General features: G+C 46.6%; 2 protein-coding genes across 13 annotated transcripts; one reads left to right on the top strand and one right to left on the bottom strand.

The window, feature by feature from the left end:
* Nucleotides 1–218452: 218452 nt before the first annotated feature.
* LOC140410681 (runt-related transcription factor 2-like) lies at nucleotides 218453–475896 on the bottom strand. 6 transcript variants are annotated; one of them, XM_072499075.1, is made up of 8 exons: nucleotides 475787–475896; nucleotides 475497–475612; nucleotides 391997–392277; nucleotides 390981–391137; nucleotides 372601–372705; nucleotides 286028–286204; nucleotides 254442–254606; nucleotides 218453–223335 (listed from the first exon to the last, which is right to left on the bottom strand). In XM_072499075.1, exons 2-8 carry the CDS (start codon nucleotides 475552–475554, stop codon nucleotides 222860–222862), a joined length of 1419 nt encoding a protein of 472 aa, XP_072355176.1. In that variant the 5' UTR covers nucleotides 475555–475612; nucleotides 475787–475896; the 3' UTR covers nucleotides 218453–222859. The 6 variants fall into 6 exon arrangements, with proteins under 6 accessions (XP_072355176.1, XP_072355170.1, XP_072355171.1 ...); XM_072499069.1 differs by lacking the exons at nucleotides 475497–475612; nucleotides 475787–475896 and adding an exon at nucleotides 397535–397612; XM_072499070.1 differs by lacking the exons at nucleotides 475497–475612; nucleotides 475787–475896 and adding an exon at nucleotides 393682–393938.
* On the top strand, nucleotides 394241–1016521 carry supt3h (SPT3 homolog, SAGA and STAGA complex component). Of its 7 annotated transcripts, XM_072499077.1 has the most exons (14): nucleotides 394241–394434; nucleotides 394554–394633; nucleotides 405330–405413; nucleotides 411155–411258; nucleotides 717041–717125; nucleotides 824122–824208; nucleotides 829316–829409; nucleotides 848710–848843; nucleotides 865117–865192; nucleotides 880866–880978; nucleotides 884256–884366; nucleotides 890962–891153; nucleotides 930736–930846; nucleotides 1015229–1016521. In XM_072499077.1, the coding sequence occupies exons 4-14, from the start codon at nucleotides 411155–411157 to the stop codon at nucleotides 1015268–1015270; spliced, it is 1149 nt and encodes a 382-aa protein (XP_072355178.1). In that variant the 5' UTR covers nucleotides 394241–394434; nucleotides 394554–394633; nucleotides 405330–405413; the 3' UTR covers nucleotides 1015271–1016521. The 7 variants fall into 7 exon arrangements, with proteins under 7 accessions (XP_072355178.1, XP_072355180.1, XP_072355177.1 ...); XM_072499079.1 differs by lacking the exon at nucleotides 394554–394633; XM_072499076.1 differs by lacking the exon at nucleotides 405330–405413.
* The last annotated feature ends 136912 nt before the right edge of the window (nucleotides 1016522–1153433 follow it).

Raw genomic sequence — 1153433 nt, 5'->3', positions numbered from 1 at the left:
AAAAGTTTATTGTTTTTAATAGACAATTTCTTGGTGGGAATTGTTCCATGAAAGTCAATGAGAAACAAGTCTCTCCCCCAAATAAAACTCTGAGTCAGTATAAAGTGCATTATTTATGTGACTTATTGAGTGTAAAGCAATGTGAAAAAAAAAATGAAAATCGCTTATTGTCACAAGTAGGCTTTGTGGTAGTATGTATTAGGGGTCATGTGGGACTGGAAGCCCTAATGTCATTGGCTGACAGATCCCGGGTCCTGGTTGGCCGTTGACCTCTAGCTCTGCCCTGAAGGCGGAGTATAAGAAGCCGGAGTCCTCCCCCGCAGGCCATTCTACTATCGAGCTGCGGGGGAACAGACATGCTTAATAAAGCCTCATCGACTTCACTCTATTTGTCTCACGGAGTCTTTGTGCGCTACAATTTATTAAGCGTGCCTAAAAAGGACTATGGAGCTCAGGATCATTCCGGAATGCCTGAGGATCAGCCCCCACGCAGTGAACACGGCAGCAGCCTTCAAGCGCTGGCAGACTTGTTTCGAGGCCTACCTCAGAACGGCCACCGGCCTGTTCTCAGAAGACCAAAAACTACAGATCCTGCACTCGAGGGTGAGCACGGAGATTTTCTCGCTCATCGAAGACGCGGAGGATTTCCAGACGGCGTTCGCAGCACTGAAAAGTCTCTATGTCCGCCCAGTTAACCAAATCTACGCTCGCTACCAGCTCGCGACGAGACGGCAAGGTCCCGGAGAATCGATGGACGAATTCTACGCTGCGCTGCTGATTTTGGGATGAGCCTGCAGCTGCCCTTCGGTGAACGCAAATGAACATACGGACATGTTACTGCGCGATGCTTTTGTGGCAGGTATGAATTCCTCCCAAATCCGCCAAAGACTTCTAGAGAGTCGCTAGGACTCTCAGAGGCCCAGGCCCTAGCAGCCTCCCTAGACGTGGCCGCGCGTAATACCCGCGCCTACGGCCCCGACCGCGCGGCAGCCCATTGGGCTCCGTACGTACCCGTCGCGACAAACCCACCCCCCCCCCCGGACACCCCACAGGCTTGTGCGGTCCAAACGCCAAGTCGCACCGCTATTTCTGCGGCCAGGCGAAACACCCCCGGCAGCGCTGCCCGGCCCGCGCAGCAATCTGCAAGAGCTGCGGGAAAAAGGGCCATTTCGCGGTTGTGTGCCGGTCCCGCGAGGTCGGCGCTGTCCCGGGAGAACAGGGAGCCCTGCAAGCCGTTTACGCTCCCCAACCCCCCCAGCCCCCCATGTACGACCCGCAGGCGCAGCCGCTCTGGGTCCCGACCACCGTGGTCCCGGGAGAACAGGGAGCCCTGCACGCCGCTTACGCTCCCCAACCCCCACCCCCGTCCCCACGTATGACCCGCCGGCGCTTCCACTTTGGGTCCCGACCACCACTCTCCCCGGAGAAGAGGGAGTTCTGCGCGTCTCTAACGCCCCCCAAACCCCCCACGTCTGACCCGCCGGCGCTACCAACTTGGGTCCCGACCACCGCTGTCCCCAGAGATGAGGGAGCCGTGCGCGGTCCTAACGCTCCCCAACCCCCCCAGCGCCCCATGTGCAACCCGCAGACGCCGCCATTTTGGGTCCCGGCCACCACGAGGGGAGGAAGGGCGCCGCCATCTTGGACCACCCCAGACCTGTACGACGCGTGGGGGTGGCCATTTTGTCCACCCCCGCCGCCATCTTGTGACCCCCCAGCCATGTGCGATGTATGGGGGCAGCCATTTTGTTCATCCCCGACGCCATCTTGGACGGCAACAACGGACCCCACTCCACTACTACAACCACGTCTCGCTTCAATTACGCTCGATCAAGCTCGGCCCCGGACACTCCAGACGACGACGACAACGGTGCTAATAAACGGCCACGAGACACCATGCCTAGTCGACTCCGGGAGCACGGAGAGCTTTATCCACCCCGACATGGTAAGACGCTGTTCCTTGACCACCTATCCCAGCGCACAAAAGATTTCCCTAGCTGCAGGATCCCACTCCATACAGATCCAAGGATTCTGCATAGTTACCCTAACGGTGCAGGGGAGGGAGTTCAAAAACTACAAACTAAACGTCCTTCCCCAACTCTGCGCCCCCACCTTATTGGGATTAGATTTCCAATGCAATCTACAGAGCCTTACGTTCAAATTCGGCGGCCCAATACCCCCACTCACTATCTGCGGCCTCGCAACCCTCAAGGTGCAACCCCCGTCCTTGTTTGCGAACCTCACCCCGGATTGCAAACCCGTCGCCACTAGGAGCAGACGGTACAGCGCCCAGGACCGGACCTTCATTCGGCCCGAAGTCCAGCGGCTACTAAAGGAAGGCATAATCCAGGCCAGCAATAGTCCCTGGAGAGCGCAGGTGGTAGTAGTGAAGACAGGGGAGAAACAAAGGATGGTCATAGACTATAGCCAGACCATCAACAGGTACACACAACTTGACGCGTACCCTCTCCCCCGCATATCCGACATGGTCAATTGGATTGCCCAATATAAAGTCTTCTCCACCGTGGACCTCAGGTCCGCCTACCATCAGCTCCCCATCCGCCCAAGTGACCGCAAGTACACAGCCTTGAGGCAGACAGGCGATTATACCATTTCCTAAGGGTCCCATTTGGCGTCACAAACGGGGTCTCGGTCTTCCAACGGGAGATGGACCGAATGGTTGATCAACATGGGTTGCGGGCCACGTTCCCGTATCTCGACAATGTAACCATCTGCGGCCACGACCAGCAGGACCACGACGCCAACCTCCAAAAATTCCTCCAGACCGCCAAAGCCTTGAACCTCACGTACAACGAGGACAAGTGCGTTTTTAGCACCAATCGGCTAGCCATTCTGGGCTACGTAGTGCGCAATGGGATAATAGGCCCCGACCCTGAACGTATGCGCGCCCTCATGGAATTCCCCCTCCCGCACTGCCCAAAAGCCCTGAAACGCTGCCTGGGGTTTTTTTCATACTACGCCCAGTGGGTCCCCCAGTACGCAGACAAGGCCCGCCCCCTAATACAGACCACGACCTTCCCTCTGTCGACAGAGGCTTGCCAGGCCTTCAGCCGCATCAAAGCGGATATCGTAAAGGCCACGATGCGCGCCATCGACGAGTCCCTCCCCTTCCAGGTCGAGAGCGACGCCTCCGACGTAGCTCTAGCAGCCACCCTTAACCAAGCGGGCAGACCCGTGGCCTTTTTCTCCCGGACCCTCCACGCCTCAGAAATCCGCCACTCCTCAGTGGAAAAGGAAGCCCAAGCCATAGTGGAAGCTGTGCGACATTGGAGGCATTACCTGGCCGGCAGGAGATTCACTCTCCTCACTGACCAACGGTCGGTAGCCTTCATGTTCGATAATGCACTGCGGGGCAAAATCAAAAATGACAAGATCTTAAGGTGGAGGATCGAGCTCTCCACCTTCAACTACGAGATTTTGTATCGTCCCGGAAAGCTGAACGAGCCGTCTGATGCCCTATCCCGCGGCACATGTACCAACGCACAAATTAACCGCCTCCAAACCCTCCACGAGGACCTCTGCCACCCGGGGGTCACTCGGTTTTTCCACTTTATCAAGTCCCGCAATCTCCCATACTCTTTAGAGGAGGTCCGTACAGTCACAAGGGACTGCCACATCTGCGCGGAATGCAAACCGCATTTTTTCAGGCCGGATGGTGCGCACCTGATTAAGGCTTCCCGCCCCTTTGAACGCCTTAGTCTCGATTTCAAAGGGCCCCTCCCCTCCACCGACCGCAACACATACTTTCTTAATGTGGTGGACGAATACTCCCGCTTCCCATTCGCCATTCCCTGCTCTGACATGACCGCGGCCACAGTCATTAAAGCCCTGAACACCATCTTCACACAGTTCGGTTGCCCCGCATACGTCCACAGCGACAGGGGGTCCTCTTTCATGAGTGACGAGCTGCGCCAGTTCCTGCTCAGCAAGGGCATAGCCTCAAGCAGGACGACCAGCTACAACCCCCGGGGAACGGGCAAGTAGAGAGGGAGAACGGCACGGTCTGGAAGACCGTCCTACTGGCCCTACGGTCCAGGGACCTCCCAGTTTCACGGTGGCAGGAGGTCCTCCCGGACGCTCTCCACTCCATCGGGTCGCTATTATGTACGAGCACTAATCAAACGCCTCATGAGCGTCTCCTTGTCTTCCCTCGGAGGTCCTCCTCTGGAACGTCGCTGCCGACCTGGCTGGCGGCCCCAGGACCCATCTTGCTCCGAAAGCATGTGCGGGCACATAAGGCGGACCCGTTGGTCGAAAGGGTTCACCTCCTCCACGCGAACCCGCAGTACGCTTACGTGGAGTACCCCGACGGCCGACAGGACACGGTCTCCCTGCGGGATCTGGCGCCCGCCGGCAACACCCCCCCCCCCCCGACACCATTCACCCAACCCCCCCCCCTTCCTGCCACCGCCGCACCCCGCGACCGCCCCCTTCCCAGGAGGATCGGTTCCCCTCCCCTCAGGCCCGACCAAGAATAAAGCCCAAGCTGAAACCGTAAGGCTCCCGGAGACGACAACACCAGTACAAGCACCACCACCACCGGGGCCGAGGCGATCGACACGGACGACCAGACCGCCCGACCGACTCGTGGCGTCGATCTAAATCAATATATGGACTTTTCACAAGAACATTTTGCTTTTCTCCCAATACTTTCTGTAAATAGTTGAAACAGGACAAAATTGTACAATACTGTATTGCCATGTGAATGTTTTCCTCCCAGGACCAGCCCTGTAAACCCTTACCACCATACGAAGCATCACCCCGCCGGGTTCATTTTTGACAAGGGGTGAATGTGGTAGTATGTATTAGGGGTCATGTGGGACTGGAAGCCCTAATGTCATTGGCTGACAGATCCAGGGTCCTGGTTGGCCGTTGACCTCTAGCTCCGCCCTGAAGGCGGAGTATAACAAGCCGGAGTCCTCCCCTGCAGGCCATTCTACTGTCGAGCTGCGGGGGAACAGACACGCTTAATAAAGCCTCATCGACTTCACTCTATTCGTCTCACGGAGTCTTTGTGCGCTACAGGCTTCAAATGAAGTTACTGTGAAAAGTTTACATTTTGGATTTTACTTTTATATTTCAGGAGGATTCAAAATGAGCCTTGGCTCAATGTAGCACCAGGAATACCTAAATAAATGAGGTCTTAACCTGGTTAAGCTGCAACACAAGATGATTTGCATAAGCAGCAAGTAATAGACAGAGCTAAGCAATCTACAACCAACGGATCAGATCTAAGCTCTGCAGTCCTGCTACATCCAGGTGTGAATGGTGGTGGACAATTAAACAACTCATTGAAAATTAAATGGGGCAGCACGGTGACACAGTGAGTTAGCCCTGCTGTCTCACGGCGCCAAGGTCCCAGATTCGATCCCGGCCCTGGGTCACTGTCCGTGTGGAGTTTGCACATACTTCCCATGTCTGCGTGGGTTTCGCCTCCACAACCCAAAGTTGTGCAGGGTAGGTGGATAGGACACGCTAAATTGCCCATTAATTGGAAAAAATGAATTGGGTACTCTAAATTTATTTTAGAAAGAAAAAAGAAAGAAAATAAAAATGAAAATCGCTTATTGTCACAAGTAGGCTTCAAATGAAGTTACTGTGAAAAGCCCCTAGTCGCCACATTCCGGCGCCTGTTTGGGGAGGCTGGTACGGGAATTGAACCGTGCTGCTGGCCTGCTTTGGTCTGCTTTAAAAGCCAGCTATTTAGCCCTGTGCTAAACCAGCCCCAATATGTCCAAGGGCTATGAAGTTTTTCACCCGGAATGGCTGAGATTTATCTGTGGGCTAAATGTTTTAGAATGTTTACTTTACATGCGCACCTATTCAGTAAGTTACAGCTTAGTGCTAGAGCTAAATGAGCAGCACTAAGTAATAATAACATTCTTCCTAATACACTTTGTCATCTTTAGTTGTACAAAGCAAAAGGAAATTGCAGATATAGATCTTTTTCTGTTGTGGAATGCCTGTGCTTTCATCCTCAGCTGCTTTGTCTTCTATCAGTTACTAAATCTAATTTTCTGCTGTAAAGTATTAACTTTAATGTCTCTTTGATTTTTGGACTAAGTCCAAATAACTGTAGTACAAAAACATTTGCAAATAATATTTGAAGCTTTGTAGTTCTATAATATTCTGATAAGATTGTTTCTTATACAATGCAAAAGTCAGGGATGGCAGCAAAGAGGAGGGGGTGAAAGCTTTTTCATGAGATTCCTCCAGTGAAATGCTGTTAAACTACAAAATATTTTTCAACTTAATAATAATCTTTATTAATCGCCTGTTCGGGTACACTGAGGGAGAATTCAGAATGTCCAATTCACCTAACAGCATGTCTTTCGGGACTTGTGGGAGGAAACCAAGGCACCCGGAAGAAACGCACGCAGGCACAGGGAGAACGTGCAGACTCCGCACAGACAGTGCCCCAAGACGGGAATCGAACTGAGGCCCCTGGCGCTGTGAAGCAACAGTGCTAACCGCTGTGCTACATTGCCTTAACATTGGAACTGAAGGTTGATCAAATTATACTTGCTGTGCTGCAGGAATAATGAATAGATTACCTGTGGAATACAATTGGTCAGAGGTGAAAGCCATAAGTTGCAGTGTTGCATTAATATCCTGGAGTTTAATTTACCAACAGGTGGTTATATTTCTCAAGAAACTGATGGATGTGGTAAATTCCATGACAAAGCTAATTGTGCCGAGTATGTAAAGGGAACTAGCGCAATGGGTTGAATAGTCTTTTCTTCAATTCTTAACATCCCATTTCTTCTCTTATGAGCAAGTCAGTCAGGACAATGAAGAACAGAAGAGCAGACCCACCACTGGACATGATCTATCGGCTGCGTTGCGCCTGAAAGGCAGAGCAACGTGGCTGGTAGATGCTGGGAGATCCATCTTCCGGGAACTAGCCGGCTCGACACACCTCCTGAGACCTAACACGATCTCGCGAGACTTTCCGATCTCAATCCTGCCCATTGTGGGCGGGACCACTACTTTTCAATCTGCATATCAGAGTAGGACAGCTACTCTCACTCTAATATGCTCCACTACAGAATTTTTCAAGCTTTTTTGCCCGGGACCCATTTTTACTAACTGGCCATTCTTCAGGACCCACGCCAATCTTCGAGACCCACGCCGGCCAACCTTTGCAACTGAATCTGGCAGACCCACCATTTTCACTTACCTAATGTGACAGGTGAGTCTGCTCGGTCCTCACGATCTCACTGCTTTGTTATTCAATGTTACATTTCTGGTAATGACTTCAGCTGATGATTTAACATCTCACTGCAACCGTTGAAAAAAATAAAGAAGTTTGTCCTCAACCCCGTCATGCTTAGTCTTCAAATGTCTTGAAGGTTTGAGGGCATTAAACTTTCACTTGCCAGTGCTTCCCTGCATTTAACTCACATGAACTTTGAGTCCTGATTTGCAGTAGCACAATTGCCAGAGTTCAGGCCGGGGGATGCTCTTTCCGTGTGAAGTAGTGCACCGGGGGAGGGGCGGGATGGTTGGGGGGGGGGGGGGGGATGCGGGAGGGTGATCGGTGGCCAAGGCCCCCCTTATAGGTGAGTTGGGGCTTTGGGGAGGTCTGGGAGTCGTGTCAGGGGGAGGTCGAGAGATCGGGCTGCCCGATTTTCTCCTACACTGAGGAGTTCCGGCGAGCAGAGCTCCTCAGTGTAGGAAAAGGGACTAAGTTCGGCCTCATGGGGGTAAACAGAGTCGTGATAGATAACATTGTGTTTCTCGGCACTGCGAGTGCAGGAAAACACCCAGCTAAACACACTCGTTGCTGGACTCTGTTACCTTTCGCTTCGATCGTGCCTAACTTCCCTTCTCCTAATGCTAAAATAGTAAAAACTGATGAGCTCAGAGAGTCCAGGACTGATTCATAAATCAGGTCATCTTGTGGTGCAACGGGTAGCACTCCTACATCTGAGCCAGAAGCTCTGGGTTCAAGTCCCAGCCAAGGACTTGATGGCCAGGAAGGTGCATCATAACACAGCCAAACAAATTCTTTCAAACATGCTAATGGCTGGTAGTAAGAGTGGGAGAGATCCTGGTCAGCTACGCTTGATGTGGACTGGTACCCCATAAGCTATAAGCCATGGCGACAGACTAGTGACCTGCTCTGGAAATTATTAGTTCTGTCTTAGTGTATCACTCGGCGTGGGAAGAGAATTGGAATGGATTCATAAATCAGCCTAAACATGGTGACTTTTTAAATTATCTCATGAGATGTGGGCATCGCTGGTTAGGCCAGCATTTATTGCCCATCCCTAATTACTCTTGAGAAGGTTGTGGTGAGTTGCCTTCCTGAACTGCTGCAGTCCATTTGGTGTAGGTACATGCTTGGTGCTGTTAGCAGAGAGTTTGAGGAGTTTTGACATAGCTTTTTGTGTACAGGACATATTTGGACAATATGATGAATGGTTATTGTATTACTGTACCCTTATCATCATGTAAGGTGATGTCCCCTTTAAGACCGGGCTTTGAACCCTGGGGGACTCCGCCTCCGGCTCCGCCTACCTGGGAGTCGTATATAAGGGGCCGCCTTGCAGGCGGCACCCAGTAAGCTCCCGTCTCGGCACCAGGCTAGTTCTTAGCTTATTAAAGCCTTCTTTACCGTTTTACTCTCTAGAGTCATTATTGAGTGTACAACAATTTAATAAGCTAAACTACATCAGGATGGACGCAGGCTTAAAACCAGAGAAGCTCATTCTGGAAGCACGGACACTGGAGGCAAAGGAAATTTTTAAATACTGGCTCCGATGCTTCGAGGCCTACCTGGACTCCTCAGAGACTCCCATTCTGGGGCCACGCAAGCTGCACCTATCCACGCCCGGGTGAGTCACAAAATCTCCGCCACGCTTGAAAAGGTGACTACCTATGAAGAGGCGGTCGAGATACTATGTAAGCGGTTTGTCAAACCAATCAACGAGGTACATGCCCGGCATTTGCTCTCTACCTGCCGGCAGCGCTCGAGGGAAACTCTAGACGAATTTGTAGAAAAACTCACCGCGCTCGCCAGAGACTGTGACCATCAGGATGTGACGGGGGAAACCCATATGAACCTGCACATCAGAGACGCTTCCGTGTCCGGCATCCGCTCGACCTACATCCGGCAGCGACGACTCAAAATCGGGGCAAAAGATCTCCAGGACATGCGAACGCTCGCCACCTCGCTGGAAGTGGCCCAACATAATTTAGGCATGTATCCCATTGACCCTGCGATGCCCCTCGGACTTCCCCAGACTTGACCATGTTACGGGCCTGCGCCGCGCGGCGACCCGCCCAGACCGGGGGCACACCGTGCTATTTCTGTGGGCAGGGCCAGCACCCACGCCCACGCTGCCCAACACGCTCCGCCATCTGCAGCGACTGCTGGAAGAAGGGGCATTTTGCGAGGGTCTGCCATGCCAGGCCCAAGGGCCAGAAACACAAAGAACAGCAGACCCGAAAATCAGGCTCACAGGCCCGCAGGCCTCGCAATGCGGCTGCGCATCGACTCGACACGCCCCCTTCTGACGCATCATCTGCCTCGTGCGAATCATGGGGGCGGCCATCTTGGCGGTGGCCATATTCTCGACCCGACATGTGAGACCGACGGCGGTGGCCATTTTACGAATCCGACTCGGCTGAGGACTCGGACTACCCGCAACTGGGAGCGATCACCCTCAACCAAACTCGGCCAAAACAGCTGCAGAACTCTATGATGCAGGTCCAGGTCAACGGGCGTGACACTCCATGCCTTTTGGACTCCGGGAGCACAGAGAGCTTTATTCATCCAGAAACGGTAAGGCGCTGCACCTTGCGCACCCATCCCGTGTCCCATACCACAGCCCTCGCATCCAGGTCCCACTCGGTCCAAATCAAGGGGTATTGTATTGCAGATCTCTCGATCCAGGGCGCCGAACACACCCGTTTCAAACTGTATATCCTCCCTCACCTCTGCGTCCCCCTGCTGCTCGGACTGGATTTCCAGTACAGCCACCGAAGCCTGACATTGAAGTTCGGCGGACCCTTGCCCCCCTCACGATATGCAGCCTTGCGACACTGAAAGTCGCACCCCCCTCTCTATTCGCGAACCTCACTCCCGACTGTAAGCCCGTCGCCACCAGGAGCCGGCGGTACAGTGCCCAAGACATGACTTTTGTCAAGTCAGAGGTCCAGCGTTTACTGGGAGAGGGTTCATCGAGGCTAGCAACAGACCCTGGAGAGCACAAGTGGTGGTAGTCCGGTCCGGGGAAAAGAAACGGATGGTCGTGGATTATAGCCAGACCATAAACCGCTTTACGCAGCTCGATGCGTACCCCATTCCTCGCATAGCAGAAATGGTAAATCGGATCGCCCAATCCCGGGTATTTTCCACGGTCGATCACAAATCCGCCTACCACCAGCTCCCTATCTGACCGAAAGAATGCCCCTATACTGCCTTCGAAGTAGCCGGCCATCTCTTCCACTTCCTCAGGGTCCCCTTCGGCATCATAAATGGGGTCTCCGTCTTCCAGAGGGCGATGGACCAAATGGTGGACCAGTACGGCTTGCGGGCTACATACCCGTACTTGGACAACGTCACCATCTGCGGCCATGATTAGCAGGACCATGACGCGAACCTCGAAAAGTTCCTCCAGACCGCCCGAGCCCTCAACCTGACCTATAACAAGGAAAAATGCGTTTTCCACACAACCCGGCTAGCCATCCTCGGCTATGTCGTGGAAAACGGGATCCTAGGTCCCGACCCCGACCGCATGCACCCCCTTAAGGAACTTCCCCTCCCCCGCAGCCTCAAGGCCCTCAAACGGTGCTTGGGGCTTTTCTCCTATTATGCCCAGTGGGTCCCCAAATATGCGGACAAAGCCCGCCCACTCATAAAGACCACAATATTTTCCCTGTCAACTGAGGCCCGATCGGCCTTCAGCCGCATCAAGGCCGACATCATCAAGGCCGCTATGCACGCGGTGGACAAAACTATCCCTTTCCAGGTAGAGAGCGATGTATCAGACATCGCCCTGGCTGCTATCCTCAACCACGCAGGCAGAGCAGTAGCGTTCTTCTCCCGGACCCTCACCGCCTCCGAGATTTGGCACTCTGCAGTCGAGAAGGAGGCACAAGCCATTGTGGAGGCTGTGCGGCACTGGAGGCACTACTTAGCCGGTAGGAGGTTCACCTTCGTCACCGACCAATGGCCTTCATGTTTGATAACGCACAACAGGGCAAAATAAAAAACGATAAACGTTTGAGGTGGAGGATCGAACTCTCCACCTACACGTACGATATCAAGTATTGCCCTGTCCCGTGGCACCTGTGCCAACGTGCAGGAGGACCGCCTGCAAGCCATCCACAATGACCTCTGTCACCCAGGGGTTACCCTGCTCGTCCACTTTATCAAGTCCCGCAACCTACCTTACTCAACCGAGGTCAAGGCCATGACCAAGGCTTGCCAGATCTGCGCGGAGTGCAAACCGCACTTCTATCGGTCAGACAAGGCTCGCCTCGTAAGGCCTCGGGGCCCTTTGAGCGACTAAGTGTGGACTTCAAGGGCCCTCTCCCATCCACCAACCGCAATGCCTACTTCCTCACCGTCATCGATGAGTTCTCCCGCTTCCCATTCGCCGTCCCCTGTCCCGACATGACCTCGGCCACCGTGATAAAGGCACTGCACAGCATCTTCACCCTGTTTGGTTTCCCCGCTTACATCCACAGCGACCGGGGTACATCGTTCATGAGCGATGAACTGCGTCAGTATCTGCTCAGCAAAGGCATCGCCTCGAGCAGAACGACCAGTTATAACCCGCGGGGAAACGGGCAAGTGGAGAGGGAGAATGCGACAGTTTGGAAGGCTGTCCTTCTGGCCCTACGGTCGAGAAATCTCCCAACCTACCCAATGCCCTACACTCCATTAGGTCGCTCCTCTGCCCGGCCACGAATGAGACCCCTCACAACCGCTTGTTTGTCTTCCCCAGGAAGTGCACCTCCGGGGTCTCGCTTCCACCTTGGCTGACGGACCCCCTGGTCAAGAGGGTCCAATTACTGCATGCGAACCCCCGATACACCTACGTCGACTAACTGGCGGCAGGCAAGATAAGGTTTCCCTCCAGGATCTGGCACACGCTGGTTCCCCACTACAGACGCCCCTTCCCTGATGGCTCCCCTGCGGGATCTGGCACCCACTACTCCCCCCCCCCCCCAGTCCCAATCCCCGTCGGTGGACACCGACTGCGCGCGCCCCCCAGCAGCCCTCCCCCTCTACATCCTCCGCCGGTGCCGGCACCGCTATCCCCAGCCCCAGCTATTTCCCCTGCGCCCTGGTCCCCTACCCCGACCCAGACCAAGGCTCCGACCACCGTGCTCCCTGACGTACCTACCCTCAACTAAGACGCGTCCACCGCACCATCGCCCGAGCTGAGGAGGTCGATGAGGACGATCAGGCCGCCGAAACGAATGGACTTATGATTCTACTTCACCCCCGCCGGACTTTGTTTTTTTAAACAGGGAGTGAATGTGATGAGCGGTTATTGTATTACTGTACCCTTATCATCATGTAAGGTGATGTTCCATTTAAGACCGGACTTGTAACCCTGGAGGACTCCGCCTCTGGCTCCGCCCAACTGGGAGTTGTATATAAGGGGCCGCCTTGCAGGCGGCACCCAGTAAGCACCCGCCTCGAAACCAGGCTAGTTCTTAGCTTATTAAAGCCTTCTTTACCGTTTTCTCTCTAGCGTCGTTATTGAGGGTACAACAGACAATGTTCCATGTCGCCGGATAGATGCCATTGGTGTCGCTGTACTAGAACAGCTTGGTTATGGGCACGGTTAATTGCACAAGCCTTCAGTACTATTACCTAAACATTGTCAGGGCCCATAGCCTTTGCAGTATCCAGTGCCTTCAGCCGTTTCTGAATTTCGCATGGAATGAATCAAATTGGCTGAAGACTGACATCTGTGATGTTGGAGACCTCTGGAGGAGACCAAGATGGATCATTCACTCGGCACTTCTGGCTGAAGATTGTTGCAAATGCTTCAACCTTACGTTTTGCTAATGTGCTGGGCTCCTCCTTCACAGAGTACGGGGAAATTTGTGGAGCCTTCTCATCCAGCATGGGGCCGGTTTAGCACAGGGCTAAAGAGCTGGCTTTTAAAGCAGACCCAGGCAGGCCAGCAGCGCGGTTTCAATTCCCGTCCCAGCCTCCCCGAACAGGCGCTGGAATGTGGTGACTAGGGGCTTTTCACAGTAACTTCATTTGAAGCCTACTTGTGACAATAAGCAATTTTCATTTCATTTTCTTTCTTTTTTTAATCTTTTAAAAAAAATTTAGAGTACTCAATTCATTTTTTCCAATTAATGGGCAATTTAGCGTGTCCTATCCACCTACCCTGCATATCTTTGGGTTGTGGGGGCGAAACCCACGCAGACACGGGAAGAATGTGCAAACTCCACACGGACAGTGACCCAGGGCCGGGATCGAATCTGGGACCTTGGCGCCATGAGACAGCAGGGCTAACCCACTGTGCCACCGTGCTGCCCCATTTCATTTTCAATGAGTTGTTTAATTGTCCACCACCATTCACACCTGGATGTAGCAGGACTGCAGAGCTTAGATCTGATCCGTTGGTTGTCAGATTGCTTAGCTCTGTCTATTACTTGCTGCTTATGCAAATCATCCTGTGTTGTAGCTTAACCAGGTTAAGACCTCATTTATTTAGGTATTCCTGGTGCTACATTGAGCCAAGGCTCATTTTGAATCCTCCTTAAATAGAAAAGTAAAATCCAAACTGTAAACTATTGCAAAAACAAATTTCACTTAAAAAAACAATGGGCGTGATTCTCCATTTGGGAGACTCTGGGCTGGATTCTCCACTTGAGTGACTAAGTGCCGATGACGGGACTGAATGGAAGGTGTTCCACCGGCCTGATGGCAGCAATGGTCCCGGTGCGATTCAAGACATACTAATGGGACAGCACTCACGTCGCATGGAAATAGTGCAATTCCAACTCACGGCGCCGTCGGATTGGCTGCGTTCAGGATTTGCAGGATTCAGCCTGACGAGCTGGAGCTGCAGATAAGCCACAAATTCCCACACACTCTCATTAAAGCCGAGAAGATACCATCTTGGAGATTTCTCTTTGAAGTGGTTGATATTTGCAAACATTGTGATCAGGGCACTTTAGAGTTACTCAACCACGAAGGAATATGAATGAAGCAAGGCTCACTGCTGTGTGTGGGAGCTGTCAATCACCACCCACTAAGGGAAATGAGCTGATAGAGGGGATGGAAGGCAACAAAGCATCTGGGACCTTAGTGAGACATTAGGGTCACTGTCCGTGTGGAGTTTGCACATTCTCCCCGTGTCTGCGTGGATTTCACCCCCACAATCCAAAGGTGTGCAGGTTTGGTGGATTGGCCACACTCAATTGCCCCTTAATTGGAAAAAAATAATTGGGTACACTGAATTTATAAAATAAATAAATAAATAATTCCCTTTCTGGGTGGGAGACGTTGAGTGGCTTTGCATTGGCAAATATCACATGGCCGTGCAGTTTCTGTGACAATTTTAATGGGCAATTAATGTTCAAATGCAGCACCTTTAAACAATCACAGACAAGTTGAGGGTGAGCTGCATTTTGGTCAAAAGGCAGAATAATGAAAATTGTCTAACTACTTGTGACAATTAGTAATTCACATGATAGCTACTCTGCAATACAAGTTTCTGGATGATTTACAGGGAACTATGGACCAGTGAGTCAGTACTAGGGAAATTGCTGGAGTCCACGATCGAGGATTTCATAGCACAGCATTTGAAAAGTAGTTGTGTTTTTTAAATTCATTTACGCGATGTGGGTGTCGCTGGTTAGGGCAGCATTTATTGCCCATCCCTAGTTTCCCTTCAGAAGGTGGTGGTGAGTTGTCTTCTTGAACCGCAGCAGTCCTTGAGGTGTAGGTAGACCCACCATGCTGTTAGGGAGGGAATTCCAGGATGTTTCCCCAGTGACAGTGAAGGAATCAGACAAAGTCAGCATGGATTTACGAAAGGAAAATTAATGCTTGACAAATCTACGAGAATTCTTTGAAGATGTAACTAGTAGAGTTGACCAGGGAGAACGAGTGCATGTGGTTCATTTAGACTTACAGAAGGCTTTCAACAAGATCTCACATAGCAGATTAATATGTAAAGTTAAAGCGCATGGGATTGCAGATAGTGTCTTGAGATGGATAAAAAGCTGGTTAACAGACAGGAAGCAAAAAGTTGGAATAAAGGGGCCTTTTTCTGATTGGCAGGCAGTGACTAGTGGGGTACCGCAGGGATCTGTGCTAGGACACCAGGTGTTCACATTGTATGTTAACGATTTGGACGAGGGAACTAAATGTAGGATCTCAAAATTTGCAGATGATACAAAGTTGGGTGGGAGGGCAAACTGTGAGGAGGGTACAGAGATGCTTCAGCAGGATTTGGACAGGCTGAGTGAATGGGCACATGTATGGCAGATGCAGTATCATTTGGATAAATATGACATTATCCACTTTGGTAGCAAAAATATGAAAGCAGATTATTATATGAATGGTGTAAATTGAGAGAAGTGGATACTCGGCGAGACCTTGGTGTCCTTGTGCATCAGTCACTGAAAGTAAGTGCGCAGTTATAGCAGGCAGTAAAGAAGGCAAATGGTATGTTGGCCTTCATAGCGAGAGAATTTGAATATAGGAATAGAGATGTTTTACTGCAATTGTATAGGACATTGGTGAGGCCACACCTCAGTGTTGTGTGAAGTTTTGGTGTCGTTATCTGAGGAAGGATGTTCTTGCTGTGGAGGGAGTGCAGCAAAGGTTTACCAGGCTGACTCCTGGGATGGATTGGATTGGATTTGTTTATTGTCACGTGTACCGAGGTACAGTGAAAAGTATTTTTCTGCGAGCAGCTCAACAGATAGAACATAGACCATAGAAAATACAGCACAGAACAGGCCCTTCGGCCCACGATGTTGTGCCGAACCTTTGTCCTAGATTAATCATAGATTATCATTGAATTTACAGTGCAGAAGGAGGCCATTCGGCCCTTTGAGTCTGCATCAGCTCTTGGAAAGAGCACCCTACCCAAACTCAACACCTCCACCCAACACCAAGGGCAATTTGGACATTAAGGGCAATTTATCATTGGCCAATTCACCTAACCCGCACATCTTTGGACTGTGGGAGGAAACCGGAGCACCCGGAGGAAACCCACGCAGACACGGGGAGGACGTGCAGACTCCGCACAGACAATGACCCAAGCCGGAATCGAACCTGGGACCATGGATCTGTGAAGCAATTGTGCTATCCACAATGCTACCGTGCTGCCCTTAAGAACAAATAAATCTACACTATATCATTTTCCCGTAATCCATGTACCTATCCAACAGCTGCTTGAAGGTCCCTAATGTTTCCGACTCAACTACTTCCACAGGCAGTGCATTCCATGCCCCCACTACTCTCTGGGTAAAGAACCTACCTCTGATATCCCTCCTATATCTTCCACCTTTCACCTTAAATTTATGTCCCCTTGTAATGGTGTGTTCCACCTGGGGAAAAAGTCTCTGACTGTCTACTCTATCTATTCCCCTGATCATCTTATAAACCTCTATCAAGTCGCCCCTCATCCTTCTCCGCTCTAATGAGAAAAGGCCTAGCACCCTCAACCTTTCCTCGTAAGACCTACTCTCCATTCCAGGCAACATCCTGGTAAATCTTCTTTGCACCTTTTCCAGAGCTTCCACATCCTTCCTAAAATGAGGCGACCAGAACTGTACACAGTACTCCAAATGTGGCCTTACCAAAGTTTTGTACAGCTGCATCATCACCTCACGGCTCTTAAATTCAATCCCTCTGTTAATGAACGCGAGCACACCATAGGCCTTCTTCACAGCTCTATCCACTTGAGTGGCAACTTTCAAAGATGTATGAACATAGACCCCAAGGTCTCTCTGCTCCTCCACAATGCCAAGAACTCTACCGTTAACCCTGTATTCCGCATTCATATTTGTCCTTCCAAAATGGACAACCTCACACTTTTCAGGGTTAAACTCCATCTGCCACTTCTCAGCCCAGCTCTGCATCCTATCTATGTCTCTTTGCAGCCGACAACAGCCCTCCTTACTATCCACAACTCCACCAATCTTCGTATCGTCTGCAAATTTACTGACCCACCCTTCAACTCCCTCATCCAAGTCATTAATGAAAATCACAAACAGCAGAGGACCCAGAACTGATCCCTGCGGTACACCACTGGTAACGGGGATCCAGGCTGAATATTTGCCATCCACCACCACTCTCTGACTTCTATCGGTTAGCCAGTTCGTTATCCAACTGGCCAAATTTCCCACTATCCCATGCCTCCTTACTTTGTGCAGAAGCCTACCATGGGGAACTTTATCAAATGCCTTACTAAAATCCATGTACACTACATCCACTGCTTTACCTTCATCCACATGCTTGGTCACCTCCTCAAAGAATTCAATAAGATTTGTAAGGCAAAACCTACCCCTCACAAATCCGTGCTGACTATCCCGAATCAAGCAGTGTCTTTCCAGATGCTCAGAAATCCTATCCTTCAGTACCCTTTCCATTACTTTGCCTACCACCGAAGTAAGACTAACTGGCCTGTAATTCCCAGGGTTATCCCTAGTTCCTTTTTTGAACAGGGGCACGACATTCGCCACTCTCCAATCCCCTGGTACCACCCCTGTTGACAGTGAGGACGAAAAGATAATTGCCAACGGCTCTGCAATTTCATCTCTTGCTTCCCATAGAATCCTTGGATATATCCCGTCAGGCCCGGGGGACTTGCCTATCCTCAAGTTTTTCAAAATGCCCAACACATCTTCCTTCCTAACAAGTATTTCCTCGAGCTTACCAATCTGTTTCACACTGTCCTCTCCAACAATATCGCCCCTCTCATTTGTAAATACAGAAGAAAAGTACTCATTCAAGACCTCTCCTATCTCTTCAGACTCAATACACAATCTCCCGCTACTATCCTTGATCGGACCTACCCTCGCTCTAGTCATTCTCATATTTCTCACATATGTGTAAAAGGCCTTGGGGTTTTCCTTGATCCTACCCGCCAAAGATTGTTCATGCCCTCTCTTAGCTTTCCTAATCCCTTTCTTCAGTTCCCTCCTGGCTATCTTGTATCCCTCCAATGCCCTGTCTGAACCTTGTTTCTTCAGCCTTACATAAGTCACCTTTGTTCTCTTAACAAGACATTCAACCTCTCTTGTCAACCATGGTTCCCTCACTCGACCATCTCTTCCCTGCCTGACAGGGACATACATATCAAGGACACGTAGCACCTGTTCCTTGAACAAGTTCCACATTTCACTTGTGTCCTTCCCTGCCAGCCTATGTTCCCAACTTATGCACTTCAATTCTTGTCTGACAACATCGTATTTACCCTTCCCCCAATTGTAAACCTTGCCCTGTTGCACGTACCTATCCCTCTCCATTACTAAAGTGAAAGTCACAGAATTGTGGTCACTATCTCCAAAATGCTCCCCCACTAACAAATCTATCACTTGCCCTGGTTCATTACCCAGTACTAAATCCAATATTGCCCCTCCTTTGGTCGGACAATCTACATATTGTGTTAGAAAAGCTTCCTGGACACACTGCACAAACACCACCCCATCCAAACTATTTGATCCAAAGAGTTTCCACTCAATATTTGGGAAGTTAAAGTCGCCCATGACTACTACCCTATGACTTCTGCACCTTTCCAAAATCTTTTTCCCAATCTGTTCCTCCACATCTCTGCTACTATTGGGGGGCCTATAGAAAACTCCTAACAAGGTGACTGCTCCTTTCCTATTTCTGACTTCAACCCATACTACCTCAATAGGGTGATACTCCTCGAACTGCCTTTCTGCAGCTGTTATACTATCTCTAATTAATAATGCCACCCCCCCACCTCTTTTACCACCCTCCCTAATCTTATTGAAACATCTATAACCAGGGACCTCCAACAACCATTTCTGCCCCTCTTCTATCCAAGTTTCCGTGATGGCCACCACATCGTAGTCCCAAGTACCGATCCATGCCTTAAGTTCACCCACCTTATTCCTGATACTTCTTGCGTTGAAGTATACACACTTCAACCCATCTCCGTGCCTGCAAATACTCTCCTTTGTCAGTGTTCCCATCCCCACTGCCTCATTACATGCTTTGGCGTCCTGAATATCGGCTACCTTAGTTGCTGGACTACAAATCCGGTTCCCATTCCCCTGCCAAATTAGTTTAAACCCTCCCGAAGAGTACTAGCAAACCTCCCTCCCAGGATATTGGTGCCCCTCTGGTTCAGATGCAACCCGTCCTGCTTGTACAGGTCCCACCTTCCCCAGAATGCGCTCCAATTATCCAAATACCTGAAGCCCTCCCTCCTACACCATTCCTGCAGCCACGTGTTCAACTGCACTCTCTCCCTATTCCTAGCCTCGCTATCACGTGGCACCGGCAACAAACCAGAGATGACAACTCTGTCTGTCCTGGCTTTCAACTTCCAGCCTAACTCCCTAAACTTGTTTATTACCTCCACACCCCTTTTCCTACCTATGTCGTTGGTACCAATGTGCACCACGACTTCTGGCTGCTCCCCCTCCCCCTTAAGGATCCTGAAGACACGATCCGAGACATCCCTGGCCCTGGCACCCGGGAGGCAACATACCTTCCGGGAGTCTCGCTCGCGACCACAGAATCTCCTATCTATTCCCCTAACCATTGAATCTCCTACAACTATTGCTTTTCTATTCTCCCCCCTTCCCTTCTGAGCCCCAGAGCCAGACTCAGTGCCAGAGACCTGGCCGCTAGGGCCTTCCCCCGGTAGGTCATCCCCCCCAACAGCATCCAAAACGGTATACTTGTTTTGAAGGGGAACGGCCACGAGGGATCCCTGCACTGTCTGCCTGTTTTTTTTTTCCCCCTGACTGTAACCCAGCTATTCTTGTCCTGTACCTTGGGTGTGGTTACCTCCCTGTAACTCTTCTCAATCACCCCCTCTGCCTCCCGGATGATCCGAAGTTCATCCAGCTTCAGCTCCAGTTCCCTAACACGGTCTTTGAGGAGCTGAAGTTGGGTGCACTTCCCGCAGGTATAGTCAGTGGGGACACCGGTGGTATCCCTCACCACCCACATCCTACAGGAGGAGCATGTAACTGGCCTAGCCTCCATCCCCTCTTACCTTACAGAATATAGCTGCTGTGTGGACTAACTAGATCTCCGCCCTCCGACTCTGCTCCCAGTCAGCTACACTTCCTGTAAACTCCTGGCTCTCTTCGCACGCTTTGCGGAAATGTTGGAAACAAAATGAAAGGAGCACCTTACTCCCTCCTCACCTAACTCCCTCGGTCACCAAACTCTCACTATCGCACTCAAAAAGCACCAAATTCAGCACTCCCTCGGTCACCAAACTCTCACTATCGCACTCAAAAAGCACCAAATTCAGCACTCCCTCGGTCACCAAACTCTCACTATCGCACTCAAAAAGCACCAAATTCAGCACTCAGTGCAAACAATCATCAAGTAACTGGGAAGAAAAGGGAATAAAAGAAAATACATAATAGGGCAACACAAGGTATACAATGTAACTACATAAGCATCGGCTTGAAGCATACAGGGTGTGGTGTTAATGAGGTCAGTCCATAAGAGGGTCATTTAGGAGTCTGGTAACAGCGGGGAAGAAGCTGTTTTTGAGTCTGTTCGTGCGTGTTCTCAGACTTCTGTATCTCCTGCCCGATGGAAGAAGTTGGAAGAGCGAGTAAGCCGGGTGGGAGGGGTCTTTGATTATGCTGCCCGCTTTCCCCAGGCAGCGGGAGATGTAGATGGAGTCAATGGATGGGAGGCAGGTTCGTGTGATGGACTGGGCGGTGTTCACGACTCTCTGAAGTTTCTTGCGATCCTGGGCCGAGCAGTTGCCACACCAGGCTGTGATGCAGCCAGATAGGATGCTTTCTATGGTGCATCTGTAAAGGTTGGTAAGGGTTAATGTGGACATGCCGAATTTCCTTAGTTTCCTGAGGAAGTATAGGCGCTGTTGTGCTTTCTTGGTGGTAGCGTCGACGTGGGTGGAACAGGCCAGATTTTTGGAGATGTGCACCCCTAGGAATTTGAAACTGCTAACCATCTCCACCTCGGCCCCATTTATGCTGACAGGGGTGTGTACAGTACTTTGCTTCCTGAAGTCAATGACCAGCTCTTTAGTTTTGCTGGCATTGAGGGAGAGATTTTTGTTGCTGCACCACTCCACTAGGTTCTCAATTTCCCTCCTGTATTCTGAATCATCGTTATTCGACATCCGGCCCACTATGGTCGTATCGTCAGCAAACTTGTAGATGAAGTTGGAACCAAATTTTGCCACGCAGTCGTGTGTGTACAGGGAGTAGAGTAGGTGGCTAAGAACACAGCCTTGCGGGGCCCCGGTATTGAGGACGATTGTGGAGGAGGTGTTGTTGTTCATTCTTACTGATTGTGGTCTGTTGGTCAGAAAATCGAGGATCCAGTTGCAGAGTGGGGAGCCAAGTCCTAGGTTTTGGAGCTTTGATATGAGCTTGGCTGGGATTATGGTGGGATTGTTATATGAGGAGAGAATAAATCGGTTAGTATTATATTCATTGGAGTTTAGAAGAGTTGTCATAATATACACCAGTATATCATGGTGCAGACACACACTGATGGACACACAGTGGGACCAATCAACACACACTACACCGCAGCCAATCACTAGTGAGAGCACACGCACTATAAAGACAGGGGGCATCAGAGTTTCCGCTCATTCGAGTTGCAGCTAGCTAGGAGCACAGAGCTCACAGCCTGCAACACAGACAGTCACCATGTACTGAGTGCATCGACTGGTTAGGACAAGGCAAAGGTCTTTAGTTAAAGCTAGTATCGTATTAACCCACAGTCTAAGTATGTTTAAACAGTTAATGATTCAATAAAATAGTGTTGCACTATTTCAAGTGTTGGTGACCTGTATGTGATCCAGAACACCCAACACATCATGATACCAGGAGTGGTGGGATACTAGCACTTCTTAGACCTACCTGCAAGTGATCTGCCTTCCGCCAGCATTCCGTCATCTTGCAACATGGACAACATCAGCCCGCCGCCGCCGCTCGGGGCCAACTGGAAGATTTTCAAACAGCGTTTCCAGCTCTACATCGAAGCCACGGACAGGGAGGGCGCCTCAGACACCAGAAAGATTGCTCTTCTCCTCGGTGACCTGTATGTGATCCAGAACACCCAACACATCAAGAGTGAGAGGGGATCTCATAGAAACTTACAAAATCCTAACAGAATTAGACAGGGTAGATTCAGAAAGAATGTTCCCAATAGTGGGGAGTCCAGAACTAGGGGTCATAGTTTGAGGATAAGGGGTAAACCTTTTAGGACTGAGGTGCGATTTCTTCACCCAGTGAGTGGTGAATCTGGAATTCGCTACCACAGAAAGTAGTTGAGGCCAAAACGTTGTGTAATTTCAGGAAGGAATTAGATGTAGATCTTGGGGCTAAAGGGCCAAGGGATATGAGGGAAGAAAGGATCAGGGTATTGAACTCGATGATCAGCCATGATCATAATGAATGGCAGAGTGGACTCAAAGGGCCGAATGGCATCCTCTTGCTTCTATTTTCTATGTTAATGATGTCCTTAAATGTGACATTAATGGGACAGCAAATTGTGGGCCTTTGATATTGAAATAAACGCTGCTGTGTCACACTGTCTCTTTGTCAGGTTTTTCCCAAATTTTAACACTATTATTCATATGAAAGAAAAAACAAGCACTGTCAGAGGTGGCTCCTTTTAGATGAGACATCAACCACCCTGTTCAGTTGTATGTTAAAGGTCTCATGGAACTCTTTTGTTGAAGACCAGCAGAGTTCAAGGAATGACTAAAGCTTTAAAAATATTAAGTTTGGAAAGCATTCAAAGCTGCAAAAATATCTCTGTGGACAGACATAAACATGTTATTGTAACATAAGAAGGGAACGATCTAATGGTCTTGTTGTGCCCGACTTGGAGACGTGACAAAGCCGTTAAATCTCGCGAGAGGCTTCAGACGCTCGGAACGCCTTGCGAGATCTGACGAGATCTCATGAGTTGTCACAATCTGGATCTTGCCTTCACTGGCCATTACCCAGATTAACATATTTAAATGAGCCATTTGCCGCCGTATTCTCCTAGGAACTAACGGCCTTGCCTGGGAGACCTCGCCATGCCGCCGTTTAGCACTGGTCCACACAAATAATGGCACCTGGGGGGTCTCTCAGGCCCCCGGGTGGTTGGGCTCTTGGCAGGGTGGCACCCTGGCACTCACCTTGGCACCTGGCCACCTTGGCACTGCCAGATGGGCATACTGGCAGTGCTGCCCTAGCATTGCCAGTGAGCATGGGTGAGAATGCCAGGGTACCAGACTGGCAGTACCAAGGTGCCCATGTGCCAGGCTACATCTTCCAGGGATCAGGCCCAGGGGTGCCTGCCCTTAAGAGGTGGGGTGAGGAGGGCCTCGAGGACCCCCTAAGAGGTACGTTGGGGCAGTGGGAGGGGGGCCCAGAGGCCGCGGTGGAGGAGCAGGGTGGGGGGGGGGCATTGAAACATCAGGATGACATTTAAAAATGACGTCCTGCTCCACGAAAATTCATCCTGGTGAGCTGAGCTCGGCAGTGCAGGAAATGAGAAAAGTGCGGCCACTGCAGGGCATTCCTGGCCGAGGCTAAAACAAATGTCAGTGTCCTGTTAAATAGCGGAGTCGTCCTTGGCACTGCAGGTGCGGAGAAACACCCTGCTATATTCGCCCAAAACGGGACTCTGTGTTTTATGCCTGTAATCTTTTGATTTCTTTAGTTTGGTCAAGTTTTGTTATGGGCATTGAGGGCATACCATTCGGATCTTTAACACCTGGTCTTATGGGTACCTTGAATGTCCTTAGAGGTCTAAAATGCCATCCATGGTATATGTGCACAATCCCTGTGTGATATTGCATGTGTAGTGAATGTCTGCTGGAAGTATATGGTGTAAACAGATCAAGACCTTTCTGAAAAGAAAAATCCAATTAAGGGGCAATTTAGCGAGGCCAATCCATCTACCCTGCACATACTTTGGGTTGTGGGGGTGAGACCTACGCAGACACGGGGAGAATATGCAAACTCCATACAGACAGGGACACAGGGCCACGATTGAACCCGGGTCCTCAGCTCCGTGAGGCAGCAGTGCAAACCACTGTGCCACCGTGCTACCCTGAAGGTTATGATATTGATCAGTGCATAATGCTGGTATGATGCCAGTGCTGCCATTTGGAGCTCAGTACTCCAGCTAATGCTCTCTGTTAAGCATGCACAGTTTTTTTTTAATAAACATTTTATTGAGGTATTTTTCGGTATTATAACAACAACACAATAAACAATGTACATGAAACTATAAACATAGTGCAAAAACCGTCTCCCTCCCTTACAGGTCGCATCTTTATTAACCCCCTACTCTAAGCTAAACTAACCCCCCCCCCCCTTCTGCTGACGATTAATTTTCCGCAAAGAAGTCGACGAACGGTTGCCACCTCCGGGCGAACCCTAACATTGACCCTCTCAAGGCAAACTTGATTTTCTCCAAACAGAGAAAGCTAGCCATGTTCGATAGCCAGGTCTCCGACTTTGGGGGCTTTGAGTCCCTCCAAGCTAATAATATCCGTCTCCCGGCTACCAGGGAAGCAAAGGCCAGAACGTCTGCCTCTTTCGCCTCCTGGATTCCCGGGTCTACCAACACCCCGAAAATGGCCACCTCTGGACTCAGCGCCACCCTTGTTTTTAACACCGTTGACATGATATCTGCAAACCCCTGCCAAAATCCCATAAGCTTCGGACATGCCCAGAACATGTGGACATGGTTCGCTGGTCCTCCCGCACATTTTGCACATCTGTCTTCCACCCCAACGAATCTGCTCATCGGGGCCACTGTCATGTGAGCCCGGTGACCGACCTTAAATTGTATCAGGCTGAGCCTGGCACATGTTGCGGACGCGTTGACTCTACTCAATGTGACCGCCCATAGACTATCCTCTATCTCTCCTCCCAGCTCCTCCTCCCACTTGTGCTTCAGCTCCTCGGTCTGCGTCTCCTCTGACCCCATAAGTTCCTTGTAAATGTCCGAGACACACCCTTCTCCTACCCACCCTCTGGAAACTACCCTGTCCTGAATCCCCCTTAGCGGTAGGAGTGGGAAGGTTGACACCTGTTTACATAGGAAGTCCCGACCTGCAGATACCTGAATTTGTTTCCCCCTTAGCGGTAGGAGCGGGAAGGTTGACACCTGTTTACGTAGGAAGTCCCGACCTGCAGATACCTGAATTTGTTTCCCCTCGCCAACCCAAACTTCTCCTCCAGCGCCCTCATATTCGGAAAGCTCCCCTCTATAAACATAGCCCCCATTCTCTCAATCCCTGCTCTCCGCCATATCCGGAACCCCCCATCCATACTTCCCGGGGCAAACCGGTGATTATTACAGATTGGGGACCAGACCGATGCTCCCTCTGCTCCCACATGTCTCCTCCATTGCCCCCAGACTCTCAGGGCCGCCACGACCACGGGGCTGGTGGAGTACCGTGCCGGCGGGAACCGCAGAGGCGCAGTTACCAGCACCCCCAAACTGGTGCCCTTGCATGAAGCCGCCTCCATACGCTCCCATGCCGACCCCTTCCTGATCATGGCTATATTCGACGCCCAGTAATAGTTACTAAAATTTGGCAGCGCCAGCCCGCCCTCTCCCTGACTCCACTCAAGCATTACCTTCCTTACCCACGGGTCTTGCCCGCTTAAAAAAGCACCGCGAAATAAAGATAGGGAGACATTGAAACACAAACAGGAATCTCGGGAGGACCGTCACCTTCACCGTCTGAACCCTCCCAGCTAATGACAACGGGAGCGTGTCCCATCTCCGAAAATCATCCTTCATTTGGTCTACTAGCCAGGCCAGATTTAATTTATGCAGCCGGTCTCATTCCCGCGCCACTTGCATGCCTAGGTACCTAAAGCTTCCCCCTACTAATCTAAATGCCAGCTCCCCCAATCGCCTCTCCTGTCCTTCACCTGGACCACAAACATCTCACTTTTCCCCATATTTAGCTTATACCCCGAAAACCGGCCAAATTTCCCTAGAATCCTCATGATTTCTTCCATCCGCTCCAGTGGGTCTGATACATACAGAAGCAGGTCGTCTGCATACAGCGAGATTCGGTGCTCCACCTGCCCCTCGGACCAGCCCCTTCCAGCCCCTTGAGGCTCTCAGAGCAATTGCCAACGGCTCTATAGCTAGCGCGAATAACAGTGGGGAGGGGGGGCATCCCTGTCTCATCCCCCGGTGCAGTCTAAAATAGTTTGATGTTGTCCTATTCGTCTGTACACTTGCCAAAGGAGCCTGATACAGCAACCTGATCCAGTCAATAAAGCACAGCCTGTAGCCACCTAAAATGGCTGATTCCCTATTAATTTGGCCAAAACCCGATTTAAAATGGCTAACCGAAAAGGTTGATGGGGAAAGCAGCCAACAGGACACAAACGGACAGCTGCAGACAGAATAGCGTATTCGGCTCTGGGGACGTCGGCCCAGATCGATATTCAAGACTATTAGCAGCACATCAACCCAGACATCTGCAGTTTAATCGGCTATCCCCGGGAACAATTGCAACATATTAGCAATTGAATGCCGGGCCAGACCTGTCGGCGCCTGCAGTGGCCGAAACAAAGACAGGTGAACGACCACCCCCCGATCGAGGAATCGCCCCATTCGAGCATATCGAACCCAGTGATTGGGAACAAGTCCAATCACTTGGAACTCAGGGTCAAGGGCCGCCCCGAGAGGCGGGAAGCCCCTGGGCCCTATAAAGTGAGGGGCCAAGTTCAGATCTCTCTCTCTCTCCCTTCTTCTCCTGCTCGCGACCTTCGCAAGAACATCGACCAGAAACAGTAAGTCTGACTCCAGCGATCGCTACCCGATAAAGACACCTAGCCATCGACCCGTATCAGCCTTTTGAATCCCGCGGGCCAGATCCGATTTGATAAGCCATTCATTTCCCTGACCTGGTGGGCCCTTCCTAAAGTTAAGTATTGGCCAGTAGTGGTAGGTTTTGATATAGATAGTAGGTTTATTGTGTAAGCATTAATTGTTGTATATAATAAATGACCGTTGATTTCAATCTTACTAAGCGGTGTGCTGACTTATCAATCATAACTCGAGCTTGAACCACGTGGCGGTATCAGAAGGATACCTGGCGACTCGTGAGCAAAGGTGACATAGTCAGAGGTAATAAAACTAAGGCTAAAAAGAGCAACAAGCCCAAATCCGAACCGTCCCAGTACCTCCCACAGATAGTCCCATTCTACCTGATCAAAAGCCTTTTCTGCATCCATTGTGATCACTACCTCCACCTCCCTACCTTCCAGGGGCATCATGATCGCATTTAACAACCTTCTTACATTGGCCACCAACTGCCTACCCTTAACAAACCCCGTCTGGTTCTCCCCAATAACGCCCAGAACACAATCCTCAATCCTGGAGGACAAAATTTTGGCCAGCAGTTTGGCATCCACATTCAACAGGGATATCGGCCTGCAGGACCCACACAGCTCCGGGTTCTTGTCCCACTTCAGAATCAGCAGAATCGTGGCCTGTGACATCATCGGGAGCAGCATCCCTCTTTCCCTTGCCTCATTGATCACCCTCATCAACACTGGCCCCAATATCCCAGAGAACTTTTTATAAAACTCCACTGGGTACCCGTCACTTTAGCCGCCTGCGTGGCCTTCAGACCCTCCACTATCTCTTCCAACCCGATCGGGGCCCCCAGCCCTTCTACCAGCTTTGGGAAATTCAGCCTGCCCAAAAAGTGCCTTCTCTCCATACTCATAGATCGCCCCCCTCTCCTTTTTCAGCTGCTCCACTGCCCTCCCTGTGGTTAACAAGCGAACTCCTCCTGTCGCCTCCGCCGTTCCCTGAAAAGCCCTGCCTCTGGGGTCTCCACATACCTCCTATCGATCTATAGTATCTCCTTAACCAGTCGGTCCGTCTCTGCCCTATCCACCTTCTCCCGATGGGCCAGGATCGAAATCAGCTCCCCTCTGACCACCGCCTTCAGTGCTTCCCAGACCATCGCTGCTGAAATTGCCCCCATGTCAATGACCTGCAGGTAGTTCTGAATACATTTCCTCAGCCACTCGCATACCCCTTCGTCAGCCAAAAGTCCCACATCTAACCTCCAGTGCGGGCGCTGGTTACTGTCTTTACTACCCTGCAGGTCAACCCAGTGCGGGGCATGGTCTGAGATGGTGATCGCCGAGTACCCCGTGTCCACCACCCCTGCCAGTAAGGCCCTGCTCAAAATAAAGAAATCGATCCAGGAGTACACTTTATGTACGTGAGAGTAGAAGGAGAAGTCCTTCACCCTCGGCTGCCCAAATCTCCATGGATCCACCCCCCCCCCCCCCATCAGCTCCATGAACCCTCTTAGTTCCTTTGCCTTTGCTGGCACCCTGCCCTTTATCGAGCTTGACCGGTCTAAACCAGGGTCAATAACTGTGTTGAGGTCCCCTCCCATGACCAACATGACATCCTCTTTATAAACTCCACAGCATCCCTATTTGGCGCATACACATTTACTAATACCACCTGCACCCCCTCTAGCTTCCCACTGACAATATTGTACCGACCTCCCACATCGGAAACTATTCTTCCCTCAAACACCACCCGCTTATTGATCAGGATCGCGACCCCTCTAGTCTTTGAATCCAGTCCCGAGTGAAAGACCTGACTGACACAGCCTTTCCTCAATCTAATCTGGTCAGTTACTCTAAGGTGCGTCTCCTACAAAATTACCATGTCCGCCTTCAGTCCCCTAAGATACGCGAACACACGTGCCCTCTTGACCTGCCCCTTTAACCCTCGAACATTCCAGGTGATCAGCCTAGTTGGGGGGCTCATTGCCCCCCCCCTTCGCCGATCAGCCATCCCTTTTATTGGGCCTGCCCCAGCCCATGCTCCGCGCCTCCACCGGCCCACCCCCCGGCAGCCTCCTCCCCCAACCTCCTCTCTGTCCCTTGGCCCAAGTCCCTCCCTCATCAGCAGAACATTTCCCCCCACCCCCTCCCACTCCTGGTAACAACATTCTGTAACCCAACCCCTTTGATAAACCGAACATATGCACACTGCGCTTCCATGAGCTAGCCGCCCAGCTAGCTTGGTGGCCCCATACCTGGCGCCGGATAGTCTCCCACATATTGTTCCTTCCCCACTCTATCCCCCCACTCATACAAACATACTCCAACATCAAACAATCCCCACACTATTGCCCGACAGAAAAACACCAAAATCTAAACAAGCACACCTCCATCCCCCAACAGTGCAAATGAAAACCTTAACTCACTCAGCTCTGCCACTGGTCCCAAATCAAAACAGAAGGCGTTACAAACAGCTTCCACAAAAGGAAAAATGAGATTTTAAAAAAAAAAACAACAGAGAAACAAAAAGAAGAAAAAAAACCATGAACGTTGCAGCAAAGTTCAAAAGTTCTCAGTCCACCGCCAGTCCTTTCCTTTTCACGAAGTCCAGCGTGTCCTCAGGCGACTCGAAATAAAAGTGCTGTTCCTCGTATGTGACCCAGAGACGGGCCAGATACAACAGTCCGAACTTCACCTTTTTCTTAAAAAGGATCAACCTAATCTGGTTGAAGCCTGCTCTTCTCCTGGCCACCTCCACACTCAGGTCTTGGTAGTCCCGCAGGTTACTATTGTCCCATTTACAGCTCCGTGTCTGCTTGGCCCACTGTAGAATGCGCTCCTTTTCCATGTACCTGTGGAATCTCATCACCATTGCCCTAGGGGGGGGGGGTGCTCCCGTTCGCGGCTTCCTCGCGAGTGCTCTGTGAGCCCTGTCCACCTCCAAGGGTCGGGAGAATGCCCCATCCCCCAGCAGCTTCTCAAACATATCTGCAATGTATGCCCCAACGTCCGCTCCTTCGGACCCCTCTGGGAGACCAACGATTCTCAAGTTCTGCCAGAAGGATCTATTCTTCACCTTCTCCAGGAGCTTCTTCTGCTGGTCTCGCAGCATCCCCACCTCCAACTCAACCGCAGTTTGATGTTCCTCCTGCTCAGCCAGCGCCTTCTCCACCTTCTGGATCGCCCGATCCTGGGCATCCAATCTAAGCTCCAGCCGCTCAATCGACTCTTTTATCGGGTCCAAGCAATCCCGTTTCTGCTTAGCAAAGCCTTCCTGAATAACTTGCATCAGCTGCTCCATAGACCGCTGGGTCGACAAACCAGAGGTCTGGTCCTCCGCCATGCTGTCTCCCACTGCAGCTTCAGCCCAAGCCTTCTCTGTCTTTCTGTTTCTGCCTTAACGAGCACTCCTAGTCCTTCTCTCCAAGCACAGATGTGGGAATTCAGTACACAATTGCCTCCGTCTTCAGATTTACAGTTCAAGTAGGTTTTGCACTGAGTGCTGAATTTGGTACATTTGAGTGCTGTAGTGAGAGTTTGGTGACTGAGAGAGTATAAGGCTTCATTTTTATCTAAAGTCTAGTCTTTCTTTTATTTAGTTAATTAACTTAAAAGTTGCTGTTTGGTTTCGAAGAAGGTGAATTTTCAATCAGTATAAAACAAAGCTTCTACTTGTAGGCACTTGCAGCTGGAGCTTGTTAATTAGTTAATTGGATTAGGCCAGTTTTCAGAGGCTAGATTCACAGTATAAAAGTGATCCTCTACAGTGCAGACATTGTTTGCACTGAGTGCTGAATTTGGTGCATTTGAGTGCTACAGTGAGTTTGGTGACGGAGGGAGTGCTGAATTTGGTGCATTTGAGTGCTATAGTGAGAGTTTGGTGACTGAGGGAGTGCTGAATTTGGTGAATTTGAGTGCTATAGTGAGAGTTTGGTGACTGAGGGAGTTAGGTGAGGAGGGAGTAAGGTGCTCCTTTCATTTTGTTTCCTACATTTCCGCAAAGAGCTAGAAGAGAGCCAGGAGTTTACAGGAAGTGTAGCTGACTGGGAGCAGAGTCGGAGGGCGGAGATCTAGTTAGTCCACACAGCAGCTATATTCTTTAAGGTAAGAGGGAATGGAGGCTAGGCCAGTTGCATGCTCCTCCTGTAGGATGTGGGTGGTGAGGGATACCACCGGTGTCCCCGCTGACTATACCTGCGGGAAGTGCACCCAACTCCAGCTCCTCAAAGACCGTGTTAGGGAACTGGAGCTGAAGCTGGATGAACTTCGGATCATCCGGGAGGCAGAGGGGGTGATAGAGAAGAGTTACAGGGAGGTAACCACACCCAAGGTACAGGACAAGAATAGCAGGGTTATAGTCAGGGGAAAAAAAAAAACAGGCAGACAGTGCAGGGATTCCTCGTGGCCGTTCCCCTTCAAAACAAGTATACCGTTTTGGATGCTGTTGGGGGGGATGACCTACCGGGGGAAGGCCCTAGCGGCCAGGTCTCTGGCACTGAGTCTGGCTCTGGGGCTCAGAAGGGAAGGGGGGAGAATAGAAAAGCAATAGTTGTAGGAGATTCAATGGTTAGGGGAATAGATAGGAGATTCTGTGGTCGCGAGCGAGACTCCCGGAAGGTATGTTGCCTCCTGGGTGCCAGGGCCAGGGATGTCTCGGATCGTGTCTTCAGGATCCTTAAGGGGGAGGGGGAGCAGCCAGAAGTCGTGGTGCACATTGGTACCAACGACGTAGGTAGGAAAAGGGGTGTGGAGGTAATAAATGAGTTTAGGGAGTTAGGCTGGAAGTTAAAAGCCAGGACAGACAGAGTTGTCATCTCTGGTTTGTTGCCGGTGCCACGTGATAGCGAGGCTAGGAATAGGGAGAGAGTGCAGCTGAACACGTGGCTGCAGGAATGGTGTAGGAGGGAGGGCTTCAGGTATTTGGATAATTGGAGCGCATTCTGGGGAAGGTGGGACCTGTACAAGCAGGACAGGTTGCATCTAAACCAGAGGGGCACCAATATCCTGGGAGGGAGGTTTTCTAGTACTCTTCGGGGAATGGCAACCAGATTTGTAGTCCAGCAACTAAGGTAGCCGATATTCAGGACGCCAAATAGTGTAATGAGGCAGTGGGGAAGGGAACACTGACAAAGGAGAGTACTTGCAGGCATGGAGATGGGTTGAAGTGTGTATACCTCAACGCAAGAAGCATCAGGAATAAGGTGGGTGAACTTAAGGCATGGATCGGTACTTGGGACTACGATGTGGTGGCCATCACGGAAACTTGGATAGAAGAGGGGCAGAAATGGTTGTTGGAGGTCCCTGGTTATAGATGTTTCAATAAGATTAGGGAGGGTGGTAAAAGAGGTGGGGGGGTGGCATTGTTAATTAGAGATAGTATAACAGCTGCAGAAAGTCAGTTCGAGGAGTATCAGCCTACTGAGGCAGTATGGGTTGAAGTCAGAAATAGGAAAGGAGCAGTCACCTTGTTAGGAGTTTTCTATAGGCCCCCCAATAGTAGCAGAGATGTGGAGGACCAGATTGGGAAACAGTTTTTGGAAAGGTGCAGAAGTCACAGGGTAGTAGTCATGGGTGACTTTAACTTCCCAAACATTGAGTGGAAACTCTTTAGATCAAATAGTTTGGATGGGGTGGTGTTTGTGCAGTGTGTCCAGGAAGCTTTTCTAACACAGTATGTAGATTGTCCAACCAGAGGAGGGGCAATATTGGATTTAGTACTTGGTAATGAACCAGGGCAAGTGATAGATTTGTTAGTGGGGGAGCATTTTGGAGATAGTAACCACAATTCTGTGACTTTCACTTTAGTAATGGAGAGGGATAGGTGAGTGCAACAGGGCAAGGTTTACAATTGGGGGAAGGGTAAATACGATGTTGTCAGACAAGAATTGAAGTGCATAAGTTGGGAACATAGGCTGTCAGGGAAGGACACAAGTGAAATGTGGAACTTGTTCAAGGAACAGGTACTACGTGTCCTTGATATGTATGTCCCTGTCAGGCAGGGAAGAGATGGTCGAGTGAGGGAACCATGGTTGACAAGAGAGGTTGAATGTCTTGTTAAGAGGAAAAAGGAGACTTATGTAAGGCTGAGGAAACAAGGTTCAGACAGGGCGTTGGAGGGATACAAGATAGCCAGGAGGGAACTGAAGAAAGGGATTAGGAGAGCTAAGAGAGGGCATGAACAATCTTTGGCGGGTAGGATCAAGGAAAACCCCAAGGCCTTTTACACATATGTGTGAAATATAAGAATGACTAGAGCGAGGGTAGGTTCGATCAAGGACAGTAGCGGGAGATTGTGTATGGAGTCTGAAGAGATAGGAGAGGTCTTGAACGAGTACTTTTCTTCTGTATTTACAAATGAGAGGGGCCATATTGTTGGAGAGGACAGTGTGAAACAGACTGGTAAGCTCGAGGAAATACTTGTTAGGAAGGAAGAAGTGTTGGGCATTTTGAAAAACTTGAGGATAGACAAGTCCCCCGGACCTGACGGGATATATCCAAGGATTCTATGGGAAGCAAGAGATGAAATTGCAAAGCCGTTGGCAATGATCTTTTCGTCCTCACTGTCAACAGGGGTGGTACCAGGCGATTGGAGAGTGGCGAATGTCGTGCCCCTGTTCAAAAAAGGGAATAGGGATAACCCTAGGAATTACAGGCCAGTGAGTCTTACTTCGGTGGTAGGCAAAGTCATGGAAAGGGTACTGAAGGATAGGATTTCTGAGCATCTGGAAAGACACTGCTTGATTAGGGATAGTTAGCACGGATTTGTGAGGGGTAGGTCTTGCCTTACAAGTCTTATTGAATTCTTTGAGGAGGTGACCAAGCATGTGGATGAAGGTAAAGCAGTGGATGTAGTGTACATGGATTTTAGAAAGGCTTTTGATAAGGTTCCCCATGGTAGACTTCTGCAGAAAGTAAGGAGGCATGGGATAGTGAGAAATTTGGCCAGTTGGATAACGAACTGGCTAACCGATAGAAGTCAGAGAATGGTGGTGGATGGCAAATATTCAGCCTGGATCCCCGTTACCAGTGGCGTACCGCAGGGATCAGTTCTGGGTCCTCTGCTGTTTGTGATTTTCATTAATGACTTGGATGAGGGAGTTGAAGGGTGGGTCAGTAAATTTGCAGATGATACGAAGATTGGTGGAGTTGTGGATAGTGAGGAGGGCTGTTGTCGGCTACAAAGAGACATAGGTAGGATGCAAAGCTGGGCTGAGAAGTGGCAGATGGAGTTTAACCCTGAAAAGTGTGAGGTTGTCCATTTTGGAAGGACAAATATGAATGCGGAATACAGGGTTAACGGTGGCGTTCTTGGCAATGTGGAGGAGCAGAGAGATCTTGGGGTCTATGTTCATACATCTTTGAAAGTTGCCACTCAAGTGGATAGAACTGTAAAGAAGGCCTATGGTGTGCTAGCGTACATTAACAGAGGGATTGAATTTAAGAGCCGTGAGGTGATGATGCAGCTGTACAAAACTTTGGTAAGGCCACATTTGGAGTACTGTGTACAGTTCTGGTCGCCTCATTTTCGGAAGGATGTGGAAGCTTTGGAAAAGGTGCAAAGGAGATTTACCAGGATGTTGCCTGGAATGGAGAGTAGGTCTTACGAGGAAAGGTTGAGGGTGCTCGGCCTTTTCTCATTAGAACGGAGAAGGATGAGGGGAGACTTGATAGAGGTTTATAAGATGATCAGGGGAATAGATAGAGTAGACAGTCAGAGACTTTTTCCCCGGGTGGAACAAACCATTACAAGGGGACATAAATTTAAGGTGAATGGTGGAAGATATAGGGGGGATGTCAGAGGTAGGTTCTTTACCCAGAGAGTAGTGGGGGCATGGAATGCACTGCCTGTGGAAGTAGTTGAGTCGGAAACATTAGGGACCTTCAAGCAGCTATTGGCTAGGTACGTGGATTACGGTAAAATGATAAAGTGTAAATTTATTTGTTCGTAAGGGCAGCACGGTGGCATTGTGGCTAGCACAGTTGCTTCACGGCTCCTGGGTCCCGGGTTCGATTCCGGCTTGGGTCGCTGTCTGTGTGGAGTCTGCACATCCTCCCCGTGTCTGTGTGGGTTTCCTCCGGGTGCTCCGGTTTCCTCCCACGGTCCAAGGATGTGCAGGTTGGGTGGAATGGCCATGGTAAATTGCCCTTAGTGTCCAAAATTGCCCTTAGTGTTGGGTGGAGGTGTTGACTATGGGTGGGGTGCTCTTTCCAGGAGCCGGTGCGGACTCAATGGGCCGAATGACCTCCTTCTGCACTGTAAAGTCAATGATAATCTATGATTAATCTCGGACAAAGGTTCGGCACAACATCGTGGGCCGAAGGGCCTGTTCTGTGCTGTATTTTTCTATGTTTTTCTATGTTCTAAGTCCGGTAGAAAATCGGGGGGAAAGGTCCAAAAGTCCGACCCGAGCGGGAGCCACCAAATGTGTGACTTACTCCTTCATAGCCACCACCGGAAGTCCAAGCATACACAATTGACCATTCATTGAGCAGCAGAAAGGGCCCTACCATTACTATTACAAAATATCATCAACTACTTTGAGGTTGGCGGCTGGTTGATTTAAACTGACTGTTTCTACGATTGCACAAGTATTTTGTGCTTCCTAAAGTTCTTCAAAGTTCCCAACATTTATAGGGAGTGGTGTAGCATGTACTTAAGTATTTTGTCCTGACTTGAAGGATCCTGCATAAACCAATTGTTCCAAGACATGGGTGCAGTTGTAGATATTCCCCTTGGAATATATCGAGAAAGAGCAGAGCGCAGCAGAGCAGGACAAGCAGACAGAAGCGGGACAAGCAGACAGAAACGATCATTTGTTCATCAGGAATGAGGAAACATCCTTCAGTTCTGATGAAGGGTCAACGACCTGAAACAGTAACCCTGTTTCTCTGCACAGGTACTGCCTGAACCGCTGAGTGTTTCAGACATTTTCTGTGCCTATTGCTTCTCTTCCATGATGGTAAGCACATGCAACCATATCTGCCACCACCTGTTAGCTGCTGCTACCTGCAATTATACACCACCTTGTGTTGCAGAAGAGAAGAGTGTGTCAATGAGTGAGGTGCAGTGTGTTGGGAGAATGTGCAGCCATGGCTGGCAATGTGTGCAACGTGTGAGATGAAGGTGGGAGGCTTGCCGCAGTCCTAAGAACTGACGTTATGAATGTTAAATAAGAGTCCTGATTAATAGAGATTGTTGATGGGTGATCGAGGTGTGGTGCAATGAGCTGTGTGTCAGGTTAGTTGTGCAACTGGTGGGATGTTGTTTTGTTTTATGCCTCGGAGATATGCAAAGATGATACACCAACTTCTATATATATACAACACAAGTTTTATTCAATGCTTTAAAATGTCTGCTCTTTCACACTTACAGCTACTTGCCTATAGCTTAGTCTCTTTTTCTAAGTGACCCCACATTAGCTTAAGTAATCACACACAGAAAACAGATATCAAAGTGGTCATCAAACCTTTTGTGGTATTCTTTCCAGATTCTAAGGGCTTAACTTCTGGCATTGACAGACCCCACCACTTTCTGAGCACATGTTCTGAGTCTCCTGTTGATACAACACTTCCATCCTCTCTTCCCTTCCTCCACCAAGGCCTCCAGAGAAATGTCTGAGAATGTGGGAGCCTGCTTTTTCCCGTGTTGTGCCACTATTTAATTATTTCGCTCTGAGTGACTTGTACAATGACTTCCAGCACCTGCTCCAGCCATAATGCTTTTTGAGGTGACCTTTAAGAGGTACAGGCTGGCTTTAAGTTGTGCTAGCTAGTTTTAACTCATGCTCACCTCTCATGATTTTGTGACCCCAGCTATTCAACAACTTGGTCATTGACATTATTGTAATGTGCTGTCAGCAATGACCAAGCAGCAAAAAGTTGGCATGCTGCCTGTATCACATTGAAAAGGCACGGCCTAATCACACATCACCAACTCTATACACATTTTTGGAGACTCTCCAATTTAGCCACCTAGAATTTTTAGTTACAGAGAAAAATACAGCTGTTGAAAACATTTTTCAGCGAGCACTTTAAGCAATTTGACCAGATAGCAAAATCAAGTTGCATGGAGAAAACCCCATACAAATACAGACAAAGGAACGTATTGGGCAAAATTGTGTTTAAAAAGTGCAATGAAGGGGCAGTACGGTGGAGCAGTGGTTAGCATTGTTGCCTCACGGCGCTGAGGACCCGGGGTCGACCCTGGTCTAAGCTCACTGTCCGTGTGGCGTTGTCACATTCTCCCCATGTCCGCGTGCGTCTCACCCCCACCACCCAAAAAGTTGTGCAGGGTAAGTGAATTGGCCATGCTAAATTGCCCATTAATTGGAAAAAAGAATTGGGTACTCTAAATTTACAACAAAAAGTGTGATGAAATGTGACATGACAAAGTTATGGAGAGGAAGTGCTTACAGAGATTTAATAACATTACTAGATACACCTTTTATTACCTGTAACAATGTTAGTTGTATAACCAAAATGAATAACACAAAGAATACATGGCACCTTATTGTGATGGAGATCTGACATAGAAATCACAAAATTATGATGAAATAATTTTTACAGGGTTCAATTTTTCATGGAATATACTGTTATAAAGGAATTAATACTTGTTTATGTTGTATTTTTATAATGATATGCAGGCACCAATCACTCACAGGTGTCACTCGCATTGTGAGTTTATTTATTTAGGCTAGGCACATCAGAACAGCTGTGCAAAGGTAGACATCTTGAAGACCCCACCTGAGCTGTGTGTACTGTGTTCTGCTCGCGGGTCGAAGTGAAACTGAAACTGGATCACATGACACACTTCCCTCCTCGCGAGGACATAATACTCTTCCTTAAAGGCACTTTACAGCAGTTTATATTTTGTGTAATATTTTGTGTTTCCCTGAATTTCTCTAGCTTCTACTTTCCAGGCACCAGTGAAAGAAATTTACTGAGGGTCATTTGCAGAAATTATTCTTGCAGAAACTTTATACATGTCTTGAAAGGTTAAGCAGGAATTGTAGACATCCATTTGCAAGGGGAAACTGCAAATGTGTATGTTTTCCTCCTGTGAAGTTTGATACTGTTAAAGACTCTGTGCGCATGGAAATGATTCCCAAGGGGCTGTGGTATTATTGTTAAAATGTGTCACGAGCTGTTGAATAGGTTCTTTGACAGGCCTTCTCCTCTATAATCGCACTGTAATTTACCTATATTTTCAGTGCCATATAAACTCGTAAGGTTAGGCTTAGGACCTGACTGTTCAGTTTTCTATTTATGCCAATGGGAAACATCACATGTCTCTGAGGCGCCAGTGAGCTGGTGGAATAATGACATGGCCAGCATGTCATGGCCATGTTTGGAATGTGTTCCAGACATTAAGAATTTGCTCCTGGAACCACCAAAGCTAGATTATTGATTTTTGAACATTGCTGAATATTACATTCTTTACAAAGAGAGAACAGTTACAGCTTTACTTTAAGTTGCAGGCAGCTGCCAAGTTCCTCTCTTCATCACTGACAGTTCATTTATTCCACCTCTCAAGTCAATATTATCACAATCATTTTTTCAACCTCCGCCTGTGTAAATCATCACTGTGTTGAATTTCACAGTGACCAGGCTCCTGAGCAACACACTCCCAATAGGAAATTGGTGTTCCCATCAGTAGAAAAAAGAATTAGCCAATAATTCTGGCCAAAATGACAGCAGAAATTTATCACGGCCCACTTGGTGCATTTTTCAAACTCAGAGGGCTCACAAGCATGCACAAAATTAATAAGTCATCTTCGCACAAGTATTACTTTAAAAGGCAATATCATCGTGTGCATATAGTTTTGTTTTCAAGCCTTTATTCCATCTGCTGAAGGACAATGCTAACCCTTTAAGCACTGAATCACTCGAATGGGCAATTTTTCAACTTAAAATCATAGCTTTAAACTGGTGAGGTTACAAGAGCTCCTTTCCATAATCTTTGCCCAGAGCATACTGAGGTCCCTGGGTATATAGGCCAAGATAACCCTGCCCTGGGATAATGATAATAATAATTGCTTATTGTCACAAGTAGGCTTCAATGAAGTTACTGTGAAAAGCCCCTAGTCGCCACATTCCGGCGCCTGTTCGGGGAGGCTGGTACGGGAATTAAACCCTGCGCTGCTGGTCTTGTTCTGCATTACAAGCCAGCTGTTTAGCCCACTGTGCTAAACCAGGCCAGCGATTTCCTGGGAGTGAAGCTTGGTCCATCGAATCTATTCCAATTAGGTACTTGGAGGAATTTCCAGATTTGTTTTCTGACTGCAAGATTTGGGACAGAATGTACCACTGTGTATGCGCCCATCCCAGAAGCATGTGAAATCACATGTAAAGATGGCGGGCGCAGATCCCGACGTCATCATGCACTCGTGTGATATTTTGGTCAGTGGGCGGCGCAAGCACAGATCGGTCGTATGCCCACCAAGAATTAAAGAGTCCATAGAGAGGATTGAAGCTGTAATTGCCCAGAATATTGCGTGACCTGTGTGATTTGTGGTCAGTACACGGGCAGGCGGCCAATCCTGTCTTCTCATGGTAGTGCAGGATAAACGTGGGTTGGAGCAATGGCAGGCTGTGTTGGTTGGAGTGTTTGGGAGTTTGGTTAGGGTTTGTTCTGGAGCATTGTGAATTTTCACTGCTTTCTTTGGAGGTTTCATCATTCAGTCTGGAGCTTTCAGGACATTGCTGTCCTTTGATATCTGAGATTTGCGACCCTCTTGCACCCTCCTTGCACGCGGCAGCCCCATTGCATCTCTGCTGATGGGCCTTGTCTATTCAGCAAGGAGCACTTCCTCTGAGGAGGTGACAGAAAGAGGAGACCAGGTAGTCGCAGGTATCACCTCAGAGCAGAGGCACAGGGTGCTTAGGGCCAGCAGGAAAGGCAAGGAGGACTTACCCGCAGAAGACACCACTCTCAGCTGCCAGCGTGTACAGGTCGGGATCTAATCACCTAAACATGATTGATGTCCAGAACCTCAGGTGATTCTTAACAAATTTTACAGGTGCACCATAGGAAGTATCCTATCTGGCTGCATCACAGCCTGGTGTGACTACTCAACCTGAGACCGTAAGAAACTACAGAGTCGTGAACACAGCCCAGTCCATCACATGGACCCGCCTTCCATTCATTGACTCTGTCTATACCTCCCGCTGCCTGGGGAAAGCGGGCAGCATAATCAAAGACCCCTCCCACCCAGCTTACTCACTCTTCCAACTTGTTCCATCGGGCAGGATATACAAAAGTGTGAGAACACGCACGAACAGATTCAAAAACAGCTTCTTCCCCGCTGTTACCAGACTCCTGAATGACTCTCTTATGGACTGATCTGATCTCTTCACACATCTTCTCTACTGAGTAATACTGTACTCCTGTATGCTTCACCCGATGCCTGTGTCTAAGTATTTACATTGTGTATTTTATGTTTGCCCTATTATGTATTTCTTTTCATGTACAGAATGATCTGTCTGAACTGTACGCAGAACAGTATTTTTCACTGTACCCCGGTATACGTGACAATAAACAAATCCAATCCAATCCTCAACTATTTGTCAGATGATTGGGCTGCAGGTAACCTCCAATTGTGTGGGTGGACACCCAATGCCCATGACTCTCAAAGTCACTGTTGCACTTAACCTTTATACCTCCGGACCTTTCTCGGGCTCAGCGGGTGATCTTTGCAGAGTCTCCAGGTCAGCTGCACTCAGCTGTGTCAAAGTGATGTCTGACCCTCTGTTCAGGTGGGTGAGAATATGTATACATTTCAGGATGGGTCATATCAGCCAGGTGGAGCGAGCCCGAGGCTTCGCTCTAATTGCAGGGTTTCCCTGCATCCAGGGTGTCATTGATTACACCCATGTGGCCATCAGAAGAGGAATCTAATGAAGTCTCAGATGCGGAGCCCGGCAGGCAGACAACGAGGATGAATAGGCTGAAATGAGGAACCTCGGAGTTAGAAACACCAGGGAGTCCTTGATTCAACGTTCTTTCAGTTAAATTGCAAAGCCTGACTTCTGTCTGAGTCTATGGGCACTACTCCACACCAAATGTCTCATGCGTGACCATCCTATGAGGCTAATGTGGCATCACAGCTTCAGTAATAAAGTTTGATGCCACTAATAGCTCTCACCAGGCATTGATGAGACAAACACCCATCGAATACACACGACACTAGGGGCTTGTGAACAAGTAGTAATATTACTTTATCACTTTAATGTCAAATAAAATAAAACCATCCAATTGGAACAGATTGAAACACGTGATATTAAAAAAAATACATATGCCTCCAATGGACAAACCCATTGCTGTGTTCACTGTGTCCTTCTCCCACACCCGCAGTGACCTCCTGAGGTCAGTGCCTGTGTGAGGGCTTGCAGATCCGAGCGCAATCCCAGGAACCCCTCATTCCATCCCCGGAGCTGCCTTTCCAGGAAAGTTGGCACTCTCTCCATGGGTGAGGTTGTGCGCTTGGAGCTAAGGGTCAACACAATGCTCATGTTAGCAAGGACTCCTCCATGACAGAGACAATGACGCACAGACCCTCGGGGATCTCCACCACATCTGCACGCTCATCCCACTGGACATCCGCCATTGGCTACCTATTGATTCCTCCAGAGGCTCATCATCTCGTTCGGACTTGGCAAGGTCCTGCTCTTCAGAACTCCTATGACTACTGGCACCCTGGGTACTTCCTGCATCCACCATCTGCTCAAGTGAGTGTGATGTCCCCTCACCGCTGCGCACTACCAAATGAGCCAATGCCTTATTATCCACCGACATGCGTGTGTCTGTGCTGGTGCTTAGTGCTGAGAGAGGATGTGCCGTGGGTAAATCTTCCATGGGCACCTGCTCCGGTGCCAATGGAGGGCCATTGGCCTTCTGACTGGCTTTGGTGGATGGCTCATCTGAGGGGTGTCATGATATTCAAGTGAACAACACAGCACATACACACATACATAGTGATGGACAGATCAACGGACCAATTAGCACACACAACACGACAGCCAATCACAGACAAGAGCATACAGAGTACAAAACAAGGAACACAACACTTCCTGGGCAGTCCAACAGGAGACGACTCAGGGCAAGGACCTCCAAGCCAAACACTCAGACAGTCACCATGTGCTGAGTACCAAGTTAGTTATATAAATAGTTAAAAGAAGTAAAACTGCGTTGTACCAATCGCAACCGTGTTGGTTCGTCTGTGTCTCAGAGAATCCAACACTTCATGGTACCAGAAGTGAATTAGAACCTACCCACAAATCTGCCATCCTGCGCCATGGACACCGTCAACACACCGCAGCCATTGCAAGTTGCTGGGAACCTTGGCGTAAATTGGACGCTGTTCAAACAGCGCTTCAAACTCTTTTTGGAAGCCAACGAAAAACAGGGCGCCTCGGACAAGAGAAAGATTGCCATCCTCCTCACCACCGCAGGTCAGCACGCCATCCATGTATACAACTCCCTGATGTTCGCGGAAGGTGAGGACAAATCTAAATACGACACGGTCCTCCTCAAGCTCGACCAACACTTCAACGTTGAGGTCAACGAGAGCTTTGAGAGGTATGTCTTTCAGCAGAGCCTGCAAGGTAAGGATGAGCTCTTTCAGTCACTCCTGACGCATCACCGCATACTCGCGCAGTCCTGCGGTTACGACACCACCTCAGAGTCCATGATCCGGGACCAGATCGTTTTTGGGGTTGCCTCCGGCAGCCTACGCCAGCGGCTTTTAAAAATAAAAGGCCTGACCTTAGCATCTGCAGTTGAAGCCTGTGTCCTGCACGAGAACGCGACTAGCCGCTATGCCCAATTTCAGGCGACCGAATCGGCGCGGAGGGGGTCCTACGCGACCAGATAGGCGAGCCAGGTGCCCCACGAGGCCGAACGGGTCCAGGCGATCGAGTTTCTCCCGGCCCGCGGCCCGGACGGGGGCGGCCGTTTCGCGCGCTTTTCGAGGCCTCCCGCCCTTGTGCGCGCCAAAACCTACGGCAACACTGAGGGACGTGATGCGCAGGCGCGCTCAACGCAAGACCGAACTGCACATGCGCAGTGGCGCAACGAACATCATGACGTCACAGCGTGTGGCAACTGTGGAGCTGCACATTTAAAGGGGCAATGTCCCGCAAAAACCCGACAATGCCTACGCTGTGGCAAGGTGGGCCACTACGCTGCTTACTGTCGAGCAGCTCAACCTGTCGATCTTCAACATCTCCTACAACCTCGCAGGGACGTGCGGACCATTCAGCCTCCACATTGCGACATCCAGACCGATGACACAGATGACCGAGACGCCTTCCGGGTTGCGGTCATTGATGGGAACCGAGTCAACACAATCAATCCGGGTGATGAATGATGTGCCACCCTGACGGTCAACCAATCGCCGATCACTTTCCGCTTGGACACTGGCGCCTCCGCCAACCTCATAGCATGGTCAGCCTTCTACGCCATGAAGGTCAGACCACCAATCCGGCTGTCCCGGTGCAGGATGGTCGACTACAATGGGAACGTTATCCTGGCTATGGGATCCTGCCAGCTCCAGGTGACACACAACACACACACGGCCACACTCTCGTTCGAGATAGTCGGCTCATCGAAGGACTCCCTGCTGGGCGCACAGGCATGCAAGGCTCTCCACCTCGTGCAACGAGTCCACTCTCTCTCTCCAGACGGAACGTCTGACTTCCCGGATCCAGAGTTCAACGCACAGCTCCAATCGCTCCTCGCCCACAACCACGAGGCATTCGAGGGCATGGGAACATTGCCATACACCTACCGAATTTGCCTCAAACCAGACGCCATCCCGGTCATTCACGCAACTCGCAGGTCCCTGCGCACTCAAAGACCCCCTCAAGCAGCAGCTGCAGGGTCTGCAGGACCAAGGGGTCCTATCCAGGGTCACGGAGCCCACGCCGTGGGTCAGCTCCCTGGTGTGTGTCAAGAAGCCCTCCGGCGAGCTCCGCATATGTATTGACCCAAAAGACCTCAATAACAATATCACGAGGGAACATTATCCCATACCCAAACGGAGGAGATCACCAATGAAATGGCCCAGGCGAAAATATTTACAAAACTGGATGCCTCTAAGGGGTTTTGGCAGATCCAACTCGATCCGTCCAGCCGAAAGCTATGCACCTTCAATACCCCTTTCGGCGGGTTCTGCTACAACCGGATGCCATTTGGCATCATCTCGGCATCTGAGTTCTTTCATAGGATCATGGAGCAGATGATGGAAGGCATCGAAGGGGTGCGCGTATACGTGGACGACGTCATCATCTGGTCCACCACACCACAGGAGCACATATATCGTCTCTAACGCGTTTTTGCCCACATACGGGAAAACGACCTACGCCTCAACCGAGCCAAGTGTTCCTTTGGCCAAACCGAGCTGAAGTTCCTGGCGGACCATATCTCCCGGTCAGGGGTCCGTCCGGGTGCAGACAAGGTGAGCGCCATCACAACCATGCCACAGCTGGCAGACAAGAAAGCAGTGTTACGCTTCCTTGGCATGGTCAACTTCCTGGGGAAGTTCATTCCCAACGTTGCTTCCCACACGACGGCTCTGCGCCACCTCGTCAAAAAGTCCACAGAGTTCCAGTGGCAACACACACACCAGCTGGAATGGGAGGAGCTCAAACTCAAACTCACCACTGCACCGGTATTGGCGTTCTTTGACACGTCTCGCGCCACCAAAATCTCGACTGATGCCAGCCAATCCGGCATTGGAGCAGTGCTCCTGCAGCAGGATGACACGGCATCATGGGCCCCAGTTGCCTATGCATCACTAGCCATGACCCCCACAGAGCAACGCTACGCGCAGATCAAAAAGGAGTGCCTGGGTTTGCTAACCTGTTTAGACAAGTTCCATGACTATGTGTATGGTCTTCCCCGGTTCACTGTTGAAACTGACCACCGCCCCCTGGTCAGCATCATAACCAAGGACCTAAACGAGATGACCCCTCGCATCCAGCGCATCCTACTTAAACTCAGGAGGTATGACTTCCAACTGGTCTACACTCCAGGGAAGGACCTCATCGTGGCGGATGCCCTATCCAGAGCAGTGAGCACGCCGCCAGATTCGGAGGGGTTCGTCTGTCAGGTCGAAGCGCAGGTGGCCTTCACATCTGCAAATCTGCCAGCTGACGACTCCAGTCTGGCCCATATTCGCCAGGAAACTGCGGCTGACCACCTTCTACAATGTGTGATGCGCCACATGACGGGAGGGTGGCTCAAAGGGCAGTGCCCGCAGTTCTACAATGTCCGAGACGACCTGGCCGTTATTGATGGTGTCCTTCTGATGCTGGACCGGATTATGATTCCGCACAGCATGCACAAGCTGGTTCTCGACCAACTACACGAAGGCCACTTGGGGGTCGAGAAGTGCAGATGGAGGGCCCGAGAGGCGGTATACTGGCCGGGCATCAGTGACGATATTGCCAACATGGTGCTCAACTGTCCCACCTGCCAAAGGTTTCAGCCGGCGCAACCTCTTGAAACTCTTCTGCCCCATGAGCTGGTGACGTCCCCCTGGGCGAAGGTGGGTGTGGACCTATTTCACGCGCTCGGCAGGGACTATGTCATCATCGTTGACTACTTCTCCAACTACCCAGAAGTCATACGCCTGCACGATTTGATGTCGTCTGCTGTCATCAGGGCTTGCAAAGACACCTTTGCTCACCACGGCATTCCGATGACTGTCATGTCGGACAATGGGCCCTGTTTCACCAGCCAGGAATGGTCATCGTTTTCTGCCTCGTATGGCTTCACACACGTGACGTCCAGCCCTCTGCACCCCCAGTCCAATGGAAAGGCGGAGAAGGGCGTTTACATTGTCAAGTGGCTCCTCTGCAAGGCTGCTGCTGCCGGGTCGGACTTCTACCTCGCCCTGCTGGCCTATCGCTCGGCCCCGCTAGCCGCTGGTCTCTCACCAGCACAGCTGCTGATGGGTCGCGCCCTCAGGACCACTGTGCCTTCCATCCTGGCACCCACAATAGACCATTCTCCGGTACTGCACAGGATGCAACTGCAGCGCGGTTGCCAGAAGAGGTCATATGACACACGGGCAACTGATCTTCCCGCCCTGGCCCTGGGAGACGACGTCCGCATCCACCTATCAGAAGGTGGCTGGTCAGCACCTGCCGAAGTTCTCCGATGCGTGGCTCCCCGCTCGTTCCTGGTTCGCATGCCTGATGGATCCGTACGTAGGCGCAATCGCCGGGCTCTTCGCCTACTTCCATGCTCGCAACAAGACCTTACACTGGCACCGTGTCCTCCTGTGGTTCCTGATAGTGACTTCGTGGAGCTGCCTGCTACCATGCCCCTTCCGTCGCCGCCCGTGGCCAGGCCCTCACGTCAGCCGGTGGTTCCAGACCCACCCTTGAGGCGGCCAACCCGAATTCGTCGCCCACCTACTAGACTGGACTTATGAGACTGTTTACACGTTGAACTCATGCAACCACTGTTTTAACATGTTTATGTTCTTATCATTACAGGAATTCGTTTTATCGTTCCACATTTCCGCGTTCTTTGTTATGGTACAACCTCATTATTATGTCACACCCGACATCGCCCCTTGTACATAGTTAAGCCCCATATACATGCTGTAAATATTACACACACACACATTTAGCTGCACTCAGTACACATCTCTATTTATAACCACGTAGGCACATAATATTGTAAAAAAGGGGGGATGTCATGATATTCAAGTGAACAACACAGCACATACACACATACATAGTGATGGACAGATCAACGGACCAATTAGCACACACAACACGACAGCCAATCACAGACAAGAGCATACAGAGTACAAAACAAGGAACACAACACTTCCTGGGCAGTCCAGCAGGAGACGGCTCAGGGCAAGGACCTCCAAGCCAAACACTCAGACAGTCACCATGTGCTGAGAACCAAGTTAGTTATATAAATAGTTAAAAGAAATAAAACTGTGTTGTACCATTCGCAACCGTGTTGGTTCGTCTGTTACTCAGAGAACCCAACACTTCAATGGGTGAAAGCAATGGGTCAGAACTATTAGTCAAACCACACATACCCATGGTATGCTGCCCAGTGCGATTAGTATCAATTGCATCACAGTGGCTCAGTGATTGGTGCATCACTAAAGTCCTTATGAGGGATAAAATGCCCATATATTCATAGGATAGAATCATAGAACCCCTACCGTGCAGAAAGAGGCCATTTGGCCCATCGAGTCTGAAATGGACCTTTGAAAGAGCACCCTACTCATATCCATTCTCCAATCCACCCCCTAACCTGCACACGAAGGGCCAATTTAGCATGGCCAATCCATCTAACCCGCACATCTTTGGACTGTGGGAGGAAACCGGAGCACCCGGAGGAAACCCACGCTGACACAGGGAGGGTGTGCAAATTCCACACAGACAGTCACCCAAGGTCAGAATTGAACCTGGGTCCCTGGCGCTATGAGGCAGGGGTACTAACCACTATGCCACCATGCCGCCCTTTCACTTTCAGCCTGTCCCACTTCCGCCCACTAGGCTCCTACCTTCCTGAGCCTCTCCGTGACCTGATGACCTCCTTTCCCACTCGTACTCAAGCAGCAGGGCTCCCAGCTCATGGCTGGTGAGAATTGCCAGGTTAGGCATCCACCACCAGTGACAGATCTCTCAGAGTTGTTATGGCTATGTTTCCCCTATAAGTACAGAGCTCCATTGAGTACTCAACTCTCCACCTCTAGCACCATACCAAGCTGTCTCCCCCCCCCCCCCCCCACCCCCCACTTCACCCCCACAAAGCATGTGGATATTCCCATCCCTTTTACGGGCCTGACCCTTTGATGGAACCAGGTTTTCAGATTCTCTCTCCACCGTTAACACGCATGAGCAGAGATGCGTTCTGAGACTCCCTGATCTCCACATGTTAGAGTGCAACTGTGGATGGGCACACTTTCCCAGTCCCCCAGACTGGACAATGGCCATTCAGAACTCACCCTTGCCAAGCGCAGAAGATTATTGAACCTCTCGCGGTACTGGATCCACATGCATCAGACAAGGTCATGCCCGTTGGCCTCAGCTGCCACCTCTGTGCAGACCTTCTCGGTGAGGTGGGGTGGCCTCCTCCTTCCATCTCTCGGCCTGAGGATGTCCCTCCTGGCTGTCACTGCCTCCACAAGGGTATGCAGTCACCAGTCAGAGAAATTGGGGGGGGGTTGCTTCCCACCTCAAGTTTTCTCATGCCTTGTGTGTCTTCCTGGTGCTGCAGCCACCATGATGGAGACCTCGCTCTGGCTCCACTGTTGTCTTCAGTGGCCTCTGACAGCCGCCTTGAAACTTCCCGCTCGGCTGCCATTGGACCCGATACACAATGTACGCACGTTACCACCAGCCTTCCTGACCTTCTCCGGATGCATTTCATATTGGCTGCAACTTAAGTGGTCAGCCAGCATAATATTGCATTCCTCAATTAATCTGGGACGGGACCAAGAAAAGTGGCAGCTTCCAGTCCTGCTCACCATACACGCATGTCATGCATTAAATTCAGGCCTTGTATTCCAGCACAGGATCATCCCGGAACAGTGGCACTCTTGAGCTGCTCCCAAAGTCTGCAGCCTAGAGGGTCTGCTAGAGCCCCGCGAGAAACACCCCAAAGTTAAGATGAGCCTTCTGCCCTACCCTCAGGATCCTGAAGTCCAAACAGGCTTTGGTGTGCCAGTCTCCATCAGCAGAGTAAATGTCTATGTGGGCATGGCCAGACTTGAAGCTGTAGACTTCTTCGGCTTGTATCTACCCCTAATTTTTCTGACTGCACAAGGAGTAATCAGGCCTGTGCAGGGATGCTTCTTGTCCATGCATTTCCTGTTGCAGGAAATAAGTGTAATCTTGGGGCAAGTCAGGGGCAAAACATTTTGGATGGGACTGCAGCACGAAATGGCTCAAAACATAAAATACATCAATCCAATGGGACTCAGAAGAGGTGGTCGGGACGGAGGTCCCCCGGCTGGGGGACTGGAGGGTGAGGGAGACGCAGACACGGGACTGGCCCAGAAAAGGAGATGGCTAGTCGGCGGGTGGGGTGGGGGGTGGGGGTGGGGTGGGGTGGGGTGGGGCCAAACTGGGATGATGCTGGATTCATGAAGCGCATTTTGGGGCGCATTCCGGACCTGGAGGTAGGAGGCCTGATAATGGGGAGGGGACTTCAATACAGTGTTGGATCCAGCACTGGACCGCTCCAGATCAAGGACGGGAAAGAGGCCAGCGGCGGCCAAGGTGCTTAGGGGGTTTATGGATCAGATGGGGGGAGTGGACCCATGGCGGTTTGCAAGACCGCAGGCCAGGGAATTTTCTTTCTTCTCCCACGTGCACAAAGCCTACTCCTGGATAGATTTTTTTGTTCTGGGCAGGGCGCTCATCCCGAGGGTGGAGGGGACGGGGTATTCGGCCATAGCCGTTTTGGACCACGCCCCGCACTGAGTGGAACTGGAGCTGGGAGAGGAGAGTGACCAACGCCCACTGTGGCTGCTGGATGTGGGACTGCTGGCAGATGAGGTGGTGTGTGGGAAGGTGAGGGGGTGTATCGAAAGGTACTTGGAGGCCAACGACAACGGGGAGGTGCGAGTGGGGGTGGTATGGGAGACGTTGAAGGCGGTGATCAGGGGAAAGCTAATCTCCATCAGGGCTCATAGGGAGAAGACAGAGGGCATGGAAAGGGAGAGGTTAGTGGGGGAGATTTTGAGAGTGGACAGGAGATACGCAGAGGCCCCGGAGGAAAGATTACTTGGGGAAAGACGACGGCTCCAGACGGAGTTTGACCTGTTGACCACGGGGAAGGCAGAGGCACAGTGGAGGAAGGCGCAGGGGGCGACCTTCGAGTACAGGGAAAAGGCTAGTCGGATGCTGGCACACCAGCTCCGTAAGAGGACGGCAGCGAGGGAAATAGGGGGAATCAAAGATGGAAGGGGAGCCACGGTTCGTAGTGTAACAAAAATAAACAAGGTATTCAAGGCCTTCTATGAAGAGCTGTACAGATCCCAGCCCCCAGTGGGGGAAGAGGGGATGAGACGATTCCTAGACCAACTGAGGTTCCCGAGGGTGGAGGAGCAAGAGGTAGCTGGTTTGGGGGCACCAATCAGGTTGGAGGAGCTGAGTAAGGGTTTGGGGAGTATGCAGGCGGGGAAGGCCCCGGGGCCGGACGGGTTCCCGTTGGAGTTCTACAGAAAGTACGTAGACCTGTTGGCCCCGCTACTAGTGAGGACCTTTAACGAGGCAAGAGAGGAGGGGACCCTGCCCCCGACAATGTCGGAAGCGACAATTTCCTTGATTCTAAAGCGGGACAAGGACCCACTGCAATGTGGATCGTACAGGCCGATTTCACTCCTCAATGTGGACGCTAAGTTATTGGCAAAAGTGCTGGCCACGAGGATTGAGGACTGTGTCCCGGGGGTGATCCATGAGGACCAGACGGGATTCGTAAAGGGCAGGCAATTAAACACTAATGTGCGGCGGCTCTTAAACGTGATAATGATGCCATCGGAGGAGGGAGAGGCGGAGATAGTGGCAGCTATGGACGCCGGAAAGGCCTTTGACCGAGTAGAGTGGGAGTACCTCTGGGAGGTGCTGCGTAGGTTTGGGTTCGGGGGAGGGTTTATCAGCTGGGTTAAGCTCCTTTCCTGAGCCCCGGTGGCGAGTGTAGTGACGAACCGGCAGAGGTCGGAGTACTTTCGGCTGTACCGAGGAACGAGGCAGGGGTGCCCCCTGTCCCCCCTGTTGTTTGCATTGGCGATCGAACCCTTGGCCATGTCACTGAGGGAGTCTAATAAATGGAGGGGGGTGGTCCGAGGGGGAGAAGAGCATCGGGTGTCGCTATACGCGGATGACCTGTTGCTGTACGTGGCGGACCCAATGGAGGGGATGGTGGAGGTCATGCAGACTCTGAGGAAGTTTGGGGAGTTTTCAGGCTATAAGCTCAATGTAGGGAAGAGTGAGCTCTTTGTATTACAGGCAGGGGACCAAGAAAGAGGGATAGGGGACCTACCGCTGAGGAGGGCGGCGGGGAGTTTTCGCTATCTGGGGATCCAGATAGCCAGGAGTTGGGGGGCCCTACATAAACTGAATCTGACGAGGTTGGTGGACCAAATGGAGGAGGACTTCAAAAGATGGGACATGTTATCGCTCTCGCTGGCGGGTAGAGTGCAGTCGGTCAACATGGTGGTCCTTCCGAGGTTTCTGTTTGTGTTTCAGTGCCTTCCCATCGTGATCACCAAGGGCTTTTTTAAGAGAGTAGGTAGGAGTATTATGGGGTTTGTGTGGGCGAATAAGACCCCGAGGGTAAGGAGAGGGTTCCTGGAACGCAGTAGGGACCGAGGAGGGTTGGCGCTGCCAAACCTAGGGAGCTACTACTGGGCAGCAAATGTGGCGATGATCCACAAGTGGGTTATGGAGGGAGAGGGGGCGGCATGGAAGAGGATGGAGATGGCGTCCTGTAAAGGAACGAGCTTGGAGGCGTTGGTGACGGCACCGCTGCCGTTCTCGCCGTCAAAGTATATCACAAGCCCGGTGGCAGCGGCAACGTTAAGGATCTGGGGCCAGTGGAGACGGCACAGGGGTGCAGTGAGAGCCTCGGTGTGGTCCCCGATCAGGGGTAACCACCGGTTTGTCCCGGGGAAGATGGACGGGGGGTTCCAGGGCTGGCACCGGGCGGGGATTAGAAGAATGGGGCACCTGTTCATTGACGGGACGTTTGCAAGCCTAGGGGCACTGGAGGAGAAGTTTGAGTTACCCCCGGGAAATGCTTTTAGATATATGAGGTGAGGGCTTTCGTGAGGCGACAGGTCAGGGAATTCCCGTTGCTCCCGGCACAAGAAATTCAAGACAGGGTGATCTCGGGTGTATGGGTCGGGGAGGGCAAGGTGTCAGCAATACACCAAGAAATGAAAGAAGAGGGGGAAATGCTAGTAGAAGAGTTGAAGGGTAAATGGGAGGAGGAGCTGGGGGAGGAGATCGAGGAAGATCTGTGGGCTGATGCCCTGGGTAGGGTTAATTCCTCCTCCTCGTGTGCCAGGCTCAGCCTGATACAATTTAAGGTGGTTCACAGAGCGCACATGACGGGGGCAAGGCTGAGTAGGTTCTTTGGGGTAGAGGACAGATGTGGAAGGTGCTCAGGGAGCCCGGCGAACCATGTCCATATGTTTTGGTCATGCCCGGCACTGGAGGGGTTCTGGAGAGGAGTGGCGGGAGTAATATCTCAGGTGGTGAAAGTCCGGGTCAAGTCAAGCTGGGGGCTAGCAATATTTGGAGTAGTGGATGAGCCGGGAGTGCAGGAGGCGAAAGAGGCCGGCATTCTGGCCTTTGCGTCCCAAGTAGCCCGGCGAAGGATCTTTCTAATGTGGAAGGAGGCGAAGCCCCCTAGCGTGGAGGCCTGGATAAACGACATGGCTGGGTTCATAAAGCTGGAGAGGATTAAGTTTGCCTTGAGAGGGTCTGCGCAGGGGTTCTACAGGCGGTGGCAACCATTCCTAGACGATCTCGCGGAGCGTTAGAGGAAGGTCGGTCAGCAGCAGCAGCAACCCTGGGAGGGGGTGTGTAGGACGTCTTGGGAGGGGGGGGAGGAGGGGGAAAATGGCGGATTGCTTGGGGGATGGATGAGCAGGAGGTAACATGAAGGGTGGGGGAAACTGTCACGTGCGGGAGGGAGCCAGTGTATAAAGCTATGTAAATATACCATTTTGCCACGTATATATCTTACTCAGTGCAATTTTGTGTTATTTTGTTACGGGGGGGGGTTATTGTTTGTAAGGGGAAAAAATTGTGTTGTTAAAACTTTAATAAATATATATATTTTTAAAAAGACATCAACCAGTTTACAGTCACTCCCTCCCATTCCAATTATCTTTTCCAATTGAGTGGGCTTAATTAGCTCCCAATGCTATTATGGAAAGGATATAGGAACTAAACGTTATATTCCACAGGGTAAATCATCCTGACAACGTGCAATTTAGTCCATTGGTATTATACTTCCTACTATCTAACCATAGTGGCATCGGTAATAGTCTCCATTTTGTGACCCAGATCATTTTGCCCTCCTTGGTGTTGCAGAATATGAGTTAGCACACCAGTGATGGAAGAAAATTTTGCTTTGAACTAAACTAAACCAGGGAATGTAAGTGTCATACCACCCTCTCTAAGCTAAGACACATATTTCTTCTATTAGCAACCACACCACTTAATAAACCAGTATGGTGCTATTCAAAGCTTTCATAGCAAATAAGCAAGCTGTGCTTCAGCACATTGAGCTTGCTGCTGCTGACCACACAGCTGGTGTGCTGCACATTACACAAATGTTTCCACTTGCTTCAATGGAAAATAAGCCCTTGCAAAATGACATGTGTATATTTTTGGTGTTAGACTTCATGTAATCTTCGGTTCCATTTGAATTAGTTTACTCTGTGCTTCCAGTGAAATGAACAGGATCTAGGAGAGAAAAGGTATTCAGATATTGCCCTCCTATTGAGCCGGTAATGTGTCTGATTCTATAACAGAATTAGATTAACATTAGAAGCATCCATCTTCTTTCCCAGTTGACAAAAAAAAGAATGCCATTTCCTCCCTATCTCAAGCCCTGCCATTTTTCAAATACAGAAGTTCAATTAGCTGCAAATGTTCATTATTGGATTTATTTCCACGGCATGAGTGGAATGAAGCAACACATTGTCTCTCTCTCTCTCTCTCACTCTACCTTCAAGAACAGGACTAATTATTTGCCTCACAAGGGAATTTTCAGGCCATATGGTGAAATGAGATAAAATTAAGATGAAGGGACTTCAGATACTGGTAGGAAGAGATAATCTCAAAAGTGAGGTGTTGCTAACTTTGCCTTAGTTTAATTGCTCTGTTTTATCACCTTTGCTCTTGAGCCGCCACGTGGTTCAAGTCCGAGTAATGATCAATAATCCAATACACCGATTAGTAAGATTTAAATCAAAGCACATTTATTATACACAGTAACCACTACTCATGTATGAATTCTACATCTAAGCTACTTCTACAGCTAACAGGCCAATACTTAACTTGGAACTGGCCCACCAGGTCAGGGAAACAAATGGCCTTTCGTTCGGGTTCTGAGCCTGCGGGATTCGAAGTTGGTACAGATTGGTAGCGAGGAGCGCCTATCTCGTAGCGAGCGTTGAAGTAAGACTTACAGGATATCGGCAGTGGCTGAACCGGTCACTGTCAAGGGTTGGTTCGCGTTGCTGAGTGACCCGGTCAAGAAGAACGATTTGAACTTGGGCTTAATTCTTTTAGTCCCCAGGGGGGCTTCCTGCCTTTCGGGGCGGTCCCTGTACTTGGTCCCAAGTGGTTGGACTTTGTCCCAATCGCTTGGTTCGATTTTCTCCAATGCTGGAGCGGTTCCCTGATCGATGGGCAGTCTTGAGGTGGTCGTTCACCTCCTTTTGTGTCGGCTTCTGCTGGCGCCAAAGAGTCTGGTTTTGCTTTGTGTGCCTAATGTTGCTTATTGTTCCCGGGAATCGCTCATTAATATGCAGATGGCTGGTGTTTTGTTGTGCTGATGGTTGTTGGTATCGATCTTAGAACATAGAACATAGAACAATACAGCGCAGTACAGGCCCTTCGGCCCACGATGTTGCACCGAAACAAAAGCCATCTAACCTACACTATGCCATTATCATCCATATGTTTATCCAATAAACTTTTAAATGCCCTCAATGTTGGCGAGTTCACTACTGTAGCAGGTAGGGCATTCCACGGCCTCACTACTCTTTGCGTAAAGAACCTACCTCTGACCTCTGTCCTATATCTATTACCCCTCAGTTTAAAGTTATGTCCCCTCGTGCCAGCCATATCCATCCGCGGGAGAAGGCTCTCACTGTCCACCCTATCCAACCCCCTGATCATTTTGTATGCCTCTATTAAGTCTCCTCTTAACCTTCTTCTCTCCAACGAAAACAACCTCAAGTCCATCAGCCTTTCCTCATAAGATTTTCCCTCCATACCAGGCAACATCCTGGTAAATCTCCTCTGCACCCGCTCCAAAGCCTCCATGTCCTTCCTATAATGCGGTGACCAGAACTGTACGCAATACTCCAAATGCGGCCGTACCAGAGTTCTGTACAGCTGCAACATGACCTCCCGACTCCGGAACTCAATCCCTCTACCAATAAAGGCCAACACTCCATAGGCCTTCTTCACAACCCTATCAACCTGGGTGGCAACTTTCAGGGATCTATGTACATGGACACCTAGATCCCTCTGCTCATCCACACTTTCAAGAACTTTACCATTAGCCAAATATTCCGCATTCCTGTTATTCCTTCCAAAGTGAATCACCTCACACTTCTCTACATTAAACTCCATTTGCCACCTCTCAGCCCAGCTCTGCAGCTTATCTATATCCCTCTGTAACCTGCTACATCTTTCCACACTATCGACAACACCACCGACTTTAGTATCGTCTGCAAATTTACTCACCCACCCTTCTGCGCCTTCCTCTAGGTCATTGATAAAAATGACAAACATCAACGGCCCCAGATCAGATCCTTGTGGTACTCCACTTGTGACTGTACTCCATTCTGAACATTTCCCATCAACCACTACCCTCTGTCTTCTTTCAGCTAGCCAATTTCTGATCCACATCTCTAAATCACCCTCAATCCCCAGCCTCCGTATTTTTTGCAAAAGCCTACCGTGGGGAACCTTATCAAACGCTTTGCTGAAATCCATATACACCACATCAACTGCTCTACCCTCGTCTACCTGTTCAGTCACCTTCTCAAAGAACTCAATAAGGTTTGTGAGGCATGACCTACCCTTCACAAAGCCATGCTGACTATCCCTGATCATATTATTTCTATCTAGATGATTATAAATCTTGTCTCTTATAATCCCCTCCAAGACTTTACCCACTACAGACGTGAGGCTCACCGGTCTATAGTTGCCGGAGTTGTCTCTGCTCCCCTTTTTGAACAAAGGGACCACATTTGCTGTCCTCCAGTCCTCTGGCACTATTCCTGTAGCCAATGATGACATAAAAATCAAAGCCAAAGGTCCAGCAATCTCTTCCCTGGCCTCCCAGAGAATCCTTGGATAAATCCCATCAGGTCCCGGGGACTTATCTATTTTCAGCGTGTCCAGAATTGCCAACACCTCTCTTCCCTACGTACCTCAATGCCATCTATTCTATTAGCCTGGGGCTCAGCATTCTCCTCCACAACATTATCTTTTTCCTGAGTGAATACTGACGAAAAATATTCATTTAGTATCTCGCCTATCTCTTCAGACTCCACACACAATTTCCCATCCCTGTCCTTGACTGGTCCTACTCTTTCCCTAGTCATTCGCTTATTCCTGACATACCTATAGAAAGCTTTTGGGTTTTCCTTGATCCTTCCTGCCAAATACTTCTCATGTCCCCTCCTTGCTCGTCTTAGCTCTCTCTTTAGATCCTTCCTCGCTACCTTGTAACTATCCATCGCCCCAACCGAAACTTCACACTTCATCTTCACATAGGCCTCCTTCTTCCTCTTAACAAGAGATTCCACTTCCTTGGTAAACCACGGTTCCCTCGCTCGACGCCTTCCTCCCTGTCTGACCGGTACATACTTATCAAGAACACGCAGTAGCTGATCCTTGAACAAGCCCCACTTATCCAGTGTGCCCAACACTTGCAGCCTACTTCTCCACCTTATCCCCCCCAAGTCACGTCTAATGGCATCATAATTGCCCTTCCCCCAGCTATAACTCTTGCCCTGCGGTGTATACTTATCCCTTTCCATCATTAACGTAAACGTCACCGAATTGTGGTCACTGTCCCCAAAGTGCTCTCCTACCTCCAAATCCAACACCTGGCCTGGTTCATTACCCAAAAACAAATCCAACGTGGCCTCGCCTCTTGTTGGCCTGTCAACATATTGTTTCAGGAAACCCTCCTGCACACACTGTACAAAAAACGACCCATCTATTGTACTCGAACTATATCTTTTCCAGTCAATATTTGGAAAGTTAAAGTCTCCCATAATAACTACCCTGTTACTTTCGCTCATATCCAGAATCATCTTCGCCATCCTTTCCTCTACATCCCTAGAACTATTAGGAGGCCTATAAAAAACTCCCAACAGGGTGACCTCTCCTTTCCTGTTTCTAACTTCAGCCCATACTACCTCGGAAGAAGAGTCCCCATCTAGCATCCTCTCCGCCACCGTAATACTGCTCTTGACTAGCAGCGCCACACCTCCCCCTCTTTTGCCTCCTTCTCTGAGCTTACTAAAACACCTAAACCCCGGAACCTGCAACATCCATTCCTATCCCTGCTCTATCCATGTCTCCGAAATGGCCACAACATCGAAGTCCCAGGTACCAACCCATGCTGCCAGTTCCGCTACCTTGTTTCGTATACTCCTGGCATTGAAGTAGACACACTTCAAACCACCTACCTGAACACTGGCCCCCTCCTGCGACGTCAAATCTGTGCTCCTGACCTCTATACTCTCATTCTCCCTTACCCTAAAACTACAATCCAGGTTCCCATGCCCCTGCTGCATTAGTTTAAACCCCCCCCAAAGAGCACTAACAAATCTCCCCCCCAGGATATTTGTGCCCCTCCAAATATTGATCTTGTCTGGCCTTTCCTGAGGTAAATACACACTCAACCTGCAGCTGCTCGTTTGTGTCCTGTTGGCTGACTTTCCCATCAGCCTTTGCCGTTCGCCATTTTAAATCGGGAGTTAGCCATTTTAAATCGGGAGTTAGCCATTTTAACTGGCTACAGAGGTTAGAATAAAAGGGAATTATGATGAATTTCCTACCAAATTTCTTATTCGTATTCCAGACACTTCCGAGTTTTGTACCAAAGGCCTTTTTCTGTGAGTTGGATACGATTATTTCAGAGTTCGTGTGGGGGGGGGGGAAGATGCCAAGAGTAAAGAGGACTCTAAGACAGAGGCAGAGGCAGAAGGGGGGATGGCGTTGCCAAACTTGTTACATTATTACTGGGCGGCGAACGTGGAAAAGGTGAGTCGGTGGTGGGAGGGAAAAGGGGCAGAATGGGTGAGGATGGAGTTAGAATCTTGTCGAGGGTCCAGCCTGAGGGCTATGGTGACGTCAACTGGCGCCAGAGAGCCCAGTTGTGCAGTCCACGGTGAAGGTGTGGAACCAGCCGAGGAGGCATTTTAGGATATCTAGTATTGAGGGACTGAAGGAGAGCGTAGAGCTCCCGAGAGGAAGTGAGTTTAGATAGTTACAGGTAAGGGACTTTGCACGGAAGGTCTGGAAAGAGTTCCCCGAGCTGCCGAAGTTTGCCCTACTGGAGCGGTTGCTGCTCCCGGAAGTGGAGGGCAGGAACGGAGACATATATAGATGGCTCGGAGAACAGAGGGGCGAGCAGGTACTGAAGAATAAAGAGAAGTGGGAGGAGGAACTGGGAGGGGAGATAAATTGTGGAGTGTGGAGTGAGATGCTATGCATCTCACTCCACCTTGTGTGTGAGGATGAGCCTGATACAATTCAAGGTGATACACAGGGTGCATATGAACATAGAACATAGAACATACAGTGCAGAAGGAGGCCATTCGGTCCAACTTAAGCCCTCATTTCCACCCTATCCCTGTAACCCAATAACCCCTCCTAATCTTTTTGGTCACTAAGGGCAATTTATCATGGCCAATCCACCTAACCTGCACATCTTTGGACTGTGGGAGGAAACCGGAGCACCCGGTGGAAACCCACGCAGACACGGGGAGAACGTGCAGCCTCCGCACAGACAGTGACCCAGTGGGGAATCGAACCTGGGACCCTGGCACTGTGTGCTATCCACTTGTGCTACCGTGCTGCCCCATGACTCGGGCAAGAATGAGTGGATTCTTCCAGGAAGTCATGATGTGGAAATGCCGGCGTTGGAAGTGGCAGACGAGTGAGAAAAGTGTGGGCGGGGATCAGCAAACCACACACATATGTTCTGGGACTGTGCAAAATTGGAGAGATACTGGGCGTGAGTGTTCGTGACACTAACAAAGATTGTGGGGGAAGAGGTCGGGCCGGACTCTGTGGAGGCGATATTTGAGATATCACAGAAGCTGGAGCTGATGGAGGAGAGGAAGGCCGATGTTGTGGCCTCCACCTCTCTGGTTGCCTGGCAAAGCATCTTATTGGAATGGTGGTTGCGTCGCCGCTGGGGGTGGCGGCCTGGCGAGGAGACTTATATGACTTTCTCCATTTGGAAAAGATCAAATATGGGCTGAGGGGTGCAATGGAGGACTTTGTGGCAAGGTGGGGGCTGTTTGCGGCTATGTTTGAGGACCTGTTCATCGCAGTGGGGGGGGGGGTTAGGGTTAGGGTTGGGGGGGGGGGGTTAGGGTTAGGGTTGGGGGGGGGGGTGGAGAGTGGGAAGGGGTGTGGGATGAAAATGTGGAAAAACCTGTACAAACTGCAGAATTGTATGATGGGGAGCATGTTTACTAGATTGTTGATGTAACTGCTTTTGTAACTGTTTTAAGAAGTTTGGAATAAAATACATTAAAAAATAGAATAAAAGGGAATGTTAAAATCAATATCGAGCATTACTGTGTACGTTTATACATCGAACCATTGAAAAGTAAATTATGGGGCTACTGAGAGTTTCTAAGGTGATTTGCTATCGAGTGACCGAGAGGTAGCAAGTATATTGATAGGTACATGACGAAGACACGGTCACAAATCAGAACATTGAAGCCTATTTGAATTCTTCTTTTCAACGTCCATGGTCTGTCTCCCCAACTTAAAAATTGAATTGCCGGAGCAAATGGAGAAATGTTCAAACTGATAATTTCAGATAACGGGGGCCCTCCGCCTCCCCAATGCCGGGTCCCTCAATCAGGCACTGAGTTCCTTTGAACGAGGGACAACCCCACATGGGTTCCGTGCACGGTCAGCACCCTGGGCAACTATCTCAGTGTGGTTTGTTGAACGAGATAATACAATTAACAAATGGTAAATTTGATGAGAATTCTGCAATATTAACATGGAAATATAAAATAATAAAAAATACCAGATGTTCATAAAATTAGTAATTTTCTGTGGCTCTCACTGAGGAAGCATGTATGTCATTCCCCCTGTGTGGGCTGAAGCAGAATTTGACTGTGGAATATTTATTGGACTGCGGTTATCAGTAATGAATGGAATAGCCACGGAATCAAATTCAGTCAAAGTCTATATCTGGTCTTGTATGAACTGCTTAAAAATATGGAATGTTGTTTTAAGAAAATGATACGTTTAAGTATGGAGCTGACCTGAAACGACAGAACAGAAAATAAGAATGTAATAGTTTCACATTAAAATTAACTTGAAAAATTGCACTTTGGTATCCATGGATATGCGTGTTCAGTGTAGTTACGAGGTTGCAGGGATAGGATGGGAACTCGGTTAGGGTGCTCATTCAGAGGGTCGGTGCAGATCCAATGGGCCAAATGGCCTCCTTCTGCACTGGAAACATGGGTGGGATTCTCCATTGGCTGATGCCAAAATAGCGAAACGCGATTGGGCAGAGAATAGGTTCCGACATCAAAATCGTGGTGGGCGGCGATTTGACGCCAAATCGCAGTTCTCCACCATCTCGACAATGACGTCATCGCGTTCCAAAGCTCACGCACAGTAAACTCCATTTGCGTATCATTAGCAAACCTGACCTGGTATTCTCGGGGGCCCCCGCGATGCTCTGCCTCCAATGGGAATTAACTGGGGGTGGCCAGGTGGTGGGCTGTGGCGTAGGGGTGGACGGGCACGGAACACCATTACCACAGCCGGAAAGGCAGCCATGCAGCTGCGCATGCCGCTGACAGCCTACTGTAATCTTAGGGCCATGGGCCATATAGGTGTTTCCCCAACCACTCCCTTTTGTGACCACTGGCCCAGCCAACCCATCAGCGGGATGGGCGTGCTCCAGCATAACCAGTGCCATCTTGTGGGCTGGGATAAATGTGTGTGGGGAGTGTAACATGTATTTGTGGCTGCAGCTTGTCAGCCTCCCAAGTGTCAATCACGGACCCAGCGAATCCCGCACTGTTATTCATTGGAATCGATTGTGTTCCATGTGGCGTCGGTGCTAGCCCCTCCACAGTTGCTACATCGATCTGGGTTCGGCGCCAGTTTTACTGTCATGAAAGTCCACAAATTCTGCGTTGGCATCAACACTTAGTCTCACAAATAGAGAATCCCACCCGTTATCTTCAAAGCTTGCTAACAAACAGTTCCACTCTTGTTCTTAATTTATTTTGAATAGTACCATTTGGTGAATATCATTAGTTTAACAAGATAGTTTTATTTGTATAAAGGTTTTTGTTCCTGTATTTGCGTGAGTTGTGTCACATGGCACATACCCGATCATCATTTATTTATGATGGTTTTCACTTTGCAATACGCTCTGTTAGGAAAACAAAGTTCGATTTAAGGGATTTATATTTGTAGTGATAAATAGAAGAAATAAGGTATCATTTTAAGTGGATTTAATTTAATATTTCTATGTAAGGAAGGGTAAACCTATAGTTAGATCCATGCTGGACAAAGGTGTTTGTATGTGTGGGGGTTTTGGTTTCAATTCAAACTGTGCTTCTATCATGCATGAGAGAAGTTATGGCGTGAAAATCTTGGAGAAACATGAAGACGTTGCTCCGTAACCAGGAGCCACTTTCTAGAAGGGAGAGATTCTAGAAGGATGCCAGGGCAGTTGGAGATAGAACACTAGGGAGTGAACATCTCTCGGGCGTGATTTACGGGCCTTGTCCTGCCCGACCTAGTGGCACAACGAGGTAATTGAATCTGACAAGAGGTCTCTTGCGAGATTCACAATGCTCAAAACGTCTCGTGATCTGGATTCCGCCCTCACTGAGTGAGATCCAGATTAGTATATTTAAGTGAGCCATTAGCCCTATCCCTGTAACCCCATAGCCACACCTAACCTTTGGAAACTAAGGGAAAATTTAGACTGGCCAATCCACCCAACCTGCACATCTTTGGGCCGTGGGAGCAAAACGGAGCATCTGAAGAAAACCCCACAAAGACACAGGGAGAACGTGCAAACTCCACTCAGTCACCCAGGTCCATGGAACTGTAAGAGCTGAGCTCATCAGTGCAGAAAAGTATATAAATGTGGGTTCGATGGAGCATTCCCCACTGAGACCAAAACAAAAGACAAAGTGTTGTTGAATAGCAGGGTCTTTCTCGACGTGGCAGGTGCTGAGAAACACCCCACTTAATGTGCCCGAAATGTGGCTCTATTTTTGTCCTGCTGAATCGCTCCCCTCAAATCTGCCAGAAGAAAAGCTGGACAGGGCAATGGGGCTGCAAAAGGCAGACTTCCCAAAGAATAAAATAAATTCCAGACAGACAAGTAACTGGGACAGAAAGAATGTCTTGGAAGACTGAAGTTAGGGTGGCTTGGTGGCAGAGTGTTTAGCACTACTACCTATGGCACTGAGGACCCGGGTTCAGTACCGGCCCTGGGTCACTGACCGTGCGGAGTTTGCACATTCTTCCTGTGTCTGCGTGGGATTCAGCCCCACAACCCAAACATGTGCAGGGTAGGTGAGTTGGCCATGCAAAATTGTCCCTTAATTGGAAAAGAATTAGTACTCTAAATTTTTTTTAAAAAGGAAGACTGAAATTAAGGGAACAGAGAACAAGAGGTGAACAAGGAACTGGTCAGGAGAATTTAAGACAAAAGTAGATAAGGTGTTCTGAGTTAGAGAGACAGCTGCAGTAATCAACATCACAGAAACAGATTATTTGGGCATGACTACCTTTCTGTTTATGGGAGTTTGCGGCGCATAAATTTGCCTACTGTGTTTTCTACATTACAAAAGCTGTACACTTTAAAAGTACTTAATTGGTTGTAAAGCGCTTTGAGATGCCCAGTAGACATGGAAAGCACAATAGAAATACAGGCCTTTCCCTTGTTTCTGCACTATAATTCCACCAGTACAGATGCTGGAATTTGAATTAAATAAATATCTGGAATTAAAAATCTAATGATAACCATGAAACCATTATCAATTGAGGTAAAAACCCATCTGATACACTAATGTCCTTTTGGGAAGGAAATCTGTCCTCCTTACCTTGTCTGGCCTACATGTGACTCCAGACCCACAGCAATGTGGTTAACTCTTAAATCCCCTCAGGGTTGGGCAACAAATGCTGGCCCAGCGCCATGGACGATTAAAGAAAATCAAAATTCCAGTTTTACTGCTTTCTGCTATACCAGATGGAGATACGTTCAAACAGCTGCATTCCTCAGGAGTTCTACCTGCTCTAAGAATTTCTAACTTGTTCAGAAGGGGCAGAAGCTCCACCCATTAAAGCCAAAAATATCAACAGGAGGGGCGGAGTCAGAGGTTGAGCCTCAATGCTGGATTTTCCCATTTTAGTGGTACAGTTGAGATCTGGCTTATCTGTAGTGGGCAGAGTTTTGAGATGCTTGCAACCAATGTGAGAGACACATTGTGATAGTACCTGTGCCCACGTACTCCATGCTAATTGGATGTCCACCAATGACTCGGGAGGAGACAATATTGGAGGGCAACAATGGTCACAATCCTGAAATAACCATCAGGATTGTGACTCAAGCATTTTCACACCTAGCTTTTTAGGTAATGCGTTTGTTGGTATTCAATGTGAAAGCTGGTTATTGTACTGATATTGGCGTTTGACTTATCTGAATTCAAAATACCTCCTCAAAATTACGACAATTATCCTCTGTTGCGAATTGGAGAAGATCTCTCCTGTAAAGTGTTTTTCTAGCAAAATAATCATTTTAGGGAAAACATTTAAATCTCAGGGTGTGGGGTGAGGTAGGGTTAAATGGTGGGATCACATGCTTTGTAATTCTCTAAACTTCATTGATGCAACTCACTGAATGGCAGATAAGGTAACTATCTTGATCGGATTTAATTCGCATTATTCACTGAGGTATCAAAAACAGAAAAGGGGGACAGAAACACAAAGATATTGCTTTCAAACATAATCTCAGGCCCACGAAAATAAATTTTTCAGGTATGCTGTATTTCCTGTAGAAAGGGCTGGCTCTGAAATTAGTCTGGTTTATTGGCACCTTGGAGCCAGTGGTGATGGGTGAATGTCATTGTGTATCTGACGATTGTCTTGTACCCACACAGATGAAGTGCAGTACTCTGCTCTGGGGCAAAATTCTCCGGAAACGGCACGATGTCCGCCGACTGGCACCCAAAACGGCGCAAATTAGTCGGGCATCGCGCTGCCCCAAAGGTGCGGAATGCTCCGCATCTTTGGGGGCCGAGCCCCAACCTTAATGGGCTAGGTCGGCGCCGGACGAATTTCCGCCCCGCCAGCTGGCGGAAAAGGCCTTTGGTGCCCCGCCAGCTGGCGCGGAAATGACATCTCCGGGCGGCGCATGTGCGGAAGTGTCAGCGGCCGCTGACTGCATTCCCGCGCATGCGCATTGGAGGGAGTCTCTTCTGCCTCTGCCATGGTGGAGGCCGTGGCGGAGGCGGAACAAAAAGAGTGCCCCCACGGCACAGGCCCGCCCGCGGTTCGGTGGGCCCCGATCACGGGCCAGGCCACCATGGGGGCACCCCCCAGGGCCAGATCGCCCCGGGGCCCCCCCCCAGGACCCCGGAGCCCGCCCGCGCCGCCTTGTCCCGCCAGTAAGGTAGGTGGTTTAATCTACGCCGGCGGGACAGGCATTTTAGCGGCAGGACTTCGGCCCATGCGGGCCGGAGAATCGCGGGGGGTGGCCCGCCAACCGGGGCGTTGCGATTCCCGCCCCCGCCGAATATCCGGTGGTGGAGAATTCGGCAACCGGCGGGGCGGGATTCACGCCAGCCCCCGGCGATTCTCCGACCCGGCGGGGGGTCGGAGAATCTCGCCCCTGGTGTCCAGATCAGTTAATGTCTGTGTTTTTGATGTTCTTCTTTTTGGGTGTGACATAACAACCAGTCATTCTTAGACGTGCAACATATGTGGCGTAGCTATAAAATCACCTGGTATTCATCAAACATCTGTTTTCATTTTCAGTTCCCTGAAGGTACCAGTGTTGTTACATTGGCCTTGTTTTAGTAGCTGTTTGTCAAATTCAATTTAGAGAACACTTCATCACAAATTTGGGTGTAAAATCTAGAGAAAATGCTCTGGTACAATACTTTGGAAGTCAAAATAAAATGCAAATGTTTTCATATGTGTCCTCTCCCTACTGTTTGCAACGATTTCAGCAGTAGCCTGGGTTATTTTGTTGCCAGAATTGTCAGAATTGAAGGAATTATGATGATTTAGCTCTCATTCAAAGCATTCTATGGGTAGGTTACTCAGCATAATTTAAGTAACATCCTGTATGGTTTTCATGTGTGAAAGGGAGAATTCATTCAGCTGTAGGGATAGGAATCCAGACGTGCAGCAGCTCTTTGAATGTAAAGAGAGGCAGCACCTTCTTTATTTCGGAGACTGACTTTTTTTTTAATAAACAATTTTATTGAGACATTTTGGCACAATAAACAACAATAATATAAAACAGTGTGCAAAAAACAGTCGTTATAGTGCGTGAAACCCAGCTCCCCTCCCACAAGGACCAGCCTAACTACCCCCTAACCTACGTTACCCCACCCCCCCTGCTGACGATTAATTTTCCGCGAAGAAGTCGATAAATGGTTGCCACCTCCGGGGGAACCCATACAGTGACCCTCTCAAAACGAACTTAATCTTCTCCATACCGAGAATGCTCGTCATATCTGATAGCCAGGCCTCCGTCTTCGGAGGTTTTGAGTCCCTCCATGCCAGCAGAATTAATCGCCGGGCTACCAGGGAAACAAAGGCCAAAACGTCAGCCTTTCTCTCCTACTGGACTCCCGGGTCCTCCGAAACCCCCAAAATAGCCACCTCTGGACTCATCACCACCCCGGTTTTCAGTACCCGGGACATAACATCCACGAACCCCTGCCAGTACCCCCTGAGTTTTGGACATGCCCAAAACATGTGGACGTGGTTCGCAGGTCCTCTCGAACATCTGGCGCACCTGTCCTCCAATCCGAAAAACTTACCCATCTGGGCCACTGTCATGTGGGCCTGGTGGACGACCTTGAATTGAATCAGGCTGAGCCTAGCGCATGTTGCAGTCGTGTTTACCCTGCTCAACGCCTCCGCCCATAAGCCCTCTTCTATCTCACCTCCGAGCTCCTCTTCCCAATTAAGCTTCAGCTCCTCGGTCTCTGACTCCTCGATTTCCATAAGTTCTTTATATATATCTGAGACCCTCCCTTCCCCCACCCATCCACTGGACACTACCCTGTCCTGGACCCCCCCGAAGTGGCAGGCGTGGGAAGGAAGGAATCTGTCTGCGTGGAAAGCCCCGCACCTGCAGGTACCTGAACTCATTCCCTCTCGCCAGCCCATATTTCTCCTCTAATGCCCTCATGCTCGGGAAGCTCCCTTCCAAGAACAAATCCCCATCCTCTCAATCCCAACCCTCCGCCATGGTCGGAACCCGCCATCCATATTCCCCGGGGCAAACCGGTGATTGTCGCAAATTGGGGACCAAACCGATGCTCCCATTCCCCCCACATGCCTTCTCCATTGGCCTCAGATCCGCAAAGTCACCACCACTATGGGGCTGGTGGAGTACCGTGCAGGCGGAAGTATCAGGGGAGCCGTAACCAGGGTGCCAAACTGGTCCCCCGCACGAAGCTGCCTCCATCCGCCCCAAACCGACCCCACTCCCACCATCCACTTCCTTATCATAGCTATGTTGGCCGCCCAGTAGTAATTACTAAAGTTTGGCAGCGCCAGCCCCCTTTCCCCTCGGTTCCTCTCGAGTATCACCCTCTTCACCGGCGGGGACTTTCCCGCCCACACAAATTCCATAATCATTTTATTAACATTCTTGAAAAAAGACCGCGGAATGAAAATGAGGAGACACTGGAAAACGAACAGGAATCTCGGGAGGATCGTCATTTTAACCGTCTGCAATCTTCCCGCTAGTGTCAATGGGAGCGTATCCCACCTCCGGAACTCGACCCTCATTTGCTCCACCAATGAGATAAGTGCAACTTGTGCAACCGACCCCAGTCCTGCGCCACCTGTATCCCTAAGTATCTAAAACTGTCCCCTACTAACCTAAACGGCAGCCCCCTCAGCCGAACCTCCTGGCACCTCGCCTGAACTATAAACAACTCACTTTTTGCCATGTTCAGTTTGTACCCCGAGAACTGGCCGAATTCCTTCAGGATTCCCATGATTTCATCCATCCCAGCCACTGGATCCGTGATGTACAAGAGCAGGTCGTCGGCGTACAATGAAACTCTGTGTTCCACCCCCTCTCCCCCCCCCCGCCCCGTACCAGCCCCCTCCAGCCCTAGCAGCTCTCAGGGCAATTGCCAGCGGTTCTATTGCTATCGCAAACAGCAGTGGGGAGAGGGGACACCCCTGCCTTGTCCTACGGTACAGTCTGAAATAGTCAGATGTCGTCCTATTCGTCCTCACACTCGCCTCCGGAGCCTGGTACAGCAGTCTGACCCAGTCAATAAAGCCCTCCCCGAACCCAAATCGTCCCAGCACCTCCCATAGATAGTCCCACTCAACCCGGTCGAAAGCCTTCTCAGCATCCATTGCCACAACTACCTCTACCTCCTTACTTTCCGGGGACATCATATTCACATTCAGCAGCCTTCTTAGGTTGGCCACCAGCTGCCTGCCCTTGACGAACCCGGTTTGATCTTCCACAATGATGTCCGGCACACAGTCCTCAATCCTAGCCGCCAAGAGCTTGGCCAGAATTTTAGCATTTACATTAAGCAGAGAGATCGGCGTATAGGACCCACATGCCTCCGGGTCTTTGTCCCGTTTCAATATCAGGGAGATGGTGACCTGCGACATCATCGGGGGAAACACCCCTCTGTCTCTTGCCTCGTTAAAAACCCTAGCCAGCACCGGCCCCACTATCTTGGAGAACGTTTTGTAAAACTCAGCCCACCAGAATTTCTTCAGTCCTGATCGGGGCCCCCAACCCATCTACCAATCCCCTGCCCACTTTTGGGAAGGTCAGTTCATCAAAAAAGCGTCTCATCCCCTCCCACCCGGGGGGGTCTGAGTGTCATAATATGCACTCATGTTCATAATGAGATACAGACAGGCAGTGATGGACACACACAGGAACCAATCACCACACAGAATACAGAAAAACTAATCACCAGGCAGGACACTACACATCATATTACCAGTATGAAACACACAAGGCAGGAAGGTTCGGCCTCTTCGTACTGGTGATAGCTGTAGCAACAGTCAGGGTGCAGTCTACGGTCAGCACCTACTACACATGACACAGAGCAAATCTGGGCAAGCCAGACCAAGGTTAGCAAGCTTACATTAATAGAGTGTCGACCCACAGCGAACTGTGTACATTACTCGGCAAGTTCAATAAAGCAGTGCTGAACCATCTACAGCGTTGGAAGCCTGTTTTCAAGTGATACTGCATCGAGTTGCAGTCCGTGTTAATCCAACATATATAACACATCACCGATGAGTAAAGCTTACTATAGAAGTCCCTAAACACCTTGTTCAGCCCCGCCGAATCCCCTACCAAGTTTCCCCCCCCCCCCCCGTCGACTACCTTCCCTATTTCCCTGGCTGCTTTCCGCTTCCTCAGTTGCTGTGCCAGCATTCTACTGGCTTTCTCCCCGTGCTCATAAATCGCACCCCTCACCTTTCTAAGCTGCTCCACAGCCTTATCTGTGGACAACACCCCAAACTCAGTCTGTAACCTTCGTCGTTCCCTTAGTAGCTCTGCTCTCGGGGTCTCCGCGTATCTCCTGTCTGTCTGTATGATCTCCCTTACCAGTCGGTCCATTTCTGCTCTGTCCGTCCTGTCCCTATGTGCTCTGATCAAAATCAGCTCCCCTCTCACCACTGCCTTCAGCGCCTCCCAGAGCACCGCAGCTGTGACTTCCGCTGTGTCATTGACCTGCACGTAGTTTTGCATACACATCCTCATCCGCCAACAAACCGACCTCCAGTCTCCATTGAGGGTGCTGAAAACTGTCCTTGCAACCCAGTGCGGGGCATGGTCTGAAATAGCGATCGCCGAATATTCTACGTCCGTCACCCCCGCTAACAAATCCCTGCTCATGATGAAAAAATCAATTTGAGAATACACCTTATGGACATGTGAATAGTACGAAAACTCCTTCCCCGTCGGCCGACTAGCCCTCCATGGATCAGCCCCCCCCCATTTGCTCCATGAACCCCCTCAGTTCTTTCGCCATAGCCTGCATCTTACCCGTTCTTGAACACGACCGGTCTAGGCCGGGGTTAAGGACTGTGTTAAAATCCCCTCCCATAATCAGCCTGTGAGAGTCCAGGTCAGGTATCTTCCCCAGCAGTCTCTTTATCAAGTCCACATCGTCCCAATTTGGGGCATATACATTGACCAAGACCACCCTCATCCCCTCGAGTTTGCCTCACCATGACAAATCTGCCTTCCTCCATCCAAGATTGCGCTACCCACCTCGAATTGCACCCGTTTGTTGACCAAAATCGCGACCCCCCTGGTTTAAGTGTCCTGCCCCGAGTGGAAGACCTGGCTAATCCAGCCCTTCCTCAATCTGACCTGGTCAGCTACTTTCAGATGCATCTCCTGAAGCATTATTACGTCCGCTTTCAGCGCCCTCAGATGCGCGAACACCCATGCCCTCTTTACCGGCCCGTTTAACCCTCTAACGTTCTAGGTGATCGGCCTGGTTGAGGGGCATTGTGCCCCCCACCAATCAGCCATCCCCTTTCTTGGGGCCGTCCCCAGCCCCTGTGTCGCGCTTCCCCTGGCCTGCCTCCTGGCAGCCCCCACCTCCGACCTCCTCCATGCTCCCGCACCTAAGTCCCTCCCTCATAAGCAGAACAACTACCCCCCCTCCCTCCCTAGCAACAACACCCTGTAACCCAACCCCTGCCATAATCTAACTAAATACACCCCCCCCCACCTGGCTTCTGTAGACCAGTTCACCCAGCTAGCCTGGTGACTCTCGACTCCGGTGCCAACAAGTCTCCCACCTATTGTTCCCTCTGACCCATCCCCCCCTCCCGCCCATCAACACCACTTCCCCAATCCAGCCGTCCTCGAGCAATTGCTCTGAAAAGAAACAAGCAAAAGGAGAAGCAAAGAAAACCCCAACGCTAGTGCAAATCAAATAAAACAGAATAAGTAATATGCACTTCCAACCGCCCCCCCCCCCCCCCCCCCCCCGGTCCGAACACAAAAAGCCCTCAGCACCAAGCACCACATACCTTAACCTCCCTCTTTTATCCCAACAAAAACTCAAGTACAGGAGGGAAACAGAAAAATCAGGAAAAAAGAAAAAGAAAAACACATAGCACCAGAAAAATATGTAAACATCACTCAGTGTCTTATTAACACAAGTCCAAAAGGTCCTCAGTTCAGCACCAGCCCTTCTCTCTTGGCGAAGTCCATCGCATACTCGGGCTCCTCAAAGTAATGGTGCCGTCCCTCGTGTGTGACCCACAGTCGCATCGGATACAGCAGCCCAAACTTCACCTGCTTCCTAAATAAAATCTCTTTGACTTGCCTGTAGCCTGCCCTTCTTCTGTCCACCTCCATGCTCAGGTCCTGGTAGATGCGCAAGACACTGTTATTCCAATGGCAGATCCGCTTGCACTTGGTCCACTGTAGCACCCGCTCCTTGTCCAGGCACCTGTGAAATCAGACCACCATCGCTCGTGGGGGGCCCCCCGCTCGCGGCTGCCTGGCCAGCGCCCTGTGCGCCCTATCCACCTCCACCGGGCGCAGGAAAACATCATCTCCCAACAGCTTCTGGAACATGCCCGCCACATACGCTGCGGCATCCTCTCCCTCAGCCCCCTCCGAGAGAACACCGATTCTCAAATTCTGCCGACGAGACCTATTTTCCAGGTCCTCCACCTTTTCCAGGAACCTGTTTTGCTGTCCTTCAGCCTCTCCACCTCTGCCTCCACCACCGTTTGATGATCCTCCTGCTCCTCCAGCACCTTTTCCAGCTTCTGGATCGTACGATCCTGGGCATCCAGCCTATGCTCAAGGTGCTCGATAGACTTCTAAATCGGGTCTAAGCTATCCCGCTTCAAAGCAGTAAAGTCCTCTTGGATGACCTTCAACAGATGTTCCGTTGTTGGCTGAGCTGTCTGCCTCGGGGTCCGGACATCGGCCATGTTGTCCTCAGCAGCAGTTTCTACACTGCCCTTGTTTGCCCACTTCTTCAACTGTTTGCAATTCTTTCTGTTTCTTAATTCCATTCACCTGTGTCTGGAGTCAGTGTCTGAGTGCCTATGCCTTCCAAACTAGCACTCAAAAGTACAAAAAGTCAGGGGAAAAGGTCCAAATGTCCGACCAGATCGAGAGCCACCAAATGTGCGACTTACTCCTCCATCGCTGCCATCGGAAGTCTTCGGATACTGACTTAATGGACAGTTTGCCTGGATGAGTTCCCAGAACTGCTCCCTTAAGTGAAGAGACTGTTTTATTCGAGGAAGTAACCCTGTCAATTTCTGATGCAGAAGCAAGTCTTCAAAAATATCCCCAGTGTACATAGAAGAGATGTCCAATCTTGTGAATGTTGCCTTCTCAGTGCAACGCTAATAGGAGGAAAGAAGTTCTCTCAAGTGCCAAGACAGGACACACTAAAGAATGCCCAGGAAAAATAAATGGATTTCAATGCAGTAACTCAACCTACAGTATGCAGCTTGTCATTTCTATTAGATACTTGAAGTTGTACAACCTCCTTTCTTTCGCATAGCTCTGGTGTGCTTCCTCGCTATCTCACTGGTCTTATGGCCCAATACATACTGCCCCTTCCTCTGAACTCAAAGCTTCAAATTTTAGTCCCACTCCAGGACTTATTGGTCATGGAAGGAACACTGAAGAGGTGGTTCAACAGTTTGCGAGTACTTTCAAAACTTCCCCAATGCTCCCCAAAGGGGTGTGTGTGAAGATATAAAACAAACTAACTCATTGTATTGCTTCAGTAGTTGTTTACATGCTCTCAGATGTTAGCTGACCATTGTGGTGCCCCCTCATATTGCCTTATGATGCTCTTTAGTTTGCTTTCAAAGGAGGTGGGTGCTTGTAATCATAGAGTCATAGAATTTACAGTGCAGAAGGAGGCCATTCTGCCCATCGAGTCTGCACCGGCTCTTTGAAAGAGCACCCTATTTAAGCCCACACCTCAACCCTATCCCCTTAACCCAGCAACCCGACCTCACCTTTTATGGACACTAAGGACAATTTATCATGGCCAATCCACCTAACCTGCAAATCTTTGGACTGTGGGAGCACCCAGAGGAAACCCACGCAGACACAGGGAGAATGTGCAGACTCCGCACAGACAGTGACCCAAGCCAGAAATCGAAATGGGACCCTGGAGCTCTGAAGCAACTGTGCTAACCACTGTGCTACCATGCTGCCCGCTAATCATTAGCCAAAAACCCTCGCTGCTAGCTGAGGAGGCAATACGTTATTCTGTGGATAAGATGAGGAGCAGCTCACCAAAGTATGTGAGGTGAAGGTCATTGAGGAAGTATTTGATTATATCATGTCAGCGCAATAAGAAAATAATTTGTTTCAGCCTGCTCGAACCTAACACTCAGTCAATAATGTCCTTACTTGAGTATTCCAATCCTCTTAAGATATTGGCAATTATTCCATTAGCTTGTTTGTTTGTTTTTTAACTTGTGCAGTGGCTATTAACGATTGTATATATGGATACATAAATTCTTTTGTTCCTGCATAGCTCCTAGTCTATCACTATTATGTCAAACCTTGTCAAATATCATCTGCCTATTTTGGTAACATCCATAGATACTCCCTTATTCACCTCAAGTAATTCAAATAGATTATACATACATAACCTCTGCTTCACAAATATGATTAGAATCATAAATCTGACAAAATGTTAACTCCTGGTTTAGCACACTGGGCTAAATTGCTGGCTTTTAAAGCAGACCAAGGCAGGCCAGCCTCCCCGAACAGGCGCCAGAATGTGGCAACTAGGTGCTTCTCACAGTAACTTCATTGAAGCCTACTTGTGACAATAAGCGATTTTCATTTCATTTTTCGTTTTTTCACAGTTGCTTTCAGACCTGCTGAGTGTTTCCAGCATTTTCTGCTATTTTATTCAGATTTCCAGCATTTGCAGTATTTTGTTCTTCAATAACTCATGCTAACTATCTTTGAATAACTGATTCATGTCCAAATGCTTAGCATCTTGGGGCAAAACATTTTGTCCCCTCACGTTGGTGGAATCTTATGCTCCCACAGAGGTCAATGGACTTTTGAGTGGTTCACTGCATTTCATGGCCCTGCCTCAGCGTGATGGGGCCACACATTTCTGCACCAGATCCCAGTTACCATCCAACATTAGATGTTAAACCAGTGGTCTATTCTATTGTTGTTACCTGTCATATGTATTATTTGGCTACCATGAAGCAGTCGTGTTGAAGTGACAAAGAAGTTTTAATCAACATTACTGAACCATGTACATATTTACAGTAGAGGGTGAAGGTATGTAGAAGACCCCATACTCAGTCCTTTCATGTTGCTCCCTATCTCTAGACTGCCCTTAGCTCAAGGTCATGTGCCTTCTTACATCATTATGTGGGTAATACTGTACTCAGTCCCATGTTAACCCTTTAGTAGTGGATCCTACTGCTGCGCCACTCCCCAAGTCTTTATCCCTTGGATATAGACTGACATTAGTTTCCTTACAGTTTGCCTCAAGTCTTACATTGAAATATATTTTATATACTTAATGTTAGTGTTGCAACAATCAACTATTCTAACTCTAAACTGCTTTATGATTAACATTGCAACATTAACAGAATGCATTAACAATGTTCTTACTACCCCATCTCCCCTATTTAAGTCTTTGAAGTTGGGGATTTAGGCAACCTGGAGATCTTGTATTCCTGCCACATCTTATTTGTCATCCTTTGGGGAGAGTGGAAATAAAGAACAACAGAGAAGAGAGGTTACAAATAGAGTCAACATTTGAAGGATGTGTAACGGTTGGGCCTTCGGGAGGATGCCTTTCAAGCTGGGTGGGGACTATAGTTGTCTTCACATCTTTTATTAGTTGAAGAAGATTGAGAGATTTGCAGACATCTCTGCTGAGTCATCAAAAGAGCTGAGTCCACACAATGTGCATTAGTTCTGTTATCTGTTTGTTGCTGCTAGATTCTCCTGTTAATTTTGGCGGTTTCCAAGATCTTCTTAGATCTCAAGTTGAAGAAAAGGCTGAAAGATTTTAAAATATCATCACCTTGATTAATATGAAGACCAGGAGTTACGGGGAGAAGGCAGGAGAATGGAGATAAGGAACATATCAGCCATGATCGAATGGTGGAGCAGACTCGATGGGCCAAATGGCCTAATTCTGTTCTATATCTTGTGAACTTATGAAATATAGCAGAGGATTGGCTTGCCTGGCAATGATACTGTCTCCTGTTGGCCCTGTGGCATAGAATAATGTGATAGCCTGTTTTATCTCTGACTTTTTCTTTAATCCTGCAGCAATGCGATACCTCAGTACTTTTTCCTCCAACAACTCCAATTGTAAGATTGGTCAGAGCCATTGGTGAGGCCTATCGGGGGTGGTAGTGAAGAATTGTGTTCCATCGTTAATATGTTTTAATGTGTGTTTGTCTCTTTAATAGTGATTTCAAGATGTTCTTGCTGGTATGGATGAAGACAAGGGGGCTGGATTCTCCGCAGCCCCACACCGAAATCACGTTTAGCGCGGGGGCGGAGAATCCAATTTCACTCCAAAATCAGGGCCGGTGCTGGTCCGGCGAATCTCCGGGACCCGAGAATCGGCGTGTTCGCGGAGTACTCCACGTGGCTGGGGGGCCATTGCCCCGCCCGGCGATCCTCGGCTCCCGACTGGCCGAGTTCCCGACGCCGTGGTTCTAACCACCTATCGCTGTTCGGGAAGCTCGCGTGGAGGCTGCGGACCCAGTTCGCGGCCGCCCTGGTGGTGGGTGGGAGGATCGGACACTGGGGGGTGGGCCTTATGGGTGGCCGGGGAACAGATCGGGAGTTTGGATTTTCAGATGTGTGGCCGATAGGGGGGGCCGACATTTTACAGCTGCCTCTGCGATCTGAGTCCGCCATGGCGCTCAGCACGGCCGCTGGAGGCCGCCGACGAGCGCATGCACGGACTCAAACCGGAAGTGTGGGGGCCCGTATCCGCAGCTAAAGCTGCGTGAATCACTCTGGGTTCCTGCTAGCCTCCTGCAGGTGGGTGAATTGGCTTATCTTTTTATCAGAAACGGCGGAGTGAAACGTCAGCATTCTTACGCCGGTGTGCGGACATAGTCCCATTTTGGGTGAATCCAGCCTGGGATGTTTGTGATTTGCAGTTTTGGCACAAAATTCTAAATGGTGGAGTCGGTGGGAAGGAAAAGCCTCAAAATGACTGTGGGTCAGGTTGTTACTGAGGGTTGTATATTATTTCTTATGTCTGAATGAAGCTCGTAGTCTTCCAGTTGAAGTAAATGCTTTATTGAGTAAGTTAGTTCTCTCTCCAGAGCTTATACTAGATGTCACATGAGGGCTGTCTATCTGTGTCCTGCTCACTAGCTGCCATTCCTGTGAAGAGTGACCTCCTGACTTCCTGTCTATTATATACATCTCTCGTGGTCCCTCTCGTGGTTACTTAGTTGTAGTGTATTTACATTAACCCCTTGTGTATAAACAGTGATGCAGATCACTACAGGTTGGATGGATCGGGAGGACAGAGTTCTCATTGGCCAGGAAGCTGAAGAGTCATATGGCACCTGATTTATTTATTTTATTCTTCCATGTTTGATCCCCTTTTCATGTCTTTTTTCGTAATGTTCCAGACTCAGGGCATTTGACTTAGAATTCAGGATAGCGATGAAATGCACAACGGAACTTTGGCTGACTCGATTAATTTTAATGGTTCACAGGACTGGCTCGTCTGGAAATTTAAAAGGGTTCAATCTCACTCTGCAGGCTGCCGGCTCTGCTGTGTAGAAGTTTATCTTCCACATGAATTCAGTGGAGATCTTTGCTCGAGCTCAATTTCTACCTTTTTGCTGCTGCCAAGCTGTCATGTCTCTGGAGCTTCTCAGGTGACTCTTCTCAGCATTTTGCTTCTTGAGTAAGGTTGTTTCAGGGCAGAATCATTGTGGGTTCTTTACTATTTTAGAAAGGATGTGGATTTTTATCCCCCACTGCCGCAATAATCTGTTCTGTTGTCAACACCCATGATGTGTGCTGATTCAACACCATGAAGCAGTCTTGTTTAAGTTACAAAGAAGTCTTTATTAACATTACTGAACTAGGCACATATTTACAGTCGTGGGTAAGGAATGGAGAAGATCCCATACTAAGTCCTTACATGCTGCTACCTATATCTAGACTAATATTAGCTCTAGGTCATGTGCCGTCTTACATCACTGTGTGGGTGGTACTCTCCTCAGTCCCATGTTAACCCTTTAAGTACCAGATCCTTCTACCACATGTAGTTGCCATGGACTGAATTTTACAAGGCACTGTGGTCTCAACTGTCCGGCTGACAGGTCATGGGGAATGGGGTGTACTGATGGCTGCCCTGCATCAATTTAATGCTGGGAACAATAGTAATTGCTTTAAATCAAGAGTTCTGCCCCTATCTCAGGAGGAAGTCCTGCTTTAGATAGCTACCGACTCACTGAATGGTGGGCAACTCTGTAGCCAAGCAGGAGTGATGGACACTGTTGGGACTACAGGCAGTCTCATCAAGCCAAGGAGCCTGGGTAAGGGCGGCACAGTGGCACAATGGTTAGCATTGCAGCCTCACAGCGCCAGGGGCCTGGGTATGATTTTGACCTTGGGTGACTGTGTGGAGTTTGCACGCTCTCCCCAAGCGTTGGTTGCCTTCGGGTGCTCCGCTCTCCACCCTCAGCCCAAAGAGGTGCAGGTTAGGTGGATTGGTCACGCTAAATTGCCTCTTAGTATCACAAACGGTTTGGTGAGGATTGGGTGGGGCATTGGCCTAGATAGGGTGCTCTTTTGGAAGGTCAGTGCAGACTTGATGGCCTCCTTCTCCACTTTAGGAATTATATAATTCTATCCTATGATTCTAAGCATTTGGGTCAGGGGCCTTAGTGGGGGCTCAAATTCAAGAGACCAGGGAGGAGGGTTAAAGAAGGAAGGACCTTTGGAGTAGGATCCTCCAATAAGCCTGAGAGCCTTTCAAAGGAGGTCTCTCCCTTGCCTGACTGCAGCCTGTTGTAGCCAGTTAAAATGACTAACTCCCGATTTAGAATGGCTAACCCCGATTTAAAATGGCGAACGGCAAAGGGAGATGGGAAAATCAGCCAACAGGACTAAAACAAGCAGCTACAGGTAGACTGTGTATTCACCTCTGGGAAGGCCAGACAAGATCGATACCTGTAGCCATCAGCACAACAAAACACCAGCCATCTGAATACTAATGAGCAATCCCCGGGAACAATGTGCAACAATTTAGACACACATAGACAACCCAGACTCTTCGGCACCAGCAGAAGCCTACACAAAGGGAGGTGAACGACCACCTCAAGACCGCCCATCGATCAAGGAATTGCTCCAGCATTGGAGAATATCGAGCAAATATCGATTGGACAAAGTCCAATCACTTGGAACCAGGTACAGGGTCCGCCCAGAAAGGCGGGAAGCCCCTGGGGGCTATAAGAATAGAGTCCAAGTTCAAATCGACCCTTCTGCATCCTCCTGCACCCTTCTGCTTCTTCTTCTGACCGGGTCACTCAGCAACGCAGACCAACCCTTGACAGTGACCGGTCCAGCCATTGCGAAACATCCCGTAAGTCTTACTTCAACACTCGCTACGAGATAGGCGCTCCTAGCTATCAATCTGTACCAGCTTCGAATCCCGCAGGCTCAGAACCCGAACGAAAGGCCATTCGTTTCCCTGACCTGGTGGGCCAGTTCCAAGTTAAGTATTGGCCTGTTAGTTGTAGGAAGTAGCTTAGACGTAGAATTTATGCATGAGTATTGATTCTGTGTATAATAAATGTGCTTTGATTTAACTCTTACTAAGCGGTGTATTGGATTATTGATCATTACTCGGACTTGAACCACGTGGCGGTATCAGAAAGATACCTGGTGACTCAAGAGCAAAGATGATAGAACAGAGCAATTAAACTAAGGCTAAAGTTAGCAACACTGTGCAAGTAAAGCTGCTGGGTTTCCCACATGTCATAGGCCTACCTTCGCTGTGGAAGTGACATTGGGATGAGGCCCTTAAAGGCCTCAATAGGCCCAGGAATGGGCTAAAAGCCAGACACCATACCACTTCCTCGCCCATTGAATCTCAGAAAGACCAGGGCGGGCGGGGATTGTACATGCACCCCTTCTTCCTGCTGGTGGGGGAGCATGAAATATAGCCTCTTGTTTCTCACCTGCGCCCACTGGGCACAATTTAACATGCAAAAAGAGTCCCATTTTGGGCATGTATAGTATCTGTCCTCCCTCAGATACCCCACGGTGGCCTCTGGACCCACCCACTTCCCCAACTTACCTCTAAGGGGGTCGGCGAGTCCCCCCTCACCCCATCTCTTAAAGGCAGGGCACCCCCTGGCTGATTCCTGGCACAGGCAACCTGGCATCTGGGCACCTTGGCACTGCCATCCTGGCACCATGGCACTGCCCTGCCATTCTGGCCATGCCACCTGGGTATCTGGTGCCCAGATGGCAGTGCTCAGGTGCCAGTTGGTGTGCCAGGGTATCACCCTGCCCAGAGCCTGACCCAGGGGCCTCTGATGGCCTAGGAAATACGCCCAGGTGCCATTAAACCTGGTCCATGTTTATGTGCACCAGTGCTGAACAGCACTACGGTGAGGTTTCCCAGGCATGGGCATTCATTCCTAGCAGGCCTAATGGTTCATATAAAAATGTTCAGCTGGATCTTGCTCGGCGAGGGCGGGATCCAGATCATAACATCTCTCGAGATCTCGTTCGATCTCTTGAAGCGTTCCAAGCATTGCAAATCTGATGAGAGACCTCTCACGAGATATAACGGTCTTGACGCGTCACCGAGTCAGGCGCGACAAGGCCATTCGATCACGCTCAATATATTCAGTTAATATGTCATACCTTTAACGGGCCAACATTCTAATTTTATATTACTTTATTTCCCATACTTTTGAGGAGCTATGAGGCCAGCATATGCCTGGAGTGTTGCCACAAAATCTAAAGAAAACCTTTGTTCTTATGGAATCAGATTTTTAGTACCATGTGTGCTGAGGCCAGACCCACGTCCCAGAGTAAACCCTTGTGGTAATACCAGGCATTGCGGTATCTGAGAGGAGGATGATCATTGGTTAGACCCAGGAGTCTACCATTGGCTGATGTACATACCTCCGCCCTGAGAGGCAGACTTCACTTTCTGTATCGAAGCTGCTGGGGAAGATTAAAGCCTATTAGTTATGCCTCACCTTGTCTTGAGAGTAATTGATTGCGAATCAACCCTCCCCCCCCCCCCCCCCCCCACTCCACACTTCTCCGCCACTCCTCCATGGAATTCTCCTTTTGTCTTTGCTTTCCAACACTCCACTTCGAATGCATTGCTCTTACTCAGCAAAGTTCATGAGTGAGTATAATCTTCACTGTTGCCTCTGGTTCAGAAGGCTTGATTTGAGTCCAAAATCTGGCCTAACATTGTAATGAAATATTACAGGAGTGTTGTATTGTCAGAGCTGTTGCTTGTCAGATGAGCTGTAAACTTGAGCTTTATCTGTCTTTTCAGAGGCCGTTAAAAAAGAAGGTAGGAAGATTGGTATTCCGGAAGAATGGGGCTAACGATTTGTGTTTACCTGACCTTTTTTGGTTTTATAGGTTCCCGCTGTTGTTCTTTACATTATTCATCTCTTTCTTTTTCCCTATGGACCCTAACCCTCTAAAAGTTTCTATTCCTTTACCTGGGCCTTGTGGTACATTACTTATTTTTCATCCATTCTTTTTTGTTGTTTTCCTTCACTCCAGCCTATTCTCTAGTATTGATTTGTTCAAAACTCCCTTCCATGAGCTGTCTCCTCTCAGCTTTCCTTTTAATACAAAATGTGGATCTTCTACTCCTCCTCTTGTGTTTCCTGATAGTACTAGACAATTTCCTAAAACTCCCTGGTATACCTCTTGTACTCAATTGTAATCCAACACCCACTGGCTTTTTTAATGCTTTCACATTGACCAACATTCTATGGCGGAGGCTCTAACTGTCCTCAACATAGTTCACTATTTAACGGCACAACCAGAGCTGAGTATAAGAGTTGACACCACTCCCCATAAATCTCTCATTGGTATCAAAGACCTGTAAATCCCACAAACTCTCGCTTTTGACAGTCTTTTGAAAGTAAGGTTTCAGCCGACTGATGTGAGTGCCTGTGTTTATTTTTAAATAAATGCCAGTGTCACTTCCTCACATTGCAGCCCATGGACTGAAACTGTGACTCATGATTCCAGCAACAAATCCTGACTGTGACAGTGGGCTGGATGGCTATGTCGCAAGCCAGATGGTATCTGCTTCCCTGCAGCAATTGCCCTATCAACTCAATGTACCAGATACAGCAAATGAATGGATTACTTGTATGTAGTATGTAACATTTGTATGTAGAGATAACTCAATTCAATTGTTTAAAAAGTGACATAAAGCCAACCGAGTAATCTGGAGAGTTGCCCTCACTTTTCAATCACGACTTACAGTCGGACAGTGTGTAATGTATGAATTATAAAACCGATCTTGAATGCTAGTGAGACAAGCAAAAAAAAAGATTAATTGTGCTCCAAGAGAAATGCCTTTTGCAAAGCTAATCTGGAATATTTGAGTCTGATAAAGCCAGTCACTGTAAAGGTTTTAGTGGCTCATTTTATTCAATGCATCTATGGAAATTATTTTTAGCTGTCTACTTTGTGTTTGTTTTAAAATGCTTGAGTGGAGATTTATAATTCTACAGTTGCTCAAGTATACCAACATTATGGATTTTTGCACAGCTTAACATTCATAAAGCTGTCAGCTTAATTTCACATAAAACATGGGGGAGAGGGCTAAATTCTCCTCAAAAAAGCACCTAAGGAACAAGCGTGGTGAACAAATGCCATGAAAGTGGTGATCATGATGTGTGATTAACATGTGCCCATTCGTTGCAAATGCCATGCTGCCTGTTCCTTTCCATAGTTTCTGCATTCAGCTAGCACTCACAGTGCTATTCACTGTCTCAACTTATCAGCAAGAGGCTAATGTTGTAAGTAGTTAATACCACTTAAAGCTAGCCTGCACCATTTAAAGGGGAGAGACATTATAGAAGTTGGCAATCAAGAAGGAAGTGACTCTGACCCAGGCAACATTGAAGAATGGCGTAACATGGGAAGCAGCAGGCTCCAAGGTTTTCAGATGCAGCTCCAAAGCCCTTGCTGGAGAAGGTGTAAAGAAGGAGAGATGTCACAGGAGGCGAGATGTCCTGTAGCCTGCAGACACTTGTCGTGTTAGGTACACTGGTCTAACACTGGCTGCAACTGGATGCAGTTTAGATCAGAAAGATACTCCAGACCTTGAAGTTAGTTCAATCAGGTTTATTGAACTAATAGCACAGCTAGCACAGTTCTCTGTGAGTTCGACTCTCTGCGAACTTAAGTGTGGTTACTTTGTCTGACTGAACCAGACTAGCTCTTAGCCACGTGGTGGGGGTGTGAGATTGTAACAACACCCTTGACTGACTCTCTAGATGCTCATCAGTGGAAAGAGGCGGAGTGTGAGTGCCTTGTGTCTTTTATAGTCAGATCCCACCCCTGAGTGTCCTGCCTGCTTATTGGTCATGTCCTGTTCTCTGTGTCCATTAGCTGCTTGTCTGTACATCATTATGTGTGTGTCTGCTTATCATGACAACACTCAGTCGGCAGCAGGAGCAGGACTGTGGAAATAAATGGCAGGAGTTGAGACCCCAGAGCCTGGATGCAGTGCCACAAGAAGTTCAATGATCTTCCATCAGTGGTCAAAGTCAGTGAATTCATCTTCAAATGCCATGTGCCACCTGTTGTGTTCTCTACTTTTCCTTTACCTGGATGGCTCAGCTACGTAGTAAAGATATGTAGTAAAGAACACAAAGTTTTTTTTTTAAATATTTTTTTATTCTACATTTTCACATTTTCCTTCAAAAATGTACACCCCACCCGCAAACAGTAAACGGTAACAAATACAAAAGCAATCCCCTTAACAATACCAACGATCCCATCCTGCCACCACCCCAAACAACGGACCACCTGTCAATATATGCATCCAATAAACCAAATCCTCCCACGGTGGAAACAAAGAACAAAGGAGAAAAAGAAAAAGGAGTCCGGGACCGCCCATGGTCACCATTGACCTATAGAGTCCACTTCCCCTCCCTCCCTACATTCAACGCCATCCAGCGTCTGAAAGAGTACCGTACATGATACCCAAGAGTTGTACACCCCCCCCCCCCCCCAAAGTCTCCTGCTCCTCCCATCCACTGCCTCTTGTAAAACTCCTCCTCCCAACCTTGGTTCCTTCCCCCCAACTTTCCACCCCGGCTAGACCACTCGGACCCTGTTCTGCCAGGCTCCGATTGCCGCAGCCCCTCCCCCCACCTCACTCCCGTTCACTGGCCGGCTTAAACCGGCCAGCGTTGAGGCCCCCGCCCGGGTCCCTTTCTCCCTTGCCCGGCCCTAGGAAAGCCCAGAGATCCCCTTTTAGCACACAAACCCCGCATATCCACCTGCACCCCAAAGAGCCCTAATTTCGAGTGAAAGTCCCATCACTTCCCTTGTCCAAATATATACAACATTGGCTCCTTTAGCCCCTACACCCGCACGCAGTGAAACAAAAAAGAAGAAAATACAGTCATGAGGTTACATCGGCACATGGCCATTTCTCAATTTGTCTGTTCTGCCACAGTCCTTCTGCCTTCGCAAATTCCTCCGCTGCTTCCGCCGTTCCAAAATAAAAGTCCCTGAGCTTATAAGTCACCCTCAGCTTCGCTGGATATACAATGCCGCACTGCACCTTGCCAATGTACAGTGCCCTCTTCACCCGGTTGAAGGCAGCCCACCTCCTCGCCAGCTCCAACGTAAAGTCCTGGTTATACACGTATACCAGCTCCAGCCCACTGCACCACCCGCTTCTGCTTGGCCCAGCTCAGGACCTTCTCCTTCACCCTGTACCTACGGAAGCACAGAGTCACTGCCCTTGGCGGCTCACTCGCCTTTGGTACAGGCCTCCACGACCGATGAGCCCGATCCAGTTTATATCGGGAGGGGTCCTCCCCCTCCCCCAGTAGTTTTGCCAGCATCGCGGCAAAATACTCAGCCGGCTTTGGTCCTTCAACTGCTTCGGGCAGCCCCACAATCCTCAAATTCTGTCGCCTGGATCTGTTTTCCAGGTCTTCCATTTTTCCTCACAGATCCTTGTTAGTGTCCATCACCTTCCGCATCTCTTTCCCCATCGAGGCAAGTTGATCACCGTGCTGCAATAACGTCTCCTCCACTTCCTTCAGCGCCTCCCCTTGCTCTCGCACCTCCGCCACTGCGCTCGCCACCGCCATCATCACCGGGGAAATCGCCTCCTCCACCAGCGCACTCAAAACCTCCCTCATCTCCTTCCTCATTGTCTCCATGTATTTTGTAAACTGCCTTTCGAATTCCGCAGCCATCACCTTAGTTATTTCTTCAGCTGTAAGCAATGCGGCCTCCCCTGGTGCTCCAGCCTCCATTTTCTTTACTGACCCCGCGGTGACCTTTCCACTCCCCGACGGACTTTCAGCTGATTTTTTTCACGGCCGTTTTTTTGCTGGTCTTCGACATTCCCCTCCTCTGTGCTGTCTCCCGACTTTTACTGCCTTCGCTGTCCCTAGGACCAGGCGTTAACCCCTGACAATGCCGTTCCCGAACGGGAGCCCTCCAACGCGCAGCTGCCTCCCGCCCGCCGTCACCAGAAGTCCCAGAACACAAAGCTTTGTTAACGAACAAAACTATAAATTTACTACACTACTAACTAAGATTTGTTCACATTCCTAAAGTAGAATGTTTCTCTATTAGACTATGCTATCTCTAACTGCAGACTTCTCAAGTACAACTGCTCCAAGGACTTGCACTCTTCCAGCTGCCTTCTAACTCCTAACTCACAGAATCCCAAAGTTTTAAAAACTTTTTACAGTCCACAAATGTGAGTATGTACTGTGGTAGTGTGTTACAGTACCAACAAGTGCCTCCGCCAGCCGGCGCGAGTTGGCACATGCGCGGGAGCGCCAGCGTGTTCTGGCGTGATCCCAGTGCATGCGCAGTGGAGTTCTTCTCTGTGCCGACAATGGCGGACTGTTACAACAGCCGGCGCGGAGGGAAAGAGTTTCCCCATGGCACAGGCCCACTGCAGATCGGTGGGCCACGGCGGGGGGTCGGAGAATCCCGCCCCTAATTTTAGTTGCTTTACTCGCATGGACCAATTTAATAGAATCTTCCAGCATTATTTTTTTTTGCCTTTGCAGTCGTTTACTCAGCTGTTCATTTCTTTTCAGGTCGCAATAGCTATCAAATTTCTTAATGTTAATTCAAACTTATTTTGTTCAACTTCATTCTCAAAGCGAAATGAGTTATACACTTCTATAGCCTGTGGTCCAGCCAAAGTGAGTGACAGCGCAATCTTTCACTTCTCACTGGCTGCTTGGAGGTTTAAGGCTGAAAGGTACTGTTCAAACTCTTGTTTGAAAATGTTCCAGTTCACATCTACATTACCCGATGTCCTGAATTACTTTGGAGTCTGCAGACCCTCCATGAAGTTTCGGCTGGGTATTTCTTTTTGTGATGTTTCTGGTCATTGCTCTTGGAGTCTGATTGCTGCTACTGCAGTCCGGTTGAGATTTCTTTTGCACATTTTTTTCTTTCTTTGAGCGGAGATTCTTTCTTTCTCTCTGAACCTTACCAATCTACTCGAGGGCCACTTCTGGTACCATGTTGTGTTCTCTATTTTGCTTTACCTGGCTGGTTCGGATGCGCAGTGTTAAATAAAGAACACAAAGCTTCCCTGCCCAGTGAAGCAGTTGAGGCTCCTTCATTAAATGTTTTCAAGATAAAGATAGATAGTTTTTTGAAGAATAAAGGGATTAAGGGTTATGTGTTCAGGCCGGAAAGTGGAACTGAGTCCACAAAAGATCAGCCATGATCTCATTGAATGGCGGAGCAGGCTCGAAGGGCCAGATGGCCTACTCCTGCTCCTAGTTCTTCTGTTCTTATGTCCTTAACGAACAAAACTATACATTTATGACACTACTAACTGAAATTTGTTCACATTCTGAAAGTGAAATGTTTCTCTATTAAACTATGCTATCTAACTGCAGACTTCTCAAGTACAACTGCTCTTAGGTTTGGCACTCTTTCAGTTGCCTTCGAACTCCTAACTCGCAGAATCCCTGAAGTCATATGATATATATATGACTGTTGATGGGAGGCGGAGGAGTTGGAACAACCAAATTCAGAAGATGTGGGTTGTGTGGAGGCCGGAGGGTTGGGAAAGGGGGGTTCTTCTCGGGTGAGGATTTACTGTTGCGATTATTTGTTAAGGGGCAATAAGTTTGTAAGGGGGCAACTTCCTGCCCCCCACCACCACCATCGCCTGTGGTGGTGATTAGTTTTTAAAGAAGATGACCTTTGGCTTTGGATGGGTCTTTGTTTGGGTGGGGGTGGGGGAGGTCCACAGGGAGCCAGTTACATTGACCAGGGAGGAAGGGGCGGAGATATAGCTAGGAGGAGCTTTCGGGCAGGGGCTGCCCCACTGGCAGGTAATGCTGGTGAACAGAAGTGAGGTGGTGGAGAATACCATGGAGATTGGCCAAGGGGTTGGGGGGTAGGGAAGGGGAAGGGGGGGGGGTGTGACGTGGCAGTGTGGGAGGAGGAACATAGTCAGAGATGAAGAAGGAGGCCATTTTAGATCGACCCGGTTTAGGGTGAAATTAAAGGGGACAGAATCAGTAGTGGAGGACGGCGGATGGTAGAAGGGAATGGAGGCGCAATCCTCCGGTAAGGATTGTAACATGGAAAGTGTGGGGCTGAACGGGCCGGTGAAGAGATCTTGGGCTTTGTGCACTTGAGGAGCTTGAAGGTGGGATGGTCTTCCTGCAGGAGATGCACCACTGGGTGAAGGACCAGGTTAGGTTGAGATAGGAATGGGTGGGCCAGGTATTTCACTCAGGGTTTGATTCAAAGTTGTGGGAGATGGCCATCCTGTTGAGTAAAAAGACAGGGTCTTTCCAGGGGGTGAGGAAGGGGATATGGAGCAGTTCCTGGGTGGACTGGAATTCCCATGGCTAGATGAGGAAAAGAAGCATGCGCTAGAAGAGCCATTAGGGCTGGCTGAGAGAGGTGATGGAAAGCATACAAGGGATGAAGTCGGAGTTGGACGGTTTTAATCATAGAATCATAGTTTACAGTGCAGAAGGAGGCAATTCGGCCCATCGGGTCTGCACCACCCTTGGAAAGAGCACCTTGCTTAAGCCCACACCTCCAATCGATCCCCCTTAACTCAATAACCCCGCCTAACATTTTGGACATTACAGGGCAATTTAGCATTGCCAATTCACCTAACCTGCACATCTTTGGACTGTGGAAGGAAACCGGAACACCCGGAGGAAACCCACGCAGACCTGGGGAGAACTTGAAAACTCCACACAGGCAATGACCCAAGCCGGGAATTGAACCTGGGACCCTGGAGCTGTGAAGCAACAGTCTACCGTGCCGCATACCCTGTGGAGTTCTATAAGGAATTTGCAACGGAGTTGACACCACATTTACTGGAGGCGATTAGCGAGGCATTGGAGAAGGGGGAGGTGCCGGAGACACTGACACATGTGACGATTATGTTAATTCTGAAGAAAGAGCAGGATCTGCTAGAGTGTGGGTCATATAGGCCCATATTACTGTTGAGGACAGATGTCAAAATGTTGGCTAAGTTAGTGGTGGGGAGGATGGAAGGATGTGTTCCGAGGATGGATGCAGAAGATCAAGCGGGCTTTGCGAAGGGTTGGCAACTTTCCAGTAATATTAGGCGGTTACTGAATGTGACTGTGACCCTGTCGAGGGGATGGGTACTGGAGGTAGTGGTACCTATGGACGGGGAGAAGCCTTTTGAACCGGTGGAATGGCGGTACCTGTTTGACGTTCTGGGAAGGTTTGGGTCAAAATTTGTGACGTGGATGCGACTGCTGTACGTGGCCCCCATGGCGCGTGCACGGACAAACAAGATGAGTTTGCGGAACTTCATGTTGCATAGAGGAACAAGGCAGGGGTGTCCGCTGTCGCCGCTGCTGTTTACGCTGGTGATAGAGCCCTTGGCGATGGCCTTTAAGGGGTCAGTGGAGTGGCAGGGGATTATGAGGGGGAGTAGGGAACACTGGGTGTCGCCGTATGCAATTAACCTGTTGCTGTTTGTCTCAGACCCATTGAAGAATATGGGGAGAATTATGGGCTTATAAATTGAATGTGGGAATAAACAAGGTGTTTCCGGTGAACGAGGCGGATCGGGGAGTCAATTTAGTGGTGCTACCATTTAGGGTAGCCAGGGATAGGTTTAGGTATTCGGGGGTCCAGGTAATAGGAGAGTGGGTGACAATGCACAAATGGAACTTAACAATATTGGTGGAGGGGGTAAAGTAGAACTTTAGGAGATGTAATATGTTACACCTGACATTGGCTGAGAGGGTCCAAGTGGTGAAAATGAATGTCCTGCAGGTTCCTTTCAGATTCCAGACCCACCCGACATTCATTCTGAATGTCTTTTTCCGGAATCTGATCACAGCAGTCTCGGAGTTTATATGGGTGGAGAAGGTACTGAGGGAAAAGAGGGCCCTGCTACAGAGGCAGAGGCAGAAAGGGGGGTTGGCGTTACCTTAACTGCTGCACAATTATTGGGTGGCAAATGTGGAGAAAGTGAGGTGGTGGTGGAAAGCAAAGGGGTTGGAATGGGTTAGGATGGAGGAGGCCTCCTATGGGGGGTCCAGCCTGAGGGCTGCTGGCACTAAGGAGGTATCATAGAATCATAGAATTTACAGTGCAGAAGGAGGCCATTCGGCCCATCAAGTCTGCACTGGCTCTTGAAAAGAGCACCTACTTAAAACTATGTCTCCATCCTATCCCCGTAACCCAGTAACCGCACCTATCCTTTTTTGGACACTATGGACAATTTATCATGGCTAATCCACCTAACCGGCACATCTTTGGACTGTGGGAGGAAACCGGAGCACCCAGAGGAAACCCACACAGACACGGGGAGAATGTGCAGACTCTGCACAGACAGTGACCCAAGCCCCAAATCGAACCTGGGACCCTGGAGCTATGCAGTAATACTGAGAGCCAGACGTTAGTCCACGATGAGGGTGTGGAACTAGCTGAGGAGACACTTCAGGATGGAGGGAATGTCAATGTTAACATTGTTGAGTGAGAAGCACGGGTTCAAGCCGGGGTAAACAGATGGCATCTATAGGAGGTGGAGAGAGGTAGGGCTGGTGGGGACGAGGGATCTATATCTGAAGAAGAGGTTTGCAAATCTGGAAGAGGGTAGAGCTCCCGAAGGGAAGCAAATTCAGGCGTATGCAAGTGAGGAACTTTGCACAGATGGTATGGAGAGGGTTTCCCAGGCTGCTGAAATATGCCCTACTGGAACGGTTGCTGCTTCCAGATGTGGAAGGGGAGGGTGGGATCGGGGACATATATGGGTGGCTGGGGGAGCGCAAGTGGTGAGGATCAAGGAGAAATGAGAGGAGGAGTTGGGGAGTGGGAGATAGGTTGGGGAGTGTGGAGGCGATGCGCAATGTGAATTCGACCTTCTCGTGTGAGAGGGTGAGTTTTATACAATTTAAGGTGGTACAAAGGTACACATGACTCAGGTGAGGACTAGTGGGTTCTTCAAGGGTATAGCAGACAAGTGTGAGAGGTGTGGGAAAGGACCAGTGAACAATGTACATTTGTTCTGGAGTTGTGAGAAGTTGGAGGGATACTGGGAGGGGGTGTTCGAGACGCTAACAAAGATTGTGGGGGTAGAGGCTGGGCCGGACCCAATGGTGGCGATTTAAGGTGTATTGGGAATGCCGGAGTTGTGAAGGGAGGAAGGTGGATGTGGCGGCCTTTGCCTCTCTGGTCGCCCGACGAAGGATTTTGCTGAATTGGCGGTCGACATCGCTGCCGGGGGTGGCGGCTTGGCTGGGGGACCTATACGACCTCCTCCGGGAGTTGGAGAAGATTAGGTTTGAATTAAGGGGTTCAGCGGAGGGCTTTGAAACGCGGTGGGGACTGTTTGAGGAATTGTTCGTCATGTGGCGGGGCCGAGGGGGTGGGGGGAGGGGGGCGTGGGGGGGGGGGGCAGAGGCTGAAAAAGGGGGAAAACTTTAAATTGTGAGATGTGGAGAATGTTTTCCGACCTATTTATATTTTTGTACTTTTGAATATGTTTGGAATAAAATACATTTTAAAAAAGTAATTCCTAATGCTCATTCTCATGACTCTTATATGTTTAAGTTTGCTGCAAAGAGAAAAGATATGGAGGTGCCTACACTCCGCATTCTTACAAACATGATGAGAGGTTTTATTAGGGATGTTGCTCATACAATCTAAGATGGAGAATTGAAACCCACGCAAACACTCACTGTTGATGTCATAACAAATCACATTACATTTCACTAGCAGGGATATATTCTCTGATACATAACACCCCTCCCCCCACCCCCCACCCCCCACCCCCTTACTTATTTAGTGCAATGACAATTGCTTAAAAGTTTTACAACAGACCTACATATGCATTATCTCTATACTCATACATGCAACTCAATAAGGCAGTCTCTCAGGTGGACATCTATTCCTTTTAGGTTATATTTGATGTTCTGGATCCTGGCTACTTGAGACTATTACAATCCCTGACCAGATCCCAACAGTGGCTAGGGTACTGGTCAGACACCCCAATATTTAATTTTAATTTTGTGAGACTGTGAGGAAAGGATACCTCGCTCCAGGAATGATTTCATGCAAAATAGGGATATTGTATATTAAAACAAACTTTATTACTAACATCGTATTAAAATATCTTCAATATCACACAAGAAAATAGCTTACAATTACCCCTTTAGCACAGGGCTAAATCACTGGCTTTGAAAGCAGACCAAGGCAGGCCAGCAGCACGGTTCAACTCCCGTACCAGCCTCCCTGAACAGGTGCCGGAATGTGGCGACTAGGGGCTTTTCACAGTAACTTCATTGCTGTGTTAATGTAAGCTTACTTGTGACAATAAAGATTATTATTAATATCAAAGGATAGCACAGGTGCCAGTTTGCTGGAGGGCAAGGTTGCATCCAACTTATTTACGCTCTAGGGGAACACATTGATGGACTAAGCTACAAAAGAATGCTGATGGGTATTCACAATGATGGTCTTGGTGTGTTGACAGGCCTGCCAGAAAGCCAGTGATCAATGTCAAGGAGCATGGAGGAGTTCAGCACCAACAATGCACAAAGCTCAGTGCCAGACTTTTCAGCATGGAAGTGTTGGCTAACTCTGTTCCCACACTTATGATTCAATATTGATAAACCGCCTGATGGGAGATGTGCAGTTTCTAATGCCACACAAGCAGAAGCCCCACAGACTCTGAATGCTGCAGTGGAAGCTTGGAATGATGTCATGCAATGTCAGTTTGCTACCATGCAGGCTCAGACTGCTGATATCACGGCTGTGGATCAGAGGGTGCAAAGGGACTTGCTATGTGCCACAGCAAACCAGTAATCTGTCCTCCAGCAGAAAGTTAGAATTGCTGCGGCGTCACCTCAGGACATTGACAGCGGCTCCATGGAATTCCATGGTCCTCTCTTGGGAAGGCAGCATTCAGCTTCAACATCCTCAATCTTCCAGTGTATCCATTGTTGCCTATCAGTCTGCTGGCTCGACTGCTGCAGCCCATGCCAAGATGGTGCAAACTATCTTCCAGGTGATCCCCCAAGGCTACCTGCAGCTTCTCACCCTGAAAGTCAGCAGCCTTCCATCAACCATACTGCAACAACTGGAGTAGCACTATGTTGAAGCACTAGAGCAGGCAAATGCAGATTGAAGGTACGCATTAAGGGAGCACAGAAGTATTAGTTGACATTGTATGTGACATGGCACACTTAGATTTATAAATTGCATTTGGGCTGTTAATTTGGCAGTAGTTATAATTTTGGACCCTGTGACATAGTGACAGAGGGAAGGGAAGGAGTGGGACTGTTAGTTATAGGATATAACTTATAGTTATCAAGGTTATAGGCATTGCGCTTGGATGAGTCCTTCGTTGACTCCCCCCCCCCCCCCCCCGCCCCCCCCCCCCCCCCCCCCCCCCCCCCCCCCCCCCCCCACACACACACACACAAAACTCAGCAGGTCTGGCCACCTAGTGTAAAGAAAATAGCAAATTTTCAGTTTTACCATGGAACACAATGAAGCAGGTTTGTGGAGGCTGTGTGTATGTTTGTGTATGTGTGTGCGTGTGAGTGAGTGATTAATTTAATCAAACTGAAGACAATTAGGCTGCATGATGTAAATCATCAAAGGGCTAGGTATAAAAGGAAGCATTTTGAAATGAGGATGAATAAGCTAAGATAGGATACAAGTAAATACAACATGAAAGGGGATTTGGCTTCAGAGATAAATGAGGGGTTGGATTTTAGATGTTGAATTTCAAAGTGAAATAAAAGAGAAGATTTACAACTGGCCAATATGCAGGAAACTGTGACTGTGTGAGAGCTACCGACAGCCTCAGAAGCTAACCACAGATATATTAAACTGTTTAAAAAGAAGAACTATTTCTCAAAAAGGCAAGAGAAAAAACACTGATCAAAAATGGTTGCCACGAGTCACCTGATCACAAATATTGTAAAGGTGGCGGCTTCTCAGGAAAGTTTATGGGTGGGATGTGCCACGATGGAGGCGGCCCACGATTAGCCAGTGGCGGGATCAGAATGGAGTTTCTAATTGAATGCACCCCTCACTGCCTGGAAACCCACAGTGGTGATACTCCATCAGTGGGACCAGAAGGTCCCGTCTGCTTAAACAGTTGGAAAATTCTGGCCATATGTGTTGCACAGCAAACCCATTACATGGAATTTTATACCTATGGGGCGCCAAGACCCACTTCAAACCCTCTTGAAAAGGAAGGAACTAAAGATGTAAAATGCTGGATTTTGACCAGATGATCATCAAACATTTAAAAAAAACTTCTGTCGAGGACAAAATAATCTCCATCTTATTTTGAAATGTGTCAAAGATTTCAAAGGTGAAAAGATCGGAAAGTTGGATTATTTGGTATGCAACAATGAATGCAAAGCATGCTAATGGAATTCCCTTCCAGGAACATACAGAGAGTCAAAGACTGGTGCTGCCAAGCCGAATCAGAAAAAAGAAGCAGGAGATGAAAGAAGCATGCCGGCCATCGAAAATACTGCTGGAAATATCTCACTGGAAACTAAAAGGGGGCTGAATTCTCTGAGCCTGCGACTATGTCCGCCCCCGAACCGATCCTACGTCCGTTGGGGGGCTAGCAGCCGCGCAGCGTAAAGCCCCCGGCTTTAATGGTGGATACGGCCGGAGAAAGGCTGGGTCCTTGGCTGCGCATGGGCACGGCAGCGGCCTGCGGCGGACGCGCCGAACAACATGGCGCCAAACAACATGGCGCCGGCCACGTGTGGACCCGGCCTGCCAGAAACTGCCCTCCTGTAACCAGCCTCGCCAGCCCCGGACCACCCCCACCAGTCCTCCCAGCCCCCGCCGAAGACCCCCTGTCAGCGGAACGGCTCCCCTCCGACTATGGTGGTGCTGGACTTGGTCAGCAGCTGCCACATGAGGTTCACGAACAGTGTAAGCACACACGAGCGATGCCGTCGAAGACTTGGCCCATCGGGGCTGGAGCCTCGGTGGAGGGCCTCAGGTGACGTCCTTAGGCCGTTCATACGGCGTGCGGTATACTCCACCAGTATTCCGTATTTGAGGGGGCGGAGCATCGCAATAACAGCGCCGCCCCTGATTCCGGCGTAAACGGGGATTCTCCGGCCAATTCCCGAACGCGATTTCGGCGTCGGTGATCGGAGAATCCCGCCCAGGGTGTCTCCAGCAATGTGCAGACCTGAACAAAGTCAACTCCAGAATGCTACAGAAAACTACCTACCTTCATCCACATACTTTTTAAAAGATGTGACATTTTCCTCGTCTATTACGCTCCCAGGCAGTACATTCCAGACTCCCACCATTCTCTGGGTGAAAACAATTTTCCTCAAATCCCCTCTAAACCTCCTGCCCCTCACCTTAAAATTATGCCACCTCATTATTGACCTTTCAACTAAGCGGAATTGCTGCTTCCTGTTCACCCTATCCATACCCCTCGTAATTTTAGACACCTCAAACAGGTTCCCCCATCCTCAGCCTTTGTTGCTCTAAAGAAAAGAACCTGAGCCTATAGAGCCTCTTTTCATATCTCAAATGCGCCATCCCAGACAACATCCTGGTGAATCTCCCAGCACCCAGGTGGCAAAATCTGACATGTCACTTAAGAAGAATCTTTGGTCGCCAAGCCATTTCAATATGGGAGATCATGCAAGAGATTAGGGATCTTCATCTTTGTCTAATGTCAAAGTTACAGTATTCTGCCTATTAACATATTATTGTTCTGTTATATTTCTCTAAGCAAGCTGCTAGAGCAGTTAGTATTTTGAAATATCTTAAACATGAAATGCTACCTTTCTTTGTAATAAAAGTGAAGTGAAATACAAAGGAACTAAGACAGAGTAACTTCCTGTCTTTCATAAATTTATATAATATGAATGAGTGCTAAGGATGAAGACAATGGCCATCTATAAGAATTAATAATAAAAGAGTTTTAGAACTGAAGGGAAGGGAAAGTACTGAGTTACACCTGAAGAACTGCCATAATAAAGCATTGTGAACAGTCAGATTTACTCTGAGTGATTGAAGATGAGGGATTATAGTTCAGTTCATATTATTTTACGCACAAGACTGCCTGGGGTAGATACAAACTCAGCCCATTTCCTTTACTTTCCTTTTCTTGGCTTGGGGTTTTAGTTCTGTCCCTGCTTTGAATTATAATGCATGTGGACTTTGTTTAGTCTTTTAATGGAAATTAAGTTGCTACTTTTAAAAAGTGCAAAAGATTTTTGTGAATTGGAAACTACTGGGTAAGGACTCCACTATTTTGGAATTGTTTGCTACATCAGTCTTTCAGGTCATTGCAAATGAATATGAAAATAATAACAAGGGTTCAGGTACTTACGGACTCGAGAAGGAGTGTAAATGAACATGGACAGGAATACTAAACCTGCTGAATTGCCTTGGTCACTCTTTACACTGAATATCCGTCGTACAATATAATGTGTGGCAAACGCAATATTTCATAGTTTGCATTCCCGCCATGCCCAATTTCAATCCAATGAAAATCCCAGGTGGATATTTTGAACTCATTCGAGACCTTAAGCACAATAATACAGTAGTCATAAATCGCAAGTGGTTCAATTCCATCAATGTTTCGATAGACAGTTACCACCATAACAGAAATGCAGGTTCGTGCCAACTTTCCAAACAACAGTCATAATTCTTTCATTTTATAACTATCTTCTGTGCCTGTTTCATTTGGAGGTGTATTACTGGTGCATCTTTTGCTGCCTTGTTTTATATTGATGCAATCCCCATGTAACCATTTACATTGTAAAGTCATTCAGAATAAAAAAGATACTTAATAAGCAGGAACCAACTAGAGAGCAGGCCATCCTAGACTGGGTACTGTGAAATGAGAAACAAATAATTGACTATCTATCTGTACGAGGCCTCTTGGGGGTGAGCGACCAGAATATGATAGAATTCTTCAGCAAGATGGAGAGAGAGACGTAGTTGATTCTGAGACTTGGGCCCTGAATCTAAATAAAGGAACTACAATGGTATAAGTTGTGAGTAGGCTAAGCTGGATGGAGGAATGTTATTGAAAGGGATGATGGTGGATAGGCAATGACAAGCATTCAAAGTGTGCATGGGTGAACTGCAACAATTCTTCATTCCCTTCAGGCACAAAAATAAAACACGAAAGATGGCCAAACCATGGCTTATAAGGGAAATTAGAGATTGTATGAGATTCAAGGAAGAGGTATACAAATTTGTTTAGCGCCGAGTCGAACAGCTGCAGTGAGCTGTGCTGCTTTAATATTCTCTACCATGTGCTGGACTGCTTTCTCATGGGTCAGGGCGATGACTGCAGGGCTGGCCAAATCAAGTCCGAATAAGAATTCGGTACCCTTCGTGGATTGTCCGGTCATGAGGGTATGGGGGATATATCCTGTAGAGCTCAACACTGTGTTTCTAATAAACATCAGCGCGAATGGGAGCACTGTGTCCCATGTTGTATTGTGCTGCTGCACCATTTTCCTAAGGGTGGCCTTTAGCGTCCGATTCATGCGCTCCACAGTGCCGCTGGACTGCGGGTGATAGGCAATGTGGAACTTATGTTTAATTCCAAATATCGTCATTACATTTTTCATGACCCTTCCCGTAAAGTGGGACCCTTGGTCCGATTCAATACTACGGGGGAGTCCCCATCTTGTAAAAATCTGTTCTGTTAATACCTTTGCGGTGGCCTTGGCTGTGTTTGTTCTCAATGGGAACGCTTTGACCCATTTCGTAAATGTGTCTATCACTACTAACACATACTTGTAACCATTTCTGCAGGGGGGAGGGGGACAATATAATCCAATTGGAGGTTTGTCCATGGGCCATTTACAGGGCGGGTGTGTGGGAGCTGGGCTTTTCCCGCATACCTATCGAGGTTATTTTGAGGACAAATTAAACAGTTTTCGATGTAGTGCGAGACGTTGGTTTTCATCTCGGGCCACCAGCAGAGGGGTCGGAGGTGGGCAAGGGTGGATTCAATCCCTTGATGTCCATGTCCGGCATGGAACTTGCAAATTATTTTGTTTCTGTCCTGGGTGGGGACTACATAAACTCCATCTTTGAGAACGATTCCCTCATGGACCGTCAAAGAATTTCTAAATTTTTCATAGGGGGCTGGGAAGGTTCCTTTTAAAATCTCCTTTAATGCTTCGTCTTCCTTTGTGCCTGGGCTAGGTCTTGGATGTTGGTCTGTGAGACCTGAACTGCGTGCACTGGGGCACTCTCGGGGGGTTGCCAAAAGTGGCCATGTCGTGAGCCTGCCTTTGCTAGGGCGTCAGCTTTCACATTACCGAGTGGGGAGGAGAGATGGTGACTTCTTACTTTGATGATGCCGTATTCTCTGCCTTTAGCTGTCTGAAGGATATGTTTGAGTAATGGGGCTGAGGGTAGAGGTTTTTCATCCGCGGAAATAAATCCTCTCGATTCCCACAGGGGTAGGAATTCCATAAGGCTGTTGCAGACGTACAAACTGTCCGAATATATATATCTGCAGGATCGGGAATGAATCACGGTGCTGGACAATGTAAGCAATGGCTGCTAACTCAGCTGCCTGCGAACCTAAGTGTCCAGGCAACTTTAAAGCTATCTCTTCTAAAGCGCATCCCTGCGCGTCCTCGACATAAATGCCACAGCCTGTTATCCTTTTTCCCTCAAGGACTGTGGCGGATCCATCTACATACATTCTCAGGGCTTTGTCTGTGGGCTGGGGTCCGATACCTGTCTTTCTTGGTACCGACTTTGGAACAAAGGGTCCTGTGTTGTGTTTTGGGGCTATGGTCTCGCACTCATGTGGGGGTCCCTGAATAATGCAAGTTATCGGCCAGAAACTTGTGCGTTTTGGTCCATTTTACAGTGATGTCGCGTCCCTGTAGGAGTAGGGTCCATCGCGCTGCTTGAATTTGGCTTACTGTGCCGTCTTTTAGTCTGCCATCCAATAAAAGCTGTGTCGGGGTGTGCTCGGTCAAAATGGTTACTGGGTTGAGTCCGGTTATGTACGAGAAGTACTGTACTGCCTAGAAAACTGCTAATAGGTGCCTCTCGCAGGCTGAAAATCCTTGTTTGACCGGATCTAAGACTCGTGAGGCATAGGCTACGGGTCCCAGATGATCATGCCTTTCCTGCAGGCGTACGGCCGAAAGGGTGCGATATGTGGCCGCTACCTCTATAGCGTACAGGGAGTGGGGATCGGGGGCTTGCAAAGCGGGGGCTGTGCCCAGGGTGCGTTTCAATGCATCCATGGTATCCATGTGCTGTGGAAGCCATTTCCATGGTGCCTGTTTCTTTAATAAATCGGAGAGTGAGGCTGCCTTTGTGGCGAATCCGGCGATATGGTTCCGACAATAACCAACCAGTCCTAAAAATGACTGGAGGGTGTAACGTTCTGGGGCAAGGGCAAATCTACGATGGAATCAATCCGTTTGAGCTCTATTTCACGCTTCCCATGCGTGATGACTGTACCTAAATAAGTGACCTTTTCCTGAAGAATTTGGGCTTTCTTGGGGTTAGTTTTGGATCCAATCGTTGTAAGTAGTTCCAATAATTCAGAAAGAAGCGAGATGTGCTCTTCCTTGGTGTCAGTCTGTAGGAGCAAGTCGTCCACATACTGAACAAGGCATTCAGGGTGGGAAAATTTAGATAATCCGTTTGCCAACTGTCTATGAAAAATGGAGGGGGAGTTGTGGAAGACTTGTGGAAGGCACGTCCACGTGTACTGCTGTCCCTGGAAGGTGAACGCAAATTTATACTGGCATGCTTTGTCCGGTGGAATGGACCAAAAGCCATTACTGATGTCTAATACCGAAAAAAATTTAGACTTGAGACCCTGCCTCAACGTGGTCTCAGGACTTGTGGCAATGGTGGGGGCTGCTAGGGGAGTCACTTTGTTCAATTCTCTGTAGTCGATGGTCAGTCACCATGATCCATCGGGTTTTCTTACTGGCAAAATCAGGGCATTATTTGTTGATGCAACGGGTCGAATCATGCCTTGATTCAATAAACTTTGAATTACCTTGGCTATCTCTCCCTCGGCTTGCTGGGGGAAGCCGTACTGTTTCTGGGGCTTGGGAGCGGGACCTGTAATGTTTACAACACCTGGGATTTTTCCGCAGTCGTGCTTGTGCTGGGCAAATGCTGTCTTATGTCTTTTCAAGGCCTCCCTAACTGCTTTGTCTGTGGTAATGGTTTGTGGATCAAACCAGTACTCTCCTACAGAGCTGATTCTATGGGCATAATCTCCTACTGTGAGCGTGGCGGGGGCTCGTGCTGCTCTAGCCATTTTCCAGATGCATCGGTTAACTGGGTCAAATGAGAGGTTGTGTGTACTCATGAAATCGATACCTAGACTGTGTTCTGCTGCCTGGGCAAGTCTACTAAAACAACCAAATGTTTTGTCCTAATATTACTGAGCTCTATGTCCACAGGACTGTGATGTGTCCCTGCTGGAGGTGACCTGTAAAGCCACTAAGGGTAATGGTATCCGTAGTCGGCCAAATCTCTTCCTGGAACATGATGGAGGAGTTTAACGTGGGTCGGGACCCTCCTGTGTCCCAAAGGAACTCTACGGGGTGTCCCCGGACTGTGCCTGCGACTACCAGTCTTCCAGACTTATCCCAAAGTGTATCGCAGACCCAAGTTGGGGAGCCCGAACACCGTCAATCAGTGCCACTCGTGGCCGAATTATCTGGTCAGGCGCTAATGCTGTGAATGGGTCGGGTATTGTTTCTGGGGAGGGAGTTTGGGTGCTGATTCCTTTGCTGCTTTAGGGGGGGGGCTTGACATTCTCGAGCATAATGTCCTTTCTGTTCGCAATTATAGCATTCCTGTGTCTTGGGGTGCTGCGCTGTGCCTCTGCCTTCATTTACCCATGCGGGGTCTTGGTGTGCCCTTACTGGGTTCATTGTGGCCTCTACTCTCTCATGTTCTGTCTTTTTCTGTACCGACTGTTCCCAAGCTCTGGACAATCGTTTCTGAACCCACACTTCATTGTGTGCTGGGTCTGAGGGGTCATAATTGGCGCAAGCCTTCTGTCCTGCCTCTGTGGCATGGGACACTAACGTATGGATCCAATTGGCAATATTGTCTGCTGATAAATGGGCGCGGGCTAACTCACCGAATACCGCAGTGAAATGGATCCAAAGGCGTCCAGCAAACGCTGTTGGATGCTCTCCCTTTTTCTGCCTGCACCGGTTGAGTCCGTCTACCGAATCTCCTCTGTTATATCCTATGGCGTCTAAAATGGCTGTTTTCATTTCTTGGAGGCTACCTCCTCCTCCATTTTGTTGGTCGGGAAGGGCTGAACTAACTGTGGGGTCTAAGCACATAACTATGAGCATAATCTGCTCCGGCTCGTCTAAACCATACATCAGGGTTTGTTGTTTTACTAACTCAAAAAAGAATGTTGGTCCGATGTGGGGTGGAACGTCTCTATCTTCTCGCGGGCATCTCGTAACTGGGTGATCGATAATGGGGTGTGTACACAATATCGGGTTGGTCTTCCATGGTAACCCTGCGCTGCGTGGTGATGGGGTTCATTGGGTTGGGTGCTGCCTGTGCAGTCGGTGGTGCGGGTGCTTTTCTTTTCGGGGCCTGGGGGGCTCTATTTTGATTCTCGGTCTCACTTACGTACTGTTGGGCCATTTCACTGAGTTCCTGCCAATCGGGGCTGTCTTCCTGGTCCAGCAGTGGACCAAAGATATCTCTAAACCCATTTTGAACTGATAGCAGGGATTGCAACCTTGCAATTTGCTACCTGCATTTGGCATGGTCCACTTAACTCTGCCTCTGTTCCGTGGTGGAACTGTGGAGTGCTCGGAGGGCTGCTTTTAGGTCCTTACATTGTTTCTTTAGGATCTGTACCTGATTCTCTGTCTTAAATCTCCCTCTCCACTTTTCTCCTTCTCCTCTAGCTGCTTGTGGAGCGCCTTCACGACCTCCTCTGTGCCTCGCAATTGTGCCAGACAGGACACGATTGCCATTGGCTTACGAACCTTAGTCAAACTCCTTTTATGGATCTCGGTCAGGCTGTCCCACCAAGTAGTCCTATGCTGCCAGGACCTGTCTCTTCATTCGCTCAAATTTCAGACAATAGGGGCCATCCTTTCCCCTTTAGGTATCTCCTAAGCTCTTCTTCCCATACGGGACACTGTTCTGATCTATTGGTCGCTGCGACCTCGGGCTCTTGTGGATGCATCAGGCATTCCGTTGCCTTCATGGCCATCCCTACAAATACTTCTGACTCCCGGAAATTTGGAACAAGGGGAATAAAGTGGTGGTGCAAACATGGGTACGGCTTAAGCTATTTTTCGGTTTACGCAACTCCCGAAAGTGTTATGCAACAAAATCTATCGAGGTTACCTTATATCCCTTTGTTAGTACGCATGCAAATTACACACTTCCGAATGCTGGAGGTCTGATCGATACTGGTTTCGCTTGTGGTTTCTATTACTTTGCCAATTTAGATTCTCATTCAAATGTTTTTGTGGGTTCTCTCGGAGTGACACGGTCACTTCTGAGTTGAGTCCCGTCAGATGTCGCCAATAACTGTTGTGCGTTTTCTCTACTACTTTTGGTCTTTTCTGTGGCTCTGTTCCAATTAGGGCAATCAGTGAATTTGCCTTCTTCCTATATTGTCTATGTCCGAATTGGATAGTCAGAGGCTTTTCCCCAGGGTAGAGGAGTCAATTACTAAGGGGCATAGGTTTAAGGTGAGAGGGGCAAGGTTTAGAGTAGATGTACGAGGCAAGTTTTTTACGCAGAGGGTAGTGGGTGCCTGGAACTCGCTACCGGAGGAGGTGGTGGAAGCAGGGACGATAGTGACATTTAAGGGGCATCTTGACAAATACATGAATAGGATGGGAATAGAGGGATACGGACCCAGGAAGTGTAGAAGATTGTAGTTTAGTCGGGCAGCATGGTCGGCACGGGCTTGGAGGGCCGAGTGGCCTGTTCCTGTGCTGTACATGTCTTTGTTCTTTGTTCTTTGTTCTTTGAATGCTTAGAGTCGCCAGGTATCGAATGATACCACCACAAGTTTCAACTGGCTATCGATCAAAGAGGCAAACACCAGTTAGTTAGTTCAAGGTCAAGGGTACTTTATTTACATACAATCAGTCATGCAACATAAACACTACTAGTCAACTACACCTATTACTAAGACAACCTGTACTTAACTTTGGGCACCCGGCTTAGGTCAGGAAACAGTGGCCGCTGTTCAATTCTGGATCTCTTGGGTTCAAAGTGGTAACTGCTGCTCAGCTCAGCTCATCTGTCTGGTAGTGGGCGTTGAACTCGAACTTGCTTCTGGTGTTGCTGCAGTTGGCAATGGCCGTGACCGGGGTACCAAGGCCAAAAGAGAGTGAACATAAGGCGAACTCTTCTTTTATACTAGGGGGCTTTCGCGCTCTTTTGGGCGGTCCGTCGATTTGGGCCTTACTAATTGAGTGATCCCTGATCACTCTGTTCGATTCCTTGGCCAATAAGTGGGCGGGGATCTGGATGGCTGGGCGTGTGCCAAGCGGTCATTGACCCCGTTGTTTGCGTTTCCCTTGGACAGGGAGTGGTGTCGAAATGTCTGGGACTGTCCCGGTTGCTGGAGTGCCAGTCCTTTGTTTTGGGGAAGATGGGCCATCACCTGCTAATCGGCCTGATTAACGTGCTAATGGGATGGAGTTTCGATGCCGTCTGGACTTTGCTGACAAATATGCATTTCAGGCTCTGAGCCTGCCTTATTCTTGGCTTGTCCATTTTACCCATCAGTCTTTGCGAGTTGCTCTGTACCTAGCTGGAAGTGGCCATCCCCGATGGCTACACAGTCAGAAACAGGAAAATTTATAATCGGGAGCAAAGAAATGGCCGGCCACCTAAATACATACATTGTTTTGTCTTCACAAAGGAGGACGCAAATAACATAACAGAAATGTTAGAGAACACGGGGTTTAAGGATAGGGAGGAACTGAAGGAAATCAATATTAGTAGGGAAATGGTGTTGGGGAAATTGATGGGATTGAAGAGCAATAAATCCCAGGCCCTGACAATCTACATCCCGCAGAGTACTTAAGGAAGTGGCCCTCGAAATAGTGGTTGTCATCTTCCAAGATTCTATAGACTCTGGAACATTTCCTCCAGATTGGAGGGTAGATAATGTAACCCCACTATTTTAAATGGGAGGTGGAGAGAACTTGGAATTATAGACCAGTCAACCTGATGTTAGTAGGGGAAAGTGCGAGAGTCCATTATAAAAGATTTAATATCAGAGCACTTGGAAAACAGTTGCAGGATTAGTCAGAGTCAGTATGGACTTACAAAAGGGAAATTATGCTTGACAAATCTAGAATGTAACTAGCAGAGTTTATGAGGGGTGCCAGTGGATGTGGTTTATTTGGACTTTCAGAAGGCTTTCGACAAAGTCCCAGATAAGAGATTAGCGTGTAAAATTAAAGCACATGAGATTGGGGGTGTATTGAAATGGATAGAATATTGGTTTGCAGTCAGGAAACAAGGAGTAGGAATAAACAAGTCTTTTTCCAGGAATCAGTGCTAGGTCCCAGCTATTTACAATATATATTAGTGATTTAGATGAGTGAACTAAATCTAATGGCTGGATTCTCTATCGGCGGGATCCTCCACTTCGCCGGCAGCGCACCCACGCCTGCAGATTTCCCGACGGCATGGGGGATCCCACAATGGGAAACCCCATTGAACAGCTGCCGGGATGGAGGATTCCGTTGCCGGCGGGGCATGCCGTACCAGAAAACAGGTACAGTGGGATGGAGAATCACACCCAATATCTCCAAATTTGCAGGTAACACAAAGTGAGCTCTGAGGAGGATGCAGAAATGCATCAGTGTGATTTGACAAGTTGAATGAGTGGCCAAATTCACCCCCACCTCCTTAACACCCTTCTGTCACCAATAGAATTCACAAGGCCAATAATAACATTTTTACATTGAAAAGATCATAAATATGTCAAAATAAACAAACATCACTTGAATAAGCGCACAAAAAACCCTAAGCCTCTTCAGAAGATTGTAAATTAGGCAAACCAACAAGGTCACATTCCAAAGGACTGCTGAATAAACATAGTCCGCACTTCATAATACATTAGTACTTTTGAAGGCAGCCAAAAGCTCAAACATTTGGTACAGCTTTCAAACAGCCAAACAGAGGGCTGAGCTGAGCTGCAAAGATTGAATGAAAGAAATGGGGACAATTTAAGCATTTAGCCTTGGATCTTACACTGGGTGAATCAATATTGAACAATGCAGAATATTATTTTATCCAGTGGACAATCTAGTCTAATGTGTTTGAGGGCTTTTCTACTTTTACAATGCTGTTATTTCACTTGACAGTTCTCAGAAGTAACAACCTGATAACCACATTATTTAATGGTCACTTACATTTCATGATAATAATAATCTTTATTAGTGTCACAAGTATTATATTAACATTGCAATGAGGTTACTGTGAAACTCCCCTAGTTGCCACACTCTGGAGCCTGCTCGGGTTCACTGAGGGAGAATTCAGAATGTCCAATTCACCTAACAAACTTTCTGGACTTGTGGGAGGAAGCCAGAGCACCCGGAGGAAACCCACGCAGACACAGGGAGTTCCAACCACAGCACTGTCATCACTCACTTTAGTAAACACAGCTACAACTGCAGCATTGCATGATGAACAATAAATGAGGCAACACCATTTTTGCTCACCTTTTGTACTCTTACCACCTCTAATCAATGGTTCGCACCTCCACTCAATAGGTTTGATTGAGGAAGGCATCCAAATTCCAACTGCTTCCATGAAAAGTCTGGACATTTTGAGATGGATAATAATGCAATCAAAGGAACCAGTTATAGACAATATATAATATGGTGATTGTCTGATCAGCATTGTTAGGCAGTGCAACCTAATTCGATCAAACTAAACACATGGATGGAATCAGAAGATATGAAACGAATAGGTAATGTATTCGTGCACAAGAAAATACCTCCCAACTCCAGATGATTAATACCTTTTCCTGATGTTAGTCAGGGGCCAGAAAAGGGGTACAGTAAGTTGGTTCATAGTTTGAAGTCTGATGCCTGATTTCCTTCTGGTGAAAATTTATTAAAAACTTGAGTAACTTTAATAACATCAGGCTACATATCAAAAGCTTCAGAAGTAAGTGAGATAAAAAGACTCCTGTTTTAACGAAATATTTTTTCTTGCCATCAGTTGATATTTCGGACATGTCTGGATTGAGGGCATATTTAGTAACCCAATCCATTGTAGACCATTAGTTATACTTTAATCTCACATCGGTGAATTCATGTTAGACTAACCCAGGTAAGTAAAGGACCAAATAATTATTCATGATCATACTTGTCTTTTCTACTGTTTGTTGCTTTTTCCTTTGTCAATTTTCTTGGTGTAACCTGGGGACTGAGTTATATCCCAGTCTGGGTTTACTACTGAAGAGCGAGAGATATCAACATATGTGTGAAGTTATACATTTTGTGAGAAAATACAGTGAATGGCAGTATACCCTCAATGAAAACATGATAAAGGAAATGGATGAACAGCGAAATCTACAGGATCAGGGACAATGTTCCTTGAAAGTGCAAGACATAGAAAACAAAAAAAATAATAACATGCCGAATTTTATAAATGTGGACATGGAATACCAGACTAAAGGAGTTATCCTAGTTGTCATAGCTTTAGACTAACAGCATAAAATAAATAGATTGCCAAAGCATGTGGGTTTAACACAAGATTAACAGAGGTTTATTGAATAGGTTTTCATCGTCCCCGACCACACGGCGCCCCCTCCTGGACATCGTGGACCCCACCAGCAACTGCCCACAACCAACCCTAAGCCTGCGCCGCGCAGCAGCCAGTTAACCCCGGGGGGCCCAAGTGCTATTTCTGCGGGCAGACAAAGCACCCCCGGCAGCGCTGCCCGGTGCGGAGTGCAATCTGCAAGGCCTGCGGGAAGAAGGGACACTTCACTGCGGTGTGCCAGGCCCGGTCGATCGCAGCTGTAACCAGGCCCATTGTTCCTGCACCCCCCATGTGCGACCCGTGGACGCTGCCATTTTCGTCCCCACAACACACGTGCGGCCCGTGGGCGCCACCTTCTTCCCCCCATCAGACCTCGTGCAGTCCGTGGGCGCTGCCAACTTTAATGCCGCCCGCCTTGTGCGCCCCGTGGGCGCTGCCATCTTCAGCGCCATTTTGGACGGCGCCTCAGGACCCCTGCTCATCAGGCACCTCATCGGGCCACTCATCGCCCGCAACCGCCGCCGACCTGCCCGGGGCCCACCAACACTAGCCGCAGCTCGCCTCCATCACGCTCGACCAGTCCCAACCACGCAACCTCGCAACCGCGTCAACGACGGTGAAAGTCGATGGCCACAAGACACCTTGCCTTCTCGACTCCGGGAGCACGGAGAGCTTCATCCACCCCGACAAAATACGGCACTGCTCCCTCACGGTACAACAAATCTCCCTGGCTTCCGGATCCCACTCCGTGGAGATCCGGGGGTACTGCACCGCCACCCTCACTGCCCAGGGCGTAGAGTTCAGCAACTTCCGGATCTACGTCCTCCCCAACCTCTGCGCTGCCTTGCTACTCGGCCTGGACTTCTAGTGCAACCTCCAAAGTCTAACTCTGAAATTCGGCGGGCCCCTACCACCCCTTACTGTCTGCGGCCTCATGACCCTTAAGGTCGACCCGCCTTCTCTGTTTGCAAATCTCACCCCGGATTGCAAACCCGTCACTACCAGGAGCAGACGGTACAGCGCCCAGGACAGGACCTTCATCAGGTCGGAGGTCAAGCGGCTACTGTGGAAGGCATCATCGAGGCCAGCAACAGCCCCTGGAGAGCCCAAGTGGTAGTTGTAAAGACTGGGGAGAAACAGAGGGTGGTCATTGACTACAGTCAGACCATCAATCGGTACACGCAGCTCGACGCGTACCCCCTCCCACGCATATCTGATATGGTCAATCAGATTGCACAGTACCGAGTCTTCTCAACAATTGACCTGAAATCTGCCTATCACCAGCTCCCCATCCGCCCGGAGGACTGCCAATAAACTGCGTTCGAAGCAGGCGGCCGCCTTTACCACTTCCTTAGGGTTCCCTTCGGCGTCACTAATGGGGTCTCGGTCTTCCAACGGGAGATGGACCGAATGGTTGACCGGTCAGGACTGCAGGCCACCTTCCCGTACCTAGATAACGTCACCATCTGCGGCCATGACCAGCAGGACCACGACGCTAACCTTTTCAAATTTCGCCACACCGCCACACTCCTGAACCTTACGAATAACAAGGAGAAGTGTGTGTTCAGCACCAACCGCTTAGCCATCCTTGGCTATGTGGTGCAAAATGGAGTTCGAGTGTCCGACCCTGACCACATGCGCCCCCTCATGGAACTCCCCCTCCCCCACTGCCCCAAGGCCCTCAAACAATGCCTGGGGTTCCTCTCATACTATGCCCAGTGGGTCCCTAACTATGCGGACAAGGCCCGCACACTCATTCACTCCACAGTTTTCCCCCTGATGACCGAGGCCCACCAGGCCTTCAACCGGATCAAGGCCAACATTGCCAAGGCCGCGATGCACGCGGTCAAGAGACCCTCCCCTTTCAATTTGAGAGCGATGCATCCGATGTCGCTCTGGCCGCCACCCTCAACCAGGTAGGCAGACCCGTGGCATTCTTTTCTCACACCCTCCACACCTCCGAAATTCGGCACTCCTCCGTCGAAAAGGAGGCCGAAGCCATCGTAGAAGGTGTGCAGCATTGGAGGCATTACCTGGCCGGTTGCCTTCATGTTCAATAACACACAGCGGGGCAAGATCAAAAATGATAAAATCTTGAGGTGGAGGATCGAGCTCTCCACCTACAATTACGAGATTTTGTATCGCCCCGTAAGCTCAACGAGCCCCCCGATGCCCTATCCCAAGGTGCATGTGCCAGCGCACAAGTGGACTGACTCCGGGCCCTACACGATGGTCTCTGTCACCCAGGGGTCACCCGGTTCTTTCACTTCATAAAGGCCCGCAACCTACCCTACTCCATTGCGGAGGTCAGGGCGGTCACCAAAGACTGCCGTCTGCACGGAGTGCAAACCGCACTTCTACCGGCCAGACCGAGCGCACCTGGTGAAGGCCTCCCGTCCCTTTGAACGCCTCAGCATGGATTTCAAAGGTCCCCTCCCCTCCTCCGACCGAAACACGTACTTCCTTAACGTGGTCAATGAATACTCCAGATTCCCCTTCACCATCCCCTGCCCCGACATGACGTCCGCCACAGTCATCAAAGCCCTCAATAGCATCTTCACTCTGTTTGGTTTCCCCGCTTACGTCCACAGCGACCGGGGATCCTCCTTTATGAGTGATGAGCTGCGTCAATTCCTGCTCAGCAAGGGCACTGCCTCGAGCAGGATGACCAGCTATAACCCCCGGGGAAACGGGCAGGTGGAGAGGGAGAACGGGACGGTCTGGAAGGCCATCCTGCTGGCCCTACGGTCTAAAAATCTCCCGGTCTCCCGCTGGCAGGAAGTTCTCCCGGACACCCTCCACTCCATCCGATCGCTACTTTGCACTGCGACTAATGCAACCCCCCCATGAACATCTCCTTGCCTTCCCTAGGCAGTCCACCACCGGGGTTTCGCTCCCAACATGGCTGGCAGCTCCAAACCCGTCCTCCTCCGCAAGCACGTGCAGCTCCACAAGGCGGACCCGTTGGTCGAGAGGGTACAGCTACTCCATGCAAACTGGCAGTACACCTACTGACGGCCGCCAAGACACAGTCTCCCTCAGGGACCTGGCACCAGCTGCTTCCCCCCCCCCCCCAATTGCCCCGGCGCCACCCATCCTCCCCCCAGCGCACCTCACCACAGCCCCCGCTCCAGGACGATCCGCCCTCCCCTTGGTCCCACCCGGTGATGAAGATGAGGACTACATGCTCCCGGAGTCACCAGCGACCAAGCCGGCGCTTGCATCGCCACCGGGACTTCGGCACTCACAACGGAGGATCAAGGCACCCGACCGGCTAAATTTGTGAACTTTCACCAAACTGTATACTTTAAAAATGCTCACATACCATGTAAATAGTTTTTCCACCACACCCGCTGGACTCTTTTTTAACAGGGGGTGAATGCGGTAGTCACCACTGTTTGTATATATTACATATATGAGAAGTAATACGATAAGGCTCCTGTACTACAGGTACGGGGGTAGATCCCTGCCTGCTGGCGCCGCCCAGTAGGCGGAGTATAAATGTGTGTGCTCACCGAGCTGCAGCCATTTCGGCAGCAACTGCAGGAAGCAACACATCTCTGCTTAATAAAGCCTCGATTACTCTCTACCCTCGTGTCGTCGTAATTTATAGTGCATCACACAGTAGAAAAAAAAATAATCAACAAAGTACATTGACAAATAAGTAAGTGATTACAGTGCGGAACAAGCGCCAAACAAAGCAACAATGTGAGCAAGAGCAGCATAGGGGGTTGTGAATAGTGTCTTTCAGGGAACAGATCAGTCCAAGGGAGAGTCGTTGAGGAGTCTAGTAGCTGTGGGGAAGAAGGTGTACCTATGTCTGGATGTGGGGGTCTTCAGACTTCTGTATCTTCTGCCTGATGGAAGGGTCTGGAAGAAGGCCAAGCCTGGGTGGGAGAGGTCTCTGGCAATACTGTCTGCCTTCCTGAGGCAGCGAGAGGTGTATACAGAATCAATGTTGGGGTAGCAAGCTTGTGTGATGCATTGGGCTGATTTCACCACACTCTGCAGCTTCTTGCGATCTTGGATTGAGCAGTTGCCATACCAGGCTGTGACGCAGTCTGATAGGATGCTCTCTATGGCACATCTGTAGAAGTTTGTGAGCGTCGATGCAGACATGCTGAATTTCTTTAGCTTCCGTAGGAAGTAGAGATGTTGTTGGGATTTCTTGACTGTTGCATCAACGTGAGTGGACCAGGACAGACTGTTGGTGATGGTGACCCCCAGGAACTTAAAGCTATTGACCATCTCCACTTCAGAGCCATTGATATAGATGAGGACGTGTATCATACTACGCTTCCTGAAGTCGGTGATTAGTTCCTTGGTTTTGCTGACATTCAGAGAGAGGTTGTTTTCGGTACACCATGCAACCAAGTGATCTATCTCCCTCCGTAGTCTGACAAATGGGTCGGTGTCGTTGTCGCTGCTCGGAAACCATGGTTCGGGTTGTAGCTATAGCTGTGGCTAGAGGCGGGGCGCAACAGATGGTGAGCTTGATGTGGGGGCAAGGGTGGTAGGGTGAGGGTGGTAGGGGTGCGGGTGGTGTGAAGGTGGTCTGGGGGTGACGGTGGTGTGCGGTTGAGGGTGGTGGAATTGAAGTTGGAGTGGGGGTGAAGGTGGTGTGGGGGCTAGGGTGGTGTGAGAGTGGTGTGTGAGTGAGGGTGGTGGGGGTGAGGGGAGTATGCGGTGAGGGTGGTGTGGAGGTGAGGGTGGTGAGAGTGAGGGTGGTGGGGTGAGGATGGTATGAGGGTGATCTGGGGGTGAGAGTGGTACGGGGGTGAGGGTGGTATGGGGGTGAGGGTGGTGTTGGGGGGGGTTGACGCACGTGGCATGGGGAACTGCTACTCAGCGGTGTCGCACTTCCAAACCCCCGGCCGATCTCTACCCTGTCGACTGCCCTGTCCTCGGGCCTGCAGACCACGTCCAGGGCCCGTTGTTCTGTTGCGCTGAGGGGTCGCTGGTCCAGCAGTCCCCCTCCAGACTTCTCCCACTCCCTGCAGTTATGGGCCACCTTGTCCTGGGGTGGGGGGGGGGGGGGGGGGGGGGGACACACAGAAACTGAACATGTTAGATAGTCCAACGCATGCAGCCAAGGGGGCGGGTAGCTGATCACTTAAATGGCCAGGGCACCCAGCCATGGCGGCTGGTATGATTTCCAGCATGTGGTGCAGCGTAGGTTTCTACCACCCTCCTGGTGTCCAGAGATGTGACCTCTTAAAACTAAATAGCAAGGACAACACTAGAATATTTCTACATAAATTAGTTTATTAAGGATTGAGATTAACCATGGAAGGTATACCCAGTAATCGTTATTAACTATTAAACCTGTATTTTTAGGACATAGCAGTAATAAGCATTTAACTCCTTGCTACAAGCAGTGACCACAATGCATGATGGGATTTAAGCTATCGAACTTGCCCATATTTTTGAGACAAATTAGTTTGTGTGGACAACAAATATCACAGTCAACTCGGTAAACAGTTTTTATCAGTGGCCCCAATATCTTGTCTCAGACAATCCATGGAGTAAAGAGGAAACCAGCTTTGGCATCCTGCCTCTGGATGAACAATGAGGTGGACAGGAACTGACTGCGACACGTAGGATGGGAATGTCAGGAAAGCAACTTTAGAATGGACTCAAGATCCTAGTAAACAACAGGTGACAGGATGGGGTTAAATCACGAGCTGATCACAAGTCATCATTTTGCTTCAAGTAAATTTTACTGAATAATATAGAAGTGACAGCGCCAAGGATTGGATCAAGTCCAACTGGGATGGGCTATTGATTTTTGGAAAATTGTATACTTAGTGTGTTTTTATCAGTGTTAGCCAGATTGATTGTGGCATGTATCCAGATCTATCTCCATGTACATGAACCAAGCTTGGAATAATAAAGCGGTCTTAACCAGGTTGATGTGTCTGCTAACCTGTTTATTAAGCTAAGCCATAACTATGAGGGAGGAACACCACCTAAAAGCGGGCTCAATACTCAGGCCTTGGAAACGCTCATACAGTGGCGGGGGGGCGGGGGGGGGGGAGGGGGGGGCGGCGGCGGGGGGGGGCGGTGGCGGGGGGGGCGGGCGGCGGGGGGGGGAGTTACGGGTGTGTTGGCCGGGTTTGGTGCTAGGGGCAAAGTGCAGCCTACTCACCCTGGCTGCCCTGAGGAGGTTGTGTGTTTTTTTACAGCTCTGCAGGCTGGCCCTGATGGTGTTGCTGGTAGCGCTGACCACCTCTGCCACCTGCACCCAGGCATGGTGAACAACCAGGGTACAAGGTAGCCTGCCTCTTCACCACCATGACCAGGAGGGTCTCAAGCTCAGTGTCGGTGAATTATGGGGCCGCTCTCCTTGCTGCCATCTTGTTGGCTGGAATGATGTGTGTGGGGAGTGAAGTGTGTATATGCGACTGCAGCTTGTCAGTCTCCTGAGTGTCAATCATGAATCCAGCGAATCCAGCATGATTTCCCATTGGAATCAATCATGTCCACGTGGCACCAGTGCTAGCCCCTTAACGGTCGCTGAATCAGTCCAGGTGCTGCACCAGGTTTGCTGTTGTGGAACTCCACGAATCCTGCCCCGGTGTCAACACAGGAATGGAGAATCCAGCCGACCTACTTCCTTAACTTTACTAGTGCAGTACACGACACATTTGAGAGAAGAACCAAGAATTTAGATGCGCATCGGATATATATTTCTAACACTTGAAGATTTGTGGCAGTGTGCTTTAGATAAGAAAATTATTCAAAATGCTTTCAAAATGATTTTTGTTATTATTCTTTCAGATGATGTGGGCATCCTTGGAAAGGCCAGCATTTATTGCCTATCTCTAATTGCCTTTGAGAATATGGTGGTGAGCTGTCTTCTTGAACCATTGGAGTCAATGTGATGTAGGTGCATTCACAATGCTGTTAGGGAGGGAGCTCCAGGATTTTGATTCAGCAACAAAGAATGAACGTCAACATAGTTCCAAGTCAGGATGGTGAGTTACTTGGAGAAGAACTTGCCAGTGGAGGTGATTCCATGCATCGGTTGCCTTTGACCTTCGAGGTGTTAGAGGTTGTGGATTTGGAAAGTACTGTCAAAGGAGCCTTGGTGAGTTGCTGCAGTACATCTTATCTACATACACACTGCTGCTGTTCTGCATTGGTTTTGGAGGGAGTGAATGGAAGTTGGTGGATGGGGTGCCAATCAAGCAGACATGTCTTGTCCTGGATTGTGTCAAACTTCTTGGATAAGGTTGAAACTACACTCATCCAAGTAAGTGGAGAGTATTCCATCGCACTCCTGACTTGTGATTGGGTATTTCAAGCTTAAATTCTTTTGGTTATCTTCATTAGCCTCTGAAAAAGCTTATTAGTCAACCCATCATTGATAAATTTCAATTACAGAGCCATCACAGTGACGCGGAGTCTGGTTAAATCATAAATCCTGATGGATCGACCCTGAGCAAAGAAAAGCAGTCAATGGGCACCATGGTCTATTAAGATTGACATTCCATAACAAAATACAAGGTGTAAATTCATATGTAACTCAAATTTCCTCTTCTCTTTTCTGTTGCTCTGATCTAGAGGTCAGCAGCTTTATTTCTAATACCATGGTCATAGAATGAGATAATGTCATTGGTTAGTCTACTTTCCAAAAAAAGTTAATGTATTGTACTGGAGTGTTTACCTAACAAGGTACATAAGATCTGTAAACTTCTGACAAATAAAGTATTCCATAATATGTGAAACAGAAAAGAGCTATGATTACACTTTTAATACATTTACGCACTGACTTTCTGCATTCAGGGTAGAGATTGTCGTACTCTTCACTACCTTTTTGTATTAATAATCTTCTTCCATTTCATCCAAACTGTTAACAGTGCTAATAAGTGGATTTTAGTGAATTAGGTTTCAAAGCTGAGGACCTCCATTACAGCAACAATAGCAACATGGATTTATATAGCACTCTTATTTTTTCATTATTAAAGTTTGTCATTTCATAAAATACAAAATAAATAGATCTGTGTTTATAATAATCAGATACAACTTACAAAGGCCAAACATTAGAAATAACCCCTAAAAGCCAAACACCCCCTTTCCTTTTATGTTATTTTGAAATATTTTTATTGGAATACATAGTTAACAAAAGGTGATTGTCATGTATTTACATATGTATAGTTCTCCCCCCCCCCCCCTTTCTCCTCCCCCCCCCCCATCGATTGGCCCATCCTCCCTATCCTCACCTCCTCCCTATCCTCCCCCCTTGCTTTAGATGTTCCTTTGAGGGTCTTGGTCTATTTTGCTTTTACCCACCCCGGCCAGGCTCTAGGCCCAGTAGCTGGCCCTGTTGGTCTGCCAGTTGGCATGGACTTTCCGCCTGGGGGTGGGTTGTTCCTCCCCACATTGGGTGGTTCGGCCTTGGCCGGCCCCTTCTTTGTCCTGGGGCCCATCGTCCCTGTCAGAGGGTCCTGTCTTTGTGGCCTTGTTCTTGGCCCCCCATTGTCTATCCCAGGTCTTCCTAACCCCCCTCCTCTCTCCCTGCTCTCCCCCCTCCCTCCTTACCTCCCTCTTCCTGTTCCCCGGTGTCTTGTTGACCCCTGTGTGCCCTCCTCCCCTCACTCTAATGGCTGTTGTCTTCAAACAGGTCCTGGAACGGGTTGATGAATGGCTTCCATATCTTGTGGAAGCCCTTCTCTGACCCTTGGAACCTGACAAGTCTAGGCATGCCCACAGCATGTGGTTATCGTTGGCTGGGCCTCCCTGGCACCTTTCACATTTGTCCTCCACCTCCGGGAAGAAACTGTTCATTCGGGTTCTTGTTTTGCAGGGGCTGTTTAGCACAGGGCTAAATCGCTGGCTTTGAAAGCAGACCAAGGCAGGCCAGCAGCACGGTTCAATTCCCGTACCAGGTGCCGGAATGTGGCGAATAGGGGCTTTTCACAATAACTTCATTTAAAGCCTACTTGTGACAATAAGCGATTTTCATTTTCATTTTCATGTACGCTAGAGCACCAAAGAACAAAGAACAAAGAACAAAGAAATGTACAGCACAGGAAATGGCCCTTCGGCCCTCCATGCCCGTGCAGACCATGCTGCCCGACTAAACAACAATTTTCTACACTTCCCGGGTCCATATTCCACTATTCCCATCCTATTCATGTATTTGTCAAGATGCCCCTTAAATGTCAGTATCGTCCCTGCTTCTACCACCTCCTCCGGTAGCGAGTTCCAGGCACCCACTACCCTCTGTGTAAAAAACTTGCCTCGTACATCTACTCTAAACCTTGCCCCTCTCACCTTAAACCAATGCCCCCTAGTAATTGACCCCTCTACCCTGGGGAAAAGCCTCTGACTATCCACTCTGTCTATGCCCCTCATAATTTTGTAGACCTCTATCAGGTCGCCCCTCAACCTCCGTCGTTCCAATGAGAACAAACCGAGTTTATTCAACCACTCCTCATAGCTAATGCCCTCCATACCAGGCAACATTCTGGTAAATCTCTTCTGCACCCTCTCTAAAGCCTCCACATCCTTCTGGTAGTGTGGTGACCAGAATTGAACACGATACTCCAAGTGTGGCCTAACTAAGGTTCGATACAGCTGCAACATGACTTGCCAATTCTTATACTCAATGCCCCGGTCAATGAAGGCAAGCATGCCGTATGCCTTCTTGACTACCTTCTCCACTTGTGTTGCCCCTTTCAGTGACCTGTGGGCCTGTACACCTAGATCTCTCTGACTCTCAATACTCTTGAGGGTTCTACCATTCACTGTATATTCCCTACCTGCATTAGCCCTTCCAAAATGCATTACCTCACATTTGTCCGGATTAAACTCCATCTGCCATCTCTCCGCCCAAGTCTCCAAACAATCTAAATCCTGCTGGATCCTCTGACAGTCCTCATCGCTATCCGCAATTCCACTAACCTTTGTGTCGTCTGCAAACTTACTAATCAGACCAGTTACATTTTCCTCCAAATCATTTATATATACTACAAAGAGCAAAGGTCCCAGCACTGATCCCTGCGGAACATCACTGGTCACATTTCTCCAATTAGAAAAGCATCCTTCCATTGCTACTCTCTGCCTTCTATGACCGAGCCAGTTCTGTATCCACCTTGCCAGCTCACCCCTGATCCCGTGTGACTTCACCTTTTGTACTAGTCTACCATGAGGGACCTTGTCAAAGGCCTTACTGAAGTCCATATAGACAACATCCACTGCCCTACCTGCATCAATCATCTTTGTGACCTCCTCGAAAAACTCTATCAAGTTAGTGAGACACGACCTCCCCTTCACAAAACCAAGCTGCCTCTCACTAATACGTCCATTTGCTTCCAAATGGGAGTAGATCCTGTCTCGAAGAATTCTCTCCAGTAATTTCCCACTTTCAATTGCATGAGGCTTAGCCTTGTGCAAGTGGAGATGGAGTTGGCCCTGTTCAGTGCTTTGTTTCAGAGCCCCACCCTATTTCTATCCCTAGTTTTTCCTCCCACTTTTGCCAGTTTTCGTCCAGTGAGGACCGTGCTCTTTGTAATAGTCGTCCATACACGTCTCCGCAGTCCCCCCTCCCATATTTCCTGTGCCCAGTAGTTCCTCTAACATTGTGTGTGTTGGGGTCCGTGGATATGTTGTCCTTACGGAGGAAGTTCTTTGCCTGTAGATGTCACAATTTGTTCCCGGTGGATAGTTGCAGTTTTTCTGCCAGTTCCTCTAAGGTCACTAGCCTGTCCTCTGTACAGAAGTCACGAACAGTTAGCGTCCCCCCCCCACCCCCCACTCCCAATCCTATTTCCACCTCTTAAAGGTGGTGTCTAGAATGGCTGGCGTGAACCTTTGTTTGCCACAGATGAAGGCCATAATGGACATTTCGGTAGGCCAAACTGCTGTCTCATTTGATTCCAAGTTCGGAGTGTGCCTACCCCCACAGGGCTTTTTAAAAATTAAATTACAGGATGTGGGTGTCGCTGGTTAGGCCAGCATGTATTGCCCATTCCCTAGTTGCCCTTCAGAGGGTGGTGGTGAGTTACCTTCTTGAATCACTGAAGTCCTTGTGGTGTAGGTACACCCATTGTGCTGTTAGGGAGGGAGTTCCAGGATGTTACCCCGATGAAGTGAAAGAGCGCCGATATATTTCCAAGTCACGTTGGTGAATGACTTGGAGGGGAATCTCTAGGTGGTGGGGTTCCCAGGTATCTGCTGCTCTTGGATTGGATTGGATTGGATTGGATTTGTTTATTGTCACGTGTACCGAGGTACAGTGAAAAGTATTTTTCTGCGAGCAGCTCAACAGATCATTAAGTACATGAGAAGAAAAGGGAATAAAAGAAAATACACAATAGGGCAACACAACATATACAATGTAACTACATAAGCACTGGCATCATCGGCCTTCTAGATGGTAGTGATCGTGGGTTTGGAAGGTGTTGTCTAAGGGACCTTGGTGCGTTCCTGCAGTGCATCTTGTAGATGGTACACACGGCTGCCACGATTCGGAGGGTTTGAATGTTTGTGGAAGGGGGAGCAATGAGTGAGACTCTGTGCTCAATGTCTACTCTTTGGATTCCCTTCCAGTTTTTCACCACTCTGATGACAATTGCCAATGGCTCGATTGCCAAGGCGAATAGGAGCGGGGACAGCAGATATCCCTGCCTTGTTCCTCTGTGCAGCTGGAAGTATTCAGAGCTGATGGTGTTGGTCCGTATGCTCACCATGGAGGAGTTGCACAGGAGTTTCATCCATGAGGTGAACCCTGTCCCCAGCCCAAACCACTCTAGTCCCTAGATGAGATACTCCCACTCAACTCCGTCGAAGGCCTTTTCTGCGTCCTGAGAGATGATTACCTCTGGTGTTCTCTCCCTGGATAGGGTCATTATCACGTTTAGCAGTCGTCTGATGTTCGCTGTTAGCTGTCTTCTGCGACCATCTCAGGCACGCAGTTCTCCAGACGCTTACCAGGATTTGTGCGGGTATTTTCATGGGCTAATTTAGGCTAAAAGTGCATATCTTCATGCCTTTCAGAGGAGAGCCACATGATGTGAAACTGCTCAGTACATCCTCGCCACCAGAAGTCCCTTTACAGCACTCTTAACAAATACCCCCAAAGCGCTTCACAGGAGTGTTATCAAAATTTGGCATTGTGTCGCAGAGGAGATATTTGGACAGGTGACCAAAACGTTGGTCAAAGTGGTACATATTGTGGTATTGAAGTATTCAATCCCTATGGATTGTGGATGTGGTGTGGGTGTGGTGTGGGTGTGGGTGTGGTGTGGGTGTGGTGTGGGTGTGGTGTGGATGTGGTGTTGGAGCGGGGGTGACATGGGGACCTGCACTCAGTGGTGTCTCACTTCCTGATCCGATGCCGACCTCCGCCCCAGCCACTGCCCTTCCTTTGGGCCTGCCGCATCCAGGGCCCTGTGTTCTGCTGCAGTGAGAGGACGCAGGTCCGGCAATCCCCCTCCAGTCTTCGCCCGCCCCTATGGTTATGGGCGCTCTTTTCCCTGTGTGTGCGTTGGGGGGGGAATGAAATACACAGTGTTAGACAGTACGACGCATGCAGCACAGGGGTAGGGTAGCTGGTGCCTTCAATGGCCAGGGCACCTGGGTACCAGCATGTGGTGCAAGGTGGAGGTTCGGCCACGCTCCGAGTTGGGGGGAGGGTGTGGAGTTACGGGTGTGTGGAATGGGCTCTGGTGCCAGGGCAGAGTGCTGCCGACTCACCCTGGCCGCCCTGAGGAGGTCCTGCAGTTTCTTCCTCACTGCTGGCCGGTCCAGATGGTGTTGCTCACGCCGCTGCTGCCGCCCTCCTCACTGCCATCTTGTTGGCTGGGATAGTGTGTGTGGGGAGTGCAGTGTGTAAATGCGGCTGCAGCTTGTCAGCCTCCTGAGTGTCAATCAGGAAACCGGCGAATCCGGCACCATTTCTCATTAGAATCAATCGTGTTCCATGTAGCGCTGGTGCTAGCCCCTTAACGGTGGCAGAATCGGTCCAGGTGCGGCGCCAGTTTTGCTGTCGTAGTAGTCCACAAATCCTGCCCCGGTGTCAACACTTAGTCTCAGGAATGGGAAATTCCACCGATTATGTGTGAGCTAATCAAAAAAAAAAGAGTCTGTTTTGGGGTCAAGTGCCGGGAATGATCCTGCCATCTAACGGCACTCTTTTTGTTGAGCCCCAACAGGAAATGCCCTACCAAGGCCGCACTCAGTTGCATTTCCTGCACTGAGGAGCCCCAATCTCCTGGCCTGCCCCAATGCGACCCCCGGCCCCTCAATGCCCCAACTCACTTATTGCCGATCCCCTCCACACCAGACCTCAAACGGGCAGGGCACCCCTATGCCTGATCTCCAGCATGGACAAAATGCCACCTGGGTAACTTGGCACTGCCAGTCCAGTATCCTGGCAAAACCCCTGTCAGCCTGACCATGCCACCTGGGCACCCTGTACTGCCAGGTTGGAACCTGGGTGGCACTGCCAGGGTGCCCAGGTGGTACTGCCAGGCTGGCAGTGCCATTGTCTTCAAGTGACATCGGAAGTGCCATGGTACCACCCTTCCCAGATACAAATCACCTGGGAGACCCCCCTAAGTGCCGACCCGTCTGATCCACGTTTTGGGGACCAGTGCTAAATGGCGCCTGACTGGGGTCTCCTCGGCGAGACTCCGGTAGATTCCGAGAGCCAGTTCGATCTGGCATCGGCAGAGTTAAATGAGTTTTTAAACTCACTTAACTCTGCAAGTCTCGGTCCTGCCAATTATGAGATTTCGCGAGGGGTAACGACCGTCAGAAATCCCAGAACACACATCACCCGGATAATCTATCTGCCCCGTCCCATCCCGATTCTGGTGGAACGCGGCCGGTAAATCACGCTCATTTTATATGTTCTAACATGCAAAATATGTAGCTCTTACCTTCTCCATCATTTTACAATATTAAGAATGTGCCATATGTGCTTAGTGTAGTTTGATGCTAGTTTTTATTTATAAAAAATGTGATAAATGTTGTGGAACAACATGTTGGGATTCTCTCAGCCCAGGCCGAGCCGGAGAATCGCCGGGACGTCCGCGAATCGCGTGCCGCCGCCCCATCGCCTGTCTGCCGATTCCCCGGACAGCGGAGAATCAGAGGCATTGGCGCCAGTGCGGAGCGGCCGCTCCAGCAATTCTCCGCCCGGGATGGGCCGAGTGGCCACACAAAAAATCCAAGTTCCGCCGGCGCCGTTCACATCTGGTCTTACCCGTGCATGCATCTGGGGGCGGCCTGGCGGGAGGGGAGGCGGGTCTGACCCCGGGGGACCTCCGCTGTGGCCTGGCCCGCGATCGGGGCCTCCCAATTGGTGGGCCGGTCTCTCAGGCTGGGGGCCTCTTTTGTTCCGTGCCGGCCCCTGTAGGCTACGCCATGTTCATAGAATTTACAGTTCAGAAAGAGGCCATTCGGCCCATCGAGTCTGCACCGGCTCTTGGAAAGAGCACCCTACCCAAGGTCAACACCTCCACCCTACCCCTATAACCCAGTAACCCCACCCAACACTAAGGGCAATTGTGGACACTAAAGGCAATTTATCATGGCCAATCCACCTAACCTGCACATCTTTGGAAAGTGGGAGGAAACTGGAGCACCCGGAGGAAACCCACGCACACACGGGGAGGATGTGCAGACTCCGCACAGACAGTGACCCAAGCCGGAATCGAACCTGGGACCCTGGAGCTGTGAAGCAATTGTGCTATCCACAATGCTACCGTGCCGCCCCTGTTCTGTCAGGACCGGCGCGGAGAAGGGAGCCACTGCGCATGCGCGCATTGGCGCCAGTCCCACTGCGCATGCACAGACCCGTGGCGCCCATCTGATGCTGGGATCGGCAACTGGAGTGGCGTGGGTCGCTCCAGTTCCGTGCTGGCCCTCTGTAGGGGTCAGAATCGCTGCTCCTGAGGTCATGTTGACGCCGTCGAGAAACGCAATGGTGTTTACGACGGTGTCAACACTTAGTCTCAGGATCAGAAAATCCGGCCCAGGGTTTAGTGAGAGGGAGCAACTGAAGGATAATGGTGTTGGGGAAATTGATGGGATTGAAGGCTGATAAATCCCCAGGTCCTGATAACCAGGATTCTATGGACTCTGGAACAGTTCCTTCTGATTGGAGGGTAGCGAAGGTAACCCCACTATTTAAAACAGGAGGCAAAGAGAAAACAGGGAATTATAGACCAGTCTGACGTTGATAATGGAGAAAATGGTGGAGATCATTATAAAAGATTAAATATCAGAGCATTTAGAAAACAGTGACCAGATCGGACAGAGTTAGCATAGATTTATGGAAGGGAAATCTTGACAAATCTACTGGAATTCTTTGAGGATGTAACTAGTAGAGTTGATGAGGGGGATCCAGTGGATGTGGTTTATTTGGACTTTCAAAACGTTTTTAACAAAGTCCCACATAAGAGATTAGCGTCTAAAATTCAAGCACATGGGATTGGGGGTAGTGTATCGAGATGGATAGAAAATTGGTTGGCAGACAGGAAGCAAAGAGTAGAAATAAACGGTCTTTTTCCAAATGGTGGAAGCTATTCACAGTATATATTAATGATTTAGATGAGGGAACTTAATGTCATATCTCTAAATTTGCAGATGACACAAAGCTGGGTGGGAGGATAAGCTATGAGGTGGATGCAGAGATGCTTCAGTGTGATTTGGACAAGTTGACTGAGTGGGCAAATGCATGGCAGAAGCAGTGTAAGTGGATAAATGTGAGGTTATTCACTTTGGTAACAAAAACAGGAAGGCAGATTATTACCTGAATGGCTATAGATTGAGAGAGGGAAATGTGCAACTAGATCTAGGTGTCCTTGTAAACCAATCGCTGAAAGTAAGCATGCAAGTGCTGCAGAGGGCAATGTAGGCCTACATTGCGAGAGGATTTGAGTAGAGAAGCAGCGGTGTCTTGCTGCAATTATACAGGGCCTTGGAAAGATGTTCTTGTATAGAGGGAGTGCAGGACATTTACCAGACTGATTCTTGGGATGGGAGGACTGACATATGAGGAGAAATTAAGTCAAATGGATTATATTTGCTGGAGTTTGGAAAAATAAGGGGCAGCACGGTAGCATTGTGGATAGCACAATTGTTTCACAGCTCCAGGGTCCCAGGTTCAATTCCGGCTTGGGTCATTGTCTGTGCGGAGTCTGCACATCCTCCCCTTGTGTGCGTGGGTTTCCTCCGGGTGCTCCGGTTTCCTCCCACAGTCCAAAGATGTGCAGGTTAGGTGGATTGGCCATGATAAATTGCCCTTAGTGTCCAAAATTGCCCTTCGTGTTGGGTGGGGTTATTGGGTTATGGGGATAGGGTGGAGGTGTTGACCTTGGGTAGGGTGCTCTTTCCAAGAGCCGGTGCAGACTCGATGGGCCAAATGGCCTCCTTCTGCACTGTAAATTCTATGATTCTATGAATTGGATGGAAACCTATCAAATTCTAACAGGACTAGACAGGGTAGATGCAATGGCAGGGGAGTCCAGAACCAGGGATCACCGCCTTAAAATACAGGGATTTACCATTTAGGATTAAATTAGGATACTTTCTTCACTGAAAGAGCGGTGAGTCTGTGGATTTTGCTACCACATAAAGAAGATGAGGCCAAAACATTTTTGTTTTCAGGAGGGAGTTTAATAGAGCTCTTGGGGTTAAAGGGATCAATGGATATGGAGAGGGGACGGGGGGAGGCGTGGTGATATAGGCCGAATGGCCTACTCCTGCTCCTACCTTCTATGTTTCTATGTTCCTCATAATTTTGCCAAAAGGACGAACAGTAAATCTGGGCACTAGTGATTAGCATAGGGTTGGGTCTCTGTACAGGAGCCAAGCAGGAGGACATTCATTACAAGTGAGAAATAGCATTTGGATGAGGGCTGTATACTGACGTCCAGCCAGAAGAGTGTGGGCAGATTCCCTAGAACAGCAGGAGGGATTTACAGTTCAGAAATCTGGACAGCAGACAGCGTCATAACTATTAATAGTTCCTTTTTCTTGTTGGATTTTCTCATGTAATAAGTTTAAAGTTAATTGCTTCCCAGCCCATGAGTTGGGGGAGATGGTGGCGTTGTGGTAATGATTAATTAACTAGTACTGCTAATGCTCTGGGGGCAGCGGTTCAAATCTTACAAGAAGAGCTAATGTAATTTAAATCCAGTTAATAAAACTGAAATATAAAGCTAGTCTCGGTAATGATATCCATGATAACTTTCATCAATTGTTGTAAAAACTCGCCATGTTTCCTTTCAAGAACAAAATCTGCTGTCCTTACCTGGCTTGGCCCAGATGTGACGCCAGATCTAAGAATATAAGAACATAAGAACTAGGAGCAGGAGTAGGCAATTTCAACCCCTGGAGCCCGCTGCACCATTCAATATAATTACAATGTGGTGTGGTTGACTCTTGCATCCTCTGAAATGGTCTTGTAAGCTATTCAATTCAAGGGCAATTAGGAATAGGCAACAAATCTGTAGAGGGGCAGGTAGCATTGAGGAAGCAGACAGGCTGCAGAAGGACTTGGACAGGCTAGGACAGTGGGCAAAGAGGTGGCCGATGGAATGCAATGTGGAAAAGTGTGAGGTTATGCACTTTGTAAGGAGGAATGGAGGCATAGACTATTTTCTAAATGGGGATATGTTTAGGAAATCAGAAGCACAAAAGGACTTGGGAGCCCTTGTTCACAATTCCCTCAAGGTTAACATGCAGGTTCAGTCGGCAGTTAGGAAGGCAAATAGAATGTTAGCATTCATGTCGAGAGGGCTAGAATACAAGACCAGGAATGTACTTCTGAGGCTATATAAGGCTCTGGTCAGACCCCATTTGGAGTATTGTGAGCAGATTTGGGCCCCGTATATAAGGAAGGATGTGCTGGGATGGAAATGGTCCAGAGGAGGTTCACAAGAATGATCCTTGGAATGAAGAGCTTGTCGTATGAGGAACAGCTGAGGACTCTGGGTCTGTACTCGTTGGAGTTTAGAAGGATGAGGGGGGATCTTATTGAAACTTACAGGATACTGCGTGGCCTGGATAGAATGGACGTGGAGAGGGTGTTTCCACTTGTAGGAAAAACTAGAACCAGAGGACACAATCTCAGACTAAAGGGACGATTCTTTAAAACAGAGCTGAGGAGGAATTTCTTCAGCCAGAGGGTGGTGAATCTGTTAAACTCTTTGCCATAGGAGGCTGTGAAGGCCAATTCACTGAGTGTCTTTAAGACCGAGATAGATAGGTTCTTGATTAATAAGGGGAGCAGGGTTTAAGGGGAGAAGGCAGGAGAATGGGGATGAGAAAAATATCAGCCATGATTGAATGGCGGAGCAGACTCGATGGGCCGAGTGGCCTAATTCTGCTCCTATGTCTTATGATCTTATGAATCCATGGAAGAATAAATAAATGCCAAACAATGACCACCAGCAGAGGGAGATGTTTAACAGGGAAGATGTTTATCATCTTCCTGAGAAATGATAATTAGAGAGTATTAAAGAGCTTTTGTCACTGCTGGCAAGTTTGATAATTTATCAAGTGGCGTTTTCAGTGATTGACTGGAGGATTCATTCAGTACTGTAATGTGACTTGGCACTCCCTGAGCCTGACAGGAAGTGCTGATGTGGGGGCGGTTAAGTGCTACCCTGGCAGTGAATTGGAAGGGAAGGAATGGTTTGTTGGATTTGTTCATCTTCACATCCTGAACTCATGTGTTTGCTATTTGTTATCCTGCTTGGCTGTTTTACCACAACCTTCTCATCTCCCAGGGAGAACAAAGACTATCAAAGGGAACGATAGAAGTATAATTGATTCTTAGTTTTAGTGCACATGACATTTTGCATGAGATTCAGCTTTACTTGATAAGTGATACACCCAAGCAGACACCATAATATATACTCTAATTACAAGCTCCGTAATTCCTGGCCTACTTCCTCCTCCTACTCATTCAATTAACTCCAAAGAAAACCTGCTTGTGCTTTCCTTTTAAGATGTTGTTGAATTGCTCACTTTAAGCATATATAAGCTGATAACTTCCTTGTTGATTTTCTACACTATCCAAAACAATGCTATATTTTAGTAACACATATGAGCTCCTATAATGGAGAACACATTCATTATCAAGCTAACAATACTTTTGATCCGGATTTTCTTTTTCAACCCCAACTCAATTTTGGCTTTGAATTGGCTTTGAATTGCCATTAAACTTCAGCTGGACCAAGTTTTGATTTGTTAAAGTTGGTTTCTATATGATATATACTGTTGTATGGGTAAAGATGAAGTGTGCAATGAGGAAGAAGGGGCACTTCACAGCATTTTTATTGGTTGGATGTAGCTGATAGTATTTAATCTTCAAAGCAATCCCAGTGCTTTGATATAAAAATAAAAAGTGCTGCTAATCTCAGCACATCTCATTGTATCTGTGGAGAGAGAAGCTGAATTAATGTTTCATCAGACCTGGGGAAAGTTAGAAATGTAATAAGTTTTAAGTGGATCAAATGGGGTGGGAGGTGGGAAAAAAACAAAAGGGAAAGTCAGTGATTGCTTGGAAGGCAGGAGAGGTTCAATGACCAAAACTTGATGAGGTCAAAGGAAGGGAGAGTAGGACACATGAAGGAAAAAAGATGTGTTCTGAGGAGGTGGGAATGGAAAAGTAATGAACAGCTGTTATCTAGAATCGAAAACAAGATTAACACCAAAAAATGCAAAGAGAAGGAAACAAGATTATGGTCGAAATGCATTGAGCTCAGTGTTGAGTTCAGAAGGCAATAACGTGTCTAATCAAAAGAAATCGGGGATGGCGCCGCTTTTGCGGCCTCTGTACGTTGGCTGAGGCCTGCCCCGCAATGCTCCGTCCCCGGCCGGCTGAGTTCCGGACGGTGTGGGACACGTGTCCAGTGCCACCACAGTCGGGGCAGGGCCGATCCACGGGCAAGGGCGGACATATTTGGGGCGGTCCGGGGCACGCGAGCCGGCCGAAGGAGGGGACTATTTCGCAGGCCGGGTACGTGAGCGGCATCCACCATGAAGCACGGTGGCGGCCTGCAGCGGCCAGGGACCCGGCAACTCTCCAGACCTTATCAGCAGCTAGAGCTGGGTGCTCTCTGCTGCCTGGCTGCTAGCACCACCCCCCCCCCACCCCCCCCCCCCCCCCACCCACCCCACCCCCAGAACATGGAATCCGTGGCCGTTTTGCACCTCGCCTCCACCGTGTCTAGGAGCCTCCCCAGGTCAGCATCCCCGAATCTAGGGGCCGGTCTCCTTGGCGCCATTGGCTGGGATTTGCTGAGCAAGTGTAGCTTAAGTGCTGCTCAACCTTGTTAGCTGAGGGCTGCCGAGCGCTGACGAACCTTCATTTGTGACGAGAAGCCCGTGAGGCCTCGTTAAGTGGACCAATTAACATTGAATCGCGTTGCCAGCCTCGCTGGGCAAAGCGCCGAAAAGCTCACGCCAATTCCTGCTCGCTATCACGCTTAGAGATTTTTCCGGAGAATCACACTTGTCTCCCGTTTTAGATACTGGTGAGGATGATTTTTATTTCCCTCAGAGTGTTGTTAATGTTTGGAATTCTCTTCCCCAGAAAGCAGTGGATGCTAGGTCATTGAATATATTAAAGCCTGAGTTAGACAGATTTTTGATCTACGTGAGAATCACGCATTATTGGGAGGCAAGCAGGAAAATGGAGTTAAGGAGGCAATTAGATCAGCCATGAACGCATTGACTGCAGAGCAGATTTGAAAGACCATGGTCCATTTAGGAGCGCCAGTCTGTTGTCACTGGTATTCTACCAGTGATAGGCGGGACTAAACCATGTGGGAAAACCGACAGGTAAACACTGGCGGGTATGCCTACAGCCTGGTGGAGGGGATACCTATGGGAGTAGCTTGTGCTCAGCAGAGAGACCTGCCAGCAGCAAGGACAGGTCCTGCAAAAAGACCCTCACTTGACCTTAAAATAGACCCCACCAGCACCTTGCTGATGGGCCCCGACAATCCCATCTCATCTACCTTAGCAGCAGGACTCCAGCAATGATCCTGATTCTAGGCCCTACTGCAGTACTAGCAGTGGGCACCACTCCTGGTGACATTGTTCATATTGGAGAGGAGCCAGCCTCTGATTGGCTGGCAACTTTCAGAGGCGGGGCATTCATCCTGAAGGTTCTGAGTACCCTGTTGCCAATCAGCTCAGTGCCCAATTGCAATTAAGTAGGATCAAGAAGCCCCTGAATGACTACGGTGCGGTTGACATTGGCATTCCAGCTGGTGGACGAGCTCATTCCAGCAACCATTTTATTCTGACCCACATTTCTGTGATGACCTAGCATGGTTAACAAGGATGCAAGTATCACTCTTGAGTTGGATTGCTAACTTAAAGGTATTCCAGACCAACTCTGCTTAATATCAAAACCAATTTACTTAAATGTCCTGTAAGCCTGATTCCCAATTTTGAATTCTAATCTTACTAATAATATTTCTTAGTTTCTGCAGTACCACTTCATAAGAAATTATCAATCGGCATCGTGATCAAAGCTGAAAATTTCCTTTATCTCTCATACCAATGGAACATTGTGGGATCTGCTTTCAGTTGAACATCACCCATCTTTCAGGCATAGATGATGCTGGATGCTCCAGTCACTCAGCCGTCTATGTGGTCTCAGTGGTGCGCTAATTGCTGGCGGCAGGATTCACTGCTCCCACCTCTAATCAATGGGATTTCCCATTGAAGCCACCCCACTCCCCCGGGAAACCCGCAGGTGGGAGTGGGCTGCCGGCGGGAACAAAGAATCCCAATGGCCAACGAATTCCGGCCTTTAGTTTCCATACTTTCCCTTCTACATCTGCTGCCTTTTTTCTCTGGAAAGTCTTGCCCTGCAGAACCGTGGAGCGGGATTTTCCCAATATTTTTCTGTGTCAGGCTCTTACTGAAAACCTGCTTGTTTCCCTCCAGAAACACAGCCGAGTTCTCAGACCAGATTTTCTGGCACTCAGTGCATTGGGGGAGGCATGATTTCTGGGGGAGGCATGATTTCTGCTGTCACTCTGGCGGGATGAGGCCTGTTAGAGCCAGCAAGGCTGACTCCACAGAGATCGGGGCACGATCTTTAAAGGGCACCCTAATTTGCATTCAAACTATAGTCCCCCCCCCCCCCCCCCCCCCCCCCCCCCCGCCGCCCAACCCCCGCCGCCCCGGGAAGGACATGGAAGATCACCTTCAAAAGCATCGGGGCAACCCTCCATGGACGTATTGGGTGGCACTTTCCCCTTTACCGCCAGGGCCCCAACCCTCTGTGCTGTCATTGGGGCTCTCCATAAGGGGAAGCCCCCCCAATGGAGGAGGATTTCCCCCCCCCCCCCCGCCCCTGCCAGAGCCACCACCCTTGGCTTTTCCCACTTGGCACTGTCAACTTGGCACTTCCTAAAAACTATGACAATACTCCAAATGTACTTATCAAATCATCTTTCTTGTAAGTTTCATCCAGAAAGTCTAATAGAAGATCAAAACTTTCATCTCTATCTAACTGATGAGCATCCTGCTGACAAAAGGCAGTGAAGGAATTTTGAGGGAGCCGGATTCTGCCGTAATCGACGGGGCGGGCAACTCCGGAGGGACGGAGTGGCATGAACCACTCCGGGGTCGGGCCGCCACAAAGGTGTGGAATCCTCCGCACCTTCAGGGGCTAGGCCGGCCCCGGAGTAGTTTGCGCCCCGCCGGCAGGCGGGAAAGGGGCTTGGCGCCACACCAACCGGCGGCAAAGGGCCTCTGCCGGCCGGTGTGAGTTGGCGCATGCACGGGAGCGCCAGTATGTGCTGCCGTCACCCCGCGCATACACAGAAGGCTTTGTTTCCGCACCGGCAATGGAGGACTGGGACAGCCGCCGGTGCGGAACAATGGAATGCCCCTATGGCACAGGCCCGCCCGTGGATCGGTGGGCCCCGATCGCAGGCCAGGCCACCGTGGGGACACCTCCTGGAGCCAGATCCCCCCGCGCCCCCCCCCAAGAACCCCGGAGCCCGCCCGCGCCACCAGGTCCCGCCGGTAAGAACCTACTCCAATTTACGCCGACGGGTCTGGCAAAAAACGGGCGGGACTTCGGGCCACCGCGGCCCTGAGAATTCGGGGAGACTCGGGGCCTATTGGGTCGCGCCGGTCCCCGCCATTCTCTGGGGCGGGTGGCGCGACTCACGCTGGGCCGATTTTTTGGGGGCGGGATCCACACTGACGGCGGGGGCGGGATTCACACCGACCCCCGGCGATTCTCCGACCCGGCGGGGGTTGGAGAATCTTGGGAAGTAATGAGGGCTCTCCTGGCCCCACAAGGAAAGTGGAAATATACTTATTTGGACTTCTTCTGGTCCTAGCCGGTGGGAAAGCAAGGCTGCAGTTTGAATTGCAGTAGGAGTCCAATGATCTCCTTAAAGGAGGACTCCACCAGCTTCAACTGGCTGTCTTTGCCCCACGTATGGAAGAGAAGCTTAAAATTGAAGACAATAGATATGGTGTAAGATCTCAGTGAGTAAATCACCCAGCCAATTTGAATGTTCTGTCCACCAAGTTTCTGTTCAAGGAGAACTGTTGAAAATGCCTCTTTAGATGCAGACATGTATATTTCCCTCACAGCTGCTGCGTTATCAATTCAGTCTTTTTCAGCAACTTTGTTTAGCTACCAGGATTTTTCTGAGAGACGGGCATGTTACTTGGTTACTGTATTACTTGTGACTCAAGGCCATCATCTGCCACTTCATTTATTATCCAAAAGATAAAGTATATTTGGCAGTCTCTTAACATGGGCGGGATTCTCTGTGAATCGGCACAATGGCCCGAACCCGACGGCAAAAACGGCGCAAATGACTCCGGCCTCAGACCCCCCCCCCCCGGAACGTCGCAAATTCTCCGGCTGGAAATGGGCTAGCAGCGGCGTGACGCCATTCGCGACGGCGTCATCTGTCACGGACGCGCACGGCGTTGCATCACAAAAGACGTCCACACCCCCCCACCCCCCCGCCCCCGGAGACCCAGCAAAATGGCCACCCGCCATGCAGCACCGCGGTTCCAGGACGCAGAGGAGGGAGGCCCTGTACCCCGGACACGGCCGCAGGGTCGCTCCACACCTCAGCCGGCGCCTGTGGAGGGAGGTGGCAGAGGCCGTCAGCACCGTGACTGTAACAGCAAGGACAGGCGACCAGTGTCACAAGAAGATCAATGGCCTTGTCAGGGCAGCCAGGGTGAGTACCCCCCTCCCCCACCTCCGATGGGCGGCACAGCCCTAGGTGCAACCGACATGGCTGCACCCACCCATGCAGGCTGCAGTAGCAGATGGGTTGTGAACCTCTGCCAACATACACACAACCGCTGGTCCGCATGTATATGTCTGCCGAACACTGTTGCTCTTTGTCCCTGCCACCCACCCGCACCCACAGGAGAAGCGCACACACAACAACCGGAAGCGCGAGGACCGGAGGGTGTCCATCCGAACTGCAACCACTCACCATCAATGAGGAGAGGGCCCTGGACCTTGCAGGCGGACCCAAGGACCGAGAGGTTGCAAATGTAGAGGTCAGGGGTGCACCACCAAGTGAGACCCCCCACTGCCTGCCCCTCTTTCCCCTTCCCCATTTCCCCCCGTCCCCCATATCCCCCTTCCTCATATCCCCCCTTCCCCCATATCCCCCCTCCCCCATATCCCCCTTCCCCCATATCCCCCTTCCCCCATATCCCCTTCCCCCATTTCCCCTTTCCTCCATATCCCCTATCCCCTTCCCCCATATCCCCTCCATCCCCCCTTCCCCCATATCTCCCCTTCCCCCATATCCCCCTGATGCCCCTTCCCCCATATTCTCCCTTCCCCCATATCCCCCTTCCTCATATCCCCCCTTCCCCCATATCCCCCCGTCCCCCATATCCCCCTTCCCCCATATCCCCCTTCCCCATATCCCCTTCCCCCATTTCCCCTTTCCTCCATATCCCCTATCCCCTTCCCCCATATCCCCCCCATCCCTCCTTCCCCCATATCTCCCCTTCCCCCATATCCCCCTTATGCCCCTTCCCCCATATTCTCCCTTCCCCCATATCCCCCCTTGAGGCACGATCAATTGGAAAAAGACGATAGTTGAATCCAACTGAGGCTTTATTGCTATCAGGTGTGTGGCCTCCCACAATAGCTGGCGAAATGGCTGCTGGCTGGAGGACACGCATATTTATACCCAGCCTCCTGGTCGGGCGTGGGCAGGGGGGGTGGATGGTCCTGGGGGGGTGCTGTTGGGAGCGACGGGGGAGGGGAGGGTGGCGCCGGGGGCGGAAGGGGTGTGGGGGTGGAACCAGCTGATGGCAAGTCCCTGAGGGGGACAGTATCCTGGCGGCCGTCGGGAAACTGTATGCGTACTGGGGGTTTGCGTGGAGCAAGTGCATCCTCTCTACCAACAGGTCGCCTTGTGGAGTCAGATGTGCTTGCAGAGAAGCATGGTTCCCGGAGCTGCGAGCCAAGTCGGGAGCGACACCCCGGATGTGGACTTCCTGGGGAAGGCAAAAAGACGTTCATGGGGTGTATTGTTAGTGGCAGTGCAGAGTAATGAGCGAATGCAGTGGAGTGCATCAGGGAGGACCTCCTGCCAGCGGGAGACCGGGAGGTTTCTGGACCGTAGGGCCAGCTGGACGGCCCTCCATACCGTCCCATTCTCCCTTTCTACCTGTCCATTTCCCCGGGGGTTATAGCTTGGCGTTCTGCTGGAGGCGATACCCCTGCTGAGCAGGAACTGACGCAACTCATCACTCATGAATGAGGATCCCCTGTCACTGTGGATGTACGCAGGGAAACTGAACAGAGTGAAGATTGTGTTGAGGGCTTTAATGACTGTGGCAGACGTCATGTCGGGGCATGGGATGGCAAAGGGGAATCTGGAGTATTCGTCGATCACACTGAGAAAATATGTGTGACGGTCAGTGGAGGGGAGGGGGCCTTTGAAGTCCACGCTGAGGCAATCAAAGGGGCGGGAGGCCTTCACCAGGCGCATGCGGTCCGGCCGGTAGAAGTGCAGCTTGCACTGCGCACAGACCTGGCAGTCCCTGGTGATTGTCCTTACTTCCTCGACGGAGTAGGGCAGATTTCGTGTCTTAATGAAATGGTACAACCGTGTGACTCCCGGGTGACAAAGGTTGTCGTGCAGGGCCCGGAGTCAGTCTATCTGTGCGCTGGCACATGTACCTCGGGAGAGGGCGTCTGGAGGTTCGTTGAGTTTGCTGGGACGATACATAATCTCGTAATTATAGGTGGAGAGCTCGATTCTCCACCCCAAGATTTTATCATTTTTGATCTTGCCCCGCTGTGTGTTGTTGAACATGAAGGCTACCGACCGTTGGTCAGTGAGGAGAGCAAATCTCCTGCCGGCCAGGTAATGCCTCCAATGCCGCACAGCCTCAACGATAGCTTGGGCCTCCTTTTTCACGGATGAGTGTCGAATTACTGAGGCATGAAGGGTGCGGGAAAAGAATGCCACGGGCCTGCCTGCCTGATTGAGGGTGGCGGCAAGGGCAACGTCTGATGCGTCGCTTTCTACTTGGGAGGGCAGTGTCTCATCTACAGCGTGCATCCCAGCTCTGGCAATATCAGCTCTGATCCGGGCGAAGGCCTGTTGGGCCTCAGCTGTCAGGGGAAACTAGGTGGACTGTATGAGTGGGCGGGCCTTGTCCGCATAGTTTGGGACCCACTGTGCGTAGTACAAAAAGAACCCCAGGCAGCGTTTGGGGGCCTTGGGGCAGTTGGGGAGGGGGAGCTCCATGAGGGGGCGCATGCGATCGGGGTTGGGCCCCAGAACTCCGTTCTGGACCACATAGCCGAGGATGGCTAAGTGGTTTGTGCAGAACACGCACTTCTCCTTGTTGTAAGTGAGGTTTAGGAGAGTAGCGGTGTGGAGAAATTTAGCAAGGTTGGCGTCGTGGTCCTGCTGATCATGGCCGCAGATGGTGACATTGTCTAGGTACGGAAAGGTGGCCCACAACCCGTACCGGTCGACCATTCGGTCCATCTCCCTTTGGAAAACCCCGTTAGTGACGCCGAAGGGGACCCTAAGGAAGTGGTATGGGCGGCCGCCTGCCTCGAAGGCGGTTTATGGACAGTCCGATTTACGATGGGGAGCTGGTGGTAGGCGGATTTCAGGTCTACCGTTGAGAAGACCCGGTACTGCGCAATCTGGTTAACCATGTCAGATATGCGTGGGAGGGGGTACGCGTCGAGCTGCGTGTACCGGTTGATGGTCTGGCTGTAGTCCACGGCCATTCGGTGTTTCTCCCCAGTTTTAACTACTACCACTTGAGCTGTCCAGGGGCTGTTGCTGGCCTCGATGATTGCTTCCCGGAGCAGCAGCTGGACTTCGGACCTGATGAAGGTCTTGTCCTGGGTGCTGTACCATCTTCTCCTGGGGTGATGGGTTTGCAATCTGGAGTTAGATTGGCAAAGAGGGAAGGCGGGTCGACCTTTAGGGTCACGAGGCTGCACACAGTAAGGGGTGGTAAGGGCCTGCCGAATTTCAGAGTTAGGCTCTGTAGGTTGCACTGGAAGTCCAGGCCGAGGATTAGTGCAGCGCAGAGGTTAGGGAGGACGTAGAGGCGGAAGCCGCTGAATTCTACGCCCTGGACCGTGAACGTGACCGTACTGTACCCCCGGATCACTACGCAATGGGATCCGGAAGTCAGAGAGATTTTTTGGTTGGTGGGGTGTATCATGAGGGAGCAGCGCCTTACCGTATCCGGGTGTATGAAGCTTTCGGTGCTCCCGGAGTCCAGCAGGCAGGAGGTTACATGTCCGTTGACTTTCACGCTGGTGGATGCGTTGGTCAGGTTAGACTGGTTGATTGACATGGAGGCGAGTCTTGATTGGTCGTCGGGTAATGGAGCGGCTGGTGAGCCCGGGTCCTGGAACGCTGGTGGTGCCCATGTGCTGAGGGGTAGACAAGGTGGCGGCACCCGGAGATCTTGAAGGTTACAAAATGGCGGGGCCCATGGCACGCACGTTGCGGGGCTGGAACAAGATGGCGGCGCCCATGGAACGCACGTTGCGGGGGTGGAACAAGATGGCGGCGGCCATGAAATGCACATGTTGCGCGGAGGGGAAGATGGCGGCACCCACTGGCCACACGCGGTCTGAGGGGGGGGGATGGCGGCACCCAATGTCCGTGACCGAGGGGGGTGGGGGTGATAGCGGCTACTGAGCGGGCCTAGCACACCGCGGCGAAGTGGCCCTTCTTCCCGCAGGCTTTACAAAGGGCAGCACGGGCCAGGCAGTGTTGCTGGGGGTGCTTCTGTTGGCCACAAAAATAGCATCGGGGGACCCTGGGGTTCGCTGGCTGGTGTGCAGCACAAGCGTATTGGGTGGGCAGCGCCCCAGCTGGGGCGGCTGTCTGTGGGGTCCACGAAGCGTAGGAGGGGTGGGCCACGCGGCTGGGAGCGTAGGACTGGACGTTGCGCAGGGCAACTGTCATGGAGAGCGCTAGCGTTTTAGTCTCTGCGAGGTCGCGCGTGGCCCCTTCTAGGAGCCGCTGGCGTCTGAGATCTGACCCAATTCCAGTCACAAAAGCGTCCCGCATAAGGAGGTCTGAGTGTTCCGTGGCCGTAACGGCCTGACAGTCACAGTCCCGGACTAGTGGGATTAGGACCCGCCAGAAGTCTTCTATGGACTCACCAGGGAGTTGAGAGCGAGTGGCGAGTGCGTGCCTGGCGAAGAGCGTGTTCGTTCTCTGTGCGTAGTTGTCCTTGAGTAGAGTCATGGCTTCGGCGTAGTTCGGCGCGTCCTGGATTGACGGAAAGACTTTGGAGCTCAACCTGGAATATAAAATCTGAATCTTCTGAGCCTCTGGAACAGGGGTCGGCGCCGCGTTGATATACGCTTCGAAGCAAGCTAGCCAGTGCTGGAAGTCCTTTCTAGCGTCGCTTGAGTACGGATCCAGCTGCAGGCGATCCGGTTTGATACGGAGGTCCATCCTTAGAAACTGAAGCAATAAATTGATGCACGATCAATTGGACAAAGACGATAGTTGAATCCAACTGAGGCTTTATTGCTATCAGATGTGTGGCCTCCCATGGCTGCTGGCAGGAGGACACGCATATTTATAACCCGCATCCTGGGCGGAGCCAGCAGGCAGGGACTACCAGCGAACCTGTAGTACAGGTCCTACCGTACATCACCTAATACAGGTGTAACAGTGGTTTAGCACACCCCATATCCCCCTTCCCCCATATCCCCCCTTCCCTCCTGCCCCCTATCCCCATCTGCCTGTCTAACCATGCATGCTGTATTGTGTATTGCAGGATCAAACGTCGACCCACCCGTCTCCGTGGATGCCAACCGCCCCCAGGACGTTCCAGGACGGCCATGAGCCAGGGACAGACCCGGCCCATCAGTCATACGACGCCGCCCCCATCTAGAACGAGTGCGCCGACGCTGGCGGGCCACATCCAGAGACGAGGAGGGCAGCCACAGCAACAGGCCCCTGTCGCAGCCGACTCAGGACACTGACGCACGGGACAGAAGCACCCAGGAGACCCACATACAGGACACACCCACCCAGGACACACCCACCAAGGACACACCTACCCAGGACACACCCACCCAGGACACTGACACACAGGACACACCTACCCAGGACACACCTACCCAGGACACACCTACCCAGGACACACCTACCCAGGACACACCTACCCAGGACACACCCACCCAGGACACACCCACCCAGGACACACCCACCCAGGACTCACCCACCCAGGACACACCTACCCAGGACACACCTACCCAGGACACACCCACCCAAGAAACACCCACCCAGGACACACCTACCCAGGACACACCTACCCAGGACACACCCACCCAAGAAACACCCACCCAGGACACACCTACCCAGGACACACCCACACAAGAAACACCCACCCAGGACACACCTTCCCAGGACACACGTACCCAGGACACACCTACCCAGGACACACCCACACAGGACACACCCACACAGGACACACCCACCCAGGACACTGACACACAGGACACTGACACCCAGGGCACCCACACACAGGACACTGACACCCAGGGCACCCACACACAGGACACTGACGCCCAGGGCACCCACACACAGGACACACCCACCCAGGACACATCTACCCAGGACACGTCTACCCAGGACACCGACACACAGGACACCCACACACAGGACACACACACTCAGGACACACACACCCAGGACACACAATACACAGGACACACACACCCAGGATACCCACACACAGGACACCCACACCCAGGGGACACATACACAGGACACCCACGACCAGGACACCCACGCCCAGGACACCCACACCCAGGACACCCACACCCAGGACACCGACGCCCAGGTATTTACAAATGAGAGGGGCGATATTGTTGGAGAGGACAGTGTGAAACAGACTGGTAAGCTCGAGGAAATACTTGTTAGGAAGGAAGATGTGTTGGGCATTTTGAAAAACTTGAGGATAGACAAGTCCCCCGGGCCTGACGGGATATATCCAAGGATTCTATGGGAAGCAAGAGATGAAATTGCAGAGCCGTTGGCAATGATCTTTTCATCCTCACTGTCAACAGGGGTGGTACCAGGGGATTGGAGAGTGGCGAATGTCGTGCCCCTGTTCAAAAAAGGGACTAGGGATAACCCTGGGAATTACAGGCCAGTTAGTCTTACTTCGGTGGTAGGCAAAGTAATGGAAAGGGTACTGAAGGATAGGATATCTGAGCATCTGGAAAGACACTGCTTGATTAGGGTTAGTCAGTACGGATTTGTGAGGGGTAGGTCTTGCCTTACAAGTCTTATTGAATTCTTTGAGGAGGTGACCAAGCATGTGGATGAAGGTAAAGCAGTGGATGTAGTGTACATGGATTTTAGTAAGGCATTTGATAAGGTTCCCCATGGTAGGCTTCTGCAGAAAGTAAGGAGGCATGGGATAGTGGGAAATCTGGCCAGTTGGATAACGAACTGGCTAACCGATAGAAGTCAGAGAGTGGTGGTGGATGGCAAATATTCAGCCTGGATCCCAGTTACCAGTGGCGTACCGCAGGGATCAGTTCTGGGTCCTCTGCTGTTTGTGATTTTCATTAATGACTTGGATGAGGGAGTTGAAGGGTGGGTCAGTAAATATGCAGACGATACGAAGATTGGTGGAGTTGTGGATAGTAAGGAGGGCTGTTGTCGGCTGCAAAGCGACATAGATAGGATGCAGAGCTGGGCTGAGAAGTGGCAGATGGAGTTTAACCCTGAAAAGTGTGAGGTTGTCCATTTTGGAAGGACAAATATGAATGCGGAATACAGGGTTAACGGTAGAGTTCTTGGCAATGTGGAGGAGCAGAGAGATCTTGGGGTCTATGTTCATACATCTTTGAAAGTTGCCACTCAAGTGGATAGAGCTGTGAAGAAGGCCTATGGTGTGCTCGCGTTCATTAACAGAGGGATTGAATTTAAGAGCCGTGAGGTGATGATGCAGCTGTACAAAACTTTGGTGAGGCCACATTTGGAGTACTGTGTACAGTTCTGGTCACCTCATTTTAGGAAGGATGTGGAAGCTTTGGAAAAGGTGCAAAGGAGGGTCCGCCCCGAAAGGCGGGAAGCCCCCCTGGGGACTATAAGAATTAAGCCCAAGTTCAAATCGTTCTTCTTGACCGGGTCACTCAGCAACGCGAACCAACCCTTGACAGTGACCGGTTCAGCCGCTGCCGATATCCCGTAAGTCTTACTTCAACGCTCGCTATGAGATAGGCGCCCCTAGCTACCAATCTGTACCAACTTCGAATCCCGCAGGCTCAGAACCCGAACGAAAGGCCATTCGTTTCCCTGACCTGGTGGGCCAGTTCCAAGTTATGTATTGGCCTGTTAGCTGTAGAAGTAGCTTAGACGTAGAATTTGTGCATGAGTAGTGGTTACTGTGTATAATAAATGTGTTTTGATTTCAATCTTACTAAGCGGTGTATTGGATTATTGATCATTACTCGGACTTGAACCACGTGGCGGTATCAGAAAGATACCTGGCGACTCAAGAGCAAAGATGATAAAACAGAGCAATTAAATTAAGGCAAAGTTAGCAACAACACCCTCCACCATCATCGAGACACTCACCTCGGTTGGGCACTTTAGCGATGAGGCATCTGGGACACTAACTGGAGCGCACAGCACTGCCGTCCCGGGACAGCAGGTGGAGGCAGGAGCAGCCGAGGGGCCGGGCGGTCGGAGGGCAGCCCGGCGCGAGCAACCATCTGCCGCCCAGACGGGTCCCGGGTTCCTGGAGTTACCACACCCACCCATAGACCCGACGCAGTCACGGACCAAGGGACGATCGAAGGGCGTGACGACCGGCTTGCGGCAGCTGCAGACGCAGGTGGAGGAGTCCACCCGCGTGCAGGAGCATATAGTGGTGCCGGTCATGCGTGCCACCCAGGCCGACACCGCACGGGTGGCGTCCGCGGTGGAGGTAATGGGTGCGATGGTGTCAGACATAGATCACAGTATGCGAGGCCTGGGGCTTTCCATGCAGACAGCGTCCGTGACCCAGGACATGGCTGCCCTCTCACAGGCAGCGATGAGCCAGAGCCAGCAGCAGATCGCAGAGGCGCTCAACACCGTGGCCCAGTCTCAGCAGGCAATGGCTCAATCTCTGCAGGCAGTGGCCCAGTCTCAGCAGGCCATCGGGCATCGGCGCCATTGCCCAGGTGCTGGCTGACGTCGCCCAGACTCAGACAGCGATGGCCAACTCCCTGAGCTCCATGGCTGCAAACTTGCAGACCCTTGTTGATACCAGGGCGGGCCTCCAGGACTGGCAATGCCAGGTGTTGGGAGGGCGTTGGGTGCTCGGTCCATTTGCATCCCCGACCCTGGTAGAGGCCCGGGGGCCATCGGGCAGCCCAAGGGAGGAGGCACTGGGGCCCGTTCCGTGTCCCCCTGTCAGGGAGGTCCCGGAACACCGTGACACCTCGGACTCCTCCTCTTCCGTCCCAGGTGCATCTGGTGGGCAACGGGCAGGACAGGCTGGCAGCTCGCCATCCCAGTAGCCCGAGCCACAGCCTGGCCCATCCAGGCCGGGCCACCACAGGAAACAGCTGCCAAAGGGGTCCCTAGTCACAGGGCAGGAATCACAGGAGTCCACCTCCATCTCTGCTGTACCGTCTGGGGAACCACCTAGACGTACTCAAAGGGCCTGTAAGGCCAAACAATTACACACTGAGTAAGTTGGTGCGGGTGCAGGGCAGAGATTAGTTATAGGGGCTAGGGCATGTGTGTGAACTGTTTGTTATGAAAATCACTTTCACACCTACAGAAGCTGCCTTTGTGCTCTGAACGGTGATAAAACATCGGCCTCAGGTGAGTGTGCCCCCCCCCCCCCCCAGGTCGCCCTCGCCATCAACCTAGGCAGACGACGGGACTGTGAGCTGCAGTGTCACAGCCGCATGCAGGGACGGTCAGGGTGGAGGGTGGTACTGTGGCCATGGGTCAGACATTGTCCAACTATGTAGAGCCCAGAGCTCATCGCAGAGCGGGTTGTCATCATCCTCCATGGCCTGCAATAGACACGCGTCCACCGGCGACCGTGTGAGCCCGGCCCGTTGTGCCGCAGATGGATGTGCAATCAAGGTGTGGTGTACATGCGGGTGGGGAGAGGGTGGTTGCTGTTGGGTGGGCGGGGTGAGGGTGGTTGGTGTTGGATGGGTGAGGTGAGGATGATTGGTGTTGGTGGGTGAGGTGAGGGTGATTGGTGTTAGGTGGGTGGGGTGAGGGTGGTTGCTGTTGGGTGGGCGGGGTGAGGGCGGTTGGTGTTGGGTGGGTGGGGTGAGGGTGGTAGGCTGGTGCCGTGGTGTGCAGTCTGTGCCCATACTCAGCGATTCCCACGTTCCCCTAGTCTGTGAACCGGGCGGCTATCAGCCTGTCCCGTGCCCGCTGGCCCAGCCGGTAACGATGGGCAGCCTCCTCTCCATGTCCAGCCCGTCTGTCCTGACCATTGCCCCCATCCTCCTCATCTGGGGAGGTCTGCTCCTTGTCTTGCTGCTCCTCCCCTTCCCCCTCCTCTGCCTGCAGCACATCGCCCCTCTGCGGGGCTATGTTGTGCAGGACGCAGCAGACCACAGCGATGCGGCTGACCCTATCTGATGGCCCCTCCAGAGCGGTCAAGGCACCTGAAGCACATCTTTACCAGCCCAAAGCACCTCTCTATCACACCCCTGGTCGCTGCATGGGCATCGTTGTAGCGGTTCTCCGCGTCAGTCTGTGACCTCCGTCTAGGCGTCATCAGCCACGACCGCAACGGGTAACCCCTGTCGCCCAGCAACCAGCCCCTCAGCTGGGTGGGGGGGGGCGTTCCTCGAACATGGCGGGGATGAAAGATTGCGCCAATACAAATGAGTCATGTACACTGCCAGGGTACCGGGCGCAGACATGCAGGATCCTCATGCGGTGGTCACAGACCACCTGCACGTTCATGGAATTGGCCCCTTCCTATTCGTGAACACGGCCCTGTTATCCGCAGGTAGCCGCACGGCGACGTGCATCCCATCGATCGCCCCCTGGACCATGGGCATCCTGGCCACGGCAGCGAAGCCCGCTGCCCGGGCATCCCGGCTGGCCCGGTGCACAGGGAGCTGGATGTAGCTGTCCGCAATGGCATATAGGGCGCCTGTCACTGCCCGGACGAACCGCTGCGCGGATGCCTGCAAAATGCCGGACAGGTCCCCACTCGGTGCCTGGAATGACCCCGTGGCATAGAAACTCAGGGCCTCCGTAACCTTGACGGCTACGGGGAGAGAGTGTCCTCCCCCAGTGCCACGCGGTGCCAGGTGTGCCATCAGGTTGCAGATGTGTGCCACGGTTTCCCGGTTCACCCGGAGTGTCCTCCTGCATGCCCGGTCTGTGAGGTCCTGGTACGACGAGCGGGGCCGGTACACAATGGGCCTCATCGGGCGTCTTTGTCACCCTGGGCAGCGCCACCTGCCTCCCTGCAGCACGCTCCATTGCGGCAGCCTCCGCCGCCTCCCTGGCACGCTCCTGCTCCTGCTCCCCAGGGCAACATGCAGAAGTGCGGCTCCCGCCACGATGGCCAACATCGCTGGGTGATGGCAAAACATAACGGCCTGCAAGGGTTGTGGGGTGGGGATTGGGGATGGGGGGTTACACGACATGTCACCATTGCCCATACCCCCCCCCCCCCCCCCCCCCCCCCCCCCCCGCAGCCAGGTGCCATGGGCTGGATGGCCGCGACTGTTGCCAGCTGGCACATGGCCATGCCGACCCCCCCCCCGGCATGCACCGTCCCCAAAACCACCCCCCTCTCTCCTCCCCAGCACACACCCTCTCCATCACTCGCCCTCCCCGGACACACACCCCCTCTCCTCCCCTGCATGCACCATCCCAAACCGTCCCCCGTCCCCCTCCTCCCTGGCACGCACCCTCCCCAAACCACCCTCCCTCTCGTCCCCAGCATGCACCCTCTCCATCACTCGCCCTCCCCGGACACCCCCCCCTCCTCCCCTGAATGCACCATTCCGAACCCCCGCCCCCCTCCTCCCCGGCATGCACCCTCTCCATCACTCGCCCTCCCCAGCCCCCTCCCCTCCTCCCCGTCACGCACCCTCTCCATCACGCACCCTCCACAACACCCCCCTCTCCCTCCCAGCCCCTCCCCCAGCCCCTCCCCTCTCCCCCCAGCCACACCTCCATCCCCTCCACCCCCTCCACCTCAGCCCCTCCCCCTCCCTCCCCAGCCCCTCCCCCCCCCCCCCCCGCCCCCGGGCACGCACACTCCACCGGCTCCTGCGACCCCCTCCCCACCACCTGCGGCCGTGCCGTCACTTCCGGTGGCCGCCCCACGCCGACCCCTACCTCCGCACTGGCCGACGTCAACCAGCATGGCTGGTTGACGCCGTTAAATAGGTGGTTTGATTTACGCCGGCATGACCCGTGGCGACCGGAGAATCGGCGGCAATCGCATTCGCGGGGTCGCCACCACGCCAGTCGGGCACCGTTGAAAGCAGCTGCCCCACGGCGATTCTCCACGCCTCGACGGGCCGAGTGCCCGCTGAGTTCCGCCGAGTCCCGCCAGCGTGGGTTACATCTGGTCCTACCGGGCGGGACCTCGGAGTTCTGGCTGCGGGGGCAGTCCTGGTGTGGGGGACTCCATGGTGGCCAAGCCCACGATCGGAGCCTACCAATCGGCGGGCGGGCTAATTCCGGGGGGGCCTATGTTCCTCTGCGCCGGGCCCCTGTAGGGCTTTGTCATATTGCCCGGGGGCCGGCGCGGAGACGGCAACCCACGTGCATGCACGGACCCCGCCGGCAGTGGCGGGCCGGCATTCAAGCAGCGGACACCACTCCGCGCCGTACTAGCCCCCTAGGAAGGGGTGAATGCCTGGGCCTGGAGGCGCGTTGACGCCAGAGTCCCTCGCGCCGGTTTTGACCCCAGCGTCAACACTTGGCTGGGATTTCAGAGAATCCTGGCCCCTATTTATGAATATATAAATTGGATTTCTCATGACTTCTAAGAATTAATATTTTGAAAGAACCCTATTCAATGGTATGGAAACCTAAATTATTTGCTTTACTCTGAACTAGCTTAGGTTTTTTTCTTATGCATTCACATGTTGGCGTCGCTGGTTAGGTCAGCATTTATTGTCCATCCTTAATTGTCCTTGAATAGGTAATGGTGTGCTGCCTTCTTAGAACCACGGCAGTGTAAATGGTGTAGGTACACCCACAGTGTTGTTAGCGAAGGAATTCCAGGATTTGGACCCAGTAACAGTGAAGGAATGGCAAATATTTCCAAATTAGGATGGTGTGTTGCATGGAGGAGGACTTGCAGGTCATGGTGATCCCATGTGTCTGCTTCTCTTGTTCTAAATGGTACATTGAACCAGAAGCAGTTTACCAAATTGAAGATTTTAGTCTTGTGTGGTAATTATTTCTGGATTTGGTTCATGGCATTAAAATCTATGGGAGGTGGTTTGGGGAAAGGTATATTCTCAGAGCTTAGGAAAGTAGATGGATTTGGAATTGGGCTAATTAAAGTATCCTGTGCGTGTAGCCACTATTGTAGTTAATAGTCATTTTATTCTCTTTTTGTTTATGGTGTGTTTAATTTTTTTTAAACCTCACTGGTTTTCATCTCTTTCTCATATTATTCCAAATTTTCAAATAAATACAGTTAAGAACTGGTGTTCCAAGTTTCCCTTCTGGGATTTAGGAGACCCTCACATTTAACATCAGTGGGGTTCTTAACAGGGCACTCGGTGAGTTCCTGCAGTCATCTTGTATATGGTACACGCTGCTACCACTATGTATTGGTTTGTGGATGTGGTGCCAATAAAGCTAGCTGCCTTCTCCTGAATAGTGTTGAGCTTCTTGAGTGTTGTTGGAGCTGCGCTCATCTAGACAAGTGGACAGTATTCCATCATACTCCCGACTTGTGCCTTGTAAATTATGGACAGACTTTGCTGAGTCAGGAGGTGAGTTACTTGCCACAGGATTTCTAGCCTCTGACCTGCTCTTGTAGCCACAATATTTAGATGGCTAGTCCAGTTCAGCTTCTGGTCAATGGTAACCCCCAAGATGTTGATAGTGGGGGATTCAACAACGGTAATGTCATGAATGTCAAAGTGGGATTGTTTCATTCACTGGTTGGAGATGGTTATTGCCTGGCACTTGTGTGGCATAAATGTTACTTGCCGCTTGTCAACCCAAGCCTGGATATTGTCCAGATCTTGTTGCATTTGGACATGAACTACTTCAGTATCACGAATGGTATTGAACATTGTGCAATCATCAGCGAACATCTTCATCTCTGACCTTATGATGGAAGGAAGTTCAGTGATGAAGCAGCTGAGGATGATTAGGCCTATAACACTAACTTGGGGATAGTGCATGATTCAATATCGCTCATTTTGGGTTATGTAGCAGACACCAATGTGATTGGGATTACATAGGGTTTAGGGTACAGAAACAAGTCTTTTGACCCAGTCAGGTGTTTATGCTCCAATCAAGCCTCCTCCCACCTGTCCATATCTAAATCTGTCATCATAATCTTATCTTTTCTTCTCCCTCATTCATCAATTTTACAGGACTTCTGACCATGTATCCTTTTTATTTGGGAGTAAATTTTATATCTACAGAATAGTGAGAAGGATTATAGAAATCGAACTATACCTTTCAAAGTAAATGTTAAAGTTTAGATTTGGCCTTTGCATTGAGAAATGGAGAGGCATTAGCTGGGAAGATTTTTGAACTGAACTTACTGCTAGGCAGCATAGGTTTGACAAAGCTTTGAATAAATTGGAGTTTCTGGATGCAGAATGGAAGCCAGCAAGGAGAGCGTTGGAAACGACAAAGCCTGCCGGTGACAAGGAAGGGGATAAGGTTTCAGCAGAAAATGGGGTGAGGTGTATCACAGAAAACTGATAATATCTGCTTATTATCACATTGCTGTTTGTAGAAATTTGCTGTGCACAAATTGGCTGCTGCGTTTCCTACAGGCGCAATTCAATGGAAAGATTGCGACCTGTGATCTCAGGCGGGTTTACGTAGAACATAGAACGATACAGCGCAGTACAGGCCCTTCGGCCCACGATGTTGCACCGAAACAAAAGCCATCTAACCTACACTATGCCATTATCATCCATATGCTTATCCAATAAACTTTTAAATGCCCTCAATGTTGGCGAGTTCACTACTGTTGCAGGTAGGGCATTCCACGGCCTCACCACTCTTTGCGTAAAGAACCTACCTCTGACCTCTGTCCTATATCTATTACCCCTCAGTTTAAAGCTATGTCCCCTCGTGCCAGCCATTTCCATCCGCGGGAGAAGGCTCTCACTGTCCACCCTATCTAACCCCCTGATCATTTTGTATGCCTCTATTAAGTTTCCTCTTAACCTTCTTCTCTCCAACGAAAACAACCTCAAGTCCATCAGCCGTTCCTCATAAGATTTTCCCTCCATACCAGGCAACATCCTGGTAAAACTCCTCTGCACCCGCTCCAAAGCCTCCACGTCCTTCCTATAATGCGGTGACCAGAACTGTACGCAATACTCCAAATGCGGCCGTACCAGAGTTTTGTACAGCTGCAACATGACCTCCTGACTCCGGAACTCAATCCCTCTACCAATAAAGGCCAACACTCCATAGGCCTTCTTCACAACCCTATCAACCTGGGTGGCAACTTTCAGGGATCTATGTACATGGACACCTAGATCCCTCTGCTCATCCACACTTCCAAGAACTTTACCATTAGCCAAATATTCCGCATTCCTGTTATTCCTTCCAAAGTGAATCACCTCACACTTCTCTACATTAAACTCCATTTGCCACCTCTCAGCCCAGCTCTGCAGCTTATGTATGTCCCTCTGTAACCTGCTACAGCCTTACACACTGTCGACAACACCACCGATTTTAGTGTCGTCTGCAAATTTACTCACCCACCCTTCTGCGCCTTCCTCTAGGTCATTGATAAAAATGACAAACAGCAACGGCCCCAGAACAGATCCTTGTGGTACGCCACTTGTAACTGAACTCCATTCTGAACATTTCCCATCAACCACCACCCTCTGTCTTCTTTCAGCTAGCCAATTTCTGATCCACATCTCTAAATCACCCTCAATCCCCAGCCTCCGTATTTTCTGCAATAGCCTACCGTGGGGAACCTTATCAAACGCTTTACTGAAATCCATATACACCACATCAACTGCTCTACCCTCATCTACCTGGTCAGTCACCTTCTCAAAGAACTCGATAAGGTTTGTGAGACATGACCTACCCTTTACAAAGCCATGCTGACTATCCCTGATCATATTATTCCTATCTAGATGATTATAAATCTTGTCTCTTATAATCCCCTCCAAGACTTTACCCACTACAGACGTGAGGCTCACCGGTCAATAGTTGCCGGGGTTGTCTCTGCTCCCCTTTTTGAACAAAGGGACCACATTTGCTATCCTCCAGTCCTCTGGCACTATTCCTGTAGCCAATGATGACATAAAAATCAAAGCCAAAGGTCCAGCAATCTCTTCCCTGGCCTCCCAGAGAATCCTAGGATAAATCCCATCAGGCCCCGGGGACTTATCTATTTTCAGCCTGTCCAGAATTGCCAACACCTCTTCCCTACGTACCTCAATGCCATCTATTCTATTAGCCTGGGTCTCAGCATTCTCCTCGACAACATTATCTTTTTCCTGAGTGAATACTGACGAAAAATATTCATTTAGTATCTCGCCTATCTCTTCAGACTCCACATACAACTTCCCATCCCTGTCCTTGACTGGTCCTACTCTTACCCTAGTCATTCGCTTATTCCTGACATACTATAGAAAGCTTTTGGGTTTTCCCTGATCCTATTTCCATGATCCTACCTGGGTTTGGCGGGGTGTTTCAGGATGGCTGCAAAATTGAGATGGAGACCGTTATTCAACGGCACTTGGGGAGTTTCTCCCCGGTTGAAGCTAGACTTTGAAATGTTTCTGGCACTGGGGAGCTGGCGAGACCGGCTCCTCAGACATCAGGGTAGCCATTTGGAAGACTGCCCCCAACTCCACACTCCACCCCCTTTCTGGATCCCACCTTTCAGGACACTCCCTTCACCCTTCTCAACCTTTTTGCAGCCACTTCAAACCCCCCTCACCTCTTTCATGGCATGGCCCTTCTCAGGCGCCGACCTTTGACAATGCCAAATGGTACCCAGGCACATTGCACTGTCAACTTGGCACCTGGGCACCTTACCTTGGCACCAGGGGGCTCTAATGGCCTCCAAAACCCACCCAAGTTGCCATCATGTTTGGTCCACGCTTGTGGAAACCAGTACTATTTGGCGCCCAGTTGAGGCCTCGCAGGGCGGCCGTTGACTCCTGGGCACCAGATGAATGCAGTGTCGGGATATTTAAATAAGCCGAATGATATTTAAATGTCATTGATTCAGGTGGAGCGAATCAGGTGACTCGCGATCGGCCCAGCGCCCGGCACGAAGCCTGATTTGGGACTCTCCCAGGATTCACCCGCCACACCTAGCTGCCAGCTGGGCACAATGTGGTTGCTGAATCGCGCCCTACAACAGTGGCTACAGTTCAAAGCAAATACTTAATTGTCTGTGAAGGGCTTTGAGACATCCAGTAGTCCTGGAAAGTACTGTGTAAATGCATGTATTTTTTTGGTCGAAAAAAACATCCTTTTTCCATTCCAGGAAATCCTCCTCCATAGCATTGCTACCAGTTTGATTAGCCCAATCAATATGCAAATTTAAGTCACCCATAATAACTGCTGTACCCTTACTGTACACATCTCTAATTTCCTATTTGATGCCATCCCCAACCTTCAAACTACTGTTTGGTGATCTGTACACAACTCCCACTTACGTTTTTTTCCCTTTGGTGATTCGCAGCTCCACCCATACAGATTCCACATTGTCCAGGTTAATGTCCCTCCTTACTATTGTGTTAATCTCCTCTGTAACCAGCAACGCTACCCCACCTCCTTTTCCTTTCCTTCTATCTTTCCTGAACATTGAATACCCTGAACATTGGATGTTGAGTTTCCATCCTTGGTCACCCTGGAGCCCGGTCTCCGTGTTCCCAATTACACCATATTTGTTAATGATTGTCAGCGTAATTAATTCATCAACCTTATTAGAGATGCTCCTCGCATTGAGACACAGAGCCTCCAGGCTTGTTTTTTGACATTTATTGCCCTTTTAGAATTATGATGTTATGTGGCACTTTTTGATTTTTGTCTTTGGTTTCTCTGCCTTCCACTTTACCCTTTACTACCTTTTGTTTCTGTCCTCACCTTACTTCGGTCCGACTTCCTGCATCGGCTCCCATCCCCCTGTCATCTTATTTTAAAATCTCCCCAACAGCAGTAGCAAACACTCCCCCTTGAACATTGGTTTCGGTCCTGCCCAGGTGCAGACCGTCCAGTTGTACTGGTCCCACCTACCCCAGAACCGGTTCCAATGTCCCATGATTTGAATCTCTCTCTCTTGCACCAACCCTCAAGGCACATATCCATCTTAGTTATCCTGCCATTTATATTCTGACCAGCACGTGGCACTGATAGCATAGAACAATCCTGAGATTACTATCTTTGACGTCCTACTTTTAAGTTAAACACCTAATTCCCTAAATTCAGCTTTAGGACCTAATCCCATTTTTTAACCTATATCATTCGTGCCTATGTGCACCACGACAGCTGGCTGTTCACCCTACCCCCCCCAGAATGCCCTGCAGCCGCTCCAAGACATCCTTGACCCTTGCACCAGGGAGGCAACACATGATCCTGGAGTCACATTTGCAGCTGCAGAAATGCCTATCTATTCCCCTTACAATTGAATCCTCTATCACTATAGCTCTGCCACTCTTTTTACTGCCCTCTTGTGCAGCAGAGCCAGCCACGGTGACATGAACCTGGCTGCTGCTGCCTTCCCCCAGTGAGCCATCTCCCCAACAGTATCCAAAATTGCATATTTGTTTTGGAGGGAGATGACCGCTGGGGACCCCTGCACTGCCTTCTTACTCTTCCTCTGTCTGGTGGTCACACATTCCCTATCATCCTCAGTCATTTTAATCTGCGGTGTGACCAACTTATTGAACACATCCACGAATTCCTCAGCATCGCGGATGGTCCAGAGTGAATCCACCTACAGTTCCAGAGCTGTCAAGCAGTCTGACAGTTCTGCACGTGAAGCAGTCAGGGACACTGGAAGGGCTGGGATCTCCTGCCATGATTTAACCCTCGAATTAACTTTACAATAATACTAAGAGAGAATAAGTGAAAGGAAAATAGAAGCTTAAAATACTTACCAGTCTACTTACCAGTCACCAGTTAATGACTTACCTGCTGGCTTTTATATCTTTCTTTACCCTTGCTTGTCCTCCTCACAGTCAGAGGGGTTCTCCGACCCCCCGCCGGGTCGGAGAATTGCTGGGGGGTGGAGCGAATCCCGCCCTCGCCGGCTGCCAAATTCTCCGGCGCCGGGGATTTGGTGGGGCGGGAATCGCGCCATGCCACTCGCCGGCCGCTGGCAGCGGCCCCCCCGGCGATTCTCCGGCCTGTGATGGGCCGAGTGGCCGCCAGTTTTCAGCCAGTCGACAAATACCTGGTCTAACATACGCCGGCGGGACCTTGTGCCGCCACGGTGGCCTGGCCCGTGATTGGGGCCCACCGATCCACGGGCGGGCCTGTGCCTTGGGGGCACTCTCTTCTCCCGCACCGGCGGCTGTACTGGTCCGCCATGGCCGGTGCGGAGACGAAGCCCTCTGCGCATGCGTTGGGATGACGCCAGCACACGCTGGTGCCCCCGCGCATACGCCAACTCGCGCCGGCCTACGGAGGCCCTTCGGTGCCGGTTGGCGTGGTGCCAAGCCCCTTTCCCGCCGGCTGGCACGGCGCAAACCACTCCGGGGCCGGCCTAGCCCCTGACGATGCGGAGGATTCCGCACCTTTGGTGCAGCCCGACGCCGGAGTGGTTCACGCCACTCTTCGGCGCCGGGACCCCTCCACCGGGTAGTGGAGAAACCCGCCCAGTGTTTTTTTTTTGTTCATGGAGGAGGGAGGGAGGGAAACAGTGTTCTAGTGTTTTGGGTTTAACCGCTCCTTGACACCAGTTCTTCGGCTCCCCATAGTAATCCTGAGATTACTATCTTTGAGGTCCTACTTTTTAGTTAAACACCTAACTCCCGAAATTCAGCTTTAGGACCTCATCCCATTTTTTAACCTATATCATTTGTGCCTCTGTGCACTTCTCCCAGAATCCTCTCCTGCCACCTCTACTGGATGGACTTCCTCCCACTTGTCACTGAAGCTGTTCTTTGGCTACCCCCAGTACAGTCGAGGTGACTGAGTCGACTGCTCCCAGAATCGTCTTCTGCCACCAGAGTCTGTCTACCATTTGCAACGTACCAGTAAGGAGTCATAGAATCATAGAATTTACAATGCAGAAGGAGGCCATTCGGCCCATTGAGTAGGGTGCCCTTACAAAGATCACCCTACTCAAGCCCACGTATCTACCCTATCCCCATAACCCAGTTACCCCCACTTAATCTTTTTGGACACTAAGGGCAATTTATCATGGCCAATCCACCTAACTCGCGCATCTTTGGACTGTGGGAGGAAACCGGAGCACCTGGAGGAAACCCACGCAGCCACGGGGAGAACGTGCAGATACCGCACAGACAGTGACCCAGCCGGGAATCGAACCTGGGACCCTGGAGCTGTGAAGCAACTGTGCTAACCACTATGCCACCGTGCTGCCCCTAACTGATGGAATACTCTCCACTTGTTTGGATGAGTGCAGCCACTCCAAAGAAGAGTCATATTAGAAAATGTTTTCACCACAGATGATGCCACACTTGCTGGGCTTCTGCAGAACTTTCTGTTTTGATGTTTTGCTATTTTACAACCTGTTGCAACTGATCCAGGATCTGAAGAATTGTTTGACAGGTAGGAGACAGTTGGTGGGATAGGAGACTGTTAACATTTAAAAATGGAGACTATAATCCCCAAACTGCCACATATTACTGCTTTTGCGTGGTAACTTTGGTGGTGTTTGAGTGTCTTGTTGTGTTTAAAGTAGTTAAATCAGGCTCCTCTGGTGCACCTGGGAGTCAGATTTAATTTTACAACTCCCAAGTTGTTTCCCAGGGGTGAAACGGCAGTGAAAGGAATGTGGGAGCTACCAGATCCACAAGGTAAATGGATTTCTCAGCGCTCTTTGAGGGCTAGGAGGAGCAGGAGTGCCTTACTCCACCCTTCCAGCTGAACATAGCTGCTCTCACCTGCTTGCCATGTTTATCAACTTCCCCAACGTCCCAACTATAACGGTGTCTCTCCCCATCCAGCTACTCACAGCCTATCCTTCGCTAAATACGTCTGAATGCCTCCCTCTCCATATCACAATTGTAGCTGACTTCCCCCACCATCCCCACTCCAGCTATCAGAGACTATTTCCAAAGAGTCCTGGCTCTTGCTGCTGGTTTTCCCACTTGGCAGACAGCCAGCCTGTCAACATACTGACCTGCTGGGCATAACGGAAGAAAATAAATTATAATGAGGTCCTACGATTACATTTTGGAAGAGTGTTGCATTGCTGGTCTTGACGGGTTCTTTGGCCTTTCCAGTTACCCCCACACCCTCCCCATATCCCGATAAATTCCAGATTTAAAAAGTCCATGTAATCCAGCCTTTCCGTATAACAGTCTTGCTTCCAGGACTTGAATGTTTTCTCTGTGTCTCAGTGATCATAGTTACACTCAATCCTTAAGGTATAGTCTGACCAAAGCTCCAAATAATTTGGTCAGGACTCTCTTTGACTTACATTCTTCCATTTTGGCTCGAAAGTTCAAAATTCTCTTTGCTTTGGTGATTACTGCTCAGCATTGATTGGATATGTTTTTTTTTAAAGAGGGGTGTCCTGTTCTGCTTCTTATAAAATGCAGCCTCTTGTTTCAACAATAGGGATACTGTCTTGTTATAAAAAGACAAATGAAGAACGAGAATAAATATTTTGACAAGGTGAAAAAATACTAGACACATGGACAGCTTGGCGCCTCACCCTACCATAGTCCTCAGAGGGTTAAGGTTTCAGACCACAACTCCATATCTGCCAACATGCGGAAAGTGTTAGTGACTGGCAACTGCTTCTGAGCTCTCTTTAGCAATTCACACTTCATTCATTCAAATCCCAAAGTGCAGCAGAAAGCAGTTAATCAGATCAGCTGTTATATTCTTGCAACAAAGAAAAATCTGATTCTGTCATGGTAGTTGATTAGATTTCAGAATGTTTGGATTGTGTTCAGACCAGATTAATGTGGAGAAACTGTATTCTTTGGACTCTTTCAGGACTGTGATGCAGTCACAATTTTTTGCACTGAATTAAAACATATATAAGATTGGCATTTTTTTATCTGTTCAATCAGATATGTAGCCAATGCAGTTAATAATAGTTATCCTTAACAGCTGTTGAAAAATATATAAAAGCTTCAAATCCTTGAGAAGTCTTCAAAGGGTTAGCTACGCACTTTGGGTGTTTAATTTTTTCCAAGTTAAAAACTAGTGGGAGAAAGTTTAAACTTGTAAAAGTAAAGAGAGAAGTCCACAAAAGTAGTTCTTTAACTGGGTGAAAATTACACCATGCTGTCAGAAGGGGATCAGTTTGGATGAAAATAAAACACAGTGAAATCTTTGTGAAGTGCACAAACGTAATATCGAATTCTATCTTGGCTGTCTAGTAGCTACTGAACCCAGGTTATAAATATTCATATATTAAGCCCTAAAAATAACCGTGGTGCATGGTTTGGACTATGTTATCCTTGTTTAACCAAAATCATGGCCTACCCTGAATCCAAATAGATGGTTCAGTTTGTCACCACTGTCAAAGTGCTTTTGATGCAGTTTTCCTGTCGAACATGTTACTGCTCATGGTTGCAAGATCATGTGTCCAAAAGATTCTAGCGATCAGAGAAGGCAGGGTGCAGGATTCTCCGCCGGCTGGATTCTCCGTTTTACTGGCATCCAGGGGTTTTCCGATGGCGTGGGGCTGCCCCACAATGGGAAACCCCATTGACCAGCCGGCGTAATGGAGAATCCCCCCGGCGGGTCGAGACTGAAAAGTGGCGGCGGTGGGGCAGAGAATCCAGCCCAGGGTGTCTCATTCTTGGGAAAATGGGAGTGGGTTAGAGGGAGACTGGAATTTGGGACAGAATTGAGATGAATGAGGATTTCAATTCATTTATTTGGGAACTTTACATTTCATTCGGTGGAGGATCCGTGGCCGAATCTTCCACCAGCATCTCTGCACCAAGAGGAACCATCTAGGGAAATGCCCAGATTTCCCCAGCAAGTGTCAGCTTTACAGTCTGTAGAATTCACACCAGCTGACAGCTGGCATGAGTCTTGTGGAAGTCTATAAACAGTCAGCGAATCTTTACAAGTATGGAGTATTCAAATATTTTCCCAAAAGGTCTATTCACCCCATCTATTTATTTTCAAAGGTGCACTTTTTTGAAAAACGCGTGATTCTCCATGTTGCTCATTTGAAGAGGAGACATTGAGATATTCTCATGCACAATATATTGCAAGTAAGGAGAAAAGCTGAATTTCATTGCAATGGCATCATCACAGATGACAGAGTTATGTTCTCACATTATAATTTCATATTTTGATATCAATATAATTACATCCATGTGCTTGCTTTTGTTAACTTTGTTTGCTGTTAAAAAACTGCAATAATGCATTTTCAATATGGCCACTGCCCAAAATATATTTGTAGTTGGATTCTCCATTCCTGAGACTAAGTGTTGACACCGGGGCAGGATTCGTGGACTTCCATGACAGCAAAACTGGTGCCACACCGATTCGGTGACTGTTAAGTGGCTAGCTCCGTGCCATGTGGACATAGTCACATGACTTTAAGGTCAATGCTTATTTTCAGTTTATCTTGCATTAGAGGCTCCCCACAGAAATGTCGTGTTGGGTGTTCTGGTCAACAAACAGGTCAACACGGCTGGAGATGGTGTAACTCTATTTTATTAACAACTCAACTGTAATAACATACTGTAAGCTTGGGTACATGCATTACCAGCTTTTGTGAGGGCCACGAAGAATCCAGCACGAGTTTCAAAGAGGCAAAAAAATAAACAATAACATATATATACACAACAGCAGCAACCTCACTTGCTGCTTACTCCTTACTGCTGGTTCCAAACTGGCCAGCTTTATTTATACAGGGAGTCTGCTAATGATTTCTCCGCCCCCCTCATTGGGGAAGCTCATACTCCCACAGGATTGTGGGATTGACATTAGTCCCCAGCCAATGGTAAGCAGGCAGGTTATAACATCCCTCCCCCCCAAAGTCCAAGGAATCCACCGAAGACCCTAGCGAAGGAGGGCGTCGGACTCGTTTTGCCGCAGGCCGTGTTGCTTATTTTCTCCTTGGTTCAATTGCTCTGTTTTATTACCTTTGCTCTCGAGTCGCCAGGTATCTTTATGATACCACCACGAGGTTCAAGTCCGAGTAATGATCAATAACCCAATACACCGATTAGTATGATGTAAATCAAAGCACATTTATTATACACAGTAATCACTACTCATGCACAAATTCTACGTCTAAGCTACTTCTACAACTAACAGGCCTATACTTAACTTCGGACTGGCCCACCAGGTCAGGGGAACAAATGGCCTTTTGTTCGGGTTCTGAGTCTGCGGGATTCGAAGTTGGTATGGATTGGTAGCTAGGAGCGCTTATCTCGTAGCGAGCGTTGAATTAAGACTTACTTCTGTCGGTCGTCACTGCACCGGTCACGGTCAATGTTGGTTCGTGTTGCTGGGTGACCCGGGCAGGACGCAGAGGTGAAGAAGAGGTGAAGAGAGATGAAGAAGAGGGCGATTTGAACTTGGGCTTAACTCTGATAGTCCCTAGGGGCTTCCCGCCTTTCGGGGCGGACCCTGTACCTGGTCCCAAGTTATTGGACCTTGTCCCAATCGCTTGGTTCGATATACTCCAATACTGGAGCGGTTCCCTGATCGATGGGCGGTCTTGAGGTGCTCGTTCACCTCCTTTGTGTTGGCTCCTGTTGGCGCCGAGGAGTCTGGCTTTGCTTTATGTGTCTAAAATGTTACTTATTGTTCCCGGGGATTGCTCATCTGTATGCAGATGGCTGTTACTTTGTTATGCTGATGGTCGCTGGTATCGATGTTGTCTGGCCTTTGCAGAGGTAAATACACAGCATACCTGCAGCTGATGGTTTCTGTCTATGTTGGCTGATTTTCCCATCAGCCTTTGCTGTTCGCCATTTTAAATCGGGAGTTGGCCAATTTAGGTGGCTACAGCCGGACACCATTTGCACGAGGCGCTGGATCGGGAGGCGTGTAACGGGACGGAGACCGGCGCATCCATGATGAACGGCGTAACGGTTGTACATCCACAGCCCGTGGGCCCGAGGATTCCCCCTCTGATGCGTCCTGTGTCTCCATCTCGGAGTCAGAGTCTGCTACCTCTGTCATCTCGTCGTCTCTATCTCCACGCGGTTCTGTAACGACCTGCGCAGGCTATGAGTAAGGCACCAGTGGAAGATTGTGAGGACTACTTTCCATTGTCTCTGGTCTCTGCGGCTGTAAAAATGAGCTCCGGGGGCGGGGAATCTTTGGAAGGGATAGTCTTCTGGACCGAACGTGGTCTGCATGTTTGCGCTGGAGACGACCCTGGACTTGCACCTGGTAAGATATAGGGCCCGTTTGGCAAACGATTACGTCAGGGACCCACTGGGCACCACCAGCAAAATTGCGAACGAACACTGCGTCACCGGACACACACTGCCGAATCGGCCAATGCCGAGAAAATCCCTGTCCCTGCCGTTCTTGTGAGCGGCGGGCGTACTTTTGCACCAATGTCCAGGAAAACCATACTAAGTGAATGGAGTGCCGTTATCCGTGACCAGCACCTCGGGGAGGCCATGTGTACTAAAAGACAAACGCATCTTCTCAATTGTTGTGCAGGACGTTGTGCCCTGCATCTTATGCACCTCTAGTCATTTAGACTGGGCGTCGATTAATAAAAGGATCATGGATCCTTGAAAAGGGCTGGCGAAATCCGCATGCAAGTGCGCCCAAGGCCGCCCTGGCCATTCCCAGTGATGTGGGGGCGCGGCCGGCGGAAGCTTCTGATGCTCCTGACAAATGGAGCAGTTTTGGGCCACCTTCTCAATGTCGGCGTCGAGGCCTGGCCACCAAACATAACTCCGGGCCAACATTTTCATTTTGGTCACACCTGGATGCCCATTGTGCAAGTCTCTTCGTATCAACTCCTGTCCTTTTTCCGGGACAATCACACGCGTCCCCCACAAGAGGATGCCGTCTTCCACGCTGAATTCTGACGGATTGGAGGCAAATGCCCACAACTCACCTGGGAGATGTCTATGCTGCCCACCATACAGGACGATGTGTCGAACCTTTGACAGGACTGGCTCCGTCTGGGTCCACTCACGGATCTGTGATGCCGTGACAGGCAAGGTGTCCATAAAATTTAGGGTTGCAACCACCTCACCGGTCGTGGGGGTCGACATGGGGTCGGTCGATAAAGGCAATCGGCTCAGTGCGTCGGCATTCGCTATCTGGGTTCCTGGTTTATGCTCCAGAGAATACTCGTATGCAGCGAGCAACAAAGCCCAGTGCTGGATCAGTGCGGAAGCAATGGGCGGTATTGGCTTATCCTCTCGGAAAAGTCCCAGCAGAGGCTTATGATCAGTCACGATAGTGAAGTGGCGGCCATACACATACTGGTGGAAGCGTATCACCGCAAAGACCACCACCAGGCCCTCCTTCTCGATCTGCGCGTACTTTTTTTCCGCTGCAGTCAATGTGCGGGAGGCGAAAGCTATCGGCCGCTCGGCCCCATTCTCCATCTTGTGGGACAGGACGGCCCCAATACCATACGGGGATGCATCACATGTGACGAGCAAAGGCTTTCCAGGACCATAGTGGGTTAGTAACCCAGACAACGACAATTGTTGTTTTACCCGCCAGAAAGCGGTTTCTTGCGGCTGACCCCAAACCCAGGTGTGATTTTTCTTTAGCAGAAGGTGCAATGGGGCCAGCGTAGTTGCCAGATTGGGGAGGAACTTCCCATAATAGTTTACGAGGCCGAGAAAAGAACGAAGATGCGAAGTGTCAGTCGGGGCGGGGGCCTGTTGAATCGCGTGCACCTTCTCTGCGACGGGGTGCAAACCTTTGCGGTCCACCCGATAACCCAGGTAGACTACTGCCTTCGCCTGAAAGACGCACTTTGTGCAACGTAAACGGACTCCAGCCTCCGAAAAGCGTCTAAGGACAGCCTCCAGATTTACCAAATGTTCCTGCTCCGACGTCCCTGTGATCAAAACGTCATCTAAGTAGACAGCAACACACAGTAAACCTCTCAAAATGCCCTCCATAACGCGTTGAATAATAGCGCAGGCAGAGGATACTCCAAAGGGCAAAGGTGTATATTCATACAGGCCCTGATGTGTATTAATCATTACATATGGTCGGGAGGCAGGGTCCAGCTCCAACTGTAGGTAGGCGTGACTCATATTTAATTTTGTGAATGAGAGTCCACCTGCAAGCGTGGCGTAGAGATCCTCTATGCGAGGCATTGGACATCGGTCGAATCGGGAAGCCTAATTCACTGTAAGTTTATAGTCAAGTGAACTGTGGCATCTGGCTTCATTACAGGTACAATTGGTGCTGCCCAGTCAGCGAAACGGACGGGCCTGATAATACCCAAAGCTTCCAAACGAGTGAGCTCCCCTTCTACCTTCTCGAGCAAGACGTAAGGCACCGGGCGCACCCGGAAATAGTGCGGCGTGGCTCCTGGTTCGACTTGGAACGGGCTACGGCCCCTTTTATTTTCCCCAAACCGGGCTGGAATACATTTATGTATCGTCCTAGCACCTCAGTCAACCCTCCAGAAACTGTTTGGAGGATGTGCTGCCACTGCAAGCCCAAATGGTGCAACCAGTCCCGACCCAACAGGCTGGGCCCATGGCCGCGCACCACGATAAGTGGGAAACGCCCCTCCTGGCGTCCATAAACAACAGGGGTCATCGTAGTTCCTGCAAAGTCCAATGGTTCCCCCGTGTAGGTGGCCAACCTGGCCTGTGAGTCGGTTAATGTAAGGGTCTGTATACCCTGCTTGATGCAGTCGAATGTCCTCTGGGCGATCACGGAGACCGCTGCGCCAGTGTCCAACTCCATCTCAAGCGGGTGACCATTGACCCGTACTGTCACCTTAATGGGGGCCACACGGGGAGCTGCCACACAATGTAGCTGCAGGCAGTCGTCCTCCATCTCCACGTCCTCAGGAGTAGTCGCCACAGGTTCATCCACATGGAAGGTACGGCCCCTGGGCTGGTCCCAGTTTCGGTCGGAACGACAGCGCCTCTGGCGCCCCCAGGACCGGCGTCCGCGACAGGGTCGGCGCCTACAGGTCTGACACGGACATGGCTCCTCATCCAGCTCCCTTCGGGGAGGAATGTCCGACGGCTACTGCCGTCGATCCGGACGTCGTCTCGCCCAAGGTACCACAGGAGTGCGGGGGGACGTTTTCGGACGGAAGGGGTTGTGCCCCAAGGCATGCACTTCCATTCCCTGTATCTCCTGCACTCCTCGTTCTGCGCTCTCTCGGGCCAAAACTATTTGAATGGCCTGTTGAAAAGTCAATGTTGGCTGAGCTAACAACTTTCTCTGGGTGGCCGCATTGTTAATACTGCAAACCAAACGGTCGTGTAACATTTCTGACAAAGTCTCACCATAGTCACAGTACTCCGCAATCCCGCATAGCCTGGATAGAAAGTCGGCAAGGGATTCTCCTGGGGTCCTGTCAGCTGTATTAAACCGGTAACGTTGGACTATCGTGGACAGGGTTGGGTTAAAATGCTGCCCCACCAAATTCACAAGTTCATCAAACATTTTGGTGCCCGGCGCAGCTGGGTACGTAAGGCTCCTAATCACCCCAAACATATGTGGGCGGCAGGCGGTGAGCAATATGACCACCTGGCGCTCGTTTTCAGTGATATTGTTTGCCCGGAAATAGTAACGCATCCGTTGTGTTTACTGGTTCCAGCTTTCCAGCGCAGCATCAAAAACATCCAAACGTCCGTACAGAGGCACGGTATAATAGAAAACAACTTCCAACCTGTATCCAACAAAAATCCAGGGAGGTGGCTTCAGCAGTGTAGACAGCTATTCACTTTAACCCTCGTCGCCAGTTTTGTGAGGGCCACGAAGAATCCAGCACGAGTTTCAAGGATACAAAGAAATAACATTTATTTACAATAACATATATATACACACAACAGCAGCAGCAGCAGCAGCAGCAGCAGCAGCAACCTCACTTGCTGCTTACTCCTTACTGCTGGTTCCAAACTGGCCAGCTTTATTTATACAGGGAGTCTGTTAATGATTTCTCCGCCCCCTCATTGGGGAAGCTCATACTCCCACAGGATTGTGGGATTGTCATTAGTCCCCAGCCAATGGTAAGCAGGCAGGTTATAACACCAGCTTATCTGTGGACCCTTTCCTATCACTATCTAGGTGAGGCACTCAGCACATGGTGAATGTCTGTGATGCAGGCTGTGAGCTCTGTGCTCTGAGCTGGCTGCTGCTAGAATGAGCCGGATCTCTGGTGTCCCCTGTCTTTATAGTGCGTGTGCTCTCATTGGTGATTGGCTGCGATGTTGTGTATGCTGGTTTGTCCTACTGTATGTCCATCAGTGTGTCAGTGTGTCTGTGATTGCACCATGATATGCTGATGTATGTCATGACAAGAAATAGGCAAGAGTTTTATTGTGGTGTTGCAATATGATGGGCGTTACATCATAAAGGTGATCAAATATTTTCTAGTTTTATGTTTGAAATATTTGAAATTTCAGTCACTCAACCTACAGTTGAGAAACGTCACAGCCTGAAACATCAACACTGTTTTCCTCCACATTTTCTATTCGACTTGCTGTTCATTTCCAGCAATTTCTGTTTTATTTCAGATTTCCATATTAATGCCATAATAACAAGGAATGGGCTGTTTGGGTTTTGAAATGTGACCATTTTAATTGACACCTCTGGGTTTTCATAGTCATGTGACTATGCCCTAATGCTGCCTCTGGAAACAGACATCTTAAGAGCAGTTCATTAAAGCCTCTCGCAGAAACAGATTCTGAAGAAGACCACTGTCCTTACACATAAGACATAGGACGGGATTCTCCGGCCATGTTTGCCCGCCGATCGGAGAATCCTGCCCGAGGTCAATGGAGTTCTCCAATGTCCGCCTCTCGCCCATGGCGTCCTTGAGGCAGGCGGGACGGAAGAATCCAGCCCATAGTGTCAGAGAGTGAAGGAAGAAAATAGACACATAAAAATACAAATCTGCAAAAAAGCTATTGAGCAGCTTTAGAATAATACCATCAGACACTCAAAATGATGATTAGGGCACACTGCCAAGTCTGCCAAGAAGGAGGTTGAGGGGCGACCTGATAGAGGTATACAAAATTATGAGGGGCATAGACAGAGTGGATAGTCAGAGGCTTTTCCCCAGGGTAGAGGGGTCAATTACTAGGGGGCATAGGTTTAAGGTGAGAGGGGCAAAGTTTAGAGTAGATGTACGAGGCAAGTTTTTTACGCAGAGGGTAGTGGGTGCCTGGAACTCACTACCGGAGGAGGTAGTGGAGGCAGGGACGATAGGGACATTTAAGGGGCATCTTGACAAATATATGAATAGGATGGGAATAGAAGGATACGGACCCAGGAAGTGTAGAAGATTGTAGTTTAGTCGGGCAGTATGGTCGGCACGGGCTTGGAGGGCCGAAGGGCCTGTTCCTGTGCTGTACATTTCTTTGTTCTTTGTTCTTTGTTCTATCCCCATGATTGGGACAAGGGTTAGAATTTATTTTGCTTGCCATTAGGGATAAGTGTACTGGTTTTCATTCTTTTGAGTTAGTTTATGGGCATGAGGTGACAGTTTCTGTGAAACTATTCCAAGAAAAGTTACTGGAATGGAGGGACAAATATTCCATGGTAGATTACGTGTGTAGGTCCAGGGAGCGGCTTGCAAGTGCCTACAATAAGGCTCAGGAGCACCTTAAAGCTTCCCAAACAACAACGAAGAAATGGATAGACAAGCACGGCAGGACCCAAACCTTTCAATGAGGGGATGATGTGTTAGTATTACTGCCTTTACAGGGCAAACCACCAAAATCATTATTCGGTGGTCCATATAAGGTAGTAAAACTGGTTGGTACAGATAATTATTTAATTAACAGCCCAGCTAGCCCCTAGATAAGAAAAAAGAACCAGCTATATCAATATATCGAAGCAACATCATCACCGGGAGGAGGTTAAGCATGAAGAGGATGTCAGATAGTAAGGACAGTTGAGGCTGAAGGAGATACTGAAGATGAAGCCTAGACAATTCACAAATTGAACCTCCTACTATCAGGTTCGCTAAAATATTAGGAAAACTGGACACGTTTTTGTATTCAGATGCAGAACAACAAGAAAACCTAACAAGGCTTCACGCAGCATTTAAAAAGGTCTGCAGGGATGAACCAGGATGTACAACCTTAGCACATGGGGCGAGATTCTCCGACCCCCCAGCGGGTCGGAGAATGGCCGTTGGCCGCTGTGAATTCCGCCCCCGCCGCCCGCCGAAGTCTCCGAAGGGAGAAAAGTCGGCGGGGCGTCAATGGCGCCGCAGACCTCGGAGAATGGCACGGGTGGGCGCAAGGCAATCGATTTTGGGCCTGCCGATATTCTCCCGTCCGGATGGGCCGAAGTCCCATCGACGTGATGACGGGTCACGTCGGTGTAAATCAAACCTCCTTTTAATCGGCGTCAACCTGTGCTCAAGGTTTACGCCGACCAGCGTGGAGGTGGGTGACGGCCTGGGGGGTTGGCCGCTGGGCAGGCGATGGCGAGGCCGCAGTCTGAATGTGTGGGGGAGAGGTGTGTGTAGGGTTTTGTGTGTGTGTGTGCGGCGGGGGGGGGGGGTGGTTAGAGTGGGCTGGGCTCCGGGGGAGTGCCGGGAGGGGGGTTGAGTGCCGGGGACGGGAGGATGAGTGCCGGGGAGGGGGAATGGGGGGGTCCGTGCCGGGGAGGGGGGATGGGGGGGTCCATGCCGGGGAGGAGGATGGGGGGGGGGTCCGTGCCGGGGAGGGGGGATGGGGGGGTCCGTGCCGGGGAGGAGGATGGGGGGGTCCGTGCCGGGGATGGGGGGTCCGTGCCGGGGAGGGGGGATGGGGGGGTCCGTGCCGGGGAGGAGGATGGGGTCCGTGCCGGGGAGGAGGATGGGGGGTCCGTGCCGGGGAGGAGGATGGGGGGGTCCGTGCCGGGGAGGAGGATGGGGTCCGTGCCGGGGAGGAGGATGGGGGGGTCCGTGCCGGGGAGGAGGATGGGGGGGTCCATGCCGGGGAGGAGGATGGGGGCGTCCGTGCCGGGGAGGAGGATGGGGTCCGTGCCGGGGAGGAGGATGGGGGGGTCCGTGCCGGGGAGGAGGATGGGGGGGTCCGTGCCGGGGAGGAGGATGGGGTCCGTGCCGGGGAGGGGGGATGGGGGGGTCCATGCCGGGGAGGGGGGGTGCGAGGGCAAGTGAGTTGCTCCACCTGGCCAGGTGCCAGCCTCCAACAGTTGGACCCATGCGGTCCATGCCACCTGGCTGGGGGGAGGAGAGGGTATGGGCAATGATGACATGTCGTCTTCCCCCCCCCCCCCCCCCCCCCCTCCCCGCGCCCCCCCCCCCCCCCCCCCACTAGGCCGTCATGTTTTCCGATCAGCCAGCGATGTTTGCCGCCGTGGCGGCAGCCGCTAATGTCTATGTTGCCCTGGATGAGGAGGAGGAGCGTGCCAGAGAGGCGGCGCAGGCTGCCACAGAGGGGCAGGCGGCAGCCGCCCAGGCTGGAGGGACACCTGACCGACAGGACGAGGAGGGGGAGGAGGACGTCGCGGCCCCACGGCAACGGAGGCACCCGAGGGCGCCCCGTGTGTACCGGTCCCAGCAGTCATACCAGGACCTCACGGACCGGGAATGCAGGAGGAGACTCTGGATGAGGCGGGAAACCGTGGCACACATCTGCCACCTGCTGGCACACCTGTCACCGCGTGGCACTGGCGGGGGACACCCTCTCCCCGTGTCCGTCAAGGTTACGGTGGCCCTGAACTTTTATGCAACGGGGTCATTCCAGGCACCGAGTGGGGACCTGTCCGGCATATCGCAGACATCGGTGCACCGGTGCATCCGGGCAGTGACAGACGCACTATATGCCATGGCGCACCGCTACATCCGCTTCCCTGTGGACCGGGCCAGCCAAGATGCCCGGGCCGTGGGCTTCTCTACCGTGGCCGGGTTCCCCATGGTCCAGGGCGCGATTGATGGGATGCACGTCGCCGTGTGGCCACCTGCAGATAACAGGGCCGTGTTCACCAATAGGAAGGGCACCTATTCGATGAACATACAGGTCGTCTGCGACCACCGCATGATGATCCTGCACGTCTGCGCCCGTTACCCGGGCAGTGTACATGACTCATACGTGTTGTCGCGGTCATCCATCAGCGGCATGTACGAGGGACGCCATGAGGGGTCTGGTTGCTGGGCGACAGGGGCTACCCATTGCGATCGTGGCTGATGACGCCTGTACGGAGGCCACGCAATGAGGCGGAGAACCGCTACAATGATGCCCATGTAGCGACAAGGGGAGTGATAGAGAGCTGCTTTGGCGTGCTGAAGATGCGTTTCAGGTGCCTGGACCGCTCTGGGGGCGCCCTCCAGTATCGGTCAGATAGGGTCGGCCGCATCATTGTGGTGTGCTGCGTCCTGCACAATATAGCCCAGCAGAGGGGCGATGTGCCGCAGGCAGAGGAGGGCGGAGTGGAGGAGCAGCAGGAAGAGGCGCAGTCCTCCCCAGATGAGGGGGATGGGGGCAATGGTCAGGGCAGACGGGCTAGACACAGGCGGGTGGCTATCCACCGTAACCGGCTGGGCCAGCGGGCACGGGACAGGCTGATAGTCGCCCGCTTCACTGACTAGATGGGCGTGGGAATCGGGTAGTATGGCCACAGACTGCACACCATGGCAACAGCCGACCACCCACACCCCCCACCCATCCACCCACCCAGCACCCTCACCCCCCTCCCCAACCCCACCCACCCCACCCGCATGCACACCACCCCCCCCATTGCCGATCCACCTGCGGCACAACGGGCCGGGCTCACACAGTTGCCGGTGGACGCGTGTCTATCCCAAGCCATGGAGGATGATGACAACCCGCCCTGCGATGAGCTCCTGGCTCTACATCGTTGGACTATGTCTGACCCATGGCCACAGTACCACCATAAACCCGGACCATCCCTGGATGTGGCTGTGACACTGCAGCGCACGGTCCCGTCCTCTGCCCGGGGGGATGTTGATGGCGGCCCAGGGGGAAGGGGGCAGATTCACCTAGGGCTGAGGTAAGACCACCCCTCACACACACACACTTGCGCTCAACGTACATGACACCTCCGCACGCTTTGGACAGAGCACAAAGGCAGCTTCTGTAGGTGTAACATTGACTTTAATAACCAAAGGAGTTCATGCACGTGCCCTAGCCCCAAAAACTCATCTGTGCCCTGCACCCGTGCCAACTTACTCAGTGTCTAATTGTTTGGCCTTACGGGCCCTTTGACTACGTCTACGTGGTTCCCCAGACGGTACAGCAGAACTGGAGGTGGACTCCTGTGATTCCTGCCCTCTGACACGGGATCCCTTTGGCAGCCGTTTCCTGGGGAGTCCTGGCCTAGATGGGCCAGGCTGCAGCCCGGGCGACTGGGATGGCGAGCTGCCAGCCTGTCCTGCCCGTTGCCCACCCGATGCACCTGGGACGGAGGGGGGGAGTCCGAGGTGTCGCGGTGTTCCGGGACCTCCCCTACAGGGGGACCCGGGACGGACCACACCACCTCCTCCTCCCTCGGGGTGCCCGATGGCCCCCAGGCCTCTACATGGGTGGGGGATGCGAACGGACTGGCCATCCGACGCCCCCCCCCGACATCTGGTGCTGCCAGTCCTGGAGGCCCGTGCTGGTATCGACAGGGGTCTGCAGGTTTGCAGCCATGGAGCTCAGGGGATTGGCAAACCCTGTCTGTGACTGTGCGACGCCGGCTCACACATGGCCAATGGCGCCGATGCCTGCTGAGACTGGGCCATGGCCTGCTGAGACTGGGCTATGGACTGCTGAGACTGGGCCATGGCGTTGAGCGCCTCTGCCATCTGGCGCTGGAACTGGCTCATGGCCTCCTGTGAGAGGGCAGCCATTTCCTGGGCCACAGACGCCGCCTGCACGGAAAGCCCCAGGCCTCGCAAACCGTTCCCCATGTCTGACACCGTCGCACCCATTGCCTCCACCGCGGACGCCACCCGTGCGGTGTCGGCCTGGGTGGCACGCATGACCGGCACCACTCCCAGCTCCTGGACGCGGGTGGACTCCTCCACCTGCGACCGCAGCCGCCGCAAGACACCCGTCACCCTCTTCGCTCGTCTCCGTGTCGGTGGTTGCATCGGATCTATGTGTGGGTGTGGTAACTGCAGGAACCCGGGATCCATCTGGGCGGCAGATATTCGCTTGGGCTGGGCTGCCCTCCGACCGCCCGGCCCCTCTGCTGCTCCCACCTCCACCTGCTGTACCGGAACGGCTGTGTTGTGCGCACCAGTGAGTGTACCAGACGCCTCATCACTAAAGTGCCCAACCGAGGTGAGTGTTTCTGCGATGGTGGAGGGTGTTGGTGACAGCAGTGGCGTTGTGTCGTGCTCTTCGTCCCACTCTGAGTCCATGGCACTTTGGGGTGGGGGTTCGTCTCCACCCATCCACTCTGTGTCACTGTCCGTTATTTCGTTTTCCTGGGTAGTGCTGTCCCGGGTAGTGGTGACCTGGGTAGTGGTGTCCTGGGGTAGTGGTGTCCTGGGTAGTGGTGTCCTGGGGAGTGGTGTCCTGGCTCGGCTGTGACGGGGGCCTGTGGCTGCCCCTCTCGTCGCTGGGTGGCACACGCCTGCGTCGTCGCACCCGCACGAGACGGGGGCGTCGTCTCCCTGTTGCTCCAGGTCTCTCCGTCTCCAGTGGTCTCCAAGGGACATCCTGCGGGCGTCGCATGCCGGAGGATCCGGGTCTCTCTGTCTCCCGTGGTGTGCGAGGGGCATCCTGCGGGCGTCGCATGCCGGAGGGTCCGGGTCTCTCCGTCTCCCGTGGCCTCCGAGGGGCATCATGCGGGCGTCGCATGCCAGAGGGTCTGGGCATCACCGTCTCCCGTGGTCTCCGAGGGGCATCATGCGGGCGGTCTGCATCTGCGGGGATGGGTGCCTCGACGTTTGCTCCTGCGATACACAATGAAGCATGCATGGTTAGACACGCAGGCAGTGATCAGGTGATATGGGGGAGGGGGATATAGGGGAGGGGGGATATGGGGACGGGCTGTCGGTGGCTCACTTGCTAGTACGCCCCCGACCTCTGCATCAGCAACCTCCCGGTCCTCAGGTCCGCCAGCCAGTTCCAGGGCCCTTTCCTCGTGTTCGGTCAGTGGCCTCTCATCAGCGGGGCCTCCTCCAGTCCTCACATGCTCCCTGGTGTTGAGTGCGCATTTCTCCTGTGAGGGGGGGGCAGGTGGCAGGGGTAAAAAGCAACAGTGTTAGACAGGTATATGAATGCACGCCATCGGTTGCGCGTGTATTGCAGAGGTTAAGGTTAGGGCTGGATTCACTTGGGGAAATGGGGGAAAGCGGATATGGGGGAGGGGGGATATGGGGGATATGGGGAGGGGGATATGGGGGAGGGGGGATATGGGGGAGGGGGATATGGGGATATGGGGTAGGGGGGCTATGGGGAGGGGGGATATGGGGGATATGGGGTAGGGGGGCTATGGAGGAGGGGGGATATGGGGATATGGGGGAGGGGGGATATGGGGGAGGGGGGATATGGGGGAGGGGGGATATGGGGAGGGGGATATGGGTATATGGGGTAGGGGGGCTATGGGGAGGGGGGATATGGGGGATATGGGGTAGGGGGGCTATGGAGGAGGGGGGATATGGGGATATGGGGGAGGGGGGATATGGGGGAGGGGGGATATGGGGGAGGGGGGATAGGGGAGGGGGGATATGGGGGATATGGGGGAGGGGGGGATATGGGGGATATGGGGGATGGGGGATATGGGGGATATGGATATCGGGCAGGGGGTGAGGCTCGCCCTGGCTGCTCTGACGAGGTTGTTCACCTTCTTGTGGCACTTGGTGCCTGTCCGTGGTGTCAGGGCCACAGCGGTGACGGCCTCTGCCACCTCCCTCCACAGACGCCGGCTGTGGCGTGGGGCAACTCTGCGGCCGTGTCCGGGATACAGGGCCTCCCTCCTCTGCTTCACTGCGTCCAGGAGCGCCTCCACATCCCGTGACTGGAACCTCGGGGCTGAGCGGCGGGGGGCCATCCGGTCGGGTGTTCCGGTCGGGTGTTCCGGTCGGGTGGGGGGGAGCAGCGCGTCCTGATGAGCCGTCACGCTGTGCGGCATGTATGACGCCGCACGGCGTGAAGCACGTGAGCAAGCGCGGATCCTGTCACATCGCTGCTAGCCCATTCCGGGCCGGAGACTTTGCGACGTTTGGGGCGGCGTGATGAAAGTGGGATTTGCGCCGTTTTTGGCGCCGATCGGCGGACTTTGTGGACTTAACGGAGAATTTCGCCCATGCTGTGGATGTAGGAGAATCCTTTCCTATAAAACAGTATCCTAGCCATTTATTTCCAGAAAAATAGGCTCAGGTGAAAGTAGAGATCCTCTTGAGTTGGTGCCTCAACCGGATGATTCAACAATGTTCTGTGTAGACTACGAAAAGGTCAATGCAGTAACAAACAAATTGCTACCCAATTCCTCGTTTGGAAGATTGTATTGACAGAGTTGGCTGTGTGATGTTTCTTACCAAGGTAGATTTGTTAAAGAGATATCAGCAGGTTCCTTCAACATCCCAAGCTGAAGAAATATCGACTTTTGTCATATCAGATGGTGTTTTCCAATGCCAAATGATGCCACTCTGGGCAAAAAAATATGCACCACCAACGTTTTAGGGACTGGTTTTTAAAAATTTGTTCATGGGACGTGGGCATCGCAGGCTGTGCCAGCATTTATTGCCCATCCCTAATCGCCCTTGAGAGGGCAGTTAAGAGGCAACCACATTGCTGTGCGTCTTGAGTCACATGTAGGACAGACCAGGTAAGGATGGCAAATTTCCTTCCCGAAAGGACATTAGAGAACCAGGTGGGCTTTTACGACAATAAAACAAGGATTTCATGGTCATCATTAGACTTTTAATTCCAGATTTTTATTGAATTCAAATTTAACAATCTGCAGTGGCAAGATTTGAACCTGGATCCCCAGAGCATTACTCTGGCCTCTGGTTAACTAGTCCAGTGACAATATCACTGTGCCACTGCCTCCCCATAATTAATCAAGTCACAACCAGTGTTCCAAACTGTGGTTTATTTTGATGATATATAGTGATACTTGGAAAGACTACTTGAAACAGTTAGAAACCTGTTTACAAAACTGCAGTCAGCTGATTTGGCAATAAACATTACCAAGAGTGGGTTTGCGAAAGCGCGGGTAACATACCTAGGGCATATAGCAGGACAAGGACACGAGCTGCCAAGAGCAGCAAAGAATAAGCATCAGTGGAGTTCCCTGCCTCTAAAACTAAGCAAGAGATGATGAGGTTTTTGGGGATGGGTTTATATGCAAATTCATACAAAGTTTCAGCACTACAGCTGCCACTGGACAGACTTGGTGGTAGTGTAGTTGGATGAGTGCCAAGCATCTTTTGAAAGGCTAAAAGCAATTTTTGATCAATGAACCGGTGATTTCGGCTCCAAATTTCACTAAACCCTTCAAAGTAGCAATTGATGGTGACCTGGGGGTGGGTGTCGTCCTGTTACAGAAGATGAATCGTGTCTTTTCCAAAAAGCTAAATTGACATCAAAAAGACACTCTACGGTGGAAAGTGGGCTTGCAATTATTTCTGAACATATGTGTCCACCATGGGTGCAGGGAGACATCATCTCCTGATCATAACCTCTCCACCTTTGTGGTAAGATTTAAGATCCAGAATTGCTGGAATTTATTACTACAGCTTATCACTTAAAGATCATCTACATTAGGTGGGGAAAATAAACTGCTGGATTCTCCATTCCTGAGACTAAGTGTTGACGCCGGGGCAGGATTCGTGGACTTCCACGAACTTGGACCAATTCAACGACCGTTAAGGGGCTAGCACCGGCGCCATGTGGAACACAATTGATTACAATTAGCAACCGTGTGGGATTCACCGGTTTCGTGATTAACACTCAGGAGGCTGACAAGCTGCAGCCACATTTACACACATCACTCCCCACACACACCATCCCAGACAACAAGATGGTAGCGAGGAGAGCGGCATCCCATTTTACAGACGCCGAGCTTGAGACCCTGCTGTACGCCGTGGAGGAGAGGCAGACAACCCTGTACCCCTGCCGGGGAAGGAGACTGCTAACCGCTGCCGTTCGCCATGCCTGGGCACAGGTGGCAGATGCTGTCAGCACCACGAGCAAACCGTCCGGACCGGCCAGCAATGCTGGAAGAAACTGCATGGCCTCCTCAGGGCGGCCAGGGTGAGTAGGCAGCACTGTGCCCTGGCACGAACCCCCATGCCACAGACCCATAACCACACCCCCACCCAGAGGCCGCTGAACCCCCACCCTGCACCACATGCCGGCACCCATACCGGCCGCCGAGGCTGGGCATCCCGGCTACTGAACCCTCCAGCTACCCACGTGCGTTGGACTGTCTAACATTGTGTGATTTTTGAATACCCCCCCACCCCCCTGCCAGGAGAGGGCTGCCCATAACCGCAGGGAGCAAGAAAGGACTGGAGAGGGACTGCCGGACCTGCGGCCCCTCACCGCAGCAGGGCAGCAGGCCCTGGGCATGGTCAGCAAGCCCAAGGAAAATGTAGTCGTCGGGTGGAAGTCGGCATTGGGCAAGGAAGTGAGACCCCGCTGAGTTACGGTTCCCGTTGACACCTGCCAAACCCCCCAACAACCACCCTCACCCCCACACCACCCTCACACCATTCTCGCCACCCTCACACCACCCCCCCACCACCCCCACACCTCCGGTCTACCAAGGAGGAGGAGGTGATGGGGCCTGTGCTGGTGACTCTCGCAGGGGAGGTGCCGGGAAATCGCACCACCTGAGACCCCATCCCCTGTCCCAGTTCATCACATGGGCAGCGGGAAGAACAGGGTAGCACTACGCCACCTGGGATACCCGAGCAGCAGCCGGGCCCATCCAGGCCCGGACACCCCAGAAGACGCTCGCCACCAGGGACTCAGGTCACATGACGGAAATCGCAGCTGGCCACCTCCACTCCTGATGTACCATCTGATGGCCAACCTAGGCGTAGCGTTAGAGCCCGTAAGGCCAGAAAAGTATACTCCAGTTAATTTGGCACAAGTGCAGGACACAGTTTAGTGATCGGGGCTAGGGCAAGTATCTGTATATATGTTTTCACATTGGACACCTGTGCACAATGTTACAACCTGTCTCAGTGCTTTGTCAGATGGGTGAGGGGTGGGCTGGTCTGGGCTGATCACAGAGGGGGGCGGGGAATTGGCAACCGTTAGCGGTAAGCTTGGCTCAGGGACCACAGTTCAGCCAATGCTCACCGCTCTGATGTCCCAGCTCCCCCCCGCCCCCCCCCCGCTCCCTCCCTCATCCCCACCTCCGCAACACCCCCATCCCCACCTCCGCCACCCCAGGAAATCGATGAGTCCGCGTGATGGAATGGCCAGCTCCTTTGCAGGGACCACACAGGTGGACAATGCTGCCGGCGGGAGTCAGACGTTGCCAAACGATACGGAGCACCAGAGCTCATCGCAGAGCAGGTTGTCATCAACCTCCATCCCATGGACCAGATCCGCTGTCACTGGCAACCTAGGGTCCACATCCCATGGTGCCGCAAGTATGTATCACAGAGGGGGTTTCAGGTAGTGGGGGGTGGTCAGCCGGATGGGGGAGGGGGAGCCCAGGCCTCATGTTCTGTCCATCCTTGCCTCCCCCGCATCCACCTCGTCGGACAAGGACTGACGTTCATCCTCCTCTTCCAGCACATTGCCCTTCTGCTGCGCGATGTTCTGGAGGATGCAGCAGGCCGCCACGATGCGGGTGACCCAGTGTCATACTGGAGGACCCCTCCAGAGAGGTCCAGGCAGGCGCCTGAACCGCATCTTCAGAATGCCAAAGCACCACCCGATCACGCCTCTGGTCGCTGTCTGGGCATCATTGTGGTGGGTCTCTGCCTTTGTCTGTGGCCTCCAGATAGGTGTCATCAGCCACGACCGCAGTGGATATCTCCTGTCGCCAAGGAGCCAACGCTGGAAGATATATCGCACTGTCGCCCTGCTCAGCCGGAGTCTTTGATAGCATGCCGGTCCAGCTGGTGCTCGAATGACAGGCGCTGCCGGTACACACGAGACCTAATGCGGCACCTCCTTTGCACCTCCTTATTCTCCTCCTCGCCCTGTTGGGCGGCTGCCTCCTGTATTTCTGGGGCACACTTCGCTACTGCATCTTCCTCCTCCTTGAACAGCTCCAGCTCGTACAGACGCAATGCATCCACCATGGCTGTGGCCACCGTTGCTGGTTGGATTCCAATATACATTGTCTGCAGGGGTTGAAATGCCGATATATGAGCATGGTGTGTATCCCTGTGCCCAACCAGGTCCACTGGACTACACAGTGGCCCTGGACGGCACTGCTGACCCTGCCCCTGCATGTCTCCCACACACCTCAGTCCCCTCACCGCTGGCCACGTCGGTACCCGGCACCCTTGGGGTCTCTGGCCCTGGCGCTCATCCCTGCTGCCAGGGGTAACGTTGACTGCCACTGCCCATGCCAGTGGTACACTCCGTGCCCCCTGTCCACGCCCCCTGTAGGGGCTACTGTGGGCATTGGCTTTGTGTGGGCCTAGTGATGCCCTGCTGGTGGATGGTGGTCAGTTGGGGGACGTAGTATGGTGGTGGGTGGGGTGGTGGGTGCATGACAGGGGGAGTGGGGTGGGAGAGTGGGGGCTGGGATGTGGGGGTGGAGGAGTGGGGCACCCATACGGCCAGTGTCACACTGCAGAACTGGGGCCAAGGTCAGTGGGGTGCGCAGCAAGATGGCTGTCTTGTGGGTCGCGGCAATGGCGGTCTGTGCCTGGACTTCCCGGTCCCGTGATGTACATAAAGGAAAAGAGTAGCTAAAGTGATCATTAGCCCTTTAAAGGATGAGGCAAAGGAATTAATAACTGGTCAAGGAAATGGCAGAGACTTTGAACAAATATTTTGTTTCCATCTTTACAGTAAAAACACAAAAAAAAATCCCAAGAATAGTAGAAAAGGCAAAAGATAGGGTGGGACTTAAGATAATCACAATCACTTGATTAAAGAGTATTGGGAAAACTCCTGAAACTTGGATTGAGAAATCCCCATAACATTCTTTTTCAATTCTTTCATGGGGATGCGGGTGTCGCCTGGCTGGACCAGCATTTACTGCCTGTCACTAATTGCCCTGAAGGGGCAGTTAAGAGTCAACCACCTTACTGTGGATCTGGAGTCACGTGTAGGCCAGACCAGATACGGATGGCAGATCATCAATGGACTTTTAATTCCAGATTTTTGTACAGTTCAAATTTCACCATCTGCTGTGGTGGGATTTGAACCCGGGGTCTCTGGATTATCAGTCCAGTGACAATACCACTACGCCGCCGCCACCCCAATCTCATGGCCTGATGTTAGGGTCTTAAAAGAAGCAGCTGCAGAGATTATAGGGGCATTGGTTGTAATCTTTCAAAATTCTGTGGATTCTATAAATGTCCCAGCATTGTAAAAATGTGAATGTAACAACTCTGTTCAAGAATGGAGGCAGACAGAAAGCAGGACATTATTTGTGAGTTAGCCTAACATTGGTTCTGAGCAAAATGCTAGAATCCATTATTAGCAGGGCATTTAGACAATCATCATACTATCAGGTAGCATCAACATGGTTAAATGAAAGGGAAATCATGCTTGACAAATTTTTATAGTTCTTTGAAGATGTAACAAGCAGGGTAGATAAAGAAGAACCAATGGATATAGTGTATTTCAATTTCCAAGAGGCTTCGATAAGGTGGCACATAAGAGGTTAATACACAACATAAGAGCTTATCATTTTGGGGGTAATATATTAGCATGGATAGAGGACTGATTAACAAGGAACAGAGAGTCAGGATAAATGATTCACTTTCAGGATGGCAAACTGTAACCAATGAAGTTCCAAAGGAGTCTCATCTACTTACAGTCTATGGACTGAATTTTCACACTTTGTACATGCATGATCGATGGGCCTGGAAATGGATGTGATTTCTACCTCAGGTCGCAATTGGAACCCAAAAACGATTTCAGCGTAGACATTGGTGCAGCACTGCCAGCAGGGTGGGAGTGTGGCAAGCGCTGGGTGCAATGGGGGCCCAGCAATGGATTTAAATTCAGCAGAGGCAGCTCCCTGAAGGCTTAAAGTTGGTGAGGAGACAAGGAGAGACAATACAAATTGGTATCAGTTATGGCCTCAGAACCCACTGGGCACACCAGGCGGGAGGGCAATTTGCCCCCCTCCCCCCATCCAGCTTTTTGGATGACTGCCTACGCACTCTAGTGGAGGCAGTGAGTGCCAGGTGGGAGTGGGGCATTCTCTTGCCTCGGGTTGGCAAGAACAGGCCACCACACCAGAAGGCCTGGTCAGAGGTGGCAGCACAGGTCAACAGGCATGATGTTGTGCGTTACAACTGGATCCAGTGCCGCAAAAGATCTAATGGTCTGGAACCAATTTCCTCCTGGGGACGTTTGCCAGTGCTGTTGGAGAGGGTCCAAACTAGATTGGCAGGAGGGATGGGAACCTGAGGGGAAATTTAGAGAGGAGACGAGAAAAACTGGCAGTGGAATGTACAGAAGTACTAACTGATAAGGAGGATATATTGGAATAGTATCAAGGTAAATAGAATACCTGGAGAGTTTGATAGAACTTGAGTAGGCTGTAGGGAGTCATTAGATGAGGTCAGAGTAAGGGGAAAAGTTAAAAAGCCTAAATCAGGATTACTGTGAACGTATGTGAATGCAAGGTGTGTGGTTAATATGAATGGTGAACTACAGGCACAGGTTGGCATATGGACATATTGACATATTATTGCATAAAGAGAGACCTGGCTCAAAGAAGGACAGCAATGGGTGTTAAATATTCGTGGGTAGAAGGTGTCATGATATGCAGACATGCTTTTCCCGGGGCCCCACACATGCGTAATGCGAACAGGATAACAAAGCGGCCGACACCCGCACTGCGCATGTGCGACGACGTGCGGAGCGTCAGGACGCCGAGGTCATGTCGTGCTCGAACTGCGGCAACGCACACTTAAAGAAACACTGCCCTGCAAGAGGCAGGCGATGTTTAAACTGCGGGAAGCCTGGACACTATGCAGCCTTGTACAGGTCTGCACCACCAGTCAGGCTTCCATCCCGCCTGTCAAGGCGCCGGCGTCCCCACCACCACCTCTCCAGCGGTCGACAAGGATCAGATGCAAGCCCCAGAGACTGGACTAATGAAAATTTGTTTTGTTTGCTATGCTCTGTCTTCTCACATTAGACAGCTGTCTTCCCATGTAAATACATTCACATATGCTACCGCTTGTAAATATGTTAATATATGCCACCACATATGCCAACAAAACATTTAAAAAAAGGGGAGATGTCATGATATGCAGACATGCAGATAATGATATACAGACAGGCAGCTAATGAACACAGAGAACAGAACATGACCAATGAGCAGGCAGGACACTCAGGGGTGGAATCTCACTGTAAAAGGCACGAGGCACTCACACTCCACCTCTTTCCACTGATGAACATCTACAGAGTGAGTCAGGGTGTATGTACAGTAACACACCTCCAGCATTTGGCTAAGAGCTAGTCTGGTTCAGTCAGACAGAGTAACCACACTTAGGTTAGCAGAGAGTCGAACTCATAGAGAACTGTGCTAACTGTGCTACTGGTTCAATAAATCAGATTGAACTAACTTCAAGGTCTGGAGTATCTTTTGGTTAAAGCTGCATCCAGTTGCAGCCTGTGTTATCCCAGAGTACGTAACACATCAGAAGGTATTTGGCAGAGTCAGCAAAGGAATTAAAGGCAGGGGTGGGGGGCAGTGTCCCAGGATTCATTAAAGGTGGTATTACAATACTGGAGAGAGAGGATTTTCCAGAGGGGTCAAGGATGGAATTTCTCTAGCTAGAAGTAGGGAATGAAAAAGCTACAATAACATTGATCGGTGTATTATCTAAACTACCAACCAATGGAATGGGCGCAGAGAAACTGATTTGCAAAGAGAGGTGCAATAATTATAGAACAATTATAATGGGGGGAGGGGGGTTGAATTATCCAAATATAGACTCGAAGAGGAATAGTGCAAAATGACAAGAAGGACGCGAGCTCCTGGAGTGTGTTGAAGGATAATTTCCTGAAGCAGTATGTTATTGGTCCAATGAGAGGACAGGAACTGATGGATCTGCTTCTGGGGATTCAGTTGGCCCAAGTGGATCAAATATCAGTGGGGGAGCATTTAGGGGACAGTGACCATTATGTCATAAAGTTTAGGTTGGCCATGGAAAAGCACAAGGAACAATCCAGAGCAAGGATAATTAATTGGCAGAAGTCCAACTTTGATGGGATGGGAATGCATCTGAGTCGAGTGAGTTGAAATCAAATGTTGGCAGTAAAAACGATGGTTGGGAACTTCTGGTGGCAGCATGTAGGTGGAAGTCGCATGATAGGTAGCTCCTGCTTGAGGCTCTGGTTACTGGAGTTTAATGCCAGGTTCCAGGGGCAGTTTTTGGATGAGCTGGTGCAAGAAAACATAAGGAAGGTGGGGAATGTCGAAGACCCAGAAAAAAGCCACTGGAAGAAGGGGGTGAGCTAAAGTTCGTCATCGAGTGAACAGGTCAGCCCGGCGGCAGTGAAGATGGGGAAGGCAGGATCGCTGGGTGTGGCCCCGCCCTTCATAGTGGAAACTCTTACCGAGCTGATGGCCGGAGAATTTGAGAGGCAGTTCGCCAAACACATGGAGGTAATGCATAAGGAGATGATGGCTGCGATGAAGGAGTTGGTGGAGGAGGTGATTGCCCCAGTGAAGGCAGTTGGTGTTGAAGACATCGGCCGAGGTACGGGAACAAGGAGAGGTTGAAGGGGGTGGAGGAAGCTCTGTCGTAGCACAGTGACCAATTCACCTCGATGAGTGAGGAGCTGCGGAGGGGGTGGAGGCCAACAAAGGACTTAGAGCCAAGGTGGAGGAACTGGAGAATAGCTTGCTTCGGGCCCTAAGCTGACTGGATACTTCATAAGGATGTTGGCGGAGTGGTTGGGGTAGGGGGAATAACCCTGCCAATACGGACTGGACACAGCTCATCGGTCGCTCAGGTCCAAGCCGAAGGCAGTGATAATTGTTTTCACAAATACCATGTTAAGGAGATCGTCCTGAATTGGGCAAAGCAAAGGCGTGAGATGAATTGAGAAGGAGTTGGTATTCATATATACCAGGATGTAACTGTGGAGCTTGCGGGAAGGTGGGTGGCCTTCGGTCGGGCGAAGGCAGCACTTTTAAGCAACGGTGTATGGTTCAGCGTGGTCTACCTGGCGAAGTTGAGGGTGACCTACAACTGGAGGGACTTCTACTTCGAGACTGTGGAGGAGGCGGAGGCGTTTGTGAAGGCCGAAGAACTGGGGTTGAAATGAGAAATAGGAATGGGGTTTGGTTTTGGACTGAAGGGAGGGCAGTGAAATGATGTGTACGGCTTTAAATCTTGTTTCAGGACGTGTATTTGTTTTGTATTAGTGGGAGGAACAGTTGGGGGTTTGGGTTGGTTCACGGGGAAGGGTAGTGTACCTCTGTTACGGGCTACAGTGGTTAGGAGAATAATGGGCTTGGGGGTTATGGCGATTTTCTGTGGCACGGTTTGTTGCACTGATTCTGCTTGCTTGTCTTTGTATTCAGGGACTGGGTGATGGGGGAGGTGATTGGGAGGAGGGGGCCCTGGCAGGGGCCTCCATACTGGCAAGCGAAGGTTGTGAACGGGAGTGTGGTGAGGGGCTGCGGTCATTGGAACTTGGTCCAATAGGATTCGATGGGCCTGGGAGGTGTGGGATCAATACTGGGAGAGATGTTTGCAGGAGGAAATGGAGGGGTTTCTGGGAGAGGGGGAAGGTTTTGTTGCAACAAATGGACGGGATGTGTTTGGCTCAATGGGCAGGGCCCGGGGTTACAATGATGGCTGATAAGAGGGGCGGGGAAGGTGAGAGACGTCCGGTCAGGATAGTAACGTGGAACGTGAGGGGGTTAGGAGGACCGGTGAAGAGGTCAAGGGTTTTTTCACATTTTTTCACAGTTAAGGACCGATGTGGTGGTGCTGCAGGAGACCCACCTGAGGGTAAAGGACCAGGTGAGGCTTAGGATGGGTTGGGTAAGCCAGGTTTTCCATTCAGCGTTTGATAGCAGGGCTCGGGGGCTACCGGTATTGGTGGGCAAGAGGGTGAGGTTTCCGGTGGAGAAAGTGGTGGCAGACCAGGGGGGGGGGCAGGTATGTCATTGTGACAGGGGTGCTAGAGGGGAGGTTGGTGGTGGTGGTGAGTGTATAAGGCCCCCAAATGGGACGACGTGGGTTTGTGAAGAGGTGCTGGGTGCCATCCCGGATTTGGATACCCATGAGTTAATAATGGGGGGGGATTAGAAGATGGTGCAAGAGCTTTCATGTGAGAGTACCTTTAAGAAATGGGTGTTTAAGAAATGTACCTTTAAGAAATGTTTGGCTGCTCATGTTACTGCAGTGATGTCAGAGTGTGGGTGGAGCTGAGCTCTGGTTCTGCTTCTTAGTTTCACTTTGAGAAAAGCTTGGGTGTGTCTGTCTTTTTGGTTTGGTTTTTCAATGTGTTGCAGCTGAAGTCAGCCAAAGCAGCTGTATTGTTGAGCTCTCTGCCATGAAGGACTATCTCTTAATCATTTGGTGAATTCAGAAATTTAAATGTTTTCAGTATTGAATGTAAACTCTGATGTGCTTCTGTTTAAAGGTTGTTAAGTCTTTTGGGTGTAAAAGGACAGCATACAGGTTACTTAGTGTTGTATTCTTTGGGGGGTTATCTTTGAATTAATGGTTGCTAAGATATTCACTGTTTGTTTTAAAAAGGTTAACTTGAGTTCATAGAATAAACATTGTTTTGCTTTAAAAAATACTTTTCCATTTCTGCTGTACCACACCTGTAGAGTGGGCTGTGTGCTCCCCATACCACAATCTATTCAAAGTTGTGAGTCAGGTGAACTCCATGATACACTTTGGGGTTCTCTAAACCCTGACACATAACAATTGGGGGCTCGAGGGGGATAAAAGTCTATCTATTAGATTGGCTTAGTGAACTTAAAGACAGTGAGCAGTGAGCAGATTGTGGGTGCTTCTCAGGTGTGGTATTTTAATTTAAGTGGGGAGTGTGTTGTGGACAATGGCTCTTTCAGAGGTTCTGAGGTTTTTTGGGGTGGACACGGCCACACGCAGGACCTTACGGACAGAGACTAAAAATCCATCTTAGATGCATATGAACTAGTGCCTGAAGCCTACAGACAAAGGTTTAGAAATTTAAGGAAAGAATTTGGTCAAACATACATGGAGTTTGAAAGGATCCAACAGAGTAATTTTGATAGGTGGATAAGGGCTTTGAAAATAGACCAAACGTATGAAGCTCTCAGAGAAATTATACTTTTGGAGGAGTTTAAAAATTCAATTCCTGATGTAGTGAGGACTCGTGGAAGAGCAGAGGGTTAAAACTGCGAGATGAGCAGCAGAAATAGCAAATGATTATGAATTTGTTCATAAATCAAAGCTTGGTTTCCGACATCAGTTTCAGCCTGTGAGGGATAGAAACTGGGGACATGAGAAATACTCAAGTGGTAAAGGTAAAGGTCATCTGATGGGAGATAATAAGGAGAGTGTACCTCAGATTAAAAGAGAAATCCAGGAGGGTGCAAAAGAAATGAAAAGTTTCAAATGTTTTCACTGTAATAAACTAGGCCATGTAAAATCACAGTGTTGGTGGTTGAAGAAAAGCACTGGGGAGGCTGATGTGGTAAAACAGGATAAGACAGTGGGGTTTGTTAGAGTGGTAAAGGAAAGCCCAAGGGAAGCGAAGGAGGTGCAAAAGATTGTACAGACTGTTCAAGAGGTGATTGATAAGAAGGTGCCAGATGTCTTTAAAGAATTTACTTGTGTGGGTAAAGTTTACTTATGTGTATCAGGAGCAGGTAAAGAAGTCACAATTTTAAGAGATACGGGAGCTAGTCAATCGTTAATGGTAAGAGATGAGGCATTATGTAGTTTGGGAAGAATGTTGCCAGAAAAGGTGGTAATATGTGGAATTCAGGGTGAGAGGAGTAGCGTTCCATTATATAAGGTAAGGTTGGGAAGTCCAGAGAAGAGTGGTAGTAGGAGTAATAGAGAAACTATCTTGTCCAGGAATACAGTTTATCTTGGGTAATGATATAGCTGGATCGCAAGTGGGAATGATGCCTACTGTGGTTGATAAGCCAGTGGAAAATCAGACAACTGAAGTGTTGAAGGACGAATATCCTGGGATTTTCCCGGATTGTGTAGTAACAAGGTCGCAAAGTCACAGGTTAAGACAAGAGGAGAAATCAAAGAGTGAAGATGAAGTGGAAGTGCAATTATCAGAAACGATTTTTGATCAGATGGTTGAAAAAGAACAAGAACAGGTGGAGGATGAGGTGGATATTTTTTGTTCAGGAAAATTGGCAGAGTTACAACAGAAAGATATAAAAATAAACCGGATGTATCAGAAAGCATACACGGAAAAGGAATCTAAGTGTATGCCAGGGTGTTATTACCGTAAAAGTGATGGCTTGATGAGAAAATGGAGACCTTTACATATGCAGGCGGATGAAAAGTGGGCAGACGTTCATCAAGTAGTATTGCCGGTAGGGTTTAGAAAGGTGGTGTTGCGAGTTGCACATGAGGTACCAGTGGGAGGTCATTTGGGGATAAGGAAAACTCAAGCTAAAATCCTGAAACATTTTTATTGTCCTGGACTACATAAAGATGTAGTAAAAGTTTGTCAATCATGTCACACATGTCAAGTGATAGGGAAACCTCAAGCAGTGATAAAACCAGCGCCCTTAATACCCATTCCAGCATTTGAGAAACCTTTTACAAGGGTCCTAATTGATTGCGTAGGACCGCTTCCTAAAAAGTGGGAATCAATATCTTTTGATTATACTGGATATGTCTACTCGGTTTCCAGAGGCCATTCCAGTACGTAATATTACAGCTAAAAAGATTGTGGAGGAGTTATGTAAATTTTTTACTGGATATGGACTGCCCATAGAAATATAATCGGATCAAGGATCAAATTTTACCTCAAAGTTATTCAAAGAAGTTATGCATAGCTTAGGAATAAAACAATTTAAATCAACTGCGTACCATCCAGAATCGCAGGGAGCGTTAGAAAGGTGGCACCAGACATTAAAGACAGTTGAGGGCTTATTGTCAAGATTATCCAGAGGATTGGGATAAAGAAATTCCATTCGTACTGTTTGCAATTACGGATGCACCTAATGAGTCAACCAAATTTAGTCCTTTTGAACTAAATTTTGGTCATGAGGTAAGAGGACCACTTAAATTGATTAAGGAAAAATTGGTGGGTGAGAAATCAGAAATTACATTATTGGATTACGTGTCAAATTTTAGGGAACGATTAAATAGAGCAGCTAGACAACATTTAAAAGTTGCACAAAATGTGATGAAACGGGTCACGGACAAGAAATCCAAAGTTCGTAGTGTTGCCAGTGGAGATAAAGTTTTAGTGCTGTTACCAGTGGTAGGTGAGCCTTTAAAAGCTAGGTTTTGTGGAACATATCAGATTGAAAGGAAATTAAGTGAGGTGAATTATGTGGTAAATACACCAGATAGAAGGAAGACTCACCGAGTGTGTCATGTGAATATGCTTAAAAGGTACTTTGAAAGGGAACGAGAGAAAAAGGAGGAGGTTTTAATGATTCTAACTCAAAGTGTCGAACCAAATCCAGATGACTGTGAATTTGACAGACCTCAAATTAAATTGGAAAATGAGGATGTTCTTAAAAATTGGGATATATTGGTGAGTTATCTTCCAAAGGAAAAACGAACTGACCTGAAAGAGTTATTGATATCACATGGGCAAGTTTGTGGAGATAAATTGAGAAGTACGAAAATGGCTCTACATGATGTAGATGTGGGAAATGCTGTTCCAATCAAACAACATCCATATAGACTTAATCCTTTAAAATTGGCACAGGTTAACAAAGAGATTGAGTGTATGCTTAAAAATGGCATAATTGAAGTGGGTTGCAGCCAATGGAGCTCACCCATAGTGATGGTACCTAAACCAGATGGTACCCAATGGTTGTGTGTGGACTATAGAAAGGTTAATGCAGTTACAAGAACGGACTCTTATCCTATCCCACGTTTGGAGGATTGCATTGAGAAAGTGGGACAATCCGCTTTTGTTTCCAAATTTGATTTACTTAAAGGTTACTGGCAGGTACCTTTATCTGAAAGGGCGAAGGAGATTTCAGCTTTTGTGACTCCAGATGGTATATACCAATTCAAACTTATGTCATTTGGCATGAAAAATGCCCCAGCCACATTTCAACGGTTAACTAACACAGTCATTTCAGGATTACCCAATTGTGCGGTATACATCGACGATCTGGTAATTTTCAGCCAGTCATGGAAAGAACATTTAAAACATCTGGTGGAGTTATTTGATCGACTTCAGGAAGCAGATTTGGTGTTAAACCTAGCCAAAAGTGAATTTGGAAAAGCCCAAGTCACTTTCCTTGAGGAGTTTCCGATACCCTCAAGACAAAGGGAAATAATGCGATTTCTTGGCATGAATGGATTTGATCGATTATTTGTGCAAAAGTTTTGTAGCATGATGTGGTGAATGTAATGCAGTAACCATTCACCGTGTATATAACTGTATCACGCTGTTGCCCATGTGGGCTCCACCTATGGACCATTGTAAGGTATTACCTGTAATGTATCATGTTGGTGCCTTGTGGGCTCCACCCCTGGCTCCACCCCTTGAGGGGAGGTATAAAGAGCAGTAGCCCTGTAGGCAGCTCTCACTAGCAGACTAGTCGCAGGCAGGCACTGTTCTAGTTGATTAAAGCCACAGTTTACTTCTACTCCTGGTTTCGTGTGAATTGATGGTCACATCACGTGATTGCTCCACTGATGGACTTGCTGAAGAAACGTCAAAAATGTCAATGGACAGCGGAGTTTCAACAGGCAATTGACTGCCTGAAAGCTGTGATAATCAATGCTCCTGTGTTGGAGTATTGCAAGGGACGCTGTGATCTAATTGAACTAAAGTATCTGACTTTAAAGAGAAATGCGAGGCGTAGAGAAATGGATGGATCTTGTTCAAAGAGACTGTCAATCAGGAAGGATTTCAGTTGGAGGAGGAATAACAAAAAAAAAAGGACTATTATTATACCTGTTTGCATGTGTTGTTTTTTGAAACGATAAAGTATATTTACTGTGTGCATTTCTTAAAGGATGGTGAAAAGATGAAAAATGAAACCATCTTGAAATTGATGGGGTTTTTTTCTTGGGGGGTGGTGTCATGTGAGAGTACCTTTAAGAAATGGGTGTTTAAGAAATGTACCTTTAAGAAATGTTTGGCTGCTCATGTTACTGTAGTGATGTCAGAGTGTGGGTGGAGCTGAGCTCTGGTTCTGCTTCTTAGTTTCACTTTGAGAAAAGCTTGGGTGTGTCTGTCTTTTTGGTTTGGTTTTTCAGTGTGTTGCAGCTGAAGTCAGCCAAAGCAGCTGTATTGTTGATCTCTCTGCCATGAAGGACTATCTCTTAATCATTTGGTGAATTCAGAATTATAAATGTTTTCAGTATTGAATGTAAACCCTGATGTGCTTCTGTTTAAAGGTTGTTAAGTCTTTTGGGTGTAAAAGGACAGCATACAGGTTACTTAGTGTTGTATTCTTTGGGGGGTTGTATTTGAATTAATGGTTGCTAAGATATTCACTGTTTGTTTTAAAAAGATTAAACATTGTTTTGCTTTAAAAAATACTTTTCCATTTCTGCTGTACCACACCTGCAGAGTGGGCCGTGTGCTCCCCATACCACAATGTATTAAAAGTTGTGAGTCAGGTGAACTCCATGATACACTTTGGGGTTCTCTAAACCCTGACACATAACAAGCCGAAGGTGGATAGATCTCAGCCGCGCTCGCTGGCCCAGTCGGGTGGCAAAGGTGCTGGCCGGGCTGATGAGAGAGATGGGAGGAGTGGATCAGTGGAGGTTCCTGCACCCGAGGAAGCGGGAGTATTTGTTTTTCTCCACGGTACATGAAGTGTACTTGAGACTAGACCTTTTCATGTTGGGGAAGGCATTATTGGCTGGGGTCAGAAGGTCGGAGTATTCAGTGATATTGATTTCAGACTATGCGCCGCATTGGGTGGATGTGTTCTGGAGAAGGGGACAGCTCAGAGGCCGGGGAAGAGAATGAACGTGTGGTTGTTAGGGGATTGGAGCTTTTGCAACAAGATTGGGAAGGTGATTGAGGAATATGTGGTGTTTAATTGCACGGGGGAAGTCTCGCAGTCGGTAGTTTGGGAGGCTCTGAAGGCAGTAGTGAGGGGGGAGGTGATTTTTTACAAGGCTAAGGTGGACAAGGAGGAAAGAGAGGAGAGTCAAAAATTGATAGAGGAGATGCTAGAGGTGGAAAGAAGGAACCTAGACCCAGCCCTCTTGGCCAAAAGAAAGGAGCTTCAAGGCAAGGTTTGACCAGTTGTCCACAGGGAAAGTGGTGTGCCAGTGGAGAAAAGTGAAGTGTGGTGGTCCATGAGCATGGTCAGGTCCAGAGAGAGGCGATGGTGAGGGAGATAGTTCAGGTGTGGGATAATATGGGGAAGTTGGTTGTGGCCCAGGAGCAGATCAATAAAGTATTTGAAGAATTCTACAAGAAGTTCTATAGGTCAGAGCCAGCGGGAGAGGAGCGAGAGATGAGAGAGATCCTGGACGGCTTGGAGTACCCGAAGTTGGGTGAAGAGGATAGGGTAGGCTTGCAGGGGCCGGTGGGGGAGCAGGAGGTGAAGGAGGCAACTGGGATGCAGCAAGGGAAAGTGGAGGGTTCCTAGTGGAATACTATAAGAAATTCAAGGATAAGTTGGCGCCGCCGATGGTGGGAATGTTTGAGGAGGCGATAGGTTGGGATGTCCTGCCACTTTGGGGCAGGTGTCGATTTCTCTGCTGTTAAAGAAGAATAAGGAACCAGTGGACTGTGGGATGTATAGGCCCATATCCCTACTGAATGTAAATGCCAAGATACTGGCAACGGTTTTGGTGGCAAGGCTGGAGGGGTGTCTCCCGAAGGTGAGCGGAGAGGATCTTACAGGGTTCGTGAAGGGAAGGCAGCTGTTTTCGAACATGAGGAGTTTACTAAATGTGATCCTGTCTCCGGCGAAGGGAAAGGAGACGGAGGTGGTGGTGGCAGTGGATGCAGAGAAGGCATTTGATCTGGTAGAGTGGGGTTATTTGATGGCGGTATTGGAAAGATTTGGGTTCGGGCCAAGGTTCGCGCCGTGGGTACGGCTGTTGTACAAGGAGCCAATGGCAAGCGTTCGCTGAATTTGGTGTACTTTCTCCGGGGTACGAGGCAGGGGTGTCCTATGTCCCTCCTGTTGTTTACACTGGCTATAGAACTTTTGGCCATCGCACTAAGGAGCTCGGGTTGTGAAAGTAGATAGTGGGGGTTGGGGGTGGAGCATAGGATATCCTTATATGTGATGCCATTTCATCTGACGGCAACCCACTTTAGGTACTTGGGGGTGCATGTGGCTCGGGTCTGGGGTGGACTCCGAAGGTATCTTTTTACCAGTTTGGTGGCCAGGATTAGGAGGCTGGTCTTGCAGAGAGGGTGACAGGCAGGGGGGCTAGGCCTCCCAAACTTACTGTGCTATTATTGGGCGACGAATATGGAGAAAGTGCAGGGCTGGACTAAAAAGACCCAATGGATTAAGATGGAGTGCTGGCAAGGGCACCACTCCCGAGGGCACTGGGTAAGTGCTGAGTCTGGTGGTGGTGGCCACTCTGAGGATCTGGAGGCAGTTTAGGCAACATTTTAAGCTGGGGCCGTGTCGGAGGATGTCGATTAGGGGAAATCAAGAGTTCGAGCCAGGAAGGATGGATGCGAGGTTCTGTAGGTTGGACGAGAGAGGATTTAAGGAATTGTATCGGCGATTTATGGGAGAATCCTGGAGGAGAATAGGGAGTCTGTGGACGAGATTAAGGCGAAGTGGGAGGAAGAGCTGAGGGGGACGATGGAAGAGGGACTGTGGTGTGAGGTGCTGCGGAGGGTAAATGCCTCAACCTCGTGTGCGAGGCTGGGGTTGATACATTTGAAGGCCGTGCATACGGTGCACCTCACAAAATCAAAGATGAGCCAGCTATTTGAGGGGATGGAGGATGTCTATGAGCGATATGGGAGGGGTCCCGCAAACCACATGTTCACATGTTTTGGTCCTGCCCGAAGCTGGAAAGTTATTGGTGGGAGGTATTTAGCACAATCTTGGGGGTTTTACATACGGATGTGGAGCCCGGTCCCCTAGAAGCCATTTTCGGGAAGTCGAACCGGCCCAAGTTGCAGGCGGGTGCAGGGGCAGACATTTTAGCCTTCGCCTCGCTGATCGCTCGTAGGCAGGTCCTGTTGGGGTGGAGGTCAGCTTCTCCACCCTGTACTTTGACGTGGTGGGGGGACCTGCTGGAGTTTTTGACTCTGGAGAAGGTGAAGTTTAAGCTGAGGGAAGGAGGGGATCTACAATTCTTGGGGTTTGTTTATTATGCACTTTCGGGAGTGGGTTGCTGTTGAATGCTAAGGGGGGAGGGAATGGAGGGGGGTGGGGGAGGGACTGCTTTCATTTCTGTTTTCTGTTTTATACTGTTCGGGGTGTTCTGTTTCAGTTTCTTTTTTGTATGGTGAAAATGTTGAAAATATGGTGAATAAAAATTTTTTTTTTTAAAGAAAAAGGGATGGTTGTACAATGAACCACCTTCAAAGTGATAGTACTGCAGGCAAAGTCAAGGTATAGTCCCCTGAAGGGGAAAAGTAGGGCAAATAAATACCTCCAAGTGCTGGATCCCTGGGACGCCCCTGCCTCCACATGCTATGAATCTTCAGCGGTGAGGTGCTCACTAGTAAGTGACCCAGAAACCTGCCTATTAGTTAATCCCACCGAGGTGTGAGTATCTGCGCTGGTGGAGGGTGCACCTCCTCGATGCATGTCTTCCTCGGAGCTGCTTGGATCTGTGGTTTCCAGAAGGCATGAGGATGGTCAGGGTTGGTCAACTGATTAACCTGCGAGGAAAGCAAGATGGCATCAGAACATAGAACATAACAGTGCAGCACAGGCCCATCGGCCCTCGATTTTGCGCTGACCTGTGAAACCACTCTAAAGCACATCTACACTATTGCCTTATCATCCATATGTCTATCCAATGACCATTTGAATGCCCTTAGTGTTGGTGAGTCCACTACTGTTGCAGGCAGGGCATTCCACGCCCTTACTACTCTCTGAGTAAAGAACCTACCTCTGACATCTGTCCTATATCTATCTCCCCTCAATTTAAAGCTATGTCCTCTCGTGCGAGACATCACCATCCGAGGAAAAAGGCTCCCACTGTCCACCCGATCTAATCCTCTGATCATCGTGTATGCCTCAATTAAGTCACCTCTTAACCTTCTTCTCTCTGACGAAACAGCCTCAAGTCCCTCAGCCTTCCCTCATAAGATCTTCCCTCCATACCAGCCAACGTTCTGGTAAATCTCCTCTGCACCCTTTCCAATGCTTCCACATCCTTCCTATAATGCGGCGACCAGAACTGCACGCAATTCTCCAAATGCGGCCGCACCAGAGTTTTGTACAGCTGCAACATGACCTCATGGCTCTGAAACTCAATCCCTCTACCAATAAAAGCTGACACACCGGTACGCCTTCTTAACAACCCTCTCAACCTGGGTGGCAACTTTCAGGGATCTATGGACATGGACACCGAGATCTCTCTGCTCATCCACACTACCAAGACTCTTACCATTAGCCCAGTACTCTGTCTTCCTGTTATTCCTTCCAAAATGAATCGCCTCACACTTTTCTGCATTGAACTCCATTTGCCACCTCTCAGCCCAGCACTGCAGCTTATCTATGTCCCTCTGTAACTTGTAACATCCTTCCGCACTGTCCACAACTCCACCGACTTTAGTGTCATCTGCAAATTTACTCACCCATCCTTCTACGCCCTCCTCAAGGTCATTTATAAAAATGACAAACAGCAGTGGCCCCAAAACAGATCCTTGTGGTACACCATTAGTAACTGGACTCCAGTCTGAACATTTCCCATCAACCGCCACCCTTTGTCTTCTTCCAGCTAGCCAATTTCTGATCCAAATCACCCTGAATACCATGCCTCCATATTTTCTGCAGTAGCCTACCGTGGGGAACCTTATCAAATGCTTTACTGAAATCCAGACCACCACATCAACTGCTTTACCCTCATCCACCTGTTTGGTCACCTTCTCAGTGAACTCAATAAGGTTTGTGAGGCACGACCTAGCCTTCACAAAACCGTGTTGACTATCTCTAATCAAATTATTCCTTTCCAGATGATTATACATCCTATCTCTTATAAACATTTCCAAGACTTTGCCCACAACAGAAGTAAGGCTCACTGGTCTATAGTTACCGTGGTTGTCTCTACTCCCCTTCTTGAACAAGGGGACAGCATTTGCTATCCTCCAGTCTTCTGGCACTATTCCTGTAGACAAAGATGACTTAAAGATCAAAGCCAAAGGCTCAGCAATCTCCTCCCTAGCTTCCCAGAGAATCCCAGGATAAATCCCATCCGGCCCAGGGGACTTATCTATTTTCACACTTTCCAGAATTGCTAACACCTCTTCCTTATGAACCTCAAGCCCTTCTAGTCTAGTAGCCTGAATCTCAGTATTCTCCTCGACAACATTGTCTTTTTCCTGTGTGAATACTGATGAAAAGTATTCATTTGGCACCTCTCCTATCTCCTTGGACTCCACACACAACTTCCCACTACTGTCCTTGACTAGGGCCCTACTCTTACCCTAGTCATTCTTTTATTCCTGACATATCTATAGAAAGCTTTAGGGTTATCCTTGATCCTATCTGCCAAAGACTTCTCATGTCCCCTCCTGTCTCTTCTTAGCTCTCTCTTTAGGCCCTTCCTCGCTAACTTGTAACTCTCGAGGGCCCTAACTGAACCTTCATGTTTCATCTTTACATAAGCCTCCTTCTTCCTCTTGACAAGTATTTCGACTGCTTTAGTAAACCACGGTTTACTTGCTCGACCACTTCCTCCCTGCCTGACAGGTACATACTTATCAAGGACACGCAGTAGCTGTTCCTTGAACAAGCTCCACATTTCTATTGTGCCCATCCCCTACAGTTTTCCTCTCTATCCGATGCATCCTAAGTCTTGCCTCATTGCATCATAATTGCCTTTCCCCCCAGATATAACTCTTGCCCTGCGGTACATAACTATCCCTTTCCATCACTAAAGTAAACGTAATCGAATTGAGGTCACTATCACCAAGGTGCTCACCTACCTCCAAATCTAACACCTGTCCTGGTTCATTACTCAGTACCAAATCCAATATGGCCTTGCCTCTCGTTGGCCTATCTACATACTGTGTCAGGAAACCCTCCTGCACACACTGGACAAAAATGGACCCATCTAAAGTACTTGAACTATAGTGTTTCCAGTCAATATTTGGAAAGTTAAAGTCCCCCATAACACCTGTTGCTTTCGCTCCTATCCAGAATCATCTTTGCAATCCTTTCCTCTACATGTCTGGAACTTTTGGAGGCCTATAGAAAACCCCTAACAGGGTGACCTCTCCTTTCCTGTTTCTAACCTCAGCCCATACTACCTCAGTAGACGAGTCCTCATCAAACGTCCTTTCTGCCACCATAAAACTCTCCTTGACTAACAATGCCACCCCTCCCCCTCTTTTACCACCTTCCCTGAGCTTACTGAAATATCTAAACCCCGGCACCTGCAACAACCATTCCTGGCCCTGCTCTATCCATGTCTCCAAAATGGCCACAACATCAAAGTCCCAGGTACCAACCCATTCCACAGGTTCACCCACCTTATTCCGGATGCTCCTGACATTGAAGAAGACACACTTTAAACCACCTTCCTGCCTGCCGGTACACTCCTGCAACTTTGAAACCTTACTCCTGACCTCACTACTCTCAACCTCCTGTATACTGAAGTTACAATTCAGGTTCCCAATCCCCTGCTGAACTAGTTTAAACCCTCCCGAAGAGCATTAGCAAATTTCCCCCCCCCCCCCCCCCAGGATATTGGTACCCCTCTGGTCCAGGTGTGGACCATCCCGTATGTAGAGGCCCCACCGACCCCAGAATGAGCCCCAATTTCCCAGAAAACTGAAACCCTCCCTCCTGCACCATCCCTGTAGCCACGTTTGGATCAGAAATTGGCGAGCTGGAAGAAAGCAAAGGGTGGTGGGGTTGATGGGAAATGTTCAGCCTGGAGTCCAGTTACTAGTGGTGTACCACAAGGATCTGTTTTGGGGCCACTGCTGTTTGTCATTTTTATAAATGACCTGGAGAATGGCGTAGAAGGATGGGTGAGTACATTTGCCGATGACACTAAAGTCGGTGGAGTTATGGACAGTGCAGAAGGATGTTACAAGTTACAGAGGGACATAGATAAGCTGCAGAGCTGGGCTGAGAGGTGGCAAATGGAGTTTAATGCAGAAAAATGTGAAGTAATTCGTTTTGGAAGGAATAACAGGAAGACAGAGTACTGGGCAAATGGTAAGATTCTTGGTAGTGTGGATGAGCAGAGAGATCTCGGTGTCCATGTACATAGATCCCTGAAAGTTGCCACCCAGGGTGAGAGGGTTGTTAAGAAGGCATACGGTGTGTTAGCTTTTATTGGTAGAGGGATTGAGTTTCAGAGCCATGAGGTCATGTTGCAGCTGTACAAAACTCTGGTGCGGCCGCATTTGGAGTATTGCGTGCAGTTCTGGTTGCCGCATTATAGGAAGGATGTGGAAGCATTGGAAAGGGTGCAGAGGAGATTTACCAGGATGTTGCCTGGTCTGGAGGGAAGATCTTATGAGGGAAGGCTGAGGGACTTGAGGTTATTTTCTTTAGAAAGAAGAAGGTTAAGAGGTGACTTAATTGAGGCATACAAGGTGATCAGAGGATTGGATAGGGTGGACAGTGAGAGCCTTTTTCCTCGGATGGTGATGTCGAGCATGAGGGGACATAGCTTTAAATTGACGGGTGATAGATATAGGACAGATGTCAGAGGTAGGTTCTTTACTCAGAGAGTAGTAAGGGCGTGGAACGCCCTGCCTGTAACAGTAGTGGAATCGCCAACATTAAGGGCATTTAAATGGTCATTGGATAAACATATGGATGATAAGGGAATAGTGTAGATGGGCTTTAGAGTGATTTCAAAGGTCGGCTCAACATCGAGGGCTGAAGGGTCTGTACTGCGCTGTAATGTTCTATGTTCTATATGTTCAACTCCTCTCTCTCCCTATTCCTCATCTTACTAGCACGTGGCATGGGTAACAGCCCAGAGATAATAACTCTGTTTGTCCTTGAACTAAGTTTCCACCCTAGCTCCCTGAATTCCTGCCTTGCATCCCTATCCCTTTTCCTACCTATGTTGTTGGTACCTATGTGGACCATGACTTGGGGCTGCTCCCCCTCCCCCTTAAGGATCCCGAAAACACGATCCGAGACATCACGGACCCTGGCACCTGGGAGGTAACACACCAACCTCGCTCTCGTTTCCACAGAATCTCCTATCTATCCCCCTAACTATGGAATCTCCAATCACTAATGCTCTACTCCTCTCCCCCTTCCCTTCTGAGCAACAGGGCCAGACTCTGTGCCAGAGACCTGTACCCCATGGCTTACCCCTGGTAAGTCGACCCCCCCCCCCAACAGTATCCAAAGCATTGATACTAAGGGGAACAACCACCAGGGATCCCTGTACTGACTGCTTCCTCCCAGCCCCTCTCACCGTCACCCATCTATCTTTATTCTTCGGAGTAACTACATCCCTGAAGTTTCTATCTATAACCACCTCTGTCTCCCGAATGATCCGAAGTTCATCCAGCTCCAGCTCCAGTTCCCTAACGCGGTTTCTAAGGAGCTGGAGATGGGTGCACTTCCCACAGATGAAATCAGCAGGGACACTGACGGCGTCCCTCACCTCAAACATTCTGCAGGAGGAACATTGCACTACCTCCCCGGCCATCCCCTCTAGATTTAAAAAAAAAAAGAGCTTACCTGTTTTGTGCATCACAGGGGCAGATTGATGGGAGAAAGTTAACTTAATGTGTTGAGGGTTTTCATTTTTGTCTGGTGCACCTACCTCGCCCTCTGCACAGGTGTGGTCCTGCTCCTCACCAGCCAGCTCGAGGCCTTCTCCTCAAGTGATGTTAGGCTTCTGAGCTCTGGCATGGCTCTGGCAGGCTGTGCCCACTCATGCCAATTATACCCAAGTTTGTCCTGCAATGAGAGAGATGGGGAGAGTATAGGCCAGAGTCTTGCCAGATCAGATGGTGATGAAGTCTGGCATGCTTGGGAGGTGAATGGGAGCGGGCATGTGAGGAGCAGATTATTTACTGGGGGGTCCATGGAGAGTGAGGTGGTAGGGGGTGGATACATACCCATGACATGTGTTGGGAACCCGTGAGGTGGCTGGGTGAGAGATCACCATGGATGTGTGATGGGGGTGTGAAGACATGCAGCGGGAATCATGAGGAGGCAGATGTAAGCTGACTGCACAAAGAAGTTCATTCATCCTCTTTCAGTACTGTAACCCTGCCCTCTAATGGAACAAACTCACCATCACAGCCACAGTCTCCCAGGTGAGGATGGTGACCTTGTTCACTGGACATTTGGCCGATCGTGGGTAGAGAGTTTCCCGCCTCTGCTCGACACCATCCAGGAGTTTGGTGAGGGATCCCTCCATGAAGCCGTCCCTCCTGACTGGACACGTGCTGGGAAGGCATTTAAAAGGAGCATGCCAGTGATTACAGAGGGGCTCTGACAGTGGGATTCTCCCCGGTTTTCTCGCCGAGTGCGACATTTTGAAAAGAATATGCATGGGAGGGTGCGGGGCGGGGCCCTCCGATAGTGCTTTGCGACTTGGGGATGTTTGGGGGTCAGATCAGGGCCTCGGAGTTTGGGATGCCATTTCAAAATTGGCGTCGCCATCTCTCGGTATGCTAAAGAGTTCTGGCGAACAGAGCTCCTCAGTGTAGAAAATGGGGCTATACACAGCCTTGGCCGCATATTCCCCGCTGAGGCCCCTTTTGTGACATGCGTGGCGTTTTATAGCCATGCTTTTCTCGGCGCTTGGGAAATATGCGGTTAAACATTCTTGCAATGGGGCTTTGTTTCCTATTAGTAAAATCACGCCCAAAGCTTCCAATCTTTGTATATACTGTAAATTTTGAAATCATGCCCTGTACGCCACAGTCTAGGTAATTGATATATATCAGGAAGAGCAAGGGTCCCAACACCTGGCATTCCCTGGGGAATCCCACCTCAAACTTTCCACGAACCTTAAAAAAAAACTATTTATCGCTACTTTCTGTTTCCTGTCACTCAACCAATTACTTTCCTTTTTATTCCATGAGCTAGAATTTTGCTCACAAGTCTGTTGTATGTCACTGTACTAAATGTCTTTTGAAAATCCACATACACCGCATCGACAGCTTTGCTTTTAACAACCTTCACTGTTACCATCTCAGAAAATTACAGCAAGTTAGTTAAACATGATCTTTCTGAAATGAATCCATGCTGGCTTTCCTTCATTATTCGGCACTTGTCTAAGTGACTGTTGATTTTATCACAAGTTATAGCTACCAGAAGTTTCCCTACCACTGAAGTAAACAGACTGGTCTGCACTCCCAGCTCCTCTCACACTCTTTTCGTACTTCCCTCTCTCCTCACGTTCTTTTTGCACTTCAGGATCCTCTTGTGCTCATTCACTCCCCTCTCCTCTCATGCTCTTTTTGCATTCCTCTCTCCTCTCATGCTCTTTTTGCACTCTTCGCTTCTCTTACGCTCTTTTTGCATCCCAGCTCCTCTCGATCCTTTTTACCCTCCAGCTCTTCTCACACTATTTTTGTACTCCCCATTCTTCTGTCATTCTTTTTGCAGTTCCAACTCTTCTTGCGTTCTTTTTGCACTTTCTGCCCCTCTTGCACTCCCAGCTCCTCCTCCACACTCTTATTGCACTCCCCACTCCTCTCGTGCTCCACTTGTACTCCCCACTCCTTGCGCATTATTTTTGCGTTTCCCACTCCTCTTATGCTCTTTTTGCATTTCCAACTCATCTTGCACTCTTTTTTACTCCCCACTCTTCTCGCCCAGCTTTTGCACTCCCCACTCCACTCATGCCTCCCCCCCCCGCTCCTCTTGTGCTCTTTTTGCACTCTCCGCTCCTCATGCGCTCTTTCTGCACTCCCCGTCCCTTTCGCTCTCTTTTTGCACTCCTCGCTCCTCTCACGCCCCTTTTGTACTCCCCACTCCTCACACATTCATTTTGCGTTCCCCACTCCTCTCACGCTCTTTTTGCATTCCCAACTCCCCTTGCACTCTTTCTTTACTCCCCACTCTTCTCGCACTGCTTTGCACTCCCCACTCCTCTCATGCTTTTTCCCCCCCATTCCTCTTGTGCTCTTTTTGCACTCGCCACTCCTCTCATGCTCATTTTGCTCTCTTGCTTCGCTTGTGCTCTTTTTGCTCTCCTGTTCCTCTCAAGCTCGTTTGCACACCCGACTCCACTCATGCGCTTTTGTTTTGTTTTAAAAGTACAAACAAATTACCAACCATCCAGCACACTCGAGGTATCATGCAGTGTTATCCATATATAAAGCAAAGCTGAAATAAAGCTTTTTGAAAACTGCCGTTTAAAACAGATTCTCCTTGGCTAATCACTGAGATTGCCAACAACTTTATTGTTCTGATGTCTCCAGGAATTGAAGATTTACCTCATGGAAACTGGTCTAAGCACCCCGGAGGAAACATCATTGGGGTATTAGAAATGTGTGTGTTTTTCATTTTCCTTGACAACTTGGATTTATTAGTTATCAAAATGTTGGAGATGGGAGACTAAAGGTTGTTTGACTGGGTGGGGAGGTTGTTAGGAAGGCAGCGAGTCATGTCTCATATAGAGATGAAATCTCCAGGATCTCCAGGAACTCAACCTCAACTCAGAGTTGACAACCTTCGGCTTGATGCTACTACACTCCTCTCCTGAAAAACGGTGAGCCTAATTTTCAACTTCACTGCTTGAACAGTAAGCTGGCAGAGTCCACCACACGCTCATTATATAACACACCACTGATTCCCACTAATTTTAGCGAAAATGAAAACCGGACAGGCTCTATAAAGCATGGTTAGTTGATCGACCAAGCAGAGAAGGTGAAAATTACCGCAGTGATTTCCAATGGAGACAGAAATCCTGCCTGGAGTCTGGCAGAGAAAAAATAAATAAAATTAGCTTGACCCTGGAAAATCAGCCAGGGTCAGGAGCACAGTCTTGCCAAGTTTATGCCGGGTTTCCATTGGAGCGGAAAATCCTAGCTGAAATGTTTGCTACTCTATTGTGTGCAGGTGATGATCGGCAATGTGCTTATGATCCATGTGAACAGCAAAACACACAGAACTGCTGGATTCAATGGATTTTTCAAAATCTATTCAAAACAATATAAAATATGTGAATAAAATGTTGACATAGATGAGACACTCAAATAAACAAGAATGATCAATTTTATCGGTTTTAATGGAGAAAACTAAGAATTATAAGTTGGGGATCGGTGTTGCCATTTTTCGGGAGTTACAATGATGCAAGTCAATTATCCATGAAATGGATTTGTGCTTCATAGCAAACAATCAACAGCTGTACAAAATCCTCATGGCATCAGAGACATATGTGCTTCATGAGTAGCTAGAACTAGGCATTGTTTGGATACAGATTCAGAAGTTTGCTTCTAAGCATCTGCCTTTTGTCTTGACATTATCATATAGCCAAATGTTGCTACTAAGCCTTCCTTTGTATTCAATGTTATTCAGGAAAACCGAGAGATTGAGCTTGTGCAGCAGAAGAGAGAGAAAAAGCAAATTTGAACAAAGTTCCAACCAGACAACATTTAAATATGGATTATAAGGGCCCTGAATTTCCATAGGAATGTGGCACACTTCTGCCCGTTCTCAGTCTACACTGACAGTGTCTGTTTGGGGAAAAAACCCTCCAAAGTCTCTTGTGTTGGAGGAGACATGGGGCACGATTCAGCGAACTCAAGTTGTAGTCTGCTGAATGGTGCGTTTCGCGGGATGATTCTGAAGTGAAAGACCCCACTATTCAACGGCACTTTACCGTTTTCTTTGGCCTCAGCGAGAAACCCCCTGTCGCGGTCACTCTCAGAAACCTCGCCAGTGCAGCAATACTACTCGTACATCGGGGCATCATCTTTAAAGGCAGCCCCAATCTTTCAACCCCCCTCTGTGCTCCACCACAGCCTCAGGACCCCCCCCCCCCCCACTTCACCCAGCTTACTTCTTCTGGGGTCCTCGAGCCCTACCTCACCCCGCCTCTTATGGGCAAGGCCCCTTCTGGCTGACCCCTGGCATAGGCAACCTGTCACCTGGGTACCTGGCACTGCCAGCCTGGCATCCTGGCAGTGCCAAGAGAGAGTGCCAGGGTACCACCCTGTCCAGAGGCCTCAACTCCCCAGCGACCCCCCCCCCACCCCACCCCCCACCCCCAAGGTAGCATCATGACTGGTTCATATCTTTCTGAACCAATACCTAACTGCGCCTGGTTGAGGCCTCGTCGGCGAGGGTGGTGAATCTCGGGCCCTGGCAGAATTGGGCGAGCGCATTTTCAAATGAGTCTAATGGTTCATTTAAAAATGCACGCTTGGATCTCACCCAGCGAAAGTGAGATTCCATTGAATCTCAAGATCGCGATCCAGGCCTTTTGGGAGATTCAATGGCCTCGTCCTGACACCAAATCAGGCGCAGCGAGGTTGCTGAATAGTCCACGATGTGGAGGAGGATATGTTGGTGTGTGAACAGTATGCCATGTGCACTTGCTAGCAGGAATATAGCCACTAAGAGATCCAAGCTGACAATTTGTCACATACCTCTGACAATATACCCAAGAGGTTTTTCTGCGCTACAGCTTTTATTTTTTTCACATCTGTGGCTCTAACAGCTCCGCAGACCAGCTTTCCAGTGCCAGAACATTATCCCCTCCGCAGTGGCTCCCTTGAGATATGTCCACAATGGCAGAAGCCACTTGCCAGGTGTACTTAAATTGTGGTTCCTTGCACAAGTCCAATTGAAATTCCTGTTGGATACATGCTGGCACTTACCATAGAGTCATGCAGTACAGGAGACTATTTAGCCCATTGTGTCACCGCCAGCTCCTTGAGAGACCCTAGTCCCAAACTCCTGCTTTTTGCCCTATAATTTTTCCTTTTTGAGTATAGAGAAATGTAAAATGTATACAGAAATGAGCCGTAAATATGCTGATCTGGGTCACGTCCAGTGAGGGCGAGATCCAGAACATGACGTCTCACGAGATTCCATTGAATCTTGAGAGATGCTTCAAGCGTCGCGAATCGTGCAAGTGGCTTCTCACGAGATTCAATGGCCTCATCACAACACCGAGTCAGGTGCGACGAGGCCGCTGAATCGCGCCCTTAGTCTCCCAAATGGAGAAGCCCGGCCATATTTAAATGAGCCATTAGGCTATATTAAATAAGCACAGCTTCCTTAAAACCGCATTTTCCTTGCGCCGGACAGTTACTGGGCGTAGTTGCAAGGCCACACCCTGGAACATCCAGGCATCGTGGCATTGCCAAGCTGTCATGGTTCCAGCAGCACTGACTGGGTGTCAGGCTGACAATGCCAGGGTGCCCAGGTGCCAAGTTGGCACTACTGAGGAGGACCATACCCATGACAGGGTGTTCTGAAGGATGGTGGGCTGAAGGGAGGTATGAGGCGGCTTCCTAAAGGCTGGGGGGGGGGGGGGGGGGGGGGAGGGGCTGTTCTGAAATGGGGGTTGTGCGCCCTGAAATGCGGGGGCCCTCAGCAATCCCATAGCGGGTGCGCTCACTCGAGGGGGGATTATGCTCATGTCTGGGAGAGGTGGAATTGTCCATGGATGGGAGTTTAGGGAACCCTCAAGCTCACAGAGATCAGGGCACCCTTTCAAAATGGTGCCCCAATCTCTGATAAGCCAGTCTTGCCAGCAATGTTCACCTTTCTATTGCTGAAAAAATTTCTAAGTGTGGGCTAGACCAGGGAGAAACTTTCCAACGCCCAAAAGAATGACTAAGGTGGGTGAATCCCGGTCTGGATCTCACCCAATAAGTCAGAGGGAAATATCCCGCCAAAATCTCTAGTGTGATCACAGTAATGGAGTGAGCAGAACTACTATATTCAAATTAATTGAATGAAAATTAGGTTAAGGGATAGGCCAATGTATAGATATGGTGGCAGACATTCAAAGGAATATTTCAGACTATACAGAATAGATCCATTCCATCCATGGTTGACTAAAATAGTTAAAAGAAAGTGGCCAGGAGTTCCCCTCCCGCAGTGCGTTTCCTGGCAGTGGAGGAGGCAGCGGAGGAGGATCACCATTGGCTGGTGGGTTCCCTGGCAGCACATCTGGTAAGCAACAAAAATGATTTTGGCAGGGGCAGAAGATCCTGCGTCGCCAGAAAATCCGCCGTGGAGGGACCAAAAATCTCGGCCAGAATCAAACTTAAAGAAAAAGCATATAATTGGTAAAGACAGGTGATAGCTCAGAAAATTAGACTGAGTTTAAAGAAAAGCAAAGAATGACAAAAAGATTAATAAGGAGGGAAAATTTAGAGTATGATAGAAAGTTGGCTAAAAATATAAAAATGGATAGTAAGAGTTTTTATAGATATTTAAAGTAAAGAGTTAACAAAATGAGCATTGGTCTGACAGAAAGTGAGTGAGTCTGGGGAGCAAACAATGGAAAATAAAGGAACGGCAGATGAATTGAACAGGTATTTTACGTCAATCTTCACTATAGAGAATACAAGTAACATCCCAGAAATAGCTGTGAATCAGGAATTGAAAAAGAGGGAAAAACTCAGGGAAATTACAATCACCAGAGAGATGGTACTTTTCAACTTGTTGGAGATGGTGCGGGCTGACAAGTCCTCGGGTCCTGATGGACTCCATGCTAGGGTCTTAAAAGAAGTGACTACTGAAATAGTTGACGCGTTTCAATTTTCCAAAATCCCTTGGTTTCGTCGAAGGTGTCATTACATTGGACAATTGCAAATTTATTCAAGGGGGGGTGGGGAGAGAGACAGAAAACAGGAAACAACAGGCCAGCTAGCATAATGTCTCTCATCAGGAAAGTGTTGGAAGCTACTATTAAAGATGTTATAACAGGACACTTAGATAAATTCATGGTAATCGGGCAGAGTCAACATGGTTTTGCGAAAGGGAAATCGTGCTTAACCAATTTATTAGAGTTTTTTGAATAAGTAACGGGTAGGTGCCTTGGATGGAGGGAAACTGGTGGATGTCCTGTATTTAGATTTCCAGAAGGCAGTTGATAAAGTGTCACATCAAATCTGATTACAGAAAATAAATGGAAGAATTCTCCGTTCCTGAGACTAAATGTTGACGCCGGGGCAGGATTCGTAAACTTCCACGACAGCAAAATTGGCGCCACACCTGGATCAATTCTCTGTTGAGGGGCTAGCACTGGTGCCACATGGAATACAATCGATTCCAATGAGAAACGGTGCCAGATTCGCCGAATTCACGGTTGACACTTGGGAGGCTGACAAGCTGCAGCCGCATATATGCACTTCACTCCCCACACACACCATCCCAGCTAACAAGATGGCAGCAAGATGCGCAGCCCCAAGATTTTTGAACGCCGAGCTTGAGACCCTCCTGGACACTGTGGAGGAGAAGCGGGCCACCCTGTACCCCGGCACGGGAAGGAATCTGCCAGCCGCCGCCGTTTGCCGGACCGCCCTGCAGTGCCAGAAGAAACTGCATGGTGTCCTCAGGGCAGCCAGGGTGAGTAGATAGCACTGTGCCCCTGGCAGCAGCCCACGTTCCACACACCCGTAACCCCACCCCATTCACCAGGGGGGCGGCCGAACCCCTAACCTGCACCGCATGCCGGCACCCATACCAGCCACTGAAACCACCAGCTAACCACCCTCGGGCTGCATGCATCGGACTGTCTAACACTGTGCATTGTCTGTTCACCCCACAGGAGAATAACGCCCATAACCGGAGGGAGCGGGAGGAAACTGCAGGGGGACCGCCGGACCTGCCGCCCCTCACTGTGGCAGAGGAGAGATACCTGGATGAGTAAAGCGAGGTCACCGCTTGCGAGGAAGTGAGGTCCTGTTGAGTTGCAGTTCCCAGTGCCATGAGTGTCAACCCCACCAACACCACTCTCTTCCCCTCACTACCCTCACCCCCACTCCACCTGCCAGCCCACCGTCTAATCATGCATCTTGTCTTGTGTCTTGCCGGAGCTGGTGGAGTTGGAGTGGGTCCATCTGGTGTCCCCGCCCCTAGCCACAACCCCTCTGTGTGCTGAGCAGTGATGCCTACACTGACGTGGAGGGGACCCATATGCCTGACACCCAGGAAAGCCCAGAGCTCGAGTCCGAGGATGACACACTTGGGCACTTTAGTGAAGAGGCTGCTGCGACACTCTGGTGCGCACCTCACAGATGCTTCAGTACATCAGGTGGAGGTAGGAACTCCCGAGGGGCAGGACGGTCGGCTGGGGGGCCGACCCCAGCGACTCGCTGCTGTCCAGGTGGGTTTTGGGCTTCTGGAATGGACAAAAGGCACACAGTGTTAGACAGTCCAACATTGGCAGCCCAGGAATTGGGTAGCTGGTGGCTTCAGTGGGCACCCAGTCATGGAGGCCGGTATGGGTGCTGGCATGTAGTAAGGGTTCAGCCGTCCTCCCTGAGGGGGTGGGGTGGGGTTACGGGTATGCGTGAGGGGGTTTGGTGCTGAGAGTCATAGTGCTGCCTAGTCACCCTGGCCATCCTGACGAGGTTGTGCAGTTTTCTACAACACTACTGGCCGGTCCGGACGGTGATGCCACCTGCATCCATGCATAGTTAATAGCGATGACTGGCAGCCTCCTTCCTACCTCAATGTACAGGGTTGCCCGCCTTTCTCCCACAGTGTCTAGCAGGGTCTCCAGTTCAGCATCATGTGAAATGGGGTGCTGCTCTCCTTGCTGCCATCTTGTTGGTTGGGATGAGTGTGAGTGGGGGTTCAGAGTGTATATGTGGCTACAGTTGGTCAGCCTGAGTGTCAATCCTGAACCCGGCGAATCCGGCGCCGTTTCTCATTGGAATTGATCGTGTTCCACATGACGCTGGCGGTAGCCCCTCAATGGTCGGTGAATTGGTCCAGGTGCAGCGCCAATTTTGCTGTCGTAGAAGTCCACTAATCCTGCCCCGGCGTCAACACTTAGGGTTGGATTCTCCGATCGCCGGTGCCGAAATTGCGTTCGGTGATCTGCCGGAGAATGCATTTTTAATGCTGGAATCAGGGGCAGCACCGTTTATCCGATGCTCCGCCCCCTCAAAAATGGCATACTCAAGAAGTACGCCGCACGCCACTGGGACGGCCTCAGGACGTCACATGAGGCCCTCCCCCGATGCTCCGCCCCCAATGGGCCGAGTCCCCGACGGCGTGGGGCGCATGTCCTCACAACGTTCAAGGACCTCGCGTGGCGGCTGCGGACTGTGTTCTGCACCGCCACAGTCGGGGGGGGGGTGGCATTCTGCTGGCAGGGGAGGCATCGGCAGGGGCTGAGGCGAGGGTGGGAGGTTGGTCTGGGGGTGCCGAGGGGGGTTATAGGGAGGCAGATTTTGGCATGTTGGAAGGTGCAGCCATCGCAGGCCGCCGCTGTGCACATGCACGGCCACTGACCTGGCCATTCTGCGGCCGTATCCGCAGGTAAAGCCGGGTGCTTTAGGGTGGCTGCTAGCCCCCCTCCAAGTGGAGATCGGTGCGGGGGCGGCATCGACGTTCTGGTCGTAAGACCAGATGTATCCTGCGGACATAGCCGCAGAATCAGTGAATCAACCCCTTAGTCTCTGGAACGGAAAATCTGTCCCCATGTGTCCATTCCTGGAAAGAATTCATCTCCTTTCATGGATGAGTAACTCTTAAGTGCTGTAACCGCAATGTTTACAAACATCAATCACTTTAAAGAGAGTTAAGTGCTGTTAATTTTCAGTGCAGCACCTGAAAGTGTGAGGGGGGGATGATTGGAATGCACTTAACTCTCTGAAGTAGTGGATGGGGTCTGTGGGGGGGGGGGCCTTCTATTCTGGTGGTCACTTTGGGAGGGTCTTTTATCTAGGGGTCTCTTGGGGTCTTTCCCTATTTAATGTGTGATGCGCAATCAATTACACTCAAGACGAAGTGATTCATAACTGAAGGCTTTAATCTGCTAGAACTCTTCCCCAGCAGCTTCGATACAGAAAGTGAAGGCTGCTGGGATGGCACTGTTTCTTATACTCTGCCTGTCAGGGCGGAGCTACGTACAACAGCTAATGGTAGACTCCTGGGTCTAACCAATGGTCATCAGCCTCTTAGGTACCGCAATACCTGGTACTACCACATTCACCCCCTGTTAAAAAAGAGTCCGGCGGGGGTGGTGGCCAGTGTTAACAGTCGCTTTTAGCATGGCATGACCAGGTATGGAGGTACCGTGCTGTCGAGGATATTTACAAAGTGTTCACAGTGAAGCAATCAGTCGATCGGGTGGCCTGGTCGTCCTTCTGGAGCGTCTGGGCTTCGGTGGTGATTCTGATGGGGTCCCAGTGGTTGCGACTCCGGGAGCGTGGTTTCGTCCTCCCTGGTAGCTTTGTCACCCCTAGGCGGCGCTGTTGGGGCAAAAGGTTGACACGGGGGGGGGCGCCTGTAGGGGGCGTCGGTGGGTGGTCGGGCTTAGGCAAGAGCGGCGGGAGTACTGACCCTCCAGTGAGGTGCTGTGGGGGAGGTGGGGGTGGGGGCAATGGTTCGGGTGCGGTGGGGTTCCGGCGGGCGCCAGGTCCCGAAGGGAGACTGTGTCTTGCCGGCCGTCAGGGAACGCCACGTAGGCGTACTGGGGCTTAGCGTGCAGCAGGTGGACCCTCTCGACCAACAGGTCCGACTTGTGCGCCCGCACGTGCTTCCGAAGCATGATGGGTCCGGGTGTCGCTAGCCAAGTTGGGAGCGAGGTCCCAGAGGAGGACTTCCTGGGGAAAACAAGGAGACATTCATGAGGTGTCTGATTTGTGGTTGTACAGAGCAGCGACCGGATGGCGTGGAGGGCCATCGGGAGGACTTCTTGCCAGCGGGAGACTGGGAGGTCCCTGGACTGTAGGGCCAGTAGAACAGTCTTCCAGACCATTCTGTTCTCCCTCTCTACCTGCCCGTTTCCCCGGGGGTTGTAACTGGTCGTCCTGCTCGAGGCAATGCCCTTACTGAGCAGGAATTGACGCAGTTCGTCGCTCATAAACGAGGCCCCCCCCCCCCCCCCACTTCCGGGTGCGGCGATGACCAGCTGAGTCGCACGTTTTGGCAGCTCCCGGTGGAACGGACTTTTGGGCTCTTAATAAGAGCCCCAACGGCAATTTTAACGGCTAAAAGTACTGTGCGGTGAACCAGAAGGGAATCCCCCCTGGATACGGATGAAGAAAGGAGAGGAAGGTCGCCGGATTGCGGTGGATCCTTTAGAGCAGCGGCAAGGAAGGCAAGCAAAAACCAAGATGGCGTCGGAAGGTGACAGTTTAATATGGGGCCCTGAACAACACGAGTTTTTGAAACGCTGCGTGGAAGAACTCAAAAAGGAAATGAAGAAGGAGCTGTTGGCCCCGATATTACAGGCGATCGAAGGGCTAAAGGAGGAGCAAAAGACCCAGGAGCGAGAGCTTCAGGTCGTGAAGGCAAAGGCTGCCGAGAATGAGGACGACATACAGGGCCTGGTGGTGAAGACGGAGATGCACGAGGCACACCATAAACGATGTGTGGAAAGGCTGGAGAACAACGCGAGGAGGAACAACCTAAGGATTCTTGGTCTTCCTGAAGGTGCGGAGGGAGTGGACGTCGGGGCATATGTGAGCACGATGCTGCACTCGTTAATGGGAGCGGAGGCCCCGGCGGGTCCGCTGGAGGTGGAGGGAGCATACCGAGTGATGGCGCGAGGACCGAGAGCAGGAGAAATTCCTAGAGCCATAGTGGTGAGATTCCTCCGTTTTAAGGACAAAGAGATGGTCCTTAGATGGGCAAAGAAAACTTGGAGCAGTAAGTGGGAGAACGGGGTGATCCGCGTATACCAAGACTGGAGTGCGGAGGTGGCGAGAAGGAGGGCGAGCTTTAATCGGGCCAAGGCGGTGCTTCACAAAAAGAAGATAACATTCGGAATGCTGCAACCGGCAAGACTGTGGGTCACATATCAAGGGAGGCACCACTACTTTGAGACGGCGGATGAGGCGTGGACTTTTATTGTGGAAGAAAAATTGGAATGAGCGGGTTTAAAAAAAAAAGAACGTTTGAAACAAAGTGGTGGGGCGAGTATGGGGGGCGAAGAGGGGGGTAAAAAGGGGGGAAAGAGGAGTTTTATGTTATTAATCCTGCGATGTGGTAACTTTTCTCTCTTCCACAGGTGGTGATGGGGGGAGGAGGAAAGGTGGAGGAGATGGGGCGTTGACCATTGGGGGCGGGGCCAAGGGGGAAGCGCGGGCTCGGTTCCCGCGCTATGATAATCATGGCGGGAATAGGGAAGCAGGAAGGAGGGGGCGTCGCACGGTGCGAGCCGAGGTCACGGGGGGAAGCCGAGGTCGGCCAGAGTTTGCTGACTTCTGGGAGCAACATGGGGGGTGTAACTACGCTAGTGGGGGATCTAGCGGAGGGGGTGGGAGGGGGGGTGGGAGGGGGGAACTATTGGGCTGCTGCTGCTGGGGAGAGGGGGGAGCTGGTATGGGGTGGGATGGGCGGGGGGGCACCGCCTGGGGGGGACACAGCTGCGTGGGAACCGGGTGAGGAGCTGGAAAAAGGGGATGGCTAATCGACAAGGGGGGGGGGTAAAAAGCCCCCCAACCCGGCTGATCATGTGGAACATGAGAGGGCTGAACGGGCCGATAAAGAGGGCACGGGTACTCGCACACCTTAAGAAACTTAAGGCAGACGTGGTTATGTTACAGGAAACGCACTTGAAACTGATAGACCAGGTGAGACTACACAAAAGTTGGGTGGGGCAGGTGTTCCATTCGGGGCTAGATGCGAAAAACAGGGGGGTGGCTATATTAGTGGGGAAGCGGGTAATGTTTGAGGCAAAGACTATAGTGGCGGATAGCGGGGGCAGATACGTGATGGTGAGTGGCAAACTACAGGGGGAGACGATGGTTTTGGTAAACGTATATGCCCCGAACTGGGATGATGCCAATTTTATGAGGCGTATGCTAGGACGCATCCCGGACCTAGAGGTGGGAAAGTTGGTAATGGGGGGAGATTTCAATACGGTGTTGGAACCAGGGCTGGACAGGTCGAGGTCCAGGACTGGAAGGAGGCTGGCAGCAGCCAAGGTGCTTAAAGATTTTATGGAGCAGATGGGAGGAGTAGACCCGTGGAGATTTAGCAGACCTAGGAGTAAGGAGTTTTCATTTTTCTCCTATGTCCACAAAGTCTATTCGCGAATAGACTTTTTTGTTTTGGGAAGGGCGTTGATCCCGAAGGTGAGGGGAACGGAGTATACGGCTATAGCCATTTCGGATCACGCTCCACATTGGGTGGACTTGGAGATAGGGGAGGAAACAGAAGGGCGCCCACCCTGGAGAATGGACATGGGACTAATGGCAGATGAGGGTGTGTGTCTAAGGGTGAGGGGGTGCATTGAAAAGTACTTGGAACTCAATGATAATGGGGAGGTCCAGGTGGGAGTGGTCTGGGAGGCGCTGAAGGCAGTGGTTAGAGGGGAGCTGATATCAATAAGGGCACATAAAGGAAAGCAGGAGAGTAGGGAACGGGAGCGGTTGCTGCAAGAACTTCTGAGGGTGGACAGGCAATATCCGGAGGCACCGGAGGAGGGACTGTACAGGGAAAGGCAAAGGCTACACGTAGAATTTGACCTGCTGACAACGGGTACTGCAGAGGCACAGTGGAGGAAGGCACAGGGTGTACAGTACGAATATGGGGAGAAGGCGAGCAGGTTGCTGGCACACCAATTGAGGAAAAGGGGAGCAGCGAGGGAAATAGGGGGAGTGAGGGATGAGGAAGGAGAGATGGAGCGGGGAGCGGAGAGAGTGAATGGAGTGTTCAAGGCATTTTATAAAAAATTATACGAAGCTCAACCCCCGGATGGGAGGGAGAGAATGATGGGCTTTCTGGACCGGCTGGAATTTCCCAAGGTGGAGGAGCAGGAAAGGGTGGGACTGGGAGCACAGATTGAAATAGAGGAAGTAGTGAAAGGGATTAGGAGCATGCAGGCGGGGAAGGCTCCGGGACCGGATGGATTCCCAGTTGAATTTTACAGGAAATATGTGGACTTGCTCGCCCCGCTACTGATGAGGACCTTTAATGAGGCAAAGGAAAGGGGACAGCTGCCCTCGACAATGTCTGAGGCAACGATATCGCTTCTCCTAAAGAAGGAAAAGGACCCGCTGCAATGCGGGTCCTATAGACCTATTTCCCTCCTAAATGTAGACGCTACGATTCTGGCCAAGGTAATGGCAATGAGGATAGAGGGTTGTGTCCCAAGGGTGGTCCATGAGGACCAAACTGGGTTTGTGAAGGGGAGACAGCTGAATACGAATATACGGAGGCTGCTAGGGGTAATGATGATGCGCCCACCAGAGGGGGAAGCGGAGATAGTGGTGGCGATGGATGCCGAGAAAGCATTTGATAGAGTGGAGTGGGATTATCTGTGGAAGGTGCTGAGGAGATTTGGTTTTGGAGATGAATGTGTTGGATGGGTGCAGCTGTTGTATAGGGCCCCAGTGGCGAGTGTGGTCACGAATGGACGGGGGTCTGCATATTTTCGGCTCCATAGAGGGACAAGGCAGGGATGCCCTCTGTCCCCATTATTGTTAGCACTGGCGATTGAGCCCCTGGCAATAGCATTGAGGGGTTCCAAGAAGTGGAGGGGAGTACTTAGAGGAGGAGAAGAACACCGGGTATCTCTGTATGCGGATGAGTTATTGTTATATGTAGTGAACCCGGCGGAGGGGATGCCAGAGATAATGCGGACACTTCGGGAGTTTGGAGAATTCTCAGGATATAAACTGAACATGGGGAAAAGTGAGTTGTTGGTGGTGCATCCAGGGGAGCAGAGCAGAGAAATAGAGGACTTTCCGCTGAGGAAGGTAACAAGGGACTTTCGTTACTTGGGGATCCAGATAGCCAAGAATTGGGGTACATTGCATAGGTTAAATTTAACGCGATTGGTGGAACAAATGGAGGAGGACTTCAAGAGATGGGACATGGTATCCCTGTCACTGGCAGGGAGGGTGCAGGCGGTTAAAATGGTAGTCCTCCCGAGATTCCTCTTTGTGTTTCAGTGCCTCCCGGTGGTGATCACAAAGGCTTTTTTCAAAAGGATCGAAAAGAGTATCATGAGTTTTGTGTGGGCCGGGAAGACCCCGAGAGTGAGGAAGGGATTCTTACAGCGTAGTAGGGATAGGGGGGGCTGGCACTACCGAGCCTAAGTGAGTACTACTGGGCCGCCAATATCTCAATGGTGAGTAAGTGGATGGGAGAAGAGGAGGGAGCAGCGTGGAAGAGATCGGAGAGGGCGTCCTGTAGGGGGACTAGCCTACAAGCTATGGTGACGGCCCCATTGCCGTTCTCACCGAAGAAATACACCACAAGCCCGGTGGTGGTGGCGACTTTGAAAATTTGGGGACAGTGGAGACGGCATAGGGGAAAGACGGGAGCCTTGGTGGGGTCCCCGATAAGAAATAACCATAGGTTTGCCCCGGGGAGAATGGATGGGGGATTTGGAATATGGCAAAGAGCAGGAGTAACGCAACTGAAAGATCTGTTTGTGGATGGGAAGTTCGCAAGTCTGGGAGCGCTGACTGAGAAATATGGGTTGTCCCAAGGGAATGCATTCCGGTATATGCAACTGAGGGCTTTTGCGAGGCAACAGGTGAGGGAATTCCCGCAGCTCCCGACACAAGAGGTGCAGGACAGAGTGATCTCAAAGACATGGGTGGGGGACGGTCAGGTGTCAGATATATATAGGGAAATGAGGGACGAGGGGGAGATTATGGTAGATGAGCTGAAAGGGAAATGGGAAGAAGAGCTGGGGGAGGAGATTGAGGAGGGGCTGTGGGCGGATGCCCTAAGTAGGGTAAACTCATCGTCCTCGTGTGCCAGGCTAAGCCTGATTCAATTTAAGGTGTTACACAGGGCGCATATGACTGGAGCACGGCTCAGTAAATTTTTTTGGGTAGAGGATAGGTGTGCGAGATGCTCGAGAAGCCCAGCAAATCACACCCACATGTTCTGGTCATGTCCGGCACTACAGGGGTTCTGGGTGGGGGTCCAGGTCGAACCAAGCTGGGGGTTGGCTATATTTGGGGTTGCACAAGAGCCGGGAGTACAGGAGGCGAGAGAGGCCGATGTTTTGGCCTTTGCGTCCCTAGTAGCCCGGCGCAGGATACTGTTGATGTGGAAGGAAGCCAAGCCCCCGGGTGTGGAGACCTGGATAAATGACATGGCAGGGTTTATAAAGCTGGAACGGATTAAGTTCGTCCTAAGGGGATCGGCTCAAGGGTTCACCAGGCGGTGGCAACCGTTCGTCGAATACCTCACAGAAAGATAGAGGGAATGGAAAAGAAGAAGGCAGCAGCAGCAGCCCGGGGAGGGGGGGGGGGGGGGGGGGGGGGGGGGAGGAACCAGAAGGACTCTCAGGGTTGTTAATATATATGTATAATATGTATAGGTCGTTGCTATAAATAATTGTATATTGAACTGTTAAATCATATTTTTGGAGAGTGTTTATCTGAGACAAGGCAGTTGCCATTTAGTTTTAGTTTTCGTTTTTGTTATATATTATTTATTTTTTGTTTATAAAACAGGTCATTGTTATTTATACGGTTATATTATTGTGTAAAGGATACACAATGTACTGTGATGGTTGACCAAAAATTTTCAATAAAATATTTTAAAAATAAAAAATAAACGAGGCCCCCCTTTCACTGTGTATGTACGCGGGGAAACCGAACAGTGTAAAGATACCCTGGAGGGCCTTGATGACGGTGGTTCTGGTCATGTCTGGGCAGGGGATGGCGAAAGGGAACCGGGAGTACTCGTCAATCACGTTCCGGAAATTCTTGTTGCGGTTGGTGGAGGGGAGGTGGCCTTTGAAATCCATGCTGAGGCATTCAAAGGGACGGGAAGCCGTTATCAGGTGCGCCCTCTCTGGCCGGTAGAAGTGCGGTTTGCACTCTGCGCAGATTTGGCAGTCCCTGGTGACTGACCTGACCTCCTCGATGGAGTAGGGCAGGTTGCGGGTCTTGACAAAATGGAAAAAGCGAGTGACCCCTGGGTGGCAGAGGTCCTCGTGGAGGGATCGGAGGCGGTCCACTTATGCAGTGGCACAAGTGCCGCGGGACAGGGCATCAGGCGGCTCGTTTAGCTTCCCCGGACGGTACAAGATCTCATAGTTGAAGGTGGAGAGTTCTATCCTCCATCGCAAGATCTTGTCGTTTTTAATCTTGCCCCGCTGTGCATTATCAAACATGAAGGCAACCAACCGTTGGTCCGTGAGGAGAGTGAATCTCCTGCCGGCCAGGTAATGCCTCCAATGTCTCACAGCTTCTACTATGGCTTGTGCCTCTTTTTCGACCGAGGAATGGCGAATTTCGGAAGCATGGAGGGTACGGGAGAAGAAAGCCACGGGCCTGCCCGCTTGGTTGAGGGTGGCCGCCAGAGCTACGTCGGATGCATCGCTCTCGACCTGGAAGGGGAGGGACTCGTTGATGGCGCGCATCGTGGCCTTTGCAATGTCTGCTTTGGTGCGGATGAAGGCCTGGCGGGCCTCCGTCGACAGGGGGAAGGTTGTGGACTGGATTAGGGGTCGGGCTTTGTCTGCGTAGTTGGGGACCCACTGTGCATAATAGCTGAATAACCCAAGGCAGCGCTTCAGGGCCTTGGGGCAGTGAGGGAGGGAGAACTCCATAAGTCGGCCATGCTGGGGGCCTGGGGCCCCATCCAAGATGGCGTCACCCATGGGTCGCACATGGTGTCCGGGGATGAACAAGATGGCGGCGGTGATGGACAAAATGGCGGCACGCACCCGTCCAGCGTGATGTCCGGGGGGCAAGATGGCCGCGCCCGTGGGTCGCACGTGGCCCTAGGATAGGGGGGGTGGCGGTGAGCGCTGGCCTGTCGGGGCCTGAGGGGTGGGTTGCCGCGGCGGTCCATAGTCGCTGGAGACCGCGGCGCGGGCCTGGCAGACCCCCACAAAGTGGCCCTTCTTGCCGCACCCTTTGCAGGTGGCGGTGCGGGCCGGGCAGCGCAGGCGGGGATGATTCGCCTGCCCGCAGAAGAAACAGCGGGGCCCGGTGGCGTTAGCGGGCCGTCTCATAGCGCAGGCCTGCGGGGTCAGGGGGAAGGTCTGTGGGGCTGCCGCTGCGGGGTGCCACGCAGCCCAGGGGGCCGCCGCGCGGACGGGCGCATAGGACTGCACGTTTCTGTAGGCAACGTCCATGGACACTGCCAGGCCCTGTGCCTCTCTAAGTCCCAGAGTGTCCCTTTCTAGGAGTCTTCGGCGGATATCTGGGGAGCTCATACCTGCTACGAAAGCATCCCTGATTAAAAGTTCCGTGTGCTCGCTCCCCGAAAATTGCGGGCAGCCACAGTTTCGGCCCAGCACCAGTAGCACCCGGTAGAAATCTTCCAACGATTCCCCGGGGCTTTGTCATCTAGTCGCAAGCAGGTGACGAGAGTAGACCTGATTTACAGGGCGGATATAATGTCCTTCTAGCAGTTCGATCGCGGCATCATAGTTCTCCGCCTCGTCGATAAGGGGGTAGATCCCAGGGCTGACCCTTGAGCGCAGGAGATGCATTTTCTGTCCTTCTGTGGGGATGCCTCCGGCCGTCTCGAGGTAGCCTTTAAAGCACGCCAGCCAGTGTTTAAAAATTGCAGCTGAGTTCTCCGAGTGGGGGCTGAGCTGAAGGCACTCCGGTTTGATTCGGAGATCCATCCTTCCAGCTTAAGTCTAGTAGATTAAATTGATGCGTGAACAATTACACTCAAGACGAAGTGATTTCATAACTGAAGGCTTTAATCTGCTAGAACTTGTTCCCCAGCAGCTTCGATACAGAAAGTGAAGGCTGCTGGGACGGCACCGTTTCTTATACTCCGCCTGTCAGGGCGGAGCTACGTACAACAACCAATGGTAGACTCCTGGGTCTAACCAATGGTCATCAGCCTCTTAGGTACCGCAATACCTGGTACTACCACAGTGTGCATCTGGGGAAGGTCGCCCTATCTAGGGGGTCCCTGGGGGAATGGGCGGTGTGGTTTGGTGGAGGTGGGCAGGTCGTGTATTGTGGTGAGGTGGAGGATGGCCCTTGTGTGGATTTGGGGAGCAACTCCCTTAAGCGGTTACCTCCTTGGCCCACTATGAGGTCCACCACGTCAAGGCCACACTGGCAAACACCAGTAGTGATCCCCGCCCATGTTATTTCCGGCCCAGAGAATCGCAAGGCCTTGGAGACTCTGGTGCTGGGCCCGCTAAGTGGATGTAAATGGGCCATTCGGACCCATTTGCATCCATTAGCATCTTCCCACTGGCGTGCAGGCACAAACCCCGATCCTGACGCCAGCGTGGTGACGGAGCTTAGCAGTCGGTTTGGCGCCCTGCTCAAACCTCGTTTTCGGCCAGACACCCGGTTCTCTGTGCGATCACTGTCTGCGTCGCCGGCGTCACGGGCAGAGAATCCAGCCCAGAGTCTTTGAATGTTTTCAAGGCAGAGGTTGATAGATTCTAGATAACCCAAGAGGGTGAGAGGTTATTGGGGTTAGGCGAGAGGTTACAGCCAGATCAGTCATGATCTTAGTGAATGGTGGAGAAGGCCGGAAGGGCCGCCTACTCCTACTTCTAACGTGTATGTTTGTATGCAGTACTCCAGCTGTGATTGAAACAGTGTTTTATACTGTTACAGCATAAACTCCCTGCCCTTATACTCTGTGCCTCTGCCAAGAAAGGAAAGCATCCCATATGCTTTCTTACTTGTTCTACCTGTCCTACTACCTTCTGAAATCTGTGACTATGCACGCCAAGGTCCCTCTGTTCGTCTACACTCTCAGAACCTTACCATTTATTTAGCATTTTGTTGCCTTGCTTGTCCTCCCTAAATGTATCACACTTCTCCGGATTGGAGAGCGATCATGCCAATTCAAGAACAATGTTGCAGACACTCCTCAGGGCAGTGCCCAAGTCACAAATATCTTCAGTTGCTTCATCAATGACCTTGCCTTCAAAAGGTCATAAGTGGAGATATTTGCTGATGACTGCACAGTGTTCAGTTCCATTTGTAATTCCTCAAATTACAAATTCCCGAAATGAAGCAGTTTGTGTCCGCATGCAGCAAGAGGCAATCGCACCACAGAAGTGTCAGGCAGTGGCCATCTCCACCAAGAGAAAATCTCACCGCCTTGTCTTGACAGTCAATGTTATTACCATCCTCAATTCTCCCATCATCAGCACCCTCGGGGTCACCACTGAACAGGAACCTAACTGGACCAGCCACATACAGACTGAGACGACCAGAGCAGGATAGAAGCTGCATGTTTTGCGGTGAATGACTTACCTCCTGACTCCACAAAGCTTGTCCACCACATACGTTTACAAGAGTGTGATGGAATATGCATTACTTTGTTATATTAGCACAATTTAATAAGTGTGAAGCAATGCACTGTGGGAGAAACAACATGGAGAAGCAGTATTACATCCAGATGGTACTCTTTTGGGGGCAGGTGCTAGATCAGAGATACGTGGGTGGTGCATATTTGCAAATCACTGAACGTAGAAGGGCAAGTTGATAAGGCAGTTCAGAAAGCACATGGGTTACTTGGTTTTGCAAATAGGGGCATTATGTGCAAAAACAAGGAAGCCAAACTAACCTTTACAAATCTTTGGTTAGTCTTCAGCTGGAGACTTGTTTAACATTCTGGACATCATACATTGTTATTAATTCTTGAAATGTGAATATTGCTGACAAAGTCAGCATTTATTGCTTATCCTTAATTGGCCTTGTAAAGGTGCTGGTGAACTGCCATCTAGAACTGTTGCAGTCCATGCGTGTAGGTACACCCATCGTACCGTTGGAGAGGCAGGATTTATACCCAGTGAAAGAACAACAATATAGTTCTTAGTCAGGATGGCAGCTTGGAGGGGAACTTGTAGTTGGTGGCGTTCCCATGCATCTGCTGCCCTTGTATTTTAAAGTGGTCGAGGTCATGGGTTTGGAAGGTGCTGTCGAAGGAGGCTTGGCAAGTTGCTACTGTGCATCTTGGAGATGGCACACACTGCAGAAAGGATATCAAGGTTCTGGAGAGAATACAGAGGATGTTAACCAAGATGATACTAAAAATGAGGAACTTCAATTATGTGGAGAGTTGGGAGAATTTGGGATTTTTCTCCTTGGAATAGAAGAGATTAAGTGAAGTTCTAATAGTGATATTTTGCCCATGTTGGGAGGGCCCACCATCATGTGGAGAGACTGTTAATGGGGATGTCCTCCTTGATGGGCACTCCTTGGGCCACGAAAGGGAGCACCACCGGAACAACCAGTCTTGCCCCACCCAGATCTCCAGGGCATGCCCCGACTCACCTGTCTTCGAGGGCATCGCTCCTTGGAGGTGCAGCTTCAACACTCACAATTGCAAGTGGTGATACAATGAAGGCAGTAAGCTGCCAACAGTTCTTATGGAGGGGGTGGAGGTGAGGCCCCTTCTTCAATTGGACAGTTGCCCTGCAGCAGTCCGTTAATTGGCTTCTGCAGGAAAAATGCAGCCCTAGGGTCCCACTGCATGCCATAGTAGGGTCCATAAATTCCCTACAGTGCAGAAGGAGGCCATTTGGTCCATCGAGTCAACACTAACGCTCCAAAAAAGTACCTATCGACTTCCGGTAGCAGACATGGTGTGAGTGGTTGCACATTTGGAAGCTCCCGCTTGTGGTGAGTCTTTTGGACCTTTTCCCCGGCTAACGGCAGAGCTGAGTGATTGTAAAAGGTGCAGGAGGGCTGGAAGTGAGTATCCCGCCGGTGTATGGATTTGTAGACCAAAACTGGTCAAAAAAGGATGTACAATCGTTGAAAGCTGGTTTGGAGCCTGCGACACAGGAGAAGATGGCGGAGGGTCAGGATCCGAGCCTGCCTGCCCAGTGGTCGACGGATCAGCTAGTGGGCTTCCTCCATGAGAAATTTGCCCAGCAGAGGAAGGAGAACTTGGAGGACGTGACTAGGGTGGTGGATCCGATAAAGGCAGGGATCAATCACATGGAGATGAGGCTAGGGGCCCAGGGCCAGGTGATACAGAAGGTGGAGGAGGCGATGGGGGAGCACGAGGAACAGCTTGCCTCGATGGCTGCGGAGATGGGGTTGATGCGAGATCAACAAAGGTGGCTGCAGGAGAAGGTGTAGGATCTGGAGAATAGATCGCGCAGGCAGAACATGTGGATTGCGGGCCTGCTGGAGGGCAGCAGCGAGGGAGCAGATGCTAGCGCATATGTGGCGCGGATGGTCGAGAAGCTACTGGGTGAAGGGGCCTTTGCTCAGCCCCTTGGAGACGGACCGTGCGTACAGGGTGCTAATGAGGAAGCCGCAAGGGAACGAGCCGGCCAGAGTGATGCTGGTGCGACGGCACCGGTTCCTGGATAAGGATCGGATTTTGAGGTGGACCAGACAGATGAGGCACTGTACTCGGGAAGGCAGCGAGCTGCGTGTCTATCAGCACATGGGTGCAAAGCTGGCCAAAAGGAGGGCGAGCTTTAATAAGAAGGGGGTGAATTTCGGCATGTTATACCCAGCGCGTTTGTGGGCCGGGAAAGGCCGGGAACTATATTTTGGGTCACCAGAGGAGGTGTGGAATTTGTTAGAGACAGTGGACTGGCAGGAGGAGGAGGAATTGGGCTGGATTCTCCACCCCACCACATTTCTGCCCTGACTAGCCGGCGGGATTCTCCATTACGCCGACCAGTCAATCGGGTTTCCCATTGTGGGGCAGCCCCACGCCATCAGGAAACCACCGGGCTGCCGGAAAAACGGAGAATTCCGCCGGCGGAGAATCCCGGCCATTGAACTTTGGAGGAGAGGTTCCTATTTTGAATTTTGGTTTTCTTCTGTTTTGTATGTACCATGTTTGCACTGTATTTGGGGCCATTGCTCTGTTCTGGGTTTGTTTCGTTCTTGATGGGGGATGGTGGGTTGCTCTTTTCTTTGTGTTTGGTGGGGATTGTAAAGTTTGCACTGGGAGAATGATTGAGCGGGTGGGGAAGGGAATCAGTGGGGGATAGGATGCTAGGTGCCATGGGTGGGGCTAGCAGGCTAGCTGAGCAGTCTAGCTCACGGAAGCGCAGTGGGGGGTGAGCAGGTAGATAGTGTGTTGATGGGGGATGGGCTTGTTATTTTATCATGTGGTAAAGGGGAAGGGAGGGGCGGTAAAAGACTGCTGACAGGGGAGCGGCTGATGAAAGGTGACATGGTGAGGGTCGGTGACGATGAGGCTGGCCCAGTGGCCCAGGAAGGATTATGGTTGATCGGTGGGAGGTGGGGGGGTGATTATGGTTGATCGGCCGGGGGGAGTGGGGGAAACCAGGCTGATCACATGGAATATGAGAGGGCTGAATGGGCCAGTCAAGAGGGCCCGTGTGTTCGCTCATTTGAAAAGCTTAAAGGCAGACGTGGCAATGATGCAGGAGATACACCCGAGGGTGATTGATCAGACTGGACTGAGGAAGGGGTGGGTAGGGCAGGTATTCCATTCAGAACTAGACTCTGAAACAAGGGGGGTGCCGATTCTGATTAACGGGCGGGTGGCGTTTGAAGTGGGACGTATAGTGCTGGACTTGGGAGTGGGGAGGGGGGGGGGGGCAGATACGTCTTGGTGAACGGGAAGTTGGAGGGGTTGCCGGTGGTGCTGGTGAACATTAATGCACCGAACTGGGACGACGTAGAGCTCATGAGGCGGGTATTGGGGAAAATCCCTGTTCTGGACTCGCATTGGCTGATTTTGGGGGGGGGGGGGGTGACTTTAATACGGTTATAGATCCAAGGCTGGGTAGGTCGAGTTCGAGTACAGGGTGGGTGTCAGTGGCTGCAAAGGAACTAAGGGGTTTATGGAACACTTGGGGGAGGAGATGGATCCGTGGAGATTTGGGCGGCCAAGAGGAAAAGAGTACTCATTCTTTTTCCATGTACACAAAGTGTACTCCCGAATTGACCTTTTCGTTATGGATAGGACGTTGTTGGCGGGGGACTGGTCGCTGAGTACTCGACGATTGTGGTGTCGGATCATGCCCTGTACTGAGTGGATATTTGCGGGTGGGTAAGGGGAGTGGCGGGGGGGGGGGGGGGGGCAGCGCCCGCACTGGTGGTTAGAAATAGGACTATCAGTGGAGGAGGAGGTGTGTGTGCGGGTGAGGGAGGCCATTCGAGGTCTGTGGAGATAAATGATACGGGGGAGGTTTCGGCAGCTACGGTATGGGAGGCGTTGAAGGTAGTGATGAGAGGGGAGTTTATTTTGATACTGGCACACAGGGAGAAGGCGGAGCAGGCAGAGATGGATAGGTTAGTGAAGGAGATTCTCCCAGTAGACAGGAGGTACTCGGAGGTGGAGTTGTTGAAGGAGCGTCAGAAGCTGCGATGGAGTTTGGGTTGTTATCTACAGGGAAGGCACAGGGGCAGTTGAGAAAGGCGTGGGGGGCGGTGTATGAATATGGGGAGCAGTCTAATAGGATGCTAGCACACCAGCTAAGGAAATTGGGAAGTGAAAGACAGAGGGGGGAATATGATCTTGGACCCGGTGGGGGTGAACGGGGTATTTAAGGACTTTTACAGTAGGCTGTATGAGTCGGAACACCCAGCCGGGGTGGAGGGGATGAGGTGGATTTTGGAGGGACTGGAGTTTCCGAGGGTGGAAGAGGAGCTGGTGGAGGGCCTTGGGACCCCAATTGGGCTGGTTGAAGTGGGGAAAGGGCTGGAGGCGATGCAGTCGGGCAAGCCCCGGGACTGGATGGGTACCAAGTGGAATTCTATAAAATGTTTTCAGGAGTGCTGGGGCCCCTGCTGGGAAGAGCGTTTCATGAGGCGTGGGAGCGAGGGGTACGTTCCCTCGCATCCTGAAGTTGGAACAATGTGGGTCGTACAGGCCAATCTCCCTTCGAAATGTAGATGCCAAGCTACTGGCCAAGATCTTGGCCTCGAGAATGGAGGAATGCATGCCAGAGGTGGTAGGGGAGGCATTTAGTGGCGAGCATTAGAAGGTTGCCTAATGTGATTATGATGCCCTCCAAGGGAAGGGAGGTGGAGGTGGTGGTCGCCATGGATGCGGGGAAGGCCTTTGACCGAGTGAAGTGGGAATACTTATGGGAGGTCCTGGGTCGGTTTGGGTTTGGGCAGGGTTTTGTGGACTGGGTCCGGTTGCTGTACCAGGCACCGGTGGCGAGCGTGCGGATGAACCGAGTGAGCTCGGATTATTTTAGTCTGCACCGGGGGACGAGGCAGGGAGGTCCAGTCTCCCCACTGTTGTTTGCCTTGGCCATGGAGGCACTGCGATGACACTGAAAGCATCAAAGGACTGGCAGAGGATAGTACGGGGGGGGGGGGGGGGGGCCTGGTGGTGGAGCACAGGGTCTTTCTATATGCGGACGACCTAAGTTTGTATATTTCTAACATGGGGGGGGGGGGGGATTGGAGAGATTATGGGGATCCCAGGGGAATTCGGCCGGTTTTGGGGTACAAATTGAAAATTGGTAAAAGTGAGGTCTTTGCGATTCATCGAGGGGGAAAGAGAGGAGACTGGTGAGGATGCTGTTCCAAGGTGGTGGGAGGGAGCTTTAGGTATTCAGGTATCCAGGTGGCGCGGGAGTGGGAGCAGCTACACAAGCTGATTTTGGCTCGGTTAGTGGAGCAGATGAAGGGGGACTTCAGAAGGTGGCATGTGCTCCTGTTGTCACTGGCGGGGAGGGTGCAGACGGTAAAGATGCCGGTTCTCACGAGGTTTTTGTTTGTATTTCAGTGCCTGCCTATTTTTATCCCCAAGGCTTTCTTTAAGAGGGTGAATGCGGTGATCTCCGGGTTTGTGTGGGTGGGTAAAACCCTGCGGGTATAGAAGGCATGCCTGGAGTGGGGTCGAGGGGAGGGGGGCTGGCCCTACCGAATCTGAGGAACTACTACTGAGCGGCAAACATAGTAATGGATAGTGGGAGAGGGGTCGGTATGGGAGCGGATGGAGTCGGCCTCATGTAGGGCACAAGCCTAGAGGCACTGGTAACGGCACCTCTGCCAGTCTCACCGGCTCGGTACTCCACAAGCCTGGTGGTAGTGGCGGCCTTGAGGGTGTGAGGATAGGGGCAGAAGCACATGGGAGTGGAGGGGCGTCAGTATGGACACCTATTTGTGGCAACCACCAGTTTGCACCGGGCGGGCTGGATGGGGGATTTCGGAGGTGGCAATGAGCAGGGAGCGAGTGGTTTGGGGACCTGTTTATTGACAGCAGCTTTCCGTGCTTGGAGGATTTGAAGTAGGAGTGTGAGCTGCCCAGCGGCAGGCGAGGGACTTTGCACAGAGGCAAGTTTCAACTTTTCCGCACCTACCGCCCCAGGGGATACAGGGTAAGGTTGTGCCAAAAACGGGAGTGGGGGAGGGGAAGGTCTCGTAAATTTATAAAGAGCTCATGGAATGGGAGGGAGTCCCATTAGGGGAAGTGAAGCAAAAGTGGGGGGAAGAATTGGGCAAAGAGTTAGAGGCGGGGTTGTGGGAGGTTGCCTTGATTACAGTAAACGCGTCCTCGTCATGTGCCAGGCTCAGCCTTATACAATTCAAGGTGGTCCACAGGACGCATATGACTGTGGCCCGTATGAGCAGGTTCTTTGAAGGGGTGGAGGATAGGTGTAGGGGTGTGCGGGAGGGCCCGCAAATCATGTCCACATGTTTTTGGCATGTTCGAAGCTTAGAGGATTTTGGCAAGGAGTTGCAAATGTCATGTCCACAGTATTGAAGACACGGGTGGTTCCGAGTCCAGAGGTGGCGATTTGGGGTGTGTCGGAAGACCCAGGACTCCAGAGGGTGAGAGAAGCCGATGTGTTGGCCTTTGCCTCCCTGGTAGTCTGGAGACGGGGGTATGGGTCAGTGACATGGCCGGGTTTCTCAGGCTTGAGAAGATCAAATTCGCCCTGAGAGGATCGATGCAAGGGTGCTAGGGTTTTCCCGGAGGTGGCAGCCGTTTATTGACTTCTGTAGGAAAATTAAGCTGTCAGTAGATAGAAGGGGTCAGTGGGGGGGTGGGGGGGGGGGGGGGGGGGGGGGGCGGGGGGTAAAGGGAAAGAAGCAGGCATGGGGGGCTGGTTGAGGTGGGAAAGTTAGTGGGAAAGGGGGATTGGGGAACTGTGTATGTAAGCCATGTTGGCTGGGTTTAGTTGTTGGCTGGGTGTTATTTGCTGTGCTGTTTTTTCCTCTTGAAAATTGTTAAAATTATATATGCCTTAATAAAAATATTTAAAAAAAAAAAAGAAAAAGCACCCTATCTAGGTCCACTCCGCTGCCCTATACCAATGACTCTATAACCCCACCTAGCCTGCACATCATTGGACGCTGAGGGGAAATATTTCCAGCATGGCCAATCCACCTAAGTCTACGGTGGTGGGACTTGACCCACTATGATTCTATTCATCAGTATTCTGGGTAAGATGTGTTCTACTAAAATTAATGCATGTAGCTATGATGGTGCCATAGTTTTGCCTGTGGCTCTTCGGAATTTTTATTGGACAACACTGTGCCGAAACTGCAGTGCCTGGATTAATGAGCATTTTTCGAATTCTCTGTTTTTGTTGCAGAATAAGAAGTCTTACAACACCAGGTTAAAGTCCAACAGGTTTGTTTCGATATCACTAGCTTTCGGAGCACTGCTCCTTCCTCAGGCGAAGAAGAATCAGATTATGGAATTAAAGGGATGATTCCATAATCCTGCGCTGAAAGCCAAGAGCCATGCATGTGAGCAGTGTAGGTCAGAATTGAATCTGCTATTGTTGTAATCTCTGCTCAATGTTCCCTATGACGAAGTCCTACCTGCTGAAAATGCAGAATCATCTCTCATGCCAAACAGCCCTGGAATCTGTCTCCATTTTATCAAAGGCAAAGAAATTGAGAACAGGGCACTGCAACCCCTGAAATACTGGTTTCTTTCACAATGGCCCATTTGGTGACTTGGACACATAGCCTCCTTCTACACTGTAGGGATTCTATTTGGCCCATCGAGTCAGAACCGGCCCTCTGAAGGAGCACCCTACTAAACCCAAACCCCACCCTATTCCCGTAATCCCGCTAGGGGCAATCTTCACCTAACCTGCACATCTTTGGACTGTGGGAGCAAACTGGAGCACCCGGAGGAATCCCGCACAGACACAGGGAGAACGTGCAACACCCGAGGCCGGAATTGAACCTGGGTCCCTGGCTCTGTGAGGCAGCAGTGATATCCACTGTGGCGCCATATATCATATATCTGAATATCATTTCAAGATTTATTCAGTGACAACCGGATGTAAACAATACACAAGAACCAGTGCAAACCTGAATTACACAGCTGTGCACTCTATAGCTGCATATCCTCTGCAGTATCTTAAAATGATCAAAGAACATAAATGCAAACGTAATAGAAAATGCCATTTTATTGAGAATGAAATTCAATCTTGAATCAATGTTACAATCATGACAATATGTCAGACAAGGAATTTTGTGGTTTGGTGACACAAAAACCATTATCTTAGCATTGTTCCCTTTTAAGACGTAGCAAAGTGATTCATAATCAATGATGGCAATGGCTTGGAAACACAATGCTAGTACAGTATACTCAGTGCAAAGCAATTATTCAATAACAGCAATAAAAAGCTTGTATTTATACAAAAAGTAAAAAAACACAGAATAAAAAGGCAGAGTGTAAGTATACCTTTGAAATCAAAACTGCAGAATGTTGTCTGTTTTACATACACAGAAATACGAACAGATTAAAATGTATGCCTTTTTTCATGGAGTTCAACTATCTATGTGGTAATTACATTAGAAAGCTAGGATTTCCATTTCATGCCTACAATCACAAACTAAAGGAAAACAAAATATGAACTGTATCATAGACTGCTGAAATGATAAAATAAGCCTTTTTAATGTTTGTAAAAAGAATTCAGGGTTGAAGATAATTGGGTGTACCAAATCAGAGATGGATGAGGCTTGCCCTAGGTCCTATTCAATCTTTAACGTTGAAACAGCCACTTATAACTTTCAATCTATTTAATAAATAACAGGATAAAGTGTTATTTTCCACTACAAGTTTGAGAATATTGCTTTCATTATGCAAAAAAAAAAAATCATGTGCATATTTTAACATGGCAGTTACTGGAAGCAAATAAAAATATTTTGTTCTTCGCAATAAATGGTTAATAAACAAAGCTTATTTTGCCACCAGTACTGGCCAGTTACATTAGCAGAATGGCTGTTGGCTTAGAAAACCGTAAAAGTTTTCTGAACTCTGCTTGACAAAATTGTGCTCAATTATTAATATGAGTTGCCGTGTTCGGCAAATACTTCGATTTACTGCTAGAGTTAGTGCTTCTGCTTTCTTAGTAAGAATCCCAATATCAAAGGTCTCGAGGAAAGCAGATTAATCGTTTCACCAGCACAGAACTAGAGCCAGCTTTAACCTGTGGTTCCGATCTGTGCTGCTAGGGTTTTTGTTTGTTTTGTGTCTGAAGGTATTTTCACACCTGCAGTACTCAGTAATTAGCATCTTCTCAAAACAGGGTGTCGCACAGAATGATAAAATGATTCCCAATAATTTAGCAGAAAAAGGAAAATGGAGAGGCAACAACTCCAGTATTCAGTGCTATCCCAAGAACTTCTGCAGAATCCCATCTCATCAGTGGAGGAATGTATTATTTGACGAATAGAATGAGACTCATATCTAAATGTAACATTTCAAACATGAGTGTGTAACATTGGTTGTGATTGCACAATGCAATAGGAGTGATTTGAATCTGAATTCCTTTTTTTGCTAGTATATAATACCTCAGATTATCTACTACCACTATATAAACAAATCATTTCTTGGTGTACTGTAAAGTCTATTAAAACACATCTCCATTAGCAACAAATTTATTAGCAAACCATCTGAGGCATCACATAATTGCAGCAGAAATGACAGTTAAAGGTAGCAGTCAGTACCATAGAAAACTAACTCTATCTAAAACCCAAAAGATGTTCACATCTGCAGTAGAAAATCTGTTCCTAATGGAAAAGTGATGAATTACTACATTTTGTTTGCTGTCCTAAATGTATGATGAGTATTAAAACTTTTGCGGTAGGGAATTTACCTGGTGGATGCTGAATCTAACTGGATGTGGTGCGAAATGTTTTTGACTGTACAAAATCTTAAATTTGGTTCCAAAATCGCTGCCTGCAGCCCGACAAATATCACATCCTAACAAAGAATGTTCTTTTTAAAAATCACTTTATATTAAAAAATCATATTTAAATCTTTGAAAGCCCACCTTAAGCAATAAAAATTACATTAAACAAATAGAGTACCTCTTATTAAATAGGTAACAGCCTGCACCGGCAGTAAGATTTGATTAGTTCAAACTTGAGTCGTGTAACCTGACACCTGCTTTTTCAAGTGCTGCTGAAAACTCTTGAACTCATTACCTGTACACAGATATATAAACGTAGACTGGTGGTTTGCTTCAAGCTACCACTTGGAATAAACAATATCAATAAAGTTGTCCAGCTTTAATGTAAATCGGCCATTTTGAACCTTGGGTCCACATAAGCATGCTTCACACAAGAAACTTTGCAGTAAAAAAAAAAGCGAACTATATCTAAATATGGAAAAATATTTGACTTTATTTAATACATAAAATAGTAATGTCTAAGTTTCTTATGGAACAAAGCATTTGAATTTAAGGAAGCATACGGATAAGTAGATATTGCATTAATGTAACTCTCATCTAGTTTGTGCTTTTTAAATAAAGTCTGAATACACATTGCCAAGTGTAACCTTTCTAAGTTAGTTATTTGGTTTATCGGTATTTCAAGGCTACTATCTCAAGGACTTGGGTTACTTTGATACATAGTGGGTTCTCTATAAATACACACTTACAAATGTACTATTTTAAATGGACATCTACACATGCCTTATTAAGAGTTGAAGGCCTTCTAGAATATAAGGCCTTATAAGACTTACAGTTAGTTACGAGAATAAAGAAAAATTAATTTCATTTCATTAACAGGACTGAAAAAAAAAATGACCATAACAGCATGTCTTTTAGTTGGCAATATTAAACAAAAATATTCAATTTTAATTTGCTTCATTACAGGGTTTTAGAATTTGATCTCTTTTTTAAAAAAGGTGTGAGTCGCAATAATCAAATGATACAAGTCAGATGCCATTTTGTGCTCTCAACTTTACTACTTCTGTAGATCCATCTGATCTTAATCATTTGTATGCAGACTAATAACCACAAAACCGGGTGGCACAGTGGTTAGCATTGCTTGCCTCACAGTGCCAGTGACCCAGGTTCAATTCCAGACTTGGGTGATTGCCTATGTGGAGCTTGCACATTCTCCTCGTGTCTGCGTTTCCTCCAGATTTTCCTGTTTCCACCCACACTTTAGGAATTCTATGGTTCCAAATACGGGAAAATTTTGAGTTACTATGGGTCAAATGACAGGGGAGGGTTTATCGATAAACAGTTATATAGGGTTATGATTGGGTGATGTTGGACAGCCATGTGTCCATCCCTTTATTTATCAAAGCCCTGCACCTATCAGTCATGTAAGGATGTTTCTTTGATTTGACATCTTTGAGAAAAGAAGACCAATTTGTCAAATAATACACCTCGATTCATACCTCAAATAAATTTACATTTTACATCTAAACATTTAATATATAGGTTTTTTAAAAAATTTATGTTTTCGGAGAACTTGTAAATTGGAACAGATGATTTGAAGGCAAGTCTCCCACCGCCACTGGAATGAGCTACCAAGAATACTCTGTTATGTAGGCACAAATATTTAATGATTAAATCATCCTGGGATTTTAAATATTTCAAGGGAAATCCCACGTACTTTAAGTAACCAATTTGAGTATATCAAGACAACATTAATAAGTTCCACTTTTTTCAAATGTGCAGACAGCTACAGATAATGATGCTTACAGTAGACATTACTATTTTAAGATCGCTATGTCACCATGGAGGAGTCATTCATTTAATGAGTAAACAATATTCAATAGAAATATTAATGACACTAAAGTAAAGTGAGATTTCATCAAGCCAGATGACATTTACCTCGTTTGAAATTGGAAAGCAATTTTCTTTGAAACATACAAAGCATTTAAAGAATGCAAATCAGACCTCTTAAAATCTGTAGTAAACATTCAGTTAGCAGGAATTCTTGGATAAACGGCACTTCGAAAACAACTTTTTTCTATTTACACTTGAAGGGATCTCTCAGGAAATTGATAAAGAAAAATTCTGCCCCTCTATGCATAGATACAACTGAGTGCATACATGTTTGTTTCTGATACCACTATTCCAACAGTGAACCATTTTTCGCATAGACAATTTATTTTAAAAAATTAAAGTGGGTAACAATTCTTTTGTAGGACTTTTCATCTTCTTAAGCTTAGAGTCCTCTTATTCTTCTTGTTTTTAGCCACTTTTCTTGCAACTTTCAATGTTGTTCTCATAATGCATTTATAAATTACTGCAATTTGCACAGTCAGTTCTGGGAAGGCCCATCTTTCTAAAACAATACAGTTTTGCTGAGTAGCGAGAAGTTCTTCATATATTTGGACAAGATAACAAGTTCACTCAAGAACTTATAAAAAAGCAATGTGATGTGCATATCTTGATCAGTACAGAAATGTCCTTAAATACTGTACCAGTTCTTTCACTCAACAGTCTTAATATGATAAGATTTTCTTCCAGTTAAAAACTGTATAATAGGCACTATTTAAATGATGACTTCCTTTGCAAGCTGTTGTTCTAAGATAAGGAATCACAGATTCAGTATGGTCTCCAGACAGACTCATCAATCCTCCCAGTGGAAGTCAACACTGTGGGAGAATTGCTATGGCTACCATCAGCATCTACACCATCATTTTGGTTTGGCAGATTTGGATTAAGGAGTGTACTGCCAGTTGATGCACTGGTACAAGGTGGCAGCATTCTGGAGGGTGAGCGTTCTCCCCCTGCCACCATGGAGAATTGGTAAGATCCAGAAGAGGTGCCATAGTAGAGATAGGGTGCACTGCTGGTCTGGAAAGGTCCACTTTGGTTTGGGGATGAGCCAGGATAGGGTGGTGGTAGGTAGGTATGGTAGTGTGTAGCTGCAGACATACCCAATGACATGCCAGTTGTAACAGGAGTTGGTGTGTAGGTGAAGGCTGCTGGGTAGTGCATTCGCGGATTAGGAAAACGGCTTTCTGTGAGGGAGGAAAGCCCAAACTGTCGGGAGTCTGAGAAGTGAAAGTCTGTAGCACCTACAAAAGAAAAAAGTGCAAAACATATAACTTGCAAATCTTTCAAAGAAACATTCATAAACCAGTATTCTGTTTTAGACATTTAAAGTTAGGGTTAGAGTTATACATCAGTATATCTATCACTTATGCTGTGCAAAAAATGTGGCTTCAAAAATAGACAACCAAATTTAATACTATTGCCTTTGTGTTTCTTACATTCTTATAGTGTACAACATGTCTTATCCTAATCGGCTTGTCATGGGGTTTATCTGAGCAAATTTAATCTCTTAATCTGTACGAAAGAATCTAAAAAGGTTTTGAATATGGCCAGAATCTTGTGGAGGCAACAGAGGTGTCTTCTGCCAGCTGGAGAGCTGGTGAGACTCCATGCTGTCTTTTTGTTTGGGAAGGCCTGCGTCATGTGTCCATGAAGGCACTTAACAGGTCAGCAGTGGGGCCTTCCTCCAGGATCAAAGACCCGAGGGTAGGTGTCCAGCCTGACAAAAGCAGCCAGCCAATCAGAAACCGACAGCTTAGTAACTCAATTTGAGGTGGTGACTACCCAGGGCCTCAGAATCAGGGTGGGGCGGGGGGAGTCTAGGTACAGGTGAATGATGGTGGAATGGGGGTTGTGGGCTTGGGGGGGGGGGGGGGGGGGGGCGGGTCACAGGTGAGGGAGCTGGGGGCTTGGCAGCAAAGACAGGGGCCGTGATTCTCCCATCCCGCGCCGGGTCAGAGAATCGGCGGGGGGGGGGGGGGGGGCGCAAGAATCGCGCCATGCCACTCCGATGCCGGGCTGCCGATTCTCCGGTTAATCGCGCCCACGTGGTCACAGCCCGCTGGTCGGGGGCCATCCCCGCGCTTGACGGGCCGAGTGCCCGCCGAGTTCAGCCGGCATGGGTTACGTATGGTCCCACCTCGGTGTTCTGGCTGCGGGGGCCATCCTGGTGGGCAGGGCGGGGAGATCCGACTCCGGGGGGGCCTCCACGGTGGCCAGGCCCGCGATCAGGGCCTACCGATCGGTGGGCGGGCTTATTCCGGGGTGGGGCGGCCTATGTTCCTCCGCGCCGGGTCGCCATATTAACCAGGAGGCGGCGTGGAGACGGCAACGCACGTGCATGCGTGGATCCGTGCCGGCTGTGTCGCACCGACTTTAGAGCGCACAGCTCTCCGGCGCCGTACTAGCCCCCGAAAAAGGGGTGAATGCCTGGCCCTGGAGGCCCTTCGACGCCGGCGTCGCTCACGCCAGTTTTGATGCCAGCGTCAACACTTGGCCGAGATTTCAGAGAATCCCGGCCAGGGGCTGGCTTTCAGGCATCTCTTTTCCCAATGCCTTCTATTGGTACATTTATTAATTTTTACAAACAAATATGTATTTATCGCAATACCACATGGAAAAGATTGGAGGTTTGTTAAGCCTATGCTAGCATTAATAATTTTGGGTTGTTGCCACATAGTAACTGTCAGTGAGAATGTAAATGTTGCCACCTTCCCAAGGGACCATAGGCTGCTCCCCTCTTTGAGAGAGAGCTGACTGGTGGTGATGTAACCTGAAGGTGATCACACTTCAAGCAAAGGGCAAGATTGAGAAAGCAGGGCATTTGTTAATAAGCTCAGCCCATATTCGAATTGAACCCACGTTGTTAGTGTCACTCCGCCTCACAAACCAGCCGTTGAGCCAATTGCGCTAAATGACCCCATGTCAGCAAGAGTAGGCCCAGAGACAAGTCACTACTTTATTGTGGCCACATATATCCCACTGCTCTCCATGTAGCAGAAGGAAAATTGATTCTGTTTCTGGAACCAATGTTATAAAAGAGGGTATACAAGAGCCAGTATGAAAAGTGAATTATTGGGACATTGACACCAACAGAAAATTAAGCATTACTTAATATTGTCACACAAATAGCTGGCAGATTTAGAACATTGGCCAATAATGAGACTTAAATTCTTGAGCAGTAATATGAGGCCCACAGGGAATATGTTTGATTAAATTCCAAGAGCATTCATGAGTTCTTTGTGTAAAACTGAGGCCTTTTGTAAAAACAAAAATATATATTTTTTAAAAGAACCATGCCCTGTCAAAAATGAATCCAAAGTGCCAATCTGAACTTTCCATTTTAGTTTATATGTCTATTTTACATCTATTGTAAAGATTTATGCCCTTGTTTTATAAATTATTCTAAGCATTCAGAAAAACGTATTTGTTGATTCAGAATCTATGAAATAACATGCAAAATCTCAAAGAAACATTCTGTTGTCCTATTTGAGGAGCCATAGTGAAACGTCATATACAATGAGAAACATATAGAGAACTCTTTATCCATACTCCGTTGGAGTAGGAGCTATAAATAACATGCATTAAGTATCAATATATCAAAAGATTTTCTAATGAGAGCTTACTGTACTGTAGCTGTAGGCTAACAAAATAAATACAAAGCTCTTTGTGTTTGTGGCCCCTGCAGTTCTAGTTAAACAGAAGTTAGGTAAACATCTTAGAACTATTTTCAACTATATTTTTCCTGGAGGGAGTACAGTTGTTTTTATACTGTAATTAATACATATGATTTGTTGAAACACATTCCTGAACTAACTTTAAAGGAAGTCTGCACATAAAACTGAATGGAATGCATTATTACTTATTATTTTGTGCCTAAACAACAGCAGATAGCTTAGGTAAGGAATGCAATCCTTTCTTCAGTATGTCTGGTATGCCCACTCTCAGCATTCTTTTACTTAGGGGGTATGCGGTGTGGCCAGTTACGCTTAGTGACTTCCCTCCTACATCCTGTCTCTGTAACCCAACAAATGCCAGGAGTAGGTGCCAGCAACTCTAACTTATATGCAATGAAAGAAGTCATAGACAACTGAAATGAACTTTAACATCATATACAGTTTGGTGGGAGAGGAGTGTGTGGTGGGAAAGGGTGGGTGATTTGTGCGGGAAGGGGATGGAGAACTATTTTAACAATTGAGTACATCCACTGCTGCCCACTCCCCCAGCCACAATCTATCCCAATCTTCCCAAGAGTTTTAATACAAGCTTTTTTTTTCATATGCAACGCAACAAAGGATACTAAAAGAAGGCACGGGGTGAATAGTTCATGTTTACTTTTTGGATTGTTGTTTATCATTGCATATGCTGTTTAATAAAGATGCTATGGCAAGGCTTTTGTTGCGGTCTTTTATTGCAGGATTTTGGCCAAGGGGTTGTTATGACTGGATGTTGCAGGTAAATAGGTATGTGTGGCATAGTGGACCAATGGTGGTGAAGGGGCGCACTTACAGCCAGCCCATCTGGAGGGAAAGTATTACAGATGCCTCCTCCCTACATGCTGACCTTCCCCTCTCCGCAGCCTCTGCTCTATCTGCCCTTTCACGTTGTAGAACAAGAGGCATTACAACTAGAGCTCCCTTGCCAGTTGCAGCCTTTGCATGGATAGGTTACCAAATCCTCTGCCCTCCCTGTGGAGATGTAGCAATATACGCTGCCAATTCCAGAAACTCACATCTCTAGAAACATCTCTACGGTACTTTCATAAGTAGCAGACACTTTTCGAAATTACCTAACCTGCGAGTTGGATGCCTCGATGGCAAAAGGTGCTGATGTATGTTCCCTCTTACATGTACTTTTGTGAGTACAAATAACACGCATTTAGTGAATCAGCGCAGTCCAAGGTCCAAGAACATGCAACAAATCATCAGGATGGCCAGTTGCTATGCAACGGCACTGCGCGAGGCATGCCAGAAGCACTAAACGTACCATTTTTAGGACCTCCAGCTTCCATAGTGCGGCCTTCAGCAACACTTACAGAATTGAATTTCGAGCCCTTCTTGTTGAGTAACCCATTACGCTATTACCTCATCCAATTTTTTATACCCCATAATTCTAGATACACCCATATACCAGCAGTGCAAATCAATTCTGGCCTGGTTCTATCACAAGATTTTACAGCTAATAGGACAATCTCCTCTTTATCCAAGGTACATAGGCACGGTAGCACAGTGGTTAGCACTGCTTCTTCACAGCATCAGGGTCTCAGGTTCGATTCCCGGCTTGGGTCATTGTCTGTACAGAGTCTGCATGTTAGCCCGTGTCTGCGTGGGTTTCCTCCGGGTGCTCCGGTTTCCTCCCACAGTCCAAAGATGTGCAGGTTAGGTGGATTGGCCATTCTAAATTGCCCAAAAATGGTTGGGTGGGGTTACTGTGTTACGGGGATAGGGTGGAGGTGTGAGCTTAAGTAGGGTACTCTTACCAAGGGCTGGTGCAGACTCGCTGGGCCGAATGGCCTCCTTCTGCACTGTAAATTCTATGACAGGGTGGGATTTACCGAGCAACTTGCCGCGTGTTTTTCGGTGGAGGGGGCCCGCCAGCAGTATTTTCTGGTCTCGCCGGTGTCAACGAAATTTCCCGGTGACTGCACCACTATCACCGGGAAACCCATGCGGCGTCGGTGGAACCGGAATATCTCGGTACAGTACGATATGGACGGCATGGTAGCACAGTGGTTAGCACTGTTGCTTCACAGCACCGGGGTCCCAGGTTTGATTCCCGGCTTGGGTTCATCTGCACGTTCTCCCAGTGTCTGCGTGGGTTTCCTCCAGGTGCTCCGGTTTCCTCCCACAAGTCCCGAAAGACGTGCTTATTAGGTGAATTGTCCATTCTGAATTCTCCCTCAGTGTACCCGAACAGGCGCCGGAGTGTGGCGACTACAGGATTTTCTCAGTAACTTAATTGCAGTGTTAATGTAAGCCTACTTGTGACACTAATAAAGATTATACTATTATTATATCCCGTCAACGTGAACAGCCGATAAATTCCTCCCATAAACTATTGTTCAGGGAGAGCCACTCTCCTTTAAAGTGAAAAACAGCTCAAAACATTTGTCATTGTTTACATATACATTTCTTTTTTTAAATATTATTAGAATTTTCCAATTTTAACAATTTAACAATCAGACATATAAAACATAATATTTACAGAATGAAATGTTTCTTATGAACAATTTACATGTGCCCCTTCCAGCGGCCTTCCCCCTTTCCTTTTTTCCCCGTCCCCCACCCTCCCTCTATTGTTAGTCGAACTCCATCTTGGCCCCTTCTCTCACTCAAGTTATATTCATTCTTGCATTTGTGACTGTTGCTGTTGCCCCTATGGCTTTTCTGGAGGGGGCTCTCTGCCCCCCACCCCTCGCTCTTTTCCCATGTCCCTTCCTGATACTTCCCTGGGTTCCTTCTTTGCTGCTTGCCCCCCCTCCCTTGTTACTATCTGTTCCGTGCAATCTTATCAGCCCGCATTGGTCTCCCTTTCCCCCTTTCTTCCTAATCACTATTGGCTTCGAGCAGGTCTTGGAGCAGGCTGATGAATGGCCCCTACTCTTTGTGGAAGCCCTCGTCTGACTCTCGGATGGTGTATTTGATCTTCTCCAGGTGGAGAAATTCCGCCAGGTCTGCCAGTCAGCCTGAAGTGTCGGTGGTGCTGCTGATCACCAGCCGAGCAGGATTCTCCAGTGTGCGATGAAGGAAGTAAAAGCTCGGGCATCAGTCTGCTTTCCCATGTGTAGTATTGGCTGGTCAGACACCCCGATGACTGCCACTCTCAGGCACGCTCCACCTTCACCCCCACAACCTTGGATATCACCTCGAAGAAGGCTGCCCAGAACCCGACAAGTCTGGGGCAGGCACAGAACCTGCGGGCGTGGTTGGCCGGGCTTCTCTGGCACCATTCACATTCATCATCCACCTGCGGCAAAAGCCTGTTCATTCGAGTTCAGCTAGTCTCGTTTTAATGTGCAGATTCCCGATGTACCGAGACATTGTGACCAATCCCCTTTGCCTCAGAGACCTCAGGCGAGCGCCGTTCAGTATTGGTCTCCACAAATGAGCAACAGACGGAACGATAAGAGTGGGGTTTTCCCAGGGGATCGGAGGCTCCAAGGTGTGCCCTTTGGACAGGGTGATACCCTGGCACTGCCTGGCAACCAGGCACTGCCAGCCTGGTACCCTTGGCAATGCCACCTGAGTGCCAACCTGGCACTGCTAAGGTGCCCATATGGCACTGCAAGCTGGCAAGGGCACTGCCAGGTTGGCACTGCCAAGATGTCAAACTGGCATTTTTTGCATGGTGGTGATCAGCCCGAATGTGCCCTGCGTGGGTGCTGGGTGAAATGCCCCAGGACCCTCCCATAGTGCGTTGGCTCTTGGGGGGGGGGGGGGGGTCGCCTTGGGGGCTCCGGAGATCGTGACACCATTTGTAAATGGCATCCTGTTCTCTCACTACACTGAGGAGTTCAGCGAGCGGAGCTCTTCAGCGCACAAAATGGGGATATGTGTGGCCTCGGCCCACACCACCCCCACCCCCAAGGGATGACACCCCGTTAAGTGGTCACTAAGTGTCCCGCCTTTTTAGGTAGGACTTCCCACCCCCCTTTTCAGGTCCCTCTTCAGGACCCCCACTCTTCTAGAGACCCCTTCATACCAGCCTTGCACACCCCACCCTCGTCCACGTTCCTTTCATGGGCATGCCCCCCCCCCCCAGGCCCTGACCCTTGGCAGTACCACCCGGGCATTCTGGCAGTGTTCCTGCTGACTTTGCAGTGCCACCCATTGTGGCAGTGCCAAGGTGCCCAAGTTCCGGGGAGGGTCAGGGGCCACACTGCTCATGCAAGGGCCTCCAATGGCCTGGGAGACCCTACAGCTGCTGATCCGCCTGGTCCACATTGGTGAGGACCAGTACTAAATGGCACCCGGCTGAGGACTCCCTGGGGAGGCCGTTAGATGCCTGGATGCCGGTAGATCCCAGGTGAGTACACCTTAATAAGTTTAAAACCTACTTAGGCATGTGCGGCCTGTTCACGCCCATTGTGGGCGGGATCCTGATCGCACCGCCTTGCCAGGGTTGGATAGATCTCGCCAGACGTACTGGCTGCCGGGAAGCCTTCAGGAGGCTTCTCCCAGCATCTACCAGCCATATCGTGCTCCCGTTCGGCCAGTAGATAATGCCCTTAGTCTGCCATTTGTCCAATTATCGTGTCCTGCAATTTTACTATGCTGTTGCAATTGTGTGTTGGTTTCTGATTTAATTTTGTTTCTACAATTCAAGTTACAATAATTAACTATCCCTCGCAAATTTAAACCTTTTGAACTTCTGACTGTTCGCACCGGTGAGATTTTCCTGTCCCTCCCGCCGATGGCACAGCCCTGTCACGGGCTTCCTGGTGGCGTGGGATGGATTCAAAGGGCAATCCTATTGACAGTGGCGGAACCTACCGCTGAGAAACATGCTACGGGGAGGCCAGAGAATTTTGGCCCTCTTCTTCTGAAAACATTCATGCAGAGGTGCAGTTTCACTGGGAAGGAGAGAAGGGGAATTAGTTCCAGAGCAGTAGCTTCCCCACATGTCCAGCCTTTACATGTAAAGTGGCAGTGGCCCCAATGTTCACAACCTTCACCTGGCAGGAATAGAGCTGTACCAGACCTAAAAAAGCAGTGTGCCACCTACCACCCCTGCTTCCTCCTGGTATGGCTGCCAGCATTCGTGTCCACCAGTGGAACTGGCTGGCCACAGGGCCACCTGGTTGAGTTGGAAGGCAGCTTTTATCCTGCAAAGTGAGTCCTGCTGGTTTTATAGTTCCGATGTGCAGTACAAATATACAGTCAATGGCCAGAGTTCTACACTGCTTGGGTAGGCGCGCGCCTGACCCGGAAGAGTGTAGAATCGCATGGGAAGATGTCGGGTGCATGTACCGACGTCACCTCGCCCTCATGCGATACTTAAGTCAATGGCGTGAGTCAGAAATGCGCTCGCCTACAATCAAGAAGCCAATATAAATTAATGAAACATCAATTGACTGGGATTTTACATCGCCTGCCTGCTGGTTGGTGGGCAGGCTGATTGGCAAGACGGCCTTTACGTTTTAGCTACAACCTTGATCCAGGGCAGATTAAAGTTGAGGCTCAAATAAAATTAACAAAAGTGTACGAGGACTGAGGTCTGTGTATGATTGTGCTGTGTTGACGCTCGTGGCGTAGTTTTTCCAGTGATATTTTTATTTACAAGTCAGCAGCTCCCCGAGATAGCTCTGCTGTCCCCCTGAAGAAGCACATTGGAAGCCCAATCTGCCATGCTCCCTTTTCTCGGTGCCCGCGACTGCTTCCCAGGCAGCGCTCAACCTTTCACAGGGTACATTTCAGGCTAAATGGCCGCCATTTGGCTAGCCAGTGTAATATTGCGTTAACAACACAATCTTGGCCAGGAGACGGTTTCACAGCTGCTCCCGTCCACATCGACTTTGGGTGTTCCCCGAATGTAAAATTCAGGCCCATGTGTAACTGGCACTAGACTTTGAGCAGCTTAATCTGTAATCCTTAAAGGAACCGCTGCAGGCTGCTTCTGAAGTAGGTAAATACAAGTTTTGTGAATGTTTTATATAGGTCCAGGAGGAGCATGAAAAATTGTCCCTGGCTGTATGAATATTTTCGGCACTGTTTACCTTTGAAAATAGAATTTCCTATTTGGTTTGTGGAGTAGCAACCAGAATTCCAATTCTGACCATCCTTCACCTCACTGGCAAACTACCAGACATCAAAATGGGTTGGGCCTCACTGACGACAATGGTCTGGCACACAGCTCAACTGATTTACTCTCAAAGTCAAAATCAACACAAGTAGGTTATTCTTCAGCAGGCAAACCACAGCTAAACCCAATTCTGACCTCATGAATGGTCAATGTGCATGCTAGGTAGTGATCTGAGGTAGGGACATCTGCAGAATCTAAAACTCTGTTTCTTGTGTCCTTGCACAAAGTCTCGATGACCTATCACCTCTATGTTGCTGGTATACATGCTTCTGGTTAAGCAATGTACATTGATCTACATAACTATGGGCCTGGCAAAGCCTGAACAGGCTCACATCTCCCTATTTCCCACACCTCCCTACCCCTGTAATCTCCTCCTGCTCAGCAAATCTCCAAGATCCGTGACCGTGTCCAATTTTGGCCTCCTGCGCATCCCCAATTCTAACGGCTAACTGATGGCCATGACTCCAGCTGCCTCGGCCCTAAGCTCTGAAATGTCCTCCTTAAACATCTCTGCCAACTCCTATTTTAAGGTGTTTCTTAAAGCGTTTCTCTGTGACCAAGATTTTGGTCACCTCTCCCAACATCCTTTGTGGCTTGGTATAAAATTCTCTCTGATATAACTCCTGTGAAGTGCTTTGAGATGCTATACTACCTTAAAGATGTTACACAGATGCAAGTCGCTGTCGTTGTTCTGCCTGAAAAGCAGCTAACTTCACACATCAGGAATCAAACTTGAGATCTTCCTGATCTGTTTGGCTCATTTTCAACCCACAGGGTGCAATTTCTATCCACTGAGCTGTCATGATATTTATCTACTAAGAAATACTTTTATCAGACCATTTGTAGAATAATTACATTAAACTATAATATCAGTGGCTACAACAGAGAAACTGTAATAAAAATTTCTTGCAGTAATTTAAAAATGGGCTCTTCAAGATCCAAAGGAAAAATGCGCTGTGTTTAAGAAGCCCACACAAGTTGTGGCACAGCCTCGCATGACCAGTATATCACTCCCAGGACCTATTGCCCAGACCTATTCCCTGAAATGGTTCCAGTCAGTGCGTGCATGGGGACCCCTTCAGAATAGAATGAATCGGAAAGACATATGGAAACGTTTTCATTGAACTGTTTCCATGAAATTTTTAATGAGCCATAGCCCTTAGATGTGGTTCAATGCCTTAAATTAGCAAAATAAAAAAGGACAAATCCTCTTTCCCTTTCAATCCATAAACTTTGTTAAAAAAAATTAAAAACCACTAATTGCTTGTGGTTCAACAACAGAAAGACATTAAAACAGGACCTTCCTCCTAAAAATAGCAACAGTGCTCTTCAAATTCCTATTCAGAATCAATAGTTTTTCTCCCAGTCAGATTGTCTCCTTGAGGCACATAATGTAATTTCTCATGTTGCAACAGGAGGAGGGTTCAAAACATTAATTATATGAATGGGCAATTAAAATTGCTGCCCTTGATTACTCATTTTGTCAAAACCTTAAATGAAATGCCTCGCGGATACAACCAAATGTTATATTTTGGCTCACAGTAGTAGAATTAAAATTAATCAGGATTCATATATTCACAGTTTATTGAATCAGGGCATTCAAATTTAGTTGCATTTATATTTTGAAAGAAGACAATAGGTTTATCAGATGAACTGAAAACAGGTGGAGGTGTTCTGTTAAATAGCAAGTAAGCTGCTTGAACCTGTTATGAATTCCCACCCTCTGTTTTTAGACATTACTAAGTATGACATTCCAACTTGCCAAGAGGTCTGTGGAGACAAGACAGTCTGTCTCAGCTCACTGCCTTTCCCTCTGTTGGCCAACATGTCATCTAGCGTTTGCACAGGAAGGTGTAAAGAAGTCCACTTTCTACTTACCTGACCAGCTGGTTACGTAGCCAACAAATAGATGGCAGACATCAATTACAAAGAGGAATTGAATACCCCTGTCTGCTTCAACATAGCAAACTATATTGGAAAAATTTCAAATTTACTTCTAGAAAAGGCAATGTAAAATTGCAGCTAAATTTCCATGCGTTCCATGAAAAACACTGGCTGATTTTAGTGTTGTCCTTCTTGATTGCTACAATTATTTTGAAGTCCCAAAGTCAGAATAATGTTACCATATGTGAAAAAGAAAATGTGTTGATTTAGTTTCCTTATTGCTTTATATTGTTAGTTGGAGGCACTCCCTTCTGAAAGTACAGCCTTTAGCTTTATCCTGTCCTATACAACAAGGGCAATCAATTGTACAGTACATGAAGGGAACTTGAGAGACTACACTACACAGAGGTAGGTCATACCAGCTCACATTCTAAAACTACTATAAATCATTAATCCACTTGAAGGGAGGGGGACTTTTTGAGTGACAACTGGTTACATATTTATTATAACAAATAGATATGTAAACTTTTAGGTTTTGGAAAAAAAATCTATTCTGCTCAAATTATTCCAGTTAACAACTATGCAAAGGAGTTCTGCCACTTTGCCTTCTTATTGAAGGTCTTTGATTTCTTGGCTGTGGCTAAACTTGGACAACTGGTAGCGGACATATAGTGCCTCTTCAGAAACTGTCAGACGTATTTGTAGACTTCTGACCCATTCGAGAGGTCAGCAGAGGAGTTGCGATTGAGACTAAAGGGACCAATTTATGAATGTGTACTTTGGCAAGGCTCCCCAACAGCAGTATGCATGTGCAAAAGTCACCATTTTCCTTCCTGGTTTTATGGTAGTGCTGAGTATTGGAGCACTATCTCTCAATTCCCTTTAGTGGAAGGTTTGATCCTCCAGTTTGCTAAGTACCTGATTTGAGCCAAGCTCGGCCTGATGGCTTTGGTCAGCAATGACTATACGTCCCTGCCTAGACAGTGCCTCAGCCCTTCCAGCAAGTAACCAAAGTGCAGAGGTCTGGGAGCAAAACAATTCTCCATCAACCTGACATGAGAGATACAATTCTGTGGACTATTTTGCTGATTAAAAAAAAAAAATCTCATCGAACATAGAATCTACAGTGCAGAAGGAAGCCATTCGGCCCATTGAGTCTGCACCAGCTCTTGGAAACTACCCTACTTAAGCACACACCTCCACCCTACCCCTGTAACCCAGTAACCCCACCTAACCTTTTTTGGAAACTAAGGGCAATTTAGCATGGCCAATCCACCGAACCTGCACATCTTTGGACTGTGAGAGGAAACCGGAGCACCCGGAGGAAACCCACATAGACACGGGGAGAGCACAGACGCCGCACAGACGGTGACCCAAGCTGGGAATCGAACCTGGGACCCTGGAGCTGTGAAGCAACAGTGCTATCCACTGTGTTACCGTGCCGCCCCAACCTGATTGATTTTTTAAAAAATCCAAAAGCCTCGAGTTATAATAACTTACTCTCTGCAAACATATTGGGCAGAATGCTCCCATGCCCTCACTGGCGGGTTCAATGGTGGGCTGGGGAGAGGGGGGGGCACGAATTTGGCAGGAGGCCCAAAAAGTGGCGGTGTCAGCAGGAAAACATGTCAGTGCGAACCATGTTTGGAAGAACTTGGCATGCAGATGTTGCGACTCACCTGAACAATGCCTGCGGTCCATCTGAAGTTCAGGATGGAGGCCGTCAATACCCCTGGAACACCACGGCAGTAGGTGGAGGGGGAGCATCTACAGGTGGACCTTCCAAATTCGGTGTCCTGATGGGGGTCCATCATCCAGCCTCAAAATGTTCCTGGATTTCCATTTCTTTTACACGAGATTCAATTTCTAGCCTCAACGTTTTCCCAGAGATCTATCTTAATTGTCAGATGGTCCGCCTTCTTTCTTCAATAGTGGGTCAGTGATGTTAGGTGCATTTTCAAAATGCCGCCCAGATAGGAGAGCAGACTACACGCCATCAGGCTTGACCCACCACGGAATATAGAGCAAAACACCGGATTGCATAATTAATTGAGGTCAGGGATAGAAGATTTGGTGTGTTTTCTTGATGGCCTTCACTGCAGGAAACACTCCACATTCCTAACCCGCCACAGGACCTAGTTCCCAGATGGGAGAATTCTACCCATTGTCTTAACTTGATATGCAGTGGAAAATATCAAGAATATTATTCCTTATGCTAAATACAAGTGTCCAAGTGTACACATTATTTAACTTGGTAGGCTGGTTATTCGACACTCAGCGACCCCAGCAGTCAACATGAATATTAATTGCTGTACTTGAACTAATTATATATTTCTTATTCTGAGTATTACTGAAAAAAGAAACTTGCTGTCAAAGCTTTTCTTTTTGCACTCATCAGGACAGATACACAAATAATACATTTCAAAGGGGCAACCATTTATCATGCATGAGAAAAAGGTGTGATTAGTTGGCAAATGAAAGTCTACGCTGATTGGTCAAGGCATTGCTCATGCATTCCCCATGGCAACATCTTGACCAATCAGTGCTGACTTGCCATTTTGTGAATTTAAATAAAAGCTTGGGAGTAATTGTTCCCTGCACAGTTTCCATGACAACATCTCAACCATAGTTCACTTGCCAAACAATCAGCACCCTTTTTCTCATTTGGTATTCTTGTGTTTATCCTGGACGGCATGGTAGCACAGTGGTTAGCACAGTTGCTTCACGCCTCCAGGGTCCCAGGTTCGATTCCCGGCTGGGTCACTGTCTCTGTGGAATCTGCACATTCTCCCCGTGTCTGCATGGGTTTCCTCTGGGTGCTCCGGTTTCCTCCTACAGTCCAAAGATGTGCGGGTTAGGTGGATTGGCCACAAAAGGTTAAGTGGGGGTTACTGGGCTACGGGGATAGGGTAGATGCGTGGGCTTGAGTAGGGTACTCTTTCTAAGGGCCGAGCAGACTCGGGCTGAATGGCCTCCTTCTGCACCGTAAATTCTACGATTCTATGATCCTGGTGAGTGCAAGATGAAAAGCTTCGACAGGATGTGTTTTTTCTCAACAATTTTTTTTTCTCTTCATTAGATAACTACAGCAAAGCAGCGAAAGTTTCAACTTGTTCAGCTTCAGCACTTTTCTTTAAGTACTAGGAAATAATTTTGGCCAAGCAGTCTCCACTTAGTCTACTTCAGAACAATGCACCTGCCACAAAAACTGCTTGAAATATTGAAAGCCCCAAGCTCTGGTTCAATTTGTGGCTGCAGAATCCCACGCCAATGATGCACACTACGTGATTTGCTTCCGGCTTTCTTTCAGATAATAGTAAGAGTTGATGACGTCTTAAACAGATGTTATGAGAAGTGTGAAAACATGACAACAACGTGATCAGATAATTTCTATTTTACGTTTGTTTTAATTTTTATGACAGCTTTCTCTGATGGATGACAAGAAAAATGTTTATACACTGAGGTAGCTCAGATGTTTAAAATAAAAATAACTATCGATCTATAGGGATGGATTGACCTACTTTAATGGAAAAGCGTCAAAGTGGATTTCTGCCCTTGGGCCTATCTCCACCATGACTTTCACTCATTTTCCTCCATCAGAACGCTTTCCGCATGCAAAGGGTGATCCTGTCTGAACCTCTACCAATGTCCACTATTATTGGAGGAGGGACATAAGTCATTGGCAATGCAAGTATCCAATGAAAACGTTCATATTAGACCTTGCGGTAAGCTGAGGTCTAATAAATGGCCTGCAGAAAGGGAGATGTGCCTGCTATCTCTCTGAATTTTATCAAAATAGTCCACTGCAAACTAGAGGACAATGGTTGAATGTTGGGGATTGCAGTTGGTGAAGCTGTGTTCTGGTTGGTCTGCTCAGAATTCTTTAGAGAATATTAATCTATCAAAGGTGAAGTGTGAGTGAAAATATGGACAATATTAAGGATAGTTACTCCCTTCCTCTAATGTTTAATTATGCATCTGTGTACACTATGCACGTTTTGGTCATGGTCTTATTTGGATTTAACGCTATATTTTCATACTTTTGTGTCCTGAATTTGCCCAGCAACTCTCCTGATCTCCTGCTGTCACTTCATGTCAGCAGAACTGCCAGTGTAGCACCATAAATGGACATGTCTGTCAATCTTCCACCAAAGTTACAGCAGGAAATCGGGCAAACCCCTGCAGAAATTTGGTGGAAACATTAGCACACTTTACAATTATTCTTTTGCACCATTATTACTGCAAACACAGGCACATTTTGATTCAATATGTGCCTAATCTAGGGAAAAACAATTGAATTACTGCCTTGCAGACTGACACTAAATAATTGTTTAACTGCCGCGTATAATAAATAATCAGCGCCACTTTCATTGTCATGTTGGGAGGACTTGTAATGGCTGCTACCCAGGAAAGGCTTCTTTCAAATAAGTGAGTTAGAATTCTAATCAGTTAACATGATTAGACTGTGGCACTGTGCAAGCCAAAAGAAAAGGTAGCACATCATACCCTCTCTTGGGGCCCTGGCATCCTGACTGTGCCACTGGCCCAGGTAAAAGCAAAATAAAACTTTCTGTTTTAGTGGCGCATTAGAAACTTTCGCAATTGCTCTGGGTGCAGAATACTTTCCACAATGTTAATTGGATTGGAGCAATACAAATTTATCTGACTACACATTTTACCGGATGTTGCAGTGTTATGTAGATTCAGGGATTATGAAAGGAATATTCAACCTGCGTCGAACCAAGTCAAATGATGTACCTAATAACATAACGGGCTGATTTCTCCCAAAATGGGACTATGTCCCCACGCCGTCATAAAAACACTGGCGTTTCACTCCGGAGTTTCCTAAAGAAAAGATAAGCCAATTCGCTCACCTGCAGGGGGCTAGCAGGGACCCAGTGATTCACGCAGCTTTAGCTGCGGAAACGGGCCCCCACACTTCCGGTTTTGACTCCGCGCATGTGCACGGCGGCAGCCTCGCCGAGCGCCATGGCGGACTGCAAAATGTAGGCCCGTCCCCCTCCCGATCGGGCCCGATTTCGTCGTGAAATTGGCATCCTCCACCCCCACGCCTCACGCGATTTTAGCGTGGGGCTGTGGAAAATCCAGCCCAATATGTAGAATTTTTCATAATTGGCTGTAGATTATTTCTCAATTAGCTAGCAGTGGTGTCATGATATTTACTCATACCTGAAAGTATCACACAAAATCAACTCAGGGGTTGCAGTTGCTACTGTGAGAAAAACTGCCAAAAAATATGTTGGGCAGGATTTCCGAAGGCTGACGGGGGTAGGACTGGAGGTGGGCCTGGAATTTTGGGCCAGAACCATCCTAACCCTGAGCCATTTTCGAGAAGGTTAGGCTAGGCTGCCTGCCTGCAAGTGGTGGGTAGCCAACTGAGGCAACTAAGAGCATTTTAAGGCATCTTTCCTGAACCCAGAGTTGAATTTCCCAGTCGGCAGATGGGCCGCACACTGCAGCCAAGACAGTGAGAAGAAGTTGTCCCTAGGTGGGAGGGGAAGTAGGGTGGGGAGTGGGTAGCATTTTATCCACTAGGGACCCTCCCCCGTACCTGCCATGGTTGTGGGGACCACAGCATTAGCTGCTGATCACTCAGTGAAAGGGTTATTCCTCCATCACCATGGTCTGACAGCTGTGGCTGTCAAATTATTATTTTTTTTTAAACTGGTTGTCAGAGATTGCCTCCATTGTGAGATGGGACTGTCAATGTGTTGTCACTATTGACTCTCTAGTCTCAAGACCCCACTTGCTGTCTATAATTAGATAGCAGGTACGCCCTCTGGTTAATAATTGGTCAGCTCACCAAAAATCCTGACAGATTTGTCACAACCACACATCAGGCATGGTCAGGATCTGGAATTGATTCCGATGTTGGGATCACGATCCGAAGCAGAAAATCCAGCCCACTGAACCCAACTGTATTGTAAGCAACAATTTATATTATGTGTTAACAATTGGGGAAAATTAAGATTTAAAACATTTAATTAGGATAAAATAAAATAAAAAGAGCAATTGATTAGCATATCAACGAGACAAGCAAGTGCTTACCTATGTAATATGGGGTATAGAAGAGATAACTTCAAAAGTGGAGAGATAAGGCAATTGGCACTTATATGCTAAAAAGCTGCGTCCACAGGGTGGGTAACATCAAAAGGAAAAAAATGATATTTCCACAGCCGAATAACTGGAGAAAGGGACACAGTAGCAGCAGCTACCATCACAGCCACATCCAGCTGCAGAAAACAGTCTCCTCTGAAAACAAGTTATTACTAAAAGGACAGCCAGTTAAACTCGAACTCAAACCAACAAAATTACACTTTAGCTGAAAGTGACGGTTTTCTCCAAACATGGACAAATAGCCTGTGCGTGGTAATTATCTACTGGATATAGCTCATAGAGTTTACAATATTGGATGTTGTTTAGGAACAAAGGGGCATCTCAGAGTTCAGGATACATACGTAGTTGGGAATAAAGGGGTAACTTAATGTAATACTATGTATATATAGCCATCAGTGTACTATCAAATTATACTGTAATCCTTCTTGTCAACTTTTAAGTTAATACACTTTTTTCATTAATTAATCACAAAACAACTGGACTATTCCTCCCTGGTTTGCATATCTTTCCTCACAGTTTACCAAATTGAAAATATACACCACTTTCAAGTTACCCTTCTGGGTAACCCTTGGGGCAGCACGGTAGCATTGTGGATAGCACAATTGCTTCACAGCTCCAGGGTCCCAGGTTCGATTCCGGCTTGGGTCACTGTCTGTGCGGAGTCTGCACATCCTCCCCGTGTGTGCGTGGGTTTCCTCCGGGTGCTCCGGTTTCCTCCCACAGTCCAAAGATGTGCAGGTTAGGTGGATTGGCCATGATAAATTGCCCTTAGTGTCCAAAATTACCCTTAGTGTTGGGTGGGGTTACTGGGTTATGGGGATAGGGTGGAGGTGTTGACCTTGGGTAGGGTGCTCTTTCCAAGAGCCGGTGCAGACTCGATGGGCCGAATGGCCTCCTTCTGCACTGTAAATTCGATGATAATCTATCGATGATAATCGATGTTTTGGGATACCCTCGCATTAATCAGCGGCATTCTTAACATATGTAATTACTTCTATTTGGTTAAGAAAATAATACATTTCTGACAAATTTATATCTTGGTTTGTAATATTATCCAATGCCCTTGATTAGGTTACTGCCCTTGATTAATTATTTACAAATACATCCCATCATTCAATGTGACCAAACATAAAGAGGGACTATGGGTGAAAATTTCTCGAAGTGTTTGTTAAGACAAGAAAATCAGAGTGCAGCTCCCCGGCTACACAACCAGTTTTTCTCGCCAGGTAATGTTACACTTCGAAGCATCTCTGACGCTGTCACGCTTGTGGGGTGGAGCCTGATTGAGCCAGTGCCAGCTCTACAGAAAGTGAAGAGTATCCCGATCGGCAAGAAAAAACCCATCTTCCCCTCTCCTCTAAGGGGAAACCCCCATATACCCAAGGTCAGCTCCCCCCCTCCCCCGCACACCCCACGGATAAGAAAAACTCCCTCCCACTGGAACTCCCCAGAGGTGCCCCCAGGCTCTACCCCCAGGCACCGTCCCCTGGCAAGTGCCGGGGCAGTGCCAGGGTTCCACCCGAGCATGTCCCTCCCTCGGGGGCTTTACATACCTGTGCGCCCTCAGCGGGTTCCCGTCACCTGGTTCCCATTTTTGAAAAGCAGTTGTAAACCGTGCCGACCGTGAAGTGATGCCAACGAGGGGAATTCTTAAATGTAGGGGAAACATACGGCAGGAAAGCCTTTTAATTAGATGCTAATTTATTTGGAAAATAGATTCCCACCTTTTCTTGGGGGGGGGGGGGGGGGGGGGGGGACTCTTTGTGTCGCCGCCTGCCGGGAAAGGAAAAATCAGAAAGCAAGACCGCACCATCAAGATTCTCATTTTGGTGGTCTCGCAAGATTTTCCACGGGCATCGCCATTTTCGCCCTCGGCGAATGGCAGCAGAAATCCCGGCCCATAATTTGCTTCTATGACAAGGTTATTCCACTATTTGTCTCATTCCTGTATTGTTCCTTCTATACTGTCTTAGGTCACAGTTAGCCCAGACTGAGCCATCTGTAAATGAGGGATTGCTGTGGTTACATTACCATGGCTCAAGCCCCACAATCTGCAAACATGTGGCACATAACAAGAAAGGGGTTTCTGTAGTAATGCTGAGTGAGCCTCTGTTTACTCAGTCGGGGATTTTGAACTAATCTGGAGTGAAATTATACCAAGTTATTACTTGTGACTTTAGTGAGAACCTAAAGTGCCTATTGCCGCCGCCATTCTTCATATGGAACTATTTTATTCTCTACAGAGCCTGGAAGAGATTTGGGCTAGTCAATAGGAGGTTTATTGGAGATTCAAAACAGCAATTGCTTAACAATGTGCTACTTGTAAAGTTTTTTTTTCAAATGCTTTAAAAATATCACTGAACCAAACAACTTAAATGTGTTCTAAATATAACACAGATCAAATGCAACAGCTGTTGTTGGGCAATTCTCTCTCATCTGCTTTTATTTCAATATAAAATAAGCAAAACGTTTTTCATCTAACACTGTAAACCAACTTCATTTCTAAAAGGGAATTCTTTTAATAAACTAAAAATGCTGATTTTTTTACGCTGTCCTATGTGGTACAATAATACTAATTGTTCTCAAAGGACTTGTAATTAAACTCTTCATAAAAATAAAGATTATTGTTTTGCCCCATTGAAAAGTACTGTCGAGTTAAAGGAATGTTTACTTCCTATTTCATAGCAATGGAAAGTAATTTTGATAAGAAAAACATGATAAAAATCTGTTGGATATTTTCATTAGTTGGAAACTGTCCTGTTTTAGCAGAGAACATCCCCCTGACTAATCTATTCTAACCAAACACAAACCAATTGATAAATCAACCCTGCACAGTCACTTCATCAACAAATACAAACGCTTGAATAATTTGCAAAGTTTTGGATAAAAATGAGTCAAATCATGTTTTTGAGAGGCCACACATACTGTATTATTGCTGCTGCTTGACTAGCTTGTGCATGTTTTGGTGTCTCTGCAGGACTAACAGAAATAGGCTGTGCTGCATATATAGTGCATACGAATGAATCATGAGATCACCCAACTGCTTAATACTAAAGGGAAATGGATGGAGGAATTGACTGAAGTCTATTGGCACAGTCCTTCGACCTGTGAGCAGTAGGCTCCTATTAACAAAAATTCAGATTTTGAAGTGCCAGTGTTATGCCAAAGGGCAGGACACATTTGAGATACTTCTTTTTTCTCCCCCCTCCAATTCGCCTTTTCTTTCTCTTCCCGTCCTGAATAGACAGATTCCTGCTGGGATAGAGTTCCATTGGTTTTGGCAGCACTTAAGCATTTCATTCTACTGGGTGCTGTCCATAATAAACCAGTTGATTTTATATGGGAGGACAGTATCATGCTGTATTCATTCCAACAGGAGCCATTCTATCTCCACCATCGGCACCCCTTTCTCCATTCCATCTTACAACCCAGCACAGGGGCTGGGATCCTCCGAGCCTCCCCGCTGCAATCGCGCTCAGCGCCGGGGCAGAGAATGGGCGTCAGACCTGCGATCGGGTCCGACAATCGCGCGCGCAGTCGACGCGACACCGGTCGGGGGCCATTGAAAGAGGCCCCCGCGGCGATTCTCCGCCGACAACTGGCTGAGTTCCCGCCGGCGTGGTTCACTCATGGTTCTACCCGGCAGGAGCTCGGAGCGGCGGCTGCGGACACAGTCCCCTGGTGGGGGGGATCCGTCACCAGGGGGGGGGGGGCCTCCAGGCCGACAGGCTCGTGATCGGGGGCCACCGATCGGCGGCCGCATGCAATCTCGGGAGGGCCTATATTGTCGGGGCCGGCCTACGGTGTGGGTCCGCCATGTTGCGCGGGGCCGCTGCAGCAGGCGGCCGAAAGTGCATGCGTAGACCTGTGGCCGGAGGTGCAGGGCCCCGTATTGGCAGCCGGAGCTGCGAGGAGCACTCCAGGGCCCTGCTAGCCCCCTGCAAAACGAAGAATCACTCTGGACTTTCTACAGGAAAGTCCAGAGTGATTCGTGCCCGTTTTCTCACGGGCGTGGGGACATTATCAGAGAATTCCGCACAGGGACATTGACTGACTATTTGTGATGCAGATACACTTTTCTTTCAGTAAATATAGATTTGTCATTTAAAAATTCAAGTCAAAATCTACACAGTGGTGGATTTTCAGTGGAATTTTTTTTTTTCATAAACAGAAACAACATTTAAATCAAATAACGTTATAAAAGGTCCTAAATTTGTTGATCCATTCTGAGGTAACCCAGCCATAGGTTCAGGGGGGAGTTCACAGGAAGGGTTGCTCCCTCAACCGGAACTGAAATGTTGCTGCTTTCCAGCTTGTAGGCAGATTTTGTGGGATGGCCTTGTGGAATTTTGTGGTAATATATTAGTTATTGCTAACGTGGATATTTTTTCCTTTCCTTCTTCCCATTTAGTTATCCCTTGACTGTGGAGGACAGCCAAGCCTAAGAAGGCGGACAACCTGGTCTTTCAGATTTACTACCTCCATTCTGCAGCTGCCAATATCAGAGGACCTCAAAAATAGATTCCCTGCTTAATTATCCTCCTTCCCTGTGGGACCTTTCTAGGTATAGCCAAGAACCCCTCTTCCTCTAGTGTTACAGCTTAATGATGGATCAATCCACATCTGGAATTGTGTCTGCAAGGTCACATTCTATGGATTAAGTCGGTGGCTGGAAATTGAAATACCCTGAAAGTATTGGGTGGATTCTCTGCCTCCCCAGCCACGTGTTTTTCAGCGGAGCTGGCAGTGGAATTCTCTGTTCCTGCCACTCCACGCCACGGAAACCCATGGGTGGGAGCGGCTGCCGGCTGGACGGAGAATCCTGCAGGTGGAGAATTCACCCCATTGTCTCTCTGAGGATCGTACCAAATGGATCCATTAACATTGGGAGCTAGGACATTTTCTTTTAGCATGCTGTGGGTTGTTTCATTCATGATTGCTTTAAACATTTGTGTACTGTCTCAGTTCTGGTAGAATTTGTCACAGCTGCCAAAATGTGAGCAGAGTTTTCAGACCAGGTTGTTTGATGTGGATTGGCCTGAAGCCAATTGTATTGCCGTTCAAGACAGGTGACCGTGACCTATACAAGAAATCTAGGTATGACCACAAGGCCACCAAGGATGCCAAGAGACAATACGAGACTAAGCTAGATCACAGACCAACAACACGGACTCTTGTAGGTTGTGGCAAGGCTTAAACAAAATAATGGGCTACAAAGCAAAGCCGAGTAGAATCTTCGGCAAGAGCCCACCATTCCCCGGTGAACTCAAGTATTCTACGCTCATTTTGAGCAGGAAACCACCAAACCGTTGTCAACTTGGACACAGCCATATCTACCATCATAGCTTCCAAAGTCAGATTGGCCTTCTTGAAATTGAACTCTCAGAAAGCAATGGGTCCTGACGGAATCCCTGGTCGTGCACGCAGATCCTGTGTGGACCAACTGGAGGGTGTGTTTATAGACATCTTCAACCTCTCCCTACTCCATTCTGTGGTTCCTACCTGCTTCAACAATGACTACCATCATACCGGTGCTAAAGAAGAACCAGGCAACGTGCCTCAATGACTACCGTCCGGTGGCCTTGACATCGATCATTATGAAGTGCTTTGGGAGGTTGGTCATGAAACACATCAACTCCATACTCCCAGAATGCCTTGATCCACTGCAATTTGCATACCGCCACAACCAATCCACAGCAGACACCATCTCCCTGGCCAAACAGTCATTTTGACAAAAAGGACTCCTACGTCAGACTCCTAATCATTGACTACAGCTCCATCTTCAACACCATAATCCTTCCAAGCTCATATAAAAACTCTAAAACCTAGGACATGGCTCCTCCTTCTGCAACTGGATCCTCAACTTCCTGACCCATAGACCACAATCAGTAAGGATTAGTTATCTTTACTCCTCCACGACAATCCTCAATAATAATAATAATCTTTATCAGTGTCACAAGTAGGCTCACATTAACACTGCAGTGAAGTTACTGTGAAATTCCCTAGTCGGCACGCTATGGTCTCTGTTCGGGTACACTGAGGGAGAATTCAGAATTTCCAATTCACCTAACAAGCACGTTTTTAGGGACTTGTGAGAGGAAACCGGAGCAAACCCACGCAGACACGGGGAGAATGTGCATACGCATACTCCACACAGACAGTGACCAAAGCCAGGAATCGAACCCGGGTCCCTGGCTCTGTGAAGCAACAGTGCTAACCACTGTGCTACCATGCCGATACAGGGACCCCCGCAAGGCTGTGTACTTAGCCCCCTACTATACTACCTATACACACATGACTGTGTCGCAAAATTTGGCTCTAACTGCATCTACAAGTTTGCTGATGACACGACCATAGTGAGTCAGATCCCAAACAACGATGAGTCAGAATGCAGGAAGGAGATAGAGAGCCTAGTGGAGTGGTGTAACAACAACAATCTCTCCCTCAACGACAGCAAAACTAAGGAGCTGGTCATTGACTTCTGGAAGCGAAGTATCGTACACACCCCTGTCTACATCAATGGTGCCAAGGTGGAGATGGTTGACAGCTTCAAATTCCAAGGTGTGCACATCACCAATAATCTGTCCTGGTCCACCCACGTTGACGCTACAACCCTGAAAGCACTACAGTGCCTATACTTCCTCAGGAAACTAAGGAAATTTGGTATGTTCACATTAACTCTTATCAATTTTTACAGATGCACCAAAGAAAGCATCCTATCTGGCTGCATCACAGCCTGGTACAGGAACTGCTCGGCCCAAGACCGTAAGAAACTACAGAGAATTGTGAACACAGAGCAGTCCATCACACAAACCAGCCTCCCATCCATTGACTCGATCTACACTTCCCGCTGCCTTGGGAAAGCGGGCAGCATAATCAAAGGATCCTTCCACCCGGGTTATTCTCTCTTCCAACTTCTTCCATCGGGCAAGAGATACAAAAGTCTGAGAACACGACTAACAGATTCAAAAACAGCTTCTTCCCCGCTGTTACCAGACACCTGAATTACCCTCTTATGGACTGACCTGATCTCGCCACACATCTTCTCTACTGAGTAGCACTACACTCTGTATGCTTCACCCGATGTCTGTGTATTTACATTATGTATCTATGTTATTCATGTATGGAACGATCTGTCTGGACTGTACGCAGAACAATACTTTTCACTTTACTTCAGTACACGTGACGATAAACCCAAATCTCCTTAGCAAGATGGAAGTTCAAACTAAAAACATTTAATCTTTTCAGCTTTACAGTTGCAAAGCATCAACTCTGCAGGAAAAAGCCACAAGGAAGAGTTGCATAATTGCAATAACGTTGAATTAACACAATGTGGCAGAGTTCTGCACTCTACCGAGTGCCCTCTATACTTGTCATTATTTTAGCATTATTATTTTAACACTACTGCCAAAACAACTGAAGATCGAGTCCCAATCCCTCTCTGCCCACCAATTGCCTGCTGTAAGACCCCGCCCACATGCCCTGCATTTTGCTGGTTCTGGGCTCCAGGGGCTGGATTCTCCGAGCCTCCGCACCGGATTTGCGCTTGGCGCAGGAGAGGAGAATGGGCTTCAAACCCGCGATCGGGTCCGCCGCCACTCCTGTGATTCTCCGGTCGCTGGAGAATCGCCGTGAAAAAGGCGCGCGCGGTCGACGCGGCACCAGTTGGGGCCATTGAAAAATGCCCCCGCGGCGGTTCACCAAAGCCAACTGGCTGAGTTCCCGCCAGCGTGGTTCTCTCATGTTTCCACCCGGCGGGCACTCGGCGTGGACAGTCCACAGCCGCCCTGGTGGGGTGTGTGGGATTCTTTGCCGGGGGGATCTCCTGGACGGCCAGGGTTCCGATCGGGGGGCCACCGATCAGCGGGCGCACGCGATCTGGGGGGGCCTATGTTGTCGGTGCCAGTCCGCGGTGTGAGTCGGCCATGTCGTGCGGCGCGGCCGACCGAGGCCGCCGCTGTGCGCATGCCCGGACCCCTGACCGAAAGTGCAAGGCCCCTTATCGGCAGCCGGAGCTGCAAGGAGCACTTTGGGGCCCTGCTAGCCCCCAGGTAAGTCCAGAGTGATTTGCGTGCGTTTTTTCACAGAACTTATGTACAAGTGAGGGTGGAAGGCCCGTTTCCAGCCAATTAATGCTCCTCAGAGGTAAAATTGCCATAGTCCCAGATGAATGAAAAAAGTCTGCTTGCCCCTTTGAGGGGGAGAGTTGACTGGTGGTGATTTAACCCGAGGATCAGCACACCTCAGGTAAGCAGCAACATTGAGAAGGCGAGGCCTTCATGAATAACCTCAGCCAGTACGGGTATTGAACCTGTGCTGTTGGCCTTGCTCTGCATCACAAACCAGCTGTCCAGCTAATTGAGTTCAGCAGCCTCCATTGCCAAAACCTGCAGGGATTCCAGTCTCCCTCAGCTGTATATTTTCTAAGATTTACACGTCAGACACAATATGCAATGGCTGGGCTTCTCTGGCGGGCGGGAAGGCTAGTTGGGGGAGGCATGGGGGAAATACAATGGGAGTGCACAAATGGTCACACCGTGGCAATTTCCCATCCTCCCCCCGCCCGCCAATGGTGTAATGGGGTTCCCACCATGACAGGTCGGGATTTTCATTACCATACATTAATATATCATTAGCGGGCCTTCCGCTCTATCATCCCTCCACATGAGGGCTTACCTTCCCCCCGCATCACACCTTGTCAGCAGGGTTTACAACAGCTTTTGCCAAATGGGGATCTGCCAAACCATCCCTGCTGAGGATTCACAGGTAAGTACAGTCTCTGGGGGAGAGAGTAATGCTCGGCAATACCCTGGCACTACCCAGATACTGCCCCCTCTCACTGGCCCTGGCGTTGACGGGGGGAGAGGAGAGGATCCTGTGGGGCAGTATGTGTGGGGAAATTTCCCATGTCAGTTGGGTAGGGGTATGATGGATGTTTCAAGGAGTGGGAGGAGGTTCCGTGTCTGTGGTTGGATTGGCTCCGTAGTGAGGTGGCGCTATTGGGTGGGCATTCCGTGGGATGGATGGGGGGGGGGGGGGGTGGAGAAGGGAGATCCATGGTGGGGGAAAAGGGAGGTCCGTGGTGGTGGGGGAAAGGGAGTTCGGTGGTGGTGGGGGAAAAGGGAGCTCCGTGGTGGTGGGGGAAAAGGGTGAATGTGTGATGGGGGGAGATAAGGGAATTCCATGCTGGTGTGGGAAAGGGAGTTCTGTGGTGGGGGGGGGAGGGGGAGAAGGGAGTTCCATGGTTGGGGGTGGGAAGAAAGTTCCGTGGTGGGGGGGGGGGGGGGAAGGGAGTTCCGTGGTTGTGGGGGGGGGGGCAATGGAGTTCTGTGGTGGTGGGGGAGGGAGTTCCCTGGTGGGGAGGGGAAGGGTGTTCTATGGTGGGGAGGGGAAAGGGAGTTCTCTGGTGGGGAGGGGAAGGGAATTCTGTGGTGGTGGGGGGGGCGGTGGGGGAGAAGGGAGTTTTGTGGTGGGGGAGGGTTTTCCGAGGTTGAGGGAAGGGAGTTCCGTGATGATGAGAGAAAGGGAATTCCGTTGGTAGGGAGGGGAAGGGAATTTTGTGGTTGCGGGGGGGGGGGGGAAAGAGTTTTGTGGTGGGGGTTGGATTTCCATGGTATGGGGTGGGGAATGTGTTCCGTGGTGGGGGAGTAAGTTCCGTGGTGGTGGGGGAAACGGAGTTCCCTGGTGGGGAGGGGAAGGGAGTTGCTTGGTATGGTGTGGGGTGCGGTGCTTGTTCCGTGGTGGGGAGTGGAAGAGAATTCCTTGGCGGGGGTAAGGGAGTTCTGTGGAGGGTGGGGGGGAGGGGGGAGAACTGTGGTGGAGGGGGGGATTTTCGTGGGGTGGGGGGGATGGAGGGATTTCCATTGGGGGGGGGGGGAGATGGAATTCCGTGGTGGGGTTGTGGGGGAGAGGGAGTGAGTTCTGTGGTGAGGGGGGGGGGGGGGGGGAGAAAGAGAGATTTCTGTTATTGTGCAGGGAGGGGCATTCTGTTTTCTTTATATCGGGGCGCCCTGATCTTTTAAAACCCGAGAAAGCTGGTGGGGTGGGATCTTTCAGTTTGTTCACTGAGTGCCCAATATTACGGCGGATGAAGCCGTCCCTGGGACAAGCAGCGTCCACCCAGTTTTTCCCGCCTTCTACGAAGCTCTGCAGAAACATGAGAAATTTCTGCCTATGGGCTTGATTTTCAATTGGCAGTGTGGATGAGGTCAGGTCCAGGTGCACTCTCACTGTGCTCTTCCTGAATGTTATGTCGTTGTCCTAATGACTCAGGATGCACTGTAATTTTCAAAGTGAGAGCAGGGGGAGCTGGAAACCTATTGGCTTCCAATTAAATGATTGTTAAGCTTCTTCAAGATCTTTTTAATGGAGTGGAGAGCAACAGAAGAAGGAGATTTCCAAATCTGAGAACGGGAGGAGTGAATGATGTGGGACACATTAATGTGCAGCTGTCAGGCATAGCCGTATTTATTGCCGCTGCTGACTTAAAAAGTTTGGACATTGTGGTGAATGTATTATGCCAATAATCCACCATTGTAATTGTATCTGTATTGTATTTTTAAGAAATGTTACCATCGCTTGAGCAGATTGGGGCAGTCTGACTGATTGTTTGGACGTTTGGACATTGCAATGGTCCTCTTCTCTCCTGCATGCTCCATTCTGCAAAGCAACAGAAAGCCCAGTCAAAGCTGCTGTCTGCCTTGGAGATTTTCTCTCCAGAGCCAATTCCAGCCTCCAGACAGCACCAGACACCTTTAATTGGGCACTGAGCTGGCCTCAAGCCCAAATAGGGGCTTTGCATTAACAAAAGTGTTAACACCAGGTTGGACTTCAGAAATGATCCAGGCATTAGTTAGGTACCCTCCCTATAGCAGTGAAAGAAACTTTAATGTCACAGGAATAAAGGTATTCGAATGTCATGAGGAGCTGAATTATATCATTAATGATAAACTACTAAATAAACACTAAAATATAATTTAAAATTATGCTGACCAGTTTATTTTGATTCACAATCTACCTTTTGTCTTCAATCCATTTTAATCCAGATCCATCAAATTTTCTTCCATTTCCTCAAGGCATTGATTCCTTTGCTAAGCTTCAGTTCCAGAGTTGCTATTTCTCCTCCAGGGCTTTAGCGCAAGAGCTATTATTCATGTGTGAACTGTAACTGTAAGTGGGTCTGAATATTCAACGGTCTATACATTACACCCAAATCCAAAGCTATCTTAATTCGCTGTTCATGTGTGCACTTCCTGCAGTGGTTACTGAATAAGAATCAGGAAGAGGAGCCAGAATTTGACTTCTCTCAAATCTTTAGATATCATTTGTGCCACAACGAAACAATGACTATGCTACAGGGAACAGCTTTGAAGGATGAAATAGCCTTTTTATATCCCTGGCATTTCTACACTCTCACAACTGTTGCACAACATCTATTTTGCAATTCTCATCGAATAGTATGTCATTTATTTTCTTTTTCATTTTATACTCAACACACACACATGGAAGAATGCTAGGATCCCAAAGAAGGTTCTACAAAAAACAAAATCCAGGGGCGCGCTAGCCCTCCCAAACCTACAATTCTACCACTGGGCGGCGACGGCCGAGCGAATAACGGGATGGATCAAGGAGCCAGAAGCTGAGTGGGTGCGCGCGGAAGAGGCCTCCTGTAAGGAGACCTCCCTCCGAGCCCTCACCACGGCAGCACACCTATCCCCACCCGAAAAACACTCCAGCAGCCCGGTGGTGATAGCCACCCTCCAGTCCTGGAACCAACTATGGCAGCAATTTGGCCTGACCAAAATGTCAGACAAAGCTCCCATCTACAACAACCACAGGTTCACACCAGTGCTGACTGACGCCACCTTCAAAAGGTGGGGACAGGACGGAGGGACACTGACAGTCAGGGACCTATACACGGACAGCAGGATCGAAATACTGGACCAACTGACAGAGAAATTCCAGCTTGCTACAAAATTATGAGGGGCATAGACAGAGTGGATAGTCAGAGGCTTTTCCCCAGGGTAAAGGGGTCAATTACTAGGGGGCATAGGTTTAAGGTGCGAGGGGCAAGGTTTAGAGTAGATGTACGAGGCAAGATTTTTTACACAGAGGGTAGTGGGTGCCTGGAACTCGCTGCCGGAGGAGGTGGTGGAAGCAGGGACGATAGTGACATTTAAGGGGCATCTTGACAAATACACGAATAGAATGGGAATAAAGGGATACGGACCCAGGAAGTGTAGAAGATTGTAGTTCAGTCGGGCAGCATGGTCGGCACGGGCTTGGAGGGCCGAAGGGCCTGTTCCTGTGCTGTACTTTTCTTTGTTCTTTGTTCTTTGTTCTAGCCAGGGGGAACGAGCTAAGGTACCTGCAACTCAAAAACTTCCTACGAAACGAGACAAGGACGTACCCACAACCGCCACGACAGACATGACTGGAAGAGTTACTGCACGCAAGCATACTAGATAAAGGAAACTGTAGCGACATGTATGACCGACTGGTAGAAAGGGCCGACACTGTACTGGACGCAACAAGAAAGAAATGGGAGGAGGACCAAAGCACTGCTCAGGGTCAATTCCACCTCCACGTGCGCAAGGCTCAGCCTGACGCAGCTGAAAGAGGTACATAGAGCCCACTTAGCAAGAACCCGTATGAATAGGTTCTTCCCGGAGGTGGAGGATAGATGTGAACGGTGCCAAGGAGGCCCGGCCAACCATGCCCACATGTTCTGGCCTTGCCCCAGACTTGCGGGGTACTGGACAGCCTTCTTCGAGGCAACGTCCAAAGTGGTGGGGATGAGAGTGGAGCCATGCCCGAAAGTGGCGGTCTTCGGGGTTTCAGACCAGACAGATCTATTCCTGGGGAGGAGGGCGGGCGCCCTTGGCCTTTGCCTCCCTGATCGCCTGCCGTAGAATCCTGTTCGGCTGGCGGTCAGCAGCACCACCCAAAGCTGCAAACTGGCTGTCCAACCTCTCAGAATCTCTCCAAATGGAGAAAATCAAATTTGCCATCCGAGGGTCAGACGGCGGCTTCCACAGAACGTGGGAGCCATTCACCCAATTGTTCCGGGACCTGTTTGTGGCCAACGAACAAGCAGAAGAATAGCCAGGTAGCCAAGAATCAGGGGAAAGTAGCCAAGGCATGAGAGGGAGAGATAGACTGGGAGGGAGGGGGGGAAACAGCTAAACCTAAGAGGAAAGAAAGGCGAACCACATGAGGAGGGGGGGGGGGGGGGGGGGCAGACGCAGGGAGGGGGGGGAAAGAGGGAAGAGACAGGGACCAATAGACGAGAACCAGGGAGGTTTTTTTTGCTATGTTTGTGTGTGCCCTTCTCTTATTCTGTGCACATAACGGTAAATATACAGAAACCCAATAAAAATCATTTATAAAAAAACCACACACACATGCAATTTTAGTAATTCCGTACAATGGAAATCATGTAGATTTGGTAACCTCAAAAATGTTCTCCCTGCATCCATATTCATACAAATAATTTTGCAAAACATAGAAACCTTTCTAGGAACAACAGAGCAGTATGTCCAGCCCAAAGGATGGAATCTGATTATATATGTCATTAAATACACATTTTTCATATGAAAATAAAACGAAGCATATATAGAACCATGGAACCATAGAACTGTTGAAGGAGGCCCATCGGGTCTGCACCCTACCTAGGTCCATTCTATTTTAAGAGGGGAGAAGGAGGAAGGCTGGGAAATAGCTAAAATAATAGTGTCTGGAAATTTGAAAAGCTTGGATGAGCCGCAAACACACTTAAAATAACAAAAATATGGTTATCATGTAGCCTGAAAGGAAAACATCACATAAGCAGAATATGTAAAATAGCATTAATGGTTTGAGGTAATAAGTTAGTTTCAATACAAATCTCATTGGTGCTGACTGTAATCATTGCATGGATACATCAGAAAATACCCTGAGCATTGTTTATGTCATTTTTCTATTGTTTCCACAGGTCTTCAACATGCTTCAGTAAATCAGTTGGCAAATACCTACAGAAATTCATCCGCAGGCTCTCAAAGGGCTACAGTGAAATTACAAAGTTTCTCCTTGAAGAAGAAGTTTCAAAACAGCTCTTTGGAAACATTTTTTTAGAATTCAGAGATTATCCTCAAGTGTTAAATTGGAAATGTTGATCCAAATCCAATAGGAAACAAGTGTAATCCACTGACAATTTTCGCCACATTGCATAGAACGTAGTTAGATCGAATTCTAAGGGAGTTTCAAATTATAATTCGATTAATGCCACCGAGATAATTTGGTAAAGCGATAGCATCTCTATATTATGAAAAATGTGCAATTTTTCGGAGCAAACAGTAAGGAGGGAAAACATAAAAAAGCTATCGGTGTTTAGAAGTCATGACTCCCTCTTGTACGTATGCCAATTTAACTATGCCAATGATTTCAATTTCCACCAATCCATCCCCTCCATATTCCCCCACCCACACCTTCCCCAACCATCTTCAAAAGTTTAAATACGCAGGAGGTTTACTCCTGAGATTGTGTCTACCTGAAAGTTGTCTTGACGCATCAGCAGTGATTGCAGGAAGCCCTGTGGCACGGGCAGAGGAGAGAGGGGTTGTGGAATGTAGGGAAGGTGAAGTCATCTGACTCAGATAGGGTGGGTAGGACTGATCATATGACCACGGTGGTGATGACTGGGCCTGCCTGGGGTCTGTAAACAGAGGAATCAGTCAATTCTTTTTTTTCTCTTCTGTTACCTTGCCAGAAAAAAAAGTCTCTATCACTTTTGTAGGCCTTAGACTACATTCAATGTTACTAAATATCAGCCTTATAAAAAGGTGCTCAACTCTCTTGTAAAGCTTACAAAATTGAACCTGATTTCTCTTAAAAACTAAGGAAGAAGTTAAATAACATCCTTTGTGATCAGCATGCCACAACTCAGGCATGTTCCTTTCCATGGTATTCTATTTTGTGATTAATACTGATAAAATCATTTTCTGAAAATATTAAACATTAACTATATTCTTTTGCAAATTGGCCCTGAATCAGGCACTGTTATCAGAAGTTGTAGCCACTAAACATGAAAACAACTTGCATTTGTTTATAGCATGCCTTTAAGTTCTGAAACGTCCCAAAGAGCTTCAAAACAAAGTTTGTACACTAGCTCCTATAGCTTGTAAATCAACCTAAAAAACAGCATCTGTAGTGTTTCTATCACAGGAACTAGTTCTATATGTACAAATGACCAAGTAGGTTTCAAAGTTTATCACAACACAGATATATTTCAGAAAACCAGCTCAATGAAGAGAATTGCTTGTATTTAAGATTACGAGTAATGAAACGAGCAGCGGAATTCTCATGTTGTAACCTGCCATGGTTATCTCCTATTCACTTCAGTTTATTCGGGCAGATGAATCACAGCTGTGCTCATAACAAGGGATGGATAACAAGGTAAAGTGATAAGAACTCAGTGAATCAAAAAGGATCCAAAATATCCTGGCAAGAATGTGGAATAATCTAGTGTTTCAATTGTGTAACAATGTCCTCACCTGTGCTCAGTTAACCAGCAACAAATCATGCAACCACTCTTTCACGTAAATTTTTGCCGAATCCTCGGCACAATTTGATTGTTAATAGACTCAATTCTTAATACCAATGAAAAGCCTGCGCGATCTAATGGCCGCATCGTGCCTGACTCGGTGACGCGATGAGGCCGTTAAATTTTGCGAGAGGTCTCTCGTGAGATTTGCGACACTCGGAACGCTTCACGAGAGCGAACAAGATCTCGCGAGACATCACAATCAGGGAAATACTTCTACGCTGGCTTCCCTAGGCCCTGGGAACTAATAGAGTCATCTGAGAGACCGTGCCAGGGCGCCATTTAGCTCAAACGTGAGGTGGCTCCATTGAGGGGGGGGGGGGGGGGAAACGTCTTCCAGGCCAATAGAGTTCTCCGGGTTGTCAGCGATTGGGTAGGGTGGGATCCTGGCACTCCCACTGGCACCTGGGCACCTTGGCACTGCCAAGCTGGTACCTTGGCAGGACTACCCTGGCACTGCCAAGGTGCCCAGGTGGCTAAACCAGACTGGCAGTACCAAGGAGACCATGTGCCAGGTTGCCCGTGCCAGTGGCACTTGTGGAGGCCTCCCAGGGGATCAGAGGCCCTCAGATGCATGCTCTTTGGACAGGGTGGTACACTGGCCCTGCTGGTGCCACCTGGGGACCCTGGCAGTGCCACCTGGGTGCCAGTATGGCATTGCCAAGGGGCCCAGGTGGCATTGCCAGCTGTCTTGGGTACTGTCGACATGCCAAGCTGGCATTTATTGAGCACTTGCGATCGGGCCAGGGCTGCCCTGTGTGTGTGTGTGTGTGTGTGTGTGTGTGTGGGGGGTGCCGGGGACCCTCATGTAGTGTGTTTGGGCTGGGGGGCGGTGAGGGATCTCTCTGCGGGCTTCAGAGACGAGGGGCGGGATTCTCCGATAATGGGGTTCAGTGCTGACGCCGTTATGAAAACCATGAAGTTTCATGATGGTGTCATCGGGCCCCCAAGTGCAGCAATTCAGCGGCCCACAAGAGGCACGGCCTTCGATATGTAGGTTGCGTCATTCGCTGTGGCTGCTGAAAAGCATTCTCCCCCCATGCACACAGACGTCGCAGGCAAGATGGCCACCAGATGAGCTGTCCCGAGATTCAGAGACGGCGAATTGGACACCCTCCTGGACGCCATGGAGAAAGGGAGGCTGGCTCTGTACCCCAGGCCGGGCCGCAGGACAGCGGGCACCATCGTTCTGCATGCGTCGGCGGAGGTTGCAGACGCACCAACCACAGGGAAAGTCCGCACACAACCGCAGGGAGCTGGAGAAGACCGGAGGAAGACCACCAGAACAGCGTCCCTCACCGTGCCCGAGCAGAGAGCACTGGACATTGTTGGCGGACCGGAGGAGCGGGAGGTTGCCAATGCGGAGGTCGGAGGCGCGCCACCAAGTGAGAACCCCCTGCCTGTACGCGGACCCTAACAACACCCCCTCATCCCACCCCACCCCCTCACCACATCACGCCGCACCCCCGTCCGTCTGTCTAACCATACATGCTGTCCTGTGTCTTGCAGGACCAGCCGGTGATGGTCCTGGCCCATCCGGCGCTTCCCGTCCCCAGACAGTGCCAGGGCCGGTGCCCCCCAGATGCGCAAGCACCGATGGGAGGGCAGCCATAACAACAACCCTCCGGCCGAGACGAGCCAGGGCAAGACGAGCCAGGACACCGCGACCCAGAGGACGGAAACATAAGGGGACAGACACGCAGCACACAACGACACAGGGGACAGACACACAGGGACAGACACACAGGAAACCAACATACAGGGGACAGACACACAGCACACTACGACCCAGGGGACCAACACACATGGGACAGGGGACAGGAGCACCGGGGACAGGCGCACAGGGGACAGGCGCACATCACAACACGACACTGGAGACCCCGGAGTTCGGATCCGATGATGTCATAGACCTTCCGTCACTGCTGTCCCCTACACCCTTTACCATCTCAGGAGACTATCACCTCGGTTGGGCAAATTAGTGAGGAGGCTTCTGGGACACTAACTGGTGAGCACAACACAGCCGCTCCGGTTCAGCAGGTGGAGGTAGGAGCAGCCGAGGGGCTGGACGGCCGGAGGGCAGACCAGCCCCAGCAACCAGCTGCTGCCCAGATGGGTCCCGGGTTCCTGGAATATCCACGACCGTAGATCAGGTGCAGTCAGAGACCCAGGGACCAGAGAAGGGGATGACAGCCGGCTTCCAGCATCTGCAGTCGCAGGGGTGGAGTCGAACCGCCTGCAGGAGCTGGGAGTGGTGCCGGTCATGCGTGTCATCCAGGCCAAAACCGCACAGGTGGCGTCCGCGGTAGAGGCCATGGGGGCGAAGGTGTCGGACATGGGTCAGGTTATGCAAGGCCTGGGCCTATCTGTGCAGGCGAGGGCCGTGGCCCAGGACATGGCTTCCAACTCACAGGCAACCATGTGCCAGAGCCAGCTGCAGATTGCAGCGGCGCTCCTCAGTGTGGCCCAGTCACAGCAGGCCCAGGCTGACAGCATCGGCGGCATTGCCCAAGTGCTGGCGGGTGTCGCACAGACACAGAGGGAGATGGCCCAGTCCCAGAGGGAGGTGGCCCAGTCCCGGAGGGAGGTGGCGCAGTCCCGGAGGGAGGTGGCCCAGTCCCGGAGGGAGGTGGCGCAGCCCCAGAGGGAGGTGCACAGTCCCAGAGGGAGGTGGCGCAGCCCCAGAGGGAGGTGGCCCAGCCCCGGAGGGAGGTGGCGCAGTCCCAGAGGGAGGTGGCGCAGTCCCGGAGGGAGGTGGCCCAGTCCCGGAGGGAGGTGGCCCAGTCCCGGAGGGAGGTGGCCCAGTCCCGGAGGGAGGTGGCCCAGTCCCAGAGGGAGGTGCACAGTCCCAGAGGGAGGTGGCGCAATCCCAGAGGGAGGTGGCGCAGTCCCAGAGGGAGGTGGCGCAGTCCCAGAGGGAGGTGGCGCAGTCCCAGAGGGAGGTGGCGCAGTCCCAGAGGGAGGTGCACAGTCCCAGAGGGAGGTGCACAGTCCCAGAGGGAGGTGGCGCAATCCCAGAGGGAGGTGGCGCAATCCCAGAGGGAGGTGGCGCAGTCCCAGAGGGAGGTGGCGCAATCCCAGAGGGAGGTGGCGCAATCCCAGAGGGAGGTGGCGCAGCCCCAGAGGGAGGTGCACAGTCCCAGAGGGAGGTGGCGCAGCCCCAGAGGGAGGTGACGCAGCCCCAGAGGGAGGTGCACAGTCCCAGAGGGAGGTGGCGCAGCCCCAGAGGGAGGTGCACAGTCCCAGAGGGAGGTGGCCCAGTCCCAGAGGGAGGTGGCCCAGTCCCAGAGGGAGGTGCACAGTCCCAGAGGGAGGTGGCCCAGTCCCAGAGGGAGGTGGCCCAGTCCCAGAGGGAGGTGGCGCAGCCCCAGAGGGAGGTGCACAGTCCCAGAGGGAGGTGGCCCAGTCCCAGAGGGAGGTGGCCCAGTCCCAGAGGGAGGTGCACAGTCCCAGAGGGAGGTGGCCCAGTCCCAGAGGGAGGTGGCCCAGTCCCAGAGGGAGGTGGCGCAGTCCCAGAGGGAGGTGGCACAGTCGCAGTCAGGGGTGGCCCATTTCCTGAGCTCCATGGCCACGAACATACAGACCCTGGTTGATACCAGAGCGGGCATCCAGGACTGGCAGTGCCAGGTGTCGGAAGGGCTTCGGGAGATGGCCTTGCACCGCCACCCCAAGGAGAAGCCCGGGGGCCATTGGGCACCCTGAGGGAGGAGGAGGTGATGGGGGCCCGTGCCGGTGAGTCCTGCAGAGGTGGTCCCGGAACACCGCAGTACCTCGGACTCCTCCCTTCTGTCCCTGGTGCATCTGGTGGGCAGAACAGGTCGGCATCACGCCAGCCGGCACGCCCGAGGAGCAGCCTGGCCCACCCAGGCCGGGCCGCCCCAGGAAACGTGCGCCAACGGGGACCCTAGTCACAGGGCAGGGGTCACAGCAGTCCACCTTCATTTCTGCTGTTCCATCTGGGGGTCCACCGGGACATACTGATAGGGCCCGTAAGGCCAGAGAGATAAACACCAATTAAGTTTTTAGTTATAGGCGCTAGGGCACAGACTGTATATACCTCTCCACAATAAACACCTGTTATCACCGATGGAAGTTGCTTCTGTGCTCTGTCTGATGGGTGCGGTGGGTGGGGCGGTTTAGTGAGGGCCACTGTGGGTGAGCGGTGATAGAAGAGTGAGTTTCCAGTGGGTGCGCCTTGCAGCCCCCCAGACCCACCCGGACGTACCCATCACCCCGTCCCCAGCCATACGACAGGGCCATGTGATGAGCTGGTCAGCTTGCATGCAGGGACAACCCAGGTGGAGGGTGCTACTGTGGGAATAATTCAGAGATTGTCTAACGATGTGGAGCTCGGAGCTCATCACAGAGCGGGCAGTCATCATCCTCCGTGCCATGCACCAGACCTGTTGTCACTGGCAAACCAGTGCACTCAGCTCGTAGTGCCGCAGGTGAATGTATAATGGAGGGGTGGTGTGCACGGGGGTGGTTCAGTGGTGGGGGAAGTGCGTTTCCTCGGTGTTGTGGGTGGTGAGGGTGGTCAGTGGTGAGATGGTGCGGTATTGTGGTGTCCATGCCCCTCCCAGAAACCCCCCCTAGTTGGTGAAACGTGCGGTGATCAAAAAGCGTCCCGTGCTCGCTGGCCCTGCCGGTGGCTAGTGCGGTCTCCCGTGCATGTCAAGCCCCCAAGTCCCGCCCATTGTCCCTCTCCCCCTCCTCGTCTGATGAGGTCTGCCCTTGCTCCTCATCCTCCTCCAGCATATCGCCCCTCTGCTGGGCTATAATATGGAGGATGCAGCAAACCACCACGATGCAGTCGACCCTTCTTGATCCGTACTGGAGGGCCCATCCCAGAGCGGTGAAGGCACCTGAAGCACCTCTCCACCACACCCATGGTCGCACAGTGGGCATCATTGTAGCGGTTCTCCGCTTTACTCTGTGACCTCCGTGTAGGCGTCATCAGCCACGACCGCAATGGTAACCCCTGTCGCCCAGCAACCAGCCCCGCAGCCGGGGGGTGGTCCCTCAAACATGCCGGGGATGAATGATTGTGCCAGGATAAACGAGTCATGCACACTGCCTGGGTACCGGGCTCAGATGTGCAGGATCTTCACAGGCCACCTGTACGTTCATGGAATGGTAACCCTTCCTGTTCGTCAACATCGGTTTGCTATCCGCCGGGGCCCGAAGGGCGACGTGCACCCCATCGATGACACCCTGGACCATAGGCATCCTGCCGAAGCCCGCTGCCCAGGAACTGTATGTACCAGTCCGCCAGGGCATCAGTCCGCCAGATGCCGGACAGGTCCCCACTCGGCGACTGGAATGACCCTGTCTCATAGAAGTTCAGGGCGATCTGTAGCGGCTGTCCTCCCCCCTAGTCCCACGCGGTGCCAGGTGTGCCATCATGTGGCAGATATGAGCGATGGTTTCCTGGCTTATCCGCAGTCTTCTCCTGCATGCCCAGACCTGGAGGTCATGAAGGACATGCGGCGCCGGTACAAGAGGGGCCTCATCTGGTGCCTCCTTGGCACCACCACCACCTCCAACTCCTCCTCCCCATCTTGTTCCTACTCCTCCTCCTCTCCTCTCCTCCCACGGCCTGTCGGGCTGGTAGCCCTCTAGCTGAGCAGCTGGCACCTGCCCCTCTGCGGCCCGGTCCTCTGCTGCTGCCCCTGCCGCCTCTCTGAGCCACATGCGCTCACACTGCCACAGGCTGCATGCAGGGCAGCGGCCCCTGCCACGGCGGCCAACATCGCTGGATGATTCCCAAACATTATGATCTGCAGGGGGTGAGGGGACACAATGTCATCATGGCACACGGACCCGTGCACAACCAGGTGCCATGGACTACATGGTGGCCCCGGTTGGCACCGCGCGCCCCAGCCTTGCATGACCCCCCAACTCCGCCCCGTCGGTGCCCCCGTTCCTGGCGCTGTCCGTTTCGGGAGCCTGTGGGCCTCTCATGCCAACTCCTACCTCCTCCCACCGCCGCATCAACCATCACGCCAGCTTCATGATTTTTTTATAGGTGGTCAGAACTACACCGTCGGGGTTTCGACCCATCCAGGCTGCAGAATCGCACAGGCCCCAGAGATTCGGTCGTCGGGCCACCTAATGCAATTCTCCAGGCTGCCCGCCGGGCATCATGATTCCGTCGTGTTGGGGTGTCCGGAGAATTGTAAATCGGAGCCCCTCCCAGTGTACAAAATGGGGCTATGTGCGGCCTCGGCTACGCGTTCCCTGCCGAGGCCTCTTAAACGACACACGTCACCAGGAAACACGTGGCTAAATGCGCTCGCTATAGGACTTTCCTCCCATTTAATTGAATTGAGCCCATAAGATCAAAAATTGTGCATTATTCATTTTTGTTTATTAGTTATTAAAATATTGGAGAATGATTAAGTTTGTAAAAGGACCAAGTAGTTGGAGGCAGCAGATGATGTGATGAAACTTCCAGCAATACATCCCACCAGAATTATAAACCCTATTGAAATAGCGACTATAATGTGAATTCTTCTTTATATGTGGGAAAATAGGCCCTGATCAGATCATTTTTATTGGCTATCAATTAGCAGATTTAAAGATGATCTCTAGGTCACCTCTATGTTCAGTATGCTATCAGACAGCTTGGGCGCAATTTAATGTTGGCGAAAGGAAACTCACCCACAAGCTGGAGTACCAGGTTGCCTTTGTTGGGGAAGGGCTGTTAGGATTAAATGCCCATTAGATACTTAACTGGCCAGCATCGGGCCTTTCCCAGGATTTAGGACTTCAGGGGTGGAATTCCTCCCTTCCCCAGAGATCTGCTGGCCAATCAGAGATCCACCAGATGCCAGGATTGACGATGGACCCAGACCACAGGGTAGGATGGGGGTTGACGGGAGGGGGTTGCTGGCTGGGGGAGGGGGGGTAGAGGGGACCTTAAGAAAATGCAGCAGGGTGGCTCTCAGCAGCCCCGTGCTTCCCTTGCCCTGTCCCTCAATCAGGCACTTGGTGCTTTTGAATGAGAAACCATACCCTGGAAGCCCGCAAGAAAACTTCAAAGGGTAACACGTTGAAGCCTTAAAGTCAATATTAATTGCCCACTTATGACTTCAATTCGTGTCCAGGCAGGAAAGTCGCCCCTATGCCTTCCCGCCTGGATTTAATTAGGTGGAGGCAGGAAAGTGACAGGGTTGTCACCCCACCCCATCCCTCTGGATTAAATGCCCCCTTTAGCCTCCAAACTCATCACCATGGTGCAGTGAATTCTGCCCCTTATGTGTCAACGTCTTTTCTTGTTCTATTTGAAGCCACACCATTTAAATGCATTACCCGTAAGGTGACTGAAAAGCTTGCAGTGGCCCTACAGAGTGCTTTCAATTGAAGTGAATTCCAGTGCATCATTTTCTCAAAGCAGCTGTTATAAAGAGCAACTCCTAGCTACAAAAGATACTAAAAAGAATGCCAATGGAATCCAACCGTTAAATGTAAATGGGAGACATGTGTATAATACAACTATACTGCACTGTTAAGAAATATCACTTTAAATTTAAACTCAGTACAGTCACTTTTTAAAGAGTCTAATATCACTTGTGGGCGTTAGTTATTCTGTCGTGGTTTCATTTAAAGGTAAGCCATGTGACTGAACACAAGAGGCTTGATATTTGATACATAGATATCAAAAGAAAAGAGATAAACACAGAGTGAAATTGTGACAAAGAAAGACCTCTGCAGCTCTGTTGTCCTCAGACCATATAGGGCAAATTCTCCTCTGTAATTACATTGATTCATGACACTAGCTGCAACAGGTAAGGGAGGTAAATTGCGCGAGGAGCTAATTTGCTGATTTCTTAATTATCATCTGATGCAACTGCCTTAATGTTCCTTGGAGGCAATGTTGGATACACACAGAGTAGGCATTTTGCAATAGAATGCAAATGATTTTAAAAAAAACAAATCATACAACTAATTTCCATCATTTGCACCAGGGCAATATTTGGTGCTTGGAGCGGCTGTACATGTACAAAGCAAAGAGGTGAAAGAAAAGTAAACTTCAAAGAGTTGCTTTGGTTACGAGTATGGGGTGAAGGCAAGTAGGGTGATGGCGCACCAACTACGGAAGAGAGAGGCGGCCAGGGAAATTGGGGGAATTAGGGACAGGGGGGGTAACACGGTCCTGAGCTCGGAAAGGATCAATGAGGTCTTCAAAATTTTTCCGAAGGGGAGGGAAGGGATGAAGCAATTCTTGGACCAACTGAGGTTTCCGAAGGTGGAGGAGGAGCTAGTAGTGGGATGAGGGGCACCGATTGAGTTGGAGGAATTGGTTAAAGGTTTGGAGGGTATGCAGTCGGGCAAGGCCCCGGGACCGGACGGATATCCTGTAGAATTCTATCGGAAATTCCCAGAGCTGTTGGGCCCGTTATTGTTGAGAACCTTCAACGAGGCTCAGAAAAGGGGAACTCTTCCCCTGGCAATGTCGTAGGCCTTGATCTCGCTCATCCTTAAGTGAGATAAGGACTCGTTGCAATGTGGCTCCTACAGGCCGATATCGTTCCTTAATGTAGACACCAAACTGTTGGCCAAGATCCTGGCCACTAGAATTGAGGACTGTATCCCGGGGGTGATTAATGAGGAGCAGACGCGGTTTGTCAGGGGCAGGCAGCTGAAAACGAATGTGCGGAGGCTCTTGAATGATGCCCTCGGAAGGAGGGGATGCGGAAGTGGCGACTGCAATGGATGCGGAAAAAGCCTTTGATCGGGTGGAGTGGGAGTACCTGTGGGAAGTGTTAGGCAGATTTGGATTTGGCGAGCAATTCATAGGGTGGGTCAAATTACTATATCAGGCCCCCGTAGCGAGTGTGACCACGAACCGGCTGCGGTCAGAGACTTTAGGCTGCATCGAGGAACGAGGCAGGGGTGCCCCTATCCCCCCTGCTGTTTGCCCTGGCAATCGAGCCGTTGGCCATGGCGCTGAGGATGTCTAGAAACTGGAAGCGGCTGGTTCGGGGAGGGGAGGAGTACGTGGATGACCTGCTCCTGTATATTTCAGATCCGGTGGAGGGGATGGGGGAGGTCATGCAAATCCTAAAAGATTTCGGGGATTTCTTGGGGTACAAGTTGAATGTCGGGAAAAGCGAGCTTTTTGTGATCCATGTGAGGGGCCAGGAAAAGAGACTGGGAGAGCTCCCGCTCAAGATGCTGGAAAGGAGCTTTCGCTATTTGGGCATACAGTCGGGGGGGGGGGGGGGGGGGGGCTGGCGTTGCCGAAGGTCTGCAGCTATTATTGGGCAGTGAACATATCCATCATTTGGAAATGGGTAGTAGAGGGAGGGGCGGCGTGGAAGTGGCTGGAGGCGGATACTAGCTTGGGGGCACTGATGACGGCACCGCTGCCGCTCCCGCCGGCACGGTACACCACAAGCCCGGTGGTGATGGCGGCACTGAGGATCTGGGGTCAGTGGACACAGCACAGTGGGGAGGTAGGGGCCTCAGTCTGGACCCCGACACGAAACAACCGCAGGTTCGTCCCGGGTAGAAAGGACGGAGGGTTTCTAAGCTGGCACAGAGCGGGTATCAAAAGGATGGGGGACTTGTTTATAGATGGGACTTTTGCTAGCCTGAGGGCGCTGGAGGAGAAATTCAGGTTGCCCCAGGGAATACCTTTAGATACCTGCAAGTCCGCGCTTTCTTGAAGAAGCAGGTGGTGGAATTTCCGTTGCTACCTGCCCGCAGGATACAGGACAGGGTGGTCTCGGGCATGTGGGTAGGAGACGGAAAGGTATCAGACATATACCAGGAGCTGCAGGGGGCGGAGGAGGCCTCGGCGGAGGAGCTGAAGGGCAAGTGGGAGGAGGAGCTGGATGAGGGCCTGTGGCGGATGCCCTGGGCAGGGTCAATTCCTCCTCATCTTGTGCTAGGCTTAGCTTGATTCAGTTCAAGGTGGTACATGACAGTGGCAAGAATGAGCAAGTTCTTTGGGGTGGAGGACAGTTGTGTGAGGTCTTCAGGGAGCCCAGCAAATCATGTCCATATGCTTTGGGCATGCCCGGCACTTACAGAATTTTGGAGAGGCTTTGCCAAGGTCTTGGACACTCGGGGAAAGCCGAGTCTGGGGGATAGCGATATTTGGGGTATCAGAAGATCCGGGAGTGCAGGAGTCGAAAGAGGCCGGGGTCCTGGCCTTTGCCTCCTTGGTAGCCCGGAGACGGCACTTGTTAATGTGGAGGGATGCAAAACCCCCAAGTGTGAAGACTTGGGTCAGTGACGTGGCTGGGTTTCTAGGTTTGGAGAGGATAAAGTTTGCCTTGAGAGGGTCCTTGCTGGGGTTCTCCAGGCAGTGGCAACCGTTCCTTGACTTTCTCGCGGAACGTTAAGTGAGGAGGTCAGCAGCAGCAGAAAACCAGGGGGGGGGGGGGGGGGTTGCCACGAAAGTTGCGCAGTTGAACAGACGCAAAATAAAATCTGCCCCCTTATCTGCAAAATCCAGACAAATTAATTTTAAAATGTTGCATTTAGACTTGCAGTCCATGATCCTGTAGCAAATCTGCTAAACAAAATTCTGCGAGGCAGTGCGTGGGTGTGAGATTGTTCAGTCTAAAGAAGCAGTATTTTTATAATGACTGTGCACAATCTCACAATATGTAAATAACCCCTGTGTGGATCACCTGAAAACGTAAGCAGTGTAGTGTGCTACCCTTGTATGCAAATGACGTCTTGCATCAGTACACATAAAGCACACCCACTTCCTGCTGTCTCTGAATGCTGGTTCTGTTCTTCAGTAACATTTAACACTTTCCTATCCAAAGTCCTTTAATGTGTCGTTGCTTTTCTAATCCATGTACACCTTTCCCAGAACACCTTGTTTAAATCCCTCCAATCAGATTTTTGTAGCCAGAGAATCACTTACAATGGCTTCTCTTCCGACCATCTGGTGTCCCACAGAGATCCATCCTTGGCCCTCTCCTATTTCTTATCGACATGCTGTCTCTCGGCAACATCATTCAAAAGTGATTGTTTACACATGTATGATGACAACACAAATCTCTGCCTCATATCACCTCTCTCAACTGCTCCAATGTTGCAAAATGATCAGCCAACATATCCAACATTCAGTACTGGATGTGCGGAGGTTCCCTCCATTAAACATCAGACGACTGAAGTCATTATTTTTTGTCCCCACTCGAAACTATATTGCCTAACCACCAATTTGAACCCTCTCTCTGGCACCTGTGTAAGTCTAAGCTGGACTGTTCGCAACCTTGGTGTCATATTTGACCCCAGAATGTGCTTCCAAGATTGTGAAAAAAAGTTAAAGACGTTATTTTTCTGGTTAATGTAAATAACAACGTATATTTATATATTGCATTTAACATAATTAAACATCGCAAGGTGTTCCATGGGAGCGTTCCAACAAAATATGATACCAAGCTACAGAAGGAGATATAGTCAGATGACCAAAACTTTGGAGGGTCGGTATCCTGCACACGCAGATTTAAAATAAGTGGCCAAAAAATCAGAGGGAGATGAGGAATTGTTATGATCTGGAAGGGAGTATCTGAAAAGGAGGTGGAAGCAGAGTCAGTAGCAACTTTCGAAAGAGAATTGGGTCTTTACTTAAAATAGAAAGATTTGTTGGGGTAAGGTTAATAAGCAGAGTGGGACTAATTGGTAGCTCTCTCGGAGAGCTGATAGGGGAACAATGGGTCAAATGGCCCCCTTTTGTGCTATATGATTCTAACTGACCTTCTCAACCCTCTTCTGGCCCTGCACCTCCATGACATTGATATTGTGACATAGAGGAAAGATAATGTTGGGGCCTGATTAAGGTTATCAGACGGCAATATTTTAAATCTGAATGAGGCAATCGTCCACCTATGACGTTTGCTTCACACCCTGCCCGAAAAGGATCTGTTAAAACAACATGGAGGCATGTGCGGAATCAGTGAGCGACATGCCAATGAAATTATAAGATTGGTGCACGTTCTGTACTCACTGGGTGCAAGAGAAAGGACAGGACAATTAAAATATAGCAGCCAAAACTAATATGAACACATTCTGGGATAATCATTGGGCCATTTTGCTTGTAATAGCTTAAACTCCTAGTACTTTTAATCTTTTTATTGCTGAGTTTTCTTGGCAGTTAATATTTCCTTCATATTAATCACAAAAAAATAATATTAGCAGGAGGTAAAACTTGAGAAGAAACCTTTATTTGTTGCATTAATGCAAGAAAAGATTGCTGTTTTCTTTCTGGTAGTAAATGGTATCATAGCACTGCAAGTGAGAACACATTTCAACCTAATGCACTGTAATGCAGAAATGCTTTTCTGATTTGATGTTTACACTAGGCGAGCTGTATGACATTATCCCATTGTTCATGTTGCTGTCAGTGCAACCCTAGTTAGATTTGGCCTTGTTTTTAATGCATTGTTTTGTTTAGGTTTCATTTTTAGAGTTGATTTATAATTTTGTGTATTGCACGGAGAAAAGATTAACATGTGGACTCACAGCAGGCAGCCATCATTGAACTAACCTTATTTATACTTCGCAAACTGAGGGGGCAACAGATAGGCATAATAACAAAATGTTCTGCTCTTGCGATATATTATATTCCCTCGCCACTTAAAAATCAAGTTACATATATAAAAATATAAAATGGTTCATGTACATAATTTAACAGAACACAATATCATAGAATCACTACAGCGTTGAAGGAGGCCATTCAGCCCATCGAGTCTGCACTGACCCTCCAAAAGAGCACCCGACCTATGCCTAATCCCCCTCCCTATCCCCGTAACCCTACCTAACCTTTGGACACTAAGGGGCAATTTAGCATGGCCAGTCCAGTTAACCTGCATATATTTTAACTGTGGAAAGAAACCAGAGCACTCAGAGGAAATCCACGCAGACACGGGGAGAATGTACAAACTCCATCCAATCACCCAAAGCTGGAATTGAATCCAAGTCCCTGGTGCTGTGAGGCACCTGTGCCACCATGCTGCCCCAATATAATATAATTGAACTATCAAGAATACCTGAAAATGTTAACACGATGGGTTGCTTATTTGTTTCTACTGTAATCACAAATAAAACACAGATGCTAGATTAATTTACATGCAAAAATAGACTTTTCCTTAACTTCAGTATGTGATTAACAAAAATATCACCATTTAACAAGAAATAATAAAGGAACAGCTTATTTCTTCTTCCTTCCGACATACTTTCAATGAAACTACCCAGCTTCCTTCTCTTTCTGTCTGGGTATCGCCTTCCATTTTCATTACCTTGTTTCTGCTCACAGCATCTCTGACTGTGTCAAATCTGAAGTTTGCCTTTGAGAATCAATGGTTGGGGCTGTAGCATTCATTGATTTTCCTTAATCAAAGACCTTCACTTCCCTTGCTCTACTAGTGGATTCTGTGATACCAACATATTTTTGGTTTCTTTTTGACTTTCACTTGTATCTGTAGGTAAACTTGGACTATAGGTGGTTATCATGCTCTCCCTTTGTCAAATGTCCTCTTTCAAGCAAATGATCTACAAGGCACTGATGGAGTCCCTCTCCAATCTTTGCCAATCCAATCAATGTGAGTACACCTAGTCACTTTGCAACAACTCTAATCACATGCTTCTTCTCATCACCTCAAGAGTTTTTTTATCACCTAGGAAACAGGAGCAGGAGTAGACCATTCAGCCAGTCGAGCTTTTTCCACCATTTAAGCAGGTCATGGCTGATTATCTTCCTCCATGTTATTTTTCCCATTATCCCTATATCCTTTGATATCATTATTTTCCAAACATGTATCAATTTCTATCTTGAACATGCTTAATTATTGTACTTCCACAGTCCTTTGGGGTAGAGAATTCCAAAAATTCACCATCCTCTGTGTGAAGGAATTCTTTCTCATCACAGTCTTAAATGACCTGCCCCTTATTGGAGGCCGTGTGCTCTGGTTCTAGACTCACCAGCCAGGGGAAACAATGTTCCTATGATCTTCTAACCAGGACCAGTTCTCCAAGTTTCATGCCTTGTGTATCATGATACATCTTCATTTTGTATTGCATTTCTCTTACTTTGTTACTGATATCAGGCTGAAGCAAATTGAACTTTGTCCAAGGAGTGTGTTTAAACACTAACTCATAAGGTGAGCAACCTGTTGCAGACTGTGGAGTTATTCTGGGGGAGAAAAGAAACTTGACTAGCTTGGGTCGAAGAGAAAACATGAAAATGATCCAACAAAGGGTCCTTTTATTCCATGGTCAAACACAATAAAACCATAGGCACAAGTATGTGTTGATCATTTCTCATTCCAAGACGCACCACAATTTTCACCCAACTCTTCAATATCCTCATCTACCTTTGGATACCAAAAATATCTTCTTGCTGCTGCTTCATGTAGCCTAGCACTGTGTGCTCTGCATGAAGTCCATCCAACAATCTCTCTATAAACCCTGGCAGAATAATGACTCTTAAATTCCATAGAAGACAGTCTTGATCTACACTCAGTTCATTTCTATGTGTGAGTGCACCTGCAGTTTCTCTTTATCACAATCTTTAGGCCAATCATTCATGAATTAATTAAGCACCACATCTGACAGATATTGACATGTCACTTGTGTATGTACATTAATTCACAGGTAACTCAGTGGCTAGAAATGAATTAGTCTTCACGGGAAATCTCAAAAGAACATCTAGATTTACATGATCTACTGACTTATGAGATTTAGTATCATACTGGTGGATAACTTGATCATTTGGCTCTCTTTACTCACTTGACCACTTTGTGCTCTCTTGGCACTTCCTCGATGATAAGTACACTCTTACTGATCCATACTATAAAAAACTCAGCACAGTTTAACTCTATTTTCTGAAGCCAATTTCTTTCCATCAGATAGACTTTGTACCCTCCTCCTACTATCAATGACAAGTAATTGAATGAGTCATCATATTCCACCCTAACACTAATTTCACTGAGCACTGGGAGACTGTTGTTGGAATAACTAGTCAGTTCCACACTGGCTTTGCAAAAGGGAATGGTGACTGAGAAATTTCTTGAATTCTCTTTCTGAGATAATACACATAGCTGAAACTGTAACAACAATGGAAATAAGTTGTGAATCTCCGACTTCCATTTCTACTGTGGGCGATGGAATTAGGGCTGGTTTAGCTCAGTGGGCTAGACAGCTAGGTTGTAATGCAGAACAAGGCCAGCAGCGCAGGTTCAATTCCCATACCGGCCTCCCCAAACAGGCGCCGGAATGTGGCGACTAGGGGCTTTTCACAGGAACTTCATACTTGTGACAATAAAAGATTATCATATCTTCAGCCCTGTTACTTTCATCTTCCATGTGCTGTTTCACTTGTCTTCTGATTCAGGACAACTTTTGATCTTCCTGCCCAAAAACATCAGCTTCTGTTTTCATACCTATCATAATGCACATTTGAGGATTTCCAGACTCCTGAACTAGTTTTATATCTATCAGGACCTGGTGCATGAGTGCGATCTGGGGTTTTACATGAACTGGAGCATGCATGCCATCTAGATATGACCAACTTTGACTGGAAACTGTGACATTTAAATGGTTAATGGCAACCATGATAATGGTCGCATTTTAATTTTTGACTCTGAGATTGTGAACTTGGCTGCTACTTAGATCTCATGGCAATCACCAGCGGTCCTCCCCTGCCTGCTGAGGGAAATAATTTCTTTGCATTTTGCAACTAGCTCTTTCTGCCATTTTTCTGGTTGCCTTATCACAGACATGCTTCCACGTTATCTCAGTGCCTATGCTTAAAATCCTGGCCTGGATTTTATTGTTCTTTAGGCCTCCTTTGAACATGTTGCTTAGGCTGATTTCAAAGTTCACACCATACCACAGTATCTAGGGAGTTTCTTTAATTCTTCAAGTCTCACTTGGCAACTGCTTCCTGTGACGGAATAGAAGTCTCAGCGCAAACTTCTTTCTTAGTCGTGCGATAATATGAGTCCATAATTTTGCTATTTTGCATAGTACTGGGTTCTCATCGCAACAATTGTTGGACACCATATCAAAAGCATCGGTCCCTTTATGGTGAGAAAAACCAGGGGCTTTTCACAGTAACTTCATTGAAGCCTACTTGTGACAATAAGCGATTATTATCTTCAATTTTATTCATTTTCAGCTTTATTCGTAATTATACCTGTGGTTGTTAACATTGAATTCCCTCCCTTCAATGCCATTTTTTCACTTATGTACCATACTGACTCACTGTATACCTGAATACAACGTGCAAATGGAGCAATCTTTCAGATCACTCAAACTCCCTCAACATCAACGTTAGGAGTTCTAAAAATGTGTCACGATGTTCTTTAGCCGTTAATTTCTTAATTAAACTGTGAAAGAAGATGCCACACCAGGCTCACTGTGAGCTGTTGTGTATTGTAGTTCTAAAAACATGTGGACTCACAACAAGGAGCCATCATTGCACTAACTTTACTTATACCTCCCCAATGGAGAGAGCAGCAGAGAGGCAGGATACCAAAATGAAATGAAATGAAATGAATGAAAATCACTTATTGTCACAAGTAGGCTTCAAATGAAGTTACTGTGAAAAGCCCCTAGTCACCACATTCCGGCACCTGTTCGGCTTCAGCCAATTTCTTTCCATCAGATAGACTTTGTACCCTCCTCCTACTATCAATGACAAGTAATTGAATGCATCATCATATTCTACCCTAACCCTAATTTCACCGAACACTGGGAGACTGTTGTTGGAATAACTAGTCAGTTCCACACTGGCTTTGCAAAAGGGAATGGTGACTTAGAAACTTCTTGAACTCTCTTTCTGAGAAAAGACACATATTCTGCTCTTATAATATACTAAACTTATCCAGTATATGACCATGATAAGAATGCATAGAAAGGGAGAAGTTGGACTTCAGTGTGAATTGAATTAAATGGCTAATAACAGAACTATGATCAGAGTATTGTAACAGGAAATTGCAATATTTGTTGCACCTCCTTTTTGTTTGGCCATTGTGCTTCCTGGTGCATCTTGTTAGGAAGGAAAGATTTTTAATTTATATCTTGGCAGGTCAGATCTCGACAGGTCTGAGACAGACTTGCTGGCGTAGTTGGCGTCTCCTTGTTTTGCAAGAAATGAATGGCTGCCAGCTCAGATTTGACTGTCAATTATCAAAATAATCAGCCACACACAGGGTTTAATAGCTTTGTATTTGTGTGCACTTGAGGAATTGAATTTATGTAGAAGTGAAATCATTTATTTTAACTGCACAGTTCCTACAAAGGAATGCATCTAAACAAAATTTGGTATTTTTAACATTGCTGTGCATGACTTCTTTCTTTCCCCCCATGTTCCCATTGCAAAGTTCCTAATAATAATAACAACAATCTTTAATAGTGCCACAAGTAGGCTTACATTAACACTGCAATGAAGTTACTGTGAAAATCCCCTAGTTGCCACACTCCGGCGCCTGTTCGGGTACAGAGAATGTCCAAATGACCTAACAGCACATCTTTCGGGATTTGTGGGAGGAAATCGGAGCACCCAGAGGAAACCCACACAGACACGGGGAGAATGTACAGACTCCGCACAGACAGTGACCCAAGCCGGGAATCGAACCTGGGACTCTGCGCTGTGAACCGACAATGCTAACCGCTGTGCCGCCATAGTTCCTAGATGTTATGCATTCTTGCTGTTCTGCATCATGTGTTTGTGTGGGCTTTGGGCAGATCACCATCTTGATTATATAAGTGACATCTTTAATAAACCTCGCATTGTGTTTTACAAGAATACAGAGTGTGAGCACCTCCATACCTTTTCTCTTTGCGGCAGTAAAGAAATATAACGAGAGAGAAAACTGCCGACGAAGATTGAGGCAAAAAAAAAAAAGCTCTGGAAAGAAGCTTTTCATCGACTCATTGTGGGACGGCATGGGGAACAAAATAGGATTCTTGGGACCAGACCCGTACACAATCACAGACATTGGGCCAACGATGTGAAGGTTTAACAAAGGTTTTCAACAGCAACTGTGAGTTAAGATCGATAGTCGGGGAAGGCAAGCTTGTGTTGAAATGAGTGGGGTCTGGGCTGCAGGTTAAATGGGCTGAGGGGAACAGGGATTTTGAAGCCTGCTGACTCTGCATGGGCCACGCCTCGGTAGAAAAGTCAAAATACTCAGGCAAAACAAATGGGGAGAAGTTTCCTACTTCCTTGCTAAAGAAATTGTTTTTGCTAGACTTTTCAACACAGTCAGGAGAGAGGGTGTAGATCCTCGGAGCTGAGATCCAAAAATGGTGGGGAAATGGGCATCATGGATGCGTTTGATGAAGATATGAAACATGGAATTCATATGAAGAAATAGTTTTTAAATAGTTAATCGGACACCGGAGGATGTGAAGGTCACAACATGTCGCAGCTCAGTTGGCCACAAATCATTTACGCTGCTACAGAGGGCGCGATCTAAGCAAACAAAACAGAGCCCATTCTGAGCGGGATTAAAAGGGTTGTTCCCACTGCTTGTCGCGCTGGGAGCGGCCCTGCTATCTAATGCCACTCTCCTTTTTCTTTGAGCCTTGACAGGTACTGTCCTCCGAAGCCACACTCAGCCACATTTCATGCACTGCGGAGCTCTTCATGGCGCCCGATTTCTCTACTCCCAGAATCCCTCAACCAATGCCCCAACTCACCTGTTGGGCAGTTCTCGAGCACCCCCCGCGCCCCCCCCCCCCCCCCCCCCCCCCCCCCATCCACCCCACCGCACCCTTGTCCCAATCCCCGACATGGGCAAAATGTCACCTGGGCACCTTTTCACTGCCAGACTGGTACTCTGGCATTGCTCCTGCCAGCCTGGCAGGGTCATCAGTGCACCCTGACAGCACCAGGTTGGCACCTCGGTGCTCGGGTGGCATCATCCATAGTGCTCGGGTGGCACAGCAGTGCCAGGTGTCACCCTGCCAGATACCAACAGTCATCGGGCCTCCAATTGCTTGGGAAAGCGCAATGTGATCAGTAAATAGTGCACAGAATCTTGTTCACCCCGTAAAACCAGGAGACAAGTCCTTCAGTGAAGTAATGAAAACCTTAAACAAACATGTCTCTCCTAAACTGTTATTTATTGCAGAAAAATTTTGGTTTCACCACCGTAGTCAGGAAGAAGGTGAAAGTATTTTTCGTTTGCAGCATCTTTAAGAAGATTGGCTAGGTATTAGCTCGGGGCTGCACGGCGGAATCGGGGTAGCACAGTGTCTAGCACTGCAGCCTCACAGCACCAGAGACCCGGGTTCAATTCCAGCCTCAGGTGGCTATCTGCGTGGAGTTTGCAATCTCTCCCAGTGTCTTCCATGGGTTTCCTCTGGGTGCTCCAGTTTCATCCCACAGTCCAAAGATATGTCGGTTAGGTGGATTGGCCATGCTAAATTGCCCCTTAATGTCCAGGGATGTACAGGTTAGTTCGGGTCACGCGGATAGAACGGGGTGCTTAGGGAGGGTGCCCTTTCGGAGGATCGGTGCAGACGTGGTGGGCCGAATGGCCTCCTTCTGCACTGTGGAAACTGCTGTGGAAGTTACCACATCTATGGAGCTTGCAATGGGAGAAACTTTGCAGATAAGGCCTGGAGCAAATATCCACGAAATGGATGCCTCAAGGAACAGGGCGCGGCCAAGGTGTAATCATGTTGCCGTTGCACATAAGATGGAGTCAGCAGGGTGGGGGGGGGGGGGGGGGGGGGGGGGGTGCTGGAGTAAATCAAATACATGCAAGTACTGTGGCAAGAAGGGCCATATTGCCAAAGTGTGCATGGCTCAGAAAATCTCTGCTACACCAAGAAAGTGCAAGAAGAAAAACACAAGTAAACAATCTAGTTGTGTATACAAATTAGTGGATGAAGCTCAAGATCACTGAAAAGACAGCAAAACCGAGCTACTGCAAGAGCTAAAGCTAGGTGTCTTGACAATGCAGGGAGATCAACAACATTTCTGAGCATATCCAAAAATTGAAGGTCATGATATTAAAATGGGAGCAGCAGTATCGCTAATGCCGGAGACAACTTATCATCTGAAGCATCTGCCTTTAAAACCATCAAATGTGATCCTGAGGATGTACACTGAAGAGGTTGTCCCATTAAAAGGATTCATTATTGTGAAAGTAGAAGCAAATGGGCGGAGGGTGAAGTTGCCTCTGGAGCCTGTCCATGGAAACATTCCTGCTCTATCTGGCAGAGCATGGTTGGCTAAGATTTAATTTAACTGGGAAACAATCAATCAATTAGTGGGTTCAAAGAGCAGCTTGCAACAACTTCTGAAGAAGTATGAGAAGGTGTTTGAATATTCACTAGGCTCTATGACTGGAATTGTGGTGCACTGAAAGGTCAAGCCAGACAGCACACTCAAATGTCTCAAACCTAGAAGCGTACCATACACCATCCAGCCTAAAGTTGAAGAACTAGAAAGAATATTAAGGACAGGAGTCATTGAACCTGTTACTACAAGAGATTGGGTGACACTCTACATGCTGCCACGCACATTTCACCAGAAATGCTGTTGTTTAAGAGTAAACTATGAACACAGTTTGATTTATTAACTCCACTGATACTTCAGAGGTTGTCAAACAGCAACAACAAACACAGGTTGCTAAGGAGGGAGAAAATCTCTAAAAAGTGAGTATTCAACCAGGAAGAGAGAGTGCTAGCTAGGAGTAACACCACCAAGAAGAAATGCATACCAGTTATGAGCCTAGAAAAGACAGGTCCAATGTCCTGCCGCTTACGGATGGATGATAAAAGGGTTTGGTGATGTTACGCTAATCAGTTACCTGATGCGTCGGGTGTCAGGTCGGGTGAGTCTGGTGGGGGAGGGTCAATGTGGGAGGGGACGGAAGGAGGAATTCAGTGTCCAGTCGGGGCAGGGGGAGTCAGTACGGGAGGGGGGTGGCGGGGAGGGGAGCGGTCAGTCCAAAGACGGGTGTCAATCTGGGAGGCTGGGTGGGGTCGGACCGGGAAAGGGCACGGGGGGGGGAAGAACAAGACAGGGGGAGGTCAGAGAGAGGAAGAGGAAGAGAGTCGGACTGAGGGGAAGGGGTGTCATGGGAACATAGGAATTAGGAGCAGAAGTGGGCAATTCAGCCCTTCGAGCCTGCTCCGCCATTCAATCAGATCATGGCTGATCTCTTCCTGGTCTCAAACCCACTTCCCCACCTGTTGCCCAAGTCTCTTTAACGTGTTTTTAAAAAATCAGAAATATATCTAACGTCTTCTTGAAACCATTTAATGACTCCGATTCCACTGCACTATGGGACAGCGAGTTCCACAAATTCACCACCCTCTGCGAGAAGTAGTTCCTCCTCATCTCAGTTCGAAATCTACTGCCTTTCAACCTATATCCATGACATCTCGTTCTAGATTGCCCCACAGGGGAACATTTGGTCTACGTTTACTTTATCAATCCCACTTAGTATTTTATAGACCTCGATTAGATCCCTTCAATTCCTTCTAAACTCCAGCGAGTATTATCCCAAACTGTTTAATCTTTCCTCATACGTCAACTCTTTCATCCCCGGAATCAATCGGTTGAACCTCCTCTGAACTGCCTCGAATAACACCACATCCTTCCTCAAATAAGGAGACCAAATACTGCACACAATACTCCAGGTGTGGTTGCACCAACACCCGATACAATCGCAACAGCACTTCTCTACTCCAGTCTTTTTGTAATAAACGCTAACAGTCCATTTGCCTTTTTAATTACATACTGACTTTCTGCAATTCACGAACAAAGACACCCAGATCCCTCTGCCCAGGTGCAGTTGAATCTGCTTTCTATTTAGATGATAATTTGCCTTTCTATTTTTTCGGCCAAAGTGGATGACCTCACACTTATCTCCGTTACACTCCATCTGCCAAACTTTGGCCCAATCTCCTAACCTATCGATACCCGTTTGTAAAATCTTTATCTCCTCTTCACTGCCTGCTTTCCCATGTATTTTAGTATCATCCACAAATTTTGCTTTTTACACTCTGTCCCTGCTTGCAGATCATTTACATAAATTGTAAACAGTTGAGGTCTGAGGGTTGACTCCTGAGGCACCTCACTGGTTAAAGTTCACCAGCCAGAGAAGGACTCATTTATCTTGACTTTCTGCTTTCTGTCAGTCAGCCAATCCTCAATCCAATCTAGTACTTTACCCCAATACCCTGTGATCACACCTTCTGGATCAGTCTTTTATGTAGCACCTTGTCAAATGCCTTCTGGAAGTCTAAATATACCACATCCATAGGTTCTCCATTATCCACCTTGCTGGCTACATCCTCAAAGAACTCAAGCAAGTTTGTCAAGCATGACTTACCCTTCATGAAACCATGCTGACAATGATGGATTGAGCTTTGTCTTTCCAAATGTTCAGTTATCTCCTCCTTAATGATTGATTCCAGCAACTTCCCCACCACAGAGGTCAAGCTAACCAGTCTATAGTTTCCTACCTTTTGCCTCTCTCCCTTTTAGAATGGGGGCGCCATATTAGCATTTTTCCAATCCACCGGGACCCTTCCAGAATCCAGCAAATCCTGAAATATCTTAACCAATGCATCCTCCATCTCTGCTGCCACCTCCCTTAATACCTTAGGGTGCAGGCCATCAGGTCCTGGAGACTTATCTGCCCTTAATCCCATCAGTTTATTCAATATTGTCACCTTAGTGATGGCGACTGCACCATGTTCCTCTGCATTAACTGTAGTTTCTGGAAAAAAATTATTATTTCTACCATGAAGGCAGAGCCATAATTTTGGTTCAGTGCCTCCACCACCTCTGTGTTCTCCATTATTACCTCACCAGTATCACCCTCTAAAGGGCCAACATTTACTTTAGCTATTCTCTTCCTCTTTATATACTGATAGAAGTTTTTGGCAACTGAGTTGATGTTTTCTGCTAGTTTCCTTTCATAGTTCATCTTAGCTCTATTGATTTTATTTTTAGTATCCTTTTGCTGAACATTAAAGTTTTCCCAATCCGTCAGCTTACAAGTAGCTTTTGCAGTATACTATGCCCTAATTTTTGCGTTTATCCCTTCTTGGCTTCCTTGTTTAGCCATGGAATGTTTTTCTCCCTTTTCAATTCTTCTTCCTCTCAGGAATGTACTTTAATTGAGTGGTATTTGATATCTCCCTGAACATCCGCCATTGTTCCTCAAATGTCCTACCCTCAATTATCTGTGCTCAGTCTACTTGGGCCAATTCTTTCCTCAGGCCTGTATAATTACCTCTGCCCTGTGCTAAAACTTAAGGTACTCTGTCTTCTCTTGCTCAATCTGAATTTGAAATTCTAGCATGCTGTGATTACTCCTTCCAAGAGGACCCTTAACTACAAGACTATTTATCAAACTTTCTTTGTTACATAATAAAGATGAAACAAATATCCAGTCCATGATTTCCTATCAACTATCAATGAGGTCAGTTAGAAAAATTATAACAGTTTAAAAGCTTGCACTTATTGAGAATTGGACCGTCCGAAACGTTAGAACATTGGCCGAAAATTTCTTCCAAATGAGTTATGCTGCTATTTCCGCTTTAAAAATATATTGTGCCTGCCTGTGGTTTGCAAGCAACATTACACATGGGTTTCCTGGTTTAGTTCATTTATATTTTCATCGATGTTATTGTGTAAAACTCAATGTGAATAGGTGCAATCAACTAAACAACCTGGAAACATCTGAGCCGTTTCAAAAAGTATAACCTGAACTCTTTAGCAGCGTCTGGAGGGATGATGGTGGAGATGATGGCAAAGGAGGGAAATAGTACTCCAAACTGCTTTAAACTGTTAAACATCACTAAATGGTTTATGTTCTGGTGCGTAAATTTGGCAGAAAGTAAAAACTTGCAACTTTCAGGGTGCCAGGTGGCAGTGCTAGGAGGGGGCAGCGCCTTCGGTGGCCCCATAATAGTGTCTCTCTCTTCTGCGGTGGGGTGGGGGGGGGGGGCGGGGAGGGGGGGAAAGAGTGTAATGTTGCCTTTGGCAATGGGGTGGTAATGATGTCTCTGACTGGGGTGGGAGAGGGAGGGTGGTCACCCTCATGCCTGTGTGGTGTGGGTGGGGGGAGTTTGCCCCTCTGTGCTGAAGGGTCGGGGGTGCCCCCCGTGTCTGCGGGGCATCGTGATGTGCTTCGGCAGGGGGGGGAAAGAAGATGGCCCTGTCATTTTACTCTGAGGTCAAAGCGCGATAGAAATGGGGTCCCAATCTCGGAGGAACCAGACTTGCCGGCATGTTTAGGACCCGCTTCTTTCCGAGCCAGTGCAAAATTCAACCCCTCCCAAAAATTGACTAACTGTGGGTGGATTGCGATCGTGATCGTGCCAACCAACCTAGTTTTTGGGAGAATTCCACCCTTGAATGTTGTTTGCCAGTCCCTTAGTCCTAGCTCTCTAGCTTTGCATTCTCACCATTTTCTAAGTGTATTTCGCTCTTTCTCTCACCTGCTTTGCTTTCTTTAAATAAAATAAAACTTATTCATTTAATTATGGGGGACAGTGAAGGAAGTAAGGCTATGGTATCAAAAGTAGACTGTATTCTGCAGAACAGCATGACATGTGCTATGGTGCCTCTTGCAGTAAGTGCTGCCTGACTTTCTGTTGTTCTATTCTGTGGTCCTCCTCTTTCTCAATGAGAATAACTTTGTGAATGCCACACTTTCTAATGAGAACCCCTGACTGGCAGGAGGGTATGAGGAGAGGATATCTAGAAATCTGCCAGTGAGGACCCTATGAGGAAACAGTGAGATGAAAGTGCAAGTATATGTAAGCTAAATAGAAAAAAATGTTTTAGAAAGCATGCTCGGAGTCACCAATTTTCAAATGTATCAAGATGCTGCTGATTCTCAGTCAAAGTTACTCAATGTACATTTACAGTGTAAACCCTGGAGATTTGCAGCTGCTAAGCCACTGATCTCATACCTTATTCTGACATAGGCTGCAGAATTCTATGGTCCACTGCCGGCACATTTGCAGGTGGGGAGGGGGCCATAATATTACTCGAGTGGTCTTCCCATTGCCCTATCACTTTCCCGGGGCCTATCTGCACTTTTACAGGGTGAGGCAAAGTACTGGCTGCCTAAGAGCCTTTCCCCACACCCCGCAGTCTCCAGTCTTGATTTTGAGACGGGTATGAAGAGTTCCGGGATGGGGGGTGTGCATGGCAAGTCATCCTTCTCGGCCCTCCGGTGGAAAGGTGGGGGTGGGCGTCGGCCTCAAGGGCCACTTTTCCACATAGGACACGCCACGCCAACTTTGTCCAACATGTGCTCCCTCCCCAATTGGCCTCTACATCAAGATCCCCCCCCCCCACCGGCCTCATGTCACCTCCACTCACCATGAGACCTCCCATCATCGACAACCAGACTTACTTAGTCCTGGATTCTGGGGTCTCGTATAGTCCTAATTCTGGCCACTGCTGTTGCTGGTGGGACTACAGAGCTGCCAGCCAATCAGATTGGACAGTAGATTTCAGAGGTGAGGCGTCATCCCAAATTGGTGGAAGAAGTCCTATCTGGAACAAATTAGCATTCTTCGGAATATTAAATGGCTGCAAAGCTGCTGTGATCGGTGAGTATATGCCTGCTGACTCGCAAGGTAACAGGGCAGGAAACCCCGCCAACCATAAAATCTTTCCCAGGCAAATGAGGTCAGTGAGGTCTCAACAGGCAGATTTTGCAAAGGCTCAAATAACCCAAAGGAAGATGCACCAGTCGCAGAAACAAACCCACTGATTTTTTCTCTGAATTCTTACATGCTTTTTACACCACCAACATATACACCACCAACATGGTACACCACCAACATGGTACACCACCAACATGGTACACCACCAACATGGTACGCCACCAACATATACACCACCAACATATACACCACCAACATGGTGGTAACCCCCCTACCCACCCATGAATTGCAGCAAGTATACTAAAAGCAGGAGTCAAGTTGCAAGCCAAAGCTGACTACTATTTTGCTTGGATGTGCTAACCCTATGTTGTAAAGTAGGTTGGCATCTGTCTCTTTGCTGACCCAAACCCTCTGAAGACAGTGTCCAATGTGTCCAATTGCTAGTTGGATATGCCTGAGCCATCAGAATCAAATGAATTGAATCGTGTTTGATTCTACCAATTAGTTTATACAGGCTTATCACCCTGGCATGCCTCCTCTGATGCAGGCTCGCTGAAATAATGACAGTGCGAATAGGTTGCTTCCAAGGAAGCATCAAACATTACAATAGTCAGGCATTTATGCATCTTAAGTGGTGTCATTGGGGCTCCTGTCCAAAGTTTCCTTTGGCAACAGAAACCTCCACCAGCAACAATAATGTGCAAATGTCCACATTTGTGGCAGCTTCAAGTGTGAAAATACTGGTGAGTGGACATTGTTTATATAGATTGCCCTGCCTTCAGCACTCAGTGGGTTCACCTATTCTTCCAAACATGTCAAATCAAGAAGTCCTAGCAAAGCTGGAGTCAGCAAAATTTGCTGATGGAGTCGTACCTGGCGCAAAGGAAGATGATCGTGGTGATTGGAGGTCAGTCATCTCAGCTCCAGGACATCACTGCAGGAGTTCATCGGGGTTGTGTACTAGGCCAAACCATTTTCAGCTGCTTCATCTATGACCTTCCTTCCATCATAAGGTCAGAAGTGGAGATGTTTGCGCAATGTTCAGCACCATTCACGACTCCACAGATGCGGAAGCAGCCCATGTCCAAATGCAGCACGACATGGACAATACCCAGGCTTGGGCTGACAAGTGGCAAGTTACATTCGTGCCACACAAGTGCCAGGCAATGATCTTCTCCTACAAGAGAGGATCTCACCATCACCCCTTGACATTAAATGGCATTACTATCAATAAATCCCCCATTATCAACATCCTGGGGGATACCATTGACCAGGAATTGAACTGGGATAGCCATATAAATAGTGTGGCTACAAGAGCACATCAGAGGCTGGGAATTCTGCAGCGAATAAATCACTTCCTGACTCCTCAAAGCTTGTCCACCAACCTACAAGGCACAAGTCAGAAGTATGATGGCATACTCTCCACTTGCCTGGATGAGTGCAGCTCTACCAGCACTCAAAAAGCTTGACACCATCCAGGACAAAGCAGCCTGCTTGATTGGCACTCCCTCCACCACCAACACACAGTGGCAGCAGTGTGCACCATCTACAGGTTGCACTGCAGGAACTCACCACGGATCCTTAGGTAGCACCATCCAAACCCACGACTGCTACCATCTAGAAGGACAAGAGCAGCAGACACACGGGAACACCACCACCTTGAAGTTTCCTTCCAAGCCACTCACCATCCTGACTTGAAAACATATCGCCGTTCCTTCTCCATCACTGGGTCAACATTCTGTATTCCCTTCCTAACAGCACTGTGGGTGTACATACACCACATGGTCTGCAGCAGTTCAAGAAGGCAGCTCACCATCACCTTCTAAAGAGCAATTACGGATAGACAATAAATGCTGCCCAGCTTGCGGCACCCACATACTGTAAAAAATTATTATTTTTTGAAATTGGCGATGCCTACTGGACAACTCATTGGTTCTACTACCAGACTGGGGGCAAATATCCCATATAATCCAAAAAAGGTACAACCAGCTCTCTGTATAACTGCAATGGTATTACATTCCTTTTATTCTGAAGTTCTTTTGATGAAATCCAGCACCCCATGAGTCTTGCAATAGTTCGAACTGTATCATTAAGAGCAATAACTTGGAATGAGTTTTCAAACAGAGGTGGGAGGGCTCGCAACTTTGTGCCAATGGTTATCATACCGCCTCCTCATCACAATCCCAAACGCATCTTGAAAGAGTTCAGGTCAGGTCGGTTTGTCAGCCTGCCGGCAGGCCGTAAGTCGCCCATTTGGATCAAATAATTAAGGGTCCTTTAAGGCCTAGTCTCCGGGCTGAATGGGATTTCCAGTCAGCATGTGGGCAGTCCACAATGGCCTGGTCATAGGGTGGACTCTGGAGAGTAGGCACGACTGTTCACATGAGGGACTTCCACACCCCTGCACCCAACCCAGTACAGCCGTCATCACAGCTGCGGCCGGTAGAATGATCCTAGAGGGGTTGCCATCCAGGATCATGCCCAGGCAGCAGTGGCAGTTCTGAAAATCAAAAACACTTACCTGGCCGACTTTCTCTCTCTATTCTGAGATTAGCAGCTCCCACACCTCAGCGGGTAGAGCTGCTGGTCTCTGAGTGCTGGAGGGCCCCTTACTGGCCCTCCATCCTCAGGAACCTGCCCACCATCCCTGATTAGAAGGCAAGCCCACCTCCTGACCTTTAATTAGCTTCCCGTTTCAAAATAGCAATGGGTATGTCAATGACACGCTGTGCGGGGTCGGAACTTGGAGTTGTCACCATGTCGGGTTCCGCCCCTGGGCAAGAAGGGAAAGGCATCAACCTTTGCTGCCCCAGCTAACCCCTCACCATTTATTGTAAGTTGGTGTGTGAGCATTAGGTAAACTCAGTTAGTATTACTCTGTTAGTATGCCTCTGAATCAAAAGGACTACGAACTTAAGTTCCAATCCAGTACTTTACCCTACAATCATGAGATCTGTGCAAGATAGCACTGAAGAAGTACTACATTACTTGTGTTGCTCTTTGGATGAGAAATTAAATCAAATAGCCTGCTTGCAATGGTGATTCAGCTGAACGTTAAAGCTCCCACATCACAACTTAAAAGAAAAACTGTAAACTTAGTGCACTCCATTCAGCCATCAACAAAGAAGAGCAGATTAACTGGTCACTCATTTAATTTCTGATGATAGGATCTTGTTGAGTGACTGCCTTGTGCGCCTACATATCATCAATGACTGCACAACAAAATTCATTCTGTGAAGTACAACAGAGTGCTTTTCCCTCTTGAAGTGCTTCATAAGTATAAGTTGCTACTGAACTGCACCAAGGATTTGAGAGAAATGTGAGTAAGATGCCATGTTGAGAGAGAGCACAAATTTAAGAAGGACATAAACAAAATTAAAGGGGGGTGGCAGTTAGAAAAAAGTTACACAGAAAGTACTCAGAATATGAAACTATCTGGCGTAATCTATGTTTCGTCTATTATTTTATGTATGGAAATTTGTTGGTTGGAAATGAGGAATATAAATGGTTATATGGGGAGCGAGCATGAGTAGGATTAGACCAAGTGACTGGTAGTGAAGGGCATGGAGACAGACTTCACTAGGCAAACAGTCTGTTTCTGTGCTGTAAAACTCTTTCTTTTTTCGAATTGGAATCAGTACCCAATGACATTGCTAAATCTCTTGACTAATGCATGAGGAATGACCACTTGGACAAGGTAAATAGAGGATTGTCAGCACCCCTGAAGGAACGGTACACCACCATAAATCAACACCTTCAGGGCAGCAGAGGGAAGATTGACTGGAGGTATAGGTAAATAAACAAATGGTGAGTGGTGGGCGCAAAATGTAGAGGACTACAACATAATCCACCCTATTAGCATGAACTGCAATTAGTATAAATACGTAATAATTCAAAAGGTATAAACGAGAATTTATTTCAAGTATTAGGCTCATTAGATATTCTGCTATAAATAATTGAATGTACATGGTATATCTCCATTCATAAGCATCCAGATAAGCAACAAGATATTAAACTACTTGTGATGAAGAGAGAAAGAGATACTGGGTCAAAGTTTTCCAAAAAATGACAAAGTGTCATTTTCGGCATGAAAATCGGTGTGAAATCCGAAGTGATTTTGATCGTGATCTTCCTGCACTTAGTCATTATATTTGAAGCTGGTAGTGATATGCGCCATGATTGAGATGTACGGGACCCAAAGATGCTGACAAGGCCCAATCCTCAGAGATTGGGGCACCCTTCTCGCCGGCAAAGACCACCACCAATCGCCGGCATCAGGGCTTCCCTCAGTCGCCAGCATCAGCTGCCCCCGCAAGTGGCGGTACCAGTCCCCCCATTGCCCAGATGAGGTCACCCTGCCATGGGGTCACCAAATGCCCTGTCGTCATCATGTCCCACCCCCTCAGTATCCTACCCCTTGGCACTGCCCCGGCACCTGGCAGTGCCAACCTGACAATGAAAACATGGCAATGCCAGGGTGCCAAGGTGCCCCAACCATGTGGGCCTACAATGATCTCCGAGCCCCCATGGTGTGGTCATCATTTCTGTTTTCCGTTTGTCAAGACAAGTAGTGATTTGCGCCAGCCAGATGTTGCACCAGCAATGCAAGAGAATTGCGCGAGCTGGGATAATTTGGCTCAAAGCTAATTGTGAATATTTAAGTTTGATTTTTAATAAATTAATCTGGTTCACACCCAGCAAAGCCGTGAACCAGATTACGGCAGCTGGGAGGACCAGGGAACATCATGTCCGGTTTGACGCCCATCGCAAATCCCATTTGATGGCTGTCCTGCAACTTTCCCAACATAGGGGGATTTGCACCGAGCGCAACGTTGCTGCAAAATCACCCCCCAATTGATTTAAATGTCACAACTCAAGGAGCGGTCCACTCTGCTCTTCTTTCTACGTACCTGCAATCTGAGATGTAGCCTGAGGACTGAAAGGAGCTGGTGCAGGATTGAGAGATGGACGAGGACTCTGTGTTGAGGCACCCACTCTCATTGCAGTTTGCCGAAGGCGTTCCAATTCACTCAGCCTTTCTGAGAATAATCCGACTTTGGGTTGGTCTTCAGGCTTCTGTCTGTGTCCTGGTTAGAAGAGAACAAAATGGCAATCTACAAAAATTCTCTTTTATCCACTTATTTGTTAAAATGTAGATTATACATCTTTTTTCTGCTGAAAGGTGAATTTATTGTAGGTTTATCCTTGAAAGGTGTAATCTCCTCATATTGGAAAAGCCAAGGGGTCAAGCAAGAATTGTAATAGTTGAAAAGGATCTAAAAAAAAGGTGAGACCAAGAGCAGAGGTAGAAAAGTGCAAGGATGAGAGCACAGGTGTAGAAAAGGGCAAGGCGGGAGTGGACGTGTATAAAAGGTGGAGATGGAGATCAGAGGTGCTAAAAGAGGATGAGGCCGAGAGCAGAGCCGGAGGAACGGGTGAGGCCAAGTGTAGAGCAGTAGATAAAGAGTTTGAGCAACATACAAGAAAAATCACAAAGTGAGGTTACAACACCATGGGAACTGGTAGGGTAGGTTATGGGTAAATATGGAATTTAATCCACCTGCGAGTTAAAACAGATTAGGTAATTAGTTTAAAAACTTCTAATAATTAACTAAGTTAATCTGGCGGCAGGATCCTCCCCTTCGCCGGCAGTGCATTCACGCCTGCGGATTTCCCGACCGCGTGGGGGTGGCCACAATGGGAAACCCCATTGGCCGGCTGCCGGGACGGAGGATCTCGTTACCAGCGGGGCACACCGTGCCAGAAAATGAGTCTGAGGGGATGGAGAATCCCGCCCATAAGCTTTAACTTAATACTTTAACTTTAACTTGGGGGGCATAGCCTCAAAATAAGGAGAAGTAGATTTAGGACTGAGTTTAGGAGGAACTTCTTCACCCAAAGGGTTGTGAATCTATGGAATTCCTTGCCCAGTGAAGCAGTAGAGGCTCCTTCATTAAATGTTTTTAATGAAGATAAAGATAGATAGCTTTTTGAAGAATAAAGGGATTAAGGGTTATGGTGTTCGGGCCGGAAAGTGGAGCTGAGTCCACAAAAGATCACCCATGATCTCATTGAATGGTGGAGCAGGCTCGAGGGGCCAGATGGCCTACTCCTGCTCCTAGTTCTTATGTTCTTATGTAAGGGCAACGGAGATGTTAATGCAGGTGGTGTGTCTCAACTGCAGTACATGGGAGTTTGTAGAGAGGAGTGCAATCTTGGACAACCACATCTGCAATAAATGTCCCAAGAAACCTCATCCTAAGCTGGAATCTGAGGTGCAGATATTGAAGAGCAGCAGAGAGGTGAAGAGTTACCTGGGCACTTTGATCCAGAGGCACATACAACCCAAAGTTTTGTTAGTGGTACTGAACTGGCTGATGGTCAGGAACTGGAGGTGTGACCGTGACTCAAGCAGGTAAGAGGATCCTAGGTCCAATGCTGGAGGAGTTTTAGCCTTTGCCATTATCCAACAAATACAAGGTTGTTGCCTGTGTAGATCAGGGCAAAGTTTGAAAAACTGACCAGGGCACCATTGTACAGGGAAGTAATTCAAGTGGGAAGAATGAAAGGAAATGTGTAGTAGTAAGAGTCAGTGGAGTAAGGGATAGATACCATTCTCTGCAGTTCCAAAGCTTATATTGACTTCTCAGTGCCAAGGTTGAGTACGCTCCCTCAAGGTTTGAGAAAAGCCTGGATGGGAGGGGAAAGATCCAGTTTTCATGGTCAGCATAGGAACTAATGACATAGATAAACTAGGAATGAGATTCCTTTGAGAGAATTTGAGGAGCTAGGGTTCATTTTAAAATTCAGGAACTTGACAGGTAATCTCTGGATTGTTACTTGAGCCACATGCAAACATAGTTGCAAAAGGATTCAAAAGTTAAGTGCATGACTGAAAGAGTGATTTGCAAGTCAGGGTTTTGATCCATGGGGCACGCGCAACAGTTTTGCGGAAAGAGGCATCTGTCCCATTGGGAATGGCTGCACTTGTCCTGGAAAATCAAATAACTAGGGTGGTAAATTAGGCTGTAAACTAAAAAGATGGGGCGGGAAGGTGGAGTTTGAAGGATTCAAGAATGGGTAAATTTAAAAACATTGAGAGAAGCCAAGCTTTAGAGCAAGTTGGTGACTAAGTGGGTGATGAATGGAGTGAGAGCTTAACAAAGGGCATAAAGTGACTCAGATGACATCCAAAGATGTGCAGGTAGGATGGGGTTAATGGGTTATGAGGATTGGGCGAGGAAATGGGCCTGGGTGGGGTGCTCTTTCAGCGGGTCAGTGCAGACTTATTGGGCTGAATGACCTCCTTCTGCGGTGTAAGAATTCTGTGGTTCTATGGTTAAAACTAGAGGCACTATATCTAAATGCATTAAGTATTCACAATAAAATTGATGAAGTAATAGCACAGATAGAAATAAATAAGTTTGACCTATTAGCCATTAAATGTACCTGCAGAGCAATCAATGTTGTGAACTAAATATTATATGACACTGGACATCTAAAAGAGATAGGAAAATTGGAAAGAGTGGAGGGTAGCCCTTATCGTAAAGAATGGGATAAAGAGAGTAGGGGGAAAGAACCTTAGCTCAGAAAAACAGATCAGTTTGAATGCAGCTCAGAAACAAGACAGAAAGCATCAGTGGGGGTAATTTATAGGGCCCCTAACAGTAGTTGCAGTGTCGGGGCAAGTATAAATCAGGAAATTACAAGTTCATGTAACAAGGGTAATACATGAGGAATTTAAGATAGATACAGAATGAGCAATCCAAATCTGCAGTATTATTGTGGAGGATGAATTCATGGAATGTATACAAGATCATTTTCCAGGTCAAAAAGTCGAAGAACTGGAGAACAAGTAGATCTAATTCTGTGCAATGATGCATAATTGATTAATAACCATGTAGGAATGGAGGCCGGGGAGGGGGTGGGAGTAATCATAATATAATATAATTTCATGTTGAGTTTGATAGTGATTTAGTTAAGAAACTCCGGTCATAAATCTGAACAAAGCAAATTTCTGAGGTATGAAGGGAGAGTTGGAAGAGCTCAGTTGGGAAACTGTAGCTTCAAAGATATGACATAAGGTATGAAATAGCAAACATTTACAGAAATAAATCAGATTTTGCAATGAATATACATTCTTCTGAGGAAAAAAAGCTCATGTGAAAACCATGCAACCACAGCCAACAAGGGAAGGTAGAGATTCTTCGATTAAAGGAAGCGGTCTATAATGTTGTCACAAAGAAAGGTGAGCCTGATGATCGGTAAGAGTTTGGAGTACAATATTGAAAACAAGAGAAAAAATAGATTATTGAATAAAGTAACAAAAGACATAAAAATAATCGTAAAAGCTCCTATAGGTATACAAAATGATTAGTAAAATGAACCATGGATTCCTTCCAGGTAAAGGCAGGAGAACCTATAGTCGGATATGAGGAAATGGAGCCATGACACAAGTATCTGCCTTCATGGTTGCAAATACAAAAATAATTCCAGGAAATAGTGGGGAACCAAGGGTTCATTTGGAATGAGGAACATAAAGAACTTAGCATCAGTAAAGAAGTAGTATTGGAGAAATTAATTGGACTGGAAGCCAACAAATGTCCTGGATCTGATGTCCTACATCCGACTGAGCTAAGAAGGAGCAAAATTATTTGGGGATTTAAATTGGGGGAATTGAGGGTCAGGAAAATAATGTATGTCAGCAAAGAAAAAGTGATTGTTAAACAGAATTCCATGAGACATAAGACACAGCTGAAAAAGGTTAATGAGTTGAGGTTTATAGTACGTAGAAGATGGAAGCTGCAAAAAAAGGATTGTGCTATCATGGCTGGAGGTGACAAAGACATGTATGAGAGTTTATGCAGCTGAGGCTGCTGAGCAGGTGGGCTGAGGAAGGGCCGGAAGTGGGTGTTGTTATAGTCATGATGTGGACAAGATTATCATTCCGATAGTTGGGCAAGGCAGGTGGTACAAAGTATAGCCAGAATGAAAGATTCCAGTAATGAGCAAGCTGTCGCCAATCATAAGGCAAATTTCCATCAAAGCCAGAATATCAATGCAATAATTCACAATAAGTTATGGGTAGCAAGAGCCTTGTTCTGCAAAGAATGGAAATTATGAAGCGATATATAGTGGTGATTATTGATCCATTGGTGAAAGTCAAATGGTCATTGGATTCTGCAAGACAGCAATGACTACTCCAGAATCTGTGAATAACAATGACAGCTAAAGCTGACCCTCTCATTGGACTGAGCGACAGGAAGGAAAGGCGATGGCAGAGAATGACACAAGACGTTAAGAAGAAAATAAAGGAAGGTAGAAGCAATGTGTCATGAACAATGTGGCACTAGGGTACAAAAGAGCTATAGGTTTCCCATGGCACGGCAATGGTAAAATATATATGACATATATACTTTACATTATCCAAAATAAAATCAATGTAGTTGTATTGCTGTTCATCACCAGCCTTTGAAATGGCTGCATTAATAACTAATATATCAGTCAAGTATTTAAGCTTTAAGTATTTTACTGCAATGAATGAAGTAATCCATCAGACAAGGATTACTGCTATCTCAAATGTTTTGTCCTGCTTTTAGTAAAAACTTTGACATTTCATTGAGGGAAACATAAACTAGATCTCTTCAATACATACGAGAATGTTTTTGGCTGGACTGGTTATATTTAATAAAATACAACATTGATTCAGTGCTCTGGGGCTTTTTCTAAAGCTAATCTCTGTTCATCATGTCAATAAAACTATATTTTGAACCGCGATACTTCAAATGGCTGTATGACTGAGCAAATTGGAATCATCCACTGGCATTTCCAATAACAGCTGTGGCTATCATTATTATTCACAGATTCTGAAGTAGTTTTGCATGCAAACATAGCCAGTCACGCAAATCCTTTCTTTCAGCATCCCAATCACAGACAAGTACACATACCCTGACTCTTATGAAAGAGAGAAGCAATGCAAACACTGGTAATAAAAACAGCAGCCTACAGGTGCATTAGCTGTTTGATTTTTGTATAAATACTATGGAAAGAATGAAAGCAAAATAAAGCCAGTCACTTTGTATAGTTTGGGCCTGCCTATCAGGCCTCAACTAGCAGCTTTTAATGGAAGCAAAGTAAATATCTAACAGTAGAAAAAAAGTTGCTTGTGCTGGCTGATTGCCAATTGGCAGAAAACAATGATTAACTCAGCTTACGAATCCAAGTCCTATGGATACAAGAGGCAAAGAGACGTTGTATTGGACTTTCAAGTTTAGAAGAAGGTCTTTTGTTTACACTAATAAATACGGAAAATTGTTACCTGGATTTATTTTTAAAAAATAAACATTTAAAATGTTTTAAACTTACAATGAAAAGGCACCCACTGTATTACAGCTATGCACAGTGCGAATTATTCCTGGTTACTTGGAACAGAAGCCAAAACCCAAGCAATGATCACGTTACATACTTTTTGAAAAAAAAACTGAGATGAGGCCTGAAAGGATTCAAATAAACTGTTCCTACCCATTCATGTCTGTATCACTATATCTGTAATAGTGTCAAATAATCGGCAAAATTAATTTGGAATACACAGTGTTTTGTTATGCTCTTGACGTAGCATAAGCTGCTTCCTTGATGTGCACTCTGACAAAGGAAGGTTCAGACTTGGAGATAGCTTTAACACGTTTATTAAACTAGTAACAATTCTCCTACTTGGATTCGACTCTCCTGTTAATCCTGCTATAGCTACTCAGACTAACTAACCAGTCTGCTACAATCCACGTGGTGGGTGTGATGTGTTTCAATCAACCCTGTCTGTACTCACTAAGTGTCTCCACTGGAAAGAGGAAGATCATGTGTGCTGTGTCCTTATATATGGGTTGGTGTAATGCCCCCCTGTGGTAGTGTCACCTCTGGGTGTGTCTTGACTGCCCATTGGTCGTGTCCTAACTTACTGACCTATTGGTTGAATGTCTGTGTGTCATGATGTCTCTGGTGCTCCCTCTAGTGTTTATCTAGTCTAAGTGTATTTACATTAACCCCTTGTGTACTTACTGTGATGCATATCACCACACACAGTACCTTCCAAACCCATGACAACTGCCATCCAGAAGGACAAGAGCAGCAGATACCTGGGAACCCCACCAACTGGAGGTTCCCCTCCAAGTCACGCACCGCCCTGACTTGGAAATATATCACCGTTCCTTCACTGTCGTTCATTCCAAATCCTGGAATCCCTTCCTAACAGTACTGTGGGTGTACCTACACCTCAACGACTGCAGCAGCTCAAGATGGCAGCTCACCACCATCTTCTGATGGGTAACTAGGGATGGGCAATAAATGCTGGCCTAGCCAGCTAAGCCCACATCCTTTAAAATGAATTTTTATAAAAAATCTCAATGCAGGTAATGCATCTGAACTCATGTTGCATTTTCAAATTAAATGTTTATTCCAAATAAATAGCTCTGCAGATGTAAAATACATCGGAGTGTGATGTAATGATGTGAATTAAGTGAGAAATTCCAACCAGGTAGGTTGACTCTGATTGGTCAAGGCATTGCCAATGGGGAATGAACAGGGAATAGCTGTCCCCCGAGCTTTCGTTTTGTTGAAAAAGGTGTAATGCATGGTCACGTTCTTTCGGTCTGTAAATGCCATGGCTGTGTGTGAATAAATGTGACTTCTAACATGCATAAGCGAGCCACACTGATAATCTTAAATTGGATTATATTTCATTTTACTCTCTGCAATAAGAGAAACAGAGACAAATTGGCCAAGAGAGATGTAGAATGATGTAGATGTGGGCAGAATTGAGCAGACACAGGCATCATTACCTGCTGGCATCAGTCCAAATAATTTATTTTAAATTGAATTTTCATAAGAGTGCATTCATATATATATTTTATGAAACCACTGTACATTATTGTACTAAGCTTGCATTAATGTTCAGGTCTCCTGGCATGGCTATGCTTGAACTGGAAGAAAAGTGAATCAAGGTGTAGAGAGAAATGATTTGTCTTGGTGTTGGGGGATTAGTTAGGTCCGGTAACATGAGGAGAGGAAGAGAAGGCCCTCAATATTAGTCGATGCATTGGCTGGAATCTTGTTTGGATTGGACTGGATTGGGTTGGATTTTGTTTATTGTCACGTGTCCCGAGGTACAGTGAAAAGTATTTTTCTGCGAGCAGCTCAACAGATCATTAAGTACATGAGAAGAAAAGGGAATAAAAGAAAATACATAATAGGGCAACACAACATATACAATGTAACTACATAAGCACTGGCATCAGATGAAGCATACAGGGTGTAGTGTTAATGAAGTCAGTCCATAAGAGGGTCATTTAAGAGTCTGGTGACAGTGGGGAAGAAGCTGTTTTTGAGTCTGTTCATGCGTGTTCTCAGACTTCTGTATCTCCTGCCCGATGGAAGAAGTTGGAAGAGTGAGTAAGCCGGGTGGGAGGGATCTTTGATTATACTGCCTGCTTTCCCCAGGCAGCGGGAGGTGTAGATGGAGTCAATGGATGGGAGGCAGGTTAGTGTGATGGACTGGGCGGTGTTCACGACTCTCTGAAGTTTCTTGCGGTCCTGGGTGGAGCAGTTGCCATACCAGGCTGTGATGCAGCCCGATAGGATGTTTTCTATGGTGCATCTGTAAAAGTTGGTAAGAGTCAATGTGGACATGCCGAATTTCCTTAGTTTCCTGAGGAAGTATAGGCACTGTTGTGCTTTCTTGGTGGTAGCGTCGATGTGGGTGGACCAGGGCAGATTTTTGGAGATGTGCACCCCTAGGAATTTGAAACTGCTAACCATCTCCACCTCGGCCCCGTTGATGCTGACAGGGGTGTGTACAGTACTTTGCTTCCTGAAGTCAATTACAAGCTCTTTAGTTTTGCTGGCATTGAGGGAGAGATTGTTGTCGCTACACCACTCCACTAGGTTCTCTATCTCCCTCCTGTATTCGGACTCATCGTTATTCGAGATCCGGCCCACTATGGTCGTATCGTCAGCAAACCTGTAGATGGAGTTGGAACCGGGTTTTGCCACGCAGTCGTGTGTGTACAGGGAGTAGAGTAGGGGGCTAAGTACGCAGCTTTGCGGGGCGCCGGTGTTGAGGACTATTGTGGAGGAGGTGTTGTTGTTCATTCTTACTGATTGTGGTCTGTTGGTCAGAAAATCGGGGATCCAGTTGCAGAGTGGGGAGCCAAGTCCTAGGTTTTGGAGCTTTGATATGAGCTTGGCTGGGATTATGGTGTTGAAGGCAATACCATAGGAGTCAATAAATAGGAGTCTAATGTAGGAGTCCTTGTTTTCGAGATGCTCGAGGGATGAGTGTAGAGCCAGGGAAATGGTGTCTGATGTGGACCGGTTGCAGTGGTAGGCGAATTGCAGTGGATCAAGGCGTTCTGGGAGTATGGAGGTGATGCGCTTCATGATCAACCTCTCGAAGCACTTCATTACGACTGAAGTCAGTTGGGGGTCAAATGTGTGAGTTTCTATGCTAATACAGAAGGCAGTTTTTAACTTTTTTTATTTTATTCATTTATGGGATGTGGGTGTTGCTGGCTAGGCCAGCAGTTATTGCCCATTGCTAGTTTGTGCAGAAATGGCTTCCCAAGTGGCAACCCCATGTCAAGTCACTCCATCATCAATATCCTGAGGTTACCACTGACCAGAAGCTGAAATGAATCAATCATAGCTTGTATTTGCCATAACATTTTGTGTACTCTGTAACAGACAGCTAATTTCCTGGCACCTCAGAATCCCTCTATCCACTATGAGATTTCAGTTGGAATTGTTATGGAATTGTCATCATTTGGATGGATTCAGCTGCAACAGTTATCAGGAAAGTCAGTGACATCCAGAGTGGAGCAGATTGCTTGGTTTCTCTGCCTCTTCTCTGAATAGGTATCCTTCTACTGCCAACACATTTTGACTTCACATAACAATCTACAGAATGTATGGCAGAAATTTACCAAGATTACTTCAACAGTACCTCCTCTCCCTATGACCTTTATCATTAAACAGTAAGAGTGAAGTCCTAGAAGGCCCAGGGAGAGTAAAGTCCAGGTAGGACCAGGGGAGAGTGAAGTCCAGGTAGGACCGGGGGGGGAGGGGGGGGGGGGGGGGGAGTGAAGTCTAGGATGGCACGAAGAGAGCAAAGTGAGTGACCAAGTGCGTGAGAAGGAGTGAGAGTGAGTGAGTGACTATGTGTGAGGAGTAACTCAGTGGCTGTGGGAAGGGGAGGGGGGTCATGAAGGTGGGTGTGTGGAAGGGAGTGTGAGATACTGAGTGTGTGGGGTAGGTACGAGGGGGTCGTGCAAGAGATTGAGTGAGTGTGTGAGACTGAGTGAGTATTTGGAACGGTGAGTGAAATGCCTTACACCCAGTCTCAGGTTTCTCACTCACTTGACGAATGTGATATAAAATAGTTACTTTAGAGCTATTAGTTACTGTAATGTAGAGATAGGCCAGTCTCATTCTGGTGAGTTCACAGACAAAGGATTTCAGACCGCATGGAAAAGCAGGAAGAGGTGTGTCTACGAGAGTGATGCTGAGTAATAGGGGCCAGAGGAAGGGATTGGAAGTGAGCCAATCAGAATAGATCAAACAGGTCAGGAGGGACATAGGATGACCTAAGGGTGTCGAGTATGTGAAACTTGATGCCATTTGAATGTATCAGTACAGAGCTCTTAGTTTGATAACTTCACTTGATTCTGGAGGTACAGAGAGCGAGAGGCATTCTGTACTGCTGTGAACTGAGAAAGCTTGCAAGCTGAATAAAATAACTAATGCTGTACCTGCAAATCCATCTCGACTTTTATTGAGGCCAGACTGACGGGTAAAGAAACTGAGGATTTAACATTTGGTGCCGAAAACCCGGATTTCTCAAGACGATCCTGATCCAACTGCGAAATCAGAATTAGACTGATTATGAACAGGAGGATGGGGAAGAAAGGGCCCTCAATGTACAGCTGGAAAATGACCGCGCATTGATTTTTCCCCTCTTCTTATCGTCTGATTAGTCTGGTCACTCGCGGTTGGTACAGAAAGATCGTCTCGACGAAATCAAAGGTCAGTCTGGGGATTAGCAATTTAATTGATGGGATTTCATATTGTTAATTCGGCTTGGGTTAGGTTACGGGAGGTCGATGGGACATTTGAAATTGAAAATGGTTCACCTCCATGTGTGAGTTAATTTGGCTTGGGTTAGGTTATGTGGTTGATGCAACATTTGAAATTGTAAATGGTTCAACTTCATGTGTGAGTTAATTCAGCTTGGGTTAGGTTATGGGAGGTCGATGAGACATTTGAAATTCAAAATGGTTCACCTCCATGTGTGAGTGTGTTAAATATATAGTTGATTAAGCTAAAATTGTACCCTTGGACTGTAATGGCGAAAAACGCAGTTCCGAGGACTAGTTGAGATTATGGGGAATTCCTTGGATAGCACAAATGATATAGGCATGCCACTGCAAATATTATGTGATAAGTATCCGGATAAAGCGAAGGATTTTAGAAAATTGTCAGCACAGTTAAGAAGTAAAATGGGAGATGAATGGCCACTAGGGGGCACCAAAGACCTAGAAATGGTTAAGAAAATCCAGGGACAAATTTGGAAAAAGAGTCAAAGTATGAAAGCAAAATAATTAATTGGATTATGGAGTAATATTGTCAAGAGGAAAGAGATAAGATCATGTTGTCCAGTTGGCAGGACAATGCCCTTAAAATGGGAATTCCAATTAGTGAACAGGGTAACCTAAAAACATTACAGGTCTTGAAAAAGGAATGTGCATTCAAAAAAAGCGCAAGTATAGACAGGAAAGACGCGGGTCAAACAAGAGATGAGCTACGTAGTTCAATGGCTGGCCTTGAATTGACAGAAAATGATAAATTCAATAATTTGGAAAAGTCATTGAAAGTTCCGTCTGCACCTGTAGCATGGTCTGCACTCATTCCAGAACCACCAGAGTATAATAATATATACCCAGTCATTGCTCCCCAGATTCCAAATATGCCAGTAACTCAAGCCCTTTTGGGTGACAGTGTGGGTCCTGATTTACCATCTTCACGATCAGTAGAACAAGAGGAGCTCTGTTCCACAAGCCCAGTTAGCTCTAGGACAAGATCTCGGACAGCGAGAGAGGAGCTTGACCCTCACCAGAAACAATTAAGTATACCACCTAAGTCTCTCCAAACTAAGGAGAAACCACAAGGTTCGGGAACAAAGGAAGCTGCAACAAATTCTTTTGAAGAGAAAGAGCTCCCCGTGGTGACAGGGAGAGACGTTGAAGTCTTGGAACAACCAGGGGAAACAGCTAGAGTGCCCCCTGGTGACATTCGGAGACAGTTACCGATTAGGAAGATGCGAAACCCTGACGCGGCGACTGCGGGAGCGAACCCCACGATAGACGTTTACTTCCCATGGACACCCAGTGAGATGATGGCTATTATGTCTACAATCCCAGATAGAAAAAAATCTCCTGCTGCTTTCGTGGATTCCTTGAGAACTACCATCTCAATTTATCAAGCTGATTCAAGGGATCTCTGGGCCCTAGTCCAGCAGATTTTAACCCCAGCAGAGTACCGCAATTATCTTAACCACTTGAATTATGCTAGCCATGCCGCACTTCAGCAGGCCTATGCGTTATACGACGATAGAAGGACACAGATCCTGAATGCGTTGAATAGCACATTTCAAAAGCCCATAAATCTTTCTGTTATCTTAGACCTAAAACCTAAGAAGATTGAAGAGCCAGAGGAATTTCTGGAGCTTTTTAATGAAATCTACCGTGGGCAGTCAGGCGACTTGCTGTATCAAAATGGTCAGAATTCCCCTCAATATTGTGCTATGTTAATGCATTGCCTACCACCTTCTGTGGTTACTGCTGTGAAATGTAATAACATGAATTGGACAGAGAACGACCCTTCCCAGATGGCAAGGGCAGTCAGATTTTATTGGAAGGAGGGTGTAGGCCAGGAAGGAGGCTCAAGCCCGGGTCTTCGCCGTAATTGACCCTCAGCACGCCTTCTTTGCCCTCCCACTTGCGACTGAAAGTCAATACCTGGACCCGACTGCCACAGGGGTTCGTCAACTCACCTACACTCTTCTCCAGATGTCTGCAGACCTAACTCCAGGCCTTGACATTGGAGCATGGTTCCACTCTAGTGCAGTATGTAGATGACATATTGGTGGCAAGTCCTGACGAGCCCAGTAATAGGGATGATGTGATCCAATTATTGAACCACCTATCCTCGTTGTGTTATGTTGTCTCACAAGCAAAGGTCTTGGTGGCTCAGAGAAAAGTTAAGTTCTTAGGAGTTTTACTTACAGACACAGAAAGAAGTCTCGAACCCAGTAGGATTGAACCAATATGCCAATTCCCCGCCCCTACAATAGCCAAGGAGTCATTGTCATTGGCTGGGTATGGTGAATTATTGTCGGCAGTGGATACCAAACATCGCTGTCTATACAAAGCTGCTGACGCCTTACACTAGTGAAGAGGGGAACTTTACTCTCACCACCGAGGCACTCGAGGCCTTCCGTTGCCTGAAGCAGGCCTTGTTACAAGCACCGGCCCTTGGTAGGCCCCTATATGACCGACCATTCCAGATATACTGTACTGTTCTGGAAGGATGTTCAACAGCGGTACTCACCCAGCAACATGGGGACAAGCACCGGCCCGTAGCATATTACTCTTCCAAACTCGACCCAGTGGCGTTGGGCCACCCTGTTTGCACCCAGATCTTGGCAGCGATATACAATAGTTTGCAGGCTGCTGCCAATATCACTCTCCAACAGAATATTACGGTGTATAGCTCCCACTCGGTAATCGCACTATTGGGGCAACTGCAGACTCAGCATCTTACCGCAGCTCGTCAGAATAGGTATGAGATATACCTTTTGAACAATCCACGTCTGACATTTAAATACTGTACCACTATCAATCCAGCCTGTTTTCTTAGCGGTCCCCCTGTCCATGAGGACGCGCCTGGTCACGACTGTTTAGCCTTGATTCAGGAAACTACAACAATAAGGGACGATCTGAGTGATATTCCGTTAGAACAACCTGACATGATTATGTATGTTGATGGCAGTGCATTAGTAAGCCCCACTGGCCGGAGACTGTCCGGTTATGCAATCGTAGATCAGGATGGTCTGATTTTAGAAGCGGCAGCTTTCCAGACCCCTTATTCAGCTCAACAAGCCAAACTTTTTGCCCTCACCCGTGCATGTATACTTGGGGGAGATCGCCGGGTAAATATCTACACTGACTCCCGATATGCTTTCGGGGTAGTTCATGACTTCGGACAACTCTGGAAGAATAGGGGATTCCTTACCTCGGCAGGCACAGAAATATCCAACCGGGGTTTAGTTAATGACCTACTGCAGGCCCTCCTTATGCCCGCGCAGATTTCCGTTATTAAATGCGCTGCCCACACGAATGGTAGGACCCCAGTTGACGTTGGTAATGAACGAGCAGATTGTGCAGCGCGAACAGCCGCGCAAATTCAGCAAGTGATGGTGCCTAAGATGTTAAGTCAGACTAAACGATCTACTATAAATATGTCTGCTTCTGACAAGTCAATGCCAACCATCCAAGACGTCATACGGTTACAGGAGGACGCTCCTGAGAGTGTTAAACAAATGTGGAAACGGTTAGGTTGTACATATGATTGTGTTTCCTCTTTATGGACCACACCAGCACATCAGACTTGTATGTCTGATGTACTGGCTTTATGGGTCATTGAATGTGTACACTTTGCAACTCATTGTGGGGCTCGAGGGACTAGTGATTTGTTGCTGGACACTTGGTGGCACCCTAAAATGCAGGGGTTGGCCCAAAGTATCAGTAATCGGTGTTTGATTTGTCAGCAATATAACACCGGAAAAGGTATCCCTTGTGGGATGGGGCAAACCCCGTTGCCCAGTGGTCCCTTTGAGACGCTCCAAATGGATTACATTGAGTTGGAAAGGTGTCAATGTTATAAATATGTTTTGGTCATTGTGGATGTGTTCAGCAAATGGGTCGAGGCGTATCCGACTATCGATAATAAAGCTGCTACTGTGGTTAAAGTCTTGATGCGGGAAATCATTCCCTGGTACGGTATACCAGCTCAGTTAAGTTCTGATAATGGGCCTCATTTTATTGGACAAATTAACAAGGAGTTTTGCTCCCAGTTGGGCATACGCCAGCAGTTACACTGTGCTTATAGACCGCAGACGGCCGGGTTAGTTGAGAGACACAATCAGACCCTCAAAACTAAATTGGCTAAATTAAGAGCAGACACGGGACTGACATGGCTTAAGTTGCTCCCCGTTGCCCTCTTCCAGCTGCGGGTTACACCTGCGGGACCGGCCCAGCTCTCTCCTGCCGAGATTCTTTATGGCAGGCCTCTTAGAACTCCCTGGAGCCTGCAGGTTCCCAGACTGGTTCAGTTTCACCAGATGACTGAAGAGATGACCACCTATGTTCTAGTCCTCACGCAAGTGCTCAAGGAACTCCATGGCCAGGTCCACGCGGCTCACCAGCCATCGCCCCCAGTACCTAGCTCACTTTCAGTCCAGCCCGGCAGTTATGTCATGGTCAAAAATTGGACTAGGAAGGGGTCGGAGCCGCGATGGGACGGGCCCTTCCAAGTTCTCCTTACCACCCCCACAGCAGTTAAAGTGGAGGGGCGAAGTGCTTGGGTCCACCTACATCACTGTAAATTGAGTCCATCTCCACTACTGTAAAAGGTCGGATATTAACCTGCCTCCCTTCTCCAGTGCTATTTTACAGGTGTGGAGCATGATGGAGTGGCTACGCACCGTCTATGTGATATTTGGCCTCACTTCGCTTGGAGTGTTATTGGCGATGGACATGGAAAAGGGAAATATTATATATTTTTGTAACCCCAACCAATCTACAAGGATACATCACCTATGCAAAGGTGATGTTCTTCGCTGCCCCCATATACGAGGAAATGGTATCGACTCATGGAAGGTCGTCAAAGTTAAGGAGAATGCAGGACTCCTGAAGCAATTGCACCGGTCCCGGCGATAGGAAGGGAACATTATATGGACATTGCCTTGTTTTTGGAATACATGTAAATTCGATTTTGGATGTGTTAAGAGTGGTGCAATAAAGGTAACATCAGGCCGTCAGAAGAGCGTAGGAAGAGGCTATGAGAAAGTGAAAGGGACTAGAGAGAGGACGGGGCGTATGAGAAGGGAAGTACAGCTAGAACGTAGGTTACCGGGAGATACACTTAAGTTAGCTAAAGACCGAACTGAGGAAAACCCGGGTAGTATGAATCTCTTCTACCAGATTTACCACCGCTTGTATGGCCAGGGACGGGTTGTCTGCTACCCGAACCCCGCAGCGGTGTCTAGGTTATTTTCTGTTTCACCGCTTTGGGGCACTCCCCAAACGGTGGTTCATTGTCAGCATTCCGAGCCACTGCCCGAGCAAGTCACTCTTCCTTACGATCCGGGTTCAGCACCACCGGCTATTTGCCTTCCCCTTCCTCGGGATAATTCCCATTCACAGTACGATGGGCTGCAACGGTGGAGGGCGTACATACCTAGCCACTTCACTCCCAATAGGGATTCCCGGTCGTACGAGAATTGTTTCAGCAGTGAAGGATACGGCTGTTTGCTGGTAGAGGTGGACACGAATATAACATGTCTGTTCCCCACCTGTACGGACAGGAGGTGCCATATCACCCAGGCGTCTGGCCAATGCGTTTGTTACAACACCACTTGCGTTCCATTGAACGCCGGCCTCCAGCTCCTTTGTGGCTGGGCGAATGTCTCTCATATCACTGTTGGGACTAGGGCTTTCCGCATTGCTAGGCGGCCCGAATGGGCGTTTCAAAGCTGGATAAACTGGGCTACTGGGGGGTCCTTACGCAACCGATATGCTGATTGTGATGCTAGCCTGCACACGGAGCAAGGATACTACTTTTTATTTAATGGTGCAGCGACCAACGTTTTGTCACCCCCATTTCCCCGCCGAATTGCTATAGGGACTCTAGTCCCTACCACAGTCCCCTGCCCTTCGGCGTGGAAGCTGCATAATCAGTTAGCACGCCGGGCAGTCTCTGCTGAATTTTGCGAGAACTGGAAAAAACCTCAGGTTCTTGCACCCAACCGGGGCCACTCAGCCGGGTGGGGGATTCTGAGCGTATTGACACTGGGAGGTGTGGGGGGTTCCTTGGCTGTCAGTGATAGGAATTATTTTATTTGTGGCCTTACCATCTTGGGAAAGGAAACCTTGGGAGCCCTCGGGGCAATAACCAAGGAATTGTCTCAGCTACGGTTGTTTGCAATGCAGAACCGGTATGCTCTTGACTATCTTCTGGCCCGTGAGGGTGGGGTATGCGCCATAGTGCAGGGCAAGTGTATCATGGGAGTTCAAGACTTGACCGCTAACATCACTAAATTCATGGATCGCATACGGGATCACCTGGACGGGATGCAGGATCCTGGCTCTTGGGGTAACTGGGGATTTGGAGGTTGGAAGGACTGGTTGATAAATATGGCCATGTATTTAGTGGTAGCTATCGGCTGCATCTTTGTGGGCCTGGCCATCCTTAAATGTGTGATGGGTAGAATGCGGGGTGCACTGGATCAGATCAACGCCCCTAAAAACTTAACTGTTAAAATCCATGAGGGTGAAGCAGATGAGGGGGGGCTAAGCCAGGAATTGGAAATGCAGCGACGGATCTTTTTAGATGAGGAACCGTAGCTATGGATTGGATAGTCCGGTTATCATGGAATGATAAAAGGAGGGAATGACGAATGTGATATAAAATAGTTACTTTAGAGATATTAGTTACTGTAATGTAGAGATAGGCCAGTCTCATTCTGGTGAGTTCACAGACAAAGGATTTCAGACCGCATGGAAAAGCAGGAAGAGGTGTGTCTACGAGAGTGATGCTGAGTAATAGGGGCCAGAGGAAGGGATTGGAAGTGAGCCAATCAGAATAGATCAAACAGGTCAGGAGGGACATAGGATGACCTATGGGTGTCGAGTATGTGAAACTTGATGCCATTTGAATGTATCAGTACAGAGCTCTTAGTTTGATAACTTCACTTGATTCTGGAGGTACAGAGAGCGAGAGGCATTCTGTACTGCTGTGAACTGAGAAAGCTTGCAAGCTGAATAAAATAACTAATGCTGTACCTGCAAATCCATCTCGACTTTTATTGAGGCCAGACTGACGGGTAAAGAAACTGAGGATTTAACACACTCACCTCCACACACTAACACATACACACACAGCCAATCACACTCACCCACCCACATACACTGACCCTCTCACACTCTGGTCATTTTTATTACTCACTCTTTTTAAATGTAACAATTTATTGATGTGACATTGTTGTCCATTTGATCAGCAATTGCTTCTTTCCTTAGACCCCAACTTTTATTTAAAATTCAGTTTATTGTTGTGCCAATCTTTCCAAAATTTGCAAATCAGCCCACTGAATGAGAAAAACATGCAAATGTGGCCCCTGAGCAAAAAGGTTGAATAAACCTGTCTTAGGTCCATCTATCATAGTTATACATTAATTTAATCTTTCTGCTTCCAACTCATTTTAGATAAACAGGATATTCTGGGCCTTATAGTTAATTAATTCTATTAACTGAACAGAAATTGAAAAAGTTATAACTGTAGCTGTTTTATTTATTACTTAGTTATTTATTCTATAAATTAAGGAGGTATTTTAAAATGATACGTTAAAATAATAAATTGGCAAAGAATATATCACCACATTTATAAACGAGGAGCTTTATTGTTATTTCTCTTATTTGCAAAAGTGATTCATAACAACAGTTTTTGTAGGGTTTAATCAAAATGACAAATTAATTTGCGATGGTTGATTTCTTAGTGTTGGTGACAAAACCAATTGCAGTGCATCATAATATTCCTGACGTATGTCAGGGAGCTAACAAGCTACTAGTGTAAAATCAAGCATTTTATCAAATTCAGGTATGGACTTATCTTGTTGGTGCAGGCATTGTTTCCACAAGTAAGTAAAATAACAAGGAACTTGGCAAGGCTTTATGTGTAAGCTTGGGCTCAATTATTCTGAGAAACTAGGAATATCAGAAGCAGTTTCATGATTTGAGACAGAGCAGCTAATTACAGCAAGGTTTATCTTTTAATATGGAAACGAATGACAAATACAGACGTAAAGTTAAATTGTTCATCTCTTCCGTAGTTTGCTGCTTTTGCTAGTGATAATTTATCAAAATTCACTAGACTCTGGGGTGGTCACAGAGGATTGGAAAGTAGCAAACGTGACACCACTGTTTAAAAAAGGAGATCGGCAGAAAGCGGGTAATTATAGGCCGGTAAGCTTAACTTCGGTTGTAGGGAAAATGCTGGAATCTATCATTAAGGAGGAAATAGCGGGGCACCTGGAGGGAAATTGTCCCATTGGGCAGACGCAGCATGGGCTCACAAAGGGTAGGTCGTGCTGACTAATTTGGTAGAATTTTTTGAGGACGTTATCAGTGCAGTAGATAACGGGGAGCCAATGGATGTGGTATATCTGGATTTCCAGAAAGCTTTTGACAAGGTGCCACACAAAAGGTTGCTGCATAAACTAAAGATGCATGGCATTGAGTGTAAAGTGGTAGCATGGGTAGAGGATTGGTGAACTAACAGAAAGCAGAGCGTGGGGATAAATGGGTGTTTCGCTGGTTGGCAACCTGTAACTAGTGGGGTCCCTCAAGGATCAGTGTTGGGCCCGCAGTTGTCCACAATTTACATTGACGATTTGGAGTTGGGGGCCAAGTCCAATGTGGCAAAGTTTGCAGACGACACTAAGATGAGTGGTAAAGCAAAAAGTGCAGAGGATACCGGAAGTCTGCAGAAGGATTTGGATAGGTTAGGTGAATGGGCTAGGGTCTGACAGATGGAATTCAATGTTGCCAAGTGTGAGGCTATCCATTTTGGGAGGAATAACAGCAGAATGGATTATTATTTAAACAGTAAGATGTTAAAACATGCTGCTGTGCAGAGGGACCTGGGTGTGCTGGTGCACGAGTCGCAAAAAGTTGGTGTGCAGGTGCAACAGGTGATTATGAAGGCTAATCGAGTTTTGTCTTTCATTGCTAGAGGGATGGAATTCAAGACTAGTGAGGTTATGCTGCAATTGTATAGGGTGTTGGTGAGGCCGCATCTGGAGTATTGTGTTCAGTTTTGGTCTCCTTACCTGAGAAAGGACATATTGGCACTGGAGGGAGTGCAGAGGAGATTCACTAGGTTGATCCCAGAGTTGAGGGGATTAGATTATGATGAGAGGTTGAGTAGACTGGAACTGTACTCATTTGAGTTTAGAAGGATGCAGGGGGATCTTATTGAGACATATAAAATTATGAAGGGAATAGATAGGATAGCTGCGGGCAGGTTGTTTCCACTGGTCAGGGAAAGCAGAACTAGGGGGCATAGCCTCAAAATAAGGGGAGGTAGATTTAGGACGGAGTGTAGGAGGAACGTCTTCACCCAAAGGGTTGTGAATCTCTGGAATTCCTTGCCCAGTGAAGCAGTTAAGGCTCCTTCTTTAAACGTTTTTAAGAAAAAGATAGATGCCTTTCTAAAGAATAAAGGGATTCGGGGATATGGTGTACGGGCCGGAGAGTGGAGCTGAGTCCACAAAGATCAACCATGATCTCATTAAATGGCGGAGCAGGCTCGAGGGGCCAGATGGCCTACTCCTGTTCCTAGTTCTTATGTTCTTATGCTCATCCAAGTCCAAGGTGAGACTTCGGTCAATGATAGTATTATGCAAAATATCTTTCAGTAGTTTACATTGTCTACCAGTCCCCTCAATGTTTTGAACTTAACCACTTTCATCCTTGAAAATGTTCATCCTTTCACCCTATCTTGTACTCCAAACTCCTCCAGCCTTACATCCACTCCCTCATCCACATATTATCTTGGATTTCCATTGGTGGCAAAGACTTGAGTCACTTTTCCGATAAACTGGAGTTCAGAACAAACTCTATTTGTTTGACCTTTAACAAAGTCTGAACAGTCCTTAATAAGGGAACATTTGGACTATCTTTCATAAACGCATTGTTGAATGGGAGCGAGGTTCAAGATACCAATGGATAAAATGTGTTTCTTTCTTCCTACCCATCTTGCTTGTCTATTAATTTATTTCTACCTTTTCATTTGTAGAGGTATTGTGGCGCTTCTAGCTTGAAGTCTCACCCCGGGACATAATGGTCAAGGAAGTAATGTTCAAAATGTGGCCAAAGAGGTTTATTATCAACCCACAATTCTTTCCAACACATGCCAATGATGGGTAGTAAGAGAGATTGGTGGTCAGCCATGTGTTGGAGTGAAAGTTGGATCTTCTATCATTACAATCCATAACTCCAGACCAAAATGAATATAATACTGCAACTTTGACTCCTTGAATGATCTAACACATTGCCACAAGTTTTTCATCACTATTAACAAAGAATAAAATATTCAACAAATGTTTACATGGGCAGAATTTCCCCAAATCTGCAGAGTTCCGGTTTAGATTCAAAACCGGGTTATATCTCTCCAGATGCATAGCCGAGTTTTCACTCCATCTTGTCTGACACTCAGTGCAAAAAAATCTGGGGGGTCGCAGTTTGCGCGGTTTCTCTGGCTGGACGGGGCAGGGCCTGATGTAACCAGCAAGGCCGGTGCCAGAGATCAGGCGCCATTGTTGTTTTTTTAAAAAATAATTTTCATTAAAGGTTTTCATAAAATATCAATAACAAAATGAGAAAGAAAAGAGAACCCAACAGGGTTAAGTACAAAACACAATCTAAAAAAGCAACCCCCCAAACCCCTCCCGCCCGTACATAAATAATAAATTAACATTAACACCCCGACTTAACACAACAGGTGTATACACCCCCTCAGACCATCTAGTGTGAATAACAAACAAAAATAAAGTAACCCCCCCCCCCCCGCCCGCTGCCATTGACCAATGTCTATCGTTCTGCCAGAAGGTCTAAGAACGGTTGCCACCGCCTAAAGAACCCTTGTACCGACCCTCTCAAGGCGAATTTCACGCTCTCCAATTTAATGAACCCTGCCATATCGCTGATCCAGGATTCCACGCTTGGGGGCCTCGCATCTTTCCACTGAAGGAGAATCCTTCGCCGGGCTACCAGGGACGCAAAGGCCAGAATTCCGGCCTCTTTCGCCTCCTGCACTCCCGGCTCCTCTGCCACCCCAAATATTGCGAGCCCCCAGCCCAGTCTGACCCTGGATCCTACCACCCTCGACACAGTCCTCGCTACGCCCTTCCAAAATTCCTCCAGAACATATGGGTGTGATTTGCTGGGCTCCCTGAGCACCTAACATACCTGTCCTCACCCCCACAGAACCGGCTCATCCTTGTCCCGGTCATGTGTGCCCTGTGCAGCACCTTAAACTGTATGAGGCTGAGCCTCGCGCACGAAGAGGAAGAGTTCACCCTCCCTAGGGCATCTGCCCACGTCCCCTCTTCGATCTCCTCTCCCAACTCCTCCCACTTACCTTTCAACTCCATCACCGAGGCCTCCTCCTCCTCCTGCATCACCTGGTACGTTTCCGAGACCTTCCCCACTCCCCCCCCCCCCCCGAGAGCACCCTGTCCTGTACTGTGTGTGACAGTAGCCGCGGGAATTCCACCACCTTCCAACGCCCTTACCTCCAAGTACCTGAAGGTGTTCCCCAGGGGGAGCCCGTACTTCTCCTCCAGCTCACCCAAGCTCACGAACATCCCGTCCACAAATAGGTCCCCCAACCTTCGTATCCCTGCCCTGTGCCACCCCGAAAATCCTCCACCTGTTCTTCCTGGGGCAAACGGTGGTTCCCCCGTAATGGGGTCCACACCGAGGCCCCAACTTCCCCCCTATGCCGCCTCCACTGCCCCAAATTGTGAGGGCCGCCACCACCACTGGGCTCGTGGTATGCCTCCCTGGAGGGAGCGGCAGCGGCGCCGTTGCCAGCGCCCGCAGACTCGTGCCCACACAGGATGCCGTCTCCAGCCTTTTCCATGCAGCCCCCCTCCCCTCCATCACCCACTTGCGCACCATCGTCGCATTGGCGGCCCAGTAGTACCCACAGAGGTTGGGCAGCGCCAGCCCCCCCCTATCTCTACTCCGATCCAGGAACACCCTTCTCACCCTCTGAGTCCCTCGCGCCCACACAAACCCCATTATACTCCTGTTAACCCGCCTGAAAAAAGCCTTCGGGATAAACACGGGGAGGCACTGGAACAGGAACAAAAACCTTGGGAGCACCATCATTTTGATTGACTGCACCCTACCCGCCAAGGACAGCGGCAACGCGTCCCACCTCTTGAACTCCTCCTCCATTTGCTCCACCAGTCTTGTAAAGTTAAGCCTATGCAGGGCTCCCCAGCTCCTGGCCACTTGGACCCCCAAATAGCTGAAGCTCCTCTCCGCCCTTTTTAGTGGGAGCTCGCCAATCCCCCTCTCCTGGTCCCCTAGCTGAACTACGAACAGCTCGCTCTTCCCCATATTGAGCTTGTACCCCGAAAAGTCCCCAAGTTCCCTAAGGATCCTCATTACCTCTGGCATTCCTCCCACCGGGTCCGCCACATACAGCAGCAGGTCGTCCGCATAAAGCGACACCCTATGCTCCTCCCCACCCCAGATCAACCCCCTCCAGTTCCTCGATTCTCTCAGTGCCATAGCCAGGGGTTCAATCGCCAGTGCGAAGAGCAGGGGGGACAGGGGACACCCCTGTCTCATCCCTCGGTGCAACCGAAAGTACTCGGACCTCCTCCTGTTTGTGGTCACACTTGCCATCGGGACCTCATACAACAGCCTAACCCACCTGACAAACCCCTCCCCAAACCCGAACCTCTTCAGCACCTCCCACAGGTACCCCCACTCGACCCTATCGAAGGCTTTCTCAGCGTCCATCTCCGCCTCCCCCTCCGGCATCATGATAACGTTCAAAAGCCTCCGCACATTCGCGTTCAACTGTCTCCCCTTCACAAACCCCGTCTGGTCTTCATGGATGATATGCGGCACACAATCCTCAATCCTCGTGGCCAAGACCTTCGCCAGCACCTTGGCATCTACATTTAGCAAGGAAATCGTTCTGTAAGACCCACATTGCAGTGGATCCTTGTCCCGCTTCAGGATCAAGGAGATCAGTGCCCGGGACATCATCGGGGGTAAAGCTTGCCTCATTGAAGGTCCTAACTAACAGCGGGCCCAATAGGTCCAAATATCTTTTACAGAACTCGACCGGGAAACCATCCGGCCCCGGTGCCTTCCCTGCCTGCATGCTTCCTATCCCTTTGATCAGCTCCTCCAGCCCAATCGGGGCCCCCAGTCCCGCCACCAGTCCCTCTTCCAACTTTGGAAACCTCAATTGGTCCAGAAAGCGGCCCATCCCTCCCTCCTTCCGTGGGGGCTTGGATCGGTACAATTCCTCGTAGAAGCCCCAGAAGACCCCATTGATGCCAACCCCACTCCACACCACGCTCCCTCCACTGTCCTTAACTCCTCCGATCTCCCTAGCTGCGTCCCGCTTCCGAAGCTGATGCGCCAGCATCCGGCTTGCCTTTTCCCCATACTCGTAGACCGCCCCCTGAGCCTTCCTCCACTGCACCTCCGCCTTCCTGGTGGTCACCAGGTCGAATTCGGCCTGGAGGCTGCGCCTCGTCCTCAACAATCCTTCATCAGGCTCTTCCGCATACCTCCTGTCTACCCTCACCATCTCCCCCTTCCAGCCTCTCCCTATACCCCCGCTCCCTCCGCTCCTTGTGGGCCCTAATGGAGATCAGCTCTCCCCTCACCACCACCTTCAGTGCCTCCCATACCATCCCCACTCGGACCTCCCCATTGTCGTTGGTCTCCAAGTCCCGCTCTATACTTCCTCGGACCCGCTCGCTCACCTCCTCGTCCGCCAACAGCCCCCCCTCCAAGCGCCACAGCGGGCGCCGGTCCCTCTCCTCCCCCATCTCCAAGTCCACCCAATGTGGGGCGTGGTCCAAAATGGCTATTGCCGAATACTCGGTACCCTCTACTCTCGCTATCAGCGCCCTACTCAAAATGAAAAAGTCGATTCGAGAATAAGCCTCATGGGCATGTGAGAAGAATGAAAATTCCCTAGCCCCCGGCCTTGCAAATCTCCAAGGGTCCACCCCTCCCATTTGGTCCATAAATCCCCTCAACACTTTAGCCGCCGCCGGCTTCCTACCCGTCCTAGACCTGGAGCGATCCAGTGCCGGATCCAACACCGTGTTAAAGTCTCCCCCCATTATCAGGCCCCCCACTCCCAAGTCTGGGATCCGACCCAACATACGCCGCATAAAACCCGCATCGTCCCAGTTCGGAGCATACACATTGACCAGTACCACCCTCTCTCCCTGCAACTTACCACTTACCATTATGTACCTACTGCCATTATCTGCCACAATGCTCGATGCCTCGAACGACACCTTCTTTCCCACCAAGATCGCCACCCCTCGATTTTTGGCATCTAGCCCCGAGTGAAACGCCTGACCTACCCACCCTTTCCTCAATCTTACCTGGTCTGCCACCTTCAGGTGTGTCTCCTGGAGCATAACCACATCCGCCTTCAGCCCCTTCAGGTGCACGAACACGCAGGCCCGCTTAACCGGCCCATTCAGTCCCCTTACATTCCAGGTTATCAGCCGGATCAGGGGGCTACCCGCCCCCCTCCCCCGCCGACTAGCCATGACCACTCCTCGGCTAGTCACGCGCCCACACCCCACCCGTTCCCCACAGCGGCATACCCCCCTGTCTCGACCCCCCCCCCCCCCACTCGCTCCAGCTCCTCCTTGACCTTAGCAGCAGCAACTAGGCATAACATATCCACCGCAGTCCCCAATCGCCCATTCCGATCCTCAGTCTGTGTCCAGCTTCTCGGCCTGAACAAAGGCCTACGCCTCCTCCGGAGACTCAAAATAATGGTGCCGGTCGTTGTAGGTAACCCACAGTCGCGCCAGCTGCAACATGCCAAACTTCACCCCCTTCCTGTGCAGCACCGCCTTCGCTCGATTGTACCCGGCCCTCCTCTTCGCCACCTCCGCACTCCAGTCCTGGTATATTCGGACCTCTGTGTTCTCCCACCTGCTGCTCCTCTCCTTCTTGGCCCACCTGAGCACACACTCCCGATCGACGAACCGATGGAACTGCACCAGCACCGCCCACGGAGGCTCGTTAGCCTTGGGCCTCCTCGCCAACACTCTATGGGCCCCTTCCAGCTCCAGGGGCCCCTGGAAGGACCCCGCTCCCGTCAGCGAGTTCAACATGGTGACCACATAGGCCCCCACGTCCGGCCCCTCCAGCCCCTCCGGGAGGCCCAGAATCTGCAGATTCTTCCGCCTCGACCGACTCTCCATCTCCTCGAACCGCTCCTGCCATTACTTGTGGAGCGCCTCATGCGCCTCCATCTTTACCGCCAGGCCTAAGACCTCGTCCTCATTGTCAGAGATCTTTTGTCGAGCCTCTCGGATCGCCACCCCCTGGGCCGTCTGTGTCTCCAGCAGCTTATCAATAGAAGCCTTCATCGGCTCTAGCAGGTCCGTTTTAATCTCTCTGAGGTAGCGCTGGATACCCTCCTGTTGCTCCTCCGCCCACTGCCTCCACGCTGTCTGGTCTCCGCCTGCCGCCATTTTGTCCTTCTTCCCTCCCTTCTTCGGGTCCATCACCACCTTTTTTGTCGCCCCGCTCCTAGTTAAAGCCATATACTGACGGGGAGCTATTATTAACTCCTTCCCACACCGGGAAACGTCGAAAAAGTGCCCTTGGGGGCCCTGAAAAGAGCCCAAAAGTCAGTTTTTGCGGGAGCCGCCGAATGTGCGACTTAGCTCCGCATAACCGCAACCGGAAGTCTCGAGAGGGAATACTTTTGGCAGTGTTCGCTTCACCAATCTGCCCCAAAAAGTCTGTGGAAACTCCTGAAAAAGGTCTGAGAGTCCGTTCCAGACGGGAGCTGCCGAATGCGGGACCTACTCCTCCATGGCTGCCACCAGAAGCCTCGGCCCTGCTTCTTCAATGGCCTTGGTAGATCTTTTCACAGTTGTTCCCTCTGCTGCTAGAATTCACCTTTAATAAAGGTCCTCAAGTCAGCTTGCAGCCTTTAAGCTTGCCCTTCCCCGGCCTGCATGCTGGAAGAGGCCCCTCTCGCCCCTGCAGCGATAGCCAAATCTTTTACTGTTTCTGCCGGGTCTGGTAACCAAGAGACATACCATTCCTGGGGGACAGTGTCGGGGGAATGTTGCAGTCTTCTTCCCACACCGGCAAATGTCAAACAAATGCCGTTGGGGGCCCTGTAAAGAGCCCAAAAGTCTGTTCCAAGCGGGAGCTACCGAACATGCGACCTAGCTCTGCATAGCCACACCCGGAAGTCTCGGGCGCCATTGTTAAAGGGCATTCTGACCTGCGATAAAAATAAACTCCCTCCCATCCCCAAAAGAACAGGGATGAACCCTGCAGAAGCTGAGGGACAGTGCCAGAGTGCCAATTGCAATGACAGGGCACTGCCCAACCATGCCCCTTACCACCCAAGGGCTACTCTTAGCTGTGCGTTCCCAGCCTGGTCACCATGATTGATTTTCGTTCTTGAAAACCAGTAGTGATTCGCGCAAGTATAACATCATGCTGCTGGATGGGGCAATGCAGAGAGGGTGGCGGTAAGCCCTACAACGAGGGTTAAATTTATGTTAAAATGTGCTCATCAGGCCCACACCCTTCCTGGGAATGAACCTCATCCTGTTGTCGGAGGGGGGTGTGGGGAATTCCAAACCAAAATTTCACTGGCTCAAATCCTGTTCTGGGTCTCTCATGTAATTTAGTGGCTATTACAGGATTGCGCCCACGGCTAGTGCAGCCACTAGATTGCAGCCATCGACTTCTGCAACTACTCCCTCAATTGTTCTTCAATCAGTATTTTTTATTTTAGACTCCAGAAGAGTAAACTTGAGGCCATGATGTGGAGATGCCGGCGTTGGATTGGGATGAGCATAATAAGAAGTCTTCAACACCAGGTTAAAATCCAACAGGTTTGTTTGAAATCACTAGCTTTCGGAGCGTAGCTCCATCTGATGAAGTGGCTCATCTCATGAGGGAGCTGCACTCCGAAAGCTAATGATTCCAAACAAACTTGAGGCATTACTGCAAAGCAATCTATAATTTATATATTTCGAATGTAAGTAACTGCGAATCAGAAATCTGCTACAGACTGGGCAATAATATTACAACATGAATTCCAGATAAATTAAAATATCAGACAGGTTCTAAGTTTTGGTCAACATGCCACACAAATAATAGGAATTGGACACAGTGTAGTGTGATTCTGTGGGTTGGTTAGCTCATTTGGCTGGAAGGCTGGGTTGTGATGTGGAGCAATGCCAACAGAGTGGGTTCAATTCCCGTGACAGCTGAGGGGATCCACGAAGGCCCCGGCTTCTCAACCTTGCCCCTCTCCTGAGGTGTGGTGACCCTCAGGTTAAATCTTCACCAGTCAGCTCTCTCTCAAAAGAGCAAAGCAGCCTATGGACCTTGGGGACAATGGCAACTAGAAAGTGTGATGCTGGTAGTGCAAAGACTGCAATACTTCATATAGTCAATAACCTCCGCCAGTCTCTTCTCCTTGTTAATGCACCTGCCTTCAGGAAATCAGAATAACTGTGAATGACAGCTTCCCATTCAATGAAAATGAGAATGATTAATGACTTTCTGTCATACAGGAACTTTCTCCCAATAAATACTCTTAAGCACAAAGTGGTACTTGTATCCTGATGTCGGCTAACTAAGAGAGAAAAAGAAAGCTCCCATAACAATTGGCATAAAAAAGCCACTTTAAATTATGTCTTTTTAGTTGCCTCAGCAGCCCGCGGCAAACAAATGCTGAAGAATGCTCATGGGAGTGCAAGAGGATACTTGTAATGCTGAAATGTGGGCAAGAGGCCAAAACAAGCAGCCTGATGTCATCTACGGTGTAAAGAAGCTTTGCAAACAAAGTGAGCACTTGAGCAAAGGTGAGGCCCAAACAACTAAGTGACTATTGTAATGAAAACCTATACACCATATTTAATAAGGGAAAAACAGCATTTGAAAATGTGCCAACAAAGTTAAAATTGTTTTCATATGATATCCATTTACAATATCTAATGATACTGACGTCAATTATGTATTGATTGACTTCAAAAATGCTCAATTTCACTCAGAACTTTAAAAGTTGCTTTTCCTCAGACTTTCTCCCCACCAACACGCATCAAGAACAGTTGTTGTTCCAAGACATTTGTCTCTGGTCCCCAGATCAAAATTCAGCACTATCAGAGATCAAAGCTACATCCCACTAATCTAATGCACCACATGCTGGTGTTCCAGCATACTACTTACCATCTGATTGGTCATTCCATCCTATTTTTTAGAAAGATTATTGCTATAAATACCGATTTTCTGTTCACCAACTGTTAACCACAGGGATAATGGGATATGACATTTAGTACACTTAATTGTGAATTGTCAAGCATTATGTGCTACCCTGATATGTTATAATTCACATGTAAATTGTAAGCAGCATGTAGGGGACGGAAAATTTCCTTGAAACTGACTGAAGATTATTTCTCTTTGAACTGCAGTGCAGGTTTTATTGTTAGTTTTAAACATCCTAATATTGCACATGCCAACAAGTTCACTAATTGGGCGCGAATGGACAGCCACGCTGTGCTTGAAAAGCAGTGCGCTGTGGCACAGCATGACCGATAGAAGTCGGGCGACCCCGCTCCCGGGATCTACCCAGCTCACAATGCCTCTCGAGACCTAACGTGATCTCGTGAGATGTTGCGATGTAAAGCCCACCCATTGTGGGCAGCATCGCTTTTTGGAAAATCTGCACATTAAAGCGAAACAGATAGTCTCACTTTAATGTGCTGATTCCCGAGGTTCCCAAGGCGCTGGAATCTATCCCCTTCGCCTAGGAGACCTCGGTTGAGCATATTTCAGTACTGGTCTCCACAACAGGGACCAGACGGAACAACAGTAGTGGGGGTCTCCCAGGGGATTGCATGTGGGTGCCAGCCTGGCACTGTGTGCTGGCAGGGGAACTGCCAGGTTGGCACTGTGAAGATGCCAAGCAGGCATTTTTTGGGTGGTGGTGATCGAGCCGGGGGTGCCCTGTGCAGGTGTTGGGGGCCTCCCGTTGTGGCTTGCGGGGAGGAGTCAGGCATCACTGCGGAGGCTCCAGGGATCAGGACACCATTTAAAAATAGTGTCCCGATCTCCCGCTACACAGAGGAGTTCCAGTGAGCAGAGTTCCAAGTGCACAAAATGGGCCTCGGTCATGCATTCCCCGCTTGCCCGCTATCGAACCTGGGTGGCGTTTTATATAGTGTCATGTTTCTCAGCGCTGTGAGCGGCGGGAAACACACGGCTAACGCGCTCACTATGGGACTTTGTTCACATTTAGTTAAATCCCGCCTGTTAGGTTTACCAAAGAAACCAAGATTCCGAAATCGAACTGACCCAAAATACATTGGCTGAGAAATTAGGATCCTTTTTGCCTGTTTCTTCAAATGCTAAGACACAGCCTAAAACTCTAAAATGTTGTCTATGGCATGTGCGCATGTACCATAAGACCATAAGATGAAGCAGTAGAAATAAGCCATTTGGCCCATCAAATCTTCTCTGCCTCTGCCATTCAATAAGATCATGACTGATCTGATGTGATAATCCTCAACTCCATTTTCCCGCCTTATGCCCATAACCCTTGGTTGCCTGACAGAACAAAAATCTGTCTAGCTCAGTCTTGAACATACTTAACGACCCAACTTCTACAGCCCTCTGCGCTAAATAATTTCACAGATTCACTATCTGCCGAGAGAAGAAATTCCTCCTCATCTCTGTTCTAAATAGGTGACCCCTGACTCTGCGATTATGCCCTCTGGTCCTCGACTCTCCCACAAGGGAAAACATCCTCTCAGAATCTACCCCATCAAGCCCCCTGAGAATCCTTTATATCTCAATAAGGTCACCTCTCATTCTTCTCAACTTCAATGAGCACAGATCCAATCTACGCAACCTCTACTCATAATACTCCATATCCGGATCAATATAATGAACCCTCTCTGGGCTGCTTCCAATGCCAGTATATCTTTCGTGTTAGATAAGGAGACAAAAACTGATCACAGTATTTCAGGTGTGATCTAATTAGTGCCTTGCATGGTTTTAGCAAGACTTTCATTTTTCTTTTTCTTTTCATTGGTATATTTATTTAGTTTTTCTTCGTTGTTTTTTGAAATTGTAGTTGTTGAAGTTAACCAAAGGTTTAAGACATGACAGGAGATCTCAGACCCGTGTCATGCTCCTCGTGTGTGATGTGGGAGCTCAGAGACACGTCCACTGTCCCTGGCTCCTTCATGTGCAAGAAGTGTGTCCAGTTGCAGCTCCTGTTAGACCGCTTGACGGCTCTGGAGCTGCGGATGGACTCACTTTGGAGCATCCGCGATGCTGAGGACGTCGTGGATAGCACGTTTAGCGACTTGGTCACACCGCAGATGAAAGGTACTGAGGGAGATAGAAAATGGGTGACCAAAAGACAGAGCAAGAGAAGGAAGGCAGTGCAGGTGTCCCCTGCGGTCATCTCCCTGCAAAACAGATATACCACTTTGGATACTGTTGAGGGAGATGGCTCACCAGGGGAAGGCAGCAGCAGCCAGGTTCATGGCACCATGGCTGGCTCTGCTGCGCAGCTGGGCAGGAAGAAGAATGGCAGAGCTATAGTGGAAGGGGACTCAATTTTAAGGGGAATAGACAGGCGGTTCTGCGGATGCAATCGAGACTCCAGGATGGTATGTTGTCTCCCTGGTGAAAGGGTCAAGAATGTCTCGGAGCGGCTGCAGGACATTCTTGTGGGGGGGGGGGGGGGGGGGGGGGGGTGAACAGCCAGCTGTCGTGGTGCACATCGGCACCAACAATATAGGGAAAAAATGGGACGAGGTCCTACAAGCTGAATTCAGAGAGTTGGAGTTAAACTAAAAAGTAGGACCTCAAAGGTAGTAATCTCAGGATTGCTACCAGTGCCACGAGCTAGTCAGAGTAGGAATGTCAGGATAGAGAGGATGAATGCATGGCTCGAGAGATGGTGCAAGAGGGAAGGATTCAAATTCCTGGGACATTGGGGGAGGTGGGACCAGTACAAACCGGACGGTCTGCACCTGGGCAGGACTGGAACCGATGTCCTAGGGGGGTGGTGTTTGCTAGAGCTGTTGGGGAGAGTTTAAACTAATGTGGCAGGGGGATGGGAACCAATGCAGGAAGTTGGAAGGTAGTAAAACAGGGACAGAAACAAAAGGCAGTAAGGGGGAAAGTGTAAGGCAGAGAAGCCATAGTCAAAAATCAAAAAGGGCGACAGTACAAGGTACAGTGACTGAGGGGAGCTCAGTGAATAGGACCAGGAATACTAAAAGGAATAAAACGGGAAGTGAAAACATTAATGGTAAGCGACGCGGCAGGTTGTTACATGAAGATATGGGTTCAACGGCAAGGAAAATTAGGAGAAACGTTAAGAGGAAATATAACTTAGGAGAGGTTACTGATTGAGGTGTTAAGATTCAGAACAGAGGGAAAAATGCCAACATAAGTGTACTTTACCTGAATGCTCGTAGTGTTCGGAATAAGGTAAATGAGTTGATGGAGCAAATCACCGTGAATTACTATGATTTAGTGGCCATTACTGAAACATGGTTAAAGGATGGTCACGACTGGGAGTTAAATATCCAACGGTATCAAACTATTCGGAAGGACAGAGTGGATGGTAAGGGGGGTGGTGTAGCTCTGTTATTTAAGAATGACATCCGGGCAACAGTAAGGGATGACATCGGTGCTATGGAGGATAAGGTTGCATCCATTTGGGTGGAAATCAGGAATAACAAGGTGAAAAAAAGCACTGATAGGAGTAGTCTATAGGCCACCAAATAGTAACATTATGGTGGGGCAGGCAATAAACAGAGAAATAACGGATGCATGTAGAAATGGTACAGCAGTTTTCATGGGGGATTTTTAATCTGCATGTCGATTGGTTTAACCAGGTCGGTCAAGGCAGCCTGGAGGAGGAGTTTATAGAATGTATTCACGATAGTTTCCTAGAACAGTATGTGAGGGAACAAGCAGTCCTAGATCTGGTCCTGTGTAATGAGACAGGATTGATTCATGATCTCATAGTTAGGGATCCTCTCGGAAGGAGCGATCACAATATTGTGGAATTTAAAATACAGATGGAGGGTGAGAAGGTAAAATCAAGCACTAGTGTTTTGTGCTTAAACAAAGGAGATTACAATGGGATGAGAGAAGAACTAGCTAAGGTAGACTGGGAGCAAAGACTTTATGGTGAAACAGTTGAGGAACAGTGGAGAACCTTCCAAGTGATTTTTCACAGTGCTCAGCAAAGGTATAGACCAACAAAAAGGAAGGACGGTAGAAAGAGGGAAAATCGACTGTGGATATCTAAGGAAATAAGGGAGAGTATCAAATTGAAGGAAAAAGCATACAAAGTAGCAAAGATTAGTGGGAGACTAGAGGACTGGGAAATCTTTAGGGGCATCAGAAAGCTACTAAAAAAGCTATAAAGAAGAGCAAGATAGATTGCAAGAGTAACCTTGCTCGAATATAAAAACAGATAGTAAAAGTTTCTACAAATATATAAAACAAAAAAGAGTGGCAAAAGTAAATATTGGTCATTAAGAGGATGAGAAGGGAGATTTAATAATGGGAGATGAGGAAATGGCTGAGGAACTTAACAGGTTTTTTGGGTCGGTCTTCACAGTGGAAGACACAAATAACATGCCAGTGACTGATGGATATGAGGCTATGACAGGTGAGGACCTCGAGAGGATTGTTATCACCAAGGAGGTAGTGATGGGCAAGCTAATGGGGCTAAAGTTGGACAAGTCTCCTGGCCCTGATGGAATGCATCCCAGGGTGCTAAGAGAGATGGCTAGGGATATGCACTAGTGATAATTTACCAAAATCCACTAGACTCTGGGGTGGTCCCGGCGGATTGGAAATGAGCAAACGTGACACCACTGATTAAAAAAGGAGGTAGGCAGAAAGCAGGTAATTATAGGCCAGTGAGCTTAACTTCGGTAGTAGGGAAGATGCTGGAATCTATCATTAAGGAAGAAATAGCGAGTCATCTGGATGGAAATTGTCCCATTGGGCAGACGCAGCATGGGTTCATAAAGGGCAGGTCGTGCCTAACTAATTTAGTGGAATTTTTAGAGGACATTTACAGTGCGGTAGATAACGGGGAGCCAATGGATGTGGTATATCTGGATTTCCAGAAAGCCTTTGACAAGTTGCCACACAAAAGGTTGTTGCATAAGATAAAGATGCATGGCATTAAGGGGAAAGTAGTAGCATGGATAGAGGATTGGTTAATTAATAGAAAGCAAAGAGTGGGGATTAATGGGTGTTTCTCTGGTCGGCAATCAGTAGCTCGTGGTGTCCCTCAGGGATCAGTGTTGGGCCCACAATTTACATAGCTGATTTGGAGTTGGGGACCAAGGGCAATGTGTCCAAGTTTGCAGACGACACTAAGATGAGTGGTAAAGCAAAAAGTGCAGAGGATACTGGAAGTCTGCAGAGGGATTTGGATAGGCTAAGTGAATGGGCTAGGGTCTGGCAGATGGAATACAATGTTGACAAATGTGAGGTTATCCAATTTGGTAGGAATAACAGCAAAAGGGATTATTATTTAAATGATAAAATATTAAAACATGTTGCTGTGCAACGAGACCTGGGTGTGCGAGTGCATGAGTTGCAAAAAGTTGGTTTACAGGTGCAACAGGTGATTAAGAAGGCAAATGGAATTTTGTCCTTCATTGCTAGAGGGATGGAGTTTAAGACTAGGGAGGGTATGCTGCAATTGTATAAGGTGTTAGTGAGGACACACCTGGAGTATTGTGTTCAGTTTTAGTCTCCTTACTTGAGAAAGAACGTACTGGCACTGGAGGGTGTGCAGAGGAGATTCACTAGGTTAATCCCAGAGCTCAAGGGGTTGGATTACGAGGAGAGTTTGAGTAGACTGGGACTGTACTCGTTGGAATTTTGAAGGATGAGGGGGGATCTTGTAGAAACATATAAAATTATGAAGGGAATAGATAGGGTAGATGCAGGCAGGTTGTTTCCACTGGCGGGTGAAAGCAGAACTAGGGGGCATAGCCTCAAAATAAGGGGAAGTAGATTTAGGACTGAGGTTAGGAGGAACTTCTTCACCCAAAGGGTTGCGAATCTATGGAATTCCTTGCCCAGTGAAGCTGCAGAGGATCCTTCATTAAATGTTTTTAAGATAAAGATAGATAGTTTTTTGAAGAATAAAGGGATTAAGGGTTATGGTGTTCGGGCCGGAAAGTGGAGCTGAGTCCACAAAAGATCAGCCATGATCTCATTGAATGGCGGAGCAGGCTCGAGGGGCCAGATTTATGCACAAGGACCCCAAATCCCTCAGTACTGCAGCCTTCTGCATTTAGGCAATATCCAATTCCTTTATTCTTCCTACCAAAGTGCATAACTTCACATTTTCTTACATTATAAGCTTATGGGGCAAATCACAAGCGACGACAGATTGGTATGAGTGTTAGCATACATGCAGTTTATGGTCTTTACAATTATCCAGAGAAAGAAGATCATGGTGTCAATTAGCCTGCAACATGTGATGTGACGCCAGCAGATCTCAACAATCCAGGCCTCACATTGCTGAGCACACGCTCAACAATAGGACAGCTGTTCTGACCAGTGCTACATAAAAGGATTATCAACTTCTTACAGGTGAATTGTTGTTTGATTTGTTCTCGATGTTGCTTCGATGCTACAAGTGTTTGGTGCTTTGTATAGTTGTTTAAAGTTTCAAAAATCTAAATGGACTGGCAGGTGCTGAATGAGTTTTTGCTAACTTCAAAGATTCTGCACAAACCTGTTCTTCCCAGACATGGGCACACTCAGCCAACCCACTTGGAATAGAGCATGACAAAGAAAATGGATGGAGCCGGAGGAGCTGCTGGCTGAGGAATGAGAGGTAGAAAGGCTTTCAGCAGGAGGCCATAACCGCCCAGGGTGCTCAGAGAACAATTCTCCTCCCTGAACCTCAGTGAGCAACAAAGTGTGAAATGTCTGTGCTTCAGTAAAAACAGTTTCACTGAAATCTGCTACCTTGTACAACCTCAACTTCAACTTCAGAGCAGGACAAGGACAGCATCAGCAATGGTTGTGAAAGTGACCATGGTTTGGAACTTTCATGTGTTTGGCTTCTTCGAGGCTAGAGTTGGAGATATTTACAACATCTCACAGTTTGCATCCGCTGGGAGCAAGGGAGGTCACTGAAGCCCTCTACCCAATGAAGCTATTTACTTTTCATTCTCACTTACCAGAGAGGAGCAAGTAGAACAAACACGTCATTTTGTCTGGATTGCCAGATTCCCGGTCGTGCAAAGTGCCTTTGACCACACGCAGATCACGTTGTGCATGCTGCATGTCAACTCTGCCTTATACTGAAACCAAAATTGATGCCACCCTCAACGTCCGATTGGTTGGCGACTATAGCCAGCCGTCATACAGATCAAATCCAGCTGCATTTAAACACCCAAGAAAACCAAAGGCCGGCATACTGGGCAACGAGGGCTATCCACTGATGAGATTGTTGATGACTCCAGTGCCCACTTTGTGCACACTTGGCAGCATATTGTATACATACTGCACATCAGTTTCGTCAACACTTCGGGCTGGGGGCAGGGTCAAGGGAAATGCCGATTCGGGGAAACCACAGATTTGAGCCAGGGAAGTGGGATGGAAATTTTCGGAAATGGGAGGAGAGGGGAATTAAGATACTAAAAGATTTGTTTCTTAGGGGTCGGTTTGCAGGATTGAAGGAGCTGGAAGCGAAGTATGGGCTGGAGCAGGGGGAAATGTTTAGATACATGCAGGTTCGAGATTTTGCCAGAAAGGAGATACAGAGCTTCCCGGTGGAGCCAGCCTCCACATTGCTGGAGGAGGTGCTGACGACAGGGGGACTGGAGAAGGGGATAGTATCGGCGGTTTACGGGGCTATTTTGGAAGAGGAGAAGGCACCACTGGAGGGGATCAAAGCAAAGTGGGAGGAAGAATTGAGAGAGGATATAGAGGAGGGGGTTCTGGTGTGAGGTGCTCCGGAGAGTGAATGCCTCCACCTCGTGCGCAATGTTGGGGCAGATACAGCTGAAGATGGTATACAGAGCAAACCTCACGAGGGCGAGGATGAGCGGAGCAGGGGGGGGGTCACGTTCATATGTTTTGGTCCTGTCCAAAGCTAGAGGATTACTGGAAGGAGGTTTTTAGGGTAACTTCTAAAGTAGTGCACGTGAAACTGGACCTGGGCCCCTGGGAGGCCATATTCGGGGTGTCGGACCATCCAGGGTTCGAAACGGGTACGGAGGCAGATGTTGTAGCCTTCGCCTCGTTGATTGCCCGAAGGCGGATCCTGATAGGTTGGAGAGCAACCTCTCCACCCTGTGCCCTGGCGTGGCAGGGGTACCTCTTGGCTCTTGAGAAGGTTACGTTTGAACTGAGGGGAAGGATGGAGGGGTTCTACAATTCATGGGCATTATTCATTATGCACTTTCAAGAACTGGATAACATTGAACATTAGTTGGGGCGGGTGGGTGGGAGGGTTGGGGGGAGGGGGGCTGTGTGTGTTAATGGCGACTATGGGTGATCCCTAATTCCTTTTTGTCATTTGTTCGTGTGAACATGTGCGCTAATGTTTGGGGGTTTGGTGGGAGGATGGGATCGTTGTTATTGATATGGGGATTGACATATTTGTTACTGATTATTGTTTATTGTTGATGGGTGTAAATTTGGGAGAAAATGTGAAAAAGAAGAATAAAAATATTTTTTTAAAAAAACAATATGCTGCCATAAAAAATGTGTTAGAACAGACCATTGGCTTGTTGAAACAATGTTTCCTCTACCTGAAGAGCTCTGTAAGAGCCCTGCAGTAATTGGCAAAGTGCATATCAAGATTCATGGTGAATTGCTGCCTGCTGTATAGAATCATAGAATTTACAGTGCAGGAGGCCATTCGGCCCATCGAGTCTGCACCGGCCCTTGGAAAGAACACCTTACTCATCTTTGTCACCTCCTCCAAAAACTCGATCAAGTTAGTCAAGCACAACCTCCCCTTCACAAAACCATGCTGTCTATCGCTAATGAGTCCATTTGTTTCCAAATGGGTATAAATCCTGTCCCTGAGAATTCTCTCCAATAATTAACCTACTACCAACATGAGGCTCACCAGCCTATAGTTCCCAGGATTATCCCTGCTACCTTTCTTAAACAGCGGTACCAGATTAGCTATTCTCCAGTCCTCTGGGATCTCACCTGTAGCCAATGAAGATACAAAGATGTCAATCAAGGCCCCAGCAATGTCCTCTCTTGCTTCCCTCAATATTCTGTGATCGCGTCATCATGAGGGGCAGCCCTTGTCAGTTTACATATTGAACACCATAGGAGCAACAGTGTGAGGATATGGAGCAGCAGACACATAAAGGAGAGGGAGAAAAGGAGGAGATATAGGTGCATAAAGAGAAGAAGGTGAAAAAGGAGAGAGAATGTAACCTATTCAACCCCTTTCTGACTGAGCTGCATATGAAGAACTCGTCTGAGTGCAATAATAATAATGACAACTTCAATTCCACATTCACCAACAGTTTCAGAACTTAAATTTGCTCTGTCCATAGTCTGTCCACTTGACCACAATGCAAAAATAAAAGCCACGACAAGAGAAATTCCAAATTTATTTTGTAAATAAATCATATGACATACATAAGTAAATAATCATCCTTTTGCATCCACTTAGTACCTGGCATCCGTGAGCTCCTAAACAGTGCTCATCTGTGGCTGCAGCATGACTGGTGGAAGGCTGCTGACTTTCGAGGAAGACTGCAAATGGCCATGGAGGATGACCTCAAGCAGTTCTGGTCCTATGAGATCTGTCTATGGATGACACCATTTCAGCATCAGTGGCAGAAGTCTGGCCTGGCTGGATGTCAGGCAACAGCGTGGGTAGCTGTGGAATGGCAGGGGTGGGAAAATTAATGTTGTCTTCCAGAAAGTGTATAGCAGGTTCTTGTTCCTTGGAGCCATTGCCACTTCTCCATGGTGGTGCAATCGTGGTAATCTGTTGGAAGACAGATTGTTGGGCATCCTGCAAGAGATTTGCACTTAGCTGATTGACTCTGGGATCACAAGTATTAGAAGCAGGAGTGGTCATTTGACCCATCCAGCCTGTTCTGACATTCAATAAAATCATGGCTGATCTGATTGCGGCCTTATCTCTACTTTCCTGCCTGCCCCTCAAAATCCATCACTCCCTTGAACATAAAAAATCTGTTGAATAACATACTAGGTTTTCTTAATAATTCTTCTCGCCATGCTCATCTTCAAAATGGTCTGTAGTCATAAAGCTTTTTAACTCATGGCACAGTTATGAACTGCCAAAACCTTCACCGAGAATAACAGTGTTAATCTGTCAAAACAGAATTTCAACACGGGGAGACAATGGTGAACAACAGAAGTTCTGCAGAGCACCAACTCTAGACACAGACTGATCTTGGATTCCCTGGGGGCTGACAGCACCATACAGCAATGTACAAACATTTCTCTTCCTAAGCATTTAATTGCCCAAGTGGTTCCCTAGGAATTTTAAACATCTTTAATGTAACTGCTTGTACTATTCCTTTCAATCCACATTAAGAACAGGTAGAGAAATTTTACCCGCAGGCTTCTGCTCATGCCTCTGTTAAGACCACAAGACCATAATAATAGTGGTAGAGTTAGATCATTCAGCCCATCGAATCTGCTCTGCTATGGCTGCTGTGTTCCTTATCACCATTATTTTGCCTTCTCCCCATAACCCCTGATCCCCTTATTAATCAAGAACACCAGATTTGTGCTTGAGGTTCTGTTACCTACAGGGCAACTGACAAAGAGCTGGAAGGTGGAATTGGACAGAATAGTTCTTTCTTGGAATACAAGAACATAAAAACTAGGAGCAAGAGTAGGTAATTTAGCCTCTCGAGCCTGCTCTACAATTCAATATGACCATGGTTGATCTCAATTGGCCTCAACTCCACCGCCCTGGCTGTACTCCGTAACCCTTCAGCCATTACTAATTAAAAATCTGTCTAACTCCTCCTTAAATTTACTCACTGACCCAGCATCCACCGCACTCTGGGGTAGCGAATTCCACAGATGCACAAGCCTTTGGGAGAAATGGTTTTCCTCATCTCGGTTTTAAATTTGCTACTCTTTATCCTGAGACTATGACCTCTCATTCTAGAATGCCCCACAAGAGGAAACATCCGCTCCACGTCTACTTTATCCATACCTTTTATCATCTTCTATACCTCAATTTGATCTCCCCTCATTCTTCAAAACTCTGGAGAGTATAGGCCTAAACTACTCAATCTCCCTTCTTAAAACAAACCCTCTGGGCAGAGTTCTCCCTTTCTGAGACAGAATTTGTGGACTTTCATGACAGCAAAACTGGAGCCGAACCTGGATCAATTCAGCAACTGTGGAGGTGCTAGCACCGGTGCCACAAGGCACACAATTGATTTAAATTAAAAATGGTGCAGGATTCGCTGGGTCCATGATCGACACTTGGGAGGCTGGGGTAGGGTTAGGGTTAGGGTAAGCTGCAGCCGTATAGATACATTACACTCCCCACACACACTCATCCCAGCAAACAAGATGGCACTGGTTCTGCTGGAGCTTGCCCATCCCATTGATGGGTCAGCTGGGGCCAGAGGGCATCTAAGGGGGTGTCCTGGGGGGGAAATATATACAACCCATGGCACTAAGTTCATGAAGAAGAGTTTGCTTCCAAGACATTGGCTTCTCTGCGGTCTACTGACTGATCTGCTGTATATTTCCAGAATTTGTCCTTTGTTGTTTCACATTTTAAGCATCTGCAGAACTATCCATTATTTAAAGCTATTTCACAAGCCACTTTGGTTTCTGGTTCCCACTTTCTGGTTTTACTTCCAATGGAAAGATTTGGATTTATTGACCTTCCCTACATTTGAATAATGGAAGCAGGAAGCATTCCCAGGGCCTCAGGTTTCATGATGGGGGATAGCTGAGGCAATAATAGAGCAGTTACAGATTAAGTGATGTGGTGGCACAGTGGTTAGCACTGCTGCCTCACAGCACCAGGGACCCAGGTTCAATTCTGACCTTGGGTCACTGGCTGTGCGGAGTCTGCACGTTCTCCCCATGTATGCATGGGCTTCTTCCGGGTGCTCCGGTTTCCTCCCACAGTCCAAAGATGTGCAGGTTAGGTGCATTGCCATGCTAAATTTCCCCTTAGTGTCCAACAGCCGGTAGGTCCCACCCTATGATTACTCAGCTGCCGAGTGATATTCAAACTTTTTTTAAAGCACATATATTTTAGCATGTGTACATGACGTGGAGTTGGGATTTGATAACATGCATGGGCTCTCTGGATGGGCTGGCAGGTTCGAAGGACCTGCCGCCATATTTAAATACCAATCCAGCACTCTCATATCACTCTCTCCAACCCACCTATCATCACCAGTGCAAGATGTAATCATCCCAAGAATCAGGCCAGCAGCCTCATGAGGAAGTCTGTTTCTCGATAAACCCCCCACCCCTGAGCCTTCTCCAGAGCCTGCGTGGTGCCCATGCCCCACTTGGACCTCTGCCCCCCGCATCTGGAATTTTCATCCGTCCCCTTCCAGTAAACATTGTGCTATCCCTTTGACCTCTTTGTTTGTGAGCTTTTCATGTAGACTTGTCAGGGTCCAGCTTCCCCCCCCTCAGTCTTCTCGATGCCTTCCATTGTTTGTCATCCTCTTCCACCTCCTTGCCCCTCTGCATGTCATTGTGAGCCATCACCCGTTCCCCCTCTCCATGCGCAGCCCTCCTTCCACATTGCCCCATGACTTCATTTGGCCACTCTATCTCCCCAAACCACGCCTCACCTCGCATTCCACCCTCAATCTAACATTGGACCTTCGTAGCAGTGCATCCCATAACACAGTCCTGCCCAGATAGACACTGGTGCCTCCCCAACCCCAAGTGCAGTAGTGATCTGACTCGGTGACATAGGAGGGTCCGTGGGTCCAGAAGCATAGTGCTGTCCGTGAAGACCAGCTCGGCATTGAGATGGAGGGCAGGAACCGGTCTGCCCTGGCAAAGGGGTGTACGTATCAGGAGCAGAACAGCATTGTGGCATGTAGGCTTTGTTGAACTCACCCCAAAGTCTCTTACAAACCGAGGACTGCCTTGTGCACATCACTCATTTGCAATCAGGTTCAGACCAATGTAATTTCACTCTGGCGTGACACAAGATTGAAAGGGCTAACAAGGCCAGCAGGCAACTGTTTTAATGAGCATTCATGGTATGCAAATGGATACAAATAGAACTCATGTCACCAGCCAGTGGGAAGGCCAACCTGCCATTAACCCACCATTGGAGAATTGCTACGCGATTTTATGCTGGCGGGTTTCTAAATTCCGAACTAAATTCTCCGCTCCTGCCCGGCACCAAATCTGTCATGGGTGGGATGGGTGAATTCCATCCAATATTTGGGCTGGGTGCATTATGGTTGTAAGAGCAGATCAGTGGTGTCTGCCCCAAACCAACCTGTAAGAAGGGGAAGGTACAAACTATTCCACCTGGGCCTTTTTACTGGGCTGAAGTAAATGTAACTCCAAAGAATGTTCAGCCCTAATGGGAGATGTAAGGGGATTCACTCCAAGGACAATCACTACTTCTGGCAAGATCTGACACCTTTAAATGAGACAGGGTCTTGCTCAAACCATTAAAGGTTGCAATGTTTGGGATGCCTGGGGTGGCCTCAGAATTCTGGACAAGCCTCACTAACTGAAGGTAGTGGGATGGAAAGGTGCAATCATGCCCCTGCCCACTCCCAACTTCCGCCCTCCACCTCCCCTCACCACCCCACACATCACCACCCCATCACCACCCCATAAAATAGCTCAGAAAAAAGGGCACATTTTAGATGCAACCTGGTACCACCACCCTGATTCTGATTCTGTGATCGGAGATCCATCCCAATGTAACTTGTATCTTGGTCCTAACCAAATTTCAGACCCTAAGTAAATTTGTGGGGGTCATCTCACCAAGCCCCTTGCAAACCTTTACGTTAATTGTTGCTTACAATTCCTTAGAAAAATTGGGCCTTCCTGAAATTGATATCACAATTTTTCATATTACCTTGTTAAATATCATTTGATTGATTTGTTTTATTGGAGGCAGTACAAGGTTAATATGTTGGTAATACACATTAAGTAGAAGATAAATGGTGTCAGCTGCTGTTATTAATAGTTAAATGCTGTCTGGTTGTGTGGGGACCCAGCAATGGAAGGAGAAAACAGCTGTTCCTGATTAATAGTTCCAGCCATTTCCCAATGGGCTCTGTCATCACCAATATCACAGTCACAAACTACTGCACTGCTTTCCACCTTCTATCCAAAACACCTGCCAGTTTGTTGTAATGTTACAGTACATTCCGTGGAATGACAATAACTCATTTTTTAATATTTATTATTTCCTGACCTACTGAGGTGCAGTAGAAAATCACAATTTAGACATGAGCAGCGGGTTATTACTGGGCATTAACATTTTTGGATAAGAATATAGGGGTTCTGTTATTGTGATTATGCACATAGATGTGTAAAACATCATAAGCCGTTTCAGCGGCGAAGCGCCAGGGGCGTTTTATGGTGCCAAAAACGACATCGAACCCTGGCCGATTCCGGGACTGGTGAGGGGCTAGCAACCCAACCCGCCAAATACGGCCCCACAGGCCATCCCCCACCAGTTCCCCCCCAGCCCTCGGAGAAGCCCCCCCCTCCCGGCCAGCAGCATGGCTCCTGGTCGAGTGTGGCGAGGCATCAGGGGAGGGCCTTCCGATGACAGGCCAACGCCGTTTCAATGGCATATGGCGCACAAGTGATGATGCCATTTCGGAGGGGGCGGAGACTTAAACTGGTGTCAAACCGCCGCTGCCCCCAATTTGGGCGTGGGAAGGGATTCTCCGCCCGATCACAGATTATGATATCGGCGTTGGGCAACAGGGAATCCCACCCCAAATATCTCATGGTCAATGAAGTGTGTGACACTAAACTGAAGGTTATCATGGGCCTCCATCGTACTTTGGAACAAGGAAGCTTGGAAAACTATCATGGTTGAGGGACGAGTGTCAATAAGAATTCCTTGTGGTGGTGGAGGCACATTGCTGCTCCTCATGGCTTAAAACAGTAAAGTTGTTTTAAAAAAATTACTTCACTGAACCTCTTGTGGCCCTGGAGCCATCATCTGGCAGCTTTCTACAACAATCAATTCTGTGACTTGTGCCGGCCAGGGTTAAAATCTCGCTGGGGTCTGAATAACATCGCCAGATCCTGACAAGGGTGTTTTAAGCTTTTGTTTTCTTGTTGACAGTCACATTTCTGAGTTCATTTTTATTCTCAACACGGTGGATTGGCACAGCTACCAAACTGCAGCAAGGCAGTGTTGCTGCGTCCTTTGCATTCAATTTCATGTACATCAATACCAAACACAGGAGAGCCAAACCATAACTTTTTGAAGAAGTAGATTCCTTTTAAATTGCAAATCTGTAAAATGAGTGTTGATGGGCCCCTAACAAAAGCCTTCGGCTGGCTCGTCATGTGAGGGAACTTCAGCCAATCAGAGGCACGGGCGCTGATTGGTGCCTACGAGCTGCGTCAAACCCGTGTGAAGTTAGATATGAAGCTATGAATTAAGAGCAGCAGAAAGCCAATTGGCCATACAAGTCTGCACCCCCATTCATTAAGATCATGGCTGATCTCAACTTCACATTCCTGCCTACTCCCAATAACCTTTCACCCCCTTGCTTATCAAGGATTTATCTACTTCTGCCTTTAAAATATTCAAAGACTTTGCCTCAACCACTTTTTGAGGAACAGAATTCCAAGTATCACAGCCCACAGAGAAAAAAAATCCTCATTTCAGTCTCAAATGTGAAGTCCCTTGGGCTGGATTCTCCATTATTGGCATCAAAACGGTGGAGTTGAAATTCCTGCAAGAAAGTGAAACAAATTCCCAGCCCTGCAGGGAGCTAGCAAGGACCAGGAGTGAATCTCGCAGCTTTTACTGCAGATATGGGCCCCGCAGTTCTGGGTCAGAGGCCGCGCATGCGCAGGGCGGCGGCCTCCAGCGGCTGCCTGCTCCATGGCAGACTCGGACCGCAGAGGTAGATCAACAAAAAAAAAAACCCTAATCAGCCGCACTCCCGACCCTCAAACCCCACACATTAATTCCCTGGCTAGCTATAAGGCCCCCCCTGGTCTCCAATCTGCCCGCCCCCGACCAGGGCGGCCGTGGACTGAGTCTGCAGCCGCCACACTAGTATCCTGACCGGCAATAGCAGGTTAGTTCCACACCCGGGTTCCACACAGGTTAGTACTCCCCGAGTATGCCGCTTTTCGGTGTCCGGAGAATCGCTGAACCGGCGCCGGGCCCGATTACGCAGTCAAACTGGATTCTCCGCCCCGGCGCCGGCCGCGATTTCGGCATCAGGGTGCAGAGAATCCAGCCCCTTATTCTAAACAGTGCTTCCCCCCAGTTCTAGATTCTCCCACAAGAGGCAACATCCGCTCCACATCACCCTGCCAAGACCCTTCAACATTCTATATGTTTCAATCAAGTTGCCCTTTACTCTTCTAAACTCCAGCAGATACAAGCCAACCTACCCAACCTTTCTTCATAAGACAATCTGTCCATTCCAGGTATTAATCTGGTAGACCTTCTTTGAATTTCTTCAAACACCTCCGTTTTCAGTCGTCCCCCCCCCCTCCCCCCTTTTGCCCTCCCCACATTCCTTTTGCCCCCCACCCCCGTCCTTTCAGGGCCCCTTCCACACTTCCAATATTTATGAGGCCCTTCATCCCCCCCCACTCTACATATCTCACTCATCCCCCTTTCATGGTTAAACAAATGGTAGAGTGGCAGTTATGACGGGCCATGAGGTTGCACATGGCTCCCCATGCACGATAGCACAGTGGTTGGCACTGTTGCTTCACAGCTCCAGGGTCCCAGGCTCGATTCCCGGCTTGGATCACCGCCTGTGTGGAGTCTGCATGTTCTGCATGGGTTTCCTCCGGGTGCTCTGGTTTCCTCCCACAAGTTCCGAAAGATATGCTGTTAGGTGAACTGGATATTCTGAATTCTCCCTCCATGTATCCGAACAGGCGCCGGAATGTGGCGACTAGGGAATTTTCACAGTAACTTCATTGCAGTGTTAATGTAAGCATACTTGTGACAATACAGATTATTATTATATCAGGATGCCACACGACGTGACCCCCGTACCCCCCAAGCTGCAATGCACTATGGGAGGGTTCCCGGCCACTCCCCTGCACTCCCGGCCTGATTGCCAGCATAATATGCTAGCTTTGTACCTTGGCAGTGCCAACGTGGCACCCTGGCTGTGCCCATGCCAGCTGGCAATGCCACCTGGGCACTTCAGCAATGCCAGGCTGGCAGCCAGGAGGCAGTGCCAGGGTGCCACCCTGCCTGGAAGGCATGCACCTGCTTTCAGGGCGCAACATGGCAATAAAATAGTGCCTAATATGCCAGTCTAGTCACACGCTCTTCATTCTTCTGACTATTACGTGACTCTGCCATGTTTATGCCAATTAAGATGTCATCATATGACTTCCTACCTTCAACTGCCCCTCGCCCAGACTGCTGTCATGTTGCCCAACATCGTGGAGCCTCACTTTCCCAAGGCTTTTCGATGTGTCCCAGTTTTGATTTTGAAAATTTGGTAACTCTAGTGAAGGATTCACAATTAGGTATCAGAACTGGAACTCAAAATTTGTTCAGATGAAAAATGATGCTCAAATCCAAGTTAAATTTAGGTCTGGCGAGAGATATTTGCCTGACATTAGTGACAAAAGTGTGAACCACTGTATGCAAAACTTGCTGGCCTTAATCCAATGCTGGTGTAAGCAGTTTATAATATTACCTGTATATCACTTCGCACCAGCACATTAATTTCTCAAAGGACAACAAAAAGCAACCTCACACCAAGCATTTAATAACACATGGCAATATTGCTGCAATCCAATAAATTATTCAGGAATTCTTGTACTACAATGTAGTCTTTAGAGAATTAAATAGGCAGCCTTTCTGACTCTATGCAAAGCATTAGAGTGTAACAGAGTCTGCAAACAGGATTATCTCAATTTCTGCTGGGCTATTGCACCATTCAAACGATAATAAAAAGTGGTTTCGTCTGTATGTCTTACACCGTTTACTGCTTACCTTCAAACAATCATCGACAGTAATCGTGACAACACTGAAATACGTCATCTATTTGCATTTGGACCACGTTGCTGTTAGATGACCAGCTCTGAATTCAACACAGTTCTGTACACAACAGTTTGTCAGTTGAGAATTGTGGGTAATGTTGCATAATTATAGTTGGGAAAGAAGGACTAATTTTAATTCACATTGTTCCTTTACAAGCTCCTAAAGTGCTTTACAGCCAATTAAGTTTTTGGAAAAATATTAACTGTTGGACAAAATGTGCCAGCTAATTTGCACAAAGCCAGGTCCCACAAACAAAAGATGACCAGATAATCTATTTTGGTAATGTTGGTCCTGAGATATGGCCATGACGCCTGGGAGAACTCCCTGCTTTTCTTCAGATATATACAGGCCTGAATTTTCATTAAGTCGGGGGGGGGGGGGGGGGGGGGGGGGGGGAATGAAACAGGGGCAAGAAGTATTTTACATATCTACAGTTCATGGAGGCGGAGACACAAGTGCAGTTGCCTGTTACAATAAGCAATTTTGGTCATGGAAATTTCAGAAACAGGAACCGTGGGCTTTAGACATTTGAGGAAAAGGTCTTTTTGTTCAAGAGATGTGGTGTCACTGGCCATTCCTCACTGCCCTTGGTGGCGGTGAGCTGCCTTCGTGAACCACTAGAGTCCATGTTTTGTAGGTACATCCACAGTGCTGTTAGGGAGGGAGTTCCAGCATTTTGACCAAGTGACAGTGAAGGAACAGCGATATAGTTCCAAATCAGGATGGTGTGTGGCTTGGAGGGGAACTTGTGGGTGGCAGTGTTCCCATGCATCTGCTGCCCTTGTGTTTCTAGTGATTGAGTTTGTGGGTTTGGAAAGGGCTGTCGAAGGAGCTTTGGTGTGATGCTGCAGTGAATAATGTAGATGGATTGGAATGAGTTGGCACTAAGCTGACATAAGGGCTATAGAGATGATTGTGACGTCGTGGGTTGGCAGGAATTGGCATGACGGGTATGAGGAGTTATGGGGTGGCATAGATGGGGTATGAGGAGTACGTGGGGGGGGGTTGATGGTTGTGTTTGGTTTACTGATTTTTTAAACCACTGGGACGAAGTCCACACTAATCTAGGCTTTTTAAACAGGCCGCTTTGGCACCCGGCTGCCCCTACGGCTGTCTCTGCACTGCCTCCGGCAGTTGGGATCTAAAATGTAGCCCGTAGTACTTACAGCACAGAAATTGGCCGTTCTGTTCAACAGGTCTATGTCAGTGTTTATGTTCCACGTGAGTCTCACTTCCACTTTACTTTATCTCATTCTGTCAGTGCAACCTTCTATTCCTTTCTCACACATGGACTTCGCTAGCATCCCCTAAATGCATACATGCTGTTCACCTCAACTATTTCTTGTGCTCATGTTTCTACATTCTCACCACACCTTGTGTAAAGTTGCTACTCTTCAATTCCTTATTTGATTTATTGGTGACTAACTTATATTTGGGGGTCTCGTTAGCTCAGTTGGTTAGATGGTGAACATGCGGATGAGGGTCCAAGCAATGCACCGGCTAAGAAAGAGACAAAGCCTGTCTCGATCCTCACCCTTCCAGGAGCAAAAATCATGGGATTTTGCACTGTTCAGCAAATAATTGCCAAGGACCGGCCTTTGGGCAGACAACTGAAGAAGACATTGGGCGCGATTTAACGGAAACGTTTCTAAGTGTCATTTTGGGAGGATTTGGCAGGGTGTGTCCTGCCTGTTTTTCGGTGAGATCCACATCTGTATTACCCACACTAAGGGTGCGATTTAACAACAAAACAGTCCCACTCTAGGTGGGATTAGCAGGGTGGTTCCTGGTGCTTGTAGTGGCGGGACGACACCGCTATCAAAGGGCAATCTGATATTTTTGGTCCACAGCAGGGATCGCAATCTCTCAACGCAAACCTCATAAGCAAACCTCGGACCCCCTGCAATGCACAAATTCACCTGTTGAGGAGTCCTCAAGTCCCCTTCCACGCACCCCACTTCATACAGGCAGGGCAACCCCGTGCCAGATACTGGGTGCGGACAAATTGCCACCGGGCACCTTGGCACTGTCAGCCTGGCACCATGGCAGTGTCCCTGCCAGCCTGGCAGTGCCACAGTGGCACCCAGGTGGCAGTGGCAGTGTTCCAGGCTGGAAGTACCACAGTGAACAGGTGGCATCAGCAATGCCAGGGTTCCACCCTTGCCAGGGGCCAACCACCTGAGGTTCTCTGATCGCCTAGGATCCATTCCACCGTTCAATATGATCATGGCTGATCCTTCATCGCAATGCTGTACTCCCATGCTCTTTTATCCTAACCCCCCAAGTGAGGACACCCCGCTTGGGATTGCGGAGGCCTCCCCCCCCCCCCCCCCCCCCCCCCCCCCCCCCCCCCCCCCCCCCCCCCCCCCCCCCCTCCTTCATCCTCACCATGCCCCTTTTGCCGCCCCCCTCCTTTCAGGACCCCTTCCATCCTTTTAATCTTTAAGAGGCCCTTCATCCCACCTACCCTGCATATTTCCCTCATCCCCCTTTCATGGGCATGGCTCCCCCTCAGGCCCGGCCCTTGGCTGCACCACCCTGGCACCCAGGAACCCTGGCACTGCCACCCAGGCACCTTGGCAGTGCCAGCCTGGTGGTGATACCCTGATACCTTGGCAGTGCCAGCATGGCAGTGCTAAGGTGCCAGTTTGGCAGTGCTAAAGTGCCCGGGTGCCAGAATGGTACCCTGCCCTGACCACTGAGACCATCCAATGGTCTGGGAGACACCCCCAGGTGCCATTACGTCAGGTCCATGTTCGTGTGGACCAGTGCTAAACAGCGCCATTGCGAGGTCTCCCAGGAACGGGCATTAGTTCCAGGTGCTGGGATGATCCGGCGCAGACTTATTTAAATGAGCCTAAAAGAGATTTAACAACCTCGTTGCGTCACCAATTCGGGTGCGACAAGGCCGTTCAATCGTGCCCTTATATTTATGGCCCTTATAAAGGAAGATGGAGTGATTGATTGACCACAGTGCAAGTTGAAGAGAAGTGCCTAGTTCATTAAAAATAAAAGACTGAGTGAAGTAGCTTTGTTGAGAAAGCCCATGGCTGCAAAGACAAAACTTCATACCAGGACGGTTTTCTAATGCCATTAATCACTTGAACAAATACTGGGCAATGAAGACATAATACTTTTGCAGGAATGGGCCAATTGGAGATCATTGCTTCTATTTCGTATTATGATTATGTTCTGTCTTAACTTTAAAAAAACGTGGCCCAGATTTTATGGATGGGGGTGGCAAGGGGAGTGTAATTTTGAATAAAGCACCTAAGAAAATCTCCACAATAGTTTAAAAAACTGCATTTCAAAAGCTTACACAAATTTCTTCAAGTGCTCTGAAATGTATTGTTTTATGCAATGCAGTATGGGGAGCATGAGATCATCTTGGCAAGCTTGTAGACTAGTCATATAAGAAAAGTCATCTTACAATTAGGAGTTTTGCTTTTCATTGGTAATTTGTATTGCTTCTCCTTGCTTGCAAAAAACTCTGAAAAATTATTTTGGCGGCATAGCTGGTGGGCACAGTAATGTCACTTTTCCTAAAATGTACTGCACTTTTCCATAACAAAGAAGGATGTGGTTTAAAGGCCTTGGCAGAATATTTTGTGAATAAACTTTCTTGATTTCTTAAAAATTAGATTATTACCATCTGTAAAACACAACAACAGCTAAAATCATGGCGTTGCTTAACTGGGATCGAATGTTGATCAGCAAATAAATAGAAACATAGAAAACCAGAGTGGAAGTAGGCCATTCAGCTCTTTGAGTCTATTCCACCATTCAATATGATCATGGCTGATCCTTTAGCGAGTTGGTCACACTGCAGGTGAAAGGTATTGAGGGAGATAGAAAATGGGTGACCAAAAGACAGAGCAAGAGTAGGAAGGCAGTGCAGGTGTCCTCTGCGGTCATCTCCCGGCAAAACAGGTATACCGCTTTGGATACTGTTGAGGGAGATGGCTCACCAGGGGAAGGCGGCAGCAGCAACCAGGTTCATGGCACCGTGGCTGGCTCTGCTGCGCAGCTGGGCAGGAAGAAGAATGGCAGGGCTATAGTGATAGGGGACTCAATTTTAAGGGGAATAGACAGGCGGTTCTGCAGACGCAATTGAGACTCCAGGATGGTATGTTGCCTCCCTGGTGCAAGAGTCAAGGATGTCTCGGAGCGGTTGCAGGACATTCTGGGGGGAGGGGGGGGGGGGGGGTGAACAGCCAGCTGTCGTGGTGCACATAGGCACCAACGATATACGTAAAAAACGGGACGAGGTCCTACAAGCTGAATTTAGGGAGTTAGGGGTTAAACTAAAAAGTAGGACCTCAAAGGTAGTGATCTCAGGATTGCTACCAGTGCCACGTGCTAGTCAGAGTAGGAATGTCAGGATAGATAGGATGAATGCATGGCTCGAGAGATGGTGCAAGAGGGAGGGATTCAAATTCCTGGGACATTGGAACCGGTTCTGGGGGAGGTGGGACCAGTACAAACCGGACAGTCTGCACCTGGGCAGGACTGTAACCGATGTCCTGGGGGGGGGGGGTGTTTGCTAGAGCTGTTGGGGAAGAGTTTAAACTAATGTGGCAGGGGGATGGGAACCAAGCGGGCAGCACGGTAGCCTTGTGGATAGCACAATTGCTTCACAGCTCCAGGGTCCCAGGTTCAATTCCGGCTTGGGTCACTGTTGTGCGGAGTCTGCACATCCTCCCCGTGTGTGCGTGGGTTTCCTCCGGGTGCTCCGGTTTCCTCCCACAGCCAAAGACGTGCAGGTTAGGTGGATTGGCCATGATAAATTGCCCTTAGTGTCCAAAATTGCCCTTAGTGTTGGGTGGGATTACTGGGTTATGGGGATGGGGTGGCGGTGTTGACCTTGGGTAGGGTGTTCTTTCCAAGAGCCGGTGCAGACTCGATGGGCCGAGTGGCCTCCTTCTGCACTGTAAATTCTATGATAAGAATGCAGGAAGTTGGAAGGTAGTAAAACAGGGACAGAAACAAAAGGCAGTAAGGGGGAAAGTGTAAGGCAGAGAAGCCATAGTCAAAAATCAAAAAGGGCGACAGTACAAGGTACAGTGACTGAGGGGAGCTCAGTGAATAGGACCAGGAATACTAAAAGGAATAAAACGGGAAGTGAAAACATTAATGGTAAGCGACACGGCAGGTTGTTACATGAAGATATGGGTTCAACGACAAGGAAAATTAGGAGAAAGGTTAAGAGGAAATATAACTTAGGAGACGTTACTGATTGAGGTGTTAAGATCCAGAACAGAGGTAAAAAAGCCAACATAAGTGTACTTTACCTGAATGCTCATAGTATTCGGAATAAGGTAAATGAGTTGATGGCGCAAATCATCGTGAATGACTATGATTTAGTGGCCATTACTGAAACATGGTTAAAGGATGGTCACGACTGGGAGTTAAATATCCGAGGGTATCAAACTATTCGGAAAGACAGAGTCGATGGTAAGGGAGGTGGTGTAGCTCTGTTATTTAAGGATGACATCCGGGCAACAGTAAGGGATGACATCGGTGCTGTGGAGGATAAATGAATCTATTTGGGTGGAAATCAGGAATAGTAAGGCCAAAAAGTCACTGATAGGAGTAGTCTATAGGCCACCAGATAGTAACATTATGGTGGGGCAGGCAATAAACAAAGAAATAACTGATGCATGTAGAAATGGTACAGCAGTTATCATGGGGGATTTTAATCTACATGTCGATTGGTTTAACCAGGTCGGTCAAGGCAGCCTGGAGGAGGAGTTTATAGAATGTATCCGCAATAGTTTCCTAGAACAGTACGTAATGGAACCTACGAGGGAACAAGTGGTCCTAGATCTGGTCCTGTGTAATGAGACAGGATTGATTCAGGATCTCATAGTTAGGGATCCTCTCGGAAGGAGCGATCACAATATGGTGGAATTTAAAATACAGATGGAGGATGAGAAGGTAAAATCAAGCACTAGTGTTTTGTGCTTAAACAAAGGAGATTACAATGGGATGAGAGAAGAACTAGCTAAGGTAGACTGGGAGCAAAGACTTTATAGTGAAACAGTTGAGGAACAGTGGAGAACCTTCCAAGTGATTTTTCACAGTGCTCAGCAAATGTTTATACCAACAAAAAGGAAGGACGGTAAAAATAGGGAAAATCGACCGTGGATATCTAAGGAAATAAGGGAGAGTATCAAATTGAAGGAAAAAACATACAAAGAAGCAAAGATCAGTGGGAGACTAGAGGACTGGGAAATCTTTAGGGGGCAACAGAAAGCTACTAAAAAAGCTATAAAGAAGAGTAAGACAGATTATGAGAGTAAACTTGCTCAGAATATAAAAACAGATAGTAAAAGTTTCAACAAATATATAAAACAAAAAAGAGTAGCTAAGGTAAATATTGGTCTTTTAGAGGATGAGAAGGGAGATTTAATAATGGGAGATGAGGAAATGGCTGAGGAACTGAACAGGTTTTTTTGGGTTGGTCTTCACAGTGGAAGACACAAATATCATGCCAGTGACTGATGGAAATGAGGCTATGACAGGTGAGGACCTTGAGAGGATTGTTATCACCAAGGAGGTAGTGATGGGTAAGCTAATGGGGCTAAAGGTAGTCAAGTCTCCTGGACCTGATGGAATGCATCCCAGAGTGCTAAAAGAGATGGCTAGGGAAATTGCAAATGCACTAGTGATAATTTACCAAAATTCACTAGACTCTGGGGTGGTCCCGGCGGATTGGAAATTAGCAAACGTGACACCACTGTTTAAAAAAGGAGGTAGGCAGAAAGCGGGTAATTATAGGCCAGTGAGCTTAACTTCGGTAGTAGGGAAGATGCTGGAATCTATCATCAAGGAAGAAATAGCGAGGCATCTGGATGGAAATTGTCCCATTGGGCAGACGCAGCATGGGTTCATAAAGGGTAGGTCGTGCCTAACCAGTGCGGTAGATAACGGGGAGCCAATGGATGTGGTATATCTGGATTTCCAGAAAGCCTTTGACAAGGTGCCACACAAAAGGTTACTGCATAAGATAAAGATGCATGGCATTAAGGGGAAAGTAGTAGCATGGATGGAGGATTGGTTAATTAATAGAAAGCAAAGAGTGGGGATTAATGGGTGTTTCTCTGGTTGGCAATCAGTAGCTAGTGGTGTCCCTCAGGGATCAGTGTTGGGCCCACAACTGTTCACATTTTACATAGATGATTTGGAGTTGGGGACCAAGGGCAATGTGTCCAAGTTGGCAGACGACACTAAGATAAGTGGTAAAGCAAAAAGTGCAGAGGATACTGGAAGTCTGCAGAGGGATTTGGATAGGCAAAGTGAATGGGCTAGGGTCTGGCAGATGGAATACAATGTTGACAAATGTGAGATTATCCATTTTGGTAGGAATAACAGCAAAAGGGATTATTATTTAAATGATAAAATATTAAAACATGCTGCTGTGCAGAGAGACCTGGGTGTGCTAGTGCATGAGTCGCAGAAAGTTGGTTTACAGGTGCAACAGGTGATTGAGAAGGCAAATGGAATTTTGTCCTTCATTTCTAGAGGGATGGAGTTTAAGACTAGGGAGGGTATGCTGCAATTGTATAAGGTGTTAGTGAGGCCACACCTGGAGTAGTGTTCAGTTTTGGTCTCCTTACTTGAGAAAGGACGTACTGGCACTGGAGGGTGTGCAGAGCAGATTCACTAGGTTAATCCCAGAGTTGAAGGGGTTGGATTACGAGGAGAGGTTGAGTAGACTGGGACTGTACTCGTAGGAATTTAGAAGGATGAGGGGGGATCTTATAGAAACATATAAGATTATGAGGGGAATAAATAGGATAGATGCGGGCTGGTTGTTTCCACTGGCGGGTGAAAGCAGAACTAGGGGGCATAGCCTCAAAATAAGGGGAAGTAGATTTAGGACCGAGTTTAGGAGGAACGTCTTCACCCAAAGGGTTGTGAATCTATGGAATTTCTTGCCCAGTGAAGCTGCAGAGGCTCCTTCATTAAATGTTTTTAAGATAAAGATAGATAGTTTTTTGAAGAATAAAGGGATTAAGGGTTATGGTGTTCGGGCCGGAAAGTGGAGCTGAGTCCACAAAAGATCAGCCATGATCTCATTGAATGGCGGAGCAGGCTCAAGGGGCCAGATGGCCTACTCCTGCTCCTAGTTCTTATGTTGTTATATGTTGTTCATCTCAATGCCGTACTCCCATGCTCTCTCGATGTCTTTAGAGTCCAGAAATCTATCTATTTCCTTCTTAAATATATTCAGTGACTTGGCCTCCACACCCATCTGCGATGGAGAATTCAACAGGCTCACCACCCTCTGAATGAAGAAGTTTCTCCTCACCTCAGTCTTAAATGGCCAACCCGTGTCCTGAAAAATGTGACCCCCTGTTCTAGAGACCCCCCAGCCAGTGGAAATGTCATTCCTGCATCCAATCTGTCCAGCCCTATCAGAATTTTATACAACAAAGAGATCCCCTCTCATTCTTCTAAACTCTGGTGAATACAGCCCGAGTCAACCCAATCTCCCCTCCGAGGACAGTTCTGCCATTTCAGGAATCGATCTGCTGAACCTTTGCTGCATTCCCTCTTTGACAAGTATATATTTTCTTAGATGTGGAGGTTAACCACAAAACTGCACACAATACTCCAGATATGGTCTCACCAAGCCCTGTACCACTGAAGTAAAACATATTTGCTCCTATCCTCAAGTTCTCTTGAAATAAAGGTCAACATACCATTTGCCTTCCGAACTGCTTGCTGTACCTGCTTGCTTGCTTTCAGTGATTGGTGTACAAGGACATTCAGGTCACTTTGCACGTCAACATTTCCCAATCTATTACCATTTAAATTATACTCGCTCATTCTGTTCCTCCATCCAAAGGGATAACTTCACCCTTATCCACGATATTATTCATCTGCCATGTATTTTCTTACTCGCTCAACTTGTCTACATCATCTTGAAGCCGCTTAACATCCTTCTCAACACTCACATTCCCACCAAGTTTCATGTCATCACGACAGCAAACTTGGAAATATTACATTTGGCTTCCTCGTCCAAATTATAGATGCATATTGTGAGTAGCTAGGGCCCAAGCACTGATCCCTGCAGGACCCCACTGGTCACCGCTTGCCACTAAAAATAACCTATTTATTTCTACTATCTGTTTCTGATTGCTAACTAATTCTCAATCCATGCCACTATATTACCCCCAATCCCATATGCTTTAATTTTGCACATTGACCTCTTTTCGGGGACTTTATTAAAGGCTTTCTGAAAAACCAAATATATCACATCCACTGGTTCTGTCTGAACAATTTTGCTAGTTACATCCTCAAAACATTTCAGTAGGCGTGTCAAATATTACTCTCCTTTCATAAATCCATGTTGACTTTGTCGAATCACATTGATATTTTATAAGTCTCTTGTTATCATATTCTTTAAAATATACTCATGCATATCCCCTACTACATGTTAGGCTAACTGGTGTGTAATTCCCTGTTTTCTCCTTCCCTCCTTTTTTATATAGCGGAGTTACATTTTCAACTCTGCAATTTGCCGGGACTTTTCCAGAATCTACAGAACTTTGAAAGATGAAAACCAACAAATCCACTATTTGCATGGCCACATCTTGGGATGTAGATCATCAGGTCCTCGGGACTTATCAGCCTGCAGTTCCTGTCTCCAGCATTATTTTTTCGCAATACTAATTTCCTTCAATTCCTCCTTCTCACGCGACCCTTGGTACCCTCGCATTTCTGGGATGTTATTGGTCTCATCCTCCGAGAAGCCAGTGGTTGTTTAATTGCTCTGTCATTTTCCTGTTCTCTGTTATGAAGTCTAAGTCGACGGTTTCAGACTGTAAGGGACCTACATTTGACTTCACTATTCTTTTTACATAATTAAACAGCTCACTTTTATGTAAGTTACAAGTTAACTCTCATACCTAGCCCAAAATCTTCTGTCCTCATTCACAGCTGCATTCACTGCTAGGACTTTTCGGTGCCACTGAGAATGAATGAAGTTTTGGCTGGGACACCTAGGCTGGAATTCTCCGACCATAGGGATTCTTTGTTCCCGCTAGTGGCAGGTTTCCCAGCATACTGGGGTGGCTTCAATGGAAAATCCCATTGGTAAGAGGTGGAAGTATAGAATCCTACCAGTAGAGAACGTGTCCCCGAGAAACACGCAGAGAATCCAGCCCCAGATTTTCCATTCTTGCTCACAACAGGTCCTGCCATAGATGAGAACGGAGAATCCTTTTCTCCTATTAATCAATCTCTTGGTCCTCCTTTGCTGAATTCTCAATGGCTCCCAATCCTCAAGCTTGTTACCTTTTCTAGAAACATCATATAACTCCCTTTTGGATCGAATGTTATCCTTAATTTATTTTGTTAGCCATGGTAGGACTGCTTTCCCTGTTGTGTTTTGCACCAGAAAGGAAGTATAACTGTTGCAATGCATTCCTTTAAATATTACCCATTGCCTATCCACCTCCATTCTTTTTAATGAGGGTCCCCAATCTACCTTAGCCAACTCACACCTCATAGTTTCCTTTGTTTAGACTTAGGACCTTAAGTTTCAGATTGTACTTCTTCCATCCTAATGAAGAATTCTATCATGTTAAGATCACTGTTCACTGAAGAATCCCTCACAACAAGATTATTAATTAACTCCCTCTCATTGCCAAATCTAGTATGGCCTGTTGTCTAGTTGGTTCTTCAATGTACTGGTCTGACAATCCATCTCATAAATGTTCCAGGAATTCATCCACCACAGTATTATTGCTAATTACTTTTTCCAGTGTATATGTATATTAAAATCACATGCATCTCTAACTTCCTCTTCAATGCCATCCCCTATCCTAACACTAGTGTTGTGAGACCTATAGATTGCTCTTCCTCTTCTCGCTTCTTAGTTCTACCCAGACTGATTCTACATCTCGATTTTCTGAGCCACTATCCTCTCTCATATAGCACTGATTTCATCCTTAATTAACAATGCCACCCTACCTCCTTTTCCTTTTTGCATGTCCTTCCTAAGTATCGAATACCCTTGGATATTCAGTTTACAGCCTTGGTCACCTTACAGCCTTGTTTCCGTAATTGCAACCATATCATACACATTTACATCAATTTCTGCTCTTAATTCGTTTATTTTATTGTCAATACTCCATGCATTCAGATACAGTGCTTTTAGACTTGTCTTTTTAACATTTTTACACATTTCTTTGGTATTATGGCCCTATTTGCTGTCAGCCCTTGTTTTCTCTACCTTTCACTTTTGCTTTCTACTTTTCTATTTTTCATTTCTATCTTTGCTTCCAACTCAGGTTCCCATCCCCTTGCCACTCAAGCTTAATCCCTCCCAAATAGTACGAGCATATACCTCTGTGAGGATATTGGTCCCGGTCCTAATGGGGTCAGATTGGAAACAGGCAGTGGAGTTTTGGATAACTCAACTTTAGAATGGTGACTCGGGGATTCGGGGATGGGGGAATTGGGATAAGGCCGCAATAGGAGCTGCGCCACAGGGGGCGGGGCTGGCTCAGGAAAGCACGGGCTTTTTCCCGCGTTAGGGAGGGGGGGGCGGGGGGGGAGATGGAGGAGCGCAAGGAGGAGGGATTTCCACACGGGGAGGGTCAACGGGAAGGCGGGGGAAGCCGGGGTCAGCAGGAGTCAGCTGACTTACGGAAGTATTATGGGGGGAGCAAAAGAGCTAGATTCGGATCTAGCAGGGAGGGGGTGAGGGGAGGGGGGGGAGGAGGACAATAGAGTTGCTGCTGCACTGGTCGAGGGGGAACTGAAAATGGAAGAGGTGGTCGGGGCGGGGGTTCCCGTCTGGGGGACTGGAGGGTGCGGGAGACGCGGGCACGGCCTAAGATAGGAGATGGCTAGTCGGCGGGGGGGGGGGGGGGGGGGGGGGGGGGTGAGTAGCCCCCCAATCCGGCTGGTCACGTGGAATGTGAGAGGCCTAAATGGGCCGGTTAAGAGGGCCCAAGTGTTCGCGCACTTAAAGGGACTGAAGGCAGACGTGGTCATGCTTCAGGAGACACATCTGAAGGTGGCAGATCAGGTCAGGTTAAGGAAGGGATGGGTGGGACAGGTGTTCCATTCGGGGCTGGATGCGAAGAATAGAGGGGTGGCAATACTGGTGGGGAAGCGGGTGTCGTTTGAGGCCAAGAACATAGTAGCGGACAATGGAGGCCGATACGTGATGGTGAGCGGTAGGTTGCAGGGGACGGGGGAGGTATTGGTAAATGTTTACGCCCCGAATTGGGACGGTGCTGGATTCATGAAACGGATGTTGGGGCGTATTCCGGACTTGGAGGTAGGAAGCTTGATAATGGGTGGGGATTTCAACACGGTGTTGGATCCAGCACTGGATCGCTCCAGATCTAGGACCGGAAAGAGGCCGGCTGCGGCCAAGGTCCTTAGGGGGTTTATGGACCAGATGGGGGGAGTAGATCCGTGGAGATTTGCCAGGCCTTTGGCCAGAGAATTTTCTTTTTTCTCCCATGTACATAAGGCCTACTCCCGGATAGATTTTTTTGTTCTGGGCAGGGCATTGATCCCGAAAGTGGAGGGAACGGAGTATTCGGCCATAGCCATTTCAGACCCCGCCCCGCACTGGGTGGAACTAGAGCTGGGGGAGAAGAGGGACCAACGCCCGCTGTGGCAGTTGGATGTGGGACTGCTGGCAGACGAGGAAGTGTGTGGGAGGGTGCAGGGGTGCATCGAAAGGTATCTGGAGGCCAACGGGAACGGGGAGGTGCAGGTGGGAGTAGTATGGGAGACGCTGAAGGTGGTGGTCAGGGGAGAGTTAATCTCCATCAGGGCTCATAGGGAGAAGAGAGAGGGCAGGGAAAGGGAGAGGTTAGTGGGGGAGATTTTAAGAGTGGACAGGAGATATGCAGAGGCCCCTGATGAGGGACTACTCAGGGAGAGACAAAGTCTCCAGGCGGAGTTCGACCTGTTGACCACAGGGAAGGCAGAGGCACAGTGGAGGAAGGCACAGGGGGCGATGTATGAGTATGGGGAGAAGGCGAGCCGGATGCTGGCACATCAGCTCCGTAAGAGGATGGCAGCGAGGGAAATAGGTGGACTCAAGGATGGCAGGGGAACTACGGCGCTGAGTGCAGTGAAAGTGAATGAGGCATTCAAGGCCTTCTACGAGGAGCTGTATAGGTCCCAGCCCCCAGGGGAAAAAGAGGGGATGCGACGATTCTTGGACCAACTGAGGTTCCCAAGGGTGGAGGAGCAGGAGGTGGCTGGTTTGGGGGCGCCAATTGGGGTGGAGGAGCTGGTTAAAGGACTGGGGAGCATGCAGGCAGGGAAGGTCCCGGGACCAGATGGGTTCCCAGTGGAGTTCTAAAGGAAGTATGTAGACCTGTTAGGCCCATTGCTGGTAAGGACCTTCAATGAGGCAAGGGAGGGGGGGACCCTGCCCCCGACAATGTCGGAGGCGACAATCTCTTTGAACCTGAAGCAGGATAAGGACCCACTGCAATAAGAACATAAGAACTAGGAACAGGAGTAGGCCATCTGGCCCCTCGAGCCTGCTCCGCCATTCAATGAGATCATGGCTGATCTTTGTGGACTCAGCTCCACTCTCCGGCCCGTACACCATATCCCCGAATCCCTTTATTCTTTCGAAAGGTATCTATCTTTTTCTTAAAAACGTTTAAAGAAGGAGCCTCAACTGCTTCACTGGGCAAGGAATTCCAGAGATTCACAACCCTTTGGGTGAAGAAGTTCCTCCTAAACTCGGTCTTAAATCTACTTCCCCTTATTTTGAGGCTATGCCCCCTAGTTCTTCTTTCCCCGACCAGTGGGAACAACCTGCCCGCATCTATCCGATCTATTCCCTTCATAATTTTATATGTTTCAATAAGATCCCCCAGCATCCTTCTAAACTCCAATGAGTACAGTCCCAGTCTACTCAACCTCTTGTCATAATCTAATCCCCTCAACTCTGGGATCAACCTAGTGAATCTCCTCTGCACTCCCTCCAGTGCCAATATGTCCTTTCTCAGGTAAGGAGACTAAAACTGAACACAGTACTCCAGATGTGGCCTCACCAACACCCTATACAATTGCAGCATAACCTCCCTCGTCTTGAACTCCATCCCTCGAGCAATGAAAGACAAAACTCGATTAGCCTTCTTAATCACCTGTTGCACCTGCACACCAACTTTTTGCGACTCGTGCACCAGCACACCCAGGTCCCTCTGCACAGCAGCATGTTTTAACATCTTACCGTTTAAATAATAATCCATTCTGCTGTTATTCCTCCCAAAATGGATAGCCTCACACTTGGCAACATTGAATTCCATCTGCCAGACTCTAGCCCATTCACCTAACCTATCCAAATCCTTCTGCAGACTTCAGGTATCCTCTGCACTTTTTGCTTTACCACTCATCTTAGTGTCGTCTGCAAACTTTGACACATTGCACTTGGTCCCTAAGTCCAAATCATCTATGTAAATTGTGAACAACTGCGGGCCCAACACTGATTCTTGAGGGACCCCACTAGTTACAGGTTGCCAACCAGAGAAACACCCATTTATCCCCACTCTCTGCTTTCTGTTAGTTAACCAATCCTCTACCCATGCTACCACTTTACCCTCAATGCCATGCATCTTTAGTTTATGCAGCAACCTTTTGTGTGGCACCTTGTCAATGCGGGTCATATAGGCCGATCTCGCTCCTCGACGTAGATGCTAAGCTGCTGGCAAAAATGTTGGCCATGAGGATTGAGGACTGTGTCCCGGAGGTGATTCACGAGGACCAGACGGGATTTGTAAAGGGCAGGCAGCTAAATACCAATGTGCGAAGGCTCCTAAATGTGATAATGATGCCATCGGTGGAGGGAGAGGCGGAGATAGTGGCAGCTATGGACGCGGAGAAGCCTTTGACCGAGTAGAGTGGGAGTATCTCTGGGAAGTGTTGCGGAGGTTTGGGTTGGGGGAGGGGTTTATCAGTTGGGTTAAGCTCCTATATAGAGCCCCGGTGGTGAGTGTGGTTATGAATTGGCGGAGGTCGGAGTATTTTCGGCTGTATTGAGGGACGAGGCAGGGGTGCCCCATGTCCCCCCTGTTGTTTGCATTAGCAATTGAACCTTTGGCCATGGCATTAAGAGCGTCCAGGAAATGGAGGGGGGTGTTTCGAGGGGAGAGGAACATTGAGTGTCTCTGGATGCAGACAACCTCTTGCTGTATGTGGTGGACCCAGTGGAGCGGATGGTGGAGGTCATGCAGATCCTAAGGGAGTTTGGGGACTTCTCGGGCTACAAGCTTAATGTAGGGAAGAGTGAGCTCTTTGTGGTGCATCCGGGGGATCAGGGAAGAGGGATAGATGACCTACCGTTGAGGAGGGCGGAAAGGAGCTTTCGATACTTGGGGATCCAGGTAGCTAGGAGCTGGGGGGCCCTGCACAAACTTAATTTGATGTGGCTGGTGGAGCAGATGGAGGAGGACTTTAAACGGTGGGACATGTTACCACTCTCGCTAGCGGGCAGGGTACAGTCGATTAAAATGGTGGTCCTCCCGAGGTTTCTTTTTGTATTCCAATGCCTTCCAATTGTGATCAGCAAGGCCTTTTTTAAGAAGGTAGGCAGGAGCATTATGGGTTTTGTGTGGGAGAGTAAGACCCCGAGGGTAAGGAGGGGGTTCCTGGTGCATAGTAGAGCTAGAGAAGGGCTGGCGTTGCCGAATCTGGGTGGCTACTACTGGGCAGCCAACGTGGCAATGATCCGTAAGTGGGTGATGGAGGGAGAGGGGGTGGCATGGAAGAGGTCAGAGATGGCGTCCTGCAAAGGAACGAGCCTGGGGGCGCTGGTGACGGCACCGCTGCCGCTCTTGCCGACAAGATACACCACGAGTCCGGTGGTGACGGCAACGCTAAAGATCTGGGGGAAGTGGCGACGGCACAGGGGTGCATTGGGAGCCTCAGTATCGTCCCCGATCAGAGATAACCATCGGTTTGTCCCAGGAAGGATGGACGGGGTTTTCAGAGCTGGCATCAGGCAGGGATTAGAAGAATGGGGGACCTGTTCATCGATGGGACATTTGCGAGCTTAGGGGCGCTGGAGGAGAAGTTTGGACTACCCCCGGGAAATGCTTTCAGGTACATGCAAGTGAGGGCATTTGTGAGGCGGCTGACAATTGAAAGCAGTTAGTTGGAGAAAGGCAGCCGGAGAGGAAGGCAGCCGACAACCGGAGCAGAAGAAAAATGCCAACGGCATGCTGAGGCTGGGCGAATGGCTCCGCAAAGCGAATAAAGTGCCAGCAGCTATAAAGAACAAGTTCAGAAATAAATAAATAAAGAGCAGAAGGAAGGAAGAAGAAGGAAAAACCAAGCAGCCCAGAAAATATATTGGATGACCCAAGACTAAAAGGATGATTGACAAGGAAGACCTGAAGGTTTTACTACTGGCCCAATTCATCGAAAGTAAAAGATCTGTTATATCCTTTTTTTAAAAAATAGCTTTAATCTTTTAATTTTGAAAATAAACTTTATTTAAGTTAATATCCTGAAAGAATTGCTGTTAATTCCAATTGTAAAGTTTACTTATTCTACTTAAAAAGCCTGACCCGTGTGCAGAGCTATTAAGTGATCGGTAAATAAAATCTTCTAGGAAGATATGGGTTATACCGGTGATTAACTTGAAAAATTTGTTTGATCCGAATAGCACCCACCTAAGTCTGTCTAGGGTTCTGGGACACAAGGGAGTCCCTATTCACCACATAGAATTTCTCAACCCTTTTTGGTGTAGGGGGAGATTTCTAAATGATTTCTCAATCCTTTGTGGTTCAGGTGGAGAATTCTTGGAGGTATTAACTTCAGAGTATAGAGAGACAGGTGAGAGTTGGTGATAAAATTCACACTACCTCCACAATGGCCTGGTTGGGCAATTGATGGATGGTACAGCCAGGCAGGGGGCTTCACTTAGGGGATAAGGATCATCCTTTAGCAAAGTTTCTGTCAAGGCCATAATGCCAATGCAATCATCCAGAATGAATTCATGGAGGACAAGAGTCAATTGATCTAAAATCACACCACAGAGGAACTGAAAGACTGCCTGATGTTGTTTTCTGTTTTTGATTGATTGACCATTGCTACTGAGCCATCCAGAGCTTTGCAAACTGAGCTATCACCATCATTCCTTCTGTTTGATGATGTGGCTGAAAGCAGGAAGCTTCTGTGGCAAGCACTTCCTTGTTAACAGAAAGCTGTTGCAGTCATTTTCCACAGTCCTTTTCATTTTTTATCCCTGCCATAATTTTGAAGGTTCAAGAAAGCTATAGTTCCGTTAGGATATTTCCAGTGCAGGAAACACTTGCAACAGAAACCTTCTGCACACTTTTACATAATTACCCAAACCTGTCACACTTCTTCCTCCATGAGTATGTAACTCGTTGCTAGTATTTTAGTCAAGCTTTAGAGCTATGTATTTTTTAAGTCCCTCCCTCGATTAAAAAATGTTTCACAAACCTTTTACTTTTTGGGAGGATGAAAAGAAACAAAAGATGCATAAATAATTTCCAACATAATGACTTCACTAGGAACTGATGCAATCCTGCATTCCAACAAACACCTAAACTCACAAAATATATTCTTATTTGTTATTTTAGGGTAAATTGAGTTCTCCCTTGATTCTACTGGGGTGCTGTGCTCAAGTACAGCACATTCAGGAGAATCGGTGCTCCTTCGAAGCATGATTTCCCCACTGTGAATATGCAATTATGAAATTGGTGAATTTAGCCTCATGCGGTATATTAATAAATGAACAAGAAAGCATTTGTGAAACACCTTTGCATGAAAACTGACCTTTTAAATGGGTTGTATATTTACCATAAGATATAGGAGCGGACGGCCATTCGGCCCACTCCACCATTCAATCATGGCTGATTTCAACTCCATTTACCCGCTCTCTCTCCATAGCCCTTAATTCCTCAAGAAATCAAGAATTTATCAACTTCTAGCTTAAAGACACTCAACGTCCCGGCCTCCACCGCCCTCTGTGGCAATGAATTCCACAGACCCACCACTCTGGCTGAAGAAATTTCTCCTCATCTCTGTTCTAAAGTGACTCCCTTTTATTCTAAGGCTGTGCCCCCGGGTCCTCGTCTCCCCTGCTAATGGAAACAACTTCCCTACGTCCACTCTATCTAAGCCATTCATTATCTTGTAAGTTTATATTAGATCTCCCCTCAACCTCCTGAACTCCAATGAATATAATCCCAGGATCCTCAGACGTTCATTTTATGTTAGGCCTACCATGGGATCATCCGTGTGAATCATGCTGGACCCGCTCCAGTGCCAGTAAGTCCTTCCTGAGGTGTGGGGCCAAAATTTCTCACAGTATTCTAAATGGGGCCTAACTAGTGCTTTAGAAAGCTTCAGAAGTACATCCCTGCTTTTATATTCCAAGCCTCTTGAGATAAATGACAACATTGCATTTGCTTCCTTAATTACAGACTCAACCTGCAAGTTTACCCTTAGAGAATCCTGGACTAGGACTCCCAAGTCCCTTTGCACTTCAGCATTATGAATTTTGTCACCATTTAGAAAATAGTCCATGCCTCTATTCTTTTTTCCAAAGTGCAAGACCTCGCACTTGCCCACGTTGAATTTCATCAGCCATTTCTTGGACCACTCTCCTAAGCTGTCTAAATCTTTCTGCAGCCTCCCCACCTCCACAATACTACCTGCCCCTCCACCTATCTTTGTATCATCGGTAAACTTAGCCAGAATGCCCCCAGTCCCGTCATCTAGATCGTTAATATATAAAGAGAACAGCTCTGGCCTCAACACTGAACCCTGCGGGGCACCACTCATCACCGGTTGCCATTCCGAAAAAGAACCTTTTATCCCAACTCTCTGCCTTCTGCCTGACAGCCAATCGTCAATCCATGTTAGTACCTTGCCTCGAATACCATGGGCCCTTATTTTACTCAGCAGTCTCCCGTGAGGCACCTTATCAAAGGCCTTTTGGAAGTCAAGATAGATAACATCCATTGGCTCTCCTTGGTCTAACCTATTTGTTATCTCTTCAAAGAACTCTAACAGGTTTGTCAGGCACGACCTCCCCTTACTAAATCCATGCTGACTTGTCCTAATCCGACCCTGCACTTCCAAGAATTTAGAAATCTCATCCTTAACAATGGATTCTAGAATCTTGCCAACAACCGAGGTTACATTCAAGATATCATAAATAGAAATGCAGCGTGTTACATTTTACAAACACGGAGTGTAATTTTAGTTCACCCGATAACAGGAGCAGGTCGGAAAGTTGGAGAGAGTGGCATAGGGCATGAATTCCGTTGCCCTTACGGATTTGCCAGTCACCTACTCACCTCCGATGGTATTTTGCTATCAGCAGGGGAGATATTGGTTGGCCCACCACCCTGGAATCCATTGGGGACCTTAAGTGACAAAATAATGACCACTGTGATCCTGGTCTTTTTCCGGGCTGAGGAGGTGGGGGCACCACTATGGGCACCCTGTGCCCAACAGATGCTCCCCCCCCCCACCTCCAGTATGGTCCTCCCATTGCCTTCCTGAACCCAATATCCATTCCCCCTTGCTGGGACCTACCAATCTGGCCCCAACAAAATCTCCCACTCACTTTCTCCTCCATTTCCATGCTTTGTCGTCATGCTGAATTGCTCTCAGTGGCGGTGCTGAGACTAAAGAGCTGCTGGCCACCTGGTTGACCACACAGGGGTGAGATTCTTTGGCTTCCCTGCAGCGTATTTCTCGTGGTGGTGGGGGGGGGGGGGGGTCCGCCATTGGCTGATGGTGGGATCTTTCAATCAATGAGATTTCCCATTGAATCCACCCCATGCCCTTGGAAAACCATAAAGGGAAGTTCCCGCCGGCATAAACAGCCGGAGGATCCCACCCTGGGACTTTTGAGAGTTTAGGGATTTAGGGAGATGCAAGTGTCTCTCACCTTGAGCCCTGAGCCAATTAACGGTCTTACAGCCATAAAATTGTCTTGCAGTGAGCGTGCCAAGAGAAGGTAGTCTAGATGAAGTGGGCCTATCTGTGGGATGCAAATGCATCTGTCCATGACAGTATCGGTAGAAGTGACCACCGTACAGTCCTTGTGGCGACAAAGTCCCGCCTTCACATTGAGGGTATCCTCCATCATGTGTGTGGTATTACCTTTGTGCTAAATGGGATAGACTTCAAACAGATCGAGCAATTCATGACTGGGCATCTATTAGGCTCTGTGGGCCATCAGCAGCAGCAGAATTGTATTCAACCACAATCTGCAACCTCATGGCCCAGCATATCCCTCACTCTACCATTACCACCAAACCAGGGGATCAACCCTGGTTCAATGAAGAGTGCAGGAGAGCATGCCAGGAGCAACACCAGACATACCTAAAAATGAGATGTCAACCTGGTGAAGCTACAACACAGGACTACTTGTGTGCCAAAGAGCATAAGCAACATGTTATAGACAGATCTAAGCGATTCCACAACAAACCAATCTTCAGCTAGAAGTGCCAGGTGGATGATCCATCTCGGTCTCCTCCGGAGGTCCCTAGCATTACTGATGTCAGTCTTCAGCCAATACGATTCACACCACGCAGTGTGAAGAAACGGCTCAAGGCACTGGATACTGCAAAGACTATGGGCCCTGACAATATCCCAGCAATAGTACTGAAGACGTGTGCTCCAGAATTGGCCGCACCCCTAGACAAGCTGTTCCACTACAGCTACAACACTGGCATCTACCTGGCAATGTGAAAAATTGCCCAGGTGTGTCCCATGCACAAGAAACAGGACAATTCCAGCCCAGCCAATTACTGCACTATCAGTTTATTTCTTATGTCTCCATCATCAGCAAAGTAATGGAAGGAGTCATCAACGGTGCTATCAAGTGGCACTTACTCAGCAACAGCCTGCTCACAGATTCTCAATTTGGGTTCCGCCAGGGTCACTCAGCTCCAGACCTCATTACAACCTTGGTTCAAACATGGACAAAAGAGCTGAATGCCAGAGGTGAGAGTGACTGCCCTTGACATCGAGGAAGCATTTGACCGTATATAGCATCAAGGAGCCCTAGCTAAACTAGAGTCAATAGGAATCAGGGGGAACACTCTCCATTAGTTGGAGCCATACCTGGCACAAAGGAAGATGCTTGTGATGGTTGGAGGTCAATAATCTCAGCTCCAGGACATCACTGCAGGCGTTCCCCAGGGTAATGTCCTCGGCTCAACCATCTTCAGCTGCTTCATTAATAACCTCCCTTCCATCATAAGGTCAGAAGTGTGGATGTTTGCGGATGACTGCGCAATATTCACGACTCCTGCAGCAAGACATGGACAATATCCAGGCTTGGGCTAACAAGTGGCAAGTTACATTTGTCAATGACGTCAAATACGTCAGGCAATGAACATATCCGACAAGAGAGGATCTAGCCACAGCCGCTTGACATTCAATGGCATTACCATCGCTGAATCCCCCACAATCAACATCCTGGGGGTTACCATTGATCAGAAACTGAACTGGACTAGCCATATTAATACTGTGGTTGCCAGGTAAAGGCGAGGAATCCTATCACGAGTAACTCACCTCCTGATCACCCAAAGCTTGTCCACCATCTGCAAGGCACAAGTCAGGATGTAATGGAATACTCTCCACTTGCCTAGACAAGTGCAGCTCCAACAACACTCAAGAAGCTCAACACTTTCCAGGACTAAGCAGTTTGCTTGATTGCTCCCCCTTCCACAAACATTCAAACCCTCCATCACCGATGCACAGTGGCAACCGTGCGCACCATCTACAAGATGCACTACAGTAACACACCAAGGTTCCTTAGACAGCACCTTCCAAAACCACAACCACTACCATCTAGAAGAACAAGAGCAGCAGACACCTGGGAAACCCACCACCTGGAGGTTCCCCTCCAAGTCACTCACCATTCTGACTTGGAAAGATATCGTCGTTCCTTCACTGTTGCTGGGTCAACATCCTGGAACTCCCTCCCTAACAGCACAGTGGGTGTACCTACACCTCAATATACAGCGGTTCAAGAAGGCAATTCACCACCACCTTCTGAAGGGCAACTAGTGATGAGCAATAAATAGTGGCCTCACCAGCAACGCCAACATCCCGTAAATGAATTTTTAAAAAATCCATACCATATTATCACAAACCTTTTCTAAAACAAGGGGCGAGGTTTACAAGTGTTTGGGCTATCAGATTATGTTATGAAATTGATTCCTCAGATGAGACGGTTGCCCAAAAAGAAAGATTGGGTAGATTGGACCTATGTTCTCCAGAGTTCAGAAGAATTGGTGATTATCTGATTGAAACATGTAAAAGTCTCCTCGGACTTGTCAAAGGTAAATGTTGGGAGGCTGTTTCCCCTGGTTGGAGAATCTAGAACTCAGATCATAGTCTCAGGATTACTTATCACTGAGAGGAGGAAGAGTTTCTTCATACAGTGGGTTATGAATCTTTGGAATTCTGTACCACAGAAGCCTGTGCACTGCTTTATCTTTCCTTATCATGCACGTGCTCCATAAATGCAGCTCCAATTACTGCCAGCACCCGCATAACTATTATACCAGTTGTATGTTTTGGTGTCCATTATGCAATGGATTTGTTGGCATTTTGCCAAATAAACCTTTTTCTTATCTATAGAAAAAACAAGATAATAGCAGCAATTTTGAGAAAATGGCACTGATTTTCTGATTCACTCACCAATATGCATACTGGAAATTGTGACCATGATATTGATATACATGTATATCATGCCATACGGTCATAACTTCCACATCAATTTATTCCACATCCAAATCAACGTATTCCTCATCTAAATTGTTTCCAGCTGATCACCATCAGGTGGGCAAACACCAGGTGTGATTCAGCACACACGCATTAGAAGGCAGGAAATAATGTGTGTGCTGCTGCTGGTCTTAAAGCTCTGAAGCACCTCATGAGAGAAATTGTCCTTTTTCAAGGTGGATGCCGATATCATGAAATCAACTCAGAAAATATCTAGGAGCAGTACTGCCACCAGCAGGGCACCCCAGTTGGGAAAAGCAGCATAGAAAGCAGCACAAATGAAACCTCCACATTTCTCTTCAATGATTCAAGAAGGGTTGGGTTAGATGGCTGAGTAGAAAGTGAGTGGTCAAGATATGAAATGTCAGAAATATTGTGCAAAGGACCCAGATTCAATGCAGGGAAAGGATCAATAACCTTTCGAGGAGTGGTAAAGTAGGCGTGCACACTATTAACTAAAATTATGTAGTGCAGCAACTGTTAGCATCATTATATATGTTCCTTCCTGCTTAAACATTCTTCTGATATTTATTTAGCATCCCCTGGTTTCGTTTTTGCTGCACTCCCTCCCAGCATATTTTCTTCTGTAACAGCCTTCACTTTGTAACTACATTTAACTCTTTCTATGCACAACATTTGCATGATACATGTTTCCATCCTCCTTGTAGTTACGGATCAATTCCAAGTACGCCAGTTTTGGTGTTTGCAATACAGCCAATTCCTGCCTCTGCCTTTGTAGGAGAAAAGAGCTCAAAAAAGTGGTCTACCATTTTAAGACAGAGATGAGAAGGAATTCCAGTTGTTAGAGGATAACTAGTCTTTGAAATTCTCTTCCCCAGTCCCCAATATATTTAAGGCTGGATCAGACAAATTCCAATTGACCAGGAGGTCAATGGCTAACTGTGGCAGGCAGAAAATGAAGATGAAAATCACTTATTGTCACAAGTAGGCTTCAAATGAAGTTACTGTGAAAAGCCCCCAGTCGCCACATTCCGGCGCCTGTTCGGGGAGGCTGGTACGGGAATTGAACCGTGCTGCTGGCCTGCCTTGGTCTGGTTTAAAAGCCAGCGATTTAGCCCAGTGTGCTAAACCAGCCCCTGGTAGAATAAAGGCCATAATCAGATCAGCTGTGATCTTACTGAATGATGAAGCAGGCTCAGGGTGCCATGTGGCCTTCTCTTGCTCCTATTTCTTCTGTTCTTCTGTTGTTAAAATGGGAGTGGATGAAAAGGGGAAGATAACCAACCACGCTGCATCCTCCTTCTGCCTCTGATGAGATTCTCTACATCTCGAGCCAGGACTTGGAAGAAATGGGGAAGTAAAAGTTCTAGTCCCAGTTTGGGAGTATGACATATTTATTCTCCCTTTATACTTCATCCTGTTCAGTGAAGTACTCACTGGACAACAGCTAGTCCATGCTCGGAACACAAGCAAATTGTAATAAAAACATGCAACATTCTTTCTCTTTTTTACAAATTAATTTCGAGTAACCAATTCATTTTTTCCAATTAAGGGACAATTTTAGCATGGCCAATCTACCTACCCTGCACACCTTTGGGTTGTGGGGGTGAAACCCACGCAAACACGGGTAGAATGTACAAACTCCACGCGGACAGTGACCCAGAGCCGGGATCGAACCTGGGACCTCGGCGCCGTGAGGCAGCAATGTTAACCACTGTGCCACCGTGCTGCCATTCTTTCTCCTCTTTGTAGGTATGGCTGAGACATGAGTCAGTGATCATTGCACAGTGACTTATTACCTTCTAACTGAGCAAATGAACGGCAGCACAGATATATCAACCCTGGGGATTTAAAAAATGATTTAGATACGAGTGCTGTCATCTCGTGGAATCCTGGTTCTGGTAGTGACCCAATGCTAGTTGGATCTCTGGAGCTTGTGTCACCTCCTATTTGTCATTTGCATAGTGCACTGAGGGGGAAGGTCAGATGCAAGATTCATGCTGTTGTCCTGTGAAAATACAGCCCTATGCACGCTGCTGCCTGATCACCGCTGGACAAAGCCGTGGATCTGCATGTCCACTAAACTGTGCGCTGGCTTGTCTAATCGGACACTGAAAGCCCCGAGAGACAGTAACATCCAAGCTGGTTCTAGTGTCTGTCAGTGTCAATGATTAACTATCTCAGTCTACTCAGTCCTTTAAACTATCTGATACCTACCTTCTGCTCCCTCAAGCTTGAGGTTGTATACAGTCAGCCATTCAAGGCTTTTTAGAGGCTGCAATTAACAGGTTTTATTCATCCCAGTGGAGTACTCAAACCTTACATGGGAGGAGAATTTAGCACTGCTAATGGTGATATAAATAAGCTGGGAAAGTGATTTATGTTGGAGAGGATCAAATTGGGCCCAGAATCTCTTTTGTTAGCTATAAAGTGTAAGCAGGACTGAGATTAACACATAACATTTTGGTAGTTATAACATTGCATTTTACATTCTAAATGACTAGACAGGCCCGTGTCTAATGACAGTCATTGAAAATAAATTGAAATGAAAATTTTAAAAGTTACTAAACTTTGTTGCAAATCAATAATGTTCAATTTAAAGGCAAAAGAGTGATTTTTGTTTGTGGACATATTTTACGCTTTCTTACATGTCGAGGTTTCTTACTGTTGTTGACTCTTCCTGGCTCATCCTCTTGAAAGTTAAGATCTGTATCATTCAAACCCTATCTCTTCCTGTGTTTAATGACAAATTGTCAACTGCTATAAAAATTTGTGAATGGCATTTTCCTTTTAATGGTAAAACACAAAAATCTGCAACATGGTATTACTAATGTATATTTTGAGTTATTTAATGCAATTGCTCATTTTGTAACCGGTGACCTTTTAAAGTATATTTTGAAGTTAACTAAAGACTTGGACACATTGTGACTAAATCTCTTCCGTGTACTTGTTGTTTCAGAAGCACTGACAACACTACCAGCACTCCAAGCCAAGACATCAGTAAGACAAAAGGTTGCACAACCAAATGACTCTAGATGTGTCACTATCTGCCTTGCTACCTATTTAATGACTGAAAACTCAAGCAACTGGAAAAAAAAACCTCCGCAATCCAGAAATTCATCTGTTGATTTTTTTTTTTTGAATAAAGCAATGCAGTCGTTCAAATAAAGAAGAATCATAGTACAGGGTGGGGAGGGGGAGTGACAAATGTTCGAAGTTCAACACAGCAATTATAAGATGGAGAAGTTTTTAATCTTTTAGTGCATGATGGTCATATGGTCTTAAGCAGTGTTTCCAAGAGGGAGTGCCAGATGCTTTCACTTCTTTAAAAAAACACCTGTGATGTAATAGCACTTGCTTGGAAGCAGGCAATGGAAAAAATCTGTTACTGACATGTGAAATAAAAAGATCAACTGTCAACAGCTGGAAAACTGATCCTTGAAGCACACTGGAAATTGTGACATTTTACGAGTACAGCACACTGCAGCTCTAATTCAGAGAGGAAAGCACCTTGCAAAACTTTGGCACTCCGCTTGCAAAAAAAAGTTTGTTTGACATTAAAAAAAATGAGTTGTCATGCTACTTTGAAAGATCATCCAATAAGGAAAGTGAAATGCACTTTCAAAGCAAGGAAAACAAGATGTAACTACACCAATGACGCCCCACATGAATATCATCGCCCACAAGTCATGGCGATCAGCCAGAACTCATTTTTTAGTGCACAATTTGAAACTCGTATGAACCATAATTGCTGGAGCTACCTAGTGTTCAAACAAAATGATAAACAGGCCAAGTTTCTATGATATCTGCTTTATCACTCGAAAACCAGCATTTAGGCCACCTGCATCCATGTATACCAAACCCATTCAAAATCCCAGTGAAAGGTTAATGGTTGATTTGAAATGAGTGCATTAGCACCTGCCTCCACTCACTGGATGCAACCTTTCACCTAGGGGCAGAGGGAGGCCCTTCCCAAGGCCTAATAACCTTTTAGTGAGAATTGGGGCCCTTTTCTGAGACAGTGGGCCAAACCAGCTCCCAATTAAGAAAGGGACAGATTGCAGGTGGAATTGAATCCCATCCTAACTTTTGGTCTCTTGACAATAGGTCTTCCTGAGTTCTGCCTAGGCCAGGGTGGGAAATGTTGTTATTCCAAATCAAAATAGTCCTGATTTTAAATCCATGCACCCCCCCATCCCCCACCCCATACTTTGAGAGAATGAAGCATGAGGGAAGTGGGAGCCAAAGTTATAGCAGCATGCTAATCACCTTCTTCATGGAATATGAATGCCCGGTCTATTTTAAATATGTGTTTTGGAGCACATATTGGAGTTCCTAGCTCCAGATAGGCCAATTTAAGGCAGGTTTAACTCCCTTACTCCTTTGTCTACCAATATTCAGGGAATGACCATCTCCAACACCCATCTCCCCACAACCACCTAGCTGAGTACCATGGACCACTCCAGTGTGTCCCTGAAAGTGGCCTCCTTCCATCACAATTCTCATTCCCACTTGCGAGCTGCTGGGAATTAGACCTATACTATGGTAATGGAGTCTGGAGTTAAAATAGGTCAAGTTTCATGTTGATGAGTGCCATATATCAAAGGTCCCAACACTGAACTCGAGTATTGAATGAAAATGGTGTGGGAGAGTTTGGTGGTGGGAGAAGCTGGGGAGAATTTAAGAACTCGTAAATACACATCTGCACACAAATCTATAATAATCGCTTATTGTCACAAGTAGGCTTCAATGAAGTTACTGTGAAAAGTCCCTATTCGCCACATTCCGGCACCTGTTCGGGGAGGCCGGTACGGGAATTGAACCCTCTAGGGTAACCCTTTTGCTCGGAGTATATTCTGTTACCTCGCTTATTTTTTTTTGACTCCCAAGATTCAGAAGTGGTATATTTTGGCTAATTGGTGCAGGTTTCCACTTGGATTGCAGACTGCCTAATGGAACATTTGCATGCAATCAGCTGCTAAGCATCATTTAAATAGCTCCAACAACCATTTACACAACTGCATTCATGCCTACTACACAAAAGAGCTGCAAAAATCCTAGTTAATCAATCACTGTCAATTTATTGACTGACATTGCACTGGAACCTATGCTGTAGCAAGGCAATCGTCTTTGGTTCTGAAAGGCACGCTTCGCAAACCAGAGCAGATAACTGATACCTGAATGCTGTTACGGCACCCAAACAGAGAAGATTGCAGACATGAAGTAACTTGCACCATAAAACTACAAACCATCTTTTTATGACAATTAGCTGCTTTGAGTATATATATCACAAAGTGCTTCATTACCTCAATTACTCTCTTTTCACCGCCCATCCAAAGAATTTATACAATGTCACAGGTCTTTGGATCATAATGCAGAACATAAATACAAACTGCAACTTAAATCTGGAACAGTTGTTATACTGAAATGTCAAATGGACCTCATGCAGCAAATCCTTCTAACAATACAGAACAGGTCACAGAACGGTCTCACATCTTGCTATTGTACAAAGTCCTTAAATTTGCAACAGCTCAAGAGAGTTTCCTTGCTTGCAGAACAACATGGAGCATAATAAACTACAATCTCTTAATTCTCTCAGAGAATGCTACATAAGACAACATTGGCTATGAAGGGTTCGAAGCAATGCATGTGAAGCTGGTGATGTCCGTCATACTCAGGGATGGTGCCATTCCATTCTTGTTAATCTCTTGTCCTCCTATTTACTCATTCCCACATACGATACATTCAACCATGGAAACATTACATGCAGTCTTTTGCATCACGTCAGCACCTTTAGAGCCAATATTACATGATTTTCTTCTGTTTTTGCAGGGTGAGAAGAAAATTACAAATAGCCCGAAGCAAATCAACATTTAAATGTACATCAGTGACAGTCATAAAACTAGCAAACATATCTTAAAACCTCCATATAAAAGAAAATGATTGTCTGAGCAGGAGAGTCTACAAGACTCAGTTTCAAACCGTCCTAAATACTTTGCAAAATCTGTCTGGGCATATGGAACAGTCCAGTATCCATACCTGTCAGGTCACGCAAGAAGTTCTCTACGCACTGCAGTTTACAGTGGAGCATGTGACAACTCTGGAGATACCTGCACCAAAATCCCCAATTAAACAGGTCTTAAACCCAGTTACATTATCTCTTGTGAGTACACTATTGCTCGAGAGGTCTTGACCTCCAGAGTTACTTTCCTCAACCACATAAAGCCTGCTGACATAAACACGATTTCAGACTAGGGTGAGAGGCTTAAAGCTATCAATTTACAGTTATATTAGTCAGTAAAATCTAACATTATTTTTCCCGTGTCAAATCTGACTAGTTTCTCCAGTAAAGATTTGTTTTGGGGTATTGCCACCTTCCTTGTTCCTCATTTGGATTAACTTTTCCTTTTTTTCCCCATCATATAATTTTACACACAAATCTTCTCTTTAAGGCATCCTTCCACATTAAGCATTATTTTGATACAGAAAGGCAGCAAAAGGATCAGATGCCAGACTTTAATCAACACTACTGCTCCTTACGCTGCCCATTGGGAGGAGTATGAGAGAATGGGCTAAATAATTCACCATTGGAATTTCTTTTATTATTCTATACCAGCCCCTACCGCCCCCTGACAGCATGGTTGTATGCAACAATTTACTACCCGTGGAATCACACATGTGGACTCAGGTCCATCATTCAGTGACACTGCACCGAGCTGGTGTACCAATGTGCTGCTATGATTTAGCAATTCTCAATCCGAAAAATATCTAGCCTTTCAATTTTGAAGCTCCACATAACATCCATATGTCAAAAATCCACAGAAAGAAAAAAATCTTGGCATATTGCTATTCTGATGCAGAAGCACTAATTCAGTCCTCAGTGGTTTAAACAGAAAACAGCCAAGATGTTATCCTCATCAATTGGTTTTACCATTGGCAGTCCAACAGAAATTCCATTCATATTTGATTTTGATGCTCCCATGTGTCATGATAAATAAATATAATCATGTAAGTAAGAGTGTCTATCATAACATACATTCTACCCAGGTGTCTTTATTACTGTGGGCTGACAAGCGCAGTTCAAATGGTAACTTTAATCGTGTTTTAGTTTTAGGTATTTTCCTGATTCTTTGATAACACTGATGGCGGCTTGCCTTCCTTGAGCTGAAGCCAAGGCTTTAATAAGGAAGAGGCTTCAGTCAGAAAAGTTGAAAATAAGCTTCAAATGATCGTGCCTCAGTTGCTGGTAATACTCCCACGTAAAGCTATTTTGATTGATTTTAGATTCTAGTAGGAAGTGGTCCTTGCAGAGTGGCGACATGATGACACAGTGGTTAGCACTGCTGCCTCATAGCACCAAGGACCCAGATTCGAGTCCAACCTTAGATGACTGTCTGTGTAGAGTCTGCACATTCTCCCTGTGCCTGCGTGGGTTTCCTCAATTTTGAGGGCCATGAAGAATTCAGCACGAGTTTGTAGAATCGAAAGAAATAACTTTATTTACAATTATTTATATACAACAGCAGCAGTACTCCACCACTGGTCACTCCTCTCTAGCTGGCTCCACACTGGCCAGCTCTATTTATGCAGGTGACTCTGATAATGATTTCTCCGCTCTCCACATTGGGGGAGCTCATACTCACTATGGATTGTGGGATTGTCATTAGTCCCCAGCCAGTAGTAATCAGGCAGGTTCTAACACTCCAGATGCTCTGGTTTCCTCCCACTGTCCAAAGATGTGAAGGTTAGGTGGATTGGCCGTGCTAAATTTCCCCTTAGTGTCCAAAGGTTAGGTGGGGTTATGGGGATAGGACGGGGGAGTGGGCCTAGGTACGGTGCTTTTCCGGATGGTCGATGCAGATTCAACGGGCCGAAAGGCCTTCTTCTGCACTGTAGGGATTCTATAATTCTAAATGGTGAACATGCAAATTGTGACTTCCTTTATCTATATGCCAGATGGAAAATCAGTCCTATAGACTTTGCAAACACCACTGCTGCTGGAAATATCAGATCATAGAATTACCCCAGTACTTTGCCAAAAATGCAGTGTTGCTGAAATACATATTACACCTTAAACTATCAGCAAAAGTCTCTTCTGAAGTACAAATGTTTAGAAGAAAGTGCAAAATTGGATTCTGGTCTCCACTGCAGAATGTGTACTCTCTGGAGTGGAGACCAGGGGCGAGATTCTCCGACCCCCCGGATATTCGGTGGGGGCGGGAATCGCGCCGTGCCGGATGGCGCCCCCTCCCCCCCCGCGATTCGGATGGGCCGAAGTCCTGCTGCTAGGATGCCTGTCCCGCCGGCGTGGATTAAACCACCTCTCTTACCGGCAGGAACAAGGCGGCGTGGGCGGGCTCCGGGGTCCTGGGGGGGGCGCGGGGCGATCTGGCCCCGGGGGGTGCCCCCACGGTGGCCTGGCCCACGATCGGGGCCCACCGATCCGCAGGCAGTCCTGTGCCGTGGGAGCACTCTTTTCCTTCCGCCTTCGCCACTGTCTCCACCATGGCGGAGGCGGAAGAGACTCCCTCCACTGCGCATGCGCGGGGTGCCGTGAGCGGCCGCTAACGCTCCCACGCATGCGCGCCCGGCAATGTCATTTCCATGCCAGCTGGCGGGGCGGAAATCAGTCCGGCGCGGGCCTAGCCCCTCAACGTTAGGGCTCAGCTCCCCCAAGATGCGGAGGATTCCGCACCTTTGGGGCGGCGCGATGCCCGACTGATTTGCGCCGTTTTTGGCGCCTGTCAGCGGACACCGCGCCGATACCGGAGAATTTCACCCCAGAATCCCATTTTGCACTTACTTTGTAAAAATCAAGATGATCTCTACCCATGAGAAACCCAAAGAAGACAGCACTTTTGGGGATAAAGGCAAAAACTCCCTATTTGAATCATAATTGGTAATTTAGTGATGAATACAAAACCTTTGAGCTACTCGGGTGCGATTCTCTGCAACAATGTCCAGGTGCCATAGCGAGCGGGAATTGCCGTGTGTTTCCCGGCGAGGCCGGCAAAACTATTCAACGTTAATTGGCCCACCTAACAAGGACCCACGGGCTTCCCGCCCCCAATGGCGGCTCACCAGCTGATTCAGCGTGACCGTGCTCGCCAGCCCCCCGCTAACAGGTTCGAGCAGTACTTAGGCTGCACTTGCTCAGCCAACCCCAGCCAGCTCACAACAATGGCGCCGAGGAGACCGTCCCCCAAGATTCGGGGATGCTGACCTGGGAAGGCTCCGGAACGCGTTGGAAACCAGGAGGGATGTCCTCTTCCCCCGAGGGTCCTGCAGGGTGAGCTATAGAGCAGCCAGTACTGCCTGGGACCTGAGGTGGCGGCAGCAGTCAGCTCAAGCAGTGTGACAAGGAGGACTGGCGTCCAGTATCAGAAGAAGGTCAACAACCTACAATGGGCAGCCAGAGTGAGTAGGCATCACCGTCACCCTACCCAAGGGAACATCCCCCGGGCGACCCCCCCACCCTTCCTCCATCCCCCTACTGCACTCCCTCCACCCAGCCGTCCAACCCTCCCCTCATCCCAACCCTCCCTTCCCACCCCCCACAACTGTGAACCACGCATGTGGCCAATGATGCCCTCTCGGTGTCCCCTCAGGAAAAGCTCTCCCACAATCTGGCGATGGGGTGCCAAACTTGAGAATCCTCACCTCATTCGAGGAGTGTGTCCTGGAGGTGTCTGGTGTGGCCAAGGATAGGGCGGTCACCCACGTGGAGGCTGGCAGACGCCGCAGAGGTGAGGAACCACCAGCCCCACCAGAGGGCCTGTCTAACGTGAGCAGTGATTGCCTTACTGACTGACCCATCCCACCTACTGACCACGTGTCCATTCTCCCGCAGGTCCACCAGCCGACGGTGCTGGCCCATCCCGCGCTGCTCCCTCCCCTGACTCAGAGGACAATACCTCGGAGGAGAGCTCCGCGGATGCAACTGTTATAGTGGTAGCACAGCTGTCATTCCCACCCTCCACCAGCGCAGATACACACACCTCGGTGGGAGATGTTAGTGGTCAGGCTTCTGGGGCACAATCTGGTGAACACCACACTGCTGCTGACGTACATCTGATGGAGGCAGGAACCCCCATGCAAGACAGCAGCCGAAGGTCTGCTGGATCTCTGGACCTAGCACTATTGCGATTGGGGTGTTGTACAGCACATTAAACAACCCTTTGCACAAACATTTTGATGCCTGTGTCACTTTCTTTCGTGATGCGGGATGTGTAACGACGCCTGAAAATCACGTCTCTACATTTAAAATAACTTATTTTGGATTTTATTTCTCTCATATCAATTATTGACCTGTCCATATCTACAGTGAGCGAGTGGTATGCTAAAGCATACTGCAGATTCCTACAATTACTGCTTGTATCAGGATTGATGGTCCAGTATCGCAGCTTTGCATAAAACATCTAGAGGATATTTCTGAATGGATAACAAAAGGAAACATCAAAGTTGTTTCAAGGTTTTCATGGTGAAAGCAGTAACACTGAGTAGGTCAAATTTATGGTTACACCATGTAATGTTTTGCTCGGAAAGGAGCAATTTTAAGGTAAAATTGGGAAAGTGGTGGCATAATGGTAATGTCACTGGACTAGTAATCCAGAGGCCCATGTGGTCGGAGGACACAGGTTTAAATCCCACCACGGTAGCTGGTGGAATCTGAATTCAATGAATAAATCTGGAATTAAAAACTAGTCTAATGGTTACGACAAAATCATTGTCAATTATTGTAAAAAAACCATCACGTACACTAATGTCCTTCAGAGAAGCAAATCTACCACCCTTACCTAGTCTAGTTCCAAATCCACAATAATTTGGTCAAAGCTTAAATGCCTTCTCAAACAGCAAGCCACTCACTTGTATCAAACTGCTACAAAGTCTAAAAGGAATAAAACCGGATGGACCACCCAACATCGACCTAGGCACTGAAAACAACAACGGCAAATCCAGCCTTGTTGACTCTGCAAAGTCCTCCTTACTAAAATTGGGCGAGCTGTCTCACATACTAGTCAAGCAACAACCTGACATTGTCAAGCACAAAGAACCATAAGCTTACAATCATCATCCCTGGGTATGTCTGTTCCACCGGCAGGACAGACCCACCAGAGGTGGCGCACATGGTCGTAAGTGGTCGGCTAGCAGACCTAAACATCTTGTTTCCCAAGATGTCTCATGGCATCAGGTCATGAGCAAGGAAACATTCTGCTGGTTACCATCTACTATTCCTCCTCAGCTGATGAATCAGTACTCCTACACGTTGAACCCCATTTGGAGGAGGAGGGTGGTAAGGGCACAGAGCATACTCTGGGTGGAGCACTTCAAGGTGCATTACCAAGAGTGGCTCAGTAGCCCAGCACATCAGTGCAAAAGACAAGGTTGAAGTATTTGCAGCTATCTTCAACCAGAAGATGGATAATCTATGTTGGCCTCCACGTGAGGTCAGCATCACAGATGTTAGTCTTCAGCCAATGCATTTCATTCTATGTGATATCAAGAAATGGTTGAAGGTACTGGATACTGCAAAGACTATGAGCCCTGACAAGATTCCGGCAATACTAATGAAGACTTGTGCTCCAGAAGTAACTGCACCCCTAGCCAAGCTAGTCCAGTACAGCTACAACACTGGCATCTATCATTTCTATCATGAGAAAACGATGGAAAGTGTTGGTGACACAGCAATCAAGTGCCACTTACTCAGCAATAACTTGCTCACTGATGCTCAGTTAGAGTTCCGCCAGGGTCACTCAACTCAACCCTGTTGCAGCATTGGTTCAAATACAGAGACTGCCCTTGACATAAAGGCGGCATTTGACCGAGCGTGGCACAAGGTTCCTTAGCAAACTAGAGTCAATGGAAATCAGTGGCAGAACTCTATACTGGTTGGAGTGATAACTAGCATAAGGAAAATGGTTGTTGGAGGTCAATCACCTCAGTGCTGGAACATCACTGTAGGGTTCCATCAGATTCCAAGAACAGCCACTTTCACCTGTGTTGAATCCGTGGTAGGCAGAACGTATAGACAAAAATAGAAATTATAGACCAAGGTTTATTTTGATACAATTACAATACTCCTCCACTCCACTCAGGGTCTCCTTCCCTGACCTGCAGCTAGGCCAGGGTTTTTATGCAACTGGGGCTCTCCTTGTAAAGGGGAAATACCGCCCCCTTAAAGGGGAAGGCCTGCCAGTCTTAAAGGGTATGTTCAAAATCTGGGGAGGCCACGGGAAATCGTATAGGCCTGATCCAGGGACCTCCCTTGGGGTGAAAACAACCTGCTTCATCAATTCATCATCAGGTCAAAAGTGGGGATGTTCACAGGTGATTTCACAATATTCAGCACCATTCATGATCCCTCAGACATTGAAGCAGTCCATGTTCTGAAACATTCCGGGATAATGTGCAGCAAGACCTGTACAATATTCAGGCTTGGCTTAGAATTAGCAAGTAACATTCTGAATTACCCACTATCAACATCCTGGGCATTAACATTGATCAGAAACTGAACTGAACTAGCCATATAAACACTGTGGCTACAAGAAAAGGTCAGAGGCTGGTAATTCTGAAGAGAGTAACTCACCTGGCTCCCCAAAGCCTGTCCACCATCCACAAGGCACAAGCCAGGAGTGATGGAAACGACTCTACCTGCCTTGGTGAGTGTAGCTCTAATAATACTCAAGAATTTAACACCATCCAGGACAATTCAGCCCACTTGACTGGCACGCCATTGACCACAATAAATGTTCATTCCCTCCACCATGGACGAACAGTGGCAGCAGTGTGTACCATGTACAAGATGTACTGCAACAACTCACAAAGGCTCCTTTGACAGAACCTTCCAAACCCACTAAGAAGGACAAGGGCAGCAGATACATGGGAACATCACCACATGCAAGTTCCCCTTGAAGCCACAGACCATTCTGACTGGGAACTATATTGCCATTCCTTCACAGTCACTGGGTCAAAATCCTGAAACTTCCTTCCTAACAGCACTGTGGGTGTTCCTACAACACATGGACTGCAATGCTTCAAGAAGGCAGCTCACTACCACCTTCTCAAAGGCAATTAGATGGCAATAAATGCTATCATAGCCAGTGAAATTCACATACCATGACGGGAAAATTGTCTTCCTCAAAAGAACCATGTGAAACGTATCTGTCTTGGTGATGAATGCGTAGAAAAGTCTCACGAAAATGTAAAAAGGAAGCAAAGGGAAGAATTTGAAATGGCCCCCGTGACTTTCTTCACCTATTTCTACACAAAATTGAGTTCTGATTCACAATAACGCACTAATGATTGATATTTCTTTTTTAATGTCATTCTGCATCTCATTATTCATAATTATTGTTTCTTTGCCCTGATTTTGTTTATCTTTTTTGTGGTTTCTTTTATCTTCCTTTGTTGCTTCTCATGTTCTCTTCCTCTTCTGTTGTATAATTTAGTTTGTTTCCCTCACTCTTCCTTCCCTCTGTCCTGCAATAAATAGTATGGCGATTGGAAAGGACTTCAAGAAAGGACTGGGGCTGTTTAGCACAGGGCTAAATCGCTGGCTTTGAAAGCAGACCAAGGCAGGCCAGCAGCACGGTTCAATTCCCGTAACAGCCTCCCCGAACAGGCGCCGGAATGTGGCGACTAGGGGCTTTTCACAGTAACTTCATTGAAGCCTACTTGTGACAATAAGCGATTTTCATTTAATTTCACGAGGACATAGCAAGGCTGGTGGAATAATAGGTGGACATATGACAGATGAAATTCAACACACAAAAGTATAAGATGATAAATGTTGGTAGGAGAAATGAGGATCAACAATAAAAGCTAAACTATCATTTTAAAGAAAGTGACAAACAGAAATCTGGGGGACTTTGCACACATATTTTTGAAAATGACAGGACAGGTTAACAACGCAATTACTAAAGCATATGGAATGTTGGGCTTTATAAGTAGAAGCATAGAGCACAAAAAAACAGGAAGTTGTACTAAATCTATATACAATACTAGTTGCCCACAGCTGGAGTATCATGGCAAATTCTGGGCATCACAATTTAGGAAAGACATGAAGACTTCAGAGAGAGTACAGAAGAGATTCATTCGACAGATTCCAAGGATGGAGGATTACGGTTATGTGGATAGACTGGAGAAGATGGGGTTGTTTTCCTTAGTCCAGATAACGTTAAGAAGGGATTTGATAAAGGCATTTAAGATCATGAAAGGTTTAGATGAGTAAGTAAAGAGAAACTGTTCCTGATGACTGAAGGGTTGATAACTAGATTTGAGACACAGAATTGAGGCAACTGGCTAAAGAACCTAAGGAGACATGAGAAAAATATTTTTCAGCAACGAATGGTTAACATTTGGAATGCATTGCCTTATTAGCATAATGGAAACAGATTTAATGGCAGCTTTCAAAAGGAAATTGAATAAATTCTTTAAGGGGAAAACAAATCACTGAAATATAGGCAAACAGTGGAGAAGTTGGACTGACTGGAATACCCTTTAAAATAGACAGCGCAGACTTGATGGCTGTTTGCTCTGTTTATTTCTAAAGTTTAGAATTTAGAAACTGAACAAATAAGACGAGAATATTTTTGATCATTTAACAGTCAAGTGCTGGGTGCCGCCATACCATTCAAAAAAAGTTTAACGTGCATACTGCTACAAGTATAAACTATATTTAAATTCTAATTCTATTTTCCAAATGTGATTCATAGCTTAGAAGCATAACTTGTGAAAATTAACACAAGAATATTATGCAAATGATTTTGTCTTCGATACCTTCCCTGGGGTGTGATGCCATTCAATTCTAAGTGAAAATAATGAGAAAACAATAAGGTGTCTTTTGTCCATTAAACATATGTCAAGTGAATGTTCCTCAGATAATACTGAGGATTTGGATATTTCAGAAAGGGTCAGGCTGGTTGACATTTCGGTAGTTATGCAAAAGATGGAAAAACTGTAATTATTTTGTATGCTCAGATATATTGTGATGATTGGGGGTCCAGATGGCCAGGAGCTGGGGGGCCCTGCATAGGCTTAATTTTACAAGGCTGGTGGAGCAAATGGAGGAGGAGTTCACGAGGTGGGACGCGTTGCCGCTGTCCTTGGCGGGTAGGGTACAGTCAATCAAAATGACGGTGCTCCCAAGGTTTTTGTTCCTGTTCCAGTGCCTCCCCGTGTTTATCCCGAAGGCTTTTTTCCGGCGGGTTAACAGGAGTAACCTGTTTGTGTGGGCGCGAGGGACTCCGAGGGTGAGAAGGGTGTTCCTGGAGCGGAGTAGAGACCGGGGGGGGGGGGGGGGGGGGCTGGCGCTGCCCAACCTCTGTGGGTACTACTGGGCCGCCAATGCGACGATGGTGCGCAAGTGGGTGATGGAGGGGGCTGCATGGAAGAGGCTGGAGACGGCGTCCTGTGTGGGTAAGAGTCTGGGGGCACTGGCAACGGCGCCGCTGCCGCTCCCTCCAAGGAGGTATACCACGAGCCCGGTGGTGGTGGCGGCCCTCAAAATATGGGGGCAGTGGAGACGGCATAGGGGGGAAGTTGGGGCCTCGGCGTGGACCCCATTACGGGGGAAACCACCGGTTCGCCCCAGGAAGAACAGGTGGAGGGTTTTCGGGGTGGCACAGGGCAGGGATACGAAAGTTGGGGGACCTGTTTGTGGACGGGAAGTTCACGAGCTTGGGTGAGCTGGGGGAGAAGTACGGGCTCCCCCCGGGGAACACCTTCAGGTACTTACAGGCAAGGGCGTTTGCCAGACGGCAGGTGGTGGAATTCCCGCGGCTACTGCCACACACAGTACAGGACAGGGTGCTCTCTGGGGGGGGATCGGTACAAGGGTTCTTTAGGCGGTGGCAACCGTTCTTAGACTTTCTGGCAGAACGATAGACATTGGTCAATGGCAGCAGCAGCTCAGCAGGGGGGGGGGGGGGGGGGTTTACTTTATTTTTGTTTATGTTATTTACACTGGAGGATCTGAGGGGGTGTATACACCTGTTGTGTTAAGTCAGGGTGTTAATGTTAATTTATTATTTATGTACGGGTGGGGGGGGGGGTTGCCTTTTAGATTGTGTTTTGTACTTAACCCTGTTGGGTTCTTTTTTCTTTCTCATTTTGTTATTGATATTTTATGAAAACCTTTAATAAAAATTATTTTTAAAAAAAGATATATTGTGATGAGCTAAAAAAGAAAGATGTCAACATTTACATCATATTCAAAAAGTTTGTTATGATTTATGTGTAACAAGTTGGCATAGGGCTCTGTTACTTTACCCAAATTTCCATTATTTTCTGGTTAACCATAACAATGAGTGCCAGCAAGCTAGTCAGTGTGGAGATCATGATTGGCAATCCTAATCCTATGCTGATACACACTCCCTGCAATGGACACGGATTCACAAATAGGGTTAGCCAATCTTTAATTGTTTAATTAAATAGCAATAGAGCAAATTATACCACTCCTTATAGTGTGGTGCCAAGATCAAAGTAGAGATTGGGGATCCTGGCCTGTAAGCTTCAAATATAGAGACATTGGGTGGGATTTCCTGACCACCATGCCGCGTGATTTTTCGGTGGGGAGGTGGGCTGCCAGTGCGATCTACCGGTCCTGCCATTGTCAACATAATTTCCCGTTGACTTCAGCTCTCGCCACCGGGAAACCCATGCGCCGGCGTGGGACCGGAATTTCCCACCGGCCTGAACAGCCAGGAAATCCCTCCCTTTATCACCAAGCCTTTAGAAGTTTCAACCTCAAAATTTAAGAAAGTTTTGCTGACTATTGTTCATCAGCGTTGGTGAATACTCAAGTACCAGTCAGTTACATCAGACAGTTTCTAGTCTGGACATTTTGACATGTTATTTGGCACATACCTTAGTACAAAATTGAATTGAACCTGACCAGAGTATCTCAGATAAACTGAGATCCCGCACAATCATTGAGTTGAAAATGGTTACAGATGAGCAACTGATTCAGTAAATCTCCCACCTGAAAACAGTAAAGTTATGTTGGGAAAGGAATATAACTTGCTAAAAGAGTTCAATAAAGTAGTTGGTTTAAATCTTAAAACAGTTGCACTTAATTAAAGTTAATTTAACACTTTGTGGTTTAAAAGATAAACACCAATGTTAACCCAAATAACTTTTGGCTTTCTCAACGAGAAGTCCAGAAATTCTCTCATGGTTGAGATACCATAAGAGCTTCCATTCATTACAAATCTGACATGACAAATCCATTTCCAAATTTCAACTCATTTAATCAAACAAAAATACTGTAATTATCTGTCTGTATAAATCATATCAGTAATGAACATAAGAAGGTGGCACTTACTTCTTGGTTCTCTAGGTCCATCCACTGTAACCTTTATAGCTCTGTGATAGGTGGCCACTTGGGGTGGGTTTGTGAATACTGTGATTGTCAATGTAAAACTTTTACCTGAAAAATATAGTTACATTTAATTTTACTTATAATGACCATTATGTCCAAGCCTCCCATCAACAACTATTTCTGTTTTGCAGCATTACGATAGTGCGGATTTAGATAGCTAAGAGCATCTATACTGGTCATTGCAATCCTGAGGTGAGTGTTTCCCAAGTGACAGAAAGTGACTTGCTTAAAATAATGTTAACTCAAAGTCACAGGTTGATTCCGTTATTGATTATAATTCTTTCTGTTGCTCATTATACATTGCATTCTTCCCAGCCTGTTAACATGGAAATAGGAAACTGTTCTTAATGCCAAATAATATCCCATAATATAAACAATCATGTATGGTACAATCATAGGTATTGGTAAATGGTATAAGCTAATTTATGAGTGCGAAAAACTTATAATTCAACAACAACTTGAATTTATTTGGCTTAGGAAAATGTCCCAAAGCCCTTGCCAGATGTATAATCAGCCAAAGGAGGGGATATTAGTATCAGTGACTAAGCATTTTTGTCAAAGATGTGAGTTGAATGAGTATCTAAAAGAGGACAGGGAGCCGGGGAGAGTATGGGAACTAACTGGCTCATGTCTACCACTGGAGGGACAAAGTAGGGCGGATGCACAAGATCAGAGTTAGAGGGACCCAAAGTTCTGAGGAAATAGATATGGAACTGGAGGCAAGACAATGAAAGGACTTAAGCACGAGGATAAGAATTTTAAAATCATAGGCTTTGAGGGTACGGTTGCCAATGTAGTTCAGCTGGTCAGTTTTGTCTGCTTACATGGGGATTGGTGTCAATATTAATGGGTCCAATTGACATCCCTATGCTGTGGGGACAGGAATCCCACGTCAGCCCCTTCTGTCCTCTGACTGGGTACGGTTTTGTCACACTTAATTTCATTTGATTATGTGGGCCTGGCTGCCATGGCTCCTGATTAAATCCAGCCCAGGATGTGGTTTTATCATTGTTAAACTGGAGAAAATTGCAGTTCATCCTGGACTGGATGCCAGACAAACAGTTTGACAAGTTGGAGGCAGTGGAGGGTTTGAGAGAGGTGGTGGAGAGGTAGAGTATGGTGTCATTAGTGTACCTGAGGAAAGTGACTCCATGCTTTTATATGTCACTGAGCAGCTGTCACTTCACTCTATTCGTCTCATGGAGTCTTTGTGCGCTACAATTTATTAAGCGTGCCTAAAAAGGACGATGGAGCTCAGGATCATTCCAGAATGCCTGAGGATCAGCCCCCACGCAGTGAGCGCGGCAGCAGCCTTCAAACACTGGCAGACTTGCTTCGAGGCCTACATCAGAACGACCACCGGCCGAGTCTCAGACGAACAAAAACTGCAGGTCCTGCACTCGAGGGTGAACACGGAGATTTTCACCCTCATTGAAGACACCGACGATTTCCAGACGGCATTCGCAGCACTCAGAAGTCTCTACGTTCGCCCAGTTAACCAAATCTACGCTCGCTACCAGCTCCCGACGAGACGGCAAGCTCCCGGAGAATCGATGGACGAATTCTACGCCGCGCTGCTGATGTTGGGACGAGCCTGCAGCTGCCCATCGGTGAACGCAAACGAACACACGGACATGTTAATGCGCGATGCTTTTGTGGCAGGTATGCAATCCTCCCAAATCCGCCAAAGACTTCTAGAAAAAGAGTCGCTAGGACTCTCAGAGGCACGGGCCCTAGCAGCCTCCCTAGACGTGGCTGCGCGTAATACCTGCGCCTACGGCCCCGACCGTGCGGCAGGCCATTGGGCCCCGTACGTACCCGTCGCGGCAAACCCCCTACCCCCCACCGGACACCCCACAGGCTTGCGCGGTCCAAACGCCGAGTCGCACCGCGTTATTTCTGCGGCCAGGCGAAACACCCCCGACAGCGCTGTCTGGCCCGCGCAGCCATCTGCAAAAGCTGCGGGAAAAAGGGCCATTATGCGGTTGTGTGCCGGTCCCGCGAGGTCGCCGCCGTCCTGGGAGCACAGGGAGCCCTGCAAGCAGTCTATGCGCCCCAACCCCCCCAGCACGCCATGTACGACCCGCAGGCGCAGCCGCTCTGGGTCCCGACCACCGCGGTCCCGGGAGAACTGGGAGCCCTGCACGCCGCCTACGCTCCCCAAACCCCCTCCCCGCAGCCCATGTATGACCCGCCGCCGGCGCTACCGCTTTGGGTCCCGGCCAACACTCTCCACGGAGAGGAGGGAGTTTTTCGCGTCCATAACGCCACCCTAACCCCCGTCCCGCGCCCCACGCCTGACCCGCCGGCGCCACCTACTTGGACCCCGACCACCGCTGTCCTCGGTGAGGGAGCTCCGCGCGGTCCTAGCGCCCGCGGTCCTAGCGCTCGCGGTGAGGGAGCTCCGCGCGGTCCTAGCGCTCGCGGTCCTAGCGCTCCCCAGCCCCCCCAACACACCATGTGCGACCCGCAGATGCCGCCATTTTGGGTCCCGACCACCGCGAGGGGAGGAGGGGCGCCGCCATCTTGGACCGCCCCAGACCTGTACGACGCATGGGGGCGGCCATTTTGTCCACCCCCGCCGCCATCTTGTGACCCCCCAGCCACGTGCGATGTATGGGGGCGGCCATTTTGTTCATCCCCGACGCCATCTTGGACGACAACAACGGACCCCACTCCACTACTACAACCACGGCTCGCTTCGATTACGCTCGATCAGGCTCGGCCCCGGACACTCCAGACGACGACGACGACAACGGTCCTAATAAACGGCCACGAGACGCCATGCCTAGTCAACTCCGGGAGCACGGAAAGCTTTATACACCCCGACACGGTAAGACGCTGTTCCTTGACCACCTATCCCAGCGCACAAAAGATTTGCCGAGCTGCAGGATCCCACTCCGTACAGATCCAGGGATTCTGCATAGTTACCCTTACGGTGCAGGGGAGGGAGTTCAAAAACTACAAACTTAACGTCCTTCCCCAACTCTGTGCCCCCACCTTGCTGGGATTAGATTTCCAATGTAATCTACAGAGCCTTACGTTCAAATTCGGCGGCCCCATACCCCCACTCACTATCTGCGGCCTCGCAACCCTCAAGGTGCAACCCCCGTCCTTGTTTGCGAACCTCACCCCGGATTGCAAACCCGTCGCCACTAGGAGCAGACGGTACAGCGCTCAGGACCGGACCTTCATTCGGTCCGAAGTCCAGCGGCTACTAAAGGAGGGCACAATCCAGGCCAGCAATAGTCCCTGGAGAGCGCAGGTGGTAGTAGTGAAGACAGGGGAGAAACAAAGGATGGTCATTGACTACAGCCAGACCATCAACAGGTACACACAACTAGACGCGTACCCTCTCCCCCGCATATCCGACATGGTCAATCGGATTGCCCAATATAAAGTCTTCTCCACCGTGGACCTCAAGTCCGCCTACCATCAACTCCCCATCCGCCCAAGTGACCGCAAGTACACAGCCTTCGAGGCAGACGAGCGATTATACCATTTCCTATGGGTCCCTTTTGGCGTCACAAACGGGGTCTCGGTCTTCCAACGGGAGATGGACCGAATGGTTGATCAACATGGGTTGCGGGCCACATTCCTGTATCTCGACAATGTAACCATCTGCGGCCACGATCAGCAGGACCACGACGCCAACCTCCAGAAATTCCTCCAGACCGCCAAAGCCTTGAACCTCACGTACAACGAGGACAAGTGCGTTTTTAGCACCGACCGTCTAGCCATTCTGGGCTACATAGTACGCAATGGGATAATAGGCCCCGACCCCGAACGTATGCGCGCACTCATGGAATTTCCCCTCCCGCACGGCCCAAAAGCCCTGAAACGCTGCTTGGGGTTCTTTTCGTACTACGCCCAGTGGGTCCCCCAGTACGCAGACAAGGCCCGTCCCCTAATACAGACCACGACCTTCCCTCTGTCGACAGAGGCTTGCCAGGCCTTCAGCCGCATCAAAGCGGATATCGCAAAGGCCACGATGCGCGCCATCGACGAGTCCCTCCCCTTCCAGGTCGAGAGCGACGCCTCCGACGTAGCTCTAGCAGCCACCCTTAACCAAGCGGGCAGACCCGTGGCCTTTTTCTCCCGAACCCTCCACGCCTCAGAAATCCGCCACTCCTCAGTGGAAAAGGAAGCCCAAGCCATAGTGGAAGCTGTGCGACATCGGAGGCATTACCTGGCCGGCAGGAGATTCACTCTCCTCACTGACCAACGGTCGGTAGCTTTCATGTTCGATAATGCACAGCGGGGCAAAATTAAAAATGACAAGATCTTAAGGTGGAGGATCGAGCTCTCCACCTTCAACTATGAGATCTTGTACCGTCCCGGAAAGCTGAACGAGCCGTCCGATGCCCTATCCCGCGGCACATGTGCCAACGCACAAATTAACCGCCTCCAAACCCTCCACGAGGACCTCTACCACCCGGGGGTCACTCGGTTTTACCACTTCATCAAGTCCCGCAATCTCCCATACTCTTTAGAGGAGGTCCGTACAGTCACAAGGGACTGCCACATCTGCGCGGAATGCAAGCCGCATTTTTTCAGGCCAGATGGAGCGCACCTGATTAAGGCTTCCCGCCCCTTTGAACGCCTCAGTCTCGATTTCAAAGGGCCCCTCCCCTCCACCGACCGCAACGCTTATTTTCTTAATGTAGTGGACGAATACTCCCGCTTCCCTTTTGCCATTCCCTGCTCTGACATGACCGCGGCCACAGTCATTAAAGCCCTGAACAGCATCTTCACACTGTTCGGTTACCCCGCATACGTCCACAGCGACAGGGGGTCCTCTTTCATGAGTGACGAGCTGCGCCAGTTCCTGCTCAGCAAGGGCATAGCCTCAAGCAGGACGACCAGCTACAACCCCCGGGGGAACGGGCAAGTAGAAAGGGAGAACGGCACGGTCTGGAAGGCCGTCCTACTGGCCCTACGGTCCAGGGATCTCCCAGTTTCACGGTGGCAGGAGGTCCTCCCGGACGCTCTCCATTCCATCCGGTCGTTATTATGTACGAGCACTAATCAAACGCCTCACGAGCGTCTCCTTGTCTTCCCTAGGAGGTCCTCCTCTGGAACGTCGCTGCCGACCTGGCTGGCGGCCCCAGGACCCATCCTGCTCCGAAAGCATGTGCGGGCACATAAGGCGGACCCGTTGGTCGAAAGGGTTCACCTCCTCCACGCAAACCCCCAGTACGCCTACGTGGAGTACCCCGACGGCCGACAGGACACGGTCTCCCTGCGGGATCTGGCGCCCGCCGGCAACACGCACACCCCCCCGACACCATCAACCCAACCCCCCCCCTTCCTGCCACCGCCGCACCCCGCGACCGCCCCCTTCCCAGGAGGATCGGTCCCCCTCCCTTTTGCACCGACAGCTGAAACCGTACGGCTCCTGGAGGCGACAACACTGGTACAAGCACCACCACCACCGCCGGGGCCGAGGCGATCGACACGGACGACCAGACCGCCCGACCGACTCGTGGCGTCGATGTAACACAAATATGGACTGTTCACAAGAACATTTTGCTTTTCTTCCTATACCCTCTATAAATAGTTGCAACAGGACGAAATTGTCCAATACTGTATTGCCATGTGAATGTTTTATCCTCCCAGGACCAGCCCTGTAAACCCTTACCACCATACGAAGCATCACCCCGCCGGGTTCATTTTTGACAAGGGGTGAATGTGGTAGTATGTATTGGGGGTCATGTGGGACTGGAAGCCCTAACGTCATTGGCTGACAGATCCCGGGTCCTGGTTGGCCGTTGACCTCAAGCTCCGCCCTGAAGGCGGAGTATAAGAAGCCGGAGTCTTCCCCCGCAGGCCAGTTTACTATCGAGCTGCTGGGGAACAGACACGCTTAATAAAGCCTCATCAACTTCACTCTATTCGTCTCATGGAGTCTTTGTGTGCTACACTGCATAAACTTGAGAAATAGAAGGGACCTATGATAGACACCTGGGTAAAGGTGTGAGAAGTGAAGCTATTATTAGATATGCTCAGGTTGTGATTGATCAGTAAGAATGGAACCAGTCGATGGCCCAATAGGTTCCACTGAGCTGAACATGAAGGAGAGACATTGGAGGTGCATTATGTGGTTGACCAATATATCAAAGGATGCACCGTCAGTCATCAAAATAGTTGTTGGGCCATTACTTAGGCTAATTTCAGTGCTGAGCCACTGGCGGGAACTTGATAGGAGAGATTCAAACATGGAGTTGTGCAAAAGCGAAGCATGGATTTAAAAAGCAACAGCATGTTCAAGGACTGTGGACAGGAAGTGAACATTGGAGTAATCTTTTGCAGGTAGAGGCATCAAGAGTGGGGTTGAGAAGGTCAATGAAAACCAAGGTTTGGAAATGGAGAGGGATAGAATTTTCTCAGGAGGAAAGGAACTATTTACAACATCAGCTAGTTTGGTGGAAAGCAAATTGGGTAATTGATAGTGACCAAGGGAGCAAAAATCATGGAAAAAGTGAGCATGAATAGGAAATTAGGGAAGATAGGAGAGAAATTCGAGAAGGACACAGGACCAGGGAAAAGACAGGGGAGAATTTGAGGGAAGTTAAGGGTAGATAAAGAAGGGGAGAGTGGTTTAAGGGTATGATTGAGAGTGGATAAAAGGAGTCCTTGCTTCCCAGATGATTGCAGAATAATGCCAGTTGTGATATTGGAGACAGAGGCCTGGGAGTACTTGCTGGGTCCCACAAGGCCTCGTAATGGAAGAATAATCCAACTGTACACCAGATATGGTAACACATGAATCCCTTGAACTTGAGGGAATAAAGATTTGACTATCCCTATGGTAATGGGTGGCACGGTAGCACAGTGGTTAGCACTGTCGCTTCACAGCTCCAGGGTCCCAGGTTCGATTCCCGGCTTGGGTTACTGTCTTTGAGGAGTCTGCACGTTCTCCCCGTGTCTGCATGGGTTTCCTCCGGGTGCTCTGGTTTCCTCCAACACTCCAAAGACATGCAGGTTAGGTGAATTGGCTATGCTAAATTGCCCTTCGTGCCCAAAGAGGTGGACAGGGTTGCTGGGTTACGGGTATGGGGTGGAGATGTGGGCTTAAGTGGGGTGCTCTTTCCAAGGGCCGGTGCAGACTCGATGGGCCTCCTTCTGCACTGTAAATTCTATGTCTATGCCTAATGCTAGGGCCTGAATTTTTGTAAAGGTGGAGAGGATCTTCAGCATAGCCAAAATGAGGCTGGAGACCTGACTCCAGAACTTCCACCCCCAAACCTGGCACCCGCCATTTTTGCCAGGTTGGATGAATTGTCGTTATATGTCTGATTTAGTTATGTTTCAGGTCAATGGTAATCCCCAGGATGTTGATAGTGGGGATTTCAGTGATGGTAAAGCAGTTTAATGTCAAGGGGGATGGTTAGAGTCTCTCTTGTTGGAGATGATCATTGCCTGGCACATGTGTGGTATAAATGTTACTTAGTACTTATCAGCCCAAGCCCGAATGTTGTCCAGGTCTTGTGGCGTATTGACATGGACTGCTTCATTATATGGAAAGCCAGGGAAGGTACTGAACATTTTGCAATCATCAATCAACATCACCAATTTAGGCATAACGGTAAGGTAATTGATGAAGCAGCTGAAAATAATTGGGCCTAGGAAACTACCCTGAGGAACTCCTGCAGTGATGTCCTGGGGCTGAACTGATTAGGCACTAACAACCACAAACATCTTCCTTTGTGCCAGGTATGACGCCAACCAATGGAGAGCTTTCATCCTGATTCTTGATAACTTAGATGTTAATGGGGCTCCTCAATGTCACACTTGGTCAAATGCTGCCTTTATGTCAAGGGCAGTTACTCTCACCTCCCATTTTGTGTTCAGCTCTTTTATCCATGTTTGGACCAAGGCTGTAATGAGATCAGCAGCTGATTGGTCTTCGAGAAACTCAAACTGGACATCGGTGAACAGCTTGTTGCTGTGTAATTGCCATTTGACAGTACTATCAATGTCATCTTCCATCACTTTGCTTAACGTCACTGATGGGGTGGTAATTGGCCAGATTTCATTTGTTTTGCCTTTTGTGGACAGAAAATTCCTGGGCAGTTTTCCACATTGCCAGATAGATGCCAGTGTAGTAGCTGTACAGAATGGTTAAGAATGCAGCATGGGGCAGCATGGTGGTGCAGTGGTAGCACTGCAGTCTCACGGTGCCGAGATCCCAGGTTCGCTCCCGGCTCTGGGTCACTGTCCGTGTGGAGTTTGCACATTCTCCCAGTGTTTGCTTGGGTTTCACCCCCATAACCCAAAGACGTGCAAGGTAGGTGAATTGAACCGCTAAATTGCCCCTTAATTGGAAAAAATGAATTGGGTACTCTAAATTTAAAAAGAAAAGAATGCAGCATGCTCTGGGCACAAGTCTTCAGTTCTAGTGCTGGGATGTTGTCAGCCCCATAGCCTTTACAGCCTTCAGATGTTATTTTGGTGTCACATGGAGTGAATTGAATTGGGTGCTGCAGGGGACCTCCGAGGAGGCCAAGGTGGATCATCCACTCAGCACTTCTACGTGAAGGTTGTTGCAAATCGTTCAGCATTGTCTTTTGAACTAATTTGTTGGGGCCCCCCCATTATTGAAGATGGGAATTTTTGTGGAGCCTCTTCCTGTTAGCGGTTTAATTTTCCATCATCATTCAAGACTAGATATGGTAGGGCTACAGAGCTTTGATCCGATCCATTGGTTGTGTGATTGTTTAGCTCTGCCTGTTGCATGCTACCCCTGCTGTTTGACATACCTAGCAAATCAGGTTGGTACTCATTTTTTGGTATGCCTGGTGTTTGCTGTCCTGCATTGCTCATTGTACCAGGATTGTTCTGCTGGCTTGATATAATGGTAGGGAGAGAGCCATGATGTTACGGACACTGGTTGAATACAATTCTCCTGATTGACCACAGCACCTTATAAATGCCCAGTTCACTTCCGGTTGCGGCTATGCGAAGCTAAATTGCACATTCAGCAGCTCCCGCAAAAAATTGACTTTTGGGCTCTTGTCAGGGCCCCCAACTGAATTTTTTTGACGTTTCCCGCTGTGGGAAGGAGAGTACAATAGTTCCCCGACAGTATATGGCTTTTACCAGGAGCGGGGCGACTAAAAAAGGTGGTGGTGGAACCGAAGAAGGTGCGAGGGAAGAAGAACAAAATGGCGGCGGGCGGAGACCAGGCAGCGTGGATGCAGTGGGCGCAGATCAGGCAGCGTGGATGCAGTGGGCGCAGGAGCAACAGGAGGTTATCCAGCACTGCTTTAGGGAGGTTAAAGCGGACCTGCTTGAGCCGATGAAGGTTTCCATCGATAAGCTGCTGGAGACACAGACGGCCCAGGGGGTGGCGATCCGCGAGGCCCAACAAAAGATCTCCGACAACGAGGACGAGACCTTAGGCCTGGCGGTAAAAGTGGAGGCGCACCACAAGAAATGGCAGGAGCGGTTCGAGGAGATGGAGAATCGGTCAAGGCGGAAGAACTTGCGGATTCTGGGCCTCCTAGAGGGGCTGGAGGGGCCAGGCGTGGGGGCCTATGTGGTCACCATGTTGAACTCGCTGATGGGAGCGGAGTCCTTCCAGGGGCCCCTGGAGCTGGAAGGGGCCCATAGAGTGTTGGCGAGGAGGCCCAAGGCTAACGAGCCTCCGCGGGCGGTGCTGGTGCGGTTTCATCGGTTCACTGATCGGGAGTGTGTGCTCAGGCGGGCCAAGAAGGAGAGGAGCAGCAGGTGGGAGAACGCGGAGGTTCGAATATACCAGGACTGGAGTGCGGACGTGGCGAAGAGGAGGGCCGGGTACAATCGAGCGAAGGCGTTGCTGCACAGGAAGGGGGTGAAGTTTGGCATGTTGCAGCCAGCACGACTGTGGGTCACCTACAAGGTCCGGCACCATTATTTTGAGTCTCCGGAGGAGGTGTGGGCCTTTGTTCAGGCCGAGAAGTTGGACACAGATTGAGGGTCGGGATGGGCGTTTGGGGATTGCGGTTGATATGTTACTTTTTGAGGGAGGTCCTTTGCGTTTTTTTTTCTTTCTGGTTTGGTGTGGGTGGTTGGGGTGGGTTAGGCACTGTTTTGGTTGGGTTGGTTGGGGGGGGCTCTTGGAACAGGGGTGGGTGGCCGGCAGTGTGATGGGGCCCCGAGGGGGAGGGGAGGGCCTGTAAAAGGAGCTGCGTCAGAGGTGGCGGGGGCGGGTAGGTGGTAAGCGTGGGCTTTTTCCACGCTGAAGATTGGAGGGGGCGGGGCCGGGGCGGGGAAGCGAGGGTTGTTTCCCGTGCTTGGGATGGAAGGGGGAGGTGGAGAGCCTGCGGATGGGGAATGGAAGAGGAGGGTGTGTCACACAATGGGAGGAGTCGAAGGAGAGGCGGGAGTGGCCGGGGTCAGCTGCCTTGCGGAAGTGCAATGGGAGGAGTAAACCAGTTAGGAGGGGTCCTAGTGGGGGGAGGGGGGGGGGTTTATTGAGTTGCTACTGCTATGGTTAAGGGGGATCTGGAGCGAGGGGGGGGGGGGGGTCGAGACGGGGTTCTGCCGCCGTGGGGAACGGGCCGGGCATGGGGTGCAGGCGCGTGGCTGGGCGAGGAGGGGTTTTGACTAGTCGGCGGGGGAGGGGGCGAGGAGCCCCCTGATCCGGCTGATAACCTGGAATGTAAGGGGACTGAACGGGCCTGTCAAGCGGGCCCGCGTGTTCGCGCTCCTGAAGGGGCAGAAGGCGGATGTGGTCATGCTCCAGGAGACACACCTGAAGGTGGCCGACCAGGTACGATTGAGGAAAGGGTGGGTAGCTCAGGTGTTTCATTTGGGGCTGGATGCCAAAAATCGAGGGGTGGCGATCTTGGTTGGAAAGAAGTTGTCGTTCGAGACGTCGAGCATTGTGGCAGACAATGGCGGTAGGTACGTGATGGTTAGTGGTAAGCTGCAAGGGGAGAGGGTGGTACTGGTCAATGTGTATGCACGAACTGGGACGATGCGGGTTTTATGCGGCGCATGTTGGGTCAGATCCCAGATATGTAAGTGGGGAGCCTGATAATGGGGGCAGACTTTAACACGGTGTTGGATCCGGCACTGGATCGCTCCAGGTCTAGGACGGGTAGGAAGCACTAAGGTGCTGAGGCGGTTTATGGACCAGATGGGAGGGGTCGACCCTTGGAGATTTGCAAGGCCGGGGGAATTTTCATTCTTCTCACACGTCCATAAGGCTTATTCCCAGATCAACTTTTTCATTTTGAGTAGGGCGCTGATAGCAAGAGTAGAGGATACGGAGTACTCGGCGATAGCCATTTCGGATCACGCCCCGCATTCGGTGGACTTAGAGCCTGGGGAGGAGAGGGACCAGCGCCTGTTGTGGTGTTTGGAGGTGGGCTGTTGGCGGACGAGGAGGTGAGTGAGCGGGTCCGAGGAAGCATAGAGAGGTACCTGGAGGCCAACGATAACGGGGAGGTCCGAGTGGGGATGGTATGGGAGGCGCTGAAGGCAGTGGTTAGGGGAGAGCTGATCTCCATTAGGGCCCACAAGGAGAGGAGGGAGCAGAGGGAGAGGGAAAGGCTGGTGGGGGAGATGGTGAGGATACACAGGAGGTATGCGGAGGTGCCCGAGGAAGGATTGTTGAGGAAGAGGCGCAGCCTCCAGGCCGAATTCGACCTGGTGACCACCAGGAAGGCGGAGGTGCAGTGGAGGAAGGCCCAGCGGGCGATTTGAGTGTATGGGGAAAAGGCAAGCCGGATGCTGGTGCATCAGCTTCGGAAGCGGGACGCAGCTAGGGAGATCGGGGGAGTGAAGGACAGCGGAGGGAGTGTGGTGCGGAGTGGGGTTGGCATCAGTGGGGTCTTCAGGGAATTTAATGAGGAATTGTATCGGTCCGAGCCTCCACTGGAGGAAGGAGGGATGGGCCGCTTTCTGGACCAATTGAGGTTTCCGGAAGGTGGAGGAGGGACTGGTGGCGGGATTGGGGGCCCCAATTGGGTTGGAGGAGCTGACCAAAGGGATAGGAAGCATGCAGGCGGGGAAGGCACCGGGGCCGGACGGTTTCCCAGTCGAATTCTATAAAAAATATATGGACCTGTTGGGCCCGTTGCTAGTTAGGACCTTTAATGAGGCAAGGGACGGAGGGGCTTTGCCCCCGACGATGTCCCGGGCACTGATCTCCTTGATCCTGAAGCGGGACAAGGATCCCATGCAGTGTGGGTCTAACAGGCCGATTTCGTTGCTAAACGTAGATGCCAAGGTGCTGGCGAAGGTCTTAGCCACGAGGATTGAGGATTGTGTGCCGCAGGTCATCCACGAAGACCAGACTGGGTTCGTGAAGGGGAGGCAGTTGAACGCGAATGTGCGGAGGCTTCTGATGCCGGCGAGGGAAGGGGAGGCGGAGATAGTGGTGGCGTTGGACGCTGAGAAAGCCTTCGATAGGGTAGAGTGGGGGTACATGTTGGAGGTGCTGAAGAGATTTGGGTTTGGGGAGGGGTTTATCAGGTGGATCAGGCTGTTGTATGAGGTCCCGATGGCGAGTGTGGCCACGAACAGAAGGAGGTCTGAGTACTTTCGGTTGCACCGAGGGACGAGGCAGGGGTGTCCCCTGTCCCCCCTGCTCTTCACACTGGCGATTGAACCCCTGGCTATGGCACTGAGGGAGTCAAGGAACTGGAGGATGTTTGCGCAGGGTGGGGAGGAGCATAGGGTCTCGCTCTATGCGGACGACTTGCTGTTATATGTGGCGGACCCGGTGGTGGGAATGCCGGAGGTAATGAGGATCCTCAGGGAATTCGGGGATTTCTCTGGGTACAAGCTCAACATGGGGAAGAGCGAGCTGTTTGTGGTTCACCCAGGAGACCAGGAGAGGGGGATTGGCGAGCTCCCACTAAAAAGGGCGGAGAGGAGCTTCAGGTATTTGGGGGTCCAGGTGGCCAGGAGCTGGGGGGCCCTGCACAGGCTTAACTTTACAAGGCTGGTGGAGCAAATGGAGGAGTTCAAGAGGTGGGACGCGTTGCCGCTGTCCTTGGCGGGTAGGGTGCAGTCAGAAAAAATGACGGTGCTCCCAAGGTTTTTGTTCCTGTTCCAGTGCATCCCCGTGTTTATCCCGAAGGCCTTTTTTCAGGCGGGTTAACAGGAGTATAATGGGGTTTGTGTGGGCGCGAGGGACTCAGAGGGTGAGAAGGGTGTTCCTGGAGCGGAGTAGAGATTGGGGGGGGGGGGGCTGGTGCTGCCCATCCTCTGTGGGTACTACTGGGCTGCCAATGCGACGATGGTGCGCAAGTGGGTGATGGAGGGGGAGGGGGCTGCATGGAAGAGGCTGGAGACGTCATTCTGTATGGGTATGAGTCTGGGGGCGCAGGCAACGGCGCCGCTGCCGCTCCCTCCAAGGTGGTATACCACAGGCCCGGTAGTGGCGGCTGCCCTCAAAATCTGGGGGCAGTGGAGGCGGCACAGGGGGGGGGGGGCCTCGGTGTGGACCCCAATATGGGGGAACCACCGGTTTATCCCAGGGAGGACAGATGGAGGGTTTTCGGAGTGGCACAGGATAGGGCTACGAAGGTTGGGAGACCTGTTTGTGGACGGGAAGTTCACGAGCCTGGGTGAGCTGGAGGAGACGTACGGGCTCCCCGCGGGGAACACCTTCAGGTACTTCCAGGTAAGGGCGTTGGAAGGTGGTGGAATTCCCGCGGCTACTGCCACACACAGTACAGGCCAGGGTGCTCTCCCGGGAGGGGGGGGGGGAAGATCTCGGAAACTTACCAGGTGATGCAGGAGGAGGAGGAGGCCTCGGTGGTGGAGTTGAAAGGTAAGTGGGAGGAGGAGTTGGGGGAGGAGATAGAGGAGGGGACGTGGGCAGATGCCCTTGGGAGGGTGAACTCTTCTTCTTCGTGCGCGAGGCTCAGCCTCTTACATTTTAAGGTGCTGCACAGGGCACACATGACCGGGACAAGGATGAGCCATTTTTTTGTGGGTGAGGACAGGTGTGTTCGGTGCTCAGGGAGCCCAGCAAATCACACCCATATGTTCTGGGCATGCCCAGCGCTGGAGGAATTTTGGAAGGGCGTAACGAGGACGGTGTCGGGGGTGGTAGGATCCAGGGTCAAACCGGGCTGGGGGCTCGCAATATTTGGTGTGGCAGAGGAGCCGGGAGTGCAGGAGGCGAAAGAGGCCGGTATTCTGACCTTTGCGTCCCTGGTAGCCCGGCGGAGGATTCTTCTTCAGTGGCAGGACACGAGGCCCCCAAGCGTGGAATCCTGGATCAACGATATGGCGAAGTTTATGAAGTTGGAGAGGGTGAAATTCGCCTTGAGAGGGTCGGTACAAGGGTTCTTCAGGCGGTGGCAACCGTTCTTAGACTTCCTGGCAGAACGGTAGACATTGGTCAATGGCAGGTTTAAGGGGGGGGGGGGTTTAATTTCTTTTTGTTTGTTTACACTGGGGGATCTGAGGGGGTGTATATATTTACTATGTTGGCTTTGTGTTAAGTCGGGGTATTAATTTATTATTCATGTACAGGGGGGAGGGAGGTATGGAGGGTTGTTGTTTTTTTTTTTTGACTGTTTTGTATTTAACCCTGTTGGATTCCTTTTGCATTTTGTTATTGATATTCTGTGAAAACCTTAATAAAACTTATTTTTTTTAAAAAAAGCCCAGTTCTGAGCTGTTAAATCTGTTCTGAATCTATCCTATTTAGCACAATGGTAGAGCCACTTAACGTGATGGAAAGATCGCTTCTTGGCCTTTTGGCTAACGTTGAGTGTGAGATCAGGTGTAATGCCTGGATCTGTTATGTCTCTCTTGTGGGAACCATGAATTGGATTCAACATGATGGAGAATATCCTCAGTGCAATTATGGCACTTAATCTCCATAAGGACTGTGTGGTGGCCACTTCAACCAATACCGTTATGGACAGATGCATCAGTGACTGGTAGATTGATAAGCGTACCTGGGGATGATTCCATGAGCATGACTATGTCAGCCTGTTGCTTGACTATTCTGTAGGGCAGCTCTCCGAATTTTGGCATTCGTCCCCTGATGATAGTAAGGAAAACCTTGCAGGACTGAATGGGCATGGTGTGTCATTGTCATTTCTAGAGCCTAGGTCGACAATGGGTGGCCTCTCCGGTTTTATTCAACTTTGACCTTTTTTGTAGTGGTTTGGTAGAAATGAATGGTTTTCTCGACCAGGAAGAGGATACTTAAGAGTCACATGTAGGCCAGATCAGGTATGGATGGCAGGTTTCCTTCCCCAAAAGTGAATCAGATTTCTTATTGAAACGATCTAATTGTTTCATAGATCATAGAATTTACAGTGCAGAAGATGGCCATTCGGCCCATCGAGTCTGCACCGGCTCTTGGAAAGAGCACTCTACCCAAGCCCACACCACCCTATCCCCATAACCCAGTAAACCCACTCAACCAACACTAAGGGCAATTTTGGACACTAAGGGCAATTTAGCATGGCCAATCCACCTAACCTGCACATCTTTGGACTGTGGGAGGAAACTGGAGCACCCGGTGGAAACCCACGCACACGGGGAGAACATGCAGACTCCGCACAGACAGTGATCCAGCCAGGAATCGAACCTGGGACCCTGGAGCTGTGAAGAAATTGTGCTAACCACTATGCTACCGTGCTGCCCTGGTTTCATTGCCATCATTACTGAGACTCACTTTTTAAAAAAAATTCCCAGAAGAATTAATCAATTTTAAATTCCAACAGGCCCTGTGGTGGGTTTTGATTCCAAATCATTAGCCTGGGTTGATGGATAATTAGTCCAAGAACGTTACTATGACACCACCCTCCAAGAGTGCAGTCACGGGTCACATTCCTTTTTCAATTGATACAACCAAATAAAACCGATTAATTGATTATTCATTCACCTGCTGTTTGTAGGACTTCGCGGTGTGCAATTAGTTAGTTTTAAAGCATTTTTGGACATCCTGTGATAAGCCACTATCCAACTGGAAATTCTTTCTTTAGCTCAAAAACTGAAGGACTGTGGCGGGAATAAGTATGTATCATATATTCTTATGGTGTAAAGTGATGACACTTCAAAAGAAGATTGAAGGTTAAGACTGAGGATAAAGCATTTTGGAGCATCAGGTGGTTGTGAGAAGGGCGATACAAATGCACTATCAGTCACTAAATCAACTTTATGTTAAACTGCCAAAGTTCATCTGGGACATTGATGCATTTAATCTTTTAATTAATTTAATCTCCGACTCAAACAATAATTGATTATAATACATTTCACAAATTTAATGAATATCTAAGTTTTGTAGTCTACCTGTTTCTACTGTTTCTATTTTGACAAGCTAAATGTTGAATATTTAAATTATCCACAATATCATTTAAAACCTGGTAACATTCCTCCAAGTACAGTTTGAAATGTAAAATTCTATGAAGGTCATTTTTTTTCTGTGTAACTACCTTACTCATTAGAGCTAAATTAATGTGTTAACCAGCTGAATAATTTAAAATTTCCCTTATTTAATACTATACAGCGGCTGTACAATTTGTAAAATGCTGTAGGGGTATCAAAAAAAGGAATGGATTGTACGAACTAAACTCCTGTACCTTTTGAATACACACATGTAATAAGTTAGATATGCAATTGTTAGTCATTCCCAATAGCAGTTAGTGCAGTAATGCTTCAAGACAGGAAGAGGTGGGTGTTGTAAAGTGAGTCAATAAAACAGTCATCACTTTGCATCAATACAAGATTTTGCATAAATCAGTGAATGAATCAGAACAGACTGCGTCAAACTCTATTACTGACTGTACTTGGTAGACTTGAATGTCCATAAGTTTTTTAAAAAATCTATCATTTTGTGATTGATAGCTTTCAACTTGCCTTTCTGTCCAACTTGCTTTCTCTGTTGTTAAAATTTTTTGGCTTGCTGAGTAAGTTATGCAGACCTCTTTACCATGTTCAGTTTTCAAATATCTACATGTAACTGTCCACCCGTGATCTTATGCCCTTTGTCCATTGTTTAGGTTTGTCTTTACGTGTTGGATCTTTCTGCTTCTGCAGCTAAGCTGTCTTTCACAGTCTGCTGTCCAGGATCAGTTAATAGGTAACTCGAGTTCTAAGTGATTAAATAGCTTGAATACTTGCTTCCCTGTGCTCACACCGACTATGATCTGTTGGTGGTGGCTCAATGAATGTTCAGTAGAAATGGGAATCTATTAGCAATCTTATCTCAACCTCCCTCCTTACTCAAACTGAATCACACAAGACAAGTCTCGACTTAAAAACTCTTTTGCAGCTCTTCCTGCCTGTGGCACACGGAGCTGGAAACAAGCCGTCTGCTTCAAAGCAAACCAGGGGTTTGTTCCACGAAGATCATAAGAAAAAAAGGGTCAAGTCTGTTTGGACATAATTACACTTCATCAAAAGAAGCTTTCTTCATCTCCCATGCGTGAAAAGCCTGCAAGCAGTTAGTCTCTTTTTTTGGAAAGAAAAAAATGCTTTTTGGGAAGCCAGCCAAGAGAAAAGCAAAACAGTAAAACTGGGTACACCACTCCTTTGTGATTTCTTTGAACTTTAAAACAACTTTTTCAGGTACATGGTTTATGTGCTTACATTCTGTGTTGCCTCAAGAGTCCTTTGGTTAATACTTTTTTTTGATATCGAAAACAACGAAGACTTGGCACCCAATATGAGTTTTAGAAACCCCCTTTTTTCTCCCTTTTCGCAAAGGATTAATTTTAGAAAAGTTGTTGGCTTGTAAGAGAAATCCTTCCGGCCATTAAAAGTATGTCTGTTTCAAGCAAAAAAAGAAAAAGCTGATCTACAAAGGATTAAGCTGAAAGGAGATCTGTCACTTCCCTCAATTTTGTTTTTCAGGAGAATAAGTAGTGCTTGCAAAGATTCTGACATCTTTGAATATCAAAATACTTATACATTTCTGCAAAGGGCACCTGGAAAAGGTTCTTGCAACTCTGTTGAACGTTTGCAGCTTGTTGAAAGGCGACTAGTGAAGTTCAGGCGAACACAGGAGAGGAGTGAAAAAAACAGGAGAGCGAATGCCCAAAATACTGAAAAGTTGACAGGATAAATAAACAGATTGAAAAGAACATGACAAAATGTAACATTTCAGCAGAAAGTATTAGATACATAGACCCCATAGTCATTATTTAACATCAGATGTAGCTAACTCTTGTTAACAATCATTACTGTACCAGCATAAATACAGGATGGTGTCATATTCCCGTGCCTGGGAAATACTGCACTGGGACCACACACACACACACACACACACATATATATATATATATATATATAATATATACGTATTACACACACAGAGGTAAAATGCCCACGAATTTAAGTTAGGTAAATTACTATACCCCTTCCACTCCGACCCACGAAGCGCAAATCATTGAAACGGGCCACTTGGTTTTTCATTACTGCCGAGGCGTTGCGGAGTTCGGCCGAATAATTCTCATCATTGCCGGCCATGACAGTGACCACAGTGCCGTCAGGAACATCCCCCAAGGCTACCACCTGTCAGAGAACAACACACCATTAGTAGTGTCCTAGCTACTGTCACCGGGGAGCTGCCTCACTCGAAGACCTCGAGGGTTAGGGTTAGTTAGCACCAAGTTTAAACTGTCCCTGAACAACTTAATAAAGATGGGTATTGTCCAGTCTTGTTTCTAAATGGTTGATTTGTTTCAATTACCCAAATACGTTTCAAACTAAAAATAATAATAAATGTGTTGACTTAACCATATTTTATTGTGCAAAGCAAAGAACTGTTGTTGTGGTTTGCAGGAATGTGTGAACATTTCCCCAGCTGTGCCTTTCGCAACCTCCTGATCATTACGGTATCGCATGTAGGCAATTAATTTCAAACGCACATTATGCTCTTTAGAAAGCGTTGGACTGATCCGGTGTTCCCAATAAGTTACTGTCACCGAAGTTACTTTATTTACAATTACTTGATGTTTGTTGTTCAATATTTTATGTGACAATTGTTAAACGCTCAAAATTCACTTCAAGAGTTGCTCACACTTTCCTCTGACATAGGTGTACATGAATAGCTCAATGTTATGTGCCATATGCAACAGCGGGGAAAATGCTGCGTATTCACTAGTTTACAGTCTAACTCTGTTGAAATACAAACTACATCTTCAGAAAGTTGCTAATGCATTAATCTTAACAAACTAAAATGTTATAAATTCGCATAAAGTGGTTTGATGACTACAAATGTTCAACTTTAAAGCGGCAATTATACATCTTTATACATGTCAGGATGCCGACAATACAAGGCTTCACTTTTACACAGTAGTAACTGCTCGATACATTTTTCCAACATTCCAACATACTCTGCATGTACTGGGGAAAAAAAGACAGTTTTTACCTTGAATGCCACAGGCAGGGTTTTATTACACCTCCAGTGGGACGGTAGGACAGAGCAGAGGAAGTTGGGGCTGTCAGTCCGGACCAACTCTGCCGGGTGATCGGCAATGATATCCACCATGGTTCGGTTCTCATGGGGCCGGATCAGAGACCTGCCGAGTGCCGATGTTCCCACTCCGGGCCCGGGTTCCTGGTGAGGGATCATCCCGCTCACATCGCTCATCTTTCCCGATGCTGGTAATGTGGTGGACGGAGGAGTAAAGCGCCGGCTCGTAGTGGGATCTACGGGAATACGCATCACAACACTTTGATTAGGGGCTTACAATAGCCACAAAGTCAATCTGTCCAATTAATGCCAGTTATTGTCACTCAATCCAATCCAGTCCAGTTTCTTTATTTTTTTCGCCTTCTCTCCTTTTAAATAATGAACTGTTTTCTTTTTCAGGAAAGTCACTTGTTCCTCCTGTAGCTATTAATATATTCCAAATGCCTGTCTTTGGGGAGAAAAATTCTAATCCAACTTGTGGTCAAGGCGATCAAGAGGGGGAAAAGCCACAATTTCCAACTGGTGGTTTCACGGAGGTTGGGATTATAAAGCAAGTTTGTGGTCATGAAAAAAGTGAGAGATGATGAGACATCAAAGAGCACGTGGTAGCTGTAGGGGTCATACACGACTTAAAAATACTCCGTATTCCCTTGTAAAACGAGAGGTCGAGGCGATCACGATGGTATTTTCCAAATCCGATTCTTATCCGAAATATATACATAAATATCTCTCCTGCTCCTCGCTGATGGAGGAATAATTTTCAAAAACGGCTGTAGATTGCACACTAAAACATTTTCTTGAATGAATGGAAGTTATAAAGCGTCCCCCCAGAGTAAGGCTTTGCTAAAAAAAGGCTCTATTAAAATCATTTACATATCCAATCGTAAAAAAGTGCAAACGCCTACTTGTTATGGTCTGAGCCTATCAAAGCCCTCAGATGGTTTCTTCACAGTTTATTTCCTCAAAAAGTGTTAGGAGGCTGCCGACTTCCAGTTTCTGTTGTGGTTTTAGTTAAATCTTGCTGCTGAGTTCATAGCGATGATGTGTGTTCAAATGTTTGCAAAACACTGTAAATGGCTTCTAAATGCGACTCGCTGCCGGAGTATAAACGTGCGCAATAGTGCTACTGTCGGTAAATTTTATTAAAATTATTTACAATACATGAGGGAGGGAGAGTGCACAAGCGCACTGAGTTTGGAACGAATCAAATCCCAAACTGTTAAACTATTACTGTAAATTAGTGGTAAACCCAACAATAACTTTCAAGTGTACAAATGCTACTTGAATTTGAGTGAGGAAGCAATTATTTAGCCAGCCAGTAATCTGGCACTGGCATCACTCTTGTTAACCCAACTTCAAACGAAGTGCTTTTTCAGAAGTATTCATCAAAGAGACATGATGTATTGCATATAACATTATGGCAAAACATTATATTAGATAAACTTATTACACCAAATGACTAATAAAAATAGGGCATTACGCTTCCATCCAGATAACTATACATCCAGTCAGGTTTATCTGCAATATTATCCTGTTCGGCGGGAGCAATGTTGCAGGTTCCTTACACAATAACGAGCAGCATTATTGACGCAACACCCAGCACTGCCAAGCCATTCTGCTTAATATAGATTAGGTAATACCTTAATAAAATTATATCCCAAATATTTCTATTACGAGCTCGCGTCCCTTTCTCCCAAAAGGGGCCTTGTCGGGGCCTGAACGCAGTTTGTTCAAATGTACTGCGTAACATAATTCACATATATGAATCGACCAGTCTCTAATTCAGTCTGTGGTGCGGGGGATATCTGGATCTGAACTCGCTATAATGAGGGTTATTATTCAGTTGCACCAGTGCAACCTCACGAACACCCTGACGGCTGGCTCGCAGATCCAAATGAAATACCAGCAAACCCTCATTTGTATCGGATTTCCGCGCACGCGTCTTGAAGGTCGCACGCACGCTTTGATTGACGTGCCAATGATCCAATCATCAGTAAAATGGCTCTTGGCAACCAGGGTAAATAAGAGGCTAGGTAAACCAATCAGCGCTCGCGATTGGCGGGCAGCGGATGCCCAACCTGTTTGTCATGGACGTCTGAGGAGACGTCGGTGCTCAGCATGGCGGGAATTGAAGTTCGCGCGCCGCCTGGATCGGGAAGACGCCTCCCGCGACGGGTGGACTACAACTCCCAGCGTGCGCTGCGCACCGCGACTGCGTGGATGTGATAGGGACCGGAATTATGGTTGTGCGCGCGTGAGCAGCTGTCAGTATCCGGAGGAGAGAAACAAACAACAAAACAAAAATCCCAGACACACACATATATACATTACAAGTCAAACCCTGTCGTACTGGATAGTGTGTGTTTACAGAGGGCTTCCTTATTAAAACAAAAGTGAGTAAAACATTCAACATTCATAGAGGTTTTGTGCCACTGGCCTAAGTTTTAAATTTGATATAATTTGACACAGTCCTGACGCCCTTAATCCAGTTGTTTGCTCTGTTTTGTTGTAGGTAACACGTTTGAGGTTAAACGTGAACCAGACGGGTCGAGCTGTTCGCTGTGAAGTGGGCTGAACATTTTTCACCGAGCGGTGCGTTAGCTTCCATCCGTTTAAACTTCACATACTGAACACGCACGTGGACAGGATCCGCACTGGAATCCAGTAACCCCGCACGTGGACAGGATCCGCACTGGAACCAGTATCCCCGCACGTGGACAGGATCCGCACTGGAACCAGTATCCCCGCACGTGGACAGGATCCGCACTGGAATCCAGTAACCCCGCACGTGGACAGGATCCGCACTGGAATCCAGTAACCCCGCACGTAGACAGGCTCCGCACTGGAACCAGTATCCCCGCACGTGGACAGGATCCGCACTGGAATCCAGTATCCCTTCACGTGGACAGGATCCCCACTGGAATCCAGTATCCCCGCATGTGGACAGGATCCGCACTGGAATCCAGTATCCCCGCACGTGGACAGGATCCGCACTGGAATCCAGTAACCCCGCACGTGGACAGGATCCGCACTGCACGTAGACAGGTTCCGCACTGTAATCCAGTATCCCCGCACGTGGACAGGATCCGCACTGGAATCCAGTATCCCTGCACGTGGACAGGATCCCCACTGGAATCCAGTATCCCCGCACGTGGACAGGCTCCGCACTGGAATCCAGTATCCCCGCACGTGGACAGGATCCGCACTGGAATCCAGGATCCGTACTGCATTCCAGTACCCTGCACGTGGACAGGATCCGCACTGGAATCCAGTATCTCCGCACGTGCACCGAAGCCGCACCGGATTCCCGCACGTACACAGGAGCCGCATAACATTCCAGTGTAGTCAGGAATCGTGTTCGCATATATGATGGAAAACGGACTCTATTCCTGTTTTAATTGTTTTTCCTTTGCTTTAGGACCTTTTAATCCATGCACGAGTGCAGGAAGTTTGTAGGTACCTGCAAGCAAATTAGTGAGGCTGCTTAAACGGGTCTAATAGCTATCCCGACCTACTTTGTACCTATAGAATTTCCATATTTTGCTACTCTTTAAATCAATGCGGTGTTCATGAAACTTAGGCCCTGTGTCTTTACCACTAGTGTATGGAGGTGGTATATTTATACCTTGCGTCTTTCCATAGTGGTGTACATGAACTTCCAAAAGGCAAAGCTGAACACCATGGAATAAAAGGGACAATGGCAGCATATATTAGTGAGGTTTCCAGAGGCAAGTGCGCGGACCACTGCTTTTCTTGACCTATACTCATGACCCAGACTTTGGTGTATAGTACACTACTTCAAAATTTGCATATGACATCAATCTTGGAAATATTGTGAGGTTGATATCATGTCAAGTGGACGTCTGGGATAGGATGATAAATGGCAGGTGAAATTGAATGCAGAGAAATCTGAGGTGATTCATTTTGATGTGAACAAGAAGAGGCAATGTAAAATAGAGTACAATCATAAAGAGGATTCGGGAGCAGTGTGATCTCAGAATGTTTGTGTGTAAATCATTAAAGGTAACAGCAGGGTTGAGAAAGTGGTTAAAAGAGCAAATGGGATCAGGGCTTTATAAATCAGGTCTGGCCTCAACTGGAATATTGTGTCCAATGTTGGGCAACCTTATGAAAGGTGTAAAGGCATTGGAGAGGGTGCAGAGAAGATTCACAAGGATGGTTCTAGGGATGAGGAACTTCAGTGTGGATAGATTGGAGAAGCGGTTGCTCTCCTTATAGAAGAAAAGATTAAGGATATTTGATGGATATTCAAATCACGAGGGGCCAGGATAGAGTAGATGGTGAGAAACTGTTAGTTTGGTGGAAGGATCAAGAACCTGAAGATTGGCAAAATAAGCAATGGTGACATGAGGAAAAACATTTGATTTGCTGTGAGTGGCTAGGATCTGGAATGCACTGCTTGAAAGTGTGCTGTGGCAGAGTTGCTATAGACAATATCTTCAGCTACTTAATTCCAGCAATATACTCGAATGCCAACCTCCCGCTGCAGAATTGAGATTTAAATTACTTCCAGAGTCTAACCATGTGGCTCTTTGAGTAGAAAAGAAAAATTTAAGAGGATAGTGCAGGGAAATGGGGTTAGAGTCGTAGCTGTAGTGAAAGAGCTACTGGCAAAAAAGTGTGATCTATTGAATGGTAATTTTCTGTGCTAAAATGTCTGTTAAATGTTACTTGACGGATATCGGTTCTTTTCAAGCAAAATCTCCTGTAATTTAATTTAAGCCTTAACATTATTTACTCTTATTTCTGTCTCACCAATCTGATTAGATGTGTAGCTTTGCCTGAATACTTTCCTACACAAGTGTTACCGATGAGAATTAAGTGGGTAGAGAATTGAACTATATCCATTCTCCAATTTATTACCCTGCCCAAATAGGTTTTGCCCCAATAAATTGTACTTGCATTTCTCATGATACCAATAATGATCAATAAATAAGAAACAACTGCTTAAAGATTGTTTTTATTTTCCCTCAAGAGTTTACCTTGAGCTGTGCTTTGACCCCTATTTAAAATGTAAGCAGGCAGAATGAACTGTAGTTCATGTGCTTTTTCCACTCGCAATACCTCCCTCAAATATTTTTCCCTGTTGCTTGCTTGTTTTGTTAATTTCAATAGAAACTGCGGTTCAATAGAAACTGCTGTTCATTTTTGTTTTAATTGTAGTTTTTTATACTTCCCATTGTAAGAGCATCTGGTAGTTGCATGTTGACCAGCTAGAAACTATTCACGGTACTTGTCATCTTCAGGCCATTATCAATATTGATCAGAATTGTACAGAAATAATTTTACGGTGTTGCAGGCTAATTTAAAGTGCAGGTTTAAAAATTGTTCATTGCTTTTATTTCATAACTACTTTGATTAAAAATGTTCAAAATAGCAGATAAATATTGTACCTGAGTTAATGGCTAAAATTAATAATATTTAGGAGAAAAGTACATTTTGCAGTGGACTATTGTCAGGAGTATAACTGACCTGATGGATCAGTGAGCACCTTCCAGTTAAACATGCAGGAAGCTTTTTGTGTCGGCTTTTTTGAGAAGAGACTCTGGACGTTTGTGTCTGAAAGGGGTGAAAATTAAAAAGTGATTCTGAATGTCGTCTTTACTGTTTTGAAAGTAAACAGCAGTTACATTTCTGTGCAGTGCAGCAGTTTGACACACCCTCCATTTGATTCCCAAGTCAAGTTCTTTGTTTTGTAGGTTTAAAATTGTTTTAAGTTGCAAACAATTCGAGAGTAACCAGTTCTTCCCATTGCTGCACTATCAGTCTCCAAACTTCAGTTAGCATACTGGTGATTTTTATTTCTATGATCCTGTTGTCTTAACTGTCCTGCAGCATTAATATCCAGCCCTGGCCAACAGTTCTAGAGCAATTAAATTCTCTGTTACTTCAAAGTATATGAACTTGTTTCTCATCACTTAAATTCCTGAGGTATTAGATACAATCATAATAAATATTCTAAAGAAGAATACAGATAAAGGTTTCATCTTTTTAATTAACATGTGACCAGGCAAGTTGAAACAGTTGTTGGGATCCTTGGGTTTGTAAATAGAGGCATAGAGTATAAAAGCAAGGAAGTGATGCACCTCTGCAAATCATTGGTCAGACCACATTGTTCAGTTCCAGCATCTTATTTAAAGAAGGATGTTAAAGCCCTAGAGAGTGTGTGGAGGAGATTTACTAGAATTATACCAGGAATGAGGAATTTGAGATACAAAGAAAGATTAGAGAAATTGGGCTTGTTCTCCTTAGACCAGAGATGATTAAGAGGTGTTCAAAATTATGAACAATTTTGACAGGGTAAAGAAGGCTATTCTGTTTCCAGTAGTTGGGGGTAGGGGGGTTTGCAATTTCAAGATGGTCAGCAAGAGAGCGATGAGTGAGATGAGGAGAAAATTCTTTATTGCGAGACTTATTGGAATTTGGAATGCGATGCCTGGGTGAGTGGTGAAGGCGGTTTCCATAGGAGGTTTCAAAAGAGAGCTGGATATACATTTGAGAATGATGAATTTAGAGGACTATGGAGATAGGGCTGGGGAATGGGACTAGCTAGGTAGCTTTCTCGTGAGCTGGTGGAGCCATGATAGGCTGAATGACCTGTGCTGTAAAATTCTACGATTCTATTCTATGTTTTGAACTGCGTTTTTTCAGAAACTCGTCTTTAGCTTGAAATTTGAAAAAAAAATACATGAGTATATACTGCTGTATCTTGTATTTTTTTAAAATAAGTTTAGAGTACCCAATTATTTTTTCTCCAATTAAGAGGCAATTTAGCGTGGCAAATCCACCTAACCTGCACATATTTGGGTTGTGGGGGTGACATGGGGGGAATGTACAAATTCCAAACGGACAGTGACCCAGGACCCGGATTCGAACCCGGGTCCTCAGCGCCGCAGTCCTAGTGTTAACCCCTGCGCCACATGCCACCCTGTATTCTGTATTTTTTAACCGTTTAAACCTGTTTTCTTATTATCTGCTGATCTCCTTCCTAAAGTACACCAGTTAGATTTTTAAAAAAGTTTATCCGAGAAAATGATAGTTTGAGTCTAATTCAACTTTTTTTTCGTTGGTAGTCTGAAATGGATTAAAGCTTTCAAATGACAAATATATTATCATCGCTATGTATCCTGTCCTGCCTTTTTATTGAACCTGAGGTCAGTGATGGCAGAAAATGAAAGTATGACAAGTGTGAATTAAGTAAGGGATTAGCTTTGGTTAGAGTAATTGGAAGTAGTGCAGTGGAGTGTGGTGTGTTAGATAAGTGCTGCTGAAACTGAAAGGAAATGGCTGTAAGACAGTTCTGAGATCAGCCTTGTTCTATAACACAGAAACCTGGGCAACATCAAGAAGAGAGAAACAGCAGTTGGATACAAATGAGATGCAGATGCTGAGATGGATGTGTGGAGTGAGGATAAAGGAAAATATCAGAACCAATACATCAACGGGTCAATGAAGAGCAAAAAAGTAACTGAGAAGAGATCAAAATGGTATGGTTATCTTGTTGCGGTGAGAGGACATATGGTGAGGTGAGTTAAGGAGATGGGACTATCAGGAAGAAGGAGAATAGGAGGGCTTAAGATGGAAGATTGTGGTGGTGAAAGATTGAAGGAAGAATGGTGATTGACAGGATGAGAAGGCAAAGGACGATCAAACCAATATTCTGGAAATTCCAAGAAAATAGGTGAAGCTGAAAGAAGAAGCAGACATCAGTTGAGGAATTCGTTGAGAACACTAAGGAGGTTAGTTAAGGATTTGCTGTTCTTGGCCTAAGCAAAATGCTGGAAAATGAAACATTTTCTCAACAACAATCTGTTGTAAATAAACTATTAACCGTAACAGGAGACATTCCCTAATTTTTGACTTTAGCTTCAGAAATGTAAGTAAAAGTTATTTACACAAACGTTAGATGTTGTCAAACCTCTGAAAGCAATAGCTGAAATTGAATTTCTTGCGTACCCTGCACTGATTTAATTTGGTGATTCTTATGACTACTGCCTAAGAAATCAAAAGGGAAAATACATTTTTTGTGTTATAATTTAATTAACAGCAAAATAAACATGGCTTTTATTGTGACTTTATTTGATTGTTTATTCAACTCACGAGTACAGACATACATTATTTTCTTTTCAAGGAAAGTTTGCTGTTCACAGAAAACATTTTCTTTGCATAGATTCAACGTGTTTACGAAAGTTGGGAATGAGGAATTCATCACACATGTCACTGCGAGTTAGGGTGTGGGTTGAAAGAGAGTCATCAGTGATTGGTGTTTGATATCGACTGGGATTAATTACATGAAAAAGATACTCCTTCAGAAATTATTTTGAAAAGTAATATTAAGAATTGTGAATTTCAATAAGAGTGGAACTTTGTTTTCAGGAAAGTGTAGTTTGCTCTCAAAGTTACCATTCTCTGAAACTTTATTCTCTTTCTCCTCCTTCCTGAAACTCCCAGCTACAATTAACTTGGCTTCCACACCACATAAACTTACAATAATTATTGGATTATTTTTCTTTGCTTTTCGTGAAAGAATAAATTTGATCATTGTTATCAATTACCTTTCCAGCTGAGATTAGCTAGATAGATTATTTATTGGCTTGCTAAACTCCTCTATTGCCCTCCATATTATATTCTGATTATTCTCTGCTGATGAGTTCCAGGACTATCTCTTTCCTCAGCCCCATAAACTATGTCTATGCTGTCAGGCCACCTATTCTAAATTAAGTAGTACATTTTTTAAAAGTCTGAATGTCGTGGTGGATTTCACCAGTGAGTTTGATTGTCATTCTATAATGGGAGTAAAATGCAACAGCACATTCAAATGTATATTTTGACACTTTTTACCATAAAATAATATTGACCTTGAGTTTCAGTATAATTGTAGCACGAGTGGGATTGTGCTGATGTTTTTTCTCTAAAGAATCTCACGCATAACAGATTTATGCTGGCTTTATGCAGAAATATTGCTGTGCATAATTTCTTCGTCCCCAAGTTAGGTCTGCTGAAATGTCGTCAGTTATGTGAGTTATGTTAGCTCACTTAGCTGGATAATGAAGCTCTGACACTATTTGTGATGTGTTATAGCATTTAATTTTTCACAGGCGCTGTTTTCTATGTCTTTAAATGCTTTTTAAAGTATCTTGCAGTAAAAAGAGAAAAAAACTTGATTATTTGATTTTTGCAAGTGTGCTGAACTTAATATGTACAAATGATGGCTTCAAACTTTTAATTTTTATAATATCACATCTTGATATCAATACTGCACAGTACAGATAGACCTACGGAAGTTAAATGGTGTATGTTTGGTGCTTGCCTGGTTCCAGGTTGTTTGTGTAGATTTCCCCTTGTTTCAAGCCAGGTTTTTAAGTTTTGAATGTCCCTGAAAAATTGCTGATAAAAGATTGGAATGAATTCCAGTGAATGGTATATCGAGGGATTTCAGTCCAATGTTTTAAAATAACCACACCTTAATGTGAGCACCGCTACCTCAGAGCACTAAAGACCTGGGTTCAATTCCGACCTTGGGCAAATGTCTGCATGAAGTTTTCACGTTCTCTCCGTGTCTGTGTGGGTTTCCTCTTGGTGTTCCGGTTTCCCCCCACAGTCCAAAGATGTGCACGTTAGGTGGGGTTATGGGGATAGGGCAGGAGGAGTGGTCCTAGGAAGGGTGCTCCTTCAATGGCTTATGCAGACTAAATGGGCCGAATGACCTCCTTCTGCACTGTGTGCATTCGATGATTCTGCTCTACGAAGTAAAAAAAATGTACTTTTGGAAAATGTTTTTCATAATTGCAAGGTGAAATTAGGGCAGATTAGGGGGAAAGACTTGTGTCTAGTTACTCGGGTTAGGAATGCAGTTTTTATTTTATGATGTCATGTTTTGCAAATCTTGTAATGGCTTTTGGACAAGGATATAACCATATTTAAAATGATTTTTGACTTATTCAGAAAACAGCTAAATATTTAAAATCTACTTCCAATGCTTTAGTAGAAGTAAATATTTTGTTTGCTAGGTTTATATTGCAGAAACAAAATTCATGTGTTTAAAACCCTGAGAGCACCTTTTGTTAAAAGTTAATAGCAAAATGTGGGAGGAGATTTATAAATGATGATGTGTGAGCTCGAGAACTGCATGAGAAAGCAAGTGGCATGCACCTGCAGCCTGGGCTATCCTGTAATTCTTCCAACATTAATGGGAAAGTTGCTTCCAGTTGTGCGGGAGCAGACAGTAACATCCTCTACAATTCAAATTTCATCCAGTAGTATTGATTGACGGAGCAGCTTTTCAGCTGCAATGCTTTTGAGTCAGCCAAACACTTTGTTTTTCTTTGTAAACTGTGGTGAGCTACTCAAATGTTACAATGTTATTTCACTGAGTGGGTTCAATGTACTTTTCCTGACCACCCACTCGATAAAACAGACCATAAAGATGAAATCATATATTCAGAATGTTTGTGTTTAAATAAGGATGCCAAAGGTTAGACATGTCCACTTACAGCATTTGTCGTGAACGTTTTGTTAGTCCGTTGGTAATGGATTTTAATTTAAATACATGTAATGGATAGATTGTGAAATATGTCAAGGTTCATATTTGTATACCACTTCTGTAGTTTGTATTCCTTTTCTGCCATGCATTAAACATTGTAAGAGTTTGAAGAATTTTTAAAGGTTTTTACAAGAAGGGAAAGTTTAGAATTGTTTTCAGGTTTTTTTTCAATATCTGAGTTACTTTCGTATCAGTTTTGTTTACTCCTTTGATATTTTTCTTTTGTCACTACATTTTTGAAATCATTGTGATTCCACATTGTCATGCAGCATCGTTGGACTATGAATTTGTTAATAGGCAAAAATAATTTCTTATCCTTAAATATTTGGAGATGTAAACTAATTCAATTTGGCGCACTTTTATTTTAAAAAATTGAATGCTGTGTGCTGTTAAACAATATATTTTTAAAATCAAAGTCTTAGAATGGGTAAGGGAGCAACACGTGAGAAAAAGTTTGCGAGTTTTCTGATCTTAAAACTTTGATTTGTCACAGGACTACATGCTATGTACTTAAAGTAGGAACCTCTAATGCAGGAATTGCTTTACATGTTTCCATTAACTGTTAGCCTTTGTTTAATGTCTAAATTGAAAGGCAGTATTAAGAAGCATTTGAAATCTTGGTAAGCATTATAATTAATTGATATTTTTCAGTGATGGTCAGAAGTTTTAATATTCATCTTCTAACAATTTTGAAGAGGCTTCTCCATCCTTCTTCCCTATAGTATTTATTTATTTGTGGTTAAGCAAAGCCAGTAATATCTTTTTATTAGCAGCATTATGCATGTGGATCTGTATGGCTTGCAGATTTTGAGGAGACAGCATATTTTGAGGAGACAATATATTTTTATTTTATTTATTCATTTCCAGGATGTGGGCGTCACTGGCTAGACCAGCATTTATTGCCCATCCCTAGTTGCCCATGAGAAGGTGGTGGTGAGCTGCCTTCTTGAACTGCTGTAGTCCCTGAGGTGCACTCACTGTGCTGTTAGGGAGGGAGTTCCAGGTTTTTGATCTAGTGACAGCGAAGGAATGGTGATACATTTACCAAGTCAGGATGGTGAGTGACTAGGAGGGGAACTTCAGGGTGGTGGTGTTTCCAGACATCTGCTGCTCTTGCCTTTCTAGATAGTTGTGAGTTTGGGAGGTGCTGCCTCAGCAACCAACTTTTCAAGCTCCACTACATTAATGAGAAACACTATTTGGTACTAACATAAATATGTACAGTCTTTCTATGATTTCTTGCAAATGTAAGTAGTATTATGAATAAAATAGTTGTAATAGAGGTTTGGCAGATTGATAGGGCTGCAGGTCGAGATTGTCAATTACCTACTGCATAACTGCAAACTTATTGTAATTTAACTTAATAACTGTAGCACATTGTTTTGTTTTTATTTTCCAATGGGCGACACAGTAGCACAGTGGGTAGCACTGTTGCTTCACAGCGCTAGGGTCTCAAGTTCGATTCCCGACTTGGGTCATTGTCTGTGCGGAGTCTGCACGTTCTCCCCGTGTCTGCGTGGGTTTCCTCCGGGTGCTCCGGTTTGGATTGGATTGGATTGGATTTGTTTATTGTCACGTGTACTGAGGTACAGTGAAAAGTATTTTTCTGCGAGCAGCTCAACAGATCACTATGTATCATTAAGATCATCATGAGAAGAAAAGGGAATAAAAGAAAATACATAATAGGGCAACACAAGGTATGCAATGTAACTACATAAGCACTGGCATCAGATGAAGCATACAGGGTGTAGTGTTAATGAAGTCAGTCCATAAGAGGGTCATTTAGGAGTCTGGTGACAGTGGGGAAGAAGCTGTTTTTGAGTCTGTTCGTGCGTGTTCTCAGACTTCTGTATCTCCTGCCCGATGGAAGAAGTTGGAAGAGTGAGTAAGCTGGGTGGGAGGGATCTTTGATTATACTGCCTGCTTTCCCCAGGCAGCAGGAGGTGTAGATGGAGTCAATGGATGGGAGGCAGGTTTGTGTGATGGACTGGGCGGTGTTCACGACTCTCTGAAGCTTCTTGCGGTCCTGGGCCGAGCCGTTGCCATACCAGGCTGTGATGCAGCCTGATAGGATGCTTTCTATGGTGCATCTGTAAAGGTTGGTAAGAGTCAATGTGGACATGCCGAATTTCCTTAGTTTCCTGAGGAAGTATAGGTGCTGTTGTGCTTTCTTGGTGGTAGCGTCGACGTGGGTGGACCAGGACAGATTTTTGGAGATGTGCACCCCTAGGAATTTGAAACTGCTAACCATCTCCACCTCTGCCCCGTTGATGCTGACAGGGGTGTGTACAGTACTTCCTGAAGTCAATTACCATCTCCTTAGGTTTGCTGGCATTGAGGGAGAGATTGTTGTCGCTACACCACTCCACTAGGTTCTCTATCTCCCTCCTGTATTCGGACTCATCGTTATTCGAGATCCGGCCCACTATGGTCGTATCGTCAGCAAACTTGTGGTTGGAGTTGGAACCAAGTTTTGCCACGCAGCCGTGTGTGTACAGGGAGTAGAGTAGGGGCCTAAGTACGCAGCCTTGCGGGGCGCCGGTGTTGAGGACGATTGTGGAGGACGTGCTGTTAGGTAATTTGGACGTTCTGAATTCTCCCTCCGTGTACCCGAACAGGTGCCGGAATGTGGCGACTAGGGGCTTTTCACAGTAACTTCATTGCAGTGTTAATGTAAGCCTACTTGTGACAATAAAGATTATTATTATTTTCTTCCTCTTGCAGTTTTACTAGGCACAGATCTGATCTGTTTGAGAGTTGCAAGAACTACTGCTTGGGCAACATCAAAGAGATCCAAGACAGTCTTTGGTAATTTTTTTCTCCATTTTATTTCTCTTTGTGGTCAAGGCAGCTTTTAATTAACTCTTACCCCTGGTCATGAAGCCGAGATGGGGCATCTGTGGACTGATGGGTGGAATTTGTATCCTCACATTGCCATGGCATTTCATTTATAATGCATTTTGGAAAAGTCTTTAATACTAGCAATGGAAGTTGTGGGATTTGTTGATTATCTAAATAGTGGACAGAGAGGTTGCTCGTAGCTTTAACATACAACATGGTTGTATCTAATGTCTCTGACCTTAGCTGTGCAGACGTGTCTAGAGTCTCCGATGAGATTGATTAACTGGACACAAATTCGTATTTTGTGGTCTGTGTGGGTCAGCTAACTGCCAGACAGACTAGCTGGGTCAGTGGGGAGCTGTCTTTTAGACTTTGGAAATGCAAAGTTTTGGAAATAAACCATTTGAGAACTGAATAACTTGTGGTTTAGATGGGACATTTTCCAAAACCTCCCCCATCCCTTCACCCGAAGATGAAATACTGGTGAAAGCATACAAAGATTGTTAATAAATTACAGTACTTAATTTCAGGTGCTGTATGGTTTGTAGACTGTACATGTCTCTTGGTGTAGTCTGGCAATCTTGGATTCTATTCTGATGACTGGCAAAAATATCATAAGTTCACAAAGGGTTACATATTTTCAAGCAATGTCAGTTGGAAAACTTCACATTTATAGAGAAGGAGACAACTTCTGAGGAATGATTAATTTTATTTTACTAATGAGCTTTAGAACTGCGATTTGACTGGTATTGTTGATATAGTTTGTTGTAGTGCAGAGTTACTTGTTAAAATGGTCTTCACAGACTTTATACATCTGAATTCATTTTACTTGGTATGGCAAACAGCTGCCTTTCACTTCAGAGCAACTGATACATTACCATATGTCTAAAGATTACAGTGTGATTTCAATTTCATGTTCAGTCTATTGCTTAAAGTACGTTTTCTAATGTGTTTCATCTTTTAGGTTATATTTTAATGTCCGGAAGAGAGGAAATCAGGCAGTTTCACAAAGCAAGACTTTGATGTGTAAAGAAGTCAATTATCTAATTACCAATATTGAGATGAGGAAGTAATTCATTAAGAGCCTCAAATAGTATTTGCCGAAGCCAGAAGATGCACCTGCATCAGTCAAAGAAACTATATGCAACTTTTAAATGGAGAAAAATTGGCTGAAGTAGTTGGGCCAAGACTACTGATAATACTTTCTTGCTGCATAACACTCAATATATTGTTATTATTGGGGTTTCGATCCTGCAATTCTGCATAATAACCCTTTTTCACAAGAATCTAACTCTTGCTGTAATATTTAAATAGAGCTACTGCTTTGAACAAGCCAAAATTAGAGGCCTTAAATATAAAATAGTCACAAATAAAGCCTGTCTGAAATTCAGGAGAAACCTCTTTACTCAGAGTGCTAAGAATGTGAAACTTGCCGTTCTATGGCATGATTGAGGCTTTTAGCATAGATGGATTTAAGAGGTAGCTAGATAAGTACATAAGTGAGAAAGGAATGAGAAAATAAGGTGAACTGAAATAAGGTATGGAGCATATACACTGGCATAGGCCTGTTGGACCTAATGGCCTAATTCTGTGCTGTGGTATTTTATTGGCAAGATTTGTGGTTAGTGGTGAAGCAACGGTGCTCACTGCTGACCTCAAAGAAAACTGCCCACAAAGATCTAGTGACCTCTGTAGATAGATTTCCCCTTTCCCAACAGGAGTTTAGATATGGAACCAAGTTAAGAGGATCTTCAGACGTGTAACAATAGAGATGTCAGGAAGCAGGATAACCAACCAAAAATTAGGATTTTATCAGCACTTTCTCCTTCAATTCAGATAGTGCAATACATATTATAATTGGATTTTGATAGAATTTAGAAAAAGCAATATAAGCAAACTTTAAACAAAATTAAAAACTGGTCGTATTTTCTCATGAAATGATTTGACATAATCTTTATTGTCACAAGTAGGCTTACATTAACACTGCAATGAAGTTACTGTGAAAAGCCCCTAGTTGCCACATTTTGTCACCTGTTTGGGTACACAGAGGGAGAATTCAGAATGCCCAAATTACCTAATAGCACGTCTTTTGGGACTTGTGGGAGGAAACCGGAGCACCCGGAGGAAACCCACAGACACGGGGAGAATGTGCAGACTCCGCACAGTGACCCAAGCCGGGAATCGATCCTGGCATTGTGAAGCCATAGTGCTAACCACTGTGCCACCGTGCTGCCCATTCCACAAAAACTGGAAGTTCATTACTTCAGGATTGAACTTGTGTGTGGGGGGGGGGGTAACTTTGGAAGAGTGTCGGGCCACTGACAGCAACTTATGAATTTCAGCACTCTTCTGTATATTTGTAGATCCTAAAGTTGCTGTCAGTTTCAGTGGAATATGTCTGTAAATGTGACAATTCCACCATCAGTACCACTGCAAAATTGATTTAAAAAAAAATGTTTTTTATTGGGTTTTTGAACAAACTTTATTTACCGTTATGTACACAGGATAAGAGACATATATATATATATATATATATATATAGAAGAGAAGGGCACACCCAAACATACAAAGAAAATAAAATGGTAAATAATTTTTTTAAAAATACAATAAAAAATAAAATAGAATAACTGGTAGGGTATTGTGCACCAGCTCAATAGCAGCAACTCTACACCTGGCAAAATTATTTACAACACACAAGTGGGCGACTGTTGGTGGGGGGAGGGATGGGGTGGGGTGGAGACTGGGGAGGTAAGTATACATTTGGGTGCCGGAGAAACAATTACAGTGGGCAATACTCAAATGGGTTTGGTGTTGGTGTTGTCGCTTGCTTCTCCCGGACGGATCTCGCTGCCGTCTCACGCTCACCTCCGCTTCTGCCGTTCCTCCCGTCTTTCGTCTTTATTCCCCTCGTTCCCTGCTCCTGGAGATGCCTTGTTCGTTATTGTATCCCGTGCCTTCCTTCCGGCTCTCATTCCCCTGCCTCCTCCCCACCTCTCTGGTTCTCCTCACCACTGCAAAATTGAGGCCTCATCTGGGGTTCCTAGTTGGAACTTCTATCTCACAAATATCCCCAGAAAAGGCTGTGCAAATTAAAAAGGCCTTATGGAACTGCACTTATTTTCTTATCAAAGACTCCTAATAAGAGGACCATAAATCTCAGTGCTGCCAGTCTGTATCTTTAGTTGAGTTGGATGATGCTGAAGGTAGGGAATTAGGTGAGAAAGGTCTGGCTCACCCAATTTTTAAACCACAACAATGACGCCGTTCCAACTTTGCTTTCTTGAAGAAGATGTTTATTCGGGTAAAGAAAAATGAATCCAAATAAATCTGAAGGGTAGCATGAAAATTATAAACCTGTCTTCTCCTTCTGCTTTGTGTCTTAGATAAATCTTGAAAGGTCTCTGATGATTCTGTTCCAAAGTAAGATCAGACTCAGAACAGTATCTCAAACTAGATGGAGAGGAATAATGTCAAATGTAGATTCCCTTTTGGGCAACAGTTGCATCATGTTAACAAGCAAGCATCTGTTGAGATATACATAAATTATGCTGTCTGAATTGTACTATGGCTGTGAAAACATTCTTCCATTTTAAAAAGTGTTTTATTGAAGCATGTGTTTAGAAAGAAACGGCAGTATTGTTTGGGAAAAATTGTGGTGTTATGAGAAACAGTTTTCTGTTGTAATCTGCAAAATACATAAGGTAGGATTAGGGCAATAAATGTTGCTACTCTTTAGGAGTTAATGCATTTGTATAGATTGACAAATTAGATCTTGTTTCTTCAATAAATTTCTGATTTAAGATAAAGGTGAAAGTTTGATGAGGAATTTTCTGCCGATCTACACAATGACAAAAGTGCAATGCAAAAGTGTTTTCCATTTGCATGCCTTAATTTTGCATTGAAAATGTTTGGTTGAGAGCTTTCCAGAATTCAACAAATAAACAACAGATGCGGGATTTAATGGTAAAGAAGCTGTCTGTGTACTTGGAGACACATTTCTAGACTATTTTTCCAATTGCTGGAATAAATAAAGGAATCTTATGAAGATTTGCCAGTGAATCTTTGATGGTTTGAAATTCTTATGCTGTTTTGCTAATGGGTCTAAAATGTGTTTGTCACTGCGGCATTCCATACTGATTATAGGCAGACTTTTATAGTTTCTAAAAGTCTGATTTGCTTTCATGTTGAGAGACAAGTAACTCTTTTGTACATGTACATATGTTAGATTTTAAAACCATAAAGTCATTTTTTTTTCAATTTAAGGAGTGACAAAGTGGCACAATGCAGTTATCCTATTTATTTATCCTATGTTCTGTTAGGAACTGTTTTCTGTCATTTATAAATGAATACACTCAGTTGTTTATCTGAAAAATTGTTTTCTATTCATAGCACTGTTAAAGTGCAACATTAAACTGGAAGATAAATGAAGAGTTCTGATTCTCATGATAGTGGGAATGGTGAACTGAACTAAACAGTGCACCTTCGAGATTATCCTCAAATCAGGAACCCTTTGGAGGGAGTGGTCTTTTGTTGAGGTAGTAAGCATTATACTCAAGATGGCCTGACCTTGATCTCAATCTAAGCTCCTCTTTAAGTGTTACCATTCACGATCATGTGCAATAACTTTTTAAAAATTGCATCAGTTGGACCCATCCTATTTTGCTGAAGCAGGCCTTCTGGAGACAGGCTAAATATATTTGCTACACTAAATTGCTACAAAGCGGGAGAGAAAATAAAAAGCAAATGTGAAGGAAAATAAGTTTTGAAAATCTGTATAACTAAAATCTGTGCTGATGAGATGTGTGAAATACATATATTTCTTTTGTTTAAAACTTGATGGACAATGGTTTCTGATCACTACCGCCATTACTCCAGTGTTTCCATTGGCAGTTCATGTTCTTGTCACACAAGCAATTATTTTGATGGAGCATTTTATCGCAGATTGGTATTTTCTGTTTCTATAAATTGGAAATTTTTGCGGTTATTATCCTTCTTTAACCTTTTCAGTTTTGCGTAAGAAATGTGAATCACTTCAGTGGATCCAGTGCTTGAAATAATTGATTGTGAAATATTTGTAATGTGTTAAAGATTTCTACAAATCATTAGAACTGGCTATAGATAGGAATTCCGTAAAAAGTTATAATAATATTTCAAAGGGCAAAAAATTAAATCAGAATTAATGGGAGCTAATAGGTTTAACTGAAATTGTGTCAACATTTGACTAAAACCTTCTCTTTCTGCTTGGAAGTTTGGTATTTTCTTTCTAGGATGCCTGGACTTCTGCATCCTGTGGTCCATCACCAAGTTGCACTAGGTTGTTAAATAAGATTGATTAAATTGATAAGCTGTTTCGAAATATTTTGAAGTATGTAATTTCACCTGGACAAGGCATCAAAGAAGAACATGCATATTTTTCGGAAAAAATAGCTTAACTTGCATGTTTGCATCTGTTGCTTTTGCCGAGTCTCTTGTACAAAATTGATCATGAAGCTGAATTAAGAGCTCAGCCCTGGTGCAGTGAGTCGGAAGGAAATTTCCTGATAATTTTTGAAACTATGTATAAAAACATTTTGAAATATTTAATATTATTTTAATGTCAGGTTCCAGATCAGTTTGTTGTTTGCTTTAATGATTGCTCATGTATTTCCAAAACCTGAATTCTAACAAAATTCTCTTAATGTTAATGAGTCCTTATTTGTTTCTTTTAGATGAGCAGTAATGCAGCCAGTCCCATGTCAGGCGCAGGAAGCACATCAAGCGGGAGGGGATCTGCAAAATCGACCAGCTTTGTTATGGAACTTCAGACCATGATGTATGTAAACAAACCATTCAATTTACTTATTATTTTGATCAGATTGTGAATCATTATGAGCAAGTAAAAACAATTAAATTAGACAAAGGAATTTGTCACGAAGATACAAAAAGCATTTGGCCATATGTACCTGAAGATACATATTATTTGACCATATCTGAAATGAATATTTATGGCTAAAATTTGCATTTTGTTCTTCTAATCAGTGTAAGACAATGCAATTTTTATTGCTGTGTAGAGAGAATTTTGATGTATTATAATGAGCTCTTTAGATCCCTAGAGTTATATTAATTTAAATGTGATTAATTCATCATCATCAACTCCGTTTTATATACTTTTGTTAAATTGGGAAGCGCATTGGCTGACTGGATTATGTAAGTATCCTCTTATGTAGGCTTCTAGAATTGTTAATGAAGGAATAATACTGGTGGGGGTCATTTCCATCTGAAGGCAGGGATGAAATACAGAAACAAAATGGGTCATTTGAATAATAAAGTTCATACCTCAATTCTATGAACGCGTTAGATGTTTAATGGGCAAAAATGTCCTAAAGGAACTTTGCATTTATTTGTGCAAATAGGGATTGTTTTTTCTTTTTTGGAAAGCAAAAATAATGCACTTTCTCTCCCTGCACGATACAATAAATTTTACATTGATCTTTGACAGTTTAAAAAAGGGAATGAATTAAAAACAACCTCCATAATAGGCTGACAATAGTGATGGTATGATATGATTTCATTCTTTCCCGCTGTTTCCATTTCCATTGTTGAGTGCTGGCTGGAACTATCTTTTAGACTATGGTTCTTGCTGCCCAAAGTCTCCATTGATTGTCACAATATTTAATCAGTCTGGATATTAGCATTTTTTCTTTGACATCCTATTGTTACAGATTTACACGTCTGGATGTGAGAGGTTTAACAATGTTAGCAAAAAAGTTGCAATTTGCCTCAGTGAATCACTGACATTTCAGTTTGCAATTTTTGCAATCCAAGTTGGACTTTTTAGGGACTCCATGGGGATGCAATTAAAGTGTTCCTGTGATTCTGGTTTTGTTTTATGATCATCGGCACAAAAGAAATGGTGCCTTCATTTTGACGCGCCAAGGTAACCAACACTGGAAGCTGGAACTGGCACAGATGGGTGCCAATGAATGCACATCTGATGTTGATAAGGAGGCGATATTTTACTGCACACGAAAAGAGATTTGAAACGAGCAAAGAAACATAAACCACCAAAATCTCTCAAAATATGAGATCAAAGTAGATTTTGGCAGTTCAATACTGTATTTGGGCTGACAGGTTTGTCAGTGCATTTACAGAAATAATTATTTCCTGTTCTATTTGGTTACAATGTCTTATTTCTTCTGCCTTCATGGAGGTCTTTAATTGAGATCACTTGTGCACATGCATGACAGGAAAGAAAAGGGCTCACGGGAAGTTTAAATGGAACAAGAGTGTTTATAATGGGGTGAAAATCTTAACTGTAGTAAGTTTGAAGAAAAAAAATATTGTTTGGCAAAATGTTGTCCTGTATACTAAAACCTTCCTATATTGCATCAAATTTATGGCTTCCTCAGATAACAGTTGCTTGGAGCAACAGCTCTGCATTTAATTGACCACACAACCTGTATTTTAAAAATTACTAAAAGTCTATGGCAGTAGCATTTTTTGAGAGTTTTCTTTAGGTTTGGTAGCTTAATGCTTGATAATGAAAATATAACTGGTTGTAACAATGTAATTAATAATATTTGATGAACAACCAAACTGATCTCGAAAAGGTAATGGTATAATCGCAGAGAGCAGTTAATTAGTAAATTTTGTTCAACTAAATTTTCATTTTTAAGAACTTTTTTCAAAGAATATTTTGACTTTTACCTTCACTACATGTATATATCCCAACCTTTAACCTGAAGTAAAACATATTTTGCAACTAATTTTAGTTAATGCTTTTATGTTTCTTGCTTGGATGTCTGTTAAAATTCTTTAATGTGATTGGCTACATGGATAGCTTGATGACATCACTGCTGCTCTACACTATAAATACTCATAAAGAGCGCTGCAACCAGTTGCAGCTCTTCTGCACAAGCTGGACCTGAAATTCTTGCAAAAGGTCATCAGATCTCTGAACAAGATTTGCTTCAGAGTTAGTGGAGAATGCCAAACTGGCCTGTTTACTTAAATTTGAATATAAACTTTTATTTTTTCTAAATGGCTTTAGAACAGTGGTGTCCAAGTTCACTGTTTTTTGGTCACTTGGATTTTGTCCAATTGAATCACGCAAGCAGATTATGATGCTGTTAATTTTCATATATCTTATTTGCTGATATTAATTGATCTTGGTGTCTTGTTTTAGACTTTATCCATTAGTGAGGCAACAGTGGTTAAGAACAACTTTTTCAGAACCCTCATGTTTCAGACATCATGCAGGCAAACCAGTGAATAAAAAACGCAAGTGCCAATATCAGTGAATTCCTTGAACGTTGATGACCGGATTACCAAGGCTAGGGAACCTCAGGTGGCCCATGACTGTAAATTGAATCCCTCTTTTAGAAGTATAAACAACAAAATTATTAAACTATGATAATAGTTTGCAGACGTGGTGATAGGAGGGTTGTCTCTAATGTTTTCTCTTTGGCGAAACCCATATTTTCCTTTTTGAAATTCAGAATACATATTGAAGTAGGTAGTTTTCTGCGATTTTCAGTTTGTACTGAAATATATGTGGATATTTTGATATGTCCAAAATGAATTCTAGTTTGTCTATGTTTCATAAATGTACACCTACAATAAATATGTGCTATGGGGGAGAAATCTAAGGCATAGAAAATTTCCTCTGAAAATAATTGATTCTCATTGTAAAGGAATCATTGGAACAGAGTGAATCTGAGTTTAGTGAGTGACTGAGTTCGGGTGAGTGGCGAGAGAGGGCTGTGTTTTTGTTGGTGTTCGGGTTTATCCTTGAGGTTCTATAAATTATTTTTTTTACAAATTATTTAAATTAAATTAATTAACTAGTTGAATATGGCTGGAGAGGTGATGTGCTGTTGCTGTATGATGATGGAACTGGTGGATCCCATTGAGACCGTCAGTGACCACATCTGCAGCAAGTGTTGGCTGCTCGAGGAACTTCGGCTCAGAATTGATGAGCTGGAGACCAAACTGCACACACTGCGGCACATCAGGGAGGGGGAGAATTACCTGGACGCTTTGTTTCAGGAGGCAGTCATCCCCGGTAGAATAACTACTGTTAATTCAGTCAGTGGTCAGGGACAGAGTGGTGTGACTGCAAGGGAGGCAGGTAGGGGGATCCTGAGTTTAGGAGTTGAGGAGCCTCAGCCCTTGACCTTGTCCAACAGGTATGAGGTACTTGCTCCCTGTGTGGATGAGGAAGAGGGCTGTAGGGAGGATGCGTTGACTGACCACTGCACCATGGTACAGGAAGCCATTCAAGAGGGGGGAGCAAAAAGACAAGTGGTAGTTGTAGGGGATTCTATAATTTGGGGGATTGATGGCATCCTTTGTAAGCCAGATCGTGAGTCCCGCATGGTATGTTGCCTGCCCGGTGCCAGGGTGAGGGACATCTCTGATCGGCTTGAAAGGATTTTGGAGAGGGAGGGGGAGGATCCAGTTGTTGTGGTCCACGTTGGGACTAACAACATAGGTAAGACTAGGAAAGAGGACCTGTTTGGGGATTATCAAACACTAGGGACTAAATTAAAGAACAGGTCCTCCAGGCCTAAAATCTCTGGATTACTACCCGAGCCACGTGCCAATTGGCATAGGGTTGAGAAAATTAGGGAAGTTAACACGTGGCTGAAGGAGTGGTGCGGGAAAGAGGGATTCCATTTCATGGGGCATTGGCATCAGTACTGGGACAGGAGGGACCTGTACCGTTGGGACGGTCTTCACCTGAACCATTCTGGGACCAGTGTTCTAGCGAATAGGATAAATAGGTTGGTCACAAGGACTTTAAACTAGCAAGTTGGGGGGAAGGGAAGGGTAAAGCTATGGACAGTATAATGGTTAATGGAGAGCAAGGCAGCAGGTTACCTGACAGGTTATTATGTAGAGATATGGGTTCAAAGACAAGGAAAATTAGGAGAAAGGGTAAGAGGAAAAATAATTTGCGAAAAGTTACTGATCAAGGTGTTAGGATTCATAACAAAGACATAAAAAACAGCATAAATGTACTTTACCTGAATGCTCGTAGTATACGGAATAAGGTGAATGAGTTGATGGCGCAAATCATCGTGAATGACTATGATTTAGTGGCCATTACTGAAACATGGTTAAAAGATGGGAATTAAATATCCAAGGGTATCAAACTATACGAAAGGATAGAATGGACGGTAAGGGCGGTGGTGTAGCTTTGTTGTTTAAGGATGGCATCTGGGCAATAGTAAGGGATGATATTGGTGCTATGGAGGACAAGGTTGAATCAATTTGGGTGGAAATCAGGAATAGTAAGGCGAAAAGATCACTGATAGGAGTAGTCTATAGGCCACCAAATAGTAACAGGATGGTAGGGCAGGCAATAAACAAAGAAATAACGGATGCATGTAGAAATGGTACAGCGGTTATCATGGGGGATTTTAATCTACATGTCGATTGGTTTAACCAGGTTGGTAAAGGCAGCCTTGAGGAGGAGTTTATAGAATGTGTCCGGGATAATTTCCTGGAACAGTATGTAATGGAACCTACAAGGGAACAAGCGGTCCTAGATCTGGTCCTGTGTAATGAGGCAGGATTGATTAATGATCTCATAGTTCGGGATCCTCTTGGAAGGAGCGACCACAATATGGTGGAATTTAAAATACGGTTGGAGGATGACAAGGTAAAATCAAACACTAGTGTTTTGTGCTTAAACAAAGGTGATTACAATGGGATGAGAGAAGAACTAGCTAAGGTAGACTGGGAGCAAAGACTTCTTGGTGAAGCAGTTGAGGAACAGTGGAGAACCTTCGGAGCGATCTTTCACAGTGTTCAGAAAAGGTTCATACCGACAAAAAAGAGAGACGGTAGAAAGGGGAAAAATCGACCGTGGATATCTAAGGAGGTGAGGGAGAGTATCAAATTGAAGGAAAAAACATACAAAGTGGCAAAAATTAGTGGGAGACTAGAGGACTGGGAAGTCTTTAGGGGACAACAGAAAGCTACTAAAAAAGCCATAAAGAAGAGTAAGGTAGACTATGAAAGTAAACTGGCTCAGAACATAAAAGCAGATAGTAAAAGCTTCTACAAATGTATCAGACAAAAAAGAGTGGCTAAGGTAAATATTGGTCCTTTGGAAGATGAGAAGGGAGATTTAATAATAGGAGACGGGGAAATGGCTGAGAAGCTGAACAGATTTTCTTGGGTCAGTCTTCACAGTGGAAGACACAAATAACATGCCAGTGACTGATGGAAATAAAGATATGATAGGTGAGGACCTTGAGATGATTGTAATCACTAAGGAGGCAGTATTGGGCAAGCTAATGGGACTAAAGGTAGACAAGTCTCCTGGCCCTGATGGGATGCATCCCAGAGTGTTAAAAGAGATGGCTAGGGAAATTGTAAACGCACTAGTGATAATTTATCAAAATTCACTAGACTCTGGGGTGGTCCCAGAGGATTGGAAAGTAGCAAACGTGACACCACTGTTTAAAAAAGGAGGTCGGCAGAAAGCGGGTAATTATAGGCCGGTAAGCTTAACTTCGGTTGTAGGGAAAATGCTGGAATCTATCATTAAGGAGGAAATAGCGGGGCACCTGGAGGGAAACTGTCCCACTGGGCAGACGCAGCATGGGTTCACAAAGGGTAGGTCGTGTCTGACTAATTTGGTAGTATTTTCTGAGGACGTTACCAGTGCAGTAGATAACGGGGAGCCAATGGATGTGGTATATCTGGATTTCCAGAAAGCTTTTGACAAGGTGCCACACAAAAGGTTGCTGCATAAACTAAAGATGCATGGCATTGAGGGTAAAGTGGGAGCATGGGTAGAGGATTGGTTAACTAACAGAAAGCAGAGAGTGGGGATAAATGGGTGTTTCTCTGGTTGGCAACCTGTAACTGGGGTCCCTCAAGGATCGGTGTTGGGCCTGCAATTGTTCACAATTTACATAGATGATTTGGAGTTGGGGACCAAGTGCAATGTGTCAAAGTTTGTAGACGACACTAAGATGAATGGTAAAGCAAAAAGTGCAGAGGATACTGGAAGTCTGCAGAAGGATTTGGATAGGTTAGGTGAATGGGCTAGGGTCTGGCAGATGGAATTCAATGTTGCCAAGTGTGAGGCTATCCATTTTGGGAGGAATAACAGCAGAATGGATTATTATTTAAACGGTAAGATGTTAAAACATGCTGCTGTGCAGAGGGACCTGGGTGTGCTGGTGCACGAGTCGCAAAAAGTTGGTGTGCAGGTGCAACAGGTGATTAAGAAGGCTAATCGAGTTTTGTCTTTCATTGCTAGAGGGATGGAGTTCAAGACTAGGGAGGTAATGCTGCAATTGTATAAGGTGTTGGTGAGGCCACATCTGGAGTATTGTGATCAGTTTTGGTCTCCTTACCTGAGAAAGGACATATTGGCACTGGAGGGAGTGCAGAGGAGATTCACTAGGTTGATCCCAGAGTTGAGGGGATTAGATTATGATGAGAGGTTGAGTAGACTGGAACTGTACTCATTGGAGTTTAGAAGGATGCAGGGGGATCTTATTGAGACATATAAAATTCTGAAGGGAATAGATAGGATAGCTGCGGGCAGGTTGTTTCCACTGGTCGGGGAAAGCAGAACTAGGGGGCATAGCCTCAAAATAAGGGGAAGTAGATTTAGGACCGAGTTTAGGAGGAACTTCTTCACCCAAAGGGTTGTGAATCTCTGGAATTCTTTGCCCAGTGAAGCAGTTGAGGCTCCTTCTTTAAACGCTTTTAAGAAAAAGATAGATACCTTTCTGAAGAATAAAGGGATTCGGGGATATGGTGTACGGGCCGGAGAGTGGAGCTGAGTCCACAAAGATCAGCCATGATCTCATTGAATGGCGGAGCAGGCTCGAGGAGCCAGATGGCCTACTCCTGTTGCTAGTTCTTATGTTCTTATTACTGTTTTCTATGTTGCCAATATAACTAAACATTTGGTCCAAAATGAACAATAAACAGATCAGCAATCTGAAATACCCGGTGACCAATGATAGTTTCATAATAGTCACATCATGCAATCAGTTCAATGTGAAAATATTACTTGTTTTAGAGATGAGTTGTTGATTTAAAAGTTACTATTAAGCTGCCTTCTGAGAGTTTCCTGTTAAGTCTTATTGTTGTACTGCATTTCTGGTTTGTTTGTATTTAGACTTCTTGTTATAATTTACAAAACCTGCTAATCAAACAGTGGCTTGACCCAGTTGACTCCTCCACAATGGCACTACTCATCTTCTGATTCCATTCTTATTTCTCTGGAAACCATTTAATAATGTCAAGCGGCTGTGAGAGGTGTTCCGATGGATCCACCCTCAGTCCCGCTCGTTTTCTACTTAATACCTAGATGTTGACTTTTGACTTTGTGACACAATTTGCACAGAGACCGTTTTCAAACCTATGCTTATCATGTTTAATTCTACTTCACGCTACTGACTCCAAGACTATCAACATTGTTTAAATCTCCGCCCTACGTCAAGTCCTTCAGAAATCAAAACTTCCCCTAGCTCAATGTTGGTAAAATAAACCATTTGATTTTTCCTATCGAACTTTCTGGCCTGCACCTTGGGACTGGAACTGGTGATATATAGCTTGACTCTGAGCTGATAGATGGCAAACATTTGTACACACCCTCTCTATCTCACATCCACTGCTGGCTCTTTCTCATCCCCTGCTCTCACACACACTTAGTTTCTGTTACTCTCTCTATCATTCTCTCTCTCTCCACCATTTTATGTCTCCCTTTACCTTTCATCCTTTCTCTCTATCCATTTCTCTTTACTCTTCCCTCTCTCTCTTTCTTGCTCCCTCTCTACCTTTTTGCTCTCTACCCTTTCTCTTGACCCCTCTCTACCCTTTCTCTCTTGTCCCCTCCCCACCCTTTCTCTCCCCGCCCTTTCTCTCCCTGCCCTTTCTCTCCCCGCCGTTTCTCTCCCCGCCCTTTCTCTCCCCGCCCTTTCTCTCCCCGCCCTTTCTCTCCCCGCCCTTTCTCTCCCCGCCCTTTCTCTCCCCGCCCTTTCTCTCCCCGCCCTTTCTCTCCCCGCCCTTTCTCTCCCCGCCCTTTCTCTCCCCGCCCTTTCTCTCCCCGCCCTTTCTCTCCCCGCCCTTTCTCTCCCCGCCCTTTCTCTCCCCGCCCTTTCTCTCCCCGCCCTTTCTCTCCCCGCCCTTTCTCTCCCCGCCCTTTCTCTCCCCGCCCTGTGTCTCCCCGCCCTGTCTCCCTCCGCCCTTTCCCCCTCCGCCCCCCCCCCGCCCTTTCCCCCTCCGCCCTTTCCACCTCCGCCCTTTCGCTTGCGCACATGCATGCACTCTCTCTGTCTACCCTCTGGCCTTCCTAGCTTTGTGGGTTTTGTATTAGTGAACATTAGAAATAAGGTCTAGTTTTAAATGTTTTTAATTTCATTTTTCTGTGCCTGGAAGGGTAAAACCTATAATTATATTCATCCTGGACAAAGGTGTTATTATGTGTAGGGGTGGTTAAGTTCCAGCTGTGTTTCTATTGTGCTTAGACGGGGCTATTTTGTGAAAAGTAAATTAAAGGCATAAGCATGTGGCCTTTGCTTAGCAACTGGAGGTCCTTGTAAGGTAAAAAGCTTCTATGTTTTAGGTAATTGAGAGCATTTGTAGACAGGATCCCGGGGAGTGATCATCTCACAACTCTGCCAGAAGAAAGACTGGACAGGATGGGAGCTGCAAAGAGACAGTTTTCTTAAAGTACAAGTTACAGTCAAGGTAACCAGGAAATTGGGACAGAAAGAGTGCCTAAGAAGTCTGGTGTTAAGTGAACAGAAACCAAGGCATTGTTCAGTAGAATTCAAGGAGGAATCAAAAAAGGGTTTTGAATTGGAGACACTTGCAGCAACTAGATTTAAAGTGAGACAGCAGACTTCAGAGGTAAATGAAAGAGTTGATGTAATTTGTATAGTCTGGGAATCTAGAGTTAAAGCAACTTTGAGCAGTTTGCACAGCAGTCAAGACCAAGAAAACCTAAAGGGACTGGTGTGAAATCCTGGACTGGATTCTCTGTTAAAAGTGGAGTAGAAGCTTTGGCTGAAAGTGTCATTTATAAAACCTGGACTGGATTTTGGAATGCAAATATCCAAGGGAAAGCATTATTATGAGAGAAGAATTTAAAGCGTGTTTTTTGGACTGGAGTTTGGAAACTCTCATGTGACAATCATCTAGGGGGATTCTGAGAAAAAAAAACCACAGACAACTTGGGTTCAGAATGGAGTGCGTGTATTTGACCACAGTCATCCTGTGTGCTTAAAAGGGACTTTTTGTGTTAATGAGACCATTGTATCTTAAGATGTACTTTGTAATCCGTGTTAATCTTTAAATCTGTGTTTATTTGTTAAGCAATATTTTCCTGTTCAATTAATTTTTTCTTTGTTAAAACTAGTTAGCGGTCTGTTTCTCCAATTTTTTATTTAAAAAAGTATAGTTACGGTCTTCTGAGCCAAGGTTCTACTCTGGATCTTTCTGTCCAGTTATAACATCAACTAGGATCGCAACACTTTCTCTTTCTGTCTTTCTCTCTTTACCTCATCCTCTCCTTGCTCTTTTGCTGATCTTTTCATCTAAGTCAACAAGGTGTACCCTTTTCAAGGATTTTTATGGATAGACTAATAGCATAAAAGGGCAAATTTTCAGCAGTTCTACAATTTCTTCCTCTGGGTACTTCAATTGCACACCCATTGAGGAAGTGTAGATTCACTGGCACCAACTCCTGGAAATTCACATTCAACTAAGCACGTGCAGATTCCAGAATCTGCTGTCCTTGACCTCTTTACCATTATTACTCCTCTGAAATGGACAGTAGCTTCTGGAGTGCACACATGGATAGTTAAATGTGAATATCCACATTGTTCAATGCATTTCAGTTGTGAGACAGTCAGCCAGTTGCCATTTCCGCAGAGTGGCACACCTTGGACTCCCAAGTTCCGGACTTTCGCATTTGTCCTTGCCTGATACTTCTGTAGCATTGTGTTCAAATGCTTTTGAGAATGACATGGTAATAGAGTAACAGCATACAAATGGAAGATATACTGAAAATTTTGAACCAATAGTGGTGTCTTTAAAATAAAAAATACCTTTTAAAAGGTTAACCACAACAAAAATAGTGACATTTGTGGGAGCATATTTTGCAAATGGATCGACTGTTAAGTGGAAGATGGTCAGTGTCCTGTTTAAAAAAAAAACGTCCAAATTTGGCTGCTTTGCACATGCAGGAATTTCTCTAATTACATTTCTAATTCGTTTGGGCATAATGTTTGTGGATGGCTGTTGATGGGATGGAATGAATATGCTCAAGCAAATCTCATGCAAGTATTTATATGGGGAAAGTTTGCCACAAAAATGTAAAACTTTTTTTCCATTCTGTCTCTCCAGTGGACCCTGATAACTAGGTTTAAATTTAAATAGTTTGAAGCATACTTTGAATTTTTGGAATGATGGTCATAAAAGAACAGTATTCCTTTTGTATTTTTATTGTTCAGCACTGTGACCAGCAGTCACCTTGGATTGTGCAATAGAGCGGAGATTAAATTGTTTCCTAAAAACATTGGTCATTACTCTTATATTAGAATAAATTAGGAAGTTCTGTATGAAGGGGTATCCTGTTTTTTCCCCTGCCTCCAACTTTCCATTTCTATTTTCGTTTACACTGAAATCATACTGTTTATAGTAGCCAAGCAAAATAGCTTGGCGCTTTAAGTGACAGTGTTTTCATTCATGTGTCCTCTTCTACTTATTTCATAAGGAAAAGTGCCTATTTGCCCCTGCCATGCAGATTTACACGATTGACTGATTAGAAGGCTGCCATATCCAATCTAATTGGTTGGAAGACAGCATGAGAGTTAACAGAACCAATCCAGTTGGACAGTGGAACGAAAGATGTTTACACACCAAATGGACCATTAATATGAAACTTTTAAATAAATTTTACTTCTCATCAAAGTAATGCCCAGCTGGTTGTTTAATAGATTTATTTTAATCAAGGTTAATTGCAGTTCCTTGGCGTTACTTGAGTTTACTTGGGTTTTACTTGAGTATTACTGTTTTTGGACTTGTGAAATTCTCTGGAATTTCCTCCCTAAACCTGCTTCTTAATAATAATATTTATTAGTATCACAAGAAGGCTTACATTAACAGTGTAATTAAGTTACTGTGAAAATCCCCTAGTCGCCACACTCCGGCACCTGTTCGGGTACACTGAGGGAGAATTCAGAATGTCCAATCCACCTAGCAAGCATGTCTTTCGGGATTTATGGGAGGAAACCGGAGCACACGGAAGAAACCCACGCAGACACGGGGACAACGTTCAGACTCCGCACAGACAGTGACCCAAGCCGGGAATCGAACCTGGGTCCCTGGCTCTGGTAGGCAGCAGCGCTAACCTCTGTGCCATCGTGAGCCCCCCCTTGACGCCTGAGTGACTAAACCTTTTGTCACCTTTCGAAATCTCTTCCTCTATGGCTTTACACTCTTATTTTTCTGTTGAATCCACTCTAGAAATGCAAGTAATTGGGTCACCTTGACTCAAAACGTTAGCTCTTTTCTCTCCCTACAGATGTTGCCAGACCTGCTGAGAATTTTCAGCATTTTCTCTTTTGGTTTCAGATTCCAGCATCCGTAGTAATTTGCTTTTATCCAGTAATTGTTATTGCTTCTTTCTCCTTTTTCCCCTTATGTTTTTCTTGATAGTTAAAAGGGAGTGGATATATGGTAGTGTGGAACTTGAAGGAGATGTTGCTGAAGGGCAGAATAGAGATGAGATGGAGGGTGGGGTCAAACATAGATCCTTGGTAGACATCAACGGTAACAGTGGGGTTAGATCGTGATGCTTTCGCTAGAGATGCTTTAGCTTTGAGTGGATAATTAAGAATGGAGTCAAGTGAGGGTAGTCTTATTTGTGTTGGATGATGGGATAGAAGCATTAAGCGAGGTGTGGAAGGAAAGGAAAGAAGCTGCAGAATTACCATGGCAAAGGCTTGACAGTCCGAGTTGCAAGAGACTTGGGAGAAAATCTACCTGAGGTCAATGGAGAAAGAAGTAAGGTTGGAAACAGTAGGTGATGTGAATGCTGAGGGATATCAAGCCGTGATTGGAGGTGGTCTTTCCTCAAATCAGGGTGACGAGAGTGAAATATGTGAAATGGTAAGGTTGAAGGGGGTTAGGAATACAGATGGGAGATTAAAAGTTATAATTGTATACATCTTTCCAGGTGAAAATATTTTAAAAAACTAAATTTTAATGACTGCCCTTTCAGTTGTATCACATTTGAACACATTCTTGAGATTTTTTTCTTGTGCTCCTTATAAGCTCCAGATAAATCATTTTTTTCCTGCTCCCTTCATTCGCACTGGTTAAATTTAAGGTTGAATGCCTTCTGTCTTTCTTTAACCACTCTTTCCCAGGGACGTGGACTTGTAGAAAACCTTACTCCCTCAATCTTGTCTGGGCAATCTAAATACTTTCATAACCCAAACTAGTTGTCACTTAATCACCAATTCTCGATTTATGTTGCCTTTTCACTTACTCTTTTAATTACTTATTACTTAGTAATATTGCAAATTATGGGCCTTGGTTTCACCTATGTTTTGCAGATAAAGACAAACCTAAGGGTAAACTTGAAGAACAATAGTCTGAATAACTTGCATTTATTCAGATTTATTTATTCTTAAGTATTAACCAATTTGGCTTAGTTGGTTTCACTCTTCTCTCGGAACCAAAGGTTTAAACCCACCTACAATCACATAATTTAGGCTGACACAGTGCAGCACGCAAGATTGCTGGATTGTCTCTTGAATGCAACTTCAAACTAAGCCTCCCATCCTCCTGCTCAATCCCATGGCTTTAAATTAAAGTTCCAAGCATTTTTGCCTGTACTTCTCCCTCAAACAATCGTGTAAAAAATAATCCGATTCATTAATTTGTGGTTTATGGTTGTTGCTGCATGCAAATTAGCTACGACTGCACTTCAAAAGTATTTTTTTTAAGCAAAGTTCTATCAACATCATACGGTACTACATAAATTAAAGTTCCCTACTGCATTTGTTGTTGATAAATGACATGGATTATTAGCAATAGATCAAAAACCCAGAAGCAAATTTGCTGTTTATGATGCCACAGTACACTTTACAAAAGAAGTGAAAATTGGGGTTGTTTGGAATTGGAATTTAAAAAAACATATTTTAATTTTATAGCTGTAAATTTGTTTTCCCCACAAATTAAAAGCCATGTCATATTGTAAATTATTCAGAAATATGATATCGGTAATTAAATTAAACACGCTGTTGGTTAATCATGCAATTTTACGATGCAGTGCATTCTGCAACATCTTAAAATGCATCCACTCCCATGGAGGCATTAAAATTCTCACATATGATTTATAAAAGAAACAGACTAAACTATTGAGCAAGAATAAGAAAGAAAAGGAGTTACTCTTGTATGGTGTTTTAATTTTCCTCACAATGACTTGAAGTGTTTACCAGACAACAACTTGCTTTGGATGTCTGTTATGCAAGCAAATAATCAATCAACCCAGAATTTCTTCTGTTTAGAATTTATTTTTGTTTCATAATGGGCATTTTGTGATTTGTAGAAGTGCTGAGTAGGGACTGTAACCTATTGGTAAATAAGATGTTACTATCCGCAATATCTAGGATTGAGATTCTCGCCAGGTTTTGAGAAACTGGATGATCATTGTGCTTGCACAGGGGATTGTATTTTCATTTCTGTTGGTAGTATTCAATAGAAGTTTTGTGATACAATGTCCATTTCCACCTGTCCGTATTATTCTAACTTTAAAAAAAACACCTCCAATTGTGCTTCTGCCTGTCTGCCTGAGCTTTTCTTCCACTTCTTCTGTGCAGTGCTAATCTGTCTTCCTATAAAGCATCTTGGATGTTTTGCTACATGAAAGGCAACATCGCAGTAAAAGTTGCCAAAAAAGTTTTTTAAAAAGGAGTCAGTGAAAAGGAGGAAATGGGAATGCATATAGTTATGGAAGTTGAATGCAGCAATATGATATCAAAAATCTAGCAGTGAACTTTTTAAAGCTAATTTAATGGCAGTCAGGATTGACCCATGGATGTGTAGCCACAAACATAATTGACATAATTGCACAACCATTGGGGGTGAAAGATGGTCCAAGATTAATGGGATTCAGGGCTTAAATGTGGGGGTGATTTGGTAATATCATGCATTTCTTTAATTGCAGCAGAGCAGAACAGGGAAAGATTGGAGTTTGAGGCCATATTTGTTCCCAAGGGTGAAAAGTGAAAATGGAGGATGATTGTCTTGTCAAATGGATGAATGAAAGAAAGGAAATAAGAAAGTGGTCAGAAAGAGCACAGTAATTGAAATCTTGGCCAATGGTCAGAAAGAGCACAGTAATTGAAATCTTGGCCGTTTCCACACCTTGTTACAAATTTTAGCTCTCTTATAAGCAAATCTTGTATCACCCATGACCAGTTTACCTTGTTTGCTTGGTATCTTGTCATATGACAACTTGATCTCAACTTGGACAGGAAAGCACATTTCCCCTTAACGGAGGGGCCAATAACAAAAGGGCATAGATTTCAGGTGATGGGCAAGAGGTTTAGAGGAGATGCGAGTAAAAGCTTTTTCACGCAGATGGTAGTTGGAATCTGGAACTCACTGCCTGAAAGGGTGGTAGAGGCAGGAACCCTCCCAACTTTTAAGAAGTATTTAGATCAGCACCTGAAATGCGATTGCATACAAGGCTACGGACCACGTGCTGGAAAATGGGATTAGAATAGTTAGGTGCTTGATGGTCGCAATGGATGTGATGGGCAGAAGGGCCTCTTTCTACACTGTAAAACTGACTCTATATATATCACAGCTGCAGCTGTTTATCCTTTAAGATATTACATTAATGCAAATTTACTGAAGGCCAGAGAAATAAAATAGGACCAGCTTTGTACCATAATTAAAATACAAAATGCTGGAGGGTTATTAATCTGAAACATTAACTCTATTTGTATCTTCATGGATGCTGCCAGACCTGCTGAGTATTTCCAGTATTTTCTGTTTTTATTTCAGATTTTCAACAATTGCGTATTTTGCTTTAGTGCCAGCTTTGTGGAGTTCATTTTAAATTACAGTCATTGCTGCAAAGACTGATGAGATAAAAAAAATTACAACTTTCAGCTTTTGAACATTTCTTTTTTAAAATAAATTGAGAGTACCTAATTCATTTTTTCCAATTAAGGGGCAATTTAGAGTGGCCAATCCACCTCGCCTGCATATCTTTGGGTTGTCGGGGCGAAACCCACGAAAATACGGGGAGAATGTGCAAACTCCACACGGACAGTGACCCAGAGCTGGGATCGAACCTGGGACCTCGGCGCCGTGAGGCAGCAGGGCTAACCCACTGCGCCACTGTGCTGCCATCGTTGAACATTTCTTGATAAAGCTTCCATTATTGTATTTCAGAAAAACGAACTGATCATTGAGATGATGATCTAAAGACATGTTACACCAATGTCAGTATCGTAGAATTGTTAAAGTGCAGAAAGAGACCATTTAGCCCAGCACTGGCTTTCTGAATGAGCATAGTGCCATTTGTCCGTCTTCATAGCATTTACAGTGCAGAAGGAGGCCATTCGGCCCATCGAGTCTGCACCGGCTCTTGGAAAGAGCACCCTATCCATGGTCAACGTCTACACCCTATCCCCATAACCCAGTAACCCCACCCAACACTAAGGACAATTTTGGACACTAAGGGCAATTTATCCTGGCCAATCCACCTAACCCGCACATCTTTGGACTGTGGGAGGAAACCGGAGCACCCGGAGGAAACCCATGCACACACGGGGAGGATATGCAGACTCCGCACAGACAGTGACCCAAGCCGGAATCGAACCTGGGACCCTGGAGCTGTGAAGCAATTGTGCTATCCACAATGCTACCGTGCTGCCTTCTCCCTGTAATCCTGCTCATTCTTCTTTTCAAGATCACAGTCTACGTTTGGCTGGTAACCAGGAGGCATTGAAATTGTCGAATGGAATCACCCAACAAATTTTCCCTCATTACACTAGTGAGATGTTTTCTCACCTGTTCACAGAAAGCATAAATTTACACCATTATACATACGTGTGTTGCTGTTCCAATGATGCAGGCGTACTATTTGGCAAAAGGAAATTCAGTTCTTTAAAATTTTCAGTAGCTTCCAAACAGAATTTCAATAGACCAATTTGCCAATGTAAGTAGTCGTTCCAGGTACTAATTAACCCATGGAGCGCGATTCAACAGAAACATTTCTAAGTGTTGGGGCGAGGTACTAAATGAATACTTTGCATCAGTATTCACCAAAGAGAAGGAATTGGTAGATGTTGAGTCTGGAGAAGGGGGTGTAGATAGCCTGGGTCACATTGTGATCCAAAAAGACGAGGTGTTGGGTGTCTTAAAAAATATTAAGGTAGATAAGTCCCCAGGGCCGGATGGGATCTACCCCAGAATACTGAAGGAGGCTGGAGAGGAAATTGCTGAGGCCTTGACAGAAATCTTTGGATCCTCGCTGTCTTCAGGGGATGTCCCGGAGGACTGGAGAATAGCCAATGTTGTTCCTCTGTTTAAGAAGGGTGGCAGGGATAATCCCGGGAACTACAGGCCGGTGAGCCTTACTTCAGTGGTAGGGAAATTACTGGAGAGAATTCTTCGAGACAGGATCTACTCCCATTTGGAAGCAAATGGACGTATTAGTGAGAGGCAGCACGGTTTTGTGAAGGGGAGGTCGTGTCTCACTAACTTGATAGAGTTTTTCGAGGAGGTCACTAAGATGATTGATGCAGGTAGGGCAGTAGATGTTGTCTATATGGACTTCAGTAAGGCCTTTGACAAGGTCCCTCATGGTAGACTAGTACAAAAGGTGAAGTCACACGGGATCAGGGGTGAACTGGCAAGGTGGATACAGAACTGGCTAGGCCATAGAAGGCAGAGGGTAGCAATGGAGGGATGCTTTTCTAATTGGAGGGCTGTGACCAGTGGTGTTCCACAGGGATCAGTGCTGGGACCTTTGCTCTTTGTAGTATATATAAATGATTTGGAGGAAAATGTAACTGGTCTGATTAGTAAGTTTGCAGACGACACAAAGGTTGGTGGAATTGCGGATAGCGATGAGGACTGTCTGAGGATACAGCAGGATTTAGATTGTCTGGAGACTTGGGCGGAGAGATGGCAGATGGAGTTTAACCTGGACAAATGTGAGGTAATGCATTTTGGAAGGGCTAATGCAGGTAGGGAATATACAGTGAATGGTAGAACCCTCAAGAGTATTGAAAGTCAAAGAGATCTAGGAGTACAGGTCCACAGATCACTGAAAGGGGCTACACAGGTGGAGAAGGTAGTCAAGAAGGCATACGGCATGCTTGCCTTCATTGGCCGGGGCATTGAGTATAAGAATTGGCAAGTCATGTTGCAGCTGTATAGAACCTTAGTTAGGCCACACTTGGAGTATAGTGTTCAATTCTGGTCGCCACACTACCAGAAGGATGTGGAGGCTTTAGAGAGGGTGCAGAAGAGATTTACCAGAATGTTGCCTGGTATGGAGGGCATAAGCTATGAGGAGCGATTGAATAAACTCGGTTTGTTCTCACTGGAACGAAGGAGGTTGAGGGGCGACCTGATAGAGGTATACAAAATTATGAGGGGCATAGACAGAGTGGATAGTCAGAGGCTTTTCCCCAGGGTAGAGGGGTCAATTACTAGGGGGCATAGGTTTAAGGTGAGAGGGGCAAAGTTTAGAGTAGATGTACGAGGCAAGTTTTTTATGCAGAGGGTAGTGGGTGCCTGGAACTCACTACCGGAGGAGGTAGTGGAGGCAGGGACGATAGGGACATTTAAGGGGCATCTTGACAAATATATGAATAGGATGGGAATAGAAGGATACGGACCCAGGAAGTGTAGAAGATTGTAGTTTAGTCGGGCAGTATGGTCGGCACGGGCTTGGAGGGCCGAAGGGCCTGTTCCTGTGCTGTACATTTCTTTGTTCTTTGTTCTTTGTTCTTTGTTGTAACAAGTGGGAATTGCCGTGAACTTTCCAGCGTTCAGCCCAGCGAAGCGGGCAATACAATTGAATGTTAATTAGTCCACTTAACAAGGCCTCACGTGCTTCTTGCTGCAAATAACGGCTTGCAGCTGATTCGTCGGGACTGCGCTCACCAGCCCCCCGCTAACAAGATGGAGCAGCACTTAAGCTGCACTTGCTCAACCAACCCAAGCCAGCTCACAACAATGGCGCCAAGGCGATCAGCCCTAAGAGATTCGGTGTTGCTGACCTGGGGAGTTTTCTGGACTCAGTGGAGGCCAGGAATGGTGACCTGTTTCCCGGAGGGTGAGCCACAAGACAGCCAGTGCTGCCTGCGATGAGGTGGCGGCAGCCGTTAGTTTGAACAGTATGATCAAGAGGACTGGCCAGCAGGAAGAAGGTCAACTACTTACACCAGGCAGCACGAGTGAGTAGATACCCCCACCCACCCCCCCGGCCTGAGACCCTTCTGCCCCACGGGAGCATCCATCTCCCAACTCTCCGTGAACCCCAGCCCTCCCTCTTTTCCCCCCCCCCCCCCCCCCCCCTCACCCCTCAACCCTTGTTCACACCCCTCTCCCACCACTGTGAACCATGCGTGTGGCTAATGATGCCCTCTCTGTGTCTCCGCAGGAAAAGCTCTTCCACAATTGGCGGGAGAGGGCCCGCCCAGACCGGTGGAGGGGCGCCACCCGGAGGGCTGTCAAACGTGAGTTGTCACTGCCTTGCAGAACGACCCATCCCTCCCACTGACCACATGTCCATTCTCCCACAGGTCCTCCAGTCAACAGCGCCGGCTCATCCAGGCCGACCCCCTCTCCTGACTCCGAGGAGAACACCTCGGAAGAGAGCTCCGAGGATGGCACCGTGGTCGCAGCACAGCTATCACCCTCACCTGCGCAAATACACACACCTCGGTGGAAAATGTTAGTGGACAGGCTTCTGAGACACAATCTGGTGAGCATCACACTGCTGATGGTACACATCAGGTGGAGGCAAGAACTCCCAGGCGAGACAGTAGTGGGACGTCTGCTGAAACCCAGGATCCAGCTAGGTCCCAGTCTGATTAAAAGCTTGTGGAAATGGTTTACCCAGAGCTGATGGAGACGATTTGGAGCGGCCAGGACCTTCAGACGGAGATGTCAGCGTCGCTCCTGCAGATCCATAGCACCTTGGAAGAATCCCAGAGGTTACGGGAGCAGGAGATGCCACCGGCAGTGAGTGGCACCGAGGCCAGCTAAGCAGTGGAGAGCCTGGTGCATGACGTGGGCAGCATGAGAGGCGTCCAAAGCGTTGCACTGTCGGTGAAGGCCATGGCCCCGAACCTCGGCAGAATGACCCCCTCGCTGGGGGATGGCACCTGGCTGACCTTGATGAGGTTCTGCGGGACATGTCCCACTCTATGATGGGAATGGCCAACGCACGGCGGAACTTGTCCCACTCGCATGTGGGCATGGCTGAGGCACTGCCGAGCATTGCCCAGTCACTGAGGAGCATCGCCGAGGGCGTCGACACGATGGTGCAGACCATGGAGAACTGCCAGGGCTGGCAGAACCAGTTTATGCAGGGGTAGCTGGGGCTCAAACCTGCTGCCCATCCGTCCCAAAATGAGCCCAGGACTGTAAGGACACCGATCGAAAGGAGAGGACGTTGAGTGGCAGGCTGGTTGGGGTGGGGGGGGGGGGGGGGGGGGGGGGGGGGGTGGCGACACCATCGATAGTGAGGTATTGCACAGTACACTAAACACATTTTTGCACAACAATTATGATGTCTCTATCACTTTCTTCAGCAATGCAGGCTATCCTCCGGACCCTTTTCCCATCGCTCCAGGCATCCCCCCACACCATGGCGCACACCCAACCTCCAGTGTGTACATGTCCGCAGAGCTGTGTCCCATTCCCTGGATGTTCGGATGATGCATGTGTAGTGTTGCCTCACAGTCTTCAGGCACAGTGTCCAGGCATTACGGTCTGTTTGCGATTCTAGGCAATGACTCCCACATGTTACATGGCCCACCCACCCACAGAAATTCACTTGGTGGGTCAAGTGCTCACTTAACCAAGATTGCCAATTCCCTATAGCAGCATTCACGCTCCAGCCAGAGGCCTCAGCAATCGGGTGGTAGGTGGTGCAGACAGGCAGGGATAAGGGTTGTTCCTGGAACGGGTACACATGATCCAGGTGTTGGCATGGTGTTGCGGCGAGCGATTGCCACCCCAGCACGTCCCCCCTACCCCACCATGATGGCCCACCCCTGTGGAGGAGGGTCACCACCCCCAGCCAAGCTCTCTTCTCTCTAGAAGAGCACTGGAGTGGCAATCCCAGCACCCCGGGCCCTTTGCCTGTGAGCAAAAATGGCTACTCGCCTTAGCTCACCACAGAAGCCCTTCTGCCAGGTTCACCTTCAAAAGGAGTACTAATCGATACCAGAGTGACCACTTGCTGGGGAGACAGCTGAATGATGGGAGTCCGTTGGACTTGGGGTCGCTCTCGTTGATTGTATGGAAATAGGACTTAAGTGGTGATAATTAGTTTCTAGCCATCTACGGTGAGATCCCGATTTCACCTCTGGGAGCAGGCTGGTTGCATCGCAACTGTTAGTTTGGCGCCAGGCACAGTCCTAATTTTTGGCTTCTTCCGCTGTAGACCTGCCTCATTATGCTTGAGCGAGAGTGCAACAAGACCGGAGAATCGCGTCCATGGTTTTACAGTCCCATGCTTTACAAAACTTGTGCCACTTTGAGCTATTTGCATCTGTCCACGTGACCTCAACAGGCATGAAGAAGGAATCAATATGCCACTGGCCAGGCAAGAGTTAATAATCAAACTGACATTCTGAAGTGCAAAGTTACTTGCAGTCTAGCGTGGGTGGTAAATAGCAGAGTAAAAGTCCAGTTCTAAGTTGTTTGTGGTGAGACTCTAAAAGAGAGACACACTCAACATGACATCACCAGACAAATCTCTTAAGGGCAACTGTAGAGGGAACTTGAATTGGGTTTTATGTCTTGATTCTATTCCGTCTGATTATTGTTTTCGATCTGACTACTCCCAAGCAGTTGATTGTTTTTCAGTTGCTTTAAAAAAAACAATGCTAAATGGGCCCCTCTTGTTCATATAGAGCTCTGTTAGGAGAAGTTTAATTTTGACATGAACAGCACTAATAAGTTGGTTGGTTAACCAGCCTGCAATTTAGAAGCTGAGAAGTGTTTCTAAAAGGCATTTGATATTTGTTACCAAAGATTCTGTTCAGGATGAACATGCAGTGTGCTATTAATTAAGTCTCAAAGTCACTATCAATTATTGTTATGGTTTGAAAGAATAGTTGTAGGATGTTTTGGAAAGTTATTTTCTAAAACTGTTGTAAAATAAAAATAATTGTGGTTAATTACAGTACCTGTGAAACTAATTTATGTTTTGATTTGATTGAAAATACTCATTTCTGCTTTTACTTTTAACCTTTTCGTTTACACAGCTGAGATTTATATTTAAATAAACTGATTGTGGCTTAATATGTTCTTTGATAGGCCCTGATGTGTGATTTCCTTCTGTTTTTCATTAATTGCTTGACCGAAAACATTCATCTGCAGGAGTGAATCAACAGATAGCAATGTGGGAAGAAGAATAATTGGAGATTATCATCTTCAGTCTTTCTTCCTCTCACTTACTAGGTGTAGTGGAATGTTATCTGCACGTTGCAGGACTAACAGCATCACAGGTTTGGAATTTCATAGAATTTACAGTGCAGAAGGAGGCCATTCGGCCCATCGAGTCTGCACCGGCCCTTGGAAAGAGCACCCTACCCAAGCCCACACCTCCACCCTATCCCCATAACCCAGTAACCCCACCCAACACTAAGGGCAATTTTGGACACTAAGGGCAATTTAGCAGGGCCAATCCACCTAACCCGCACATCTTTGGACTGTGGGAGGAAACTGGAGCACCCGGAGGAAATCCACACACACACACGAGGAGAACGTGCAGACTCCGCACAGACAGTGACCCAAGCCGGGAATCGAACCTGGGACACTGGAGCTGTGAAGCAATTGTGCTAACCACTATGCTACCGTGCTGCCCTCCCGTTATGTCGACACTCTGATCTCCATTTTGAGTGCAGGATAGCAAGTAGCAGGCCTGCCTATCTTTGGAAGCAGAACAAACAATTTGGATAAGGTGATCTCCATCAGGTCTCCCTCCTCTGCTCACTCCTTTTCTGAAGAAGTGATGTGCGGCACAATCCATTGGTAGTGTAGGGGGAAATAAAATGCGTGGAAACATCAGAATTCCTCTGTTGATACCAGCTTGGGTAAATTCAGTGCATGGTGTAGTACTAAGCTTATAGAGCTTGTATTCGATCCCTCATCTTTGTTAAGTTAGCTGTGCAGTTTACTTCAGCATTCTGCTTACTTTCCCTTCACTCTTACCAGAAATGTTTCTTGTGTGAGGGCATATTTGAGTTTAGCTATTATCGTCTCCATGATTGCATTAGCTGCTGCCACACACTGCCTAGATTATTCACTTGAGTGAAGTATCTGCGATGAAATGCTGACTGAGGAACCGTACCGCAATCTGAGTCATATTCTAAAGGGGTTAGTCGGGCAGATATAATGGAAGAAGAGAATTAGAGAACTTTGAGTGGGAGGTGAAGGACATTAATTCTCATGCTATCAGAACATGCTGTTTGTGAGATGTTTTTAAACAGACATTCCAAGAAATGGACAGTTTGAGCAATTCTAAAACATCAGGTGGTGTGTTAAGGCAGCAGCAAATGTTCGCCTAGTATTTGGAGTTTTCGTTCTTATGAAGCATTGTAAAGAAGAAATGTGGTGAACAGAGAGTGCTCGGTATTCACATAATGTTCATTCACAGAACAGCATGAAAGGCATATTTTTATTCATTTAGTGATGTGAGCATCGCTGACGAGGCCAGCATTTATTGCCTACCCTTAATTGCCCTTGAGAAAGTGGTGAGGCATTGTCTTGAATATAACTAAGTGGTTTGCTAGGCATTTCAGAAGACAGTAAAAAATCAACCACACTGCTGTGGATCTAGAGTTACATATAGAACAGAATGGGCAGCAATGGGCAGATTTCCTTCTGTAAAAGGACGTTAGTGAACCAGATGGAGTTTATCAGTGTAAAGTACTTGTTTGCTGTTTTCATTTTAATAACATTTCTAAAACCTAAATTAAGCAACAGACACTTCAATGGGTTTAGAATAGTCATGTAGAAGAGCAAGGAACAATGTAAAGTAGGCCTTTTAAATTGGAAGAGGGGTAATGTCATGGGGTGTGAGGAAATCGAGGCGAGTAAACGGTACTGGAGATTGACAAGATAATCTGTAATGGACAATGATGATCTTTAAGGAAGTCATGTTTCAAGTACAGGCTAGATACATTCCAACAAGGATGAAATATAAGGGAATCAAAGCATGAGCTCTTTGATTGACGAGGGAAATGGAGAAAGTGACGAAAAGGAAAAAAAGAGGGTATATGACACGTGAGCAAGTGAATTCTGAGAAATAGATCAAATATAATAGTTGAGGGAGAAAGGGAACATATGAGATTAGAATGGCACTTAACATATAAGGGAACCCAAAAATCTTGTATGTAAATAATAAGCAGATAATAAAAGGTGGTGTGGGCTTATTAAGGGCAAAGAGGAAGATATATGCTTAGAGGCATACTTTGTATTGGTGCTTACTAAGAGGACGTTGACAACAGTCGTAGAAGCGGAGATAGTGGAGGTAATGGATGGGGTGCAATTTGGTAAGAAGGATACACTGGAAAGGCTGGCAATGCTTTGCATGGATAATTTGACCTGGATGGTTTGCACCCCACATCACTAAAGGTACTGGAGATAGCAGAAGGGCTTACCATTATCTTCCAATCTTACCTAGATATGGGAGAGGTGCCAGCAGAGGATTGGTCAGTGGCAAATTTGGTACCCTTATTCAAAGGAAGTGTTCAAGGACATCCCCAGTAACTACAGTCTGGTTAGTTTAAGATCAGTGGTGGGTAAAATGTTAGAATCAAAAACCAACAGAAACCTTGGGGATGTCTGAGTTAATTAAGGAGAATAAATAGATATTTATAGAAGGCCTGAATAATCTGATTGATATGGACTGCCATGGTTCAAGAAGGCAGCTCACCAATACCTTCTTGAGGGCAATTGGAATTAGGCAATGAATGATGGCCTAGCCAGCAATGCCCACATCCCATGAATTAATAAAATAAAAATAGAATTTTTAAATAAAGTAACACAAGCTTAATGAAAGGAATGCGGTGAATGTTGTTTATATGAATTTTTAAAAGTATTTGACAAACTACAACATAAGAGGCCGTTAACAAAATTGATGCTCACGGAATAGGAGTCAGCTTAGATAAAACTTGTCTTAAAGACAATATTTTTTTAAAAATGTTCCAATTAAGGGGCAATTTAGCGTGGCCAATCCACCTACCCTGCACATCTTTAGGTTGAGGGGGAGAATGTGTAAACTCCACACGGACAGGGACTCGGGGCCGGGATCGAACCCGGGTCCTCGATGCTGTGAGGCAGCAGTGCTAAAGGACAGAATATATCGCGAGTGTAAGTAAATGGCTGTTTTTAAGTTTGGAGGATGGTAGACAGTGGTATTCCAGTAGACTGGACCTACTGCTTGTTGTGCTCTATATAATTTACTTGGATACTGGAATACAAAGTAACATTTCTAAATTTGCCAATGATACCAAACCAGAAGCGTGACAAACAGTGGAGATGATACCAATGACTGAAATGGAACATAGGCTAGTAGAATGGGCAGACAAATAGCAGACAGAATTTATTTGTGTGAGGTGACACATTTTCATAGAATTTACAGTGCAGAAGGAGGCCATTCGGCCCATCGAGTCTGCACCGGCTCTTGGAAAGAGCACCCTACCCAAGGTCAACACCTCCACCTATTCCCATAACCCAGTAACCCCTCCCAACACTAAGGGCAATTTTGGACACTAAGGGCAATTTTGGACACTATGGGCAATTTAGCATGGCCAATCCACCTAACCCGCACATCTTTGGACTGTGGGAGGAAACCGGAGCACCCGGAGGAAACCCACGCACACACGGGGAGGATGTGCAGACTCCGCACAGACAGTGACCCAAGCCGGAATCGAACCTGGGACCCTGGAGCTGTGAAGCATTTGTGCTAACCACCATGCTACCGTGCTGCCCCAAGGAAAAATCTTGGCAGAAGAAAAATTCCTTTGGCAGAAGGAATACTGAGAGGCAGTATAGACTAAATGGCACAGTTCTAAAAAGTGCAAACGGTTCAGAGGGGTTGGGGGCATTCATATGAATAGACCTTTGAAAGTGGCAGATCATATTGAGAGAGCAGTGAGCAGTTAAAGCATATGGGATAGAATCACAGAAAATTTACCAAAAAACAATCCCTCAGCCTAATCCCACTTTCCAGTGTTTGGTTCAAAACCCTGCAGGTTACAGCACTTGAGGTGCATATCCAGACATATGAAATGAATGAAATAAAATGAAAATCGCTTAGTGTCACAAGTAGGCACCAAATGAAGTTACTGTGAAAAGCCCCTAGTCGCCAAATTCCGGCGCCTGTTCGGGGAGGCTGTTACGGGAATTGAACCGTGCTGCTGAAATGAAATGAAAATCGCTTATTGTCGCAAGTAGGCTTCAAATGAAGTTACTGTGAAAAGCCCCTAGTCGCCACATTCCGGCGACTGTTTCGGGGAGGCTGGTATGGGAATTGAACCATGCTGCTGGCCTGCCTTGGTCTGCTTTCAAAGCCACCGATTTAGCCCTGTGCTAAAGTTAAAATGAGTTGATAGTATCTGCCTCTACTACCCTCTCGGGCAATGAGTTCCCGACCCGTACTACCCTCTGGGTGAAAAGAGTTTCCTCATCTCCCTCAATTTTATATATGTTCTTTAGTCACTGACCTCTGCTAAGGTAAATAGGCCCTTCCAATCCACTCCAACAAGAGATCTTGGGCTTTCACAAATAGTGGTGTTGAGTACAAAGTCAGTGTAGTTTTGCTGAACTGGAATCAAGTTTTGGTTAGGGCCACAACTAGAGTACTGCATCCAATTTTGGCCAGTACCCTTAAAGACAGATGTGAGGCCCTTCAGAGAGTACAGGGGAGATTTACCTGAATGGTTTCAGGGATGAGGAAATTTCACTTCAGTGTTAGGTTGGAGAAGCTAGGCTAGTTCCTCTTGGAGCAAAGGAAATTGAGAGCAGATTTGACAGATGTACAATATTATTTAGGGTTTAGATAAGATAGTCGAGCTGTTTCTGTTAGCTGATTGTACAGGGACTAACCAACACAGATTTAAGATTTTGGGCAAGAGATGCCGGGGTGGAGGTGAAATGTGAGGAAGAACTTTTTTTTACACAGTAAGTGGTAATAACACCCTGATGGTGGTGCAAGCCAGGACAATGAAAATTATTCCAAAAGAAAACCGATGGGCACATGAGCGAAATAGACTTGCAGGGTTCAGAGCAGGGAAATGGGCCTGATTGGATTACTCTACAGAACATGGCCTCCTTCAGTGCAGTTATGACTCTGACATATTGTCCCCTTCAGGAATGGTGTCAACATCCCCAGTGTAATTTATGCTGGCCTGCTGCTTGAATAACAGTCAAAGTGACCTGTTAAAGTTGATTAAAAATAAATAATCTTTGTTGTCACAAGTAGGCTTACATTAACACTGCAATGAAGTTACTGTGAAAAGCCCCTAGTCGCCACATTCTGTGCCTGTTTGGGTCACAGAGGGAGAACTCAGAATTCTCAGCTGGACCGGAATTGAACCCGCGCTGCTGGCTTTGTTCTGCATCACAAACCAGCTGTCTAGCCCACTGAGCTAAACCAGCCCCTGGATGTTAAGGGCCCAAAAGAGTAGTTTCCTTCACTACCAGAGAAAACCCAGGCTCAGTGCTTTATTAAATTAAAAGTGTTTTCTTTTATTATCTTGAAATGTTGAATGGGGGCCAGTTTAGGTCACTTGGACAGCTGGTTTGAGATGCAGAGCAAGGCCAACAGCGCGGGCTGAGGTTATTCTCAACTGTACCTCTCGCCCTGAGGTGTGATGATCCTCTGGTTAAATCACCATCAGTCAGCCCTCCCCCTCAAAGGGGAAAGCAGCCTATGGTCATTTGGGACTATGGTGACAAACAATAAACGTTATGTTGAAAACACATGTTTACAATGTAAATTTAAAATTTCTTGCAGTTGGCCAGCATGACCAATATTAACTCATCAGTATTATGACATTGAAAGGTGAATAGGAATAAGTCGTTGGGAAATGAATAGGAAGTGGTTTCCACAGTAGTAGGTGGTTTATTATTGAAAATTGCATTATTGAGACCGATTCAGAGTCGATTGACCCATTTTAACATGGAATTATTTTGTATGTGAAGGATTTTTAATGTTTGTCTTAAATTCAGTGTCACTGAACTACAAGAAAATCCACAGACCCATAATGCATTATGCAGTAGTATGTTTTTCGTCTTGGTTGTTTTTCACTCCTCCAGTAATACGATTTATACAATTTTGTAAAGCTGGAGCTGCTGTGGTTTGTGAATCATCTCTTAATTCTTCTCCAAACAAAAGCTTATTTTTTGCAAGGGATCTGACCAGAATAAGAAATGAAACCTCATTAAAGCTGTGAATAAAACACTGAAGAGCTCTTAAAAACCAGTACTGTCCCCGGAGACAGCAGAACATTTACATGGGTGAAACACACAATAGTTTGTTTTGCTGTGCTCCCCAGTGTGACAAACAGCTGGTCTGTCGTCTCGCTATGATGATTCACAGTTTGTAACTTGACAGTCTTCCTATCAACTTCAGTTTGAAGGCCATGTACTGAGACAAAGTGTAGATTACCGAAAGTAACTAGAGAGCTTGCATTGAAGATGAGTCAACTTCAGCTTGCGAAACCATTCTTTATTAAATTGAAGAGGCAGTCAATTTCTTTTTAAAACGTATAGACAAAATTTATACAAAATGTTTCATTATTAGAAACACAACAATACAACAAATCCCAACCGCATATTATTCCCGAAGTACATCCATCCAGTCCTCCCAATCCAATCCCCCACCCTCTCCGAGCTTAATCAGACTAAAAAAATACAAACCGCCCCCCCACCCCCCCCCACAACTGACGGTAGCCAGTTCCCTGAAAAAGGAGATGAAGGGATGCCACCTTGAGTAGAACCTTTCCACTGACCCCCTCATGGTATACTTAATCTTCTCTAGGTGCAAAAATTCCATCATGTCCCCCAACCAAGCTGAGGTCGTTGGCGGCCCTGGGGACCTCCACCCAAATAGAACTCGCCTCCAAGCTATTAGCGAGATGAAGGTTAGGACATCAGCCCTCGTCCCCATCGGCCGCACTGGCTTGTCTGATACTTCAAAAATGGCCACCAGCAGACATGGCACCAGTAGAATGCTTACAATCCCCGACATTTATCAAAAAGGCGACCCAGAAAAACAAACCAGCTTGGGGCATGACCGAAGCATATGTGTATGATTTGCTGGTACCCTAGAGTACAGCTCACACCTATCCTCCACCCCCAAGAAGAAGCCACACATACGTTCCCTAGTCCGGTGCGCCCTGTGCACCACCTGAATTGGATCAGGCTTAACCTTGCACATGAAGATATGAAGTTAAGTCTGCAAAGGTCCTCACTGCACACTCCCCCCTCCCACCCCCCCAAAAGACCAAACCCAGCTCGCCCTCACATTTCCTCTACACTTCCTCCAATGATGCCTGATTCATCACCAACATCTACCCATAGACATCCAAAATCTTAGCCTCCCCAACTCTGCCCAGGACAGGACCCTGTCTATAAGCAAAGGCGACGGTACCAGGGGAAATGAAGGAAGTTCCTTGTGTAAAAAATATCTGAAAGTACCTGAATACATTCCCTCTTGGGAACTGGAACCCTAACAACCAGTCTCGTCTGGCGAACTTACTCTCCAAAAACATGTCTCTTAAACCTCTCTAACGGCCCAATTCTCCTCTCCCATGCCCTAAACGATGAATCTATACCAGACGGCACAAACCTATGGAGCCAACTGCAACATAGAGCCCAGCTTAAAATGCTGCCTAAACTGATTCCAAATCCTCAGAGTGGCCATCACCACCAGGCTCGAAGAAACCTGCAGGGAAAAAAGGAAGTTGTGCTGAAACCAGGGCACTCAGACGTGGCCCTATGCATGAAACCTCCTTCATCCGCCCCCATATAGAGTCTGAATCCTTGAACCACCCCCGCACCTTATCAATATTTGCCGCCCAGTAATCGTATAACAGATTAGGTAATGCCAACCCTTTGCAAAAACGTCCTACGAACCCGAGGCGTCTAATCAGCCCAAACAAATAGATATCAATTTATTAACCCTTCAAAAGAAAGCCTTGGGTAGAAAGACTGGGAAACACTGGAACAAAGGAAAACCCTCAGGAGAATATTCATCTTCACCGTTTGTACCCTTCCCGCTAAGGTCAGAGAGAGGGCATTCCACCATTTCTAATCGGCCTTCACCCCATCCACCAGACTAGAAAAGTTACATTTATGGAGCGTGGCCAAGTCATGGACCACCAGGATTCCCAGATACCAGAAGCCAGTCTTGGACAGATCAACAGCAGCCGCCCCAGATCTGCTCCCCTGCCTAGGCGGTTCACCGGAAATAATTCATTCTTGCTCAGATTTGACTTGTACGCCGAAAAGGAGCCAAACTTTCTGAGCAGCCCCATTATCCCCCCACATCGAAGAGAGGATCCATAATATATAGCAATAGATCGTCTGCATAAAAGGACACCCTATGCTTTCTTCCCAGCACCCCTCCTCCCCCAATGCTCTATCCCCTTCCATCTGGTAGACACTATCAATGCAATTGCCAATCGCTTGATTGCTAAGGCCCACAAAAGAAGAGACAATAGACACCCCTGCCTTGTTGGAAATAACCCCAGGTCAGGACATTAGTGCATACACTTGTGGTGGGGACCCTGTCCAAAAGACTAAGCCACAAAATAAATTTTGGCCTGAAGCGAAAACCGTACCAAGATTTTAAAGATCCCACCCAGCCCTATTGAACGTCTTCTCCGTGTCCATCGAAATAATAACCTCTGGCTTGGTCTCGAAAGAGGACGACATCACAATATTTAACAACCTCCTAATATTGGTCGACAACTGCCCTGAAATCCAGTCTGCTCCTCCGAAATCACACCCGGTAGTTGGGGCTCCAAACGCATTGCCAACGCCGTAGCCAACAACACTGCGCTTAACAACAAAATAGGCTGATACGACCCACATTGCATGGGATCCTTGTGCTTCTTCAAGATCAAGGAAATCGGTGCCTGCGTCAGTGTGGCTGGCAAAATCCCCTGGCAAATGGAATCATTAAACATATCCAGCAGAAGTGAGCCAACTAACTAGCAAACTGTTTGTAAAATTCAATAAGACGTCTTACAACACCAGGTTAAAGTCCAATAGGTTTGTTTCAAACACTAGCTTTCGGAGCTCCTTCCTCTGGTGATTCACCTGAGGAAGGAGCAGTGCTTCGAAAGCTAGTGTTTGAAACAAACCTATTGGACTTTAACCTGGTGTTGTAAGACTTCTTACTGTGTTCACCCCAGTCCAATGCCAGCATCTCCACATCGTAAAATTCAATGGGGAACACATGCGGACCCGGTGCTTTGCCCGAGTGCCTGAACTGAACACATCTCATAATCTCCTCCAGCCCTATCTGTGTCTCCTCTTCTGCTCCACCTCCAGGAAGGTCAACACATCCAAAACGTGCCTCATTGATGCACCCTCCTCCGGATGTTCTGACTCATACAACCCGTGTTAGAATGCCTCAATCATTTCATTAACCTTTCTGGGGTAGAAACTACCTGCTACTAGAGTCTCTACCATGCACTATCTCTCGGGAGGTTGCCTGTCGCCTCAGCTGGTGAGCTAATTGTCGACTAGCTTTCTCCCCATACTCATTAAAAAGTCCTCCTCGAGTGATGCAACTGGGCCACTGCCTTACCTTTTGAAAACAATTCAAAATCCATTTGCAATTTCTTTTTGTCCACCAATAACTCTGCCATCAGAGCAATTGAGTACTGGCTGTCGACCTCGAGAATGGAATCCACCAGTCTTTGCCTCTTCAACTTCCCAGATTTACCCCTCTGCGACTTAAAAGAGATTATCTCCCTTCTAACCACCACTTTCAGGGCCTCCCACAACATCGAAGGCGAGATCGCCTCATTCCTGTTAAACTCAACGTACTCTTAATGGCAGAGGATACACACTCACAAAAAGTATTTTTTCGTTGTCAATCTCCCAGGGATCCAGCTCCAGCAGCAGGTCCGCAAGATGCGGAGCATGATCCGATATAATGATCACCGAGTACCCTGCACCCGTCACCCCAAGAAAAATAGAACGACCCACCATGAAGTCAATCCGGAGTAGACCCGATGGACATGAGAAAAGAAAACTCCATATCCTTCGGAAACAAAATCTCCACGAGTCTGTTCCTCACCCACCATCTGTTCCATGAACACCAATAATTCCTTCGCCACCTCTGATGGACTCCAAGACTTGGGATTCGACCTATCTAATCTGAGATTCAAAACACAATTGAAGAACCCCCCCCCCCTCCAATAATTAATTGATGTGGGATAGCTGTCATCACCTTATTAATGAATGTCGTGTCATTCCAGTTCGGTGCATACACATTGACCAACACCACCGACGTGCCTGTCAACGACCCACTGATGATTGCGTAAAGAAGAGATTCGCCTCTCAAGTGGGGAGCTTTTCCCTTCCAAAATGCTTATTTACATTGTATGTATTTATAATAATTCTGCTATTATTGAGAGAGTTGAGTTTTGAATGCGTCAACATCTCAGAAAATAGTGGATGAAATAATTTAATTTGAATACCTTAATTAGTATCACATAATGCGATTTCATACCAGTAGGCGTTCTTTAAGGAATAAATGCAAAAACAATCTTGAATGTTTGGAGAAAAGCTGGTGATATGAGTCCGCTGAGTTCACAGTTATTGTTGCAGTCATCAGATAGTGTGGCTTGCTCATGTCCTGGTCAATGTTACTAATAGAAATGATCTGGTTATTTATTTTCTTGTGTTTTGTGAGACCTTGCTGTGCACCAATTAACTTTTTGTTCAAACAGTAGTATGGTAAATCTGGCAAGGCCTGGATTTTAGGCCCAATAAAATTGGACATTTTAAATTAAGAATTGGATATCTTAAATCAAACTGCAGTCAACCTCAGGCAGGCTAATGCAAATTCGGACTTGACCAAAGTCAAATACACAACACACCGACAAACTGTCAGGACATGTCTTGACCTACCCTGTCAAGCACGCATCAGGAGATCATTGATTCTACTGATATGCACCGATTTGTTTTGGGTTGCCCAGATTGAGCCAGACTTTCTGGCACCTAGAGTTCCTGCCGTTACCTTGTATGGCAACAGGTTATGTGCAAGCAACAACACAAGAGATGGACACCCAGAGGCGGGCCCTGGTGTCCTGTCAAGCGGTCACCATCTAATCCATTGGGTCTTGGGACTCCCTCCCGAAGCCTCATTGGCCTTAAACCAGAGATGTTTCTAGAAAGGGTCGAAAGGATAGGGAAAAAAATTAGATCCGCAAGACACACCCCAGTGAAGACTCAACATGGAGGTGACCGTTACGATCTGGAAGACTGACCAGAGGAGGAAGGAAGCAACCAGCGAGATGCACCTTCGCAATGTTGGACCTTAAAGATTCCGAATTCTGCATTTTCAAGAATTGGATAACATTGAACATTAGGGGGGTGGGGGGGGGGGAGGGGGGACTGTATGTGTTAATGGTGACCATGGGTGATTCCTGATTCCTTTTTGTTATTTGTTTATGTTAACATGTGGGAAGTTGGTTGGTGGGAAGATGGGATTGTTGCTGTTGATATGGGGATTGACATTATATTCGTTACTGCTTATTGTTTATTGTTGGTGGGTGTAAATCTGGGAGAAAATGTGAAAAAGGAGAATAAAAATATTTTTAAACAAAATGTACGATTGAAATGTTTACTACAGTTTGTTTAATGTGAATGATGGGCAGAGCTGATAAATGCAGTGACTGAATAGGTTAAATTCCACTTTTATTACATAGAATTATGAGTATTCTGCCAGTGCGATGGGTGATGTGTTTAACTTCATTTTTTTCATGAAAATGCAAGCTTCTATTTGAGCACCTGTCTTTAAGGGAAGTAAGTATATTGATGCATAAGTATTTAAGTTTTTAGAGAAAATCGCCTTTATTTAATAAGAATGAGCAAGCATAGGTTGTATCCCACTTAAGGATTGTACCTTTGAATAGTCTATCACTATTTGTCTGAAATGACGTTTTAGCTTTAGATTCTGGAAAATTCTGGAATGTTCTCAAACATACTGGGAATTGACTTGTGAGTCAGCAATATGATTGAGTGCTGAGTATTGGAAATAACAAGATGGAGCCCGGAGATCATCCATTTGACTGATGCATAACACCTTTTCGGAACATAGGATCAGGAGTAGGCCATTCAGTCGCTTAAGCTTGACCTGCCATTTAATGAGATCATGGCTGATCTGTGGCCAAACTCCGTATACCTGCCTTTGGCCCATATCGTTTAATATCTTTGCTGAACAAAAATCTATCTCCGATTTAAAATTAACAACTGTTCCACCTTCAACTGCTGTTTGTGAGATAGAGTTTCAAACCTCTCCCACACTTTGAGTGAAGGAGTGATTCCTAACATATTTCCTGAACGGTGTAGCCTTAATTTTTAGACTGTTCCTTTTTTTTCCTATCCTGTTTATCCCTCCTTCCAAAAAAAAAAGGCAATTTTTGTTATCTTGTAAATATATTAGCAGACCCTATTGTTTAAATCCATTTTCAATGTTAGGCAATCCTTTCAATGAACTATATTGATTTTATTGTAGGAAAATAATAATCCAACTTTGCGAGGATTGTTGATGCATCCTTGTGCTCGTGTAAAGTTTAGCATATTTTAAATAAACTTCTAATAGCTGTCCTAAAGAAGCTGCTTTCACTTTACACAGTCCAGAAAATTCACCGTGTGATACCTTTCAAAGCAACAACAATGAGCCTCTTTTATACCAAGGCAACCGGAAATACCAGTGGAGAGTTGATGTAGCATATGCAATAAATTGAGAAATGCAACCTATTTTATAATAACAAAAGTTGCACTGTTTCATTACAAGGCCAATGTATTGCCCGTGGACACTGAGGCACATTCTTAGCCATCTCTGTACTGGTACAGTAACAACAGATGAAATATATAAATCCACTTCAAAGCTAGAGAGACACTATAGTTCTGCTTTGCACTTCTGTTTGGAACTGTGCATGTTCTTTTGTGCCCTGAAAGGTAAAGTTACAATGTTTTTTCAAGCATTTGTAGGTTCTGTCCTCTGACTCAGCAGGAAGAAATAGCAAAGCAATGTTTTGCTATCGTAGTTGTAACAGGACCTTGGTGTAAAGCATTGCCTCTGTGTACCCAAACTTAAAGCAGCTAATGTGTTCTGCAGCATTTGGTACCTCTGATCAAATATCCTCTTCCTAGTAACATTGTAAAGTAATAATTATGTCAGTGCACCTTAATCTGTTGTAATGTGTACTTTGAGTAAACCTCAAAGAGTTAAGGTTTCAACAGCAATTTATCGCTTCCTTCAAATGTTGACATTAGTACAGAAAGAAGAAAAAAATGCAGGCACATATATACCACACATGCAAAACAAAGTACTTTTTTACTGAAATTTTGTTTTTCACTAAATTCTTCGCTGATTACCATTGGAATAATTCAGCTGTATGATTTTATTCTGATTCCAACTGTTGTACATTTTAGTGACCGTTGTCCCTTTCCCTAACTACCTTAAATCCTACTGAGTGATGGTCACTGTCACCAAAATAGTCCCCCACTGAAACTTCTACCACTTTCCCGGCTTCATTCCTGAAAACTAGGTCCAGCACTGCCCCCTCTCCTGCAAGACTTTCGATATGCTGGCATTAAAAAGTACTTCTGTATGCGCTTTAAAAATTCTGCACCCTCTAAGCCTTTCACACTTCGAAAATTGTGATTTATTTCATTTGCCATTGTCATATGTGCTACGCCTGAAGGCAGATTCTCTGATCATTGTTCGCTGATACTTTATCCTGAGCTGTTTTCTTGACAGTTTTTTTTGCCATTGCCTTCCACTCTCAAGGGCAGGACTAGGAAATAGTTCCTAAATCTACTTTAGCCAGGATGGGAATTCAACAACCGCTGATCAGTTCTGAACCACGCACTACTATTTAGTCAACCGAGATAACGGGCCCTTTTGTAGCAATAATTGCTGTTGGTTTAATGTTTGCTTTTTAATTATTCTTATTTGAAACAACTTGACTTCATGCACTACCATCTGACCAGTTGTTCATTATCTTTTGTGAGTCAGTAGGAAGCCTGTTATAAAACTGTGTAAGCGTGCAGAAAAATAATTTTATACCCCCCCCGTGCCCCACCACATACACGCATGCACACACACACTATAACAGTACAAGCTTAATTGCTCACAGGCACTGCCAATAGTAATCTCAATACTCATGGTCCAGTGTGATGCTCAAGTCAGTCATCAAGATGAGACATGTGGGTGGTTTACAGTAAAAGTATGCTTATGTTTCCTTTCTGTTCAGCCTATTTTTATGTTTCTTGAGATTTTTCAAATCTTAAAAAATACTGCTGTTTTCCTCAACTTTATGTCTGCTCTCATAAAAGTGATCTTGGCATTTGTTTCAAGACTTTGCTGCCTCTTTTTCTGTGAGTTGGTGGATGTTGGCCATCAAATCACATTAGTTCAAATTAGAGTCCTAACATTAGATAATTTAATTTCATAGTGTTTGGAATGTTAACAGCAGTGAGTTATGTCGGATGCTTTGCATATACTTTATGTATGTGTCTAGATTGCATTCAGTCTTATATAAGATGAATACATTATCGCGCTATAATCTAATTAAAGGAGGAAAGGTTTGAAATTATACCACGCACCCGAAGAATTGAGAATTTGCTTTCCTAAACTTATTTTTATTGCATTTATGTCAATGATTGCTGACAGCATACACCATTCCTCAGTTATGGTGCTTTTCAGTAATGTATTAATGTGTCTTGCGAGTTCTCTGATTTAAAAAAAAATATATAAATTTATTTGTGTGATTTCATGTTGGCTTTTACATTCTGTAGGCTTTCTATACGGTAGATTTACACATCTTGATTAATATGTACGGATTTGCCTCAACATTATTTTAAACAATTAATTTTTGTTATGCATTTAATTTTGAAAAGGGGTAAGAGATGCACCGAATAACTGAATATAAAATCAGCCAATTTATTAGGTAGCGAGTTTGCTTAAATACAAGCAGACAATTTGGTTTTTAGTCATTTTGGTGGATGCCTCCTTATCTATTATAGTAACCTTATTAACACATTTAACAGAATCACAGTATAATCTTACATGATCTTCTGCCTTGTATGCAGTGGAATGCAAACCATAGCTGCTTTTATGAAAGTAAATAGTGCTTGACAAACTTTTCTCAACTTTCTATCTTCAGAGGAAGGACTATTTACTTTGAAGTGTTATAACAAAATCATGATTAGACCCTGCTACAGAGACAGAGGCAGCAGGGGAGTTGGCGTTGCCAAACTTGCTTCATTATTATTGGGTGGTGAATTTGGACAAGGTGCGGCGATGGTGGGAAGGAGAATGGGTAGAGTGTGTTAGGAGTGTACATAGATCCCTGAAAGTTGCCACCCAGGTTGATAGGGTTGTGAAGAAGGCCTATGGAGTGTTGGCCTTTATTGGTAGAGGGATTGAGTTCCGGAGTCGGGAGGTCATGTTGCAGCTGTACAGAACTCTGGTCCGGCCGCATTTGGAGTATTGCGTACAGTTCTGGTCACCGCATTATAGGAAGGACGTGGAGGCTTTGGAGCGGGTGCAGAGGAGATTTACCAGGATGTTGCCTGGTATGGAGGGAAAATCTTATGAGGAAAGGCTGACGGACTTGAGGTTGTTTTCGTTGGAGAGAAGAAGGTTAAGAGGAGACTTAATAGAGGCATACAAAATGATCAGGGGGTTGGATAGGGTGGACAGTGAGAGCCTTTTCCCGCGGATGGATATGGCTGGCACGAGGGGACATAACTTTAAACTGAGGGGTAATAGATATAGGACAGAGGTCAGAGGTAGGTTCTTTACGCAAAGAGTAGTGAGGCCGTGGAATGCCCTACCTGCTACAGTAGTGAACTCACCAACTTTGAGGGCATTTAAAAGTTTATTGGATAAACATATGGATGATAATGGCATAGTGTAGGTTAGATGGCTTTTGTTTCGGTGCAACATCGTGGGCTGAAGGGCCTGTACTGCGCTGTATTGTTCTATGTTCTATATGTTCTATGATGGAGGAGGAATCTTGTAAGGGGTCTAGTTTGAGGGCTATGGTGACGGCAGCACCAATGGCTCCGAGTAGGTATTCAGGGTGCCCGGTGGTGCAGTCCATGGTGAAGATATGGAATCAGTTGAGGTGGCATTTTAGGGTGGAAGGGATGTCAGTGCTAACGCCACTGCGAGAATCATGGGTTTGAGCCAGGGAGGATGGATAGTATATACAGGAGGTGGAGGGAATTGGGGCTGGTTAAGGTGAGGGGTCTGTATTTGGAGTAAGGGTTCGCCAGTCTGGAGGAGATGAGGGAGAGCTGCCAAGGGGGATTGAGTTCAGGTATCTGCAGGTTAGGGACTTTGCGCGATAGGTCTGGAGGGGGTTCCCTGGGTTGCCTGGATACACCCTGCTGGAGCGACCACTGCTTCCGGAGATGTGGGAGGGGAGGGAAGAATTGGGGATATATATACAAGTGGCTGGTGGAGGACGGAGGCGAGCGGGTGGTGAAGATCAAGGAGAAATGGGGAGGGGAGATCAATTGGGGAGTATGGAGTGAGGCACTGCGTAGGGTAAACAGGACCTCCTTGTGCAAGGAAGAGCCTGATACAGTTTAAGTTGGTGTACAGGGTGCATAGGACTCTGGCACGAATGAGTGTGTTCTTTCAGGGGGTAGCAGATTGGTGTGGGTGGGGTCCAGCGAATCATGCGCACTTGTTTTGGGGTTGTGAAAAATTGGGAAGATTTTGGACGGGAGCGTTCGTGGTCTTAGCCAGAATAGTGGAGGAGGAGGTGGACCTTTGGTGGCGATATTTGGGGTTTCAGAGAAGCCAGCGCTCGTGGAGAGGAGGAAGGACGATTGCACAGCGGCGAATTTTACAGGAGTGACAGTCAGCATCGCCATCAGGAGTAGCGGCTTGGTTGGGTGACCTGTACGACTTCCTGCAGTTAGAGAAGATAAAGTATGAGATAAGGGGCTCTGCAGGGGGGTTTGTGAAAAGGTGGGGAATGTTTGTGACCGCGTTTGAGGAGCTGTTCTTCGGGGGGGGGGGGGGGGGGGGGGGGGAAGGGAGGGTGAAAATGGGGAAAAATCTCTAAAGACTGTCTAGTTGATTATTGGGAAGTATGTCTCCTGGGTTATTTTTTGCTGTAACCTGTTTTGATACATGTAAAGTAATAAAATACTTTATTTTAAAAAAAGCCATGATTCGGCTGTGTATTTGCAACCATTTGTATTTCATTGTCAAATATTAACGAAAAAAGCATAGCATGAATTTATTTAATTGCACAGCATGATCTCATACATTGTTTTTCCACTTCTTGCCTTGCTGTTTAAACAGCAAAGAATTTAGGTATTATTGATTGTTTTGCACTATTGAGCATGGTACCCTATGATCTGAATTGATGTTTAGCAAAAAGTAAATGTCTGTGTGGCCGTGAAGAACTCTGAGTGCCTCTGGGACTGAGCAAACATTGACCCCTCCCAAATGTTTGCTCAGGTTCAATCTAGTGATGCAAATTGAGATTTAAACCTCATGTGGCCCATTGCTAAAATCATTGTTTTTCATCTATAGGAAGTTGCCTGTGGAAAACACTGCTAGCAGACCCATATACACCTTAATTATCTCGAAGATTGATTTCTCTAAAGCTTTATTAGTGACTTCCCCACTTTTTTTCTGCTACAAACTTCACAGTCCAAACTCATTCTACTATAAAATCTGTGCATCAAGCACTCAAGTTTATCAAGTGGTGCTTGCTTCCTGTGCCCAGCAAATGAATGCCAAAAATCTTTATACTCATTGTTAAATTTTTCCTTGTGTTGTCTTGCTGGAAAATCTTCTCCAGCCTTCCATTTCTCTTCCAGGAATACTGCCTGCTACCCATTCTCACTGTTCCATCATGGGCGACATGGTCTGGTTGGGCCGAAGGGCCTGTTTCCATGCTGTAAACTTCTATGATTCTATGATCAGAGACTTGTGTTTCAACTCTCCTCCAAAACCACTGTTCCCTTTTTAACTTTTTCTGTGCTTACAAAGGGTCATCTAGAAACAGCCTTTGCATTGTGCCTTCCTTTTATGATAACCTTTTTCCTCACTGCTTCCGTGCCCATCTGTCCTGTGCTATTGTGGCATTGTAATGCAAGGTGAACATCAATTTAATTAGTTACAGTTGCTTTGTCAGGTAAGTTACTTTTCAGAGTTAAAAGCATTACTTGGCTCTGTCTTTAATGGCAATAATTCAAATGCTATGAATTGGGCTTATGTAGATTGAGATTCCCTTTTGTGTTGGATGTACATTACAACGTTCATTTTGATTATAAATAATTAGCATTATTATTTTTGTTTGTTTATTGGTGCTAATAAAGATATTGCCCCTCTTGCACTGAGGTTATATGCATTCCAGATGAAGCCTCACCTCAACCTATCTAACTTTGGGGCTGCATCAAATTTTGAGTTAGCAAATAGAACACATTTTTGAACTTGTGGATACATTGTATCTCTTTAAGATGGAGCTAAATCATGGGGGCAGCATGGTGGTGCAGTGGTTAGCACTGCTCCCTCACGGCGCCGAGGTCCCAGTTTCAATCCTGGCTCTGGGTCACTGTCCGTATGGAGTTTGCACATTCTCCCCGTGTTTGCGGGGGTTTCGCCCACACAACCCAAATATGTGCAGGATAGTGGATTGGCCACGCTAAAATTGCCCCTTAATTGGAAAAAATTAATTGGGTACTCTAAATTTATATTAAAAAAAGATGAAGCTAAATCAATAAAAGAAAAATGGCTCTAATCCTGGGCACAGCCAGTAGCAGCTAGTCCTAGATTTCAGGAGCATTTCATTATGGAGCTGTGAGAATGTTAAAAAGTCTCTCTTGTACAATTAGTTATAAATCTCTGGAAGATACATTATCTGTCAAAGGTATAAGAGAGGATTCATATGTACTTGGTTCTGTGCTGTAACTATGAGCCTTGCAACTGGTTTGTTGAGGCAATATAATCAGCTGAAAATATAAATTTTATTTATTTACACATTGAAAAAACTATATCGGGATGTGCAAAGTTTAACTGAAGCAGGAAAAATGTTAAGAGGTGGAGATATCTTGGGTGGGTTTCTCCGTCCCACCGTACCAGATTTCTGGTGCGGCACACCGGCGGAATTCTCCGTTTCGCCGGCTGGTCAATGGGGTTTCCCATTGTGGGACAGCCCCACCCTTGTGGGGCAGCCCCACCCCATCGAGAAACCCCCAGACTGCCGGCAAAACGGAGAATCCCGACGATGAAGAATTCAGCCCCTGATTTTTTAATTCGATTGTTTCAAATGCAGAAATCACTTACACTGACCTTGATCGTTTTCTAGAGTTAACTCACACTGGAGTTTAGTTAATATGGAAAGAAGAACAGTGAACCATAATTTATATCCCAGAATGTAGGACTTTCCTTTGGTACATTTGAATTCAAGCCCTTGCACATTCTGCACTAATTTGTGTCACAGAACTGCTTGCAGTTTGAACAACCATAATTTGTAATAAAAACTGAAAAACTCCAGTCGCAAAATTAATGAGTGGACTTTGGCATTTTAGTACTGAATGCCCCTTTTCACCTTTTAATATCTATGCAGAGAAATTTCTTTCTGAGAACAGAAAGAACCAGTGAATTTTAAGGAAAGATGTAAAATAGTCTATAAAACCTATGCATTGAACTATAACTGCACTTTGTTTACCTTTGTGTAAATAGGTTGAACAATAAAACTCTTTTAATCAGCAGTATAATAGATTTTCAAAAGCTGTCAATGTAACTATAATATTTTAATTTATGACAGACTAATTTTATAATTATTTTGTGAATCAACAACTTGATATTTAATAAAAAGTGGTCCAACATGCGCTATTTGTATAATAATGGTGCAAATTGCTTTGTGTTTAATAACACATTGCAATTACCCTTCTTGGAAAGCTAGTTAGTTTTCTGCCAACACACAAATAATTTGAGAGATTTCCAGGAGCCCCATTGGAGTTAAGTCTCAATCAGGCAACCTTTCGGGGTTCCAGGCTCCACTGGGGTCAATTTCCTCCCAGACCTCTTGGTTAAGGTGGATAGCTCGTCTTGGTAAGATGTTGGACAATCGGAAGCCTAGGCTGAAGATCATCACTGGAACCCTGGAATGATGGTGAGTAAGTTGGGATTGCCATAGCCACTCATGGAAGCCCCAGCCTGATACTGGAGGTGTGAAGGGTGTCCTTTTCAAGGATTTCTGGAGGGTCCCTCCAATTTCACTGATTGTTTACTCCATTGGACTCAGGATGCTGAGAAGGAGGGAACTTGAAAAGCCTCAATGGCACTTATCTCTGTTTATTGAGGCCATCGATGAGAAGCAAGAATACAATTAAACTGTTCATAGAGGTGCATTCATGTGGGATTGGGGCCTCCTCGGCTATCACAAAGCACTGCTTAACACCAATTTGTGGGTGGATCCCCTGGGATTTAAATCATTGGGATTTTGCTTTTTCCGAACTCTCTTTGTTGGATTAATATAGAAATAGGATGGAGGGCTGTAAAGGTGGAGATGAGATCTTGCAATTTATACTACCCTCTGGGGATAAGTTATTCTTTGCTGGAGACCTGAAATTTAGGTATCTATTTGTTCTAATGTACAATAAAGAGTCAGTAATGCAAATTGTGGCGAGTAGGTGGGTCATCCTTCAGTGTCCTGATGCCCACCACAATTAAAAAAAAAAAAGATTTGATTTCCTTAATGTAACTGAGGAGTACAGTCTCATTTGATGCCCTGTTTGAAGATTTTAAGTGTAAAGAAATGTCAAGAGACGATATGTAGCCATGTGATGCAGAAGAAAACATTAATGGACTGTAGAGGAGAATAAAATAACTATATTTTTACTGTGCATAATGTAACTTTAGTCATCAAAAATGAAAGATGGTTTTTGTATCAATTCAAAGGTGTATACAACGATGATATAGTGTTTCTGATAGATGTTACACATACAGCACTTTTGCTAAATTTAGCTTAACACAGTTTGGCTTCAGACCTTGAGAATAGCCTTGATAATGCTGTTAGTCGTTGTGTGGTCACACTGGACTGTATGCATCATTTTGTGAAGAGTAATTAATTCAAGCCATAAAGATTGCACGCTAATAGAAAAAGCAGTTATGAACTGGTGGTTACTAAATATAGCATCTGAGGAATTACTAATCAGCTATAATTATGATGTTTATTGATACATGTCAGGTCATTAAATAATGTGCTCTTTAAGGTTCTTGTTGACATTATTTACAATAATGAGGCCCTATTCATTGTGAATTTACTCATATTTGGACTTGTGCCATTCTCGTGTCTATTTCATCACCAGTATACTGAATCACTTGTAGTTAGGGGTTTAAGATCTACAGTAATTTTGGATGGAATGACCCGTTCGGGCATAATTATCGGACTTGCAGATTGTCATAAAGCTCTTGCATTAGTACAGCTGGTTAAGACAGTGAATTGCTAACCAAACAGACCTGGATTTGCTTACCTGTCCTGACTTGGCTCATCTCACCCAGGTTGGTGGGATAGAGGCTGTAATTAAGTCCTGCACCTTGTGGTCATAGAGGGAAAATTTAGTAAGGGTACCTGATCCCGATTAATATTCATAAAATCCTGCTGGAAGTATATCCATAGAATCCTGCTGGGTGTATCCATAGAATCCTGCTGGAAGTGTATGTGTATCTATGCATATGTCATGAGAATAAAATTGACTCAGCTATGCTGCCCGTTGTCGGCAAATAACTAGCTACCAGGTGGGAGAGGTACAAAGTTCACTTGTAATTTATCAAGTGATCAAATGTTGCTGGAAGAGTAATCCAGACAACGAGTTCCAATATCACTATAACAGTTTGAGGATTTGAGTTCAGTTTGTAATTAGGCGGCACGGTAGCACAATGGATAGCACCATTGTTTCACAGCATCAGGGTCCCGGGTTCGATTCCCGCTTGAGTCACTGCCTGTGCGGAGTCTGCACGTTCTCCCTGTGTCTGCCTGTGTTTCCTCTGGGCGCTCCAGTTTCCTTCCACAAGTTCCGAAAAACGTGCTTGTTAGGTGAATTGGATATTCTGAATTCTCCCTCCATGTACCCGAACAGATGCCGGAGTGTGGCGGCGAGGGGATTTTCACAGTAATTTCATTGTAGTGTTAATGTAAGCCTACTTGTGACACTAATGAAGATTATAGATTATTCTAATCACAAAATTAAAATTAGTATTTTAAAATTTGGATCATGATGCTGTCAAATTGTCATAAAAACCTGACTGATATCCTTTCTAGGGAAAGACACCGGCAGTCCTTGCCTGGTTTGTCTTGCACGTGACTAATGGCCCATGTCAACTTGGAAGCTTCCTGACTACCTTCTAAAAGTCACTCAGTTGTTTCAAAGCTACTGTTGAAAAAGGAGGCTCTCTACCAACGTATTTGGGAAATTAGGGATGAACAACTGGAAACATCCAGAAAATGGGTGTAAAGCACCTTCACAAAAGGAGGAGAAATTGGCACATATACAGCTACAATGTCATGCAGAATAAATTGCTGTAATTTTGTCATAACTTCCCAAGTAAAAGTTGTTACATTTCATAGTTCTTCATGTTGAAAAGCATCATTGTAATGTTCTTCATTATTATTTTGGCATGATTGAAGAAATATGAGGAGATTTACAAACTATGGAGCAATTTTCAAACTGGGGGCATGGGCGCATTTACATAGAAACAAAATAGAAAATAGAAGCAGGAGGAGGCCATTCGGCCATTCGAGCCTGCTCCGGCATTCATTATGATCATGGCTGATCATCAAATTTAATACCCTGATCCCACCTTCCCCTCCCCCATAATCTCTTGATTCATTTATTCCCAAGAGCTATATTTAGTTCCTTCTTGAAATTGCACAATGTTTTGGCCTCAACTACTTTTCGTGGTGGTGAATTCCACAGATTCATTACTCTCTGGGTGAAGAAATTTATCCTCCCCTCAGTTCTAAAGGTTTAAATAATTTTTAAAAAAAAATAATCTTTATTGTCACAAGTAGGCTTACATTAACACTGCAATGAAGTTACTGTGGAAAGCCCCTAGTCGCCACATTCCGGCACCTGTTCGGGTACACAGAGGGGAGAATTCAGTATTCTCAGCTGGTACGGGAATTGAACCCACGCTGCTGCCCTTGTTCTGCATCACAAACCAGCTGTCTAGCCCACTGAGTTAAACCAGCCCTTATCCTCAAACTGTGACCCATTATCCTCAATCTATGACCCCTACTTGTGGAGGGAAACTGGAGCACCCGGAGGAAACCCACGCAGACACAGGGAGAATGTGCAGGCTCCGCACAGACAGTGACCCAAGCACGGTTGCACAGTGGTTTGCATGGTTGCTTCACAGTGCCAGGGTCCCACTTTCGATTCCCAGCTTGGGTCACTATCTGTGCGGAGTCTGCACATTCTCTCCGTGTCTGCGTGGGTTTCCTCCGAATGCTCAGGTTTCTTCCCACAGTCCAAAGATGTGCAGGTTAGGTGGACAGGCCATGCTAAATTGCCCTTAGTGTCCAGAAAAGGTTAGGTGGGGTTACAGGGATAGGGTGGAGGTGTGGGGCTTAAGTGTGGTGCTCTTTCCAAGAGCCGATGCAGACTCGATGGGTCAAATGGCCTCCTTCTGCACTGTAAGTTCTATGATTCTAAGATACTCCTGGACTCTCCCACCATCGGGAACATTCTTTCTGAATCTACCCTGTCTAATCCTGTTAGAAATTTATGTTTCTATGAGATCCCTTCTCACTCTTCTAAACTGCAATGCATATAATCCTAACCGACTTAGTCTCTCCTCATATGACAGTCCTGCCATCCCAGGAATCAGCTTTGTAAACCTTTGCTGCTCTCCCTCCATAGCAAGAACATTCTTCCTCAGATAAGGTTACCAAAACTGCACACAATACTCCAGGTGTGGCCTCTACTGCAATTGTATAGGGCAGGCAAAACATCCCCATTCCTATGCTCTAATTCTCTTGCTGTGAAAGCCAAGGTACCATTTGCCTTCTTTACTGCCTGCTGTACCTGTGCGCTTACTTTCAGCAACTAAGCATGAGAACACCAAGCTCTCGCTGAGTATCCATTTAATGGGTCATAAAACCAGCTAATCTTTTTATTGTGTACAGTGAGAACTTTGACAGAATGGCATTTTAAATGTTATAGCAAACTTGGGTAACTTCGACATGTTAGCTATTCAAACTATATGATTACACCCACAGTTAACATGGAAAATTATCTGATTGCTTATTGGACGTTCAATACTGAATTTGCCAAATTTCCTCTAATTGAGTATTGGGAAGACTGAAGCCAACCATTGTTATTGTCCCCGCTACACATTTAGTTCTCTATCTACTGTGCATCATCCCTGGCAACTATCTAACATTGAACCAGATTGTTTGCAACCATGGCGTCATATCTGACTCTGAGCTGCATTGCCAACTACATTCATGCCAACACTGAGACTGTCTTTGGCCCCTCTGTGACACTGCCCAACCTTTACGTCAGTTCATTTGCGCATTCACCTTTTTTTACATCTGGACCTGACTATTCTAATGCATTCCTGATTGGCCTCCACATTATTCCGTCTGTAAATAACACCATATCCAGCTCACTCATCACCCCTTTGCTCATTGATCTCCACTGGTTCCTGGTGAAGCAATGTCTCTCTCTATCACTGTAATCTCCTCTGGCCTCCCAACCTCTTCATGGTATCTGCACTTATCTAATTCTTGTTTGTTGAGCACCCCTGATTTTAAGTGTTACACCATTGATGATCTTGTCTTCAACTGCTTTGGTAATACACTAGAATTCCCCCTTAAAATCTCTTCATTCTCCATTTCTTTTTCCTCCTTTAAGACCATCCTTTAAATCCACCTCTTTGACCAGGTTTTTGGCCATCTGCCCTAATGTTGCCAATGTGACTTCATTTGGGTTTTAAGTGGAGTAAAATTCCAAGCTGTAAATACACAATTGCATAAATGTTAATCGGGTTCTTTGAAAGCCTGTAAATTTTTGGCTTTGTTGTTGATTAAATGTTTGTTCTTCTCCAGTGGTTCTGATTTTAGGAACTTAATGGGATCATTGCAGAAGTGACAGCAGAGGTGCTGTCTGAGTGGGAACAAGAGCTTCTGGACCTCGCAGCAAAGCTGTGGTGAAAATTGGAAACCAGGCTCCAGATTTGAGATTATCTATAAGCAATACCAAAAGAGTTCTATTAGTAATTTTTAGTCACTCCAAGATTATTCTTTGACCACTTTTAATTCTTTTATGACAGATTGCTACAGATGAGCTAAATAAAAAAAAACTTTTAAAATATCATTGTGACTTAGAATTTTTGTTTCTGTTCTCTTGATATGGTCCACAATAGTATATAAACTACATTGTTATGAACATATTTCTTATTTGCTGTACAAAATAATCTCTGGCAGATCCAGTGAATGTTAACAATATTTTTAAAAGTCTATGTCATAACCTATTGCATGTAACAAACCTCTAGAGCTTCATAATTCTTGTGATATTACAAAGCTATGCAAGTCACTTCAAAACTCAGTTCTGGACCCAGATCGACATTTGTCAAGTCTTATTCTTAGTCCACCTATTTTTCCAATTGATTTATTCTACTGACTGTCTTCTCAATGGAGTCTTCAGGTCATTATTATCTACTTTGGGGAGACAACGGCATAATGGTAAAGTCACTGGACTAGTAATCCAGAGATCCAGACTAATGCTCCAGGGACATGGGTGCAAATCTCAACGGCAGTTGGTGGAATTTGAAGTCCATTGCTAAATCTGGACTATAAAGCCAATCTTAATAATGGTAACCACGACAACTACCATTGATTCTTTTGTGCAGCGTGACCTGTCTGGCCTTGTACACCAGCCACTGAAGGTAAGCATTAAAGTACAGCAGGCGGTAAAGAAGGCAAATGGTATGTTGGCCTTCATAACGCGAGGGTTCGAGCACAGGAGCAGGGATGTCTTAGTGTAATTATACAGGGCCTTGGTGAGACCACACCTGGAATATTGTGTGCAGTTTTGGTCTTAGCTGAGAAATGATACCTTTGCTATGGAGGGAGTGCAGCAAAGGTTTACCGGATCGATTCCTGGATGGAAGGACTGACGTACGAGAGGATTTGATCTGCTCAGCTTATATTTGCTTAAGTTTAAAATAATCAGGGGATCTCACAGAAACTTATGGCCGAGACAGGGTAGATGCAGGAAGGATGGTCTTTATGGCGGAGTACTCCAGAACCAGGGATTACAGTCTGAAGATACGGGGTTAACCATTTAGGACTGAGATAAGGAGCAATTTCTTCACCCAGAGTGTGGTGATCCTGTGGAATTAGCTACCACAGAAAGCAGTTGAGGCCAAAACATTGTATGTTTTCAAGAAGGAGTTAAATAAAGCTCTTTGGGCTAAAGGGATCAAACGCTATGGTGGGAAAATCGGGAGCAGGTCACTGTGTTGGATGATCAGCTATGATAAATGGTGGAGCAGGCTTGATGGACCGAATGGCCTATACCTGCTCCTTTTTTCTGTGTTTCCTATCTTCTATGTTTCCTATTTTCTACATTTCTTATTTTCTATGTTTCCGTCTTGTAAAAGCCCATTTGGTTATCCAGTTTCCTTTAAGAAACAAAATCTACCATCCTTGCCCAGTCTGACCTCCCTGTGCCTCCAGACAAACGAGCAATGTGGCTGTCTATTAACTGCTCTCTAAAATAGCGTAGCAAGCAATTCAGTTCAAGAGAAATTCGGGATGGGCAACAATTGCTGACCCTGCCAATGAAGAAAACAAAACTTTGAAATAACCTATTTTTTCAATTTGCATACTATTTGTAGGTTTCTACTCATTGCTATGGTTTCCACAAAATGAATGCATAAAATCAGTATGTAAGGGGGAAATGAGAAGAGTAACATTTGTCATGTTAACATCATAAACCCAATTATAACCAAAATACAGTAATGGCAGTTTAGAAAATATATATATAAAACATGATTTTTCTTTCCACAGCAGTTTACAGAAGTAGATACTGGAGCAGTAAAACTCTAAATTCAACTTGCATTTTGTAAATCTCTGTTGAAGGTTGTTCTCCAATCTTCAGCGACAACAGCAGCCAGTCTCTTCAGCTACTATGTTTTCCAATTGCTCTTTTTAAAAAGTAAAATAACTAAATGCATAAAGGCTTTCTTGATCTCTTTGATCTGAGCCAATGGCAGAAAGTTTCACTGTCTCTTATTACTAGTGTGCATATGAAATGCCAACAGAGAATACATTTGAGTTTTGGGATCATCAAAGAAAATAAACTTGTACCGTCCAAATTTTAATGCAGGTTTCCTTGCTGCCTAGCTGCAAGTTGACATCTTGATGATATCAGGTTATTTATGTGCAGGTGGGTCAATGAAAGGCGCTGAAATTCCCACTGCATCAAGGAATTAGGTTTATGCCTTCTGGGAGATTTGTCAGTCCATCAGAGAAATATTTTTATTTCATACTTGTACTTATTTCTTTCCATCTGACTTTTCCAAAATAAGTGTAGGTTCATCTATTTGTAGATACGTACATTATGCAGCAAGTGTATGTTTATATATAGTGTGTGTATAATTAATCAGAGTTCAATCTTCTGCATACTGTTGTTCACATTTGTTGAAAGTTTAGTTTGGATACTTATTAAGTACAAACCTCCAAACATTTTGGACTCTATAGTGTGTTTATTTACTTTTTATACGGTCCTCAGATGAAATAATATTTGCAAATATTTAATTTGTATAAAATATGCACCAGTAATATGCAATAAAAAATGTTAGTTCTACTGAGAACTGAGGGGGAAAACATGTGAATGTTGAAGACATATCTTTTACGCTAACCCGCGTAACATTAAGAAAAGCATTAAACCTTCAAGCACAAGGAATGGTTGACATAAATAGCATGAATAGAATTTTAAAATATGTTGATTCCATTCAGGACATTGAGAGAGGATTAAAATCACTAGCAATTTCTGGTGCAATTGGGACATGAGAGGTATCGCAAATATCACTCACTTCATGATAATTTTATTTGGGCAGGAACAAATGAATAACACCCGCAAGTTATTTTGTGGCACTGCAGCATTTTATAGGAGATGGTAGTCAACATGTCAGGAGTGTTCGGTACAGCAATGTTTGAAGCTTGCAGTGGCACAAACTTTCAATTATCACCCATACAGAATCTGAAATACCAGATGCTCAGTATCATTCCATCATTTTCTTCAAACTTGCACTAAACGGTATCTAATGGTTTTATTATAAGGTATCAATTATTACTTCTTTACTAAATGTAGTGTAAAAGTTTTGATGAAAATTCCAAGGTGTGAGGCACATGAAACCAGATAAATTATCAATAAGATAGAAGATCGCTTAAACTATTTTTGGAATGATAATTGTGGTTGGTGCAATTGTGGTTAATATTTCTTTTAATCACGCCAGAATGTTCCAAATAGTAGTTCACCAGTAACATCTGTGAAGAATAATCATTACTGCCAGTAATTACTACCATTACTGTTTTTCTCTTCAGAACTGTCATCAGTGGCCGATGTGTGATTGCTGTTCTCTAAAGAAAAGCTTGCTGATTGCATGTACATCGCAGTAGAAATTCGAAATTCTATTATAACTGCAGTGGCATGAATTTCTGATTTATTTTCAACTTGTGCAATCTGTTAAACCTAACAAGCTAAGTGCTCAGTCACAGTTGTTTGAGAAACATCATACTGTTCTGATTCAAGGTGTGGTCTTGGCTTCGTTATTTACCTGCACTGAGTTTCAGTCACGAGCTTAGAAAAACTGATCTTGATTATTTCACATAAAATATTGTTTGATTTTCGAATGGCTCAGAATGCAGTGGGTCTCCTTTTTCTGATGCTCCCTGATATTTGCCGAAGGCTTGCTTTCTCTAATGAGTATGCAACAAATTGTATTAATAGAGAATTTAATATGTGGATCCCTGACATATGATATGCAAGCCTGATATGTTTTGTTCCTTTTTTTGTAGCCCAATTCAAAGTTGAGTCATTGAGATGACAAATAAATATGTAGTTAAGGATGAAAGTGGAGAGCTATGTTCCTGGACTAAATGTATGGTCTCCAGTACTGTTGGGCTGAGAATTTCACCCTGTTCATACTAGTTTTTAGCACTGCTACTTTAGATATTATTGTGGCTTTTTTATTGCTAATGAGAAATAGTGTGATACAAGAACTGCCAGAGATGTGCACAAGTTTCACTTAGTGTTAGATAAGAAAGTAATGCTCTGCACAATAATTAAATGCTTCATTATGTGTTTGCTATGGTTTTGTTACATGAAAAATACATTGGAACCTGATGCATTGATTTTCCAAGGTTGTGAGAATTTAACATTTAAAATATGAACTCACTGTCCATTGACTTTAGCAGCGGAAATTGAATAATGATATATGACCTGAAACGAAGTATGATATTGTAATTTCTAGGAAATCTGCCATTTTGTCTCAGACTTAAAATCACCAATTTTTGCAGCAGTGCAAATGGATGTTAAAGATTTGATGCCTTTATTCAAAGAATGTCAGGGAGTTTTCGGAGTGAATATTTTCTTATTGCGAATGTGGAACCTGAACAAGAAGTGGTTGGCGCAATTAGCATTGACAAATTTAAGGGAGGTGTACATGAAAGAGGATGGAATGAAAGAATATTAAGACTGGGTGGAAGAAATAACGAGTGGGTTTATTGGAAATATAAAGACTGACATGTTGAGTATGAATATCCTGCTTCTGTGTTGTAGATTTTGTGTAAATTTGGCCAATATTTCTTGCTTAACCAGCATCAATGAAATCATATTAACTGGCTGTTCCTCATTTGTAGAATCTTAGGCATACAATGGCTGCTGGAAAGACCTGCGTAAAGACACCTAATGAGCAGAATTGCTTTGAAATGGCGAAGAGACTAAGTAAAGGCACAGAGTAAATGCCAGTCTTTTTCAATGCCAACTTGCAATACAGGATATATCAGAGTTTACCATCCATATTAAAGTGCAATAAAGTCTTAATCTTTCAATAATGTACTTTTACAAACTGATGTTTTTTGTTGAGCAAACTACATTTCGCAGCGAGTTAGAACTACCAAGACACAACATGCTCCTTAGAAATCTGAACATATTCTTGAAAATATATCATTTACAAATGTTGCATTGATTTATAGTTACCTCCTAACTTTGAAAGTAGAAAAGCCTCCTAACTCCTAAAGTAGAATAGCTGTTAATTCTCTTAATCAAGAACATCTGACAATGATAACAATTGATATTAAAAAAGGGATTAAGTATGAAATACAGATAGACTTGGGATATATATGTTTTTCAGTGTATGATCAACAAAACAACTAGGATCATATTTCACAATGTTCACTGTTACGGACAAATCTGGGATAATTTCCGCTTTTTCCCACTTCTCGATTGAGCGTGATAAGATGTGTTTTAAAAGAAGTGTTTTAACCTCGTGAGTACTGTGACTTTCAAGAACAGACACAAGGTAGAATTTCTCAGCGAGGTAAATTAGAAGAAAGAGTAAATACCCAAGATGTAAATGCAACAACACCCACTTCTCTTACACACAAGGCACAGACATAAGAAAAGGTGATTACAAAAAAAAGTAGCGTGCATTGATATCTTTCAAAAAGTATGAGAAATCACTATTTTACTTTAGTTCTGCAAGATGGTAGTGGGAAGCATAACTGGCCTGAGGATTCTCTTTTGGTTCACTGAAGAAAACACAGAGGTTGGAGGTTTCTAGTGATAAACTCACGATGGTTTACTCCGTGATTCAGCGGGGTTTGGGCTTTTCCTGTCAAAGTTGTGATTGAGCCCCTGTTGTGAAAATATAGTTCTGCAAGTAAACTGAAGTGGCCCACTTATAGACAGTTATTTCTTTTGCTCAGCAGGATAGCTTCCCTGCGTGAATTCATAAGATATTTCTTACTGCAAGCCAGTTTCTCCCATGTGACCATAACATTGATATTTCCATTGTCCACACAAACAATCTGGTGAGCTAGGCAATTTTCATACAATGGGGAATGTTTGATATACCCATCAACATTCCAGTTGTGAATAACTTCCGAATTATCTTTATTTGAATTGCATTTCTATCTCCATGAGGCTGGCAATTTTATCAGGTATTGTTACTTTGAGTCATTTTAAGTGAAATGGAAAGGGACAATTATCAACACCTGGGAGAAGATGTTTGCACCGTAATATTTTCACAGAGACATGCCTGGAAATGAGGGAGTTACTGTCAGAAAACACAAAAGAAGTCCACGATACCACCACCTCCTCGCCACCCCGCGCCCCACATCTTGTCATGGTAAATTGTAAAATGTTCATCTTCCTTCTAAATCCACTGGCAAATTTCTCTCATCCTTGGTAGCATTCTAGTAAATCTCGTTTGTACCCCTCACATCCTTCCTAAAGGGTGGTGATCAGAATTTGATGCAACACTTTAGGGCCTAACCAGGGTTTAAACAAAAATCTCTGTTTTTGTACTCAAAACCTCTTGTTTATAAAAACCTAATATTGCTGATTAGTTTCTCAATATGTCCTGCGACCTTCAAAGACCTATGCTCATGAACCCCTAGGTCCCTCTGTCACTCTACACTCTTCAGAACTGTACTATTAAGTATAGCCTCCCTGCATCCTTCTGCTAAAGTGCATCACCTCGTAGTCCTCTGTATTAAATTCCACCTGCCACTTGTCTGCCTATTCAGCTAGCCTGTGTATGCCCTGTTACCTTTGATTGTTATCATCCTCACTATTTACCATGCCTCCACGTTTTGTATCAACACATTTTGAAATTTTACTCTGTATTCCAATATCTCATTTATATATATATTTAGATATGTATATCACAAAAAGCAGTGTTCCTATAACTGATCCATGGAGAACATCCTCCATGACCGTCATCCTCCAATCTGAAAAACACCCATTTACCAACAGTAGTTGTTTATGCCCTTAAGTAATTTGTTTTATTCAAGTAACTTTCCTATTCCATGAGCATCACTTTTGTTAATCAGCCTTTTTTGTGGTACTTTGTCAAATGTTTCTTCAAATCAATGCCTATGGACAATATCCATTGCATTGTTTTTCATCAACCTTTTTCACTTTGTCAAAAAAATTCATATGGCACAATCTGCCTTTTACGGTTCTCTTTTATAAACTCAAACCTCTTCAAGTACTTGTTACTTTTTCCCTTCTTGAACAAGGGTGTCACGTATGCTACTGTCTAATTCTCTGGCACCTCCCTTTATCTAGGAAAGGTTGCAAGTATAGGCCTTCAGCCATCTCAGCGACCATTTTCTTCAGAACTTGAGAAGCAAGTCATCCGGACCGGCAACTTATCCACGCTGGACCGTAGCCAGCCTTCCAGTACATTCTTCCGATCAATTTTCACCTCATCCATTACTTCTATCATCTCTGTTTGTGTCAATTTTTTGTCATCACCCACTTTCTTGTAAACAGTGTTACAACGTACTCATGACGTTTTCTAGCCTTGTTCTGTGCCTCCAACTGACCATCATTGTCCTCATAGATCCCACTCCATCTTTTGCTATTTGCTTACTCGTAAATGCAACTTTCACTGACATTTTATTTGTAAAGCTAACAGCACTGCTACAGTGCCCACATTTTTTTGTAGTATACCGTGAACAATCAGGATGGCATGCTGGTAGATTTTTGTATTACCTTTTATGTCAATTGCCATTCTAATCTCATTGTCTCTTTGTTTTCTCTTAATTTTTCTTTTAAACTTACTGTATTTAACCTGACTTAGTTACGGTTGAAGAATTGATCTGACATGCATCATATACTTTTTTGGTTCATCGTCTTTTCTTTCTTTCTTGTCATTCACTTGATTGGTATCCATAATATCCATGGACTCCTTTGACATTAAGTTACTCGTATCTTTAATTTTTAACATTGAATTCCACTTTATTGATTGATTAATCGTTGAATATGGAGAGATGCAATGACTTGCACAAGTAACTTTTGAAATCAAAATTATTTCATGGTTCGACATGCATATGAAGAAAAATTAAAGGCAATCGACTTTGTGCAATAAAAGTGTCATCCTGATTGTTCTTCTGTGGTCATAATGCTGTTAATGTGGGAAATGGAGCAATGCTGTTATATTTTCAAATAAAATGACTGTGAAAGTTGTACTCCCTAGTGCTTTTTTGACTGGTGAATGATCTGTGAACGACGCAGCTATGCCTTATGTATTTAACATCCTGGGTTTTGGTTATTTGGCTGTTTATCATTTTTAGTTTTAGAAAAATTGGAGAACAAAGTTAAAGGTCTAAACAGTGTATCCTATATTGTATAGTTCACCAGTGGATGTGTAGTTTTGATTCCGTATTGATTAATTTTGTGTTTCTCTTTATAGTTTGACTCGTAGCCTAGACTATTTCATGCTGAAACTGAATAGAAATATTTGCAACTTAAAAATTAATGCTACGAAAGCAATTCTAAAATTTTGGCATAGTTGGATACAAAATAAAGAATAGATACTGATTACAATGGCATAACTGTTGATTTAAAGGAAGGTATGTAATTTTCTCTTTAACAGTTTTGTTTTTCTTTTGACAGCTGTTTTAAATTGTAATCTAATTGTAATGTTGCCCTTCAAAGGTGACTTGTAAATGCTCACATCTTTCATAATATGTTAACCATCTACATATTAATGTTTAAAATCAATATTTGCAAAGATTTAGAATTCTACTGAATTATTTTGGATTAATGTGCAGCAGTAAATGTAAAATATTTTATGAATTTTTCATTAAAATGAAATGGAATGAACTTCTGCAGAAATATGGTTGCTACAATATAGGAGAGAGGAAAAGATTGATTGCATTTTGTTTTATTGTGAGATGTTAGTTAGATTTTAAGATGCTATGTAGATATTTATCCTAAACCTTGTAAAGATGTTCTTTTCAAAACCATGTTAAGAGTTTTAGTTAACATCAGAACGGTAGCACGGTAGCATGGTGGTTAGCACAATTGCTTCACAGCTCCAGGGTCCCAGGTTCGATTCCGGCTTGGGTCACTGTCTGTGCGGAGTCTGCACGTACTCCCAGTGTGTGCGTGGGTTTCCTCCGGGTGCTCCGGTTTCCTCCCACAGTCCAAAGATGTGCAGGTTAAGTGGATTGGCCATGATAAATTGCCCTTAGTGTCCAAAATTGCCCTTTGGATGGAGTTACTGGGTTATGGGGATAGGGTGGAGGTGTTGACCTTGGGTAGGGTGCTCTTTTCAAGAGCCGGTGCAGACTCGATGGGCCGAATGGTCTCCTTCTGCACTGTAAATTCTATGATAACTCTATGAGAAGCCAGTTCTATTTTTCCTGCGTCATTGGAATGCTAAATGAAGAAAGCTTTACAAAAACTTAAATTTTATTGACTTTTTTCAATTGTTTAAATTGTATATTACATTAAGTAATTACAAAGAATTGAAAAATATGCTTTTGCTAGGTCATTCTAAATTTTAATTTTAGTATAAAACTTTCTGAAAAACCTTTTTTCTAAATTTAAATGTATTAGCTTTATATATAAAAGGAAATTCAAACTTCTGATTGAAAACATAAGTTAGGAATGTTAAGTAATCATTTGGAAATTACTGAAAACTCACGTTTTTCTGTTACTAGACAGTAAAACTGCTATGACAATGTTGTAATATATTTGAGATATTTTGAAAGCTTTAGGGAACAAAATCTAGCCTGGATGGTTATAAATAATAATTAATTGGGTTAAAGTGTCTAAGCAGAGCCATATAGTATTAAATAACTCAACCATGAAATGCCTGACCTGTGTAAACCTACCTCGTAGCCGACAAACACATGGTCCATGTTTCAGGTCCAAGGATGCAAAATTTATTGGGTGCTCCAATACAGTTGCTTGTAATTTTGACCATGATAAATGGAAGGGGAAAATATTTTTAAATTTGTGGCTAATGAAGAAAGTCTATCTGGGCTGCTTTGTGCCAAATGTTCTTTTATGTGCTAAAATAGCCTTGAAGGTTTTTTTTCAATTGCTTTAATATGCCTCCTGTAAATAAACTAACAGTTTGTAGGTAGATGAAGAGAAATTGGTGAATAATCAAGTAGTCTTATTTGCCACCATCTGGTTTCTAATTATACCCCACCCGCCCAACTCCCTGACCCAGTCATTAAAGTAGTTTCTTGTTGGGGTTATGTGGTAAAGGGAGGATGTCTGGCTGGCTTTGTGGATATCAACTGTCTATGGACAAAAAACCGTGGTCAGGTTGCAGTCATAGACTCATTTATAACAAAAAGGGCAGTTTCATTTTATGCTACTGAAAAAGTTGAAGCAATTGTTAGGGAACACACTAGTTGTATATTTAGTTCAATTGTTTTGCTTCGACAGGAAAATTGTTTACACGCAACAGCAATATGCCATATTTCAGAGGACTACTTGGAGCTACATGCTTGTCTTCGAGACAACCACATCATAACTAAAGTTTCAGTACTGTTTGAATTAAGATTCTTGTCAAGGGTATGTTCTCCTTGGCATAACTTCAACATTCAATGAGTTAATGCAAGCTTTGTGGAGGTACAAAATTATTTTTTTGTTGTTAGCTTTAATAACCGCCACAAGCTGAATTAAATTCCAAAGCCTAATTTACTTGGGTGTCTAGTCTGAAAAAAGGTCAAATAGAAAACAAAGTGCCTCCTTAAATGAAAGATTAAATTGTAATTGCATTTTAATTTGAGATGAATGTTAAATTTCTAGCGCTGTGTGTCTACCAAATAGATACTAAGGCCATAGATCAGAATGATGGGTTTCTGCAAAAACATAAAACTCTAACATTTAACTGTCCAGTCCTGCTCAGTTCCATCCTTCTCCTTCTCAACAGATTGAGATGAAACCGGTTTGTTCACAATCTTAGTACCATATTTGATCTTTTGATGAACTATCAACTACATACTTATGCCATTTCTAAGATTGCCTATTTCTACCTGCATAAAATCGCCTGACTTTACTCCGGCTCAATTCATCTGCCGAAACCGTCATTCATGCCTTTGTTACCTCTGGACCCGACTGTTCTGATGTACTCATGGCTGGCCTCCCACATTCTACCCTCCGGAAACTTGAGATCTTCTAAAACTCTGCTGCCCATGTTTTAACTCACACCAAGTCCTATTTTCCTAACACCCCTGTGCTTGCTGCATTGGTTCCTGGTCAAACAATGTCTTGATTATAAAATTATGATCCATGTTTTCAAACCCCTTTACGGACCTCACTCCCTTCTGGCTCTATAATCTATTACAGCCCCACAACCGTCTGAGATATTTGAGTTCCTGTAACTAGGGCCTTTTGAGCAACCCAGAATTTAGTCACTCCACCATTTGTAGCCTTCAGCTGCCTAGGCCTTAAACTCTGGAATTCCCTCCCCACATCACTCTACCTCAGCTTTTTCCTTTACTTTGCTTGCCTCCTTTAAGCATTCCATAAAATGTACCTTTGTCACCAAGCTTTTGGTTATCTAACCTAATATTTTCATATATTTGTCACTTTGTTGTTGTGCTCCTGTGAAGTGCTTTGAGATGCTATATTGTGTTAAAGGTCTGAGATAATTGTAAATTGTTGTTGAGTTTTGATGGTTGTTTATTTTATCTGGTCAATTCTAGCAGTGAGCTGTCAAGGAATTAACTCCCTCTGACAATATGACAAATAGTGCTTAGCTACGCATTGTCTGCAAAATCAGGTACCACTACATTAGCGTCATCATTCCATAGAGGTGTTTTAGCCATGGGTGCAAAAGTAAGAAAGTGGTGCTCTGCAAAGATAATTTGTGTGCAGTGACTGAAATCATTTTTTTTTAAGAAAGCTACCAAATATCTGCAGCAGCAATTATTTTCTTGTACAAATACTGATATAACCTTATGTAAAGGATAGTTTTCCCCCTCCCAATTATTGTGGAAAGCCTAACAGTAGCATACCTTTTCAAAGAAAGAAAAATATTTATTTACTTTATCATGTCCCCTGATTGCATTTCACACAGTCACTTTTTTGAAGTGCAGTGAAGTTGTGTTGGGAAACATCAACGTGCATTGATTGGTCTGTGTTGAAGACAGCAAAGGGCCTGGGGAGAGAGCAACTGAGTGACATTGACAGGAACTTAGATCAATCTTTTATCAGTCGTGAATATAGTAATTTACTTGGTTATACAGTGGTCAGCACTGCTGCCTCATAGCGCCAGGGACCCAGGTTCAATTCCGTCCTTGGGTCACTGTCTGTGTGGAGTTTGCACTTTCTCCTCGTGTCTGCGTGGGTTTCCTCCGGGTTCTCAGGTTTCCTCCCACAGTCCAAAGGTGTGCAGGTTAGGTGGTTTGGCCATGATAAATTGTCCCTTACTGTCCAAAAGGTTAGGTGGTGTTACTGGAATACAGGGATAATGTGGGTGCATGGGCCTAGGTCGGGTGTTCTTTCAGAGGGTTGGTGCAGATCTGATGGGCCGAATGGCCTCCTTCTGCGCTGTAGGGATTCTATGATTCTCAATAATACCGTTTTTGAAGAGTTGATATCATCTAGTTTATAAAGAAACATGCATGAAATCATTCCATTTAGACTTTAAAATATTCTACCTTATTGAGTTGAATTACTTTGGCAGTTTCTGGTTTGCAAACTAGAAATGTCTGAAGACAACACCTTTAATGTTTCTAATTCCAATTCAAGTAAACTATTGATCAAAGTTCAAAACTTTTATTTATTGTTGGGGATTTGCTGCAGAAAGGTGCTTTTTCATTGATTGAGTTTTCTATCTGTAAATAGATTTAGTACTATACACAATATTTAGCTTTTACTTCATTTAAATATGTTAGCTTCTCCATGAGGTGAGAATAATAGACCATTTATGGTTTATCCCTAATAGATATGAATTATTATTGTGTTACTGCTGAGAGAAAAATTAAGGTCAACATTTGTTTAGGTTAACAAAGTCGCATAGTCCACATTGTTACGAAGCTTCACTTTCTATCTACTTCAAAAAATAAATCATTATTTTGTTTGAAGCAGAATAATAAGACTTGTATCACAACTCTTACACTGAATGTGGCATTATTTTAAGGATGAATGGTTCATTAAATAGAATTAAGATTGCATAATGTTAACATTTCAGTATCATACACAGTTGGAGAATAAGAATCCTAGGCGATGATTAATTTGGCCATTGCCGATACGGTTTGCATTGTAAAGAGATAGTAGCAATTATTTTGAAGGCGGATCTTTTTCTTTAAGAAGTTAACAGTTGAGCGTTGTTACTTGCAAGTTGACTAGTCCAGCAGAATTACTAATTAATGTCCCTTTCACAGCATGATTCTGTGCCTAACAGTGCTCAAAATGCCTCACAAGGTGATTGTACCAAACAGAGCCAGCTTTTAATTAAGGCTTAAATCTTTGTGATGTACAATGTGGAAAATATGTATGAGATTAGAAATTTACTGAGCAAGACCTTTCTGGAGTTTTCATCAAAGCATATTATAACAGTACTTGCAATTTTGGGAAAGCAAAATTTGACCTATATGAAGAGAAGAGGAGTTCTCAGAGCACCTGGCCCATATTCATACCTGAACCAACATCGCTAAAACAGAAGATCTAGCCATTTATTGCATTGCTGTTTGTGAACCTTTGCTGTGGGCAAATTTACTGCCACACTTGCCTATAATACAACAATTAATATACTACAACTAGTACTCAATTGCCTGTAATTTCTTTGGCACGATTGAGATTGTGAAATTCAAGTTCCCTTCCATTTTTACTTTGAGATTTTTGTGCAAAATGATTGAAAATGTTTGAGGTCACCACATACGTATACTTTAATGGATGCTTTTTGCTTTAGACTAACTGATGTGTCGAGTTGTGTGAATTTTATTCAATTGACTGTGGAATATACACAAGCATTTGGAAGAGAAAATCATTTTGACACAAGTTGGTAACAGGATCTTTTCTTACTCACTTTTCTGTAAAGCTGTAACAGCATTGAGTGCTGTGGATGTATTATTTCTGCATTTTTGTAATCTTAGTATCAAAATTATGTACATATCAATGTTAAACCTGAGGAATTGTATTATTTGTGCATTAAAGAACTTAGCATTTTAAATGTGCATTGCAATAATTTATATTCAGTATGATTCCTACTGACCAATGGAGTTGGCGATAGGGATAAATAATTATATATGCGGGTACAATCCCTGGATGGTTCCACTTATTGAGTTGAGTCTGCCTTTGAATTTGCCTTTGCATTTTAACAAAAGGTTTTGTATTCTCTTCTGTCCCTCTATTTTCAATTTGAAACTAGTAGACAACTTTGCTTCTCAGATGTTCAGTCTGAAAAAAATGGATAAATGTGTGCTTTTAATAGTCTATATGGTAGAATGAGAAAGTTAACACTGCAACAAGTGCCATCTGTGTTTCCACACTGGTTGAGTTTCCTTTTATTTTCCCTTGCACTTAAAGTTTTAAAGTATTAAATATTGTAATTTAAAGCCTGCTGAAATGAAATGTGCTTTTCATGACTATGCCAGGAGACCAAGGTTTAAAAACCCGAATGCAATGTTTTTCTAAATTGTCTATTTTGAAAACGAAGATACTGTTTTGTGTAATATTTTTAAAATGGCAGTTGCACACATCATCTATGCAGTTGACTAAAGGGTGTAGTTGGAATATTGCATTTGCATTGTTGTGGTGTAGTAATAACAATGAGAACACTTCAGATTCAATAAGTCAAAATTTGCAGTTTTCGTACAATTTATTTGTTGTTCAGGGTACTGGGCAGATTTACCTGGATTTAGACTCCTGAAACCCTACACAAGCACTTACTAGAGATCAAGGTGGGTGATATTCCTTTTTAACAAAACCTTACGTTAAAAGGCTTTTCAGTGAAATTGCTGCAGTTCATTAATAAACTACATTCTCCCATTTTTATAAATGTAATTTTGAGGCCAAATGTTTCATAATCATTGCCTTGCTTATTAAATCAATTATTTGTTACAAATTTCAGTTTTATTCTTTATCCAAATGACATATAACCAAGCTGCAGATGATATCAAATGAGGACTACACTGGCATGATATCATTGGATATTTTTTATAGTAGTGAAAACGATTAATAATTTAATATTAATATTTCTATTAATTTAAATTAATAGAACAAGAAATACGTATGATTTGTAAAGATCTAAATCTTTTAATATGTAGACTGTAATTAGTGATCTCTTCACATAGGAATGGCAGTATATTGGATTTAAGGTTTGCTGGATGTATTTGTATTAAAAAATAAGTCATCAAATAATGGATGGACTCATGTTATGCATTAAACGTTTTTAAAATTTGATTCATAACATAAAATACTAAATTCTCATTTAAGTGTTGTAAAACCATAATTTTTAAAGCTACTAATTTTTAATCTAGCTAGATCCAGGAATACGTGACCCTTTCCAATTGCTGTTCGGAAGTTCAAGCTAAATAGACTATTCACAGCTGTAAACCTACATTATCCATTATAAACATTTAAATAATGTGGCCCAGCTACTCAGCGGATGTTATTCCTCTTGGTTTACAAAAGCAGCTTACAGTTTAGTGTAGATTTAGCACCTGTTTTTACAATGAATGGTTTCCTTAATTTTTCTTTAATTGCACACAACTAGGCAAGAGTCATTTGTGAAACTGCTACTTTGTTCGTGAGACCATGTGTAATTATGTGATGAAATTAATTAAACTATATCTAAGAACTAACCAGGGCTAATACGTTAATTGCCCATTGTAGATTATGGCTGGATGTGTAAAAGTTGCTGCAAACCTTAACCGTGCATAAATCTAATGTTTTAAACTGATGTATATCTGTGGAGTCAATGAGTCAATGGAGAGGCATAGGAGAAAAGAAAAGATCATTTTGGTATTGTTAGTCATTACTAATTTAGTTGATTAACAACTGCCTGAATTACTCTCTCAGATGTTCTCCGAGTAGTAGTGAACAATTTTCTTGTGATATTTTACTACCTGTCTTTGTTAATTTGGGTATCTCTGCTTTGGGATCTGACTATAAATTCGCAAGTGCAAAGTAGAATGTATTTTTGGGATTTGAATATTTTTTGAAATGTGTTATACTTCCAAAGCCACATTTAAGGGATTAAAGTTTCAGCTGACTACTTGTAAAAGATTATGGAAAATAAGTTGTGTTATCTGCAGTATTTAGTGATTTAGCCATATGCATTAGCTTATTGCAATGATAAATGACTTCTTCACACTTCAGAACTTTTTCTTGCTGTTCTTTAAAAGTTATGCAGTATGTTATCTCTATGGTCTGTTATGTGGAGAACAGTAATATCATGATACCCACAGGAAATTAAAAGCAACACAGATTCTTTCGAAGTGAACCTAGTTTATATCTCTATAATGCGTATTTTGGTAAAATCGAGTTCGGTATTTCAATTCGTAGTCTTTATTTGTTAATGTGAAACCTTTGAAAGTACACTAATGTTACTAATTTGCTGTTGATTTTCATCAATACATTAGTTTAATAGACCCAGTTCACATAAACTAGAAGTACTTGCATTTATTTTAATCAGTGTGACTCCCAAGTAATATTACCATAAATGGCAGCTCTGGCAGGAAGCAATGCAAAGGATTTAAACATATGTGCGTATGTTTTGAAGATATTAGTTGTTTCATTTTAATCGGATCAGTTTCTGTCAAGACCAAATACAGTTGCATGCGTGCAAAACATGCCACTTATTCTAAAATTAAATTAAATTCTTTACGAGTATTAGAAACCACCTTAGCGGTCAGATAACACGGTGACCTAGTTGTTAGAGGTTGCATTTTAAGCAGTAAAGCCAGGTCAGCCGCATACCCACAAATCCACAATGCAAATATCAAGAAACTTCTGTATGCTTCCTGTACAAAACCGTAATCAATATAATATGTGCTGCTGTATTTGAATGAAGTTTTAAAAGTAGGACGTATGCTTTTTCCTTGCCACCATCATTCTTTTTTGTAATGTGGAAGAGTTAAAACCAAACAGCACCAGTTACATATTTTACAAACCATCTTCAGTTTGTTTGTAATCTGCTGTTTTGTTTCTTTTCTGTGAAAGAAATGCATACCACAGGAATGTTGGACGGGAAAAGATAGGTTGTAGTCCTCTATTGACAAATAGGCAAAATCCTATTTCCACAATATCATTTTCAAATTTAGAATTTTTAAATCATCCTGTTTAGGTTTGAAAAAAACAGCCATGCTATTTGAAATAAATTTGTTTTTATCAACTACTAATCCATTTAAGTTTCATTTGCCTTTTGCATCGTCTCAGCTTTACTGCAAGCTTAGGAGATGAGCTTTTGTATTTGCCAGTCACCAAATTAATAGGTTTCATAAAGATGTACCAAATGGAAATATTAATAGTAAAATTCCACTTCTAGTGCAGGGGAATATACATATGATTTGTACTTACCCCAGAAAAAGTTTTGCTGACATGGTGTGACTGAACTGAATAGGCTGTTAGATGCCATACTTCTTCTTTCAAATATACTTTTCGTCTGTGGTTTTGGTGTCCTTCGAAGTCTTAAACTGAAAATATAACCATTGCAGAGGAAGTTTAAGAACTTGCCAGAAGTGCTTAGGTGAGCTGTTTGATGTCATTAACTTGTTTGGCCACAAAATAACATACAACATGCAAAAAGGACAAATAAACATTTGATGGGCAAGTATTTACTGTAAAGACTGTGGTTAGCAGGCACTTACTGACAGAGTTGGTCTTGGTGGCTGGTAGTGACCTGCGGAGATTAACCATTTAGAACCAGAGGTTCTCTCGTCGTCCTGGAGAGAAAGTTGCACCACACTTGTGGTTCTGTGGTTGTTTGTGAGGCGAATGAAGCATTTACACAATCCAAAAAGCATGAGCTTTAAACTCTTCATGTGCTCTTACTGGAGAATCTGGATCACATGGCTTGTGACATCATGATACACAAAGCAAAGTGGGACAGCCTATCCCTGTGGGTTTTTGACAAAAGACTCGTGGTAGAAATCTTCCTGGCATAAAGAGGGACCAGCTTCACGTTATATGACTCATGGGGATTTGGACAGCAGTACAAATGCAGTGAAGGGAAAAAAAAAGAACAAACTCATCTACAGATGAAGCATATGGGCAGCAGGAATGACTCGTACTCCGTTTAGTCTTACCAATGCAATGTCATTTGTGGAGAAAACTGAACATAACTTGCTGACAGTTGTGTGAAGTTCTTTAGATCAGTGATGACTAACAGTAAAATAGTGAATTTGTCCATTATTGAGAGAGTATGATTTATATTTGTGATTTCTGAATGAACCCCCCCCTCCCCTTGCTAGCATCATGCTACTCCTTTTTGAAAGAAAGTCATCTATGTTGGGGCTGGTTACCAGAAGGTTGCTTGTTGTACATTTTAAACTGTAACTGCCTGTTGTTGAAGTGCAAGCCATGGTATTCCAATTCAAGACTGAGGGTAAATCATGTTTTCTGTTGCTGCCTGGGAGCTTTGCTTGAATAATGAAATGAATGCAACAAATCGTTTGTTTATTTCAGTAAAATGCAGCAGAAGTTTGTTTATTTCAGTAAAATGCAGCAGAAGTTTTCATTTGTCATTTATTGGAATTGATCAGAGTGCATTGCTATCTATCAATTGACTAAAATGTAAAAAATCTTTTTTTGTTTTAAGTAGTAGAGCAGCAATAGTCACAGAATCCATACATACAGCTCCTCAAAGGGGGGGGGGGGGGAGAGATCTCACTTAAAGTGCATCTTTTTTCTAAACTTTTGGTACATATTAACGTGATTGTGAATAAATGCTATCATTCCTCTTAATTACTATTCTTTTGAGTAATTATAAAATACTGTACTTCGAAAACTAAATATCTTCAGATTTCTATTTTATTTAAATGGAAGAATCACAATAAAAGGTACACGAGGTTAGTGTTCGGTAAAAGATGTTGAGGATAATATTTTTAAAAACTTTTTCTTTGTGTACTTCATTAATTTTGCAAAGCAGAGCTGATGTCAAAATTGTACATTTTGTTCAAACTGGGGAATTTAAACCAATCCATATTGAGGTAAATCAGTTTGAACTGTGGACCTCTAAACCAGAAACACATTGAAATCAATCTTTTTAGAAATCCTCCATGGAGATGGGTTTAAAACTAATTTAAAATTGACTTCAGGCACAGTATTACAGGTCAGAACAAGAAAGTATTCAAATATGTTTAATTGAAAAGTAAAAGACTTTGCCCACCTGTAGTACAAGAGTAAATATTAAAAGTTTCTGCTCGTATTCCATTCAAGACCACCAATTTCATCGCAAAGATAGATGCACAATGGGAACTGGTGGAGTACGAAAAGTAAGTTGAATGGTTTGGGCTGTGGTGCGTGTGAGTTATGTCAGTTGTGTCATAAGTGGTTTCCTGAACTCACTGTTTCCTGACGCATGTTGTATTTGAGAGTTTGAATTCTTTTAAACCAGCAATATTGATTAGGTTTGGAATGGAATTACCATTGCAGATGTCATTTGAGAAGCTGTTGAGTAATCCCAGATTGTGAGATTATACTAAAGATTCAGTAATGGAGATATAAAACACAAATTTGCTTTAATAAATAAAATTTGCTTTATATTAACATTTCATAATATATAATTTCTAGAATAAGGACAAAACATACTGGTTTTGCAATAGATTTTACGCAAGCAAGCGTAACATCAAGAATGTAAAGCTAATTAAAAGTGGTTCTTTCTGTAATTATGCATCACTAACACATGAGTATATTCTGTCAAACCTTTGGACCGATTAAACAAGGGAAACGGTTTTTATTATCTGAGCCATTGCCACCAATATCAAGTTGTACATGGGCTTTAATGGGAGCTGAATCATATTGGCACACCTGAACAGTTTAATTTGTTTTGCAGAGCAGCTTGACCATATGGAATGTCCATCCTGTAACATGTGGAAAGTTGTGGACGCTTCCTGTGGCTTAAGCGATCATATGTATACTTACCCTTAGTGTTGGGTGGGGTTACTGGGTTATGGGGATAGGGTGGGGGTGTTGACCTTGGGTAGGGTGCTCTTTCCAAGAGCCGGTGCAGACTCGATGGGCCGAATGGCCTCCTTCTGCACTGTAAATTCTATGATATACAGGGAATGTCACCATCTGCAGAACTTGAGCTCCAGATTTTAGAACTTGTGCATCGGCTGGAGTTAAAGTGGCACATCCATGAGGCTGAGAGCTATATCATAGCATGTTTAGGGAAGTGGTCGCAATGCAGATTAAGGGAGTACAAGCAGAGGGGGAATGGGTAACCATTAGACAGTCTGGGAGAACCAGGTAGGTAGTGCAGGAGTCTCCTGAGTCCATCTTGCTCATGAGCTGGTTTACCACTTTGGATACTATTGAGGGTGATGGCTTCTCAGAACAGTGTGGCTCAGCTGTACAGGAGGGGAGGAAGAGGAGCTTCAGGAGATTCAGTAGTTAGGGGAACAGACAAGTGTTTCTGTGGTTGTAGATGTGACTCCAGAATGTTGCCTCCCTGGTACCAGGGTCAAGGTTGACATAGAGCTGCAGGACATTCTTATGGGGATGCAGAGGTCGTGGTTCACATTGGTATGAATGACATAGGTAGAAAGAGGATGAGGTCCTGAAGGCAAATTTTAGGTAATTAGGTCTTCAAAAGCCATAATCTCCGCTTTACTACAAGTTCTGTATGCTTGTGAGTGCAGAAATAGGAAGATAGAACAAATGCAAGCTGGAGAGATGGCACAGGAAGAAGGACTTTAGAAGAAATTTCTGAGGCACTGGGAGTGATTCTGGAACAGTGGGATCTGTACAAGACTAGCATGTTACACCTTAGCAGGACCGGAGCCAATATCCTGCCAGGCGAATTGCTAATGCTGTTGGGAATGTTTCCCTTGCAGTGACCAAGGCTGGAAACTGAATGTTCTGGACTATTTAACTTGTAGGAAAGATAAGTTTAATAACCTGCACGGGACACAGTGGCAGGTTTGATTGTTTCCCCCGTGTGGCTCGAGGAGTATGAGCTTTCCCGCTAACTATGAGGCTGATAATCATGTTGTATAAACGGTTGGCCAGATAGGAACCGACCAACACCGAGAGAGGACCCAGGTGAGTTTTAACCGGGCACCTTGTAAATATTATGTTCTTATAAATAAACATCTTTTGTTTACTTGTCTGACTCCCCTCGGGTTTATTAAACTGGCGACGAGGATAAACTGGAACTATCAATTTGCAACTCTGCTCGACTACACTGCTTCTCCGTGACTTTGCTACTCCTCGAACGAAGGTCCGGCGTGAAGCACTTCACTATGCCTTTGGTCGATTGGAAGCTTTTGGCTCTTCTGTTAAATCCTGGAATCAGTATGTGGAACGCCTGTGATACTTTTTCAAAGCAAACAACATTACGGAAAATGAGCGTTAGATAGTGATCCCATTCATAGGATGAGGAACGTGCACTAATTAGGGGCCTCGCATTTCCACCACCGCCAGCGGTAGCATTTGATCAGCCCATCGCGCTGATGGAGAATCATTTCAACCCGACTGTCCATATTTGTGCAAAGGTACGGATTCAATATGACAAAGGTTGTAAGGGGAGTCAGTTGTCAAGTATGTTTCCCCTTTGCCAAAAATGGCCAAATATTGTGACTATGGCTCTGCGATGGTGGATATGCTCCGTGACTGCTTAGTTTTCTGTATTAACAATCCCAAAATACAAAAGAAGCCCCGAGATGAAGGTTCCTGAACATTGCAGCAGGCCTTGAAAATTTCTCTTTCACAGGAGAGTGCCGCTTGGTGCATACAGAAACTCCTGGGAACGGAGATAAATGTTGTCTGCACCCCCCACACCGCCCTTCAGCGACTAGAACGGACTGTCGCAATGCTGTACGCTCGATGTCCTGGACAGTAGCACGCACCCTCCAGATTTGGGAGGTGCTGACTCCGCCTCCTGCAAGAAGTGTGACCCGGGGTTGTCGAAGCCGCCGGTAGTGTGATGGACAGCGCCCTCACCGCCCGGGTCGAGATAGACATTGTGCTTCCTGTTAGTGTCCTACATTTGGATGATGCTGGAGACGAGTCGAAAATGGAGGTGAAATGTGTAGCTGCACCACTTGTGGCCCCTATTCATATCCCTGTGCAGATCTACAGACACTTCTTTCAAATGGCGTTGGCTACAGGCGCTGCCGTCTCGGTGGTGACGCACCACTTGTTTGACAGGACACAACACTGGGTAAGTCAGTTTTTGTTGGCTATTTCAGCCACCCGCCTTGCCATGTATACAGGGGAGGGTTTGGCTATTCTGGGCTCCACGCTCACCCCGGGTGTTAGTCCTTGCGCCTTCCCCTCATTGTGGTTCAGGGAGACGGCTGGGTCGGAATTGGCTGCGCTATTTGCAGATCGACTGGCGATGCATCCTCCAAGTGGAGACTGGGGGGGGCTTATATACGGTACTGTGAAAGTTCCCCGACATTTTTGGGCCTGGCCTTGGGAAACTTAAAGGAGCCACGGCAAAAATCCAGGTGAATCTGCAGGCCCAGCTCTATTTGTTTTGTGCTCGACTGGTCCCTTGTGCTATTGTGGGAAGATCGAGGCCGAATATCAGTGCTTGGAGAGCCTCGGTATGTTTCGGTTGGTTTGTTTCGCCGACTGGGCAATGATGGTGGTTCTGGTGATGAGACTGGATTGAACTGTCTGCCTTTGCGGCGATTACAAGTTAACCGTCAGTACGGCATTCTGTTTAGACCGATTTCCCCCTACCTCAAATTGAAGATCTCTATACCACACTGACAGATGGTTCTGCATTTATCAAGTTAGATATGAGCAATGCTATTTACAGCTTAAACTGCACAAGGCCTCGAGAAAATATCATAGAATCATAAAATCACTACAGTTCAGAAGGAGGCCATTCGGCCCATCAATTCTCCACTGACCCTTTGAAAAAGAACCCTGCCACTTCCAGCCCTATTCCTGTAACCCCACCTAACATTTGGACACTAAGGGATAATTTAGCATGGCCAATCCATCTAACCGGCACATCTTTGGACTTTGGGAGGAAACTGGAGCACTCCGAGGAAACCAATGCAGACATAAGGATAAAGTGCAAACTCCACACAGTCACCCAAGGTCAGAATTGAACCCGAGTCCCTGGCACTGTGAGACAGCAGTGCTAACCATTGTGCTGTGGTGCTGCTCCTATCAATGCTCATAAAGGATTGTACAAGTACACCCGGCTTCCATTCAGCATCTCTTCAGCATGTACCATGTTCTGACGCGTCATGGAGGGGATATTACGTGGTCTTCCATGCGTTGCTGTCTATCTTAATGATGTGTTGATCACAGGGGCCACACAGGCTGAGCACCTGCAAAATCTTGATGCGGTATTGCAGAGATTTTCAGAATATGGCATCCGCATGCGCAAGACGAAGTACGTTTTCAATGCTAAAGAGATGGTGTATTTGGGCTACTGGGTCGACCGGGATGGCCTGCACCCAGTGCCGACAAAGTATAAACTAATAAGATGGGCCCCCATGCCATATGATGCTAGAAAGCTTCACTCCTTCTTAGGCCACATCAATTATTATGGCCGTTTTATTCCAAATTTAGCGACAATCCTGATCCTCCCCCCCCCCCCCCCCCACAACTCACTTTCTCCTTCAGAAATGCTGGCCCTGGGTTTAGGGTGATGAACAGGAGGTTGCTTTCCAGCTGATGAAGCAGACATTGGTTTTGTCGAGAGTACTGACCCATTTCAACGCAGCTAAGCCCCTGTATCTGACATGCAATGCATCTCTGTATGGTATTGGCGCGTCTTTTCCCTTCGGATGCGTGACGGCCAGGACTGTCCGATAGCTTTTACCTCCAGGACGTCGATTGTCATGAAGTGTAACCATGCGCACCTGGAGAAAGAGGTTCCGGCGGTCGTGTTCGGAGTCGAACATTTTCATCAGTATGTATACGACCACCATTTTAAAATAATTATTGATTATAAACCACTGCTTGGCCTATTTCGTGAAGATAAGGCAGTGCTGCCAATCACATCTGGTTGGATCCAGAGGCGTACCAGTATTCTTTCAAACACCGACCGGGAACACTGATAGCGAATGCGGACGTGTTGAGTCGTCTTCCCCTACCCGTGGTTTTGGTGGATCTCTCCACAGCTGGCACAATTGTTGTGCTCCTAAATTCCTTGGACACTCTGCCCGTGACGGTGCCTGCATTCATGAGTGGGCACATTATGACCCGGTGCTGACTAAGGTATGACATTTGATTTTGTCTGGTGGACCATGGCGACGGCTTCCAATGCAGTTAAAGGCATTTTCTATCAAAGTTTCGGAGCTGACCGTTGAGCATGATATCCTCCTGTGGGGCACGAGAGCCGTTGTCCCTGAAAAGGGGCAAGCATTGGTTTGAAAGACCTTCATATGGCACATCCGGGTATTTGCAAGATGAAAATGGTGGCAGGGAATTTATGCAGATCTTGAGCTGGTCGCCCAGCGCTGCTCTGTTTGCCAAGACCATCAAAAGCTTCCAGCAGCGGCGCCTCTGCACTGGTGGGAGTGGCCTGGATGCCTCTGGGCTCGCTGGCCTGCATTTCACTGGCCTGATTTTAGGATCCATGTTTCTCATCTTGGTGGATGTGACTCAGTGGCTCGAGGTCCACAAAATGGCATCCATCACCTCCCACACAACCATTGAACAGTTCTGCACCTCTTTTGTGGCCCATGATTTATCGGAGGTGCTCGTTACCGACAATGGAACCTCATTTACCAGCGAGGCCTTCGCCGTATTTGCGAAAACGACTGGCATTTGCCATGTTTGCACTCTCCTTTTCACCTGCTGTCAAATGAACTGGTGGAGTGCGCCGTACAGACAGTGAAGCGAGGCCTAAAGAAACAAGCCACAGGTTTGATGGATACCCGGTTGGCACGTTTTTTATTCTCATAGAATTACACCTCCTGCTGTGACTGGGTAGGCCATGGCCAAAATGTTGGTGGGTCGCCGACTCTGGACTCGGTTGGGCTTCTTGCTCCCCCACATTGGCGCAAAAGTTCACCGCGCACAAGATTTACAAGAGCGTTGCCGACAAGGCTCCGTCTTCTGCGTTGCTTTGCACCTGATGAGGCGGTCATGCCTGTAACTTTGGTGAAGTTCCTCGCTGGCTTCCAGAGGTTGTCTTTCATCAAACCGGTTCCGTATCATACCAGGTCTGTTTTCGAGGTCAGCTCATGAAGCATCACTTAGATCACCCCCATGCCCAGCGGTTCGCCATTGGGGAAGCTCTCCTCAGGAGAACTCTGCCGGATTGCACTGGTTCGGAACCTGTGCATCCGACTCAGTCGTCTTTTTCTCATGATGCCTGATGTTTCTTTGTCTGATTCCGATATTGAGAAATAGACCTCTGGGATCTCTGATTTGGATGTCGTTGTTCAGCTGCCTTCGGAGTGCTCTCCACCCAGACGGTCCAGCGGCAAGCGTCATTCTCTGGCTCTATCGCCAGCTCCTCCGTTCCCAGGCAACAATGTGCCAAAGTGCCTGCGTCATCCTCCACCCGCCAGGACTGCAAAGTGTTCTTCTGTTCCTTCCTTGTCATTGGTGTTTTTAATTTCTTCTCTGCCTACTCGTTGTCTTCGTCCTCATCATTCCCTTTGGGGGCCTTCTGACTTTGGGGGGGGGGGGGGGGGGGCAGGGATGGAATGCATGGGTGGGTTTGATTGTTTTCCCTGTGTCTCTCGAGAAGTATGAGCTCCCTCGCTAACCATGGGGCTGATGCCAAGTTGTATAATGGGTCGACCAGATAGGAACGGGGTCGCACGGTGGCACAGTGGTTAGCGCTGCTGCCTCTCAGCACCAGAGACCCAGGTTTGATTCTGACCTCGGGAGACTCCCTGCGTGGAGTTTGCAATGTCTCCCTATGTCTACGTGAGTTTCCTCCCTGTGCTCCAGCTTCCTCCCACAGTCCAAAAATGTGCAGATTAGGTGGATTGGCCATGCTAAATTGCCTCTTAAGAGTCCAAAGGTTTAGGTGGGATTATGGGGTAGGGTGGGGGATAAGGTGGTCCTTCGCAGGGTCGATGCAGACTCGATGGGCCAAATGGCCTCCTGCACTGTCGGGATTCTGTGGAATCGACTGACACAAAGAGAGGACCTGGTGAGGTTCAACCGGGCCCCTTGTAAATAGTACATATTATAACTGAATGTCTTCTTTTGTTTACTTGTCTTACTCCCCTTTATTAAAATAAGGAAAGAAGGTGCAATAGTTGCTAAAGGATGAGATCAGTGCATTAGTGCATCAGTGAGAGAGATCTCAAATTGGAAGATTAAAATGTAGAATCAGCTTGCGTGGAGCTAAGACAGAACAAGGCGCGACAACTATTGGTGGGAGTTATTTGTATGCCTCCAAATAGTAGTGGTAATATAGAATATATTCAAGGGATGACATTTGTTGCCCATTCCCAATAGCCTGTAATTTGAGTGACTTACAGATGGATGGCAGATTTCCTTTCCTAAAGGACACATGTGAACCAGATGGGTTTTTATAACCTTTGATGATGGTTTCACCATTACTGAGACAAGCTTTTCAATTCCAGATTAATTTATGAATTCCACCAGCTGCTGTGGAGGAATTTGTACCCAAATTCCCAAAGAATTCACCTGGACTTCTGGATTGCTCACCTAGTGACATGACCACTACGCTGTCATCTCCCCGCAACAAGCAAGTAGGAAATAGTGTCATTGCCTTTATTGCAAGCATATTTGAGTACAGGAGTAAAGATGTCTTTCTGTAACTGTACAGAGCCTTGGTGAGACCGCACCTGGAGTACTGTGTACAGTCTTGGCCTTCTTCCCTAAGGAAGAATATATTTGCCATGGAGGGAGTGCAACAAAAGTTCACCAGATTGATTCCTTGAATGCAGAAATTAAGGAGATTGAGCCTGTATTCTCTAAATTTCAGAAACTGAGAACACACCTTACTGAAGCATGCAAGCTTTTTACAGGGCTTGACCGGGTAGATGCAGGGAAATTATTTCCCTTGGCTGGGGAATCTAGCATTGGACACATAGCCTGATTTTAAATAGTCTGATTGAGAGACCGAGGCGAAAAGGAATTTCTTCACTCAGAGGGTGGTGAATCTTTGAAATTTCTATCCCAGAGGGCTGTGGAGGCTCAGTCATTGAATATTTTCAAGACCGAGATCGATGGATTTCTAGATAATAAAGACACCCAGGGATCTGGCAATGGTGTGGAAAAATGGCATTGAGGTAGAAGATCAGTCATGATCTAATTGAATGGCAGAGCCAGCTTGAGGTGAAATGGTCTCCTACTGCTCTTATTTCCGTGGATCCTATGTTTGCAGTTAGAGATATTTTTGGTAAACGGTTGAGATATTTTTAATAATAATAATCTTTATTGTCACAAGTCGGCTTACATTAACAGTGCAATGAAGTTACTGTGAAAATCCCCAAGTCGCCACATTCCGGCGCCTGTTCGGGTACACAGAGGGAGCATTCAGAATATCCAAATTACCTAATAGCAGGTCTTTCAGGACTTTTAGGATTCAATTCCGATCTCTTTGGACTTACAAAATATTGTCTGGCTTCTTAAGGTGGATATCAGCATACAGTGATTGGTTTAAGCATATAGGACTTAGTTTCAGTTTCATATTTGATGTGGGTATTGGTGCATTGTAATTTCCTGCCTTTTTTTGAGCTTAAGTTGAATTTTCCATTAATTTGCTTTAGAGTTCTGGACTGCTGTAAGAACAGTTAAGCTGTATTTACTCCTGGCTTCCATTAAATTTCTGTCGCAGGAAAGAGTGGAGGAAACTCCTTTTCTTCATCATTTAGTATAACAGGGATTTTGGGACGGTGAAATCGGATATTTTGTAGGATTCATATTATTGGATTGCCATCATACTGTGCCTTGGTACTCATTCACCACAAAAACTTGATTGCTTAATTCAAGTTTGCTTGCCACAAGAAAACCCTTGGAAATCATAGCCCGGATATTATGGTCAGCAGCTGACCTCGAGGAAGGCTGCCCACAGAGATTTAGAGGGATCTAGAGCACTGATTTCCTCCTATTCTGCAGTGACATTCAATCTGGCACCATCTATAGAGGATCTGTTATGTCTCAGCAATAATGCCATCAAGCAGGCTAAGTAGCCAAACAGATTGACGATTTCTCGGACAGCAAATTGGGAAGTAAAAAAAATCACACAATTCATTTTGTACTGTATATGCGCATGTAAAAGACAAAATACTCGGGGTCAACTTTGCATGGCTAATATTTTTGAGGGGCTCTTTCAGTTAAACTGCTCCCCCCCCCCCTATAGCTAGCATGGTTCTCAATAGAATCCATAAGGTGATGGAAGGAGCGGGTTTGCACTGCTGCCTCAGCGCCAGGGACCCGGGTTCAATTCTGACTTGAGAATAAAACTGATGGCTAGCTAGTGATGCCCATAAATTGTGAAAGAACGAAAGAAAACTCCTAGGTTGTTCTCTGCATCTCTGGCTAGTACCAGTAGCAATTATGTTTTTGCACCCTGCTTTTCAGTTCTTGCCATCGATCAGGGGCCTGAATTCTGTCTTGTGCCTCCAGTCATATCGTAGCAGATAGCTAGAGTCTAATTGCTGCTCGCTGGTTCCTGGCGACCGAAGTGGAATTCCTGTTGCTAGATGATCGACTGGCTGTGGATTGTTTCTGATCTCTGCTGTTATCGTTGGGTAGTTGAATGCTTTATTTTGCTGGTTGGCCTTTGGTGTAGTTGGCTCGGTTTTGCCTGCTTGTTGGTGGCTGCTGGTTGGGTGCAGACCGATGAATGAACTGAAGTGGATTGGCTAGCACTGTTACTTTGTACCCACCTATTCAGTAGATAAAGAACACCTGATTCAATTGGAGAGCTTCAGCCTGAGAGTATATTTAATGTGATTTTAATTTGATTTTAATGTGATCATGTGCTGTATTTTTAAAATAGTTAACTGGATTATAAAATATTTTTGCATTTTATTGATTACTGAGGGAGACAAGGGTTCTGGGGGACAGGCAGGAAAGTAGAGTTAAAGTCACAATCAGATCAGCCATAATGAATGGTGGAGCAGGCGTGAGGGACCCAAATGGCCAACTTCTCCTATTTCTTATGTTCTTGTATAAGGGAAAAATGTAATCCACAATCCTAGAAAATATGGCATATGAAGGGCAACAAATTAGATTTTCCAGGAAGGGAGCACAATTGAGACTCTCCACCTCACTCAATGACATACAACATACCCATTACACTGCTGAATCTTACCTTGTTATTCCAACAGAAAAATATATATTTGCAGAACTCAGGTTTGGAAGCAGTTTCTCCAGCAAAAGAATTACAAAGCTGCAGCCAATAAATAGTCTAGAATATTGAAGGTATTTGAATCTCTTAGAAATTTCCAATTGCCAATGGGAATCCATTGATCAGATCAGTGATGTGATGGGTCTACTACTAAGCTTTATTTTTGACCTGATCTAAAAAGCAATAGCACATTGTGCACAGGGATTCGCATTAGCAGCAGCAGCAATTTTTCATGGGTGTCCAATATATAACATTCTAAGCAGAGATTTAAAAACTGGCTGTTAAAAGCTATAAGCAGTGGGGCAAAACTACCTATTTAAGTATTATATCAGCTCATTGACAGTTTAACTGGACATCAAGGCTATAATTTGGACTCTGGGTACATAAAAATCATTGTGATTTCTGTGCATGTAGATATGTGTGTATGGAATGTGGGGCAGGAGATTAAGGAATGCTTTTCATAGGACACCTACTTCAGTGCCCGAGTAGCTGTACTCCTGTGTCTGGAAAATATACGGTTCTGCTCAAAATGCTGTATAACTTATGGAGATCCACTGTTTCCTTTGTTTCTCCCTTTTTACTGAAAGGATAAAGAAACAAAAGGTTATGTATGGGAAAATCTGTAAAGGTGTCTTGAGTTACTGCAAAGGATGTGGCCAGGCAGAGACCGGTAACTGTTACTACCAGTGTCACAATCGTATAATACCTTATTTCAAATCTTACATAAAATTTACATTTGATTTTCAGTATCCCCTTTTGATTTTTACATTTTCATTGACAAAATCGGAAAGATGGAAATGCGACTTGTGGTGTATACTTCAGACCCACCAGTTTGAAGAATCATTGGAAGCAATTCCTAGAGTAAAATTGAATTCTCTTCTCTTCCTACTTCATTCCAATAGCATGGGTGGCTCTCAGATCTTTCATAAGTAAAGCAAATTATGCTTTCTGCTTTAGGCACTGAACGAAAGCAAATTTAGATTTGGTGTGGTGAGAAATTCACCATAAAAGTTAGGAAAGAATTTGCATTTATATAGCTTCTTATCATGTCTTTTGGATATCTCTAAGAACTTTACAATCAACTAATGAGTTTGGTGGGCAAACTTGGCAACCAAATTGTGCACAAAAGTTTGGGTGACTGCATAACTGTTCCTTTTTAATTTGGGGAGAGTTGGCCAGGAAGTTTAGAGGCCTTCCGAGTCTCATTTTAATAGCATAAATGTGATTGTTCATGTAAGCTTGAGCAGGTGTACAGGGACATTGATTAGGATTTCATTTAAAAGACGGCCTTTACAAAAATGCAGCACTTACTCAGAACTGATCAAAGCTAATTGAACTGAAACCTCAAACTCTGTTCCTCTCTCCATAGATGCTGCCAGACCTACTGAGTGTTTCCAATATTTTCTGTCTTTGCTTCTTAAGTACTGCACACTGGTCTTAAACAGCCCATGCTTGCAAAATCCCAAATAAAATTTACTGTTAGATGAGATTCCATGATTGGGCAGCACTTGCTGAACAATCAAGAATGCTCTAAAGAACATAAGAACTAGGAGCAGGAGTAGGCCATCTGGCCCCTCGAGCCTGCTCCACCATTTAATGAGATCATGGCTGATCTTTTGTGGACTCAGCTCCACTTTCCGGCCCGAACACCATAACCCTTAATCCCTTTATTCAAAAAACTATCTATCTATATCTAAAGGCTACATTAATCAATTTAAGTTAATAGTTTTAGCTTGTATCGTGGCTCATTTATGCTTGTTCGAAGCAACATACATTCCTACGCTGGGTCTTGTTCTCTGCAAACAAAAGGAATATGTTCAAGCTTTGTGCCATTTTTGAATTACCCGGGAGCTATCGTTTATTTTCGTTCTCGGCCAATTTTGCAACGTCTTGGCCAAGTGGAGTCGACTTGCAACCCTTTCCCCCTGTAATATAAATTGTTGTGATTGAAATTTGGCATTCTTGCATTTGTCCTTATGAATGCACGGCAAAAAACTTTGATAACGTGTCTCCATTTTCAGCAATATTCAATGTCTGTATGACCAAACAAAATGTAAATATCCAGTAATCAACAATTAAAATGCTTCCTTTGAGAACTGCACTCTTTATATGCTTATATTGTCAAGTATCTTCATAGTGTGCTGACCTTTGTCTTGACATTAGAATTTTTAAGCAGATGCTTCTCTCTGCTTGAAAGACTTTCATTTCGTGAACCTAAATAAAAGAATGTCCTTTGCTTCAATTTCTCCTTGGTACTTAAGCTTGAAATTTCTTAACTTATGTGACCTCCTAGGCATTTGTTTCACTCTGTTGCTTACGTGAATACTTCTCTTATTAAGATACAGTTCTGAATTAGATCCAAAATGCCAGAATTCCAATGGCGCGATGTGAGGGGAATACGTGTGCGAGGTGGCTCCTGCTGGAAAGCTGATTTTTTTTTTGTTGCCCTTTTTTCTGGTGCCACGGATCTTTTACCTTTCAGAAGTTTCTGAAATTTAACGGGGAAGAGTTATCTCTCCTCTGAGTTGCCAAGAGAGGCAAAGTCCAGATAAATTCAAGCCGAAACCCGTTGACTGGTTCTGAAGCATCTCAGGATTCAACTGGAGTTAAGACGGTGGAGGTAGCTTCTTCCTCTCCTTCCACTCCACTAATGGCTGAGGCTCTCAGCAGCATTTTGGCGAGTGAGCTTTATAAATACCAACAAAACCTGTCGATGGAAAGACCAATTGAAGAGGGCTTGGTCTCCATTCGTTTGACTCTTCCACAAGTAAGACCTTCGAAGCTCATGGAGCCACTATTAAGAGCATGGAGGAGGCTTTATCGGATCACAGTGATCAGATCACCTCTGTGGAGTCCAATCTTGCTTTGGTGGTTGAATGAAATGAAATGAAAATCGCTTATTGTCACAAGTGGGCTTCAAATGAAGTTACTGTGAAAAGCCCCGAGTCGCCACATTCTGGCGCCTGTTCGGGGAGGCTGGTACGGGAATGCAACAAATCTTTAAAAATCAAATTGAATGGCCTGGAGAACAGAACATTTGTATTGTTGGTTACTGGAGGGGACTGAGGGCTGAACCCCTACTGAACATTTCTCGAGCATATTCAATAAGATGGTGGATGGGGGTGTATTTGCATTCCCCCATAATTAGAACTGGCCCATCGCTCACTACGACCTTAGCCTTGTTCTGGAAATCTGCCTCATCCGTTGATCATAATATTCCATAGTTTTAAAGAAAAGAACAGGCTCTTCGATGGGCAAGGGAACATTGTGATCTTAAGTGGGAAGGACACTCCATTAGATTGTACCAAGACAGGAGTGCAGACCTAGCAAAGAGAAGAGCCACTTTATACAAGAGCCATCTTGTATAAAAATGGAGTCAAGTTCGGGATGGTTGTTGTGGGTCAGGGTTTAGAGAACCCCAAAGTGTATCATGGAGTTCACCTGACCCACAACATTTAATACATTGTGGTATGGGGAGCACAGGGCCCACTCTACAAGTGTGGTACTTCAGAAATGGAAAAGTTCTTTTTTTTAAAGCAAAACAATGTTTATTCTTTGAACTCAAGTTAACCTTTTTAAAACAAACAGTGAATATCTTAGCAACCATTAATTCAAATACACCTTCCAAAGAATACAACACTAAGTAATCTGTATGCTGTCCTTTTAACACCCAGAAGACTGAACAAACCTCTAAACAGAAGCACATCAGGGTTTACATTCAATACTGAAAACATTTAAATTTCTGAATTCACCAAATGATTAAGAGACAGTCCTTCATGGCAGAGAGCATAGCAGTACAGCTGCACTTTCTGACTTCAGCTGCAACACACTGCAATACGAAACCAAAAGGACAGACACGCCCAAGCTTTTCTCAAAGTGAAAGTAAATAGCAGAACCAGAGCTCAGCTCCACCAACACTCTAACATCACTGCAGTAACCTGAGCTGCCAAATATTTCTTAAAGGTACCTTTCTTAAACACCCATTTCTGAAAGGTACTCTCACATGACACCTCCCCCCAAGAAAAAAAAATAAACCATCAACTTCAAGATGGTTTTATTTTTCACCTTTTCACCATTCTTTAAGAAATGCACACAGCAAATATACTTTTTCGTTTAAAAAAAAAAACCCACGCAAACAGGTATAATAATAGTCCATTTTTTTTTTCGTTCTTCTTCCTCCAACTGAAATTCCGTCTCGATTGACAGCCTTTTTGAACAAGAGGTCTCTGCACGATCTGTCCATTTCTCTATGCCTCGGCATTTCTCTTTAAAGTCAGATACTATGGTTCAATCTGATCACAGAATCCCTTGTAATTCTCCAACACAAGAGCATTGGTTATCACAGCTTTCAGGCCGTCAAATGCCTGTTGAAAGTCCGCTGTCCATTGAAACTTTCGACATTTCTTAAGCAAGTCCATCAGTGGAGCAATCACACTGCAAAACCTTTGCATAAATGTTCGATCAAATCCACTCGTGCCAAGAAATCGCATTATTTCCCTTTGTCTTGAGGGTATTGGAAACTCCTCAAGGAAAGTGATTCGGGCTTTTCCAAATTCACTTTTGGCCAGGTTTATCACCAAACCCGCCTCCTGAAATCGATCGAATAACTCCATTAGGTGTTTCAAATGTTCTGTCCATGTCTGGCTGAAAATTACCAGATCGTCGATGTATACCGCACAATTGGGTAATCCTGAAATGACTGTGTGAGTTAACCGTTGAAATGTGGCTGGTGTGTTTTTCATGCCAAATGCCATAACTTTGAATTGGGATATACCATTTGGAGTCACGAAAGCTGAAATCTCCTTCGCCCTTTCGGATAAAGGTACCTGCCAGTAACCTTTAAGTAAATCCAGTTTAGAAATAACAGCTGATTGTCCCACTTTCTCAATGCAATCCTCCAAACGTGGGATAGGATAAGAGTACGTTCTTGTAACTGCATTAACCTTTCTATAGTCCACACACAACCGTTGGGTACCGTCTGGTTTAGGCACCATCACTATGGGTGAGCTCCATTGGCTGCAACCCACTTCAATTATGCCATTTTTAAGCTCACTCAATCTCTTTGTTAACCTGTGCCAATTTTAAAGGGTTAAGTCTATATGGATGTTGTTTGATTGGAACAGCATTTCCCACATCTACATCAGGTTTAGCTCACTGGGCTAAATCGCTGGCTTTTAAAGCAGACCAAGGCAGGCCAGCAGCACGGTTCAATTTCCGTACCAGCCTCCCCGAACAGGCGCCGGAATGTGGCGACTAGGGGCTTTTCACAGTAACTTCATTTGAAGCCTACTTGTGACAATAAGCGATTTTCATTTCATTTCATTTCATTTCAGGTATAGCCATTTTAGTATTTCCCAATTTATCTCCACAAACTTGCTCATGTGATATCAATAACTCTTTCAGGTCAGTTTGTTTTTCCTCTGGAAGATAACTCAACAATTTATCCCAATTTTTAAGAACACCCTCATTTTCCAATTTAATTTGAGGTATGTCAAATTCACAGTAATCTGGATTTGGTTCGTCACTTTGAGTTAGAATCATTAAAACCGCCTCCTTTTTCTCTTCTTCCCTTTCAAAGTACCTTTTAAGCATATTCACATGACACACTACCGGTGAGTCTTCCTTCTATCTGGTGTTTTTATCACATAATTCACCTCACTTAATTTCCTTTCAATCTGATAAGGTCCGCAAAACCTTGCTTTTAAAGGTTCCCCTACCACTGGTAACAACGCTAAAACTTTATCCCCACTGGCAAAACTACGAGCTTTAGATTTCTTGTCGGCTACCTGTTTCATCACGTGTCTAGCCAATTCACCTGCTCTATTTAATCGTTCCCTAAAATTTGACACGTAATCCAATAATGTAAGTTCTGATTTCTCACTCACCAATTTTTCCTTAATCAATTTAAGTGGTCCTCTTACCTCATGACCAAAAATTCGTTCAAAAGGACTACATTTGGTTGACTCATTCGGTGCATCCCTAATTGCAAACAGTACGAATGGAATTCCTTTATGCTAATCCTCTGGATAATCGTGACAATAAGCCCTCAACATTGTCTTTAATGTCTGATGCCACCTTTCTAACGCTCCCTGCGATTCAGGATGGTACGCAGTTGATTTAAATTGTTTTATTCCTAAGCTATCCATAACTTCTTTGAATAACTTTGAGGCAAAATTTGATCCTTGATCCGATTGTATTTCTATGGGTAGTCCATATCTAGTAAAGAATTTAAGTAACTCCTCCACAATCTTTTTAGCTGTAATATTACGTACTGGAATGGCCTCTGGAAACCTAGTAGACACATCCATTATAGTCAAAAGACATTGATTCCCACTTTTTTTGTTTTAGGAAGCGGTCCTACGCAATCAATTAGGACCCTTGTAAAAGGTTCCTCAAATGCTGGAATAGGTATTAAGGGCGCTGGATTTATCACTGCTTGAGGTTTCCCTATCACTTGACATGTGTAACATGATTGACAAAATTTAACTACATCTTTATGTAGGCCAGGCCAATAAAAATGTTTCTGGATTTTAGCTTGAGTTTTCCTTATCCCCAAATGATCTCCCACTGGTACCTCATGTGCAACTCTCAACACCACCTTTCTAAACCCTACCGGCAACACTACTTGATGAACTTCTGCCCACTATATGTAAAGGTCTCCATTTTCTCATCAAGCTATCACTTTTACGGTAATAATACTCTGGTATACACTCAGATTCCTATTCCGTGTATGCTTTCTGAGACATCTGTTTTATTTCTAGATCTTTTTGTTGTAACTCCGCCAATTTTCCTGAACTAAAAATATCTGCCTCATCCTCCACCTGTTCTTGTTCTTTTTCAACCATCTAATCAAAAATAGTTTCTGATAATTGCACTTCAACATCATCTTCACTCTTTGATTTCTCCTCTTGTCTTAACCTGTGACTTTGTGACCTTGTTGCTACCCAATCTGGAAAAATCCCAGGATATTTGGCCTTCAACACTTCAGTTGTCTGATTTTCCATTGGCTCAGTAGGCATCACTCCCACCTGTGATCCAACTATATCATTACCCAAGATAAACTGTATTCCTGGACAAGATAGTTTCTCTATTACTCCACTTACCACTTCACCACTCTTCACTGGACTTTCCCAACCTTACCTTATATAATGGAATGCTACTCCTCTCACCCTGAATTCCACATATTACCACCTTTTCTGGCAACATTCTTCCCAACCTACATAACTCCTCATCTCTTACCATTAAAGATTGACTAGCACTCATATCTCTTAAAATTGTGACTTCTTTACCTGCTTCTCCTGATACACATGAGTAAACTTTACCCACACAAGTAAATTATTTGAAGAGATCTGGCACCTTCTTATCAATCACCTCTTGATCAGGCTGTACAATCTTTTGCACCTTCTTCGCTTCACTTGGGCTTTCCTTTACCACTTTAACAAACCCTACTGTCTCATCCTGTTTTACCACATCAGCCTTTCCAGTGCTTTTCTTCAACCACCAACACTGTGACTTTACATGGCCTAGTTTATTACAGTGAAAACATGTGAAACTTTTGATTTCTTTTGCACCCGCCTGGATTTCTTTTTTAATCTGAGGTACACTCTCCTTATTATCTCCCATCAGATCACCTTTACCTTTACCATTGAGTATTTCTCATGTCCACAGTTTCTATACCTCACAGGCTGAAACTGATTCATAATCATCTGCCATTTCTGCTGCTAATCTTGCAGTTTTAACCCTCTACTCTTCCACATGAGTTCTCACTACATCAGGAATTGAATTTTTAAACTCCTCCAAAAGTATAATTTCTCTGAGAGCTTGATACATTTGGTCTATTTTCAAAGCCCTTATCCACCTATCAAAATTACTCTGTTGGATCCTTTCAAACTCCATGTATGTTTGACCAAATTCTTTCCTTAAATTTCTAAACCTTTGTCTGTAAGCTTCAGGCACTAGTTCATATGCACCTAAGATGGATTTTTTCACCTCTTCATACGTCCCAGACACCTCTTCCGGGAATGATGCAAACACTTCACTAGCTCTACCTACCAGATTTGTTTGAATCAGTAATACCCACATGTCCTGTGGCCATTTCATTTCTTTAGCCACCTTCTCAAATGAATTGAAAAAAGGCTTCTACCTCCTTCTCGTCAAACCTTGGCAATGCTTGGACATATTTAAATAGATTCCCACCAAGCTTTCGACTTTGACGCTCTTTCTCACTATCCTCATCACTATCATCCAACTGTACTTTCCCTTTACGTCTGCCAACTTTAACTGACTGTCACGTTTCATGGCCATTTTCTAAAGTTCAAACTCCCTCTCTTTATCTTTTTTCCTGACCTGTATCTCCCGTTCTCTTTCTTTTTGTTCTGCTGGGGCTATTCTTTCTTTTCTCCTTTCTTCTCTCTCCTTTTCTTTTTCCTCTCTCCCTCTCTTTTTCCACTCTCTCTCTTTCATATTCAAGCTGCTTTAATTCTTTCTCATGTTCCATTTGTTTAATTTGCAACTGAATTTTTTGCCATTTCCATTGAGTCAAACTGTACCTCAGGCAACTTTAAATGCTTAGCCACCGCCATAATTACCTCATCTTTTCGCATTTTGTCAGGTAATGTTAACTGCAATGTTTTTGCCAAATCCAACAGTCTGCTTTTAGTCTCTGACCGTAAGGTACTGCGTGTGACTGTCTCCACCCCCAAAAACTTCTGAGCCTCTGAAAGAGCCATTGTCCACAACAACTCCCCACTGAAACTAAAATACCACACCTGAAAAGCAACCACAATATCCTCACCCCTCACTGTCTTTAAGTTTGCTAAACCAATATAATAGATAGACTTTTATCCCGGACGAGCCCCCAATTGTTATGTGTCAGGGTTTAGAGAAACCCAAAGTGTATCATAGAGTTCACCTGACCCACAACTTTTAATAGATTGTGGTATGGGGAGCACAGGGCCCACTCTACAAGTGTGGTACTTCAGAAATGGAAAAGTTCTTTTTTTTAAAGCAAACAATGTTTATTCTTTGAACTCAAGTTAACCTTTTTAAAACAAACAGTGAATATCTTAGCAACCATTAATTCAAATACACCCCCCAAAGAATACACCACTAAGTAATCTGTATGCTGTCATTTTAACACCCAGAAGACTGAACAAACCTCTAAACAGAAGCACATCAGGGTTTACATTCATAATTCTGAATTCACCAAATGATGAAGAGATAGTCCTTCATGGCAGAAAGCTCAACAATACAGCTGCTTTGGCTGACTTCAGCTGCAACACACTGAAAAACGAAACCAAAAAGACAGACACACCCAAGCTTTTCTTAAAGTGAAACTAAAAAGCAGAACCAGAGCTCAGCTCCACCCACACTCTAACATCACTGCAGTAACATGAGCAGCCAAACATTTCTTAAAGGTACCTTTCTTAAACACCCATTTCTTAAAGGTACTCTCAGATGACATGGTCAACCGGCTTGTCTCCGAGTAACGTTTGGGGATAAAGCCCACTTGTTTGCATGCTAAGGACAATGAGGTTGGAGCAGCAGAGGATGGTGGCTTCCATTCTAGAAGTGGATCACCATACTCGCTCAATCCAATCCAGAGCTATTGGCAAGCTGAAAACAATTGCTGACCAGTTCGAACTATTGACCACTAGCAAGGCTGTACGTCAGTTATAGTGCTCCAGGGGTACTTCTGTACGGGGAGAAGCCCAGTCGTCTTCTGACTCAGCAACTCAAACATAAAGCGGCTTCCCGGCAGATCCCTCAGATTAATCCGGGTGGAAACCTCGTTTCCGTCCTTCTCCAGGTCAATGGGGTTTTAAACCATATTACCGCAACCTGTATGTATCGGAGGTCCCTGCAGAGATAAATCGATTATGTCTGACTTTCTGGTAAGTCTGCCCAACTGTTGATGTGGACAAGAGCTGTGAGATAGACTCCTTGTTGCGTCCTGATGAGATTTTAAAATATATTGTCTAATGCAGTCTGGCAAGGCACTGGTTGGAATGGCTTTCCGATCTGGTTTTACAAGAGGTTCTCATACCCTTGTTTTTTTTTTCTTAATAAATTTAGAGTACCCAATTAATTTTTTCCAATTAAGGGGCAATTTAGCTTGGTCAATCCACCTACCTTGCACATCTTTGGGTTGTGGGGGCGAAACCCACGCAAACACTGGGAGAATGTGCAAACTCCACATGGACCGTGACCCAAAGCTGGGATCGAACCTGGAACCTCGGCGTCATGAGGCAGCAATGCTAACCACTGCGCCACCGTGCTTCCATAGCTCATACCCTTGTTATTGGACATGTTCAATGACTTCATATCTCGGTTTTCATTGCCTCCGACTCTCACTTAAGCTTCTATTTCTTCACTCCTCAAGAAGGACAAGGATCTGATCGAATGTTATTCATACCGACCCATCTCACTTTTAAATGCGGAAGTTAAGGTGCTTGCTAGGGTTGTGGCGCTCAGAGATTCAGCCAATATACATTGCTTTTTAAATGTTATTCTTTCTCCCTCCCCTGCACCCGAGCCTGAAGTGATAGTATCGCTTGATGCTGAGAAAGCATCTGATAGGGTCGAATGGGAATATTTATTTGAGATCCCTGGGCGATTTGGATTTGGCCATAAATTTGCCTCTTGGATTCGCTTTTTGTATAATGTCCTTACGGCCAGCGTTTGTATGAACACTACATTCACATTAAATAGGGGCACTAGACAGATTATCATGGAATTTACAGTGCAGAAGGAGGCCATTTGGCCCATCGAGTCCGCACCGGCTCTTGGAAAGAGCACCCCACCCAAGGTCAACACCTCCACCCTATCCCCACAACCCGTTAACCCCAACCAACACTAAGGGCAATTTTGGACACTAAGGGCAATTTATCATGGCCAATCCACCTAACTTGCACATCTTTGGACTGTGGGAGGAAACCAGAGCACCCGGAGGAAACCCACACACACACTGGGAGAATGTGCAGACTCCACACAGACAGTGACCCAAGCCGGAAACGAACCTGGGACGCTGGAGCTGTGAAGCAATTGTGCTATCCACAATGCTACCGTGCTGCCCAGCCAGACAGGGCTGCCCTGTTTCTCCACTTTTGTTTGCCTTGGCAATAGAGCCACTCTATAGCTTTGAGGACGCCTAGTCAATAGAGAGGTATTAATCGTGATGTGGTGGAGCATCGGATATCTCTTTCTGCAGGTGACCTACTTCTTTATATTATGGACCCAACCCTTTCCGTCTCTCTAATACATGTTTTTTGTTGCTTCGGGTTCCAAGTGGCCCACAATAGGACCTCAGTTAAAAAGTTGAATTACTGAAGCCTGATAAATAATGTTAAAACGGACCTGCAGAGATGGAACAATCTTCCTCTATCTTTAGCGGGAGAATTCAAAGAATTAAAATGCATGAACTTCCCACGTTTTTATTTCACTTTCAATGAGTCTCCATTTTTCTGCCCAAATCCTTTTTTATTAAGGTTAACAAATTGATATCTGCTTTCATCCATGTGTTCAGTTGAGCCTAATTCAGTTTAAGGTGTTACACAGGACGCAATTGATCAAGGCTGGGATGAGTAGGTTTTCTCCAAAACGTTGAGGACAGATGTGATCGCAGTTCGCTTGTCCCAGCTAATCACACGCATATATTTTGGCCCTTCCCCAAACTCTCCAGCTTCTGGTCTTCCTTTTTTAGTACTATGTCGGAGATAATCCAGGTAGATTTAAACCCATGTCCGCTGGTAGCTATATATGGGATTTTGCATTCACTCGTGTTTCTGGGATAGAGGCAGACGTTGTCGCCTTTGCCTCACTGATAGCCCAGAGACAAATATTGCTCTGTTGGTGGTCTCCCATTCTGCTCCAGTGCCTCTGCTTGGTGGGGAGACTTACTGCCATTCCTACACTTGGGAAAAAAATAAAATTCACCATTAGGGGGTCTGTGGAGAGGTTTTACCTGAGATGGCAACCATCTATTTCCTTTTCTGAGAATCTAGACACTGTCAGCTGTTAGGAGGTTTAGTTACAGTGTTTAAGTTAATTATGGGTATTTGTTTTATATTTACTTGTAATTTCTTGCACTCTTGCGTTCTTGTTTGTTATTTGTTATTATGTAAAACTTCAATAAACATTTTGTTAAAAGAATTAAAATGCCAAGATGTATCTTGATGAGCTCTATTTGCTGAGCCACAATGATCAAATCATCCTTAATTTCTACTGTAGCTAAGCTCCAAATTCTATTTGTGGTAGAAAACTGCCTTTCCTTTTCCAGATGAATTTTTAAATTGGAATGAAAATTGTTCTTACGGATACTAAGTTTTTAACCTATAATGGTGACAGAAAAAGTCATTAAGCTCATCAGCTTTGAGCATCCTGTAACATACATTGGCTCGGAATTTCCCTGGAACTGTTCCTGCTCTGCTGCTATAACTTTGTTGTAAATGTGGCAGAATCCATGTTTGTATGCGTAAATGGGTTTTCCGTCGAATTTTTGAATATGCAGCAGCTGAGTGGGAGCAGCTCCAAGGAATTTCTTACCTGTAGAATTGATCCTGTCAAAACTACCTCTGTGACTGTAAATCACTAAGAAGTCTTACAACACCAGGTTAAAGTCCAACAGGTTTGTTTCGATGTCACTAGCTTTCGGAGCGCTGCTCCTTCCTCGGGTGAATGAAGAGGCATGTTCCAGAAACATATATATAGACAGATTCAAAGATGCCAGACAATGCTTGGAATACGAGCATTGGCAGGTGATTAAATCTTTACAGATCCAGAGATGGGGTAACCCCAGGTGAAAGAGGTGTGAATTGTGTCAAGCCAGGACATTTGGTAGCATTTTACAGGCCAGATGGTGGGGGATGAATGTAATGCGCCATGAATCCCAGGTCCCGGTTGAGGCCGCACTCATGTGTGCAGAACTTGGCTATAAGTTTCTGCTAGGCGATTCTGCGTTGTCGCGCGTCCTGAAGGCCGCCTTGGAGAACGCTTACCCGGAGATCAGAGGCTGAATGCCCTTGACTGCTGAAGTGTTCCCCGACTGGAAGGGAACATTCCTGCCTGGTGATTGTCGCGCGATGTCCGTTCATTCGTTGTAAATCACTTCAGGGCATCCTGAGGTTCCACTTAGGTGCTATGTAAGTGAGAGTTTACATGTTATTTTGGAAATAATTGGTTAATTACATCTGATATTGCTATTACCTAGCAGTTAGGGAAACTTGGGAAAAGTGAAAGAGAATACTTCACTGGTTAATCTCAAAACCTTTGCACCTTCAAGAGGACATATTTGCGTTGTTTGCCTTGAAACTGTCATAGGAGTGTAACCTACATTCTGAATTATCGATTAAATAGTACCTTTTTTTGCCAGACTGAAAGGATTTTTGCCAGAAAGGATTGCAAATCATGGACGATTGCTTCCTTTCAGTCTCAGTCAGGGTTTTTCAAAAGTCTGGGTTGCAACCCACAGGTGGGTCGCGGGAGGGATGCAGAGTGATCGGTGGCGGCACTCACGCGGTGGAGGCCCTGATCACAGGGGAACTGCCAATCCTGGCATTTAAGTTGAGACTGGCAGCTGCTACTGGCTTTTAAATGAGATGAAAAGAGGTTGTGTGCAGTCTCACCACCATAAGCGGCAGGAGTGAGCAGGCCGCATGCTCTGCACACACTTTTGATGTCATGCCCTGTAGGTATACGCTTTTGGCGGCAAATCATGGAGGAGAGCTTCTTCCATTTTCAAACTGCCAGCAAGCAAGGTAAGAGGACTGTGAAGTTGGATTAATTTGTCAGAAGGAAGAGACGGCTAGAGATAAAAATAGGCAGTGTACTTACTGGCCAGAATCTCACATCTGAATCCGCTGGAGAGAGCTTCACAGGAGAATCCACGGTGGGGCAGATCAGTACTAGTGTTAGCTCTGTACGGAGCTCCAGGGCCTAGTTCTGAACAGCGCTCCAGGACCTCTGGTTAACAGCCTACAAAGAAGAAATTTAACTCTGGAACAAAGCAGTATATAGATAATTTCTTGCGGTATGGTTTTGTCAATTGTGCCAATACAAATAAGGATGCAAAGCCCAGGTGTGTTATATGCGGCGAAGTACTGACACATGAGAAGAGAAATTTCAGATTTTGAATCAGAAGTGGTGGGTAAAAAATTCCTTTTGAGGTTGAGACCCAAGAATCAGTTAATAACTTACAGCAGACTTCAAATGAAAAGACTAAGCTGCTGTACCTGACCTGTGACAGCACATTAAAAACACGCCAAAAATCCATGGGTCTGTCCGCATACTGGAGTAGCATCTCCCAGGAGTATCCAGTGCTGAGCAAAACAAGCATTTTGTTGCCATTGCCCTTCACAACGACCTATATGTGAGAGCTTGGATTTTCTATTCTCACAGATGAAGACAAAGAAAAAGGGACTGGCTGAAGTCTGCATCTGATAAGCGCATTTCTCTCTCGTCCTGTGAACCTGATTGGAGTGCGATCATGAGGACCAAGCAGGCTCCCCTTTCACATTAAAGGTAAGCAAACGTGGCATGGGTCACGGAAATCAGCCAGCGGGGTTGAGAAGGTTGGCTGGAGTGGGTCCTGAAGGTTGGCCAGTTGGCAAAATTGGTCCTTGGGGGGGAAAAAAGTTTGAAAAACACTGGTTTAGGCAATACTGAGTTCATGTCATATGTGGATTATGTCAGGACAATGAAACTTGGTTATCTAATCAATAGGATTGCTTTTTGAAATGGAGCATCCTTTATCAAACATCAGCCTGGTGCCCCTTTATTGATGAATATTGTAATTATTGTTACAATTTGTCTTCACTGGGGAAAAGACCCAATTGTTTCCCCCATCAACCAAAGAACATTCCCTTATATGGGGAGATCGTATAGTGCGCAGACATGAAGAACATCTCAAACAATGCCTTCATGGATTTATTTGGGCATTCTGTTCAACAAAGCACTGTGCAACATGATCCTTGGAAGAAAGAAATTTATTTTACAATAGATTTCCATTTAGAACAATCTTAAAATACATTCTAGAATATAATCAGAAGCATTGTATCACTGCTGCAAATTGTTTTTGCAGTAATCATCTGTGAAGATATGCAAGGAATGTTTTTGCTAAGCTCTTTGTAGATCTAGCTAACCTGCAGCGGTAAATCTATAATTGAACTTGGTTGAAGTGAACATTGTTCATTAAGTCTACTTAACCCAAGTCTAATTCACCTTAGACGTAACGGTTCTGAAGAAGTGAAATGCAGTAAGAGGAGGGAAACACATGGTTCGATTGTGGCTGTGGCATAGGATAAGAGCATTTTTGGGATATGCTGTTACTTTGCCAAAACAGAAAGTGCTTTTATCTCATACATATCTTTAGGTATCTGGGTAAAACACAAGTCAAAACTAGAAAGTGCATCAAATAGCCGTTTTATCAGGATTTTGTAACCTGTAAAAGCACAAATGACATAGTGCTAAATGCATATTTTTGAATTTAAAGCTTTCACATGCACATTGAAAAAAAGCATGACTTGGTTTGTGAATGATATAGCCATGATTTGTCTTTGTTCTGCAAAATGTGGCCCTTCTAAAAGGCTACATATTTCCACCCTTTCTTCATCCCAGCTCTGCTGGGCTCCAAAAATCCATCCAGCATATATGAAAATTATTCATTTGTCATAAAAATGGCAAATTGATTTAATCAATTTCATATCTCTGGTCTTTACTTTCTGCTCTTTGTTCATCTTCTTACCTGTCCATTTCTATCCTCCTTTAAAGTTTCATTCCTTATATTCACTGTTTCCTCCTTAAATCACTTATCACCAGTCATTACTAATTGTTCTCATCATGCGTAGTTCTTGGGGAGGCGGTGGCATAGTGGTATTGTCACTGGACTAGTAATCCAGAGAGCCATAGTAATGTTCTGGGGTCCTGGGTTCGAATCCCACCATGGCAGATGGTGAAATTTGACTTCAATAAAAAAATCTGTAATTAAAAATCTAATGATGACCATGAAGCCATTGCCGATAGTTCACTAATGTCCTTCATACCAGGTCTGGCCGACATATGATTCCAGACCCACATAGCGATGCGATTGACTCTTAACTGCCCCCCACCTCAATTCAAGGGCAATTAGGGATGGGCAACAAATGCTGGCCAGGCAGCGATGCCCACATCCCAAAAACGAATTTAAAAAAAATGATCTTGCTGCTTCTTTCCCATGGGTGAACACCGTGAAATATCCAGGCTTCAGTTGTGTTCTGAGACGAACTTTCCCTCATTCTCAAAGAACTTTCAATCAGTCTGCAGTGTCAGCATAGCGTATTACCACACTGAGAAAGGAAAGAAAAGAAAACGTTATTCTTCATTGTGTCTGATCCAGGAACAATACTGTCCAAAAGCTGTTTTTAAACAAAAATGCCGCAATCATCTTCTCTTTTCATTAAATATGCTATGACATTCTAGGGAATTGGGGAAAAAGGTCGGCCTGTCTGAATGCTTCGGCCTTCTCCCAAGTTATTCCAAGCTTTGAGAAACAGATTTCTTGGACTGAGTTTGTGGGGAGCTGGGATTCCTTACATATTACTTCAGCTTTGTTGCTGAATTGTTTAATTATCTTGAAACCTCTTTTGAATGTATGCAACAGCAATTATGTAGTAGTAAATGTATTTGCTTCTGGAACATTACATACAGTGAAAATACTTTCTGGTTTAAAGATGTTTTACACTTTTTGCAACATCTTATTGAGAACACAAGTAAAGTTCATACAATCTGTGCAGTACTGTATGTTAACTCTGATTCCATGAGACCATATATGTGCTCAGAAACATTTAGTTCCTGAGTTCAGGCTTGGTTCTTCCAGAGAACCCTGTGCATTGAAACCGTATTACCATTCAGGTTTCACCTCGTAGTCATAGTTCAGTATTTTATTTCCACAAGTATACTTTTGAACACATTTTTATTCAGAAAGGGCACTGACTTCCTATGTTTTAAATATCTGGTTGAATTCACTTGTGAGTTTCAGCCCTACCCTATAATTAACAAGTTGATTTCCATGCTTAGACCACCTTAATTTCAAAATGAAATTGTTATTTTTACATCATGTTCTTATAATTGTAATTCTGACATAATTATTACAGCATATGAAATTATATCTGAAATCATTGACTATTGTTCTGATGCCATCAGCATTTAAACTAGAGTGTGTAAGAACTTGTATTTAAGCTAGAGTGTGTAAGAACTTGTATTTATGTTTTCTTTATCTTATTTCCAAATTTATTCTCTTTGCAATAAATGCATAAAGTACCGTTTCTTCCACTATTCTATGTAATTGCACTTTATCACACCTTTCACATGTCCACAGCTTTTCACAAACTATAAATTACCTCTGATGTGCAGTCACTATTTAAGTGTTTTAATTGGGTTTTGACATTTTGTATGTCACAATTCATATGTTACATTTTACATAACCGCCCAAAAAGAGGAAGAAACAAAAAACGACCAGGAAATAAATGGAGATAAAAGGCGGTCAGAAGTCAGTGCAGATATTTACATACAATTGCTTTCCCTCCTGCTGTGGCTGGGATCCCCCCTTTGGTCGGCGTACCTTTGTTGCAATTCCGAGTATGGCCCGGGCACGTATTTACAGATGTCTATTTACAGTTTTGATCCCTTGTCCTTCTCGTTTTCCTTGCGTGTCCTCCTTTTTCCCCCTCTTTCCTTTACATCTTTATCCAGTGACTCGCTTGTGTTAACCCACCCCCACCCCCTTACTGTATTGGTTGCTGGCTGCGAACAGATTTTGGAACAAGTTGGTGACCCTCTGATGGCAAATTTTATTTTCTCCAGTTTAAGAAATTCCGACAGGTCGGACAGCCAGTCTTTGGGTAGTGCTGCCGATCGTCAGCCCAGCAGGATTCTTTGGCCAGTGATCAGGCATGCAAAGCCTAGGGCGTTGGCCCCCCTCCCCATGAAGAGATCTGGCTGGTCTAAGACCCCGAACACCGCCACTTTTGGCATGGCTCCACCCTCACTCCCACAACCCTAGACATTGCCTCAAAAAGGTTCGCTCACTACCCAGCAAGTCTGGGGCAAGCCCAGAACATGTGGGTATGGTTGGCTGGTCCCCCCTGGCACCGTTCACATTTGTCCTCCACCTCCCCTCGTCCTGTCTCCACCTTTACTGCGGGAGTAAACCTGTGGTTCTTGGAGATGGCGGCCATGGTGGACATTTTGGTTGGACCAAAGTGTTGCCTCATTTGGTATCATGTCTGGGGCGTGGCTACAACCACTGGCTAGAACCTACTCATTTGGGTTCTGGTTAGGTATGCACTGTGCACCACCTTTAGCTGCTTTAGACTAAGTCCTGCGCATGTGGAGGTGAAGTTTGTCCTAGGTAGAGCTTCGACCCAGAGTCTTCCCCTTTTTCTATGCATAGTTCCTCCTCCCTTTTTTCCCTCGTCTTGTCCAGGCGGGAGGGTACCTCCTCATCTCCAAGGAGGAGTGTGTATCTCCTCCAACAGTCACCCGCACAGGTCCCCAAAGTTTCCCTTCCCTATGTTTGCAGCAGTTCTTGGACGAACGAATGTTCTGGTTTCTGGGGGTACGTCGCTGTTTCCTCCGGAGGAAGTTTTTGACCTGTCTATACCTTAGCTTGCTTCCTGTTGGCAATTGGAACCTCTCTGTGAGTTCCCCCAGGGTCGCTACTCTGACGTCGATGTACATGTCCCTAGCTGTCAGTGTCCCCTCGTCCTGTCTCCACCTTTACTGCGGGAGTAAACCTGTGGTTCTTGGAGATGGCGGCCATGGTGGACATTTTGGTTGGACCAAAGTGTTGCCTCATTTGGTATCATGTCTGGGGCGTGGCTACAACCACTGGGCTTCTCGAGTGCTTGGCCGGGGGAGGATGGGAGAGCATTTATGAGTAGTGCTTGGAGGGATGTCCTTATGCAGGAAGTCTCCATCTTAACCTATTCTGCTTCCGATTCCTTCACCTGTCCCCTCACTCTTTCTGCTTTGGTGGTAGAACTGTAGGTTTGGGAGGGCCAGGCCTCCCACATTTGTTTTCCTTTGTTGGACCACTTTTTAAGATCACATGCCGTGTTATACTATGTTGGAAAAGGCCTTGGGGTTGTAGATCGGTATGGGTCTGAACAGGAAGAGGAACCTGGGCAGCTTAATCATTTTAATTGTCTGTATTCTCCCTGCGAGGGAAAGTGGGAGTAGGCCCCACCTCTGCAGGGCCCTTTTGAATTCCTCCACCAGACTTGTCAGGTTCCTTTTGTGGATCCGTGTTCAGTCGTGGGCTACTTGGATCCCCAGGCAGCGGAATTTGATCTGAGTTTGCTTGAATGGCAGTACCCCCAGCTCTGACCTTCCCCTGCGGGTTCACAGGGAAGATCTCACTTTTGCTCAGGTTAAGTTTGTAATCCGAGAAGGCTCCGAACAGCTTTAGGAGTTTCATTATCCCTTCCATGCTGGCCCGGGGGGGTTCGAGCTGTAGAGAAGCAGATCATCCGCATGGAGTGAAATTCTATGCTCTCTGTCCCTCCTTTGGATACCTCTCCACCCTTTGCCGTTCTGAGAGTGATCACCAGTGGCTCGATTGCCAGAGCAAACAGCAGCAGCGGCAATGGGCTTCCTGACTTGTGCCTTTGTGCAGCTGGAAGTATTCAGAGCTGGTGGTGTTTGTAGGTATGCTCGCCATGGGAACGCTACATAGTAGTTTCACCTAGGAGGTGAACTCTGGTCCGAACACAAACCGTTCCAGTATGTATCCCATTCGACTCATATTGAAGGTCTTTTCTGCGTCCATGGCGATGATCGCTTCTGGTGTTTGTCATGATATTCGGGTAAACATCATGCTGCAAACACACATACACACCGATGGACAGATCAACGGACCAATCAATACACACACAACACCACAGCCAATCACAGGCAAGAGCACACTATAAAACGGGGAACACAACACTTCCCGCTCATTCCAGCAGGAGACAGCTCAGGGCACAGACATCCACCATGTGCTGAGTGCCACTCCAAGATAGTGTTAGGAATAGGTCCACAGATTTAAGGGTTATGATCGAACCTCAGTAACCAGTTTACCACTAAATTTATGTTAGTAATAAAACTGAGTTGTACCATTCGCAACCATGTTGGTTCGTCTGTGTAGCAGAGCACCCAACACATCATAGTACCAGGATTGGAACCCGGTAACTGAGACCTACCTACGAATCCTCAGGAATCTGCCATCCTGTGCCATGGACACCGTCAGCACGCCGCAGCCGCTACAAATCGCTGGAAACCTCGGCGTCAATTGGAAGCTGTTCAAACAGCGCTTCCAGCTCTTCCTGGAAGCCAACGAAAAGGAGGGCGCTTCGGACACCAGGAAAATCACCCTCCTCCTCTACACGAGCAGCTCAACCTGCCAATGTTCCCCAATTCCGACAACCTCGCAGGGACGTGCGGACCATTCAGCCTCCTTACTATGAGTCGTGCCCAGACGATATCCAGACCAGTGACACAGACGACCGGGACGCCTTCCGTGTTGCGGTCATTGATAGGAACCGGATGTCTCCAGCCAGGACCCACCAGCCGTTGCAAGTGAACAGTGTCAATCCGGGTGATGAATGGTGTGCCACCCTAACGGTCAACCGATCACCGATAACATTCCGTCTGGACACTGGCGCCTCCGCCAACCTCATAGCATGGTCAGCCTTCTACGCCATGAAGGTCAGACCACCAATTCGGCCATCCCGTTGAAAGACGGTCGACTACAAGGGAAACGTTATCCCGGCTGAGATCCTGCCAGCTCCAGGTGACACACAATACACACACGGCCACACTGTCATTCAAAATAGTCGGATCATCAAAGGACTCCCTGCTAGGTGCACAGGCATGCAAGGTTCTCCACCTCGTGCAGCGGGTCCACGCTCTGTCTCCAGAAGGCACATCAGACTTCCCGGATGCAGAATTTAGGGCACAGCTTCAATCGCTCCTCGCCCACAATCAGGAGGCATTCGAGGGCATGGGCACAACGCCCTACACCTACAGAATACGGCTCAAACCGGACGCCACCCCGGTCATTCACGCACCTCGCAGGGTCCCAGTGCCACTCAAAGACCGCCTCAAGCAGCAGCTGCAGGATCTCCAGGACCAAGGGGTGCTATCCCGGGTCACGGAGCCCACGCCATGGGTCAGCTCCATGGTGTGTGTTAAGAAGCCCTCTGGCGAGCTCCGGATCTGCATTGATCCAAAAGACTTCAACAACAACATAATGAGGGAACAATACCCCATACCCAAACGGGAAGAGATCACGAGCGAAATGGCCCGGGCTAAAATCTTTACAAAACTGGATGCCTCGAAGGGTTTTTGGCAGATCTAACTGAACCAGTCCAGCAGGAAGCTCTGCACCTCCAACACTCCTTTCGGCAGGTTCTGCTATAACAGAATGCCATTTGGCATCATCTCGGCATCCGAGGTCTTTCACAGGATCATGGAACAGATGATGGAGGGCATCGAAGGGGTGCACGTCCACGTGGATGACGTCATCATCTGGTCCATCACATCACAGGAGCACATCAATCGTCTCCAGCGCGTCTTTGCGCGGATACGGGAAAACGGCCTGCGCCTCAACCGAGCCAAGTGTTCTTTCGGCCAAACTGAGCTGATGTTTCTGGGGGACCACATATCCCGGTCAGGGGTCCGTCCGGATGTAGACAAGGTGAGCGCCATTACAGCCATGCCGCAGCCGGCAGACAAGAAAGCAGTGCTACGCTTCCTAGGCATGGTCAACTTCCTGGGGAAGTTCATTCCCAACCTTGCATACCACACGACAGCTCTGCGCCACCTAGTCAAGAAGTCCACGGAGTTCCAGTGGCAGCACACACACCAGAAGGAATGGGAGGAATTAAAATTAAGCTCACCACAGCCCCGGTATTGGCGTATTTCAACACCTCTCGTGACACTAAAATTTCGACTGATGCCAGCCAGTCCGGCATTGGGGCGGTACTCCTACAGCAGGATGACACTGCGTCATGGGCCCCGGTCGCCTATGCCTCGCGGGCCATGACCCCCACAGAACAGCGCTACGCGCAGATCGAAAAGGAGTGCCTGGGTTTGCTAACCGGAATAGACAAGTTCCATCTCCCCCAGTTTACTTTTGAGACTGACCATCGCCCCCTGGTCAGTATCATACATAAGGACCTGAACGAAATGACTCCTCGCCTCCAGTGCATCCTACTCAAACTCATGAGGTATGACTTCCAACTGGTCTACACCCTGGGAAAGGACCTTATCATTGCGGATGCCCTATCTAGAGCAGTGAGCACACCGCCCGATTCGGAGGGGTTAGTCTGTCAGGTCGAAATGCAGGTGGCCTTTACATCGGCAAATCTGCCAGCTGACGACTCCAGTCTGGCCCGTATTCGCCGGGAGACTGTGGCTGACCCCCTTCTACAACGGGTGATGCGCCACATGATGGGAGGGTGGCTCAAAGGACAGTGCCCGCAGTTCTACAATGTCCGAGACGACTTGGTCATCATTGATGGTGTCCTCCTAAAGCTGGACCAGATTGTGATTCCGCACAGCATGCACAAGCTGGTCCTCGACCAACTACACGAAGGACATCTAGGGGTCGAGAAGTGCAGACGGAGGGCCCGAGAGGCGGTATACTGGCCGTGCATCAGTGATGACATTGTCAATATGGTGCTCAACTGCCCCACCTGCCAAAGGTTTCAGCTGGCGCAACCTCCTGAGACGCTTCAGCCCCATGAGCTGGTGACGTCCCCCTGGGTGAAGGTGGGTGTGGACCTTTTTCACGCGCTCGGCAGGGACTATGTATTCGTCATTGATTACTTTATCAAACTATCCAGAGGTCATATGCCTGCACGATTTGACATCGTCCACTGTCATAAGGGCCTGCAAGGACACCTTCGCTCGCCACGGCATTCCGATTACTGTCATGTCGGACAATGGGCCCTGTTTTGCCAGCCAGGAATGGTCATCCTTTGCTGCTTCGTATGGCTTCCCACACGTGACGTCCAGCTCGCTGCATCCCCAGTCCAATGGAAAGGCGGAGAAGGGCGTTCACATCATCAAGCGGCTCCTCTGCAAGGCTGCTGCTGCCGGATCGGATTTCTGCCTAGCCCTGCTAGCCTATCGCTCGGCCCCACTAGCCACTGGCCTCTCACCAGTCCAGCTGTTGATGGGTCGCGCCCTCAGAACCACTGTGCCATCCATTCTGGTACCCACAACCAACCATGCTCCGGTACTGCACAGGATGCAATAGCAGCGCGTTCGCCATGACACACATGACACACGGGCAACTGATCTTCCCGCCCTGGCGTCTGGAGACGACGTCCGCATCCACCGACCAGAAGGTGGCTGGTCAGCACCTGCCGAAGTTCTCCGACGCGTGGCTCCCCGTTCGTTCCTGGTTCGCATGCCTGATGGCTCCACTCGCAGGCGCAATCGCCGGGCTCTTCGCCTACTTCCACGCTCGCTATGGGAACTTACACCGGTACCACGCCCTCCTGTTGTTCCTGATGTTGACTTCGTGGAGCTTCCTGCCACCATGCCCGTTCTGTCGTCGCCCGTGGCCAGGCCCATTCCTCAGCCAGTGGATCCTGACCCACCCTTGAGGCGGTCAACCCGAATCCGTCGCCCACCTACTAGACTGGACTTATGAGCCTGTTTGGACATTGAACTCATAATACCACTTGTGTTAATATGTTTCTATTTTTCCTTGTCGTTACAGGAGTTTGTTTTGTCGTTCAACATTTCATCGTCCTTTGTTTATGGGACAACCTCGTTGCTATGTCGCACCTGACATTGCCCCTTGTATATAGTTTAGCCTCATGTACATGCTGTTGATATTGCACACACACACACACACACATTCAGCTGCACTCAGTACACATCTCTATTTATAACCACATAGACACATGTTCTTGTAAAAAGGGGGGATGGCATGATATTCAGGTAAACATCATGGTGCAAACACACATACATACTGATGGACAGATCAACGGACCAATCAATACACACACAACACCACAGCCAATCACAGGCAAGAGCATACACACTACAAAACAGGGAACACGACACTTCCCGCTGATTCCAGCAGGAGACAGCTCAGGGCACAGAGCTCACAGCAAGCCACTCCGACATCCACCATGTGCTGAGTGCCACTCCAAGATAGTGCTCGGAATAGGTCCACATATTCAAGGGTTATGATCGAACCTCAGTAACCAGTTTACCACTGTAAATTTATGTTAGTAATAAAGCATAATGGTTAGTTGTACAATTCACAACCGTGTTGGTTCGTCTGTGTAGCAGAGCACCTAACACATAAGTGTTCTCTTCCCAGATGGGGCCATTATCACACTTAGCAAGTGCCTGATGTTGGCTATCAAGTGCCTGCCCTTGACAAAGCCCATCTGGTCTTCCGTGACTACCTCTGGCACGCAGCTCTCCAGTCATTTTTCTGGGGCCTTTGCCAGGATATTTGTGTCTATATTGAGCAATGAGATGGGCGTGTAGGACCCCCATTCCATCATGCTTTGTCCTTTTTAGGCATCAGCAATATCGAGGCTTGTGCCAGTGGCAGTGGCACGGTGCCCCTAACCAGCGACTCTGCGAACATCTCCAGCAGGTGTGGGGCCAATGCGGGCACAGATTTTTTGTAGAAGCCCACCGGAATCCATCTGGCCCCGGCGCCATCCCCACCTGCATGGAGTTGACACTCCATGATTTCTGCCAGTTTTAATGGTACTTCCAGGCCTCGTCTCTTCTCTTCCTCCACAACCGGCAAGTCCAGTCCATCGAGGAACTATTTCATCCCCATGCCCTCCCTGGGGAGGCTCGGAGTTGTACAACCCCCGGTCAAAGGCCGCGAAGGCCTCGTTGACCCTTTCTGGCATGGCGACTAGTCTACCGCTGCTTTCCCGAACCTGGGCTGTTTCCCTCATGGCTGCCTGCTTTCTCAGATGGTGGGCCAGCAAGTGGCTGTCTTTGTCTCCATGTTCGGAGTCGACCAGCTCTTGCCTAGCCACCCTCTCCTTCCTATCTTTGCGAGCCTTGTATGCAGTAGTTTTCCCCCCCTACACTGCCTTCAACGCCTCCCAGAACGTGGAGGGTGAGACCCCCCCCCCCCCCAATTCTGGTTGTTGATAACATAGCCATCTATGGCCTGTGATATCTGTTTGCAGAATGCCTTGTTGGCCAGGATGGCTGCGTCCAGCCTCCATGGGGGGGTGTTGTGCCTGGCTCGTCTCAAACTCACATCCATGTAGTGTGGAGCATGGTCGGAGATTACGATCACTACATTCTTTCCCCAAAGAAGTTGATTCTAGTATTTACCTTATGTACCTGTGAGAAGAAGAAGAACTCCTCCCCTGGGGTGTGCACCTCCATGGGTCCACTGCCCCCATCTGTTCTGTGTACACGCCCAGTTCCTTCGCCATGTTTGACCTTTCCCCAATTTCGGACTTTGGCTGTCTGTGGGGTATCTCTCACTATCTCTCCCTATCTCTCGCTCTCTCTCGCTCCTTCTCGCTCTCTCTCGCTCTCTCTCGCTCCTTCTCGCTCTCTCACGCGCTCGCTCTCTCTCTCTCTCTCTCTCTCTCTCTCTCTCTCTCTCTCTCTCTCTCTCTCTCTCTCTCTCATTCCATCTCTCACTCTCTCTCACACTCTCCCTCCCCGCAGTTGGTCCTTCTTCCTCAGGTGGGTCCCCTGGAGGAAGACTACATTGGCTCTCACACCTTTCAGGTGGTCCAACACTCTGGATCTTTTCACTGGGGTGGCGGGTTTAAGACCCTTGACGTTCCAGGTGACTATTCTAATGGGAGTTTCTGCCACTCCCCTCCTGCAGGATCAACCAGACTTAGCATGTGGACATGCACCTGTGCTCCGGGGTTTCCCTTTGTCCAAGGGCCAACCAAGGTGGCCGCCATCATTGACTATGCCGTGTGGATGTGCCCCTGCACTCCAGGAATTCCCTTTGTTTGGGGGCCCTCCAAAGTGTTTGTGTCCGGTGCCTTTGTTTTCCTTGCTGCCATGTGCAATCTGTCTTGACCAGTTTATTGCCCCTCCCCCACTCATCCCTCAGCTTTCCCTGGTTTGTCACTCCTCCTCTTTCTCCCCCCCCCCTCAGTTATTCCCTCCCTATTTACCCCCCCCCCCCCCATTTTACCCCCATCTAAAAAAAATTCCCCCCATCCCCCCTTCCCCACTTGTCGGCAGGTACCCTCTCCCCATTGGGAGGTGTGCCGGGAGGTGTGCTAGCTCACCCGCTCGTGTGGTAGTGCCCCTCCAGGTCAATCTATATACCTCTCCCTGACCGATGCATGTCTCTTCCCCCCCTTTCCTTCTCCTCCCTCCTCTGGTGACCAATAGCTCTCAACCCCCCCTTTTTGAGACTCAACTTCAGATTTGAAGACGAGGAGGTTCAGTCCCGTGCAAATGGTCTCTACATTTTCTGTTGACCGATACGATGAAATGTCTGGGTCACTGCTGGTTTTGTTGCCTTCCCAGCCCATGCATATGCTCAAATTCATCTGGTTCCGTCGGTGTGGTGAAATAGTGCTTCCTGCTCTGGAAAGTCACCCAGAGTACAGCATCTCAAACCGCACACTGTTCTTACAAAGATAAGCCTTGGCTTTATTAAATTCAGCCCGGCGCTTGGTCAGGTCTGCCCCAATGCCCTGGTACGCCTTAATCGAGAGTCCCTCCCATTTACAGGACCGTACCCAGTTCGGGATCATTTCCCGGTCTTGGTACCTCTGCAGCTTTGCACTGTGGCCTGTGGCTGCTCCCTGGCCTTGGGCTTTGGCCAGAGTGACCTGTGGGCTGTGTCCTCTTCTGGGGGTTCGTGGAGGTTTTCCCCTCCAACAGCTTGCCCAACATCTGGGCCACGTACTCCATAGGGTTCCTCCCCTCTGCCCCCCGGATAGGCCCACGATGTGGAGATATTGGCGGGGCGCTCTATTTTCTTGGCCCTCGACCTTCCCCCTTAGTGTCCCTTGTATTGCTACCAACCTTGCCAACTCTGTCTCCAGTGAGGCGATCTGATCGCGCTGGGTTGATCGTGGCCTTCACCAGCTCTCTGATCGTCACCTCTTGCGACTCTAGATGCTGCTCCATCTTTTCCAGCAATGCTTGAAAGGTCCTCTGCTAATGCCACTTACACTGTTGCCACCATTTCAAGTTTGATGCCGTCTTTGAGTTCTTGTGTTAGGAATTCCATCCATTAATTTATTGGGAGGTAGCCCGGGACGTCGTTGCCCCACCTCAGACTTTATCTAGGCTGTTACTACCTCTGCATCTCTTCAGCTCCTCAGGTTGTTGTTGCCTGAAATGTTTTGTTCATGTTGGAGGAAGGTGGGTTTTTTCCCCGCAGGTTTAGCGGGCTATTTTGGGTTTAAAATGCCTAATTTAGTTTCCAGAAGGAAAGTCACCTTTTGTGCGTCTGCTCAGCATATCCCGTCACTTGAAGTCTTGCAGTCACTATTCGAGTTGCCATTAAACTGTCACTAAATGCAGTTACCATTTTGTCATTGTGACTCCGTATTCCACCATTTTGGTGCATTTGAGTAAGAAAGTACTCGCGTCTACATAAATGTTCATTTATATCCTTTGGACATCCCAAGGTACTTTGCGGCCAATTAATTAATTTTGAAGTGTAGTCACTGTTACCTTGTTTGCCAATGCGGCAACCAATTACCACACACATCAGTGCCCTAAAATTAGCAGAAGTCCATGGTCAGTTAGCTTTGTTTTTGATTGAAGGAGGAATGTTTGTCAGGACATGAAAAGGATTTGGTGTTTTTCAGAAATTGTGCGATCGGATCTTCACGTCAATCTATCACTGCAATACTCAGCAACAACATGGATATGCACTGCTCGCAAAAAATATAAACAAAATATATTAAAACCTTCTCTATAATGCATGCATTTTCTGGAATGTAACTCTGTGATTCAGATGAATGTATATGACGTCTCCGATTCAAAGAAGGCACATTTCTGAAAGCTTAAGATTTTAAATTTTGCTCTCTCGACATGGGCATGTAAGCAAGTATGAAGATAACAGCTTGTGACTGAATGCTGCTCGATACAGTATGTAACTTGGGAATTTGGTAAGTGAGGGAATTTTAACGGTTAATCTCTTTTTCTAAAATCTAGTCAAGTTTTCATTTAAGAATTTAACTGCAATTTACTGTTAAGTTTATTTCAGTCTTAGTCAGGGATACACAAGCTCCCTGATGGAGAGGCAACTACAGTTAGTTAATTAGGTAGCCAGTTAAAATTGGTTTCTATAGCTAGCCATGCCTGACTCAACCCTGGAAAATTTCAGGCAGTACTAATACAGGTGGACTTACTGAGCACTCAAAGCAAGCAAGTACGAAGGTAGCAGCTTGTGACTAAGTGCAGATCATGACAGAGTGCAAGCTTAGGAATTTGGCAGTTGAGGGAATTTGGTGCAGTTACGGAGGAAGTGCGGAGGTGCTGTTCTGACCTTTTTTTTGACAAAAAGGAGTGGTCCCTGAGAGGGAGCTAGAGATCAGCAGTTTGAGAACTGAAGCACAGAAGCATTAATGTGGTGAGAAGATTGGTGAGTGTTTAGTGCGTTTAAGTTTTGTTTCTCCCTATAAATGGGGGCAGTAGTTTAAACTGGTACTGGGCAGATATAAGTTTTGAATTAAATATATAGCTTAACTAGTTTTTAAAAATAATTCATTAGATGTGGGCATCACTGGCTAGGCCAACATTTATTGCCCATTTAGGTGGCACAGTGGTTAACACTGCTGCCTCACAGCTCCAGGGATCCGGGTTCAATTCCGGCCTCGGGTGACTGTGTAGAGTTTGCACTTTCTCCTCGTGTCTGCGTGGGTTTCCTCCGGGTGCTCCAGTTTCCTCCCACAGTCCAAAGATGTGCAGGTTAGGTGGATTGGCCATGCTAAATCGCCCTTTAGTGTTGAAAGATGTGTCAGTTAGGTGGGGTTACAGGGATACAGGGGGAGAGGGCCAAGATAGAATGCTCTTTCAGAGGGTCGGTGCAGACCCGATGGGCCAAATGGTCTCCTTCTGATTCATTCCTAATTGCTCTTGAGAACGTGGTGGTGAGCTGCCTTCTTGAACTGCTGCATTCCATCTGATGTAGGTACAGCCATAGTGCTGTCAGGGAGGGAGTTCAAGATTTTGACCCAGTGACAGTGAAGGAATGACAATATAGTTCAGAGTCAGGATGATGAGTGGCTTGGAGGGGAGCTTCCAGGTGGTGGTGTTTCCAGTCATCTGCGAGATGTGTCGTTGGGCAGACTTTCTGCCTGCAGCTAACAACTTCAGCTAAACAGCTTGTGTGTGTAGTACAGATCGATACAGAAGAGTTTTAACCCCTTCAGCACTTAGATAACTAAAGTCTTTAAAAGTAATTTTGATATAAGGTCTAAAAACTACACCCTTTCAACCTTGAGTACGCTTGAAGGGCTAAATGGCCATGCCTTCTGACTCTTATGTCCTTTCTATATTGCCATAACATATTTTTTGACCATCCCTGCTGCATTGATAAGGTGATGATGGGCCCTTTCTTTGTGATGATGGTGTCATACTTGTGCTAGCTACAGAATTCCAGGTTATTGACACAATGGTAATAAACAAACATCACTATACGTTCAAATCAGAATGCTCTGGGTCTTAGAGAGAGACTTGAAGGTGATTTGTGTTTTCACAGTGTCGTGTTATTCACCCTGGGGTTACACGGACTGCAACACGATGCAGTTAAATCATCAAGCATACACAAAACGTATGTGTTGGTTCAATAAGATTTATTGAACTTCAGTAACGATGCACATAGCTGCCTGTGGGTTGACTCTCTACTACTCTAAGTAAACTAACATTAACTATCTAGATCAGGCTAGCTCTGATCCACGTGTAGAAGGTGCTGAATGATTTGTACACCCTGACTGTCAATACAGTTGTCACCCAGTGGAAAGAGGCAGAGTGCTGATGCCTCGTGTGTTTTATAGTTGGAAGCCGCCCTTTGGTGTTCTGTCTGGTGATTGGTTGTGTTCTGTTCTGTATGTTGATTGGCTCACCTGGGTGTCTGTCACTGCCTACTTTTACCTCATGATGTGCATGGGTGCATATTATGACATCCCCTTTTTAAAAAAAAATTGCCGGCTGCTTAGAGCATATACGACATATTTACAAAAGTAACAATATACAGCAATTGCTGAGTGAATGGATCTGTTCTATTTTTGTCTGTCTTGGTGGTGGAGGGTGCATGGGAGGGAACTATTTTCAAAATAATCTTGATTTATTGTGCAGTTCATCCTGCCGATTATATGTAGTGGTAGATATTGATTCCAATGGTAGAGGTTTCTTGCGAACTGCTCTGCTCTGTTCTGGATGTTGTTGTGGATGCATCCATCCAGGTAAGTGGTGTGTGTTCCATTGTACTCCTCACTTAAGCATTCTAGGTTATGGATAGAGTTTTTGAGGGAATTAGAAGGTGAGGCACTCGCGAGAGAGAATTATGCTTCTGCACTGCCACAGTGTTGATGCATTGCGTTCCAGTTAAGATTTTAGTCCATAGTGAACCTCTCAAGATTTTGATGGTGACGGACTTGGCTATTGTGGCACCATTTAAGTGTCAAGGGAATTGCCGTAATTTTCTCTTGTACTTACGTGGCACAAAACGGGCTGGTTTAGCTCAGTGGGCTAAACAGCTGGTTTGTGATGCAGATAAAGGCCAACAGCGCGGGTTCAATCCCCGTACCAGCTTACGCGATCAGGCGCCGGATTGTGGCGACTAGGGGCTTTTCACAGTATCTTCATACTTGTGACAATAAGAAATTATTATTATAATATAACTTTGCACTCATTAGTCCAAATTTGGATGTTATCCAGGTGCTGGCATGGGCTGCTTCATTATTGGCCTAATTGTGAACAGCGTTGAACACTGGACATCAGTGTTTGTTGGCCTCCCACAGCAAGGACCATTTTCCTCTATGTGAGGTTAGTCCACAATTACAAGGTTTTCACTTTGATTCCCATTGACCTCAGTTCTGCTCAGGCTTCTTGGTGGCATATTTTGATGAATGTTGTTTTGATATTGAGGATAGCCAGTCTTATTTTGTCTCTCCTCTGGCATTCGGTTCACGTCCGTATCTGAATCAGGACTGTGTTGAGGTGTGGAGTAAAATATTTCTGTAATACACGAACAGAGCATTGATGAGCAGATTTTTGATAACCAGACTTCCATCACTGAGATAGAATTCAATAACACAGTTTGGATTATTAATATATCAAATAATATATTTGCTTTGGGCTTAATTCGTCATCTGTTTGTAAATTGTGGTTAAAATTGGACTAGTTTCTTGAAGTAAAGTTTGGTTCAAGTTTCCGCTCGTTCACCTAATTACAATTTAAAATCTTATGAATCAGTGGGATTGGACAAGTAGAACTTCACTTTTTTCCTTGAATTACAATGATTCCTTGATGGGTTTAAGAGTGGTAACCCTCTCAAGATTTATTAATACAACGAAAAATGGGGTTAAGAAACAAGACTAGTCAGTCACCTATGAATAGCCGGATTTTAAATAACTGAAAATGACATTAAAAATGGATACAGAGCCATTTACTAGTTTGATTGGTATATAACGTAGGTTTCTTAGCAAATGAACTATTTAAAAAATTTAAAATTTGCCTATTTGTACTTTTGAGCCTGAAAATTAAAGTTTAATTTTAAAAGCCTTTTCCAAAGACTAGAAATGGGAATACTATCTATAGTGATTAATTTTATTGGGGGTGTGGCATGTTTTTTGGGTTAGTACAAAAGATCTCTGAAACTTGTCACAAGTAGGCTTCAAAAGAAGTTACTGTGAAAAGCCCCGAGTCGCCACATTCCGCGCCTGTTCAGGGAGGCTGGTACGGGAATTGATTTGTGATGGATGTAGTTTACACTGAAACCTCTTGATCCAAGCACTGATTTCTCTGAGTTTCAATGAATACAACTCAAAACAAACTCCTTAACAAGTATACAACTTTCTTCCTGGATTTACTTGCAGTATGGGTAAACATTTGTTGACTGGTGAAGAAAGTGCATCTTTACTAGTAGACGTAAGCTCTGCCAACATGAATTTTGTCTTTCCTTGGGCTGCTGCTGCTGCCGAGAATTTATTTTTATGTCACATGTTTGAAAATAGACCCTGCAAAAATAGTTGGACTCAGCAGTGTGAGTTTCCTAAGCAAGTGTTCAACAGAACTATCTGCTCAAAATTGAGTTGATTGAAGTATTAACTATGTATTGCAACTCACCAAATGGTGTATGCAGCGTACACGACACAAGTGTTATTCAGAGGGAAAAGTGCTTAGGTTGTTTTGTAGACTATGTTGTTCAAGATCATGAGTGGGATCTGTTGAATTTAGTTTAAGAGGCTTGTGTGCACTAGTTTCTTTCAACGTACATTTTGGGCATTTTAACCCATTCTGATTCTGATCAGTCCAGGAAAACATGTGTTTTGCTGGACCGCAAGATGTGTATTTTCAGGTCATGCGTTGTAAAACTGAAGCTAACATTAGCATTATAATTACATTTGAACACCACTAGATTCTATGCTAATATAAATAATCTTAATCTACAGGAACAAGCATCTAAAATAGTATTTGAACTCAAAAATAATATATTTTTGCAGGCTACCCTCCTGCTATTCCATATTCCATTCCCTGATCTTTGTTTTCATCTTCTATAATAAAATTAAATAGAAAACCTGTTAAAGTAATTTTTTTCTTTCTACACCGTAAATTTGTTCAAGAAGAATCAAGACTTTTTGTCTACCACCTGACTGCACTTTGGAGATGGAACAACATTTCCAAAACTTGATTTTCATTGCTTTAAAGCTCATTTTGTTTCTCTCCAGCTAATCAAAAGTTTGCATTGCATCCAAACATAGAAGGACTGTGTTGAATAAATATAGGCATTACTGGCTGTTGGAACTCGATAACCAACAGGGGGTGATGGAACTGTAGTTGTAATATCACTGAACCAGTACTCCCGAGGGCCAGGCTAATGTGACAAGTGTTCAAATCCCACCCTGACAGCTGATAGAATTTGAAATCGGATGAATAATCTGCAATTAACAAGATAGTCTCAGCAACCATAAAACCTTTGTCGATTGTTGTAAAAACTCATCTGGTTCACTCATGTCCTTTAGGGAAGGAAATCCGCTGTCCTTGCTTGGCCTGACTCCAGACTCACAGTGCTGTGGCAAGCCACTCAGTTCTCGGGCAATTCGGGATGGGTAATAAATGGTAGCCTTGCCAGCAATGCCTATATCCCATGAAAGAATGAAGAAAAAAATACAACAGATGAGTAAATTTACCTACCTCAATTAAGAGTTTTTTCTGAATGATTTTAACAACTTCAAAAAAATCTCTGAATTTAGTGTTGCTGTGCAACTTTAAGATAGAAAAATACAGATCTCAGATCTAAGGTCCGCGACACGGTGACCCAACGGTTATCACTGTTATCTTGCAGGTTGCATTCCGACCTTGGGTGACTGTCTGTGAGGAGTTTGCACGGTCTCCCCGTGTCTGTGTTGGTTTCCTTCCACAGTGCAGAAATGTGCAGGTTAGGTGAATTGGTCATGCTAAATTGTCCCTTCGAGTCCAAAAGATTATGTTAGGTGGGATTACAGGGGTATGTTGGGGGTGTGGGCCTAGGTAGTGTAATCTTTCAGTGGTTCAGTGCAGACCCAATGGGCTGAATGCCTCCTGCACTGTAATGATTCTATGTTTCTATGATCTACAAGTCTCAGGATACTCTCCATGGGATGTTTTCTCCGTGGTTAATGGATTTAGTAGACAATATTTAAGAAAAATGTTTAGTTGCTGTGTGGTTAGCACTGCTGTCTCACAGCGCCAGGGATCCCGGTTCAATTCAGACCTTAGTTGGCTGTCTGTGTGGAGTTTGCATATTCTCCCTTTGTCTGCGTGTAATTCCTCTGGGTGCTCCAGTTTCCTCCCACAGTCCCAAGATGTGCAGCTTAGGTGGAATTGCCATGCTAAATTACCCCTTAGTGTTCAAAGATGTGCGGGTTAGGTGGGATTACAGGATAGGGCAGGGAGTGGGCCTAAATAGGGTGCTCTTTCAGAGGGTTGGTGCAGACTTGATGGGCTGAATGGCCTCCTCCTGCACTTAAGGGATTCAATGGTTCTATGGTAATATTCCATTTCAGTTGGTCAAATCTTTTTCCAAATCCGCCTCCCTCCATATCTACTTATTATGTGTGCTGTCAGACAACTAATGGTGCAACATTAATAATTTGAAACCATGGATAAAGCTGTAAAGTACATACTTTGATATGAATGACTAATGTGCAGAGGTGAACAATAGGTAATGTCTTTTGATTGGGAAAAATATTGGGAGAGGAAAAATTATTCCAGTAGCTGGAAAAGTGCACAAAAAATGTGTTTCTATTTTGCAAGTTTTCCAGGTTTTCGGCAATCACCATGTATTCTAACAGGACTAGACAGGGTAGAAGCAGGAAGGATGTTCCTGATGTTGGGTGTGTCCAGAACCAGGGGTCACAGTCTGAGGATCCGAGGTAAACCATTTGGTACAGAGAAGAGGAGACATTTCTTCACCTAGAGAGTGGTGAGCTTGTGGAATTCGTTACCACAGGAAGTAGTTGAGGCCAAAACATTGTATGTTTTCAAGAAGCAGTTAGATAGGGGATCAAATGATATGGGGGGAAAGCAGGATTAGGCAACTGAATTGGGTGATCGACCATGATAATGAATGGCGGAGCAGGCTAGAAAGGCTGAATGGCCTCATCCTGCTCCTATTTTCTATGTTTCTATCCTTTCCTTGGTAGACCTTTGGGATACTTCAAGCTGTACTATTTTTGCATTACTGCTCCTCTTAACTGAATAAATCAGGTTTTACTTAGTGCAGCACACAACATTTTCTGTGGTGATCTGGGTGGTTTACATGTATTAGATTGGAATAATTCAGTTCATGTTTTCTGCTCTGCCTGCAAATTTTAAATTGCTCCTTTGTCACTACAATTTAACATTATCATTGAATGAGGGGAGCATAAAGTGTGGAATATAGAAAAGGTATTTTGGTAATTGACAGACCATCTCTACTTTCCCTGTGACAAACTGTACCAAACCCAATTAATCCCTGGAGAGAATGGTCAACCGCAGGCGAACCTTTAAGAAACTAAAACACTGTTGAGTTAATTGAGCCAGGCACTTAAATATCAATCCAACCTCTAAACCATTGCATGCTCTGATCAATTGCATTTTACAGTTGTTTTAGTGGGTCTGGATTTGGGCACAGTAGAATGCCTAGATATGGAAAATGTCAGCAAATTGGAAAGGTTAAAACAGACCATGTAACCCTCTCAGTTTTCTTTATTCAGCTGGAAGAAAATGGGTCTGATTCCTTGCTGCATAGTGGGCTAAACTGCTGGCTTGTAATGTAGAACAAGGCAAGCAGCACGGGTTCAATTCCCGTACCAGCCTCCCCGAACAGGCGCCGGAATGTGGCGACTCTGGGCTTTTCACAGTAACTTCATTGAAGCCTCCTTGTGACAATAAGTTATTATTATTATTAAGTGTTTGGCCACCCCTGACCTAACGATTATCTGATTCTTTCACAGATACTTATCCAGCACAGTTTCAAATGTTTGAATCATAGCATTTATTGGATTGAGGGTAGTGTTTTGCTTGAAGCTGGATAACTTTGTATTTGTTCTCTAGTTCTGTGCTCATGTCTGACTTATTTAATCTGCTAACTTCCATAGTTTTAATCCTTCTTAACTATTTTAAAAAAAAATTATCCCTGCCTTTCACTGGGATCTTGCAGGAGAACCTTTCTTCTGAGCAAAAGGGAAGGACCAGTTCTCTGCAATTACCACATAAATCTCCTACTCAGCCATGCAACGTGCAAGAGAGAGTCATAGCCATTATGGCATAGGAGGAGGCTATTTGGTCCATCAAGTCCATGTTGGTTTACTGCAGGGCAAACCAGTCAGTCCCATTCCATCATTCTTTCCCGACTCTTCCTTCAAGTACCCATCCAATTTCCTTTTGAAATCATTGATCATCTCTGTTTCAACTAATAATAATCTTTATTATTGCCACAAGTAGGCTTACATTAACACTGCAATGAAGTTACTTTGCAAATCCCCTAGTCGCCACACTACGTCGCCTGTTGGGGGACACTGAGGGAGAATTCAGAGTGGAGATGGATTGCAAGGGGGATAGTAGAGCATAGTGTGTCCCTGTAAGGAATCCTGGGCCAGATATGGGGGGTATATTGCGCATATTCAAGAGGCTCGGCTCCCTTTCAGGATTGGGAATAGTGAGTATTTTGTGGTTAGCCCTTCAAGGGTGGGGGAGGGGAAGAACTGGGCTGGTGAGGCTGCCGTTCTGCCAGACAGGGATTAGTTTTCGCTATTTGGGGGGAACAAGTGGCCCAGGACTGTGCGTGACTTCGCAAGCTAAATTTTAAGAGCCTGGTGACTAGGTTTAGAGCGGATCTACAAAAACGGGACAGCCTCCCATTGTTGTTTGCAGGCCGGGTTCAATCTAGTACGATTAATATTTTGCCACGATTTATGTTCTTGTTTCAATGCCACCCAGTTTTTCTCCTGAAGTCGTTTTTCGGGAGATGGAGCGACTCATAACGGGTTTAATTTTGGTGGGGAGAAGTCAGAGCTGAGGACAGCGGTGGGAGCAGATGCTTTGGCATTCACCTCTTTGCTGGCCAGGAGGTGGATTCTGTTGAGTTGGAGGTAGGTAGCATGATTGAGTGATTTGATGGAGTTCTTGTATCTTGAGAAGGTCAAGTTTAGGGTAAAGGGGTCGTTAGATGGGTTCTATCGTAGATGCCAGTCATTTATATTGCACTTCAAGGAGCTGGTCACTGCTAGCTGTTAGTGGGGGAGGGGGTAGTTCCAGGTTTTTTTTGGGGGGGTGGGGGCAAGGGTGTTGTTCTTTCTTCCTTGTTTTTACGCTGCTATCGTTATATGTGTTATTGGGGGTTGTGATTCGTATAAAATGATAAAAAGATCAACAAAAATATTTTTTTAAAGTCTAGACTCCTGAGGCATACAGAAATGACTCTGTACATTGGGTCATTCACTTCATGCTAACCTTGATTGATCACATTTTCCTATCAACTTTGTATGATCAACTCATAACGATTTCCCACCTCAGAGCCTCTGCCAAACTATCTGAATTCCACACTGTGCTGAACAATTGTTTATAATATCTGTATACCTCCATTTTTTTCATATGTAGTCTTGTCCATATTTGCACCTTTTTCCCTTGATAATTTTCCCAATATTCTATTATTTAAACATCCTGGAATATTGAACTGATGATTTCAGTGATCTGTCTGCTAAAATACATAAGACCACCTCTTGTGCTCCAATACTTCGCGTACATTTAGTGCTGAAGTCTCAATTTCTTTGCCTTCATTTCATGAGGAAGGAGGAAGACCAAGAGTTGGAAAATATGGGAAGAGGTTTTCAGAAGTATGGGGTCTGAGACCTTGGGGAGACATAAGGATTTCTGAATCACTGGCCCCTCAGTTGATTGCCAGTTTTATAGCATGGAAAATGTGTTTGTGTGTGTGCATAGTGTTTTAGCTGCATCCTGTTTTTGACTCTCTGAAGCTCTGTGTGGAAAAGAAGCAGATCAGAGGGTCTCCTGGTTGTTTGCTCTTGGCCTGGCCCAATCTGCCATCTGCATTAATAGTTCATAAAATTAGTGGACAGTGTTCTTCAGCCTGCTTGCCAGTATTTTGCATTCTAGCCGATATGTTAATGACCTTTGAATGCTGTTCCTGTGTACAGTTTTTCCAGTTCTCTCAAGACATTTCTAGATCAGTAGGGACCACGTGATACATTTAGCATTATTTCACCCAGTTGTGTTGTCTTGATTTGAATACATTTTAAACAAAGTTTTTAAAATAATTATATTGGCTGGACCACCCAATTAAAAGATTTTTCCTCACCCACTTTTTTAATGAAAGGACAATGTTGATATATCCATAGAATCCCTACAGTGCAAAAGGAAGCTATTTGTCCCATCGAGACCGACTCTCAGAAAGAGCACCTAGGCCCACTCCCCTGCCCTATTTGCATAACCCCATGCATTGATCATGACCAATTTATCTAACCTGCAAATCTTTAGACTGTCTGAGGGAACCAGAGCACTGGAGGAAACCCACGCAGACATGATACCAAACTGGCAACAGATGCAAAAGATTAATGAGCACAAATTCAAAAGGATCTTGACCTCCTTGTCAGTGAACAGATACAATTTAATACAGGGAAATGCAGGTTATGAGATTTGGCAAGGGAATGTGGATTACATGCTAAATGGAAATATACTTGAAGTATCATAGCAAGATGTGAGATCTTGTGGATTTTAGTGGACAGGGCGCTAAAGCTATCAGTTCGATATTTCCCAGGCTGTTCAAACAAATAGAATGTTGGTGATTAATTATTGGAGGGCATGTTGAAAATGGTGACAAGATTTGATCACAAACTTAAATGTATGAGGAAAGATGGATTTTTCTAGATCTTCTCAGCGAAAGAAAGAAAAAAACATCTTGCATAGAACTTGATGAATCAAACTGCAATAGACCATGAGCAAACCTTTAACTTTCACTGTTCCATTTTTGCTTTGTGCTGCTATGCCAGTTTCTAGTCCAGACAGCTAACGTGCTATTATTTTCATGAATCATAATTCTCTAAGTTGAAACTGTGGAACTTTGATCAGATGCCTTTAGAAAAGCCATGTGAATATTATCTACTAGTTAGTCCTCACCCACTTCAAAGAATTAATGGATTTCTGATGCAAGACCTGTTTAAAACCATTCCTTATGGGCTTTGCACTCTTTTTAAAAAAAAAGCATTGATGGATCACATTAAGTACCGTTAAGCATTTTCTGTACTATTGATGTTGGGCTAACTAGCCTATAATTACTTGATTCATGGCAGTCCTTTTCTTAAATAAGTTAATAATAAGTAAGCTGTAGTCCTTAAGCAAAGCTTGTGTATTTATGGTGCTGTGAAAAATACTTAACCCAAATCTTATTTGCTTCTTTACACACTCTAGTGAGGAATGCTCATCAGGTCCAAGAGGTCTTTTTATGTTGTGATAAAATTCCCCCCTCAATTTTAGTAAAAGTTTTATTTCTCCATTTTAGTTTTACTTCCATCTTTTAAGCGCATGAATTTCACACACTTAATTCTTTTGCATTTTTGTAACATATTTTGCTGATAGTTTAAGTTAACATTGAAGTAAATTCTGCAATTCGATCGCAGAGATTACATTTGGTGAGCAGTGCGATAATTTTCTTTCATGTGCGTTCACATACATATTGTTATAAAGTATTATTAAACAATATGTAAATTATATTAATGCTTTGATGTTTAGCAGGACTTTACAGGTCACACCAGTTTGAAAACAGGAGTTCTCAATCCATTTAGGGTTGTCTGATGTAGGAAAGCTGACCTGTAAGCCATTTGAAGGAGAAAATGTAATCAGATCTGTTTGATTTGATATGAATTTAGACTGTTTACTGTGGGAATAGAAATTAATTAGCCCCAAGACTCCCAAGTTCTCTCCAAGCCACACACCATCCTGACTTTGAACTATATCGCCCCGTTCCTTCACTGTCACTGAATCAAAATCCTGGAACCGCACAGTGGATGCATCTTTACCTTATGGACTGCAGTGGTTCCAGAAGGCTATTCGCTACCACCTTCTCAAGGGCATTTCGGGACAGGCATAAATGCTGCCCTAGCCACTGATGCTTGTATCTCTTGAAGGACTGAGAACCATGAGTGGAAATTCAAATTTTCATTCCATTGAATTGACGAGTATCTGTACAATCATTGAAAAATGTCCTCATCTTTTAGGGTAAATTTTATTTGCAAATATATTCTTAAATTCTCAGCTGCTACTTGCTACTATATTTGTTAACTCTGCAAAAAATATAAGTCAACTGGCTACTGCAATGAATTTGGACTTGATTGCACTAAAATTACTTGTAGCTTGTGGTGGAGTACTGTATGTTAGGAACAAATGTTGAAAGATCTGGGGCGAAATTCTCCATTATCGGCGGAAAGTCCGCCGATCGGCGCAAAAAACGGCGCAAATCCCACTTGCGTCACGTCATAAAAATGGGCCGATAGTCTGCGGCCCGAAATGGGCTAGCAGCGACGTAACGGGATCCGCGCTTGCGCAGTGGTTCACGCCGTGCAGCGTCATAGGCGCTGCACGGCGTGCCGGCTCATAAGGCCGCGCAGCTCCCCCCCCCACCCGACCGGAACAGCCGACCGCAACACCCGACTTGATGGCTGGCCGTCGCTCAGCCCCGAGGTTAGAGTCACGCGATGTGGAGGCGCTCCTGGACGCGGTGGAGCAGAGGAGGGACGCACTGTATCCCGGGCACGGCCGCAGAGTTGCCCCACGCCACAGCCGGCGTCTGTGGAGGGAGGTGGCAGAGGCCGTCACCGCTGTGGCCCTAACACCACGGACAGGCACCCAGTGCCACAAGAAGGTGAACGACCTCGTCAGAGCAGGCAGGGTGAGCCTCCCCATATCCCCCATATCCCCCCTCCCCATATCCCCCCCTCCCCCATATCCCCCCTCCCCCATATCCCCCCTCCCCCATATCCCCCCCTCCCCCATATCCCCCCTCCCCATATCCCCCCTCCCCATATCCCCCCCTCCCCATATCCCCCCTCCCCATATCCCCCATACCCCCCCTCCCCCATATCCCCCCTCCCCCATATCCCCCCTCCCCCATATCCCCCCCTCCCCCATATCCCCCATATTCCCCCCTCCCCCATATCCCCCTCCCCCATATCCCCCCCTCCCCCATATCCCCCCTCCCCCATATCCCCCCTCCCCCATATCCCCCCTCCACCATATCCCCCATATTCCCCCTCCCCCATATCCCCCCTCCCCATATCCCCCCTCCCCCATATCCCCCCTCCCCATATCCCCCCTCCCCATATCCCCCCTCCCCCATATCCCCCCTCCCCCATATCCCCCATATCCCCCATATTCCCCCCTCCCCATATCCCCCCTCCCCATATCCCCCATATTCCCCCCTCCCCCATATCCCCCTCCCCCATATCCCCCCTCCCCCATATCCCCCTCCCCCATATCCCCCCTGCCCCATATCCCCCATATCCCCCCTCCCCCATATCCCCCCTCCCCCATATCCCCCTCCCCCATATCCCCCATATTCCCCCCTCCCCCATATCCCCCTCCCCCATATCCCCCCCTCCCCATATCCCCCATATCCCCCCTCCCCCATATCCCCCATATTCCCCCCTCCCCCATATCCCCCATATCCCCCCTCCCCCATATCCCCCATATCCCCCCTCCCCCATATCCCCCATATTCCCCATATCCCCCCTCCCCCATATCCCCCATATCCCCCCTCCCCCATATTCCCCCTCCCCCATATCCCCCATATTCCCCCCTCCCCCATATCCCCCCTCCCCATATCTCCCATACTCCCCCCTCCCCCATATCCCCCATATCCCCCCTCCCCCATATCCCCCTCCCCATATCCCCCCTCCCCCATATCCCCCCTGCCCCATATCCCCCCCCTCCCCCATATCCCCCATACCCCCTCCCCCATATCCCCCCTCCCCCATATCCCCAAGTGAATCCAGCCCTAACCTTAACCTCTGCAATGCACGCGCAACCGATGGCGTGCATTCATATACCTGCCTAACACTGTTGCCTTTTACCCCTGCCACCCCCCCCCCCACCCCCACCCCCCCCCCCCCCCCCCAGGAGAAGCGCGCACACAACAATAGGGAGCATGTGAGGACTGGAGGAGGGCCCGCTGATGAGAGGCCACTGACCGTACACGAGGAAAGGGCCCTGGAACTGGCTGGCGGACCTGAGGACCGGGAGGTTGCTGATGCAGAGGTCGGGGCCCCACGAGCAAGTGAGCCACCAACAGCCCGTCCCCATATCCCCCCTCCCCTATATCCCCCTCCCCCGTATCACCTGATCACTGCCTGATGTCTAACCATGCATGCTTCATTGTGTATCGCAGGACCAAACGTCCAGGCACCCATCCCCGCAGATGCAGACCGCCCGCAGGATGCCCCTCGGAGACCACAGGAGACGGAGAGACCCGCACCCTCCAGCATGCGACGCCCGCAGGATGCCCCTCGGAGACCACGGGAGACGGAGAGACCCGAACCCTCCAGCATGCGACGCCCGCAGGATGCCCCTCGGAGACCACGGGAGACGGAGAGACCCGGACCCTCCAGCATGCGACGCCCGCAGGATGCCCCTCGCACACCACGGGAGACGGAGAGACCTGGAGCAACAGGGAGACGACACCCCCGTCACGTGCGGGAGCGACCACCCAGCGATGAGGGGGGCAGCCACAGGCCCCCGTCACATCCGAGCCAGGACACCACTACCCAGGACACCACTATCCAGGACACTCCTACCCGGGACACCACTACCCAGGACACCCCTACCCGGGACAGCACTACCCGGGACAGCACTACCCGGGACAGCACTACCCTGGACAGCACTACCCAGGACACCCCTACCCGGGAAGACGAAATACCGGACAGTGACTCAGAGTGGATGGGTGGAGACGAACCCCCACCCCAAAGTGCCATGGACTCAGAGTGGGACGAAGAGCACGACACAACGCCACTGCTGTCACCAACACCCTCCACCATCGCAGAAACACTCACCACGGTTGGGCACTTTAGTGATGAGGCGTCTGGTACACTCACTGGTGCGCACAACACAGCCGTCCCGGTACAGCAGGTGGAGGTAGGAGCAGCAGAGGGACCGGGCGGTCGGAGGGCAGCCCAGGCCAAGCGAACATCTGCCGCCCAGATGGATCCCGGGTTCCTGCAGTTACCACACCCACACATAGATCCGATGCAACCACCGACACGGAGACGAGCGAATAGGGTGACGGGTGGCTTGCGGCGGCTGCGGCCGCAGGTTGGAGGAGTCCACCCGCGTCCAGGAGCTGGGAGTGGTCCCGGTCATGCGTGCCACCCAGGCTGACACCGCACGGGTGGCGTCCGCGGTGGAGGCAATGGGTGCGACGGTGTCAGACATGGGGAACGGTTTGCGAGGCCTGGGGCCTTCCGTGCAGGCGGCGTCTGTGGCCCAGGAAATGGCTGCCCTCTCACAGGAGGCCATGAGCCAGCGCCAGATGGCAGAGGCGCTAAACGCCATAGCCCAGTCTCAGCAGGCCATGGCCCAGTCTCAGCAGGCCATGGCCCAGTCTCAGCAGGCCATCGCTGAGGGCATCGGCGCCAGTGGCCATGTGCGAGCTGGCGTCGCACTGTCGCAGACAGGGTTCGACAACCCCCTGGGCTCCATGGCTGCAAACCTGCAGACCCCTGTCGATACCAGCACGGGCCTCCAGGACTGGCAGCGCCAGATGTCGGGGGCGCGTCGGATGGCCAGTCCGTTCGCATCCCCCACCCATGTAGAGGCCTGGGGGCCATCGGGCACCCCGAGGGAGGAGGAGGTGGTGTGGTCCATCCCGGCTCCCTCTGTAGGGGAGGTCCCGGTACACCGCGACACCTCGGACTCCCCCCCCCCCCCCTTCCGTCCCAGGTGCATCGGGTGGGCAACGGGCAGGACAGGCTGGCAGCTCGCCATCCCAGTCGCCCGGGCCGCAGCCTGGCCCATCTAGGCCAGGACGCCCCAGGAAACGGCCGCCAAAGGGATCCAGTGTCAGAGGGCAGGAATCACAGGAGTCCACCTCCAGTTCTGCTGTACCGTCTGGGGAACCACGTAGACGTAGTCAAAGGGCCCGTAAGGCCAAACAATTAGACACTGAGTAAGTTGGCACGGGTGCAGGGCACAGATGAGTTTTAGGAGCTAGGGCACGTGCATGAACTCCTTTGGTTATTAAAGTCAATGTTACACCTACCGAAGCTGCCTTTGTGCTCTGTCCAAAGTGTGCGGGGGTGTCATGTACGTTGAGCGCAAGTGTGTGTGTGAGGGGTGGTCTTACCTCAGCCCCAGGTGAGTCTGCCCCCTTCCCCCTGGGCCGCCATCAACATCCCCCGGGCAGAGGACGGGACCGTGCGCTGCAGTGTCACAGCCGCATGCAGGGATGGTCCGGGTGGATGGTGGTACTGTGGCCATGGGTCAGACATAGTCCAACGATGTAGAGCCAGGAGCTCATCGGAGGCGGGTTGTCATCATTCTCCATGGCCTGCGATAGACACGCGTCCACCCGCAACTGGGTGAGCCCGGCCCGTTGTGCCGCCGGTGGATCGGCAATTGGGGGTGGGGGGGTGGTGTGCATGCGGGTGGGGTGTGTGGGGTTGGCGAGGGGGGTGAGGGTGCTGGGTGGGTGGATGGGTGGGGGGTGTGGGTGGTCGGCTGTTGTCATGGTGTGCGGTCTGTGGCCATACTACCCGATTCCCACGCCCATCTAGTCAGTGAAGCGGGCGTCTATCAGTCTGTCCCGTGCCCGCTGGGCCAGCCGGTAACGGTGGACAGCCACCCGCCTGTGTCTACCCCGTCTGCCCTGACCATTGCCCCCATCCCCCTCATCTGGGGAGGACTGGGCCTCTTCCTGCTGCTCCTCCACTCCGCCCTCCTCTGCCTGCGGCACATCGCCCCTCTGCTGGGCTATGTTGTGCAGGACGCAGCACACCACAATGATGCGGCCGACCCTATCTGACCGATACTGGAGGGCGCCCCCAGAGAGGTCCAGGCACCTGAAACGCATCTTCAGCACGCCAAAGCACCTCTCGATCACTCCCCTTGTCGCTACATGGGCATCATTGTAGCGGTTCTCCGCCTCATTGCGTGGCCTCCGTATAGGCGTCATCAGCCACGATCGCAATGGGTAGCCCCTGTCGCCCAGCAACCAGCCCCTCAGCCGGGGATGGCGTCCCTCGTACATGCCGGGGATGGATGACCGCGACAACACGAATGAGTCGTGTACACTGCCTGGGTGACGGGCGCAGACGTGCAGGATCATCATGCGGTGGTCGCAGACCACCTGTACGTTCATTGAATAGGTCCCCTTCCTATTAGTGAACACGGCCCTGTTCTCTGCAGGTGGCCGCACGGCGACGTGCATCCCATCGATCGCGCCCTGGACCATGGGGAACCCGGCAACGGCAGAGAAGCCCACGGCCCGGGCATCTTGGCTGGCCCGGTCCACGGGGAAGCGGATGTAGCGGTGCGCCATGGCATAAAGGGCATCTGTCACTGCCCGGATGCACCGATGCACCGATATCTGCGATATGCCGGACAGGTCCCCACTCGGTGCCTGGAATGACCCCGTTGCATAAAAGTTCAGGGCCACCGTAACCTTGACGGACACGGGGAGAGGGTGTCCCCCGCCAGTGCCACGCGGTGACAGGTGTGCCAGCAGGTGGCAGATGTGTGCCACGGTTTCCCGGCTCATCCGGAGTCTCCTCCTGCATTCCCAGTCCGTGAGGTCCTGGTATGACTGCCGGGGCCGGTACACACGGGGCGCCCTCGGGTGCCTCCGTTGCCGTGGGGCCGCGACGTCCTCCTCCCCCTCCTCGTCCTGTCGGTCAGGTGTCCCTCCAGCCTGGGCGGCTGCCGCCTGCCCCTCTGCGGCAGCCTGCGCCGCCTCTCTGGCACGCTCCTCCTCCTCCTCCTCCTCATCCAGAGCAACATAGACATGAGCGGCTGCCACCACGGCGGCCAACATCGCTGGATGGTCTGAAAACATGACGGCCTGGTGGGGGGGAGGGGAACGACGACATGTCATCATTGCCCATATCCCCATCTCCCCCCAGCCAGGTGGCATGGACCGCATGGGTCCAACTGTTGGAGGCTGGCACCTGGCCAGGTGGACCAACTCATTTGCCCTCCCATCACCCACCCCGGCACGGACCCCAACCCCAAACCTCCACCCCGGCACTGACCCCCTCCCCAACCTCCACCCCGGCACGGACCCCCTCCCCAACCTCCACCCCGGCACGGACCCCCTCCCCAACCTCCACCCCAGCACGGACCCCCCCCCAACCTCCACCCCGGCACGGACCCCCCCCAACCCCCAACCTCCACCCCGGCACGGACCCCCCCCCCCAACCTCCACCCCGGCACGGACCCCCCCCCAACCTCCACCCCGGCACGGACCCCCCCCCCCCCCCCCAACCTCCACCCCGGCACGGACCCCCCCCCAACCTCCACCCCGGCACGGACCCCCAACCCCCAACCTCCACCCCGGCACGGACCCCCCTCCCCAACCTCCACCCCGGCACGGACCCCCTCCCCCAACCTCCACCCCGGCTCGGACCCCCCCCCCCCAACCTCCACCCCAGCACGGACCCCCTCCCCAACCTCCACCCCGGCAGGGACCCCCCCCCCAACCTCCACCCCAGCACGGACCCCCCCCCAACCTCTACCCCGGCACGGACCCCAACCCCCAACCTCCACCCCAGAACGGACCCCCCCCCCAACCTCCACCCCGGCACGGACCCCCCCCCCCAACCTCCACCCCGGCACGGACCCCCCCCCCCCAACCTCCACCCCGGCACGGACCCCCTCCCGGCACTCCCCCGGAGCCCAGCCTACTCTAACCACCCCCCGCCCCCGCCGCACACACACACACACAAGCCGAGACACACCTCTCCTCACGCAATCAGTCTGCGGCCACGCCATTTCCTGCCCAGAGCCAACCCCCCAGGCCGTCACTCACCTCCTCGCTGGTCGGCGTGAGCCTGGAGCACCGGGTCACGCCGATGAAAAGGAGGTTTGATTGACGTCGACGTGAACGGTCATCACGTCGACGGGACTTCGGCCCATCCGGAAGGGAGAATATCGGCAGGCCGAAAATCGGCTGCCTTGCGCAGACCCGTGACATTCTCCGCGGCAGCGGCGCCATGAACGCCCCGCCGACTTTTCTCCCTTCGGAGACTTCGGCGGGGGCGGGATTCACGGCGGCCAACGGCCATTCTCCGACCCGGCGGGGGGTCGGAGAATGACGCCCTTGGTTTCTGGCATTTGATATTCTTGCATGTGCCAGCCAAAGCACGGAAGATCTAACTTTTAAATTTTTTGTCATAAATATTCTTCTGGTGACTCCCTGCACTTGATTGTACTGACAATGGCATTGACTCCAAGCCTATGAGATTGACCTACAGTTAATACAGTATCAATACGCAAGTAAGTATCAGGCTTGATAATCCCTTCTTCAGACTTTACTGAAGATGTTTAATGCACTAATTGCAGCTTTAAAGCAGTTGCACACAGACTTACCATTGTGTTTCACTAAAAGTAGTTTATTCTCAAAGAATACAAAGCTGTGCAGAGCGCTTACAAATTGAGGAAAACAAGTCATTTATACAGAAATCAACATTTGTTGTCAACAACAGTATAATAACCATGACTTTATAAGCCTGATTTTGTGGTTTGAAGTTTGATTTGTCACTCTGTTGCATAATTTACCAGTATATGTAAAAGGTCAGATTAAACATTCAGCCTTTGTTATAGTGCACCATACGCGGTTATGTTTCTGAGAAGTAATTCTTAAATGTAACTTAGTCACATGAATCCATTTCACAAAGTGGATGTAAATCTTTCTTTGAGTAGTCTAATTTTAGATTATATAAGTATAAAGGGGCGACAATATTCAAGCCTGCCCTCAGCAGACAAGTCTGTTTTGTGATTTGGTTTTCTAAGCACTTTACCTTCTTGTGTGATCTGAATGACAACTGGCTTGGGAAAGACTTGTGCTATCGTTGTTTTCTTTTGTGACACATTCTTCATGAGGGTTAATGTGCTGGAATACCATTTTAAGTCATCAGTATTATTCAGCAGTTCATGCTAAATTTCTGAAATAACATTAAATAGTTACTAAGGATCGTCAGTACTATATTTTCTGTTTTTCTTCGTTTATATACTAAATATAATACTAATACTGGGCTAAATCGCGGGCTTTTAAAGCAGACCAAGGCAGGCCAGCAGCACGGTTCAATTCCCGTACCAGTCTCCCCAAACAGGCGCCGGAATGTGGCGACTATGGGCTTTTCACAGTAACTTCATTTGAAGCCTACTTGTGACAATAAGCAATTTTCATTTCATTTCATTCATACACAATATGGAAATTAATAATTTAAAACAACATATAATTGGTAGTTCTTGAGAAACTGCCCACTACGCAGGTCATCTAATTATTCCATGCTCTTCCTTCCCTTATAACCCCCGCAGAGCCATTTTGCCCTCTTTACACCTTCATTATCTATTTTTTTTCTCAGTGTTAGCAATCTCCCTTTTTTGCCAGTTAAGTCATAGGTTCAAGCTGTACTTCAGAGATTTCTGCCTAAAATCGAGGCTGGCACTCCAGTACAGCTCTGAGGGAGTGCTGCACAGTTAAAGGTACAGGCTTTCACATAAGATGGTCAAGCAAGATGCATTTGGCCCCTCAAGTGGTGTGTCAGACCATATGACACATTTTCAAAGAACAGGGGAGTTCTCCTCACCAAAACCTATCCCTCAATCAACATCACTAAAACATATCTGATCATTGCAAGATTTACGTTTGTGGGAGTTTGCTGAGCGCAAATTAGCTGTGAGGTTTCCTACATTACGACAGTGGCAACGCATCAAAAAGTAATTAATTGGTTGTAAATAGCTTTGAGATGTCCTTTGGTTATGAAAAGCGCTATATAAGTCTTTCTTTCTTCCTTTCCCAAGTACCAATTAATTATGTCCTGAATTATTGTCTCTCAAGGTTTCCTCATTGATGGGCCTACAGTTTCCAGACTTATCCCTCTTCACTTTTATGAAGAGGTGCGAAACATCTGTAAGCCTCCTCCAATCCTCTGATACCAGCCCATATCATAGGAACATTGGAAATTTGTGGTGGGAAGAAGAGCCTCCACTATTATCTTCTTCCTTTCTTTCTTTCTTTCCTGACATTAACCCCCCCCCCCGCCATTGCTCCTCCCTCCTCGCACTTCCATTTCTACTTCTCATCTGCCTTCTTCCTTCCTATCTGCTTAACTGGGATAATTGAGTTTGGCTTGACTCCCAGTGTGTGTTTTTATGGAAAATTATTTGGTAAATAAAAATTGAGTTAAGTCCTTTGCTGTCCCTTCCAGGATACAATTATTCAGCATTTAGAATTATATGGTTCAAACAAATGCACCTATTTGTTAAAGGCATGTTCCATTTGACAAATGTAATAGTTTTTTGAGAAAGTGATCCATTGACTAGATGAAGGGGACACAGTGAAAATGTATTATGGATTTACAGAAGGCATTCAATCACAAGAGGCTTATGAGGTGTGTGAATATAAGAAAGAATATAGCAGCACGGTTAGAGAGTAAGAAGTCAGGGTAAATGAGTGTTGCTGAGACTGGAGAAGAATTGGGAGTGGTGCACTCCAACAATCTATACTAGCTACATTTTCATTCTCGATTATACATAAACAATTTGGGCTTGGATAACTGGCATACAATCTTCAAATTTGCTAACAAAAAATGCACAGCTTGGCACATAGTGAGGATACCTGTAGCAGAGTTCAAGAAGATATAGGGTTAGCCGAATGGACTGGCAGCTGCAGTTTAATATTGGAGAAGTATAATGTAACACGTTTTGGAGGGGTAATAAAGAAATGGATGTTCACAATTATTATGATCCAGTATAAGACCATCAGTTGTTATGATCGAGAAAGTTAGAGGCCAATAATATGTTTATTTGTTATTTTTTAGAATCTGAAAATCCAGGTATTTGCTGAAAAAGAAAATGAAGCCACACGGTTCATGATTTAATTTAAAACAATTTTACTAAACAAAAGTCAAAGAAATTAATATTCAAAACTACACTCTATCCTAAATGGTCAGTTACGTCAAAGTACACCGAACTCAGTTATTCATTTTCTAAATTGAGCTCAATTCAACTCTTTTTCTACACCCCCAAATCTCAAGTCCAATATTTATCAAAATTTGGAAGATATAACCATTTGGCCTAAATACTGCTTCAAAGATTCTCTGCATACTTCCAGCAAGGTTTTCCCTTCAAATCTCCTCAAACCGTCCCATGGTTGTTGACTCGCAGCTCAACAAAAGGCATAGCTGGCGTTTTTGGGTCAGAATCTGCACAGTTCAAAATACACAACTCCAGAATTAAAGAATATGAGAAGTCTCTCCCTTTTCTCAACTTGGCTATTTTCTTGAAATAAACCTGGTTTAAATAAATTATATTTGCATTGTGGATATTATGAATAAAGTATAAGTTTAAGCTTAATTTGTGTTTCTGTATTTGCTGAGAAAGGGTTAAAACGTCAGTTAGTTTCATGTAAAGCACCGATACCTGCAAATCTGCAGTTTAGTTTAATTTTAAATGTTTCCTGAATTATAATTAAGGGTTTACAATGTAAAAGTAATTTCAGGTTTCAGAAAAACTAAGCTATTGCTTAGCAACCAGAGGCTCACCCTGAAACAGCAAGAACCTTTGAGTTCATGGTAAGCTAGAGCCAGAAAAAGCTGAAATCAAGGAAAACTGCAGAAAGCAGATTTTGCAAGACAAAATCTCAAAAGCTAGGGGGTGAGGACAAAAGAATTTCTCAGGAAGACAGTTAAGTTAAAGGATAAGAACAAGAAGTTGAACAAGGCTCAGTTCAATGATGTTAAATTATAAAGCAGATTAGGGCTCTGAATTTAAGAAACAGCCACAAAAATAGATTAAAGTCAGCTAGGTGAGAAGCCAGGCATCCGAGGTAAATCCAAAATTTGGTGACACCTTAATGCATTCTCTGAAGAAGTAGTGTTCTGTTAGTATGGCTGAGTGCCTGAGATTATGTGGAAGCTTGAATGCTCTTGGCAATCCAAGGCAGAGGAATACTGAAAGGAGAGGTTGAAATTTGGATTTGTATCCTTGGTGAAGACATCTGAGAGAGAGCATTGATTGGAGAAGATTCCAAGCATATTCTTTGAGAATGGAGTTTGGAAACCCTTGTGTGGAAGACAGAGTTCCAGTGAAACCAGTTGGCTCACTGTGACAATCATCTGGGGGAAATTGATGAAAAATCCACAGAAGATGTTTTAGGTGGCATCTGTCACTTATTTTCAGAGTGTGATATCTGACCACCTTGCTCCTATAGGTTTAAATGGTCTGGGAACATATCTGCAATGATGGAGCTGGGGTGAAGAAGTAGTGTATTATAGTTAATCGTTTCTTGTTCAATAAATCTTGTTCAGATGCAATGGGCTGAAGGACCTTTATTGTGCTGTGGACCTTTTGTCTATGATTTCTTTTGTCAAAAGTTCATTGGAAGCTTGGTGACTCCGTTTATCCACATTGCTAAACAAAAAATTAAATTACAATCTACAAACTTGGGGTCGTAACATTTCTCAGAAGTCTTTAACTCACTGTTAATTAGCATCCTTTAATTAACAAGAGGCTTAAACTCTTTTAGCTAACACATTACATTTCGAATGAACTCTGCTGGAAATAGACATTCCTTGCTCTGGAGCCAGATTATTCTTAAACCCTGTTTGAGACCAGAGCCCCACCCATAATCTACTCAACTCTGTAATTAACTTCTTGTGACCCTTGGCTCTTCTATTATTTATCTCATAGGCAGCTTGGTCACATGATCATTTACTGGCAGCCAAGTTCTTTATCAGAAATCAACATTGAGAGAAACCTAGTTCTTAGTGAAAACTCCAGTGTAAAATATTATTTCCCCACACACACCCTTACCCCCAAAAATCTTTTTAGAAATACAGTGAAAGTCTTGATAAACATTGATCAAGAATATTAAATACATAATTCTTGAAAGTATGAATAGAGGTAGATGAAGCCATAAAAATAGCCAATACCATTTTTGAGTTTTAGAATAGGGTTGTAAGTAGAAACTAATGACAAATTTATGCATGTTTGTTGTAACGTGTTATACTTGCACTGGGAGTGGAGGAAGAAAAAAACAAAACACATTTTACCTTTCAAGAGGTAATGAGTAGTATCATTCTGTACAGTAAACTCCTATTATTCTATCTTTCTGCCAGAACTGCTTGTCTAACTTACTAACAATGTTGAACCGCAAACACTTACTGCAGCCATGTTTGCCCTGGATCACACTGGTATCCAGGAACTCCGACATGCTGCATCCGTGTCACATTCTGCCATTTTTAATATGCTTTAATTACTTAATTATATTATTCACTTATTTATGTTGCTTCTTTATACATTTTATTAACTTTACCACCAGTTTGAATACTATTTTAAACACTAGGACTGGAATAGACCGTACCCGCTTGCCAGATACTGGCAAACACTTTCCATGTAGTAGGAAGAACCAATCCAATCCCTACAAGGCTAAAACGGTAGAAAAAGAAAATGAACGCCACCTACCCCCACCTCAACAAATTCCCCCCTCCCTCACCAAAATCCCCCCTCCCTCACTAAACTCCCCTACCCCTCAAGAAAAAAAACAAAAAACACCTTCCTCACATAACTTCCCCTACCGCTAATCTTCCCCCTTCCCACTTCCCCCCACCAGATGTTCCCCCACCAGATGTTTCCCCCACCAGATGTCCCCCCCCACCAGATGTTTCCCCCCCCCACCAGATGTTCTCCCCCACCAGACATGAGCTAGAGACTGGAAGATTTGGGTTATTGTCTCATTACCGATTGAGTCTTCCTGTAATCAATTTATTGCCACTTCAAGCTCTATAAAAAGCTTTCATGTTTATTCACTGTAACTGTTACTATTGTTAGTTAAATAAATCCAATTTGGTAATGGGGTAAATTAGTTATTTAGGCGCAATAGGTTTGTGTGTGTGAATTTGTTTTAAAAGCCCATGCTAAAGGAATCTAGAGGAAGGAATATTGAAACCTTTTTCTGACTCACATCATTTTTTCCTATGTTTAAACTGCGATTACAGAAATTCTCAATTTTATATGTCAATGTTCTTTCCATAATAGCCAGATTGCTAGCTCAGTTAGATACCTGTGGTGGCACGTGACCCCAAAATCAGGATTCAGAATAATGTTTGCTATGTGAATTAATTATTTAGTGATTATATTTTTTACTACGGTTTCAAGAGACGATCCTTTTTCCCTGCATACCAGGAGTTTCATTTGAAACTTTTCAAACTACATTTAGGCTCCACAGAACTGTTAACATTATACACAAACAAACTACTGCAGATAAAAGAAATTTGAAATAAAAACAAAGTACTGGAAAAAAACAGGCCAGGCAGCATCTGTGAAGAAAAATGGATGTTTATGTTATGTTTAATTTACTATATTTTCCAGTTTACATTTATTCAGATAAGTGCAAATTATTATGAGTTTCTGTTCAGTGCACTTCATTAATTCTTGTAAGTGGGGTTCAGAGCTAGGTGGATGAGTCCTAAGGCAGAATCAACAGAATTATAGGCAACATTTTATATTTTATTTTAAATTCTTCCAATGAACGTCTGAATAAATATACTTTCACTGAAGCGTCTTGCAATTTTATTCTCACGCAAACACCAAAAGGAACAAAGATCAGTTCCTTGCATTGTGATGGTTCCGCTTCCTTTTTCTCACCAGGAACGCAGAGCCTTATGCTGGCAAATGGATACCCTTTCGCATCCTTTTAGAATCAAACATATTTTGAATGCTGAAGCAGTTTGGTTTATTTTTTAATGTGTTTTATTTTATTTTGATATTTTCAAAGCTTGCTATCAGGATCCCTGAAAATCAAATGACAGATTGGGAAAATTACCATGCTACCCTGGCATAATTGTGCAAAGCTGGGACCAAATTTGAAATGTAATTTGTCCCAAGACTTTTGTATTGCCTTTGACTCCAGTTGATTATCAGATGCATTTCAAACCTATGTATTTAAATATTCCATTGAGAATTGGGTTTTTAAATGTCTTACTACTTCGATGCAGTGGAAAAATTCAGTAATCAATATTAAATCAAACAGATAAGAAAGGGCCGAGATTCATTCCTTTGCCTGTGCTGTGTAGGCTAATTTCAGGATGCACTGAAACACCACAATTGGCCTCTCACTGCTCCCGCACCAGGGAGTAGAAAATTGGGTAAAATTCTTGCTTTTGATACTTAGTAAAGAAATCATACTTGCTCTTTTCATACAATTTAAAATAGACACAGCCTACTAATTATGCTACAGCAGTTACTTTTAATTTCTCAACTGACAATTACTCACTGCTGGAAAAAGTAAAACAAAGGATTAAAATCATGGACAGAAATGATTGGTCAATATGCAAATTTAAAAGAAACTAATGAGCAATCATTTTAAATGACAGCTTCACTTCTTGAGTCCGCAGCATCACGTTAAGTAAAACTATTGCCAAGATGTTTGGTCAAAGTTAGTTTTTTTTCCTTTTAACTGCTTGTAGAGATCTACCATGTGGATCTAGTGGCACTTGCGACACTAAAACTCAGTAGAAATTTGAGTTAAAACTTCTTGGGTGCAAATAAGAATCGTTTATTGCCTCTATTTGATTACAATTGAGAGTCACTTAAATCTTATTCTCTAATACGTCCGGCTAGCAAAAAGGGAAAGAGAAGCAGCTTGTACACAATTTAACTTTCAAAATAATACAGAAATGGTATCTTGCTTACGGCAAAACAGCTTGCATTTACTTCAAGAGTTAGAGTGGAAAAGTGAAAATATAGAGACGGTGAATAGTTTAGATCAAAGTATAGATGATTCCGGAATAAAGATGACCGTACGGACTCTCACGGTTATACAAAATCATATCAGTCTTTAACCATCTATCTACATCCCTATGTAATCCTAATTGGTTTGTGTTAGAATCAAATGAGTTTGATTTGACGGTTAGCTGTCAATCTTCAATGTGCAACATTAGTTTTAAATACTTCATGTCTGCATTCTTGTGCATGTTATGGAATGCGATTCTGTGCTGTTATCGCGACCAGCTTAAACTGGTCTTCTGCTGACTTAGCTGTTATCAATATTGTGAACAATGGTGCCTTCATATTACTATGCCGTTGCTATGGTGTTGATATGTCCTTGATCTGATAAATAGTTCAGCACATGTATAGTGTCAAACTGTCTTGCAAATGTATTTGTTAGCTCAATAAAAGTGCTGTTTTAATCTATAATGGAATTATGCTGTTTCATGCTGTTTTGTGTCTCTGTATGTTTTGAGATAGCCTGAGGTTATGAGTGAATGTAAAATGGGTATTTAAAAACTGGGGCTTAATATTTACACTAAATAGCTATCTTTTACCTATCAGGTGTATTAGAAAATAGTCGGGTTCTGCACTGCTTGAGTGCTTAAAATACCTAAAATCTTTAAATATGCAGCTTTTCTATTGACAAATATTTGCAAAAAACACTATTGTTTGACACGCTCATTTTGCTTATGAGGTTTGTATTATAATCAAGCCAAATCTAAAAAGTACCATTTTCGCAAATGATCATAGCATGGATATTTTCATTATCTTTTACTGCCAGGAGGGACTTGGACAAACGTTACTGAGACTAGGTGCTTCTGTGCAATGCACTATTGCTAGCAAAATGACATGTGACTCCCAAGACTTCTGCCAATAATTAGTCTGTTACAATCAGGTACTTGAGTGTAATCCCCCTCTGCTTCTGGTAAAGGAGAGATAGTAATGGCTTCATATCCACAATTCTATACTCCGTTCTTATTCTCAGGTGAATCATCAGGGGCTGGACAGAAAAGAAAGTTTATTCTTTTCTGATGGGGAGCAGGAAAGAGATGGCCATCTAAAGCAAAAGATCACAAATTTGAAGGAAAACAGAATAAACATCTGTATCCAGTGACTTTTTGTGGAAAACGTTGATCCATGGAAATTTTCTACATAGTTTTGTCGGTGGTTATTTGATTAGAAACTATGTATGTGCATGAAAAGTTAATTAAATCACCAATAAAAGTTGAAATTCTTGGAGAAGGACCAGTAATTGGTTTCATTGCAGTTGGCCTAGAGTGAAGGAGGTAGTGTTCTTGTTGGTCAGGTTTTTTGTTGGCTACCTCCTCTCCCTTTCTACCCGAATGTTTTCCTGTTCCTATTTGTCAAATGATCACGTATTCCCGTACCATTGGCTTCTTAACTATCTGCTGATGAAGCAGCCTGTTGTTTCTAACTGGGACAACATTTGGGTTTCTGTTAAATTCATTATTTTTTGGAATCTACACGTCATCTTGTTCACAGAAATTAATGCAGGACATGCATTTATTTCAATTAGGATCAGAAATTTGGCTGACAGCTGCAGTTACAGTGCAAAGCAGTGTAGTGACCATTGGGGTCAGGTGGCAATTGCCTGTTGGGATCGAGAGCAAACCCTGGTAATAGCTAAATGTGTTGTGGACACTAACTGTTGTTCCACGACCCTTCTCTGGATTGTTTCTATGTTTAGGAAATCACTCACTTATCAACATGAAAAGCACATTGGAGATATTAACACGGCTTTTAATTTGTTTTCCTGTTTGCTTTTATTATCTACATATCAGCAAGTTGTGAATGGAAGGACATTACTTGTTTGTGATAACAGTTTTGAGGTGAATTATAGGAATTGAAGATTTCATCTCCACATCACACACTGAAACAATAAGCCGTTTGATTTTAAGTCAACATAAGCAGTAAAAAAACCTGTGCAGTTCAGGGTACATGTTTTTTCACAAATCTTTTATAAAGGTACTGATGGTGAATTTTGGGCTGGAGTTTTACACCACCTTCGAGGGGTGGATTGGCAGCTGGGGTTGTGTAAAATTGGACGCCAAGGCAGTGGCTCTGTGCCCATTGCCTTCCTACCACCACTGGGATTTTACCCACAGCAGATAAGATGTCAGGCTGCCTACTTGCCTGTGGGACAATTGAGGTCTTTAAGTCGGCAATTAATGGCCACATGGGTTTCCTTCTGCCACTGCTGGGGCTTTACCTGTGGTGGTGCGTGCCAGGGACAAGTGTCCAGTCTGCCATGTAAAACCTGGCAGCCTTGTTGCTGGTTGTGGGGGTGTCTCCTGTTTGTACGCCGTTTGCTCAAAGGAAGCCCCCTCCCGTTCTTACAAACCTGGGCCCCCAACCCTCTCGCCAGAGATGGCTAGTCTGACTCCAGTGAAACCCCAGACATTTTTAATCCCAGATCTGTGGCGTCTCGTTTGGGGGATTGCCTGCATTCCCAACAGTGGCCACTGCCCCCAGTTGTGCCACTGCAACTGGAGCACAATTGGTCATCTGATGGGCTGACAGTTCTTGGAGGCAGGACTTCCTCCCAGATGGGGATGGAAGTCTCATCGAATGACTTTGTTTATTGACTGAAAGTACTGGTTAAGCTTTAAAAGACTGAACAACAAAATTTCAGTGACTTAAAACAACAGCTTCTAAGATTTTTTAAAGTAAATTTAGAGTACCTAATTCATATTTTCCAGTTAAGGGGCAATTTAGCGTAGCCAATCCACCTACCCTGCACATTTATGGGTTGTGGGGCCGAAACCCTCGCAAACATGGAGAGAATGTGCAAACTCCACAAGGTCAGTGACCGAGAGCTGGGATCGAACCTGGGACCTCGGTGGCGTGAGGCAGCAGTGCTAACCACTGCACCACCTTGCTTCCCTAGCTTCTAAGGTGACCAAATATTTGCATAACTGGACCTCACAGATTCCAAACCCATTAAAATGGTGTCAGCCTGTCCCGAAAAACCCATCAATGATATCACCTCAGAAAAATGTGAATGATCCCATCTCCTGATCCATTCACAAAACATTCATACATCACTTAATAATAATAATCTTTATTATTGTCACAAGTAGGCTTGCATTAACACTGCAATGAAGTTACTGTGAAAATACCCTAGTCGCCACACTTCGGCGCCTGTTTGGTACACGGAGGGAGAATTCAGAATGTCCAATTCGCCTAACGTTGTGTGCAACTGGGTGGGGATAAAACCATTGAACTATTTGACTTGGGAAAATGGACCCTGGCTAACAAATGAACTCATCCAACCATAATCTAATCTTGTCTAAACCATGGACCTGGAATCAGCTATGCTCTGACCATCTTTGGCTAACTGCTCAGATGGTGAGTCAACTAAACCTCTTTGTCTTTAGGGAACACTTTTTCTCCAGGCCAGTGAACAGAAGAAGAGATGCCAACTAAGCTATTCACTGGGTGGCACTCCCTCTCTCTATCCATCTTGCAAACTTGAGCCTTGCTGTTGTTTGACCTGTTTTACACTGCGCGTAGCATCAGAAAACCAACCTAGCAGCTGCTGACTCCAGGAGACCAAATAGAAACTGTCTGTTAACATCTTCAAATCATCCCGTTGCAGAATTCGGAAATGCCATTGATCCCAGTCTGAAATCATACAAGGCACCAATCTGCCAAATCCGTATAGACCTGACTTTTTAAAATTTCTAAAAACAGCTAACTCTATCCTCCCATTTTATAACTTGCCTGTTTGTAGCCGGGAGGATGGATGCGAGGTTTCGGGGACAGGAAGAGAGAAGTGAAGGAAATTAAGGATTTGTTTCTGTAGATGTGGTTCGCAAGCGTGGAGTAGAGGGGAAAGTTTGGATTTCCGCATTGCTGGAAAGGAAGTAGAGAATTTTCTGATTTTGACCAGGTTATTGAAGAGGTACTGGAAAGATGGAACATCCCTTCACCTGAATCCAGATTACCTCTATGCAATTTTTAATGCTGGACACTGGCAGAGCCTTAGCATTTTGTTAACTGCCTATAATGTAGTTCAGGAGTCTCTAAGAAAATAAATTAAATTGAATGATCATTTTATCTTTTAATGTAAGGGGAGAAAGTTGAGAGTGGAGAGCTACATCACAGACTATGGGAAATGTTTGATTCTATTTCTACTAATTTATTGGCAAATTCCCCAAATATCCTTAATCTTTTGGAGGATAGCTATTCACATCAAACTCTTGCATTCTTAAGAATTGCAATTTTTTTTCAGAGATGGTGTTTGGTGCAGAATAGAGAACCGAAGGATTTCAGGTTGTGTGGACTGATCTCAGAGGCTGAAGGCATTTGAATCTGTTCCATTAAGACAAAATTCATAACTGTATCTGAATGTTTTTCCTCTTTGGTTGTGAGGGGAAAGACATCTGTTAGTATTCAGATTTGTGAAGCAGTCCTGGAAGATTAGTGCTCAAAGCTTTTGGCTCCAGTCTAATACTGGAATCAGGCTTTGTACAGGCGAAAGTACCCACCCTCTGGATCCTATAGTTTCATGTGATTCAAAATTGTCATGAAAACTGGAGAATAAGCTGAATGCCTTTTCCATTTGTCATTAACTATCTCAGCTTGATTATACAGTGGCACTTGGACCTTATTCTAAATATGTCTACAGGGTTGCGTTCGAATTCTGCATGATGTTATGACCAGTCCCCAGTCATAATTTGTTAACTTCCTGAACGGGACCCCAATTTTGTTATTCTCCTGGGTGAGGAGGAATTAGTTGGCTTCCTTTCTTTATTCAAACCTCAATTTTTAGGCTGGCAGGTTCCGGATTGATCAGGGTGGGAAACAGAAACGTTTACAATACTAAATCAGATCCACCTTCAACACCACAAACTCAGCCAAGCTCATATCAAAACTCCAAAACCTAAGACTTGGCTCCTTCCTCTGCAACCGGGTCTTCGACTTCCTGACCCATAGACCACAATCAGTAAGGATAAACAACGACCCCTCCTCCACGTTACTCCTCAACACCCGCAAGGCTACCTACTCGGCTTCCTACTACACTATCTATACACACATGACTGTGTGACAAAATTTGGCTCCAACTCCATCAACAAGTTTGCTAATGACACGACTGTAGTGGGTCGGAACTCAAACAACAATGAGTCAGAGTACAGGAGGGAGGGCAAGGGTGGGGGGGCTGCGATTCCGTCGGGCAGGGACTCACTTTTGTTAGACGTTTTAGTTGCTGTGAAATGAAGAGTCTAAAGTTCTTGTCCCTTTTCACCAAACACCATTTATTTCACTTCCACAGCCTCTGCACAAAACTCTTAACAACACACCACCTGGCAGAGGCCACCTGAAGCCCCTTTACATATCAGTGTCAATGAATGGATACTTAACATAAATGAGACAACTAATTGCAATGTTTCTTAACCCATTACTTAACAACTTTAGGTATCTGGGGGTGCAGGTTGCCCGGGGGTGGGGCGGGGTGGGGGGGGGGCGGCTTCACAGGTACAACATCTCTAGTTTGGTTGGCAGAGTGAAAGCTGATCTGGCACGATGGGATGATCTCCCTCTGTCACTGGCGGGTGGGGTACAGGCGGTGTTGCCGCGATTTCTGTTTATTTTTCAGTCCCTACCGATTTTCCTGCCAAAGGCTTTTTTCAGAGAGATTGAGGGAAGGGTTACCTCGTTCATATGGGGAGTGAAGGTGGCCAGAATTAAAAAGGTCCTGCTACAGAGAGGAAGGCAGGCAGAGGGTCTGGGTCTTCCGAACCTGATGTACAACTACTGGGCGGCGAATGTGGAGAAGGTGCAAAGTTGGATCAGGGAGGTTGAATCCCAGTGGGTCAGAATGGAGGAGAGTTTGTGCAGGGGGTTGGGATTGAAAGCACTAGCAACAACGCCGCTCCCGATAGCCCCAGGGAAATACTCAGGGAGTCTGGTAATAATAGCTTCATTGAGAATTTGGAGGCAGTTTTGCCAACACTTCGGATTGGGGGCAGGGTCAAGGGAAATGCTGATTCGGGGGAACCACCGATTTGAGCCAGGGAGGTGGGATGGAAATTTTCAGAAATGGGAGGAGAAGGGGATGAAGACACTAAAAGATTTGTTTCTTAGGGGTCGGTTTGCAGGACTGAAGGAGCTGGAAGCGAAGTATGGGCTGGAGGGTGGGTGGGGGGGAGTGTTTAGATACATGCAGGTTCAAGATTTTGCCAGAAAGGAGATACAGAGCTTCTCGGTGGAACCGGCCTCCACATTGCTGGAGGAGGTGCTGACGACAGGGGGGCTGGAGAAGGGGGTAGTGTCAGTGGTTTACGGAGCTATTTTGGAAGAGGAACGGCACCACTGGAAAGGATCAAAGCAAAGTGGGAGGAAGAATTGGGAGAGGGTATGGAGGAGGGTTTCTGGTGTGAGGTGCTCCGGAGAGTGAATGCCTCCACCTCGTGCGCGAGGTTGGGGCTGATACAGCTGAAGATGGTATAGAGCACACCTCACAGGGACGAGGATGAGCCGATTCTTTGAAGGAGTAGAAGATGTGTGTGAGCGTTGCGGGGGGGGGGGGGGGGGGGGGTGGGGGCGGGGGGGCTAATCACGTTCATGTGTTTTGTTCCTGTCCAAAGCTAGAGGATTACTGGATGGAGGTTTTTAGGGTAATTTCCAAGGTGGTGCACGTGAAACTGGACCCGGGTCCCCGGGAGGCCATATTCGGGGTGTCGGACCAGCCAGGGTTGGAAACGGGTGCGGAGGCAGATATCGTAACCTTCGCCTCGTTGATCGCCCGAAGGTGGATCCTGATAGGTTGGAGGGCAGCCTCTCCACCCTGTGCCCTGGTGTGGCGGGGGGACCTGTTGGAATTCTTGACTCTTGAGAAGGTTACGTTTGGACTGAGGGGAAGGATGGAGGGGTTCTACAATTCCTGTCCATTATTCATTATGCACTATCAAGAACTGGATAACATCCAACATTAGTTGGGGGATGGGTGGGAGGGTTGGGGGGAGGGGGTGGTGTGTGTTGATGGTGACTATGGGTGATTCCTGATTCTTTTTTGTCATTTGTTTATGTAAACATGCGGGCTAATGTTTGGGGTTTGGTGGGAGGATGGGATCGTTGTTATTGATATGGGGATTGACATATTTGTTACTGATTATTGTTTATTGTTGGGTGTAAATTTGGGAGAAAATGTGAAAAAGGAGAATAAAAAATATTTTTAAAAAAGAGTACAGGGGGGAGATAGAGAACCTGATGGCACGATGCAATGACAACAATCTCTACCTCAATGTTAGGAAAACTAAGGAGCTGGTCATTGATGTCAGGAAGTGAAGTATTGATTTGATTTGATTTATTGTCACATGTACCGAAGTACAGTGAAAAGTATTTTTCTGCGGTCGAGGAACGTACACAGTACGTACATATAGACAAAAAGAATAATCAACAGAGTACATTGACAAATGGTACATCGACAGTGATTGGTTACAGTGCGGAACAAGGGGCCAAACAAAGCAAATACATGAGCAAGAGCAGCATAGGGTGGTAAATAGTGTTCTTACAGGGAACAGATCAGTCCGAGGGAGAGTTGTTGAGAAGTCTAGTAGCTGTGGGGAAGAAGCTGTTCCTATGTCTGGATGTGCGGGTCTTCAGACTTCTGTACATTCTGCCTCATGGAAGGGTCTAGAAGAAGGCAATGCCTGGGTGGGAGGGGTCTCTGACAATGCTGTCTGCCTTCCTGAGGCAGCGGTAGGTGTATATAGAATTAATGTGGGGTGGCAAGCTTGTGTGATGCGTTGGGTTGAGTTCTCCACACTCTGCAGTTTCTTGTGGTCTTGGGCCGAACAGTTGCCATACCAGGCTGTTATGCAGCCGGATAGGATGCTCTCTATCGCACATCTGTAGAAGCACACCCCTGTCTGCATTAATGGTGCCAAAGTGGAGATGATTGAGAAGTTCAAATACTGAGATATGCACATCACCAACAATCTGTTTTGGTCCACCCACGACCACGAAAGCATAACAGCGCCTATACTTCCTCAGGAAACTGAGGACATTTGGCATGTCCACATTGACCCGTACCAATTTTTATAGATGCACCGTAGAAAGCATCCTTTCTGGTTGCATCACAGCTTGGTATGGCAACAGCTTGGCCCAAGACTGAAAAAAACTACAGCGAATACAGACCATCACACAAACCCGCCTCTTTTCTATTGACTTTGTCAACACCTCCCGCTGCTTTGGGAAAGCGGGCAGCATAATCAAAGACCCCTCCCACCTGGGTTAGTCTCTCTTCCAACTTCTTACATCTGGCAGGGGATACAAAAGTCTGAGAACACGCACCAACATATTCAAAAACAGTTTCTTCCCCATTGCTACCAGACTCCTGAATGACCCTCTTATGGACTGAACTGATCTCTCCACTCATCTTCTCTATTGAGTGGTGCTACACTCCATATGCTTCAGCCAATGTCTATGTATTTACATTGTGTATTTATTGTATGTCCTATGTACGCAGAACTATACTTTTCGGGACTTCCGGGTGCGGCGATGACCAGCTGAGTCGCACGTTTCGGCAGCTCCCTGTGAAACGGACTTTTGGGCTCTTGATAGGAGCCCCAACGGCAATTTTGACGGCTAAAAACACTGTGCGGTAAACCAGAAGGGAATCCCCCCTAGATACGGATGGAAAAAGGAGAGGGAAGTGGCCAGATTGCAGTGGATCCTTTAGAACAGCGGCAAGGAAGGCAAGCAAAAACCAAGATGGTGTCGGAAGGTGGCAGTTTAACATGGGGCCCTGAACAACAAGAGTTCTTGAAATGCTGTGTGGAAGAGATCAAAAAGGAAATGAAGAAAGAGCTGTTGGCCCCGATACTACAGGCGATCGAAGGGCTAAAGGAGGAACAAAAGACCCAGGAGCGGGAGCTTCGGGTCGTGAAGGCAAAGGCAGCCGAGAATGAGGACGATATACAGGGCCTGGTGGTGAAGACGGAGACGCAGGAGACACATCAGAAACGATGTGTGGAAAGGTTGGAGGCACTGGAAAACAACGCAAGGAGGAACAACCTGAGGATTCTTGGTCTTCCTGAAGGTGTGGAGGGAGCGGACGTCGGGGCTTTTGTGAGCACGATGCTGCACTCGTTAATGGGAGCGGAGGCCCCAGCGGGTCCGTTGGAGGTGGAGGGAGCATACCGAGTGATGGCGCGAGGACCGAGAGCAGGAGAAATTCCCAGAGCCATAGTGGTGAGATTCCTCCGTTTTAAGGATAGAGAAATGGTCCTTAGATGGGCGAAGAAAACTCGGAGCAGTAAATGGGAGAACGCGGTGATCCGCGTTTATCAAGACTGGAGTGCGGAGGTGGCGAGAAGGAGGGCGAGCTTTAATCGGGCCAAGGCGGTGCTTCATAAAAAGAAGATAAAATTTGGAATGCTGCAACCGGCAAGACTGTGGGTCACATATCGAGAGAGGCACCACTACTTTGAGACGGCGGATGAAGCGTGGACTTTTATTGTGGAAGAAAAACTGGAATGAGCGGGTTATTAAAAAGAACGTTCGAACAAAGTGGTGGGGCGAATGTGGGGGGCAAAGAGGGGTTTTATGTACTAATCCTGCGATGTGGTAACTTTTCTCTCTCCCACAGGTGGTGATGGGGGAGGAGGGGAGGTGGAGGAGATGGGGCATTGGCCATTGGGGGCGGGGCCAAGGGAGAAGCACGGGCTTGGTTCCCGCGCTATGATAATCATGGCGGGAATAGAGAAGCAGGAAGGAGGGGGCGTCGCACGGTGCGAGCCGAGGTCACGGGGGGAAGCCGAGGTCAGCCAGAGTTTGCTGACTTCTGGGAGCAACATGGGGGGAGTAATTACGCTAGCGGGGGATCTAGCGGGGGGGGTGGGAGGGGGGAATTGCTGGGTTGCTGCTGCTGGGGAGAGGGGGGAGCTGGTATGGGAGAGGATGGGCGGGGGGGCACCGCCTGGGGGAGATACAGCTGCGTGGGAACCGGGTGAGGAGCTGGAAAAAGGTGATGGCTAATCGACAAGGGGGGGGGGGGTAGGAAGCCCCCCAACTCGGCTGATCACGTGGAACGTGAGAGGGCTGAACGGGCCGATAAAGAGGGCACGGGTACTCGCACACCTTAAGAAACTTAAGGCAGATGTGGTTATGTTACAGGAAACGCACCTGAAACTGATAGACCAGGTTAGGCTACGCAATGGATGGGTGGGGCAGGTGTTCCATTCGGGGCTAGATGCGAAAAACAGGGGGGTGGCTATATTAGTGGGGAAGCGGGTAATGTTCGAGGCAAAGACTATATTGGCGGATAACGGGGGCAGATACGTGATGGTGAGTGGCAAACTACAGGGGGAGACAGTGGTTTTGGTAAACGTATATGCCCCGAACTGGGATGATGCCAATTTTATGAGGCGGATGCTAGGACGCATTCCGGACCTAGAGATGGGAAAGCTGATAATGGGGGGAGATTTTAATACGGTGTTGGAACCAGGGCTGGATAGGTCGAAGTCCAGGACTGGAAGGAGGCCGGCAGCAGCCAAGGTACTTAAAGATTTTATGGAGCAGATGGGAGGTGTAGACCCGTGGAGATTTAGCAGACCTAGGAGTAAGGAGTTCTCGTTTTTCTCCTATGTCCATAAAGTCTACTCGCGAATAGACTTTTTTGTGCTGGGTAGGGCATTGATCCCGAAGGTGAGGGGAACGGAGTATACGGCTATAGCCATTTCGGATCACGCTCCACACTGGGTGGACTTGGAGATAGGGGAGGAAACAGGAGGGCGCCCACCCTGGAGAATGGACATGGGACTAATGGCAGATGAGGGGGTGTGTCTAAGGGTGAGGGGGTGCATTGAAAAGTACTTGGAACTCAATGATAATGGGGAGGTCCAGGTGGGAGTGGTCTGGGAGGCGTTGAAGGCGGTGGTTAGAGGGGAGCTGATATCAATAAGGGCACATAAAGGGAAGCAGGAGAGTAAGGAACGGGAGCGGTTGCTGCAAGAACGTTTGAGGGTGGACAGACAATATGCGGAAGCACCGGAGGAGGGACTGTACAGGGAAAGGCAAAGGCTACATGTAGAATTTGACTTGCTGACTACAGGCACTGCAGAGGCACAATGGAGGAAGGCACAGGGTGTACAGTACGAATATGGGGAGAAGGCGAGCAGGTTGCTGGCACACCAATTGAGGAAAAGGGGAGCAGCGAGGGAAATAGGGGGAGTGAGGGATGAGGAAGGAGAGATGGAGCGGGGAGCGGAGAGAGTGAATGGAGTGTTCAAGACATTTTATAAAAAATTATATGAAGCTCAACCCCCGGATGGGAGGGAGAGAATGATGGGCTTCTTGGATCGGCTGGAATTTCCCAAGGTGGAAGAGCAGGAAAGGGTGGGACTGGGAGCACAGATCGAGGTAGAAGAAGTGGTGAAAGGAATTAGGATCATGCAGGCGGGAAAGGCCCCGGGACCGGATGGATTCCCAGTCGAATTCTATAGAAAATATGTGGACTTGCTCGCCCCGGTACTGACGAGGACCTTTAATGAGGCAAAGGAAAGGGGACAACTGCCCCCGACTATGTCTGAAGCAACGATATCGCTTCTCTTAAAGAAGGAAAAGGACCCGCTACAATGCGGGTCCTATAGACCTATTTCCCTCCGAAATGTAGATGCCAAGGTCCTGGCCAAGGTAATGGCAATGAGAATAGAGGAATGTGTCCCGGGGGTGGTCCACGAGGACCAAACTGGGTTTGTGAAGGGGAGACAGCTGAACACGAATATACGGAGGTTGTTAGGGGTAATGATGATGGCCCCACCAGAGGGAGAAACGGAGATATTAGTGGCGATGGATGCCGAGAAAGCATTTGATAGAGTGGAGTGGGATTATTTGTGGGAGGTGTTGAGGAGATTTGGTTTTGGAGAGGGGTATGTTAGATGGGTGCAGCTGTTGTATAGGGCCCCAGTGGCGAGCGTGGTCACGAATGGACGGGGATCTGCATATTTTCGGCTCCATAGAGGGACAAGGCAGGGATGCCCTCTGTCCCCATTATTGTTTGCACTGGCGATTGAGCCCCTGGCGATAGCATTGAGGGGTTCCAAGAAGTGGAGGGGAGTACTTAGGGGAGGAGAAGAGCACCGGGTATCTTTGGATGCGGACGATTTGCTACTATACGTGGCGGACCCGGCGGAGGGGATGCCAGAAATAATGCGGATACTTGGGGAGTTTGGGGATTTTTCAGGGTATAAATTGAACATGGGGAAAAGTGAGTTGTTTGTGGTGCATCCAGGGGAGCAGAGTAGAGAAATAGAGGACCTACCGTTGAGTAAGGTAACAAGGGACTTTCGTTACCTGGGGATCCAGAGAGCTAAGAATTGGGGCACATTGCATAGGTTAAATTTAACGCGGTTGGTGGAACAGATGGAGGAGGATTTCAAGAGATGGGATATGGTATCCCTGTCAATGGCAGGGAGGGTGCAGGCGGTTAAGATGGTGGTCCTCCCGAGATTCCTCTTTGTGTTTCAGTGCCTCCCGGTGGTGATTACGAAGGCTTTTTTTAAAAGGATTGAAAAGAGCATCATGGGTTTTGTGTGGGCCGGGAAGACCCCGAGAGTGAGGAAGGGATTCTTACAGCGTAGCAGGGATAGGGGGGGGCTGGCACTACCGAGCCTAAGTGAGTATTATTGGGCCGCTAATATTTCAATGGTGAGTAAGTGGATGGGAGAGGAGGAGGGAGCGGCGTGGTAGAGATTAGAGAGGGCGTCCTGTAGGGGGACTAGCCTACAGGCTATGGTGACAGCCCCATTGCCGTACTCACCGAGGAACTACACCACAAGCCCGGTGGTGGTGGCTACACTGAAGATTTGGGGACAGTGGAGACGGCATAGGGGAAAGACTGGAGCCTTGGGGGGGTCCCCGATAAGAAACAACCATAGGTTTGCCCCGGGGGGAATGGATGGGGGATATGGAATGTGGCAAAGAGCAGGAATAACGCAACTGAAAGATCTGTTTGTGGATGGGAAGTTCGCGAGTCTGGGAGCGCTGACCGAGAAATATGGGTTGCCCCAAGGGAATGCATTCAGGTATATGCAACTGAGGGCTTTTGCGAGGCAACAGGTGAGGGAATTCCCGCAGCTCCCGACACAAGAGGTGCAGGACAGAGTGATCTCAAAGACATGGGTGGGGGATGGTAAGGTGTCAGATATATATAGGGAAATGAGGGACGAAGGGGAGACTATGGTAGATGAACTAAAAGGGAAATGGGAAGAAGAGCTGGGGGAGGAGATCGAGGAGGGGCTGTGGGCAGATGCCCTAAGCAGGGTAAACTCGTCGTCCTCGTGTGCCAGGCTAAGCCTGATTCAGTTTAAGGTATTACACAGGGCACATATGACTGGAGCACGGAACAGTAAATTCTTTGGGGTGGAGGATAGGTGTGCGAGGTGCTCGAGAAGCCCAGCGAATCATACCCATATGTTTTGGTCATGCCCGGCACTACAGGGGTTTTGGATGTGGTGACAAAGGTGCTTTCAAAAGTAGTAGGAGTCCGGGTCGAACCAAGCTGGGGGTTGGCTATATTTGGGGTTGCACAAGAGCCGGGAGTGCAGGAGGCGAGAGAGGCCGATGTTTTGGCCTTTGCGTCCCTAGTAGCCCGGCGCAGGATATTGCTAATGTGGAAAGAAGCCAAGCCCCCGGGGGTGGAGACCTGGATAAATGACATGGCGGGGTTTATAAAGCTAGAGCGGATTAAGTTCGTCCTAAGGGGGTCGGCTCAAGGGTTCACCAGGCGGTGGCAACCGTTCGTCGAATACCTCGCAGAAAGATAGACGGAATGGGAAAAAGAAGGCAGCAGCAGCAGCCCAGGATCGGGGGGGGGGGGGGGGGGGGGAGGAACCAGAAGGACTCTCAGGGTTGTTAATATATACTGTATAGTATGTATAGGTCGTTGCTACAGATAATTATATATTGGACTGTTAAATTATATTTTTGGAGAGTGTTACTTGTGACAAGGCAGTTGCCAATTAGGGCTTGTTTTCATTTTTGTTATTTATTCATTTTTTGTTTATAAAATAGGTCATTGTTATTTGTGTTGTTATAATATTGTGTAAAGGATGCACAATGTACTGTGTTGGTTGACCAAAAATTTTCAATAAAATATTTAATTAAAAAAAAAAGAACTATATTTTTCACTGCACCTCGATATATGTGACAACAAACCCAACTCCAATCCAGTCTTCTCTCCTGCTTAGTACTACACTCCGTATGTTTCACCTGATATCTATATATTTACATTATGTATCTGTTTTTTATGTATGGAACGATCTGTCTAGACTGTACACAGAACAATACTTTTCACTGTACCTCGGTACACGGGCCAATGAATTCAAAATCTCCAGCAAGGAGGTAGGTGGGGACTGCCATCAGAAGCACCCTTCTGACTAGAGGTGCCTCCCTTCAGGGACTGCACACCTCTGGGACACCACCACCTGGGCTTAAATACTAATACCACAATCTCCCTCCTCTTGGCTCCCCCAGGAGTCCTCTACCCTCTCCTTCCCAGAACCCCTGTCACTTGCCTAGCCACACTGTCCCGCCACTTATACCCAAGCATGTTGCTGCAGCCCTGTACCTGGATAGGCTGAAGAGCTGTCGGCCAATCTGATTGGCCGGAAGTTATCCAAGGCAGGACTTTTGTTCCACCTGAGGGCAGGAGTCCTGCCTCCTGCCAATCAACATTCTTTAAGCCTAAAATGGCAGTGAGCCTGTCTGAGTTGGTGGGGATGCGTGCACCACCGACTCTTTAATGTGTACCACATGTGTATAACAGAAATTCGTACAAGTCCAATTGTTCCTTTCACATCAAAATAAACCTGTCACTGACCAAATAATAATAATCACCTGTTAAGTCAATTCTTCATCTGGCTCTGATGCTGACATATCCTCCAGTGAAGCCCAACATGACAGGAACAGCCTCTCATCTTTCAAATAGGGGACTCCTCTGGAGCTTCACCCAGTCTTCCCCCTTTCCCTCTTATTGTGGGGTTTCTTCTCCTGTGGCGATAAAGAGAGGACATTGTGAGCCACACGCCTGATGGATCGGGAGAGGGGAGAGCCAAGGGTCCGCCATGCAACCCCCTTGATCATGTGTACCCATAATGGGGGCAATCCAAGCCCTGCCTGTCTGTCCCACCGACTACCCATAACTCCCACTGACTAGAAGGCCACTGGCCGTGTGGTTGAAGGCTATTGCTAATTGGGAATTGGCAATCGTAGTTAAGTGAGCACTTCACACCTCCCAAGTAGATTCAGTGGGTAGGTGTATCATGTAGCATGAGGGAATTATTGCCTAGCATCCAAATCAGACTGTGATGCCTAGAAACTGTGTCTGAACACTGCAGGAAGCAACACCACTCATGCAGCAGCCAACATCTGAACACCCAGAGTCTGGGCCCTAGCTCTGTAGACATTTCAGTGACTAGAGGGTGGGTGTGTGCAGGGGAGGGGACCAGCGCCCAGGTAATGTTACGTGCGAGTGTCTGTGGTATAGGTTGTGGGGTCCAGTGACCAGACCCCTGCTGCAGCGCCAGGGATGTATGCAGGGCATGTTGGATGGTGGTGGTGGAGCGTGGGGGGGAAGCAATAGGGGAATAGAGGGTGTCTGGGTCGAAGACACTGCTGGTTTTCAGTCTCTTACCCTCTCCAATTTCGTACAGATATTACATGGGGTGGATGATACCTTGGACCCCGAGGAGACTGCCCTACCCTTGAGGCTCTGCTTCACCCTTGAGGCTCTGCCTCAACAAGGCAACAGTGTGGCACCTGTGCCATGCCCTTACGGACTTGACATCAAGTGGAGGAGGAAAGTACCTGCTCAGGCCTGAACCTTTACGCCTCAGGATGATTTGAGGGCTTGAGCGGGGATTTGTCTGGCATCTCCATCAGAGTACCCGAATAGGAGCCGGAGTGTGGTGACTAGAGGATTTTCACAATAACTTAATTGCAGTGTTAATGTAAGCCTACTTGTGACAGTAATAAAGATTATTATTATTATCATATCACAAGCTACATTCCACAAGTGCATCCGTGACGTCACGGGCAGCAAACTATATAAGCTTCAACATGGACCAGGTGCCTTGTGTGCACCTGGCCATTGGGAACTGCCGTACATCAACAGGAAGGGGTTCCACTCCCTGAACGTCCAACTCGTGTGTGACCACCATGTGCGACCACCACATGAAGATCATGCACGTATGTGCACGCTTCCCGGGGAATGTGCACGACAGCTACACTCTCAGATCCCTGGCATCTTCGAGGATCAACCAGGATGGCTGGTTGGCTCTTTGTGGATAAGGGGTGCTGAGGACCTGGTTAATGGCGGGAGTACCGAGGCCGGTGACTAATGCCGAGACCGATAAACTGAAGCCTATGCTGCCAACTGTGCTGTCATTGAACGGTGCATCACACTCCTCAAAATGCGGTTTTGATGCCTCCAACGAGCTGGTGGTGCACTGCAGTACACCCCCCAGAGGGTCGCCCGCTTCGTGGTGGCCTGCTGTACCCTCCACAACCTGGCACAGCAGCGGTGCAACGTGCTGTAGATGGAGGGGGAGGAATATGCAGCCACCTCAGAGGAGAAGGACGAGGAGGTGCCAGACCAGAAAGGACGGGAGGACGAGCCAGGGGAGGACCCACAGGATCAGCCGGAGGCTGGGGACAGGCGGTACCGGTGAGGGTCCGGTAAACCCACTTCTCATGGGACGTGGCTTTGTCTGTCATTTGACCCCCCCACCCTGTTCCATCCTCCCAGGGTTTGTGCAGCATCACACCAATGTGTTGGGACTGTGACGGTGCTGTCAATGGGTCACTGTCAAAGACAGGGGGGTGATTTTAACCTGCTGAGAGTTGTGCTGGTGCTCCTCGATCACTGCCCTAGTCTGACTCCAGCTGTCTATTGAGTGCTTGCTCACACCCACCACCTGCACATAATGTGCCTGGAAGGGGCAGGGGCAGGAAACCACAACCACCATGTCAGGGAATTGAGGGTCAGCCCGCATTGCGGAAGAAAATGCCAGAGGCGTCTTATTTCCTGGGTGCAACATTTTTTAATGCTGCATATATGTATCCCCAGCTGAGCCTGGCCCCCAATGGGGCCACCCCTCTCCCTTTCCAACCCTCCTTATTGGTGGAAGCAGTCCCAGAGAATTAGCCAGCGGGATCATCATTTGCGGTGCAAAGAGATATAGACAGATTAAGTGAGTGGTGGACAACAAGTTGGCAGGTAAAGTATAGATGAAGTATAAAGGGGGAAAGTTATGTACTTTGGTAGTAAGAAATGAAAACCAAAATGTTTTTCAAAAGGTGTGAAAGTTGTAAATGTTGATGTTCAGAGACGATTGGGTGTGCTCATACAAGGAACACAAAATTATCATGCAGGCACAGCAAGCAATTAGGAAGGCGAATTACATGTTGGCCTTTACTGCAAGGAGATTGTAGTTCAGGAATAAAGAAGTTTTGTTACAATCGTACAGGGTGAGACCACATATGGAATACTGTGTTCATTTTGATCTCTATATTTAAGGGGGAGATAGTGGCATAGTGGTGCTGTCGTTGCACTAATAATTCAGAAGCCCATGAAACCATTGTTGATTGTCACAAAAACCCGCCTGGTTTCCTAATGTCCTTTAGCTCAGGAAATCTGTCACTTTTACCTGGTCTGGCCTCATGTGACTCCAGATCCACAGCAGTATGGTTGACTCTTAAATGCTCTCTGAGATGGCCTAGCAAGCCATTCAGATCGAGGGTAGTTAGGGATTCGTAATTAGGGAGGTGATGGCATCGTGGGATTGTCGCTTGACATGTAATCCAGAGATCCAAGGTAATGCTCTGGGGACCCGGGTTCGAATCCCATCACAGCAGATGATGGAATGTAAATTCAGTAAAACATTTGGAATTAAAGGTCTAATGATGACCTTGAACCATTGTCGATTGTCATTAAAAACCCATTTGGTTTACTAATGTCTTTTAGGGAAGGAAATCTGTTGTATTCAACCGCTGCAACGGACACAAAAAGGAAATAAACTGGACCGACCACCCGGTATCGGCCTGGAAACCGGAAATGACAACTGCAAACCCAACCCTGTAAAGTCCTCCTTAATAACATCAAAATTGGGAGAGCTGTTTCACAGGCTAGTGAAGCAAGAACCTGATAGTTTGCAGGTACTAAATGTCCCACCGGCAGAACAGACCCAGTGCAGGTGGTGGCACAGTGGTACACAGTCAGGAGGGAATTGCCCTGGGAGTCCTCAACATCGAACCTGGACCTCATGAAGTCCCATGGCACCAGGTCAAACATGGGTGAGAAAAGTTCCTGCTGATTACCATGTACCATCCTCCCTCAACTAAATCAGCACTCCGCCATGTTGAACACCACTTGGGTGAAGCACGGGTGGCAAGGGTGCAGAATTTACTGTTGGTGGGGACTTCAATGTGAATCACCAAGGGGCTTGGTAGTACCACCACAGACCGAGCTGGCTGGGTCCTAAAAGACATTGCTGCTAGAGTGGGACTGTAGCAGATGGTGAGGGAACCAACAAGAGAGAAAAACATACTTGACCTCATCTTCACCAACCTGCCTGGTGCAGATGCATCTGTCCATGACAGTATCGGTAGGAGTGACCACCATACAATGTGGAGACAAAGTCTCGTCTTCACATTGAAGATACCCTCCATTGTGTTGTGTGGCACTACCACCTTACTAAATAGGATAGACTTTGAACAGATCGAGCAACTCCAGACTAGGCATCCATGATGCACTGTGGGCCATCAGTAGCAGCAGAACTGTGCTCCACCACAATTTCTAACTCCATGGCCTGACATACCCCCCACTCTCCATTGCCACCAAACCAGGGGATCAACCCTGGTTCAACGAAGAGTGCAGGAGGGCATGACAGGAGCAACACAAGGCATACCTAAAAATGAGGTGTCAGCCAGGTGAAGCTAAAAGACAGGACTACTTGCATGTCAAAAAGTGTACGCAAGCGATCCCACAACCAACGGATCAGATCTAATCTCTGCAGTCTTGCCACATCCAGCCATAAATGGTGGTGGACAATTAAACAACTCACTGGAGGAGGTGGCTCCACAAATATCCCCATCCTCAATGGTGGAGGAGCCCAGTACAGCAGTGTAAAAGATAATACTGAAGCATTTGCAACAATCTTCAGCCAAAAGTGCTGAGCGGAAGATCACCTTGGTCTCCTCCAGAGGTCCCCAGCATCACAGATGCCAGACTTCAGCCAATTCGATTCACTTCCCGTGATATTGAGAAACTGCTGAAGGCACTGGATACTGTAAAGGCTCTGGCCCTGACAATATTCCGGCCATAGTACTGAAGACTTGTGCTCCAGAACTTGCCGCACCCCTATCCAAGCTGTCCCAGTACAGCTAAAACACTGGCATCCACCCCGCATCAAGGTGTCCTAGTAAACCTGGCAACAATGCAAATCAGGGGGACTGATTTTGGCTGTTTGGAGTCATACTGAGCAGAAATGAAGATTGTTGTGGTGGTTGCAGGTCAACCACCTTAGCTCCAGGGCATCACTGCAGGAGGTCCTCGGGGTAGTGTCCTAGGCCCAACCATGTTCAGCAGCTTCTTTAATGATCTTCCTTCCATCACAAAGTCAGAAGTGGGATTGTTCACTCATGATTGGACAATGTTCGGCACCATTTGCAACTCAGCTGCTTCATCAGTGAAATTTCTACCATCTAGATGACTGCACAATATAATAATAATCTTTATTCTCACAAGTAGTCTTACATTAACACTGCAATGAAGTTACTGTGAAAAGCCACATTCCGGCGCCAGTTCGGGTACACAGGGAGAATTCAGAATGTCCAAATTACCTAACAGCACGTCTTTCGGGACTTGTGGGAGGAAACTGGAGCACTCGGAGGAAACCCGCGCAGACATGGGGAGAGCGTACAGACTCTGCACAGACAGTGACCCAAGCTGGAATCGAACTGGGACCCTGGAGCTCTGAAGCAAGTGTTAACCACTGTGCTATTTGTGACTCCTCAGAGACTGAAGCAGTCCATGTCAAAATGTAGCAAGACCTGGACAATATCCAGTCTTGTGCTGACAAGTGGAAGTAACATTCGTGCCAGGCAATGACCATCTCCAATAAGAGAGGATCTAACCATCGCCCCTTGATATTCAATGGCATTACCCTCGCTGAATCCTCCACTATCAACATTTTTGGGGCTACCATTGACCAGAACCTGAACTGTGCTAGTTATATAAATGCTATGGCTACCTCAGCAGATCAAAGGCGAGGAACCTTGCGACGAGTAACTACCCTCCTGACTCCCCAAAGCCTGTCCACCATCTACAAGGCAAAAGTCAGGAGTGTAATGGGATGCTCTGCACTTGCCCAGATGAATGCAGCTCCAACGATTCTCAAACTCAACATCATCCTGGACAAAGCAGCCCACTTAATTGGCACCACTTCCTCAAACATTCAATCCCTCCATCACCGAGGAACAGTGGAAGCCGCATGTACCCTCTACAAGATGCACTGCAGGAACTCACCAAGGATCTTTAGGCAGCACGTTCCAAACCCACAAGCACTACCATCTAGAAGGACAAAATCAGCAGACTCACGGGAACAACACCACCTGGAAGTTCTCTGCCAAGCCACTCAGCATCCTGACTTGGAAATATCTCGCTGTTCCTTCAGTGTCGCTGGGTCAAAACCCTGGGACTCCCTCCCTAACAGCACTGTGGATGTACCTACACCAAAGGACTGCAGCAGTTAAAGAAAATGGCTCACCACCACTTCCTGAAGGGCAACTAGGGATGGGCAATACATGCTGGTCCAGCCATCGGCGCCCAGATCCCTCAAATTAATATGCAAATTGAATTTGTCCCTTCAATGAGTGAGCGTCCTATGATGAGAGCTCAATAAATTGGGTCTATTATCCGGAATTTAGAAGAATAAGGCAATCTCATTGAAATACAAAAGATTCTGAAGCGGCTTGATAGCGTTGACGCAGAGAGATTGTTTTCCGCTGGTCAGGAAATCTACTACATGGGGGAACAGTCTCAGGATAAGGGACTGATTACTTAACGACAGAAATGAGGGAAATTACTTCAATCAAAAGACTCTGAATCTTCGGAATTCTCTAACCCAGAATACATGGTGAATACATTTAAGGCTGAGGTAGACAGATTTATGGTGTCTCAGGGAATCGAGGAATATGGGAAGCAGATGGAAATGTGGGGTTGAAGTCAAATTCACCCATGATTATATTGAATGGTGGAACAGGCTTGACAGGCCATAAGCTCCACTCCTTCTATTTCATGTGTTCTTGTGGAGGAATATTTGCTTGTGAATTCCCCAAGGGTTGGTGTTGGGACCTTTGTTCTTCCTGACATGTACAGTCCACAATTTACAAGTTATAGATGATACAAAATTTGGAAGCATTTTGAGCTGTGAGGAGGACATGATGGTGGAATGAGTGGACAATGACAGATGAAATTCAATGTAGTGAAGTGTAAAGTGATTCATTTTGGCATAAGAACATAGAGAAACAATATCAAATAAAAGGTACAACTCTTCAGGTAGTGCAGGAGCAGAGGCACTTGGATGTATATATGCATTAGTGATTGAAGATGCCAGGACAGGCTGAGAGAGTGGTTAATAAAGAATACCGTGTCCTAGGCTTTATTATTTGGGCACAGAGTAAGGAAATTAGGTTTAACTTGTAAAAAAGACTGGTTTAACCTTAACTGGTCTGTTGCATCCATTTCTGGATATCGCACTTTCGGAAAGATATGAAGACATTTTAACCAGTGCAGGAAAAATTAACAAGAACAGTGTCATGGATGAGGAACTTCAGTTACATAGATTGGTAAAGTTGGAAACGTTTTCCTTGGAGAAGAGAGGTTGAGAGAAGATTTGATGACCGTATTCAATGCCCTGAGTGGTCCAGACAGATGAGATGGGGAATATTTCTTTCCACTGGTGGAAAGATCAAGAACGAGAGGGTGCAGATTTCAGGTAACTGGCAAAGGAAGCAATGGAATTGTGATGCAAAACCTTTTCTTGCAGCGAGTGGTTAGGATCTGGAACGTGCTGCCTCAGTTTGTGTTGGCGGCAGATTCAATTGAGGTATTCAAGAGGGAATTGAATTATTAGCTGAAAGGAGGAATGTGCAGAGGAATGGCACCAGTTAAATTGCTCCTCCGGAGAGCCGGTGTTGAATGGTCTTCTTCTGTGCTGTTACAATTCTGTAATTTCAAATCATAGTTGATATGTGTTATTCAATGATACTGGATGGCATAAGATGATTGCTTCATTGGTCGAATTAAGACCTGTACTACAACAACAATAGCCAATACATTGCCTACATAATCCAAGAAATAGGAACAGGCAAAGGCCATTTGAGCCTGCTCTACCATTCAGCATGATCTTCAGCTCTGCTTTCCCACACGAGGCTCCACACCCCTTGATTTCCTGAGGGACCAAAAATCAGTCTTTCTCTAGCTCCTATCATTTCATAGTGGAGGGAATTGAAATGGAACCACAGATGGCAATGTTGCCAACATTTGTCATTTTGGTAATGTTTAATGGTTTTGCATTTTGTTTTAATCCACTGGGATATGGGAGGGGAGGCATTCTTCCTTGCTCATTTTTTTTGTGGTTGAACTAGTCTTTGCCATTTCTCTGACACAGGCAGATACGTCTTGTGTCCGAAAGTACATTGTTGTGGATGAATTGTGTGCATGACATCAGTGTATCTCAAGTAGTAGCACTTTTGCCTCGGAGTGTCCAAAAGTAACATTCCCATTCTAGAATTTGAACCCACAAGCTGGCATATAAATGCAGTGCAGAGGGAGCATTACATTGTAAAGATGCTATCCTTACATCTATTGTCTGCCTCATTTGACAGCTCCCTTAAGAATGTTGTTCTGTGTTCTGAACAACATTCTCTCAGACCAAAATCAGCTTGACTAATCATTAATCTCTCTTGCTGATGTGAGAGCTTGCTGAATACAACTGCCTGCTGTGATTTTTCCTTCATAACAGTAGCTACATTTCAAAAGTCTTTCATTGGGTGGCACAGTGGCACAGTGATTAGCACTGCTGCCTCACAGTGCCAGGGACCTGGGTTCAATTCCGGCTTGGGTCACTGTGTGGCGTTTGTATATTCTCCCCTTGACTGTGTGGGTTTCCTCTGGGTGCTCCTGTTTCCTCCCACATTCCAAAGATGTACGGGCTAGGTGGATTGGCCATGCTAAATTGCCCCTTAGTGTCCAGGGAAGTGAAGGTTAGGTTATGGGATGATGGGGGAAAGAGAAGGGTGGTTGCGTGAGTGTATATGGGTAGAGTGCTCGATTGAGGGGCCGGTGCAGACTTGATAATCTGAATGGCCTCCTTTTGCACCGTAGGAATTCTACGTGATAAGGTGCTATGAAAATGTAAGTTTCTGTGGTATAAAGAAGGTAGTGATTCCAAAAGAACCTTTGCAAGTAGATATTTTTAATCTTCACTGTTCCTGTAAATGCAGCAAGCATGAATTCAATTGAACAATCTTTTGCGGATTTTGCTATAACTATTTTTGTAATATTAAACACTTTTAAAAAATTATTGATCATTAACCTTCTTCTTTGCAAAGGTATATGGGGCGGGATTCTCTGTCCTTCCACAGCCGTTTTCTGGTGCAGTGCGCCCTTGCCGGCAGTGGGATCCTCCGTCCTGGCAGCCGGCCAATGGGGGTTTTCCATTGTGGGCACTCCTACGCCATCAGAAAATCCGTGGGTGTGAATGGACTGCTGCTGACGGAGGATCCAGCCCATTCTGTTTGCTCTATCATGGACTTAATCCAATCCTTGAAATGTCATGAATAAAAGATCTGCAAAGACTTTTTTCTTGCACTCGGGAGGTAATGCAAATAAAACAACAGAATAATTTATTAACGTTAAATTAAACACAATGTGTACAACCTTAACCATTTGCCTTCTTGACCTGATATTTCTCCAGTTGCATATTTTTAATTTCAGTCCCGTTAACATGCTTAGAAAATTGTTTATGGTAAGTTTCATTTGGGAGAAAATAATTTTTCTCATAAATTATCAATAGTGCTACAAAAATTACAGGAATAAATCAGTGATCATATATTTGTTTATTCTTTAAAAAAAAACTGAGGGCCTAGTTTTGTGTGCTGAGAATAATAATTTTTTTTTAACGCTCTCTATATTAAATATATTAAAAATCCTTAATAGATATGGGCTCTTTCCATGTCCACAATTGTTGTGGTGTAATTATGTCATCCTGCAAATGGAAGCTCTGATTTTGCCACCACTGGTGGGACAGTGGTATTAGCAAGTTTGCATATAAATATGAATGTAGGAACTTGGAAAGAAAATATAAAAATGTCAGAATACCTTATTTAAAATTGGGGACCGAATTAAGTTTGCTGGGCTCATTATCCCCTTTTCTCTTGATGCCATATCAACTGAAGACTATGCTTTGTCTTGACTTTCTGTGTGTGGTTCCTCAGCAGATTGGCTTTTTATTTTTTTTAAACTGATAAGTTACTTCAATATAAAGCTGATTGCCCCAATATGCATTATTTTACAAAGCTTAAAGAGATTCAAGTTAAATGTTTAATGTGATTAGATTTGTGACTGATGGGCTAAGTGGCTTTCTTCTGTGTCCTAAATCTTTCTTTGTTAAAGTCAATCTTGAAACATGGAAACACAGATATGTCGCATGATGATTTATTTGTGAATGTGGTGTTGGGTGCTCTGAGGTACAGACGAACCAACATGGTTGCGATTGGTACAACGCAGTTTTATTCTAACAAGTTATTTACACATCTGACTTGGTACTCAGCACGTGGTGACGGTGTGAGTGTCTTGTTAATGAGGTCCTGGCCTTGTCCTGTCTCCAGATGGACTGGCCAGCAGGTGTCGTGTTTCTTGGGCGAAATTCTCCCGAAACGGCGTGATGTCCGCCGACTGGCGCCAAAACGGCACCAATCAGACGGACATCGCGCCACCCCAAAGGTGCAGAATGCTCCGCATCTTTGGGGGCCGAGCCCCAACATTGAGGGGCTAGGCCGGCGCCGGAGGAATTTCCGCCCCGCCAGCTGGTGGAAACGGCCTTTGTTGCCCCGCCAGCTGGCGCGGAAATGACAGCCCCGGGCGGCGCATGCGCGGCCGCTGACAGTTTCCCACGCATGCGCAGTGGAGGGAGTCTCTTCCGCCTCCGCCATGGTGGAGACCGTGGCGGAGGCGGACGGGAAAGAGTGCCCCCACGGCACAGGCCCGCCCGCGGATCGGTGGGCACCGATCGCGGGCCAGGCCACCGTGGGGGCACCCCCCAGGGCCAGATCGCCCCGCGCCCCCCCCAGGACCCTGGAGACCGCCCACGCCGCCTTGTCCCGCCGTTCAAAAGGTGGTTTAATCCACGCCGGTGGGACAGGCAATTTATCGGCGGGACTTCGGCCCATCTGGGCCGGAGAATCGAGCGGGGGGGCCCGCCAACCGGCGCGATTCCCGCCCCCGCCGAATCTCCGGTGCCGGAGACTTCGGCAACTGGTGGGGGCGGGATTCACGCCAGCCCCCGGCGATTCTCCGATCCGGCGGGGGGTCGGAGAATGACGCCCCAGGTCTTATACTGTGTCTGCTCTTGTCTGTGATTGGCTGTTGTGTTCTGTGTGCTAATTGGTCTGTTGGTCTGTCTATCATGGTGTGTGTGTTGTGATGTGTGTTTGAATATCATGACATCCCCCCTTTTTTACAAGATTATGTGCCTACGTGGTTATAAATATAAATGTGTCCTGAGTGCAGCTAAAGGTGTGTGTGCGTGATATTTACAGCATGTACATGTGGCGTAACTATATACAAGGGGCGATGTCAGGTGTGACATGCTAACGAGGTTGTACCATAACAAAAGAAGATGAACGTTGAAATTTGGACCGATCAACGATGCCTGGAACGATAAAACAGTGACATGTTACAATACAGTAGTTGCTAAAATGTAACGTGTGAACAGTCTCATAAGTCCAGTCTAGTAGGTGGGCGACGAATTCGGGTTGACCGCCTCAAGGATGGGTCGAGAACCACCGGCTGAGGTGCGAGCCTGGCCACTGGCGGCGTGAGAAGGGGCATGGTATATGGCAGCTCCACAAAGTCGCTATCAGGAACCAGTGGAGGACACGGCGTCTGTGTATGGTTCCGTTGTGAGCATGGAAGTAGGCGAAGGGCTCGGTGATTGCGCCTACGCACGGATCCATCCGGCATGCGTACCAGGAACGAGCGGGGAGCCATGCGTCGGAGAACTTCGGCGGGTGCTGACCAGCCACCATCTGGTAGGTGGATGCGGACGTTGTCTCCAGGGGCCAGGGAGGGAAGATCAGTTGCCCGTATGTCGTACGATCTCTTCTGGCGATCGCGCTGCAGTTGCATCTTATGCAGTACCGGAGCATGGTCTATTGTTGGTGCCAGGATGGAAGGCACAGTGGTTCTGAGAGCGCGACCCATCAGCAGCTGTGCTGGCGAGAGACCCGTGGCTAGTGGGGCCGAGCGATAGGCCAGCAGGGCGAGGTGGAAGTCCGATCCGGCAGCAGCAGCCTTGCAGAGGAGCCGCTTGGCAATGTGAACGCCCTTCTCCGCCTTTCCATTGGACTGGGGATGCAGAGAACTGGACGTCACGTGTGTGAAGCCATACGAGGCCGCAAAGGACGACCATTCATGGCTGGCAAAACAGGGCCCATTGTCCGACATGACAGTCATCGGAATGCCGTGGCGAGCAAAGGTGTCTTTGCACGCCCTGATGACAGCAGACGACGTGAGATCGTGCAGGCGTATGACTTCTGGGTAATTGGAGAAGTAGTTCACTATGATAACATAGTCCATGCCAAGCGCGTGAAATAAGTCGACACCCACCTTCGCCCAGGGGGACGTCACCAGCTCATGGGGCAGAAACGTCTCAGGAGGTTGCGCCGGCTGAAACCTTTGGCAGGTTGTACAGTTGATCACCATGTTGGCAATATCGTCACTGATGCCCGGCCAGTATACCGCCTCTCGGGCCCTCCGTCTGCACTTCTCGATCCCCAAGTGGCCTTCGTGTATTTGATCGAGAACCAGCTGGCGCATACTGTGCGGAATCACAATCCGGTCCAGCTTCAGAAGGATCCCATCAATGATGGTTAGGTCGTCTCGTACATTATAGAACTGCGGGCACTGCCCTTTGAGCCATCCTCCCGTCATGTGGCGCATCACTTGCTGCAAAAGGGGGTCGGCCGCTGTCTCTCGGCGGATGCGGGACAGACTGGAGTCGTCAGCCGGCAGATTTGCCGCTGTCAAGATCACCTGTGCCTCGACCTGACATACGAACCTCTCTGCATCTGGCGGCGTGCTCACTGCTCTGGATAGGGCATCCGCCACGATGAGGTCCTTCCCTGGAAGTCGTACCTCCTGAGTTTAAGTAGGATGCGCTGGAGGTGAGGGGTCATCTCGTTCAGGTCCTTGTTTATTATGCTGACCAGGGGGCGGTGGTCAGTTTCGACCGTGAACCGTGGAAGACCATAGACGTAATCGTGGAACTTGTCTAAACCGGTTAGCAAGCCCAGGCATTCTTTTTCGATTTGCGCGTAGCGCTGTTCTGTGGGGGTCATGGCCCGCGATACATAGGCAACCGGGGCCCATGACGATATGTCATCCCTCTGCAGGAGCACTGCTCCAATGCCGGATTGGCTGGCATCAGTTGAGATTTTGGTGGGACGAGACGTGTCGAAGAACGCCAACACTGGTGCCGTGGTGAGTTTGCGTTTGAGCTCCTCCCATTCCAGCTGGTGTGTGTGTTGCCACCGGAACTCTGTAGATTTTTTGACGAGGTGGCGCAGAGTCGTTGTGTGGGAGGCAAGGTTGGGAATGAATTTCCCGAGGAAGTTGACCATTCCAAGGAAGCGTAGGACAGCCTTCTTGTCGGCCGGCTGCGGCATGGCTGTGATGGTGCTCACCTTGTCTGCATCCGCACGGACCCCTGACCGGGAGATATGGTCCCCCAGGAACTTCAATTCGGTCTGGCCAAAGGCGCACTTGGCTCGGTTGAGGTGCAGGCCGTTTTCCCGTATGCAGGCAAAAACGCGTTGGAGACGATGTATGTGCTCCTGCGGTGTGGTGGGCCAGATGATGACATCGTCCACATATACGCGCACCCCTTCGATGCCTTCCATCATCTGCTCCATGATTCTGTGGAAGACCTCGGATGCCGAGATGATGCCAAATGGCATCCGGTTGTAGCAGAGTCTGCTGAAAGGGGTGTTGAAGGTACATAGCTTTCGGCTGGACGGGTCCAGTTGGATCTGCCAAAATCCTTTAGAAGCATCCAGTTTCGTGAATATCTTCGCTTGGGCCATTTCACTGGTGACCTCCTCCCGTTTGGGTATGGGATAATGTTCCCGCATAATGTCATTATTGAGGTCTTTGGGGTCTATACAGATGCGGAGCTCGCCAGAGGGCTTCTTGACACACACCATGGAGCTGACCCATGGCGTGGGCTCCGTGACCCTGGATAGGACCCCTTGGTCCTGGAGATCCTGCAGCTGCAGCTTGAGGCGGTCTTTAAGTGGCGCAGGAACCCTGCGAGGTGCGTGAACGACCGGGATGGCGGTTTGAGGCGAATTCGGTAGGTGTATGGCAGTGTTCCCATGCCTTCGAATGCCTCCTGGTTGTGGGCGAGGAGCAATTGGAGTTGTGCGTTGAACTCTGCATCCGGGTAGTCAGACGTGCCGTCTGGAGAGAGAGAGAGAATTCATTGCACAAGGTGGAGAGCCTTACATGCCTGTGCGCCCAGCAGGAAGTCCTTCGATGAGCCAACTATCTCGAACGAGAGTGTGGACGTGTGTGTTTTGTGTGTCACCTGGAGCTGGCAGGATCCCATGGCCGGGATAACGTTCCCGTTGTAGTCGACCATCTTGCACCGGGATGGCTGGATTGGTGGTCTGACCTTCATGGCATAGAATGCTGACCATGCTATGAGGTTGGGGGAGGCGCCAGTGTCCAGGCAGAAAGTGATCGGCGATCGGTTGACCGTCAGGGTGGCACTCCATTCATCGGCCGTATTGATGGTGTTGACCCGGTTCACATCAATTTATTTTTTTAATTAAAAATTTTTTTTTTTTTTATTCTCCTCCATTTTCACATTTTCTTCCACATTTACATCCATCAACAATAAACAATAATCAGCAAGATATGTCAGTCCCCATAATAACAACAAAGATCCCATCTACCCACCAACCCCCAAACCTCAACCCACATGTTTACATAAACAAATGACAAAAATAAATCAGGGATTACCCGTAGTCCCCCTTAATCATACATAGCTCCCCCCCCCCCCCCCCCCCCCCACCCCAGGCCTCCAGCTCCTCCCGTCCACTGCCTCTTGTAAAACTCCTCCCCCTACCCTCGGTTCCTTCCCCCCCAACTTTCCACCCCGGCTAGACCACTCGGACCCTGTTCTGCCAGGCTCCGATGGCCGCAGCCCCTCCCCCCACCTCACTCCCGTTCACTGGCCGGCACACACCGGCCAGCGTGTAGGCCCCCGCCCGGGTCCCTTTCCCACTTGCCCGGCCCCAGGAAAGCCCAAAGATCCCCTTTTAGCACACAAACCCCACCTATCCACCTACACCCCAAAGAACTCTCATTTCGAGTGAAAGTCCCGTCCCTTCCCTCGTCCAAATATATACCACATTGGCTCCTTTAGCCCCTACACCCGCGCGCAGTGATACAAGAAAGAAGAAAATACAGTCATGAGGTTACATCGGCACATGGCCATTCCTCAGTTTGTCAGTTCTGCCACAGTCCTTCTGCTTTCGCAAACTCCTCCGCTGCTTCCGCCGTTCCAAAATAAAAGTCCCTGAGCTTGTAAGTCACCCTCAGCTTCGCTGGATATACAATGCCGCACTGCCCCTTGCTAATGTACAGTGCCCTCTTCACCCGGTTGAAGGCAGCCCGCCTCCTTGCCAGCTCCACTGTAAAGTCCTGGTATACACGTATACCAGCTCCAGCCCACTGCACCACCCGCTTCTGCTTGGCCCAGCTCAGGACCTTCTCCTTCACACTGTACCTACGGAAGCACAGAGTCACTGCCCTTGGCGGCTCACTCGTCTTTGGTACAGGCCTCCATGACTGATGAGCCTGATCCAGTTCATATCGGGAGGGGTCCTCCCCCTCCCCCAGTAGTTTTGCCAGCATCGCGGTAAAATACTCAGTCGGCTTCGGTCCTTCAACTCCTTCGGGCAGCCCCACAATCCTCAAATTCTGTCGCCTGGATCTGTTTTCCAGGTCTTCCATTTTTCCTCGCAGATTCTTGTTCGTGTCCATCACCTTCCGCATCTCTTTCCCCATCGAGGTAATTTGATCACCGTGCTGCAATACCGTCTCCTCCACTTCCTTCAGCGCCTCCCCTTGATCTCGCACCTCCGCCACTGCGCTCGCCACCTCCGTCCTCACCGGGGAAACTGCCTCCTCCACCAGCACACTCAAGACCTCCCTCATCTCCTTCCTCACCGTCTCCATGCATTTGGCAATCTGCGCCAACTGCTTTTCAAATTCCGCAGCCATCACCTTGGTTATTTCTTCAGTCGTAAGCAGTGCGGCCTTCCCTGGTGCTCCAGCCTCCATTTTTCCTGGTGACCCCGCGGTGACCTTTCCACTCCCCGACGGACCTCCAGCTGGGTTTTTTTCGGCCGTTTTTCTGCTCACCCTCGACATTTTTCTTTGTTCTTTTTTTCCACCTGTGTCTTCTCAGTGCCTCCTCCGTGCCTTCTCCCTTCTTCTGCCGCCTCCGCGGACCCTGGGACCGGGCTTAAAGCCCCGAAATTGCCGTTCCTGAGCGGGAGCTCTCCATTGTGCGGCCGCCTCCCGCCCGCCGTCACCGGAAGTCCCCCGGTTCACATCAATGACCGCAACCCGGAAGGTGTCTTGGTCATCTGTGTCGTCGGTTTGGATGTTGTGATGTGGAGGCTGGATGGTCGCATGTGTCTGCGATGTTGTCGGAGATGTGGAAGATCCACAGGTTGAGCCGCTCGACAGTAGGCAGCATAGTGGCCCATCTTGCCACAGCGTAGGCATTGTCGGGTTATTGCAGGACATTGCCCTTTTAAATGTGCAGCTCCACAGTTGCCGCACGTCATGACATCATGGTGTTCGTTACGCCACTGCGCATGCGCAGTTCGGTCTTGCGTCGGGCGCGCCTGCGCAGCACGTCCCTCAGTGGTGCCGTAGGTTTTGGCGCGCACAAACGCGGGAGGCCTCAAAAAGCGCGTGAAACGGCCGCCCTCATCTGGGCCGCGGGCCGGGAGAAACTCGATTGCCTGGATGCGGTCGGCCTTGTGGGCGGCCTGGCTTGCCGATTCGATCGCTTGGGACCCCCTCCGTGCCGATTTGGTCGCCTGAAATTGGGCATGGCGGCTGGTTGCATTTTCATGCAGGACACAGGCTTCAACTGCAGATGCTAAGGTCAGGCCTTTAATTTTTAGAAGCTGCTGGTGTAGGCCACTGGAGGCAATGCCAAAAACGATATGGTCCCGGATCATGGGCTCTGAGGTGGTGCTGTAACCGCAGGACTGCGCGAGTATGCGGAGGTGCGTCAGGAAGGACTGAAAGAGATCATCCTTACCTTGTAGGCGCTGCTGAAAGATATACGTCTCAAAGCTTTCATTGACCTCAACGTTGAAGTGCTGGTCGAGCTTGAGGAGGACTGTGTCATATTTAGATTTGTTCTCGCCTTCCGCGAACACCAAGGAGTTGTATACATCGATGGCGTGCTGACCTGCGGTAGTGAGGAGCATGGCAATCTTTGTTTCGTCCGAGGCGCCCTGTTTTTTGTTGGCTCGCATGAACAGTTCGAATCGCTGCTTGAAGAGCTTCCAATTGGTGCCCAGGTTCCCAGCGACTTGCAACGGCTGCGGTTTGTTGTGGGTGTCCATGGCTCAGGATGGCAGATTTGCTGGTAAGTATTGATTCACTCACTGGTACCATGTGGTGTTGGGTGCTCTGAGGTACAGACGAACCAACACGGTTGCGATTGGTACAACGCAGTTTTATTCCAACTAGTTATTTACACATCTGACTTGGTACTCAGCACGTGATGACTGTGTGAGTGTCTTGTTAATGAGGTCATAGTCTTGTCCTGTCTCCAGATGGACTGGCCAGCAGGTGTCGTGTTTCTTGTCTTATACAGTGTCTGCTCTTGTCTGTGATTGGCTGTCGTGTTATGTGTGCTAATTGGTCTGTTGGTCTGTCTATCATGAAGTGTGTGTTGTGATTTGTGTTTGAATATCATGACAATGAATACTGTCTGGAACTGAAGAGAACAAAATCTTGGTACGGGCGCATTCCCTGTAAAATTTTGTTGTGTGCAACCAATTTTCTGAATGTGCGTTCCCTCTAAAATGTTTTGTGCAATATTTAATGTGGAACAAAGCCTGCACAGGACCATCCAGCCTGCTGTTACATAGCTTAGTAGGAACATTAATGAGTGTGCTAAATTTCAGCCTGTAAAGGATAGGCGTTGAAAGCATCAGTGACCCTCATTTAGTGACCAGTAAAACACAATAAAAAGAATGATGCAGGACTCTCTAAACTTAACATTTAAATTAACCAAGCTTTCTTATAAATTTCCGAGAGATCAGCAGAGAAGTATGTTAACCATGAATATATTACAAAGTAGTTTTACTCCATTGAAACCCATTGAATTAGATCCACCTAGTTATTTGCTTTCTCAAATGAAGATAGTTACTTCTAATGCAGTGTCAACTTTTTAAGTTTATTGATGGAAAAACAATGCCAAATGTGTCCATTATAACTTTATTTACAATGCTTTGCTTGAACTGAAAGCATTTCAACTGAAACAGATAGAAAATTAACTTTCTTTTTAGACTTTCCTTTTGAAGACTGTCTTTTTCAAATTGAGACCAAAACTAAGAGCTGAAATCTAAATGTGGGATGTTATGCTTTTCCGTAATTTCTACCATTTTCACTCGCAATGACTTTGGCTCTTGTATCTTGGATAAGTTCCCTAGTTCCTACCCTCATTCCTGCCTTGAGATGTATGAAAGTTTTCAGGAATATGCCTGTTCAGAGAATATAGACCTTAATAATAGTGATAAATTAGAGACAACAGAGCAAGAGGCGGGGGGGGGGGGGGGGGGGGCGCGTAGAGGGGGAGAGAGTGAAAACGAAAGGAGGAGATACGGAGTCAGGTTTAGGTCAAGATGCACCACTTATTAAACAGCATGCTGCTTCTTACATGCTCCCGGGATTGTGAGAAATGTGTCAAACAGTTTCCTGACACTTGGGAGCAGCATTCAAATCTTGGGATTAACTTTGAGCTTTACAGAAAGTAAAGGCATTTAAAAAAAGTAGTTGACATTAAAGAAGGGTTTGAGAATTTCGGATTGAAGTTTACTTTTTCCCAAACAGAACTTTTTCTATTTATCATTAAAACTCCCAAGCCCATACTCAGTCCAAACAAGTATTTCCTCAACTAAACTTTAGCATTAAGCTTTCTTAATAACCTCACATGGGGAACTTCGTTAAATACTTTGTTAAATACTAAATCTGAGGGGAAAAAATGTGTTTAAAGAGTCAATTCTGATGAAGGGGAAGATGGCTGTGGCAGTTATGAGTCGGAGCCCGAGGTCTAAAGTAAAATTCTTCTGTAAAATGCCTTGAATTAACAGATGAAGTTAATTATCAGTACAGTATGCTTCAGTGATCTTGACTTTTCAGAAGTGTGCATGCTAAGCCAGTAAAGCCTCCCAATTAGTTCCCATGTTTGATGCGCATCCTCATTTACAATTTAATTAATGAGTATAACAAAATGTACCTAAGATTGTTAAAGATAATGCTTAATAACCATTTTTAAGGAGTTACTGATGACCTCACTTGGCAGGCTCAATGAATCTTGATTGAATGCACTTTTATTAACATAAACGTAGATATAGTATACACTTCAAAATATCTTCAGGGTGGCATAAATCTACCGTTGAGCTTGTGCTGCAATCTTTATTTTGTGCAGCTAGTACAATTCCTCTCTGTGTGGCATTCAGTTAATGAAATGCAGATGAAAATATTGAACATCAATAATTAACTGTAATCATTTCTAAAACTTGGCTTAAAGTAAACACAAGTAATTTCAATTATAGCCTCATAGCATCCACAACATACTATATAATATAAAGAGCTTTTCAGTAACATAGTTAGTTGTGGAATGGGAGAGACCAACCGAATATTAAATGAGCCAAATGGATAGTAGGTGGAAGAATAGTGAGTTATTTTCAGTGTTAAGAAGACCAATTCAGTAACACTTGTGAAAGAAGGACTGTGATATTGCCCACCCTTTACTCTAAGATTTGCAAACTCTCTTCAATTAATATTAAGCTTGGTTCCAACTTCTTTATTAACACTGGAACGATGATGGTGGAGAAGGTTGGAAAAGCTGGTCGAAGAATTGGAACATCAAGGAAGTTCAGACTTGTTTCTCATCATTTTCAAAGTTTTATCTGCTCAGTGGTGGAATATCAAAGTACTATTTCATAGGCAGCTGAAGAAGTCCATTCTTAATCATGAAATCTGTAAAGTTGAAAGATGTACTATTAAAACAGGCTTGGTCAGTAATTCTCTGCCAGGTTATGATGGTTGCAACAACACTGGAGTGTCGGCTCTTAAGTCAGACCTCTGTTTATACTAGGAAGGCACCTAGAGCTAGATGTCAACTTTGCATTAATTCAAAAATCTTGGACAATATTGGCAGTGAAACTTCAGCCATTGTTTCTCCATTCTGTGGGATTCACTCCAAAACAAAATTCTCGTCTGGAACATTTTCCCTTAATTCAGAAGTTGAAGCACATATGTACCATCAGTATGTTACAATGATGCTTTGCTGGATCATATGCATCAGAACACATGGATTTGGTCACTTCATATCTAGTGCCGCTTCTTCAAGTCCTTTTGCCCTCTGTCTGAAAACTGTTATATCAGCTAATTTATAGTGTTGGCTCAATCTATCATCCTTCATCTACTTAAAATAATTGAAGACTTTTGAAATTTACTCTTCTACCTTCCACCTAGCTACCTAGCTCTCTTGTTTGTATGACTTTTGCTTTCCTGCTACTTTTGATGTACTTTGTTTCCCCCTAACTGTAATGACCAATTTCTAATCTTCCCTGAGTCCACTGATGTATTTTACCATTCACTAATAAAGTAGTTGGATTTGGTAGTGTTCGCCGATATCTGTATGAATGCTTAAAATTCTGACTGGCACATTGTGGATTGCTTAAAAATGAGGCAAATGGATTTCAAACGCTTTAAGATCAGAATTCACCACATTGAGAAACATGGATACAAACCTAATGCCAATGAAGACGAATCAGGTAATATTACATTTTTGCCATGTTGCATTGCACTGCTGAATCTGGACTTTGCTGTTTGAAGTGCAATTAAAGTGTCTTAAGTGCAGGCTGCTCCGAAAAAGTGGAAAATTTTCCCATTAATTTGTTTACACTGAACTAATTGTTTGAAACTGCTTTCTCGACTGTTGAAAGGGTTCCTTTCAACTTGAAAAAATTTTAAAAAGTGAAATATTCTACAGCAAATCAACATAGAGTTTATTTGTTGCAGACAGAAGGGTTGCAAAATTGATCATGCTGCTGAATCCTGACCCTTTAGTAAGTTGTATTGCAAGCTCTTGTGTCCTGTAGTATCATGTGTTTCCTTTAAGAATAAAAAAAGAGCTTGCCTTTGTATAACATTTTTTACATTCTTGGGATGTACCAAAGCACTTTACAACCAATGAACTGCTTTTGAAGAGAAATTATAGCCATTTTGTGCATAGCAAGTTTTCTCCAACAGCATGTGACATTAATGAACAGATAATCTGTTTTTGATATGAGTATTGCTTATGTATTGCTTATGACACTGGGAAAGTGCCACAAAAAAGTGCCATGGGAACTTATGCATCATTGTGATTAGCAAGTCAGTGTCACTATTTAATGCCTCATCTGAAAGATGGCTTCTGAAAATGCAACACAGTCAGCATCATGCTCTGAAGTCATGATTTACCCATCAATAGCTGTTGGGGAAACCATTTTTCAGATGTGAAGTGTGATTATCACCTCAAGCGGATTGTTCAATGTGATTCTTAATATATGGGAAAATGCAATACATATTATGAAAATAAGCTTAAGCATGTTTTATGTTGTCTGGTTTATCATCTCATTTGCTGTTTGTGGGACTGTGCCTTGTTTTATGTATTCATGAAATGTGAGCATTCCTGAGGCCAGGATTTATTGCTCATCTGTAATTGCCCTTGAGAAGGTGATGGTGGGCCAATTCTTGAACCATTGTGGTCCATGTGGTATAGGTATAACCATAGTGTTGTTAGGAAGGCAATTCAAGGATTTTGGCCCAGTGACAGTGAAGGAACAGTGACATAGTTCCATATGGTGTGTGGCTAAGAGGGGAAGTTGCAGATGGTAATGTTCCTATGCGCCTGCTGCCCTTGTCCTTCTTGGGGTAGAAGTCGAGTGTCTGGAAGGTAATAATGAAGGAGCTTGGTAAGTTGCTACAGTGCATCTTGTATATGGTAGATGCTGCTGCCACTGTGCAGTGGTGGTGGAGGAGATAATATTTAAGGTGATGGATGAGATGTTGATCAAGCTAGCTATTTTGTCCTGTATGATGTTGGCATTCCTGAGTGGTATTGAAGTTGCACTCATCCAGGCAAGTGTTTGAGAGAAGATAGATGAGATGGTAACAATAACACAGGACATTGGACAAACTTAGCAAGTTTGCCAGCATCTATTCTGAGAGAAACAGAGACAAAACATGAGGAGGTGGTGGCAAAGAACAAAGAACAATACAGCACAGGAACAGGACCTTCGGCCTCCAAGCCTGTACCGGTCATGATACTAACCTTGGCCAAAACCCTCAGCACTTCCGTGTGCTGTATCTCTATACCCATCCTATCCATGTATCTGTCAAGGTGCCTTTTGAACGTCGTTAACATATCTGCTTCCGCAATTTCCTGGCAACGCTTTCCAGGCACCCATCCTGTGCGTTAAAAAAATTTGCCCTGCACATCTCCTCTAAACTTTGCCCCACAGCCTTAAACCTATGCCCCCTGGTGACTGACCCCTGAATCTGGGAAAGTGTGCCTGTCCATCCACTCTATCCATGCCCCTCATATTCTTAAACGTATACATAAACTTTAATGTATATACTAATTGAGGTGATTCTTGACCCATCATCCACATGAGGTTTTACAACAGAAATTCTAGTATTTTGAGTTTCTGTAACAATAGTTAATCTTTAGCAGTTTCTCAACTTGTTTTGGGTCGCAGAGATGTGCTTGTAGAATAAATTTGATAAGATATGCTTTTCAAATAATACTTAGTCAGTGTTCAGATTATTGACTGTGAAATTGATGTTGGTTGTCTGTCATTTCCCAGAGCCTGAGGATATCCTGTTTGTATAATTGCTGGTCTATATTGAAAATATGTAGACGTGATTATTACCAGTAGTATGAATAATTGTACCAGCCGGCTGGTCTGTGGTCAGGCACTGTCTAGAGTAGAAATGCGGAACCGTTGACACAGAAGTTCACAGAAGTTACTGAATTCCAGAGGTCGGTTTTTCTTCCAAAAGCAACATGATAATTTTTGAATTGGAGTATAAATACTATTATTAATAATTATATAATTTTATTAAACATTTTTGTTGTGTTAGCTGTGATACATGGCTCCCTTGCAGTGAATAAGTTCTGTTGTGGTTAGCAATGATATTTTGTCAAGTGGGAATAAACTGACTAAGTATACAGATTAGGGATTGTTGAATCTAAGAGATTGGACATACAAGACTAAATATTTTATGACTAATTGAGAGCAGTACCTGGCTCTAAATGCAGACAAAGACATTCTAGCAGTTCTTAGTTATATATTAATGGACATATAGTAGCATATTACATTGTCATCAAAACTCCAAAATCTTGTTTTCATTTGTTCTAGGACATGAGTAGCTTAAAGTGATTACTCTGCTGGCATTGAATTGGACGGCTGCATAATGTTATACATTTTAAGTCACATAATTAAATTTTTCTTTAACTAGTCATAGTAATGGTTTTGGTCCAAGGCTTCTCTTAAAGGGACTGTTAAACAGTCATCCGATACTTGATAATATTAGAATAGATACTTTTTCTTAAAGCATAACAGTTTGATGCGTTTTGCACAGATTTCACCACAATAATGGACAAGAAGATGAGCCAATGTTTGCTTTGTTTTACTATGGACATTGAATCCTTTATTTTTCTCCTTTGGCCCTGTCTCTTTCAAAACTTTTCTGTTTTCAAAGCTGTTCTTTTTGTCTGCCCTATTATCATTTTTCTTTTATTTATTCATTTTGGCAATTTTAAGTTTTAATTAATATTCAAATTATTTGGTTTGGGGATCATTTTTGTTTTATTTTTGCCAGACCTCATTTTGCTCATTTTACCTTTACTCTTGGAGGGGGAGTTTGACAGAAGATTTTCTCAAATGGTTAAAAGTGATGGATAGAGAGGCCATTACCCTTCTCAAGGGTAATTAGGGATGGACAAAAAAATGCTGGCCTAAATGAATTAAAAAGTTTGTGGTAGAAGATGCAAAGCTTCTCTTTAAAAATAATCAGGGTAATTCAAATAGGAATGCCATTTTGGCCATCTTCAGTTCACTCAACCATAATATTCCTGTAGTCCATCTAATATAGCACCCAGCCATTTCTTAATGATTTATGAAAAATGAATAATTTCTTAATGATTTTGCCTTCACAGTCCTACATGGAAGTTTGCAACATTTGTTTAAAGGTCATCAACATGAAATGTTAATTCAGTTTCCCAGCTGATGTTGCCTTACTTGTTGAGTATTTCTCAATTCTGTACTTGTATTCAGATTTCCAGCATCTGCACTATTTTGCCTTTTGTGGACGTTGCTTTATCTGCTGATCACTCTGTATGAATACGAAATTCCGGTCATCAGCCCTAAGTATGCTTTGTATTAGTTTATGGCTTCAAATCCCATCATGAAAGTTGGTGGGATTTAAATTTAATCTGGAATATAAAGCTAGTCTCGCTAATGGTGACTGTGCAACTATCTTCGATTGTTGTAAAAATCGTTAAACAGTTACAGAAGACTATAGATTTGTCCACATGGCATACCCACATGCTAATGGAGAGGGCAAAAAAGAATAGTCAAGGCTTTGTTGAAAAAAAGTAACTATGAATTTGGCACTGTTCGCCTACCACTCCAGAATGGTTTGGCTCCATCAGAACTTCGGAATGGAAGATAACCATGGATTCGGCTTCCTGTTCTTCCACACACACCTGTGCCATATCTCAAAGCAACATGCAGATAGAGGTAGTAAAGGAAAAGAAGGATGAATATCGTGCAAATCAAACCAGAAACTAATCAACACTGGATTTACCGGAATTCACTCCAACTAGGTGAATTTGGTTCCAAAGACCAAATTCTGGAACAGAAACACTACATCTATGATCTTATCTCGTAGAGACGGAAAATGGAATAGTGAGAAGATTCCGAATTGCATTTGCATCTACAAGAAGAAGATCATCAATGGAAGGGACCAATTATCCAGTGATCGTGAGGACAACATAAACAGAGAGCCTGTGTGCTCTGAAGATTCACAAACTACACTACCGAGTTTGAGAGAGATCATGGAGAACTTCAATCCTATTCACCCTCCAAGAGAGCTGAAAACAAGGTTGAGGAGATCGTTGAAGTCTTGTGGTAAGGCTTGAATGTACATAGTTTGTAGGATGTTCAATCAGGCAAGTAAGGTTTCCCAACAACCGAGCCTCCAGCAGTTTCTATCACTCCTGACCAAGAATAACTTGATCTCAAATCCACAACAATGATAGCAGAGAAGTTGCTAATTTATTTAAGGTGTGGTTTGATTGCATAATTTGAGCACGGCTACATCTGACTTGTACTCTTTGGTTGTATAGTTCATTATTCTAAATTTGTCAAAAGTTTGTAGTGAATGGAAATATTAAGTGTCTAGTCTACTAAAATTCCTCAATATTCAACTTTAATATAAACAGAAATGCTGGAAATACTCAACAGGTCTGGCAGCATCTGTAAAGAGAGAATCAGAGTTAATGTTTCAGGGCGTGACCCTTCATCAGAACAATTTGGTCTTCAGTTAATAATCATTACTGGAGTCCTTTTGTCTCCGCTTGTCTGGATGAGTGCAGCTCCAACAACAGTCATGAAACTCAACACCACCCAAGACAAAGCAGCCAGCTTGGTCAGCACCTCATCACTTTAAGGAGCTTTAGTGAGTTGCTGTAGTGTATTTCGTTAATGGCACACACTGCTACCACTGTGCGTCAGTGGAGGAAAGAGGGGACGTTTGTGGAAGGGGTACCGATTTAAGCGGGATGTTTTGTCCTAGATGATGTTGAGCTTGTTCTGTGTTGTTGCACTCATCCAGGCAAGTGGGGAGTATTCCCTCACACACCTGACTAGTGCCTTGTAGATGGTGGACAGACTTTGGGTAGTCAGGAGGTGAGTTACGCGACGCAGAATTCCTAGCCTCTGATTTGCTCTTGTAGCCATGGTATTTATATGGCTAGTCCATTTCTGTTTCTGGTCAATAGTAACCCCCAGAGTGTTGATAGTGGGCGATTCAGCAATGATCATGCATTGAATGTCAAGGGGCAATGGTTAGATCCTCTCTTGTTGTAGATGATCATTGCCTGGCATTTGTGTGGTGTGAATGTAACTTGTCACTTGATAGTCCAAGCCTGGATATTGTCCCTGTATTGCTGCATTTGGGCATGGAATGCGCAGTCGCGAATGGTTGTCAGTGAACATCCCCACTTCTGACCTTATGATGGAAGGAAGGTCATTGATGAAGCAACTAAAGATGATTGGGCATTGGCACATGACTGCAGTGTGACATTGACCGTGGCACTCCAGGATATATATTCATATAACAATTAGTCCTGAGCTCTTTGTGAATAATGTAACAATATGACATCCCTCTTTTAAAAAATGATCATGCCTCTATATGAATAAAGCTATTCCAATCATTAACCTTTTCTTTCTAACTAAAGAAGATTAAGAATCAACTTTTATAAATAAGTCGAACACCTGAAGAGCCTTATAGCTTGTTTTCTTTTCTGGGAAAAGCGTTATTCCGGTATCACTTGGAGGGTCGGATTTTGTGTCTCCATCTCGCATATTTGGCATTCATTGCTCTTGCTGGTGAGGTAGCACATTGCACAGGGATGTGTGTGCGTGCTGCTCCTGTTCTGGGAGTCATGCTTGATACTGCTAATGTGACACTTGGTTGTTGTTGATGTTGCACCATTTGTCGGTGATGTTGTTGATGTCTTGCTGTTTAGTGATACTGCTTTTATTGTTGATCTTTTCTGCTTTACAGCTCAGATGTAGGTCGAATATGGATTCTGTTCCTTCTCATTTCCTTCCCCATTTCGATCTCAATGATGTATGACCTTGGAGTCTCAGCTTCATGACCAACTTTGGCTGGGTCCCTGGTTTTCATGATTGGATCCTGTATATGTCTAGTTTGTCCTTTCAACAACTCAGGCTGGCCTTTAGCATACTGGTTGAACTGTTGCCCTCCCAACTGTGCATTTCTGAGTTGTTGTCTTACTTCCTCCTCATCACTTGGAGGAAGTATCTTGCTTGGCACAGTTGTTTTCAACTTTCTTCTGTTTAACAGCTCTGTGGCGATTTCATGTCAGCCTTGAGAGATGTAGATTAGAGTTCCTTTTTATTTTGGCTTTTCATGAGGGTTCTCTTGACCATCTGTAAACCTGTGTCCCTTTGGGTAAAGTGGTGATGAGTTGACTATGTTGAACCATACATTCAGCGAGTTCCTTAAATTCTCTGAAGTTGAATTGGGTGCCATTGTCACCTTTCCTTGCTCAACGAATAGAACTCGTACGGTTGAGATGATTGTTGCAGCTCTCAAATCTTTCAACTTTCAAATAAAAGGGAACTTTGAATAGTAGTCTGCACTATGAGGTACCATTCTTGATTGTGTATGAACTAATTTGCTTACACAGTATGCTATGGTCTGGACGGTGCTTTCGTCTCCTGTTTCTGCTGTGTATTTTTGACATATGTCGACATAATTCTTTTGATGTTTTTGTAGATGCCTGCCCAGTACACAGCTAATCTGGCTCTGAGTTTACAATTCTCTATTCCCATCTGGCCTACATTTATCCTCTGTCCTTCTTGCATTGTTATGGTTATTCTGATTATTATTCTGGTTTCATGTAGTAGAACACTATCTTTAGCAAGATATTATCTCTGACCTATACTGCTGGTTGAGTTTGTTGTACCTTATCAGATCATCCCTGGATCATTTGTTGAGAAAGAGAACATCTGTAACTCTTCATCGTTGTTAATTTAATCTCTAATTTGACTTAGTCTTGGTGGGTTAATGTTCACTAGGTGATGGATCTTTATAGTTAGGTCTTTAATGTCATGTTTCCTTGCAACAACAAAGGTTGTGTATTTTCTAGCACCATTTCTCTTCCTGCCATGTATTTCAGATTGAGATCGTAAGTCTTAAGTCAGAGTAGCATCAGCAGTCTTGCTTGTGCTTCACACACATTCTCCTTTTAGGCCTGGTCCAATGGACGATGGTCACTCTCTACGATGAACATTCTCCCATAGAGATATATAAGGAATTTCTAACATCTACAGACGACTGCCAATTCATCATGAGCTGCAGCTGTGCTTTCATTGCAGGCTGGTTATTGAATTTTCACACAATTCACTCAGTTTTTCTTCTCTCTCTGGCACTAATTTGGGTTGATTTTCCAACCTAATTCAGCATTAAATTCATTCAAAATGGGTTTTTTCAATCACAGACACCCGCTGCCATCATGTCGTATCTTCTGATTCACATAGCAAGGAAGTGCCTTGCTTGGCACAGTTGTCTTCAACTTTCTTCTGTTTAACAACTCTGTGGCGCTTTCATGTCAGCCTTGAGTGATGTAGATTAGAGTGCCTTTTTATTTTGGCATTTCATGAGAGTTCTCTTGACCATCTGGACCCAAAATGCTGGAGCTCCGTTGATTATATTTCTTGCTGCTTTCCATGTGGCTGTTGGACTGATAAACTGATAAAGTGCGACAGTGAATGTAGCACCCCAGGATAAATATTCATATAACAACTAAATCATAGATCTTTATGAATAATGTAACAATATAATATTGACTTCGAACAACTCATCATTTATTCACTATCGCTGGGTCAAAATCCTGGACATCCCTCCCTCACAGTGCCATACCTAGATCACATAGACTGTGGATTGCATTTATATCTGCGTTCATTCTTTCCCTTCCCATCTAAAAAATTTAGTTTAAGATTTACAAACAAACTTTCAGATCAACTGTTTCCAACCATCCAAATTTGAATGTTGAGTTCTGCAATTTTAAAGCAGCAGAAGACATGATCACCTCATCCTGGTCTCAGAACTAAAATCTGATCAGGGGATTTATTGGTTATGCGCTGTACAATCTGATTGTGAAAACTTCTGATACAATGTAGCCAATGGAATTAAATTCTTGGCAATACAAGGTGTAATTTCTGAGGGATGGAATCCAAAACCCGTTGAGTTACTCTTGATTTCTTTGCATTCTGTCTAATTTTATACGTGAAGAGCAAGCGTACCTGCCTTTCTTCCTTTTGTTGAAATCCATTTCTTCATTCAAATCAGAGACCACTGGCAAAGCTCAGTAAAGTTGGCAACTTGTGATAAGCAATGTTAAGCTGGCTGGAGGTCCGTGCAAAGAGTACTGCTTTGCCAAAAGCCATGAGCGATAAACAGGAAAAATAAACTATTGCAGAAGCTGTAATGCAGAACTAGTAGTGTGGCAAGGCAAAAGGCAGCAAAAAGAGAAGCTTTAGAGAATGAGAGAGACCGCAACAGAAAAAGCTGTACCTGTGTCTAAGCTGGAGCTTCTTTGATGTTTGATATTTTGCTTGTTACGTTAGTGTAGGCCTATGTTGTTCTGTGCTCGCATGCCCTCACTGTCTTGCTTTCCCCCAACCCCCCTCCCTGCCTCACAGTTGCATTTATCCTGATGAAGTTTCTGTCTATTCTCAGTGTGTATGCAGAATCATGGCTTTGGGGGGAGGTTGCTTGTTTGACCACCACTTCCTGTCTTTTCTCCACAGCATGCTGGAAAATTTGCATTGATAATTGAAATCAGTCACTGATGAATAGGCAAGGATGTGGTGATCAAACTCATCATCTTTCTGAAAGCAATGTTGAAAAGAACGATACACTGCCATTACAAAATTCTACTTGCAGGCTATTATTTGTTGAGTTTCTTGTTACCTGCAGCAGATTGCATTTCTCACATGGTGGGCACTGGCGGGTCTGATTTGTCATTGTGGTCAAACTGGCATGCACACTTACATACACACACACTTATTTGCTGATTTGAAACTATTAATTCAAGCACATTGGACACACTTGATTGAATCTTGATTTGCAGCACTGGAGGCTGGGAGTTGAAGGAGGAAGTGTTGGGAGCGGGGTGGGGGGGGAGGGAGTTGACAGATGGCAAAGCAACATTTTTGTTGGGAAACCTGGAAGATTAGGTTCCCCGTACACTATAAAGTTTTGCTTTGACAGGTTCCTCACCCAGTTGTCAGCATGATTGGTAGATTTGCCTTCCGGTCAGGCGGAGAGCACTCTAGAGAAGGCAGGAGTCACAGATGAATAGTGCTGCTAGTGGGGGTGGGGTGCTGGGGTGGGTCCAATCCCTTGGGAGTCAGTGGGAAAACATTCCCTTTTCTCCAAATTTGTCCTTCCATCTCTTCAGCTGCCTTGTATACTGAGGTCCAATTCGGCCAGGTTAAATCGGAGGATGCCAGTCTCATTAAAACATTTAATTGAGTAATCCATCTCCTGGAAGGAGGATGGGTAAACCCAAAAATGGTGGTGTTGGTGTTGAGTATGACATTTTTAACATCCCTACTGGCCAAAATCTACCAGTTTTTGAATTTCAGTCCAGCACTTTTAAGGAAAAGCAATTGTGGAGGATTCTAATTTTTCATGTAACATATTGATGCCATAAAATGCATTCAAAGAAGCAAAGTGTAGTACAGAACACTAGACAAATGAAAAAATAATCAAAATCCATAATGAAATGCCAGATAAATTTACTTTTGTTTCCTGCTTTGCCAAAAATTCTGCTCTTAATTTCACCCTTTGGGACATTATGTAAGTATATAAAGCCGAATTGGGTGCTCTATTATCTTTACTGTGTCAACATATATATTGTACATTTGAATATAAGCAATCCACGACTAAGAATTATTTAAAAACTGCAAAGTTAACATTTAAAATGTACCTCATGGTAATGTTTCACAAACAAAACAAGCAGAGCTTTACTTTCTGCACTTTTAGGATTGGATTGGATTTGTTTATTATCACGTGTACCGAGGTACAGTGTAAAGTATTTTTCTGCGAGCAGCTCAACAGATCATTAAATACATAAAAGGAAATAAAAGAAAATACATAATAGGGCAACACAACATATACAATGTAACTACATAAGCACAGGCATCGGATGAAGCATACAGGGTGTATGTTAACGAGGTCAGTCCATAAGAGGGTCATTTAGGAGTTTGGTGACAGTGGGGAAGAAGCTGTTTTTGAGTCTGTTCGTGCATGTTCTCAGACTTCTGTATCTACTACCCGATGGAAGAAGTTGGACGAGTGAGTAAGCCGGGTGGGAGGGATCTTTGATTATGCTGCCCGCTTTCCCCAGGCAGCGGGAGGTGCAGCTGGAGTAAATGGATGGGAGGCAGGTTCGTGTGATGGACTGGGCGGTGTTCACAACTCTCTGAGGTTTCTTGCGGTCCTGGGCCAAGCAGTTGCCATACCAGGCTGTGATGCAGCCTGATAGGATGCTTTCTATGGTGCATCTGTAAAAGTTGGTAAGGGTTAATGTGGACATGCCGAATTTCCTTAGTTTCCTGAGGAAGTATAGGCGCTGTTGTGCTTTCTTGGTAGTAGCGTCGACGTGGGTGGACCAGGACAGATTTTTGGAGATGTGCACCCCTAGGAATTTGAAACTGCTAACCATCGCCACCTCGGCCCCGTTGATGCTGACAGTGGTGTGTACAGTACTTTGCTTCCTGAAGTCAATGACCTCTGCAGATACAATTTTCTTTTTATATGTTTGCATTTAACCTCCTCCAGTCCCTACATTTTCATCACATTCTTCTCTGCCAGAGAGAAGTTGATTCCATAATTTCTAATGTTCGTCCTACATTACTAAATTGGCTAGAGTTTGCCTTGGTTGAGATGCATAATATGCTATATTAGCATTTCTCTGTGCTGATGCAACATGTAATTCACACTAGGTGGTCTTAACTGAGGAAAGTTAAAACTCTTGATACTAAATCCTAGTTATGAAGGAATAGAAATTCTCACTGTAGCAGAGTCCCAGTTGTTGAGCTTTCCCTGAGCTTTCTTTAATTAATTGGTGATGACTGTTATAGTACTAAAATGTTGAATCTAATTTGTATGAATTTAATTCAAAGAACAGCTTACAAGAATGTTGGCTACACATAAAATCACAGTAATTTGTTCATGCTATTCCCAGAAATTAACCATTGTGCCAAATTGTACCAGATATGCCTGCCAGGTTATAATATTCACCCCGTGAATTTTGCAATGAGTGCTTTAACTGTACTATCATGTCTTGAAGCTAGGTTGTAACTCCTGGACCAGAAAAAGTGTCATTTCATTAAACAACCAAAATCTGTTTTAATTTAACCCAACAGAAAAGAACATTTGAAATGAAAAAATATATTTAAATAATTCACAAATTATCAGATGAAGTATGGTATGCAGGAACTGCATAAATACATTGCCTGAAGGATTAGATAGGTTTGGGTTTACAAACCAAACCAGAATTGTAACCTTATCAGTAGTTGATCCAGTTGGAGCATAAATAGTCTCATGAGTGCCATTGATTGAGGTTACTATTGATGATATTTGCTTTCGTGGGCAACAACATTACTATTTTAAATGCCAGCTTCAACAATCTAAAGTTTAGACCTCCATAAACTGAGATACAAGTGAGGATCATGGAGGTGAGATGGGGGAAGCACCTTGTGAATGCATGAAGGGAATGATTTTGGTATGTGTTCAAGATAGTGATTTTTGGCTGGTCACCAGTGATAAAGCTCAGTGTCAGCATAATTTATCTACTGATATTTACCTTTCTGCTAATTTGAAAACTCATTTTTGTACAGACAGCCAAACCAGTTAAGCACTCTATTGGACTGGCATGGTACCAGCCAGAAGTCTAGTAGCTTAGTAGAAGTGCACATTGCTGCAGGTTAACCTGGAAATAGAAATATATGTTTTTGTTATTTGCTCATTATCTGTTATTCAATAGAAATGCTGTGCTAATTACATTTTCATAAAGTCGACTTTACATTAAGTCAAAATGGTTTGTAATATATTGGAGTGAGTCTTCAGAGAGTGGCATTTGCTTTTGGATTACCACTCCACTCCTATTTTCTAACCTTGCACCAGAGCTCCTCATTTCTCGCTCGGGCTTCTGAAATGTGGAATGTATGTGTTCTGCTAGCCCTTCCTCGTTGTGCAGGATTATCAGGGGATGTTAAACCATGCTCCCTTTTTACGCCTCAAGTTGTCGCATTCTGGCAAGAGTTTAACGGTCTTATCATATAATGATTACTGCACAGAAGAAGTCCATATGGTCCATCATGTCTGTCCTGACTCTGCAAGAACAACTCACCTAGGCCCGCTCAGCTGCTTTTCCTTCCATAGCCCTGCAATTTCTTACTCCCCAGATAACAATTCAATTCAGTTTTTAAAACTTCAATTAAATTTGCCTTCATCACACTCTCAGGCAGTGCGTTCCAGATCCTTACTACTTGCTGGATTATAACAGTTTTTCTTCATGTTGCTGTTGCTTCTTCTGCCCATTACCTTAAATCTGTGCCCTCTGGTTCTTGATCCTTCCGTCAATGGAAACAGCTTCTCCCCATCTCCTGTAAGACCCCTTATAATTTTGAACACCTCTGTCAAATTTCCTCTTAATCTTCTGTTCTCCAAGGAGAATAGCCACAGTGCCTTCAATCTATTCAACTAACAGAATTTACTCATCCTTGGAACCATTCTCGTGAATCTTTTCTGCACTTTCCCTAACGCCTTCACATCCTTATTAAAGCCCAGATCTGGACGCAGTTGAGGTTGGACCAGTATTTGAGACAGGTTTATCATAATTCCCTTGCTTTTGTACTTTATGCCCACGTTTCTAAAGCCCTGGATCCCATATGCTTTATTACTTGCTTTCTCAACCTACCCTGCCAGCTTCACTGATTTGTGCCCCCAAGTTCATCTCCCCTACACCCCCTTATTTTACATTGCCTCTTCTCAATCTTCCTTACAAAAGGATTCACTTCATACTTGTCTGTATTAAATTTCATGTGCCACTATCTATTTTTGTCCATGAGATCAAACTTTGCTGACAACAATTTACTATTTCTCTGCATGTAGAAGACTTTTTAATTCCCTATTATGTTAACTGCCAGTGTCTTCTCATGTGACACTATCAAATTCAACCAACCTAATAGCTCCTCTTCATCAATATTCAGCTCATCCAATGTCTCAACTACCTGTTTTTTCACGATGACTTTGGCAGCATATTCTTCCTTGGTAAAGACCAATGTAAGGTACTCTGCTCTATCTGACCCATGTTCCATGTGTAAATGCTTTTTTGGTCCCTAATTAGAGCCACTTATCTTTTTACCACACATTTACTATTTCTATGCATGTAGAAGACTTTTAAATTCCCTATTATGTTAACTTCCAGTGTCTTCTCATACGCTGCCTTTTTTTCCTTTTCTCTTATTTCCTTTCTCATAATTCCTTTCTCATTGCCGCCTCGGCCCCTCTGAACTTTCTACAGTCAGCCTATAGTCTCAATTTATTATTTACCAGAAAGCTGTTGCCTTTTTCTGCTTTATCTTACCCCCTGCCACTTACATCAGCCAGGGAGCTTTGGATTTGTTTGCCCTATCTTTTCCTCTTATGCTTCTTGCTTGGGCAGTGTTAGAAGATCTCAACTTTCATGCCAGATAATAGGGATTAATCCTGATTAGGCAGTTAAATGTACATATATATCTAATCTGTCATATATACTTCAAGTCTATTGGATTTGTAATTATTGCATGCTTCTGAAGGGCTCACTGGACACATACCTGGGGCGGGATTCTTCGGAAACCGGCGGGGTGGGCAACTCCGGCGCGAAGAAGTGGCGTGAACCACTCTGGCGTCGGGCCGCCCCGAAGGTGCAGGGGCTAGGCCGGCGCTGGAGTGGTTTGCGCGTCATCCCAGCGCATGCACAAGGGGGGTTCATCTCCGCCCGGCCATCGCGGACTGTTACACAGCCGGCGCGGAGTGCTCCAACGGCACAGGCCCGCGGATCGGTGTGCTCCGATCGCGGGCCAGGCCACCATGGGGCAACCCCGGGGCCAGATCCCCCCGCACAGCCCGAGGACCCCGGAGGCCGCCCGCGGAGCCAGGTCCCGCTGGCAAATATCTGTCGTAACATATGCCGGCGGGACCCGCCGAAATCTAGCGGCCACTCAGCCCATCGCGGGCTGGAGAATCGCCGGGGGGCTGCTACAAGCGGCCGCCGACCGGCGCGGCGCAATTCCCGCCCTCGCCAAATCCCTGGCGGCAGAGAATTCGGAAGCCGGCGGGGGCGGGCTTCACGCCGCCCCCCGGCGATTCTCCGACCCAGCGGGGGGTCGGAGAATCCCGCCCCTGTTCTTACATTTTTAGCTATGACATGGATAAGTCAGACTAACTTTCATATATACTGGAAATGTTTCGTTGTGCTTTGTTGTATGAAAATATTCAATGCAAAATGTTTCAAACTGAAGCACAATTGATTAATTGCAGATGACGCCCTGCATTAAAAAGAAAGAATAATCTGTAATGAGTTGAGTTTTCAATGCTGTTTGGGGATTTTCCTATTTGACTGTGGAACTATGCAAGTCATAAGCAAATAAGGAACTTTTATTGTTTCACATGAAATTATAGAAGGTTCAGTACTTTGGTTCTGTATAATATTTCTAATAAATATGAGGGGGCGCGATTCTCTGATATGGAGGCCAAGTGTTCACGCCATCGTGAACGCCGTCGCGTTTCACGACGGCACGAACAGGGCCTGGGCGTGACTTACTCTGGCCCCACAGGGGGCCAGCATGGAGCAGGAGCGGTTCACACCGCTCCAGCGTCCTTACGTGGTGCCAAATGGGCGCCGCGCCAACGCTAGTTGGGGCAGCCCAATCCTGCGTGTGCGCAGTTGGGCTGCGCCATCCTGCGCATGCGCGGGGAACATCTTACGCGCGCCGGCCCCATACCAACATGGGGCCACGCGCGGAAGGAGGTAGGCCCAGGGGGGGGCCCCGATCGCGGGCCATATCCCATCGGATGCCGCCCCCCCCCCCCCCCCCAGCGTTCCCGCAGAGTTCCCGCCGGCAGCGACCAGGGGTGGACGGCACCGGCGGGAACCTGTCGTATCGTAGCGGCCGCACGCCCATCCGGCCAGAGAATCGCCGCTTGCGGGTTCTCCGAGCGGCCCGGTGCGAATCGCGCGCCGCTGGTTTCCGGGGGGTGGGAGAATCGTGTGCGGGGGTGGCGTGGCGCGATTCGCGCGGCGCCCCGCCGATTCTTCCCCCCCGGCGTGTGGGGGGGGGGGGGAGAATAGCGCCCGCGGTACTTTCAGTAAGGAGGTTCTGTTCTATCAGAGAGATTGGGAGTATTTAAAGACTTTTTTGCTACATTGAAGGTTCTATTTAAATGCATGTTGTGCTATTGGGCAGGCTTTTTTGAATAATTATGTTTCCTGTTCTCCCACCTGAAAAATTTGGTGGGAAATACAGCCTCACAGCCATTTAGCCCTTCATGAATGTGAATGGACTGGAGACGGATTTCCGCCACTTGCTCGGGCAGGGGTCTTGCCTCAGAGAGCTGCTGGCCAATCTGATTGGCCGGCAGCTCTGTAGGCCCTGCATTGGCCAGGTCAGGGACTGCACGCACTCCCCAAATTCTAAGCCCTAAAGTCCAGGACCAGGTAATTGTGAGGTGTCACATCAAAGAGAGAGAAGGTGAGGCCCGGGGTTGGGGAAAGGAGTGTGGAGATCTTTGGTGAGGTCAGTGGGTAGCAATGAACAGCAGCCTTGAAGGAGAGGCACCCAATATGGAAAGGGAGAATCTGAGGGAGGCCCTCCCTTCCCACTCCAGGCTGAAGCATGGTGACTTACCAGGATTCCCAGTAGCTCCAATACCATCTATGATGTGAAAGGTGAGTGCTGCAAAAGGGACACGCTTTTGAAAGGGAGAGCAGGACCAAGGTGGGTTGCAACATTATAGCCCTGATTCTCCAAGTGCAGCTGCCTGTGGGGATGTGGGATCACAGAATTTTAACTGTCTCGTGTGCGTAAAGCTTTTTATTCATGCAAAATGCATATGCTTATTTGAAAATGTTCACTTCTTCAGTCTTGGCTGGCTGGTATCGCTTTCAAATGTAAGAGCTTTTGTAAGTTTGTAACAAGAAATTAGAAAATCCTAAATTACTTAAATATGCTTAAGCCCTGACTATTCATTGATCAAACAAAGACATCCTCTTTCCTTTGGAAAATGTTCTATATATAGCTCTTAAGGGAAATCAAATTTAGGCAGCCTAAAGGACATGGGTTAAATGGAAAGAAAATAGATTCCAAAGAAAATTTATGTTCTGTAAATAGCTTGGAAGTTCAGAGTTAATTCTTTTGAAGTTTTGAATCCTTTACCTGTAGTAAAAAGAGTAACTGATCACGTATGCCTTGTGTGGGACAACAAGCTGTGTCAAGTGCTGATCTTCACCACCTACAATTGTACAGTTTTTGCAAGTGCTTTGCTTCCAATACCATAAAAGATATTTGTGAAGGAATCCATGGTTTCAAAGTTTGTATTTTTTGAGACAGATCCCAATTGAAAAGGGAAACTGAGAATGGAAACTAACCCTTAAGGAAACTAAGACTGAAACGGAGATTGAAAGCCAAAACTTCAGGAGAGCCCGAAACTGATTGACGGCACATGAAATGGCACAGCTCCGATGATCCCAGAGATGCAGTAGAGGCTGGTTGAAGATAGAGGCTAAATTCAGAAGCTGCGAACAAGGCAAATGTACAATTGCTGCACCTATTTGAAGATAACATTGGTGGGCCTATGCCACCCAGATCATCGTAAGCAGAGTTGAGGATAGAAATGTGCCATTTTTGGTGAAGAATGACACTTTGGTCGTGGCGGTGGAATTTGGTTTAGTTGCGAACTGCTGTCAACTGGGTATCAGTCTAGAAGTGTTGAATTTCTTTGCGAGAGGGACTTTGTGACCGACACTGATGACTTATTTGCTGAGTAGTCTGCTGAGCCAATTTGTATTATCTGTCTTAGTTGCATCTGCCATTTAATGTGTAAGTTATAGTTTGTAATCAACTGTAATTTGTCTTTTAATTCATGTTTAACTTGTGTTGATTCTGGATGTTCGGGTATAGGAGGTTATGCCTCCTTCTGCAGGGATTCTATGGGATCCTATCATGTTTGCTTAGTTTAACTCTTGTATCGTGAAATTATTTTGCTCTAAACCATGGAATCCTGTGGCTTCACCTTTATCAGTAAATTACGAGGATTTAGGATTTCTTTATCTTCTAAAAATAAGTTCCTGGTTTCTAACTGGAACATAACACATTTTAAATAATTTTGAAATAATGTTCCAGGGAACTGTTGCAGAGGTCTGAAACCACTCCAGCCATCATAATCTTTGCTGTCATACATTTTCTGCAATTTATTGATTCTCAGTATTTTAGCTTAGAAATGCTACAAATAAGCAACAACCTGTCCTAGCTAGGAGTCTGTTACAACTGACTTTCTTTCTTTGTGCTGCCTGTGCATAATTGCATAGACTCCATACCATAAAATCATGGATTACTTCTTAAAAATAAAATGTGATCAGATTATTCCAATGGCAGCATCATTAGTGGAACAAAGCCTTTAAATCCAACTGCAACAAATCTGGCATTTACCTTCCAAGACCAAGACACACAATCCAAGACTGTTTAACTTTCTCTGAATATTGCTTCTCCAGTAGTGGCTCTAAGACTGATAGTTATGTGAATTCCAATGAAAACTACAAGCAGTGGTTTAATCCTCCTAATTTCCTGAGATCAATGCCCTTCATGTGTCTGTATTTGCAGTTGTTTCAGCAATAAGATAGTATGTAAGGGGAATATTTGAATATATGTGGTTGGCTGGCCAATAAACAGTCTTTGAGGATTGCCAAATTATGTCAGTAATATGTAACTTGCATAAAAAAATTATTAATGCAAATGTTTGTAAAGCTTTAAAATCACATTACTTGTACATCTGTGTTTATTGAATTGAAGAAAGACCGTCAAAGGTGCATTCATTATATTACTATTTTGGAAGAAGTTATGTCATTAACTACTCCCATTTAAGACATTGTGCAGTCAACTGAGCATTTCCTTATTGTCTCTTTGGTGTGACTCTCTTTTCCCATTTTGCTGTAGGTTGTATTATTACCAAATGGAACAAGTTCCCTACAGAGTCCTCCTGTTCATATTACTTTGCCAGCTCAAATTAGATCATCACTAGAGATTAAAATGAGGCATGGTCCAGATCTTTTTAAAAGTGGAGAGGAATTAGTAGTGATGATGCCGGCATGATATTTAATTTGGACTAGAAGCATAGAGGACACGAGGATAAAATTAATCGGTCCCTATATCTTTTGGATACAGAGTAGTAATAAAAGTATGGATGTTAATGGTGAAAGTATCCCCTAATCCTCCATCGAGTTAAAGAAAAAACATTGGTAACTTTGGAAAACAAAGTGACAAGTAACATCTATTCCAGCAGAAAGGTGGTGCAGGACATGTTGCCAGAATCCCTGATGAGTGCTTGCCAAAATACTCTTCTACGGCAACTTAATTGATGGGAATCATTCACATGGAGGCCAGTAAAAGAACTTCAAGGACACCGAAAGGTCTCATTGAATTAAAAATTGCCCCCAAGACATGGGAGAACCACGCACAGAATTACTCTATATTGTACAATCTCATAAGTAAAGAGAGCACAGAGCCATATTGGCCAACAGGAAACGTGAGCTTTGCATATCCAGAGCCACAAGCACCTCTTTTGCACCAACCATACATTTGTATCCAATGTGCAATCGTTGTTTTCATGCTCAAATTGGACTGATTAGTCTTTTTTAACACATATAATGATATGTATATTGACTGGGATGCAAAGAGTGTTGTGTTCTCGATTTTGCTTTACCTGGATGGCTCAGATGCATAGTGCTGAATAATAGTATTACACTACTAACTAAAATTTGTTCACATTCCTAAAGTAGAAGGTTTCTATGTTGAACTATGTTCTCTCTAACTGCAGACTTCTCAAGTACAACTCTCTCTCTCTCATGCCTCCTATGTTAGCCAGTTCTCTCCTAACTCCCAGAAATCTCAAAGTCACATGATATATATATGACTGTTCTGTGGTTCCCTCTAGTGGTAAGAAGCATTAACATTAACTTGTTAACTCTTTACATCCCAGTCAATATACATATCATTACACATTAGACCTAAAACTTAACTCAATAAAATTGAGTTGATGTTATGGCCATCTTTGACTATGAAGGATTAACAAATAAACTGCAGTTGGGTGTAGCATTACTTGCATGCAAAATGAATTATAGTGAGGGAGAGTTGTGCTGTGTCAATCTCATACTCCTCTCCAAGAACAAACCCACTGGCAAGATAAACTTGAGATGGCTTGAGTTGATTAGGGGCAGCACGGTAGCACAGTGATTAGCACAGTTGCTTCACAGCTCCAGGGTCCCAGGTTCAATTCCTGGCTGGGCTCACTGTCTGTGCGGAGTCTGCACGTTCTCCTCGTGTCTGCGTGGGTTTCCTCCGGGTGCCCCGGTTTCCTCCCACAGTCCAAAGATGTGCAGATTAGGTAGATTGGCCATGATAAATTGCCCTTAGTGTCCAAAAAAAGGTTAAGTGGGGTTACTGGGTTACGAGGATAGGGTGGAGGCATGGGCTTAAGTAGGGTGCTCTTTCCAAGAGCCAGTAGAGACTCGAAGGGCCAAATTGCCTCCTTCTGCATTGTAAATTCTATGATTCTATGAAAATGGAGTGGGTGGTTTTGGTACCTTGAATGCCTGACCACACCCTTAGCACTCCACAACCTTTTTGCTTTGTCGGCCATTTGGTTGTTGAATTCATGCAGAATTCCTCTACCACTCCACTGAGTGAGACTTTGCATGCTTGGATATTGCAATAGGGAGGCGGTGGCATCGTAATGTTGTTGCTGGATCCAGGGTAATACTCTGGGCACCTGGGTTCAAATCCATGGCAGCTGGTGAACTTTGGAATCAATAAAAATTCTGTAATTAAAAGACTAATGATGACCATGAATCGATTGTCGTAAAAACCTTTTGCTAATGTCCTTCAGGGAAGGAAATCTGCCATCCTTAGCTGGTCTAGCCCACGTGTGACTAGAGATCCACAGCAATGAGGTGGTCTTTTAAATGCCTGAGAAAGCCATTCAGTTGTATTAAGCCAGTTAAAAAGTCTCAAAGTGATGAAATCAGATGGACCATCTGACTTTGACCTAGGCATCGGAATCGATTACTGCAAACTCAATCCCGTCGACCCTGCAAAGTTCTCTTTACTAACATCTGGAGGCTTCTGCCCCAAATTTGGTTAGCTGTCTCAAAGACTCATCCAGCAACACCCTGACATAGTTATGCTCACGGAATAATACCTTACAGGCAATGTCCCAATTGTCACCATCACCATCCCTGGGTATGTCCTGCCAGACCGCGCAAAGGTGGCAGCACAGTGATGTATTGTCAGGAGGGATTGTCCTGGGACTCCTCAATATCGACTCCGGACCCCATGTCTCATGGCATCAGGTCAAACATGAATTACCACGTCCAGTGCTCAGATGAAAATGACTGCTCTTGACTTCAAGGCCGCCTTTGTGGCATCATAGAGCCCGAGCCAACTTGGAGTCAATCAGAATCAGGGGAAAACTCTCCGCTAGTTGGAGTCCTACCTAGCACAAGAGGGTTGTTGTTGCTGAACTTCAGCCATCACAGCTCCAGGACATCACTACAGGAGTTCCTCAGAGTAGCATCCTTGGCCCAATCATGTTCAGCTGCTTCTTTAATGACCTTCCTTCTATCATAAGGTCAGAAGTGGGGATGTTCGCTCATGTTTGGACAATGTTCAGCACCATTTGCAACTCAGATGTTGAAGCAGCCCATTTCCAAATGCAGCAAGGCCTGAACAATATCCAGCCTTGGGCTGATGAGTGGTAAGTTTACATTCGCGCCAATCAAATGCCAGGCAATGGCCATCTCCAACAAGAAAGAATCTAACCATCGCGTCTTTACATTCAATGGCATTAGCATCGCTGAATCCCCACTGTCAACATCCTGAGGGCCACCATTGACGAAAAACGTGACTGGACTAGCCATAAAAGCAGGTCAAAAGCTATGAATCTTGTGGCGAGTAACTCACCCCCTGATTCCCCAAAGCCTATCCACAATCTGTAAGGCACAAGTCATGAATGTGATGGAATACCCTCCCCATAACTGGACGAATGCAGCTCCAACAGTACTCAAGCTTGACCCTGTTCAAGCCAAAGAAGCCTGTTTGAATGGCAATCCATCCACAAACATTCACTCCCTCTGCAACTTGATGCACAGGAGCAGCAGTGTGCACCATCTACAAGACGCACACTGCAGGAACTCACCAAACCTCCTTCGCCAACACCTTCCAAATCCAAAACCGCTACCATCTAGAAGGACAAGGGCAGCAGATATATGGGAACACCACCACCTGCAAGTACCCCTCCAAGCCACTCATCCTGTCTTTGAAATATATCGCAGTTTCTTCACTGTCCCTGGGTCAAAATCCTGGAACTCCCTCCCTAACAGCACTGTAGCTGTATCTGCGCCACATAGACTGCAGCAGTTCAAGAATGCATCTTCCCAAGGGTAATCAGAGAAGGGCAATAAATGCTGGCTTAGCCAGTGAAGCCCATTTCCCTTGAGTGAATATTTTTTTTAAATTGCAAGCCCCAACTAACTGCTAGAGAGGTACATTGGTTATGCGTATCTGCTTTAGTCCACTGTCAAAATAGTTTGCTGGGTTATGGCTACTGTCATGTGCAGACACCTGCTTGGTGCAATTAATATTGATTTGAAAAGCACTCCCCTTCTCAGCCCAAAGAAGACCCTTTAATCCCAATCTCAGAAGGAATCATACAGGTTTACAGTGCAGGTAGTTAACTGTATCTGTTGGCGATTTGCTTGAGCAATCCAAAGTTAATCAGCCAGCTTTGCACTCTCCTCATAGCCCTCTATCTTCCTTTGTTTTAAATATGTATCCAATTGTCCCAATGCCTTCCACTTCAACCACAGAGCCAGCATGGACTCAGTGAGCTGGATGGCCTCCTTTTGTGTCACAATGACTCCATAATATCCCAATTTCCTCTGTGTAAAGAAATGTATTCAAAACCTGTCTTGTTTTTTTGGTGATGATTTTACATTATTATCTTTCGTGAAAAACTATCTAGCCAGAGGAAAAATCTGAAATAATATGTATCTATTTTTCACTTGTCAGAATTACCAAAAACCTTCAGTCAACATCCAGTTAGCCTTGAGTGTTGTGGTGGAAATTGTTTGGGTAACTCAAGTCATCCAACAAAGGGAAGTTTTATTATGCTTCATCATCCGATTGAAGCTATATGCTATGTGCTGCTAAACTCTGTAATATTTTGTACTGGGGGTGCCCAAAGCTGCACATGGCACTCAAACCGTGTCTTCCACTTGCAGGCTGGTGATACCTGTTCCAACTCACTCGATTCCTCTAGTGTTTCTGTTTGGACAGACTGCTTGTTCGACATTTAATCGTAATTCTCTCCAGTTAAGTAGGAAGGTCGAAACCATTCTTTTCAGCCCCACTACCAATTCTAACTCCTTCCCCAGCTGCTCTTCTAAAATCAACGAGATGCTTGGCAACCATGGCATCATGGCTGTTGCGCGGAAAATTTGCATACGTCCGGTCCGGTCACTCGAACTTGAAGGTGTACCTGTGCAAGAGACCCTAGCTGTTCAAGTGAAGACAAGCATCCAGCAGAGGGCAATAGAGCGGAGCTGCTGATTGGCTGTTGCAGGGGAAATTTGCATATATCCGGTGCAGTCACCCTAACTTGAAGGTGGTTTGAGGAGGAGCTGTTGTCAAGTGACACTTAAACCCGAAACACTTCTTCAGTGTTTCCCTCCGTACCCCCTCCTCTAACCAACAAAAAAACAACCGCTGTAAAGACCAAGAGGAAGGCTCGAGGGCAGGTAGAAGTAGAAACAAGTTGAACCGTGACGTCACAGCCTTCAGGTAAGGGATTGGCTGGTGACTGGTAAGTAGTTTTTCTTTTCTTTTCCCTCAGGTGATATCGTGTGGGGCGCAGAGGTTGCTGAGTGACTGCTTGCTGAGAAGGGGAGTGAATAGCAGGTAAGCACTTTCTTTTTCTTTTTTATCTAGAGGGGATGGCAGGGAAGGTAGTGCAATGTTCCTCCTGCAGAATGTTTGTGGTGAGGGACGCCGACAGTGTCCCTGCTGATTTCATCTGTGGGCAGTGCACCCATCTCCAGCTCTTCAGAAACCGCGTTAGGGAACTGGAGCTGGAGCTGGATGAACTTCGGATCATTCGGGAGGCAGAGGTGGTCCTAGATAGAAGCTTCAGGGATGCAGTTACTCCGAAGAATAAAGATAGATGGGTGACGGTGAGAAGGGCTGGGAGGAAGCAGTCAGTACAGGGATCCCCTGTGGTCGTTCCCCTTAGGAACAAGTATACCGCTTTGAATACTGTTGGGGGGGGGGGAATTAACCAGGGGTAAGCCATGGGGTACAGGTCTCTGGCACAGAGTCTGTCCCTGTTGCTCAGAAGGGCAGGGGGGAGAGGAGCAGAGCAGTAGTCATTGGAGACTCCATAGTTAGGGGGATAGACAGGAGATTCTGTGGGAACGAGAGAGTCTCGCGGTTGGTGTGTTGCCTCCCAGGTGCCAGGGTCCGCGATGTCTCGGATCGTGTTTTCGGGATCCTTAAGGGGGAGGGGGAACAGCCCCAAGTCGTGGTCCACATAGGTACCAACGACATAGGTGGGAAAAGGGATAGGGATGTAAGGCAGGAATTCAGGGAGCTAGGGTGGAAACTTAGATCTAGGACAAACAGAGTTATTATCTCTGGGTTGTTATCCATGCCACGTGCTAGCAAGACGAGGAATAGGGAGAGAGAGGAGTTGAGCACGTGGCTACAGGGATGGTGCAGGAGGGAGGGTTTCAGATTTCTGGATAATTGGGGCTCATTCTGGGGTCGGTGGGACCTCTATAAACGGGATGGTCTACACCTGGACCAGAGGGGTACCAATATCCTGGGGGGGAAATTTGCTAATGCTCTTCGGGAGGGTTTAAACTAGTTCAGCAGGGGCTTGGGAACCTGAATTGTAGCTCCAGTATACAGGAGGTTGAGAGTAGTGAGGGCATGAGTAAGGTTTCAAAGTTGCAGGAGTGTACCGGCAGGCAGGAAGGTGGTTTAAAGTGTGTCTTCTTCAATGCCAGGAGCATCCGGAATAAGGTGGGTGAACTTGTGGCATGGGTTGGTACCTGGGACTTCGATGTTGGAGCCATTTCGGAGACATGGATAGAGCAGGGACAGGAATGGTTGTTGCAGGTGCTGGGGTTTAGATATTTCGGTAAGCTCAGGGAAGGTGGTAAAAGAGGGGGAGGGGTGGCATTGTTAGTCAAAGACAGTATTACGGTGGCAGAAAGGACGTTTGATGAGGACTCGTCTACTGAGGTAGAATGGGCTGAGGTTAGAAACAGGAAAGGAGGTCACCCTGTTAGGGGTTTTCTATAGGCCTCCGAAAAGTTCCAGAGATGTAGAGGAAAGGATTGCAAAGATGCTTCTGGATAGAAGCGAAAGTAACAGGGTAGTTGTTATGGGGGACTTGAACTTTCCAAATATTGACTAGAAACGCTATAGTTTGAGTACTTCAGATGGGTCCGTTTTTGTCCAATGTGTGCAGGAGGGTTTCCTGACACAGTATGTAGATAGGCCAACGAGAGGCGAGGCCATTTTGGATTTGGTATTGGGTAATGAACCAGGACAGGTGTTAGACTTGGAGGTAGGTGAGCACTTTGGTGCTAGTGACCACAATTCGATTATGTTTACTTTAGTGTTGGAAAGGGATAGGTATATACCGCAGGGCAAGAGTTATATCTGGGGGAAAGGTAATTATGATGCGATGAGGCAAGACTTAGGATGCATCGGATGGAGAGGAAGACTGCAGGGGATGGGCACAATGGAAATGTGGAGCTTGTTCAAGGAACAGCTACTGCGTGTCCTTGATAAGTATGTACCTGTCGGGCAGGGAGGAAGTGGTCGAGCAAGGGAACCGTGGTTTACTAAAGCAGTCGAAACACTTGTCAAGAGGAAGAAGGAGGCTTATGTAAAGATGAGACATGAAGGTTCAGTTAGGGCGCTTGAGAGTTACAAGTTAGCTAGGAAGGACCTAAAGAGAGAGCTAAGAAGAGCCAGGAGGGGACATGAGAAGTCTTTGGCAGGTAGGATCAAGGATAACCCTAAAGCTTTCTATAGATATATCAGGAATAAAAGAATGACTAGGGTAAGAGTAGGGCCAGTCAAGGACAATAGCGGGAAGTTGTGCGTGGAGTCCGAGGAGATAGGAGAGGTGCTAAATGAATATTTTTCATCAGTATTCACACAGGAAAAAGATAATGTTGTCGAGGAGAATACGGAGATTCAGGCTACTAGACTAGAAGGGCTTGAGGTTCATAAGGAGACGGTGTTAGCAATTCTGGAAAGTGTGAAAATAGATAAGTCCCCTGGGCCGGATGGGATTTATCCTAGGATTCTCTGGGAAGCTAGGGAGGAGATTGCTGAGCCTTTGGCTTTGATCTTTAAGTCATCTTTGTCTACAGGAATAGTGCCAGAAGACTGGAGGATAGCAAATGTTGTCGCCTTGTACAAGAAGGGAAGTAGAGACAACCCCGGTAACTATAGACCAGTGAGCCTTACTTCTGTTGTGGGCAAAATCTTGGAAAGGTTTTATGAGATAGGATGTATAATCATCTGGAAAGGAATAATTTGATTAGAGATAGTCAACACGGTTTTGTGAAGGGTAGGTTGTGCCTCACAAACCTTATTGAGTTCTTTGAGAAGGTGACCAAACAGGTGGATGAGGAAAAAGCAGTTGATGTGTTGTATATGGATTTCAGTAAAGCGTTTGATAAGGTTCCCCATGGTAGGCTACTGCAGAAAATATGGAGGCATGGGATTCAGGGTGATTTAGCAGTTTGGATCAGAAATTGACTAGCTCGAAGAAGACAAAGGGTGGTGATTGATGGGAAATGTTCAGACTGGAGTCCAGTTACTAGTGGTGTACCACAAGGATCTGTTTTGGGGCCACTGCTCTTTGTAATTTTTATAAATGACCTGGAGGAGGGCGTAGATGGACGGGTGAGTAAATTTGCAGATGACACTAAAGTCGGTGGAGTTGTGGACAGTGCGGAAGGATGTTACAAGTTACAGAGGGACATAGATAAGCTGCAGTGCTGGGCTGAGAGGTGGCAAATGGAGTTTTAATGCAGAAAAGTGTGTGGTGATTCATTTTGGAAGGAATAACAGGAAGACAGAGTACTGGGCTAATGGTAAGATTCTTGGCAGTGTGGATGAGCAGAGAGATCTCAGTGTCCATGTACATAAATCCCTGAAAGTTGCCACCCAAGTTGAGAGGGTTGTTAAGAAGGCGTACGGTGTGTTAGCTTTTATTGGCAGAGGGATTGAGTTTCGGAGCCATGAGGTCATGTTGCAACTGTACAAAACTCTGGTGCGGCCGCATCTGGAGTATTGCGTACAATTCTGGTCGCTGCATTATAGGAAGGATGTGGAAGCATTGGAAAGGGTGCAGAGGAAATTTATCAGAATGTTGCCTGGTATGGAGGGATGATCTTATGAGGAAAGGCTGAGGGACTTGAGGCTGTTTTCGTTAGAGAGAAGAAGGTTAAGAGGTGACTTAATTGAGGCATACAAGATGATCAGAGGATTGGATAGGGTGGACAGTGAGAGCCTTTTTCCTCGGATGGTGATGTCTAGCACAAGGAGACATAGCTTTAAATTGAGGGGAGATAGATATAAGACCGATGTCAGAGGTAGGTTCTTTACTCAGAGAGTAGTAAGGACGTGGAATGCTCTGCCTGCAACAGTCGCGGACTCGCCAACACTAAGGGCATTCAAATGGTCATTGGATAGACATATGGATGATAAGGGAATAGTGTAGATGGGCTTTAGAGTGGTTTCAAAGGTCGGCGCAACATCGAGGGCCAAAGGGCCTGTACTGCGCTGTAATGTTCTTATGTTCTATGTTCTATATTCCACACTGAGCTGAGTTTCCAATCTATTGTATTGTGCACATGGAATTGGGTCATAGATCAACCTCATTCTCATTGAATGGCAGGTGGAGCATGTTTGAGGGGTTAAATATCCTACTGCTGCTCCTATATATCCTCTGCATCACAAAGAATGACTACTTAAGCTTCTGTAACATCAATAGCCTGTATCCCACAATTGTATCCGAAGATTATTGGCATTGAAATCCTCATTCTAGTCTTCCTCACCTTCAGATCTATTTCAATGCTCTCCTGGACATCCTCTCCCATCTTCCACCTTCCATAACACTCAAAACTGAACTACACATGCCTATTCCATACCAACTCCTGCTCATCCATCATCCCTGCCCTTGCTAATATTCACTGGCTACCAATTTTTCCGCCCACCCTCTTGCATCCAATTTAAAATTCTCACTGTGTTTACATCCCTCATGGCCTTCTCTCTCCCTATTTCTGTACACCTACAAACCAACTCCTATGTTTCAATTTCTTCATTTCTGACCTCCTATGCATTACCTCCTTCCATCACTCCACCATTTACAGCCATGACTTTATACATCAGCCCCTCACTCTGGAATTCTTTGTCAACCTCACTGCCTCTCCACCTTGCTCCCCTCCCATAAGAGCCTGCTTAAAATCTAGCTTTTGGCTACCCCCATAACTGCTTTGGTGGCATCCATTTTTGTCTGACTTCGCCTTGTGTTTCTCTGCATCAAATGTGCTCTCTAAATGCATATTACTTTCATAGACTTTCATAGAATTTACAGTGCAGAAGGAGGCCATTTGGCCCATCGAGTCTGCACCGGCTCTTGGAAAGAGCACCCTACCCAAGCCCACACCACCCTATCCCCATAACCCAGTAACCCCACTCAACCAACACTAAGGGCAATTTTGGACACTAATGGCAATTTAGCATGGCCAATCCACCTAACCTGCACATCTTTGGACTGTGGGAGGAAACCGGAGCACCCGGAGGAAACCCACGCACACACGGGGAGAACGTGCAGACTCCGCACAGACAGTGATCCAGCCGGGAATCGAACCTGGGACCCTGTAGCTGTGAAGCAATTGCGCTAACCACTATGCTACCGTGCTGCCCAACTGATATCATCCCTTGACTTTTACAATGATGGTTTAGAACCATCTCTCCTTGTCAGATGTTAAACTATTCTGCTTGGTTCTAGAATGGAGAACTTCCAAAATGCATTATGGGAAACGTGTTTTACCTACATTTTTTTCATTTACCTATCCTTGCCCATTTTGATCCTCTATTTTACTATGATAGAAAATAAATTTGTAAGAAATTATTCACTCTTAATTGCAAGTATTAGGACCGAGAAGAAATTTTCTTCACGCAAAGGGTTGTGAATTGTTGAAATTTTCTATCCCAAAGTTTGTCGGTGCTCCATTATTGAATATATTTAAGGCTTGGATAGACAGATTTTTGGTATCTCAGAGAATCAAGAGATGGGCAGTGGGCAGGAAAGTGGAATCAAACTCCAAGATCCATCATGATTGCATTGAATGGCAGAGCAGGCTCCTGCTCTATTTCTTAAGGTCCTGTCATTGAGATTAAGATTTTTGTCTGCATTATTTGTGTCACATATCAATTCTAATATAGTTAAAATATTTTAGTTCAATATATAACTAGTATCAATGTTATGAATTTAATAATTTTATGTATTTTGATCCATAAGCTTAAAACCAGCTTTTTGTATAATGAAGGCTGCAGGCTACCATGAACTATTCAAAACTCATTTTATGAAATAACTGTGGGGGAGGAAGGTTGGTATTTTTATGGGCTCATACTTGTGCTGAATCATAGAGCTTTCTTTCATGTCCAGAAGTGCGAAGTACATTTGAACATCTTCCTTGTGTCACACTGCATTTAAACGTTTAATTATTTTTCTATTTAGTTTTTCCTTAGATGTATAATTTTATATAATGGAATCAGTATGTGCATGGCTTACAATAAGCAAAGTTTTTTTTTGTTTTGTAGTTTGAGCACTTTCTATTCGTAAACCCAGACAGACAGTGGTATTTAAGGTTAGACAAATAAGACCAGTGAAGTATCCAAAATAGAATAAAGGATCTAGCATGAATTTAATAGGGTGTGCGTGCTTTAATGTGTGGAGATAAGGAAGTGGTTGAAGAAGGCTGGAGATGGATGTGAGGCATTATATTTTATACCAGACTTTTTAATGAAACAGACAATGCACATTCATGGCACCATGTTCAACCCTGTGCTGGACTTCTAATTCAATATCCTTTTCATCACAAAAAACACTTACTTCTACCTACGTATCATCACCATAATTATAACCCCTCCATTTCAACTCATCTGTTGGTGAAATTCTTGTACGTATCTTTGTCTCTTCTAGACTTCATTAATCCAGTGCTAGCCTGGCTAATCTCCTTACCCCTGCAACCTCCTTAAACTTCAACTCTCAAATACTGTCTTCTAACCTACTGGCTATCTACTGCCATCCTCTACCTTGGGTTTCTACAGTTTTTTGATTCACTCGAAACATTTCATGTAGAAGTTCTTCAAATATTTGTTGAAGCTTAAGACCAATTGTCATTCTGAATTACTTCATCCGTAACTTTCTCACAGAAGATCAGAAGGCTAGGCAGGAGTGGCTTCCCTTTGAACATTTTTTAAATTGTTTTTATAAAAAGGTTACTGCTGATAGTTGCAATATTTGCATCATAACAAGATGACTTAGTAATTTGCCATGCTGGCTTGGCTCTCTACCCACTTAAAATTTTTATGATCTTTAGCCAGACCCCTGAGTTGTTGGTGAGATCCGGTTAGGGACCAATAATGTTTTGTTTAAAGTAAACAATGTTTGAGATTCAAGACACTTACCAAGTGAATAAAGCCACAAGATTCTGCGGGTTTTAAACAAATGAAAATGAACTTCACTATACAAGTTCAGAACAATAAAATAATTTACAATATTAATCTTACACTAACATTCAGTAAGCGTGAGGTCATAGAATCCCTACAGTGCAGAAGGAGGCCATTTGGCCCATCGGGTCTGCACCAACCCTCTGAAAGAGCATTCTATCTAGGCCCCCTCCCCCTGTATCCCTGTAACCCCACCTAACTGACACATCTTTCAACACTAACGGGCAATTTAGCATGGCCAATCCACCTAATCTGCACATTTTTGGACTGGGAGGAAACCGGAGAACCCGGAGGAAACCCACGCAGAGACGGGAGAATGTGAAAACTCCACACAGTCACCTGAGGTCGGAACCGAACCCTGGTCCCCGGTGCTGTGAGGCACCAGTGCTAACCACTGTGCCGCAGTGTATGCCCATACAGTACATATGAATTAACAGGCATATTGTGGTCTAACACACCACACAACAGCATAGATGCTAAATCAGACCAAAACGGGTTCTATGGATTTCTCAACTGCCCATCCGTACGTTCATAGCACTGTGAGTCAACCAATCACACTGAAGCTCTGTCTCTCTCCCATGGGTGTTCAATTTACACCATCAAACATCATCCCGACAGAGGTTGCTTCAACTTGGACCGCTTCAACAACAGTCCACCCCGCAGGATTTTAATATCATCTTCTGAGATTCGTTCACCTAGATTCCCAACTAAATTGAAGCTTCAGCTTACAAGCACAGTTTCAGCTCTTTGGATGTGCCAAGAACACTAGTTCTACAGGGTACCTTTGTCCCAGTGGCATACTGCACTGAGTCACCAACCTTCAGCTGCAATCTTGGACCTCCAGGGCTTCTCTTGAGCCCTCTTTGACATCCAGGAGTTCTACTGAGCCCACGTCCTTAAAGTCTGCTCTCTGCAGCCCTTTCACTAATCAGAGCCTGTTTCTCTGCTCCTCGCTTTTTCTTCATTAAGTGGGACATTTCCCTGTCCTCCCTCTCTTACCTCTTATCTAGGATGCTTGTTGCAACCTCTCCCTGTCCACTCTCCCTTGTCCTTTTTTTTTTTCTGGGACATTTGCTGGCTATGGTGCTCTGCTCCCGGTCATCTGACCTGGGTTTTTGCATCATTTATCTAGGCACAGATGCGCTGGGCTCCAAATAATGTAAAAGTGACAATGTACACATATGCAGCTCGCTCCTAACCTGTGCACGTAAGAGAGGTCCAAGGTTTGTTGGGGCATGGAGTTCCTCTGAGCTCAAGATTAAGGTAAGCTGAGTTTCATAATGAAATGAACAGACATTATACCATTATACGTTATATATTTCATTGCATCCAAGAGGAAAACAGCACTGACATCACCCGTGGAACTTCAGTGTGTGGACGGCATCGCCATCTCCACTCTCAGAAGAGAATCTCCAAGCCATGTTTAACACTTTAGCGGAAACATGCCAAAGAATCGGTCTCAGCCTCAACCTCAAGAAGACCCAAGCTCTTCACTAACTCACCCCAGGGCAAGATCAGTCTCAACCTCCTTCTAGATCAACGGGGAAACCTTCCCATATCTGGGGAGCCACCTCACCTCTGAGGCTTAATTTGATGCGGAGATACAATGTCATATGCAATCCGCGAGTGCCTCCTTCGGTTGCCTAAGGACGAGAGTCTTTGTCAACCACAACATCCGTGCTGACACCAAGATCCTTGTGTACAAGGCAGCCAGCTTCCCAACTCTTCTATAAGGCTCAGAAACTTGGACTATGTATCGATGCCACCTCAAGGCCCCGGAGATGTACCATCAACACTGTCTGAAACGGATTTTCCGCATCAGCTGGGAGGACAGGCTAACTTCAGTGTCCTTGAAGGAGACAAAAGCACCAGCACCGAGGCCATGACCATCTAAAACCAACTCCTCTGGGCTGACCATGTGCTTAGGGTGTCAGAGTACCTTTGCTCAGCTCAAGGAGGACTTTCATAAGAACTAGGAGCAGGAGTAGGCCATCTGGCCTCTCGAGCCTGCTCCGCCATTCAATGTGATCATGGCTGACCTTTTTGTGGACTCAGCCCCACTTACCCACTCGCTCACCATAACCCTTAATTCCTTTACTGTTCAATAATCTATCTATCTTTGCCTTAAAAACATTCAACGAGGTAGCCTCAACTGCTTCACTGGGTAGGGAATTCCACAGATTTACGACCCTTTGGGTGAAGATATTCCTCTTTAACTCAATCCTAAATCTGCTCCCCCTTATTTTAAGACTATGCCCCCTAGTTCTACTTTCACCCGCGAGTGGAAACAACCTCCCTGTTTCTATATTAACTATTCCCTTCATAATTTTATATGTTTTGATAAGATCCCCCCTCATTCTTCTAAATTCCAATGAGTATAGTCCCAGTCTACTCAGTCTCTCTTCATAAACCAAACCTCTCAACTCTGGAATCAAACTAGTAAATATCCTCCACACAGCCACGTGCGCCAGTACATCCTTTCTCAAGTAAGGAGACCAAAACTGTACACAATACCCCAGGTGTGGCCTCACCAGCACCCTCTGCAGCTGCAACATAAACTCCATAAACAACATAAACTGGAGTTTTTAAACTCCACCTCTCGAGCAATGAAGGACAAAATTTCATTTGCCTTATGATTTACTTGCTAACCAGCTTTTTGCGATTCATGCACAAGGACACCCAGGTCCCTCTGCACAGCAGCATGCTGCAATTTTTTACCATTTAAATAATAGTCCATTTTGCTGTTATTCCTACCAAAATGGATGACTTCACATTTACCAACATTGTACTCCATCTGCCAGACCCTTGCTCACTCACTTAAACTATCTATAATCCCTCTGCAGACTTTGTGTCCTCTGAACACTTTACCACTCATCTTGGTGTCATCTGTCAACTTTGCCACATTACACTTGGTCCGCAACTCCAAATCATCTATGTAAATTGTAAACAATTGTGGTCCCGAACAAGAAGAGGACAAAGGGGGGAAGCACTTCAAAGACATCCTGAAGGCAACATCGATGTCAACTCCTAGGAGTTCCTTGATCAGAAGAAACGTACTTGGATCATATACGGGTGTTTGGGGAGAGGTGCGCTGCTGCTGGAGATACTGCTCGGATTCGCTTTGTAGCCTGTTATGTTGTTTAGGCCTTGCCACAACTGCCGAGGGTCTGTAACGCTTGTCTGTGACTCTAGCTTGGTCTGATATTCTCTCTTGGCATCTCGGATGGCTTTGCGGAGATCGTACCTGGATTACTTGTCTAGGTCAGGGTGCCTGACTTGAACGCCTCAGACCTGTCCTTCATTAGCTAGCGAGGTGGCCCCTGCCAGAACGCCAGCCCAGTAAAACTTGTATTTATATAGAAGCTTAACATAATAAAATGTTCCAAAGCACTTCATACAAAAAATAACAGGCACATAAGTGGATATTAGGGCAAAAAACCAAAGATTTGACCGAATAGGCAAGTTTTAAGGAATGTTTTAAAGGAGAGAAGCAAATTAAAGAGGCAGAGTGGTTTATGAAGTAAATTGGAGAGCTCAGAGCCTTTGCAATTAAGGCCCAGCCACTGTAATTTATCAGTCCAATTAAAAAAATATGCTTGTGATGCCTCACTCGCATGCCTGGTATATGTTGTGCAGCACTGAAGCATGAGTCATATATTTTGTTATGTTCCTATTGTTGCTATTAGATCTACTTGAATTGCATCTTTGCGTAAAAGGTAAACACCCTTGTGGTACTGTCATTTAACATGTTGTTGAGAATTTGTTTCAACTCTTTTTCTTGTTGAATTCACCAATATCAAAGGAAGCTCCTTTCAGTAAACTGTAACGGTTGGTGCTTTCCTGTAGCCTTCAAATTTACATTGAGAGTTCTGCTGGAAATCTCAGTGGTGTCCAAAATTTTGACATAGAAAAGAGATGATTAAATTAAGAGAGACTGAAGATATAATTTATTGTGTGGTCAAGTTGAAGAAGTATGCAGAATCAACCTACAAGAATTAATCTTCCTGCAATCAGTTTCTTGAGGAAATTCAAACCAAAACATTGATGAGAGAAAGTTTCAGTTTGACACTTGTTAAAAATCTTTTGTTTGATTTCCAAATCAGAATCAGCATAAAAGACACCATTGGGAAGTGTTTTTTATTGTGATAATCAAAATCAAAGACCCTTCAATGAAATGATATGTGACAGATATGGTGGCTAGACAGTTTTATGACCAACCTTTACCCTGACCATTGGTATAATGCAGGTTTATATGATGCTGATGAAGTGATGATCTGATCTGTGGCTCCCAAGGCCTTGGAAAAGAACCACTTTTGTAAGGCGTGAAAATTATGTCATACAGCCCTGCACCTTCTGCCAAGTTATATGTGGACTAATATTGACTTTGCTCCTAGTTTGTCCCATTAATTATGCCTACTGCCTAAAGGGCCAGACATAGTTACAACTTTATCCTATTTTACGCACAAACTCTGGAATCAAGTCTCTTAACGGCATTAAACTGCTGTATAGCAAGTTTCTGTCTCAGTTCAAGATTGTAAATGTTTTATTGTATTTTGTGACAAAAAATGATCCATGTGTGTGTAGCACCTATATTGTGGATGCAGCTAAAAATACCACAAGAATTTCTGTCTATTTAAATTAAATCTATATTTACTGAAATAGAAATTGCAGATTGGCTTGGCATGAAACCTGTAAAATAGCCAAATTGATCTGAAACATGATCAACGTCCTTCATCATCTAAATTGATAGTGACTCCGTTCACGTGGCTTTTAAAATATGGTATAGCATGATCCTTAAAACCTTTCCTATTGATATGTTACAACCCTCCCTCTTTATCTCCTTGTCAATTCTCTCAGCTTCTGCTGGATTCGTATTGTGAATAATGAGAATGTTGCTTCACACAAGATGTTCCACCGAGCCACCCTTTTTCTCCATCTAGAATACACTGGGATGATATTGTCCCTTTACATTGTAATACCCCATTGGATTTGCTCAGTATTGGTCCGGTCTGCTGGCCTTTTATTCTAATAGATTGAGCTGATTATAATTTCAGCATTTCTCTCCGTATAATATTGCAGGTGTTTCTGTGGAGCTGATGTCTGGCAACTTTACCAATCTTACTCAACACTTTAGCAGATAACCACTGAGCAGTACTAAAGAAGTAAAGTTCACACAATGATCAAAAAACACTCATGCACTTTGCTTTCATCATACGATTTTACCAACAGAAATGCAAAATGTTAAAGTGTATATGCCTACTCTGTATGAATATGAATTGTGAAATGACATGTCCAGTTGGTATCTTTTGCTCTCTTTGAAGTTACCAGGCAAAAAGAAAGCAAATATTCAGATTCTTGAGTGTATTCTTTGTCTGTTTGAGAAGCATTAATTAGCATAGTAAGTACACAGAAAAATCATCTCCTTCCACAATACATGTCAGAGGTGTTCTTGTGGGTGAGATGTTAAACCGAGGTTCCGTCTGTACTCTCAAGTGAAATCTTGTGGCATGGTTCTGATGGTGAATTGCTTGGTATTCTGATTTATATTTTAAATTAACGGTCCCTGACCGAATCATAACTGTACCCAGCAGGAAGAGTGCACAGGCCTCCACATTCAAGGAACTGATGATGGAATCCATCAAAAAATGACTTAAAGCCTTGGTCCACGTGCAGTGGAGTCTTAAATAGAGAAATGAAGGTGACCACAATTCTCAACTTTTATGTGCTTCAATTCTTCCCATTACACACATGGGGGACCTTGACAGTGTTAGTCAAGGGCCAGTAAGAGCCTGTAATTGGCAGTGTCATGAGATGTGCTTTATGCCAAATGATTTTTAATCCACTGACTGGAAACATGAATTGAACTTTACAAAAACAGACTTTTTAATGCATAGACTGTGGGGATATGCATCACTGTATATACACAAGGGGTTAATGTAAATACACTACAACTAAGTAAACACTAGAGGGAGCACCGGAGATGTCATGATATGCAGCTAATGAACACATAGAATAGGACACGACCAATGGGCAATCAAGACACCCACAGGTGACACTACCACAAGGGGGCATTACACAACCCATATATAAGGACAGGGCACACGTGCTCTGTCTCTATCCACAGGCGACACTTAAGAGAATAGGACAGGGGCAGATCAGAAGCATCACACCCACCACGTGGCTTAGAGCAGACTGGTCAGTTAGACTGAGTTACTGTAGCAAGATTAGCAGGAGTCGAACTCCGAGAACTGTGCAAATGGTTGAATAAATCACATTCAACTTACTTCAAAGTCTGTAGTATCTTTTGGTCAAAGCTGCATCGAGTTGCAGCCTGTGTTATCCCAGAGTACATAACACAACATAGAAGAGAGTGACTTGAACTCACAGCCAAGATGGTTACCTAATGTGCATTACTGTATATTCCACATTCCAACCCCATTGAGATGATGATGGCATGTCTGCAAAAACCCATCCGGGACAATTCCCTCAGAGGAATATGAATGAACCATGTTTTCATTTTGTTTGCACCATATCCAGATACTCAACTGGCTGGAGACAAACCATTAAACATATTCACTTGAACAAGGGGACCCTGGTTAAGGGGAATTCCCATACTGACCTAACCAATTTACGATTGCAATATATGATCATGATTGATTTATTGGTCAGTTGGAGAGGGCAGTCACATGATAAGCCAACCATTTGAAAGTTTGAAGCACATGTTTTCTCATGAGGACAAGCAGCGGAGGGAGATTCTTCCTCGCTCTCTCTCTCTCTCTCACACACTCTTTCTCTCGTTCTCTACCCAACTTGCAAGCTTTTGGGACCTGTCTGCTATTGTTTGGCTCTCTCTCCATGTAACTCCACAGCAATATCTTCAGAAGAACAGATGGATCATCCATCTGCAGTTTTAAACTGCCTCAATGCTGAAAGCAAGGGATCACCTGAGTGAAAGCAGCAAGACCACCGGTTTCAGCCTGAAGCCATCTGAGTGGGCAGCATGGTAGCATTGCGGATAGCACAATTGCTTCACAGCTCCAGGGTCCCAGGTTCGATTCCGGCTTGGGTCACTGTCTGTGCGGAGTCTGCACATCCTTCCCGTGTGTTTTTCAGTTAAAAGTGCAGTGTAGCTTAGTGTCTGATTGGCTGAAGCTGCCCCCACCCTAATTGCTGAGAGACAGTTATCTGGCAGTCACCTGAGGCCTGTTTAGGGGCACAAAGGTACACATTGTATTCTTCTCTTTGATGTTTTAGTGTGAGTCATCCTAAAGTCTGTATAAAAGACAGACAGAAAGCACACTCAGTAAGCGTTGCGCTGGTCAAGGAGACACAGCCTGAGTGAGAGAGACACAGACAGAGTGAGAATTTGAAACTTGGTAATTTGGTGCAGTGAGGTAATTCGGTGAAGAGTGGGAGAAGGTGCTTTTTCCCTACTGTTTTGTTCTCTCTCTTTCTTCAGGCCTAATTTCGGGAGCCGTTCGGAGGAGGCGGAGCAGTCTCTGAGTATAAAAACCTAACGGTAACGTCCTGTTTTCCAGGTTTTTTTTTCCAAAAGTGACGTCAGAGGGAAGCTGTGATCTGATTGGTTGATAGCAGATCTGCCCCAAATTTAAAAAAAACACAGCTTAACTCGTAAACTTAAATTAAACGAATTAATTAATTAGAGATGGCTGGTCAGGTGATGTGCTTGAGCTGCTTTATGTGGGAGCTGGCAGATCCCATTGCGAACTGCAGTGACCCCATCTGCAGTAAGTGTTGGCTGCTCGAAGAGCTCCGGCTCAGAGTTGATGAGCTGGAGTCTGAGTTTCAAACACCGAGGCACATCCGGGAGGGGGAGACTTACTTGGACACTGTGTTTCAGGAGGCAGTCACACCTTTCAGAGTAAGTAGTTTAAATCCTGCCAGTGGCCAGGGACAGCAGGGTGTGACTGCAAGTCAGGCAGGTAAAGGGAACCAGCAGTCAGGAACTCAGGAGCCTCAGCCCTTGACCCTGTCCAACAGGTATGAGGCACTTGCTCCCTGTATGGATGGCGAACAGGGCTGCAGGAAGGATGAGTCAACTGACCAAGGCACCATGGTTCAGCAGGCCATTCAAGGGGAGGGAATAAATAGGCAAGTTGTAGTTGTAGGGGATTCTATTGTCAGGGGGATAGATAGTATCCTTTGTGAGCAGGATAAAGAGTCCCGCATGGTATGTTGCCTGCCCGGTGCTAGAGTGCGGGACATCTCTGACCCACTTGAAAGGATACTGGAGAGGGAGGGGGAGGATCCAGTTGTTGTATTCCATGTCAATACCAACAACATAGGCAAGTCTAGGAAAGAGCACCTGTTTAGAGATTATAAAGAGCTAGGATTCAAATTAAAAAACGGGTCCTCAAGGGTCATAATCTCCGGATTACTGCCCGAGCCATGTGCAAATTGCCATAGGGAGGCAAGAATAAGGGAAGTTAACACTTGGCTGAAAGAGTGGTGTGGGAAAGAGGGGTTCCTTTTCATGGGACACTGGCATCAGTTTTGGGACAGGGGGGACCTATACCGTTGGGATGGTCTCCACCTGAACCGAGCTGGGACCAGTGTTCTGGCGAAAAGAGTAAATAGGGTGTCAATAGGACTTTAAACTAGAGATTGGGGGGGAAGGGAAAGTCAGGGAACCAAGAGGTGAAGTAATCAGTGGGAAGCGTAGCTGCTTAGGAATACAAAAAAAGCACGAAAAGACAGAACTCAGGAGAGGTTGCGATAGTCCCCATCTCACAAAATATGACACAGTGTATGGAAAGGCTCAGTAAACCAAGGTCCACCACACTAAGAAAACAAAAAGGGACGGTCAATAGAGAATTAAAGGTGCTATATTTAAATGCGCGCAGTGTACGGAACAAGGTAGATGAGCTTGTGGCCCAGATTGTGACTGGCAGGTATGATGTGGTAGGCATCACAGAGACGTGGTTGCAGGGGGTTCATGACTGGCATTTAAACATCCAGGGATTCACAACCTATCGAAAAGACAGAGAGGTGGGCAGAGGGGGCGGGGCTGCCTTGTTAATTAGGAATGAAATCAAATCATTAGCACTAAACGACATAGGGTCAGATGATGTGGAGACTGTGTGGGTAGAGTTGAGGAACGACAAAGGCAAAAAAAACATAATGGGAGTTATGTACAGGCCTCCTAACAGTGGTCAGGACCAGGGGCACAAAATGCACCATGAAATACAGGGGCATGAGCGAGGAACTGACGAAAATCGACTGGGAGCAGAGCCTAGTGGGAAAGACAGTAGAACAGCAATGGCAGGAGTTTCTGGGAGTAATTGAGGACACAGTACAGAGGTTCATCCCAAAGAAAAGAAAGGTTATCAGAGGGGGGATTAGGCAGCCATGGCTGACAAAGGAAGTCAGGGAATGCATCAAAGCAAAAGAGAAAGCCTATAATGTGGCAAAGAGTAGTGGGAAGTCAGAAGATTGGGAAGGCTACAAAAACAAACAGAGGATAACAAAGAGAGAAATAAGGAAAGAGAGGATCAAATATGAAGGTAGGCTAGCCAGTAACATTAGGAATGATAGTAAAAGTTTCTTTAAATACATTAAAAACAAACGGGAGGCAAAAGTAGACATTGGGCCGCTCCAAAATGACGCTGGTAATCTAGTGATGGGAGACAAGGAAATAGCTGAGGAACTAAATAAGTACTTTGCGTCAGTCTTCACAGTAGAAGACATGAGTAATATCCCAACAATTCCGGAGAGTCAGGGGGCAGATTTGAATATGGTAGCCATCACAAAGGAGAAAGTGCTAGAGAAACTAAGAGGTCTAAAAATTGATAAATCTCCGGGTCCAGATGGGCTACATCCTAGAGTTCTAAATGAGATAGCTGAAGAAATAGTGGAGGCATTAGTTATGATCTTTCAAAAGTCACTGGAGTCAGGGAAAGTCGCAGAGGATTGGAAAATCGCTGTTGTAACCCCGCTGTTCAAGAAGGGAACAAGGAAAAAGATGGAAAATTATAGGCCAATTAGCCTAACCTCGGTTGTTGGCAAGATTCTAGAATCCATTGTTAAGGATGAGATTTCTAAATTCTTGGAAGTGCAGGGTCGGATTAGGACAAGTCAGCATGGATTTAGTAAGGGAAGGTCGTGCCTGACAAACCTGTTAGAGATCTTTGAAGAGATAACAAATAGGTTAGACCAAGGAGAGCCAATGGATGTTATCTATCTTGACTTCCAAAAGGCCTTTGATAAGGTGCCTCACGGGAGACTGCTGAGTAAAATAAGGGCTCATGGCATTCGAGGCAAGGTACTAACATGTATTGACGATTGGCTGTCAGGCAGAAGGCAGAGAATTGGGATAACAGGTTCTTTTTCGGAATGGCAACCGGTGACGAGTGGTGTCCCGCAGGGTTCAGTGTTGGGGCCACAGCTGTTCTCTTGATATATTAACGATCTAGATGACGGGACTGGGGGCATTCTGGCTAAGTTTGCCGATGATACAAAGATCGGTGGAGGGGCAGGTATTATTGAGGAGGTGGGGAGGCTGCAGAAAGAATTAGATAGTTTAGGAGAGTGGTCCAAGAAATGGCTGATAAAATTCAACGTGGGCAAGTGCGAGGTCTTGCACTTTGGAAAAAAGAATAGAGGCATGGACTATTTTCTAAACGGTGACAAAATTCATAATGCTGAAGTGCAAAGGGACTTGGGAGTCCTAGTCCAGGATTCTCTAAAGGTAAACTTGCAGGTTGAGTCCGTAATTAAGAAAGCAAATGCAATGTTGTCATTTATCTCAAGAGGCTTGGAATATAAAAGCAGGGATGTACTTCTGAAGCTTTATAAAACATTAGTTAGGCCCCATTTAGAATACTGTGTGCAATTTTGGGCCCCACACCTCAGGAAGGACATACAGGCACTGGAGCGGGTCCAGCGGAGATTCACACGGATGATCCCAGGAATGGTAGGCCTAACATTAGATGAACGTCTGAGGTTCCTGGGATTATATTCATTGGAGTTTAGGAGGTTGAGGGGAGATCTAATAGAAACGTACAAGATAATGAATGGCTTAGATAGGGTGGACGTAGGGAAGTTGTTTCCATTAGCAGGGGAGACTAGGACCCGGGGGCACAGCCTTAGAATAAAAGGGAGTCACTTTAGAACAGAGATGAGGAGAAATTTCTTCAGCCAGAGAGTGGTGGGTCTGTGGAATTCATTGCCACAGAGGGCGGTGGAGGCCGGGACGTTGAGTGGCTTTCAGACAGAAGTTGATAAATTCTTGATTTCTCGAGGAATTAAGGGCTATGGAGAGAGAGCGGGTAAATGGAGTTGAAATCAGCCATGATTGAATGGTGGAGTGGACTCGATGGGCCGAATGGCCTTACTTCCGCTCCTACGTCTTATGGTCTTATGGTGTGCATGGGTTTCCTCCGGGTGCTCCGGTTTCCTCCCACAGTCCAAAGATGTGCAGGTTAGGTGGATTGGCCACGATAAATTGCCCTCAGTGTCCAAAATTGCCCTTCGTGTTATTGGGTTATGGGGATAGGGTGGAGGTGTTGACCTTGGGTAGGGTGCTCTTTCCAAGAGCCGGTGCCGACTCGATGGGCTGAATGGCCTCCTTCTGCACTGTTGATTCTATGAGTCACCAAACTAAAGACTGTAAATTCCTTTCACCTTTCATGGGCTCTAATTTGGCCAGCCCATCCTCCCCCAGTCTGTAATCTGTGTTAACTTTGAGTGTGCCTGTGCGAAAGTTGGAGCATCTTATTATTTCACTTAGATCGGTTTAAGTATAACAAAGCAAATCTTTTTCTTTGTTAAACTCAAGACAATCTGTCCTATTGGTTCTTTATGATTACAGTGCGTGAACAGTTAAGTACTCATTGAATTGGCAAGTATATCCTTTTCAAACCCTGTTGCGATCAAATGAGGAGAGGGAAATTAAGGGAGTCATTCGAACCCTCACAACTGGTTTTAACAGCAGGTAACTCCTCTTGTAAGAAATAGGAGCAGGGGTGGTGAGACCATACAATTTGGAATGTCCGCAGTCAAGAAAAACCTGAGCAATAGGTTTCTATAGGATTGTTGATGACCCAGAGTGCTGACTGTGATCTACGGAATGCACGTGAGGCTCAAGGCTCTCATTCAGAACCCACAGCTCCAGGAACAGAAAGAGCTACCACTCGCTCAATATCCAGGTGATTTGTGCAATGAAAACTTTTATAAATGGCAATTCTTAAAACATTGGTCTCGGTTTTGGACCAGCTGTGAGATGAAGGAACTTTCCACTCATCTTGACGAAAGATGCTTACAAAGATCAGCAAGTTCTGTGTTGTGGATTTAACTTTTTTGAATGTTCAGCAAATTCTGCTTCCAGCTTTAGGGGATTTTTTCCAAGATTCCCCTGGTCTTTATCAAGGAGGTAGATGCTACCCAGGATATGGTGACAGATGAAAAAACTCTGTCCCCAGAAAGGTTCAAAATTGATCAGGAATATAGCACATAGAACATACAGTGCAGAAAGAGGCCATTCAGCCCATCGAGACTGTACCAACGCACTTAAGCCCTCACTTCCACCTTATCTCCGTAACCCAATAACCCCTCCTAACCTTTTTGGTCACTAACGGCAAATTATCAAGGCCAAGCCACCTAACCTGCACGTCTTTGGACCGTGGGAGGAAACTGGAGCACCCGGAGGAAACCCATGCAGACACTGGGTCGAACGCGCAGACTCCAACAGTGACCCAACGGGGAATCGAACCTGGGACCCTGGCGCTGTGAAGCCACAGTGCTATCCACTTGTGCTACCGTGTTGAACAGACTGTCAGTACTGGGAGTTGTTGACAAGGCACTGCAGGACTGGCTGAGATGTATCCAAGGATATTGAAGGAAATAAGAATGGATATTGCAGTGTGTTTGCCATAATCTTCCAATCTTCTCTAGACATGGGAGGTGCCAGAGGACTGAAGAAGTGCAAATGTTACGCCCTTGTTCAAATAGATTTATAAGGATAGCCCCAGCAATTACAGGCCAGTCAATTTAACATCACTGGTGGGAAAGCTTCTCAAAACAATTATTTCATAGAATTTACAGTGCAGAAGGAGGCCATTCGGCCCATCGAGTCAGCATTGAAAAGAGCGCCCAACCTAAGTGTATCCCATCCCTGTAACCCAATAACCCATCTAATCTTTTTGGACACTAAGGGGCAATTTAGCATGGTCAATCCACCTAACCTGCACATCTTTGGACTGTGGGAGGAAACCGGAGCACCCGGAGGAAACCCACGCAGACACGGGGAGAATGTGCAGACTCCGCGCCGACAGTGACCCAAGCCGGAATCGGACCTGGGACCCTGGAGCTGTGAAGCAATTGTGCTCTCCACAATGCTACCGTGCTACATGCATGATGCTTTAAAATTAGATGATCTATTTGATGGCATTGAGATTAATTTTTCTCAGGATGACATTCAGCAATGTTTCTGCTGAATATCTTAATCACTATCTGCGCTATTTACAATTAAAATAATGCAATCATTAGTAGAATATGAATTGTAGTTCTTATTATTGCTATTCTTTGGAAATTTAGAAAAGAATGACATATAGAGCCATCTCTGTCAAGTTTCCTCATTCCCATGTACAGTCAGTGGCAGTGGTGCTCATTGTATTACCCAACAGCCGTTTGAAGCCGCGCCATCCTTCATTGTTGTTACTGATTGTTGTTACTGTTGTTACCATTCTTGTTACTGTTGTTATTCGTGCTGGGATCCAGCAATGTTGCCTCTAATTGCGTTGCTCCATAAAGAAAATAAGAAGCCCTACAAAATTCTAAATAAGATTTATTTTTCCTCTTGGGGTTAGGAAGTGCCAACTTCCACTTGGAAATTGCCACAGTGGCATGATTTGATATTAGGAGGTCACTTTGTGGGGTCATGATCCATGCTTCAGCATTCTAGTGTTACGGACATTAACAAAAAAAGCAAACTGGCCTCAGATGATAAACGTGACAGGAATACAATAAGTTTAGGAAAGTGTGGTTCCAGCATCTTCATTTTTATGTGATTCATATTCAAAATAAAGGAGGTCTTAAAAGACTTTTCGCCCAAGATTGAACATTATTAAATTAAATAATGCAGTGCTCTTTTTGGGTACATAAAAATGCTGAAATTGAATTAAAAATTCCAAACTGATGGTCTTTCTTTTATATTGAGTTAGTAAAATTGTGCCTAAGCAGAGTTAATCTTGTAAATCTGATTCCTGATGTGGAAGTTTGGGTGGGAGTACTTTGTGCAAAAGCTTCTAAAGGAGTAGAATTAGAAGTAGCTTGTTGCGGTTTTCAGAGTCACTGTGAGGCTGAGTCCCCAGATGTGAAACTCTGCCCTGTGAATAATGGAAAAACACAAGGTACAGTAACTAGCCAGGACCAGCTGCAAATTTGGTATCACCTGATTTAATCTTAATGTTGTAAACTCATATACATTTTGTGCTGCATTTCTGTTGCCAATTTCCATATCCTCTTAAAACTGCTGAAGCGTGCATTTGCTATTTGTGTTTGCAGTATACACTTCTTACAATTTGTGGTTTTAGAAATTGGATAGAGCCAAACATTATTCTGGAAAGCTTAATTTCAACCAGCTGTGTAGTGGTATATTTACTGTCGTGAAAATACTTTGAGATAATGAAAACAGACAATGTTGGACATGTGCAGCAGGTCAGTCAGCATCTGCATGAAGAAAAAACATTTTGGGTGTAACCCGCCCTTAGCATTGTAAACTAAACTTTGTAAAATGTATCTCCAGAGTTTTATGTAATTATTTCAGATTGGCTGAATTTTTTTGTTCTATTTCAACTTACCTGAATTTTTTATTTTTATTTTGGATTGACAGCAGATCAGATTTGCCTTATTGAGTACTGAATACATTTATTTTGTGGGGCAGTGAAGATGCAAATTTACAATATCTAATCTAAAATTATCTGTTCTAGCTTTCTATATTTCTTCTGGTCTTGTGCTTGTCTCAATTGTTTAATGAAGCGTTTCTTTTAGTAGTTTTCTGAGCAACATGTGTTCGAGAAACAGTTGCAGACAAAGTGATATACAGCAGCAAGAAATCAACACTCAGCTCATAAGTGAATACAATCTTTTTTAAAAAAGATGCAATTTCTTGAAACTCATCCTTTCAGCTAAGCTTTTAGTCTGCACTCCTATCTCTCTCACCATGGAGTGTTGCCCATAGATCTTTTTATTTTTCCCGCTAAGGTGCTATGAACTTTGTTTTGTTAAAGATGCTTGTGAAAATACAATGGTATTGCTACTGTGTACAGGTAGTTAGCAGAGCTGATGTTGTGTATTATGTATAAAGATCAAAACAGCATCAACTTTTGGAGCCTTCTACCTGATATTGAGCCGACCCAAAAGAAGCATTAAACTATTAATATGCCTTTTTCCTACATTTACCTGGAATTCTGCAAGGTGCATTGGACATTTAAATTTGTTTACTTTGTGTGAGATACAGTGACTGGCTGGCAAACACAAAGTCATGAAAATTAGTGTAGTCCTCGGTGAAATGGAACTGAAAGTGAGCCATTGAACGTGGTCTAAAATTTTGATAGAGGATCTAGTTGCATTCTCTGCTGTCAGGATTGGGATGTACCTTTTTATTCATTCAAGGGATATGGGTGTCACTGGTTAGGCCAGCATTTATTGCCCACCCTTAATTGCTCTCAAGAAGGTGGTGATGAGTTGCCTTCTTGAACTGCTGCAGTTCATGTGGCGTAGGTGCATCCACAGTGCTGTTAGGGAGGGAGTTCCAGAATTTTGACCCAGCAACATGAAAGGAACGGTGACATATTTCCAAGTCAGGATGGTGAGTGACTTGGGAGGGGAACTTCTAGGTGGTGGTGTTCCCGTGTATCTGCTGCCCTTGTCTTTCCAGGAGGTAGTGGTCATGGGTTTGGAAAGTGCTTCCTAAGGAGCCATGGTGAGATCCTGCAGTGCATCTAGTAGATGGTACAGACTGCTGCTCTTGTGCGTCGGTGGTGGCGTGAGTGAATGTTTGTGGATGGGCTGCTTTGTCTTGGATGGTGTCAAGCTTCTTGAGCATTGTTTGGAGCTGCACTCATCCAGGCAGGTCCACTCGGACTTTTGCCTTGTAGGTTGTGGATATGCTGTGGGAAATCAAGAGGTGAGTTATTCGCCGCAGGATTCCTAGCCTTTGACCTGCTCTTTTAGCTACAAAGATTCAAGCCTTTCAGAAATTATTCAAGCTTCTGCTGTATGTTATCCATTTGATACAAATAAACATAGCTCATTAATTTGAAATCTCTTCCCAGTTTTTGTGCAGTGTTCTCATATCGCCTTTCTGTAAAGTGACTTGGAGTAAAACCAAGTGCAGTGGGCACTCAATCTGGAAATGTGCACAGGCGTAAGATGCCTGTATGAACAAAATTCTGCGCTCAACCTGTGATAAGTAAAGGATATGAGGTCTGCTTCTCAAAATGTTTTGCAAGGTGCAATGGCTCATTTTTAATACAAGAAAATAACATCACACCAGTAATGGAGGGCTGTGGGAGATTCTGGTTTCATCATGTACCATGTTGGTTTAAAATTTCTTAAGATTTTGTCCTTGCTGTCACAGATTCTCCTGGATTCTGCCAAGGCTTTGGGGTTTCATTTGTGTCGTTGAGCAAGGTATAGCATGCTCTGATGTCAGCTGTTGCTTAACTCCAGTACAGTACTTAGGAAATGTGTTAATCCAAGGCTACATCTGCATGCTTGGATGGATGTCAAAGAACCCATGATATAATACCAAAAAACACAAAGGGGAATTATCCATGATGCTATGGCCAACATTTACCTGTAGATCAATATCACAATAAGCATATTGTCTCGTCATTATCACTGCTGTTTGTGGGTTGGCTGCCGTGTTGCCTACGTTACAACAGTGACTCGACTGAAAAAAGTAAAGTACATCTGTAAAGCGTTTTGATATGTCCAGTGGTCGTGTTTAGTGTTATATACGTACAAGACTTTCCTTGTTAAATGTTGATTTTAATTTATCTTTATTTTCATTCCTTCTATACAACTTTACAAATGCATTTCAATTCATCACAAAGATCTTACTTGTCCCGCTCACAAGCCCATTGCTGTATTTATATTTCTTATCACTGCGTAACTAGTTGGCTGTGCCTTTGTGGGCCTCCATGTTTTTCTGACTGAATCATTTGAGAAGTGGATGGTGTGTTTTTGCTCGGCTGAAATTCAGCTCAGAGGATCGTCGTCGGCTGTCTCTTGATTTGAGGATGATGCCTACCTGGGGTCATAAATTACTGTTCTTTATGTGACTGAACTGGCTAATTTTTAACCCACAGACATGAGGCAGGATTTGCCACGAGGTGATGGATTTTGAGTGCAGAATTTGCTTCCTTTTCTTTCCTTCTCTGCCACAGCTCTCTCTCATCATTAAGACGTACTGACTCAAAGTGTGAAGGAGTTTGATGGACAAGTTGTTCCCATTTTGAATGATTGATAGTCATGGAAACTCGTGGAATATTTCCCTATTGACCATTGCTTGGAAAATCCTGACATGCATTCTCCTGAATTACCTACTTCCTGTGGCAGAAGAAATCCTCCCAGAGGCACAGTGTGGCTTTAAACATTCCAGAGGAGCCTCTGAAATTATCTTTGCTGCCATAAAAATCCAAAAAAAATGTCGAGAACAAAGCCAGAAGCTCTTCATTGCATTCATCAACCTGACCAAAGCAGTTGACTCATTAAATTGCAAGGTCGCTTGTACTCCAAAGATTTGTACATCCAAGGAGCTTAATTAAAACCCTACAACTCGTTCATAATGATATGACTGCAACTGTCCTGAGTGGGAGATCGAAAACATATGCCTTCAAAATCCAGACTGGGGTCAAACAAGGCTGCGTGATAGCACCATAGTATTTACAATCTACCTGAAAGTGGCTACTCACCTCATCAAAGATCAACCGCCCTCTAGTGTCAGTATTAAATATCGCCTAGTTGGCAACAGTCGCCTTCGTGTTAAAAATAAACTGACCACTTAGACATAGGTGATTTACTGTTTGTGGATGACTGACGGGTTGCCCACTCGTCACCAAATTTGCAAGACAATTTTGATCCCTTCAATTCTACATATACAAACTTGAATGTTGCCAAATCAGAAGTTGTATATAAACCCACACCTCGTCAGCCAAATATTCTATACACACTCACTTCACTCCTTTCACTCCTCTCACACGGCCACCTCCCTAAAGGCCATCATTGATGAGGATATCCAACAGCAAATCAGCTGCACCAGTTCAGCATTCTGAAAACTACGGCAGTGAGTATTTGACAACAAAGACCCCCACAAATCAACAAAAGTCCTAGTGCACAACAGTTGCCGTTAAGACACTGCTGTACTGCAGTGAGACCTGGACTGCGTTTCAGCGACACATACGATGTCTCGAGAAATTCCATTGACAATGGCCACACCTTGTTCTCCAGATTCAATAGGAGGACCGATGAAAATATACTAGTGTCCTTCCTGGAGGCAGCTCCAGCATCAACGAATGGCATTGTCACCCTTAAGAAGAGAAACACCATCCTGTGAGTGGAGGAGATTTTGTCCATTTAATCTTGGTCTAAAGAAGGACCTGCTGTCTTCAAAAATGTTTTGCTCTCATAGGCAGCGTGGTAGCACAAGTGATTAGCACTGTGGCTTCACAGCACCAGGGTCCCAGGTTCGATTCCCTGCTGGGTCACTGTCTGTGCGGAGTCTGCACATTCTCCCCGTGTCGGCGTGGGTTTCCTCCGGGTGCTCCGGTTTCCTCCCACAGTCCAAAGATGTGCGGGTTAGTTGGATTGGCCATTATAAATTGCCCTTAGTGACCAAAAAAAAAGGTTAGGAGGGGTTATTGGGTTACGGGGATAGGTGGAAGTGAGGGCTTAAGTGGGTTGGTGCAGACTCGATGGGCCGAATGGCCTCCTTCTGCACTGTATGTTCTATGATGGTCAGCATGTTGTTGGATCTCTTGCGTTTTCTCTTCCCACTTCCATGTCTTTTATCTTCTGGATTTGTCTTTGGGCATCAACCTTGAGCTGTTGGAATGCTGCCTTCTTGAATTGTGACCTTGCATTGTTCTCCCAGGCGATGAAGGCTGCTGTATGTTTTTGTTCTAAGCAGTCACAATTTTCAGCATCCCTTTTGTTGAACCAGTCCTGGTGATGCCGTGCTCTAGATAGAGGAGCCTTGTACAGCTGACTTTATTTGATCTCACTGTTTTAGAATTGAGTTAGATGTGTGAAGATTTTCTAACCTGGTCGTGAGCTGCATTTGGAATTTCTCTCTTCATTTAGGCTGCTTTAGTGTTGAGATATTGATGATTTTCCTGTTGGAATTTTGGGTCTTGTGGTGTTTTGCTGCTAGGTTAACGTTCATCCCTGTCACGTACAGGAGGTGATTTAACTTAAACAGTCCTAATTTCTCCTCTCACCACTTGTCCATAAACAGAAATGTTTTTTGATTTTAATTTCCTCCTTTATAAGCAATGACTTATTTTCCAACCACTCCGTTTTGGTGTGATCCAAGTTTTATTAACTCCACAGAAAACTCAAAATAGGGTTAGTTTGTTTGCACACACTGAAACACAAGAGAAGGGATGCAACATGGTGGTATCCTTTTTCACTCCTACTATAAAAGAGGGGGAGATAGGGAAAAGGTGGTTTACAGGGCAAAGACCAGCGAAGAAAGAATTATTGTTTCACCTGAGTCCGGAAGCAAAGTCCAATAGTGTATTCTTTCCCAGAGATTGGCAGGCTGTAGACTTATGCTGAATAATTCACTTTGTCAATAGAAATGACTTCCACAATAACACTGGCATAAATAAATGAATTGGCCTTGCAGGCGCTGGCACTAAAGTTCCAATAGAAACAGTGTCGATGGGGGTAGGGGTTGGCATTCATCTGACCGAGCCTTTGTTCTGAGCTGCTGCTTGCTACATGGAAGATGGCAGACTGTTTGACTGTGCAGCAATACTGTGTTACCAGTTCCTCTAGTTTGGGTGGTCATGTCACATGACTTCCATTTGTTCACTTTGATTTTGACAAAGGATGTACATTCCTTTGTCTGAAGAGATTTTTGTTGCGGGGCCCTTTTCCTAGCAGAGTAGTATGCTCCATTGGGCAGACCTGACTTAAGAAATGTAGATGGCCTTTGTTTAATTTCATTCGAATTTGATCTCTGCAGTCACCGGGGGTCATTAGCCTCTTTTCAAAGATAACAATATGTCAGCTTCTCGGATATTGCCAGAGAGTTCCCTTTATTCAGGGTTACAGGCAGACATAACGTCAACTTTTTAAAAGTTATTGCCCAGTTTTTAAAATTTTCAGAAATGGATGTGTTTATATATATATATATATATATTATATATTTCATAAAAATATAGTGTGAGGTTGTAGCTCCATGACAGTAACTGATCGAACAAGTGATGATCTATCCAGCAGGCATCAGTCAAGTGGATCAGCATGGATCAAGGGATCAAGTGATACAAGTGATCAAGTATGGGCTGCATGGTGGCACAGTGGTTAGCACTGCTGCCTCACAGCACCAGGGACCTGGGTTCGATTCCGACCTTGGGTGACTGGCTGTGTGGAGATGGTACATTCTTCCTGTGTCTGCATGGGTTTCCTCCGGGTCTCCAGTTTCCTTCCACAATCCAAAGATGTGCAGGTTAGGTGGATTGGCCATGCTAAATTGCCCGTTAGTATCCAAAGGTTAAGTGACTTTACAGGGATAGGATGGGGGATTGGGTCTAGGTTCGGGAGCTCTTTCGGAGGATCGGTGCAGACTCAATGGGCCAAATGGCCTCCTCCTGCACTGTAGGGAATCTATGATTCTATGATACAGCCATCACTTAAATATTTGATTTGAACAATGACATAGTCCAGCAGTTGCCAATGCATTGATCTAGGATGTCTCCATGTGGTTTTGTATTTGTCCTACTGGTGCAAGAGGATGGTTGTTATAATAATAGCATGAAAAAGTGAATTATTCAGCATAAGCCTACAGCCTGCCAATCTCTGGGAAAGAATACACTAATGGACTTTGTTTCCGGACTCAGGTGAAACAATAATTCTTTCTTCGCTGGTCTTTGCCTAGTACACTTTGCCAGCAGGGAGATGCAATTTGCATTGGGTTTTCCCAGCCCATTTTTTCCCAGTGTCTCCGCTCCAGGCTTTGGAGTCATGACCAACCTTGGCATTAAAGATTTACAGAAGGACGATCTTTTTGTCTTTTGGGAAGGCAGTGAGGACTTATCAATTTTTCCTTGCATCTTCACCAGAGTCGTGGCTCGGGGCAGATGCGCTGATGACTGGCATATTGGTTACGGACGAGTTGTAGGTGAAGGGTCATAACCCTTTCATTTATGCAATTGGGGAGTTCTGGCAGCGCAACCTATTTTTAGGATATCTTTGCCATTTTTGGCCACCCCATTTTCATCATTTACATATTATGGTGGGTGGAAAGAGCACAGGAGACTCAGCAACTCGCTGACAACAATGATATGCCCGGCTTCTTCAGCACTATCACAGCCATCTGTGGTCTGAGTACCCAAGGGCTCACCCAATGGAGAGCCAAAAATGGAGAGGTGCTCATCAAAGACAGGCAGTCAACTCCCACTGGAGTGAGCACTTTGAGGACCTCCTCAACCCAAGACACAGCCTTCAACACAAGTGTCCTCAACACCATCCCACAACATGCTACCCACCACCATCTCAGCGCAAATCGAGCTCGCCATAAGATCGAAAAGGCCATCTGACAGCTGAATAACAACAAGGCCTCTGGCGCAGATGGAATCTCCGCAGAAATACTAAAATGTGCCGAAGATGCACTCTTGACAAGAATCCACAACCTCATCACCCTTGTCTGGAAGGAAGAGAACATGCTGGATGATCTCGGAGACGTCTTAATTGTGATCATCTTCGAGAAGGAGACAGGTCCGACTGAGGAGATTACAGAGGGATTTCCCTGCTCTCCGCCACAGGAAATATCATCATGAGAATATTCCTCAATCGCCTCCTTCCAGTGGCTGAAGACCTCCTTTTTGAGTCTCAGTGCGGCTTCTGCCCATCAAGAGGTTCAATGGACATGATCTTCAGCACGTGACAAATTAGGAGAAGTGCAGGGATCAGCAATGACCTCTGTACATGGCCTTCTTCGATCTCGAAAAGGCCTTCGACTCTTGTCAACCGTGAGGGATCGTGGAGCATCCTCCTCAAATCCGACTGCCCGCAGAAATTTATCGCCATTCTCCACCTGCTCCACGAGGACATGCAAGCCGTGACCCTCACCAATGGAGCCACCACAGACCCAATACGTATGCAAACTGGGGTCAAATAGGGCTGGGTCATCGCTCCTCTCTATCTTCTTTGCAGCAACCCTCCACCCGATCACACTGAAGCTCCCCGAGTGAAGCTAGCCTACCGAGCAAGCAGGAAACTGTTCAACCTCCTACGCATCCAGGCCAGAACCAAGACCACCTGTTATCAAGCTGCAGTAAGCAGACGATGTCTGTGTGTGTGCACATTCAGAGGCCAGAACACAAACCATTGTTGATGCATTCACCGAGGCATATGAGAGAATGGACCTCAAACATCTGGAAATCAAAGGTTCTCCACCACTCGCTCTTGCCACACAAAACTGCTCCACAACCATCAAGGTCCACGGTGACCCCTTTCACACTGTGAATCATTCCTCAAACCTCGGGAGCCTCCACTCGGTGGAAGCAGATATTGATAACTGTCTTCAGATTGAAGTGCAGTCTTCAGATTCCTGAGGACAGAGTATTCGGAGACCGAGACCTCAAACCCAGCACCAAGCACATGGTCTAAAGAGCAGCCGTGGTCCTCGTCCTCCTGTATGCATCAACAACATGGACACCTCAAATCCTTGGAAAGATATCATCAACACTGCTGCTGCAAAATCCTGCAAATCCACTGGCAGGATAGGCACACCAACGTGAGCGTCCTCTCCCAGGCCAATTCCTCCAGTATTGAGGCTCTGGTCATGCTCGACCAGCTGCGATGGACGGACCAAATTGCCTGCATGCCCAACACAAGACTCCCAAAGCAAGTGCTTTACTATGAGCTCCGCAATGACAAGCAATTACTAGGAGGGCAGAGGAAACGCTACAAGGACACTCTGAAAGCCTCCCAATATAAATGCAACTGACACGTGAGAATCACTTGCCTTACAACTCACAAGCTGAAGAAAAGGTACGCGGAAAGGTGCCAATCAACTTGAGCATCGTAGGGTGGAGCACACGGAGGCCAAGCAGAAACAGCGAAAGGAGAGCGCAGAAGCTCGAGCATCTCATCCACCTCATCAAGCACCACATGGCAGACCTGTGGCAGAGCCTGCGGATCTAGGATTGAACTTTTCAGACACCACAGAACTCACTTCACCAGAGTGGAAGCAAGCCATCCTCGATGCTGAGGGACTGCCCAAGAAGGAAGGATTATTCCTTGGGTAACATTCTCCAGAAAAATGGGGTCAGCAGTCACAGGCCTGATGAAAGCACTGATGAAAGCCTTCCCCATCAATCCTACAGCTGCTTCTATTGTCTTCCAATTGCTTGCGCCACAAGCAGACCTGGACCTGGATGAACCAAATCTCCTGTAGTTGCATGTTGGTAAATACAGAGTTGAATTCTTTTGTTCTCAAACAGATTTGCGCATATTTGTTCTTGATTCCATTAAGCTTCCAGCTTCCAAGCCATGCGGAGGAACATCTGACACTCCCTCATCCGGATCTCAGCTTCTTCCATAAACTAACTCATCTGACTGCTTTTCTCCACTTGTCCCATTACTACCTCTCTCCATCTGTTGCCAAACTATTAATAAAATTGTTCATTTTTTTAACATCAGCCTTGTGAGTGTGATGAATGTAGAAATTGGTATTTTATATCTGTTTCAGTAATGTTATTAAGGGATTGGTTAATTAATAGAAAGCAAAGAGTGGGGATTAATGGGTGTTTCTCTGGTTGTCAATCAGTAGCTAGTGGTGCCCCTCGGGGATCAGTGTTGGGCCCACAATTGTTCACAATTTACATAGATGATTTTTCTAGTTGGGGACAAAGTGCAATGTGCCCAAGTTTGCAGACGACACTAAGATGAATGGTAAAGCAAAAAGTGCAGAGGATACCGGAAGTCTGCAGAGGGATTTGGATAGGTTAAGTGAATGGGCTAGGGTCTGGCAGATGGAATACAATGTTGACAAATGTGAGGTTATCTATTTTGGCAGGAATAACAGCAAAAGGGATTATTATTTAAATGATAAAATATTAAAACATGCTGCTGTGCAGAGGTACCTGGGTGTCCTAGTGCATGAGTCACAAAAAGTTGGTTTACAGGTGCAACAGGTGATTAAGAAGGTGAATAAAGTTTTGTCCTTCATTGCTAGAGGAATGGAGTTTAAGAATAGGGAGGTTATGCTGCAACTGTATAAGGTGTTAGCGAGGCCACACCTGGAATATTGTGTTCAGTTTTGGTCTCCTTACCTGAGAAAGGATGTACTGGCACTGGAGGGTGTGCAGAGGAGATTCACTAGGTTAATCCCAGAGCTGAAGGGGTTGGATTACGAGGAGAGGTTGAGTAGACTGGGACTGTACTCGTTGGAATTTAGAAGGATGCGGGGCGATATTATAGAAACATAGAAAATTATGAAGGGAGTAGATAGGATAGATGCGGGGAGGTTGTTACCACTGGCGGGTGAAAGCAGAACTAGGGGGCATAGCCACAAAATAAGGGGAAGTAGATTTAGGACTGAGCTTAGGAGGAACTTCTTCACCCAAAGGTTGTGAATCTATGGAATTCCCTGCCCAGTGAAGCCAATTAAATGTTTTCAAGAGAAAGATAGTTTTTTGAAGAATAAAGGAATAAAGGGTTATGGTGTTCGGGTGGGAAAGTGGAGCTGAGTCCACAAAAGATCAGCCATGATCTCATTGAATTTTAACCATTTACTTGTTGACCGAAAGATACCTAATGCAACATTATTATTATTGCCTGAAATTCCTTGGCGAGTTGATAATTTATGAGGGATTGTGTGTTGTCCTAGCTAAGCGAATGATGGAACATCATAGTGGGATACGGATGATGTAATTAATGGGAGGAGCCAGTTCTTGTTGTTGGTTTTCAGTGTGCTGGAAGTTTTTTAGTCGAACAGTAGTTTTGCCAAATTCTCAGGTTGAACAGAAGAGTCTGACAAGACAGAAGGATTTTCAGGTTGGTCCTGAAAGGTTCTCTCTCTCTCTCTCCAAAGTTTTGCACAGATGAGCAAGTAAATGTTAACTTTATTTATAAGTGGTGTTTGAACTGTATTCAGTTGCTTGGTTAGAATAGTTATAGAGAAGGTATAAGGCATAAGTTAAAGTGGCACTTGTGTGGCACAGCGATTAGCACTGCGGCCTCACAGCGCCACGGACCCGGGCTGAATTCCAACCCGGGTGACAGTTTGTGTGGAGTTTGTACCTTCCCCAGTATCTGAATGGGCTTCCTCCGGGTGCTCCGGTTTTCTCCACAGTCCAAAGATGTGCAGGTTAGGTGGATTAGCCATGCTAAATTGCCCCTTAGTGTCCAAATAGGTTAGGTGGGCTTATGGAAATAGGGCGCGGGCCTGGGTGGGGATCTCCTTCAGAGGGTCAGTGCAAACGCGAAGGGTAAAATAGGCTCCTGCACAGTAGAGATGTTTAAGAACTGTTTGACTGATAATTGTAAAGTTATTTTCTTTGATGTTAATGTGGTTAATTCTGTATTTAAAGTAAAGTTTGTCTTAACATAAAAGATACCTATTGGTCAGAGTCATCACTCCTGGGGTGAAGTATTCTTTCCTTACAGTTTTACAAAATAGTTTGGGCTTCTTGTCCGGTATCCTAACAAATCCTGGGGTCGGATCTGCAATCGTAACAAAATTGAGGCTCTTTCCTGGGATTACAAAGTATAATTGAGTGTGTGAGGAATTGGTGCTTTCTTCTAGGTGTTAAATTCTGTCATAGAATTTACAGTGCAGAAGGAGGCCATTCAGCCCATCGAGTCTGTACTGGCCCTTGGAAAGAGCACCCTACTTAAGCCCACACCTCCACCCTATCCCTGTAACCCAGTAGCCATTCCCAACCTTTTTGGATAGTCAGAGCAATTTAGCATGGCCAATCCATCAAACCAGCACATCTTAGAACTGTGGGAAGAAAGCGGAGCACCCGGAGGAAACCCACGCCGACACGGGGAGAATGTGCAGACTTCGCACAGACAGTGACCCGAGCCGGGAATCAAACCTGGGACCCTGGAGCTGTGAAGCACTGTACTAACCACTGTGCTACCGTGCCGCCCACCATGCTGTCAGTTTAAATAGGGAGTGACTGATAAAATGCCTCTTTTGGTAGCTGAGTTTCCTAGGTTGGAAGAGGTTGATTTACAAAGTGGGGTTAAAACAGAGCTTTTGGATTTGGCTGTCAAACTGCAGTTAACTTTACTTGAAGGTGGGATAATTAAGCGATTGCTCAGCATTTAATTTTGCCAGAGGCATAGTCTGAATCATTACAATTAGTTAAAATTCAATTACAGATTAAACAAATAGAAATGCAGGAAAAGGAAGTAGTTTCTCAAAAGGCAATTGAAATGCGGAAACCTGAGGTGGAAATGGAAAGATGAGCAAAGGAACAAAGTGACAATGGCAGATGTTAGAGAAAAAGGAAGAGAATTTGAACTTTGGAAAATGGAACTTCAAAGAGATCATTAACTTAAAATGTTGACGGCCAAGGCAGAATTTGAGGAACGTTTAGAGGGAGTAGAAATCCCTCTTCGTCAAACGACTAGTGGGGATAGGTTTAAATATATTCAAGCACTGCCAAGGTTTGACGTAAAAGATGTGGAAGCCTTTTTTTTCTTATTTGAGAAAGTAGTTAATCAGTTGAACTGGCCAAAAACCGTGTGGGTATTGTTGGTTCGAACAAAGTTGGCAGGTAGAGCTAGTAAAGTGTTTGCATAGTTATCAGAGGAACTATCTAGGGATTATGATGACGTGAGAAGAGCTGCCTTAAGTGCAAATGAAGCCTCCACGTGGAAGTTTTGAAAACTAAGGAAAGAACTAGGTCAGACATATAGAGAATTTGAAAAATCAAACAAAATAATTTTGATAATTTTAATAATAATGCATAAGAGCATTAAAAATAGACCAAACCAATGAAATTCTGAAGGAACTGGCAGCAAATTGGCAGATAATTTTGAATTTGTTCACAAAATAATATTTGGTTTTCAACATCAATTTCAATCTGTGAAGGATAGAAACTGGGGAAATGAGAAATCCACAGGTGGTCAAGGTAAAGGAGGTTTAGTTGGAGATATTAAGGAGATTTTGCCTCAGGTAAAAAGGAAACTTATGAGAGTGGAAAAGAGATAATAAAACTTAAATGTTTTTATTGTAGTAAGGTTGGACAGTAGTAAGGCAGTGTTAATGGCTTAAGAAAAGGCAAGGCAAATTCTTTAAAACAGATTCGGTCAGTAGGGTTTATTGTGGCAAAATAAACCATGGTTGCAGCTGAAAAGTTGTAAAGAGAGTACAGCCGGTTCAGATGTTGGTTGATAAGGTGTCAGATCTTTTTAAAGATTTTATTTGTGAGGATAAGCTTTACTTGTGTGCATAAGGTGGAGTAGATAAGGAGGTTAAGGTCTTAAGGTTATACAGGAGCCAGTCAATCTTTAATGGTGAGAGATAATGAGATTTGTAGTGAAGAAGGAATATTGCAGGAAATGGTGGTAATATCTGGGATTATAGGTGAAGTGAGTGGTATTCCATTTTGTAGGGTAAGGTTAGAGAGTCTGGTGAAAAATGGTGAAATGGTGGTAGGAGTAATAGAGAAATTGCCTTCATCAGGAATACATTTATCCTGGGTAATGATATAGCTGGATCACGTGGGAGTGATGTCTACTGTGGTTGAAACGCCGTTGGAAAGTTACATCCTGGGGTGTTTCCAGGTTGTGAGGTAACAAAATGAAGCCACGGGTTGAGACAGGAGGAGGAGAAATCGAGGAGTTACAGATAGGAAGGCTGAGGTTCCGTTATCAGAAACAATCGTAGACCAGATGGTTGATAAAGACCAAGAGCAGGATGAAGATGATATCTTTTGTCAGGATAGTTGGTAGAACAACAGAAGGGTTCGCAGACAAAGTAGTTGTATCAGAAAGCATGCACAGAAATATAACTTGAGTGTATACATATTCAGGCAGATGAGAAATGGGCAGAGGTTAATCAAGTTGTATTACTGGTGGGTTATAGAAAGAAATTTTTGTGGGTAGCGCATGAGGTTCCGGTCGGGGGTCATTTAGGAGTAAGGAAAACTTGAGCAAAAATTTGAAAACATTTTTATTGGCTTGGATTGCATAAGGATGTGGTGGGAATTTTCTGTACATGTCAGGTCAGGAAAACCTCAAGTGGTAATCAAACCAGCATCCTTGATACTCAAAACAAACAAAGAACAAAGAAATGTACAGCACAGGAACAGGCCGTTCGGCCCTCCAAGCCCCTGCCGACCATGCTGCCCAACTAAACTAAAATCTTCTACACTTCCTGGGTCCGTATCCCTCTATTCCCATCCTATTCATGTATTTGTCAAGATGCCCCTTAAATGTCACTATAGTCCCTGCTTCCACCACCTCCTCCGGTAGCGAGTTCCAGCCACGCACTACCCTCTGTGTAAAAACACTTGCCTCGTACATCTACTCTAAACCTTGCCCCTCTCACCTTAAACCAATGCCCCCTAGTAATTGACCCGTCGACCCTGGGGAAAAGCCTCTGACTATCTACTCTGTCTATGCCCCTCATAATTTTGTAGACCTCTATCAGGTCGCCCCTCAACCTCCATCGTTCCAGTCAGAACAAACCGAGTTTATTCAACCGCTCCTCATAGCTAATGCCCTCCATACCAGGCAACATTCTGGTAAATCTCTTCTGCACCCTCTCTAAAGCCTCCATATCCTTCTGGTAGTATGGCAACCAGAATTGAACACTATACTCCAAGTGTGGCCTAACTAAGGTTCTATACAGCTGCAACATGACTTGCCAATTCTTATACTCAATGCCCCGGCCAATGAAGGCAAGCATGCCGTATGCCTTCTTGACTACCTTTCCACCTGTGCTGCCCCTTTCAGTGACCTGTGGACCTGTACTCCTAGATCTCTCTGACTTTCAATACTCTTGAGGGTTCTACCATTCACTGTATATTCCCCACCTGCATTAGACCTTCCAAAATGCATTACCTCACATTTGTCCGGATTAAACTCCATCTGCCATCTCTCCGCCCAAGTCTCCAAACAATCTAAATCCTGCTGTATCCTCTGACAGTCCTCATCGCTATCCGCAATTCCACTAACCTTTGTGTCGTCTGCAAACTTACTAATCAGACCAGTTATATTTTCCTCCAAATCATTTATATATACGACAAACAGCAAAGGTCCCAGCACTGATCCCTGCGGAACACCACTGGTCACAGCCCTCCAATTAGAAAAGCATCCTTCCATTGCTACTCTCTGCCTTCTATGACCTAGCCAGTTCTGTATCCACGCTTGCCAGCTCACCCCTGATCCCGTGTGACTTCACCTTTTGTACTAGTCTACCATGAGGGACCTTGTCAAAGGCCTTACTGAAGTCCATATAGACAACATCCACTGCCCTACCTGCATCAATCATCTTTGTGACCTCCTCGAAAAACTCTGTCAAGTTAGTGAGACACGACCTCCCCTTCACAAAACCATGCTGCCTCTCACTAATACGTCCATTTGCTTCCAAATGGGAGTAGATCCTGTCTCGAAGAATTCTCTCCAGTAATTTCCCTACCACTGAAGTAAGGCTCACCGGCCTGTAGTTCCCTGGATTATCCTTGCTACCCTTCTTAAACAGAGGAACAACATTGGCTATTCTCCAGTCCTCCATGACATCACCTGAAGACAGTGAGGATCCAAAGATTTCTGTCAAGGCCTCAGCAATTTCCTCTCCAGCCTCCTTCAGTATTCTGGGGTAGATCCCATCAGGCCCTGGGGACTTATCTACCTTAATATTTTTTAAGACGCCCAACACCTCGTCTTTTTGGATCTCAATGTGACCCAGGCTATCTACACACCCTTCTCCAGACTCAACATCTACCAATTCCTTCTCTTTGGTGAATACTGATGCAAAGTATTCATTTAGTACCTCACCCATTTCCTCTGACTCCTCACATAGATTCCCTTGCCTATCCTTCAGTCGGCCAACCCTTTCCCTGGCTACCTTCTTGCTTTTTATGTACGTGTAAAAAGCCTTGGGATTTTCCTTAACCCTATTTGCCAATGACTTTTCGTGACCCCTTCTAGCCCTCCTGACTCCTTGCTTAAGTTCCTTCCTACTTTCCTTATATTCCACACAGGCTTCATCTGTTCCCAGCCTTTTAGCCCTGACAAATGCCTCCTTTTTCTTTTTGACGAGGCCTACAATATCTCTCGTTATCCAAGGTTCCCGAAAATTGCCATATTTATCCTTCTTCCTCGCAGGAACATGCCGGTCCTGAATTCCTTTCAACTGACACTTGAAAGCCTCCCACATGTCAGATGTTGATTTGCCCTCAAAACATCCGCCCCCAATCTAGGTTCTTCAGTTCCCGCCTAATATTGTTATAATTAGCCTTCCCCCAGTTTATCACATTCACCCTAGGACCACTCTTATCCTTGTCCACCAGCACTTTAAAATTTACTGAATTGTGGTCACTGTTCCCGAAATGCTCCCCTACTGAAACATCTACCACCTGGCCGGGCTCATTCCCCAATACCAGGTCCAGTACCGCCCCTTCCCTAGTTGGACTGTCTACATATTGTTTTAAGAAGCCCTCCTGGGTGCTCCTTACAAACTCTGCCCCGTCTAAGCCCCTGGCACTAAGTGAGTCCCAGTCAATATTGGGGAAGTTGAAGTCTCCCATCACCACAACCCTGTTGTTTTTACTCTTTTCCAAAATCTGTCTACCTATCTGCTCCTCTATCTCCCGCTGGCTATTGGGAGGCCTGTAGTAAACCCCCAACATTGTGACTGCACCCTTCTTATTCCTGACCTCTACCCATATAGCCTCACTGCCCTCTGAGGTGCCCTCCCGTAGTACAGCTGTGATATCCTCCCTAACCAGTAGCGCAACTCCGCCACCCCTTTTACATCCCCCTCTATCCCGCCTGAAACATCTAAATCCTAGAACGTTTAGCTGCCAATCCTGCCCTTCCCTCAACCAGGTCTCTGTAATGGCAACAACATCATAGTTCCAAGTACTAATCCAAGCTCTAAATTCATCTGCCTTACCCGTAATACTTCTTGCATTAAAACATATGCACTTCAGGCCACCAGACCCGCTGTGTTCAGCAACTTCTCCCTGTCTGCTCTGCCTCAGAGCCACACTGTCCCTATTCCCTAGTTCTCCCTCAACGCTCTCACCTTCTGCCCTATTGCTCCCGTGCCCACCCTCCTGCCAGACTAGTTTAAACCCTCCCGTGCGACACTAGCAAACCTCGCGGCCAGGATATTTATGCCTCTCCAGTTTAGATGCAACCCGTCCTCCTTATATAGGTCACACCTGCCCCGGAAGAGCTCCCAGTGGTCCAGATAACGGAAACCCTCCCTCCTACACCAGCTGTTTAGCCACATGTTTAGCTGCTCTATCTTCCTATTTCTAGCCTCACTGGCACGTGGCACAGGGAGTAATCCTGAGATTACAACCCTAGAGGTCCTGTCTTTTAACTTTCTGCCTAGCTCCCTGAACTCCTGCTGCAGGACCTCATGCCCTTTCCTGCCTATGTCGTTTGTACCAATATGTACAACAACCTCTGCCTGTTTGCCCTCCCCCTTCAGGATGCCCTCTACCAGTTCAGAGACATCCTGGACCCTGGCACCAGTGAGGCAACGTACCATCCTGGAGTCTCACGTCCACAGAAGCGCCTATCTGTGCCCCTGACTATGGAGTCCCCTATTACTATTGCTCTTCTGCGCTTTGACCCTCCCTTCTGAACATCAGAGCCAGCCGTGGTGCCACTGCTCTGGCTGCTGCTGTTTTCCCCTGATAGGCTATCCCCCCCCGACAGTATCCAAAGGGGTATACCTGTTCGAGAGGGGGACAACCACAGGGGATTCCTGCACTGACTGCCTGCCCTTTCTGGTGGTCACCCATTTCTCTGCCTGCACCTTGGGTGTGACCACATTTATATAACTGCTATCTATGACGCTTTCTGCCACCTGCATGCTCCTAAGTGCATCCAATTGCTGCTCCAACCGAACCACGCGGTCTGTGAGGAGCTCCAGTTGGGTGCACTTTCTGCAGATGAAGCCATCCGGGACGCTGGAAGCCTCCCGGACCTGCCACATATCACAGTCAGAGCACTGCACCAATCTAACTGACATTCGTCAATTAATTAGTAAATTAAAGTTAAAAGTTAAAAAAATTTAAAAAGGTTACTGTTAACTATCTGTTTCCTAGCACTAGATTTCTACTATAAATGTGAAAGCTAAATATAGTACTCTCCGATCTCTGGCTTAGATACCCCTCTAAATTATAGTTAAGTAATTATGCTTAATTAATTACCAATGCTTAATTTTTTTAATTTAGTGTAGATTCCCAACCAGCCACTCAGGTCACAGCTTTCCTGTGATGTCACTTCAGTTTCCCCCCCCCCCCACCCCACACACACACAATTTGAAAAGGTAATAAAAGTAAAAATGAGTAAAAATCACTTACTTACCTTCTGAGGGTCTCAGATGTTCTCAGGTTCTCTCCCTGACAGAGACTCCTCCTCCTCCAAACGGCTCCCGAAACTAGGTCGCGATCTTTTTAAATCTTCGCTCCGACTCGCAGCTCCCGCGCTTTTTAAATCTCCGCTCCGACTCTCAGCTTCCACTCTTTTTAAATCTCCGCGACTCTCAGCTCCCGCTCTTTTTAAATCTCTGCTCCGACTCGCAGCTCCCGCGCTTTTTAAATCTCTGCTCCGACACGCAGCTCCCGCGCTTTTTAAATCTCTGCTCCGACTTGCAGCTCCCGTGCTTTTTAAATCTCCGCTTCGACTCGCAGCTCCCGCTCTTTTTAAATCTCCGCTCCGACTCGCAGCTCCTGCGCTTTTTAAATCTCCGCTCTGACTCGCAGCTACTGCGCCTGCGCTTTTTAAACCTCCGCTTCGACTCGCAGCTCCCGCTCTTTTTAAATCTCCGCTCCGACTCGCAGCTCCTGCGCTTTTTAAATCTCCGCTCCGACTCGCAGCTCCCGCGCTTTTTAAATCTCCGCTCCGACTCGCAGCACCCGCGCTTTTTAAATCTCCGCTCCGACTCGCAGCTCCCGCGCTTTTTAAATCTCCGCTCTGACTTGCAGCTCCCGCTCTTTTTAAATCTCTGCTCCGACTCGCAGCTCCCGCGCTTTTTAAATCTCCGCTCCGACTCGCAGCTCCTGCGCTTTTTAAATCTCCGCTCTGACTCGCAGCTACTGCGCCTGCGCTTTTTAAACCTCCGCTCCGACTCGCAGCTCCCGCTCTTTTTAAATCTCCGCTCCGACTCGCAGCTCCCGCGCTTTTTAAACCTCCGCTCCGACTCACAGCTCCCGCTCTTTTTAAATCTCCGCTCCGACTCGTAGCTCCCGTGCTTTTTAAATCTCTGCTCCGACTCGCAGCTCTCGCTCTTTTTAAATCTCCGCTTCGACTCGCAGCTCCCGCTCTTTTTAAATCTCGGCTCCGACTCGCAGCTCCTGCTCTTTTTAAATCTCCGCTCCGACTCGCAGCTCCTGCTCTTTTTAAACCTCCGCTCCGACTCGCAGCTCCCGCGCTTTTTAAATCTCCGCTCCGACTCACAGCTCCCGCTCTTTTTAAATCTCTGCTCCGACTCGCAGCTCCCGCGCTTTTTAAATCTCCGGAATTTGAGGAATCTTTTACTAGGATCCTAATTGATTGCGTTGGATCCCTTCCTAAGACAAAAAGTGGGAATCAGTATTTGTTAACCATAATCAATTAGTCTACTCGATTGCCAGAGGCCATTTTATTAAGAAATATTGTAGCAAAGAGGGTTGTTGTGAACAAATAAAGAACAAAAACAGTACAGCACAGGAACAGGCCCTTCAGCCCTCCAAGCCTGTGCCGATCACATGTCCTATCTAAACCAACCACCTGTATCCTTCTATAGTCCATCTGTTCATGTGTCTAGCTAGATAAGTCTTCAAGGTCGCGAACGTATCTGCCTCAACCACCTCACTTGGCAGTGCATTCCAGGTCACCACCACCCTCTGTGTAAAGAATTTCCCCACACATCTCCACTGAACCTATCCCCCCTCACGTTGAACATGTGCCCCTTGTAATTGTCATTTCCACCCTGGGAAAAAGTCTCCAACAGTTCACCCTATCTACACCCCTCCTAAACTTCTATCAGGTCACCCCCTCAGCTTCCATCTTTCTAGTGAGAATAATCCCAGTCTATTCAATCTCTCCTCATAGCTAATACCCTCGATACCAGACAACATCCTGATAAACCTTTTTTGTACTCTCTCCAAAGCCTCCACGACCTTCTGGCAGTGTGGTGACTAGAATTGGACACAGTATTCCAAATGTGGCCAAACCAACCCGTTCTATATAACTGTAATTTGCGAACCTTTATACTCAATACCCTATCCGATTAAGCCAAGCATGCCATATGCTTTCTTTACCAGTATTTCCACCTGTGCTGCCACTTTTAAGGATCTGTGCACGCTCGGATCTCTGTGTGTCTATGCTCCTGATGGTTCTGCCGTTTATTTTACAGCTCCTACCTGAATTGGATCTACTAAGATGCATCACCTTGGGCGGGATTCTCTGACCCCCCGCCGGGTCGGACAATTGCCGGGGGCTGGTGTGACTCCCTCCCCCTCCGGTTGCCGAATTCTCCGGCAATGGATATTCGGCGGGGGCAGGAATCGCGCCGCGCCTGATGGCGGACCCCACTGGCGATTCTCCGGCCTGCGATGGGCCGAAGTCCCACTGTTGGAATGCCTGACCCGCCGACGAGAATCAAACCACCTCTCTTACCGGCGGGACAGGGCGGCACAGGCGCGGTCCTGGGGGGGGGGGGGGGGGGGGGGGGCGCGGCCACGGTGGCCTGGCCCGCGATCGGGGCCTCCCGATCCGGGGGTGGGCCTGTGCCATGGGGGCACTCTTTTCCCTCCGCCTCGGCCAAAGTCTTCACGATGGCCAACGCGTAAGAGACCCCCCCCCCCTGCGCATGTGCGGGGATGACAGCAATCTTAGTATCATCCGCAAATTTGCTAATCAGACCAGCTACGTTTTCTTCCAAATCATTTATATATATATATATATATTACAAACAGCAGAGATTCTAGTACTGATCCTCGCAGAACACCACTAGTCACAGACCTCCATTCAGAAAAACACACTTCCATTGCTACCCTCTGTCTTCAGTGGCCAAGCCAGTACTTTAATCTTTTGCATCAGCCTGCCATGAGGGACCTTGTCAGATGCTTTACTAAAATCCATGTAAACAACATCCACAGCTCTTCCCTCATTAATCATTTTTGTCACCTCCTCAAAAAACTCAATTAAATTAGTGAGACATAACCTCCCTCGTACAAAACCATGCTGTCTGACACTAATAAGACCACTCATTTCCAAATATGCATAGATTCTATCACTGAGAATCTTTTCCAACATTTTCACCATCACTGACGTCAAGCTCACTAGCCTATAATAACCCGAGTTATCCTTGCTACCGTTCTTAAATAACGGGACAACATTGGCTATCCTCCAATCCTCTGGGACCATACCTGTGGCCAATGAGCAAACAAAGATTTCTGTTAGTGACCCAGTGATTTCATCTCCGTAATCTGGGATAGATGCCATCTGGCCCTGGAGTTTTGTCTACCTTAATGCTTTTTAACACACCCAACACTTCCTCCCTCGTAATAATGACTTGTTCTAAAGTGTTTGCATATTCCTCTGAGACACCACCAATCAACATGTCCCTCTCCTTTGTGAATACCAATGCAAAGTACTGATTAAGGATCTCACCTACTTCCTCTGGCTCTACGCATAATTTCCCTCCTTTGTCCTTGAGTGGGCTAACTCTTTCTCCAGCTACCCTTTTGTTCCTAATATACGTATATGCCGTGGGATTCTCCTTAATAATGTCTGCCAAGGAATTTTGTGACCCCTTTTTACCCTCCTAACTCCCTGTTTGAGCTCTTTTCTACTTTCCCTGGATTCCTCAACTGTTTCATTTGTTTTTAGTTGCCTAGACCTCATGTCTGCATCCTTTTTCTTGTTGACTAGACTCACAATTTTCCTGATCATCCACGGTTCCTGAATCCTGCCTTCCCTGGCTCTGTAGCATGGTGGTTAGCACTATTGCCTCACAGCGGCAGGGCCCCAGGTTTGATTCCTGGCTTGGGTCAATGTCTGTGCGAAGTCCACACGTTCTCCCTGTGTCTGCATGAGTTTCCTCCGTGTGTTCCGGTTTCCTCCCACAAGTCCCGAAAGACATGCTGTGACATAATTTGGACATTCTGAATTCTCCCTCTGTGACCCGAATAGGTGCCGGAGTGTGGCGACTAGGGGATTTTCACAGTAACTTCATTGCAGTGTTAATGTAAGCCTACTTGTAACAATATTAAAGATTATTATTATTATCCTTTTCATCGGCACATGTCTGCCCTGTACTCCCATCAACTGCTCCATAAAAGACTCCCACATGCCAAATGTGGATTTACCCTCAAACAACCTCTCCCAAACAAAATCTCTAAATCCTGCCTAATCTGGTTGTAGTTAGCCTTCCTCCAATTTAGCACCTTAACCCTAGGACAACACTCGTCCTTTTCCATGAGTATCCAAAAGTTTACGGAATTGTGGTCACTGTTCGCCACATGTTTCCCCACTGCAACTTTGAAGACCTGGCCGACTCATTCCCTAGTACTAGGTCCAATTTAGCCCCTTCTCTAGTCGGACTATCCACATATTGTTCCAAAAAACCTTCCTGGACACACTTAACAGATAAGGACACCAAAACTGCAGTCAATACACCAGGTGTGGCATCACCAATGCCCTATATAATTGCAGTAGAACATCTCCATTCCTATACTCAAATCAACTCGCTCTGAAGGCCAACATACCATTTGCCTTCTTTATTCCCTGCTTTACCTGCGGGCTTACTTTCAGTGACTTGTGCACGAGGTCACCAAGGTCTTGCTCCGTATCCGCCTCTCTCAATTTACACCCATTCAAATAATCTGCTTTCCTATTTTTGCTACCAAAATGAGTAAACTCCCATTTATCCACGAAATATTGCATCTGCCATGTTCATGGCCACTCACTCAGCCTGTCCAAATCCCACTGATGAATCTCTGCGTCCTCCTCACAGCTCACCCTTCCAAACAACTTTATTACCTGCAAATTTGGAAATACTAGCACAGATTCCTGCAGTACCCCACTAGTCACTGCCTGCCAATCAGAAAAAGACCCATTTATTCCAACTGTTGCTCCCTGTTTGCTAACCAGTTTTCAATCCATCTCAAGACACTACCCGTAATCCCATGCGCTTTAACTTTGCATATTAATCTGCTATGTGAGATCTTGTCGAAAGCCTTCCGAGAGTCTAAATATACCACATCCACCGGTTATCCCTGGTCAACTCTACTAGTTACATCTTTAAAGAATTCCAATAAATTTTTCAAGCACGATTTTCCTTTGATAAATCCATGCTGACTTTTTCTGATTACACCATTGCTTTCCAAATGCTGTGCTATGAAATCCTTGATAATGGACTTGAGCAACTTCCCTCCTACTGATGTTAGTCTCACTGGTCTATAGTTCCCTGTTTTCTCTCTCCTTCCCTTTTTGAATAGCGGGTTATATTATATCGGGGGCTGGTTTAGCACAGTGGGCTAAGCATCTGGCTTGTAATGTAGAACAAGACCAGCAGCGCGGGTTCAATTCCCGTACCGGCCTCCCCGAACAGGCGCCAGAATGTGGCGACTAGGGGCTTTTCACAGTAATTTCATTGAAGTATACTTGTGACAATAAGCGATTATTATTAATTATTATTATTATATTAATGGGTTATACGGGACCCAAAACATTAGCTCTTTTCTCTCCCTACAGATGCTGCCAGATCTGCTGAGAATTTCCAGCATGTTCTCTTTTAGTTTCAGATTCCAGCAACCCCAGTAATTTGCTTTTATCCAGGGTTACATTAGCTACCCTCCAATCTGTAGGAATCATTCCAGAATCCAAAGAATTTTGGAAAATGACCACCAATCGATCTACTATTTCTAGGGTCACTTTCTTAAGTATTCTAGGATGAAGATTATCAGACCCTGGAGATTTGTCATCCTTCAATCCCATTAATTGCCCCAAAACCATTTCTTTACTAATTCTAATTCCTTTCAGCTCCTCACTAAAACGTGTGCTTCTCAGAACTTACGGTATTATTTGTGTCTTCCTTTGTGAAGACAGAAGCAAAGTATGAATTTAGCTCCTCAGCCATTTTGTTGTTCCCTGTTATGAATTCCCCCGTTTCTGATTGTAAGGGGCCTACATTGGTTTATTTCAATCTTTCTCTCTATAGAAACTTTTACAGTCCGATTTTATGTTCCCCGCTATTCTAACTTTCATATTGTATTTTCCCCTTAATCAATCCCTTGGTCTGTCTTTGCTGAATTTTAAACTATTCCCAATCCTCAGGTTATTGGTATTTCCTGCTAATTTTTCTGCCTCTTCTTTAAACCTAATACTATCTCTGATTTTCTTTGTAAGCCATGGTTTGGCCACAGTTCCCTTTCTACTCTTGGGCCACCAAGGAATAGACAACTTTTGGAGTTCACCGATCCGTTCCTCGAAAAACTTGCCATTGCCTGTCCACAGTCCTTCCATTCAGTAATGATTCCCAGTCCGTATCATCCAACTTTTTTTTCTTTAAATTTAGAGTACCCAATTCATTTTTTCCAATTAAGGGGCAATTTAGCATGGCCAATCCACCTACCCTGCACATCTTTGGGTTGTGGGGGCAAAACCCACGCAAACACGGGGAGAATGTGCAAACTCCACACGGACAGTGACCCAGAGCCGGGATTGAACCTGGGACCTCAGTGCTATGAGGCAGCAGTGCTAACCACTGCATCACCGTGCTGCCCAGTATTAGCCAACTTGTGCCTCATACCATCATAGTTACCTTTATTGAGGTTCAAGGCCCTGGTCTCATAATCAACTAACTCACTATCAAGCGTAATAAAGAATTCTGTCATATTGTGGTCACTCAATCCCAACTAGATTGCTAACTAATCCTTTCTCATTTCACAACACCCAGTCCAAGATGGCCTGTTCCCTTGTTGGTTCCTCAACATATTAGTCCAGAAAACCATCCCATATACACTTGAGAAATTCTTCCTCTATTGTACTGAGACTAATTTGACTCGCCCAATCTATATACAGATTAAAGTCAACCATAATCACAGATGTTCCTTTATCACACGCGTCTCTGATTTCCTGTTCAATGCTATTCCTAAAATTTTATCAAGCAGTTTGGTGGTCTGTATACCACCCCTATGAATGTGTTTTGCCCCTTGATGTTTGTTAACTCAACCCAGACAGATTTCACATCATCTGTACTAATATTTTTCCTCAATATTGTCTCAATATCTTCTTTAATCAACAGTGCAACTCCACCACCTTTTCCTTTCTGTCTATCCTTCCTAAAACTGAATAAACCTCAATGTTTAGTTCCCATCATTGGTCCCATGATCCTATTAAATTCGGTCTTCACCCAGTTTAGAACTTTGATTTCAGGCCCATCCTTGTCCTTTTCCATGACAATCTTGAACCTAACAGAGTGATCGGTGTCTGCAAAATGCTTCCCCACAGACACTTCAACCACTTTTTGCCCCCGGTGGAATTTTATATGCAGTTTTGCGACGGAGCTGGCTCCCCACCTGTTTGGCATGTTTAGTGAGGAGGTGGGAAAGGGGGAGCCGCCGGCTACTTTTAGCGCAGGTGTTGATTTCGCTGTTCCCGAAAATGGGAAAGGACCCATTGGAGTGTGGTCCTGTAGGCCATTTCCTTGCTGAATATGGACGTGAAAGTCTTGGCAAAGGTGTTGGCGTGTCGGCTGGAGAGGTATGTGCCGGAGGTGGTCTCTGAGGATGAAACAGGTTTGTGAAGGGGAGGCAGCTCGGTAGTAATTTTGACTCCATCAGGGGGGCGAGAGACGGAGGTGATAGTGTCCACCCGCTTGATCCTTTTCACTAATGCCTTGTCCTGTTTTCCCAACCACCCATATATATCCCCAATCCTGCCTCGTCTCGGAGCAGCATTTTCTCAAGTAGCGTGCAATCCGGTAGTCAGACAGGTAGAAACGTTTCCCCTTGGCGGAGGGATAAATGACGGGGGGGGCATAGATTTAAGGTATGGGAAGGAGGTTAACAGGGGATGTGAGGGAAAACAAATTCACCCAGTGAATGGTGGACATCAGGAACTCACTGCCAGAAAGGATGGTGGAGGCAGAGACCTTCATAACATTTAAGAAGTATTTAGATGTACAGTTGCAATGCCAAGTCTTACAAGGTATAGGCCAAGTGCTGGAAAATGGGATTGGAATACTTTGGTGGTTGCTTTTGGCCGGTGCAGATGTGTTGGGCCAAAGGGTTTTTTCTCTGCTGTAGACCTCTAGGCCTCTAAGGAATCAAGGGTTACGACGATAGAGCAGGAAAGTGAAGTTCAGATAGAGGTTCAGCTCTGATCACCTTCAATGGCAGAGCAAGTTCAGGAGCTGAATGGACTCCTCTTGCACCGATTTCTTATGTCATTCCTTAATCAATCATGTTGGGGAGGGATTGGAGGTCACGTGTCCACTGGACTGGGGATAACAGATTTTCTTTCCTACCAAACATTAGTCAACCAGCTGCAACCTCACGGCCACATTTGCTGGTATCAGCTTTTACTTTCAGATTTTTTAAAAATTGAATTAATCTCGATCAGTCACGGAGACTAAATTCCTTAGTGTCCATACTGACAGTGGTAAAGCAGCATGTAGTATAAGTGCACCATATTGGAGAAGTCTGAGAAATGAATTAAATTTATTCTTGAGCCTCATCAGAATAAATCGTGTGCAGTGATGCAGCTCACTTGATGAGGCCTTTCTAGCTTTACGCCACGCCAAGGCCCACGTTTGGGCAGTAGCAGGGCAACCAGGAGAGGGACAATACTGTTGTTTTTTAGAGTCAGGAAGAACTATTCGCCTTTTGACTCCATAAAATACAAGCTTTTTAATTATTTTAGGCCTTCATTGAGCATCCTCCAGCAGCCACTTTAATATAAACTAGATACAATTATCACAGATCCCAATTTGCAGGCACCAGAGTTAGTATTTTTAATCTGATGGCTTGGGTGTTGCACTTAAGGTGGACATCTATTCCTCTCTTGAATAAAATATTGAAGGAGCCCATGTGCTACAGATTTGGATAAATGTTGGTGTACTTGTTTAAGAAATGTTGCCAAAATCTATTCTGATCCTTACAAATCAGAAATAGTTGATTTACCATATTCAACCTGTTTAACTTGTTTATTTTTCTTTGTCTGTTTAATGCTTTTTTAAATCTACTTTAGTTTAGGTGACATGCATAGCTTATACTTTGATATGAAGACTACATGTTTGTTAGATTGGGTTGTATTCAGCCATCAGGAATATATTTCTCTTTAAATAAATATTTGCAGTTGATTACTTTCAACAATATGAAGAGGATGTAACATTTTGTTAGTGAAAAAGCCTGGATGAATGTGCAAGATCTCCTAATGACATGTGTAAACTGAAAGTAATTTAATTTCATCCTGTGTTAAGAGTATGCCAGGTGCCTAAGATTTGTGGCTTAGGATGTGGGTTTCATTGGCTTCAATAGTACCAGACATAGGGAAGCAAATTCAGCATGCAAACGAGAGATTCTCTGCATCCCCAGTACTTCTGTTCTGAGATCACGTCTGTTGGTCACATGACCTTTCTGGCTAGCCTTTTCGTGACAAGACAGCTAGTGCTCTTTTCCGGAGTTGAGGTTACCACTGATGACATGCTGGACACTTTTAGAAAATGTGTAGATCGGATCGTGAGAAAATGGGAGGGAAAAAAGCAGAAGATTCACTTTCCTTTTTTGTTTCACATTAAGTGTGGCTTCATAGGGATGCATGAATGTTTGCGTGCGAATGCAATATATCACATCAACAGTATGGTGGTGTTGGTGACAGGGTGGAATTAGAAACTTAAGTCTGAGAGTTTCAAATTTAGCTTTTTTAGTTAATTTGTTCTCATTACTTGATGCTAGAAGAATTCTTAAATCTAAGAAACTTTAAAGTGTTCACAATGCACAGCGATACTGATGAAGGATCCCCAGCTGAAACTTTCCTTGAAACCAAGAATTGGTTTCAAATTTGCAAATGATCGAGAAGCTTATTTTAAAGTGGACAGTTAGAATTCAAGTGTCAGATTGCAGAACAATTTTAAATTTATTTTCATTTACTGATCCTAACCCTAACTCCTAACTCGTTTCCTTGCACTCTTCTCCACCCCCACCGTACCCAAATTCCCCTGAATTCTCTACTGACTTGCTCCCAATCCTTTTAGCTGGCAAGAGTAATGAAAAGGATACAGGAAATGGAGATTTTGCATTACATGCAGAACTCCTTTCTTATCCATTATTTGAAAAGTCCAACAAGTGAAGGAGCAAGGGGAACATCAAAGCAGAATGTGGTTACACATGTCAAATGAAATTCAATCAGAAGTGTTGAAGTGATAAATTTTGGTTGTAGGAAGAAGGAAAGGCAAAATAAAATAAAGGATACAATTCTAAAGGGGGTGCAGGCGCAGAGGGACTTGCGACAAATTGTCAAATATGGCAGGGCAGATCATGAAAGTGATTAATAATGCATATTGGGATCTTGGACTTTATAAACCAAGGCATAGAAGACAATGACGAGGAAGTTAAGGTGAACCTTTATAAAGCACTGGTTTAGCCTCAGCTGGGGTATTATGTCCAATTTTGAACACCACATTTTAGGAAGGATATGAAATAATAGAATCGGTGCATAAAAATTTAATAAGAATGGAATGGTTGGGACTTCAGTTCCACAATTAAATTGGAGAACCTGTAGCTACTTCATAACTGGAAAGAGGGATTCAAAATCATGCGGCGTTTGGACAGAGTAGATAGAGAGGAAATTGTTTCCATTGGCAGAAGGGTTGAGAATCACAGGACACCAATTTAAGGTGAATGACAAAAGAACCAAGGCGACATGAGGAAAAACTTTGTTATGCAGGTTAAGATCTGGAATGCACTGCCTGAGTGTGGTGGAGGCAGATTCAATTCTGACTTTAAAAAGAGAACTCTGAGTGGAAAACAATTGCTGGACTGCAGGGGAAAAGACAAGGATTGGCACTGGCTGAGTTGATCTTGCAGAGGACTGGCATAGACATGACTTCTTTCGGTGCTGTAACCATTATGTCAATAGTTTAAGAAGACGGAAAAGGAAGAAAAAAATGGAGGGGAATTTTATTTAAATAGCAGAGAAATCCCCTGCTTTGAAAGCAAAATTTCCATTACATTATTTTGATGTACAGCCAGTCTTTGGGCCCAAGCAAACTGCAAATCGCAACTTCTGCTTTGCAATGCTGCAAATGTGCAGTGAATCACATAAGTTAAAATGGAAGTATGAATAAAAACTACAGGAGAATGGCACCTATTAATTAACTTCTCTAGATATAAGGAATGCAGAGAAACTGAGATTCTTACATTACTCTTTCTGAGAGAAAGCTCACTATCACGTTTCCAAAAGTGGAAATTACAAAATTGATCTGTGTAAAACTTTGCCAAAGTACCATTATTGAAGACTCACAAGCATTTTGTTTTAAAAAAAAACGTAAGTGGAATTTTCCTATATTTTTTCAAAATGTCGGTCCTGGTGAGAATACCGGGGAGAATCTCGCCTGTGGTGGAAAAAAAATCACCGTATATTCAGTCTCTTTATCAATCTTTTTTCCACGTAAATTCTCCCTGATGTTTCTACCTAGCGTAGGCCCGGCTGCTGCTGGTAGACTATGAATAGAATTTAGACTATGAATAGAATTAAGTGGCGACTTAAGGGCCGCAATTGACCTCCAGGCGGGAAAGACATCACACTTCCCAGCTCGCCTCCAGGAGGAGTATTAAATTCTGCCTGATGTTTCTACTTGCAGGGGTAACCAGAACTAGAGGACATAAGTCTCAAATAGTCACTAATATCCAAAAGGGAATTCATGAAAAATTTCTTTACCCAGCCAGACAGTGTTTAGAATGTGGAACACGCCATTGCAGAGAACAGTTGAGGTGAATAGCGTTGGGTGTATTCAAGGGGATGCAAGATAAATTTGAAAAGAAAAGGAAAAGAAGGATGGGAGGAACGTCTTGTGGAAAAGAAACATTGACATGGACCTGTTGCACTAGATGGTCTGTTTCTCTGCTGCAAATACTTTGTAAAGTCTCTGTTGACTTGTCCGCTGCTTTTCTCACTCATCCTTTGACATATATGCTGCTGCTTCATAATTTCCCCTTTGGTTGTCCAATTGAAGCTGGAATCTGATTACCTGGAGAATCGTGAGTTCTCCAGCGAATTGATTCTCTGACATTTTTGTAAGAACCCACATGTGAAATATACTTCACTGATTCCAAACCTACAAAAACCTAGCACCTCGATTGCCTTTTCTGATGAATTTCAGTTTATTATGATGATTTATGGCCACTTTGAATGAGCATCGACCATTATCGCGATTTATATCCACTTTTAATGAGAATTGATAATTACCAAGAACTATTTCTTTCAAATATACCTGCGAACCGTTATGATGATGACAGGTTTTGGATCTTTACACCTGAACACATTCCAGCTTTCACTTTAATCTCCGTGTCCAATCCAGGCCACCAGAAATAACGCCTTGCTATTTCTTTAATGCGCACAATTCCACAATGGCCCTCATGCAATTTGTTTAGCGTCCGTCTTCTGAGCCCCCAAGGAAGACATCCTGACTGAATAGACAGCTGCAATCCTCTTGTGGAATATGGTTTCAAGTCGGGTTTTAGTTTGGAGATCTTGTCTTGCAGTAAAATGAAGGTCGCAGTAGTCCTCGAGGACCATAAGATGCTCTGCCCTTTTGAGAGAGAGCTGACTGATGGTTATTTAACCTGAGGGTCACCACATCTCAGGTGAGGGGCAAGGTTGAGAAGGCAGGGCCTTCATGGATATCCTCAGCCGGTACAGGAATTGAACCCATGCTGTTGGTGTCTCCCCACATCACAAACCAGCCATCCAGCCAACGGAGCTAACAAACCCCCTTCATTTCACTTTTTCACTTATCCTGAAGTGACAGGTGTACTGTCTATCTGTTCAAAGTAGAAGATACTTAATCTTGAGTAGTTTGATGAACTGCTTGCTGACGAACCACTTAGTAGTGGTAATTGTGAAAGTCCATCCGGATTACAATGGAGACTTGATTGTTGACACTTGTTGACAAAGCAATGCCCATCTCTGCATTCTACTTGCTGCAAGTGACAGAATTCCTGTGCGGGGCCCAAACATTGTTAATGGATGAAGGTCCATCAACAGTGTGAACTTTGTGGCGTACAGGAATTTGTAGCGTCTCATTACTCCAAAGATAATCCCTAAGGCTTACCTTTTGATTTGTGGATAGTTACTTTCAGCTTTGCTCAGTGTTCGAGATGCAAAGGCAATGGGTCTTTCCTTACTTGACGGCATGAAGTGGGATACCACTGCTCTAACACTATAACAAGATGCGATAGAAGCCAACTGTAGGGGTAGGGTAGAATCGAAATGCATAAGGACTTCAGATTTGAGCAAAGCTTCTTTGGCTTGCACAAAAGTGTTATTGCATTGATCTGATACTTCCACTTGTGTTGGCTCAGTAGGTTACAATGGTTGCCAAATTTGGAACAAATCTTACATAGTAGTTCAACAATCCTCGGAAGGATCGCAACAGGTTATCCGCTCTGAGGTGCAAACGCCTATGAGATTTGTGACGTCCATGCCAATGATCACCTGCCCCAAATATTCAATGGAAGATTGGAAGAACTTGCACTTTTCTTTGTGGATACTCAGTCTTCCAATCTTTGAAGAGTGGCATCCAAATTCTGAAGATGTTCCTCTTCGTCTTTTCCAGTGACTAGGATGTCATCCAGATAGTATTGGACTCCACTTAGTCTATTCAGGATCCAATCTAGTCCTCTTTGAAACAGTCTCTGAGCTGAGGTGATACCAAACGGTAATTTTCCGTATTGAAACAAACCTTTATGTGTCACAATTGTCAGAAGTTCCTTTGACTCCTCGTCTACATTCATCTGAAAGTATGTCTGGCTCTGGTTGATTTTGCTAAAATGTTGGCCTCTTGCCAATACTGTAAGCAGGTCATCAATGTGGAGCAGTGGGTATTGTTCTGAACACAATACTTGCTTAAGGGTGCCTTTGAAGTCTCCGCAAATCTGTACGGAACCATCCTTTTTGACGACTGGTACTATCAGTGTATCCCATTCACTAATACTGACTGGGTCCAAGACTCCCTTCTTCGCCAATCTTTCCAAGTCAGACTCCACTTTCGGCCTGAAAGCATAGGATACCGACCTTGCTCTCAAGCATTTTGCTTGCCTTCTTTCTTTAACCTTCATTTTAACTGTGATGTCTTTCATACTCCCCAGTTTTCCATTAAACACAACAGTGTGCTTCTTCAGAGTTTTTGTCAGGCCTGATTCTTCATTGGTCATCAGGTTGACTTTGGCCCAGTTCAGTCAGATCTTTTCTAACCATGTTACACCCATCAATGCTGGATAATTGTCCTTTACTACATGTAAAGATAAATCTGCAGTTTGCCCGTTAAGTTGCAGTTATATCAATGCAGCTCTTCAATGGAACCACTTCAATATATGTCTTCAACGCTATTGTTGAAGGTTTCAAGGGAATGTATGTGAGTTTTGCCTTATAGATAGTCTCGGGCACCAGCAAGTCTGCTGTCCCAGTGTTGACTTCCACCTCTGGCTGTCCATCTAGCAGTGGTGTAAGTCAGTATCTATTTGTAGCACTAGCGATGGCTAGCACATTCAGTGAATCTTCAGACTGCAAGTCGCCTTGTTTCTCTCAACCCTTTTACACAGCGTGAACACTTCTTCTTTTGTCCTGTTTACATGCTGCTTTGGTTTGCTCTTGCTCCTTATTATTTTTGCTCGTAGCTTTTTCTTCCAGCAGGCACACACTCTAAAAAATTTTTCCACCGTTTCTGCATATTCGATTGTTGCAGCAGCATTCTGCAGTTGAATGACCTGGCTTCGCTCATTGGACATGTACCAGTTTCAAAACTTTTAGATGTCGATTCAGCCGACATATTGTGTATTTGAGTATTTGAACTCAGTTGCTGAGTTCCTTTGCGGCCAGCTCCATCGGAACAGCAATTTCCATGTTTTGTTTCAGTGTAATGTTGCTGTCTTAGCAACCATTTCTGTATTGCCTCACTTCAGAGACCATTCTGTTCCGGTTTGTATCATTCAGCACATTACCGAACTCTCAATACTCTGCAAATCCTTTTAATACAGCCATAAATTGCGCAATTGATTTCCCCCCTTCTTGATGTCTTTCATGGAGTTTGAAGCGCTCTGCAGTCATCAAAGATTTGGGCGAATTGTGTGCTTGCAGGATCCCTACAATTCTTCCATATACTTTAAAGCCTGGCTTCTCCGGTTCCACTAAAGTTTCTGAGGAGAATGAACATTTTTCTCCCTATCACGTTCAGGAACGTGGGAATCCTAATATCTTCTGCTATTGTGTTTGCCTGCGCAAAATAGCCAACACACTCAATACAGGAACCCCATAGCTCCACGTTTTCATCAAAGAGTACCACGTTGCCAAAAGCCCCTGCCATTTTCTTCCTAATGGGGGTTCCCCATATGCACACTTTGCAACGTGTTTTCCCCTTTAAACAAGGCAGCAACCTGAGCTTCAGCCACTTTTTTAATCACCCGAGGCTCTATAATTGCTTTGCATGGGCTCGCTACTGACGTCCATCCCGCCCATTATGGCCGAAGCATTTATCAGAGCTTTCCTTCTAATCTTCTTTCCTGATTTCCAGTAAATTGTTTTCCTACCCGGTGGCTCGCAATCATCGAAGTACTCGTCACCGGTTTTTATGATTTGTATTGTGGAGAACTGACTCTAGAAAGCATGGAGGACCAAAAACTAACAGAGCTTTATTTACAAAGTGTGTTCCCTACAGGCTGATTCTTCAGTCGGTTTCCTGTGCTAGTGCCCTGTGACATCACTTCTGGTGACAACATGCATATATTAATACACAGTGCTTACTACCGCTACTAAGACTCCATATAAATATATAACAGGAACGTCCCAGGGGTCCGGCACTTGGAGCCTCAGACCAATGACATGCACTAGGTCCGGTGGTCCCAGAGCCACGAGATTTGGGGAGGGATGACTGCATTCCTCCTGGAACTTCATGGCCAACCAGAGGAGTCCCATCGCCTTCTGTCGATGGAGATGATGCTGTTACTCCTATGCAACAAGGCCAACTCTGTGAGGGTGGTGTTTGTGGTGGAGATCTTGGCGCAGGACATTCACTCCATGGCAGAAGATTCCACTCCATGGTTCAGCTCATGGCCTCCATGCCTTAGAGCATGAGCACCACGATGCAGGGCATCAACTGCATAGTTGGAGTCCACGAGTGTCAGTGTCAGAGGCTAATGGGGCTTCTGGATCTCACTCCAGCCTCTCTATCCCATGAGGAGGCCAGCTACCCGGAAACCTGAAGGGAAAAGGATAGGGAGGAGTGCAGCTAAGGGCCTTTCACCCAGGAGACCTTGGGGCTCTTCAGCCCATCTAATAACCCTCTCCAGATGAGCGACACAGCTTCAGCCCTGCACATTGAGGAGGGAAGCATTGCAGCACCAATATTACCCGAAAGTAGGCCCAGGTCCTCAAAGTTCAGGTACACCTCGGGATTCCTGCCAAAGTCATCTCAGGCAATAGGGTGTGGAAGTAAGCAGGCCACTGCACTCTCAGCTATGGATGCTGGGGATATACCTAGATGCAGCGAGAGAGCGGGGACGAGTAAGAAACAATAGCTCAGAGGGCTAGACAACTGGTTTGTAATGCAGAACAAGGCCAGCAGCGCGGGTTCAATTCCCGTACCAGCTTACTCGAGCAGGCGCCAGAATGTGGCGACTAGGGGCTTTTCACAGTAACTTCATACTTGTGACAATAAAAAAAAAGAGTATGGTTATTATGATGATTATTATTATGTGTGGAGAGTCTGTCTGCCTTGTCAGTAGGTAGAGAGAGAGACACCGGGGCCCCTGACCTTGGAGGAGACAGTAGCAGCTGCGATTTGCCATCTAGTATCTGGGCCCCATGATGAGCCCATTCAGTGGCAGGTTGGGCTCAGCTGTCTGTCAGGCAGGAGTTAGCTTTTTAGCAGAGGAAAAGAGGAGCATCACTCTGTCCTCACTGTCACTGCAAGTCATCATTTCTTTCTCCCCAGCGTCTGGCCAAACGCTTTAGCACCCTGCCCATGAATGTAGCCACCATCACAATGACCTCCCACAGGCACCATGGTAGTGAGCAGGTGTCAGACCCCATGGTGGGAGAAGTCTTCAGACCATAATTCTGGTCATCTGAGAGGCTATGAGGGTGTCCCTAGCTCTGTGGCTCATGCGGGCCCCAGCCATCGCCCGAGGTTCCTCCTCCTCCTCGAGAGTCCCCTCACCACTCTTCTCGACATCCTCCTCATCCCAGGAGATGTTGTACTCCTCCAACTATTCCTGGTCCAACTGCCCGCCCGCTGCAGTGTCAGGTTGTGCAGAGTGCAGTAGACTACTATGATGCAGGACACCCTCTGAGGGCTGTGTTGGAGGGCCCCCCCTGACTGGTCCAGGCACTGGAATAACATCTTGAGCAGACCAATCTCCTGCTCAACCAGCGCACCCTGATGCATGACCTTTGTTGTGGTGAGTCTTAATGGGTGCTTGTGGCCTCCGCACTGGCACCATCTGCCACCTCCTGAATGTGTACCCATTGTCCCTGAGGAGCCATCCCTTCAACAGCTGCTCTCCCTCAAATGGCTGGGATTGGCGAGCGCCTCAAGATGTAAATTTCATGAACGCTCCCCAGGAAATAGACACACACTAGCATGATGTGCTTCGCGTGGTCACAGGTGATCTGGATATTGAGGGAGTGGTATCGCTTACAGTTCAAAATGGTGCCCTCTGCTGCCATGGGGAGCGCAGAGTCATGCGGGGACTGTCGATGATACCTTGAATCTGGGACATGTCTGCTATATGGGTGACGTCCATGGCCCTGGGGTCCTGGCTAGCCTGATCCCAGTCCTAGTTGATGTACATGTGACTCCTCGCGAATAGTGCATCTGTGACCTCCCTTATGCACTTGTGTACTGCTAACTGGGAGATGCTGCACATGTCCCCTGTGCAGCTTTGAAATGAGTTGCTGGCATAGAAGTTCAGAGCAGCTGTGACTTTCAGGGCCATAGGCAATGAGTGACCCCCAGTCCATGTAATGTTAATTCTTGCATTACCTGGCACAGCGTCCCTTGGATGCAGTTTTCTCCGGCACTGGAACTCTGACATCTGCAGCAAGGATGTTCTATGGTGGAATACCAATGGCCGGTAGTGTTTCCTCTGAGGCTCTGCCATGTGTGGCCCAGCTCCCATTAGATTAACGGACCCTGCCTCTCCTCCTCTACTGGATGCTGGTACTGGCTGCATGTAGCGGCATATCGATCGCAGTCAGTAGAGTAGCTAACTCGACTGGCTGAATGATCGAAAACTGAAAGGAAGAGAACTTCAAAGTGAGCGATGAAGAGTCCTGACAATGCCCTGACTCTTGGCCCTCTCTGGATCTGAGACATCCACCTATGCACATTCCCCTTTGTGAGCACTTTTCTACTGAGCCTCTCTCTTTCTCTTCGGGGTGACTGATGAACAACTGCACCGTGACGCCTTGCATTGAGGGCCACATCTGTGTCACCTCTCTTTAATGGAGATGTGGGTATTAGCCTTGGAGTTCAACGCTTGGGGCTGAGCTTCCAACATTTTTGCTCTGGAGATTGGAACTGAATATGTGAGACATCTGCTTGTTTTTTTCGACAGGGTAGAGAGAAGGGTTAATTGGACACCAATCAGTGGCATACTCGTGCATTAGAATGCGAACTAAATTGGCACAATTGACTCATCAATGAAGGGCCAGGGAGCTGATGAGGCAACTGGCTTCTTCTTGTGGCAGGCAACAAATGCCTTATGCATGTGAAGACTGCAATTTTCAGTGAATTTCATCCTTCTGGGGCATCCTCATTCCCCCAGCTCTCATGGGCTGCGGGTTAAATCAGCTTTCCAACTTAAACAAACAGCCACCCAGACACTAATCCCTGATAGTCCACCATAACCAGTGGCCTTGAAGTTCCAGACATCTCATGCCATCTATCTTCAAAGTGTAACCTGAGTGTGGGGGCTATACGGATGTGACTGCACTCATCCTCCCCCCTTTGGGAGGGAATTCGGCCCCCATGAGGTTGGAAACCACCACTCTGCCCACACAGCCTGGCTTCTCATAGGAGCCCACACAAGGACCTCACAGACACCCCTTGTGTTGACCTTGTGGATTCATCTGCTCCAACTTACTTTCCAGCTGCCGCTGTGAAAGGATAATCCCTCAACGGTGATATTGTCACAAACTCAGCAAGAAGGACACAGGAAGCGATACCTGTAAAGCAGCCTCCAGACTCCTTAAACCTAAAGTCTCTCAACCATGAAGGGCCACTAATGTCTGCGAGTGACCCCCACCCCCAGAGATGCCGAGACCGAACCCTCCCCCACAGCCTCCCCCCCCCCATCCCCCGGCCCCGAGTCACACTTTCCCTGAGTTATGGCGCTGAATTCCGGTGGAGGCGGTGCTTCACGCTGGGCTCCGGGCATGCGCATTGATGAGCTCAGCACGCCTGCATATTTAAAGCCGCTCGCAGCAGGCATTTTAAAAAGTCGGATGCTGCGGCTGTTGCGCGTTAATTCCTGCAATCGGGCATGCCACGATGGATGGCTCCGCGAGCCTCCCGACACCTGCCTGCGACCCACCCGCGAGTCGCAACCCCGACTTTGAAAATGACTACTCTACAGTGCCCTATCTGTGATTGCCACCATGGAGGGTGATGGTTACCTGAGAGCTCACTTCAGATATCCTTTTCAGAGAAACAGAAAATAGGAGCAGGAGTAGATTATCCGACCCTTTGAACCTGCTCCGCCATTCATGATGATCATGTCCGATCATCCAACTCCGTAACTTGTTCCCACTTTCCCCTGTAACCTTTGATCCCTTTCTCCCCAAGAGTTAATCTAACTCCTTGAAAACATACAATATTTTGACCTCAACTGCTTTCTGTAGTAGAAAAGTCCACAGACTGACCACTCTCTGGGTGAAGATATTTCTCCTCATCTTAGACCAAAATGGTTTCCCCGTATTCTTAGACTGTAACCCCTGGTTGTGGACTCCCCTGCCATTGGGAACATCATTCCTGCATCTACTCTGTTTAGTTATGTTCGAATTTTATAGATTTCAATGAGAACCCCCTCATTCTTTTAAATGGAGGTGAGATCGCAAGGTTCATGTTTTGACAGAGTTGTTGTACTAGACAAATAAACAGGATATTGTATATTATGTGTTAAATTGCACAGAAAATATTTTCCTTTAGAACTCTTAAAGTTTAAAGCAAATTTTAAATTGCAAAGGCATTTTGTGAAGATTTATCTATGGCTTTTAGTCAGAATATCAGATTTGTTTTCTTACCTTTTGAGTTATAAAAGCAGAATATTTGAATCCTTTGGACTGAAGCAGTCCACTTTATAAAATAGGAAGTAGCTAGAAATGCATCAAGTAAATAAGGTTATGATCCATTTCTGCCCAAAATGACTTGACAGAGAGGAAGAAGTTCTAGACAGTTTTGTAATGACAAAGAACCCTGTTTTTCTCTTGTCAGTCTACACAAATTGTCTGGTCTGTGCTCAGTGTTCATTCTCCCATCCCTTTCCCAATTTGCATAAAGATTCTCCCGTTTATGAAGTAAAGATTGTGGTCAGCGACAGTTCGAAAAACTGAAAATTGGACAGTGGCAGCAATTTAAACACAACTCATAGATAGATTCATAGAATTTTGCAATGCAGAAGGAGGCCATTCGGCCCATCGAGTCTGCACCAGCCCTTGGAAGAGCACCCTACTTAGGTCCACACCTCCACCCTATCCCCATAACCCAGTAACCCAACCCAACACTAAGGGCAATTTTGGACACTAAGGGCAATTTATCATGGCCAATCCACCTAACCTGCACATCTATGGATTGTGGGAGGAAACCAGAGCACCCGGAGGAAACCCACGCAGACACGGAGAATGTGCAGACTCCGCACAGACAGCGAACCAAGCTGGGAATCGAACCTGGGACCCTGCAGCTGTGAAGCACCTGTGGTAACCACTGTGCTACTATGCTGTCCATACTGACCAAAATAAAACAAAGTAGAGAGTTGGTGCTGGTGAGAGAGGGTGTTTCCATCTCTCCCAGATGGTCACATGCGTTTATGGTTAAAGGGGATTTAAACCTCTCCCTTGCATCTCAGACTATGTAAAAGGTTTTTTGCCTCGTTGAGCATTTTCTGTAGGCTGTGCTAGATGAATTATCGGACGGTTCAGAATGTTTATCATTTACGTATTGTCCCACGGTGTTTTCAGGATGAAATGTTCCCACTGTCCACCATCCATGAACAGGACATATCTGTGATTTATTATTCATCCTATCTAACTCACCCACATGCCATATCTCCTCTGAACATTTTACTGCTAGTTTTCCCACCCCAAACCCAAAATATCGCTTGAGTAGCCAACTAATAATAACATATATGACAAGTGAGTACCAAAGTTGAACAAGAAAAAGTGAGTTGTATATTTATTGCTTTCATATTGTGGAAAGCAGAAAAATGTATAATATGCTTATGGTAGTATTCATTTATCTCTTGTATGTAAAGCCACTTGCCTGTGTCTCAAATCTGTCAGACTCGTTATCTGATTTGTCTGTTTGCTTACAAAAAGGATCCATATAATGGCATTTAATGCATTACAGTAGTCAGTTTGCCATCAGACCATAAATATAGGAACAGGTGTAGGCCATTCCGTCCTTCAATAGGTTCCTCCAAGTAGGTCTCTTCTGTGCAAGGGTCTCCCAGGCATTGACATCTATGTTGCATTTCTTGAAGAAGGTGTCTTTGAAGAGCTTCCTTTGTTGCCCTCTTGCTTGGAAGCCTCCCTTAAGCTGGGCAAAGAAGATTTGCTTTGGCAGTTGGGACTTTGACATCCTAAGCACATGGCCGGCCGAGTGGAGTTGGTTTCGGATGGTCATGGCCTCGCTGCTGGTGCTCTTGGCTCCTCCAAGGACACTGATCTTAGTACACCTGTTTCTCTTATCTGATGCGGAGAATCCATCTCAGACAGCATTGGTGGGACCTCTGCAGGCCCTTGAGGTGGCGTCTGCACGTAGTTCAGGTTTCTGAGCTGTAAAGAAGAGTTGGAAGGACGACAGCCTTGTACACTGGGATCTTGGTGGAAGCATGGATATCGCGGTAATCAAAGACTCTGGTCGTCGATTGGCTACAATCATAGAATTTACAGTGCAGAAGGAGGCCATTCGGCCCATCGAGTCTGCACCGGCTCTTGGAAAGAGAACCCTACCCACAGTCAACACCTCCACCCTATCCCCATAACCCAGTAACACCACCCAACACTAAGCGCAATTTTTGGACAGTAAGGGCAATTTATCATGGCCAATCCACCTAACCTGCACATCTTTGGACTGTGGGAGGAAACCGGAGCACCCGGAGGAAACCCACGCACACACGGGGAGGATGTGCAGACTCCGCACAGACAGTGACCCAAGCCGGAATCGAACCTGGGACCCTGGAGCTGTGAAGCAATTGTGCTATCCACAATGCTACCGTGCTGCCCGTCACAATATTGGATGTCTATATCACTGTTAGCCTTCGAGGAGACGTGGGTATAGGAAATGTCAGATAAACTGAAAATTGGACAGTGGCAGCAATTTAAACACAACTCATAGATAGATTCATAGAATTTTGCATTCCACGAGCGATGTCAGTATGGACAGCATAGCAGCACAGTGGTTAGCACAGGTGCTTCACAGCTGCAGGGTCCCAGGTTCGATTCCCAGCTTGGGTCACTGTCTGTGTGGAGTTTGCACGTTCTCCCCGCGTCTGCGTGGGTTTCCTCCGGGCGCTCTGGTTTCCTCCCACAATCCATAGATGCCCAGGTATGGGAAATGTTCCACATTTGGGAGGGTTTCTCCTTTGATCTTGATGGAGGGAGAGACTGGACCTTGCCCTGGAATGGTTGGTAAAGGACGAGTATTCTTGAAGTTGAGGCTGAGACCAATTCTTTAGCATGCATCTGTGAAGGTGTCAGGCATGGCTTGGAGATTCTCTTGCGAGAGAGAGTGGAGATGGCGAAGATATCGCATTCTGAAGTTCCACGAGCGATGTCAGTGTCGTTTTCTTGGATTTGATTTTCCATGCATCCTGTAGACGATGTACACTCCACTGGGAAGCTTGATCTTGACAAGGTGAAGGATGTTGGCAGTGAAGATGGATAAAAGGGTGGGTGATAATACATCCCTACTTGACTCCAGTCTTGACCTACAGTTTCTCTCTTATTTGTGTTGGTGAAGACTGTCACTGACATCTTGTGTAGGAATCAGAGGATGTTGATGAATTTCTCTGGACAGTTGGCCTTTGGCAGGATCTTCCATAGCACTTCCCGATTGATGGAGTGAAAAGCCTTGGTCAGATCGCTGAAGGTCATATAGAGTGGTTGACGTTGCACTTGGCATTTCTCTTGACGTTGCCGGGCAATGAAAATCATGTCCACTGTTCCACAGTATGGTCAGAAGCCACACAAATGATCTCTTCTCCTCCAAGTTTGAAAATCTCCGCTGGGGTCTCGTCCACTCTTCGTCTGTTTAATGACGGCTTTGACTTTGTCCACGCTTGGTGGGAGTCCAAGATCATCTTTGATGGGGAGTTGGGGGATTTCCTCAGACACGTCCTCATAGTTTTGGAGTTCTCTGAAGTGTTCTCTCCTTTGAAGGCTGATGTTTTCTCTGACTTTCAAGACGATTCTGTCCTTACTCCGCCCTGGTTTGAGACCCAGGGTATTGCGTCCATATATTGCCTTGGTGGCGCTGAAGAAGTCCTGGGTGCCATGCTGGTTAGCTTTCTCAGTTCACCATTGGTCCTTTATTTCCCTAGTTCTCTTTTGTATCTCCACTTTGGCTAATTGATGAGCTCTCCTCTTTGTCTTATTGGTTGTGCCATTTTACCAGTTGCAGAGAGCTTTCCTCTTCTTGTAGTAGTAATAGTAATAATAATAATAAGAGGTTTTGGATGGCATTGTTCTCATCGAACCAGTCTTGGTCTTTACTGGTCTTGTAGCCAATGATTTCTTCACAGCTTGAGATGAAGGCTGTCTTCAGCTCTTTCCAGTTATTCTCCACTCCATTAGAATGGACAATTTGGAGATTTTGGAGAAGACATTGTTGGAAGCTCACTAGCATGCTTGACTCTTGAAGCCGCTCAATGCTTACCTTTTTCTGAACTGTTTCTTCATCTTCTGCTGTTTCTGGTGGAGTTTGATAGACTAAAGGAGCGGATAAGTCGGTGGTTTGTCCAGCAATCATTGCACTGGTCATTGCTTTGATATGGGGCATAATTTTGGTCTCGGGATCAGACAACGGTGAAGTCGATCACGTGCCAATGCTTTGATCGTGGACATCTGCAGGATGTCTTGAACTTGTACTTTTGGCGGAACAGTGTGTTAGTGATGTCAAGCTGGTCACATATTTGATGAACAATTCCAAACTCCTTCCTTTCGATGGTTCCTTTCCAGATTTGGGAGTCCTTTCCAACCCTGGCATTGAAGTTGGCAAGGAGGATGATCTTGCCTTCCATAGGAATTTTGGAGAGGCGGATTATAAGCCTGCTTTGGACTCATCATTGGCATCAAGGGTTGAGGCATAGACACTCACTACCATTGCCTGCTGGTTCTTGGCAAGTTGTAGATGGATGGGCCATGAGACGTTCGTTCATGGCAATCTGTCTGTTTGCTTTAAAAAAGGATTCATATAATAGCAAGTAATACGTTCCAGTAGTCCGTTTACCATAAGACCATTATAAATAGGAACCAGGAGTAGGCCATTCAACACTTCAAGCCTGCTCCACTCTTTAATAAGATCATGGATGATCTCACACTCACTAAATCAATTTTCCTGTCTTCTCTTCATAGCCCTTAATTACCCTACTGATGAACAAGCTATCACTCTCAGTGTGAAAATGCACAAGATCTCTGATTCCACAGCTTCCTGAGCTAAAGAATACCAAAGCTTCATCATTCCTGGAGAGAAGAAATTCTTCCTTAAGTCTATCTTAAATGAGCACCCCCTTATTGTGTGATTATGTACTCTGGTCCTACCTTCTCCCATAAGTGGAAACATTCTCCCAAAAGTCACCTTGTCTAGCCCCCTAAGAATCTTGTCTGTTTCAATTATTTCACCTCTCGTTCTTCTGAACTCCAAGGAGTACAGACCAAGCCTGTTTAATCTTTTCTCATAGGCAGTCCCTCCATACCTGGGATCATCCTAGTAAACTTCTTTTGTACTGCTGGTGATAATATATCTTTCCTTAAATAAGGGGACCAAAAATGTACATCGTATTCTAAATGTGGCCTCACTAGAGCCTTGTAAAGTTGCAGCAACACCTGCTTTAAACCCCAGCCCCTTTGAAATTAAAGCCAGCATTCTATTTCCCTATTATCTTCTGCACCTGTCTGGTAGCTTTCTGAGATTCATGAACAAAGACCAAAGTTTCTTTGTGCTACAGCTTTCTGCAGTCTCTCTCCGTTTAAATAATAATCCGCCTTGTCATTCTTTCTTCCAAAATGAACAGAGTTTTCCCACTTTGAATTCCATCTGCTAATTTTCTGCCCAAACTTGTCAATATGTCTCCATAAGCTACTTATATCCTACTTAGGACTTGCCTTCCCACCCACCTTTACATGATCCACAAATTTTGTCTTCCTTCCTCCAAATCATTAATATTGTAAAGAGTTGAGGTCCCAGCACTGATCCCTGTGGCACTCTACTGGTTCCTGCCCTCCAACCTGAGAAAGACCTCCTTATTGCTACTTGCTGCTTGCTGTTCATTAACCAATCCTCTATCCATGCCAGAATATTACTTCCAACACCATAACTCCTATATTACATAGTAGCCTGTTGTGTGGCACCTTATCAAATGCCCGTTTAGAACCCAAACGTACAACATTGACTAGTTCTCCTCTATCTACTCTGGCTGATACTTCCTCAAAGAACTCTGGTGAATTTGTCAGACATGATTTCCCCTTCATGAAACCATGCTGACTCTGCTAGATCAGATTATGACTTTCCAAAGGCATTGCTATTCTCTCCTTAATCAATTCTAATATTTTTCCAATAACTGAAGTTAGACTAACTGGCCAGTCGTTTCCTGCATATTGCTTCCTTGTCTTTTTGAACAAGAGTACCACATTGGCAGTTTTCCAATCCTTTAGCACAGTTGGTACAGCGTCAAGGTTCACTGTTACATGTCGTGGATCATGCTATTATTTGGATTAGATATTTATGACCGAACATGGCAAAATATCGACTGTAAAAGACACAAAATCTGAGACAACTACATTTCAATACGCAATTTGTTGGTTGCAAAATGTTTTTGAACATCCAAAGGACACAGATTCATTACAGTACAGGAGGAGGCTTTAAGGCTCTTTGTTAATCAAAGTATTATATTTATTTCTGTGTATGACTTGTAATTGCAGTGGTACAGACTTTTCATTATTCAGCTTCAAATATTCTCAACCTTCTATAGTGGAAGATTGTGGAAAAGGTTTGATGTGTTTTCATTAATATCCTTGGAAAATTGTGTCGCTAATTTTCTCCGTGCTTAAATCCGATTGGTTATATACATTAGTCACCCTGACATTGAAAATTGGTACTTCTATTCTGTCACCTGTTCCTGCTTGCACTCTTTCCCCCATTGCCCACCCAATTCACTCTTGTCACACAGCTTTCCTCCATCAGGAACACCATCCCCTACTGTCTGGTAATCACTTCCAGTATTCATCGTTTTGATTATTGTGTCCATTTAAAAGAGGATTCAATTCTAACAGTGAGAAAATACATTTTGTTTTGTGATGCAATAATCGTAGTAAAGATCTCAAAGTCCACAATTATCGATGGCCTTTTAATGATTTGGGTCTGTCATTAGTGAATGGAAATTGAGCTGGTAAAAGCTTTTAGTTAACAAGACAAAAGTTAAGATTACAAGAACAAAAATGTAACCAAGCACATTTAGTTCAGTAAATTGCCTGTAAAAATGAGTAATGTAGTAAATCCAAAACCAAAAGTAATGCAGAAAAGAAGCGAGTAAGTTCTGGCAAAGCAAATCACTGCAGGTTTGTGATCACATAACTAGTATTACCTCATTCTCTTTCCTACTTTATTAATTCTTGGTACTGACCAGCACAATGGGTTTTGTTCCTTTACCTGAATGACAAAAAAAAAATCACCCTCCAGTAGTATTTGTCACATGTACCGAGGTACAGCGAAAAGTATTGTCTCCGTGCAGTCCAGACAGATTGTTCCATACATTAAAAAAAGAACATATGTTAAATACACAATTGAAATACATAGACACAGACATCGGGTGAAGCATACGAAGTGTAGTGTCGTTGAAGTAGAGAAGATGTGTGGAGAGAGATCAGTTCAGTCCATAAGAGGGTCATTCAGGAGTCTGGTAACAGCAGGAAGAAGCTGTTTTTGATTTGTAAGTGTATGTTCTCAGACTTTTATATCTCCAGCCAGATAAAAGGGGGTGGAAGAGAGATTAACCCGGATAGGAGGGGTCTTTGCTTATGCTGCCCACTTTCCCAAGGCAGCGGGTGGTGTAGACAGAGTCAGTGGATGGGAGGCAGTTTTGCACAATGGACTGGGCTGTGTTCACGACTGTAGTTTCTTACAGTCTTGGAGCTGAGCAGTTGCCATAACAGGCTGTGATGCAACCAGATAGGATACTTTCTATGGTGCATTTGTAGAAATTGATAAGAGTCAATGTGGATGTCCTGAATTTCCTTAGTTTCCTGAGGAAGTATAGGTGCTGGTGTTCTTTCTTGCTGGTAGCATTGACGTGGGTGGACCAGGACAGATTGTTGGTGATGTGCACACCTCTGAATTTGGAGCTGTCAACCATCTCCACCTCAGCACCATTGACACAGACAGGTGTGTGTACGATACTCTGCTTCCTGAAGTCAATGACCAGCTCCTTAGTTTTGCTGTCGTTGAGGTAGAGATTGTTGTCATTACACCACGCCACTAGGTTCTCTAGATGAAACTGGAGCCAAAGTTTACTACACAATCGTGTGTGTACAGGGAGTATAGTAGGAGGCTAAGTACACAACCTTGCGGGGCCCCAGTATTGAGGACTATCGTTGAGGTGTTGTTGTTTATCCTTGTGGTTTATGGGTCAGGAAGTCGAGGGTACAGTTGCAGAAAGAGGAGCCAAGTCCTAAGTTTTGGAGTTTTGATGTGAGTTTGGCTGGGATTATGGTGTTGAAAGTGAAACTGTAGTCAATGATTAGAAGTCTGATATAGGTGTCCTTGTTAGTCGAGATGTTCCAGGGATGAGTGTAAGGCCAGGAAGATCGCGTCTTCTGTGGACCAGTTGTGGCAGTATGCGAATTGCAGTAGATCAAGGCATTCTGGGAGTATGGAGTTGATGTGTCTTATGACCAACCTCTCAATGCACCTCATAAAGTATAGTCCCTATTAAAAGAAGATGCTGCGGCACCTGTTGAGTGTTTCCAGCTTTTCTGTTTTTATTTCAGATTTACAACATCCACAATATTTTGCTTTTGTCCTGTCAAAAGTTGTTACCTATAATATATCTTGGATATTCATTATTGAACACTAGAATATCCCCTGAAGGAAATAATCATATGGTCTCCTCATATTCTAGAATGTTATCTTTGGGAGAGTCTGAAATGAAAAATAGCCATATTAGCGCACAAATATGAGTGTTTATTACGGCAAAATAATTACTCAATATCTATTTTATTTTAAGTAGCAAACTGGACCTAAGTGAATGCATAGTTCTTTGGCAGTTTCTGTTGTCTTCATGAGAGTGAAACCTCCTCTTGATGTACCTTGTTTTGCTATTATGGTGGCTAATTCCAAATGTGAAAGCTATTCTAAAGAATGAGCATTACAGTTATAGTATTATCAAATTAATGACCAGCATTGGTGTTGTAACGCAAGAAATAAGTCTGTTTTTGCATTCTACATTTTTGTTTTGTCATAACTGGAATATCTCTCAGACACTTTGGATAGCAAGGGCGATATCGTATGTTAGTTGGCACGAATACTGGGAAGTCTGTACCTTTGCCATTTCCCCATGTAGCAATTAATTAATTGGATTATTATAATGTTGCCTTGTCCAAAAGGCTTATTCCTTGATGGAGAAATCACAGAACTTTAAAAAAAGGAATTCTAAATCAACATAAGCCTTTTATAGAATAATTAAATAAAGACCGTCAAAGTTGTTTGATCTTTCCTATTAGTTTTACTCCAATACAAGACTCGACATTGGTGTCATACAGTTTTTGATCATTTGCAGTTTAGAGAGGCCTGGCATAAGTAAAAAGAGGTAAAAATTGATAAAAATTAAGAATATTAAATTAATGAAGGTGCAGTCATGACTTCTGACAGCAGAAGCAAACTGCGCCTGCACTAGATTATCAATAATTGTGCAACAGGTGCATTCATTAAGGATTAAATTATGGTTAATTCGTAAGTTTTACATTTTTACTAATTGATGTCATGCTATTTTCAAGATGAAAGTGGCAGGCAATTTTGAAAATTTACCTTCTTGAAAGAAAATTTTAAACTGTGATCTGCCTGATTAGGATCTTGAGAGGCTTTGTCTAAATTAGAGCTCGGTCTCTGATCATAGTTTGTCTCTTACACTGAAGTTCATGTATGATTGATTGTGACTGTGGGCTAAAGGAGTGAAGAGGAAAGTGAAAGGGAGATACCAAAATTCTCAGTTGAAATATTTGTAAACAAACCTTGATGTATGCCTAATTTAGCATTTATATGTAGAATGGGTTGAGTAGGCACATTGCATGGAAACATTGTATCATTGTTTTAATTTTCTAGCAATGATCTGCAGACAGTATTTCCAGGGGGCACTCTTCCTACCTGAACGTACAATATCGTTCAGTGTGCTCAAAACTATCAGCAATCATTTGACGTCAAATGTTCTAACTTGGAATGAATTTGAGTGCAGATCAGGGAAGGGTGGAGAATGGGAAAGTGGGGGAGGTGGTAGAGAAGGGAAGGGGATGAGAGAGGGTGCAAGGAAAGCGAAGGAGGGTAGAAAGGGGGATTGGGGAGGGGGTGAGGAGGGCAGAGGGGTTGTGAGATAAAGGTGTAAAAGGAGGGGGAGAGGAGTGGGGGGGACAGAGGATTATAGGGGCCAGAGAGGTGAAGGAGACAACTGCAATTTTGGGGGGATGGCGGGGAGAGGGCATGGAATAAAATTGCTTGGGGGAGGATCAACCAACCTCCTCCTAGGCAGTAGATTGTCAATTTCAATATTATAATGAGACTGATAGCCAAATTAATACATTGTTTCAAATTTAATTTTGGACAGCTGGGTTTCTCTGGACTTGGCCAAAGGACTGCTAGATCTAGGATCTTTCGCATTACTTCCTGGATTAGGTTCCTGCCTCACCAACCACCCTCCTGCACCTGCAATTGGACACAATCTCCAAGGCCTCCAGCTTGCTACTTTTCTGCCCCCAGCCCCTGATTTCCTATGCCTCTGATCCTCGATCCTCGCCCCCCCCCCCCCCCCCCCCCCCCCAAAGCCTCTGATTGCCACCCCTCCCACAAGATCAGGAATCAAAACTCTTCCATACTACCCTGATTCCCTCGGATTGGACTCCTTCTGGGCTTGTGGTATCGCTTACATTGCAGGAATATAAATTCACTCATTTAAAAAGGTACTTGCACTATTTAGTATCTCAAACCTTTGTAGCATGTTTAGTCAATTAATGTGCAAATGCAGCAATTCTGTGAAATGTGGGAAGGTTGAGGGAAAGTTGTTTTCACAAGGCTAGCGATGGAGTGGCATAAATCATCAGCTTTTCATAATTTGAATGTCGTCTTTGCCACAAATTGCTGGATTATTTGCACATTAATATCAGAAAATGTCATTTAACTTATTTTGGCAATAAAACTTGGACCATTGAGTGATGCATATGATAATAGTCCACCACAAGAATGGAGTAATTCCCTGAGCCAACTGTTGGGCTTGTAGTTTAGTTGTGACTTGCCTGTTGCAACAGGCTCATATTGCGGTTTCAATAGCTAGGAGAAATGTTTCACGGTCGTTGCTGCTTTTTGACCATGATCCTTTGTTACAGGTCAGTATGCATTGGCTACTTTTCAGTCGGGCATCGGTGGTTTGTTGGAAACAATTGAAAAAGACCACATACGAGAATTTAGTTTCTTAGATAGCTTCCTGGATATATTAGCATTTATGATATCAATTCAGATTTCCTTTCTTCTGTGGAAAGTATAATTAGATTGTTGAGAAAAGTAGTTCCCATTAGGACAATACTTATAAATAACTAGTTATGAGGATAATCGGATAATTTCTGAAAAAAGCTGTCAAAGCTTTTCTTTTTGCACTCATCAGGATGGATTCAAAGGAATACCAAATCTCAATGGAAGCAACAGTTTATACTGCATGAATAGAGAGTGCTGATTGGTTGGCAAGTGGACTATTATTGGTATAGATGTTGCCATGGAGTTAATTGCCAAACTTTTGTTTTAAGATCAAGCCAGGCAGGTCAGCTTTGATTGGTCAAGGCATTGCCATGTGGAATGAATGTCATAGAGGATGGCTGTCATAGAATGGTTACAGTGCAGAAGGAGGAAATTCGGCACATTGAGTCTGCACCGACCCTCTGAAAGAGCACCCTACCTAGGCCCACTCCTCTGCCCCATCCCCATACCCCACCTAACCTGCACACCTTTGGGCTGTGGGAGGAAACTGGAGCACCTGGAGGAAACCCACACAGATACTGGGAGAATGTGCAAACTCCACACAGACAGTTATTCAAGGCTGGAATTGAACCTGGGTTCCTGGCGCTGTGAGGAGCAGTGCTAATCACTGTGCCACCGGTGCCTGCACTAACCTCTGTGCCACCAAGCTTTTGTTTGGTTGAAATGGTTCAATACATGGACATGTTCTTTCTCTTTGCAAAGGATAGGGCCCTGTGCATGAATATATGTAGCTTCTAACATGTGTAAGTCAGCCTCACTGATGATCTTAAATTGGTTGGGTCATGGATCACGCTAATGTGATCCATGACCCAATCTCCAAGGCCTCATCTTGCCTTTTGAATACTGGTTACTGCTGTTGCTTGGCAGGTCACTCCTATTATGTCTTATTAAATTTGTTTTACTGCTGTTACTAGGCAAATCATACAATCCATAGTGCAGAAAGAGGCCATTTGGCCCATCGAGTCTGCATCGACCCTTTGAATGAGCACTCTGCCCATTTACGAGTGTCCACCTCTCCCTATCCCCTAATCCCATAACCTAACCTGCACATCCCTAGACATTAAGGGGCAATTTAGCAAGGCCAATCCACCTAACCTGCACATCATGAAGTTGTTGGTGTAATTCTTAGCATAATTAACCTTGTTTGCCAATCAAATCATTGATTGATTTAGACTGTTGATGGTTCTGTTGTTGCTTCCCAAACATATATCCATCTTTCTTGGCACTTCATATTTGAATCACATCAATCAGATTTCCAAGTCTGACACAATACTGAAACAGCTCTAATAAAAGTCATAAGTGGTATCCTCTGCATCTATGACTTTTATGTATTATCCATCCTTTTTGTCTTTGCAGCCTTTGATGAAATGAAAAAAAAAGAAATGAAAATCGCTTATTGTCACAAGTAGGCTTCAAATGAGATTACTGTGAAAAGCCCCTAGTCGCCACATTCCGACGCCTGTTCGGGGAGGCTGGTATGGGAATCGAACCATGCTGCTGGCCTGCCTTGGTCTGCTTTAAAAACCAGCTCTTTAGCCCTGTGCTAAACCAATCATACCATCATGTTGACTCGCTTAGTTGATTGTTCTCACTTGGTCCCACTTTGCCTCTTATTTTATCTCGTATTCTTTTGTATTCTCTCTCTCAGGATGTGGATGTCGCTGGCTAGGCCAGTATTTATTGCCCATGAGAAGGTAGTGCTGAGCCTTCGTGAACCACCGCAGTCCATGTGGTGTAGAAACACCCATGCTGCTATTAGGAAGGTAGTTCCAGGATTTTGACCCAGCAGCAGTAACAGAACAATAATATAGTTCCAACTCAGGATGGTGTGTGCCTTCGAGGGGAACTTTCAGGTCGTGGTGTTCCCATGCATCTTCTGCCCTTTTCCTTCTTGGCAGAGGCTACGGGTTTGGAAGGTACTGTCGAGGGGACCTTGGTGAATTACTGCAGTGCATCTTCTTGGTGAATTACTGTAGTGTATCTTGTAGGTGGTACACACAGCTGCCATTGTGTGTCGACGGAGGAGGGAGTGAATGTTGAAGGTGGTGGATGGGGTGCCAAATGGAGAATATTCCATCACACTCCTAACTTGTGCTTTGAAGATAGTAGACAAGCATTAAGGGGTCAGAAGGTGAGTTACTCAGCACAGATCTCCCAGCATCTGAATGCTCTTGTAGCCACAGTATTTATATGGCTAGTCCAGTTCAAATTCTGGTCAATGGTAACACCTGGGATGTTGATAGTGGGGGATTCAGTGATGGTAATGCAATTGCATATCAGGGAGAGATGGATAGATTCTCTCTTATTGGAGAGATGGCCATTGGCTGGCACTTAAGTGGCATGAATGTAACTTGCCACTTGTCAGCCTAAGCATCCAGAGCATCTCCCAACAATGGCTTTCTGTCCACTCTCTCTTCATTACCTCTGCAATCACCTAACAATTGCTCCCCCCTCCTCTTCAAGCTCCCCTTGGTGACAATCACTCAAAGACCAAAAATCCAAAGCAAGGTTATACATGCATGAAGATAACATGCAGCTCTACCTCCCCTTTCTCAACTCCCCCACTTCCGTTGAGAAGATGATATTCATTGCTGTTTATGAGCTGTTGGCTGTATCAAGTTTTGTTTTTTGAAGCTGTTGGAGAGCTTTTGATTTTTTTTTAGGTTGACATTTATGCTTTCATTCTGTTCTGACCACTTTATTAAATGATGCATTTTTGAGGTTTCCTCAAATGCTACATTATATGCATCATGAATGATACATTTCAACAATGAAATTGTCACACTCTGAGGATATGGGGTAGACCATTTATGATAGATGAGGAGAAGGTTCTTCACCCAGAGTGGTGAGCCTTTGGAATTCATTACCACAAGAAGTAGTTGAGTCCAAAACATTGTATGTTTTCAAGAAGCAGTTAGATCTAGCACTTAGGGCGAAGGGGATCAAAGGATATGGGGGAAAGCGAGATTAGGCTTTTGAGTTGGATGATCAGCCATAATCAGAATGAATGGCGGAGCGGACTTGAAGGGACGAATGGTCTCCTCCTGCTCCTATTTTTTCTATGTTTCTATGTCTTCAGAAGGCATGGTCCTATGCCATGCTATATGACAATAAAGTTCATAAACTGAGCACCGATTAATTGTTAGCACACAAAGATTTTATCTTTTAGAAAGGTAACATTTGGAAATAGACTATTAGTTTAGAACCAAGTTCTAACTAAATGAGGGAAATGGGTGGAGCCTTCAATTTATTGAGATATTCCACAGGGCCTTCTGTGTCACTGGGTGCAGGGCTGTTTTGTGGGGTGACTGATGTTGCTGGTGGCCAGGAGGTGGGGAATGTGGGAGGGAGCATTTTGTGCATGTGATTAACAATATTCCGCTTTAATAATTTGCTGAGTTTTGGAGCTCAGCCGGAAGCACTGGAATCTATTGCAGTTGGAAGTGAAATAGGTTTGAATATTCATCTCAGGCCTTAAAATTATATCTTGGATGACTAATGTGAGAATACTCGAGGCATTCATTTGAAATTCCACGTCCTGCTGTTAATGAATCATTTAATCAGAGATAGGAATTTCAAACCATTCCTTGAAGGTTTGCACGTTAGTATCTCATGGTCCAATCTGAGAGCCTTTATTGGAGACTGGTTCTCAACAAAAAAAAAACTGGCCATGGATTGTCACTGTTGGAACCACAATCTTAGAGGATGTATGAAGTAGACATGCCATAATGGTGCCGTTGTGTATAAGATACTTGTGTATATTGGAGAAATAACCTTACTCTATTTGGACACCGTGTTACTCAGTATAGTGAAAATGTGAGGTTTTTTTAGGGGAAACTGATAGGATGAAACTGCTCACTATGTTATGAAATACTACACAGAAGAGGTTTTATTCTACTCCAACAATTTCTTCAAAATTACATGGAAACAAAATTATTCAGTGTTCTGTTGTAAGGTTTGGCCAGAAGCAGTAAGGGAGGACCACACAATGCAAACCACAGAAACATATTGCACAGCTTAAAGTGATTATAATAATGTAGATTTTTAGCAAAATTTCAGTAAACAGTAAATAATATGTTCTTGTAACTTTTGTATATTTGTCTTTTGTGCAGCATATATAGGATAACCTGGCAGAATAAAATATTTAGAGCACCAGATTTATCGTGCCGGGTTTATGTAATTGATTAAATTGATCTTTTTTTTACCCTGGATATCACCAGCCTGTGGATGGCAAATTGATGCATCCTTACTAATGTGTGATTATCCTTTAGAAGAACTAAATAATTGTTAATGAATTATCATAATTTAGTACAGTACATGACAAATGATGTGCCATAGGATTCAAATGACAATTAGATGATGTATTTAAAGCAAAAAACTAACAAATGTAGTATGGAACATATGCAAGGCATTTGTATAGTTGGAAGTGCTAGAGTTATGACTTTAAGCATCATTTGGTTTATTTTTCTATAAACTATTAATCCTTGTATATTCTATCAAACCACATTAGCTTTATTTTCTGAATCAATTTAAAAGAAAGAGACATTATAAAAAGGCATACAGTTTCTTCATGTAGCCTTCCAGTGCTGTAAATACAAAATATTGACAAGCTCAATGGCAGAGATGACAAATATAATTTTATTATGCATTGGGAAAGTTAAAAAAACTAAGACTAGGGTTATGAGTACTCATTCACAAGGCTATCTAGGGAATAAAGCAAAATGACTGGCAAGAATTATGGAAAAATTAATTTGTGGTAATTGTAAGCCCCCAAAAGTGCTTTGGTCTGGTGGGAAGTTTAGATGTTAAAAAGATCTGAAACAGGGCGGCACGTGGTGCAGTGGTTAGCATTGGGACGACAGTGCTGAGGACCGGGTTCGAATCCTGGCCCTGGGTCACTGTCCGTGTGGAGTTTGCACATTCTCCCCGTGTCTGCGTGGGTTTCACCCCCGTAACCCAAAGATGTGCAGGTTAGGTGGATTGGCCACGCTAATTTGTGCCTTAATTGGAAAAAAAATAATTGGGTTCTCTAAATTTATTAAAAAAGAGAAGACCTGAAACAACCTACATTGAACCTGTCCATTCCCCTTTTTAATGACGAGGGATGTGAGGTGGGCAACCAATCTGCGCTCAAGAGGTGAGTTGTTCATTGAAACCTTTCAGAGGGGCCAGCATTCCTTCATTTAACAGGTTTTCAATTTTGTCCCATGTTAGCTGTGCTTCCCAGGCCGGTGAATAAATGAACACAAGAAGATAAGTGCCTTTTCAGCACTGCTTGTTGGCCAAGAGAAGCAGAATGTCTCCTCCAGGCTCAATAAGCCAGGAATATACACCCTCATTTGATGAGGTGCTGTGTCTCTGGAAGAGCCCCTTGGATTGCTAAACTCCCCCTCAAATTAATAGCCTATTAATGGCCACATTCCTTCACAAGAGTAGCCGGGTGACATGAGCTCCCCTGCGCTTAGTTAATAAAGTTGCTGGGGCAGATTCTGATTGGTGAGATGGATGGAAATCTCATGTTTTCAACCAGCAGAAGCAGTAGATTAACTGGGAGACTTTTAAGTTATGCAGAGACAGCACGCTATGACTGCACATGCTATGCCCTTTCCCACTTCACTCCACACCCCTGTGTTTTCCTGAGAAATATAATTGAATTGAAAATAGCCCAGGAGTCAAAATATTGAAATAACCGGGGATGCAGATAACTGAACTGATGAGCAGCAGCTGGAGCTTGATCAGAGCACCCTCGGTGACCTAAGTTGGTGTGAGAGATTGGGATTGCGTGCCCCTGGATTCAGTTTCGAAAATATGATGGCTCCACAATAACCTATCATGCAAGTATTCCACTTACCTCCACAATCTCTCCTTCCCCACCCCCCCCCCCCCCCACCCCCCCAGTCAATCAAGCCCCCTCCAATAACTAATTCTTGTGACCACCAACTCTTCCTCCACCCCGATTTCTCCCCTAATCTTTGACCATCCATCTCTCTATGATTTCTCCTGAACTTCCTAATCACTTTGTATCCCCACTCCTCTATCTCTACCCTGCCCCCCCCTTCCATTCCCCCCCCACCCGAAAGCCGCCAAACCTATGATTTTTTTGGATTTTATCCTGCTGACAAATAATATAACTTGTCAATCAATTAAAAAAAGAAACACAAATTCCTTCAAATTAAAACTCCACAGCATGCAAGGACAATGGCATTTCTGGGTTCTCTTCACCTCCAGTAACCACGACCAAGTAAATATTGGGCCAGAATTAAAAATCTATATAAAATGTAGTTATATCGCAGATATTGGTCTAAGAATAGTGCAAAACCTATTCAGCAGTCTCAAATTATATTACTGCATTCATCTGATACTAGACTTTATTTGAAACGCATTAAGGATCTGAAATGAATTTTGGGTTTTGTGAATTTATATTATTTTCAAAAATATGAAATGTCAAGCATGGCTTGAATTGCTTCTGATGATTGATTTTGAGCAATTGTCTTAGTGGCATTTTATACTAAATTTGGATTGGAATACAAAAATCTACTCCGTGCAGTTCTGATGCTAACAATGAATGTAAGATCTGATCAGCAATCAACAGATCATGGAGAATAGTCCACTGATTTTAAATGGACTTACTGTTTAAGACGCATCATTATTCCTTCCACTGATTCTTATCCTACACATCCTACACTGATTCTTATCCTACACATACAACTATCAAATATATGACACATCATGTATACATTTGTTGAAACTGTTAAGATCATGATTACTGTTCAAATGGTTTTAGTAAAGTATGCCTCTTTAAAATGTCTTAAATGTTTTACAGCTGGTTTCTACAACTTTGATAAATTTAACCCATTAAAAACAGCTTAAAATAGACCCCCCACAAAAATGTTGTTTACTATTTGACTATGTCCATTGTCCTGTATTTAATTTAAGAACAAATATTAAAAATGCTTTGCATTTTTGAGGTTTCTTGTACTTCAAGATGATTTTTTAAAAACTTTTTTCTCTACATTGAAGCATTTGACAGGAAATAGATTTATACAAGATCATTGGGACAAATGAAAAAGTTGTAACTTTTAAAGCACATTGTAATGTTCAAAAGAATGCTTTAATCATTACCTTTTCTTATTGTGCTGTGATCACGAAATGCCTAAGCAGTCAACAATATTTTATTCAGGAAAATAATGTTTGATAAATCACTTATACATTTGTGAGGGTGTCCAGCAGATAAGGGGCACCAATGCACGTAGTATATTTGTATTCTGAGAAGGCCTTCAATAAGGTGCTATACAGAAGGTTGATATGCAGGAATAGGACTCCTGGAATTGAGCGTAACATTAACCAATCCTCAATCCATGTTAATGGGCAGAAAACAGAGTTGAATAAATGGGTAGTTTTTAGAATGGCAGAGTGTAACTAGTTAAATGCTGCAAAGATCAATGCTCGGGCCTCTGCCATTTACTTTTTTAAAAAATATATATATTTTATTCAAATTTTTCGGCCAAACAAAACAATACAAAGGTTTTTCCCTTTTTACAACAATAAAACAGTACAAATAACTGACCGTTTTTAACAAATAAATAAATAATATATAAACTAAATGGCAACTGCCATAACAAAAATAATAACTCTCCCAGATAATAAAATCAAACAGTCCAATATACATAGCCAAGTACAAATATCTATACAAAACACCCCTGAGGACCCACCGAGCCCCCCCCCCCCCCCCCCCTGGGTTGCTGCTGTTACCTTCCCATTTCCTTTATCGTTCTGCGAGGTAGTTAATGAACGGTTGCCACCGCCTGGTGAACCCTTGAGCCGAACCCCTTAATACAAACTTTATCCGTTCTACTTTTATAAACCCTGCCATGTTGTTTATCCAGGTCTCCACGCCCGGGGGTTTGGCTTCCTTCCACATGAGCAATATCCTTCGCCGGGCTACTAGGGACGCAAAGGCCAAAACATCAGCCTCTCTCGCCTCCTGCACTCCCGGCTCTTCTGCAACCCCAAATATAGCCAACCCCCAGCTTGGCTCGACCCGGACCCCCACCACCTTCGAAAGCACATTTGCCACCCCCACCCAGAACCCCTGCAGTGCCGGGCATGACCAAAACATGTGGGTGTGGTTTGCTGGGCCTCTCGCGCATCTCCCACACCTATCCTCTACCCCGAAAAATTTACTGAGCCTTGCTCCGGTCATATGCGCCCTGTGCAAAACCTTGAATTGTATCAGGCTTAGCCTGGCGCACGAGGACGAAGAATTTACCCTACGTAGGGCATCGGCCCACAGCCCCTCTTCAATCTCTTCCTCCAGCTCTTCTTCCCATTTTCCCTTCAGCTCATCCACCATGATCTCCCCCTCGTCCCTCATTTCCCTGTATATATCCGACACCCTACCATCCCCCACCCATGTCCCTGAGATCACTCTATCCTGAATCTCCTGCGTCGGGAGCTGCGGGAATTCCCTCACCTGTTGCCTCGCAAAAGCCCTCAGTTGCATGTACCGATATGCATTCCCTTGGGGCAACCCATATTTTTCCGTCAGCACTCCCAGACTCGCAAACGTCCCGTCTAAGAACAGATCTCTCAGTTGCACAATCCCAGCTCTCTGCCATGCTCCAAATCCCCCATCTATTCTCCCAGGGACAAACCTATGATTATTTCTTATCGGGGACCGCACCGAGGCTCCCGTCCTTCCCCTATGCCGTCTCCACTGCCCCCAAATTTTCAGTGTTGCCACCACCACTGGACTTGTGGTGTATTTCTTCGGGGAGAACGGCGCCGTCGCCAGTGCTTGTAGGCTGGTTCCTTTGCAGGACGCCATCTCCAATCTCTTCCACGCCGCTCCCTCCCCTTCTCCCATCCACTTACAAGAACAAAGAACAAAGAAATGTACAGCACAGGAACAGGCCCTTCGGCCCTCCAAGCCCGTGCCGACCATGCTGCCCGACTAAACTACAATCTTCTACACTTCCTGGGTCCGTATCCTTCTATTCCCATCCTATTCATGTATTTGTCAAGATGCCCCTTAAATGTCACTACCGTCCCTGCTTCCACCACCTCCTCCGGTAGCGAGTTCCAGGCACCCACTATCCTCTGCGTAAAAAACTTGCCTCGTACATCTACTCTAAACCTTGCCCCTCTCACCTTAAACCTATGCCCCCTAGTAATTGATCCCTCTACCCTGGGGAAAAGCCTCTGACTATCCACTCTGTCTATGCCCCTCATAATTTTGTATACCTCTATCAGGTCTCCCCTCAACCTCCTTCGTTCCAGTGAGAACAAATACACACCATTGAGATATTGGCGGCCCAGTAGTACTCACTTAAGCTCGGTAGTGCCAGTCCCCCCCTATCCCTGCTACGCTGCAAAAACCCCCTCCTCACTCTCGGGGTCTTCCCAGCCCACACAAAACTCATGACACTTTTCTCGATTTTCTTGAAAAAAGCCTTCGTGACCATCACCGGGAGGCACTGAAACACAAAAAGGAATTTCGGGAGGACTACCATTTTGACCGCCTGCACCCTACCCACCAGTGACAGGGGCACCATGTCCCATCTCTTAAAATCCTCCTCCATCTGTTCCACCAATCGTGTTAGATTAAGCGTATGTAAGGTTCCCCAACTCCTGGCTATCTGAATCCCTAAGTACCAGAAATCTCTTGTTACCTTCTTCAGTGGTAAATCATCTATTCCCCTGCTCTGCTCCCCCGGATGCACCACAAACAACTCACTCTTTCCCATATTCAATTTGTACCCCGAGAATTCCCCAAACTCCCTGAGTGTCTGCATTATCTCAGGCATCCCCTCCACTGGGTCCGCAACATACAGCAATAAATCATCTGCATACAATGATACCCGGTGTTCTTCTCCTCCCCTGAGTACTCCCCTCCACTTCCTGGAGCCCCTCAGTGCTATGGCCAGGGGCTCAATTGCCAATGCAAACAGTAACGGAGACAGGGGACATCCCTGCCTCGTCCCTCTATAAAGACGGAAGTAGTCAGACCTCTGCCTGTTCGTGACCACACTTGCCACCGGGGCCCTATATAGCAGCTGTACCCATCCAATAAACCCTTCTCCAAAACCAAATCTCCTCAACACTTCCCACAGATAGTCCCACTCCACTCTGTCGAATGCTTTCTCGGCGTCCATCGCCACCATTATTTCCGCCTCCCCCTCTGGTGGGGGCATCATCATCACCCCTAGCAGCCTCCGTATGTTCGTGTTCAGCTGTCTCCCCTTAACGAACCCAGTTTGATCCTCATGGACCACCCCCGGGACACAGTCCTCTATCCTCGTCGCCATCACCTTGGCCAGGAGCTTAGCATCTACGTTTAAAAGGGAAATGGGCCTGTAGGACCCACACTGCAGCGGGTCTTTTTCCTTCTTCAAAAGTAGCGATATCGTCGCCTCCGACATAGTCGGGGGCAAGTTCCCCCTTTCCCTGGCCTCATTAAAGGTTCTCGTCAAAAGCGGGGCCAGTAGGTCCATATATTTCCTATAAAATTCCACCGGAAATCCATCCGGTCCCGGGGCCTTCCCCACCTGCATGCTCCCAATCCCCTTTACCACCTCCTCCATCTCAATCTGTGCTCCCAGTCCCGCCCTCTCCTGCTCCTCCACCTTCGGGAATTCCAGCTGATCCAAGAAACACATCATTCCCTCCTTTCCTTCCGAGGGCTGAGCCTTATATAACCTCTCATAGAATGCCTTGAACACTGTAGCGCACAAAGACTCCGTGAGACGAATGGAGAGAAGTCGATGAGGCTTTATTAAGCGTGTCTGTTCCCCCGCAGCTCGATAGGAGAATGGCCTGCGGGGGAGGACTCCGGCTTCTTATACTCCGCCTTCAGGGCGGAGCTAGAGGTCAACGGCCAACCAGGACCCGGGATCTGTCAGCCAATGACATTAGGGCTTCCAGTCCCACATGACCCCAATACATACTACCACATTCACCCCTTGTCAAAAATGAACCCGGCGGGGTGATGCTTCGTATGGTGGTAAGGGTTTACAGGGCTGGTCCTGGGAGGAAAAACATTCACATGGCAATACAGTATTGTACAATTTTGTCCTGTTTCGACTATTTACAGAGGGTATAGGGAGAAAAGCAAAATGTTCTTGTGAAAAGTCCATATTTTGATTTAGATCGACGCCACGAGTCGGTCGGGCGGTCTGGTCGTCCGTTTCGATCGCCTCGGCCCCGGTGGTGGTGCTTGTACCAGTGTTGTCGTCTCCGGGAGCCTTACGGTTTCAGCTTGGGCTTTATTCTTGGTCGGGCCTGAGGGGAGGGGAACCGATCCTCCTGGGAAGGGGGCAGTCGCGGGGTGCGGCGGTGGCAGGAAGGGGGGGGTTGGGTGAATGGTGTCGGGGGGATGTGTGTGTTGCCGGCGGGCGCCAGATCCCGCAGGGAGACCGTGTCCTGTCGGCCGTCGGGGTACTCCACATAAGCGTACTGCGGGTTCGCGTGGAGGAGGTGAACCCTTTCGACCAACGGGTCCGCCTTATGTGCCCGCACATGCTTTCGGAGCAAGATGGGTCCTGGGGCCGCCAGCCAGGTCGGCAGCGACGTTCCAGAGGAGGACCTCCTAGGGAAGACAAGGAGACGCTCATGAGGCGTTTGATTAGTGCTCGTACATAATAACGACCGGATGGAGTGGAGAGCGTCCGGGAGGACCTCCTGCCACCGTGAAACTGGGAGGTCCCTGGACCGTAGGGCCAGTAGGACGGTCTTCCAGACCGTGCTGTTCTCCCTCTCTACTTGCCCGTTCCCCCGGGGGTTGTAGCTGGTCGTCCTGCTTGAGGCTATGCCCTTACTGAGCAGGAACTGGCGCAGCTCGTCACTCATGAAAGAGGACCCCCTGTCGCTGTGGACGTATGCGGGGCAACCGAACAGTGTGAAAATGCTGTTCAGGGCTTTAATGACTGTGGCCGCGGTCATGTCAGAGCAGGGAATGGCAAATGGGAAGCGGGAGTATTCGTCCACCACATTAAGAAAATATGCGTTGCGGTCGGTGGAGGGGAGGGGCCCTTTGAAATCGAGACTAAGGCGTTCAAAGGGGCGGGAAGCCTTAATCAGGTGCGCACCATCCGGCCTGAAAAAATGCGGTTTGCATTCCGCGCAGATGTGGCAGTCCCTTGTGACTGTACGGACCTCCTCTAAAGAGTATGGGAGATTGCGGGACTTGATGAAGTGGAAAAACCGAGTGACCCCCGGGTGGCAGAGGTCCTCGTGGAGGGTTTGGAGGCGGTTAATTTGTGCGTTGGCACATGTGCCGCGGGGCATCAGACGGCTCGTTCAGCTTTCCGGGACGATACAAAATCTCATAGTTGAAGGTGGAGAGCTCGATCCTCCACCTTAAGATCTTGTCGTTTTTGATTTTGCCCCGCTGTGCATTATCGAACATGAAAGCTACCGACCGTTGGTCAGTGAGGAGAGTGAATCTCCTGCCGGCCAGGTAATGCCTCCAATGTCGCACAGCTTCCACTATGGCTTGGGCTTCCTTTTCCACTGAGGAGTGGCGGATTTCTGAGGCGTGGAGGGTCCGGGAGAAAAAGGCCACGGGTCTGCCCGCTTGGTTAAGGGTGGCTGCTAGAGCTACGTCGGAGGCGTCGCTCTCGACCTGGAAGGGGAGGGACTCGTCGATGGCGCGCATCGTGGCCTTTGCGATATCCGCTTTGATGCGGCTGAAGGCCTGGCAAGCCTCTGTCGACAGAGGGAAGGTCGTGGTCTGTATTAGGGGGCGGGCCTTGTCTGCGTACTGGGGGACCCACTGGGCGCAGTATGAAAAGAACCCCAGGCAGCGTTTCAGGGCTTTTGGGCAGTGCGGGAGGGGGAATTCCATGAGGGCGCGCATACATTCGGGGTCGGGGCCTATTATCCCATTGCGCACTACGTAGCCCAGAATGGCTAGCCGATTGGTGCTAAAAACGCACTTGTCCTCGTTGTACGTGAGGTTCAAGGCTTTGGTGGTCTGGAGGAATTTTTGGAGGTTGGCGTCGTGGTCCTGCTGGTCGTGGCCGCAGATGGTTACATTGTCGAGATACGGGAACGTGGCCCGCAACCCATGTTGATCAACCATTCGGTCCATCTCCCGTTGGAAGACCGAGACCCCGTTTGTGACGCCAAATGGGACCCTTAGGAAATGGTATAGTCGCCCGTCTGCCTCGAAGGCTGTGTACTTGCGGTCACTTCGGCGGATGGGGAGCTGATGGTAGGCGGACTTGAGGTCCACGGTGGAGAAGACTTTATTTTGGGCAATCCGATTGACCATGTCGGATATGCGGGGGAGAGGGTACGCGTCTAGTTGTGTGTACCTGTTGATGGTCTGGCTATAGTCTATGACCATCCTTTGTTTCTCCCCTGTCTTCACTACTACCACCTGCGCTCTCCAGGGACGATTGCTGGCCTGGATTATGCCCTCCTTTAGTAGCCGCTGGACTTCGGAGCGAATGAAGGTCCGGTCCTGGGCGCTGTACCGTCTGCTCCTAGTGGCGATGGGTTTGCAATCCGGGGTGCGGTTCGCAAACAAGGACGGGGGTTGCACCTTGAGGGTTGCGAGGCCGCAGATAGTGAGTGGGGGTATTGGGCCGCCGAATTTGAACGTGAGGCTCTGTAGATTGCATTGGAAATCTAATCCCAGTAAGGTGGGGGCGCAGAGTTGGGGAAGGACGTTTAGTTTGTAGTTTTTGAACTCCCTCCCCTGCACCGTTAGGGTAACTATGCAGAATCCTTGGATCTGTACGGAGTGGGATCCTGCAGCTAGGGAAATCTTTTGTGCGCTGGGATAGGTGGTCAATGAACAGCGTCTTACCGTGTCGGGGTGGATAAAGCTCTCCGTGCTCCCGGAGTCGACTAGGCATGGTGTCTCGTGGCCGTTGATTAGCACCGTTGTCGTCGTCGTCTGGAGTGTCCGGGGCCGAGCTTGATCGAGCGTAATTGAAGCGAGACGTGGTTGTAGTAGTGGAGTGGGGTCCGTTGTGCCGTCCAAGATGGCGTCGGGGATGAACAAAATGGCCGCCCCCATACATCGCACGTGGCTGGGGGGTCACAAGATGGCGGTGGGGGTGGACAAAATGGCCGCCCCCACGCGTCGTACAGGTCTGGGGTGGTCCAAGATGGCGGCGCACTTCCTCCCCTCGTGGTGGCCGGGACCCAAAATGGCGGCGTCTGCGGGTCGCACATGGGGCGCTGGGAGCGCTAAGACCGCGTGGAGCACCCTCACCGGGGACAGCGGTGGTCGGGACCCAAGTTGGTAGCGCCGGCGGATCAGACGTGGGGCGCGGGGGGGGGGGGGAGTTAGGGGGGCGTTAGGGACGCGCAAAACTCCCTCTTCGCTGTGGAGAGTGGTGGTCGGGACCCAAAGCGGTAGCGCCGGCGGGTCATACATGGGGTGCGGGGCGGGGGGGTTGGGGAGCGTAAGCGGCGTGCAGGGCTGCCTGTTCTCCCGGGACCGCGGTGGTCGGGACCCAGAGCGGCTGCGCCTGCGGGTCGTACATGGCGTGCTGGGGGGGTTGGGGAGCATAAACGGCTTGCAGGGCTCCCTGTTCTCCCGGGACGGCGGCGACCTCGCGGGACCAGCACACAACCGCGTAATGGCCCTTTTTCCCGCAGCTCTTGCAGATAGCTGCGCGGGCCGGGCAGCGCTGTCGGGGGTGTTTCGCCTGGCTGCAGAAATAACAGCGGGCGCCCCCGGTGCGACTTGGCGTTTGGACTGCGCAAGCCTGTGGGGTGTCCGTGGGGGGGGGGGGGGGGGGGGGGGGAGGGGGGGGTTTGTCACGACGGGTACGTACGGGGCCCAATGGGCTGCCGCGCGGTCGGGGCTGTAGGCGCGGGTATTATGCGCGGCCAGGTCTAGGGAGGCTGCTAGGGCCCGGGCCTCTGAGAGTCCTAGCGACTTTCTTTCTAGAAGTCTTTGGCGGATTTGGGAGGAATTCATACCTGCCACAAAAGCATCACGCATTAACATGTCCGTGTATTCATTTGCGTTCACCGAAGGGCAGCTGCAGGCTCGTCCCAAAATCAGCAGCGCGGCGTAGAATTCGACCATCGATTCTCCGGGACCTTGCCGTCTCGTCGCGAGCTGGTAGCGAGCGTAGATTTGGTTAACTGGGCGGACATAGAGACTTTTCAGTGCTGCGAACGCCGTCTGGAAATCCTCCGAGTCTTCGATGAGGGAGAAGATCTCCGTGCTCACCCTCGAGTGCAGGTCCTGTAGTTTTTGGTCTTCTGTGACCCGGCCGGTGGCCGTTCTGAGGTAGGCCTCGAAACAAGTCTGCCAGTGCTTGAAGGCTGCTGCCGCGTTCACTGCGTGGGGGCTGATCCTCAGGCATTCCGGAATGATCCTGAGCTCCATAGTCCTTTTTAGGCACGCTTAATAAATTGTAGCGCACAAAGACTCCGTGAGACGAATGGAGTGAAGTCGATGAGGCTTTATTAAGCGTGTCTGTTCCCCCGCAGCTCGATAGTAGAATGGCCTGAGGGGGAGGACTCCGGCTTCTTATACTCCGCCTTCAGGGCGGAGCTAGAGGTCAACGGCCAACCAGGACCCGGGATCTGTCAGCCAATGACATTAGGGCTTCCAGTCCCACATGACCCCAATACATACTACCACAAACACCCCGTTCACTCTCTCCGGTCCCCGTTCCATCTCTCCCTCCTCATCTCTCACCCCACCTATCTCCCTCGCCGCTCCCCTCTTCCGCAATTGGTGGGCCAGTAGCCGACGCACCTTCTCTCCATACTCATACTGTACACCCTGTGCCCTCCTCCACTGTGCCTCTGCCTTACCCGTGGTCAGCAGGTCAAATTCCACATGTAACCTTTGTCTTTCCCTGTACAGTCCCTCCTCCGGTGCCTCTGCATGTTGCCTGTCCACCCTCAGAAGTTCTCTCAACAATCGCTCCCTTTCTTTACCCTCTTGCTTCCCTTTATGTGCCCTTATGGATATCAGTTCCCCTCTGACCACCGCCTTCAACGCCTCCCAGACCACTCCCACCTGGACCTCTCCATTGTCATTAAGCTCCAAGTACCTTTCGATACACCCCCTCACTCTTAGACATACCCCCTCATCCGCCAATAAGCCCATATCCATTCTCCAGAGTGGGTGCTGTTCTTTTTCCTCTCCTACCTCCAGGTCTACCCAATGAAATAGCTATGGCCGTATACTCCATCCCTGTCACCTTCGGAATCAGTGCCCTTCCCAAGACAAAAAAGTCTATCCGTGAGTATACCTTGTGAACATGGGAGAAAAATGAGAACTCCTTACTCCTAGGCCTAATAAATCTCCAGGGGTCTACTCCTCCCATCTGCTCCATGAAGTCCTTGAGCACCTTGGCCGCTGCCGGCCTCCTCCCGGTCCTGGACCTCGACCGGTCCAGCCCTGGATCAAGCACCGTATTGAAGTCTCCCCCCATTACCAACTTTCCCGCCTCCAGGTCCGGGATACGCCCCAACATACGCCTCATAAAATTTGCATCATCCCAGTTCGGGGCGTATACGTTCACCAGAACCACCGCCTCCCCTTGCAGTCTGCCACTCACCATCACATATCTACCCCCACTATCCGCCACTATGGTCTTTGCCTCAAACAGTACCCGTTTCCCCACTAAGATAGCCACCCCCCTATTCTTCGCATCTAAACCCGAATGAAACACCTGCCCCACCCATCCTTTACGTAGTCTGACCTGGTCTATCAGTTTCAGGTGCGTCTCCTGCAACATAACCACATCTGCCTTTAATTTCTTAAGGTGTGCGAGTACCCGTGCCCTTTTAATCGGCCCGTTCAGCCCTCTCACGTTCCACGTGATCAGCCGGGTTGGGGGGCTCTTTCCCCCCCCCCCCCCCCTTGTCGACTAGCCATCCCCTTTTTTAACCCAGCTCCTCACCCGGTTCCCACGTACCTGTATATCCCATCGACGGTGCCCCCTCCATCTCGACCACCACGTCCCATAACAGCTCCCCCTTCTCCTTAGCAGCAGCAACCCAGTTAACCCCCCCCCCCCTCCGCTAGATCCCCCTCTAGCGTTGTTGCACCCCCCATGTTGCTCCCAGAAGTCAGCGAACTCTGGCTGACCTCGGCTTCCCCCTTGCCCTCGGCCCCCACTGTGCCCCCTCCTTCCTGTGTCCCTGTTCCCGCCACAATTACCATAGCGCGGGAGCAAAGCCCGCGTTTCCCACTCGGCCCCGCCCCTAATGGCTCATTTCCCTTCTCCTTCCCCTTTCCGTCCCACCGGCGCCCACAGTTCCTCATACTCCCCCCCCCCCCCCCCCCCCCAACATGGGGAAGAGAGAAAAGTTACAGGATCATAGAATTAACAAATTGAAAAATCATCCCCCTTTCCCCTTCCTCGCCTCACATAATCACCCCACCACTTTGTCCCAGAAGCTCTTTCTCTCGCCAGACTATTCCAGCTTCTGGTCCACAATGAATGTCCACGCCTCTTCTGCCGTTTCAAAGTAGTGGTGCTTCCCTTGGTGTGTGACCCACAGTCTCGCCGGTTGCAACATTCCAAATTGAACCTTCTTTTTGTGAAGCAACACCTTAGCCCAATTGAAACTTGCCCTCCTTCTCGCCACCTCCGCACTCCAATCCTGGTATACGCGGATCACCGCGTTCTCCCACCTACAGCTCCGAGTTTTCTTCGCCCATCTGAGGACTGTCTCTCTGTCATTGTAGCGGAGAAACCTCACCACTATAGCTCGAGGTATTTCTCCAGCCTTTGGTCTTCGCGCCAGAGCTCGATAGGCTCCCTCCACCTCCAAAGGGCCCGTCGGGGCCTCCGATCCCATTAGCGAGTGAAGCATCGTGCTCACATATGTCCCGACGTCCGCCCCCTCTGCGCCTTCGGGAAGACCCAGGACTCTTAAATTCTTCCTCCTCGCGTTATTCTCCAGTACTTCCAACCTCTCCACACACCTTTTGTGCTGTGCCTCGTGCGTCTCTGCCTTCACCACCAGGCCCTGTATTTCATCCTCGTTTTCAGCAGTCTTTGCCTTCACGACCCGAAGCTCCAGCTCCTGGGTCCTCTGCTCCTCCTTTAGCCCTTCAATCGCCTGTAATATCGGGGCCAACACTTCCTTCTTCAACTCCTTCTTCAGCTCTTCCACACAGCGCCGCAGGAACTCTTGTTGCTCCGGGCCCCATAACAAACGGCCACCTTCCAACGCCATCTTGCTTCGAGCTTCCCTTCCTTGCCGCTGCTCCAGAGGATCTTCTGCAATCCAGCCGCTATCCACTCCTTTTTCCATGCGTGTCCGGGGGGATTCCCTTCTGGTTTACCGCACAGTGTTTTTGGCCGTTTAAATTGCCGTTGGGGCTCCTATTAAGAGCCCAAAAGTCCGTTCCAACGGGAGGTGCCGAAACGTGCGACTCAGCTGGTCATTGCCGCACCCGGAAGTCGCCTCTGCCATTTACAATGACCATTTCTCAATGACTTAGATGAGGTAACCAAGTATGACAGAACCAAATTAGCTGGAGATACAAAGTTAGGTGGGAAAATAAAGTGTGAGGAGCATGCGACTGGCTGTAGACTGGCTTAGTGATTGGGTAAGAGGGTGGAAGATGGATTATGGGCAGCACGGTGATGCAGTGGTTAGCATTGCTGCCTCACGGCGCCGAGGTCCCAGGTTCGATCCCGGCTCTGGGTCACTGTCCGTGTCGAGTTTGCACATTCTCCCCGTGTTTGCATGGGTTTCACCCCCACAACCCAAAGATGTGCAGGATAGATGGATTGGACACACTAAATTGCCCCTTAATTGGACAAAATGAATTGGGTACCTAAATTTATTTTAAAAAGATGGATTATAATATGCACAAGTGTGAAATTGTCCACTTTTGTAGGAAGAATGGATAAGCAAATTTTTCAAGCAAGTGAAGGAAGAGCTACTGTTGGTATTCAGACAGATTTGGTGCCCTGTACACGAATCACAGAAAGTTTAATATGCAAGTGTAGCAAGCAATCAGGAAGGAAAATAGTATATTGACCTTTATTTCAAGGAACTTGGAGTATAAGAGAAAGGAACTCTTACTGCAATTCCATTGTGCAGGCATGACCTCACAGAAAGCCCTGTTATCGCACAGGACCAAACCCCCCAATTTATATTAGGAAACCGGACGACACCCCAACAAGTTTTCAATTTGTAACCTGGAGGTAAGCATATTTAATTCCAGGAGTGATTCCACAGAGAACCAAGGATTAACTCCATTAACATCAAGGGAGAAAAAAAACAGCTTTTCAATTAACAGTTAGACAGTTCTTAGAAAACAAAATAAAGAAAGGTCTTTGAGCTTACTTTCCCATCTGCTTCTAAACTTTCAATTAAACAGAATCCACACACAGGTCAAATGCCACTTCTTAATAAAGTTAACACATTGGCTTACAGATTTGTTCACAAAGCCGTGGGACAGATGATTTCAGAAGTCAATCTGAGAAACAGCTCCTTACCTCAGATACCAGAGCAGAACTCCAAAAATGAAACTAAAAAATAGACAGGGCAGGGCTTAAAATGAAACTAAAACAGACCCAACCCCTCCCATGAGTGACATCACAGTCAGCCTGGCTGTTAGCCCCTTAATCACAGCTTTAGCAGATGTATAATCTGTATACCTTAACCTAAGTTCTTGAGCTAGAATCCCGACAGTGCAGAAGGAGGCCATTTGGCCCATCGATTCTGCACCACTCCAACGAAAGGGCACCTCACCTCGGCCCACTCCCTTGCCCTCTCCCTGTAACACCACCTAACCAGCACATCTTTGCACTGTGGGAGGAAACCCACACAGTCACGGGTAGAACGTGCAAACCCCACATAGACAGCTACCCAAGGTCGGAATTGAACCCGGGTCTCTGGTGCCATTTAGAACTGGGGTGAGTAGAAAATTCTTCACTCCAAGGGGTATGGGTTTTTAGAATTTTCTACCACAGAGGACAGGCAGTGCTCAAAGATTTTGGTCACTACGTGATTTAAGGGATACAGGAGGAGGGGAGGCAAGTGAAATTGATGTAGATGTTAGGCTATGATCTTCGATAGTGGAGCAGGCTCGAGGAACAATGTATGATCTACTTGTTCTTCTATTTCATAAAAATGAGAGGCTGGTTGATGTATACAAAGATAATGCACTGAACCTCAGCCTTGTCATTTCTGTCTCAAGCTCAGTTGTCAGCATGTCATATACCTCACTGATTTATACTATTATTATTTACAGAGTATTTGCTATAACCAAAATGTACAAAATCTAAAATATTCAAACTTTGGAACGATACAGTTCAGTAGATTGTAGGGATCAATTTAGTACAACCATGATTATTTTTATTGAAATATAGTTATCGTAGTCTGATTGTTGCATGCAGACAAGATGAATAAGCCAGATTTACTTTGGACTTTTTGGCATGTATTGTGCTTTTGTGCTCAGTTGGTATCTTTGGACTGAGGTTGATATTAACTTGTATTTTTGCAATGTGCATATTGCACATAATTATGAATTTGGTATGCTGGAATCTAGAAATTATCAAAGAAATTTTAGTAAATTCTATTAGCTGATGAGGTAAGAGCACAAAAGAAAGTTGACGTGTAAATTATATTAAGAATCCAGGTTTTTTTTAGCTAGTTTATGGCAGACCGAGGGCAAAGACAAGAGAGGTTTGGGTAGATCAGGAAATGGTCGATATCTTAGATTGATTTTGAATTGATTATTCACGAATAAAGACTTCAGCTTGAGTTTCGGACCCATTTGTTTTGGCTTAGAAACGTACAAAATTAAACATCATTAAATGTGATGTTATGTAAAAAATATATACAAGCAGTTATAAAATGTCTGCAAAATACTTGAACCAAACGGCATACATATGAATAGAAACTAGTAGCGGTAATAGGTGAATGTCTAGATTACTTTCTGGGAGTTTCATATGAGCATTATGAGATTGTGAGTGCAATTTCAATGCATGAAAGAGGAATGAACTAAAGCATCTTCGACCAGTTAGACCTAATGCATGGTGGATAAAATGGTGAAGAATATTTTACAACACACTAACAACTTGCCTTGTGGAATAACTAGTGTGGATGTTGAAGGTAATGTTATGTCTCTCAAATCTAGAGACAATCCTTTGGAGCAGGTGAATACCATCTGAATATAATGCACATGGATTTTTAGAGAGATCATCTAATGAAGTTCTGATGATGATTAGAAAGATTAAAGTTCAGAATAATTAGGGAAATAAGAAAATTGGATTGAAATAGAAAGCAGATGATAATGAAAAATGCTTGCAAATCTGTTGCATTATTTTGGATGTAGATGCTGACGACAGTGCAAAGGCTAAGTGACCTGTTTTCGAAACCGGTTGGTTATTGCTAATGGTTAACCTGGAGCAAATTTTCTTGCTTAAATGGAAAACATTTATTAAACACATCCCAACCCCTCACCCTCGAAACATGGTTACCTATACTATTGTTGATTGACCTAATTGAATTTTTATGTGTCGTAAACTATTTTACCATATCTTGTCTGCTTAAAAGAGGGCACAGTCGTTAAATCGTGAGCAATTCAGAGTTGTGATCTAGAAATGCTTCAAAGATCACTAACTTTTTTTTTTACAGATAAATCATATTTTAACAAGTGGTTTTCCTAACTAAATGTTACTTTCTTCATATTGTTCTCCTTCATTTTTACCTCTAAGGGCAGCACGATAGCATTGTGGATCGCCCAATTGCTTCACAGCTCCAAGGTCCCAGGTTCGATTCCGGCTCGGGCCACTGTCTGTGCGGAGTCTGCACATCCTCCCAGTGTGTGCGTGGGTTTCCTCCGGGTGCTCCAGTTTCCTCCCACAGTCCAAAGATGTGCAGGTTAGGTGGATTGGCCATGATAAATTGCCCTTAATGTCCAAAATTGCCCTTAGTGTTGGGTGGGGTTACTGGGTTATGGGGATAGGGTGGAGGTGTTGACCTTGGGTAGTGTGCTCTTTCCAAGAGCCGGTGCAGACTCGATGGGCCGAATAGCCTCCTTCTGCACTGTAAATTCTATGATAAGTCATCAAAATCCTTCATATTTTGAAGAGGGAAAATACCATGCGTAAACACAATTGGTGAAATAATTTAGGCTCGACCTTAGAATTTCTGTTTCTATCATTACATTAAATGCATTTTTTTTTGACTCATGCCACTTAAAAGGACTGATAAGTGATGTACAAGCTGAACCTGTATTTCAGACCTTCTTCCAAACTAGCAGCGCCACTTGCTAAAAGCTTTTTGCTTTTATTAAACAGACAACATGGCACCATGTTTGATAAGTAAAGCTTTGCAGTAAGAAATATTCCCGAACGATGTACAATGAATCACTTGTCTGACTTCTACCCACCCAGATAGAGCCTAATACCATTTTCCTTTCCCAAGGCAGCACAAAGAGCCCAATATTTATAGCAACTAATCACAATACATATCAACAGGTGAAGAGGCATCAAAAGAGTAACTTCATAAAGATATATTTCCTATTCTGTTCTTTTCCGTATCCACCATACCACCTGCTATTTTCCTGTGGAAGTTGGCCTGAGCGGATGCTTCTTTGTAATAGCTGCTCTGAAGTAGGGTAATTTAGTGGATTAATCAGTCTTCCATTTTTCAGTCTCCTTTTTTTTGGCGGATGGTCTCATATCTGCTTGATAAAACCTTTATACAGCCCAGTTAAGAAGATATTAAAAACTTACTTGAGAGGGCCATCAATTGCAAGATTGCATCTGAATGTTTCACCTCAATGTGTGCTTCGTTAATAAGGTGCTACTAATTTACTGGTGGCAGTGCTGTAATTTACAGTAAATGTAAACCAGACATGAAAAATTGTGAAATTTAATTTAATTCCTGATAATAGATGTGTTTATTTTAAATACATGAAAACTATTAAAGAATCATCTGTTCTGCATTTCCTTCAATATATCAAAAATGTACATTCTACTGAATGAGTTTGAATTGTGTAAACAAACATTTTATTCATTGCCCTGCCAGTACTATTTACTAAATAAGGATTCAACCACGGTGACTTGTGCTTTAACCTGTAAAACACTTACAAACGTGTAATGATATCAATTTGAATATTAGAACTAGTAATGTTCCATTAGCACCAATAAATGTTTTATTAGTGCTAATATTAGAATTTATATAGGTTGGATCTAACTAAAAAATAAGAGTCAATTCAAGTGCCGGAAATGACCCTGCCAACTAACAGCACTGTTTTCCTTTAGTGCCCTGGAGGGGAACACCCACCCGAGGCCTGCACTGAGGAGCTCCTGCGACCGGTTCAAGATGAAATCCTAACACCATTTTTAAATGACGTCCCGATCTCCCGACCTCCAGATGCAACCCCTGACCCCTGACCAATGTGTTGGGGGTCTTCGGAGGGCCCCCGTACCCCAGCTCTCACAGGCAGGGCATCCCTGAGCCCCGATCACTGGTGGGGTAAAATGCCAGCCTGGCACTCTAGTGTTGCCAGCCTGGAACCCTATCAGTGCCTCTGGCTGGGTTGCACTGCTTGGGTGCCAAGGTGGTACTGCAGGGGTGCCAGGCTGGCAGTGCCACAGTGCCAGGCTGGCACCAGCAGTGCCAGGATGCCACCCTGCCCGGAGACCGACCACCCAGGGGCATCCGATCACCGGGGGGGGGGACCCCCACCCCTATTCCCCTACCCAGGTATCATTCGCTTGGTCCCCGTTTGTGGGAGCCAGTACTGAACAGCGCCCGGCTGGCGTCTTCTCAATGAGGTCGATAGATGCCGGGTGCCCGTTAGATTCGGCTCGAGCACTGTTAAGTGGGTTCTTGTGATCGGTATCCAGATCACGCCGTCTTGTGAGATCTGGCTAGATCCCGCAAGGAGTAACAGTTGTCAGTAATCCGGGGGGAGGCCTCTCCCAGATTCTACCAGCTGTGTCTCGCCTCAGTTCCAGTGGGACGTGGCTGATAGATCTCGCCCACAGTGATTTATGATATTGAAACGGCACCTTTCCTATAACAAAATATACCACAGGCTGATGTGGTGGACACCAGACAAAAAGTAGGACAGGCAAATTAAACGCTGTCCAGACACATGGGGAGTTTAAAGGAAAATGTTTAAGGGTGGCAAGGAGGTCGGAACGGAAAGCAGATAGGAATCCCAGAGCTCAAAGTAAGGTGACTGAAAACTCCGCCATTGGTGATGGAGTAGAGGTTGCAATGGGATCTAGAATGGAGCAGTTGGTTAGCAACATAGCAGTTATATGATAGAAGCTGTGGAAGACTCCCTGAATGAAATGTAGTTTCTTTTATTAAATTACATTATTATCAATTGAGCAAAAGTAGTTAAAGGATCAAAGAATGTGACACCCTCATCCTGTGAGGATATGAGGGTTTCTTTGCTTTTTCCAAAAGATTGAAGAGTAAATTATCAAATTTGCACAAGTTTGCCATTTATTTAAAGCTATGAACAACCAATACCTATGTACAGTATGTGTTAACAGAAGTACCTGTGATCATGGGTTTTTCTGATAATTCGAAACGCAAATGAAAAGATTGATATAGAGAATGGGACTTATCGCTTTTGACAATTCATGAACAATCTGTTCCAAACCATTTTTATTTAAAATATATGAAGCTTGGAAACTGAATAAACAGTGAGCATTTTATGAGGGTATTTTTAATGGAAATTTAGTTTTATTAAAGACTGCAAGTCAGCAAACTCACTTATTGTGCATTAAGTGTTGTTCTTCTGTACTGCTGATAAGTCAATATCCTTGGTAATGGTACTTGGCATAACTCCTTGTTCTTATAAAACCTCCAGTTTATTGTGAGCAGTGGCATTTGAGATGCTACTGTATTTTTTTTAGTAATGTGACACACTTTCCAGTTCTTTGCCATTGTAGCACTGTATCACATGTTTCAGTAATATGAAAAATGTTCTAAACATATTTTTTAAATTGGTCAATACATCTATAGATTATTTAATCCTGCAGTTTTATGGCACATTGAACTATAAAATATAGCTTTCATTCACTGCACTACAGAAATTACATGTAGCAAGAATGGGCTGCATTTCCAGCATTGATGTTGCCATATTCACAGTTGTAATGAAAAAAGTTCCTATGTAATTGAGGGGTATAATTATTCAAATTTGGATATTGTTTACCTTGTTTAACTGTTTTGCAGATAATGCTCCAATTTCCTCTATTACCATATTGTGTTTGTATTATATACGAGCAAAAAAAAAAGCAAACAGATAAGTATTTTGTTCTCCTTCAAGGATAAACAGAAGGGTAGGGCACTGTGGCATAGTTTCTTAAAGTGAAAAGGTAGAGTATGTCTCAGTCCATATCTCAAATATGACTATGTATACTAACTTGGGAGTTGGTAGCAGAAGGATGCAGTTGATTGAGTAGTACTTACCTTACCATAGAACCGCTACAGTACAGAAGACGGCTATTCGGCCCATGAAGTCTGCACTGACCCGCCCTATCCCCGTAACCCCACCTAACCTGCACGGCCCTGGACATGAAGGGGAAATTTTATCATGGCCAATCCACCTAACCTGCATATCTTTGGACTGTGGGAGGAAACTGGAGCACCCGGAGGAAACCCACGCAGACATGGGGAGAAAGTGCAAACTCCACGTCACCCAAGGCTGGAATTGAACCCGGGCCCCTGGTGCTGCGAGGCAGCAGTGCTAACCACTGTGCCACCGTTCCGCCCCGTGATGTAGGATTCCTCAAACCGATTTGCTGAATTTGAATGTAGCTATCAAGCAATGACGTTTGAGACAAAGAAATAGCAGAAGAAGTGTTCTCAGGCAAACTAACTTACCTGGTCTGATCTTGAGGAAAAAGTACATATTCAAGATGTGAAAGTTAACTGTGATATGAGCATGCTGATTGGAAACCAACATTGTGAATATCTGGAAAGAATTACACTGTAAAGAAAATAAAACCTAGTTGAAACAAATAGAGAAAGAACTAGTAGAGAAAAAATGGAACGAAAGAAGTGTTGAAGTTGAGAGAGATAGAAACACTGTCTTACAAGGGGCTAAGGATATCAAAAAGTTAAATAAGTAAACCAGGGGAAAGATCCAAAAAGTGGAGCTCAGCTTGAGTGTTATATCTAATAATGTCCAAAGGATTTAAACCAAAATGGAAGAGATAGACTGTAGTAATTAATACCAGAGGTGTGGCTTGAGTGTTCAACAGACAATTCAATATTACTACTTTTGCATATTTTACATATTTTTCCATTGTCGTGCCAGAAGAGTAAGCATTTAGATGTTGGGCTAAATGATTCCTTCTGTCATTTTAAAGACATCAGGCAATGATTGTCCATTACTAATACAAAGTTTATTGTTGCATTTTAAGAAATATGAGCTACATGTGACAATTATTCTTGAAATATATTGTATGTAACTCAATGCATTTCATACTTCATACCTGGCACAAAGGAAAATGCTTGTGTTTCTTGGAGGTCAGTCATAGAATCATAGAATTTACAGTGCAGAACGAGGCCATTCAGCCCATCGGGTCTGCCCCGGCTCTTGGAAAGAGCACCCTACGTCAGGCCACGCCTCCATCGTATCCCCATAATGCAGCAACCCCACCTAATCTGTTTGGACACTAAAGATAGTTTATCATGGCCAATCCACCTAACCTGCACATCTTTGGACTGTGGGAGGAAAGCGGAGCACCCGGAGGAAACCCACGCAGACACAGGGAGAATGTGCAGACTCCACACAGACAGTGACCCAAGCCAGGAATCGAACCTGGGACCCTGGAGCTGTGAAGCAACTGTGCTAACCGCTGTGCTACCATGCTGCCCGGGGCATCACTTCAGGAGTTCCTCACGGTAGTGTCCTAGGCCCAACCACCAGCTGCTTCACCAATGATGTTGTTGCCATTACAGAGACCTGATTGAGGGAAGGACAGGATTGGCAGCTAAACGTTCCAGGATTTAGATGTTTTAGGCGGGATAGAGGGGGATGTAAAAGGGGTGGAGGAGTTGAGCTACTGGTTAGGGAGAATATCACAGCTGTACCGTGGGAGGACACCTCAGAGTGCAGTGAGGCTATATGGGTCGAGATCAGGAATCAGAAGGGTGCAGTCACAATGTTGGGGGTTTACTACAGGCCACCCAACAGCCAGCGGGAAATAGAGGAGCAGATAGGTAGACAGATTTTGGAAAGGAGTAAAAGCAACAGGGTTGTTGTGATGGGAAACTTTAACTTTCCCAATAGTGACTGGGACCCACTTAGTGCTAGGGGCTTGGACGGGGCAGAGTTTGTAAGGAGCATCCAGGAGGGCTTCTTAACACAATATGTAGATAGTCCAACTAGGGAAGGGGCTGTACTAGGCCTGGTATTGAGGAATGAGCCCCGCCAGGTGGTAGAAGTTTCAGTAAGGGAGCATTTCGAGAACAGTAACCACAATTCAGTAAGTTTTAAAGTGCTGGTGGACAAGGCTAAGAGTGGTCCTCGGGTGAATGTGCTAAATTGGGGGAAGGCGAATTATAACAATATTCAACGGGAACTGAAGAACCTAGATTGGGGGCAGATGTTTGAGGGTAAATCAACATCTGGCATGTGGGAGGCTTTCAAATGTCAGTTGAAAGGAATTTAGGACCGACATGTTCCTGTGAGGAAGATGGATAGATACGGCAAATTTCAGGAACCTTGGATAACGAGAGATATTGTAGGCCTCGTCAAAAAGAAAAAGGAGGCATTTGTCAGGGCTAGAAGGCTGGGAACTGACGAAGCCTGTGTGGAATATAAGTAAAGTAGGAAGGAACTTAAGCAAGGAGTCAGGAGGGCTAAAAGGGGTCATGAAAAGTCATTGGCAAATAGGCTTACAGAACATCCAAAGACTTTTTACACGTACATAAAAAGCAAGAGTGTAGCCAGGGAAAGGGTTGGCCCACTGAAGGACAGGGGAGGGAATCTATTTGTGGAGCCAGAGGAAATGGGTGAGGTACTAAATGAATACTTTGCATCAGTATTCAGCAAAGAGAAGGAATTGGTGGATGTTGAGTCTGGAGAAGGGTGTGTAGATAGCCTGGGTCACATTGAGATCCAAAAAGATGAGGCGTTTGGCGTATTGAAAAATATTAAGGTGAATAATTCCCCAGGGCCTGATGGGATCTACCCCAGAATACTGAAGGAGGCAAGAGATGAAATTGCTGAGGCCTTGACAGAAATCTTTGGATCCTCACTGTCTTCAGGTGATGTCCCGGAGGACTGGAGAATAGCCAATATTGTTCCTTTGTTTAAGAAGGGTAACAAGGATCATCCAGGGAACTACAGGCCGGTGAGCGTTACGTCAGAGGTAGGGAAATTACTGGAGAGAATTCTTCGAGACAGGATCTACTCCCATTTGGACGCAAGTGGATGTATTAGCGAGAGGCAGCACAGTTTTGTGAAGGGGAGGTCGTGTCTCACCAACCTGATAGAGTTTTTCGAGGAGGTCACAAAAATGATTGATGCAGATAGGGCAGTGGATGTTGTCTATATGGGCGTCAGCAAGCCCTTTGACAAGGTCCCTCATGGCAGACTGGTACAACAGGTGAAGTCACATGGGATCAGAGGTGAGCTGGCAAGATGGATACAGAACTGGCTAGGTCATAGAAGGCAGGGAGTAGCAATGGAAGAGTGCTTTTCTGATTGGAGGGCTGTGACTAGTGGTGTTCCGCAGGGATCAGTGCTGGGACCTTTGCTGTTCGTAGTATATATAAATTATTTGGAGGAAAATGTAACTGGTCTGATTAATAAGTTTGCGGACGACACAAAGATTAGTGGAATTGCAGATAGCGTTGAGGACTGTCAAGAGGATACAGCAGGATTTAGATTGTTTAGAGACTTGGGCGGAGGGATGGCAGATGGAGTTCAATCTGGACAAATGTGAGGTAATGCATTTTGGGAGGTCTAATGCAGGTAGGGCATATACAGTGAATGGTAGAACCCTCAAGAGTATTGACAGTCAGAGAGATCTAGGTGTACAGGTCCACAGATCACTGAAAGGGGCAACACAGGTGGAGAATGTTGTCAAGAAGGCATACGGCATGCTTGCCTTCATTGGCCGGGGCATTGAGTATAAAAATTGGCAAGTCATGTTGCAGCTATATAGAAACTTAGTTAGGCCACACTTGGAGTATAGTGTTCAATTTTGGTCACCACACTACCAGAAGGATGTGGAGGCTTTAGAGAAGGTGCGGAAGAGATTTACCAGGATGTTGCCTGGTATGGAGGGCATTAGCTATGAGGAGAGGTTGAATAAACTCGGTTTGTTCTCACTGGAACGAGGGAGGTTGATGGGTGACCTGATAGAGGTCTACAAAATTATGAGGGGCATGGACAGAGTGGATAATCAGAGACTTTTTCCCAGGGTAGAGGGGTCAATTACTATGGGGCATAGGTTTAAGGTGCGGGGGGCAAGGTTTAGAGGAGATGTACGAAGCACGTTTTCTACACAGAGGGTAGTTGGTGTGTACCCACTCGCTGCCGGAGGAGGTGGTGAAAGCAGGGATGATAGTGATGTTTAAGGGGCATCTTGACAAATGCATGAATAGGATGAGAATAGAGGGATTCGGACCCCGGAAGTGTAGAAGATTTTAGTTTAGACGGGCAGCATGGTCGGCGCAGGCTTGGAGGGTCGAAGGGCCTGTTCCTGTGCTGTAGTTTTCTTTGTTCTTTGTTCTGTTATCATCACTGAATCTCCCACTGTCAATATCTGGGGTTTGCCATTGACCAGAAACTGAACTGGATTAGCCATATAAATACTGTGGCTACTAGAGCAGGTGCAATGCTGGGAATTCTGTGGACTCACCTCCTGACTCTCCAAAGCCTGTACATTACCTACAAAGCACAAGTCAGGAGTGTGATGGAGTCCTCCCCATTTGTCTGGATGAGTGTAGCCCCAACAACACTCAAGAAGCTCAACACCATACAGGACAAAGCAGCTCACTTAATTGGCACCTCTCCCACAAACATTCATTCACTCCATCCTCGATGCACAGTAGCAGCAGTGTGTACCATCTACAAGATGCACCGTCGGAACTCACCAAGGCTCCTTAGGCAGCACCTTCCAAACCCACAACCATTACCATCTAGAAGGACAAGGGCAGCAGATACATGGGAACACCATCACCTGGAAGCACCATCACAGGGCTAAATCGCTGGCTTTGAAAGCAGACCAAGGCAGGCCAGCAGCACGGTTCAATTCCCGTAACAGCTTCCCCGAACAGGCGCCGGAATGTGGCGACTAGGGGCTTTTCACAGTTACTTCATTTGAAGCCTACTTGTAACAATAAGCGATTTTCATTTCATTTCATTTTTTTTTTCTAAGTCACTCACCATCCTGACTTAGAAATATATTGGCATGCTTTCACTGTCGCTGGTTTAAAATAAGACCATAACCATAAGACATAGGAGCAGAATTAGGCCACTCAGCCCGTCGAGTCTGCTCTGCCATTCAATCATGGCTGATATTTTTCTCATCCCCATTCTCCTGCCTTCTCCCCAAAACCCCATATCTCCTTATTAATCAAGAACCTATCTATCTCTGTCTTAAAGAGACTCCGTGAATTGGCCTCCACAGCCTTCTGCGGAAAGAGTTCCACAGATTCACCACCCTCTGGCTGAAGAAATTCCTCTTCATCTCTGTTTTAAAGGATCATCCCTTTAGTCTGTGATTGTGTCCTCTGCTTCTAGTTTTTCCTACAATTGGAAACATCCTCTCCACGTCCACTCTATCCAGGCCTCGCAGTACCCTGTAAGTTTCAATAAGATCCCTCCTCATCCTCCTGAACTCCAACGAGTACAGACCCAGAGTCCTCAACCGTTCCTCATATGACAAGCTCTTCATTCCAGGGATCACTCTTGTGAACCTCCTCTGGACCCTTTACAAGGCCAGCACATCCTTCTTTAGATACGGGGCACAAAACTGCTCACAATATTCCAAAAGGGGTCTGACCAGAGCCTTGTATAGCTTCAGAAGTACATCCCTGGTCTTGTATTCTAGCCCTCTCGACATGAATGCTAACATTGCATTTGCCTTCCTAACTGCCGACTGAATCTCCATGTTAACCTTAAGAGAATCGTGAACAAGGACTCCCAAGTCCCTTTGTGCCTCTGATTTCCTCAGCATCTTCCCATTTAGAAAATAGTCTATGCCTCCATTTCTCCTTCCAAAGTGCATATTTTTCCACATTGTATTCCATTTGCCACTTCTTTGCCCACCCTCCTAGCCTACCCAAGTCCTTCTGCAGCCCGCCTGCTTACTCAATACTACCTGTCTCTCTACAGATCTTTGTGTCATCTGCAAACTTAGCAACAGTGCCTTCAGTTCCTTCTTCCAGATCATTAATGTATATTGTAAAAAGTTGTGGTCCCAGCACAGACCACTGAGGCACACCACTAGTCACCGTCTACCATCCTGAAAAAGACCCCTTTATCCCCACTCTCTGCCTTCTGCCAGTCAGTCAATCCTTTATCCATGCCAGGATCTTACCCTTAACCTATTTAACAATCTCCTATGCGGCTCCTTGTCAAAGGCCCTCTGGAACTCGAAATAAATTAGGTCCACTGGTTCTCCTTTGTCTAACCTCCTTGTTACTTCTTCAAAGAACAGATTTGTCAGACATGACCTCCCCTTGACGAAGCTCTGCTGACTAAGTCCTATTTTATCATGCACTTCCAAGTACTCCGCGATTTTATCTTTAATAATAGACTCTAAATTCTTACCAATGACGAAGTCAGGCTAACCAGCGTATAATTTCCCGTCTTCTACCTCCCTCCCTCCTTAAACAGGGGTGATACATCAGCCACTTTCTAGTCCTCTGGGACCCTTCCTGTCTCCAGTGACTCCTGAAAGAACACCACCAATGCCTTCACAATCTCCTCAGCTATCTCTTTTACTGCCCTGGGGTGTAGTCCATCCGGTCCAGGAGATTTATCCACCTTCAGACCTTTCGGTTTCCCCAAAACCTTCTCCTTAGTGATGGTCACTGCACTCACCTCTGCCCCCTGATTCTCCTGGAGCTCTGGCATCCCACTGGTGTCTTCTTGCAACTACCTCCCTAATAGCACAGTGGGTGTACCTGCACCACGTGGACTGCAGAGGTTCAAGAAGGCTCACCACCACCTCCTCGAGTGCAACTGGATGGGCAACAAATGCTGCCTTAGCCAGCGAAGCCCATATCCCATAAAAATTAGTTTTAAAAAAAATGTCCCAAATGAAGATTGGCAGTAATGGTGAGGTCACAGTGGATGTTCAGTTTGTTAGCATTGGCACTGATATCTAACCACAAACATGATCAACTCACGTAGGAGACTGTTAGGGACAAAGATATGCCATGTCTCCAAGAGACTGTACAAAATGGATGGACAATTGTGTTTCGAAGAAATTGTAAGTTGTTGGAATTAAAGTTGGATACTCAGTGATCATAGGTCTTGTCTTTAGAGACTGCACTGTTGTAATTACTCCGAGCCGAACTAAAGAAACTTGATAGAAAGTTCACACGCAATATCTAATTACTATGAAATGCAAACTTAATCTGTGATATGAATCGACCAAACTAAATAACCACATATTTCACTTTTCTGAATAGGTAACAGGGGTGGATCTCAACTTGCAATCACTTACTACAAGATCATGATTAAAAAGTTGATCTTTTTCTGTATTATTCACATTAACCAAAAATCAACCCTTTGAGAAATGCCAGATCAAATGATCATTAGAACCTCAGAAAAGTTACAACACAGAAGCGGGCCATTTGGCCCATCTTTTCCATTCCAGCCCGAGGACACCCAGGTGCCTTTTCTACTCCCACCTTCCTTCTGCATCCGGTCTAGAGCCCTGTAGTTTACAGCATTTAAGGTGCATTATAGCTATTAAATCAGTATTCTTTGGAAATCAGAACAGTCTTCAGTGATAATGAATCTTAAGATGCCATGTATTTTCATTAGTTTGTGGATGAGTGGGACATTTTATATGCCCTAAATCAAGTTGTCTTGTTCAAAATTGTACCCAAATCTCAAAACATAATTATGAAGGCTAATAACCAGTGTTAAGATCTTTGCATGTGTTTACCATTGTAGCCACCTAAAATGGCTGATTCCCTATTAATTTGGCCAAAACCCGATTTAAAATGGCTAACCGAAAAGGCTGATGGGAAAAGCAGCCAACAGGACACAAACGGACAGCTGCAGACAGAATAGCGTATTCGGCTCCGGGGAAGTCGGCCCAGATCGATACTCAAGACTATTAGCAGCACATCAACACAGACATCTGCAGTTTAATCGGCTATCCCCGGGAACAATTGCAACGTATTAGCAATTGAATGCTGGACCAAACCTGTCGGCGCCTGCAGTGGCCGAAACAAAGACAGGTGAACGACCACCCCCCGATCGAGGAATCGCCCCGTTATTGGACATATCGAACCCAGTGATTGGGAACAAGTCCAATCACTTGGGACTCAGGGTCAAGGGCCGCCCCAAGAGGCGGGAAGCCCCTGGGCCCTATAAAGTGAGGGGCCAAGTTCAGATCTCTCTCTCTCTCCCTTCTTCACCTGCTCGATGTCATGATATTCAAACACACACATCATGATGGACACACTAACAGGCAAATCAGAGTACACAACACCACAACCAATCACAGACAAGAACACCAACCACATAAAAAGCACGAGCACGACACCTGGAGGTCAGTAGGTCTGGGGAGAAGGGAACAAGAAAGAGCTGTTGAAACACCACAAGCAGGGAGCCCCCCACGTGCAGAGTGCAAAGACCAAGTTGTAAATAGTGAGTTTAAATAAAGAAGCGTTGTACCATATGCAACTGTGTTGGCTCATCTGTGTGTCAGAACACCCAACACCACATGGTACAGGAGTGGATCGATACCTGCCTACTAACCTGCCATTCTGGACATGGACCACACCGGCAAACCGCAGCCGATGCAAGTCACGGGGAACCTAGGCACCAACTGGAAGCTCTACAGGCAGCGATTTGACCTGTACATCCGTGCCACCGAAAAACAGAATGCCTCGGATGATTCGAAGATTGCAATGCTCCTCTTCTACGCAGGCCAGCACCCAACCGATGTCTTTAATTCACTGGTGTTCGAAGAAGGCGAAAACCAGGCCAAATATGACACGGTCATCCTCAAACTGGACCAGCACTTTCAAGTTGAAGTAAACGAAAGTTTTGAAAGATACATCTTTCAGCAACGCCTGCAAGGTAAGGAGGAGCTTTTTCAACCCTTTTTGACGCACCTCCGGATTCTAGCGCAGTCCTGCGGTTACGGCACCACTACAGAGTCCATGATCAGGGACCAGATTGTTTTTGGCGTTGCCTCTAGTGGCCTACGCCAGCAGCTTCTTAAAATAAAAAGCCTCACCTTAGCGTCTGCTGTGGAAGCCTGTGTCCTCCATGAAAATGCTACCTGCCGTTTTGCCCGATTTCAGGCGTCCGAGTTGGCACGGAGGGGGTCCCCAGCCGTCGAATCGGCAAGCCAGGCCGCCCACGACGTCGACGTCGAACGCATCCAGGCCGTCGATTTCTTCCCGCCCCACGGCCCGGACGACAGCGGCCGCTTCCCGCGCTTTTCGCGGTCTCCCGCGCAGGTGCGCGCCAAAAATAACGGCCACAACGAGGGACGCACTGCGCAGGCGTGCCCACTGCAAGATCGCACTGCGCATGCGCAGTGGCGCAACGAACGCCGTGACATCATGACGTGCAGCAATTGTGGAGGTCTACACTTAAAAGGGCAATGTCCTGCAAAAAACCGACAGTGCAACAGATGTGCCATGATGGGCCACTACGCAGCCCGCTGTCGTGCGGCTCAACCCATGGATCCGGCGCATCCTCGACAACCTCGCGCACGAGTCAGGACCGTCCAGCCCACGCATCAAGACTTCCAGTTAAGTGATGCAGATGACCAGGATGCCTTCCGAGTTGCCGTCATTGATGTCAACAAGGTCAATGCCATCAATCCAGCCGATGAGTGGTGTGCCACCCTGACGGTCAACCCGAATTCGTCGCAAACCCATTAGAATGGACTTATAATACAGTTCATATGTTTAATAAGTTGGACAATTTTACATGATAACCTGTTGTTGTTTATCGTTCCAGATGTCGTCTGACTGGACAACTGTTCAAATTTTTTTTCTTCTTCTCTCGTTCGCATTTCTGTTATGTTATGGTACAACTGGATTCATGTGACGCACTCGACATCGCCCCATGTACATAGTTCCGTCATAGACACATGCTGAACACGACACACACACACTCTTAGATGCACTCACGTCACGATCATATTTATCACCACGTAGGCACATATCTTTGTAAAAAGGGGGGATGTCATGATATTCAAACACACTCATCATGATGGACACACTAACAGGCAAATCAGAGTACACAACACCACAACCAATCACAGACAAGAACACCAACCACATAAAAAGCACGAGCACGACACCTGGAGGTCAGTAGGTCTGGGGAGAAGGGAACAAGAAAGAGCTGTTGAAACACCACAAGCAGGGAGCCCCCCACGTGCAGAGTGCAAAGACCAAGTTGTAAATAGTGAGTTTAAATAAAGAAGCGTTGTACCATATGCAACTGTGTTGGCTCATCTGTGTGTCAGAACACCCAACACCACACTCGAGACCTTCGCAAGAACATCAACCAGAAACAGTAAGTCTGACTCCAGCGATCGCTACCCGATAAAGACGCCTAGCCATCGACCCGTATCAGCCTTTTTGAATCCCGCGGGCCAGATCCGATTCCATAAGCCATTCGTTTCCCTGACCTGGTGGGCCCTTCCTAAAGTTAAGTATTGGCCAGTAGTGATAGGTTTCGATATAGAGAGTAGGTTTATTGTGTAAGCATTAATTGTTGTATATAATAAATGACCGTTGATTTCAATCTTACTAAGCGGTGTGCTGACTTATTAATCATAACTCGAGCTTGAACCACGTGGCGGTATCAGAAAGATACCTGGCGACTCGTGAGCAAAGGTGACATAATCAGAGGTAATAAAACTAAGGCTAAAAAGAGCAACACCATGTACCATATTGCAACCTTGGGCAATGAACCTATGTTAGCAGCCTCACACATTTTCTATTTTGCATCATTACACAAATATAATTTGAATTGTTCGCCTCTGATCATTATACTTGCATTGTCAATTTGCCTTACTATGGAACAAACCAACTTATGATTTACACTGTAAACTTTGTCTCATCTAGTGTTTACTTGGTCTGCAGTTGGTGAGATTGAAGAATGGTGTATGAAAATGCCAGCGATCAGAGGACAGCATGTGACACAGTGGTTAGCACTGCTGCCTTCAGCGCTGAGGACCCGGGTTCGAATCCCAGCCCTGGGTCACTGCCCATGTTGAGTTTGCACATTCTCCCCGTGTCTGCGTGGGTTTCACACCCACAGCCCAAAGATGTGCAGGTTAGGTGGATTGGCCACGCTAAATTGCCCCTTAATTAGAAAAAAAATAATTGGGTACTCTAAATTTATTTATTTTTTAAATGCCAGGCCATGGATTAATTTCATTATTATACTCCCTGCCCTACCAGAATACAAGTAGAATTGTCAACTCAGGCTTGACATATTTCGAAAGATGTTGGCAGAAATTATGTCATGAAAAGCCAGAGGTGTGGCACGAGCGGGTTCTAAGGGAGCATGAGTGAGGAAACCAAACCAATTTTAATTAGGCAAACCGGATGAATTTTCAGCAAAGATGAATAATGATGAAGATTTAGAGGGAAAAAAGCTTTACTCACAATAAAGAGGCTTGGTGCAAGATCTGATGCCATTGTTTCAAATCGGGACATTACAAACTTGACGTAAGATTATTTTTTTCCCCCTCTCTCCATATTTGTGTTTTTAATGAAATGAAGTGATCGTAACTCCTGCTCACACCCATCACACTCAAACTGAAGCTCACTGCTAGCGTCCAATCCCTCAATGAAATTCAAACCCCCACCAATCCCATTGCACTCTTCCAGAATCCCAGCCAATCGGAATCCTCCTGGTTTTTTGTTTGGTTTAAGGCTTGAATTTGATTGGGCAGCACTGTGCTGGATATGATGTCACAGCGTGACAATTCCTCATGATGATGGGACTTCTCATTTTTTTCCCCCTTCTTGGTGGGTTGCTGATGAATTATGGGGTTGATTTGTTTAAATATCATTTTAAAATCTCCCAAAATGCTTTATTTAACCACTGGGAGATTGTTGCTGATTCTGATAGATTCCCGGTCATTTCCAGGAACATTGGCAACCTGAAATACAAGAAGATGGAGGAGAAACTGAGGTTCATTTCATTAGAACAGGATAGGTTAAAAGCTATTCCAAAACCTTTTTTAACCTTAGTTTAACAAAGTCAGAGAAACCGGTTTCCACCGGTTGGTGCATTAGTCAGTGGACAGTGTATATTTGTTTGAAAGAAGGAAGGGAATGGTTAGGACTTTTTTTAAATGCAGAAGCTTGTTAGAATATTGAGTATCATACCAGAAACAATGGTGAAAGTAGAATCCATAACTGCTTTAAGGAGAATTAGAAAATATTTGAAAAAAGAAGATGCAGGGAAATAACTGCAGAATGGAACTAAGCAAACCACTAGCACAGGTGCAGTGGGCCAGATGGCTGTTTTATGTGCTTTATGATTCCAAGTTTTGCCATTATAAATACTAAATATCTTCTAAAGATTGAAATTGTTGAAACGTTACTGAATTCTAGCCAATAAAAAACAGCAAATAATACAGCAGGCGACATCTTGGTAATGTGACAATTTGCAATAAGATGTTTTTCACAACGTAACAAAGTAAATTGGCACTGGGTGCAAATGCCAGTAGAGCCACAGATCTGAATTGTTTAAACCTTCAGTTTAAGCCTGACGTTTCCAGTGGCCTAAAATAATCATTGATGTAAAGGAAGTAGCTGTGGCTTATGAACATGTTGGGTTCCTTCCTCTTTCTCAGCATCTGCTCTGAGTGTGAAATAATTTAGCAGCCAGCCTATGGGAAAGATGTGAAAAAAGAGCATTAGGGTAGAAACCGGCCATGATCGAATTGGGAGATAAGGCAACACGATGGAAGTGCGCCATCAGCTGTTCTATTTTAGTGGCGATTTAGATGTTCTCCGTATTCTAACAAGCTGCTGCATTAACACGCGGTGCTGCACCTGATTTCCATATTCACCAAGAAAATTTGAAATTTGCTGGAAAATGAGCTGAATCCAGTGTAGAAAACATGTTTTCAAGATGTTTTTCCCACTACAGGTGTGCAAACCGCTTGAAGGCTTATGCAAACAGTACTGAACGAGTTTGGATATTGGCTATGATTGTTGACCAGGTGCCATTTCTGGGCCTTTTAATCAAATTAGAGGTATCAATCATGGTATTAAGACGGTTGCATGATAATTGCAATAGTAAATCATTAACTTCCAACCAGCAAGATTTAAATTAAAATACAAAGCATAATTATGTATATGAAAATGTAATGGTTGGACAGCAGGGGACTGTCATGATATGCAGACACACACATATTAAGAACATAAGAACTAGAAGCAGGAGTAGGCCATCTGGCCTCTCGATCTCATTCAATGAGATCATGGCTGATCTTTTGTGGACTCGGCTCCACTTTCCGGCCTGAAAACCATAACCCTTAATCCCTTTATTCTTCAAAAACTATCTATCTTTATCTTAAAAACATTTAATGAAGGAGCCTCTACTACTTCACTGGGCAAGAAATTCCATAGATTCACAACCTTTTGGGTGAAGAAGTTCCTCCGAAACTCAGTCCTAAATCTATTTCCCCTTATTTTGAGGCTATGCCCCCTAGTTCTGCTTTCACCCGCCATTGGAAACAACCTGCCCGCATCTATCTTATCTATTCCCTTCATAACTTTATATGTTTTTATAAGATTCCCCCTCATCCTTCTAAATTCCAACGAGTACAGTCCCAGTCTACTCAACCTCTCCTCATAATCCAACCCTGTCAGCTCTGGGATTAACCTAGTGAATCTCCTCTGCACACCCTCCAGCGCCAGTACGTCCTTTCTCAAGTAAGGAGACCAAAACTGAACACCAGGTGTGGCCTCACCAACACCTTATACAATTGCAGCATAACCTCCCTAAGTCTTAAACTCCATCCCTCTAGCAATGAAGGACAAAATTCCATTTGCCTTCTTAATCACCTGTTGCACATGTAAACCAACTTTTTGCGACTCATGCACTAGCACACCCAGATCTCTCTGCACAGCAGCATGTTTTAATATTTTATCATTTAAATAATAATCCCTTTTGCTGTTATTCCTACCAAAATTGATAGCCTCACATTTGTCAACATTGTATTCCATCTGCCAGACCCTAGCCCATTTATTTAGCCTATCCAAATCCCTCTGCAGACTTCCAGTATCCTCTACACTTTTTGCTTTACCACTTATCTTAGTGTCGTCTGCAAACCTGGACACATTGCCCTTGGTCCCCAACTCCAAATCATCTATGTAAATTGTGAACAGTTGTGGGCCCAACACTGATCCCTGAGGGACACCACTAGCTACTGATTGCCAACCAGAGAAACACCCATTAATCTCCACTCTTTGCTTTCTATTAATTAACCAATCCTCTATCCATGCTACTACTTTCCCCTTAATGCCATGCATCTTTATCTTATGCAGCAGAAACCTTTGTGTGGCACCTTGTCAAAGGCTTTCTGGAAATCCAGATATACCACATCCATTGGCTCCCCGTTATCTACCGCACTGGTAATGTCCTCAAAACATTCCACTAAATTAGTTAGGCATGACCTGCCCTTTATGAACCCATGTCTGCCCAATGGGACAATTTCCATCCAGATGCCTCGCTATTTCTTCCTTGATGATAGATTCCAGCATCTTCCCTACTATCGAGGTTAAGCTCACTGACCTATAATTACCCGCTTTTTGCCTACCTCCTAATGATATACAGACAAGCAACTAATGGACACAGAGAACAGAACATGACCAATAAGCAGGCAGGACACTCAGGGGTGGGATCTCACTATAAAAGACACAAGGCACTCACACTCCGCCTCTTTCCACTGATGAACATCTAGAGAGTCAGTCAAGGGTGTTGTTACAATCTCACACCTCCACCATGTGGCTAAGAGCTAGTCTGGTTCAGTCAGACAGAGTAACCACACTTAAGTTAGCAGAGAGTCGAACTCACAGAGAACTGTGCTAACTGTGCTATTAGTTCAATAAACCTGATTGAACTAACTTCAAGGTCTGGAATATCTTTCTGATTTAAGCTGCATCCAGTTGCAGCCAGTGTTAGACCAGTGTACCTAACACATGATACCAGGAGACTACTAATTTAAGGTGGCTTACCTCAGTCCGTTCCGTGACGATCAGCAAATGTATCCCGGCACCATGGAGAAGATTCAGGCTCCTCACCAGCTCAGGACCTCCGGCAATCTCAGTGCCAACTGGCGGATATTCAAGCAAAAGTTTCTGCTGTACATCGAAGCCTCAGACCTCAAGGGTGCGTCTGATGCAAGAAAGATCGCGCTTCTCCTCGCGACACCGGGTGATCAAGCCAACAAACTCTTCAACTGGTTTAACTTCACCGAAGGCCAGGACAAGACAAAGTTTCAGACTATCCTGGACAAGTTCGATAGTCACTGTGAAGTGGACACCAATGAAATCTTCGAGCGCTACATATTCAAACAACGTCTTCAAGGTAAAGATGAATTTTCAGTGCCTTCTTAACTAGCATCCGCCTGCTAGCGCTGTCCTGCAACTTTGCTGATATTGCTGACTCCATGATCAGAGACCAAATCGTGTTTGGAGTTCACTCTGATCCTCTGAGAGAGCAGCTCTTAAAAATCAAGCATATGACCCTGCCAGTCACGATTGAAACATGTACAGTGCATGAGCACGCAAAAAATCGGTATTCCCAATACAAATCAGCTAAAAATGAGAAACTTGCCTCCCACAAGGCAGAGAGTGTGCAGGCCATCTCCCGGATGCAGCGCCTCAGCATTGAAGACAGCAGCCATTTTGCGTGCTTTTCCCGGAGCCCCACGTATGCGCGATGCGAACGGGATAATGAAGCGGCCGACACCCACACTGCGCAGTTGCAGATGTCTGCTGACTGTACTGTGCATGTGCGATGCTGTACACCACGTCACGATGCCGACGTCATGACGTGCCCAAACTGTGGCAACGCTCACTTAAAGGGACACTGCCCTGCAAGAGGCAGGCGATGTTTAAACTGCAGGAAGCCTGGACACTATGCAGCCTTGTGCAGGTCTGCACCACCAGTCAGAGGCCAGCGCTCCCAATTCCGATGACGGCGCGACCAGAATGTGTAACGACGATTACAGGATTCTGATCCTGGCAGTACAACGGATCCAGAGGACGAGTGCCTGGAGTCTGCCTACCGAGTGGGAATCATTACCACACGTGAACATGCCACACCTAACTCATCTCACATTCAGTCCATCCTCGCTGTGGATTCGGAGGACGAATGGCGTGCAGTGATGCAGGTCAACCGCTGCTCCATCCAGTTCAAGCTGGACACAGGTGCTTCTGCCAACCTCCTCTCACAGGCAGAATTCAAACTCATCAAGAAGCCCCCCAAGGTCCTTCCAGCAGCCTGCCAGCTCCTGGACTATAACGGTAATGCCATCACGGCACTGGGGCCCTGCCATCTACTCGTCTCCAACTGGATCACCCATGCACGGTTAAGGTTTGAAATTGTCAAGCCGGACAGGGCATCCCTACTGGCCGCGCATGCCTGCAAAAAGCTAAACCTTGTGCAGCAGGTTTATTCAACGACATCCTCCAACATGGATCTTAAAGCTGGCATTGACGACATCCTCGCTCAGTATCCAAATGTGTTTGACGGGATGGGCACTTTGCCATATTGGTACAAGATCCTCCTGCGGCCTGATGACAAGCCAGTGGTCCATGCACCACGCCGGGTCCTGGCTACGCTGAAGGAGCGCCTGAAGGAACAGTTCAAGGAGCTGCAGCAGCAGGGGATCATTTCCAGGGTAACCGAACCGACTGACTGGGTCAGCTCGATGGTGGTGGTTAAAAAGCCCTCTGGAGACCTGCGCATCTGCATTGATCCCAAGGATCTCAACTAGAATATAATGCGCGAACACTACCCCATCCCGGAGCAGCAGGAACTCACCAGTGAGGTGGCACATGCACGGTTTTTCACGAAGTTAGATGCGTCACATGGATTCTGGCAAATCCAGCTGGATGAGTCCAGCAGAAGGCTCTGCACCTTCAACACACCGTTTGGCAGGGACTGCTATAACCGTATGCCATTCGACATCATCTCGGCATCAGAGATATTTCATCACATCATGGAGCAGATGACGGAGGGCATCGAAGGGGTTCGTGTGCACATGGATGACGTCATCATATGGTCCACGACCCCTGAGGAGCATGTTTCCCATCTCCAGCAGGTATTCCGCCGTGTCCATGCCAATCGCCTGAAGCTGAACAGGGCCAAATGTTGCTTTGGCATGACAACGCTCAAGTTCCTAGGAGCCCAGATCTCTCAGCAGGGCGTGTGCCCCGACACAGACAAGGTCAAGGCCATCGCAGCCATGAAGGTCCCGCTAGACAAGAAGGCGGTATTGCGCTTCCTGGGCATGGTCAATTTTCTGGGCAAGTTCATCCCAAACAAATTTAGACAAAGGAGAACCAGTGGACCTGATTTATTTAGATTTCCAGAAGGCCTTTGACAAGGTGCCGCATAGGAGACTGTTAAATAAGTTAAGACCTCATGGTGTTCAGGGTAAGATCCTGGCATGGATAGAGGATTTGCTGACTGGCAGAAGGCAAAGAGTGGGGATAAAGGGGTCTTTTTCAGGATGGCAGCCGGTGACTAGTGGTGTTCCTCAGGGGTCTGTGCTGGGACCACAACCTTTTACAATATACATTAATGATCTGGAAGAAGGAACTGAAGGCACTGTTGCTAAGTTTGCAGATGATACAAAGATCTGTAGAGAGACGGGTAGTATTGAGGAAGTAAGGGGGATGCAGAAGGACTTGGACAAGCTAGGAGAGTGGGCAATGAAGTGGCAAATGAAATACAATGTGGAAAAGTGTGAGGTTATTCACTTTGGAAGGAGGAATCTAGGCATAGACTATTTTCCAAATGGGGAAAAGCTTCGGAAAGCAGAAGCACAAAGGGACTTGGGAGTCCTTGTTCGCGATTCTCTTAAGGTTAACGTGCAGGTTCAGTCGGCAGTTAAGAAGGCAAATGCAATGTTAGCATTCATGTCAAGAGGGCTCGAATACAAAACCAGGGATGTACTTCTGAGGCTGTATAAGGCTTTGGTCAGACCCCATTTGGAGTATTGTGAGCAGTTTTGGGCCCCATATCTAAGGAAGGATGTGCTGGCTTTGGAAAGGGTCCACAGGAGGTTCACAAGAATGATCCTTGGAATGAAGAACTTGTCGTATGAGGAACGGTTGAGGACTCTGGGTCTGTACTCGTTGGAGTTTAGAAGGATGAGAGGAGATCTTATTGAAACTGTTGCTAATTGTGTTTCTCTTAATTTGGCTCTGAAGATGGCGGCCAATATGGTCGCCTTCCTTAATTCTAATTACGTTTTGCTCTTGAGTCGCCAGGTATCTTTCGATACCGCCACAAGGTTCAAAACCGAATACTGATCAAAGACTCGATACACCAGTTAGTAAGTTCAAACTCAATGCTCATTTGTTTACACACACAGTCAAATATACTCATGCATAAAACTCTACAAACTAAACTATCACTACTGCTAAAAGTCTATACTTAGCTTCGGGCGCCCACTCAGTCAGAGGAACAATGGCTGTTGTTCGGTTCTGAGGCTGCTGGGGTCGGATTGGTATGAAATAACGGCTAGGAGCGTCTGTCTCGGAGCGTGCGTTGACCTGGGACTTACTTGTTCTGATGTTGCTATTGGGCAGGTCTCTCCTAGGGGAGAGCCTGAGCCACAAGAGAGCGATTCTCTCTTGGGGGATTCTTCTTATACCCAAAAGGGGCTTCGCGCGCTTTTGGGCGGGCCTTGAACTTAGCCCCAATTAATTGGGCCGTTTCCCAATCGTTCCAATCGATTTCCTCCAATAGAGGGGTGGGTGCCCTGATTGCTGGGCGGGTCCTATGTGGCCGTTGGCCTGCTTTGTTCTGGTCTCCTCTGGCGCCTGGTTGTCTGTCTTGGTATTGTTTACTTAAATGTTACCTTTTTGTTCCCGGGGATGGCTCATTCGTATGGAAATGGTTTGCAGTATCGGTCTTGTCTAGGAGCTACGGCTCCAATCAACAGACAAACCTTGAACCTGCTGGCTTTCTTAATATTGTCCATTTTCCCTGCAATTTGCGCAGAGTGTCCATTTTGTAATCTGGAAGTGGCCATCCCAGATGGCTACAAAACGTACAAGATACTGTGAGGCCTGGATAGAGTGGACGTGGAGAGGATGTTTCCACTTGTAGGAAAAACTAGAACCAGAGGACACCATCTCAGATTAAAGGGACGATCCTTTAAAACCGAGATGAGGACGAATTTCTTCAGCCAGAGGAAGGTGAATCTGTGGAACTCTTTGCCGCAGAAGGCTGTGGAGGCCAAGTCACTGAGTGTCTTTGAGACATAGATAGATAGGTTCTTGATTAATAAGGGGATCAGGCGTTATGGGGAGAAGGCAGGACAATGGGGATGAGAAAATATCAGCCATGATTGAATGGCAGAGCAGACTCGATGGGCCAAGTGGCCTAATTCTGCTCCTATGTCTTATGGTCTAATATTGTAAAAGCGGTGGGTAAATCGAGAGTGGAAAGGGCCTGGCAAGATAATAGGGGGTAACGGGAAAGCAGAGTTGGTACAACACTTGGAATCAAGTTGCGCGGGTATATCTTTTTTAGAAATTTAAAGTACCCAATTCTTTTTTTCCATTTAAGGGGCAATTTAGCTTGGCCAATCCACCTACTCTGCACATCTTTAGGTTCGGGGGGAGAGACCCACACAGACACAGGAAGAATGTGCAAATTCAATGTAGACAGTGACCCGGGAACGGGATCAAACCCTGGTCATCGGCGCTGTGAGGCAGCAGTGCTCCTTTAAGGAAATAACTATGGAGATAAGGCAGGAAAGTGGATTTAGTGAGTGTGAGATTAGCCATGATTGTATCAAATGGCGGAGCAGGCCTAACAGGCCAAATAGCCAATTCCAGTTCTTATTTCTTATGGTCTTTTATATATATTTTTAAAAATTAATTTATGGGATGTGGGCGTTACTGGCTAGGGCAGCATTTATTGCCCATTCCTAGTTGCCCTTCAGAAGGAGGTGGTGAGCTGCCTTCTTGAACCGTTGCAGACCCTGAGGTGTAGGTACACCCACAAATTTGTTCGGGAAGAAATTCCAAAATTTTGACCCAGCGACGATGATGGAGGGGGAACCTCCATGTGACGGTGTCCCCAGGTATCTGCTGCTCTTGCCCTATATTTGGTTATTTTTAACAATTCATGGAAGTTTAAATCTCTTCTTTGCATTGCAGGTTTGCTTTTGGGGATGCTCGACGATCTCTCCCGGAAACCGCTGTTTTGGTTGAAGATATTGTGCATTCTCAATTGATTAACGTGGTAAGGTTTACCAAAGAACACACTATTGAGACTTGTATTCTTGATTTAACATTCATTTGAAAAATGTAATGAGCACACTCAATATTATGCTGGAGTCTTGTTTCCCCTACTTATTAATTTTTTTAGAAAAACAGCAAATGATCAGTCAATTCAGTTTATGAGGTATGCAGGACTTTCAGAAGGCCTCTGATAAGGTGCCACAGAAGAAAAATATGACAAAGGTCAAGCAGTGTGAAGCCGGGAGCTATGGGTAGCAGTATGGATTGAGAGATGGTCACAGAGCAGAAAGCAGCGTATGAATTAAGCACAATTTCTCAGATCAGCGTAAAATGGTGCCCCTCACGGACCTGTCCTGGGACCACTGTTACTTATCATAAACATAACTCAAATTGAGATATGGTGTTCAAATTTGTCAGCAATACCAAATCAACGTATAATTTATCGTGTGGAATAGTTCTTAAGAGCAGTAAAAACAATTATTAATGCATTGATAGGAAGTATTAAAGGATTATTTTAACCTTAAGACTTCAAAGTAAGAGTTTAAATTTTTTATTTTTAATGTGCAGCAATCTGTAGTTATGTGGAAAAAAATGTGTTACTATTTTCTCCAGAACTCCAGCTGTGGCATCATTTACTCGGCTCAGATGTGCACTATGCGTTCAATTTGGGAGTCAATATACAGTCTGAATTTTGGATCAGCTCGCTCATTTTGTAGCACTCTCAGAAAGTTACAAATTCGACCTCTGCACTATGCCTCAAGCATAATCGAGGTTAATACTTGAGTGCGATTATAAAGGAGCGCTGCATTTCCAGTGGCACCATCTTTCAGATGAGATGTTAAAGTAAGATCATGTCAGCCTGTCCTGGTAGATGTGAAAATAAATCCCTGCCGCTGTTGGAAGAAGACAGGTGGTAATCTCCCAGTGTCCTAGCCATTATTTATACTTCAATATTCCAGCAACAGTTTTATCTCATTGATGTTTGTGGAATAATGTTGCAACCAATTTGCACACAACAACCATAACAAGACTCATTATTCTCACCTCTGACTTGGGAGAAATGCAATGTGACCACGTAATGCCTTGACTGACAGATGCACTTCTTTCATGGTTTTTAACTAGAAAATAAAGGTTTGCCTTTTACTGCTTTTCAAGGTGTTTGCTTTACTGAGATTGTCAAATCAGATTTTATTTCTGTCTGAACGTGTCTACTAAAATTCAAATTTATCATTGCTTTTTTTGTACAGATGGATGCTTTGAAGTATTTGGCAAATTATCTAGTTGCATCCAGTGCTCTACTCACATTCCTCATATTAAAGGAAATTATGAAATGCGTGAAGGCACTATGAAAAAGTGGCAAGCTCCCACCACTGAACAATGGCTGGAATTTTCCAGTCCCGCCAGCGACAGGAATTAGTGTGGCTTGACTTTTGGCTGCTCTCCAAATTTTCCCTGCCCAGCCGCACTGATGCGTGCTGCTGGTGGAACCAGAAATCCCGCTCAGTGGTTCTTCCTCCAAACATTAATTGCATCTGCTGAGGTTCGATCCTTGCCCTCTCCAATCTCTCATCTACATGCTGCCCCTCAGCGTCATCGTCCAAAAGCATAATGTTAATTTTCACATGTTACACTGATGTCACCTCCACTGTTACTAAATTATCAGACTTCTTATTCGATGAGCAGAAATTTCCTTCAATTAAATATTGAAATTACTGAAGCAATTGTTTTCGATTTCCACTCCAAACTACAGTCCTTGGTGTCAATTCCATCGCTCTCCCTGGCAACAGTCTGAGACTAAAGTCTGCTTGAAACCTTGAGGTTACATTTGACTATGAGACAAGTTTCCCCACATCTAATTTGTGCCACCGCTAAGATCCACATCCATAAAATTGCCCCATTCTGCCGCTGTCGCCTCTCAGCTTCTGGAACTATTGTTTGTGCCATCGTTACCTTTAAACTTAATTCTTCCGGTACACCTCTCGCAGCTATCCACATTCTACACTATACCCCCTAGAAACTTGATGTCTTCCAAAACTATGCTGTTTTCATCTTAACTTGCTCCAGGCTCCTTCTCCTGTCTTCCTTGTGTTCCCTGACCAACACTGGCCCTTGTGCCCCCCTCCCTTGTGCCCAACTTATGTATCCTACTTACACAATAAAAATGGAAATGTTGAAGCAGGTGGGTTGAATGAAGTAATCAACAGAGGTTTATTAGGTGTTTGCGAACTGCACAAAGGCTTGATCTACTGAGAGAAAGCCTGCGAAGTAGCCGATGATGTCACGGATATCACGAGACTAAATTCTTAAAGTGACCATGCAATAACACAACAAAAACTCACATATATAACATCATTTCCCTTTTACTTCTAAGGTCCAACACAACAAATAACCAGAGTATTTTTACATAGTCATTAAAATGTATATACAAGGGCAGGCATTTAACCATTACATGGCAGTATTATAGTTAATATGACAGGCGATCTGGTGAGCACCAACTCCGCATTGGTTGCCAATGCACTTCAAGGATTTGGTTGTTCATGACTTTAGAGGTACTCTCCGGTTCTTCAGTGTATGTCTCCATCCCGGAAGGTGTTCCAGTCTCTTTCGCAGAAGGAAGACTAGTAACAGCAAGAGATTTTTCTGCAATCTCTGCTTCAATGGATTGACACAAAGCCACGATCTGGCAGTATGAATGGCGTTTCCTCTTGAGGTAGTTCTGACACACACAGTACTAGCACATTGATGCATGTCGATAACAACTGATCTGTGTGTCGCCCCCACACTAGTTCATCTTCAGTTTGTACTATGTAAGAGATAGGGTCAGTTTGAACCAATACAGGTGCAGGTACCCACTTGTTAGTGGCATAGCTGTGTGCCAACACTTGCTTTCCTTGTTTAAACATGTGTCTTCTCAAATCTCAGGATCTGTGACAGCTGATTGTGTTCTACAATTTCGGACGGATCCTGTGGTAAGCGTAGATCAAATGTAGTTCTCAGCTTCCTCTCCAGTAGTAGTAAAGCTGGGGACCTCTGAGCAGTGCCATGTATGGTGTTACGTTATGTCACCAAGAAATCTTGATTTTTGGAGGCACTGGACAAACCTTTTGACTAAACCATTTATGGTTGGGTGTTAAGGTTCTGATTTTATTTGTTGATGCCACTCATCTTTCAATAGTTCTCCAACTCCTGAGCCATAAACTATGGACTGTTGACACTCCTGATTTGTTCTGATTTCCCAAATCAAACAAAAATCTCATGGAACTTTTTGATGATTTGTTCCACGGTTGTTGACTTCATCAGGAGCAGCTCAGGCCACTTGGAGTGAGAATAGGACTACCATGAACATGTGCCCTCATATGGACCAGCATAGCCGATGTGTAGATGTTGCAAAGGCATCTTAGACCATTCCCATGGATGCAATGAGGACAACAGCCATGCGATCCTTACCCGCGCACATGACTGGCATAGACTTGCTTTTTCCTCGATCTGGGCATTGATTCCGAGCCACCAAAACTAGTTCCTTCATTCAAATTATACCTGGGTGTCCTTCATCTAATTGTTCTGAAACTCTTTGATGCAAGTTTAGAGGAATTATTACCCTCTTACCCTACAACAGGCATCTGTCCTGTACTGTTAACTTGGGTTTTCTGTAATATAAGGCTTTAATCAGGATGCGTTCCCTCTATTCTCCCTTTTAGTATTACTGCCAATATCTTCCCCATCACAAGATCATTTCTGGTATGTCATTGGGCCTGAGTGCAGTCACTGAAATGCGGTTTATCTGCGCACTATCGAAGATATTTTCACGACTGAGTGGTACCTGACCAGCAGGCAAAGGCAAACGTGACTGCGTCAGCATTGGCATGACTCTCTGATGGTAATAGGTTTTGTACGAACATTAAAGACCATCATTTGAATCTACTTGCTGCCAACTATGGAATACCTTTATGTGGCCCACAAAGGATCTGTGATCCGTCAACAATGTGAAGTGATGACCATAGAGGTATTGCTGAAATTTTCTCACACCAGAAATAATACTCAGTGCCTCCTTCTGCAACTAAGCATAGTTTGATTCACCACTTGCTAAGACACGTGACACAAAAGCTATTGGTCTTTCGTCCCCTGAAGTTAGCATGTGTGACACTACTGCTACAACACATTACGGCGAAGCATCATAGGCAAGTTATAAAGGTAACTTAGGGTTGAAATGTACCAGAATTTCTGACTTCAGTGCTTGTTTATCAGACTGGTATCCTTGCCATGCTTCATTTATGCACAACATACGTAACAGTTTGAGTAAGGTTGCTAGACTCGGAACAAATTTTCCATAATAGTTAATTAACCCTAGGAATGATCTTAACTGTGTGACATTGTTTGGTCGTGGAGCCTCCATTATAACTTCTATCTTTTTAGCTGACTTGTGTAAACCCTTGCGATCGATCACATGGGCCTAGATATTGGACTGATGTTTGAAAGGTGTCACAATTATCTTTCCTCACTTGACTATGCATCCAAAGGCCAATGTGGCTTCTCAGTTATGTAAATGTCAATGTTCCTGTTCATTGGTACCAGTAATCAGTATATCATCTAGGTAACAGTATACTCCCAACAACTTTGTCCCCTGCTGATTCCAGGGAAGCTTCTGAGTCTGAGGAACACACATGGCTCACCCCTCTTTTAGTTTTGTTGCTTTTTGGCATTCTTCTTGGTTGTATTGCTCCCCCAGCGATTTCTTCAATTTTCTTTGGCTAACGCTGCATTTTAGCGCTTTACAGGTCAGGTTTGGGTCAGAGCGTCTCCCGTTGCGTTCCCTCGATCACATCCATCGCCTGAAGCCATCTACAATATTATGATGCCTTTGTATTGCTGTATTTTCCATGTTGCTTAACTTAACTTAGTTACTCAGTGGTTGCTTCATCTGCTTACTTTTGGGATATCACCAGTGTTCATAATTTCTGTTTTTGATTTCCCTGTCTGTGGTTGGCTGTTAAATGCCGCCAATTCGTTATTTTGCTTTCCCATGAAATTATAGATTATTTGTGACAGGGCTTTATCACCTAACTACATCTACAATCTTTATTTATTTGTGTAAATTCATCATTCTGATCAGAAATTTCCCTGTCACAGTTGTCTGCCTCTTTCTTGTCCCCATCATATTCTATTGCTTTTTTTGCCTTTATTCGTTTCTGAGCCATTGCTTCATGTTTGTTTCCATCCCACCAGAACTTTTACAGCTTGATTGTTTATTGCCAGTTTGTCTTGGCAATGGATCACAGAAAGTAGAACTTCTCAGGCTGACCACTGATGCCAAGTTGAGTTCTTTCTCATTTCCTTCAGCCACCAAAATGGTCAGTCCAAAATATGTGGGATGTTAAGTCATAGGTTAGCGAGAAGACTAGCCAAGTACCTGTGGAAGGCCATCAATAGATTGCATGGCAGTTAATTTTGTCTAGTTAGGTCGGTATTTTGTTGCACATTCATGTTATTAACGTGATTTGAGACCAAGAAAAGTACATTTTTAGTCCCTAAAGATTTATATGTGATGCAGTACATGTAGAAAGTCACAATACATGGAACTTAGTTTGGAGGCAACAGCTAAGAGAGTTTCACACCAATTTGGTATGAACGCTGATGAAAGAAGGTAATAATTTTACGTTTTCTAATAACATCAAGAATTGTGGGTGGATGGTGACTGCGGAGAAAATTGATAGTATTCAAAATGGATCTAAACAATTAAGCAAATGAGCTAAGAAATGGCAGTGGGAATTTAATGTGGTTAAATAGAATGTGAAGAATATTGGTGTACAACAAAGATGAAATATATATATTTTGGTAGCACGGTGGCACAGTGGTTAGCAATGCTGCCTCACAGCGCCAGGGCCTGGGTTCAATTCCAGTCTTGGATCACTGGCTGTGTGGAGTTTGTACGTTCTCCCCATGTCTGCGTGGGTTTCCTCCCACAGTCCAAAGATGTGCAGGTTAGGTGAATTGGCCATGCTAAATTGCCACTTTGTATCCACGGATGTGCAGGTTAGGTTACAAGGTTTGGGTTAGTATGGGGTGCATGGGGAATGGACATGAGTAAGGTGCTCTTTCAGAGGGTCAGTGCATTGGGTTGAATGGCCTCCTTCTGCACGGTAGGGATTCTATGATATGTAGATGAGGATCTGTTAGCAGAGTTTTCTTTTAGTGTACAATTAAATTCAGGCAATTATCGATAAGATAATGAAGAATTGGCAAGAATTTTCATGGAATTAGGTTGTGCCAAACAGTATTTTTTAAATCTTTCATTACTTTATTCGTAAGTCCACAATTGAAATATTTGTAGTGTTTATAATTCAAACACCAGGAGAAATTCATAAGTGAACTATGACTTCCAAATGCCAGTAATGGACAGGAATTGATCAAATTGAGCCAGTGTTTATTACAGAATAGAACATTGAGATGAGATATAATCTGGGTGTTCAATCCAACAGAGAAAATAAATAATGTGGTTAAAAGCGGTTTGCTTTAATGATCTCAGTTTAAGCAAAGTAAAGGTCAAATCATCAACTACGACCAGCGATCATGTTTTTGCAGAAGGCTTCCACTTGATAATCAATGCAGCAAGAATTTATTTGCTTTGAAAAGGTGTCAGATGAATAACTAAGAACAAGATCAGTGAGGATGAGTATAGACACCCAGATAGTTAATTACAGTATGCAATCTAATGGTTACAATCCTGTTGTGACTTTGAACCAATAGTCCTTCGAATATTCATAGTCTTAAATCATAATTAAAGGTGATAATAGTAGACTAATATTGAGAAAACCTTGCATGACCAGTGGTTTATTTGTTTCAGTGGAGTGTCCATTATACTGCAAATGGTATAGCTTCAAAGGGTTTTTGGCTTTGTCCTTGTGCACTCTTGACCATGTAATAGCTTTGAAATTCCAAATTTAAACTCAGACTCTCAGGTAAAATCAAATAAGACCCATTTGATTATCACCATTACTAACATCCAAGTAATTTAATGAAGTACATATAAAAATCTATTTTAATTTGTTGTTTAACATGCTGTTCTAAATTTTGCCAGCAGATGTTACTGCTGAAAAATGCACAATGCGTTTGCTCCAAAACCCTCAAGTACACTGCTAATGAGAAAATACAACTTTTTTGGTGAAATTTGTTCATAATTTATATTATAAGCAACAGATGTGCTTGTGCGGATTGGGAAGGGATATATTTCATTAAGTAAAACTATGGTTGTGATTAGGAATTTGGATGTTGATGGCTGTTGAAATTAAAAGACAGTACCAAGAAACTCACGGTTACCAAAATACTTGGTTAACTCTTTTTTTTAAAAGATTCCAACCCAAGAAAATGCTTCAGATTGAATACAAAATGAACTTATAATTCAGAAACGTATAATTTTGTTGAAAATAATCTGGAAAGGAAGAGGATAATTTAATCTTTTTTCAAAAAATAAATAAAATTAAGAGTATATGAGAACATGATCCCAGTTTTGAATTCGGGCTTATTTATTTGATTTTTTTTTAGCTGTCATTACTGGAGGTTGTGGTGTCTTTGCTACGGAGTCCCACACAAGAATTTACTTTTGAGTTGCCAAAGTTGTGCCATGCTAAAATTTCCATATGTACGAAAACAAGCACAAGATTGATAAAGAATTGTGTTTAACACTAATGAAAATTAGACTAAGATACAAAGTACTTTTAAAATATTTTTTTACATTTACACTGATATCTGGGCTGCAAAATTTGACTCGACTGGTTAAACAGGCAGATGGAATCGGAGGGTTTATAAATAGATGTATTGAGCAGAAAAGCAAGGAAGTTATAATGAAGTTTTATAAAATACTGGTTCAACCTCAACTGGAGTATTGCGTCCAATTCTGAGCACGTCATTTTAGAAAGAGTATGAAGTTTTTAGGAGGATACAGAAAAGTTTACAAGAATGGATACAGGGATAAGGGACTTCAGTTCGAAGGATAGACAGGAAAAATTAGGGTTATTCACTTTAGAGGAAAGAAGATGGAGAGGAAATTTAATGGAGGTCTTCAAAACATGGTGAGTTTAGACAGAGTACACAGAGAGAAGCTGTTTCCACAGGTGGAAAGGTGGAGAACTAAAGGACGCAGGTTTAAGGCGAATTGCAAAAGAACAAAGGCAATGTGAAGAAAAACCTCTTTGCTCAGAGAGTGATTATGTCTTATCAGGGAAGCACTGCCTGAACGTCTGGTGAAGGCAGATTCAAAGAGGGCTTTCAAAAGGGAAATAGTTAAGCGACTGAAATTGAAAAGCATTAGCGGGCTATAGGAAAAGGACGGTGGAGTGGGACTAGCTAAGTTGCTCTTGTAGAGAACAGGGATGAATATGAGAGGCCAAATTATGGCGTCCTGTGTGTAATACTATGATCCTATTGTTCTTGTAATGAGAACTGGGAGATGAAAAAATGGCAGAACTCCATACCAACTATTCTGGCATGACCCTCGCTGATCAGGGCAACAATGGAAGCATCCCGTGTATGTAGAGGAAGCATGCAGAGTGGACAGATTGTTGTGTTAATTTTGTGTTGGTAACACCCCACCAATAATATTTGAAGGAATTATCATTCAATTCTTAGGATAGGTACTTTTGACTTCCTTTTGCTGCTGCATTATTTAGTAGAACCTTTGTGTTGTTGGAGGAGCTGACAGAAGATCATTCAGTGAGAGGGGAGTGTTATGGTTTGGTTTTAAAAGGCCTCTGAAAATAACACTTGCTCCCAGCAGTGAAATCTGTTTCCCGTTGGTCTTGGGTTGGAGCATGACATGAGAGATGGAGCAGAGACAGCAGATGGTGGAGCAAGGGACTCCCAACAGGAGGCCTTGTACAACTGGAGTCTTCAAAGAGCACTTTCACCAGCCAGGAGAAATGTCTTCAGTTTCTACTCTCCATCTATGAGGTGGCCACTGACCCGTGCAACCTCCTCAACCTGGATCTGCAGTAACACTGCAGGCTAAAGATTGTGCTGCTAGTGGCTGCATATTGAGGTTAACATGGCCATCAATTTCCAACATAGGATTATTCCAGGTTGGAGCTGGTGAGTTTCTCTGTTGTCCGAGCATTGCAGCATTAAGACCCTGTATGCAGAGAGAAGATTTAATCTTCCAGCACTTTCTCTTCTTCTTTTAGATCTCCGGGATATGCTGTATTTTTAAATATATATTTTTATTAGATTTTTCAATTTTTTACAAATATTGCAACAAAGAACAAAGAAATGTACAGCACAGGAACAGGCCCTTCGGCCCTCCAAGCCCGTGCCGACCATACTGCCCGACTAAACTACAATCTTCTACACTTCCTGGGTCCGTATCCTTCTATTCCCATCCTATTCATATATTTGTCAAGATGCCCCTTAAATGTCCCTATCGTCCCTGCTTCCACTACCTCCTCCGGTAGCGAGTTCCAGGCACCCACTACCCTCTGCGTAAAAAACTTGCCTCGTACATCTACTCTAAACCTTGCCCCTCTCACCTTAAACCTATGCCCCCTAGCAATTGACCCCTCTACCCTGGGGAAAAGCCTCTGACTATCCACTCTGTCTATGCCCCTCATAATTGTGTATACCTCTATCAGGTCTCCCCTCAACGTCCTTCGTTCCAGTGAGAACAAACCGAGTTTATTCAACCGCTCCTCATAGCTAATGCCCTCCATACCAGGCAACATTCTGGTAAATCTCTTCTGCACCCTCTCTAAAGCCTCCACATCCTTCTGGTAGTGTGGCGACCAGAATTGAACACTATACTCCAAGTGTGGCCTAACTAAGGTTCTATACAGCTGCAACATGACTTGCCAATTCTTATACTCAATGCCCCGGCCAACGAAGGCAAGCATGCCGTATGCCTTCTTGACTACCTTCTCCACCTGTGTTGCCCCTTTCAATGACCTGTGGACCTGTACTCCTAGATCTCTTTGACTTTCAATACTCTTGAGGGTTTTACCATTCACTGTATATTCCCTACCTGCATTAGACCTTCCAAAATGCATTACCTCACATTTGTCCGGATTAAACTCCATCTGCCATCTCTCTGCCCAAGTCTCCAGACAATCTAAATCCTGCTGTATCCTCAGACAGTCCTCATCGCTATCCGCAATTCCACCAACCTTTGTGTCATCTGCAAACTTACTAATCAGACCAGTTACATTTTCCTCCAAATCATTTATATATACTACAAAGAGCAAAGGTCCCAGCACTGATCCCTGTGGAACACCACTGGTCACAGCCCTCCAATTAGAAAAGCATCCCTCCATTGCTACCCTCTGCCTTCTATGGCCTAGCCAGTTCTGTATCCACCTTGCCAGTTCACCCCTGATCCCGTGTGACTTCACCTTTTGTACTAGCCTACCATGAGGGACCTTGTCAAAGGCCTTACTGAAGTCCATATAGACAACATCTACTGCCCTGCCTGCATCAATCATCTTAGTGACCTCCTCGAAAAACTCTATCAAGTTAGTGAGACACGACCTCCCCTTCACAAAACCGTGCTGCCTCTCACTAATACGTCCATTTGCTTCCAAATGGGAGTAGATCCTGTCTCGAATAATTCTCTCCAGTAATTTCCCTACCACTGAAGTAAGGCTCACCGGCCTGTAGTTCCCGGGATTATCCTTGCTACCCTTCTTAAACAGAGGAACAACATTGGCTATTCTCCAGTCCTCCGGGACATCCCCTGAAGACAGCGAGGATCCAAAGATTTCTGTCAAGGCCTCAGCAATTTCCTCTCCAGCCTCCTTCAGTATTCTGGGATAGATCCCATCAGGCCCTGGGGACTTATCTACCTTAATATTTTTTAAGACACCCAACACCTCGTCTTTTTGGATCACAATGTGACCCAGGCTATCTACACCCTCTTCTCCAGACTCAACATCTACCAATTCCTTCTCTTTGGTGAATACTGATGCAAAGTATTCATTTAGTACCTCGCCCATTTTCTCTGGCTCCACACATAGATTCCCTTGCCTATCCTTCAGTGGGCCAACCCTTTCCCTGGCTACCCTCTTGCTCTTTATGTACGTGTAAAAAGCCTTGGGATTTTCCTTAACCCTATTTGCCAATGACTTTTCGTGACCCCTTCTAGCCCTCCTGACTCCTTGCTTAAGTTCCTTCCTACTTTCCTTATATGCCACACAGGCTTCGTCTGTTCCCAGCCTTTTAGCCCTGACAAATGCCTCCTTTTTCTTTTTGACGAGGCCTACAATATCACTCGTCATCCAAGGTTCCCGAAAATTGCCGTATTTATCTTTCTTCCTCACAGGAACATGCCGGTCCTGTATTCCTTTCAACTGACACTTGAAAGCCTCCCACATGTCAGATGTTGATTTGCCCTCAAACATCCGCCCCCAATCTATGTTCTTCAGTTCCCGCCTAATATTGTTATAATTAGCCTTCCCCCAATTTAGCACATTCATCCTCGGACCACTCTTATCCTTGTCCACCAGTACTTTAAAACTTACTGAATTGTGGTCACTGTTACCGAAATGCTCCCCTACTGAAACATCTACCACCTGGCTGGGCTCATTCCCCAATACCAGGTCCAGTACCGCCCCTTCCCTAGTTGGACTGTTTACATATTGTTTTAAGAAGCTCCTTACAAACTCCGCCCCGTCTAAGCCCCTGGCACTAAATGAGTCCCAGTCAATATTGGGGAAGTTGAAGTCTCCCATCACCACAACCCTGTTGTTTTTACTCTTTTCCAAAATCTGTCTACCTATCTGCTCCTCTATCTCCCGCTGGCTGTTGGGAGGCCTGTAGTATACCCCCAACATTGTGACTGCACCCTTCTTATTCCTGATCTCTACCCATATAGCCTCACTGCCCTCTGAGGTGTCCTCTCGCAGTATAGCTGTGATATTCTCCCGAACAAGTAGCGCAACTCCGCCTCCCCTTTTACATCCTCCTCTATCCCGCCTGAAACATCTAAATCCTGGAACGTTTAGCTGCCAATCCTGCCCTTCCCTCAACCAGGTCTCTGTAATGGCAACAACATCATAGTTCCAAGTAGTAATCCAAGCTCTAAGTTCATCTGCCTTACCCGTAATGCTCCTTGCATTAAAACATATGCACTTCAGGCCACCAGACCCGCTGTGTTCAGCAACTTCTCCCCGTCTGCTCTGCCTCAGAGCCACACTGTCCCTATTCCCTAGTTCTCCCTCAACGCTCTCACCTTCTGCCCTATTGCTCCCGTGCCCACCCCACAAAAATAAAAAAAGTAATTAACAGTACAATATAGGTGCGGATCAAGAATTATGGCAAATATTGGAATAAACAAGACGGGATAAATTTATAACAGTATACTTAAGGAATTTGTGCCTCCTGTTTGATACTGGATCAATCCAATTACAGTTTAATAACAGATTAAGGGGAAAAGGAGGATAAGGCCAGATAACAATTCAGCTGCACAACGTCATGTATTGCACAATCAAGATTTACAATACCGCTCATGGAAAACCCAACAGGAACAAGTAAGACGAGGTGGGGCCTATCGATTTAAGATAAAGGTCCCACACTTTTATGGAATGCATTAGATTTAGAATGGATCACAGATGTCAGAATTCCAAAAGAAGACATTTCATAATTAATTTGTGGCAGTTTTGAATTAAAGGATAGTTGTCATTAATCCATGAGCATAAGATATTCTTACAAATGCAGAAGTCAGGATATTGTATAGCCTATTTTCATTAGCATCAGTAATTCTTCCATCTGGAAGACCCAGAATTAGGCACAGAGCATTAAATTCTAAGATTTGTCAAGATCTCCAGCACTCTGACTTCACCAGACCAATAGGATTGAACCTTAACAGGCCCATACTCAATGAGTATAATGATCCTCAATTACCAGACACTTTGGGCATATTGGGTGGAATTCTCACCCCCCCCCCCCCCCCCCACGCAAGGTAGGAGAATCGCCCGGGCGCCGCGCGAGTCCCGCCCTGCCGCCCGCACACGATTCTACCACGCCCCCCCCCCCAAACCGGCGCGGCGCAAATCATGGCTGGCCGCTGGGAGAATCACCGTTTGCCATTGGTAATGGACGAGCGGCGATTCTCCGGCCCAAATGGGCCGAGCGGCCTGCCCAACACGACAGGTTCCCGCCGGCGCCTTCCACACCTGGACGCTGCTGTCGGGAACAGTGCGGGAATGCTGGGGGGGCGGTCTGTGGGGATGCGAGGGGGGTTCCTGCACCGGGGGGGGGCTCAAAAGGGATCTGGCCCGCGATCGGTGCCCATTGATCGGCGGGCCAGCCTCTCTGAAGGAGGACCTCCTTTCCTCCGCTGCCCCGCAAGATCCATCCGACATCTTCTTGCGGGGCGGCCATGGGGAGGATGGCAACCGAGCATGCGTGGGTGACGTTATTTACGCGGCGCCGGTCGCGTCATTTACGCGGCGCCGCTTTTACGCGGCACCAAGACCCGACGCGCGTAAATGACGCAGCGCCGCTCCTAGCCCACTGGGGGCGGGAGACTAGGGGGCTGGGAACGGCCTCCGACGCCGGAGTGAAACACTCCGGTTTTCACTCCAGCATCAGGGACTTAGTCTCCCGATGGGAGAATTGAAATGAAATGAAAATCGCTTATTGTCACAAGTAGGCTTCAATGAAGTTACTGTGAAAAGCCCCTAGTCGCCACATTCCGGCGTCTGTTCGGGGAGGCTGGTACGGGAATTGAACCGTGCTGCTGGTCTGCCTTGGTCTGCTTTAAAAGCCAGCAATTTAGCCCAGTGAGCTAAACCAGCCCCAGAATTGCGCCCATTAGCTTCAAATCTCTAAGACTGGGGGTGCGATTCTCTGGCCGCGTTGCGCTCAAGGGAATGCGCAATGCGGCCAGCGAATGTCGGGAGAGGCTTCCAGCGAGCCTCCTTACAGCCTCCGCGCCTCGTGGGATTCTCATAAGTTCCCCGAGATGTCGGAGTCGGAACTCTGCCCCAAATGGGCGTGACCAAACGGCGCTCCCGGAAGTAAGTCGTAAACCCACTTATGACCTACTCATGCTGGATCCACCAGCCTCCCTCAATTCTTCGGCCTTCCCTGGGATACTGCCACCCAGCATCGATCAGTGCTGGTCCACACAAACGGACCTGGGTGGTCAGGGTACATGCAGGGTGGCTCCCTGGCCCTTCCCCTGGAACGCAGGCATCTTGCCATTACCAAGGTGCCAGGACGGCCCTGGCAAGCCAGCAGGAGCACTGCTAGGGTAGGAGTGCAAGGATGCCCGAGTGCCAGGTTGGCACTACCATGGGCCTGGCGTGGGGGGGCCATCCCCATAAAATGAGGGTAGAGGGGGGTTTTAAGGGTGGGAGAGTGCAGGGCAGGTAGGTAGGGGCCTCTGGGAAGTTGGAGGATTGATGTGTGGGGTGCTGTAAGGGGGTTTGGGGGAGGTCTGAAGAGGAGGACCCCATAGCGCTGTGCCCCCATTTGGGCGGTGTGGGGTAGTGTTCATGTGTGGGGGTGATGGCATAATCTTTATCTTTAGTGTCACAAGTAGGCTTACATTAACACTGCAAGTTACGAAAGATTACCGGTGGCGGCCATGAGGGAATAGGTCGCACTTTTGGTGGCACCCGCTCGTGACGGACTTTTTGGACCTTTTCCCCCGACTTTTTTTGGAATTCTGTTGAGGGGCCGGTGGTGGATGAGACTGTGAGGAGGAATCCCACCCAGTTTATGGAGAAATGGTGCAGAAGTAGACGTAAGGGAAGGAGGAACTGAATCGAGCAGACACGTGCTGATTCTGCAGCAAAGGAAAGCATGGTGGATCTGCAGAGTACTGGCTCGGCGGCCCAGAGGACAGCAGACCAGCTGGTGGAGTTTATTCGGGAGGGCTTTGCCAAGCAAAAAAAGGAATGCCTGGACCCAATCAAGGAGTCGATCACTCGGGTGGAGCAGAGACTGGAAGCCCAAGATCGGGCGGTCCAGAAGGTGGAGGAAAGGGTGGCTGAGCATGAGGAACACCTAACTGCGCTGGAGGCACAGGCGGGGCTGATGAAAGAGCAACAGAAAAGGCTGCAAGACAAGGTGGAGGACCTAGAGAATAGGTCACGTCGGCAGAACTTGAGGATCGTTGGCCTCCATGAGGGATGTGAGGGAACGGACGCAAGGACTTATGTGGCGAAAATGCGCGAGATGTTAATGGACGAGGGGTCGTTTTCTAGACCACTGAAAGTGGACAGAGCGCACAGAACGCTTGCGAGGTTGCCGCGGACGATTGAGCCACTGAGAGCGGTGGTGGTGCGAATGCACAGATTCCTGGATAAGGAGCAGATTTTGCATGGAGCTGTAAGTGAGAGAATAACATTCTGCGCATCTACTAAGGTCTGGGTGCAGACCTGGCCAAGAGAAGAGCGGGTTTCAACCAAGTGAAATCGACCCTTCTCAAGAGGAAGGTGAAGTTTGGTCTACTTTATCCAGCTCGTTTATGGGTCACCTATGAAGAACGGCAATTTTACTTTGAGTCGCCGGATGAAGCAATTGTGAAAAGCAAAGGTCTAGATAGAGACTCAGGTGACTGATCTTTACTGTCGCGATTCTGCTAAAATTGTTCTTACTTTTGCACTACATGAGAAATGCCTTTTATAACATTTTTTGGGGGCTGTTGCTAAGTTTTCTGAATTAACTTTATACTGGTGAGGGAAGGGTGGGTGAATCTTTGATGTTTTTCTTTGGATATGTTTGGGTGGAAAAGTGCATTTCGAATAGGTATGTCCGAGCGGGGGGGAGGGGGAGAGAACAATAGGAGGTAAGATGTCTGGCGCCATGGTGGGGAGTCACCAAGCCAGCTCGGCGGGTTGGCTCACAGAAGAACAGTGGGGGGTGAGCAGATGTTTTGTTTGTTGAAAGGGATTGCATTTATTGTGCTGTTAACGGAGGGGGATTGCTCTGCTGACAGGGGAGGGGCGGTTGCTTGGAGATAAATGGGAGGTCGGGGATGGAGGCTACCTGTGGGCGGGCCGGAGGGAGCATGGGGCACGAGCTGGAGGCTGGCCTAGGAAGGGGGATGGTTGATCAGCAGAGGGGGCAGGGGCAGTGAGAAGTCTTCCGACCAGGCTGATCCCGTGGAATGTCAGAGGGCTGAATGGGCCGGTTAAGAGGGCTGCACATGTTCGCACATCTGAGGGGATGGAAGGTGGACGTGGTAATGCTACAGGAGACACACCTGAGGGTAATCGATCAGACCAGACTGAGGAAGGGATGGGTCGGGCAGGTATTTCGCGCGGGGCTGGACTCTAAGACTCGAGGGGTCGCGATCCTGATTAATAAGCGAGTGTCATTTGAGGCGGGGAGAATAGTTGCAGATATGGGGTGTAGATATATCATGGTTAGCGGGAAGCTGGAAGGGTTGCCGGTGGTGCTTGTGAATGTCTACGCACCAAACTGGGATGATGTGGAGTTTGTAAGACGGATGTTAGGGAAGATCCCGGATCTGGATTTACAGAAGCTGATCATGGGGGGGACTTCAATACGGTCATTGACCCAAGGCTGGACTGGTCGAGTTCAAGGACAGGCAGGGTGCCGGCAATGGCGAAGGAACTAAAGTGGTTTATGGAGCAGACCCATGGATGTTTGGGTGGGGCAGACCCATGGATGTTTGGGTGGGGCAGACCCATGGATGTTTGGACGGCCAAGAGCGAAGGAGTTCTCCTTCTTCTCACATGTACATAAAGTATACTCCCGGATCGACATTTTTATTTTGAACAGGGCTTTACTGGCGGGGGTAGTTGACACCGAGTATTCGGCGATTGCTGTGTCGGACCATGCCCCACATTGGGTGGACCTGCATGTGAGCAAGGAGGGTGGTCAGCGCCCGCAATGGAGATTGGATGTGGGACTGTTAACGGACGAGGGGGTGTGCGGGCAGATGATTGAATCCATCCAGAACTACCTGGAGATTAACGATACGGGAGAGGTCTCAGCAGCAATGGTTTGGGACGCACTAAAGGCAGTGGTCAGAGGGGAGCTCATTTCGATTCAGGCCCATAGGGAGAAGGACGAGAGGGCAGAGGCGGATAGGTTGGTCAGGGAAATACTTCAGGTCGACAGGAAGTATGCGGAGGCCCCGGAGGAGGATTACTGAAGGAACAACGGAGGCTACAGGTGGAATTTGGCTTGCTATCTACGGGGAAGGTGTGGAGCAGTTCAGGAAGGCGAGGGGGGGCGATGTATGAGTATGGAGAGAAGGCTTGTAGAATGCTTGCACACTAGCTCAGGAAAAGGGAGGGAGATAGGGAGAGTGAAGGACAGAGGAGGGAACACAGTCTTGGACCCAGCAGGGGTTAACGGCGTGTTTAAGGAGTTCTACAGAAGGCTATACGAGTCGAAACCCCCAGCTGGCGTGGAAGGAATGAGGCAATTTCTGGGACGGCTGGAGTTCCCAAAGGTGGACGAAGGGTTGGTCGAAGGGCTGGGAGCCCCAATAGGGATTGAAGAAATAGCAGATGGACTGGAGGCCATGCAGTCAGGCAAGGCCCCGGGCCCAGATGGTTACCCAGTGTAGTTTTTTAAAAAGTTCCTGAGATGCTGGGCCCACTGTTGGTGAGGCAGTTTAACGAGGCAAGGGAGCGTGGTGTTCTTCCTCCGACAATGTCACAGGCCTCGATCTCATTGATCCTGAAACGGGAGAAGGACCCTGAGCTATGCGGGTCTTACAGGCTGATCTCCCTGTTGAAAGTTGATGCCAAACTGTTAGCGAAAATCTTGTCCTCAAGAATAGAAGACTGTGTCCCGTAGGTGATGGGGAAGACCAGACGGGTTTGTTAAGGGTAGGCAGCTAATGGCCAATGTTAGTAGGCTCTTGAATGTAATCATGATGCTCCCAGAGGGAAAGGAGATGGAAGTAGTGGTTGCAATGGATGCAGAGAAGGCCTTTGACCGGGTGGAATGGAACTATCTGTTTGAGGTGTTGGGGCGGTTCGGGTTTGGTCGGGGTTTCATCTACTGGGTCAGGCTGCTGTACCAGGCACCAGAGGCGAATGTTCGAATGAACCGGCTGATGTCGGGCTATTTTAGACTGCACCGGGGGCGAGGCAGGGATGCCCCCTCTCTCCGTTGCTGTTCGCTCTGGCCATTGAGCATCCAGAGGCCGAGGTGGGGTGGAATACAGGGTCTCGTTATACGCCGACGACCTGCTCCTGTATGTTTCCGACCCGTTAGAGGAGATAGAACATAGAACATTACAGCGCAGCACAGGCCCTTCGGCCCTCGATGTTGCGCCGACCTGTGAAACCATTCTAAAGCCCATCTACACTATTCCCTTATCGCCCATATGTCTATCCAATGACCATTTGAATGCCCTTAGTGTTGGCGAGTCCACTACTGTTGCAGGCAGGGCATTTCACGCCCTTACTACTCTCTGAGTAAAGAACCTACCTCTGACATCTGTCCTATATCTATCTCCCCTCAATTTAAAACTATGTCCCCTCGTGCTAGACATCACCATCCGAGGAAAAAGGCTCTCACTGTCCACCCTGTCGAATCCTCTGATCATCTTGTATGCCTCAATTAAGTCACCTCTTAACCTTCTTCTCTCTAACGAAAACAGCCTCAAGTCCCTCAGCCTTTCCTCATAAGATCTTCCCTCCATACCAGGCAACATTCTGGTAAATCTCCTCTGCACCCTTTCCAATGCTTCCATATCCTTCCTATAATGCGGCGACCAGAATTGCACGCAATACTCCAAATGCGGCCGCACCAGAGTTTTGTACAGCTGCAACATGACCTCATGGCTCCGAAACTCAATCCCTCTACCAATAAAAGCTAACACACCGTACGCCTTCTTAACAACCCTCTCAACCTGGGTGGCAACTTTCAGGGATCTATGTGCATGGACACCGAGATCTCTCTGCTCATCCACACTGCCAAGAATCTTACCATTAGGCCAGTACTCTGTCTTCCTGTGATTCCTTCCAAAATGAATCACCTCACACCTTTCTGCATTAAACTCCATTTGCCACCTCTCAGCCCAGCGCTGCAGCTTATCTATGTCCCTTTGTAACTTGTAACATCCTTCTGCACTGTCCACAACTCCACCGGCTTTAGTGTCATCTGCAAATTTACTCACCCATCCTTCTACGCCCTCCTCCAGGTCATTTATAAAAATGACAAAGAGCAGTGGCCCCAAAACAGATCCTTGTGGTACACCACTAGTAACTGGACTCCAGTCTGAACATTTCCCATCAACCACCACCCTTTGTCTTCTTCGAGCTAGCCAATCTCTGATCCAAAGTGACAAATCACCCTGAATTCCATGTCTCCGTATTTTCTGTAGTAGCCTACCGTGGGGAACCTTATCAAACGCTTCACTGAAATCCATATACACCACATCAACTGCTTTACCCTCATCCACCTGTTTGGTCACCTTCTCAAAGAACTCAATAAGGTTTGTGAGGCACGACCTACCCTTCACAAAACCGTGTTAACTACCTCTAATCAAATTATTCCATTTCCAGATGATTATACATCCTATCTCTTATAAATCTTTCCAAAATTTTGCCCACAACAGAAGTAAGGCTCACTGGTCTATAGTTACCTGGGTTGTCTCTACTCCCCTTCTTGAACAAGGGTGCTATCCTCCAGTCTTCTGGCACTATTCCTGTAGACAAAGATGAAATGAAATGAAAAATGAAATGAAAATCGCTTATTGTCACAAGTAGGCTTCAAATGAAGTTACTGTGAAAAGCCCCTAGTCGCCACATTCCGGCGCCTGTTCGGAGATGACTTAAAGATGTGAGAGATCATGAGGATTTTAGGGGAATTTGGCTGTTTTTCGGGGTACAAATTGAACATGGCGAAGAGCAAGATGTTTGCGATCCAGGCAAGGTGGCAGGAGAGGAGACTAGGAGAACTGCCGTTCAGAGTGGTGGGAGGAAGCTTCTGTTATTTAGGGATCCAGGTGGCACGAGACTGGGGGCTGTTACATAAACTAAACTTGACCCGGTTAGTGGAACAAATGAAAGAAGACTTCCGAAGGTGGGATCTGCTCGCGTTATCACTGGCGGGGAAGGGTACAGACAGTGAAAATGACAGTCCTCATGAGATTCCTGTTTGTTTTTCAGTGCCTCCTCATCTTTATCCCAAAGGTCTTTTTTAAGCAGGTAAATAAGGTGATCTCCGGTTTTGTGTGGACGGGTAAAACCCCGCGAGTGAAGAAGGTGATGCTGGAGCGTGGCTGGAGGGAGGGCGGGCTGGCGCTGCCAAACTTTAGTAACTATTACTGGGCGGCAAATATGGCCATGATTAGGAAGTGGGTAGTGAGGGAAGGGTCGGTGTGGGAGCGAGTGGAGGCAGCATCTTGTCAGGACACGAGTTTAGGGGCATTGGTCACGGCACCTCTGCCGTTCTCACCAGCCCGGTACTCCACAAGCCCGGTGGTAGTGGCGGCCCTGAGTGTCTGGGGGCAGTGGAGGAAACATGTGAGAGCGGAGGCAGCATCGGTTTGGGCTCCAATCTGTAGCAACCCTCGGTTTGCCCCAGGGAGACTGGATGGAGGGTTTCCGCGATGGCAATGAGCAGGGAACGGGTGGTTGGGAGATTTGTTTACAGATGGGAGCTTCCCCGGTTTGAAGGAGGTGGAGGAGAAGTTTGAGTTGACGGGAGGGAATGGGTTTAGATATCTGCAGATTCGGGACTTTTCGCGAAGGCAGGTTCCAACCTTCCCACTCCTACCGCCACCTGGGATACAAGATAGGGTAATTTCTACAGTATGGGTGGGAGAGGGGGAGGGAATGTCTCAGATATCTATAAAGAACTCATGGAGTCAGAGGGAACGCAGCTAAAGCACAAATGGGAGGAGGAGTTAGGGGAAGAGATAGAGGCAGGTCTCTGGGCAGATGCGTTAAGCAGGGTCAACACGTCCACATCATGCGCCAGGCACGGCCTGATACAATTTAAGGCTGTTCACCGGGCACACATGACGATGGCCCAGATGAGCAAGTTTTGGGGGATAGAAGACAGGTGTGCAAGGTGCGCAGGAGGGCCAGCGAACCATGTCCACATGTTTTGGGCGTGTTCAAAGCTTAGGGGATTCTGGCAGATGTTTGCAGGCGTCATGTCCACGTTGTTAAAAACAAGGGTGGCACCGAGTCCAGAGGTGGCGATTTTTGGAGTGTCGGAGGACCCAGGAGTCCAAGGGGCGAGAGAGGCTGACATCTTGGCCTTTGCCTCCTTGGTAGCCTGGAGATGGATACTGGTAGCACGGAGGGACTCGAAGCCCCCGAAATCAGAGACCTGGGTCAATGACATGGCTTGTTTTCTCAGTCTTGAGAAAATCATGTTCGCCCTAAGAGGATCAATGCTAGTGTTTGTCCGAAGGTGGCAGCCGTTTGTCGACTGCTTCAGAGAAAATTAACTGTCAGCAGAAGGTGTGGGGGGGTGGGGGGGAGGGTTTAGTCTAGATTACTGTTTTGGGAAGATGGGACCTGTGAGGGAGGTAGAGGATTGTTGCATTATGTTTATAGTTGTTTGTATATGGTTTACTTTTACTGATATAAAATCACAAATGCCTTAATAAAATATTTTACAAAAAAAAACACTGCAAGTTACTGCAAAAAGTTCCAAGTCGCCACATTCCAGCGCCTGTTCGGGTACACAGAGGGAGAATTCAGAATGTCCAATTTACCTAACCGCACATCTTTGGACTGTGGGAGGAAATCGGAGCACCCGGAGGAAACCCACGCAGACACGGGGAGAATGTGCAGACTCCGCACAGACAATGACCCAAGTCGGGAATCGAATCTGGGACCCTGGTGCTATGAAGCAATAATGCTAACCACTATGCTACCATATGGGATGTGGGGTAGTGTCCATGTTTGTGGGGGGTGACATTGCCCATGGTTGGGGGTGCGGGGGACTGACAAGTCTCACTTAGAGATGGGGGCACCCTTTCAAAATGGCGGCCCGATTTCTGAATCAGCTCCCCAGTGCTAAAGAAAATTCTAAGTTTGGGCTAAACCAGTGCGAAACTCCCCAGGGCTCAAAAAAGTGACTAAATGTCATCAAATAGCGGTGGGGAACCCGCCGGCTGGAAACTCCCTGAAAAACCGTCACAAAGTAACTTAGAAATTTTGGAGGAGAATCGCGCTATAGGGGTGATGTGAAAGCGATGCTGGATGATAATTTGAATATCGTTAATTTTATTGCAACAGGAATCCTACTGGCATAATTCCATATCCTACCTCATGTCTCCTCATCAATGTTAGTTACCAAGTCTTTTTTTCCAAGACTGCAGGGTACCCAATGTCCTAATGCAAGATCTAGGACATAGGGTATCATGAAACTTGCTGATTAATTGCTTAGACTCCACAGAATTCAAGATTTTTTCCACCGGGGAAATAGAGGAGTCAAGACGTCTTATTAAGGATAAAGTCTCTAAGTTGAAAATACTTTAAAAAGGTGTGCTTGGAGATGTCAAATTGTTGGCATAGCTGCTGAAAGGATGACAAGGAAGCATCGCTGAACATGTCTCCAGCCTAAAACTGTATCAAATCCATGGCCCATAAGACTTGGTGGGAAGTCTGGACTGCCCTGGATGGGAGAGAGAGCAGAATCAGTTTAGATCGCTCTTCTAATTTGTGGACCAATCTCCACACTCTGAATATTAATAATAATAGGATTATCACATTTAGCAGTTCCTGCCTTAACATTGCCAGAAAATAACAAGACCTGCAGAGGGTAAGCTAACTAGTCTGCTTCAATATCGAGTCAAATGGAGGTAGGGTCCTTTATGAACCTGAGGTGAGAAGCCAGTCAACACAGCATAATATTCGGGATGCCCAGACCCCATTTAACCCCCGGGAGCTGCAGCTTAGTTAAAGTAAGGCCAGGCTTCTTCCAGATAAACAAACTGATCATTCCATTGATTTCCTTTTAAAACACGAGCTAGGCAATGTGTTTATTCTAATGAAGGAAATCTTGTCCAGCCATAAAACCGGCAGTGATGACCAACAAGCCAAGACCCACTTAATAGGGAAATTGGCCCCATGCAACTGCCGAAAACAAGAGGTAATTGTGACACTTCAACCCGAATGGGGACCATCCAAAGGGTAAATTAACAAGGGGGGAGTTCTACCCCTCAGCTCTCACATCAGCCTAGCCTCTGACCTTGTAAACTTGATCTTCTATCCGGAGAAGGCTATCCACCACACTAATGCTAACGGGAACCTAAAATCCGGTTTTGACACAAATCGAAGTACATTATCCGCATAAAGCGTAATCTTGTGCTGCTTGTCCCTACACTCCAGCTCCAATATCGAGGGTCATGCCTAATAGCCTCTGCCAATGACTCCATGGGCAGCGCAAATAACAAGGTGGATGGGGGCAGCCCTGGAGCTCACAATTCTCAGACCTGAAATCATTCGTGAGCACCACAATCAGAGGCCTATGGTATGACACCTGAATTAATTTCATATAATCCTCACCCAGCCCAAATCTCCGCAGCGTGTACACCAGATAATTCCACTCAACCCAATCAAAGGCTTTCTCCGCATCCAAGGAGATCACAAGTCCATCCAGAGCCTGCTTCTGGAAGGCCTGAATCACGTTCAGCAATTTCCTAACACTACTGGAGAACCTACCGTTAATAAACACAGTCTGATCCTCCTGAATAATCAACACAAGGATACCCTCTAGTCATCTTGCCAGTACCATAGACAACAATTTCAAATCAACGTTCAAAAGACCGATTAGCCTGTAAGAGGCACATTGCTCCAATCTTTATCTCTATTCAAAATCAGAGAGATGATAGCCTCTCGAAGTGTCGGTGGCAACAGCCCTACCTCAAAAGAGTTTGCAAACATACCCACCAATGGTTCTATCAACAGATCTTTAAACTCCCTGTAAAACCCAAAACCACCTGGCTTCGGGGCATTGTCCAGTTGAAGCTCCCTCCTCGCCATCTTGTGGCGTTAAGGTCCAAGCGCTGATCCTCCGATGCCGCAGGGAGCTGAAAGGAAAGAAAACAAATGTCATCACATCTCTAAACTAATCTCACCTGCATAGAAATCCCTAAAAGCCCCATTAATCTCTTCCATCTTCATTAACCTCCCATCTCCCCAAAAGTCGCACTGTGGGGATAGCCCTAAAGTCTGCCTTCTTCTTAGGCAGGCCAAGTACTTATTTCTTCTGTAATTGAAGGCTAACCTCCTCACTACCACCCTACCAATTTTTGTATCATGCGCAAACTTGCTTATCAACCCTCCGACATTCGTGTCTCAATCATTTATATAAAGCACAAACGGCAAGGGCCCCAACACTGATCCCGTGGGACCCCACTGGACACAGGCTTCCAGTTAGAAAAACATCCCAGGCCATTACCCTCTGCTTCCTGCCACTCAGCCAATTTTGGATCCAATTTACAAAATTTTCTTGGATCCCATGGACAGCCTTGCTGAAGTCCAAGGAGACTATGTCAAATACATTTCCCTCATCTACACATTAAGTTGGTCAGACATGACCTCCCTTAACAAATCCATGCTGACTGTTCCTAACTAAACCCCTGCCTCTCCAAATATAGGCTAATTATGTCTCTCTGAATTGCTTGCAATAGTTTCCCCATAACTGAGGTTAGATTGACTAGCCTGTAGTTTCCTGGTTTATCCCTTCCTACCTTCTTTAACAATGGCACCACACTGGCTATCCTCCAGTCCTCCGGCACCTCTACTGTGGCCAGAGAGAAATTGAAAATTATTGCTATCACCCCTGCTATTTCTTCCCTTACCTCACTCCTCAGCCTGGGATGCATTTGATCTGGCCTTGGAAATTTGTCTACTTTTAAGCCTCCCAAACCACTCAGCACCTCCTCTCTGTCTATGTTAAGCTGTTTAATTTTATTACTGTTCTCCTCCCTGATTTCTATAGCCACACTGTCCCTCTCACAAGTGAACATTGACGCAACGTATTCATTTGGAACCCTACCTATATCGCCTGGCTTCACAAACAAATTGTCACTGTGGTCCTTAACCTACTCATTCCCTAGCTATTGTTTTACCCTTAATGTACTAAATTATAATTGCTTCTTGTCACAGGTAGGCTTCAATGAAGTTACTGTGAAAAGCCCCTAGTCTCCACATTCCAGCGCCTGTTCAGGTAAGCTGGTACGGGAATTGAACCCACACTGCTGGCCTTGTTCTGCATTACAAGCCAGCTGTTTAGCCCACTGTAAAACAACTTACAATTTTCCTTTATTTTACCTCCTTTCATGTCCCCTTTTGATCTGCTAATTTCCTTTTTAAGTTCCCTCGTGCACATTCTATACACCTCTAGGGCTTCTGCTGTTTTGAGCACTCGATATCTGCCATAAGCCTCCCTTTTTCTCCTTATCCAATGCTGAATATCCCTCGATATCTGAGGTTCACTGGATTTGTTGGTCCCACACTTTTTCTTGATTGGAACCTGTTGGCTCTGTATTCTCCCTATTTCCTTCTTGAAATCATCCCACTGTTCTATCACAGATATACCTAAAAGTGTCTGCTCCCAGTCCACTCTGGCCAAATCATAATCTGCTCTGATGAAAACCAGTCTTCCCCCAGTTTAGAACATTGATCTCAGGCCCATCCTCCTCCTTTTCATAGCAATCTTGAATCTAACGGAGTTCTGATCACCGTCTGCAAAATGCTCACCACTGATACTTCAACCACTTGCCTAGCTTTGTTACTGAAAATTAAGTCTCAGTTCTCGGTTGTCTGAAAGCCAAAATTAATAAGTTGAGGGTTGGTGGAAAGCAAGAGTTGGATGATCGTACCATCTGCGACTTGTATTTCATATCAGATTTCAGGATAGAGGATAGTGGATTTTGAGACGGTGGACAAGCCAGGAACATACAATCATCCTGGATGGCTTCAACGACTTAGGTTCCCACAGCCTCAATGATGGCCAGTGCAATAATGCAGAGCATTTTCTCCTTCAAGGGTTCCATGCAGTCCTGCCAGCCCCCCAAGGTTTTTTGTTTCAGCTTCCTGTTATGTGTCACATTGTCCTGAAAAGAGAGGGAGGAGTGTCAATGGGTGCATCGCAATGTGTTTGGGTGATGTGCCTGCCACAGTTGAATAGTTGGAAGTATGTAGAATCTGTGAAATGTGGTTGTGAGGCTTGCAGTTGTGGTAAGCGTGTGAGGGCGATGTGCACTATATGAATGTTAAGCATGAGTCCTGATTGCTGGAGATGGCCAATGATAATGTGGTGTATTAGGCAGTTTGTGAGGTTGGTGGTGCAGTTATTTGGAGATGGCCAGCATCTTATCCAATGGACAGGAAGGAAATCCATAGAATTTCTACATGCAGAATGAGGCCATTTAGCCCATTGAGCCTGCATTGACCCTCCGAAAGAGCACTCCATCCAGGCCCACTCCCCCACCCAATCCCTGGCATTGATTATGGCGAATCCACCTGACCCGCACATCTTTGGACTGTGGGAGGAAACTGGAGCACCCGGAGGAAACCCACATAAAACACGGGAAGAACGTGCAGACTCCGCACAGACAGTGACCCAAGCCCGGAATTGAACCCAGGTCCTTGGCACTATAGGTAGCAGTGCTAACCACTGCGCCAAGGTATAGTTTTCACAATTAGATTTATCCCCCTTCTTGTGGATAATGTTCTGATTATCTGTACAGCAATAACCTGTGCAAAATCAAAATCATTCACCAAGCATATATTTCTCTGGTGGATTTCACAAATGCTTGGTGGAGGTCTGTTGGTGAGGAAAATTTAGCGGTGTGGTAAATAGCAAGGTGAAAAACCTTAGATTACGCGGTGATATAGATAGGCTGGTCAGAAGGACAGAACAGTGGAAAATGGAATTTAACCCTGTAGAGTGTGAGGTGATGTATTTTGGGAGGACTAACAAGGAAAGGGAATACAGGATGAACGGCAGGATGCTAGAAAGTACAGTGGTCCGGAGTGATCTATAGGTCCCTGAAGGCAACAGCACAGGTAGATAAGGTGGTTAAAAAGGCATATGGGATACTTACCTTTATTAGCCGACACAGAATGTAAGAGCAGGGAGGTTATGATGGAGTCACATAAAATGCTTGTTAAAATACAGCTGGAGTATTGTGTGCAGTTCTAACCTCCACACGATTGGATAGATGTGATTGCATGAGAAAGGGTACAGAGGAGATTCACCAGGATGTTGCCTGGGCTGGAGCATTTCAGATCTGCAGAGAGGTTGGTTAGGCTGGGATTGTAAGAGCAGAGAAGGCTGAGGGGGACAGTGTTCACGAAAGAAAGGGACTTTGTGGAAGTTGATTCTTGGTTAGGGTTTGTGGACAGTCTGGATCATGTTAACATCAAAAAGAAGCAGGTGTGGGTCTTTTAAAAGATATTAAGGTAGATAAGTCTCTTGGGCCGGATGGGATTTATCCCAGAATGCTGAGGGAAGCAAGGGAGGAAATTGCTGGGGCCTTGACTGACAACTTTGTATCCTCATTGGCTACAGGTGAGATCCCAGAGGACTGGAGAACAGTTAATTTGGTACTGCTGTTTAAGAAAGGTAGCAGGGATAATCCTGGAAACTACAGGCCGGTGAGCCTCACATTGGTAGTAGGTAAATTATTGGAGAGAATTCTCAGGGACAGGATTTATACCCATTTGGAAACAAATGAACTCATAAGCGATAGACAGCATGGTTTTGTAAAGGAGAGGTTGTTTTTTGAGGAGGTGACAAAGATGATTGATATGGGGAGGGCGGTGGATGTTGTTTACATGGACTTCAATAAAACCTTTGACAAGGTGCCTCATGGAAGACTGGTACAAAAGGTGAAGTCACACGGGATCAGAGTTGAGGTGGTAAGATGGATACAGAACTGGCTCGGTCACAGAAGGCAAAGGGTAGCAGTAGAAGGGTGTTTTTCTGAATGGAAGGTTGTGACTAGTGGGGTTCCAAGGGATTGGCGCTTTGGCCTCTGTTGTTCGTGGTGTACATAAACGATTTGGAGGAAAATGTAGCCGTTCTGATTAGTAAGTTCACGGATACACCAAGGTTGGTGGAGTGGCAGATAGTGTTAAGGATTTTCAGAAAATACAGCAGGACGTAGCTAGGTTGGAGACTTGGGCAGAGAAATGGCAAATGGAGTTTAATCCGGACAAATGTGAGGTAATGTATATTGGTAGGTCTAACATAGAGGGGAAATATACCATAAATGGTAAGACTCTTTGGAATATAGAAAGTCAGAGAGATCTGGGCATACAGGTCCACAGATCTTTGAAAGTGGCAACACAAGTGGACAAGGTAGTCAAGAAAGCATATGGAATGCTTGCCTTCATTGGACGGGGCATCAAGTATAAAAACTGGCAAGTCATGCTACAGTTGTATAGAACCTTGGAAAGGCCGCACTTGGAATATTGCGCACAATTCTGGTCGCCACACTACCAGAAGGATGTGGAGGTTTTGGAGAGGGTGCAGATGAGGTTTACCAGGATGTTGCCTGGTTAACAGTGTTAACTATGAATAGACTCGGACTGTTTTCATTAGAAAGACGGAGGTTGAGGGGTGACCTGATAGAGGTCTACAAGATTATGAGGGGCATGGATAGAGTGGATGGGGAGGCACTCTTTCCCAGGGTGGAGGGGTCAGTAACCAGGGGACATAGGTTTAAGGTCCGTGAGACAAAGTTTAGAGGAGATGTGCGAGGCAGGTTTTTTACGCAGAGGGTGGCGAATGCCTGGAATGCGTTGCCAGGGGAGGTTGTGGAAGCCGATACATTAACGGCGTTCAAAAGGCATCTTGACAAACACATGATAGGGTGGGTATAGAGGGATACGGCACAAGGAAGTGCTGAGAGTTTTTGGCAAAGGTTGGTATCATGATCAGTACAGGCTTGGAGGGCCGAAGAGCCTGTTCCTGTGCTGTATTATTTTTTGTTCTTTGATTGAGGTGTACAAAATTATGAAGGACATCGACAGAGTAGATAGGAATGAACTTTTCCCCTTAGTTGAGGGGTCAATAGCAAGTGGGCATAGATTTAAGGTAATGGGCAGGAGATTTACAAAGGATTTGAGGAAAAACCTTTTCACCCAGAGGGTGGTGGGAATCTGGAACTCACTGCCTGAAAGAGTGGTGGAGGTGGGGAACCCTCGCAAGATTTAAGAAGCATTTAGATGAGCACTTGAAATGCTACAGCATGCAAGACTATGGACCAAGTCCTTGAAAATTGAATTAAAATTGATAGGTGCTTGATGGCCGGCACAGACCCGATGGGCTGAAGGGTGTCTTTCTGTGCTGTACAATTATAACTGTATGGATCTGCTTTCATACGTGTTTCAGTCTCCCTTCCCATCCAACCATTCTGGACAATAATGCAAGAGAATCTATAATCTAGCTCAAGAATTTTAACCCCCTTCTTCAACCCTTTGCCTGGTGTGCCTGCTTGTCAGACGCTAGGAAATTATTGTTGCGCAAGGATTAGTAAAGCTGTCAAAATTGACAGCAAGAAGCACTATCCACTCTGACGTGTGGCTAAAGGTTAATCTGTATGTACAATCTCTGTAGCTCGGCCCTCATCTTGAGATCCTTACAGACTCTGTTACAGGGCAGTGAAACAGAAAGTGCACTGATTAGCTTGAAATTGAAGATGAATTACTTACTGTAATCACCCCGCCGCATAATGCTTCTGGCTGGGATGTTTGCAGGGTGACCAACTCGGAGGAAAGAAACAGACTCTTCAGCAGGCGGGCTGGAGGCTATATTTGCTGACTAGGCAGGAGGACCAATGGGGGAGGGATGCTGATGGGACCACACGAACGTGGAGGGGCGCTAATGAGACTGGTGGACTGAGGTGGGAGGGGGACGGCTGAGGGGACCAGCAGAAGTGTTCAAATAAAAAGATTTCCTATCATTCCACAAATAAAATACTTACGGTCTGCCACCTCGACTCTGTCAGCCACTCCGTTGAAGTTGCACCACAGACAATCCATGCTGCTTCCCAACAGACAAACACACATGTACCTCTGCCCAACTCGCCTCCCGCGACAGGCATACTCAGAAGGCCCTCTCCCCAAACCCCGCTCACTTGGCAGCCCCTCTCCCCGACCCTTCTTCCATGTATTCACTCAGAAGCCCCTACTTCCAACTCCATTGCGTCCCCTCATTCAGAATCCCCGCTTCCCAACCCCCTTCCATCTTCTCACTCAGAATCTCCTCTTCCTAACCAGATTCTGCATGCTCTTTCAGCAGCCCCTCTTCCCAAACCAGCTTTGGCCCCATTCACAGAGAAGCCCCTCTCCCCAACCTCCCTTTCTCCATTCACAAAAGCCTTCCTCAATCCACCTGCTCACTCAGCAGCCTATCTCTTCCACCCTGCCCGCTGGGCCTGCTGGTCCGCCTGCTCCTTCTGGCTGAATGGGCTGAGTGTGTGCAGACATGAAAGATGCACAAGCAGCGGCAAGAGGAGACTCCAGCAGTCTCTCCAGTCACTGCCTGGATAAATCCAGGTCAAATGGCCTTCCAGAATCCGGCGCACGGGACACTAACAGATCGGAAAATTATGGGACAATCTCATGAATGATGAACAGTTGCCCACTCTGGATGTTTCTCAAAATTTGCATAATTTAAGAAACAAATTTTTAGAATTCTGTTACTGGCCTATTGCTTCCTTTTTAAATGCTTTCAAATTTTGCCAGAGGATGAAATACTTACACCATTCATGCTATTGGAGTTTTTTGAGGATGTTGCTTTTAGCTCAGATAAGGGAGAACCAGTGGATGTGGCATATTTGGATTTTCCGAAGGCTTTTAATAAGGTCCCACACAGCAATAGCGTGAACAAAATTAGAGTGCATGGGATTAGGGGGTAATATACTAGTATGGATTGAGATTTGGTTAACAGACAAAGAGCAAAGGAATAGACAGGGCATTCTCAGGATGGAAGGCTGTTACTATTGGCATACAACAAGAATCCGTGATCGGGCCACAGTTGTTTACAATCTATATCAGTGATTTGAATGTGGGTATCAGTTGTAATATTTCCATATTAGTGATGAAAAACACGAGGTGGAAATGTAAGTCATGGGATGGCACAGTGGTTAGCACTGCTGCCTCACAGCTCCAGGGTCCCAGGTTCAATTCCAGCCTCGGATGACTGTCTGTGTGGAGTTTGCACTTTTTCCCCGTGTCTGCGTGGGTTCCCTCCGGGTGCTCCGGTTTCCTCCCGCCGTCCAAAGATGTGCAGGTTAGATGGAATGGCCATGCTAAATTGCCCATTAGTGTCCAAAAGGTTAGGTTGGGTTAAAGAATAGGGTGAAAACCTGGGCTTAAGTCGAGTGCTCATTCCAAGGGCCGGTGCAGACTGGATGGGCTGAATAACCTCCTTCTGCACTGTAAATTCTATGATTCTATGGTAAGTTGTGAGGAGGAAAGGAGGAACCTTCAAGAGGACTTGCACAGACTAACTGAATGGGTAAAAACATGAGAGATGGAATACAACATGAATAAATGTGAAATGATCTACTTTGGTAGAAAAAAAACAGAAAGAAGGAATATTTTTTAAATGGTGAGAGGTTGGAAAGTGTTGATGCCCAAAGGGACCTGGGTTTCCGTGTTCATGAGTCACTGCAGGTGACCACTCTTTCAGTACAGAAATATCAATGTCTTGCTGCAATTGGTGAGACCTCACCTGGAGTATTGTGCACAGTTTTGATCTCCTTATCTGAGTAGAGATATACTTTCCATAGCAGGAGAGCAATGGAGGTTCACCAGACTATTCCCTGAGATATCGGGATTGTTTTATGAGGAGGGATTGAGGAAACCCGGCCTGTATTCTCCAAAGCTTCGAAGAATGAGAGGTAATTTCATCAAAACTTACAAAATTCTTAAGTGACAGGGTATATGTAGGATGTTTCCCCTGGCTGGTGAGCCAAGAACCAGGGGACATAATCTCATAATAAGAGTCAGGCCATTTAAGACAGAGATAAGGAGGAATTTCTTCACTTAGGGGGTGGTGAACCTTTGGAATTCTCCCCCAGGGGGCTGCGGAAGCTCAGCCATTGAGATTGTTCAAGATCGAAATTGATAGACTTCCTGAGAATAATAACATAATAATAAGAAGCTGAAACTTTACTGGAGTTTTTCTATTGTTGCACGAGAAGTCGTGGAGGACATATGATATATTTCTAACCATTATTAGTGCGCGTCGACCATAATAAGGAATATCGATCCCAAGAACACGCCATCGACGTCCACGTGTACCCGCACCCGTACCCATGGTCTTCCTGGCCATTCCCATGGGTGCAAAGAAGCCGAAGGTGGGAGCATCTGGTTCTCCTGGCACAAGGAGCACTGCTTCAACAAATTGACGATGTCTGTGTCGAGCACAGGCCACTAGACATAGCTCCTTGCGAACGTTTTCATCTTGGATACCCCGGGGTGTCCACTGCATAATTTCGTCAAGATTGGGCGCTGACCTGGGCAGGGGTGAGTACTCAGGCACCCCACAGGATGATGCCATCTTCTACACTCAGCTCTTGTTGTTTAGTGAGGAAGGGCTTCATGTCATCCATGGGGTGGTCTCGCTCGGATTCTGCCACTGAGGATCATATGGCACAATTCTGCCAATGTGGGGCCATTCTGGTTCCATGCTTTAATGTGCATTAGAACATAGAAAAATACAGCACAGAACAGGCCCTTCGGCCCACGATGTTGTGCCGAACCTTTGTCCTAGATTAATCATAGATAATCTTTGTCCTAGATAATCATTGCAGATACTGGCAAAGTATCCAGGAAGTTTACGGTCATGATGACTTCTTCCAGTGCCGGTAGAAGGGCCAAGTTTGTGGGCAATGGGAAGGAACTCAGGGCATCTGTGTTGGCAATGTGTGTTTCTGGGCAGTGCTCGAGAGAGTATTTTAACGCCGCTAACAATAATGCCGAAGGGGCAGCACGGTGGTGCAGTGGTTTAGGCCTGCTGCCTCATGGCGCCGAGGTCCCAGGTTCGATCCCGGCTCTGGGTCACTGTCTGTGTGGAGTCTGCACATTCTCCCAGAGTCCGCGTGGGTTTCCGCCGGGTGCTCCGGTTTCCTCCCACAGTCCACAGACGTGCAGGTTAGGTGGACTGCCCATGATAAATTGCCCTTAGTGACCAAAAGGCTTGGAGGGGTTATTGGGTTACGGGGTAGGGTGGAAGTGAGGGCTTAAGTGGGTTGGTGCAGACTTGATGGGCCTGAATAGCCTCCTTCTGCACTGTATGTTCCATGATGTTTGATAACAATTGCTGCTTCACCTTCATCCTTGGTGCCCGTCACAACCACTTTTGGTGGGTTTTTTTTAAAGTGTGTTGGAAAATGGAGTTTGCACACACTCCCCGTGTCTGCATGGGTTTCACCCCCACAACCCAAAGATGTGCAGGTTAGGTGGAGTGGCCATGCTAAATTGCCCCTAAATTGGAAAAAAAATAATTGGGTACTCTAAATTTATTTTAAAAAGTGTGTTGGAAAAATGTTGAAGTCAATAATAAAGGAAGTAATAGCAGCACATGTGCAAAATCAGAATCTAATCAAACCGAGTCAGCATGGCTTCAGGGAAATCGTGTCTGACTAATTTATTAGGGTTTTATGAGGCAGTCTCAATCAGAATTGATCGAGGGGAACCAGTAGATGTGTTGCATTTGGACTTCCAGAAGGTGTTCGACAAGGTACCTCACAAAAGGTTAAGTCATAAGATAAGAGTCCATTGTGTTGAAGGTAGGATGTTGGCATTGATAGAGAATTGGCTAATGGGCAGGAAACAGCGAGTGGGGATAAGGGGTTCTTTTTCAGGTTAGTGACCTGTAATTAGTGGAGTTCCACAGGGAGCAGAGCGTGACCGCAACGGTTTACAATATTTATTAATGACTTGGAGAAAGGAAGTGAATGTGCTGTAGCCAAATTTACAGAGACCCAAAAATAGGTGGAAAGGCAGTTTGCAAAGAGATATTGATAGGTTAAGTAATTGGGCAAAAAGCTGTCAAACGGAGTATATTGTGGGAAAATGTGTTCATTTTGCATCGGCGAACAAAAGTTCAGTATTATTTAGATGGAGAAAGACTACAGAGAGCTGCAACACAAGGCACTTGGAGGTACTTGAACACAAAACACAGAAAGCTAACACGCAGGTGCAGCAGGCAATCAGGAAGGCTAATGGAATGTTGGCCCTTACTTCAAGAGGGTTGGAGTATGAGAGTAGGAAGTCTTGCTGCAACTAAACAAGATACTGGCGAGGCCACATCTAGCGTACTGCGAACAGGTTTCCCTTATTTAAGGAAAGATATTTCATTAGGGGCGTTTCAGAGAAGGTTCACTGATCCCTGATCAGTGATGATCCCGGGTATGGAGGGATTGTCTTATGAGCAAGGGTTAAACAGGTTGGGACTTCCTCATTAGAATTTAGTAGAAGGAGAGATGATCTCATTGACACATACAGGATTCTTAAGGGGCTTGACAGGGTAAATGCTGAGAGGATGTTTCCCCTCATGGGTCGAGGACGAGAGGGCATTGGCTCAGAATAAAGGGATGGCCATTTAAGATTGAGATGAGGAGGAATCTCTTCTCTGTTGGTTAAGTTTTTGGAACTCTTTGCCACAGAGAGCTGTGGGGGAAGAGTTATTGAATATATTTAAGGCCGAGGTAGATAGATTCTTGATCAGTAAGGAAATCAAGGGTTATAAGGAAAGGGCAGGAAAGTGGATGTCAGAATAGCCATTATCCTATTGAATGGTGGAGCAGGCTCGAGGGGCCTATGGTATGGTATGTGCAGGGGTGACAATTAAGTGGGCAGGTTTGGGATAAATTTCCCATAGTTGTTTAAGAGGATCGGAAAATATTATAATTCTTTTTTTTTTTTTAAAGTGTTTTCATTAAGGATTTTAAGCTATACAAGACAAAGGCAATTGTGAACATACATTGAAAAATAACAGGAATGAAATAGAACAAAAAAAAGGAAAAATTGTACATACATCGGTTGTGTTTAGCTATTTACATCGTTCGCGGCTTCTTGTTTTGTGTTCTCCAGTGGGTGCTTATTCCCAACTGGGTCGCCCACTTTCTTCCCCCCCCACTTTCTCCTCGACTCCCCTTCTAGTCGCCTGGTGTGCCCTCTTTCCTCTTCAACTCCTGTACAGCCGGTCTGCAGCTTTGGGTGGTGTTGCCGATCGCCAGCCGAGCAGGAATCTTTGGATTCCATGTGATTATCCTGATGGGAATTTTCTGCCCCCCCCCCCCCCCCCCCCCCCCATCTCCTGCAGAGTCAACCATAATTACCTGGTGGACTCGCCCCTGCACTCTGGGGTTTTCCTTTGTTAGGGGGCCATCCACGATGGCTGCGATAACCGTTCATCCCATGATGCCGGGCCCCTGAGCTCCGGGGTTTCCCTTTAGTTAGGGACTCTCCAAAGTGGTTGCTTGCGGTGCCTTTGAATTCCAAATCGCCACGGGTGGCCTGTTGCAGCCAGCCTAATGCACCTTGCTGTCTTTGTTCTTATGTTCCTCTTATGGTATTTTCCTTCTGTTTCTTCCCCTCATTGTCCTCCTGTTGCTGATGTCCTTCTCCCTTGCCAGGTACTCTCTCCCTTGCGAGAGATGCGCTGTGGCCTCTCATTCCTCCACGCTTCCAGGTTCTAGCTTCCCTGCTAGTATGGTGCCGCCTCCCTGCTCCCGAGGTTGGTTGTGTGACATCCTGTTGTCCGTTTTCTGAGCTCCCTAACTGCAGTTCCTGTCACTCTTTCCTGCGCTCTGCTTTTTTCGCTCTTTCCTTCTTCTATTTCACCTCTCGCCCCCAGAACGAGGCAGAGCAGCGCTCCTCAAGATGGTTAACATTTAGTAAATAAACAAATAAAGTCTCTTCAGATGATCTCTTCACCGCTGTCCTTGCTGCTGTTTCTCAAACCCATTCTCTACGCGAAATTTGTCAGCTTCCGCAGGAGCATTGAAGAAGTGCTCCCTGCCTTGGAATGTGACCCAGAGTTTGGATGGCTGCAGCATCCCAAACTTTACGCCGCTCTTGTACAGCACTGCTTTCACCCTGTTGAATTCTGCCCATCGCTTGACCAGGCCAGCCCCAATGTCCTGGTAGATCCTGATCCGATGACTTTCCCAGTTATAGTTCTTTGTTTACCTCGCCCAGCGCAGTATTCTTTCCCGGTCATGGTACAGGTGCATTTTAGCAATTATCGCTCTCTGCTGTTTCCCGGCTCTGGACTTTGGGCGAAGTGACCGGTGGGCTCTGTCTATTTCTGCTGGGTTGGGGAAGTTATCGCTTCCCACCACAAATTGCCCAGCATTTGGGCCACATATTCCGTGGGGTTCCTACCTTCGATCCTCCGGAAGGCCCACAATCCGCAAGTGTAGGCACCTCGATCGGTTTACCTGGTCCTCGATCTTCCACTTCAAACTCCCCTGTGTTGCGACCAACCTGGCCCCTTGGCGTTGTGAGGCAGCAGTACTAACCACTGTGCCGCTCCACACCTCCTTTGGCCATACTTACGGCAGCCTTGCGGCTGACACTTGTAGTCTTCCGAGGAGGCTTCCCTGGTACTTCTATTTACACGGTAGTCTTTTGAGATGCCACAATGTCCTGGCTGAATGTTGAGTTTGATGTGTTGGGTAGGCTGGGTCGATGTGGACTGCACTTGATGCAGTGTAGCGAGCGACAGACCTCCAACACTTGATAAGATGCAACACGATTTTATTTAACATCTAAACTATTATACATGTTCAACTGTGGGTTGACACTATGCTAACTTGACTGGAGACCTGATACTAGCCTAACCAGATTTACTAGCTACCACATGGTGTTTGCACTGGCCAGCTCACGAACTCTGACTGTCTCAGAGGCTGGGTCCCGAGAGAGCGGGAAAACTGGTGCCCTCTGGCTTTAAAGTGGTCATGTCCTGTCTGGTGATTGGCTGCTCTGTTCTGTGTGCTTACTGGTCATCCTGTGTGTCAATCACTGCCTGTCTGCACTCCATTATATACATAGATGTATATTATGTCAGAGTTGATGATCGGTGAAGCATGAGGGGGCCTTCGCCGGAAATGCTGGCTTTTCTGCAGGTCCTGCTAACGCCCCCCCTTGGGGAGTTTCAAAAAGGCTGTTCAGAATCTTGTGCTTGATCCACGCTGCCAATGTAATAATTCCAGGAGGTGCGGCGTAAAAAGCCAAGCCAGTTTTATATTAAACTGAAAATAAAGCCAATACTGCAGCACACAAAACAAGGACTATCTGGGACTACCGGTTTGGGTCTGGGAGTGACATTTAAAGGTCCCGCTAACAAGCCCCTCCCTTGGCCCGCTCACTATGGGAACTCGTATTCCATGAAGCCAACAGGGAGATCAGTCAGCGATCCCCCGTGGACCTTGTGAGGGTTATCGCAACTGGCAAATTGGTAATCCTGGAAAAACAGCACCATATTCTCTGTCCATTCCAGTTGTGTCTCTATTTCCAGAAATCATGGCCAGTGATTAGCATGACAAAAGTCATGACCTTGACATTACTCCCCCTATGATGGTTGAGGGAGGTGGGTAAAGACTTAAATACAGGAATTGTATCCCCAGCATGCTACAGGCTCATCATCAGTTTTACATCGTGGCTATCATGGGATCCAAGTGTTTCCCTATTGGAGAGGCATCATGCTTGATTAGCATATTTAAACTGGGCTCTTTCAGTGCAATTTGGAAGCTTAATTTAAAACTCAGTGCTGATCCGCAAGTTAGTGAGGAATTAAGAAACCAGACAGGGAAAGGGAGCGGGTGAAAGGTCAGAAGAAGCTGCCAGCTGTGCAAGTACTCTTTCCCATTTCAGCACTTTGAGGGCCAGAAGGAATGGAAGTGCCCATCCCAGCCTTTCAAGGAAGCTGTCAGCTTCAATCCTGCCGATCACCATCCACCCTTGCACCCCATTGCAAAAAGTTAACCTAACTACAACCATCTTGTAACTCTCTTTACGCTATGTAGCTGCATACATTTCAGAATAGTATTTGATGTAAACTTCTATTCGAGAAAGCATATCAAGAGGTATCTGAATGTACCGAGCCCCCAGTTTATCTTCCAATGTTTTAAATCCTGGACTGAAGGTTGCAAACTGATGCTTGCATGTTGCTTTTTTCTTCAATCTTATCTTCATGTGTATTAATGTTTGATCAAACAATTTTTCTTCATTTATACATAAGTACAAAAGATCGGTAAAGTTTTAAAAATGACGAGTCTTTATTTTATACAAAAAACAAACCAGACTAGGGAGTGCCCGCCTTATGAATGGAGAACACAACCACAATTAGAAACATTGCAGTGTCATTTTGCAATGTAGCAAACATATACAGGTCAAGCTGCCTCTTACTGATGTGAGTTTGTGTTTGCATGCTTACATAAAATACATCCTCGAACTCCTCTGTGAATCCAGACTTAATGGGACCACGGCTGGTGGGTATATGAAGAGATGTATAATAAAGTACAAGTTGGTGAAGTAATCTGGATATTTGGCAAGCAAGTCAGACAAAAAACATTCCAAAATAGTAGTGAAGATAAATAATATATCTGTGATGGGGAATGTTACATTATGGGAATTTAATTGATATGCAGTTCTGAATTTAGAAATTGAGTTAATTTGTCAATATTTATTTCATAACTTGGTTGGGGAAATCAAGCTACATAAAAAAAAACATTTTATTTTACACAAAGCAAGGCAATCAAATAAAAAGTATAGTTTTTCAGACATTTGATTTATGTTTCACAAGCATACAAATGCACAGAGTAATCTTAAAAATTCTTGAGTTCCAGAAATCCCTTGCCCATAAACTAATGAATGGTGAACAGTATCTTCATTTAGTTTTATGAAGCAAGCATTCAACCCAGCCACAGTACGATTGGCTGAAATGATTAACTTCTGTTTTAAAATATTAATAGGCTTTCAAGATTCAAATCCTGTTTATGAATGTACTGCGGTCATGATAGGGACGAAGAAAACTGTTTATGAATACTTTTTGCCATAACGCTGCCTTTGCTGAATATGAATTACAAATATTTGCCTGCCGATCAGATGCCTAAGAATTTACAGAACAACTACTGAATGTTTACCTTGTCTTGTTTGAAAAAGGTGAGAAGAGATAAGACTATGGATATGAGACAATGATGAATATTATTTAATGTTGTCTATATGAATGGAATATGAAGTGTCATATTAACACTCCATCTCCTCTCTCTATGTCTTTCCAACTCCAATTTCAACAGTGCAGGTAGGAAAAAATAAAATTATAAAAGAAGTGGCTAAAGGAGTGGTGCGGGAAAGAGGGATTCCATTTCATGGGGCATTGGCATCAGTACTGGGGCAGGAGGGACCTGTACCGTTGGGACGGTCTTCACCTGAACCATTCTGGGACAAGTGTTCTAGCGAATAGGATAAATAGGTTGGTCACAAGGACTTTAAACTAGCAAGTTGGGGGGAAGGGAAGGGTAAAGCTATGGACAGTATAATGGTTAATGGAGAGCAGGGCATCAGGTTACGGGACAGGTTATTATGTAGAGATATGGGTTCAAAGACGAGGAAAATTAGGAGAAAGGGTAAGAGGAAAAATAATTTGCGAAAAATTAATGATCAAGGTGTTAGGATTCATAACAAAGACATAAAAAACAGCATAAGTGTACTTTACCTGAATGCTCGTAGTATACGGAATAAGGTGAATGAGTTGATGGCGCAAATCATCGTGAATGACTATGATTTAGTGGCCATTACTGAAACATGGTTAAAGGATGGTCATGACTGGGAGTTAAATATCCAAGGGTATCAAACTATACGAAAGGATAGAATGGACGGTAAGGGCGGTGGTGTAGCTTTGTTGTTTAAGGATGGCATCCGGGCAATAGTAAGGGATGATATTGGTGCTATGGAGGACAAGGTTGAATCAATTTTGGTGGAAATCAGGCGAAAAGGTCACTGATAGGAGTAGTCTATAGGCCACCAAATAGTAACAGGATGGTAGGGCAGGCAATAAGCAAAGAAATAACGGATGCATGTAGAAATGGTACAGCGGTTATCATGGGGGATTTTAATCTACATGTCGATTGGTTTAACCAGGTTGGTAAAGGCAGCCTTGAGGAGGAGTTTATAGAATGTGTCCGGGATAATTTCCTGGAACAGTATGTAATGGAACCTACAAGGGAACAAGCGGTCCTAGATCTGGTCCTGTGTAATGAGGCAGGATTGATTAATGATCTCATAGTTCGGGATCCTCTTGGAAGGAGTGACGACAATATGGTGGAATTTAAAATACATTTGGAGGCTGACAAGGTAAAATCAAACACTAGTGTTTTGTGCTTAAACAAAGGTGATTACAATGGGATGAGAGAAGAACTAGCTAAGGTAGACTGGGAGCAAAGACTTCATGGTGAAGCAGTTGAGGAACAGTGGAGAACCTTCCGAGCAATCTTTCACAGTGTTCAGAAAAGGTTCATACCGACAAAAAAGAAAGACGGTAGAAAGGGGAAAAATCGACTGTGGATATCTAAGGAGGTGAGGGAGAGTATCAAATTGAAGGAAAAAACATACAAAGTGGCAAAAATTAGTGAGAGACTAGAGGACTGGGAAGTCTTTGGGGGACAACAGAAAGCTACTAAAAAAGCTATAAAGAAGAGTAAGGTAGACTATGAAAGTAAACTGGCTCAGAACATAACAGCAGATAGTAAAAGCTTCTACAAATGTATCAGACAAAAAAGAGTGGCTAAGGTAAATATTGGTCCCTTGGAATATGAGAAGGGAGATTTAATAATAGGAGACGGGGAAATGGCTGAGGAGCTGAACAGGTTTTATGGGTCAGTCTTCACAGTGGAAGACACAAATGACATGCCAGTGACTGATGGAAATAAAGATATGATAGGTGAGGACCTTTAGATGATTGTAATCACTAAGCAGGCAGTATTGGGCAAGCTAATGGGGCTAAAGGTAGACAAGTCTCCTGGCCCTGATGGGATGCATCCCAGAGTGTTAAAAGAGATGGCTAGGGAAATTGTAAACGCACTAGTGATAATTTATCAAAATTCACTAGACTCTGGGGTGGTCCCAGAGGATTGGAAAGTAGCAAACGTGACACCACTGTTTAAAAAAGGTCGGCAGAAAGCGGGTAATTATAGGCCGGTAAGCTTAACTTCGGTTGTAGGGAAAATGCTGGAATCTATCATTAAGGAGGAAATAGCGGGGCACCTGGAGGGAAATTGTCCCACTGGGCAGACGCAGCATGGGTTCACAAAGGGTAGGTCGTGTCTGATTAATTTGGTAGAATTTTTTGAGGACGTTACCAGTGCAGTAGATAACGGGGAGCCAATGGATGTGGTATATCTGGATTTCCAGAAAGCTTTTGACAAGGTGCCACACAAAAGATTGCTGCATAAACTAAAGATGCATGGCATTGAGGGTAAAGTGGTAGCATGGGTAGAGGATTGGTTAACGAACAGAAGCATAGAGTGGGGATAAATGGGTGTTTCTCTGGTTGGCAACCTGTAACTAGTGGGGTCCCTCAAGGATCAGTGTTGGGCCCGCAATTGTTCACAATTTACATAGATGATTTGGAGTTGGGGACCAAGTGCAATGTGTCAAAGTTTGCAGATGACACTAAGATGAGTGGTAAAGCAAAATGTGCAGAGGATACCGGAAGTCTGCAGAAGGATTTGGATAGGTTAGGTGAATGGGCTAGGGTCTTGCAGATGGAATTCAATGTTGCCAAGTGTGAGGCTATCCATTTTGGGAGGAATTTTGGGGCAGCACGGTAGCATAGTGGATAGCACAATTGCTTCACAGCTCCAGGGTCCCAGGTTCAATTCCTGGCTTGGGTCACTGTCTGTGCGGAGTCTGCACGTCCTCCCCGTGTGTGCGTGGGTTTCCTCCGGGTGCTCCGGTTTCCTCCCACAGTCCAAAGATGTGCAGGTTAGGTGGATTGGTCATGTTAAATTGGCCTTAGTGTCCAAAATTGCCCTTAGTGTTGGGTGTGGTTACTGGGTTAAGGGGTTGTGGGGATGGGGTGGAGGTGTGGGCTTCGGTGGGGTGCTCTTTCCAAGAGTCGGTGCAGACTCGATGGGCCGAATGGCCTCCTTCTGCACTGTAAATTCTATGAATAACAGCAGAATGGATTATTATTTAAACGGTAAGATGTTAAAACATGCTGCTGTGCAGAGGGACCTGGATGTGCTAGTGCATGAGTCGCAAAACGTTGGTGTGCCGGTGCAACAGGTGATTAAGAAGGCTAATCGAGTTTTGTCTTTCATTGCTAGAGGGATGGAGTTCAAGACTAGGGAGGTTATGCTGCAATTGTATAGGGTGTTGGTGAGGCCACATCTGGAGTATTGTGTTCAGTTTTGGTCGCCTTGCCTGAGAAAGGACATACTGGCACTGGAGGGAGTGCATAGGAGATTCACTAGGTTGATCCCAGAGTTGAGGGGATTAGATTATGACGAGTGGTTGAGTAGACTGGGACTGTACTCATTGGAGTTTAGAAGCTTGCGGGGGGATCCTATTGAAACATATAAAATTATGAAGGGAATAGATAGGATAGATGCGGGCAGGTTGTTTCCACTGGTCGGGGAAAGCAGAACTAGGGGGCATAGCCTCAAAATAAGGGGAAGTAGATTTAAGACTGAGTTTAGGAGGAACTTCTTCACCCAAAGGGTTGTGAATCTCTGGAATTCCTTGCCCAGTGAAGCAGTTGAGGCTCCTTCTTTAAACGTTTTTAAGAAAAAGATAGATACCTTTCTAAAGAATAAAGGGATTGGGGGATATGATGTACGGGCCGGAGAGTGGAGCTGAGTCCACAAAAATCAGCCATGATCTCATTAAATGGCGGAGCAGGCTCGAGGGGCCAGATGGCCTACTCCTGTTCCTAGTTCTTATGTTCTTAAGTCCTGCCCCATTTCCTCAGTCACTCCAGTAACATTATTGATATTTCATTCCTAGAACACTTTCATTCAGCCCATCAGCTGCAAGGAAATGTGCTGCTGACAGTATGGAGCACACATTTCCCTGTAAGGACATCACCAAAATGGCCCAGGAAAGAAGGAGATAAGAAGTGACAAGTTTCTGAGGAATGAAATCTGAATTTGCATTTTAAACTTGACAGATGTTCGATTTTGCGGTAATAATATTTTAAAAATGTATGCTTCCTCGAATTACCTTAGGCCAGGAATTTCCTCGGTGCTGCTCTCGTAAACTTTACCCCCTTGGGAATTTTACTAATAAGTCTTGGCTTTTTATCAAAATCTTTTTGATAAGATCCACGTACAGAAAATCAACTGCACCAGTCTCATCAAACCTCTTTATAATGTCATCGAAGAATGCAGTCAAGTTAGTCAAACACCAATTTTCTTTCCACAAATCCATGTTAGCTTTCATTTATTATTCCAGATTTTTCCAAATGTCAATTTTGTCCTGGAGTTTTGTCTCTACAGCCTGGTCTGTAGTTATCTAAGAAGGATTGGAAGATTGTGGACAGAGATTCTGTAGTTTACACACTTATTTCCTTCAGCAGCCTAGGATCCAACTCATCTGGATCTGATGACTTTTCTACTTTGAGTACCGCCAACCTTTAAAGTAACTTTTTATTTTTGTTTTATCCCAACCAATTTGTCTACTACCTCTTCTATTATTTTATTGACAAACCCCTATTCATATGTGAAGACAGATGCAAAGTACTCATTTACTAGCTCAGCTATTTCCTCTGTCTCCATATGACTACTTTGATTACATTTTTACTCTTTATGGATCTATAACAGACTTTGAGTTTCCTCTATGTTAGCAGGTGATCAATTCTTATACACTTTTGTTGCCCCTCTTATTTCAATGTTGTGTTCTCTTCTGTACTTTCTGCATTCAGCTTCCTCGCTGCTGTATTATGAACCTTATATTTATCGTTTTTTTGTTTCATTTTACGCTCTTTTTCATCCAGGGAGCCCTAGCTTTGGATGCCAAAACCCCCTTCAACTCAGTCTTTCTGCTGTTGATTATTTTCATGGCTAAACTGAATTATTCTATGATCATTATTTCCCAAATTCTGCCCAACTGCAGCGCGTTGATTTGCCCTCACTTGTTCACCTGAATTAGATCCTGCACTGCTTCCTTCCTTGTTGAGATGATCGAGAAGTACCTCCTGTACAAATGTTATTAATTTTTCTCCCCATTTTTCCTTTACACCATTATTTTTTCAATCTATATTAAAATTATTGAAGTCTCCTATTGCCACGCTGAAGTTTTTACTAATTTGCCCTGAATTGTTCCCATTGGTGGTCTATAGTATAGGCCTATCAGTGTAATAGAGCCCCTAGTGTTCCTCATTATCATCCCTTACCGATTCTGTAACAACATCATTCATCGGTATTTCTGCCCTGCTCCAGCACTATATATCATACCAATACGTAACCACCAGGAGCCAGGGAATCTATCACTGATTGGTTGCTAGGGGAAGCAGCCAGCACGCTGCGCTTGCATGAACTGTACAAACAAGGTTGCCAGTATCAGCATCCAGGAGATCGATTGCCCATTCTGGGAGAATCATGGGCAATCTAGGAGAGTTATCAAGCTTAATTGGGAAACCTAAGAGCCAATATGGGTATTTAGGGCAATTTTCATTCTCATGGTAATTTGAACAATACGCCCTAATTTGGTTGACCTTTGGATAAGGAACAGAAGCAAAGGAAATTGCTCTATAGTCTCAGTCAACAGGCATCCTAATGTGCAGTTAGTGTGATATGTAATTTTTAATTGGTCCTCAAGTAAGCAAGTGCTTGTTAGTACAAGAAGATGAAACACATGTTTTCCCATTGTTCCTCTGTAATGTCTGTTTCAAGGTGATCTTTGAGTTAAGTTTTAAAGAGCCTTTTAGAATATCGAATATTTAGGATGATTGAATTTTCCAGAACTTTAAAGATTAATAGCTTTGTGCAGCCGAAGCAGCATATTGTATATGGTAACATAAGTAACAATCTTGTTGGCCTTCCTTTATTTCATGTTTGCTAAATAACCCAACTACTGTTAACTCTGCTTTGATCTCCGGTAGTAAAAATTATTTTTAAGGGCAGATATATCTAAGTGATGGGGTAAAATATCCTCGCTATATCCATGACAGAAAAGAATGTTGAATTATATTCGATCCATTGTCAATCATTCACTTTACCGTTTGTATCTGTATAGTTCAAAATTATGCATGCATAAATTTATAGGAACATATGAATTAGGAAAAGAATTAGGCAATTCATCCCCTCGAGCCTGCTCTGCCATTCAACACGTTTGTACTAGATCTCATCTCAGCCTCAACTCCACTTTCTTCATTATCTTTCAACCCATTACTAATTAAAATCTGTCTATCACCTCAGGTTTACCCAATGTCCCTGCATCCACTGCACTCTGTGGTAATGAATTCCTCGGATTCACGACTCTTTGAGAGAAGTCATTTCTCCTCACCTCTGTTTTAAATCTGCTACCCCTTATTCTAAAACTATGACCTCTTGTTCTAGATTTTCCCACAGAAGGAAACATCCGCTCTCATCTACTTTGTCAATATCTTTTATCATCTTATATACCTCAATTAGATCTCTTATTCTTCTAAACTCGAGAGAGTAACAACTTAAACTGCTCAATCTCTCGTCATACGACAAACCTCTCACCTCTGGAATCAATCAAGTGAACCTCCTCTGAACTGCCTCCAGTGCAACTACATCTTTCCTCAAGTAAGGGGCCCAAAACTCAAAACTGTACAGAGTACTCCAGGTTACAACATTTACTCTAGACCCTGTATGCAGTACCCCATACAGTTTATTTGTAATTCAAAGCTATTTTTGTGCTAAAAGTATTTGAATTATCCCATCATTTGAATTAAACATCAAAGATAGGAATTCAGCACCAAGAAAACATTATTAGATCATTTGAAGTAAACATTAATTGAGAATAAACTTTGCACTCCATCTGTGTTAAAATACATGTAAACTCATGAGAAGATTGCTAAATCTATTTGTGTGGTGGATCCTTTGGATATTGCTTTTGAGTGTTCCTTATTATGTCTAGACTAAAACTATTAAGAAATAGGAACTTGAGGAGGCCATTTGGCCCTTCAAGCCTGTTCTATCATTTAACAAAACCATCCAGTTTGAAAGGGAGAAAAGTGGGTCTAAGACTAGTATTTTAAACTTAAATAAAGGCAACTATGTGGGCTTGGGAGCTGCCATAGGTGAAGTAAACTTGGATACTAGGCTAGGGGATAGATCAATAGAGAAGCAGTGGCAGATATATAAGGAGATATTTCAGAATACTCAGAATTCCTGCTGTAAAGAAAAATTCTAAAGGGAGGCACCATCAGTCACGGTTAACTGAAAAAGTTAAGGAAAGAATCAAACTTAAGGAAGAACATATAACTGCGCAAAGATGAATGACAGATCAGATGATTGGTCAGAAAATAAAGAGCAGCAGAGAATGACTAAAAGGCTAATCAAGAGAAAGAAATTAGGATATGAGGTGAAACTAGCGAGGAATATAAAAATAAATAGCAAGCCTCTCCACAGGTATTTAAGCAGGAACAAGTAGATCAACTGAGTGTTGGTCCCGGGAGAAGGAGAATGGGGAGTCAATAGTAGATAATAAGGAAATGGTTGATGAAGTGAACAGATATGTTGCTTCTGTATTCATTAGAGGACAGAAGAAGCATTCTGTAAATCAGGATATGGAAGGGAGAATTTGGGGAAATTACAATCACTAGGGAAGTGGTGCTGAGTAAACTAATGGAGTTGTGGACTGATAGACTTCGTTCTATGGTCTTAAAATAAGTGGCTAATGAGTTAGTAGGTGCTTTAGTGTTATTTTTCCAAAATTTGTTAGATACTAGAAAGATTCCCTTAGAGTGGAAAGGAGCACATGTAACCCCTCTATTCAAGAAGGAAGGGAGGCAGAAAACAGGAAATGATAGGTCAGTTAGCTTGACATCTGTCCTGGGGAAGGTGGCAGAATCGATTATTAAGAAGATTATAGCTGGGCAGTTGGACAAGCTCAAGATAATTGGGAAGAATTAGCATGGTTTTATGAAGGGGAAATTATGTTTAACCAATTTATGAGAGCTCTTTGAAGGAGTTACATGTGCTTTGGATAGTGGGAAGCTTGTGGACATACTGTACTTAGATTTGCAGATGGCATATCAAAGGTTAGTGCAATATAAAAGGTTAGTGCAAAAAATAAAAGCTCATGGTATTAGGGGTAACATATTAACCTGGATAGAAGATTGGCTGATTTGCAGAAAACAGGGTATGCATAAATGGGTGATTGTCTGATTGTCAGGGTGTGACGACTACAGTCCCACAGGGGTCTGTGCTGGTACCTCAACTTTTTACAATTTACATCAATGACTTGAATGAAGGGAGTGAAGGCATGATTGCAGACGACAGAAAGATAGGTAGGAAGGTATGTCATGAGGAAGACCTACGGAGTTTGCAGATGGAAATAGATAGATTGAGTGAGTGGGCAAAAATCTGGCAGATGGAGTATAATGTAGGAAAATGTGAAGTTGTTTACTTTGACAGGAAGAATAAAAATACGGAGCGTTACTCAAATGGAGAATGACTGCAGAATTCCGAGGTGCAGAGGGATTTAGGTGTTCTCGTGCTAGAGTCACAAAAAGGTAGTATGCAGGAGAAGGTTAATGGAATGCTATTCTTTAGTACAAGATGAATTAAATATTAAAGTCAGGATGTTATGCTTCAATTATACAGGATATTGGTCAGACTGCATCTTAAGTACTCTGTGCAGTTTTAGTTTCCTTATTTAAGGAAGGGTGTAAATGCAACAGAAGCGGTTCCGAGGTGATTTACTAGATAGACATTTGAAATGAGTGTGTTATGCTATGCGACTAGGTTGGAAAGGTTTGGCTTGTTTCTATAGGAGTTGAGCAGAGTGAGGGGTGGCTTGTTGAAGTATGTAAGATCCTGAAGGGAATTGACCAGGTGGACATTGGAAGAATGTATCATCTTGTGCGTAAGTCCAGAACCAGAGGGCACTATTTTAAAATTAGGGGTGGCTCTTGCAGGGCAGAGATGAGAAATATTTTCCTCTTCGGGTTGAACAACTTTGAAACTTTGCCTCAGAAGGCAAAGCGGGATAACTGAATGTTTTTAAGGCAGAGGCTATCGGGGGTATGGTGAATGTGGAACTCAACACAAACAGATCAGCCATGATCTTATTGAATGGCAGAACAGGCTTGAGGAGCAGAATGGCCTACTTCCTTTCTTTGTATGTTTCTATGGCGTGATGATCTGCCTTAACTCCACCCTCCCTCACGCTCCCCATATCCCTTAAGACTTCTGTCTTTAATATAGTAAGAAGTCTTACAACACCAGGTTAAAGTCCAACAGGTTTGTTTGGAATCACTAGCTTTCGGAGCACAGCTCCTTCATCAGGTGAGTGAACTGCGCTCCGAAAGCTAGCGATTCCAAATAAACTTGTTGGACTTTAACTTGGTGTTGTAAGACTGTGCTCATCCCAGTCCAACACCGACATCTCCACATCATGTCTTTAATATACTCAATGACTGAGCATCTATAGCTCTCTGGACTGGAAATCCCAAAGATTCACAGTAGTGGAGGAATTTCTCTCATCTCAGACCTAAATGACCAGCCTCATATTCTGAGGCAGGAGCCTTGGTTTCAGATGCTGCCCCAAACCTAGCCGTCGATTCCATGAATAAACTTTCGCTTTAGGGCTGCAATGTTTTTGTTAGTGAGGGTAGGGATCTGCCTCTTGGGTCCCATAGAATGAAAGGATAATTGATTGGCAAAACGAGCTCAAGTGGCTGGATGGTTTACTCCTGTTCCTAAGTTTAAAAACCACAACAGACACCCTGCTCTAGTAATGAGTATTTCCATTTATTTAGCTATTTTTAATTAAAAATCCGCATGGCCAGAGCCAGATTTGCACCTTGCTGCGCAGTAAATAAAAAAATGAAATAACTGTTTACCGCACAAAGGCCAAAGTTGAATACAGGTGTTCCAGATTTGGTCCCACCAAGGCCAGGTGAAATTTTAACATCTTTTTAGTTATAAATCATACCCTGCCTATATATCCTGACAATTAGTTTCTACACCTCCCGTTGCCTGGAGAAAGCAGACAGCATAATCAAAGACCCCTCCCACCCGGCTTACTCACTCTTCCAACTTCTTCCATCGGGCAGGAGATACAAAAATCTGAGAACACGCATGAACAGACTCAAAAAAAGCTTCTTCCCCGCTGTTACCAGACTCCTAAACGATCCACCTATGGACTGACCTGATTAATACTACACCCTGTATGCTTCATCCGATGCCGGTGTCTATGTATTTACATTGTGGACCTTTTTTTAAAAAATATTTTATTGAAAATTTTTGGTCAACCAACACAGTACATTGTGCATCCTTTACACAATATTATAACCACACAAATAACAATGACCTATTTTATAAACAGAAAATGAATAAATAATAAATAACAAAAATGAAAACTAACCCTAATTGGCAACTGCCTTATCACAAGTAACACTCTCCAAAAATATAATTTAACAGTCCAATATATAATTATCTGTCGCAACGACCTATACATATTATACAGTATATATTAACAACCCTGAGAGTCCTTCTGGTTCCTCCTCCCACCCCCCACTCCCCCTCCCCCTCCGATCCTGGGCTGCTGCTGCTGCCTTCTTTTTTCCATTCCATCTATCTTTCTGCGAGGTATTCGACGAACGGTTGCCACCGCCTGGTGAACCCTTGAGCTGACCCCCTTAGGACGAACTTAATCCGCTCTAGCTTTATAAACCCTGCCATGTCATTTATCCAGGTCTCCACCCCCGGGGGCTTGGCTTCTTTCCACATTAGCAATATCCTACGCCGGGCTACTAGGGACGCAAAGGCCAAAACATCGGCCTCTCTCGCCTCCTGCACTCCCGGCTCTTGTGCAACCCCAAATATAGCCAACCCCCAGCTTGGTTCGACCTGGACCCCCACTACTTTTGAAAGCACCTTTGTCACCCCCATCCAAAACCCCTGTAGTGCCGGGCATGACCAAAACATATGGGTATGATTCGCTGGGCTTCTCGAGCACCTCGCACACCTATCCTCCACCCCAAAAAATTTACTGAGCCGTGCTCCAGTCATATGCGCCCTGTGTAATACCTTAAACTGAATCAGGCTTAGCCTGGCACACGAGGACGACGAGTTTACCCTGCTTAGGGCATCTGCCCACAGCCCCTCCTCGATCTCCTCCCCCAGCTCTTCTTCCCATTTCCCTTTTAGTTCATCTACCATAGTCTCCCCTTCGTCCCTCATTTCCCTATATATATCTGACACCTTACCATCCCCCACCCATGTCTTTGAGATCACTCTATCCTGCACCTCTTGTGTCGGGAGCTGCGGGAATTCCCTCACCTGTTGCCTCGCAAAAGCCCTCAGTTGCATATACCTGAATGCATTCCCTTGGGGCAACCCATATTTCTCGGTCAGCGCTCCCAGACTCGCGAACTTCCCATCCACAAACAGATCTTTCAGTTGCGTTATTCCTGCTCTTTGCCACATTCCATATCCCCCATCCATTCCCCCTGGGGCAAACCTATGGTTGTTTCTTATCGGGGACCCCCCCAAGGCTCCAGTCTTTCCCCTATGCCGTCTCCACTGTCCCCAAATCTTCAGTGTAGCCACCACCACCGGGCTTGTGGTGTAGTTCCTCGGTGAGAACGGTAATGGGGCTGTCACCATAGCCTGTAGGCTAGTCCCCCTACAGGACGCCCTCTCTAATCTCTTCCACGCCGCTCCCTCCTCCTCTCCCATCCACTTACTCACCATTGAAATATTAGCGGCCCAATAATACTCACTTAGGCTCGGTAGTGCCAGACCCCCCTATCCCTGCTACGCTGTAAGAATCCCTTCCTCACTCTCGGGGTCTTCCCGGCCCACACAAAACCCATGATGCTCTTTTCGATCCTTTTAAAAAAAGCCTTCGTGATCACCACCGGGAGGCACTGAAACACAAAGAGGAATCTCGGGAGGACCACCATCTTAACCGCCTGCACCCTCCCTGCCAGTGACAGGGATACCATATCCCATCTCTTGAAATCCTCCTCCATTTGTTCCACCAACCGCGTTAAATTTAACCTATGCAATGTGCCCCAATTCTTGGCTATCTGGATCCCCAGGTAACGAAAGTCCCTTGTTACCTTCCTCAACGGTTGGTTCTCTATTTCTCTACTCTGCTCCCCTGGATGCACCACAAACAACTCACTTTTCCCCATGTTCAATTTATACCCTGTAAAATCCCCAAACTCCCCAAGTATCCGCATTATTTCTGGCATCCCCTCCGCCGGGCCTGCCACATATAGTAACAAATCGTCCGCAAACAAAGATACCCGGTGTTCTTCTCCTCCTCTAAGTACTCCCCTCCACTTCTTGGAACCCCTCAACGCTATCGCCAGGGGCTCAATCGCCAGTGCAAACAATAATGGGGACAGAGGGCATCCCTGCCTTGTCCCTCTATGGAGCCGAAAATATGCAGATCCCCGTCCATTCGTGACCACGCTCGCCATCGGGGCCCTATACAACAGCTGCACCCATCTAACATACCCCTCTCCAAAACCAAATCTCCTCAACACCTCCCACAAATAATCCCACTCCACTCTATCAAATGTTTTCTCGGCATCCATCGCCACTACTATCTCCGTTTCCCCCTCTGGTGGGGGCATCATCATTACCCCTAACAACCTCCGTATATTCGTGTTCAGCTGTCTCCCCTTCACAAACCCCGTTTGGTCCTCGTGGACCACCCCCGGGACACATTCCTCTATTCTCATTGCCATTACCTTGGCCAGGATCTTGGCATCTACATTTAGGAGGGAAATAGGTCTATAGGACCCGCATTGTAGCGGGTCCTTTTCCTTTTTTAAGAGAAGCGATATCATTGCTTCAGACATAGTTGGGGGCAGTTGTCCCCTTTCCTTTGCCTCATTAAAGGTCCTCGTCAATACCGGGGCGAGCAAGTCCACATATTTTCTGTAGAATTCGACTGGGAATCCATCCGGTCCCGGGGCCTTTCCCGCCTGCATGCTCCTAATTCCTTTCACCACTTCTTCTACCTCGATCTGTGCTCCCAGTCCCACCCTTTCCTGCTCTTCCACCTTGGGAAATTCCAGCCGATCCAAAAAGCCCATCATTCTCTCCCTCCCATCCGGGGGTTGAGCTTCATATAATTTTTTATAAAATGTCTTGAACACTCCATTCACTCTCTCCGCTCCCCGCTCCATCTCTCCTTCCTCATCCCTCACTCCCCCTATTTCCCTCGCTGCTCCCCTTTTCCTCAATTGGTGTGCCAGCAACCTGCCCGCCTTCTCCCCATATTCGTACTGTACACCCTGTGCCTTTCTCCATTGTGCCTCTGCAGTGCCTGTAGTCAGCAAGTCAAATTCTACATGTAGCCTTTGCCTTTCCCTGTACAGTCCCTCCTCCAGTGCTTCCGCATATTGTCTGTCCACCCTCAAAAGTTCTTGCAGCAACCGCTCCCGTTCCTTACTCTCCTGCTTCCCTTTATGTACCCTTATTGATATCAGCTCCCCTCTAACCACCGCCTTCAGCGCCTCCCAGACCACTCCCACCTGGACCTCCCTATTATCATTGAGTTCCAAGTACTTTTCAATGCACCCCCTCACCCTTAGACACACCCCCTCATCTGCCATTAGTCCCATGTCCATTCTCCAGGGTGGGCGCCCTCCTGTTTGCTCCCCTATCTCCAAGTCTACCCAGTGTGGAGCGTGATCCGAAATGGCTATAGCCGTATACTCCGTTCCCCTCACCTTCGGGATCAATGCCCTTCCCAGCACAAAAAAGTCTATTCGCGAGTAGACTTTATGGACATAGGAGAAAAACGAGAACTCCTTACTCCTAGGTCTGCTAAATCTCCACGGGTCTACACCTCCCATCTGCTCCATAAAATCTTTAAGTACCTTGGCTGCTGCCGGCCTCCTTCCAGTCCTGGACTTCGACCTATCCAGCCCTGGTTCCAACACCGTATTAAAATCTCCCCCCATTATCAGCTTTCCCATCTCTAGGTCCGGAATGCGTCCTAGCATCCGCCTCATAAAATTGGCATCATCCCAGTTCGGGGCATATACGTTTACCAAAACCACCGTCTCCCCCTGTAGTTTGCCACTCACCATCACGTATCTGCCCCCGTTATCCGCCAATATAGTCTTTGCCTCGAACATTACCCGCTTCCCCACTAATATAGCCACCCCCCTGTTTTTCGCATCTAGCCCCGAATGGAACACCTGCCCCACCCATCCTTTGCGTAGCCTAACCTGGTCTATCAGTTTCAGGTGCGTTTCCTGTAACATAACCACATCTGCCTTAAGTTTCTTAAGGTGTGCGAGTACCCGTGCCCTCTTTATCGGCCCGTTCAGCCCTCTCACGTTCCACGTGATCAGCCGGGTTGGGGGGCTTCCTACCCCCCCCCCCCCCCTTGTCGATTAGCCATCCCCTTTTTCCAGCTCCTCACCCGGTTCCCACGCAGCTGTATCTCCCCCAGGCGGTGCCCCCCCCGCCCATCCCCTCCCATACCAGCTCCCCCCTCTCCCCAGCAGCAGCAACCCAGTAATTCCCCCCGCCCACCCTCCCCGCTCGATCCCCCGCTAGCGTAATTACTCCCCCCATGTTGCTCCCAGAAGTCAGCAAACTCTGGCCGACCTCGGCTTCCCCCCGTGACCTCGGCTCGCACCGTGCGACGCCCCCTCCTTCCTGCTTCTCTATTCCCGCCATGATTATCATAGCGCGGGAACCAAGCCCGCGCTTTTCCCTTGGCCCCGCCCCCAATGGCCAACGCCCCATCTCCTCCACCTCCCCTCCTCCCCCATCACCACCTGTGGAAGAGAGAAAATTTACCACATCGCAGGATTAGTACATAAAACTCCTCTTTCCCCCCTTTTTAACCCCCCTCTTCACCCCCCACATTCGCCCCACCACTTTGTTCAAACTTTCTTTTTAATAACCCGCTCATTCCAGTTTTTCTTCCACAATAAAAGTCCACGCTTCATCCGCCGTCTCAAAGTAGTGGTGCCTTCCTCGATATGTGACCCACAGTCTTGCCGGTTGCAGCATTCCAAATTTTATCTTCTTTTTATGAAGCACCGCCTTGGCCCGATTAAAGCTCGCCCTCCTTCTCGCCACCTCCGCACTCCAGTCTTGATAAACGCGGATCACCGCGTTCTCCCATTTACTGCTTCGAGTTTTCTTTGCCCATCTAAGGACCATTTCTTTACCCTTAAAACGGAGGAATCTCACCACTATGGCTCTGGGAATTTCTCCTGCTCTCGGTCCTCGCGCCATCACTCGGTATGCTCCCTCCACCTCCAACGGACCCGCCGGGGCCTCCGCTCCCATTAACGAGTGCAGCATCGTGCTCACATATGCCCCGACGTCTGCTCCCTCCACACCTTCAGGAAGACCAAGAATCCTCAGGTTGTTCCTCCTTGCATTGTTCTCCAGTGCCTCCAACCTTTCCACACATCGTTTCTGATGTGCCTCATGCATCTCCGTCTTCACCACCAGGCCCTGTATGTCGTCCTCATTCTCGGCTGCCTTTGCCTTCACGGCCCGAAGCTCCCGCTCCTGGGTCTTTTGTTCCTCCTTTAGCCCTTCGATCGCCTGTAGTATCGGGGCCAACAGCTCTTTCTTCATTTCCTTTTTGAGCTCTTCCACACAGCATTTCAAGAACTCTTGTTGTTCAGGGCCCCATGTTAAACTGCCACCTTCCGACGCCATCTTGGTTTTTGCTTGCCTTCCTTGCCGCTGTTCTAAAGGATCCACTGCAATCCGGCCACTTTCTCCTCCTTTTTTCATCCGTATCCAGGGGGGATTCCCTTCTGGTTTACCGCACAGTGTTTTTAGCCGTCAAAATTGCCGTTGGGGCTCCTATCAAGAGCCCAAAAGTCCGTTTCACCGGGAGCTGCCGAAACGTGCAACTCAGCTGGTCATCGCCGCACCCGGAAGTCTACATTGTGGACCTTGTGTTGCCCTATTATGTATTTTATTTTTATTTTATTTTATTTTCATGTACTAAATGATCTGTTTGAGCTGCTCGCAGAAAAATACTTTTCACTGTACCTCGGTACACGTGACAAATCCAAGCTAATCCAATGTATGCACCAAACTACTCAAGCTCTTTTATCACATGGAACACATTGGGCGGCATGGTGGCACAGTGGTTAGCACTGCTGCCTCACAGCGCCAGCATTCAATTCCAGCCTCGGGTCACTGTGTGGAATTTTCACAGTCTCCTCGTGTCTGCGTGGATTTCCTCCATGTACTCCGGTTTCCTCCCACAGTCCAAAGATGTAAAACGTAGGTGGATTGGCTATGCTAAATTGCCCCTTAGTGTTCAAAAAAAGATGTGTAGGTTAGCTTAAGGGGTTATTGGGATAGGGCAGGGAAGTGAGCTTGGGTGGTTTCAGAGGATTGGTGCAGACTCGATGGGCCTAATAGCCTTCTGCACTGCAGGGATTCTATGTGTAATCTATCTACTACTTCTGTCTAATTTTATGACATTTCTCTGCCTCCTTAGTCAGTGCCCATGCTTGTCCTTCGCCTTTAGATTAGCTGGCACCATTGGCCATCGCACCCAATTTGGTGTCATTGACAAACGGAGACACTAGGGAGAATATTCTATTCTGCAAGACATTGATATAATTATGAACAACAATGACCTAAAAACAGATCCCATAGAGCTGAGTGAGCAACCGGTTTTCATTCTGCCACCGCCTCTTGGTCCACCAGCCTTTGCTGTCATCCTTTTAGATGTAGTTCAATGATATATCAGCAACAATATAACAAACTTCAATCCCATATGAATTGGCAATTGAAGTTGAATAAATACTGGATGCTGGCATTACGTGGCATTTGCAGAACAGAAACAGCTTAACTCGTACATGCTTGTGCTGGTTTTCCACATGAATGTCCTCCCACTTTAATTCCTCTCCTTCTCTGCAAATCCTTCTGTTCCTTTCTTCCTCATGATCTATGTTATTTGCCTCAACTACTCCATGTGATTGAGAATTTCACATTGTAACCACACTCTGGATATAAAGATTTTTTGAATTCTTTATTGGACCTATTAATAATGACTTTGTCTTAATGTCCTCCAGTTTTAGATTCCCGCACATATGGAAACACCTTCTGTACATGTGCCAACACCAACTTTTTCAGTTTCTCTTTTAATTTATAACTTCTTAATTGGGATAGCACACCTTTAACTCATTTTTGCACCTTCTCCAGTGTTTATATATCCTTTTGTAATAGGATGAGCAGAATTGTATATATTGCTTTAAGTGTAGTCTAAGCAAGGTTCTATGCAAGTTTAATTTAACTTCTTGGCTTTTGAATTCAGGGATGGGGCAATGAATGTTAGCATTGGCAAAATTCTCACATTCCATCAAAGAATAGTAGAAAATAAATATTCCTCTGGAAATGAACCCTTCAGTGCTTGGTTTACATTTGTATTTTCTTGCTAAACTGTGTTGCTACTTTTAATGATTTGTGAATGCGTATTCCGAGATCCCTTTGCTCTTCGGCCCCATTAGTTATGTGCCCTCCTATCTGTTCTACAAAAATGCAGCACCTCACACTTACTTATATTAAAATTAATGTGCCATTTTCTGCCCATTTTGCACGCTCATTAACTTATTGTATTTTGTCACATTCTTCCTCCGTTTTTTTTTAATAAACATTTTATTGAGGTATTTCTTTGGCATTGTAGCAGCAACAAAATCAACAATGTACATAACAAGGAAAGTATTAACATAGTGCAAATACCACCTCCCTCCCCCACAGGTCCCACCATTACTTACCCCCCTAATCTACACTAGCCTAACCCCTTCCCTTCCCCCCCACCCCCCACCCCCTCTGCTGACAATTAATTATCTGCGAAGAAGTCGACGAATTGTTGCCACCTCTGGGCGAACCCTAACAGAGACCCTCTCATGGCAAACTTAATTTTCTCCAGGCAGAGGAAGCTAGCCATGTCCGATAGCCAGGTCTCCGATTTCGGCGGCTTCGAGTCCCTCCAAGCTAATAGTATCCACCTCCGGGCTACCAGGAAGCAAAGGCCAGAATATCTGCCTCTCTCCTCCTGGATTCCCGGATCCTGCGACACCCTGAAAATCACCACCTCTGGACTCATTGCCACCCTCGTATTTAATACCTTGGACATGGCGTCGGGAAACCCCTGCCAAAATCTCCTCAATTTTGGACATGTCCAGAACATGTGGACATGGTTCGCTGGCCCCCCCGCACACTTCGCACACCTGTCCTCCACCCCAAAGAATCTGCTCATCCGGGCCACTGTCATGTGAGCCCGGTGAACAACCTTAAATTGGATCAGGCTGAGCCTGGCGCATGTTGCGGTCACGTTGACCCGACTCAACGCGTCGGTCCAAAGGCTCTCCTCTATCTCCCCCCCCCCCCCCCCCCCCCCAGCTCCTCCTCCCACTTTTGCTTCAGCTCCTCGGTCTGTGTTTCCTCCGACCCCATAAGCTCTTTATATATGTCCGAGACGCTCCCCTCCCCTATCCATCCTCTAGAGACCACCCTGTCCTGAATCTCCCTCAACAGCAGGAGTGGGAAGGTTGGTACCTGCCTCCGCAAAAAGTCCCGTTCCTGTACATATCGGAGTTCATTCCCTCCAGCCAGTGCAAACTTCTCCACCAGCGCCCTCATTCTCGGGAAGCTACCTTCCAAGAACAAGTCCCCCATCCTCTCAATCCCCGCTCTCCGCCAAATACGGAACCCCCCATCCATCCTCCCCGGGGCAAACCGATGGTTATCACAGATTGGGGACCACACCGATGCCCCCTCTGCTCCCACATGTCTCCTTCACTGCCCCCAGACTCTCAGGGCCGCCACCACCACTGGACTGGTGGAGTATCCCGCCGGCGGGATCGGCAGAGGGGCTGCTACCAACGCCCCCAGACTTGTGCCCTTGCAAGAAGCCGCCTCCATGCGCACCCATGCCGGCTCCCCCCCCCACCAGTCACCTCCTCACAATGGATATATTAGCTGCCAAGTAATAATTGCTGAAATTCGGCAGCGCCTGCCCACCATCCCCCCGACTCTGCTCGAGCATTGCCCTCTTCACTCGCGGGGACTTGCCCCACCACACACAGCCCGCATTAGCTTTATTGATCCACTTAAAAAAGGACCGCGGGATGAAGATGGGGAGGCATTGGAAAACGAATAGGAATCTCGGGAGGACCGTCATTTTTACCGATTGGACTCTGCCCGCCGGAGACAACGGGAGCCCATCCCATCTCTGGAAATCCTCCTTTATCTGATCCACCAGCCGGGCCACGTTCAATTTATGTAGCCGGTCCCAATCCCGCGCCACTTGGATACCCAGGTACCTGAAACTGTCCCCACCACTCTGAACGGTAGTTCCCCCAGTCGCCTTTCCTGACCTCTCGCCTGGACCACAAACATCTCGCTCTTCCCCATATTGAGCTTATAACCAAACCGGCCGAATTCCCCAAAAATTTGCGTAATTTCTTCCATCCCCTCCATTGGGTCTGAGACATACAAAGGTAGGTCATCCGCATACAGCGAGACCCTGTGCTGCACCCCCCCCCCCCCCCCCCCCCCCCCGACCAGCCCCTTGAGGCCCTCAGAGCAATTGCCAGCAGATCTATTGCCAGTGCAAACAGCAGTGGGGTGAGGGGACCACCCTGTCTCGTCCCCCGGGGCAGTCTGAAATATTCTGAAGTCGTCCTATTTGTCCGTACACTTGCAACCGGAGCCCGGTACAGCAACCTGACCCAGTCAATAAAGCCCCTCACAAATCCGAACCGCTCCAGCCCCTCCCATAAATAATCCCACTCAACCCGGTCAAAAGCTTTCTCCGCGTCCATCGTAACCACCACCTCAACCTCCCTACCTTCCGGGGGCATCATGATCACGTTTAACAGCCTTCTTACATTGGCCACCAGCTGCCTGCCCTTAACGAACCCCGTCTGGTCCTCCACAATAACGTCCAGTACACAGTTCTCACTCCTGGAGGACAAACTTTTGGCCAGAAGCCTGGCATCTACATACAACAGGTAAATCGGCCTGTAAGACCCACATTGCTCCGGGTCCTTGTCCCGTTTCAGGATGAGCGAGATCATGGCCTGTGACATCGTCTGGGGCAGAACCCCTCTTTCCCTAGCCTCGTGAAAGACCTTCATCAGCACTGGCCCCGATATTCCGGAGAACTTTTTATAGAACTCGACTGGGTACCCGTCCGGTCCCGGGGCCTTACCTGACTGCATGGCCTTCAAACCCCCACTATCTCCTCCAGCCCGATCAGGGCCCCCAGCCCCTCTGCTAGCTCCCCATCTACCTTCGGGAAAGTCAGCCCCTCCAGGAAGTGCCTCATCCCCTCCGGCCCAACAGGGGGTTCCAACCTATACAACCAGCTATAAAAGTCCCGAAAGGCCTTGTTCACCCCTGCAGAGTCCCCAACTAAGCTCCCATCCCCGTCAATAACTTTCCCTATTTCTCTAGCTGCCTCCCTCTTTCTGAGCTGCTGTGCAAGCATCCTGCTGGCCTTCTCACTGTGCTCGTAAATTGCCCCCCTCGCCTTTCTTAGCTGCTCCACTGCTCTCCTTGTGGTTAACAAGCCAAATTCCGCCTGTAGCCTCTGGCGTTCCCTTAAAAGCCCTGCCTCTGGAGCCTCCGCATACCTCCTATCAACTCATAAAATCTCCTTTACCAGTCGGTCCATCTCTGCCCTATCCGTCCTGTCCCTGTGAGCCCGCATCGAGATCAGCTCCCCTCTCACCACTGCCTTCAGCGCTTCCCAGACCACCGTTGCTGAGACCTCCCCCGTATCATTTACCTGCATGCACTTCTTCAGCCTCTCGCACACCGCTTCGTCCACCAATAGCCCTACATCCAGCCTCCATTGCGGCGCTGCTTGCTATCCATACTAACCTGCAGGTCCACCCAGTGCGGGGCATGGTCTGAGATTGTGATTGCCGAGTACCCCATGACCACCACCCCAGCCAGTAGGGCCCTACCCAAAACAAAGAAATGGATCCGGGAGTACACCTTATGTACGTGGAAGTAAAAAGAAAATTCCTTAAATTCCTTAGCCCTCGGTTGCCTAAATCTCCATGGATACCACCCCCCCATCTGCTCCATGAACCCTTTCAGCTCCTTTGCCATTGCTGGCAACCAGCCCGTTCTCGAGCATGACCGGTCCAGGCCGGGATCAATAACTATATTAAAATCCCCTCCCATGATCAGCTTGTGCGAGTCCAGGTACGGAATCTTCCCTAGCACCCTCTTTATAAAATCCCCGTCATCCCAATTTGGCGCATATATATTGACCAGCATTATCTTCATCCCCTGCAGCTTGCCACTGACCATGATACACCGGCCTCCCACATCCAAGACTATTCTTCCCACCTCCAATGTCACCCGCTTGTTAACCAGGATCGCAACTCCTCTAGTCTTTGTGTCCAGCCTCGAGTGAAAAACCTGACTGACCCAGCCTTTCCTCAACCTGACCTGGTCCACTACTCTAAGGTGCGTCTCCTGCAACATTACCACGTCCGCCTTCAGTCCCCTCAGGTGCGCAAACACACATGCCCTCTTTACCGGCCCATTTAGCCCATGAACATTCCAGGTGATCAGCCTAGTTGGGGGGGCAAAGTGTCCCCCCCCACCCCCCCCCCTGATCAGCCATCCCCTTGCTTAGGCCCGTCTCCTGCACTGCACCTCCTCCGGCCCACCACACAGCGGCCCCCACCCCCGACCTCCTCAGTGTCCCTCCACCAAAGTCGCTCCCTCGTCAGCAGAACCCATCCCTCCCCTCTCCGCCCCAGCAACACTACTCTAAAACGTAACCCATATAATTAACTAAACGTATGCACACCCCCCACTGTGCTTCCGTGAGCGAGCTCACCCTGCTAGCTTGGTGGCCCCCGACCCAGGTGCCAAGAAGTCTCCCACCTATTGTTCCCTTGCTTCCCTCCTCCCGCTTATACAAACAAACTCCCTCATCGAACAATCCCTAAACAAACACCCAACAGCAAGAAAACCCAAAAACAAAAGCACAACCCACCGAAACACAAACAGTGACCTCTCCATCCCACAAAAGTGCACATCAATAAAAACATTGCCAACATTCACTGAGAAAAAGAACCCAAAAACGAAAAATCAACTTTCTCCCCCTGCCCCCTTTTTCTTAAACGGGACCCCAAAAACAGACACGAAACAATAAGAGAAGGCACAGCCAATTTAAAAACAGGGAAACAAAATCCAAAAAACCAAGGGGAAAAACAGAAAGAAAAAAAAAGGGGACCCAATATAGGCCAACAAGTTGTTTCAAAGTTCGAGAGTTCTCAGACCCCCACCATTCCATTTCTTTTCGCAAAGTCCAGCGCCTCATCGGGTGCCTCAAAATAGTGATGCTGGTCCTCATGCGTGACCCAAAGACGCGCCGGATACAGCAGACCGAACTTCACCTGCTTCTTGAAGAAAATAGACTTGACTTCGTTAAAGCCTACCCACTTCCTCACCACCTCCACGCTCAGGTCCTGGTACACCCACAGGATGCTGTTGTCGCACTTACAACTCCGCATTCACTTGGCCCACCAAAGAATGCATTCCTTGTCCAGGAACCTGTGGAATCTCACCACCATTGCCCTCGGAGGGTCCCCCGCTTGCAGCTTCCTTGCAAGCGCTCGGTATGCCCTGTCCACCTCCAACGGTCGGGGAATGCCCCCTCCCCCAGCAATTTTCCGAACATACCAGCTACGTATGCCCCAGCGTCTGCTCCCTCAGCCCCCTCCGGGAGCCCAACAATTCTTAAGTTCTGCTGGTGGGACCGGTTCTCAAGGTCTTCCTCCTTCTGCAGGAGCCTTTTCTGCTTATCCCGAAGCATCCCCACCTCCAGCTCCACCGCTGTTTGATGCTCCTCCTGCTCAGCCAGCGCCTTCTCAACCTTCTGAATCGCCCAATCCTGGGCGTCCAATCTACGCTCTAGCCGATCGATCGATTCTTTAATCAGGTCCAAACATTCCCGCTTCTGCCTGGCAAAACCATCCTGGATGACCTGCATCACCGGGTCCGTTGGTCGCTGCACTGTCACCCGAGGGGTCCGGTCCTTGGCCATACTGTCTCCCGCTGCAGTTTCAACACAGCTCGTGGCTAACTTCTTATTTCTGCCCTTTCGTGCACTTCTGGTCCTTTGCTCCATACACCAATGCATGGAAACAGTGCCCAATTGCCTCAGCTTTCGAGTCCACCGTTCAAAACCAGAGAAAAGTCCGGGGAAAAGGTCCAAAAATCCGACCAGAGCGGGAGCCACCAAATGTGCGACGTACTCCTCCATAGCCACCACCGGAAGTCTCATTCTTCCTCCGTATTAACCATACCCCCAACTTAGTGTCCTCTGATATTTCTTCTCTATCCTTTTCCGGCTTTTCCCATGTTACATGGGGCCACCACAATGCTGATTGACCACCTTCATATCAGTCATTATTTTTTGTATTTGTTGGGTGATTTTACAGCCAGATGTCCTGCCTGCCACTAACCCTCTCCTTTTACCTGAGCTGGAGACAAACACTGGTACACGTTGGTTTTCTTGCACCAGTCGGTGAGGTAGTATCCTCCACAAGTTTCGAAATTGTCCTTCAGACTCCCAAATCCAAATCGCTTAAGTAAATAATGAACAGCAGTGTGACAATATGTATATTGTAAGAATAATGAAGGGTTAGCAATTTACTGTAACTGCATACTGTAACTGTAACCACTAGATGCAGATCAAGCGCATACATGTGGATCACATGCTACTCTTCATTCAGGGGAGAAGGTTGTTAAGTGAGGTCGAGAATAGTCGTGTCATCAGAAGCTCTGTAATTAGAATCATAGTTTTAGTGAATCTTAATCTTTTATATCTTAGCAAGCAAGTATGCAGGGCTGGTTTAGCTCAGTGGGCTAGTTAGCAGGTTTGTGATGCAGAACAAGGCCAGCAGCCTGGGTTCAATTCCCGTACCAGCTGAGAATTCTGAATTCTCCCTCTGTGTACCCAAACAGGCGCCGGAATGTGGCGACTAGGGTTTTTTCTTAGTAGCTTCATTGCAGTATTAATGTAAGTCTACTTGTGACAATAAAAAGATTATTATTAAATCTATTTAGTTGTAGTGCATATAAATTAGCTTTGTTCAAAACTTAGCTTGATGTTCTTTGTGAGATACTGCATTTCGAAGCAGCCCTCATTCAGAAAGCAAAGAGCATCACAAGCAGTGATTCAAGAAACGATCCCTGTGTAACAGCACTTCCCGCCTCCCACCAGTCTGAATAATTACCTTTAACTCCCTATGTTTTGTTTTTTGCTTTCCAGCCAGCTTGCTTATGTATTCTGTTACTTGACCCTTGAATCCACATGCTCTGATCTTGGTTATGCGTCTACTGTGGCCTTTGAAAATCCAAGTGTGTTACATCTGTTCCACTGCTCTTATCAGCACTTCTTGTTATTTCCTCAAATAAATCAGCAAGGTTGGTCAAGCATGACCTTCCCTTTTGAAATCCATGTTAACTATTCCTTATTAAGAAAAGTAATAATGAAACATAACCCCAGTGATGTGAAAACACAATATAGGTTGCTAAGTGGTACATCAGTGGGTCAGAAGGTGTAATGTATGCTGCATGGGTAAATCTCATATTTAGTATTATTACTATTGAAACAGTGTTTGAGGACAACCTGGGTGAGTCAACCTCTGATGTTTCACCTTTTAGAGAATAACCTGGTGTTTGATACTTTTCTTTGATAGCACATTCAGCTCACAGTGAATTTAGTCACATGTCTGCCAGTCCAAAGTAAACAGCAAAATTCTCTCTGAATATCCCCACTGAAGGGGCCAAATGCCTCAGATGTGTGAGAATAGGATCATAGATAATTAATGATTAGAACTAGTAACTTCGAGTGAAGGATCAAATGTTTGCTTGTCTTTCTCTTTCACATCATGTGTGTTGCCAGCATTCTTCATTCTTTTTTCAGCAATCCATCGTTTCCATAAATGTGGCGCAAACCTAATCATTAGACTGATTACTGCTTACAACAAGTGTTTTTTTTAAGCTGATCCTGTCTACTGAATAAATGGGAGAGCTGAAGTCAGCTCTTTGTACCACATGGTACAGTTCCTGTCTAGGGACAACAACATATGAAATCACTCAACTAAAATTAACTTTTTCCAAAAATGAAAATAATTCTGCAAGTAAATAATGCTCACCCGCATTGCTTCATCACTTACCACATTTTCAACAACAGTCTTGAAATTGCTTTTAGAATTAATTGTTTATAACTTATGACATTTGTGGTTGAAGCAGCATTTAAATTGAGTTAACCTACTTTGGTGGTGGTAGATTTGGGGCTGAATATTGATTAGGAGATCAATCAAGGGGATCCTTGTTTTTCCTCTGTAAAATCAATCGGATGTTTGATGTCAACCTAAACAGGCAGGTGGAGCCTTGATTTAACATCTCATTTGGGTTGAATAATTTGTTTCTGTGCCCAAGTGTTAGCCTAGTCTATGCCCAGGAGTGGGGCTTAAATCTACTACCTACTGAGTGAACCAATTTGATTAGGAATCCAAGAAGAGCCCAGTGCTACTCTTACTTACAGAAAAGGACATTTTCATTGTGAAGTTTAAAAATGGGTAACTATGCTGCCCCTGAATTCGCAGGATTTTATAAAAGCAAACAGTTGCAGTAACCTTCTGTGCACTTAAATTGTGAAAGCAGTATCATCATGATGTCATGCTCTATATATTTATCACTTCCAGCTGTAATTCAAACTATGTAACATCTATATCTATAGGTGAGAAAGCAGAACTGTAATTTTAAGTGACATTGAATACTTATTTTTTTAGAGGAAAAACAAAGTAAGGAATAATATTCATGTTCAATTCAATACCATATTTTCCGCACTTAGTTTATATTTTGCCATTTAAATTTTTAAGTTTCCTGCCATGTCATGATGTTGTGACTTAATAGGCCAATGTGTTAGCTCATATTTCTGCTGGTCTTATCTGGCCCTCTGTGGTGGACTATGGTTATGATGATATGTCTTTGGTGTGTGTGTGTGTAGTATATATATATAAAGTAAAATATATAAATAAATAAATAATTATTCTTATTTATTTATATATTTTTTTATATATATATATATATATATGCTGGTCTTATCTGGCCCTCTGATGGACTGTGGTTATGACGATATGTCTTTGGTGTGTGTGTGTGTTTGCACGTGTGTGTGTGTATATATTATATATGTATAGCAAATCTACATATTTGAGCAAGACAGCTAGTCCACTCAAATATTCACTCCCCTGATCTACCCGAGGCGTTGGGAACTAACCTCTTCACCTCGGAGACCTCGGGCAGGTGCCATTCAGTTTCGGTCCCTACATACGCAGACAGCACTTGGGGTCTCCCAGAGACCTCATGGTGCTTGCCCTCTGGGCAGGGTGGTACCCTGGCACTGGTGCCACCCAGGCATTTTGGCACTGGCACCTTGGCACTTCCAGCCTGGGCAATGCCACCTGGGTGCCATCCTGGCAGTGCCAATGTGCCCATGTGACATTGCCAGCTGGCAGGGACACTGCCAGAGTGCCTTGCTGGCAGTGCAAAGATGCCAGGCTGGCATTTTTCCTGCGCCAGGGGATTAGGCTCTTGGGTGCCCTGTGTGTGTGAGGGGATAGTGTAACACTGCAACAAAGTTACTGTGAAAATCCCCTAGTCGCCACACTCCAGCGCCTGTTCGGGTACATGGAGGGAGAACTCAGAATGTCCAATTCACTTAACAAGCACGTCTTTCGGGACTTGTGGGAGGAAACCGGAGCGCAACAGGAAACCCACGCAGACACGGGGAGAAAGTACGGTGAGAGACTCCGCAAAGACAATGACCTAAGCCGGGAATCAAAAACGGGTCCCTGGCGCTATGAAGCAACGGTGCTAACCATATCTGTATGAAAGAATTATACTTTATCCAGACAGTATTTTTAAGGTATACCATTATTCTCTGAACATATGGAATTCGCCATAAAACTTAGGCATAAAATTAGTGGCTTAAGAACAGAAGTTACATATCGTGGCCCAGATCTTCCAGTCTCCAGGGGCGAAATTCTCCCCCAACGGCGCGATGTCCGCCGACTGGCACCCAAAATGGCGCCAATCAGACGGGCATCGCGCCGCCCCAAAGGTGCGGAATGCTCCGCATCTTTGGGGGCCGAGCCCCAACATTGAGGGGCTAGGCCGGCGCCGGAGGGATTTCCGCCCCGCCAGCTGGCGGAAATGGCGTTTGTTGCCCCGCCAGCTGGCACGGAAATGACATCTCCGGGCGGCGCATGTGCGGGAGCGTCAGCGGCCGCTGACAGTTTCCCGCGCATGCGCAGTGGGGAGAGTCACTTCCGCCTCCGCCATGGTGGAGACCGTGGTGAGGCGGAAGGGAAAGAGTGCCTCCACGGCACAGGCCCACCCGCGGATCGGTGGGCCCCGATCGCGGGCCAGGCCACCGTGGGGGCACCCCCGGGGTCAGATTGCCCCGCGCCCCCCCCCAGGACCCCGGAGCCCGCCCACGCCGCCTGGTCCCGCCGGTAAATACCAACTTTAATTTATGCCGGCGGGACAGGCAATTTCTGGGCGGGACTTCGGCCCATCCGGGCCGGAGAATTGAGCGGGGGGTCCCGCCAACCGGCGCAGCCCGATTCCCGCCCCCGCCCAATCTCCGGTCCCGGAGACTTCGGCGGGCGGCGGGATTCACGGCGGCCAACGGCCATTCTCTGACCCGGCGGGGGGTCGGAGAATGACGCCCCAGATGTCAGACCAGTTGTATCCTTCGAGATGCACTATGGGAACCTTCTGATGGACCAGTGTGAGAACTTGGTGGGAATTTCCCAAGAAGTTTTACTTTCAATTGGGCAATTACCTTGCTCTCCCAGACACCCTGGAAAAAGTCCCCAACTCTGACAGTCAGAGACTTTGGATGGTTCTGACTTACCTCCTTAGTTACTCAGGAAAAGTTAAACAGGAAAGAAACTTAATCTAACGCCAGGGTAACCATACAACTGACGTACCAATCACTCACACTGATCCCATGCCTTCTGACTGGATCTGACTAGCCCTTGAGTCAACCTGACTAGCCCATAAGCATATCTGACTGCCCACTCACCTGCATTATCCAGCTATCACCCTACCCATCTCACTCCCCTACTTATTGTTGGCTTAAAACACCAACTAAGAGAAATTTCAGAAATTTCCACACAGACATTCACTCAAGGTCAGAATTAAATCGGGTCCCTGTCTCTGTGCAGCATCAGTGGTTGGGGAAGCTTATCCTCTGCCTGTAAATCGTGCGTTGTCAGTGTGGCCTCCTGTGAGTCGTGCCTGTCTGCCATCCCCCCTCTCTCCTCTGGAGAGGCAGTTCTGTAAAGAGCAGGCTGTTCCTTTTCCTGCTGATGCTGGTGCTCTTCCTGTGGCTTTGGTCATCTTAATCCACAACTGAGATCCACGCACCCATGCTGACCTGATGGGAGTGGATAGGAGTGACTGTTCTTGAATGGAGATCAGACATCTAAATATTTAATGGTGTTAAAGTAACCTCTCAGCGCAAGTCATGGAAATTAACCCTTTCACACAATCAGGCAAGAAATCAGCTGTGAGATTTCAATTCTTAATGTAATCCTTTCCTGTCGTGTCTTCACCCTCTCTTAACTGCTGCTCTGTTCTCACCTTGCTTTCAATGTCATGTTCCAAGAAGCCCAGGAAACCTGCATTCAGTTAAATTCCAAAAGCTTCATTAATATTGCTGCAACTGAGCAATTAATATGTTGGAATTAACAACCTACCATCCCCAAAAGGGTTGCTTGCATGCAGTCTTTCCTTTTAAGGGGCGGCACGGTAGCACAGCGGTTAGCACTGTTGCTTCACAGCTCCAGGGTTTCAGGTTTGATTCTCGGCTTGGGTCACTATATACAGAGTCTGCATGTTCTTCCCGTGTCTGCGTGGGTTTCCGCCGGGTGCTCCGGTTTCCTCCCACAAGTCCCGAAAGATGTGCTGTTAGGTAATTTGGACATTCTGAATTCTCCCTCCGTGTACCCAAACAGACGCCGGAGTGTGGCGACTAGGGGATTTTCACAGTAACTTCATTGCAGTGTTAATGTAAGCCTACTTGTGACAATATAGATTATTATTATAACAAACTTAATATTTCTTCTGTCTTAAGCAATGTAACACAAATAACAATAAATGTCTAATTCCTTACCCAGTTGCAATGTCTTACTTTCAGCAGAAAACTCCAGTCAACGAGGGTTACTCTTCCTTCACCCATAATTTGAAACAATTATTATAATACATCTAATTTATTTTTGTTTCCTGAGTCTGACCAATATTATGCAAACACAGCAGTAAAACAAAAGTTCAGCTGGTCATCATTTCCTGCATCTGTTTTGAAGCAATTGGTTCAGCTGTCCAATTTGATTTATGTAACCAGGTGCAATATTTTAGCCAATAAAATAAGAGCACTGATGTTTCTGTTTTAAGTTAACTAAGAAGTTCAGTGCCTTGCTGATGTAGCGTGAATAGCAAACATGATGTGTGATTTTCACAACTTTGAAACATGGTGACATTTCTCTTCACTAAATCAATGCGTATTCATTCTACGGCCAGCTCCAACTTAGCTTGTTTACCCTTCGCTTGTGGGCTTGCAGGGTATCTGTACTTCTGAAGAATTTGATATACTTAGTAAGTATTAATTTCAGTGCACAGAATGGATCCTTATAGTTAAGACTGGAGCGAGGATGGGCAGCACGGTGGCGCAGTGGGTAGCACTGCTCCCTCACGGCGCTGAGGTCCCAGGTTCGATCCCGGCTCTGGGTCACTGTCCGTGTGGAGTTTGCACATTCTCTCCGTGTTTGCGTGGGTTTTGCCCCCACAACCCAAAGATGTGCAGGGTAGGTGGATTGGCCACACTAAATTGCGCCTTAATTGGAAAATAATTGGGTACTCTAAATTTTGAAAAATAAAGACTGGAGCGAGGATTTTGTTGTCAGCACTGAAGTGATGACACTTGCCACTGACCTGAAAAAAAGATGCCTAAAAAAATTTTCATTAGGTCTGTGGCATAGATTTCACATTCCCGATGATATTTCCCGATGGGAATGTTTTCTATGACATCAAGCAGGCAAAGCTGCCAATGACATTGAATGATTCACACGGAGAGAAAAACCAGAAGGCAACATGTGTAAGAACAGATGCTGGTCATCTGAAATCAAATCTGAGAATGCTCAGCATACTCCACAGGTCAGACAGCATCTGTGGAGCGAGAAGTTAATGTTTCAGGTCGGGGCTCTGAAAAAGGGTCTTCCTCGATCTGAAAAGTTGAAAATGAAAATGAAAATCACTTATTGTCACAAGTAGGCTTCAAATGAAGTTACTGTGAAAAGCCCCTAGTCGCCACATTCCGGCGCCTGTTCGGGGAGACTGGTACAGGAATTGAACCGTGCTACTGGCCTGCCTTGGCCTGCTTTAAAAGCCAGCGGTTTAGCCCAGTGTGCTAAACCAGCCCATTCACATCTGTGGAGAGAAACAGTTAACTCTGTTTCTCTCCACAGATGTTGCCTGATCTGCTGAGTATTTCTGGCATTTGCTTTTCTTTTAAAGATGTTTTTATTGATCTTCATTTGTATTTATAACAAAGAGAAAAGATAAGATAACACAGGAAACATACATAGGAACAAGGGACATATTAATAATTCCCCCCCCCCTCCTTAGTTGCTGTCACAAACAGATCCTCGAAAAGGTTGGTGAATTGCCTCCATCTATTGTGGAAACCTTCTTCCCATCCCCTGATGGCGAATTTTATTTTCTCCAATTTCAAGAATTCCACTCAGTCGGACAGCCAGTCCGCGGCCTTGGGTGGCACTCCTGATCTCCAGCCGAGCAGGAATCGTCAGCGGGTGATAAGGGAGGCAAAGGCTGAATGCACGGATCTGAGTTGTGGATTAAGATGACCAAACTGCTGCATTGTTCTGAAAGCAGTGAGTGCCTGGCACACCCTTTTTGCTGTGAACCTAAAATGACGCTGAGCTTGCAGAGTACGTAGATAACCATGCCAGAGGTTACCATCTCAAGCCTAGAGGGAAGAAGTATCAAAACGAAAGCTAATTTCAGAAAGACATAAGCTGGAAATCATTCCAGAGCATCAAAGATCTTTATCTTTTTATTAATACTTTCTTTCTCATTCCACCATCCCTTCCCCTCTGTTGTTTGTGTGTGTGTACAGAAAATTGGGTTGGGGGGGTGGGGGGGGGGGTTAGTTAGGAAGGGGGGGGTTGGGAAAGGGGTATAAGATAGTCAGTTAAATTTTCTATCTGTCGACTTGTAATACTGTACAAAATGAAAGGTTCTTTGTGTTTTAAAGTGACAAACCTAGGGACAGCACGGTGGTGCAGTGCTGACTACGGTGCTGAGGACCCGGCCCCAGGTCACTGTCTATGTGGAGTTTGCACATTCTCCCTGTGTCTGCGTGGGTTTCACCCCCATGACCCAAAAATGTGCATGTTCGGTGGATTGGCCACGCTAAATTGCCCCTTAATTGAAAAAAAAAATTGGGCACTCTAAATTTATATTTAAAAAAATAAAGTTACAAACCTGGTGACTGTATTTATGGGCTCAACCAAGAACCTTGGGTACTTTAAATAAAATCTAATTTCACCTGTGTTGGAATTGACTGTGCACGAGCTCAGGGTGTCATGACATGTAGACTCTTATCCTGCTCTGTCCCGGTGGTTGGCGGGATGGTAGGAGTTGCTGGAGGTGCCAGGGAGGAAGAAGTCGGCCCTCCCTCCTAGAACGCCCAGTTGCTGAGTGTGTTGACGATTCCTCCTCTTCACGGGGCGGTGTCCTCCCCTCGGCTGGGGCTGGAGTGTTTATCCTAGTTTTATGCCTTGACGATTGTCCTGTGGATTCCCTAGAGGGTGGGACACACTCTTGTTTATTGAGTGGCTTATTCCCCTCTTGTTGGTGGGTGATTTGTGGGTGCTGGGGTCACAAGGGGCCTGGGCTGCATCTTGAGCTCTTGTTATTCGGTGGGTGAGGTCTGGTATTTCTCATATTCCTTTCCTTCTTTTTCTTCTCTGGGTGGCCCTGAAGGTTTGATTGTAATCCGAATATGTTGTTTCCGGTCCTGTCTTCACATATGTATGGAATGACTTTGGTTCTGTACTGGGCCTGGATTGGGGTTAAGTTGCATTGTGTCTCATGTATGTAACTCCCCTTCGAACTGGGTTTTTTGTGTATTTTGTTTATTTTCCATAAGGTTGTGTATTATAAGCCTGTTCTTGGATCCTACATGGGTGCAGATGGGTTTGATATCCGAGGAGAAGAGGCTGTGATGGGACGCCTTTGGCTGCTGGGGTCAAAGGAGTTATACGTTGATGGGTACCAGATTATGCCTTGTAACATTTATCCTGATTTTTTGTTGATGATTGTGGGCTTGTGCAGCATGGAATGGTGTGCATTTTGCCAAATCTTTCTGACTCTATCCTGCTCCTCCTTCGGATTCCGGTGGTGCCATATGAGTATCTTGTTTTGTCCAATGATTGTATCCAGCCAGTTGAGATGTTGTTTTCCTGTTCCATTCTGTACACATGTGTTAAGCTGTTTTCTTCTTGTTTCTGGCAATATATTTTGTAACTTAGTTGTGTTAGTCTCAAAAATGCTAAATCTCAATAAATATACTTAAAAACAAAAATCTGTTAACTTTTTAAAACTGGAACAGCACCTCATCTTCCGATTAGGCACTTTACAGCCTTCCAGACTTAAAATTGAGCTCAACAATTTCAGGGCATGAACTCTCTCCTCCTTCTTGACCTTTTTAAATCCAATGTTTTTGTCCCGACGCCCCTCCTATCCCACAAGGCTATTGGTCACGCTTTCTTAAGTTTTTCTTTCAGAAAGTGCTGCCCATTGCTCCGCTATGAGCACATTCTGCTGCCTTACCTTTATGCCACTATTAACACCTTCTTTAGTCTTTAAGACTGCCATTAACACTCTCTTTGTCTTGTTCCCATGACTTGTTTGTCAAATCTCCCCTCGCTCCCACTTTTTCCTGACCTTCTATTTTGCTCCACCTACTCTACACCTTAAACAGTATAAAAACTATCACATTTCTCCCTCTCTTTAGCTCTGAAGAAGAGTCACACTGACTCAACAATAACTCTGTTTTCCTGTTTTCTCTGTTTTTGGGAGAGATGGTGGTCTAGTGGCAATGTCATTGAACTAGTAATCCAGAGGACCAGGCTAAATCTATGGGGGAACACGGGTTTGAATCCCACCATGGCAGCTGGTGGAGTTTAAATTCAAGAAATAAATCTGGAATTGAAATCTAGTCTCAGTAATAGTGACCATGAAACCATTATTGATTGTTGTAAAAACTTGTGTTCTTTAACGAAGGAAAGCTTGACATTCTTAACGATCTGGCCGACATGTGATTCCAGAGCAATGTGGTTGACTCTTAACTATCCTCTAAAATGGTCTAGCAAGCCACTTAATTCAAGGACAATTCGGGATGGGCAACAGATGCTATGCCTTGCCAGCGACACCCACACATCCCTTGAAAGAATGAATGAAAAAAAATGATTTCATTAGAGTTTTGATTCTTCTATTGTACAGAAAACCCAGGATCTTCAATAATTGCGTCTGTGCACGTTGACTTTTTTGTTTCAAGCTATGTTGTTGGATGTTGAATCCTGCTCGAAACAGTGTGGCGCTCATTATACACGCCAGTTTTAAATTACCTTACTACTAGTAGCATCCTCTCAAACCTTCGTCCTTCTGAGATTTTATTAGAACCAATACCATAATGCGAGTAGCACGCTATAGACAGTGCGGGTAGCGTGCTATTCGCAGTGCAGGAAGCACGCTATTCGCAGTGCAGGAAGCACGCTATAGACAGTGCGGGTAGCGTGCTATTCGCAGTGCGGGAAGCACGTTATTCGCAATGTGGGTAGGGCGCTATTCGTAGTTTGGGAAGCGTGCTATTCGCAGTGCGGGAAGCACGCTATAGACAATGCGGGTAGCGCCAAATGCAGTGCGGGAAGCGCGCTATTTACAGTGCGGGAAGCGCGCTATTCGCAGTGCGGGAAGCACGCTATTCGCAGTGTGGGAAGCACGCTATAGATAGTGCGGGTAGCGCACTATTCGCAGTGCGGGAAGCGCGCTATTTACAGTGCAGGAAGCGCGCTAATCGCAGTGCGGGAAGCGCGCTATTTACCGTGCGGGAAGCGCGCTATTCGCAGTGCGGGAAGCACACTATAGACAGTGCGGGTAGCGCGCTATTCGCAGTGCGAGGAGTGCGCTATTTGCAGGGAGGGAAGCACGCTATTTACAGTGCGGGAAGCGCGTTAATCGCAGTGCGGGAAGCGCGCTATTCGCAGTGGGGGAAGCACGCTATAGACTGTGCGGGTAGCGCGCTATTCGCAGTGAGGGAAGCGCGCTATTTACAGTGCGGGTAGCGCGCTAATCGCAGTGCGGGAAGCGCGCTATTTACAGTGCGGGTAGCGCGCTATTCGCAGTGCGGGAAGCACGCTATAGACAGTGCGGGTAGCGCGCTATTCGCAGTGCGGGAAGCATGTTATTCGCCGTGTGGGTAGGGCGCTATGCGCAGTGTGAGTAGGATGCTGTCCGCAGTGCGAGTAGCACAGAATACTACAGTGCAGAACAGGCCTTTGGGCCGATTGAGTCTGCACCGATGCATAAAAGGCCTGACCTTTTTTTTATGAATTTAAAGTATCCAATTTATTTTTTCCAATTAAGGGGCAATTTAGCATGGCCAATCCACTTACCCTGCACATCTTTGGGTTGTGGGGATGAAACCCACGCAAACACGGAAAGAATGTACAAACTCCACACGGACAGTGACCCAGAGCCATGATCAAACCTGGGACCTCGGCAACGCGAGGCAGCAGTGCTAACCACTGTGTCACCGTGCTGCCCAAGAAAGGCCCTGGCCTACTCACCTAATCCCACTTGCCAGCACTCGGCCCATAGCCTTGAATATTATTGCATGCCGAGTACTCATCCAGGTACTTTTTAAAGAATGTGAGACATTCCGCCTCGACCACCCTCCCAGGCAGTGCATTCCAGACCATCACCACCTCTGGGATTTCGTCAAATTCCCCCTAGACCTCCCACCCCTCTCTTTGAACTTGTGTCCCCTTGTAACTGACCCTTCAACTAAAGGGAACAGCTTTGCCCTATCCACCCTGTCCATGCCTCTCATAATCTTCTGCACCTCAATCAGGTCACCCCTCAGTCTTCTCTGCTCCAGAGAAAACAATCCAAGCCCATCCAACCTCTTTATAACTTAAATGTTCCACCGCAGGGAGCATTCTGGTGAAACGTCTCTGCACCCCCTCCAGTGCAATCACATCCTTCCTAGAATGTGGCGACCTGAATTGCACACAGTACTCCAGCTGTCACCTCATCAAAGTTCTTTTTTTTTAATGTATTTTTATTACAAATATGTATCAAAACAGGTTGCAACACGCCGGGAAACATACTTCCCAGCAATCAACTATACAGTCTGTACAGATTTTTCCCCTTTTTTACCCAGTAAATTTTGCCACCTTGCAATCAGAGGCGAAGATCACGGTATTGACCTTCCTCCTCTCCATGAGCTCCGGTTTCTCTGAATTTCCAGATACCGCCACCAAAGGGTCCGGGTCCACCTCCTTCTCCACTATCCTGGTTAGACCCTGGAAGACCCCACTCATTCTCGCCCGAGTCACCACCTTAAACTGCTTCAGGCTAAACCTTGCACAGGAGGAGGTCCCGTTTACCCTCCACAGTGCCTCATTCCATACTCCCCAATTGATCTCTCCTTCCAACTCCCCTTGCCATTTCTCCTTGATCTTCACCACCCGCTCGCCTTCGTGCCCCCCCAGCCACTTGTATATATCCCCAATCTCACCAAAGTTCCATACAGCTCCATCATGACCACCCTGCTTTTGTAATCTATGCCCGAATTAGGAAAAGCGAGTGTCCCATCTGCCTTTTTCACCACCCTATTAACCTGCCCTTCTGTCTTCAGAGATCTATGGACAAACACGTCAAGGTCTCTTTGTTCTTCATAACTTCCCAATGTCAGACGTTTCATGGTATACTTCCTTGTCACATTACTCCTTCCAAAGTGTATCACCTCACACTTTTCAGGGTTAAATTCCATCTGCCACTTATCTGCTCATTGATCATCCCGTCTATATCTTCCTGCAACACAAGACACTGAACCTTACTGTTAAGCACCCGACCAATCTTTGTGTCACCCGCAAACTTACCGATCCTACCCCCCACATGGTCATCTATGTCATTTATATAAATGACAAATAGGGGGCCCAGCACGGATCCCTCTGGTACACCACTGGTCACTGGCTTCCAGACACTGAAGCAGCCGTCTGTCATTACATTGTGTCTCCTCCAGCTAAGCCAATTACGAATCCACCTTATCAAATCACCCTGTATCCCATACTTAATAAGTCCCCCATGTGGGACCTTGTCAAAAGCTTTGATGAAATCCATGAAAACTACATCAACTGCACACCACTCATCTACACACCTGGTCACATGCTCAAAATAGTCAATCAAATTTGTTAGGCGTGACTTCCCTCTGACAAAGACATGCTGACCATCCCTGATCAAACCTTGCCCCTCCAAGAAGAGATTCTCTCCTTCTGAATTTTCTCTATTAGTTTCCCCACCACTGACGTGAGACTCATTGGCCTGTAGTTCCCTGGCTTATCTCTACAGCCTTTCTTAAATAGCGGAACCATATTAACTGTTCTCCAGTCCTCTGGCACCTTCAGCCTGCCAGAGGAATTAAACATTTGGGTCAGAGTCCCGGCAATCTCCTCCCTTGCCTTCTACAGCAGCCTGGGACACAATTCATCTGCACCTGGAGCGTTATCCACCTTTAAGCCTGCCAATACCTCCAATACCTGGTCACTCCCTACAATTTGCTCAAGAACCTCACAATCTCTCTCCCCGAGTTCCATAACGACCTCCTCATTCTCTTGAGTAAAGACAGATGTGAAATATTCATTCATTACCCTACCAATGTCCTCTGGCTCCACCCACAGATTTCCCCCTTGGTCATTAATGGGCCGTATACTTTCCCTGGTTATCCCCTTCCCATTCATATACTTATAGAGTATGTTGTGATTTTCCCTACTTTAGATTTCTTAAGCTCCCTCCATCCTGAACTTTCTGTACTCCATCAATGCCTCTGCAGACTTGCTTTCCTTATACTTGTTAAGAGCCTCTCTTTTGCTTTTCATCGTATCCTGAATGTCTCTGGTCATCCATGGTTCTCTGGGTTTGTTACACCTTCCTATTACCCTAGGGGGAACATATTGGGCAGTGCCCTCCCCATTTCATCTTTGAACGCCCTTCCCCCCACCCCTACTGCTCTTCTGTCAATTTCCCCACTGTGGTATTAGAGGTATTACGGTACTTGATAGGCTGAGCACCATTGGTGGAAACTGTATGCTTTCTATTGGTTAGAATGTATGGTAGCTCCGCCCTGCTAGGCGGGGTATAAGAGCACGTGCCGCCCCAGCAGCCTTCATTCTGTACCTGAGCTGCTGGGGGAAACATCTAGCTTATTAAAGCCTTCAGTTGTACTAGAACCTTGCTTTAGTGATCATTGATTGTGCATCAATTTAATAAGCTAGTTTTGTTTGAAGAAAAAGGATGGAGCTCCGAATCAAGCCGGAGTGTCTGCAACTCAGGCCCCACACGGCGAACTCAGCTGCAATCTTCAAGCACTTGCTGGCGTGCTTTAAAGGGTACCTCTGGACGGCCGAAAACACACCCACTGGAGAGCAGAAAATGCAAGTCCTGCACTCAATGGTGAGCCTGGAGATTTACACCCTCATCGAGGAAGCGGATGACTTCGATGCAGCAATAGAGCTGCTAAAAGGACATTATATTTGCCCAGTAAACCAGGTCTACGCCCGGCACCTGCTTGCAACAAGGCGACAAACCCCTGAGGAATCGCTGGAAGAATTCTACCGTGCACTCCTGGTGTTGGGGAGAAACTGCAGCTGCTCGCAAGTTTTGGCGAGCGAACACACTGAACTCTTGGTCCGGGACGCTTTCGTGGCAGGTATGCTATCCTCACAAATTCGCCAGCGACTGCTAGAAAAAGACACTCTGGGTCTCAAGGAGGCACGGGCCCTTGTCGGCTCCCTAGACGTGGCCTCCAGGAACGCCCGCGCTTCCGTTCCCGACCGCGCGGCAGTCCCCTGGGCAGCGTGGAACCCCTCCGTAGCCGACCCCGAGACATCCCCCATCCCCCCACAAGCCTGCGCTGCAAGGCGGCCTGGCAATCCCGGGGGGCCCCGCTGCTACTTTTGCGCGCAGGGGAAGCACCCCCGCCAGCGCTGCCCGGCCCGTGCATCCACCTGCAAGGGATGCGGCAAAAAGGGCCATTTTGTGGGGGTATGTCAGGCCCGTGCGGTTGCTGCGGTCTCCGGCGGCAAATGCGGACCACCGCCACAAACTTCTCCAGGGTCCCCGTGCGGCCAGCAGTCGCTGCCATCTTCCATTCCAGGGCCACGTGCGGACCCTGGGCGCCGCCATCTTGTCCTGCGGACGCCACGTTAGAGGGATGGGCGCCACCATTTTGTGCAACCCCAGCAATGTGCGACCAATGGGTGCTGCCATCTTGGATGAACCCCCAGGACCCCAGCTCGGCTGACCACGCACTGCCTGAAGAGAACTCAACTGCTGCGATTAGCCTCGGTGACCCTGGATCAGTCCCGGCCTCGAACACTCTCAACGGCTATAACGACTGTATTCATCAACGTGCACGAGATGTCCTGCCTAATCGACTCAGGGAGCAGGGAGAGCTTCATACACCCCGACACGGTAAGGGGCTGTTCCCTTCTCATCCACCCTGTTAATCAAAAAATCTCCCTGGCCTCCGGTTCCCACTCAGTGGAGATAAAGGGGTTTTGTGTAGCAAACCTCACAGTCCAGGGAAGGGAGTTCAAAAATGTCCGTCTCTACGTCCTTCCCCACCTCTGCGTGGCTACATACCTGGGTTTAGACTTCCAGTGTAACCTCCAAAGTCTAACCTTCAAATTCGGCGGCCCTATACCCCCCCCCCCTTACTGTCTGCGGCCTCGCGAACCTTAAGGTCGACCCGCCTGCCCTGTTTGCGAACCTCACCCCGGATTGCAAACCCGTCGCCACCAGGAGCAGATGGTACAGTGCCCAGGACCGGATCTTTATTAGGTCAGAGGTCCAAAGGCTACTGAGGGAAGGGGTCATTGAAGCCAGTAACAGTTCCTGGGGAGCTCAAGTAGTGGTGGTAAAGACCGGGGAGAAGCATAGGATGGTCATCGACTACAGTCAGACCATCAACAGGGTTACCCAGCTGGACGCGTACTCTCTCCCCCGCATATCCAACCTGGTAAACAGGATCGCGCATTATAAGGTTTTCTCCGCCTACCACCAGCTCCCCATCGGCACGCGTGACCGCAAATACACTGCCTTCGAGGCAGATGGGCGGCTCTACCACTTCTTAAGGGTTCCCTTCGGTGTCACTAACGGGGTCTCGGTCTTCCAACGTGAGATGGACCGAATGGTTGACTGGTACGGTTTACGGGCAACATTCCCGTATCTTGAGAATGTCACCATCTGCGGCCATGACCAGCAGGACCACGACACCAACCTCCAAAAATTCCTCCAGACCGCAAAATTCCTTAACTTTACATACAACAAGGATAAATGCGTGTTTAGCACCAACCGCCTCGCCATCCTCGGCTACGTAGTGCGAAATGGAGTTGTAGGCCCCGACCCTGAGCGCATGCGCCCCCTTATGGAGTTCCCCCTCCCTCACTGCTCCAAGGCCCTGAAGTGCTGCCTAGGGTTTTTCAGTTACTACGCCCAGTGGGTCCCCAACTATGCGGACAAGGCAAGTCCCCTGATCCAATCCACAGCTTTTCCCCTGTCGATAGAGGCCCGCCAGGCCTTCAGCTGCATCAAAGCAGACATTGCAAAGGCCACGATGCACGCCATCGACGAGTCCCTCCCCTTCCAGGTCGAGAGCGATGCGTCTGACGTAGCTCTGGCGGCAACCCTCAACCAAGCGGGCAGACCAGTGGCCGCCTTCTCACGTACCCTCCATGCTTCCGAAATCCGCCACTCCTCAGTCAAAAAGCAGGCCCAGGCCATAGTAGAAACTGTGCGACATTGGAGGCATTACATGGCCGGCAGGAGATTCACTCTCCTCGTTGACCAACGGTCGGTTGCTTCCATGTTTGATAATGCACAGCGGGGCAAGATAAAAAACGACAAGATCTTGTGGTGGAGGATCAAACTCTCCACCTACAACTACGAGATCTTGTACGTCCCGGGAAGCTAAATGAGCCTCCTGACGTCCTGTCCCCGCGGCACTTGTGCCACCGCACAAGTGGACCGCCTCCGAGCCCTCCACGAGGACCTCTGCCATCTGGGGGTCACTCGCTTTTTCCATTTTGTCAAGATCCGCAACCTGCCCTACTCCATCGAGGAGGTCAGGACAGCCACCAGGGACGGCCAAATCTGCGCAGAGTGCAAACCGCACTTCTACAGGCCAGAGAAAGCGCACCTGATAAAGGCTTCCCGTCCCTTTGAACGCCTCAGCATGGACTTCAAAGGCCCCCTCCCCTCCACCGACCGCAACATGTACTTCCTGAACGTGATTGATGAGTACTCCCGGTTCCCATTCGCCATCCCCTGCCGGCCCGACATGACCGTAACCACCGTCATCAAGGCCCTCCATAGCATATTTGCACTGTTCGGCTTCCCCGCTTACATACATAGTGATTGGGGGTCCTCCTTTATGAGCGACGAACTGCGTCAATTCCTGCTCAGCAAGGGCATCGCCTTGAGCAGGACGACCTGTTACAGGTAACGGACAGGTAGAGAGGGAGAACGGAACGGTCTGGAAGACCGTCGTACTGGCCCTACGGTCCAGGAACCTCCCAGTCTCCCGCTGGCAGGAGGTCCTCCCGGATGCCCTCCACTCCATCTGGCCACTGCTTTGTACCACCACCAACCAGACACCTCACGAACGTCTCCTTGTCTTCCCCGGGAAGTCCTCCTCTGGGGCCTCGCTCCCAACCTGGCTGGCAGCACCCGGACAAATCCTGCTCCGGAAACACGTGTGGGCGCACAAGTCGGACCCGTTGGTCGAGAGGGTTCATCTGCTCCATGCTAACCCCCAGTACGCCTACGTGGCATACCCCGACGGCCGACAAGATACGGTCTCCCTATGAGACCTGGCGCCCGCCGGAGCCCCACGCACACCCCAGCCACCAGTCCCACCCTCCCCTCCTCCCCTCCACCGGGACACCTTACAGGAGGATCGGTCCTTCCGCCGGCCCCGTCTAGGCCCCCCCACCCACCGACGTTCCCCGCAGGAGCTCCCTTGAAATGAAATGAAATGAAAATCGCTTATTGTCACAAGTAGGCTTCAAATTAAGTTACTGTGAATCCAGGTCAACCGTTTTCCCCACCAGCGCCGTCTAGGGGTGCCGAAGCTGCCATGGAGATCGAAGCCACGTTCCCGGAGTCACAGACGCCCGCGCCTCCACCGGAGTCACCGCCGAAGCTCCGACGATCACAGAGGACGACCAGGGCCCCCGATCGACTGATTTTAAATTGTAAACTGTAAACTGCAAATTTAAATCATCAATTATAAATAGCTATCAGAATTGTAAATAGTTACTAAACATCGTATGGAGGTATTACGGTACCTCCATAACTAATTCTACCACGTTGCCATGTTTGTAGTATCAAACCACCACCCACGCCGGACTCTTTTTTAACAGGGGGTGAATGTGGTATTAGAGGTATTACGGTACCTGATAGGCTGAGCACCATTGGTGGAAACTGTATGCTTTCTATTGGTTAGGATGAATGATAGCTCCGCCCTGCTAGGCGGGGTATAAGAGCCCGTGCCGCCCCAGCAGCCTTCATTCTGTACCTGAGCTGCTGGGGGAAACATCTAGCTTATTAAAGCCTTCAGTTGGACTATAACCTCGCTTTAGTGGTCATTGATTGTGCATCACCCGCAAGTAACTCTTTCCAATCTACCTTGGCCAGATACTGCCTTATTTTGTTAAAATCTACTCTCCCAATCCAAAACCATTTTTTGCAACTTGTCTATTTCTTTGTCCAGTAACAGATTTAAATTGAACCATGTTCTGGTCGCTATCACTAAAATGTTTTCCCACCAACACATCAGCCACCTGACCAGCTTCATTCCCCAGAATTAGGTCCAGCACTGCACCGGCCCTTGTTGGATCCTCCACATACTGAGCTAAAAGCTTCTCCTGTATACATTTTAAGACCCCTACTCCATCTGAGCCCTTAAGATGATTGTATCCCAATTAATTTTGGGAAAGTTGAAATCACCTAATATAATTACCTGTTATTATTTTTACACTCCTCCGCGAATTGTGCACATATTTGCCCCTCAATTTCTTGTTGACTATCTGGGGGTCTATAATAAACGCCTAACAATGTAGCTGTCCCTTTTTTATTCCTAAGCTCTACCCACAAAGCTTCATTTGAATCCCCCTCCAAAATACCATCTCTCCTCATTGTAGTAACTGCCTCCTTAACTAATAATGTAATGCCTCCTCCTCTTTTACCCCCTCCACTACCTTGCCTGACGATTCTATATCCTGGGAATTTGAGCTGACAGTCTTGCCTCTCACTCAATCATGTCACTGTGATAGCTATTATATCATAATTACACATGTCAATCATCACCCTTAACTCATCCGTTTTACCTTTAATGAAAATCGCTTATTGTCACAAGTAGGCTTCAAATGAAGTTACTGTGAAAAGCCCGTAGTCGCCACATTCTGGCGCCTGTTCGGGGAGGCTGGTACGGGAATCGAACTGTGCTGCTGGCCTGCCTTGGTCTGCTTTTAGCCCAGTGTGCTAAACCAGCCCTGGCATTACTCCTGGCATTAAAGTCGAGGTCATCTAGCTTTGTATTACTCCCTTGAAGCTTACTACTGCTGTATTCCCTCTGACCTGAATGCTTTTCTATGTTAGACTGTGTCCCTATTCTGCTTTCAGTCTGCGCCCCTCCCCCTGCAAAACTAGTTCAAACTCCTCCCAACAGCACTAGCAAACCCGCCACCAAGGATGTTAGTCCTGCTCTGGTTTAGATGTAGACCATCCCGCTTGTACATGTCCCACCTTCCCCAAAAATGGTCCCAATGGTCCAGGAATCTAAAACCCTCCCTCCTGCACCAACTCTTAAGCCACGCATTCATCTGTGCTCACTAGCACGTGGCACTGGGAGTAATCCAGAGATTACAACCCGAGAAGTCCTGCTCGTTAGTCTATTGCCTAACTCCTTGAATTTGAGGAGCACCCTATTCACAGTGCGAGTGGCATGCTCTTCACAGTGTGAGAAACACGCTCTTGACAGTGCGGGTAGCGCGCTCTTCACAGTACGAGTAGCACGCTCTTCACAGTGCGAGTAACACAATCTTCACAGTGCGGGTAGCGCGCTCTTCACAGTGCGAGTAGCACACTCTTCACAGTGCGAGTAACACGATCTTCACAGTGCGAGTAGCACGCTCTTCACAGTGCGAGTAGCACGCTCTTCACAGTGCAAGTAGCACGCTCTTCACAGTGCGAGTAGCAAGCGCTTCACAGTGCGAGTAGCATGCTCTTCACAGTGCGAGTAGCAAGCGCTTCACAGTGCGAGTAGCACGCTCTTCACAGTGCGAGTAGCACAATCTTCACAGTGCGAGTAGCACGCTCTTCACAGTGCGAGTAACACGATCTTCACAGTGCGGGTAGCGCGCTCTTCACAGTGCAAGTAGCACGCTCTTCACAGTACGAGTAGCACGCTCTTCACAGTGTGAGTAGCAAGCGCTTCACCGTGCGAGTAGCACATTGTCCACCGTGCGAGTAGCACGCCGTCCACAGTGCGAGTAGCACGCTGTCCACAGTGCGAGTAGCACGCCGTCCACAGTGCGAGTAGCACGCCGTCCACAGTGCGAGTAGCACGCCGTCCACAGTGCGAGTAGCACGCCGTCCACAGTGCGAGTAGCACGCCGTCCACAGTGCGAGTAGCACGCCGGCCACAGTGCGAGTAGCACGCCGTCCACAGTGCGAGTAGCACGCCGTCCACAGTGCGGGTAGCACGCCGTCCACAGTGCGGGTAGCACGCCGTCCACAGTGCGAGTAGCACGCCGTCCACAGTGCGAGTAGCACGCCGTCCACAGTGCGAGTAGCACGCCGTCCACAGTGCGAGTAGCACGCCGTCCACAGTGCGAGTAGCACGCCGTCCACAGTGCGAGTAGCACGCCGTCCACAGTGCGAGTAGCACGCCGTCCACAGTGCGAGTAGCACGCCGTCCACAGTGCGAGTAGCACGCCGTCCACAGTGCGAGTAGCACGCCGTCCACAGTGCGAGTAGCACGCCGGCCACAGTGCGAGTAGCACGCCGTCCACAGTGCGGGTAGCACGCCGTCCACAGTGCGGGTAGCACGCCGTCCACAGTGCGGGTAGCACGCCGTCCACAGTGCGAGTAGCACGCCGTCCACAGTGCGAGTAGCACGCCGTCCACAGTGCGAGTAGCACGCCGTCCACAGTGCGAGTAGCACGCCGTCCACAGTGCGAGTAGCACGCCGTCCACAGTGCGAGTAGCACGCCGTCCACAGTGCGAGTAGCACGCCGTCCACAGTGCGAGTAGCACGCCGTCCACAGTGCGAGTAGCACGCCGTCCACAGTGCGAGTAGCACGCCGTCCACAGTGCGAGTAGCACGCCGTCCACAGTGCGAGTAGCACGCCGTCCACAGTGCGAGTAGCACGCCGTCCACAGTGCGAGTAGCACGCCGTCCACAGTGCGGGTAGCACGCCGTCCACAGTGCGGGTAGCACGCCGTCCACAGTGCGGGTAGCACGCCGTCCACAGTGCGGGTAGCACGCCGTCCACAGTGCGGGTAGCACGCCGTCCACAGTGCGGGTAGCACGCCGTCCACAGTGCGGGTAGCACGCCGTCCACAGTGCGAGTAGCACGCCGTCCACAGTGCGAGTAGCACGCCGTCCACAGTGCGAGTAGCACGCCGTCCACAGTGCGAGTAGCACGCCGTCCACAGTGCGAGTAGCACGCCGTCCACAGTGCGAGTAGCACGCCGTCCACAGTGCGAGTAGCACGCCGTCCACAGTGCGAGTAGCACGCCGTCCACAGTGCGAGTAGCACGCCGTCCACAGTGCGAGTAGCACGCCGTCCACAGTGCGAGTAGCACGCCGTCCACAGTGCGAGTAGCACGCCGTCCACAGTGCGAGTAGCACGCCGTCCACAGTGCGAGTAGCACGCCGTCCACAGTGCGGGTAGCACGCCGTCCACAGTGCGGGTAGCACGCCGTCCACAGTGCGGGTAGCACGCCGTCCACAGTGCGGGTAGCACGCCGTCCACAGTGCGGGTAGCACGCCGTCCACAGTGCGGGTAGCACGCCGTCCACAGTGCGGGTAGCACGCCGTCCACAGTGCGGGTAGCACGCCGTCCACAGTGCGAGTAGCACGCCGTCCACAGTGCGGGTAGCACGCCGTCCACAGTGCGGGTAGCACGCCGTCCACAGTGCGGGTAGCACGCCGTCCACAGTGCGAGTAGCACGCCGTCCACAGTGCGAGTAGCACGCCGTCCACAGTGCGAGTAGCACGCCGTCCACAGTGCGAGTAGCACGCCGTCCACAGTGCGAGTAGCACGCCGTCCACAGTGCGAGTAGCACGCCGTCCACAGTGCGAGTAGCACGCCGTCCACAGTGCGAGTAGCACGCCGTCCACAGTGCGAGTAGCACGCCGTCCACAGTGCGAGTAGCACACTGTCCACAGTGCGAGTAGCAGACTATTCAGTGTAAGAACTCAGTAAGCCGAAGTTAAAAGACTGAAACAAGAATTAATCATTATAGAAGGTCAAATTTGTTCTAGATATTGTCAAGGTGACTATGTTTTGTTTCTGATTAAATGTCAGATTGTTCTTCTAGCCCCTGCTCTTTTCATGTCAAGTGCATTATGTGGTCTGGTCACCCAAAATGAAAAAGCAATGGCAAGTCAGTTGATACTTAACAAGGGTTACAACTCCTGGTTAGCCACAGCACTATACCAAAGTAAACATTTGGACTGGTTTAAAATGCCTAGTTTTTTGTCAAACCTAAAGTAGAGAAAAAGTGATCTTGTCTTGCACAAAGTTGACTCCAGTGATGGTAACTTGCCTGAAATATTCCATTGTTAAAATCCTGATCAGCATAGAAGGAAACTGAATAAGGGTATAAAAATTGTACACTTGGCTATTTAGATTTCAAAATTAGATAGAGCATTGAGTAGATAGGCCAGAGACTAAAAGAACACTTGATCAGCACGGTAGCACAGTGGTTAGCACAGTTCCTTCACAGCTCCAGGATCCCAGGTTCAATTCCTGGCTTGGGTCACTGTTGGCGCGGAGTCTGCACATTCTCCCCGTGTCTGTGTGTGTTTCCTCCGGCTGCTCCAATTTCCTCCCACAGTCCAAAGATGTGAGGTTAGGTGGATTGGTTATGCTAAATTGCCATTAGTGTCCAAAAAGGTTAAGTGGTGTTACTGGGTTACGGGGATCGGGTGGAGGCATGGGTTTGAGTAGAGTGCTCTTTCCAAGGGCCGGTGCAGATTCGATGGGCCGAATGGCCTTCTTCTGTACTGTAAATTCTATGATTCTATATCGGTAAATCATAAGAACACCTTTTTTTTAATGTATTCCACAAAGGCTTTCCACTTTATACATTGGGCCTACCCTTTGCTCTACTATTCCAGTAGTCAGTCCCCTGGCAGGCTTCCCATCTCCACTTGCTCTAAACTTCAATCTCCCTGACATCAAATTCTGTTCCCCATCACCCATGTGGTCACTTACCTATATTGACTCTCAGTCCTCCAGTGGCTTGAGATCAGTAATTTTGTTTTTAAAAAATGTCAAACAACAGCAATATAGATTTGAGTTGGTCGGAAATTGAAGTAGATTTATGCCAAAGTAATGAGTTATAATTTGAGAACTAGGTATGCTAGGAACTGCAATTAGTCATGAGAGACAGGGTTCCAATGACAAGTCAATGATCTGGATTGTAAAGTGATGAACCCCAAATGGACTGAGACATTCCTTCTCATTCCTACACTCGGTGTGGTCCTTGAGAATAATCAAACTTCAGGAAAGGAATTGAGAAATAATTAAATTGCTGTGATGAAATAGTAAACAAAAACCGCAATCCTTCCAAGTATAAGCATTTAATCCACTTGCAGTTCAGTTTCACAGGGTAAACCTCTTTAAGTGAAGTGATCATCATGAGAGCCATACATGAATTGATTTGGGAATGACATTTTCTTTTTCCAAGTCCATGAAAGATATAACATTCCAGTAAAATATTCAATTTACTGCAGCTATATAAATGAAGATTTTTATATGTGGGATCATATTGTCATACACAAGAAGTAGTATTTTTTCTTAGTCAGTTTATGGTTAGTGATGTGGTACTGGTATCATTGTATTTTTTTCTGCTCTGTAATTCTGACAAGACTGAAGATTCCAGCTGTGGTCAATGAAATGCTCTGCCACCATCAGAGTGATCGAGCAGACTGCTTTTGCTTCACTGTGCATTTTCTGTTTTCTGTCAATTTACTTGTACTGTGTACAAGCAGGCGCATAAATGAACTCAGCCTCCTGACTCCCAGATTCTCAGTCACAAAAGTTAGCTTGATCAATGAAGTAGACAGTGAAGACCGAAGACTGTAATGTTTTGTGAATTTTCTTCTGAGCATGTTAATGTTATGTTGGCAATAAATTTCAGTAAGGTTACTTTTATTTCTATAACAATTACTTAAATGGATATATATGCTCTAGGTAATGTTAGTCGCTGGTTATGCAACTGGCATGCTGATGAAAATTTGGCTTTTAATATCTGTGGACTAAGTTATGCTTAGCACTATCAAATAAAATACATTCGATCAGTGCTTTAAGATTCAGTGCATCGACCTTATCGTATGAGTACAACACAAAATTAAGCTCTTTGCCTTTCGTCAGTAAATCTGTCATTTGTTGCTGACCTAGATACAGCCTTGCATTGGTTATTTTGTCAAGTAACTTGTCCAATATATATAACTTTTTTTGTCTATTTAAGCATTTACATTTTCTTTTTGAGCTGAGCAGAAATGAATCCTCATTCATTGATCTTCCACATAAATTAAGAAGGTTTCTTCAGAATCTCTTGTGGGGTTTTGCAACTTGTGATCCTATTCCTTTTTCACGCTACATTAGTACTGTAGTCACAGTAGATGGGAATGTAGAATTAAAATCACAGATGAGCCGTGAACTTAATGAATGGAAGAGCAGACTCAAGGGGCTGAATGGCTTAGTTATGCTCCTATTTTGTATGTTTGTATAAGCAGCACTTAAGTGGACATTAATTGGCCACTTAAGGGCCTCAATTATAGCATGGACAGGCAGGCAGTCCTGAGCCTTGTCTGCACACCCATTAAATTGCTGCTAGGTTAGGGGAAGGGTTGGTCGATGGCGGCTAGCATGCTTGCAAAATTTTACAGCTACCTCACCTTACTGCCTCTGAAATCTGCTTGGGGGTAGTGTAAAATTCTGCCCATGGTCTTTCAGCAACTATAATTCTTCAGATGTTTTCTTGACTTTTCTTGAACTTGTTCATTTCACGTTTCATTCAGTATGCTATCAACCATTTCCTTTGATGCACTGAACAAACAAATGATACATACAAAATGTTGGAAATACCCAGTAGGTCAGGCAGCATCCGTGGAGAGAGGCACATTTAACATTTCAAGTCTGTGACCTTGCGTCAGAATGTTGCAGATATAACAGGTTTTAAGCCAGTACAGAGGATGGAAAGGGCAGGTGGGCAGTGGTGGTAAGGATGGGGATGAGGAAAGAACAAAAATTAAGATCTGAGATGCGGTGGAAAGTGAGAGATAAAAATGACAAAAGTGATGATAAAATGTGTGGTATTGGGAGAAGAAATTAAAGAAAATATAGTTCTGGAGGAGATGTTAATGGTTACAACAGAATTATCACCAGGTAAATATTTCTGATATTTTGACTTTTTTACGGTCCCTTTCTTGTGTTCTGGAACTACTGGCCTGACACCTTCTGGGAAAAGTAAGAAAGGCTCTGTCATGATATCCACATCAGCATATCATGATGCAATCACACACACACTGATGGACAGGTAGTTGGACCAACCAGCACACACATAACATCGCAGCCAATCACCAATGAGAGTACACACACTATAAAACAGGGAACACCACAGTTCCCGCTCATTCTACCAGGAGATAGCTCAGAGCACAGAGCTCACAGCGTGCCACTCAGACATGGACCATGTGCTGAGTGCCTCACTAAGATAGTGATAGAGCTGGGTCCACAAGTTAGCTGGTGAAGCACGTACCCAAGCCAGCAGTTAGTAGTTGTCGTTGTAAAGACAATAAAACAGAGTTGTACCATCTACAGCCGTGTTGGATCATTTGTGCATCGGAACACCCAACACGACAGGCTCCATGCCTTAAGTAAAATGGTGTTGGAGCCTGAAATTCAGAAGTCGCGCCGCCATATCCACTCACCTGATGAAGGAGCTACTCTTTGAAAGCTAGTGATTCCAAACAAACCTGTTGGACTTTAACCTGGTGTTATAAGACTTCTTACTGTGCCCAGCCCAGTCCAACGCCGACATCTCCACATAATGGCAGTTACACAGGGCCTTGGTGAGGCCACACCTGGAATACTGTGTGCAGTTTTGGTCTCCTTGTCTGAGGAAGGATGTTCTAACTATAGAGGGAGTGCAGCAAAGGTTTGCCAGACTGATTCCTGGGATGGCAGGACTGAAATACGAGGAGAGATTGAATCGGTTAGGAGTATATGTAGGGCAGCAGGGTAGCATTGAGGGCAGCACGGTAGCATTGTGGATAGCACAATTGCTTCACAGCTCCAGGGTCCCAAGTTCGATTTTGGCTTGGGTCACTGTCTGTGCGGAGTCTGCACATCCTCCCCGTGTGTGCGTGGGTTTCCTCCGGGTGCTCCGGTTTCCTCCCACAGTCCAAAGATGTGCAGGTTAGGTGGATTGGCCATGATAAATTGTCCTTAGTGTCCAAAATTGCCCTTAGTGTTGGGTGGGGTTACTGGGTTATGGGGATAGGGTGGAGGTGTTGACCTTGGGTGGGGTGCTCTTTCAAAGAGCCGGTGCAGACTGAATGGGCCGAATGGCCTCCTTCTGCACTGTAAATTCTATGATATATGATATTCGCTGAATTGGAAGTAGTGGCAGGTATAGTTCAAGATTTCCTTTTATTTAAGAGCTGTTTAACCGTTAATTGTAAAGCTATTTATTTGATATTAATATGGTTAATTCTGTGTTTAGATTAAAGTTTGTTTTAACATAAAAGATACCTATTGGTCAGAGTCATCACTCCTCGGGTGAAGTATTCTTTCCTCAGTTTTACAAATAGAAAAACTCTTTGGGGTTCTCGTCCGCAATCCTAACACACTTCGCTTGACAGATCTTGTGTAAAGTGAATCTTTCAAATGGATTCCTAATTCAAATTGTAATCAATTAAGAAGAAAGAGAAGCTCATCAAGCAGATTAGAAGGGAGTTTCAGCCAAACTGATCCATGAGCATTGGAAAAATTGAGCTCTGATCCAGCTTATTAATTTGGGTTGAAGACTCTAGTTTCAACTTTGATAAAGAGACTTCTAGCAACTCAATCATCGGTAGGCGGCAGGTATTGATATAAACTTGAGATGTTCTGAAACCTGGGTCTTCTCAGGCTCTTTTTCCGTTGTTTTTCTTTATTCTTTCATCGGATGTGTAAATCACTGGCAAGGCGAATATTTGTTGCCCAGCCCTAATTGCCCTCGAACTGACCGATTTTCTAGGCCATTTCAGAGGGTGAGTTGGGATGGGTCTGGAGTTATACGTATGCCTGGTGATTTTACTAATTGCTTGATCACTGCCTTCTAGTCTGCCTGCACCAAGTGTTGCAGGTTTGCTCTACTCCCTCCCATTATTACCCAAGTGATCTGGTTGAATATCCATCCATCTATAAACATTCCCAAGTGCTTCAGCCCCTTGCTTTTAGTGTCTTCTTCCAGCTTCTTCTCCCACATGCATTCCATGATATTGGAAAAACAAGTAATTCTGCAGAAGATTCTGTCATATGTATTGATTTTTTTTAAAAACTCGGGTGGGAGGGGTCTTTGATTATGCTGCCCGCATTTCCAAGGCAGTGGGAGATGTAGACAGAGTCAATGGATGAGAGGCAGGTTCCCGTGATGGACTGGGCTGTCACGATTCTCTATAGTTTCATGCGGTCCTGGGCCAAGCAGTTGCCATATCAGGCTGTGCTGCAGCCAGATAGGCTGCCTTCTATGGTGCATCTGTAAAAATTGGTAAGAGTCGATGCGAACATGCTGATTTTCCTTAGTTTCCTGAGGAAGTATAGGTGCTGTTGTGCTTTCTTGGTTGTAGCGTCGACATGGGTGGACCAGGACAGATTTTTGGTGATGTGCATACCGAGGAATTTAAAGCTGTTAACCATCTCCACCTCGGCCCCGTTGATGCAGATAGGGGTGTGACTTCGCTTCTTGAAGTCATGACCAGCTCTTTAGTTTTGCTGGCATTGAGGGAGAGATTGTTATTGTTACACCACTCCACTAAGTTCTCTATCTCCCTCCTGTATTCTGACTCATCATTGTTCGAGATCCGACCCATTACGGGCGTGTCATCAGCAAACTTGTAGATGGAGATGGAGCCAAATTTTGCCACACAGTCGTGTATGTATAGGGAGTATAATAGGGTGCTAAGTACGCTGCCTTGCAGTTCCCCGGTATTGACGAGTATCGTGGAGAAGGTGTTGTTTATCCTTACAGATATGGGTCAGGAAGTTGAGGATCCAGTTGCAGAGGGGGGAACCAAGTCCTACATTTTGGAGCGTTGATATGAGCTTGGCTGGGATTATGGTATTGAAGGTGGAGCTGTAGTGAATGAATAGGAGTCTGACGTAGGAGTCCTTATTGTCGCGATACTCCAGCGATGAGTGTAGGGCCAGGGAGATGCCATCTGCTGTGGGCCGGTTGTGGTGGTATGTGAATTGCAGTGGATCAAGGCATTCTGCGAGTATGGAGTTGATGTGTCTCATGACCAATCTCTCAAAGCACTTCTTTTTAGAAAAAATAAATTTAGTGTACACAATTCATTTTTTCCAATTAAGGGGCAATTTAGCATGGCCAATCCACCTACCCTGCACATTTTTGGGTTGTGGGGCGAAACCCACGCAAACACGGGGAGAATGTGCAAACTCCACACGGACAGTGACCCAGAGCCGGGATCGAACCTGGGACCTCGGCGCCGTGAGGCAGCATTGCTAACCACTGTGCCACTGTGCTGCTCTACAAAGCACTTCTTAATGATCAATGTCAAGGCAACCGGACGGGAGTCTTTGAGGCACGTTGCCTGGTTCTTCTTTGGCACTGATATGATGACGGCGGCCTTCTTGAAGCAGGTGGGAACCTCGGGACGGATTAGGGAGAGGTTGAAGATGTCCGCGAACACATCCGCCACTTGGTCAGTGCTGGATCTGAGTGCTCGACCAGGGACCCCGCCAGGACCCATCGCTTTCCGAGGGTTCACTTTCAAGAAGGCCAATCTGACTTCGGAAGCTGTGACGGTACTTATGGGTGTCTGAGGGTTGACAACGGCTTGTTGGTTTCCTGCTCGAACCGAGCATTGAATGTATTGAGTTCATCGGGCAGGGGTGTGCTGCCACCGGAGATTCTACTTGACTTTGCTTTGTTGCCCATTGTGTTGTTTAAGCCTTGCCACAACCGACAAGAGTTTGTGACGTTAGTCTGTGTCTCTAGCTTAGCCTGGTATTGTCTTTTGCATCCCTGATGACTTTGCGGAGGTCGTACCTCGATTTCTTGTATAGGTCAGGGTTACCTGTCTTGAGCGCCTCGGAGCTGGCTTTCAGTGGGGAGCGAATCTCCCGAGTAAACATGGTTTCCAGTTGGTGAACGTACGTACTACCTTCTTTGGCATGCAGTCTTCTACACACTTGCTGATGAAGTCAGTGACGGTGGTGGCATACTCGTTTAGGTTAGTCGCTTGAATATGGACTAGTCCACTGATTCCAAACAGTCACGTATGAGCTCTTCTGTTGCCTCGGACCAGCACTGCACGACCTTCTTAACCGGATTCCCCCGCTTAAGCTTCTACCTGTAAGCCAGTTGAAGGGGCGTCTTATGGATTGATTTTCCGAAGTGCGATGGGGGGATGGATCGGCAAGTACCCTTTATTTTTCTGTAGCAGTGGTCAAGAATGTTGGTGCCCCTGGTGGGAAAGGAGGTGTGTTGGTGGAATTTTGACAGTACACTCTAGAGGTTAGCCTAGTTGAAGTGCCCGGCCACGATGAACAAGACCTCTGGGTATTCTGTTTCACTGTTAGTTATAGCGGTGTACAATTCGTCAAGCGCCTTCTTCACTTCCGCCTGGATGGGATCTAGAGCGCCGTGATAATGGCAGAAGTGAACTCCCTTGGAACGTAGTACGGGCGGCACTCCACAGTCAGGTATTCTAGCTTTGGGGAGCAGGCGTTCGCCAGAGTCGCACGTCGAGCACCAGGAGGAGTTGATGAGGTGGCAAACCCCTCCACCCTTCGCTTTGCCAGATGACACCATGCGGTCCATCCATGTATTGAGAAGCTGTCAGGTTGTATGGCACAGTCCGGTGAGGCAGGGGTGAGCCATGTCTCCGTGAAACAGAGCACACAGCACTTCATCTTAAACAAAATGCTCAAGATTCATTGTCTGTTCTAATGAAATATCAACAGCCTGAAGGGTTAACTCTCTTCACAGATATTGCATTATTTACTGAATATTTCTAACGTTTCCTGTTTGTAATTCAGATTTTGACTATCTGAAGTATTTTGTTTTTCGGATCTATTATCTATATTGTAGTTTATAAAGTATCTTGGGAATTATTTAAAGGAAGCGTACATTCAAATTCAACATGTTGCAAGCTAAGATTGAAACAATCATGTTTACAAAGGATTCAAATCATGCCCTGTATTCCTCTGTAGTCTAGTTTTGATTTTGAACCATGTCAAAAAACACAGGAAGGGAAGCTATGGTAAATATAAACATCCCCTGCTGATTTGCATGTGCTTTCAAATAATGTGGTAAGAAAGGGCACCGTTGACAAAGTAGTTTAAATTATACTAAATACACTAACAATTGCAATCCTAATATTTAACATCTATTTTTTTTGTTCTTTCATGGTATGTAGGCATTGCTGGCTAGGCTAGCATTTAGTGCCCATCCCTGATTGCCCTTGAGAAGGTAATGGTGAGCTGCCTTCTTGAACCACTGAAGTCCATCTGGTATAGGTACACCTGCAATGCTGTTAGGAAGATAGTTCCAGAATTTTGACCCAGTGACTGAGAAGAAATGAATCCAAGCCAGGATGGTGTGTGACTTGGAAGGGTTTTCCAGGCGGCGATGTTCCCAAGTATCTGCTGCCTTGTCCTTTGAGGTGGTGGTAGAGAACGTGCGTTTGGGAGGTGCTATTGAAGGAGCCATGGTGAGTTGCTGCTATGCATCTTGCAGATGGTACGCACCGTTGCCACTGTGCATCAGTGGTGGATGGGCTGCCAACCAAGTGGACTGCTCTATCCTGGATGGTGTTGAGCTTCTTGAGTGTTTGAGCTGCACTCATCCATGTAAGTGGGGAGTATTCCTTCACACCCCTGACTTGTGCCTTGTAGATGGTGGACATGCTTTAGGGAGTCAGGAGGTGAGTTACTCGCCGCAGGATTCCTCGCTTCTGACCATGCACTTGCAGTCACAGAATTTATATGGCTGGCTCAATTCAATTTGAATGAATGGTAGCCCCCCCCCCCAGCAAAATGTTGATTGTGGGGAATTCAGCAATGGTGATGTCAGGGGAAGATGTTGGATTCTCTCTTGTTGGAGATGGTTTTTGCCTGGCACATGTGTGGCACAAAGGTTACTTGCCACTAATTAGCTCAAGTCTGTTGGTTGTCCAGATTTTCTGCATAGGGACATGGACTGCTTCAGTATAATTTCTAAACATTATCCTTGCACAAAATAGGGCGGCACAGTGGTAAACACTGCTGCCTACGGCGCTGAGGACCCAGGTTCGATCCCGGTCCCGGGTCACTATCCGTGTGGAGTTTGCACATCCTCTCCGTGTCTGCGTGGGTTTCACCTCCACAACCCAAAGATGTGCAGGTTAGGTGGATTGGCCACACTAAATTGTCCCTTAAATGGAAAAAAAATAATCGGGTACTCTAATTTTTTTCTTTTTTAATTCTTACACAAAATAGCATATATTATGTCTAATCTAAGTTCAGACTTAAATGTACTGCCGTTACTTGGGTGCACGGAATGAAACTCCAGAGCTCATTGTAACTTCGGCAGGAGTGTGCTGCTAATTAGACGGTACATAGATGCAAGGGCCCTAATTAGGATTCTGAGGAGAGTTGTTGAAGTGCAGTCTCCATCTCCTCGAAGCAAGGTAATCATCCTAAGTGGAGGGTGACTGGTGATGGGAACTCCACACTTCAGGAATTTCTTCATCCTCAATCAATAATGGGACCCAGCGTTCATTTGACAGAGGTGTGACTGGTGAGACCAGGCCAATGACTATGGAAAGGAGTGGGACCCACATGAAAAGACACAGAATTTAAAATATAAATGCAGCCCGTACACAAAGGTAGCCATAGAGGCATTTTAGAAATGTCGCTGCGATATGGCGACTGAGGGACACAATGATGTCCCCCCCACCTCCCCAGAAGATATCCACACTGACAATTCACTATAAAATTTGTACGTCAATGATAGAATGGGTACATCTCTGACAATAAAACAATCCGCCTCTTTCCCACCCCGCCTGCCACCAAACTCTGTGCAACCTATTTCACTTTTTTAAACTTGTTTGTACTTTGTGCTAATACCCTAATTTTGTCAGATTAAATGGAACACCCATGGATTCCTGCTCAGCAAAAACTTAGCAAGAAAGATCCTTTATGTGGTTGGCTAAATGAGATTAAGGATACTATTCAATTGAAATGTTGCAAAAAATAGTAATAAGTCTGAGGCTTGGGAGTGTTTTAGAAACGAGCAAAGGGCCACCAAAAGCATTAAAAAGTGAAAACATAGAATCTAAGAATAAACTAGCCAGAATATAAAGCATTTTGCAAGAGTTTTGTGTAAGTATATGAAAAGCAAGAGAGTAGCTTAAGTAAATATTGGGGAGTGTATTCCTTTCCCCCCTGAAACAGGGACAAGAGAAATTATCATGAGAATTAAGGAAATGGCAGAAACGGTGAACAAATATTTTGTTTCTGCCATCCCAGTAGAAGATACAAGTTTCATACCAGCAATAGAGGATAACCTAGAGACTAAAAAGAGTGAGGATATTAATATCAGCGGAGAAAAGGTACTGGAGGAACTCGAGGAACTAAAATCCATCAAATCACCAGGACTTGATAATCTACATCTTGGGGTTCTAGAAGAGATATCTGCAGCAATAGTGGATGCTCTGGCTATGATTTTCCCAAATTCCCTTGATTCTGGAAAGGTCCCAGCAGATTGGAAGTAATGCTGTTATTCAAGAAAGGGGGAAGCGAGAAAACTATGAACTACAGGCCAGTTAAGTGTCGGAATCTATTATTCAGGGAATATTCACAGTGTCCTTAGAAAAGCATAGTATAATGAGAACAATCAACATGGTTTTACAAAAGGAAAATCCTGTTTGACAAATTTGTTGGAGTTATTTTATAAGGCTGTAACTGGTAGGTTAGAAAAAAATGAACCAGCAGGTATAGCTTACTTGGATTTTCAAAAGGTATTCAGTAAGTTTTGACACAAAAGGTTAGTACGCATGATAAGAGCTGATAGAGTTGAGGGTGATAGATTAGCATTGATAGATTGGCTAATAAACAAGAAGCCTAGGGGAAATGGGGCACTTTCAAATTGGCAGGCAATGACTGGTAGAGTGCTACAATGATCAGTGCTGGTGCTTCAGATATTTACAATCTATATTAATTAATTGGATGCAGAGAAAGAGTTATGTACCTGCGGTAAGGCCCCTGTACTACAGGTACGGGGGTAGATCCCTGCCTGCTGGTTCCGCCCAGTAGGCGGAGTATAAATATGTGTGCTCCCAGTACAGCAGCCATTTCGTCAGCTGCTGTAGAAGGCCACACATCTCAGTGTAATAAGGCCTCGATTACATCCTACTCTCATCTTTGTGTAATTGATAGTGCATCAATTTATTACACTGAGTTTTTCAGAAGATGAGATGGACCTCTGCATCAAGCCGGATCGCCTGCAGCTGCATCTGCAAGCAGACAACGCCAAAAAGGACTTTGAACATTGGCTAGCCTGTTTCGAAGCATACATCGGGTCTGCGCCAGACGAAATTCCAGAAGCTCCAGATCCTTTACACGCGGCTGAGCTCCAACGTCTTTCCACTTGTCCAGGATGCGCTGACCTACGCAGAGGCCATGGCGCTCCTGAAGGAAAACTACGCTCAGCGGACTAACACACTCTACGTCAGGCACCTTCTCTCCACGCGGCGTCAACTTCCCGGTGAGTCGGTGGAAGATTTCTGGCGCGCCCTGCTCCCCCTAGTTAGAGACTGTGACTGTCAGGCCGTTTCGGCCACGGAACACACAAATTTGCTAATGAGAGACGCATTTGTTACGGGCATAGGGTCTGACTACATCCGCCAGCGCCTCTTAGAGGGAGCCACGCTCGACCTCATGGCGACCAAAAAACTAGTGCTTTCACTTACGGTCGCGTCACGCAACATTCAGGCCTATGCCCCCGACCGCGCGGCCCACCCCCCCTGTGCATCGTGGACTCCGCAGACGGCTGCCCCATCGTGGACCCCATCAGTGACTGCCTTCAGCCAATCCAACGACTGTGCCGCGCGGCAGCCAACCAACCCCGGGGGGCCCAAATGCTACTTCTGTTGGCAGTTAAATCACCACCGACAGCGCTGCCCGGCGCGGAGCGCCCTCTGCAACGCCTGTGGCATGAAGGGACATTCCGCTGCAGTGTGCCAGGCCCGTTCAATCGCCGCTATTGTCCCGGCACCCCCCACGTGCAGCCAGTGGGCGCCGCCATATTCCCCTCCTAGGACCACGTGCGGCCAGTGGACGCCGCCATCTTGCCCTACGTCCTCCCCAACCTCTGCGCTGCCTTGCTACTCGGCCTGGACTTCTAGTGAAACCTCCAGAGCCTAACCCTGAAATTCGGCGGGCCCCTACCACCGCTTACTGTGCGGCCTCGCAACCCTTGAGGTCGACCCACCTTCCCTTTTTGCAAACCTAACCCCGGATTGCAAACCCGTCACCACCAGGAGCAGACGGTACAGCGCCCAGGACAGGACCTTCATCAGGTCTGAAGTCCATCGGCTGCTTCAGGAAGACATCATCGAGGCCAGCGACAGCCCCTGGTGAGCCCAAGTGGTAGTGGTCAAAACTGGGGAGAAAAACAGGATGGTCGTTGACTACAGTCAGACCATCAATCGGTACACGCAGTTCGACGCGTACCCCCTCCCATGCATATCCGATATGGTCAATCAGATTGCACAGTACTGGGTCTTCTCGACAGTAGACCTGAAATTGGCCTACCACCAGCTCCCCATCCGCAAGGCGGACCGCCCATACACTGCGTTCGAGGGAGACGGCCACCTTTACCATTTTCTTAGGGTTCCCTTCGGCATCACCAACGGGGTCTCGGTCTTCCAACAGGAGATGGACCGAATGGTTGACCGGTACAAGCTGAGGGCCACTTTTCCATACCTGGTTAACGTCACCATCTGCGGCCACGACCAGCAGGACCATGACGCCAATCTTGCAAAATTTCTCCACACTGCCACTCTCCTCAACCTCACGTATAACAAGGAGAAGTGCGTGTTCAGCACAAACCGCTTAGCCATCCTCGGCTATGTGGTCCAGAACAGAGTTCTGGGGCCCGACCCCTCCTGGAACTCTCCCTACCCCACTGCCCCAACCCCTCAAACGTTGCCTGGTGTTCTTTTCGTATTACGCCCAGTGGGTCCCAAACTATGCGGACAAGGCCCGCCCACTCATTCAAACCACTGTTTTTCCTCTGATGGCCGAGGCTCACCAGGCCTTTAACCGTATCAAGGCCGACATTGGCAAGGCCGCGATGCACACGGTCGACAAGACGCTTCCCTTCCAAGTCGAGAACGATGCATCAGACATCGCTCTGGCCGCTACCCTCAACCAGGTAGGCAGGCCCGTGGCATTCTTTTCCCACACCCTCCATGCCTCCGTAATTCGTCACTCCTCCGTCGAAAAAGAGGCCCAAGCCATCGTTGAAGCTGTGCGGCATTGGAGGCATTGCCTGGCCGGCAGGAGATTCACTCTCCTCACTGACCAACGGTCGGTTGCCTTCATGTTTAATAACACACAGCGGGGCAAGATCAAAAACGATAAAATCTTGAGGTGGAGGATCGAGCTCTCCACCTACAATTACGAGATTTTGCATCACCCCGGTAAGCTCAATGAGCCCCCGATGCCCTATCCCAAGGTACATGTGCCAGCGCACAAGTGGACTGACTCCAGACCCTGCACGACAACCTCTGTCACCCAGGGGTCACTCGTTTTTACCATTTCATCAAGGCCCGCAACCTGCCCTACTCCATCGAGGAAGTCAGGGCGATCACCAGAGACTGCCAGGCTTATGCGGAGTGTAAACCACAATTCTACCGGCCAGACCGTGCATGCCTGGTGAAGGCCTTCCACCCCTTTGAACGCCTCAGCGTGGACTTCAAAGGGCCCCTCCCTCCACCGACCGCAACACGTACTTTCTCAGTGTGGTCGATGAATATTCCCGATTCCCCTTTGCCGTCCCATGCCCCGACATGGTGTCTGCCACCGTCATCAAAGCCCTCAACACCATCTTCGCTCTGTTAGGCTTCCCCGCCTATGTCCACAGCGACCGGGGATCCTCATTCATGAGCGATGAGCTGCGCCAGTACCTGCTCAACAGGGGCATTGCCTCGAGCAGGACGATCAGCTAAAACCCCAGGGGAAACAGGCAGGTGGAGAGGGAGAATGGGACGGTCTGGAGGGCCGTTCAGCTGGCCCTACGGTCCAGAAATCTCCCGGCCTCCCGCTGGCAGGAGGTCCTCCCCGACCCACCACTCCATTTGGTCGCTCCTGTGCACCGTGACTAATGAAAACCCCATGAATGTCTCTTTGCCTTCCCCAGGAAGTCCACCTCCGGGGCTTCGCTCCCGACATGGCTGGCAGCCCCATGACCCGTTCTCCTCCGTAGACACGTTCGACTCCACAAGGCGGACCCGTTGGTTGAGCGGGTACAGCTACTTTGCGCCAACCCGTAGTACGCCTATGTAGCGTACCCCGATGGCCGCCAAGACACAGTATCCCTCAGGGACTTGGCACCACCTGGTTCCACCCTTGCCCCGGCGCCACCCTCCCCTCCCCCGGCGCAGCCCCTGCTCCGGGACAATCCGTCCTCCCTTTGCTCACACCCGGGGATGAAGAGGATTTCGACACGCTCCCGGAGTCACTGAAGACCAAGCCGCCGCTGGAGTCGCCACCAGCACTGCGGCACGCTCAGCGACAGATCAAGGCACCGGACCGCCTGAATTTGTAATATTATCTGTACTTTTAAAACACAACTTTCTGTATGTAGTTCTCCACCACCCACTCCGGACTCTTTTTTTTAACAGGAGGTGAATGTGGTAGTCACCACTGATGTATATATTGGGAAAAAAAATGAAAATCGCTTATTGTCACAAATAGGCTTCAAATGAAGTTACTGTGAAAAGCCCCTAGTCGCCACATTCCGGTGCCTATTCGGGGAGGCTGGTACGGGAATCGAACCGTGCTGCTGGCCTGCCTTGGTCTGCTTTCAAAGCCAGCGATTTAGCCCTGTGCTAAACAGCCCCATATATATATATATATATATATATATATATATAGATGTATATATAGATGTTGAAATAGGTGCTTTACAGTAAGGCCCCTGTACTACAGGGGTAGATCCCTGCCTGCAGGTTCCGCCCAGTAGGCGGCGTATAAATATGTGTGCTCCCAGTACAGCAGCCATTTCGTCAGCTGCTGTAGGAGGCCACACATCTCATTGTAATAAAGCCTCGATTACATCCTACTCTCGTCTTTGTGTAATTGATCGTGCATCAGTACCGTGCTGACAATACAAAGCCAGTGGAAATGCAAGCTGCCAGGAGAACACAGAGGTTGCAAAGAGATAAAGACAAGTTAAATGAATGGGGAACAAGGTGGCAATTGGAGTATAATATGGGGAGGTGTGAGGTTATTCACTTTGGTCATGAGAAGAGAAAAGCAGAATGTTTTTAAAAAGGCATGAAACTCGTAAATGTTGATGTTTAGAAAGATTTGATTGTACTCATACAAGGAACACAAAATGTTAATATGCAGTATAGCAAGCAATTCGGAAAGCAATGGCATGTTGGCCTTCATTACAAGGGGATTGTAGTGGGAGAATAAAGAATTATTTGAGGAACGATATGCTAGAGGCAGTGCAGCAAAGGTCCAATAAATTGGTCCTGGGATGAAACGATCGTCCTATGATGACAGGCTGAATAAATTGGGTCTATTTCGTCTGAAGTTTAGAAAAATGGCAGCGACCTTATGGAAACATTCAAAATTATGAAGGGACTTGACAGGGTAGGTACTTTGACATTCTTTCCCATGGCTGAGGAATCTAGAACAAGGGGAACAGTTTCAGGATAAGGGCTAATCATTTAGGACTGAGGCGAGGAGAAATTTCTTCACTCAAATTGTTTACATAGAACATACAGTGCAGAAGGAGGCCATTCGGCCCATCGAGTCTGTACCGACCCACTTAAGCCCTCACTTCCACCCTATCCCCGTAACCCAATAACCCTCCTAAACTTTTTGGCCGCTAAGGGCAATTTAGCATGGCCAATCCACCTAACCTGCACGTCTTTGGACTGTGGGAGGAAACCGGAGCATCCGGAGGAAACCCACGCAGACACGGAGAGAACGTGCAGACTCCGCACAGACAGTGACCCAGCGGGGAATCGAACCTGGGACCCTGGCGCTGTGAAGCCAAAGTGCTATCCACTTGTGCTACCGTGCTGTCCAATGCCGTTGCCGCTGTCACTGGTTGTGAATCTTTATAATTCTGTTCCCCAGAGAGTTATGGATGTTCCATCATTGAATACATTTAAGGCTGAGATAGACAAATTCTGGTGTCTTGAGGGAACAGTGTGAAAGTGGAGTTCAAGCCCAAGATCAATCATCATGTTGAATGGAGCAAGCTCAAAAGGCTGTAAGGCCTTCTCCTATTTCATATGTTCTTATCATTGGAAAAAGAAGGCAGTCAGGAACAATGTGATTCCAATCACAGTGCTCACCCCTAGTTCCAGGCTAGTTTTAAGTTGTTATAATTTTAGGACAATGGCTGATGCATGCAGCTGATGAAAAGCATGGTTAGTGCTGGCTGCATGCAAAGGTCCAAAGAGCACGATGTTGGTGTGTTGCCGCATTTCAATCAACAGACATGGATTAATCTCGCATCATGCTTCCTGCACCCACTTTTGGAGATTATCCAATTTACTCCCCCAAGAGTTGTCCAACTCAAACTTCCACTTATCCATTTCAAAACAAATTAGCTGAGAACATTTTGGCAATTGCACTGCACTGAATGCCAGGAGAGGTCTCAACTCTAAATAATTCATCTCGTCAAGAAGTATCAATCTTCCTAAATTTCTTATTTAAGGATCCTCCTGTTTAAACCTGATTTCCCATGTGTTTTCCCTTTATTTTCTGTTATTTTGGCTTTTCTAACTTTTGCATCAGGACGATCGCTGAACCTACCCCGGCAAGATGTGCTATTTGGGCTGGCCTCAGGAAATCCCCAATGAAATGTGCTGCTTGGTTTGGCCTCAATGATGACACATTTTGATGGAATTGGCTGGCAGCCAATAAGCTGTTTTAAATTCCTGGGTCTTACCTACCTCTTGATGCTGATTGGGGCTGTCTATTCCAGAATGTTCTGCACAGGTAGGCAGACCTCATTCTGAGAGAAGTTCAGTTTTAGACCGAGCTGAAGAAGGCTTTGAGTTTTCTATCTCCTTGACGGGGGGTAAATCTCTCTCTACAGTCAGATTGACCTGCACGGAAATTCAGTCCAGCATCAGCTGCAGGCAGGCCAGTTTAAAGAACCCTTTTTAAAATCTCATGTGGGGAACTCTGTTCTTGTTGTGGAAAGGCTGGGGAAGCTGGCAACAAATGAGAATTACACAGGCCGGGATTTGTTCTTTTGGTTGAAGGTTCAGGTTAATAAAAGTGAAAGTGACTTCCCAGAGGAAGTCTTACAGCTTGAGAGTTTTGATTGAAGGCACATGCCAGAAGATCCAAACTAACTGGTCGTTTCAATTAAATCTCCATTATCCCTCCAATGCTGCCCACCGGGTCCGAGATATATAATAACAGATAGTAACGGTTTCTGGGGTACAAATTGAACATGGGAAAGAGCGAGGTGTTCCCGATCAATGGTAGAGGGTAGGAGAGAAGGCTGGAGGAGTTGCTTTTCAGGGTGGTGGGGGTGGGTTTTAGGTATTTAGTAATCCAGGTGGTGTGGAGCTGGGCCCAGCTACACAAATTGAGCTCGGCCGATTGGCAACGGGAATGAAGTCGGATTTCAAGAGGTGGGATGTGCTGCCGTTGCCACTGTCACTGGTTCGGCAAATGCAGACAGTCAAAATGACACTGCTGCCCATGTTCCTGTTCGTGTTATAGAACCTCCCTAACTTTGTTCCCAAGTCCTTTTTCAGGACGGTTAACGGGATAAGTTTGGGGTTGTGTGTGTGTGTGTGTATGTATGTGTGTGTGGTGGTGGTGGTGGTGGTGGGGGGGGGGGGGAATAGGGGGAGGGGGTGGGTGGGGGGAGACCCCACAGGTGTTCCTGGAGAGGGGACGATGGAGGGCTGGCATTGCCGAATCTGATGAATTATTATTGGGTGGCGAATATTGCGATGGTGAGGAAATGGGCTGTGGAGGACAGGCTGGTTTGGAGGCGGATGGAAGCAGCATCATGTAGGGGAACGGGTTTGTGGACACTGTCATTGGCGCCTCTTCCGTGCTCGCCGGTCAGGCACTCCGTGAGCCCAGTAGTGGTTTCAGCGTTAAGATTGTGGAGCCTGTGTAAGCAACATTTTGGGTTGGGGAAGTATATCGCAGGGCTGGATGGTGGCAGGTGGGGATAGAGTATTTTAGGGACTTGTTTATAGGTGACAGGGCTGGATGAGTTGGAAGAATTCTAGGTGACATGGCTGGATGAGTTGGAGGAATTCTATGCGTTGCCCAAAGGGAATGCTTTAGGTACCTGCAGGTGAGGGGTTTTATGAGCAGAGAGGTGCCGGCCTTCCCGGGGCTGCCGCCTCCGGTATTACAGGACAAGTTATAGTCGGAGGACAAAATAGGGGAAGGTGTCGGATATTCACAAGGAATTGATGGAGCGGGAGGGCGCTCCAGTGGAGGAGATCAATTGCAAGTGGGGGGAGGATCTGGGAGGGGAGGTGCAGGCCAGGACGGAGGGAACGCATCCTTGTAGTGTGCAAGGTTAAGCCTCATCCAGTTTCAAGTAGTGCATAGGGCCTGAGGGGGTTCTGGCAGATGTTCTTGGATGTTATGTCAGAGGTTCTGGGTATGGGGGTGGCTCCCAGTCTGGAGGTGCCGATATTTGGTGTGTCAGAAGATCCGGACATCTAGGTGGGTAGAGAGGCCAATGTGTTGACCTTTGCCTCCTGATAGCCCGGAGACGGATTTTGTTGTGTTGGCGGACTTGGAGCCACCGAAGGCGGGTATGTGGGTGAGCTGGCAGAATTCCTGACGTTTGAGAAAGTCAAGTTCACGTTGCAGGGGTCGCTAGAGAGGTTCACCCGGAGGTGGAAACCGTTCATTGATTTCTTCAGGGAGGATTGAGGGGTCAGCAAGGGGGAGGGGGAATGCGGGGGTGGGGGGGGGGGGGGCGGGGCGGGGGGGGGATAAGGGGGTAAAAATTGGGAATGCAGGATGTAGTGGGATGTTGGTATCAGCGGAGGTTGGGGATTTGTGGTTGTTTGTTCAAATTGATGTTTTGGCCTTCTGATATTTTGTGTATATGTGTAAAAGGCCTTGAGTAAAAATAGTTAAAAAAACAATTGATTCAGCTCCATCTCTTTGAACTAGATCCTGCGACCCAATATTTTACAACTTGAGTTTCTTCCAGTTGACCGTTGCCATATTGATGATGCTTAAGTTCAGCATCACGGGAGACACAACTTAGAGAAAACCTTGCCCATGTACTACATTGCAATAGTGTGAGGGACAGGTTGCAGAATGAATATAAGGACGGTTTTCAGTGATCCAAAGAAAATTGAATAAACAGCTGAGTATGGAAAAGGGAAGGTTGGAAGAAATCCAAGCCATATCAGTTCACATGCCAGTGAATGGGGGGAGCAATGATCACCAATCTTCACCATACTGGACAATATAGCTTTTTTGTTCAAAAATAATGTCAATTTAGCATGTCAGCGACACAGATGGTTGCAAGTCAGCCGCAAGGTTGCCACTCTATATGTGCTATATTTTACCCGTCACCACTGGGTGCGTTTTGGGGTAAGGTAGGCTGGGTGCCCACCGGATGCCTACCCCACCACCTTCCTGTCCACCCCAGGCTCACCCTCACCTGGGTAATAAGGGGTGGGTGGTGGTGGTCTGGCGGCAGAATCGGCAACCTGCCCACCATATTCAAATAATAAGTAATCAGGGGTCAATTAAGGTTATCATCAAGCCAGCTGACCCTGATTTTGCCCATGCCAAAAAACGTTTGGTGGAGGACAGCTAGGCAAGAGAGGGCAGCCTGACTTTTTATAAAAAGTTCTTCGAATGGTGGAAAGGAGGAGGGGATTTGCTCTTTGGGAGCTGCCCTTTGCCGATCAAGGTCCGAAGATCGAACCCCCATTCGTCTCTACCTGCTCACAGACTTAAACCCACCTCCTCTCCCTCACCCTGACCCCCTCCCTGACCTACCCAAACTTTCCCTCCCCAAGACCTCGTTCATACCTGCTCTGGGAACCCACGGACTGCCTTTCTTCTTTTCCTGCAATCCCAGCAGCTGCCATTGACATGCTCTTGGCACTAATGAAGCTGCTGACCAATCAGGTTGATTGGCAGCCCCAGCGAGTGGAGCGTCCTCCCTCATAAGGGGTGGGAGTCCCACTTTTATCTGTCCTGCAGCATACTATAGCTGCAGGTCAAGTCAGAGTGTTGGCCCCCACCAGTCCGTGCTCTCCACCCCCCAATATTATTCAGTTCTGTGACTGACAAGTGCTGGATTCTAAGTCCAGTTATCTTGCGTTCTGATAAAATTGTGTTCATAAAATAAGGAACAAACTTGCAAAATGTTGGAGTCATTTGCACAGGCTTAGGTCTAGGAAGAGGTTCAAGTACGCCATGAAAGAAAATCTTATTCTTAAAATGTAGGTTCCCTCCTGTCACTTCAGTGGAAATGGTTTTGCATTGGTAAAAATAGTTGCCTCAGAAAATAAAATCTGTGCTTTGAAATGAGTGATGAATAGATTACCCTGTTAAAAAGTGACACCTGTTTCTACTCAGAGAGGAATGAAATATTTCAATGAAGCCTGTTATTATTGCACTAAATGGTACATAATGGTTCAGCTTATTAAGGTGAAATCTACTTTGATATTTTCCTGAAAACAGAACTATTTATTCCATCTAGTCAAGCTGTAGAGTGTCAAAATATTCAATGCGAGCTTCAATAATGTTTTTGTGCATCTGTGTTGAAACATTTTTGTGAATAGTTTATTTTAAATAAGTGATAGCTTCCATAGTTTGAACATCGGGATGGTGGATGGATTTAGTGTAAATGGTACAGAGCCTTGATCTATCATTTCAGGCAAAAAGCCAAAATGGACATGCATATATATGAGAATATGATAACCAGAAACACTTTTTTTAAACTGCCTGATTGCAGGGAAAAATGTAGTTCTACAGTGCGGTCTAGTATTATGATTTATTAACTGGACATTGTGCCCACTGCATCAACAGAAAGGAAATATGCCCCTTTTCTGTGACTATTAGAAACAGCTACTGTTGATGCAGTTTTTTTCACTACTAAATTCAAATGTTAACCAGCACGGGAGTTGAATGAATAATGTTCTTATTCAACTTGGGCATTGAGTGAAAGTTATAGCTCTTCCATACGTGCGTTAAATTTCTCAACTATTTTCAGATGGGTGAGTTTTTTTTAAAATAATTGAACATTAGCATTGTGCAAAATCACAACTTGGTTACAGCACAGCCCACCGTGTCCTTGCCTGCTCTCTCAAGAGCAACACAGCCAGTCCCACTCCTTCATTCTTTCCCTATAGCCATGCAAATTGTTTCTCTTTATGTACCTGCCCAGTTCTCATTTTGAAAACAGTGATTGAATCAGCCTCCACCACACTCTCGAGGAGTGCATTCGAGATTCTAAGCACTCACTGTGTCAAAAGAAAAAGCTGTCTTTTCAGGGGCTCTTCGTCATGGTGTCCTCGTGTTATTGGCCATTCTATCAATGGGAATCGTTTCCTTCTCTCCCTATACTCTTACTAAACCCCTCATGTATATCCTACCATGGAATGCAGTATAGGTTTATATTATGCTTTGCTGTGTTAAGTTTTAGTTCGGTATCATTGCTGATGTAGCACAGAACACCAACTTTATTTGCTTAAAATTTATAAGCAACATTTTTAATATGTTTCCCTTAGTTACACCAAGCAGCTGATATTTCTCAAGTCAGAGGAGCTCGAGTCATCGCAGCAGAAGATATTTTGTTCTTAATGCGGAAAGACAAGGTTAGTCAAGTATTTTGAACCAGGTTACAAACACTGTCGACCTGGATCAGTATAATACTGTGAAATGCATATTTTGGATTAAATTTGATCGTTTATCATAGAATCATAGAATGTCTACAGTGGAGAAGGAGGCCATTCAGCCACATCAAGTCCGCACTGACCTTTCAAAAGAGCATCCTACCTAGGTCCACTCACCCGTCCACCCGGCCCGATCCCGGTAACCCCATAACCTAACTTGCACATTCCTGGACACTTAAGGGGAAATTTATCATGGCCAGTCCACCTAACCCGCACATCTTTGGAAGGATTGTTTTGTATCTCACCATGTGCTTTTCACAAAGCTATGTACGGATGGGGAGGCTATTACATGGTCCCTCATCATAGCACCCAAATGCCTCCTGAGTGACTTTTGCCTCCACTTTCCTAACAAGGACATTATTCCGTTTATTAATTACTCTTTTATTCTGACAAAGTGCTGTTACTCACTGCCTTCTGAGATTCATGTTGCTTACTTAATTAGATGATCTCAAATGGAACAACATTAGAGGAGCTGCTTGGCAACCCTCGATTAGTAAGGGTAAAAGATGCCATGGTTCCAATCCTCACCCTCACCCGTCCTATGGAGTCACTCTTTCTGGAAAGTTCATGTGTGTATGGATTTTGGATGAGACTAGGATTGTGCTCAACTGGGATGACACCCCTACTGGACAAATAGGGCTGGATTTTCACTATCAAGGCATGTAGCTCAAATTGGAAATTTTTCTGACTCACCCGACTTGCCTCAGTAAAATGTGGCCTGAATTTCCCGATTTTCACTCTGGGGCTAGGGTGTGGGATGGAGTCTGACCCACCGGTTCTATGAACTCCAGAAACAGATGCTAGATGGCCATAGGGGAGATTGCCTGCCAAGGTTAGAAATGCTGCCTTGGTTTTCTGGTCATGTTTCTGTTATAACCTGCCTGCTTACCATTGGCTGGGGACTAATGACAATCCCACAATCCTGTGGGAGTATGAGCTTCCCCAATGAGGGGGGCGGAGAAACCATTAGCAGACTCCCTGTATAAATAAAGCTGGCTAATTTGGAACCAGCAGGAAGGAGTGAGCAGCAAGCGAAGTTGCTGCTGCTGTTGTATATATATGTTATTGTAAATAAATGTTATTTCTTTGTATCCTTAAAACTCGTGCTGGATTCTTCGTGGCCCTCACAAAAGTTTCAAAAACGATTATTCCCTTTACCCCTCACTCTTCACATTCTCTCACAGCTCCCACCAATCGTCCATGGCCCTCATACCCTCAATGCCAACTCATTCCACCCACTGAGCCTCTGTGACCCCTCAAACCCTTTATGCTACTTCTATAACCACTCACCCAGGATCCCCTATGGACTGATGTCAGGAGCCATGCAGAGATTAAACAAAAATAAACTTCCAATTATCTGATATAGTTCTCACTGCTGCACACATTATGGGGAACAAACTTGAATTCCAAAAACTCATTCAATGCTTTTAAATATTTTCAAATGGTAAATCTCTTATAAAAACAAACCGCTTCCAATTAGAGCCCACATCAAAGACAGCTACTCCTTTAATAGCTTCTTTGAACTCGTGCTGAGACAATAGTTTTGAAACTCAACCAAGCATTCATAATGATGTAATAAAGCCTTTGGGGAAATTTCAACGAAAAAGCTCTGGCTGGGACCTACTGGCTTCGTCGCACCCGACTTGGTGACACTTGAGAGATCTCGCGAGGTTCAACTGAGACATTGTGATCTGGATCACGCCCATGGCACATTTAAATATGTCTGTGGAGTATTCCCCTGGGGTCTGGGGACTAAGGCCTCTCCAGCAAGGCCTTGACCAGGCGCAGTTTAGTTCTGGTCCACACGAATATGAACCAGTTGAAATGGCTACCAGTGGTCTACCCAGGTCATTGGAGACACATGGTAGGTCGGGCTCTGGCAGGTTAGTACCCTGGCATGCAGGCACCTTGGCACTGCCAGCCTGGCACCTTATCACTACCACACAGACACCCTGGAAGTGCCCCCTGGCACTGCCAAGCTGGGAGGGGCACTGCCAGGTGCCATGCTGCAGTGCCAGGCTGCCTGTGCCAGGGGTCTAGCCTGGTGTGACTTGCCTTTAAGAGCTGGGTGAGGGGAGCTCGAGGACCCTGGAAGAGGTGGGTGCAGTGGGAGGGTCTGGAGGCTGCGGTGCGATCTCTGAGGGTGATCAAAATGTCGGGCTGCCTTTAAAAATGGCACCCTGATCCGTGAGCTCGTCAGTGCAGGAAATTATGTAAGTGCAGCCTCGATGGTTGTCCCTTACCAAGGCCAAAAAAAAGGTAAAGTGCTTTGAATAGCGGAGTGTTTCCCGGCGCTACAGCTGCATCAATTTGTGACTCCCGAGTTAAGGCCTTTGGACTAATCAAAATGGGGTCTGTTTGAACTCAGCACAGAGTTAAAATGTACCCTGCTGAGTTTGGTTTTCACCCCTTTACCCTACCAGCAAAACTTGGATCCGTCTCAAATGGGCGCAGGACATCCGCACCTGGGTCCCACCTGACCTTTTTAACGGTTCACAGAGTCTTCCTGACAGCCAAAATGAGGCCTGTTCTCCTCACCCTCACTGTTTATCTACCACATAGCAAATTGTAATTTGTGAGGAGGGGCTGTTGGAAGATTAACAGTCCCATGGAGACGTACCATTATATATATCAGCATAAAGGAGAAATATAAAAAGTAAAAACTGTTTAATGTATTACTTTGGTTTGATGTATTTTGTGCAATTCAGTTTTTATCAATATTAAGATGTTTTCTAAGTTTATATCTTAATGAATCCCAGAGGATTGGAAAGTAGCAAACGTGACACCACTGTTTAAAAAAGGAGGTCGGCAGAAAGCGGGTAATTATAGGCCGGTAAGCTTAACTTCGGTTGTAGGGAAAATGCTGGAATCTATCATTAAGGAGGAAATAGCGGGGCACCTGGAGGGAAATTGTCCCATTGGGCAGACGCAGCATGGGTTCACAAAGGGTAGGTCGTGTCTGACTAATTTGGGAGAATTTTTTGAGGACGTTACCAGTGCAGTAGATAACGGGGAGCCAATGGAAGTGGTATATCTGGATTTCCAGAAAGCTTTTGACAAGGTGCCACACAAAAGGTTGCTGCATGAACTAAAGATGCATGGCATTGAGGGTAAAGTGGTACCATGGGTAGAGGATTGGTTAACTAACAGAAAGCAGAGAGTGGGGATAAATGGGTCTTTCTCTGGTTGGCAACCTGTAACTAGTGGGGTCCCTCAAGGATCAGTGTTGGGCCCGCAGTTGTTCACAATTTACATAGACGATTTGGAGTTGGGGACGAAGTGCAATGTGTCAAAGTTTGCAGATGACAGTTAGATGAGTGGGAAAGCAAAAAGGGCAGAGGATACCGGAAGTCTGCAGAAGTATTTGGATAGGTTAGGTGAATGGGCTAGGGTCTGGCAGATGGAATTCAATGTTGCCAAGTGTGAGGCTATCCATTTTGGGAGGAATAACAGCAGAATGGATTATTATTTAAATGGTAAGATGTTAAAACATGCTGCTGTGCAGAGGGACCTGGGTGTGCTGGTGCACGAGTCGCAAAATGTTGGTGTGCAGGTGCAACAGGTGATTAAGAAGGCTAATCGAGTTTTGTCTTTCATTGCTAGAGGGATGGAGTTTAAGACTAGTGAGGTTATGCTGCAATTGTATAGGGTGTTGGTGAAGCCGCATCTGGAGTATTGTGTTCAGTTTTGGTCTCCTTACCTGAGAAAGGACGTATTGGCACTGGAGGGAGTGCAGAGGAGATTCACTAGGTTGATCCCAGAGTTAAGGGAATTAGATTATGACGTGAGGTTGAGTAGACTGGGACTGTACTCATTGGAGTTTAGAAGGATGCGGGGGGGATCTTATTGAGACATATAAAATTATGAAGGGAATAGATAGGATAGATGCGGGCAGGTTGTTTCCACTGGTCGGGGAAAGCAGAACTAGGGGGCATAGCCTCAAAATAAGGGGAGGTAGATTTAGGACGGAGTGTAGGAGGAACTTCTTCACCCAAAGGGTTGTGAATCTCTGGAATTCCTTGCCCAGTGAAGCAGTTGAGGCTCCTTCTTTAAACGTTTTTAAGAAAAAGATAGATGCCTTTCTAAAGAATAAAGGGATTCGGGGATATGGTGTACGGGCCGGAGAGTGGAGCTGAGTCCACAAAGATCAGCCATGATCTCATTAAATGGCGGAGCAGGCTCGAGGGGCCAGATGGCCTACTCCTGTTCCTAGTTCTTATGTTCTTATGAACATTTTTATGAATTCATATTCTCTTGATTTGAAACTTGGAGCTAATTATATTTTGGACCTTTAGTAACTATTCAAGAAATAAAAATATTTACAAGTTTGGGACCAAGGAATTTGAACACAGAAGTTATTTGTGAATTTAAAGTCCTCTGTTGTCCTCAATGTGTTTCTCATTCAGCTGCAAAACGTACTTAAAGGGGAGGGAAAATGTTGACAAGTATTTTATCTTCAAAATGCTTCCCAGTATCTATGTTGATCAGAGCATGTTCAGAAATATACTTGCTAACTTAAGCAAAGCATCTTCAAGTTGGTTGCCCAAATGAGACCTAGCATTTAGGGCCTTCTTTCTTCCAGGTGTCTTCCAGTGGTATTGATATCACTGCATGGTAGCAGCTGCCTGCATTTTTGAGCAGCTGTGTTCTTTTTACTGAGGGTTGCAACTTCAAAAGAGTCTGGAAGCCCATGCAGAGCTGCTTGGTTCAGAGAAACAAGCGACCAGATGGGATAAAAAATGTAAGAGATCCATCAAGATGAGATGATAGACATCTAATGCTTGCAACATGCTTGTAACAATCTCTGAAAGGGTTGTCTATAGAGAAGATCCTAATATTGGAAAACCAGCGTTATTTAATAACATCTTGTCGCACGTTCCATAAGAGTTGATTTGACAGGTTTCCTACTTCTGACTTGGCATTTGTGTAATTTCAATATGTGATAAGTAAGAACAGGCAGGCACTTAAAATTGTATTTTTAATGTGAAGGAGATTTTCTGTTCATGTATTTATTTATCTTTATATGCAGGGAAAACTACGGCGTTTGCTAAAGTATATGAATTTCCGGGATTTCAAGTCCAAAATTGTTAAGGGTGTTGAAGACGAAGATGTTATTGAAGCAGGTACTTGGAAGAAAAGATGAACTTATCAGAATTAAATTAGCAATATAAAGTCATGAGCTTTGTGTTGGCTTCAGATCTCTGAAGGCACTACAATTCAAGTGTTTACAAAACTGAAATTTAACCCTAATGGGCAAGTATGGCAAGTTTAAAGAAAATGGAAGGAGTTAAGTTTACAGAAAGAAAGGATTCACAGCTGGAAGTCACCATCACCTGATGTCCTTTAAAAATAACGGGTGTTGGACATTTATCTAATTCGATGTGAGAATCTTAGAAACCCGACAGTGTAGAAGGAGGCCATTCGCCCCATCGAGTCTGCACCGACCCTCTGAAAGAGCACTATACCTAGGCCCACGTGGCCAATCCACCTAACCTGCACATCTTTGGACTGTGGGAGGAAACTGGAGGAAACCCACACAGACACGGAGATTGTACAAACTCCACACAGTCGCCCAAGGCCGGAATTGAACCTGGGTCCCTATGAGGCAGCAGTATTAACCACTATATAACCAAGTAAATTACTATAATCACAACTGATAAAAGATAAGTTCCTGTCAGTATCACTCAGTTGCTCTCTCCCCAGGCCCTGGTGCTGTCTTCAACACAGACCAATCAATGCACCTGACAATGATGTTTCCCAACAGAACTTCACTGCACTTAAAAAAAGTGACAGTGTGTGAAATGCGATTTGGGGGCATGATAAAGCATTATGTAAATAAATATTTTTCTTACTTTGAAAAGGGATGCTGCCATTAGGCTTTCCACAATAATTGTGATGGGGGGGGGGGGGGAATTATCCTTTGCATTAGGTTATATCAGCATTTGTACAAGAAAATAATTGCTGCTTCAGATATTTGGTAGATTTCTTAAAAAATAAATTTATTTCAGTCACTGCACACAAAGTGTCTTTGCAGAGCACTACTTTGTTCTCAGTTTTGTGCCTATGGCTGAAACACCTCTATGGAATGATGACGCTAATGTGTGTAACCTGATTTTATTTTACAGACGATGCCTTAGCAATAATTTGTTTTTGCATGTACAAAAAACGATAGATTTATGCACCTGATATTAATCTGTGGTGATTATAACCAGAGTTAAAAATATACGTTTCAGGCACAGGCTGTTAGAATTCATGAAGGAATCATTTTCAATTATGCCACACACGTTGGTTTATGAGTCTCATGTGCCACTGCTGGAATTATTTTTCAGTAATATTGTGTGCGCCTCAATTTCCCTCCCCCACTGCACTCTTTTATTTACCTATTTACTGATGGCATACTGCCCCGAAGCCTGGTGTGAACACTGGTACCTGGTTCTGACACCTGATGGTTGCCTCCAGGAAACTGAACTGTTCCCTGCTGTCTCCAGGAACCTGGAAGCTGACTGGAAAATTCTGGTTGGCCTCTTAACAGGTCTTGTTGGCCTTTAAGTGGGTCAATTCGCCTTGCTGCCCACCATCCTACATCTAAGAATATGGTAAGGAAGTGGGATGGAGCCGAGGAACAGACGCGCAGACCAGCAGCATGAAATGCCACAATGCCTGTCTCTGTTCCCAGTGCAATAGGGGCTAAAAATTCAATCTCACATTTAAAATAATGCATTCACTCATGTTCACCAAAAATCAAGAGACACAGTTGAAAAACCCTGTTAATTCCCACAGGAATTATTAAAAAAAGACTGGAGAATTTTGGGCCTCTCAGCCTGGAAAGTTGGAATCTGAAAGGTTCGACCTCCAAGATAGTGACCTCAGAATTACTACGACCCAGTGCCACGTGCTCATAAGAGTAGAAATAGCAGGATATAGCGGGTGAATACGTGGTTGAAGTGATGGTGTGAGGGGGACGTTTTCAAATTCCTGGGGCATTGGGACTTGTTCTTGGCGATGATATGAGGGGCAAGTTGGCTGTGATGTATTGGAAAACATTACTTGAAGGGATGATGGTGGATAGGCAGTAGCAAACATTCAAAGACCGCAGAGGTGAACTGCAATAATTGTTTATTCTTGTCGGGTGCAAAAGTAAGATGGGGAAGGTGTCCAATCCATGGCTTACAAGGGAAAGGAGAGATAGTATTAGATCCAAGGAAGAGGCATACAATTTGGCCAATAAAAACACCAGACCTGAGGATTGGGAGCAGTTTAGAATTCAGCAAAGAGGACCAATGGACTGACTAAGAAGGGGAAAATAAATTACGAGAGTAAGCTTGCGGGGAACATAAAAACTGACTTTAAAGGTTTCTATAGAAGAGAAAAAGATTGGTGAAAACAAATGTAGATGCTTTACAGTCAGAAACAGGGGGATTTACAATGGGGAACAAAGAAATGGCTGACCAACTAAATACATATCTTGGTTCTGTCTTCACAAAAGAGGACACAAATAAGATACCAGAAATGTTGGGGAACACAGGGTTTAGTGAGAGGGAGGAACTGAAGGAGATCAGTATTCGTAAAAAAATGGTGTTGAGGAAGTTAATGGGATTGAAGGCCGATAAATCCCCAGGGCCTGATAATCTAGTACTAAGGAAGTGGCCCTAGAAATAGTGGATTCATTGGTGGTCATCTTCCAAGATTCTCTTGTCTATGGAACAGTTCCTACAGATTAGAGGGTAGCTACTGTAACCCTGCTTCTTCTTGGGCCGAACGACCCCTCAGTGTCGAATGACTATTTGAAAATGGAGGTAGAGTGAAAACAGGGAATTATAGACCAGTAAGCCTGATGTCGGTAGTGGGGTATTTTCTAGAATCCATTATCAAAGATTTTATAGGAGAGCACTTGGAAAATACTGGCAGGATCAGACAGTGTCAGTACAGATTTACGAAAGGGAAAGCATGCTTGACAAATCTACCGGAATGCTTTGAGAATGTAACTATGAGAGTTGATGAACGAGAGCCAATGGATGTGGTTTATTTTGACTTTCAGAAGGCTTTCAACAAAGTCCCCCATAAAAGATTAACGTGTAAAATTAAAGCACATGGGATTAGGGGTAGTGTATTGATATGGATAAGAAACTGGTTGGCAGACAGGAAACAAAGAGTAGGGGTAAATTGGTCTTTTTCTAAATGGCAGGCAGTGACTAGTGGAGTACCGCAAAGATCGATGATGGGACCACATCTATTCACAACATATATTAATAATTTAGATGAGGGAACTAAATGGAATCTCTCCTAAGTTTGCAGATGACACAAAGCTGGGTGGGAGGGTGAGCTGTGAGGAGGCTGCAGAGATCCTTCAATGTGGTGTGTGGGCAAATGAATGGCAGATGCAGTATAATTTGGATAAATGTGAGGTTATCCACTTTGATAGCAAAAACAGGAAGGCAGATTATTACCTGAATGGCCATAAAGTAGGAGAGGGAAATGTGCAACGAGACCTGGGTATCCTCGTACACAAGTCACTGAAGGTAAGTTTGCAGATGCAAACTTGGAAAATTGTTGTGTGATTTGATAATCCCTGGAGAGGAATTAAGTTTGAATTTGAATTCCTTGTGACTGACTTGAAACCTTGTTGTACATTTTCTTTAAATTTTAGAATCATTGAATCAGTACAGTCTGCACCGACCGTCTGAAAGAGCATCCTACCTAATCCCAAGCCCTATCCCCTTAACCCCATAACCCCACCTAACCTGCACATTTTGGATACTGAGGGACAATTTCTTAGCATGGCCAATCCACCTAACTTGTACATCTTTGAACTGTGGAAGGAAACCGGAAGGAAATAGAGGAATACGGACCCCGGAAGTGTGGAAGGTTTTAGTTTAGACAGGCATCACGATCGGCGCAGGCTTGGAGGGCCGAAGGGCCTGTTCCTGTGCTGCACTGTTCTTTGTTCACCCAGAGGAAATCCATGCAGATACGGGGAGAAAGTGCAACACAGATAGTCAGCCAAGGCCGGAATTGCACCCGGTTCTGTGAGACTGGACTGTTGGGGGCTTCCGGTGGCGACAATGGAGTGAAAGGTCGCACAGTCAGCAGCTCTCGCCCTTGGTGTTTTTTTTTACTGGTGTTTGAGCCGAATCTTTCAGGAAATTTCTCAGCATAAGTTGATCGAAGGGAGAGGAAAAGGAGGTGATCCTCAATTTATGGAATTGTGTCCAAATAAGAGTCGGAAAAGAAGAAACCAAAAGATCAGTGAAAGTAAGGCTCAGAGGCCATCCAGCCCAATGGTAACGAGACAAAGCGTGTCCATGCCAGCTCACTGGTCGATGGAGCAATGGGTTGAGTACCTGAATGAGAAGTTCGCCCGGCATCGTAAGGAGTGTGCAGAAGACATGACCCAGGTGATCGCCTCGATTAAGGAGGCGGTTGACTGGGTGGAGGAGAAAATGACGACCCAGGGACAGGAGATATAAAGTTGCAGGAGCTGGCGACTGAACGAGAGGAGGAGTCCATTGCAATGGCTTTGGAAATTAGCATACTACAGGACAGACAGAAACAACTGCTGGATAAGGTAGAAAACTTGGAGAACCGGTCTCGCAAGCAAAATATTCGAATCGTCAGGCTGCCAGAGGGAAAGGAGGGATCAGATGCGGGTACGTATGTGGGGAAGATGTTGCAGGAGATGGTCGGTGCCAATGTGTTTGACAAGCCGCTGGAGGTGGACCGGGCAGATAGAGTGCTCGTACGTAAGCCCCAGATTCGTGAGTCCCCGAGGGCCATGGTGGTGAGGCTACATCGATTCCTCGACAAGGAGTATCATGAAGTGGGCCAGGCAGATGAAACGGTACACATGGGAAGAATCAGAGATCCGGGTGCACCAAGATTGGGGACCAGAATTCGCAAAGAGGAGAGCAAGTTTCAACAAAGGTAAGGCAGCCCTGTTTGCGAAAGACATTAAATTTGGACTGCTATATCCCGCTCGTCTTTGGGTCACCTATGAGAACCGGGAGCTGTACTTCAACTCTTCGGAAGAGGTGGCTACTTTTATGAAGGACAATAATCTGGCTTAAGGACTTTTAAATTCAAACTGCGGTGGACTGAGTTTGGGGAAAAGGATAAAGTGTGGGGGGGGGGGGGGGGGGAGGGGGGAGAAAAATAGTTCTGTGTTTTGTTTTGTTTAGTTTAAAATTTCGGTCTTTCTAATTCTGTGAGTTAAGTCGTGATGTTCGGGAAGAAGAGGGTTTTGTTTCTTGTGTAATTTGATTTTGATCTTGCTTTACGCACTGGGTTACAAAGGAAAAAACTTTTAAGTTGTGACGGGGGTTTATTTTCTGTAAGAAAGATGATTGATTCTTGCATGCATAATTTTACTCAAGCTGCTTGAAGCTTCTTCTATTGTGTTTGATTCTGTTTGAAGGTGATGGGACTGATAAGAATCGGTTAAAGGGGGAGGGGTGGGGCCCTGTTGCCTGTGCATTGGGGGATGGTGTGTTTGCTTTTGGGGATTGTTGTTACTGTGTTGAGTGCTTGTGCTATGTTTAGGGGGGATGGAATCTGGCAGATGGCATGTTTTTTGACTCCGGGGGCGGGGGGGGAGAGAGCTGATGGGCTAGCTGGATAGTTAGTTCATGGGAGCAAAGTGGGGGAAGAGCTGAGGAAAGATGAAGTGGGGGGGGGGGGGGTACTGCTGACGTGTAAGGGACAGTTAGGAGACTGGAGATGGAGATCAGATGGCGGTCGCAGCCAAGGGGCGGATCAAGTGAGGTGCGGAACATGCACTAGGAGCTGGCCTAAGAAAGATTATGGCTGATCGACAGGGGAGGGAGGCAAGGGCCCCCCCAACCAGCTTGGTTACGTGGAATGTTCGTGGACTGAAGAGCCCGTGTGTTCGCACACCTGAGACAGTTAAAAGCGGACGTGGCCATGTTACAGGAGACATACCTGAAGCTGGGAGACCAAATTAGATTAAAGAAGGGATGGGTCAGGCAAGTGTTTCATTCAGGACTAGACTTTAAAACAAGGGGGGTGGCTATCCTGGTTAACAATAGGGTGACATTCGAGGTAGGAAGATAGAGGCAGACCCGGGAGGCAGATTTGTTATGGTTGGCGAGAAGCTAGAGGGAATGGCACTGGTGCTGGTGAATATATATGCCCCAAGCTGGGATGATGTCGCATTTGTCAGGAAGGTGCTGGGTAAGATCCCAGACCTAGACTCGCACCGGCTGATCATGGGTGGTGACTTTAATATTGTCCTGGACCCAAGATTGGACAGGTTGAGTGCTAGGTCGGGGAAGCTATCAGCAATGGCAAAGGAACTGCATGGAGCGCATGGGAGGGGTAGATCCGTGGAGATTTGAGAGACCAAGGAGCAGGGAATATTCTTTCTACTCCCATGTACATAAGGCGTACTCCAGGATAGATTTCTTTGCGCTAGATAAAACACTGTTAGCAGGGGTTGAGGACACTGAGTACTCAGCAATTGTGGTTTCAGATCATGCACCACACTGGATAGACCTACGGGCAGGCACCTGATGGATTCCCAGTGGTATTTTATAAGATGTCCTCTGGGTTACTGGGGCTGCTCCTGGTTAAGGCTTTCAAGGAGCTGGGCGTACTCCTCGCAACGTTATCACAAGCATCAATTTCTCTCATCCTGAAGCGAGACAAGGATCCGGAGAGCTGTGGATCATACAGGCCAATTTCCCTCTTGAATATAGATGCCACTCAAAGAGAGGATTGTGTCCCGGAGATAATTGGGGAGGATCAGACGGGGTTTGTGAAGGGCAGGCACCTGACATCCAACATTAGACGGCTTCTTTATGTAATTATGATGCCAGCGGAGGGGCACGAGGCTGAGGTGGTAGTTGCCATGGACACGGAGGAGGCTTTCGACCGGGTGGAGTGGAAGTATCTATGGGAAATTTTAGGCAGGTTTGGGTTTGGGCATGGATTTGTGGAGTGGGTCCGGTTATTGTACCAGGCCCCGGTGGCAAACGTAAGAACTAACCGAGTTTCGGTCGGAATACTTTAGTCTATGTCGGGGGACAAGACAAGGATGCCCACTCTCCCCATTATTGTTTGCCATGGCCATAGAACCCTTAGCAATGGCCCTGAGAGCAGCAAATGCCTGGCAGGGTATAGTGAGGAGGCCGGGGGGGGGGGGGGGGCGGGGGGGGGGGGGGGGGGGTAGATCACAGGGTCTCTCTCTATTCGGACGATTTGTTGCTTTATTCCATGGACCTGGTGGGGGGGGATGACTGGAATCATGGAGGTATTAGGAGAATTTGGGCGATTTTCAGGCTATAAGTTAAATATGGGAAAGAGCGAGATGTTCGTGATCCAAGCACGGGGGCAGGAAAGAAGACTGAAGGAGCTACCTTTTAAAGTGGTTGGGAAGAGTTTTAGGTATCTGGGGATTCAAGTGGCCAAGTATTGGGGGCAGCTTCACAAGTTAAATTTGGGCAAAGCATTGGATCAGATGAGAAGGGATTTCCGTAGATGGGACATGCTCTCACTGACGCTGGCGGGGAAGGTTCAGACAGTGAAGATGACGGTCCTTCCGAGACTGCTTTTCTTTTTTCAGTGTCTCCCGATTTTTGTCCCAAATGCTTTTTTCAGAAGCATGAATGTGGCGATATCGAGGTTTATGTGGGCGGGTAAAACCCTGAGAATAAAGAGGGCACTCCTGGAATGGACCCGCGGAGAGGGGGGCTTGGCTCTTCCGAGCTTTATTAACTATTACTGGGCTGCCAACATATCGATGGTCAGGAAGTGGGTAGTGGGGGAGGGGTCCATCTGGGAGCGGATGGAGGCAGCATCCTGCAAAGGTACAAGTCTGGAGGCTTTACTGACGGCGCCCCTGCCGTTCTCGCCGGCTCGGTACTCGACATGTCCGGTGGTGGTGGCAGCCTTAAGGGTGTGGGGGTAATGGAGGCAGATTATGAGACTGGAGGGGGTGTCAGTGTGGTCACTGATCTGTGACAATCACCGGTTTGTCCCGGGGAGGGGGGTGGCTGGATGGGGGCTTTGAGGTATGGCAACGGGCAGGGATTGAGAGGTTTGGGGAGGGCTTTCTGACCTTGGAGACATTAGAGGAGGAGTTTGATTTGCCGGGTGGGAACGGGTTTCGGTATCTTCAAGTGTGGGATTTTGTACGGAGTCAGTTCCCAAGCTTTCCTCACCTACCCCTGTGGGGACTACAGGATAAAGTGCTGTCAAAAACAGGGGTTGGAGGTGGGAAAGTTTCGGAGATATACAGGGAATTGTTAGAGTGGTAAGGGGCCGCGATCAGAGAGGTGAAGAGGAAGTGGGAAGAGGAGCTAGGAGGGAGCTGGAAACTGAACTATGGGAAAAAGCCATGGAAAGGGCAAATGCATCCTTGTCCTGTGCTGGACTCAGCTTGATTCAGTTCAAGGTAGTCCACAAGGCCCACATAATGGTAGCCCGGATGAGTAGGTTCCTCAAGGAGGTGGACGACAGATGTGGACAGTGTGGGGGTAGCCCGGCCAACCACGTTCATATGTTTTGGGCATGTCCGAAACTGAGGGAATTCTGACAGGGATTTGCGGATGTTACGTCAGAAGTCCTGGAAGGTAGGGTAACTCTGAGTCCGGAATTGGCAATATTTGGGGTGTCAGAGGATCCGGGGGCAAAGGGAGGAGGGAGGCCGATATCTTGGCCTTCTCCTCCCTGGTGGCTTGGAGACGGATCTTGCTGAGATGGAGGGACTCGGAGCCTCGAAAATCAGGAGTGTGGGTCAGCGATATGGTAGGGTTTCTCAGTGTGGAGAAAATCAAGTTTGCTCTGAGGGCATCAATACAAGGATTCGCCTGGAGTTGGCGGCCGTTCCTCGATTTCTTCAACAAAAATTGAACGTCAGCAGTAAGGGGGGAAAGGGAAAGGGGGGGGGGGAAGAAAACAGGAGGCAGGATAATGTTAAATATGGACAGGGGACTCAGTATACGGGTAATTGGGGACAGGATGGGAGAAGTGGGGGACGTGGTTTACTGTTTGTTGTTCTTTTAGGGGGTATTTTGTGCAGTTGACATTTCTAAAACAACATGTTAAATTGTGAAAATTACAAATGCTTCAATAAAATATTTTCTAAAAAAAAGAGACTGGACTGCTGTGAGACAACAGTGCTAACCACCGTGCCACCCAGACCTTTATTGTTAGAAACCAAAAGTAACATTGACTATATAATTACGTCAGTCAGCAACCAATACTCAAGCTATCTTATTATTATTAATATCTTAATGGAAACAACCTCACGTCATGTATATACTGTGCTGCACGCTTTCCACAGAATGACATTATTTTCAGGAAACAGTCTAACTGTTCTAACCCCTAGCTTCCAAAGGGGTTCACATATCCCTGTTTCAGTGAGTCCAATGCCTGTGAAAGGTCCTCTCCTTCAGTTCTTTCAGAATTATGCAGCAGTGTGGCCCACTCCAATAATTTCTTCTCCCAGCCTCACCAAGACAAATCTTCGTGTCCTTAAATCACTGGATTCTTTCTCGTTGACCAATGGATGAGCTTTCCCCAGCATTTTGCTCAGCAACTAACCGAGAAAATAGCCATTTTCCCTCTGCATACGACAGAAACTGCTGTTCTGTCTCTCTCTCTATCCCTGTTGAAAGTCTCTAAGTGAAAGTCTGCAATAATAAGAACAACTGCTTCATCTTTTGTTTTCAGGTGTTAAACCTGGCATGTGCATTTAATAGCAGACAATCTGGGCCCCCATTCTCCACGCTAACCAAAGAACACATGCTTGTTGGCGGGCAGAATACGTAGCTGATCACATGACTCTTCATTAATTGATTCTATCTAGAATTAGAGAGAAAATCCAAAATATAATCATCTTATAAAACATCACATTCGGAACAGTGTATAGGGCACATTGCTCATGTCTTCCCTTGTAAACACATGAAAGTATTTAGAATATTTACTATTCTGTGCTGATCTTCAGTTTCAAACCAATTCGTATTTTATATGGTCGTCTGACTGCCCATTTACTGTGGTGGTTGTAAAGTCTTGTTTTAACATTGATATGGGCCAGGGTTTAGAGAACCCCAAAGTGTAACATGGAGTTTACCTGACCCACAACTTTTAATTGATTGTGCTATGGGGAGCACACGGCCCGTACTATAGGTGTGGTACAGCAGAAATGGAAAAGTATTTTTTAAAGCAAAACAATGTTTATTCTATGAACTCAAGTTGACCTTTTTAAAACATACAGTGAATATCTTAGCAACCATTAATTCAAATACAACCCTCAAAGAATACAACACTAAGTAATTCTTAAGCTGTCCTTTTAACATCCAGAAGACTTTAAAAAAAAACTTCCAGCAGAAGCACATCAGGTTAAAGTCACTACTAAGAGCAGTTATTAGTTTTAAATCTCCAAAGGATCGATTTACATTCTTTAGATTACAGAGAACGAAACTAAAACACATCCTGCAGCAAACAGCCTAAAATGAAAGTAAAAAGCTGACAGACAGTCCAGCTGCACCCACTTCTGACATCACCAGTAATAAACATCCATTTCTTAAAGGTACTCTCACTACAGATACTTATATACACACCCATTTATAAACACCCATTTCTTAAAGGTACTCTCACATGACACCACCCTCCAAGAGAATAAAAGTAAACCATCAACTTCAAGATGGTTTCATTTTTCACCTTTTCACCATCCTTTAAGAAATGCACACAGTAAATATACTTTATCATTTTAAAAAAACAACACACACAAACAGTTATAATAATATAGTCCATTTTTTCCCATTCTTCTTCCTCCAACTGAAATCCTTCTCGATTGACAGTATCTTTGAACAAGAAGGTCCTTGCACGCCTCGGCATTTCTCTTTAAAGTCAGACACTATGGTTCAATCTGATCACAGAGTCCCTTGTAATTCTCCAACACAAGAGCATTGGTTATCACAGCTTTCAGTCAGTCAAATGCCTGTTGAAAGTCCGATGTCCACTGAAATTTTTATCGTTTCTTCAGCAAGTCCATCAGTGGAGCAACCACGCTACAAAACGTTTTCATCAATGTTCGATCAAATCCACTCATGCCAACAAATCGCATTATTTCCCGTTGTGTTGAGGGTATCGGAAACTCCTCAAGGAAAATGACTTGGGCTTTTCCAAATTCACTTTTGGCCAGGTTTATCACCAAACCCGCCTCCTGAAGTCGATCGAATAACTCCATCAGATGTTTTCAATGTTCTTTCCATGTCTGGCTGAAAATTACCAGATTGTCGATGTAAAGCACACAAATGGGTAATCCTGAAATGACTTTGTTAGTTAACCTTTGAGATGTGGCTGGGGCGTTTTTCATGCCAAATGGCATAACTTTGAATTGGTACATACCATCTGGAGTCACAAAAGCTGAAATCTCCTTCGCTCTTTCGGATAAAGGTACCTGCCAGTAACCTTTAAGTAAATCCAGTTTGGAAATAAAAGCTGATTCTCCCACTTTCTCAATGCAATCCTGCAAACGTGGGATAGGATAAGAGTCTTTTCTTGTAACTGCATTAACCTTTCTATAATCCACACACAACCGTTGGGTACCATCTGGTTTAGGTACTATCACTATGGGTGAGCTCCATTAACTGCAACCCACTTCAATTATGCCATTTTTTTTTCCATTTTTTAAATTCTCCTTTTTCACGTTTTCTCCCACATTTACACCCATCAACAATAAACAATAATCAACAAGATATGTCAATCCCCATAATAACAACGATCCCATCCACCCACCAACCCCCAAACATCAACCCGCCTGTTTACATAAACAAATGACAAAAAGGAATCGGATTACCCGTAGTCACCCTTAATCTACACGGCTCTCCACCCACCCACCATCCAGCCTCTAAGAGAGTACCGTACATGATACCCCAAAGTTGTACCCCCCCCCTCCCAAGTCTCCAGCTCCTCCCATCCAATGCCTCTTGTAAAACTCCTCCTCCCAACTTCGGTTCCCTCCCCCAACCTCGGTTCCCTCCCCCCAACTTTCCACCCCGGCTAGACCACTCGGACCCCGTTCTGTCCGGCTCCGATGGCCGCAGCCCCTCCCCCCACCTCACTCCCGTTCACTGGCCGGCTTAAACCGGCCAGCGTGGAGGCCCCCGCCCAGGTCCCTTTCCCCCTTGTCCAGCCCTAGGAAAGCCCAAAGATCCCCTTTTAGCACACAAACCCCGCATATCCACCTACACCCCAAAGAGCCCTCCTTTTGAGTGAAAGTCCCGTCCCTTCCCTTGTCCAAACATATGCAACATTGGCTCCTTTAGCCTCTACACCCGCACGCAGTGATACAAAAAAAAAGAAGAAAATACAGTCATGAGGTTACATCAGCACATGACCATTCCTCAATTTGTCAGTTCTGCCACAGTCCTTCTGCCTTCGCAAACTCCTCCGCTGCTTCCGCCGTTCCAAAATAAAGTCCCTGAGCTTGTAAGTCACCCTCAGCTTCGCTGGATATACAATGCCGCACTGCACCTTGCCAATGTACAGTGCCCTCTTCACCCGGTTGAAGGCAGCCCGCCTCCTCGCCAACTCCACCGTAAAGTCCTGGTATACACGTATACCAGCTCCAGCCCACTGCACCACCTGCTTCTGTTTGGCCCAGCTCAGGACCTTCTCCTTCACACTGTACCTACGGAAGCACAGAATCACTGCCCTTGGCGGCTCACTCGCCTTTGGTACAGGCCTCCACGACCGATGAGCCCGATCCAGTTCATATCGGGAGGGGTCCTCCCCCTCCCCCAGTAGTTTTGCCAGCATCGCGGCAAAATACTCAGTCGGCTTCGGTCCTTCAACTCCCTCAGGCAGCCCCACGACCCTCAAATTCTGTCGCCTGGATCTGTTTTCCAGATCTTCCATTTTTCCTCTCAGATTCTTGTTCGTGTCCATCACCTTCCACATCTCCTTCCCCATCGAGGCAAGTTGATCACCGTGCTGCAATACCGTCTCCTCCACTTCCTTCAGCACCTCCCCTTGCTCTCGCACCACCGCCACTGCGCTCGCCACCGCCGTCTTCACCGGGGAAACCGCCTCCTCCACCAGCACATTCAAAACCTCCCTCATCGCCTTCCTCACCATCTCCATACATTTCTCAATCTGCGCCAACTGCTTTTGGAATTCCGCAGCCATCACCTTAGTTAGTTCTTCAGCCGTAAGCACTGCGGCCTCCCCTGGTGCTCCAGCCTCCATTTTCTTTGTTGACCCCGCTTGACCTTTCCCCTCTCCAACGGACTTTCAGCCGCTTTTTTCCCGGCCGTTTTTTTGGTGATTTTCGACATCCTTCTTCTCCTTGCGCTATCCCCCGACTTTTACTGCCGTCGCTGGCCCTAGGACCGGGCGTTACTCTGCAAAAATGCCGTTCCCAAACGGGAGCCCTCCAATGTGCGGCTGCCTCCCGCCCGCCGTCACCGGAAGCCCCCAATTATGCCATTTTTAAGCGTACCCTCAATCGCTTTGTTAACCTGTGCCAATTTTAAAGGGTTAAGTCTGTATGGATGTTGTTTGATTGGAACAGTATTTCCCACATCTACATCATGTATAGCCATTTTAGTACTTCCCAATTTATCTCCACAAACTTGCCCATATGATATCGATAACTCTTTCAGGTCAGTCCGTTTTTCCTCTGGAAGGTAACTCAACAATTTATTCCAATTTTTACAAACCACCTCGTTTTCCAATTTAATTTGAGGTACATCAAATTCACAGTCATCTGTATTTGGTTAGTCACTTTGAGTTAGAATCATTAAAACCTCCTCCTTTTTCTCTCCTTCCCTTTCAAAGTACCTGGGGCTGTTTAGCACAGGGCTAAATCGCTGGCTTTGAAAGCAAACCGAGGCAGGCCAGCAGCACGGTTTGATTCCCGTAACAGCCTCCCCAAACAGGCGCCGGAATGTGGCGACGAGGGGCTTTTCACAGGAACTTCATTTGAAGCCAACTTGTGACAATAAGCGATTTTCATTTCATTTCATTTCAAGTACCTTTTAAGCGTATTCACATGACACACTCGGTGAGTTTTCCTTCTATCTGGTGGTTTTACCACATAATTCACCTCACTTAATTTCCTTTCAATCTGATATGGTTCACAAAACCTAGCTTATAAAGGTTCCTCTACCACTGGTAACAACACTAAAACTTTATCTCCACTGACAAAACTACGAACTTCGGATTTCTTGTCCGCTACCCGTTTCGTCACAATTTGTGCAACTTTTAAATGTTGTCCAGCCAATTCACCTGCTCTATTTAATCGTTCCCTAAAATTTGACACGTAATCCAATAATGTAAGTTCTGATTTCTCACTCACCAATTTTTCCTTAATCAATTTAAGTGGTCCTCTTACCTCATGACCAAAAATTCGTTCAAAAGGACTACATTTGGTTGACTCATTCGGTGCATCCCTAATTGCAAACAGTACGAATGGAATTCCTTTATCCCAATCCTCTGGATAATCTTGACAATAAGCCCTCAACATTGTCTTTAATGTCTGATGCCACCTTTCTAATGCTCCCTGCGATTCTGGATGGCATGCAGTTGATTTAAATTGTTTTATTCCTAAGCTATCCATAACTTCTCTGAATAACCTTGAGGTAAAAGTCGATCCTTGATCCGATTGTATTTCTGTGGGTAGTCCATAGCTAGTAAAGAATTTAGCTGTAATATTACGTACTGGAATGTCCTCTGGAAACCTAGTAGACACATCCATTATAGTCAAAAGATATTGATTCCCACTTTTCGTTTTAGGAAGCGGTCCTACGCAATCAATTAGGACCCTTGTAAAAGGTTCCTCAAATGCTGGAATGGGTATTAAGGGCGCTGGTTTTATCACTGCTTGAGGTTTCCCTATCACTTGACATGTGTGACATGATTGACAAAATTTAACTACATCTTTATGTAGTCTAGGCCAATAAAAATGTTTTTGTAGTTTAGCTTGAGTTTTCCTCATTCCCACATGACCTCCCACTGGTACCTCATGTGCAACTTGCAACACCTCCTTTCCATACCCTACCGGCAATACTACTTGATGAACTTCTGCCCACTTTTCATCCGCCTGCATATGTAAAGGTCTCCATTTTCTCATCAAGATATTACTTTTACCGTAATAACGCTCTGGTATACACTCAGATTCCTCTTCCGTGTGTGCTTTCTGATACATCCGTTTTATTTCTACATCTTTTTGTTGTAACTCCGCCAATTTTCCTGAACTAAAAATATCTGCCTCATCCTCCACCTGGTTTTGTTCTTTTTCAACCATCTGATCAAAAATCATTTCTGATAATTGCACTTCAACTTCATCTTCACTCTTTGATTTCTCCTCTTGTCTTAACCTGTGACTTTGCGACCTTGTTACTACACAATCCGGAAAATCCCAGGATATTTGTCCTTCAACACTTCAGTTGTCTGATTTTCCACTGGCTCATCAACCACAGTAGGCATCACTCCCACCTGCTATCCAGCTATATCATTACCAAGATGAACTGTATTCCTGGACAAGATAGTTTCTCTATTACTCCTACTACCACTTCACCACTCTTCACTGGACTTTCCAACCTTATCTTATATAATGGAACACTACTCCTCTCACCCTGAATTCCACATATTACCACCTTTTCTGGCAACATTCTTCACAGACTCCATAACTCCTCATCTCTTACCATTAAAGATTGACTAGCACTCATATCTCTTAAAATTGTGACTTCTTTACCTGCTCCTCCTGATACACATGAGTAAACTTTACCCACACAAGTAAATTCTTTAAAGACATCTGGCACCTTCTTATCAATCACCTCTTGATCTGGCTGTACAATCTTTTGCACCTCCTTCGTTTCACTTGGGCTTTCCTTAACCACTTAACAGAGCCCACTGTCTTATCCTGTTTTACTACATCAGCCTTCCCAGTGATTTTCTTCAACCACCAACACTGACTTTACATGGCCTAGTTTATTACAGTGAAAACATTTGAAACTTTTCATTTCTTTTCCACCCTCCTAGATTTCATTTTTAATCTGAGGTACACTATCCTTGTTATCTCCCATCAGATCACCTTTACCTTTACAACTTGAGTACATCTCATGTCCCCAGTTTCTATCCCTCACAGGCTGAAACTGAAATCGGAAACCAAGCTTTGATTTATGAACTAATTCATAATCATCTGCTATTTCTGCTGCTAATCTCGCAGTTTTAACCCTCTGCTCTTCCACATGAGTTCTCACTACATCAGGAATTGAATTTTTAAACTTCTCCAAAAGTATAATTTCTCTGAGAGCTTCATACGTTTGGTCTATTTTCAAAGCCCTTATCCACCTATCAAAATTACTCTGATTGATCCTTTCAAACTCCATGTATGTTTGACCAGGTTCTTTCCTTAAATTTCTAAACCTTTCTCTGGAGGCTTCAGGCACTAGTTCATATGCACCTAAGATGGATTTTTTCACCTCCTCATACGACCCAGATACCTCTTCCAGTAGTGATGCAAACACCTCACTAGCCCTACCTACCAGCTTTGTTTGAATCAGTAATACCCACATGTCCTGTGGCCATTTCATTTGTTTAGCCACCTTCTCAAATGAAATGAAAAAGTCTTCCACCACCTTCTCGTCAAACCTTGGCAATGCTTGGACATATTCAAATAGATTCCTACCAAGCCTTCGACTTTGACGCTCTTTCTCACTATCCTCATCACTATCATCCAACTGTACGTTTCTCTTTACGTCTGACAATTTTAACTGACTGTCATGTTTCATGGCCATTTTCTGAAGTTCAAACACTCTTTCTTGATAATTTTCCCTGATCTGTATCTCCCTTCCTCATTCTTTTTGTTCTCCTCGGGCTATTCTATCTGTTTTCCTTTCTTCTCTCTCTTTTTCCTCGCTCTCTTTCTATTTCCTTTTCCTCTCTCTCTCGCTTTTGTATTCAAGCTGCTTTAATTCTTTCTCATGTTCCATTTGTTTAATTTGTAACTGAATTTTTGCCATTTCCAATGATTAAAACTGTATCTCAGGCAACTTTAAATGCTTAGCCACCCCCATAATTACCTCATCTTTTCGCATTTTGTCAGGTAATGTTAACTGCAGTGTTTTTGCCAAATCTAACAGTCTGCTTTTAGTTTCTGTCCGTAAGGTACTGCGTGTGACCGTCTCTACCCCCAAAAACTTCTGAGCCTCTGAAAGAGCCATTGTCTACAACACATTCCCTACTAAAACTATAATACCACACCTGAAAAGTAACCACAATATGCTCACCCCTCACTGTCTTTAAGTTCACTAAGCCAATCCAATAGATCGACTTTTATCCCTCTCGAGGCCTCAATTTGTTATGGGCCACAGTTTAGAGAACCCCAAAGTGTATCATGGAGTTCAACTGACCCACAACTTTTAATAGATTGTGGTATGGGGAGCACACGGCCCACCCTACAGCTGTGGTACAGCAGAAATGGAAACATATTTTTTAAAACAAATCAATGTTTAGTCTATGAACTCAAGTTAACCTTTCAAAAACATATAATGAACATCTTAGCAACCATTAATTCAAATACAACCCCCAAAGAATACAACACTAAGTAATTCTTAAGCTTTTAACATCCAGGAGACGTTTTTAAAAAAAAGCTTTCAGCAGAAGCACATCAGGTTAAAATCACTACTAGGAGCAGTTATTAGTTTTAAATCACCAAAGGATCAATTTACATTCTTTAGATTACAGAGAGAGACTCTAATACATCTTCTGGCTGTGACTGCAGCTATCCAGCTCTGAAAACGAAACTAAAACACAACCTGCAGCAATCACCCTAAAATGAAAGTAAAAAGCTGATGGACAGCCCAGCTCCACCCACTCTCTGACATCATTGCAGTAATATAAACACCCATTTCTTAAAGGTACTCTCACTACAGATACTTATATACACACCCATTTATAAACCCATTTCTTAAAGGTACTCTCACATGACAACATGACTCTGGTAATTCCTTGTCATCACCCCAGAGGAATTCTTCTTGTTCTCTGAAAGATTTGTACATGCCAACTTTATCTCACTTTTAATTGAGCGTGCATGTTTAGCCTTATTCCCGGGTTACTGGGGTGAGGGAGTGGACCGAGGTAAAATCCTCTTGCGAATGGTCGGTGCACACTCAGTGGGCCGAATGGCCTCGTTCTGCACTGTAGGGATTCTGTTGAACAATCTACTTTAATCGCCTTCTTATTTTGTCTAACTTGTTCTGTAACTTCTGAGCTAGCTCGATATGTTTTAGTTTCCTGCTCATTTAATTGATTTAACCCTTTAACATTAGGTATCAGGCTTGTGTAATTCTGACTCCTAGACCTTCTTCATCTCTGCCCAAATGGCAATATTTGCCAATTCCTCAGCCAAGTCAGTTATTTAATTGCCTTTCTACCAGTAGCTGCACCTTTTTATATTGTTCTTTCACTGCGATCGGGATAGGGTGGAGGACAATTGAGGGAGGAAAGGTAAGGTGGTGACCAGTTTGGGACGATGGTGATTTAGAGGGAGGGGGAGACTCTGATACTGCAGCTCTTGGCTTGACTCCACATTTCTGGAAGTAATTTGTGAATAAATTAACTTTTTTTCATGGTAGTGGCTCCAGTGGTCCCTTTCAGAACTGCTGGTTAAATGAATGTAGATCATATTTTACTGAATGTAGGTGGCCCAGTGCCAGGTGCATTCAGAGCAGACCAATTTTGCAACAGGGACATCATACAGGTGCTACGCTCATTTGCATCAAAAAAGGGCTAGGCAAAGCAGGATGCCTCCTTTTCTGCTTTTATCGATATACACTTCCAGCCCAGAACTTGCATGTTCATGCTGTCCGCTATAACGGGTGCTTTGGCATCCGGTTTACAAACAAAATTTTGCATGGCACTATTAAATTTCTGTGCCAATATTTTCTTTCTATTTCTAAACAAAACACTTCCTTAACTTTGATAGGTTTGTTTCTAAAATATTATGTCTGCAAATTAATGTTAGCTCTGTTTTGCATGTTGCCTGACCTGGGAGTGTCAAATACCAGCATTGTGTGGAAAATTGTAGAATGTTGTTCCTTTTCTCAGGCCTTCCATTCATCATCTTGAGCATAAAGCATAATCAAAATAGGAATTGTTTAACATTGAAGTTTAAGAAATGATTTTCAACTGTTGTTATGAGATGCAAATACGACAGAAATGGTGCTATTGCTTTAAATTCTTTCTTCCCCATGTTGCATTTGAAAATATTGTTGTGCCACAGTCTATCATTACTGATCTTTGTTTGAAATGATGGGTGGGAACACAGCAGAAATGTATTTTTGCTTTACTGAAGTCTGTGTGGCAGGTGAAAATAAGTCCCAGGCTCATCTGTGCTGCAGATGTGCAGAGATTTACATTAGCAACTTTTCTTTCCCTTTTCTCGCCCACACATAGACAAATCCAGCAGCAGTATAAACAAGCGCCAGAAACTCTACCAAGAATTCCTCAGCTCCATTGACCAAACAGGGGAGCTGCTGGGCTGGCTTGAAGAGGATGATGCTGATGAAGTCAAACAGGAGCGGCTGGAGGTGGGTGGAGCAGTCTTTGCTGACCACAGAGATTCATTGTGCCAGAATTAGTCTGTTCACATTGATAAATTCTGATGTTGTGAAAATTTGAGGTTTTACCAACATCTGCTTTCTTGACATTTTATCAGAGTAAAATGATTACATTGCGAATTGGACGAAACATGTGTTTTCCCTGGCATCTTACTTTCACACTGCATTTTTTAAACCACACAACAATATTTTACTGTGAGTTTTCCAGTAGGTCTGCACCTTAACAAAAACTTTCAGAAGTTGAAACCATGCTCTTTAAAGAAATTACTTCCTTGACATCTTGGGGTCAATTTGCTGCTTGACCTTAGGATGTTGGAAAAATAAATGTCCAATTGTGTTTCTTTATATGAATACCCCTAAAATAGAAGTTTCCTTGCTCAGCCACTGATCTTTTTTTTTAACGTGTTGGTCGTGGCTGAGGATATTACTATACACCCCATCTCGGTTTAAGTCTGAAGAAAATGTGCTCTGAGAATTTTATGAGCTACTACTGGACTACCTGTTCAGGTAGCGGACATCAAAAGCCCCACTGTTGTATGCTGGGACTCTGACTGCTTTAGGTTTCAAAATCATGGTGGAATGTAGTCTGTGACCTTACTGTGAGTTGTATCAGACAGCCCAACTTCAATAATTCTAGTTTGCATCTGTTTCTTCAGCTCTATATGGCAAAGCAGACTTTCTGCCTGACCACTACTTCTTTGTACTTTCCCTTCCACTTCCCTAACTCAGTATGATGGCAAGCTTTTGAATATTTTATCCCCCCCAGACTCTTACATTGTTTCTAAACTTCTCTACCTAGCATTTTTTTCTCTGTACCTTTCAAGTAATCCTCAAAGTCTATTTCCTCAGACAATGCATCTAGTCCTTTTTAAAAAAAATTCAATCTTGGGATGTGAACATCACCGACACGTCAGCATTTCATCCCTAATTTCTCTTGAGAAGTAGGTGGTGAGACAGCTTCTTTAACCACTGCTGTCCATGTGCTGTAGGTAGATCATGATTAGTGGGCAGCACGGCGGCACAATTGCTTCACAGCGCCAGGGTCGCAGGTTCGATTCCCCGCTGGGTCACTGTCTGTCCGGAGTCTGCACGTTCTCCTCGTGTCTGCGTGGGTTTTCTCCGGGTACTCCGGTTTCCTCCCACAGTCCAAAGATGTGCAGGTTAGGTGAATTGGCCATGCTAAAATTCCCCTTAGTGCCCAAAAAGGTTAAGTGGGGTTACTGGGTGACGGGGATAGAGTGGAGGCATGGGCTTGAGTAGGGTGCTCTTTCCAAGGGCCGGTGCAGACCCGATGGGCCGAATGGCCTCCTTCTGCACTGTAAATCCTATGATTCTATGATCACAAAGGATGTTATTCACTGCTGTTTCATTGCTGTGAGCAGAGCAGAAACAAGCCTGGGGAGATTCAAACTGGTAATTATAGAAGCAAAGTATGGTTTCATCATGGAGGGAAGGCATTTGAGCTACCGTGTTGCTGGAGAACTTGTGTTGCTGGATTCAGAGTTCAGAGTACGGAATTACAAGGGAAATGATTGCCATTGAATAAAGATGATGATATGTTTAAGGAGCTTGGAGAAGAAAGGGAGGTTAGTAATGACACAGTTTTGACAAGGAAGGGTCAAAGGTGATCTTTTTGAATGGTGGCATGATGATTTCAGCTTTTATGGGAAGAGAGATATAGTACAAACCAATGATAAAAAGCTAGAATGTGATTGAGAAGTAATTGAATGACCAGGAGTTTATTAACAAGGGAGTCAAAGGATATGGAGTAGGAAGGAAAGTCGAGTTGAGACTACAATCAGATCAACCATGACAGTTCAGACAATGGCAAATTGGATGTCCATCAAGTAAACTGCCTTGAGGATTCCCCTAGTAATCTGCTTTCAGAGATAGCTAGAAGTTTGGCCAATTTGTAGGTCAAGTGACTTCTGCAGACATTTTAAAACGGTGCATTTGCAGTTTTACCTGTTTTGTTTCCTTTTTACAATCCCAGGGCATTACACCAGCCAATGAAACTAATGAATAATAGTCCACGTTGCACAAGACACATTGTCATGATAGTGTGTGAGATCAGCAGTTATTTCCTCTTGAGTTTGGAGTGCAGGCTTTCTTAAGTCAGATTTATTTTCTGCAAGTGTTTCACTGGGCATTCTTTTCCTGGTTTGTCTTAAGTTATAATAATAATAATCTTTATTGGCGCAAGTAGGCTTACATGAAGACTGCAATGAAGTTACTGTGAAAAGCTCCTAATCGCCACATTCCGGTGCCTGTTCGGGTCACAGAGGGAGAATTCAGAATGTCCAAATTACCTAACAGCACATCTTTCGGGACCATAAGACATAGGAGTTGAAGTAAGGCTATTCGGCTCATCGAGTCCACTCCACCATTCAATCATGGCTGACTTCAACTCCATTTACCCGCTCTCTCTCCATAGCCCTTAATTCCTCGAGAAATCAAGAATTTATCAACTTGTCTTAAAGACACTCAACGTCCCAGCCTCCACCGCCCTCTGTGGCAATGAATTCCACAGACCCACCACTCTCTGGCTGAAGAAATTTCTCCTCATCTCTGTTCTAAAGTGACTCCCTTTTATTCTAAGGCTGTGCCCCCGGGTCCTAGTCTCCCCTGCTAATGGAAACAACTTCCCTACGTCCACCCTATCTAAGCCATTCATTATCTTGTACGTTTCTATTAGATCTCCCCTCAACCTCCTAAACTCCAATGAATATAATCCCAGGATCCTCAGACGTTCATCGTATGTTAGGCCTACCGTTCCTGGGATCATCCGTGTGAATCTCCGCTGGACCCGCTCCAGTGCCAGTATGTCCTTCCTAAGGTGTGGGGCCCAAAATTGCTCACAGTATTCTAAATTGGGCCTAACTAATGCTTTATAAAGCTTCAGAAGTACATCCCTGCTTTTATATTCCAAGCCTCTTGAGATAAATGACAACATTGCATTTGCTTTCTTAATTACGGACTCAACCTGCAAGTTTACGTTTAGAGAATCCTGGACTCTGACTCCCAAGTCCCTTTGCACTTCAGCATTATGAATGTTGTCACCGTTTAGAAAATAGTCTATGCCTCTATTCTTTTTTCCAAAATGCAAGACCTCGCACTTGCCCACGTTGAATTTCATCAGCCATTTCTTGGACCACTCTCCTAAACTGTCTAAATCTTTCTGCAGCCTCCCCACCTCCTCCATACTACCTGCCCCTCCACCTATCTTTGTATCATCGGCAAACTTAGCCAGAATGCCCCCAGTCCCGTCATCTAGATCGTTAATACATAAAGAGAACAGCTGTGGCCCCAACACTGAACCCTGCGGGACACCACTCGTCACCGGTTGCCATTCCGAAAAAGAGCCTTTTATCCCAACTTTCTGCCTGACAGCCAATCGTCAATCCATGTTAGTACCTTGCCTCGAATACCATGGGCCCTTATTTTACTCATCAGTCTCCCGTGAGGCACCTTATCAAAGGCCTTTTGGAAGTCAAGATAGATAACATCCATTGGCTCTCCTTGGTCTAACCTATTTGTTATCTCTTCAAAGAACTCTAACAGGTTTGTCAGGCACGACCTCCCCTTACTAAATCCATGCTGACTTGTCCTAATCCGACCCTGCACTTCCAAGGATTTAGAAATCTCATCCTTAACAATGGATTCTAGAATCTTGCCAACAACCGAGGTTAGGCTAATTGGCCTATGATTTTCCATCTTTTTCCTTATTCCCTTCTTGAACAGGGGGGTTACAACAGCGATTTTCCAATCCTCTGGGACTTTCCCTGACTCCAGTGACTTTTGAAAGATCACAACTAACGCCTCCACTATTTCTTCAGCTATCTCCTTTAGAACTCTAGGATGTAGCCCATCTGGGCCCGGAGATTTATCAATTTTTAGACCTCTGAGTTTCTCTAGCACTTTCTCCTTTGTAATGGCTACCATATTCAACTCTGCCCCCTGACTCTCCTGAATTGTTGGGATATTACTCATGTCTTCTACTGTGAAGACTGACGCAAAGTACTTATTTAGTTCCTCAGCTATTTCCTCGTCTCCCATCACGAGATTACCAGCGTCATTTTGGAGTGGCCCAATGTCTACTTTTGCCTCCCGTTTGTTTTTAATGTATTTAAAGAAACTTTTACTATCATTCCTAATGTTACTGGCTCGCCTACCTTCATAATTGATCCTTTCTTTCCTTATTTCTCTCTTTGTTATCCTCTGTTTGTTTTTGTAGCCTTCCCAATCTTCTGACTTCCCACTACTCTTTGCCACATTATAGGCTTTCTCTTTTGCTTTGATGCATTCCCTAACTTCCTTTGTCAGCCATGGCTGCCTAATCCCCCCTCTGATAACCTTTCTTTTCTTTGGGATGAACCTCTGTACTGTGTCCTCAATTACTCCCAGAAACTCCTGCCATTGCTGTTCTACTGTCTTTCCCACTAGGCTCTGCTCCCAGTCGATTTTCGTCAGTTCCTCCCTCATGCCCCTGTAGTTACCTTTATTTAACTGTAACACCTTTACATCTGATTCTACCTTCTTTCTTTCAAATTGGAGATTGGATTCGACCATATTATGATCACTGCCTCCTAAGTGTTCCCTTACTTTAAGATCGTTAATCAAGTCTGGCTCATTACATAACACTAAGTTCAGAATGGCCTGTCCCCTCGTGGGCTCCATCACAAGCTGTTCCAAAAAGCCCTCCTGTAAACATTCAATGAATTCCCTTTCCTTGGGTCCACTGGCAGCATTATTTACCCAGTCCACCTGCATATTGAAGTCCCCCATGATCACTGTGACCTTGCCTTTCTGACATGCACTTTCTATTTCATGGTGCATTTGGTGCCCCTGGTCCTGACCACTGTTAGGAGGCCTGTACATAACTCCCATTATGGTTTTTTTGCCTTTGTGGTTCCTCAATTCTACCCACACAGACTTCACATCATCTGACCCTATGTCATTTAGTGCTATTGATTTAATTTCATTCCTGATTAACAAGGCAACCCCACCCTCTCTGCCCACCTCTCTGTCTTTTCGATAGGTTGTGAATCCCTGGATGTTTAAATGCCAGTCCTGAACCCCCTGAACCACGTCTCTGTGATGCCTACCACATCATACCTGCCAGTCACAATCTGGGCCACAAGCTCATCTACCTTGTTCCGTACACTGCGCGCATTTAAATATAGCACCTTTAATTCTCTATTGACCGTCCCTTTTTGTTTTCTTAGTGTGGTGGACCTTGGTTTACTGAGCCTTTCCATACACTGTGTCATATTTTGTGGGATGGGGACTATCGTAACCTCACCTGAGTTCTGTCTTTTCGTGCTTTTTTGTATTCCTAAGCAGCTACGCTTCCCACTGATTACTTCACCTCTTGGTTCCCTGATTTTTCCTTCCTCCCCAATCTCTAGTTTAAAGTCCTATTGACCACCCTATTTACTCTTTTCGCCAGAACACTGGTCCCAGCTCAGTTCAGGTGGAGACCATCCCAACGGTATAGGTCCCCCCTGTACCAAAACTGATGCCAGTGACTTGTGGGATGAAACCAGAGAACCCGGAGGAAACCCACGCAGACACAGGGAGAACGTGCACTCTCCGTACAGACAGTGACCCAAGCCGGGAATCAAACCTGGGACCCTGGCACTGTGAAGCAACAGTTCTAACCACTGTGCTACCGTGCAAATCCTGCATTAGGTTGTTCTGTCACTGGCATCCTCCCCAGAATAGTCAGGCGGATTGCCAGCCTGACCACATTGTTCAGTGGCATTCTGGTCACCTCCACATTCCTCATCCAGTCTCTCCTCAAAGAGCTACGCAATTTCTAGAACTTATCCTGCGGCTGCAGGTGTGGAACCTTTTTAGGAGGACTAGCTTGGATCATTCCTGTTTCATTTGGGATTCTAATGCAACAGGTTAATGAAGGAGCTGCAACTCTATACAAGCTTCTCTGCTAAATACAGTGCAATCTTGATTGTGAATAACGTGTTGGCAAGTTTTCTTCCCTTATAACAAAGTGTGGCAGTTATTTGCCCTTGCACCTTCAGTGGGATGCCCCCAGACAGGGGGACTGAATGTTTGAAGGCTGGAGAAACACGGGGTTCAGCCACTGTACTACATCGGAAAGAATTAACATCCCCCTCCCTTTTCTACTTTAAAATTTGAGTTGTGGACATTGACTTTGGTATCCTTGCTCCAAAAAGTCCCCTTGGATTTTGAAACCTTGCTCAAGAAAGGCACTTCATGTTCGTCAATAACTTCTATTTCTTGGAGACCGGACTGATCTCTCCGTAAATTTTTTAAATTCCTGTTGGAATAGCACTCTGAGTTTATGGCGACACCTCGAGAGTACTGGGCACTGGCAGCGACTGCTCCTTCTTCGGCCTGGGTCTGCTCTTTACAGGGTGCGCTGATGAGTCTATTGCTCACATCTGGGCAGAGTCAGCAGTCTGACTTCACAAAGCTTGCCTATCACCCTGAAATAAAACTCTGTTCTGCTTCCGTAGCTTAGCATGTCTCGCTAATTGTACTACCATTGTGAAATCCTCCTAGACTCCAAAAAATCGGATAAAGCTTCATCAAACACTTTCGTTCCAATGGGGTCTCGGATTAGTTCGATCTTTAGAGCCCTGTACTCGCAACTGTCAGCAAAACGATACAGACCATGAATGGAAGGGTCAATATTCTCACCAAATTAAAAAAAAAATGTATTTTGTTACAAACATGTATCAAAGCAGGTTACAGCAAATAAACACCGCGGGAAACATACTTCCCAACAGCCTGTACAGATTTTTCCTCTTTCCCTCTTCCCCTCCTCCACCCCCTTCCACATTCCCCACCTCCCTGCGACGAACAGTTTCTCAAACACGGTCATAAACATCCCCACCCTTTCTCATACTCCCCTATAGAGCCCCTAACTCATTCTTTATCTTCTCCAACCGCACAAAGTCGTACAGGTCACCCAACCATGCCGCTACTCTGCCATGTAATCAGAGAGGCGAAGGCCACGACAACGGCCTTCCTCCTCTCCATGAGCTCCGGCTTCTCTGAAACCCCAACTATCGCCATCAAAGGGTCCGGGTCCACCACCTCCTCCACTATCCTGGCTAAGACCGCGAACACTCCCACCCAGAATCTTCCCAATTTTTCGCAACTCCAAAACGTGATTCGCTGGCCCCTGCCCACACTTCTCACACTCATCTGCTACCCCCTGAAAGAACCCACTCATTCTTGCCCCAATCATATGCACCCTGTGCACCACCTTAAACTGTATCAGGTTCATCCTTGCACAAGAGGAGGTCCCGTTTACCCTTCGCAGTGCCTCGTTCCATACTCCCCAATTGATCTCCCCTCCCAACTCCACTTCCCATTTCTCCTTGATCCTCACCACCCGCTCACCTTCCTGCTCCACCAGCCACTTGTATATATCCCCACTCTTCCCTCCCCTTCCACATCCGGAAGCAACAGTCGCTCCAGCATGATGCATCCTGACAACCTAGGGAAACCCCTCCAGACCTTTCGCGCAAACTCTCTAACCTGCAGATACCTGAACTCACCCCCTCGGCTGCTCTACCATCTCCCTTAGCTCCTCCAGACTGGCGAAACCTTCCTCCAAATACAAATTCCTCACCTTGATCAGCCCCACTTCCCTCCACCTCCAGTATACACTATCCATCTCCCCCGGCTCAAACCCATGATTCTCGCACAGCGGCGTTAGCACCGACATCCCTTCCAGCCTAAAATGTCTCCTCAGCTGATTCCATATCTTCACCGTGGACTGCACCCCTGGGCTCCCTGAATACCTACTCGGAGCCATTGGCAATGTTGCCGTCACCATAGCCCTCAAACTAATCCTAATCCACTCTACCCTTTCTCCTTCCCACCCCCGCCGCACCTTGTCCACATTCGCCGCCCAATAATAATGAAGCAAGTTTGGCAACGCCAACCCCCCTGCTGCCTCTGCCTCTATCGCAGGGTCCTTCCTACCCCCAGCACCTTCCCCGCCCATACAAAGTCTGAGATGATTGTGTCCACTTTCCAAAAGAGGGCCTTTGGTATAAAGATCGGGAGAGCCTGAAAGATAAACAAGAACCTCAGCAGAATATTCATTTTCACCACTTGGACCCTGCCTGCCATCATTAAGTGCAGTGTATCCCACCTCCTATGATCCTCCCTGGCCTCCTCCACCAGCTTTGTTATATTCCACTGATGGATCCCCGTCCATTCCCTCGCTACCTGAATCCCCAAATATCCCGCGCTACCGTAAATGGCATCCTCCCTAAATTAGCCCACTGTGCCAGCTAAATCACCGGGAATACCTCGCTTTTCCCTACATTCAGTTTGTATCCCGAGAACCCTCCAAATCTCCCCAGCAGGCCCATAATCCTTCCCATACTCTCCAACGGATCCAAAACATGCAGCAAGAGGTCATCAGCATAGAGTGACACCCGATGCTCCCTCTGTCCCCTCATAATCCCCCGCCACTCCGCTGACCCTCTGAGAGCCATCACCAATGGCTCTATGGCCAGTGCAAACAGCAATGGCGACAGTGGGCACTCTCCAAATTTTTGAATGCACCTGTTAAACCTTGTCTGGTCTATAATAATGTTCCTCCGAATACTGAAAGATGAGTCAGAATCAAAGATCTTAATAACCTCTTCACAGGTTGCTAAGTTCTCATTAGCACCCTGTCTTATTAAAATGTCATCTGCACTGCTACCAATGGAATAGAGAAGTCTAATGAACTGTTCATTATCAGGCTTCCCTGATAATTCTGAGACAGTCCTATACCTATTGAATTTTCGGCGCCAGTTTTGCTAGTGTGCTGCTGGTCAGGCGCTTCCCAACTGGTTAAAGAATTTGTGTCGAGATAGGATTTTCTCCATCACAGTTTGTGACTTTTCGTCAACTTTCTTGATACTCTGTTGGCGCTTTTCCTTCTGATTCTTAGCTGCACTCATTCCCTGGCTTCCTTGTATACTATGACTTTCACTTCCCTGCCACTGTTGATTGTATCGGGGATCTGTGCTAGTCGGTGGGCTTACTGCTGCCTGGGTCCCTGGGTGTGTTCAACACACTGCTGGAAATCAGGCCTCGAGGACCTTTCAAACATTTATTAAAGATGTAATGAAATGAAAATGAAACAGGAATAGTACAAAGAACAAACAAAGAACAAAGAAATGTACAGCACAGGAACAGGCCCTTCGGCCCTCCAAGCCCGTGCCGACCATACTGCCCGACTAAACTACAATCTTCTACACTTCCTGGGTCCGTATCCTTCTATTCCCATCCTATTCATATATTTGTCAAGATGCCCCTTAAATGTCCCTATCGTCCCTGCTTCCACTACCTCCTCCGGTAGCGAGTTCCAGGCACCCACTACCCTCTGCGTAAAAAACTTGCCTCATATATCTACTCTAAACCTTGCCCCTCTCACCTTAAACCTATGCCCCCTAGTAATTGACCCCTCTACCCTGGGGAAAAGCCTCTGACTATCCACTCTGTCTATGCCCCTCATAATTTTGTATACCTCTATCAGGTCGCCCCTCAACCTCCTTCGTTCCAGTGAGAACAAACCGAGTTTATTCAATCGCTCCTCATAGCTTATGCCCTCCATACCAGGCAACATTCTGGTAAATCTCTTCTGCACCCTCTCTAAAGCCTCCACATCCTTCTGGTAGTGTGGCGACCAGAATTGAACACTATACTCCAAGTGTGGCCTAACTAAGGTTCTATACAGCTGCAACATGACTTGCCAATTCTTATACTCAATGCCCCGGCCAATGAAGGCAAGCATGCCGTATGCCTTCTTGACTACCTTCTCCACCTGTGTTGCCCCTTTCAATGACCTGTGGACCTGTACTCCTAGATCTCTTTGACAAGGATGAAAAATGTACAGGAAATGTACAGGAATAGATAAGCACAAGATTCCTTCCAAAAATGTGTGTCTTAGCTCGTGCCACATGATCTGACATCTCTGATAATTAACTAGCTATTAACCCTAATACTACATTGTCCACTTGGGAGAAAAATAGAAAAGCAGCATATTATTCAAATGGAGAGAGATTGCAGAACTCGGTGGTACAGTGAGATCGAGGTGTCCTGATACATGGATCACAAAATGTTTGTTTGCAAATACAGCAAGTGATTAGGAAAGCAATTGGAATGTTAGCATTTATTGCAAAGGAAATCGGACATAAAAGTAGCCAGGTTTCACTGCAACTGTACAGGGCCTTGGTGAGACCTGATCTGGAGTTCCGTGTACAGTTTTGATCTCCTTATTTGAAAAAGGATGTTAGAAGTATGTTATAACCTGCCTGCTTACCATTGGCTGGGGACTAATGACAATCCCACAATCCTGTGGGAGTATGAGCTTCCCCAGTGAGGGGGGCGGAGAAACCATTAATAAACTCCAAGTATAAATAAAGCTGTCCAGTTTGGAACCGGCAGGAAGGAGTGTGCAGCAAGGGAAGTTGCTGCTGCTGTTTTATATATATATATATGTTATTGTAAATAAATGTTATTACTTTGTATCCTTAAAACTCGTGCTGGATTCTTCGTGGCCCTCACAAAAAAGTATTTCAGAGAAGATTCACTCTTTTATGATGAACAGGTGAAACAGGTTAGGCTGATATCCTTTGGAGTTTAGAAGAATGCGAGGCCTTGATAGAGTGGATACCAGGAGGACGTTTCCTCTTCTGGAAAGACTAAAACTAGGGGACAGAATTTTAAAATAGGACATCTTCCTTTTAAGATGAAGATTAGGAAAATACATTTCTGGATTTGGATCCAAGCATATTATATCCATCAGCCTTTTTAAATCTTACTGTTAAGGGCTAGTTGTAATTGTAGTCAGCCCATTCAAAACTTTGCCAAATCATAGAATCCCTACAGTGCAGAAGGAGGCCATTGGGCCCATTGTGTTCACACTGAAAGAGCACTCTACGGCCCGATCTCCTGCCCTATTCCCGTAACTCCATAACCATCTTTTGGACACAAAGGGACAATTTAGAATGGCAAATCCACCTAACCTGTGTTTTGTTATGCTCTTGTCGTAGCATAAGCTGCTTCCTTGATGTGCAGTCTGACAAAGGAAGGTTCAGACTTGGAGATAGCTTTAACACGTTTATTAAACTATTAACAATTCTCCTACTTGGATCCAATGCTACTGATAATCCTGCTATAGCTATTCAGACTGACTAACCAGTCTGCTACAATCCACGTGGTGGGAGTGATGTTCAATCAACCCTGTGTCTGTACTCACTGAGTGTCTCCACTGGAAAGAGGAAGATCATGTGTGCAATATCCTTATATATGGGTTGGTGTAATGCCCCCCTGTGGTAGTGTCACCTCTGTGTGTATCATGAATGCCCATTGGTCGTGTCCTATCTTACTGACCTATTGATTGACTGTCTGTGTGTCATGCCTCTGGTGTTCCCTCTAGTGTCGAGCTAGGTATAGTGTATGTACATTAACCCTTTGTGTACTTACAGTGATGTGCATCACCACAACCTGCACATCCTTTGGACTGTAGGAGGAAACCGGAGCATCCTAAGGAAACCACGCAATGTGCAAACTTGAAAGGTTGGAATTGAACCCAGGTCTCTGGCGCTGTGAGGGAGTAGTGCTGACCATTGTGCTACCGTGCCGCTTGTACTCATCTGTGGAATATCTGAGGCCATGCCTGTAGAATTGAGAACTTAATTCCAAGGATGCAATGTGATTCATTTCAGAAGACTTTATTACCGCACAGTTGACATAAATCTTAATTCTAAAACAGGAATTTTGTGTGGAGCTAATCAACATAGTATTTTGAATCAAGGACTCGAGGTTGCATGAGAAGAGAGGGCATTTTTAAGCAGTTGATAAAAATCCTTTACGAGTTTGTTCTACGTTATAGACGGGGATTCAGATTTTACTGGAATCAAGCAGGATCAGGTTAAAAAGTAAACTGTTCAACAATGCATGACTTTCCGAAAAGACGGAGCATATGATCACATGAGCAAACACAGCATTTCAGTCTGTAAATCATACAACATCACCCATACAACATCACCATAACCTAAAGGAGTCAGACAATTGGAAAGAAAAATCCTGTTGTGACTAGTTTAAACAAAGGGCTTATTTTTCAAGATGCACTCAAATTTTATAAATTTTTCGACAATACCAATCAGTGAATTCTTCAAACATTGCACAAAACTTGAGGTTGCTGCTACATGTTCATTTTGTATTACTGAAGCAATTCCATCATCTCAATCAGCATTAAATAATCCTCTACTTTGTCAGTATTGATACCAGACCCCCAGGGATGTTCTCATAGTTTTGTGGTTAGTAATTTTGTCATGAACCTTTTATTGGCTATATCTCAGAAACAGAAAATATTCACAATTGACAATTATGACCATCATCATTTCTGTCCGTATCATGTGAGGGAATATAAATATTTTCCTTAACGTTAGTTTTAATTCCAGATTAAGTAAGAGCTTTGAAAAGAGACGGTGCATGGGCAGGTTTCTTGCACGCAAACTAGTTTTTGTTTATATTGTAATTGTCCATATACCTTTCAAGGAAGTGGTCTGTATGCAAGACTTTCCCAAGTGAAAATCACCTCAAAGGTGAATATGTGGTGAAAGCCCTGTGCATTGGTCAGAACAGTAAATCTATGGCATATGTGTTAGTTCCCCAACCCGACAAAATGTGCTCGAATGATTAGGAAGTTTGCGGATGACACGAAGATTGGTGGAGTTGCTGATAGTGCTGAGGATTGTCAAAGGATACCACAGGATATCGATAAATTGGAGACTTGGGCACAGAAATGGTAGATGGAGTTTAAACCGGACAAATACGAGGTGATGCATTTTGGAGGATCAAATCTAGGTATGAATTATACTGTAAATGGCAGAACCCTTAAGAACATTAACATACAGAGGGATCTGGGTGTGCAGGTCCACAGATCCTTAAAAGTGGCAACACAGGTGGCCTAGGTGATTAAGAAGGCATATGGCATGCTTGCCATCATCAGCCGTGGCATTGAGTACAGGAATTGGGAAATCATGTTGCAGCGATATAAAACCTTGGTTAGGCCACATTTGGAGTATTGTGTGCAGTTCTGGTCACCACATTATCAGAAGGTTGTGGAGCTTTGGAGGCTTTGGAGCGAGTGCAAAGTAGGTTCAACAGGATGTTGCCTGGCCTCAAAGGCATTGGCTACGAGGAGAGGTTGAATAACCTAGGATTGTTTTCACTGGAAAGATTGAGATTGAGGGGAGACCTGATAGAGGTCTACAAAATTATGAGAGGCATAGACAGGGTGGATAGTCAGAGGCTTTTTCCAAGAGTGTAAATGTCAATTACAAGGGGACACAGGTTCAAGGTGAGAGGGGGGAAGTTTAAGGGAGATGTGCGCAGTAAGTTTTTTTATGCAGAGTGTGGTGGGTGCCTGGAACGCGCTACCAGAGGATGTGGTGGAAGCAGGCACATTTGCAACATTTAAGAGGCATCTAGATGGGTACAAGAATAGTGAGGAAATAGAGGGATATGGACCAACTAAGGGCAGAAGGTTTTTTTTTTAGTTAGGGCATCATGATCGACGCAGGCTGGGAGAGTCGAAGGGCCTTTTTCTGTGCTGTACTTTTCTTTGTTCTTTATATATCTACACTCTTTGAAACGAGCCTTGGGTGGGGATCTTTCAAATTGGCACCTCAGCCTCGTACAAAACCAATGTTTGCAGTTGTATTCACCTAGCTATTTCCCTGCTTTCTGCCATAAATGACAATTGATAGAAAATCTGTATTGCTCAATGGGGACAAAGGGTGCAACTGATACCTTTTACCAGTATAATATTTAATGATGTCTTGGAGGAAGTCAGCTGCTTGATTGTACTGATACCCCCAGCCTCTTTGCGCATGAGCAATCAGTCTTCAGCAAAGACCTCTGCTTCATCCTCGAATGCCCCTATCTCAATAATCTTTTAGCTCTGTACAATACTGAACTCTTCTCGCATCGCCTTTACCTCCCTATTAGCAATTCTCCCAATGTACAGTGATCATAAACATTGCTCCCATTTGTTTTTGGACGGAGGCTGTTGTTAATGACACTGCATTTCTCATCTGCATCTTTTATTGTTTTATTTGTCATTATCTCTTTTGCCTTGTATCATCATTCCCAGTCTGCCTTCCACTCTAGAACAGACCTTCCTTTTTGTTCTTTTCTCCCCTCCTCTCCCTGTCCCTGCAGTTGCTTAAAAGCTGTTAAAACTCGTCTAAATAACATCGAAAAGTCATCAACCTGAAACATTAATTGTTTCTCTCACCACTGATGCTGCCTGCCAAGCTGGGTGCAGTCAGACTTTTTATTTTGATTTCTAGCATCCATAGATAGAAACTTTCCACCGCTTGAGGAGGCCATTCGGCCCATCATGTCTATGTCAGCTCAAAAAGAGCAGTCCAGTCTTAGCCCCACTTTCCAGCTCTTGGTACAGAGCCCTATGGGTTACGGAAATTCAAGTCCACATCCAAATATCTTTTAAATACAATGAGTGTTTTTGACGCTGCTCCCCTGTCAAGGAGTTTGTTTTAATTAATTTGTATGATGTCAGCATCGTTGGCTGGGCCAACATTTATTGCCCATCCCTAATTGCCCTTGGACTGGTTGCCATGCTAGGCCATTTCCGAAGGCATTTATGAGTCACCCACATTGCTGTGGACCTGGAGTCACATGTAGGCCAGACCAGGTAAGGATTGCAGAGTTCCTTCCTTGAATTACATACATCAATGTTTTTTTTACGACAATTGACAATAGTTTCATGCTCATCATCAGACTTTTAATTCCAGATTTTTATTGAATTCACATTTCTCCAAATGCTATGGTGGAATTCAAACACGAATACCCAGGGCATTTCCCTAGGTCTCTGGAATACAATGCCATCATTTTCCTGTGTGTTCCAAACTCTGGGTGAAAACATATTTTTCTCAACACCCCTTTAATCCTTCTGATAATTACTTTCAATATATGTCCCTGTTTATTACCTTCTCTGCTAAGGAATATAGGTTTTTCCATCCACTCTATCTAGGAGTCCCATAATTTTATGAATGTTGACTGAATCTCCTCAGTCCGAAGAAAGAAACCCAGCCCATCAAATCCTTCCTTCGAGTTAAAATTCTCCATTTCTGGCAACATCCTTCTAAACCTCTTCTTTAATACAATCATATTTTTTGTGTAATATGGTGACCAAAATTCTTTGCATACTCGAGCTGTGGCCTATCTGTTGTTTTGTACAGGTCTAGCATCCCAGTCTCGCTCTTTTATCTCTCATCTCCACTCTCCGTCTTGCTCTTTAATCACCCAGCTCCAATCTCAATCTCGCTCTTGTACCTCTCGCTCTGCTCTCAGTCTCGTTCTTTTATCTTTCGGTTCTGCTCTTGGTCTTGCTCTTCTATCTCCCTGCCTCCGCTTTCAGTCTCGCTTTTTTAACCCACGGTTCTGCTCTCCGCCTCTCTCTTTTATCTCCGATTCCGCTCTCAATATCGTTCTTTGTCTCCCTGCTTTGCTCTCAGTCTCGCTGTTTTATCTTTCGGGTCTGCTCTCATTTTCGCTCTTTTATCTCCCTGCTCCGCTCTCAGTCTCACTCTATTTATCCCTCCAGTTCCCTCGGTCATGCTCTTTTATCACACTGGCTCCGCGCTTAATCTCGCTCTTTTTTGTGCTGTTTTATCTCCGCAGCTGCACTCTTTTAAAAAAACTTTTGCCTGTGCTGCTACCTTCAAGGACCTATGGACAGGCACTTATATATTTTGCAGTTCTATATATTTGCAGTTCTATATATTTTGCAGTTGCTTACTGTAATTCTGTTACATTTTACAGAAATAATTTGCACCCACAAAGTGTCAGGCACTTACCAAGCATGTAATTGTTAAATTAGCTTTTAATCTGTAAAATTACTATGTTAAATATTATGAAACAGCACAAATTTAAATTAAGGATTTCAGGGACAGTATTTTTCTATTGTATCTTTCATGTACATTATACTGTGTTAATTCAGTTCATCCACAGTATTAGAATGTGAAAATTGCCTCAAATTTTAAAACACAAAAGTTCTTTGTATGCAGTCATTTCAGAAATGGGCTGTTTTCATTTTTGTTCTAATGATTGGTTTGAAACAAATTTCTTAAGATTCTTTAATCTTTTTAGGCTGCAGCAAATATTTTGATCCAGCTTCAAAATAATGCAGCCAATTGCTTTTGTCTCCCAGAGAGCTGAGCGCCAAACTCGAATGATGGATTCATCCCAATATGCAGAGTACTCCGAGAGCCGCCAGCTGAGTTTTGGTGAGTACAGTCAAACCTTGGTAAATGTGAATGGAGTTAACTAAATTCCTCCAGTTATGTGACCAATCTCATTTTTACATTGTATCTAAAATGATAACACTGCTTCTGTATTTTCAAAAATTATATGCGCATATGTGATATTAGGGGCAAAACTGATGTGATTGAGGTGGTTAAAGGAGGACGGGTTCCCTACCCAAGCTCCTCCATGAACCTCATCGCCATCACGTTCCCCCTTCAAGTTACTTCTTAAAATCATGTTGTGGTTAAGCCTTTTTGGTCATCCCTCCTAACATCCTCTCCTTTGAGTTGACATCTATTTATTTCTGATTGCATCCCTTGCGTTAACCTTCTACATTTACAGGTCGTGTATAAAAGGAAGTTGTTCATATATTGCAACATTGAGCATGATTCCAGTTCTTATGAAAGTGGAGTGGGAGATTACAATTAATTACAATTGTGTGGGAAACTAGTCACTTCTATGTAATTACTGTGGGGTGGAAGACTAGTCACTGCAATGTAAATACAGAGGGTAGGGTATTGGGTTCAGATACGAGTCACTGTGTCTATAAGTAGAGTTGGCAACTGTTGCACTCAACAGCCACTGCCTTAATCTTTTGTTATTTTATCCCATCCAAATCTCTTATATCACTTTATCCAATGCATTTCTTTGTTTGACTGAAAAGTAGAAGTGTTATCTTGTGCCTGGGTAACCATAAAGCCAAATATTTAGGAGAAATACTCAGCCATATATAAATGAGGTAATTGGGTAGGTTTATGGAAAGCATAGATTCATCAGGTCATCAAAGATAAAATTAACATTTTTATTTTTATTTTGACAAATTCTGCTATCAAGAAAGTTAAATATTTCAAGTTTATGATTACAAATGTAGTTTGTATTTGAGGGCGCAGATTTTTGTAATTTTACACTTGAAAACATTGTTTTGTAAGTTGAGAACTTTACACGTTTAAGGGCTGATGCAATGAAATTGTGCCAGGAGTGGTTATTGAGAATTTAAGTGCAAGCTCCCTGTCATTATCTGACCATTAACATTAATGGTAAGGCCTCGTGCCTAAATTTCCTTTATGCGCTCTCAGTGGGTGGGGCTCCCTACTGGCATTTAATTTTGTAAAATTATCTTTAACAGTAATTTGAAATGAATAGTATAATTTCACAGAAGATAATTGTAGGTTCTGTACATTATTCAAGAGTGAAGGAGTTAATATCTTGCAGTCAGTGCAACTGTACAAGCTCTGGACCATTAGCAACTAGTGCACATTGACTGATCACAAATAACCTCAGCACAAAAGGAATCTTTTCTTAACTAACAGTGCATCTAGCTTTTAAAACTTCCTGCCGTGATGTCCATTCATTTCAGGCCAACTTGGCCACAGCTCCACATTCCAAGGCTAAATACTGTGTTCACATAATTAATGCTTATCGACATTTATAACGTAGTTACTGGAAGTGTTTGTGAACTAGTACAATAACAGGTTGTAAATTAGAAAGCTTGCTCACTACCTCGAGATGTTGTTAATAGATGAGTAAGAGTTAGGTTAAAGGTTACAAACGATGAAGAAAGCAATTAAATCATGACAAAGTTGCACATGATTTTAACGCAGACGAAAACAGAATAATCGTCATTATTTAAACAGACTCCCTTTCTGTGGACTCAAAGGTTGCAACAACTCTCTCAATCTCATTTTCATTGAGACTTTCGAGAATAATTATTTTGGAATATCTGAAACCTGGTTCATTAGATACAGTATTTCAAATAACACATTGTACTGAACAATAGCACAGGCATTCTGAGCAAAACAATCTGCTGCACCTTTATACATGTTTTTGTTTCTCTAGTGAAGGCTGAGAAGTAATTTACATTGCTGGGTTAGTTATTGAGCTGTTAAAATAAGTGGTTTTTGCTGGGATCTGAAATGGTTGGTGACTATGTTTTGAACTAAAACTCCGCAAAATGTCTTTATCCCTTCCTGCCTTTGAAGTGCAGCTGCTCTGACACAGTCATAGTCTGGGATTCATTCTCAGCAGAAAATATCATTGTGTGGTGCTGATCGTGATCAGCAAAATGTACATATAGGATCCAACAGAGACGAGTGGTTTATGGAATGGGTGCAAATGAGTTATATTGAACATCAAACTAACAGTTTATTATCCATCCATCACCAGTTCCTGACATTTACTTTTTCTGACAGATAATCGGTTACAATGTAAGAAGAATAATCGCTTATTGTCACAAGTAGGCTTCAATAAAGTTACTGTGAAAAGCCCCTAGTCACCACATTCTGGCGCCTGTTCGGGGAGGCTGGTACGGGAATTGAACCCGCGCTGCTGGCATTGTTCTGCATTATAAGCCAGCTCTTCAGCCCACTGTGCTAAACCAGCCCCTGTTGAATGTTAAATGTAATTGGTGACTCCTGACAACAAGCATGTTAACTTCATGTGAGATTACCAATTTTTGTTAAAAAAAAGTCAGTAGATATTTTTAAACACCTGAAGGGTGGATGATATACAAAAAAAAAGTTAGTCTTTCGATGTGGCCTTTTCTTTTTATTTGACCTGGTGAAATGAGTCTCAAATCACCAGCTTCATCAAACATGTTTTCCAGTTCAGGGGCGAAATTCTCCGGTATCGGCGCGATGTCCGCCGACCGGCGCCAAAAGCGGCGCAAATCAGTCGGGCATCGTGCCGCCCCAAAGGTGCGGAATCCTCCACATCTTGGGGGGCCCAGCCCTAACCTTGAGGGGTTAGGCCCGCGCCAGACTGATTGCCGCCCCGCCAGCTGGTGGAACAGGCCTTAGGTGCCCCGCCAGCTGGCGCGGAAATGACATCTCTGGGCGGCGCATGTGCGGGAGCGTTAACGGCCGCTCACGGCATCCCCGCGCATGCGCTGTGGAGGGAGTCTCTTCCGCCTCCGCCATGGTGGAGACCGTGACGAAGGCGGAAGGAAAAGAGTGCCCCCATGGCACATGCCCGCCCGCGGATCGGTGGGCCCCGATCGCGGGCCAGGCCACCGTGGGGGCACCCCCCGGGGCCAGATCGCCCCACGCCCCCTCCAGGACCCCGGAGCCCGCCCGCGCCGCCTTGTCCCGCCGGTAAGAGAGATGGTTTAATCCATGCCGGCGGGACAGGCATCCTAGCAGCGGGACTTCGGCACAACCGGTCCAGAGAATTGCGGTGGGGGGGGCCCGCCAACCGGCGCGGCGCGATTCCCGCCCCCGCCGAATCTCCGGTGCTGGAGAATTCGGCAACCGGCGGGGGCGGGATTCACGCCATCCCCCGGCGATTCTCCGACCCGGCGGGGGGGTCGGAGAATCTCGCCCCAGATCTTTTGTGAACTATTTATTTCTATCATCAGATTGAGAAAGACTGCCTGTTTTACCTATTTTCACATATGAATATTGACAGAGATCAGGGGACATTAAGTGCATTTACATTAAGCTTTAACAAACTGCTTGTAAGCAAATCTGAAAATTTGCAGCATGCAAAGTCTCACACTAATTAGGACATGTCAAAGAACCTTAACTAATTCATGAAAAGATTTGGCTGCTGAGAGTCAGACAAATTGTGTCTCCACCCTTTTTAATTTCCAGCAAAAGAGATGAAATTAATCTTAGAATTGAGTTGCCACAATTTTGATCAAATACATTTATCAAAATAAAGTTGCTGAAGTATGTGGATGAACAGAGTGTCCTTGAGTTTTAAATACATAATTTGCTGAAGGTGTTAATGCAAGCAGATAAAGCCTTAATAAGGCCAATAGCCTTTTGAGTTTTATAAATAAGAGTAATGATGAATTTGTACAACAATCAGTTAAGTTAAGGGTGATTTGGGGTGCTCATTATAGTAACATTAATTATAGCCATTGGATTTGTATTGTCGATTCTGTGACGAGAACATAATTTTTGAAGATATGATTTTTTTTCTGGCTCGATTCTAAACTGGAACTCCATTCAGACAATTGGGCTTTTTAAAGAAACAGGCCAATCTGAGTTGCTCCAAAACATCATTTAGCATTCCATAAAGTTGGAATGAAGAGAGACATTCAATCCCATGGAAAGCATGAAAGACCCCTTCTTCTGACTGTTCAACCACACGGAAACTTTGTAAATGTTTCTTAGATAAGGTCTGAAACAGTAACTGCAGCAAGCATGAACCAATCAAGCCGCTCTGGAATATACATCAAGCAAGATATTGCAAGGGAACCCCTGTCAGGCAGGAGAGAGGAAGAAGTAAAAAGGAGACTGCTGTGTTGAAACAGGCTGCTGGAGTCGTATGTCTTTTTGCTTCTCTGCAAGTATTATGTGCCGTTTTATAAGATGAGAAGAAACCCACTGCAAACCAAGATATTTTAAAACATGGAAATCTGCTCCGCATGATTGCATTCAGGAGAACAGCTAACCTAAACATTTTGAATCAGCTCATCAAGACCTATCAATGAACATGGAGTATACTCTATTTTTTCTTTCATGATCGGTAAAATCCTTATAAACCTGTCCTCTTAATTTACCATCTGCACTTATGTGTGCATGGGCCCGGACAAATGTATGTAATCTTGTGAGGGTGTCACGTTTTTCTTACACTTTTTTAGCTCAGGAATAGTTTAATAAACTTACTCATTGGTTTTTTTATAACATTAGCGTATCCAATTTTTTTTTTCCAATTAAGGGGCATGACCAATCCACCTACCCTGCACATATTTTTGGTTGTGGGGGTGAGACGCAAGCAGACACGGGGAGAATGTGCAAACTCCACATGGACAGTGACCCAGGACCCGGATCGAACCAGGGTCCTCGGCGCAGTATGGCAGTAGTGCTAACCCCTGCCCTACCATGCAGCCCACTCATTCATTGTTTAACCTAAAAAAAACTCTGGGCGGGATTCTACGGTCTCCGACCCCGGAATCGCGTTTGGTGGTCGGCCGGAGAATCCCCATTGGCGCAAAAATCAAGACCGGTGCTGCTTTTGCGATGCTCCGCCCCCTCCAAAACGGCAGACTTGCACAGTACGCCGCATGCCGTCGGGACAGCCACATGAGGCCCTCCCCCGATGCTCTGCCCCCGATGGGCCGAGTTCCCGACAGCGTAGGACATGTGTGCTATTTTGTTTCAGGAACCCGACGTGGTGGCTGCGGACTGAGTCCAGCACTGCCGCAGTCGGGTGGGAGCCGTTCTGCGGGCAAGGGGGCTGGGGCACTAGTGGGGGTGCTATGGGAGTGGCGCACCTGGTCAAATGGGGGTATTATTTTGGCGCGCGGCTGGCTCCGTGTAGCACGGTGCGGTCACTGCAGGCCGTCGCCATGCGCGGCCACGGACCGAGCAATTCTCCGGCCGTATCCGTAGCTAAGGTGAAGGCTTTATGATGCGTGCCTGCTAGCCCTCCACCAGACGGAGGATCGGTGGAGGTTTGCACCGTTTGTTTGGGCGTAAAACGCCACTGTTCCCACGCTGTGTCCCAGTTACGGGGCATCATTCTCTGACCCCCCGCCGGGTTGGAGAATCGCCGAGGGCTGCCGTGAATCCCGCCCCCGCCGGTTGCCGAAGTCTCCGGCACCGGATATTCGGCGGGGGCGGGAATCGGGCCGCGCCGGTTGGCGGGCCCCCCCGCTCGATTCTCCGACCCGGATGGGCCGAAGTCCCACCGATAAATTGCCTGTCCCGCCGGCGTGGATTAAACCACCTTTTGAACGGCGGGACAAGGCAGCGTGGGCGGGCTCCGGGGTCCTGGGGGGGGTGGGGGGCGCGGGGCGATCTGGCCCCGGGGGGGTGCCCCCACGGTGACCTGGCCCGCGATCGGGGCCCACTGATCCACGGGCGGGCCTGTGCCGTGGGGGCATTCTTTCCCTTCCGCCTCCGCCACGGTCTCCACCATGGCGGAGGCGGAAGAGACTCCCTCCACTGTGCATGCGTGGGAAACTGTCAGCGGCTGCTGACGCTCCCGCGCATGCGCCGACGGAGATGTCATTTCCGCGCCAGCTGGCGGGGCAACAAAGGCCGTTTCCGCCAGCTGGCGGGGCGGAAATTCCTCCGGCGTTGGCCTAGCCCCTCAATGTTGGGGCTCGGCCCCCAAAGATGCGGAGCATTCCGCACCTTTGGGGCGGCGCGATGCCCGTCTGATTGGCGCCGTTTTGGGCGCCAGTCGGCGGACATCGTGCCGTTTCAGGAGAATTTCGCCCAAGGTCTTTCCTGAGTCTCATGAATAATCATGGCAAATTTATTCCAAATTTGGCGATCCTTTTAAAGCTATTACATAATCTTCTTTGTAAAGATTAATCTTGAAAATGGGACCAGGAATGTGAGCGTGCATAGCTCGCTGTCAAACATGCACTTCAGAGGTAGGATGTGTTGGTTCACTTAGACCCTAAGTTGCCCTTGATATTGGCTTGTGATGCCTCACCCTATAGAATTAACGTGCTGTCACATACCCTACCCAATGGAGAGGAGAGGCCAATTATCTTCGCTTCATGCTCTCTAACCAGTGCAGAGACAAAATGCACAGAACTAGAGAAGCCAGCTCTCAGCATAATTTTTGGTGTGAGGAAATTAAACCACTACATATAATGCTGCCACTTTGTGCCTCTGATGGCTCATCATCCACTCACATCCATCTTCAGCCCGTACAACGGGATACCCTCGTTCGCGACCAGTAAGCTTCAGAGGTGGGCCCTAATCCACTGAGCACACTTGTACAATATCAAATACAAGCAGTCGGAGCGGCACGCAAACGCAGATGCATTGTCCAGGCTGCCCTTGCCCTCGAGTAGTGGGCAATCCAGTAGTCAGTTGAAGATTCTCTACTTCTCCCAAACTGAAAATGTGCAAGTGAAGAATAGGACCAGAAATGACCCCGTTCTGAGACAGGTGATGGACCTGGTCCTGAAAGAGAGTGCTGGTAGGAACAATCTGGAATTGAAGCCATATATGTCCCGGCAGTAGGAGTCGTCGATTCAGAACGACTTCTCACTATGGGGGATGCGGGTGATCATTTCTCTGAATTTAAGATGCAGGATGATGGAACAATTGCAACAGGGGCATCCAGGGGTGGTGAGAATGAAGGAACTCGCCAGGAGCTCTTTCTGGTGACCGTGTTTGGATGCTCAATTGAGGAAAAAGCCAGTTTGTGCCATGCTTGTGCCCAAATCAGGAGTGCACAGCCATTACCACCGGTACATCCCTGGGAATGGTCCAAGATGACGTGGCAATGTGTCCACATGGATTTTGCTGACTTCATTGAGGGTCACCTGTTACTGGTGGTGGTTGATGCCCATTCCAAGTGGCCTGAGGTGGTGATAATGAAGTCCACTTCAGCTGGCCTGATCATCGAGGAACTGGGTGAAATGTTCCTAAGATTCGGAAGCCCTGAGCAGATTGTTAACGATAATGGTCCTCGGTTCCTTGCACAGAAATTCACGGACTATATGGAATGGAACGGCATTCGGCATGTTAAATCAGCACTTTATTATCTCTCGACCAACGGTCTTGCAGAACCATTTGTGCAATCATTGAGGACTCATTGGAAGCTTCAATGGGGGCAGGGTCACTAGTTCGAAGCATTAATAGATTGCTGGCCATATTCTGATACACACCTCATGCTACTACCCAGAACTCGCTGGCATGCATGACGTTAAAAAGGAATCTATGAATCATCCTTGACCTTGTTACCTGAAGAAACTCACAAGATTGTCATAAGGAACCAATTAATCCAGATGTCCAGAAGGGAAAGAGTCATTCTATCTGCCATGGTGAGCAAGTACTGGCCTGGAGCTACAACACGATGACAAGTGGGTACCTGCCGCCGTCCTGCCCGAGACAGGTCCCATATTCAGACGAGAGACAAGATCATGTGGCAACTGCACACTGACCAGCTGTTACCAACATACCCCCAAGTGTTGGAACTACTCATTACCACTGGACATCAAGAAGGGGCCTCGGCCTCACTAGGTCCCCTGAGCGAACGACTAATCACTGTTGATACCACCCGGTGGAAGAGACTATCCGTAAGCCCCCTAGGGACGAGCCCTCTTCACCTGAGGTTCCCAGTATCCATAAGGTGGAGAACAATCCTGTACCAAATGTAAGGAAACAACTGGCACGAAACAGGAGCCTGCTGGACAGAGTCTCTTCCTAAGTGTGCCTCATGTTTGTGTATCTACTGGAAACTGTTTTTCCTGTCTACATAAATAGTTTTGCTGCTTGTGCATATGTGTAGCCTTTGGACTATGTATGACTATGGGGGTGTTTGCTTGAAGGGAAATTTCAAAGTAATGGGGAGGGGGTGTTCTCTATTATACATGGTGTATGTTATGTTGGGACAGTGTCCCTTTAAGAGATGAGTCACGTGAGCACTGGTGACATCGTCAGTCAGGTGCACAGGCTTTAGGCCCAGTCTTGTATTTAAGCCTGTGAGAGTGTGCAACATAAAATAATAAAAACCTACCTGTTGAGTTACAGCAATCCACAAGTTGAATGTTCTTTGATTCTGACTGCGGCCGAGTAAATGGGCCAGTACAGAACAGACTGAGGCAGCCTTTTTAATCCTTAGGGAGCTGGGGTCTTATATAACTTCACTGCTTGACAGTTCAATAGACTTTATCTGTCTTTCTAGAGCATTTATGTCCACTGCATTAATTTGTAATTGCCACACTGCCGGTTAAGGCTCTTGCTGCAGTGAAAATGAGGTCTGTTGGAACTCAACACTGAGTTCAAATGGCCCTGCTGAGTTTGGGATTCCCTTGTGTGAGATACGCCCTGCCCCTTTCCTCTCGCAACAAAAATGGGATCTGTCAGAAATGGGGATGAGGCTTGAGCATAAGGGTCCCATCCGCCATTTTTTAGAGTCTGCGGAGTCCCCACAACCCTGAAATTCCAGACCAGAGTTTTAACTTGTCAGGAGAGAGACAAAACAGTTGGACCAATTTTACTGCATGGAGATATATTTCAAAGCACAAAAGTAAAATACGCTGGAAATCTAAAACAAAAGCAGAAAATGCTAGAAATACTCAACACAATTGTGGAGAGAGAAACAGATTTAACATTTCAGGTCAGTATTGTTTCAACAGAACTGAAAAAAGTCAGAGAAAAGACGGTTATGAAACAAGTAAAAGGGGGAAAGGGGTGAGTAAAAGAACACAAGTTCTGTGATAGGTGGGAGGTAGGAGATCATAAATTACAAAAGGGCAAAGCCAAAGGGAGTGATAATGGGACAACTAAAGACTCAAGAGATCTGTCCAGAGCAGGTATGAATGGCTGAGTCATGAACAGTTGCCATCCAAAAACAAAGAAAGGGCAAGAAAGTAGAACAAGAGAAAGATCAAGCCCAGCAAATGAAAAGGAAACAACAGGGGCCAAGGTTTTGATCTAAAATTGTCAGGAAGGTTGTAAAGTGCTTGTGGTGAACCACTGTAATAGGAGATGTAAGGTAGGACCTGCACTACAGGTTCGCCGGTAGCTCCTGGCGGCTGGCTCCGCACACGGAGAACTGTATAAATATGCATGACCTCCAGTGCCCTGCCATTTCGCCAGCAGCAGCAGGAGGCCACGCATCTGACTGTAATAAAGCCACAGTTGTACCCAACTTTAGTCTTTGTGCAATTGATCGTGCATCAATTTATTACAGTCAGATTTTCCACAGAATGGATATCAGAATTAAGCCCGATCGCCTGCAGCTGGATCCGCACTCGCCCGACGCCAGGAAAGACTTTGCTCACTGGCTAGCATGTTTCGAGGCTTACATCAACGCGGCGGACCCCGCGCCAACGGAGGCTCAGAAGGTATATGTCCTGTACTCCAGGCTGAGCTCCAGCGTGTTCCCGTTGATCCAAGACGCCACGAATTACACAAAAGCAATGGAACTCCTCAAGGAACACTACGTGCAGAAGGCGAACACGCTCTTCGCCAGGCATGTACTTGCCACCCGCTCGCAACTATCTGGTGAGTCCATCGAAGACTTCTGGCGGGCCCTAATTCCACTCGTCCGGGACTGTGACTGTCAGGCCGTCACGGCCGCCGAACATGCGAATCTCCTCATGCGCTATGCCTTCGTGTCAGGGATTGCGTCAGACCGCATCCGAGAACGATTGCTGGAAGTGGCCACGCTCGAACTGGCGGAGACGAAAACCTTAGCGCCCTCCATGACGGTCGCATCCCGTATCGTACAATCGTACCTCTCCCGCCGCGCTGCCCACCCTTCTACCCCTTCCTATGCCTCCTGGACTCCGCCGACGACCTCCGAGGCCCTGCCTTCGCAATACGCCTGCGCCACACGCCGATCCGCTCCCCGAGGGTCCCCGCTGCTACTTCTGCGGTCAGCAGAAGCACCCCCGCCAACACTGCACACACTGCAGTTTGTAAAGCCTGCAGTATAAAGGGCCACTTCGCGGCTGTGTGCCAGGCCCGCGCAGTCGCTGCGATCGCGCCCGCTATTGCCCCCTCCCCCACGCCAGGCGCACAATGGGAGCCGCTATCTTCTCCTCCCGGGTCCATGTGCGACCAATGGGCACCACCATCTTGTCCCCCTTCGGCCACGTGCGCCCCATGGGCGCCGCCATCTTGTCCCGACCCTGCAATGTGCGCACCATGGGTGCCGCCATCTTGTCCCGACCCCGCAATGTGCGCACCATGGGCGCCGCCATCTTGTTCCCCACAGGGTCCCAGGACATCACGACATCGGAACCGCACACGCTCGCCACCCAAAGCATCCGATGGCTACCCACAGCTCGCTTCGATGAAACTGGACCAATCTCGCCCGCACAACCTGGCCACCGCGTCGACGACGGTTAAAATCAACAGCCACGCGACCTCGTGTCTGCTGGACTCTGGGAGCACCGAAAGCTTCGTTCACCCAGATACGGTAAGGCGCTGCTCCCTCACGGTCCACCCTGCCAATCAAAGGATCTCCCTAGCCTCCGGATCCCACTCTGTCCCGATCCGAGGCTTTTGTACAGTCACCCTCACGGTCCAGGACGTAGAATTTAGTAACTTCCGCCTCTATGTCCTTCCTGATCTCTGCGCTGCACTCCTGTTGGGCCTAGACGTCCAGTGCAACCTCCAGAGCCTCACCCTCAAATTCGGCGGGCCTTTACCCCGCCCTTACTGTTTGCGGCCTCGCGACCCTCAAGGTCGATCCCCCCTCCCTTTTTGCCAATCTAACTGCGGATTGCAAGCCCGTTGCCACTAGGAGCAGACGGTACAGCACCCAGGACAAGACCTTCATCAGGTCCAGCGGCTGCTTAAGGAGGGTATTATCGAGGCCAGCAACAGCCACTGGAGAGCCCAAGTGGTAGTGGTTAAAACTGGGGAGAAACACGGGATGGTCGTGGACTACAGCCAGACCATCAATCGGTACACGCAGCTCGACGCGTACCCCCTCCCACGCATATCTGATATGGTCAATCAGATTGCGCAGTACCGGGTCTTCCCAACAATTGACCTGAAATCCACCTACCACCAGCTCCCCATCCGGAAGTCGGACCGGCCATACACTGCCTTTGAGGTGGACGGTCGCCTCTACCACTTCCTTAGGGTTCCTTTTGGTGTCACAAATGGGGTCTCGGTCTTCCAAAGAGAGATGGACCAAATGGTCGACCAGTACGGTTTGCGGGCCACCTTTCCGTACTTAGATAATGTCGCCATCTGCGGCCATGACCAGCAGGACCACGATGCCAACCTCGATAAATTCCTCCGCCCTGCCACTCTTCTCAACCTGACCTACAACAAAGAGAAGTGTGTGTTCAGCACGACCCGGTTATCCATTCTCGGCTATATAGTCCAAAACGGACTTCTTGGGACTGACCCCGACCCCATGCGCCCCCTCATGGAACTTCCCATCCCCCACTGCCCCAAGGCCCTTAAACGCTGCCTGTGGTACTTTTCCCACTCCGCTCAGTGGGGCCCAAACTATGCGGACAAGGCCCGCCCACTCATCCAGTCCACCCAATTCCCCCTCGCGGCCGAGGCACAACACGCTTTCGCCCGCATCAGAGCAGACATCGCCAAGGCCGGGATGCGCGCAGTGGACGAGTCACTGCCTTTTCAAGTAGAAAGCGACGCTTCAGACATCGCCCTTGCCGCCATTCTAAACCAGGCAGGCAGACCCGTGGCAGTCTTTTCCTGCACCCTTCATGCCTCTGAAATTCGACACTCATCCGTCGAAAAGGAGGCCCAAGCTATCATTGAAGCTGTGCGGCATTGGAGGCATTACCTGGCCGTGAGAGATTCACTCTCGTTACGGACCAACGGTCGGTAGCCTTCAGGTTCAATAACACACAGCGGGGCAAAATCAAAAATGATTAAATCTTGCGGTGGAGAATCGAGCTCTCCACCTATAATTACGAGATCTTGTATCACCTCGGTAAACTCAACGAGCCCCCAGACGCCCTCTCCCGAGGTACATGTGCCAGCGCACAAGTGGACCGACTCTGGGCCCTACACGACAGCCTTTGTCATCCAGGGGTCACTCGATTGTACCATCTGGTCAAAGCTCACAATCTGCCCTACTCCGTCGAGGAAGTAAGGACAGTCACCAGGGACTGCCAGGTCTGTGCGGAGTGCAAGCCGCACTTCTACCGGCCAGACCGTGCACGCCTGGTGAAGGCTTCCCGCCCCTTTGAACGCCTCAGCGTGGATTTCACCCTCCCCTCTCCCGACCGTACCACGTACATTCTTAGTGTGGTCGATAAGTACTCCAGATTCCCCTTCGCCATCCCATGCCCCGATATGACGTCTGCCACCGTCATCAAGGCCCTCAGCACCATCTTCGCTCTGTTCTGTTTCCCTGCCTACATCCACAGTGACAGGGGATCCTCATTCATGAGCGATGAGCTGCGTCAGTTCCTACTCAGCAGGAGTATAGCCTCCAGCAGGACGACCAGCTACAACCGCCGGGGGAACGGGCAAGTAGAACGGGTGAATGGGACGGTTTGGAGGGCCATCCAGCTGACCCTACGGTCCAGGAACCTCCCAGCCTCTCGCTGGCAAGAAGTCCTCCCTGACGCTCTACACTCCATCCGGTCACTATTGTGCACCGCCACTAATAACACACCCCATGAACGTGTTTTTACCTTCCCCAGGAAGTCCACATCCGAGGTGTCGCTCCCGACTTGGCTCGCTGCTCCAGGACCGGCCCTTCTCCGTAGACATGTCCGACTCCACAAGGCGGACCCCTTGGTGGACCGGGTTCACCTGCTCCACGCCAACCCTCAATATGCCTACGTTGAGTTCCGCAACGGCCGCCAAGATACTGTCTCACCCAGGGACTTGGCACCGTCAGGTTCCACCCCAACACACCCCCCCCCCCCCCCCCCCAACCAATGCGCCACCTCCCACCGCGCCGCCAATATTGACCCCACCAGAGCACCCCCGCCCTCCCCTTTTCCGCACAAGAGGACGAAGAGGACTTCTGCACGCTCCCGGAGTTCCCCGATGACTGGCCAGCATCTGCACCGCCACCACCGCCATCGGTGCCACCTCCATCACCACCACCAGCACCGACTTCACCGCCACCGTTACGCCCGCTCCCAACGAAGCACCAAAGCACCGGACCGTCAACATGGACTTTTCTTTCCCTACCACTGTACATAATTGCACTAATTGGATATAGTTTCACGATACCCCCGCCGGACTCATTTTTAACGGGGTGAATGTGGTGAACCACTGTAATAGGAGATGTAAGGTAGGACCTGCACTACAGGTTCGCCGGTAGCTCCTGGCGGCTGGCTCCGCCCACGGAGAACTGTATAAATATGCATGACCTCCAGTGCCCAGCCATTTTGCCAGCTGCAGCAGGAGGCCACGCATCTGACTGCATTAAGGCCACAGTTGTACCCAACTTTAGTCTTTGTGCAATTGATCGTGCATCAGTGCCCAGTTGAAAATAAAATGCCATTCCTTCAACCTTCATTGAGCTTCATTGGAGCACTATAGGAATCTGAGGACTCAGGTCGTAGTGGAAGCAGGATGGAGAATTAGAATGGTGGACAACTGGAAGCTCGGGATCACACTTGCAGGCTGCAAGGAGTTGTTCCATGAAGTGGTCACTTTATCTGCATTTGGTCTCCCTAATGGAGAGGAGACCACATTGTGAACAGTGAAAACAGTGTACGAAATTGAAAGAACTAGTGTCCCACTTGAAAGGAGGGTATGAGGCATTGGACAGTGGAATAAGAGAGGAGATAAGAGAGCAAGTGTTTGCATCTCCTGCACTTGCATCAACGGTGCCGTGAACATAGAACATACAGTGCCATTCAGCACTGGAGGCCATTCAGCCCATCGAGTCTGCACCGACCCACTTAAGCCCTCACTTCCACCCTAAAACAGGAAGGCGTGTTGGGAGTGATTGAGGAGTGAACCAGAATGTGGCAGAAGAAATAGTCTCTTTGAAAGGCTGAAAATGGAGGGGAGGGGAAGTGGTGGTCTCACACTGGAGGTGGAAGAAATGGCACAGAATGATGAAAACAGAGGCTGGTCAGATGGAAGATGATGAAAACACGGAAATTCATAGCACGGTTGGGGGAGGGAGGGGAAGGGATGAGAGCAGAAATGTGTGAAATGAAGCAACTAAATTCCACAGCATTTCACCAATGGCAGTTACAGCAACATTGAAAATATAGAATGTGAAAAGCTTATTTTGTCTTTCCAGTCCATTCTCTCCATAGTCTTTCTGGCACTCTATCCAAACCATTTAATCTCTTGGCAAAAAGTTTTCAAGCACCTAAAACTAATTCAAGCAAATCTCCAGGGGAGTTATCTGTATTGTTTTATATAACTTACCTTCATATCCAATTCTGACGAGGGTTTACACTGGAAATGACAATTTTCAGTTCTTACCACAGATGCGACTTGACCTGCTGAGTGCTTCCAAATTCTCAGTTTTTGTTGTAAAAGAAAATAAGATACATACAAAGCGATAAATGGGATGAGATAAATCGGAACAATGGCAATGAGAGCCAGACTGAAAGAGTGAGGGAATAAGATAGTGGGAGTTGAATCAGAAAGACAAGGAGGTGTGAGAGATGGAGAGAAGGAATGATGTGGAGTAAAAGTAAGAGTGAACAATTAAGGTACTGAGAGCTGGATTGTGAGCGAAGATATGAGATAACAGAAATGACGCTTAGAGATGAGATGTAAAAATAAAATGTACATTCAAATTGAGTAATTAGAAACAAAACTTGTGAAAAGACATAGCGATTGGCTAGATTTCAGATTCTCTGCATGGTATATTCACGGTGACCGTGAGAATACATGTTACAATGCTTGTACATATTACATTTGAAACTTGTGCCTATTTGTCAATACACAGTTTACTTCTTCCTCAAAGGTTGGCCACGCCACCCTTGTAATATTTAAATGTTACAGCTTATGTATTAGGAAAAAACAAAGCCAGCATTTCATGCAACTAAAGACTGGAACAAATGATTTGCTAAAATATCAGTTGGTGAACACAGGTGTACTTTGTTAACAAAGGGAAAAGTGACAGTTTTAACAACTTGAATTTGCAGTAGGTTTATAAACTAGCTCTTCAATGTTAAATAGTTGTTTTTCAGGTCATGGTGACATGCAGAAAAAAATGTTGACATCCTCATAGCCATGTTTATATGTCTGCTGCTGTAAAATGCACAGCAGTGTTTTTCTCATATATTCCATTTATTGAATTTGTAATTAACAGCTAAAAAGTCAACAAAGTTTAAGGACTGGTTGGACTGCAGCAGCATGGAGGTCAAGCCAAATCCAGTTGCGTTAGAGATCATGGCATATCTAGCCCAGGAGACAGTGGCCCAGGTAATATGCAAACTTTATACAATGGAGTGTTCGCATGCATGAAATTAATTTAATTTGAATTTGTAAAAGAAATGCAGTTTTGCAACTTTGTTACAATGACTGTAACAGGTATGGTAAACCCATCCCAATGTGTCACACCCTCTAACTACTAACAATCTCCATCAAAAACCCTCATACACCCAGCACTTCTGCAAGCCTCGCATCTAAATTTCATAACTTACACATGCTATTCAACCATGACAGCCCCATTACCCAACACATTTTGCCACACTCACTAACACACTTGCAGGTCGAGATGGCGCTTAATAGGAGGCAGAAGCTCCTAACTGTTGAGTGACAGGCTTGGCTGTCTAACCCCCTCGGAGGAGATGGTGCTTGCTATCGTTGGAGTAGTCGTGACTGAAACCGGGCCAGTGGTGGGGCTGAAATCATAGATCATGACTGTATGCTCATACCTAATTCTCCTTCTCGTGGCCCCACTTTTCATTCCACAATCTCTTCTAATCGGCAAGCTGCAGGTAGTCCAAGTTTGCACCTCATGATTTTTCCCCACCCTTCAGCACAAGCCTACCTTTTTGCCTGGTCTCATTAAAGATAAGACAGAAACTTGCATTTATATGGTCTCTTAACATAGAGAACATCCCAAAGTGCTTTTCTTTTGTGCAATAAATGTTAGGCTCTAGAATGTGCGAGCTGCCAGGGAGTGGTGGAGACCATTTAAACTTCATCTTTCAAAATAGAATTGGGTAATATCTGAAAGCTAGAGGACCAGGACTAAGTGAGTTGCTCTCGCAGAGAGTCAGCATGGGCAAGATTATCCAAATGACTTCCTCCTGTGCTGTAACCATTCTATGATAAGTGAGCATTAAGCTAGATGACCAAAGGCTTGGTAGATTTCAAAGAACATCTTAAAGGAGAAAAGGAGAGGTTTAGGTAGGAAATTCCAGAGTGTGGGTCCTAGGCAGCTGATTGAACAGCCATCAATGATGGAATGATTAAAATCTGGAAGACTCAAGAGCCCAGAATGAGCACAGATCTAGAGAGGTTGATGGGGTGAAGCTGTTTAGAGAGCGAGTTGAGACCATGGTGTGATATGAAAACATGATTTTAAAATAGAGGCATTGCTTGGCTAGGAGCTAACAAGGTCAAAGATTTTGGGTGGCCAGACTTGTGCAAGTGTTATTTTATTTGTTCAGGGGATGTGGATGCCACTGGCTGAGCCAACATTTATTTCCCATTGCTAATTACCCTTGAGTGGTTTGCTAGGCCATTTTAGATGCCATTTAAGAGTCAACCTTTGGGTCTGGAGTCACATATAGGCCAGACAGGGTGGCAGACTTCATTCCCAAAGGATATTAGTGAACCAAATGGGTCTTTACAGCAGTCAACAATGGTTTCCTAATCACCATTAGACCTTTAATGCCTGATTTTATTGAATTCAGGTGGGAGTTGAACCCAAGTCCCCAGAGCATTACTGTCCAGTGACAATGCCACTATCTTAGCACAATGGGTAGCAGGTTTTGAAATACTTCAAGTTTATCGAGGGTAGAATGTGGGAAGCTGGCCAGAAGTGCATTGGAAGAATCAATTCTAGAGGTAACAAAGGCATCGATGAGGGTTTTAGCTGCAGGTAAACTGAGGCAAAATCGAAGTCAGGTGATGTTATGGGTAGCGCAGATGCCTGTTTGCCAGAGGGTGAGGTCACTAATGAATTCTGTTGCAGAGGACTCAGATGGGGAATTTGATGGGGTAGCCTGCAGAACAAAGCTAATAGGTCTGAGCAATGAAACGCTTGGTGCATTGGCAGAACTGCCAGCAAGCCTGTCAATCTTACCCAGCACCAACTTGGCACAGGGCTTTGTGGAGAAATTGGAGCCCATCCTTTCCAGTGAGGAAGTGATGGTCAACACCTTAAACATACTTGAGGACCCAACTATAATGCAGCATCTTCCTCCTCCTTTTCCTCCTCAGTGGGTCACTTTGTAGCTGGTGGCAAGGACTTTGCCAAGTTCATGGTGAGATTATGCAACATGTACCAGGCCACTATGAATTTCAACGTACACACTGAGAGGAATTGCAGAGCTTGTCCAGAACAATCCAGGTAGAAAACACATTGCTTAAGCACCCTCGTTGTCTGTTCCTGTCACATTTCACATGCACAGCCTAACTTTACCACGTCACCACCACTGATTTTGCTCTATCATGCGGTAGGTCAGCGATGATTCAAAAGACCACACCCCTGTCTGGAAGCAAGTGGTTTGTGCAGAATCCTTGACGTCAACCCATGCCAACCACTCCCTGTGGACTGAAACCCCTTAAACAACTTTAAATAATTCTGGAAACTACTAAACACTTCCACAATCACAGCATCAACCAGTAGAAATTGATCAGCAACTAACCTGAATATATTTGATGATCCCTTTAATCATATGCGGGGGGGGGGGGGGGGGGGGGTACTCTTCTGTTACTCAATGGAGCTCACCTGTGCATGTTTAACAGACATCTCCAGCTGGAGTTTTCAACAACAAATCAGTATTAGATTTTTGAGGTAAAACAGCAGAGTGTTGGAATAAGGGCACGACTGGACTGAACTTTGCAGCCTATCTACTTTAATCCCACCATTGTAATCTGTGAACATGAATTCTATAAATCTGGTAGTTTGAGTTGACACTTGGCAAATGACAATAAAAAACTTTTTTGGGCAAAAGTCCAACTTGGTCCGTTAAATCATGAATGGAACCTGCCACTCCTAAACTGACATTTGAAGTGGTTTGTGCTGTAATATTCTGGGGGTGCATGCAGCAAATGAATTGTCTTGGATTGTCATCCTTCTCCCTGATTCCTACATTATTTCCTGTGTCTTACGAAAAAATTTGAACTATTGATGAATAGTCACAGCTACAAAAGTTTATAAGCCCTTCATGGAATGGCCAATACCAGGATTTCGAAGAAGAGTGTGATATTGCAACAAAGCAGCTTAATTTATGCTTACGAACACGAGCATAAAAATTCAGCCACTTTAATTCAAAGCTCCAGGGAGGATATGAGTCTCTATCCTCAGTGACACTGCATTTCTGTGGTTTTAGTCCATTGTGCTGCTGACAACAAGAATATAACAATTCTGAATCAACTTTGGGTAATTTCACAGCAGAGAATTTTATTGAACAGCTCATATGAAAGTACCAGGTTTCTTGGTGGTATTAAGAATAATTCAAGACTCATTTAATCCGCAGTGACATTTAGATTAAAATCCCATATTTATATTTTTATTTTTAAGCTGGTTGACCTAGCCCTTTTGGTGAAGCAAGACATGGCTGCTAAAACAGGAGATCCATTTAATAATGCCAGATCTGTGACACTTGCACATCACAATGCTGCATTACCTGAGGTAAGTGCTTTGAACTTACTTACACAATCCTTTAGAGGAAGGGAATTAATTCCCACGTTCCTCACAAAAGCACTAATTTCATGCTTCCCAAAAAAACAATTTCAGACTAATTATTTTTAGTTGAATTTGTATGTTTTCCAGTTTAGACAATGCTATAATCGTCAATATTCATGCTTGCTGCAAAGTCAGCTTCCACAAGGTTATCATTTGTATGAATAAAAACTCACTTTAAGTGAAATGTCTGGACAATGAGCCCATTGACTGTAACCTACCAGAAATAGTGCAGAATGCGTCAACAAATGTGTGATGTCTTTGAATTGGCATAAAAAGTCAAGCAAATGGATTATTCAGTTAGACCATAAGACATAGGAGCAGACGTAGGCCATTTGGCCCATCAAGTCTGCTCTGCCATTCAATGAGATCGTGGTTGGTCTGATATAATCCTCAACTCCACTTTCCCACCTTATCCCCATATCCCATGATTCCCTTACTGAGTAAATAATCCACCTATCTCAACCTTGAACCTATTTAATGATCCAACTTCTACAGCTCTCTGCAGTAACGAATTCCACAGATTCACGAATGATAATAATCTTTATTAATGTCACAAGTAGGCTTATATTTACACTGCAATGAAGTTACTGTGCAAAGCCCTAGTCACCACATTCCAGCGCCTGTTTGGGTACACTGAGGGAGAATTCAGAATGTCCAATTCACCTAACAGCACGTCTTTTGGGACTTGGGGGAGGAAACCGGAGCACCCGGAGGAAACCCACGCAGACACAGGGAGAACGAGCACACTACGCTCAGTGACCTAAGTCAGAATCGAACCTGGGCCCCTAACGCTGTGAAGCAACAGTGCTAAACACTGCTACCATGCCGCCCATACATTCAACAGCCTCCTGATATTACTGGAGAGCTGCTCGCCCTTTACGAAACCCGTTTGGTCCTCAGCAACACCCCTGACACACATCCCACCAACCTTCCTGCCACCAGCTGAGCCAGCACTTTCACGTCAGTCTTCAACAACAAAATGGGCCTATATGACCCACACTCCAGCAGATCCTTCCCCTTCTTCAGAATTAGTGTAATTGACACCTGCATTTGTGTCTCTGGCAGCTCCCCCTTCTCCAGTGCCTCACTAAGCATCCCCAGCAAATGCGGTGCAAACTCCGTTACATACGTCTTGCAGAATTCCATCGGAAAGCTATCTGGCCCCAGAGCCTTTCCCTTACTTCATCCCCCTAATACCATTGATCGCCTCCCTTCGACCCAACAGCTCCTCCTCTCTTCCTCCAAGTTTGGAAACTCCCATCCGTCCAGGAACCGTCCCACCATCTCCACCTGACTCCGTCGTATATAACTTCTCATAGTTACCAAGGAACACCTCATTTATTTTTTCTCTCTTCCCCCCGCCCCCCCCCGCCCCCCCCGGCTCTGACACTACCTCCCTCCTATCGGGTCTCACCTTTAAAATTTCCCTGGACGCAGCTTGTCTCCTCAGCTGATGTGTCAGCATGCGACTTGCCTTCTCTCCATATTCGTATTGAACCCCCCTCGCCCTCCTTAACTGCCCCACTGCCTGCCCCATCATCAACCTACAATTCCCTCATACTCCACCCCACCAACCCCAACAACACCGTTCGACTCACCACAAAGAAATCAATTCTCAAATACACATTATGCACGTGTGAGAAGAAGAAGTAACCCTCCCCGGGTTCTTAAACCTCCACGGGTGAACCATTCCCATCCGCTCCATAAACGCTCCCAACTCCTTCGCTATCTTCAACCTCCATATTGATTGGGGGCTCGATCTGTCCACCCTCGGTTCCATCATGCAATTAAATTACATAATTAATTGGTGCTTATCTAGATCCGGGGTCACTCCCAACAAACCACTCACAAGCCCTGCATCATCCCGATTCAGCGCATACACATTGACTCAAACCCTGATTGGAATACCTGTCCCACCTATCCCTTCCTCAGCCTAACCTGGTCTTTCACTTGGAGGTGCGTCTCCTGTAAAAAGATCACCTCCGCCTTCAAACTCTTCAAGTGCACAAAGACCCAGGATCTCACAACCAGCCCATTCAACCCCCAGACGTTACAATTCTTACCAGAGGCTTACGCCTCTACTTCCTTCTACCGTTCGCCATCATCCCCCTCCAGCTGTGCCTCCTCTAATACCACTCTATATCGCCCCATCCAAGATGGCCATCCTCTTCGTCCATCACCATACTCAGCCTCCAACTCCGCCAATCCTCCCTACCCCACCTCACCTCCATTCACCCGCATTACCTCCAGCCTGGCGGTTCCTGGCCGAAGGCCCCCCTACACCCCCACACGCAGCGAGAAAAAAAGAACCAAAGTCACAATCCACCCCCTCCACAAAAGAGACCAGAGACGGCGGGGGGAGGGGAGCAACTACCCCCATAACCCCTGACAAATTTATAACTCCACAACATACAATGGCAACAGGCAACAAACAAAAAGAAAAGAGCCCCCTCCTCCACCCTCCAGTAATACACATCAACTATACCCTCCAACCTTTACAGATACAGCTCCTCCATCTCACACCAACTCTCAGTTCTCCCCCAATTTATGGACTCTTATAAAGTCATTGGCCTCTTCTGGTCTTTTGAAATAATATCCCGGCCTTCAAATGTGACCCACAATTTCACCGGGTACAGCACCCCAAACTGAATCTCCCTCCGTACAACACGCCTTGGTCCTGCTAAATCCTGCACACCCCTTCGCCAGCTCCGTACCAATAGCCTGATATATTCGGACACAGTTCCCCTCCCATTCGCAGTCTCACTTCTCCCTGGTCCATCGCAAGATCTTTTCCTTCTCCACAAATTTGTGCATCCGCGCAATCACCGCCCGTGGCGGCTCCCCCGCTCTCAGCCTCTGCCTTAAAGACCTGTAGGCCCTATCTACCTCTGGGACCTTGTCCAGCACACCTTGCTCCACCAGCCCGGCCAACATCCTTGATACATATTTTGTGGCGCTTGTTCCTTCCACACCTTCTGGCAGCCCCACAATCGGTATGTTCTGCCACTTAGACCTGTTTTCGTGCTCCTCCACCTTCCCCCTCAGCAACTTATGTAAGTCCCCTCACCGCCCCCATATCTGCCTCCAAAACACGATCCGGTCAGTCTGGTCAGACACCACTGTCTCCACCTATCGTATCTTCGCCCCTTATGCCTCAAGGCACTTCTCTACTCGATCCATCAATTCTCGCAGAGGTGCTACTGCTCCCTCATTGGCCTTCAACCAGTCCCCATGCACCTCCTTCCTCTGCTGTCAAAATTCATCTTTGATGAAGGCCATCAACTGCTCCATCTGGGCCTTTCCCACTGGCTCCGACTCTTCCCCCTCTGCCACGTTCGCAGTTGTTACTGCGCCACGGGTCCCCTCCAGTTCCTTAGCCAGGTCTTTGACTGTTTTTTGCTGGGTTTGGTAGCCAGTAGATATACCAATCTTGCGGAGAATCTATCCATCTGTATTTCTGCATCACATTTCCTTCTGGAGCTATCCCACTTTTGTGCCCAAACCAATGCCTTCGAGCCAGAGCTGCCTGTGCGACCACCCACTCCATGACCGACACTGGAAGTTGACATCTCTGCGTCTTATTGTTCCTACTCATAACTGTGAAATGAAGCTTAAACTATTGCATGGCTGGCATGGTGGCACAGTGGTTAGCACTGCTGCCTCACAGCTCCAGGGACCTGGGTTCAAATCCGGCCTCAGTTGGCTGTCTGTGTGGAGTTTGCACTTTCTCCCCAAGTCTACGTAAGTTTCCTCCGGGTGCTCTGGTTTCCTCCCACAGTCCAAAGATGTGCAGGTTAGGTGGATTGGCCATGATAAATTACCAAAAGGTTAGGTGGTTACTGGGTTCGAGTGAATCACATAAACTAAAGATGCAATAATCCTATTAAGTCCCAGCTTTCAGTGCAAATCTAACTTCCAGTCAAACTACATTTCAGTAACATAAAAGGAGCTATTTATCTGCCTTAAGTACATTCTTGCATATCAAGGACAAAAAGTAACTTTGCTTCTTTCAGTGTTTGAGTGCTAGTACACCTTTGATAAAACAGACAATGATTATGATTCCCAGTGAAAAACACATATGCTGTGAGAGAAAAAAATGCCATTTTATGCAGATTGGAACATAGAAATATCAGTAGGCCATTCAGCCCCTCAGGTCTGTCCTGCCGTTCTGTTAGATTATGGGTGATCTGTACCTCCAGCCACCCATTTACTATCAGGTGGATTTTCACAGTAACTTCATTACAGTGTTAATGTAAGCCATTAATTGTGACAATAAATATTATTATTAGGTGAATCATCATACTTCAATGCTCAGACTAATGCAGGCAGGATTTATCTATCCTAGTCTTTCTTGATGCGTAAAAATAAGATGAATCCTGATCAGAGTGCTTGAAACAGGAGCCCAGCTTTAAATGTATTATACTTCTTGCAAATTAATATGAAATTTAAATATAGAATTTCTCTTGAATTGAAGCTTGACACTTCCAAGACCAGTCTCAGCCAAGATGAAACTCTACCAGCTTGAATAGCCAATGTTATGTTTGTCTTACAGTCAGTGTTCCAATTCCCCAACTAAGTGAATTACTGGGGAGTAAATCCAGTCTAGTCAGAAATCTGCTGGGTTGATTACAGGTAACATCTGAAGAATTTAAGTCTTTTAAGTTCAATTTCCCTGATCTTCTGCCATTCATTTATCGGCAGAAAACAATTCAAACAAGATATCCAGGCTCATGGATTCATAAATCAAGCAATAATTGCACTGATCTGTTTGGTGTGGTGCTGGTGGGGAGGGGGTTAAATCAGATTGAGTAGATACGTCAATCACAGTAAGGTATGAATTGTCTTGTCGCTATTTTAATGTTGAATCCATTTAGCTATCCTGACAGGATCATCTTTAATTGGTCTGCTGGATGACAATATCCACTGTTAATTTTATGTTAATTGTATTATTAAGGTTAAGGATACACAGGTGACGGTCATTGATTGATTCAGTACCTTGAGCATATATAAAGAAACACCAACATTTCCTTTTACTTAGTGTCCCATTAAGGGCTGTCGCCCCTGTCATTATTATTCCATTTATTGATGTTTTTTCTTCTAATCAAAAAAGTGTAAAGAAAGACTTGTCGCTCACTGGGTGTTGGGTTGGGAGGAGGCAGACATTTGTAATGTTGCATTCTGTAAATTAATCTAGTATTAAATAAAATATTGGTGTCTAGTTCCCTACTTCACCAATTGGCTTTGAATTGAGTTAACATCCAGCTCTTTATTAGGGTCAAGGATCTAATTTTCAGGCTCACTAAACAAGAATAGTTCAATCACCCATTAATTTTTTCATAGATTATACAATCTGATTCAACCTCATTTATTTAATCTCTTGATTTTGTTCACATTTTTTTACCTTTTCTCTTTATCCTGATAGCATGCCAAAATCAATTCACCCGAACTTCACAATATTGACTTCGCTTGCCTTTTATTTTGGGTATCATTGGATACATAGCTGTCTGATTACTCTCCCAACTTAAATCTATTTTGTTGTTACAATGGATGGTTTAGCAGAGCAAAGTAGCTAAAACTTTCTTCTTAAACTGTTCAGATATCCACTAAACGTGTAGTTCTATCAGAAACCTGGATTGTTTGAGAGAGAAAAAAAGAATTTCGTCAGAAATCAGCCACACGGTCAAATAATGGGCACAAACTTGAAATTCCAGATTTGAATATCACGTTCGATTGGAATTTATAGACAAGCTCCTCCCTCATAACAAACCTCTCCCTCAGGACAAACCTCTCCCTCAGGACAAACTTCTCCTGGTTGTCTATAACAAAATGGGTGAATGGCAATATATCCAAGCAGGCAAAATTAGCTGTGTCCACAGAAATGGGCAGCACGGTAGCACAGTGGTTAGCACAGTTGCTTCACAGCTCCAGGGTCGCAGGTTTGATTCCCGGCTTGGCTCACTGCCTGTGAGGAGTCTGCACGTTCTCCCCATGTCTGCATGGGTTTCCTCCGGGTGCTCCGGTTTCCTCCCACAGTCCAAAGATGTGCAGGTTAGGTGGATTGGCCATGCTAAATTACCCTTTGTGTCCAAAAATGTTGGGTGGGTTACTTGGTTACGGGGATAGGGTGGAGGTTTGGGCTTATGTGAGGTGCTCTTTCCGGAGGCCGGTGAAGATTCGATGGGCCGAATGGTCTCCTTCTGTACTGTAAATTCTATGATTCTATGAAATGCCTTCATGGTGGGGCCCCAGTGGTGATCAAATTGAAAAGGTATATTGTGAATGGGATATTAACTTGGCCTACTAGTATATTTTTCATTATGTGCATTTAATAAATAATTGAATTGATGATGATTAATGCTCCCTCATTTCCTAAAATATCTGAACAAGAAAGAAACAAAGTTTGCTAATCACCTAAGCAACATGTTGCAAAATCAAGTCTCCCATAAAATGCTTGGTTTATGGTAGATTTGGATTGGTATCTGGTTCTATAAACAACCTGTTGGTGTTTCAGCCTCTCAACAAAATTACTATGTCCTTTTAGATACAATTTCAAGTTCACTCTGCGAGTTTGAAGAGTAACCCTGACTCTCCTGAGAATACACCCCCATCAACGCCAACAACCCCTGCATCTGCAGCACATCTTGTGTCTAAAACACATTCAGGAAACATGGGGAATGGAGGCATGGGGCAAGATTCCAGCAATACTAAAGCCAAAACTCGCAAGAGAAAAAAGGTTGGTAGATACTGTTTACTCGTTCTCCCCATGTCTGCGTGGGTTTCCTCGGGTGCTCCGGTTTCCTCCCACAGTCCAAAGATGTGCAGGTTAGGTGGATTGGCCATGAAAAATTGCCCTTAGTTTCCAAAAAAGGTTCGGTGGGGTTACTGGGTTACGGGGATAGGGTGGTGCTCTTTCCAGGGGCCGGTGCGGACTCGATGGACAAAATAGCCTCCTACTGCACTGTAAATTCTATGATCAATGGAGCAACACTCTTATGCACTCTGTACCAACAGCATGCTGTACTGTATAGAAATCATCATAGTAAAATGTATGATCTAAGTTTTAGCTTTAAATGTGGACTTTTGGTGAAATATTATCAACTTATCAGAACAGTGTATTTATTAAGTATGGAAAGAACAAACGTAGAATTTGGGGATAACTTTGGCTTATGCAATTCGAACTGAAAGTTGACATGCTCTATGATTTTTCAGACAAGGCGTAACTGTTATCTGACACTTAACCTGAATCTGAAGCTTCCAATATGTACCAAATTGGGAACTTGCTTATTTCCCATTTTGAATAATTCAGTATTTGTGTTTACTGCTTTTGGTGTTTTATTCCAAAAGACTCTTACAAACAAAGACATTGGGTTGAAATTGGTCTTAAACAGTGGGGCAAGAAGCATCTGGGTGTAAAAGGGGCTGTCCATTGTTTGGCTATTGCATGTTTTCCGCCAACATCCAAGACCAATTTCATCTCCATTCAATCTTAACCATTTATGTTATTAGACAACAGTAAGGTTTTTTTTTTTTTTACATCGTGTAGTTTTGTCTTGCATTAAATCCTAATTTAAGTCAAATATTGAAGTAGTTAATTAAATAGTTGGGAATAATGCAGTATCCCAACATCAATGTTAATTTAATGAGGTCCGATTCTCCTAAGCTGTGCCATGAATTGTAATGGCAGGTGCCAGCTTCGTGGATTGGTGAAATTAACTAATGGAGTGTTTTATAGTCCATAGAGATTTATTGCCTGCCAGGCAATCGCAAAGCAAAATTCCCAACAATTCTAAGTAGTCCAGGTTGTCAATACTTTGCCATGCTTCCAGCTCAACAAAGAATCATAGGAGAAGTGCAAAAATATTAAGGAGAAAATTGGAGCAGATAGATTTTGTTTTCAACTGTTTTAACAATAGTAACAAAATAAATTAAATGAATATAATTATATTTGTAGAAATCAGTTTACTTTTGTTTATTGTAAATGTATACTCATTTGTAATCTCTTTTAACCCTCCTTCACTGCCCCCACAATCTTTGGAAGTGGGCAATTTATATATGATGCTCCACATTAAATCTTCAAGGACAATTATTTAAACCTTAGTACACTACAGATAAATGTACTTGAGCGGAAGCAAAGTTCATGGATCTATTGAGAGTCCCTTTCTGTTTAGCAATAAGAAGAAACCAACAAAATCATCTGTACAGATCTTGATTGTTTTTTTTATCATTTTAAATTCTGAATTCGGCATTTACGTGAAGTCCACACATGCATTGTCCAACAGAGGTAAGTAGGTAATGCTCAGAAGTGGGAACCAGGGTGTTATGTTACCTTGCGTAATATATGTTACTCATTTGCTTCTTACCAAGATGATCCTCTATTCGATGTTCATTAACGCTCAAACTCTTCTCGTTAAAGCAAATTATTTTTTGAGTAACGTAAACAAATAAACAGTTTCTTCTCTCTTCAACAACTATACTAGAGATTAAATAAACAAGATTAAATATATATTAACTATGATTAACAACACCTGCACTCTGAGCTATCTCTCTTTACCTCTGGTCACTAGTCACTACATCCACAAAGAGGCGGGAACTCAGCTTGAACCTGTCTTTTATACCCATCTCTAGTGCTGCCATCTAGTGATGACTCAGTTGTTACTTCTAAACATTAACTCCTTATATACATACAGATATGCAGATCACTACACAGGCCGGTTATATTTCTTTCTTAGCCTAGCATCACCAAGGAATCATGATACCCCATCCTATCTGAAATCAGTTAACTCAGCTGATGGGAAGTCGATCATAGGGCATCCTGCTTAATATTGTTTAGTTAACACACAGCCATTGCCAACTGAGCTGTGAGAAAAACTTCTAATGAATGTTATGCTAATCTAATTATAGCAAGGGAAATGTTTTTAATTTTTTTTGCACATGTTACCATTGTGAGACCAACAACACACTCCCCTGCTTTGCCTCATGATGCACTTCCAATGCTTTGAAGTAGCACACCTTCTGTGCCATTGTGAATATTGTATTTCACACTTCAGCCTTCCTTCCACCCCTGAGTGAAATTAATAATTTTACTACTGGTTTATACTGACTGACAATTTAAAATTGTGGACATGTGCTTACTAGGAATTGGAGCAATGCTAATTTCAGATAGAATTCTTAACAATTCTAAGGAGAAAATACATTTATTCTTTAACTGCTTCCATATCTTTATTTGATTAAGCTGAAGAAATTGGGTTTAATTATATAAATGTTGGGATTTGGCCTCTGGACATCGAACACTTGGAATCTGAATTTAATGTACCAATGTAAAAGCTTATTATCAATGTGTCAGAATGCACACTTGGGTCCCAAAAGTGGAAGGGTAGTGTGCTTATTTTACTGTGCCGCTAAGTACTCTTTTCAAACCATTAGAGTTTAACAAACATCAGGAGGGAATTCATTCCATCAGACACAAGGGGCGCAATTCAGTGGGAAAAGGTTAAAGTCCTGTCTCGGGCAGATTTGGCGGGGTGTTTCTCAGAGGCTGCAGCACCGGAATTCACCCCGCTATTCACCAGCGCTTTGCTGGTTTTTTTGGAGTTTCTCCCCGCCACTTCAGTCGCTTTCCTGCCAGCAAGCAGGAATGAATCCTCGCAGATCAGGGTGCCATTCTGCCTGCCACCCCTAAGCCCTGCACACACCCCCACCTTTCAGACCACCCCCAATTTATGTTCCTCCTCCTTCACCACCTAACCTTCTAGAGACCCCTAGAAACCCCCTCCTCTCCTCCCACTAATGGGCAAGGCATTGCCAACCTGGTACCAGAGCATCTTGGCACTCCCAGCTTGGCACCCTTGGAGTGCCCATTGCAATGCTACCTGGGCACCCTGGCAGTGCCAGGCTGGCAGTGCCCAGGTATCAGGTTGAGTGCCAATTGCACCCGGCCATCCGGAGGTCTCTAATGACCTAAGCATCATTTAAATATGCAGATCTGGATCTTGCCTAACGAGGGCGAGATCCAGATCGCACTGGGCGGAGCGAGTCAGTTGACTGGCGATCGTCCTGACGCCCGCCACAGAGCTCGAATGGGGCTCTCCCATGATTCACCCAATGCGCCCAGATCCGTGCTGGGCTCAATGTGGTTGCTGAATCACGTCCAAGGTCTTTCCATGAATTGATTATACCAGTTCATGATTGTTGGTGTAATCTCCTCTGGTTTCGCACACTGAAATTAAAAGTACACGAGGTATGCTGAACCTCATTTTTAAAACAACCAATTTAACTTGTACATTAATTTTTGGCCAGATACATTTGCTAATTTAAATAAAATCTATCATATGAATACCTTTCATTTGAATTGATTTCTTACAGCCCTCAGGAAGCTATCTGTGCATTGTTGCTCTTTTTTTTTAAATGTAGAGGGCATCAGAAAATACTTTTATTTTAAGTATTTGAACAAGATCTTCAGATGAATTCATGTGCAATGTAATAGTTATTCTGCACATCTTGTCCAGATGCTTGAAAAGTTTCATGCACCCTTTTGTGGGTATTTTAGAATGGTATGAACTGAGTTGGGAGTAGCTCAGCTGCCCACCTATCACTTGAGTTATAAGGAGATCAGAAAGGTAAAAATAAAAGGGAAAAGAAATAAACATTTAGAAACTCAGAAAGGCAGAAATAAACCCGAAAACATTTCTATTTTTAACAAATTGTTTATTTTTTCTAAAATATTGGGTTGGATTCTCCTTTTCAGGGACTTTGTCCCCATGTCGTCGTGAAAACTGTGGTCTTTTATGCCAGAAAAACTGGTGTCAAAAGGCCACAGATTCACAGCATTGCAGGGGGCTAGCAGGCAGCTGTCGTGGAGCCCGCAGCTCCAGCTGCCGATACGGTCCCCCCTGCACCTCCGGGTCAGAGGCCGCGCATGCGCATGACGGCGGCCTCCAGTGGCCGTGCCATGTACCATGGCGGACTCAGACCGCGGACATGGACCGCGGAAATAGTGCCCCCGATCGGCCGTGTGCCCGACCCAGGCCGCCCGCACAATAAAAGCCCAATCCCGAATGAGGCCCCCCCTCCCGCCCTCTGATCGGCCCACCCTCGACTGAGTCCGCAGCCGCCTCGCAAGTATCCCGAATGGCAGGACCACATTAGAAATACGCCATCGGGAATTTGGCCAGTCGGGGTCGGAGAATAGCGAGGCGGGCCACAAGCAATGGCCTCAGGTGGTGGATACTAGGCGCAGCGAACTCCCCGAGTACACGCTTTTCCGGGGGGGTGGGGGCGCAGAATCGGCATTAGAGAGACTTGGGTTTTTCAGGTTTAAAAACTAAGAGAGAATTTCATCGAGGTACACACAGCAAAGAAGAACTACATTTAGATTACCACCTTCGACTTAATATCCGACTCTGGCTCAGAAGGGAATTATTTAATTGTTCAAAGCCAAATGTAGGACTTATGTGAGAAAGTTGTTCACATTTGTGGTGAACATGTGAAATGGATTTTTGAATCAGACAAACTGGGTAAAAACTCTGAAATTACCATTCAATTTGGTTACTGTAATGGTGGTTGATTTGGTCTGTATGGATGAGCTGAATGACATTCCTCACTTTTATATCTTACTATGTGTAAGATTCAGCCTTCAATAAGCAAAAAACAGTCTTCATGAGTAATTTCTATTTAGCCATGAGCCTTATGTTATAACTACTTACCCCACAAAGGATGGGATAACCAATGCTCTTTGGCTGTCTCTGCTGCGCAGCTGGGCAGGAAGAAGAATGGCAGGGCTATAGTGATAGGGGAGTCAATCGTAAGGGGAATAGACAGGCGGTTTTGAGGCGGCAATCAAGACTCCAGGATGGTATGTTGACTCCCTGGTGCAAGGGTCAAGGATGTCTCAGAGCGGCTGCAGGACATTCTGGGGGGGGGAGGGTGAACAGCCACCTGTCGTGGTGCACATAGGCACCAACGATATAGGTAAAAAACGGGACAAGGTCCTACAAGCTGAATTCAGGGAGTTAGGAGTTAAACTAAAAAGTAGGACCTCAAAGGTAGTAATCTCAGGATTGCTACCAGTGCCACGAGCTCGTCAAGAGTAGGAATGTCAGGATAGATAGGATGAATGCGTGGCTCGAGAGATGGTGCAAGAGGGAGGGATTCAAATTCCTGGGGAATTGGAACCAGTTCTGGGGGAGGTGGGACCAGTACAAACCGGATGGTCTGCACCTGGGCAGGACTGGAACCGATGTCCTAGGGGGGGGTGTTTGCTAGAGCTGTTGGGGAGAGTTTAAACTAATGTGTCAGGGGGGTGGGAACCAATGCAGGAAGTTGGAAGGTAGTAAAACAGGGACAGAAACACAAGGCAGTAAGGGGGAAAGTGTAAGGCAGAGAAGCCATAGTCAAAAATCAAAAAGGGCGACTGTACAAGGTACAGTGACTGAGGGGAGCTCAGTGAATAGGACCAGGAATACTAAAAGGAATAAAACGGGAAGTAAAAACATTAATGGTAAGCGACGCGGCAGGTTGTTACATGAAGATATGGGTTCATCGACAAGGAAAATTAGGAGAAAAGTTAAGAGGAAATATAACTCAGGAGTGGTTACTGATCGAGGTTTTAAGATTCAGAACAGAGGTTAAAAAAAAAGCCAACATAAGTGTACTTTACCTGAATGCTCGTAGTATTCGGAATAAGGTAAATGAGTTGATGGCGCAAATCATCGTGAATGACTATGATTTAGTGGCCATTACTGAAACATGGTTAAAGGATGGTCACGAGGGAGTTAAATATCCGAGGGTATCAAACTATTCGGAAGGACAGAGTGGATGGTAAAGGAGGTGGTGTAGCTCTGTTATTTAAGGATGACATCCGGGCAATAGTAAGGGATGACATCGGTGCTATGGAGGATAAGGTTGAATCCATTTGGGTGGAAATCAGGAATAGTAAGGCGAAAAAGTCACTGATAGGAGTCTATAGACCACCAAATAGTAACACTATGGTGGGGCAGGCAATAAACAAGGAAATAACTGATGCATGTAGAAATGGTACAGCAGTTATCATGGGGGATTTTAATCTGCATGTCGATTGGTTTAACCAGGTCGGTCAAGGCAGCCTTGAGGAGGAGTTTATACAATGTATCCGCAATAGTTTCCTAGAACAGTATGTAATGGAACCTACGAGGGAACAAGCGGTCCTAGACCTGGTCCTGTGTAACGAGACAGGATTGATTCAGGATCTCATAGTTAGGGATCCTCACGGAAGGAGCAATCACAATATGGTGGAATTTAAAATACAGATGGAGGGCGAGATGGTAAAATCAAACACTAGTGTTTTGTGCTTAAACAAAGGATATTACAATGGGATGAGAGAAGAACTAGCTGAGGTAGACTGGGAGCAAAGACTTTATGGTGAAACAGTTGAGGAACAGTGGAGAACCTTCCAAGCGATTTTCACAGTGCTCAGCAAAGGTTTATACCAACAAAAAGGAAGGACGGTAAAAAGAGGGAAAATCGACCGTGGATATCTAAGGAAATAAGGGAGAGTATCAAATTGAAGGAAAAAACATACAAAGTAGCAAAGATCAGTGGGAGACTAGAGCACTGGGAAATCTTTAGGGGACAACAGAAAGCTACTAAAAAAAGCTATAAAGAAGAGTAAGATAGATTATGAGAGTAAACTTGCTCAGAATATAATAACAGATAGTAAAGGTTTCTACAAATATCTAAAACAAAAAAGAGTGGCAAAGGTAAATATTGGTCATTAAGAGGATGAGAAGGGAGATTTAATAATGGGAGATGAGGAAATGGCTGAGGAACTGAACAGGTTTTTTGGATCGGTCTTCACAGTGGAAGACACAAATAACATGTCAGTGACTGATGGAAATGAGGCTATGACAGGTGAGGACCTTGAGAGGATTGTTATCACTAAGGAGGTAGTGATGGGCAAGCTAATGGGGCTAAAGGTAGACAAGTCTCCTGGCCCTGATGGAATGCATCCCAGAGTGCTAAAAGAGATGGCTAGGGAAATTGCAAATGCGCTAGTGATAATTTACCAAAATTCACTAGACTCTGGGGTGGTCCCGGCGGATTGGAAATTAGCAAACATGACACCACTGTTTAAAAAAGGAGGTAGGCAGAAAGCGGGTAATTATAGGCCAGTGAGCTTAACTTCGGTAGTAGGGAAGATGCTGGAATCTATCATCAAGGAAGAAATAGCGAGGCATCTGGATGGGAATTGTCCCATTGGGCAGACGCAGCATGGGTTCATAAAGGGCAGGTCATGCCTAACTAATTTAGTGGAATTTTTTGAGGACATTACCAGTGCGGTAGATAATGGGGAGCCAATGGATGTGGTATATCTGGATTTCCAGAAAGCCTTTGACAAGGTGCCACACGAAAGGTTGCTGCATAAGATAAAGATGCATGGCATTCAGGGGAAAGTAGTAGCATGGATAGAGGATTGGTTAATTAATAGAAAGCAAAGAGTGGGGATTAATGGGTGTTCCTCTGGTTGGCAATCAATAGCTAGTGGTTTCCCTCAGGGATCAGTGTTGGGCCCACAACTGTTCACAATTTACATAGATGATTTGGAGTTGGGGACCAAGGGCAATGTGTCCAGGTTTGCAGACGACACTAAGATAAGTGGTAAAGCAAAAAGTGCAGAGGATACTGGAAGTCTGCAGAGGGATTTGGATAGGCTAAGTGAATGGGCTACGCTCTGGCAGATGGAATACAATGTTGACAAATGTGAGGTTATCCATTTTGGTAAGAATAACAGCAAAAGGGATTATTATTTAAATGATAAAATATTAAAACATGCTGATGTGCAGAGACCAGGATGTGCTAGTGCATGAGTCGCAAAAAGTTGGTTTGCAGGTGCAACAGGTGATTAAAAAGGCAAATGGAATTTTGTCCTTCATTGCTAGAGGAATGGAGTTTAAGACTAGGGAAGTTATGCTGTAATTGTATAAGGTGTTAGTGAGGCCACACCTGGAGTATTGTGTTCAGTTTTGGTCTCCTTACTTGAGAAAGGACGTACTGGCACTGGAGGGTGTGCAGAGGAGATTCACTAGGTTAATCCCAGAGCTGAAGGGGTTGGATTACGAGGAGAGGTTGAGTAGACTGGGACTGTACTCATAGGAATTTACAAGGATGAGGGGGGATCTTATAGAAACATATAAAATTATGAAGGGAATAGATAGGATAGATGCGGGCAGGTTGTTTCCACAGGCGGGTGAAACTAGGGGGCACAGCCTCAAAATAAGGGGAAGTAGATTTAGGGCTGCGTTTAGGAGGAACTTCTTCACCCAAAGGGTTGTGAATCTATGGAATTCCTTGCCCAGTGAAGCAGTAGAGGCTCCTTCATTAAATGTTTTTAAGATAACGATAGATAGTTTTTTGAAGAATAAAGGGATTAAGCGTTATGGTGTTCGGGCCGGAAAGTGGAGCTGAGTCCACAAAAGATCAGCCATGATCTCATTGAATGGCGGAGCAGGCTCGAGGGGCCAGATGGCCGACTCCTGCTCCTAGTTCTTATGTTCTTATGTTCTGAGACATCTTACACTTGCTGGCCTTCCTATCATCCCATCAGAGTAATTCTGAAATGCGGGTTTGTGTTCACAGTGCTCATTTAATCTTATAGATTTAAAAGTATATCAGGGGTTAGGCAGCTTGTTCTAATCAAGGAGAATTTTTTTAAATCCTCAAAAATTGCAATGATAATATGCAGATGCAAGCTGAGTAGATGACCAATTAAAATCTTTCATCAAAACATCTTGAAAGTAACTACATGTTCCTCAACTAAACTGTATAAATGCGTAGCATCAGTGTTGGCTTTAGAAGCATGTTGCCAACAGAGACTCTGTTTTAGGAATTGGGCTGTGGTAGTACAATTTTAAAAAAGAAAGAAGGAAGTAGCAGGATAAATTTAGAAAAGAGAATGTTTCAATAATTGTGATTAAGCCTATAACAGGCAAGAAAAATATTAACATTCACCCTTCAAAATTGACAACCCTTCCAGACAGTATTTATATAAAGGGTGTACCTTAAAGTAGAATTGCTCCAAACTAAATAGTCAGATTGTAATCATCTCAAAATCTTGAAAATTGAACAGTTGGATCACAATTGAATAAGTGTGCAACTAATTGTAAACCCATTGGATAATGAACACCAGAGAAAATGGAGAAGAACTAGAATATATCAAAAAAGAGATAAATTTGCACAAATCAATTATTCTTTCTATAAAGCTAAAGAAAGCTAGTTCCTGATACTATTTTTGTTCACAAAAAGATATGTAGGCAACTTTTACATTTCCAGAACACCTCTTTAGCAAGACTGACTGCATGGCTAGAGTTTGTGCTTTTGTGGTATTCCGTTGCTCCGCACAAATTAACCACAGTGTACTGATACTGCCACTTGTGAAATGTTGTGAAGCATACTGGAAAAAGCAATTATTTCTAAGCAAATTGTGTTTTTAAAGAAAAAAACAGCTCTGGGGGGGGGCGGGGCGGGGGGGAAAGGTTTAGTACCTGAGTAAAATAAAACAGAAAATTCTGGAAATATTCATCAGATCAGGCAGCATCTATGGCGAGAGAAGTAGAGATCATAGGTGGGATTTGCGGACCACCCCGCCACGTGTTTTTCGGAGGCGGCCCGCCAGCAGGATCTATCAACTTCGCCATTGCCACGGGATCTCGCTATCGAGCCGCTCACTCAAAATGGTAGCCCGATAGTGGGATTCCCTCTAGAATCTCTCATCTTTCACACGTGCATAGATTTGCATGGCAAGGAATGCGGAATTGCTTGCCGATTTGCACTCCCAGGGGAATCGGAAGCTGTTACAGTTCACCTCCGGCGGGACAACAGTCTCCCAAATGGAGAATCCCACCCAATATTTTGCTTTAATGTTGGTATTTGAGGATTTTGCCTTTTCTACTTTCCGACGGTTAATTCTAGGGCTGCAATACAAATGTTTATTTTATTTTATTTTTTAATTTTAGAGTGCCCAATTCATTTTTTCCAATTAAGGGGCAATTTAGCATGGCCATCCACTTATCCTGCACATCTTTTGGGTTGTGGGGGTGAAACCCACGCAAACGCAGGGAGAATGTGCAAACTCCACACGGACAGTGACCCAGAGCCAGGATCGAACCTGGGAACTCAGCGCCGTGAGGCAGCTGTGCTAACCACTGTGCCACCATGCTGCACGACGAATGCTTATTTTATAATTAAGTTTATATATAATCTTCTACTTCGTTTGTTCTGGTCTGTAGTTTCACTGCAGTATAACCCGGAACTGTAGAATCCATAGAATGTCTGCAATGCAGAAGGAGGCCACTCAGCCCATCGCGTCTGCACTGGCCCACTGAAAGAGCACCCTCCCTAGGTCCACTCCCCCACTCTACTCTCACAGCCCAAAAACATTCCTGGACACTATGGGGCAATTTAGCATGGCCAATCCACCTAACCTGCACATCTTTGGACTGTGGGAGGAAACCGGAGCACCCGGAGGAAACCCACGCACACACGGGGAGAACGTGCAGACTCCGCACAGACAGTGACCCAGCCGGGAATCGAACCTGGGACCCTGGAGCTGTGAAGCAATTGCGCTAACCGCTATGCTACCGTGCTGCCTTTTCGAGAAGGCTTTAAACTTTAAGCCTTTTGGCATAGTTTCAAAACAAAAAGGCTAAATGTTATAGCCACGTTTCTGCAGTGAAGTTAGTTCTGCATTCTAAAGTGCTGTGTTTTTGCAAGCAAGCAGGACTTGTAATAAAAATGCTTTTAGAAATGTGTGTTTTGGTCATGTGATGACTGGCCATTGATATACGATAGAAGCAATGAATAGTTTGTTCATATTAATGAAGCAGCTTCCACCTCCTGTGGTCAAAACCATCAACATACAATGGATGCGTACAGAGGTCCTTAGCATTTCTTTGTACATAAAACATTTCAGTAGCTTCCCTTTGTTACCTGGCAGTTCTGGATATGGGTTACTTGAGGCTTTACTGCCCTTGCTATTTTGAGGTGAGTCTTAACAATGGCAGGTCAAACATTCCACGAGACTGTGGTTATTGTAATTCTTTTCTAGAATCTTGGTCAACTCTTGCATTTCCAAAAGTCAGGTGATCTGTGACGGCCATTTGTAAAAGCCCAACAATGTCCACTTATAAAACAAACTACAGTTTTTGTTGTATTACCAACAAATACTAACAACCAAGCTGGGATCAGCATCCGAATGAATCTTATAACCAGGGCTGTGCATAGAGCTTTAAACTAAAATGAGGGTTCGCGGTGGGGTGGGGGGAAGGGAGATTAGGTCAGGAAGGGATAGAGTTTAATCGCAGTAGTACACCAGCGAATCCGGTCCATGCAAAGATCAGGTTAAAAAAATTTAAATTAAATACTTTTTTATCTGAATGTATGAAACATCCATAACAAGGTATACCATGCCGAGCAGACTTTAGAATATTCAGAATATTACAAATTGTTAAAAACTGCAGACTTCAGTAATTTTTTTTCTCAGCATTTCAATGTTCTGTTCTGTTCTGGAACTAAATGTGTTTGTGGCTGCACTGCATTCACTTGTACTTATCAACATTTTGATAATTTTCAAGGTTACTGATTTTTTAAAAATGTATAACATTTAGGTAATAGGATCAACTAATTTTAATTTAAAAGCAATATAAATTACAATGTGCACGTAGAGGAAACCATGTGAAATTTTATTTTGAGTCTTGTTTTAGAAATTTAGTTAGAATATTACAAGTATCCTTAATTTCTGATAACAGAATGTTGCACATATTGCATGTAAATATTGTTTTAAACATATTCTATAGTGAAAGATGTGTAATTTTCTGTTCGTTGAAATATTTATCTTCTTTACTTTCACTTCTGATATTTACTGCTGTAAATGGACCAATTATCAAAGATAACCTTATCAATAGTTAGTGTCTAGTTAGTTTGCAGGTATTTGCAAATTGACGAAGTCTGTGGGTGATTCAGTGCAAAGTTTGTGATTTCATTTTATTGTAATAACAGGGGAGATTTTAACTTGATTGCTTCAGAAACTGATATAAAGGCAACAGAATGCTTCAAAACTATTTAGAAACCGGTTGTCATATGATATTGCAACAGCAAGTATTGGGCAATTGATTTAAGGTTTGCTTTGAAAACTAGTCTAATAAATTATCTGTACTTATTTGTACTCTGAGATACTTAAGAGTTTTCTACATGTGCTTCTTTGACTTGTGAATTTTAAGCAATACATTAGTCATTTTACATGGACCTAAAAGATTTTTTAATAAAATCATTGGATAGACATATGAACGATAAGGGAATAGTCTAGATGGGCTTTAGAGTGGTTTCACAGGTTAGCACAACATCGAGGGCCGAAGGGCCTGTACAGCGCTGTAATGTTCTGTGGCAGGTGTTTTTAAATCTGGGCAATAGATGTACTAAATGTTATATGCTAATTCCAAGGATAACAATGAGTTAGAGTTAACCTAACTGAAGTGCAAAAAGGATGATCAGTCACTGCAGTTTGAAGCAGATTGTGTATGAGGGGAAAAGATTATCCCTGTTTCATACAGGTGGAAGATAGGTTTTAACAGTTTAAAAAAAATCTTTTTGTTTCCTCTTCCTGTGGAGCCGGCCCCCAAAGGCCTGACTCAATTAATTGGGGATCCCACTACAGCAGCTGCGGAATGATCTGCCATGTGCAAATAGCTCCTGGGCCAGATATATGGCATGGTCCAGGGAGGCATCTTTGGGATCGAAGGACCCTTGTCCCATAAGAAATGGGCCCCCTTTTTGCGCAACATGGCTTCAGTCTAATATCTTCAAGTTGGGAGATGTAAAAGTAACTGGGAGCCACTGAAAATTTAAGAAAAAAGAATGCCTGTGGTTGTTTCTTTTGTTTTATTCGAACTGCATGTTTTTGAATTCCTTATTGTGGATTGCTTGGTGTTTGTGGATTTATTGTTCTGTTGTTAACAGATGTAGTACCATTCCCTTTGCCAGGAAATAAACACATTCAAACTAAAGTGCATCTGGCTCTTTGTAAAGATTAGCCTTTCAGTTAGGACAATGCAATAAATTCAGATTGTGCGCAATTCAACGTTTCACTTCAAAGTCTAGTTGAAACATTTTGTCCGTTACTAGTTACAAAGCAGAAAGTAACTTATGAAGGATAAACATGTTTGTATGGAGTTCTTTAGTCCACAATTTTAATGGAGACTTTAATCAGTTAGGTTCCAAAGAGTTCAGGTTTCCATCAAAGTAGCAGGTGAATAAATTTGATTTGAATATATTAAGCAATTTGTTGCAAATATTGGCACATGCAATTTCAAGGGTATTTGAGATTAAGTTGTCAAAACAAGACCCCAAAATGTTCAGTTAAGCAAAAAGTTTTGCATTTGATCTCTTGTGTGTATGGTACCTAGCAGAAATGCCAAATTTTAAGCTCGCAAAACTACTTAGAAGTTAGAGCCAATCCTCAAGTGGGCTTCATTGAGCTAATTTGTGTAATATTTTACATCAGCACTTTCCACAATCTGTCAAGAAATACATAAACTTACTTGTTGTAAGATCTGATGCTGACTCAGGACTTGTACCATAGATTGACATAACAGACTGGGAGTTTCAATCCACCTTTAAGTTCCATAAGACAAGATCAGTTTTAGAGAGGCTAGAAGTGCAAATAGAGCCCAATTTGCTTAGTGCCTGTGTTACTTGGCATTTGTCCTATGATTAATTGATTAGTAGGCTTTGCATTCAATCACTCGGTGAACCTGCTTGTGTGTGTATATTAATCTCTGCAGTTATTTAGTTGAACTGGGCAGTGTGCTCGGTGTTTTTGGCACATGTGCTATTGTGCATTTATTTAAGCTTCACGGTCCTTTACAAGTTACTAGACGGCATCAAACCAGCCCAACTAATTATACTGCCTGAAAAATGCAATCCGATGCATGGTTCAGTGCATTAGGAACAAGAATTTATTCCTTACTTGTATTGTATTCAGGGAAAAGTCATGTTACTTAACTGCAATGGACTTGTAGATTCATTGTCATTTGTTCAGTGTCCCATGTTCAGAATATTGGAAACATTCAATATATTTCATAAGAAAATGTGTTCATTCAGCAGTGCAACTGATCCTAATGTATGTTGGCGAGTAAATTATAAAATTTAATATTTCAGTAAAAGGATTCTAATGGCAGAAATGTGAACTTAAGACCGCAATAAAATTGATAATGATCTTATTGAATTGCAGAGCAGAGGCTGAATGGCTTACACCTGCTCCTAATTCTTATCCATATATAATACAAATTATCGGGGTCAAATAGATATTTAGAATGAAACTGGTATTACCTTTGTGAAAAGTTTGAAGGAGGGTGTGAGACCATAAGACATAGGAGCAGAATTACACCACTCGGCCCATCGAGTCTGCTCCGCCATTCAATCATGGCTGATATTTTCTCATCCCCATTCTCCTGCCTTCTCCCCACAACCCCTGATCCGCTTATTAATCAAGAACCTATCTATCTCTGTGTTAAAAACACTCAGTGATTTGGCCTCCACAGCCTTCTGCGGCAAAGAGCCCCACAGATTCACCAGCCTCTGGCTGAAGAAATCCCTCCTCATCTCTGTTTTAAAGGATTGTGTAGAATCAGATCATTTCACTGTGACATTAATGATCTGTTTCAATGTGAGTTATATGTGTTAGATTCATAAATAAAAGTTTTTATAAATATGTTCGTGAAGAAGATTGAACCTCTTTTGAATCAAAGTGGAAAATTCAATCATATACCATGCTCTAACACTGATATTATGCCATTCATTCAAACCAATCAATTTTAAATTGCTTGATGAACTCAAATATAGTTTTAATTCAATGCTGTCCATTCTATGCATTCTATCCTGTAGGGTAATTGTACAGGTGTTTCTTTGAATGGAAATAGCAACAGCTTACATCTGCATTTCTTCTTTCAGAATAAAGGCCAGGGATGGGGAATGTTTCCAGCCGATGGGAAAACATGCCATATCTTCCGTCCAAAGAAGTCCAGACAGGGGTCCGTCCCTTTCTGGGGGAGTGCGCAGGTGGCGGGCTGGGGGGGGGGGGTGGGGGGGATGGGGGTGGGGGGGGGTCATCCTGTCTGTGTGGATGGTCGGGGGGGGTCTGTGGAGGGGTTCCTTTAGGCAGTGGGTCTCTCTTTTACAGGGGTCCCTGTAGGTGTCTCCCATTAACAAGGGTCCCTGAGGGGGGTCCCGCTATTACAGTGGTCCCTGTGAGGGTGTCTCCCTATCACAGGGGTCACTGGGTGGGGTATTTCTATCACAGGGATCCCTGGGGTGGGTCTCCCTATCACAGGGGTCACGGGGTGGTGGGTGTGGAGGCGTTGGGGGGGGGGGGGGGGGGGGTTCGGGGTTTAGGGCTGATATGCAGTGCAGGAGTTGGTTGTGGGGGGGAGGATTGGGCCTCGAATGGGCTTAGATGGTCTCTACCATCGCAGATGTCGCGGTGGGCCAAGGGGGCAACGGTTGGGGGTAAGAGGTCCACCACATCAGGGCCTGGATTGTAGAGACCACAAGTAAACCATGCCCACGTAATTCCCGGATGTGGGGACTGGAGAATCATGGGAGGTCTAAGCATTGGGCGTGGGGACCGCTAGGTAGATGCAAGTGTGTCATTACGATTCATGCATTTATTTCCACGCTCTTGCTGTCTTACGGCATGGAACTCAATCACGCAGCCAGTAGGGGGTTGAAGCATTGTGTGGGCGTCAACCCCCAATTTTTCCCTGACGCCTGATACTCCTTCGCATCGGATAACGCATTCCGGACGTCCAGGGATGGAAAATCCAGCCCACCATCTCTGATGGCCAGAGATCTTGAGAAAGGTGAAGAGACTTTGTGCAGTTCCAGGAAGGGACATTAGTGCATTTTTAGAGATAACACGTCTCTGATATTTGTCTGAAGGTCAGAAATCCCTCCGGTATCATAGATCATAGAATTTACAGTGCAGAAGGAGGCCATTCGGCCCATCGGGTCTGCACCGTCTCTTGGAAAGAGCACCCCACTTAAGCCCGCACCTTCACCCTATCCCCGCAAACCAGTAACCCCACCTAACCTAAGGGCAATTTAGCATGGCCAATCCACCTAACCCGCACATCTTTGGTATGGGTCATGGCTATTCAGGAAAAAGCCTTGGTTCATTTTTTAAAATTACAATAATAATTTTATAAACTAGCCAGATTGATGAGTATATATATTTTATGCATTATATAAAACGTATTTTTCTTCCTGTTCTCTGGCTTCAAGTCGGCAAAGTTTACAGAAATAGAAATAAAAACTGATTTCTGGGCTCTGTATCTTAATGCTTGCTAAATTCACAACAGATGAAATATCAGCTGAAATAGAAAGTCAAATGTATGACTTGATAGCCGTACCAGAGATGTGGCTACAAGGAAACCAAAGCTGGGAGCTGAATATCCAAGCCTACGTGACATTCTGGAAGGACAGGAAGATAGGAAAAGGTGGTGGGGTAGATTGATTAATTAAAGATGGTGCTATAGTGAGAGATCACCTTGGTTCTAAAGATCAAGGTTTAGTTGGAACTAAGTTTACCAAGGACAGGGGTGTCCATACACAGTAAAAATAAGAATGAAGTTTTATTTACAAACTGTATATATACACTTACCGGTAGACCACGGCCAGGTTCCTGCTCAGTTGGTGCCTTACTGGCTAACCTTATATACACTGGGTAATTGCGATATCGCACCTCTAGGAGGGGAGCTTATACTCCGCAAGGAGCATGGGGAAGACGAGCATTCCCACCCCATAGGTCCCGTGCAGGATATTACATTCCTGCCCCTCTCTCCCAAGTCTGAAGACCCGCTCGACCAGCTATGAGATGGAGAAGGAGGAGCAGGCGGAAGACGTCGGAGTCTCTTCGGCTCCAGTAAATCCTCATGGAGCTGAAGCACCGGATCAGTCGGCATATAATGCGCTGATGAACACTGTGTGCGGCAGGAACGATGTGGCGCCGATCGTCAGGAGGCGGTTGAACTACGGAATCAGTAACTGAGACTTCTGAGGTCTGCATCTCCATCTGAGTCGGAAGACACAATGTCCGGCATGTCGGCGTCAAGAGAGACCCGAGGTGTCTATGCAGGCTGATTTGGCAATGGAGTCGGATGATCCAGGGCAGGCTTCTTGTGAGGCACTTCAGGAAGGAACAATTGCCATGAGCGAATGTGATCCAGGTGGCATTTCATGAGTTGCCCAGGGACCTGAGCTTGGTGAGAGACTGGTCCCGTTTGACGGACGACAATCACAGAGAGCCAGTGAGCACTGTCATTAATGTTCTGAATGAACACTGCGTCGTCAGATGAAGAGCGTTGAAGAGATCAAGGTCGAACTGGACAATGCCCTTGCAAATCTTGGTTACGCGCACCTTCGCTCTGATATCCAGGAGAAGCAAACTCAGTCACGTTCAAAGTCTATGATCCATTAACATCTCACCGGGGGCTACCCCTGTTACTGCGTGTGGCGTGGTCCTGTACGAGAATAAAACTTGTCAGCCTTGAGTCTATTGAGCCGGACATCTGTTTCTTGAGCCCCCTTTCAACCGTCTGTACAGTCCTCTCTGCCAAACCATTCGATGCCGGATGGTGTGGGGCGATGCGGACGTGGCGAATCCCGTTGCTCTTCACAAACGCGGCAAACTCTTCACTCATAAAGAAACCCTGTTATTGGTCACGAGTACCTCCGGGAATCCGTGGGTGGGGGAAAAAATGTGCAATCGCTCAACGGTTGCTCGGGAGGTCATCAACATCATTTTGTGGACGTCCAGCCACTTTGAGTGGGTGTCCACCAGGATGGCAAACATCAAACCCAAGAAAGGACCGGCAAAATTGGCATGCACGTGGGCCCTAGGGTGCCCGGCCTCTGCCAAGGTTGTAGGGGTGCCACCATGAGTGCTCTTGACAGATGGAGCACTGTTGGGCCAACGTCTCAATATCAGTGTCCAGCTTCTCGCCATCATCTTCATTTTGGACACTCTGGGATGTTGTTATGAAGCTCCTTCATGAGCAGCCAATAACAGAACCCAGCATTGAATCCTTGCAGACGCTCTTAGCAGATTTGCCTTGTCTTCACAGACGGGTCCGAGCAATGGCTTGTGATCTGTTGCTAACTTTGGCTGTGTTTCTTAATTTGGCTGTTTAATTACGTTTGCTCAAGAGTCACCAGGTATCTTTCGACACCGCCACAAGGTTCAGAACCGAATACTGATCAATGACTCGATACACCAGTTAGTAAGTTCAAAAGCAATGCTCATTTATTTACACACAGTCAAATCTACTCATGCATAAACTCTACAAACTAAACTACCACTATTACTGAAGCCTATATTTAGCTTCTGGTGCCCACTCAGTCAGAGAAACAATGGCCGTTGCTCGGTTCTGAGGCTGCTGGCTTGAGCTGTTTACAGGGTAGCAATTAGGAGTGTCTATCTCGTAGCGTGCGTTGACTTAGGACTTACTTGGTCAGATGCAGCTGCTAGGCAGGTCTCTCTATTCGGTGAGAGCCAAAGCCAAAGGAGGGCGTTCTCCCTTGGGGAATACCTTTTATACTAAAAAGAGCTTAGCGTGCTTTTGGGCGGGCCTTGAACTTGGCCTCAACTAATTGGGTCTTTCCCAGTCATCCGTATCGATCTTCCTCCAATAGAGGGGTGGTTCCCTGATCGCTGGGCGTGTCCTAGTGACCTTTGGTCTGCTTTGTTTTAGCCTCTTCTGGCGCCGGGGTGTCTGCCTTAACATTGTGTATCTAAATGTTTCCCTTTTGTCCCCGGAGATGGCTCATTAGTATGTAGATTGCTTGGCAGTTTCTGTCCTGTCTGAGAGTTTAAGGTTCTAATCAACAGACAGGGCTTGCACCTGCTTGTTTCTTAGTATTGTCCAATTTTCCCTGCATTCTTTGCAAGTGTCCATTTTGTAATCGGGACATGGCCATCCCAGATGGCTACAGATCGGTGATGATAACAAAATGGATGCCATAGATGTATTGATGAAATTGCTTTATATCCCGTAACAGCCTCCCCGAACAGGCGCCGGAATGTGGCGACTAGGGGCTTTTCACAGTAACTTCATTGAAACCTACTTGTGACAATAAGCGATTTTCATTTCATTTCACATCAAATACGACCGCCAGACCTCCTTTTTCGATTTGGGCATATTTTCTTTTGGCTGCAGCCAGCATCAGGAAGGCAAAAGTGATCGGACGGTCACGGGCGTTGTCCATTCGATGGGACAAAACTGCCCCAATGCCATATGGTGAAGCCTCGAACGTTACGTACAACGGTTTTGAGGAGTCTAAATGTGTCAACACCCCTGAAGAAGACAACCGCCACATCACCTTGTTAAATGCCGTACCCTGGGCCTTGCCCCAAGCCCAAGGCTAGTGCTTTTTCAAAAGCAAGTGGAGGGGGGATGAGGATGGAAGCCAACTTCCAAATAAAGTGCCCATAATAACTCACGAATCCAAGGAAAGAGTGAAGTTCCATGGCATCTCGTAGAGTGGGGATCATTTTGATTGCCCATTCCTTCTTGGCGAATGGGTACAGGCCATCTTGATCCAACGATATCCCAAATATACCACTTATTTTGTGTGAAACGCACACTTCACCCGGCGCTTGCGGATCCCGTATTCGGAAAACTGCTTCAACACCGCCCCGAGGTTATGCAAATGTTCTTGTTCCATGGCCCCTGTGACAAACGCGTTGTCCAAGTTAACCGCAACGTGCGGCAATCCACGCAGGATGTTCTCCATGACACGCTGGAAGACTGCACACGTCGAGGAAACACCGAACGGATAGAGCCCCTTGTGCGTATTAATCGTGATGTACGTCCGTGAGGATTCATCGAGCTCCAGCTCTTCTCGGAGGTACTGGTAGATGAGCGCTGCTCGTGCAATTTTGTGTATGTACAGCCACCGGACAATGTTGCATATAAATTCTTGATGAGCGGTAAAGTGTAATAGTCTAACCTTGACGCCATGTTCACTGTCAATATATACTTTCCGCCGAGGCGGACTGTCTTATCCAGCTTCATTGCGGCACCGCCGGTGCCGCCCAATCAGCGAAGCCGCATAATGCCCAAAACGCTAAAGTTTGGCCTCAACCTTCTCCACTAAAGCGTAGGGAACCAGGTGGGCACGTAGATAATGGGGCTGGGCTTCTGGGTTCACCTAGATTTTAGCAATGGCCACTTTAATGGTATCCGACCAGGCTGGAAAACCTCCGGGAATTTGCTCAGTACCGTACACAAACCGCCAGACCCTTCTTGGAGGATATGCTGCCAATCCAAGTGCAGCTGATGCAGCCAATCACGGCCCAACAGGCTCGGACCGTTTCACTGCACAACGATGAGGGGAAGGTGCACTGACTGGTGCCCATACACCACCAGAGTGAAGATGGACCCCACAATATTCAGTCGTTCCTCTGTATAAGTGGCCAAACGAGCTGCCATGTCAACAAAGGACAAAGAATGCGCTCAAAAGCCGGTCACCAAGACGTGCAACGTCCCCAGATTCGACTGAAGGCGATTCTGGCCCATGTGGTCGCCGGTCTAAGTGTACCCACGGGGAGCAGGAAGGTCAGCACTCCAGGTGCTCCGGTCGAGGTAGATGTCAGCCCTGGGCTGCACCACTACAGACACGGCCACTCCCGAATCCAGATCCATTTGGAGCATATAATTATATAACATATGGAGCATATTGGAACATGAATAGGGGCCACACGGGACTCTGCCAAATAGTTCAGCTGCATCTCAGCCTCATCCTCGGCTACTTCTGCTGGGTGTTCTAGGTGCAAGGTCCGGCCCCGGGGTTGACACCCTACCTCGACTGGAACGCTGGTCTTCCTGCTGTCGGCGGGTATGCCTAGATCGGCGCCCACACAGGTCGGAATCACCTTTGGTCAAGTCCGGGAATGTTGCAGTTCTCAGTGACCAGCTCTTTGCCCAGAAGCCAGAACCCCTTTTGGACACCGCGTTCTGTGCTTTCTGGGGACAGGGAGATCTGCAGCATCTGCTGAAATTTAGGGAGACTTCACCCAAAAGCTTTATCTGAGTTTCCATATTATTGATACCACTGACTAAGTGATCACCGAGCATCTCAGACAAAACAGTTCCATATTCACAAAACTCAGCTATCTTCCGTAGCCGAGAGACAAATTCGGTGATGAACTGACGGGTGGATCTCTCCGCCATATTAAACTGATATCTTTGAACGATTATCGACAGGGTTGGGTTCAAGCGTTGTGCCACAAGTGTCACGAGCTGGTCAAATGTTGCTCTGTACATAACCTACATGCCACAGCGCTGCCCTGGTCTCATTGCAATGAATGGCCAATGAAAGCTGGGCTGTAGGGTTGGTCTGCTCCAGGTGGTTTGTCGTCACAAGGACACCACTCTGGCACGGTTCAAGTTTCAGATACTGACCAGTATTGCAACTGGGGTTGGGGGTGTAGAGGTTGTCTGCTCCCAGTGGGTGCTAATGTTGTCCAGAAGGACCCTATGGGCAGCAGTACTTGGAGAGGGTTGAACATTCAGAAACCAGCATTTCAATTGTGGATGCATTGGAAATCAGGGTGGGATGAATGGGGAAACACATGGGGACCATGGGGAAATAAGGCTTTTCTTGGGTTTGTGGTAAGGGGGAACACATGGGGAGCAATTGGGAAGGTAGGCTTTGGAATGAGGGGGAGAAGGAGGGGAACTTTGGAAGGCAGAGGGTAGATTGAGGGGTGCGAAGCTGGAGCCTGCCAAGAGTACACAAAATGCCATCAAACAAGGGATACCATGGTTATGAATGGAAGAGGATATATGCAGACTCTGAAATAGGAAAGTGATGGGTTGATCATGTGGAACAAGAGGGTCGCACAGAGACCCATAATGGGGGCTCAGGGTTTGGGAAGTGAGACAGTGTAGTCCTCAGTCATGAGGACAATGGAGAACTCTGTGCAAGTCAAACTCTTTGGTCTGAGGCTTGCAGTGAGGAGTCAGAGAGTGAGACACTGCCAGGCACTGTGGAAAGGAGTCAGAGCATAGAGACACTCCTAAAGCCTCATTGTCAGAAGTCAGGGATTGGAGACGGCTATGGGGTGCAGCGGACATGCTGAACAAGTATTCATTGGGAGCATGGTGTACTCCAGCTTTAGGGAGGGGCAAGTGGAATAATGCACAACTTGGTATGCAGGGCTGTTGCTCAGTTGCTGACCCATGTCTGCCTCTGTACTGGGATTCAGATGGAATGGTGGTGGCAATGGGAGGCATTTGTAGCCTGTATTCTGGAGGGGCATGTGAAGCTCTTATGGAGGCAGGGAGCTGGACGTCAATTCAGTCGGTGACCATGCATACTACAACCTCTGTATGGGAGGGTAAAGCTCTACCTGGGGGATGGGCAAGTTGCAAGTGATGGGCTCCAGGCGGGGCGAGGGTAGGAATGTGCCCACAGGAACTTTGGGATCCAATATTATTGGGGGAAGCTGGAGAGCAACAGGAGAGAGCTGCACCTTCACATTGTGAGGTTTCAGGTAGATGTCTGGGACACAGACAGGAAGAGAAGGAGCACCAAATTCTATTTCAAAATAGTAGTGCAGAATCACCATCTTGCTTTATCGGAGTTATAAATTGAAAGTAGAAGCAAATCTGAACGGAAGAGGTCTGAGGCTGTGTGAGAGGAGTGTTCTGCTGGGTTAAGGGGCTCTTTCTGAGGGCACCCTCTAACTTGTTGCCGCAACAGTAAACAGGAGTCTGATAAGAGAGAAAGGAGGAAGATCTCCTTGGGAATAAAGCTAGGTGTATGTCTCTGCACTGGTGGAGGGAGCAGGTGAGTGCTGTAACATTTCTTCCAGAGCTTCCTCTTCTGATCTGACCTAACGCTGAGACACGGTGGGCTTCCTTTTGGGCCTCAATCTGCTGGTGTCTATGAGATAGAGAATAGAGTTTTAGTTGATGAGCAAGAGGATGATAAGACTGCGTGTGACTTGCTGTGATTGTCAGGATGTGATGAATTGATGGAGATGTGATCCATGCGAGGTTGCTAAGACAATCCAATCTCCCCTTCCCCACCGGAACAATCGCTATCCTCCGCAGTGATCTCAGCTGCAACCTCTATAAAATCACAGAGGGCAATTATGTCCACCGGGATGTTTTTCTTTCTGCCTGTTGTGGGTCAGCTTACCCTGGATGAAAACAGAAGAAAGGCGTGTAATGAGAAGGGAAGGAGCATAGGTTGGGAAAGATCTATGCTCCCTGTGTGTGGTGAGCCCTCAGCAGGCCTGAGGATGGAGTGTGAGCACCTTGACAGATGAGATGGTGGTGCTGTGATGGTTTCTCTGAGATAATCCATGGTGCTATGCATTCCCTGCTAATTGTGTGAGATCCCTGATTTTGAATACATGATGCCAGGATGAGAGCTTGATGTTGCATGTTGGGATTTGAATGATGACTTACCCTGGCAGAGTGGATGAGATCATTCATCCTCTTCCCACACTGGATGACCTTTCAGATGCAGTTGCCAACCACACTGATGCATCCAGTGATGGCCTCCCACGTCAGAGCTGTGAAGCTTGTATGCTTTCTAGAATTATTCATGGGATATAGGATGTTTCTTTGTGCCCACACTCCCACTAATGAAGGCCTGGAGGACCTCATGGGTGGAGCAGGGTGTTGTCTTCCTCTTTTGGCTTACAGCCGCCTTCTTTTGGCTCGAAGACATCTCTGTAGGTGGGCTGGAGACAGGTGGGCTGGAGAGAGTGAGATGTGTGTGCTTGAGTGCGATTTATATCTGGTGCCTGGGCCTTCAACCCCACCAGGTAATGACAGGGCAAACAAATCAATTCCTGACCTGTCAGGTGATTCAGAGAGATACATGCCTGTCCATAATTAATGAAGTTCCAAGCCTGGAATCACATGTATTTTCCCACGATTCCGAGCAGCAGGAAGCATGCTATTGAACCCACCTGCCACCCCACTTAGTCTAAAAAAGGGAAATCTCTGCTCTTTGTGTCTGTCTTAACTGAGGGAAATACAAAAAACTTCCCAGAAATAATGAAGAATCATGGGACTAGTATAAATGAGGAACTGCAAAATATTGGGGGCGATTCTCCAGCCACGTTGCACCTGGCGCAATTACTGCTATGTCAGGAGAATTGTGGAAACGCCCCCAAATTTGCCAGACACAAACGAGTTTCTGATTCTCCCGGTCCACTCCAGCTGATGTGATCAGTATCTCACCTCTGATCCCAGCTCATTTAGATTCATTTAAATCTCTTTAGTGAGATTAAAGAAGGATGCAGCGGCCTCCTGGCATTCCCCCAAGACTTCAGACACAGATATAGTACACATAGTGGAAGCACAAGCCTCATTTACCGAGATGCTACCAGTGTCTGACCAAAAACTACGAATCAAAAAAGAAGAAACAGAAAAGGATTTGACGCTCCAGGGGGTAATCAAATACCTCAAAGAAGGATGGCCCAATGGATGTTGACTTTCGAAGTATCAAAGATGATCTCAGTGTAAAAGATGGTTTCCTACTCAAAGGAGATAGGATAGTTATTCCTGCAAACCTCCGACAAGGAATTCTGCAACAGATTCACGAGGGTCATCAGGGTATGAAAAATTGGGCAGATGTGCAAGACAATCTGTATATTGGCCTGGAATCAACAGAGATGTTGATCAATATGTACAGGAATGCATAATCTGAAATAATGCATCAGCCTGTGCAGTGCAGAGAAAGTATGAAAGAAACTGAACTCATCACCAATCCGTGGATCAACTTTGGTATGGATTTGTTCTACTTTAAAGGTCATGACTATCTAGTCACCATCGACTATTATTCCAACTATCCCGAGGTGATGATGCTGAATGATTGAACACCAAGATCTGACTGACGTGCAGCAAAACCTATTTTTGCTTGCCATGGGATACCATTACACATTGTCTCCGTCAATGGTCCTTGTTTCACAAGCTGGGAGTGGATACAGTTTGCAGCAAAGGACAACTTTAATCACATAACATCAAGCCCACTGTATTCTTAGTCAAATGGCAAAGCAGAGAAGGGCGTAGGAATAATCAAAAAATTGTTCTATAGAGCAATCGATGAAAGCAAAGATTTATCTTTGGCACTGTTGACCTTCACAGCAACACCACTGTCATCGGGATTATCACCAGCTCAGATGTTAATGCGTAGAAAATTCGCACCACGTTACCCGAGATAACTATTCCAGATATGGATCATCAAGAGATACGCGACCATATCAGATTAAGAAAACAGAAACAGAAAGAGAACTATGACAAGGAAGCAAAACCTGTATCAAAATTGACAGAAGGAGATTACGTACGTATACAAAATCCTGATGATGGATGACAACACATAGCTAAAGTTCCAAGATAAGTCGCACCAAGATCGTACTTGGTTCAGATTGAACAAGGTTCTATGTTCAGACGAACTTCCGGGTGCTCCGGTTTCCTCCCACAAGTCCCGAAGAATGTGCTGTTCGGTGAATTGGACATTCTGAATATTCCCTCCGTGTTCCCGAACAGGCGCCGGAATGTGGCGACTAGGGGCTTTTCACAGTAACTTAATTGCAGTGTCAATGTAAGCCTACTTGTGACAATATAGATTATTTAAAAAATAGAAGAGCACTGTTGCGAATCAAACATGTTCTGTCTCAACCTCAAAATGTTATTGATCAATATAACATCTTCAAGGACATTGACTTTCATCCTTACTTGTCACCAATACAGCAAGACAATATGGAAGATCAATTGCATATTTTGAAGACACCATTGAAAAGATCAACTGGAACGAGGAGACCACCAAACAGATTACATTTGTAATGACTGTAATAATTATTCCTTTATCATCAACAAAGTGATATACAATTATTTGCAACTGAATGATAATAATAATCACTTATTGTCACAACTAGGCTTCGATTAAGTTACTGTGAAAAGCCCCTAGTCGCCACATTCCGGTGCCTGTTCAGGGAGGCTGGTACGGGAATTGAACCCGCGCTGCTGGTCCTGTTCTCTCTTATAAGCCAGCTGTTTAGCCCACTGTGCTATATCAGCCTCTATAACAAATTTATGATTAATACTAGCTCATGTAATGTTCAAAGAAAAATATCACAAATCAAGTTTATAATAATTTTTCTTTTCCAAAGAAAGGGGATGAGCTATTATCATAAATGTAAGAACTGCAAGGGTTAATGAAATGTCTAGATCAGCCACTAGAGGGAGCTACAGTTACAAGTATATAAGACATTGATTCTAAGCCTTGTGGGGGAGCGAAGTGAAGGAGTTACCTACCGTACAGACTGAAGGAAAGATAGTGTGAGTAAGAGCAGATCATAATTTATTATTGTAGAGATTAGTTGTAGGTGAGTGTAGATTATATGATAATTAACTATTATTGTATATATTATTTAGGAGTATGTGTCAAATCCAAATTAGTAGTGTTAATAAATTTATAGCTTTGTTCAAGTTAAAGCTATTTTGTGGTCTTTGTGAACACCATGCCAACCATCCTGAGTTTGGCACCACAAAGAACACCACAATGTACTTAAAATATCTTCAGCTTCCAGCTAGAAACAGCAGAGAGAGAAAACAACTCCCTTCACTTCTGAGGTCTGATCACTTCTTAAAGGTTCCCGCAGAAACCAATCCCAATCACTGACTGTCGTCAGGCAAAACACTGTCCCTGGCCAACTGCTCACTAACCAATCAGACTAATTCCCTCCAAAACTGGTTCCTACCATCTACCTGGTGCCGAAGAGTCTGACTACTACTCCTCCCAACACACAGCCTGAAATCCAGTATCCTGGAAAGCAGGCTGTTTTAAACTGAGTCTTTGGGTTTTTTTCTCTCTTCTTAAAGGCACATCATTATTGATCCACGGACCAAAACAATAAAAGAAAAGAAATGGGGAACATAGGAAATGGAAGGAAGAAATCTTACAATTGGGCCTAGTCAACATGGTTTATGAAATCTGTTGGAATTTTTGGAGAATGTAACTAGCATAATAGATTAGGAGGAACCAGCGGATGTGGTATATTTAGATTTTCAGAAAACTTTTGATAAGGTCCCACACAAGAGTTTAGTATGAGGTTGGGGGAATATCCGGACATGGATTGAGAACTAGTTAAAGGACAGGAAACAGAGAGGGAATAAATAGGTTGTTTTCAAGTTGGCAGTTTTAGACTAGTGGGCTATCACAAGGATCAGTGCTTGGGCTGCAGCTCCTCATATTCTACATCAATAATGTGTATGTGGGGATTAAATGTTATATTTCCAAGTTTACAGGTGGCACAAAACAAGGTGGAAGTGGAAGTTGTGTGGAGGATGCAAAGACACTCCAAGGGGATTTGGAGAGGCTAAGTGAGTGGGCAAAAATTTGGCAGATGAAATATAATGTGGAGAAATGTGAGTTTTCCACTTTGGCAGGAAAGACAGAGCATTTTGTAAGTGGAGAGAGGCTGGGATGTGTTGAACTTCACAGGGACTTGGGTGGCCTTGCTCATGTGTCACTGAAAGCTGACATGCAGGTACAGCAAGCAATTAAGCTGTATGATGAATGTAGCAATTTCGGATGTATGGTACTTTTGGTATTTGGTGCAGTAAGGGTGAAAAGCCGGAGTGTGTATTTGTGTGACTGCTGCAATCATGTTTTAAAAGAAATCCTCGTCTGAAAGACAAGTATATTTTGGGAGCCAGGAGTGTAATTAAAGCATCGTAAAAGCTTGGCCTAATAAAAATGTTGTTTTGATTAAGGCGATCCATGTGGAGTTAATTAGATTTCAGCTTGGTAAGATGGTGTCTTTGCTGGGTGGAGCTAAGGCATCAGGCACTTTGCAGAAAGCATGTAAATGCAGTTCTTAACTGAATGAAGCTATGTCCAGAAGTCGAACAGTTTGCTCTCACTGCAGTTTAAAGATTAGCAGTCTGAGAACAAGGGGGAGCTGAAACAACCTGGAAAACTTATTTTGAAGACATAAATCCAAAGTTTCTGCATGGGTTTGACAAGAGTCATATATTTTCTTTAAAATAGTTTCAAGAGTTCTCTCTTTCTCTTTTTTTTAATAAATGTTTTTATTGGGTTTTTGAACAAAATATATTTGCCGTTATGTACACAGGATATGATATATATACATATAGAAGAAGAGAAGGGCACACACACACAAATCACAAAGGAAAACAAAAAAGTAACAACAGGAGAGAAGTACAAAATCAAATAATGTAACTGGTAGGGTATTATGCACCTGCCCAACAGCAGCAACCTCTGTACACTTGGCAAAATTATTTACACACATAAGTAGGCATCTGTTTGTGCAGGGGGGTGGGCAGCTAGATATACATTTGGGTGCCGGAGACACAATTTCCAATTACGGAGGGCAATACTCGAATGGGTCTAGTGCTGGTGTTGCCCCTCGCTTCTCCCGGACGGATTTCGCTGCCGTTGTCCACTTCCGCTTCAGCCGGCCCTCTCGTCTTCCGCCTGTATTCTCCTTTTTCGCTGTTCCTGTGGATGCCAAGTTAGTTAAAGTTTCCCTGCCTCTCTCTCTCCCCCCCCCCCCTGGCTCTCCTCTATTGTTCCCTGTCTCTTCCATCTTCTCCGCCCCCTCCCCCCCCTCCCTGTGGTTCACCTTTCCTTCCTCTTAGATTTAGCTGATTTAGCTCCCTCTCCCGGTCTATCTCTCCCTCTCATGCTTTGGCTACTTTCTCCTGGTTCTTGGCTACCTGGCTATTTTTCGGCTTGTTTGTTGACCACAAACAAATCCCGGATCAATCGGGTGATTAGCTCCCACGTTCTGTGGAAGCCGTCGTCTGACCCTCGGATGGCGAATTTGATTTTCTCCATTTGGAGAGATTCTGAGAGGTCGGACAGCCAGTCTGCAGCTTTGGGTGGTGCTGCTGACCGCCAGCCGAACAGGATTCTATGGCGGGCGATCAGGGAGGCAAAGGCAAGGGCGTCTGCCCTCCTCCCCAGGAATAGATCCAGGTTGGTCTGAAACCCGAAGACCGCCACTTTCGGGCATAGCTCCACCCTCACCCCCACCACTTTGGACATTGCCTCAAAGAAGGCTGTCCAGTACTCCACAAGTCTGGGGCAAGACCCGAACATGTGAGCGTGGTTGGCCGGGCCTCCTTGGCACTGTTCACGTCTATCCTCCACCTCCGGGGAGAACCTACTCATACGGGTTCTTGTTAAGTGGGCTCTATGTACCACTTTTAGTTGCGTCAGGCTGAGACTTGCGCTCGTGGAGGTCGAGTTGACCCTATGCAGTGCTTCGCCCAAGAGTCCCCACCCTATCTCGATCCCCAGGTCCTCCTCCCACTTCATTCTTGTTGCGTCCAGTACGGTGTCGGCCCCTTCTACCAGTCGGTCATACATGTCGCTACAGTTTCCTTTCTCTAGTATGCTTGCGTCCAGTAACACTTCCAGTAATGTCTGTCGTGGCAGTTGTGGGTACGTCCTTGTCTCCTTTCGGAGGAAATTTTTGAGTTGCAGGTACCTTAGCTCGTTCCCCCTGGCCAGCTGGAATTTCTCTGTCAGTTCGCCCAGTATTTCGATCCTGCTGTCCGTGTATAGGTCCCTGACTGTCAGTGTCCCTACGCCCTGTCCCCACCTTTTGAAGTTGTGTCAGTCAGCGCTGGTGTGAACCTATGGCTGTTGCAGATGGGAGCTTTGTCCGACATTTTGGTCAGGCCAAATTGCTGCCGTAGTTTGTTCCAGGATTGGAGGGTGGCTATCACCACCGGGCTGCTGGAGTGTTTTTTGGGTGGTGATGGGAGTGCTGCCGTGGCGAGGGCACGGAGGGAGATCCCCATGCAGGAGGCCTCTTCCACGCTTCTGGCTCCTTGATCCATCCCCTTATTCGCTTGGCCGTCGCCGCCCAGTGGTAGAATTGTAGGTTTGGGAGGGCTAGACCCCCGGCCTGGATTTTGTTTTTTGTAAGACCTTCTTTGGGATTCTAGCATTCCCCCCCCCCCCCCCCCCCCCCCCCCCCCCCCATACGACCGCTATGATTAGTTTGCCTAGTGCTTTGAAAAAGGCCTTGGGGATGTAGATCGGGATGGCTCTGAATAGGAAGAGGTACCTGAGCAGCACGTTCATTTTGATCGTCTGGACTCTCCCCGCAAGGGAGAGTGGTCCTCTGTCAGACTGGTGAGGTTCCATTTGTGGATCCCTTTCCAGTCGTGGGCTATTTGGATCCCCAGGTAGCGGAATATGTGTTGGGCTTGTTTAAACGGCAGTCCTGTTAGTGCTGCCCCACCTACTGCTGGATGTACCGGGAAGATCTCGCTTTTGCTCATGTTGAGTTTGTAGCCCAAGAAGCGCGATGATTCCGTCCATGCTGCTCTGTGGGTCCGAAATGTAGAGGAGCAGGTCATCTGCATAGAGTGAGACTCTGTGCTCTCTGCCACCCCTTTGGATCCCCCTCCGGCTTTTTGCTGCTCTGAGCACAATTGCTAGTGGCTCGATCGCTAGGGTGAACAGCAGCGGGACAGTGGGCATCTTGATCTGGTGCCCCTGTGCAGCTGGAAGTATCGGGAGTTGGTGTTGTTTGGCCGTACGCTCACCATGGGAGTGTTGTATAGGAGCTTTACCCAGGAGGTGAACCCTGTTCCAAGCCTGAACCGCTCCAGTACCTCTATGAGGTATTTCCATTCGACTCTGTCAAAGGCCTTTTCTGCGTCTGGGGAGACGATCACCTCTGGTACTCTCTCCCCGGAGGGGGTCATTATCACGTTCAGCAGGCGCCTAATGTTCGAAATAAGCTGTCTACCTTTGACAAAGCCAGTCTGGTCCTCTGCGACCAACTCTGGCATGCAGTCCTCTAGCCTTTTGGCTAGAATCTTGTCCAGTATTTTGGCGTCTGCATTCAGCAGTGAGATGGGTCTGTATGACCCACATCCCGTTGGGTCTTTGTCTTTCTCAGGTATTCGCAAGATTGAGGCTTGTGCTAGCGTTGGCGGCAGTGTGCCCCTAGCTAGCGAGTCTGTGAACATCTCCCAGAGGTGCAAGGCCAGTGCTGTCGGAAATCTTTTGTAGAAGTCCACCGGAAACCCGTCTGGTCCCAGCGCCTTCCCCGCCTACATGGAGCTAATGCTGTCCATGATCTCTCCCAGTGCTAGTGGTGCTTCCAGGCCCCGTTTTCTGCCCTCCACCACGACTGGAATGTCCAGTCCATCAATGAACCGTTTCATCCCAGACTCCCCCATTGGGGGCTCTGAGGTGTACAGCCCTTGGTAAAAGGCCCTGAAGGCTTTGTTGATCTTTTCTGGTTCTGTTTCTAATATGCCTCTAGTATCCCTGATTTGTGCAATTTCTCTGGTGGTTGCCTGCTTTCTCAGCTGGTGTGCCAACAGGCGGCTGGTTTTGTCTCCGTGTTCACACGTGCCTGGCGGAGTTGAAACACTGCTTTCCTGGTGGAGAGCAGATCAAAGTTCCTTTGTAGCTCTTTCCTCTCCGCCAGAAGCTCTACAGTCGGGGCCTTGGAGTATTTACAGTCTACCTCCAGTATGGAGTTGACCAGCTGCTGCCTAGCCGCCCCTTCCTCCCTCTCTCTTCGCACTTTGAAAGCGATGATTTCCCCTCTTAGTACGGCCTTTAGCGCTTCCCAGAACTTGGAGGGTGAGACCTCCCCGTTCTGGTTGTTCTCCGTGTACTCTGCTATGGCCCGTGATATCTTTTCGTTGAAGGCCTTGTCAGCTAGTAGGGCAATGTCCAACCTCCATGTGGGGCATTGGGCCCTGCCGGTCTCCAGCCTCACGTCCATATAGTGTGGAGCGTGGTCTGATATCACAATTGTGGAGTATTCCACATTGTCTATCCCCGGAAGCACTGTTTTTCCCCACCACAAAGAAGTCAATTCTGGTGTATACGTTGTGTACTGGGGAGAAGAAGGAAAACTCCTTCTCCCCTGGTGGGTGAACATCCAGGGGTCCTCCGCTCCCATCCGTTCCATAAAGTGACTGAGTTCCCTTGCCATGCTTGAGGTTTTCCCCGTTTTGGGGTTTGATCTGTCAGTCGTTGGATCCTGTACTCAGTTGAAGTCCCCCCCCCCCATGATTAGCCGGTGCGTCGCTATGTTAGGGATTTCTGCCATGGTCTTCTTGATGAAGCTCGTGTCGTCCCAGTTGGGCGCATACACGTTAACTAATACTACCGGTGCCCCATCCAGGGCCCCGCTGACCATGACGTACCATCCCCCTGGGTCCGTAACCGTCTTTGACGCCCTAAACATTGTCTATTTGCTGATCAGTATTGCCAGCCCCCTGACCCTCGTCCCGTAACAGGAATGGTAGGTCTGTCCCACCCAGCCCTTTCTGACCCGCAGTCGGTCCTGCTCTCTCAGGTGCGTCTCTTGGAGGAAGATTATGTCTGCCTTCATATTTCTTAGGTAGTTGAGGACTCTGGATCTTTTCACTGGGCCGTTGAGTCCCCTTATGTTCCAGGTGATTATCCTGGTGGAGGGCTTCTGTCCCCTCGCTCCTGTGGGATTAACCATATTTACCTGGTGGACACGCCCCTGCCCTCCAGGGTTCCCCTTTGTTAGGGGGCAGTCCAGGATGGCCGCTGTCACTGCTCTCTCAATGAGGTCGGGCCCCTGCGCTCCAGGGTACCCGACATGGCCGCCGCTGTGCGATCTCCACGCGGGTAGCTCCCTGCACTCTGGGGTCTCCCTTTGCCCAGAGACCGTACTGGGTGGGTGCTTGCAGTGATTCCTTGTTTCGAGCCCTTGGTTGTGGCACTTTGTAGCCCTATTGCTGTTCCTTTTCTAGCCTTGTTTGTCCCTTCGTCCCTATGTTCCCCCACCCCGTCCCTCCCTTCCTGTGCCCCTAGTTCCTCCCTTTCCTCCCCTTTTCTCCCCCCTCATGTATATCCCTTCTTTGACCCTCTTTCCCCTGCTCCTATCCCATTTTGCTCTCCCGCCTCTGTTGAGTTGTTTCCCCCCCCCCTCCTCTGCCTGGCGCCGTTCCCCCCTGTTGGAGGCGCGCTCTGGCCCTGTTTTGTTGCATGCCACCGGCGCTAACTTTCCTACTAGTGTGGTGAGCCCCCCTCTCGGGAGTTACTGTCTCGCTTCTCCTTGCCCAGCCTTTGCGTTTTTCTGCCCGCTCTTCCCCCATCCTACCCTGCACTCCCCTCGCTTGCTCTCCCTTCTTCACTACTCTCGTTCCCTCATGCTGAGGCCTGGTCTCCCATCTGTGGCGGTCCCTCGGGAAATGGTTAGCTTTTTGTTCAGGGTGTGCTCGCCAGGGTGGGGGCGGGGGGGCCTGGCGTTGCCTCACCCCTCCCCCACCCCCGTCGGCGTGTTGTTGCCCCTCGTCAGGGGCCCCGTATTTCTACCCTCGCTGGTGGTTTTCCAGCCCGTGTTCTTCGATAAACTTGTTTGCTTCAGCGGGGCTGTGAAGAAATACTCTCTTTCTTGGTATGTGACCCAGAGTTTCGCTGGGTACAGCTTACCAAACCGCACATTGTTCTTGTGAAGAGCTGCTTTCGCTCTATTGAATTCGGCCTGTCTCCTGGCGAGGTCTGCCCCAATGTCCTCGTACACTCGAATGAAGTGTCCTTCCCATTTGCAAGTTCTGTTTTGCCTGGCCCAGCGTCAGATTGTTTCCCTGTCTTGGTACCTGTGCAGTTTAGCTATAACTGCCTTTGTGTGGTCCCATGCCCTGGGCTTCGGGCGCAGCTACCGGTGTGCTCTGTCCATTTCTGGTGGGTTGGGGAAAGTTTCCCTCCCCACTAAGTTGCCCAGCATCTCGGCCACGTATGCCGTGGGGTTTCTACCCTCGATCCCCTCTGGTAGACCCACTATCCTGAATTTTGTCTTCTTGAGCGGTTTTCCTGATCGTCCACCCTGCCCTTCAGGCTCCCCTGTGTTGTGCCCAGCCTCACCACCTGTTTCTCCAGGGCCGTGGTCCGGTTGATGATGTCAGTCGCAGCTTTTTCCAGCTCCTTAATGGTCGCCTCTTGGGTTTCCAGTTTCTCCTCTTGGGCTTCCAGTGTCTTCTCTGCTCTGCCCAGGGCGAGCTATGTCTGCTCTGGTCCCTGCTTTGTTTACCTGCTGATGTTCCCTCAGCGCCTCGGCAAAAGCTGCCTTCCAGTTCCAGTTCCCCTCTGGCCCAGGGGTGAAATACTCCTGGCTGCCCAGTTCTTTTTGTTGTGGTGAGGCTTCCGTTCCCCTGCTTCGTGCGCCGATTAGCTCGTCTGAACGGACTCGCGTATTGCCCCGTTAGCTTTTGGTGCCCTTTCTCCCTCTGCTTCGGCTCCCTTCTGGCATTTTTTCCCCTTTTCTTTTCTTTCCCTCCCCCTCTTTCCCCCCCCCCTTCTAAAAAGACTCTTTTCAGGTAAGTTTTTTTTTTAAACGTGGAAAAAAAGAAGAAATTTTCTCTCCCTTTAAAAGTTTTCTTTTCAAAGTTTTTTTTGAAAAAGAGGAAGTTCTTTTCTTTTTCTCCTCCTCACTCACCCAGGGTCGAGAGAGAGAGACTTCTGGTTGGGCCGGGGGTCCCTCTTTGTTCCGCCGCCTGCCTCGTGGTGGTTGCCACGGGGGTGGGGGGGGTCCTTGCTGCTGGCTCGGTCCCCGCTTTGGCTCGGGCCGCCGCTCGTCCTGCCCCGCGCCCTGCTGCCACGCGTGGGTGGGTGTTCGCAGGTCGTTCCTGCTGGCTCGGTCCCCGCTTCGGTGCCGCTTCTCCTCGGCCGCCCACATTCTGCTGTGCGGGAGGGGCGGTGGCTCGGTCGGGCCGGCTCACAGGCCCACGCTCCAAGGCACTAGCTCCGTTTGGGGGGGGGGGGGGGCGCGACTCTCCCCGGCCCCTTCCAAGTCTCCGGTTCCTCTCGCACAACTTTTCCTCCTTTCCTCCCACGGGCCACAGCTTACCGGTCCAGCCCCTAGCGGCCCCTTCTCTTTTTCCCCTGCTCATACCTCCGGGTGAGCGCTGCGTGGGTCCTTTCTTTTTTTTTTCCCTCCTCTCCGTTTTCTTTTAATGCGCACAAAAATAAAAACCCACAAGGATTAGGAGGAAGAAACCCCCCCCCCGGACGAAACAAGCAAAAAACAAGAAAAAGAAACTGCTGAGAACCTAGTTCTGTAGTGAGAGCTGCCCCGTGCACGCCTTCCACCTCCAGAGCCCGACCGGAAGTCTTCTCTTTCTCAAAGAGCATCTCTAAAGTAAAAGTTCCTATGTACCATTGGTAGTTAAAGTGGATTGAGAGTTGAGATTTTTTTTCTCTGGTTGTTTAAGTCGGAATAAAGATAGCAGGTAAGGGTATTGTATTCAATGTATTGAGTAGCAATGTTTAAGGAGTAACTGTAAGCTATTTTCTGTTGTGATGTTAAAGATTTTAATACTGTGTCAGTAATGAAGTGTGTTCTAATATATCGTAAACATATCTCTTAGTGTACTCACTCCTCGAGCGAGGTATCCTTTCCTCACAGTCTTACAAAATTAAAATAAAATATTAGGGTTTCTGTCCAGTATCTCTAGCCACTATTGGGGCCTGGTTTGGGATAGAAATAGGTGGCAGATGTTACATTGGCCTTTATTGAAAGAGGATTTGACTATTGCTGAAAAAAATCTCTTACTACAGTTATGTGGAACCTGGGTGAGGCCACACCTGAAGTGTATTGAATTAGTTTTGGCCTCCTTACCTAAGGAAAGGAATACTTGCCATAGGGAGAGTGTAACAAATGTTCACCAAACTAATTCCTGTGATGGAGAGATTGTCTTTTGAGGAAAGATTAAATAGACTGAGCCTTTATTATCTGGAGTTTAGAAAAATGAGAGATGATTTAATTCAAACATATAACATTCTTGTGTACAGGCTTGACTGGTGTTGAAGTTGAAGGTCAGCCAGTGTAGTACCTCTGCCCCCACTAGAGTTTTGCCTCACTTTTGTGTCAGCATTTTAAATAAGAATTACATAACATTGTTGCTATGTAATTTATTATTTTGAATTAATTTTAATTGTAATATTTGCCCCAGAGAATTCAGATTTAGTACACTTTTGCCATTTTAAACAGAATGTGTGCTGTTCACATTCAGTGTGATCCCACGGAGTCATTTTTAGAAATAACGGAGATCCTTATCAGCAATAGACTGACCGCAATACTCTTGGATTGTGCAAAGTTTACTGGAAAGAATCAGGCCCACATTCACTGGTTCTGCAGTACAGACTGGAAAGCTCATCCAACCAATGTAATTTGAGCAATTGTGGAGTTGTAATTACTTGTGCATTCCTTGCCCCAAGCTAGTTGGGGAAGCATCAGTGTGACTTCTTGGATGCCTCAAGTGGCACCAGAATCCAAGAGCGATAATGACAAGAACTGCACAAGAAAACAGTCTGTAAATAGTCATTAACTAGCACAATCTTTCAGGCTTCTGTGGGTCCGCTAACATGGATTTGTCACAGCAAGAGGTATATGGCTCTGCTCTTTTTGTTGTGTCTACAGGTGGGGGGAAAAAAAGACTAAATGTGCACCATTTGTGATTCTTACATAGACAGTGGTTTAAGGAAAAAAATCTGGAATGTTAATATTTAATGGAAAAGATTCTCAACATTTTCCCATCAGTTTAAATGTCTGAGATGAGAAAGAGCACTAATTTATAACTATGTAGATAATAATAATCTTTATTACTGTCAGAAGTAGGCTGACATCAACGCTGCAATGAAGTTACTGTGAAGATTCTAAATAGGTGGAAGCCAATTTCCATGATTTATTTTAATTTGCAAAGACTTTCTCATGGGCATAGTAGTAAAATTCCACCTGATGAGGTTAGAATTCATCTGATTGATACATATAATGACATCAAAAATGTATCTGGGAAAATCCCTCCCGGATTTGAAAAGAAGATGTTTATCAATTTGTTAGAAATATTGAACAAAGAAAAGCCTCCTGACTGCTTTTGCTCTGTTACTGCACAAAATGATCAGAGAAATTCTTTCCCTAATGAACTTGCTCAACCATCTTATTTAAATATAACCTGTATTTATATGTTGAACAATAATGGCTAAATGGCGATATCATTCTTAAAAAAATTACTTTCTTAAACTCATTTTTGAATTGAAAAAATTAAGGAATTCTAAATTAACCTGAGAAGGAGACTAAATGAATAATTGTAGTAACAGCAAAAACCTCTTAAAGGGGCAGGCTCTCATGTTTAAAATTTTCTATTTAATTAAATAATGTTAATTAATAAAATACATACAACTTCCAAAGATATTGACTCATTTTGGGGTATGATACTAATGGTCTCCTATAGTACCTTACAGAAGTGACCTGAGTGAATATTGATTCGCAATCGAGGCTTCGTAGCTAAATTTGCTTTTTTCGTATCACTTTCCAGCATCTAAATCGCTGGTCAGCAAATAAAATAAGGGCAGGATTTTCAATCCGATAGGGGGACGAGAAGACAGATGGACAGGCATGTAATTTCACACCAGTGGACAATATGCTGGTTTGCTAGCATCATCCGGCCCCATTTTTTGGAAGCGGCGGAATGACCACCCATAAGACCATAAGACATAGGAGCAGATTTAGGCCACTCAGCCCACCAAGTCTGCTCTGCCATTCATGGCTGATATTTTTCGCATCCCTATTCTCCTGCCTTCTCCCCGTAACCCCTGATCCCCTTATTAATCAAGAACCTATCTATCTCTGACTTGAAGATATTCAATGATTTGACCTCCACAGCCTTCTGCGGCAAAGAGTTCCAAAGATTCACCACCCTCTGGCTGAAGAAATGCCTCCTCATCTCTGCCTTGCTTATCAAGGATGTCTTCGAAACCCCTTGTGCGCTGTTTATTTCAGTTATGTTGACGTTGGTGAGAGGGCACTCTTAGCTTACCTGCAACGGCAGACTGCAGCTCCTTTCATGCAGAAGGGCCACCTATTGGCTCTCCAGCCGAGAGATCTTACCTACTGTCCTTAATTGGATGACAACTATGTTTTTTGGCCATTAATTGGTGAATTCAGGTAAAATCAGTGTTGGATAACTGTCCCGGTAAAATGTAGGGTCAGGGCCCTGACCCAAAATGTGAAATCCTGTTGCTTTGCTCTGCCTCACCCTCCACAGATGCTGTCTGCTGAGTATTTCCAGCATTTCTAATGTCAGCACCAACAATCCTAGCTACATTCTTCCTCCGTCTAGCCCAGTGACACAGAAACAAATTGTAGCATCCCTATCAGTGCTCTGGCTGAGATTGGTGAGATCGGCACGGTGGCACAGTGGTTAGCATTGCTGCCTCACAATGCCACGGACCCGGGTTCAATTCTTGCCTCAAGTGACTGTCCGTGTAGAGTTTGCACGTCCTGCCTGTGTCTGTGTGTGATTCCTCCAGGTGTTCCGGTTTCCTCCCACAGTGCAAAGATGGCAGGTTAAGTGGATTGGCCAGGCTAAATTGCCGGGGATAGGCAGGTTAGGTTACGGGATTACAGGGATATGACAGTATGGGCCGTGGTGTGGACCTGGGTAGAGTGCTCTTTCGGAGGGTTGGTGCAAACTCGATAGGCCAAATGGCCTCCTGCACTGTAAAGAACAGTCAACATAGTCCCAGATTACCATAGGCTGCTTTCCCCTTTGAGGGGGAGAGCTGACTAGTGGATATTTAACCTGAGGATCACCACACCACAGACGAGAGGCAAGGTTGCGAAGGCGGGCCTTCATGAATAACCTCAGGCAGTACAGGAATTGAACCCACGCTGCTGGCCTTGCTCTGTATCACAAACTAGCTGCCTAGCCAAGTGAGCTTGTAGGGATTCTATGCGTAGGCATTTATTACAGATTAGCAGACTGGGCCAAATTTATTTAACAGGTATACATCTGACTGGGGATTCATCCTATGATTTTCCTAGTCGGCATACTGATACTATACCATTGCTGAAGTTCATGTGTTATTTTGCATATGCAAATGACTTCATACATGTAATCAATTAATAATTGCTTCTACAAAATAATTCTCAGTACTCGGGAAGATAGATAGTAGTTAAACACTGCAATTTTCTTTTAAAATTTGATTCTAGTTTAACTATTAACATATTAAAGCACCATTAGATTAAACTATTATATCCAATGGTAGCTTTCGTTAATTTTTCAATTTTCTCTCCTGACCTATTCCTATTCTGAACATTTACATTAATTTAATGTGAATATATACCATTTAAATGCTAAATTTGTTGAGACTACTATACTGTAGGTCTTTTATCTGGAGTTGTCTTAAAGTGTTTTTGATTTAGTTGAGAATTTATGATTTTATGTTACAGAGTGCTGCAGCTTGTGGTCTAGAGACTCACAGTGATGCCATACAGCCGAGCCACATCAGAGAGGTGATCCGACGGTACAGCCACAAAATTGGCCCTCTTTCCCCATTCACAGTACGTAATAACAGAGCTATAAAAAGTTATATTTATATGTAAGAGCATTTTTAGTTTCAAGTGGTCGAAGTTCGAAGAATTGAAATTGTTGTGCGCAATTTGTGGCAGCAGTAATTTTCTCGAAAAAAAGGTTCATGAAATTCTCTTCGGAGAATAAATACTCCTTTTTTGGGAAACTGGAGCATTGCTAAATGCTCCTTTCCATTACAATTTTTCGTGTTTTATATTACTTCAGAATCTTATATGGTTGTTAACACAAATTCTTTGAAGTGTCTTGTTCATGCATTGCGTAGGCATTTATTACATATTAGCAGACGGGACCAAATTTATCTAACAGCTATACACTACACTGTTGTTAAAACTGTAAAGCTTAATAATGATTTGGTCCCAGAATGAATTGTCTAGTCTATGGACTTTTAAGAAAAGGAAGGATTAAAGTATCAACTCCCGAGACTGGTTTAGGAACACTATTAACTTTCTGAACTGTCTGTTGCTTTTTGACTTTTGGTTGTAGGATCTCCGTGGTTGCCAGCATGTAGTCTGCCAAGCTACAACCAGCTGGCTAGGTCATAAAAGTTGGAATGTTTGCTTACTTTTGGCTATCACACTTAATAAAGTTCAAATCAACCATATAGAAAGATAAGTGGATGGGATCTATTAAGGGTTATAATTACTGAGATTTTTTCCCATCAATCTCTGCAGTTATTCTAAAATAAAATAGCTTATCTCTCCAGATCAGTAACATTTTAAGAAGTATTGATGGGTATCTTCTGCCTGCTCCTTTTTTAAAAGTTAACATTGCAAGCAAATAGGATGTTGCAACAAATAATCTATTCATGTATTTATGTTTAGCTCACAAATGTCATGACAATGTGGAAACATTATTTTTAAAATTATACTACCATAATTCCTGCAAAGAAATATTGCAGTTTACTTGATCTGCGACTTGCATTGATCATAATAAATCGAAACCGTAATGTAAAAATTGACCATATAATTATAGCTTGTAGCAAATCACAAAAGGAATGAAACATGCTTTAAAACAAATTAATGTGGCTTTGAAGTTATTTCCTGATTGTTCCTGTTCATTAAATAACAAAGAGCAATAAAATTGGAACAGATAGCTTAGCCTTGGAATTCCTGGCACGACTAGAAGAGCAAAGGGGCAGAATTTCTGTTAAGTGCGAATTCGAGTTAATTTGATTATAATGAGGTGCTCATGCCATTTTGGCACATTGGAGTGTTAGTTCCAACATGAGAGCTGACCTTGCCATAGTATCATGGAGCCAGTCATGCTGGACAAAGTGACAAGTAGGGCTCAAGGCCAAGAATTTAATTTTTCCTTTTCCAAGGACAGTTAATTGGTTTGTGATTGATTGCCACATGGAAATCGACTTTAAAAAATATATATTGCTGGACTTCATTTCTGCCAGAATTTATTCCTGTCGTGCTACGCCACTGCTTTGTCAGGCACACAATATACTACGGGCAATTCTAGATTTAGGATTGTTCACATTATTCTACCAGTCTCATCTGTTTTGTTGACATTGCCAAAAAGTGGAGAGATTCAGGCAGCACCACATGCCTGTGGAACTGCCTAACCTTTAACCCTCCAATCGCCTTTATAGTTCTGCAGTCACCATTTGCTTAACCATTCCCTCATGTCCACATTTGATGGCCTTTGTTCCCAACAAAATATTTATTCTTATCCACCCCGCTTAATCCAACAGATAATATATATTCAGACACTTCCAGCATAAGTTACACCATCTTGAGCCGATCTGGTGCACAACTAGTTTAGCCATTTGTGATGAGATCTGACTGCACCACATTAAGCACTGTCAGATCACTCTCTCTTTTACAAAATAGTGCATTACTTTAGGATAATCCACATTGTTTTAAATAATTTCTTCTTGTGTATTATCTCTCTTGCTTTCAAAACTACCATCATCAAAAATTCCTTCTTGGCCTGCCCATCTCTTTTGAAAGGAAAAATAAAGAATGGAGTATGCACTCAATGGAAAGGTATAAAAAATATATGGATGAACAGAAAGGTCTAAAGTATAGTGCAAGCAGATAGAACCATGAAAAAACCAACAACATTTTGGGTTTTATAAATCAGTACATGACATACAAGCTTAAGAAGTGCAATAATGATTAATTTATGCAAAACATTAGTTTGGCTATAGTTAGCGAACTATGTTCAGCTTTATTGTAAAGCCATAGATAACAAACATTATAGATTAACCAAAATGAATCATGAATGGGAACTGTAATATATTGAGTAACAACATGGGAAACTAGGACTATCCACGCTAGAACACAATCACCAACAGAAGATTTAACAAATTTTTTTAATTATGAGGTTTTGGTACAATTAATAAAGAAAGAATGTTCTCTGATTTTAAAATCTCTTACCCATCTTGAATCTGCTCATTTTCAATTTTTGTGGGGGTGAGTGACCAATACTCTCCCAGTAAGCAAGTATTTAAGTTAAAGATTTTTAACAAAACTTGGGGCACTATTCTCCCCACGCCGGGTGGGAGAATCGCCGGGGCACCGCGCGAATCGCGCTATGCCGCCCCGACCCCCGTGCGATTCTCACCCCCCCCCCCCCCCCCCCGGAAACCAGCGGCACGCGATTCGCACCGGGCCACTCGGAGAACCGGCGAGCAGCAATTCTTCGGCCGGATGGGCCGAGCGGCCGCTACGATACGACAGGTTCCCGCCGGAGCCGTCCACCCCTGGTCGCTGCCGGCGGGAACTCTGCAGGAACGCTGGGGGGGCGGCTTGTGGGGGTGGGAGGGGGGGCTCCTTCACCGGGGTGGCCTCCGATGGGGTATGGCCCATCAGAATAGGTCGTGCCCGAGCCCTGTTCGCGCCGTCGTGAAACGCGACGGCATTCACGACGGTGCGAACACTTGGCCTCCATATCGGAGAATCGCCACCTGCATGCTTTGTTCATTTCTATTCTGGTATTAATGCTAAGTTTACCCAACATCAGGAAACCCAACAATCAAAAGGAGGTGAGGATGAGTGGGTTAAGTACTATTCTAGAACAACTAATGAGTGAGGAGGATCCCTGCCCTCATTCTCACCAAGGCTAACCTACTTCCCTTCCTGCAATCATCAACTTCTCCGAAGGCAGCCAGGGGTCACAGTCTAAAGATACGGAGTAAAGCATTTAGGACTGAGATGAGGAGAAATGTCTTCACCCAGAGAGTGGTGAACTATCCGCCACAGTAAGCAGCTGAGACCAAAACATTGTATGTTTTAAAGTAGGAGTTAGATATAGCTCTTGGAGCGAAAGGGATCAATGGAGATGGGGGAGTAGGGGGAGGGGCAGAGAGCAGGAGCAATCATTTATCATAGAATTTACAGCGCAGAAGGAGGCCATTCGGCCCATCGAGTCTGCACCGGCTCTTGGAAAGAGCACCCTACCCAAGGTCAACACCACCACCCCATCCCCAGAACCCAGCAACCCCACCCAACACTAAGGGCAATTTTGGACACTAAGGGCAATTTACCATGGCCAATCAACCTAACCTGCACATCTTTGGCCTGTGGGAGGAAACCGGAGCACCCAGAGAAAACCCACGCGCACACGGGGAGGATGTGCAGACTCCGCACAGACAGTGACCCAAGCCGGGAATCGAACCTGGGACCCTGGAGCTGTGAAGCAATTGTGCTATCCACAAGGCTACCGTGCTGCCGTGTAGATGTTTTCGTTAGAGAGAAGAAGTTACTGAGTTGGATGATTAACCACGGTCATAATGAATGGTGGAGCAGGCTTGAAGGGCCGAATGGCCGCCTCCTATTCCTATTTTTTCTATGATTCCATAAACAATGAATCCCCAAGATTAGAAAGAACAAAAGAACAAAGAAAAGTACAGCACAGGAACAGGCACTTCGGCCCTCCAAGCCTGCGCCGACCATGCTGCCCATCTAAACTAAAATCTTCTACACTTCCGGCGTTTATATCCCTCTATTCCCATCTTATTTATGTATTTGTCAAGATGCCCCTTAAACGTCACTATCGTTCCTGCTTCCACCACCTCTTCCGGCAGTGAGTTCCAGGCACCCACTACCCTCTGTGTAAAAAACTTGCCTTGTACATCTCCTCTAAACCTTGCCCCTTAAACCTATGCCCCCTAGTAATTGACCCCTCTACCCTGGGAAAAAGTCTCTGACTATCCACTCTGTCTATGCCCCTCATAATTTTGTAGACCTCTATCAGGTCGCCCATCAACCTCCGTCGTTCCAGTGAGAACAAACCGAGTTTATTCAACCTCTCCTCATAGCTAATGCCCTCCATACCAGGCAGCATTCTGGTAAATCTCTTCTGCACCCCCTCTAAAGCCTCCACATCCTTCTAGTAGTGTGGCGACCAGAATTGAACACTATACTCCAAGTGTGGCCTAACTAAGGTTCTATACAGCTACAACATGACTTGCCAATTTATGTACTCATTGCCACGGCCAATGAAGGCAAGCATGCCATATGCCTTCTTGACTACCTTCTCCACTTGTGTTGCCCCTTTCAGTGACCTGTGGGCCTGTACACCTAGATCTCTCTCACTCTCAATACTCTTGAGGGTTCTACCATTCACTGTATATTCCCTACCTGCATTAGACCTTCAAAAATGCATTACCTCACATTTGTCCCGATTAAACTCCATCTGCCATCTCTCCGCCCAAGTCTCCAAACGATCAAAATCCTGCTGTATCCTCTGACAGTCCTCATCGCTATCTGCAATTCCACCAACCTTTAAGTCCGCAAACTTACTAATCAGACCAGTTACCTCTGAATCATTTATACATACTACGACAAGCAAAGGTCCCAGCACTGATCCCTGCAGAACACCATTAGTCACAGCCCTCCAATCAGAAAAACACCCTTCTATTGCTATTCTCTGCCTTCTATGACCTAGCCAGTTCTGTATCCATCTTGCCAGCTCACCTCTGATCCCGTGTGACTTCACATTTTGTACCAGTCTGCCATGAGGGACCTTTTCAAAGGCCTTACTGAAGTCCATATAGACAACATCCACTGCCCTACCTGCATCAACCATCTTTGTGACCTCCTCGAAAAACTTGTATCAAGTTAATGAGACACGACCTCCCCTTCACAAAACTGTGCTGCCTCTCGCTGATACGTCCACTTGCTTCCAAATGGGAGTAGATCCTGTCTCGAAGAATTCTCTCCAGTAATTTCCCTACCACTGACGTAAGGCTCACCGGCCTGTAGTTCCCTGGATTATCCTTGCAGCCCCTTATACCAGCCACTTTCTCTGCCCCCATCTCTCTCCAACCGATTCTCCTCACATCTGATCCTTCAAGGCACGGTGTACCGACCTCACTGCCAATTCTAGCGTTATCACTACCCAGAGGTGCAGGCATCCTGCCTACTCCTGGGCTGTGGCCTTTTCTTGCACCAACAGGGAATCAAGCCCTGGCAGTCAGGCTGTCTTCTATGGAAAAAGAAACACGTTTTCAGGGAATCCCAAACTTAATTCCTTCCTCCCCTTAGAAATTCCACCTTCGTAAATATTGTGGCCAATGATACAAATTACATCATCCTCTGTTGTAACCTTTTATAGTTCTATGACCCTTCTGTTCTTGCAAACCATCTCAAACCTCCCTTTCATCTCTGAATTTCTTTAATGGGTTGCTGCGTCCGTCCCTTTTCTGTGCCAATCTTTAGAGCATCTCGACGTTTGAATTTTCCAATAATGTTTCCATCTCTGCCATGGAGGAAACAGACTGACCATATGAAAATTCACTTCAGACATTGAAGGGGGCATTTCAGAATGCTCAGAATGTCATTGAAGTGGGGATATTTCAGAACGCTTAGAAACTTTAAGACAACTACTGCCATAAAGAAAAATTCTAAAGGGAGGACCCACCTTCCATGGTTAACTAAAGAAGTTAAGGAAAGCATCAAACGTAAGGAAAGAGTACATAACAGCTCAAAGGTGAATGGCAGGTCAGATGATTGGCCAGAATAGAAAGAATGGCAGAGAATGATTAAAATGTTAACTGGGAGAAAGAAACTAGAGTATGAGCGGAAGCTAGCTCGAAATATAAAATCGAATAGTAAGAGTTTCTACAGATATTTAAAAAGGAAAAGAGTGAGTAAAATGAGTGACGGCCCTTCAGAGCAGGGTTTTTCATTCTGCGGGATGCAGGGTTTTTCATACTGTGGGATGCGGGCGGGTGTCGGGAATGTCACGGAGCGATCGGTCGTGGTGTTCCCGATTGTGGAAGAAGTGCCCAATAGCTACGATTGGCTTTTAAATTGAGAATGACGGCCGCAATTGCCTTTTAAATGAAACAATGCAGTGTTCTGGCAAGAGGCGGCAGCAGAGCACAGGTCACTGGCCGGGCACATACACTGGTGTCACATGCCCTGTACGTCCGTGCTTTTGGCACAAAATCACAGAGGAGAGATTCCCCTATTTTCTAGCTGTGAGCAAGCAAGGCAACAGGATTGTAAAGAACTGAAGATAGATCGTTTTGTGATAATGAAGAGAGGGCCAGAGACACAAACAGGCCAGGATTTCACAACTAAATCTGTTGGGGAGAGGTGCTCAGGAGAGACCACAGCAGGACAAAGCTGTGTTAGTTTTGACCCTCTGGTGAACAGCCAACAAAGAAAAAACTGAAATCAGGAACAAAGTGGTATAAAGATGATTTCTTGAGGTATGGCTTTGTTAATTGTGGCAGTGCAAATCAGGATGCAAAGCCTATGTGTGCAGCACGGTGGTTCAGTGATTAGCACTGCCGCCTCAGCTCCAGGGACCCGGATTCAATTCCAGCCTTGGGTGTCTATGTGGAGTTTGCACTTTCTCCCCGTGTTTGCGTGGGTTTCCTCCAGGTACTCCGGCTTCCTCCCATAGTTCAAAGATGTGCAGGTTAGGTGGTTTGGCCATGCTAAATTTCTCCTTAGTGTCTGAAAGGTTAGGTCGGGTTACTGGGTTGTGGGGCTGGGATGGGGGCATGGGCTTGAGTTGGGTTCTCTTTCCAAGGGCCAGTGAAGATTTGGTGTGCCGAATGATCTCCTGCATTGTAGGAATTCTATGATTCTATGATGTGCAGGGAGTACTGACAAATGAGAGTTTGAAACCCTCAAAACTTCAAAGGCATTTGAAGACTAAGCATGGTGAGTTCAAGGACAAATCTCTTGATTTTTTTTTCAAATGATGCAGCGAGAGCTTAAATCCTCAGCTGAAATTCTTAGCAGAAATGTAACATTGAATGACAAAGCAAGTGAGATCGTGAGGACCAAGCAGGCTCAACTGTCGCATTAAAGGTAAACAAAAATAGTGGGCCCTGAAGGTCAGCCGATGTGGGCCCCAAAGGTTCGCCATTTGGTAAAAATGGGTCCTGGGGAAAAAAGCTTGAAAAACCCTGCTCTAGAGATTGAGAATGGTGAGTTACTAGTAAATAATAAGGACATGGACGATATAATGAACAAATATTTTGCTTCTGTCTTCACTTTATAGTGGATACTAAAAACATTCCACTAATAACTCAATCAGGAGATGGAATAAAGAGAGGTACTCGGTGAAATTACAATCACCAGGAATGCGGAAATTAGCAAACTGATGGCAAGAGATTGCCAAGATTCCGAGTCCAGATGGACTTCATTCTTGAGTCTTTAAAAAGGTGTCTAATGAGGTATTTGATACGTTTGCATTAATTTTCCAAAATTTTCTAGTTTCTGGAAAGGCTCCATCAGACTGGAAAGTAGCAGATATATATCCTCTGCTCGAGGGGAGAGAGGCAGAAAACGGGAAACAGTAGGTCAGTGAACTTGACATCTATCGTGGGGAAGGTGTTAGATTCAATCATTAAAGAGTTTATAGCTGGACACTTAGAAAAACTTAAGGTAATCAAGAAGAATCAGCATGGTTTTGTGAAAGGGAAATCATGGTGAACCAATTTATTAGATTAATGCTGTATCACCAGTGCATTCGTTTTCAGTGATAATCCTAAAGAATTCCATGTCCTTTGGGGTAGTCAATCTTTCCCAGGTTAGAAGTGTCAAATAATTAGAAGTTGTTATTCTTGTTTTTAATGCAGAAGGGGAGAGAACCATTTGATCCAAGTGCCACAGTCAATCCCTCCCCCCCTTCCACCCCAAGATTCCACTAGCCCTGAGGAATTTCCAAAAGTAAAACTATAAATTGCAAAAATGTGTGATGGAACTCTGGAAAAACGTCTTGGCCACGATTTAGCAGCTGTGTTTGCTGTGTGGGCGGTGTAATTGCAGTGTGGATCCTTTAATTCAACTTTGAGATTGAGGCGGCCTTTCTAAGATTCCCGGTACTGCCGGCCTTTATAGACCCCGCCCTTCCAGTTGGCTCTGCGAAACGCGCCTGCCCTTTAAAATTGAACAGAGTGCCTTTAGAACTGGCGAGATGCACCAGCTGTGAAACCTGCGGGGTTCATCTCACCTGATCCAACACTGCCAGTTTTTGGGAAGATTGCACCCCTTACGACATAATTTGAACATGACAAACAAGTTAAGAGACTGAGATGAAGCAGATTTGTCAGCCATGTCAGTGAGTAGTGGATAAGATGCATTGAATCTTTCCATGCATTTTTAGGCTTGAAGTAAAAAAGTCTACTCAGCAACTCAGTGTACCACTTGAGATAAATAAGGAAGGGATTCTAAAAGCAAAATGCTGTGGTTATTAATTTTATATTCGAATACTGATGCAAAGTAACTAGAGTCATTAGTATGTAAAGGAAGCAACATCAGAATGTACACGATAACCATTAATCATTGTTCAGATCTCAAGCATTTATTTTATATCTTTGCTGATGCAGCCCAGACACCTGCCAGAATCTTGCCTCTTGTCAGTCAACCATTGATAGCAGTCATTGTTTGAAAAGCATGTCAGCCAAATCATCTATCTCCGCGGAGTAGAGGTAACAACTGAAAGCTGGAATGGGGGAGGAATGGGATGATAGGAAGGAAAAGCCATAAATGTAGAAGGACAAAATAATGTTATTTCTCATGTCTGCTCTTTGAATACACTAAAGAAAGTGTATTATATTTTAAAGTGGTACCAGAATATTATGCTTTTGATTAAGTAGTCGTAAGCTATTTGTAAAAAAGGAAATTGTAATCCTTATTTCAACAAACCATATTTATGATGTATTGTCAGGATAAAATCAAATTAATTAGACTTCCCATGACAGCGATTTGGATTGGATTGGATTGGATTTGTTTATTGTCATGTAAACCGAGGTGCAGTGAAAAGTATTTTTCTGCGAGCAGCTCAAACAGATCATTTAGTGGAAAGGAAATACATAATAGGGTAACACAAGGTGCACAATGTAAATACATAGACATCAGGCATCGGGTGAAGCATACAGGAGTGTAGTATTAATCAGGTCAGTCCATAAGAAGGTTGTTTAGGAGTCTGGTAACAGCGGGGAAGAAGCTGTTTTTGAATCTGTTCATGCACGTTCTCAGACTTTTGTATCTCCTGCCCGATGGATGAAGTTGGAAGAGTTAATAAGCCGGGTGGGAGGGGTCTTTGATTATGCTGCCTGCTTTCCCAAGGCAGCGGGAGGTGTAGATAGAGTCCATGGATGGGAGGCAGGTGCGTGTGATGGACTGGGCGGTGTTCATGACTCTCTGAAATTTCTTGCGGTCTTGGGCCGAGCAGTTGCCATACCAGGCTGTGATGCAGCCTGATAGGACGCTTTCTATGGTGCCTCTGTAAAAGTTGGTAAGAGTCGGTGTGGACATGCCGAATTTCCTTAGTTTCCTGAGGAAGTTTAGCGCTATTTGACATGATTGTATAACATGTACTGCTTAAAAACTATATGAATAATTTGAAAGTAACTAAGAATGGTAAGAACAAATTCTTAAACTGCCTGTTACATGGAAAATAGCTCATTTTTGCTGGTTTAAATAAAACTGTTGTTTACAGTATCATTTTAATGCTAATTGGTTGTTAGTTTGACTTTGTTCCCTTTGAAATTCACACCCCATCCCACATTGTTTTAATCTCTAATATCATTTGATCTTTATTAATGAATATGTCATTGCCTTCAAAATCCATGCCTGATTTTCATGCAACTCCATGGCTGAACATTTACAATCATTAATTATTTTTGCTACAGAATTGAAATGGTCATAATCAGAGTTTCACATGACATCCCATATAACTGTGACAATGGTACACCATCCCTGATCATCCTCCTTGACTAATCTGCAGCTTTTAACACTGTCAACATTAGTAACCTTTCCAAAGCCAATAAATCTTTCTTGAGGTTGAGTGCATGAAACTAAGTACATTACTCCAGTTAAATCTGACAAAAACTGCGTGCAAATTGGCTCAAACTTTGTGGCAGTAATGAAATGAAAACTGTCAGCATTCTCTGCCTCTGAAACCGACAGTAATCTCTGGAGTCTGCACATGCTTCATAGAATCATAGAATCTACAGTGCCGAAGGAGGCCATTCGGACTATCGCTCTTGGAAAGAGCACCCTACCAAAGCCCACACCTCCACCCTATCCCCGTAACCCCACCTAACCTTTGATTTTGGACGCTAAGGGTAATTTAGCATAGCCGATCCACCTGCACATCTCTGGACTGTGGGGGAAACCGGAGCACCCGGAGGAAACTAACGCAGGCAGGGGGAGAACATGCGGACTCCGCACAGACAGTGACCCAAGCCGGGAATCTAACCTGGGACCCTGGAGCTATGAAGCAACTGTTCTAACCACTGTGCTATCATGCCGCTCCAAAGTCAAAATAGGCATCCTAAAGTTGCTGGCAGCGATTCTATGATTTTCTGTAGGATGCGCTCTTGACGGCCCTGCAGAATATGATTAATTAGAAATCATTGAACAGATGAGAACTCATTTCACATTTTTATTATGTTGTAAAAGTTCTTAGGATTGTTGCAGCTGTTGAATGAGGTGTGTCTGGGTCTTGTTGAGCAAGCTCCTTGACTCTGAAAAACTAATTTTCGATTTGTGGAATCTCAGTTTTTTTCTATTTTGAAAATTCTACATTTTAGAAATATTTCTTCAACAGTTTGTTTATGATATTTCAGCTTCTACCTTAATCCTTTGTGCACATCACAATCTTTATTTCATTCACTGTAAAGTGATGTGAAAACTTTGTGGGGAAACTTCCTCCAGTTCACAAAAACTAACCCAATATTTGTATGCTAGCATTATTTAGGTGTCCCGGTAGCACAGTGGTTAGCCCAGTTGCTTCACAGCTCCAGGGTCCCAGGTTCGATTGGGTCACTGTCTGTGCAGAGTCTGCATGTTCTCCCCGTGTCTGCGTGGGTTTTCTCCGGGTGCTCCGGTTTCCTCCTGGAGTCCAAAAATGAGCAGGTTAGGTGGATTGGCCATGCTAAATTGCCCCTTGTGTCCAAAAGGTTAGGTGGGGTTCCTGGGTTACGGGGATAGAGTGGAGGTGTGGACTTGGGTAGGGTGCTCTTTCCAAGGGCTGATGCAGACTCGATGGGCCGAATGGCTTCCCTCTACACTGTAAATTCTATGATAGGGCTACTCAGTTTGAAGGTGACAGGCCAAGATATACCTTCAACATTTCACTGGGACAAAGGAATTTTAAATGCCTCACTCTTAAATGTAAATACAGCTGGAAATCAAATATAGATGCAAACAAAAGCAACAAAATAATTATATTTAAATTAAATGAAACAGCTCCCTGTCATAGAATGGTTACAACACGAAAGGAGGCAATTCGGTCATTTATGTCCATGGCAAATATTTGCAAAAGTAGTTTAGCCAATCCCACCACCCAATGCCCCCTGTTCGTCTGTAGCCATGAAATTGTTTTCTCTTCAGTTACTTCTTCACCTTCCCTCTGAAAGCCTTACACCATCTTTGCCTCCGTCACTCTCGGACAGTGCACTTCAGATCCTGACCAGTTGCTGCATAAAAATGTTTTTCGTCATATTCTCTATTTTTGTGCCTCAAAACTGCGCCCTATGATTCCTGACCCTCTGCCAAAGACAACTGTTTCTCTCTTATCTATTCAGTATCGATCCTCATGCCTTTGAATCCTCAACCAATTGTCCTCTTAACCTTCTCTTCTCCAAGGAGAATAACCCATGCTTCTCCAATGTCTGCAAGTAACTGAGCTCCTTCCTCCCTGAAACCATTCTGGCAAACCTCTTTTGCAAACTCTCTCCCTAAAGCACAGTGCCCAGAATTGAACATGATACTCCAGTTGAGGCTGAATCAGAATTTTATCTATATTTGTTAAAACTGCCTCCTTTTTGTACTCAATGGGTCAGACTCTCCTCACAAAGGTTGGAATCATGAGTTGGGCGTTTTACCATCATTGCAATCCTGTCTTTGCCGGCAGGCATGGTTTTCATCTAGTAGAGGCAGGGATGGTTTCCAAAGCAACCATGTTAAAAGGCCCACCTCCATTCACTGAGACAACAGCCCAGTTCTGACATTAAGTTTAAAAAAAAAACCTCTCACCCTTGGCCCCTCTTCACCCCCTTACTGCTTTAAACCCTCCTTACCCACTTCACCCCTCTCTTTGCACACTTAACCCTTTTCAACCCCACCCTTACCCAATCATGCAGTATCTATTTTATGTACCAAACTCTCAAGCCCTATTTGAAAGTCTTATAAATCTGTGAAAATAGCCAAACATTGCTTGAATATGCACCTGGGTATCTTAGAAGGTCATAAACCTGTAAAAATATAAAGACTTGCTGCTCTGGACAACTGTCTAAACAAACCCTAAACAAACTCAAAGAACGTGAAGGGAGCCGGGGCTTTACAGAGAGTGCAGCTGACTGGGAGCAGAGTCGGAGAGCGGAGTTCCAGTTGGTCCACAGGGCAGCTACATTCTGTAAGATCAGAGGGGATGGAGGCTAGGGCAGTTGCATGCTCCTCCTGTAGGATGTGGGTGGTGAGGGATACCACCGGTGTCTCCGCTGACTACACCTGCGGGGTGTGTACCCAACTCCAGCTTCTCAGAGACCGCGTTAGGGAACTGGAGCTGGAGCTGGATGAACTTCGGATCATCCGGGAAGCAGAGGGGGTGATAGAGAAGAGTTACAGGGAGGTAGCCACACCCAGGGTACAGGGAAAGAGTAGCTGGGTTACAGTCAGGGGAAGGAAAACGAAGGGGCAGACAGTGCAGGGATCCCTCGAGGCCATTCCCCTTCAAAACAAGTATACCGTTTTGGAAGCTGTTGGGGGTGATGACCTACCTGGGGAAGGCTCTAGCGGCCAGGTCTATTTCACTGAGCCTGGCTCTGTGGCTCAGAAGGGAAGGGGGGCTAATAGAAAAGCAATAGTGATAGGAGACTCAATGGTTAGGGGAATGGATAGGAGATTCTGTGGTCGCGAACGAGACTCCTGGAAGGTATGTTGCCTCCCGGGTGCCAGGCCAGGGATGTCTCGGATCGAGTCTACAGGATTCTTAAAGGGGAGGGGGAGCAACCAGAAGTCGTGGTGTACATAGGCACCAATGACATAGCTAAGAAAAGAGATGAGGATCTAAAAAGTGATTTTAGGGAGTTAGGTTGGAAGCTAAAGAGCGGGACAAGCAGAGTAGTGATCTCAGGATTGCTACCGGTGCCACGTGCAAATGAGGCAAGGAACAGAGAGCGAGTGCAGCTGAACATGTGGCTACAGGGCTGGTGCTGGAGGGATGGCTTCAGATATGTGGATCATTGGGATATCTTCTGGGGAAGGTGGGACCTGTACATGAATGACGGATTGCACCTAAACTGGAGGGCCACCAATATCCTGGATGGGAGGTTTGCTAGAGCTCCATAGGAGGGTTTTAACTAGTTTGGCAGGGGGATGGGAACCAGAGCTATGAATCCGAGGATAGGGTAGCTGTTGAACAGGCAGAAATAGTATGCAGCAAGTCTGTGCGGAAGGATAGACAGTTGATAGGGCAAAGTTGCACTCCGTGGAATGGGTTAAAGTGCGTCTGTTTCAATGCAACGAGTGTCAGGAATAATTTGGCTATCTTTGAAGATAGCCAAAAACTCATACACCTGTCAAATCTTTGAAGCAGCCCAATACATGGCTAATCTGTTATTAACTATCGGAAGAGTTCAAACAATTTACTATTTATCGTACTTTGGACTATGGTTTCAATATTGTACAATGTTGAATAGCACTTTATCCAGTGTATGATTTATTCTAATAGTTTTGAAGGCTTCCACTTTTACAATGCTGTACTTTCACTTGACAACGTGCCAGTTGTCAGAAGAAACAACCTGGCAGCCATATTATTTAATGGTTACCTTTTCCAATCACAGCACTCCCATCACTCACTTTGGCAAACACAGATATAACTCGGGCTATAGTATTTCATTATAAATTGTGAAGAAGGCAACATCATTTTTACTACCTTTCAGACTCTTCCTGCTTCCAAATCATTATTCATATTTCCACTGACCAGGTGTGATTTGGGAAGGCTTCTAAAATGCTGTCACCTCAGCAAAGATTCTAGCAGCTCTGAAATGTCCGCCTCCTGAATTGTGCCAACAAGTTGACAGCGGGGTTCCCAATCCGCTTTCTTCCCCGCACTGCCACCGATACCTTGAGGCGGAAATGAAGGCCGGGCCTCCAGATCTGCACTCTGGCTGTCATTTTTTCCCTCTGACCTGAAATCCAGCCCTGTGCCTCTGTTTATAAAGCTGACAATCCCATCTGCCTTTTTAACCACTATCACAACCTGCCCTGCCACCTTCAATGATTTGTGCACATCTACCCCCAAATCATTTTGCTGCCACTGTCCAATTTATTCCATGGACTTCCAAGTTTCCTGACAGGTCTATTATGTAGCATTTTATCAAACGACTTTTAAAAGTCCACATATGTTGCATCAGCTGCATTACCATCGTCTACCACCTGTATTATCTCAGCAGAAAATTTAATTAAGTTAGCTAAAGACAATTTGCCCAACAAATCCTTGCTGGCTTTCCTGAAATAATCTGTGCTTGTCTAAGTAACTGTTAATTTTGTCCTGGATTATTGTTTCAAAAAGTTTCCAACTACTGAGGTTGAACTGATCAGCCGATTGTTACTGAATTTACCCACACACCCTTTTTTTAATAAGAATGTAACATTTGCAATGCTCTAGTCCTTTGTACCACTCCTGTTTCTAAGGGGGTTTGGAAGGTTATGACTAGTACCGTCACGGTTGCCTCCTTTACTTCCTTCAGCATTTTTGGATGCATCTCAGCCTGTCCTGTCCTTATCAATTTTTAAGTACAGCCAGCCTCTTATACCTCCTCTCTGTCAATTATGAGGCTTTTTCACTATGATATGGGCCGCATCTCTTTCCTTGGTGGAGACAGATACAAAGTACTAATTTAGTGCATCAGCATGCCTTCTGCCTCCATGCACAAATCCCTTGTTGGTCCCTAGTTGGCCCACCATTCCTCTCACTACCCTTTTACTAATTATATGTTTATGCCAGACATTTGAATTCCTTTTTATGTTCCCTGCAAGTTTCTTCTCACATTCTCTCCGTGACTCTGATTTCCTTTTTCATTCCCCTCTGAACTTTCTATATTAGCCTTGTTCTCACTTATATCATCAACCTGACATATTTTATGTGTCAACTTTTTCTTCTGCACCTTATTCTCTTTCTCTTTCATTACAGCCATAACTTCTGGCTAGCTCATTTTAGTACAGAAACTAGCTGGGTCACTTCATGTAAGTGAACTATTTCTTGAATTTCATATGGATGATAAAAATAGCCAACAGCATACTAACATTCGAGAAAGAAATACTTCATTTTTGACACCCTTATTTCTTGCCACTTTGGTATAGTATACCTGCATATGAATAAGTTGTGCTATCAAACTGCCATTGTTCCATTTTGTGCTCTATAACAGCACAAGCTTTTTTTGTTGAATACCATTACAATAATAGAACATTTTTATTTCCCAGTAAACCATTGGGCTGAACAATTAGCAAACTTAAGTGAAAATTAACTTATGTTCCTGTCTATGGATTTCAAAGTTTTATATTTAAATGGTGTCCATTTAACCTGGAAAGAAAATTGGAAAAATATACACTACATTTGTAAATGTCATAAATTCCAATTGTCTGTCTCTTCAATCCAATTAGCTCAAATATGATTCTTAAATATCGATAAATGGCTTTGTTTAACAATACTGATTGCATCAAATATTACTAGATATAAAGCAAGCTGGAAAATGTTGCCAGTATAAACAGCAAAAATAGTTTAAAATTTAGTAAAATAAATGTCGCCGGTTCCAGATGACCACAGGCTGTTCTCCCTTTTGAGAGCAGACTCGTGGTGATTAACTTGTAGGTCACCACACCTCAGGTGAGGGGAAAGGTTGAGATTGCGGGGGCTTCATGAATGACCCCAACCGGTACAGGAATTGAACCTGCACTGTGAGCGTCACTCAGCATCATGAACCAGCATTCCAGCCAACTGATTGTTAGCTCAATTGGTTGGATGGCTAGTTTGTGATGCGCAGCAACGCCAACAGCACGGGTTCAATTCTCATACCGGCTGAGATTGTCCGTCAAGGTCCTGCCTTCTCAACCTTGCCCCTCGCCTGAGGTGTGGTGACCCTCAGGCTAAATCACCACCAGTCAGCTCTCAAAGGGAGAAGCCTCTGGGACTGTGGCAACATTTACATTTTTGGAATTTAATACTGAAAGGGGGAATCAATTGAACTGGTCAAATATTTTTGTTAATTCTTTCAGCCTGCAGCATGCCTTATCAGCTAACTAAGCATGTATGATATAACATTTCTAGCATAATGATGACACAAGTTAACAAATTCACAACAATGTTTTTTTTTAAGAGTTTCTGTTTCTGTACATGAAATCTGTGCCATGGTACTTCCCTTCCAGGGCTGTTCCACCCCTGAGGTCTGGTGCTTTAGTTGTGCTACATTCATAAATCCAATGTTGTCTTCCTTTCTCACATGAAAATTCAACTCAATGGTTTACCACAACTCAAGAGGGGCTTATGTGGTCCTAACTAGGACAAACTCCAAAAGATGTGAACAAGATACTGTATAATACAAGGAACCAATGCCCATTGCATATCCGTCCTGTTGCGTACTAAATGTGTGCCCAGATTGGCAAGTAGGATTAAGGTGAATCCCAAAGCTTTTTATTCATGTAAAAAGCAAGAAGATAACCAGGAAAAGGATTGGACCACTTAAGGACAGTGGGGGGAATCTATGTGTTGAACCAGCGAAAATGGGCGAGGTGCTAAATAAGTACTTGCATCAGTATTCACGAACGAAAAGGACTTTGTGGAAGATGATTCTTAGGTAGGATGTGGACAGTCTGGGTCATGTTGACATCGAAAAGGAGGAGGTATTGGGTCTTTTAAAAGATATTAAGGTAGATAAGTCTCCTGGGCCGGATGGAATTTACCCCAGAATACTGAGGAAAGCAAGAGAGGAAATTGCTGGGGCCTTGACTGACATCTTTGTATCCTCATTGGCCACAGATAAGATCCCAGAGGACTGAGAATAGCTAATGTGGTACCGCTGTTTAAGAAATGTAGCAGGGATAATCCTGGAAATTATTCCTGGTCAATTACTAGGGGGCATAGGTTTAAGGTGAGAGGGGCAAGGTTTAGAGGAGATGTACGAGGCAAGTTTTTTACGTAGAGGGTAGTGAGTGCCTGGAACCCGCTACCGGAGGAGGTGGTGGAAGCAGGGACGATAGTGACATTTAAGGGGCATCTTGACAAATACATGAATAGGATGGGAATAGAGGGATACGGACCCCGGAAGTGTAGAAGCTTGTAGTTTAGTCGGGAAGCATGGTCGGCATGGGCTTGGAGGGCCGAAGGGCCTGTTCCTGTGCTGTACTTTTCTTTGTTCTTTGTTTATGGGCCGGTGAGCCTCACGTTGGTAGTAGGTAAATTATTGGAGAGAATTCTCAAGGATAGGAGTTATACCCATTTGGAAACAAATGGATTCACTAGCGATAGACAGCATGGTTTTGTGAAGGGGAAGTCCTGCCTCACTAACTTGATCGAGTTTTTTGAGGAGGTGACAAAGATGATTGATGAGAGGAGGACGGTTGATGTCGTGTACATGGACTTCAGTAAAGCCTTTGACAAGGTGCCTCATGGCAGACTGGTACAAAAGGTGAAGTCACATGGGATTAGAGGTGAAGTGGTAAGATGGATACAGAACTGGCTTGGTCACAGAAAGCAAAGGCTAGCAGTAGAGGGGTGTTTTTCCGAATGGAAGGTTGTGACTAGTGGTGTTCCACAGGGATCTGTGCTGGGACCTCTATTGTTTGTAGTATACATAAACAATTTGGAGGAAAATGTAGCTGGTCTGATTAGTAAGTTTGTGGATGACACCAATGTTGGTGGAGTGGCAGATAGTGTTGGGGATTGTCAGAGGATACAGCAGGATAAAGGTTGGAGACTTGTGCATAGAAATAGCAAATGGAGTTTAATCCAGACAAATGTGTGGTAATGCATTTTGGTAGATCGAGCATAGAAGGGAAATCTACCATAAATGGAAAAACTCTTAGCAATATAGAAAATCAGAGAGATCTGGGCGTGCAGGTCCACTGATAGAACATACAGTGCAAAGGAGGCCATTCGGCCCATCAAGTCTGCACTGACCCATTTAATCCCTCACTTCCATCCTATCCCCGTAACCCAATCATCCCATCTAACCTTTTTTGGTCACTAAGGTCAATTTAACATGGCCAATCCACCTAACCTGCACATCTTTGGACTGTGGTAGGAAACCGGAGCACCCGGAGGAAACCCACGCAGACACGGGGAGAACGTGCAAACTCCGCACAGACAGTGGGGAATCGAACCTGCGACCCTGGCGCTGTGAAGCCACAGTGCTATCCACTTGTGCTACCGTGCTGCCCCTGATCTTTGAAGGTGGCAACACAAGTAGACAAGGTAGTCAAGAAAGCATACGGGATGCTTGCCTTCATTGGATGGGGCATTGAGTATAAAAACTGGCACGTCATGCTATAATTGTATAAAACCTTGGGAAGGCCGCACTTGGAATATTGCACATATTACCATACTACCAGAAGAATGCGGAGGCTTTGGAGAGGGTGCAGAGGAGGTTTATCAGGATATTGCCTGGTCTGGAGGGTGTTAGCTATGTGGAGAGGCTGAATAGACTCGGGACTGTTTTCATTAGAACGATGGAGGTTGAGGGGTGATCTGATAGAGATCTACAAGATTATGAGGGGCATGGATGGGCGGGATCAGTCAGCAGGGGGCAAAGGTTTAAGGTCTGTGGGGCAAAGTTTAGAGGAGAAGTGCGAGGTAGATTTTGTATGCAGAGGGTGGTTAGTGCCTGGAACACTTTGCCAGGGGAGGTTGTAGAAGCAGAAACATTAACAGCGTTCAAAAGACATCTTGACAAATACATGGATAGGATGGGTATAGAGGGTTAGAGCACAAGAAAGTGCTGAGGGTTTTGGCCAAGGTTGGTATGACCCGGTACAGGCTTGGGGGGGGGGCGGGGGGGGCTGTAGGGCCTGTTCCTGTACTGTATTGTTCTTTGTATTGCAGAAGGTTCTTATAATAATAATCTTTATTATTATACTGTTGCATAATGGAAGTTGCAGTCCATAATAATAATCTTTATTATTATTGTGGATTACAACTTCCATTATGCACCAGTTTTGCTCCAAATATCTCTTGTGGACTAGAACTCGCAGAATGCAGCACAAGGCTGCCAGTTTTTTCTAACATAGAATTAGAATTTCAAACAGGAAGCTCAGTCATCTTATTCATCATAAAGTAAACTAACTATGCTTTAGGGTATACTAATTATCAGAATGGATAAGGAACATTGAAAAGAAAAAAGGCTGCCTTCTGGTTGAAAATTAGACGTAAAATAATTCTGTCATAATTCAGTGTTCCTAATTTGCCATGCAACTGAAAAGTTGGCAATGGTCAATCCATTAAATGGGTGCTGCCTCACGGAATCTTTGCAAGCACTGTGGAAACTAAAGATCAGGAGACATTTGGGAATTGGATGTCTAAATATATGCATTATCTGTGATTTTGTTCTCATATTTTGCTGAGTTGAGTTTCATTTCGGTAAATCCATGATAAAATGGTAAAAGTTCTGTCTTGCTATATTCTGCATATCTGGTTTATATGTTCACCATTTTGCAATTCTTACTAGTAGGAACATAGGAACGGGGATAGCAGTAGTCCATTGAGCCTGTTCGACCATAACCATGAGACCAGGGCTGTATTAGCTCAGTTGACTAGACAGCTGTTTCGTGATGCAGAGTGTAGTGATCTCTGTCTGTGTTAATACATGTCAGTTAATGTAAAGTAAGTACAGACAGATGATCACTAGATTGCAACACTAACAGGAGCTGTATAAGCAGTTTCCCGCTCTTTCTTTAGTTAGTGTGTGTGGAGAACAGCTAGAGTGAAGACATGAGCAGATCAGAGTGTTGTGTATTATCATAATTGTTAGTTTAATCTAATCTTACTTATTTGTTTTATTAGTCAAAGTATTAAAGTGAAAGAACTCACAAGTGCATTATTATATTACTCAATAAGTAGTTTGTCATCATCTTAAAGACTTTGACTGTTTATCATCAGAATTCAATACAATTCAGCAAGACAAAAAAGTATTCTTATTATTAATATTTATATTACAATTCAGGAATATAACATGGTACCAGGTTAAAAACAAACTTTAAGAACAACTTGTAAAAAGATTAGAGAATAAAAAGTTCCGATACTGACTTTTTGACTGTGGAAGTCATCGCAGCGAACGGATCCTCGACAGCCAATCGATTCGATGGACCATGTGCAGGCTCCCAGACATCTAAAGACTACCGGTAACTTAAATCTTAATTGGAAGTTATTTAAACAGCAATTCCAGCTCTATTTAGAAGCTCATGACTTAAATAGAGCCTCTTGTCATGTTAGAGTACCTTTAAGAAGTTGGTGTTTATAAAGGGTGTGCATATAAATATCTGTATTGAGAGTACCTTTAAGAAATGAGTGTTTACGACTGCAGTGATGTCAGAGAGTGGGTGGAGCTGGGCTGTCTGTCAGCTTTTTAACTTTCGTTTTAGGCTGTTTACTGCAGGGTGTGTTTTAGTTTTGTTTTCAGTGTTGGAGCTGAAGCCAGACCAAGCAGGTGTACTGCTGTTCTCGCTGCCATCAAAAGACTATCTCTTGATCATTTGGTGAATTCAGAATTATAAATGTTTTCAGTAGTGACTTTAACCTGATGTGCTTCTGTTAAAGATTTTATTTTTTAAGTAGTATGGATGTTAAGGAAAGCTTAAAGGATTACTTAGCATTGTAGTCTTTGGGGGTTGTATTTGAATTAATGGTTGCTGAGATGTTCACTGTTTGTTTTAAAAAGGTTAATTTGAGTTCTTAGAATAAACATTGTTTTGCTTTAAAAAATACTTTTCCATTTCTGCTGTACCACACCTGTAGAGTGGGCCGTGTGCTCCCCATACCACAATTTATTAAAAGTTGTGGGTCAGGTGAACTCCATGATACACTTTGGGGTTCTCTAAACCCTGGCCCATAACACTCTGAAGCTAGTCGAACAGCTTTGTCCAGGGCAGGTCAGTCAGCTATCAAAATTTATAATTCGTTCATATTTGCTGAAGGTGAAGATAAAAGTAAATTCAAAGTGATTGTCGCAAAATTTGATGATCATTGCAAAATGCAAACCAATGAAATTCTGGAGCGATTCAGGTTTCACAAACGTTGACAGAGAAATGGAGAATCCATCACTAGGTTTATCACTGATCTTAAAGTTAATGTAAAGTGAGTACAGACAGATGATCACTAGATGGCAACACTAACAGGAGCTATATAAGGAGTTTCCCGCTCTTTCTTTAGTCAGTGTGTGTGGAGAACAGCTAGAGTGAAGATGTGAGCAGATCAGAGTGTAGTGTATTATCATAATTGTTAGTTTAATCTAAATTTACTTATTTGTTTTACTAGTCAAAGTATTAAAGTGAAAGAACTCACAAGTACAATATTATATGACTCAATAAATAATTTGTCATCATCTGGAAGACTTTAACTATTTATCATCAGAATTCAATACAACTCGGCAAGACAAAAGAGTAATATTTATATTACAATACAATAAGATAACACAGAGCAAAGCCAGCAGCGCAGGTTCAATTCCCATACTGGCTGAGGTTTTTCATGAAGGCTCTGCCTTCTCAACCTTGCCCCTCGTTGAGGTGTGGTGATCCTCAGGTTAAATCACCACCAGTCAGCTCTCCCCCTCAAAGAGGAAAACAGCCTTTGGTCACCTGGGACTATGCCGACTTTACACATTACAGCTAATCTGTGATCTAACACTAGACCTGTCATTAGATCCCTAATGTTAATATAAATCTATTATTCTCATTTACAGTTAACAATTGAGTTTCATTCGTGGAAGATCACTTTAAACTTCTTTCACCCTTTACATATGGAACACTTGACTCCGGAAAGGCCTCCTTGAATATTTAAACTATGTTCCCTAGTCCTGGATTCCACAACCAGTGGAAAATATGTCTCTTATCTAGCCTATCCATTCCCCTTACCATCTTGAAAACATCAATCATGACACCCCTTAACCCTCTAAATACCAGGAAATATGCACTAATTTGTGTAATCTCTTCATGAAGTTTAACTCTTGGAGTCCGGATATCATTCTAGTTAATCTATGCTGCACTCCTTCCAAGGCAAATATATCCTTTCTAAGGCGTGGTGTGCAGAGTAGCTCACAGTATTCCGGTGTGGCCCAACCATGGTTTTGTACAGTTGCAGCATTATGTTTTGAATTATGTTTCTTTTCATTTAGATACAAAGGCCAGTATTCCACTAGTTGTTTTTTCACCTGTGATATTTTCATGATCAACATACATGGACCCCTCAATGTCTCTGGATCTCCATTGCCTCTCACTTGTTCTATCCTTTTAGGTCCAAAACGGATGACTTAATGATAATTTCTGAATGATTAGGCTTAAACCTTGCATCGTTCAAGATGCTCTCAAAATGGCAAAGTTTAAATTATTGGGATTGTATCTGAGAAAGGTGCTTTAAGCTATTAATTATCAATTATTTCTTCTTCACTGTGCAAAGGTTTGTGTATGACACAGAGGCCAGAGTGGATGCACAATATATAAAATAAAAGTAAATTACTGCGGATGCTGGAATCTGAAACCAAAGAGAAAATGCTGAAAAATCTCAGCAGATCTGGCAGCATTTGTGGGGAAAGAAAATAGCTAACGTTTCGAGTCTAGATAACCCTTTGTCAAAGCTGATGCACAATATACTGTGTTAGACCATTTTCCTCTTCAAAATTTGTGTTTTAAACCAGCTGTTGAAACTACCCATTTCAGATTCCAAACTTGTGGGCCCATATTGAGACAGCATTTGAGGGCCGTATGAAGCACACAATCCATCCCAAGATCATTCTTGAAGTAGAAAAAGGCAGTCCCGATCAGATCAGGCAACTGTGGATCAAAAAGCCTTTTACACTGAAACACCTTTTTGATTAATGGCAGTTTCATTTTGGGTAATTGTTGTGAAATCCTGAATGGAAAACTTTGAGGAGGATTTCAAGAAAAAGAACATTTTCCTGAAATCGCAGCCTTTGCATCAATGCTGTCTTTGTGTGAAGGGATGTCAGTGAGGGCATTGTATTACATATTTCATGAGGAATGACAATGGACTTGTGTCGATTTGGGAGATTGCACACAGAGATAAATGTGTAACTTTCTGCAGTACTGTAGTTGGAGGAAAAGAGCAAAGGATAACTTGGAACAAGAAAGTTTGAATTTGAGGCTGCAGAAACTGTTTCTTTTGGGATTGAAAAATGTTCCCTTTTGCTCCCTTTTCATAGTAATTTCCCCCAAACAGGAGAATTGTGAACTTCATGATCCTTGTTGTTTTAATTGAAATGCGTTACGATTTAGTCTCAATTAGCTCCTGTTTACTGACTGTCAGTCAACAATGATTTTTTTTCTGACAAAGGGTTTTCACACCTATTTTGGATGAGATAGTATGGGGTGAGGCCCTTCATAGGGTGAACTCCACTTACTCCTGCACGCAGCTCAGTCTGATTCAGCTTAATGTCATACATCACGTTCACCTAACTAAGGAGTTCTTCACGGGAATGGAGGACAGCTGTCAGCAGTGCTCTTGGGAGACTGCTAACCACACCTATATGTTCTGGTCATGACCAAGGATGGTAAGCTTTGGGCCTTCTTCTTTTACCACTGTGTCAGTGATTCTTAAACTGATCTGGAGCCTTGTCAATTGGTGGCCATTTTTGGGGTGTCAGACTCCCCGTGGCTGCAGACTGGGTTGAAAGCAGATGTTCTTGCCTTTGCCTCGTTGATAGCCCAGAGTTGGGTTCTGCTTAGAAGCATAGAATTTACAGTGCAGAAGGAGGCCATTTGACCCATCGAGTCGGCACCGGCCCTTGGAAAGAGCACAAGACTTAAGTCCGCGTCGCCACCCCGTCCCCGTAACCCAGTAACTTAATCTTTTGGACACTTAAGGGACAGTTTAGCATGGCTAATCCACCTAACCTGCACATTTTTGGACTGTGGGAGGAAACCAGAGCACCCGAAGGAAACCCACGCAGTTACGGGGAGAAAGTGCAAACTCCACACAGACAGTCACTCGAGGCTGGAATTGAACCCTGGGCCCTGGAGCTGTGAGGCAGCAGTGCTAACCACTGTGCCACGGTGGAGACCTTGCCGTCTGTCCAGTGCATCAGCCTGGTTGCATGACCTCAATGAATTTTTAGATCTGGAAAAGGTCAAGTACACCGTTAGGGGGTCAGTGGAGGAGTTCTACCTGAGTGGCAGCCATTCCTTTCCTACTTTAAAGAGTTAATCACTATCAGCTGGGTGTGGGGGGGTGGAGGAGGGGTACTTATTATTATTGGGTGGGTTATTTGGTCTTTCTTTGGGTGGGATTTATAAGTTTGGTTGGGTGCTTTTGTTTCCTTTTGTTTAAAAAAAAGGGTTATCACAAATGTTGCCTCCCCACCTGAGTGTTTTAAGCATTTTATTGATGGCTTCTCCTGGCAGAAAGGATTCTGTACCTACCAGTAACCTTTCGATTGAGCCACCCGCGTGCAGATGGCAGAAATAATTGTATTAAAGTTATTGGGGTGAATTCTCCGCCAGGGGATTCTGCGTTCCATGGCAGCGCACACCCGCCCATGGGTTTCCCGGCGGTGTGGGGTGGCTGCAATGGGAAATCCCTTTGGCCAGCAGCGGAATGGACAATCCCACTGCCAGCAACGGCTCGCTGCCGAGAAATGCTTGGCTGGGGAGGCCATTAATTATAAGGGTTTGAAAGCAGAGCTGACTAAAGTGAACTTGGAAACAAGGTTGAAAGGTAGGAGAGTAAGATGTAATGGCAGATGTTTAATAATTCTCAGCAAATATTTATCCCAGTAAGAAAGACTCTCTCTGCGAAGGATGCAATATCCGTGGTTGAATAAAGGAGTTCAGGGTTATATCAAACTGAAAGAAATACTGTCCAAATTTACAAAGATTAGTGGTTGGTCAAAAGATTGGTCGGATTTTAAGAATCAGCAAAGACTTTGATAGTAAAATAATGAACAGGGAAAAAATTGTGTATGAAGGAAAGCTAGTTAGTAATGTAAAAACAGATATTTGGTGGTGCACTTAGATTCCAAAAGGTATTTGATAAAGTGCCACATGGAAGATTTTTTTATTCATTCAAGGGATGTGGGTATTTTTTCCCATCCCTAATTATTTTTCAGAAGGTGGTGGTGAGCTGCCTTGAAGCGCTGCAATTCATGTCGTGTAGATACATCCACAGTGATGTCAGGGAGGGAGTTCCAAGATTTTGACCCAGCGCCAGTGAAGAAACAGTGATATATTTCCAAGTCAGAATTGTGAGTGGTGGCTTGGAGGGGAACTTTTGGACGGTAGTGTTTCCTTATCTTTCTAGGCGCTATTGGTTGTAGTTTGGAACGTGCTGAGTTCCTGCATCTCCTGGAGTCAAAGAACCATACACTAAAGAAGAGGCCCTTTGGCTCATTGAGTCTGAACTGACAAAACTACACTAAATCTACACGACCCATAGCCTTGAATGCTATGGCATTTCCAGTTCTCATCCATGTAGCTTTTAAAGATTGTGAGGTTTCCCCGCTGTCATGATATGCAGACATGCAGATAATGATATACAGAGAGGCAGATAATGAACACAGAACGGGACATGACCAATGAGCAGGCAGGACACTCGGGTGGTATCTCACTATAAAAGGCATGAAGCACTCACACTCAGCCTCTTTCCACTGATGAACATCTACAGAGTGAGTCAGGGGTGTATTTACAGTATCACACCTCCAGCACGTGGCTAAGAGCTAGTCTGGTTCAGTCAGACAGAGTAACCACACTTAGGTTAGCAGAGAGTTGAACTCGTAGAGAACTGTGCTACTGGTTCAATAAATCAGATTGAACTAACTTCAAGGTCTGGAGTATCTTTTGGTTAAAGCTGCATCCAGTTGCAGCCTGTGTTATCCCAGAGTACATAACACAACACCTGCCTCTACTGTCCTCCCAGGCAATGCATTCCAGACTCCCACTACCCTTTGGGTAAAAATATTTTTCCTCAAATCCTCTCTAAACCTCCTGTCCCGCACCTGAAAACTATGCCCCCTCATTATTGGCCGCTCAACTAAGGGGAAACCTGCTTCCTATCCACGCTGCCTGTACTCCTCATCATCTTATACACCTCAATGAAGTCCCCCCTCAGCCTTCTCTGCTCAAAAGAAAACAACTCGAGCCTATCCACCTTCATTGCTCAAATGCTCCATCTCAGGCAACATTCTGGTGAATCTCCTCTGCGCCCTCTCCTGTGCAAGCACATCCTTCCTATAGTGAGGCGACCAGAACTGCACACAGTACTCCAGCTGTGGCCTAACCAAAGTTTTGTACAGCTCCAACATAACCTCCCTGCTCTTATAATCCATGCCAGAACTGCAAAGGCAAATGTCCCATATGCCTCTTGAACTACCCTATTAACCTGTCCTGCTGCTTCCAGTGATCTGTGGACAGACCCCTCTGTTCCTCTGAGATTCTTATTGCCCTGCCATTCATTGAGTACTCCCTTGTCTTGTTGCAGTCCATCAGTTCGCATTATTCAGGGTTAAATGCCATAAGCCACTGATCTGCCCATCTGACCAACCAGTCTGTATTCCTGCAATCTAAGACCTTCTTCCTCAATATTAATCACCCTGCCAATCTTTGTATCATCCACAAACTTACTTATCATCCCCCCACATTCTCATCTACATCATTTATATATATCATGGACAATAAGGGACTTGGCACTGATCCCTGTGGTACGCCACTGAACACTGACCTCCAGTCACACAAACAACCTTCTACCAGCACCCTCTGTCTCCCACCTCTAAGACAGTTTTGTGTCCAATTTGTAGGTGGCACACACTGCTGTTACTGTGTGCTGGTGGTAGAGGGAATGAATGTTTGTGGAAGGGGTGCCAATCACGCTTTATGCTGGATGGTATCAAGCTCCTTGAGTGTTGTTGGAGCTCCATTCATCCAGGCAAGTTGAGAGTATTACATCACACTCCTGACTTGTACTCTGTAGATGGTGGGGCAGGCTTTGGGAGTCAGGAAGTGAGTTACTTGCCACAAAATTCCTAGCCTCTGACCTCTCGTAGTCACAGTATTTATATGGCTAGTCTAGTTCAGTTTCTGGTCAATGATAACCCCCAGGAGGTTGATAGTGGGGGATTCAATGATGGTAATGCCATTGAATGTCAAGGGGTGATGGTTAGATTCTCTCTTGTTGGAGATAGTCATTACCTGGGACTTGTGTGGTGAAAATGTTGCTTGACACTTGTCAGCTCAAACCTGGATATTGTCCAGGTCTTGCTGCATTTGTGCATAGACTGTTTCAGTATCTAAGCAGTCCTTAATGGTGCTGAACCCTATGAAAGTGGGGAAACATCCCCACTTCTGACCTTATGATCAAAGGAAGGTCATTGATGAAGCAGCTAAAGATGGTTGGGCCTGGGGCAGCCTGAGGTACTTCTGCAGTGAAGTCCTTGAGCTGAGATGATTGACCTCCAACAAGCACAACCATTGTCATTTGTGCCAGGTATGACTCCAACCAGTAGAGCGTTTTCCCCCTCCTGTACAGGTGCAGTATACCTTCCCTACTTTTATATTCTATTCCTCTTGCAATAAACACCAACATTTCATTTGCCTTCCGATTCACTTGCTGAACCTGCAAAGAAACATTTCTGATTCAGGTACCAGGACACCAAAGTCCCCTGTGCCACCAAGTTCTGCAACTTCTTTCCATTTTAATACTATACTGCTTTTCCAATCTGCCTGCCAAAGCAGACATGTTTACATTTACCCACATTGTACTCCATTTGTGCACACTCACATAATCTATCGATATCCCTTTGCAGACTCTCTACCTCCTTTTGACAATTTACTTTCCTGCCCATCTTGGCAAATTTAACGACTGTATATTCGGTTTCTTCATCCAAATCATTGATGTAGGTTGCAAAGAGTTGAGATCCCAGCATTGGTCCATGTGGCACTCCAGTAGTTACAGCATACCAGCCTGAAAAAAACCTGTATCCCTACTCTCTGCTTCTTGATAGTTAACCAATCCTTTATCCAAGCTAATATGTTACCCCATGTATCATGTTCTCTTATCTTGTGTAATAATATCAAGAAATGGCTGAATGCCTGGATACTGCAAAGACAATGGACCCTGACAATATTCCGGCAATAGTACTGAAGACTTGTGCTCCATAACTTGCCATGCCCCTAACAAAGCTGTTCCAGTACAGCTGCAAAATTGGCACCTGCCCAGCAATGTGGAAAATTGCCCACGTACACAAAAAGCAGGACAAACCGAACCCGGCTAATTACCACCTGGATGTTCCCCTCCAAGTCACTCACCATCCTGACTTGGAAATATATCATTGTTCCTTCACTGTCGCTGGGTCAAAATTCTGGAACTCCCTCTCCAGCAGTACTTTCAATCATCAGTGGAAGGAGTCATCAACAGAGCTATCAAGTGGCACTTAAATAACCTAATCATTGACATTCAGTTGGGGTCTGCCAGGGCCACTCAACTCCTGATCTGATTGCAGCCTTGGTTCAAACATGGACAACAGAACTGAACTCCAGAGGCGAAGTGAGAGTGACTGCCCTTAACTTCAAGGCTGTATTTGACCAAGTGCAGCCCGAGGAAAATTAGTCAATGGGAATCAGTGAGACCACATCTGGAAAACAGCTTTGGCTCCTTATTTGAAAAATGATATCATTGCATTAGAAGCAGTACAGAGAAGGTGCACCTGACTCATTCCTGTGATGAAGGGCTTATCCTTTGAAGGACAGTTGAATAGGTTGGGTCTATACTAATTGGAGTTTAGAAAATGAGAGGTGATCTTATTGAAACATGTAAGATCCTCAAGGAACTTGATAGGGTGTCTACGGATAGAATGTTTCCACTTGTGAGGGAGGCTAAAACTAAGGGCCGCAGTTAGGAATAAGAGGTCTTCCTTTTAAAATAGAGATTAGGAGAATTTTTTTCTCTCAGAGGGCCGATAGTATGTAAAGTTATCGTCACCAACAAACCATGGAGGCTGGAGTATTGCGTTTATCCAAGGCAAAGTTAGACAGATTTTTGATCGACAAGGGAGTTGAGAGCTATGAAGGGTGGATGAACCATGACCTTATTACATGGCAGGGAAGGCTAGAAGGGCTGACTGGCTTAGTCCTGTTCCTACTTCCCAAGTTCCTATAAGAGCTGCTGGACCATTTGGGATTTGTAATGCTGCACATTCCTTTCTCTGTTTGGCTGAAATCCCAGCATTCATAGAATTCTGGTTCCTGAGAGATGAAAGGATAGCACTTTTTAAAATGTATTTGTTCATTTGTTCAAATTTATGACACTAGACAGGCACAATACACGCATGTACAAACACCTGAAGCTTCCGGTTATGAAGCTTCCCAGGGTTTCAGTTGTCAGAACCACATTAACAAGTTTGCACTGCATCAAAGCAAACCTCCATCCAAACCACCTCCCACTTGCCCTCTCTCCTTTTTTATCAGTTTATGCCTTTTGCCATCTCACCAGACCCATGCCTTTGTCCAATCTTGTTTCTACCAATGGTTTCTACCACTGTGTCAGTGGGTGTCAACACCTCCTCTTCAAATAGAGTCAGGACTACTTGATTTACCACATCCAGTGAGTGTTAAAACCTCCTCTTAAGAAATAGTCAGGACTACTAGATACACCACATCCTTGTCAATCCAGTCTCATCCTCAGGCATTGTGGGCATGTTTGTCCTGAAAAGATTGCATTTACTAACACGGTCAGCTTGTTTAATGTTGCCAATGCATTATTAGCATAGTGCCTGGCAGGCTAGATACTGAGCACATCCCTCATTGGCACTGTCAACCTCCCATCCTCCAACTGGACCAAAGCTAACAGCATTGTCTTTGTTGCATCCTGGTTCCCTTGGGCTCCAGATATACGTGTAAACATACGAATTAGAGTGGACCACTCAATCCCTTGAGCCTGCTCCTCTATTCAAAAAGATCATAGTTAATCTAATTCCACATTCTTGCCTACCCCCAATAACCTTTCACCCCCTTCACAGAACCACAGAACTCCTACACTGCAGAAGGAGGCCAGTCAGCCCATTGAGTCTGTACACTCCGAAAGAGCACCCAACCCAAGCCCACTCCCCTGCCCTATGCCCACAAACCCACCTAACCTGCACATCTTTGGACTGTGGGAGGAAATCGGAGCACCCGGAGGAAACCCACGCAGACACTGGGAGAAAGTGCAAATTCCACACAGGTGACACAATTCCACACAATTCATCCAAGGTCGGAATTGAACCCGAGTCACTGGTGCTGTGAGGCACTGGTGCTAACCGCTGTGCCACTGTGTCACCCATTGTTCGTCACCCACTGTTCGTCAATAATCTAGCTAGCTCTCCCTTAAAAATATTCAAAAATTTTGCTTAAACTGCCAATTGAGGAAGAGAATTCTAATGACTCATGCCCTCAAAGAATATATCTTTCCTCATCTATCATAAATGAGTGATCACTTATTTTTAATCAGTGACCCCTTATTCTAGATTCTCTGCAAGAGGAAAAGTCTTTTCCACATTCACTCTCAGGATCTCAGATGGTTTTGATCAAGTCACCTCTTAATCCTGCTAAATTCTAGTGAATATAAACCTGACCTGGACAACCTTTCCTCATAAGACAACCCACACATTCCTGGTATTAGTCTAGTATACCTTATCTGAACTGTTTCTCACACATTCACCTCTTTCCTTAAATAAGAATACCAATACTGTATGCAATACTCCAGATGTGGTCTCACCAATGCCCTGAGCAACTGAAGCATAACCTCGCTCCTTTTGTGATCAATTCCCTTCACAATTAACAATAACATTCTCTTAGATTTCCTAACGACTTGCTGTACCTGCATACTAGTAATTTGTGATTCATGCACGCTCTCTCAAACTGAAAGTAAAATCCAATCATATTATAAAAGCAAATTACTGCAGCTGCTGGAATTTGAAATCAAAGAGAAAATGCTGGAAAATCTCAGTAGGTCTGGCAGCGTCTGTAGGGAGAGAAAAGAGCTAATGCTTCGAGTCCAGATGACCCTTTGTCAAAGTACCAGGCTGGCGGTGCCAAGGTATCAAGCTAGCATATTGTTCGCCCCAGGGATCAGGCCCGGGGGTACCCTGCCAAAATGTGGTGGGGTGCGGGAGTGCTTGAGAACTCCCCCAACGGGTAAGTTAATACGGTGGGGGGGAGCAGAGAGGGAGGATCCAGCATTCCAGATGCAAGAGAACGGGGCACCATTTAAAAATGGCGTCCCGATATCTTCCTGCACAAAGGAGCTCCCCTTATCAGCGCTCCTCAGTGCAAGAAATGGCATTAAATGGGGGCTGGGGCATTAACTTGCAACAAAGTGCCTTTAGCTTGTAGTGCCGGAAACAACTCCACTAATTTCGCCCAGAACTGACTCTGATTTTTTTTGAGTTAGATCACGCCCATTAGCTTTAAGGTTCTGCTTCTTAATTTGATGCCTATCACCTCTCCTTTCTCGTCATACCTATGTTGTTGGTATCTAAATGGACCATGTCCACTGGACCCTCCACCTCTCACTGCAAGATCCTCTCGAGCCCCAAGCAGGCCTGAACCCTGGCCCCGAGCAGGCATCACTGACGTCTGGACTCTCGCCCCTTGCTACAGAGAACAGTGTCAATCCTCCTCACTATACTGTCCCTTACTCCCACTACATTCTAATGTGTTTCCCTTCACTTGAATGGCTTCCTGCACCACAGTGCCATGGTCAGTCAGCTCATCCATCCTGCAGCTTCCAATCCCATCCAAACAAGTTGAAATAACTTTAAACCTGTTAGCTAGTTGCCTTCTGGGTCCCCTTACCTGCATCAGCTTCTGACACACTCTCCTGTTCCTGACCTCTTTACCAACCAGAAGACCCTATCCTAAGGAGTATGCCCGCCTCCTAAAACAAAGCACCCCAATAACTCTCACCCTCCATGATGTGTAGCAATGTCCAGCTCAATTACTCTGAGCCAAAGTTCCTCAAGCCAGATATACTTAATGAAGACATGCTTGCCCTGGATAACACTAGTATCCATGAGCTCCCTCATGCTGCAGCCTTAACACTTCAACTCTCCTGCCATAGGTATGAGCTTTAATTAATTACAAAATAATGTCATTCAATTGTTTATTTTCTTTTAGATATTTATTAACCTTATCACAAATTTCAGTACAATTTTAAACCTTCGAAAAATAAGCCTTGACAACTTACCACATACTCATCAAAAGCTAGCTTCTTCCCCTGTAGTAAAGCAAAAACCAATTCCTACATGGTGAAAAAGTTAGAAAAAGCAACAGTGCACCTACCGAACTCCCTCAGCTTACCAAACGTCCACACTCCGTTTGAGGTCGCACTCAATGCTGGGCACACAAAGAATGTCTGAATTCATATGTTCTGAACAAAGGGACCAGCTAAGCCAGGTACCGCAAAGCAAGTTCAAGACAGTTTCCTTAATTAACTGTTTCAGTTGCTGGCATAGCTTCTATGCCCCTAAACTAATATTCCACCTGCATTCGTGACTGCACCTTGTAACACACTGGCACAGGATTGCACGTACTGAGGACTTACTCTCCCTGGCTGCCCTGAGGAGGTCATTGAGCTTCTTCTAGCATTGAAACCAGGTTCTCCTTAAAAGCTGAACACTGCTGAGCTCCTCAGCTACCTTCTCCCAGGCAGCATGAGTTTTGTTCGGGTTTCTCCCCTTCCCACTGGATGGCATTAATTGCTCACTGCACAGAGGAGGGTTTTGAGGGAGTCATCATTAAATCAAAGAGCTGATTTGGCCCTTCTCCCTTGCCTCGCCATCTGCTTCAATTACTCCGACATCTCTGGAGGAAAACATGCAACAAGTAGGCAACTCTTCTATGCAAAGATGTGGAAAGCATGCACAGGTTCAAATATAAAGCCCCCTCTTCTCAGTGACAACATTTGGATGCAGCAGAACTCAAAAGAAGCATAATCACCTTAAAAACCTGCAGGTCACTGAAGTCACAATGCAATTTCTAACTCTGAACACTGCTGCCATTTGCTGGGTCCCCTGGGTCCTCCGGCCCGGAGCACCTTGAGATTAATGGTCGTAACCTCATTCCAGATCATGGCCAACAATGTCAGCGGCTGGCCAACCTGTTCCCCAGCATTGATTCGGACCCACCCTCTGATTTCAAGTACCTCAATTAGCACTTTATCAGTGCATTTCAAAGGTGAGCCCAGATATTGAAAGCCCACCGACCTCCGGGTGCGGAACCTGCCCCCCGCATCTCAGCGTATTATTCAGCCTCCTATCTCTATAACCTTCACCAACCCTTCCACCCTCTGAAATGTCTGCTTTCCTCCAAATCAGGCCTCTTGCATACACAGGTGGACTTTCATTGAAACGCACTGCACTGCCACGGCCTATCGGGGGCCTATATGGAGAGGTGACTGCTGTGTTGGGATCACCAGTCAGAGCCTTTGTAGCTCAAAATTTGCTGTTTGGCTCATTCTGAGCCTATCAGCAGCCAATACAGAACAACATCGGGCTTTGATTGGGGTAGCACAGTGGTTAGAACAGTTGCTTCACAGCTCCAGGGTCCCAGGTTGGATTCCCGGCTTGGGTGACTGTCAGTGTGGAGTTTACACTTTCTCCTTGTGTCTGCGTGGGTTTCCTCTCACAGTCCAAAGATGTGCAGGTTAGGTGGACTGGCTATGCTAAATTGCCCTTCGTGTCCAAAAAAGGTTAGGTGGGGTTACAGGGATAGGGTGGAGGTGTGGGGACAGGGTGGAGGTGTGGGCTTAGGTCCAAGGGTCGGTGCAGACCCGATGAGCCGAATTGCCTCCTTCTGCACTGTTGATTCTATGACTCCCCTTTAGAGCAGGAAAACAGTTTGCCAGCTTTTGAGAGGTGGTGGAGACTTAGAGCAGTTCAGACACGGATCTCCTGAATTGGTGCAAAGTTTCTGACTATTCATTGAGTAAAGGTACAAAGGTACAAAGCAGCATCCAGGTTTCTGGCATGCAGTCTGGCGGACATCCTGAGGAAAAAGTGAAGTTAAAGACCTAACATTGGGATGCGAGCTGCAAAGCCTTCAGCGAGGCTAGAAGGAGGCATTGGCCAATGGCCAACAAGGGAAGCTGCAGAGCGACTCTTGACTCCAGGCCATGGCTGAGGAGGGTAGGCGGGAAATCGGCCACAAAGAACAGAGGACACCAGGTCAGATAGCCAGTAGCAGGCAGCCTGCCAGGAGCACACGCAGTCATCAAGGCTCGAGGCCCGCCACCCGTGCAAGAGGTGAGCAGTGCAGCAGCCAGGAGGTGCAACGCAGGCCAGGCAATTACCAATGCTGGGTCTCGGAGAATCAGAGAGCCATGGGAGTGCAACGACTTGACCAGAGACTAGCCAGGCAGAGCTGAAAGTGAAAGGGCTGGACAGCAACCAGACCGGGCAGCGAGGGCGGGAGAGATCCGAGGCCAGGCCAGATAGCCAACAGCAGCCAGGCAGCCAACCAGGAGCACACGCGGTCATCAAGGGACGAGGCTCGTGGCCGGCCACATGAGCGAGAGCCGAGATGTGAGCAGAGCAGCAGTTGGGAGGCGCGAAGAAGACCAGGCAAGTGTGGCATCGTGTCTCAGGGAATGAGGGAACAGCAGCCAGCAGGAGCAGTCATTGGAGGTAGGGCTAAACCTCTCTGCCTCTCGACCTCACATCCTTTAATACTTTTTAAAACCACTGAAGAAACTTTTGGTCATCTGCCCTAATATTCCCTTTTGTGGCTCTGGGTCAAATTTTAATTGATAATACACCTTGGAATGTTTTACTACCTTAAAGTTGTTATTGTCCAGAGTTGACACAATAGCTGAGGGCTAACTGTGATTTGTAAAGATCTTGTATAACCTCCTTGCATTTGTATTCTGTACAACTAACTCTCTGAGCTGCATTGTAGTTGGATTATACTATCTAAAGTTGTCCCAGACTTCCTTATTGCATTGATGTTAGCAAGAAAAGTTTTAAGAATCAGCCATTTTCTAAATTCCAACCATTTACCGCAAGCATGATAAAATGAAAGGAGCTGCCTTTTAACATGAGAGCACAAATAGTATTATAACCCTTCCCTCATATAAACTTCATGTTGAGAATATACATGTATCATTTAAAAATTATTCTTGTTATTGTGTGGAATCTGTTGTTTGAAATCAATGTATGTATGCAGCCCCTCCACCAGCATGAATCCTGCTCGTCTAGATTTAACAATGACGCTACATTTTTATCCTCATTATTATCCTTATTAAACTATTTAAATTATTTGTATGATGTGGAAGATAAATTTAACAGCATATGAGAACAGTGCAAAGTCAAATTAAGAGGGGAAAATGGTCTCTCGTCTCCCACCGATTTATGGAAGCTAAAATGTTCTTATATGAATGCTTTTTTTGTCAGAATCCATCTGGAAATGTTTATTTCAGTGCCATGTAATCTATCTGTGGATTTTGTTAGCAGCATACCCTTTTGTATATTCTTTGCCTTAAAATTTATAAATTATATCTAGTTGAAATTGTGCCAATAAGTGCATGGTTTGACTGATTGCTGCCTATGCTCCTTACCTGCTATTCATCTATGATTTAGTTTCACTTCCCCCTCCATACTGGAGCCACTGCAGCTCGCTGACTGTCCTCTAAATCATCATGCGTTATAAATTATTCCAAGATGAGCTTTGAATGCATCTGACTATGTTGTACTGGAGAACTAAATATGGTCTTTTGTTTAAAAGCCCTTGCCCATTTAGCTGAACGTTCAAATACTGTAGATGCCATAATGTAAATCACATTTGCTGCTGTTCTTTTCTTCCATGTTACATAGCCATGAAAGCAAACTAACCATGACTACAAATAAGCATTGCCAAAATTTGTTTGTCAATCAGCCAATGTCTGAATTGCTTCATCCTCTGTGAAAATGTAAAAAAGTTGAAAGAAAATGTAAAATTTTTTTGAACCAGGAAAGATTTATATAAATCACTTTAGCTCTTAATATGTCTATTTTTATCCCCATATTTTCATAATCTTGGCCTCTTTAAACTGTTATGCTGCAGTCATGGTTGTTGCCAGTGATTGGCAGACTAACTTTCCAGTTTAAGAACAATTGCTGAGTCTCAGCAAGAACGACCTAATTCATAAAAGTCTCAAGCTGCTTTAAAATTCAATACCTGAAGCATTGCTGAAATTGTTTAATGCAGAGATGTTTTAAAGCTAAAGACCTAGGTCCCAACAGATACTTCTGATTTCAGCTGGTTGCTGCCTGATGTTGGTTTCACAAACTGAATAGGAGAAATGAGTCAAGTCCTAGACTTGCTGTAGTATGACATGAATGAAGAGCAAGTAATGTTTTAATGTTTTCATTGTGTAAGGGGAAGAGTGCGAAATGCACACATTTCTGTTTTGGAGAGTCTTTTTTGTTCTACACCGTGGGCCACTTTTATGGAGGTTTGGGAGTGCAATTTCCATTTTGGTGGCACAGCACAAACTCAGCATGTATCCATGTTGAAGTATTTTCTGGCTTGGCACAGGAACATGCAGAAGGCCCACTATGGTTCTTGTGTTTTTTTAATCCCCCTTGATGTAGCAACATAATAAGGAGAAAGTGTACGAGGATTGAAGGTCTGTGTGAGAAAGTGAGAATCAGGAGAAGTCACTTGCTTATTTCCGGAACTGTTAAGATTTCTTCCTACAACTCCTTTTGAGAGAAAGCTTTCATCAGGTCTTGGAGCAAATTACAGCAGCGCTCAACACTCAGCTGTTACGCACCTCCCTGTTTTCACGGTATTTGTCCAGGAAGTGCTCTGCACTGGGAACCATCTAAAAATATGATTCAAATCGCAAACTTCGGATGGTTCCCATTGTGTGACAGCAATAATTAGCCAGAAAAAATAAGACAGATCAAAATCAATTCTACCTTCTGGCAAACTATTGTATAGATCTACACTGACCCCCCCTCCCCCCCCGACTCCCACAAACTCCCCAAGGAACTGCCACCCCGACCAAAGCACCTGGCTACCCACCCCACTCCCAAGCCCGATCTGACCTAACCTCCCCCACCCCCCCGCACATACTGTGAGACATACTGTCTGACACTTTTATAGGGTTATGGGAAAACCAGTTTCTTTTTCAAAAAATTATGAATAGGTGTTTTTTCTAAGCAGTTTCACACATTTCATTGTTACTAATAATAATCGTTATTGTCACAAGTAGGCTTACATTAACAATGCAATGAAGTTACTGTGAAAAGTTCCTCGTTGCCACATTCCGGCGCCTGTTTGGGTACACTGAGGGAGAATTTAGAATGTCCAAATTACCTAACAAACACGTCTTTCGGGACTCGTGGGAGGAAACCGGAGCACCCGGGAAAACCCACGCAAACTCAGGGAGACAATGAAGAATCTACAGACAGTGACCCAAGCCAGGAATCGAACCTGGGACCCTGGAGCTGTGAAGCAACAGTGCTAACCACTGTGCTACCGTGAATCCTTGCAGTGCAGAAGGAGGCCATTCCTTAATAAATATACTGTAAAAAAACACATCCCTATCCAGCATTCTGAAAACGTACGCCAACCTTTAGGAAAAATCAACATTAGTACTATTGGGTTCATTGCTTTTGTACATAGTTTATATTGACTGAATGATTATGGAAGGGACATGAATTGGTAGGGGGGCTATAAGGGGCCATTGGGGTGGATGTGGAACATGGGTTGGCAGGGGGCATGGAGGTGGAATGGAGAGTGGGTGGACGGTATAAGTAATGAGGGCTAATGGGCCTAAAATGTTACAAAACAACTGGGGCGGGCCTTTAAACAGCCCATCCCATCACTCCTGTGCCCCTGAGGCCATTTCAAAACTGTTTCCAGGAGTGGCAGGTTCAACTCTATCCCGCCCTGCCTCACCAGAGCAAGAATAATGCATAAAACCTTATTGAGTTCTTTGAGAAGGTGACCAAACAGGTGGATGAGGGTAAAGCAGTTGATGTGGTGTATATGGATTTCAGTAAAGCGTTTGATAAGGTTCCCAACGGTAGGCTACTGCAGAAAATACGGAAGCATGGGATTCAGGGAGATTTAGCAGTTTGGATCAGATATTGGCTAGCTGGAAGAAGACAAAGGGTGGTGGTTGATGGGAAGTGTTCAGACTGGAGTCCAGTTACTAGTGGTGTACCACAAGGATCTGTTTTGGGGCCACTGCTGTTTGTCATTTTTATAAATGACCTGGAGGAGGGCGTAGAAGGATGGGTGAGTACATTTGCAGATGACACTAAAGTCGGTGGAGTTGTGGACAGTGTGGAAGGATGTTACAAGTTACAGAGGGACATAGATAAGCTGCCGCGCTGGGCTGAGAGGTGGCAAATGGAGTTTAATGCAGATAAGTGTGAGATGATTCATTTTGGAAGGAGTTACAGGAAGACAGAGTACTGGGCTAATGGTAAGATTCTTGGCAGTGTGGATGAGCAGAGAGATCTCGGTGTCCATGTACATAGATCCCTGAAAGTTGCCACTCAGGTTGAGAGGGTTGTTAAGAAGGCGTACGGTGTGTTAGCTTTTATTGGTAGAGGGATTGAGTTTCGGAGCCATGAGGTCATGTTGCAGCTGTACAAAACTCTGGTGCTGCCGCATTTGGAGTATTGCGTGCAGAGGAGATTTACCAGAATGTTGCCTGGTATAGAGGGAAGATCTTATGAGGAAAGGCTGAGGGACTTGAGACTGTTTTCATAGATTATCATAGAATTTACAGTGCAGAAGGAGGCCATTCGGCCCAGCGAGTCTGCACCGGCTCTTGGAAAGAGCACCCAACCCAATGGCAACACCTCCACCCTATCCCCATAACCCAGTAACCCCGCCCAACACTAAGGGCAACTTTGGACACTAAGGGCAATTTAGCATGGCCAATCCACCTAACCTGCACATCTTTGGACTGTGGGAGGAAACCGGAGCACCCGGAGGAAACCCACGCACACACGGGGAGGATGTGCAGACTCCGCACAGACAGTGACCCAAGCCGGAATCGAACCTGGGACCCTGGAGCTGTGAAGCAATTGTGCTATCCACAATGCTACCGTGCTGTCGTGTAGATGTTTTCGTTTGAGAGAAGAAGGTTAAGAGGTGACTTAATTGAGGCATACAAGATGACCAGAGGATTGGATAGGGTGGGCAGTGAGAGCCTTTTCCTCGGATGGTGATGTCTAGCACGAGGGGACATAGCTTTAAATTGAGGGGAGATAGATGTAAGACAGATGTCAGAGGTAGGTTCTTTACTCAGAGAATAGTAAGGGTGTGGAATGCCCTGCCTGCAACAGTAGTGGACTCGCCAACATTAAGAATATTCAAATGGTCATTGGAAAGACATATGGACGATAAGGGAATAGTGTAGATGGGCTTTAGAGTGGTTTCACAGGTCGGCGCAACATCGAGGGCCGAAGGCCTGGTCTGCGCTGTAATGTTCTATGTTCTAAAAGGAGTTAGCGGAAATCCTTCCTCAGATATCTAAGAAAGAAAGTCTTCCATTCTCTTCAGTATTACCTAGCTGGGGAAGTGTGTTCTGTTACTTCATCTGTTTTTCTTTAATTTCCTGATCTGACCCATCAAATAAAGCGAAACTAAAACAACTTGAACTGTATCAGGGATGTCTTAACTTTTCTCCGTTAGTGAAACTATTCAGCAGCATCTGTTTTTCACTGAAGCTCTGTAATAAGAAATAAATTGCATTTATATGGCCATAACACAACTTTTAAGTTCAGTGATGTTATTTGAGTATTATTTGATCGACAGGTGGTGTCCAGAATGGCCACACAAATAGCAAATGCATTGGATGGCCAATTGGCCTGTTTTTGGTGGTGTCGATAGAGAAATGTTTCCCAGGACACTGGGCAAACTCCCTGCTGTTCTTTGAATAGTGCCAGGGGATGTTTTATATTTTATACGAATAAAAAGATGGGATGAAAGTGACACCTCATTTGAATGGCAGTAGCTGTAGAAATGCACTGCACTCATGATATTTCACTGATGTCAGCCTACATGATCTTCTTCGTTTCAACTGAAGTAGGAGATGGTCAATTAGTTCAAAATCATGAATAATTTTGTACTGTGGACATGAGCAAGTCAATACTGAAGTGACCACTTCCATTGGATGAGAGGCAGGCAGAGACCTGAACTATTTTCATGATCATGCCACATTTTCAATCAGCCTGCCTGCAACTCTCACATTTAGAGCAGCTTGCCCGTCAAGACTCATAAATCCAGTTGCTTTTCCACTGAGCTTAGCTGTAGGTTAAAGGGAAAGGAGATGATCACACGAGGATTGCATTAATGCTCCACCTGACCCGACATAAATAATTTGAAAAACTATTTTTCTATCTTTTTTGAAATATCCTTTTAAAAATCGCTGGGACCAATGAGTGAAATGAGAGTAAATATACAATATTCATTCATACTTCAAAATTGCATTTAGGGTGTCATTAACACACAAGATACCGATATGAGTGGACTAATGAGATTCCTGCCTGGGCCATCCATTCAGGACAATCAACAAAATGGCGGTGAGCCTGATGTCAGTGGGAACAGGGTGTTAAGTTCCATGCTGCCATTTTCATCACACAACTTCCCAACTCTTGCCTGACGGTGAGTAGAGTTGGTGATAGAGGATAAAAATCAGCCTGTGATATTAAGAAATTAGATTAAGACTGTCCAAATCCCGTCAGGACTGATTTGAACCATGTCCCAGAGATGAATAATAGGAATACCCAGCACACTACCCAGTCCATAATTTCACCTGAAGAAGATTGAAAGCACCAGGTATTTTTTTCACTGAAAAGTCATTGTCATAGAGTAATTTACGTTGACGCATTAATTCTATGCCGGAATATCAAATAGCAGAAATGGGAAGTAATTCATTGGCTGTAAGGCACTTTGGGGTTTCCTAAGAAAAGACAAGTCTTCTTTTCTTTCTGAATAGAAATTACAACACAAAAACAGTCCAAATGGCTCAAAAGACTTGTGCTGGAGTTTATCATCCATGTGAACAGTCATCCTAATCCCATGTTCCCATTATCTCCCTTTTCTTCATTGACCTGTGTAACCTCTTCCAAATGTTGTCTTGGACTCTGCTTCAACTCAGGTAGTGCAATCCAAAGCCTCAGAACTATTAAAAAAAATCTTTCTCCTGTTCTTTGTCTTACATTTAATCTTATACCTTGTGCTAGATCCGCCAGTCACAAGAAGCAGCCTGTTTCAATCCACTGTGTCACTTCAGAATTTTAAACACCTCCAGCAAATCACCTCTTAGCCTCATCTGCTCCAATGAAAACAACCTCAACCTTAAAAGTCATTTCATGTACTGGTATTTCCTAATACCTGGCAGCATCTCAGTAAATCTGATCTGTAGCCTTTTATTGCTTCAACATGCTTCCGATAAGGTGGAGCCCAAACCTGCCCACAGTATTCCAGCTATTGTGTTACAAAGTTTTAACTACATCTTATCCATAATGACTGATCTCAATATGTGAGCCTTAACGGTAACCATTATTAGGCTGTTAAACAATGAAGGGTGTCACAACTAAATGCGATTCCAATGTCACCTTCATCCATGTATTCACTTTATGGGGTAGCATTGGTACCAAACATTGTACAGTATCACTCTGGCTGAAAACAACTAGCAAAGCAAAGACTGAGGAACAAATCTGAACCATTATTTTCAAAGCATATGACAGGTTCTTTAGGATAAACCATTTTCTACTTTTGCTGCATTCCTATTTAGACAAAGTTGGCATGTTATTATAATGTTATTGTGGTAGCTCGAGACGTATACTGGAGGCTTCCAGTACTGAACAAAGGGGTTTTTTGACGAAAGTAACAGCTACAGAACACAATATAACAGGTTGTTACACATGGGCCTTGAGGTCCACACTGCCTGGGGTCCTGGCAAACTCCCCTGTTGGCCGGGGTCCGTGCTCGGGATTGGCCCCAAGCCGGTCATGTGGTCCTGGAACCTGACTCCCTTATTACAACTATCGCAAATAAAAACTATAGACAGAAGTTACAAATGTTATAGGCGACAACACCAGAAGGAGAGTCCATCAAAAAAATCAATCGGTCCGGAGACCTCTGGTTCCCCCCGGGCCTCCATAGCCCTGCCAAAGGCTCAGCACCCTTCTGGACAATCGAATTGTCAACAGACGGTATCCCCTCAGGAGGCACCACCTTGACTACAGGCGAACTGGCTTCACCGACCTTGCTGGTTGAGAAGATTCAGGACTCCTGGCTCCCTTTGGCTGGGCGGTGTTACAGGACTGTTCACGATACTGGTGGCACTTGTTGACTCCAAGCTGGGGGTCACCACCACCCTGACTCCTCAGGTGGTCTACGTGTTTTCTGATGGTCTTCCCGTTGACATTGACTATTTATGACACTGGGCCACAATCTGTCCTGCTAACCAAGGCAGACCTGAAGTACAATTACAGACCAAAACTGGGTCTCTCACCCAGAATGATCTGTTGCCCATCTGCTCTGACCGGTGACTCTTCTGGGTGGTCTGACATGCCTCTACTCCCCCCCCCCCCCCCCCCCGCCCCCCCCCGCCAAATTTGGAAACAGAAGAGCCAGCTGGGTTCTCAAGCAACAGTCCATGAGCAGCTCAGCGGGTGTGAACCCCATGGTGGAGTGAGGGGTTAAGTTGTACAACTGCAAAACTTTAGCCAACCGTTGGCAAAGTGGTTTATCACATTGCTTTCTCATCACATTCTCAAAGGTCTGAATGGCCCTCTCAGCCAATCTGTTAGACACTGAATGGTACAGGGCCGTCCTTGTGTGCCGTGTGCCATTTGCTTGTATAAAAGCTTGGAAATCATCATCCGTAAAAGGGGTGACATTGTCTAAATGGCAAACAGTCTGGGCAAAGCATCCACCATAGCCACCAAGGTAGTGATTCTCATCTCTTGAACAGATAGCCACTTAGAGTGGGCATCTAGCAGGACCAAAAGCACCTTGCCCATAAAAGGGTCCACGTAGTTAAGAGTGAAAAGTAATGGACAACGGCAAAGGCTTCTGTATTTAGCAAAGGTAGTACTGTTGCATCGATTCTTCAATGGCTTTATCTATGCCTGGCCACTAGGCGTAGCTGCATGCTAGCATCTTAATCTTTGTCTGCCCTGGGTGGGTGCTATGCAGCTCTTGTAGGTGGGGGCCCCCTGGCCAGAGACAGTAAACTGCTTGTGATCGCCACAGAATCACGCCCTCCTCACAGGTCAACTCGTCCTGATGGTGAAGAAAGGCCTTATTTGCTCAGATTTATAGAAACACCACCCAGTCTGTATCATTCTTTTCACCTTTGAGTACAGGATCGCTTTGGGTCCAGTTTTGGATGTCCTCGGTGGACACTGGCAAAGTGTCTAGGAACTTTAAGGAATCTGATCTCCTGGGATACCCATTGTGGCGGAATGCTCTTCGGCAGGGGGAGTCAACTTAATGCATCTGCGTTGGAAATTTGTATGTCGGGCTGATGCTGGAAAGCAGAATTGTGGGCCGCCAGCGGCAAGGCCCAAAGTTGCACCATCACCGAGGCTATGAGTAGTATCGGCTTGTCGTCCTTTAAAAGACCCAGCAATGGCTTATAGTCGGTCACTGTCAGACTGCCATCCACGCACTTATTGGAATTTCTTCACACCGTGTATAATTGCTACGCCTTCCTTCTCAGTCTGGGCATAGTTCCATTCTGCTTCTGAAGGGTCCTCGAAACAAAGGCAATAGGGTGCTCAGAACCATCTCCCATTTTGTGGGATAAAACTGCATATGTAAGCACGATCGGTTTTCCCGGGTCAAAATACACCAAGAGGTTCGAGGACGGCAAGGCTTGTTTTACAACTCAAAAGGTTTTCTCTTGGGGCCCCCTCCATTGCCGCCACTAATTTTTCTCTTCTAGCTGGTGCAATGCTGCCAATGTTGTAGCTAAATGTGAGATGAACCTTCCATAATAATTTACCACACCGAGGAAGGATTTGAGCGCATTGATATTTTTATGCCCCTTCTGAGACCTGGGAAATATACTATTCGCACCTGAGGCGGACGCACGAATCACACAACTTCTTTAATACTTCCTCCAGGCTCGACATGTGTTATTTAGGGGTAGTGCCGGTGACAAACGTCTTCAAGGTAGACCATTACCGTAGGAATTCCATGGAGCAGATTTTTCCATCGTACAGTAGAAAGTAGGCAGGCTGAAGTGATGCGAAACAGTAGTCTTGTATACTGAAAGAAGCCTTTGTGGGTATTTATTGTGACAAACCTCTGAGATTCTCTATCCAATTCTACTCGCAGGTAGGCATGACTAAGGTCCAATTTTGAATGGGTAAAGCCCCTCTGCGAGCTTAGCATAAGAGGTCCTCAATCCGGGAGATCGAGCACCTTTCAACCTGGGCAGCCTGATTTTTAGTTAAAGTTAATTTACAGTCCCCACAAATTCTTATCGAGCGATCTGGTTTGAGAACAGGGACTATTGGTGCCACGCACTCGGAAAACTGAGCCAGCTTGATTACGCTTAACTCTTCTAATCTCTACCTCTGCTTCAACCTTCTGATGCAGTGCCTGTAGCACTCGTCTAGCTGTGAAGCGCTTGGGTGTCGAATCCTGATTGACATAAATTTTGGCATTAACACCTTTAATCCGGTCTAGTTCCTTTTGGAATGTACCCCCTTCAGTTGCATCGGAAGCACACACACTCCCAAATATGATGGATCTCCTGGGGATGGTCTCCCCCGCAACGATAGCAGTCCATCTCTGACTTGGTTTGATACCCGTCCTTTGACTCCAGTCCGGTCCCAACGACCATGGCTGGTTCTCCGCTATGGCTGTTGATCCTGCCGCATACCTCGCAGCCATACCGCCCCTTACTTGGTTAATCTCTCCTTCGACCATGTTCTGGAGTTCAGTGACACATTTATCGGTGCAGTCCGTTGCCTGAGCTATCTCGATCACTTTTTCCAACGTTATAGTGGTTTCAGCCAGAATCTTCTTCTGAATATTAAGGTTATGAATTCTACAAACCAGCCAGTTGCACAACATATCGCTTAACGCGGTCCTGAACTCTCAGTGCTCTGCGAGCTGGTGAAGCCTGGCTATGAAATCTTTTCATGGTCTTTTTCTGCAGAGTTTAACTTAGAAAGTTGGAGGATAATCGCGTTCTTTGACCAATTTCACTATCTGGTCAAAGGTCTTTAAGTCATGTGCCTCCGGGGACATGAGGTTCTGAATCAAATTATATGTTTGAGGCCCGCAAACTGTCAGACGTATCACATTCTGCTTGTCTTCGCCTGTGAACTTGTTTGCTGTTTTTAAAAAAAGCAGAACTGTTCAATGTACTGACTCCAATACTCAGCCCCATGGTCAAATGGGTCTAGTTTACCAATGATAGGCATTTTCACTCATGATTCCTGACCCTTGCTGAACCTTTTCTACTTTCTATGCTGCTTCTTCTTTCCCCCATCGGCCGCGATCAAAACATTTACCTTGTCCCCAATCTAGTGGCTGAAGACATTCATATAAGGCTTCCAGTAGTTAACAAAGGGGTTTATTGATGAAAGGTAAAGTAACAGGCACCAGAACACCATACACAACTCACTTCGGCTCCCAGGTCTACACTACCTGGGGTGTTGCTCCCAGAGACCCATACAATTTCCCTATTGGCCATGTTTGCACCCTCCTGTGTGATTGGCCCTGAGGGGGCCACGCTGCCACAGATATATCATTTGGGTGTATTTACTAGACAAGACACAAGGCACCAGTCGCCCTTAAAGGATTATGTAAACAAATTGTGGGTTCACTTTTTAAGAATAGTTATACGTAGGTATAAAGCTTGAAGACATTAGAGTTGTGTGTGTGTTCTGTTTAAAGCAAAAGTGAAACTAAGACTGGATCACATGATGCAGTTCCTTTCTAGTGATGTCATGCTGATATCCCTTAAAGGCGTCTTACAACAAAAATGACATTGATATCTTTTCCCAAATTGGGTTGACTACTTGAGGCTACTTGATGCTAGGTGTTGTCCTCAGATTTTAGTTTAATTTATGGCGGCCATTTCTCAAGTCTAATGCAAAACTGCAAAGTGGGAGTTCTGTCACAAATTGAAACTTCCTGTGAGCAATGTGGTGAACAGCAGAGTGCATACAATATTGAAAATGAGTCATTTGATCCAATATTTTCTGGTGATTTTGCTTTGGAGATAATCTGGACTTGATTTTATAACGTGGTATAAAACTCCTTGATCCACAAATAACCCATGCATCTAAAATTAACCCAGTGTAGTCTTAAAGACTGGGGAGATTTTAGTATTTTTTAGAAGTGATTGTAACAGTTTAAAATCAGACTATCTTCACAATGGGGACTTAATTTGTTGATAAAACATCCAGTAATCTTCATTTATTTCACTGTATTTATGAGTTCCACTGGCAGGATAGTCCATCATTTAGACTGTCATCCATAATTGAAAAAGATTGTTTATCTTTTCGATGTGGTGAAAATTGCTCTTGCAGTGCACATCACAAATTTGTTTCAAGATAAACATTGTTCCTTTTCATTTATTCTTTCCCCACCTCCTTTCCTGCTTTGTTGGCTCTAAATGGAACTTAAAAAACAGTGGACAGCTGAGGCAAACAATTTTCTTCCTTCCTTGCTGTCGAATCTGGAAAAAGTTCTTGGCTTCCTGTCATGAATAACTTTCTTTGACATGGCTGGGCCTTTCGGACAATATTATGAAGGCAGTCAAAGGCGTTTGTACTTCCTGTGCAGCTAATAAAGCAGCTAATATAGTTGGACTTGCTTTCCTTTGGGATATACCATGTTCTGCTCTAAAGTCAAGTAAATGGAATATTGTTTCCTTTGACATTCTTTTTTTTTTTTATAAATACTTTATTGAACATTTTTGGTCAACCAACACAGTACATTGTGCATCCTTTACACAATATTATAACAACACAAATAACAATGACCTATTTTATAAACAAAAAATGAATAAATAATAAATAACAAAAATGAAAACTAACCCTAATTGGCAACTGCCTTGTCACAAGTAACACTCTCCAAAAATATAATTTAACAGTCCAATATATAATTATCTGTAGCAACGACCTATACATATTATACAGTATATATTAACAACCCTGAGAGTCCTTCTGGTTCCTCCCCCCCCCCCCCCCCCCGATCCTGGGCTGCTGCTGCCTTCTTTTTTCCATTCCATCTATCTTTCTGCGAGGTATTCGACGAACGGTTGCCACCGCCTGGTGAACCCTTGAGCCGACCCCCTTAGGACAAACTTAATCCGCTCTAGCTTTATAAACCCCGCCATGTCATTTATCCAGGTCTCCACCCCCGGGGGCTTGGCTTCTTTCCACATTAGCAATATCCTGCGCCGGGCTACTAGGGACGCAAAGGCCAAAACATCGGCCTCTCTCGCCTCCTGCACTCCCGGCTCTTGTGCAACCCCAAATATAGCCAACCCCCAGCTTGGTTCGACCCGGACCCCCACTACTTTTGAAAGCACCTTTGTCACCCCCATCCAAAACCCCTGTAGTGCCGGGCATGACCAAAACATATGGGTATGATTCGCTGGGCTTCTCGAGCACCTCGCACACCTATCCTCCACCCCAAAAAATTTACTGAGCCGTGCTCCAGTCATATGCGCCCTGTGTAATACCTTAAACTGAATCAGGCTTAGCCTGGTACATGAGGACGACGAGTTTACCCTGCTTAGGGCATCTGCCCACAGCCCCTCCTCGATCTCCTCCCCCAGCTCTTCTTCCCATTTCCCTTTTAGTTCATCTACCATAGTCTCCCCTTCGTCCCTCATTTCCCTATATATATCTGACACCTTACCATCCCCCACCCATGTCTTTGAGATCACTCTGTCCTGCACCTCTTGTGTCGGGAGCTGCGGGAATTCCCTCACCTGTTGCCTCGCAAAAGCCCTCAGTTGCATATACCTGAATGCATTCCCTTGGGGCAACCCATATTTCTCGGTCAGCGCTCCCAGACTCGCGAACTTCCCATCCACAAACAGATCTTTCAGTTGCGTTATTCCTGCTCTTTGCCACATTCCATATCCCCCATCCATTCCCCCTGGGGCAAACCTATGGTTGTTTCTTATCGGGGACCCCCCCAAGGCTCCAGTCTTTCCCCTATGCCGTCTCCACTGTCCCCAAATCTTCAGTGTAGCCACCACCACCGGGCTTGTGGTGTAGTTCCTCGGTGAGAACGGCAATGGGGCTGTCACCATAGCCTGTAGGCTAGTCCCCCTACAGGACGCCCTCTCTAATCTCTTCCACGCCGCTCCCTCCTCCTCTCCCATCCACTTACTCACCATTGAAATATTAGCGGCCCAATAATACTCACTTAGGCTCGGTAGTGCCAGCCCCCCCTATCCCTGCTACGCTGTAAGAATCCCTTCCTCACTCTCGGGGTCTTCCCGGCCCACACAAAACCCATGATGCTCTTTTCGATCCTTTTAAAAAAAGCCTTCGTGATCACCACCGGGAGGCACTGAAACACAAAGAGGAATCTCGGGAGGACCACCATCTTAACCGCCTGCACCCTCCCTGCCAGTGACAGGGATACCATATCCCATCTCTTGAAATCCTCCTCCATCTGTTCCACCAACCGCGTTAAATTTAACCCAATTCTTGGCTATCTGGATCCCCAGGTAACGAAAGTCCCTTGTTACCTTCCTCAACGGTAGGTCCTCTATTTCTCTACTCTGCTCCCCCGGATGCACCACAAACAACTCACTTTTCCCCATGTTCCATTTATACCCTGAAAAATCCCCAAACTCCCCAAGTATCCGCATTATTTCTGGCATCCCCTCCGCCGGGTCTGCCACGTATAGTAGCAAATCGTCCGCATACAAAGATACCCGGTGTTCTTCTCCTCCTCTAAGTACTCCCCTCCACTTCTTGGAACCCCTCAACGCTATCGCCAGGGGCTCAATCGCCAGTGCAAACAATAATGGGGACAGAGGGCATCCCTGCCTTGTCCCTCTATGGAGCCGAAAATATGCAGATCCCCGTCCATTCGTGACCACGCTCGCCATTGGGGCCCTGTACAACAGCTGCACCCATCTAACATACCCCTCTCCAAAACCAAATCTCCTCAACACCTCCCACAAATAATCCCACTCCACTCTATCAAATGCTTTCTCGGCATCCATTGCCACTACTATCTCCGTTTCCCCCTCTGGTGGGGCCATCATCATTACCTCTAACAGCCTCCGTATATTCGTGTTCAGCTGTCTCCCCTTCACAAACCCAGTTTGGTCCTCGTGGACCACCCCCGGGACACATTCCTCTATTCTCATTGCCATTACCTTGGCCAGGATCTTGGCATCTACATTTAGGAGGGAAATAGGTCTATAGGACCCGCATTGTAGCGGGTCCTTTTCCTTCTTTAAGAGAAGCGATATCATTGCTTCAGACATAGTCGGGGGCAGTTGTCCCCTTTCCTTTGCCTCATTAAAGGTCCTCGTCAATACCGGGGCGAGCAAGTCCACATATTTTCTATAGAATTCGACTGGGAATCCATCCGGTCCCGGGGCCTTTCCCGCCTGCATGCTCCTAATTCCTTTCACCACTTCTTCTACCTCGATCTGTGCTCCCAGTCCCACCCTTTCCTGCTCTTCCACCTTGGGAAATTCCAGCCGATCCAAGAAGCCCATCATTCTCTCCCTCCCATCCGGGGGTTGAGCTTCATATAATTTTTTATAAAATGTCTTGAACACTCCATTCACTCTCTCCGCTCCCCACTCCATCTCTCCTTCCTCATCCCTCACTCCCCCTATTTCCCTCGCTGCTCCCCTTTTCCTCAATTGGTGTGCCAGCAACCTGCTCGCCTTCTCCCCATATTCGTACTGTACACCCTGTGCCTTCCTCCATTGTGCCTCTGCAGTGCCCGTAGTCAGCAAGTCAAATTCTACATGTAGCCTTTGCCTTTCCCTGTACAGTCCCTCCTCCGGTACTTCCGCATATTGTCTGTCCACCCTCAAAAGTTCTTGCAGCAACCGCTCCCGTTCCTTACTCTCCTGCTTCCCTTTATGTGCCCTTATTGATATCAGCTCCCCTCTAACCACCGCCTTCAACGCCTCCCAGACCACTCCCACCTGGACCTCCCCATTATCATTGAGTTCCAAGTACTTTTCAATGCACCCCCTCACCCTTAGACACACCCCCTCATCTGCCATTAGTCCCATGTCCATTCTCCAGGGTGGGCGCCCTCCTGTTTCCTCCCCTATCTCCAAGTCTACCCAGTGTGGAGCGTGATCCGAAATGGCTATAGCCGTACACTCCGTTCCCCTCACCTTCGGGATCAAAGCCCTTCCCAGCACAAAAAAGTCTATTCGCGAGTAGACTTTATGGACATAGGAGAAAAACGAGAACTCCTTACTCCTAGGTCTGCTAAATCTCCACGGGTCTACACCTCCCATCTGCTCCATAAAATCTTTAAGCACCTTGGCTGCTGCCGGCCTCCTTCCAGTCCTGGACTTCGACCTATCCAGCCCTGGTTCCAACACCGTATTAAAATCTCCCCCCATTATCAGCTTTCCCATCTCTAGGTCCGGAATGCGTCCTAGCATCCGCCTCATAAAATTGGCATCATCCCAGTTCGGGGCATATACGTTTACCAAAACCACCGTCTCCCCTGTAGTTTGCCACTCACCATCACGTATCTGCCCCTGTTATCCGCCACTATAGTCTTTGCCTCGAACATTACCCGCTTCCCCACTAATATAGCCACCCCCCTGTTTTTCGCATCTAGCCCCGAATGGAACACCTGCCCCACCCATCCTTTGCGTAGCCTAACCTGGTCTATCAGTTTCAGGTGCGTTTCCTGTAACATAACCACATCTGCCTTAAGTTTCTTAAGGTGTGCGAGTACCCGTGCCCTCTTTATCGGCCCGTTCAGCCCTCTCACGTTCCACGTGATCAGCCGGGTTGGGGGGCTTCCTACCCCCCCCCCTTGTCGATTAGCCATCACCTTTTTCCAGCTCCTCACCCGGTTCCCACGCAGCTGTATCTCCCCCAGGCGGTGCCCCCCCGCCCATCCCCTCCCATATCAGCTCCCCCCTCTCCCCAGCAGCAGCAACCCAGTAATTCCCCCCTCCCACCCCCCCCCCCCGCTAGATCCCCCGCTAGCGTAATTACTCCCCCCATGTTGCTCCCAGAAGTCAGCAAACTCTGGCCGACCTCGGCTTCCCCCCGTGACCTCGGCTCGCACCGTGCGACGCCCCCTCCTTCCTACTTCTCTATTCCCGCCATGATTATCATAGCGCGGGAACCAAGCCCGCGCTTCTCCCTTGGCCCCGCCCCCAATGGCCAACGCCCCATCTCCTCCACCTCCCCTCCTCCCCCCATCACCACCTGTGGGAGAGAGAAAAGTTACCACATCGCAGGATTAGTACATAAAACTCCTCTTTCTCCCCTTTTTAACCCCCCTCTTTGCCCCCCACATTCGCCCCACCACTTTGTTCAAACGTTCTTTTTAATAACCCGCTCATTCCAGTTTTTCTTCCACAATAAAAGTCCATGCTTCATCCGCCGTCTCAAAGTAGTGGTGCCTCCCTCGATATGTGACCCACAGTCTTGCCGGTTGCAGCATTCCAAATTTTATCTTCTTTTTATGAAGCACCGCCTTGGCCCGATTAAAGCTCGCCCTCCTTCTCGCCACCTCCGCACTCCAGTCTTGATAAACGCGGATCACCGCGTTCTCCCATTTACTGCTCCGAGTTTTCTTTGCCCATCTAAGGACCATTTCTCTATCCTTAAAACGGAGGAATCTCACCACTATGGCTCTGGGAATTTCTCCTGCTCTCGGCCCTCGCGCCATCACTCGGTATGCTCCCTCCACCTCCAACGGACCGGCCGGGGCCTCCGCTCCCATTAACGAGTGCAGCATCGTGCTCACATATGCCCCGACGTCCGCTCCCTCCACACCTTCAGGAAGACCAAGAATCCTCAGGTTGTTCCTCCTTGCGTTGTTCTCCAGTGCCTCCAACCTTTCCACACATCGTTTCTGATGTGCCTCATGCGTCTCCGTCTTCACCACCAGGCCCTGTATGTCGTCCTCATTCTCGGCTGTCTTTGCCTTCACGACCCGAAGCTCCCGCTCCTGGGTTTTTTGTTCCTCCTTTAGCCCTTCAATCGCCTGTAATATCGGGGCCAACAGCTCTTTCTTCATTTCCTTTTTGAGCTCTTCCACACAGCATTTCAAGAACTCTTGTTGTTCAGGGCCCCATGTTAAACTGCCACCTTCCGACGCCATCTTGGTTTTTGCTTGCCTTCCTTGCCGCTGATCTAAAGGATCCACTGCAATCCGGCCACTTTCTCCTCCTTTTTTCATCTGTGTCCAGGGGGGATTCCCTTCTGGTTTACCGCACAGTGTTTTTAGCCGTCAAAATTGCCGTTGGGGCTCCTATCAAGAGCCCAAAAGTCCGTTTCACCGGGAGCTGCCGAAACGTGCGACTCAGCTGGTCATCGCCGCACCCGGAAGTCTCCTTTGACATTCTTATATATATTTGTTCAAAAAGAAATCTCTTGCTCAAAATGGTTATGTAACAACCTGTATAAGGTTGTTTGAATCAACAACTACTGACCTGTTACCATTTGTATTCCAATGACAGAAAAAGAAAGTTTAAAACTAGAATAGCTTCCAATGATTTTCATAGTGACCTCTAAATAATTAACATATTACAGATCTCTTATGGGGTGAAGTTAAACCATGAATTACGAATGAATGCATTAACACATTCAGTTGAGGTTCCTGTGGGTGCTATTTTAACAAAGGTGTTGAGTCATTTAAAATAAAGTGTTAATGGGTCATTAAAATAACTCAAAACAGCATTTCATTTGGATTTATCAATACATTCTTTAGTAATATCATAATCTGAGTTCAGTTATTATAATAACGTATTTCTTAGCACAAAAGACAATCTTTTTCTTCACTGTTATTCTATTATGGTGACATTTTTACTATTAATATATTCAACTTTATTAAAGGAGCTATGCTTATAATATGTGTTAACCCATTTAGTTAGCGATGGAGTCCACAAATTTGTCTTTGGGTGATTGCAATATTTTCATATGTTTCGTACAACAGGGTAAAATATTTGCTGATAAATGTTAGCTGTATAATTTTGGCCAATGTCACTTTCTCTTAATAACCAGGAGAAAGTAAATTGAAAAGTGCATTTTTGTGGACTATTTTTTAAAGTTATGAAGGAAAAAAACATTGTTAAACGTTATCAAATGCAGCTGATGCAATCAAAAGAGACATTATATTGAAGCTGTCATAGAATAATCCCAACGTAAATGACAACTCCAAAAATATGACTCTCAACTTGTTTCTTTTTTTAAAGCTGGTTGCCACATCTGCTTACAATTTATTTTATTTTCCATTCTGCAAAAGTAAACAGTTAATTCTGGAAAAATTGATGTGTTAATGCCCAAAACCCTCACAGTCTCTGAGCTGTTGGAGCTACTATAGCCTGAACCAAAGTACTTTCTTTCTTCTGCCCAGGAAGGAAATTTTTGTTGCGATATGCCTCTATTACTTCCCCTGCAACATCCGCATATTATAAACTTACCGAGACAGATTTTGGACTCCCAACCCTTTTCTAATTAGGTAAAGTATCATTTCAGTTGTGTATATATTGCTCCCAAACTGCCATAGGAAATATTAGTCATCTCTTAATGCTTTAAAAACAATTTCATTTGCATTTCAGTGCTCAATATAACTTCCTCTCAGTGCTAGACTTAGCAGATCAAAGATAAACTCAGTGCTGAGCAAACCAAAACAAGACGTTAATTTTCTTCCTCCAAACTGATGTGGCAGTTAATTCGGTGCACTTTGTCTGGTAGATTTAAAAAACTTCTCTGCAAGCAATACCCTTCTTGTGCAGATGGAGATTGATTTTTTTTAACATAAATAGATACATATAAATGTATACACATTTACATATAATATCTGGTTTATGGGTTCCAGGTTATTTGGAATGGAATGAAAGCTAATGGTACATCCTGCTTTTCCTTTTGTAGTCTGCCAGCAAGCAGCCAAGCCAGGAATTTCCCTTCTAAGAGGCAGGGCTCCCTCCGCCGCTCCTAAATAAAAGCTTTGAGTGTCTCAGCATAATATCATGCCTGATGTGTTGAGTGTTCTGGATCACATACAGGTCACCAACACTTGAAGTAGTGCAACACTATTTTATTAAAAGGTTAACTATTTAAACATACTTGAACTGTGGGTAAATATGATACTAGCTTTCACTAAAGATTTTTGCCTTGTCCTAACCAGTTGATGCACTCAGCACATGGTGAATGTCTGTGTTGCAGGCTGTGAGCTCTGTGCTCCTAGCTAGCTGCAACTCGAATGAGCGGGAACTCAGATGTCCCCTGTCTTTATAGTGGGTGTGCTCTCACTGGTGATTGGCTGCGGTGTTGTGTATGTTGATTGGTCCCACTGTGTGTCCATCAGTGTGTGTCTGCACCATGCTATACTGGTGTATATTATGACAATACCTTGATTTATGTCATAAATATTTGAAAAAATTGAAAGTATAAAAGGAAGTGACAAGAAAAGTTTCTCAACAGGGTGACATGCAAGCATTTATATGTATAACTTAGCTGATATCTCAAAAGAAGTGGAGAAAGAAATAATAATAGTCAATGGAATAATTAGTAACAAAGCTGTTACATGTTTTGTCACATAAATAGTTTTCAGGATAGTTGTAATTGTAGCAAGGTACATTGACAATTACTTAATATTGTGCACTGCGGCCACCATCCTTGTAGTACTGGCCTCGGCGCCACTCATTGCCGGCGCCATCACCTGCACCCCTAGCCTCTGGGACTCATCCAAGCGGCTATGGATCTGCTGGCATCTCCCTCTGAATGTCCAAGTTGGTCCCTATCATTTCCACCTGCTCAGGGTACCTCTGTACCACAGGTTCAACATCAGGCTGGGACCCAGCTGGGTCCTGGATTCCAGCAGATCGCCGACTGCTGTCTCGCCTGGAGACTCCTGCCTCCACCTAATGTGCATCATCAGCAGTATGGTGCTCACCAGATTGTGCCCCAGGAGCCTGACCACTAACATTTCCCACCGAGGTGTGTGTATCTGCGCTGGTGGGGGGTGGCGAGTACAGTTGCATCCTCAGAGCTCTCCTCCGAGGTGTTCTCCTCAGAGTCAGGAGAGGGAACCGCCTGAGATGGGCCAGCGTCGTCGCCTGGAGGACCTGTGGGAGAATGGACATGTGGTCAATGGGAGGGATGGGTCAGTCAGTAAATCAATCACTATTCACGTTTGACAGGTCCTCCCGGAGGTTCCTCAACTCTATGGCATCCACCAGCCATCGCATAGCTAACCGACCTGTCCTCAGCCACCCCAGTCACCTCCAGGACCCGGTCCTCAAAGAGGTGAGCATTCTTAAGTCCGCCACCCCTCCGCCAATCTGGAGCTTCTTCCGACGATTATGGGAGAGATTTTCCTGAGGGGAGACAGAGAGGACATCGTTAGCCACACACAAAGTGGTGGGAGAGGTGTGTTAGGAGGGCTTATGGGGGGAGGGATTGGAGGAAGAGCTAGGGCTCACATGGGGAGTTGGGGAGTGGATGCTCCCTTGGGGGTGGGGGCTTTGGGGAACATTGATGGCTACTCACTCATACTGCCCAGTGTAAGTCATTGACCTTTTTTCGGCACTGAAGGCCACCTCATCCCAGGCAGCACTGACTGCCTTCTGGCTGACTCTCCTGGACCCTTGGGGGAACAGGACATCCCTCCTGGCCTCCACGCGATCTAGCAGCTCTCCCCGGTCAACATCCCCGAATCTTGTGGCTGGTCTCCTTGGCGCCATTATTGTGAGGCTGGGGTTGGCTGAGCAAGTGCTGCTTAAGTGCTGCTCAACCTTGTTAGCGGGAAACTGGTGAGCACGATCCCGGCGAATCTGCTGGCGAGCCTTGATTTGTGGTGAGAAGCCCGTGAGGGCTCGTTAAGTGGACCAATTAACATTGAATTATGTTACCGGCCTCGCTGGGCCGAGCGCCAGGAAGCAACGTGTTAACCTGTCCTATGCTACTATTCCTATATTCACTTGTGCAAAACACTGGAAGTAATCCACAGAATTTCTTTCAATAAATTTAGAGTACCCAATAATTTTTTTCCAATTAAGGGGCAATTTAGCGTGGCTAATCCACCTAACCTGCAAATCTTTGGTTTGTGGGGGTGAAACCCATGCAGACACGGGGAGAATGTGCAAACTCCACACGGACGGTGACCCAGGGCCGGGATCGAACCTGGGACCTCAGTGCCATAGGCAGCAGTGCTAACCACTGCGCCACTGTGTCGCCCTGGAAGTAATCCACAGATAATGAGCTTAAAGGACAATTTTTAAATTTATTCCCAGCTCCTAAAATGCTGAATGCAGGATCACAAGCCTTTTCTTTCCAACGTTATGGATTCCCATGTGAACTCTGACTTCTTGTCGTTCCCTTTCTCCGTTCACCGGCTGCGCTGCACTCTTGCTCGAGTGTGGTGTAGCCAGTGAATCCTGGCAATGCCTCTCAGGATCCACTCAAGTTCCGTGAGACATTGGAGTCAGGATCTTGCCCAAAAGGGACGGGACCAAACAGCACACACCGAAGTCGGTTTAAAACTGACTTCAGCGAACTGGCCTCCCGGGATCTTTCTGCCTCCCAAGCGGGGCAGCAGCCAGGCGCCATTCAGCAATGGTCCACACACACACATGGATCAGGCAGAACGGCACCCGAGTGTCTCCCGGGCCATAGGAGGCCCCTGGGTGGTCAGGCATAGTGCTGGGTGGCCTTCTAGCCCTCCCCCTGGAATAATGGGCACCTTGGCACTGCCCAGCTGGCACCTTGGACTTCCACTCTGGCATTGCCAAGGTGCCTGGGTGACACTGCCAAGCTGGCAGGAGCTCTACCCAGGTGCCAGGGTGGCAGTGCTAGGGTGTCCTGATATAAGGATGGCATGCCAAGGCTCAGGGGCCAAGGTGGGTCATGCCCATGAAACAATGTTGGAGGGGAGGTATGAAGGGTGGTGGGGTGGATGCAGGGCAGGTAAGTAGGGACCTCTGCGAGGCAGGGAGGGTTGGGAGTCCTGGAAGGGGGGACCTGTAAGGGGTTGTGGAGGGGCCTGAAGAGGGAGGACCCCCAGGGACCCCATAGCAGGGTGTCTTTACTAGGAGGGTGGGATAGTGGTGGGGAACTCACCGGCAGAGCAGGTGGGAAAGCCCCTGAAAAGCCCGCCACAAATGAACTAAGAAATGTTTCCAGAGAATCGCGCCCAAAATATTCTGCATCCTCTTGGAGATACAGTAGATTAATGTGATATATATCTGCAGCAGTTATATTGTATTGTGCTATATTTATCTCACATAAACATAAAGATGCTTTAGAAAAGGCAATAACCTCACAGTATGATATGTAAAATAAGCTGTCCCTAGCACGAAGAGAGGTATATTTTATTTAGCAACAGGAGAATGCTGGGAATATTAAATAAATAGTTTACTCACTGCCAACATGTGACATGTCCCCAGAGTCATTGCCTCACATACCTTCCAGGCAAAGAAACACGAGCAAAAACAGGAAAACAAACCAGCTTAATGACTTGAGCTAAAATATCTTGCATAAAGCATAAACAATAACAGAACTGAATACAAGCATGTAATCTAACATCATTCAGATAACATGTACTGTTTATGTCATCACTTTTTAAAATCATTCATGGGATGTGAGCTGGGCCAGCATTTATTGCCCATTCCTAATTGCCCTTGAGAAGTTGGTGGTGGGCTGCCTTCCAGAACCACAGCAGTCCAGGTATTGTAGGTACACACAGTGCGGTTAGGGAGGGGCTTCCAGGATTTTTATCCAGTGGCAGTGAAGAAACAGTGATAAAGCTCCAAGTCAGGATAGTGAGTAACTTGGAGGGGAAGTTCCAGGTGGTGGTGCTCCCATGCATCTGCTGCCCTTGTAGATGGTAGAGATCGTGGGCTAAAGGTGCTGTCCAAGACTCCTTGGTGGGTGCCTGCAATGCATCTTGTAGATGGTACACTGCTGCCATTGTGTGTCAATGGTGAAGGGAGTGAATGTGTATGAATCGGGTGCCAAACAAGTGTGCTGCTTTGTCCTGGATGTTGTCGAGCTTCTTGAGTGTTGGAGCTGCACTCATCCAGGCAAGTGGAGAGTATTCCATCACAGTCCTGACTTGTGCCATATAGATGGTGGATAGGTTTTGGGGAGTCAGGAACTCGCCACAGGATTCCTAGCCTTTGACCTGCTCTTGTAGCCACAGTATTTATATGGCTAGTCCAGTTCTGGTCAATGGTAACTCCCAAGTTGCTAATAGTAGGGGATTCAGTGATGGTAATGCCATTGATTGTCAAGGAGTGATGGTTAGATTCTCTGTTGTTGGAGATGGTCATTGTCTTTTATTTGTGTGGTGTGGGTGTTACTTGTCAGCTCTAGCCTGAATAATATTCAGGTCTTGCTGCCTTTGGACATGGACTGTTTCGGTATCTGAGGAGTCATGAATGGTGAACATTGTGTAATCATTAGCAAACATCCCCACTCCTGACCTTATGATGGAAGGAAAGTAATTGATGGAACAGCTGAAGATGGTTGGGCCTAGGACACTACCCTGAGGAGCACTTGCAGTGATGTCCTGGAACTGAGATGTTTGACCTCCAACACCACAACCATCTTTCTTTGTGCCAGGTATGACTCCACCTGAATCCTCAGTCTGAACATTGCCTTTATTATACATTGAGAGGTAACTGTTGTGACATTGATTTACATGTAAGTATAAGTATTGGGGAAAAAAAACTTTCATTTTTAAAAACAAGCTCCTCTGGTGTCAGGTGAAGCACATAGACAAACATAGACAGGTTTCAGGTTCAGTCATTGGTCTATGCTGGGTTTTCTATTTCAGCAGGAAGTCAAGAGGAGCTCCAGCAAAAATTGATAAGCAAGTGGGAAAATCATTTGGAGTCCCAGCTCATTCCTTTTTGATTCGTTCATGTAATGTGGATGTTGCTGGACGTTTCTGGCTAGGTCAGCATTTATTTCCATCCCTAATTTTCCTTGAGTAGGTGGTAGTGAGCTGCTCCTGCCGCCTTAAACTACTGGAGCCCGTGTAGTATAGGTACACTATCAGTGCTGTGGAGAAAGGAGTTCGAGGATTTTGACCCAACGACACAGAAGGAATGGTGATACTTTTCCAAGTCAGCTGGTATGTGACTGAGGGATACGTGCAGGTGGTGTTGCACCCTTGTCTTTATAGGTGGTAGAGATCACAGGTTTGGGCGGCACTGTCAAAGGAACCGTAGCAATACTCTGCAGTGCATCTCGCAGTTGGTGCAAACTCTTTCCACTTCAGAAAAATAGCACAGATGTGATTTCACATCGGTCAAGTAGAAAACCAGAGCACTGACATTGAGAATCAAACATGATTCTCGCACAGTGGCGTTAGAACCGATACCCCTTCCATCCTAAAATGCCTCCTCAACTGATTCCATATCTTCACTATAGACTGCACCACCGGGCCACTTAAATACCTACTTGGAGCCATTGGCAATGCTGCCATCACCATAGCCCTCAAACTAGACCCTTTACCAGATTCCTCCTCCATCCTAACTCACTCTACCCCTTCTCCTTGCCACCAGGGCCTTTTGTGTTTAAATTGAACTGGTCAAAACTGTTTGTAAAATATCTCTGTTTTCATTGGTTAAACTCATCAATTTTGTGCTGAAAATCTGAATGTGAGCACAATTTTGCCTCAGTTCTATTTGCTTTAACATTTATCGGCCTCTTAAAAAGCTGATTAATTAGTGTTTGGTCTCTACCATTAGTTCTGATTGTGAGCACCAAAAGTGAAAAATCACTGTTTTAAAAAAACATGTCCGAGAAATACTCAGCAAATCTGTCCACATTCATGGAGAGAAAAATGCAGTAAACATTTTGAATTGAATATAACTCCAGCAGCCACAGGATTTTACTTTTAGTATTTATTGGTTTGTTGTCACATACTGATATCCTGCGCAGAGTACTACTAAAAAGCGTCTGAGCATTTGAAGTCGAATAACTTGGCTATTACCAGAAGCTGGTAAATTCTGTTAGAAAATAATCGAAAATGTTCACATATTTCCTGAACATTTCCAGTTAGGTGGACAATTTGGGCTACTGGCCAAATCAGTGACGGGAATCAGATTCTGTCTGTGTTTCAGCACTTTTAATTTTCACTAAATACCACTCAACTGGCAATAGATAATTTGCTTCATTCATCTTTTCAAGTAGAGAAACCCAGAAAACATTCAAACATTAGATAGCTAACATTTCATGAGTAATTTAACAATCATGTCAACACAATTAACAAACTGGAATTGAAGAAAGAAGTACAAAATATACTTGTAAAAGACTATTTATCTTACAAAGAATTTAGATTTTATTGAAACCAGCCCGAGAGATTTTCACAGGTAGCAGAGAGCCCCTTTCACATGGACACAAACATGTGAAAAGCTGAAAATGAGATAAGAGCAGGTGGCTTTGGTTGTGTGCTATCAATTCTCGGATTCTAACCCAGTAACTCTCTAATTGGAGACTTTACCTCAGCTGTTATTCACAACATTCAGAGCATGATTTGGGTATCATTGTGGCTGCATTGTTTTCACAAAGGGGTATCAGTTAGAAAGGAAGATGGCCCTCATAACCTCCCTCTGAGCTCCTTAATAGTTTAAATAGCAGGTGAATAACTACAACATTCGTTAAACTAATATTGGGACACTGACATTGTAAAATCACTTATACCAAAAAAAAAACTCTCAATCTTGTGGCAGTTTTGAAACTGAAACTTAGCAAAATTAGCACAAATCAGAAACATTTAGATGGAACTGAAAAACGAAATAATTTGATCTTGATCAAAATACAGAAATGGCACAATCAAAGAAATGCCATTGTTCACCTGGGTATTGGTCTCAGAGACTCTTGTATATCATCAAGTCCTAATGATGATGGATATTGATACTTTGTAAATGTCACAAGGGTACAACCACATATACACACGTAAACATGAGAAGTAGAAAATCAGAGCACTGACATTGTGAAATAATGCAACCTAAGTAGTGACCACTTAACAAATATAAACATATATGGAATAATTAATTGGTCACCAAAAGCTTTAAATGCTGACACATCTGGTTGATTGACAAAAGTGAACAGACATAATCCTTGAATAAATTAATGATGGGCTGGGAACAGAGACAATAGTGATGTACAAACCTAGACTAGCCTCAATTCAAGGTAATACATCACATAATTTGGATCAATTTAATTTGCAGTATGGTTTTTTTATGTTCAACTTGATAATTCTTACAATAAGCTCATTTCAAAGCAAAGTTAGCTTTTCAATAGTAAAGGGAACCTCTTCACATATTATTGACGATAGTAGGTGTGTACATTGCATGGGCTTTAAAATCTAAACTTGGCATAATTCAGTCATAACTTCCAAATTTACCTGATCTTTTTCTTTTTTTTTTGAGTCAATGGCCCTTGACCTGGTTCTATCAAAAACAGTGATCTGTTTCTCTGACATTCTTCCAAGTGTTTTGGTAATGAAAGAGTAATTATTAAAAATGACATTTTCTCCCATTCCCTTTAGGTCTCTCTGATGGGATGGAGAGAACATAAGAACTAGGAGCAGGAGCAGGCCATCTGGCACCTCGAGCCTGCTCCACCATTCAATGAGATCATGGCTGAACTTTTGTGGACTCAGCTCCACTTTCCGGCCCGAACACCATAACCCTTAATCCCTTTATTCTTCAAAAAAACTATCTATCTTTATGTTAAAAACATTGAATGAAGGAGCCTCTACTGCTTCACTGGGCAAGGAATTCCATAGATTCACAACCCTTTGGGTGAAGAGGTTTCTCCTAAACTCAGTCCTAAATCTACTTCCCCTTATTTTGAGGCTATGCCCCCTAGTTCTGCTTTCACCCACCAGTGGAAACAACCTGCCCGCATCTATCCTGTCTATTCCCTTCATAATCTTATATGTTTCTATAAGATTCCCCCTCATCCTTCTAAATTCCAACGAGTACAGTCCCAGTCTACTCAACCTCTCCTCGTAATCCAACCCCTTCAGCTCTGGGATTAACCTAGTGAATCTCCTCTGCACACCCTCCAGGGCCAGTACGTCCTTTCTCAAGTCAGGGGACCAAAACTGAACACAATACTCCAGGTGTGGCCTCACTAACACCTTATACAATTGCAGCAGAACCTCCCTAGTCTTAAACTCCATCCCTCTAGCAATGAAGGACAAAATTCCATTTGCCTTCTTAATCACCTGTTGCACCTGTAAACCAACTTTTTGAGACTCATGCACTAGCACACCCAGGTCTCTCTGCACAGCAGCATGTTTTAATATTTTATCATTTAAATAATAATCCCTTTTGCTGTTATTCCTACCAAAATGGATAACCTCACATTTGTCAACATTGTATTCCATCTGCCAGACCCTAGCCCATTCACTTAGCCTATCCAAATCCCTCTGCAGACTTCCAGAATCCTCTGCACTTTTTGCATTACCACTTATCTTAGTGTCGTCTGCAAACCTGGACACATTGCCCTTGGTCCCTAACTCCAAATCATCTATGTAAATTGTGAACAGTTGTGGGCCCAACACTGATCCCTGAGGGACACCACTAACTACTGATTGCCAACCAGAGAAACACCCATTAATCCCCACTCTTTGCTTTCTATTAATTAACCAACCCTCTATCCATGCTACTACTTTCCCCTTAATGCCATGCATCTTTATCTTATGCAGCAACCTTTTGTGTGGCACCTTGTCAAAGGCTTTCTGGAAATCCAGATATACCACATCCATTGGCTCCCCGTTATCTACCGCACTGTTAATGTCCTCAAAAAATTCCACTAAATTAGTTAGGCATGACCTGCCCTTTATGAACCCATGCTGCGTCTGCCCAATGGGACAATTTCCATCCAGATGCCTCGCTATTTCTTCCTTGATGATAGATTCCAGCATCTTCCCTACTATCGAAGTTAAGCTCACTGGCCTATAATTACCCGCTTTCTGCCTACCTGCTTTTTTAAACAGTGGTATCACGTTTGCTAATTTCCAATCCGCCGGGACCACCCCAGAGTCTAGTAAATTTTGGTAAATTATCACTAGTGCATTTGCAATTTCCCTAGCCATCTCTTTTAGCACTCTGGGGTGCATTCCATCAGGTCCAGGAGACTTGTCTACCTTTAGCCCCATTAGCTTGCCCATCACTACCTCCTTGGTGATAACAATACTCTCAAGGTCCTCACCTGTCATAGCCTCATTTCCATCAGTCACTGGCATGTTATTTGTGTCTTCCACTGTGAAGACCGACCCAAAAAACCTGTTCAGTTCCTCAGCCATTTCCTCATCTCCCATTATTAAATCTCCCCTCTCATCCTCTAAAGGACCAATATTTACCTTAGCCACTCTTTTTTGTTTTATGTATTTGTAGAAACATTTACTATCTGTTTTTATATTCTGAGCAAGTTTACTCTCATAATCTATCTTACTCTTCTTTATAGCTTTTTTAGTAGCTTTCTGTTGCCCCCTAAAGATTTCCGAGTCCTCTAGTCTCCCACTGATCTTTGCTACTTTGTATGTTTTTTCCTTCAATTTGATACTCTCCCTTATTTCCTTAGATATCCACGGTCGATTTTCCCTCTTTTTACCATCCTTCCTTTTTGTTGGTATAAACCTTTGCTGAGCACTGTGAAAAATCACTTGGAAGGTTCTCCACTGTTCCTCAACTGTTTCACCATAAAGTCTTTGCTCCCAGTCTACCTTAGCTAGTTCTTCTCTCATCCCATTGTAATCTCCTTTGTTTAAGCACAAAACACTAGTGCTTGATTTTACCTTCTCACCCTCCATCTGTATTTTAAATTCCACCATATTGTGATCGCTCCTTCCGAGAGGATCTCTAACTATGAGGTCCTGAATCAATCCTGTCTCATTACACAGGACCAGATCTAGGACCGCTTGTTCCCTTGTAGGTTCCATTACATACTGTTCTAGGAAACTATCGCGGATACATTCTATAAACTGCTCTTCAAGGCTGCCTTGACCGACCTGGTTAAACCAATCGACATGTAGATTAAAATCCCCCATGATAACTGCTGTACCATTTCTACATGCATCAGTTATTTCTTTGTTTATTGCCTGCCCCACCTTAATGTTACTATTTGGTGGCCTATAGATTACTCCTATCAGTGACTTTTTCGCCTTACTATTCCTGATTTCCACCCAAATGAATTCAACCTTATCCTCCATAGCACCGATGTCATCCCTTACTGTTGCCCGGATGTCATCCTTAAATAACAGAGCTACACCACCTCCCTTACCATCCACTCTGTCCTTCCGAAAAGTTTGATACCCTCGGATATTTAACTCCCAGTCGTGACCATCCTTTAACCATGTTTCAGTAATGGTCACTAAATCATAGTCATTCACGATGATTTGCGCCATCAACTCATTTACCTTATTCCGAATACTACGAGCATTCAGGTAAAGTACACTTATGTTGGCTTTTTTACCTCTGTTCTGAATCTTAACACCTCGATCAGTAACCTCTCCTAAGTTATATTTCCTCTTAGCCTTTCTCCTAATTTTCCTTGTCGTTGAACCCATATCTTCATGTAACAACCTGCCGCGTCGCCTACCATTAATGTTTTCATTTCCCATTTTATTTCTTTTAGTATTCCTGGTCCTATTCACTGAGCTCCCCTCAGTGACTGTACCTTGGACTGTCACCCTTTTTAATTTTTGACTATGGCTTCTCTGCCTTACACTTTCCCCCTTACTGCCTTTTATTTCTGTCCCTGTTTTACTACCCTCCAACGTCCTGCATCGGTTCACATCCCCCTGCCACATTAGTTTAAACTCTCCCCAACAGCTCTAGCAAACATCCCCCCGAGGACATCGGTTCCAGTCCTGCCCAGGTGCAGACCGTCTGGTTTGTACTGGTCCCACCTCCCCCACAACCGGTTCCAATGTCCCAGGAATTTGAATCCCTCCCTCTTGCACCATCTCTCAAGCCACGCATTCATCCTCTCTATCGTGACATTCCTATTCTGACTAGCTCGTGGCACTGGCAGCAATCCTGAGATTACTATCTTTGATGTCCTACTTTTTAGTTTAACTCCTAGCTCCCTAAATTCAGCTTCTAGGACCTCGTCCCGTTTTTTACCTATATCGTTGGTGCCTATGTGCACCACGACAGCTGGCTGTTCACCCTCCCCCCCCAGAATGTCCTGCAGCCGCTCCAAGACATCCTTGACCCTTGCACCAGGGAGGCAACATTCCATCCTGGAGTCTCGATTGCGTCCGCAGAACCGCCTGTCTATTCACCTTACAATTGAGTCCCCTATCACTATAGCCCTGCCATTCTTCTTCCTGCGCAGCAGAGCCAGCCACGGTGCCATTAACCTGGCTGCTGCTGCCTTCCCCTGGTGAGCCATCTCCCTCAACAGTATCCAAAGCGGTATATCTGTTTTGCAGGGAGATGACCGCAGAGGACACCTGCACTGCCTTCCTACTCTTGCTCTGTCTTTTGGTCACCCATTTTCTATCTCCCTCAGTACCTTTCACCTGCGGTGTGACCAACTCGCTAAACGTGCTATCCACGATGTCCTCAGCATCGCGGATGCTCCAAAGTGAGTCCATCCGCAGCTCCAGAGCCGTCAAGCGGTCCAACAGGAGCTGCAACTGGACACACTTCTTGCACGTGAAGGAGCCAGGGACAGTGGACGTGTCCCTGAGCTCCCACATCGCACACGAGGAGCATGACACGGGTCTGAGATCTCCTGCCATGTCTTAAACCTTCGGTTAACTTCAACAACTACAATTTCAACAAAAAAAACAACAAAGAAAAATAAATAAATATACCAATGAAAAGAAACAGAAAAACAGAAACACTACTTACCAGTCACTTACCAGGGATAAAAAGCACTTCCTCCCCACCCAGCATTGAATTCCCACCTAGATTCAAATTCCCAAACTCACTCTTAGCTGTGTCTCACTCCTGGCTCTGTCTTCTCTGGCTCACTGGGAGAACTCACTGGGAGTGAGTTTACAAGTTGCTCTTTTTAAACTGTCCTGAAATGATTCCCTTCCCCCACCTGCTTTTAGATCAAGGTAGATTTAAGTGACTGACACTTAACTGCCAACCAGTTATATGAGTGGGTGGGGCAGCCCTTGTTAACCCACACTGCACAATACTAGCTTAATTTAAATTAATTTAAACTCCTGAAATTTAAAAGGAGCTGCCTTACTGATTTAATTCAATTCCCACCTAGATTCAAATTCCCAAACTCACTCTTAGCTGTGTCTCACTCCTGGCTCTGTCTTCTCTGGCTCACTGGGAGAACTCACTGGGAGTGAGTTTACAAGTTGCTCTTTTTAAACTGTCCTGAATTGACTCCCCTCCCCCACCTGCTTTTAGATCAAGGTAGATTTAAGTGACTGACACTTAACTGAGAGTGATTTGTTTGTCAAAGCCACAAGATAATCTGTGGATGAGGAAAGTCAACTTAACTTCATCCAACCAAAAAAATACTAACATTTCTTCACCCCCAACATAGTTTTAAATTTATTTTAGGTAATATTAAATGATTGCAGGACTTTTACCTTCGTTCCTTTATTTGAAGGTTTATTCCACATATTGAACACGCCATGGGTGAAGAAAAAAGTCCCGATAGTGGATTCTAAAATGATCTTCTACTGGTTTGAATCTGTGTCCCATCGTTCTACTCCCTGGCTTAAAGTGAAACAGTTGTAAAATCACGCTCACCTTGCCTTGCTTCTGGTACCAGTACACTTATTTATCATTCATAGCTAGAAGCCTCAAAGCATCAAGTCAAACATGAGCAAGGGAACCTCCTATTGATCATCACCTGCAGCCCCCCTCAGCTGATGAATCAGTACTCCTCCATGTTGAATACCGTTTGGAAGAAGCATGGAGGCTAATAAGGACATAGAATGTACTTTGGTTTAGGGATTTCAATGTCTGTCACTGAGTGGCTCGGTAGCACCACTGCTGACCAAGTTGGCTGAGTACGGAACGATATAGCTTCCAGAGCGGACTTATGCAGGTAGTAAGAGAACCGTTGCATGGAAAAAACCTTATTTGATCCCGTCGTCACTAAACTATCTGTTGCGGATGCATAGCATTATTGATAGGAATGACTGCGACACAGTTCTATGGAGGTAAAAACCTGTCTTCACACTGAGGCCACATTCTGTGGTGTTATGTGGCACTACCATTGTGCTAAATGGGATTCAGAGTAGTTCTAGCATCTCCAAACTGGGGGGGCTATGAAGCATAGTGGCCCATCAGCAAATTCCACCACAATCTGTAAACTTATGACCCAGCATTTCCCTCACTCTCCCATTACCATCAAGCCAGGTGACCAGCTCTGCTTCAAGGAGGAATGTAGGAGCATATACCACCCAAGCCGACCTAAAGTGAGTGTCAACCTGGTGAAACTGTAACACAGCATGACATGCATCCATGAAATAGAAGCTGCATGCTGCAGATTGAACCAAGTGATCCCACAACCAATGGACCAGATAGTTTCTTTGCAGTCCTGCCTCATCAGTTATGAATGATGGTGGACAATTAAGCTACTAAGGGGGAGACTCCATGAATATCATGTCAATGCAAAAGTTAAGGCGGATACATTTGCAGTCAATTTCAGCCAGAAGTGTTAAGTGGATGATCCATCTTCACCTCCTCTTGAGTTCCCCACCATTACAGAAACCAGTCTTCAACCAATTTAATTAATTCTACATGATATCAAAAAATGACTGGATGAGGATCTCAAGGAGGATCAGTCAGTGGTGCATTATGGTGACTTTTGTAAGGGCCACGAAGAATCCAGCACGAGTTTTAAGGATACAAAGTAATAACATTTATTTACTATAACATATATACATAACAGTAGCCTCCCTTGCTACATACTCCTTCCTGCTGGTCCCTGAACTGGCCAGCTTTATTTATACTAGGAGTTTACTAGTGGTTTCTCCGCCCCCCTCATTGGGGAAGCTCATACTCCCACAGGATTGTGGGATAGTCATTAGTCCCCAGCCAATGGTAAGCAGGCAGGTTATAACATCCCTCCCCCAGAAAGTCCAAGGAATCCACCGAAGATACTGGCGAAGGAGGGCGTCGGACTCGTTTGGCCGCAGGCCGGACACCATTTGCACGTGGCGCTGGATCAGGCGGCGTGTAACGAGACGGAGACCGGCGCTTCCGTGATGAACGGCGCGGTTGTACATCCACGGCCCGTGGACCCGAGGATTCCCCCTCTGATGCATCCTGTGTCTCCATCTCGGAGTCAGAGTCTGCTGCCTCCGTCATGTCAGCGTCTCTATCTCCATTCGGTCCCGTAACGACCTGCGCAGGCTTCGAGTGAGGCACCAGTGGAAGATTGTGAGGACTACCTTCCCTTGTCTCTGGTCTCTGCCGCTGTTGAAATGAGCTCCGGGGGCGGGGACTCTTTTGAGGGGATGGTCTTCTGGACCGAACGTGGTCTACATGTTTTCGCTGGAGACGGCCCTGGGCTTGCACTTGGTAAGATATAGGGCCCGTTTGGCGAAAGATTACACCGGGAACCCATTGGGCACCACCAGCAAAATTCTGAACGAACACTGGGTCACCGGGCGCAAACTGCCGAATCGGCCGATGCCGAGAAAACCCCTGTCCCTGCCGTTCTTGTGTGCGGCGTACTTTTGCACCAATGTCCGGGAAAACCATACTAAGGCGGGTGCGAAGTCTCCGGCCCATTAGGAGTTCTGCGGGAGCTACCCCAGTCACTGCATGGGGGGTGGTCCTGTACGTAAACAAAAAGCGAGCCTGTCTCGTGTCCATTGATCCGGAAGACTGCTTCTTTAGGCCTCTTTTGAATGTCTGCACTGCGCGCTCTGCCAACCCATTTGAAGCCGGGTGGTAAGGGGCAGTGCGGATATGGCGGATGCCGTTCATCTTCGTGAACCTCGCAAACTCCTCACTCGTGAATGGAGTGCCGTTATCCGTGACCAGCACCTCGGGGAGGCCATGCGTACTAAACGATAAACGCATCTTTTCAATTGTTGCGCAGGGCGTTGTCCCCTGCATCTTATGCACCTCTAGCCATTTGGACTGGGCGTCAATTAGTAGAAAGAACATGGATCCTTGAAAAGGGCCTGCGAAATCTGCATGCAAGCGTGCCCAAGGCGCCCTGGCCATTCCCAGTGATGTAGGGGCGCGGCCGGCGGAAGCTTCTGATGCTCCTGGCAAATGGAGCAGTTTTGGGCCACCTTCTCAATGTCGGTGTCAAGGCCTGGCCACCAGACATAACTCCGGGCCAACATTTTCATTTTGGTAACGCCTGGATGCCCATTGTACAAGTCTGATAGTATCAGCCCCTGGCCTTTTTCCGGGACAATCACACGCGTCCCCCACAAGAGGATGCCGTCTTCCACGCTGAATTCTGACAGCTTGGAGGAAAATGCCTGCAACTCGCCTGGGAGCTGTCTATGCTGCCCACCATACAGGACTATGTGCCGAACCTTTGACATGACTGGCTCCGTCTGAGTCCACTCACGGATCTGTGATGCCGTGACAGGCAAGGTGTCCATAAAATTTAGGGTTGCAACCACCTCACCGGTCGTGGGGGTCGACATGGGGCCGGTTGATAAAGGCAATCGGCTCAGTGCGTCGGCATTTGCTATCTGCGTACCTGGTTTGTGCTCCAGAGAATACTCGTATGCAGCAAGCAACAAAGCCCAGCGCTGGATCCGTGCAGAAGCAATGGGCGGTATTGGCTTATCCTCTCTGAAAAGTCCCAGCAGGGGCTTATGATCAGTCACGATAGTGAAATGGCGGCCGTACACGTACTGGTGGAAGCGTTTCACCGCAAAGCCCACTGCCAGGCCCTCCTTCTCGATCTGCGCGTACTTTTTCTCCGCTGCAGTCAATGTGCGGGAGGCGAAAGCTATTGGTCGTTCGGCCCCGTTCTCCATCTTGTGGGACAGGGCGGCCCCAATACCATACGGGGATGCATCACATGTGACGAGCAAAGGCTTTCCAGGATCATAGTGGGTTAGTAACCCAGACAACGACAATTGTTGCTTTACCCGCCGGAAAGCGGTTTCTTGCGGCTGACCCCAAACCCAGGTGTGATTTTTCTTTAGCAGAAGGTGCAAAGGGGCCAGCGTAGTTGCCAGATTGGGGAGGAACTTCCCGTAATAGTTTACGAGACCGAGAAAAAACGAAGATGCGAAGTGTCAGTCGGGGCGGGTGCATGTTGAATTGCACGCACCTTCTCTGCGACGGGGTGCAGACCTTCGCGGTCCACCCGATAACCTAGGTAGACTACTTCCTTTGCCTGAAATACGCACTTTGTGCGACGTAAACGGACTCCAGCCTCCGAAAGGCGTCTAAGGACAGCCTCCAGATTTTCCAAATGTTCCTGCTCCGACATCCCTGTAATCAAAACGTCATCTAGGTAGACAGCCACACGTGGTAAACCTCTCAAAATGCCCTCCATAACACGTTGAAAAATTGCGCAGGCAGAGGATACTCCAAAGGGCAACCGTGTATATTCATACAGGCCCCGGTGTGTATTAATCGTTACATATGGTCGGGAGGCAGGGTCCAGCTCCAACTGCAGGTAGGCGTGACTCATATCTAATTTTGTGAACGAGAGTCCACCTGCAAGTTTCGCGTAGAGATCCTCTATGCGAGGCATTGGATATCGGTCGAGTCGGGAAACCGTATTCACTGTAAGTTTATAGTCGCCACACAAGCGAACTGTGGCATCTGGCTTCATTACAGGTACAATTGGTGCTGCCCAGTCAGCAAAGCGGACGGGCCTGATAATACCCAAACTCTCCAAACGAGTGAGCTCCCCTTCTACCTTCTCGAGCAAGGCGTAAGGCGTAAGGCACTGGGCGCGCCCGGAAATAGAGCGGCGTGGCTCCTGGTTCAACTTGGATACGGGCTACGGCCCCTTTTATTTTCCCCAAACCAGGCTGGAATACATCTGGGGGTATCGTCCTAGCACCTCAGTCAACCCTTCAGAAACTGTTTGGAGGATGTGCTGCCATTGCAACCGCAAATGGCGCAACCAGTCCTGACCCAACAGGCTGGGCCCATGGCCGTGCACCACGATAAGTGGGAAACGCCCCTCCTGGCGTCCATAGACAACAGGGGTCATTGTAGTTCCTGCAATGTCCAGTGGTTCCCCCGTGTAGGTGGCCAACCTGGCCTGTGAGTCGGTTAATGTAAGGGTCTGTATACCCTGCTTGATGCGGTCGAATGTCCCCTGGGCGATCACGGAGACCGCTGCGCCAGTATCCAACTCCATCTCAAGCGGGTGGCCATTGACCCGTACTGTCACCTTAATGGGGGCCACACGGGGAGCTGCCACACAATGCAGCTGCAGGCAGTCGTCCTCCGTCTCCACGTCCTCAGGAGTAGTTGCCGCAGCTTCATCCACATGGAAGGTACGGCCTCTGGGCTGGTCCCAGTTACGGCCCCTGGGCTGGTCCCAGTTTCGGTTGAAACGACGGCGCCTCTGGCGCCCCCAGGACCGCCGTCCGCGACAGGGTCGGCGCCTACAAGTCTGACACGGACATGGCTCCTCATCCATTGGCTCTGGAGAAGGCTCCCTTTGGGGAGGAATGTCCGACGGCCACTGGCGTCGGTCCGGACGTTGCCTCGCCCAAGGTACCGCAGGAGTGCGGGGGGACCATTTTCGGACGGAAGGGTTTGCGCCCCAAGGCATGCACTTCCATTCCCTGTAGCTCCTGTACTCCTCGCTCTGCGCTCTCTCGGGACAATACTATTTGAATGGCCTGTTGAAAAGTCAATGTTGGCTCCGCTAACAACTTTCTCTGGGTGGCCGCATTGTTAATACCGCAAACCAAATGGTCGCGTAACATTTCTGACAAGGTCTCACCATAGTCACAGTACTCCGCAATCCTGCGTAGCCTGGATATAAAATCGGCAAGGGATTCTCCAGGGGTCCTCTCAGCGGTATTAAACCAGTAACGCTGGACTATCGTGGACGGGGTTGGGTTAAAATGTTGCCCCACTATATTCACAAGTTCATCAAACGTTTTGGTGTCCGGCACAGCTGGGTACGTAAGGCTCCTAATCACCCCAAACGTATGCGGGCCGCAGGCGGTGAGCAATATGACCACCTGGCGCTCGTTTTCGGTGATATTGTTTGCCCGGAAATAGTAACGCATCCGTTGTGTGTATTGGTTCCAGCTTTCCAGCGCAGCATCAAAAACATCCAAACGTCCGTACAGTGGCATGGTATAATAGAAAACAACTTCCAACCTGTATCCAACAAAAAATCCAGGGAGGTGGCTTCAACAGTGTAGACAGCTATTCACTTTAACCTTCGTCGCCAGTTTTGTAAGGGCCACGAAGAATCCAGCACGAGTTTTAAGGATACAAAGTAATAACATTTATTTACTATAACATATATACATAACAGTAGCAGTAACTTCCCTTGCTACATACTCCTCCCTGCTGGTCCCTGAACTGGCCAGCTTTATTTATACTAGGAGTTTACTAGTGGTTTCTCCGTCCCCCTCATTGGGGAAGCTCATACTCCCACAGGATTGTGGGATAGTCATTAGTCCCCAGCCAATGGTAAGCAGGCAGGTTATAACAGTGACATACTGACTGTGGTGACAGAGAGGTCCAGGGTACCCTGACCCAAAGCAGTGGATACAACAAGGGCCATGATCTCTGATAACATCCTGGTTGTAGCACTGAAGAATGTGCTCCAGAGTTCGCTATTAGTCTAGCTACGTTGACCAATACAGCTACAACCTTGCATCTACCCCACAATGTGGAAAGCTGCCCACCCATGTCCTGGCCACAAAAAGCATAAATCCAATCTGGAAAATTGTCACCAATCTATTATTGATCATCAGCAAAGTGATGGAAGGTATTGTCCTATCAAGTGGTACTTAGTCAGCAATAACCTGATCAACAATCCTCCGTTTGGTTTCTACCATGACCACTTGTCTCCAGAACCCATTACTGCCTCGGTCTGAACATGGACAAAGGAACTGAATTTCAGAGTGAGGCGAGAGTGACTGCCTTTGACATCAAGATAACATTTGATTGACTGCAGCATCAAGGAGCTCCAGGAAAAGGCATTGGAAATCGGTGGAAACTGTTTCCCTAATTGGAATCATAACGAGCATAAGGGAAGATGATTGTCGGTTTTGGAGGCCAATCATCTCAGCAATTAGTATTGTGACTACAAGAGCTGGTCAGAGGCTGGCTATTCTGTGGCGACTAACTCGCCTCCTGACTCCCCAAAATCTTTGTGCATTCTACAAGGCACATGTCAGGAATGTGATAGAATACTCTCCACTTGATGAGTGCAGCTTCAAATTAACTATAGAAACTCGACACCAGCCAGACAAAACAACCTGCTTGATTGGCACTCCGTCCAACACTTTAAGCATTCACTCCCTCCACCACCAACATACTGTGCCTGGAAAAGAATGCCCTGCCTCGTCGTTGGATGGGGATCTCAAGAAGGATCAATCGGAGTTGCATTATGGTGCTCATACATGCTCACCATGATGGCAGGGTGATCCAGGATGCCCTGTTCCGGAAACACTTCATAGAATCATAGAATCCCTACACTGCAGAAGGATGCCATTCGGCCCATCAAGTCTGCACTGACCCTTGGAAAGAGCACCCTACCCAGGCCCATGCCCACTCTATATCCATAACCCAGTAACCCCACCTGAATTTTGTTTTGGATACTAAGGAGCAATGTAACATGCACAACCTAACCTGCACATCTTTGGACTGTGGGAGGAAACCGGGACACCCAGAGGAAACCCACGCGGACACAGGGAGAAAGTGCAAACTTCACACAGACTGCCATCTGAGGCCAGAATTGAACTCAGGTCCCTGGCGTTATGAGGCCGTGCTAATCACTGTGACACCGTGCCGCCACTTCACCTGAAAAATAGAAGACGTTAAATCAACAACCACTTAATACCTAGTCCATCCCCTCCAGAGTCTGAGGGCAGATCCATTTCTCATGGCCTTTAGCAATCATAATGCAATGAGTCTTTTGGGAGAACGCAGGGCCACCCCGCAATCACAGACATCACACACACAGGCAGGATTTAGGGATGATGTTTCTATCTCTCACGTCGGACAACATGACAAATGGCACTTTACTAACACATCCATTTTACTCAAAGTAAGATGCATGGATGAATATTTTTCAAATTAATTTTGCGGGATGTGGGCGTCGCTTGTCAGGCCAGCATTTATTTCCCGTCACAAGTTATCCTACAGAAGGTGGTAGTGAGTTGCCTCTTGAACCGCTGCAGTCCTTGAGGTGTAGGTACTCCTACAGTGCTGTTAGGGGAGGGAGTTCCAGGATTTTGTCACAGTGAAAATGAAGGAACGGTGATATATTTCCAAGTCAGGGTGATGAGTGACTTGGAGGTGAACCTCCAGGTGGTGGTGTTCCCAGGTACCTGCTGCTCTTGGCCTTCTAGATGGTGGTGGTCATGGGTTTGGCAGGTACTTCCACGGACTCTTGATAAGTTACTCTGTGTGCGGTCAGGACCTGGAAATTGGGTTGCCTCTGAAATGGGGAAAATATAGCCCTACAAGTGTACTAGAACAGTAATGCAGAAACGCAGATTCCATTGTCCTCGGTGTTTTGCAAATTGGACATGATATTAATACCAAATAAAGAATAAGTAACCTCAGCCATTGCTTAAATACCAAATTTCACAGGATCCTTCCTGCAGACTTGCTGTTTGAATATGTGCTCATTATATTTTAAGCTCTGTGAAACATACACAAATACATTGGCCTGAATTTTGCTCCCAGCATCAAAGAAAGAGTTTTTACCATTCACCTTGGTTACAGTTGCCCACAGCCTTTTCAGACTGGTCAGCAGGGATTTTCACTAATCGCATGCCTAATCCACCAGTGCACACAGTACTGGTGATCTGTGGTATGGTGCCTGTGATCAGGGCAAGCAATAGCAGTGCCCTCATTGACACGTACAGATCAGGATGTAAGAAAACAAAATGTAACTTACATTTAAGGAATTGTAGAAGAAGATTTTTTTTAAATCAGTGACTTTTTTGGCAGAATGGGACCCACGCATTCTAAAATCTTTCAGGGCCACAGAGGCTGTCCAACAGTAATTATCACTTATTATGCCGTTCAAACATGCCTACTCCTGGATGCAATAACCCTAATATTTTCATTTATCCTTCGTGTAAAGTTATTTGGTAAGTAAGAGAAGTTCACCCCATTATGATGATTTTAATACCAAATTTATCAGTGAAGACCACAACAGCGGCCTGTGGTGGTGAAGCAGGGTACTTCTGACAGCAGCATCTGGATTTCCACACTTAACTGCTCCTGTACATTAAAGGTAGCTGCTAGCTTTACCCTGTAATAATGGAAAGCGTAGTTAGACTTGACGTTATTATTACTGCAAGATCTGGGCCAGTAACAAAATTCAATTGTATATTTTACTTTATTGCTTTCGAAGAAAAAAATGTGGAATAGTATGTCCAATCTAAAATACTTTGGGCGCGATCGAACGGCCTCATTGCGCCTGACTCAGGACGCAACAAAGCTGCTAAATCTCACGAGAGGCCTCTCGCGACCATCAGGATGGCTTGCGAGCCCTTGTGAGACATCACGATCGGGATCTTGTTCTCACTGGGTGGGATCCAGATTTGTATATTTAAGCGAACAGTTAGGCTCACTTAAATATTTCTGCGCTGGAGTCTCCTAAGGCCCAGGATCACACATCCGTGCCTGGGAGACTTCACCGTTTAGCACTGGGCCACACATATGTAGCGGCACCCGGAGAGGGTCTCCCAGGCAATCGGAGGCCCCGGGTGGTTGGCCTCTGGGCAGGGTGGTACCCTGGAACTCCTGCCACCTGGGCATGTTGGCTCCTGCCAGGTGGCAGGTTGGCCGAATTGAGGTGGTGAGGGGGGCTCGAGGACCCCCTAATTGAGGCGGTGAGGGGAGCTCGAGGACCCCATAATAAGTAAGGTGGAGCAATGGGGGGGGGGGGGGGGGGGGCGGTGGAGGTAAAGAGGTCGCGGTGAGGGTTGAGAGATCGGGGCGGCATTTAGAAATGGCGGCCCGATCTCTTCCTGTACTGTTGAGCTGAAGTGCAGGAAATGACGGTAAGTGCAGCCTCAGTGGGGCATTCCTCACCGAGGCCAGAAGAAAAAAGTTCCATTTGATAACTGGGTCGCCGAGAAACATCCTGCAAACAGGGCCAAAATGGGACTTTCTTTCCTGTTAAATCACGCCCTTTACTTCCCTACACTAGATGTGTTATTTTAATAAAATCTTCTGTCTTAACCAGGTGCAATTACTGCAGCGTTTCTTTCTCACCATTTTAGGTATTCCCAGTAATGGTGAAAATTGGTATCCTAGCATCAGGTACGAAACAATCAGCAAGAAACACCAGTGTAAAAAATGTTAATTAACATCCTTCCTGGCCCTGGATGTCAATCAGAAGTCCCGAGTAGGAAAATTCAGTACTCGCCAATTGCTCTTCTGTACTTGGCTGGTCATGTATTTTCCCATCTCAAATGCCTCCCAATCAGCATCTAGCGCTGGAAAGAACACCAGTGTGTGGGTGTTATACTGGAGCTGCTCACTAAAGCCAACTGGGCTGCTCTCCACTGACCGGGAGAAGCAAAATATAGGTCTCAATGGGGAGTGGAAACTAAATCTACAAATATTTCTAATGAAAGAGAATATGTTTAACCATTTGGTGACATTTTACAGTGCTTGCTTGTCCCCTTTAAAAATAGTTTGGTGTTAGTTTAGAGTGACTAAAAGGCAAAATTTCAACTGGAACCTTTATGCCACCTATACCTTTAGGTTAAAAAAAAAATCAAGATCAACCCCATAATGAGCAGAGGGCATGAGAGGGGGAGAATCACATGGTGCAGGATATAAATTTCCGAACCGAAGAATCATACTTTCCTTTTTACCCCTGTTAAGTTAGATAATTTATATGTTCTGAATTGAGGCTGGTTTGAAGATGTGAAAGGCGACACATGAAAAACGCCATATTTTTGTCCCACATACTAGATGTTTGTAACTTTCAAATGCTAACCAGATACCATCTCATTTGTACGTATTATTATTACTTTTTGTTTGTACCAGTCTTAAACACCTCCGCCATCTCTTTGCCACCCTTACTCCCAACAATAAATGGGAGGAGCTCATAGAGTGCATTTGAAGATTGAGAACATCTGATCAGCTGCATCCGTCGCTTCCACTAGACTATGAGGCCGAACTTCCATTAAAGATGCCCCCCTGCCTTAGTTCTGAACACACATCTTACCAGTTCCTCTCCTATCTGTCCCTGTGCCCCTTTCGGCTGATGCTGTAAATAGTCCTCACTACTCAGGGTCTGTCCCTCGCTCCTTTAAATCTATGACTTTATTCCTCTCCTCAGACTATATATACCACCTGTGCATATTTCTGCCCCATCCCCAACCTTTTTCCTATCCACAGACCTTGAGCGTGTTGTTGCTTCCCAAAGCCACACTCTTCTTTCCAGAACATGTTTGAAACATTCCTATCAGTTTTGCTCCACAAAACAGTACTGAAAATGTACTCATCAAAGACAAATGGCATCTTATGTGACTGTGTCAAATGGAAAAATATCATTCCTTATCCTTCTCAATCTGTCCGCACACTTCATAACACAGTTGACAATCTCAATTTCTTTCAATATCTCTCCATTGGATGTTAGCTGGGTGGGACTCGCCTAGTTCCATTGGTTTTAATTTTAAAGTGAGTGAACAAAAGGAAAATTTCCACCCAGAACCTTTATGCTACCGATATCTTTAGTTTGTAACCAAAATCAAGGTAGACCCTATAATTACCATGGAATTATAGCCATAGAATCACCAGCCATGGTTCCTTTGCCCATTCCCACACCAATACATCTGCTGTCCCTGAAGGGTCTATCCTACCCCCCTCCTTTTTTCATCTATATGCAGCTTCTCAGCGCCACCATCCAAAAATAACCTTACTTTTCACATGTACACTGATGAACCTAGCTCTACCTCACGACCGCTTCTCCCACCTTCTGCATTGTTGCTTATCTGACATCCAGTACTGATGAGCGGAAATTTCCTCCAATTCGGTATTGGATATTCTGAAGCTATCGGGCTAGATTCTCCATCCAGTGACACTGGAGTCGGGAAACGTGATCGGACGGAGAATTGCACGTCAGCTGAAAATCGAGGCCGTGCCGGACGCCCAACAGAATGCCATGCTCTGCTGTCTTGAAAGCGGCGTGAATGCGTTGCACACTGCATGCCAGCATGAGCATGCAAATTGTACCGTCAACACCATTGGCATATCATTAACAGGCCCGACCCGGCAATTTCCAGAACCTCGCAATGCGCCGCCTTCGCCAGGAGGAATTGCCGACAGCGAGGTTCAATTGTATTTAAAATTGTGAAACGGGTGCCGTAGCTGCTGAGAGAGGGAGAGGGGGTACGGAAAATGTCCAACGTTGCTGCAGCATGCGGACAGTTTTGCCGCTGGTCAACCTTTGCCAGGGTTGGAGGGAGTAGCGGGGTTTGGCCAGGATGTGGGTCAGGATGGACGGGCACGGACCACCATTATCGCAACCTTAAAGGCAGCCATGCAGCCGAGCCCCTCCGCTTACTGCCCACTGTGAACATAGCACCATGGATCATGTGGGTTCTTCCCCAGGCCACCCCCCAACGGGATGGTCATGCTCCAGTGCAACAAGTGCCATCTTCTTGGCTGGAATGAGGGTGTGTGGGGAGTGGAGTGCCTATATGCAGCTCCTGCTTGTCAGGCTCTCCAGTGCCAATCCCGACCCCAGCGAATCACACACCAGCTTTCGTTGGAATTGCACTAGTTCCACGTGGTGCCTATGCTAGCCCATCAGGATGTCCTGAATTGCTCCAGGACCGATGCCGCTTTCGGGGCAGTGGAACTATTCAGTCCCAGCATTAGCACTTAGTCTCTGAAACGGAGAATCCGGCCCATCGTCTTTGGTCCACACTACAAACTCCAGTCACTAGCGATCAACTCCATCGCTCTTTTTGACAACTGTCAGAGATAAGTCAGACTTTTCACAATCTTAAAGTTATATTTAACCCCAAGGTGTTAATTGTGGCTTTTTAAGCAATTTTGATTGCTTCACCCATTGGTGGTTGTGATTTCAGTTGCCCGAGTCACAAATTTCTCTATTTCTCTACTTCCCTTTCCTCCTTTAGGATACCTCTTCAAATCTTGCTTTTGAACCTTGTTGTGAAACACCTTGGTCTATTTTATTACATTAAAGATGGTACATAAATAAACGTGAGGAAAATCTTTTTCACCAGAGAGTGATGGGAGTGTGGAACTCGCTGCCTGAAAATGTGGTGGAGGCAGAGACCCCCATAACGTTTAAGAGGTATTTAGATGTGCGCTTGCGATGCCAAGGCACACAAGGCTAGAGGTCAAATGCTGGAAAATGGGGGTTCAAATAGGTGGATGTTTTTGACTGGCGCAGATGCGATGGGCCAAAGGGCCTGTTCTGTGTTGCAGACCTCTATGACTCTAACTCGGTTAATGTTTTTGTTGTTGCTTTTCCTTCAGTTAATTCTTGGGGAAAAAAGCCCTTAAATGTCACATTGTAGACAGAACTTAAATATACAAACTGTCCATGGGGTTCTTAATGGGTCTATTCTGTTAGTCTAAGTTCTGCTTAGGATAGGACAACCTGACAGGGAGAAGGTGGCTTGACCATTCACCTCATTAATCATAGATCCTGTTGGTGGATGATGACAACACAGGCAGCAATGGACAGACAAACAATTGCACTGCCACTGCCAGAATCATATTCTTTATTACCTTGACCTAGAAGATTGAACATGGAAGGGTGGAAATGTCGACCATTTCATCATGAATCTAATTTGCTGCATTTGAAATCACAGCTATTTTAAATTCATTACAGATTGGTTGACTACTTTTTATTAGTTACTCAACATGTATTATGCAGTTTATTTTTTTAACTCAGTAACTAGTTAATGAATGTGGTAATCAGCAAGGCTATTCACAGTCTATAATTTATTATCAGATTACAAACTTATTTTTATAATGGTAGCCCAAATTAAATGTATCGTTATTCTTCTGCAAGTCATTATGGCATTCCTAATTGTTTTCACACACATATTTCCTTTGATTTAGTATGTTTCTTTTCTGAACCTTATCAGCTTCCATGTATTAATTCCAAATGTCAACATTCCCTACCTGATTCCAGTAGTTAAACGTTGTGATCATCTTTGACCTTTGGCATTTGCATTTTAAGTCACTTAGTTTAATTTTAAAAATCACCAAATCATTTCTAAGCATTACAGAGACCAGAAAGACAAGGCACCAATCATTCAGAGTAATTATCTCTACAGGCAATCCAGTATTTCTCAGCATTGCCGGTTATCTCACCTCAGTTGTGTACCTCCCTCGAAGATCACGCTTAGGGTGGGAAGTTATTGTGTAAGGAGTAAGGAATTATCGCACAAATCTGCAACATATGTGCTCTATAGCTCTGCATACTAATTCAAACCATAGTTACGCTGTTCATTTTTAATAATTTTGTATGCTAACTCCCTGTTGATGCTAGTGAGTTTCTTGACATAAAAGGAACAGGAAGATCAATAATGCAAAATATTGAAGCATTTTTAAGGTAGATTATATTTAAAAACTAAATTTATAATCTATCTTCCAACTTACAGCCCATTCTTTATCCTTTCAAAAACGTTACAAAACCTTGAGTATGAAAGAAAAAGTAACTCATTGTCAGTGGCACCAGAATAATTTCATTGTGTGGCTGACTTGTAACTCTTTGTAGCCATCCATTGCATATGTTTCAGTTTCCTATGATACCAGTCAGTCTTCCATTGCATTGGATATAAAGAATCAAGGTCACTTTTCAGGTAAAGCATATTTGGAGGGTGGGGCAATAATTGAATCTGAGAAGGGGAGGGGAACAGCGAAACCGAGAACTGGAGGGCAAAGAGAGTGGGGAAGGTGGAAGGAAGATCTGCACATAAAGTGAGAGGATGGGTGGAGGAAAGGGTAAGAGCAGGGAAAAAGGAAATGGAGGTGAGGTGAGAGGGTGGGGAAAGTGGATAAAAGAGAAGAAAGAGCATAAGGAGGGACATGGTGCAGAAGAAAAGGAAAGTTAAGGAAATGATTGATTGAGAGTGGATGAATGGTGAATGGAGTGAATAGGGAGAGCAAGGAAGAGGTAAAATAAGGAGTGGAGGGAGAAAGAGGTGTTTGGACTCATTCAGGAGTTTGCTCGATAGGTAGTTTGCGCTCAGTGGAAGAGAAACATTGCCAGTGATGGGTTTGGCAGTCTGTGGCAGAAATGGTGATGAAAGTTTAGAGATTTGGGGAAACTATTGCTAATTCTGCCCATGTAGATATGGTGGCTTGAGCATTACAGATCTGCTCGCAGTAGGTTTGGTTGAGGCCAAAAGCCTGGTCAGTATCTGGGAGCTGAAAAGGGGTTTACTGGAGGTTTTCTGTTTACTGGAGGTCAAGAGAGATTTAGTCATAATGCTACTCTGTGTGGGGTTGGTCAACGCCTGCTCAATGGGGTAGATGTTCATCTGCTGTGCATGTTCCAACCGTTGCTGTATTTTCTAGATGCTTTTGGTGCCATTGAATCTGCCTGATCAAGGGAGGCCATCTTATTACAATTGGTTGTGTGTTTTATGCTGATTTTGTCACCTACAGACGCATTTGCAATGGCGTATAGTGTCCACATGCTGCATGACTTTGGGTGATGGTGTAAAACAGGGGCTATCAAGTCAGCAGATCGATAAACATCTTTCAGCTTTCATTTCATTTGTAGCATTATCCTAGTCAAAATTATCCCCACTTTTTTACTTCTCTATTAAGTGTTATGAAATAGGTACTGTTGAATAGACAAATTTTGGCTTACAGTCTGAAAAATAGCACCCGAGACCAGTTTGGCAAATTGTATATCTTTGTTTTATTTGGAAAATGCCTTTGACAGATTGTTATTTAAAATCTATCTGTGTGTAATTAGAATAATAGTCTCGTAAGCTGAGCACCATGCCAATTTACATATTTGGGCAATTTTCCCAACAGATATCATACTAAGGATGTTCAAATTAACTTCCTTTGAGCTGGAATGAAAGGCTTTATTTGTTGCTGCATTGCCAGATTTCATTGTACATCAGGCAAGAGGCAATATTTCTACTAACGGTATAAGACGTTCATGTGCCCATATGTAGTTACAGTACACTGATTCCAAGAGATGATGGCTACCCAGTTGGCTAACAATTCTGGCCATAGATTCTATTAATCGCTTACTCCTTTCCTCCAACTAAGCAGCATGACCCCAGATGATGTATGTGAATCTGCAATTGGACAGCTTTGAAAATCTTTTAAATGCAGTATTAATCGGCCATCAGTTTGAAAGGAAATCTCCCAATCCATGTTACCATTGACAGACCTTTTTTTTTTCAATTCTGGTGCATAACAAATGTCTTGTTAAAATTTTCTAATCAAAGCTTTAAAATTACTAAAGTATACCTTACCCAAACTTTCGGGGATTCCCCTGTTTTAAATAGACTATTCGAGTAATGTCACCTTTAACAGCCAAGTCATTTATCTTAAAGTATTCAACTCAGAACAACTTTCTGTGGTGCAACTCATAAGAGGGGACCAATAAATTGCACAAACGGGACCAGGAAACTTTTGAAGATTCAGCAAGTGATCCATTAGACATCAGAATTGAAAAAAACTTAGCAACAGTGACATCATAACATTGGACTGATCTCCTCAATTAAACATTCCTGTTCGATTTCAATGTGTTTTTAATCATCTGTTTTATATGCTTTTCATGTAAACACGTGACACAAATGTAAAATTGTTGATGATTGCACTGTAGTATCAGATAACAGTTGGAGGCAGAGTTATACGTTTTTTCCATTGAGCTATAATAGGTACAGTGTACTTGACTGAAGTGGTTAATTGTGATGGATATATAGAAACACTAAGCCTGCCCTTCTGGATTGTGTTGCAAACTTCAGCAAATGGTATATGACTCACATCAAATTCTGGTATCCAGTTATAGTGTTTACTTAGCATTGTATATGGTGCATTTCAACTTGTGCAGAGGAGTTGCATTGTATTTGAGATTGTGTGAATTGCTGGAAATAAAAAGGTAAGCAAGTGTTAGAACTGAAATTATATGGCACGCTTTCTTCAGTTACATCTTATGTATTTTATTGCATGTAATTACAGGTTGCTTTCCCTCATAAATCAACTTTAAATCACTACTGAGCTATAGGTGTAAAAACCTGGTAATTGTTTTATGGTGTTTATAACTATTACAGAACAATAAATTAATAAACCTAGACCTTTCCTGACATCTATAGTATGAACAATGTAGTAATTTCTTTCCCATGTTCTTAAGCGCTTAGAAAGTATTCACAGTCTCTATGAAGCGAATGTAACATTGAATACAGACTATTTTTTTTCCCTCCTTAATAGAGTGCTTACCGCAGAACTGGAATGACGTTTCTAGCCTGCTGAGGGCGGAAGGAACAAGAAGGCTGTTGTTACTGAAAGGTGAAGTTGCTCCAAGAAAGCAAGGCTGTGTCAGTACACTGTGTACGTGTGTTTGTGTGTGTTGGGTGAGCATTTGTGACAAGTCACTGACCTGCACCCTGCCATCAATCCTGTTTACTTGGAATATTTTAGTTAATTAAAGGCAGGATGTTTGGCCTGCATGTAGGTGGATAGGAACGCAGATCACCAGCTGCCAGCTCACATCCGTGACTATTTATGTAATAGTGCTTCAACAGAATGAAATCTTTTTCTAACCAAGTACGTGTAAGGGGTAATTTTCTGAGTTTGTGCTTGTGGTGCAAAGCCTCACCCAGCAGGAGGGAATTTGGATCTGTGCTGCATATGGTTTTTCATGCCATTTAACTAATTTGAGCTCCTGAAGTACCGATGTAAGCTACCACAAGGTGAAGCACCCCAACAGGGCTGTGAAGTCAGAAAATTACTCCTAGAGCCACTTAATATGTAATTTAAAAGAACAGAAAAGTATTTGAAAAGCTTTAAAACTACATATTTCATTAATCTTTTCTTGGACCAAATTTTTAAGGAAGCGCAAGTACTTTTCTCCTCTGACTGAAACTTGAGTTATGTACAGGGTTGTTATAATATTGAACAGTTGTAGGCAAAATTGTACTGTTTGATAAATCTGTGACAATGTACTGACTCCTTTCATTTCAAAAATGCAAGAGGAAAATGTCATACATTTCTATAAATGCATGATTGAAGCAATTACATTTATAAGGGTAACGAAACATTTCCATTCTGGTGATTTCAGTATTAATCTCATGTTATCATAAGGAACAAAATGTAAATGTTGTGATTTATTGAATCCATGGTGTTACAATCTCGCAAAATATTCACTTTCTTGAACAGCATTAGCAATAAATGCAGAAAGCAGCATATAAAAGGTAATGTTAGGCAGATTCAGACTGATCTTTAAATAATTTGAGGCTGAACATACCTCTCTTTCATAATTTACATCAAAATGTTTATTATAAATACCAACGAGACAGATATTGACATCATTGTACAACTCCCAAGGTTGCGAGTGCTAATTCAAGATTGATGTGCCAAAGCAGAGTGTTGAAGAGAAAATCAATTCAATTTCTCATTGTCACCCAATGCTTTTTTAAAATTTTGCGACCACATGATCTTTCTAAGCTCCATTATTGAAAGCTAGTGTGCAAAAGTTGTCAATAAAAATGTGAATTCAAAAAATGGATTTGTTTACTTTATTACAGGCTAATGTAATAGCTTTAACTGAAAAGAAATACAAAATTATATAGCAATAGATAATAATTTATGGAAATTATTAGGTTTCTGTTAAATATCCCAAGAAAGATATTTGGATTGTCTTAAATTGTTTTTAGAAGAACAGTTGAGGGTTGATCTTGCTAAAACGTGGCAAACTGACAGAGTTTCTCTCCTTTGAGAAATAAAAGACTCCAGGTGCTTATTTCAGTACCTTTGTCAGAAGTAAACATGGGCCTATTCAATTTTTATTTAGTATTTCTCAGCCTAGCCTTGTTCAAGTTGAGTCGTCCATCCAAATCCATCAACAAGAGTGTGGTGTTGTCCCTTTATGGGGCGATCTGTCAGGAGGGTCACATGACCCGGATAACCATTCAGGGACCAAAATGAGGGATCAACCTTTCCAGCGCGCGTTTCTGTATCAGTTAGATCTTGGAGGCTGACTCGCAGACAGGCAGCTGCAAGCCTTTGCATTGTAGTTATATCTAACTGGTGAATGGGAAATATTACATTGACGATGAGGAGTAATTTAATAATTTTTTTAAATAACTTTTTATTGTCACAAGTATGAAGTTACTGTGAAAAGCCCCTAGTCACCATATTCCGGCGCAAGCAGTCCCAAGTATTAAGTCACAAAGTTCAGTTCGAGATGAGAAAAAGAAGAGTGTTTGAATAAATGCTCTGATTCGGATCCTTTTGATGCCTTTGTGAAGCATTGGACACGATGCATTGAACCTTTGGGCTACTTTTTTTCGGCCAATGAAATAGAGGAGATGGGGAAGAGTAAGACCATCTTTGTGAGTGCATGTAGGACCCAGGTCCACAATTTAATATGCAGCCTCACATCCCCAAGAAGTCATTCACTGAGATAGTTAAATTGGTGAAAACACACTACCACCCAAAGCCATCTGTGATATTGCAGCGATTTAAGTTTAAGTCAACCAGGAGGAGCCCCTGGGAAAACTATTGCAATTTATATTACCAAGCAATGCGGCTTCAAAGCCAGTCTCAACTAGATGCTGCAGGACCGTTTAGCCTGTGGAGTAAATAATGAGCCCATCCAAAGGAAGCTATTAGCAGAGGCAGATATGCTGTTCCTGAATTAGAATCTATTTGGTTGGAGGTGAGAAACAGGAAGGTAGCAGTTACTTTGTTGGATATTTATTACAGACTTCTAAATAATAGAAGAGAGCATTTGTAAGCAGATTATGGAACTGTGCGGGACAAGTAGGGTTGTGGTATGTGGGGATTTCAGTTACCCTAAGGTAGACTGGGAGAAGAATAGAGTGTGGGGCATGGAAGGGGAGAAATTCCTGCAATAAGTGCAGGAAAACTTTCTGAAACAGTACATTTTGAGTCCTACCAGTGAGGAAGCTATGCTGGATTTGATCCGGGGAAATGAGGAAGGCCAAGTGGAGAATGTCAGAATGGGGGTCTAGTTGGGAAATAGCGATAATGATATAATAACCTTCAATATTAAATTGGAAAAGGTTGAAAATCAGTCATGGATTAAGATCCCAGACTGGAAAAGGGCAAATTTTAGGAATCTAAAAGTTCAACTAGAGCATTTATTATAGAATCCCTACGGTACAGAAGGAGGCCATTTGGCCTAACGAACCTACACTGACCCTCTGAAAGAGCACCCTACCGAGGCCCATTCCCCCACCCTATTCCCGTAACCCACCTAACTTTTTGGATACTAAGGGACAATTTTGAATGGCTAATCCACCTAACCTACACATCTTTGGACTGCAGAAGGAAACCGGAGTACCCGAAGGAAACCCTCGCAGACATGGGGAGAATGTGCACACTCTACACAGTCACCCGAGGACGGAATTGAACCCGGGTCCCTGGTGCAGAGGCAGAATGCCATGCCGAGGTTGATTGGAAACGCATGTTGGTTGATAAAACAGTGGAGAAAAAATGGGAGATTTTCAAAGGAGAGATGAATAGGGTACAAGCTAGATACTTTTTTTATTTGGTCATGGGATGTGGGCATCGCTGGCTGAGCCATCATTTATTGCCCATGTCTGAGGGCATTTAAGTGTCAACCATATTGTTGTGGATCTTGAGTCACGTGGCCAGACCAGATTAGGATGATAGATTTCCTTTCCTAAAAGGCATTGGTGAACCAGAAAGGTTTTTCCAACAATCAACAATGGCTTTAATTCCAGTTTTTTTTGTTGAATTCAAATCTCACCATCTGCCACGGTGGGATTCGAACCCGGGCTCCCAAAGCATGGCTCTGGGTCTCTGGGCTACTAGTCCAGTGACAATACCACTACACCACTGCCTTTCCTACATAGCCTTGGAAAATTAAGATGGGGTATCCAAAGCTGGAGTACCCTGGATGACTAAGGATATTGAGGAGAAAATAAGGAAGAAAAAAAGAGGCATATGGTACATGCCAAAATAAGAACAGGAATAGAAATAGAAATCAGGAAGAGTATCTCAAATGCAGGAGAGAGTCTAAGACTGAAATGAGCAAGGCTAAGGGGAAGCATAAGGATGGCAGACTAAAACAAATAGTAAATGTTCTTCAAAGATATTAATAGTAAAAGATTAGGAAAGATAGAGTGGAGCCCATATGGAACAAGCAGGGTAAGCAGCTCACTGAAGCAAAAGGTATGGCAGAGGTGTTAAATGAGTACTTTGCTACCAAAATAGAAGATGGTGACAATGATGCAGTTGAAAATGTGGGTGTTGAGCAATTGAGCAGTATAGTGATGAAGAAGAGCTGCTAAAAAGACTGGCAGCACTCTAGGTAGTGAAGGCCTGGATGGGATGTGTTATGTTACCTTGTAATACATGTTATTCATTTGCTTCTTACCAAGAAGATCTTTTCTGGATTGATTAACACTTGTCGTCTTCCAATTGAAGCAAATAATTTATTGAATAATGTTAACAAATAAACTGTGAGTTTGTTCTCTCTCAAACACTTATACTAAATACTAAATAAACAAGATTGAGGAATGGAACTAGCTAGGTAACTCTTTCAGGAGCTGGTGCAAACACACAGGGCTAAATGGCCTCCTTATGGATTGTAAAATTCTATGATTCTATATAATTTTAATACGGCGCTGGCAGTGGAGAGTGCTGAGAAGGGCGAACGGGAGCTTCAGAATGCGCAAAATAGCGCAGTCCCCCAGTTAGGGTGGGGGAAAGATGCAGTCAGCAGTGGCACCAAAAAAATGAAGATGTAATTTGGGCACAATTGGGCAGCACGGTAGCACAGTGGTTAGCACAATTGCTTCACAGCTCCAGGGTCCCAGGTTCGATTCCCAGCTGGGTCACTCTGTGCAGAGTTGAACGTTCTCCCCGTGTCTGCGTGGGTTTCCTCCGGGTGCTCCTGTTTCCTCCCACACTCCAAAGATGTGCGGTTAGGTGGATTGGCCAAGCTAAATTGCCCTTAGTGTCCAAAAAGGTTAAGTGGGGGTTACTGGGTTACAGGGATAGGGTAGATAAGTGGGCTTGAGTACGGTGCTCTTTGTAACGGCTGGTGCAGACTCGATGGGCCAAATGGCCTCCTCCTGCATTGTCAATTCTATGATCTATGCTCTATGATCTAATTTAAAAACGGGAAGCAAATGCAGCCGTGAATGGAGTGAGAAAATTTAAGAGCCAATCAATTGCCTGGGATTGAAGTAGCATGTTACCAGTGCAGGGGTGATTACTCCCCTGAAGCCTGCTGATATAAAGAGGTCTCTTTTTTAAAAAATATTTCTTTATTCTCCTTTTTCACATTTTCTCCCAAATTTACACCCATCAACAATAAACAATAATCAGTAACAAATATGTCAATCCCCATATCAATAACAACGATCCCATCCTCCCACCAAACCCCAAAAATTCGCCTGCATGTTCACACAAACAAATGACAAAAAGGAATCAGGAATCACCCATAGTCACCATCAACACACACTACCCCCCCCCCCCCCCCCAACTAATGTTCCATGTTATCCAGTTCTTGAAAGTGCATAATGAATAATGCCCAACATTGTAGAACCCCTCTATCCTTCCCCTCAGTTCAAACTTAACCTTCTCAAGAGTCAAGAATTCCAACAGGTCCCCCCGCCACGCCAGGGCATAGGGTGGAGAGGTTGCTCTCCATCCCAACAGGATCCGCCTTTGGCTACAACATCAGCCTCCGCACCCGTTTCCAACCCTGGCTGGTCTGATACACCGAATATGGCCTCCTGGGGGCCCGGGTCCAGTTTCACGTGCACCACTTTAGAAATTACACTAAAAACCTCCTTTCAGTAATCCTCTAGCTTTGGACAGGACCAAAACATATGAACGTGATTAGCACCCCCCCCCCCCCCCCCCCAACCCCCCGCAACGTTCACACGCATCTTCTACTCCTTCAAAGAATCGGCTCATCTTCGCTCTCGTGAGGTGTGCTCTGTGTACCACCTTCAGCTGTATCAGCCACAACCTCGTGCACAAGTTGGAGGCACTCACTCTCCGGAGCACCTCACACCAGAACCCCTCCTCCATACCCTCTCCCAACTCTTCCTCCCACTTTGCTTTGATCCCTTCCAGTGGTGCCTTCTCCTCTTCCAAAATAGCTCCGTAAACCACTGACACTACCCCCTTCTCCAGTCCCCCTGTCGTCAGCACCTCCTCCAGCAATGTGGAGGCCGGCTCCTCCGGGAAGTTCTGTATCTCCTTTCTGGCAAACTCTCGAACCTGCATGTATCTAAACATTTACCCCTGCTCCAGCCCATAGTTCGCTTCCAGCTCCGTCAATCCTGGAAACCGACCCCTAAGAAACAAATCTTTCAGTGTCTTAATCCCCTTCTCCTCCCATTTCCGAAAATTTCCATCCCACCTCCCTGGCTCAAATCTGTGGTTCCCCCGAATCGGCATTTCCCTTGCCCTGCCCGCACCCCGAAGTGTTGGCGAAACTGCCTCCAAATTCTCAATGAAGCTATTATTACCGGACTCCCTGAGTACTTCCCCGGGGCTATCGGGAGCTGCACTGTTGCTAGTGCTTTCAATCCCGACCCCCTGCACAAACTCTCCTCTATTCTGACCCAGTGGGAATCAACCCCTCTGACCCAGCTCCGCACCTTCTCCACATTCGCCGCCCAGTAGTAATACATCAGGTTCGGAAGACCCAAACCCCTTGCCTGCCTTCCCCTCTGTAGCCGCACCTTTCTAACTCTGGCCACCTTCCCTCCCCATATGAACGACGTAATCTTTCCCTCAATCTCTCTGAAAAAATCTTTGGCAGGAAAATCAGCAGGCATTGAAAAATAAACCGAAATCGCGGCAACACGTTCATTTTAACCGCCTGTACCTGACCCGCCAGTGACAGAGGGAGACCATCCCACCTTGCCAGATCGGCTTTCACTCTCCCCACCAAACTAGAAATGTTGTTACTGCGGAGTCCCCCCCCCACTCCCGGGCAATCTGCACCCTCAGGTACCTAAAGTGAGTCCCTGCCCTACGGAATGGCAACCCCTCCACCCCTGCCCCCGCCCCCACCCCCGTACGAGACATCACTCTTGTCTAGATTTAGTTTGTACCCCGAGAAAGACCCAAACACTCGAAACAGCTCCAATATTCCCCCTATCGACACACTCGGTTCTGAACAGGGAAGGTCTCTTAAGATGCCAATGTAAAAGTAAGTCAAGTCTCCCAGTAGCAGAGTTAGTAATACATCGCAAGTTCATAACATGGATGAGTCCAGTACTACGGATTTAAATGTTCACTCTTTGTTCAATGTGAAAGCCGGCAAAATAGCCCACATCACTGTGATGGTTTTAGTAAACAGTAGGCCCTTGAAGAAGGAAGTTGACACAGGAATCTCTGCCATGGTGATAGGTGAGTGCACATTTTTGACATGTACATTTTGACATTTCCGTTTAAAGGCTGCACGATAGCACAGTTGTTAGCACACAGCGCCAGGGAGCTGGGTTTGAGTCCCGGCTTGGGTCATGTTGTGTGATTCACCCTGGGGTAACACGGACTGCAACAGGATGCAGATGAACGGTAAAGCATACACCAAACATAGGCGTTGGTTCAATACGATTTATTGAACTTCTGTAACAATGCACACAGCTGGCTGTGGGTTGACACTGTACTACTCTAAGTGTACTAATTCTAGCTTACTAGACCAGGCTAGCTCTGATCCACGTGTAGAAGTGCTGACTGATATATACACCCTGACTGTCACTACAGTTGTCACCAGTGGAAAGAGGCAGAGTGCTGATGCCTCGTGTGTTTTATAGTTGGAAGCCCCCCCTCTGGTGTTCTGTCCGGTGATTGGTTGTGTTCTTTCCTGTATGTTGATTGGCTAACCTGGTGTCTGTCACTGCCTGTTTTTACCTCATGATGTGCATCGGTGTCACTGTCTGTGCGGAATCTGCAAGTTCTCCCCATGTCTGCATGAGTTTCGTCCGGGTGCTCCAGTTTCCTCCCACAAGTCCTGAAGGACGTGCTTGTTAGGTGAATTGGACATTCCAAATTCGCTATCCCAGAGTGCAGTTGATGCAGGGACAGTGAGTAAATTTAAGGAGAAGTTAGACAGATTTTTAATTGGTAATGGGTTGAAGGGTTATAGAGAACGAGCAGGACAGTGGAGTTGAGACCAGGATGGGATCAGACAAGGTCACATTGAAGGTGTTTAGGCTCGGGAGGCTAAATTGCCTACTCCTGCTCCTAGGTCATGTGATGCTCTGGCTCATTTTCTAATCCACCTCTTGGTCTGTAACATTGTTGGTAACAGAGGAGGAACATATCAGCCATGATAGAATAGCGGAGCAGACTCGATGGGCCGAATGGCCTAATTCTGCTCCTATATCTTATGAATTCTCCCTCCGTGTACCTGAACAGATGCCGTAGTGTGGCGACTAGGACATTTTCACAGTAAGTTCATTGCAGTGTTAATGTAAGCCTACTTGTGACACTAATAAAGATTATTATCATTATTACAAGAAGGACTCCAGCGATTGTGTTTGAGGGGTACCACAGCAAAACTTCCACAGGCGAAGCCATCAATATGAAGGGTGCTACCAGAGTACCTGTAAGCTATCAGCAGCAGTTCACTCAGATCCCAATAATAATAGTGTCAGGCCAAGGGCCAAGTCTTTCAGGCCTTGATTGACTCAAGGTAATCAAGTTAAACTGGTGGAGATCTTCAAGTACGGGATGAGGGATTGCCTGAATTAATCAAGAAGTATGAGAATGTTTTTGCAATGTGTTAGGTAAAATAAAGGGCCTCCAGCCAAAGATCTATGTAGATCCAGGGGCAACCCCTTGTTTTTTTAGAGCAAGCCCAGTGCTATACACCTTGCAAAAAAGGTTGGAATTGAAGAGATTGGAAGAACTGGGTATTATCCAGCCAGTTCAATTTGTGGATGGACAGTCCCCATCGTCCCCATCATAAAGCCCGGCAAGACCACGCACATCTATAATAATAATAATAATCTTTATTGTCACAAGTAGGCTTACATTAACACTGCAATGAAGTTACTGTGAAAAGCCCCTAGTCGCCATATTCCGGCGCCTATTCGGGTACACAGAGGGAGAATTCAGAATGTCTAAATTGCATAGTAGCATGTCTTTCAGGACTTGTGGGAGGAAACCGGAGCACCCGGAGGAAACACACGCAGACATGGGGAGAACATGCAGACTCCGCACAGACAGTGACCCAAGCTGGGAATCGAACCTGTGATCCTGAAGCTGTGAAGCAACAGTGCTACCCACCGTGCTACCATGCCGCCAATCTGTAGAGACTACAAATTAACAGCCAATCAGGCTGCCAAGTTAGATGAGTATCCAATCCCCAATTGAAGACTGCTGGATGCCAGTCTTATGCATGGCTCATGTCTACCTTTGTATAACAGCAACTTGAGTTAGACGAGACTTCCCGAGCTTACGTTACGATAAGCATGCACAAAGGTTTATTTCAGTATTCGCGTCTACCCTGTGGAGGGTCATCAGAGGTTCCACAGAACTGAAAAAGATTACTCTTAGATTGAAAAAGAAGATTTGTCAATAGTAAACAGGGTAAAGAATTTCCACCAGTATGTATACGGAGGCACTTTACCATTGTTATGGACTGCAAACCACTCTTGGGTCTTTTTAAAGAAGATGAGGTTATCACACCAATCACAGCGGCGAGAATTCAACATTGGACATAATTCTGTCCATCTGTGAATGTACATTCAAGCACCGGCCTGAAGCACCTACCGCGAATGTGGATGTGCCTAGTCACCTGCCTTTACCAGAGAGTGTAGCATCTCCCCCAGTACCGCAGGAAATTGCTGTGGTGTTGAATTTGTTGGACACGTTGCCAGTTTCGGTGCAGCAAATCAAGTATTGGACCAGCAGCGATCCGCTGTTTTCCAAAGAGAGGCACAGGATACTAACATGTTGGGCCTGGAAGCCAGTTTCTGAAGAGATGAAACTGATGTGTTATGTACTCTGGGATAACACAGGCTGCAACTGGATGCAGCTTTAACCAAAAGATACTCCAGACCTTGAAGTTAGTTCAATCTGATTTATTGAACCAGTAGCACAGTTAGCACAGTTCTCTATGAGTTCGACTCTCTGCTAACCTAAGTGCGGTTACTCTGTCTGACTGAACCAGACTAGCTCTTAGCCACGTGCTGGAGGTGTGATACTGTACATACACCCTGACTCACTCTGTAGATGTTCATCAGTGGAAAGAGGTGGAGTGTGAGTGCCTCGTGCCTTTTATAGTGAGATACCATCCCTGAGTGTCTTGCCTGCTCATTGGTCATGTCCTGTTCTCTGTATTCATTAGCTGCCTGTCTGTGTCTGCCTGTCTCTCATTATCTGCATGTCTGCATATCATGCCAGCTCCCCTTTTTTTAATGTTTTGTTGGCATATGGGAACGTACTTACATGTGTTGGCATATATTAACATATTTACAAGCGGTGGCATATGTGAACGTATTTACAGATGTAGACAGCTGTCTAATGTGAGAAAACAGAACATAACAAACAAAACAAATTTTCATAAGTCCAGTCTCTGGGGCTTGCGTTTGATCCTTGTCGACCGCCGGAGAGGTGGTGGTAGGGACGGCGGTGCCTTGACAGGCGGGATGGAAGCCTGACTGGTGGCCTCGTAGTTCGAGGTATCAGGAGGTGGCAAAACAACGGACGGAAACGGAGAAGAAAGCGGTTGCGGGCAGGCAACTTTGCGCAGTGTCCGTCTGTTTCGTCGCACAGCAGAACCATCAGCCATACGCACAACATACGAGCGGGGTGCAGCCTGTCGAACAACGACAGCTGGAGCAGACCAGCCACCATCCGGTATCTTGATCCTGACAGTGTCTGCCGGGGATAACACGGGTAAATCGGTGGCATGAGCACCATAGCCCTGCTTTTGCTGGTTTCAGAGCTGCTGCATCTTCTGCAGCACGGGGAGGTGATCCAGGTTGGGCAAGTGTATGGCTGGAAGCGTCGCCCGCAGGTCCCTGTTCATCAGGAGTTGAGCCGGCGACATGCCAGTGGACAGTGGGGTCGCGCTGTACGCAAGCTGCGCAAGGTAGATGTGAGAAGCAGACGCCACGGCCTTGCAGATGAGCTGTTTCACAATGTGCACTCCTTTTTCAACCTTCCCATTGGACTGCGGATAGTGTGGACTGGAAGTGACATGTTTGAAATGGTATGACTTGGCAAACATAGACCACTCGTGGCTGTTGAAGCACGGACCATTGTCACTCATGACAGTGAGTGGGATACCATGCCTGGAGAACGTCTCCTTACAGGCCTTGATGACGGTCTGAGATGTGAGGTCTGAGAGCTTCACGACTTCAGGGTAATTGGAGCAATAGTCAACAATCAACACGTAGTCACGACCATTCGCACGAAAGAAGTCAATGCCAACCTTGGACTACGGGAAGGTCTCAATTTCATGTTGCTGGAGCGTCTCCTTGCTCTGTGCTGGCTGGAAGCGTTGACAGGTCACACAGTTAAGGACCATGTTCGAGATGTCCTGGCTAATACCGGGCCAGTAGACAGCCTGCCTGGCTATGCGTCTGCACCTCTCGACGCCCAGGTGTCCCTCATGGATTTGGCGGAGCACCAAGCTCTGGAGACTGAGTGGAATGACATCCCGGTCCAGCTTGAGGAAGATACCATCAATCACCGTCATGTCGTCCTTTACATTGTAAAATTGAGGGCACTGCCCTTTCTGCCAGCCATTGGCGAGGTGGTGCATGACACTCTGCAAGAGGGGGTCTTTGGCTGTCTCCTCGCGGATACGAACCACTTTCTCATCAGATGCCGGGAGGGTGCTAGCATACAGCTGCACCTGTGATTCAATCTGCCGGATGATTTCCAGCAGTTCACTAGGCAATGTGATGGAGCGGGACAATGCACCAGCGATGATGAGCTCCTTGCCAGGCGTGTACACTAAGTCAAAGTCGACCTTCTGAGTTTGAGGAGGATGCGCTGCAACCGAGTCGTCATGTCGTTCAGGTCCTTGTGGATAATGTGGACCAGAGGCCTATGATCCGTCTCGACAGTGAATGTCGGCAGGCCGTAGACATAGTCGTGAAACTTGAGAATGCCAGTGAGAAGACCCAGGCATTCCTTCTCTATTTGCGCATACCTTGTTTCGGTGGGGTCATGGCCCTCGATGCGTAGGCTACCGATGCCCAGGATGAAGTGTCATCGCGTTGAAGCAGCACCGCACCGATGCCATCCTGGCTCGCATCCGTCGAGATCTTCATCTCCCTGTCTGGGTCGAAAAATGCCAAGACGGGTGCAGTGGTGAGCTTGGCTTTCAGCTCCAACCACTCTGCCTGATCTGCTGCCTTCCACTCAAAGGCAGTGGACTTTTTTACCAGGTTTCATAGGGCTGTGGTGTGTGAGGCCAGGTTTGGGATGAACTTGCCCAGAAAATTGACCATGCCCAGGAAGCGCAGCACCGCCTTCTTGTCTTCAGGGACCTTCATTGATTCGATGGCCTTGACCTTGTCTGTGTCCGGGCGCACGCCCTGCTGAGAGATCTGGTCACCTAGGAACTTGAGTGTCGGCATGCCAAAGCAACATTTGGACCTGTCCAGCTTCAGGCCATTGCCATGGACATGGCAGAATACCTACTGGAGACAGAAAACATGCTCTTCAGGGGTCGTGGACCACATGATGATGTCGTCCACGTACACACAAACCCCTTCAATGCCCTCCATCATCTGCTCCATGATGCGATGGAAGATCTCCAAAGCCGAGACAATGCCAAACGGCATGCGATTATAGCAGTATCTGCCAAACGGTGTGTTGAAGGTGCAGAGCCTTCTGCTGGACTCCTCCAGCTGGATTTGCCAAAAATCATGTGACTCATCTAACTTGGTGAAAAAACATGCGTGTGCCTTCTCACTGGTGAGTTCCTCCTGCTTCGGGATGGAGTAGTGTTCACACATTATATTCTTATTGGGATCCTTGGGATCAATGCAGATGCGCAGGTCTCCCGAAGGCTTTCTAACACATACCATCGAGCTGACCCAGTCAGTCGGTTGGGTTCCCTTGGAAATGATGCCCTGTTGCTGAAGATCCTTGAGCTGTGCCTTCAGGCGCTCCCTCAGCGGAGCCGGGTGCGTGGTGCGTGGACCACTGGCTTGGCATCAGGTCGTAGCAGAATCTTGTATCGATATGGCAGCGTGCCCATCCCGTCGAACACATCCGGATACTGAGCGAGGATGTCGTCAATGCCAGCCTGAAGATCCACATTGGAGGATCAGTCTCCTAGTAGCATGATGTGTTATGTACTCTGCGATAACACAGGCTGCAACCGGATGCAGCTTTAACCAAAAGGCACTCCAGACCTTGAAGTTAGTTCAATCTGATTTATTGAACCAGTAGCACAGTTAGCACAGTTCTCTATGAGTTTGACTCTCTGCTAACCTAAGTGTGGTTACTCTGTCTGACTGAACCAGACTAGCTCTTAGCCAGTGCTGGAGGTGTGATACTGTACATACACCCTGACTCACTCTGTAGATGTTCATCAGTGGAAAGAGGCGGAGTGTGAGTGCCTCGTGCCTTTTATAGTGAGATACCACCCGAGTGTCCTGCCTTCTGATTGGTCATGTCCTGTTCTCTGTGTTCATGAGCTGCCTGTCTGTGCCTGTCTGTATATCATTATCTGCATGTCTGCATATTATGACAGAAACCATATTATATACGAAAGAATGAATTGAGTTGTGAAGATGGCATCATATTTTGGGAGCCAGAATAGTCGTTCCTGTACCAGGAAGGGAGTTACACCTAGCTGAATTGCACAGTGCCCGGTCGAGTTCCGCAGGCCGCAGGCTGGAGAATCGCCGGAGACACCCAAAATGGCGATTCTCCGGCACCCCCGCTATTCTCAGGCCCGGATGGGCCGAGCGGCCAGGCCAAAACGGCGGGTTCCCCCCGGCGCCGTCCACACCTGGTCGCTGCCGTCGCGAACAGCGCGCGAACGCGGGGGGGGGGGCGGCCTGCGGGGGGATCCTGCACCGGGGGGTACCTCAAAAGTGGGGAGGCCCGCGGTCGGTGCCCACCGATCGTCGGGCCGTCCTCTCTGAAGGAGGACCTCCTTCCTTCCGCGGCCCCGCAAGATCCGTCCGCCATCTTCTTGCGGGGCGAACTTAGAGAGGACGGCAACCACGCATGCGCGGGTTGGCGCCGGCCAACCCGCGCATGCGCAGATGACGCCAGTTATGCGGCGCCGGCCGCGTCATCTATGCGGCGCCGCCTTTACGCGGGCGACAAGGCCTGGCACGTGTAGATGACGCGGCCCCGACCCTAGCCCATTGTCAGGGCCTGAATCGGTCGGGATCGGGGCCGTTTCGCGCCGTCGTGAACCTCGACGGCGTTCACGAAGGCGTGGGCACTTCGGCGCGGGAGTGGAGAATCCCGCCCATAGTGTCAGATAATAATTCACAAGTGCTGAATTTCAAAATGTCACAGCCTTAAATGTTATCAAGCACACAGGGCTGCGCCTTACCAACCATCATCCAACGGACTGGCTGAATGAGCAGTCCAGACTTTCAAGACAGGCCTTAAGAAACAGGAGCGACGACTTCCGGGTGCGGCGATGACCAGCTAAGTCGTACGTTTCGGCAGCTCCTGGTGGAACGGACTTTTGGGCTCTTAATAGGAGCCCCAGCTGCAATTTTAACGGCTAAAAACACTGTGCGGCAAACCAGAAGGGAATCCCCCCGGACACGTATGGAAAAAGGAGAGGAAAGTGGCCGGATTGCGGAGGATCCTCTAGAGCAGCGGCAAGGAAGACAAGCTCAAAGCAAGATGGCGTCGGAAGGTGGCCGTTTGGTATGGAGCCCGGACCAACAAGAGTTCCTGCGGCGCTGTGTGGAAGAACTGAAAAAGGAGATGAAGAAGGAGCTGCTGGCCCCGATATTACAGGCGATTGAAGGGCTAAAGGAGGAACAAAAGACCCAGGAGCAGGAGCTTCGGGTCGTGAAGGCAAAGGCTGCTGAAAATGAAGATGAAATACAGGGCCTGGTGGTGAAGACAGAGATGCACGAGGCACAGCACAAAAGGTGTGTGGAAAGGCTGGAGGTGCTGGAGAATAATTCGTGGAGGAAGAATTTAAGGGTTCTGGGTCTTCCCGAAGGCGCAGAAGGGGCGGACGTCGGGGCATATGTGAGCACGATGCTTCACTCGCTAATGGGATCGGAGGCTCCGGCGGGCCCTTTGGAGGTGGAGGGAGCTTATCGAGTTATGGCGCGAAGACCAAGGACTGGAGAAATACCTCGAGCTATAGTGGTGAGATTTCTCCGATATAATGACAGAGAGGTGGTCCTCAGATGGGCGAAGAAAACTCGGAGCTGTAGGTGGGAGAACATGGTGATCCGTGTATACCAGGATTGGAGTGCGGAGGTGGCGAGAAGGAGGGCAAGTTTTAATCGGGCTAAGGCGGTGCTTCACAAAAAGAAGGTCAAATTCGGAATGTTGCAGCCGGCAAGACTGTGGGTCACACACCAAGGGAAGCACCACTACTTTGAGACGGCAGAAGAGGCGTGGACATTTATTGTGGACGAGAAGCGGGCGAGAAAAAGAACGTTTGGGACAAAGTGGTGGGGTGATTATGTGGGGTGAGGGGGGGAAAAAGGGGGAGGGGATGATTTTTCAAGTTGTTAATCTTGCGACCCTGTAACTTTTCTCTCTTCCCCATGTTGTGGGGGAGGGGGGGGGGACGATGAGGAACTGTGGGCGCCGGTCATTAGGGGCGGGGCCAAGTGGGAAAGGCAGGCTTTGTTCCCGCGCTATGGTAATTATGGCGGGAACAGGGACGCAGGAAGGAGGGGGCCTCGCACAGTGGGGGCCGAGGACAAGGGGGGAAGCCGAGGTCAGCCAGAGTTTGCTGACTTCTGGGAGCAACATGGGGGGTGCAACTACGCTAGAAAGGGATCTAGCGGAGGGGGGGGTTAACTGGGTTGCTGCTGCTGAGGAGAAGGGGGAGCTGGTATGGGGGGGTGGTCGGGGCGGGAGGGCACCGTCGGGGGGATATACGGGTACGTGGGAACCGGGTGAGGAGCTGGGTTAAAAAAGGGGATGGCGAGTCGACAAGGGGGGGGGGTAAAGAGCCCCCCAACCCGGCTGATCACGTGGAATGTGAGAGGGCTGAACGGGCCGATTAAAAGGGCACAGGAACTCGCACACCTAAAGAAATTAAAGGCAGATGTGGTTATGTTGCAGGAGACGCACCTGAAACTGATAGACCAGGTCAGACTACGTAAAGGATGGGTGGGGCAGGTGTTTCATTCGGGTTTAGATGCGAAGAACAGGGGGGTGGCTATTTTAGTGGGGAAACGGGTACTGTTTGAGGCAAAGACCATAGTGGCGGATAGTGGGGGTAGATATGTGATGGTGAGTGACAGATTGCAAGGGGAGGCGGTGGTTCTGGTGAACGTATATGCCCCGAACTGGGATGATGCAAATTTTATGAGGCGTATGTTGGGACGTATCCCGGACCTGGAGGCGGGAAAGTTGGTAATGGGGGGAGACTTTAATAAGGAGCTGGACCCAGGGCTGGACAGATCGAGGTCCAGGCACCGGGAGGAGGCCGGCAGCGGCTAGGGTGCTCAAAGACTTCATGGAGCAGATGGGAGGAGTAGACCCCTGGAGATTGAGCAGGCCTCGGAGTAAGGAGTTCTCATTTTTCTCCTATGTCCACAAAGTATATTCACGGATAGACTTTTTTGTTTTGGGAAGGGCACTGATTCCGAAGGTGACAGAGACGGAATACACGGCCATAGCTATCTCGGACAACGCTCCACATTGGATGGACCTGGAGATAGGAGAGGAAAAAGAACAGCACCCACTCTGGAGAATGGATATGGGATTATTGGCAGATGAGGGGGTATGTTTAAGGGTGAGGGGGTGTATTGAAAGGTACTTGGAGCTTAATGACAATGGGGAGGTTCAGGTGGGAGTGGTCTGGGAGGCGTTGAAGGCAGTGGTTAGAGGGGAACTGATATCCATCAGGGCACATAAAGGAAAGCAGGAGGGTAAGGAAAGGGAGCGGTTGCTGAAAGAAGTTTTGAGGGTGGACAGGCAATATTCGGTGGCACCGGAGGAGGGACTGTACAGGGAAAGACAAAGGCTACACGTAGAATTTGACCTGTTGACCACGGGTAATGCAGAGGCACAATGGAGGAGGGCACAGGGTGTACAGTATGAATATGGAGAGAAGGCGAGTCGGTTACTGGCCCACCAACTGAGGGAGAAGGGAGCAGCGAGGGAGATTGGGGGGGTGAGAGATGAGGCGGGAGAGATGGAACGGGGAGCGGAGAGAGTGAATGGGGTGTTCAAGGCATTCTATGAAAGGTTATATAAGGCTCAGCCCCCGGAAGGGAAGGAGAGAATGATGTGTTTCTTGGATCAGCTGGAATTCCCTAAGGTGGAGGAGCAGGAGAGGGCGGGACTGGGAGCACAGATTGAGATGGAGGAGGTAGTGAAAGGGATTGGGAGCATGCAGGCGGGGAAGGCCCCGGGACCAGACGGATTCCCGGTGGAATTTTATAGGAAGTATATGGACTTGCTGGCCCCGCTTGTGACGAGAACCTTTAATGAGGCTAGGAAAAGGGGGCAGCTGCCCCCGACTATGTCGGAGGCAACAATATCGCTCCTTTTAAAGAAGGAAAAAGACCGGCTGCAATGCGGGTCCTACAGGCCCATTTCCCTTTTAAATGTAGATGCTAAGATTCTGGCCAAGATAATGGCGACGAGGATAGAGGACTGTGTCCCGGGGGTGGTCCATGAGGACCAAACCAGGTTCGTGAAGGGGAGACAGCTGAACACGAACATACGGAGGTTGCTAGGGGTAATGATGATGCTCCCGCCAGAGGGGGAGGCGGAGATAGTGGTGGCGATGGATGCCGAGAAAGCATTCGACAGAGTGGAGTGGGATTATCTGTGGGAGGTGCTGAGGAGATTTGGTTTTGGAGAAGGGTATATCGGATGGGTACAGCTGCTGTATAGGGCCCCGGTGGCGAGTGTGGTCACGAATAGACAGAGGTCTGATTACTTCCGTCTTCATAGAGGGACGAGGCAGGGGTGTCCCCTGTCTCCGTTACTGTTTGCATTGGCGATTGAGCCCCTGGCCATAGCACTGAGGGGTTCCAGGAAGTGGAGGGGAGTGCTTAGGGGAGGAGAAGAACACCGGGTATCTTTGTATGCAGATGATTTATTGCTGTATGTTGCGGACCCAGTGGAGGGGATGCCAGAGATAATGCAGATACTTAGGGAGTTTGGGGATTTTTCGGGGTGCAAATTGAACAAGGGGAAAAGTGAGTTGTTTGTGGTGCATCCGGGGGAGCAGAGCAGGGGAATAGATGATTTACCGCTGAGGAAGGTAACAAGAGATTTCCGGTACTTAGGGATTCAGATAGCCAGGAATTGGGGAACCTTACACCGGCTTAATTTAACACGATTGGTGGAACAGATGGAGGAGGATTTCAAGAGATGGGACATTGTGTCCCTGTCACTGGCAGGTAGGGTGCAGGCGGTTAAAATGGTAGTCCTCCCGAGATTCCTCTTTGTGTTTCAGTGCCTCCCGGTGATGGTCACGAAGGCTTTTTTCAAGAGAATTGAGAAAGGTGTTATGAGTTTTGTGTGGGCCGGGAAGACCCCGAGAGTGAGGAGGGGGTTCTTGCAGCGTAGTAGGGATAGGGGGGGGCTGGCACTACCGAGCCTAAGTGATTATTACTGGGCCGCCAATATCTCAATGGTGTGTAAGTGGATGGGAGAAGGGGAGAGAGCGGCGTGGAAGAGATTGGAGATGGCGTCCTGCAAGGGGACCAGCCTACAAGCAATGGTGACGGCGCCGTTGCCGTTCTCCCCGAAGAAATACACCACAAGCCCGGTGGTGGTGGCAACATTAAAAATTTGGGGGTAGTGGAGACAACATAGGGGAAGGACGGGAGCCTCGGTGCGGTCCCCGATAAGAAATAACCATAGGTTTGTCCCGGGGAGAATGGATGGGGGATTTGGAGCATGGCAAAGAGCTGGGGTAGTGCAACTGAGAGATCTGTTCATAGATGGGACGTTTGCGAGTCTGGGAGCGCTGACGGAAAAATATGGGTTGCCCCAAGGGAATGCATTTCGGTATATGCAACTGAGGGCTTTTGCGAGGCAACAGGTGAGGGAATTCCCGCAGCTCCCGATGCAGGAGGTGCAGGATAGAGTGATCTCAGAGACATGGGTGGGGGATGGTAGGGTGTCGGATATATACAGGGAAATGAGGGACGAGGGGGAAATCATGGTAGATGAGCTGAAAGGGAAATGGGAAGAAGAGCTGGGGGAAGAGATTGAGGAGGGGCTGTGGGCTGATGCCCTACGTAGGGTAAACTCGTCGTCCTCGTGTGCCAGGCTAAGCCTAATACAATTCAAGGTTCTACACAGGGCACATATGACTGGAGCACGGCTCAGTAAATTTTTCGGTGTCGAGGATAGGTGTGGGAGATGCTCGAGAAGCCCAGCGAACCACACCCACATGTTCTGGTCATGTCCGGCACTACAGGGGTTCTGGGTGGGGGTGGCGAAGGTGCTTTCGAAGGTGGTGGGGGTCCAGGTCGAGCCAAGCTGGGGTTAGCTATATTCGGGGTTGCAGAAGAGCCGGGAGTGCAGGAGGCGAAAGAGGCTGATGTTTTGGCCTTTGCGTCCCTAGTAGCCCGGCAAAGGATATTGCTTATGTGGAAGGAAGCCAAACCCCTGGGCGTGGAGACCTGGATAAATGACATGGTAGGGTTTATAAAACTAGAACGGATAAAGTTCGCATTAAGGGGTTCAGCTCAAGGGTTCACCAGGTGGTGGCAACCGTTCATTGACTACCTCACAGAATGATAGAGGGAATGGGAAGGCAACAGCAGCAACCCAGGGGGAAGGGGGGGGGGGGGGGGAGGACCCGGGCGGGTTCTCAGGGATGTCTCTGTATATGTATAGATATTTGTATTAGGTAATGTATATTGGACTGTTGGATTGTATTTTTGGAGAGTAATTATTTTTGATAAGGCAGTTGCCATTTAGTTTTTTGTTTATATATTATTTATTTATTTGTTAAAAACTGGCCACTGTTATTTATATTGCTTTATTGTTGTTAAAAAGGAAAAACTTTGTATTGTTATGTTTGGCCAAAAAATTTGAATAAAATATATTTTTTTTAAAAAAGAAACAGGAGTGACACTGGAGACCAGAATCTCACGATTCCTTCTGGGCTATCCAAGCAGTGAAGTACCGAGCCAGCCTGTAACTGGCAAGTCTGTCGTCCCCATGGAAATGGATGAAGCTAAATTACCAATACCTCAGGGGATGCCAGGTATAGGGTTTCAGCTGAAATCACCCCAGTGGAAGCACCTGTGATAGAGGAGTTACACCGCTCCACCAGAAATCGGAAACCACGTAAAAGATTCAATTTATGATGGACTGATTGCGTGTGTTTAATGCTCTAATTATTGGGGACGAAGTAACTTAATTACTATTGATGTATAAAAGAACTTAGAGAGGGCGGGATGTGGCGTTTGTCTCCTTAATGGAGCAATCTGCCGAGAGGGTCATGCGACCTGTGTAACCAATCAGGGACAGGGTGGAGGTCACCCTAGCAAGCGCGGGTTTCTAGTATCAGTCCGATTTGGAAGCTCACTCATTGCCCCAAGGCTGTCTGCCTCTGCATTATAGTTATATGTAAATAAAATTTGCAGTTGGTATTTACCTATCCGGTGAACGGGAAATATTACAAAGAGTTTGGCAATCACTAACAACATTTCACAAAATTTAATACAGGGTTTCCTTTCTAAATGTATATACACTGCAGTGTAACATCAAACAAATGTTTATAATCTGTATCAAAACCAGCTAAGGCATCTTTTGTAAATGCAGCTTTTAATTTCATGTGCACTATAACATAAAGAAAGCATGAACAAATAGATTCCAAATGGAAGTCAAGGAGAGGAAAACGCCATTCAGCCCAGACCATTGAAGCTCATCCCTTAACGTTCCCATTTCAGCATTCACTTAATTAGTACAATACTAAATATCCTCCTTTCTAGCAAAGAACCAGAGATTGATGGTTTTGTAATCTGGGAGACCTTCACAATGATGCACAATAAACATAGGAAGCACAGATTTGAATATGTAGCGACAAATTCAGGAAAAATTAGAGGGTGCATAATCATTTGTTTCTAATAGGAAATAAAAGTTAACAGACAATTCAGGCGCACAGTGCATTAACATACTCATTTCTCACTAGCCATAATCACGATCTTCTGCTGGGCTTACAGAGGCTGCATACATTCAAACTCAACTAATTTTTGATGATAACTTCAAAATTTCTGCCAATAAAGCTTCTCAGTGGACGCCATTCTTTTTTGTGTGTGTCTATGGGCAATAGCAAAGTTCTACCGACAATATAAAAAACTTGGAGAAATTTTGAAGGTGAAACTAAAATAAATTGTTCCGAGGTGGTTTAGATGCTTTATTTATGTTTACGTTCTGGTTTTTGCTAAAACAGTGTTGCAGCATATGGAGACTTCATGAACTTTTTATGGTTTCCTGTTAGATTTGTACCAAGAGGCTTATATTTAAACATTCCTGAGAAAATCATTCCAGATAAAGCTATTTGAAGCATGCCCATAGGAGAATACTTTTTTTTTAAGTATCAGTTAAAGGATATTTACCCTTGGAGAATCTTCTTTTTCTGACTGATGTCAAATCGTCTTTCATGTCACCATTTTCCCCAATGCTTTCTCTCTCCAGAACCCTGTTTAGTTGTGTTCTTAACCTATTTCTGTTATTTACTTCATTAATCTCCGCTAGCTAGTATGAATGCACTGGTCTGTTTTGAAAAACATTTTTCAATTTTACTAATATTACTCATTTTAACTTCGAACTTGCACCTTTGCCAATAACCACCTGAATCAACTGTATGAATCCTTCTCAAAATATCACTTTTAACGTTAGAATTTTCTCTTTTCCAAAGACAAGAACTCAAATTATTTATTATTTCTTCATTACTAAAGTCTCAGCAAATGGAATAGTTACTCATTGTTGTACCTTTGTTGGCTCAGGGTAGTGAAAGCCACACTCTTCAATCAAACAAATATTGTACCTAATGTGAGATTTTTGCAATGCCAAGAGTGGATTTTAAACTTAGCAAAAGTTTTATTTCACAGCAGTACTGCCCACGTATCGATGAACATGAAATTCAAAAGCATTCACCTTGGGAACAAAGTTAACGTTTTTCTTTCTTGCTACCATCCATTCTACTACTTATTGAGAATAGAGTTTCAACTTTATTGGGTATATATTTTTTTTTTATAAAACATTTTATTGAGGTATTTGTGATTTTGTAACAATAACAGAAGAAACAGTGTACATACAAATATAAACATAGTGCAAAGGCCGTCTTCCTCCCTTACAGGTCCCACCTTTCTTACACTTTATTGGGTATATATGATGTGCCAAAAATAGCCTGGCAGAAAAAAGAGGAAAATGTCGTATTTAACAGCCTATTAGGGCAAATTTATCAAAAATTAAATAATTTCAATGTATCATTTACTGATTTAATTATTTTGTGGAAGCAAAATTAGTTTCTTGGGGAAGTATTCAGTCTGAATTAAAACCTCAGCAACATCCCAACCTTCGATGTGGCGATACGCCAAATTCACAAACATGTAATGGACCCCTACTCTCACTAATGAGGTTCTAATTACTGGTGAGGACTCAACGGGCTGAAGGGCCTCTTTCCATACTATAAAAACTCTATAACTCTAATAAGTGTTCAGTGCCTTAAATGAACTGAATGCTCTTGGGTCACTTGGTTGGTTTTTGTACCATATACTAACGGAAAGGTCTCTCATAGAAACTCAAAATTTAGCCTTGTCTTTCTATTTGGTCTGCATGCCCTGGAAAGGTCCACCAATTTTTCCTCATTTGAAATTAAATGAAATAAAACTGGCATTATATGATGTAGCACATTTTCAGTTATTTTTCCATCATTCCCTTTTCTCACCCATATGAATTGGTTGTCAAGATTTTCTAAGCAAGAGGGAAAAAGTGGAATAGAGAAAATGTTTGCGTTTGCCCAGATCTCATGATGTTGAGATTTTACCGAGATTATTTAGTCGATGTGCATAGAGTTTTAGTATTCTACATTAAGAAAGCAAAAATGTCCAAAAACAGTTTTTTTGGAACAAACCAGAGGTAAGAATATAACCCCTTACGTTATGGAGATACATTATACACCAAGTTGATCAAATATCCATCTGATAGTTAATATTCTGGGACTGGAGTGTGGATAGCCAAGATTTAGTAGAGGGGATGGATATGTACTTTGCTTCATTATTGGGAATAAGGAGCTATTTATGCAATTTCTGGAGGGAGATACTGGGGCTTTGAATTTGGACGTGGCCCAAAAACATTCTCCCTGCTGATCTGCATGTTAGCTGTGTGAATAGACTGCTGAATGGCTTCCTGTTTCTGCTGGGAGCCCAACTTGATATGACAATGGCACCATTTAAAGCTGTCCTGCGGCACTACAAGCCAGCCTGTACATCTTAAACAAGTGTATTCTGGCTGAGGAGGTGCTGGACCTGGCTGCTGAAGAGATTGTAAGAAAGAAGAACAATGTCAGAAGTTTAGTCCCAAGGACCTGATGCAGTGCCGCAAAAAACTTCAATGACCTTATATGAATAGTTAAGATTAGTGAACGCATCTTCAAATGCCATATTCTACCAGTAGCCTCACACACTGCTTAGTGCATTACAGCCCCAGTACTAGCTTACCAACAATCTCTCTCAACCCTTACTCGTATCTTAAATTCATAATTTCACCTCATCCTCACATGTTTAGCACTGCTTCATTTCATACTCACGTCTTGCACACACTGCCAGCTGTTCAACCATGACAGTACCCAAACACATTGCACTGCATGCACTGAACCACTTGTCCCTCTTTTGAAGAACAAGTTGACACAACTAATAATAAAAGCACCTATTTGATGGGGGCAGGTACGGTTACACATGCTTCTGATTTACAAGCTGCAGATGGCATAAGTATTCACCTCTTACATTCCACTGCTTTCCTCAACACAGGTCTACCATCCTCCTTTCAGATATCCAAAAAGGGAAACCTGGCTAGGCTGCGGTGGGAAAGCAGAAAGATGATGAAGAAATGCCATTGCATGATCTCACACTCAGTCAGCAGTTCGGATATTGACACTACGCACAACGTAGAAGTAGAATCTGTATGTGGTGAGATACCAAGCACAAATTGGCTGTATCGAGGCATGGGAAAAGTGTAGTGCACAGGTGCTGGCTTGCTGAAAGGTAAGGTCACACCACAGGTTTTGCTGCAGAGAACTCAGATGAGCACTTCAATGGGGCAGCATACAGAATAAAGCTTGTGGAAAGACACAATAAAATGCTTGTTTGCATTGGAAAGCCTGCGATCAATATCAAGGAACGTAGAGGCAACTCCATGACAACAGTCCCACCCCAGTGGATGACAGTGCAGAGGCATTGGAGGAGGACAGTGTGGTCGACCATCTCAAAGGCTGCAGATAGATTGAGAAAGATAGGGAGGAATAACTTACCTTTGTCACCGTTGAATATTTTTGTGACTTTGCTGAGAGTCGTTTTGATACTGTGACGGTTAGAAACCTGTGGGAGGCAACAACATATTCTAGAAATTTGCAAAGCAATGGGAGGTTGGAGATAGGGCAGTAATTTACAAGGACAGTGTAACTAAGACTTTGTTTTCTGAGGAACGGAATGATGACGGCAATTTAAATGAGCGGAGAAACACCTAAAAAGAGAGAACCATTTATAATGTCAGCTAACGTGGGAAGCAGAAGCGGCAGTTAGCTGATCAACAGTTTAGTAGGAATAGGGCTGAGGAAGCGTGAAGGGGGTCTCATAGACAAAATGAGTTCAGAGAGAACATGAGGGGAGGAGAGAAACGAGAGGAAGGTGCGAGTTACAAGGTTTCAGGTTTTTCACTTGATATTCTCTTCGTATTAATTGTCCCTTAATTGCAAGGAAATATAATTGGGTACTCTTAAATTTATAAAAATAAAACATCGATATTTTATTATTTACATCGATTGCTCCATGCAATTTTTTAAAAATCTAAATTTCCCATGCAATTGGAAGTACTGCACAATATTTAGTTCCGTAATAGCATAGTTCTGGGATTTGAACAAGTAACTCTTATTGCATGAATTGGTTCCAGTAATCTTTCCATTGTTACCATGTGCATTCTCTTGCCTTCCAGGAAGGTGAACCAAAAATCACTCTCCAAGACATGGCTGTAAACCAGCAATTTTTTATGTTCTGTAAAATAATGAATGAATACAATACACCTTTCAAATAATCTGAGATCACCAGTTTCCGCTTGCTGTTTGTTTTATAGAACAAAAAAAACTGACCCTTCCTGGAAAAGGCCTATTATCAGCTAGGTAATAATGAAGTCACCATAGTCCTAGATGACCACAGACTGCTTCCCCCTTTGAGGGAGAGAGCTGGTTGGTGGTGATTTAACCTGAGGATCCCACACCTCAGGCAAGGGGCAAGGTTGAGAAGGCAAGCCCTCGGTGAATAACCTCAGCTAGTACAGGAATTGAACCTGTGCTGTTGGCCTTGCTCTGCATCACACTCCAGCTGTTCAGCCAACTGAGCTAAACCAGCTAGATAATCCCAAACTAACATGTATTACACTTAATTAACGAGTAGTATAAATTCAAGCTAGCATTCTTGTGCCTATCTGTGAGTTTGTGTGTGAAAGAGAAAAAAGAGAATCTCCTTTCTGCCCACATTCCACCCGCCACAGCCCGCAAGTCACTAATGCTGGATCACATGATATAAGTTTCATACAACCAGTTTTGTCACGCAGTCACATACTGAATGACCTCTTTTGCATGACTTGCCCATTCTCTGGACATTTCTTTTTTTTAAGAAAATATTTTATTAAGGCGTTTATAATTTTAACATTTTCATATTTTAAACAACAGAGATCCAACACACGCAAAAAGTCCACAATAACATACCCAACTCCCCCCAGCCCTAAATCCTGACTACCCATATATTAGATTCCCTGCACTTATTCGTCACTTCCATGCCTCCCCTTTCTCCACCCCCCCCCCCCCCCCCCCCACCCACCCCCACCCCCCTCCTGCTGACGGTCAATTCTCCTTGAAGAAGTCGATGAATGGCTGCCACCTCCGAGCAAACTCCTTAAGGCAAACTTAATTCTCTCCAGCCTAAGAAACCCTGCCATGTCACTGAACCAAACCCACGACTTTGGAGGCTCTGAGTTCCTCCATCCCAGCAAAATCCGTCTCCGGGCCACCAGGGAGGCAAAGGCCAAAGCGTCGGCCTCTCTCCTCCCCCTTGGGTTCTCGAATCTTCCGACACTCCAAAAATTGCCACCTCTGAACTCGGACTCACCCTCCCTTCCAGGACCTCTGACATGACATCTGAAAATCCATGCCAAAATCCTCTCCGCCTCGGACATGCCCAAGACATATGTACTTGGTTCGCAAGACTTCCCCCACACCGCCCGAACACAAAGGCCCACCCCTCATCCCTTTACAAAGCACTGTATACCAGCGTAACCTCAAACAGAACCGCAAAACGGGAAAAAAGAAAGAAATCCAAACAACATAAACCCAAAGTTTTTCTCAATATAGTTCAGATCTCCTCAATCAAAATTCAAGGTCCTCCTTCTCCTGCCAGTCCATTCTCCTTCATAAAGTCCGCTGCCTCCTCCGCCGAGCGAAAGCACAACTCCCGGCCCATATAGGTCACCCATAGGCGAGCCGGATACAGCAGTCCAAACTTTACGCCCTTCTTGTATAGGACCGACTTGACCCTATTAAAACTCGCCCTCCTCTTTGCGAGTTCTGCGAGATCTTGGTACAACCGAATCTCCACATCTTCCAAGTGCATCGCCTCGTATGCCTGGCCGACCTCATGATGCGTTCCTTGTCCAGGAACCCATGCAATTGCACCACCATCGCCCTTGACGGCTCGCCCCCCTGGGGTTTGCGCATCAGTGCCCTGTGGGTCCGATCCACCTCCAAAGGCCGGTCGAACCACCTTCCCCAAGCAACTTCTCCAGCATCTTCCCAACATACGCATCCATAATCTGATCCTTCAATTCCCTCCGGCAGACCCACGATCCGGATGTTCTGCCTCCGAGAACGGTTTTCCAGGTCCTCTACTTTCTCCAGCAGTCGCTTCTGCTGGTCTCGTATCAGCCCAATCTCTGCTGCCATCGAGGTGGACTTTTCCTCATGCTCCCCCGCCAGCTCCTCCAACCTCTGGATCGCCTGTCCCTTGGCTGCCAGACTCGGCTCCATGCAGTCAGCCACCGCCTTGATCGAGTCCACCACCCAGGCCAGGCCCTCTGCACCCTCCACTCGCCGCTGGGTGAACCCCCTATTCAGGAAGCCCACTAACTGGTCCATTGACCACTGAGCTGGCAGGGCCAGATCCTGCCCTTCGCCATCTCCGCGCGCGTTGTCCGCATCTCACTTGCCTCAACCAACTGGTTCACTTTTTCCCGGGCAGTTCTGGACCGCAGCTCCATAAACTAGGGGGTCACTCTCTTCTGCTCTCACTTCTGTACCTTTTCCCTACAAAATTCCTGCGACAAGCCAGCGTAAAGACCACAAAAAAAACACCATGAGCGTGAGCTGCCAAATATGCGACCACTCACTCCATGGCCGCCACCGGAAGTACTCTGGACATTTCTATTGTGTTTGGAGATACCACTGGGAGTGGTAAAGAGACAGAAAATTAATTGACCAAATCTAAAATTGACCTGACAATAGAAAACAACAAATGACAATAAATGTGAAAAAAAATCTGGCTATGGGACTGACTAATAAAAGTAATTCAAAGATCTTAATGAGCTTCCTGCAGGGCCAATTTATAAACTGAAGTGCTTTGCAAATATTTGCGCTTATCAGCTATTTTCATCAGGCATTCTTGGCTGTGCATAGCAGTTTGTCCACAAGACATGCATGGATAATACAATGCCAGTAAAACAATGCCATATCCTGTACATTATGCCATTAGAATGAAGTGTGCATGATTTAGGAGTAGCACACCCTTTGGAAGGTCCGGCGCATTTCCTGTGGCACACTTTATCAGACAGGAATGTCAGAATGATTCAGTAGAAATTACCAGAGAAACGCGCTAAGATCTTTTAAGATTCTTGCATAAACAGCACCAGTGATCAATAGTTACTTTTTGAGCAGAACAATAAGATGAAAATTTTATTTTCATTGGGTTGGATTTGATTCTCTGCCTCATGGTGCTGAGGACCCAGGTTTGATCCCGGACCAAGTTCACCGTCTGTGTGCAGTTTGCACATTCTCCCCGTGTCTGCGTGGGTCTCACCTCCACAACCTAAAGATGTGCAGGGTAGGTAGACTCACCAAGCTAAATTGCTCCTTAATTGGAAAGAAATAATTGGGTACTCTAAATTTGAAAAAAAGGATTTGATTCTCTCATCAGAAGATAGGGGAAATGCAAAAGAGCACATGCAAAAGATGAAACATATAGTTTAGATTCTAAAAAGGACCCTACTTACACCCTTGCATTACGTTATACAATTATACATTGGGCAGATTCCTATACGTAAGACACTTGGACCGATCACGGGAGTGCCTGAGAGAATACAAGACAGACCTAACACCTTTTACAACAACAGCTATCCTTTGTCATCTTGCTTGCCAAACACTAGCTTCCAACATGTTAGTGTCGAGACCAGTATGATAATGCCTGAGAAAGAGCTTGGCGGTTTCATAGTGGCCCAAGAAGGTCAATGCTTTTGTCATAATTTTCCTGCTTGCCCTTTAAACTTGCTCAGTGGGCAAAATGTGGACATGCTAGTCCTTCAACTGCATAATCACAATCTTTACTTTACTATTCTCTGCACAGCCATCTGTCAAATGTCCTATAGTAACATATGTTCCCTTTCTCTATGTACGGGTCACACTGGCTCCTATATGGTGCATTGAAGAACCAAAGGCTAACTTTAGCAGCACTGAGCAGAGCTGTATCTGTGCAAGACTTTGTCTTGTAGCTCAAGTTCTATTAATGAGAATAAGTGCTTTGTCAAAAAACAACAACAGTGAAGACAGATTTCCTCAAGTATGGCCAAGTGGCTGTGCCAAGATCTGAAAATGTAGTTTATGGCCAAATCCAATTGGGGACCAAACACTTGCCTTTACTCCTGCATTTTTCATCCTTCAAATTCACAACACTATCACATCCCAATGGAATCTTTAGGCGGAATAATGTGGTTATAGCTGAGTGACAACTGATGGGGACATCTACATTGTGAATAGTGCCCAGGGCACAATAAATATTCTGTTGTATTAAAACAAATCATCAGGAAGGAAAGCTTGTAATGCAGGAACAGAATATCAAGTTGAAAGAAAACAAGTGCTGTGCCCCCTCAAGCTTTCCATGGGAAAAGTGAAAAAAGGGTTTCCAAAATTAGCAAATCACCAAATGGCAGATAAACTTGCAATTTCCAACAGTACCACTGTGCCTCCATCTGTCTCTAAAGCAAGCAGACTAGGCAGGTGACCCTAGATCTTCCTCTTGCTGCTGTTACTTTCACTGTCAAATGTCCAATGTCCAACTTGAAGAATGGACATTCTGCAGTGGAAAGCATTGTAGCCCAGAAGTGGGTATCTTAAAGAATGGATCTTAACAAATATAGGTGGAGGGGAGGTCCGGAGGTCACCGGGCGAGGGAACCTAGTCAGAAGGGGGCTTCTGATGGAAATGTCGCCTCCACGCCATGCCTTCCCGTCCAAATTAAAACTTTGTTCAAGTTCAGGTAGCCCCCCCCCCCGCCCCCCGCCTCCCAATCTATCATCCATCCACCAGCCTGATAATTGAATTTTATGACTGTAATGATGCCTATTTGTTCTTGCAGCAAGGCTTGAAAGACATAAAAATCTTTCTCCAATATCAGTGCTCTGTCTACCTGCCCAAATCCACATTCTTTACATTCGGTATGAACATCAAACTTGGAGTTTGTTCGTTACAAAGCCCTTATCATTTGTTGATGCACCTCTGGACAGCTGACTGACTAATTCAACATCATTATCATTTGTGGCACCTTGAAAGGATCAGCCAGTATGAATATTTGATACATACTCATAAGAAAACGGACTTTTTGTAAAAGTTCACTGGCAAATGACCTTCAGGAAATGGCATTGCTATGTGGTAATCTCCTTCTTCAGCAGAGGAGCCACGATCGAATGGTGGAGCAGACTCGATAGGCCGAATGGCCTACTTCTGCTCCTATATCGAATGGTCTTATGGAGCCAGAGACAGGGCTGCTCTGATATGCCAACAAAGAACCCAACAGATCGGTAAATGCAGATACCGGGGTGAGACTACATGTATGTGGGGGCACACAGTCACGCCAACCTTTCTTGGTTTTCTCCTCCAAATGAATTACAAGGGGAGGCATTTTGAGGCCCCACCACCGCCACAAGTTGTGTTGTGTAGGCAAACAAAACAACTAGTTTTTTCTCTGCAGGTCCTGCAAACTCCTAATGAGATGAATGCTCTTCCCATGTTTTCTTGCATTTTATCAGCCTCTCACCATCTCACGAAACTAAGGTTCAAAGAGAGAGAGACTAGTTTGTTCACTTAATGGGCATGAATTATTTTTGTACCTGGGAATATATTTTTGAAAGTCTTTTTGTTACTACTTTAAATAGCGTTAACATAAACATTCAAATATACGTAAATGAACCTTAATACCTACTTAAATTATGTTTGAAATGTTTTTAATATTTCATTATACGACTGTGGTATATTTGGCTGCTTCTATTACCATAAAAGTCCCAAAGGTATGTTCACTGTGCCCTCTGTGGGTTCTGCATGACTTAAAGCATAATTCAGGAATTTTGTGAATAGCTTGAAACATCTTGCTGATTTTTTAATGCTCCTGAGTAAGTGACATATGTAGTTACTCTCTGTATCAGGAAGTCTAGTTTTCCTGACTTAAAAAAAATACCTGAATGTTAAAAGGATTCTTTCTTATTCGCATGGACTGTTGTGGCAAGTTAGATTGGCTTTTGGTAATAACACAAAGTTGTAGTAATAGGGGATTTCAATTATGCTGTGAAGAGACAAATGTTTTTGGTCAAATGATGAGATATCCCTAGAATATTAAGGGGCTGCAGAAAGGGGGGGGGGGTTGGAATTACGGTTGCCTTTCAAAATGGCGCCCGATCTCTCGGAGTCAGTCTCGCCAGCATGTTCAGCTCCCCAGTACCAGAAACATTTTGAAGTGCAGAGTCTACACATTCTCCCCTTGTCCGCGTGGGTTTCCTCCGGGTGCCCCAGTTCCTCCCACAAGTCTTGTTAGGTGCCAAAGGAGAAAATGCTGGAAAATCTCAGCAAGTCTTGCAGCATCTGTAAGGAGAGAAAAGTGCTAACGTTTCATAAGAACATAAGAACTAGAAGCAGGAGTAGGCCATCTGGCCCCTCGAGCCTGCTCCGCCATTCAATGAGATCATGGCTGATCTTTTGTGGACTCAGCTCCACTTTCCGGCCCGAACACCATAGCCCTTAGTCCCTTTATTCTTCAAAAAACTATCTATCTTTATCTTAAAAACATTTAATGAAGGAGCCTTTACTGCTTCACTGGGCAAGGTATTCCATAGATTCACAACCCTTTGGGTGAAGAAGTTCCTCCTTGTGACAAAGGGTCATCTGGACTCGAAACGTTAGCTCTTGTTTCTCCTTACAGATGCTGCCAGACCTGCTGAGATTTTCCAGCATTTTCTCCTTTGGTTTCAGATTCCAGCATCCGCAGTAATTTGCTTTTATCCAGTGCTTGTTAGGTGAATTGGACATTCTGAATTCTCCCTCAGTGTACCCGAGCAGTGTGGCGACTAGGGGATTTTCACAGTAACTTCATTGCAGTGTTAATGTAAGCCTACTTGTGACAGTAATAAAGATTATTATTATTACAATGGGATTTTACTGTACAAGGCATTGGTTTGGCTGTGAAGAATTTGGGGACCACCTTGTAGAAAGTAGCTGAGGCCATCGGAGGATTGCAGTGACTATTCATAATAATACCAGAAATAAGAGATCAGAGTTATGAAGAAAGGCTACAAAGTTAAGGGTTTTACACTGAAAAGAGAAGTTTAGGGGACGAGCAGACTTTTTCAAAACACTGTGAGTTTTGTGAGAATAAATAGCAAACCGAATTGCCTTTAATTCACAAATAAGATGTCGTAGGGGCTAGTTTATCAGAGGCTGGGTAGCATACTGGGCTAAATAGCTGACTTTTAAAGCAGTCCAAGGCAGGCCAGCAGCACGGTTCAATTCCCGTACCAGCCTCCTGAACAGGTGTCGGAATGTGGCAACTAGGGGCTTTTCACAGTAACTTCATTTGAAGCCTACTTGTGACAAGAAGCAATTTTCATTTTCATTCATTTCATTTTCATTTTCACAGGGCATGGATTACATGAAAAGAATGGGTGGAGAAATTCAGCAATTTGTTGAGGGGCTGATGAGAACGTTTTTTGAGGCAGGGATTATAAAATTTGTGGTGGATCTGGAAATGCATTCTTGCTGGCTATGCATCACGTGATGTGTATTGATGTCAGCAGAGTGCGCGGGCTTTGGGCTGATCACCACCTTGGGTTGTGTTTTACCAGAATCCAGAGTGTGTGCACCTCCATACCTTTTCCCATTACAGCAACAAAAAAATTAACAGGAGAGAAAACTGGCAATGAGGACTGAGACAGAAACATTGCTGGATAGAAGATTTTCATTAGGGAAATGTGGGACGGCATTGGGAGCAATGGAAGATTCTCGAGACCGGACTTGCACATACACAGAAGTGGGCACAGCATTGCCACCGATGCAAAGGTTTAATAAATTTTTTGGACAGTAACTGTGAGTAAGAAGACCGACAGTCAGAGAAGACTTGCTTGCGTTGAAGTGAGTGGGGTCTGGGCTGCAGGGGATGCTCATGTGGCAAAGCTACAGGGGCTGTGGGGAACTGGGTTTTTGAAGTCTGTGACAGGCCGCTACTCGGGTAAAAAGTCAAAATACTCAAGATATAAAAAGTGACAGATTTCCCAGTTGCTTGTTCAAGGGATCATTTGTGCCATACTTTCGAACACATTCGGGAGGGTGGAAGTGTAGACCTGAGGAGCCGGGATCCAAAAATGGCAGGATAATTGGACACTATGGATGTGTTTGATGAAGATTATGAAACATGGAATTCATATGAAGAAAGATTCCAAATGTTTTTAATAGTTAATCAGACACCAGAGGATCAAAAGGTCGCATCATTTCTCAGATCAGTTGTACAGAAAACATTTATGCTGCTGCAGAATCCTGTTCACCCAGCAAAATCAGGAGACAAGTCCTTCAATGAATTAATGAAAATCTTAGAGGGACATTTCTCTCCTAAACCATTATTGATTGCAGAAAGTTTCCAATTCCACTGCCATAGTCAGAAAGAAGCTGAAAAAAAGTTTATAGCGTCTTTAAGCCAATTAGCTAGATATTCTGAATTTGGTACAGCACTTGATGCTACTCTTTGAGACAGACTGGTTTGTGGTTACACAATGAAACAAGAGGAATCTGCTTACTGTAAATGATTTAACTCTAAATGCTGCCGTGGAAGTTACCACATCTATGGAGCTTGCTACGAGAGATGCTTCGCAGATAGGGGCTGGAGCGAAGATCCACAAAATGGATACCTCAAGGTACAAGGCTACAAAGATACAGCCATGTCACTGTTATACACAGATAAGAAACTCAGTGCGGAAATGCTGGAGTAAATCAAGTACATGCGAGATCTGTTAGGGGTAATAAGGGCCACATTGCCAAGGAAGTGCAAAAAGAATAATACAAGTAACAATCTAGTTGTGTCTACAATTTAGTGGATGAAACTCAAGATCACTAAAATGACAGCAAAACCGAGCTACAGCAAGAAATAGTTGCAAGGTGTTTTGTCAATGCAGGGACATTTTGGGCATATCCATAAATTGAAAGTTATGAAATTAAAATGGAAGTGGATACGGGTGCAATAGTATCGCTGATACCTGAGACAATTTAGCAACAAATGCTGAGGCATCTGCCTTTAAAATCATCAAATGTGATTGTAAGGACATGCACTGAAGAGATTGCATCATTAAAAGGATGCATTATGATGAAAGTAGAAGCAAATGGGCAAGCAGCGAAGTTGCCACTTCATATTGTCCATGGAAACATTCCTGCTCTATTTGGCAGAGCATGATTGGCTAAGATTAGGCTTAACTGGGAAACAGTCATTCAATTAGTGGATTCAAAGAGCAAGTTGCAACAACCTGTTTAGAAAAGGAGGTAGTCAGAAAGCAGGTAATTATAGGCCAGTGAGCTTAATTTCGGTAGTAGGGAAGGTGCTGGAATCTATCATCAAGGAAGAAATAGCGAGGCATCTGGATGGAAATTGTCCCATTGAGCAGACGCAGCATGGGTTCATAAAGGGAAGGTCGTGCCTAACTAACTTAGTGGAATTTTTTGAGGACATTACCAGTGCGGTAGATAACGGGGAGCCAATGGATGTGGTATATCTGGATTTCCAGAAAGCCTTTGACAAGGTGCCACACAAAAGGTTGCTGCATAAGATAAAGATGCATGGCATTAAGGGGAAAGTAGTAGCATGGATAGAGGATTGGTTAATTAATAGAAAACAAAGAGCGGGGATTAATGGGTGTTTCTCTGGTTGGCAATCAGTGGCTAGTGGTGTCCCTCAGGGATCAGTGTTGGGCCCACAATTGTTCACAATTTACATAGATGATTTGGAGTTGGGGACCAAGGGCAATGATTCCAAGTTTGCAAACGACACTAAGATGAGTGGTAAAGCAAAAAGTGCAGAGGATACCGGAAGTCTGCAGAGGGATTTGCATAGGCTAAGTAATTGGGCTAGGGTCTGGCAGATGGAATACAATGTTGACAAATGTGAGGTTATCCATTTTGGTAGGAATAACAGCAAAAGGGATTATTATTTAAATGATAAAATATTTTAAAATGCTGCTGTGCAGAGAGACCTGGGTGTGCTAGTGCATGAGTCGCAAAAAGTTGGTTTCCAGGTGCAACAGGTGATTAAGAAGGCAAATGGAATTTTGTCCTTCATTGCCAGAGGGATGGAGTTTAAGACTAGGGAGGTTATGCTGCAATTGTATAAGGTATTAGTGAGGCCACACCTGGAGTATTGTGTTCAGTTTTGGTCTCCTTACTTGAGAAAGGACGTACTGGCACTGGAGGGTGTGCAGAGGAGATTCACTAGGTTAATCCCAGAGCTGAAGGGGTTGGATTACGAGGAGAAGTCGAGTAGACTGGGACTGTACTTGTTGGAATTTAGGAGGATGAGGGGGGATCTTATAGAAACATATAAAATTATGAAGGGAATAGATAGGATAGATGCGGGCTGGTTGTTTCCACTGGTGGGTGAAAGCAGAACTAGGGGGCATAGCCTCAAAATAAGGGGAAGTAGATTTAGGACTGAGTTTAGGAGGAACCTCTTCACCCAAAGGGTTGTGAATCTATGGAATTCCTTGCCCAGTGAAGCAGTAGAGGCTCCTTCATTAAATGTTTTTAAGATAAAGATAGATAGTTTTTTGAAGAATAAAGGGATTAAGGGTTATGGTGTTCGGGCCGGAAAGTGGAGCTGAGTCCACAAAAGATCAGCCATGATCTCAATGAATGGCGGAGCAGGCTCGAGGGGCCAGATAGCCTACTCCTGCTCCTAGTTCTTATGTTCTTATGAACTTCTGAAGAAGTACGAGAAGGTGTTCGGAGATTCACTAGGCTCTATGACTAAAGTTGAAATAAACATCAAACCAGATGGGCAGCACGGTAGCATTGTGGTTAGCACTGTTGGTTCACAGCACCAGGGTCCCAGATTCAATTCCCTGCTCGATCACTGTCTGTGCGGAATCTGCACGTTCTCCCCGTGTCTGCATGGGTTTCCTCAGGGTGCTCCGGTTTCCTCCCACATTCCAAAGACGTGTAGGTTAGGTGGATTGGCCATGCTAAATTGCCCTTCAGTGTCCAAAAAGGTTAGGAGGGGTTATTGGGTTATGGGGATAGGGTGGAAGTGAGGGCTTAAGTGGGTCGGTGCAGACTCGATGGGCCGAATGGCCTCCTTCTGCACTGTATGTTCTATGTTCAGACAGCACACCCAAATGTCTCAAAGCTGGAACCCTACCAAATGCCATCAAACCTAAAGTTGAATAAGAACTAGTCAGATTTGTAAGGACAGGAATCATCGACCCGGTTGCTACCAATGATTGGGCGACACCAACCATTCATGTATTAAAATGGGATGGCTCAGTGAGAATATGTGGAATTTTAAAACTAATATTAACCCTGTTATGTGCACAGATCATTATCCACTGCCGCTGACTTGCTGGACTTTCTGGAGTACAGAAATTCAATAAAATTAATCTTTCTCAGGCACATCTGCTGATGAATGTGACTGCCAAATCACAGCCACGTCTCACCATAGTAACGCACAAAAGGTCTGTTTTGTTACAGAAGACTTCTTGGAATGGAGGTAAGGTAAAGTCATCATAGTCCCAGGCAACCCTCGGCTGCTTTCCCCTTTTAGGGGGAGACTGACTGGTAGTGATTTAACCTGAGGATCACTGCACCTCAGACGAAGGGCGGGCCTTCATGAATAATCTCAGCTGGTACGGGAATTGAACCCACACTGCTGGCCTTGCTCTGCATCACAAACCAGCTGCCTAGCCAACTGAGCGAAACGGATAAAGGTATACCTTTTTTGGCAGCTGGTAGATTGCAAAGATGGTCATTAATATGGTTGGCATAGTATCGCAAGTCAGAGCAGCATGCAAATGCTGATGCTTTATCATGATTGCCGTTACAAGTCAAGCATGACCTTGAAAAACATTTAATCAATATTTAGTTATTCTTGCTCATGGATAGTGCACCTATGACTTCATCTAAATTTCAAAGATATACAAGAACCAATCCAGTGATGGGGAAGATGATGTATTTGGTCCAAAAAGGAATGTTGCCAGTCATTCTGAAGAAAAATCCAGACTTAACACAAAGTCTTGAGTTGACAGTATAGCTTGGAGTTCTGTTGTGGGGAATCTGGGTGATTATTCCTCCGTACTTAAGTAGTAGAGTGCTTGACCAGCTGCATGAGGGACATCCTGGTCTGGTGAAGATGCAAGAATTGGTGCCCAGTTATTTTTGGTGGCAAGGATTAGACCCTCAAAATGAAGAAAACGTTGGGTAATGCCAATCTTGTTCAAAACGAGGGAACATTCCACCATTCCCTAATATTGACTGGAACATCCTCACTGCAAATGGTTTGGATGGAGCAGATTTTGTCAGGTGTGCACAGGAAGGATTCCTGACTCAATATGTAGATAGGCCGACTAGGGTGGGAGGCCATACTGGATTTGGTGCTTGGCAACGAACTAGGCCAAGTGTCAGATGTCTCGGTGGGAGAGCATTTTGGTGACAGTGACCACAACACCTTGACCTTTACCATAATCATGGAAAGGGATAGGAACATACACTATAGGAAGGTATTTAATTGTGGGAGGGGAAATTATACTGCTATTAGACAGGAGCTGAGGAGCATAAAGTGGGAACAGTTGTTCTCGGGGAAATGCACAACAGTAAGTGGGGGTTGTTTAAGGAGCACTTGCTGCAAGTGCTGGATTGTTTTGTCCCACTGAGACGAGAAAGAAATGGTAAGGTGAAGGAGCCTTGGATGACAAGAGAAGGGGAGCTTCTAGTCAAGAGGAAGAAGGAAGCATATGTACGGTTGAGGAAGCAAGGATCTGGCATGGCTCTAGAGGGTTACAAGGTAGCCAGGAAGGAACTCAGAAATGGACTTAGGAGAGCTAGAAGGGGGCATGAAAAAGCCTTGGCGGGAAGGATTAGGGAAAACCCTAAGGCGTTCTACACTTACGTGAGAAATACGAAGATGATCAGAGTGAGGGTAGGCCGATCAGGGATAGTGGAGGGAACTTGTGCCTAGAGTCTGAGGAGACAGGGGAGGCCCTAAATGAATATTTTGCTTCAAATTTGAATGCTAAGTACAGGGTTAAAGGCAAGATTCGTGGAAGTGTGGAGGAACAGAGGGATCTTGATGTCAACGTACATAGATCCCTCAAAGTTGTCACCCAGTTTGATAGGGTTGTTAAGAAGGCGTGTGGTGTGTTGGCTTTCATTAACAGGGAGATTGAGTTCAAGAGCCCTGAGGTTTTGCTGCAGCTTTATAAAACGCTAGTTGGACCACACTTGGAATATTGTGTCCAGCTCTGGTCGCCTCATTATAGGAAGGATATGGATGCTTAGGAGAGTGTGCAGAGGAGATTTACCAGGATTCTGCATGGACTGGAAGGCATGTCTTATGAAGAAAGGTTGAGGGAGCTGGTGCTTTTCTCACTGCAGCGAAGAAGGAAGAGAGGTGACTTGATAGAGGTGTACAAGGTGATGAGAGGCATGGATAGAGTGGATAGCCAGAGACTTTTCCCCAGGCTGTCACAAGGGGACATCATTTTAAGGTGATTGGAGGAAGGTATAGGGGAGATGTCGGAGGTAGGTTCTTTACACAGAGAGTGGTGGGTGCGTGGAATGCACTGCCAGCAGAAGTGGTGGAGTCAGAGTCATTAGGGACATTTAAGCGACTTGGGCAGGCAATAAATTGAAGGGGTGTAGGTTAGGTTGATCTTAGATTAGGATAAATGGTCGGCACAACATTGTGGGCCGAAGGGCCTGTACTGTGCTGTACTGTTCTACGTTCTACGTTCTATTACATCCATGGAATTGGCCAAAACAGTCATGGCAGTTAACACACATTGGTTATGCTTGTCACTAGAGAGGCACATGTTCTTAGTGATTGTGGACACACACTTGAAATGGCCAGAAGTCGCGATAATGAAGTCAACAATGACTCAGCAGACCATTGAGGAAGTAGACTAATATTGGGAAGATTCAGAACACTGTACAGATTGCCAGTGATAACGGTACACAGATAACTTCAAAGACGTTTTAGGACCACTTGAAAGGGAACGGTACACACCATATCATCCAGCAACGAATGGATTATTAGAATGTTTTGTGCAATCATTAAATAAGCACTATATCAAAGCATTGAAGGAGCAGGGACAATTATCAAGAAGATTAAACACATTTCTAATATCTTATCAGAACACTGTACATGATACCAGGCAAAGTTCACTGGCAATGCTGTTGTTCAAGAGGAAAGTATGAACACAGTTTGATTTGTTAACTCCACCTGATATTTCCGAGATTGTCAAATGACAACAACAAACACAAATTGCTAGGAGGGAGAACATTTCTAAAAGATGAGTATTTAAACAGGGAGAGAGAGTGTGTTAGCTAGGAATTACACCACCAATGAGAAATGGATACCAGCTATGATCCTAGCAAAGACAGGTCCAATATCATACACCGTACAGACAGATGATGAAAGAGTTTGGTGACATCATGCTGATCAGTTACTTGCTGCACTCCTCCTCATCACCAGCAGTACTTATCGATGTCATGCAGTTTAAATAATTGAAAGAACATGCATAGCACATCCTGAGTTTCCATGGAACCACCGGCAGAAGTATGAAATAAGTAAATTGTAACTCGTTATACATTCAAATATGCTGAAGAAATCTACTTGGGTTCAGTGGTGTCAGTCATTCCCTTCAGTGGGCTAGCTGCCTGCATTTGTTCTCACAGAAGCAGCTTACCTTGTATCTACTAGACGGAACCAAAATCTAACGAGTGTATACCATCTGCAAGATGCATTGCAGCAATCATCAAAGCTCCTTCAACAGCACCTCCTAAACCCACAACCTCTACCATCTTGAGGGAACACCACCATCGACAAGCTGTCCTCCAAGTCACTCACCATTCCGACTTGGAAATATATAGCCATTCCTTCACTGTGTCTAGATCAAAATTCTTGAACTCCCTAACAGCACTATGGGTGTACCTACACCACTTGGACTACAGCGGTTGAAGAAGACAGCTGACCACCACCTTCTCAAGGGCAGTTAAGGATGGGCAATAAATGTTGGCCTAACGACATCCACATCCCATGAACAAATAAAATAAACATTAAATTGGCTTATGATTTGGAGATTTTTGTTTCTTAAGCAAGTGTCGTACCAAAACCTCCCTGAAGGGAGAGGGAGACTAAGTTCATTTGGTTAAATTTGTTAGCTGCTATATTTTGCAGTCAGTGAAACGTATCAAACACTTAGTATGATGAAAGCCACTTGGCATAATGAATTCACTTCTGTTTGCATACCATTACAAAAAGAAAGATCAAGCATGCTAGCTTGCATTATCAGCCCTTGTGTAAACCTCAAACATTCCCTGAGGTTCTCAGATTGCAGACAGTTACTGTCTGACTGACTTGCTGGTGCTTTTGTCCAGATCTTTTTTACATCTTTCCTACTGTCACCCACAATAGTGTTTGCTAACAAAATAGTACAAAATGTTTTCTTGCATGACTAGACTTTGGTAGGGAATTGCCCTTTTTTTAGGATCTGTGCAAAGCTACTGTCCATCCTGCATTTAAATAACCTCTTGTCTGCCTGTGGATGGCACGTGCAGATGCAAGTAGCATTCTATTTTTCATTTTATAATGACCATTATATTATGTCAGTTACATCAATTCATAACCCATTATTAATCTTCAGGAGAGCAAGTGATCACAATCTTAGACATCTCTAAAATTCTATTCCCTATTCTGCCTCACTAATTGGATAATGTGAAACAATAACAGCAATAATCCCTTTGAGTCATCCAGACGCGAAACGTTAGCTCCGTTCTCTCTCCAGAGATGCTGCCAGATCACCTGAGATTGTCCAGCATTTTCTGTTTTTGCTCCATAAACATGAGGCCACCCAAAACTTTGTTGCCCATGTGTTAACTTGTGTCAAGTTCTGTTCACCTATCACCTCTGTGTTTCGCTGACCGACATTGGTTCTGGCCACGCAATGTTCGATTTTAAAATTATCATCCTTATTTCCCCCGGCAAGCACGTGATGCGGGAAGGCGGGCAAGAGAGTCGGATGGGATAGTTATGGGTGCTGCTTGTAAAAGGGCAATGAATAAAGGCTTCAATGGGCCCTTTGGAGGATGCCAAGTGAGCCTCAGAGGTAGTCAAGTCTGTAATGGTGGCAGGACGGTAGTAAGGTCAGAATTATTGTCTTTTGGTAAGGAGAAAATGAAAAGTCTGAGATGAAACATGGCGATGTAAGACACAACAATTTTACCAGGACATCAATGTCTCTAAAATTGAATCCAAATGTGAAGGTTTATTGACATTTTTGTTCATATTTTAAGTCAAATATATGAGTTCAACTTAGCTACAAAAGGCTAACCAGTAAGATTTATTATGATCAAAGTCTTTAGTTACTGGATTATGTTTTAAATATTTATTAATTGCTATTGACAATCTTATTTCTCAACCATGGTGTCTGCCTCGTGTCATTGCTAGCGTTCTTGTCTCTAGCCAATTCTGGCTTCTTCAGTTTTCCACATTCCATCGTAAGTTCATAAGATATAGGAGCAGAACTAGGCCATTTGGCCCATTGAGTCTGCTCCGCCATTCAATCATGGCTGATCTCATCCTGGCCTTAACGCCACCATCCTGCCCATTCGCCATAACTCTTCGACCCGTTACCAATTAAAAATCTGTCTAACTCCTCCTTAAATTTACTCACTGCCCCAGCATCTCCCGCACTCTGGGTTAGCGAATTTTCCAGATTCACAACCCTTTGGGAGAAGTAGATTCTCCTCAACTCCATTTTAAATTTGCTACCTCTTATCCTAAGACTATATAGTAAAAATGATCTGTGGCATTTTATTATATTAAAGTATTCATTAATGCAGGTTTTGTGGTAGTGTCAGATGGTTATGAGTTCAAGCCCCACTCCAATAATAATAATCATCTTTATTGTCACAAGTAGACTTACATTAACACTGCAATGAAGTTACTGTGAAAAGCCCCGAGGAGCCACATTCCGGGTACACGGTGGGAGAATTCAGAAATGTCCAAATTACATAACTGCACGTCTTTCGGGACTTGTGGGGGAAACCGGAGCACCCAGAGGAAACCCACGCAGACACGGGGAGACCGTGCGGACTCCGCACAGTTACCCAAGCCGGGAATTGAACCTGGGACCCTGGCGGTGTGAAGCAACAGTGCTATCGACCATGCTATTGTGCCGCCCAAGCACTTGAGCACATAATTTAGGTTGGCACTTGTATGCAGGACTGAGGGAGTGCTCCACTGTAAGAGGTACTATTTGTTAATGATCTGTTAATATTGTTAAGATTTCTAGGTGAAGGACATTGTTTAATTAAGTACTTTAAGCATATATAAATAGGGGACATCTGGGGCTCTGGGGAGAGAGGACTGTTAAGTCTGAACAAAGTCAATAAACTCTCTTGATGAAGAAAAGCTCTGTGTCTTGGTACTGATGTCACTCACCGTTTGGAATGGGTTAGCATTATCTTTTGAATGAGACATGAAACCGACGCCCTGCCTGTCCTCAAATTGACGTAAAACATCTTGTGACACTATTCAAAGAAGAACATGGAGTTCTCTTGGTGTCATGGCCAACATTTATCCCTCAACCAATGCCTAAAATAGATGATCTAGTCATTTATCTCCTGGCCGGTTGTGGGAGCTTGCTGTACGCAAATTTGCTGTTGTACATGACAACAGTGAGTACACTTCAAAAATAATTCTTAGCTGTAAAGTGCTTTGTGGTGTCCTGAGATCGTGAAAGGCGCTTTATAAATTCAAATATATCTTTTATTTTTATTTTCATCCTGATCTTATTCTGATTTTCTTAAAACACGAGCTTTATATAATCACACCTTGATTTAGTTTACCGTTCCAGGCCAATTACTCATGCTTCTAATGTCACAGTGACATGAAGTGCCTATTTTTGTGACTGATGTAGGATGGTCTGTGGTTTTCAGCACAATTAGTTTTTGTTTGGAGTTTGAGTGTAATACCCCCGGTTTTTTTTTAAAGAAAAGTTTCCTTTGTTGTCTGTCCTCCTTCCTGCACAATGACTATAATGATATATTTAGATCATGCTTGATGATATCAGCACCACACTTGCTTATATTGGTTTGTGGAGTATTTAATATAATTTGACAGTTAAGAGCACAACAGGAGCTGTGTAGTGTGACTGAATCACATAACATTAAACCACTGGAACTGAAAGTTAGTTCATAAACATTCTGAAGAGAATTGGCACTGTTTCTATACCTCAAGTTACCTAAGAGGATAGAAACTGCCAAGGAGATTTTTGTTTTAAAATTCCTACTTATTAAAAACTGCCGTATCACTTATTTTTGGCCTTGGTACAAAATGTCCTGTCTTCTCACAGTTATAAATAGATTTACAGAAAAGAAATTATATATTGAAGACTGCCCTTTAGATATGTATTACAGACTTGAAGCACTTAACAAAAAAGGGAAAAAATAGACTTTTTAATGGGTTTGACTAAATGCCCAATTGAATGTTGCATAGACCAGCTTTTTAACTGTAAACACATCAAAGTCGTAACCTTTTGAGATAATAAAGAAGCATCATAAATTCTAGAGATCGGAAGTAAAAAGAAACGATTCCAGGAGTTAACAGTTTATCATCTGGAAGGAAAGTTAAGTTAATGTTTGATTGGGAGCCCTTATCACAGTCACAGCCAGACTGGAGGAATGCCCTGTACAGGGCTGATATGGGTAAGTCAGGATAGGTCAAGAAAGCAAATAGGAGAAAGGGAATGACATCAAATCTATTTACTGGTTTAATCTGACAACAGATATTTCAGTACTCATGTTCATCCCATATACAAAAGACAGTTTTATAAAGTTGGACATCATGGAGATGCTTATTGTCAAAGTATCAGGAGACATTCAGCAGTCTGTTTAATTCAGCAAGATTAAATTTGTGAAATCAGGAAATGCTTTCAAATTCATATGAATATAGATTTGGAAAGCAGAGAGTAAACAATTGTATATGTACAAACAGATCTCCCATTCTCTTGCTCTAGAGGGTCATTATTACCCCAGAGCAAGGTTTGGGGTGGGGCTAGGGTGGTGCTTGCATCTCTCCTTTGAAAGGATTTAAAAAGAGATCAGTGAATGAGGAATAATTTTTATTGATTCTTGGGAAATAAATAATATTTACCTTACCAAAAAATACATGCATGTAATATGGGGGAGCAATTCAATTTCTGTTGTTGCAAGCGTGACATGAGAGATAAAGCCATAAACCGTGTACTTAATATTAATTAAAGGACATCAAATAAATGTTTAATACTTTCATTCAGCTCCTTCCGAAAAAGCAACCTGGAGACTCATCTCAACATGTAAGGTTTATTAGGTGCTAATATTTAGCGTACTTGAATCATCTCACATTAAATAATCTCTATTATGTTATCAGTTGTGCAAACTAACTAACTAACTAGAGCTAGCTAAGGTAGACTGGGAGCAAAGACTTTATGGTGAAACAGTTGAGGAACAGTGGAGAATCTTCCAAGTGAGTTTTCACAGTGCTCAGCAAAGGTTTATACCAACAAAAAGGAAGGACGGTAGAAAGAGGGAAAATCGACCGTGGATATCTAAGGAAATAAGTGAGAGTATCAAATTGAAGGAAAAAATATACAAAGTGGCAGATTAGTGGGAGACGAGAGGACTGAAAAATCTTTAGGGGGCAATAGAAAGCTACTAAAAAAGCTATAAAGAAGAGTAAGATACATTATGAGAGTAAGCCTGCTCAGAATATAAAAACAGGTAGTAAAAGTTTCTACAAATATATTAAACAAAAAAGAGTGGCTAAGGTAAATATTGGTCCTTTAGAGGATGAGAAGAAAGATTTAATAATGGGAGATGAGGAAATGGCTGAGGAACTGAGCAGGTTTTTTGGGTCAGTCTTCACAATGGAAGACAAATAACATGCCAGTGACTGATGGAAATGGGGCTATGACAGGTGAGGATCTTGAGATGATTGTTATCACTAAGGAGGTAGTGATGGGCAAGCTAATGGGGCTAAAGGTAGACAAGTCTCCTGGCCCTGATGGAATGCATCCCAGAGTGCTAAAAGAGATGGCTAGGGAAATTGCAAATGCACCAGTGATAATTTACCAAAATTCACTAGACTCTGGGGTGGTCCCGGCGGATTGGAAATTAGCAAATGTGACACCACTGTTTAAAAAAGGAGGTAGGCAGAAAGCGGGTAATTATAGGCCAGTTAGCGTAACTTCGGTAGTAGGGAAGATGCTGGAATCTATCATCAAGGAAGAAATAGCGAGGCATCTGGATGGAAATTGTCCCATTGGGAAGATGCAGCATGGGCTCATAAAGGGCAAGTCGTGCCTAACTAATTTAGTGGAATTTTTTGAGGACATTACCAGTCCGGTAGATAACGGGGAGCCAATGGATGTGGTATATCTAGATTTCCAGAAAGTTTTTGACAAGGTGCCACACAAAAGGTTGCTTCTCTGGTTGGCAATCAGTATCTCTGGTGTCCCTCAGGGATCAGTGTTGGGCCCACAATTGTTCACAATTTACATAGATGATTTGGAGTTGGGGACCAGTGCAATGTGTCCAAGTTTGCAGACGACACTAAGATGAGTGGTAAAGCAAAAAGTGCAGTGGATACCGGGAGTCTGCAGAGGGATTTGGATAGGTTAAGTGAATGGGCTAGGGTCTGGTAGATGGAAAACAATGTTGACAAATGTGAGGTTATCCATTTTGGTTGGAATAACAGCAAAAGGGGTTATTATTTAAATGATAAAATATTAAAACATGCTGCTGTGCAGAGAGACCTGGGTGTGCTGGTGCATGAGTCGCAAAAGGTTGGTTTACAGGTGCAACAGGTGATTAAGAAGGCAAATGGAATGTTGTCCTTCATTGCCAGAGGGATGGAGTTTAAGACTAGGGAGGTTATGCTGCAATTGTATAAGGTGTTAGTGAGGCCACACCTGGAGTAATGTGTTCAGTTTTGGTCTCCTTACCTGAGAAAGGACATACCGGTGCTGGAGGGTGTGCATAGGAGATTCACTAGGTTAATCCCAGAGCTGAAGGGGTTGGATTACGAAGAGAGATTGAGTAGACTGGAACTGTAGTTGTTGGAATTTAGAAGGATGCGGGGTTATCTTATAGAAACATATAAAATTATGAAGGCAATAGATAGGATAGATGCGGGCAGGTTGTTTCCACTGGCGGGTGAAAGCAGAACTAGGGTGCATCGCCTCAAAATAAGGGGAAGTAGATTTAGGACTGAGTTTAGGAGGAACTTCTTCACCCAAAGGGTTGTGAATCTATGGAATTCCCTGCCCAGTGAAGCAGTAGAGGCTCCTTCATTAAATGTTTTTAAGATAAAGATAGATAGTTTTTTGAAGAATAAAGGGATTAAGGGTTATGGTGTTTGGGCCGGAAAGTGGAGCTGAGTCCACAAAAGATCAGCCATGATCTCATTGAATGGCGGAGCAGGCTCGAGGGGCCAGATGGCCAACTCCTGCTCCTAGTTCTTATGTTCTTATTATGAATCATCTTACATTAAATAATCTATATTATGTTATCAATTGTGCAAACTAACCACCCATTTTAACACAAGCAATTAACTACTGAGTGAATGAGTTAAACTCCTCATGTCAAGCATCAAATAAATCAGACAGCAAAGTTATGAACAAATTTCCTTATGAACACAATTATAAAAATATCATTAACATTTTCTCAAAACTGAACACTCAAGAGCACATAAAGTGCTTCAGAATATGTTACACACACAATTAGTAACCCTGGGGGTACAAATGAAGTTTAAGTATATCATAATAACTTAACGATCTGCTGGGAATTATTTGGTTCAAAATACAATTTCTCTCAATGTCCAAGTTTGAGATAAAGTTCTCAAGATCAACTTATGCGTAGAATCCTTGTACAGCTGTCTAAGGTACCAAATATGTTTAAACTCTAGCTCCAGTTATTGCTGTTAAACTCATAACTTTTAACAATATGACTCCTACCGATCAATCCCCCGACCGCACTTTGGGAAATCAGATCATAAGACAGTGCTCCTTCTCCCGGCATACAAGCAGAAACTCAAGCGGGAGAATCCAGCTAAGAAGGTTGTGCAGTGCTGGTCTGAGGAAACAGAAGAGCTCCTACGTGACTGCTTGAAGACAATGGATTGGCCCATATTTAAGAACTCAGCGACCAACTTAAATGAGTATGCTATCACCGTCACAGACTTTATCAGCAAATGTGTGGACAACTGCGTGCCAAAGAAAGCAGTACGTACATTACCCAACCGGAAACCATGGCTCAATCGCGAGATTGACTCCCTACTGAAGGACAGATCTGAGGCGTTCAAGTCAGACGAACCTGACCTATACAAGAAATCCAGGTACGACCTCCGCAAAGCCATCCGAGATGCCAAGAGAGAATATCAGACCATGCTCGAGTAACAGACTAACGTTACAGACTCTTCGCGGTTGTGGCAAGTCCTAAACAAGATAATGGGCTACAAAACTAAGCCGAGCAGTATCTCCAGCAGCAGCACACCTCTCCCCGATGAACTCAATGCACTCTATGCTCGGTTCGAGCAGGAAACCAACGATCCGCTGTCAAGTGCCCCAGCAGCTCATAGCACACCCATACCCACCATCACAGCTTCCAAAGTCAGATCGGCTTGCCTGAAACTGAACCCTTGGAAGGCGACAGGTCAAGACGGGATCCCTGGTCGTGCACTCAGAGCCTGCATGGACCAGCTGGCAGATGTGTCCCTACTCTGCTCCCACCTGCTTCAAGAAGAACTCCATCATACAGGTGCCAAAGAAGAACCAGGCAACGTGCCTCAATGACAACCGTCCGGTGGCCCTGACTTCTGTCGGAATGAAGTGCTTCGAGAGGTTGGTCATGAAACACGTCACCTCCATACTCCAAGAACGCCTTGATCCACTGCAATTCGCATACCGCCGCAACCGGTCCACAGCAGACGCCATCTCCCTGGCCCTACACTCATCCCTAGAGCATCTCGACAACAAGGACTCCTACATCAGACCATTTATTGACTGCAGCTCTGCCTTCAACACCATAATCCCAGCCAAGATCATAAAGCTCTAAAACCTAGGACTTGGCTCCTCACTCTGCAACTGGATCCTCGACTTTCTAACCCACACACCACAATCAGTAAGAATAAACAACAACACCTCCTCCATAACTTGAGAAAGGACGTACTGGCACTGGAGGGTGTGCAGAGGAGATTCACTAGGTTAATCCCAGAGCTGAAGGGGTTGGATTACAAGGAGAGGTTGAGTAGACTGGGACTGTACTCGTTGGAATTTAGAAGGATGAGGGGGGATCTTATAGAAACATATAAAATTATGAAGGCAATAGATAGGATAGATGCGGGCTGGTTGTTTCCACTGGCGGGTGGAAGCAGAACTAGGGGGCATAGCCTCAAAATAAGGGGAAGTAGATTTAGGACTGAGTTTAGGAGGAACTTCTTCACCCAAAGGGTTGTGAATCTATGGAATTCCTTGCCCAGTGAAGCAGTAGAGGCTCCTTCATTAAATGTTTTTAAGATAAAGATAGATAGTTTTTTGAAGAATAAAGGGATTAAGGGTTATGGTGTCCGGGCCAGAAAGTGGAGCTGAGTCCACAAAAGATCAGCCATGATCTCATTGAATGGTGGAGCAGGCTCGAGGGGCCAGATGGCCTACTCCTGCTTCTAGTTCTTATGTTCTTATATATAATTGTCCTCAATACCGGAGCCCCGCAAGGCTGCGCACTTAGCCCCCTACTCTACTCCCTGTACACACACGACTACGTGGCAAAATTTGGTTCCAACTTCATCTAAAAGTTTGCTGACGATACGACTATAGTGGGCCGGATCTCGAATAACGACGAGTCAGAATACAGGAGGGAGATTGAGAACCTAATGGAGTGGTGCAGCGACAACAATCTATTTGTCAATGCCAGCAAAACTAAAGAGCTCGTCATTGACTTCAGGAAGTACTGCACACACCCCTGTCTGCATCAATGAGGTGGAGATGGTTTGCAGTTTCAAATTCCTAGGGGTCCACATTTCCAAAAATCTGTCCTGGTCCACCCACGTCGTTGCTACCACTAAGAAAGCACAACAGCGCCTATACTTCCTCAGGAGACTAAGGAAATTCAGCATGGCCCATTTACTCTTACCAACTTTTACAGATGCACCATAGAAAGCATCCCATCTGGCTGCATCACAGCCTGGTATGGCAACTGCTCAGCCCAAGATCGCAAGAAACATCAGAGAGTCGTGAACACCGCCCAGTCCATCACACGAACCTGCCTCCCATCCATTGACTCCATTTACATCTTCCGCTGCCTGGGGAAAGCGGGCAGCATAATCAAAGACCCCTCCCACCCGGCTTACTCACTCTTCCAACTTCTTCCATCGGGCAGGAGATACAAAAGTCTGAGAACACGCACGAACAGACTCAAAAACAGCTTCTTCTCCACTGTCACCAGACTCCTAAACGACCCTCTTATGGATTGATCTCATTAACACTACACCCTGTATGCTTCATCCGATGCCGGTGTTATGTAGTTACATTGTGTACCTTGTTTTGCCCTATTATGTATTTTCTTTTATTTCCTTTTCCTTTCATTTACTTAATGATCTGTTGAGCTGCTCGCAGAAAAATACTTTTCACTGTACCTCGGTACACGTGACAATAAATAAATCCAATCCAATCCAATCCTGGACCACATGCAACCTTCACCTTGCTGGGCTCTCATTGGTCATGTGTGTTCTTTCTGGTGATGTGAGTGAGACAAGTTTCCATCCTTACACATGATATCCAACCCCTCCTGGGTTGTCTTTTTTTCCAACCTTCTGCATATTTTGATGTAACTCAAGTACGGGCCAGTTACAGTGTTCAGGAAAATTAAATCATTTCACAACAGATGACAAACTTTGAAATAACTGCTTATATCTGTATAGACTTCTTAACTTTGAAGCTTTATTCTTAACACTTCTCTTCTTAGCAGTCTTGTTTCAAAGACATTGGCAGGATTCCCTAAACAATGGGGCTATGTCCCCACGCTGGCAGGAAAACCAGCGCCAACGGCTCCGGCGTCAACGACCCCCGAAAATGAGGAATTCTCACCTTTCTAGGGGGCTAGGTTGTCGCCGGAGTCGTCCCCGCAGCTCCAGTCGGCGGCGAAGGGCCGGTGGGAGTTCGGCATGCGTGGACCAGCCGGCATGATCTCGCGCATGCGCGGACCGGCCGGCGTATTTCCACATATGCGCAGAACGGCCGGCGTATTTCCGCGCATGCGCGGGGGTTCTCTTCTCTGCGCCAGGCCCCTGTAGGGCTCCACCATATTGCCCGGGGGCCGGCGTGGAGGAAAGAAGGCCTCCAAGGAACCAGGCCGCCCGCAGATCAGTAGGCCCCAATCACGGGCCAGGCCACCATGCCCCCCCCCCCCCCCCGAGGTCAGATTCCCCACCTTCCCCCCCCAGGACGGCCCCCGCACACTTACCTGCCAGGTCCCGCTGTGTGTGAGGTGAATATTTCACGCTGGCGGGACTGGGCAAAACATGTCGGCCCATCGGGGCCCGGAGAATCGCCGGAGGGGCCGCTGTCAACGGCCCCCGACCAGCGTGGCAGGAATCCCGCCGCCGCCCGGGGATTCTCCGACCCGGCACAGTGTCGGAGAATCCCGGCCATTACTGCTTTTAACTTTCTGCTCCATTCTCCAGACTTACTCAAACTTTTTGAACTCCCTTACCTTCTCTTTGTCTGTCCATTCGGGTTCAATGTCACAAACAGATTTTCATACATTCAATTCTGGAAGATAAAGTGTTTTTTTTACATTTATTCAGCTAATGTCCTCTTTGAGCGATATATCTTCCTGCAAAATTCATCTTTAGCTGCCAATCATCATCAATTATAAGAAGTCCATTTTTCCCATTGTTACCGCACCCACAGGCCCTGGAGTCCCAATACAAGTGAATTACCCAATAATTTGTATCACAGTTCCTGAAATCTTTGGCCCTTGGCTGTGCGATAATTACAGTCACCAGGTTTGTAACTTGAAACACAAATACTGTTTATTTCTAACAGAAATAAAGATGTAATATGCAGTAATTTCAGCTCACACACTCAAGATAGGTAAACACAGAGGGGTAGAAAGGGGTAAAAATAATAAGGATTAAGGTGAAAATGATGAGAGTTCTTGCTTTTGATGATGAATTCTTTGCAAGAGGCTTCCCTCCCCAGCCGATGATTGATTGAACAGTGTACAATATGTGATAGTCTTCTTTTTTCTTTCTTTATTGTTATTTACAGCACAGAAGGAGACCATTTGGCCCATTATGGGATCCCAAAAGAGCTACCTAGGTAGTCCTGTTCCCCAGCCCTATCTCTGTAGACCTCTAAATTCATCATTGGCAAATATACATCCAGCTCTCTTTTGAAACCTCCTATGGAATCCGCCTCCACCACTCTCCCAGGCAGCGCATTGCAAACCCCAACAACTCTCTGAGTAAAGAAGTTTCTCATCATCTCACTCCTAGCTCTCTTGCTGACCATTTTGAAATAGTGACCCCAGTCACTGACTTACCAACTAGTGGAAACAGAACATCCTTCTTTACCTTGTCATAATTGTTCATAATTTTGAACACCTTCTCTGCCCCAAGGAGAACAAGTCTAATTTCTCCAATCTTTCCTTGTATCTAAACTTCCTCATTCCTGGTATGATTCTAGTAAACCTCCTCCACACTCTCTCTAGGGCTTTAACATACTTCCTTGAATAAGGTGTCCAGAACTGAACACAATAATCCAAATGAGGTCTAACCAATGATTTGTAGAGGTGTAGCATTACTTCCTTGCTTTTATACTCAACACCTCTATTTATAAACCCAAGGATCCTAGAAGCTTTCTGAACAACTGTTTCAACTTGCCTGGCCACCTTCAAAGAATTATGCACTTGAACCCCGAGATCCCTCTGCTCCTGTACACCCCTCAAATTTGTACCATTGAACCTATGAAATTGTCTGCCCATGTTTCTTCTAACAAAATGCATTACCTCACATTTCGCTGCATTGGTGTTCATCTACCAGGTGTCTGCCCATTTGGCCAACTTGTCAATATCCATCTGAAGTCACTCAGCGTTATCCTCACAAACATTCTGTTATTAAGCAGCAGGATTTCTCCTGGAGAGACACTTTAACCTTTATTAAACTGGACCTTCAACTCAAAGATCCACTTTGAGCCGACTTCTCTCTTCAGATCCTTTGTCTCACATCAAATCCAACTTCCAGCCTGAGTTTTGATCTCAATACTTTGCAGTTTCAATAAAATGACATCTGACCTTACAGTGGAGAGAGAAGTGTTCTTACACAGGATTTGTAGAGAGACTTCATCAAATCAGAGCTGCCCGTTCCAGCTTCAGAACCAAAGTGAAACTAAACAACCCAGCTTTATGACACTGAGAAACATTACAGAGAAATCAGAACCCATCACCACTGGTTACTGGCAGAGCCCAGTATTTCGAGCCAGTTCATTGGCCACCAGCCAAGTCAGTCAAACTGAGTTGTTAGTGATCTCTCCTGCTTGAATTAAAGGCAAAGGCTGCATTAAAGTCACAGGTCCATTAATCACCCATGGATGAAAATTGTGTAATAGCAAAATTTAAAAGAAAGGGGAAAACAGGAAACAAACAGGGTCAAACGAGAGGATCCTTATACATATGACCAAAAAAACAAACAAAATTACTGCAGCTGATAATTGCTTTTACTTTCCTACCCTTAACTAATGAACCCAGGAAAGAAGAAGGAACTCCAGGCGAGCTTTGACCGACTATCTACCAGGAAGGCGGTACGCCAATTGAGTTGAGCAAGGGGGGCAGTTTACAAGAATGGAGAGAAGGTGGGTCAGCTCCGTAGGGAGGCTGCGGCAAGGGAAATTGTCCAGGTGCGGGACAGGGCAGGGAAGTTGGTGGTAGCTCCTGATCAGATTAACAAGGTCTTTAAGGAACTCTATGAGAGGTTGTACAGGTCAGAGCCATCTGGGGGAGGCCGGGAAATGCCGGAATTTCAAGATGGGCTGAGTATCCGAGGTTAGGGGAGGGGGACAGGGCTACATAGAGGGGGCAATAGTGGAGCAGGAGATAAAAGTTGTGATTGAGAGGATGCAGTCGGGAAAGGTGGCAGGGCCGGATGGGTTTCCGGTTGAATATTATAAAAAATTTAAAAATAAGCTGGTACCGCTGATGGTGGGATGTTTGAGGAGGCGATAGAGAAGGGGGTGCTACCACAAACGTTGGGGCAGGCATCGATTTCTCTGTTACTTAAGAAAGATAAGGATCCGACGGAGTGTAGGTCATATAGGCCCATATCACGTTTAAACATGGACGCAAAGCTATTGGCGAAGGTACTGGCAGGTAGGCCAGAGGAGTGCCTCCTGAAGGTGATAGGTGAAGATCAGACGGGGTTTGTGAGAGGGAGGCAGCTCTTTTTGAACATTAGGAGGGTATTGAACGTGGTTATGGCACCGGCGGAGGGGAAGGAAACAGAGGTGGCATTGGATGCTGAGAAACCGTTTGACCGGGTAGAATGGGGTTGATGGCAGTTTTAGAGCGGTTTGGGATTGGACCCAGATTTGTGGACTGGGTAAAGCTATTATATAAGGAGCCGAGGGCCAGTGTCCGCACAAATAACATCAGCTCAGAATACATTCCTCTCCACCGTGGGACTAGGCAGGAATGTCCTATGTACCCCCTTCTGTTTGCATTTGCAATTGAGCCATTGGCTATCGCATCAACAGGTTCGGGGGTATGGAAAGGGATAGTGCGAGAGGTGATAGAGCATAGGGTGTCCTTATATGCTGATGACTTGTTGTTATGCGTGTCGGGACCGAGTGTGTCAATAGGGGGAATACTGGAGCTGCTTCGGGTGTTTGGGTCTTTCTCGGGGTACAAATTACATCTATACAAGAGTGAATATTTTGTGGTGTCTCGGCCAGGGTTGGGGGCAGGGAAGGGGGGGGGGCTGCCATTCTGTAAGGCTTGGACTCACTTTAGATATCTCGGAGTGCAGGTTGCTCGAGATTGGGGGGAGCTCCGTAGGTACAACATTTCTAGTTTGGTGGAGAGGGTGAAAGCTGATCTGGCAAGGTGGGATGGTCTCCATCTGTCATTGGCGGGTCGGGTACATGCAGTTAAAATGAATGTGTTGCCGTGATTCACGTTTATTTTTCAATACCTGTCGATTTTCCTGCCAAAGGCATTTTTTAGAGAGATTGAAGGGATGATTACATCATTCATATGGGGAGGGAAGGTGACCAGAATTAAAAAGGTGCTGCTACAGAGAGGAAGGCAGGAAGGGGGTTTGGGCCTTCTGAACTTGATGTATTATTCCTGGGCGGTGAATGTGGAGAAGGTATGGAGCTGGGTCAGAGGAGTTGACTCCCAATGGGTCAGAATGGAGGAGAGTTTGGGTAGGGGTCAGGATTGAACGTGCTAGAGACAGCGTCGCTCCCGACGGCCCCAGGGAGATACTCAGGGAGTCCGGTAGTAATAGTTTCATTGAGAATTTGGAGGCAGTTTCGACAGCACTTCGGGTTGGGGGCAGGGTCAAGGGAAATGCCGATTCGGGGGACCATAGATTTGAGCCAGGGAAGTGGGATGGAAATTTTTGAAATGGGAGGAGAAAGGAATTAGGGCACTAAAAGATTTATTTCTTGGGGGTCGTTTTGCAGGATTGAAGGAGCTGGGAGCGAAGTATGGGCTGGAGCAGGGGGAAATATTTAGATACATGCAGGTTCGAGACTTTGCCAGAAAGAAGATACAGAGCTCCCCAGTAGAGCCGGCTTCTACATTGCTGGAGGAGGTGCTGACGACAGGGGGACTGGAGAATGGGATAGTATCGGCGGTTTACGGGGCTATTTTGGAGGAGGAGAATGTGACGCTAGAAGGGATCAAGGCAAAGTGGGTGGAAGAATTGAGAGAGGATATGGAGGAGGGGATCTGGTGTGAGGTGCTCCGGAGGGTGAACGCCTCCACCTCGTGAGCGAGGTTGGGACTGATACAGCTGAAGGTGGTGTATAGAGCGCACCTTACAAGGGCGAGGATGAGCCGGCTCTTTGAAGGGGTAGAGGATGTGTATGAACGTTGCGGGGGGGGGCCTGCAAACCACATTCATATGTTTTGGTCCTGTCCAAAGCTGCAGGAATACTGGAAGGAGGTGTTTAGGTTAATCTCTAAAGTGGCGCACGTGAAACTGGACCCGGGCCCTCGGGAGGCCATATTCGGGGTGTCGGACCAGTCGGGGTTGGAAACGGGCTCGGAGGCAGATGTTGTAACCTTCGCCTCGTGGATCGCCCGAAGGCGGATCCTGTTAGGGTGGAGATCACCTCTCCACTCTGTGCCCTGGCGTGGCGGGGGGGACCTGCTGGAATTCTTAACGCTTGAAAAGGTCAAATTTGAACTGAGGGGAAGGATGGAGGGATTTTACAATTCATGGGCGTTATTCATTCTGCACTTTCGAGAATTGGATCACATCGAACATTAGGGGTGTTGGGGGCTGGGAGGGTTGGGGGAGGGGGGACTGTATGTGTTAATGGTGATTATGGGTGATTCCTGATTCCTTTTTGTCAGTTGTTTATGTGATCATGCGGGCCAATGTTTGGGATTTGGTGGGAGGATGGGATCGTTGTTATTGATATGGGGATTGACATTACATTCGTTACTGATTATTGTTTATTGTTGGATGTAAATTTGGGAGAAAATGTGAAAAAGGAGTAGAATAAAAAATATTTTTTTAAAAACAACTAATGAACCCAAGTATCAACAGATAAAAGTGGCATCCCTATACGGAACTTTCTGAAAGCAAGTTTATTTACCTTTGCCTTGTCATCCACAACTTCCTGTGTACTCATTTTCATTACCCTGACACTCCACTCCTCGGAAAAAGAGCAAATCTCCACCAATCTCTCACTCTCAAGCATCCAACACTCCATGCTGTAATCCACCATCCATCACAGTGTTGGCCTGGTTTTAGTTCCTTGCGATACTGATTACTTATGTATGCTTTTCAATTCTTGTCTTTTTTTTAGGTGGGTTGCTCACAATCTTTGCTAATTGCAAAATCTTTTACTTTTTAATGTCCTTTCACTGCTTCCCTGAGATGCCACTGCACATTCTCCTCCTTCTCATTAAAAAAAAGCTTGCATTTCTAATAATCTTTATTATTGTCACAAGTAGGCTTACATTAACACTGCAATGGAGTTACTGTGAAAATTCCCGATTCGCCACACTCTGGCACCTGTTCGGGTACATAGACATGGAATTCAGAATGTCCAATTCACCTAGGCTGTGGTATCGTCCTTCTCATGTCCATGTTGGGAAATAGACATGGTTTTCGATTATTTGTATTTATGTGTGTTGGGAATGGACTGTAGCTTTAGGTTTGCTAATGAAAACGAGAATTGATAAGGACAATTTGTTCTTTAAGGAAGTGCTGAGAGTTTTGGCCAAGGTTGGTATGACCTGTACAGGCTTGGAGGGCCAAAAGGCCTGTTCCTGTGCTGTATTGTTCTTTGTTCTTTAATTGAGAAGCCATCATGGAAAGTGGAACACTTTAGTGAGGTTTTTAACTGCTAAAATGATAAACGTAGCAAAGGTCGATCTTCAGTTAAAACTTGATCAATTTCAGGCACCGGAAGTGTCTTTGATGTATTCTGGAAAATGCCTTGAACAGGAATAAATGAGAATAATTGCTTGAATGCAGAATTAAAAATCAGAACTAATAGACTGTAAGAACTTTGTCATAAAAAGAACAATGACATTCTTGAACTTCGAAGGAGACTGGAGAATCAAACATTAGGGGCTGGATTCTCCAGTCCTCCAGCCACCTGTTCCTCGGCAGCGTGTCATTCGCTCGCAGCAGGATTCTCCCAGCCCACCATTTTTCAGCAGCGGAGCAGATTTAATGATCTGCCGTATCAATTGGATTTCCCGGTGACTCACCCCTCGTCGCCGGGAAACCTGTGCGCTGGCCTGAGACCGGAATATCTCGCCGGTGTGAACAGATCGCGACCAGTGATTTACAGGTGCTTGCTGGTCCTAAATCACAAGTGTAGGCAAGTGGACAGTTTGCTAAAGACCAGTCAAAATCTGCTGACGACTGACATATTTCATAAATTATGCAAAAGAGTTGAAGGGCTGGCATGAACTATGAAATTCCAGAGGGGGCAGAGCTGGTAATTGACACTGCTCAAAAAAAAAGTAGAAAAGACCTGTTCAAATTGGGATTGGGAGAAACAAATAGATCATAAAAAGTTCAACGATCAAACCGAGCAGGAATATGAAACCCTTTTCAGTGAACAGAGGAAGCATCTCAACAATATCCTTGAAATGGCTAAAAGAGACTTTGATCAGAGAAGAAATTAGATGTTTATGCACAAAAATGTAATTTTGACTTTGCTAAATCGAAATGGGAATTTGCTATATCGAGAATGGAATTATGCCTCAGTTAATGAAAAGGGTGTTTCCACTCTGGACTTACATGGAACACTGGATGGTAGTCTGCAGCCCTTCCAGCCAGCGGAATCTTCTGATGTCAATCCCCGATGGCGGCAGAGGCAAGGAATGTAAATTGCTTTTGACCACGACGGGACCGGAAGATCCAACGAGCGGCCAATGGCGAGCCTCCTCAGTCATGGATAAACTCGCCTTTGTTGGGCGGGTCCTGGACAATTCCACCCATTCTTTGCTGATTTAGATTGGGAATAAGAGGGGGAAAACCCACAAGGATTAAGTTATGATAATGCTGTGATGCACAAATTCTACTGATCTTCTTACATTTATTGACTTTGTTTTGCTTAATTCCTTACACTTTATAGAAGTAAAATTTTCATGCTGTTTCACAACTACGTGTCATATTATACAATTACAAGATGTAATGAGTTTATTTTGTGAGACATTCATGATATTAAATTTACGTGAAACGATGGAAGGCCATTGTAAAGAAATCTGCATGGGTGTGAAACTTTCTTTCCTTCAAGAGGGAGGTGTTGGGATTTTCCTTCCCCTCCACAGCGGAGAGTGTGTCGCCAATGGCCAGCAGCACGATCATCTGGTCACGCCGTTGTCAATGTGGTTTCCTATTGAACACATCCCTCACTACTCGGAAACTGCGGCGGGAGTATGCTGTTCGTGGGACAACGTGAACGGCCAGAAATGTCCGCTCATTGTTTTTGGTAATTTGTATTTGTGTGTGTTGGACATGTGCTGTGACTTTCGGTTTAAGTTTTAACTCTTGAGTGTGGCCTCGATTTTTTTGTTTCTGTGGTGTTGGGGAGGCTGGGGTTTTGGTTTCACTTTGATGAGGTTTTGCAACTCTACAGCAAAGACAGAGGGCAAAATTCTCCATTTGGAAGACTTACGTGTTGATGCCGGGCTGAATTGCATGCAGTTCACTTTCCCGTTGGGGGTGCTATTTGTTGAGCAATTCAGGGCCTTCTACTAGACCAGCACTTTGCCGGTGTAAATTCCAAGCAATTTACAGCCCAGCGGGGATTGTTAGCACCAAGAGCCTGGCAGCTGGAGCTGCTTTAAGTGCTCCACGTACCGCACACTCACTGCAGCCACCAAGATGGCTCAGAGAAGATGTGCCACCTCTCTCCCACCCCTTTCCCCCCAGAGATCGGGGGTCCAAGGTGGACCCACAGCTTCATGCCAGTGAGGTGCAGAGGGACACCCTCTTCCCCAGGGTGGGCTGCAGACTCAGCCTTATCCTCCTGAACACTGCATGGGAGGTGGTGACAGGCAGTCAGCATCGTTAGTCTCCTCAGGAGGAGACTTCTGGTGATCCAGAGGAGTGGGGGTCACTGGTGAGTCATCTGTCCTGAGAGAGGTAGAGAACCAGGGAGGATTCCAAAGGCTGTGGTGCAGGTGTCCTCTGATTGGGGTGAGATCTGTTGATCCCCTGTTTCCTCTGCAATGGAGCAGCGCTTTGAGGAGGGCGAACACCTGGTGGGATCCTGATTGAGCTTGGCTCTTGATGATGCAGCTGGGGTACGAGGATGTCCAGAGGGGCAGCCTGCGTGGGTTCCCAGATGACCAGTGGCCTTTTGAAGTGTGCAGTGTGAGCAGCCAGGAGCCTGTAAGTAGCACCAAAGGGGTATGTTTAAAAGGGACTGCAGCAATGGTGGTCTGTGCCAGGCCACCCTGATCCCTAGGGGGACCCCCAAGTCCACGGACTTGGCACCAAGTCAATACCCGCTACTGCCCCTGGCCCGGGTGGCCATTCCCCCAGTAAGACCGACAGTTTTCAATGGTTTTTCGATGTTTTACCTAGCCCTCCCGCTCCTCCTCCACAGCCCTGTTGCCCACCGCGGAGTATACTGGCAGGATTCTCCGACACTGCGCCGGGTCGGAGAATCCCCGGGGGAGGCGCCCTGATGCCGGCTGCCCTATTCTCCAGCGCCGTTTTTCAGGGGCCGACGGGATTCCCGCCACGCCGGTCGTGGGCCGTTGACAGCGCCCCCCCCCCCCCCCCCCCCCCGGCGATTCTCTGTGCAAAATGGGCCGAGTGGCTGTAAAGTTTCGGCCACCTCACGCACGGCAGGACCTGGCAGGTAAGTGTGCGGGGGCGGTCCGGGGGGGGGGGGGGGGGGGGGGATCCGACCCCGGGGGGGGGGGTCCCCACAGTGGCCTGGCCCGCGGTCGGAGCCTACCGATCTGCGGGCAGTCTCCTTCCGTGGGGGGCCTTCTTTCCTCCGCGCCGGGCCCCTGTAGGGCTCCGCCATGTTGCCTGGGGGCTGGCGGGGAGAAGGGAACCGCCGCGTATGCGCGGAAATACGCCGGCCATTCCACACATGCGCGAACTCGCGATGGCCCTTTGGCGCCGGCTGGAGCGGCGCCAACCACTCTGGTGGCAACCTAGCCCCCAAGAAAGGTGAGAATTCCTCACTTTCGGGGGCTGTTGGCACCGGAGTCGTTGGCGCCAGTTTGCCCGCCGGCGTGCAGACTTAGTCCCCAGAAGGGAGAATCCCACCCACTGTGTCCAACATGCTAATCACATTTAGACGCCTGCTAAAGCTGATTTTGCATGCTGCCGCCAGGCAGGGTGCTAACCCCATTATTGCCAGCAGGGAGGGACAGGAACATGGCGCCCGAATCGGCGGCTGGCGCGAACCTCAATTTTGATCGGATGCCCGATCCTGATTTGTGGCATCACGAGGTGGAGAATTTTGCCTGGCTGTTGTCTGGCAAAAGAGAGGCCACAGGGGAACTGAAAGCAGTTTGAGGTTCAGTTGTTGATTAAGCTTACAGGTGATAGGAGCATTTTTGTCTCTCTCGAGCTGGACATGCTCGCAGATTGCTAAGGAAAATAAGCTTACAAATCTTAGAGGAGTTGTTCTGAAATTAAAGCAACAGTGGATGCCAAGTGAGTTATGGATCTGAAGGGAGGTACCAAGTGTCAGCAGTCTGCTGGGAGAGGGAACTGCAGGGAGCTGGCACTAATGGAAAAGGAGAAGTGTCCCATGAGGACCATAGGAAAAGAACAGGAATCTGAAAAACGTCCTGTTAAGTGAGGGTTAAGAGTGAGGAGCAGAGGCTCCAAGCTAAAAGGTCGGGCTGTAAAGTGCAGACCTGGGATAACAATGGTTTGTGAGTAGCCAGAAATCCAAAGTGATTCAGTGGTTGGTGATTCCTTACTATGGGCCTGTGAAGCAGTGGCGTTCTGTTGGCATGGTTGGCTATCTGAGAGATTTGTGGAAGGTGAGGCTTGAATCCACAGGGCAGTCCAATGGGGTGGAGCATTTGAAGGAGAGGTTAAAACCCTAAAAGTGGAACTTTGGTGAAGACATCCAGCAGAAAGCGTTGTTTGGGAGAAAGTTCCAAGGTATGTTCTTTGAGAGTGAAGATCAGAGAACCTTGGGCGGGATTCTCCAACCCCCGCCGGATCGGAGAATCGCCGGGGGGGGCGGTGTGAATCCTGCCCCCACCGGCCGCCGAATTCTCCGGCGCCGGAGATTCGACGGGGGCAGAAATCACGCTGCGCGGCTTTTGGCCACACCCCCCCGGCGATTCTCCGGCCCGCGATGGGCCGGAGTCCCGCTACTGTCATGCCAGTCCAACCGGCGGGAATTAAACCACCTCTCTTACCGGCGGGACTGGCGGCGCGTGCGAGCTCCGGGTTCCTGGGGGGGCGCGCGGGGCGATCTGGCCCCGGGGGGTGCCCCCACGGTGGCATGGCCCGCAACCGGGGCCCACCGATCCGCGGGCGGGCCTGTGCCGTGGGGGCACTCTTTTCCCTCTGCCTCGGCCATAGCCTCTGCCATGGCCGATGCGGAAGTGACCCCCCCCTCCCCGCGCATGGGCGGGGATGACGTCAGCAGCCGCTGACGCTCCCGTGCATGCACAGACTTCCGCCGGCCAATGGCGTCACTTTGGCCCCGGCTGGCGTGGCGCCAAAGGCCTTTACTGCCGGCCGGCGGCGCGCCAACCACTCCGGCACGGGCCTAGCCCCTCAAGGTGAGGGCTTGGCCCCTAAAGGTGCGGAGAAATCCGCACTTTGGGGCGGTCTGACGCCGGAGTGGTTCACGTCACTCCATCCCGCCGGGACCCCCCCACCTCGCCGGGTAGGGGAGAATCCTGCCCCTTGTGTGAAAGGCAGAGTTCCAGTGAGAACTGTTAGCTCACAGTGTGACAAACATCTGAGGGAGTTGAGAAATCTGTAGAAGTTGCATTGGGTGGCATCAGCCACTTGGTTTCAGGGTGTGAGGTGTCTGACTATAATTTGCCTATTGGTTTACATGGACTGTGCACTTACTGTGAACATTAGAGTATAAGATGGATTTTGTAATTTCTGTTATCCTTGTGAATCTCGATATACCTGTAAAGGTGCAGTTAGACTGAAGGAGTAATTATAAAAGTTAATCTTTTCCTGTTTAATAAATTTTTTCGGTGGAATGCTCCATTCCTGAGACTAAGTGCTGACGCTGGGGCAGGATTCCTGCAGTTCTACAACAGCAAAACTGGCGCCGCATCTGCACCAATTCAATGACCATTAAGGAGCTAGTACCAGCGCCACATGGAACACAATTGATTCCAATGAGAATTGATGCGGGATTTGTCAGATTGACACTCAGGAGGCTGACAAGCTGCAGCCACATATACACACTTCACCCCGCACACATACCATCCCAGCCAACAAGGTGGCAGCGAGGAGAGCTGCACCCCATTTTACAGGCAGCGAGCTTAAGACCTTGTTGGACGCCATGGAAGAGAGGTGGGTGAACCTGTACCATGGCCCGGTAAGGATGCTGCCAGCCGCTGCCATTCGCCATGCCTGGGCACAGGTGGCAGAGGCAGTAAGTGCCGTGAGTAACACAGTTCAGACCGGCCAGCAGTGCTGGAAGAAACGGCACGACCACCTCAGGGCAGCCAGGGTAAGTAGGCAGCACTGTGCCACTAGCACCAAACCCAGACTCACACACCCGTTACCCCCCTTCCCCAAGCCCCCCCACCCCACCCTGCGCCACATACTGGCACCCATACCAGCCGCCATAGCCAGGTGCCCTGGTCACTGAAGCCACCAGCTACCCACCCCCTGTGCTGCATGCATTGTCAGACTGCCTAACACAGTACGTTTTCTGTCTCCCCCCACCCCAAGGAGAAGGCAACCTGTAACCGCTGGGAGCGGGAAAAAACTGTAGGGGTAACGCCAGATCTACGGGCCCCTTACCGCGGCAGAATAGTGGGCCATGGACATGGTCGGCAGGCCTGAAGAAATGGCAGTCACTGGGGTGTAGATGGACATAGGGCGAGGCAGGGAGACCCCACTGAGTTGCGATTCTTCAAGACTCGTGTCACCCCCCCCAACACCGTCACCACACCACCCTCACCCCTACACTACCCTCGCACCACTCTCACACCACCCCAACTCCATCACCATCACCACCACACCTACTCTTCCCCCCCCTCCCAAACACACCCTCCTCCCCAACACCCCCCCACCACCCCCACTCCCTCCCGCCGGTCCAATCATGCATCTTGTCTTGTGTCTTGCAGGACCTGCTGGTGATGGAGCCAGTCCTCTGGTGTCCTCCAGCTACAGCCAGAGCCCTGGGTAGCATGGGCAGTACGGTGGCACGGTGGGTAGCATTGTTGTTTCACACCACCAGGGTTCCACGTTCGATTCTCGGCTTGGTTCACTGTCTGTGTGGAGTCTGCACCTTCTCCCCGTGTCTGCGTGGGTTTCCTCCGGGTGCTCCGGTTTTCTCCCACAAGTCCTGAAAGACGTGCTTGTTCGGTAATTTGGACATTCTGAATTCTCCCTCTGTGTCTCCGAACAGGCACTAGGGGATTTTCACAGTAACTTCATTGCAGTATTAATGTAAGCCTACTTGTGACACAAATAAAGATTATTATTATTTAAGTGCCCACCAGCGACAAGGACATTTACACAGATGTGAGCCATAGACACGAGACTCAGGACACCCCGGAGCTCGAGTCGGGAGGATGACACAGATTTCCCGTCACAGCCGTCTCCAACACCCTCGACCATTCCAGAGGCACTCACCTCGGTTGGGCACTTTAGTGAAGAGGCTCCTGGGACACAATCAGGTGTGCATCACACACATGCTCCGGTACAGCAGGTGGAGGTAGGAACTCCCGAGGGGTCGGGCGGTCAGAGAGTGGGCTGGCCCCAGGAACTAGCTGCCGTCCACATGGATTTTGGGCTTCTGAAACGAAGAGTCCCATCTATCATGGAGATGCAGTCTGAGGGCCAGGGGCAACATGAGGGGTGTTGGCGAGAATTCAGTGCGTGCAGGAGAGGTGGAGGAGTCCAACCGCACTCAGGAGTAACAGGTGGTGCCGATCAAGCGTGCCACCCAGATCAACACTGCACAGGTGGCATCCGTGATGAAGACATTGGAGGCGAGGGTTTCGGCCTTGGATCATCATGCCCAATGCCTGGGGCATTCTGTGCAGGCGGTGGCCGAGGCCCAGGACATGGCTGCCTTCTCACATCAGCCATGTGCCAGAGCCACCTGTACATTGCAACGGCGCTCTTGAGCATGGCCAGTGACAGCAGGCCATCGCTGAGAACGTCAGCGGCATCGTCCAGGCGCTGGTCGACGTGGCACAGACACAGAGGGAGGTGGTTCAGTCCCAGAGGGAGATGGCGCAGTCACTGGCTGATGTGGCACAGACCCAGAACGTGACGGCACAGTCGCAACGTGAGATGGCCCACTCCCTGTGCTCCATGGCCACGAGCATGTGGACCCTGGCCGAGTCGGCAGCAGGCCTCCAGGACTGGCAGCACCAGGTGGCGGGGAAGCCCAGGGCTTCACTCCGCTCGCACCCCCATCCCATGGTGCAGCCCGGGAGCTATTGGGGACCCTGAGGGAGGAGGAGGTAATTGGGCCACTGCCGGCGACTCCTGCATTGGAGGAGCCGCAACACCGCAGCAGCTCGGACTCCCCCCGCCCCCCCCCTCTTCCTGTTCCTGACCTGGGCAGTGGGCAGAACAGGGCGGCACCACACCACCTGGGACACCGACCAGCAGCTGGACCTATCCAGACCCGGTTGTCCCGGAAGGTTCCTGCCAAAACAGGACGAGGTCGGAGGGCAGGAATCACAGCAGGCTGCCTCCGCTCCTGAGGATCCACCTAGACACAGCGTCAGGGCCCATAAGTCCAGAAACGTAGGCAGCAGTTAAGTTGGCAAAAGCGTAGGGCACAGTTTAGTGATCAGAGTTAGGGCATGTATCTGTATACATCCTTTCACATTAAACACCTGTTATCACTGTTACAAACTGCCTTGGGTCTCAGATGGGGTTTGGGGGTGGGCTGGTCTGGGTTGACTGTAGTGTGGGCACAGGGGGAGGGTGGAATGGGCGGATGTTGGGGATGGGCTTGGCTCGGGGACCGCGGTTCACCCAGTGCTCTCCGCTCCGGTGTCCCGCCCTCATCCCCCCATCCTCGTCCCCATCCCCATCTCCACTACCCCAGGGAATCGATGGGACCGTGTGATGGAATGGCCAGATCGCATGCAGGGATCACCCAGGTGGACGGTGGAAAGTGCCACCAGGGGAAGGGGGTCAGACATTGTCAAATGGTGTGGAGCACCGGAGCTCATCGAAGAGTGGATTGTCATCATCCTCCACACCATGGACTAGACCCACTTTACTGCCAACCCAGGGCCCACACCCTGTAGTGAGGCAGGTATGTATCATGAAAGCAGTTGCAGGCAGGGGTGGTGGCTGGAGGGGGGTTGGGGGCATGGGAAGCGGTGTCCGTGACCCTGGCCAGTGCCCCCCTCCCCCCCCCCCCACCAGTCCATGAACCTGGAGGCAGTGGTCCAGGCACCTGAACCGCATCTTCAGGATCCCGAAGCACCGCTCGATCACGTGGCTGGTCGCTGTATGGGCGTCATTGTAGCGGGTTTCTGTGTCGGTTTGTGGCCTCCGGATCAGCATTATCAGCCACAACGGCAGTGGATAACCAATACCTTCAATCAGGGATACGTCTCGAAGAGGCGGGGAATTCACGAGTGTGCCAGGAAGATGACAACATGCACGCTGCCCGGGTATCGGGTGCAGACGTGTATGATGCACATCTGATAGTCACAGACCAGTTGCACGTTCATCGAGTGGAACCCCTTTTGGTTTGTGTAGAGCGGCCTGTCATCTGCAGGTGCTCATAGGGCGATAGGCATCCCGTCTATCGCCCCCTGGACCCGGGGCACGTCTGCGATGGTGGTGAACCCTGCTGCCTGGGCATCCTGGTGGGCTCAGTCGACATTGAATTTGATATATTGTGCCAACTGGGCATATAGGGCCTCCTTGATGGTGCGGATGCACCTGTACAACGACATCTGTGAGGTCCCAGACAGGTCCCCACTCGGCACCTAGAAGGAACCCATGGCGTAAATGTTCAGGCCGATCGTCACCTTGATGGCCACCAGCAGCGGGTGTCCTTCCCCATATCTGCGCAGTGCCAGGTGTGCCATCAACTGGCAGATATGTTGCACTGCCCCCCTGATCAGTCGGAGTCTGCGATGACAAGCTCGGTCCGGCAGGCCCTCGAATGACAGACGCAGCCGGTACTATTGAATCTGTGACATTTTCATAAATGTAAGAACTGCAAGGGTTAATGAAGTGTCTCAATCAACCACTAGGAGGAGCTAGATGTACAAGTATATAAGGCATTGATGCTAAGCCTTGTGGATGAGAGGTTGAGGAGAAAGTTAGAGTACAGACTGAAGGAAAGATAGTGTGAGTGAGAGCAGATCATAGTTAATGTAATAGTGTAGAGATTAGTAGTAGATGAGTGTAGATTGTATCTTAATTATCAGCTACATTATATAGGAGTAAGTGTCGAATCCAATTAAGTAGTGTTAATAAATTTATAGCTTGGTTCAATTTAAAAGCTATTTGTGGTCTTTGTGAACATTACGCCAACCATCCTGAATTTAGCAACACAAAGAACAGCACAGTGTCCTGATGCGGCGCCTCCTTCCCACCTCCTCCTTGGCCTATTGGCTGGCTGGCTCTCCATCGTTACCGGCTGTTCCCTTTTCCTCTGGGGCACGCTCCGCTGCTACAGGTCCTTCCTCCTTGAGCCGTTCCAGTTCGTACAGCCTCAGTGCAAACCCTAGGACTGTGGCAACTAGGAGGAAGGCCATCATTGTTGGTTGTATTCCAATATCGATTGTCTGCAGGGGTGAAAGGTCGACATGTTAGCATGGTGCATATCCCCATGCCCAACCAGGTCTAACGGGCTACACAGTGACCCTGGTTGGCATTGCGGACTCCGCCTCTGCATGTCACCCCCCCCCCCCCCACCACACTATCCCAGCATCACTGGTCCTATTAGTGCCCAGAGCCCTTCCCTGCTTCCAGGGGTACCATCAGCTGGCACTGCCCATTCCAGCAGTACGCTCCACGGCCCCCGTCGGGTGCCCCCCTGTAGGGGCTTCTGTGGACGTCACTTGGGTGAGCCACATGATGCCCCGCTGGTGGGTGGCGGCAGGTTGCGGGGGTGGGGTATGGCGTTGTGGGGTGGGGCACCCAAATGGCCGTGGCGCTCTGCAGAACCACGGGCCAAGGTGGGTAGTCTGTGTGGTGCACTGCACGATGGCTGCATTGTAGGCCGCGGAAACAGCAGTCCATGCCTGCACCACACCCATCTCCCATCACCCCTGCCCCCAAGCCCTGGCAGGGCCCCTCAATCCCCAACCAGCCCGGCCACTGTCAGGATCGACAGCCCACGGTCACGCCTCTCCATGTCCTACCTCCTCTCTCTTTCTCCTTTCACGGTAGAATTGTGGATAGCACAATTGCTTCACAGCTCCAGGGTCCCAGGTTCGATTCTCGGCTTGGGTCTCTGTCTGTGCGGAGTCTGCACATCCTTCCCGTGTGTGCGTGGGTTTCCTCCGGGTGCTCCGGTTTCCTCCCACAGTCCAAAGATGTGCGGGTTAGGTGGATTGGCCATGCTAAATTGCCCTTAGTGTCCAAAATTGCCCTTAGTGTTGGGTGGGGCTACTGGGTTATGGGGATAGGGTGGAGGTGTTGACCTTGGGTAGGGTGCTCTTTCCAAGAGCCGGTGCAGACTCAATGGGCCGAATGGCCTCCTTCTACACTGTAAATTCTATGATAATCTCCCTCATCAGCCATGGCACGCCTGTTTCTCAATTTTTAAAAGCACAAGCGAACCTCACTGTCGGCAATTCCCCCCGGCAGAGGCGGAAGTCCCGGAGAATACCAGGTCGCGCCTGTTAATGATATGCCAGTGGCGTTTACTGTACATGCGGAGTGGAATGCATTGACTACGCTGTCGTGGCACGAGAGAATTGTGATTTGGCGTGAAAAGGCTCCCACCATGATTTCAGTGTCGGAACCGATTCTCTGTCCAATTGCGTTTCCCGATACCGGCGTCAGCCAATGGAGAATCTTGCCCTTTTCCTTCCTGCCGGGGCTGGTTTAGCTCAGTGGGCTAGACAGCTGGTTTGTGATGCAGAACAAGGGCAGCGGCATGAGTTCAATTCCCGTACCAGCTGAGAATTCGGAATTCTCCCTCCGTGTATCCAAACAGGCCCCGGAATGTGGCGACTAGGGGCTTTTCACAGTAACTTCATTGCAGTGTTAATGTAAGCCTACTTGTGACAATAAAATGGTTATTATACTAAAAGTATATCAGCAGACTCTGTGTCTTTGTTCAGTCACCGCCCTCCACATTTCTAAAGAAACAATAAAAATTAAGCCTGGTTCCACCCTGGGATCTGCATTGTCCAAGAGTAACATCAGCTGGAATCATAACAACAGCCAAAGTCTCAAAGTATTATCCAGCCAATGAAGTATATTTGAAGTGTTATCACTATTTCAATGCAGGAAACATGACAGCAAATTAGTGCACAGCAAGCACCCACAAACAGAGATGTGATAATAATCAGATATGTTTTTGTGATCTTGATTGGGGAATGCATAATTATTCGCCCGGAGGAAACCTACTCCGACACGGGGAGAACATGCAAACTCTCCCGGTCTGTTACCCAAGGCCGGAATTCAACCCGAGTCCCTGGCACTGTGAGGCAGCAGTGCTAATTGTGTTAACTGTGCAGAACTTCATTTTGCCATGTGTGGGAGTTCTGCACAAAATGCCTGCTCCCATTTTGCCTCTAATCAGTGGCTCTAAAGCATAAAATGACATCAACAATTACACTAACAAGAAGATATTTTTCTTTATCATATTTACGATAATGGAGAATTCAGTCGCATATACTTCCCTTCAACAGACAAATGGGAATTGATAAACTTAAAATTTCTGAGCCAAATTTACATTGATTTTTGTTTCTCTCATTTGATTGAGATCAGTAACATGTGCAAAGTCCAGAGTCACAGGATGTGCCATCCCATACAGGATACAAATAACTGATGTACTCTTTTTGAGCAGTAACATTTCCATTACAGTTATATGTGAAACTGCTGCATCATGAGGACCTTCTAATGTAGCCTGGGTTTTAAGTGCTTTCAGCTGAAGTGCAAGATTAAACTGATATCGCTTGAATCCGTTCTTTGCTTTTAAATTATTTAGCTGGGAAATCCTACCTTAATCTTCAATAAAATTTCATTTTGTAGTGCTGGGAATCATGATGCGCCCACACTATCAGTAACAGCACCTATTCCGATGTAACACTGTGTATAAGTGAAAGAAACCGTAATATTGTTCTTATCACCAGCTACTGGTCTCTGCAGTGCACTCGTTGAAACCATTCAGAATTTTCCATTTGCCTGACAGGTCAGATTATGATTTTGCAAATGATCCCTTCATTGGCCTCCAGAGCATCAAGTTTTGAAGTGTTGCTTCAGCATTTTTGCAAAACTATTTTTTGAATATTCTATTGCAACATCGCTGATGTGGCAATGCATTTCTGTACTACTGACAACATGAAATAATAGATGGATAACTAAAATCAAATTGATTGCATTTCACCTAATTAATAATACTAAAGACACCTTTGAATTTGTGATTGTAAGACTTCTACATCTTGCATGTGGATTGATTTCCAATTTTCTACTTTTAAAACTGGATAGCCATTCTCACAACTTTAATATACACTGACACTATTTGTACTCCCTGGTCAGATTAATGATCGTCCCTACACATAGGTTATGATGCCTTCATCTGCCTTATTCTGAAACTGGATTTATGTGTCAAACTTTTTCATATGGTGCATATTCCTAATCATGCTTTAAATGTAGCACCAATCTGGTATAAATAATTACTTTGATCTGTAACAACTTTTGATTTAAAAGACTTACATAATGCTGTTGCATGAGGTAATATGACAAGGCGGATTTAAATCACAACAGTGATTTATTAAAAAACTGGCAAACTATTTATATACAAGCACAACACAAACAAAGGTCAAGTCCCCATTGACTGCAGGGCTCACACCCTGGCATCCGATAGGCCCAGGTTCGTACACTCTGGCCCCATAAGTTCCGGGCACGTCATGTGGCCAGCGAAGCAACACCATTTAAAGGGGCCACACTATCACATTCTTCCCTTGCAATTATCCCCCGAAAACTCATATTTTATTATGATCCCGGACCAGACCCCAACAGTTGCTAGGATACTTTACAGAAACTCCAATATTTCATTCAATTTGTAAGACTGTGTGGAAAGGATACTTTACTCCAGGAGTAATTCCACACACAAATAGGATATGGTATATTAAAACAAACATTATTACTAACACAAAATTGAAATAACTTTAATATTATGCAAGAAAATAGCTTACAATTACCCGTTAAATAATGCTTAACTGTAAAATGAAACACTAAGTCCTAACTGCTATCTTTTATCTCCACTCAAGCAAATCCCATCTCCAGTTAAATGCAGTTAGCAGATCCAAGAAACCTTGTTTTATTGAGATGTCTTGGATAAACTACTTTGAGAAAGAGAGATCCTTCAGGAACCAGGTTGCAGATTATTGCCTGTATCAAACTATTGTTTAACTTCCCAGCATTTGACAAAAAGCTGCTTGTTGTTCACATCCCAAATTGAAAACTGCTTTTCCCAGAAACGGAAACTCAACGCCTGACTGCTTCAGTCCCTGGCTCCTCTGATTAAATACATCAACTTACTCAATGTCTCTAATTATCTACTTCCCAGGGAACCATTTTTATATAAACAAAACTCCATTAGCCCAACTTCAGGTAAAAAATATACATAGAACATAGAACATAGAAAATACAGCACAGAACAGGCCCTTCGGCCCACGATGTTGTGCCGAACCTTTGTCCTAGATTAATCATAGATTATCATTGAATCTACAGTGCAGAAGGAGGCCATTCGGCCCCCTGAGTCTGCACCAGCTCTTGGAAAGAGCACCCTACCCAAACTCAACACCTCCACCCAACACCAAGGGCAATTTGGACATTAAGGGCAATTTATCATTGGCCAATTCACCTAACCCGCACATCTTTGGACTGTGGGAGGAAACCGGAGCACCCGGAGGAAACCCACGCAGACACGGGGAGGACGTGCAGACTCCGCACAGACAATGACCCAGGCCGAAATCGAACCTGGGACCATGGATCTGTGAAGCAATTGTACTATCCACACATGGTTGGAATGAATGATGATTTCATTTTTTACGATGCTTTATTGCACCTCCAATCAAAAAGCCTGACCGTCTTTCAAACCAGGATTTCTAAAACTATCACTGCAGCAGTCACATATAGACCCTAACCCACACTTTTAACCCTTACTGCACCAAATACATATAATACAATATATTTAAAATTCCTACATTCATCACAATACAACTATGAAATGAAAAATGTACTCTTGACGGCATATATGACTGCAAAACTCTCTTTATCTATCTGTGAATACTTTCTTTCAACCTCCAACAAGGTTCTGGAAGCAAAGGCAATAGGCCGCTCCATGCCATCTTCCATCTAATGTGAAAGTACCACCCCTATGCCATAAGGGGATGCATCACGCTTCGCTATTATGGTTTTTTTTGGATCCAAGTGGACAGATAAGGTTGATGATTGCACCCCTGTTTCACTTGGCCAAAAGGTTTGCTCTGGTAATCATCCCACCTCCATCTTTTATGCTGCTACAATAGCTGGTGCAAGGCCACCAAAGTTGTAGATAATCTTTGGGCAGCATGGTAGCACAGTGGTTAGCACAGTTGCTTCACAGCTCCAGGGTCCCAGGTTCGATTCCATGGCTTGGGTCACTGTCTGTGCGGAGTCTGCATGTTCCCCCTGTGTCTGCGTGGGTTTCCTCCTGGTACTCCGGTTTCCTCCCACAGTCCAAAGATGTGCAGGTTAGGTGGGGCAGCACGGTAGCATTGTGGATAGCACAATTGCTTCACAGCTCCAGTGTCCCAGGTTCGATTCTGGCTTGGGTCACTGTCTGTGTGGAGTCTGCACATCCTCCCTGTGTGTGCGTGGGTTTCCTCTGGGTGCTCCGGTTTCCTCCCACAGTCCAAAGACGTGCAGGTTAGCTGGATTGGCCATGATAAATTGCCCTCAGTGTCCAAAATTGCCCTTAGTGTTGGATGGGGTTACTGGGTTATGGGGATAGGGTGGAGGTGTGGACCTTGGGTAGGGTGCTCGTTCCAAGAGCCGGTACAGACTCAATGGGCCGAATGGCCTCCTTCTGCACTGCGAATTCTATGAAATCTATGTGCAGGTTAGGTTGATTGGCTGTGCTAAATTGCCCATAGTGTCCCAAAAAGGTTATTTGGGGTTACAGGGATAGGGTGGGGATAGGGTGGATGTATGGGCTTAGGTAGGGTGCTCTTTCCAAGGGCTGGTGCAGACTCGATGGGCCGAATGGCCTCCTTCTGCCCTGTAAATTCTATGATTCTATCTGAGTTGGGTAAAAAAACAAACAGAATGGTTGACCATCATTGAATCCCTACAATGCAGAAGGCTGCCATTCGGCTGATCGAGTCAGCACCGACCCTCTGAAAGAGCACCCTACCTAGGCCCACTCACCCGCATACCGGTAACCCCACCTAACATCTGGGCACTAAGGGGCAATTTTGCATGTCCATTCCACCAAACCTGCATATATTTTGGACTGTGGGAGGAAACCGGAGCACCCGGAGGAAACCCATGCTGCCAAGGAGAGAAAGTGCACACTCCACACAGTCACCCAAGGTAGGAATTGAACCTGTGTCCCTGGATCTGTGAGGCAGCAGTGCCAACCACTGTGCCACAGTGCCACCCCTTTATAAGTTAGAGACAAAAGAATAGTTGCTAATTCACATTGTTGGGAAAACATGGCGCAAGTTTTATAATTAATTAGGTAAGGTCCAGAAGATACGGTATACTTTCCCACCGGCCACCAGAGTGTGAAACATTCCAGGGACAGCTGCTGTTTCTGGGAAGCATTTGAGAACAAAGACGTAGCATTGTAAAATAAAACTGCGGTTAGAAAACCACCTGCACGCCTGAGTTTAAAAATCCCTAAGAAGCTAGCCAAATCACCGCTTTGAAACTGCCTTGACCTGTTAATCAAAAGGCATTTAGCAGGCAATGATGTGTGAAATTGAATATAAACAATGCAGTTCAAAGCTTTTAGCCATCCTGGCAGACACACAGGCTTGTATACTTTAAAGGGCAATTAAATTGACTGAGAAAACCACTTCAAAGATTTGCACCATTTTAAAGGGATTACTTTTAGCTTCATCTCACAAACCTTTAAACTTGCAATGCTAACAGACTTTCTAAAGGGTTTAGGAGTACAGATTGGATCATTTTCATTTTGTTATGGGAAAACTTTAATTTTTAGATACTGAGTGACTGTCTGAAAGGCTGCAGATGGGAAGACCAGCCAAACAACTAAGGGGCAATTTATTCATAGAATTTTTCATAGAATTTACACTGCAGAAGGAGGCCATTCGGCCCATCGAGTCTGTATCGGCCTTTACAAAGAGCACCCTACTCAAGCACACGTATGTACCCTATCCGCGTAACCTAGTAACCCCCACTTAACATTTTTGGACATTAAGGGCAATTTAGCATGGCCAATCCACCTAACCCGCACATCTTTGGACTGTGGGAGGAAACCCACGCAGACACGGGGAGAACGTGCAGACTCCACACAGACAGTAACCCAGCCGGGAATTGATCCTGAGACCCTGGAGCTGTGAAGCAACTGTACTAACCTCTATGCTACCGTGCTGCCCAATTTAGCATGACCAATCCACCTAACCTGCACATCTTTGGACTGTGGGAGGAAACCGGAGCACTCGGAGGAAACCCACGCAGATACAGGTGAAAGTGCAAACTCCACACAGACAGTGACTCGAGGCCAGAATTGAACTTGGGTCCCTGGAGCTGTGAGGCAGCAGTGCTAACCCCGGTGCCACCGTGCCGCCCATCTTAAAGGGAACTTCAACTCAGTTATGTTCCTTGGGTGCCAGCCTCCTTTTTATCACTTTTACCTAGTCCTCAAATGGATATAAGCCTTTTGCATCGACTTTGAAATCTAAATATGTGACCTCATTGGCCTGAAATGTTCATTTCTCAAGTTTCAGACATATACCAGCTTCTTTGAATCTCCTAAGGACTTCTTCCAAATTGGGGCTATGCTTCTCGGGTGATGCTCCTGTTGCTAAGGCATTATCCAGGTACACAACAACTTCTGGGAAACCTTGTTCATTGAAACAAGCCTTTGTGTGTGTTTATGTTTTTCAAATTTCTTCGATTCTTCATCCAACTCAAACTGTCGGTATGCGTCACTTAGATCAAATTTTGTGTATTTGAGGCCTCCTACCAATTTTGCTTCGAGGTCCTCTATCCTAGGAAAATAATATCTATCTACTATAGCAACCCTGTTTATGGTCATCTTGTAATCGCCGCAAATCCTTACTGTGCGGTTTGTCTTTAACACTGGGACTATGGTGCTGCCCATACTGTAGTGGTCTAATCATTTGGACAAGTGTGGATCAATTAAATATAGTCAGCATGGATTTGGTAAAGGCAAATTGTGCTCAACTGACTTGATTAGGTTTGTGATGAGGTAATGGAAAAAGTTGATGAGGGTAATGCATGGATGTATATGGACTTCCAAAAAGAGTTTGATAAAGTGTCACATCGTAAACTAGTCAGCAATTTTAAAGCTGATCGAGTCAATGGGAAAATGGCAGCATGGCAATGAAGTTGGCTGAGTGGTAGAAACAAAGATCAGTAGTGAATAGTTGTTTTTCAAACTGTTAAATTCAACTGGGTGGAGGAATGAGATGATGGATGGGGACTGATTGAAGGAAGAAGTGGCAACCGTACAAGCTGTCCTGGTGAGGGATTGATGTGTACAGGGAATGATTTCCATAGTGCAAAGAAGGTGCTTGCGGTGAAGGAATTGAATCATCAATGTGGCATAGCAGGATAACAGAGGGGTTACGGCTGCAGGTGAGTAGAGATTAGATGTGGAGGAGGTAGAAATAAGATCAACATTAAGGGAAATTAGTTCAATAAAACAGAAGAAAACTGAAACAGTCGGTCCAACTGGCCAGTCCTGTTTATGTGTCTTAGGGAGGTGATAAAGCTGTTTGGGAACTATGTGGCTGGGGGCAGCGGACAAGGGAGATCTCCAGAAGACATGAAATCAGTCCCCGTCTGATAGATAATTTGTTGTTTGTTAGTGGGATCATGCATGGTTTAGAAGGATGTGAGAATCATCAAAGGGTTGGCGTTCAGCTTCAGCAAATTAAAGTGGACTAACATATGTGTTTTGTAGAATTTTTAGAAGATAAATAGGTGACAGTAATTCAGCATCAATTGGTCTGGTACCTCTGTCACAAACATGCTGGCTTGATTCCAGTTATGTCTGCGTGGATAGATTATTGTTTTCTTTTTACTGGATGACATTCATTCATCAACTTAGTTATAGAAATAGATCTAATTTTCTGATGGCCTGAGTTATTTTTGTTTGTTTAATAAATCCTATTCAGCCATTATGCTTTCAGACTTCTAACAATCTTCTTATCTTTTAATGTGCATCTTTCCACTCCTTCTTGCCATTATGAAATGTTCTTGCCATTTGCCCCAGGCTAACTGCGGAACAGCAGCTTGTTAATGCCTTCCATTTACTTAGCTCTGCAGGTGAGCTAACAAAGAGGGAGAATCACAAGTTTAATAACTGTACAGCAAGTGTGGACTTGTGTTTAGAGTGTGCTATTACTAATGTTGGCAATGGACCCAGGTGCGGACTTTCAGCTTTTACATATTCTACTCTTGTTCCAGGCTTTTACTGTTGTTTTGTACCACTTATACAATCATGCATGGCTTCTCCCTGTCTTTGGGTTTCTGAACTGTTTTCCACGATGCCCTCAGAGTCCTCTACCACATTCCAACATGAACTATTGAGAAGTCTGTCTCATAATGTTGATTTTCTTTCAAACGGAGGAAGAACATTAATTTTCTATTCAGTTGATTCTAGGTAGCAGGATATAGGTGTCAGATACGACTCAATGGGAGAACTCTTGTCTCAGAAGATATAAGCCCCACTACAGGGCATGAACACATAGGGCACAATTTAGTGGCTCCATCGTGCCCGGCTTGGTGTCGTGGCGAGGCTGTTGAATGCTCAAAACGTCTCTCGTGTTTCAACGGAAACCCGCGGTGCGATTTGTGTCATGCCTTCACTGGATGTGGTGCAGATCAGCTTATTTAAATGGCCATATGGCTCATTTAAATACTCGGACTCAGGATTCATCTGGCGCCCGGGACTCACCAGCTGCGTCTGGGATAACTTACCAGGGTGCTCTTTAGTACTAGTCCCCACAGGCGTGGTTCAGGCATAACGGCACCTGGGAGGTCTCCCAGGCTATTGGAGACCCGCGGATGATCTGGGACAGGGCAGGGTGGCAACCTGGCTCTCCCTCTGGCACCTGGGCACCTTGGCACTTGCAACCTGCCACCTTGGCAGTGCGACCCAGGCAGTGTGCCTGTCTTGCGGTGCCTGGGTGCACCTTACCAGATAAGGGAGTGAGGACGGTGATGCGGGTTCCCAAGGGTGGGGATATGAGCGGAGAGGGGAGGGGGGGGGGGAGCCTGAAGGGGGAGGGGAAGATCTTGGCAGCCTTCCAAAATGGCACCTCAATCTGCGAGGAGTCAATACTGCTAGTGAACGCCATTCTGGTGTGGCCTTCCATTTTGTCCTCTCTTCCTAATTCTGAAAAGCCTAAAGAGTTTTCCATTCGGAGTAATCCTGAACATTTATTTACATTTTTGGAGGAACCACTAAACAAGTTTAAGCTAGTCAGGCACAACAGGAGGCATATGGTGCTCACCCATTGATACCCCGAGTGAGACTTTACACACCAAAACATTTTTACTTTCAGTTGATCCAAGTCCTGTGCTTCTATATCCTTCAAGAGAAGCCATTGATGAATTCTGCCGAAACCTGAACTACAGCTCATATAGCCTCTCTGCATCTCAGGTGCTACCCTACCCATCTTGCAAATGCTACACCCTACTTACATGTTCAGGCATTGAGATGTTTCTGGATGACGCTTGTGCTATCACTAAGATGAGTGAATCAACTATGAACAGATGCCTCAAACAATTAATTTATCAATGTTTGCTAAAACAAGCCGGTCCTTCACCTTCCCCTTCCACCATGGGCTAATGACAAAAATACAGGGGGCGGGATTCTCTCAGCCCGGGGCCGGGCCGGAGAATCCCCGCGACCGGCACGAATCGCGCCACGCAGCTCCGACGGCGGGACGCGATTCTCCCCAGAGCGGAGAATCGGCGCCATTGGCACTGGCGTGATCGGCGCGGAGCCAGTCGGGGGCCGCTCTACGCGGCCCGGGATGGGCCGAGCAGCGTCGTAAAAATCTCGAGCCCCGCCGGCGCCGTTCACACCTGCTCTCAGCCGGTGGGACCTCGGCATGGAAGGGTCCAGGGGTGGCCTGCAGGAGGAGGGGGGGCGACCGCAGGGAGGGCCTCCGATGTGGCCTGGCCCACAATCGGGGCCCACTGATCGGCGGGTCAGCCTCTCTGGCTGGGGGCCTCCTTCCTTCAACACAGCAGAAGAGGCTGTGGGGGACGAATTGAGACGGTGAGTGGGTAATTACCCCAGGGGATGGAGTCCTCTCTTAGGCAGAAGATTGTAAAAGACATGTAGGGACTGGTGCAGCTGGTGGGTTGCTCTCGGGCAGCCATGTGGGATACTCGCCTCTGTACAATTTTTCTTATCAATAAATACCTTTTGTGTTTCTAATAAAACCTGTGAACTTCCATCATTACATTTGGCGACAGGAATAAAATTATCACGACACTTCCTCTGGCCCGACTCCTGTGTGTATCCTGTTTTAATTGAAGTTTGAAGAAAAAAGAAATACCCACCCAAATGCCTTTTTTGGGGCAAATAGACCCATTTCAGATGTTAAAATATTGCCAAACCCTGAGGGACAGACATGGAGCTAACATGAATTGGCCAATGCAGTCTGAAGTTTTGAAATGTAAAGAAAATAAATGAGAAAATAACTCTCAGAAGCAAAAGCGGTAACTCGAGATTGGAAAAGAAATGGAACTTAAGTTTAAAAAAAGAGTCGCTGAAAGTTATTTTTAAAGAGAACAGAGCAGTATTTTCAGCGGAAAGAAAGTGCCCCATAGAACTGTAGCATGGTCTCCCGAAGCACGGGAAGATGAAGAGGCTGAGATTGATGGGCTCGCCATCAGAGCGGAGCCTGCGGAGGGGTCAGGGTAGTGATCCATGCACTGAGGGACGTCAGGTAGTGAGATTCTGGAGTTTTGGGGAGAAGTCCAACCTGTTTAAATAAAAGTAATTAGAAGGTTTTTAGACCTTGAAAATGCCTGGTCTTCAGTGAAATCGATGAGAAAACCGGCACATCAAAGGAAGAGGGGAAACAACTCTCCAAATGGCCTAAGGGATAAAATGACTGCAGAGATCACTAGGGAAAAACGTTCAAAGAAGGAGCGGTCAGGTTTGCAACAAGACATTAAAAGCATGGGGAAAACACACAGAGAAGTTGTTGACGGCTCAGTGAAAGAAAATGACAGTCTTAAAGTGGTAATGCATTTAAAAGATGTAATGCATTTCAATTGATAATACATTTAATGTGGCAATGCACTTAAAATGGCAACCACAAAGAGGAACAAAAGAAAAGCTCCATAGGCAACGCCAGACCTCAGACGAGGTAATGAAGAACTCAAGGAAGAGGCAATGGATGACCTCAAAGGAAGCAATGAAGACTTCTAAGAGGAGGCAATGAAGACCTCAAGGAAGAGGCAGCAGAAGATCCCGGAAGGAGGGCACTGAAAGATCCCTGAAGGAGGATACTGAAAGACCCCAGAGGAGCAATTAAAGACCCCAGAAGGAGGGCAATGTAAGAAATAAATTAGAGACAGACCTGACCAACAGTGAAGCCAAGAGAGTTTGGCTGAAGTTAAGACAAGTGGAAATGTAGGTTCCATTTGTGAAATGTATATGCCCAGTAAGAACCTGATGGATTCCCCTCAGACAAAATGCAGAAATTAAAGACTTCAAAAGAAACTAGAAACTATTAAATGTAAAAACGGAATGAACAAAAAGAAATAAAGCACTAGAGAGTCACTAAAACAACAAGATGAAATGATGACAGAAAGCCTGGAGAATAAAGAAGTTGCAAAATAGCACAAAATGAAGTTAAGGAGGAGAAATTAATGAGACAATGGAGACTAAGATGAACTCCATGAAAAAGCAACTAGAAAATAAGAACAAGTCCAATGAAGAATTAAATCGAGTGAATAAGAGCTTGAAGAAGGGAAGTTTGGCAATGAGAACTTAACTGAAGAGGTAAAAGAAACATTGAAATTAACTGAAGAATCAGCAATCCAGATAGAGAAAGAAACTGAGATTACAGTGCCAGAACAAGCTTGCTGAAATCGTCACTCGAATGCAAAGGCAGCAGGCCTGTATGGAACAGTTTCATGCAAGACTATATTTGGAACTGTACATAGTTAAAGCCAACCAATAAAAGAGTTTATGTTTCAATACACAAGCTTCAAGATCTTATCAATGAACCATCACCGCAATAATAAAAAATCCATACTAAGTACATAATATGATGTGGCGTCTTAATGTGAAACTTTGGTAGCGGATCAAGTTGGATCCCTGGAATTTTTATCTCTGAGACTTGGCTCCTGTTGCACCAAGAGGACATGGAGGAACGGATCATTCATAAACACATGGACCACTTGAGGAGCAGAGAGATGCTCCAGCAGTCAGTGTTACATCAAGATATGTATTCGAACCCGTAAGCACCACGTACTTGAGAACCTGATCAAACTGTTAGACATAACTGATGTCTCATGGAAGCAAGTAGTAATGAACTGACTGCCAGAAGGGATATGTGTTGTTGCAGTTTCTGTTACTATCAATCCGGTGGAAGCATCTCAGATGACAGATTAAGCTACTTTACAAGAAAAAGAAGAACCCCTCAAAGACTCTATTTATAATTGTCTAACTTGTGTACAATGTTTAGTTAGAATTTAGGACTGAATAACATGGTTATTGAAGATTGTATAAGGAAGTTAAAGGGGGAGGAATATAATGATCATGGTGATTGTTCCTTTAAGGGCAACACAGCAGAACAGGGTCACCTGGCTTGAGGAACCAATTGGGACTGAGAGGGGGTAATCACCCCAGGGGGTGGACTCCTCTCTTAGACAGAAGACATATAGAAGACATGTGGTGCAACCAGTGGGCTGCTGGCCTTGTCGTGTTGGGTGCTCTGCTACATAGACGAACCAACACGGTTGCGGATGGTACAACTCAGTTTTATTACTAACAATATTAACATCTGTAAACTGGTTACTGTGGTTCGTTCATTACCCTCTAACCTGTGGACCTAGCCCTAACACTATCTTGGAGAAGCACTCAGCACATGGTGAATGTCTGAGTGGCTTGCTGTGAGCTCTGTGCCCTGAGCTGTCTCCTGCAGGAATGAGCGGGAAGTGTCGTGTTCCCCGTTTTATAGTGTGTATGCTCTTGCCTGTTATTGGCTGTGATGTTGTGTGTGTATTGATTGGTCCGTTGATCTGTCCATCAATGTGTATGTATGTTTGCACCATGATGTTTAGCTGAATATCATGACAGGCCTCTTATTAATAAGTTTTTCTTATTAATAAATACTTTTTGTGTTTCTAATGAAGTCTGTGAAAGTGCATCATTAATGCAGGATTCCCCAAAGTTCAAAAAGACAGAAATTGCACCCAGGTGCACATGAGTTCCTTTAATTAACCTCATCACCTATGTCAGCGGGAGTATTCCACTCTTGCAATGTCCTGCTCATTACTGCCAGCAGTATTGCATCATTCAAATAACTGTTCATTTTCCTGGCAGTCATGATGCTTTATGGAATTTTACTATACCTGAATGCTATTACCTAGGAACGCAGGTAAGTTAAAGTTAAAGTTTACATCTGTAGTCAGAGGCAATAGCTTTCCTGGGACAACAGTTGACAACTACTATAATGGAAGCTTCCTCCAAGCCATGCACCATCCTGACTTAGAAATATATCGCTGTTCCTTTGCTGTCACTGGGTCAACGTCCAGGAACTCCCTTCCTAACAGCACTGTGGGTATACCTATAAAACATGGACTGCAGCGGTTCAAGAAAACAGCTCACCATCACCTTCTGAAGTGAAATTAGAGATGGGCAACAAATGCTGGCAAGCCAGCAATGCTCACATCCAATCTGCAATTGATATTCTATGGTGGACCCATTTTTTTGCTTGGAGTGTTCGGTATTTTGAGGTAATTTCTGGATGAAGTAATTTTTTAAACCAATTCACCATCTGAAAAAGTAGAGATATTTGTTAGAAATTGGCAACAACCTTTTTTTTGGTGTTCTTTAGTTATTGGACTGTACCCTCTGTGCTTTCACAATATGTTAGCCTTTCGATTGACAACCTTTTTTCACCTGAAGGGCCTTTTTCTTTTTAGATGCAAAATAAACACCACCGGGAGCCACAAACTGGGCACATTGCCAAGTGTCTCTGATAGAATGGATAATTTGCATAGATCAATTCAACACTCACACTTTCTGTATCAAAAGAAAAAGAACCAAAACTGAAATAGATGAATTATAATGGGTGGGATTCTCCGTCCAGCAATGCCAGAATCACGATACACGATCGGGCGGAGAATCGCGCGTCAGCCGAAACTCAAGGCTGGTGCTGGGCGCCCAATGGAATGCCATGCTCTGGTGTCTCGACATGGGCATGCAAATTGTACAGTAACGGCCATTGGCATATCATTAATGGGCCCGAGCCGGTATTCTCTGGGCCTCCGCTGATGCTCCATCTCCGCTAGGTGTTAATTTTCATGATTTAAAACAAAGCTTCTAATAGAACATTCAAAATAATTTATCATCTCCACATTAGAACCAATAATGATCGCAACTATAAAACATATTCCTCCAACCAAAGGCATTATCTATAACCATGTTGCCGCTATATACCACTCAGACAGGTTTATTCTGAGCACCATGATGTTTATCATTAAAATAATCATTTGAAACTGTGAAGTGCAGCATAATGATTTTTTAATCCCCACAATAAAAACATTTTTCTTGAATTAATTTTTGAAAACATTTTCATGACAATGCGAGCCAACTGGAAAAGGTTGGGAGACATAGATGAGATGTTAAAGAACTGCATGCGAGTCTGCAGCTATAGGATGCAGACCCCACTGTGTTGTTAAATGTGGATAATTGACTTCCGGGTGCGGCGATGACCAGCTGAGTCGCACGTTTCGGCACCTCCCGTTGGAACGGACTTTTGGGCTCTTATTAGGAGCCCCAACGGCAATTTTTGACGGCTAAAACCATTGTGCGGTGAAATAGAAGGGAATCCCCCGGATATATATGGAGAAAGAAGAGAGTAGTGGCTGGATTGCAGAGGATCCTCAGGAGCAGCGGCAAGGAAGGGAAGAACGAAGCAAGATGGCGGCGGAAGGAGGTCGTTCGGTGTGGGGCCCGGAACAGCAAGAGTTCCTGCAGCGCTGTGTGGAGGAGCTGAAGAAGGAGGTGTTGGCCCCGATGCTACAGGCGATTGAAGGGCTAAAGGAGGCACAGAAGACCCAGGAGTTGGAGCTTCGTGATGTGAAGGCAAAGGCTGCTGAGAATGAGGATGAAATACAGGGCCTGGTGGTGAAGACAGAGACGCACGAGGCACTGCATAAAAGGTGTGTAGAGAGGCTGGAAGCCCTGGAGAATAACTCGAGGAGGAAGAACTTAAGAGTTTTGGGTCTTCCCGAAGGTGCAGAGGGGGCGGACGTCGGGGCATATGTGAGCACATTGCTTCACTCGTTAATGGGACCGGAGGCCCCGACGGGCCCCTTGGAAGTGGAGGGAGCATATCGAGTCCTTGCGCGAAGACCAAAGGCAGGAGAAATACCTCGAGCCATAGTGGTGAGATTTCACCACTATAAGGACAGGGAGATGGTCCTGAGATGGGTGAAAAAGACACGGAGCTGCAGGTGGGAGAATGCGGTGATCCGCGTGTACCAGGATTGGAGTGCGGAGGTGGCGAGAACGAGGGCGAGTTTCAATCTGGCCAAGGCGGTGCTACATAGAAAGAAAGTTAAAATTGGAATGCTGCAGCCAGCGAGACTGTGGGTTACACACCAAGGGAAACATCACTACTTCGAGACGGCAGAAGAGGCGTGGACATTTATTGTAGAGGAGAAGTTGGACTAGACTGGAGAGAGAAAGAGTTTCTGTAATAAAGTAGTGGGGGGATTGTATGGGACGGGGAAGGGGGTCTCTATTCCCCTCGTTGGGGGGGGGGGGTATGGTGAACTGTGGGCGCCGGTGGGGAAGGAGAGAGGGAGCTGCGTCATTAGGGGCGGGGCCGAGTGGGAAACGCGGGCTTTGTTCCCCCACTATGGTAATTGCGGCGGGAAAGGGAGCGCAGGAAGGAGGGGGCCTTACACAATGGGGGGCCAAGGATAAACGGGGGAAGCCAAGGTCAGCCAGAGTTTGCTGACTTCTGGGAGTAACATGGGGGGAGCAATTACGCTAGAAAGGGATCTAGCGGAGGGGGGGGGGGTTAACTGGGTTGCTGCTGCTAAGGGAAAGGGGGAGCTGTTATGGGGCGGGGTGGTCGGGATGGGAGGACACCGTCGGGGGGACCAACGGGAGCGTGGGGATCGGGTGAGGAGCTGGTCTAAAAAAGGGGATGGCTAGTCGACATGGGGGGGGGGGGTAAAGAGCCCCCCAACCCGGTTGATCACGTGGAATGTGAGAGGGCTGAATGGGCCGATTAAGAGGGCAAGGGTACTCGCGCACCTAAAGAAATTGAAGGCAGATGTGGTCATGCTACAGGAGACGCAACTGAAACTGGCGGATCAGGTCAGATTACGTAAAGGATGGGTGGGACAGGTATTTCATTCGGGCTTGGATGCGAAAAATAGAGGGGTGGCTATATTAGTGGGGAAACGGGTAGTGTTTGAGGCGAGGACCATAGTAGCGGACAGTGGGGGTAGATACGTGATGGTGAGTGGCAGATTACAAGGGGAAGCGGTGGTTCTGGTGAACGTATATGCCCCGAACTGGGATGATGCAAACTTCATGAAGCGTATGCTGGGGCGTATCCCGGACCTGGAGGCGGGAACGTTGGTAATGGGGGGAGATTTCAACACGGTGCAGGATCCAGGGCTGGACCGGTCCAGGTCTAGGACCGGGAGGAGGCCGGCAGCGGCCAAGGTGCTTAAGGACTTCATGGAACAGATGGGAGGAGTAGACCCCTGGAGATTCACTAGGCCCAGGAGTAGGGAGTTTTCCTTCTTCTCCCATGTCCACAAGGTGTATTCTCGGATAGACTTCTTTGTCCTGGGAAGGGCACTGATCCCGAAGGTGACAGGGACGGAGTATTCGGCCATAGCCATCTCGGTCCATGCCCCACATTGGGTAGATCTGGTAGTAGGAGAGGAAAAGGAACGGCACCCACTCTGGAGATTAGATATGGGACTGTTGGCAGATGAGGGGGTGTATGTAAGGGTGAGGGGATGTATCGAAAGGTACCTGGAGATTAACGATGATGGAGAGGTTCAGGTGGGCGTGGTCTGGGAGGCGCTGAAGGCGGTGGTCAGAGGGGAACTGATTTCCATAAAGGCCCATAAGGGGAAACAAGAGAGTAAAGAGAGGGAGCGATTGTTGAGAGAAATTTTGAGGGTGGATAGGCAATATGCAGAGGCTCCGGGTGAGGGACTGTACAGGGAAAGACGAAGGTTGCATACGGAATTTGACTTGCTGACCACGGGCAGGGCAGAGGCACAATGGAGGAAGGCACAGGGAGTACAGTATGAGTACGGAGAGAAGGCGAGCCGGTTACTGGCCCAACAATTGAGGAAGAGAGGGGCGGCGAGGGAGATAGGTGGGGTGAGGGACGAGGAGGGTGAGATGGAACGGGGAGCAGAGAGGGTGAATGGGGTGTTTAAGGCATTTTATGAGAGGCTGTATAAGGCTCAGCCCCCGGAAGGGAAGGAGGGAATGATGCACTTCCTGGATCAGTTGGAATTCCCAAAGGTGGAGGAGCAGGAGAGGACAGGATTGGGGGCACAGATTGAGGTGGAGGAGGTGGTAAAAGGGATTGGGAGCATGCAGGCAGGGAAGGCCCCGGGACCAGATGGGTTCCCGGTGGAATTTTATAGGAAATACATGGACCTACTAGCCCCGCTTCTGACGAGAACCTTTAACGAGGCCAGGGAAGGGGGGACGTTGCCCCCGACGATGTCGGAGGCGACGATATCGTTGCTCCTGAAAAGAGACAAAGACCCGCTGCAGTGCGGGCCTTACAGGCCTATCTCCCTTCTGAATGTAGATGCCAAGGATCGAGGATTATGTTCCAGGGTTGGTTCACAAGGATCAAACTGGGTTTGTTAAGGGGAGACAGTTGAACACTAATATACGGAGGCTGCTAGGTGTGATGATGATGTCCCCGCCGGAGGGAGAGACGGAGATAGTGGTGGCGATGGACGCTGAGAAAGCATTTGGTAGAGTGGAGTGGGATTACCTGTGGGAAGTGTTGAGGAGATTTGGATTTGGAGAGGGGTTTATTGGGTGGGTTCAGCTTTTATATAGGTGGCAAGTGTGATCACAAACAGGCAGAGAGCTGACTACTTCCGTCTATATAGAGGGACAAGACAGGGGTGTTCCCTGTCCCCGATACTGTTTGCGTTGACAATTGAGCCACTGGCCATAGCGCTGAGGGGCTCTAGGAAGTGGAGGGGAGTACTTAGGGGAGGAGAAGAGCACCAGGTGTCATTATACGCGGATGATTTGTTGCTGTATGTCGCGGACCCAGTGGAGGGGATGCCCGAGATAATGCAGACACTCAGGGAGTTTGGGGAATTTTCGGGATATAAACTGAATATGTGGAAGAGTGAGCTGTTTGTGATGTACCCTGGGGAACAGAGCAGGGGAATAGATGATTTGCCGCTGAGGAGAGTAACAAGGGATTTTCGGTACCTAGGGATCCAGATAGCCAGGAACTGGGGAACCTTGCATAAGCTTAATTTAGGAAGATTGGTGGAGCAGATGGAAGAGGATTTTAGGAGATGGGACATGTTGCCCCTGTCACTGGCGGGCAGGGTGCAGGCGGTCAAAATGGTGGTCCTTCCGCAATTTCTTTTTGTGTTCCAGTGCCTCCCTGTGATGATTACCAAGGCTTTTTTCAAAAAAGTGGATAAGAGCGTTATGAGCTTTGTGTGGGCTGGGAAGACCCCAAGAGTGAAGAGGGGGTTTCTGCAGCGTAGCAGGGATAGGGGGGGACTGGCACTGCCGAGCTTAAGTGACTATTATTGGGCCGCCAATATATCAATGGTATGCAAGTGGATGGGGGAAGGGGAGGGAGCGGCGTGGAAAAGACTAGAGATGGCGTCCTGTAGGGGAACCTGCCTGCAAGCATTAGCGACGGCGCCTTTACCGTTCTCCCCGAAAAAGTACACCACAAGTCCAGTGGTGGTGGCAACACTGAAAATTTGGGGGCAGTGGAGACGACATAAGGGAGTGACGGGTGCATCAGTGTGGTCCCCGATAAGGAACAACCATAGGTTCGTCCTGGGAAGGATAGATGGGGGATTTAAATCTTGGCAGCGAGCAGGAATTGCGAAATTGAAGGACTTGTTCTTAGACGGGACGTTTGCGAGTCTGGGAGGACTGACAGAAAAATATGGGTTGCCACCTGGGAATGCATTTCGCTATATGCAAGTGAGGGCATTTGTGAGGCAGCAGGTGAGGGAATTTCCGCAGCTCCCGGCGCAAGAGATCCAGGACAGAGTGATTTTGGGGGCATGGGTGGGTGATGGTAGGGTGTCAGATATATATAGGGAAATGAGAGATGAGGGGGAGACGATGGTAGAGGAGCTGAAGGGAAAATGGGAGGAGGAGCTGGGGGAAGAGATTGAGGAGGGGCTGTAGGCAGATGCCCTAAGTAGGGTAAACTCTTCGTCCTCGTGTGCCAGGCTCAGCCTGATACAATTCAAGGTTCTACACAGGGCGCATATGACGGGAGCAAGGCTGAGTAGATTTTTTGGAGTGGAGGATAGGTGCGGGAGATGCGCGGGAAGCCCGGCGAACCACACCCACATGTTTTGGTCATGTCCGGTATTGCATGGGTTCTGGGTGGGTGTGGCAAAAGTGATTTCAAAGGTGGTGGGGGTCCGGGTCGAACCAGGCTGGGTGTTGGTTATATTTGGGGTTGCAGATGAGCCGGGAGTGCAGGAGGCGAGAGAGGCCGATGTCTTGGCCTTTGCGTCCCTAGTAGCCCGGCGAAGGATTCTACTTATGTGGAAAGAAGCTAAACCCCCGGGCGTGGAGGCCTGGATAAACGACATGGCAGGGTTTATAAAATTGGAGCGGATAAAGTACGCACTAAGAGGTTCGGCTCAAGTGTTCACCAGGCGGTGGCAACCGTTCCTTGACTACCTCGCAGAACGATAAGGGAAATGGAGAAGGTAGCAGCAGCGGCCCGGGGGGGAGGGGGGGAGGGGAGGGCCCACGCGGGCCCTCAGGTGTTTCCTATAGTTGTTTCTATATTAGTTATTTATACTGGCATGTGGGACTTTATTGTCTTGGAGAGTTATTATTTTGTTGTTGGCAGTTGCCGTTTAGTTAATATATTATTTATTTGTTTAAAAAAAACGGTCATTATTATTTATATTGTTTTAAAGTTGTAAAAAGGGGAAAATCCTGTACTGTTCTTGTTTGACCGAAAAAAATTTGAATAAAATATATATATATATTTTTTTAAATGTGGATAATTCCACAAGATGTCCTACAATGTATTACTGCCATTGCTGGAGCAACTCACCTTGCTACTCTTCCCCATATATCTGACCCTTGAACACTCCCTGATGCACGATCAATTGTACAAAGACTCGGGTTGGATACAACTGTGGCTTTATTGCTCTAAGGTGTGTGGCCTCCCACAGTAGCTGGCGAAATGGCTGCTGAATGGATACACGCATATTTATACTCCTCCTACTGGGCGGAGCCAGCAGGCAGGGGCTACCGGCGAACCTGTAGTACAGGTCCTACCTTACATCACCTAATATAGGTGCAACAGTGGTTTACCACACTCCCTACTATCCCGTTTCCCAGTGCTGATAATACACCAGTAAATAAACTCCATATACATCTTTCAAACCCGAGAAACCCTACGAAACATCCAGTGCGTACCTCCCAACATACTTGAGTGTGTGCACCATCTTGCTGTGTACCCTGCTCTCAAACCCAGTAGGATCTAAGAATTAACGGCATTGGTATATCAATGAATAATAATTAAAGGAGCTAATTTACAGTATCTACAAAATAGTGGGCCCTCAAGGAATTTCATCTGCTAAAATCCAAAATACTGTGCAAATAAAAGCAGAATTTATCTGAATTATTGTTAATCAGTAGAGCTGATAGCGTGGGGGACACATTTCTTCCTTGGCAGATCCACTGCTCAAAGTATGCCAAGACTGTATCTCACTCCAACAGTGTGATGTGAAACTGTTGGGAGTTTTTTCAGTAGGCCCTAGCTGAGCACTAAAGAAAAGTTTCCAACATCATTTGCACCCTCTCGAGGAAGAAGAGGAGTAAAATCAAGTGTTACTGCAATGCTATAAAGAGGCTGCAATATTTGGAAGGCAGCCGTTTTGTGCTTAAAACGATTTCACTTACTGTAATGCCTGAAATTGATGTTTCTTAAGGGCAATGACATCAAAATGACTGACTCTTAGCTGAGGTGTTAATGTTTGCAACAGATGAGGACACAGCTTCCTGCCCCAGCAGAGAGCTAATCCATGATGGACACGATCTAGGCCTAGTGTAAGTGCCACCTCCAGACACACAAAATTGGTGTAACATTGTTGAACGTAAAATACTGCCGGTGTTGGAAATCTAAACTAAAAACAGAATGAGCTGGAAATATGCAACAGATCTGTGGTGAGGTGTGCTGCCCCCACAGTATTTGCACTGGCTAGGGACTATGGCCAAATCCACTACTCAATTGCTACAGCCTGCCCGGGATGGCCTCAATGCCCCTTAATCCCACTTACCCCTCTTCAAGGACACCCTCAGTGGCATTGTTGAGCTCTGGGGGCCAAGACACTGTTCTTAATTGGGCAGCTGCCCTGGTGGCAGTGACTTAATTAACCAAACAGGAATATGTCTCCCTAGGTCCAGCTGACCGCCAAAGTGAGATCATTTCCTGCTTTTCAGCATTGGGGCAAGAACTCTGCTGTCTATCCAAAACTTGGTCCATAGTTTTTATCATTTCAGGCTGGTGACCTTTTGTCGAAGGATTCTCTTGAAAGGTCATCGACCTGAAATGTTAACTCTTTCTCCCTTCACAAAAACTGCCTGAGCTGCTGAGTATATCTAGCATTTTCTGGTTTTATTTAAGGCATATCATTATGTACCATCTGAGAGGGAGGTAAATAATATAACTCCTAAAGCAAAGACACAAAGGCAAGTAACGGAATAGCTGACACAAATGAAAACAAAATAAAAACAGTGGCGCTATTATTAGGTTTTAACACCACCTGTGAATATGTAAGCTAATTCTTCAAACTCTTTCCCACTTTCAAAATAATACTTAGCAGCCCAAGATTCCAAGTGTGATTATCATGGATGAAGCGAATAAAAATAATATATGAGCAATGGAATTTGGCAGCTGATGTCACCACATTATTAATGATTAAGGTCACAAAATCAGATGGACAATGGCAAAAGCTCCAGGCCATTGAGGCAGTAAGACTGAACCTATTCGTAAATTTATACAATATGTATTAATTAAATAAAAATTGGAAAGTGCCAATTAAAATTTAATTATGTATTTTCTCACATGCAGAGTCCAACTTCTAAGACACAGTGCTATTATTTAAACACAATGCAATAGATTTAAATGTAAAAGCCTTATTGTTATCTGTGTGCTTCCAGGGCATGTTTGGAACTAATATCTTTTCCCTGGCCCTTCAGTGGTAATATGTAACCACCCTAGGTGCAATTTCCTGTAAGGTGAGTAACAAACATGCAGTTCTCAAATTCAAACATTGGAAATGACCTTCCTGTACTGTCTTATGATTCACACTCCACTGCTTTGAGCATCACTATCCTCCCCTTATGTGTACGGACATTTGTACAGAATTGACAAAAGCAGTATTTCCAGAAGACCGCCTGAGGTTTTCATTCATTTTTTTCTTCCTGTTGCCAATCCTCTATTATTATTACAATCATAGAATCATAGAAGTTTACAGCATGGAAACAGGCCCTTCGGCCCAACCAGTCCATGCCGCCCAGTTTTTTACCATTAAGCTAGTCCCAGTTTCCCGCACTTGGCCCATAACCCTCTATACCCATCTTACCCATGTAACCATCTAAATGCTTTTTGAAAGACACAATTGTACCCGCTTCTACTACTACCTCTGGCAGCCCATTCCAGACACTCACTACCCTCTGAGTGAAGAAATTGCCCCTCTGGGCCCTTCTGAATCTCTCCCCTCTCACCTTAAACCTATGCCCTCTAGTTTTAGACTCCCCTACCTTTGGGAAAAGATGTTGACTATCTACCTTATCTATGCCCCTCATTATTTTATAGACCTCTATAAGATCACCCCTAAGCCTCCTACGCTCCAGGGAAAAAAGTCCCAGTCTATCCAGCCTCTCCTTATAACTCAAACCATCAAGTCCCGGCAACATCCTAGTAAATCTTTTCTGCACTCTTTCTAGTTTAATAATATCCTTTCTATAATAGGGTGACCAGAACTGCACACAGTATTCCAAGTGTGGCCGTACCAATGTCTTGTACAACTTCAACAAGACGTCCCAACTCCTATATTCAATGTTCTGACCAATGAAACCAAGCATGCCGAATGCCTTCTTCACCACCCTGTCCACCTGCGACTCCACCTTCAAGGAGCTATGAACCTGTACTCCTAGATCTCTTTGTTCTATAACTCTCCCCAACGCCATACCATTAACTGAGTAGGTCCTGGCCTGATTCGATCTGCCAAAATGCATCACCTCACATTTATCTAAATTAAACTCCATCTGCCATTCGTCGGCCCACTGGCCTAATTGATCAAGATCCCGTTGCAATCCTAGATAACCTTCTTCACTATCCACTATGCCACCAATCTTGGTGTCATCTGCAAACTTACTAACCATGCCTCCTAAATTCTCATCCAAATCATTAATATAAATCACAAATAACAGTGGACCCAGCACCGATCCCTGAGGCACACCACTGGTCACAGGCCTCCAGTTTGAAAAACAACCCTCTACAACCACCCTCTGCCTTCTGTCGTCCAGCCAATTTTGAATCCAATTGGCAACCTCACCCTGGATCCCGTGAGCTTTAACCTTCTGCAACAACCTACCATGCGGTACCTTGTCAAAGGCTTTGCTAAAGTCCATGTAGACAACATCTACTGCACTACCCTCATCTACCTTCTTGGTCACTCCCTCAAAAAACTCAATCAAATTTGTGAGACATGATTTTCCACGCACAAAGCCATGCTGACTGCCCCGAATCAGTCCTTGCCTCTCTAAATGCTTGTAGATCCTGTCTCTCAGAATACCTTCTAGCAACTTACCTACTACAGACGTTAGGCTCACCGGTCTGTAGTTCCCAGGCTTTTCCCTGCTGCCCTTCTTAAACAAGGGCACAACATTCGCCACTCTCCAATCTTCAGGCACCTCACCTGTGGCTGCCGATGATTCAAATATCTCGGTTAGGGGACCCGCAATTTCCTCCCTAGCCTCCCACAACATCCTGGGATACATTTCATCAGGTCCCGGGGATTTATCTACCTTGATGCGCTTTAAGACTTCCAGCACCTCCTCCTCTGTAATATGCACACTTCTCAAGACATCACTATTTATTTCCCTTAGTTTCCTAACATCCATGCCTTTCTCCACCGTGAATACCGATGAGAAATATTCATTCAGGATCTCACCCAACTCTTGTGGCTCTGCACATAAATGCCCTTGTTGATCCTTAAGAGGCCCTACTCTGTCCCTAGTTACTCTTTTCCCCTTTATGTATCTGTAGAATCTCTTTGGATTCTCCCTTGCATTATTTGCCAAAGCAATTTCATGTCCCCTTTTTGCCCTCCTGATTTCCCTCTTAACTCTATTTCGACAATCTCTATACTCTTCAAGGGATCTACTTGATCCCAGTTGCTTATGTACGTCATATGCCTCCTTCTTCTTTTTGACCAGAGTCTCAATATCTCGAGTCATCCAGGGTTCCCTACTTCTACCAGCCTTGCCCTTCACTCTAAAGGGAATGTGCTTACCCTGCACCCTGGTTAACACATTTTTAAAAGCCTCCCATTTACCAGCCGTCCCTTTGTCTGCCAATAGTCTCCCCCAATCTACCTCTGCAAGTTCCTGTCTGATACCATCAAAATTGGCCTTGCCCCAATTAAGAATTTTAACTCTTGGGCCAGACCTATCATTCTCCATAGCTATCTTAAAACTAATGGAATTATGGTCACTTGTCCCAAAGTGATCCCTCACTAGCACTTCTATCACTTGCCCTTCCTTATTTCCCAAGACGAGGTCAAGTTTTGCCCCCTCTCTAGTCGGTCCATCCACATACTGAATGAGAAATTCCTCCTGAATACACTCAACAAATTTCCCTCCATCCAAGCCCCTAATGCTATGACTGTCCCAGTCAATGTTGGGAAAGTTAAAGTCCCCTACTACTACCACCCTATTATTCTTGCAGCTATCTGTAATCTCCTTACATATTTGCTCCTCAATTTCCCGCTGACTATTTGGGGGCCTGTAGTACAGTCCTACCAAGGTGATCTCTCCCTTCTTATTTTTCAGTTCCACCCATATAGACTCAGTGGGCGAACCCTCGGATATATCCCCTCTAAGTACTGCCGTGATGTTCTCCCTAATCAAAAACGCCACTCCCCCTCCTCTCTTACCTCCTGTTCTATCCTTTCTATAGCATCTGTAGCCCGGAACATTGAGCTGCCAGTCCTGCCCCTCCCTTAGCCATGTTTCAGTCATAGCTATAATATCCCAGTCCCATGTGCCCGTCCATGCCCTGAGTTCATCCGCTTTGCCCGTCAGGCCCCTTGCATTGAAATAAATGCAGTTTAATGTAGACCTTCCTTGCTCTCTGCCCTGCTTTCTCTGGTCATGCTTTACACACTCTCCCTTCCTGCCTTTTGTTTCTGTCCCCACTGACTTCCTACATCGGTTCCCATCCCCCTGGCACACTAGTTTAAACCCTCCCCAACTGCACTAGCAAACACCCCCCCGAGAACATTGGTTCCGGTCCCACCCAGATGCAGACCGTCCGATTTGTACAGGTCCCACCTCCCCCAGAATCGGTCCCAATGTCCCAGGAATTTGAAACCCTCCCTCTTGCACCATCTCTCAAGCCACGTATTCATCCTAGCTATCCTGTCATTCCTACTCTGACTATCACGTGGCACTGGTAGCAATCCTGAGATTACTACCTTTGAGGTCCTACTTTTTAGTTTAACTCCTAACTCCCTAAATTCAGCTTGTAGGACCTCATCCCGTTTTTTACCTATATCGTTGGTGCCTATATGCACCACGACAGCTGGCTGTTCACCCTCCCCCTCCAGAATGCCCTGCAGCCGCTCCGAGACATCCTTGACCCTTGCACCAGGGAGGCAACATACCAACCTGGATTCTCGTTTGCGTCCGCAGAAACGCCTGTCTATTCCCCTTACGATTGAATCCCCTATCACTATAGCTCTGCCACTCTTTTTCCCGCCCTTCTGTGCAGCAGAGCCAGCCACGGTGCCATGAACCTGGCTGCTGCCACCTTCCCCTGGTGAGCCATCTCCCCCAACAGTTTCCAAAACGGTAAATCTGTTTTGGAGGGAGATGACCGCAGGGGATCCCTGCACTGCCTTCCTACTCTTCCTCTGTCTGTTGGTCACCCTTTCCCTATCTGCCTCAGTAATTTTAATCTGCGGTGTGACCAACTCACTGAATGTGCTTTCCACAACTTCCTCAGCATCGCGGATGCTCCAAAGTGAGTCCATCCGCAGCTCCAGAGCCGTCAAGCGGTCTAACAGGAGCTGCAGTTGGACACACTTCTTGCAGATGAAGGAGTCAGGGACACCAGAAGGGTCCCTGACTTGCCACATCTCACAAGAGGAGCATGACACGGGTCTGAGCTCTCCTGCCATGACTTAAACCTGAAGTTAAATTTGAACTACACTACAAGTCAAAGTAATTTGGCTATATCTACTGTACTGCGCAAATTAGTGGTAAATGGCAGTCAACCTCATCATCCAAACTCACACCATTGTTTGCATAAATAACTCTGATAATGTTCAGCATATCTTAAAGTCATAACTTAACTAAGGAAAATTATGATTGTTCTTTAAACTGAAAACTCGGAAAGACTGGTGAACAAACCTTTTTACTGTGAACTAAGGGCACTGCGACTGTTTTCTTTTCTCTCCCATAATGTTTACTTGTTTTTTTTTTAAATTTAGAGTACCCAATTATTTTTTTTTCCCAATTAAGGGGCAATTTAGCGTGGCCAAGCCACCTAATCTGCACATCTTTGTGCACATCCACGCAGACATGGGGAGAATGTGCAACTCCACACGGACAGTGACCCAGGGCTGGGATTTGAACCCGGGTCTCCAGTGCTGCAGTCCCAGTGCTAACCACTGCGCCACAACCGCCTCATATTTACCTGTTTCACGACATTGGAACCCCTACATACTTTAGTGGTCTACGTGATATGAAGCTACAAGTGTTCAAACATAATGTAACACAAATTGATTCAAGTAATTATAGCTCTTAATATTGAAATGGCCAGCCATCAGTGACCAAGGAATCCTAAATTGTCTACCCAACCTTATTTCACAAGGTTTGCACTGTGCTTCTATTTGACTGTTGACACAGACAGTGCTGCAATAAAGTACAACTGATAGAAACTGACCATCATATCACAGAACACAATACAGCAACAGACACTCATAAACTAAGGGCTGTTTTTTCCCAACCCCATGGAGGTGGGGGTTGAAGATGGGTCGGGCCTGTATCAGGAAAATAGGAGTGTCAGAACAGCTCTGTGGCACAGTCCCACAGCGGGAGATGTTTCCCAGGGCAGATTGGAAGAGAATGGATTTCATGCATCAGGAAGGCAGGTAGATGCACACATTGGAGAAGCATTGCAGCTTCCTTGGCATTTTGCCACCTGCGGAACAGCTTCCCGGTATGTGCAGAGGCCACCAGATCAATGAAAGAGACTCCCCGAGCTGAAGGGTTCATGCCCCATTGATGAGACCTCGAACATGAAAGGCTATGATTGCAGCTGATCCCAAACCAACGGGGAAATTTCTATTCCACCTGATGGACCTGCCAACCTCGATCTTGTTAATCTATGCATAACTGTGCAGGCCGGTCAGGGAGTCTCCATATTGAGGTGCCTCACAGCCCCTGACCTGCCTCAGCCTGCCCACCTCTCCCAGTGAAACTGATGCTGAGGCCCAAGAGCTGGCAGCCAATTAACATACTCTTTCCTGGAAGTTTGTTCAGGTGGTCTGGCTCCTGGCAAGTGCGACCTTTTGGTCGCAACATCAGTGGACTGAAACCTGGGAGGAAATCCTGCCCTAAGTATAGAATAAATGATTGACTCTAACAACACTCCAACAATAGCTACCACAATTGCATAAGGTGCTATATGATAATGTCACACAGAAGAGATCGATGAGAACCTGAGAGATGTCCAAGTGTCTCTGCCCTAGTATTTTGTAATCCTGTACATGTTGAGTATGTAAATAAAAGTTATTCTGAAAAAAGACCTTTGCCTCCAGTCAGATCTGTTGCTAATAGCCAGACACCCAACATCTTCCAAGATGACCCAACAGTAACACAATAAGGATTTTGTTGAGGTCAATTCTTTGCACGCAGTCACTTCCAATACATGTGATGGCAATAAAAATACTTCATGTTAGAAAATTTGAAGAAGCAGGTTGCCATATTTACCACATATGTGGGAGAAATGTGGGAGAAAAGGAAGCATGGTTAGCACTAAATATTGCATAAAAACGCTTGACATCAAAGCAACCAAACATTCATTACCCATGTCCCAATTGTGTAAATGTCATGAAAACACAACATGCCAACAAAATTAATACATGATTTCCAGAAATTGTCTTCAGGCTCCAACATAATGTATCAACTTACACCCTATGGTATCTACCACAGGTGACAGAGATAGCATAGTTGATGGCTAAGAGGTGCCATAAAGCTTTGATGAGCAGCATGCAGATCACCATGCCATGTGTGTGACTACATTACAACCAGCCTCCTCATCCCCATAGTCCTCGCAGAAAATTATCCCCATATGTAAGAATCTGCCTGCTGCATCATGTCAGTCTGCAGTGTAATGACCTCCAGGACATTGCAGTAGCTACCACAAACCATTAAAAATGTGCATTAATCATTATAACATGGTTAATGTTCATTGGAATGCAATAAATCTGCTTTATTGGGGGTTGATTTCTTCCGGTGTTCTTTTCTGTCCCACTGCAATTTTTAATTTGAACTATTTCTGTTGCAAACACATTGGGAAGAACTTTTAATTCCAGTTGGAGATGGTGAGGCCTGAAAATTGGCATCGGAGAGTGGTGTGCTGGGTTGCTCATATGCTCCCACTTCCGGGCCACCTTTGTCCCAGGAGAACAATGTGGGTGACAACTGCACACCGGCAAGCAGGAGGTCAAATATTAGGCCTAGTAAGTGGCCTATTAAGTAATGCATCAGAAATTGAAGTTCACTTTCTCCCCATTCCCAAGAAAAAAAAATGTAGCCTGATATGTGCACTTAGTTTAGTTTTAAGTATAACGGTAGTGATCACAAGGTAAAAATTCAGCTAATGCTACTGCACTGCCATCGGTGTGGCAGAACAGTATGTTTGCCCACCTGTCTGGCTAAATGTGACTCCATCCCAAACCTCACAAATGGGGCCATTAAAATATGAGAGGTGAGACTCATGAAAGCAGCATGGTAGCATAGTGGTTAGCACCGTTGCTTCACAGCTCCAAGATCCCAGGTTCGATTCCCAGCTTGGGTCACTGTCTGTGTGGAGTCTGCATGTTCTCCCCGTGTCCGCGTGGGTTTCCTCTGGTTTCCTCCCGCAAGTCCCAAAAGACATGCTGTTTGGTAATTTGGACATTCTGAATTCTCCCTCTGTGACCCGAACAGGTGCCGGAATGTTGCGACTAGGGGTTTTTGACAGTAACTTCATTGCAATGTTAATGTAAGCCTACTTGTGACAATGAGGATTATTTAAAAAAAGGACCAGCATTACTGGAGTACCCAACTCACAGCAGTTCTTTTTTTAAAAAAAAATGTTTTATTAAAGTTTTCACAAAATATCACCAACAAAATGTAAAAGGAACCCAATAGAATTAAACACAAAAAACAACCCCGTGCCCCCCTCCCCCGAAAACATAAATAATAAATTAACACCCCAAATTAACACATAACAAATATACACCCCCCCTCAGATCCCCCAATATAGACAAACAAAAATAAAATAGACCCCCCCCCCCCCCCCCCCCGCCCCCCGGGTTGCTGCTGCTGACCATTGTTCTGCCAGGAAGTCCAAGAACGGTTGCCACTGCCTGAAAAACCCTTAACTGATCCCCTTAAGGCAAATTTCACCCTCTCCAATTTAATAAACCCCGCCATATCGTTGATCCAGGATTCCACGCTTGGGGGCCTCGCATCCTTCCACTGAAGAAGAATCCTTCGCCGGGCTACCAGGGACGCAAAGGCCAGAATATTGGCCTCTTTCGCCTCCTGCACTCCCGGCTCCCCTGCAACCCGAAATATTGCGAGCCCCCAGCCCGGTTTGACCCTGGATCCTACCACCCTCGACACCATCCCCGCTATGCCCTTCCAAAATTCCTCCAGCGTTGGGCATGCCCAGAACATATGGGTGTGATTTGCTGGGCTCCCTGAGCACCTGACACACCTGTCCTCACCCCCAAAAAAACGGCTCCTCCTTGTCCCGGTCATGTGTGCCCTGTGCAGCACCTTAAACTGTATGAGGCTGAGCCTCGCGCACAAAGAGGAAGAATTCACCCTCCCTAGGGCATCTGCCCACGTCCCCTCTTCGATCTCCTCCCCCAACTCCTCCTCCCACTTACCTTTCAGCTCCTCCACTGAGGCCTCCTCCTCCTCCTGCATCACCTGGTATGTTGCCGAGATCTTCCCCTCTCCAACCCACACCCCCGAGAGCACCCTGTCCTGTAACGTGCGTAGCAGCAGCAGCGGGAATTCCACCACTTGCCGTCTGGCAAATGCCCTTACCTGTAGATACCTAAAGGTGTTCCCCGGGGGGAGCCTGTACTTTTCCTCCAGCTCACCCAGGCTCGCGAACTTCCCATCCACAAACAGGTCCCCCAACCTTTTTATCCCTGCCCTATGCCACCCCGAAAACCCTCCATCTATTCTCCCTGGGACAAACCGGTGGTTCCCCCGTTTTGGGGTCCACACCGAGGCCCCCACTTCCCCCCTATGCCGCCTCCACTGCCCCCAGATTTTGAGGGTAGCCGCCACCACAGGGCTCATGGTATACCTCCTTGGAGGGAGCGGCAGCGCGCCGTTGCCAGCACCTCCAGACTCGTGCCCTCACAAGACGCCGTCCCCAGCCTCTTCCATGCAGCTCCCTCCCCCTCCATCACCCATTTGCGCACCATCGCCACATTGGCGGCCCAGTAGTACCCAAGAGGTTGGGCAGCGCCAGCCCCCCATCCCTACTCCGCTCCAGGAACACCCTTCTCACCCTCGGAGTCCCTCGCGCCCATACAAACCCCGTTATGCTCCTGTTGACCCGCCTAAAGAAGGCCTTCGGGATAAGAACGGGGAGGCACTGGGACAGGAACAAAAACCTTGGGAGCACTGTGTAGCGCACAAAGACTCCGTGAGACGAATAGAGTGAAGTCGATGAGGCTTTATTAAGCGTGTCTGTTCCCCAGCAGCTCGATAGTAGAATGGCCTGCGGGGGAGGACTCCGGCTTCTTATACTCCGCCTTCAGGGCGGAGCTAGAGGTCAACGGCCAATCAGGACCCGGGATCTGTCAGCCAATGACATTAGGGCTTCCAGTCCCACATGACCCCCAATACATACTACCACATTCACCCCTTGTCAAAAATGAACCCGGCGGGGTGATGCTTCGTATGGTGGTAAGGGTTTACAGGGCTGGTCCTGGGAGGAAAACATTCACATGGCAATACAGTATTGTACAATTTTGTCCTGTTTCAACTATTTACAGAAGGTATCGGGAGAAAAGAAAAATGTTCTTGTGAAAAGTCCATATATTGATTTAGATCGACGCCACGAGTCGGTCGGGCGGTCTGGCCGTCCGTGTCGATCGCCTCGGCCCCGGTGGTGGTGGTGGTGCTTGTACCGGTGTTGTCGTCTCCGGGATCCTTACGGTTTCAGCTTGGGCTTTATTCTTGGTCGGGCCTGAGGAGAGGGGAACCGATCCTCCTGGGAAGGGGGCGGTCGCGGGGTGCGGCGGTGGCAGGAAGGGGGGGGGGGGGTTGGGTGAATGGTGTCGGGGGGGTGTGTGTGTTTCCGGCGGGCGCCAGATCCCGCAGGGAGACCGTGTCCTGTCGGCCGTCGGGGTACTCCACGTAAGCATACTGCGGGTTCGCGTGGAGGAGGTGAACCCTTTCGACCAACGGGTCCGCCTTATGTGCCCGCACATGCTTTCGGAGCAAGATGGGTCCTGGGGCCGCCAGCCAGGTCGGCAGCGACGTTCCAGAGGAGGACCTCCTAGGGAAGACAAGGAGACGCTCATGAGGCGTTTGATTAGTGCTCGTACATAATAGCGACCGGATGGAGTGGAGAGCGTCCGGGAGGACCTCCTGCCACCGTGAAACTGGGAGGTCCCTGGACCGTAGGGCCAGTAGGACGGTCTTCCAGACCGTGCCGTTCTCCCTCTCTACTTGCCCGTTCCCCCGGGGTTTGTAGCTGGTCGTCCTGCTTGAGGCTATGCCCTTGCTGAGCAGGAACTGGCGCAGCTTGTCACTCATGAAAGAGGACCCCCTGTCGCTGTGGACGTATGCGGGGCAACCGAACAGTGTGAAGATGGTGTTCAGGGCTTTAATGACTGTGGCCGCGGTCATGTCAGAGCAGGGAATGGCGAATGGGAAGCGGGAATATTCGTCCACCACATTAAGAAAGTATGTGTTGCGGTCGGTGGAGGGGAGGGGCCCTTTGAAATCGAGACTAAGGCGTTCAAAGGGGCGGGAAGCCTTAATCAGGTGCGCACCAACAGGCCTGAAAAAATGCGGTTTGCATTCCGCGCAGATTTGGCAGCCCCTTGTGACTGTACGGACCTCCTCTAAAGAGTATGGGAGATTGCGGGACTTGATAAAGTGGAAAAACCGAGTGACCCCCGGGTGGCAGAGGTCCTCGTGGAGGGTTTGGAGGCGGTTAATTTGTGCGTTGGCACATGTGCCGTGGGACAGGGCATCGGACGGCTCGTTCAGCTTTCCGGGACGATACAAAATCTCGTAGTTGAAGGTGGAGAGCTCGATCCTCCACCTTAAGATCTTGTCGTTTTTGATTTTGCCCCGCAGTGCATTATCGAACATGAAGGCTACCGGCCGTTGGTCAGTGAGGAGAGTGAATCTCCTGCCGGCCAGGTAATGCCTCCAATGTCGCACAGCTTCCACTATGGCTTGGGCTTCCTTTTCCACTGAGGTGTGGCGGATTTCTGAGGCGTGGAGGGTCCGGGAGAAAAAGGCCACGGGTCTGCCCGCTTGGTTAAGGGTGGCCGCTAGAGCTACGTCGGAGGCGTCGCTCTCGACCTGGAAGGGGAGGGACTCGTCGATGGCGCGCATCGTGGCCTTTGCGATATCCGCTTTGATGCGGCTGAAGGCCTGGCAAGCATCTGTCGACAGAGGGAAGGTCGTGGTCTGTATTAGGGGGCGGGCCATGTCTGCGTACTGGGGGACCCATTGGGCGTAGTATGAAAAAAAACCCAGGCAGCGTTTCAGGGCTTTTGGGCAGTGCGGGAGGGGGAATTCCATGAGGGCGCGCATACGTTCGGGGTCGGGGCCTATTATCCCATTGCGCACTACGTAGCCCAGAATGGCTAGCCGATTGGTGCTAAAAACGCACTTGTCCTCGTTGTACGTGAGGTTCAAGGCTTTGGCGGTCTGGAGGAATTTTTGGAGGTTGGCGTCGTGGTCCTGCTGGTCGTGGCCGCAGATGGTTACATTGTCGAGATACGGGAACGTGGCCCGCAACCCATGTTGATCGACCATTCGGTCCATCACCCGTTGGAAGACCGAGACCCCGTTTGTGACGCCAAATGGGACCCTTAGGAAATGGTATAATCGCCCGTCTGCCTCGAAGGCTGTGTACTTGCGGTCACTTGGGCGGATGGGGAGCTGATGGTAGGCGGACTTGAGGTCCACGGTGGAGAAGGCTTCATATGGGGCAATCCGATTGACCATGTTGGATATGCGGGGGAGAGGGTACGCGTCTAGTTGTGTGTACCTGTTGATGGTCTGGCTATAGTCTATGACCATCCTTTGTTTCTCCCCTGTCTTCACTGCTACCACCTGCGCTCTCCAGGGACTATTGCTGGCCTGGATTATGCCTTCCTTTAGTAGCCGCTGGACTTCGGACCGAATGAAGGTCCGGTCCTGGGCGCTGTACCGTCTGCTCCTAGTGGCGACGGGTTTGCAATCCGGGGTGAGGTTCGCAAACAAGGACGGGGGCTGCACCTTGAGGGTTGCGAGGCCGCAGATAGTGAGTGGGGGTATTGGGCCGCCGAATTTGAACGTAAGGCTCTGTAGATTGCATTGGAAATCTAATCCCAGTAAGGTGGGGGCGCAGAGTTGGGGAAGGACGTTTAGTTTGTAGTTTTTGAACTCCCTCCCCTGCACCGTTAGGGTAACTATGCAGAATCCTTGGATCTGTACGGAGTGGGATCCTGCAGCTAGGGAAATCTTTTGTGCGCTGGGATAGGTGGTCAAGGAACAGCGTCTTACCGTGTCGGGGTGGATAAAGCTCTCCGTGCTCCCGGAGTCGACTAGGCATGGTGTCTCGTGGCCGTTTATTAGCACCGTTGTCGTCGTCGTCTGGAGTGTCCGGGGCCGAGCTTGATCGAGCGTAATTGAAGCGAGACGTGGTTGTAGTAGTGGAGTGGGGTCCGTTGTTGCCGTCCAAGATGGCGTCGGGGATGAACAAAATGGCTGCCCCCATACATCGCACATGGCTGGGGGGTCACAAGATGGCGGCGGGGGTGGACAAAATGGCCGCCCCCACGCGTCGTACAGGTCTGGGGTGGTCCAAGATGGCGGCGCCCTTCCTCTCCTCGTGCTGGCCGGGACCCAAAATGGCGGCGTCTGCGGGTCGCACATGGGGCGCTGGGGGGGTTGGGGAGCGTTAGGACCGCGCGGGGCTCCCTCATCTCTGGGGACAGCGGTGGTCGGGACCCAAGTTGGTAGCGCCGGCGGGTCAGACGTGGGGCGCGGGGGGGGGGCGTTTGGGGGGCGTTAGAGACGCGCAGAAGTCCCTCTTCTCCGGGGAGAGTGGTGGTCGGGACCCAAAGTGGAAGCGCCGGCGGGTCATACATGGGGACGGGGGGGGGATGGGACGGGGGGGGGGGGGGTGGGTTGGGGAGCGTAAGCGGCGTGCAGGGCTCCCTGTTCTCCCGGGACCGCGGTGGTCGGGACCCAGAGCGGCTGCGCCTGCGGGTCGTACATGGGGCGCTGGGGGGGGTTGGGGAGCGTAAACGGCTTGCAGGGCTCCCTGTTCTCCCGGGACAGCGGCGACTTCGCGGGACCGGCACACAACCGCGAAATGGCCCTTTTCCCCGCAGCTCTTGCAGATTGCTGCGCGGGCCGGGCAGCGCTGCCGGGGGTGTTTCGCCTGGCCGCCGAAATAACAGCGGGCGCCCCCGGTGCGACTTGGCGTTTGGACCGCGCAAGCCTGTGGGGTGTCCGGGGGGGGGTGGGTTTGTCGCGACGGGTACGTACGGAGCCCAATGGGCTGCCACGCGGTCGGGGCCGTAGGCGCGGGTATTACGCGCGGCCACGTCTAGGGAGGCTGCTAGGGCCCGGGCCTCTGAGAGTCCTAGCGACTCTCTTTCTAGAAGTCTTTGGCGGATTTGGGAGGAATTCATACCTGCCACAAAAGCATCGCGCATTAACATGTCCGTGTGTTCATTTGCGTTCACCGACGGGCAGCTGCAGGCTCGTCCCAAACTCAGCAGCGCGGCGTAGAATTCGTCCATCGATTCTCCGGGACCTTGCCGTCTCGTTGCGAGCTGGTAGCGAGCGTAGATTTGGTTAACTGGGCGGACATAGAGACTTTTCAGTGCTGCGAACGCCGTCTGGAAATCCTTCGCGTCTTCGATGAGGGAGAAAATCTCCGTGCTCACCCTCGAGTGCAGGACCTGTAGTTTTTGGTCTTCTGTGACCTGGCCGGTGGCCGTTCTGAGGTAGGCCTCGAAACAAGTCTGCCAGTGCTTGAAGGCTGCTGCCGCGTTCACTGCATGGGGGCTGATCCTCAGGCATTCCGGAATGATCCTGAGCTCCATAGTCCTTTTTAGGCATGCTTAATAAATTGTAGCGCACAAAGACTCCGTGAGACGAATAGAGTGAAGTCGATGAGGCTTTATTAAGCGTGTCTGTTCCCCCGCAGCTCGATAGTAGAATGGCCTGTGGGGGAGGACTCCGGCTTCTTATACTCCGCCTTCAGGGCGGAGTTAGAGGTCAACGGCCAACCATGACCCGGGATCTGTCAGCCAATGACATTAGGGCTTCCAGTCCCACATGACCCCCAATACATACTACCACACACTGTCACCTTGACTGACTGCATCCTACCCGCCAGGGACTGCGGCAACGCGTCCCACCTCTTAAACTCCTCCTCCATTTGCTACACCGGCCTTGTGAAATTAAGCCTATGCAGGGCCCCTCAGCTCCTGGCCACCTGGACCCCCAAATACCTGAAGCTCCTCTCCGCCCTTTTTAGTGGGAGCTCCCCAATCCCCCTCTCCTGGTCCCCTGGGTGAACCACGAGCAACTCGCTCTTCCTCGTGTTGAGCTTGTACCCTGAGAAATCCCCGAACTCCCTGAGGATCCTCATTACATCCGGCATTCCCCCCACCGGGTTCGCCACATATAGCAGCAAGTCGTCCACACATAGCGACACCCTATGCTACTCCCCACCCCGCACCAACCCCCTCCAATTCCTCGACTCCCTCAGTGCCATAGCCAGAGGTTCAATCGCCAGTGCGAAGAGCAGGGGGGACAGGGGACACCCTGCCTCGTCCCTCGGTGCAACCGAAAGTACTCGGACCTCCTCTTGTTCGTGGCCACACTCGCCATCGGGACCTCGTACAACAGCCTAACCCACCTGCCGAACCCCTCCCCAAACCCGAACCTCTTCAGCACCTCCCACAAGTACCCCCACTCTACCCTATCGAAGGCTTTCTCAGTGTCCATCGCCACCACTATCTCCGCCTCCCCCTCCCTCGCCGGCATCATAATAACGTTCAGGAGCCTCCGCACATTCGCGTTCAACTGCCTCCCCTTCACTAACCCCGTCTGGTCTTCATGGATAACCTGCGGCACCCAATTCTCAATTCTCGTGGCTAAGACCTCCGCCAACACCTTGGCATCTACATTTAACAACAAAATCGGCCTGTAAGACACACACTGCAGGGTATCCTTGTCCCGCTTCAGGATCAAGGAGATCAGTGCCCGGGACATCATCGGGGGGCAAAGCCCTCCCCTCCCTTGCCTCATTGAAGGTCCTAACTAGCAACGGGCCCAACAGGTCCATATATTTTTTGTAGAATTCGACCGGGAAACCGTCTGGCCCCGGTGCCTTCCCCGCCTGCATGCTCCCTATCCCTTTGGCCAGCTCCTCCAGCCCAATCGGGGCCCCTAATCCCGCCACCAGTCCCTCCTCCACCTTCGGGAACCTCAATTGGTCCAGAAAGCGGCCCATCCCTCCCTCCTCCAGTGGGGGCTCGGACCGATACAGTTCCTCATAAAAGTCCCTGAAGACCCCATTGATGCCAACCCCACTCCGCACCACGCTTCCTCCCCTGTCCTTAACTCCCCCGATCTCCCTAGCTGCATCCCGCTTCCGAAGCTAATGCGCCAGCATCTGGCTTGCCTTATCCCCATATTCATAAACCGCCCCCTGGGCCTTCCTCCACTGCGCCTCCGCCTTCCTCGTGGTCAACAGGTCTAATTTGGCCTGGAGGCTATGCCTCTCCCTCAACAGTCCCTCCTCAGGCACCTCCGCGTACCTCCTGTCTACCCTCACCATCTCCCCCACCAGCCTCTCCCTCTCCCTCTGCTCTCCCCTCTCCTTGGGGGCCCTAATGGAGATCAACTCTCCCCTGACCACCGCCTTCAGCGCCTGACAGACCATCCCCATTCGGACCTCCCCGTTATCGTTGGCCTCCAGGTATCTCTCTATGCTTCCTCGGACCCGCTCGTTCACCTCCTCGTCTGCCAACAGCCCCACCTCCAAGCGCCACAACAGCCGCTGGTCCCTCTCCTCCCCCAGCTCTAAGTCACCCAATGCGGGGCGTGATCCAAAATGGCATCGCCGAGTACTCGGTATCCTCTACTCTTGCTATCAGCGCCCTGCTCAAAACAAAAAAATCGATCCGGGAATAGGCCTTTTGAACATGCGAGAAGAATGAAAATTCCCTAGCCCCCGGCCTTGCAAATCTCCAAGTTCCACCCCTCCCATCTGGTCCGTAAACCCCCTCAGCACTTTAGCCGCCGCCGGCTTCCTACCCGTCCTAGACCTGGAGCAATCCAGTGCCGAATCCAACACCGTGTTGAAGTCCCCCCCCATTATCAGGCCCCCCACTTCCAAGTCTGCGATCCGACCCAACATGCGCCGCATAAAACCCGCATTGTCCCAGTTCGGGGCGTACACGTTGACCAGCACCACCCTCTCCCCTTGCAGCTTACCACTTACCATTACGTACCTGCCGCCATTGTCTGTCACAATGCTCGACACCTCGAACGACACCCTCTTTCCCACCAAGATCGCCACCCCCCGATTTTTTGGCATCCAGCCCCGAATGAAACACCTGACCTACCCACCCCTTCCTCAATCTTACCTGGTCTGCCACCTTCAGGTGTGTCTCCTGGAGCATGACCACATCCGCCTTCAGCCCCTTCAGGTGCGTGAACACCCGGGCCCGCTTAACCAGCCCGTCCAGTCCCCTTACGTTCCAGGTTGTCAGCCGGATCAAGGGGCTACCTGCCCCCCTCCCCTGCCGACTAGCCATAAACCCTCCTCGGCCAGCCACACGCCCGCACCCCACGCCCGGCCCGTTCCCCACGGCGGCCAACCCCCTCTACTCGCTCCAGCTCCCCCTTGACCATACCAGCAGCAACACCCCCCCCCACCACGCCCCCCACCCCCCCACCCCCCCCCCCAGCTAGGACCCCTCCTAGCTGATTTACTCCCCCCATTGCACTCCCGCAAGTCAGCTGACTCCTGCTGACCCCGGCCACTCTCGCTTCTCCTTCGACTCCTCCCATTGTGGGACTTCCCCTCCCCCTCCATTACCCACCAGCAGGCTCTCCGCCTCACCCTTCCATCCCAAGCGCGGGAAAAAACCCGCGCTTCCCCGCCCTGGCCCCGCCCCCTCCAGCCTTCAGCACGGGAAAAAGCCCGCGCTTTCCACCTGCCCGACTCTGCCTCCTCTGACGCAGCTCCTTTTACAGGCCCAGTCCCCTCACCCCTGACTCGGGCCTCAACCTCCCCCGCGGGGCCCCATCCCCCCTACCGGCCATCTACCCCCTACTCTGTTTACTTGCCCCCCTCCAAGAGCCCACCCGACAGACCCAACCAAAACTGTGCCCAACCCACCCTAACCACCCGCACCGAATCAAAAAGAAACTAGAACAAAGAACCCCCCCTCAAAATGTAACACAACAACAACAATTCCCGACCATCCCCACGCCCGACCCTCCATCCCGACCCTCAGTTTGTGTCCAGCTTCTCGGCCTGAACAAAGGCCCACACCTCCTCCGGGGACTCAGAATAATGGTGTCGGTCTTTGTAGGTGACCCACAGTCACGCCGGCTGCACACATGCCAAACTTCACCCCCTTCCTGTGCAGCACCGCCTTTGCCCGGTTGTAGCCGGCCCTCTTCTTCGCCACCTCTGCGCTCCTGATATATTCGAACCTCCGCGTTCTCCCACCTGCTGCTCCTCTCTTTCTTGGCCCACCTTAGTACTCACTCCTGATCAGCGAACCGATGAAACCGCACCAACACCGCCCAGACTTGGGCATTCCCGCCAACACTCTATGGTCCCCTTCCAGCTCCAGGGGCCCCTGGAAGGACCCCGCTCCCATCAGCGAGTTTAACATGGTGACCACATAGGCCCCCACGTCCGATCCCTCCAGCCCCTCCGGGAGGCCCAGGATCCGCAGATTCTTCCGCCTCAACCGATTCTCCATCTCCTCGAACCGTTCCTGCCATTTCTTGTGGAGCGCCTCGTGCGCCTCCACCTTTATCGCTAGGCCCAAGATCTCGTCCTCATTATCCGAGATCTTTTGTCGGACCTCGCGGATCGCCACCCCCTCGGCCATCTGGGTCTCCAGCAGCTTATCAATAGAAGCCTTCATTGGCTCCAGCAGGTCCGCTTTGAGCTCCCTGAAGCAGCGCTGGATAACCTCCTGCTGCTCCTGTGCCCACTGCATCCATACTGCCTGGTCCCCGCCCGCCGCCATCTTTCTCTTCTTCCCTCGCACTTTCTTTGGGTTCACCACCACCTTTTTAGTCGCCCCGCTCCTGGTCCAAGCCATACACTGTCGGGGGAATGTTGCAGTCTTCTTCCCACACCCGGAAATGTCGAAAAAATCCGTTGGGGGCCCTAAAAAGAGCCCAAAAGTCCGTTCCAAGCGGGAGCTGCCGAACGTGTGACTTAGCTCTGCATAGCCGCAACCGGAAGTCCTCACAGCAGTTCTTTGTTGCTGTGAAGGACTGGGCTTGTAGAAACCCCACAGAGGACAAACCGTGGTCTGATGATGACACCAACCTCACAGAAGCAGACAAGGATGGAGGAAAAATGTTCTTTCCCTCTGGGAAACCTGATGCAGCTGCTATGGCCATCGGGCCACATCGGTGGCCACTGTCTGTCCAAGGGAGGAGATTCCCTTTAAATGTCGACCTGGACACTGGCCTTTCTCAATGGAATATTTTCTCCAGAGCTATGTGAAGCCTCTGTCACGTTAATCCAGACTACGTGCCAGCCTGCACCTCCTTCCCTAGTTGTCCTCCATCCTCCCCTGGCCCCAGCCCCCCCCAGGCACGGTGGTCCTGGATATGGGCTGGGCTGCGGCGGTGGCCGCCTGGACTGCCATCGCCACCGTGAGGGCAGCTGCTGCAGGATCCACAATATCATCCAGCGTGTGATATCTGTAAGGAATTGGAGAGGGTATGAGACTGACAATCAGCTGTGGCATCCACCCTGGTACCCTCGAATCCCCCGAGACTCCCTCACCCTCACTATGGGATTCCTTGCCCAGTGAAGCAGTAGAGGCTCCTTCATTAAATGTTTTTAAGATAAAGGTAGATAGTTTTTTGAAGAATAAAGGGATTAAGGGTTATGGTGTTCGGGCCGGAAAGTGGAGCTGAGTCCACAAAAGATCAGCCATGATCTCATTGAATGGCGGAGCAGACTCGAGGGGCCAGATGGCCTACTTCTGCTCCTAGTTCTTATGTTCTTACACTTCCCGCCTTCTCTCAGGGTGCCATCCAATGAGCCAGTTGTGCTGGGGGACCCTGCCCTGCACATGTATCCCCGGCCACAGCGGGGGCCCCTGGGTATCAGACCCCAGACTCCGGACTCCAGCCCCTCGCTGAGAACATTACTTGGACCAGCCCCCGGGCTGACTGCACAAATTCTAAGATAGCTACTCACCTCCTTTGATCCCCGCAGCAGCCATTGCGCTAGCTTCACTTTGTGAAATAGGTATACTGAACGACGTCCGCATGACCGCTCGCTCGGGAGATGGTTAGATCACAGGAGGCCAGTCGGTCGGGGATCCTTCCTGTTAATGCGTTGGAGATTGCCCTTAATTAGTGATTATTGGTTTCTCGCCACATCGCAGTGGGACTTGGATCTCGCCAACGGGAGCGGGCCAGTTATTTCGGAAACCAATCAGTGCCCGGTGCGGCTCCCGATTTCGGCCTCTCCCATGATCTAACCGGCTTGCGCAGAATTACTCTTGGCACAATGCGGCTGTTAGATCGCACCCTCTTGAATCTAAACTGGTTTTCGGCCCAAATTGCATTAGAGAATCCATTGGCACTCTACTCATATCCCAACTATCCAATTAATCAGACACATTTAATTCTACCCAATGCCTTTCTCCTTCATAAACATCTGGGCCTGGATTTTCCGCAGCCCAATGCCGAAATCGCAGCCGGCGCTGGGGCAGAGAATCCAGTTTGACGCCGGGCATCGAAAATCAGCGTCACCGCGGAGTACGCCGTGCCGCCGGGGGCCATTGCCAGAGGCCTGCTCAGCAATCCTCCGCTCCTGACCGGCTGAGTTCCCGATGGCGTGGAACTAACCTTCTCTTGCCGGTTGGGATGCTTGCGTGGCGGCTGCGGACTCAGTCAGCGGCTGGCCTGCTCGGGGTGGGTGGATCAGAGACCAGGAGGGGCTTATAGGCGGCAGGAGCATTAATGTGCGGGGGTTGAGGCTCAGGCGCATGGCTGATCAGTGTGGGGGCATCTCTTTCTTCGGTCTGGCTCCGCGGTCCGAGTCCGCCATGGAGCACGGCACGGCCGCTGGAGGCCGCCGCCGTGCGCATGCGCGCCCTCTGATCCGGAAGTGCAGCAAAAGCTGCAAGCTTCACTCCGGGTCCCTGCTAGCCCCCTGCAGGGCTGTGAATTTGTTTAGCTTTTTTGCAGGAATTTCAGGAGTAAAACTGCACCGTTTTGGCGCCGGCGTGGCGACATGGTCTCTGTGGTCGTCACCACTGATGTATATATTGTATATATAGGATGTTGATATAGGTGCTTTACAGTAAGGCCCCTGTACTACAGGTACGGGGGTAGATCCTTGCCTGCTGGTTCCGCCCAGTAGGCGGAGTATAAATATGCGTGCTCCCAGTACAGCAGCCATTTTGTCAGCTGCTGTAGGAGGCCACACATCTCAGTGTAATAAAGCCTCGATTACATCCAACTCTCATCTTTGTGTAATTGATAGTGCATCAATTTATTACACTGAGTTTTTCAGAAGATGGACCTCTGCATCAAGCCGGATCGCCTGCAGCTGCATCTGCAAGCAGACAACGCCAAAAAGGACTTTGAACATTGGCTAGTCTGTTTTGAAGCGTACATCGGGTCTGCGCCAGACTAAATTCCAGAAGCTCCAGATCCTTTACACGCGCCTGAGCTCCAATATCGTTCCACTTGGCCAGGACGCGCCGACCTACGCAGACGCCATGACGCTACTGAAGGAAAAATACGCTCAGCGGACTAACACACTCTACGTCAGACACCTCCTCTCCACGCGGCGTCAACTTCCCGGTGAGTCGGTGGAAGATTTCTGGCGCGCCCTGCTCCCCCTAGTTAGAGACTGTGACTGTCAGGCCGTTTCGGCCACGGAACACTCGAATTTACTAATGAGAGACGCATTTGTTACGGGCAAAGGGTCTGACTACATCCGCCAGCGCCTCTTAGAGGGGGCCACGCTCGACCTCGCGGCGACCAAAAAAACAAGCGCTTTCACTTACGGTCGCATCACGCAACATTCAGGCCAATGCCCCGACCGCGCGGCCCACCCCCCCTGTGCATTGTGGACTCCGCAGACGGCCGCCCCTTCGTGGACCCCATCAGCGACCACCCTCAGCCAATCCCACGCCTGTGCCACGCGGCAGCCAACCAATCCCAGGGGGCCCATATGCTACTTCTGTGGGCAGTCAAAACACCCCTGACAGCCCTGCCCGGCGCGGAGCACCCTCTGCGAGGCCTGTGGCAAGAAGGGACATTTCGCTGCAGTGTGCCAGGCCCGCTGAATCGCTGCTATTGTCCCGGCACCCCCCCACGTGCAGACAATGGGCGCTGCCATCGTCCCCTCCTGGGACCACGTGCGGCCAGTGGACACCGCCATCTTGCCCGACTCGCAACACGTGCGGCCCGTGGGCGCCGCCATCTTACCCGACTCAGGACCCATGCCCATCGGGCACCTCAGCCGGCCGCTCATCGCCTGCAACCGCCAATGACCAGCCGCGTCTCGCCTCGGTCACGATTGACCACTCTCGCCCACACAACCTCGCGACTGCTTCAACTGAAGTGAAGGTCAATGGACACGAAATCTCCTGCCTGCTGGACTCCGGGAACACTGAGAGCTTCATTAACCCCGATACGGTAAGGCGCTGCTCCCTCGCGGTACACCCCGCTAACCAGAGAATCTCACTGGCCTCCGGGTCCCACTCCGTGGTGATCCGGGGGAACTGCATCGCCACTCTTACTGTCCAGGGTGTGGAGTTCAGCGGCTTCCGCCTCTATGTCCTCCCCAACCTCTGCGCTGCCTTGCTACTCGGCCTGGACTTCCAGTGCAACCTCCAGAGCCTAACCCTGAAATTCGGCGGGCCCCTACCACCCCTTACTGTGTGCGGCCTCGCGACCCTTAAGGTCGACCCACCTTCCCTTTTTGCAAACCTAACCCAAGATTGAAAACCCGTCGCCACCAGGAGCAGACGGTACAGCGCCCAGGACAGGACCTTCTTCAGGTCTGAAGTCCAGCGGCTGCTTCGGGAAGCCATCATCGAGGCCAGCAACAGCCCCTGGAGATCCCAAGTGGTAGTGGTCAAAACTGGGGAGAAAAACAGGATGGTCGTTGACTACAGTCAGACCATCAATAGGTACACGCAGCGCGACGCGTACCCCCTCCCACGCATATCTGATATGGTCAATCAGTTTGCACAGTACCGGGTCTTCTCACCGGTAGACCTGAAATCGGCCTACCACCAGCTCCCCATCCGCAAGGCGGACCACCCATACACTGCGTTCGAGGCAGACGGCCACCTTTACCACTTTCTTAGGGTTCCCTTCGGCGTCACCAACAGGGTCTCGGTCTTCCAACGGGAGATGGACCGAATGGTTGACTGGGACGGGCTGCGGGCCACTTTCCCGTACCTAGATAATGTCACCATCTGCGGCCACGACCAGCAGGACCATGACGCCAATCTTGCCAAATTTCTTCACACCGCCACTCTCCTAAACCTCACCTACAAGGAAAAGTGCGTGTTCAGCACGAACCGCTTAGCCATCCTCGGCTATGTGGTCCAGAACGGAGTTCTGGGGCCCAACCCCGATCGCATGCGCCCCCTCATGGAATTCCCCCACTGCCCCAAGGCCCTCAAACATTGCCTGGGGTTCTTTTCGTATTACGCACAGTGGGTCCCAAACTATGCGGACAAGGCCCGCCCACTCATTCAATCGGCCGACGCTCACCAGACCTTTAACCGTATCAAGGCCGACATCGCCAAGGCCGCGATGCACGCGGTCGGCGAGACGCTCCCCTTCCAAGTCGAGAGTGATGCATCAGACGTCACTCTGGCCGCCACCCTCAACCAGGCAGGCAGGCCCATGGCATTCTTTTCCCGCACCTTCTATGCCTCCGAATTTCAGCACTGCTCCGTCGAAAAAGAGGCCCAAGCCATCGTTGAAGCTGTGCGGCATTGGAGGCATTACCTGACCGGCAGGAGATTCACTCTCCTCACTGACCAACGGTCGGTAGCCTTCATGTTTAATAACACACAGCGGGGCAAGATCAAATATGATAAAATCTTGAGGTGGAGGATTGAGCTCTCCACCTACAATTATGAGATTTTGTATCGCCTCAGTAAGCTCAGCGAGCCCCCCGATGCCCTATCCTGAGGTTCATGTGCCAGCGCACAAGTGGACTGACTCCGGACCCCGCACGACAACCTCTGTCACCCAGGGGGTCACACATTTTTACCATTTCATCAAGGCCCGCAACATGCCCTACTCCATCGAGGAAGTCAGGGCGATCACCAGAGACTGCCAGGTCTGCGCAGAGCGTAAACCTCACTTCTACGGGCCAGACCGTGCGCACCTGGTGAAGGCCTCCCGCCCCTTTGAACGCCTCAGCGTGGACTTCTAAGGGCCCCTCCCCTCCACCGACCGCAACACGTACTTTCTCAGTGTGGTCGATGAATATTCCCGATTCCCCTTTGCCGTCCCATGCCCCGACATGACGTCTGCCACCGTCATCAAAGCCCTCAACACCATCTTCGCTCTGTTCGGCTTCCCCACCTATGTTCACAGCGACCGGGGATCCTCATTTATGAGCGAGGAGCTGCGCCAGTACCTGCTCAACAGGGGCATTGCCTCGAGCAGGATGACCAGCTACAACCCCAGGGGAAACGGGCAGGTGGAGCGGGAGAATGGGACGGTCTGGGGGCCGTCCAGCTGGCCCTACGGTCCAGAAATCTCCCGGCCTCCCGCTGGCAGGAGGTCCTCCCCGACGCACTTCATTCCATTCGGTCGCTCCTGTGCACCGCGACTAATGAAACCCTCCATGAATGTCTCTTTGCCTTCCCCAGGAAGTCCACCTCCGGGGTTTCGCTCCCGACATGGCTGGCAGCCCCAGGTCCCGTTCTCCTCCGTAGACACGTTCGACTCCACAAGGCGGGCCCATTGGTTGAGAGGGTACAGCTACTTCACGCCAACCCGTAGTACGCCTACGTACCGTACCCCGACGGCTGACAAGACACAGTATCCCTCAGGGACTTGGCACCACCTGGTTCCACACCTCCCCCCTTCCCCTGCCCCGGCGCCACCCTCCCCTCCCTTGGCTCACCCCACCGCAGCCCCCACTCCGGGACAATCCGTCCTCCCCTTGCTCACACCCGGGGATGAAGAGGCTTTCGACCCGCTCCCGGAGCCACCGAAGACCAAGCCGCTGCCGGAGTCTTCACTGCGGCGCTCTCAGCGACAGATCAAGGCACCGGACCGCCTGAATTTGTAATATTATCTGTACTTTTAAAACACAACTTTCTGTATATAGTTCTCCACCCCGCCCCCCCCCCCCCCCCCACTCTGGACTCATTTTTTTTTAACAAGGGGTGAATGTGGTAGTCACACTGATGTATATATTGTATATATAGGGTGTTGATATAGGTGCTTTACGGTAAGGCCCCTGTACTACAGGTCCGGAGTAGATCCCTGCCTGCTGGTTCCGCCCAGTAGGCGGAGTATAAATGTGTGTGCTCCCAGTACAGCAGCCATTTCGTAAGCTGCTGTAGGAGGCCACATATCTCAGTGTAATAAAGCCCCGATTACATCCTACTCTCGTCTTTGTGTAATTGATCGTGCATCAGTCTCAATGATGGAGAATCCAGTCCATGGATTTTGGACAAAGACACACAAATATGAAATGTTTCAAAACTCTGTCGAGTATTTGGATCCCAGGGTAAGTGTAATAAGTCCATGGAGGCAGAAGTCCCGAAACCAGAATTCCTTTTATTTACAAACCCAACAGCTGAACAACTATGACCATTCAATCTGCTGTCTACACCGGGAGGGCAGAGGATCTGACACTCCCTGTTATATACACAGAAAGGGGTTCCCTGATTGGGCCACTAATCCTGGAACTCATATTCTAATTGGCCAATCTCAAAGAACTCGCCTAAGTCATTACACCCCTCCCCCCCAAAAAAGTCCGAGGAGCCTCCTTGTTCCTTGTGACTCATGGGTCTCCTGCTTCGTCTTTGTGCTGGGTCCGGTTCATCCATTTTGGCCTCCGACATAGGGGGGTATAATGGCTAGGCGCCGGTCGTTTCCGATGCGAGCGCCTGAGGGGTGGTTCACCCCTTTCCTCCGGTGGCAGGGGTACAGCTGCGGCATCATCCACGGTGTCCATATCCGAATCCGATGACCTCACCGGTGGTGTCGGAGGGGCGTGAATAGTTTGTCGGGGAGAACTCTCCACGGTCCTTGGTATTTGATCTGAGTCAGTTCCGGAGGAGGAAACGAATCTCAGGCCCGCACCTGGTCCAGGTGTTTCTGTATTACATGTCTTCCCGCACATCTCTCATACGACACAAGTCCTGTTCCGGCTACTCATGCAGGGCCATTCGCATAATTTCTAACCCATACATTTTCACCTGTGTTGAACTGCCTTTCTCGGCGAGTGTTGTCGTGGCCCCTGCATTGGGCCTCTTGGTGTCGCTCTATTCTGCCACCTAAATTCGGGAATAGTAGTCTCAGCCGGGTTCGGTGTCGTCTGCCCATGAGTAGCTCTGCCGGTGCTATTCCCGTTGTGGTGTGTGGGTTGTTCTGTAGTCAAATAGCCAGCGCGACAGTTTGGTGTCCAGTGATGCTGCTGACCGTTTCTTCAACCCGACTTTTAAGGTCTGGACTGCCAAACCATTCGATGCCGGGTGGTATGGTGCCATCCTTATGTGCCGAATGCCATTCAACTTCATAAATTTTGTGAAGTCCTGGCTGGTGAAAACCGATCTATTATCCGAAACTAACACCTCCGGGATACCATGTGTTGAGAACGAGGTGCGGAGTTTTTCAATGGTAGTTGTTGAATTTGCAGAGTTCATTTTGTAGACGTCCAGCCATTTGGAATGGGCATCGACCATTATAAAAAACACTGAACCCATAAACGGGCCTGCAAAATCGACATGGAGTCGCAACCGTGGTCTACCTGGCTATTCCCATAGGTGCAGCTTCTGCCCTTGTTGGCATTCTTGGCACCGACCTACCAATGGCCTACTTCTGCACTGTAAATTCTATGAGGTCAGTGTCCAGGCCCGGCCACCAGACAGAGCTTCTGGCCAGCATCTTCATTTTTGAGACTCCCAGGTGCCCATGACGTAGTTCAGCCAGTATGGCTCGACGGCCTTGACTTGGAAATATTACTCGAGCCCCCCATAGCAGGAACCCGTCTTCCACGGTGATCTGCTCTCTTCTGCTGCAGTAAGAGTGGAATTCCACCTGGACCGGTCTTTCCATCTCCCCAGTTAGCACCATGTGTTTTAATTCCATATCGACTTTCTGCCTCAATGCAAAAGGTACTGGTCAGGCCTGGTAGAATTTTGGGACTGCCTCTGGATCTACATGCAATGTCATCTTTGCTCCCTTTATTGTTCCGAGCCCTTCTCGGAAAACCTCTGGGTATTTGCACAGGAGTTCGCTCAGGCGGCCATTTTCCAGCTGGAAAATGTTTACCCAATCCAGCTGGATCTCTTTTAGCCAGTTTTGTCCCAATAAGCTTGGCCCCACACCTTTCACTACCATTAAAGACAGCGTAACCAATTGCTCTCCATAAGCCACAGTTACATTCGTTGTGCCCAACAGTCTCAGTGGTTCTCCTCGGTTTTGCCGAGGTCCTGGTTAGGAATAAGGGTTGGAGTCCAGTGGGAATTTTATTGAATACTGTTTCCCCTATCACTGATACGACTGCTCCAGTGTCGACTTCCATCAGTGTGGGACGTCCATTCAACCTTAAGGATAATTTAATGGGTTTTGATTTCACCATTATTACACAATTTAGTTGTTCCTCGTCAGAGGTAGGTGGGGGTTCTAGGGTGTGCATTCTCTGGTACCCTGGCCCACGGTGACCTTCTCCAAGATTTTGGTTTTGGGCTTCTATTTCTCCTTTCTGGCTCCGATCTCTGGCAACAACTACAATATTTTGCCGGGAGAAAGGTTGCCGTCTGTCTGGACCTAATTTTCCCTTGCTTGGGAGGGCTTCTGCTAGTGGGCCTGGTTAATTTAGTATCCAAGTCGTTCCTGAGGGTGGTTACGCAGTTGCCTATCCCTCAGCGGTAGTCCCTTAACTCAGTTTCACTGGTATGGTCGTCTACCTCCATCGGAGCACCCTGTAACTCATGCACTCCCCTTGCCGTTTTTTCTAAGGACAAAGCCAGCTGCAATGCTTGTTTGCAATCCAGCTCGGCCTCTGCTAACAGACGTTTCTGTATTGCTAAATTATTTATTCCACATGCCAAACAGTCTCGGAGTATCTCATTTAGCATCAGGCCAAATTCGCAAGCCTCTGCTAATCGCCTTAATCTTGTTAAAAAGTTTGTAACTGACTCCCCAGTGTTTCGGAATGCTGAGTAAAACCGGTACCTTCGCAGGATCAGAGGTGGATTAGGGTCATAGTACTCTTTTACTAAGTCCGTCAATTCCTGGAAAGTTTTTGTGTCTGGTGCCTCCGGAAAAGTGAGCCTGCGCAAAGGCTGCTGGCCCACACATGGTCAGCAGAATGACCCGTTGCTTTTGATCCGGAATTATATCGTTTGCTCTAAAGAAGTACTTCAGCCGCTCTACATATTGGGCCCAGTCTGCCACTGCAGGGTCAAAAGAGTACAACTTTCCAAATAAAGGCATTTTGCCTGTCAGTGGCTTACCCTCAATATGTGGCAGCTGCTGACGAGTAGGTTTCTTCGGGTGGTTCCATTTTCCTCGTCGCCACTGTAATAAGTCCACGGAGGCAGAAGTCCCGCACCAGAATTCCTTTTATTTGCAAACCCAACAGCTGAACAACCATGACCATTCAGTCTGCTGTCGACACAGAAAGGGGTTCGCTGATTGGGCCACTATCAGGGAACACGTATTCTAATTGGCAAATCTCAAAGGCCTGGCCTAAGTCGTTACACCAAGTAAAGACAGTCATATCCTACCTAGTGTGAGGTTCAAGCAATAGGAAATGTTTCACACCCTCAGATTATCCCTGAGTACAGATTTGTTTTGGCCTAATAAATTCATCCAAAATTTGGCAATCTGATTGCACCCATTGAATGAACGCTTGGTGTAAAAGTAAATTGGTAGATGGAAAATGCTTGTACATTACAATGGCTGAAATTATCCGGCCCTTCCTGCTGGCATAATCTTCCGGTTCTGCCGATAGCGACCTCCCGGGGTATGTTCCCGGGTGGTGGAGGGCGGATGGTAAACAAAAGCCTGTAGGCATCGGCGGGACCAGAAGATCCCACCACCAGCCAATGGCAGGCCACATCTGCACCCGCGGGGTGGGGGGGGTGGGGAGGGGGGGAGAAATCCCACCCAATGTGCTCAGAAATATTAAGCTGGCATACGATGCCTGTCCATTCGGAGCAGGCACTGTGATCTCTCATGTGTTGGATAATGGAGAGGAGACACTGATTGCATTTCCCTCATGCACCTTCAGTGCCAATGAGTGGAATCATGCTCAGATAGAACTTGAAGCAGTCTTTGATTTTTAGAGTAAGAAGATTTCATAAACACTTGCATCATTGCAGTTTCATGATTAAAACTGATCGTAGGTCACTGACAGCTATTTTGAATCGAAAATCTCCGGTACCCACTTTAGCTACAGCCCAAATGCATAGATGGCCATTGATTATGTCTGCTTATCAGTAAGACATTAAATACAGATGATCAGAAGGATGTGGGGGAGAGGGTGGAGCCATGCCCACTAGTGGCGGTCTTCGAGGTTCTGGAACAGCCAGAGCTCTTTATGGGGAGAGCGTCAGACACCCTAGCCGTTGCCTCTCTGATAGCCCGCCGAAGGCTCCTGCTCATAGATCATAGAATTTACAGTGCAGAAGGAGGCCATTCGGCCCATCGAGTCTGCACCAGCTCTTGGAAAGAGCACCCTACCCAACGTCAACACCTCCACCCTATCCCCATAACCCAGTAACCCCACCTAACACTAAGGGCAATTTTAGACACTAAGGGCAATTTATCATGGCCAATCCACCTAACCTGCACATCTTTGGACTGTGGGAGGAAACCAGAGCACCCGGAGGAAACCCACGCACACACGGGGAGGATGTGCAGACTCCGCACAGACAGTGACCCAAGCCGGAATCAAACCTGGGACCCTGGAGCTGTGAAGCAATTGTGCTATCCACACTGCTACCGTGCTCGGTAGGCAATCAGCAATGGCTGTCCTACTTGGCAGAGTTTCTCAGAATGGAAAAAATAAAAACCGCCATTCGGGGAGCAGAGGTAGGCTCCCATTACCAAGAGTAGGAAGGCAGTGCAGGTGTCCTCTGCTGCCATCTCCCTGCAAAACAGATATACCGCTTTGGATACTGTTGAGGGAGATGGCTCACCAGGGGAAGGCAGCAGCAGCCAGGTTCATGGCACCGTGGTTGGCTCTGCTGCGCAGCTGGGCAGGAAGAAGAATGGCAGGGCTATAGTGATAGGGGACTCAATTGTAAGGGGAATAGACAGGCGGTTCTGCGGACGCAATCGAGACTCCAGGGTGGTATGTTGCCCCCCTGGTGCAAGGGTCAAGGATGTCTCGGAGCGGCTGCAGGACATTCTGGGGGGGGGGAGGGTGAACAGCCAGCTGTCGTGGTGCACATAGGCACCAACGATATAGGTAAAAAATGGGACGAGGTCCTACAAGCTGAATTTAGGGAGTTAGGAGTTAAACTAATAAGTAGGATCTCAAAGGTAGTAATCTCAGGATTGCTACCAGTGCCATGAGCTAGTCAGAGTAGGAATGTCAGGATAGATAGGATGAATGCGTGGCTCGAGAGATGGTGCAAGAGGGAGGGATTCAAATCTCTGGGTCATTGGAACCGGTTCTGGGGGAGGTGGGACCAGTACAAACCGGACGGTCTGCACCTGGGCAGGACTGGAACCGATGTCCATGAAGGGGTGTTTGCTAGAGCTGTTGGGGAGAGTTTAAACTAATGTGGCAGGGGGATGGGAACCGATGCAGGAAGTTGGAAGGTAGTAAAACAGGGACAGAAACAAAAGGCAGTAAGGGGGAAAGTGTAAGGCAGAGAAGCCATAGTCAAAAATCAAAAAGGGCGACAGTACAAGTTACAGTGACTGAGGGGAGCTCAGTGAATAGGACCAGGACTGCTAAAAGGAATAAAACAGGAAGTGAAAACATTAATGGTAAGCGACACGGCAGGTTGTTACATGAATATATGGGTTCAACAACAAGGAAAATTAGGAGAAAGGTTAAGAGGAAATATAACTTAGGAGAGGTTACTGATCGAGGTGTTAAGATTCAGAACAGAGGTAAAAAAGTCAACGTAAGTGTACTTTACCTGAATGCTCGTAGTATTCGGAATAAGGTAAATGAGTTGATTGCGCAAATCATCGTGAATGACTATGATTTAGTGGCCATTACTGAAACATGGTTAAAGGATGGTCACGACTGGGAGTTAAATATCCGAGCGTATCAAAGTATTCGGAAGGACAGAGTGGATGGTAAGGGAGGTGGTGTAGCTCTGTTATTTAAGGATGGCATCCGGGCAACAGTAAGGGATGACATTGGTGCTATGGAGGATAAGGTTGAATCCATTTGGGTGGAAATCAGGAATAGTAAGGCGAAAAAGTCACTGATAGGAGTAGTCTATAGGCCACCAAATAGTAACATTATGGTGGGGCAGGCAATAAACAAAGAAATAACTGATGCATGTAGAAATGGTACAGCAGTTATCATGGGGGATTTTAGTCTACATGTCGATTGGTTTAGCCTTGAGGAGGAGTTTATAGAATGCATCCACGATAGTTTCCTAGAACAGTATGTAATGGAACCTACGAGGGAACAAGCGGTCCTAGATCTGGTCCTGTGTAATGAGACAGGATTGATTTAGGATCTCATAGATAGGGATCCTCTAGGAATGAGCGATCACAATATGGTGGAATTTAAAATACAGATGGAGGGTGAGAAGGTAAAATCAAGCACGAGTGTTTTGTGCTTAAACAAAGGAGATTACAATGGGATGAGAGAAGAACTAGCTAAGGTAGACTGGGAGCAAAGACTTTATGGTGAAACAGTTGAGGACCAGTGGAGAACCTTCCAAGTGATTTTTCACAGTGCTCAGCAAAGTTTTATACCAACAAAAAGGAAGGGCGGTAAAAAGAGGGAAAATCAACTGTGGATATCTAAGGAAATAAGGGAAAGTATCAAATTGAAGGAAAAAACATACAAAGTAGCAAAGATCAGTGGGAGACTAGAGGACTGGGAAATCTTTAGGGGGCAACAGAAAGCTACTAAAAAAGCTATAAAGAAGAGTAAGATAGATTATGAGAGTAAACTTACTCAGAATATAAAAACAGATAGTAAAAGTTTCTACAAATATATAAAACAAGAAAGAGTGGCTAAGGTAAATATTGGTCCTTTAGAGGATGAGAGGGGAGATTTAATAATGGGAGATGAGGAAATGGCTGAGGAACTGAACAGGTTTTTTGGGTCGGATGTGCAGACTCCGCACAGACAGTGACCCAAGCCGGAATCGAACCTGGGACCCTGGAGCTGTGAAGTAATTGTGCTATCCACAATGCAACCGTGCTGCCCGGTCAATGCCATCAATCCAGCCGATGAGTGGTGTGCCACCCTGACGGTCAACCGATCGTGCGTCACCTTCCGTCTGGACACCGGCGCATCCGCCAACCTGATTGCATATTCTGCATTCCAGGCCATGAAGGTCAAACCACCCATCACGCCATCCCGGCTCAAGATGGTTGATTATAACGGGAACGTCATCCCGTCCATAGGATCTTGCCAGCTACAGATAACTCACAAGATGCACACGGCCACACTCCCCTTCGAAGTTGTCGGCTCATCAAAAGACTCGTTACTGGGCGCACAGGCGTGTAAGGTCCTTCACCTGGTACAGCGCATTATGTCTCTCTCTCCAGATGAGATATCCGACTTCCCGGATGCTGAGTTCCACGCAAATCTCCATTCCCTCCTTGCTCACAACCAGGAGGTTTTTGAAGGCATGGGGACATTGCCATACACGTACAAGATTCGACTCAAACCGGACGCCATCCCTGTCGTTCACGCACCTCGCAGGGTTCCTGCGCCACTCAAAGACCGCCTCAAGTTGCAGCTGCAGGCTCTTCAGGACCAAGGGGTCCTATCCAGGGTCACGGAACCCACGCCATGGGTCAGCTCCATGGTCTGTGTAAAGAAGCCCTCTGGCGAGCTCCGCATATGTATAGATCCTAAAGCTCTGAATAACAACATCATGCGGGAACACTATCCCATCCCGAAACGAGAGGACCTCACCAGCGAGATGGCGCAAGCCAAAATATTTACCAAATTGGATGCGTCCAAAGGATTTTGGCAGATCCAATTGGACCCGGCCAGCCGAAGGCTATGCACGTTCAACACCCCTTTTGGCAGATTCTGCTACAACCGGATGCCATTCGGCATCATTTCAGCATCTGAAGTTTTCCACCGCATTATGGAGCAGATGATGGAAGGCATCGAAGGGGTACGTGTATATGTGGACGATATCATCATTTGGTCCACCACTCCGCAGGAACACATGCATCGTCTACGACGTGTCTTCACCCGCATACGACAAAATGGCCTGCGTCTCAACCGCGCCAAGTGTGCCTTCGGCCAGATGGAGCTGAAATTCCTCGGGGACCACATCTCACGATCAGGGGTCCGTCCCGGTGCAGACAAAGTTAGCGCCATCACAGCCATGCCACGGCCGGCTGACAAGCAGGCTGTCCTAAGATTCCTGGGCATGGTCAACTTCCTTGGGAAGTTCATTCCCAACCTGGCTTCTCATACAACGAATATGCGCCATCTCGTAAAAAAATCAACAGAATTCCACTGGCAGCAATCGCATCAGCTGGAATGGGAGGAGCTCAAGCACAAACTGGTCACGGCACCAGTGCTGGCGTTCTTTGACACGACTCGCCCTACAAAGATCTCAACAGACGCCAGCCAATCTGGTATTGGAGCGGTACTCCTGCAAAAAGACAGCACGTCGTCATGGGCCCCGGTTGCATATGCCTCACGAGCCATGACCCCTACCGAACAGCGCTACGCGCAAATAGAAAAAGAATGCCTGGGCTTGTTAACTGGACTGGACAAGTTCCATGACTATGTGTATGGCCTGCCACGATTTACGGTTGAAACTGACCACCGCCCCCTGGTCAACATCATTAACAAAGACCTGAACGACATGACCCCTCGCCTTCAGCGCATCTTACTTAAACTCAGGAGGTATGATTTCGAACTGATCTACACTCCGGGGAAGGATCTCATCGTGGCGGACACGCTCTCCCGAGCAGTGAGCACACCACCAGATGCGGAGGGGTTCGTGCGTCAAATTGAGGCACACGTGACTCTGACAGCAGCAAATCTGCCAGCTGATGATCCAAGTCTGGCCCACATACGCGCAGAGACGGCGACTGACCCCCTTCTGCAGCGAGTGATGCGCCACATGACGGAAGGGTGGCTCAAAGGGCAGTGCCCCCAGTTTTATAATGTGCGAGATGACCTTACCAACATAGACGGGGTCCTTATGAAATTAGACAGGATCGTTATTCCGCACAGCACGCGCCAGATGATTCTTAATCAACTACACGAAGGCCACTTGGGCGTCGAAAAATGCAGACGAAGGGCCCGAGAGGCGGTATATTGGCCGGGTATTAATGAAGACATAGCCAACATGGTGCTCAATTGCACAACCTGTCAGAGGTTTCAGCCGGCGCAACCTCCGGAGACCCTTCTACCACACGAGTTGGTGACGTCCCCCTGGGCGAAGATTGACCTATTTCACGCGCTCGGCAGAGATCACATCGTTATTATAGACTACTTCTCAAACTACCCGGAAGTCATGCCTCTCCATGATCTGACGTCGTCCGCAGTCATTGGGGCCTGCAAGGAAACATTTGCTCGCCATGGCATTCCAAGGACTGTCATGTCAGACAATGGACCCTGCTTCGCCAGCCGTGAATGGTTGTCCTTTGCCGCAGCATATGGTTTCACTCATGTGACATCCAGCCCTCTACATCCACAGTCGAACGGGAAGGCTGAAAAGGGCGTCCACATTGCCAAGCGGCTCCTGTGCAAGGCGGCTGCTGCCGGATCGGACTTTAACCTCGCCTTGCTGGCCTATCGATCGGCCCCGCTATCCACGGGTCTCTCGCCAGCGCAGCTCCTAATGGGTCGCTCCCTCAGGACGACGGTACCGTCCATCCTGGCACCAACAACAGACCATGAGACGGTTCTTCGGAACATGCAAATGCAGCGTGATCGCCAGAAAAGTCAGTACGACACACGAGCGACGGACCTGCCCCCCCTGTCCTCCGGAGACAAAGTACGCGTCCATCAACCGTATGGTGGCTGGTCAGCACCGGCCGAAGTCCTCCGACATGTGGCTCCCCGCTCGTTCCTGGTTCGCATGCTGGATGGTTCAGTGTGTCGCCGCAATCGGCGCGCCCTTCGCCGACTTCCACGCTTGCAGCCACACAGTACACACACGCCAGATTCTCAACAGGCTTCCGAGGATGACTTTGTGGAGCTGCCGCAGATCACGCCCTCTCCATCGCCACCCATGGCCATGCTTGCACATCAGCCGGTGGTTCTTGACCCACCCTTGAGGCGGTCAACCCGAACTCGTCGCAAGCCCATTAGACTGGACTTATAACACCGTTCATATGTCTAACAAGTTACACAATTTTATATGATAACCTGTTGTTGTTTATCGTTCCAGATATCGTCTGACTGGACCACTGTTCAAGTTTTTTTCTCGTTCGCATTCATGTTCTGTCATGGTACAACCTTGTTCATGTGACGCACCCGACATCGCCCCATGTAAATAGTTACGTCATATGCACATGCTGTACACAACACACACACACTCTTAGATGCACTCACGACGCGATCATATTTATTACCACGTAGGCACATATCTTTGTAAAAAGGGGGGATGTCATGATATTCAAACACACACATCATGATGGACACACAAACAGACAAATCAGAGCACACAACACCACAACCAATCACACACAAGGACAGCAACCACATAAAAGCACGAGCACGACACCTAGTGGACAGTAGGTCTGGGGACAAAGACACGGACAAGACCTGTTACAAGATCACAAACAGGGAATCCCCACGTGCAGAGTATCAAGACAAAACTGTACATAGAAAGTTTAAATAAAATAGCGTTGTACCACATACAACCGTGTTGGCTCATCTGTGTGTCAGAACGCCCAACACCACAAAGTGGTAGTCGTTAAAACTGGGGAGAAACACAGAATGGTCATAGACTACAGTCAGACCTTCAATCGGTACATGCAGCTCATCGCGTACCCCCTCCCACGCATATCTGATATGGTCAGTCAGATTGCACAGTACCGGGTCTTCTCACCAGTAGACCTCAAATCCGCCTACCACCAGCTCCCCATTCGTAAATCGGACCATCCATACACTGCCTTTGAGGCAGACGGCCACCTCTATCACTTCCTCAGGGTTCCTTTCTGCGTCACCAATGGGGTCTCAGTCTTCCAAAGGGAGATGGACCGAATGGTCGACCGGTACGGTTTGCGGGCCACGTTTCCGTACCTAGACAACGTCACCATCTGCGGCCATGATCAGCAGGACCATGATGCCAACCGTGCCAAATTTCTCCACACTGACACTCTCCTAAACCTCACCTACAAGGAGAAGTGCGTGTTTAGCAAAACCCGCTTAGCCATCCTCAGCTATGTGGTCCAGATCGGAGTTCTGGGGCCCGATCCCGACCGCATGCGCCCCCTCATGTAGCTCCCCCTTCCCCACTGCCCCAAGGCCCTCAAAGGCTGTCTGGGGTTCTTTTCATACTACGCCCAGTGGGTCCCAAACTATGCGGACAAGGCCCGCCCACTCATACAGTCCATCCATTTACCATGACGATGAGGCACAATTGGCCTTCGCCCGTATCAGAGCTGATATCGCCACGGCCGGGATGCATGCAGTAGACGAAACACTGCCCTTTCAAGTAGAGAGCGACGCATCAGACATCGCCCTAGCCGCCACCCTCAATCAGGCAGGCAGACCCGTGGCATTCTTTTCCCGCACCCTTCATGCCTCAGAAATTCGGCACTTATCCGCCAAAGAAGAGGCCCAAGCTATCGTTGAAGCTGTGCGACATTGGAGGCATTACCTGGCCGGCAGGCAATTCACTCTCCTCACTGACCAATGGTCGGTAGCCTTCATGTTCAATAAAACACAGCGGGGCAAGATCAAGAAAGGTAAGATCTTGAGATGGCGGATCGAGCTCTCCACCTACAATTACGAGATTTTGTATCGCCCCGGCAAGCTCAACGAGCCCTCAGGCACCCTATCCCGAGGTACATGTGCCAGCGCACAAGTAGACCGACTCCGGGCCCTGCACGACAGCCTTTGTCACCCGGTAGTCACATGGTTGTACCATTTTATAAAGGCCCGCAATCTGCCCTAATCCGTCGAGGAAGTACGGACAATCACCAGGGACTGCAAGGTCTGTGAGGAGTGCAAGCCGCACTTCTACTGGCCGGACCGTGCGTGCCTGGTGAAGGCCTCCTGCGCCTTTGAGCGCCTCAGCATGGATTTCAAAGGGCCCCTCCCCTCCACCGACCGTAACACATATTTTCTCAGTGTGGTCGATGAGTACTCCAGATTCCCTTTCGCCATCCCATGCCCCGACATGACGTCTGCCACCGTCATCAAAGCCCTCAACACAATCTTCGCTCTGTTCGGCTTCCCCGCCTACATCCACCGTGACAGGGGATCCTCATTCATGAGTGATGAGCTACGTCAGTTCCTGCTCAGCAGGGTATCGCCTCCAGCAGGACGACAAGCTATAACCCCCGGGGAAATGGACAGGTAGAGAGGGAGAACGGGACGGTATGGAGGGTCCAACTGGCCCTATGTTCCAGGAACCTCCCGGCTTCCCGCTGGCAGGAGGTCCTCCCTGATGTACTACACTACATTCGGTCACTACTGTGCACCGCCACTAACAACACACCCCATGAACGTCGTTTTGCCTTCCCCAGATGTCGCTCCCGACTTGGCTCGCAGCTCCAGGACCCGTCCTGCTCCGTAGGCACGTCCGACCCCACAAGGTGGACCGGTTGGTGGAAAGGTTGCAATTGCTCCATGCAAACCCCCAGTCTGCCTACGTGGTGTACCCCGACGGCCGCCAGGCTATGACTCCCTCAGGGACCTGGCACCAGCAGGTTCCCCACACACATACCCCTTTGGCCCGGCGCCACCCTCCGCTCCCCCGGCGCTCCCAGCATTAACCCCACCAGGACCATCCATCCTCCCCCCTGCCCACGCTCGAGGATGAAGAGGATTTCGGCATGCTCCCGGAGGCACCGAACATCAGACCAGCATCGGCATCGCCACCACCACTACATCGCTCCCAGCGGCACATCAAGGCCCCGGACCGATTAAACCTCTAACTGGTCCACTGGACATCAAAAGACATTTTTTTTCTCTCAAATATTGTAAATGTAAAACCCATTTGTTGTATGTAGTTCTCCACCACCCCCGCCGGACTCAATTTTGACAGGGGGTGAATGTGGTAAACCATTGTTGCACCTCTATTAGGTGAAGTATGGTAGGACCTGTACTACAGGTACGTTGGTAGTCTCTGCCTGCTGGCTCCGCCCAGTAGGCAGAGTATAAATGCGTGTGTCCTCCATGCTGCAGCCATTTGCCAGCTGCTGTGGGAGGCCACACATCTTAGAACAATAAAACCTCAGTTGTATCCAACTCAAGTCTTTGTGCAATTGATCATGCATCACACTCGTTCTCACGTTCTCACAGTGAATTGACGGTATAATAATTTATTATCCATCGACAGCACCATGGAAGCCGCTCTAAAGCCAGATAAGCTCGAACTCGACGCGCGAGCGACAGAGGCCAAGGCGATCTTCGAACACTGGCTTCGCTGTTTCGAGACCTACCTCGACTCCTCCACAACGACTCCCTCTGAAACCCTCAAGCTGCGACTCCTCCACGCTCGGGTGAGCCATTGAATCTCCGTGATGATAGAGAAAGCGGCCACGTACGAGGCGGCGGTCGCGACCCTCAAGGCGCATTTCGTGAAGCCCGTAAACGAGGTGTTCGCCCGACACCTCCTCACTACTCGCCGTCAACGCGCTGGGGAATCGCTGGATGAGTACCTGGTAAACCTGACCCTATTTGCAAGGAACTGTAGCTATCGGGATGTGACGGTGGAGGAGCATGAACCTACAGATCCGGGACACCTACATGGCTGGGGTCCGATCGAACTACATCAGGCAGCACCTGCTGTAAAACGGGACTACTGACCTGCGGAACACGGTAAAACTAACCACCACGTTAGCGGTGGCCTACCAGAGCCTCAGTGCGTTCCCCGTGGACCCGGCGAACCCCTCGTGGACACCATCGTCGCGGCCCCCATCGGACCCGACTACGTCACAGGCCTGTGCCGCGTGGCTGCCCGTCCAGACCGGGGAACCGCAGTGCTACTTCTGTGGCCAGGGCCACCCCCGGCAGCGTTGCCCAGCCCTCACAGCGACGTGCAGCGACTGTGACAAAAAGGGACACTTCGCCAGAGTCTGTCTGAGCCGACCTAAAGCCCAGAAGTCGAAAACTCAACAGGCCCGACCCATGGACTCACAGGCCCGCAGACCCCGCAATGTGGCTGGGTGTCAGACGGGAACGCCCACTTCAGACGCGTCATCAGCCTCGTGCGACTCGTGGGGGCTGCCGGCTCCAACACCAAACGACACGTGCGACTCATGGGGGCCACCATCTTGGCCGCCGGCTCCGGCACCGGCCGACACGTGCGACCGATGGGGGCGGCCATCTTGGTCGCCATCTTCGACCCAGCCCAACACGTGCGACTCATGGGGGCCGCCATTTTGTGTTACCGCCGACCACACAGCACACAGGCTACCCGCAGCTTGGCGCAGTCACCCTCGACCAGTCGTCCGGGTCAACGGGCACGAGACCCCCTGTCTTTTCGACTCCGGGAGCACGGAGAGCTTTGTTCACCCTGACACAGTAAGGCGCTGCTGTCTTCACATCTACCCCGCATCTCAAACAATCTCCCTTTCTTCCGGATCCCATTCGGTTCAGATCTGGGGGTACTGTATCGCTAACTTCGCGATGCAGGGCGCCGAGTATGCACGTTTTAAGCTCTACGTCCTCCCTCACCTCTGCGCACCCCTACTGCTCGGATTAGACTTCCTATGCAGTCACCGAAGCCTGACCCTGCAGTTCGGCAGACCCTTAACCCCCCTCACGGTGTGCAGACCCGCGACCCTCAAGGACCCTCCCCTTCCCTCTTTGCGAACCTCACTCCTGGCTGTAAGCCCGTCGCCACCAGGAGCAGGCGGTACAGTTCCCAAGACATGATTTTTATCAAGTCGGAGGTCCAGCGACTGTTGAGGGAAGGGATCCTCGAGGCCAGCAACAGCCCCTGGAGAGCACAAGTGGTGGTCGTCCGGACCGGGGAAAAGAATCGGATGGTTGCGGACTACAGCCAGACCATTAACCGGTTCACGCAACTGGATGCGTACCCCCTACCCCGCATAGCGGAGATGGTCAACCAGATCGCGCAGTACCATGTGTTCTCAACGGTCGATCTAAAGTCGGCCTACCACCAGCTCCTGATCCGCCTGGGAGAGCGCCACTACACTGCCTTCGAAGCAGCCGGCTGACTCTTGCACTTCCTCAGGGTCCCTTTCAGTGTCACTAACGGGGTCTCGGATTTTCAGAGAACGATGGACCGAATGGTGGACTAGTACGGGTTGCGGGCTACATATCCGTACTTGGACAATGTTACCATCTGCGGCCACAATCAGCAGGACCATGATGCCAACCTTCAGAGGTTCCTCCAGGCCGCCCAATCCCTCAACCTCAGATATAACAAAGAGAAGTGCATTTTCCGCACTAACCGACTAGCCATCCTCTGTTACATCGTGGAGAACGGAGTCCTAGGGCCCGACCCCGACCGCATGCGCCCTCTCACGGAACTTCCCCCTCCGCACAGCCTCAAGGCCCTCAAACGATGCCTGGGGCTGTTCTCCTACTATGCCCAGTGGGTCCCCAACTATGCGGACAAAGCCCGCCCACTTATTAAAACCACTACATTTCCCCTGACGGCCGAGGCCCGCTCTGCCTTCAGCCGCATCAAGGCCAACATCTCTAAGGCCGCAATGCACGCGGTGGACGAGTCCGTCCGCTTCCAGGTAGAGAGCGATGCATCAGACGTCGCCCTGGCCGCCACACTCAACCAGGCGGGCAGACCAGTAAGTAGCCTTCTTCTCTAGAACCCTCCACGCTTCCGAAATCCGACACTCCTCGGTCGAGAGGGAAGCACAAGCCATAGTGGAAGCCGTGCGGCACTGGAGGTACTATCTAGCCGGTAGGAGGTTCACCTTCGTCACCGACCAGCGGTCGGTTGCCTTTATGTTCGACAACGCACAACGGGGCAAAATTAAGAATGACAAAATCTTGAGGTGGAGGATCGAACTCTCCACCTACAATTATGATATCAAGTATCGTCCTGGGAAGCTCAATGAGCCCCCAGATGCTCTGTCCCACGGCACATGCGCCAGCGCGCAAGACAGGCGACTTCGGGCTATCCACGATGACCTCTGTCACCCGGGGGTTACCCGGCTTACCCACTTTATTAAGGCCCGCAACCTGGCCTACTCCACTGAGGAGGTCAAGGCCATGACCAGGGACTGGCAAGTCTGCGCGGAGTGCAAACCGCACTTCTACCGGCCAGACAAGGCCCACCTGGTAAAGGCCTCCCGGCCCTTTGAGCGCCTCTGTATTGACTTCAAAGGGCCACTCCCCTCCATCAACCGTAATGTATACTTCCTATCCGTCGTTGATGAGTACTCCCACTTCCCCTTCGCTGTCCCCTGCCCCGACATGACCTCGGCCACTATAATAAAGGCACTGCACAGCAGCTTCACACTGTTCGGTTTCCCTGCGTACGTCCACAGCGACCAGGGCACATTGTTCATGAACGATGAGCTGCGTCAGTGCCTGCTCAGCAAAGACATCACCTCGAGCAGGACTACGAGCTTTAGCCCGCAGGGAAATGGGAGGTGGAGAGGGAGAACGTGACGGTATGGAAGGCCATTCTTCTGGCCCTCAGGTCTATTGATCCCCCGCTGGCAGGAGGTCCTCCCCGATGCGCTCCACTCCATTAGATCGCTCCTCTGCACAGCCACGAACGAGACCCCTCACGACCGTTTGTTTGTCTTCCCTAGGAAGTCCATCTCCGGGGTCTCGCTTCCATACTGGCTGACAACTCCGGGACCAGTCCTTCTCCGGAAGCATGCAAGGAGCCATAAGACCGATTTCCTGGTCGAGAGGGTCCAGCTGCTGCACACCAACCCCCAGTATGCCTACGTCGCGCACCAGGATGGACGGCAAGATACGGTCTCCCTACGGGACCTGGCGCCAGCTGGTTCCCCTGCCAACGCGCCCCCCCGCTGCCTACCACCACCCCCAGTGCCCCTTCTGCCCCCCTGGGTTTCCTGTATTGCCCTGCGCCTGCACTGCCACCACCCACCACCGCACTGCCTACCCCCACCTCTCAATCGTCTCTGACACGCCGGACTGAAGCTCAGGCTCTAGACAACATGCCCCCGGAGTCACCACCTGCATCAACCGTGCCCGCCGCATCGCTAGAGCTGAGGAGAGCTAAAAGAACGATCCGGTCTCCAGACAGACTGAACATTTGATGACCCCAGTCACCCCCGCTGGACTTGATTTTTTTAACAGGGGGTGAATGTGGTGAATGTATTCACCTAAGTATGAATTTTCTGTATAGTGCTGTGACCTATGACCTGGAAATGATAATACAGTCCACTTCCAGGTACTGTACTGGAACCTCGGTGGGCTCCGCCTCTGGCTCCACCCTCACTGGGGGATATATAGACCGGCCACCTGTGGGTGGCACTCATTTGTACAACAGCTACTGGCAGGCGAGTTCATGGATAATAAAGCCTAGTATTCACTCGTTCTCACAGTCTCACAGTGAATTGACGGTACAACAAGGGGGGAAGAGGAAGGGGAAAGGTGGGGGGAGAGGATAGGAAGGGGGGATGGGAGAAGGGCTTGAAGACACCAAGACAAACACAGGGAAAGCAGGGCAGGGGAGCCAGAAGGGACAAAGGGCCAAGGCACACATGGGGGCGACCACAGCAGCAAAGCAGAAGCACGCACGGCCAAAGCCAAACATGTCCCCTCTTGGTATGTTCTAGTACCTGGGGGCAGCAGGGACTTAAGTAAAATAGTATGGTTGTGGCAACCGACTTCCGGAGCTCAAAAACAGGGGCCCCCATGTAGAGGTTCATTTTCTTGAATGTAAAAGGTTTGTTTGTTCTTCATTATTTCCTTTTAGTATACACATTTTGTAGATTCCTGTTTTTTCTTCATTTTCTTTTTTTGATTATTGTATGTTATACACACCAAATGTTACTGTAAATAATTGTGAAACCAATAAAAATATATTTTAAAAATGTTATCCCATAATAAAGTGAAAATGTTCTCATTTGCACCCTTAAACCATTTAAACAGTAAGTAGTGTGTAAGAAATAAAGTTTTCTCATAATAAAATGAAAGTGATCCCATCTTTCCCCTAAACCCTTTTAAAACGTTTGTCAGTATGCCACGTTTAAAGGTCAGTGAGATGAAAGTGAGAGTTGTGACATTAAAGTGATGGAAACCTTTGAAACCTTTGTTTTCGAGGAAGAACAGCTGTGGACGCTGCCCTTCCACTTTCTATGAAACTTTCACAGAGCATGGTGCGTCCTGCCTGCCAATGACATGCAAAATAGCATCAATGAGTCGGGGTGGGAAGCCCAACTAATCGTTTCAATTCTTGCTCTAATTTCTCCCTTGGAGTACAGGGTACAGGAAGAGCCCTGCAGTAAACTGGTCTAGCATTCCTCTGGACCCCTGCGTTGACCTTATATCCTTGAATTGATTTGCCAGTTTCACTAAATACCTGAGGATACATTGCAATCACATTGTCTTGTGCTGTGGATTTCACTTCTATGTGATATAGCTTGTTAAGCAATTCCTTCCTAACAAGGCTGTTTCAATCCAATGATGGGTAATTTGGCATGTTTCTCCTTGTATGTGACTGGAGCTGGTACTCATCCCACGATGGGAATTTTCTTTCCTCCATAACTTTTTTCTTCAGTTGATGGCCACGCTAACTGATGCCCCTGTGTTGACCCACATGTTTTAAAAAAAATTTAGGGTGTCCAATTCATTTTGTCCAATTAAGGGGCAGTTTAGCGTGGCCAATCCATCTACCCTGCACATCTTTGGGTTGTGGGGGCGAAACCCACGCAATCACGGGGGGAATGTGCAAACTCCACACGGACAGTGACCCAGAGCCGGGATCGAACCTGGGACCTCGGCGCCATGAGGCAGCAGTGCTATCCACTGCGCCACCGTGTTGCCCGTGTTGACCCATATGTTAACCATCCAATGCACTTGGACTACCATTCCCTGCAAATTCCCACTGGGAATCCCTGGCTTTGGATCATATTGGCCTCAACAAACCCCTCATCAACCTAGTGCTCTTTGACAGCCCTATGCCGTGACTGCCATTTCCTCCAGCCAGCGTTTTCTCCGCTTACGTTCTTGCGACATGTCTTGGCAAGGTGTCTTGCAGCTGTCGAACTCTGTCATCAGAAATGGACAGTTCTGTGCCCATTGTTGGCATAAGCACAGATAACAGGACTTGACAGTACCTCTGCGATGACTAGCTGCTGCCATTAGAACCTTTAATACACCTTTGGTTATTACTTATCGAACCTGGTGAGCATCTACTGTGAGAAAATCAGTATTGTTACCAGTAGAATTGGTTCCTTGGCATAAATGCACTATTTTTAAAATGTAATTATTTGGACTTAATTTTCAGGTTACCTAAAGTGAATTGTCTGCAGCACGAAACATGTAGTGGCAAGAAATATCTTTAATGTTTTCAAGAATGGTTAATTGTCGCTACTGTGGGGCGTCTTAAATGAAACCTTTAAGATTTTGAATAATAAAATTAAGGACCTAAAATGTATTCAAAAGTAGGTCAGTTTAGTTAGATCAGTCATTGTTCATGAAGAGGCATGGATCTGCCGTCCACTGATAATGTAATATAGTATGCAGCAAAGTCCGAGGTCATTCGGAGATTTGTCTGCAATTGATCTGTAAATAAATCTTTAATCAACGTCACTTTAAATGATAACTGATACCACCTAACTTCTATTGTTAAATGTTTTATTCTTATAGATCGCTGGCCAGCATGTTTCTTGAACGCATGAGTTATACAATTGCTCTTGTGACCTTCTAGGGCTTTCAGAAACCTATTCCCAGAACTGATAAATTCCAGATTGTCTTCAAAAGACAAATTTATTGACAGAAATCTGGTCAGTCATGAACCAATTTATAAATGGGAAAATTATGCACCACAAGGACGTTTAATATAATTTAGCAACACAAACTAAATGCATGGATAATAGACTTCAGAATGCAATATTTAAAGTATCAACTGTGATTATGATTATGATGAATCACTGTCAAAATAATGGTTCAAGATGTTCTTGAATAAATATATTATAAAACATGTTTATGATAATCAGTAGCAATGATGCACAGGAATACAGAAAGACTAAGGTAATGCACCTTGGTTGGGTTTAGCAGCTGCCCCAAATGGAAAGACCGTGGGCTGGGTTCTCCGTAGTCCGAAATCGGGATCGGCGGTCGGGCGGAGAATGGATTCCAATGCCGGATCCAGGGCAGACGGTGGTTTGACGCCGGTCCGTGATGCTCCGCCCCCTCCAAACCGGCATCATCGGGGCGCGCGCCACGCACAGTCGCAAGGCCATTGGCACATCATCGGCCGGCCCACCTGGAATGCTACCCCCGATGGCCCAGGTTCCCGACGGGGCAGGCCACGTGTGGTCCTAATGGTTTGGAACCCAGCCTGCCGACTGTGGACTGTGTCCAAGTTGCCACACTCGTCCAGGATCAGTGCCACTGCCGATTGGGCTTCTGCTATGGCTGGGGGGACTGGTGAGGGTGGCCAGGGTGTGGGCTGTGGGGTCGGGGTTTGGGGGGGGGTTAGGGTTCCAGCACAGCTGGCACTATGTTTTCCGGCGCGACTGGTGCATGCCGTCAACCCTGCGCATACGAGGCCTGGGACCTGCCGATTCTCCGGCCATTTTCCACGTGTTCCGCGGGTGGTTTACGCTGCGCCGGTGCTAGCCCCTCACCGGTACAGGAATTGGTGAGGGGATTGTGCTGTTTTCCTGTCATGTACCACCAGCGGATTCTCCGTTGGTGCTGGCACTTAGCCGCTGGAATGGAGAATTCCGCTCCATTTCTGGTAAAACTAAAGGGGCGTCATTCTCCGCCGGCGGGAGTCTCTGTTTTGTCGGCACCGGGGGGGTTCCCGAAGGCGTGGGGCTGCCCCACAATGGGAAACCCCATTGACCAGCCGGTGTTACGGAGACTCCCGCCGGCTGGTCGGCGCAGAAATGTGGCGGGGCGGGTAGGAGAATTTCGCCCAAGTTTTCTGGAAAAAAGAGAGAAATAATGCAGTTTGGCATCTGGAAAAATACCACAGAAAAAATAAATCTGCTAATGCATCATGTCCATTGTTTAGACCTTGTCGTTATAATTCTTGTAAATTAATTCCTGAGAGAATGAGGGAACAATCGTCCAAGTTGTGGAAAAAAATTACCATCCATTTCCTTCTACGCTGGATTTTGGAAATTGGGCAGAAAACAGGGTTTTGCCTCGCTTTCCACCAATCTAAAGTATCCACCACATCTTTATTTGGACAAAGTGAAAAGGTTTACATGGTATTAGGGTTATGGTGTTCGGGCCGGAAAGTGGAGCTGAGTCCACAAAAGATCAGTCATGATCTCATTGAATGGCGGAGCAGGCTCGAGGGGCCAGATGGCCTACTCCTGCTCCTAGTTCTTATGTTCTTATGCATATACCAACTCAACTCCTTATTAGGGAATAGTTCCAATGCGGTTTAATCAGCAATTCCCTAGCATCCACAACTAAAGCCTTCACACGTTTGTGAAATTTACATTATGTTTAGGTACCGCAATGCAAAAGAGACAAAAAAATCTATTTGAAATATTACGTTAAATTATGAAAATCATTGCTTTGTGTGATAGTTTTTCTCTGCTCACATCAGTGAAATAACATTTGCATTTGTGTCGTGGTACAACTAGTGAGATTGGAAAGGTGATTCCAGAAACAGGTGAAACGTTCTGTTGGATAACACTTTCGAAGTAGGATTCTTGCAACTTTCACAAGAAACCTCGGCCGGAATTCTCCGGCCGTTGGGATTCTCTTTTCCCACTGGCAGAGCACCCCCGCCCGTGGGTTTAACGGTGGGGTGAGGTGGATCAATGGAAAATCCCGTTGACAAGTGGAAGTAAGAGAGAATCCCGCAGCCAGCGAATGGCGCACCGCCGAGGAACACATGGTTGAGGGAACGAAGAATCTTGCCCCACTAAGGAAAAACATCATGGTGGAAAAATGATACACGACAATTGTTAGAAACCCTTAATTTCAAAAACACAGAATAAACACTCGGAAGATGTGTATATTCAGCTGAAAATTAACTTAAGTTATTTTTGTTTGATGAATTAATTGGAACTGGTGACCCATCACTGGTCCAGGAAAATGCAAGCTCCCCACTTAACCATTTTGTTTACATTTCACTCAACATCATTTTTCTTTATAAATTTAGAGTACCCAATTATTTTTTTTCCTAATTAAGGGGCAATTTAGCGTGGCCAATCCACCTAACCTGCACATCTTTGGGTTGTGGGGTGAGACCCACACAAACACGGGGAGAATGTGCAAACTCCACACAGACAGTGACCCGGGGACAGGATCGAACCTCAGCGCCCTAGGCAGCAGTGCTAACCACCGTGCCGCCCTTTTAACTCAATATCATGATAATAAAATACCCAAATTAAGTGTCACCTTATAGCTTCATTAGTTTTAAGGTACAAAAGCATGCATCCAAAATGATACATTAAGTATCTATTGAAAGAATTAAACATTTACCTTTGCTTCCCAATCTCCCTGTTGACTGTTCCATTTTTCTTTCCTCATTTATCTTCCCGTTTTTAAAATTTAGACTTTTTTTTCTACTTATAGGAAGTACTGCTGCAGGATTTCACTGGCAGTCCCAGAATGTAAAATAAGACAAGGCAATAGGTAAAAAAGAATATCCAGAAGAAATTCCTAAATGTAGATACAGTGTGCAGCATTAAAGTAGTACTGCATAAATTAATTCAATATTCATGTTGAAAATCTGAATACTATCTATCTGTGAAATGTCTGAGAACAGTGGGGTCTATTTACCTTCTGGAAATTCTGTAAAATAGATAATATTGGATTAATGACCCATTGAACACCCCCCCCGCATTTCCTTATCATCCAAATTTATGCAAAGGAAAGTCCGATGGGGAGTCCAATTGTGGCTATCTGATATTAGCTATTTACACCATCATCTCAAATTAAAATTGCTCCCAATTGACCATACCTTACAATTCAAAATGCACTGAAGAAGCTTATATTATGCTCTGTCTCAATTGCTTCATTAAATGTGTTGATTCCTTACTTCGTTCATATGGGGAGGGAAGATGGCCAGAGTTAGAAAGGTGCTGCTACAGAGGGGAAGGCAGGCAGGGGGTTTGGGTCTTCCGAACCTGATGTATTACTACTGGGTGGCGAATGTGGAGACGGTGCGGAGCTGGGTCAGAGGGGTTGATTCCCACTGGGTCAGAATGGAGGAGAGTTTGTGCAGGGGGTCAGGATTGAAAGCGCTAGCAACAGCGCTGCTCCCGATAGCCCCGGGGAAATACTCAGGGAGTCCTGTAATAATAGCTTTATTGAGAATTTGGAGGCAGTTTCGCCAACACTTCGGGTTGGGAGCAGGGTCAAGGGAAATGCCGATTCGGGGGAACCACAGATTTGAGCCAGGGACGTGGGATGGAAATTTTCGGAAATGGGAGGAGAAGGGGATTAAGACACGAAAAGATTTGTTTCTTCGGGGTCGGTTTGCAGGACTGAAGGAGCTGGAAGCGAAGTATGGGCTGGAGCAGGGAGAAATGTTTAGATACATGCAGGTTCGAGATTTTGCCAGAAAGGAGATACAGAGCTTCCCAGTGGAGTCGGCCTCAACATTGCTGGAGGAGGGGCTGACGACAGGGGGACTGGAGAAGGGGGCAGTGTCAGCGGTTTACGGAGCTATTTTGGAAGAGGAGAAGGCACCACTGGAAGGGATCAAAGCAAAGTGGGAGGAAGAGTTGGGAGAGGATATGAAGGAGGGGTTCTGGTGTGAGATGCTCCGGAGAGTGAATGCCTTGATGCACGATTAATTGCACAAAGACTTGAGTTGGGTACAACTGAGGCTTTATTGCTCTAAGATGGCCTCCCACAGCAGCT

This window comes from Scyliorhinus torazame, chromosome 4, assembly GCF_047496885.1.
Source record: "Scyliorhinus torazame isolate Kashiwa2021f chromosome 4, sScyTor2.1, whole genome shotgun sequence".
In the NCBI taxonomy this organism is placed as follows: Eukaryota; Metazoa; Chordata; class Chondrichthyes; order Carcharhiniformes; family Scyliorhinidae; genus Scyliorhinus; species Scyliorhinus torazame.
The sequence above is the reverse complement of the archived record's forward strand: the minus strand, read 5'-3'. Positions and strand labels throughout refer to the sequence as shown.

What these genes read in the sequence shown, in the direction of transcription:
- supt3h (XM_072499078.1), top strand. Translation starts at nt 411,155, where the DNA reads ATGAGCAGTAATGCAGCCAGTCCCATGTCAGGCGCAGGAAGCACATCA. An exon ending in TCTTAATGCGGAAAGACAAG is followed by an intron (nt 824,209 to 829,315) that starts GTTAGTCAAGTA and finishes CTTTATATGCAG; the next exon opens with GGAAAACTACGGCGTTTGCT. An exon ending in TCAAACAGGAGCGGCTGGAG is followed by an intron (nt 848,844 to 865,116) that starts GTGGGTGGAGCA and finishes TTTGTCTCCCAG; the next exon opens with AGAGCTGAGCGCCAAACTCG.
- LOC140410681 (XM_072499075.1), bottom strand. Translation starts at nt 475,554, where the DNA reads ATGGCATCTAACAGCCTATTCAGTTCAGTCACACCATGTCAGCAAAAC. An exon ending in GGCTACATCTCAGATTGCAG is followed by an intron (nt 254,607 to 286,027) that starts GTACGTAGAAAG and finishes CTCTGTTTACAG; the next exon opens with ACCCCAGGCAGGCCCAGTCA. An exon ending in TGCGTCAAGACAACTTTCAG is followed by an intron (nt 223,336 to 254,441) that starts GTAGACACAATC and finishes TTTCTTTTGTAG; the next exon opens with GTGCTACAGACTTTCACTTC.